This window comes from Phyllobates terribilis, unplaced genomic scaffold (assembly GCF_046119375.1).
Source record: "Phyllobates terribilis strain yellow unplaced genomic scaffold, ASM4611937v1 Scaffold_16__1_contigs__length_26959993, whole genome shotgun sequence".
Taxonomy (NCBI): domain Eukaryota; kingdom Metazoa; phylum Chordata; class Amphibia; order Anura; family Dendrobatidae; genus Phyllobates; species Phyllobates terribilis.
The window spans coordinates 5637331-6572413 of record NW_027362776.1 but is presented as its reverse complement, the minus strand read 5'-3'; the positions used below and the strand labels follow the sequence as shown (position 1 = coordinate 6572413).

General features: G+C 45.2%; 1 long non-coding RNA gene across 1 annotated transcript; it reads left to right on the top strand.

Moving 5' to 3' along the window:
- Positions 1-241558: 241558 nt before the first annotated feature.
- Positions 241559-850789, top strand: LOC141176010 (uncharacterized). The gene is made up of 3 exons (XR_012253093.1): positions 241559-242072; positions 606182-606317; positions 849789-850789. It is a non-coding gene; the product is annotated as an uncharacterized lncRNA (long non-coding RNA).
- The last annotated feature ends 84294 nt before the right edge of the window (positions 850790-935083 follow it).

Sequence of the window (935083 nt, the reverse complement as noted above, 5' to 3'; positions counted from 1 at the left end):
CGCACCACACACACACACTCTGTATACACCGTGTGCACCACACACGCACACTGTATACGCCGTACGCACCCTCTTGTGCGCTACCAACAGCGGAACACCGTCGCGTACACGCCGCTGGGATCAGCCGAATGATTCACTGACCGCCGCTATCTTTGTACAGGAGGAGCGCATGTTCAGTTTTAATGTGTAATTTACTGCGCTGGGAGGCAGCTCAAATGAGAGAACACATGAGGGAAGAAGACAGCACAGGGATGGAGAGAGAGAGCAGACAAGGGGGAGAGCACATGGGGTACACAGGTCAAAGAAGAGATCACATGAGAGGAGAAGACAGCAGATGTCTCTGTATACTCCATATGCACCACACACACTGTATATGCCATACGCACCACACACACACACACACACACACACACACTGTATATGCCGTACGCACCACACACACACTGTATATGCCGTACGCACCACACGCACACACACTGTATACGCCATACGCACCACACACACACACTGTACACGCCGTACGCACCACACGCACACACTGTATACGCCTTACCACACACACACTGTATATGCTGTACGCACCAACACCACACACTCTCTGTATACGCCGTATTCACCACACACGCACTCTGTGTATGCACCCCTCTTGTGCGCTACCACCAGCAGAACACCGTCGCGTACACGCCGTCGGGATCAGCCGAATGATTCACTGACTGCCGCCATCTTTGTACAGGAGGAGCGCATGCGCAGTTTTAATGTGACCGCCGCTATATTCCTGCACAAAGATGGCGGCGGTCTGATTTACTGTGCGGGGAGACAGCTCAAACGAGAGAACACATGAGGAAAGAAGACAGCACAGGGGTGGAGAGAGAGAGCAGACAAGGGGGAGAGCACATGGGGTACACCGGTCAAAGAAGAGATCACATGAGAAGAGAAGACAGCAGATGAGAGAGGCAGAGCACAGGGGGGAGACTGCTCAAATGGGACAGCACATGAGGGGAGAACACAGCACAGGAAGGAGAGAGACAGCAGACAAGGGGGATAGCACATGAGGTAGACAGGTCAAAGAAGAGAGCACAGACGGGAGAAGGCAGCACATGGGGGAAAGAAAGAGTGGATAGGTGGGTGAGCACATGGGGGGGGGGATTCTCAACGCTTCAAAGCCCCCATTGTGACATTACCGCCCTCCTGATGCCTCCATCTAGTATATATACACTGCTCAAAAAAATAAATGGAACACTTAAACAACAGAATATTTCCAAGTAAATCAAACTTCTGTGAAATCAACCTGTCCACTTAGGAATCAACACTGATTGACAATCAATTTCACATACTGTTGTGCAAATGGAATAGACAGTAGATGGAAATTATTGGCAAATATCAAGACACCCTCAATAAAGGAGTGGTTCTGCAGGGGGGACCACAGACCACATCTCAGTACCAATGCTTTCTGGCTGATGTTTTTGTCACTTTTGAATGTTGGTTGTGCTTTCACACTCGAGGTAGCATGAGATGGCCTCTACAACCCACAGACGTTGCTCAGGTAGTGCAGCTCATCCAGGATGGCACATCAATGCGAGCTGTGGCAAGAAGGTTTGCTGTGTCTGTCAGCGTAGTGTCCAGAGGCTGGAGGCACTACCAGGAGACAGGCCAGTACACCAGGAGACGTGGAGGGGGCCGTTGGAGGGCTACAACCCAGCAGCAGGACCGCTACCTGCGCCTTTGTGCAAGGAGGAACAGGAGGAGCACTGCCAGAGCCATGCAAAATGACTTCCAGCAGGCCACAAATGTGCATGTGTCTGCACAAATGGTTAGAAACCGACTCCATGAGGATGGTATGAGGGCCCAACATCCACAGATGGGGGTTGTGCTCACAGCCCAACACCGTGCAGGACGCTTGGCATTTGCCACAGAACACCAGGATTGGCAAAGTCGCCACTGGCGCCCTGTGCTATTCACAGATGAAAGCAGGTTCACACTGAGCACATGTGACAGACGTGACAGAGTCTGGAGACGCCGTGGAGAGCGATCTGCTGCCAGCAACATCCTTCAGCATGACGGGTTTGGCAGTGGGTCATTATTGGTGTGGGGTGGCATTTCTTTGGAGGGCCGCACAGCCCTTCATGTGCTCGCCAGAGGTAGCCTGACTGCTATTAGGTACCGAGATGAGATCCTCAGACCCCTTGTGAGACCATATGCTGGTGCGGTTGGCCCTGGTTTCCTCCTAATGCAGGACAATGCCAGACCTCATGTGGTTGTAGTGTGTCAGCAGTTCCTGCAAGATGAAGGCATTGAAGCTATGGACTGGCCCACCCTTTCTTCAGACCTGAATCCGATTGAGCACATCTGGGACATCATGTCTCGCTCCATCCACCACAGACTGTCCAGGAGTTGGCGGATACTTTAGTCCAGGTCTGGGAGGAGATCCCACAGGAGACCATCTTCAACCTCATCAGGAGCATGCTCAGGCGTTATAGGGAGGCCATCCAAGCACGTGGAGGCCACACACAATACTGAGCCTCATTTTGACTTCTTTTAAGGACATTACATCAAAGTTGGCTCAGCCTGTAGTGTGTTTTTCCACTTTAAGGCTATGTGCCCACTCTGCGGAAATGAAGCAGAAATTTTCTGCTTCATTTCTGCATGTCCTCTCCCAGATAAACGCATGCGGAATTCCGCACGCGTTTATCGCGCGATTTCCACATGCGGAATTGCCTTGCGTTTTTTATTGCACTGCAAAGGCAATTCCACTTGCGGAAACGCAAAATTAATGAACATGCAGCATGGGCATTGAACTTGCGTAATCACAAGAGTGTGCAAAGCAGTCAAAGCAAAAGGTGGCTACTTTGAAGAACCTAGAATATAAGACTTATTTTCAGTAGTTTCACACTTTTTTGTTAAGTATATAATTCCACATGTGTTAATTCATAATTTTGATGCCTTCAGTGTGAATGTACAATTTTTAAAGTAATGAAAATATAGAAAAATCTTTAAATGAGAAGGTGTGTCCAAACTTTTGGTCTGTACTGTATATATATATATATATATATATATATATATATATATATATATATATATATATACACACTACCGTTCAAAAGTTTGGGGTCATTTAGAAATTTCATTATTTTTGAAAGAAAAGCCCTTTTTTTTTTTCATTGAAGCTAACATTAAATGAATCAGAAATACACTCTATACATTGTTAATGTGGTAAATGACTATTCTAGCTGCAAACGTCTTATTTTTATTGCAATATCTACATAGGTGTATAGAGGCCCATTTCCAACAACCACCACTCCTGTGTTTTAATGGTATATTGTGTCTTCTAACTGTATAAGAAGGCTAATGGATGTTTAGAAAACCCTTGCACAAGTATGTTAGCCCAGCTGAAAACGGTTTGGCTGACTTGAGAAGCTATAAAATTGACCTTCCTTTGAGCTAGTTGAGAATCTGGAGCATTACATTTGTTTGTTCTATGAAACTCTCAAAATGACCAGAAAAAGAGAACTTTCATGTGAAACTCGACAGTCTATTCTTGTTATTAGAAATGAAGGCTATTCCATGCGAAAGATTGCCAAGAAACTGAAGATTTCCTACAACGGTGTGTACTACTCCCTTCAGTGGAGAGCACAAACAGGCTCTAACCAGAGTAGAAAGAGAAGTGGGAGGCCCCGCTGCACATCTGAGCAACAAGACAAGTACATTAGCGTCTCTAGTTTGAGAAATCGACGCCTCACAGCTCAACTGGCAGCTTCATTAAATAGTACATGCATAACGCCAGTGTCAACGTCTACAGTGAAGAGGCGACTCCGGGATGCTGGCCTTCAGGGAAAAGTGGCAAAGAAAAGCCATATCTGAGACTGGCTAATAAAAGGAAAAAATTAATATGGGCAAAAGAACACAGACATTGGACAAAGGAAGATTAGAAAATAATTTTATGGACAGACTAATCAAATTTTGAGGTGTTTGGATCACACAGAAGAACATTTGTGAGACGCAGAACAACTGAAAAGATGCTGGAAGAGTGCCTGATGCCATCTGTCAAGCATAGTGGAGGTAATGTGATGGTCTGGGGTTGCTTTGGTGCTAATAAAGTGGGAGATTTGTACAAGGTAAATGAGATTTTGAATAAGAAAGTCTATCACTCCATTTTGCAACGCCATGCCATACCCTGTGGACCGCGCTTGATATGAGCCAATTTCATCCTACAATAGGACAATGACCCAAAGCACACCTCCAAATTATGCATGAACTATTTAGGCAAGAAGCAGGTAGCTGGCATTCTATCTGTAATGGAGTGGCCAGCGAAGCTCCCCAGATCTCAACCCTATTGAGCTGTTGTGGGAGCAGCTTGAACATAGGAAAACATTCCAGCTTCAATAGTGGAAAAAAAGAGTTTTTATTTAAGTAATGGCTATTCCATATAAAAATATTTAGCCATAGCAACTCGTTTTGAACGCAATGTGCGTCCTTTGTCAAAGTTATAGGACTAATGAACAGACATGATTAAATACAAAGAATATACCAATCCAATAAGAGATAAAAATCACATGATTAGCTGTCAATCAGAGCAGCGAAAATCACATGATTGAAGCATACAAAATGTAATCTAATATAGAACATACAAAAAGGATTTCTGCTATGTATTATAAAAACAATTACATGGAAAAAACACACACACATATAGGTGAGCCCATACACAAAGCAATTTAAATATCAATAATGATACATCAGTTCATGCCGCAGATTGAGGCCAGTAGGATTACAGGTGTCAAGATTCATTATCCAATAAGCCTCGCGGTTTAGCAGACATTTCCTTAAGTCTCCTCCTCTAGGATTCGGAGTAACCTTCTCAATACCCATAACTTAGAATGAAGATACATTTCTATTATGATGTTGTATAAAGTGCCTGGAAGCATGAGACATATTTTGATTATTCATAGAAACATTGATTATATCAGAGACATGTTCAGAAATTCTTTATTTCAGTTTTCTGATTGTACATCCCACATACATTTTATCACATAAAGTACAATGAATTACATGTACCACATGATCACAGTTGCAGTTAATAAATTGATTTATATGAAATGTCTGGGATTTATCCGCATTAAAACATTTTTTTGTAACTTTTACATATTGACAGAGATTGCACCTATTTTGACCACACTTGTAAAATCCTTGACATTGCAACCACATATGTCTTTTTTGGAGAGAGTTTGTTAAAGAAGGGGAAAGAATATTCCCCAAGTTCTGCGCTCTTTTGGCCACTACCCTAATACCCGGGCAGAGAACTTGCGCTAACGTGGAATCCTTATATAACATGAGTAAAAATTTTAGTACCAAATTTTTGATGCTGTTAAATTGAGGGCTATATTGGAGGGATAATGTTACTTGTTGATTACCCTTTCTGGGCTGCTCTTTGCACTTGAAATATGGCCTTTTAAGCTCGTGGAGGCAGAAGCTTTTCACAACCTCATGCCAGTGGCGGCCGGGTGTCCATACTTGGTCCCCAGCCGCCGCTATATTTCCCGGTATCACCTCCGCCTTCCACAAGCACGGGTCCCAAAACATTACCCTTGCCCTCCCCAGTGCACTTACTGGGAAGGACCTCCTAACGACAAACACGTGGACAGGTAAATGTGGCCAGGGATGGTACAGAGCCAGTCCACAACTTTTTTTGCTAAGAGTTGTATTTAGCTCGGTGAAAGGACTGGCATAGAGCGAGTCCGTACCTACCCTGCGTGTCATTTCTCCCAGGAAGTCCTCTAAAGCTGCTTGCACTTGAAATGTTGTAGTATCGGCGTCTCTGCCCCCTGACAGGCAGAGACGCCGTCCCTCTTACAGCCGCGCTCCCCGCCTGCGTCCTCCGGCGCTCCTGCTGCTGCCGGCGCGCGCAGCTTCCCGGGCACTGTGCTTAGGGCGCGCGCGCTCCCTCCCTCTTAAAGGGGCTGTGCGGGCCGTACTAAGGAGTCCACGGCCAATGGCCGGAGGACCTCTCATATAAAAGGCACCTCCTCCAAATTGGAGGTGCCCATGCAAGGTTGTAGCTTTGTGTGTTAAACTCTGCTTCAGCCCTCAGTTCCCGCTGCTAGCCTGACTACCAGTCCAGTCCGCCAGCCGGACTACCAGTCCAGTCCGTCAGCCTGACTACCAGTCCACCAGCCTGACTACCATCCCAGTCCGCCAGCCTGACTACCATCCCAGTCCGCCAGCCTGACTACCAGCCCAGTCCTCCAGCCTGACTACCAGTCCTGTCCTCCAGCCTGACTACCAGTCCTGTCCACCAGCTTGTCTACTTTCCAGCCCGACAGTCTGTCTACAGTCCAGTCCACCAGTCTGTCTATGGGCCCTGCCCGCCTGCTTACCTGGAAGCACCTGCCTGTTACCTGCCGTGCCTACCAGCCAGCCTACCTGGAGGCTCCTGCTTATTACCTGCCGTGCCTACCAGCCAGTCTACCTGGAGGCTCCTGCTTGTTACCTGCCGTGTCTGCCAGTCCGTCTACCCGGATCACCTGTCAGCCTGCCTGCCGTGCTCATCTGCTGTACCGGTCAGTCCCTGCCTTCTGACCCGTGGGAGTCACCTGCTCTCATACAAGGTCTGGTCCCTCTGCTCGGTCCTTCCCTGGTCACGGAGTCGATTGAGCCGCCGTATGACCTTGGTCAGTCCGAGTTGATACCTAATTACGCCCCTCTGGTCCCTCCTTGCACCGCAGCACAGACGTTCCACCACCCGGATCCATAACAATGTGGCCTGAACATTGCTGCTGGTACTTTTCTGTGGGAATTTGCTTGCCTCCTACCAGCCTGGAATATTTCCAGCAAACTATGGTACGACGCCGTGGTATTAGCACTGCCCCCAGTACCAGTAGCGAAGCATTCCCCAATTTCCTTCTCAGGAATTTTATTTGGTAGACTGAGTGGCTGCCCAAATACATTTTCTCACAAAGGAACTGAAGATAGAGTGGCAGCAGGTGCAAGTTTCTCCAGCCTGTTAGATATTAGAGGGTGAACGGCAGCACATTGGATCAGTGGTTAGCACTGAAGACTTGCAGCGCTGGGATCCTGGGTTCAAATCCCAGCAAGGACAACATCTACAAGGACTTTGTATGTTCTCCCCATGTTTACGTGGGTTTCCACCTCAGTAAAAAAGCAGCCATAGAGTGTCCGGGAACCTTTCCACACACTTTTCTTAGCCAGGACTGCTTCTCGGCAGGGTTGGACGGTCCCACCGGAGAATCCTCTGGTGTGCCTTGGCTTCTACCTCAGGAAAGTTCATGATAGCGCTAACTTTGCAGCTCCTATGGTGCTCTTGAGCAGGGGAGAAAGGTTAGCCCTCAGAATCAAATCCTCTGGTGGGCATGATGTTTTTCAATCTGAAACAGCTTCTCAGTGGGAGTTGTATTTCACCACAGCCATATTCTTTAGCTCGGTGAAAGGACTGGCATAGAGGGAAACTGTATCTACCCCGGCTGTCATTTCTCCGTCACCAGGTTCCACCCATTGTCACACACGACCATGCCTGGCTGTATGTTCAGCGGTGAGAGCCACAGATCAGTCTGCTGTGTTACAGCTTTCAACAACTCTGCATCGCTTGGCTGTTTGTCAATTAAGCATTAAGCATGTTATCTTCAGCACAGTCTGTTACCACTTGGCCAAGGCAGTGCTGCAGAGCTGTCAGCTTGTGACTGATGTGGAGGAGGAGGTGCATGAGCTGAACAATGTGATTACATTGTTGTTAAATTGGTGACGCTGTTTTTTATACTAAAGAAAGATCCTATTGTTTTTTGTTTTTTTTTAAGACAAATGCATTCACCGGGAAATGTCATTTTAACATTTTACAACCTTAGCTTGCAATGTGGTGTGTGACACATCATCAGACACTTCCTGTTTTATTTATGATGGAGGGACTCTGAAAGTCATAAAGCCTATTTTTATAGGGACATCAGACAGCCCTTACTATTCTTAAAAGGCCAGCAGTCGGCCCTAGCTATTGTTAGAGAGCCATCAGCCGGCTATGCTTTGTTGTTCCCATTATTAACAAGTGGGTCTCCTATACTGTTATTGCGTATCCAGTGACTGCAAGGGCTGCCAAAAATTTGGACGCAACCCAATACCCCTTTGAAGAGACATAGAGGAGTGTCTCAGTAAAAAAAAAATGTTCCCATTATAAAGGAGCGGGTCTCCTATAAGTGGTAATGCCCATGCTGTGACTGCAAGGGCTGCCAAAATTTGGGAAAAACCCCACTAAGAATTTAAAGACACATAGAGCAGGGCCACAGTAACAAGGTACGACATGTTCCCATTAGAAAGAAGAGAGTCTGCTATACAGTTATAGAGTATGCAGTGAGTCCAATGGCTGACAATTTTAGGAAAAACCCCACTAAGAATTTAAAGACACATGGAGCAGGGCCAAAGTAACAAGGTACAACATGTTCCCATTAGAAAGGAGAGAGTCTGCTATACCGTTATAGGGCATGCAGTGAGTCCAACGGCTGACAATTTTAGGAAAAACCCCACTAACAATTTAATGACACATAGAGCAGGGCCACAGTAACTACAAATTCCCATTAGAAAGGAGACTGTCTCCCATAGTGTTCGCCTATGCAGTGAATGCAAGGGCTGCCAAAAATTTGGAGGCACTTCAATGCCCCTTGGAAGAGACATGGAGGAGGGCCTCATAAAAAAATGTTCCCATTAGAAAGGAGCGGGCCTCCTATACTTGTAATGCCCATGAACTAAGTGTATGGGCTGACAAACATTTACCCAACATAAACATCCTTTAAAAAAATTAGATGGTTGTTGCATCACGGACCACGGTCACCCTGGTGATATGGTGGTGGAGGATGAGGAGAAGGAGGAGGACAAGAGCAAATAGCCAGAATCAGGAAGCGTATACCCATGTGTAGGTGTGAAAAGGTGCATGTGTGACGTCTCTTACTCGAAAAAGCCCTTTCCTTTACCCTGGGAGATGGGGGACTCGGAGTCGGGTCCTGTGATGGAGAGATGGGGTGCAGCCATTGCCTGGACCCGACCCGTGCTCAGGGCCGTCACATTAAAAAGGATGGTGTGGGCTTATCCTGGCTGATTTACGACTGATTTATGTGGCTGATTTACGACTACGCCACATGTGGCACCTAGTGAAGGCCACCAGCGCCGCCGCAGTCCGCTGAGGCATGGTGTTATGCCGGCCAGAGTTATTATTACTCCCCACAGGCGGAGCAAGGCCTCAGGGCAGAGGGACAGGATGGAGGGGGTAGTAGTAGAGGAGAATAGGAGCCGTGTCATGCGGTGTAGCGTAGAATAAACAGTCCGGAGGCCATAGGGGTGAACTTCCAAGGCTTCACTCACTTTAGAGATGGCAGAAGGAAGGCGACTCTCTGCTCCCCGCGAAGTCCTGCGGTCACCAGGGATGGGGGTCCGACAACCTTTGAGTAAGTCCAGCATTCAGTCGGGACCCTACACCAGAGTGTTCCTGAACTACAGACCGAATCCTTTCCTGTCAGTGTGTGCGCGAATAGGCCGGGTCTCCCTCTGAGCTCCTCTCAGAATAAGGGTATGGGTGGCAGCTCCGCTCCGTCCGATACCTGGTGGGATCCTCAGGGCCTACTGGGCTTTCCCGACCAGGACATGGAGTAGCAAGGTCGGGTGTCGGGGGCCGGTACCCCTCTTTTGCAGCCAGACTCTCTCTGAATATATTAGGTTGGCGAGGACAGGTGGCGTACACCGCTCCGTCTGCATCCTGCCTGGGATCCATTTGCTGTGGAGCCACACTCTTAAGCTCTGGGCCTTCTTGGTCCTGGTCATTGGCCGGGTTGAGACATTCCCCATCTGCAACCTGCCTCTCGTCCCAAGGCCGGGGTACGAGGGCCGTGTCTCCCTCCCCTGCAGATCCACACTCAGGGTGGGAGGTCACGGTTACACACAGTATTTGACAGCACAAAACGACCAAAACCAAAGATGGCTCTTTATTAAATATGAAATTTAAAGTGTAACTAACTTGTAAGTCCTCCACCCTCACCCAATAACTGGTTTCCCTAACTCTTGGTTCCCCAGTCTCCCTGTAACCAGGGGAGAAGCACCTAGTGCATACTAGCCCCCTCTGGTGGAGGAATGTGGTGTTGGATGCAAACGTTGGGTCACGACTATCACACTGTTCTTACCTCAGAGGAGGAACACTACACTCCATTAGAGAAGTGCAGCATCCCTGTGGTGGTCGAACCCTCAGGGGCGCCACACATGGGAATACACCTCTCAAGAAAATACACTGTATTTGAGTTTATGTTAGGCTGCTATCATTGGGTGGTGGTGAGAAGTCTGGCCCAATCCAGCCCTTGTTCATTTTTATAAGAGTCAGCCTGTCAGCATTTTCAGTTGACAGGTGGATGCGCTTATCAGTTATAATTCCACCAGCGGCACTAAAAACCCGCTCTGATAAAACGCTGGAGGCAGGGCAGGCCAGGACCTCCAAGGCATAGAGAGCCAGTTCATTCCACGTATCCAGCTTGGATACCCAATAATTATAAGGCACAGCGGAATCACGGAGGACGTTGGTACGGTCGGCAAGGTACTCCCTCAGCATCTTCCTAAACTTTGCACTCCTTGTGAGAGTACCCCATGCCTCAGGGCCTGTGCGATGGGAGGGTCTGAGAAAACTCTCCCAGAACTTTGACAGTGTTCCCCTGCCTCTGCTGGATTGAAGTTGTGTCTCTCTCGCCTTTACTCCTTGGTTGTCCAACGAAGTGTGCCCTCTGCCGCCAGTGTTTTCAGATGGGATTTTTTTAATAGTTTCACAACAAGGGCCTTTTGGTACAGCCCCATTTTTATAGATCTGTCCGCCTGAGGAATAAGAGGTATAAAGTTCTCCTTGCAGCGCGGGTCTAGAAGTGTCACCAACCAGTAATGGCTGTCACCCAAAATTTTGAGAACGCGAGGGTCATGGGAAAGGCAGCATAACTTAAACTCAACCAGGCGTGCCAGACTACTAACAGGCAAGACTTCCATGTCCTCACCAAGAGGATGACTGACCATGCTCTCCTCCTCCTCTCTGTCCTCTGGCCATCCACGCTGAACAGACGGTTTGACAGCTGTGCAGGTAGTACCGTCTATAGTGCATGAAACTAGCTCCTGTCCTTCCTCCTCCTCCATTTCCTCATTGTCACCCAATCCACGTTGGGATGAGATGAGGCTTGGCTGTGTGTAATCACCCTGTATGGTTCCTTTCTCCATCTCATTGTGCTCCGCCTGCAATGCATCCTCTTTGATTGTGAGCAGAGAGCGTTTCAGAAGACAGAGAAGCGGGATGGTGACGCTCACCATCTTGGTAGAGTCCTCAAAGTTTTGGAGGATGGAACATATGTCTGACATCCATGTCCACTCCTGAGGTCTTATGTGTGGAGTCTGAACTGAATACTGACGGCCTTGTTGATGCTGTTACTCTACAATTGCCCTCTTCTGCTCACAAATCCTTCCCAACATCTGCAGTGTAGAGTTCCAACGCGTGGGGACATCACACACCAGTCTGTGAGCCGGAAGCTGCAAACGCTGCTGAAACACTGCAAAGGCAGCGGAAGCTGTAGCTGACTTTCTAAAATGGGCACACAGGTGGCGTACTTTATCAAGCAGATCCAGCAGTTCCGGGTAGAATTTGAAAAACCGCTGAACTACGAGGTTAAGCACATGGGCCAGGCATGGTACGTGAGTGAGCTCGCTTCGCCTCAGAGATGCCACTAGGTTCTGGCCATTGTCACCCACGACCATGCCTGGCTGTAGGTTCAGCGGTGTGAGCCACAAATCTGCCTGCTCTTTCAGAGCTATCCACAACTCTTCAGCATTGTGCGGTTTTTCACCTAAGCATATTAGCTTCAACACAGCCTGTTGCCGCTTGGCTGAGGCAGTGCTGAAATGCTTCCAGCTTGTGACTGATGTGGTCATTTCGGAGATGGAGGCTGAAGAGGAGGAGGATGAGGTGCAGGAGCTGTAGACCATGGGGGCAACCCTGATTGACCTAGGGCCTGCAATCCTTGGCGTTGGGAGGATGTGTTCCGTCCCAAGGTCCAACTCGGTCCCGGCTTCCACTATGTTAACCCAGTGTGCCGTCAGCGAGATGTACCGTCCCTGCCCACAAGTACTTGTCCACGTGTCCGTGGTTAGGTGGACTTTGCCGGTAACTGCGTTGAGAGCACGGCTAATGTTTTGGGACACGTGCTTGTGTAATGCGGTGATGGCACACTGGGAGAAATAATGGCGGCTGGGGACCGAGTACCAAGGGATGGCCACCGCCATCGGGTTGTGGAATGCTTCCGTCTCCATGAGCCTCAAAGGCCTCATTTCGAGCGCAAGCAGTCGTAAAATGTGAGAATTTAGTAGTGTGGCCTGTGGGGCTGCATATTTGTGCTTGCGTTCCAAGGACTGGGGTATGGACAACTGAACGCTGCGCTCGGACAAGGACATGGACGTGCTTCCTGATGCTGCTACTTGAGAGTGTGCAACGACAGGTGCAGGGCAGGAGGCATCTTCGCATGCACCATGGACAGGGGATTGGCTTGCATCCACAACAGCGGAAGAAGCAATGGTGCCACCCGCAGACACTGTTCCTGGACCCTGGGGTTCGGCCCACAAAGTCAGGTGCTTTGCTGCCATGTGCCTGATCATGCTGGTGGTGGTCAGGCTGGTCGTTTTGCCACCCCTGCTGATGCTGGACTGGCTGGTGGTGCAAATGGCCTTTTTGGGGTTATCGGCAGAGTCTTTAAAAAACAACCAGACTCGCTACACGGGATCTCCTCTTGCCCCGCTTCAAGTGGACCAGGCGAGAGGCCCGAATCTATAAATGGAAAAGTGAACAGCTCTTCAGAGTGTCCAAGTGTGGGATCAGTTGTATCTGGGTACTCGGCATGGTGGGAGGAAGGAGGATCAGGGTGAGGAATATGCGGTCCAGACTCACGGCTACTGAGACTTGACCGTGTGGAAGACAGGATGGTGGTGGTGGAAAAGTGACATTATCCGCTTTCCAACAAACAACCTTTTGACACTGCTCTGGGTTCAATAGTGGTGTGCTGCGGTCCCCTAGAAATTGGGACAGGAAGGTCAGACGAGAAGATGTGGGTGTTTGTTGTGGCACAATTTCGGCTTGCCCACGGCCTTGTCCTCGGCCTCTGCATGCACCAGTACCATCATGTCCAGTTCCCCGTCCCTTGCCACGTGCCTTGCCCATTTTAAATGGAGGACAGTATCTTCCACACTCACTACAAATGACTGAGTTTGGAGCGAACTTATATGTGAGCCGTTTGACGGAGAAAACACAGTTTTAAATACCTGGCCTGTAGGTAACTATTTTGAACAGCAATCTGGTGTGAATTGCTTCACTGACACACTGAATTTTTTTTTTAATGGAGGCCAGAATGGCAGTATTTTGTGAAAACGTATATGTAATCCGTGTGACGGAGAAAACACAGTTTTAAATTCCTGGCCTGTAGATAACTATTTTGAACAGCAAACCAGTGTCAAAAACTTTGCTGACACACTGAAAGAAATTTTTAATGGAGGCCAGAAATGGCAGTATTTTCTGACAACGTATATGTGAGCCGTGTGACAGAGAAAACACAGTTTTAAAAATCCTGGCCTGTAGGTAAGTAGTTTGACGAGCAAACTGGTGTGAATTGCTTCACTGACACACTAAAGGAAATTTTTAATGTAGGCTAGAAATGGCAGTATTTTCTGAAAACATATATATGTGATCAGTGTGACAGAGAAAACACAGTTTTGAATAGCTGGATTTTTAGTGCTGTAATATTCAAAGGACCTGGCTGTATTCTGCAGTGCCAACAAGCAAATGGCGCAGAAAAAATGTGTTCTCTGGATTGCTTTTTAAGCAAATTATGAGGATTAAGATGCAAAAAAAAATTATTCCTGGCCCCTGAGACCTGGGCCTATTTCTAGAAATATAACAGCAGCAGATGGCAGAACTGGAATGGAGCCTCTTGTGCTATATGCACTGCAGTCTGTTATATACCCTGCCTGCCTATATACACTGCCTGCCTGATATCTCTGCCGATGGATTAGTTAGTCCTCAAAAGGACTGTTTGTTAAGCTGGATATGTGTAATGTACGGTTTTTCTCCCTACACTACCTAATACATGATTAAATCTCTCCCTGACACAGCAACAGCTCTCCCTACACTGTCTGATCCGGAGTGACTGTGACGAGCATGGCGGCGCCATGTCTGATATAGACCTGAAGACGCTGTGCGGCCAGCCAATCACCGTAATGCCCACAACCAACATGGCTACGGCATTACAGTGCATGGCAGGCAATCCCTGCATGTTCATTGGCTCTCTAAAGAGCGCCAAACATGCAGGGAGGGGACCCGAGTTCCCGCTCGAGCAACCCGGAAATACTCGCCGATCTTGTCGAGCACCATGATGCTCGGGCGAGTACCGAGTAGTGGCGAGCGCGTTCGCTCCTCACTAATTAACACATTTCTTACTCTAAGGCCTTGCTTACAAAAACACGAGAAAAAATAGTATTACACTCTGAGCAATGTTATTCAATGAGGCAGTGTTCATCTGCAAATTTTTGCTCAGCTGTAACCAGGCTGAGGAAAAAATCACAGTATGCTGTGAGTGGCCGTGTATATCGTATCTGCATGTCAATGGGTGTGAGAAAAAAAAATGATGGCACACAGACCATGCATATGCTGTCTATTTTCTCACATCTCAAAGGTATCATGAAATTTCATCAGCCAAATACAGTAAATTCAAAGCCAGAACCCTTCGAATAGATAGATAGACTAGATAGATGTCCTGTAAATTTATAATTTCACATGTCCCCTACATATAAACGTGCACCTTTAAGTGCCTTTCATGTGGCACTAAAGGGTGTTTAGCCTTGTTTAACCTAATAAATAAATAATGTAAAGAATTACATGGGGTCCTCCCTATTTATGATAGTAAGCAAAGGTAAAGCAGACAGCTGTCAGCTGTTATTATCAGACTGGGAAGGTCCATGGAAGCCTAAAAATACCAGCCTGCAGCTGCCCCAGAAGCGGTGCATCACATTTGCCTGGCTCTTCCCTATTGCCCTGGTGCAGTGGTAATGGTAGCAAGGGTTTATGTCAGCTGTGATTTGTCAAAAATCATAGCTGGCATCAAGACCTTGGGTTAGTAATGGAGAGGTGTTTATCAGACATCTTCTCTATTACTAACCCAGTAATCAAAAATAAAAACACACACACAAACACAAAAATAGTTTATTTGAAAAAAACATCCCCCACTCTTTCCCTGGTTCACCTAGTTATGAAAAAGAAAAAGCCATGCAGGTCCGACGGATTTCACCCAAATCCAACGTAGTACACAAATGGAAACCTGAAAAACATAAAGAGATAAAAAAAAAATAGACAATGTCCCTCGTTCACCAATTTATTCCAAATAATGTTCCTACACAGGTTGATGTAGTCCAGCATTCCCCAAATGAAAGGACCATTATTTTGAATTTGGGGGTGCCATTTTGGACATGCCAAAACAGCAGAAACCCCCATAAGAGACTCCATTTTGGAAAGTACATTTCTCTAGGAATTCATCTAGGAGTGTAGTGAGTAGAGATGAGCGCATGTTTCAACGATCGGTGAATTTGCAATATTCGCCGATTAATTCGTCGAACATTTCCGAATGGCATAGGATTCAATGGGGGCCAAAAAATGCATAAAAAAGCACCTTCAAACAGGCCCAAAAGCTTCCAAAACACATCAAATTAGGGGTAGATACCTGAAAAGTGCCATCAATTGACCCAGAGTACAAGTACTATAATTATTATTATTATTACAGCGGCATTTATTCTGTGGCACTTTACATGTGAAAAGGGGTCACTGGTACAAGAGGATAGAGGACCCTTCCAGCGAGGGTACACAAACAATCTACAAGGGATGGGTGAGGATACAGTAGGTCAGGGTACAGCTAGTTGTGCAGCGGTATGCTGGAGCAAGGGTTACTGCAGATTGTATGCTTATCACAAGAAGTGGGTCTTCAGCTTCCTTTTCAAAGCTTCCACGGTAGGCGACAGTCTGATGTATTGGGGTATAGCATTACATAGTAGGTGAGATGCACGAGACAAATCTGCTGAGAGTGTAAATCACTGTAAGCTTCCAGGAGCTCACAACTGAACAGATTAACCCCTGCACCGATTAATATGAAGGCGAAAGGCTTCTAATGATTACAGGAGTGGGAGGAATCAGACGCTGCCGTCTTCTAGCTCGTCTCTGTCACGGTAAAGCCATGACACCTTGCTAGCTTCAACACAATGTTCACAAGGTAGACAGCAGCAGTGGTTGGTCTCCTAGAAAACGAGCTAACTCCTTTATGATGATAGAGGCCACCATCTCCTTAGCTTGCTGCTGGTACTTTTCTGTGGGAATGAGCTTGTCTACAACCAGCCTGGAATATTTCCAGTGAATTATGGCATGATGCCATGGTATTAGCTGGGTACCCAGTACCAGAAGCAAAGCCATCCACAATTTCCTTCTTAAGAATTTTATTTGGTAGACTGAGTGGCTGCCCAAACATTAGTTTCTCACAAAGGAGCTGAAGACACTGAGTGGCAGTAGATGCAAGTTTCTCCAGCATGTTAGATATCAGAGCCAGGAGAATAGAGAGCAGCATGGTGGCTCAGGGGTTAGCACTGCAGGGCTGGAGTGCTGGGTTCAAATCCCACCAAGGACAACATCTGCAAGTAGTTTTTATGTTCTCCCTGTGTTTGCGGGAGTTTCCCCCAGGTTCTCTGGTTTTCTCCTCAGTAAAAAAGCAGACTGACACCTCTTCCAGTACAGCCAACCCAGCAGATGGAAACACAATCAGGAGTGTTCACAGTTCAAAAAATTAGTCCCTGACACCACCATTTCCATGGCCAACAGATTGAAGATGGTGGAGTTCAACCTCTTAACTTTGTCATATGTAGGAGGAAACAATCTTTTCCGTGACAACAACTACGGGACCGAGGGCTGTGCTGAGAGAGGGTGGAGTACGGTAAACCGGACAAACTGCTGGACCATGAGTGAGATGCAGGCGGAGATGTTACGATGAATTGATAAATTTGTGGTGTGTTTGTTTTCTGAGATCGGTCAAAAACAGCAGGCATGTCTGCTTCTGTTATAGCTGACGGGCTCTCACTCAGCCTGACTGGAGCGGGTAAAGAACCGAAGGTTCTGCAGTGGGAGGCCTGCGTGACAATACTTGGCAAGGTAACAGAGGAGGAGGAAAAAGCAGCTGATGCGGCTGATGGTTGTTGAGGTCTGCATTTTATCGCAGTGAGATTGCCAGAGTAACGCTTGTTGATTGAAGGTTCATGCTTGCAGTAGTCAAATTATTGCACTTTTTCCCGCTACTGAGTTTTTTATCGCAAAGTTTGTATATAACGTGAGTTGGCTTATCCTTTGCGGTCTCAAAAAAGGCCTAGGCTAGGCAACCCTTGCTGTCCCTGTGAGCTGCATACCCGCAACCACTGCTGGCCACAGTTGTGGCTAAGGATGCAGTATTCGTCGCGATTGCATCACTCCGTGTGTGCACTGTAGAATGCAACGTAACCTCTTCGTCTTCCTCCTCCTCCACCTCCTCGCATGAGCTACTCAGCTGCGTACCTCTGGGCTCACAAGAAGTGGGATCTACAACCTCATCATCATCCAACGTGTTATCCCATTCCTCACCCTGAGAGTCAACCCCCTCCTGTTCTTACCCAGACAGCACTGTACAGTTGAGTGTCAGCAAGCTGCTAGGACTCAACCTTTTTTTTCCCACCTGCATGGAGAACAATATCTGCCCCAAAGAATTTTAAGCGGAGATGTAGTCTGCTTTTTATACCAATTTTGAGTTTATCAGGTCTGTGTACCCCTGTGTGGAGCAAAATATCTGCCCAAATTAATTTTAAGGGGAGATGTAGTCTGCTTTATAGACCATTTTTGAGTTTATCAGGTCTTTGTACCCCTGTATGGAGAACAATATCTGTCCTAAATAATTTTAAGCTGAGATGTAGCCTGATTTATATTCCATGGTAGAAAGAAAACTGATTTCTATTTTATCATGTGTTCTCCTGTAAGAACAATATCTGCACCAAACAATTAATTTAAATTGAGTATAAGTATTATAATGGGGACTGACACCTCTTCCACTACAGCCAACCCAGCAGATGGAAACACAATCAAGAATGTTCACAGTTAAAAAAATTAGGGCCTAACACCACCATTTCCATGGCCAACAGATTTGAGATGGTGGAGTTTAACCTCTTAGCTTTGGCATGTGTAGGATGAAACAATCTTTTACGTTACCACAACTGCGGGACCAAGGGCTGACTGCAGTGCTGAGAGAGGGTGGAGTATGGTGAACCGGACGAACAGCTGGACCATTTGTGAGGTGAGATGTTACGGTGGATTGAGAAAAATGCGGTGTGCTCAGTGAAACAAACACAGCAGGTATGTCCACTTCTGTTACAGCTGACGGGCTCTCACTCAGCCTGACTGGAGCGGGTATAAAACCAGAGGTTTCTGAGACCTGCGTGACAATACTTGGCACTGTAACAGAGGAGGAGGAAGAAGCAGCGGATGCGGTTGATGGGGCAGCTGATTGTTGTTGAGGTCCGCTGGTTTGTATTTTATTGCAGTGAGATTCCCAGCGTAACGCATGTTGTGTGCGCATGTGAAGGTTCATGCATGTAGTAGTCAAATTATTGAACTTTTTCCCTCTACTGAGTTTTTTATCGCAAAGTGTGGAGATAACATGAATTGGCTCATCCTTTGAGGTCTCAAAAAAGGTCCAGGCTAGGCAACCCTTGCCGCTCCTACGAACTGCAGGCCCGCGACCGCTGCTGGCCACAGCCATAGTTGTGGCTAAGGATGCAGTGCTCCTCGTGCTTGCATCACCCCGTGTCTGAGCCGTAGGGTGAGAAGTAACCTCATCTTCCTCCTCCACCTCCTCAAATGAACTACTCGGCTGCATGACTCTGGGATCACACCAAGTAGGATCTTCAACCTCGTCATCATCCAATGTGTTATCCCATTCCTCGCTCTCAGAGTGACCCTTCTCTTGTTTCCCTGACAGCACAGTATAGTCAGCATGAACCTCAGGTATCCGAGTCTCATCAGGATCATCTCCCTCCCCGGTGGTTAACGTCTGGGGATGAGGGTCAGGAACCTGCTCGGACCCTACTCCGTCCTGCCCTGAATGCAACCTAAAAAAAATGTGGGCATCGGTGCAGATGCTTTCCACCTCTTCTTGACTCTATGAATGTTTGGAGTACACTTCTGATGCCCATTTTATGGAATGGGTGAACAGTTCTACTGACTCGCACATCAGTGGTTCGCTACAGTCAGTTGGGCACTTGGACAGTTGTGATGCGGGGGAAAGCAAGGGTTATTGGGGTGCCACCTCTGTGGACTGTACTGTGTGTGATATTGAGGTGGAGGAAGAAGAGGAGAGGCCACTTGAAGCAGCGCTTGCCATACACTGGAGCACCTACTCTTTCTGGCCCTTATCAACTAGGCTTATCGTTGTGCGGCTGCCAAAGAAAGGGAGTGGAGTAGCCCGTCCAATAACAGGAGCTGTCAGTTGTGTTAGGATAGGACATGACGGTGTTGGTTCACTAGTGCTTTCACTAACATTACCACCTACCCCACGTATACCTTGAACACCAAGTCTATTCCCCCTTCCACTGCGATGTCTTTTTTCCCACTCATGTTTCTCAGATAGTGTGGTAGGAGCACGCTATTAGCAAAACAAATTTAGATTTTTTCCTCTGCAACAGCTCTGCACACACCTGAATTTCAGCGGTACTAAATAACAAGGTAAGATATGGCTTGCTGTATAACATTACTAACAGAAGAAAGTATTTTTTTAGTGTGGATGAGGCCTATATAACATACGAGATATTCTCCAAACTATTTCAAACTGAGATGTCCCTGCTGTATCATGTTAGGAACCGAACAAAGTATTTTTTTAGTGTGGATGAGGCCTATATAACATACGAGATATTCTCCAAACTATTTCAAACTGAGATGTCCCTGCTGTATCATGTTAGGAACCGAACAAAGTATTTTTTTTAGTGTGGATGAGGCCTGTATAACATACGAAATATTCTCCAAACTATTTCAAACTCAGATCTAGCTTGCTGTATCACGTTAGGAACAGCAAAAAATAGAGTTTTTTACTCTGCATAAGCTCTGCATACAGCTGAATTTCACAGCCACTAAAGACTAGGTGGCTTATACCAGAGTGTATCACGTTTGCGACAGAAAAAAATATTTTTTAGACTCTGCCTAGCAAGAGAAAAAAAATCGATTTTTTTACTCTGAAAACAGCTGTACTTCAACGCCACTAAAATAGTACATGGCTTACAGCAGAGTGTATGACGTTTGCCACACAAAAAAATCTTTGGTGGACTCTGGCTAGCAACAGAAAAAAAAAATATTTTTTTACTCTGAAAATAGCTGAAGTTCACTGCCACTAACGTAGTAGATGGCTTATAGCAGACTGTATCACGTTTGCGACACAAAACAATCTTTGGTGGACTCTAGCTAGCAAGAGAAAAAATTATTTTTTTTTACTGTGCATACAGCTGAATTTCACCCACCAAAAATGGCAAACTGGGATGCTATAGCTTGCACTATCACATTAGCAAATGAAAAAAAAAATATTTTTTTTGTGCTCTGCACTGAGAAGCACTGCAGAGTCTGCATACAGCTCAATTTCAACCCCACAAAATCAAAAGGTGGGCTGCAAGGGCTTGCTTGCTTTATCACATGAGCAAGTGAACATATAGATTGAAGGCATACTCGTGCATGGATCACAATACAACCGGTGTAAAACACTGTTCTATGGCATGGGCCCTGCTTTTTCTGTCAGAATCTCAGTAATTGCACAAGAAAAAAAAATGTGCTGCAAGGTCGATTTCACAGGTAAACAGCACAGAACTTTTCTACACTATCTGACTTCCACACAAGCGCCCATCTTTCTATCTAAAATCTCTCAGTACACAGTACACACTCAGCAGGAGCATCTGGCAGCAGTTAGTAACATGCATAAAATGGCGCTGAGGGAATATGGCCACTCTTTATATAGAGAGGGCATGTGATTTCAGCAGCCAATGGCTGAAGCCCTTGTGTCTGGACAGTGTGGATGCTTCCTGCGCTCTGATTGGCCTAGCCGTGCTTTCTCACTTAAAGTTACAGGTAAAAAAAAAAGATTACAAGTGTGCCGCTGCTCTGAGCTTTCACCAGGACCCCCACTCATCTAACACGTCCCGTCGCTCATCATAAACAGGCAGTATGCTAGCCAAACTGTTCAAAACACTGTAGTTGCCCCGCAATCACGTTCCCGTACTTATTCGCCGAACGGTGCCGATTTTACCGAATTTAAGAAAAAATGCTCGCCTTTCTGATCATGAATCCGAATGTGCCACATTCGTGTCAAACTTAAGTTTGGATTTCGAACATATTCGCTCATCACTAGTACTGAGCATTGTTAACCCACAGGAGATTCACAGAATTGTATAACATTGGGTTGAGTAAATGAAAAATTATCATTTTTTTCCCACTAAGATGTTTTAGCCCTAAGTTTTTAATTTTTAAAAGGGCTAATAGAAAAAAATGGACAATAGAGTTTGTTGTGCAATTTCTCCTGTGTGCCAATTTACTACATGAAGGAACGACATATTATAGTGCAAGTTTTGGTATTACGCTTTGAGGGTGCCATGTCAGCAGAACCCACCCATAAGTGATCCCATTTTACAAACTACACCTCTCAATGAATTCTTTTAAGAGTGCAGTGATCATATTGACAGCAAGGGTATGTCACAGAATTTTATACCGTTGAGCGGTGAAGAAAAAATAATTACATTATTACCACAAAAATTTAGTTTTAGCCCCAGATTTTACATTTTCACATGGAGAAATGAGTAAAAATGGTACCAAATATTGTCACACATTTTCTGCTGAATGTGGCAATACCCATATGTTGCTTTATGGTATTGCGTAGCCACATAGCGAGACTCGGGAGGGACGAAGTGCTATTTGACTCCCGGCGTGCAGATTTTCCTAGAATAGTATGCAGACTCCATACACAGAGCCCCTAAGTGCCAGAAAAGTGGAACCCCCCCTCAAGTGACCACATTTTGGAATTTACACCCCTCGGGGAATTCATCTAGAGGTGTTGTCACAATATTGACTCCACAGGTGTTTCCCAGATACAAGCAGCAGTGGATGTTGCTGAGTGAAAATTGCAAACCTGTAGACCCCAGAACATTGTAGCGTCCAAACATTTTAGTGCCCAGTAAGTTGTAGTGCCCATACATTGTGCCCAGCTTGTGCTTCTGGAGATGTGCACCCCGCAAATTAAGCAGGCTCTCATCTCTACTAAAATGCTAAACATGTGGATGCTAAATATGGTTTAGGCACATTGTGGAGCTCAAAAGAGAGCGGGACATGTGGGTTTGGGAGTGCAGATTTTCCTAGATTTCTTTTAGGGGTGAGAAGCCATAGCACTTTTCCAGAGCCTTTGTGCTACCAGTAATGGGGAAGTTCCCTATATTTTTGTTGACAAATTACAGACCTAGATGTGGACTTATTTTTTTTGTGGATTGAGTTGAAGCTTTTATTGGGAATATTTTAAATAAAATTTTGGTTCATATTTATCCTGTGCTTTAAGCTGAGCAGTTTTATCGGGGTTTCCAACTCTCCTAAATCTCCAACTGACATGATTCGCATGAAACGCCTGAGGGATAAATCTATAATATGATCAAGGATGTGTCCGGCTGTCCGAAGCCTCTATAGACTGTGCAAGCATGATGTGCCTGCGCAGTTTGGCCAAAGACAGAAGAACGCATCCAGCCGTTACAGGTAAGAGGAGTATATGACACCGGAGATCGCGGTACGTGTAGGCACTGAACACATACTGCGATCTTCGGCACCATAAGTACATACCTGACCGGGAGAAGTGTTGCCGCGGTGCCTCTGTTCGGTCTGGAGGCCGAGGAAGGAGTGTGGCATCGCAATCGCGCTATCCGGCGCCATTTTAGTGAAGACACATTTGCAGTGTGTCTTCAACAAAATAGTGCCGGACAGTGCGGTATGGGCAGGCACGAACTTCGGCGCCACACTCATCGAGCCTCACTGGAGATCTAGGACGTGGTGCAAAGGAGAGGGGAAAAGGTGGGTAGGAGGTTTATTTTTGTTTTTTTTCTGTATGGATGGAAGAACAGCAGAGCAGGCAGGATATGGGACCAGGATGGGGGTACAAATACCCTGGATGGGAGATCCGGATGGAGAAGCATATACCAGGATGGGGGACCCAGATAAGGAGACCATATACCAGGATGGGGGGGGGGGGCATGTACCAGAATGGGGGACCAGGATGCAGAGCATGTACCAGAATGGGAGACCAAGATGGGGGAGCATATACCAAGATGGGGAAATAGGATGGCGGAGCATAGTACCAGAATGGGGGAGCATATATCAGGATGGGGGACCGGGATGGTGGAGCATATATCAGGATGGAGGACCAGGATGGTGGAGCATATACCAGGATAGGGGACCCGGATGGGCGAGCATATACCAGGATGAGGGCACAAATGCCAGATGGTAGACCCGGATAAGGGGCCAGGATGGGGGGGGGACCATATACCAGTATGGGAGACCTGGATGGGGGAGCATACACGAGGATGGAGGAGCATATGCCTAGATGGGGGACCTGGATGGAGTGAGCATATACCAGGATGGGGGAGCATACACAAGGATGAGGGGGCCTGGATGGGGTGAGAATATACCAGGATGGGGGAGCATACATGAAAATGGGGGGTCCCAGATGGGGGGAGCATATACCAGGATGGGGGGCCCCGGGTGGGGGAGCATATACCAGGATGAGGGCACAAATGCCAGATGGTAGACCCGGATAAGGGGCCAGGATGGGGGGGGGGGACCATATACCAGTATGGGAGACCTGGATGGGGGAGCATACACGAGGATGGAGGAGCATATGCCTAGATGGGGGACCTGGATGGAGTAAGCATATACCAGGATGGGGGAGCATACACAAGGATGAGGGGGCCTGGATGGGGTGAGAATATACCAGGATGGGGGAGCATACACGAAAATGGGGGGTCCCAGATGGGGGGAGCATATACCAGGATGGGGGGCCCCGGGTGGGGGAGCATATACCAGGATGAGGGAGCATATACCAGGATGGGGGAGCTTATACCAGGATGGGGGAGCATTCGGTTTCAGTCATGGGGTCTGGCCTGGCACCGGTTCAGTCATTGCTCTGAGAATACAGAGCAGCCACGGTAATCCTGGCCCTGACTGACAGCCGGTCTCAATGTAGAGGCAGTGTCACTCAGTGCCGGGGGAGCGGTTACAGGGGGCTCTGTATACTCAGAGCAGTGACCGAACCGGCACCGCCCACACCTCCATGACTGAAACCGAATGGTGGCAGGGAGAATAAAGTTAATTTTCTTCCCGCTGCATTCAGCTGCGCATGGGCGTTGGCAGCATAATAACTCTATTAACCTGCAGATTAACCTTATGTATGCAGGTTAATAGCGTTATTTCTGATGACAGGATCCCTTTAATTTTGTAGCACAATACTTCAATAAAATGGCGCCGGAGTCAGTGCATGCGCACGCTTTATTTGGCGCCATTATTTAAGACACTGTGTCTGCGAATTCGCAAATACAGTTTAATAAAATGGCACCAGATAGAGTGGTATGCGCATGCACTGATGGCGCCATTTTATTTACTTAATGTACTACGTCAACATAGCAATGTGCATGCACCGCCCATCTACATTACCCCCATGGACACCGCATGCACACTGCTCTGTTGACGTTGTTGTACATTACTTAAATAAAATGGTGCCGGACTCACCGTAAGCACATACAACATTATCCCACGCCATTTTATTGAAGAAACTGTATTTGCGAATTTGCAGTGATGCTGGAAATGTACCAAAAAAATGCTCGCTACCTGGGTGTAGAATGGGTTCAATAGCTAGTTCACTGTAATGAGGCAACAGAGTTACCCTGGACTCCGTCTGGCTTCTGTTTAATGGTGTCCTTCTTTTCAAAAGTGCACAAAACTGTGGTCGAACAAGCTTTTGTTCACCCTTAAAAAGACGGATATTGCCGGATCATAGACCAGAGAGAGTCAAAAGTGACTCCATCTGCCTCATTATAAGGAATCTTCTGTCTTGGGTGATGTCTGAATTACATATTTCAAAGATCTACATGGAAACCCCGATGTAAGTGCTCAGCACAGAGCGCAGTACATGGCCATGTGCACACGTTGCATTTTTGTCACATTATTTCCGTGTGGATTTGTCACCAAAACCTGAAGAAAATCCTGATGCCAGCAAAGTGAATGAGAATCCTGAAGCGTCATGCACACGTTGCTTATTTGTGACTTGCAGATTTGGTGCAGAAAATAATCTGCAGCACATCACTTATTTCAGAGTTTTTGCAGCATTTTGTTACCCATTGACTTCAATGAAGTCAGTCAAAAACGCTACAAAAATGCTGGTCTAAAAATAATTGCGAATTTGCTGGAAATTTGCTGCTTTTTTTGTAGTGTTTTTGTATTTGCATGCGTTATTACACAGCAGTATGTTGATAGATAATAATAACCTATTTGGCCTCAGTGTCACTATGAGAGTCAAATGCCCTCTGGGCGTCCCTGGGGCACAAACATATGGTAACTACTTTCCTGCATTGTTTTGTAAACATATTATGGATATTTAGCAAGGATGTCGTCACATTGCAAATATGACAGCACCCCCAAATGGTTGTGTCGCAATAGGTATTCCACCCGGACCATGTAGACGGTTCAATACACGAACCAACATATATCATATAACGAAAAAGAAGTGTACTACTGAACCACATTGGTAGATAGAAAAGTTATAAACTTTATTAGAAAGGAAAATTACAAGTACAATTTAAAAACACGTAAAAAAGTGGGAAGCCACAAGGTGGCACCACAACACAGGAAAAAACCTACTGCATGATTTTAAACATATGTAAGTTACCAGAAAATGCTTACGTGCAGATGCACTGAGTACAAAGATTCATACATTATAACATGGTAGCAAATATAAATAAGTACTGTAAACCTCATAAAGTAAATGATACTTACCTGTGTGAAGTTAGGGTGACAGACCCAGGCTCAACCACCTTAAAAACCAACACACGTTTCTGTATCTGCCTTAAAAACCCAATGCCCCTGGAAGAAGGCAAATGCCAAAACGTACTTTGGTTTTTAAGGGAGTTGAGCCTGGGTCTGTCACTCTAACTTCACACGGGTAAATAATACCATACACTTTATGAGGTTTCCAGGATTTATCTATATTTGATACCATGTTATAATGTATGAATCTTTGTACTCAGTGCATCTGCACGTAAGCATTTTCTGGTAACTTACATCTGTTTAAAATCATGCAGTAGGTTTTTTCCTGTGTTGTGGTGCCACCTTGTGGCTTCCCACTTTTTTACATGTTTTTAAATTGTTTTTGTGATTTTCCTTTCTAATAAAGTCTATACATTTTCTATCTACCAATGTGGTTCAGTAGTACACTTCTTTTTCTTTATATTATATATATAATGGATATGTATTGTAGTTATTTGATTTTGCACCTTGATGGGCTTATTTCTTTGCACTAGCTTAGTTCTCCCTTTATGAGACTCCCACACTGTCACACCTTGAAACATTATTTGCACACACCCCGTTTACTTTCTTTTGTTTTTATTTATACATGTTTATCTGAGTAAGCTACAACAGGTGTGGCGATGCACATGGGGTCTTCAAACCTCATTCTTATCTTTTGACTTATCCAAAGGTCCTTTTTTATTAGGTCTGTCAGGCCTAAATTTGGCTTCTATCATCTGGTATACTTTCACTATTTCTCTTTTTGCATGATATGTGTGTTTAGGTACTTTGTTCATTTGGTTGTGATGACTACAAGGCGTGTTAAAACCCCCAGCTACTTCTTTCAAAAAAACTTCGAGCTGCTTTATATCCAAAAACTTTTAAATAAAACAATTGACACTTTTGTCGGTCAAAGGGTTGGCTACAACTTTATTATAACAATAAACCATACAACACATAACTCATTCCATGCCCATTTCCTTTCTTATCACTGTGTTTTCCTTTTACAACAAAGGCCAACCGATGTTGTACAGTGGGCCTTGCGATTAAAAACTTAATTGGGTATGGAAGAGACAACGCCACGGAGCCTTACACTGTAGACCAACATTGTTATCCAACCAACCCAACAGGAAAAAACTAAGACCTTTCTAAACAATCCTGTAATCCTGACAAGAAAACATCCATCCCGATTTCATTTAGATGCACTTTGTCCTTCAACAATAAATTAGCGTTATCTCCTTCCAATTTTTATGCCTCACTACTATGCCACCCATCGCTTGAACATGTTTGGATACCCTCACATTCAGCAACCTCCTAGCTCTTTCCACTCCATGAAGGCTTCTAGCTGCTTGCCAATTTATTCTTGACACAATCTCAGATCACAATACTGTGGCTTTGTCAAAAAATTCCCAGTGCCTTGACAAGTCTTGGTTCATTAGTGAGAATAAATTACCCACCTTTACTTTGCACAGATTGTTGCAACCTGCATGAAACATCAGCACTATGTTACCTGCATATTGTTTGCTACACTGGATAATTACAGGTAACACCTGAGTGCAGCACAAATCTCTAACACCTTTCCAAGAAACTGAAGCTTGTGGCATGCCCAAACTGAGACCGCCAAGACGCCTGCCTGCTCTCCTTTCTGCCCAGAAAATGTATGAGTGTCCTAATATATAAAACACTTTTGACTGAGTAGGACCTGAAAGACATAACGAAATATACCAATAACTACCAAAAATGCTATTTTAAAAAACAAACCAAATCCTAAAACCATCTAAAAACCTATAAACCTTTATTTACCAAATCCGGATGAAAGTACCCTTGAAAACACTCTGATTTCCAATGACCCAAAGCCTTTACCTTGCTAGCTGACATACCGCAGGCATCCTAGTTCCCTAAAACCTACTTTGAGTATTGTGCTGAAAACTGATATCTAGTCAAAGAGTAATTATCCCTACGCAAAAGAAAAACTTCATCACAACCCCTCCCTCACCGACATATACTCCTTAACCATCCTTACCAAACAACATTCTGTCAGTAACTCCTTAACTGACAACCATGTACACCTTCCAAAGACATCCACCTTTAACCTCCTGATGCAAATCTTCAACATATTCCGTAAAACCACCACCCACATCTTTCATTAACAGCCCTTTTACTGAGTTTTTACTCAGCGGAACCAGCTTGCAAATTCTTAATGCTTCATAAAAAGCCAAGGAAAAAGCAGCTCTAAATAACTCCACTTCCTTTCCTCATACTATATCCAAAATTTGCATCAATTTCTCTAGAAGACCGAAGGATATATAGCAGCGTTTGTCAAAAACCACTGCTTCCTTTCTACAACCCTGCACAATCTGCCTGACAGCAAATGATTTTGTCATATCTGTACTCATATGCAGCTTAAGGAAAAATGTTAAATATTTCTGAAACTTGCTTGCAGACATACCTGCTCGCCTCAATTTACTTAATGAAGTTGTCCACTACTTTTTATAATGCCCTCCAATGTATTTAAACTGTGCAGATGTGTTTTTGTAATTACCTTTCGTTGTCCTTACTGCCTGTGAGTGGCGCTATCTCTGGCTGCTCACAGGCATCACGTGACTCCCAGCTGCAGCCGGCTCTGACATCCGCTAATGTCACGTCAAGTTCCAGCTGCAGCCGGGGGTGACTCAGTGACTCGCTCCCTGGTGATTGATGGGCTGTGGGCGGGGTTTCCCCATGCGTCACAGCCCAGCATCCACTGCCCGCTTTCCCAATGAATGCAGGAGAGGGAAAGCGCACGGTGGATGCTGGGCTGAAACGCGCGGGGAAACCCCGCCCACAGCCCAGCATTCACAGCGGGGAGCGCATCACTGAGTCATGCCTGACTTGACACGACATCAGCGGAAACAAGAGCCGGCTGCAGCCGGGAGTCACGTGATGCCTGTGAGCGGCCAGCGATAGCACCGCCCAAAGGCAATAAAGACAATGAAAGGTAATTACAAAAACACTTATCTGCACAGTTTAAATACATTGGGGGCATTATAAAACGCAGTGGACAACTTCTTTAAATAATCTAAAGTTTCCGACAATAACAATGTATTTTCCGGTATGATTTTCTTTGTGCACAACAACTAATCACTCCAAGCTATTGTATGTGCCCGCCATGTATTCACTGACACTGAATTCCATACTAACTCAACAAGTTATTTTCTACCCCCGTTCCCAAGAAAATCAGGGCAAGTGTAACCCATTTTTTCCGCACATGGAAGAAACTCCCTTATGGCTCGAATCTGTGAACGGGATAAAGCGTCAGCCACCACATTCTGGCTGCCTGGCACATATTTTGCCTTAAACTATATGTTATGTTGCAAACATTTTAACACCAAATGCCTCAACAAAGCCAGTATTGGAAAAGACGCTGATGTTTGAAAGTTAACTACGGCCAGTAGTGCACTATTATCCATCCAAAAACAAATTCTCTTATTACTCATCTCTTTATCAAACAACTCTAAAGCCACTACTATCTGGAACAATTCGAGTAGTGTTATATTTTTTGCCAAAATTGTGTCCTTCCAATACGGAGGCCATTCGTCTTTGCACCAGTGCATACCAAAAATCGCAGCAAAAACATCACCTCCTGCAGCATCTGTGAACAAACTAAAGTCCTCGCTAGTCACCTCATCATCCTGGAACAACATCCTGCCATTAGAAAATTGTAAAAAAATCCCTCCAAATGTCGAAGTCTTAATTCATGTTACAAGTTACTCTAATAAAATGATGGGGCTGAGAAACACCCCTAGTTGCAGACAATAATCTTTGAGAAAAAAACCTGCCCATAGGCATCATTTTGCACGTAAAAATCAGGAGACCCAACCATACCGGCAGCTGATGCAAGGAGCATCAGGAGCTCCCCCAACCTCTGCTACACATTCCTTTAACTTCACCACTTTTTCCTCCGGCAACCTGAATACCATATGTGTCTATCTCGATACCCAGAAAAGTCAAACGTGTGCACGGGCCCTCTGTTTTCTCCGCCGACAATGGAACACCTTACTCCTGACATCAAACCGTTAAATGTATGCAACAAATATTGACAAACTCTTGAGTTCCTTGGACCTAAAAACAGGAAATCATCAAGGTAATGTGTCGTCAAAAGTATGCCTGTCTCAAATCTCAGAATCCATTCCAAAAAGGAGCTAAACATTTCAAAATAATGGCATGAGATAGAGCACCCATCTGCAAACATATGTCCAAGAAATACTCCCCCTCGAGATAACATCCAAGCAAATTAAAACATTCATGAAGTATTGGCAATAATCTGAAAGCAGCCTCTACATCTGATTTCGCCAACTAAGCTTCTTTGCCCGCTTTTCACGCAAGAAAAATTGCATCAAAAGACGTGTATTTTACTACTGCCTCCTCTTTTGATATTCCGTCGTTAACAGATGACCCAGGTGGAAAAGACAAGTGATGAATGAAGTGGACTTTTCCTACCTCCTTTTTAGGGACTAGCCCTAATGGTGATATTCTCAAATTATAACAAGTTGAACAAATTGAACGCGTATGTAGCCACCGGCGAAAAAAGATGCGGTATGTGAAAAACTTCCTTAAATCCCTTCAGAAGGACCTTTGCCTCCTCCTTCTTGGGATACTGCTCTAACCAATACTGTAGCACCTTCTTTCTCACTGGTGTTCTCTGTTGCACTGTCACTGCCCACTCTGGTACCCTGATTCTGTCTACGGAAGCAACGTATGGCCGAGTGTGCACTCCTACATATTGAGCATTTGTGTTGGAACTTGCAGGTTGCATAGAAGGGACAATGTCCCTCATTATACAACCAGAATGCTCCCGTGGGTTTGGAGACCGTCAATACTGGTGACTGCTCCGCGGGGGTGTTGTGTCAGTCTCTGTGCTAAAATTAGCTGGATCCACACATCCGTTGCTTTTGCAGCCCACCCGTCATTCGGACAGAGTGTGAGGCAATGATGAAATTCTTCATCGTACCTCCAACATGTAACTTATGAGCGCTGAAAATTGTGTCAATATACACCAATAGCTCCGGGCGCTCCTCAGGCTGTCCATGGCAAATCTTGTGAGCCAACACCTGGAAAGCTCGCAGCCAATTGCTGAAAGTCTTAGCCACTTTTGGTTTCCTATCACCCCTCACAAATACCTGTTCCTTGTCAATAGTCACCTGATCTGTAGAAACAAAGACCAAACATTGATGTATTCACCGCGTCTGATTTTTTCTCGGGTCTCTACACCCAAGTGAGTACCAAGAGGAGCCACCTAGCAAAACACAAGAGTCCCTAAAAATTAGACCCTGTGCTATCGACATACCCGCAGGCTGAGGAGAAGCTTCCCCACCCGGCATAATCGGTGGGTTGTGCAACCCCTGTTCACTTTCCAAACCTTGTAAGAGTGTCTAAGTACTGAGGTAGATCTCTACCAGTGTTATGTGTGTGCTGTGGACCATATTTGTGGCATGCGACACTCGCCATTCATGCGACTCCCGATCTGGATCCTTGGTGATTCACCAGCTGGCACTGCAGGCTGTAATTATTTGGTCCTCTGAATTTTAGCCCCACTTGCCCTCTGTGCAGAACTCCTTGCTCCCGATAAGGCGGAATGGTCCCGACCGTGTTGATAGTCGACCATGTGCTACCTTGACTTTCTCCTATCTGGTGAAGATGCTGAAGTGCCAGAGTCTGACTCCGATCACCAGCGAAGACCTTCTCCCGACTCGATGTATCCCTTCCGATATGCGCACCATGCCTTACACTACGACACTACCCCTGGAAGCCTTCTTTTTTTGACCAACGATGGAACCGGAAACAGAAAAATCAGAAGACAAAGCTGCTCCTGTGCTGTATTCCACCAGGTTGTAAGGCTATATCCGTGATCACTTAACCTGTACTGTACCGCCACACCTCCATCATTGCAGTTCCTTCGTTCATCAAACAAAGAGCAGCAAATACGGGGTTAATAATCAGGGAGGTTTATGATAACACGGTCAATCTCCACACAGGGAGTAACACAGGAAAATATGGGGGAAAAACAAGGGAAAAGCAGGTAAAAGGCTATCACTGACAGTTCACAGTTTAACTGGATGTAGAGAGTCGAACCGGTTATAATCGACAGTTTTCTCTCTTAGCTGACTCTTGCTCCTCACAAGGCAGTTGCCAGCTGATGCCGGTGTTGATTTTTCAGGCTTCCCTGCCCAAACAATGCTCCGTCTTCTGGCAGCAGCGGACGGTCTACGGATTTACCCGGTGAGCCCCTAGTCCATAACACGGCACCTCACGTGCCCGGCTCCTCCGACCCTACGTCTCTTCTCTAGTCGGCTTGACTCCTCCGGTCCACTGCACTCAGCTCTTGCTCCCAGTTTACGCAGGTAAAAAAAGCACCTCCATTCACACACTGCTTTTTTTCCTGCGTTTTTTTACGGAGGATGCAGGAGAAATGAAATGTGAGGATGGAGGATTACACCTGTATGTAATGTAATGTATGTGTCTGTATATAATGTAATGTAATGTCTGTGTCTGTGTGTCCTGTGAGTGTCCCCCTAGCAGTGTATGTACAGACAGCTTCTGGCTGCAGTACATACACTGCTTTAAAACTATGGATACTCACCTATCCAATAGATGGGGGAGGCGTCCGTTCCGGTCCCGCGGCTTCCAGCATCTGCCGGAGAACCGATCAGCTGACTGTAACTTGCCGGCTCCGGTCCCGCACTTTTCAGCATGCTGGAAAGTGCAGACAGTCAGCGCTTCACGGCAGATGCTGAAAAGTGTGGGACCGGAGCCGGCAAGTTACAGTCAGCTGATCGGTTCTCCGGCAGATGCTGGAAGCGGCGGGATCGGAGCGGGCGGTGGCACCGGAGCGGACGGCTCTCCCATCCATAGGTTCTCCTGCGCCTCCATAAAAAAGCGATGGAATTACGCAGTGTGTGAACACCACTGCGTAATTCCATCGCTTATAATGGGCACAATAGGAGAAAGCGCAGGAGGCAGCTGCGTAAAGAATTGACATGTCAATTCTTTACGCAACTGCGATTACGCACTGCATAAAAACACACAATGTCTGAACGGCAAAGTGAATTTCCCATTCACTTTGCTGGCAAACACAAGGCACATTGCGTATTTTAAAAAGCGCGTGCAAAAAAGCGCGCGAAAATACGCAATGTGTGAACGCAGCCTTACTCCCTGTGTGGAGATTGACCCTGTTATCATAAACCTCCCCTGTTTATTAATCCCGTATTGGCTGCTCTGTGTTTCTGTGTCACTGCATCTAAAGTACCCGTGTTACATTTCCACTGTCTGAGGGTACGGAGCTCCAGTCTACCCTAGCAGCCACCATATACTGAGGCTGCCGTACGGTTCACTGTCCTAACTCTTTCTGACTTGTTCTGGAAAACTCACCACAGGTTTCCTAGAGTGCCCACCCTCAGTAGGCTGTGATCACAACCTTTAACCTCATCTCTGTCTGCAATACTGCTGGCAGACCCAACCTGGCATCTTCACCCGGGACAGTGGCATCTTGTGGCTGGTTACAAGTACTGCAGCCCACAAGGAATTATGTCCGGAACAAGCTTTATAAAACACTTGATGCTTGTTCATAGCACTAAGTTCCCCCTCTACTCTACTGACTGGACCACTGCAGCTAACCCCTTAGCTTGGCCTAAAAACAGTTCAGAGAGGTCTAACTCCAGGAATATTCTCTTTTAACTACATCAGTGTCAAAGGAAGGCTACGTCCTTCCCCACTATTACAGAACAAGCCTCCCTAGGTTTTGCACGGAGGATTCGATGGATTCGCTGGACTACACTGTCCTGTGTGGGAACTTTTTTTTAATAAAGTGGGGAACATGGGAAAAAATTGTTATTTCATTTATCTGTGTTTTGTGTGTATGTTCTTTTCAGGTTTCTGTTTGTAGACCACGTCAAATTTGGTGGACTATTTCGGACCTGCATGAGATTTTTTTTTTAATAAAGTGGTGAACCAAGGGATTATTTAAATAAAGTATTTTTTCTGTGTGTATGTGTGTTTTTTTTATTACTGAGTTAGTAATGGGGGTGTCTGATAGACACTTTTTCATTACTAATACCAGGGCTTGATGTCACCTGTGTTTTTGGACAATTCACAGCTGACATCAACCCCAACTACCATTACCCCTATTGCAACCACACCAAGGCATCGGAAAGAGCCGGACAAAGTGCCAGAATTGGGGCATCTCATGTGATGCTCCACTTCTGGCGTCGCTGTGGGCTGGTGTTTTTAGGCTGGGAAGGGCCCAATAGCCATGGACCTTCCCAGCCTGATAATATCAGCTCACAGCTGTCTTCTTTACATTTGCTGGTTGCAAAAAAAATGTATTTAATCATAAAAAGCTGTACAATAAGCTCCAAAAGGTGCAATTTTATAATGTGTTGGGGGTTATGCAATTTTATGTCTATATGTCTGTCTGTCTGTCTATATCTATCTATACACGTGGTCAAAATTGTTGGTACCCCTCGTTTAATGAAAGAAAAACCCAAAATGGCCACATAAATAACTTGAATCTGACAAAAGTAATAATAAATTAAAAATCTATGAAAATGAACAAATGAAAGTCAGACATTGCTTTTCAACCCTGCGTCCACAGAATTTAAAAAAAAATTAAACTCATGAAATAGGCCTGGACAGAAATGATGGTACCCCTGAAAATAATGTGACAAAAGGGACATGTTTAATCAAGTTGTATCCACTAATTAGCATCACAAGTGTCTACAATCATGTAATCAGTCAGTGGGCCCGTATATAGGGCTACAGATACTCACTGTGCTGTTTGGTGACATGGTGTGTACCACACTCAACATGGATCAGAGGAAGCAAAGGAAAGAGTTGTCTCAGGAGATTAGAAAAAAAATTCTAGACAAGCATGTTAAAGGTAAATGTTCTAAAACCATCTCCAAGCAGCTTGATGATGTTCCTGTGACTAAAGTTGCACATATTATTCGGAAATTTAAGATCCATGGGACTGTAGCCAACCTCCGTGGAGGAAAATTGATGACAAATCAAAGAAATGGATAATATGAATGACAACAAAAGAGCCCAAGATAACTTCTAAAGAGATTAAAGGTGAACTTCAAGCTCAAGAAACATCAGTGTCAGATCACACCATTCGTCATTGTTTGATCCAAAATGGACTTCATGGGAGACGACCGAGGAGAACACCATTGTTGAAAAAAAATCATAAAAAAGCCAGACTCGAATTTGCCAAACTACATGTTGACAAACCACAAAGCTTCTGGGAGAATGTCTTATGGACAGATGAGACAAAATGGAAGTTTTTGGCAAGGCACATCAGCTCTATTGTCACAGACTGAAAAATGAAGCATATCAATAAAAGAACACTGTCCCTACTGTGAAACATGGAGGAGGCTCTGTTATATTCTGATGCTGCTTTGCTGCATCTGGCACAGGGTGTCTTGAATCTATGCAGGGTACAATGAAATCTCAAGACTATCAAGGTATTCTAGAGAGAAATGTGATACCCAGTGTCAGAAAGCTTGGTCTCAGTCGCAGGTCATGGTTCTTGACCCAAAACACAGCTAAAAACACCCAAGAATGGCTAAGAGGAAAACATTGGACTATTCTGAAGTGGCCTTCTATGAACCCTTACCTAAATTCTATTGAGCATCTTTGGAAAGAGCTGAAACATGCCGTCTGGAAAAGGCAACATTCAAACACGAGACAACTGGAGCAGTTTACTCATGAGGAGTGGACCAAAATACCTGTCGAGAGGTGCAGAAGTCTCATTGACCGCTACAGGAATCGTTTGATTGCAGTGATTGTCTCAAAAGGTTGTTCAACAAAATATTAAGTTAAGAGTACCATCATTTCTGTCCAGGCCTATTTCATGACTTTAATTTTTTTTAAAATTCTGTGGAAACGGGATTGAAAAGCAATGTCTGACTTTCATTTGTTCATTTTCATAGATTTTTAATTGATTATTACTTTTGTCAGATTCAAGTTATTTCTGTGACCATTGTGGGTTTTTCTTTCATTAAACGAGGGGTACCAACAATTTTGACCACGTGTGTATATCTATTATCTATTTCTATAGAATTCATTGCTGTCTAAAAACGCTAGAAAAACACATGCAAAAATGCTGTAAAAATGCACATTTTTGCCACTGCGTTTTTTCTGCCAAGAGGTGCTGAAATGGTTTCAGAATTTCTGCATCCAAATACTCAACTTGTGCACATACCCTAAAGCTGTGTGCCCACTATGCGTTTTTTAAGTGTTTCCGCAGTGGCAATTCCACTGCAGAAATGCTTAAAAAACGCTTGGTAGAAGGCCTGCCATGTTCCCCAATGATAATCCGCATGTGCTGTGCACATGCTGCGGAAATTTCCGCTGTGGATTATCATTGCTGAAAAATCTGCAGCACTATCAATTATTTTGCGCAATCGCGTCATTTTCGCCGCCATTGACTTGCATTGAATCGCTTAATATCCACATGACTACATATGCACCTGCAGATATTAAGCGATTCAATGTGCGGATGGTACACGGGTCTGGAGAAGAGGAGACTCTCATCCAGACCCGGGTACCATAGTACCTGTAAAAAAATAAAATAATTAAAATAAAAGATATACATTATACTCACCTTCCGATGGCCCCTGGTCTGCCCGGCAGCTCGTGATGATCTAAAAGGACCTGCCATGACGTCATTTAGTCATGTGACGGCATCAGCTGTCGCGTGACCTGTCACATGACTAAATGACGTCATGGGAGGTCCTTTTACACAACCGTGAGACACCGGGAAGACCGGACCCATCGGATAAGGAGACCGGGGGCCATCGGAAGGTGAGTATATGTTTTTTTTTTTTTTTTTTTTACCATTTTTATTCTTTTTTTTAACTAACTTGGTCACACTATATAAAATCCATGCCGGTTGCATGGATTTATATAGTGTGACCAAGTTGTCAAGCACTTTCCAAGTGATGCTAAAATCGCTTGGAAAGTGTTTGACAACCCGCATGCGAAATCGCATGATCAAAATGCTTCACTTCCGCTTGTCCCTGGCAGGAAAAACGGATGTAAAATCTGTATTTTTTTTTTTTGCCAGGGAAATACAGAAATGCTCAGGAAAAATCTGGAGCATTTCTGCATCGTGGGCACTTAGGCTATGTGCCCACGATGCAGAAATGAAGCAGAAAATTTCTGCAGCATTTCTGCATCTCCCTGGCAGAAAAAAACGCATGCAGATTGTGCACGCGTTTTTCCTGCAGAATACATGCGGATCCACATGCGGGTTCACATGCTTTTCCGCATGCAGATTGACAAGCGCTTTCCAGGCGATAGCATCACTTGGAAAGTGCTTGACAACTAGATCACACTGTATAAATCCATGCAAACAGCATGGATTTATACAGTGTGAACCGTAAAAATTAAAACAAATAAAGCTATACTCACCCCCGAGGCCCCGGCGTGGCTGCAGCGCTCGTTCCTGTCTGGTTCCCGGCTGCCGGCATCTCGCGAGATAGAGCGGTGAAGGGCTTGCGGTCACATCACTGTGACGTCACCGAAGGTCCTTCAGCGCTGCTGGCATTCAGAGAGAAGCCTCCGGAAAGGTGAGTATAAACTTTATTTGTTATTTTATTCTTTTTTTACAGGTACAATGGTACCCAGGTCTGGATGAGAGTCTCTCTCCTCCAGAACTGGGTACCATCCGCACATAGAGACGCATAGAAGCCGCTTGTAAAAATGTACAGTCGCGGTTTCTGTGCGTCTCAATGCAAGTCAATGGCGGGAGTTCGGCTGCGCTTCCGCAAAATTAAATGACATGCTGCGGATTTTTGTACGCAGCATAAACGCTGCGGAAAAATCCGCAGCATGTGCATAGAACATACGGAATCCCCTTGGGGACCATGGGGGGCGGATTACCTAGCGTTTTACAAGCGTTTCTGCTGCGGAAATTCCGCAGCATAAACGCTTGAAAAATGCTACGTGGGCACACAGCCTCAGCCTAAATGTAAGCCAAGCTTTACAGCGATTTTTGGAAGACAGAATAAACAAATCAATAGCAGGTCAAAATTTGGTTTTATTTTTTATGCCGTTCACCGTGCGCTATAAGTGATAAGACATCTTTATTCCTCAGGTCAGTTCTATTACAGCGATACCAAATTTACATAGTTTCTTATGTTTTGCTAAAATCGCACGTAAAAAATGCTTTTTTTTTTAAAGAAAGAAGTGTTTTGTATTGACATTTTGAGAGCAATAATTTTTCTAGATTTCAGTGTCACGTTAGGGTTTATTTTTTGCAGGATGAGTTGAAGTTTTTATTGATCCAAATTTCGTGCACATGACATTTTTTGATCGCTTTTTATTCCAATTTTTGGAAGGAGAATTTATAAAAACCAGCAATTCAGGAATTGTTTTTTGTTTATCTCTGTATTTTTTATGCCATTCAGAGTGTGGTAAAATTGATAAGAAAGCTTTATTCTTCAGGTCAGATTGATTATAGCAATACCATATTTATATCATTTTTTTATGTTTTGCCGCTGTCTGGCCCAGGGGAATGGGGATGACTCGGTACCCGGGCCTTTAGCCTGGCCTTTAGGGATGTCGCGGTGGTCGGCTCCCGGGCCCGTACCCTGGGCCGCTATTTAAAAAGGGTGTTGGTGTTTGTAATGTTTATAATAGAAAGAGTTTGTGACGCCACCTGTGGCTTCTGGTGAGGATCACCAGCGCTGCGCAGTCCACTGAGGCCGGTGATAAGGCAGCTGGATGGTATAGCTCTCCACAGGTAGAGCTGAGCCTCAGGGCAGTATCGGAACGGGGATGCAGGACAAAGAGACCCCGCCGGGCCAGAACAAGAACAGGGACGGACATGATAGTCTCTTCAGTACCTTTTACTGGTGGAATTTCAGGCACTCCCCGGAGCACTGTAGGGTGAAGGGTGTATGTCCGGATCCTCCCCAATGAGCAGGTTTTGTGCCTCCTGGTTCTGGCTTCTGCGTAGTAAGTTTCTGACCTGCCTTGGAGCTAGGCCTAACTTTGTCTCTGCCCTGCGCTGGCTGACCTTGTGGTAGGGCCTACTCTTGGAGTGCACGCTCCCGACTTACGGGGCCTATATGTCTCCCGGCTCTGGTATGTATCAGCACTTTAGCGATCCTGGGACCTGTAGTTCTCCAGGGATTCCGGTTTATCTTACTGGGTCGTGGAGATCCCGGTAAGCTTCGGACCCAGGGTCTGGTAACTACTTCTTCAGGGTGAGCTAGTTAAGCTCCTCTGCCCCCTATGAGCTAACTCTCTACTCGTCGCCTTCGGCCTAGTCGGACCCACAATAGGCTACTCACACTAACGGCAGCGAGCCGCGTTTCACCGATCTTATGGCGCCGGCACACCTACAGCTCACTCCTCTGAGCTACAACTGAGTCTCGACTGTGCTCCACTGCAGACTAACCTCTCTCAGGCTTTTGCACTACAGGAACTCTCACAACAGGTTTGCTTTCTGTCGTCTCCAGTCTAGACTAACGGCTCACACAGACTGTAGTCTCAAGATTGACTGCTGCCAGGCTCCACCTTCCCTTATATATCTCCCTAAGGAGCTCCCTCTGGTGGTCTGAGGTGGAAGGTGGAGATGTGTGAATGGTTATGGGGGCCTCTTGTGGAGGAATCCTTCAATACACCCTTCTGGGTCTGTGATGCCAAGCACAGCTGGGCTTCACACCGCTTTTACACGATAAAAACTATTTTCAAAAAATAGAATTGTTTTTGGATTGCTATATTCTAAGAGCTATAGCTTTTTTATTTATCCACTGATGGTGCTGTACGGCAGCTTGTTTTTTGCGTTACAGGATTACATTTTCAGCAATACCAGTTTTATTCCACGTTGTTTTCAACTGTATGATGAAAAAGCTATTTTTTTTGCAGTGTTCACTGAAGGGGTTAACTAGTGTGACTGTTTTATAGATCAGTCATTCTGGACGCGGTCATACCAAATATGTGTACCTTTTTTGTTTTTTGTCCTGGTGTGAAAATAAGAATAAAATAAAAAAAATCCTTATACTCACCTGTTCGAAGATGTCCCCCACTGTAACCCATCTGACTGCTCACGCAGAGGAGCCGAGGAGAATGACTTGGGCCCCTGCTCTGTGCTGAGCTCAGTAAGTGACAGGACACATCTTGCTGAGCACAGCCCCGGGGCCCACTTGCTGGAGTGAGTCATTCTCTCCAGCTCCTCAGCGTGACACACTAAAAAATGTCTTTTTTTGCAAAGATTAGTTTTTCCATCACCATATTTTGATCGCTTTCTATTCCGATTTTTGGGAGGCTGATTCAATAAGAACCAACAATTCAGGAATTGTTCTTTTTTTATGCTGTTCCACATGTGGTAAAATTGATAAGGCAGCTTTATTTTTCTGGTCAGTACGCTTACAGCGATACAACATATATATCAATAAAACATTTTTATTCTGAGAGCTATGGTGGCTGGTGGCTTGTTTTTTGCAGGACAAGATTATGTTTTCAGCAGTAACATTTTTATTTACATTCGTCTTTTTTATTGCATTTTATTCCACTTTTTGTTCGGCGGTATGATGATAAAGCACTGTTTTTTGCTTTGTTTTGTTTTTTTTCCTGTGTTCACTAAATGGGTTAACTAGTAAGACAGTTTTATAGGTCAGGTCTTTCTGGGCGCGGCGATACCAAATATGTGTACTTTTATTGTTTTTTTTTCCATAATATTTATTTATGGGTACAATATACAGGTGCATCTCACACAATTAGAATATCATCAAAAAGTTAATTTATTTCAGTTCTCCAATACAAAAAGTGAAACTCATATATTATATAAAGTCATTACAAACAGAGTGATCTATTTCAAGTGTTTCTGTTAATGTTGATGATTATGGCTTACAGCCAATGAATACACAAAAGTCATTATCTCAGTAAATTAGAATAATTAACAAAAAAACACCTGCAAAGGCTTCTTAAGCATTTAAAAAGGTCACTGATTCTGTTTCAGTAGGCTCCACAATCATGGGGAAGACTGATGACTTGACAGATGTCCAGAAGGCAGTCATTGACACACTCCACAAGGAGGGTAAGTAACAAAAGGTCATTGCTGAAGAAGCTGGCTGTTCACAGAGTTCTGTATCCAAGCATATTAATGGAAAGTTGAGTGGAAGGAAAAAGTGCAGTAGAAAAGGGTGCACAAGCAACTGGGATAATCACAGAATCAGCTGAAACCCGGTGGCGATCGCTACCGCACAACCTCTGTGCGAGCGCGATCAGTGAGACGTAATAATACGTACCTGGTCCATAAAGCCCAGGGCACAGGGATGTATTATTACTGCTCACATCAGAAAGGGGTTAAGATTAGTGATGAACAAGTACCATAATATTCATAATCGCTATACTCGTAATGAGTACTTTGTAATAATCGCGTATTCATTCCGAATAGCGAGTACAATGAAAGTCAATGGGGAATGCAAGTAATTTTCTGCTGATGAAATGCTGAAATGGATGGGAAAATGATGAAACAGAATGGGAAGAGCCTGGAGAATATGTCTGCATGCATTTCTGACTCACATACAGTGGGTACGGAAAGTATTCAGACCCCTTTACATTTTTCACTCTTTGTTTCATTGCAGCCATTTGGTATATTCTAAAAAGTTCATTTTTTTTCTCATTAACCCCTTAACAACATCTGACGTACTAATACGCGTCTGTGCCCTGAGACTTAAGAGCCAGACCTGTATTAGTACGTCATGGCGATCGCGCGCACACACAGGCTGTGCGGGCGCGATCGCCGCCGGGTGTCAGCTGATTGTCACAGCTGACACCCAATACTATGTGCAGGGAGCAGTCCTGCACCGCTCCCAGCACATTAACCCCCGCGATGCTGCGATCAAAGTCGATCAAAGTCGATCGCAGCATTGCGGGGGCAAGGGGAGGTGATCGCCGATACTCACCTCCTCTTCTGGCTTCCAGCGCAGTCTGCAAAGGCTTCCCGGGTGTTGCCATGACGACCCGATGTCGTCATGACAACATCCGGTCACCAGACAGCAGGAAGATTGTTTGGACATGCGTAGTGTGTAGCGTCGGCGTCCCTGCCCTCTGCTAGGCAGGGACGCTGTTCCCCTCACCTCTCTGCTCCGAGCCCGGCGTCCTCCTCCCGCTCTGCTGGCAGCGCGCGCTCCTTCCCGGCCACTGTGCTTAGGGCGTGCGCGCGTGCTCCCTCCCTCTTAAAGGGGCCGCGCGCGCCGTCCTAAGGAGTCCCCGGCCAATGGCCGGAGGACTTCACCATATATAAGGCACCTCCTCCAAAATGGAGGTGCCCGAGCAATGTTGTTGCACTGTTCTCTACTCTGCTTCAGCCCTCAGGTCCCGTTGCCAGTTACCTGTCAGTTACCTGCCTGATTCCTGCCAGAGTCCTGCCAGTTTGCTGTCTGTTTCCTGCCTGATATTCCTGCTACCTGCTTGCTAGCCTGAGGTCCGACGGTCTGCCTTCCTACTCCTGTCAGTCTGTCTATGGACCAGCTTGGCCGCTCACCTGGGAGCGCACATCTGCTACCTGCCTGCTAGCCTACCTGGAGGCTCCGCCGTCACGTGCTGTGACCACCTGCTATTCCAGAGACTCTTGCCCGCTCACCTGGGAGCGCTCCTCCGCTACCTGCCTGCTTGCCTACCTGGAGGCTCCGCCGTCACGTGCTGTGACCACCTGCTATTCCAGAGACTCTTGCCCGCTCACCTGGGAGCGCTCCTCCGCTACCTGCCTGCTTGCCTACCTGGAGGCTCCGCCGTCACGTGCTGTGACCACCTGCTATTCCAGAGACTCTTGCCCGCTCACCTGGGAGCGCTCCTCCGCTACCTGCCTGTTTGCCTACCTGGAGGATCCGCCGTCACATGCTGTGACCACCCGTTCATCCAGAGACTCTCGCTTGCTCACCTGGGAGCACACATCTTCCATCTGCCTGCTAGCCTACCTGGAGGTTCAGCCATCACAGGTCATACCTACCCTTTACCCAGAGACTGCCCCGGTCACTTGCCGTGACCTCCAGCCCGTTCATCCAGAGACTGCCCCGGTCACTTGCCGTGACCTCCTGTCCGTTCACCCAGAGACTGTCCCGGTCACCTGCTGTGACTGCCTGCCCGTCTTCCCTGGTCGCCACCCGCTCCCTTACAAGGACCGCCCCCTTGTATAGTAGCTCAGAGGTTCCGCCTCCCAGACCCGTTACATAGTGCATCTCCAAACAATCTTCTCACTGTGCAGCGCTGATAGCCTGCATGGCACAGGAATGGTTCTGCATTCCTGTGCCATGCAGGCGATCAGAGAAAAAAAAGTGAAAGTCCCAGAGTGGGACAAAGTAATAAACTATATAAACTTCCAGAAAGTGAAAAGAAAAAAAAAAAGCAAAAATATAAAAAAAAAAATAAAAAAAATAATCCACCAAAAATAAAAATATAATGTACCCATCAATAAATATTATTATAAAAAAAAACAAAAAAAACAATAAAAGTACACATATTTGGTATCGCCGCGTCCGGAACAACCTGACCTATAAAACTGTCCCACTAGTTAACCCCTTCAGTGAACACGGTAAAAAAAAAAAAAAAAAAACGAAGCAAAAAACAATGCTTTATCACCATACCGCCAAACAAAAAGTGGAATAAAAGGCGATCAAAAAGATGCATGTAAATAAAAATGGTACCGCTGAAAACGTCATCTCGTCCCGCAAAAAACAAGCTGACCTACAGCTCCATCAGCCAAAAAATAAAAAAGTTATAGCTCTCAGAATAAAGCGATGCTAAAAAATATTTTTTTCTATAAAATTGCTTTTATTATGTAAAAGTGCAAAACATAGAAAAACGATATAGATGTGGTACCGCTTTAAACGTACTGACCCGAAGAATAAAGCTGCCTTATCAATTTTACCACACGCGGAACAGAATAAAAAAAAAAAAAAAACAATTCCTGAATTGTTGGTTTTTGTTTATTCTGCCTCCCAAAAATCGGAATAGAAAGCGATCAAAAAATGTCACGTGCCTGAAAATGGCACCAATAACAACGTCAAGTCATCCCGCAAAAAACGAGCTGTCACATGACTGTCTGCCAAAATCTGGAAAAATTATAGCTCTCAAAATATGGCGATGCAAAAACTAGATTTTCCAAAAAATGCGTCTTTTAGTGTGTGACAGCTGTCAGTCATAAAAACCCCATATGATTCTGGCATTGCTGTAATCACACCGACCCGAAGAATAAAGTCGTCTAATCACTTATACCGCACAAGGAACGGCGTCAAAAATAAACTCTTGGGTTAGGATTGGGCTAGGGTTAGGGCTGGGTTTGGGGCTAGGGTTGTGCTAGGGCTAGGGTTGTGCTAGGGCTAGGGTTGTGCTAGGGATAGGGTTGTGCTGGGGTTAGGGTTGTGCTATGGTTAGGGTTGTGCTAGGGTTAGGGCTGGGGTTGGGGTTAGATTTGGGGTTAGGGTTGTGATGGGGTTGGGATTTTTTTCAAAAGTAAGAAAAAAAGATGACGATATGGCCACTAGTGTTGAGCGCAAGTGCTCGCTACTTGAGTTTGCATCGGGTGCTCTGGTATGCATTGAGTATCGTGGGTATTTGAGTGACATGCTCGAGTCTCTGCCCTATATGCTTCGCGGCCAAAAAAACTTTACGGGGATTGCCTGCCATGCACGAGCGATCCCCGCATGTTTTTTTTGGGTGTCTAATAACCGTGAAACATGCGGAGCAGGGACTCGAGCATGTCACTCGAGCACACGCTGTACATGGTGCATACCTGAGTACCCGATGCAAACTCAAGTAGCGAGCACTTGCGCTCAAGACTAATGACAACTTATTCAATATGATGACCTAATGTAAACAAATTCTGTGTCGTACCTCTGGGTTCAAAATGTTCACTATACACCTTAATAAAATCCTTGAGGGGTATAGTTTCCAAAATGGGGTCACTTGTGGGGGAGCTCCACTGTTTAGGCACATCATGGGCTCTCCAAACGCGACATGGTGTCCGCTAACAAATTGAATGGAAAATCGGCTCAAATTGTTAGCGGATGCCATGTTGCGTTTGGAGAGCCCCTGTGTGCCCAAACATTGGAGCTCCCCCACAAGTGACCCCATTTTGGAAACTAGACCCCCCAAGGCACCTATCTAGATGCATAGTGAGCACTTGGAACCCCAGGTGCTTCACAAATTGATTCATAAAAATGAAAAAGTGTTTTTTTTCTCACTTTTTCATTTTTATGAATCAATTTGTGAAGCACCTAGGGGTTCCAAGTGCTCACTATGCATCTAGATAGGTGCCTTGGGGGGTCTAGTTTCCAAAGTGGGGTCACTTGTGGGGGAGCTCCAATGTTTGGGAACACAAGGACTCTCCAAATGCAACATGGTATCCGCTAACAAATTGAATGGAAAATCGGCTCAAATTGTTAGCGGACACCATGTTGCGTTTGGAGAGCCCCTGTGTGCACAAACATTGGAGCTCCCCCACAATTGACCCCATTTTGGAAACTAGACCCCCCAAGGCACCTATCTAGATGCATAGTGAGCACTTGGAACCCCCAGATGCTTCACAAATTGATTCGTAAACATGAAAAAGTGAAAAAAAAAACACTTTTTCATTTTTATGAATAAATTTGTGAAGCACCTGGGGTTCCAAGTGCTCATTATGCATCTAGATAGGTGCCTTGAGGGGTCTAGTTTCCAAAATGGGGTCACTTGTGGGGGAGCTCCAATGTTTGGGCACACAGGGGCTCTCCAAACGCAACATGGTGTCCGCTAACAATTTGAGCCGACAATTTGTTAGCGGACACCATGTTGCATTTGAAGAGTCCCTGTGTGCCCAAACAATGGAGCTCCCCCACAAGTGACCCCATTTTGGAAACTAGACCCCTCAAGGCACCTATCTAGATGCATAGTGAGCACTTGGAACCCCAGGTGCTTCACAAATTGATTCATATAAATGAAAAAGTGTTTTTTTTTTCACTTTTTCATTTTTACGAATCAATTTGTGAAGCACCTGGGGGTTCCAAGTGCTCACTATGCATCTAGATAGGTGCCTTGAGGGGTCTAGTTTCCAAAATGGAGTCACTTGTCGGGGAGCTCCAAAGTTTGGGCACACAGGGGCTCTCCAAACGCAACATGGTGTCCGCTAACAATTTGAGCCGATTTTCCATTCAATTTGTTAGCGGATACCATGTTGCATTTGGAGAGTCCCTGTGTGCCCAAACATTGGAGCTCCCCCACAAGTGACACCATTTTGGAAACTAGACCCCCCAAGGCACCTATCTAGATGCATAGTGAGCACTTGGAACCCCTAGGTGCTTCACAAATTGATTCGTAAAAATGAAAAAAGAAACTCTTTTTAATTTTTACGAATCAATTTGTGAAGCACCTGGGGGTTCCAAGTGCTCACTATGCATCTAGATAGGTGCCTTGGGGGGTCTAGTTTCCAAAATGGGGTCACTTGTGGGGGAGCTCCAATGTTTGGGCACACAGGGGCTCTCCAAACGCAACATGGTGTCCGCTAACAATTTGAGCCGATTTTCCATTCAATTTGTTAGCGGATACCATGTTGGATTTGGAGAGTCCCTGTGTGCCCAAACATTGGAGCTCCCCTACAAGTGACCCCATTTTGGAAACTAGACCCCTCAAGGCACCTATCTAGATGCATAGTGAGCACTTGGAACCCCCAGGTGCTTCACAAATTGATTTGTAAAAATGAAAAAGTGTTTTTTTTTTCATTTTTTCATTTTTATGAATCAATTTGTGAAGCACCTAGGGGTTCCAAGTGCTCACTATGCATCTAGATAGGTGCCTTGGGGGGTCTAGTTTCCAAAATGGGGTCACTTGTGGGGGAGCACCAATGTTTGGGCACACAGGGGCTCTCCAAACACAACATGGCGTCCGCTAATTATTCAAGCAAATTTTACAATCAAAAAGTCAAATGGCGCTCCTTCCCTTCCGAGCCCTGCCGTGCGCCCAAACAGTGTTTTTTCCCCAAATATTGGGTATCTGCGTGCCCAGGGGTAATTGCACAACAAATTTTGGGGTCCATTTTTTCTTGTTACCCCTGTGAAAATAAAAAAAATTGGGTCTAAAGTAACATTTTTGTGAAAAAAGTTAAATGTTCATTTTTTTCTTCCACATTCCAAAAATTCCTGTGAAGCACCTGAAGGGTTAATAAAGTTCTTGAATGTGGTTTTGAGCACCTTGAGGGGTTCAGTTTTTAGAATGGTGTCACTTTTGGGTATTTTATGTCATAAAGACCTCTCAAAGTGACTTCAAATGTGATGCGGTCCCTAAAAGAATGGTTTTGTAAATTTTGTTGGAAAAATGAGAAATCGCTGGTCAACTTTTAACCCTTATAGCTCCCTAACAAAAACAAATGTTGGTTCCAAAATTGTGCTGATGTAAAGTAGACATGTGGGAAATGTTATTTATTAACTCTTTTGTGTGACATATCTCTCTGATTTCAGGGCTTAAAAATTCAAATTTTAAAAATTGCAAAATTTTCAAAATTTTCGCCAAATTTCAATTTTTTTCACAAATAAACGCAAGTGATATCGAAGAAATTTTACCACAATCATGAAGTACAACATGTCATGAAAAAACAGTCTCAGAATCAGGGGGATCCGTTGAAGCATTCCAGAGTAATTACCTCATAAAGCGACAGTGGTCAGAATTGTAAAAATTGTCCTGGTCATTAACGTGCAAACCACCCTCGAGGCTTAAGGGGTTAATGTACAGTCTGCACCCCATCTTGACTGGAAAAAATCAGAAATGTAGACATATTTGCAAATTTATTAAAAAAGAAAAACTGAAATATCACATAGTCATAAGTATTCAGACCCTTTGCTCAGTATTGAATAGAAGCACCCTTTTGAGCTAGTACAGCCATGAGTCTTCTTGGGAATGATGCAACAAGTTTTTCACACCTGAATTTGGGGATCCTCTGCCATTCTTCCTTGCATATCCTCTCCAGTTCCGTCAGGTTGTATGGTGAACGTTGGTGGACAGCCATTTTCAGGTCTCTCCAGAGATGCTCAATTGGGTTTAGGTCAGGGCTCTGACTGGGCCAGTCAGGAATGGTCACAGAGTTGTTCTGAAGCCACTCCTTTGTTATATTAGCTGTGTGCTTAGGGTCATTGTCTTGTTGGAAGGTGAACCTTCAGCTAAGTCTGAGGTCCAGAGCACTCTGTAAGAGGTTTTCATCCAGGATATCTCTGTACTTGGCTGCATTCATGATTCCTTCAATTGCAACCAGTCCTCCTGTCTCTGCAGCTGAACAACACCCCCATAGCATGATGGTGCCACCACCAAGTTTCACTGTCGGGATTGTATTGGGCAGGTGATGAGCAGTGCCTGGTTTTCTCCACACACACCGCTTAGAATTATCACCAAAAAGTTTTATCTTCGTTTCATCAAACCAGAGAATCTTATTTCTCATAGTCTGGGAGTCCTTCATGTGTTTTTGAGTAAACTCTATGCGGGCTTTCATATGTCTTGCACCGAGGAGAGGCTTTCGTCGGGCCACTCTGCCATAAAGGCCTGACTGGTGGAGGGCTGCAGTGATAGTTGACTTTGTGGAACTTTCTCCCCTCTCCCTACTGCATCTCTGGAGTTCAGCCACAGTGATCTTGGGGTTCTTCTTTGCCTCTCTCACCAAGGCTCTTCTTTCACGATTGCTCAGTTTGGCTGGACGGCCAGGTCTAGGAAGACTTCTGGTGGTCCCAAACTTCTTCCATTTAAGGATTATGGAGGCCACTGTGCTCTTAGGAACCTTGAGAAATGCAGAAATTCTTTTGTAACCTTGGCCAGATCTGTGCCTTGCCACAATTCTGTGTGTGAGCTTCTTGGGCAGTTCCTTTGAGCTCATGATTCTCATTTGGTCTGACCATGCACTGTGAGTTGTGAGGTCTTATATAGACAAGTGTGTGCCTTTCCAAATCAAGTCCTATCAGTTTAATTAAACACAACTGGACTCCAATGAGTAGAACCATCTCAAGGAGCATCATAAGGAAATGGACAGCATGTGACTTAAATATGAGTGTCTGAGCAAAGGGTCTGAATACTTATGACTATGTGATATTTCAGTTTTTCTTTTTTAATAAATTTGCAAAAGTTTCTACATTTCTCGTTTTTTACAGTCAAGATGGGGTGCAGAGTGTACTTAAATGAGAAAAAAAAAGAACTTTTTAGAATTTACCAAATGGGTGCAATGAAACAAAGAGTGAAAAATTTAAAGTGGTCTAAATACTCTCCGTACCCACTGTATCGTTTCTGGGAATATGTTAGTCGCAGTATTACGCCACTTTTACAAACACACAAGAGCAACTACCAAACCTAACCTAAATTGCATTTAACAGGCCAAAAAGGTTAAGAAACAGTTTAAGGCTAAATAAACCACAGAAACCAAAAAAAATATTCCTTTTAGCGTTTGTTCATACTGTACATACTGTTGTGGCTTTTTTTCGCCTTTTACAATTGGGAGGGCCCTGACTTATACATTTTGTAGGTCCCTCTGTCATACATCATTTTTAGTTCGCTATTCCCCAGCACTTTACAAGCACAGCTAGAACGTACTTGTAGGTATTTTGATCTTTGACCTGAGAGGCCTCAGGTGGCTCTGAAACATGCGTTTTGGAGGGACAGCTGTTACTTAGACATTTGGGCAGTCCCTCCATCATTGACACTCAGATAGTGGAATACATATTCCATAGCAGTTTACAATGTGCCCATTGTAGCTTTGGGCTTGACCCTCCTCCTCCTCCTCCACCACCATGTGATATTGCGGCCCTAAATTCAAATGTTCAGAGGGCCTGCAGTAGGCAGGAAAGCTGAGTTTTGTGAGAGACCTCGTGTAGCCATGTAACATCATTTTGAAGTGCACTCCTCTAGAAATTTTGGAGGTGCTTCTTGTGTACATTTGAGAGTGCCCTCACTTATTCATATTGTAGGGCCCTCACTCTATTATTTAATTCATTTAAGGGCAGAGACTACAGAGAAAAAGGCCAAGAGACATTGAGAACTAGAAGGTAGCAGTGAGTACAGCCTGCGATCCTCAGGTTTCGCTTAACTCTGTGAACCAGAAAAATAAAGCTGCACTAGTCAACTGGATGACGAGCTCAAATATATCACTTGTGCAAGTCAATGGACAAAGGATATATGGTGCTCCCCCTCCAGGATGGGTTGGAGAAGCTTCTCCAAATTGCTCAGAGATTTTGATTGTCAATATTCCCCAGATTATATAGGAAGAGAAGACTTCTTGATATTGTACTACTTTGTCCAGTGCAGAATGTGCATCGTATTTTCAAAAATTAGTCCTGTGTCATAGGTGCAGGAAGATTCCATGACAAGGGCCTCCCTTGTCAAACATTATCTACGATGGAGTACTGTAGTAGTTGTGGCCCTCAATTCAAGTTTTCATAGGGCCATCAGTCGGTCATCAGGTCATCAACAGTCAGTGTAAATTTCTATTGAATATGTATCCCCTATCTCCTTCACAATGTGGCACAACCTGTGACAAGGGCCTCCAATGACAAATATTAGTTTGGTAGGACCCCTGTACATTCTGAATACCGTACTATCTGTGCGCATAGCGAATAGTAACGAATACACTCGCTCATCACTAGTTAAGATCCATTTTGTCTTTTTTAGCTGTTTGACTTTATCCTCAGGGTCAATTTCCTATTTGAAAATCGTTATATATTTCTCATAGTTTTTATTAGATATCGAATAGTCTTACTAAATTATCACTTCATTTATGATTTATGTAGCCCTCTATCTATGTGACATGATTTTACTTTGGTGATTGAATCCTAGCTTTTATTCTAATATATGCAGATAACAACTTGTACAATATTATATATTATTAATTGAAAGGAACATGTAGCACCCTGAGGATTCGGCTGCTACAGGGGTATTGCACCTCAACCCAGAGGTGTGATATTCCACTCCCGGGTAGGGAAGGAGTGTGGAACTGAGCTCGGTAGGCTGCATGCACTACACACATCCCATTTCCGAGGAGCAGACCGACGGTACTCCCACTTAGAAATGTGCAGGTACGACCGAGTCTGTTCCTGGCTGGAGTGGGAGGGGGGTGGTACATCCCAAGTAGTGTAGGGGCAGATAGGGGGAGCAGCCTGGGTAAAGATAGGAGCTCATTGGGTGCTGGTCACCTGAGCTCACACATAGAGGGATATATAAGGTGGGCACCAACTAAGAACAGGGTCAGTTGCAGAGAGAAAGTCAGCGAGCTGAGGAGAAGAGAGACCCAGAGTGAGAGAGGAGAAAGAGAGACCCAGAGGGGGAAACAGAAGAAAGGACTCTAAGACCCCAAATTAAATCCCCGGGTGAAGAGTCGGCACAGGGTACCGGAACCCAAGCTGGTGGGGGCAAAAACACACCCCAGCCAGAGACCGGAGGCCGTGGGCAGCGTTTGCCACGGCCACCCACCACATCCACCACGAAGGCATACCACGTGGAGGGTCAGGGAACCCAAGGCCAAGGGTCTCCCAACAGAAGGCCCGAGGGAGCTGGACCTGGGTGGATCAATAGTGGGGACGGCCAGAGAAAGGACAGAAGGAGAGCTCAGGGTCACGCTCCGGACTTATTTGGGGGTTGGCTGGATCCAGAACCTGGTGGACGCAGCATGGCTCGGGAGGTCACTCGAAGCTGGAGTGACCAGAACATCAGCAGTGAGTAAACATCCTAAACTGCATAACCCGACTCTGTCTCTGATTGCCGTCTACACTGCATCACCACAACTCCCATCCTCTGTACCTGATCTCCCTGAGGCTATACCCCACCCGTTGGGGGTTATATCACCAAAGCTGCACCTACACCACCAGCCTCAGCGGACCCTGCTGCAGCGGCGGCCACAGTGACCGCAACACAACGGGTGGCGTAGTCGACATTAAGAACTTAGTAACATCTGTAGGACTGCCACATACAACTGAGTTTGACACCCTGGGCACGGACCGGGTCACAGCCACTCGGAAGACTACAACCCCCATCTGATCCGGCTCCGGATATTCCCCCTAAAGAATATGGCCCAGGGGGCGCGTCAACTTTGGCGTAGTCGGCAGGATTACGTGCCCGCAACACCCGGGTACTGCGTGCCTGAAGAAAAGTGCAAGTTTACCTCAAAAAGAAGTCTCCTGCCGGTTCCGGAGGGTCCCCGCCATCGGACCCCATCACCAGTCGATTCCCGCCGGTTGTCCGCCATTAACAGCTTTTTCCCGCCATCTGCAGAGTTTCCCGCCACTGGGAAGCGATTCCCGCCATTTCCAAAGGTTTCCCGCCTTGGAAGAGCGGACGCCATTATGGGCGTGCCAGAGGGTGGTGAGAGGCCGCCTCCCATCGTGGGCCAGGACCGAAAATGGCGCCAAAAGTGGAAACCGCCCCCACCAACAGAGACTGTGATGCTAGAGGTGTCTGTCAGCGTGAAAGAACCGCCCCTGGAGCTGACAGTCACCAAGTGGCCCCGGGACCGCCCTCGAAGGGGGAGGAGACGAAAGAAAAGAACGAAGATGGGTGCCGCCTGGAGCGGTCTGGAGCGAGCGCACCCGGAGGCAAGAAGCCTGGAGAAGAGTAGCGGAGGAGCTCACCCGGAGATGGCGAGAGAGCAGAGCAGCACCGGCCCGCTGGCCAGGAGCCTGCTGGAAGAGGAGCAGAGCAGCACCGACCCGTTGGTCAGGAGCCTGCTGGAAACCACGACCCCACTAGGCCTAGTGGAGGTCCTTGCACAGCTCCCCCGAGACCGGGAGTGTGCACAGACTGCCCTGGAGGGCCTCGCACGGAGGATGGCCCGGGTACAGCGAGAGACATTGGCGGAGTGGAGCCGAGAGATGGCCCAGCAAACCAAGACCCGGAGCACGCCAGCCAAGATGAGGAAACAGACCGCCTCTGAGGATGGCGCGGGAGGACCCAAGGCCGGAGACGGCGCCGAGAAGGGAGCCGAACGCATGGAGGCAGGTAAAGGGGACGTCTATACCCCAAACCGGGACACCGCTTACCTGCCCCAGCTCCCCGTCGCAGAGCCCGAAAGTCCCCCTGCTGTGCCCGAAAACGCCATGTCACCGACGCAGACTAGGCCCCAACCGGAAGCCGCCACCGCGACCCCTGTGATGCCATGTGCACCGACCCCGAGCGTGGCAAAACAGGAAGTAACACCAGCCTGGTCGCAGGGCCTAGAATTCCCGGGCGTCGCATCACCAACAGCGCCCCCTACCTCCGCGGAGCCTCCGGCCTGGCCGCAAGGCCAGGTAGCCAAGGGCGCCGCCGTCCTAACGGTGCCCTTCACCTTCCAGGTGCCCCAGGCCTGGCCGCAAGGCCTGGGCAACCCGGGCGCCACCACCACCGCGCCCGCGCCCGTAAAACCAAGGGTGCCGCGTCTGGGAGAGGACTTGTTTGCCCAGCACACGTGGCCGGACGGGCAGCCTTTCATCTGGCCCCAGGAATATTATGGACTGGAGCACCAGAGGAGGGTTGGGGCCATGTGTGCACCCCTGATTCCGGCTCCGAAGCCCGTGATAAGGATCTCGCCCCCGCTTGAAGAGACCCAATTTGAGTGGGACCCCACCGGAGAAGATCTAATGGGGTTCACTCAAGAAACCCGGGCAGCTGCAGCGGAGCGTGCTGAGTGCTGCCGACAGCAGCTCGAGGAGTTTGCGAGGGAGCGGAGAGAGAGGCGGGTCCGGGAACAACAGGCCCAAATAAGGAGCGCCGAGCAGAAGAGCCGGACCAGGAGGGACCCCCGTGCAGAGCACAGTCCCCGCACCACCGGGACTGTAATCAAGTTCAACATGCAGCACGGGTGGGGCTTCATCCGAGACCACAACACCCCCGGCGACGTCTTTGTCACGCGCAGAGACGTGGAGTCCCATCTGCCGGAGGGGCACAGAGGTCGTGACCTTTACATCGGGGACGAGGTCACCTTTACCCGGCACAAGTGTGCCAAAGGACCTTACGCCCTCCATGTGCATCGCCTGACAGAGGAGGAGCTGCGATGTGAGGAGGAAGAGCAAGAGGACCCGGACGGGTCTGAAGCTAAGATCCCCAAAGAAAGAGCAGGAGGAAGACGTCGTTAAGTACAGCGGAGCAGGTGCTGTAAATAGTTACCCGACCGGGGTATAAAGAAACTGTTACTGCAAATATAGTCCCCGTTGGGACCAGCTGATGTGAACTGTTCACCCGTTTACCCTTAATCCCACAGGCTGAGGACTGTGAGCAGCCATTCCCTTTCCCTCCTTAACTGGCCGAGGACTGAGAGCGGCCATATCCTTGTATATAGTTGCGCGTCCTAAAGCGCCCCCTACTGGTTTTACTGTTAAATCATCTTAAAGAAAGGAACTGTCGCACTTTGCCCGGTCAACAGTTGCCCAGTGACCGGAGGAGGAACAAGAGACGACGAGAATGTTTAATGCTGCTAATTTATATAATGTTTTATATGTTTTATATGTTTTATATGTTTATGAAAAATTTTGTATGTTTTGTGATGTTTTTGTCTTACAGCCCGAGGACGTGCTGTGATTTACCAGGGGGGAATGTAGCACCCTGAGGATTCGGCTGCTACAGGGGTATTGCACCTCAACCCAGAGGTGTGATATTCCACTCCCGGGTAGGGAAGGAGTGTGGAACTGAGCTCGGTAGGCTGCATGCACTACACACATCCCATTTCCGAGGAGCAGACCGACGGTACTCCCACTTAGAAATGTGCAGGTACGACCGAGTCTGTTCCTGGCTGGAGTGGGAGGGGGGTGGTACATCCAAAGTAGTGTAGGGGCAGATAGGGGGAGCAGCCTGGGTAAAGATAGGAGCTCATTGGGTGCTGGTCACCTGAGCTCACACATAGAGGGATATATAAGGTGGGCACCAACTAAGAACAGGGTCAGTTGCAGAGAGAAAGTCAGCGAGCTGAGGAGAAGAGAGACCCAGAGTGAGAGAGGAGAAAGAGAGACCCAGAGGGGGAAACAGAAGAAAGGACTCTAAGACCCCAAATTAAATCCCCGGGTGAAGAGTCGGCACAGGGTACCGGAACCCAAGCTGGTGGGGGCAAAAACACACCCCAGCCAGAGACCGGAGGCCGTGGGCAGCGTTTGCCACGGCCACCCACCACATCCACCATGAAGGCATACCACGTGGAGGGTCAGGGAACCCAAGGCCAAGGGTCTCCCAACAGAAGGCCCGAGGGAGCTGGACCTGGGTGGATCAATAGTGGGGACGGCCAGAGAAAGGACAGAAGGAGAGCTCAGGGTCACGCTCCGGACTTATTTGGGGGTTGGCTGGATCCAGAACCTGGTGGACGCAGCACGGCTCGGGAGGTCACTCGAAGCTGGAGTGACCAGAACATCAGCAGTGAGTAAACATCCTAAACTGCATAACCCGACTCTGTCTCTGATTGCCGTCTACACTGCATCACCACAACTCCCATCCTCTGCACCTGATCTCCCTGAGGCTATACCCCACCCGTTGGGGGTTATATCACCAAAGCTGCACCTACACCACCAGCCTCAGCGGACCCTGCTGCAGCGGCGGCCACAGTGACCGCAACACAACGGGTGGCGTAGTCGACATTAAGAACTTAGTAACATCTGTAGGACTGCCACATACAACTGAGTTTGACACCCTGGGCACGGACCGGGTCACAGCCACTCGGAAGACTACAACCCCCATCTGATCCGGCTCCGGATATTCCCCCTAAAGAATATGGCCCAGGGGGCGCGTCAAACACATCCAATGCACACAAGTTAATTCACAGTTACTTACCACACGTTACACTTTGAAAAGTAAGAAGGAGCAAATTCAGATGTCTATTGGGTGTTACCCTTGGGAGTAACCCCACCTACAGGTAATAATGCCGAGTACAAGTGTTTTGCCAGCTACAGTATAAGGTCTTACATACACCTGATGAAGGCTCTATGAGCAGAAACACATTGTGTGATTTGTTAACCCCTCCTTTTTTATGTTTTATCAGCGTTCTTTTCATGATCACATTTTTTTTAAAAAATCCATAAGTTTTAACCCTCTGTGGTCTATTCCATATTCTGACCGCACAGAACATTATAAAGTAGACATTTGGGAACTCTCCCTCATACAGGAGCGCCTCCAGGATCTAACTTGCTATATTTTGCCCACGCAGAGGCTTTTTCTCGGGGTAGGACAAACATGCTACCACCGCCAATGGAAGCGCTGCAATCCGTGGCCTGAGAACCCTAATATTGTAAGGTCTTGTAATAGAGTTGTGCCTATCAGCACAACTTGCTCAGGTGAGCAGAAAATAATCATTTTAAATCACCTTTTACTCTCTTATTATGCTTAATGGTAATAAGTAACGCTCTCTTTTTCTTTTCCCCCACCTTCACAATTTCTACCCAGGAATAATTACCATTTGCTTATGAGGGCACAGAGGCTGCCCCCACTGCTCTGCCATGAAGCTATAGTTAGAGGGTCTCTTTGAAAAGGAAAATTAATATGGGTAAGTATAAACTTCAGAATCTCCAACAGATTCCCATTCAGGTTAAGAAAACATTTTAAATTATTGAGTAGCTTCCAAGGTTTCCACATGTCATATTGATGTATTTAGAGAGTGATGCAACAGATCAAAAGTAGTATGTCATCATCCAGGTGCCATTCAATCATTGTGTAATACTTCGGTCATATCCTTCAAGCAAAAATATAGAATTTTGGCAATTTATAACGTCCAGACCAGTACTGTTTTTTTTCCTGCAGCGCTAAAGAGGTCTTCCAGGCATATAATATCAGATTGGTGGGGAAGGACGGTGGGGGGGTGACACATGTTATCCCACCAATCCACTATTAGCTCTGAAGACATCTGGATGTAAACATTAAATGTAGATGCACAGCACCATCCATTGTGCACTGGCCACTGCAGATCAGCAAATATTCTCTTAAATAAGAATTAAGTGAGAACTGGTCCACAGTTCTTGGACTCCTACTCATCTGATTAATATTATATACCTGGAATAGCCTGATAAGAACTTTTTGCTGCCAAGCAGTCTTAATATATTACATAGCCCTTACCACTAACTTTTGCTAACTGTCAAATTTGCTTAGAATATTACTTTAAATCTTTTAGTTTTGTTGTAGTCAGAAACTGCTGTTCTTCTACTTTCTATTCCATCCAGTATAACTGACAAGTTTACATGAACTATATGCAGCCTTCTTACATGTGGAGCAGTCTTCTGCATATGATTATTGCATTTAATGTAAATTCACTAATATATCTCATGTGAATAACTAGCCAGACACCATGCTTTACAAATGAAAACACTGCCATCTAAAAATGCAAGAAATTACAGGGGAGAAAAAACGACGAAAATGTATGCAGAAAGGCTACCAATGCCAGCAATAGTGTTTGTCAATTAAGGTCTAGATATTCCTAGAATATATATCCAAAGTGAAACGCAGAGATTTTAGCACCTTAGCAACTACACTTAATATTCAAAGAATCTTCTCTAAACTGAAAGTAAATCTATGTTATTAAAAATCAGTAACGGTAACTTCCATTCACAAATGAACAATAGTAGTAAATTGCCAAAACGAAGGAATATTTTATCAAATGTTGCCCTGTAAATTTACAGGAATTAATTGTCTTCAATACTTTTCCCCTCTGTAATAGCATTTTGCACTACAGTTGAGGTAGAACACTCTCCATGCATGGTCACTTTATCATACCATTATGTGGGCTGACTGACATGTACTATGATTTAAGAAGAAGGGAAAAGTATCTTTCATTTAAACTCCTATTGGTTTTACTTATAAGACAGCACTCCATCACTACCATTAACGTCTGTATCTATAAGTTAAAGGGAATCTGTCACCTTCTGGCTCTTATCTGACCTCTAATATGGGCATACAGGTGATAGAAATGTAAGTATATACCTACCTGTATGCCTCATATTAGAGGTCTTGTTGCTGTGAAATGTCTTTTATTGATACAAATATCTGATATGTTCCAGTCCTGGGGCCCTGAAGAAATCCTCGCCTCCTGTGGTAATTATAATGTTTCTCCCCTCCCCTGCATGTCACAGTGCCCTGTGATGTGAAGTTGAAGCAGCCAAATCCAGGCACTGTGACATGCAGGGGAGGGGGGAAACATTGCAATTCACACAGTAGGCGGGGATTTCTTCCAGTCAACGGGACTGGAACACATCAGAAACTTGATTGAATAAAAATACATTTCACAGCAACAAGACCTCTAATATGAGGCATACAGGTAGATATAGATTTACATTTCTATCACCTGTATGCCCATATTAGAGGTCAGATAAGTGCCAGGAGGTGACAGATTCCATTTAAGAAAGAAAACTAGTATTTGTATGATTTAAGATGATCAAAAATGTATCTTTTATTCTTCTCTTATGACTTTTTGATGTCCCTCATTAAAGTGTTTGAATAAATTATTTGAAAATCAACAGCACAAGTGAATATTTATAAGAAACATGTAAAACATCTGATAAAAGAAAATACATCTTATTGCATCAGTTTCCTCATCTCTTAATATACTGCTGAAAACTGTCCTCAATATAAACAGTTTTTTTGGGATTACATTAGAGGGTGAGGGGAAGGAGGAAGAGATAGAAAGACACATGAAGAAATCTACTAAAATATGCAGGATACAATTCATAGAATAGTCAACAATAGTGTTATTTCTCATTTATATAATATATATATACAGTACAGACCAAAAGTTTGGACACACTTTCTCATTTAAAGATTTTTCTGCATTTTCTTGACTATGGAAATTGCACAATCACACTGAAGGCATCAAAACTCTGAATTAACACATGTGGAATTATATACTTAACAAAAAAGTGTGAAACAACTGAAAATATGTGTTATATTCTAGGTTCTTCTTTGCACACTCTCTGCATTCTCTTGATGAGCTTCAAGAGGTAGTCACCGGAAATGGTCTTCCAACAATCTTGAAGGAGTTCCCAGAAATGCTTAGCACTTGTTGGCCCTTTTGCCTTCACTCTGCGGTCCAGCTCACCCTAAACCATCTCGATTGGGTTCAGGTCTGGTGACTGTGGAGGCCAGGTCATCTGGCGTAGCACCCCATAACTCTCCTCCTTGGTCAAATAGTCCTTACACAGCCTGGAGGTATGTTTGGGGTCCTTGTCCTATTGAAAAATAAATGATGGTCCAACTAAATGCAAACCGGATGGAATAGCATGCAGCTGCAAAATGCTGTGGTAGACATGCTGGTTCAGTATGCCTTCAATTTTGAATAAATCCCCAACAGTGTCACCAGCAAAGCACCCCCACACCATCACACCTCCTCCTCCATGCTTCACGGTGGGAACCAGGCATGTAAAGGCCATCCGTTCACCTTTTCTGCGTCGCACAAAGACATGGTGGTTGGAACCAAACATCTCAAATTTGGACTCATCTGACCAAAGCACAGATTTCCACTGGTCTAATGTCCATTCCTTGTGTTCTTTAGCCTAAACAAGTCTCTTCTGCTTGTTGCCTGTCCTTAGCAGTGGTTTCCTAGCAGCTATTTTACCATGAAGGCCTGCTGCACAAAGACTCCTCTTAACAGTTGTTGAAGAGATGTGTCTGCTGCTAGAACTCTGTGTGGCATTGACCTGGTCTCTAATCTGAGCTGCTGTTAACCTGAGGCTGGTGACTCGGATAAACTTATCCTCAGAAGCAGAGGTGACTCTTGGTCTTCCTTTCCTGGGGCGGTCCTCATGTGAGCCAGTTTCTTTGTAGCGCTTGATGGTTTTTGCAACTGCACTTGGGGACACTTTCATAGTTTTCCCAATTTTTCAAACTGACTGACCTTCATTTCTTAAAGTAATGATGGCCACTCATTTTTCTTTACTTAGCTGCTTTTTTCTTGCCATAATACAAATTCTAACAGTCTATTAAGTAGGACCAACAGCTGTGTATCCACCTGACTTCTGCACAACACAACTGATGGTCCAACCCCATTTATAAGGCAAGAAATCTCACTTATTAAACCTGACAGGGCACACCTGTGAAGTGAAAACCATTTCCGGTGACTACCTCTTGAAGCTCATCAAGAGAATGCCAAGAGTGTGCAAAGCAGTCATCAAAGCAAAAGGTGGCTACTTTGAAGAACCTAGAATAGAAGACATATTTTTAGTTGTTTCACACTTTTTTGTTAAGTATATAATTCCACATGTGTTAATTCATAGTTTTGATGCCTTCAGTGTGAATGTACAATTTCCATAGTCAAGAAAATACAGAAAAATCTTTAAATGAGAAGGTGTGTCCAAACTTTTGGTCTGTACTGTAGATATATATAAATATACACGCACACACATAAGGGCTTATCCTCGACATGAAATAACAGCTACAATGTATAGTGAATATATAGTATGCTAAGTACAGTAAAATATATCTGAAATACCACCTCTTTGAAAAAAATGGTCCCCTTTTCTAGGCTTACTAACTTCCTGCAACATTTTCAGCTCTATCATGTATTATGCAGTCATGTCCGAAAGTGTTGGCACCCTTTAAATTGTTCCAGAAAATGAAGTATTTCTCCCAGATCATTATTGTAATTACACATGTTTTGTTATACACATGTTTATTTCCTTTGTGTATATTGGAAAAACACAAAAAAACAGATGAAAAAAAGCAAATTGGACATAATTTCACACAAAACCCGAAAAATGAGCCAGACAAAATTGTTGGTATGTTTCCAAAATTGTGGAAAAACAACTTTGTTTCAAGCATGTGATGCTTGTTCAAACTCACCTGTGGCAAGTAACATGTGTGGGCAATTTGAAAATCACACCTGAAACGAGATAAAAAGGGGAAAAGTTGGCTCAATCTTTGCATAATGTGTCTCTGTGTGCCACACTAAGCATGAAGAACAGAAAGCGGAGAAGAGAACTGTTTGAGGACTTGACAACAAAAGTTGCTTAACAATATTAGCAATCTCAAGGTTACAAGTTCATCTCCTAAGACCTTGATGTTCCTTTGTCCATGGTGCGCAACATAATCAAGACGTTTACAACCCATGGCACTGTAGCTAGTCTTCCTGGACATGGACGGCAGAGAAAATTGACGAAAGGTTGCAATGCAGCCTAGTCCAGATAGTGGATAAGCAGCCCCAATCAAGTTCCAAAGAAATTGGAAACTATCTGTCGACATTTGATTGAAATGAAATGCTATGAGAAATGTTAGGAGAATCAAGGAAGACCCCACTGCTGACACAGAGTCATAAAAAAGGTAAACTGCTGTTTTCCAAAATGTACGTGAGTAATCCAATATCCTGCTGGAAAAGCGTCTTGTTGACAGATGAGACACATCATTGAACTGTTTACTGAAAATGCAATGAGGCCTACAAAGAATAGAACACAGTACCTACAGTTAAATATAGTGGAGGTTCAAAGATGTTTGGGGATTATTTTGCTGCCTTTCTCACTGGCGTCTTGACTTTGTGCAAGGCATCATGAAATCTGAAGATTACCAAAGGATTTTGAGTTGCAATGTAGTGCCCAGTGTCAGAGAGTTGGGTTTGTGTCCTAGGTCATGGGTCTTCCAGCGGAACAATGACCACAAACATACTTTAAGAAGCACCCAGAAATGGATGGAAACAAAGCGCTGGTAAGTTCTGAAGTGAAAGAAAGAAAGGGGGGTTGTCCAGCTCACCACTCCTGTAGTCCAGAGGCATGAATATGTTCTGACCAAATGTGAATTATACAATAAAGAAAAGGAAATCCAGGTTCTGGTAAGTAGTATAAAAATTCATGCTTCTATTACAACATCCTTAAAATTCAAAATAGTTCAGCAAAGCAAACAGGGAGCAGGAGGCAACATGGCGACATGTTTCGAATGCTAACTGCATTCTTCCTCAAAGCCTGATGGGAACAATTTCCCAGCTGTCCTAAATCCACACAGGATACACATGACTGGATAAAAACATATACTTGACAACTAAACTTGACTCATCACAAAAAATGACAAGACAACCTGCTATATACTAAAAGCAAGAACATTAATGTGTAAGTAGGAACAGATACAGAATGTGAAAAAACACAATATGAAAGGAAAACATACAAACAAATAATAATCACACATTATATCCTGATGCAAATTTAATCCCTCAGGTGATCTGAGGGATTAAAATCCAATAAATCTCCTGGTTTAGAAGCAACCTCCTGACATCACCACCCCTTGGGAAGATCTTAATTTTCTCAATACCAAAAACAAACATGATTAATCTGTCTTTGATGATGTATAACAAAATGTTTGGATGCGGATGAAATATTTCTATTTTGCTATTGGTGTTGGAAAGATCATTAAGATGCTCATTGATTTTAATTTTTTTTCTGCCTGTACAACCAATATAATTTAATTGGCAAGAAGTGCATTGAATACAATAAACTACATTTTTGAGTTGCAGTTAATAAAACTACCAATTTGATGTTTTGAGTATTATTAAAATTTGAAAAAGATTTGCATGTTTACAAGTGTTACATTCTCTTTGCACCGCAACGAAAAAAGCCTTTAAGATCAAGTCAAGTGCTGCTATGTTTGGGGGGACTAAAAAAAACAGGAGATAAAACATTGTTCAAAGAAGGATCCTTTTTAGCCACTATATTGCATCCTGATTGTAATATAGAGGGCAATATTATATCCTCATGTAAAATTGGTAAATATTTATTGATAATTCGTTTTATGGCATAAAACTGCTGACTAAATTGAATGGAGAGAAAAGGTTTAAACATTCTATCCAGTACAGGACAACATTTTTTCACAGAACCACCATGTATTAATTTTGTTCTATTTTTGGTTTTAATAATGTTAGAAGTACTCTTAAGCATCCCGTTGGGATAACCCCTATCACCGAGTCTGGATTCTATTACACTAATTTCCTCCTGGCAATTAATTTCATTGCTACAATTCCACACAAGCCTAGTGTACTCTCCTATAGATTTTATAGTAGGTGCAGGATGACTGCTTGCTGCATGGAGAATAGTATTTCCAGCCACGAAGGTATTGTGGTGGTTGCCATGGAATGTTGTTGATAGTTATAGGAAGCGATTGATTGCAGTTATTTATTCCAAAGGATGTGCAACCAAATATTAAGTTGAGGGTACCAACAATTACACACAAAGGAAATAAACGTGTGTATAAGAAAACGTGTAATTGATATAATTTTCTGGGAGAAACACTATTTAAAATATGAAAAAGCGTTTTTGTGATGAAAAGCAACTTCTGGCCGCCCACAGGCAGCACGTGATCCCTGGCTGCAGCCGACTCTGACATCCGCTGATGTCACGACAAGTCCAGGCTGCAGCCGGGGGTCTCTTTCTTCCGCTTCCACTGTGGCTGCTGTGTTGTGGGCGGGGTTATCCATGTGCGTCACACCCAGCATCCACCGCGCACTCACCCTCTCCCCATTCATTGGGAAAGCGCTCGGTGGATGCTGGGTGTGATGCGGTGGGGTAACCCCGCCCACAACCCAGCAGCCACCGCGGGGACCCCAGCGCTGATTCACGCTTCAATAGATGGGACGTCAGCAAGGTGTCACGTGCAGCCAGTGATAGCGCCGCTCACAGGCAGAAAAGGCAAAGGAGGTAATTATAAAAAAGTTGCTTTTCATCATAAAAATGCTTTGGAATATTTTAAGTAGTAGTGGACAACCCTTTAATTTTTGGAACAATGACTGTATATAGACATACATGAGCAATGATCTTAGATATGCATTTGTTGCTGCCAATCAATTTAGGAAGTGTTACAATGCCATTTCTAAATAATTTGAAGTCCATCAATCTACAGTGAGAAAGATTATTGACATTCAAAACAGTTGACGATAATTTTAGGAGTGGATGTCCCAATAAACTCACCCCAAGTTAAGAGGGTGCAATGATTAGAGAAATTGCAAAACACCAAGATCAACAGCTCACGTTCTAAAGAACTCAGCATGTTAAATATTCAAGTTCATGGCAGTACAATTAGAAAGAACGCTAAACATGAATGTTTTGTTTGCAAGGGTTGCCAGGAGATACCCTCTTCTTTCTAAAATGAGATTGGCAGCATAGCTAAAGTTTGCAAAGTTGCATTTGAACAAACCATAAGACTTCTGGTACAACATCTTTTGGACAGATGAAACCTAAGTAGAGATGTTTGGTCATAATGTTCCGCATCACGTTTGTTGAAAATCAAACACAGCATATCAGCACAAACACCACAAAAAGTCAAATATGGTAAATGGGTGATAATTTGAGTTTGTTTTGCAGCCACAGGATGTGGGCACCTTGCAGTAACTAATAACCACAATGCTAACATGCTTATCCATGTAAGTGTATGTCTTTCTAGGTGTGGTGCTCAAAGTTGATAGTCTCGAAGTCTATCAATCCTGTGATTTTCCTAATACCAAGATTTTTGCTTCTTTGTCTTGAAATTTTAATGTTGAGGAGTTTATAAATATATAAATGTTTATGTATAGTCTTGGTATTATGAAAATACAGAAGCGAAACATAGACTATAAAGAAACAATACAAAACAATTGACACCTTCGAAATGTGGTGCTGGAGAAGGATGCTATCAATGCTATGAATGGCAAGAAGAAGAAATAAATTAATTTTGGAGCAAATCAAGCCAGACATGTCACTCAAAGCAAAAATCACCAAGCTACTAGTTGCCTACTTTGGACGCAACATACAAAGACTGCAATCATTGGAGAAGGACATCATGATCAGAGGAATAGAAGGAACAAGATGAAAAATTGCTATAGAAAAAATGAAGGTACTTAGCGCATATTAGGTTAGGTCCCAAACAATAAAGTACGCCTGGGCTCTCATGAATTGGCCAATTTATGCGCTAAGTACCCTCATTATTTCTATAGTAATTTTTTTTCTGTAGCAATATTGCAGTTCCATTCTTCTATATTTCATATGTACACATTATAGTGTTCACTTATTTTCTATGGCAGTAATGCAGTTCCAATTTTCTAGATTCAATATTTTGCATTTCAGAGTGCAGCTATTTTTTCTTAGTTTTATTGACTTGGTTGTCCTAGCTTGCACCTGTACACACTAGTTTGGATGTGCCGGTCAGTTTTTCCTGTTTGCAGTAAATTCCTTCTGACCTGAGCACTCCTACACCCATCAGCCTAAGGCGGTTTTAATTGGCTGGATCCTTCCTGCCCTATAAATTGTAGGCTTTTCATCTCAGGAGAGGTGTTATATGAGGTTAGGTCTCCAACAATAAGGTTGCATACAACAGTTAACCTATTAAACGCTGTTAATCCCTGCGCCGGCATTGGGGCATGTCATCAGACACATCCATTGACTCCTTTGGGACGTAATCGCGGGGTGCTGATGTGTTGCTCTTACAGCAAGGGGTCTCTCCAAAACCCCAATGCCTTGCATCTCCGAGTTCCACTGAAACCCAGCCTGTGGCTGAGCTTCAAAGAAGGCCATGATTTTTATTATATACCACAATACTTCAGTATAAAAGCCAAACAAAAACGAAATGAGCATAGCATATACACTGCAGTAAGTAAATAAGTAAATCGTTATAGTACATGCAAATAACATAGGATACTTAGTTAATTATTTTGATCAAGAAATGGTAAAAGCCATCCCATAGTGACAAGGTGTCTCTAGTATTAAAACCTCACATTCTGTCAGCCCACCTCAATGTAGATAAAGGCAGAGTATGGTACAGGCCAGACTGTTCAGGCAACTGCCATGGGAAGCTACAGTATATAGATGAAATGCCTAGCTCAAAAAGAGGGAGCCATGCCCCTGTTTGTGCAGAGTACAAGAAAATACAGCAAAACCGAAGAAATGAGCCAGAGCATAAGTTGGTATATGTGCAATGAGTAATAGCACGTTCAGACTGTGGTCATTTCACAGACAACCCAAGAAAAAAATAAAATGCGCATATACCCTGCAATAGTTAAAGTGGTTTTCCCACGAACAAAAGTTCATTTTAATCAATAGATTTTGAAATAATATGTTCCACAATTGGATCTATTTAAATAAAATATTCCTGTGCTGAGATAATCTTATAAATATACCCCTGCTGTGTACTGTTTAATAGCTGTGTCTGACCATACAGGAACATGGTCTGATCATACCACATCTCCTGGGCAGGAGGGGGGGAACAAAAAGAGTATACAGACATTACAGCACAGGATCACAAATGATTCTTTCTTTGAAGTAAAATATTGTTTAAAAATAGGCAGGGGAATGTTTTACCTCACAAAAAGAATCAGCTCGATCCCATGCTGTAATATCTGTATATTATTTTACTAAGGCCACTCAGACAGTATGAGATGCAGATAAGTGCACTGTTTTTATAAGATGCTCTGTGGATGTCACGGGTGTGTCAGAAGTGACAGACAGTCACCCTGCAATGGGTTGCAGGAGATCTCTATGTTTGGCTTACAGACATCTTCTTAGAGGCTTTCTCTAGGACCCAGCGGCTACCTTCCTCTGTCTAATTGACACCCTGGCCTGGATGTATAAATACTTGCTATGTTCCAGAGGGAGGTGCCGGAGATATTCATTACTCTTTCTAAAGCCTTAGCAAGAGCAGTACTTCTTCCTCTCTGGAGCTTGAGGACCTGTGTGCATTTTTGTGGAGTCATCGAAAGCTAAGCAATTTCCCCCTGTTTGTCCTCCATTGTTGTCTTTAGTGTTGAGTGGGGATCGACTAGTGCTCATCTCCTCCCTTCCCTAGCCTTAGCCATATGCCAGGGAAAGACAGGGCGAGGCACGCGTGCGGCGATTGGTGAAGAGCCAATATAGGGTCGTTAGGGAAGACAGGGTGACACTAGACCAGCCAAGGAAGTCTCCACTCCCCCTTTCCTTAGAGCCTGTAGAGTCTGGGCTCCCTTTCCCTCTTCCCTTTGTGTTGCACTAACTCTTTCCCACACCTTGCGTGATATTATCGCCGGCCGAGCACATTTTGAAAAGGAAAAAAAAACCTGACATTTTGTTTTTTTTTCTCTGTGTGTTTTTGGACGTGGACTTTTTTTTTCCTTTCTCAGGTTCAGTTGCAGAGCTCGCAGAGGAGTTCCACTGTCTGTCTCTGGAGGTGAATAACCTCCGCTGTGAGATTCAGCAGCATCAACGGTTACAGGTCGCCAATGTGGGGGTGTCTGCAGGTAAGCCTGTCCAGTCTGAACCCAAGGATGCCCTCCTGGACAAGTTTTCAGGAGGTAGGGACAAGTTTTTTGTATTTAAGGAGGCATGCAAACTGTATTTTAAACTTCGTCCTTACTCCTCCGGAAATGAGGAGCAACGGCTTGGTATTGTGATTAGTGATGAGCGAACGTGCTTGGCACTGCTCGGTACTCGCCCAAGCATCTCACTGCTCCAGATGCTCGGCGCTCTGCGAGTATTTCCTGGTTGCTCGAGCGGGAGCTCGGGTCACCTCCCTCCATGTTTGGCGCTCTTAAGAGAGCCAATGAACATGCAGGGATTGCCTGCCACATGCTGTTATGCCATAGCCATGTTGGTTGTGGCATTACAGTGATTGGCTGACCGCACAGTGTCATCAGGTCTATATAAGACTCATCACAGTCTACCCCGAAAACAGGCAGTGTAGGGAGAGATGCTGCTGAGCTAGGGAGAGATTTGCTTGTTTATTGGTTAGTGTAAGTATACCACAACATCTATATATATCCTACAACAACCCATTTGGATCACAAACATGATTAGAGGTTCAAAAGTGGGAACAGTGCCCCTTTTGTCCACCAAAAACAACTCCATATACATGCCATAATTTATAACAAGGAGAAAAATGGAGCCTTCAATAGCTTAGAACAATTATTCAAATTTTATTACATATAAAGATTAAAATCAGTAACAAAAAACACACCATATAACATTTCTGCACAAAAAAGTGATCAACACAGACCTCAAGCTGTGAGTAGCCAGTGGCGCCAATTACAATCTGGTATCATGAATAGTGACTATGCCACAAGGGCATTCCTATACATAGTACATACTGATAGTATCTAATGAGTCCATAAGTTAAACCCTGAGCCAAAGGGAAGGTATAGTACCTATTACATCTTGGTAGTTATCAGTAGGCTCAAGGGAGAATACATATTAAATAATTGGACTCATGAACATACCCAGCAGTTGGAATATTCCCCCATGATGAAGCGGTCATTTATACAAGCGAAACGTGCGTAGGGGACATGGGGAATCTTCTCACCAGGTTGATGGTCCCATTGGCGTCCATCTCAAATTATTTTTATTATTGATCAACAACTATGTTCTCAATCAACCCAAAAGACTCATAAATATCCAAGCTTAATATTTTTGGAAGTTGGAGTGTTTTTTTTTTAGATTTGGCTATCTTAGGAGGATATCTGTTTGTGCAGGTAAATATTACTGTGCAGAATTATTAGGCAACTTAATAAAAACCAAATATAATCCCACCTCACTTGTTTATTTCTAAATTTTGTGCACTGATATTGGTTTTCCTGGTGAAAATAAACATTTCTGACATGCAAAAACAAAAACCCAAAAAATTAGTGATCAATATAGCCACCTTTCTTTATGATGACACTCAGCAGCCTTCCATCCATAGATTCTCTCAGTTGCTTGATCTGTTTTCGATCAACATTGCGTGGAGCAGCCACCACAGCCTCCCAGACACTGTTCCGAGAGGTGTACTGTTTTCCCTCCCTGTAGATCTCACATTTTATGATGGACCACAGGTTCTCTATGGGGTTCAGATCAGGTGAACAAGGGGGCCATTTCATTATTTTTTCTTCTTTTAGACCTTTACTGGCCAGCCACGCCGTGGAGTAGTTGGATGCATGTGATGGAGCATTGTCCTGCATGAAAATCATGTTTTTCTTGAACGGTGCCGACTTCTTCCTGTACCACTGCTTGAAGAAGTTGTCTTCCAGAAACTGGCAGTAGGTCTGGGAGTTGAGCTTCACTCCATCCTCAACCCGAAAAGGTCCCACAAGTTCATCTTTGATGATACCAGCCCGTACCAGTACCCCACCTACACCTTGCTGGCGTCTGAGTCAGAGTGGAGCTCTCTGCCCTTTACTGATCCAGCCTCTGGCCCATTCATCTGGCCCATCAAGAGTCACTCTCATTTCATCAGTCCATAAAACCTTTGAAAGATCAGTCTTAAGATATTTCTTGGCCCATTCTTGACATTTTATCTTATGTTTCTTGTTCAAAAGTGGTCATTTTTCAGCCTTCCTTACCGTGGCCATGTCCTTGAGTATCGCATACCTTGTGCTTTTTGATACTCCAGTAACGTTGCAGCTCTGAAATATGGCAAAACTGGTGGCGAATGGCATCTTGGCCGCTTCACGCTTGATTTTCCTCAATTCATGGGCAGTTATTTTGCGCCTTTTTTGGCCAACACGCTTCTTGCGACCCTGTTGGCTATTTGCCATGAAACGCTTGATTGTTCGGTGATCACGCTTCAAAAGTTTGGAAATTTCAAGACTGCTGCATCCCTCTGTAAGACATCTCACAATTTTGGACTTTTCAGAGCCTGTCAAATCTCTCTTCTGACCCATTTTACCAAAGGAAAGGAAGTTGCCTAATAATTAAGCACACCTCATATAGGGTGTTGATGTCATTAGTCAACACCCCTCCTCATTACAGAGATGCACATCACCAGATTTACTTAATTGGTAGTTGGCTCTCAAGCCTATGCAGCTGGGAGTAGGACAACATGTATAAAAAATATCATGTGATCAAAATACTCATTTTCCTAATAATTTGGCACACAGTGTATGTATAGAGCTAGGTAGGCAGGCAGTATATGTGGCAGACTGCATTGCATATAGCATAAAAGGCTCCATTCCAGTTCTGTCTGCTGCTGCTGTTACAGATATTTCTAGAAATAGCCCCAGGTATCAGGGGCCAAGGATAATTTTTTTTTATCTTAATCCTGATTATTTGCTTAAAAAGCAATCCAGAAAACACTGTTTTTGTGCTCCATTTGCTTGGTGCCACTGCAGAATACAGTTAGATCCTTTCCATATTTCAGCGATAAAAATCCAGAAATTTGAAGTGAACGTGGAAAATATTGGCCTACATTTAAATTTTGTTGCAGCATGTTAGCCAAGTTATTGACACAAGGTCGCTGTGAAAAATAGTAACCTACAGGCCAGCTATGTAAAACTGTGGTTTTCGGTCACACGTATCACATATAAGTTCGCTCCAAATTCAGCCATTTCTGGCCTCCATTTAAATTTTGTTGCAGTGTGTCAGTGAAGTTATTGACACGAGGTCGCTGTGAAAAATAGTAACCTACAGGCCAGCTTTTTAAAATGTGGATTTCCGTCACACGTATCACATATCACTGCGGTCTGACCCAGTCGGACCTTGGGACGGAACATGTCCTCCCAACACTGAGGATTGCGGGCCCTGGGTCAATCAGGGTTGCTCCCACATTCTACAGCTCCTGCACCTTCTCATCTTCAACGTCCATCTCCAAAATGACCACATCAGTCGCAAGCTGGAAGCACTGCAGCACTGCCTCAGCCAAGCAGCAACAGGCTGTGCTGAAGGTGACAAACCACAAAGCGCTGAAGAGTTGTGGACAGCTCTGAAAGAACAGGCAGATCTGTGGCTGACACCGCTGACCCTAAAGCCAGGCATGGTCATGTGTGACAATGGCCGGAATCTGGTGGCAGCTCTGAGGCGAGGCAAGCTCACACACGTACCATGCCTGGCACATGTGCTTGACCTCGTGGTTCAGTGGTTTCTCAAAACCTACCCGGATCTGCTGGATCTGCTAGTCAAAGTACGCCGCCTGTGTGCCCATTTTAGAAAGTCAGCTACAGCTTCCGCCGCCCTTGCCGTACTTCAGCAGCATTTGTAGCTTCCGGCTCACCGACTGGTGTGTGATGTCCCCACGCGTTGGAACACTACATTGCAGATGTTGGGAAGGATTTGTGAGCAGAAGAGGGCAGTTGTTGACTACAAGCATCAACAAGGCCGTCAGTATTCAGGTCAGACTCCACACATAAGACCTCAGGAGTGGACATGGATGTCAGACATCTGTACCATCCTCCAAAACTTTGAGAACTCCATCAAGATGGTGAGCGGTGATGACGCCATATTTAGCGTCACCTTCCCGCTTTTCTGTCTTCTGAAACGCTCTCTGCTCTCAATTAAAGAGGATGCATTGCAGGCAGAGCATGATGAGATGGAGCAAGGAACCATACAGGGTGGTTCCACACAGCCCAGTCTCATTTCATCCCAACATGGATTGGGTGACAATGAGGAAGATGGGGAGGAGGAGGAAGAACAGGAGCTAGTTTCCTGCGCTATAGATGGTACTACCTGCACAACTGTCATCCCGTCTGTTCAGCGTGGATGGCCTGAGGACAAGGAGGAGGGGAAAGAGGAGGAGGACGAGGAGAGCATGGTCAGTCGCCCTCTTTGTGAGGACACGGAAGTCTTGCCTCTTTACAGTCTGGCACATATGACTGAGTTTATGTTACACTGCCTTTCCTGAGACCCTCGCATTGTCCAAATTTTGGGTAACAGTCATTACTGGTTGGTGACGCTTGTAGAACCACGCTACAGGGTGAACTTTCTGTCTCTTTTTCCCTTGCAGAACAGGCCTAATAAAATGGTGCAGTACTGGCTCTCTACACCTTGGAGGTTCTGGCCTGCCCTGCCACTAGCGTTTTGTCAGAGCAGGCTGCCGGTGGAATTATAACCGATAGGCGCATCTGCCTGTCAACTGAAAATGCTGACAGGCTGACTCTTATAAAAATGAAAAAGGGCTGGATTGGGCCAGACTTCTCAACACCACCCAATGATAGCAGCCTAATATAAACTCAAATACAGTGTATTTTTTTGGGAAGGTCTAACTCTATTCCCATGCACCTCTGTCTTCACACCCAGACATAGGTATACTCTTCCTGATTTTGTCTATTTGCTCTTGTCCTCCTCCTTCTCCGCATCCTCATCCTCCACCATCATATCACCATCATATGTACCATATCATCATATCTACGCATCTTGCAAATGGGAACATTGTTTTTAGGAGGCTCTCTGACCTCTACGTCTCTTGCAAGGGGCATTGGAGTTCCACCAAATTTTTGGCTGCCGTTGCTTCACTGCATAGGCAAACACTATGGGAGACCTATTTCCTAATAATGGGAACATTGTTTTTAGGAGGCTCTCTGACCTCTTCGTCTCTTGTAAGGGGCATTGGAGTTCCTCCAAATTTTTGACAGCCTTTGCAGTCATTGTATAGGCAAACAGTATTGGAGACCCTCTCTTTTCTAATGGGAATATGTCGTTACTGTGGCCCTGCTCTATGTATCTTTAAATTGTTAGTGGGGTTTTTGCTAAATTTTGTCAGCTGTTGGACTCACTACATACCCTATAGTTGTATAGCCGACCCGCTCCTTTGTAATTGAAACATGTCATTACTGTGGCCCTGCTCTATGTGTCTTTAAATAGTTTTTTTTTTCCCAAATTTGTACTGAGATCCTCCCCTATATCTCTTCAAAGGGCTATTGGGTTGCGTCTGAATTTTTGGCAGCCTTTGCAGTCACTGCATATGCAATAACAGTATAGGAGACCCACTCGTTAATAATGGGAACAATAAAGCATAGCCGGCTGATGGCTCACTAACAACAGCAGGGGCCGACTGCTGTCCTTTTAAGAATAGTAAGGGCTGCCTGAAGGTCCTATAAGAATAGGCTTTGTGACTTTCAGAGTCCCTCCATCATAAATGAAACAGGATGTGTCTGATGATGTGTCACACACCACATGGCCAGATAAGGTTGTAAAATGTTAAAATGACATTTCCCGGTGAATGCATTTGTCTTAAAAAATAACGTAAAAAAAAACAGTAAGATCTTTCTTTAGTATAAAAACCCGAGTCGCCAATATAACCTCAATGTAATCACATTGTTCAGCTCCTGCACCTCCTCCTCCAGTTCGGCCTCCGAAATGCCCACAAGTCACAAGCTGAAAACACTGCAGCACTGCCTTGGCCAAGCGGTAACAGGCTGTGCTGAAGATAACATGCTTAATGCTTAGGTGACAAACCACCCACCGATACGTTGTTGAAAGCTGTAACACAGCAGCCTGATCTGTGGTTCTCACCGCTGAACATACAGCCAGGCATGGTCGTGTGTGACAATGGGTGGAACCTGGTGATGGAGAAATGACAGCCGGAGTAGATACGGTTTACCTCTATGCCAGTCCTTTCACTGAGCTAAAGAATATGGCTGTGGTGAAATACAACTCCCACTGAGAAGCAGATTCAAACTGAAAAACATTGGGCCCACCAGAGGATTTGATTCTGAAGGCTCACCTTTCTTCCCCGCTCAAGAGCCCCATAGCTGTTGCAATGTTTGCGCTATCATGAACTCGTCTGATGGAGAAGCCAGGGCCCACCCGAGGATTCTCTGGTGTGACTGTCCAACCCTGTCGAGAAGGAGTCCTGGCTTAGAAAAATGTGTGGGAAGGTTCCCAGACACTACAGTCATGGCCAAAAGTTTTGAGAATGACACCAAAATTATATTTTCACATGATCTGCTGGCCTCTGGTTTTTATTAGTGTTTTTCTGATGTTTATATCACATACAGAAATATAATTGCAATCATATTATGAGTACCAATAGGTTATATTGACAGTTAGAATGAGTTAATGCAGCAAGTCAATATTTGCAGTGTTGCCCCTTCTTCTTCAAGACCTCTGTAATTCTCCTTGGCATGCTCTCAATCAACTTTTGGACCAAATCCTGACTGATAGCAGTCCATTCTTGCATAATCAATGCTTGCATTTAGCCAGAATTTGTTGGTTTTTGTTTGTCCACCCGTCTCTTGATGATTGACCCCAAGTTCTCAATGGGATTAAGATCTGGGGAGTTTCCAGGCCATGGACCCAAAATCTCTATGTTTTATTCCATGAGCCATTTAGTTATCACCTTTGCTTTATGGCAAGGTGCTCCATCATGCTGGAAAAGACATTGTTGGGCACCAAACTGCTCTTGGACGGTTGGGAGAAGTTGCTCTTGGAGGACATTCTGGTACCATTCTTTATTCATGGCTGTGTTTTTAGGCAAGACTGTGAGTGAGCCGATTCCCTTGGCTGAGAAGCAACCCCACACATGAATGGTTTCAGGATGCTTTACAGTTGGCATGAGACAAGACTGGTGGTAGCGCTCACCTCTTCTTCTCCGAATAAGCTGTTTTCCAGATGTCCCAAACAATAGAAAAGGGGATTCATCAGAGAAAATGACTTTGCCCCAGTCCTCAGCAGTCCACTCCCTGTACCTTTTGCAGAATATCAGTCGGTCCCTGATGCTTTTTCTGGAGAGAAGTGGCTTCTTTGCTGCCCTCCTTGAAACCAGCCCTTGCTCAAAGAGTCTCCGCCTCACAGTGCGTGCAGAAGCACTCACACCAGCCTGCTGCCATTCCTGAGCAAGCTCGGCACTGCTGGTAGTCCGATCCCGCAGCTGAAACAGTTTTAAGATACGGTCCTGGCGCTTGCTGGTCTTTCTTGGGTGCCCTGGAGCCTTTTTGACAACAATGGAAGCTCTCTCCTTGAAGTTCTTGATGATGCGAAGATTGTTGACTGAGGTGCAATCTTTGTAGCTGCGATACTCTTCTCTGTTAGGCCATTTTTGTGCAGTGCAATGATGGCTGCACGTGTTTCTTTAGAGATAACCATGGTTAACTGAAGAGAAACAATGATACCAAGAACCAGCCTCCTTTTAAAGTGTCCAGTGATGTCATTCTTACTTAATCATGACTGATTGATCACCAGCCCTGTCCTCATCAACACCCACACCTGTGTTAATGGATCAATCACTAAAACAATGTTAGCTGCTCCTTTTAAGGCAGGACTGCAATGATGTTGAAATGTGTTTTGGGGGTTAAAGTTCATTTTCTGGGCAAATATTGACTTTGCAAGTACAGTAATTGCTGTTAAGCTGATCACTCTTTGACATTCAGGAGTATATGCAAACTGCCATTACAAAAAATGAAGCAGTAAACTTTGGAAAAATTACTATTTGTCTCATTCTCAATACTTTTGGCCATGACTGTATATGGCTCCTTTTTTACTGAGGTGGAAACCCAAGCAAAAACGGGGAGAACATACAAAATCTTTGCTGATATTGTCCTTGCTGGGATTTGAACTCAGAATCCCAGCGCTGCAAGGCTTCAGTACTAACCACTGAGCCAATGTGCTGCCGTTCACCCTCTGATATCTAACAGGCTGGAGATACTTGCACCTACTGCCACTCTATCTTCAGCTCCTTTGTGAGAAACTAATGTATTTGGGCAGCCACTCAGTCTACCAAATAGAGTTCCTGAGAAGGAAATTGGGGATGGCTTCGCTACTGGTACTAGGGGCAGTGCTAATACCATGGCGTTGTACCATAGTTCACTAGAAATATTCCAGACTGGTAGGAGGCAATCAGATTGCCACAGAAAAGTACCAGCAGTAATGTTCAGGGACCCTTGCTTGTGGAAGGCGGAGACGATACCGGGAGAAAAAGTGGCGGCTGGAGACCGAGTATGGACACCTGGCCGCCGCCGGCATGAGGTTGTGGACAGCTTCCACCTCCACGAGCCTAAAAGGCCACATTTCAAGTGCAAGCAGCTTTACAGGACTTCCTGGGAGAAATGACAGCTGGAGTAGATGCGGTTTCCCAAGTCCTTTCACCAAGCTAAAGAATATGGCTGTGGTGAAATACAACTCTCAGCAAAAAAAAGCTGTGGACTGGCTCCGCACCATCCCTGGCCACATTCAATTGACCACGAGTTTGTGGTTAGGTGGTCCTTCCCAGTAAGTGCACTGGGGATGGCATGGGTAATGTTGTGGGAGCCGTACTTGTGGAAGGCGGAAATGATAACGGGAGAAAGAGTGGCGGCTGAGGACCGAGTATGGACACCCGGCCGCCACCGGCATGAGTTTGTGAAAATTTCTGCCTCCACGAGCCTAAAAGGCCACATTTCAAGTGAAAGCAGCTTTAGAGGACTTCCTGTGAGAAATGACAGCTGGAGTAGATATGGTTTCCCAAGTCCTTTCACCAAGCTAAAGAATATGACTGTGGTGAAATACAACTCACCGACAAGTTCTGGACTGGCTCTGTACCGTCCCTGGCCACATTCACTTGACCACGTTTGTGGTTAGGCAGTCCTTCCCAGTACGTGCACTGGGGAGGGCACGGGTAATGTTGTGGGACCCCTGCTTGTGGAAGGCAGAGACGACACCGGGAGGAATAGTGGTGGTTGGGGACCGAGTATGGACACACAGCTGCCGCCGGCATGAGGTTGTGAAAAGCTTCCACCTCCACAAGCATAAAAGGCCACATTTCAAGTGCAAGCAGCTTTAGAGGACTTCCTGGGAGAAATAACAGCTGGAGTAGATTTGGTTTCCCAAAAGTCAGTCCTTTCACCGAGCTAAAAAATATGGCTGTGGAGGAATACAACTCACCGACAAGCTGTGGACTGGCTCCATATCGTCCCTGGTCACATTCACTTGTCCACGTGTTTGTGGTCCTTCCCAATAAGTGCACTGGGGAGGGCACGGGTAATGTTGTAGGAACCGTGCTTGTGGAAGGCGGAGACGACAAATAGTGGCAGCTGGGGACCAAGTAAGGACACCCGGCCGCAGCCATCATAAGGTTGTGGACAGCTTCCGCCTCCACAAGCCAAAAAGGCCACATTTCAAGTGCAAGAAGCTGTCAAACATTTGGCAGTATAGTATTGCAGCCTGTGGGTGGGTGGCTGGCTGCATACTTGTGCTTGCATTCCAAGGAATGGGGTTAACTGAAAGCTGCGCTGGGACAAGGACGTGGACAGTGATTGTTGCAAGTCTGCAATGACAGAGGCATCTTTGCATGCGCCAAGGATCACTTATGATGGGCACACTTTTTGGCAGTGACCTGGGAGTCAGAGATGCTTCCAGCGGTCTTCCCCATGCTGTTCCCATGTCTTTTCAGCACTGTATGCTTGTGACTGATGATGTGTCACACACCACATGGCTAGATAAGGTTGTAAAATGTTAAAATGACATTTCCCAGTGAATGCATTTGTTTTGGTTGAAAGCAATGCAAAAGTGCAAAAACGCATCAAAAACGATACGTGTGAACATAGCCCAAAGTGTGGAGGATCATTTTTGTTTTTGTTTATTTTGCCTTATATACAAGTCATTACCTTGGAAAGGATGTTCTTAACATATTTCCCAGAAAAATCCATTTTGATTTTGTTTTTGTATGTTTTATTGTGAGTCCGTGAAAGTGGCGTAATATCTCTGACAACATTGTTGACAGCAGTGACCTGGGAGTCAGAAATGCTTCCAGGTGTCTTCCCCACGCTGTTCCCATGTTATTTGAGCACTGTTCCCATCAATTTGGGCAATTTTTAGTCCCTTTGCAGACTGCTGGGGGGGAGCTTGAGTTTCCCATAGACTTACATTGGGCTCGTTACTCAGTCCGGGCACTCGAGCATTCCAATTTGCTCGACTCGAACAACGAGTACCCAAGCATTTTAATGCTCGCTCATCACTAATTGTGATCTCTCTATTGCTGGGAGATCCTTAGTCGTGGGCGTTTTCCTTACTGCAGAACTTGGTTTTTCTCCAGTCTGTGGAGGTTTTTTTTGGGACTCTGGCCCTCAGCTATGATGACCCTGACCGAGCAGTCTTGGTTGAGTCTAGACTACGTCACCTTCAGCAGAGGAATCGGTCAGTGGAGACGTACAGTTCTGAATTCCATAGATGGGCAACGGATTCCAAATGGAATGGCTCAGCCCTTAGAAGTCAATTTTGTGAGGGGCTTATGTGACGCCTCTCAAGCCCTGCCCTGGGAAGATGGGGTACTCGGAGCCGGGTCAGATGTTGAGGGGGATGCAGTCGTGGCCTCGACCCGTTCCGTGCCCAGGGCCGTCACATTAAAAATGATGTTAGGGCTATTCCGGGTTGAGTGGTAATTGTCGACTACGCCACCTGTGGTGTCTGGTGATGCGCCACCAGCGCCGCTAGCAGTCCACTGAGGCCCGATGTCATGGCGGCTAAAGTTCTCGCCGCTCCCCACAGGCGGAGCGTGGCCTCAGGGCAGACAGGGCGGGATGAACGAGGGTAATGGTGCGGGAGTAAGGACACGGGCACCGTGTCGCGTGGTATGGCGCGTAATGAACAGTCCGGAGGCCAAAGGGATGAATTTCCAAGGCTTTACTCACAGTTCTCATAAGCAGCGCAAGGCTTCTCCCTGCTCCTCGCGGAGTCCTGCAGCCACCAGTGACGGGGGTCCGACTACCTCCGAGGAAGTCCAGTGTTTGGTAGCGTCCCTACAGTAGAGTGTTCCTGCACTACAGACTTTACCCCTTCCCGTCCGTGCGTGTGTGGATAGGCCGGGTCTCCCTCTGAGCTCCTCTCAGTTGTAGGGCTCGGGTGGCAATTCCTCTCCAGCCGAGGCCCGCTGGGATCCTCAGGGCCTAACCGGGCTTTCCCGTCCTGGACATAGAGTACAAGGTCAGTTGTCGGGGGCCGGTACCCCTCTTGCAGCCGGAATCCCTCTGAATAGATCAGGTAGGAGATGACAGGTGGCGAACTCCGCTCCGTCTGCATCCTCCCCGGACCCACTTGCTAGGGAGCCACACTCTAAAGCTCCTGGGCCTTCTTGATCCTGGTCCTTGGTCGGGTTGAGACATTCCTTGTCTGCAACCTCCCTCTCGTCCCGTAGATTGGGGTACGAGGGCTGTGTCCCTTGCCGGTGCAGGCCCACACAGGATCTGCGCTCCCGGAGGGAAGTCACATTAACACACAGTAGATGACAGCACAGTTTGACCACTTGACAGACACACTGCCAGAGACCACACAGGTCTAAAGAACAAAGGACTGAACAGGAACCTAGGACCAAGATGGCATTCTAATATATATGAAATTAGAAGTGTCACTAACTAACTGTTCCTCCACCCACACCCACTAACTGGTTCCTACCACTTTGTGTTCCCCAGTCTCCCTGTAACCAGGGGAGCAGCACTAGTGCATACTAGCTCCCTCTGGTGGAAATGTGTGGTGTTGGATGCAAAAGTAGGTAACTACCATGACACAGGACTTACCTCAGAGGAGGAACACCACACTCCATTAAAGAAGTGCAGCATTCCTGTGGCGGCCGAACCCTCAGGGGCGCCACACTTACTGAAAGGTTGACAGATGCCTTGGCAGTATATGAAACCCCTCAGCCTTTGGAGGCTGCCATGTCATTGATAAATGCCTTCAGGATAGACGGGTGATACCACGTTCTCCGTTGCTTACTTGTCAGAGTTGTATACCTCCGCCGGAGGAGTGGACTGGGGTTGAGCCAGTACTGGGGGAGGTGGAGGAACCCATGTAGTTAGGGGGTGTCTCTATATCATACATCTCTCTGGAGAGTCACAGGAATAAAGGCGTATGGTTTTTTTGTGGGAAAAAGGGACATTTTGTTGGGATCTCTCCTTCAATTCCTAAACAAAAGGAGACTCAAACCCCTTGTTTATCCAACTCCAGACTACCAAGAGTTAATCATTTGTTACCAACCTGCAGTTCCCGCTTTGTCCTGTCAGCAGAGGTGGTGCTAGAGAGCAAAACAAAAAAAAATTCTGTGTTTGTTGACAGTGGAGCCGGAGTCAGCATGGTTGATGCTGATTTTGGGAAGACTCATGGTCTTGCTTGCTGTGCTTTAGCTGAACCTATTTCCATCTTTACCATTGACTCGGCGCCAACTGTACAGAAAGCATTTAGGCTGTGTGCCCATGATGCGTTTTTAATGCGTTTCTGCAGCGTTTTTTGCAGCTGCGGAAACGCTGCGGAAACGCATTAAAAACGCATGGTAGAAGGGCAGCAATGTTCCGCTGCGGATTATCATTGCGGAAAAAAACGCAGCACTACCAATTATTTTGCGGAAGTGCTGCGTCTTCACCGCCATTGATTTGCATTAGACCGCATGGATTCCGCATCACTGTATATGTAGATGCGTAATCCAAGCGTTCTAATGTGCAGGTGGTACCCGGGTGTAGAGGAGAGGAGAGTCTCATCCACACCCAGGTACCATTAAAAAATCTGTAAAAAAAGTATAAAATAAAAAATAAATGTATATTTACCTTCTGGCGGCCAGCGATGCGCTCCTCCTTGCTTCCCGGCACTTTGCAGTGGATTGAAGGACCTGCGCTGACGTCAGAGTCATGTGACGGGTCACGCGACGCTGACGTCGGCAGGTCTTTCAATACACTGCTGCCGGCAGTCGGGACTGAGCGAAACAAGCCAGCGCGGGCCATCGGAGGGTAAGTATATATTTATTTTTTTATTTTTAACCACTCTCTCGGGTCACACTATATAAAACCATGCAGTTTGCATGGATTTATATAGTGTGACCTAGTTGTCACCAGCACTTTCCAAGTGATGCTAATCGCTTGGAAAGCGCTTGTCAATCCGCATGCGGAAATGTCAGTGGGTAACGCTCCATTTCCGCATGTCCCTGGCAGGAAAATGCATGTACAATCCGCAGTCGTTTTTTTCTGCCAGGGAGATGCAGAAACGCTCAGGAAAAAATCCTGAGCATTTCTGCATCGTGGACACATAGCCTTACTCAGATTGTACATAATGTAAAACTGGGGGTAAGTTAAGGTCATTGTGAAATAATCCCTTGCTATGTCCTGGACAATCTTCCCACACCTATTGTTTTCGGTATTCCTTGGCTTGTTAAACATAATCCGTTGGTGGATTGTCAGATTGGAGATTATTGAATAGGGAGATTGCTGCCATGCAAAATGTTTAAATATTTCCCTTGCTACTGTCTCTAAAGGAAATATTACTTGCTTTTCTGTCTGGTTTTGATGACGTTTTTTCTGCGAGGGTGTGCAAGGATTTGCCTCCTCATCGTGCTTATGACTGTCCTATTAACCTGACCCCCGGAGTAAAACTACCGAAGTCCAGACTGTATAATCTTTCTGGCCCTGAGAGACAAGCCATGAAGGATTTCATTGCAGAAAGTCTGGAGAAGGGACATATCAGATCCTCATCTTCGCCCGTGGTGGCAGGGTTCTTGCTTGTGAAGAAAAAAGATGGCGGTCTACGTCTCTGTTTAGATTTCCAGGAATTAAACCAAATTACCATCCGTAATCCATACCGTCTTCCTCTGATTCCTGATTTGTTCAGCCAGATTGTAGGAGCTAAGGTATTCTCCATGCTGGATTTAAGGGGAGCCTACAATCTGGTTAGAATCAGAGAAGGGGACGAATGGAAAACAGCGTTCAATACCCCGGAAGGACATTTCAAGAGTCTGGTTATGCCTTTTGGTTTAACCAACAACCTGCGGTATTCCAGCATTATTTGGTGCAGAGGTTTGTGGTGGTCTATCTGGATGATATTTTGGTTTACTCACTTGATTTTGAGACACATCGGGGGCATGTTAAGCAGGTTCTCCAGATATTGAGGGATAACAAACTTTATGCCAAACTGGAAAAATGTGTTTTTGCTGTTCAGGAGGTGCAGTTTTTGGGTTACTTGTTGTCGTCTTTGGGTTTTCGGATGGATCCAGAGAAGATCCATGCAGTCCTTATTTGGGGACATCCCGAGAACCTGAAGGTTCTACAGTGTTTTCTGGGCTTTACTAATTTTTACCAGAAATTTATCCAAAATGACTCTGTAATTGTGAAACCCCTTACTGACATGACTAAGAAGGGGTCTAATTTTTCCAAATGGTCTGATGCTTTCTTCCAGGCTTTTTCTTCCTGATGCTTTGTCCCCGAGCTTCCCTGGTGGTGTTGACCATGAGAACCCTGCCCTGATATTACAGAAAGGGGTAGTCTCTTCTGCACTCTATCCTGAACTGTAGGGTGAGGTGTTGGAGGCTCAAGGGGACACCCCCGCCTCCTGCCCTTCAGGAAGGTTATTTGTACCATCTGATCTGTGTCGCAAAGTAATTAAGGATCATTATAACTTTGCGCTTGCTGGGCATTCAGGTCATAAGGCAACCACAGACCTCCTCTCTCGTAGCTTTTACTGGCCGGTGTTGCATTGGGATGTGATTGAACACGTAGCTGCTTGTAGTATTTACGCGCATTCTAAGGTTTCGCATACCCATCTATCTGGTACTCTCCTTCACTAGTAGGCCATGGACACACTTGTCCATGGATTTTATTACTGACCTACCAGTTTTTGCAGGCAAAATGGTGGTTTTGGTGGTAGTAGATAGGTTCAGTAAAATGGTCACTTTGTCGCATTGCCTTCGCTTCCAAATGCCAAGACACTGGCTCGGGTGTTCATAAATGAGATCGTGAAGCTTCACAGGGTTTCCTCTGATGTGGTGTCAGATCGGGGGACCCAGTTTGTTTCCAAGTTCTGGAAGGCATTCTGTTCTCGACTGGGGGTGCAGCTGTTCTTTTTCCTCTGCCTTCCACCCTCAGTAGAATGGACAGACCAAGCGTGTCAATCAGAATTTGGAGACTTACCTCAGGTGTTTCGTCTCCGAGAATCACGAGGATTGGATATCCTATTTACCGCTGGCAGAATTTGCCATTAATAATCATCGTCAAGAATCCACTGGCAGGTCACCGTTCTTCGGTGCATACGGTTGTCACCCACAGTTTGGTACCTTTAGCGGGAGAGGATCTTCAGGAGTTCCTGAGAAGGAACAACTTGCTTCGTCACTCTCCTCGGTATGGCCAGGGTGTTCTGAGTAATTTAAAGATCATGGTAGACAGGTATTAACGTATGACTGACAGAAAACGCTTGCCAGGTCCGGACCTGAAGGCGAATAACTTTTTGTGGTAGTCTACCAGGAATATAAGATTGAAAGTTTCTTCTTGGAAGCTGAGACCTAGGTTTATTGGTCCCTATAAAATAACCGCCATCATTAACCCAGCAGAGTTTCATCTTCAACTTCCTCATCCCCTTAAGGTCCACAACGTGATCCTTCACCTCTAACACCGCCCCCAGTAATGGTTGATAGTAATCTGGAGATCAAGATTTCGAGGATTGTAGATTCTCATCTCCAACGTCATTCTCTACAATACTTGGTGCACTGGAAAGCCTATGGTCCAGAGGAGAGTATGTGGGTTTCAGCATCAGAGGTGAATGCTCCCAGCTTGGTTCGTTCATTCCACACCTCTTATCCTGAGAAACCTGGTCCTAAGTATCTGGAGGCCACTCATAGAGGGGTGGTTCTATCACGGTTGTATCAGAAGTGACAGACAGTCACCCTGCAGTGGGTTGCAGGAGATTTCTACGTTTGGCATTGCAGACATCTTCTTAGAGGCTGTCTCTAGGTCCCAGCGGCAACCTTCCTCTGGCTAATAAACACCCTGGCCTGGGTGTATAAATACCTGCTGTGTTCCAGAGGGAGGTGTCGGCGATATTCATTACTCCTTGTGAAGGCTTTAGCAAGAGCAGTACTTCTTCCTCTCTGGAGCTTGAGGACGTGTGTGCATTTGTCTGGAGTCATCTAAAGCTAAGCAATTTCCCCTTGTTTGTCTTCCCTTGTTGTCTATAGTGTTCAGTGGGGAACGACTAGTGCTCATCTCCTACCTTCCCTAGCCTTAGCCATATGCCAGGGAAAGACAGGGTGAGGCACGCGATCGGCGATTGGTGAAGAGCCAATGTAGGATCGTTAGGGGAGACAGTGTGACTAGTGTTGAGCCACCCCCGTAGTGTTCGGGTTCGGTTCGGTTCGTCGAACACCGGGATGTTCGAGGAACTGTTCGTCGAACTGTTCGTCGAACACCTTAGAACACCGTCGAACACCGTTAAAACCAATGGCAGGCAAACAAAAACACATAGAAACACATAGAAAACACCTGCAAAGGTGTCCAAAAGCTGACAAACTGCTCAGAAGACACTGTCTTTAAAAAAGCCGGCCGGCAAATTCAGCAGCGGCATACACCAGTACCCGACAATTTAGACAAGAAGGAATAGAGCATCACACATAGATTAGATAGATAGAAACATGTCAGTCACACATATAAGAAGCACAGTGACAGTGTTGGTTACTGCACTTGTCATTTAGTGTAAAGGATTTATTAAAAAAAATATTAGTGTTTTCATGCACCGTCTCTTTAAAAAAGCCGGCCGGCAATTCAGCAGCGGTACCCGACAATTTAGAACAGAAAGAATAGAGCTTCACACATAGATAAGATAGATAGAAACATGTCAGTCACATATATAATAAGTACAGTGACAGTGTTGCTTACTGTACTTGTCATTTAGTGTTAAAATAAAGGATTTATTAAAAAAAAAATTGGCGTAGGGGTCCCCATAATTTTAGGCTCTAGTGGAGGTTAAGCAGACGGCTGGGGCAGATGTTTGAAGCCTGGGAAGGGGGTAATACCCACGGAGCTTACCAGGCTACTAATATCAGCCCCCAGCTGAATACTTAGCCTTTACTAGCTATTAAAATGGGGGACCCCCCCAAAAAAATGACGTGGGGTCCCCCCTATTTTAATAGCTAGCAAAGGCTAGGCAGACAGCTGGGGGCTGATATTAATAGCTCAGGAAGGGTGCCATGAATATTGGCCCCCTCCCAGGCTAGAAACACCAGCCGTCAGCCGCCCCAGAAATGGCGCATCCATAGGATGCGCCAATTCTGGCACTTAGCCTCGCTCTTCCACGCTGCCCTGGTGCGGTGGCAGGGGGTAATAGGGCTGGGGTTGATGTCAGCTTATAATGCCAGCTGACAGCAAGCCCAGGTTAGTAATGGAGAGGCGTCTTTAAGACACCCCCATTACTAACCCCATAGTGAAAGTTAAAAAAAACACAAACACCCAGAATAAAGTCCTTTAATTGAAATAAACACACAATTCTTTATTGTTCTAAATTAAACTATACTTACCGTCACGCCCATTCCAGCTGAAGCCAACGATCTCCTGTAATAAAAATAAAATAATAAACCAACATCATCCTTACCTTTCCATGGTTCCCAGGACAGCTCCAGCTCTGCTACATCGAGATGACAGGCTGGACTGCAACAGAACGCTGCCATCCAGCCTGTCATCCCGCAGACACTGAGAAGCGCAGGCATGCTTGCGCTCCTCAGTGTCTCGCTGTGACGGCATCCAGATGAGCCGAGTTCATGTCCAATGAACTCAGCTCACCTCATGCACGTCACTTACAGCGTGGGAGAATTCTCACGCTGAAGCGCTGAGTGCAGGAGAATTTTCCCACGCTGTCAGTGAGGTGCATGAGGTGAGCTCAGTTCATTGGACATGAGCTCACCTCATGCACGTCACTGACAGCGTAGGAGAATTCTCCTGCACTCAGCACTTCAGCGTGAGAATTTTCCCACGCTGTCAGTGACGTGCATGAGGTGAGCCGAGTTCATTGGACATGACCTCGGCTCATCTGGATGCCGTCACAGAGAGACACTGAGGAGCGCAAGCATGCCTGCTCTTCTCAGTGTCTGCGGGATGACAGGCTGGATGGCAGCTTTCTGCTGCGGTCCAGCCTGTCATCTCGATATAGCAGAGCTGAAGCTGTCGTGGGAACCATGGAAAGGTAAGGATGAGGTTGGTTTATTATTTTTCTTTTATTGCAGGAGATCGTTGGCTTCAGCTGGAATGGGCGTGATGGTAAGTATGGTTTAATTTAGAACAATAAAGAATTGTGTGTTTATTTCAATTAAAAGACTTTTTTCTTGGTGTTGTGTTTTTTTTAAATACTTTACTAGAAATTCATGGTGGTCATGTCTAATACTGGCATGACCCCATGAATTTTGGGCTTGGGGCCAGCTGTTAATACCAAGCTGGCCCTAACCCCTTTATTACCCAGTGAGCCACCGCACCAGGGCCCTGGATGAGTTGGGTACAGCGCCAGAAGATGGCGCTTCTATGAACGCGCCATTTTCCGGGGTGGCTGCGGACTGCAATTTGCAGCGGGGGGGGGCCAGAAAGCTTGGGCCTCCCTGCGCTGCAGATTCCAGCCCCCAGCTGCCTAGTTGTACCTGGCTGGACACAAAAATAGGGCGAAGCCCCACATATTTTTTTTTTACTTATTTCATGAAATTCATGAAATAATTAAGAAAAAAAGGCCTTCCCTATATTGTTGTGTCCGGCCAGGTACAAATAGGCAGCTGGTGGTTGGGGGCAGCCCGTTCCTGCCTGCTGTACCTGGCTGGACACAAATATAGTGCGAAGCCCCACTTAAATTTTTTTTAATTATTTCATGAAATTCATGAAATAATTAAAAAAAAATTGACGTGGGGCTTCGCACTATATTTGTGTCCAGTCAGGTGCAGCAGGCAGGAACGGGCTGCCCCCAACCACCAGCTGCCTATTTGTACCTGGCCGGACACAACAATATAGGGAAGCCCTTTTTTTCTTAATTATTTCATGAAATAATTTAAAGAAAATTGACGTGGGGCTTCGCCCTGTTTTTGTGTCCAGCCAGGTACAACTAGGCAGCTGGGGGCTGGAATCCGCAGCGCAGGGAGGCCCAAGCTTTCTGGGCCACCCCCGCTGCAAATTGCAGTCCGCAGCCACCCCGGAAAATGGCGCGTTCATAGAAGCGCCATCTTCTGGCGCTGTACCCAACTCATCCAGGGCCCTGATGCGGTGGCTCACTGGGTAATAAAGGGGTTAGGGCCAGCTTGGCATTATCAGCTGGCCCTAAGCCCGAAATTCATGGGGTCACGCCAATATTAGACATGACCACCATGAATTTCTAGTAAAGTATTTAAAAAAAACACAACACCCAGAAAAAAGTCCTTTAATTGAAATAAACACACAATTCTTTATTGTTCTAAATTAAACCATACTTACCGTCACGCCCATTCCAGCTGAAGCCAATGATCTCCTGAAATAAAAGAAAAATAATAAAGCAACATCATCTTTACCTTTCCATGGTTCCCATGACAGCTTCAGCTCTGCTACATCGAGATGACAGGCTGGACCGCAGCAGAACGCTGCCATCCAGCCTGTCATCCCGCAGACACTGAGAAGCGCAGGCATGCTTGCGCTCCACAGTGTCTCTCTGTGAGGGCATCCAGATGAGCCGAGTTAATGTCCAATTAACTCGGCTCACCTCATGCACGTCACTGACAGCGTGGGAAAATTCTCCTGCACTCAGCGCTTCAGCGTGGGAGAATTCTCACACTGAAGCGCTGAGTGCAGGAGAATTCTCCCACGCTGTCAGTGACGTGCAGGAGGTGAGCTGAGTTCATTGGACATGAGTTCACCTTATGCACGTCACTGACAGCGTGGGAAAATTCTCCTGCACTCAGCGCTTCAGCGTGGGAGAATTCTCACGCTGAAGCGCTGAGTGCAGGAGAATTCTCCCACGCTGTAAGTGACGTGCAGGAGGTGAGCTGAGTTCATTGGACATGAGCTCACCTTATGCACGTCACTGACAGCGTGGGAGAATTCTCCTGCACTCAGCGCTTCAGCGTGAGAATTTTCACACGCTGTCAGTGACGTGCATGAGGTGAGCCGAGTTCATTGGACATGACCTCGGCTCATCTGGATGCCGTCACAGAGAGACGCTGAGGAGCGCAAGCATGCCTGCGCTTCTCAGTGTCTGCGGGATGACAAGCTGGATGGCAGCTTTCTGCTGCGGTCCAGCCTGTCATCTCGATGTAGCAGAGCTGAAGCTGTCGTGGGAACCATGGGAAGGTAAGGATGAGGTTGCTTTATTATTTTTCTTTTATTGCAGGGGATCGTTGGCTTCAGCTGGAATGGGCGTGATTGTAAGTATGGTTTAATTTAGAACAATAAAGAATTGTGTCTTTATTTCAATTAAAGGACTTTATTCTGGGTGTTTGTGTTTTTTTTTAACTTTGACTATGGGGTTAGTAATGGGGGTGTCTTATAGACGCCTCTCCATTACTAACCTGGGCTTGATGTCAGCTGGCATTATAAGCTGACATCAACCCCAGCCCTATTACCCCACTGCCACCGCTACAGGGCAGTGGGAAGAGCGAGGCTAAGTGCCAGAATTGGCGCATCCTATGGATGCGCCATTTCTGGGGCGGCTGACGGCTGGTGTTTCTAGCCTGGGAGGGGGCCAATATTCATGGCACCCTTCCTGGGCTATTAATATCAGCCCCCAGCTGTCTGCCTAGCCTTTGCTAGCTATTAAAATAGGGGGGACCCCACGTCAATTTTTTGGGTGGTCCCCCATTTTAATAGCTAGTAAAGGCTAGGCATTCAGCTGGGGGCTGATATTAGTAGCCTGGGAAGCTCCGTGGGTATTACCCCTTCCCAGGCTTCAAACATCTGCCCCAGCCGTCTGCTTAACCTCCGCTAGAGACTAAAATTATGGGGGATCCCACGCCAATTTTTTTTTAAATAAATCCTTTATTTTAACACTAAATGACAAGTACAGTAATCAACACTGTCACTGTACTTCATATATATGTGACTGACATGTTTCTATCTATCTAATCTATGTGTGATGCTCTATTGCTTCCATTCTAAATTGTCGGGTACCGCTGCTGAATTGCCGGCCGGCTTTTTTAAAGAGACGGTGCATGAAAACACTATTATTTTTTTTAATAAATCCTTTACACTAAATGACAAGTACAGTAACCAACACTGTCACTCTACTTCATATATATGTGACTGACATGTTTCTATCTATCTAATCTATGTGTGAAGCTCTATTCTTTCGGTTCTAAATTGTCGGATACCGGTGTATGCCGCTGCTGAATTGCCGGCTTTTCATGTTTCACTGTGAGCACAGTTCCCATCGATTTGGGCAATCACTCTAATGCCACAACCACCATGGCTGTGGCATTACAGTGAGTGGCAGACAATCCCTGCATGATTGGTGCTCTAAATAGTGCCAGACATGCAGGACACGCTTTTGGTGCACGAACAGTTATCGAACATAACCTCGAACAGCCGAATTTTTTGCAAATCGTTCGGGTTCGTCGAACAACTCGAACACCGCCCAAAACAGCTCGAATTTGAGATTGGCGAACAGTTCTAGTCGAACACCGCTCATCTCTAAGTGTGACACTAGACCAGCCTAGGAGGTCTCCACTTTCTCCTTTCCCTAGAGTCTGGGCTCCCTTTCCCTCTTCCCTTTGTGTTTCACTAAGTCTTTCCCACACCTTGCGTAACAGTAGCATGGCATTGTTCTATATTTGCTAAATGGTATGCATTCTTTATCTAGCAGCTATATACCATTTAGTGTTTTGCATTTTTCTTGGTTAAATAGGGAGAGATAGTTCTATCGCTCTTCCGCCCTCTGAAGCTGCATTTTGCAGGGATGATCCAATCATCTATTGGACTTGCTAGCCATTAGGCATAGCGATTCCTTTAGGGCATGTTATGTGCACACCTTTTTCTGTCTTAAGATTATCTGTCATAGGGTTGAAATTTATGTTAAATATGAATTTCTGTTCTTTTGTGTTATAAGATTTTTTTATGATTAGAAATGAATTATTTTTGAGTTTTCATTTTGGCTTTGATAGGGCTTCATTCAGTATAATAGTCGGATAGGCTCTATTTTGCGAACGTTTTTCAAGCTGATTTGCTTGGATAAGAAAAATGTCATCAGAATTGTTTATTTTCCGTTGTCTGAGGTATTGGCTAGTGATGAGCGAGCATGCTTGCTACTGCTCGTTGCTCGCCCGAGCATCTCACTGATCGAGATGTTCGGCGCTCGCCGAGTATTTCTCGGGTTGCTTGGCGGGAGCTCGGGTCCCCTCCCTGCTTGTTTGGCGCTCTTTGGAGCGCCAATCAACATGCAGGGATTGCCTGCCACTCAATGTAATGCCGCAGCCATGGTAGTTGTGGCATTACAGTGATTGACTGGCCACAGAGCATCATCAGGTCTATATCAGTCCTGGCGCCGCCGTGCTCGTCACAGTCGCTTCGGAAACAGACAGTGTAGGGAGAGGTGCTGCTGCGTCAGGGACAGATTTGCTAGTGTATTAGGTAGTGTAGGGAGAAAAACCGTACATTACACATATCCATCTTAACAAACAGTCTTTTTGAGGACTAACTAATCCATCTGCATATCAGGCAGGCAGTGTATATAGGCAGGCAGGGTATATAGCAGACTGCAGTGCATATAGCACAAGAGGTGACGCGCCCCCTGGGCCAGTGCTGTTTGGGGATACCCGGAGCCGGATCTCGATGGGGGTAGTAGTCCTTGTGGCGGTGACCCGGTCCGTGCCCAGGGTGTCAAACTAAGTGGCAGTCTATGGCAGTAGATGTTACTTTGATTGTCGACTACGCCACCCGTTGAGTGCGGCTTTGAAGCCGCCGCTGCAGAGCAGTCCGCTGAGGCCGGTGGTGTATGTGCAGCAGTGATGGTATAACCCCCAACGGGAGGGGTATGGCCTCAGGGCAGGAGGTGTGGATGATGGGGGTTGTTGTGGTGTAGAAAGGAGACTCTGAGACGGGAGGTGCTGTTCAGGGTTTTTACTTACTGATGTTCTTTTGGTCACTCTGGCCTTGAGTGACCACCCGAGCCGTGCTGCGTCCACCAGGTCCTGGACTCGGCCAACCCCCAAGCAATTCTGGAGCGTGGTCCTGAGCTCCTTTCTGACTTTCCCTTTTCTACTGGCCTTTCCCACCAGGGATCCACTTTTGGCCGGCTCCCTCGGGTCTCTTGGTGGTTGCACCTCTTCTGGGTTCCCTGACCCTATACTTGGTGTGCCTTTCTAGTGGATTTGGTGAGGGTCGTGGCAGATCCTGACCACGACCTCCGGTTCCTGGCTAAGGTGTGCTTTGGCCTCTGCCAGCTTGGGTTCCGGTACCCTGGTCCGCCAACCCTTCACCCTTCTGCCTGTATTCTGGGGTCTTGGGGTTCTTTCTTCTTTCCTCTCTGGGTCCTTCTCACTCCTCTCTCTCTCTACAGGCTTTGCTCTGGAGCTGGGCCCAGCCGGAGCCACAGCTCCCTGTCAGCCCTCCTGGCTGAGCTTCTCTGCTCTGCTCCTCTTGCCTGACTTCAACTTCTCCCTGTTCTAAGATGGTGCCCACCTTATATACTCCCTCTATGTGTGAGCTCAGGTGACCAGCACCCAATGAGCTCCTAGCTTTACCCAGACTGCTCCCCCTATCTGCCCCTACACTACTGGGATGTGCCACCCCCCTCCCACTCCAGCCAGGGACAGACGCTGTCGTACCTGCACATAAACTGGTGGGAGTACCGTAGATCTGTCCCCCGGAAATGGGATGTATGTAGTGTATGCAGCCTACTAGCTCAGTTCCACACTCCATCCTTACCCGGGAGTGGAATACCACACCTCTGGCTTGAGGTGCAATACCCCTGTAGCAGCCGAGTCCTCAGGGTGCTACATTCCCCCCTGGTAAATCACAGCACGCCCTCGGGCTGTAAAAGAATAAAAAACATCCACAAACATACAATTTTTTTTTTTATAAAACATAAACATATAAAACATATAAACGTTATCAGCAGCATAATAAATATTCTTGTTCCTCCGGCCACGGGACAACTTGTGACCGGGTAAAGTGCAACAGTCTCTTCTTGAAAAACAGTTTTCCTATAAAACCAGTAGGGGGCGCCTTACAAAGCGCAACTATATACAAGGGGAAATATGGCCGCTCTCAGTCCTCGGCCAGTTATTAGGAAAGGATGACCGCTCTCAGTCCTCGGTCAGTGGGAATAAGGGACACACGGGTAACAGTTTAATTTGCTGGTCCCAACGGGGAACATATTTTAAACAGCAGCAGTTCTTGTACCCCGATGGGTAACTATTTTACAGTTTCACTATACCGTACTCTAATGACGGCGTCCTCCTGATGCTTTCTCCGTGTACTCTTCAGACCCGTCCGGGTCCTCTTGCTCCTCCTCACACCGCAGCTCCTCCTCCGTCAGCCGGTGTACATGGAGGGCGTAGGGTCCTTTGGCACACTTGTGCCGGGTGAATGTGACCTCATCCCCTACGTATAGGTCACGACCTCTGTGTCCCTCCGGTAGGTGGGACTCGACATCTCTCCTGGTCACGAAGACGTCGCCGGGGGTGCGGTGATCCCTGATGAAACCCCAACCGTGCTGCAGTTGGAATTTAATCACAGTCCCGGTGGCACAGGGACCATGAGCTGCACGGGGGTTCCTCCGGGTCCGGCTCTTCTGCTCTGCGCTCTGTATCTGCAGCCGCTGCTCACGGACCCGCCTCTCTCTCCGTTCCCGGTCGAAGACCTCTAATTGCTGCCGGCAGCACTCCGCACGCTCAGCTGCGGCCGCCCGAGTTTCTTGGGTGAACCCCATGAGATCTCCTCCAGTGGGGTCCCACTCAAACTGTGTCTCCTCCAACGTGAGCGGGGTCCTCTTGATGGGCTTCGGAGCCGGAATCAGGGGCTCGCACAGGGGCCTTTCCTTTTGGAGCTCAAGTTGGTAATACTCCGGTGGCCATATAAAGGGCTGCCCATCCGGGCAAGTGTGCTGGGCAAACAAGTCTTCACCCAGGTGCGGCACTCTAGATGTTGAGGGCGCGGTGGTGGAAGCGGCGCCCGGATTGACCAGGCCTTGCGACCAGGCCTGGGGCACCCTAAAAGTAAAGGGCACCGTAAGAACGGCGGCGCCCGGGGTTACTCGACCTAGCGACCAGGCCGGTGGCTCCGTGGAGGTAGGGGGCGCTGTTGGCACTGCGGCGCCCGGGGGCACTCGGCCTTGCGACCAGGCCGGTGGCGCCTCCTGCTTGGCCGCGCTCAGGACTGAAGCGCGTGACGTCACTGGGGTCGCGGCCGCGGCTTCTGTTTGAGGCCTAGTCTGGAGCGGTGATGGTGCAGCGACGGGCACGGCAGGGGGAATTTCGGGCTCTGCGACGGGAAGCTGGGGCAGGCACGCGGTTTCTCGGCTCGGGGTAGTAGCGTCCCCTTTACCTGCCTCCGTCTCTTCAGCTCCCTCCTCGGCGGCGTCTCCGGCCTTCACTCCTCCTGCACCATCCTCAGAGGCGGTCTGTCTCCTCGTCTCGGGTGGCATGCTTCGCTGGCGGGTTCTAGCCTGCTGGGCCATCTCTCTGCTCCACTCCGCCAGCGTTTCTCGCTGCACCTGGGCCATCCTCCGTGCGAGGCCCTCCAGCGCTGTCTGCGCACACTCCCGGTCTCGGGGGAGCTGTGCCAGGATCTCCACCAAGCCTAGTGGGGTTGTCGCTTGCAGCAGGCTCCTGACCACAGGGTCGGTGCTGCCTGACTCTCCCTCCATCTCCGGGTGCGACTTCTCCGAACTCCCCTCCAGACTCCTCATCTCCGGGTGCGCTCTCTCCAGACTCCTCCAGGCTGCACCCATCTTCGCTCTTTTGTTCTGTATCCGCCCACATTGAGGGTGGTCCCGGGGCAACTTAGTGATTGTCAGTTCCAGGGGCAGTTCCCTCACGCTGATGGACACTTCTATCATCACAGTCTCTGTTAGTGGGGGCGGTTTCCGCTTTTGGCGCCATTCCTTGACCTGGCCCACGATGGGAGGTGGCCTCTTGCCACCCTCCGGCACGCCCATAATGGCGTCCGCTCTGCCAGGGCGGGAAATCTTCTGAAATGGCGGGAATCGTCTCCCAGTGGCGGGAAACTCCGTGGATGGCGGGAAAAAGCTGCAGATGGCGGGCAACCGGCGGGAAACGATCCGTGATGGCGTCCGATGGCGGGGACCCTCTGGAATCGGCGGGAGACTTCTTTTTGAGGTAAATGTGAACTTTTCCTCAGGCACGCAGTACCCGGTGGTTGCGGGCACGAAATCCTGCCGACTACGCCAAAGTTGACGCGCCCCCTGGGCCAGTGCTGTTTGGGGATACCCGGAGCCGGATCTCGATGGGGGTAGTAGTCCTTGTGGCGGTGACCCGGTCCGTGCCCAGGGTGTCAAACTAAGTGGCAGTCTATGGCAGTAGATGTTACTTTGATTGTCGACTACGCCACCCGTTGAGTGCGGCTTTGAAGCCGCCGCTGCAGAGCAGTCCGCTGAGGCCGGTGGTGTATGTGCAGCAGTGATGGTATAACCCCCAACAGGAGGGGTATGGCCTCAGGGCAGCAGGTGTGGATGATGGGGGTTGTTGTGGTGTAGAAAGGAGACTCTGAGACGGGAGGTGCAGTTCAGGGTTTTTACTTACTGATATTCTTTTGGTCACTCTGGCCTTGAGTGACCACCCGAGCCGTGCTGCGTCCACCAGGTCCTGGACTCGGCCAACCCCCAAGCAATTCTGGAGCGTGGTCCTGAGCTCCTTTCTGACTTTCCCTTTTCTACTGGCCTTTCCCACCAGGGATCCACTTTTGGCCGGCTCCCTCGGGTCTCTTGGTGGTTGCACCTCTTCTGGGTTCCCTGACCCTATACTTGGTGTGCCTTTCTAGTGGATTTGGTGAGGGTCGTGGCAGATCCTGACCATGACCTCCGGTTCCTGGCTAAGGTGTGCTTTGGCCTCTGCCAGCTTGGGTTCCGGTACCCTGGTCCGCCAACCCTTCACCCTTCTGCCTGTATTCTGGGGTCTTGGGGTTCTTTCTTCTTTCCTCTCTGGGTCCTTCTCACTCCTCTCTCTCTCTACAGGCTTTGCTCTGGAGCTGGGCCCAGCCGGAGCCACAGCTCCCTGTCAGCCCTCCTGGCTGAGCTTCTCTGCTCTGCTCCTCTTGCCTGACTTCAACTTCTCCCTGTTCTAAGATGGTGCCCACCTTATATACTCCCTCTATGTGTGAGCTCAGGTGACCAGCACCCAATGAGCTCCTAGCTTTACCCAGACTGCTCCCCCTATCTGCCCCTACACTACTGGGATGTTCCACCCCCCTCCCACTCCAGCCAGGGACAGACGCTGTCGTACCTGCACATAAACTGGTGGGAGTACCGTAGATCTGTCCCCCGGAAATGGGATGTATGTAGTGTATGCAGCCTACTAGCTCAGTTCCACACTCCATCCTTACCCGGGAGTGGAATACCACACCTCTGGCTTGAGGTGCAATACCCCTGTAGCAGCCGAGTCCTCAGGGTGCTACATTCCCCCCTGGTAAATCACAGCACGCCCTCGGGCTGTAAAAGAATAAAAAACATCCACAAACATACAATTTTTTTTTTCATAAAACATAAACATATAAAACATATAAACGTTATCAGCAGCATAATAAATATTCTTGTTCCTCCGGCCACGGGACAACTTGTGACCGGGTAAAGTGCAACAGTCTCTTCTTGAAAAACAGTTTTCCTATAAAACCAGTAGGGGGCGCCTTACAAAGCGCAACTATATACAAGGGGAAATATGGCCGCTCTCAGTCCTCGGCCAGTTATTAGGAAAGGATGACCGCTCTCAGTCCTCGGTCAGTGGGAATAAGGGACACACGGGTAACAGTTTAATTTGCTGGTCCCAACGGGGAACATATTTTAAACAGCAGCAGTTCTTGTACCCCGATGGGTAACTATTTTACAGTTTCACTATACCGTACTCTAATGACGGCGTCCTCCTGATGCTTTCTCCGTGTACTCTTCAGACCCGTCCGGGTCCTCTTGCTCCTCCTCACACCGCAGCTCCTCCTCCGTCAGCCGGTGTACATGGAGGGCGTAGGGTCCTTTGGCACACTTGTGCCGGGTGAATGTGACCTCATCCCCTACGTATAGGTCACGACCTCTGTGTCCCTCCGGTAGGTGGGACTCGACATCTCTCCTGGTCACGAAGACGTCGCCGGGGGTGCGGTGATCCCTGATGAAACCCCAACCGTGCTGCAGTTGGAATTTAATCACAGTCCCGGTGGCACGGGGACCATGAGCTGCACGGGGGTTCCTCCGGGTCCGGCTCTTCTGCTCTGCGCTCTGTATCTGCAGCCGCTGCTCACGGACCCGCCTCTCTCTCCGTTCCCGGTCGAAGACCTCTAATTGCTGCCGGCAGCACTCCGCACGCTCAGCTGCGGCCGCCCGAGTTTCTTGGGTGAACCCCATGAGATCTCCTCCAGTGGGGTCCCACTCAAACTGTGTCTCCTCCAACGTGAGCGGGGTCCTCTTGATGGGCTTCGGAGCCGGAATCAGGGGCTCGCACAGGGGCCTTTCCTTTTGGAGCTCAAGTTGGTAATACTCCGGTGGCCATATAAAGGGCTGCCCATCCGGGCAAGTGTGCTGGGCAAACAAGTCTTCACCCAGGTGCGGCACTCTAGATGTTGAGGGCGCGGTGGTGGAAGCGGCGCCCGGATTGACCAGGCCTTGCGACCAGGCGTGGGGCACCCTAAAAGTAAAGGGCACCGTAAGAACGGCGGCGCCCGGGGTTACTCGACCTAGCGACCAGGCCGGTGGCTCCGTGGAGGTAGGGGGCGCTGTTGGCACTGCGGCGCCCGGGGGCACTCGGCCTTGCGACCAGGCCGGTGGCGCCTCCTGCTTGGCCGCGCTCAGGACTGAAGCGCGTGACGTCACTGGGGTCGCGGCCGCGGCTTCTGTTTGAGGCCTAGTCTGGAGCGGTGACGGTGCAGCGACGGGCACGGCAGGGGGAATTTCGGGCTCTGCGACGGGAAGCTGAGGCAGGCACGCGGTTTCTCGGCTCGGGGTAGTAGCGTCCCCTTTACCTGCCTCCGTCTCTTCAGCTCCCTCCTCGGCGTCGTCTCCGGCCTTCACTCCTCCTGCACCATCCTCAGAGGCGGTCTGTCTCCTCGTCTCGGGTGGCATGCTTCGCTGGCGGGTTCTAGCCTGCTGGGCCATCTCTCTGCTCCACTCCGCCAGCGTTTCTCGCTGCACCTGGGCCATCCTCCGTGCGAGGCCCTCCAGCGCTGTCTGCGCACACTCCCGGTCTCGGGGGAGCTGTGCCAGGATCTCCACCAAGCCTAGTGGGGTTGTCGCTTGCAGCAGGCTCCTGACCACAGGGTCGGTGCTGCCTGACTCTCCCTCCATCTCCGGGTGCGACTTCTCCGAACTCCCCTCCAGACTCCTCATCTCCGGGTGCGCTCTCTCCAGACTCCTCCAGGCTGCACCCATCTTCGCTCTTTTGTTCTGTATCCGCCCACATTGAGGGTGGTCCCGGGGCAACTTAGTGATTGTCAGTTCCAGGGGCAGTTCCCTCACGCTGATGGACACTTCTATCATCACAGTCTCTGTTAGTGGGGGCGGTTTCCGCTTTTGGCGCCATTCCTTGACCTGGCCCACGATGGGAGGTGGCCTCTTGCCACCCTCCGGCACGCCCATAATGGCGTCCGCTCTGCCAGGGCGGGAAATCTTCTGAAATGGCGGGAATCGTCTCCCAGTGGCGGGAAACTCCGTGGATGGCGGGAAAAAGCTGCAGATGGCGGGCAACCGGCGGGAAACGATCCGTGATGGCGTCCGATGGCGGGGACCCTCTGGAATCGGCGGGAGACTTCTTTTTGAGGTAAATGTGAACTTTTCTTCAGGCACGCAGTACCCGGTGGTTGCGGGCACGAAATCCTGCTGACTACGCCAAAGTTGACGCGCCCCCTGGGCCAGTGCTGTTTGGGGATACCCGGAGCCGGATCTCGATGGGGGTAGTAGTCCTTGTGGCGGTGACCCGGTCCGTGCCCAGGGTGTCAAACTAAGTGGCAGTCTATGGCAGTAGATGTTACTTTGATTGTCGACTACGCCACCCGTTGAGTGCGGCTTTGAAGCCGCCGCTGCAGAGCAGTCCGCTGAGGCCGGTGGTGTATGTGCAGCAGTGATGGTATAACCCCCAACGGGAGGGGTATGGCCTCAGGGCAGCAGGTGTGGATGATGGGGGTTGTTGTGGTGTAGAAAGGAGACTCTGAGACGGGAGGTGCTGTTCAGGGTTTTTACTTACTGATGTTCTTTTGGTCACTCTGGCCTTGAGTGACCACCCGAGCCGTGCTGCGTCCACCAGGTCCTGGACTCGGCCAACCCCCAAGCAATTCTGGAGCGTGGTCCTGAGCTCCTTTCTGACTTTCCCTTTTCTACTGGCCTTTCCCACCAGGGATCCACTTTTGGCCGGCTCCCTCGGGTCTCTTGGTGGTTGCACCTCTTCTGGGTTCCCTGACCCTATACTTGGTGTGCCTTTCTAGTGGATTTGGTGAGGGTCGTGGCAGATCCTGACCACGACCTCCGGTTCCTGGCTAAGGTGTGCTTTGGCCTCTGCCAGCTTGGGTTCCGGTACCCTGGTCCGCCAACCCTTCACCCTTCTGCCTGTATTCTGGGGTCTTGGGGTTCTTTCTTCTTTCCTCTCTGGGTCCTTCTCACTCCTCTCTCTCTCTACAGGCTTTGCTCTGGAGCTGGGCCCAGCCGGAGCCACAGCTCCCTGTCAGCCCTCCTGGCTGAGCTTCTCTGCTCTGCTCCTCTTGCCTGACTTCAACTTCTCCCTGTTCTAAGATGGTGCCCACCTTATATACTCCCTCTATGTGTGAGCTCAGGTGACCAGCACCCAATGAGCTCCTAGCTTTGCCCAGACTGCTCCCCCTATCTGCCCCTACACTACTGGGATGTTCCACCCCCCTCCCACTCCAGCCAGGGACAGACGCTGTCGTACCTGCACATAAACTGGTGGGAGTACCGTAGATCTGTCCCCCGGAAATGGGATGTATGTAGTGTATGCAGCCTACTAGCTCAGTTCCACACTCCATCCTTACCCGGGAGTGGAATACCACACCTCTGGCTTGAGGTGCAATACCCCTGTAGCAGCCGAGTCCTCAGGGTGCTACAGAGGCTCCATTCCAATTCTGCCTTCTGCTGCTGTTAGATATTTCTATACAAAGGCCCAGGTCTAAGGGGCCAGGAATACTTTTTTTTGGATCTTAATCCTCATTATTTGCTTAAAAAGCAATCCAGAGAACACCATTTTTCTGCATCGTTTGCTTGTTGGCACTGCAGAATACAGCCGGTCCTTTCCATATTACAGCGCTAGAAATCCAGCTATTTAACCCCTTCGCAACCTTGGGTTTTGTCGTTTTTGCTTTTTTGTTTTTTGCTCCCCTTGTTCCCAGAGCCATAGCGTTTTCATTTTTTGGACAATATGGCCGTGTGAGGGCTTATTTTTTGTGGGACAAGTTGTACTTTTCAACGCCATTACTAGTTTTACCATATTGTGTACGGGAAAATGGTAAAAAAATTCCAAGTGCGATAAAATTGCAAAAAAAGTGCAATACCACAGTTGTTTTTTTTTATTTTTTTTACCACGTTCACTGAATGCTAAAACTGACCTGCCATTCTTATTCTCCAGGTCATTATGAGTTCGTAGACACCAAACATGTATAGGTTATTTTATATTTAAGTGGTGAAAAAAAATTCCAAAATTTGGTAAAAAAAACTTTAAAAAAATAGCGCCATTTTCCGAGACCTGTAGCATCTCCATTTTTCGTGATCTAGGACTGGGTGAGGGCTTATTTTTTGCGCGCCGGGCTTACGTTTTTATTGTTAACATTTTGGGGTAGATCCGATGTTTTGATCTCCCGTTATTGCATTTTATTGCGGCGACCAAAAAACGTAATTCTGGCGTTTATAATTTTTTTCTCGTTACGCCGTTTACCAATCGGATTAATTTTTTTTTATATTGATAGATCGGGAGATTCTAAATGCGGCAATACCAAATATGTGTATGTGGTTTTTTTTTTTATATATTTTATTTTGAATGGGGCGAAAGGGGGGTGATTTAAACTTTTATATTTTTTTTATATTTTTAAAAACATTTTTTTTTCACTTACTGCATGCTTCAATAGTCTCCATAGGAGACTAGAAGCAGCAGTTGTCTGATCGTCTCTGCTACATACAGGGGACGAGCAGATCCCCTGCATGCAGCAGAAATGGTCCTGTGCTATGAGCGCCGACCACTAGGTGGCGCTCATAACGACGAGATCATGACAACCACAGGTGTCTGCTGCAGACCCTGGGTTGTCATGCCCACCCATCGGTGACCCGCGATCACGTGATGGGGTCGCCGGTGGGCGGGGCTTATGACGCGCTACCTGGAAGCGCACGTTAAATGCCGCTGTCGGAGATTGACAGCGCCATTTAACAGGTTAACAGCCGCGGGTGGATCGCGATTCCACCCGCGGCTGTTGCGGGCACATGTCAGCTGTAATAATCAGCTGACATGTGCTCGGTTGAGTGAGGGCTCGGCGCCGGAGCCCTCACTGAACCGGGGGTACGCAAATGTGCGTACTAATACGGCAAGGGCTTTAAAGGGGTTAAAACTGTGTTTTCTCCGTCAAACGGATCACATATACATTGTCAGAAAATACTGCCATTTCTGGCCTCCATTAAAAATTTCCTTTAGTGTGTCAGTGAAGCAATTCACACCAGTTTGCTGTTCTAACTACTTACCTACAGGCCAGGTATTTAAAACTCTGTTTTCTCCAACACATGGATCACATATACAGTTATATGAAAAAGTTTGGGCACCCCTATTAATCTTAAGCTTAATGTTTTATAAAAATTGGTGCTTTTGCAACAGCTATTTCAGTTTGATATATGTAATAACTGTTGGACACAGTAATGTTTCTGCCTTGAAATGAGGTTTATTGTACTAACAGAAGATGTGCAATCTGCATTCAAACAAAATTTGACAGGTGCATAAGTATGGGCACCTCACCAGAAAAGTGAATTAATATTTAGTAGATCCTCCTTTTGCAAAAATAACAGCCTCTAGTCGCTTCCTGTAGCTTTTAATGATTTCCTGGATCCTCGATGAAGGTATTTTTGACCATTCCTCTTTACAAAACAATTCCAGTTCAGCTAAGTTTGATGGTCGCCGAGCATGGACAGCCCTCTTCAAATGATCCCACAGATGTTCAATGATATTCAGGTCTGGGGACTGGGATGGCCATTCCAGAATATTGTAATTGTTCCTCTGCATGAATGCCTGAGTAGATTTGGAGCGGTGTTTTGGATCATTGTCTTGCTGAAAGATCCATCCCCTGCGTAACTTCAACTTTGTCACTGATTCTTGAACATTATTGTCAAGAATCTGCTGATACTGAGTGGAATCCATGCGTCCCTCAACTTTAACAAGATTCCCGGTGCCGGCATTGGCCACACATCCCCAAAGCATGATGGAACCTCCACCAAATTTTACTGTGGGTAGCAAGTGTTTTTCTTGGAATGCTGTGTTTTTTTGCCGCCATGCATAATGCCTTTTTGTATGACCAAACAACTCAATCTTGGTTTCATCAGTCCACAGGACCTTCTTCCAAAAAGAAATTGGCTTCTCCAAATGTGCTTTTGCATACCTCAGCCGACTCTGTTTGTGGCGTGCTTGTAGAAACGGCTTCTTTCGCATCACTCTCCCATACATCTTCTCCTTGTGCAAAGTGCGTTGTATAGTTGACCAATGCGCAGTGACACCATCTGCAGCAAGTTGATGCTGCAGCTCTCTGGAGGTGGTCTGAGGATTGTCCTTGACTGATCTCACCATTCTTCTTCTCTGCCTTTCTGATCTTTTTCTTGGCCTGCCACTTCTGGCCTTAACAAGAACTGTCCCTGTGTTCTTCCATTTCCTTACTATGTTCCTCACAGTGGAAACTGACAGGTTAAATCTCTGAGACAGCTTTTTGTATCCTTCCCCTGAACAACTATGTTGAATAATCTTTGTTTTCAGATCATTTTACAGTTGTTTTGAGGAGCCCATGATGCCACTCAGGAGATTCAAACAGGAGAACAACTTGCAAGTCGCCACTTTAAGTAGCTTTTCTCATGATTGCATACACCTGGCTATGAAGTTCAAAGTGCAATGAGGTTACAAAACCAAAAAAAGTGCTTTAGTAAGTCAGTAAAAAGTAGGTAGGAGTATTTAAAACAAGAAAATGATAAGGGTGCCCATACTTATGCACCTGTCAAATTTTGTTTGAATGCAGATTGCACATTTTCTGTTAGTACAATAAACCTCATTTCAAGGCAGAAACATTACTGTGTCCAACAGTTATTACATATATCAAACTGAAATAGCTGTTGCAAAAACACCAATTTTTATAAAACATTAAGCTTAAGATTAATAGGGGTGCCCAAACTTTTTCATATAACTGTACGTTGTCAGAAAATACTGCCATTTCTGGCCTCCATTAAAAATTTGCTTTAGTGTGTCATTGAAGCAATTCACCGCAGTCTGCTGTTCAAACTACTTAGCTACAGGCCAGGTATTTAAAACTCTGTTTTCTCTATCACACGGATCACATATAAGTTCGCGCCAAACTCAGTCATTTGCAGTGAGCGTGGAAGATAATGTCCTCCATTTAAAATGGGCAAGGCACGTGGCAAGGGAAGGGGAACTGGACGTGATGGTAATGGTGCATGCAGAGGCCAAGGACAAGGTCGTGGGCAAGCTGAAATTGTGCCACAACAAACACCCACATCTTCTCGCCTGACCTTCCTGTCCCAATTCCTAGGCGAACGCAGCACACCACTATTGAACCCAGAGCAGTGTCAAAAGGTTGTTGGTTAGATAGCAGATAATGCTTCCAGTCACTTAGCCACCACCACCACCACCCTGTCTTCCACACAGTCAGTGAGCCTGGACCGCATATTCCTCACCCTGATCCTCTTTCCTCCCACCATGCTGAGTGCCCAGAGACAACTGATCTCACACTTGGACACTCTGAAGAGCTGTTCACTTTTCCATTTATAGATTCGGGCCACTCGCCCGGTCCACTTGAAGCGGGGCAAGAGGAGATCGCATGTAGCGACGCCCAAATATTTGATCAGCTACGGTCACACAAAAGCGATGGTGGGAAAATGTCACAAGAGGTGGACGATGATGAGACACAATTGCCAGAAAGTCAGGAGGAGGACCAGGGTGCGGAACTGGAAGACGAGGTGGTGGATGATATAGTAACTGACCCAACCTGGCAGGAGGCATGCAGAGCGAGGACAGCAGCACACAGGGGGTGGGAGGCAGAGCACCCCAACAGGCAGGAAGAAGCAGTGTGGTGGCCGCAGACAGAAGGCAGGCAACCGTTCCCCGTAACACCAACACAAAGGAAGTTGCCAGTACAACTGTTAGGTCTTCCCGAGTCTGGTTGTATTTTAAACACTCTGCCAATAACCCCTAAAAGGCCATTTGCACCACCTGCCAGGCCAGCATCAGCAGGGGTGGCAAAACAACCAGCCTGACTACCACCAGCATGATCAGGCACATGGCAGCAAAGCACCCGATTTTGTGGGCCGAACCCCAGGGTCCAGGAACAATGTCTGCAGGTGGCACCATTGCTTCTTCCGCTGTTGTGCATGCAAGCCAATTCCCTGTCCATGGTACATGCGAAGATGCCTCCTGCCCTGCACCTGTCATTGCGCACTCTCAAGTAGCAGCATCAGGAAGCATGTCCATGTCCTTGTCCCAGCGCAGCGTTCAGTTGTCCATACCCCAGTCCTTGGAACGTAAGCACAAATATGCAGCCAATGCCCCACAGACCACACTACTAAATTCTCACATTTCATGACTGCTTGCTCTCGAAATGTTGCCTTTTAGGCTTGTGGAGATGGAAGCATTCCACATTCTGATGGCGGAAGCCGTCCCTCGGTACTCGGTCCCCAGCCACCACTATTTCTCCCGGTGTGACGTCTCCTCATTACACAAGCACGTGTCCCAAAACATTAGCCAAGCCCTCGACAATGCAGTTACCGGGAAAGTCCACCTAACCATGGACACGTGGACAAGTGCTTGTGGGCAACGACGGTGCATCTCGCTGACGGCACACTGGGTTAACATAGTGGAAGCCGGGACCCAGTCGGACCTTGGGACGGAACACGCCCTCCCGGCGCCAAGGTTTGCAGGCCCTAGGTCAATCAGGGTTACCCCCACGGTCTACAGCTCCTGAACCTCATTCTCCTCAGCCTCCTCCTCCTCTTCATTCTCTATCTGCAAAATGACCACATCAGTCACAAGCTGGAAGCACTGCAGTACTGCCTCGGCCAAGCGGCAACAGACTGTGCTGAGGCTAATATGCTTAGGTGACAAACCACACAATGCTGAAGAGTTGTGGACAGCTCTGAAAGAGCAGGCAGATCTGTGGCTCACACCGCTGAACCTACAGCCTGGCATGGCAGTCTGTGACAATGGCTGGAACCTGGTGGTGGCTCTGAGGCGAGCTCACACACGTACCATGGCTGCCAAATGTGCTTAGCCTCGTGGTTCAGCGGTTTCTCAAATCCTACCCAGAGCTGCCGGATCTGCTTGTTAAAGTACGCCACCTTTGTGCCCATTTTAGAATGTCAGCTACAGCTTCCGCCGCCCTTGCCATGTTTCAGCAGCGTTTGCAGCTTCCGGCTCACTGACTGGTGTGTGATGTCCCCACGTGTTGGAACTCTACACTGCAGATATTGGGAAGGATTTGGGAGCAGAAGAGGACAGTTGTTGAGTACCAACATCAAGAGGCTGTCGGTATACAGTTCAGACTCCATACATAAGACCTCAGGAGTAGACATGGATGTCAGACATACGTACCATCCTCCAAACCTTTGAGGACTCCACCAGGATGGTGAGCGGCGATGATGCCATAATTACCATCACAATCCCACTTCTCTGTCTTCTGAAACGCTCTCTGCTCACAATCAAAGAGGATGCATTGCAGGCGGAGCACGATGAGATGGAGCAAGGAACCATACAGGGTGATTACACACAGCCAAGCCGCATCTCATCCCAATATGGATTGGGTGACAATGAGGAAAAGGAGGAGGAGGAAGGACAGGAGCTAGTTTCATGCAGTATAGATGGTACTACCTACACAGCTGTCATACTGTCTATTCAGTGTGGATGGCCAGAGGACTGAGAGGAGGAGGAAGAGAGCATGGTCAGTCATCCTCTTGGTGAGGACATGGAAGTCTTGCCTGTTAGTAGTCTGGCACGCATGGCTGAGTTTATGTTATGCTGCCTTTCCCATGACCCTCGCATTCTCAAAATTTTGGGTGACAGCCATTACTGGTTGGTGACACTTCTAGACCCACGCTACAAGGAGAACTTTATATCTCTTATTCCTGTGGCGGACAGGTCTACAAAAATGGGGCTGTACCAGAAGGCCCTTGTTGCGGAACTATTTAAAAAATTCCCATCTGAAAACGCTGGCGGCAGAGGGCACACTTCGTTGGACAACCAAGGAGTACAGGCGAGAGAGACACAACTTCAATTCAGCAGAGGCAGGGGAACACTGTCAAAGTTCTGGGAGAGTTTTCTCAGACCCTCCCATCGCACAGGCCCTGAGGCATGGGGTACTCTCACAAGGAGTGCAAAGTTTGGGAAGATGCTGAGGGAGTACCTTGCCGACCGTACCAACGTCCTCCATGATTCCGCTGTGCCTAATAATTATTGGGTATCCAAGCTGGATGCGTGGAAAGAACTGGCTCTCTTTGCCTTGGGGGTCCTGGCCTGCCCTGCCGCCAGCGTTTTATCAGAGCGTGTTTTTAATGCCACTGGTGGAATTATAACTGATAAGCGCATCCACCTGTCAACTGAAAATGCTGACAGGCTGACTCTTATAAAAATGAACAAGGGCTGGATGGGGCCAGACTTCTCAACACCACCGAATGATAGCAGCATAATATAAACTCAAATCCAGTGTCTTTTCTTGGGAGGTGTATTCTCATGCACCTTTTCACACTCACACATGGGTATACACTTCCTGATTTTGTCTATTTGCTCTTGTCCTCCTCCTTCTCCTCATCCTCCACCACCATATCACCAGGGTGACCGTGGTCCGTGATGCAACACCCACATAATTTTTTTAAAGGGTGTTTATTAGTGTTGAGCGAGCACTAAAATGCTCGGGTGCTCGAAGCTCGGGCCGAGCTCGCCGTGATACTCGGTTGCTCGACCCGAATAACGAGCCCAATGTTAGTCTATGGGAGACCCGAGCATTTTTGCGGCGGCACCCCCGGCAGTCTTTTAAAAGCCTAACAAGTGCCCAATACGATAGTAACAGTGCTCAAATGACATGGGGACAGTATGGGGATCGCCCCAGGAAGCATTTCTGACCCCCAGGTCACTGCTGTCAACAACGTGGTCAGAGGTATTAAGCCACTTTTAAGGGCTCACAATAAAACGTTCAAAAACGAACCTGAAACTGCTTTCCTGTGAAATATGTTAAGGAAGTTCCTTTCCAGGGTAAAGACTTGTGTATAAGGTAAAATAAATAACCCCCCCAAAAAAAATACTCCTCCACACCTTGGGCTATGTTCACAAGTAGGATTTTTTATGCGTTTTTGCACTTTTGTATTGCTTTCAACCGTGACAAATGCATTCACCGGGAAATGTCATTTTAACATTTTACAACCTTATCTGGCCATGTGCTGTGTGACACATGCATACAGTGCTGAAAAGACATGGGAAAAGCATGGGGAAGACCCCTGGAAGCATCTCTGACACCCAGGTCACTGCCTAAAAGTGTGCCCATCAGAAGTGATCCTTGCCGCATCAGAAGATGCAGACTTGCAACTATCCCCGTGCAAGTCCTTGTCCCAGGGCAGTGTTCAATTGTACCTCCCCCATTCCTTGCAATGCAAGCGTAAATATGCAGCCAACCACCCACCCACCCACCCGCAGGCTGTAATACCATACTGACAGTTTGCACTTGAAATGGGGCCTTTTATTTTGGAGGAGGCCGAAGCTGGCCACTACCTCATGGCTGTGTCGGCGGCGAAGTCTCCATACTCAGTCCCCAGCCGCCACTATTTGTCCCTGGAACCTTCCCCACACTTTTCTTAGCCTGGCCTGCTTTAGGGCAGCATTGGACGAGCCCACCAGACAACCAGAGACTCCTCTGGTGTGCCCTGGCTTCTCCATCAGAGGAGTTGAGAGTGCCAAGGTGAGGAGCATGATGATGATGATAGAAGTTAGCATCTGCTTTGTTTTCTTGGAATGCAAGCATAAGTGTGCAACCTGCCACCCACCCACCCCCAGGCTGCAATAGCTTGCACTTGAAATGGGGCCTTTTAGTTTGGAGGAGGCCAAAGCTGGCCACTACCTCATGGCTGCTTCGGCAGCGAGGTATCCATACTCTGTCCCCAGCCGCCCGGCAGCCGGGTGTCCACGCTCGGTCCCCAGCCGCCAGGGGGTTGCCGGGTGTCCATACTCGGTCCCCAGCTGCCCTGTGGCCGGGTGTCCACACACGGTCCCCAGCCGCCTGGGGGCGGCCAGGTGACCATGAACGGTCCCCAGCCGCCCCTATTTCTTCTGTCACCTTCCCACACACTTTTCTTAGTCTGGCCTGCTTTAGGGCAGCATTGGACGAGCCCACCAGAGAACCAGAGACTCCTCCGCTTGGCCCTGGCTTCTCCATCAGGGGAGTTGAGAGTGCAAAGGTGAGGAGCATGATGATGATGATAGAAGTTAGCATCTGCTTTGTTTTCTTGGAATGCAAGCGTAAGTGTGCAGCCTGCCATCCACCCACCCCCAGGCTGCAATACCATACTGCTAGCTTGCACTTGAAATGGGGCCTTTTAGTTTGGAGGAGGCTGAAGCTGGCCACTACCTCATGGCTGCGTCGGCGGCGAGGTCTCCATACTCGGTCCTCAGCCGCCCCAATTTGTCCCGGTGCGCCTTATACATAAGATTAAGCGCGCATACCAAAACATTACCTGTGCCCTCCCCAGTGCATTTAGTGGGAAGGACAGCCTATTCCGCTGTAGTGTGTGCATGCCAAACCCCTGTTCATGGTACATGCGAAGATGCCTCCCACCCTGCCCCTGTCATTGCAGACTTGCAACTATCCCAGTTCAAGTCCTTGTCCCAGGGCAGTGTTCAATTGTACCTCTCCCATTCCTTGCAATGCAAGCGCAAGTATGCAGCCTGCCACCCACCCCCAGGCTGCAATACCATACTGCTTGCTTGCACTTTAAATTGGGCCTTTTAGGCATGTGGAGGCGGAAGCTGGCCACCACGTCATGGCTGCGTTGGCGGCCTGGTATCCATACTCAGTCCCCAACCGCCCGGCGGCCGGGTGTCCACGCTCGGTCCCCAGCCGCCAGGGGGCGACCGGGTGTCCATACTCGGTCCCCAGCTGCCCCGCGACCGGGTGTCCACACACGGTCCCCAGCCGCCTGGGGGCAGCCGGGTGTCCATAAATGGTCCCCAGCCGCCCCTATTTCTCCTGTCACATTCCCACACACTTTTCTTAGCCTGGCCTGCTTTAGGGCAGTATTGCATGAGGCCACCAGAGAACCAGACTCCTCCGGTGGGCCCTGGCTTCTCCATCAGGGGAGTTGAGAGTGCCAAGGTGAGGAGCATGATGATGATGATAGAAGTTAGCATCTGCTTTGTTTTCTTGGAATGCAAGCGCATGTATGTAGTAGCGGCTAGGCCTGAAGTGGTCAGCGTTTTGGCGCATATCCTACCTCCTTCGAGGATTGCTGGATGTTTTCCTGCTACTATCCCAGTTCTATGACTCCCATTAAAACAAAGCTTCAAGTGATAAATGATGGATGAGGTGGTGGCAAAGGATAAAGAGCAGGAGGAACAGGGACCATTCACATCAATATCAGGCCAGTCAACCACATATAGTAACATAGTAACATAGTTTTTAAGGTTGAAGGAAGACTAAGTCCATCTAATTCAACCCATAGCCTAACATGTTGATCCAGAGGAAGGCAAAAAAAACCCATGTAGCAACCACTAAGCTCCACATTGGGGAAAAAAATTCCTTCCCGACTCCATATGACAATCAGACTAGTTCTCTGGATCAACGCCCTATCAAGGAATCTAGTATTTATAACCTGTAATATTATACTTTTCAAGAAAGGCATCCATGCCCTTCTTAAATTTTAACAGTGAATCACTCATTACAACATCATGCGGCAGAGAATTCCATAGTCTCACTGCTCTTACAGTAAAGAATCCCCATCTGTGATTATGATTAAACCTTCTTTCCTCCAGACGTAGAAGATGCCCCCTTGTCCCCGTCTCAGGCCTCAGAGTAAAAAGATCAGTAGAAAGGTCTTTGTACTGTCCCCTCATATACTTGTACATAGTAGTAAGATCACCCCTAAGCCTTCATTTTTCCACAGTAAATAACTCCAAGTGTAATAACCTGTCTTGGTGTTGCAGACCCCTCAGTCCTTTAATAACCTTGGTCACTCTTCTCTGCACCCGCTCTAGTTTAGCTGTGTCTTTCTTATACACTGGAGACCAGAACTGTACACAGTATTCTAAGTGTGGTCGAACTAGTGACTTGTATAGAGGTAAAATTATGTTCTCCTCATGAGCATCTATGCCTCTTTTAATGCATCCCATTATTTTATTTGTCTTTGCAGCAGCTGCCTGACACTGGCCACTAAACGTGAGCTTGTCGTCCACCAATACATCCAGGTCTTTTTCAGTTACAGTTTTGCCCAGTGTTTTACAATTAAGCATATAATTGTACATTTTATTTCCTCTGCCCAAGTGCATTACCTTACATTTATCCCCATTAAAGCTCATTTGCCATTTATCAGCCCAAGCTTCTAGTTTACATAGATCCTCCTGTAATATAAAATTGTCCTCCTCTGTATTGATTACCCTGCAGAGTTTAGTGTCATCTGCAAATATTGAAATATTACTCTGTATGCCCCCTACAAGGTCATTAATAAATATGTTAATATGTCTTGCAGGATATGTTTCTGTAACAAAAGGAGCGGTTCGGCTACACAGTTATAGGGCATACAGTGAGTGCAATGCCTACCAAAAATTTCGAGGCACTCCAATGCCCCTTGGAAATGACATGGAGGTCAGAGGGCCTTAACTAAACCGTTTTTTCCATTTATAGCAACTGGGTCTCCTGTACACTGTTGGCCTAAGCAGTGAATGGAAGGCTTTCCAAAAATTATGAGGAACTGCAATGCCCCTTGAAACAGACGTGGATTACAGCATACTAAAAACTTTCTACCCACTATTGGGGAGAGGGTCTCCCTTAGTTTTCGCTTTTGCATTGAAAAGCAAAAGCTGACTAAAATTAGGAGGAAATGCAATGCCCATTGGAAGAGTCGTGGAGGTTAGAGGTAATTAAAAACAACATTTCAATGCCCCTTGGAAGAGCTGTGGAGTTCAGAGTGGTTTAAGAAGACGGTTTTAATGCCCCTTGGAAAAGTGGTGGAGGTCGGAGTAGCTTAACAAGACAGTTTTAATGCCCCTTGGAAAAGTGGTGGAGGTCGCAGTAGCTTAACAAGACGATTTTAATGCCCCTTGGAAAAGTGGTGGAGGTCACAGTAGCTTAACAAGACAGTTTTAATTCCCCTCGAAAGAGACGTGGAGGTCACAGTAGCTTAACAAGATGGTTTTAATGCCCCTCGGAAGAGACGTGGAGGTCACAGTAGCTTAACAAGATGGTTTTAATGCCCCTCGGAAGAGACGTGGAGGTCCCAATAGCTTAACAAGATGGTTTTAATGCCCCTTGGAAAAGTGGTGGAGGTCACAGTAGCTTAACAAGATGGTTTTAATGCCCCTTGGAATAGTGGTGGAGGTCAGAGTAGCTTAACAACACGGTTTTAATGCCCCTTAGAAAAGTGGTGGAGGTCACAGTAGCTTAACAAGATGGTTTTAATGCCCCTCGAAAGAGACGTGGAGGTCACAGTAGCTTAACAAAACGGCTTTAATGCCCCTCGGAAGAGACGTGGAGGTCACAGTACTTAACAAGACGGTTTTAATGCCCCTTGGAAGAGACATGGTGGTCCCAGTAGCTTAACAAGATGGGTTTAATGCCCCTTGGAAAAGTGGTGGAGGTCACAGTAGCTTAACAAGACGGTTTTAATGCCCCTTCGAAAAGTGGTGGAGGTCGCAGTTGCTTAACAAGACGGTTTTAATGCCCCTTGGTAAAGTGGTGGAGGTCACAATAGCTTAACAAGATGGTTTTAATGCCCCTTACAAGAGTCATACAGGACAGCATCTTAAAAATATTTTTCCCATTATTGGGGAGTGGGTCTCCCACAGTCTTTGCTTATGCCTTCTACGCAAAAGCTGACAAAAATAAGGACAGAGGAACTTGCAATAATGGCAACACGGACCACGGTCACCCTGGTGGTATAGTGGTGGTGGAGGCTGAGGATAAGGAGAAGAACATAAAATAGCCGAAATGAGGAAGCGTATACCCATGTGTGGGTGTGAAGCGGTGCATGTGAATACACCTCCCGAAATAACACAGTGGATTTGACTTTATATTACTCTGCTGTCATTTGGTGGTGATGAGAAGTCTGGCCTAATCCAGCCCTTGTTTATTTTGATAAGGGTCAGCTTTTCAGCATTGTCAGTTGACAGGCGAGTGCGCTTATCAGTTATAATTCCCCCAGCGGCACTAAAAACACGCTCCGATAACACGCTAGCGGCAGGGCAGGCCAGGACCTCCAAGGCATACAGAGCGAGTTTATTCCAAGTGTCCAGCTTGGATACCCAATAATTAAAAGGCACAGAGGACTCACGGAGGATGCTGGTATGGTCGGCAAGGTACTCCCTCACCATCTTTTGAAACTTTCCACTCCTTGTGAGAGTACCCCGCGCCTCAGGGTCTGTCCGAAGGGAGGGTCTGAGAAAACTGTCCCTGAACGTTGACAGTGTTCCCCTGCCTCTGCTGGATTGGAGTTGCATCACTCTCGCATGTACGCCTTGGTTGGGCAACGAACTCTGACCTCTGCCGCTAGCGTGTTCAGATGGGAATTTTTTTAACAGTTCTGCAGCAAGGGCCTTCTGATACTGCCCCATTTTTGTAGACCTCTCCACCTCAGGAATAAGAGAGTGAAAGTTCTGCTTGTAGCGGGGGTCTAAAAGTGTCACCAACCAGTAATGATTGTCAGCCAACATTTTGACAACGCGAAGGTCACGGTTAAGGCAGCGTAACATAAAGTCAGCCATGCGTGCCAGACTGGTAACGGGCAAGAGACTTCCGTGTCCTCACCAAGATGATGACTGACCATGCTCTCCTCCTCCTCCTCCCCCCTGTCCTCAGGCCACCCACGCTGAACCGACGGTATGACAGTTGTACAGGTACTACCGTCTACAGGCGCATGATACCAGCTCCTGTTCTTGCTCCACCTCCTCCTCTCCCTCATTGTCCCCCAATGCATGTTGGGATGAGATGAGGCTGGGCTGTGTGTAATCGACCGCTATGGCTACTTGATCCATCTCATCATACTCTGGCTGCAATGCCTCCTCTTTAATTCTCTGCAGAGAGCGTTACAAAAGACAGACAAGTGGAATGCTGACGCTAATGATGGCGTCATCGCCACTCACCATCTTGGTGGACTCCTCAAAGTTTGTCAAGATGGTACATATGTCAGACATCCAGGTCCACTCCTGAGGTCTTATGTGTGGAGTCTGACCTGAATATCGACGGCCTTGTTGCAGCTGGTACTCCACAACTGCTCTCTTCTGCTCACAAATCCTTTGCAACATGTGGAGGGTAGAGTTCCAACGTGTGGGGACATCACACACCAGTCGGTGTGACGGAAGCTGCAAACGCTGCTGCAACACAGCAAGGGTGGCGGAAGCTGTAGCCGACTTGTGAAAATGAGCTGACAGGCGGCGTACTTTGACGAGCAGATATGGCAACTCGGGGTACGATTTAAGAAACCGCTGAACCACGAGGTTAAGCACATGAGCCAGGCATGGTACGTGTGTGATCTTGCCTCGCCTCAGAGCCGCCACCAGGTTACAGCCATTGTCACACACGACCATGCCTGGATGTAGGTTCAGCGGTGTCAGCCACAGATCTGTCTGCTTCTTCACAGCTGTCCACAACTGACAAGCAGTGTGAGGTTTCTCACGTAAGCTTATGAGTTTCAGCACAGCCTGTTGCCGCTTGGTGGAGGCAGTACTGCAGTGCTTCCAGCTTGTAACTGATGTAGTGATATCTGAGATGGAGGCTGAACATTAGGAGGAGGAGGAAGATGATGTGCAGGAGCTGTACGCTGTGGGGGCAACTCTGACTGACATAGGGCCCGCAATCCTCGGTGTGGGGAGGATGTGTTCCGTCCCAAGGTCCGACTGGGTCCCGGCTTCAACTATGTTTACCCAGTGTGCTGTCAGGGAGATGTACCGTCTCTGTGTCACGCTGTCTCTGTATACTGGAGGTAGGGGGCCTAAGCTGACCCTAAGCTGGGGCCCTGACTAATCCCTCAACCTGGAGGTACTGTTAAAGGTACAGAGGTCCAGGCCACCAGCATAACCCCTACCTCCTGAGGATCCCTGCACCTAAGTAATCTAGTCCTGAGAAGGACCCCGATCACAACAAAAGGGGACAAGTAATAATATGCCCACACACAGTACTTAGACGAACGAGACAGTACAAGGGAAAAACCAAAACCACCTTGCATACAAAAACTACACAACTACAACAGAGGGAACACCAACGGTAAAGGAGATAAATGATAAAGCAAGGAAGGGAAAAAACTCTCCAAATACACTTATCTCTGAAACTCCAAAAACCACAATCCGCTCTGTTAGTCTGCATGAAATGCTTTCACCGACACTTCCCTAACAGACCAGCAGGCATTTGAAGGAGTCTCACTACAGCAGCATTGATTGCAGCTGGGCGAGGCTGGACCTCGTCTAGCACAGAGAGAGAGAGAATTAACTCCCTCACTGCCGAAAAACACAAAGCACCAAAAAGTCAGCTGCGAGAAGTCAGGTTGTGTAATCGTGACGATCTTCGTGGCGACACACCCGTGACAGTACCCCCCCTTCTACGAGGGGCCTCCGGACCCTCAGGGCCAGGTTTATCTGGGTGAGTCATGTGGAAGGCCCGAACTAATCGGTCTGCGTTAATATCCGACGCAGGAACCCACATCCTCTCCTCAGGACCATACCCTTTCCAATGAACCAGGTACTGAAGGGACCGGCGATTAAAGAGTGAATCGATGACCCTCGATACCTGGAACTCCAAGTTACCCTTGACCACCACTGGAGGGGGAGGTAAAGGTGATGGTACCACCGGCGCCACATACCTCTTAAGCAACGATCTGTGGAACACGTTGTGAATTTTAAACGTAGGGGGGAGGTCAAGACGGAATGCCACCGGATTAATAATAGAACTGATTCTGTACGGCCCGATGAACCTGGGACCCAGTTTCCAGGAGGGAACCTTAAGTTTTATATTCCTGGTAGACAACCATACCCGATCGTTCACACTTAGGTCCGGACCAGACACTCTCCTCCTATCAGCCATACGTTTGTATCAGTTCCCCATAGTATTCAGATTCTTCAGCACCCCTCTCCATACTGAAGCGAGTGATGAGGAAAATCGTTCCTCCTCAGGAACCCCCGAAGAGCCCCCCCTACTGAAAGTACAAAACTGGGGGTGAAAACCATATGCCCCAAAAAACGGGGACTTACCAGTGGACTCGCTCCGCCTATTACTAAGTGCAAACTCTGCCAGAGGTAAGAAAGAAGCCCAGTCCTCCTGGTTCTCTGACACAAAACACCGGAGATATGTCTCCAAGCTCTGGTTCATACGTTCCGTCTGACCATTGGTCTGAGGATGAAAAGCCGATGAGAATGACGAATGCATCCCCCGCCGTGCACAAAACGCCTTCCAGAACTTGGACACAAACTGAGACCCCCGATCAGACACCACCTTGGAGGGTACCCCGTGAAGCCTCACAATCTCCCCAATGAACACCTGCGCAAGAGTTTTAGCATTAGGGAGAGCCGGAAGAGCGATAAAATGTGCCATCTTGCTGAACCTGTCCACTACAACGAGTATGACCGTTTTACCCGAAGACGGAGGGAGGTCCGTAATAAAGTCCATAGACAGATGAGTCCAAGGACGCTCCGGGATCTTCAAAGGTAAGAGGGCCCCAGACGGACGGGTATGTGAGGTCTTAGAGCGCGCACAAACCCCACAGGACGCGACAAAAGTTACCACCTCCTTATGTAAGTTAGGCCACCAAAACCGACGCGAGAGGAGATCCACAGTTGTTCTACTCCCCGGGTGTCCTGCAAAAACTGAGTTATGGTGTGCCTCGATCACCTTTTGTCGCAACTGATCTGGAACAAACAGTCTCCCCGGAGGTCCAACAGGGGCGTCCCCCTGAGCCTCCAATACCTCCTCCTCCAGCTCAGAGCATACTGCCGAAACCACCACCCCCTCCTGAAGGATAGGAATCGGGTCGTCCGTATTCCCGGCCCCAGGGAAACTACGAGATAAGGCATCCGCCTTTACATTTTTTGACCCAGGACGATATGTAACGACAAAATTAAACCTGGTAAAAAACAATGACCACCTAGCTTGTCTGGGATTCAGACGTTTCGCGGACTCCAGATATCGCAGGTTCTTGTGATCGGTGATGACGGTGACCGGATGGACTGCCCCCTCCAAAAAATGGCGCCACTCCTCAAAAGCTAACTTAATGGCCAAGAGTTCCCTATTGCCGACATCGTAATTCCTCTCAGCGGACGACAATTTTTTAGAGAAAAAGGCGCACGGATGCCACTTACCAGGGGACGAACCTTGTGACAATACTGCTCCCACCCCTACCTCGGAAGCGTCTACCTCTACAATGAATGGCTGTGACGCATCAGGTTGAATGAGTATGGGTGCCGAGGCAAAACATTTTTTCAAGGAGGAGAATGCTTGACAAGCCTTGTCAGACCACCTAGAAAAATCCGTCCCCTTTTTAGTCATGTCTGTGAGAGGCTTAACCACGGACGAGAAATTACGAATGAACTTCCGGTAATAATTAGCAAACCCCAGGAAACGTTGTAGTGCCTTAAGATTCTCTGGCCGATCCCACTCAAGAACTGCCCGCACTTTCCCAGGGTCCATACGAAAACCGGACGCTGAAACCAGGAAGCCTAAAAACTGGAGTTCCTGTACGGCGAACACACACTTTTCCCATTTGCCATACAGTTTATTATCCCGCAAGATCTGTAACACCTGCCTAACGTGCTCCTGATGAGACACCAGATCCGGCGAGTAAATTAAGATATCATCCAGATATACGACAACAAACTGTCCCACCAGGCGGCGAAAAATGTCATTAACAAAGTGTTGGAACACCGCCGGGGCATTAGTCAGACCGAATGGCATGACAAGGTTCTCATAATGCCCCTCCGGAGTGTTAAACGCCGTCTTCCACTCATCCCCCTCCTTCAACCTAATCAGATTGTACGCCCCCCTGAGATCCAACTTAGAGAACCATTTGGCGCCCACGATCTGATTAAAGAGATCGGGAATAAGTGGGAGCGGGTACGGATCTCGGACCGTAATCCGATTAAGTTCACGGAAATCCAGGCAAGGGCGTAGGCCTCCATCTTTCTTCTTAACAAAGAAGAACCCCGCAGCCACCGGTGAAGATGAAGGTCTAATATGCCCCTTAGCCAGACTTTCTGAAATATAATCCTTCATGGCCTGCCTCTCAGGACCAGAAAGGTTATACAACCTAGCTTTAGGTAACTTGGCCTCAGGGAGCAGTTTTACAGAACAGTCATACTCGCGATGAGGAGGTAGTTCCTGACACCCATTCTCCGAGAATACATCCTCAAAGTCCGCCAGAAATGGAGGTAAGACCCAAGGAGTAACCGCACCGATGACCGTGTTCATGCAGTTTTTATTACAGAATTTACTCCATTGGCTTATCTCTCTGGTTTGCCAATTAATAACCGGGTTATGCTTAGTTAACCAAGGAAGGCCCAACACTATAGGAGTGGGAAGACCCTCCAACACGTAGCAAGACAACAGTTCTTTATGTATCGCCCCCACTTGAAGTTTTACGTCATGCACAGCTTGCAAAAAACTTCCCTGACCGAGAGGCCTGGCATCGATCGAGAATATGGGGATGGGTTTAGCCAACTCACTCAATCGCATACCTTGAACCCGGGCAAACCGAGCATCAACCAGATTAGCCCCGGCCCCACTATCCAGAAGAACAGATATCCTCTCAGTTCTCGTACCCACCACCACCTCCGCCGGTACGAGAAACTGAGATGAACTTAGGGACGAAATACCTACTCCCAGATTGCAATCCACCACACAACCTGGGATCAACAGTTTTCAGACGACTCTTCACTCTGCAAGGGACGGGATGGACACCCCCCAATAAAATGTCCCTTTCTCCCGCAGAAGAAACACCTTCCTGTCTTATGGCGCACCACCGGTCCCCTCCCCCGAAATGATGTCTCTCCTAATTGCATAGGCTCCTCTGGACTGACCAGGGGAACCACCATATGAGGGGACCTTGTAGGAGGTGGAGTCATCACAGGGGGTAGAGTTATCCCGCACCTCTCCCGAAGCCATCTGTCAACGCGAATAGCAAGGGCCATAGCGGCTTCCAGTGACGCGGGAGAGTCATACTGTGCCAACACATCCTGTAATTTGTCGGATAAACCTTGACAAAACTGGCTCCTAAGAGCCGGGTCATTCCACTGGGTGTCCGTGGCCCACCTACGGAACTCCGAACAGAATTCCTCCGCCGGACGATCTCCCTGCTGGATCCTACGTAACTTAGACTCAGCAAGGGAGATCCGATCTGGGTCATCATATACGAGTCCCAGAGCAGCGAAAAACCTATCCACTGACTGGAGAGCCGGGGAGCCCGGGGGAAGAGAGAACGCCCAAGATTGTGGGTCCCCTTGTAGGAGCGAGATGACAATTCCCACCCTTTGTTCTTCACTCCCCGATGACCGAGGCCGCAGCCGAAAGTACAACTTGCATGCCTCCCGGAAAACAAAAAACTTGTCCCGCCCCCCAGTGAACCTGTCAGGGAGAGCTTCTTTAGGTTCTGGTCCGGCTTGCTCCCGAGGATACAAAACCTTGGACCTAACGTCCGCCAGCTCCATGGACAAACTCTGCAACTGTCGAGCTAGACCGGCTACTGGATCCATGGTAGCTGGAGAAAAACTAAGTGGGTCGGTGAAAATGTCACGCTGTCTCTGTATACTGGAGGTAGGGGGCCTAAGCTGACCCTAAGCTGGGGCCCTGACTAATCCCTCAACCTGGAGGTACTGTTAAAGGTACAGAGGTCCAGGCCACCAGCATAACCCCTACCTCCTGAGGATCCCTGCACCTAAGTAATCTAGTCCTGAGAAGGACCCCGATCACAACAAAAGGGGACAAGTAATAATATGCCCACACACAGTACTTAGACGAACGAGACAGTACAAGGGAAAAACCAAAACCACCTTGCATACAAAAACTACACAACTACAACAGAGGGAACACCAACGGGAAAGGAGATAAATGATAAAGCAAGGAAGGGAAAAAACTCTCCAAATACACTTATCTCTGAAACTCCAAAAACCACGATCCGCTCTGTTAGTCTGCATGAAATGCTTTCACCGACACTTCCCTAACAGACCAGCAGGCATTTGAAGGAGTCTCACTACAGCAGCATTGATTGCAGCTGGGCGAGGCTGGACCTCGTCTAGCACAGAGAGAGAGAGAATTAACTCCCTCACAGCCGAAAAACACAAAGCACCAAAAAGTCAGCTGCGAGAAGTCAGGCTGTGTAATCGTGACGATCTTCGTGGCGACACACCCGTGATACTCTGGCCACAAGCACTTGTCCATGTGTCCGTTGTCAGATTGACTTTCCCAGTAACTGCATTGTTGAGGGCACGGCAGATGTTTTGGGACACGTGCTTGTGTAGTGCGGGGATGGCACACCGGGCAAAATAGTGTCGGCTGGGGACCGAGTACCGAGGGACGGCCACCGCCATAAGGTTGCAGAAGGATTCAGTCTCCACCAGCCTAAAAGGCAGCATTTCCAACGCAAGCAGTCGTGAAATGTGCGAATTTAGGACTGTGGCCTGTGGGGCGTTGGCTGTGAATTTGAGCTTTCATTCAAAGCTCTGGGATATGGACAATTGAATGCTGCAGTGGGACGTGGACGTTGATGCTGTTTCTTGAGAAACTGCCATAACAAGTGAAGACTGAGAGGAGGGGGCATCGTTGCATGCAGTATGGACAGGGGATTGCCTTGCACACACAACAGGGGGTTCTATTGCATGCACAACAGCGGAAGATGCAGTGGTGACACCCGCTGACACTGGTTATGGACCCTGGGGTTCGCCCCACAAAGTCGGGTGCTTTGCTGCCATGTGCCTGATCATGCTGGTGGTGGTCAGGCTGGTAGTTTTGTCACCCCTGCTGATGCTGGCATGGCAGGTGGTACAAATGGCCTTTTTGGGGTTATCAGCAGAGTCTTTAAAAAAATTCCAGACTCTGGAAGACCTACAGGTTGTACTGGCAACATCCCTTGTGTTGGTGTTACCGGGAACGGTTGCCCGCCTTCTGTCTGCGGCCACCACACTGCTTCTTCTTGCCTGTTGGGGTACTTTGCCTCCCTCCCCCTGTGTGCTGCTGGCCTCACTCTGTGTATCCTCCTGCCACTTTTGGTTAATTACTAGATCATCCACTACCTCCTCCTCTTCCACTTCCGCACCACGGTCATCCTCCTCACTTTGTGGCAATTGTGTCTTGTCATCGTCCACCTCTTGTGACAAATTGCCAGCGTCGCCTTTCTGTGGCTGTTCAAATATTTGGCCATCGCTACATGGGATCTCCTCTTCCACCACTTCAAGCAGAGCAGGCGAGGTGCCCAAATATGGAAATGGACCAGTGAACAGCTGGCATGGTGGGAGGAAGGAGCATCAGGGTGAGGAGGAGTTTGCGGTCGAGACTCATGGCTACTAAGACTTGACTGTGTGGAAGACAGACCGGAGGTGGTGGTGCCCAAGTGACTGGAAGTATTATCTGCTATCCAATCAATAACCTGTTCACACTGATCAGTTGGCAATAGTGGTGTTGTTGTGTGCTTCCCTAGTAATTCGGTCAAGAACTGGAAGCAAGAAGATGTGGCTGTTGGTTGTGGCACATTTTCACCTTGTCCACGGCCCCGTCCTCTGCACGCACCATCACCAGAACGTCCAGTTCCACGTCCCTTGCACGCACCTTGCCCATTGTAAATGAAGTAAAATAGCTTACACTCGCACTATCAATGGAAAAAGGGTAATAAAAAGGAAATTAGAACCGTGGAAGAGGAAAACCACAGTTCTAGTTCTCTGGCCTACACCAGAATCTTTTAAACAGATATATTTGTGTCTGAACAGTCAGCGAGACAGTCAAACTGTTTTTTTTTATGGAAAAAAGGCAAAAAAGTGTTTAACACCCAGATTTGAATCGTGGAAGAGGAAAACCACAGTTCTAGTTCTCTGGCCTACATCAGAATCTTTTAAACAGATATATTTGTGTCTGAACAGTCAACGAGACACTCAAACTGTTTTTTTTTTTATGGAAAAAAGGCAAAAAGTTGGATAACACCCAGATTTGAACCGTGGAAGAGGAAAACCACAGTTCTAATTTCCTGGCGTATACCAGACTTTTTAAATAATTATATTTGTGTCTGAACAGTCACCGAGACACTCAAACTGTTTTTTTTATGGAAAAAAGGCAAAAAGGTGGATAACACCCAGATTTGAACCATGGAAGAGGAAAACCACAGTTCTAATTTCCTGGCATATACCAGACTTTTTTAAATAGATATATTTCTGTCTGAACAGTCACCGAGACACTCAAACTGTTTTTTTATGGAAAAAAGGCAAAAAGGTGGATAACACCCAGATTTGAACCGTGGAAGAGGAAAACCACAGTTCTAATTTCCGGGTATATTCCAGACTTTTTTAAATACATATATTTGTGTCTGAACAGTCAGCGAGACACTCAAACTGTTTTTTTTATGGAAAAAAGGCAAAAAAGTGGATAATACAGAGATTTGAACCGTGGAACTGCAAAACCACAGTTATAGTTATCTGGCCGAAACCAGACTCTTTTAAACAGATATATTTATGTCTGAACACTCACAGACACACTCAATTTTTTTTTTTGGGGGGGGAAATACCAAAAGGTTAATAAGACGGGTATTTGTACAGTCTGACTGAGGAAAAAAAAAAAAAGGATTTAGATGAAAAAAAAAAGGATTTTTTCCTGGCCCCTGAGACCTGGGGCTAAGTCTAGCAATTTGAGCAGCAGCAGCACACAGGACTGTAATGCAGTGTTTGTTGGTATAACCACTGCGTCTCCTATACAGCCTGCTTGCCTGCCTGATATCTGGGATGGATATTAGTCCTCAGAAGGACTGTTTGTTTAATTTTGCAGGCTTTAGAGACCCTACACTACCTATTTTGCAGTATAAATCTCTCCCTAGCTCAGCAGCACTTTCCCTACGCTGTCTGATCCGGAGCGACGGTGTCCAAGATGGCGGCGCCGGTTTTAAATACTCGAGGTGACGCTATGCGGCCAGCCAATCACTGTAATGCCCACAACCAACAAGGCTGCTGCATTACAGTGACTGGCTGGCAATCCCTGCATGTTCATTGGCTCTGTAAAGAGCGCCAAACATGCAGGTCAGAGACCCGAGCTCCCGCCCGAGTAACCCGAAAATGCTCGGTGCTCGCCGAACATCCCGAGTAGTGAGATGCTCGGGCGAGTACCGAGAAGTGTCGAGCATGCTCGCTCAACACTACTGATTAGTCAAGATTGATCAAGATTGATCCAGAATCTGATATCCAGTAAATTAGGACAAATTACAGAAGTCTTGAATAATGAGGGTCAACATTGTAAATATTAAGTCTAACTTAACTTGATGCATAACTTGATGTATTTGTCACTAGATTTTAAAAACTTATGCTTATAATTTTACCTGAGTATACCATAGAAAAATCTGACTAAAAGATCTAAAAATGTTGAAGCAGCAAACTGTGTGAAAACCAACATTTATGTCAGTCTAAAACATTTGGCCACAACTTTACACTTGATAATTTAAAATTTAAGAAAGTAGTGGACAAGTCCTTTAAGTAGCAATGATAAAATTACTTCAATGTAGCAGCCATTTAAGTTCACATGTGTTTCCTGTATTCTTCAATTGGTCCTATAATCCACAAGACCCAACAGTTTTATGCTATTTTGGCTAATAATAAGAGGGCATGTATCCTCAGACGACTATACTGCCCATACATAAAATGTCATAATCTGATGATAGATCTGCTTCATAAGCCAAGGGCATTCAAATAACTTTGTTTTGTCCAAATTAGCCCAGGCTAGTGTAAGAAGTTTTATGTAAGAGGTAATACTAACATAAATATTCTGAAATTTTGGTAAAACGTGTTCATTTATTTTTTCATGATTTAGGCTTCTGAACATCTAACCAGCCATCCAAGAATTATTTTATTTTTTGTGAGATCAGAGTTTAAAATCAGACCCTATGGCTATGTGCCCACAATGCAGAAATGCTCCGGATTTTTCCTGAGTGTTTCTGCATCTCCCTGGCAGAAAAAACGCATGTGGAAGTGAAGCATTTTTCACATGCATTTCCGCAAGCGGGTTGTCAAGCGCTTTCCAAGCAATTTTAGCATCACTTGAAAAGTGCTTGACAACTTGGTCACACTATATAAATCCATGCAACCGGCATGGATTTATATAGTGTGACCGAAAGAATGATAAAAGATAAAAAATAAATATTATACTTACCTTCTGATGGCCCCCGGTGTCCTCGTCTCGGCTTGCCGGCAGCTCGCAGTAGACTAAAGGACCTGCCGATGTCAGCAGTCGCGTGACCCGTCACATGACTAAATTACGTCACCGCTCGTCCTTTAGTCTACCGCGAGCTGTCGGCAAGCCGAGACAAGGACACCGGGGGCCATCAGAAGGTAAGTATAATATTTATTTTTTATTTATTTATTTTTTTAGAGGTTCTATGGTACCCGGGTCTGGAGGAGAGTCTCCTCTTCTCCAAACCCGGGTACCATCTGCACATTGAAACGCATGGAAGCCGCATGTACAGATTTAGTGATGCGGATGACATGCGTTCCAATGCAAGTCAATTGCGGAGAAAACGCTGCGCTTCCGCAAAATAATTGGTAGTGCTGCAGATTTTTTCGCAATGATAATCCGCAGCGGAAATCTCCGCAGCATGTGCATAGCACATGCAAATTATCATTGGGGAACATGGCAGGCCTTCTACCATGCATTTTTTAAGTGTTTCTGCAGCGGAATTGCTGCTGCGGAAATGCTTAAAAAGCGCATAGTGGGCACACAGCCTATAACACCATTTAAAAATAGGGCTGGATGCTTTTCTCACAACCACTGACATTGTGGGTTATAACTAATCTAACAATGGAGAATATATAACTGGTGGAGAAAGGATGAACTTGATGGACCTATGTCTTTTTCAACCTTTAAAACTATAACTGTAACTATGTAACTCCTGAATTAACTAACCTTTTAATGTCCAAGAGATTTTTCATTTTTGCATTTTAATTTTTTACTTGCCTTCTTCCAAGAGCCGTGACTTTTTTATTTTCCCATCAACATAGCCATATGAGTGTTATGTTCTGCTACCAGAGCTAAGGAAAGAGAGGAGATCTGTCCCTACGATAGAACTCAGCTTTATCCCTACGATGTAACAGGGGACCTGATCCTGCGATCAGACCTGCTAAAGTCCTAAGCTAGTCTGTACGGAGACCTATAGATGTGGGGAAGGAATCCCTACAAGTACTAAGGACTGGGAGGAAAATGGGACACCTCCTAACAGAAATAGTAGCAGACAGACGAACAAACAAAATATATAGAACATAGAGGTCCGTAGACCAAGCAAACTAACAGAGTTAGATACAGAGCACAGGCTAGCTAGAAAGTAGTTATACAATGAAGTCCAGCAAAGCCAGAAGGGCGGAGCAGGATTAAATAGGCCAACAAGGTCATGTGACCAGCAAAGGAAAAAACCTAAGAGCAAGGTTCTAACAGTACCCCCCCTTCTAAGAGGATCCTCCGGATCCCCTAGGACCAGGCTTATCAGGAAATCTCCTGTGAAACGCTCTGATAAGTCTGGACGCGGAAACATCATCTGACCTCACCCAAGAGTTATCCTCGGGTCCGAAACCTTTCCAGGCCACAAGATACTGCAAACTACCTCTATACCGTCTAGAGTTAAGGATGCGAGAAATTTCATATTCCCCGTCCTCCACCACCGGAGGAACAGAGGCAGAGGCGTCACCATCCGACACAACAGCTTTTTTTAACAGAGAGACATGAAATACCGGATTAATTCTCCAGGAGGTAGGAACCTCCAACCTAACAGCAGATTGGTTGACAACCTGAAGCACCTTAAAGGGCCCTACAAACTTGGGACCCAATTTCTTAGAAGGAATCCTCAACCGCAGATTCCTAGAGGACAACCAAACCATGTCACCAACAGCGAACAAAACCTCCTGTCGTTTCCTATCAAAGTAGTCTTTAGATTTTCTGTTGGCCTCCTGAAGATTACCACGCACATCCGTCCAAACTCTCTCCAAATCACCGGAAAAATTCTCCTCCTCAGGCACGGCAGATCCCAACTTGGAGAACGACCCAAACGACGGATGTCTCCCAGAACAACAAAAAAAAGGCGAACAACCAGCAGAAGAAGATGTATGATTGTTCAGAGCAAATTCAGCAAGTGGCAGAAACTCAGACCACCCCTCTTGATTGTCTGCCACAAAACAACGCAAGAACTGCTCAACATCCTGGTTTTTCCTTTCTGTCTGGCCATTAGATTCAGGATGATATCCGGACGAGAACGACAAATGAACTCCCAACCTGTCACAAAAGGCACGCCAAAAATGAGCCACGAACTGAGGACCCCTATCAGAAACAATGTCAGTAGGAACGCCATGAAGTCTGACAATTTCCTTGACAAAGGCCTTAGCGAGAGTTTTAGCGCAGGGCAGTTTGACGAAGGGAACCAAGTGACACATCTTGCTAAAACGGTCCACGACCACCCAGATGACAGTAAAACCCTCAGAGGGGGGAAGGTCAGTTATAAAGTCCATAGCCAAATGTGTCCAAGGAGCACTGGGAACCTCCAAAGGACAAAGCAACCCCGCAGCAGGAGTATGTGAGGACTTAGATCTAGCACATATAGTACATTGACGCACCCACTTAATGACTTCCTTCTGCCATCCAGGCCACCAAAAACTGCGACCCACCAGTCTCTTGGTCTCAGAGATTCCGGGATGACCTGCCAACCGAGATTCGTGACACTCAACAAACAAATCTCTCCTAAAGGTCCCAGGCACAAATAACCTCCCATGAGGAGTGTTAGATGGGGCATTCTCCTGTGCTTTAAGAATCTCATCTTCCAAAACGGAGTCCAAAGCAGCTATCACAACACCTTCTTGTAAAATGTTCTCCTCTTTCTCAGCACCGACTATGGGAGAAAAACTGCGAGACAAGGCATCCGCCTTAACATTCTTAGTACCAGGGATGTAAGTAACGGAGAAATTAAACCGTGAGAAAAACAGTTCCCACCTAGCCTGACGGGCATTCAGGCGCTTGGCAGCATCAAGATATATCAGATTTTTATGATCCGTAAGAACCTGAACGGGAAATTCCGCACATTCCAAGAAGTGGCGCCAGTGTTCAAATGCGAGTTTAATAGCCAATAATTCCCGATTACCAATATCGTAATTCAGTTCAGTCTCCGAAAATTTTTTTGAAAAAAAAGGCACAGGGTTGTAATCCATTCCCGTTATCCTGAGACAATACTGCGCCAACCCCCACAGAGGAAGCATCAACCTCAACAAAAAACGGCTTAGTCACATCAGGCTGCATAAGGATGGGAGCAGAGGTGAACCTCTCCTTGAGATACACAAAAGCTTCAATAGCCTCAGAAGACCACTGAACCGCATCAGCACCTTTCCTGGTGAGATCGGTCAGAGGTTTGACAATACTAGAAAATTTTTTTATGAATTTTCTGTAATAATTGGCGAAACCTAAAAACCTCTGTATCGATTTCAAACCAATAGGCCTAGGCCATTCCTGTACAGCTTGAACTTTAACCGGGTCCATCTCAAAACCTTCGCTGGAGATAATGTAACCCAAAAAACTAATTCTCTGTACAGCGAACTCACATTTCTCCAGCTTAGCAAAAAGCGAATTGTCCATTAACAACTGTAATACCTCACGTACGCTCCGCCAATGAGACTCCAGATCCGGCGAATAAATCAAAATGTCATCCAAATACACAACCACATTTTTGCTGATCAAAGGTCTAAGGATGTCATTAATAAGATTCTGAAAAAATGCAGGAGCATTAGTAAGACCAAAAGGCATAACCAGATTCTCAAAATGACCCACAGGAGTGTTAAAAGCAGTCTTCCATTCGTCACCCTCCTTCATGCGCAACAGATTGTATGCCCCCTTAAGGTCAATTTTAGAGAACCACTTGGCCCCCATTAACTGGTTAAACAGATCAGGAATCAATGGCAGTGGGTAAGGATTGCGTACAGTAATTTTGTTAATCTCACGAAAATCCAGACAAGGACGTAAACCGCCGTCCTTTTTTTTTACAAAAAAAAATCCAACCGCCACAGGAGACTTAGAGGGCCTAATGTGACCGGCGGCCAAACTTGTCTGTATGTATTCCTCCAAAGCCTTCCTCTCAGGAATAGTAAGGTTAAATAAACGACTTTTAGGAAGAGTCGCTCCAGGGACAAATTCAATAGAACAATCATAGTCTCTATGGGGAGGCAAAACCTGTGATTCCTTCTCAGAAAAAACTCTCCAAAAATCCTGAATAGGAACAGGCAATTCTCCCCTATCCAAAGCTGCAATATGCCCGTTACAACACTTGTCATAACATTTATGGCTCCAGGATTTAATTTCACTGGTAGACCAATCCAGTACAGGATTGTGAAATTTTAACCAGGGCAATCCCAATATTACTGGAGAAGGCAAGTTATTCAAAACTACCAAATCCAATTTCTCATGGTGAACACCATTAATAGTGAGAGGAAATTCACAGACCTTGAGAGTAATATTCTTCAAAGGGGAACCATCCACAGAAACCACAGCAATGGGGGATGATAAAGGTTCGGGTTTTAAATTGAGTCTTTCCAAGAATCCCCCATCAATTACATTCAGAGTAGACCCACAATCAACAAACACCCGAAATTCCATTAATTTTTCCTGAGCAATCGTGGAAGCAGCTAAAAATACACCCTTGGAATTTAAACAGGCAATACGGGCATGACTGACCATTTTTTTTTCTTTCTTCATACGAAGCTCACAGCCTTTAATCAAATGACCAGATTTTCCGCAATAGAAACACAAGCCTTCAAAAAATCTACGGTCTTTTTCTTGAGAGCGAGGTGCCACCGATCCAATCTCCATCGGTTCACCACTGTTAGTACACACATTCTCATAACCAGAAACTGACATAGCAGAGGATTTGCTCTCATTAACCCTTGCACGCAGTCTCCTATCCACCCGTATAGCTAATTGCATAGCCTGTTGCAAATCTTCAGGTGTAGGATAAGCAATTAGCAGGTCTTTAACCCTTTCATTGAGCCCAGCAAGAAATAGACTTTTCAGAGCAGAATCGTTCCACCCTGTTTGAGTAGACCAACGACGGAAATGAGTACAATATTTTTCCACATTACCTGATCCCTGTTTCAAACGTCTCAACTCAGTCTCAGCTGATGCGACACGGTCAGGATCATCATATAATAGTCCCAAAGCAGAAAAAAAACTATCCACTGATCTGAAGCATGTATCACTAGGTTGCAAAGAAAAGGCCCACTCCTGAGGCTCTTTGCGCAAAAGTGACATTATGAACCCTATGCGCTGGGATTCATCCCCAGAGGACTTGGGTCTCAAACGAAAATACAATAAGCAAGCATTTTTAAATGAAAAAAATTCTCGGTGTTCACCAAAAAATAAATCCGGCAAACATACCTTAGGCTCCAAGAAATGTGCTCCAGGACAGTTACTCACGTGCTGACGGAGCTCGGCCACTTCCAGAGAGAGTCCCTGCAGGCGATGAGCCAAATCCTGAACCGACACCATGATGGAACAGAAAAATCTTTCCTTAGAGAATTTGCAGGCTGGACTTACTGTTATGTTCTGCTACCAGAGCTAAGGAAAGAGAGGAGATCTGTCCCTACGATAGAACTCAGCTTTATCCCTACGATGTAACAGGGGACCTGATCCTGCGATCAGACCTGCTAAAGTCCTAAGCTAGTCTGTACGGAGACCTATAGATGTGGGGAAGGAATCCCTACAAGTACTAAGGACTGGGAGGAAAATGGGACACCTCCTAACAGAAATAGTAGCAGACAGACGAACAAACAAAATATATAGAACATAGAGGTCCGTAGACCAAGCAAACTAACAGAGTTAGATACAGAGCACAGGCTAGCTAGAAAGTAGTTATACAATGAAGTCCAGCAAAGCCAGAAGGGCGGAGCAGGATTAAATAGGCCAACAAGGTCATGTGACCAGCAAAGGAAAAAACCTAAGAGCAAGGTTCTAACAATGAGGGCTTGTTGTTTGTGGGACGAGTTGTAGCTTTAATTTACTACATTCAGTTTACCATACAATGCACTGAAAAATAATAAAAGATTGCAAGTGGAATCAAACGGAGAAAAAAATAGTTAGTCCAACAATTTTTTTTACAATATTGATTGTGTGGTAAAAATGACCTGGATACATGATTCACCAGGTCACTACAATAATGGCAATTCCAAAATTACACATTTTCTTTTGTTTAAGTGGTGAAAAAGATTCAGAAGTTTGAAGAAAACTTTGCCATTTTCAAAGACCTATAATGCTTTTATTTTCCATCAATGGAGCTGTGTGTCTTTACTTTCAAAGGGGGAAAAGGGGTTAATTCAAACTTTTATATATTTTTTATTTATTTTACATTTTAAACAACTTATTACTTGTACTTTTTGCTGTATTTTGTTGGTGCCTTTAGTGGACTTGAACCTGCAATCATGTACATAGTGTATATTTTTTATGAAGCTCAGATAGTGGCTAATGTTCCCAGGATTACAAAAATGGCAGCATCAAGGGAATTCAGCAGATCCCTAGCTAGCATGGTATCATATTTGTGCCACAAAATTGCATATAGAGGGTTAGATGGGAGCTGAGGCATGTGCGCTCTGGCAATGAAGACATTTCAATATGCTGTCAGAGATTAGCATTTAAATGATTAACAGCAGTAATTTGAGCTCAGCTCCAGCCGCTGCTATAATACGCAGATGCCGGCTATGTAACATAGCTAGGTTCTATCATATATGGAGGGAGCTAAGCTCTTGAGTCTTCTCCACGCATGGGCACCACAGAACTTGTGTACATGTATGTGATTATATGATAATTGATTAATTCAAACCTCCAGATCAGACCCTTAGGTTATGTGCATACGTTTAGGATTTGATTGCAGAAATTTCTGCAGCTTTTCTGCATCTCTTGGCAGGAAAAATGCTGCTGAAAAAACACACATTTTTTTTCGCAATTTTGCCGTGTTTTTGATGCGCTTTTTAATGTGTTTTTTGGATGCGTTTTTGGACATCAATGAATGATTGAGCTAAATAAAGATATTTGAAAAAAGAAATGTGGGACATTGCTTCAACCCTTTGATTATCATTAGATCCAGGGTGAGTATATTGGTTAATTTAAATGATTAAAGCATGTGTCTGTTGTATTTCAAATAAAGTGTTTTACTCTGTTTGTTTATTTAACTCTTTACTTTATTTTAATTAGCTTTTAGTAATGAAAGGATCTAATTGACACCTTTTCACCACCAAACAAAACGGCTAGGTGTCAGCTAATCCCATACACACAATCTCATTAGCATTTCCATTCAAGTCATTTCTGGGGCAGGTGAGAGCTGCTATTTTTAGTCTAGGAAGGTGCCATTAGGCAAACATGTTCTCTGGCTATTAATAACAGCTCACTGCTGTTTCATTAGCACCTATGTCCTCACGAACAGCAACAAGCAGCGCTTTGGACGCAGTGTATTTTAGCTGCGTCCAAAATGTGTTCTAATGACGTACTTTTGTTGTCAATACATGCAGATCCATGGCATATAACGACATTTCAATCGATCAAAATCTGCAGCGGAGACTAGCGTGTCCGTTACAGAAAACTGACATGCTGTGGGTGAGTTTGCGTACGTGACCACGGTCAAAAGCCGCTGCAGGTTTGAAGCTGCGTGTTTATGCAGCATCAAACCCACAGTGTCCATATGTTATAGCATAGTGGATGGGATCTCTAGAAATCACATGTCCACTATGTGTGCATCTGAGGTTGTGGATCACCCATGGACACTGACATGCGGCACATCTTTCAGGACCGCAGCATGTCAAATTCTTTTGCAGAGTCGCTAGTCTCCACAACAGCAATTTGACCACTAGAATGTATTGAATGCGGTAAATACGCATGGTTAAGTGAACACATGTTGATTTACCTGCGTTCAATAGAACACAGCGTTTTGAATGCAGCAAAAATATGCTGCATCCAAAGCGGTGCTACATCTGGATCATGAGCACATAGCCTAAAAATTTTTAAAAAAATGGCGTGGACTCCCACGTAATTTTATAACCAGTAGATTGAAAGCTGACTGCTGGGAGCTGATATTAGTAGCTGGGGAAGGGGCCATTAGCCAAAAATGTTCCCTGGCTATTAATAACAGCTCACAGCTGTTTGCTTAGCCTTTACTGGCTAGATTGCAGGGGGACACCAGAAACAAATTGACGTAGGATCCCCCTATAAAATCTAACCAGAAAAGGCTAAACAGACACCTGCAGGCTGATATTAATAGCCAGGGAAGGGGCCATTGATACTAGCCCCCTTTGCGGCTAATTATATCACCCTTCAGCAGTCCCAGAAATGGCACATCCATAAGATGCACCAAATCTTGTGCTTAGCCTCCGCTCTTCACACTGCCATGTAGCGGTGGCGAGTGGGGTAATGGGGTTGGGGTTCATATCAGCCTTGTATTGGCGGCTGACATGAAGCCAAGGTTAGTAATGGAGAGGCAAATAATAAAGTATTTTATTGAAATAAAATGACACACGGTTTTAATTATTTTTTTTTACTGTTCTCTCAATCCCCTATGCCCTCGTCTCCTGAAAAAAACAAAAATAAAAAACCACCATATCCCTCACCTGTCCGCCATCATAACGTAATCCAGATTGTCCCACGGCGATTCGGGTCACTTCTACAGCAGTCACAACAATCACTGATGTGACTGCTGTAGAAGACTGTACTGTACACTGACAGGAGTGTAATCACTCCTGTCAGTGTACATTGCTCTGCTGCAGGCTGAGGTCAGGTGAGTCCATCAGCTGAAGATCAGCTGATCAGCTCTGGTGACCTCATACTGCATCAGTACTGCGTGGGAACATTTGTGAGAATATTCCCACACAGCACCAGTGCTATAAACTGAGGTCCCGGAGCTCTCAGCTGATCTTCAGCTGATGAACTAGCGTGACCTCAGCCAGCAGCGCAGCGATGTACACTGCCGGAATGATCGCATCGCCAGAGGACATCAGGAGAACGGCGGGACACCGGGGGACGCTGGATAGGTGAGGATAAAAGGTGTTTTTTTTATTTTAAACAGATTTTTACTTTTTTTTTTTCACCGCGCACATCCCCGGCTCAGCTGAGGAGACTACTTCTCCCCTCAGCCGTGCCGCTCTCGCTATTATCAGCGGGAGCAGAGGTCGGATGATGGGAGAAGTAGTCTTCTCCGGTTCGGGTACTATTCTTTTTGCCCTGCAGAAACGCTACAAAGAATGGACTTGCTGTGGATTTTAACACAATGACAATCCTGAGCTGAAAATTCCGCATCATGTGCACAGCAGGGGGTGATATACATAATTTTCAAGAACAATCAAAGCAAAGCTCTGGAATATTGGAATAGTTCTCATTTGAAGCATGATGCCAAATCATGAATCAAAAATAGAATCCAGTGCTCTTTCAATGGCTAGTACATCACCTGCTAGCAGATAAGGTTAAGTCAAGGTGCATGTTAGTCCATGGGTGAAAGACATCTGTTCAGATGATATGAGCAGATGTTCATGAAGAAGCATATAAAACTTCTAAGGCTGGGGACACACACGCAACCAAGAGAATCGGATAGATTATGGTAATGACACTCCGATCAAAGTCTGATCCGAGTTTGATCACAGTGTCAGCTTAGTGTGATCCAATTTTCTCAGATGAGAGAACCATAGCACAGGTGAGGAGAAGATGGAGAACAAGATTTCTCAGTCTTCTTCATTCTGTGAATCCGCACAAAGGGAGAAAACCTTCACAAAAAAAGTGCAAATACTAAATAGTAATTTATAATCAATTGCTAATATCCACATTTCTAGATTATTGTATTCCACACTAAACTATTTTCACAGAAAATGATAAAAAAAGCCTGTTACTACACTTCTCTAATAAATGACACAACTTATTCCTTCTTTTTTTGCACAAAAAATGTTGCCACTTTATGAATAAAACATTTTAACCTAAATATTCAGTTCAGTGTGCATTAGCAAAACAAGAAAGAGTTAAATGTCTTGGACATGGGATCAGGAAGGAATAACCTACACCACTTATGTCATTGGTTGGACAGCTCAGTGTTTTCTCATGCTCACAGTGACCTTTCATGTAAGATCATATAAACAGCTATGGGAATTGATTTTTTTTGTCACAAGTAGTTTTAAAGTGAATTACATTTTTAGTTTAGTTATCCTAAATGACTCTGCGGTTACCAGTAGCAGAAAATTACACCATTATATTATAGGCAATATTACTGCCTATACTACAAAGCAGTTTATTCACAGTTCACATAAAAATAATCCCATAAAAATCTAAATCATTTTTAGCAAATAGAGGACATTATTGTTGTTTGGATGGTAATATCAACTAATTGTATATACTGTATATAGATAGACATGCAGTCCACTATATGAAATGTGTTTTGGTTTTTTTGAGGGGGGAAGGGAGAGAGGTATTTCTTTCTATTTCTCCTAACAAATGATTTTTCTAGTGTAAACTTCTTAGGTAAAATGACTCTGTTGCTAATAATTTGCTCATGACCGTACCAGTTTCAAATCATAATTTAAAACACCACTAAGTGAATATTTTAGAATGAACTCCATATTGTCATTATCACACTTTTTGATGAATTCTATAGCTGACCTACAACTGAGGTAGTGTAATGCAGGCGTCTGGATGCAACGACAGAGGACAAAAGGCAAGAACAATCAGTGAACGGTATAATTTAAACGCAGTAGTAATTTTACAGTATTACAGTAACTTTAAACAATTTTTGATAATAACAAAACAAATCAACAATGAACCAAATAACAATAAACTTGAAATAGCAATGAAAGTCCTTCACTTTATAATACTAATGTTCTCTTCACAAAGGGGAAGTGAGACCACTGGAAAACTATACAAATAGTGAGATGTATTGGAATCCAGTCTCTGGCATGAAATCCAATATGTGGAAGTCAGCACAAGGACCATAGAATGGCAGACCATTCGGTAAGAATGCATACAAAAAGAACAACCCGAACATGCGGTCCATAGGACAGTATATAGCGACAAAGAGTAGCTGAAAATGATAGTAGTTAAAATACCTTTATTAAACATTAGGTAAAAATGGTACTACATACAAGAGTAAAAGTACGAATCATGCAATCAATACTAGACCTATTATTGTTGTATGATGTGATTACACAGGAGGACAAACTAGAATATGAGAGTCTACCCTATCATGAAACGTCCTAGAACCCATCAACTAGTCCATTGATATGTGGGTAGAATATATGGTAGATATTGATGGAAGTAGATGGAACTACATTTGACCAGCTTGGACCCCATATATCATTACTCAAGGAGAAAAAAGACCTTGGTTGGCGCTCAACACATTGTTGGGGGATGGATATAACCCCTTAATATGAATGTCTAGCTTGGTAGTCATATATATATATATATCTGCGTTGTCAATAGTGACTCACTAATGGGTGCATGAATCATGTGACACTGAGTCCATCTGTGCTGAGGCAGACATGCCTAGGGTGGGGGAGGGAAAAGGGGGAGCAAATGCTACCAGATCATGTCTCTAGATGCAAGATAACATACCTGTGTAATAATCACACACTGCGCAGCGTACACCCCGACGCGCGTTTCAGACCACCATCCTTCGTCAGGGGGTATCCCTTTCCTCCTCTAAGGCTCCCATTTGTGGGACCTCGGCCACTTCTATTGGGGGCCCGGCCTCGGGAAGATCTTCTGCTTTTGAGGAGTAGGGTCGGTGCAACACCCGATGTACCGCTGCGTCTTATTCTGGCCTCACCTCATCTTCTTCATTACTCAGAAGAGTCCCGCCTCCAAGTGGTGATCCAGCTTGTTCCTGGGTCAATTGGCTCACACTAGCACACAGTCCCCTGGCTGGAGTTGTCCGGGGATCGACCTGAGTGCTCCACTTCCCAAAGCTTCTGCTCAACCAACTTCCTTACTGTCTGAAGCCGGTGTCGGTGTTCTCGGATCCAGGCACTTGGACTACTGCCTGGACAGGGGTCCTCCAAATCTAGCTCCAGTTCAGTGGATCACTCATCCGCTACACCCAAACAGCTGCATGTAATGAGTGTAACCAGAAGTCGCATGGACTCAAATGTTATAAACCCACACCAACTCAGACAAAAAGTCAGGCCACTTCATCTTCTTGTCCTCTTTCATTCAGGGTCCGCAACATTTGTAACAGGGTCCGGTTGAAGCGTTCACAGGCCCCATTCCCTTGTGGATGATATGGCGTGATTCAGGATTTATCGAATCCGTAGATACAATATAGCTTGTCCATTACTCGCCCCTGGAAGCAGGCCCCTTGGTCGAAGTGAATTTGCTTCGGGCACCCATATGTGCGGATGAAGCCCTGACAGATGACCCTGGCTGCACTTTTGGCTGTCTGATTCTGGGTGGGTGTCACCCCAGGGAACGACATGAAGTGATCAGTCATCGCGAAGCAATACTCATAGTCGTTATGTGAAGTTCTGATCTTCACATAGTCAATTATCAGGGCCTCCAAGGACACAGAGGTACGGATAGCCTGAATAAGAGCTCTCTGTTCGGGGGGTTTGTTCAGCTCTCATCGGGACATCTTCGGCAATCACCTTCAACCTCTTGTCGCAGTTAGGGCTAGTATACCAGTTGTTGCAACCACCAAAAGGTCTTCTCTACACTGAAGTGGGTACCCCTCTCATGAGCTTCTTTAGCCAGCTGTACTACCAGCGCTTCTGGAGTCACTACCTGCCAGTTAACATCGAACTTTCAAGAGAGCTGAATTCTTCGGCACAGCAGGCCATCTTTCAGGAAGAGCCCTTCCCACTAAACCAAAACCACAGGGTACTTGGGGTGAAGCAATCCTAGAATCTGGGTGAGTCTGGACTCTACTCTAGACTCCTGGGCAGTTACTACAGCCTCAGCGAACTGCCTAAAGTGCAGGGTCTCGTCACCTTCAAGCTCTTCATCTATTTCTCTCTTCGGTACTGCTTTGGTGACTTGGGAAAGAACATCTGCATGTGTTTTTTGGGACTTAGACCGTTAGGAGATCTTGTACTGATTTTTGGACATCCTCACGACCAACCGCTGTTCTAGTGCGCCCAGCTTTGCATTTTCTAAGTGAGCCAGGGGGTTGTTGTCCGTTCGCATGTGTATTTCTGACCCCGAAAAATACTCTGCAAATTTCTCTGTCATGTCCCATACCAGTGCCAGCAACTCCAGTTTGAACAAACTGTAATTGTCTAGATTCTTTTCTGTGTCTCTTAGTCACCTACTGGCATATGCGATCACTCTCTCTTCGTTCTTGCACCTCAGCCAGTACTTCCCCCAGTCCGTACAGGCTTTCATCAGTATACAGCACGAAGGGCTGCGAGAAGTCAGCGTAGGCCAAGATTGGGACATCCATCAGCTCCATCTTCAATGCTCGAAATGCATCCTCTTGTCGTGGGCCCCACTTGATTGGCTGACTTTTGGCTCGTTGTGTGGTACTGCAATCTGGGCGAAGTCTTTATGATACTGCGGTAGTATCCGGCTAGCCCCAGGAATGCTCTCAGCTCTGATCTTCAAACATGGGGGAATGATTGATTATGTCGTCTAGATAAATCAAAGTGGCTTTGAAAATCTCCCAAGCATCTCTCCATAAAACACTGAAAGGTTTTTGGTGCATTTATCAGTCTGAAAGGCATCTGGTTAAACTCAAACAGGCCCATAGATAGGACAAAGGCTGTCTTCAGGCGATCTTTCACAGCCACCGGGACTTGCCAGTAGCCACTGACTAAATTGAGGGAGGAGAAATATTTGACTTTTCCCAATGCAGATAGGGACTCCCTTAATTCTGGGCAAGGAATAGCAGTCTTGTACAGTATGCGCATTCAGCCTCCGGTAGTCTATGCAAAACCTCCGGGTACCATCCTTTTTCCAAACTAATACAATGGGGGCCTCCCAGGGACTCTGCCTTTCACGGATCACGCCATTGCGTAGCATGTGTGCCAGTGGTTCTTTCACCTCCTGGTACAGCTGAGGTGGGATTTGCCAATACTTCTCTCGAATGGGAGCAATGGTTCCTGTAGGGATCTCATGTTGAATATCCTGGATACACACAAAGTCATCTTCATGTTGTGCAAACTGATATCGTTGTAATAACTGTTCAACCTGTCCAACTTGCCTCTAGGAGAATTCTGTGAGGTTGGCCTCAATCTGTTCCAAGAGGTGACGTCCAGCTAGTGCTTTACTTCTCCTGTCTAGACTATCGAGCAACACTGTTAAGGTCCACGGGTCTCCTCCTACAGGTGTCAGTCATATAGCATAAGATCTGGTGAGATCTTCCGGCATTATGCAAACTCGGGCCACTTCTTGTCGGGGCATCAACTGTAAACGTACTCCACTCAAATTTATACAATTCACAGGCACATACTCGTCCCTGTCACATGGTGGCCAGGGTGCGGGTAACCAATAATCTGGAGATCGCTTCTTCTCCCTCTATCAGCTGCATCTGGACGACCACGCCCTCTAAGGATACATAGGCCAATACCGGCATAGTGAGTACAGTCTGTCCCACTGGAAGAGTCATTGTGGCTTTGGGCGGTATCAATACTTTACCAAGATGCTGGGAGGCAGCAGGTATCTTCTGAGTTTGGCTGCCTCGTGCGAGTTGCTGAAACAACTTCCTACTGGCTGGATCACGGGTGGCATGGGTCCAGTTGTTTTTATCCGGGCCCTCGACCAAGAATTGTCCCAATTCTTTTAGCACATTCATACCCAGGGTTACAATGAGTCCTCCTTCTCCGGACCCCTTTATCAGCACTATTCCCTTTCGGCCCAGGTCTTTTCCGCATAAGAACATCCACACTACTCCTGCTACTGGGATAGGCAGTTGATTAGCTGCCACCAGTCGGATGGTGTGTTCTTTTCCAGGGTGAGCAACTTCAGGAAAGTGACTCTGGAAATATACCTCAGGCAGGTGTCTGGATGCAATGCGCAGAAGATACCAGGCAATAACAGTCAGTGAACAATATAATTCTGTTTAAACACAGTAGTAATTTTATAGTAATTTACAGTAACTCTAAACAATTGGTGATAATAACAAAGCAAATCAACAATGAACCAAATAATGATAAACTTGAAATAGCAATGAAAGTCCTTCACTATATAATACTAATTTTCTCTTCACAAAGGTGGTGCGCCCATTCACGGGAGTTACCATGTAAGTTCTGTCTATATTTCTGGCCCTAGCGAGGTGTCACTGGGTTTTCCCGTTAGGCCGTAAGTCTTTCTGAAGTAGTCTAATAAATCACGTTGAGACTCCCAGGCACCAATTGGCCCCCTCCCATCCTGTCATTCTAATCCTAGCCGACCCCGGTACCATATGTTATAGCTGGAAGTGACAGCCCTGCTCACTTGCGTTGTCCCCCCTGCAGTCACAGGCGTGTGTCTCTTGTCGTAGTCTCCTCGGGGATCTTCTCGGCTTCACTGTCGATGGAAGTCTCTTGGGCTTGGGGCAGAAAGGACTAGGCCCCAGTTCTTGACAGGCGATGTTGGGTCTCTGAGGCTTGACCAGCGGAGGGCGCAGTTCCTGACTCTGACCTTCATAATTGGAACTCGGAGTCCTCACCATTTGTATCCTTGGCCTTTTCAGGCGGTGACCTGAACCTTGGTAGCGTGGACTTCCCGCTGTGGCCCATCACGCTGGCCTTGGCGCCATCCATAGACCAAGTCTGCTCCCCTCTTCTCCCTGGCGCCAAATCTCTCTGCCGTTTGGTGTGCAGGGCTTTTATATCCAGGAACTTGTGGCTTCAGGTCACCTGATCAGGTCCAGCACCTGTAGTTTCTCCCCTTGCAAATCTTCCAGTGCAAATTGGTTCTGTCTCATTAAGGCCAGGTCAGTACATGGTAGTCTTTCTCTAGTAATGTGACATCCTGCAAAGGTTTTTCGGGGATATCTCTGCTTCCCCTTAGGCTGTGTGCCTACGATGCGTTTTTTAAGCATTTCCGCAGCAGCAAAAATGCTGCAGAAATGCTTAAAAAACGCATGGTAGAAGGCCTGCCATGTTCCCCAATGATAATCCGCATGTGCTGTGCACATGCTGTGGAAATTTCCGCTGCGGATTATCATTGCGGCAAAAAACGCAGCACTACCAATTATTTTGTGGAAGCGCTGCGTTTTCGCCTCCATTGACTTGCATTGGAATGCATGGATTCCGCATCACTGCATCTGTACATGCGAAATCCACGCGTTTCAATGTGCAGATGGTACCCGAGTGTGGAGGAGAGGAGACTCTCCTCTGGCCCCGGGTACCATAGAACCTGTAAAAAAAAAGAATAAAATAAAAAATAAATATCATATTTACCTTCTGATGGCCCCCGGTCTCGTTGTCTTTCCTTGCCGGCAGATCAAGAGAATGCCAAGAGTGTACAAAGCAGTCATCAAAGCAAAAGGTGGCTACTTTGAAGAACCTAGATTATAAGACATATTTTCAGTTGTTTCACACTTTTTTGTTAAGTATATAATTCCACATGTGTTAATTCATAGTTTTGATGCCTTCAGTGTGAATGTACAATTTTCAAAGTCATGACAATACAGAAAAATCTTTACATGAGAAGGTGTATCCAAACTTTTGGTCTTTACTGTATGCGTGCAAATTTCAATACAGGAAAAAGAGAAAACGATAGAAGGAGATGAGCATGGGCGGAAGTGAGGTAGGCATGGAAAATGACATTAGCCCACTAAACGATGGTGCCAGGTAAGAGAGACAGTCTTGCGGTAATGTTCGGTATGATATATATATTACACATATCTGAGCAATCTGCAGAAGCAAACCACAATCTGTAGATGCAGATCAAGTCTGCAGGGCATTATCAGGAAGCAAGCATTGTCATCTGGAAATGTTGATCTCTGACTGTCCACCAATGTACAAGGTATGATAATACTATAGGTGTCACAACTACAGGGCATTGTGGGGAATTGAGTGTGGCCACGCAAAACTACATCAGCCAGCTCAGTAATGTTGCCGGGCAATTTTTTTTTAAATTGGACAAATCATGAATCGAATCTCAGTGTTCAAATTTGTTTGTAAGTGCGAATTTCAGAAAATTCAACTCAATCTCGATCTGCCATGAATCGATCCACTCATCTCTAATGAACAACATTCTGCATTGTAAAAAATTAAACATACAATGCTTGTTTGTGGTGTGTTTAAAAATGATTGTTCTCGGCAGCATATGGTTCTGTGTAAACAGGAGATGTGCCAACAATAAAATGATGTTTCAAGCACACCGAATGATAGTATTAATATTCATTATGTGCATAGAACATTCGTTGGCCTGTCTATCTATTCAAGCTATTAAATGACCACTCTATAGCACGCTATACTTGAAGTATATTTTATGACCATACAATTTTGATGCAAAGGATTATTGCTCAGTGTTTCCTTTTTCTCTTTGTTACACAAATTGTGAAAAATCTAATTAATAATGAAAAAGTAAGGCCAACTAACTCTTTGCATTTACTATATTATTTATTGTGATATTCTGAAAACACGTAGGCTGACTTTTTTCAAGAGACTCTGATAGATCTTCATGCTCACATATTGTACAATTTGAGCTCTGATAATGTAAATGCCCTACAATAACTTCTAACCTGCCTCATATTTACTGTACCCTAGTATACACTGTTCCCATTGTAGGATCATGGAACATTGTATCCTCCGAGGATGCAGTCTTTATTGACTTTAGTAATAAAATGAAACAGTCCCATTAGCGTAATACTGCAGCTTTCAATGTCTATCAATGTCATAACTACGTTTCCAAAAGCTTCACAATTACGTATATTGAAAATGCTGTCATCATTCTCGACATCTGTTTACTTTCCAGTGGCAGATCCAGGCAAAGTTGAACCTGGTAATATTTTTCCTTGGAAATCATCCACTTTCTATAATTATTTGCTGAGAAAGTACATAAAAATATCCCTCATATTCTTCATATTACTGAGCTTGTTAGCACTTACAACCTGTGAACCAGGATTAGTAGACTTCAATTCTATGACACTTTGAAGTCTCCTAGGACTGTATCCAACCCTCTTTATCAAATACACAGCCTTAGTAATGTCAAAGTGACCTCAACATATAAATTATATATAAGGGATGGACACTGACAGCTTGGGGCCCGTGTGCAAGAAATCCATCTGGGCCCCCCTCCTTTTATGGTGACAAAGCTACAGATATACTGTATATATGTATATCTTAAATAATCTCCTCTTATCAAGTATATTATCATCCCTTATTACACAGTGTCCTCTCTTGTTATGTACAGCTCCGTCCCTTACATATCGGATTATTTATAGCGCCCTCTCTATCTGGTAAGACCATCATGTCGACATTTCCCAGCCACGACTTATCTTGTCACAATGATCACCGCAGCCTTAAAAATAACAATGTTACATATATTAAATACATACAATTGTCTCCCCTACATTGCTCCCCTGACTATAGATATGTACCCCCCCATTAATATACTATTAGCCACGCACCAATCAAAATATGAAATGAAAAGCAGTACTGTTCCCCGCATAAACTATAATCTCTGCTGCCCAATATATATAAATTATTCAGTCTCTGAAACTCTCACCAATTTACTGTAAGGCTATGTGCACACTCTGCATTTTTCTTATGGAAAATATGCAAAGTTTTACAGTACAAGCAGCGTGAATGAGATTCCTGAAGTCTCATGCACACATTGCTTATTTTTTCCTTGGAGATTTGCAGCCGATTAAAATCTGCACAATGTAAGTTCTTGCAGCGTTTTTCACCCATATTAATGAGTGAGGGAAAATACGCAATACAATCATGTCAAAAACGTGGCAAAAAATGTATTTTACGCAACGTTCTTCCTGTCAACATATTAGGATATGCAGCAGAGCTTCCTGCTGCAAATCCTGAATCTGTACACATAGAATTAGTCTGTGTCCTGTGTCCACCCCCCATTCTTTATAAGTCCTTGATAGCATCATAATGAATTTGCGGGTGGAGAAGACATTATCAGGTACTTAAAGGGGTATTCCCATCTCCAATTCCCTATCCCAATATGTAGTAGGAGTAATAATAATATTAGCAAATACATCCAATTAGAAATGTAGTATAGTTCTTCCAATTTACTATGTCTCTTTCCTGATGTGCAGACATTGCAGGACCTTAGGTATCAATGATTTGACCAGTGATATAGTGACAGTTAGTTAGCTAGTTGCTAGTGGTCTTAAATATGAGCGAATCAGAAAAATTATACTACATTTATAATTGGAGGTATTTGCTAATATTATTAGTATTACACCTACTACATATTGGGATAGGATTTTGGAGATGGGAAAACCCCTTTAACATCCTCCACCACCTCTAAATTCATTACAAGTCCCTGACAGCGTCTTCTCCCACCTTTCAATTCATTACAAAGTATCCTATGCACCTTACCCCTCCTCTCCCACTCCTTGAAAGTGTCCTAATAAATTGTGGACTGGGGAGGATGCTATCAGGGACTTAGCACCCTCTTCCACCACCCAATTCATTTTACAACTATATCTAACATCCTCCTCCCCTCCCCCTGTTCATAAGTCCATTGTAAGTTCCCCTTAGTCCCATCCCAATCCCCAGCCCACTCATTGTCCTTTTCCTCCCACATCCCTCATATTGTCCTCTCCCCCACATCCCTCATATTGTCCTCTTCCCCACATCCCTCATATTGTCCTCTTCCCCACATCCCTCATATTGTCCTCTGCCCCACATCCCTCATACTGTCCTCTGCCCCACATCCCTCATACTGTCCTCTGCCCCAAATACCTCATATTGTCCTCTGCCCTACATCCCTAATATTGTCCTCTGCCCCATATCCCTCATATTGTCCTCTGCCAAACATCTCTCATACTGTCCTCTGTCCCACATCTCCCATACTGTCCTCTCCCCCACATCCCTAATATTGTCCTCTCCTCCACATCCATCATATTGTCCTCTTCCCCACATCCCTCATATTGTTCTCTGCCCCATGTACTGGGAAAAAAATAAACAGCACTCACTCCTCAGCATCGCTTCTTTCCTCCTCACCGGCAACTTTCTAAATGACACAGGTGTGTGCTGCGTGCTGACATAATGAAGCCGTGCATGCCTGTGTCAGAGAGAAAGCTCCGGGCAGGATGCAGAGGGCTGATCCTGCCGCTCCACTGCCATTTTCATCAGTGGTGCTGAAGGATCACTCCCCACCCGCCGCAAATGATGAGGGCTATCTGGCTATGGGACCCCCGGAGCTTCAGCCTCCAATAAACAGGTCAGAATGCCCTCATTATTGCTGCTCTGTGAAGGCCCCCCTCCACCTCTGGCACTATGTCTGCCTATGTTATATATCGAGATGAGCAAACTTTTTGACGTTCGGGTTCGTCGACTTTACCCGAACATCAAAAAAAAGATTTGTGTTCGGGCACCCAATCCTGAACATGAACCCGAATGGGGCCCCGAACAACCGTAGTTTCCCGAAACAGGGGCTCTAATTGGCGGTAACATTATTACCTCGGTTCAGAGTGCTGTGGGATCACGCTGTCAGATGTCACTGTGATCCCACATCTGCAACTGTGACCCGCGGTAAAAATCTTACCGTGGATCACAATCGCCGGCTGATGAGACTGTAAACAGTGAGCGCAGGTGCCGGCTGAAGGGAGGAGTAGTCTCTTATCAGCCAGCGGTTGTGCTGCAAGTAAAAAAAAAAGTTAAAAATAATAAATATAAAAATAAAAACCACATTATACTCACCTACACCTACTCGCCGATACCCTTGTGCCTGGTAAAAATCAAAAATCAAAAAACACCATATACTCACCTTAACACATAATCCCCGACACCCATATCACCTGTAAAAAAATAAAAAATAATAAACCACCATAATCCTCACCTATCCAACGTAATCCCGAGTGTCTCATGGTGACCTCACTTATACAACAGTCACATCGAGAGGTGTGACTGTTCTATCCGGAAGCCGGCGATACACTTACAGGATCATAATATGTATGATCTCACTTATACAACAGTCACATTGAAAGATGTGATTGTTCTATCCAGCAGACGGTGATACACTTACAGGATCATAATCAGTGTATAGCACTGAGCTGTTGTGAGAGAGGTCACCGGAATTCAATCAGCTGGTGAGCTTCGGAGATCTCACTTACTGCACCATCTCTGCATGAGAAAATTCTCACACAGTGGTAGTGCCATAAATGAGCACTATACACTGAAACAGCAGTGATTACACCCCTGTCAGTGTATAGCCGACTGTCCTGTACAACAGTCATATCAGTGATTGCTGATGTGATTGCTCTACAACTGACCAAGATCTTCGTGGGACATTATGAATTATTTCATCACGTCGGACAGGTGATGAATATGGTTATTTTTGATTTTTTTACTACAACAATGGCTTCAAATGGAATGGATGTTAGGTGAGTATAACTGTGTTTGTTATTTTTAAATAAAAAAGTTAAAGTGTGTTTTTCTTATTTCAAATAAAGGATTTTTTTTCTGGCTGTGTCTTTATTTCACAAATTTTAATATGGGGTTAGTAAAGGGGTGGTCTTATAGACGCCTCTCCATTACAAACCTGGACTTTATGTCAGCTGCCAATACAAGGTTGACATGTACTCCAACGCTATTATCCCACTTGTCACCACACAAGGCAAGTGGGAAGAGCGGAGGCTAAATGCTAGAATGGGCACATCTTATGGATGCGCCAATTCTGGGGCAGCTGAGAGGTGATGTTTTTAGCCTCGGAGGGGGCCAATATCCATGACCCCTTCTTAGGCTTTTAATATCAGCCTGCAGCTGTCGGCCTAGCCTTTGCTGGTTATTTAATATAGGGGGGCCCCACTTCAATATTTTTGGGGGTCCCCCATATTAATAATTAGTAAAAGCTAAGTATACAACTGAGAGCTGATATTAATAGCCCGGGAAGCTCCATTGGTATTACCCTCTACCCAGGCTATAAACATCAGCCCCAGCTGTCCTCTTTCCCTGTGCTGGTTAATAAAATTTAGGGGGATCCCACTCCCATTTTTTTTGAATTGTAATCATTTATTAATAAATTACATATACAGTAAGCTGCAAACACAAAGCACTGATTACATACATTACAGACCAAAAGTTTGGACACACCTTCTCATTTAAAGATTTTTCTGTATTTTCATGACTATGAAAATTGTACATTCACACTGAAGGCATCAAAACTATGAATTAACACATGTGGAATTATATACTTAACAAAAAAGTGTGAAACAACTGAAAATATGTCTTATATTCTAGGTTCTTCAAAGTAGCCACCTTTTGCTTTGATGACTGCTTTGCACACTCTTGGCATTCTCTTGATGAAATTCAAGAGGTAGTCACCGGAAATGGTTTTCACTTCACAGGTGTGCCCTGTCAGGTTTAATAAGTGGAATTCCTTGCCTTATAAATGGGTTGGGACCATCAGTTGTGTTGTGCAGAAGTCTGGTGGATACACAGCTGATAGTCCTACTGAATAGACTGTTAGAATTTATATTATAGCAAGAAAAAAGCAGCTAAGTAAAGAAAAATGAGTGGCCATCATTACTTTAAGAAATGAAGGTCAGTCAGTGCGAAAAATTGGGAAAACTTTTTAAGTGTCCCCAAGTGCAGTTGCAAAAACCATCAAACGCTACAAAGAAACTAGCTCACATGAGGACCGCCCCAGGAAAGGAAGACCAAGAGTCACCTCTGCTTCTGAGGATAAGTTTATCCGAGTCACCAGCCTCAGAAATCGCAGGTTACCAGCAGCTCAGATTAGAGACCAGGTCAATGCCACACAGAGTTCTAGCAGCAGACACATCTCTTCAACAACTGTTAAGAGGAGACTTTGTGCAGCCGGCCTTCATTGTGAAATAGCTGCTTGGAAACCACTGCTAAGGACAGGCAACAAGCAGAAGAGACTTGTTTGGGCTAAAGAACACAAGGAATGGACATTAGACCAGTGGAAATCTGTGCTTTGGTCTGATGAGTCCAAATTTGAGATCTTTGGTTCCAACCACCATGTCTTTGTGCGACGAAAAGGTGAACGGATGGACTCTACATGCCTGGTTCCCACCGTGAAGCATGGAGGAGGAGGTCTGATGGTGTGGGGGTGCTTTTCTAGTGACACTGTTGGGGATTTATTCAAAATTGATGGCATGCTAAACCAGTATGGCTACCACAGCATCTTGCAGAGGCATGCTATTCCATCCAGTTTGCATTTAGTTGGACAATCATTTATTTTTCAACAGGACAATGACCCCAAACACACCTCCAGGCTGTGTAAGGGCTATTTGACCAAGAAGGAGAGTGATGGGGTGCTACGCCAGATGACCTGGCCTCCACAGTCACCAAACCTGAACCCAATCGAGATGGTTTGGGGTGAGCTGGACCGCAGAATGAAGGCAAAAGGGCCAACAAGTGCTAAGCATCTCTGGGAACTCCTTCAAGATTGTTGGAAGACCATTTCCGGTGACTACCTCTTGAAGCTCATCAAGAGAATGCCAAGAGTGTGCAAAGCAGTCATCAAAGCAAAAGGTGGCTGCTTTGAAGAACCTAGAATATAAGACATATTTTCAGTTGTTTCACAGTTTTTTGTTAAGTATATAATTCCACATGTGTTAATTCATAGTTTTGATGCCTTCAGTGTGAATGTACAATTTTCAAAGTCATGAAAATACAGAAAAATCTTTAAATGAGAAGGTGTGCCAAAAACTTTTGGTCTGTACTGTATCTCACTCATAGATTTCTGTATATCTATCCATCCGTATATCTTATCTAGCCATCCTTATATCTATACAGAAAAAAGAGACCAAAATCAGCACTAGCAGGCCACAAAAAATATGAGGGTGCAAGGTCCTCCAGGCATGTACCACACCTTTTGTATAGAATTCAAAAAATGAAGACAGTAGTGAAGAGCAAGCACTAAAATGCTCGGGTGCTCATTGTTTGGGTCAAGCAAATCATATTGCTCGGGTGCTCGACCTGAGCAACGAGCCCAATGTAAGTCTATGGGAAACTCGAGCATTTTTCCGGTGGCCACCCCCAGAGGTCTGCAGAGGGCCTACAAATTGCCCTAATTAATGGGAACAGTGCTCAAATGACATGGGAACAGCATGGTGAAGACCCCTGGAAGCATCTCTGACTCCCAGGTCACTGCTGTGAACAATGTTGTCAGAGTATTACACCACTTTTACGGACTCACAATAAAACATACAAAAACGAAACCAAAATGGATTTTTCTGGAAAAAATGTTAAGGAACATTCTTTCCAGGGTAATGACTTGCATATAAGGCAAAATAAACAACCCCCCAAAAAATGCTCCTCCACACCTTGGGCTATGTTCACACATAGCGTTTTTGATGCATTTTTGCGCTTTTGCATCGCTTTCAACAGTGAAAAATACATTCACCAGTAAATGTAATTTTAACATTTTACTACCTTATCTGGCCACTTGGTGTGTGATACATGATCAGACACATCCATACAGTGCTGAAAAGACATGGGAACAGCATGGGAAAGACCCCTGGAAGCATCTCTGACTCCCAGGTCACTGCCTAAAACCGTGGTCATCAGACGTAATCCTATATTACTGTGATAATAATACAGACATTTTTGGCAACATGACAAATATTAAACTCCATTTAAAATGGGCAAGGTGCGTGGCAAGGGACGGGGAAGTGGACGTAATTGTGATGGTGATGGTGTATGCAGAGGCCGAGGCCGTTGGCAAGATGAAACTGTGCCTGCTGTGGGAGCACAACAACCATCCACATCATGTTCAACTACCTTCCTGTCCCAATTTCTAGGGGGATGCGGCACACAACTATTGAAGTCAAAGCAGTGTGAAAAGGTTGTTGTTTGGATAGCAGATAATGCTTCCAATCAGTTTTGCACCATCACCACCACCCTGTCTTCCACATGGTCCAGTCTCAGTAGCCGTGAATCTGGACCACATTATTATTATTACTAAAGCACCATTTATTCCATGGCCCTTTACATGTGAAAAAGGGGTATAGCAAAAACAATTACAATAATCTTGAACTAAAATGTGACGGCGACTGGTACAGGAGGAGAGAGGATCCTGCCCATGAGGGCTCACAGTCTACTAGGGAAGGGTGAGGCTATAGTAGGTGAGGGTAGAGCTGGTCATGCAGCGGTATGGTGTAGCGAGCGTTACTGCAGGTTGTAGTCTTGTTGGAAGAGGTGGGTCTTCAGGTTCCTTTTGAAGGTTTCAAGAGTAGGCGAGAGTCTGATATGTTGGGGTAGAAATCTCGTATGCCCTTGTGGGAAGAGGAGATAAGATTGGAGTAGAGAAGGAGATCTTGTGAGGATCAGAGGTTGCGCGCAGGTAAGTACCAGGAGATTAGGTCACAGATGTATGTAGGAGACAGGTTGTGGATGGCTTTTCATGCCAAGGTTAGGGGTTTTGAACTGGAGTCTCTGGGCAATGGGGAGCCAGTGAAGTGACTGACAGAGAGGAGAGGCTGGGGAATAACGGGGGCACAGGTGGATTAGTCGGGCAGCAGAGTTTAGGATAGATTGGAGGGGTGCGAGAGTGTGGTATTTGTCAGCGACCAAGTGTCAATAGTTTGGAACAACATACACCTGGCAGACTTTAAATGGAGTGTAATATCTGAAACGCTTCCAAAAATTTCTGTATTATTACGACAGTAATATGGGATCACATCTGATGACCACGGTTTCAGTCAGTCACTTAATAGTATGGTATTTGTCAGCGGCCAAGTGTCAATAGTTTGGAACAACATACACCTGGTAGACTTAAAATGAAGTGCAATATATGACACGCTCCCAAAAATTCCTGCATTATTATGGCAGTAATATGGGATCACGTCTGATGACTACTGTTTCAGTCAGTCGCCTAACAGTATGGTATTTGTCAGCGATCAAGTGTGAATAGGTTCAAAAAAAACACAGCTTGCTGACTTTAAGTGAAGTGTAATATTTGGCACACTCCACAAAATGTCTGTATTATTACCGCAGTAATATGGGATCACGTGTGATCATGGAAATGTTTTTCTGCTTCCACAATACAGTAATGCGAATGTAATCAAAAAACTCTGGATGTATTCTGCTAACAAGCAAATGGAGCAGTAAAATGGTGTACTCTGGATTTTTAAGCAAATAATCAGGATTAAGAGCAAAAAAAAAAATTAGCCCTGATATCTAGTCAAATGGGTATCTGTAGCAGGCAGCAGCAGCAGACAGAACGTGCAATGGACCCTAGTGTGCTGTATACACTGCTAGAAACCCTGCCTGCCTAACTCCTGCTATCGTCAGTAATTTATGCAGTGGGATTAGTACTCAGAAGGACTGTTAGTTCAGATGGATATATATCTTGCTGTGGAATACCTATATCTAACTAATAAACCGCCAATTCTCTCCTTAGCTCAGCAGCATCTCTCCCTACTCAGCCTGTTTCCGGGGTAGACTGTCACGAGCATAGGGCCACCAGGTCTTATATAGACCCGATGATGCTATGCGGCCAGCCAATCACTTTTATGCCACAACCAGCATAGCTACGGCATTACAGTGCGTGGCAAGCAATCCCTGCATGTTAATTGGCTGTCTAAAGAGTGCCAAACATGCAGGGAGGGGCCTCAAGCTCCCGCCTGAGCATCCCTGATATACTCGAGGAGCGCCGTGCATGTCGAGCAGTGAGATGTTCGGGCGAGTACCGAGCAGTGACGAGCACACTTGCTCATCACTAAGGATGACATTTTAGAAATGAGGTAGTTAGCATTTTACAGTTCCGTGTTCCTATTTTCATGTAAGGCCTAAATTTACACTTTGAAAGATTTAGATAATCAAATTAGGTTTCATTATTTTAACCTACTAAACAGGCTGCATGTGAATGCCACCAATTTCAGATTAAAAAAGGATTACACAAATGAATTGAAATCAATAAAAGATCCAGAAATGTGAGGATAGAAGAATACAGCACTTTGAATAACACATGTGATTTTTATGAATGATCCTCTAATTAACCCTTCGCTCCTGACCCTGTTTTTGCCTTTTTCACTTTTCCAACAAAATTTACAAAACCATTTTTTCAGGGACCACATCACATTTGAATTGACTTTGAGGAGTCTATATGACAGAAAATACCCAAAAGTGACACCATTCTAACAACTGCACCCCTCAAGGTGCTCAGAATCACATTCAAGAAATTTGTTAACCCTTCAGATGCTTCACAGGAATTACTGCAATATGGAAGGAAAAAATTAATAGTTTTACTTTTTCCAACAAAAAATGTTACTTTAGCCCCAAATTTTTAATTTTCACAAGGGTAAGAGGAGAAAATGCACAAAATATTTGTGTGGAAACCTATTGTTTGGGAGTATGGCAGGGCTTGGAAGGAAAGGAGCACCATTTGAGTCTTGGAATGCAAAATTGGCTGATATTGATAGTGGATGCCATGTCGAGTTACAAGGCCCCTTGGTGTGCCTAAACAGTGGAAACCCCCCACAAGTGACCATGTTTTGGAAACTAGACCCTCAAAGAATTTATTTGCATGTGTGGTGAGCACCTTGAACCCTTAGGGCCTTCACAGAATTTTATAATATTGAGACGTGATTATTAAAAAAAACTTTTTCCCACAAAACTGTTCTTTTAGCCCCAATTTTTTTTATTTTTACATGGGTAGCAAGTAGTGATGAGCAAGCACTAAAATGCTCGGGTACTCATTGTTCAAGTCGAGCAAATTGGAATGCTCAAGTGCTTGGTTCGAGTAACGAGCCCAAAGTAAGTCTACAGGAAATTCGAGCATTTTTCCGGCAGCTCCCAACGGCGGTCTGCAGAGGGCCTAAAACTTGCCCATATCAATGGGAACAGTGCTCAAATTACATGGGAACAGCATAGGGAAGACCCCTGGAAGCATTTCTGACTCCCAACTCAATTCTGTCAACAATGTTGTCAGAGTTATTACGCCACTTTTATGGACTCACAATAAAACATACAAAAACGAATCCAAAATGGATTTTCCTGGGAAATATGTTAAGAACATCCTTTCCAGGGTAATGACTTGTATATAAGGCAAAATAAATATACAAAAACAAAAATGCTCCTCCACATCTTGGGCTATGTTCACACGTAGTGTTTTTGATGCGTTTTTGCACTTTTGCATTGCTTTCAACCAAGACAAATGCATTCACCAGGAAATGTCATTTTAACAATTTACAACCTTATCTGACCATGTGGTGTGTGATACATCATCAGACACATACTGTTTCATTTATGATGAAGGGACACTTAAAGTCACAAAGCCAATTTTTATAGGGCCATCAGACGGCCCTAACTATTCTTAAAGAGCCAGCAGTCGGCCCTCGCTATTGTTAAAGAGCCATCAGTCGGATATGCTTTGTTGTTCCCATTATTAACGAGTTGTTCTCCTATACTGTTATTGTGTATGCAGTGACTGCAAGGGATGCCAAAAATTTGGACACTACGCAATACCTCTTTGAAGAGACATAGAGGAGGGCCCCAGTAAAAAAAATGTTCCAATTATAAAGGAGTGGCTCTCCTATAATGGTAATGCCCATGCTATGACTGAAAGGGTTGCCAAAATTTGGGAAAAACCCCACTAACAATTTAAAGACACAATTTAAAGCTGGACCACAGTAACGAGTATGACATGTTAACATTAGAAAGGAGAGGGTCTGCCATTCAGTTATAGGATATGCAGTAAGTGCAACTGCTGCCAAAATTTTAAAAAAACTCCACTAACAATTTAAAGACACCTAGAGGTGGGCCTCGGTAATGACATATTCCCATTAGAAAGGAGAGGGTCTCCCATACTGTTTGACTGCAATGGCTGTCAACAATTTGGAGGCACTCCAATGCCCCTTGCAAGAGACGTAGAGGTCAGAGGGCCTCCTGAAAACAATGTTCCCATTGTTAGGAAGTGGGTCTCCCATACTGTTTGCCTATGCAGTGAAACAACGGCTGCCAAAAATTTGGAGGAACTCCAATGCCCTTTGCAAGAGATGTAGAGGTCGGCGGGCCTCCTGAAAACAATGTTCCCATTATTAGAAAGTGGGTCTCCCATACTGTTTGCCTATGCAGTGAAGCAACGGCTGCCAGAAATTTGGAGGAACTCCAATGTTTCTTGCAAGAGACGTAGATATGTTGATATGGTACATATGGTGGTGAAATGGTGGTAGAGGATTAGGATGCGGAGAAGGAGGAGGACAAGAGCAAATAGATAAAATCAGGAAGCGTATACCCATTTCTGGGTGTGAAGACAGAGGTGCATGGGAATAGAGTTAGACCTCCCAAAAAAAAGACACTGCATTTGAGTTTATGTTATGCTGCTATCATTCGGTAGTGTTGAGAAGTCTGGCCCATTCCAGCCCTTGTTTATTTTTATAAGAGTCAGCTTGTCAGCATTTTCAGTTGACAGGCGGATGCGCCTATCGGTTATAATTCCAACAGCGGCACTAAAAACCCGCTTTGACTAAACGCTAGCGGCAGGGGAGGCCAGGACCTCCAAGGCGTAGAGAGCCAGTTATGCCCCGTGTCCAGCTTGGATACCCAATAATTATAAGGCACAGAGGTATCACAGAGGATTTTGGTATGGTCGGCAAGGTACTCCCTCACCATCTTCCGAAACTTTTCCCTCCTTGTGAGAATTCCCTGCTCCTCAGGGCCTGTGTGATGGGAGGTTCTGAGAAAACTGTTCCAGAACTTTGAACGTGTTCCTCTGCTCTGCTGGATTGCATTTGTGTCTCTCTCGCCTGTAATCCTTGGTTGTGGACTGGCTCCGCACCGTCCCTGGCCACATTCACTTGACCATGTGTTTGTGGTTAGGCGGTCCTTCCCAGTAAGTGCATTGGGGAGGGCACGGGTAATGTTGTGGGATCCGTGCTTGTGGAAGGCGGAGACGATACCGGGAGAAATAGTGGCGGCTTGGGTCCAAGTGTGGGCACCCAGCCGCCGATGGCATGAGGTTGTGAAAAGCTTCCGCCTCCACCAGCCTAAAAGGCCACATTTCAAGTGAAAGCAGCTTTAGAAGACTTCCTGGGAGAAATGACAGCTGGAGTAGATATGGTTTCCCAAGTCCTTTCACCGAGCTAAAGAATATGGCTGTGGCGAAATACAACTCTCAGCAAAAAAAGCTGTGGACTGGCTCCGCACCATCCCTGGCCACATTCAATTGACCATGAGTTTGTGGTTAGGTGGTCCTTCCCAGTAAGTGCACTGGGGATGGCATGGGTAATGTTGTGGGACCAGTGCTTGTGAAAGGCGGAGACGATACCGGGAGAAATAGTGGCGGCTGGGGACCGAGTATGGACACCCGGCCGCCGCTGACATGAGGTTGTGAAAATTTCTGCCTCCACAAGCCTAAAAGGCCACATTTCAAGTGAAAGTAGCTTTAGAGGACTTCCTGGAAGAAATGAGAGCTGGAGTAGATATGGTTTCCCAAGTCCTTTCACCAAGCTAAATAATATGGCTGTAGTGAAATACAAGTATCAGCAAAAAAAGCTGTGGACGGGCTCCACACCGTCCCTGGCCACATTCACTTGACAACATGTTTGTGGCTAGGTGGTCCTTCCCAGTAAGTGCACTGGGGAGGGCACGGGTAATGTTGTGGGACCAGTGCTTGTGGAAGGTGGAGACGATACCGGGAGAAATAGTGGCGGCTGGGGACCAAGTATGGACACCCGGCCGCCGCCGGCATGAGGTTGTGAAAAGCTTCCGCCTCCATGAGCCTAAATGGCCACATTTCAAGTGAAGGCAACTTTAGAGGACTTCCTGGGAGAAATGACAGCTGGAGTAGATATGGTTCCCAAGTCCTTTCACCAAGCTAAAGAATATGGCTGTGGTGAAATACAACTCTCAGCAAAAAAAAGCTGTGGACTGGCTCCGCACCGTCCCTGGCCACATTCAATTGACCACGAGTTTGTGGTTAGGTGGTCCTTCCCAGTAAGTGCATTGGGGATGGCATGGGTAATGTTGTGGGAGCCGTACTTGTGGAAGGCGGAAATGATAATGGGAGAAAGAGTGGCGGCTGAGGACCGAGTATTGACACCCGGCCGCCACCGGCATGAGGTTGTGAAAATTTCTGCCTCCACAAGCCTAAAAGGCCACATTACAAGTGAAAGTAGCTTTAGAGGACTTCCTGGAAGAAATGACAGCTGGAGTAGATATGGTTTCCCAAGTCCTTTCACCAAGCTAAATAATATGGTGGTAGTGAAATACAACTCTCAGCAAAAAAAGCTGTGGACTGGCTCCGCACCGTCCCTGGCCACATTCACTTGACAACATGTTTGTGGCTAGGTGGTCCTTCCCAGTAAGTGCACTGGGGAGGGCACGGGTAATGTTGTGGGACCAGTGCTTGTGGAAGGTGGAGACGATACCGGGAGAAATAGTGGCGGCTGGGGACCGAGTATGGACACCCGGCCGCCGCCAGCATGAGGTTGTGAAAAGCTTCCGCCTCCATGAGCCTAAATGGCCACATTTCAAGTGAAGGCAGCTTTAGAGGACTTCCTGGGAGAAATGACAGCTGGAGTAGATATGGTTTCCCAAGTCCTTTCACCAAGCTAAAGAATATGGCTGTGGTGAAATACAACTCTCAGCAAAAAATAGCTGTGGACTGGCTCCGCACCGTCCCTGGCCACATTCAATTGACCACGAGTTTGTGGTTAGGTGGTCCTTCCCAGTAAGTGCACTGGGGATGGCATGGGTAATGTTGTGGGAGCCATACTTGTGGAAGGCGGAAATGATAATGGGAGAAAGAGTGGCGGCTGAGGACCGAGTATTGACACCCGGCCGCCACCGGCATGAGTTTGTGAAAATTTCTGCCTCCACGAGCCTAAAAGGCCACATTTCAAGTGAAAGCAGCTTTAGAGGACTTCCTGGGAGAAATGACAGCTGGAGTAGGTATGGTTTCCCAAGTCCTTTCACCAAGCTAAAGAATATGGCTGTGGTGAAATACAACTCTCAGCAAAAAAAGCTGTGGACTGGCTCCACACTGTACCTGGCCACATTCACTTGACCATGTGTTTGTGGTTAGGCGGTCCTTCCTGGTAAGTGAACTGGGGAGGGCACGGGTTATGTTGTGGGACCCGTGCTTGTGGAAGGAGGAGACAATACCAGGAGAAATAGTGGCGACTGGGGACCGAGTATGGACACATGGCCACCGCCGGAATGAGGTTGTGAAAATCTTCCGCCTCCACAAGCCTAAAAGGCCACATTTCAAGTGAAAGCAGCTTTAGAAGAATTCCTGAGAGAAATGACAGCTGGAGTAGATATGGTTTCCCAAGTCCTTTCACCAAGCTAAAGATTGAGGCTGTGGTGAAATACAACTCTCAGCAAAAAAAGCTGTGGACTGGCTCTGCACCACCCCTGGCCACATTCACTTGATCACGTGTTTGTGGGTAGGCAGTCCTTCCCAGTAAGTTCACTGGGGAGGGCATGGGTAATGTTTTGGGACCCGTGCTTGTGGAAGGTGGTGACGACACAGGGAGAAATAGTGGCGGCTGGGGACTGAGTATGGATACCCGGTCGCCGCCGCCATAAGATTGTGGACAGCTTCCACCTCCACAAGCCTAAAAGGCCACATTTCAAGTGCAAACAGCCGTCAAAAATTTGGCAGTATAGTATTGCAGCCTGTGTGTGGGTGGGTGGCTGGCTGCAAACTTGTGCTTGCATTCCAAGGAATGGAGTATGGACAACTGAATGCTGCACTGGGACAAGGACACAGACAGTGATTGTTGCAAGTCTACAATGACAGGTGCATGGCGGGAGGCATCTTCGCATGCGCCAAGGATCACTTATGATGGGCACACTTTTAGGCAGTGACCTGGGAGTTAGAGATGCTACCAGGGGTCTTCCCCATGCTGTTCACATGTCTTTTTAGCTCTGTATGCATGTGTCTGATGATGTGTCACACTCCACATGGCCAAATAAGGTTGTAAAATGTTAAAATTACATTTCCCAGTGAATGCATTTGTCTTGGTTGAAAGCAATGCTAAAGTGCAAAAACGCATCAAAAACGCTACGTGTGACCATAGCCCTAGGTGTTTAGGAGTATTTTTGGTTTTAGTTATTTATTTTGCCTTATATACAAGTCATTACCCTGGAATGGATGTTCCTTAACATATTTCCCAGGAAAATCCATTTTGTTTTTGTATGTTTTATTGTGAGTCCATAAAAGTGACGTAATACCTCTGACATCATTGTTGACAGCAGTAACCTGGGAGTCAGAAATGCTTCCAGGGGTCTTCCCCATGCTGTTTCCATGTCATTTGAGCACTGTTCCCATCGATTTGGGCATTTTTTAGGCCCTCTAGAGACCGCCGAGTCTGCTCGAGTTTCCCATTGGGCTCGTTGCTTGGGTCGAGCACCCGAGTATTCCAATTTGCTCGACCCGAGCATCGAACACCCGGGTATTTTAGTGCTCGCCCATCACTACCGCTCACCATGTTGGTGGAGTCCTCAAAGTTTTGAAGGATGGTACATATGTCTGACATCCATGTCCACTCCTGAGGTCTTTTGTGTGGAGTCTGAACTAAATACTGACGGCCTTGTTGATGCTGGTACTCAACAACTGCCCTCTTCTGCTCACAAATCCTTCCCAACATCTGCAGTGTAGAGTTCCAATGCATGGGGACATCACACACCAGTCTGTGAGCCGGAGGCTGCAAATGCTGCTAAAACATGGCAAGGGTGGTGGAAGCTGTAGCTGACTTTCTAAAATGGGCACACAGGTGGCATACTTTAACAAGCAGATCCAGCGGCTCCAGGTAGGATTTGAGAAACCGCTGAACCACGAGGTTAAGCACATGGGCCAAGCATGGTACGCGTGTGAGCTCGCCTCGCCTCAGAGCCGCCACCAGGTTCCGGCCATTGTCACACACGACCATGCCTGGCTGTAGGTTCAGTGGTGTGAGCCACAGATCTGCCTGCTCTTTCAGAGCTGTCCACAACTCTTCAGCATTGTGCGGTTTGTCACCTAAGCATATTAGCTTTAGCACAGCATGTTGCCGCTTGGCCGAGGCAGTGCTGCAGTGCTTCCAGCTTGTGACTGATGTGGTCATTTTGGAGATGGAGGCTGAAGAGGAGGAGGCTGGACGTGTTCCATCCCAAGGTCTGATTGGGTCCCGGCTTCCACTATGTTAACCCGGTGTGCCCTCAGTGAGATGTACCGTCCCTGCCCACAAGCACTTGTCCATGTGTCGGTGGTTAGGTGGACTTTCCCGGTAACTGCGTTGTTGAGGGCATGGCTAATGTTTTGGGACACGTGCTTGTGTAATGCGGGGACAGCACACCGGGAGATATAGTGGCGACTGGGGACCGAGTACCGAGGAACTGCCACCGCCATCAGGTTGCGGAATGCTTCCGTCTCCACAAGCCTAAAAGGGAACATTTAAAGTGCAAGCAGTCGTGAAATGTGGGAATTTAGTAGTCTGGCCTGTGGGGCGTTGACTGCGTATTTGCACTTGCGTTCCAAGAACTGGGGTATGAACAACTGAACATTGCGCTGGGACAAGGACGTGGACATGCTTCCTGATGCTGCTACTTGAGAGTGTGCAATGACAGGTGCAGGGCAGGAGGCATCTTCGCATGCACCATGAACAGGGGATTGGCTTGCATGCACAACAGCGGAAGAAGCAGTGGTGCCACCCGCAGACACTGTTCCTGGACCCTGGGGTTCAGTCCACAAAGTCGGGTGCTTTGCTGCCATGTGCCTGATCATGCTGGTGGTTGTCAGGCTGGTAGTTTTGCCTCCCCTGCTGTTGCTGGCCTGGCAGGTGGTGCAAATGGCCTTTTTGGGGTTATCGGCAGAGTCTTTAAAAAACAACCAGACTCGGAAAGACCTAACAGTTGTACTGGCAACTTCCTTCATGTTGGTGTTACGGGGAATGGTTACCTGCCTTCTGTCTGTAGCCACCACATTGCTTCTTCCTGCCTGTTGGGGTGCTCTGGCTCACTCCCCTTGTGTGCTGCTGTCCTCGCTCTGCATGTCCTCCTGCCAGGTTGGGTCAGTTACTATATCATCCACCACCTCGTCTTCCACTTCTGCACCCTGGTCCTCCTCCTGACTTTCAGGCAATTTTGTCTCATCATTGTCTACCTCTTGTGACACTTTCCCACCATCGCTTTTGTGTGACAGTGGCTGATCAAATATTTGGGCATCGCTACATGCTATCTCCTCTTCTCCGCTTCAAGTAGGCCGGGCGAGAGGCCCGAATCTATAAATGGAAAAGTGAACAGCTCTTCTGAGTGTCCAAGTGTGGGATCAGTTGTCTCTGGGTGAGGAATATGCGGTCCAGACTCACTGCTACTGAGACTTGACCGTGTAGAAGACAGGGTGGTGATGGTGGTGGCTAAGTGACTGGAAGCATTATCTGCTATCCAACCAATAACCTTTTCATACTGCTCTGTGTTCAATAGTGGTGTTCTTCTGTCCCCTGTTAATTGGGACAGGAAGGTCGAGCAAGAAGATGTGGGTGTTTGTTGTGGCACAACTTCAGCTTGCCCACGGCCTTGGCCTCTGCATGAACCATCACCATCAAGTCCAGTTCCCCTTACTTTGCCACGTTCCTTGCCCATTTTGAATGGAGGACAATATCTTCCACGCTCACTACAAATGGCTGAATTTGGAGTGAGCTTATGTGATCCGTGTGACGAACAAACCACAGTTTTAAATAGCTGGCCTATAGATAACTATTTTGAACAGCAAACTGGTGTCAATAGCCTCACTGACACATGAAACAAATGTTTAATGGAGGCCAGAAATGGCAGTATTTTCTGAAAACGTATATGTTATCTGTGTGACGGCCATCCACAGTTTTAAATAGCTGGATTTTTAGAGCTGTAATATGGAAAGGACCTGGCTGCATTCTGCAGTGCCAACAAGCAAATGGCGCAGAAAAATGGTGCTCTCTGGATTGCTTTTTAAGCAAATAATGAGGATTAAGATCCAAAAAAAATTATTCCTGGCCCCTGAGACCTGGGCCTATTACTAGGAATATCTAACCACAGCAACAGCAGACAATACTGGAAAGGAGCCTCTTGTACTATATGCACTGCAGTCTGCTATATACACTGCCTGCCTATATACACTGCCTGCCTGATATCTCTGCAGATGGATTAGTCCTCAGAAGGACTGTTTTGTTGAGATGAATATGTGTCTCTAATATAGTTTGGTATACCTACACTAACTAGAAATAAGCAAATTTCTCCCTAGCTCAGCAGCACCTTTCCCTACACTGTCTGATTCCGGAGTGACTGTGATGAGCACGGTGGCGCCAGGTCTGATATAGACCTGATGACGCTGTGCGGCCATCCAATCACTGTAATGACACAACCAACATGGCTGCGGCATTACAGTGAATGGCAGACAATCCCTGCATGTTCATTGGCTCTGTAAAGAGCTCCAAACATGCCGGGAGGGGTCCCGAGGTCCCGCCGAGCAACCTCGGAAATACTCGGCGAGTGCCGAGCATCCCGAGCAGTGAGATGCTCGGGTGAGCACCGAGCAGAAGCGAGCATGCTCGCTCATCACTAGTGGTCACTGAGCAATAATAATAAACTACAAGGCCGATGCTTAAAATCGTGGGCGTCCCGTCAGACGTATCAGATATTACTGCGATAAAATCTTGCAATTTGTAGGGAACGTGTAAAATATTTTACTCCATTTAAAATGGTCAAGGCACGTGCGAAAGGACGCGGAAGTGGACATGATGGTGCATGCAGAGGCCGAGGCCATGGGCAAGCTGAAATTGTGCCACAACAAGCACCCATATCAAGTCACTCTACCTTCCTGTTCCAATTACTAGGGGACCGTAGCACACCACTATTGAACCCAGAGCAGAGTCAAAACGTTGTTGATTGGATAGCAGATAATGCTTCCAGTCACTTTTCCACCACCACCATCCTGTCTTCCACATGGTCAAGTCTCAGTAGCCGTGAGTCTGGACAACATATTCCTCACCCTGATCCTCCTTCCTCCCACTATGCTGAGTGCCCAGAGACAACTGATCCCACACTTCGACACTCCTTAGAGCTGTTCACTTCTCCATTTATAGATTCGGGCCTCTCGCTTGGCCAGCTTTAAGCATGGCAAGAGATGATTGCATGTAGCGATGCCCAAATATTTGAGCAGCCACGGTCACATGAAGGCAATGGTGGGAAAGTGGAATTACTGTTGCAAGAGGTGGTTGATGATGATGAGACTCAATTGCCAGCAAGTATGGAGGAGGCCCAGGGTGTGCACATATAAGACAAAGTGGTGGACGATGAAGTCGCTGACCCCACCTGGCAAAGTGACATGCATAACGAGGACAGCAGCACAGAGGGGGAGGGGGAGCACCACAACAGGCAGGAACAAGCAGTGAGGTGGCCACAGACACAAGGCGGGTAACTGTTCCCCGGAACACCAACACTACAGAAGTTGACAGTCCAGCTTTTAGGTCTTCCAGAGTCTGGCTATTTTTTAAAAACTGGCCATATTACCCCAAAAAGGCAATTTGCAACATCTGCCAGGCCAGGATCACAGGGGCAACAAATCTATGAGCCTGACCACCACAAGCATGCTCAGGCTCATGACAGCAAAGCACCCGACTAGGTGGGCCGAAAGCCAGGGTCCAGAAACAGTGTCTGGAAATCCCCTGTCCATGCCTCCCACCCTGCACCTGTCGTTGCATACTTGCAACCATCACCATCATCAACCACGTCCACGTCCTTGTCTCAGCACAGCGTTCTGTTTTCCCTACCCCGGTCCTTTGAATGCAAGTGCAAATATGCAGCCAACCACTTACAGGTCACACTGCTAAACTCCCACATTTCAAGAATGCTTGCACTTGAAATGTTGCCTTTTAGGCTCATGTAGTTGGAATCTTTCCGCAACCTGATGGCAGCGGCCATACCTCAGTACTCAGTCCCCAGCTGCCACTATTTCTTCCAGTGTGCTGTCCCCGCATTACACAAGCACGGGTCCCAGAACATTAGCCATGCCCTCAAAAACGCAGTTACTGGGAATATCCACCTAACCACGGACATGTGGACCAGTACTTGTGGGCAGGGACGGTACATCTCACTGACAGCACACTGGGTCAATACACAGTCATGGCCAAAAGTTTTGAGAATGACACCAAAATTATATTTTCACATGATCTGCAGGCCTCTGGTTTTTATTAGTGTTTGTCTGATGTTTATATCACATACAGAAATATAATTGCAATCATATTATGAGTACCAATAGGTTATATTGACAGTTAGAATGAGTTAATGCTGCAAGTCAATATTTGCAGTGTTGCCCCTTCTTCTTCAAGACCTCTGTAATTCTCCCTGGCATGCTCTCAATCAACTTTTGGACCAAATCCTGACTGATAGCAGTCCATTCTTGCATAATCAATGCTTGCATTTTGCCAGAATTTGTTGGTTTTTGTTTGTCCACCCGTCTCTTGATGATTGACCACAAGTTCTCAATGGGATTAAGATCTGGGGAGTTTCCAGGCCATGGACCCAAAATCTCTATGTTTTGTTCCATGAGCCATTTAGTTATCACCTTTGCTTTATGCCAAGGTGCTCCATCATGCTGGAAAAGGCATTGTTGGGCGCCAAACTGCTCTTGGACGGTTGGGAGAAGTTGCTCTTGGAGGACATTCTGGTACCATTCTTTATTCATGGCTGTGTTTTTAGGCAATACTGTGAGTGAGCCGATTCCCTTGGCTGAGAAGCAACCCCACACGTGAATGGTTTCAGGATGCTTTACAGTTGGCATGAGACAAGACTGGTGATAGCGGTCACCTCTTCTTCTCCGAATAAGCTGTTTTCCAGATGTCACAAACAATAGAAAAGGGGATTCATCAGAGAAAATGACTTTGCCCCAGTCCTCAGCAGTCCACTCCCTGTACCTTTTGCAGAATATCAGTCGGTCCCTGATGTTTTTTCTGGAGAGAAGTGGCTTCTTTGCTGCCGTCCTTGAAACCAGCCCTTGCTCAAAGAGTCTCCGCTAGTGTTGAGCATTCCGATACTGAAATATCGGGTATTGGCCGATATTCGCGGTATCGGAATTCCGATACTTAATTCCGATACTTTTGCCACATCGTATACCGGAATCGGAAGTTCCCATAATGCAATGAGCCATTTTCGTTTTATTCAGCCAATGAGGATCCTAAGAAGTGTGGGCACATCCTGTTAGGCATGTAGGCATCTTAACTAATGGCATGGCTGAGATTGGCTGCTGAAATGATGTCATGATGCACTATAAAAGCCGCCGCCACCATTTTGAGCTCACTCTGCTGTGAATTCAGTTAGGGATAGGACGCTGTTGTTCTGAGGGACAGTTTTAGCTACCTATTTGGTCTATTCTGCTTTACCCAAGCTACTTTATAAATCGCTGTGCCTTGCAGTGCTAGTGCACAGTTCTCTGTGCTGTTCACCGCTTTCTGCAAGGTCTCTGTGTGTGAGTGCAGCTCACCCTATAGTGTGTGCTTCAGCCACGTCTGGTTGTAGTGCACTCAGTGTGTGTCACTGCCTCATACATTGTCCTTTTTTGCCAATTCATAATTTTTCCTGATATCTCCTATTAGTGTGGTGGTTCCATCCGTATTCAGCTAAATTGGTTCCAAACACACTATATAGGAGTAGATAGAGACATTTTTTTGGTCTTGCAGCGCTAGTGCACAGTGCTCTACATCAGTACTGTTCACCGCTGTCTGCAAGGTCTGTGTGTGTGAGTGCAGCTCACCCTGCAGTGTGTACTTCAGCCACGTCTTGTTGTAGTGCACTCAGTGTGTGTCACTGCCTCATACATTGTCCTTTTTTGCCAATTCATAATTTTTCCTGATATCTCCTATTAGTGTGATGGCTCCATCCGTATTCAGCTAAATTGGTTCCAAACACACTATATAGGAGTAGATAGAGAAATTTTTTTTGTCTTGGAGCGCTAGTGCACAGTGCTCTGCATCTGCACTGTTCACCGCTGTCTGCAAGGTCTGTGTGTGTGAGTGCAGCTCACCCTGTAGTGTGTGCTTCAGCCACGTCTGGTTGTAGTGCACTCAGTGTGTGTCACTGCCTCATACATTGTCCTTTTTTGCCAATTCATAATTTTTCCAGATTTCTCCTATTAGTGTGGTGGTTCCATCCGTATTCAGCTAAATTGGTTCCAAACACACTATATAGGAGTAGTTAGAGGAGCCTTTCTGCAGCATTGGGCCCTGCAGCCCCAGCCAGATTAGTATTAGCCTATTTTTGTAGCCTCATCTATTGTATTGTAGGTTACCTTCCTACATTGTAATAGCTACAAAAAGTTTGTGATACTATCGTTATTACATCGTTAGGCACATTCAGTGTCTTTTTGTGACATAAAAAACCTAAATAAAGTTCACCAAACACTCCACTTTACAGTTGTGTAGGCCACATTAGCTCATATTAAAGTCTCTTATACCTGTTAGCAGCTGTTCAGGAATAAGCACACTAAGCCCTTAGTACTTTTCTGCCTATCTTTATCAGTCTACCAAGGAGCGCAGGTGGTCTTCTCATCCATCCTCCCAGTGGATGACCATGGAACAATCAGGTGGAATAAGATTCTACAGGTGAACAACTGGCTACGTCGATGGTGCCGTCAACAAGGATTTGGATTTCTGGATCACGGAATGAATTACCTATACGATGGACTACTTGCTAGAGATGGGGTGCACCTTACGAAGACTGGAAAACATGTATTTGGAAGTCGCCTTGCTACACTCATCAGGAGAGCTTTAAACTAGAACAATGTGGGAAGGGAAGCAAAAGGCCAGAAAAAGCCATACAGCTGACAAATACTATTGAGATCTCTGCTACTGGAAGTGGAAAGGAAGAACAAAGACAAAACAATTTAAATAATAAAAATATGGGAGGAAGAGAAACCAATCACAAACTAAAATGTTTTTATACAAATGCACAAAGCATGGGCAACAAACAAGGAGAATTGGAACTACTAATGCAGGAAAGGAATATGATGTCATTGGAATCACTGAAACTTGGTGGGACGATACACATGATTGGAATAACAGGCTAAAAGGATACAACTTATTTGCAAGAAACAGACTTGATAAACGAGGAGGAGGTGTCGCATTGTATGTTAGAAAAGCGTATATCTGCACAGAGATTGAAGCTTCAGAGACTGGGAGTTCTGTGGAAACTGTTTGGGTAAGAATACAAGGAGAGAACAACGGAAAGGACACAATTGTAGGCATTTACTACAGGCCACCTGGGCAAGCTGAAGATATGGATGAACTCTTTATGCATCAAATGACCAAGTTCTCCAAAAAATATGACGTAGTGGTCATGGGAGATTTCAACTATCCAGACATTTGTTGGGAATCTCTCTCAAGTAAAACTAACAGGTCAAGCAAATTCTTATCCTCTCTTGCTGACAACTTTATCTTCCAAAAGGTAGGGGAGAAAACAAGGGGATCTGCTACTTTGGATCTAATCCTTATAAACAGGGAGGAAATGGTTGAGGAGGTAAAGGTGGCTGGGACCCTAGGAGGCAGTGATCATGCTATTATAGAATTTTGGATAACTAGAGGAGGAAGACATGTGAAGACTCAAACTTCAAGGTTAGATTTTAGAAAGGCAGATTTTAAGAGACTCAGAAAGAGAATAGGAGGGATCCAATGGCTGGATGTCCTTAAGGACAAAAATGTCCAGGAAGGATGGGAAATTTTTAAAAATGAGATTCTCAAAGCACAATCGTTAACAATCCCGAAAAGTAGGAAGAATGGGAAGCATTTAAGGAAACCAGGATGGATGAACACAGAACTTAAACACATGCTAAAAAGAAAGAAAGAAATGTTTATTAAATGGAAAGAGGGAGGCATATCTAAAGAAGATTATAATGCAGTCTGCAGATCCTGCAGGGCACGTATCAGGTTAGCTAAAGCTGACAATGAATTAAGGCTTGCAAGAGATGTCAAAAGCAATAAAAAAGGATTTTGGGGGTATGTCAAAAGTAAAAGAAAAGTCAAAGATGCTATAGGATTTTTACAGGATGAAAATGGAGAAATGGTAAGAGAGGATGTTGAGAAAGCCAAACTTTTTAATTCCTATTTTGCATCTGTTTTCTCTCAGAAAGAAAATGTAACATCAACTGATCTTCACTGTCCTTTTAAAGGAATAGAAGAATCCAAGTTATCTGTAAGCAGAAAGATTGTGAGGGAATATTTAGCTAACATAAATGAGTTCAAGTCTCCAGGTCCAGATGAATTACACCCCAGAGTACTGAAGGAGATCGTAGAAGAAATTTTAGAACCACTCTCCATAATCTTTGAAAATTCTTGGAGAACAGGAGAAGTCCCAGAAGACTGGAGAAGAGCAAATGTTGTTCCTATCTTCAAAAAGGGGAAGAAGGTGGACCCAGGGAACTATAGGCCGGTGAGTCTGACTTCTATACCAGGAAAGATCTTTGAACAAATTATTAAACAACATGTATGTAAGTACCTGGATAAGAATGAAGTGATTAACCAGAGTCAGCATGGGTTTGTAACTAACAAGTCATGTCAGACTAACTTAATTTCCTTCTATGACAGAATCACTGACTAGGTGGATCAGGGAAATGCTGTAGATATAGTATATCTTGACTTCAGCAAAGCATTTGACAAAGTATCTCACACCATCCTTATTGAAAAAATGACCAAGTATGCAATGGACCAGGCAACTGTTAGGTGGATTCATAACTGGCTTAGTGATCGGACTCAAAGGGTGGTTGTAAATGGCTTCACATCCAGCTGGATGAATGTCTCAAGTGGGGTACCACAGGGCTCCGTCCTGGGACCTGTATTGTTCAACATCTTTATCAATGATTTAGATGAAGGAATTGAGGGTAAACTGATTAAATTTGCTGATGACACAAAGCTAGGAGGGATAGCTAATACTAGAGAAGAGAGAGAGAGGATTCAAAAAGACCTAAATAAACTGGAGCAGTGGGCAGCAACCAACAGAATGATTTTTAACAGGGAAAAATGCAAAGTACTACATCTGGGCAATAAAAATGAAAAAAGCATATACAGAATGGGAGGAATAGAGCTAAGCAACAGTACATGTGAAAAAGACTTAGGTATACTAATAGATCATAGACTGAACATGAGTCAACAGTGTGATGCAGCAGCAAAAAAGGCAAATACAATTCTGGGATGTATTAACAGAAGCATACAGTCTAGATCACGTGAAGTCATTATTGGTCTTTACTCCTCTTTGGTCAGACCTCATCTGGAATACTGTGTACAGTTTTGGGCACCACATTTTAAAAAAGACATAGACAAACTGGAGCAAGTTCAGAGAAGAGCGACCAGAATGGTGACTGGTCTGCAAACCCTGTCCTATGAGGAACGGTTGCAGGATTTGGGAATGTTTAGCTTGCAAAAAAGAAGACTGAGAGGAGACTTAATAGCTGTCTACAAATATGTCAAGGGCTGTCACATTGTAGAAGGATCATCTTTATTCTCATTTGCACAAGGAAAGACTAGAAGCAATGGGATGAAACTAAATGGGAGGAGACACAGATTAGATATTAGAAAAAACTTTTTGACAGTTAATGTGATTAATGAGTGGAACAGGCTGCCACGAGAGGTGGTGAGTTCCCCTTCAATGGACGTCTTCAAACAGAGGCTGGACAGACATCTGTCTGAGATGATTTAGTGAATCCTGCTTTGAGCAGGGGGTTGGACCAGATGACCCAGGAGGTCCCCTCCAACTCTACCATTCTATGATTCTATGAAGATGAAGAAGGCAGGGAGTAAGGCATATGGTCGTCGGTGTGGAGTTTCTGCAGGGAGAGGACGTGAGGATTCTGTGCCTGCAGGGAGAGGACGTGGGGATTCTGTGCCTGCTGGGGGCACCAGTGACTCAGCATCCCCCAGTTTTACCAGGGAACAGTCCTTTATGCGCAGCTTTGTAGGAGCTAGCCGTACCCCACTGCTGCGGGAGGACCAAATTGAAGCCGTTGTCAGATGGATGGCAGCTAACGCATCGACTTCAATTAGTTCCAGATCCTCTCAGGTCCTGAGCACTGAAGAGCACCCATCTGTCTCTTCACCACCTGCCAAATTGCCCAGGCAGTCAGAGAGCCCTGGACAGGAGCCATCTCTACTTCTGTTCTCTCAATCTCTTGGCTTGGATAGAGGGGGCCAGCCAAGCAGAATTCGAGAATTTGAAGAAGAGGTAGTATGCAGTGATGCGCAACCGTTTTGTCTCTCTGAAACTGAAGAGGCGGGTGGGCCAGTGCCTATGGTCAGCAGCACACCTCAGTACCCATCTAATGATGAGACTCAGGTGCCACTTTCTGGTGCGTACTGTGCTGTCGAGACTACCCAGGAGAAGCAGTTGTTTGAAGAGGGTGATGTAGATGATGAGGTCCTTGACCCATCATGGTGTGAGGGACAGGAAGGTGGTGGGAGCAGCTCTGAGGAAGAGATTCCCCGAACAGCCCAAAAAGGAGGGAGAGGGAGGGGGCAGACTTGGTTGCCTGTAGCCTCCACTTCGGCACCCATTAGGAGCATGGCTCTTCCAAAATCCAAAGCGGGCGCTCCCAAGACTTGCAGTGCCTGGTCCTTTTTTGACACAGTTGCAGATGACATTTGCTTTGTCAAATGCAAGCTGTGTAATCAGAAGGTGAAAAGAGGGAAAAGTGTCAGCAACCTCAATACCACAAATATGTGGAAACATGTGCGGACCAAGCATGTGGTGGAGTTACAAAAACACACTGAAGACCTAGGCCAACCTACAGCGCCACCTACCACCTCTTCAGCTCGTGTTGTAGCCTATTCCTCCAGCTCACACACAGCTGGTTCGGCTTCCTCACAGGATTGCCATGGAAGAATCTCTGGCACTGTTGTACAGAGACACAGTGTAATTCCACCCACAGCACCACTTTCCCAGTCATCCTCACACTCCCAGGCCAGTCTACAGCCATCGTTAGCACAGGCATGGGAGAAAAGTCGCCCATACCCGGCAAACCACCCCCGAGCACAGGCTCTGAATGCTGGCATTGCTAAACTACTGGCCCTTGAAATGCTATCATTCAGGCTGGTGGAGACTGACACATTCCGTGACTTTATGGCATTGGCAGTCCCACAATACAACGTGCCCAGCCGCTTTTATTTCAGCAGGCAAGCCGTCCCTGCCCTGCAACATCATGTGGAGGGAAAAATTAAACATGCGCTACAAAACGCCGTCAGTAGCAAGGTCCACCTGACCACCAATGCGTGGACCAGTAAGCATGGACAGGGACGATACCTTTCCCTCACTGCCCATTGGGTAAATGTTGTGGAGCCGGGTACAGATCTTGAGAGTGGCGCTGTATGTGTTCTGCCAACTCCAAGGATTGCAGGAATCCAGTCTGTACACATTGACTCCTCCTCATACTCCAGTTCCTCTGAATCAGCGCTGCAGGAGCCGTCACGTTCTACCTCCACATCGACCCGTGAACGGTTACCTGTTATGATGACCAATATGAGCACAGCCATGGCCAAACGTCAACAGACCGTATTAAAATTAATTTCTTTGGGGAATCGAAGCCACACAGCGCAGGAGTTCTGGAATGCCATCAAGCAGCAGAGCGACGTATGGTTTGTGCCAGCGAATCTCCAGACAGGCATGGTAGTGTGTGACAATGGCCGAAATCTGGTGGCAGCTCTGGGCCTAGGCAACCTCACTCACATCCCATGTCTGGCACATGTACTCAACTTGGTCATGCAGAGTTTTTTGAGGGACTATCCGGATCTTAATGCACTGCTTCACAAGGTCCGCATAGAGTGCGCTCACTCGCGGCGTTCCAGCAATGCAAGATCACGCATTGCAGCTCTGCAGCTCCGATTATGTCTTCCGGAACATCGCATCATATATGACCTACCCACCAGGTGGAATTCAACGTTACATATGTTGGAGAGGTTGTGTGAGCAGCAGGCAGCAGTAATGGAGTACGAGCTGCAGCAGGCGCAAACAAGTCGCAGTGCGCGCCGTTCACACTTCACCACCACTGAGTGGGCCTCTATGAAGGACATTTGCCACGTTTTGCGTGCCTTCGATTATTCCACCCGGATGGCGAGTGCAGATGATGCACTAGTCAGGATGACTATCCCCCTTATCTGCCTGCTTGAAAAAACACTGCAAGCACTAAGGGACGAGGTTTTGGAAGAGGTTGGGGATGAGGAGTCACAAATGCCATCTGCTTCTCTACAGTCTGCGCAACGTGGTTCCTCACAAAGGCCTAGGTAGGGGACACTTTGTGAGGAGGATGAGGAGGAGTCAATGGATGAGGAAGACATCTGTCCAGAGGAGGGAGGTACACAATGCTCTAGTAGTCAGTATCTAGAGCGAGGGTGGGGTGATGCAGAGCAGGCAGAGATCACGCCTCAAGCAGGGGACAGCGTTTCTTGGCCAGTTGGCAGTCTGCAGCACATGGTTGATTTCATGCTGCTGTGCCTGAGAAACGACCGCCGCATCGCCCACATTCTCAACACGGCTGATTATTGGGTGTCCACCCTCCTAGATCCTCGCTACCGGGACAACTTACAAAGCCTCATAACACCGTTGAACCGGGAGCGTAAAATGCGGGAGTACTAAGACGCACTGGTGCATTCCATCATGTTCTCCATTCCAACCGAGAGCAGTGCTGCTAGTGCTTTACAAAGCAGCTCAGTGCGTCGAGGCAGTGGAGGAAGCTCTGCACAAAGAGGGAGCAGAAGCAGCGCCTCAGCACAAGGCAAGACCAGTATGGCCGAAATGTGGCAAAGTTTTGTGTCCCCGCCGCCACAAATGTCTACACCATCACAGATGGCTCCAGTCAGCAGGAGGCAACGTTTCCGTCAGATGGTGACAGACTACATGTCTTGCCCTCTTAGTGTACTCCCAGACGACTCTTCTCCCTTCAAGTTTTGGGTCCGTAAGCTGGATACCTGGCCAGAGCTTAGTCAGTATGCATTGGAGGTGCTAGCTTGCCCTGCTGCTAGTGTATTATCGTAACGCTTCTTTAGTGCCGCAGGTGGTGTACTAACAGACCGTCGCATGCGACTATCCTCCGATAACGTTGACTGGCTTACTTTTCTCAAAATGAACAAGGCCTGGATCTCTCATGAAATTGCCAGTCCTCTTCCAGAATAAATAATTGGTTGGCAACAGTATCCAGGTCTCCTGTTGTGTTCGTGTTTCTACCACCTGAACTGTAATCCCTGAGCTCCAACACCGCAAGTTGGCGCTCGGAAGTGCCGTCTACACAGTCAACACTTGCTGCTGTGTTATTGGGGTTCAGTAACGTCAGCTGTTCCCCTGCTGTGCGGATGGCAATTTCTCCTGCTCTGTCCACATTCTCACTACTACAGATTTTAAAGTTGCTCCAATTACACCTCTGGCTCCTCTGTTTTCAGTATTATCCCTGAGCTCAAACACCGCCAGTTGGCGCTCAGAAGTGCCGTCTACACAGTCAACACTTGCTGCCGTGTTATTGGGGTTCAGTAACGTCAGCTGTTCCCCTGCTGTGCGGACGGCAATTTCTCCTGCTCTGTCCACATTCTCACTACTACAGATTTTAAAGTTGCTCCATTTACACTTCTGGCTCCTCTGTTTTCAGCATTATCCCTGAGCTCCAACACCGCCAGTTGGCGCTCAGAAGTGCCGTCTGCACAGTCAACACTTGCTGCCGTGTTATTGGGGTTCAGTAACGTCAGCTGTTCCCCTGCTGTGCGAACGGCAATTTCTCCTGCTCTGTCTACATTCTCACTACTACAGATTTTAAAGTTGCTCCAATTACACCTCTGGCTCCTCTGTTTTCAGTATTATCCCTGAGCTCCAACACCACCAGTTGGCGCTCGGAAGTGCCGTCTGCACAGTCAACACTTGCTGCTGTGTTATTGGGGTTCAGTAACGTCAGCTGTTCCCCTGCTGTGCGGACGGCAATTTCTCCTGCTCTGTCCACATTCTCACTACTACAGATTTTAAAGTTGCTCCAATTACACCTCTGGCTCCTCTGTTTTCAGTATTATCCCTGAGCTCAAACACCGCCAGTTGGCGCTCGGAAGTGCAGTCTACACAGTCAACACTTGCTGCCGTGTTATTGGGGTTCAGTAACGTCAGCTGTTCCCCTGCTGTGCGGACGGCAATTTCTCCTGCTCTGTCCACATTCTCACTACTACAGATTTTAAAGTTGCTCCATTTACACTTCTGGCTCCTCTGTTTTCAGCATTATCCCTGAGCTCCAACACCGCCAGTTGGCGCTTAGAAGTGCCGTCTGCACAGTCAACACTTGCTGCCGTGTTATTGGGGTTCAGTAACGTCAGCTGTTCCCCTGCTGTGCGGACGGCAATTTCTCCTGCTCTGTCCACATTCTCACTACTACAGATTTTAAAGTTGCTCCAATTACACCTCTGGCTCCTCTGTTTTCAGTATTATCCCTGAGCTCCAACACCGCCAGTTGGCGCTCGGAAGTGCCGTCTGCACAGTCAACACTTGCTGCCGTGTTATTGGGGTTCAGTAACGTCAGCTGTTCCCCTGCTGTGCGGACGGCAATTTCTCCTGCTCTGTCCACATTCTCACTACTACAGATTTTAAAGTTTCTCCAATTACACCTCTGGCTCCTCTGTTTTCAGTATTATCCCTGAGGTCCAACACCGCCAGTTGGCGCTCGGAAGTGCCGTCTGCACAGTCAACACTTGCTGCCGCGTTATTGGGGTTCAGTAACGTCAGCTGTTCCCCTGCTGTGCGGACGGCAATTTCTCCTGCTCTGTCCACATTCTCACTACTACAGATTTTAAAGTTGCTCCAATTACACCTCTGGCTCCTCTGTTTTCAGTATTATCCCTGAGCTCCAACACCGCCAGTTGGCGCTCGGAAGTGCCATCTGCACAGTCAACACTTGCTGCCGTGTTATTGGGGTTCAGTAAAGTCAGCTGTTCCCCTGCTGTGTGTCCGGCAAATTCTCCTGCTTTGTCCACATCCACTGTACTACTGATTTAAAACCTCCTCCAAATACACCTCTGGCTCCTCTGTTTTTAGTATTTACCCTGGGCTCCAATACCGCTAGTTGCTGCTCAGAAGTGCCGTCTGCACAGTCAACGCTTGCTCCAGTGTTATTGGGGTTCAGTAACGTCAGCTGATCCCCAGCTGTGTGTCCGGCAAATTCTCCTGCTTTGTCCACATCCACTGTACTACTGATTTAAAACCTCCTCCAAATACACCTCTGGCTCCTCTGTTTTTAGTATTTACCCTGGGCTCCAATACCACTAGTTGTTGCTCAGAAGTGCCGTCTGCACAGTCAACGCTTGCTCCAGTGTTATTGGGGTTCAGTAACGTCAGCTGTTCCCCTGCTGTGTGTCCAGCAAATTCTCCTGCTTTGTCCACATCTACTGTACTACTGATTTAAAACTTGCTCCAATTACACCTCTGGCTCCACTCTGTTTTTAGTATTTACCCTGGGTTCCAGCACCGCCAGCTGTTTCCCCGCAGTGTCTTTGGCACGGTTACTCCCTCCTGCCCAGCCTGGTTCCAGCATGCCAGCTGTTTCCGGGTAGTGTCAACGTCACTTTGCCTCCAAAGCGTTGTCCTGTCGTGTTGCGGTCGGGTTAGCCGACTCTATGGTGCCTGCAGTTTAGGTGACTCCAATGTGGGCTGCGGGATCTGGCAATGAAGGCTGGTTCCATAGTGCCAATAGGACAAGCACCCACTGTAGGACTGTGGGTTTTGTTAACTGCGGCCGGCTCGCGGCCTTGAAACTTTTTTTCACATGGGTACCTTCTGCTACCCATCCGGGTTCCAGTACCGTCAGCTGGTTCTCGGCAGTGCCTTTGGATTAGGTGCCTCCTTCTCGGTATCCAAGTTCCACCAACGTCTGCTGGTCCTTGGTAGTGCTTTCTGGCACAGGTACCTCCTGCTTAGTAACCGAGTTCCAGTACCGTCAGCTGGTCTATGGCAGTTCCATTGGCTCTTGTACCTTCTGCTACCCATCTGGGTTCCAGTACCGTCAGCTGGTCCTCGGTAGTTCCATTTGCTCTTGTACCTTCTACTACCCATCCGGGTTCCAGTACCGTCAGCTGGTTCTCGGCAGTGTCTTTGGCATGGGTACTCCCTCCTGCCCAGCCTGGTTCCAGCACGCCAGCTGTTTCCGGGTAGTGTCAACGTCACTTTACCTCCAATGCGTTGTCCTGTCGTGTTGCGGTCGGGTAAGCCGACTCCATGGTGCCTGCAGTTTAGGTGACTCCTATGTGGGCTGTGGGATCTGGCAATGAAGGCTGGTTCCATAGTGCCAATAGGACAAGCACCCCCTGTAGGACTGTGGGTTTTGGTAACTGCGGCCGTCTCGCGGCCTTGAAACTTTTTTTTACCTTCTACTACCCATCCGGGTTCCAGTACCGTCAGCTGGTTCTCAGCAGTGCCTTTGGATTAGGTGCCTCCTTCTCGGTATCCAAGTTCCACCAACGTCTGCTGGTCCTTGGTAGTGCTTTCTGGCACAGGTACCTCCTGCTTAGTAACCGAGTTCCAGTACCATCAGCTGGTCCTCGGTAGTTCCATTGGCTCTTGTACCTTCTGCTACCCATCCGGGTTCCAGTACCGTCAGCTGGTCCTCGGTAGTTCCTCAGCCTTCTTGTACCTTCTGCTACATTTCCAAGTTCAAGCTTTTTGAAATGGTTCTTGGTAATCACTCTGGATCTCCCTGACGAGGACCCTGAAGACGAGGACCCTGAAGACCAACCCGAAGAAGACGAGGACCCCGAAGACGACGACCCTGAAGACAAGGACCCTTAAGACCACCCCGAAGAAGACGAGGACCCAGAAGACCAACCCGAAGAAGACGAGGACCCCCGAAGACGAGGACCCTGAAGTCCACCCCGAAGAAGATCAAGAAGATGACCCTGAAGAAGTTGACCAAGAGGACAAAGAAGAGAAGACAAGCACCAAGATACAGAAGAACAAGAGACAGAAAACCAAGAAGCAGAAATACAAGAAGCTGCAGCACAAAAAGCGGAAGAACATTAAGAATAAGACTAAAAATCAGAGCAAAAGATAATATCTAAATTATAAGCAGAAGATGACTAAGCAGTGTATGGGGGTGAGTCCGTTCCTCCTCGTGGTGCCCCTGGAAAAGACCTGCTGCTGCAGGCCAAACTGAAAGCGGACAAATCCTGTTGTAAATCTTTTGTGACGGGCAGAACGAAAGGTGTAATGTCCAACCTTTTATAGATAACAACTACAAAGAAGAATATGAAGAATGTAAAAAAAAAGAATAATACGAAGAAGGTGAAGAAGAAGAAGATGAAGAAGGTGAAGAAGAAGTGGATGAAAAAGATGTTGAGGATGATGAAGGAGAAAGTGTGGGAGAAGTAAAAAAGAAGGTGAAGAGCATGGAAGTAGTGAAACATAAATATCTGACAAAATATAAAAATACTGAACATAGTCAATATTTCCGTAACTCAGAACGTCTTAAAAAAAATATTAATTCCTGCTATTCCATTTGATTGGGCTAAACCTCTATGCCTTTATTGTCTCCCCCACCTCCCCCAATACATTCTACATTATTCTTAGTTGTTTTCCTTCATGTAGAATTAACCTACAAGGAAAGAAAGGGTTTATTTTCATTCCGATATTTCTGTCCCATTGACTTGCATTGGTTTCCGGTATCGGAATCGGCGATATCCGATACTTTTTCGGTATCGGTCCGATCCAATCCGATCCGATATTTCCCGATATCGGAAGGTATCGCTCAACACTAGTCTCCGCCTCACAGTGCGTGCAGAAGCACTCACACCAGCCTGCTGCCATTCCTGAGCAAGCTCGGCACTGCTGGTAGTCCGATCCCGCAGCTAAAACAGTTTTAAGATACGGTCCTGGCGCTTGCTGGTCATTCTTGGGCGCCCTGGAGCCTTTTTGACAACAATGGAAGCTCTCTCCTTGAAGTTCTTGATGATGCGATAGATTGTTGACTGAGGTGCAATCTTTGTAGCTGCAATACTCTTCCCTGTTAGGCCATTTTTGTGCAGTGCAATGATGGCTGCACGTGTTTCTTTAGAGATAACCATGGTTAACTGAAGAGAAACGATGATACCAAGAACCAGCCTCCTTTTAAAGTGTCCAGTGATGTCATTCTTACTTAATCATGACTGATTGATCGCCAGCCCTGTCCTCATCAACACCCACACCTGTGTTAATGGATCAATCACTAAAACGATGTTAGCTGCTCCTTTTAACCGGTTCCCGACCGCCCACTGTACATAAAAGTCGGCGCTGCCCGGGCTCTGTGCAGCGCCGACGTTTAAAAACGGTGGGTGGTCCCGCAGCGCTCAGGACCCCCAGGGTCCTGCTAGCGCTGCGGTACCGGTTCAGAGCGATAGCTCTGACATGTGGCATCATGGGGACCTGAATGGATCAGGTCCCCATGATGTTAACCTGTTCCTATCTTCTAGATGCCGCGATCCATAGCGATCGCGGCATTTAAAAGATAGTAACAGCTGGTGGTCGGCGATCGGGACCCCCCACATACCTCAGGAGCGGCGGGGATCCCGGTGCTGTGACCTCTGACATCATTGAGACCTGATTGGCTCAGGTCTCGATGATGTCAGCGTCACACCAGCCAATCAGAGAGATCACCAGGGAAGTTTGTTTTAGCAACAAACTTTCCCGGGCGATCTGCCTGATAAATACACTGAGAGCAGAGGAGAAACAGTGTGACAAGAGCTGTCAGCCTTGCCACAGTAAAAGTAAAAAAAAAAAAATAAAATAAAAAAGAAAGTAAGAGTTAGGGTTAGTGAGTCTGTCAGATCAGTCAGTCCTGTCAGATCAGTCCTGTCAGATCTGTCAGTCAGTCAGTCCTGTCAGATCTATCAGTCAGTCAGTCCTGTCAGATCTATCAGTCAGTCAGTCCTGTCAGATCAGTCAGTCAGTCCTGTCAGATCAGTCAGTCAGGCCTGTCAGATCTATCAGTCAGTCAGTCCTGTCAGATCAGTCAGTCAGTCCTGTCAGATCAGTCAGTCCTGTCAGATCAGTCAGTCCTGTCAGATCTGTCAGTCAGTCAGTCCTGTCAGATCTGTCAGTCAGTCAGTCCTGTCAGATCTGTCAGTCAGTCAGTCCTGTCAGATCAGTCCAGTCAGTCAGTCCTGTCAGATCAGTCCAGTCAGTCAGTCCTGTCAGATCAGTCCAGTCAGTCCTGTCAGATCTGTCAGTCAGTCAGTCCTGTCAGTCAGTCAGTCCTGTCAGATCAGTCAGTCAGTCCTGTCAGATCAGTCAGTCCTGTCAGGTCAGTCAGTCCTGTCAGATCAGTCCCGTCCGTTCAGTCCGGTCCGTTCAGTCCAGTCAAAAAATCTAAAAATAAAATGGCCCGTCAGACTTATACCGCAGAGGAGGTGTATGCCCTGCTGTGTTCTGACACTGATGACAGCGCAATCTCAGATGGAGATGTGGATTTTGAGGGCTTTAGTAGCGGCGACACTGAGAGCTCAGAAATGAGCAGTGATTCTGGTCCATCCTCAAGCCCAAGGACCAGTACAACAATAGGGGCAAATAGCGCTACTGGAGAAACGTCTCCAAATCAGGGAACACTGCCCAGTACAAGCGCTGTCCCTGCTACTAGTGAATTGGCGCACGCCAGTGTACAAGGGGCATTGCCACATGATCTAGCATTTCCCAGATGGGAGGCTTCGGATTCGGCTGCTCCATTCAGCCCTGATTTCAACGCCACTCCTGGTATAAATGTGGAGGTGGAAGATTTTGGACCAATTAATTTTTTTAATTTGTTTTTTACAGACAGCTTGCTAGAGCATATTGTCGTGCAAACAAATTTATATGCATCCCAATTCATAAGCCAGAATCCCCGATCTTACTATGCTAGGGCAAATTTATAGACACCAACTAATGTCCCGGAAATAAAAAAATTTTTAGGACTTACATTTGCCATGGGGCTTGTTAAAAAACCGAGCATTCGATCCTACTGGTCCAACCACCCTGTTCAAGCCACCCCTATGTTTTCAGTCATTCTGCCTAGGACCCGTTATGAAATGCTCATGCGGTTTTGGCATTTTAACGACAATAGTCAATGCCTGCCCAGAAATGCCCCAGAACATGACAGGTTATATAAAATTAGACCCATCATTGAAAATTTGTCAGAAAAATTCTTAAGCCTCTACACCCCAACACAAAATATTTCTATAGATGAGTCTCTTGTAAAATTCAAAGGAAGACTGAACCTCAAGCAATTTATCCCATCTAAAAGGGCAAGGTTTGGAATAAAGATCTATAAAATGTGCGAAAGTTCAACCGGATACACATCCGCTTTCCGCATTTATGAGGGGAAAGATAGCCAGCTAAACCCACCAGGATGCCCTACTTATCTGGGGACATCTGGAAAAATTGTTTGGGAGCTGATAAGTCCATTTTTTCAAAAAGGCTACAATCTATATGTGGACAATTATTACACCAGCATACCCCTATTTAAAAGTCTGGTTGAACACAACATCGGGGCTTGTGGGACCATCCGTAAAAACCGTCAGGGGTTTCCACAACCATTGGTCAACCAAAAGTTCCAAAAGGGGCAGTCAGGGGCTGTACGCAACGGAGAGCTGTTTGCCCTGAAATATAGGGATAAGAGGGATATTTTTGTCCTCAGCTCGATCCACACAGATGCCACAAGGGCCACTGTAGAACTAGGATCCACCACTCCGAAGCAAAAACCTGTGTCAGTCATTGACTACAACAAACACATGGGGGGTGTGGACCTTGCAGACCAGGTTCTACAGCCATACCAGGTATCAAGAAAGTCCTATACCTGGTATAAAAAGTTGGTTATCTATTTGTTTCAGGTGGCCACATACAATTCTTTTGTGTTGTACAAAAAAGCAGGAAATTCAGATCCTTTTCTTGATTATCAAGAAAAGGTAATTGAAAATCTTGTCTTTCAAAGTGTTAGCCCCGCTCATCCATTAGAATCTGAGGATGTGAAAAGACTCACTGAGCGACATTTTATTGCACTTATTCCAGCAACGGAAACAAGAAGGAACCCCCAGAAAAGATGTCGTGTATGTACTAAGAGAGGAATGAGGCGTGATACCCGCTACTATTGCCCACAATGCCCATCATTGCCAGCCTTATGCGTCACTGACTGCTTTAAAATCTACCACACAGAACCACGTTTTTAAACTGTAAAAATGTATCCCAATTTGTCATTCAAACATTTGGTTCATTTAGTGAATGACATATTCGAGTAGAGCTCACTTAATTTCCAGGGGTGGGGGTGGGGGTGTTCTCCAGAATCTAAACCTTCCATTGCGTGCTTGTTTCTGGAAATCATCCATCGAGTTAAAATGGTCACTAAACCCATAGATGAATTCCCAGAGGGGTGTCATTTCCAAAATGGGGTCACTTCAGGGGGGATTCTTTAGCTCTGGTACTCTGAAAAGTGCCAGAACAGCATAATCCCCCCTGAAGTGACCCCATTATGGAAATGACACCTCTGTGGGAATTCATCTATGGGTTTAGTGACCATTTACCTACTTATTTTCCCACCACTAGATTAATTTATACAGAGGAGTAGATTGTAAAATTCGGTCACTTGTTGTGGGTTTCCTCTGTTTAGGCACCTCAGGGGCTCTCCAAATGCAACATGGCGTCCGCTATCCATTCCAGTCAAATTTCCATTCCAAAAGTCAAATGGCGCTCCTTACATTCCGAGCCATGCCGTGCGCCCAAACAGTGGCTTTGCACCACATATGGGGTATCAGCGTGCTCAGGAGAAATTGCACAACACATTTTGGGGTCCATTTTTTCTGGCTGCCCTTGTGAAAATTAAAAATTTGAGGCTAAAGTAGCAGTTTTGTGATAAAAATGTGTTTTTTTATTTTCACCCTTCAACATTATAAAATTGTGTGAAGCCCCTGGGGGTTCAAGGTGCTCACCACACATCTAGATAAGTTCCTTGAGGGGTCTAGTTTCCAAAATGGGGTGACTTGTTGGGGGTTTCCTCTGTTTAGGCACCTCAGGGGCTCTCCAAATGCAACATGGCGTCCGCTATCGATTCCAGTCAAATTTCCATTCCAAAAGTCAAATGGCGCTCTTTACCTTCCGAGCCATGCCGTGCGCCCAAACAGTGGCTTTGCACCACATATGGGGTATCAGCGTGCTCAGGAGAAATTGCACAACACATTTTGGGGTCCATTTTTTCTGGCTGCCCTTGTGAAAATTAAAAATTTGAGGCTAAAGTAGCAGTTTTGTGATAAAAATGTGTTTTTTTATTTTCACCCTTCAACATTATAAAATTGTGTGAAGCCCCTGGGGGTTCAAGGTGCTCACCACACATCTAGATAAGTTCCTTGAGGGGTCTAGTTTCCAAAATGGGGTGACTTGTTGGGGGTTTCCTCTGTTTAGGCACCTCAGGGGCTCTCCAAATGCAACATGGCGTCCGCTATCGATTCCAGTCAAATTTCCATTCCAAAAGTCAAATGGCGCTCCTTACCTTCCGAGCCATGCCGTGCGCCCAAACAGTGGCTTTGCACCACATATGGGGTATCAGCGTGCTCAGGAGAAATTGCACAACACATTTTGGGGTCCATTTTTTCTGGCTGCCCTTGTGAAAATTAAAAATTTGAGGCTAAAGTAGCAGTTTTGTGATAAAAATGTGTTTTTTTATTTTCACCCTTCAACATTATAAAATTGTGTGAAGCCCCTGGGGGTTCAAGGTGCTCACCACACATCTAGATAAGTTCCTTGAGGGGTCTAGTTTCCAAAATGGGGTGACTTGTTGGGGGTTTCCTCTGTTTAGGCACCTCAGGGGCTCTCCAAATGCAACATGGCGTCCGCTATCGATTCCAGTCAAATTTCCATTCCAAAAGTCAAATGGCGCTCTTTACCTTCCGAGCCATGCCGTGCGCCCAAACAGTGGCTTTGCACCACATATGGGGTATCAGCGTGCTCAGGAGAAATTGCACAACACATTTTGGGGTCCATTTTTTCTGGCTGCCCTTGTGAAAATTAAAAATTTGAGGCTAAAGTAGCAGTTTTGTGATAAAAATGTGTTTTTTTATTTTCACCCTTCAACATTATAAAATTGTGTGAAGCCCCTGGGGGTTCAAGGTGCTCACCACACATCTAGATAAGTTCCTTGAGGGGTCTAGTTTCCAAAATGGGGTGACTTGTTGGGGGTTTCCTCTGTTTAGGCACCTCAGGGGCTCTCCAAATGCAACATGGCGTCCGCTATCGATTCCAGTCAAATTTCCATTCCAAAAGTCAAATGGCGCTCCTTACCTTCCGAGCCATGCCGTGCGCCCAAACAGTGGCTTTGCACCACATATGGGGTATCAGCGTGCTCAGGAGAAATTGCACAACACATTTTGGGGTCCATTTTTTCTGGCTGCCCTTGTGAAAATTAAAAATTTGAGGCTAAAGTAGCAGTTTTGTGATAAAAATGTGTTTTTTTATTTTCACCCTTCAACATTATAAAATTGTGTGAAGCCCCTGGGGGTTCAAGGTGCTCACCACACATCTAGATAAGTTCCTTGAGGGGTCTAGTTTCCAAAATGGGGTGACTTGTTGGGGGTTTCCTCTGTTTAGGCACCTCAGGGGCTCTCCAAATGCAACATGGCGTCCGCTATCGATTCCAGTCAAATTTCCATTCCAAAAGTCAAATGGCGCTCCTTACCTTCCGAGCCATGCCGTGCGCCCAAACAGTGGCTTTGCACCACATATGGGGTATCAACGTGCTCAGGAGAAATTGCACAACACATTTTGGGGTCCATTTTTTCTGGCTGCCCTTGTGAAAATTAAAAATTTGAGGCTAAAGTAGCAGTTTTGTGATAAAAATGTGTTTTTTTATTTTCACCCTTCAACATTATAAAATTGTGTGAAGCCCCTGGGGGTTCAAGGTGCTCACCACACATCTAGATAAGTTCCTTGAGGGGTCTAGTTTCCAAAATGGGGTGACTTGTTGGGGGTTTCCTCTGTTTAGGCACCTCAGGGGCTCTGCAAATGCAACATGGCGTCCGCTATCGATTCCAGTCAAATTTCCATTCCAAAAGTCAAATGGCGCTCCTTACATTCCGAGCCATGCCGTGCGCCCAAACAGTGGCTTTGCACCACATATGGGGTATCAGCGTGCTCAGGAGAAATTGCACAACACATTTTGGGGTCCATTTTTTCTGGCTGCCCTTGTGAAAATTAAAAATTTGAGGCTAAAGTAGCAGTTTTGTGAAAAAAAGTTAAATATTCATTGTTTTCTTCCACATTCCAAAAATTCCTGTGAAGCACCTGAAGGGTTAATAAACTTCTTGAATGTGGTTTTGAGCACCTTGATGGGTGCAGTTTTTAGAATGGTATCACTTTTGGGTATTTTCTGTCATAAAGGCTCCTCAAAGTCACTTCAAATAAGATGTGGTCCTTAAAAAAATGTTTTTGTAAATTTTGTTGTAAAAATGAGAAATCGCTGGTCAACTTTTAACCCTTATAGCTTCCTAACAGAAAAAAATTTTGGTTCCAAAATTGTGCTGATGTGAAGTAGACATGTGGGAAATGTTATTCATTAACTATTTTGTGTGATATATCTCTCTGATTAAAGGGCATGAAAATTCAAAGTTTGAAAATTGCAAAATTTTCAAAATTTTCGCCAAATTTCTGATTTTTTCACAAATAAACGCAAGTGATATCGAAGAAATTTTACCACTATCATGAAGTACAATATGTCACAAAAAAACAATCTCAGAATCAGGGGGATCCGTTGAAGCGTTCCAGAGTAATTACCTCATAAAGTGACAGTGGTCAGAATTGAAAAAATTGGCCCGGTCACGAAGGCAAAAACAGGCTCTGGCGCGAAGTGGTTAAGGCAGGACTGCAATGATGTTGAAATGTGTTTTGGGGGTTAAAGTTCATTTTCTGGGCAAATATTGACTTTGCAAGTACAGTAATTGCTGTTAAGCTGATCACTCTTTGACATTCAGCAGTATATGCAAATTGCCATTACAATAAATGAAGCAGTAAACTTTGGAAAAATTACTATTTGTCTCATTCTCAATTCTTTTGGCCATGACTGTAGGGGAAGCTGGGACCCTGTCAGACCCTGGTATGGAACACGTCCTCCCGACTCCGACGATTGCTGGCCCTGGGTCAATCAGGGCTGCCTCTATAAACTACAGCTCCTGCACCTCCTCCTCCTCCTCTTCAGCTTCCACCTGAACTGGAGCTAGTTTCCTGCGCTATAGACGGTTCTACCCACACAACTGTTATACCATCTGTTCAGCATGGATAGCCTGAGGAGAGGGATAACCAGGAGGAGGAGGATGAGGAGGAGAGCATGGTCAGTCGTCCTCTTGGTGAGGACATGGAAGTCTTGCCTCTTTGCAGTCTGGCACACATGGCTGAGTTTATGGTATGCTGCCTTTCCCATGACCCTCGCGTTGTCCAAATTTTGGGTGGCAGTAATTACTGGTTCGTGTCATGCCAGGTGTGAGTGCAATACAGAGAGTCACGTCAGGTATGAGTGCAACACAGAGGGGAAAGGGAGCCCAGACACTAGGGAAAGGGGGAAGAGGTGACCTCCTAATTTGGACTTGTGTCACCCTGTCTCCCCTTAACGTCCCTATACAGCCTCCGCAGCTGTCGCCGATCACGTGCCTCGTCCTACTATCCCTGGCTTAAGGCTATAGCTGGGGGTGGAAGGAGATGAGCACTAGTCAACCTCCACTAGCACTCTAAAGACAAAAGGGGAAGACAACACAGGGGAATTACAATTTAGCTTTAGAAGAACTCCAACAGGGCACACGGCCTCAAGACTCCAGAGAGGACGTGATGCTGCTTCAGCCAAGTTCCAAGTAGAAATGAGTATAACCAGCGACACCCACCTGGAGAGATCAGGTATATATACACCCAGACCAGAGGGAGGCAGTCGCTGGGTCCTAAAGACAGCCTCCTATCTAGGCAGCTGTCTGCATTGCCAAACGGGGAGATGTCCTGCAAACCACTGCCGGACGGCTGTCTGTCACCTCTGACGTACCCGTGACAGTACCTCCCCTTCTATGAGTGGCCTCCGGATACTCAGGACCGGGTTTCTCAGGAAAGAGGTGTGAAAAGAGCGAACCAATCTGGGAGCATTTACATCTGACGCTGAAACCCACATCCTCTCCTCTGGACCATAGCCTTTACAGTGCACCAAGTATTGTAGAGAACGACGTTGGAGACGAGAATCTACAATCCTCGAAATCTCGAACTCCAGGTTACCATCAACCATTACTGGGGGCGGTGGTAGAGGTGAGGGCTCAAGAGGTTCTATATACCTTTTGAGTAAGGACCTGTGGAACACATCATGGACCTTAAGGGCCCGAGGAAGTTCAAGACGAAATGTTGCTGGGTTAATGACGGCGGTTGCTTTGTAGGGACCAATAAACCTAAGTTTACCCAACTTCCAAGAAGGAACTTTCAATCATATATTCTTGGTAGACAACCACACAAAGTCATTCACATTCAGGTCCGGACCTGGCAAGCTTTTTCTGTCAGCCATACGTTTATACCTGTCACCCATGTTCTTTAAATTACACAGAACACCCTGCCATACCGAGGAGAGCGCCGAAGCAAACCGTTCCTCCTCAGGAACTCCTGAAGCTCCACCCCCACTGAAGGTGCCAAACTGTGAATGATAACCATATGTACCGAAGAAATGTGACCTGCCAGTGGATTCTTGACGATGATTATTGATGGCAAATTCAGCCAGCGGTAAGTAGGATGCCCAATCCTCCTGATTTTCGGAGACGAAACACCTGAGGTATGTCTCCAAGTTCTGATTGACACGCTCCATCTGACCATTTGACTGAGGATGGAAGGCAGAGGAAAAGGACAGCTGCACCCCCAGTCGAGAACAGAATGCTTTCCAGAACTTGGAAACAAACTGGGTCCCCCGATCAGACACCACATCGGAGGGAACCCCATAAAGCTTCAAAACCTCATTTATGAACACCTGGGCAAGTGTCTTAGCATTGGGAAGTGCAGGTAAAGCGACTAAGTGAACCATTTTACTGAACCTATATACCATTACCAAAACCACCGTTTTGCCTGCTGAAACTGGTAGGTCAGTAATAAAATCCATGGACAAGTGTGTCCTTGGCCTGCTAGGGATAGGTAGCGGAAGAAGAGTACCAGACGAACGGGTGTGCGAAACCTTAGAACGTGTGCAAATATTACAAGCAGCTACGTTTTCAATTACATCCCGATGCAACCCCGGCCACCAAAAACGATGAGAGAGGAGGTCCACGGTTGCCTTACCACCTGGATGTCCAGGAAGCACAGAGTTATGAAGTTCCTTGATTATGTTACGACACAGATCAGGTGGTACAAATAACTTTCCTGAAGGGCAGGAGGCAGGTTCATCCCCCTGAGCCTCCAGCACCTACCCCTCCAGTTCAGGATAAAGAGCCGAAATAACTACCCCTTTCTGTAATATTGGGGCAGGGTTTCATGGTCACCACCACCAGGTAAGCTCCGGGACAAAGCATCAGCCTTGACGTTTTTGACCCCTGGATGAAAAGTGACAACAAATTTGAACCTAGTAAAAAACAGGGACCATCTGGCTTGCCTAGGGTTGAGACGTTTAGCTGACTGGAGATATGACAGGTTCTTATGGTCAGTAATAACAGTAATAGGATGGACAGCCCCCTCCAACCAGTGTCGCCATTCCTCGAATGCCAATTTGATTGCCAAAAGTTCCCTATTACCCACGTCATAATTTCTCTCAGCCGAAGACAATTTTTTAGAAAAAAAGGAGCGTGGACGCTATTTACCAGCGGACGAGCCCTGAGACAACACAGCCCCAACCCCAACATCCGAAGCATCAACCTCCACAATAAAGGGTTGAGAAACATCGGGTTGACTGAGTATAGGTGCAGCGGCAAAGTGATTCTTTAAGGAAGAAAAAGCCTGGAGGGAAGCCTTCGACCATTTGGTAAAATCAGACCCCTTATTAGTCATGTGAGTAAGGGGTTTCACCACAACAGAGTAATTTTGGATGAATTTCCTGTAAAAATTAGTAAAGCCCAGAAAACGTTGTAGGGCCTTCAGGTTCTCGGGACATTCCCAGTCAAGGACTGCACGGATCTTCTCAGGATCCATTCGAAAACCTGAAGATGACAACAAGTACCCCAAAAACTGCACCTCCCGAACAGCGAAAACACATTTCTCTAGTTTGGCATAGAGTTTGTTATCCCTTAATATCTGGAGCACCTGCTTAACATGCCCCTGATGGGTCTCAAAATTAGGTGAATAAACAAAATGTCATCTAGATAGACCACCACAAACCTCCCCACCAAATGATGAAAAATATCATTTATTAAATGCTGGAATACCGCAGGTGCATTGGTCAAGCCAATAGGCATAACCAGATTCTCGAAATGACCTTCCGGGGTATTGAATGCTGTCTTCCATTCATCCCCTTCTCTGATTCTAACCAGATTGTTGGCTCCCCTTAAATCCAACTTGGAAAATACCTTTGCTCCCACAACCTGGCTGAACAAATCAGAAAACAGAGGAAGAGGGTATGGATCACGGATGGTAATTTGATTTAATTCCTGGAAATCTAAACAGGAACGTAGACTGCCATCTTTTTTCTTCACAAAGAAGAACCCTGCCCCCACGGGCGAAGATGAGGGTCTGATATGTCCCTTCTCCAGACTTTCCGCAATGAATTCCTTCATGGCTTGTCTCTCAGGGCAAGAAAGAATATACAGTCTGGATTTGGATAGTCTAGCTCCGGGGGTCAGGTTAATAGGACAGTTGTAAGCAAGATGAGGAGGCAAATCCTGACACCCATTCTCAGCAAAAACGTCCTCAAAACCAGACAGAAAAGCAGGTAGTATTTCTGCAGAAACAACAGCAATGGAAACATTCAGACAGTTCTCATGACAGTAATCTCCCCATTCAATAATCTCCTCGGCTTGCCAATCCACCAATGGATTATGTTTAACAAGCCAAGGGGATACCTAAAACAACTGGAGTAGGGAGATTCTCCAAAACATAGCAAGGAATGATTTCACCATGAACTGACCCCACCCTCAGTTTCACATTATGTGCAATCTGAGTAAATGCTTTCTGTGCAAGTGGCTCTGAGTCTTTTTTCTTGCCAATCTCTGGGGAGATGTATGATGTAGAGACACCCACTAACTGCATAGGTTCCTCCACCTCCCTCAGTACTGGTTCACCCCCAGACCGCTCCCTTGGCAAAGGTACACAATCCCAACAAGAAGGCCCCAGAGAAGGGGGTCGCACCCGTCTATCCCGAAGGCGCCTATCCAGACGTATGGCCAAAGACATGGCAGCCTCCAAGGACTGAGGGGTATCATATACAGCCAAGGCATCTTTCAACCATTCCGTTAGCCCCTCACAAAATTGACTTTTAACCATTCGCGCCAGAGCCTGTTTCGCCTTCGTGACCAGGACAATTTTTTCAATTCTGACCACTGTCACTTTATGAAGTAATTACTCTGGAACGCTTCAACGGATTGCCCTGATTCTGAGATTGTGTTTTCATGACATATTGTTCTTCATGATAGTTGTAAATTTCTTTGATATCACTTGCGTTTATTTGTGAAAAAAACAGAAATTTGGCGAAAATTTTGAAAATTTTGCAATTTTCAAACTTTGAATTTTCATGCCCTTAAATCAGAGAGATATGTCATGCAAAATAGTTAATGAATAACATTTCCCACATGTCTACTTTATATCGGCACAATTTTGGAACCAGCATTTTTTTGTTGTTAGGAAGTTCTAAGGGTTAAAAGTTGACCAGCGATTTCTCATTTTTCAAACAAAATTTACAAAAACATTTTTTTAGGGACGACATCTTATTTGAAGTGACTTTGAGGGGCCTTTATGACAGAAAATACGCAAAAGTGACACCATTCTAAAAACTGCACCCCTCAAGGTGCTCAAAACCACATTCAAGAAGTTTATTAACCCTTCAGGTGCTTCACGAGAACTTTTGAAATGTGGAAGAAAACAATGAACATTTAACTTTTTTTCACAAAAATGTTACTTTAGACACAATTTTTTTATTTTCACAAGGGTAACAGGAAAAAATGGACAGACAATTTGTAGTGCAATTTCTCCTGAGCATGATGATGCCCCATATGTGAGCGAAAACCACTGTTTGGGCGCATGGCAGGATTCGGAAGGGAAGGAGCGCCATTTAGACTTTTTGAATGTAAAATTTGTTTGAATAGTTAGCAGACACCATGTTGCGTTTGGAGAGCTCTTGATGTGCCTAAACAGTGGAAACCCCCCACAAGTGACACCATTTTGGAAACTAGACCCCGTAGGGAACTTATCAAGATGTGTAGTAAGCACATTGAACCCCCAGGTGCTTCACAGAAGTTTATAATATTGAGCTGTAAAAATAAAATGTTCACATTTTTCCCACAAAAACGTTTTTCATCCCTTAATTTTGCATTATCATAAGGGTAACAGGAGAAATTGCACCATGAAATTTGTTGTGCAATTTCTCCTGAGCACGCTGATACCCCATATGTGAAGGAAAACCTCTGTTTGGGCGCACTGCAGAGTTCAGAAGGGAAGGAGCGCCATTAGACTTTTTGAATGTAAAATTTGTTTGAATAATTAGCGGACGCCATGTTGCGCTTGGAGAGCTCCTGATGTGCCTAAACAGTGGAAACCCCCCACAAGTGACACCATTTTGGAAACTAGACCCATTAGGGAACTTATCTAGATGTGTGGTGAGCACCTTGGACCCCCTGGTGCTTCACAGAAATTTATAATATTGAGCCGTAAAAATAAAATTTTCACATTTTTCCCACAAAAATGTTTTTCATCCCCTAATTTTGCATTATCATAAGGGTAACAGGAGAAATTGCACCATGAAATTTGTTGTTCAATTTCTCCTGAGCATGCCGATACCCCATATGTGGGGGAAAACCACTGCTTTGGTGTACGGCAGGGTTCGGAAGAGAAAGGAGCGCTATGTTGGCTTGGATAGGTTGCAGACAACATGTCACATTTGAAGAGTCGCTGACATGCAGAAACCTCCACAAGTGACCCCATTTTGTAAACTACACCTCTCAAGGAATTCATCTAGGGAAGTAGTGAGTATTTTTTAATTTATACCATTGGGCAGTGAAGAAAACAATTATGTTTTTACCACAAAAAAATGTTTTACCCTAAGATTTTACATTTTCACACAGGGCAATGGGTAAAAATGGTGCTGAAATGTGTCACACAATTTCTTCTAAACGTGGCAATACCCTATTTGTGGCTGTATCATACCGCTTAGCCATACGGCAAGATCTGGGAGGGACGGAGCGCTATTTGACAATTGGAGAACAAATTATTGTAGAATAGTTTGTGGACTCCATATACACAGCCCCTAAGTGCTAGAAGAGCAGAATTCCCCCTCAAGTGACCCCATTTTGGAAATTTACCCCTTTGGGAATTTACCTACAGGTGTAGTGACGATTTTGACTCCATGGGTCTTTTCCAGAAACAAGCAGCAGTGCATGTTGCTGAGTGAAAATCTTAAATTGCCTTTGAAGTGACCAGTACATTGTAGTGACCAATACGTTGTGCCCAGCTTGTGCTTCTGGAGAGATGCACCTGTAAATTATGCAAGCTATCATCGCTACAGGAATGACAAACATGTGGACCCTAAATGTAGTTTAGGCACATTGTGGGGCTCAGAAGGGAGGGAGGCATTTGGATTTGGGAGCACAAAATTTTCTGAATTTCTTTTGGGGGGCAAGGGCCATTTCGCTTTTTTAGAGCCTTTCTGCTACCAGTAACTTGGAAGTCCCTAATATTTTTAACAGATGACGGACCTGAGTGGGGACTAGCTTTTTTGAGGACTGAGTTGAAGCTTTTATTAGGAACATTTTATGTAACATTTATCCGGCGTTCTAGGCTGAGCACTTATATCGGGGTTTCCATCTAAATTTCCAAGTGATGTAATTCAGATGAAACCCCTGCGGGATCCATTCACTATAATGAGGCAGCAGAGTTACTCTGGACTCCATCTGGACTCTGTTTAGCGGTGTCCTTTTTTTCAGAAGTGCACAAAATTGTGGCTAACTGCACTTTTATGCACGTCTAAAAAAACTGACACCGTGGGATCACAGGTCAGACGGCATCCACAGTGCCTATATCTGCCTCATTACAGGGAATCTTCCGTCATGGGTTCCGTCTGAATCACGTATTTCAGAGATTTACACAGAAACTCTGGTGTAAGTGCTCAGCGCAGAGCGCAGGATAAATGTGAGCAGAGCCTTACTGGGATCTTTGGGAGACATAATGAACAAATCAGTAGCAGGTGAAGAATTTGTTTTATTTATTTTTTACGCCGTTCCTAGTGTGGTATAACTGATTAGATTACTTAATTCTTCGGGTCGGTGCGATTACAGCGATACCTGATTTATATCGGGTTTTTATGATTGACAGCTGTCACACACTAAAAGACACTTTTTTTTGCAAAATCTAGTTTTTGCATCGCGATATTTTGAGAGCTATCATTTTTCCATACTTCGGCCGACAGGGTCATGCGAGGGCTTGTTTTTTGGGGGACGAGTTGACATTTTTATTGGTACCATTTTTGGGTACGTGACATTTTTTGATCGCTTTCTATTCTGTTTTTTGCAAGGTAAAATGAACAAAAACCAACAATTCAGGAATGGTTTATTTGAGTTTTTTTTTTATGTCGTTCAGCGTGTGGTAAAAGTGATAAGGCAGCGTTATTCTTCGGGTCCGTTTACAGCGATACTACACTTACCGCATATTTTTTTTTTATGTTTTGGCGCTTTTACACAAAACAATTTTAGAGAAAAAAATTTTTTTTTACATCGCTTTATTCTGAGAGCTATAACTTTTTTATTTTTCGGCTGATGGAGCTGTATGGTGGCTTTTATTTTTGTGAAACAAGATGACATTTTCAGCGGTTTTATTTCCATTTGGCTTTTTGATCGCATTTTATTTCACTTTTTGTTTGGCAATATGATGAAAAAGCATAGGTTTTTGCTCCATTTTTTATTTATTTTTTTTACGGTGTGCACAGAAGGAGTTAGTGTGACAGTTTTCTTGATCTGGTTGTTTCGGACGCGGCGATACCAAATATGTATACTTTATTTGTTTTTGCATAAATATACGGATTTATTGGTTTTATATTTTATTTATTTTTATTTATTTTGTGATTTTTTTTTTTTTAACAGTTTGAAAACATTTTTTAGACTTTATTTTTACATTTTTACGCAATCCCTGTATGGGACATTAATTTTTATTTTTGTAATCACTGTTCTCATGCAAAGCAATAGACATGTATTGCATTGCATGAGAGCTCTGCTGACAGTTTTACACTGTCTGTGTCTCCTGCTAGACTTCAGCTGCAGGCTGAGCCTAGCAGGACACCATATATGGCAGATCCGGAGGCAGTCATGTGACCTCCGGCTGCCATGACAACGGCAGGTCCTCTCAGACATCAGGGGGCCATCGGAGAGGTAAGTGGACGACCCCCTCTCTCACTATCTTCTAAATGCCGCAATCGCTATAGATCGTGTCATCTAGAAGATAGCAAAGAGTTAACATCATTGGGACCTGATCTAATCAGGTCCCGATGATGTCCCCTGTCAAAGCTGTCACTCTGCATTGCACCTGCAGTGCTTGCAGGACCCTGGGGGTCCTGAGCGCTGCGGGACCATCAACCGTTTATAAACGTCGGCGCTGCACAGAGCCCAGGCAGCGCCGACATTTATGTACAGTGGGCGGTCGGGAAGCGGTTAAGGGCTGAGTCATTCCATTTGGAATCAATTGCCCATCTACGGAATTCCGAACTGTATGTTTTGACTGACCGAATCCCCTGCTGAAGGCGACGTAGCTTAGACTCAGCCAAGGCGACTCGGTCAGGGTCATTATAGATGAGAGCAAGAGCTCCAAATAACCCCTCCACAGATTGGAGACAAACCGAATCCTGCGGTAACGAAAACACCCACGACTGAGGATCTCCCTGCAGTAGAGAGATCACAATGCCAACCCGTTGCTCCTCATTGCCGGAGGAGTAGGGACGAAGCTTAAAATACAATTTGCATGCCTCCTCAATCACTTTGGAAGCGCATTGAGCTGTAGGGTGCATTGCTGCAAAAGGGAAAAAAAAAAACTCCTTAAATCTTCTTCCTTAGCGAGTGTGAACGAGCTGAGTGTGACCGGAGCGTAAGTGCAAACGAAAGTAAGTGTGTGACTTGTTTATCAGTGAAGAGGTATTTGGGAATCCTGCAGAACATACCTGTGTGAATTGCTGTGAGTTGTTGCATTGTGAACTGCTGAGTGCTTTTCTACCTGTTTAGTTTTATTGGGCTTTTTAAAACCTATTTTCTCACTACAGTTTTACAGTTTCTTAGTTTACTACCAGTGTATTTAAGGGTTAACTACATTGCACTAAAATCCTGAGGTGTAGCTATACTCACAAGGGGTTAATTAAAGGGGAGGGGTCATAATTAAGGGTTTATAAGGGGCAGCTGGTTGGGGCATCCAGTTCTTTGGAAGTGCATTGAGCTGTAGGGTGCATTGCTGCAAAAGGGGAAAAAAAAAAACCTCCTTAAATCTTCTTCCTAAGCGAGTGTGACTGCAGCGTAAGTGCAAACGAAAGTAAGTGTGTGACCTGTTTTTCCGTGACTTTGGATTAAGGGAGTTTGGAAGGGAGGAATTTGGACTGAATTGCTGTCTGTATTTTATTAATTCTTTACATTTCTTTTTACTTAACATTTCTGTCTAGTGCAATCCCCATTAGGAAATGAGCTCCATTATTGGCAATGCTATCCAGTGTACATCTTGCCACATGTATGCAATCCTTGAACAGCCAGTCGGGGTAGCATACTGCTGCATGAGATGTGTGCACGTTGTGCGTTTGGAAGCCCAGGTACTGGATCTAAATGAGCAGCTTGCAACACTGAGATCCATTGACAATATGGAAAGGAGTCTGCTGCTCACTGAGCAGCTGCTCAGTGGGGTAGATGTGGGGGAGGGTGGTAGTAGGGAGCTGCAGGACAGTGAGTCCGCTGGCTGGGTGACAGTTAAAAGGGGGGGTAGAGGGAAGAGTGCCAGGGAGGCTAGTCCTAATCTGGCACACCCCAATAAGTTTGCAAAGTTGGCAGATGAGGGGGTGACGGTACAGGGGTAGCACTGCTGCAGCAAGACATGTACCCTGAAAGCCGGAGGAGTGTCAGCTCCAGTAAGGAGGGAAATAGGAGAGCAGGACAGGCAAGGCATGTGCTGGTAGTGGGGGACCCAATTATTAGGGGAACAGATAGGGCAATCTGTCACAAAGACAGGGATCGTCGAACAGTATCCTGCCTACCTGGCGCTCGAGTCCAGCACATCGCTGATCGGGTTGACAGATTACTGGGAGGAGCTGTTGAGGACCCAGCGGTCATGGTGCACATTGGCACAAATTACAAAGTTAGAGGTAGGTGGAAGGTCCTTAAAGATGATTTCAGGGAATTAGGCTGCAAGCTGAAAGCAAGTACCTCCAAGGTGGTATTCTCTGAATTACTACCAGTACCATGTGCCACGCCAGAGAGGCAACAAGAGATTAGGGAGATAAATAAGTGGCTCAAGAACTGGTGTAGGAAGGAGGGATTTGGGTTCCTGGAGAACTGGGCCGACTTCTCAGTTGGCTACAGACTCTACGCTAGGGACCGGCTGCACCTCAATGGGGAGGGTGCAGCTGTGCTGGGGGAGAAAATGGCTAGAAGGTTGGAGGAGTGTTTAAACTAGGGATTATGGGGGAGGGTATTCATTTTATAAGTGGGGAAGATAGTGCAGATAGTGACCTGGGCACAAATAAAGAAATTGGGGGTGGGGTTAGAACAGTCAATAAAGTAAGAAGGAATAGAGGTACAGAGAGATACATAAAATGCATGTACACTAATGCCAGAAGCCTCACCAACAAAATGGAGGAATTAGAATTAATTCTGTTGGAAAATAATTGACATGGTGGGGATATCTGAGACGTGGCTGGACGAGAACCATGACTGGGCAGTTAATTTACAGGGCTATAGTCTGTTCAGAAATGACTGTACAAACAAGCGAGAAGGGAGTGTGTTTATATGTAAAATCATCCTTAAAACCCATCTTGCGCGAGGATATATGTGAATCTAATGGAAATGTAGAGTCCCTGTGGGTGGAGATAAGGGGAGGGGGAAAAAATAATAAATTACCGATAGGGGTTTGTTGTAAGTCTCCAAAAATAATGGAAGCAGCGGAGAATATCCTCGTAAAGCAAATAGATGAAGCAGCGTCTCAAGGAGAAGTCATTATTATGGGGGACTTCAACTACCCTGAAATACATTGGGGGACAGAAACCTGTAGTTAAAGCAAAGGTAATAGGTTTTTGACAACTATGAGAGACAATTACCTTTCACAACTGGTTCAGGACCCAACAAGAAGGGTGGCACTACTAAACCTAATATCAACCAACAGGCCAGACCGCATATCAAATATACAAGTTGGGGGTCACTTGGGTAATAGTGATCACAAAATAATACGTTTTCATATAACCTTTAATAAGATGTGTAGTAGAAGGGTTACAAGGACACTAAACTTCAGGAAGGCAAATTTCCAACGGCTGAGAGATTATCTTAGTGTAATAAACTGTGACAATATCCTGAGACATAAAGCTACAAAAAGCAAATGGGAGACATTTATTAGCATCCTGAATAGGACCTGTGCACAATATATACCCTATGGGAATAAACATGCTAGAAATAGGGGGAAACCACTATGGCTAAATAGAGCTGTAAGGGGCGCAATAAGTGATAAAAAGAAAGCATTTAGAGAACTAAAGCAAGTAGGTAGTGATGAGGCATTAAATAAATATAGAAAATAAAATCAATTCTGTAAAAACCAAATCAAGGCAGCAAAGATTGAGGCAGAGAGAATCATTGCCAGAGAAAGTAAAAATAACCCCAAAATATTCTTTAACTACATAAATAGTAAAAAACTAAAAAATGATAGTGTTGGCCCCCTTAAAAATAGTCTGGGTGAAATGGTGGTTGAGGATGAGGAAAAAGCCAATATGCTAAATGATTTTTTTTCAACCGTATTTACACAAGAAAATCGCATGACAGAAAACATGATTAGTGATAACAAAAATTCTCAATTAAATGTCACTTGCTTAACTCAGCAGGAAGTACGGCGGCGTCTAAAAATCACTAAAGTTGATAAATCACCGGGCCTGGATGGGATACACCCACGAGTACTGCAGGAATTAAGTAACATCATAGATAGACCATTATTTTTCATCTTTAAAGATTCCATAATAACAGGGTCTGTACCACAGGACTGGCGTATAGCAAATGTGGTGCCAATATTCAAAAATGGGACAAAAACTGAACTTGGAAATTATCGGCCAGTAAGCTTAACCTCTACTGTGGGTAAAATCCTGGAGGGTTTCCTAAGAGATACTAGAGTATCTGAAGAAGAATAACCTCATGACCCAATATCAACATGGGTTTACGAGGGACCGTTCCTGTCAAACTAATCTGATCAGTTTTTATGAGGAGGCAAGTTCTGGACTGGACCAAGGAAATGCAGTGGATGTTGTGTATATGGACTTTTCAAAAGCTTTTGATACGGTTCCACACAAAAGGTTGATACATAAAATGAGAACAATGGGGAAAATATATGCATGTGGGTTAAGAATTGGCTCAGTGATAGGAAACAAAGGGTGGTTATTAATGGAACACATTCAGACTGGGTCTCAGTTAACAGTGGGGTACCACAGGGGTCAGTATTGGGCCTCCTTCTTTTTAACATATTTATTAATGACCTTGTAGGGGGCATACAGAGTAATATTTCAATATTTGCAGATGACACTAAAGACAATTTTATTTTACAGGAGGATGTATGTAAACTAGAAGCTTGGGCTGATAAATGGCAAATGAGCTTTAATGGGGATAAATGTAAGGTAATGCACTTGGGCAGAGGAAATAAAATGTATAATTATATGCTTAATTGTAAAACACTGGGCAAAACTGTAACTGAAAAAGACCTGGGTGTATTAGTGGACGACAAGCTCACGTTTAGTGGCCAGTGTCAGGCAGCTGCTGCAAAGGCAAATAAAGTAATGGGATGCATTAAAAGAGGCATAGATGCTCATGAGGAGAACATAATTTTACCTCTATACAAGTCGCTAGTGCGACCACACTTAGAATTCTGTGTACAGTTCTGGTCTCCAGTGTATAAGAAAGACTTAATTAGAGTATATCCAGTATTGGGCTATCTCTGTTGCTCACTCACCGTTCTGTGCATCATTATATCTGTTGTTGGATTCCTATAATATTTGTTTGTTTTTTATTCAATAAAATTTACATCTTTTTAAATAATGTGGATGTATTTTGGTCCTGGCATTTTTTTTCTTCGTTGGATGTATTTATAGGTAATAATGCCCTCTAGGACACCTTATATATACCTGGGATTAGTTGCAGTTTTTTGTAAATATGAAGGAATACCTTTCCAACTGTACCAATGTCCTCTGTGATTCCTCTGTGCCTTATAATTATTGGGTATCCAAGCTGGACACTTGGCATGAACTTGCTCTCTACGCCTTGGAGGTCCTGACCTGCCCTACCGCTAGCATTTTGTCAGAGCGGGTTTTTAGTGTGGCTGGTGGCATTATAATAATGGATAGGCGCATCCGCCTGTCAACTGAAAATGCTGACAGGCTGACTATTATAAAAATGAACAAGGGCTGGATTGGGCCAGACTTCTCAACACCACCGGATGATGGCAGCGGAACATAAACTCAAATCCAGTGGCTTTTTTTTGGGAGATCTACTCCCTTGCACCTCTTCACACCCAGACATGGGTATACGCTTCCTGATTTTGTCTATTTTCTGTTGTCCTTCTCCTTCTCCTCATCCTCCACCACCATATCACCAGGGTGACTGATGTAGCACCCACATAATTTTTTTAAGGGTGTTCATGAATCCCGATGGAATTTTTTTTAGAGGCCTACCTCTAACATTCTGTAAGACATACAGTATGTTCATGTATACCCCCAGGGGTAAATGTTTTTCAGCCCATGCACTTAGTGCATGGGCATTACCAGTTTAGGAGAGCCACTCCTTAACAATAGTAACAATTTTTTTTAATGAGGACCTCCTCTACATCTCTTCAAAAGGGTATTGGAGTGCGTCCAATTTTTGGCAGCCCTTGCATACACTGCATGGGCATTACTACTATAGGAGATCCATTCTTCTATAATGGGAACATTGTTTTTACTGAGGCCCTCCTCTATGTCTCTTCAAAGGGGTATTTGGATGCATCCACATTTTTGAAAGTCCTTGCATTCACTGCATAGGTAATAACAGTATAGGAGACCCACTTCCTAATAATGGGAACATTTTTTTTTCTGAGGCCCTCCTCTGTCTCTTCAAATGGGTATTGGGATGTGTCCAAATTTTTGACATCCTTTGCATTCACTGCATAGGCAATAAAAGCATACACACGTGGTCAAAATTGGTGGTACCCCTCGTTTAATGAAAGAAAAACCCACAATGATAACAGAAATAACTTGAATCTGACAAAAATAATAATAAATTAAAAATCTATGAAAATGAACAAATGAAAGTCAGACCTTACTTTTCAACCCTGCTTCCACAGAATTTTTAAAAAATTGTAAAAATTAAAGTCATGAAATAGACCTGGACAGAAATGATGGTACCCCTGAAAATAATGTGACAAAAGGGACATGTTAAATCAAGTTGTGTCTGCTAATTAGCATCACAGGTGTCTACAATCTTGTAATCAGTCAGTGGGCCTGTATATGGGGCTACAGATACTCACTGTGCTGTTTGGTGACATGGTGTGTACCACACTCAACATGGACCAGAGGAAGCAAAGGAAAGAGTTGTCTCAGGAGATTAGAAAGAAAATTATAGACAAGCATGTTAAAGGTAAAGGTTATAAGACCATCTCCAAGCAGCTTGATGTTCCTGTGACTACAGTTGCACATATTATTCAGAAATTGAAGATCCATGGGACTGTAGCCAACTTCCCTGGACGTGGCCACAGGAGGAAAATTGATGACAAATCATAGAGACAGATAATACAAATGGTAACAAAAGAGCCCAGGATAACTTCTAAAGAGATTAGAGGTGAACTTCAAGCTCAAGGAACACCAGTGTCAGATTACATCATCCGTCCTTGTTTGATCCAAAGTGGACTTCATGGGAGACAACCAACGAGAACACCATTGTTGAAAAAAAATCATAAAAAAGCCAGACTGGAATTTGCCAAACGACATGTTGACAAGCCAGAAAGCTTCTGGGAGAATGACAGATGAGACAAAAATGTAAGTTTTTGGCAAGGCACATCAGCTCTATGTTCACAGATGGAAAAATGAAGCATATCAAGAAAAGAACACTGTCCCTACTGTGAAACATGGAGGAGGCTCTGTTATGTTCTGTGGTTGCTTTGCTGCATCTGGTACAGGGTTTCTTAAATCTGTGCAGGGTACAATGAAATCTCAAGACTATCAAGGGATTCTAGAGAAATGTGCTGCCCAGAAAGCTTGGTCTCAGTCGCAACAGGATAATGACCCAGAACACACAGCTAAAAACACCCAACAATGGCTAAGAGGAAAACATTGGACTATTCTGAAGTGGCCTTGTATGAGCCCTGACCTAAATCCCATTGAGCATCTTTGGAAAGAGCTGAAACATGCCGTCTGGAAAAGGCTACCTTCAAACACGAGACAACTGGAGCAGTTTGCTCATGAGGAGTGGGCCAAAATACCTGTTGAGAGGTGCAGAAGTCTCATTGACAGTTACAGGAATCGTTTGATTGCAGTGATTGCCTCAAAAGGTTGTTCAACAAAATATTAAGTTAAGAGTACCATCATTTCTGTCCAGGCCTATTTCATGAGTTTAATTTTTTTTATAATTCTGTGGAAGCAGGGTTGAAAAGCAATGTCTGACTTTCATTAGTTAATTTTCAAAGATTTTTAATTTAGTATTACTTTTGTCAGATTCAAGTTATTTCTGTTACCATTGTGGGTTTTTCTTTCATTAAACGAGGGGTACCAACAATTTTGACCATGTGTGTAGGAGACCCGCTCCTTTATAATGGGAATTTTTTTTAACTGAAGCCCTCCTCTGTCTCTTCAAAGGGGTATTGGGGTGCGTTCAAATTTTTGGCAGCCCTTGCATTCACTACATAGGCAATAACAGTATTGGAGACCCACTTCCTAATAATGAGAATATTATTTTTTTTACTGAGACCCTCCTCTGTCTCCTCAAAGGGCTATTGGGTTGCGTCCACATTTTTGGAAGCCCTTGCATTCACTATATAGGCAATTACAGTATAAGAGACCTGCTCCTTTATAATGAAATTTTTTTTAAACTGAGTCCCTCTTCTATGTCTCTTCAAAGGGGTAATGGGGTGCATCCATATTTTTGGCAGCCATTGCATTCACTGCATAGGCAATAACATTATAGGAGACCCGCTCCTTTATAATGGGAACTTTTTTACTGAAGCCCTTCTTTATGTCTCTTCAAAGGGGTATTGGGGTGTGTTCAAATTTTTGGGGGCCCTTGCATTCATTGCATAGGCAATAACAGTATAGGAGACCCACTCTTTATTAATGGAAACAACAAAGCATAGTGAGGACTGACTGCTGGCCCTTTAACAATAGTAAGGGCCACCAGATGGCCTTGTAAAAATAGGCTTTGTGACTTTCAGAGTCCCTCCTTCATAAATGAAACAGGATATGTCTGATCATGTTTGACACACCACATAGCTAGATAAGGTATTAAAATGTTAAAATGACATTTACTGGAGAATGTATTTTTCACCGTTGAAAGCAATGCAAAAGTGCAAAAATACATCAAAACGCTACGTGTGAACATACCTAAAGGTGTGGAGGAGCATTTTTTGTGTATTTTTTTTGACCTTATATACAAGTCATTACCCTGGAAAGAATGTTCCTTGACTTTTTTTTCCAGGAAAATCCATTTTGGTTTCATTTTTGTATGTTTTGTGAGTCCTTAAAAGTGGCGCAATACCCTAACAACATTGTTCACAGCAGTGACATGGGAGTCTCAGATGCTTTCAGGGGTCTCCCCCATGCTGTTCCCATGTCATTTGAGCACTGTTCCAATCGATATGGGCAATTTTTAGGCCCCCTAGTGACCTCCGGGAGGGGCTGGTGGAAAAATACTCGAGCTACCCATTGACTTACATTGGGCTCATTGCTCAGGTCAAGCACCCGAGCATTACGATTTGCTCGACCTGAGCAATGAGCACTCAAGCATTTTAGTGCTCGCTCATCACTAGTGGTCAGTACTTTGGCCATCACAGATCAGTGGTTACCAGTCAATGGGTAAGTCTTTCTGTTCTGTGTGTAAGCTCTTATTGTCCGTGGGGTCCTCTTAATCTATCTTGATTTTGGGTATGTAACCTTTTATGGTTAGATTCCTCTCCTGTAAAATGTAAGCTTTTATGGTTAGTGGGTTCCTTTCTCTCTCCTATAACGTGTAATCTCTTATGGTTTGCAGGGTTCTTTTCTACCTGAGAAATTACAGGCTTTCCAGTATTTAGATTTGCAAAAACGTATTCACAACGAATCAAATTTTTTAGGAAAATTTGGTGAAGTTTGTGAATTTCAAAAGATCCGCTCATTTTTCATATGCCATAAATTTCTAATACACGCAGGTCATTAGAAATAATAATCACAAATGCAAATTCTTTACTGTAAGAGCAGTGAGACTATGGAATGCTTTGCCACTTGATGTTGTAATGGTTGATTCACTACTAGAATTCAAGAGGTGCATGGATGCCTTTTTTGAAAAATATAATATTACAGGTTATGGGCATTGGATTCTGTGATGGGACATTGATCCAGGACAATGGGACCGGGAACATGGGGGCCAAGGACGGGGAACATAGGGGTCCGGGGACCGGGGACATAGGGGACCGGGAACATAGGAGGCCAGGTAAGTTGGGGTCCAAGATAGGGGACATTTTTAATTATGGGCCAGGATGAGGAACTTAATTACTGTATGGATGCCAAAATAAGGAACCTACATTATTAGTTTATGGTGGCAAGTGGATGGACAAAATTACTCAAGGGGCCAATTAGCGAACATTACTACTGTAATATAATTTACTTTTTAGAATGCTGTTTTCCATGGGGGGCACAAAAGGGAGATCCTGTTATTGTGCAGGGCAGCACTATGTTGCTTTTTTCTTCATCTGGCATAGTGTATAAGTCAGGGGAATAAGTGGGGAATGTGCTCTAGAAGTGATCAGCTATTGATGAGTGTGTGTTATTTTCTGCAGAGATGAGTCCTGGTTGGAAGACGTGATGGCAGTCTGTGTCAGATGAAGAAAAGCAAAGATGAAGGACTTCAAATAGAGACACCACTGGTAAGTCAGTGTGTTACCTGTACACTTACACTGTATACTACATAGAGGGCTCCTGTGCATAATGTAACTCGTGATCGCTGTATTACCTGCACACTCGATACCTAGCTCCTGTGTATATTGTCATTGGTGAGACATTGTATTACCTGTACATTTGCACTATACACTGTATACTAGGTACAGAGCACCTGTGTATAATGTAACTGGTGGTAATAACTGTTGTTAAACAGTATTTTGGCTTCTATTTATGATCAGTATTGTAATATTCGGTCACTATGTAGTAAAATGTGGTCCGGTAATGGTGTAGCGGTATTTATCCCTGTATGTGGTATTATTCGGTCACTATGTGATCTGGTCACAGCGTGGTGTAACGAGGGTGGACATTTCAGCAAGACAATGATCCCAAACACACAGCCAAGAAAACTCTCAACTGGTTTCAGAGAAAGAAAATAAAACTGATAGAATGGCCCAGCCTATCACCTGACCTGAATTCAATAGAACATCTATGGAAGGAACCAAAGCTCAGAGTTAATAGAATGAGCACAAAGAAACCTCAGGATTTGAAGAGTGTTTGTGTGGAAGTGTAAGGTGCCTCAGCGAGATAGTCGTGGGTGAGCTGTAGCCCCTGCTCACTCTGGCACCCTACAGACAATACGTGTCCTCCCTCTGATGTGTGGCTGTGTATGTGGTGTTCTCCACTTACTTCAGAACATCCGATCGCAGCTGTCTCCAGGCATTTGTCTTCTGGGACCAGGGCAGCATTAAATTCAGAGGAGATGAGGTTCTTAACCATAACTGGGACTTTACTTGGGGAAGAGAAATATATACAGTATTTACAGGCAGATATAATGGATAAGGCCCGACAGGTTGTCATCTCCCTCACAGGCACTGCAAACATCTTAAGCCCTGGTTCCCTCTTTAAGTGAAGCATCTCTATGACTCTATTCTCTAGCCCAAGAGAATCTTCCTCACCAGCGACAGTATATCCAGATCCTATATCTCCCCCCACATCTTAGCCTGGAGTCCTATCTTCCTCTGCCTGCAGACTGAAAGTGCCCTGGGTCCTCAATACCTCCATTGAGTTTGTCGGGCCGGCTAACAGGACTCTTGCATAGAGAGATCTTCACACTGGTGATCCTACTGTCTTAGGGTATGGAGCTCCTGTCTACCCTAGCAGCCACTATATTAGGCTGTCCGTAAGGTTCACTGTCCAAATTCTCACTCAATCTTTTTTGGAAATTCACTACTCGTTGCCTAGAGTGCCTACCCTTTCTGGGCTGTCCTTTTACCCAATTAACTCTTCACTGTCATCCTGCTAGTAGACTCTCACTAACAGCTGTACCCGACAGTGGCATCTTGTGGCTAGTTACAAGTACTGCAGCCCACAAGGAATTATGTTAAACTAAGCCCCAGACACGCTCAATGTCTGATCATGGCACTAAGTTTCCCCCCCTACTCTACTGACTGGACCACTACAGCTAACCCCTTAGCTTGGTCTAACAGTTCAGAGAGGTCTAATTCCGGGAACATTCTCTTTTAACTACATCAGTGCCAAAGGAAGGCTACGTCCTTCCTTACTACTACAGAAGAATGGGCCAAAATCATACCTGAGCATTGTATGAGACTAGTTTCTCCATACAGGAGGCTTCTTAATCTCCAGCAAAGCATTTTGTACGAAATATTAAATACATTTCAGTAAAGCATATCCAATACTTGTTCCCTGTGACATTTTTCATTATTACACATAACTTAATTTATGAACATCAATGGTTTTGATTTATTTGCCTGTGTGGATTGGATGGGTTGTTAATGACATCTGGTGAGAATTTCCTGTCAATACCACCTTTTGAAATATATTTAGTTAGAAAATTGGTGATATGTTCAATACTTATTTCACCCACTTTATGTAGTGGAGTCATTTTCCCTTCATAAAATTGTTGCTGAACTTATGTTTTTTGTGCCATAACAGTTTGTACCCTAACATTGTTTATAGACCTGTTAGCAGTGAACCCCTGGTGTGGTGCTACCACTATACAATATCAGAATTGTTGGGCTCAAAGAAATGCTGTTTTCTATCTGCCAACTTAAAAGTACAGGTCCTTGTGTCTGCCAATATTGCCCAAAGTCATCTAATTAGTCTTCCAATATTATATCTCAAAGTAAATACTTCACCAATGGACCCAAATGCTAAATTTCATCTTAAAAAATAAGATCATAATAATTTATCAAGAGTATTTGTGTAAAATTTGAAAATAAAGATGAAGGACTATTATTAAACCACCAAAAATGGAAGATTATGAAAAAGTGTCCAGTCAAGTTAAAAAACATACCTAGTGTTATGGGTTTAAATATAAATGGAGACATATAAGGATTGATATTGCATGTTATTATTGATGTCTTTTTTACATTGAGGTCAGTAAATCACATACTTAACATTGATGCAAAAATACATCTGTCTACACTAGTGTGAATTCACACTTAAAGTTCATTGAAGCAAATGTGTCACAAGTAAGTACTGGTCCACTGATGCATTCAGTTGTATTTTCTAGGTTTTCACTTCCTTGAGGCGGTCAGCAACAACAAATATATAGTTGAATTTTGTCCTTCTTGAAGGTCATTGCAGCAGGATGCAGTTATCTTTCTTAATCAATGTGGAAAACTTACACACAAATTAACAAATATCAGTGAAACTCCTAATACACCTTTATATTTTCCTGTTGCATAGCTTGTAAGTAGCTAAGATAAGTAATTATACTGTTCTAAAGTAAGTGTATATTTTATATTACTGAAGTTTATTACAGGAACTGAATGCAAAATATATTTGCTGTAGGCCAGTTGATACACTTTATATGATATTGTAGATGAAAAACTGCTATATGCAGATACAGTGCATTAATATTTTAGATTAATGTATAAAAGAAAATTAAAAAATATGTCTTGAGGGGATGTGACATTTTGGAAGTCATGTCACACATAAGCACAAAACTGGAATGCATTCTTCCCCATTTTCCAACTAAAGTAAGATGTGTACTAACTGCCAATTATTAGGAGAGACTTCCAGAACATCTTACAAGTTCTGAACACTCTTTTAAGCCTTAGCACATGTCAAGAGTTCAACTGTAATATAAGGCACCAATGTACCATAGGATGTCCAATGGTACTGTCTTGAGATTTTATCATTTAAATTATTTATTCTCAAACCTTTAATTCCTTGTAGATACATTATTTCTGCCTATAACTCATAACACTAGAGCACTTGACTGTGCTTAATAAAAATAGGGTAAATCATTCTATGTCATCAGCTGATTATATTTTTACCATTAAGCATTGAAAAAAGCAAGCATATTATGAATGGAGCTTTAACATGCTGCTTTAAATTACATAGGGAGTTTGGACACTTGAGTAGTGCCATACAAAATACATTTGCAATATCCTATTTTACTGAACACAGTTATGCTAAGTATGTTTTGATTATTGTCTTTAAATGATGGAAATTTAATTGTAGGCATACCTATAATACAAACTTTATGATAAGAACTTTAGAGGTTAAACTTCTAATCAATACATAGCCCTTGGCTTGTATTGCTATGCATAACCTCAAATGAAATCAATGTGAAAATACCTCTGGAATGTATTGAGATTATTTGTTACCATGCAAATATATATATATATATATATATATATATATATACAGTCATATGAAAAAGTTTGGGCACCCCTATTAATCTTAAGCTTAATGTTTTATAAAAATTGGTGTTTTTGCAACAGCTATTTCAGTTTGATATATGTAATAACTGTTGGATACAGTAATGTTTCTGCCTTGAAATGAGGTTTATTGTACTAACAGAAAATGTGCAATCTGCATTCAAACAAAATTTGACAGGTGCATAAGTATGGGCACCTCACCAGAAAAGTGACATTAATATTTAGTAGATCCTCCTTTTGCAAAAATAACAGCCTCTAGTCGCTTCCTGTAGCTCTTAATGAGTTCCTGGATCCTGGATGAAGGTATTTTTGACCATTCCTCTTTACAAAACAATTCCAGTTCAGTTAAGTTTGATGGTCGCCGAGCATGGACAGCCTCTTCAAATGATCCCACAGATGTTCAATGATATTCAGGTCTGGGGACTGGGATGGCCATTCCAGAACATTGTAATTGTTCCTCTGCATGAATGCCTGAGTAGATTTGGAGCGGTGTTTTGGATCATTGTCTTGCTGAAAGATCCATCCACTGCGTAACTTCAACTTTATCACTGATTCTTGAACACTATTGCCAAGAATCTGCTGATACTGAGTGGAATCCATGCGTCCCTCAACTTTAACAAGATTCCCAGTGCCGGCATTGACCACACAGCCCCAAAGCATGATGGAACCTCCACCAAATTTTACTGTGGGTAGCAAGTGTTTTTCTTGGAATGCTGTGTTTTTTTGCCACCATGCATAACGCCTTTTTGTATGACCAAACAACTCAATCTTGGTTTCATCAGTCCACAGGACCTTCTTCCAAAAAGAAATAGGCTTCTTCAAATGTGCTTTTGCATACCTCAGCCGACTCTGTTTGTGCGTACTTGCAGAAACGGCTTCTTTCGCATCACTCTCCCATACAGCTTCTCCTTGTGCAAAGTGCGTTGTATAGTTGACCGATGCACAGTGACACCATCTGCAGCAAGTTGATGCTGCAGCTCTCTGGAGGTGGTCTGAGGATTGTCCTTGACTGATCTCACCATTCTTCTTCTGTGCCTTTCTGATGTTTTTCTTGTCCTGACACTTCTGGCCTTAACAAGAACTGTCCCTATGTTCTTCCATTTCCTTACTATGTTCCTCACAGTGGAAACTGACAGGTTAAATCTCTGAGACAGCTTTTTGTATCCTTCCCCTGAACAACTATGTTGAATAATCTTTGTTTTCAGATCATTTGACAGTTGTTTTGAGGAGCCCATGATGCCACTCTTCAGAGGAGATTCAAACAGGAGAACAACTTGCAAGTGGCCACTTTAAGTAGCTTTTCTCATGATTGCATACACCTGGCTATAAAGTTCAAAGCTCAATGAGGTTACAAAACCAAAAAAAGTGCTTTAGTAAGTCAGTAAAAAGTAGGCAGGAGTATTTAAAACAAGAAAATGATAAGGGTGCCCATACTTATGCACAGGTCAAATTTTGTTTGAATGCAGATTGCACATTTTCTGTTAGCACAATAAACCTCATTTCAAGGCAGAAACATTACTGTGTCCAACAGTTATTACATATATCAAACTGAAATAGCTGTTGCAAAAACACCAATTTTTATAAAACATTAAGCTTAAGATTAATAGGGGTGCCCAAACTTTTTCATATGACTGTATATATATATATATATGTGGCGCCCCTGAGGGTTCAGTCACCACAGAGGTACTGCACCTCAACCAGAGGTGTGGTATCTCCTTCTCTCAGGTAAGGAGGGAGTGCTGTCTGGAACCCCAACACTCACATCCAACACTACACTGTTCCAGGCCAGCTGGAAGGGCAAGATGCAATGTGTTTTCTGCTGAGCCCTGACCCTGGCTGGAGTGGGTGGAACCCAGAGGTAGGGGGAACCAGTAGTGGGTGTGGGTGGAGGAATTAGTTTAAGGGAGCACTTTGAAAGTAGGTATAAAAAGGGAAGCCATCTTAGGGTGGCAATTCAGTTCAGAAGAACAGTTCAGGAAGATAGTCCAGTAGCAGAGTCTCATTAGGAGCTCTGCTCCACAAGTAGGGCCCAGTCCTAGAGGCCCAGGAGAGGAGCAGAGGAGTAGGCTCCGATCTACAGAAGGGATCCTAGGGGTTACGGCGAGTGCAGGACGGCACCCGTACACCCCGAATCTGTCAGAAGACAGAGGGATCGTAGGCCGCAAGAAGGGGACCGGCCCCTGGTCCAGCCGTGTTACTCTAAGTCTCTGCTGGGAAAACCGGAGGCTTCTGGCTTATATAGTCAGTTGCCGAAGCCTCATTCTAATCCCCGTGAGGGTCAAGCAGGTCCGGGAACTCCGACGAGACAGGAGGGACTTCAGAGCACCCGAGCGGGATTGAGAGTGGGGAAGCGCAGGGTAGGAGGGAGAAAGACCCAGCGTGAAGACGGTCTAGCTAGGAACACAAGAAAGTGGGGTTCTGTCAGGTGCTCCTAATCTGCCTGAGGAAGAGCTTAACCGCTGCCTGGTGAACGCAGCGAGACGTGGGAGGCTGACACCTGTACAGTGCACCAGTGGAACTGTCATAAGAACTGTGAGTAAAGACTCGGATGACTGCACCGTACGGCCTCCGTCCATTATTTAAGCTGCGCCATCTTTCCTTCCCTGCACTACAACGCCCAGCGCAACCTACGCTACTTACACTGCCCTGGACCTAGCTCTGCCTGTGGAGAGCCACACCATACTTGCTGCCGTATCACCAGCTACAGAGGACTGCTCCGCAGCGGCGGCTCCCCTTAGCCGCATTCCGCAGGTGGCGTCACGAACTTTCCAAATCCCCATATAAATAATAATCCCCTTTTTATTGACCGCCCTGGGTCACGGACCGGGCCAGCCACCGTGATATTCCCCGCATCCATAGGCCCAGCTGCCGAGTACCCCAAGGCCCTGGGGGTGAGTCATATACATAATGTGTTTTAACTAGATATTTTAAATTTTTCATAATGTTCTATTAATATGAAAATAACAAAGGCAGCAGTTTTTTCTTTTGCAATAAAAAATAGACTAACTATGGTTAAAGAAATTAATATTTTTATGTCTTACAAGGCTGAGCTACAGACATGTTGCACTAAAGAAAAATCAGTGCCTTTTGAATGCTGAATTTTTTAAAAAGTGGTCAGAGCCCTGCAAAAATGCGAATGTGGTGTGCATAGTGCGCTTTACAACATTTTTTTTCTCATTGCCCTACCAACATTACATGACTATTGAAAATGAATACATAGCACATCCTAGATAAATTCAGGTATATAGAGGCATCAGTCACTGTATATTATAAGCGGGGATATTATGTAATGATGGAAAGTGACATGCGTAATAAGAGAGGACATTATGTAATAAAGGATAGCGACATGCGTAATAATTGTAGACACTGTAATAATGGATAGTGATATATAAGATGTTTAGTAGAGGGACTACAAAAACACTAAACCCAGCAAGGCATTTCCATCAGCTAAGAGAAGATCTTAATTAGGGTTGAGCGAGTATGTTCTGTCTGAGTATGCTCGGGCCGAGCTCCGAGTATTTATAGCTGCTCGGTGATATGGTTGAATCGCTCCCGTGTGCATGATTTGCAACTGTTTGACAGTTATATTACATGTGAGAAATGTGTAAGAAATAGACATTCCTCACATGTAATAAAACTGTCAAGCAGTTGCAAATCATGAACACGGGAGCGATTTAATCTTATCACCGAGCAGCTGTAAATACTCGGAGCTCGGCCTGAGCATACTCGGCGAAAGGGTTAAAAGAACATACTCGCTCAACACTAATCTTAATGCCATAAACTGAAACTTTGTCCTTGAAAATAAAATGGGAGACTTTCGTAAGCATCGTGAATAGATCCTGTGCATAATACAGTATATACCCTGTGGGAACAATCAAGTTTAAAATAGGAGCAAACCATTATGGCTAAATAGAGCTGTAAGGGGCACAATAAATGGCAAAGTGTTTAGAGAACTAAAGAAAGAGGATAGTGCCGAGACAATTATAGGGAGAAAAATAAATTCTATACAAAACAAATCAAGGCAACAAAGACTGAGAGAAAAAGACCCATTGCCAAATAAAGTAAAAATAATCCAAAAAGATTCTTCAACTACATGAACAGTAAAACTCAAAAATGATAGCTTTAACCCCCTAAAAAATAATTTGGGTGAAATAGTGGAAGAGGATATGGGGAAGGCTAATTTACAAAATATCTTATTTTCTACAGTATTAACACAAGAAAATCTTATGACAGATGACATGACCATAAATTCTCCATAAAGTATCCCCTCGTTATCCCGTTAGGAACAATGGGGTCACCTCAAGAACACTAAAACAGACAAAACAGTAGGCCTAGATGACATACAATATTCAATGATTCCATAATAATAGGGGCAGTACCACAAGACTGGCGCATAACAAATGTAAACTGAGCATGGAAACTATAAGCCTCAAATTTCAACCTCTTTGGCAAAAAATTTGAGGGTTTTCTAAAAGATGAAATCCTGGAGTATCTCTCTAAGAAAGACTCAATAACCCACCATTCATATTGGCGTATGAGAGATTGGTCCTGTTAAACTAATCTGATAAGCTTTTATGAGCCATTGAGCTCCAGACTGGACAATGGTGAGACCTTAGATGTATATATGGGCTCTTCAGGTGTTTGATATAATGCCATATAAAAATGTGATACATAAAATCAGAGCAAGTGGATTAGGAGTAAATATGTGTAACTGGAATAATAACTGTCTCATGTCACGATTACTCCTATCAGTGTGTCTGGACGAAGTGAATGACAATTCTGCTGTCATACTGTTGTAGCTTTGCATATCTAGAGGCTGACATTTTTGTCCATTCTTCTTTGCAAACTAGCTCTAGCTCAGTGAGATTAGATGGTGAACAGCAATTTTCAAGTCTTGCGACAGATTATCAATGAGATTTAGGTCTGGACTTTGACTGGGCCATTCAAACACATGAATATGCTTTGATCTAAACCATTTTAGCCCTGGTGGTATGTTTAGGGTTGTTGTACTGCTGAAAGGTAAACCTACGCCCTAGTCTTAAGTCTTTTGCAGCCTCTAACAGATCTTCCTGAAGGATTGCTCTGTATTTAGCTCCATCCATCTTCCCATCAATTCTGATTAGCTTCCCTGTCCCTGCTGAAGAAAAGCATCCCCACAGCATGATGCTGCCACCGCGATGTTTGATGGTGGGGATGGTGTTTTCAGGGTGATGTGCAGTGTTAGTGTGTCACCCTGGCCTGCATGCCACAAATATAATAAAGCTGTGTCTGAGAGCAAGGGGGAGATCCTCTAGTCAGGGAACATTAGCATGCAATACCTCCTGTTTCAGGCCAGTAGGGGGAGCAGGCTGCCCCTATAAAAGCTGGAACTGGGGGCAGGGTTAGGGAGAACTGGACAACCTGTCTCTGGATAGAGAAGTGTCCCAGAGCAGGGACAGACAGTTGTGTTGCAGTCTAAGAGGACGTGTGGCAGTAGGAGAGCCACGAGCCAGGGACAAGAGGTGAAGTGCGCCTGTCCTGGCAGACAAAGAGACTACTCTACCAGACTTTGGTGTCTGAGGCTGTGAGGATTCCACGTCCTACAGCAGATAACCAGTCCGCAGGGGACTGTATGTTCCTTGGCCTAAGAAACCGGAGGCTCCGCCACAGCAGAAGGGACCAGCAAAGCCGTACCAGGCCAGAGTAGAAAGGGGCCCCAGTTGCAAGCCATATGGGCGAGAAGACACAGTGAGCTCAGGAACGTGGGCTGTACATTACCAGAACAGAAATAGCCAGAAGGAGCACAGAGAGCACGGTAGGCCTACACCCTCACCTTGACCAGGGCCAGCTTCCCACTTGTTCTCAGACATCCAGGCCCCCTCCTAGCCGGGCCTGTTTCTGGGTCATTTTACCTGTTATAATAAAGACCCTGAACTGTTTAAGAGGCCTCCGTTTCCTGGCTATCGTGGTTGGAATCATCCCCTCCATCATCCATCATATACTGCCCTGGGGCCCTACTCTTCCCGTGGGGAGTTGTACTATTCTGAGCTGCTCATTCACATCTGCTCCAGAGGTCTGCGCTGCAGCGGCGGTTAGCACTGACAGCAATCCACGGGTGGCGTAGTCGGACATCACTTAAAACTTATAAAGGACTGCCACTGGTCTGACCACCCTGAGCCACGGACCGGGTTGCCACTACTACCCCCATCGTCTCCCTATTGCCCGGCTCCGAGTGCCCCACGGGGCGAGTCAGCTTTGGCGTAGTCGACAGGATTGTAACCAACCCGCCACAAACTAGTATTGCGTGCCTGAAAAAGACTGTACACGTACCTGAAGAAGAGGTTTCCCACTGTCCGGAGCCGTTTCCCACCATTTTCAGCCGTCTCCCGCCATCTTCCGTCGGTTCCCGCCATCTTCAGCCGTTTTCCCGCCATCGGACGCCATCTTCAGGACGCCGCGCGGGAAGAAGAGGGTCGTGGACGTCCAAACCGTGCGAGATCCGATGCTCCTCCCTACGCACTGACGCTGTGCAAGGTCCTGGAAGGGAGAGAGAGCGATGCTGACGTCACCAGGATGCGACGCAAGGTCCTCGTCCAGAGCAGCACCAGCGGAGCCGCGGCCTACAGAAGAGGATCGTCGGAAGGTAGGCCACGCTTAACTAGGGGGGAGGAAGATGTCGGACACGGAGGCGCCCACTACCACCAGCGCAGCTACAGCAGTGGTGATGCCATTTTCCCTGCCCTACATCCCTGGAGCGGCCTGACTGCCTAAGTATTCAGGGGAGCCCCATGCCCTAACTGACTTTAAGGAAAGGCTGTACAGTTTGTTCCAAGTTTACCCCCTGACAGAGGAACAGAAGGTCAGCATACTGACAGGGCAGTTAACTGGTGCAGCCCAGCGGGAGGTAAAGTTATGGCCCGCTGAGGAGAAAAGAACTGTAAAGAACATTGTGGCCCGGCTGCGGGGTACCTTTGATACACGTACCTCCGCTGAAATTAAAAATGCGGTTCTACGGGTGTAAGCAGCAGGCACAGGACAGCATCAGGGACTATGCCCTAAATTTGCAGGAAGACTTGAGAGCCATCAAACAAGCTGACCCTGGCAGCGTGCAGGATACGGATAAGCTACTAACAGAACAGTTCATAGAAGGTCTGCTGTCTAGCGCCCACAGGACCCAGCTGCGCCTCATGTTCTTTCAGAACCCTGACCTGACCTTTGCCCAATTCAAGGACAGGGCCAAAAGGGTGCTCCGTGAACCCGCAACAAGTGGCGCTATAAACCCCCGGCGCCCTGCTCTCACCTACCACCAGGAGGTGGCGCCCTCCTCTATGGACTTTGTGGGGGCTGATGCACAGGCCCTGAACCAAGCCCCGTTGAAAGATCTGCACCACCAAGTCCAGGAGCTGACCAGAAGTGTCGCGGCGTTGACCAGGACCGTTCAGACGTTACAAGTGGACCCGTCAAGACCCATCGAGTTGGCTTCAAGTCCAAAGGATGTCCCATGGCGTCGACAGAGGAGGATCCCGTCGTTCCGAGGGAGGCCCACAGACCGCTATGCAGAGGATGGACAGCCCATTTGCTGTTGATGCAACCAGCCCGGACACATTTCCAGGTACTGTAATTTAAACGGGTCCAACCTAGGGCAGAGGGCCAACCCCCAGGCATAAGATCATCAGTCCCTTATAATTGGCGTGATAAGTACATTGGGGGGCGAACGGTTTTCCCCGTGGTGCTGGACGATATCCCCATGAGTGCTTTGCTGGATACCGGGTCGCAAGTAACTACTATCCCTTATGTACTTTTTAAGCAGTATTGGACTGATGCTGATATCACACGGTATCCAGACAGTGACTTGAGCATCATCGCCAGTAATGGCTTGCCCGTGCCGCAGATGGGGTTCAAGGAGATGACCATTAAAATTGGTAAAGTTGAACTACCGTCACAGGGAGTAATTATTGTGGACATTGACCGTCGTGAAAGTCACCCTAAAATAACTGTGGGTACTAACGTGATTGAAAATTGTCTTTCAGAGGTAATTGTAATTCTACAACAGGTGGCGGTAAATGCTAGTTCCAGCCAACAGAGAGTCCTCAACAAGGAGATAAAAGCCCTGATGAGACGGCAGGTAGAACTGTCTGGTGGTGAGATCGGTAGCGTAAGAACGAGTGACCCATTCCCCATTTCCATGCCTCCCAAAAGTGAAATGATGATCTGGTGTCGGACTGCAATCGGGTTGAGAGGTAGAGACCACCAAGCCATGGTAGAACCCGTGTACTCAGACAACAGGCCCACCATTTTGACAGCCCGGGGGGTGGTTTATGTCAGTCATGGGAGGGTACCCGTTCGCATTCTCAACATTGGGGAGAGGGAGGTACACTTACCCAGGTACGCTACACTTGCCAAACTGTTTGTTGTCGAACACAAAGCTATCAGGGCCGTGGAGCCTTTGCCTCCATCTCCACAGGCGGAGGGTAATGGCTCCCAGAAACAAAAGGAGGACTGGTGCCAGAAACTCCATGTGGGTGCTGACTCCACTCCCCTGCACCAAAAACAAGGAGTCTACCAGGTGGTACAGGAGTACGAGAGAGTCTTTAGTAAGCACCCGCTAGACTTCGGCAGAGTAAAAGGTATATAACGCCACATCCCCACAGGGAGCCACCCACCAATAAAAGAGAGACACAGTCCTGTACCCCCTGCACATTATCAGAACGCAAAGGGCATGCTAAGAGAAATGAAAGACAGCTGTAGCCCCTGGGCAGCCCCCTTGTTTCTGGTAAAAAGGAAAGACGGCACCATGAGAATGTGCGTGGACTATAGACAAATCAACCGTATCACCCACAAAGACGCAAATCCGCTGCCTAGAATAGAGGAGTCTTTAGCCGCACTAAAATCAGCTAACTTCTTTTCTACTTTGGACCTTACTAGCGGGTACTGGCAGGTTCCTGTGGCAGAGGCTGACAAGGAGAAGACCGCCTTCACCACCCCGATGGGTCTGAGCCAGTTCAACTGTATGCCCTTCGGGCTCTGCAACGCAGCAGGGACCTTCCAGAGGCTGATGGCATGCTGTCTAAGGCACCGAAACTTCGAGACGGTCCTCCTTTACCTGGACTTGATCGTCTATTCGAAGACTTACGAGGACCATCTAAAGCACCTGGCCGAGGTGTTCGAAGCCCTGGCAGGCTATGGCCTGAAGGTGAAACCATCAAAGTGTCACCTGTTGAAACCGAAGGTCCAGTGCCTAGGGCATGTCCTAAGTGCGGAAGAAGTAGCCCCCGACCCTGACAAGGTCACGGCAATCAAGAGCTGGCCAAGCCCTTCGAACATCAAGGAAGTGAGGCAATTCCTCGGGTTGCTGGCTACTACTGAAGGTTCATCCCCGGGTTCACTAAGATGGCAGCTCCTATGCAGGATCTCCTGATAGGACAGTCTAAGTCCAGAAGCCAAAAGCCACCCTTCAAGTGGGATAAACCGGAAGAGGAGTCCTTCCGCCAGTTGAAGATGGCCCTCACAGGGGATGAGATCCTGGCCTACCCTGATTATGGCCAGCCTTTTATTCTCCACACAGACGCCAGTAATGTGGGACTGGGAGCCGTACTGTCACAAAACCAACAGGGCAGAGAAAGGGTGATCGCGTACGCCAGCCGGAAGCTGAGGCCCACCGAGAGGAACCCGGAGAATTACAGCTCCTTCAAGCTAGAATCCTTGGCGGTGGTGTGGGCCGTAACGGAACACTTCAAGCATTACCTGGCCTCCGCAAAGTTCACTGTGTACACGGACAACAACCCGTTAACACACCTAGACAGTGCAAGACTTGGTGCCCTGGAACAGTGGTGGATGGCCCGTCTCTCCAATTATGACTTCGTGATCAAGTACCGGGCAGGAAAAACCAATGCCAACGCTGACGCCCTATCGAGAATGCCTCACTTACCTGAAGGTGACGAAGACCCAGAAGAGCTGTAGGAGGTAGAACTCCCCGCGTTTCACCGGTATGGAGCCGCTCAATACTCCCACCGCGTGAAGGAGGAAGATTTAACAACCGTTATGATCAATCCCCTACCTCACCACAGCTGGGCCTAGACCCAAGATAGTGACCCTGCAATCCACCTGGTGAAAGATCTGCTGACCCAGGAAGACGCCCGCTTAGATCCGGATGCTCCAGAGGAAGCCAAGCAGCTATGGAAAGAGAAGAGCAATCTGTTCCTCTATGAAGGCAAGTTGTGCAGAAGACTTGTCAACCACTGGACACACGAGCTGACCTGGCAAGTCGTAGTCCCAAGGCGGGATGCAGCTATAGTCCTGGGGGCTTACCATGACAGAGCGGGGCACTTCGGTTGGAAGAAACTGGAGTTCCTGCTAAGAGGAGGGTTCTTTTGGGTCGGCATGAGAGGGACTGTAGAGAAGTAGTGCAGGGACTGTGGCCCTTGTAACTTAAGGAGAAAAGACTGCACCAGCCAGAAGGCGACCTTGAAGCCCATCGTCACCCAGCAGCCTCTTGAGCTGGTAGCTCTGGACCACGTCAAATTGGCTCCAAGCCGGTCAGGATACATCTACGCCCTGACAATCGTGGACCACTATTCCCGTTTTCTAGTGGTGGTCCCGGTGAAAGACTTGACAGCCCAAACGGCGGCCAGAGCCTTCCAGCAATACTTCTGCCGTCCACACGGGTATCCGGAACAGGTTCTGACAGACCAGGGTCCAGCGTTCGAGGCTGAAATCTTCCAAGAGTTCTGCAACCTCTATGGCTGTAAGAAGATTCGGACAACACCTTACCACCCACAAACCAACGGAATGTGTGAGAAAATGAACAATATAGTCATTGATCTCCTGAAGATGTTGCCCCTGGAGGAACGCAGCCTGTGGCCAGAAAAACTGCCGGATCTAATAGACTTATACAACCATATCCCAGTGAATGCTACAAACTGCACCCCGGCTTACCTGATGCGAGCCAGACCAGGTAAGCAGCCCGTAGACCTGGAGATGGGAGTCCTAACACCTGAGGACACCTCCCCGGATGCGGACTGGGATACGGAAAGGCAACTGCAGTACAAGAAGGTACAGGAGAGTGTGGAGAAGAGCCTGGCCCAGGTGAGAGAAAGGCAAGAAAGACTCTTCAACCAACATGCCCCTGCTGGTCCCCTGGAACCTGGTGAGCAGGTCCTGAAGTGAAAGAGAAGGCTACATAAGTTGGACGACCAGTGGGAAAGGGAACCCTACACCGTACTGCAGTCTGATCACGACAACTCGAAGGTGTGCTTGATCACCAAGGATAGAGGAGAAACCACTAGTACCGTCTCCAGAGACCACCTAAAAAGGTGCCCCTAGCAACTCCGTAGTGCAGAAGAGGATCAAAGTGACCTTGAACCCGCAGAGGACAAGGAAGAAATGATCAGCACCGTTCTCGGAGAGTTCCCTCAGTCCTGGACTCGAATAAACGATGCCATAGTGGTACCCGTCCTGCATTTCCTGCAACCGGCTCAGCAACAACCTACACCAGAGCCGGAAGGTGAAGAAGAGCAAGCAGTTCCAGAGGCAGAAGAGCCTGAACCAGCAGCCCAGGAGAGTCAACCCTCTGCTGACAGTGAGCCTGCCATGCCTGCGGTAAGCCAAAGGACCCGCAGACAGCTGCCTGCCCTAGCTGTACACCCAGCTGGTAGCTGTACCCCTAACGCTAATGGAGAAAGCCAGGTCGGTCCACCACCAGACAGTGGGTTAAGGAGATCAACCAGGAGCACAAAGGGGCAGATACCCACTCGCTGGAGAATATAGGGTGCACTAAAACTGTAAATAACGCTGTTGCCAAGTGTTGAAATGTTTGCAAAGTTATCTGCATGATTGGTAATTGTGTGTTTCAGTTTCTTACAATTACCGTACGGACTCAAAGGTTGTGAACTTTTAATAACCGGGACTTTGTATGGACTGCGTTCGGAGCCTGACCCAGGAATGAACTAAGACTGTAAAGGACTTGGGGCTAGGACAGACCCCCACCAGGTTAAGGCTCCCCATTGTGTTGGTGATATGGACACCCGATCACAGACCACACTGTGACCTTAAGAACTCAACCTGTGCGTCGTTTGTCTACTAATGTTTTATGGTCATGCATATTGTTCTTGTTTCTTGTTTAGTCCCGGAGTACTAAATTTTACTAGGGGGGAATGTGTCACCCTGGCCTGGATGCCACAAATATAATAAAGCTGTGTCTGAGAGCAAGGGGGAGGTCCTCTAGTCAGGGAACATTAGCATGCAATACCTCCTGTCTCAGGCCAGTAGGGGCAGCAGGCTGCCCCTATAAAAGCTGGAACTGGGGGCAGGGTTAGGGAGAACTGGACAACCTGTCTCTGGACAGAGAAGTGTCCCAGAGCAGGGACAGACAGTTGTGTTGCAGCCTAAGAGGACGTGTGGCAGTAGGAGAGCCACGAGCCAGGGACAAGAGGTGAAGTGCGCCTGTCCTGGCAGACAAAGAGACTACTCTACCAGATTTTGGTGTCTGAGGCTGTGAGGATTCCACGTCCTACAGCAGATAACCAGTCCGCAGGGGACTGTATGTTCCTTGGCCTAAGAAGCCCGGAGGCTCTGCCACAGCAGAAGGGACCAGCAAAGCCGTACCAGGCCGGGAGTAGAAAGGGGCCCAAGTTACAAGCCATACGGGCGAGAAGACACGGTGAGCTCAGGAACGTGGGCTGTACATTACCAGAACAGAAATAGCCAGAAGGAGCACAGAGAGCACGGTAGGCCTACACCCTCACCTTGACCAGGGCCAGCTTCCCACTTGTTCTCAGACATCCAGGCCCCCTCCTAGCTGGGCCTGTTTCTGTGTCGTTTTAACTGTTATAATAAAGACCCTGAACTGTTTAAGAGGCCTCCGTTTCCTGGCTATCGCGGTCGGAATCATCCCCTCCATCATCCATCATATACTGCCCTGGGGCCCTACTCTTCCCGTGGGGAGTTGTACTATTCTGAGCTGCACATTCACATCTGCCCCAGAGGTCTGCGCTGCAGCGGCGGTTAGCACTGACCGCAATCCACGGGTGGCGTAGTCAGACATCACTTAAAACTTATAAAGGACTGCCACTGGTCTGACCACCCTGAGCCACGGACCGGGTTGCCACTACTACCCCCATCGTCTCCCTATTGCCCGGCTCCGAGTGCCCCACGGCCCAGGGGGCGAGTCATTAGTTTTCCAACACACATAGCATTTAGTCCAAAAAGTTCTACTTTGGTCTCATCTGACCACAGCACCTTCTTATACGTGCTAGCTGTGTCTTTTTCAAGGCTTTTTGAAAACTGGAAATGGGACTTCTTATGGCTTGCTTTCAAAAATGGCTTTCGTCTTGTCACTCCAAAATATTGTTAAGATGTTAAATACCGTAATGATTTGGCCGTACTTTTCCAGAATAAGAAAATGTCCCACTCTGCACACATCAATACAAATTTGCATCACCCCATTGATACATCATTAGTCCCATTGAATTTACAAATTATGAAGCCTGTACTGTGCAACAACTAGTAACTGAAAACTTATTAGCCACTTTTCCCCCAACCAAAAATATATAAATTAAGTAGCCAACTTGCATCCCTTAATAAAATTTTAGATTAATTACCTACTGTATGTCCTGCCTCTCCATTCAAAGTATAAATTCTTTACCCACTCTGTGTTCTCCTGTTCAAATAAATATATAAATTTATTACCTGTTGTGACCTGAACCTGAATAAATAGTATCAATTAATTACCAAATGTACTTCCTTTCCACCAGTTAAATAAATACAGTCATACATACTTACACACCTTGGTGTCCAATCAATGAGGTTATTAATGGTTGTCTAAGGAATGTTCTGCAATTCTAAATGCACTTGGGCATACAAATCCTGAAAATGCATTACTTGCAACTTTCTTTGCAATTGCCGACCAAGGATGTCCAAGATGTGCTTGATTAAAGACAAGTCTGGAAATGCTGCAAGCCATGGTAGCACATTTAGAACATGTAGGCTACTCACAGTAGCACAAGCAACATACAGCATTGCATGTATTGAAAAATTGCATGTATTGAAAAATGGCTCCTGGGACACTGTAGAAATTGCCATACCAGTGGTTTCAGCACCAAGTAAATTTTACTCTGAGCTGTAAGGTGCCTGGAATGAAGATTAGTACAGCTTGGCTACTTTCACGTTCTGTTATGAAAGCCTCACCATTGTGTTGCACATTTAGTCTCCACACCAATCTCCAGCTATCATTGCGTACAAGATAAAATTGGGACACAATGCTGCATGTGTTCCAATTCCAGCCTGAGGCTGTCCATTCCAGCTTTTATTGCTGTCTTGCTCTAAACCATGATCGTCTTTGAAAGCAGTGGCGAGAGTTCAGTGGAACACATGTACCTGGATGTGTAACTTGTAGAAAATGCCTTCAGATGGTTTGTGTAGACAGTGTTTGACACCTTAGGCTTTGTAAGTTTCACCTATAATATAATAAAATAAATAGATCATTATGAGCCATTCTTCAAATCTGACGAGACCACGAGTGCAATGCCATGAAGAGGCCTTTATGAGGGAACGTCACATGGGTCCTACGCCTTATCATGTGAGGGCAGAGACACCAAGTTTTCATTCCAGGTAAACTAACAGCTTGCGGATACATTGATTTGTTCGTGAAACCAGTTGCACTGAAATTTCTCAAGTGTCACAACAACTATTTTTAAACCCAACAATGTCATGTCGCATGTTTTGCGTGCTACTGTGAACAGTTACTGTGGCCAAAACATGATATCATGGAATGCAGCATCTCTGGACTTGTCTACCATTGTAAGACAAGCAATTGTTTCCAGCAGATCTTTATGGTTTGCTTGCTCATGTGCATTCAGCACATTATAACAGCCCTCAATCAACTATTAATAAACTCATTAATAGCATGTTAAGGCTTGTAAGTGCATGGTGCTCATACTCGATACTGAATAAATTGAGAAGGTTTTCATATTTTTTTTCCATTTTTTCTTCATTTTCATAACATCAGTATGTCTATTAACATAGTACTGGTATAAAGCTCTGCTGACCTCATGCTTATTGCCTCCATTCCATGCATGCACCACGACTTGAACACTAAAAGTATTCTGTCATGTCGGATAAAGCCATTAACCTGCATATAAAGGGTTAATCTACTGTTTAATAATATTGAAAACCTGCCCTGTCTTTATATTGAAAGTGCAGCTTCTGTGAGAAAATTAACCTTATTCCTCCCTGGAACTGCCAGCATTCAGTCATACTGGCGTCCTGGAATGGCTACAGTCACCCTGCCACTTTGACTGACTGGATGGCTCTGCACTGATGCACTGCAGAGCCGGCTGTCAGTCAAAGTGTCGGGGCGTGCTCAGAGTCACCACTCACAGTGCTTGTGAATGGTGCGTACTGCTGCATCGTCACACCTGTATGACTGAAAACCGAGAGCTCCCAGGAGGAATAAAGTAAATTTTCTCCCTGGAGCCACACATTGAATATAACAGCTAGGCACCTTTCTCATGCATTTTACCAGCAGATTATCTCTATATCTACAGGCTAATAGTGTTATCTGACATAACAGGTTCCCTTTAAATGGATGTCTCTTACAAGTGCTGTTCAGTACAATCTGTTGTTTTAAACAGTTTGTTTCCATCCTGTGATTTTCATGATTTCACAACTTTTCTTTCCTGATGTTGCAATTTCACTGTTAAGGCATATAAATGATTCATTGCCAGCTGTGTCCTGTGTCCAATAAAAATACATGCATTTATTACCCACTGTGCATTCTGTGTTGGACGGTCTGTGGCAGCATCATACTGTGTTCAGGGCACTGCAGGGGTATCATACTGTGTGGAGTCTCATAATGTATTAAGGACCCATGAAGACATCCTACTGTGTGTGGGGGCTCTGGGAATTATGATGCTGTGTGAAGGGGGCTATCAAGGCTATACTGTGTCGTAAGCTGTAAGAACTTTGATGCTGTGTGGGGATTTTGGGACCAAAATACTGTGTGGGAGTCTATGAGGCCTGTGGTAATTTTTGGGGGTGCTCTGGGGACTATAATGCTGTGTAGGGGGCTGTGGGGCCATCACATTGTGTGAAGGGGTCTTAGGAGCCATCACATTGTCTGTAAGGACTGAGGGGCAATCATACTGTGTGGTGAGCTGTGGGGTCATCTTACTGTATAAGGAGCTGTTAGTGAGATGCCTGTGGTCCAGTGAACATTGTGGACATCATTCTGTGTAGGGTGGGTGCTTTAGGAGCATAATGCTTTGTTGGGGGCTGTTTGTGAGATTTTTTTTCTCCCTGTCCCCTTTCTTCTGATGCCATTTGCTACACTAACACACATGGAAATGCAATGAGCTGCGTCAGAAGAAGAGACAGGGAAGAGACCGCACCCGGCTACTACGCGCGCATGGGACCGCATGCACACCAGTAGAATTTACAGTGGGTACGGAAAGTATTCAGACCCCTTTAAATTTTTCACTCTGTTTCATTGCAGCCATTTGATAAATTCTAAAAAGTTCATATTTTTCTCATTAAAGTACACTCTGCACCCCATCTTGACTGAAAAAAACAGAAATGTGGAAATTTTTGAAAATTTATAAAAAAAAACCCTGAAGTATCACATAGTCATAAGTATTCAGACCCTTTGCTTAGTATTGAGTAGAAGCACCCTTTTGAGCTAGTACAGCCATGAGTCTTCTTGGGAATGATGCAACAAGTTTTTCACACCTGGATTTGGGGATCCTCTGCCATTCTTCCTTGCAGATCCTCTCTAGTTCCATCAGGTTGGATGGTGAACATTGGTGGACAGCCATTTTCAGGTCTCTCCAGAGATGCTCATGTGGCACTCCAGGGGTCTGGTTACCTCAGTGGTAGAAATACCATGTCTGAGAGCGAGCATAGGTTTTCCTGGTCAGGAGCACAATTGCATGCAATGCCTCCTGCCCCAGTTCAGGGAGGGGGGGTACCAGCCCTTTATAAACTGGATCTGGGCGGGGTTAGAGAGAGAGTAGAGTCGAGTTCTAGTCCAGAGGAAGGGACAGAGGAGCAGCAAGGAGCTCTGCAGGAGACAGGAGCTGATGGCCAGGGACTGGAGCTAGCAGAGCTCGTCCTGGCCAAAGACGCAGAAAAAAGGACACCGGAGTCCGAGACTGTGAGGATATCCACATCCAGCAGCAGAAACCACCTGGCAGGGGATTTCAGGTCCTCTGGCTATAGAAAGCCCGGAGGCTCAGTCACACGCAAGTGACCGGCACCTCCATCGAGGAGCGGAAGGTACCAAAGGCCCCAAGTCACCAGCCATACGGGTGAGCACCACACGGTACACTCAGGGACGTGGGCTACTACACGACTACAGCACAGTAGCCAGGAAGAGTGCAGTCAGACGGGAAGGCCTACACCTCCACCTGGCCAGGGGGACTCTTGTTTGCTCACAGACTGACCAGGCCTCTAATGTTAGCCAGTACTCCGGGCAGGGCCTTCTTCATTACCAACAGTAAAGACCCTGAACTGCACTGCACGGACTCTGAGTCATTTCTGCTGCGCCCATGCACCACAACCCTCACCATCTACATACGCTGCCCTGAGGCTTTACTCCTCCCGTGGGGAGTTATACTACCCTCTGCTGCGCACACAACATCAGCCTCATCTGCCCCGCAGCGGCGGTTCTCAGTGACCGCAATCCACGGGTGGCATAGTCGGACATTTAAACATTAAAAAACAAATAAACAGATCCACAACTGGTTTGACCACCCTGAGCCACGGGACCGGGTCGCCACCACGGAGACTACAACCCCTAGCATTACACAGAGACCCGGCTCCGGGTATTCCTCCACACACGGCCCAGGGGGCGCGTCACTCAATTGGGTTTAGGTGAGGGCTCTGAAGAATGGTCACAGAGTTGTTCTGAAGCCACTCCTTTGTTATTTTAGCTGTGTGCTTAGGGTCATTGTCTTGTTGGAAGGTGAACATTTGGCCAAGTCTGAGGTCTAGAGCACTCTGGAAGAGGTTTTCATCCAGGATATCTCTGTACTTGGCTGCATTTGTGTTTCCTTCAATTGCAACCAGTCGTCTTGTCCCTGCAGCTGAAAAACACCCCCATAGCATGATGCTGCCACTACGTTTCACTGTTGGGATTGTATTGGGCAGGTAATGAGCAGTGCCTGGTATTCTCCACACACACCACTTAGAATTATCACCAAAAAGTCCTATCTTCATCTCATCAGACCAGAGAATCTTATTTCTCATAGTCTGGGAGTCCTTCATGTGTTTTTGAGCAAACTCTATGCGGGCTTTCATATGTCTTGCACTGAGGAGAGGCTTCCATCGGGCCACTCTGCCATAGAGGCGAGACTGGTGGAGGGCTGCAGTGATAGTTGACTTTGTGGAACTTTCTCCCATCTCCATACTGCATCTCTGGAGCTCAGCCACAGTGATCTTGGGGTTCTTCTTTACCTCTCTCACCAAGGCTCTTCTCCCACGAATGCTCAGTTTGGCTGGATGGCCAAGTCTAGGAAGACTTCTGGTGGTCCCATACTTCTTCCATTTAAGAATTATGGTGGCCACTGTGCTCTTAGGAACCTTGAGTAATGCAGAAATTGTTTTGTAACCGTGGCCAGATCTATGCCTTGCCACAGTTCTGTCTCTGAGCTTCTTGGGCAGTACCTTTGAGCTCATGATTCTCATTTGGTCTGACATGCACTGTGAGTTGTGAGGTCTTATATAGACAGGTGTGTGCCTTTCCAAATCAAGTCCTACCAGTTTAGTTAAACACAGCTGGACTCCAGTGAAGGAGTAGATCCATCTCAAGGAGAATCACAAGGAAATGGACAGCATGTGACTTAAATATGAGTGTCTGAGCAAAGGGTCTGAATACTTATGACCATGTGATATTTCAGTTATTCTTTTTTAATAAATTTGCAAAAGTTTCTACATTTCTGTTTTTTTCAGTCAAGATGGGGTGCAAAGTGTACTTTAATGAGAAAAATGAACTTTTTAGAATTTACCAAATGGCTGCAACGAAACAAAGAGTGAAAAATTTAAAGGGATCTGAATACTTTCCGTATCCACTGTAGATAGTGCTTGTTCTGGGAAACAAGCACTGTCAATTAGAAGTGGGGGAAGAGTCCCAAATGAGGAGGCATAACAGTGCACTAAACTCTTAGCCATGCCAAAGGTGCACCAAAACCTCCTCATCTGCGCATGTATTAAAAGTTATTTTCTCAGGCACTGTAACAATAACAGGTACAGAGCTAGTATAGTTGTTATAAGGGCTAAGCCCCATAACAACACTATATAGCTAATTTAAAATGCATTTTGGTGGTGACAGACTCCCTTTAATTGTTATTTACCTGCAGATTTTCACTACATCGGGTTCTTTTTATAGTCAGATTAAGAGGATATATTGAAGTCCTAGAACTTTTACTGAAAGGCTCGGTTTATTCTTCAGTTGTATTATATGACTAAAAGCAATATTTTACATCATTGGACAGAACTATTGTTGTCGTCATTAGTTATGGTGTAATTGCCTTTTGTAGACACAGCTGTATTCAGTGCACAGCATAAAGCAGAACTGCATTATATCCCAGAACACATAAAAAATAAACATCCTAGCCAGATGATATTAACCCGTGGTTGAATATCTGAAAGAAAGCAATACTTTTAGAAAATTCACAAAGAGCCATAAAAAAAGCACAATCTATTGTGGGATACTATTTGCTAAAACTGTTTGAAGAGTCCACATGGTAAGTAGGTAAAGGAGGCAGCTAGCTTCTATTGAGGTATGCAGAAGATCATGATGACCTGCTCATAGTGACATATAGGTACAACTAGAATAAGGGAGCTATTTGGATGTACAATACTATGATTCTCTTTCAACAGCATTTCCACTTTAAAGTGTATTGGCAGAGATTTCAACACAAACTACCTAGAATATTTTCCAATGATTGTACAGTAAATTGCTATATTTCTTTGTAAAAGCCACCATTTTCTTCTTTTCACAGTTATTTTCTAGGTTTCCAAATGTATTTATTCCAATTGAAAATATGGTAAAGGTCCTATTAAATGTGACACATACCTAATGAGCAAATAAAGCTTTGGTCAGCAATCACAGATCACGTTTCTCATTCTACAGGCAATAATCCAATCCAGCATGTGTCTGAGAAATGGGTGGCAGTAATTTGTGACCAGTTGACAAGCTTCATGAGAGCTATAAGGTATTCCAGCAGGCAGCTACGAGCCCATATTTCTGTCTCCAAAATACAAATAATCATTTTTTGATTCAATAAACTTGCAGAAGTAATAATAAACCCAAAATGTAATATATCCACAAAAAATGCCTCATTGTCCACTACTCAGTCAACATCTGAGTGTCCGCCTCCAGTAGGCGTACACTTCTGAAATGATTGCACAGCAGAGCGCATGTTCGCTCTGCTGGTACCATTATAGTCTATGACCTTGTCGGCGCTTAAGTCCAAATCCCATTTTGCGGTGATGGTATACCACCTTCATGCCAAACCCACCAGTTCCTGGCTCACTTTGCAACCTGGTATCACTCATTAATTTTTATTCTGTTACATGCCATAGGAGTGACTTTGACATCTTCATTGACAATCCAATCTCCATCAGTCTCTTATTTTCTATCTTTAACCTCCTCTCAAGGCCTTTTCCAATTATCCAGATCTTCAGTTCTTAAAGACAGAAATATACTGGATCTAATCTAGCCTCTGACCACAACATTATTTTTAATTTTAATTAAAATTTTTAGTCCTACTCAGGATACCCCTCCATTCTACATACTTATCATTGTCCCCATTCAAATCCCTTTCTTGTCACAATTAACTTACAACCATTACATTCAAAAGTGCCTTGTAAAAAAATACTCCCTCAACACCCATAACCTTTCTACACAGACAACAGTGATCCTGGCAAGCATTCAAAAATGTTTGCTTCAATAAAGCTATAGGTGTGCTGAGCACATATGGAAAAAAATCACACCTGTCTGCAAATTTCTTCCACTAGAACAGGGATGTCAAACTCAAAACACACAAAGGGCCAAAATGAAAAACTTGGACAAAGCCATGGGCCAACCAGTATACAGGATAAAGGGCCCCACACAGTCCTCCACACAAAATAATGGGCTCTACATAGTCCTTCACACAAAATAATGGGCACCACATAGTTCTCCAAATATAATAATGGCCCCATATAGTCCTCCATACAGTCTAATGGGCCCCACTTAGTCCTCCATACAGTATAATGGGTTCCATTGCATCCATTGGAGTTTTTGAAATGTCTCTTACAGAAGATGCCTTTTCTCCTAACTAACTAGACCTCCATATAGTCATTTATATATGCGCATATATATATTCAGATGTAAGATTGTACAGGTACGTCCTGAGACTGAAATGGACGGTTCCTTGCTGGCTGAGTCCTGAATAATCAGAAACACTGACTGGAATCTCTTAGAGAATGCTCATCTCTCTAACACAGGGTTTCTCTAAGTCCTTAGAAATAAGGCCTTACGTAGACTAGCCCAAGATGCTGTGCCCTTTGTTGTCCTCACAGAGTCGGCTCATGTCAAGCCGAACAACGCATCCCAGAGACACCAAAAACAGATCCAGAGTTGCACCGCTCTATTCAGACCTTTTTCCAATGATGCATAGCTTCACTGTCCTTGAACTCGCCTAGCAACAGTCACAAACTGCCAAACCCCTGCGCTGCAACTCTTGCCTCTCCACTGCTCTCTACTGGCTAGATCATATATTACATCACAAATCTCCAACAATACAGTAAACTGTGATTAATCCTTACATTCCACCCAGCTAACATTTTGATGTCTTGGCAAAAAACAGCACCAATCGAGATCCGGCCCTATTCAAAGTCATTTTGGAGGTACCGTTGTGGGGGTGAAGCCCACTGTGGAACACTCCAACCTATGCAAGCCAGCAGGGTCCAAGGACTTTATAGGGCCCTCAGCTTCTCTCTCCCTCTATAGTTGCGACTCTGGTTAGGGTGCCAGAGCTGAAATGTCTGTTAAGCTCGGCATGACAGGTATAATCCACCATTCGTCATTGTCATAATCTTCCACTAGGAATCTGTTGTCAGGCCGAGGTTGTCTTGAGGGATTGATGGAATGACAGGGGCAAAGCATGTTCCAATGTAGTCGATGTACCGGACCGGATCTATCTTCTCACTTCACATCGTACCCTGGTCCATTTGGAATTACCTGCTTCAACACCTTGTAGGGTTCCGGCTCCCAGCGAAAATCCAAATTTCCAATGGTAGTCTTTACACGGACCAGCACTCTGTCCCCAGGTTTGAACGGTTCACTTTGGACTGGATCACGGTTTCAGTGTAACTAATTTTGTTGCTTGTCTCCTACCAACTAGTGAATTTAGCTAATTGAGCGCTCCCAGGGTCACAAGAAATGATTATCCAAAAAAGGATTTACTTCTTCAGAAGATTTATTCAAGTTTATAAATAGATAAAACTTATAAATAAAACAACGCGTTTCGGCAATTAAAATTAAAGATATATAGCCTTCCTCAGGTCTAATGTAAGAGAGTCAATAGTGGTGGTTATATAGTCGCTACAAAAACCTACCTAGTGAAATAATTATCCTAATCACATGTAAATTGGTTTGAGTTGGAACGCCCAAATCCCATTCTATAGAGACTCAGCTTTCTCAGAGTTAGGATTTTCCAACATTTCCCTCTGATTGTAGAATAAACAAATTATATAAAATATATAAATTGTAAAACAGCTAAACTTGTCATAATAAAATTTTTGGTAACGAAGGTATTATACTTTCTCCTTCTCTTTCTTTCCTTTCCCTTTCTATCACTTTAAGTGGAGAAAATAAGTGCATTGGTAGAAGAATCTATACCATGAACCTGGATTTAATAAGAGTTTCATTCAATAGGTATATTAATAAAATTCATAAATCCAGATAAGGGGAGTTTAATTCACATAGATATGTATGCTAAAGGTAGTAAAACCGAAGGCAGAGAGAGAAAAAAAAAAAAACGCATTAAAAACGCATCAAAAAACGCAAGAAAAAAACAAACTAAAAAAAAACGCATAAAAAACGCCCCTATGCTCCCCTAAATATAGCAACAATATAGTACTGTACAAGCACTATATAGATGACCTATTCGTGATATGGAGGGGCAGTAAAGAGGATGCTCAGTCTCTAGTCAATGACTTGAATGAGAACACCTGGGTATTACTTTTTCTTCTAGTATCGAACCAAAAAAAGCTGTTTTTCTTGATTTAGAAATTTCACATGAAGAAAAGAAAATAATAACGAAAACTCATTTCAAATCTGTTGATGTGAATGGCTACTTGGACTATCAAAGTGCCCATTACATCAAATGGAAAAATAACATCCCTTTCAGTCAATTCCATCGAATCAGAAAAAATAATACTAAGGATTCGGATTACATCCGACAATCGGATATACTCAAAAAGAGATTTAAAGAGAAAAAGTACCCCAAGCAATTATCGATGAGGCATACCGTATAAATTTGACTAAAACCCAAACTGATTGTTTGGGGAATAAGGATGAATTGCCCCATAAGGAATTCAAGGATAGTGACACTAAGAATATGAATAAATGGAATCATAATTTTATCACCTCTTATAATAAGGGGAACCAATTGATAAGGAATATTTTGCAAAAGCATTGGCATATCTTGAAACAAGATCCTCTCCTACGAGATATATTGCCAAAAATACCTGGCATTACATTTAGGAGAGGAAAAACTCTAAGAAACCTCCTTGCACCCAGTCGTTTAAAAAAACGGAAACCAGGAGGCCAACCAGTGTTTTCTCAATCTAAAAACATTTGTCCCTTGATTATTACAAATAGACTCACACAGAATGGCACTTATAGGTGCTCTCAGAAAAAATGTCAGTGCTGTCATATAAATACTCATGGGTCCCATTCCATTACATCGAATAGCACAGGAGAGACTTTTAATATCAAGGATCACCTGACCTGTACTAGTGACTATGTAATCTACGTTATTACATGCGATTGCGGTCTCCAGTACATGGGTAGGACCACACAAATGGTGAGATCCCGACTCAATGCCCACAGATATAATGCCAAAAATGGCTTATTAACTAGAGATGAGCGGTGTTTGACTAGAACTGTTCGCCAATCTCAAATTCGAGCTGTTTTGGGCGGTGTTAGAGTTGTTCGACGAACCCGAACGATTTACAAAAAATTCGGCTGTTCGAGGTTATGTTCGATAATTGTTCGTGCACCAAAAGCGTGTCCTGCATGTCTGGCGCTATTTAGAGCACCAATCATGCAGGGATTGTCTGCCACTCACTGTAATGCCACAGCCATGGTGGCTGTGGCATTACAGTGATTGCCCAAATCGATGGGAACAGTGCTCACAGTGAAACATGAAAAGCCGGCAATTTAGCAGCGGCATACACTGGTACCCGACCATTTAGAACCAAAAGAATAGAGCTTCACACATAGATTAGATAGATAGAAACATGTCAGCCACACATATAAGAAGTACAGTGACAGTGTTGATTACTGTACTTGTCATTTAGTGTAAAGGATTTATTAAAAAAAATATTAGTGTTTTCATGCACCGTCTCTTTAAAAAAGCCGGCTGGCAATTCAGCAGCGGTGCCCGACAATTTAGAATAGAAGGAATAGAGAATCACACATAGATTAGATAGATAGAAACATGTCAGTCACATATATATGAAGTACAGTGACAGTGTTGATTACTGTACTTGTCATTTAGTGTTAAAATAAAGGATTTATTTTTAAAAAAATTGACGTGGGGTTCCCCATAATTTTAGGCTCTAGTGGAGGTTAAGCAGACAGCTGGGGCAGATGTTTGAAGCCTGGGAAGGGGTAATACCCACGGAGCTTCCCAGGCTACTAATATCAGCCCCCAGCTGAATGCCTAGCCTTTACTAGCTATTAAAATGGGGGACCCCCCAAAAAATTGACGTGGGGTCCCCCATATTTTAATAGCTAGCAAAGGCTAGGCAGACAGCTGGGGCTGATATTAATAGCCCAGGAAGGGTGCCATGAATATTGGCCCCCTCCCAGTCTAGAAAAACCAGCCGTCAGCCGCCCCAAAAATGGCGCATCCATAGGATGCGCCAATTCTGGCACTTAGCCTCGCTCTTCCCACTGCCCTGTAGTGGTGGCAGTGGGGTAACAGGGCTGGGGTTGATGTCAGCTTATAATGCCAGCTGACATCAAGCCCAGGTTAGTAATGGAGAGGCGTCTATAAGACACCCCGATTACTAACCCCATAGTCAAAGTTAAAAAAAAACACAAACACCCAGAATAAAGTCCTTTAATTGAAATAAAGACACAATTCTTTATTGTTCTAAATTAAACCATACTTACAATCACGCCCATTCCAGCTGAAGCCAACGATCCCCTGCAATAAAAGAAAAATAATAAAGCAAAATAATCCTTACCTTTCCATGGTTCCCACGACAGCTTCAGCTCTACTACATCGAGATGACAGGCTGGACCGCAGCAGAAAGCTGCCATCCAGCCTGTCATCCCGCAGACACTGAGAAGCGCAGGCTTGATTGCGCTCCTCAGCGTCTCTCTGTGACGGCATCCTGATGAGCCGAGGTCATGTCCAATGAACTCGGCTCACCTCATGCACGTCACTGACAGCGTGGGAAAATTCTACTGCACTCAGCACTTCAGCGTGAGAATTCTCCCACGCTGTCAGTGACGTGCATGAGGTGAGCTCATGTCCAATGAACTCAGCTCCCCTCATGCACGTCACTGACAGCGTGGGAAAATTCTCCTGCACTCAGCGCTTCAGCGTGAGAATTTTCCCACCCTGTCAGTGACGTGCATGAGGTGAGCTGAGTTCATTGGACATGAGCTCACCTCATGCACGTCACTGACAGCGTGGGAGAATTCTCACGCTGAAGCGCTGAGTGCAGGAGAATTTTCCCACGCTGTCAGTGACGTGCATGAGGTGAGCCGAGTTCATTGGACATGAGCTCACCTCATGCACGTCACTGACAGCGTGGGAGAATTCTCACGCTGAAGCGCTGAGTGCAGGAGAATTTTCCCACGCTGTCAGTGACGTGCATGAGGTGAGCTGAGATCATTGGACATGAGCTCGGCTCATCTGGATGACGTCACAGAGAGACGCTGAGGAGCGCAAGCAAGCCTGCGCTTCTCAGTGTCTGCGGGATGACAGGCTGGATGGCAGCTTTCTGCTGCGGTCCAGCCTGTCATCTCGATGTAGCAGAGCTGAAGCTGTCATGGGAACCATGGAAAGGTAAGGATTATGTTGCTTTATTATTTTTCTTTTATTGCAGGGGATCGTTGGCTTCAGCTGGAATGGGCGTGATGGTAAGTATGGTTTAATTTAGAACAATAAAGAATTGTGTCTTTATTTCAATTAAAGGACTTTATTCTGGATGTTTGTGTTTTTTTAACTTTCACTATGGGGTTAGTAATGGGGGTGTCTTATAGACGTCTCTCCATTACTAACCTGGGCTTGATGTCAGCTGGCATTATAAGCTGACATCAACCCCGCCCTATTACCCCACTGCCACCGCTACAGGGCAGTGGGAAGAGCGAGGCTAAGTGCCAGAATTGGCGCATCCTATGGATGCTCCATTTCTGGGGCGGCTGACGGCTGGTGTTTCTAGCCTGGGAGGGGGCCAATATTCATGGTACCCTTCCTGGGCTATTAATATCAGCCCCCAGTTGTCTGCCTAGCCTTTGCTAGCTATTAAAATAGGGGGGACCCCACGTCAATTTTTTTGGGGGTCCCCCATTTTAATAGCTAGTAAAGGCTAGGTATTCAGCTGGGGGCTGATATTAGTAGCCTGGGAAGCTCCGTGGGTATTACCCCCTTCCCAGGCTTCAAACATCTGCCCCAGCCGTCTGCTTGACCTCTGCTAGAGACTAAAATTACGGGGAACCCCACGCCAATTTTTTTTTAATAAATCCTTTATTTTAACACTAAATGACAAGTACAGTAATCAACACTGTCACTGTACTTCTTATATATGTGACTGACATGTTTCTATCTATCTAATCTATGTGTGATGCTCTATCTTTCTGTTCTAAATTGTCGGGTACAGATGCTGAATTGCCGGCGGCATTTTAAAGAGACTTTGCATGAAAACACTATTATTTTTTCAAATAAATCCTTTACACTAAATGACAAGTACAGTAAGCAACACTGTCACTGTACTTCTTATATATGTGACTGACATGTTTCTATCTATCTAATCTATATGTGATGCTCTATCTTTCTGTTCTAAACTGTCGGGTACCGATTCTGAATTGCCGGCGGCTTTTTTAAAGAGACGGTGCATGAAAACACTATTATTTTTTTAAATAAATCCTTTACACTAAATGACAAGTACAGTAAGCAACACTGTCACTGTACTTCATATATATGTGACTGACATGTTTCTATCTATCTAATCTATGTGTGATTCTCTATTCTTTCCATTCTAAATTGTCGGGTACCGCTGCTGAATTGCCGGCCGGATTTTTTAAAGAGACGGTGCATGAAAACACTAATATTTTTTTTAATAAATCCTTTACACTAAATGACAAGTACAGTAACCAACACTGTCACTGTGCTTCTTATATGTGTGACTGACATGTTTCTATCTATCTAATCTATGTGTGATGCTCTATTCCTTCTTGTCTAAATTGTCGGGTACCGGTGTATGCCGCTGCTGAATTTGCCGGCCGGCTTTTTTAAAGAGAGTGTCTTCTGAGCAGTTTGTCAACTTTTGGACACCTTTGAAGGTGTTTTCTATGTGTTTCTATGTGTTTTTGTTTGCCTGCCATTGGTTTTAACGGTGTTCGTCGGTGTTCTAAGGTGATCGACGAACAGTTCGACAAACAGTTCCTCGAACATCCCGGTGTTCGATGAACCGAACCGAACCCGAACACTATGGGGGTGGCTCAACACTATTATTAACACACAGCCTCTCCAGACATCTTCTTACTACCCATAACAAAAAATTTAAAGTGAGACTTACACCGGTGGAGCAGATCCCGGCTGATATTCCTGACAGGATCCAACAACTTAACAAGAAGGAGGCCTTCTGGATATATAGACTACGTTGTTTGTATCCTGATGGCCTCAATGATAAATTGGAGAATGTATAGAGTTCACGGAGATATCTCCACAATTAATGTTTCATTCACTATGAATAATAATAACCTCTCTCTTTTTTTTTTTTCCTTATATGCGTTTTTGGTGCGTTTTTTATCATTTTAACCCCTTAAGCCCCGCGGGTGGTTTGCACGTTAATGACCGGGCCAATTTTTACAATTCTGACCACTGTCACTTTATGAGGTAATTACTCTGGAACGCTTCAACGGATCCCCCTGATTCTGAGACTGTTTTTTTGTGACATATTGTACTTCATGATTGTGGAAAAATTTCTTCGATATCACTTGCATTTATTTGTGAAAAAAACAGAAATTTGGCGAAAATTTTGAAAATTTTGCAATTTTCAAAATTTTAATTTTTAAGCCCTGAAATCAGAGCGATATGTCACACAAAAGAGTTAATAAATAACATTTCCCACATGTCTACTTTACATCAGCACAATTTTGGAACCAAAATTTTTTTTTGTTAGGGAGCTATAAGGGTTAAAAGTTGACCAGCGATTTCTCATTTTTCCAACAAAATTTACAAAACCATTTTTTTAGGGACCACATCACATTTGAAGTCACTTTGAGAGGTCTTTATGACAGAAAATACCCAAAAGTGACACCATTCTAAAAACTGCACCCCTCAAGGTGCTCAAAACCACATTCAAGAACTTTATTAACCCTTCAGGTGCTTCATAGGAATTTTTTGAATGTGGAATAAAAAAATGAACATTTAACTTTTTTCACAAAAATGTTACTTTAGACCCAATTTTTTTTATTTTCACAGGGGTAACAAGAAAAAATGGACCACAAAATTTGTTGTGCAATTTCCCCTGGGCACGCAGATACCCAATATTTTGGGAAAAAACACTGTTTGGGCGCACTGTAGGGCTCGGAAGGGAAGGAGCGCCATTTGACTTTTTGATTATAAAATTTGCTTGAATAATTAGCGGACACCATGTTGCGTTTAGAGAGCCCCTGTGTGCCCAAACATTGGAGCTCCCCCACAAGTGACCCCATTTTGGAAACTAGACCCCCCAAGGCACCTATCTAGATGCATAGTGAGCAGTTGCAACCCCCAGGTGCTTTACAAATTGATTCGTAAAAATGAAAAAGTGAAAAAAAAAACACTTTTTCATTGTTACGAATCAATTTGTGAAGCACCTGGGGGTTCCAACTGCTCACTATGCATCTAGATAGGTGCCTTGGGGGGTCTAGTTTCCAAAATGGGGTCACTTGTGGGGGAGCTCCAATGTTTGGGCACACAGGGACTCTCTAAATGCAACATGGTATCCGCTAACAAATTGAATGGAAAATCGGCTCAAATTGTTAGCGGACACCACATTGCGTTTGGAGAGCCCCTCTGTGCCCAAACTTTGGAGCTCCCCCACAAGTGACCCCATTTTGGAAACTAGACCCCCCAAGGTACCTTTCTAGATGCATAGTGAGCACTTGGAACCCCCAGGTGCTTCACAAATTGATTCGTAATAATGAAAAAGTGAAAAAAAAAACACTTTTTCATTTTTACGAATCAATTTGTGAAGCACCTAGGGGTTCCAAGTGCTCACCATGAATCTAGATAGGTGCCTTGGGGGGTCTAGTTTCCAAAATGGGGTCACTTGTGGGGGAGCTCCAATGTTTGGGCACACAGGGACTCTCTAAATGCAACATGGTATCCGCTAACAAATTGAATGGAAAATCGGCTCAAATTGTTAGCGGACACCACATTGAGTTTGGAGAGCCCCTCTGTGCCCAAACTTTGGAGCTCCCCCACAAGTGACCCCATTTTGGAAACTAGACCCCCCAAGGCACCTTTCTAGATGCATAGTGAGCACTTGGAACCCCCAGGTGCTTCACAAATTGATTCGTAATAATGAAAAAGTGAAAAAAAAAACCACTTTTTTATTTTTATGAATCAATTTGTGAAGCACCTGGGGTTCCAAGTGCTCACTATTCATCTAGATAGGTGCCTTGGGGGGTCTAGTTTCAAAAATGGGGTCACTTGTGGGGGAGCTCCAATGTTTGGGCACACAGGGACTCTCCAAATGCAACATGATATCCGCTAACAATTTGAGCCGACAATTTGTTAGCGGATATCATGTTGCATTTGGAGAGTCCCTGTGTGCCCAAACATTGGAGCTCCCCCACAAGTGTCCAAACTATACCCCTCAAGGATTTTATTAAGGTGTATAGTGAACATTTTGAACCCAGAGGTACGGCACAGAATTTGTTTACATTAGGTCATCATATTGAATAAGTTGTCAATATTCTTGAGCGCAAGTGCTCGCTACTTGAGTTTGCATCGGGTACTCAGGTATGCACCATGTACAGCGTGTGCTCGAGTGACATGCTCGAGTCCCTGCTCCGCATGTTTCACGGTTATTAGACACCCAAAAAAAAACATGCGGGGATCGCTCGTGCATGGCAGGCAATCCCCGTAAAGTTTTTTGGCCGCGAAGCATATGGGGCAGAGACTCGAGCATGTCACTCAAATACCCACAATACTCAATGCATACCAGAGCACCCGATGCAAACTCAAGTAGCGAGCACTTGCTCTCAACACTAGTCGCCATATCGTCATCTTTTTTTCTTACTTTTGAAAAAAATCCCAACCCCAGCCCTAACCCTAGCACAACCCTAGCCCCAGCACAACCCTAGCCCCAGCACAACCCTAGCCCCAGCACAACCCTAGCCCCAAACCCAGCCCTAACCCTAGCCCAATCCTAACCCAAGAGTTTATTTTTGACGCCGTTCCTTGTGCGGTATAAGTGATTAGACGACTTTATTCTTCGGGTCGGTGTGATTACAGCAATGCCAGAATCATATGGGGTTTTTATGACTGACAGCTGTCACACACTAAAAGACGCATTTTTTGTAAAATCTAGTTTTTGCATCGCCATATTTTGAGAGCTATAATTTTTCCAGATTTTGGCAGACAGTCATGTGACGGCTCGTTTTTTGCGGGATGACTTGACGTTGTTATTGGTGCCATTTTCAGGCACGTGACATTTTTTGATCGCTTTCTATTACGATTTTTGGGAGGCAGAATAAACAAAAACCAACAATTCAGGAATTGTTTTTTTTTTGTTTTTTTTTATTCTGTTCCGCATGTGGTAAAATTGATGAGGCAGCTTTATTCTTCGCGTCAGTACGTTTACAGCGGTACCACATTTGTATCATTTTTCTATGTTTTGGCGCTTATACACAATAAAAGCTATTTTATAGAAAAAAATATTTTTTAGTATCACTTTATTCTGAGAGCTATAACTTTTTTATTTTTTGGCTGATGGAGCTGTATGGTGGCTTGTTTTTTGCGGGACGAGATGACGTTTTCAGCGGTGTCATTTTTATTTATATGCGTCTTTTTGATCGCGTGTTATTCCACTTTTTGTTTGGCGGTATGGTGATAAAGCATTGTTTTTTGCTTCATTATTTTTTTTTTTTTTTACCGTGTTCACTGAAGGGGTTAACTAGTGGGACAGTTTTATAGGACAGGTTGTTCCGGACGCGGTGATACCAAATATGTGTACTTTTATTGTTTTTTTTTTATTTTTTTTATAATAATATTTATTGATGGGTACATTATATTTTTATTTTTGGTGTATTATTTATTTTTTTTTTTTATAATATTTTTGCACATTTTTTTTTTTTCCACTTTCACACAGTTTATACACTTTATTACTTTGCCCCACTCTGGGACTTTCACTTTTTTTTTTCTGATCGCCTGCATGGCACAGGAATAGAGCACCATCCCTATGCCATGAAGGCTGTCAGAAGTGCACAGTGTGAAGATTGCTTGGAGATGCACTGCGCATCTCCAAGCAATCTTCCTGCTCTCTGGTGACCCGGATGTTGTCATGACGACATCGGGTCATCATGGCAACACCCGGGAAGCCTTTGCAGACTGCGCTGGAAGCCGGAAGAGGAGGTGAGTATCGGCGATCACCTCCCCTTGCCCCCGCAATGCCGCGATCGACTTCGATCGCAGCATCGCGGGGGTTAATGTGCTGGGAGCGGTGCAGGACCGCTCCCTGCACATAGTACCGGGTGTCAGCTGTGACAATCAGCTGACACCCGGCGGCAATCGCGCCCGCACAGCCTGTGTGCGCGCGCGATCGCGATGACGTACTAATACGGGTCTGGCTCTTAAGTCCCAGGGCACAAACGTGTATTAGTACGTCAGATGTTATTAAGGGGTTAATTTAATTTTTTTTTTTTTTTTTTTATTATTTTTTTTATTTATTTATTTTTTTCTTGTGTTTTTTTGATGCGTTTTTTATGCATTTTTTTTTTTTTTTTTCTCTCTCTCTGCCTTCGGTTTTACTACCTTTAGCATACATATCTATGTGAATTAAACTCCCCTTATCTCGATTTATGAATTTTATTGATATACCTATTGAATGAAACTCTTCTTAAATCCAGGTTCATGGTATAGATTCTTCTACCAATGCACTTATTTTCTCCACTTAAAGGGATAGAAAGGGAAAGGAAAGAAAGAGAAGGAGAAAGTATAATACCTTCGTTACTAAAATTTTGTTATGACAAGTTTAGCTGTTTTACAATTTATATATTTTATATAATTTGTTTATTCTGCAATCAGAGGGAAATGTTGGAAAATCCTAACTCTGAGAAAGCCTCTATAGAATGGGATTTGGGCGTTCCAACTCAAACCAATTTACATGTGATTAGGATAATTATTTCACTAGGTAGGTTTTTGTAGTGACTATATAACCAACACTATTGACTCTCTTACATTAGACCTGAGGAAGGCTATATATCTTTAATTTTAATAGCCGAAACGCGTTGTTTTATTTATAAGTTTTATCTATTTATAAACTTGAATAAATCTTCTGAAGAAGTAAATCCTTTTTTGGATAATCATTCCTTGTGACCCTGGGAGCGCTCAATTGGCTGGATACACACTCTGAACCTTACTCTTACGGACTTCAGCTGGGAGATCCGTTTAATCCGGATAGAAGCTGCATACCAGTGGACCAGCTACCCACATTAGACCAGAATTGATCAATAAGCCTTGGTACAAGATCTGCTAAAGGTGAGCAGTTCATTTTTCTTCTGTTTCTATATATATATATATACATCTACACTTAGATCTGCGCCTGTTTTTTGTTTCTCCCACCACCAGACCTACAGCCTTCGGGTCGAACACATTGAACCAACTAGTGAATAGTTTTCAGTTTGATTCGGTGCTCCTGCACCAATGAGTCTGGAGTGCGGTGGTTTTCTTTGGTTGGAGTACTCAAGTTAAAGGGGTTTTCCCACGAACAAAAGTTCATTTTAATCCATGGCTGTGTCTGACCGTGTATGGAACATGGTGTGATCATACCACATCTCCTGGGCAGGGGAGGAAGCAAAAGAGTATACAGATATTACAGCAGGGGATCGCAGCTGATTCAGTTTGTGAGGTAAAATATTGTTTAAAAACAGGCAGTGAAATGTTTTACCTCACAGAAAGAATCAACTGTGATCCCCTGCTGTAATCTGTAATGTCTGTATTGTCTTTTGCCTCCTCCCCTGACCAGGAGCTGTGGTATGTTCTGTACACGGTCAGACACACACAATTTTTTAATTAAACTTTTGTTCAATGGAAAACCTCTTTAAGTTCGAACAAATGTACAAGCTACAAAAAACTAAAGCAAAACCAAATAAATGAGCCAGCACACATGTTGGTATAAGTGCAATGTGTAAGTGCACATTAACACTGTGAACACTAATAGACAGAACCTAGGATAAAAACAAATTAGCAAATCCCCTGCCGTAAGTAAATAGTAGAAGTATATGTAAATAACATAGAGTACTTAGTTGACACTATTTTGATCAAAAGAGCATAAAAGCACTGACAGTCGGCTCAGCATTCCATGGGTGAAGAGCTGGCTGTCAGTCAGAGGTGGGGTGTACTTACAGCCGTCGCTCTCTGTGCTGTGAGTAATAACTGAAGACATTATGGGCAAGCCTGTATGACTGAAAGCAGGTGGCTCCTGAGAGAAATAAAGTAAATTATCTCCCGGGTTCCCCACTTTCAGCACAGTGGTAGGGCACCTTCATGATGCTATTAACCTGCAGATTAACCCTATATCTGCAGGTTAATAGAATTATCAGACCTGACAGTTCCCCCTTTTAAAGACACCCGTAATCTGAATCATAATTCCCAAACCAGGGGCAGCATGAATCAGAGTCTGGCTGTGTTACGGCAGCTATTTATGCTTTCTATGAAACGCTATGGTGTTTCAGGGAAAACATACTTTGAAGAGCCATCTGGGGACTACATGTCTCTGGTGACTGGTCGGAGGCAGTTCTCTTACAGCTTCTCCCCACCCCGATCTCAGAGGCAGATAGGTCTTTCTCTGTGCACACAGATAGGGAAAAGACTGTCAGTCTAGGGTAGTGGGATGGGGAGAAGCCACCAAGAACCAGTTTTGGACTAATTCCCAGTTGGCTTTTCAACATAAACAGCTCCAATAGCCAGACTCTGATTTATGCTGACCATGGTTGCATCAGATGACAGGTAATCTTTAACCTCTGTGACTTTTGACGTACATGTACGCCAAACGTCGTGTCTCTCAGTATGAAGTGGGCTCGCACGCCAAGCCTGCATCTTTGCCAGCACATGATGACTGTTTTAATCAGGAATCATGTGCCTTTAACAGTCTGTTAACCTGTTAAACACTGCTGTCAATCTCTGACAGCAGCATTTAACATGCGCTGACAGGGGAGTGCGTTATTCCACACGCCACTCGGCGTGCCTGTAATGTGATCGTGGGATCGATGGTTTACCCAGACAGCCAGGGGAGTCTGCTGATGACCACCGTGCCTGTCATTATGATCCTTCTGTGAAAGCCAGCCTGTGGCCAGTGTTCCTAGGAAATGGTGATTTTAATTATATACAGCAGTGCTGAACCCCTGCTATGTATAGCGCAAGTGATGAGATGATCGCAGCTTCAAGTCTCCTAAGGGCGACTATTGAATACAGTAAGAAGTGGGGAAAAAAGTTTTAAAAATATGAATAAATAAATTGAAAAAAAAAAAACATAAAAAATACACATATTTGGTATCTCTGCATTTTTAAAAGTCAGATCTATCAAGACATAAAGTAAATTAGTCCAATTGGTAAATGCCATAACAAAATAAAGTAAGAACACCAGAATTACCTCATTCTTCAGCCGCTAGAATATTGCAATAAAATGCAATATGAGGCAATCAAAACATCATATCTAACCTGAAATGTTATCAATAAAAACATCAGATCACTCAGCAAAAAATAAGCGCTCACAGAGCCCCATATGCTGAAAAATTAGTGTTATGGGTCTCGGAAATTGGCGACAAAAGCAAAATGTTTTTTTTCGTACAACTTTCCAAACATTTTTTCACCACTAATAATATACTACTAATAATAATAAGCTAACATGTTTGGTATCTGCATACTTGTACTGACCTGGAGAATCATATTGTCAGGTCAGTTTCATTGTATAGTGAATAGTGATGAACAAACGTGCTTGTTACTGCTCAGTACTCGCCCGAGCATCACTGTGCTTGACAAGCTCGGTGAGTATTTCCGGGTTGCTCAGGCTGGAATTCGGGTCCCCTCCCTGCATGTTTGGCGCTCTTTAGAGAGCCAATGAACATGCAGGGATTGCCTGCCATGCACTGTAATGCCGTAGCCATGTTGGTTGTGGGCATTACTATGATTGGCTGGCCGCACAGCGTCATCAGGTCTATATAAGACCTGGCGCCACTATACTCGTCACAGTCTACACCGGCATCAGACAGAGTAGAGAGAGCTGCTGCTGAGTCAGGGAGAGATTTGCTTGTTTATAGTTAGTATAGGTATTCCACAACATATATCCATATCCATCTGAACTAACAGTCTTTCTGAGGAGTAATCCAGCTGCATATAATCAGTGCTAGGCAGCCAGTGTATGTGGCAGACTGCAGTGTATGATACAGCACAAGAGGGTCCATAATTACAGATATTTGTAGACATAGCCCCAGATATCAGGGGACGGGGCAAATTTTTTTTTTATGTTAATCCTGGTTATTTGCTTAAAAAGCAATCCAGAGAACACCATTTTTCTGCTCCATTTGCTTGTTCTCACTGCAGAATAAAGCCAGATCTATTCCATATTTCAGCAATAAAAATCCAGAAATTTAAAATGAACGTGGAAAATATTGGCCTCCTTCTCCATTCTGTTGCAGTGTGTCGGTCAAGCTAGTCACACTACGTGTCTGTGAAGAATAGTATTAGTAAATTACAGACCTGCTATTTAAAACCGTGGTTCTCTGTCAGACATATCACCTTTAAGACTGTTCCAAAATCAGACATTTCTTCCATTTCTATTCTGTTGCAGTGTGTTGGTCAAGCTATTCACACTAGGTCTCTGTGTAGAATAATACTAGTAAATTACAGGCCTGCTATTTAAAATCGTGGTTCTCTGTCAGAAGTATGACATATAACCGTATCACCACCATATGTACCATATCAACATATCTACATCTCCTGCAAGGGACATTGCATTTCCTCCAAATTTTTAGCTGCCGTTGCCTCACTGCATAGGCAAACACTAGTGGAGACCCACTTCCTAATAATGGGAACATTGTTTTCAGGAGACCCTCCGACCTCTAGTTCTCTTACAAGGGGCATTAGAATTCCTCCAAATTTTTGTCAGCCATTGCTTCACTGCATAGGCAAACAGTATGGGAGACACACTTCCTAATAATGGGAAAAATGTTTTCAGGAGGCCTTCTGATCTCTTCATCACTGGCAAGGTGCATTGGAGTGCCTCCAAATTTTTGATAGCCATTGCAGTCACTGCATAGGCAAACAGTGTGGGAGACCCTCTATTTTCTAATGAGAATATGTCGTTACTGAGACCCACCTCTATGTGTCTTTAAATTGTTAGTAGGGTTTTTTCCTAAATTTTGGCAGCCGTTGGACTCACTCCATACCCTATAACTGAATAGCAGACCCTCTCCTTTCTAATGGGAACATGTCGTACTCGTTACTGTGGCCCTGCTCTGTGTCTTTAAATTGTTAGTGGGGTTTTTCCGAAATTTTGGCAGCCCTTGCAGTCACAGCATGGGCATTACCACTTATATGAGACCTGCTCCTTTATAATGGGAACTTTTTTTTTACTGAGGCCCTCCTCTATGTCTCTTCAAAGGGGTATTGGGTTGCGTCCAAATTTTTGGCAGTCCAAAAACAATTGTGAAATTGCACTTTTTGTTTCAATTTCAACACACTTGGAATTTTTTTCCCATTTTCCAGTGCATCCATCACATGATAAAATGAATGAAGTCATTGAAAACTACAACCTGTACCACAAAAACAAGTCTTCATATGGCTATATTGACAGAAAAATAAAAAAGTTATGGCTCTTGAAAGAAGGGGAAGAAAAAATAAAAACAAAAAAAAAACAAAACAGAAAATTACTCGGGGTGAAGGGGTTAAGGAAGAACACTTGTAAAAGCAATTGATCAGATTATAGCTCTCATTTTGCACACACCTTTTTAAATCTGGAAATAAAAACCTAAACGGTTGCTATGAGTAACAGATTTTCATAGACAATCTCCTCTGCTTAAAAATATATACATGGACTATCTAGTTTTCACATTTGCACAACCGTACGTGAGTCAAGCTAGTTTATTTACATCTTTTGTTAAAGACTTTCCATGAAATTCATGCGAAATGTTACTGCTTGCACACTGTACCCCTCTACTACAGGGTCTCATAGGAATATGCTACATGTTCAATCTTAGCTGGTATTTTACTCCAGCTAAGGAAAACCTAATAACACTAATAATAATAATAATAATTGTATATATAGATATAGATAGATATATATCTCTATGCATCAAAATGCTGGTGAGAATTGGTGATTCATCTACTAGCCATGCTTGCCTATCCCCTATGGAACAGACCTCTAGAAGAGGCTGCAGGGCATCTTTTCCATTGTAAGGCACCCTGGTACTCTCTAGATGATGCTCCATACAGTACAGCCAGTGCATGGCACTACCACAATGTAGTTGGAAGCTCTGGTGACAGCTGGAATGTCGTCAACCCTGGCTGGTGCTGCTGCTGATGCTCTGGAGGAGGGAAGGAGGAGTGTCAGGAGGCTGGAGACAAGGGTCCTCCTAAGGCTGCTCCATGCTGTGAATGTTCATTGGAACAACAGAAAGAGAAGAAAAAAATCGCAGCAACTTCTGCTCCATTTGTGCTGCTGCGATCCCAGTAGAGGAAGGAGGCAGTGAGCGGAGCCTGCACACGATGCTCCAGTCTACGGCGGATCCACACTGAGCTGCAGCTAGAAGGCTCATCACCACATTATATCGAGGAGGTCCTGGGCTTTGTTCTGGCTCTAAGTCTAGCTAGTAGCCTGCTGGGCACTGTGTGCTTCTCCTCTATGCCTTGGTCGGCTGTCCTCTGAGACTCAGCCCCAGCTATCTGTACGGCTGCATCATCCTGCCTGCTGCTGGGACCAGTGAAGATGAACTTCATTCTCCTGGTGTGAGGGACCTCTCCACAGCCTCCTGTCACTGCTCTCATGATCACAGTCCTTGCCATCGGGATGGATAAACATGTCTTGCCTCTTCTACAACTTTTTGTATCTGTGGTTTGTGGTGAGTATTGAACTGATGATGCTATTGTCTGGTCACTGTTGGATGGCAGCCATAGTGTTACAACTTGTGTGGAGTTCTGACCAGTGACATTATGAGGAGAGGTGAGGAGAGAAGAGGTGAGGAGAGAAGAGGAGAGGAGGGGAAAGGTGATGAGAGAAGAGGTGAGGGGAGGAGAGGCGAGGAAAGGAGAGAAGAGGAGAGCAGAGGTGAGGGGAGAAGAGGAGGGGAAAGGTGATGAGAGAAGAGGTGAGGGGTGGAGAGGTGTGAGGAAAGGAGAGAAGAGGAGAGGTGAGGAGAGGAGAGGAGGGGAAAGGTGATGAAAGAAGAGGTGAGGGGAGGAGAGGTGAGGAAAGGAGAGAAGAGGAGAGGTGAGGAGAGGAGAGGTGAGGGGAGAAGAGGAGGGTAAGGTGATGAGAGAAGAGGTGAGGGGAGGAGAGGTGAGGAAAGGAGAGAAGAGGAGAGAAGAGGAGAGGTGAGGGGAGAAGAGGGGAAAGGTGATGAGAGTAGAGGTGAGGAAAGGAGAGAAGAGGAGAGCAGAGGTGAGGGGAGAAGAGGAGGGGAAAGGTGATGAGAGAAGAGGTGAGGGGAGGAGAGGTGAGGAAAGGAGAGAAGAGGAGAGGTGAGGAGAGGAGAGGTGAGGGGAGAAGAGGAGGGGAAAGGTGATGAGAGAAGAGGTGAGGGGTGGAGAGGTGTGAGGAAAGGAGAGAAGAGGAGAGGTGAGGAGAGGAGAGGAGGGGAAAGGTGATGAAAGAAGAGGTGAGGGGAGGAGAGGTGAGGAAAGGAGAGAAGAGGAGAGGTGAGGAGAGGAGAGGAGAGGTGAGGGGAGAAGAGGAGGGTAAGGTGATGAGAGAAGAGGTGAGGGGAGGAGAGGTGAGGAAAGGAGAGAAGAGGAGAGGTGAGGAGAGAAGAGGAGAGGTGAGGGGAGAAGAGGGGAAAGGTGATGAGAGAAGAGGTGAGGAAAGGAGAGAATAGGAGAGGTGAGGAGAGGAGAGGTGAGGGGAGAAGAGGAGGGGAAAGGTGATGAGAGAAGAGGTGAGGAAAGGAGAGAAGAGGAGAGGTGAGGAGAGAAGAGGAGAGGTGAGGAGAGAAGAGAAGAGGTGAGGGGAGAAGAGGAGGGGAAAGGTGATGAGAGAAGAGGTGAGGGAAGGAGAGAAGAGAAGAGGAGAGGTGAGGAGAGGAGAGGAGGGGAAAGGTGATGAGGGAAGAGGTGAGGAGAGGTGAGGAGAGGTGAGGGGAGAAGAGGAGGGGAAGATGATGAGAGAAGAGGTGAGGGGAGGAGAGGTGAGGAAAGGAGAGAAGAGGAGAGAAGAGGAGAGGTGAGGGCAAAAGAGGAGGGGAAAGATGATGAGAGAAGAGGTGAGGGGAGGAGAGGTGAGGAGAGAAGAGAAGAGGGGAAAGATGAGGAAAGTTGGGAGAGGTGTGGAAGGTGAGGGAGAGGAGAGTGGAGTGGAGAGAGAGAGAGGAGGGAAAGGTGAGGAGGGCCGACCGGATTGTGCAGTAAAGGATGTGTGTGATACATGCAGTGTTAAATAAACAGAGTATGTTTGTTACTGATAGCATTACTGGACAAGGGGCGGATGTTGTGAGATGTCCTGACCTGGGGGAATGACAGCAACTACAAGTTCTTAGTAGGAAATCACACTGCCCCAAACATCCCCGGCTCCAGCTGGTGAGGGCCACTGATCTGGAAAGTGCCTTATATGACTCATGGGTTTTCTCCACATTTTGGGACTTATGCAACCTTGTTTCAGTTCTTAGAATTGTGTCCTGGGAAAGATATTCTCCAGTTTGAACGAAATTGAATCCTGTAATAAAACGACTTTTTAGTTATAAGATGGAAATTCCTTCATTGTAGTGGGTGTGTAAATGTTTCAGAGGGTTGAGGGAGCAGAGATAAAAGGGTGAGATAATGTATTGATCATTACGTTCCTTACTTATAGCAAACTCTCAACTGAGCTGTATGTCCCTTCACAATTTTGTGACCCCTCTAACCACCTTTCTCACTTGCCCAAATTTAGGAAAAATGATGGAATGACAGAACCCCTTTAATCAAATACTGATATATCAGAGGACTTGTAGAGAAGTCTATAAAATATTAAGGACCCAATACATGAACAGTATACCCCAGTGATGAAGGCTGCACTGGAGACAGATGCATCAAATTCATTACGTGACAAAAGAATGAATTTGGTGCATTTTTCAGCTGCCATGTATCAGAGACAGAAATATCCACCAAGTCAGGGGCTGCATACATATTCCTTATAATTTGCACTATTCAGGCATAAATGATGATTCATTTGTCAGGTGCACCTGGCCACGCACCTATCTTATCTGAGCTCTGCTACTTTCCAAAAAGTTGGTAAAGCTGACAAAGACTGACAAGTTGCATAAAAGTTTTGTCATATTTCAATCAAAAATGGTAAAAATGGTGTAATGAATCAGGATATAATTGTTAGTGTAGACTACTAGATTTGAGTTGTTGTTGCTAAAGGGGTTAGTGGTTGTTAACCACAACTTTGAGATCAGACTTATGTATATAGAGAATATGCTTTTGTTTTTTATGGTTATGTGGCAAAAGATACGTACCTTCATCAAAAATGTCTAAATTAGCAATGTTATTAGAATGTAAGTGAGCCATGCTTTCAGCTCTTGTAAAATGCTCATTTATCAAAATGTGGACCCCGATTATACCTATTGTTTTATTCCCTTGCTATTTAAATGATGACTTCCCATCAAGAAAGGAAAACACATCTGATGAGAAAATTCACTGAACTGGAGTAATAAAATGAAGCTAGCTGAATAATTTAGATACTGATCTCATATCTATAATACTCCTGGGTTCCTATAACCCAGTGACCAGTCCATTATCACTGCATCTGAGCTATATTTTATTAGTGTCTCTGATTCTAATTACATCTATCGAAAAGTGAGAGCATAAAGCATACTAATGTGTTGGTGAAGGTACATTTTACCAGTGTTCACAGAATGAGATGAATCACTAATAGCCATTTGCATGGATCCTCTTTAGGGCTGATTGCTTTCTATACTACCATTAACAGCTATAGGGCACAACAATACATGAAGCGTTCAGGATAATTATTGGTGGCATCTTTATAAAATAATATATTGTACTCCATATATGGGAGTGTTCTAAAAAAATATAAAGAGATCAGTTGTCCTTCACCAGAAAGACTTGTGTGGCTAGTTTTGGAACTTCTATAGAAGTGAATTCAGAGAGCTTATCTATTCAAAGCTGCTGCATCATCCGGTAGGAAAGGGCGATAGGTCCCCCTTTTATGGCGGTGGCATCTTAGTGGTAGGACCTGCAGCCTGTAGATATGACTTAAATGTCTACGATGAGAATAACCCTTAGGCCACGGCCCCATTATCAGTATTCGGTCAGTATTTTTTCTCAGGAATGGGAGCCAAAACCAGAAGTGGGTGATAAATGCAGAATTGGTGCACTTGTTTCTATTATTCCTTTTCACTAATTGTTCCTCACCTGGTTTTGGCTCCCACTCCTGAGAAAAAATACTGACCAAATACTGATAGTGGGGCCGTAGCCTTAGGCTATAAGTATGATCAATTTAAAGAGTTTGCTCAATATGTAAAATCTCAAATATACCATAAGAAACATGAAAGTAATTTTAAATTCTTTTTTATGTTCACAGTGTATGTAGTGTCCCTCCTTACACATGCGTAGACATTCAGGAGTATCAGTTAATGGCTTTTTTATGTCTCTGCATGACCAAGCCAGGACCCCACAGACATCTTTACCGCTGCTAATATTGTATACATGATGCCATATGACAGTGCCTGTTCTGGTTGCAGACAAAATGGAAATTGTCTCTTCAGAGAGGAAGAGGACTAGAACTCTAGCGCCACCTATAGGAAGTAGAAATCCTAAAAGTCAGTAGTGACCCTTTAACGAGCCTTATCACATGACTTAGGATAAAAGCCAAGACCAGAAACTCAATTTGCAGACACTGTGTTTCAGGGTACTGCCCCTCATCAGTGCAAAGTGTGAGTTCTGGTTTGGCTGGATGAGAGTCGTCAGACCGGTATCTAGGGGTAATATTTCTGCAGCTTTAAATGTCTCCTCACCTGACAGACAAAATGGAGAAATTTAGTCATGGTTCGCATCTATTCTGAGTAATTAAGTCAGATCTAGCATCCTAAGATGACTGGTATGGAGTGGTCTTTTTTATGGGGACCTAGCACTGTATATGTGAGAGCAGAGGAGACAGTAGAAGTGAAGATTGCTGGTATCTTCTCTCCATGGTCCCTGTCAGCCTGAACCTCTGGGAACCTTACAATTGGCTGTCCAATCTTTCAGGCAGGTGGCATGAACCCATTAGTTTACATTCTTTTTAGTTAGAGTAGCGCAGAAGTTTTAAATATTGTTCATTCATATTGTACAGCCAAAAGTCCTGAACAGTTAACAGGTCTTCTGTTCCACAGCAACACTGGTTCTGTGATTGGAAAATAACTGTGAAGAGTATTTTATAGTATTTCAGTCTAAGGGGTAATATTTCTCCTTGTGGAGAGTGACATACCGACTCTGGCATGTCAAGGTAAGGAGGTTTATTCGCGGTGCCAAGCTCCTCTGGGAAATTTAATATGCAAATTGCCTGTTCAGAGAAAAAGAGGACTTGAACTCTATAGCACTACCTATTGGAAGGAGCAATCCTACAAGTCACAATCAACCCTTTAACAAGTCGTGCAATATGACTTAGGATAAAAGCCAAATCAGAATCTCAGTTTGCAGACACGGTGTTTCGGCCTGTTGGCCCTCATCAGTGCAAAGCATGAGAACTGATTTGGCTACATGAGAGGCTCTGGACTGAAGTCTAAGGGGTAATGTTTCTCATTATGGAGAGTGACATACCAGCTCTGCCATGTCAAGGTAAGGAGACTTATTTGACATGCAATGCTCCTCTGGGAAGTTTAATACGCAAATCAAAGAAAGAGTACTTGAAATCTATAGCGCCACCTGCTTGAAGCAGCAATCCTACAAGTCACAATCAACCCTTTAATGAGTCGTGCAATATGACTTAGGATAAAAGCCAAATCAGAATCTCAATTTGCAGACACAATATTTCGGGCTGTTGGCTCCCGTCAGTGCAAAGTATGAGAACTGATTTGGCTAGATGAGAGGCTCTGGACTGTAGGATTGCTGCTTCCAATAGGTGACGCTATAGAGTTCAACTCCTCTATTTCTCTGAAGAGGCAATTTGCATATTAAAGGATAAACATTACCCCTTAGACCTCAGTCCAGAGCCTCTCATGTAGTCAAATCAGTTTTCATATTTTGCACTGATGAGGGCCAACAGCCTGAAACACTAGGTCTGCAAAATGAGATTCTGATTTGGCTTTTATCCTAAGTCATATTGCAAGACTCGCTAAAGGGTTGATTGTGACTTGTAGGATTGCTGCTTCCAATAGGTGGCGCTATAGAGTTCTAGTCCTCTTTTTCTCTGAAGAGGCAATTTGCATATTATAGTATTTCAAAATCAATGGATGGCCAAAAGTGCAAAATACCAAAAATTGCAAAATACTTACCTCACTGATTTGACTCTGTTGACTTACCACTGGATTAATGAGTCATTCACCATTTCTTATGTTCTTGACACCAACAATTCTAAAGACCATGAGGGCTATTTGCTGACAAAAGCAGTAACATTTTGTTCATACAAGAAAAGGGAGGATATACAAGACCTGAGTAAAAAGCAGTTTTGTGCCCCCATTTGTAGATTTGATACCACTTTGAAGGAATTGTCTCATTAAGAAGAAAGCCTGTACAAATATCCTATAAGTACATATGAACATCACAGGGAAGGTACTTCACTTATCATTTTTGTGACCCAGAACAATGAGCTACTCTGCAACGGTGACATCCTTTTTGGTGAAATCAAGCCATGTTCTGAAAGGGATTGTCTTTGATGAGACAATCATAGAAACATAGAAAGTTAAGTTGGTAATCTTCTTAAAGGGTTTGTCCACTACTAGGACAACCCCTTCTTAAAGTAAATGTTTGGCCCAGATAAAAAAGCTTGTACTCATCTCTGGTTCTGGTGCTGTTCCAGTATTGTCAGCACTCGTGGTTCCGGGTCTGTGATGAGGTGGCATAACACATGATTCCTGGCACCCAATCAGCTCTGGCGTCACTGTCCCCACCTTCGTATGGGTTGAACATGATGAGGAAGTCAGAGATCAGCTGCAGCCCAGACTTCCCCTTCATGTTCAATCCGTACGAAGGCGGAAACAGTGACGTCAGCGCTGATTGTGCGCCAGGCACCACATGTCAGTCACTGCACCAGAGCTCTGGGACCCCGAATGCTGACACCACTGGAATGGCGCCGGCACAGGAGGTGAGTATAAGCTTTTTTTTTTTTATCAAGGCCCTGGTAGTGTACAACCAATCTTTCAGCAAGTTTTTGCTATTTAATCTGAGAGCACCATGATGTAGGAGCAGAGACCCTGACTCCAGCATAGTGTTACTGGGCTGTTTTGCTGTTTCAATACAGTGTTTTATCAACAGGAGATTACAACTACAGGACAAGCTATCTGGTCAAACACGTCCCAGCACTGATTAGAAGCTTCCTGTCAATATACAGTGTACACAGAAAGCTTCTAATCAGTGATGTATTTCTGGAATCAGGTTCTCTGTCCCTACCTTATGCTGTTGTCAGATTACATAGCTGACATTCCCTTTAAGAGATGATTTATGCAACTGCCAAATCAATATTTGCCAAGTAAATTGACATTTTCAATAATGATATAAAGAGATTCTTAAATTTGTCTTTAGTAGCAACATTTCAATATGTAGAAGACAATCGTTGCAAACTTTGTAACCATAGATGCACCAATGACTATAGACTACAACATCCAGTTGTATGTTTGCGGTGGCCAGATGAAATGAACTTGCATAGAACAGAAAATACCACACAGTCTAATATTACTACTAGTGTTGAGCATTCCGATACTGAAATATCGGGTATCGGCCGATATTCGCGGTATCGGAATTCCGATACTTAATTCCGATACTTTTGCAATATCGTATACCGGAATCGGAAGTTCCCATAATGCAATGAGCCATTTTCATTTTATTCAGCCAATGAGGATCCAAAGAAGTGTGGGCACATCCTGTTAGGCATGTAGGCATCTTAACTAATGGCATGGCTGTGATTGGCTGCTGAAATGATGTCATGATGCACTATAAAAGCCGCCGCCGCCATTTTGAGCTCACTCTGCTGTGAATTCAGTTAGGGATAGGACGCTGTTGTTCTGAGGGACAGTTTTAGCTACCTATTTGGTCTATTCTGCTTTACCCAAGCTACTTTATAAATCGCTGTGCCTTGCAGCGCTAGTGCACAGTTCTCTGTGCTGTTCACCGCTTTCTGCAAGGTCTGTGTGTGTGAGTGCAGCTCACCCTGTAGTGTGTGCTTCAACCACGTCTGGTTGTAGTGCACTCAGTGTGTGTCACTGCCTCATACATTGTCCTTTTTTGCCAATTCATAATTTTTCCTGATATCTCCTATTAGTGTGGTGGTTCCATCCGTATTCAGCTAAATTGGTTCCAAACACACTATATAGGAGTAGATAGAGAAATTTTTTTGGTCTTGCAGCGCTAGTGCACAGTGCTCTGCATCTGTACTGTTCACCGCTGTCTGCAAGGTCTGGTGTGTGAGTGCAGCTCACCCTGTAGTGTGTGCTTCAGCCACGTCTTGTTGTAGTGCACTCAGTGTGTGTCACTGCCTCATACATTGTCCTTTTTTGCCAATTCATAATTTTTCCTGATTTCTCCTATTAGTGTGGTGGTTCTGACTCGCCCCCTGGGCCGTGGGGCACTCGGATCCGGGCAATAGGGGGAACGATGGGAGTAGTAGTGGCAACCCGGTTCCGTGGCTCAGGGTGGTCAGGCCAGTTGTAGTTCGTTATGTGCTGATGTTTATGTCCGACTACGCCACCCGTGGATTTGCGGTTATTAGAAACCGCCGCTGCATGCTGACCGCTGGGGCTGATGAGGTGTGCAGCTAGGGTAGTGTGACTCCCCACGGGAAGAGTGCGGCCCCAGGGCAGTATAGTGGATGGTGGGAGTGATGGTAGTGAGAGTCCCAGTGCTGATAGTGCTGGAGGAGCAAGGAGCACACAGACAACAGGTTGCAGTCCAGGGTCTTTACTAAACAGGTAAACTGACCCACAAGCAGTCCCGGCTAGGAGGGGACCTGGATGTCTGAGAGCAGCGGGGAAATTGGCCCTGGTCAGGGTGAGGGTGTAGGCCTACCGTGCTTTCTGCGCTCCTTCTGGCTATCTCCTCCTGATAGGGTAACAGCCCACGTTTCCGAGCTTTCCGTGTATTCTCGCCTGTATGGCCTGCGACGTGGGTTCCTTTCTGCTCCCAGCCTTGTACGGCTTTACTGGTCCCTTCGGTTGTGGCAGGGCCTCCAGGCTTCTTAGGCCAAGGAATGTACAGTCCCTTGCGGACTGGTTCTCTGCTGGGGGATGTAGAATCCTCCCAGCCTCAGACACCAAAGTCTGGTAAAATTAAGTCTTTTCTCTGCCAAGACAGGCTCTCTTCGCCTCTTGTCTCTGGCTTGTGGCTCTCCTACTGCCACACTTCCTCTTAGGTGCAACACAACTGTCCCTCTCTGCTCTGGGACCTGAATCCTCAGATAGGTCGTCCAGTTCTCTCTAACCCTGCCCTCAGTACCAGCTTTTATAGGGGCAGCCAGCTCCCCCTACTGGCCTGAGACAGGAGGCATTGCATGCTAATGTTCCCCTGACCAGAGAACCTCCCCCTTGCTCTCAGACACAGCTTTAATTACACTTGTGGCATCCAGGTCAGGGTGACACAGTTCCATCCGTATTCAGCTAATTTGGTTCCAAACACACTATATAGGAGTAGTTAGAGGAGCCTTTCTGCAGCATTGGGCCCTGCAGCCCCAGCCAGATTAGTATTAGCCTATTTTTTGTAGCCTCATCTATTGCATTGTAGGTTACCTTCCTACATTGTAATAGCTACAAAAAGTTTGTGATACTATCGTTATTACATCTTTAGGCACATCCAGTGTCTTTTTGTGACAAAAAAAACCTAAATAAAGTTCACCAAACACTCCACTATACTGTTGTGTAGGCCACATTAGCTCATATTAAAGTCTAGTCCACACTTTATAAAATTAGTGTTTCTTATACCTGTTAGTAGCTGTTCAGGAATAAGCACACTAAGCCCTTAGTACTTTTCTGCCTATCTTTATCAGTCTACCAAGATGAAGAAGGCAGGGAGTAAGGCATGTGGTCGTGGGCGTGGGCGTCGAGTTTCTGCAGGGAGAGGACGTGAGGATTCTGTGCATGCAAGGAGAGGACGTGGGGATTCTGCGGGCACCAGTGACTCAGCATCCCCCAGTTTTACCAGGGAACAGTCCTTTATGCGCAGCTTTGTAGGAGCTAGCCGTACCCCACTGCTGCGGGAGGACCAAATTGAAGCCGTTGTCAGATGGATGGCAGCTAACGCATCGACTTCAATTAGTTCCAGATCCTCTCAGGTCCTGAGCACTGAAGAGCACCCATCTGTCTCTTCACCACCTGCCAAATTGCCCAGGCAGTCAGAGAGCCCTGGACAGGAGCCATCTCTACTTTTGTTCTCTGAATCTCTTGGCTTGGAAAGAGGGGGCCAGCCAAGCAGAATTCGAGAATTTGAAGAAGAGGTAGTATGCAGTGATGCGCAACCGTTTTGTCTCTCTGAATCTGAAAAGGCGGGTGGGCCAGTGCCTATGGTCAGCAGCACACCTCAGTACGCATCTGATGATGAGACTCTGGTGCCACTTTCTGGTGCGTACTGTGCTGTCGAGACTACCCAGGAGAAGCAGTTGTTTGAAGAGGGTGGTGTAGATGATGAGGTCCTTGACCCATCATGGCGTGAGGGACAGGAAGGTGGTGGGAGCAGCTCTGAGGAAGAGATTCCCCGAACAGCCCAAAAAGGAGGGAGAGGGAGGGGGCAGACTTGGTTGCCTGTAGCCTCCACTTCGGCACCCATTAGGAGCATGGCTCTTCCAAAATCCAAAGCGGGCGCTCCCAAGACTTGCAGTGCCTGGTCCTTTTTTGACACAGTTGCAGATGACATTTGCTTTATTAAATGCAAGCTGTGTAATCAGAAGGTGAAAAGAGGGAAAAGTGTCAGCAACCTCAATACCACAAATATGTGGAAACATGTGCGAACCAAGCACGTGGTAGAGTTACAAAAACACACTGAAGACCTAGGCCAACCTACAGCGCCACCTACCACCTCTTCAGCTCATGTTGTAGCGTCTTCCTCCAGCTCACACACAGCTGGTTCGGCTTCCTCACAGGATTGCCATGGAAGAATCTCTGGCACTGTTGTACAGAGACACAGTGTAATTCCACCCACAGCACCACTTTCCCAGTCATCCTCACACTCCCAGGCCAGTCTACAGCCATCGTTAGCACAGGCATGGGAGAAAAGGCGCCTATACTCGGCAAACCACCCCCGAGCACAGGCTCTGAATGCTGGCATTGCTAAACTACTGGCCCTTGAAATGCTATCATTCAGGCTGGTGGAGACTGACACATTCCGTAACTTTATGGCATTGGCAGTCCCACAATACAACGTGTCCAGCCGCTTTTATTTCAGCAGGCAAGCCGTCCCTGCCCTGCAACATCATGTGGAGGGAAAAATTAAACATGCGCTACAAAACGCCGTCAGTAGCAAGGTTCACCTGACCACCGATGCGTGGACCAGTAAGCATGGACAGGGATGATACCTTTCCCTCACTGCCCATTGGGTAAATGTTGTGGAGCCGGGTACAGATCTTGAGAGTGGCATTGTACGTGTTCTGCCAACTCCAAGGATTGCAGGAATCCAGTCTGTACACATTGACTCCTCCTCATACTCCAGTTCCTCTGAATCAGCGCTGCAGGAGCCGTCACGGTCTACCTCCACATTGACCCGTGAACTGTTACCTGTTATGATGACCAATATGAGCACAGCCATGGCCAAACGTCAACAGGCCATATTAAAATTAATTTCTTTGGGGAATCGAAGCCACACAGCGCAGGAGCTCTGGAATGCCATCAAGCAGCAGAGCGACGTGTGGTTTGTGCCAGCGAATCTCCAGCCAGGCATGGTAGTGTGTGACAATGGCTGAAATCTGGTGGCAGCTCTGGGCCTAGGCAACCTCATTCACATCCCATGTCTGGCACATGTGCTCAACTTGGTCGTGCAGAGTTTTTTGAGGGACTATCCGGATCTTGATGCACTGCTTCACAAGGTCCGCATAGAGTGCGCTCACTTGCGGCATTCCAGCAATGCAAGATCACGCATTGCAGCTCTGCAGCGCCGATTACGTCTTCCGGAACATCGCATCATATGTGACCTACCCACCAGGTGGAATTCAATGTTACATATGTTGGAGAGGTTGTGTGAGCAGCAGGCAGCAGTAATGGAGTACCAGCTGCAGCAGGCGCAAACAAGTCGCAGTGCGCGCCTTTCACACTTCACCACCACTGAGTGGGCCTCTATGAAGGACATTTGCCACGTTTTGCGTGCCTTCGACTATTCCACGCGGATGACGAGTGCAGATGATGCACTAGTCAGCATGACTATCCCCCTTATCTGCCTGCTTGAAAAAACACTGCAAGCACTAAGGGACGAGGTTTTGGAAGAGGTGGAGGATGAGGAGTCACAAATGCCATCTGCTTCTCTACAGTCTGTGCAACGTGGTTCCTCACAAAGGCCTAGGCAGGGGACACTTTGTGAGGAGGATGAGGAGGAGTCAATGGATGAGGAAGACATCTGTCCAGAGGAAGGAGGTACACAATACTCTAGTAGTCAGTATCTAGAGCGAGGGTGGGGTGATGCAGAGCAGGCAGAGATCACGCCTCAAGCAGGGGACAGCGTTTCTTGGCCAGTTGGCAGTCTGCAGCACATGGTTGATTTCATGCTGCAGTGCCTGAGAAACGACCGCCGCATCGCCCACATTCTCAACACGACTGATTATTGGGTGTCCACCCTCCTAGATCCTCGCTACCGGGACAACTTACAAAGCCTTATAACACCGTTGAACCGGGAGCGTAAAATGCGGGAGTACCAAGACGCACTGGTGCATTCCATCATGTTCTCCATTCCAACCGAGAGCAATGCTGCTAGTGCTTTACAAAGCAGCTCAGTGCGTCGAGGCAGTGGAGGAAGCTCTGCACAAAAAGGAAGCAGAAGCAGCGCCTCAGCACAAGGCAAGACCAGTATGGCCGAAATGTGGCAAAGTTTTGTGTCCCCGCCGCCACAAATGTCTACACCATCACAGACGGCTCCAGTCAGCAGGAGGCAACGTTTCCGTCAGATGGTGACAGACTACATGTCTTGCCCTTTTAGTGTACTCCCAGACGGCTCTTCTCCCTTCAAGTTTTGGGTCTGTAAGCTGGATACATGGCCAGAGCTTAGTCAGTATGCATTGGAGGTGCTAGCTTGCCCTGCTGCTAGTGTATTATCGGAACGCGTCTTTAGTGCCGCAGGTGGTGTACTTACAGACCGTCGCATGCGACTATCCTCCGATAACGTTGACCAGCTAACTTTTTTCAAAATGAACAAGGCCTGGATCTCTCATGAATTTGCCAGTCCTCTTCCAGAATAAATAATTGGTTGGCAACAGTATCCAGGTCTCCTGTTGTGTTCATGTTTCTACCACCTGAACTGTAATCCCTGAGCTTCAACACCGCAAGTTGGCGCTCGGAAGTGCCGTCTGCACAGTCAGCACTTGCTGCCGTGTTATTGTGGTTCAGTAACGTCAGCTGTTCCCCTGCTGTGCGGACGGCAATTTCTCCTGCTCTGTCCAGATTCTCACTACTACAGATTTTAAAGTTGCTCCAATTACACCTCTGGCTCCTCTGTTTTCAGTATTATCCCTGAGCTCCAACACCGCCAGTTGGCGCTCGGAAGTGCCGTCTGCACAGTCAACACTTGCTGCCGTGTTATTGGGGTTCAGTAACGTCAGCTGTTCCCAAGCTGTGCGGACAGCAATTTCTCCTGCTCTGTCCACATTCTCACTACTACAGATTTTAAAGTTGCTCCAATTACACCTCTGGCTCCTCTGTTTTCAGTATTATCCCTGTGCTCCAACACCGCCAGTTGGCGCTCGGAAGTGCCGTCTGCACAGTCAACACTTGCTGCCGTGTTATTGGGGTTCAGTAACGTCAGCTGTTCCCCTGCTGTGCGGACGGCAATTTCTCCTGCTCTGTCCACATTCTCACTACTACAGATTTTAAAGTTGCTCCAATTACACCTCTGGCTCCTCTGTTTTCAGTATTATCCCTGAGCTCCAACACCGCCAGTTGGCGCTCGGAAGTGCCATCTGCACAGTCAACACTTGCTGCCGTGTTATTGGGGTTCAGTAACGTCAGCTGTTCCCCTGCTGTGTGTCCGGTAAATTCTCCTGCTTTGTCCACATCCACTGTACTACTGATTTAAAACTTGCTCCAATTACACCTCTGGCTCCTATGTTTTTAGTATTTACCCTGGGCTCCAATACCGCTAGTTGCTGCTCAGAAGTGCCGTCTGCACAGTCAACGCTTGCTCCAGTGTTATTGTGGTTCAGAAACGTCAGCTGTTCCCCTGCTGTGTGTCCGGCAAATTCTCCTGCTTTGTCCACATCCACTGTACTACTGATTTAAAATTTGCTCCAATTACACCTCTGGTTCCTCTGTTTTTAGTATTTACCCTGGGCTCCAATACCGCTAGTTGCTGCTCAGAAGTGCCGTCTGCACAGTCAACGCTTGCTCCAGTGTTATTGGGGTTCAGTAACGTCAGCTGATCCCCAGCTGTGTGTCCGGCAAATTCTCCTGCTTTGTCCACATACAATGTACTACTGATTTAAAACCTCTTCCAAATACACCTCGGGCTCCTCTGTATTTAGTATTTACCCTGGTCTCCAATACCGCTAGTTGCTGCTCAGAAGTGCCGTCTGCACAGTCAACGCTTGCTCCAGTGTTATTGGGGTTCAGTAACGTCAGCTGTTCCCCTGCTGTGTGTCCGGCAAATTCTCCTGCTTTGTCCACATCCACTGTACTACTGATTTAAAACTTGCTCCAATTACACCTCTGGCTCCTCTGTTTTTAGTATTTACCCTGGGCTCCAATACCGCTAGTTGCTGCTCAGAAGTGCCGTCTGCACAGTCAAAGCTTGCTCCAGTGTTATTGGGGTTCAGTAACGTCAGCTGATCCCCAGCTGTGTGTCCGGCAAATTCTCCTGCTTTGTCCACATCCACTGTACTACTGATTTAAAACCTCCTCCAAATACACCTCGGGCTCCTCTGTATTTAGTATTTACCCTGGGCTCCAATACCGCTAGTTGCTGCTCAGAAGTGCCGTCTGCACAGTCAACGCTTGCTCCAGTGTTATTGGGGTTCAGTAACGTCAGCTGTTCCCCTGCTGTGTGTCCGGCAAATTCTTCTGCTTTGTCCACATCCACTGTACTACTGATTTAAAACTTGCTCCAATTACACCTCTGGCTCCTCTGTTTTTAGTATTTACCCTGGGCTCCAATACCGCTAGTTGCTGCTCAGAAGTGCCGTCTGCACAGTCAAAGCTTGCTCCAGTGTTATTGGGGTTCAGTAACGTCAGCTGATCCCCAGCTGTATGTCCGGCAAATTCTCCTGCTTTGTCCACATCCACTGTACTACTGATTTAAAACCTCCTCCAAATACACCTCTGGCTCCTCTGTATTTAGTATTTACCCTGGGCTCCAATACCGCTAGTTGCTGCTCAGAAGTGCCGTCTGCACAGTCAACGCTTGCTCCAGTGTTATTGGGGTTCAGTAACGTCAGCTGTTCCCCTGCTGTGTGTCCGGCAAATTCTCTTGCTTTGTCCACATCCACTGTACTACTGATTTAAAACTTGCTCCAATTACACCTCTGGCTCCTCTGTTTTTAGTATTTACCCTGGGCTCCAATACCGCTAGTTGCTGCTCAGAAGTGCCGTCTGCACGGTCAACGCTTGCTCCAGTGTTATTGGGGTTCAGTAACGTCAGCTGATCCCCAGCTGTGTGTCCGGCAAATTCTCCTGCTTTGTCCACATCCACTGTACTACAGATTTAAAACCTCCTCCAAATACACCTCTGGCTCCTCTGTATTTAGTATTTACCCTGGGCTCCAATACCGCTAGTTGCTGCTCAGAAGTGCCGTCTGCACAGTCAACGCTTGCTCCAGTGTTATTGGGGTTCAGTAACGTCAGCTGTTCCCCTGCTGTGTGTCCGGCAAATTCTCCTGCTTTGTCCACATCCACTGTACTACTGATTTAAAACTTACTCCAATTAAACCTCTGGCTCCACTCTGTTTTTAGTATTTACCCTGGGTTACAGCACCGCCAGCTGTTTCCCCGCAGTGTCTTTGGCACGGTTACTCCCTCCTGCCCAGCCTGGTTCCAGCATGCCAGCTGTTTCCGGGTAGTGTCAACGTCACTTTGCCTCCAATGCGTTGTCCTGTCGTGTTGCGGTCGGGTTAGCCGACTCTATGGTGCCTGCAGTTTAGGTGACTCCTATGTGGGCTGCGGGATCTGGCAATGAAGGCTGGTTCCATAGTGCCAATAGGACAAGCACCCCCTGTAGGACAGTGGGTTTTTGTAACTGCGGATGGCTCACGGCCTTGAAACTTTTTTTTACATGGGTACCTTCTGCTACCCATCCGGGTTCCAGTACCGTCAGCTGGTTCTCGGCAGTGCCTTTGGATTAGGTGCCTCCTTCTCGGTATCCAAGTTCCACTAACGTCTGCTGGTCCTTGGTAGTGCTTTCTGGCACAGGTACCTCCTGCTTAGTAACCGAGTTCCAGTACCGTCAGCTGGTCTTCGGCAGTTCCATTGGCTCTTGTACCTTCTGCTACCCATCCGGGTTCCAGTACCGTCAGCTGGTCCTCGGTAGTTCCATTTGCTCTTGTACCTTCTACTACCCATCCGGGTTCCAGTACCGTCAGCTGGTCCTCGGTAGTTCCATTTGCTCTTGTACCTTCTACTACCCATCCGGGTTCCAGTACCCTCAGCTGGTTCTCGGCAGTGTCTTTGGCACAGGTACTCCCTCCTGCCCAGCCTGGTTCCAGCACGCCAGCTGTTTCCGGGTAGTGTCAACGTCACTTTGCCTCCAATGCGTTGTCCTGTCGTGTTGCGGCTCGGTTAGCCGACTCTATGGTGCCTGCAGTTTAGGTGACTCCTATGTGGGCTGCAGGATCTGGCAATGAAGGCTGGTTCCATAGTGCCAATAGGACAAGCACCCCCTGTAGGACTGTGGGTTTTGGCAACTGCTGCCGGCTCGCGGCCTTGAAACTTTTTTTTACATGGGTACCTTCTGCTACCCATCCGGGTTCCAGTACCGTCAGCCGGTTCTCGGCAGTGCCTTTGGATTAGGTGCCTCCTTCTTGGTATCCAAGTTCCACCAACGTCTGCTGGTCCTTGGTAGTGCTTTCTGGCACAGGTACCTCCTGCTTAGTAACCGAGTTCCAGTACCGTCAGCTGGTCTTCGGCAGTTCCATTGGCTCTTGTACCTTCTACTACCCATCCGGGTTCCAGTACCGTCAGCTGGTCCTCGGTAGTTCCATTTGGTCTTGTACCTTCTACTACCCATCCGGGTTCCAGTACCATCAGCTGGTTCTCGGCAGTGTCTTTGGCACGGGTACTCCCTTCTGCCCAGCCTGGTTCCAGCACGCCAGCTGTTTCCGGGTAGTGTCAACGTCACTTTGCCTCCAATGCGTTGTCCTGTCGTGTTGCGGTCGGGTTAGCCGACTCTATGGTGCCTGCAGTTTAGGTGACTCCTATGTGGGCTGCAGGATCTGGCAATGAAGCCTGGTTCCATAGTGCCAATAGGACAAGCACCCCCTGTAGGACTGTGGGTTTTGGTAACTGCGGCCGGCTCGCGTCCTTGAAACTTTTTTTTACATGGGTACCTTCTGCTACCCATCCGGGTTCCAGTACCGTCAGCTGGTTCTCGGCAGTGCCTTTGGATTTGGTGCCTCCTTCTCGGTATCTCGGTGGTCCTCGGTAGTTCCATTGGCTCTTGTACCTTCTGCTACCCTTCCGGGTTCCACTACCGTCAGCTGGTCCTCGGTAGTTCCTCAGCCTTCTTGTACCTTCTACATTTCCAAGTTCAAGTTTTTTGAAATGGTTCTTGGTAATCACTCTGGATCTCCCTGACGAGGACCCTGAAGACGAGGACCCCGAAGACAACGACCCTGAAGACAAGGACCCTGAAGATCACCACAAAGAAGACGAGGACCCTGAAGACCACCCCGAAGAAGACGAGGACCCCGAAGATGAGGACCCAGAAGACCAACCCGAAGAAGACGAGGACCCCGAAGATGAGAACCCCCGAAGACGACGACCCTGAAGACCATCCCAAAGAAGACCAAAAAGATGACCCTGAAGAAGTTGACCATGGAAGTAGTGAAACATAAATATCTGACAAAATATAAAAATACTTAACATAGTCAATATTTCTGTAACTCAGAATGTCTTAAAAAAAATATTAATTCCTGCTATTCCATTTGATTGGGCTAAACCTCTATGCCAGGGGTCCTCAAACTACGACCCGCGGGCCACATGCGGCCCGCGGAGGACTTTTATCCGGCCCCCCGGGCTGTGGGTGGAGGAGAGCGGCGTCAGCGCTCGCCCTTCCCCCCGCTTTCTGAGAGCCCCGGCAGGCGTATACTTACCTCTCCCCGTGCCTTCGCAGATCCGCTGTTTTCCTGCTCTGCGCTCCCTGTGACGTGTCAGGTCAGAGGGTGCGGTGACGTCTTTACACCGCGCCCTCCCCTGAGCCGTCACAGGCAGCGCAGAGCGGGACAATGCCGGAGACGCTGGAGTCCAGACCTGAGCAGCGGCAGCAGGCAAGGAGGGAGGTGAGTATTGGATTTTTTTTTTAATGTATGGAGGCATGGGACATAATATTAGGGGTGACATCCTGCATGTGGCATTATATGGGGGGGGTGACATCCTGAATGGGGCATTATATGGGGGGGGTGACATCCTGAATGGGGCATTATATGGGGGGGGTGACATCCTGAATGGGGCATTATATGGGGGGGGTGACATCCTGGGGGGGGATGACATCCTGAATGGGGCATTATATGGGGAGGTGACATGCTGCATGGGACATTATATGGGGGGTGACATCCAGCATGGGGCATTATATGGGGGGGGTGACATCCTGAGGGGGGGTGACATCCTGAATGGGGCATTATATGGGGGGGGTGACATCCTGGGGGGGGTGACATCCTGAATGGGGCATTATATGGGGGGGGTGACATCCTGAATGGGGCATTATATGGGGAGGTGACATGCTGCATGGGACATTATATAGGGGGTGACATCCAGCATGGGGCATTATATGGGGGGGGTTGACATCCTGAATGGGGCATTATAAAGACAGGGGAGTGATATCCTGCATGGGTCATTATATGGGGGGGGTGACATCCTGAATGGGGCATTATATGGGGGGTGACATCCTGCATGGGGCATTATATGGGGGGTGACATCCAGCATGGGGCATTATATGGGGGGGAGTGACGTGCTGCATGGGGCATTATAAAGACAGGGGCGTGATATCCTGCTTGTGTCATTATATGGGGGGGGTGACATCCTGAATGGGGCATTATATGGGGGGGTGACATCCTGAATGGGGCATTATAAAGTTATAAAGACAGGGGAGTGATATCTTGCACGGGGCATTATATGGTGGGAGAAAGGGAAATCCTGCATGGGGCATAATAAGGGAGGAACAGCCTGCATAGGACATTATAAGGGGGAAACAGCCTGCCTATTGAGGACCTATGCTGCCTATTGGGGACATTTACCTGCCTATTGGGGACATTTACTTGCCTATTGGGGATATTTACCCGCCTATTGGGGACCTATGCTGCCTATTTGGGACATTTACCTGCCTATTTGGGACATTTACCTGCCTATTAAGGACCTATGCTGCCTATTGGGAACATTTACCTGCCTATTGGGGACATTTACCTGCCTATTGGGGACCAATGCTGCCTATTGGGTACATTTACCTGCCTTTTGGGGACCTATGCTGCCTATTGGGGACATTTACCTGCCTATTGGGGACCTATGCTGCCTATTGGGTACATTTACCTGCCTTTTGGGGACCTATGCTGCCTATTGGGTACATTTACCTGCCTATTGGGGACCTATGCTGCCTATTGGGGATATTTACCTGCCTATTGGGGACATTTACCTGCCTATTGGAGATATTTACCTGCCTATTGAGGACCTATGCTGCCTATTGGGGACATTTACCTGCCTATTGAGGACCTATGCTGCCTATTGGGTACAGTTACCTACCTATTGAAATACCGGTTGATTTAACTTTACTCGTTCTTCATTTTAAATATTGTATTTGTTCCTGTATTGTTTTTTTTTACTACAAAATAAGATATGTGCAGTGTGCATAGTAATTTGTTCATAGTTTTTTTTAAAACCTATATTCCGGCCCTTCAATGGTCTGAGGGACCGTGAACTGGCCCCCTGTTTAAAAAGTTTGAGGACCCCTGCTCTATGCCTTTATTGTCTCCCCCACCTCCCCCAATACATTCTACATTATTCTTAGTTGTTTTCCTTTATGTAGAATTAACCTACAAGGAAAGAAAGGGTTTATTTTCATTCCGAAATTTCTGTCCCATTGACTTGCATTGGTTTCCGGTATCGGAATCGGCGATATTCGATACTTTTTCGGTATCGGTCCGATCCAATCCGATCCGATATTTCCCGATTTCGGAAGGTATCGCTCAACACTAATTACTACACATGGTTCATATCATTTTCTGATTCTTTCCTAATAGACAAAGTCGAAAGCAAAGATCTTGTCAAGTCTGTTCCTGAAAATCCATACATTGTGTTGATTACTAGGGAGCATATTTCCTGGTTACAATGTATTACTATTCTTCAAGCCTCTATTTAGACTACAAGGAAATCTAGATATTTGGTGCTAAAAATTTTAATGACTAAAGAAACTAAATAAAGACAAGTATGAAGGGTTAGTTTGAACCGAATATTATATTTTTGGCAGAAAGACGGCAGGCTAAGCTGATAATACAATTTCTACTATTATTTACAATTCATTCCTGTATATGTCTCACTGTGTGTGGCTCTTTTGTTCCTACGTGAACCCAACATATGTTAATTTAGGCCTTTAAGTGAATATTGAAGTAATAATAGTGTGGCTCAATATAGCTGCATTTTATTGTACTTACAAAAATACAGATGATATTCATTACTTTCTGGATGGAGCAATAGTTGAAAAGAAGAACATCTCATGACCCGATTGTATTTTATGAGGGGATCTGAGATCCTGATAATGTAAACTCTTCTGACTTTGGCTAAGGAAATTAAAAACCTTATCAGGATGTTTTCAGTGGGCTAAACATGTTGCCCCAGCTAAAGCTTAACCCCTTAGTGACTGAACCAATTTTGGCCTTAATGACCAGGCCAAATTTTTACCAGTGTCACAGCAAATTATGTGGTAATAACGCTGAAACACCTCAACGTTTCTAAATGATTATGATATTGTTTTTTCGTGATACTTTGTACATTATGTTAGTGGCAAATTTAATTTGATATGTTTTGTGTTTATTTGTGAAAATATTGGAATTTTGGTGAAAATCTAGAAAAATTTGCAATTTTCAAATTTTCAGTTTTTATATCCTTAAACCAATTTAGTCATGCTGTACAAAATAATTAATAAATAAGATTACCCATATGTCTACTTTACAGCTGCATCATTTTTCAAACGTCACTTTTACTTTGTTAGCATGCTAAAATTATTAAAAATTTAGTAGCAATTTCTAATTTTTTCAAGAAATTTACAAAATCTGTTTCTTTAGGGACCTTTTCAGATTAAAATGGACTTTTCCGGCCTATATATTGGAAACTTCACAAAAGTGATACCATTTGAAAAGCCTCACCCCTCAAATACTTCAAAACTGCTAACAATATTTTTTTTAACCCTTCATGTGCTACACAAGAATTAACGCAAATTCAAATAAATTTTTTTTTTTTAATTTTTACTCTAAAATGTTGCTTTTGTCCAAATTTTTTCACTTTAACAAGGAATAGCACAAGAAAATAAACACCATAATTTGTTACCTAGTTTCTTCTGACCACGCTAATACTCCACATGGTGTCAGAAACCTGTTTGGACAGACGGCAGGGCTCAGAACGGAGGGAGCACCATTTGAATTTTGGAACACAAATTTGGCTGAAATAGGTTGCCGGTGCGATGTCACATTTGTATGGCTCCTAAGGTGCCTAAACAATAGAAAACCCCCACATGTGACCCCATTTTAGAAACTACAACCCTCAAGGATTTTATCCAGGGGTATAGTGAATTCATCTAAGGGTGTATTAAGCATTTTTAACTTACAGGAGATTTACAAAACTTTATGTCATTTATATGTGAATTTTTTTTTTTTTTTCCACTAAAAGGTAACGTCATTGTTTACGGATTTCATCTGGGGATGTAGTGAGTATTTTGAACCCACAGGTGTCTCACAGAATTTTATCACATTAGGACGTGGAAATATAACATTTTAGTGCTAAAAATGTAATTTTTGTATTTTGTCACTTACGCAAGGGTTAATAGGTGATACTGGACCCCACAATTTATCGCACAATTTCTCCCAAACATGGTGATGTATGTGACATCAGAAACTACTGTTAGGCCACACATCAGGGCTGAGAAGGCAGGATCAATATTTGGATTTTGGAGCACAGATTTTGCTTTTGGAGTGACAGATGACAGACCTGAGTGTGGACTGGTTTTGTGCAGGATAAATTAGAGTTTTTATTGGTAATATTTTGGGGTGCATAACAATTTTTGATCGCTTTCAGTATAAGGCTGGGATTACATCCTTGTATTCTACGGTGAGCACTTAAATTGGGGTTTCCACGTAAATCCCACAAAAATGTGATTCAGATCCCGATGGAACCACCCACTACACTGAGGCTGTTGGATACACTTTGGACTTTGTTTGCCGTCTTTTCCGGTGGTGTCCATCTTTTTAGGTGTGCACAGAACTGAGGTCGTCCACACTTTTGCACTAAAAAGACACCTAAAATGATGGAACACCACCGCAACAGAGACCAGACGGAGTCTAAAGTGTCTCCATGTGCCTCCAAAAGTTTGTGGTTCCGTCGGGGGTTTTGTCTGAATCGCTGTTTTGGGGATTTACACGGAATAACCAGCGTAAGTGCCAAGTGGAGATCACAGGATATCTATTACCCGAGCCTTATTTGACTTTTGAGAGACAGAAGTAGAACAAATAGACAACAGTACCAGAATAGTCTTTATTTTTATTTTGCAACGTTCACCGTGCAGTAATAAGAAGACTTTTTTCTTCGGGTCGTTGCGATTCCAGCGATACTGGATTTATATCCTTTGTTAGGTTTTTCTGTAATCACACATTAAAAATTCTTTTTTCATAAAAAGTAGCTATTTTGTCGCCATATTTTGAGAGCTGTAACTTTTTGTTTGGTGAACTGAACTGTATGAGGGCTTATCTTTTGAGCGACGAGTTGGCGATTGTTTTTGTACCATTTTGGGGCACATAACGTTTTTTGATCGCTTTTTATTCAGATTTTTCAGCTACAGAATGAACAAAAAAACAGTAATTCAGTTAATGTTTTCATCTTTTTTTGTTTGCACCATCTCATCATAAGGTAAAAGTGATAAGACCAATTTGTTTGTCGGGTCAGTACAATTATAGCGATACCAGATTTATGTTTTTTTATGCTTTGCTGCTTTTACTTGCTTAAAACAATACTTTACAAAAATGTATTTGATTTTGCATAGACATATGCTGAGAGCTATAACCTTTTTTATTTTTTGCCAAATGAGCCATATTAAGTCTTGCTTTTAGCAGGATGGTTTGGCATTTTTATTGCTACTTTTTTTTTTTTACATATGTCTTTTTGATAGCTTTTTATTAATTTTTTTAATAACGACTACTGTTTTAATGGGTATCGGCATACGGTAAGGGGTTAAAGTAATCAGACATATTTTGAAAAGTATCAGTGGTTTGGTTACAAGAAATGTGGAATTATGTGTTTTGAAAAATTATTTTAAAAAAGTTTTAAAAGCATCTCTGCAATTTTCATAGGACAATATTAACAATTTGATCTTCTAAACTGGCGTGATTTGTTACATGTATAATACCGTGGGACGGATTTATCAAGACAAGTGGCTTCTTTATGAATTTCAGCTGCTGTGAGTCAGAAATACAATCCAGTCATTGGAGTACATTTCTGTCTTTATTTTGTGCCACCTTTGTGGGATAATTTCGAATGAATTTGTTGAATCGAGTTCTGCTAAAAATTCCCCCAAAGTTCCACCCAGTTTTCAAAAACTTGGCAGAGTTGGCATAAAAATGTCAAAATTTTCAAAGCATTTTTTTGCATCAGTTCAAATAGTTGTATGCCAAATTTCTGGTATTTGATGATTTGGCCCTAAGTGTTTATGAGCTTTATACTGTTCTACATTTCAAAGCCATTTTTAGAATTGTGTCCGTCTGAACGTTTTTACACAAGCCCCTCGACCAGAATTTTGCCAATATTTTTGCCTTACGAAAGACAGGATTAATCTTTTTCCAGAACATTATTGTTGTATTAAACAACCGATTTACAAACAAATATGAAATACTGAGATTAAAAAAATATTGCCAGAAACGTCAACCCCTCAAATCATCTATACAACCATCTAACCCTTTCAAAGACAAGCCAGTTTACCCTTTTATGAACTCAAAGAACTGAACCAGTACTGAGAAATTGCATTTTGAAGTTGTGTGTGGAAGTGCATGGTTGGGCATGATGATGCTCTTCTAGCTCCTCAGGCTCTGTGTATTCTATACCTTGCAGCATCCTCTTCTGGCTGATAGACAGGTTGTTTGCTCTGGTACATGGCCAGTGACCTGTCATTCAGCCAGGGGAGGGTGCTGCTAGGTCTACAGTACTCAGAGGCAGAGAAGCTATAAGGTCATCGTCACACTCCAGTGCACTTCTAAACACAACTTCAAAATGCGATTTCTCATTGCTGGAGCAGTTCTTTGGGTTCATAAAGGTGTTAATTGGTTTATCTTTAAAAGTGCTATAAATCACATTATTTTTAGGGGGGTGAAGTTTATTATGGTTCCCTTTAAGCAATTATAAATACGTAATTTTCGGACTATAAGACGCACCGGACCGTAAGACGCACCCAGGTTTTAGAGGTGGAAAATAGTGGAAAAAAAACTTTTGAAGCATTCTGCCCATGGATTGCGACAACTGGTGCATGCTACCCGTGGATCAGGCAAAATGTATCAGATACTGGATGTACGACGTAAGGCTGATACGGTATGTTTCAGTCTTCCGTCTCAAATGCTGCTGCAGAGGAAAACATACCGTACTTTGGCTTCGCCTCTCCTGCTGTCAATGACTGACTGGTCTCTAACTATACACATACGCAGGAAGAAACTCCAAAAAACAAACGTGGCTGAAGTCATACAGGCAGTATGCTGCCCGATCCTCTGGCGGCATACAGGCAGTATGCTGCCCGATCCACTGGCGGCTTGTATCATGTACTGGCTGTATGACTTCAGCCACGTATAGTATGTCCTCTTTAAGATCCCACAGGTATTGTGGTTGCCTTTGAGGGGCACTATAACTCCCAGCATATCCTGCAGCTCTTATGCCATGCTGGGAGTTATAGTTCACCACACATTTGTCATGTGGTTGCTCCGAGGAGAACTATAACTCCCAGCAAGTCCTTCAGCTCTTATGGCATGCTAGGAGTTATAGTTCACCACAGGAGTGGTACAATGTTTAATGACGTGTGCTTTTTCACTTTACTTTATATTTTACTTCTACGTTATAATGCTTGCATCTCATTCTGGACCCATGATAGGCAGGGAGCAGGGTCACACTGGCTGGGGGCTGCGGTAGCGGAGGTGGCTGGGTCTGCAGAGGGAGCTGTTGCAGTGGAGGTGGCTGGGGCTGTGGCAGCAGAGGCAGCTGGGCTGCGGCAGCGGAGGCGGCTGCAGAGGGGGCTGGCGCTGTGGCAGCAGAGGCGGACGGAGCCGGGACTGCGGAGGGGTCTGTTGCAGTGGAGGTGGCTGTGGCTGTGGCAGTGGAGGCCGCTGGGGCTGTGGAAGCGGAGGAGGCTGGGGCAGCGGAGGGGGCTGGGGCTGTGGCAGCGGAGGGGGCTGTGGCAGCGGAGGGGGCTGTGGCAGTGGGAGGGGGCTGGGGCTGTGGCAGCGGAGAAGGCTGTGGCTGGAGGGGGATGTGGCAGGAGGGGGCTGGGGCTGTGGCAGCAGGGGGCTGGGGCTATGGTAGCAGGGGGCTGGGGCTGTGGCAGCAGGGGGCTGTGGCAGCAGAGGCAGCTGGGGCTGTGGCAGCGGAGGCGGCTGGGGCTGTGGCAGCGGAGGCGGCTGGAGCAGCGGAAGGGGCTGGGGCAATGGAGGCGGCTGGGGTTGTGGCAGCGGGAGGGGGCTGTGGCAGCGGAGGGGGCTGTGGCAGCGGAGGGGGCAGTGGCAGCAGGGGGCTGGGGCTGTGGAAGCAGAGGCGGCTGGGGCTGTGACAGTGGCTGGGGCTGTGGCAGCGGAGGGGGCTGGGACAGCTGAGGGGGCTCTGAGGAGAACTATAGCTCCCAGCAAGTCCTTCAGCTCTTATGGCATGCTGGGAGTTATAGTTCACCGCAGGAATGGTACAATGTTTAATGACATGCTTTTTCACTTTACTTCATATTTCACTTCTATGTTATAATGCTTGCCTCCCATTCTGGACCCATGATAGGAAGGGAGCGGGGTCACACTGGCTGGGGGCTGCAGAAGCGGAGGCGGCTAGGGCTGCGGAGGGAGCTGTGGCAGTGGAGGTGGCTGGGGCTGTGGCAGCGGAGGCGGCTGGGGCTGCGGAGGGGGCTGGCGCTGTGGCAGTGGAGGCGGAGGGTGCCATGACTGCTGAGGGGGCTGGGACAGCGGAGGCAGCTGTGGCAGTGGAGGCGGCTGAGGAGGCGGAGGGGGCTGGGGCTGTGGCAGCAGAGGTGGAGGGGGCTGGGGCTGCGGAGGGGGGCTGTGGCTTGGTCTGTGTCAGCGGAGGCGGCTGGGGCTGTGGCAGTGGAGGCGCCTGGGGCTGTGGCAGCGGAGGTGGCTGGGGCAGTGGAGGGGGCAGTGGCAGCGGAGGCGGAGGTGGCTGGGGCTGTGGCAGCGGGAGGGGGCTGGGACTGTGGCAGTAGAGGCGGCTGTGGCAGCGGAGGCGGCTGGGGCTGTGGCAGTGGAGGCGGAGGGTGCCATGACTTCTGAGGGGGCTGGGACAGCAGAGGCAGCTGTGGCAGTGGAGGCGGCTGAGGCAGCGGAGGGGGCTGTGGCAGCAGAGGTGGAGGGGGCTGGGGCTGCGGAGGGGGCTGCGGCTGGGTCTGTGGCAGCGGAGACGGCTGGGGCTGTGGCAGCGGAGGCGGCTGGGGCTGTGGCAGCGGAGGTGGCTGGGGCAGCGGAGGGGGCAGTGGCAGTGGAGGCGGAGGTGGCTGGGGCTGTGGCAGCGGGAGGGGGCTGGGACTGTGGCAGTAGAGGGGGCTGTGGCAGCAGATGGATGGGGCTATGGCAGCAGGGGGCTGGGGCTGTGGCAGCAGGGGGCTGGGGCAGCGGAGGCAGCTGGGGCTGTGGCAGCGGAGGGTGCTAGGGCAGTGGAGGGCGCTGTGGCAGAAGAGGGGGCTGTGGCAGCAGAGGGGGCTGGGGCTGTGGCAGTGGAGGCGGCTGGGGCTGTGGCAGTGGAGGGGGCTGGGTTTGTGGCAGCAGGAGGAGGCTGGGACTGTGGCTGGAGGGGGCTGTGGCAGGAGGGAGCTGTGGCAGCAGGGGGCTGGTGCTGTGGCTGCAGGAGGCTGGGGCTGTGGCAGTGGAGGCGGCTGTGGCAGTGGAGGCGGCTGGGACTGTGGCAGCGGAGGAGGCTGTGGCTGGAGGGGGCTGTGGCAGGAGGGCGCTGTGGCAGCAGGGGGCTGGGGCTGTGGCAGCAGGGGGCTGGGGCTATGGCAGCGGAGGCGGAGGGGCTGTGTCAGTGGAGGCGGTTGTGGCAGCGGAGGCGGCTGGGGCTGTGGCAGCGGAGGCTGCTGGGGCTGTGGCAGTGAGAGAGGGTTGGGACTGTGGCAGCAGAGGAGGCTGTGGCTAGAGGGGACTGTGGCAGCAGGGGCTGGGGCTGTGGCAGCAGGTGGATGGGGCTATGGCAGCAGGGGGCTGGGGCAGCGGAGGGGGCTGTGGCAGCGGAGGGGGCTGGGACAGCGGAGGGGGCTGGGGCTGTGGAAGTTGAGGCAGCTGGGGCTGTGGCAGCGGAGGGGGCTGTGGTAGCGGAGGGGGCTGGGGTTGTGGCAGCGGGAGGGGGCTGGGACTGTTGCAGCCGAGGAGGCTGTGGCTGGAGGGGGCTGTGGCAGGAGGGCGCTGTAGCAGCAGGGGGCTGGGGCTGTGGCAGTGGAGGCGGCTGTGGCAGCGGAGGGGGCTGGGGCTGTGGCATCAGAGTGGGCTGTGGCAGCGGAGAGGGCTATGGCAGCGGAGGGGGCTGTGGCAGCGGAGGGGGCTGTGGCTTTGGCAGCAGGGGGCTGTGGCTGTATGAGCAGCGGGGGCTGTGGCTGTATGAGCGGAGGGGGCTGTGGCTGTGGCAGTGGAGGGTGCTGGGACTGTGGCAGTGGAGGGCGCTGGGGCTGTGGCAGGGCCGGTGTTGACTGTGCACTGTGCTGTTCTGTGTTGCCCCGGCCCTGCCTCTTAGTAACGTCACTGCAGCGCGCGATCTGGACGGGAGACCGTCCACCTCCTGATGTCTAGTGTGGACGTAGTGAATTCATGGCTGCACCCACAAACATGTTGCTGTCACCGCTCGTTACTGGGTAACACCGTTCCATCTCCGCCCCAGCTGCCACAGCCCCCTCCACTGCCGCAGCCCCAGCTGCCCCCACATCACAAAATGATACATTCGGACCATAAGACGCACCCCCATTTCTCCCCATAATTTGGGGGGAGGGGAGTGCGTCTTATGGTCCGAAAAATACGGTAACTATAAGCAAGTAATGAGTAGTGAAACAATATATTAATGAATGAAGCAGAATAAAAGGTGAAAAACCTGTACCATGGAATACATGGTTAAATATACTAAACGTGGAACTGATCATACTGTTAGAACCCTCCTGTTTTTTTTTTTTCCATCTTGTGTTTTGCAGTCACGTGACCATCTGCCTTTATATTCCAGCTCTGCCCTTTTGGCTGTGCTGGACTTCGTGTTTGACTGTTTCTCTAGCCAGGTGCTTCGGTGCCTTTCTCTGTCAGTTCTCTTCGTCCTTCTGGGACCTCTAGTACCTTTTTGTCAGTTTATCTTTTAGTGTTCTGCAACAACTTCTCTGTTTAGGAGGTGTCCCATTTTTGTCCCAGTCCTTAGTTCTTTTAAGGACCCCTCCCCGTATGCTATAGGTCTTCGTTCAGACTAGCCGAGGACAAAGGCGGGTCTGTTCGCTAGGAACAGGCAACCTGCTACATCACAGGGATTCAGTTTAGTCTTACTGTAGGGACAGCTTTCCCCTTTCTTTACTTAGTACTTGTTGCAGATCATAACACGTGCAGCAATAGTAATCATATGCTCAATCAGAATAAAGACGTTTGCAATTGAACAAAATAAGGAAAATGGTGGCACTCACTGGTTCTGTATAAAAATCCAAAAATTTATTCAGAACATTAAAATGATTGGCATGGGAGAGAGTGGAATATAGAATGGATGACGTCCGTTTCGCGCCTGCCTCCTCGTCAACGGGTCCTAGACAAGAATGGGGATTTGGGAATGACATCTTGCTTTAGTAGCCCCACCTCTGACACAGCTGTGGCTGGATTACTATAGCACTTGCAATAATAAAAACACATATGCAGAACATAAGCATTACAAGACAAATACAATTTATAAAAACACAGACATACCAAATCTGTCGTTGAAGCTTATTGGACCCTGTGCTCGTGTGCACATAATCCGTATTGATTCTCTACTTGGAAACATTTTATGGTGATTATCTCCCTGTTTTGGAGTTTTAACTCTTTCTATACCTGCAAAATGCAGAATATTCGGGTCGGAACAGTGTTCTTGCTGGATATGCTGGATCAATCTAGGGGAGCCCTTTCCTGAAATAATAGACTTGTAATGCTTTCTAAAGCGGGCATATAAGGGTCTTATTGTTTTCCCAATGTAGAAAAAGCTGCAGGGGCAAAAAATGACACACACTACATAGCGAGTTTTACATGAGATAAAATCTCGGACTTGGTGTATAATACATCCCATTTTTAATAAATTCAACGTTGTATGAAATTTACAAAAGGGACAATTCCTGCATTTGTGGTTCCCCTTTGGTTGAAAATCTTTTAACCAGTTATTGGATTCCGTATATGTAACGGGTCTGGGAGGTGGAACCTCTGAGCAACTATACAAAGGGGCAGTCCTTGTAAGGAAGTGGGTGGCTCCCAGGGAAGGCGGGCAGGTAGTCACGGCAAGTGACAGGGACAGTCTCTGGGTAGAAGAGCAGGAAGTCACGGCAAGTGACGGGGACAGTCTCTTGACAGGCGGGTGGTCACGGCAAGTGACAGCAGGGTATGAGTCTCCAGACAGGCAGGTGGTCACGGCAAGTGACAGCAGGATAAGAGTCTCTAGACGGGCAGGTGGTCACAGCAAGTGACGGCAGAGCCTCCAGGTAGGCTAGCAGGTGGATAGCAGGTGGGCGCTCCCAGGTGAGCGGGCAGGAGTCTCTGGACAGGCAGGTGGTCACGGCAAGTGACGGCAGAGCCTCCAGGTAGGCTAGCAGGCAGGTAGCAGGTGAACGCTCCCAGGTGAGCGAGCAAGAGTCTCTGGACAGGCAGTTGAACGGCTTTGCAACAACATTGCTCGGGCACCTCCATTTTGGAGGAGGTGCCTTATATATGGTGAGGTCCTCCGGCCATTGGCCGGGGACTCCTTAGGACGGCGCGCGCGGGCCCTTTAAGAGAGGGGGAGCGCGCGCGCCCTAAGCACAGGGACCGGGAAGCAGCGCGCGCCGCCAGCAGAGCGGGAGGAAGCCGCCGGGCACGAAGCGGAGAGGTGAGGGGAACGGCATCCCTGCCTAGCAGGAGGCGGGGACGCCGACGCTACAGTAACCCCCCTTTAGGCCCCCCCTTTTTTAGGCCAGAGAGAAATTTATCAAGGATGAGAGGGGCATGGATGTTCTCCCGGGGCTCCCACGTTCTCTCTTCAGGACCAAACCCCTTCCAATCCACTAGAAAAAAGGAATTTCCTCTTACCCTTTTGGTGGCCTGAATGTTCTCTACCTCAAACTCGTTTTCAGCGGAAACCGGAGCAGGAGGCGTACCTGTAGACTTGGAAAAAGAGTTAAGTACCACGGGTTTGAGTAGAGATACATGGAAGGAGTTAGGAATCCGCAAATTGGCCTGGAGTTTCAATTTATAGGCCACCGGGTTGATTTGTTTGATAACTTCCAGTGGGCCGATGAACCGAGGCCCTAACTTGTAGGAATGAATCTTGAGCCGGACATATTTGGATGAGAGCCAGACCTTATCTCCAGGACGGAATTGTGGTGGATCTAACCGTCTTTTGTCAGCCTGTTTCTTCATCCGCTCGGATGACCGAAGAAGTGCGGATCTGGTACTCTCCTAAATGGAGGAAAATTCATTAACGAGAGCTTCCGCAGTCGGATTGTCCACCGAGGTGGAGACGGGAAACGGGATCCGAGGATGCTGACCGAAGACTACAAAAAACGGGGATTTGGAGGAAGATTCGCTCTCGTGATTATTGTAGGAAAATTCGGCCCACAGTAAAAGATCCACCCAGTCGGAATGGTGAGCATTAACAAAGTGCCGGAGGAAACTGGTTAAAATTTGGTTGATCCGTTCTACTTGGCCATTGGACTGTGGGTGATAAGCAGAAGAAAAGTCCAAGGTGACCCCCAGCAATTTACACATGGCTCGCCAAAAGCGAGAGGTGAACTGAACTCCTCGGTCGGATACGATGTGGAGAGGAAGACCATGAAGACGGAAGACATGATGGATAAAGTCTTTAGCTAACTCTGATGCAGACGGGAGACCCGGCAGGGGAATAAAGTGAGCCATTTTGGAAAAGTGGTCAGCGACCAGCCAAATGACCATACAACCGGCAGAGACAGGGAGGTCCGTTATAAAGTCCATAGCTATATGCTGCCATGGGGCAGCAGGTACAGGAAGAGGAAGGAGACGGCCGGCTGGCAGGTGTCTCGGAACCTTGTTGCGGGCGCAGGACACACAGGCTGAAACAAAGTCTATTACGTCCTTGTGCAGGGTAGGCCACCAGTAATGCCGGGTAATAAGCTGGAGGGTCTTTTTCTGACCAGCGTGGCCAGCTAGCTTGAACGAGTGTCCCCAGTGTAGGACCTTCTCACGATCAGATACAGTTACGAACCTCTTACCGGGTGGAAGACGATTTAGATTCACGGTGGCCACCTGCATTACTTTGGCGGGGTCGATGATGTGTTTAGGCTCCTCCTCAAGATCAGAGACCAAAAAGGATCGGGACAAGGCATCAGCTTTGATGTTTTTGTCAGCCGGGCGAAAATGAAGAATGAAATTAAAGCGGGCGAAGAGCAAGGACCACCGGGCTTGGCGCGGGTTAAGTCTCTGGGCACTCTGGAGGTAAGCCAAGTTCTTGTGGTCCGTGTAAATTATTACCAGGTGAAGAGCCCCCTCGAGCAGGTAACGCCACTCCTCCAGTGCCAGCTTAATGGCCAATAATTCTCGGTCTCCTATCGAATAATTGCGCTCAGAAGAGGAGAAGAGTTTGGAGAAGAAGCCGCAGGTTACCATTCTTCCGGAAGACGACTTTTGGGTAAGTACCACTCCGGCTCCGGAGGAGGAAGCGTCGACTTCTAGGAAGAATTGCTTGTTGCCGTCCAGACGATGCAGCACAGGGGCGGAGGAGAAAGCTTGTTTTAAGGAAAGGAAGGCCTCCTCAGCTTCGGGCGGCCATTCTCTGGGATTTGCGCCCTTACGGGTGAGCACCAAGATAGGGGCAGTCCGGGAAGAGAAGTGCGGAATGAAGAGGCGGTAGTAGTTGGCGAAGCCCAGGAACCGCTGAATAGCCTTCAACCCCTCTGGTCGGGGCCATTTCTGGATGGCAGACAGTTTCTCAGGATCCATTCGTAGGCCGGTCTGAGAGATTATGTAGCCCAGAAACGGAAGCGAGGTCTGCTCAAAGAGGCACTTCTCATATTTAGCGTAGAGGTGGTTCTGCCTGAGCCTGAGCAGGACCTGACGAACATCCCTCCAGTGAGTGAGAAGATCATTGACCAACTCTTGAAAGACGGCGGGAGCGTTACAGAGACCGAAGGGCATTACAAGGTATTCATAGTGGCCGTCCCGGGTGTTGAATGCCGTCTTCCATTCATCCCCCTGACGGATACGGACCAGGTTATACGCCCCACGGAGGTCCAGCTTGGTGAAGATTCTAGCCCCCCTCAGATGGTCAAATAATTCAGGAATGAGCGGAAGGGGGTATTTATTTTTCACCGTGATCTGGTTAAGGCCTCTATAGTCTATACAGGGACGGAGTGAGCCGTCCTTCTTTTTGACGAAGAAGAAGCCTGCTCCCGCCAGGGAGGTAGATTTCCGGATAAATCCCCGGGCCAGATTTTCCTCAATATATTCAGACATGGACCGGGTCTCAGCAGCGGACAAAGGGTAAATATGCCCACGGGGAGGAGTAGCGCCGGGTATCAGGTCGATTGGGCAGTCGTATGGTCTATGACGGGGTAATGTCTCTGCTTCTTTTTTATTAAAGACGTCCGCATAAGACCAGTAGGGAACCGGTAGACCGGGTAGATTGGCTGGGGTAGGAGAAGGACAGGCAGGATGAACGGGAACTAAACAAGTCTTATGGCAATCCTGTCCCCAGCGAAGGACTTCTCCGGTCTGCCAATCAAGCATGGGTGCATGTTTCTGAAGCCAAGGTAGGCCTAGCAAGAGGGCGTGAGAGAGTCCAGGCAGAACATGAAAGAAGATGCTCTCAGAGTGCAGCATTCCCACCTGCAGAGTTATGGATTCAGTGATGAGTTTGATGGGATGTGGTAAGAGGCCCCCATCCACGGCGGCGACAGATAAGGGTACAGCCAGAGGTTTGGTGGGAATGCGGTATTTCTCTACCAGGAACTGAGAAATGAGATTTCCGGCAGCTCCAGAGTCAAGTTGAGCCAGTTCAAAATAACGGTTCTCCCTGCAGATGATAGAGACCGAGAGCAACAGAGATGGAGAGGGTTTACTCTTGTCTAGGGTGACCTCTCTGAGCGATCCTAGACACAGGCGTTTCCCGACCTCTCCGGGCAGGAACGGATCCGGTGCTCCTTACTGCCACAGTAGAAGCAGCTCTCCTCAGCACGGCGTAACTCTTGACCATCTAGGTCTGGTCGACCTGCATAGGCTCGGGTGAGTGCGCCTGGGGAGTTACAGAGGAAGTGACGGGTTTTTGGAAGGAAGGGGCAAGGCGTGGAAACCTCCTCTCACGGGTGACCTCTTTGGTGCGCTCCTGGAACCGGATGTCAATCCCGGTGGCAAGTGTTATTAAGTCGTCGAGAGTGGTAGAAATGTCCCGACCGGCAAGTTCATCTTTAATACGGCCGGACAGACCTTCCCCGAAGACTGACACCAGGGCGTCATTATCCCAGGCAAGCTCCGAAGCAAGGGTACGGATCCGTATGGCATATTGACCCACGGTGAGACTTCCTTGACGAAGGCGTAGCACAGATGAGGCGGATGAGGTCTTCCATCCTGGTTCATCGAAGACTTTCCGGAAAGCCGTGAGAAAGGCTGGCAGGTTGGACACCAGTGGGTCTCCTCCCTCCCATAGAGGATTTAGCCACGCCAGCGCCTCCCCCGTGAGATGGGACATGATGAAGGCTACTTTGGCTCTGTTGGTGGAAAACTGGTGTGCCAACAGTTCGAAGTGCAGAGTGCACTGGTTAATGAAGCCCCGTGCCTGGCCGGGATCTCCGCCAAAACGAGGGGCGGAGAGGCGGGGATCGGGAAGAGATGCCATGGTATTGATGGGCAGTGGCGGTGCCGGGGTAGTAAGTGTGCGAGTGGAGGCCGCTCCCGATGAGGCAGTCAATGTGTCCAGGCGGGAGTTAACATTATGCAGGTGACTCAGGATGGAGTCCTGTTGGGACCTCTGACGGGAAAGTTCATGACATAGGTCCGAGAGCGAAGGAGCTTGGGTGCCACCGGGTTCCATGGACCGAGAAAACTGTAACAGGTCAGGGAGGTGGAACCTCTGAGCAACTATACAAAGGGGCAGTCCTTGTAAAGAAGTGGGTGGCTCCCAGGGAAGGCGGGCAGGTAGTCATGGCAAGTGACAGGGACAGTCTCTGGGTAGAAGAGCAGGAAGTCACGGCAAGTGACGGGGACAGTCTCTTGACAGGCGGGTGGTCACGGCAAGTGACAGCAGGGTATGAGTCTCTAGACAGGCTGGTGGACACGGAAAGTGACAGCAGGATAAGAGTCTCTAGACGGGCAGGTGGTCACAGCAAGTGAGGGCAGAGCCTCCAGGTAGGCTAGCAGGCGGATAGCAGGTGGGCGCTCCCAGGTAAGCGGGCAGAAGTCTCTGGACAGGCAGGTGGTCACGGCAAGTGACGGCAGAGCCTCCAGGTAGGCTAGCAGGCAGGTAGCAGGTGAGCGCTCCCAGGTGAGCAGGCAAGAGTCTCTGGACAGGCAGGTGGTCACGGCAAGTGACGGCAGAGCCTCCAGGTAGGCTAGCAGGCAGGTAGCAGATGAGCGCTCCCAGGTGAGCGGGCAAGAGTCTCTGGACAGGCAGGTGGTCACGGCAAGTAACGGCAGAGCCTCCAGGTAGGCTAGTAGGCAGGTAGCAGATGAGTGCACCCAGGTGAGCGGGCAAGAGTCTCTGGACAGGCAGGTGGTCACGGCAAGTGACGGCAGAGCCTCCAGGTAGGCTAGCAGGCAGGTAGCAGGTGAGCGCACCCAGGTGAGCGGGCAAGAGTCTCTGGATGAGCAGGTGGTCACGGCAAGTGACGGCTGAGCCTCCAGGTAGGCTAGCAGGCAGGTAGCAGGTGAGCACTCCCAGGTGAGCGGCCAGACTGGTCCATGGACAGACTGGCAGATGCTGGTAGGCAGACTGTCGGACCGCAGGAGTGCAAGCAGATAGACAAGTTTCAGGCAGGAATCAAGCAGGACTCTGGCGGATAACTGGCAGGTATCTGGTAACGTGACCTGAGGGCTGAAGCAGAGTTGAATGGCTTTGCAACAACATTGCTCGGGCACCTCCATTTTAGAGGAGGTGCCTTATATATGGTGAGGTCCTCCGGCCATTGGCCGGGGACTCCTTAGGACTGCGCGCGGGCCCTTTAAGAGAGGGGGAGCGTGCGCCCTTAGCACAGGGACCGGGAAGCAGCGCGCGCCGTCAGCAGAGCGGGAGGAAGCCGCCGGGCACGGAGCGGAGAGGTGAGGGGAACGGCGTCCCTGCCTAGCAGGAGGCAGGGACGCCGACGCTACAGTATATAATCTATTCTGTACCAAAATATCTATAAAAGAGGTGGTTTTGCTACACGTAACCATAGGCTTGTGTTGTGTTTCTACTAAATCTTGATCCTGTTCTAATAGGTGCCATTTTTTGGAAATGGCTGAACGAATATGTCTGTCCATGGGTCCATATCTAAAATTGAAAAAAAAAACCTTTTCTCCTTATGTACATTAGTGTGTCTACATTGCTGCTCAGTAATCCCTTCTGTGAAAATGCACTGACTTTATTTAGCGCAGTATTTAAAAACTGATCTGGGTATCCTCTCTGTCGAAAACAACTTTTTAGTTCTTTTGCCTGTTAAATGAATCAGCCCTCATCATTGTTTATCTTTATAAGTCTAAGAAACTGACTGTACTTTAAGGACTCCTCTATATGCGGGGGATTTTAGATTTTTATCTTCTGATGCGCTAGAATCGGAATCAGTAGTCCAATAATATTTTTGCTATTATCAGTGATTTTTTCTATTTCTTTGAAACCCACGCAAACACAGGGAGAAGATACAAACTCCTTGTAGATGTTGTCCATGGTGGGATTTTAACTCAGGACCCCAGCACTGCAAGTCTACAGTGCTAGTAGTCAGTAATCTATTGAGACTGGTTTTCTAGTTTTCAGAGAAAGTTTAAATATTTTTTTAGGGATTTTTTTTTTAATTAAACTCCTGGATACTTAGAGTGACTCTATTACTTGCCCTTATTTGCTCTTACTTTATACATTTGGACATTTAGGGTTCAGTAGTCTGTTCTGTTGAGACTTCACTATCTGACAATCTTTCGCACCCGAGCTGTGAGCAGAAGGTAACAATCTAACCAATAGTGACACAAGATGGATTGCTGACTACTTCATACTCCTTGCAGACACTGAACTAAGACTCTCTCAAAGAACCTGCATCTTAGATTCCATCACTATCAGTGCTCTATATTTTCTTATAAAATAACTGATAGCCATTGCAGAAACTTGATAGATGCCATTATTGTTGATATGGTCTGTCATGAATCATTTATATTTTAATAATAAAAATAAAAGGTAGCAATAAATGTATACATCACAATTTTATCCCATACGGTAAGCATCATAAAAAAAGAACCGTGTCAAAATTGCTATCTTTGTGGATTCCTTGTATAAAAAACAGAAGTAAAAAAGATCGCAAGTTGTATGTTCCACTTAAATAGTAAAACAAAAAATACATAACTTGTGCAAACAGCACATACTGATTCAGAGAATCAAGTACTATCCTGCAGATAAAGTTAAACTACTATTCTAGAATTATTGTTCTTTTTTATTCTGCCTCCCAAAAAATAGAGTATAAAGTGAGGACGAGCACATTATTTATTACATCAAATTTCTTCTGGTAAAAACTACATTTTTTTGCCACAAAATTAATCCTCACACCGCAACAATTACTGAAAAGTAAAAAAATTTCAGAAAGAGTAGCAAAGCAATTTTTAAAAGTAATTTTATTGTCCAAAATTTGTAAAAAAAAATTAATTGGGTATCGCTGTAATAATGACAATAATAATTTTATTTCTATAGAACAAACATATTCTGCAGCACTGTACTATTCAGATGTTACATGTACAAAAAATATCAGACATTACAAAGTAACATATATTTCAACATTTTCAAACAAGAGGAGTGAGAGCCCTGCTCGAAAGTTTATAATTAATAAGATAAGAAAATGTAGTACTGTGTGCCTTTGCTTCAAGTGTGGATCCTCCTTTAGAGGCAGAAGAGGAGGTGACGTTGCCAGTAGCAACCTCCGGTACAGTACTGAGACAGAAGGATCAGGATCTGACAGCCCTGAAAGAGGAGGTGGCCAGTCATGACCAAGAGCTGGTGCCTATCAGGCAGCAGTGTCAGAGTGACGTGCAGCAACTATGGGAAAACCTGGAGAAAGTGTCCTCAGACCAGCGGAGCCTGGAGTCTGAACGGCAGAAAATATACCAGGTTGTGAGGAACATACAGCAAGACCTGGAGGGAAGCAACGAGGAAATTAACCAATGGGAGGAAATGTTCCAGGAAATTAGGGAGGACCGCCGCAAAACCAAGGAGGAGGTTTTGCAGTTGAAGCGTGAGAAGGAGGCACTGCAGGATGAAGTTTCTGGGCGTGAACAAAACCTAGAACGACTGCGCGAACAGTTTAACCGGGAGCTTTGTGAATCCAAGAAGGAAAATGGTGAACGCAGTGGGGAACTGCAACAAATTAAGAGAGACTATGAGGATCTCCTCAGGGTTAAAGAAAAACTAGAGAATGATAAGGCGGATGCAGAGCACATGCGCCAAGTGGTTGAGGCCACTCTGCAGGACACCCGTGATGAAAATGGTGATCTCCGCAGAAAAACCCTAGGTCTGGAAGCTCAAGTGAAGGAGCTGCAGACGTTCTGTGATAATCTCCAGAGGGCAGAGACGTGCCTTAAGGAAAGAATTAGCAAGATGGAAGCTGAGTGTAAAAAGATGAAGTCTATCGGAGAAGCCACAGACCAGGGCCAGGAGTTGGCCACTGGAGATGGGAGGTATGAAACAGATGCCTCCTCGGATAATACGAGCTCGGGTGATTCGGTGGAAGTAAGAGCCGAGATCAAGGAGCTCAAGGAGATGCTACAAGCCCATTTGAAGCAAGAGAAGCTTGAGAGACTGGCAGTTGAGAGCTGAGTGGGCACATTGGAGACAGAGAGGTCTGAGAGAACTCTACTGTTAAAGGAACAGTTGAGGCCAGAAGAGCTTCAGAGATGGGCTGCTGAGAGGTAAGTAGCAGAGCTAGACGAAGAAGTTTTTGGGCTCAAAAGTCGCCTGGCAAAGTATCACTCAGTGAACGAGGCCTCCTTGGAGAAGGAGAAGGGCCAACAAGTTGCATTCACTCCCTTATACCATGAGAAGGTGGACCTGAGGAGAGCTAAGAGAGTGTTAACAGAAGATAAATATGAAATGGAAGTGGTCAAGACGAAAATTTGTGAATTTGTAGCTGTGAGTCAGCTCAGGGGAAGTATACAGGATGAAGAAGCTGAAAGTCAGTTGCCCCTGAAACCTGAGCTAGATGATCTTTTGGAGACCACTGGTGAAACAGAAATCTCTCGGTACAAGTGCCTCATAGATGTACCCGAGGATTTCAGAGAAGAATGCACCAGTGAGTCCGTGCATGAAGAGTTTAAGAAGGCCGTGGGAGCCTGTAAGGTGTACTCGACCTCAGACGCTAAACAGCTGGTGGTCCTGTCCATGACCGAAGTCACAGTGAAGAGGGTGGCGATGCTAAGTGACATGCACTGGCGATATATTCGCACGAAGCGGTTTCTCCGGTTGAAGATGGAACAAGCCTTTAGACAACTGGAGCTTATGAGAAAAGCTCACAGTCTGCGGGAAGAGGTCATCCGGGTGCCTCATGTTCTCGTGAGAAAGCTCATTGGGAGAAATGACCAAGCCATGCAGATAAAGGTAAAGAAGTCTGGTGTGGTGTAAGTAAGCAGTCCACGTGATCGTCAGGACTGGATACCAGATGAAGACGGCATGGTGTCATTCTCCGCTGTAGGAACAGAAGAAAGTCTTGCATATATACGCATGCTGATGGAGTACCGAGTGACCTACCTGCGAGAGGTAGAACAGTTGAATCTCGCTAGACTGCGAGTGGAAAGGCAGCATCGCCTGAGCAGTAGAAGGTGGCAGCAGTCTAGAAATTGTGATACCAGACAAAGAAAGGGTCCCCTAAATAATGGAACTGCTACAGCTGAAGTTAGGGACCTTTCAAGATGTCCTGAGAGTAGTGGGCGTGGGTTTAGAGGTAGTGAGGCCTCCAGTAACTCAGGTTTGAGTGGCGCACACAAACGATGCAATAGAGGACGGGACAGTACGGAGTCGAACCGGACCTTAGATACCAGGGCATGGGAGTCACACTGCTGTATTGACCACTGGGAGTGGGGGATGTCTGACAAGGTTGCGACTGACCGCTGGGAGCGGGGGAGGTTTGACAAGGTTACGACTTGGAAATGTGACTTGACGAGGTCAGTGACAATGACAAATGATCGGTCCCTAAGGAATGGGCTAATGTCGTTGACTAATGTTCCAGGGGCTGAACAGTGCAATTGTCAAGTACATGGTCTTTGTGTGAACTGTGGGTTATGAGGTGATTGTGTATATTATGTGTTCAACCCCACAAGTTTGAACAGAGGGGGGGGATATGTAATTCAGCGGCTTGTGGCATTACTGTAATGGTCCGGGGTGTGTTTTGGCCGACCATGTACCTCCCCCAGGTGACTGGTCACATGACTGTGGCATCGCACAGGTCCTGTGCACACAGAAGGTCTGATCACATGCCTGTGGCATCGCACAGGTCCTGTGCACACAGAAGGTCTGATCACATGACTGGGACATCAGCACAGGTCCTGTGTGTACACTAGAAGATATATAAACCCTGGTAGTTTTGAGACAGGGTGTGTAAGGCATGAGGCTTGTTCCCCGTGTGGGACACCGTTAGTGTGAGGCCTTGTGAAGCCTGGTGAAGCCTGAAAAGCCAAGGCTGGATCCTTATGTGTAAGCGATGCCAATGGCCTTTGAAGGTACGAGGGCTGGAGACCCCCACCTCGGAAGCCGAAAAGCCACAGCTGTGGCAGAACAAATCTGACTGAAGCAGCTATGACCCAGCAAAGGTAAAAACACTGCGTTATATGGACATTGTTATAGTTACTTTGCTGAAGGCTGTAACTGGAGCCAAGTGGGCTCTTGGTTGTTATGTGTATAAACATGCCGGTGAGCCACTGAGATGGACTGTGTGATAAGCAGTTATGAAATGTAATAAACTGCTGGATTGTGAAATACTCAAAAATGTTGCTGGTGTGCTTTAATTGACCCGGTGCAGCAAGTGTCTGCCAGCATGATGACTAGCGCTGCCTTACAATGTCGATTATGCAATATGGTAAAAAAATAAATATAAAATAATTCCATAATTTCTTTTTTCTTTTTAATATTGTTTTATTTTTGTTAATATTGACTCCCAAAATTGTAATAAAAAGAGATCAAAAGGTAATATGTATTCTAAAATTATTCTCTTGTTAAAAACTACAGCTCATTCCGCAAAACTCAAGTCATCATATGGCTCTGACTTTAAACTTTAAAGTTATGGCAATCAGAATGCGACAAAACCAAGATAAATTATTTTTTATTAGACTATATTTATTGTAAAAATGTAGTATAAATATATGTGTGTATATAATATATATATGTATATGTATATATATATATATACACTGTGTTCGAAATTATTATGCAAATAATATTTTCACAGATTTTCCCTAAATTACCTATACGAATTGCAGTCATTGTAATTTTCCAGTCAAATAACTATTAGAGTATAATTGAAAGGTTTTTGTACAAACTGCCTATGATAACAGTATATTTTTAAAAAAATAAAACACTCAAACTGCACTAAAAATGCATGTTCCAAATTATTATGCACAGCAGAGTTTTCAACCTTTTCATTTTAATAAAGAACAAAAAAATGGTCATTTTTGAAATTATAAGCATTAGCAGCTTATTACAAACTGAAATCAAACAGTTTTCAACTCAAAACTTTATTCTAGGTGATGTTACATTTGCACATAGGACCGCTTGTTCGAAAGGAGCTTCTGAACTCTCTCGTCCATTGAATTTGTCAGGTTTTGGATGGTTTCTGCTTCAATTGTTTTGCATGAGGACAGAATACCCTCCCAGAGCTGTTGCTTAGATGTAAACTACCTCCCGCCATCATAGACACTCCTTTTGATGATGCTCCAGAGGTTCTCAATGGGGTTGAGGTCAGGGGAGCATGGGGGCAACACCATAAGTTTGTCCCCTTTTATGCCCATAGCAGCCAGAGATGCAGATGTGTTATGTGCAGCATGAGACGGTGCATTATCATGCATGAAAATGATCTTGCTGCGGAATGCATGGTTCTTCTTCTTGAACCATGGCAGGAAGTGCTGTTTGAGAATCTCATCATACAATATGGAGTTCATCTTTACCCCTTCAGGGATCCTAAAGGGGCCGACAATCTCTCTCCCCATGATTCCAGCCCAAAACATTACTCCACCTCATCCTTGTTGGCGCTGTAGCCGTTTTTGCGTGGGGTGTCCATCAACCAGCCATCCTCCACTCCGTCCATCTGGACCATCGAGCGTTGCAGGGCACTCATCGGTGAACAAAACAGTTTTGAAGTCAATCTTCATGTATTGTTTGGCCCACTGGAGCCGTTTCTGCTTGTGTGCAGTGGATAGAGGAGGTCGACAGGATGGCTTACACACAGCTGCAAACCTCTGAAGAACCCTGCATCTTGTTGTTCGGGGGACGTTGGAGGCACCAGCAGCTTCAAAAACTTGTCTGCTGCTATGACAAGGCTTTTTTGCCACTGCTCTTTTAACCTGACGTAATTGCCTGTAGGAAAGAGTCCTCAATTTTCCCTTATCAGCACGTACACATGTGTACTGTGAATCAGCTACATACTTCTTGATTGTGCGATGATCACGATGAAGTGTCTTGGCAATGTTGATTGTAGTCATGCCTTGACCTAAACACTCCACAATTTGTTGCTTCTCAGCAGCCGACACATCCTTTTTCTTTCCCATTTTGCCAGAAAATATAGGCTGCTTAATAATGTGGGACAGCCTTCTTAAGTAGTCTTGCCTTTCATTGGACACACCTGCCAAACTAATTAGCACAGGTGTCTGCAATTGCTTACAGTGATATAAAGAGCCCTGACACACATCACCATCAATGAGTTTAACTGACAAACAAAAAAATTCTTACCTTATCACTCCTAAACACTTTTTGCATAATAATTTGGAACACAGTGTATATATATATATATATATATATATATATATGACGCGCCCCCTGGGCCGCGCGTGTGTGGGGATACGCGGAACTGGACCCGTTGCGGATGCTGGGGGTTGTAGTCCTCGTGTGGCGGGGATCCGGTCCCATGGCTCAGGGTGGTCAACTCAAATGGCAGTCTGTTTATGTTGTTTTTTTGTGATATTAAATGTCCGACTACGCCACCCGTGGATTGCGGTCAGGATGAACCGCTGCTGCAGGGCAGACCGCTGAGGCTGGTGTTGTGGGTGCAGAAGGGTACAACTCCCCACGGGAGGAGTGTAGCCTCAGGGCAGTGTATGTGGAGGATGGGGGTGATGGTGCAGGAGTAGCAGTGATGACACAGAGTCAGTGATGAAGTTGACGCGCCCCCTGGGCCATATTCTTTAGGGGGAATATCCGGAACCGGATCAGATGGGAGTTGTAGTCTTCCGAGTGGCTGTGACCCGGTCCGTGCCCAGGGTGTCAAACTCAGTTGTATGTGGCAGTCCTACAGATGTTAATAAGTTCTTAATGTCGACTACGCCACCCGTTGTATTGCGGTCACTATGGCCGCCGCTGCAGCAGGGTCCGCTGAGGCTGATGGTGTAGGTGCAGCTTTTGATGGTATAACCCCCAACGGGTGGGGTATAGCCTCAGGGGGTCAGGTGCAGAGGATGGGGGTTGTGGTGGTGCAGCATAGATGTTAAAGGAAGACAGAGTCGGGTTATGCAGTTAAGGGTTTTTACTCACTGCTGATGTTCCGGTCACTCCAGCTTCAAGTGACCTCCCGAGCCGTGCTGCATCCACCAGGTCCTGGATCCAGCCAACCCCCAAGCAAGTCCGGAGCGTGACCCTGAGCTCTCCTTCTGTCCTTTCTCTGGCCGTCCCCACTAGTGATCCACCCAGGTCCAGCTCCCTCGGGCCTTCTGTTGGGAGACCCTTGGCCTTGGGTTCCCTGACCCTCCACGTGGTATGCCTTCGTGGTGGATGTGGTGGGTGGCCGTGGCAGACGCTGCCCACGGCCTCCGGTCTCTGGCTGGGGTGTGTTTTTGCCCCCACCAGCTTGGGTTCCGGTACCCTGATGCCGACTCTTCACCCGTGGATTGGATTTGGGGTCTCAGAGTCCTCTCTTCTCTTTCCCCCTCTGGGTCTCTCTTGCTTTCTCCTCTCTCTCTCTCTCTGGGGCTGCTCTGCTCCTCTTCCTCTGACTTCTCTGCAAAGGCTGACAGACTGACTGACCCTGTTCTCTGATGGTGCCCACCTTATATACACCCTCTATGTGTGAGCTCAGGTGACCAGCACCCAATGAGCTCCTATCTTTACCCAGGCTGCTCCCCCTATCTGCCCCTACACTACTTGGGATGTACCACCCCCCTCCCACTCCAGCCAGGAACAGACTCGGTCGTACCTGCACATTTCTAAGTGGGAGTACCGTCGGCCTGTTCCTCGGAAATGGGATGTATGTAGTGCATGCAGCTGACTGAGGTCAGTTCCACACTCCATCCTTACCCGGGAGTGGAATATCACACCTCTGGGTTGAGGTGCAATACCCCTGTAGCAGCCGAATCCTCAGGGTGCTACACAGTCCAGGGTCTTTACTCACAGTTCTTATTATCCAGACCACTTCTGCAGGTAATGGCTGCACACGTCGTACTGTGCTCACCAGGTGAGGGGCTCGGCCGACTCCCAGGTATCTCCGGAGTGTTTCACAGGACCACCTTTGTGTTTCCTTTCTCTGGCCTGTCATACCCCGCCAGTGACCTCGCTTCTGCCCGGCTGCCTCGGGCCTTCTCTTGGTAAACTTGGTGCCAGTCTCCCTGACCCTATATGGTGCCTTCCTAGCGGGTGTAGTGAGGGGCTGCGCCACATGAAATGTTACAGCCTCCGGTTTCTAGCTGAGGGTAATTCCCCGCCTTCACTAGTTTCGGGGACCGGTCTCCCCCTTTGGCCTGACCCTTCTACGCAGGTAGATTCGGGCGTGCGGTGGTGAGTTGCCGGTCCACACCCCTGGGGTCCCTTCGTTCCTTGTTCCTGGAGCCTCCTCTGCTCCTCTTCCTTCTCCTTCCTTCTGCTTCCTCCAGGCTCTGGCCTCTCTCTTAGGCCTGCCTGCGGGGCAGAGCCCCTGCAGAGCCTCTGCTCCCACCTCCTGCTCCCTCTTCTTCTCTCACTGAACTGACCCCTGATCTAAGATGGTGCCCACCTTTTATACCTCCCTCTAGGTGCACCCAGGAACTGCTTCCTCCCTGCTCCTGCACTACAGGGTTCCCCCTTCCTTGGTGTTCCCTCCCCCCACTCCAGCCAGGGACAGGGACTGTCGTGCTCTACTTGGAGCATATCGGTCGCCCTGCCCCCCGGAAATGTGGTGTAATGCATGCAGGTGTCAGGGTCCTGATCCACACTCCATCCTTACCTGAGAGTGAGATATCGCATATCTGGCTGAGATGCAATACCTCTGTAGCAACCGAGCCCTCGGGGTGCTACATTCCCCCCTGGTAAATCACAGCACGTCCGCGGGCTGGAACAGAGCAAAAGACAATGCAAATTAGGACATGCAAAGAATTTTTTTTTTTTAAACTGTCAACTGCACATCACTTCCCTTTATGGGAAACATTTTCTCTTTTCAACATCATATAAAACATTCTTTTTAGTAGCAAACATATAAAACATCATCAGCAGCATATCAACGGCGAAGTCTCTTTTCAACAGGTCACAGTTCTTTCCGCGACCAGGTGTCCATTCTTAAGGTGCAAACTTGGCAAAACTTTCGAACATGAGGGACCCGTTCGTAAACCCTCAATGAAGGCCCTGTGGTGGCTGCAGGGCGTAGATGATCCAGCTGCTGGACCTCGTCTTCGGCCACCTCTAACGGGTTTTTGTTCTGAGGTCAGTTGTTGTAGTTCCTTATAAAACCAGTAGGGGGCACTTTAAGAAGTGCAATTATTTACAAAGTTGACCGCTCCTAGTCCTCGGCCGGATAGTTCACAAAAGGTTGGCTGCTCCCAGTCCTCAGCTGGCTATTACTAACCCGTCTCCGGGTAACTTTCAGCAAAAGCAAACAGGCAACAGTCAGGCAACAGTCCCCGTCCGGGGTGAACTTTTTCTTCCTGTACCCTAACGGGCAGCTATTTACAGTGCACTCACGTTTTCCTTTAATAGCGGCGTCCTCCTTGTGCACGCTCTTCCTCCTCGCCATACTCTTCAGACCCGTCCAGGTCCTCTGGGTAGTAGTGTTCATGGTAGTGTTCTTCTTCCACCCTCTGGACTTTGAGGGCATACCACCCTTGCAATCCTCGATGTCGGGTGTATATTACCTGATCTCCCGGGAACAGCAGTTCTGGCAGGGGAACCAGGGACGGTGCAGTGCCAGCTGCATCCGGGACAGGGATACCACTCCTACCTGCTCCCGTGACCGCTTCAGCTCGGCTTATCACCTCCCGATCCATGAGAAGCTTCGCCGGGGCTTGGGCGCCGCCGATCACTTGCAGCGCCGCCCCCCGGTGTACATGGCATGGAGAACGGCATTACCGTGACAGCGGCCGCGCCTGCGGCTGAAGTTCCCCCCATCTTGGGCGTCTTCCTCTCCCCTGGTGAACCGCGGCCTACCTTCTCTTCTTTCTCCTCCATAGGCCGCAGCTCCGCAGGTGATGGTCTGCGTTGAGGACCTGGCGTCGCACGCTGCTGACGTCAGCGCTCGCTGGGCACCTTCCAGGACCTTGCGCAGCATCAGTGCGTGGGGATTGGCTTCAGATCTCGCGCGCTTTCGGCATCCACGCCCCTCTTCTTCCCGCGCGGCGTCCCGAAGATGGCGCCCAATAGCGGGAAAACGACTGCGGATGGTGGGAAAACGGCTGCGGATGGCTGGAAAACTTCACCACGGTAAGTATCTCAGTTTTTCTTCAGGCACGCAGTAACCGTTGGCGGCGGGCACGAAATCCTGCCGACTATGCCAAAAGTTGATGCGCCCCCTGGGCCACGCGTGTGTGGAGATACCCGAAACCGGACCCGTTTCGGATGCTGGGGGTTGTAGTCCTCGTGTAGCAGGGACCCGGTCCTGTGGCTCAGGGTGGTCAACTCAAATGGCAGTCTGTTTATGTGGTTTTTGTGATATTAAATGTCCGACTACACCACCCGTGGATTGCGGTCAGGATGAACCGCCGCTGCAGGGCAGACCGCTGAGGCTGGTGTTGTGGGTGTAGCAGAGTGTAGTACAACTCCCCACGGGAGGAGTGTAGCCTCAGGGCAGTGTATGCGGAGGATGGGGGTGATGGTGCAGGAGTAGCAGTGATGACACAGAGTCAGTGATGCAGTCCAGGGTCTTTACTCACAGTTCTTATTATCCAGACCACTTCTGCAGGTAACGGCTTCCCACATCATACTGTGCTCACCAGGTGAGGGGCTCGGCCGACTCCCAGGTATCTCCGCAGTGTTTCACAGGACCCCCTTTGTGTGTCCTTTCTCTAGCCTGTCATACCCCGCCAGTGACCTCGCTTCTGTCCGGCTGCCTCGGGTCTTCTCTTGGTAAACTTGGCGCCAGTCTCCCTGACCCTATATGGTGCCTTCCTAGCGGGTGTAGCGAGGGGTTGCGCCACATGAAATGTTACAGCCTCCGGTTTCTAGCTGAGGGTAGTTCCCCGCCTCCACTAGTTTCGGGGGCCGGTCTCCCCCTTTGGCCTGACCCTTCTACGCAGGTAGATTCGGGCGTGCGATGGTGACTCGCCGGTCCACACCCCTGGGGTCCCTTCGTTCCTTGTTCCTGGAGCCTCCTCCGCTCCTCTTCCTTCCTTCTCCTTCCTTCTGTTTCCTCCATGCTCCGGCCTCTCTTTTAGGCCTGCCTGCGGGGCAGAGCCCATGCGGAGCCTCTGCTCCCACCTCCTGCTCCCTCTTCTTCTCTCACTGAACTGACCCCTGATCTAAGATGGTGCCCACCTTTTATACCTCCATCTAGGTGCACCCAGGAACTGCTTCCTCCCTGCTCCTGCACTACAGGGTTCTCCCTTCCTCGGTGTTCCCTCCCCCCACTCCAGCCAGGGACAGGGACTGTCGTGCTTTACTTGGAGCATATCGGTCGCCATGCCCCCCGGAAATGTGGTGTAATGCATGCAGGTGTCAGGGTCCTGATCCACACTCCATCCTTACCTGAGAGTGAGATATCGCACATCCAGCTGAGATGCAATACCTCTGTAGCAACCGAGCCCTCGGGGTGCTACATATATATATATATATATATATATATATACATATACATACATACATATACACAGTGCTCAGCATAAGTGCTCAGCATGAGTGAGTACACCCAAAAAGATTTCCTTTCAAAGCCAATATTTTCTATGAGTTGCCATACTCCAAAATACTCCCACTTTTGCTTTGCTCCTGTCTCAGTAATGGGAGAATGTCTTCACTGAATACAGATTTTACCTCAGAATTGAAATCGCCATATCTCACATTTATCCTACGCTGAGCGCTTACACCAAGGTTTCCATGTAAATCTCTGAAATACGGGATTCAGACGGAACCCCCAGCAGAAGATTCCCTGTGGACTCTGTCTAGCCTGTGATCCCACAGTGTCCGTCTTTTTATTAGGCGTGCATAAAAGTATCGTCGGCCACAGTTTTGTGAACCTCTAAAGAAAAGGACAGCGCTAAACAGAGGTCAGACGGAGTCCAGATTAAGGCTGGTTTCACACGTCCTCATATTTCTGGTACCAGAAAAAACAGTACCGGAGATATTTGTGTCCGTGTGCACCTGTGTGGTAACCGTGTGCCGCCTGTGTACCGCATCAGGAGTACACGTACTGGCACCTGGGAATCAGTGTTAGTGTTGTTCCCAAGTGCCAGGTGCTGAACACTGCCCTCATCATTGTCCCCTGCCAGGCGCTGCAATCAGCGCAAGCAATGGACAATGTTGAGAGTAGTATTCTGATCCCACTGTGACCTGTTGTAAAAATAAGAATAAAATAAAAAAATCCTTACACTCACGTGTCTGAAGATGTCCCCCTCTGTAACCCATCTGACTACTTTCACCAAGTAGCCCGGGAGAATGACTCACTCCAGCGAGAGAGGCCGGGAGCTGCGTTCAGCGAGCGGTGTCCTGTCACTCATTGTACTCAGCGCAGCTCTGGGGCTCGCTCGCAGGAGCGAGTCATTCTCCCCGGCTCTAAAGGAACATTTTTGTGAAAAAAGTTTAATGTTCATTGTTTTCTTTCGCATTCCAAAAATTCCCTGAAACATCTAAAGGGTGCTCAAAGTCACTTCAAATGTGATGTGGTCCCTAAAAAATGGTTTTGTAAATTTTGTTGGAAAAATTAGAAATCACTTGTCAACTTTTAACCCTTATAACTTCCTAACAAAAAAAAAAAATTTGGTTCCAAAATTGTGCTGATGTAAAGTAGACATGTTTGAAATGTTATTTATTAACTATTTTGTGTGACTTATCCCTCTGATTTAAGGGCATGAAGATTGCGAGATTTTCACCAAATTTCCATTTTTTTTTCACAAATAAACGCAAGTCATATCAAATAAATTTTACCACTATCATGAAGTACAATATATCACTAAAAAAGAGTCTCAGAATCAGGGGGATCCGTTGAAGCATTCCAGAGTAATTACCTTATAAAGTGACACTGGTCAGAGTTGTAAAAATTGGCCTGGTCAATAACGTGCAAACAGCTTTCGGGGTTAAAGAGAATCTGTCACCAGAAGAGATGAGCAGATCTTTTGAAATTCAAGTTTGCAAGTTTTGCAGAATTTTCTCTAAAAAATCAATATGAAACAGACAGACAAAGGGAGGACAACAGCTGGGTACCTTGTGTGGTCACATGCAACCCCGCACATGAACATCTTGAGGAAAATTGGTGCTGATCTCCAACCCATACTCCACAGTGACCACAAACTGAAAGAAATATTCTCAGAACTACCACTTTTCTCCTACAAACAGCCCACTAACTTAAGGAATCTCCTTGTCAGAAGTGTCCTCTCATCACCATCAGTGACGGGCACATTCCCATGTAAAAACAAGAAATGCAAAACTTGTACCCACATATTACCATCGAATACAGTCCTCATATCAAGCACAAATCAGGATTATAAAATCATGGTTGTCTTTTCATGTACATCCTCCAATGTGGTGTACATGATACAATGTTCAAGGTGCCCAAAAGGAGTTTATATTGGAGAAACTATGCAAAGGCTGCAAACTAGAATGAATTTACACAGACACACAATTAAGAATGAACTGGACAGTCAGGGACACTGTATGAAAGATCTAAAAGTTTTAGTACTAAAAGGTCACTTCAAAGGTGACCTGGAGAGAAGAATCTGGGAATTCAAACTGATAAAGATGTTCAATTCACTGACAACAGGACTCAATCTAACAACTGGGTTTATGACTCACTACATGGAGTCAATGCACACCTCCACCAGATGGTCTCCAAATAATTAAGCATTCCCACAGACATCTCTTGGACTTATCACTACGAGGCATCACCCCCTCCTCCTCATGAACAAATATCATACTGTAATATCTCTTAAATGTTGTGCCCCTTGTCTTATGAATTCATTTGTAATATTGCCTGACAAAGGAGCCTCTGTGGTCTGAAAGCTTGCACATATATATCTTCTTAGCCAATAAAGGTATCACGCCAAGAATACTTTTGTCATTTTTGGGCAGAAAAGTATTTACATCAAATATGAAACTAATAAATGCTCCACAATTTGCAACACTGAAAAGCCAATAAAGAGATGGAGAATGAAAGAGAGAGAAATCAAATTCACTGAGAGCTTTAGTATTGCCCACCTTGTTTGTTGTAATGCACACGCCCGGACTAACTGGCGTGTGTGTGTTTAGTAGTTCCACAGTGCCATGAATTGGAGAGTGCCTGGAGGGGCGTAACTAAGTATCTGCCTGATCCGACCAAGGTCGCACGACCGCATACGACGCCAGTGCACCAGGGAGGAACCGAGCAGAGGGACCAGGGTCTACTCCAGGTCAGACTCCGGACACGGCTGTTGACCCACACCGGGGAACACAGGAACAGGCAGACTAGAGCGCAGGCTGGGTAGGGTCCAGTACAGACTGGGAGACAAATTCAAAACCGCAGACGCGGTGGACAGGGCTGAGCAAAGCGAAACCGCAGACGCGGTGGACAGGGCTGAGCAAAGCGAAACCGCAGACGCGGTGGACAGGGCTGAGCAAAGCGAAACCGCAGACGCGGTGGACAGGGCTGAGCAAAGCGAAACCGCAGACGCGGTGGACAGGGCTGAGCAAAGCGAAACCGCAGACGCGGTGGACAGGGCTGAGCAAAGCAAAACCGCAGACGCGGTGGACAGGGCTGAGCAAAGCGAAACCGCAGACGCGGTGGACAGGGCTGAGCAAAGCAAAACCGCAGACGCGGTGGACAGGGCTGAGCAAAGCGAAACCGCAGACGCGGTGGACAGGGCTGAGCAAAGCGAAACCACAGACGCGGTGGACAGGGCTGAGCAAAGCGAAACCGCAGACGCGGTGGACAGGGCTGAGCAAAGCGAAACCGCAGACGCGGTGGACAGGGCTGAGCAAAGCGAAACCGCAGACGCGGTGGACAGGGCTGAGCAAAGCGAAACCGCAGACGCGGTGGACAGGGCTCTGTTCACACGGAACAGACTGGAAGGGAAAGGCAGAACCAGGTACACACAGGATACTTGCAATGAAGTAGCGAGTGGACTCTAAACTCACAAACGGGAGTACAGAGACAACGAGTAGGAGATAGGTACGGGATCAGATTCTGCAAGAAAAGGGAAGGTACGGACATAGAGAAAAACAGATAACAGGCTAGGAGAGTATACAGACAAGAGCAGGCAAGATACAGGAACGGGTCTAGGTATGCGGCCCCTAGAAGGCAGAAAGAACAGGCTAGGAGCGTGTTCACACTGGCCTGGAAATACAGCCTTCAGGATAGGCAGAAGACAACAGGCTAGAGAGAGTGTACAGACTGCAGGTTAGAGTACACAGGTAGGACACAGTACAGACACGGGAACAGATACTGCAAGACAGGTAACATACACAGGACCTGGCATGTCAGGGACAAAAAGCCAACTGACAGGGCAAGATGCTCAGGCATGGGTTAATTGGAGGAGCTGGTTTAAATACCAGGTGACAGACAGCAATAGGCTGAGGACGCACAAGGGGTGTGCCCGCAGCAGGTACAAAAATCAGGAAGTGATCGGGCGCCGCCCTTAAGCTGCAGAAACAGAGGAAAACAGACAGCATGGAGGGAAGCCAGAGAGACATTCTGGATTGGAGATCAAGTGCGCGCTCTTGCACAGTTGGAGATGGACCACTATGCAAGGACGCCGCCAGGTATGTTACATTTGTAGTGTGTGAAGAATAAAAAAGGCTGTTATAAAGTGCTGTTACTGCAGAATATCACAGAGCAATCAATTCACAGTCACACTGACTATACAGCTGCAGCACTTCACTATGTATCAATTGAATCTTTGGATTAGTAATCACAGACTAAGACTTCCACTCCATTTCCAATCTGATTGAACTCTGACAGTATTACACCACATTCAAATTAGACCTTTTTTGTAGGTATGTGAATGAACTGTGTCTCAAACCTACTATCCCAATATTGTACAAGCATAAAATAGCACTCCTTTGTTGGTCCCTATCTTTTATATTGGCTATAATAGCCCCCCAGATTGGCTGTGCTACAATCATGAATGCCATAGGTGCAGGGGATTAACCCCTTTACGCCACTGCCATTTTCCATTATTTAATTTTCATTTTTTCCTCCCCTTTTTCCAAGAGCCATAACTTTTTTATTTTTTGGTCTATATTACCATATGATGTCTTGGTTTTTTTAAGGACAAGTTGTACTTTTGAATGACACCATTCATTTTATCATGTGATGAACAGGAAAGCAGAAAAACAATTCCAAGTGCGTTGAAATTGCAAAAGAAATGCAATTTCACATTTTTTTTTTTTTTAATTTACCATGTGCACTATACGATTAACACAATTTATATAAATGACATAAATATGGTGTGGTCATGTTTCAAATATTAACATAACAGCCTACAAAATGATACACAATCAAAGCTGTTCAAAATTAAATGATACTTAAATAAGTATTAAATATTAAATTATTCAATACTTGTAAAGCATTTTTTTTAAACAAGGGTAACAGAGGGGAGGGCATATTATACAAAAAAATAAAACAGTAAATCAAATGGTGAGAGACATGATATTGTAAGTATTTATTATTTCACATGTAGATATCCATTCTTTGGTAGGTTTAAATAAGATGCATACAAATGTTACAAAACTAAATGCTATCACAACATGTAGCAGGAGGTAGAAACAAAAGAATATCTGGGCAAAAAAATTCATTATTGATCAAGACTCATACAATTATATTACCTACAAAGCACCATTATTGAGTCATTTAAGAGATCCAAACCATTAGAAATAATAGATATAAACTTGATTTTATTAAGCACTAGAGAAACATGAATACCATTAAAAGAGCTGTGTGCATTAGCAACAGCATAAGAGAAAAATTCCTCATCAATAGTAGAACATAGGTCCAGATATAGGCTCACAATAAATGCGGTGCAGATCACATTGGGGAAAGGGGACACAAATCAAAGATCTGTTTGTATGTGATTACTTTCCAGAGGCACAAGTTGAATCCTGCATGGGATTTAAGGTATTCCCATACTCAGTACCTTAAATCCCTAATGCACACAGCTCTTTTAATGGTATTCATGTATCTCTAGTGCTTAATAAAATCATGTAGCAGGAGGTGTATATAAAGTGCATAGTGCTGCTCCTGATCATGTATGAGTAGCCATCATGATTATTAGTACCATACTAAAGGTGCTATATTGCAATACCATTCAAGCAAACTCTAAGTTTAACAAGAGCAATAGATAATTAAAGTGCATAGTACTATACCTAATTATGTCTTAGTGACAATCATGATTGATATTAAATGTGCTAGTGACGCGCCCCTGGGCCTTCTGTGTTGTGCGACATCTCGCGCACGGGCTTACCCGGAACCGGGTCAGATGAGGGTAGTAGTCTCGTGGCGGCGACCCGGTCCGTGCCCAGGGAGTCAAACTAAATGGCAGAGTATTGGCAGTAGATGTTAGATGTTGTTTTAGTGTCGACTACGCCACCCGTTGAACGCAGCTATAGAGCTGCGGCTGCAGGACAGTCCGCTGAGGCCGGTGGAAGGATGGTGCAGCGTAGATGGTATAACCCCCAACGGGAGGGGTATGGCCTCAGGGCAGCAGTAGTGGATGATGGAGGTAGTGATGGTGTAGTAAGGAGACTCAGAGACGTACGTTGCAGTTTCAGGGTTTTTACTCACTGATGATGTTTCAGTCACCTCGGCCGGGAGTGACCACCCGAGCCGTACTGCGTTCACCAGGTGCGGGACTCGGCTAACCCCCAGGCAGTTCCGGAGCGTGGTCCTGAGCTCCCTTCTCTCTCTCTCTCTCTGGCCGTCCCCACCAGGGATCCACCTTTGTCCGGCTCCCTCGGGTCTCTTGGTGGTTAAACCTTCTCTGGCTTTCCTGACCCTATTCTTGGTGTGCCTTCCTGGTGGATTTGGTGAGGGTCGTGGCAAAACTTGACCACGACCTCCGGTTCTTAGCTGAGGATTATTAGCCTCCACTAGTTTGGGTTCCGGTACCCGTCTCCGCCAACCCTTCACCCGATGTCTCATGGGATCTCAGGGTTCCCTCTGGTTCTGCGTCTCTGGGCCTCTCCTCCTCCTCTCTCTCCACTGCAGGCCTGGCCCTGGAGCTGGGCCCAGCCGGAGCCACAGCTCCCTGTCAGCCCTCCTGGCTGAGCTCTCCCTCAGCTTCTCCTCAGACTGAACAGACCCTGTCCTAAGATGGTGCCCACCATATATACTCCCTCTATGTGTGAGCCCAGGCGACTAGCACCCAATGGGCTCCTAGCTCTATGTCCAGAGACCCTCCTCTATCTGCCCCTACACTACCAGAATGTTCCACCCCCCCTTCCCACTCCAGCCAGGGACAGACGCTGTCGTACCTGCACATTCACCTAGTGGGAGTACCATTTGATCTGTCCCCCGGAAATGGGATGAGTGTAGTGCATGCAGCTTACTGAGCTCAGTCCCACACTCCATCCTTACCCGGGAGTGGAATACCACACCTCTGGTTGAGGTGCAATACCCCTGTAGCAGCCGAGTCCTCGGGGTGCTACACTAGTGAATAAGCAGTATCGTATTAGTAGTATAATGCACTATAAATACAGTAATAGAAACAACCAGATGAATAGAAAGTAATAGTATATGTGTACAGACCTCACACCATGAGCAGGTTCCCGACACACATTTTTCCGGTGGCTTTAATGAGGGAAGTGGCTCTGGATACTGGGGCTGGGTATATATTGAATTGTGGACCAACCATAAGGAGGAGTTTGATTAGTGACAGCTGTCATTTACCCATGCGGGTAATGTGATCAGACGGATTTCCAGAGTGGTGGAGATTGGAAGAAAATATTAGCCCAGAGAGAGGTAAAATGGATAGTGACATTGGACACCATGGTACCCAAGGGTCTAAATGAGACAGCGTCTCCCCTTTTTTGTAGATTCATAACATATTCATAACAAAATGCTATTAATTTTCTCACTGATGATGCTTTAGCAATGTGAGAAATGTTACTGAGAATTATTTTTTTTGCGATCCTTCCATATCGAATTCATGGGGATCTGTGATGTTCAACTTGAAGTTCATCTTGCCCACATTGCTTATTTCTAGTCACCAGGTTTATGCTTCCTAATCTGAGCTCAACATGAAATATGGACAGGGACCCTAATTCCTGCCTCTTACTGGGCTTTTGTAGTTTTGATTAAATCACTGTTTTGTCAGCATCAGATGTTATTTCTCTCAATTATAAGCTCTCTCTAACCCTTCATGCCTGCACCATTGTTTGACAGCTTTCTGCGTATACTGTGCATGGGCAGAAAGCTGCCAATCAGTGGTGGGGAACAGGAATATCCGCAGCTCAGAATTGCCACTGTGTTTTATCAAAACTACAACTAGTGACTCAACATTAGAATCAGGATCTATATGCTGTTCTCAGAATGGGTAACAAACCTGGGGACAGATTTTTTGTATACACTGGCTTGTGAAAGTATTCACAACCCCCTGTCAGTTTTCGTGTTTTGCTACCTCACAATCTGGAATTTCACTGTTTTTTTTTGATGATTTGCCTCAATTCTTGTAAAGAACATGCCTATAGCTGTGAACATTTAGTTTTCTTTTTATTGTGAAGCAAAGAGCAAATAGGACAAAATAACTTAAAACTTCAGTGAGCATAATGCTTTACCCCTTTAAAGTCAGTACTTTGCAGAGCCTCCTTTTGTGGCAATTACAGATGAAAATCGCTTTAGATAAGTCTTGATGAGTTTTTCACATTTTGCCACTGTTTTTTTTTCCCATTCTTCAAGACAAAACTTCCCCAGCTCCTTCAAAGTAGATGGTTTACTCTGGTGAACAGCAATTTTCGACTCTGACCAGAGATTCTCAATTGGATTAAGGTCTGGGCTTTGACTAGGCTGCTCCAAAAACACATTTCGCCTTAAACCACTTGAGTGTTGTTTTAGCAGTTTGCTTTGGGTCATTGTCTTGTTGGAAGGTGAACCTCCGTCCCAGTTTAAAATCACTGACAGTCTGAAACAGATTTTGCTTAAGAATATCCCTGTATTTTGCACCATCCATCTTCCCCTCGACTCAGACCATTTTCCCTGCTCCTGCTGCAAAAAAACATCCCCACAGCATGATGATGCCACCACCATGTTTCACTGTGGGGATGGTGTTCTTGGGGTGTTGTTTTGGTGCCAGAGATAGCGTTTACCTTGGTGGCCAAAATGTTAATTTTTTTTTTCATCTGACCACAGCACCTACCTCCATACATTTGGGGAGTCTCCTATATGCATTTTGGCAAACTCAAAATGAACCTTAGGCTGCGTTCAAACATTGCGTATTTTCGCGCGCTTTTTTGTGCGCGCTTTTTCAAAATACGCAATGTGCTTTGTGTCTGCCAGCAAAGTGAATGGGAAATTCACTTTGCCGTTCAGACACTGTGTGTTTTTACGCAGTGCGTAATCTCAGTTACGTAAAGAATTGACATGTCAATTCTTTACGCAGCTGCCTCCTGCGCTTTCTCCTATTGTGCCCGTTATAAGCAATGGAATTACGCAGCGGCTTGTGATCGCTTTACGGCAGGAAGCTGCAAGCGGCGGGACTGGTGCGAACGCCGGCTTGTCATCGCTTCACTGAAGATGCTGGCAGCGGTGGGACCGGACGCCTCTCTCATCCATCGGAGAGGTGAGTATCCATAGTTTTTTTCTTTTAAAGCAGTGTATGTACTGCAGCCAGAAGCTGTCTGTACATACACTGCTAGGGGGACACTCACACACACGACACATAGACACAGACAGGACACACAGACACATACATTACATTACATTACATACATACACATACATTACATTACATACAGGTGTAATCCTCCATCCTCACACTTCATTTCTCCTGCATCCTCTGTAAAAAAACGCAGGAAAAAAAGCAGTGTGTGAATGGAGGTGCTTTTTTAACCTGCGTAAAAAAACGCAGGTAAAAAAAGCAGGAAATACGCACGCGTAAAAATACGCAGGAAAAGAAGCAATGTGTGAACGCAGCCTTACAAAGTTGTGTGTAAGTAGAGGCTTTTTTTCTCCCACTCTTCCATAAAGGCCTATGGGTGCACAGTTTATTGTGGTCGTATGGACAGATAATCCAGTTTCTGCTTGGGAACTTTGCAGCTCCTTTTTGATTACCGTAGAAACTGGGAGCAAAAAAAAGCACAAATAAGGTCTTATCTGAGTAACAATTATGCAAATAAAATGATATGCTAACCTGATAAGTTTGTGTGAGACACAACCATGAATACGCATGAAAACAGCTGCTGCAGATCTATGGGTGTTCCAACCAGGAAAGAGAAAAAAAAGGAGCCTAATGTGGTATATTCGTGCTGCTGATAGGCAAAGAAGATCCAAATGCATATGGCTTTGTGTCCTCAGGAAGTACTTTGGAATGACTTTGAAATGTGTTGAATAATGAACCTGTAATAAAAAATCCTTTTTTATATTCCCATTTGGATCTTTATTGCCTACCAGTAGCGCGGATAGACCACATTCGGCTCCTTTTTTTTCCCTTCTGGATTACCATTGGTCTCTATGCTGCCTCTCTGATTAATGCCCTCCTTTCCTGGGCTGAGAGTTTTGGTGGGTAACCCTCTCTTATTGTAATACCATGTTCTTTCCATTTGATGATAATGGATTTAATGGTGCTCTGTGGAATTATCAGAGATTGGGATATTTTTTTAAACCCATCCCTGACTTGTACTTATCAACAACTATGTCCCTGGCTTGTTTGGAGATCTCCTTGGTCTTTATGGTGTTGTTTGGTTAGTGGTGCCTCTTGCTTAAAGGGGTTTTCCCACAAACAAAAGTTAATTTTAAAAAATTGGTTGTGTCTGACCGTGTACGGAGCATACCGTGGCCCAGATGTCACCTCTCTGCTGTCCAGAATCCCAGCATGTCTAGCAGCCATATCCTCCTTCTTCTCCTCCCGCTACCTCAAGCTCAATGTGGACAAAACTGAACTCATTGTCTTTCCCCCATCTCACATATCTTCCCCACCTGATCTATCTATCTATCACAATAAACAACATCACTCTTTCCGCTGTACCGACAATCCGCTGCCTCGGAGTAACCCTTGACTCTGCCCTGTCCTTCAAACCCCACATCCAAGCTCTCGCCACCTCCTGTCGCCTTCAGCTCAAAAACATTTCCAGAATCCACCCTTTCCTCAACCCTAACTCTACTAAACTGCTTGTGCATGCCCTCATCATCTCCCGCCTCGACTATTGCAACATCCTCCTCTGTGGCCTCCCTGCTAACACTCTTGCACCCCTCCAGTCCATCCTCAACTCTGCAGCACGACTCGTTCATCTCTCACCTCGCTACTCCTCTGCTACCCCCCTTTGCAAATCGCTTCACTGGCTCCCAATTGCCCAGCGCATCCAGTTCAAACTACTAACACTGACCTACAAAGCTATCCATAACCTCTCTCCTCCGTACATCTCTGAACTAATCTCCCGATATATTCCCTCACGTAACCTCCGGTCCTCCCACGACCGCCTTCTCTCCTCCACACTTATCCGTTCTTCACGCAATCGCCTCCAAGATTTCTCCCGAATATCCCCCATCCTATGGAACTCTGTGCCTCAACACATCCGATTATCCACCACATCCGGATCCTTCAGACGGAACCTGAAAACCCATCTCTTCAAGAAAGCTTACAGCCTGCAATGACCCCGCTGCCTCCTCAACAACGCCGAAGCTTCTACTACTGCAACCCAACAACCTACTGTCTCCTCCCTATTCCCATAGAATGTAAGCCCGCAAGGGCAGGGTCCTCTTCCCCCCGTACCAGTCTATCTTTGTTAGTTTGTCTACTGTAGTGATATTCTCATTTTGTATGTAACCCCTTATGTACAGCGCCATGGAATCAATTTAATAATAATAATAATAATAATACCACATCCTCCCCTGCTGTAATGTCTGTATTGTCTTATGCTTCCTCACCTACCCAGGAGATGTGGTATGTTCCGTACATGGTCAGACACAGACAATTTTTAAAATGAACTTTCGTTCATGGGAAAACCCCTTTAATGGTGTTGCAGCCACTGTGTCTGTTCAAAAAAGGTGTATATATACTGACAGACCATGTGACACTTAGGGTGTGTGCAGACGATCCGGAGCCGCTGCGGGTTTGATGCTGCGGACATATACAGCGCCAAACCTGTAGTGTCCAGAGGTTACAGCATAGAGGATGGGATTTGTAGAAATCCCATGTCCACTATGCATATCTGGGCACCTGCGGATCACCTGCGGAGACGCACATGACCGCAGAATGTCGATTTCTCCTGCCGGTCTGCATGCGGGCTTTCCCCATAGACCTAATCTCTATGAGGAAAGTCCGCATGTGAAAAAAAAAATGGCCACCGCTCATTTGCATAAAATAAGGGGAAGCCGCAGGCATCATAGCAAAAGGGGTGAATACATATGCACGTGGCAATTTTTAGTTATTTTATCCCATAAATTTAATTTATTCCTAGATTTTTCTCACTTCACTTCACCAACTTAGACTATTTAGTGCTGATGTATCACATACAAATCGGGTTACAAAAATATGTAAACACGGGTTTTAATTCAACAAAATAGATTAATAGCCAAGGGGGTGGATAGTTTCGCAAGCCACTGTATATCAACTCCAGTCACAGTTAGCAACTCTTGTCCATATGTATCCTCAAATACATACTGATAAACGCCTTCTTAGCAGCTCCACTCTGCAGAACTACAAAAACAAATTGCAAACATACCTGCTAGAGCAGCGTGGCTCCTCCTATCTCTGTACTGTGCCTCTGGGTGTTCATGGGATAGAAACAATGTCACTTGACCCCTGCAGTGCTGGAGTGTGGAGCTATTATGAATGGGTTTTCTAGTAGTGGACATCCTGGAAACCCCAATCTACAACCAGTCTATGAGCCAAAGCAGAGATCTGATATGTAAGAGTGGGTCCCACTTATGCCTGTCCGTTTATGAAATAGTTTGCCTTATGATCTGCATGTAGGTAACCCTACAAGCCAACAGAAACTATTGGTGATGACAGATTGTAAGGAGCTAGAGAAGCTAGGCCAATGGTGCTTAATTTTAATAAGGCATTGTCTTGTGGAGGCAATCCTCCACCTCTGTCAAGACATGGAAGAACAGGCCTCTAACTCTTAATGCATCAATGAATGTAAGTATATGAAAATACTGTATTAGTTACTGCCAAAAAAGTGCTAGTCATTAGAAAGCATACAAACAATAAAGATAAAAATAATAGAAACACATTACATTGTGCTTAAAGAGATCTTATCACATCCAGAAATGCTATTTCCAGTACCTGCAGATTTTTGGTTAATCTATTTATGGTTAATCTGCTGGTAAATAGCATAGAAACAATATTAGACTACCTTACAAAAGTGTCTGGCACACACACGCTGCAGAGCAGGCGGTCAAGCAAAGTGCTGGAGAGTCAATACAGTTATTTATTTATTTATTTTTTCTCCTTGTAGCCGCTCCTCTAGTAAAGCAGCCCGATATGTTTAGTGCTATTCACCTGCAGATTAATGCAATATGTGCAAGTCATTAGAGGTTTCTGGACATGACAGATTCCCTTTAAATCAAGCACTGTAGAAATAAATGACAGTCATATGAAATTTCTCATTTATTTCACCAACCTTGAAACATCAAAACTAGTGCTCATCTGGTGAGCAAGGACAACAAAGGGAGAAAAGGCAGCTGAACAACTTGATCTTTCACTGAGCTCACAGAAACCATACATCCACAAAATGAAATAATTGCAATCACTTGTAGGTTAAATAAAATAGAATGTAGAGAGGCAAAGAAAGCATAAAACACTGTCTTGCTAAACTAGAAGTTTATGAAGACTTATGTGATGGGTGTTTTGTGAGGTTATCCAAGGTCACATCTGAAATTTCGAGGTAGAACTTTCTGACACAGCATAAAGAATTAAAAATTGGAGTATTGCATAAATAATGCAATAAATACTGCAAATAAATTCAAATTACCTTATTGTGCAGGACCCCTCATTGAGGTGTGCATTCCATTAGATCTGTGAAGATGTCCAGTGATATCTGTCAGCAGATCTTTTAAGTCTTGTAAATTACAAGATGGTAACACTGTGGATAAGAAATATTTTTCCAGTACTTCGCACAGATGAATGGCCAAGTCATCATCTTTACATTTTCTCAAACCATTCCTGAGCACTAAAGGGCCAATTCATTAAGGTGTTTACTCCAGTATTCTGGCGTAAAACATATTAATAAGTCACCATAAATTGGCACAACTTGGAAGTTGATCAAAAATATTGTGATATTTGTCGTTTAAACAGCAGTCTTAGCCAGTTACGCCAATATGAGTGCAGCATAAGCCGGACATGGGCAAGATGGAGCGTGACTACGTATGCCCTTCAAATTCATGAAAAGTTCTGCCACAGTGGAGTTACTTACTCTAGAAATGCACTCTATGGCAGCGGATGCATCTAATTCTTTAAGAGACGTGTCTCTTAAAGAATTAGGCACATTGCACGTTAGCGACCCTCTTCATTAAGACTAGTGTGCACACGAGTCTTAATGAATTAGACCACTAGTGTTTTGTGGTAGAAGCGGCATTCTCCTGTCCTGCCACCACTTCCTTGCCATGAAAAAGTGTGCAAACTAAGTCTGCATCATTATTTAAATAGGTGGCAAATATCAAGGCAACGCTCACATGAACTCCAGGAGCCATAGTTCCCCAGAAGAACGTTGCCCAGGACATTACTATTGCTTGTTTCACATTTTAGAGTTTTTAGTAGTAGACTTAGTTTAGCTATGTCACCCTGACTGGTCTGCGGCTCACAGCTGCCTATACAAGTTACTTGATGATCTAACATCTTTTTTATTTCATCCAGCGTTATCTTTTCAAGCAATATGTGATACAGTAGGAATAGACCCAGAAGGGATCAACTCAGATAGGTTAGCTTTTACTTTTTAAGTACAACAATAAGTCTTTGACACCCAGGATGCTGGTCAACCAGTTGTCCTTGTCTTTCCTTGGAAGACTTTGGGTAAATACTAATTGTATACTGGTGGCAACCCATAGAACCTACTGTTTTGGAGATTCTTTAACCCAAAGTTGATCAGATTCTTAGCTTGTTTCCTGCTTTAAACACTTCAAAAGCTAACAAGACATTTCATGCTAATAAGTCCACCCCACAACAGGTAACATTGTAATAAGATAATATTCACCTATCACACATACACCAATCAGATTTAAATACAGCAAAGTTAACTTGACACTTATTACATCCTGTGATACAGCATAACTTAATTTATATTAAATATATAACGCGCCCCTGGGCCTGTGTCGCGCTGCGCTGCGCATGCGGGAGCTTACCCGGAGCCGGATCTGTGGAGGGTTGTAGTCTCGTGGCGGTGACCCGGTCCGTGCCCAGGGAGTCAAACTAGACGGCAGTCCATTAGTAGTAAATGGTTGATGACTACGCCACCCGTTGAGTGCAGCCAGGGGGCTGCTGCTGCAGGGCAGACCGCTGAGGCCGATGGTGGGATTGTGCAGCGTGATAGTATAACCCCCAACGGGAGGGGTATGGCCTCAGGGCAGCCGACGTGGATGATGGGGGTAGCAGGAACCACTCAGAGACGGTACGGTGTAGTTCAGGGTCTTTACTGGTAACAACAAAAGACCCTCCCGGAGTACTTGCTAGCGGATGGGGCCTGGTCAGTCCTTGAGCAGATGGGATCTCCCCTGGCCAGGCGTAGTTGTAGGCCTCCCAAACTGACTGTACTCTTCTGGCTACCTTGCTAGGAGCTGATGTAAGTAGCCCACGTCCCTGAGTGTACCGTGTGGTGCTCACCCGTATGGCCGGTGACTCGGGGCCTTCTAATGGCTTCCGCTCCACGATGGCGGTGCTGGTCCCACGCGTGTGACCGTGCCTTCGGGCTTCTGGGCCAGAGGACCTGAAATCCCCTGCCTGACGGATTCTGCTGCTGGGCAGGAATTAGTCCCCACAGCCTCGGACTCCGGGTCCGGTAAAAAGTCTTCTTAGTCAGGGCGAACTCTGCAGCTGCCAGCCCCTGACTCCTTGTAACTGCTGTTTCTTCCTATGCTGTCTCTACTTCTTCTCTTCTTCTACTCACTCACCCTGCCTCAGCCCCAGGTTTATATAGGGGAAGTTCTTCCCCTCCCAAGACTGGGCAGGAGGTGTGGCATGCACAGGATCCCTGACTAAAGGACCTCCCACCTGCTCTCAGACATAACATTACGTTACTGTGGCAACCAGACCCCTGGGGTGTCACATTCCCCCCTAGTAAAATTTAGTACTCCGGGACTAAACACATTTAGAAAACATAACAAGGCAAAACATTAATAATACAATAAGAAAACACATAAAGATGGTTACGGCGTGTCCGCAACCGGGTGCAGTCTCTGAAGAAAGCAAGGTGTCCATTTCACCAACACAGTAGATCGGTTCGATAAATTCCGGTTTGTATATCGCGGCGCTTCCAAATAGGGCCCAGTGGATATTTTCATTCAGAATTTATTGATTGGAATATAAAATAGCAATGTACAACGCGTTTCTACTCATTACAGAGTCTTCATCAGGTACAATTTCATAGTCATGCTTATGGAGAGTCTCTTCATTATATAGAGCACTGGTCAGGTTCGTTAGGGTCATGGACCGCCCAGTTAATTAATCATGTTAATTGAGTTGGTTTATGCATGTGGTTAGTTAATCATGCAATCTAAGGTTGTCTCTACTAGAGTAAAATCAATTAAAATCAAATGAAAATACAGCAACAACTACTATAAAAATACAGCAACAACAACCTCAACAAAAGAAACAACACAAAAAAAAAAAAATAATAAATAAATAAAAAAATAAAAAAAAATAAAAAAAATAATATAATAAATAAGGGAAAGAAAAAGACACACACAATACTTTCTTAAATAATTAAGAAGAAATAAAAACCTGTTTTTGGTTAAAATATTAAGAAGAATGTTTTTCTCCTCTATATGCAGATCTAGTACCACTGTCGCTCACTATTAACAGATTGTATTTAAGAGGAAAATCAAATTAATAGTAATATTATGTTGTTCTTACTGATCTTCAGTATGGTTATTATTTCTCTATTTAATGACTACTAAATATATGTTTATTGTTAATATATTCAAGGTCCTCTAATGTGAAGTGAACTCAGTGTGGTTCTGCCTGTTCAACTTTGTTTTTCTATCAAATATATTCAATTCTGTCATTTAATCCCTCTGGTTGTAGACACCGCATGCGATAAATCCAGAAGGATTCCTTTCTATTCAGCGTTTGAATTCTATTCTGGGTGGAGACTGGTATGGATTCTACGGGGGTTATTTGAACTTCAAATTTCCCCCCGTGGTACTGCGATAGGTGGCGTGATAGGCTATGTGTTAAAAGCCCTATTTTAGCATTGTGACGGTGTCCACTAAGGCGATTTTGCACTTTTCTTATGGTACGGCCGACGTATTGTAAACCGCATTTGCAAGTAATAACGTATATAACGTAGTCTGTTTGACAGGTGAGATACTGGCAAATTGGAAATTTTTCACCTGTACTATGAGAAATAATCTCTTTGCAGCCGTGTGATATACATCTGCAACAGTTGCACAGTTTTTTTCTACATTTGAATACTCCCACTGTTTTGGTTATATTGAATCTTTTTCGTTCAGATGAAGTGGGGATGTTTTTAAGTCGGCTTGGAGCTATCAAATTCCTGATGGTTTTCCCTCTTCTAAAGGTGATCCCTGGTCTTTCAGGTAGGGATTCTCTTAGAAGAGGATCTTGTTGCAGAATATACCAATATTTACTGAGTATTTTTCTGACATTTAAATTTTCCTTATTATAGGCTGTGATGAAGTTAAATTTCCATTTATTAGGTTGTAAAGGATTTTTTGTGAACCTTGTACTGTCATTGGGGAATTTTAAAGTAGTATCTGTTTCTAATTTGTGTTCCTTACTCTTTTCCTTAATTTTTTCTGTCTTATTTGACTTATTTTTCATTGCCAAAAGGCAATCCTTCTGTGTCTTTTTTCTATTGGTTTCATATGCTGCTGAAATTAGTTTTTTGGGGTACTTTTTTGTTTTAAACCGATCTATAAGGACTTTGGCTTGTATATTATAGTCCTCTAGTTGTGTGTTATTTTTCCTTATACGTAAAAACTGGCTATAAGGGATGTTTTTTTTCCATTTGTGAAAATGTGCGCTATTAAACTCTAAATATCCATTTGAATCTACTGCTTTAAAGTATGTTTTTGTTATTAATGAGTTTTTTTTATAGCTGATTTCTAGATCTAAAAAATTGATTTTATTTGTACTCATATTAAAAGTGAAATTGACACCCCACTCGTTTTGGTTTAGTTCATAAATAAGTTGTTCCGCCATTTTTTGGTCTCCTTTCCACAGGATAACTAGATCATCAATATATCTGCGGTACAGGATAATATTTTCTGTATAAATGGCTTTTGTCAGAGCTGATAGGGACTCGAAACGTCCCATGAATAGATTAGCGAAACTAGGCGCGACTCGAGTCCCCATTGCTGTACCGAGCTTCTGGACATATAGCTGGCCTTGGAATTCAAATATATTTCTCTTTAAGATGAATTCAAGGCCTAAAAGTATAAATTGTATTTGTTCTTGCGGCATATTGGTATATGTTTCTAAGTAATATCGGGTTGCTGATATCCCCAATTGGTGGTCTATGTTTGAATATAGTGCTGTTACATCTAAGGATATGAACCAATATCCTTCTTCCCAATATATATCCTGTAATTCTTCTATCAGTTGGGTAGAATCACGTAGATACGATGGGAGTTTTATCACTATATTTTGTAGATGGAGATCAATATAATGGGAAAGATAGCTGGTGAGTGAATTTATACCAGCTATAATGGGGCGACCTGGTGGATTAATAGGATCCTTATGAATTTTGGGTAAATGATAAAAAAAAGCTAGGGAGTATTCTTTATTTGTGAGAAACTGCTTTTCTCTTTTATCTATAATTCCTTTTTCATAAGCGGTATTTATGATTAGATGATATTCTTTAGAAATGGTTTTTGAAGGATCTATATTAAGTTTACTATAATATTTTTCATCTGATAGTATTCTATGTGCTTCTTTGAGGTACACTTCTCGATCTTGAATTATTATCCCCCCCCCTTTATCTGCTTCTCTAATGACAATTGTATTATTGTTTTTTAAGGTTTTTATGGCACATTTTTCTTTTTTTGTGATGTTAGCTCTTGTTTTCAGGTTTTCTTCCACGTAATGTTTTTTATTATTCTTTTTTGAAGATTTTTTAAAAATCTGTTTTTTATTTATTTTGCGGAATTCATCCCCTACCAATGAGAGGAAGGTCTCAATGTAGCTTCCTCTATGATGGATAGGATTGAAGTTAGATCTATTTTTAACTATAAGATGTATATTTTCATCATGTTTGTTTTCAGGTTTAGAATTATTTTTAAGGTTTTTACGTATTTCCATTGGTTCAGAAGTTTTTTCTTTTGTTTTTTCTTTTATCGCAAAATGTCTGGATAGGGTAAGACGTCTTATGAACTGATTTAGATCAATATACAGATCAAAATTATTTGCACGTTGGTCAGGGCAGAAGTTCAATCCTTTTTCAAGCAGAGTTTTTTCATTTTCATTAAGTGTGTATTTAGATAAATTGAAAATATTTATTTTATCAGGGTTTTCATTCCTATCTCTTTTCGTTACTTTTTTGTTTTGTCTGTGTTTCTTATTACTTTTTATTTTTGTGTTTGGGCTATTCTTTCCTTTTCTATCAAATTTAAGGAGGTAGGATTTGGTAATGGTTTTTTTAGGGTGTTTCCTACCTGCTCTCGTGCCTCTGGGCCGCCTTTTCTTTTTTTGTTGGTTTGAGATGTAATCAGGGGAAAAAATTGGGTTATCTGCTGTTGTGAAGGAGGTAACATGATGGGAGCCATAGAGGTGAGGCTTATTATCGGAGGAAGCAGTGTTTCTAATAGAGGTGGGGGTTGGAGGGGTCCAATCTCTAAAAAAGAAATGTGTGAGGCTGTGGATGAAGGGGAGTGTGACGGTGCTTGGATGACAGTTATAAAAGGTTGTGAGCTGTCTTCTACACTATATGTTGTTAAATTTTCTAAATTTGTCATATTTAGAAGATCCTCACATTCAGTAATTTCTTCAATGTCCCTGCTTTCTATTGAACAGGGGTTAACCCATGTGTTAGCAGTCGTAATTGTTTTATTTGTTGATAGTTTTAAGGGTGGGAGACCCGGGTTAGGTGCTGGAAGATTATGCACTTCCGCATTGACTTCTATGTGGATGGGAGAGATATTAGCAGTGGGAATTATGTTACAGGGAGATTTTATTTTCTCTGTATGTTGGAAATTTTTCCCACTACTAGGTGTAGACTGGCAATGTGGCTGTTTAATAGTTGAGAAACTTGCATTATTTTTCCTTGGAATCTGGTTGTGGTTGGGAGTTAATTCATTTACCCAATGTTTATTTGAGGTTTGTATATTCCTTGCATGCTTTGAGTTGTAAAACGTACAAATAGTGTCTATAGTTTCTCTCTGTTTCTTTGAAAACATGTTTTCATTTATGATGTTCTCTTTGGTGTTTTGATGTGATTGTTTCTCTTTATTAGTTTTACGTAAATTTATATTTTCAACTGTATTTTGCTTAAGATTTGTTTCCATATTATTTCTGAGATTATTTTTATTGTTATTGTTGGGATACATGTCTCTCCTAAGTTTTTTGGTTTTATGTTCGATGAGACCATTCTCAAATCTCTGCAGATTCCCATTTATATCAGAATTTACTATGTTAAAGTAGGAGGAGTGATTGAATTCATTCAGTTCTGTCAACAATTTTTCACAGTTTTCAGAAGCATTTTTTGCAAGCATTTTCCTTTTCTTTATCAACAAAGACATTAATTTGTAAGAACAATTGTCTATAATCTTTCTCCAGTCCTTTGTAAAATCCGGATCTTCCGGAAAGGAACTGTCAAAATGAATCTCCAGTCCTTTAGGGATAATACTTTTGTCTAAACATATATTTAAAAATTCCGCGTCGAGCTGGTGTCTAATTTCCACCTTCATTGTTTTTTCGAACATGAAAAACAATGTATTGATCTTCTTTTTAGTGTCTAGATCTATTTCATTAGGTATGAATCCCACATTGTGTTCAGACTTATCCATGTATGTAATTTTTGCAAGTGTCTCTCTTCTCCTTGATGATCTGTTTTTAAAATGTTCCATGATAGATCGCTGCCAGTTCCTCCTCAGAACGAGGTTAATCCACTCCCTAGCTCCCGGGTTATATTCCAGGGGCTTCAGTCAGGATTTAGTAAAGCTGTCTCTCAGCTTCTAGGGGAGAAAATGGGAAAAGGGAACGGCGCAGATCTAAGTGCAGTATATTTTAGAATATATAGATAAGGGTGAGGTAACTGAAAACTGGAATATAACCCGGGAGCTAGGGAGTGGATTAACCTCGTTCTGAGGAGGAACTGGCAGCGATCTATCATGGAACATTTTAAAAACAGATCATCAAGGAGAAGAGAGACACTTGCAAAAATTACATACATGGATAAGTCTGAACACAATGTGGGATTCATACCTAATGAAATAGATCTAGACACTAAAAAGAAGATCAATACATTGTTTTTCATGTTCGAAAAAACAATGAAGGTGGAAATTAGACACCAGCTCGACGCGGAATTTTTAAATATATGTTTAGACAAAAGTATTATCCCTAAAGGACTGGAGATTCATTTTGACAGTTCCTTTCCGGAAGATCCGGATTTTACAAAGGACTGGAGAAAGATTATAGACAATTGTTCTTACAAATTAATGTCTTTGTTGATAAAGAAAAGGAAAATGCTTGCAAAAAATGCTTCTGAAAACTGTGAAAAATTGTTGACAGAACTGAATGAATTCAATCACTCCTCCTACTTTAACATAGTAAATTCTGATATAAATGGGAATCTGCAGAGATTTGAGAATGGTCTCATCGAACATAAAACCAAAAAACTTAGGAGAGACATGTATCCCAACAATAACAATAAAAATAATCTCAGAAATAATATGGAAACAAATCTTAAGCAAAATACAGTTGAAAATATAAATTTACGTAAAACTAATAAAGAGAAACAATCACATCAAAACACCAAAGAGAACATCATAAATGAAAACATGTTTTCAAAGAAACAGAGAGAAACTATAGACACTATTTGTACGTTTTACAACTCAAAGCATGCAAGGAATATACAAACCTCAAATAAACATTGGGTAAATGAATTAACTCCCAACCACAACCAGATTCCAAGGAAAAATAATGCAAGTTTCTCAACTATTAAACAGCCACATTGCCAGTCTACACCTAGTAGTGGGAAAAATTTCCAACATACAGAGAAAATAAAATCTCCCTGTAACATAATTCCCACTGCTAATATCTCTCCCATCCACATAGAAGTCAATGCGGAAGTGCATAATCTTCCAGCACCTAACCCGGGTCTCCCACCCTTAAAACTATCAACAAATAAAACAATTACGACTGCTAACACATGGGTTAACCCCTGTTCAATAGAAAGCAGGGACATTGAAGAAATTACTGAATGTGAGGATCTTCTAAATATGACAAATTTAGAAAATTTAACAACATATAGTGTAGAAGACAGCTCACAACCTTTTATAACTGTCATCCAAGCACCGTCACACTCCCCTTCATCCACAGCCTCACACATTTCTTTTTTAGAGATTGGACCCCTCCAACCCCCACCTCTATTAGAAACACTGCTTCCTCCGATAATAAGCCTCACCTCTATGGCTCCCATCATGTTACCTCCTTCACAACAGCAGATAACCCAATTTTTTCCCCTGATTACATCTCAAACCAACAAAAAAAGAAAAGGCGGCCCAGAGGCACGAGAGCAGGTAGGAAACACCCTAAAAAAACCATTACCAAATCCTACCTCCTTAAATTTGATAGAAAAGGAAAGAATAGCCCAAACACAAAAATAAAAAGTAATAAGAAACACAGACAAAACAAAAAAGTAACGAAAAGAGATAGGAATGAAAACCCTGATAAAATAAATATTTTCAATTTATCTAAATACACACTTAATGAAAATGAAAAAACTCTGCTTGAAAAAGGATTGAACTTCTGCCCTGACCAACGTGCAAATAATTTTGATCTGTATATTGATCTAAATCAGTTCATAAGACGTCTTACCCTATCCAGACATTTTGCGATAAAAGAAAAAACAAAAGAAAAAACTTCTGAACCAATGGAAATACGTAAAAACCTTAAAAATAATTCTAAACCTGAAAACAAACATGATGAAAATATACATCTTATAGTTAAAAATAGATCTAACTTCAATCCTATCCATCATAGAGGAAGCTACATTGAGACCTTCCTCTCATTGGTAGGGGATGAATTCCGCAAAATAAATAAAAAACAGATTTTTAAAAAATCTTCAAAAAAGAATAATAAAAAACATTACGTGGAAGAAAACCTGAAAACAAGAGCTAACATCACAAAAAAAGAAAAATGTGCCATAAAAACCTTAAAAAACAATAATACAATTGTCATTAGAGAAGCAGATAAAGGGGGGGGGATAATAATTCAAGATCGAGAAGTGTACCTCAAAGAAGCACATAGAATACTATCAGATGAAAAATATTATAGTAAACTTAATATAGATCCTTCAAAAACCATTTCTAAAGAATATCATCTAATCATAAATACCGCTTATGAAAAAGGAATTATAGATAAAAGAGAAAAGCAGTTTCTCACAAATAAAGAATACTCCCTAGCTTTTTTTTATCATTTACCCAAAATTCATAAGGATCCTATTAATCCACCAGGTCGCCCCATTATAGCTGGTATAAATTCACTCACCAGCTATCTTTCCCATTATATTGATCTCCATCTACAAAATATAGTGATAAAACTCCCATCGTATCTACGTGATTCTACCCAACTGATAGAAGAATTACAGGATATATATTGGGAAGAAGGATATTGGTTCATATCCTTAGATGTAACAGCACTATATTCAAACATAGACCACCAATTGGGGATATCAGCAACCCGATATTACTTAGAAACATATACCAATATGCCGCAAGAACAAATACAATTTATACTTTTAGGCCTTGAATTCATCTTAAAGAGAAATATATTTGAATTCCAAGGCCAGCTATATGTCCAGAAGCTCGGTACAGCAATGGGGACTCGAGTCGCGCCTAGTTTCGCTAATCTATTCATGGGACCTTTCGAGTCCCTATCAGCTCTGACAAAAGCCATTTATACAGAAAATATTATCCTGTACCGCAGATATATTGATGATCTAGTTATCCTGTGGAAAGGAGACCAAAAAATGGCGGAACAACTTATTTATGAACTAAACCAAAACGAGTGGGGTGTCAATTTCACTTTTAATATGAGTACAAATAAAATCAATTTTTTAGATCTAGAAATCAGCTATAAAAAAAACTCATTAATAACAAAAACATACTTTAAAGCAGTAGATTCAAATGGATATTTAGAGTTTAATAGCGCACATTTTCACAAATGGAAAAAAAACATCCCTTATAGCCAGTTTTTACGTATAAGGAAAAATAACACACAACTAGAGGACTATAATATACAAGCCAAAGTCCTTATAGATCGGTTTAAAACAAAAAAGTACCCCAAAAAACTAATTTCAGCAGCATATGAAACCAATAGAAAAAAGACACAGAAGGATTGCCTTTTGGCAATGAAAAATAAGTCAAATAAGACAGAAAAAATTAAGGAAAAGAGTAAGGAACACAAATTAGAAACAGATACTACTTTAAAATTCCCCAATGACAGTACAAGGTTCACAAAAAATCCTTTACAACCTAATAAATGGAAATTTAACTTCATCACAGCCTATAATAAGGAAAATTTAAATGTCAGAAAAATACTCAGTAAATATTGGTATATTCTGCAACAAGATCCTCTTCTAAGAGAATCCCTACCTGAAAGACCAGGGATCACCTTTAGAAGAGGGAAAACCATCAGGAATTTGATAGCTCCAAGCCGACTTAAAAACATCCCCACTTCATCTGAACGAAAAAGATTCAATATAACCAAAACAGTGGGAGTATTCAAATGTAGAAAAAAACTGTGCAACTGTTGCAGATGTATATCACACGGCTGCAAAGAGATTATTTCTCATAGTACAGGTGAAAAATTTCCAATTTGCCAGTATCTCACCTGTCAAACAGACTACGTTATATACGTTATTACTTGCAAATGCGGTTTACAATACGTCGGCCGTACCATAAGAAAAGTGCAAAATCGCCTTAGTGGACACCGTCACAATGCTAAAATAGGGCTTTTAACACATAGCCTATCACGCCACCTATCGCAGTACCACGGGGGGAAATTTGAAGTTCAAATAACCCCCGTAGAATCCATACCAGTCTCCACCCAGAATAGAATTCAAACGCTGAATAGAAAGGAATCCTTCTGGATTTATCGCATGCGGTGTCTACAACCAGAGGGATTAAATGACAGAATTGAATATATTTGATAGAAAAACAAAGTTGAACAGGCAGAACCACACTGAGTTCACTTCACATTAGAGGACCTTGAATATATTAACAATAAACATATATTTAGTAGTCATTAAATAGAGAAATAATAACCATACTGAAGATCAGTAAGAACAACATAATATTACTATTAATTTGATTTTCCTCTTAAATACAATCTGTTAATAGTGAGCGACAGTGGTACTAGATCTGCATATAGAGGAGAAAAACATTCTTCTTAATATTTTAACCAAAAACAGGTTTTTATTTCTTCTTAATTATTTAAGAAAGTATTGTGTGTGTCTTTTTCTTTCCCTTATTTATTATATTATTTTTTTTATTTTTTTTTATTTTTTTATTTATTTATTATTTTTTTTTTTTGTGTTGTTTCTTTTGTTGAGGTTGTTGTTGCTGTATTTTTATAGTAGTTGTTGCTGTATTTTCATTTGATTTTAATTGATTTTACTCTAGTAGAGACAACCTTAGATTGCATGATTAACTAACCACATGCATAAACCAACTCAATTAACATGATTAATTAACTGGGCGGTCCATGACCCTAACGAACCTGACCAGTGCTCTATATAATGAAGAGACTCTCCATAAGCATGACTATGAAATTGTACCTGATGAAGACTCTGTAATGAGTAGAAACGCGTTGTACATTGCTATTTTATATTCCAATCAATAAATTCTGAATGAAAATATCCACTGGGCCCTATTTGGAAGCGCCGCGATATACAAACCGGAATTTATCGAACCGATCTACTGAGCAAACAGGATCTTTCTGCATGAGGACCTGATCCTTCCGGTAAAGCGTGCTGCAAGCCACAAGAGTCCACCACTACTAAACGTTAAACCTCAAGATTACTTAAAGGTGAGCAGTTTTCAGTTACCTCACCCTTATCTATATATTCTAAAATATACTGCACTTAGATCTGCGCCGTTCCCTTTTCCCATTTTCTCCCCTAGAAGCTGAGAGACAGCTTTACTAAATTTCACCAACACAGGGAGACGTAACCAGGTAGGGGTCTGTTCTACCCCGAGTCCTTGACAGTCTTTAGTCCATCCTGGGTTACGCTCCAACTATATACAAGGATTCCCGGTAAATCCACCAAGGATTCCTAAAAACAACTAGAAATACAAAATTACACACAAGCAACTATAGACAGGTAAACATTATAAAATAGCTTAAACATTTAGATCCTCCAACGTGCGGGTAACTGGCCTCTAGTGGCCCTAGTGGACCTACGGAGCTGACTGTCTGGCCCTGAACTACAGGGTGTAGGAGCTGTCAAGGGTAAACTGGGCAGCTGTCTACCGGCTCTTTGTCTCACTAGGGGTACGGCAGGCTCACTATAAGCAGAGGGTTGATTCTCCTGTTCTACTTGTGTGGAATCTTCTGCCTCCTGGACCGGCTGTTCTTCCAGCTCTACCCGTTGCTCCGTAGGTTCTTGGGATGATGGTTGGAGGAAGGTGAGTACGGGTACCACAACTGCACCATTGACTTGAGTCCAAGACCGAGGGAAGTCCCCGAGCACGGTACTAACCATATCTTCCCTTTCTCCCACGGGTCGATGGTCTTCTTGTTCCTCTTCAGGGTTCCTCAGTTGTTCGGGACACTTCTTCAGGTGGTCCCGGGATACAATGGCTGTGGTTTCCCCTCCGTCTTTACTGATGGTACAGACCTTCGGGTTCTCGTGGCTTGAGGGCAGTACGGTGTACGGGTCCTTCTCCCACTGGTCATCCAACTTGTGGAGCCGTCTTTTCCTCTTCAAGACCTGCTCTCCGGGTACCAGGGGAACAGCGGGAGCATACTGGTTGTAAGTCTTCTCTTGTCTTTCCCTAGCCTGACAGAGACTTCGCTCCACGCTCTCCTGTACTCTCCGGTACTGCTGCTGCCTCTCTGTGTCCCAGTCTGTTTCTGGTGAAGTGTCCTCAGGTGTCAGGACTCCCATTTCCAGGTCAACAGGTAACTTACCAGGTCTCGCCCTCATTAGGTAAGCCGGGGTACAGTTGGTGGAACCTACCGGGATGTGGTTGTATAGGTCCACCAGATCGGGCAACTTCTCAGGCCACAGACTGCGTTCTTCCAGGGGCAATGTTTTTAGAAGATCCATTACCACTTGGTTCATTTTTTCACAAAGTCCATTAGTTTGCGGATGGTAGGGTGTCGTCCTTATCTTCCGGCAGCCATACAGATTGCAGAATTCCTGGAAGACCTCCGCTTCAAAGGCAGGTCCCTGGTCCGTCAGCACTTGGTCCGGGTACCCGTGTGGACGGCAGAAGTGCTGCTGGAAGGCCCTAGCTGCTGTTTGAGCCGTTAAGTCCTTGACGGGGACGACAACCAAGAACCGGGAGTAATGATCCACGATGGTTAACGCGTAGACGTAGCCACTTCTGCTTGGGGTCAGTTTTACATGATCCAAGGCTACCAGTTCCAACGGTTGCCGGGTGACGATGGACTGCAGGGGAGTCTTCTGGCTGGCCCGGTCCTTCCTTCTCAGATTGCACGGGCCACAGTCTCTGCACCACTTCTCGATGGTTCCCCTCATGCCTACCCAGTGGAACCGCTCGCGCAGCAGGAACTCCAGCTTTTTCCACCCGAAGTGTCCAGCTCCGTCGTGGTATGCCTCCATCACCATGGCTGCATCTCTTCGGGGCACCACTACTTGCCAGAGTAGTTCATGCGTCCGGGAGTTGACCATTCTGCGGCACAACTTCCCCTTGTAAAGGAATAGTCGACTCTTCTCCGCCCATAGTTGTTTGGCTTCCTCCGGAGCGTCTGGTTCAAGGCGAGCCTCCGGCCGAGTCAGCATCTCCTTCACCAGTCGGACGGCAGGGTCGCTGTCTTGCGTTTCCGCCCAGTTGTAGTGGGGTAAGGGGTTCAACGTAGCAGCCTGCTTACCCCTTACCCGGTGGGAATACTGGATAGTCCCATGACGGTGGAACGCAGGGAGTTCAACTTCTTCCAGTCCCTCCGGATCTTCTCCTTCGTCCGGCAGGTTGGGCATCCTGGACAGGGCGTCCGCGTTAGTATTGGAGCGTCCTGCCCGGTATTTGATTGTGAACTCGTAGTTGGACAGACGGGCCATCCACCTCTGCTCCAGGGCACCGAGTCTTGCCGTGTCCAGGTGTGTCAACGGGTTGTTATCCGTGTATACGGTGAACCGGGAAGAAGCGAGGTAATGCCTAAAGCGCTCGGTGACTGCCCATACCACGGCCAGGAACTCTAGCTTAAATGAGCTGTAATTTTCGGGGTTCCTTTCGGTGGGTCGCAGTTTTCGGCTGGCATAGGAGATTACTCGTTCTCTCCCCTGCTGAATCTGGGACAGTACGGCTCCTAGCCCGATGTTACTGGCGTCGGTGTAGAGGATGAAGGGCTGGCTATAGTCCGGGTACGCCAAGATTTCATCCCCCGTGAGGGCCATCTTCAGCTGGCGGAAGGACTCTTCTTCTAGCTTTTCCCATTTGAAGGGCGGCTTCTGGTTCTTGGCCTTCTGGGACTGGCCTATCAGGAGGTCCTGCATAGGTGCTGCCTTTTTGGTGAAACCGGGAATAAACCTTCGGTAGTAGCCTACCAACCCTAGGAACTGCCGCACTTCTTTTACGCTGGAGGGGCTTGGCCATCCCTTAATTGCGGTGATCTTATCGGGGTCGGGAGCCACTCCGTCAGCGCTCACCACGTGTCCCAGGTATTGCACCTTTGGTTTCAGGAGGTGACACTTGGAGGGTTTCACCTTTAGGCCGTAACTCGCCAGAGCTTCGAACACCTCCGCCAGGTGTTTCAGGTGGTCCTCATAAGTTTTGGAGTATACGATGACATCGTCCAGGTACAACAGGACCGTCTCGAAGTTTCTGTGGCCCAGACAGCACTCCATTAATCGTTGGAAGGTTCCTGGGGCGTTGCAGAGTCCGAACGGCATGCAGGTGAACTCGCTAAGTCCCATCGGGGTGGTGAATGCGGTCTTCTCCCGGTCCACCTCTGCTACAGGAACCTGCCAGTACCCGCTAGTGAGATCCAAGGTAGAGAAGAAGTTAGCAGATCTTAAAGCAGCCAATGACTCCTCTATCCTTGGTAAGGGGTACGCATCCTTGTGTGTGATACGGTTGATTTTCCGGTAATCTACACACATCCTCATGGTGTTGTCTTTCTTTTTGACTAAAACTAGTGGGGCTGCCCAGGGGCTACAGCTATCCCGGATTACCCCAGCCTCCTTCATGTCTCTAAGCATCCCCTTGGCGTGTTGGTAATGTGCAGGGGGTACGGGTCGATACCTCTCTTTTATGGGAGGATGATCTCCCGTGGGGATGCGGTGTTCTACCCCCTTGACTCGCCCGAAGTCTAACGGGTGTTTACTAAACACTCTCTCATACTCTTGAACCACCCGATAGACTCCTTGTTTCTGATGTGAGGGAGTGGAGTCAGTACCCAGATGTAGTTGCTGACACCAGTCCTCCATGTCTTTCTTAGAGCCGTTACCTTCCTCCGGGTGAGATGGAGGCAAGGGTTCCACAGATTGTATAGAATTTTGATTAGTGGTATATAATTTGGCTAGCGTGGCATACCGGGGCAGGTACACTTCCCTCTCCCCGATATTTATTATGCGAACGGGCACCCTCCCATGGCGTACATTGACCACCCCCCGTGCTGTCAAAATGGTGGGCCTACTGTCTGAGTAAACTGGTTCTACCATTGCCTGGTAATCTCTACCTCTCAGACCAATAGCTGCCCGGCACCAAATCATCATTTCACTTTTTGGGGGCATGGCAATAGGAAAAGGGTCACACATTCTTACGCTACCAATCTCACCGCCGGAGAGTTCCACTTGTTGCCGTTGCATCAGTGCCCGGATCTCTTTCTGGAGCACCCGCTGCTCGCCGGAGCTGGCGTTCTTGGCAACCTGCTGTAAAAGGAAAATCACCTCTGCAAGACAATTTTCAATTACGTTAGTTCCTAGAGTTATTTTTGGGTGACTCTCATGTTTATCAATATCTACAATGATCAGTCCCTGTGCGGCCAGTTCGACTCTACCGATTTTGAGGGTCACCTCTTTAAATCCGATCTGTGGCACGGGCTGGCCATTGCTGGCGATGATACTCAAGTCGTCGTCAGGGTAGCGGGTAATATCCGAGTCATTCCAGTACTGCTTGAAGAGCACGTACGGGATGGTGGTGACCTGTGAACCGGTATCCAGTAGGGCACTCATGGGAATGCCATCCAGTACCACAGGCAAGACTGGACGTCCTCCCACATATCTGTCGCGCCAGTTCGATGGGCCTGGTGATCTTTTTCCTGGGGGTTGGCCCTCTACCCCAGGTTGTGCCCGTTTAAAGAACAGTACCTTTCCATATGTCCGGGTCGATTGCAGCGGCGGCAGATGGGTCGTCCGTCCTCGCTGTATCGGTCACTGGGTCTTCCTCTGGCCGGTGGGGTCCTCCTTGGTCGACGCCACGGGATGTCCTCCGGTCCGGATGCCAGCTGGATCTTCCCTGGGGTGGAAACCTGTAAAGACTGCACAGTTCGGGTTAGCGCAGCAACGCTCTTAACTAGCTCTTGGACCTGATGGTGTAGGTCTGGAACCGGGTCATTGTCCAAAGCCTGCGCATGAGCTCCCACAGGCCCTGTCGACAAGGGCGCCGCCTCCTGGTGGTAAGTGATAGCTGGGCGCCTGTGGGTCACAACGCCACCCGGTGCTGGTTCTCGGAGCACCCGGATAGCTCTATCCTTGAACTGTGCAAAGTCCAGATGGGGATCCTGTAAGGCCATTGCCCGCAACTGGGTTCGGTGGGCATTGCAATATAAACCCTCTATAAATTGTTCAGTCAACAGCCTGTCCTCGTTTCCCACCCCATCAGGGTCGGTCTGCTTTATGGCCCTCAGGGCCTCTTGTAGGTTTAGTGCATAGTCCCTTATACTCTCATGCGCTCGCTGCTTGCACCCGTAGAATCTAAGCTTGATCTCGGCTGAGGTGCGGGTATCGAAGGTGTCCCTCAGCCGGGTTAGTATCTCTGCGACAGTCCTCCTCCCAGGTGGCCAAGATTTTACTTCTCTTTTGGCTGCCCCGGTTAGTTGGGCCACCAGGATGCTCACTTTTTGCTCTTCTGTGAGGGGGTACACCTGGAAGAGGCTATCCAGCTTTTCTCTAAAGTCATGCAGGGTATGTGACTCCCCTGAGTACTGGGGTAGCCAAGCTGCTCCCGGGATATAGGGCATGGTGAAGGGCATAACTGCAGCAGCGGTAGCGCTGGCGGGGGTTGAGGCAGTGAAGCTCTCCTCCGTATCCGACATCTTCCTCCCCCCTAGTGGACCGTGGCCTACCTTGCGATGATCCTCTTCCGTAGGCCGCGGCTCCGCAGTGGATCGTCAGGGTTGAGGACCTTCCGTCGCGCTCCTGTGACGTCGGCGTCTGCTGGGCTCCTTCCAGGACCTTACGCAACGTCCGGACGTGAGGCGGGGCTTCAGTTCTCGCGCGCTTTCGGAGTCCACGCCCCTCTTCTTCCCGCGCGGCGTCCTCAAGATGGCGTCCAATGGCGGGAAAACTCCACGGATGGCGGGAAGAAGGTCGAAGATGGCGCCGGATGGCGGGAAAACTTCGCGGATGGCGGGAAGAAGGTAGAAGATGGCGCCGGATGGCGGGAAACCTCCACGGATAGCGGGAATCTTCACCACTGGTAAGTTTGAACAGTCTTTGCTTTTCAGGCACGCAGTACCCGGTGGTTGCGGGCACGAAATCCTGCCGGCTACGCCAAAGTTAACGCGCCCCTGGGCCTGTGTCGCGCTGCGCTGCGCATGCGGGAGCTTACCCGGAGCCGGATCTGTGGAGGGTTGTAGTCTCGTGGCGGTGACCCGGTCCGTGCCCAGGGAGTCAAACTAGACGGCAGTCCATTAGTAGTAAATGGTTGATGACTACGCCACCCGTTGAGTGCAGCCAGGGGGCTGCTGCTGCAGGGCAGACCGCTGAGGCCGATGGTGGGATTGTGCAGCGTGATAGTATAACCCCCAACGGGAGGGGTATGGCCTCAGGGCAGCCGACGTGGATGATGGGGGTAGCAGGAACCACTCAGAGACGGTACGGTGTAGTTCAGGGTCTTTACTGGTAACAACAAAAGACCCTCCCGGAGTACTTGCTAGCGGATGGGGCCTGGTCAGTCCTTGAGCAGATGGGATCTCCCCTGGCCAGGCGTAGTTGTAGGCCTCCCAAACTGACTGTACTCTTCTGGCTACCTTGCTAGGAGCTGATGTAAGTAGCCCACGTCCCTGAGTGTACCGTGTGGTGCTCACCCGTATGGCCGGTGACTCGGGGCCTTCTAATGGCTTCCGCTCCACGATGGCGGTGCTGGTCCCACGCGTGTGACCGTGCCTTCGGGCTTCTGGGCCAGAGGACCTGAAATCCCCTGCCTGACGGATTCTGCTGCTGGGCAGGAATTAGTCCCCACAGCCTCGGACTCCGGGTCCGGTAAAAAGTCTTCTTAGTCAGGGCGAACTCTGCAGCTGCCAGCCCCTGACTCCTTGTAACTGCTGTTTCTTCCTATGCTGTCTCTACTTCTTCTCTTCTTCTACTCACTCACCCTGCCTCAGCCCCAGGTTTATATAGGGGAAGTTCTTCCCCTCCCAAGACTGGGCAGGAGGTGTGGCATGCACAGGATCCCTGACTAAAGGACCTCCCACCTGCTCTCAGACATAACATTACGTTACTGTGGCAACCAGACCCCTGGGGTGTCACATATAACACAAGCCATTAATGTTTTGCTGCATTCTGATGCAGGGAAAATATATATATTTTTTGTACCATGTTAGCCAGTAGATAGAAAAATATTTAATTTGAGAGTCCTCAGTGGTTCATACCTTTTAATGGCTAACTGAAAAGATGGTAACAGATTGCAAGCTTTCGAGACTACTCAGGTCTCTTCATCAGGCTAGTATAACCCAAAATCTGAAGTCACATATTTATACACAATAGGGCACAGAAATAATGCAAAAGATTACACAGGTGTTGAAAAGCAGATCTATTACTATGGGAGAGATAAACATTTCTGGCTGTAAATATCTTAGCAGTTCATAGATAAGGACTGTGAAAGTTTTATTGTTTGGTGCAGTGTTGTGATGACTAGAGATGAGTGGTGTTCGACTAGAACTGTTCGCCAATCTCAAATTCGAGCTGTTTTGAGCGGTGTTCGAGTAGTTCGACGAAGCCGAACGATTTGCTGACGTGCATGAGGTGAGCTGAGTTCATTGGACATGAGCTCACCTCATGCACCTCACTGACAGCGTGGGAAAATTCTCCTGCACTCACCGCATGCACAGGAGAATTTTCCCACGCTGTCAGTGACGTGCATGAGGTGAGCTGAGTTCATTGGACATGAACTCGGCTCATCTGGATGCCGTCACAGCCAGACACTGAGGAGCGCAAGCATGCCTGCGCTTTTCAGTGTCTGTGGCATGGCAAGCTGGATGGTAGCGTTCTGCTGTGGTCCAGCCTGTCATGTGAATGTAGCAGAGTTGAAGCTGTCGTGGGAGCCATGGAAAGGTAAGGATGATGTTGCTTTATTATTTTACTTTTATTGCAGGAGATCGTTGGCTTCAGCTGGAATGGGCGTGATGGTAAGTATGGTTTAATTTAGAACAATAAAGAATTGTGTCTTTATTTCATTTAAAGGACTTTATTCTGGGTGTTTGTGTTTTTTTGTAACTTTGACTATGGGGTTAGTAATGGGGGTGTCTTATACACGCCTCTCCATTATCAACTTGGGCTTGATGTCAGCTGGCATTATAAGCTGACATCAACCCCAGCCCTATTACCCCACTGCCACCGCTACAGGGCAGTGGGGAGAGCGAGGCTAAGTGCCAGAATTGGTGCATCCTATGGATGCGCCATTTCTGGGGCTGCTGACGGCTGGTATTTCTAGCCTGGGAGGGGGCCAATATTCATGGCACCCTTCCTGTGCTATTAATATCAGCCCCCAGCTGTCTGCCTAGCCTTTGCCAACTACTAAAATAGGGGGGACCCCACGTCATTTTTTTTGGGGTCCCCCATTTTAATAGCTAGTAAAGGCTAGGTATTCAGCTGGGGGCTGATATTAGTAGCCTGGGAAGCTCCGTGGGTATTACCCCCTTCCCAGGCTTCAAACATCTGCCCCAGCCGTCTGCTTAACCTAGCTAGAGACTAAAATTATGGGGAACCCCACGCCAATTTTTTTTTTAATAAATCCTTTATTTTAACACTAAATGACAAGTACAGTAATCAACACTATCACTGTACTTCTTATATATGTGACTGACATGTTTCTATCTATCTAATCTATGTGTGATGCTCTATTCTTTCTGTTATAAATTGTCGGGTACCGCTGCTGAATTGCCAGCCGGCTTTTTTAAAGAGACGGTGCATGGAAACACTAATATTTTTTTTAATAAATCCTTTAACACTAAATGACAAGTACAGTAACCAACACTGTCAGTGTTCTTCTTATATATGTGACTGACATGTTTCTATCTATCTAATCTATGTGTGATGCTCTATTCCTTCTTGTCTAAATAGTCGGGTACCGGTGTATGCCGCTGCTGAATTGCCGGCCGGCTTTTTTAAAGAGAGTGTCTTCTGAGCAGCTTGTCAGCTTTTGGACACCTTTGAAGGTGTTTTCTATGTGTTTCTACGTGTTTTTGTTTGCCTGCCATTGGTTTTAACGGTGTTCGACGGTGTTCGACGGTGTTCTAATGTGTTCGACGAACAGTTCCTCAAACATCCCGGTGTTCGACGAACCGAACCGAACCCGAACACTACGGGGGTGGCTCAACACTAGTGATGACCCCAAAAGTCTGATGGGCACATTCCTTAGTTGATGTAAAATAACATAAATCCATGGGACACATTCATTCCTGCTCTGAAGGTGTCAAAGGTCACCATTAGTTTATATTCCGAGACTCTCCTTTCTCTCTGAGATTTGAAGTTACCTTTTAATATCAGTAATTTCATGTCTTTGATGCTGTGATCAGGGGAACAAAAATGCTTGGCTACAGGTAGATCTATTTTTTCTTCTTTTATTGTGTGGTGATGAGAATTCATCCTTGTCCTAAATTTTTGCCCTGTCTCCCCTACATACAGACACCCAACTGGACATTTGGTACATATAATTAAGTACACTACATTAGATGTGATACAGCTGAAAGTACCTGGGATCTTGTAGTCCTCATGTGAGTTGGGTATCTTTATCTTGACTGTGGTCATTAAACGGACAGGTTTTACATTTTTTTCTGGTTGAAAGCAAAGGTACCTGTAGCTGGTGGAGATGACAGGGAGCTTCTGCCAATGATGGTTCTTAGATTTGGGGGCTGCCTGAAACAAAAAAGTGGGGTTCTGGAAATACGGATTGTAATCGGGCATCTTTTTGTAGTAAAGGTTGTAGTTTCCGTGCAGCTCTCCTTAGCGCCTCCAGATTTGGATTGTATATGACTACTAGAGGCACCTGGTTGCTTTCTTGTTTGGTTTTGTAATGTAGGAGATGATTCCTTGATATTCTGGTGGCTCTTGTAATCTGGTTCTCAATTGTTCTGGAATGGTAGCCCTGATTCAAAAAGGTCTTTCTGAGGCCATCAAGGTGTTTGTCTCTATCCATAGGGTTGGAACATATCCGATTGTATCTGATGGCTTGCCTGTAGACAATAGAGTTTTTTATGTGTTTCGGATGGAAACTGTCCCATTTAAGATATGTTGGACAGTCGATTGACTTCCGGTACTAGGTTGTCTCTATTTCATTGTTCTGTAGCTTGATGAAGGTGTCCAATTGATTGATCCAGCATTTTAATCAATTGCATCGAGACCTAATCCTCGGTCCCCTTATCGAGGATCATTTCACTGTCATTGCCATGTATCCATTATTTTCTTACTTGTATGTTTAAAAACATGAAATCAAATTTTGTATCTCTTTTTTGTATAAATACAAATTAATGTTTTAATAGCATTATAGACCCCCTTTCTCTGATTTACATATATTTAATAATGTGTATGTAGCGCCCGCGTCTCTGCCTCCTGCCCGGCAGAGACACCGACCCCCTTACTGCCACGGCCCCAGCTAGGTGTCCCCTGCACCGACATTTGTCTCCCACGCTGGCCATGTCTGGGGTGCGCGCACTGCGTGCAGATCCCCGGGCACTGTGCTTAGGACGTGCGCGTGCTCCCTGTCTCTTAAACGGGCCGCGTGCGCCGTCCTAAGATGTCCCTGGCCAATGGCCAGAGGACAGGTGATATATAATGCACCTCCCCCTGGAGGTGCCTGTGCAGCGTATTAGTTTGGTCTCCTAACCTTTCTGTCAGTTCTCAGGTCCCCATGCTCCTCGCCAGCCTATCAGCCATGCCTGCCAGCCTGTCTATCAGCCGTGCCTGCCAGCCTATCAGCCGTGCCTACCAGCCTGTCTATCAGCTGTGACTGCCAGCCTGTCTATCAGCTGTGACTGCCAGCCTGTCTATCAGCCATGCCTGCCAGCCTGTCTATCAGCCGTGCCTGCCAGCCTGTCTATCAGCCGTGCATGCCAGCCTGTCTATCAGCCGTGCCCGCCAGCCTGTTTACCAGCCGTGCCCGCCAGCCTGTTTAATAGACGTGCCTGCCAGCCGGTTAATCAGCAGTGCCCGCCAACCTGTCTAGCAGCCGTGCCCACCTGCTTATTAGCCGTGCCCACCAGCCTGTCTACCTGCCATGCTCGTCTGTCTGCCCACTACCGAGTCTATCTGCCATGCCAGTCTACATCTGTCGCCGGTCCCATGGGAGTTGCCTGCTCTCACGCGAGGTCGGTCCCAAAGTGGCACCTGGTCCACCCTCTCGTACCTTCCTTGGTTCACGGAGTCGACTGAGCCACCAGGTAGCCAGGGTTGGTCCAGGTTAGTCCTTAGTCATGCCCCTCTGGTCCATCCTTGTACCACGGCACAGTGGTTCCACCATCCGGATCCGTAACAGTGTACAGTTTGGGCTTGATTCATAAAGCTTTCACACCAGAATTGTGGCATAAAAGCTTTGAAAATTCACAATTTTTAGGCGCAACTCAGAGTTGCACCTACATTTTACAACCTTTGGCGTCTTCACGCCAGTTTCTCGCAGCTGCAGGGAAATGAGTGGAGCTGGGGAGGGACGGAGGCATGGCAACACCAGATCGTCAAATTCATGATAAAGGGCAGCATTCACTACTCACAAATCTTACTTCAGCCAGTGTACGCTGCTTGTCCGACTCTCATGAATCAGGAGCATCTGACTGCAGCACACCTCCTCATCAACAACGCCGATTTTGATGAATCTTTATGTTGTGAAATCTGGTGACCTGCATAATGCCAAAACTTACATATTAAAAAATCTCTGGCACAAAAATATACTTGTAGCCAAAAATAAAGGTGAACTGGTTATATATACAATATATGGTTGACACTACTTAATGGGATATTCACATATCACAATAATAACTGGCTACAAAAAAGTATCACAAGAATAAGCTAGGGAACCTAGGGATTATGAGATGCCAGTAGAATGCAGAAGTATAGTGTATATGACACTATATTGACTCTTCCTCCGAACTCCTGAAGGATCTATAGTAACAATATGGAACAGGATCTCAGTAGTAAACACAAATAAGTGTAATAAATGTTGTCTATTGATCTAGAAATAGCTCAATTTCTTCAGGCTTTTTCTTGAAATAAAATTCATCTTTAGTTCATGTGGCATTATGGCATCTCCTCGCACAGACCGTATAAATGAGATTTATAGTATAGAGATGTTTCAAGCAGCATTAGCTCATTTCTTCTTGATGTCCTTCTTGGTCATCTGCTACACAATAACAAGGAAATGATGAATTACGGTGCTTCCTGTAACACTTTGTTTTATAAACTTTTTTCAATCCTGATTTACAATGAATCGTTAACATAATAACATAAATCCTTTCTGAGGAGGGAAATGATCAGAGGAAGACTATGCTGTATACATGTTTCAGTTTATTACAATATCATTTTACATCTTGGCTTATGGACACCCTGACAAAACAGCTACGTTTACAAAATTCTCAGTCACTACAGCTCTGTGGGTGCACACCGGAGTTTCCTACAGTATTTTTAGGCTTTGATATCCACAATACTTCTCTAGATAAAGGCAGGCCAAGATTTGTGGAAATAGTGCATGCTTGAGGCTTGAATTTTGTAACACCTGGAGAGGTTGGAGACCCCACTCAGCGGCGGACATGCCATTGGTGCAACAGCACAGGGACTTGAGAGGTAAGGGGGCCCATATTCACCTCCAAAGCCGCAAACCACTTCTGTCACAGACATATTATTGGACTACAAAGGGTCCCTCCATGCCTCTACTATAGGATAAGGGCCACCATAGCAAAAACAGCAGATCACTTCATGTAAGGGTTGTATATGTTCTTTAAAAAAATACAAAACAATTTAACAATTAATTTAAAGATATAAAACTTTTAATTAGAAGTAGAATTAGAATAATTGCAATATTATAAATAGATAAATTAGGCCTAATACCACATTCCCACTCCTTGTTTCTGATAACCTCCACGCATTCTTCTGATAGATTTATTATATTCCTCAGTCATAATATCCATTGTTTCATTACGTTATAAAGTATACAATAGTTTACTCTTATAATACCCCTAATATTATTCTCCATTCATGGGTTGAACAGGGTATTCTAGGAGATCAGAGGTTGTCCCCTAGATTCACTGAACACAATGAATCCACTGAGCCTGTGTCAGACAAAGCACCTATCTTTATACTTAGGCATGTGCATTTAATGAAATGTCATCTCAGAAGCCGAGAACCGCTTTCACTCATGCTCTTATGTGACTCACAACAAAAAGAAGACCTCTAAAGAACAGAAAACAACAACGGGGAATGCAAAGAAAATGTTTTGTATTTTTTGTGTTTTGTTTTCTTTTATTTTGTATGGTGAGTCAGAAGGGCCAACAAAGTATTATTCTCTGCTATAAGGTATGTACAGAAGATTAGTACACTTTGACAGTTAAGATCTGCATGGTGTATCCTAATTTGACCTTAAAGGGGTTTTCCCACGAACAAAAGTTAATTTTAATCAATAGATCCTGGAATAATATGATGTTCCACAATTGAATGTATTTTAATAAAATGTTCCTGTACTGAGAAACTTATAAATGTGCCCCTGTGTAATGGCTGTGTCTGACAGTGTACGAAATACGGTCTGATCATACCACATCTCCTGGGCAGGTGAGGAGGCAAAAGAGTATACAGACATTACAGCAGGGGATCGCAGAGGATTCATTCTTTGAAGTTAAACATTGTTTAAAAACGGAGTGAAATGTTTTACCTCAGAAAAAGAATCAGCTGTGATCCCCTGCTGTAATATCTGTATACTCTTTTGCCTCCTCACCTGCCCAGGAGATGTGGTATGATCAGTGTTACCTACACAGTCAGACACAACCATTACACAGGGGCACATTTGTAAGATTATCTCAGTACAGAAACATTTTATTTAAACACATCCAATTGTGTAACTTATTAATATTATTCCAAGATCTATTGATTAAAATGAACTTTCGTCTGTGGGATAACCCCTTTAATCACTATCCTTAGCACCCTGCCTTACTGAACTTTGGTAAGGTATCTGAGCTGTGCTTCACATAGTGATCAATATCCACTAAAATATGAGTGGACAGTACTATAATTAGTAGCAACAAAAATATCTGTGAATTATGTAAGTAGATGTAAATCATTTTTACTGTCTATTATAGTGCATTAGTTTCTCAGATAAACTTGTTTTACTTAGATAGGAGATTCATATTGCTAGTTTGATCTTAGTATTGTAAATCCTGAAGTGTTCTTTCATTTTCTTTTCCGTCCAAATATTGTTGAGATAATTCTCTCATTTTAGGTTTACCATATTGAAAATGCAAAATTTACATTGTACCACTACAGGAAGTATTTAAAGTCAGCAAACATTTTTCCACATAGAACATTCTGCAACATTTTTACCTTATTCCCAGTCAACTTTTGTAAATCTGAAATAATGCCACTCCTGAGTATACGCCAAGATTAATATATAGGTGACCTTTGATGAAAATATACATCACCGTTTGTTAAAGGGTTAAATGCTTTCAACAGATTAACTGGAAGTGCAGCCATAAGGAAAACATAAAGTTATGGTCTCCCTGCAGTTGCTCACTTTCCATCATCAGCCAGTGGAGTGATTACAGTGCAATTACTATGCAGTGAGTGCTGGCAGTTCACTTCCTCAGCGCCATGCTGATGTCTGGAAGCGAGCATCTGCAGGCAGAATATAACTTCATTTTATCCCTGTACTAACAATTCCAATTATACTGCCAAACATGTATAAAATGGTATTCATGTGCATATTAACACTATGTTTGCAGGTAAATTCCATTTTTTTGCAGATAAGTTTGCTTAAAAGTACATCCAATACTGGCTCCCTATCTTTGATATGAGCTCAGGAACTGAGTTTGCATCTTTCTCAACAGATGATGGCTGTGTTATTCAGTCATCATCTGTCTCTAACAGTAGCAAGTGAAGCTGAGCTCTTCCCTTTGCTGTTAATCTAGTAAATCTTGCTGTCAATTTTTGACAACAGCATATATATATACAGCACTGCCTGGGGGTATACTGTTTGAAGCACAATTAAGCACTCACTGCCTTCCGCAACACTATTATGGGGTGCCAATGGGTTGCCATAATAGCTGGGGGACTGCTGAAGTCCCTTGTGCTTGTCATGACAGTACTTCTATGAAGACAAGCCTGTGGCTGGGCTTCATAGGAGACCGTGATTTTTGCTACATACAGCAATACCATAGTATTGCAGAATATAGTATGAGTGATGGGGTGAACATATCAGAAAAAAATCTAAATTCTTGATTTGTTTTTTCCGCCACCACAAAAATGTAATAAGAAGTGATCAAGATACCGTATCTACTCAACATGTTATGATTAAACATGAAGCTTTGCGGAAAAACAAGCCCTTACATTGCTCCATCAACTAAAAAATGGAAATGTTATGGGTTTCTGAAAATGGCAAAATAAGCAATTTTTTTTCTTTTTTTTCCGAATTTCCAAATTTTTTTTCACTGCTTAAATAATAAAAAAAAAAAATATTTTGGCATCTTAGTAATTTTACTGACCTAGAAAATTACCAGTTCATTTTTACCACATAATGAATTCAGTAGAAACAAAAATCAATTGCAAAATTGTATTTTGTAAGGTTTTTTTTTGCTATTTTGCCACACTTGGAATTTGTAAGAATTTAAAGAAAAGATTAATGTGCAAAAATAAAAAATTGCCATAACGGAAATGGATTAAAGTACAAAAATAGACTTATTCTTGTGGCCTTAAAGGGCTTGACTTTATCTTACATATTAATTACCTGTTTATAAGATAGGTCAGCAACATAAAATGGGTAGATGCCTGACAGCCAGCACCCCCGCCGATCAGCTCATAACTGCTCCAGCAGGAGCTGGGTGTAAACATGCTGGAGCAAGAGCTGGACTTTTATTAGTTAGCAAATATTTTTGTAGGTGAGACACTTTAATAATGTTTCTGATATTGTAACCTGTTTTGACTTTGCATTGGTCGATTCCTGTGATTGGTTCCTTGTTGCTATATAATGTGACTCGTTCCATATACTATGATTAAGGGCATTTTTAATATTTTGCCTGAACATTGTTCATTTTATTCGATTTAAAAAATATAGTTTTTTATACTTACCGGATGGACGTGCTGCACTCTCCCCTGTCATTTCTAAACATTATATAGCTCAAAACACTACAGCTCCAAACATTGTCTGGTGGCTGATTCTGAGTACTGCAGTTTATCTCCCGATCTCCTGAATAATAATAATTTCTCATACTTACAGTTGTCCCTTGCTTGTAAAACCTGTCAAATAAGACAATCCGGGTAGGGAGAAGCTATAGAGAAGGTATACTTCTCCCTATCGCTAGTTCTCAAACTGTTCTCAAATTTCCTGTACAGGTTCCCTTTAATAATTAATTAATGATTAACATGAAAAAAGCAAGACATCTTCCTCTTTTTTTATTTTATTCTTCTGTCCACTTCTGATAGACTTGGTTCCCGATTCACCTAAATATTTTCTTAGGGTATGTGCCCACGATGCAGAAATGAAGCAGAAAATTTCTGCAGCGTTTCTGCATGGTCTTGGCAGTAAAAACGCTTGCGGATTTTACAAGCGTTTTTGATGCGTTTTTACATGCGGATTTAACTTGCATTTTTCAAGTTCATTGGGACCTCAAATCCGCACGTGGAAACGCACAAATAATGGACATGCTGCGGATTTTTCCGCAAGGACAATCCGCTGTGGAAAATTCCACAGCATGGGCACAGAACATGCAGATTTTCATTGAGGATCATGGGGCACGGATTACCAAGCATTTTGCAAGTGTTTACGCTGCGGAAAATCCGCATCAAAAACGCTTGAAAAACTCATAGTGGGCACACAGCCTAACAGGAGGGCTGGGGGAGGAGGCAGGAAATTTGCTGAAATGGCTGTAAACAGTGCTCAAATGGAATGGGAACACCACAAGGAACACGTCTAGACGCATCTCTGACTCCCAGGTCGCTGATGTGAACAATGTTGTCAGAGTATTACACCACTTTTATGGACTGACAATAAAACATACAAAACAGAAGATAAAATGGATTTTACAGGAAAAATGTTAGGAAACATTCTCTCCTGCATAATGATTTGTATGTAAGCACAATTAAAAAGAGAGAAAAAAAACCCTCTTGCACTCCTTAGGCTGCATGCCCTTGATCCATAATACTAGTGTTCTGTTTGCTGTGTCCAAAACTCTGCATTGTACAGTACAAGCACAATGGATGGGATTAACAGAAATCCCATGCCCACTGTGCTTCTTTTTTATGCTGCGTAAACTCACCTGTTGATCAGGTTTCTGAGCCTCAGCATGTCAACTTCCCTTGAGGGAATGTTCAGCCTTCTGCGAGAAATTTCCCAATAAACTTGCATTAGATGCAGTAAGGCTATGTGCCCACGTTGCATTTATGAAGCAGAAAATTTCTGCTGCATAAATGCAAGTCCTCTCCCGGAAAAACGCATGCGGAATTCCGCACGCGTTTATCGCGCGTTTTTCGCGCGTTTATCACGCGTTTTCCACATGCGGAATTGCCTTGCGTTTTTTATGCATTGGACTATGGCAATTCTGCTTGCGGAAACGCAAAATTAATTGACATGCTGCGGATTTTTGAACGCAGCATAAACGCTGCGGAAAAATCCGCAGCATGTGCACAGAACTTGCGGAATCCCATTGGGGACCATGGGGTGCGGGTTACCAAGCGTTTTACAAGCGTTTCCGCTGCGGAAATTCCGCATCAAAAACGCTTGAAAAACGCTACGTGGGCACACAGCCTTAGTCTGCAGTTAAAAAAGCACATGCTGTGTAAGTCAGTTTAAACAGGTGTTTTAAGCTTGGTCTAAATAAATAAATAATTTTAAAAAATGACATGGGGTTCACCCTATTTTTGATAACTAACCAAAGTAAAGCAGATTGTTGCGGGCTTATATTATCAGGCTGGAAAAGTCCATGGTTATTGGGCGCTTCTCAGCCTAAAAAGTATAAATACACAGCCACCCCAGAATTGATGCATCACATGAGATGTTCCAATTCTGATGCTTTGCCCGGCTATTCCCGATTGCCCTGGTGCGGTGGCAATGGACACTCCCATTACCAACCCAGCAATAAAAGATAACACACACAGAATAAAACACTTTATTTGAATAAAGACTCCCCTACACTATCCCTTGTTCACCATTTTATTAAAAAAAAATTAAAAAATCCTACGCAGGTCCAAAGTCATCCAATAAATCTGAAATAGTCCAGAAAAGGATACCAGTAAGACATAAAAAGATAGAGATAAAGACAATAGACAGTCTCTAATAATAAAAATAATGTTTTATTTATGTAGTGCCAACATATTCTGCAGCACTTCACAATTCAGACAATAATTGGTACTGACCCCACTCTGGCTCACAATCTTCATTCCCATACCCAGAGAAAACCCACACAAACATGGGGAGAACATACAAACTCCTTGCAGATGTTGTCCTTGGTGGTATTTGAACCCAGAACCCCAGTGCTGCAAGGCTTCAGTGCTAACCACTGAGCCACCATGCTGCCCTTGAGCTACTATGCTGCCCTTTTGTCCCTTGCTCACCAATTTATTACCCAAAATATTGCCACGCAGGTCCGATGTACTCCATGTTCCTTGAATCTGTCTCCGGCGTCTGTGAAAAGCAGCAAAGTGACCGCTATTCACAGGCACTGGGTAGTGACTACAACGCACATCAGCGCCGTCGAGACTAGCTGTGCTCAGCGAGACCTGATGATGATGATGAGAATTGACATCACTACCTGGCGCCTGTGAGTAGCGGTCACTTTACTGCTATTCACAGATGCCAGAGAGACATTGGGGAATGTGGACTACATCAGACCTGCATTTAAACATTTTGGGTGTGAATATCAAGCAGTAATGAGCATGCTTGCTCATCACTATTATTTAGTGATTTTGCATTTTGTACTAGAATACAGTAGGTTTAGAGAAGTTAATGTTTTTTTTTTTTTAATTTTCTCTTGGTTCTTGCTGTCAGTATACTATTCTAGACTGTCCAACGTGATTAATTTTATTAGACACGGAACGTGATGTGAATGAGCCACAGAAGCCTTACTCTAGGTCAGGGGTGCCCAACATTTTTTTGGTTGCTGCAATGCCATACTGAACCAATCCCAAAGGTAGCAAACAATGTAAAAGGGTATTTACATGAATACATCACCAGAACTAAATTTTGAATGTTTGAGGAGGATTTGGAGAGATTGTGCTCAGTTTCTACTCCAAAAATTAAGTGTACAGATACACTAACTTACACTGAAGCAGAAACAGAGCAGAATATTGCCAAATCCTCATAATCTCAAAACAAAAGAAAGTTTTGAGGGTTTTTGGCTGGGTGCCCACGTAGCGTTTTTCAAGCGTTTTTGATGTGGAATTTCCGCAGCGGAAATGCTTGTAAAATGCTTGGTAACCCGCACGCCATGGTCCCCAATGGGATTCCGCAAGTTCTATGCACATGCTGCGGATTTTTCCGCAGCGTTTTTGCTGCGTTCAAAAATCCGCAGCATGTTCATTAATTTTGCGTTTCTGCATGCGGATGGTACCCAAGTCTGGAGGAGAGGAGACGCTCATCCAGACCTGGGTACCAAAGAACCTGTAAAAAAAAAGAATAAAATAAAGTTTATACTTATCTTCTGATGTCTTCCCGGTGTTTTCCCGCCGTCACGAGGTCTGCGAAGGACCTGCCACGTCATTGAGTCATGTGACCCATCACATGACTCAATGACGTCACCGAAGGTCCTGCACACAACAGTGTGAGCCGCTCAAGACTCCGGACGGGGCCGAGAATGCATCGGTAGGTGAGTATAAACTTTATTCTTTTATTTTTTACCATTCTGATTCTTTTTTTTTAACTATTACTTGGTCACACTATATAAATCCATGCCGGTTGCATGGATTTATATAGTGTGAACAAGTTGTCAAGCACTTTTCCAAGTGATGCTTAATCACTTGGAGAAGTGCTTGATAACCCGCATGCGGAAATGCATGCAAAGACGCTGCAAAGACGCCTCTCATATGCTTCTACCTGGCGGGAAAACCGCATGTAAAATCCGCATGCGATTTTCCCGCCAGGGAGAAGCGTAAAAAATATGCTTCAGTTCTGCAACGTGGGCACTTAGCCTTTAAATTTTAGCATAGCCATGAAGCACATTTTGGATTGCTACATTTGTACAATATCAGAGCCACCATCAGCACGTGAATGCAGCGCTAGAACTGCCGTCAGCACATGAATAAATCACCAAGCTTAGTACAGCAATCAATTGCAGTGTCAAGTAAGCCCCATGTACAATTGTATCACATGAACCTACAACTCCAAATACGTCTTTGACAATGGTAAAGAGATGCTCGGAGTTGTTAACAGTCATTATCAGACTGTGGACCATACAGGAACCACATCACTGATAAGACTCAGGAAGGCCACAAATAAACAATTACATCCAGGTACCTTATATTTGACATCTTCTATGATTGAAGTTGTTCCCATCTCTTTTTGTCTCCATGTAGCACAGACGCCATAATGGAATTTCATGCCCAGTGCTCTTCTCTGTAGACTTCCCTCTTCTCCGTCTTCTGCAGCGCTTCCTAACATGACAAGTATCATTATGCTGCCGCACAAATAAAAATCTATCCAATGCTGTGCCCCTCAAAAAATAATTGCCTGTGATTCTGGCACAAAATTTCTCTCCCATGCTGCCCTTATCCAAAATATCTCCCCCCACACTGCCCCTCTTCACAATATCCTCTGCATACTGCCCCTCTGTAAAATATCCCCCCCACTCTGCCCCTCTCAAAATATCCTCTTTACTCTGCTTTCTCCAAAATATCGCCCACACACTGCCCCTCTCCAAAATATCCCCCCACACTGCCCCTTTGCAAAATACTCCCTCCACATTGTCGCTCTGCAAAATGTCCCCCACACACTGCCCCTCTCTAAAATATCCTTCGCACACTGCCACTCTGCAAAATATCCCTTCCACACTGGCCCTCTGCAAAATATCCCTCACACACTGCCCTTCAGCAAAATATCCCCGACAAACTGACCCTCTCCAAAATATCCCCAAATGCCCCTCTGTAAAATATCCCCCTCACAGGAGGAAAGCAAGACTCCGGGGGCCATCGGAAGATAAGCATAGATTTATTTTTTATTTTTTCACCATTCTTTTGGTCACACTATATAAATCCATGCCGGTTGCATGGATTTATATAGCGTGACCAAGTTGTCAAGCACTTTCCAAGTAATGCTAAAATCGCTTGGAAAGTGCTTGACAACCAGCATGCAGAAATGCAAGTGAAGAACGCTTCACATCCGCAAGTCCCTGGCATGAAAAACTCATGTACAATCCGTATGAGTTTTTTCTGCCAGAGAGATGCAGAAACGCTCAGGAAAAAATCCTGAGCATTTCTGCATCGTGGGCACATAGCCTTATAATCACACACAACTCTGCAGTGAGATCAGGAGAGCAGAGAGCAGCCAATACACATCACACAAGTAACTTATATTCCTACGCAAAATAATCTCTGGTGGCAGATTCTCTCATACTGATGAGTTTCCAGCCCATAACCTGGAATAGCTCATTTGCATACAAGAAAAACGTGAATTTATCTGAAATAAGACAGTGGATCACAGATCTCAGTGTATCATTTTATTCAGCTTCCTATGACCTACATGCCCATATAGACAGCTTAGAAGGGTTGATTCTGCTGCACTGACAGATTCCCTTTAAGAACTTGGAGGGATTTGGATTTAAAAGGGAAAGTTAACATAAAGAGGTCATTGCATGGTGATACACAACTTTTTTAATGTTAAAAAAGACTAAATTCCTATTAGATATTTACAGTATATAGTTAAAATTCAACCAAATTCAAGCTTGTAAATCAGTGTATGGGTCCCTTGCATCTAAATTAAGATGCTGCTTTTTCTTTTCTGTATTGCTGGTACGCTTAAAATTTATTGATCATCTCAATTAGAATAAATAAAATCTTTGTTTTACAATTTATGGATACTTAACAAGCATCTGTTTGTGAAAATTAAGTGCCCTCAAGATTAACTAACGCCTAGCATTAAGTATTTCATTCTAAAAGTGCTATTCAGTTTTATTTAAATATGTTTACCGCATGAATAAAACATCTAAAGATGGATTTAATTATATGTTTGAATTTGAGATATGGAAGATCTATTACCTTTTGGGCTCTTTGGGAAAATTCTGATGGATCATGCATTACTTTATGCTCAAATGTTCAGGTCAAGTGATTGTTACAACGTGTGGTCAGAAAGTTCCCATTTAAAGTTAATTAAAATAATCAGAGCAATACTAAACAACTTCTGGTTACTATTGAAAAACTTTTCCTTGTCTTCTTAGTTGTAATTGTACTGACTTTTTATATAAATTGTTGTTTATTATTGTGTCAAGGCATAATAGTGTGTAAAGATTTCTAGGAAGCCGCATTCATTTTGTAAACAGTCTAAGGCCTCATTCAGACGTCAGTGAATCACCTTCTTGTTCTACTTGTGTTTTTTACAGATGGAACACATACCCATTATAGTAAATAGGGCTGTTCACACGTCCCAAAAAATCACAAAGACATGTCTGTTTATGAGAAGATATGTAATATATCTAATATGTAAATATGTATATGTACTTTCCAGTTGACTGATGAAGGACTGAACAATAGACCGAAACGTATCACATAACTGGATTGCCAACTGTAAAAAAATGGCACCTATTGCATCATTTTGGAGTGTTGGATTTAATTGCATTTGTTTTGATTGCATCGCAGTAATAATCGCTGTCACATACGGTGCGACACCTACTGAGCCCATGTTGTTATATAGTAACATAGATTGAATAAAGACCTAGGTTCATCAAGTTCAACCGTCCTCCCTCAATTGTACATTTTGTCTAATTTAACTCTATCCCACAATGTTATGTGTATCGAAAAAATCATCTAGCCCTTTTTTAAAAGCTGTAATAGTGTCAGAAATTACTATGTTTAATTTGCTCAGACACAGGCGTACTTTTTGTGTTAAACTAGTTATATCAGGTGGTGAACTTTGATTTTTGCCTTGTTGAAAGATCCCTGGAACAGATGGTTCATTGGTAAACATGGATAAAAAGTACCTGTTTAATATCTCAGCCTTTTCTTTGTCCTCTATAATTATCTTGCTTTATTGTCTTTTAAGGGGCCAATAACTTCTGTTTTTTTTCTTTTTGTCATTGATGTATTTATAAAAATTTTGGGGATTTATTTTAATGTCGCTGGAAGGGGGCCACCAATGCTAGCGCTTATTTCACATGAATATGTGTTAGAACTCTCCTGTTAGGTTTTTTCTAGTTTGCTGGTCACATGACCATTTTTGCCTATTTAATCCAGCTCCGCCCTTCTGGCCTTGCTGGACTTCATTGTATTTACTACTCTTGAGCTAGCTTGGTGCTCTGTTACCGTTCTCTGTTAGTTTTGCTAGGTCTTCTGACCTCTATGCTCTTTGTTGTGTGTTTGTCTTTGACTGCTACTATTTCTGCTAGGAGGTGTCCAACTTATCCCAGTCCCTAGTTCTTGTAGGGATCCCTCCCTTACATCTATAGGTCTTCGTACAGACTAGCCGAGGACTTTAGCGGGTCTGATCGCAGAATCAGGTTCCCGGTTACATCGTAGGGATCGAGTTTAGTTCTATTGTAGGGCCAGATCTGCTGCCTTTCCTTAGTGCCTGTAGCAGATCATAACAGTAAGTCCAGCCCAAAAAAAAAAAAAATTTCTCTAAGGAAAGACCTCCAGTTTTCCATCATGGTCTCGGTTCAAGATTTGGCTCAACGCTTGCAGGGACTCTCTCTGGAGGTGGCCAAGCTCCAACAACACGTGAGTAGCTGTTCTGGAGCACATTTTGTGGAGCCGAAGGTACATCTGCCTGATCTATTTTTTGGTGAACAACAAGATTTTTTTTCTTTTAAAAATGCTTGTCTATTGTATTTTAGTTTGAGACCCGGATCCTCTGGTGATGAATCACAGCGCATAGGGTTCATAATGTCACTTTTGCGCAAAGATCCTCAGGGATGGGCCTTCTCTCTCCAACCTAGTGATCCGTGCTTTAGATCAGTGGATAGTTTTTTTTCTGCTTTGGGTTTGTTGTACGATGATCCTGATCGTGTCTCATCTGCTGAGTCTGAATTGAGACATCTGAGCCTGGGATCATGTAATGAGGAAAAATATTGTTCTCACTTCCGTCGGTGGTCTGCCCAGGTGGGGTGGAACGATTCAGCTTTGAAAAGCTTGTTTCTTGCAGGGCTAGGTGAAAGGGTTAAGGATTTACTGATTGCTTATCCCACACCTGGAAACTTGCAGGAGGCAATGCAATTAGCTATACGGGTGGACAGGAGACTGTGTGCAAGGGTTAATGAGAGCAAATCCTCTGCTATATCTGCTCCGAGTCCTGAGAGGGTCTATGCTGACAAAGGAGAGCCGATGGAGATTGGGGCGTTGGCACCCCGCTCTCAGGAAAAAGACCGCAGGCTTTCTGAAGGTTTGTGCTTCTATTGCGGAAATTCTGGTCATTTTATTAAGAACTGTGTGCTTCGTATGAAGAAAGAAAAAAAAATGGTCAGTCATGCACGTATAGCATGTTTAAATTCTAAGGGAGTATTCCTATCCGCTACTACTGCTGCTCAGGATGAATTAATTGAATTTCGGGTATTTGTGGATTGTGGTTCTACTCTGAATGTGATTGATGGGGGATTCTTGGAAAAACTTAAATTAAAACCTAAACTTTTGTCATCCCCTATTGCTGTGGTTTCTGTTGATGGCTCTCCCTTGAAGAGTGTTACTCATAAGGTCTGTGAATTTCCCCTCACTATTAATGGTATTCATCAAGAGAATTTGGATTTGGTGGTATTGGATAATTTGCCTTCTCCAGTAATATTGGGGTTGCCCTGGTTAAAATTGCACAATCCTGTACTGGATTGGTCTACCAAAAAAATTAAGTCCTGGAGCCCTAAATGTTATGACAAGTGTTGTAACGGACGTATTGCGGCGGTGGAAAAAGGGGAATTACCTGTACCTATTCAGAATTTTTGGAGAGTTTTTTCTGAGGAGGAGTCACAAATTTTGCCTCCCCATAGAAACTATGATTGTACCATTGAATTTGTCCCTGGAGCGACTCTTCCTAAAAGTCGTTTATTTAATCTTACTATTCCTGAGAGAAAGGCTTTGGAGGAATACATACAGACAAGCTTGGCCGCCGGTCACATTAGGCCTTCCAAGTCTCCTGTGGCTGTTGGATTTTTTTTTGTAAAAAAAAAAGATGGCGGTTTACGTCCTTGTCTGGACTTTCGTGAGATTAATAAAATTACTGTACGCAATCCTTACCCACTGCCATTGATTCCTGATTTATTTAACCAGTTAGTGGGGGCCAAGTGGTTCTCTAAAATTGATCTCCGGGGGGCATACAATTTGTTGCGCATGAAAGAGGGTGATGAATGGAAGACTGCTTTTAACACTCCTGTGGGTCATTTTGAGAATCTGGTTATGCCTTTTGGTCTTACCAATGCTCCTGCATTTTTTCAGAATCTTATTAATGACATGCTTAGACCTTTAATCGGCAAAAATGTGGTTGTGCATTTGGATGACATTTTGATTTATTCGCCGGATCTGGAGTCTCATTGGCGGAGCGTACGTGAGGTTTTACAGTTATTAATGGACAATTCGCTTGTTGCTAAGCTAGAGAAATGTGAGTTCGCTGTACAGAGAATTAGTTTTTTGGGTTACATTATCTCCAGTGAAGGTTTTGAGATGGACCCGGTTAAAGTTCAAGCTGTGCAGGAATGGCCTAGGCCTATTGGTTTGAAATCGATACAGAGGTTTTTGGGTTTCGCCAATTATTACAGAAAATTCCTAAAAAATTTTTCTATTATTGTCAAACCGCTGACCGATCTCACCAGGAAAGGTGCTAATGCGGTTCAGTGGACTTCTGAGGCCATTGAAGCTTTTGTGCTTCTTAAGGAGAGGTTCACCTCTGCTCCCATCCTTATGCAGCCTGATGTGACTAAGCCGTTTTTGGTTGAGGTTGATGCTTCTTCTGTGGGGGTCGGTGCGGTATTGTCTCAGGAAAACAAGGATGGAATACATCCCTGTGTCTTTTTTTCAAAATTTTTTTCTGAGACTGAACTTAATTACGATATTGGTAATCGGGAATTGCTGGCTATTAAACTCGCATTTGAACACTGGTGTCACCTCTTGGAAGGTGCTGAATTTCCCATTCAGGTTTTCACTGATCATAAAAATCTGATCTATCTTGATGCTGCCAAGCGCTTGAATGCCCGTCAGGCTAGGTGGGCACTTTTTTTCTCGCGGTTTAATTTTTCCGTTACTTACATCCCGGGTACCAAGAATGTTAAAGCGGATGCTTTGTCTCGCAGCTTTTCTCCTATGGTCGGTGCTGAGGAGGAGAGCATTTTACAAGAAGGTGTTGTGATTGCTGCTTTGGACTCCGTTTTGGAGGATGAGATTCTTAAAGCTCAGGAGAATGCCCCATCTAACACTCCCCATGGGAGGTTGTTTGTGCCTAGGACCTTTAGGAGAGATTTGTTTGTTGAGTGTCATGAGTCTCGGTTGGCAGGTCATCCCGGAATTTCTGTACTGTGTGTGCTAGATCCAAGTCTTCGCATGCTCCTGCTGCGGGATTGCTTTGCCCTCTGGAGGTTCCTAGTGCACCTTGGACACATCTGGCTATGGACTTTATTACTGTCCTTCCCCCCTCTGAAGGTTTCACGGTCATCTGGGTGGTCGTCGACCATTTTAGCAAGATGTGTCACTTGGTTCCCTTCATCAAACTGCCTTGCGCTAAGACACTCGCTAAAGGCCTTTGTCAAGGAAATTGTCAGACTACATGGTGTTCCTACTGACATTGTTTCTGATAGGGGACCTCAGTTCGTGGCTCATTTTTGGCATGCCTTTTGTGACAGGTTGGGAGTTCATTTGTCGTTTTCATCCGGATATCATCCTGAGTCTAATGGCCAGACAGAAAGGAAGAACCAGGATGTTGAGCAGTTCTTGCGTTGTTTTGTGGCAGACAATCAAGAGGGGTGGTTTGAGTTTCTGCCACTTGCTGAATTTGCTCTTAACAACCATACATCCTCTTCTGCTGGGTGTTCGCCTTTTTTTTGTTGTTCTGGGAGACATCCGTCTTTTGGGTCATTCTCCAAATTGGTATCGGCTGTGCCTGAGGAGGAGAGTTTTTCCGGTGATTTGGAGAGAGTTTGGACGGATGTGCGTGGTAATATTCAGGAGGCTAACAAAAAATCTAAGAGGTACTTTGATAGGAAACGGCAAGAGGATTTGTTTGCTGTTGGTGACATGGTTTGGTTGTCCTCTAAGAATCTGCGATTGAGGATTCCTTCTAAAAAATTGGGTCCCAAGTTCGTAGGGCCCTTTAAGGTGCTTCAGATAGTTAACCAATCTGCTGTTAGGTTGGAGGTTCCTACCTCCTGGAAGATTAACCCGGTGTTTCATGTTTCTCTGTTGAAAAGAGCTGATGTGTCGAATGATGACGCCTCTGCCACTGTTCCTCAGGTGGTGGAGGACGGGGAATATGAAATTTCCCGCATCCTAAATTTTAGACGGTATAGAGGGAGTTTGCAGTATCTCGTCGCTTGGAAGGGTTTCGGACCTGAGGATAACTCATGGGTGAGGGCGGATGATGTTTCTGCTTCCAGACTTGTCAGAGCATTTCACAGGAGGTTTCCTGATAAGCCTGGGCCTAGGGGATCCGGAGGATCCTCTTAGAAGAGGGGGTACTGTTAGAACTCTCCTGTTAGGTTTTTTCTAGTTTGCTGGTCACATGACCATTTTTGCCTATTTAATCCGGCCCCGCCCTTCTGGCCTTGCTGAACTTCATTGTATTTACTACTCTTGAGCTAGTTTGATGCTCTGTTACCGTTCTCTGTTAGTTTTGCTAGGTCTTCTGACCTCTATGCTCTTTGTTGTGTGTTTGTCTTTGACTGCTACTATTTCTGCTAGGAGGTGTCCAACTTATCCCAGTCCCTAGTTCTTGTAGGGATCCCTCCCTTACATCTATAGGTCTTCGTACAGACTAGCCGAGGACTTTAGCGGGTCTGATCGCAGGATCAGGTTCCCCGTTACATCGTAGGGATCGAGTTTAGTTCTATTGTAGGGCCAGATCTGCTGCCTTTCCTTAGTGCCTGTAGCAGATCATAACAATATGCATCCAAGAACGCACATTAAGCTGAAATGTATTGCAAGCTGCAGGCCAATCAGCTTAACAGTGACGTCATATGCTGCCCTTTGCTTGAAGTCTGCTGCTGGCCTCAAGATGGGCCCAGAATGGGGAACATATACAGTATATCAGGATAGGCTCAGAATGGGAGACATATATACCAGGAGGGGAGACACATATACCAGGATAGGGGATATATATATCAGGATGGGCCCTGGAATGGGAGCATATTTACCAGGATGGGGGACATACAGTTGAAACCAGAAGTTTACATACACTATATAAAAAGACCCATATGCATGTTTTTCTCAATATCTGATATGAAATCAGCATAAACCTTTCCTGTTTTAGGTCAATTAGGATTACCATAATTTTTAATATTTGCCAAATGCTAGAATAATGAGAGAGAGAATGTGTTAAGGCATTTTTATTACTTACTGCAAAGTCAAAAGTTTACATCCACTAAGATTACTATGACTTTAAACAATTCTGGACTGCCCATATGATGATGTCTTGTGTTTGGAGGCTTCTGATAGTTTTTTTTTTGCAACATCTGAGTTAGAGACACACCTGTGGATGTATTTTAATGCACACCTGAAACACACTGCTTCTTTGTGTAGCATCATGGGAAAGTCTAAAGAAATCAGCCAAGATATCAGGAGGAGAATTTTAGACTTACACAAGTCTGGCTCATCCTTGGGAACAATTTCAAGATACCCGAAGGTGCCTCGTTCATCTGTACAATCAATTATACGCAAGTACAAACAAGATGGGAATGTCCAGCCATCATACCGCTAAGGAAGGAGACAGGTTCTGTGTCCCAGAGATGAACATGTTTTGGTCTGACATGTGCATATCAACCCAAGGACAAAAGCAAAAGACCTTGTGAAGATGATGACGGAAGCTGGAAATATTGTGTCAATATCCACAGTGAAACGAGTACTGTAGCAAAATGTGCTGAAAGGCCTCTCTGCCAGGAAGAAGCCATTACTCCAAAATAAACATAAAAAAGACAGATTATGCACACAGGAACAAAGACCTTAATTTTTGAAGACATGCCCTGTGGTCTGATAAATCTAAAATTTAATTTTTTGGGCATAATGACCATCGTTACATTTGAAGGAAAAAGGGAGAAGCTTGGAAGCCTAACACACAATACCAACTGTAAAACACGGGGCTGGCAGCATCATGTTGTGTGTTTTTTTTGCTGCAGGAGGGACTGGTGCACTTCACAAAATAGATGGCACCATGAGAAAAAAAGATTATGTGGCAATACTGAAGCAGTATCTCACGACATCAGCCAGGAAGTTAAAGCTTCGGTGGAAATGGGTCTTCCAAATGGACAATGACCCTGAGCATACTGCCAAAATGGTAACAAAGTGGCTTAATTGTAACAAAGTCAATGTTTTTGAGTAGCCATCACAAAGCCCTGATCTCAATCCTCTTGAAAATTTATGGGCAAAGCTGAAAAAGCAGGTTCGAGCAAGGCGACCTACAAACCTGGATCAGTTACACCAGTTTTATCAGGAGGAATGGGCCCAAATTCCGACCAACTATTGTGAGAAGCTTGTGGAAGGATATCTCAATTGTTTGACTCAAGTCATTGAGTTTAAGGGCAATGGTACCAAATACTAATGATTTCCAGGATGACACCTGGATTGAAGACCTATATATCAGGATGGGGACATACATACAAGGATGTGTCCAGGATGAGGGACATATATACCAGGAAGGGGCCTGGGGTAAAGGACATATACACCAGGATGAGGCACATATGTACCAAGTGTTATGATCTGCAATATGTACTAAGGAAAAAAGGGGAAAGCGGTCCCTACAGTAAGACAATGCTGAATCCCTATGATGTAGCGAGCTGCCTGTTCATTGCGAACGGACCCATCTTAGTCCTCATCTAGTCTGAACAAAGACCTATAGAATAAAGGAAGGAGTCCCTAAAAGAACTAAGGAGTAGAACAAAAATGGGACACCTCCTGAACAGAGAAAGTTGTTGCAGGACACAAAAAGACAAACTGACAAAAAGGTACTAGAGGTCCCAGAAGGACCAAGCGAACTGACAGATAGGCACCGAAGCACCTGGCTAGCAAAATAGTCAAACAACACTGAAGTCCAGCAAAGCCAAAAGGGAGGAGCCGGAATATAAAGAAAAATAGTCACGTAACTGACGTGCCCCCTGGGCCGTGGGGGACACCCAGAGCCGGGCCTTGTAGATGCTGAGGGGTTGTAGTCACCGTGGCGGTGACCCGGTACGTGACCCAGGGCGTTCAAACCAGGGTAGTCTATGTGTATAAATGTTAAAGTCCGACTACGCCACCTGTGGCATGTGGTTCTTGGGAACCGCCGCTGCGGAGCAGTCCACTGAAGGTGGTGATATGCGCAGCAAGGTAGTGTAACTCCCCACAGGAAGAGTGTAGCTTCAGTGCAGCGTAAGTGGATGATGGTGGTGATAATGCAGGGTGTCGCGGTGTAAGAAGAATCACAGAGTCCAGATGATGCAGTCCCAGATCTTTTACTCACAGTTAAGCAGTTCCACTTACAGGGCCAGTGTAAGAGCCCACGGCATCCTGTGCTCACGCAGTAAGGGGCTCGGTTGACCCTCAGGTATCTCTGGAGCATTTAGCAGGACCCCCTTCAGTGTGTCCTCTCTGCCCTCTCTCCTTGTACATCACACCTAGCGGCACCTCTGTCCAGTGTCCTCGGGCCTTGGCGGGCGACGTGTGTTCCATCCCCTGACCCTATGTGGCTACTTTCCTAGTGGCTGGTGTGGACGGCTTGCTGTATTTGAAGTGCTGCAGCCTCCAGTTCCCAGTTGAGCCCTGTAGTCTCTGCTGGTTGAGGGATCCGGTTCCCTTCTTCTGGTCTGACCCCCCTACCTACTGGCAGCGGCGGGCGTATGGGTGGCAGCTGCACGGCCCATACCCCTAGTGTCCCCTCTCTCCTCGTTCCTGGAGCCATCCTGCTCCCTCTCCTTTCCAGGCTCAGGCCTCTTGGCAGGGCCTGCCTGTCGAGCAGAGCTCATACAGAGCCTCTGCCCCCTGTCAGCACCTCAGTCTGACTGGAACTCCACTCTCTCCCCTGAACCAAAATGGTTCCTACTTTTATACCTCCTACTCAGTGCTCCCAGGGTCTACGTCCTCCGCCCATCCACTACATAGTTCCCCCTCTCTAGGTGGTCCCCCCACTCCAGCCAGGGATCAGGGACAGTTGTGCTCTCCCGTAGGAGCATTGTCGCCCTGTCCCCCGGAAATGTGGTGTAGTGGATGTAGTGTTAGGGTCCTGAGCCATACTCCTTCCTTACCTGAGAGTGAGATACCACACCTCTGGGTGAGATGCAATACCTCTATGGCGACCAAACCCTCAGGGGCGCCACATAACCGCAAAACACAAGTTGGAAAAAACAAACAGGAGGGTTCTAACAGTACCCCCTCTTTTATGAGGATCCTCCAGATCCTCCAGGCCCAGGCCTATCTGGAAACCTCTTGTGGAAAGCTCTAACAAGTCTAGGAGCAGAGACATCATCCGCACTTACCCAGGAGTTATCTTTGGGACTGAAACCCTTCCAGTAGATGAAATACTGTAATCTCCCTCTATGCCATCTAGAATTCAAGATACGAGAAATTTCATATTCACCGTCTTCCACCACAGGAGGAACTGTGACAGTGGCATCCCTATCTGATACCTCAGCCTTTTTCAACAAGGAAACATGAAACACAGGATTAATCTTCCAGGAAGTAGGGACATCCAACCTAACCGCAGATGGGTTAACAACCTGAAGCACTTTAAATAGACCCACAAACTTAGGACCCAGTTTTTTAGAGGGAATCCTCCACCGCAGGTTCTTTGAGGACAACCAAACCATGTCACCCACAGTAAACAAAACTTCCTTATGTTTCCTGTCAAAATACTTCTTGGACTTCTTGTTAGCCTCTTGAAGGTTGCAACGTACATTAGTCCAAACTCTCTCCAAATCACCAGAAAAATTCTCCTCCTCCGGCACCAATTTGGAGAACGAACCAAAAGACTGATGTCTCCCAGTACAACAAAAAAAGGAGAACACCCAGCAGAGGAGGATGTATGATTAAGAGCAAATTCTGCGAGAGGCAGAAACTCAGACCACACCTCTTGATTGTCTGCCACAAAACAATGCAAAAACTGTTCTACATCCTGGTTCTTTCTTTCAGCCTGTCCATTAGACTCAGGATGATACCCAGACGAAAATAACAAATGGACTCCCAACCTGTCAAAAAAGCACGCCAAAAGCGAGCCACAACCTGAGGTTCTCTATCAGAAACTATATCCGTGGGAATGCCATGAAGCTTGACAATCTCCTTAACAAACACCTTAGTGAGTGTCTTTGCACAGGGCAACTTAATGAATGGAACCAAATGACACATCCTACTAAAATGGTCCATGACCATCCAGATGACAGCAAAACCCTCGGACACAGGCAGATCAGTAATAAAATCCATTGTGAGATGCGTCCAAGGTGAACCTCCAGAAGGCAAAGCAACCCCACAGCAGGAGTATGTGAAGCCTTTGACCTAGCGCACACCGTACATTGACGCACCCACTTGATAACTTCTTTCTGCCATCCAGGCCACCAAAAACTGCGACTGATAAGTCTCTTAGTCTCCGAAATTCCTTGATGACCTGCCAACCGAGACTCATGACACTCCACAAACAAATCTCTCCTAAGGGTTCTAGGCACGAACAACCTCCCATGGGAAGTGTTAGATGGAGCATCATCTTGAGCTTTCAGAATACCATTCTCCAAAATGGAGTCCAATGCCACCACCACAACTCCTTTCTGTAAAATGCTCTCCTCCTCCTTGGCACCCACCGTAGGAGAGAAGCTGCATTATAAAGCATCGGCTTTAACATTCTTAGTACCAGGGATATAGGTAACAGAAAAATGAAACCGAGAAAAAAAAAATGCCCACCTAGCTTGACGGGCATTCAAGCGCTTGGCAGCATCCCGATAGATCAAATTCTTATGATCTGTGAAAACCTGAATAGGAAATCTAGCGCCCTCCAAAAAATGACGCCAATGTTCAAACGCGAGTTTAATAGCCAGCAACTCCCGATTTCCAATATAATAATTCAGTTCGTTTTCCGAAATTTTTTTCGAAAATAAGGCACAAGGATGTTCTCCATCCCTGTTCTCCTGAGACAAAACTGCTCCGACCCCCACCGATGAAGCATCGACCTTGACCAAAAAAGGCTTGGTCTCATCAGGCTGCATAAGGATAGGGGCAGAATTGAACCTTTTTGAGATACTCAAACGCTTCAATGGCCTCAGTAGTCCACTGGACCGTATTCGCACCTTTCCTGGTGAGATCGGTTAGAGGCTTAACAATTACAGAAAAATTCTTAATGAATTTCCTGTAAAATAATTGGCAAAACCCCAAAATCTCTGTATAGATTTCAAGCCAATAGGCCTAGGCCATTCCTGCACAGCCTGAACCTTCACCAGGTCCATCTCAAAGCCCTCGCTGGAGACAATGTAGCCCAAAAAACTAATTTTCTGCACAGCGAGCTCACATTTCTCCAGCTTAGCAAAGAGTGAATTATCACTCAATAACTGCAAAACTTCACGTACACTCTGCCAATGAGACTCCAGATCTGGCGAATAGATCAAAATGTCATCCAAATACACAACCACATTCTTACCAATCAAAGGTCTCAGGATGTCATTAATAAGGTTCTGAAAAAATGCAGGTGCATTGGTAAGACCAAAAGGCATCACCAGATTCTCAAAATGACCTACCGGAGTGTTAAAAGCAGTTTTCCATTCATCACCCTCCTTCACTCGTAACAAATTGTATGCCCCCGGAGATCAATTTTAGAGAACCACTTGGCCCCCACTAACTGGTTAAACAAGTCAGGAATTAAAGGCAATGGGTAGGAATTGCGCACAGTAATCTTATAAATTTCACGAAAATCCAGACATGGACGTAAACCCCCGTCCTTTTTTTTAATAAAGAAAAATCCAACTGCCACAGGCGACTTAGAAGGTCTAATGTGACCAGCAGCCAGGCTAGTCTGTATGTACTTCTCCAAGGCCTTTGTTTCAGGGATAATCAGACTAAACAAGCGACTCTTGGGAAGAGTAGCTCCCAGAACAAACTCAATGGTGCAATCATAATCCCTATGAGGAGGTAAAACTTGCGACTCCTCCTCCAAAAAATCCCTCCAAAAATCTTGAATGGGTACCGGTAATTCCTTTTTTTCCGCAGCCGCAATGCGACCATTACAACATTTATCATAGCACTTCGGACTCCAAGACTTAATCACATTAGTAGACCAGTCCAGTAAAGGATTGTGCAGTTTTAACCAAGGCAAACCTAGAATGACCAGAGAGGGTAAATTATCTAATACAACCAAGTCCAAAATTTCTTGGTGAAGTCTATTGATAGTGAGGGGAAATGCAGCAACCTTGTGAGTAATACATTTCAAGGGAGTCTTATCAATTGCAATCACAGAAATAGGTGATGGCAAAGGTTTGGATTTCAATTTAAGGTTTTCTAAAAACCCTTTATCAATCACATTAGTGTTGAACCACAATCCACAAATACCTGAAATCAAATTTTCCTGCAAAGTAGTACTCCCTGAAAGAAATACTCCTGCAGAGCGTAAACAAGCTATACGGGCATACCTTTTTTTTTCTTTAATTAAATGAAGCTCACAATACTTATCAAATAGTCAGCTTTATCACAATAAAGACACAATCCCTCGGCGAACCTCCAGTTTATTTCCTGAGAGCGGAATGACGTAGCCCCAACCTCCATCGGTTCTCCGCCATCTGAGCAGATTTTCTGGGGACTAGGACCTGGCATTACAGGAGTCTTTACCTCATTCAGCCTGGACCTCAGCCTCCTATCCACACGAACAGCTAACTGCATGGCATCCTGCAGAGTCTCAGGTGTGGGGAACGCAATTAGCAAATCCTTCACCCTTTCACTCAGACCAGCAAGAAATAGACATTTCAGAGCAGGATCATTCCATTTAACTTCAGAAGCCCATCTTCTGAAGTGTGAGCAATAATTTTCAACATCACCTGACCCCTGATTCAAACGCCTGAGTTCTGCCTCAGCAGATGAGATTCGATCAGGATCGTCATATAATAGCCCCATAGCAGAAAAAAATTCTTCTACCGACCTTAAGCATGAATCATTAGGCTGGAGAGAAAAGGCCCACCCCTGTGGTTCATTGCGCAAAAGTGACATAATAAAACCAATGCGCTGTGATTCATTCCAAGAGGACCTTGGTCTCAAACGAAAATATAATAAACAAGCATTTTTAAAGGAAAAAAAAATCTTGCTGTTTACATTAAAAAACATCAGGCAGTCCTACCTTGGGTTCCACAAAATGCGCTCCAGAACAGCTACTCACGTGTTGCTGAAGCTCGGCCACCTCCAGAGACAATCCCTGCAAGCGTTGAGCCAAATCCTGGACGGAAGCTATACTGATACCCGAATTTCTTTCCTTTTAGTTTTTTGGGCTGGACTTACTATTATGATCTGCAACAAGGAAAGAAAGGGGAAAGCTGTCCCTACAGTAAGACTAAGCTGAATCCCTATGATGTAGCGGGCTGCCTGTTCCTTGCGAACGGACCCGCCTTAGTCCTCGGCTAGTCTGAATGAAGACCTATAGAATAAAGGAAGGAGTCCCTAAAAAAACTAAGAACTGGAACAAAAATGGGACACCTCCTGAACAGAGAAAGTTGTTGCAGAACACAAAAAGAAAAGCTGACAAAAAGGTACTAGAGGTCCCAGAAGGACCAAGCAAACTGACAGAGAAAGGCTCCGAAGCACCTGGCTAGCAAAATAGTCAAACAACACTGAAGTCCAGCAAAGGCAAAAGGGCGGAGCTGGAATATAAAGGCAAATGGTCACGTGACCGCAAAACACAAGATGGAAAAAACAAACAGGAGAGAGACACGTATACCAGTATGGGGGACATATATACCAGGAAAGGGCCACAGAATGGGGGACATTCATGCTGGATCAGAAACATTACTACATAATGGGGGAGGAGAGTACAATACGTATGTCCTTATAAGATTTAGAATGCTAAAGGGCCCATACATCTGACCAGCATGCGGGGGTGGGGGACAGGTCCAAATGTTGCATCGGGCCCATTGGACTCTAGGTACACCACTGTATGTGGTCATGAAATTTACAGACAGCACACATACGGCATCAGTGCGCAATTTGTGTGATATCTGTGATTACCAATGTAATGTATAGGATAAGCTTTGTAATTTTTTTTTTTTTCATCATTGATGAGACACTGATGATAAAAAATTTCCAACTAACCGAACACAAATTGCGTATGAAAATATCACTGACATCTGACTGAGGCCTTAAGCATTTAATGACTGCGGAAATGCATTAGAACGGCGATCGCTAAGGGGCCTTATAAGCCTGGTAATAAGCCTATAGCGCCCCCCAGAGTCTGAAAATCTCTGAGATCTCAGTTACCAGGGGATAGCTGAGACCTTGAAGAACACGATTAGAGATTTTCCAGTCCCCGATGATCACGTGATAACCGTTATTCAATGATGGCGATCACGTAAAAAAAGTGTTCCCGTAATTAAAATCATTTCTCTCTTTTGACATTATATACATGACAGAGGGGAGAGAAATGATGTCCCCCAAACCTCCCTTGGTATCTCCGCCATCCCACATGCCCTCCTGCTCCTTCTCCAAGCACTCTGCCTCCTCTTCATGCAAAAAAAAAAATGGCGGGCACATGTGTAATGCAGGTGCCAGAATGCAACGCACAGAGACACAAGGCGAGAACATGTAAACAATGGTGCAGCGGTCTCATGGAGCGCCAAAGGAATACTGGACAATTAAATAGATTTCAACCGACCTTTATTCTTCCTCCAATACCACTGCCACAACGCGATTCAACGGTCTAAGCCGTCTTCATCAGGTACCGACAGGACGGTACTACAAATAGAGGTGACCCGGAGCCTCATTAATCACACACTTAATCTTGGTTGTGTAGACGTACACAACCATCACAGGTGAGTGCACTGGCACTTTTTAAATGATATAAATAGCCCTGTGAGTCTACACATGCGCCCTTTCTTCTCTTTTTTTTTTTCACAAGGCGAGAACAGTCAGAGATGAATATAAACAGTTTATATATATAACAGGTATTCTGAACAAGGGATTGGCAACAAGGGTAATGAACAGTAATTTGAAATATTAGCAAAATACGAAGTCTCTCAAAGTAATGTGGTGCCCTCAGTCATAGGAGACACCACGTGAGTTCTTTAACTCTGCATATGGCCCTAGCGGGGGTCACCGGTTATTCCCGCTAGGCCGAAAGTCATTTCCGGACAAATTCAATTAGATCACGTTGAACTTCTTTAACCCCAACCGTTCCCCACCCAACCTGAGTACCTAAACCCAATTGGCCCCGGTACTGTGAGTGAACAGTAGAAGTGACGGCCCTGTTCACGTATGCAGCTCCTCTGCTTTCACTGGCGTGACTTTCCTGGGACAGCCGTCTTTCAACTCCTCTCTTCTTTGCTGTTGGAGGCAGTCTCTCAGGCCTTGGGTAGGGGGGTCCAGACCTCGTCTGTCGGCGGGCGAAGTCGGGTTCCGCAAACTCACTCAGCACCGCAAGCAGGCTCCGAGTCTCCTCAGCAGGCACAGCACTCGGGTCACATCTGTGAGGGATCTGGAGGTCTTCCACCGGCACTTGGCTGTGGCACCTCAAAGGCCTCTGGCTTAGGCCCGCCACGCGGGGCTTCTCAGCACGCAGAGGACATGTCTCCTCCTCTCTGCTGCTTGGCGCCGAAAACTGCTCAGGCTTGGCGCGCTGGCCTCTTATCTCCCGGAACTCCTTCCTGGAAGTCACCTGATCAGGTCCAGCGTCTAAATCTGCTCTCCCTTCAACTTCCCTTGTATATTTTGGTTCCGCCTGACTGTGGCTGGCCAGCAGATGGCAGTCTCTCTTCATTTTTGAAGCATCATGTAATAGTTCTCTCAAAGGCTCTCTCATCTCTACTACACATGCATAGTGCGCCTGCCAAGATCTGCCGCCTGGTACTCGGCAACAGCAGGGATTTTTCTTATTGGTTCCTTTTGATCATTGTGATACACCCTATCACAGTGATCAAAAGTCAAAAATTAGTATGTCACCCCCACCGTTAGATTAATTTTTTCCTATTTTATAATTTTATTTCTTTCATTCTTTGCAGTTAGGGTTAGGGTTGGGTTGGGTTTAGGGTTAGAGTTGTGCTTAGGGTTGTGGTTGGGCTTAGAGTTAAGATTGGGCTTAGGTTTATGGTTGGGCTTAGGGTTGGGCTTAGGGTTATTGTTAGGATTAGGGCATTTTCAAAAGTAAAAAAAAAATGACGATATGACTAATTTTGAGTGCAAGTGCTCGCTACTCAAGTTTGCATCGGGTGCTCGGGTATGCATTAAGTATCGTGGGTTCATGAGTTACATGCTCGATTTTCCACGCCACATGTTTTGCGGCTGTTAGAGAACAAAAAAACATGCAGAGATTGCCTGCCGTACACAGGCAATCCCCACATGGTTTTTTTGGGTGTCTAACAGACGCTAAAAATGAGGGGCGGAGACAAACTCGAGTTGCGAGCACTTGCGCTCAACATTAATGACGGTGCATTCTATATGACAACCTAATGTTATCAAATTCTGTGTAGTATCTTTGGGTTCAAAATGCTCCCTATACCTCTGGATAAAATTCTTGAGGAGTATTCTTTCCAAAATGGGGCCAGGCCAGTTGTGTGGGGTTTCTGTTGTTTGGGAGCCTTAGGGGTCCTGCAAATGCGACATGTCGCCCACAATCTATTTCAGCCAATTTGTGTTCCAAAATTCAAATATTGCTCCTTCAATTCCGAGCCCTGACGTTTCTCCAAATAGAACTGTTTGACTACATGTGGGGTATCGCTGCGCTCATAAGAGAGTGAATAACAAACTGTGTTGTCCACTTTTTGGTGTTACCTCTTGCAAAAGTGAGAAATTTGGTGCTAAAGCAATATTTTTTGGGAAAAAATTAACTTTTGCAATATGACAACCTAATTTTATCAAATTCTGTATCGTACTTGTGGGTTAAAAATGCTCACTGTGCCCCTGGATAAAATCCTTTAGGGGTATAGTTTTGCAAATGGGGTCACTGTTAGGGGGTTTCCACTGTTTAGGCACATCAGGGGCTGTCCAAACACAACATGGCATCCACTCACGATTCCAGCTATTTTTGCCTTCAAAAAGTCAAATGGCGCTGCTTCCCTTCCAAACCCTGCCGTGTGCCCAAATAGTAGTTTTCCTCCACATATAGAATATTGGTGTACTTGGGAGAAATTGCATAACAAATTTTTGGGTTCATTTTCTCCTGTTACCCTTGTAAAAGTAAAAAATTTGGGGCTAAAGTAAACTTTTTGTGAAAAAAAAGTAAAATGTCAATTTTTTCCTTCACATTCCAATAATTACTGTGAAACACCTGAAGGGTTAATAGACTTCTTTGAATGTGATTTTGAGGACTTTGAGGGGTGTGGTTTTTAGAATGGTGCCACTTTTGGATATTTGCTGTCATATAGGTCCCCAAAGTGACTTCAAATGTGATGTGGTCTCTAATATAAACGGTTTTGTAAATTTTGTTGGCAAAATTAGAAATCGCTGATCAACTTCGAACCCTTCTAACTAATAAAAAATAAAAACATTATGTTTCAAAAATGATGCAATTGTAAAGTAGACATGTCATAATGTTAGTTAGAAAAGTTTTAAAATTGCAAAGTTTTCAATTTTTTTTGTCAAATTTTTGATATTTTCATAAATATACGCAAATCATATAGACCAAATTTTACAACTAACATGAAGTACAGTATGTCTTGAAGAACCATTCTCAGAATCACTGGGATATGTTGAAGCTTTTCAGATTTATTACCTCATAAAGTGACACTGGTAAGATTTTAAACATTTGGCCTGGTCATTAAGGTCAAAATTAGCTTGTCACTAAGGGATTAAAGGGGAAATATATCAAGGGTTTTGTGCCAATATATTGTTGTAAAAAACATGCTGTTTTTGTGCGAACATTTGCAACTTTACACTGCTCTCTCCACTTTTATGTATTTGTGATCAGTGAATTGTTTGCTATGCAATTAAGGTTGGAGCTAGTTCTAGGCAGAAGTGTTACATCTAAAGATGAACCAAATGGACTTCAAAAATTCTTCTAATGATGAATCCCACCTAGTTTTTAATAATGTGTGCTGTTTCTTTTTGAATTATTATGTATCTAATACTATGAATCTTGTTGGTATTATCACGCTGCTCCATATGTGTTTATTTAGTGAAGATTTTATACATTACATTCACAGGGCCCTGCAGTTCAGCTCCTAGTTTGTGCCTTTACTTTAGTAACGCGGCTGGCTAATGGTGCTTTAATACACTGTCAATTGTTACTAAAGTTTAGATTACTCCAACAACAGTAGGAAATTGACAGTAGCACAATATATCATATATGTTGTACTCACTCTTCAGTGTTGTATAACAAAATGTCATTGCCATAAGTATCATAAAAACGAGGAAACTAGTTATTCAGATCACAGTCCCATCAGCCATACCTCCTAATTAGTGATGAGCGAGCATGTTCGCTACTGCTCGGTGCTCGCCCGAGCAACTCACTGCTCGACATGCTCGGTTCTCGCCGAGTATTTCTGGGGTTGCTCGGCGGGAGCTCAGGTCTCCTCCCTGCATGTTTGGCACTTTTTAGAGAGCAAATTAACATGCAGGGATTGCCTGCCACTCACTGTAATGCCATAGTCATGTTGGTTGTGGCATTACAGTGATTGGCTGGCCGCACAGCGTCATCAGGTCTATATCAGACCTGGCGCTGCCATGCTCGTCACAGTCACTCCGGAATCAGACAGTGTAGGGAGAGCTGCTGCTGAGCTAGGGAGAGATTCGCTTTTTTCTAGTTAGTATAGGTGTACCAAACTATATTAAACACATATCCATTTCAACAAACAGTCCTTCTGAGGACTAATTCATCTGCAGAGATATCAGGCAGGCAGGGTGTATAGGCAGGCAGTGTATATAGCAGACTGCACTGCACATAGCACAAGAGGTTCCATTCCAGTTCTGCCTTCTGCTGCTGTTAGATATTTCTAGACAAAGGCCCAGGTCTCAGGGGCCAGGAATTATTTTTTTTGGATCTTAATCATCATTATTTGCTTAAAAAGCAATCCAGAGAACACCGTTTTTCTGCATCATTTGCTTGTTGGGACTGCAGAATATAGCGAGGTCCTTTCCATATTACAGCGCTAAAAATCCAGCTATGTAAAACTGTGTTTTCTTCGTCACACGGATCACATATACGTTTTCAGAAAATACTGCCATTTCGGATCTTCATTAAAAATTTGTTGCAGTGTGTCAGTGAATCCAATTGACACCAGATTGCTGTTCAAAATAGTTACCTACAGGCCCGGTATTTAAAACTGTGTTTTCTGCGTCACACGGATCACATATATGTTTTCAGAAAATACTGCCATTTCTGGCCTCCATTAAAAATTTGTTTCAGTGTGTCAGTGAAGCATTTGATACCAGTTTGCTGTTCAAAATAGTTACCTACAGGTCAGGTATTTAAAACCGTGGTTTGTCCGTCACACGGATCACATATAAGTTTGCTTCAAATTCAGTCATTTGTTGTGAGCGTGGAAGATATTGTCCAAGGCATGTGGCAAGGGACGGAGAACTGGATGTAATGGTGATGATGGTGCATGCAGAGACCGAGGCCGTGGCAAGTTGAAATTGTGCCACAACTAACACCCATATCTTCTCGCTTGACCTTCCTGTCCCAATTAATAGGGGACTGCAGAACATCACTATTGAACACAGAGCAGTGTCAAAAGATTATTGGATGGATAGCAGATAATGCTTCCAGTTACTTAGCCACCACCACCACCACCTTGTCTTCCACACGGTCAAGTCTCAATAGCTGTGAGTCTGGACCAATTATTCCTCACCCTGAACCTCCTTCCTCCCACCATGCCGAGTGACCAGAGACAACTGATCCCACACTTGGACACTCTGAAGAGCTGTTCACTTTCCCATTTATAGATTCGGGCCTCTCACCCGGTCCACTTAAGAGGGGCAAAAGGAGATCGCATGTAGCGATGCCCAAATATTTGAGTAGCCACGGTCACACAAAGGCGACAGTGGGAAAGTGTCACAAGAGGTGGACGATGATGAGACACAATTGCCAGAAAGTCACAAGGAGGACGAGAGTGCAGAAATGGAAGACGAGGTTGTATATGATATAGTAACTGACCCAACCTGGCAGGAGGACATGCAGAGCGAGGACAGCAGCACACAGGGGGAGGGAGGCACCCCAACAGGCAGGAAGAAGCAGTGTGGTGGCCGCAGAAATAAGGCAGGCAACTGTTCCCTGTAACACCAACATGAAGGAAGTTGCCAGGACAACTGTTAGGTCTTTCCGAGTCTGGTTGTTTTTTAAAGACTGCCGATAACCCCAAAAAGGCCATTTGCATCACCTGCAAGGCCAGCGTCAGCAGGGGTGGCAAAACGACCAGCCTGACCTCCACAAGCATGATCAGGCACATGGCAGCAAAGCACCTGTCTTTGTGGGCCGAACCCCAGGGTCCAGGAACAGTGTCTGCTGGTGGCACCATTGCTTCTTCTGCTGTTGTGCATGCAAGCCAATCCCCTATCCATGGTGCATGCAAAGATGCCTCCTGCCCTGTTGTTGCACACTCTCAAGTAGCAGCATCAGGAAGCATGTCCATGTCCTTGTCTCAGCGCAGCATTCAGTTGTCCATACCCCAGTCCTTGGAACGCAAGTGCACATACGCAGCCTATGCCCCACTGGCCACAGTACTAAATTCCCACATCTCACGACAGCTTTTGCTCGAAATGTTGCCATTTAGGCTTGTGGAGACGGAAGCATTCCGCAACTTGATGGGGGCGGTACTCGGTCCCCAGACACCACCATTTCTCCCGATGTGGCGTCCTCGCATTAAACAAGCACATGTCCCAAAACATTAGCCGTGTCCTCAACAACGCAGTTACCGGGAAAGTCCACCTAACCACGGACACGTGGACAAGTACTTGTGGGCAGGGATGGTACATCTCACTGATAGCACACTGGGTTAACATAGTGGAAGTCGGGACCCAGGTGGACCTTGGGACGGAACACGCCTTCCCGACGCCGGGGACTGCAGGCCCTAGGTCAATCAGTTGCCCCCACAGCCTACAGCTCCTGCAACTCATCCTCCTCAGCCTCCTCCTCCTCTTCAGCCTCCATCTCCGAAATGACCACATCAGTCACAAGCTGGAAGCACTGCAACACTGCCTCAGCCAAGCGGCAACAGGCTGTGCTGAAGCTAATATGATTAGGTGACAAACTGCACAATGCTGAAGAGTTGTGGACAGCTCTGAAAGAGCAGGCAGATCTGTGGCTCACACCGCTGAACCTATAGCCAGACATGGTCATGTGTGACAATGGCTGGAACCTGGTGGCAGCTCTGAGGCGAGGCAAGCTCACACACGTACCATTACAGGCCCATGTGCTTAACCTTGTGGTTCAGCGGTTTCTCAAATCCTACCCGGAGCTGCTGTATCTGCTTGTTAAAGTATGTCGCCTGTGTGCCCATTTTAAAAAGTCACCAACAGCTTCCGCCGCCCTTGCCATGTTTCAGCAGTGTTTGCAGCTTCTGGCTCAAAGACTGGTTCCACGCGTTGGAACTCTACACTGCAAATGTTGGGAAGGATTTGTGAGCAGAAGAGGGCAGTTGTTGAGTACCTGCATCAACAAGGCCATCGGTATTCAGTTCAGACTCCACACATAAGACCTCAGGAGTGGACATGGATGTCAGACATACGTACCATCCTCCAAAACTTTGAGGACTCCACCAAGATGGTGAGCGGCGATGACGCCATAATTAGCGCAACCATCCCGCTTCTCTGTCTTCTGAAACGCTCTCTGCTCACAATCAAAGAGGATGCATTGCAAGCGGAGCATAATGAGATGGAGAAAAGAACCATACGGGGTGATTATACATAGCCCAGGTTCATCTCATCCCAACGTGGATTGGGTGACAATGAGGAAGATGAGGAGGAGGAGGAAGAACAGGAACTAGTTTCATGCTATATAGATGGTACTACCTGCACAACTGTCATACCGTCTGTTCAGCGTGGAAGGCCAGAGGACATAGAGGAGGACGAGGAGGAGAGCATGGTCAGTCATCCTCTTGGTGAGGACACGGAAGGCTTGCCTGTTAGCAGTCTGGCACGCATGGCTGAGTTTGCTACGCTGCCTTTCCCATGACCCTCACGTTCTCAAAATTTTGGGTGACCGTCATTACTGGTTGGTGACACTTCTAGACCCACGCTACAAGGAGAACTTTATATCTCTTTTTCCTGGGCCAGACAGGTGTGCAAAAATGGGGCAGTACCAGAAGGCCCTTGTTGCGGAACTATTAAAAAAATTCCCATCTGAAAACGCTGGCGGCAGAGGGAACACTTCATTCGACAACCAAGGAGTACGGGCGAGAGAAAAACAAATGCAATCCAGCAGAGGCAGGGGAACACTGCCAAAGTTCTGGGACAGTTTTCTCAGACCCTCCCATCACACAGGCCCTGAGGTGCGGGGTACTCTCACAAGGGGTGCAAAGTTTGGGAAGATGCTGAGAGAGTACCTTGCCGACCGATCAACGTCCTCCTTGATTCCTCTGTGCCTGTTAATTATTGGGTATCCAAGCTGGATATGTGGAATGAACTGTCTCTCTATACCTTGGAGGTCCAGGGCTGCCCTGCCGCTAGCGTTTTATCAGAGCGGGTTTTTAGTGCCGCTGGTGGAATTATAACTGATAAGCGCATCCGCCTGTCAACTGAAAATGCTGACAGGCTGACTGTTATAAAAATGAACAAGGGCTGGATTTGGCCAGACTTCTCAACACCACAGAATGATAGCAGTGTAACATAAACTCAAATCCAGTGTCTTTTTTTGGGAGGTGTATTCCCATGCACCTCTTCACACCCACACATGGGTATACACTTTCTGATTTTGGCTGTTTGCCCTTGTTCTCATCCTCATCCTCCACCACCATATCACCAGGGTGACCGTGGTCCGTGATGCAACACCTACATAATTTTTTTAAAGTGTGTTTATGATGCCCGTAAAAAAATATATATATACAGTATGTTCATGTGTACCCCCCAGGGGTAAATGTTTGTCAGCCCATACACTGAGTGCATGGGCATTCCAAGTATAAGAGACCCGCTTCTTTCTAATGGGAACATTTTTTTGAGAGCTTCTAAGTCTCTTCCAAGGGGCATTGGAGTGCCTCCCAATTTTTGGCAGCCCTTGCATTCACTGCATAGGCCAACACTATGGGAGACCCACTCCTTTTTAATGGGAATATGTCGTTACTGTGGCCCTGCTCTGTGTCTTTAAATTCTTAGTGGAGTTTTCCTAAATTTGGTAAGCCGTTGGACTCACTGCATACCCTATAACTGTATAGCAGACCCTCTCCTTTCTAATGGGAAAATGTTGTACTTGTTACTGGGGCCCTGCTCTATATGTCTTTAAATTCTTAGTGGGGTTTTTTCCTAAAATTGGTCAGCCGTTGGACTCACTGCATACCCTATAACTGTATAGCATACCCTCTACTATCTAATGGGAACATGTCTTACTTGTTACTGTGGCCCTGCTCTGTGTCTTTAAATTCTTAGTGGGGTTTTTCCTAAAACTGGTCAGCTGTTGGACTCACTGCATGGGTATTACTACTATAGGAGACCCGCTCCTTTATAATGGGAACATTTTTTTACTGAGACCCTCCTCTATGTCTCTTCAAAGGGGTATTGGGTTGCGTCCAAATTTTTGGCAACCCTTGCAGTCACTGCATACGCAATAACAGTATAGGAGACCCACTTGTTAATAATAGGAACAACAAAGCATAGCCGGCTGATGGCTCTCTAACAATAGCGAGGGCCGACTGCTGGCCTTTTAAGAATAGTAAGGGCCGTCTGATGGCCCTATAAAAATAGGCTTTATGACTTTTAGAGTCCCTCCATAATAAATAAAACAGGATGTGTCTGATGATGTGTCACACCACATTGGCTGCTAAGGTTGTAAAATATTAAAATTACATTTCCTATTGAATGCATTTGTCTTAAAAAATAACGTAACAAAACAATAGGATCTTTCTTTAGTATAAAAACAGTGTCACCAATTTAACCTCAATGTAATCACATTGTTCAGCTCATGCACCTCCTCCTCCATCTCCGAAATGACCACATCAGTCACAAGCTGACAGCACTGCAGCACTGCCTTGGCCAAGCAGCAACAGGCTGTGCTGAAAATAACATGCTTAATGCTTAGGTGACAAACCACCCAGCGCTGAAGAGTTGTTGAAAGCTGTAACACAGCAGCCTGATCTGTGGCTCTCACCGCTAAACATATAGCCAGGCATGGTCGTGTGTGACAATAGGCGGAACCTGGTGACAGAGAAATGACAGCCGGAGTAGATACGGTTTCCCTCTATGCCAGTCCTTTCACCGAGCTAAAGAATATGGCTGTGGTGAAATACAACATCCACTGAGAAGCTGTTTCAGATTGAAAAACTTTGTGCCCACCAGAAGATTTGAGGGCTCACCTTTCTCCTCCGTTCAAGAGCCCTATAGCAGGTGCAAAGTTAGCGCTATCATGAACTCTCCTGAGGTAGAAGCCAAGGCACACCAGAGGATTCTCTGGTGGGACCGTCTAACCCTGCCAAGAAGCAGTCCTTGCTAAGAAAATTGTGGGCGAAGGTTTCTGGACACTCTATAGCTGCTTTTTTAATGTGGATTGGACGTGCTTATGCATGTTATTTCTCAATCCGCATTGCAGATCAGGCCATTGCCCAACTCTGTAGTCATGAAATTAAATGAGCAAAGAAAGTAGATACGGTTTCCCTCTATGTCAGTCCTTTCACCGAGTTAAATACAACTCTCAGCAAAAAAAAGCTGTGGATTGGCTCCATACTATCCCTGGCCACATTCACCTGTCCATGTGTTTGTGTTTAGGCGGTCCTTCCCAGTAAGTGCACTGGGGAGGGCACGGGTAATGTTGTGGGACCCGTGCTTGTGGAAGGTGGAGACGATACGGGGAAAAATAGTGGCGGCTGGGGACCGAGTATGGATATCCGGTCGCCACCATCATAAGATTGTGGACAGCTCCACGAGCCTAAAAGGCCACATTTCAAGTGCAAGCAGCTGCCCAGAAATCTGGCAGTTTAGTATTGCAGCCTGTGAGTGGGCGGGTGGGTGGCTGGCTGCATACTTGTGCTTGCATTCCAAGTAACAGAAAACTAAGCAGATGGTGGTCTCTATCATCATCATGACCTCACCTCGGCACTATGAACTCTCCTGAAGGAGAAGTCAGGACCCACCGGAGGAGTCTCCGGTTTTCTGGTGCGTCTGTCCATCCCTGACGAGAAGCAGCCCTGGCTAAGAAAAGTGTGGGGGAAGGTTCTCGGACACTATGGCTGCTTTTTTTAATGTGGATGGAACGTGCTTATGCATGTTATTTCTCAAACAGCATTGCAGATCAGGCCATTGTCCAACTCAGTAGTCATGAAATTAAATGCGCAAAGAAAGATGTTTGTGTGTCAAAGCACCACCGACAAGTGCGAGTTGATGTTGGATGGGCTGCCATTGCTTCTACAACAAGCTGCATTAGAGGACTTCCTGGGAGAAATGACAACCAGGGTAGATAGGGTTTCCCTCTATGCCAGTCCTTTCGCCGAACTAAATACAACTCTCAGCAATAAAAGCTGTGGACTGGCTCTGTAGCATCTCTGGCCACATTCACCTGTCCACGTGTTTGTGGTTAGGCGGTCCTTCCCATTAATGCACTGGGGAGGGCATGGGTAATGTTGTGGGACCCGTGCTTGTGGAAGGCGGAGACAATACCTGGAAAAATAGTGGCAGCTGGGGACCGAGTATGGATGCCCAGTCGTCATTGCGATAAGATTGTGGACAGCTTCCGTCTCCACGAGCCTAAAAGGCCACATTTCAAGTGCAAGCAGCTGTCAAAAATTTGGCAGTATAGTATTGCAGCCTGTTGGAGGGTGGGTGGCTGGCTGCATACTTGCACTTACATTCCAAGGAATGGGGTATGGACAACTGAATGCTGCTCTGGGACAAGGACGTGGACAGTGATTGTTTCAAGTCTGCAGCAACAGGTGCATGGCTGGAGGCATCTTCGCATGCGCCAAGGATCACTTATAATGAGCACACTTTTAGGCCGTGACCTGGGAGTCAGAAATGCTTCCAGGGGTCTTCCCCATGCTGTTCCCATGTCATTTGAGCACTGTTCCTATCGATTTGGGCAATTTTTAGGCCCTCTGCAGGACGCCGGGGGGAGCCGCCTGAAAAATGCTTGATTTTCCCATATACTTACATTGGGCTCGTTGCTCGGGTCGAGCACCCGAGTATTCCAATTTGTTCGACCCAAGCAACGAGTACCCGAGCATTTTAGTTCTCGCTCATCACTACTCCTAATCTTTTTATGGAATATACGCTGATGAAGATGTTTAAACAATGTTGGAATAAACATTGATTTTATCTACTCACTTGTTCTGTATCCCCTACTACCATGAATCTGTGTGATGCAATACTTCACATCTAATTATACTCATAGTACCTCCAAGAAAGGTAAAATACACAAACTCCACATAAATAGTAATTATTGAGCAGCTCTCTAGTAGTTAATGGAATATATTTGGCATCTGGAAGTACTTACTCTACATTAGATGGCTAATTATGCATACTGTCTGTTTTCATGACCAGAGCCATGATGTTACAGTATTGCACAGGGAAGGGCTTAATATGCAGCGCTGCTATCTTCATTTATGCTAACCTGCTCCATATAATTAGGGCTAGGTTCTTATACTGCACGTCGTAAAGCTTATAACTTGATAAATCTCTTCCTATATGTAGTTAGAAATAATGTAGAGAAAACGTACATTCAGTTGTGCAAATGTAGTGACAAAGGGGTTAGAAAATCAGTGGCAAAACAGAATGTAAACCTGTTCCATTAGAAGTTGTAGTTAGCCCAGACTAATTCATATACTAAGTACTGGCGCCTCTACTATGCCAAGCATAGAACGTCATCTATTGGGAGGTTGAACGTTACACTTTTCTTGATCCTTCATGAGGTTGGAAATGCAGAGAGCTATATAGGAATAAACATCTGTTTCTATAATATTATGATATAATATTTTATTTTTGAAGATTTTATTCAGATTTTTTTTCTTTTCTTAAATTCTTTTTCTCACTGTAGCTATGTTTTTGATAACTTTACTTACTTTGCTTTACTCTTGTCATCCATTTTTTTCTGGTTGACTGGGTAATCCAGTTTTCAGCTTATTTCTCTGAATTCAGTTCTTTGTCTTTTATCGTCTGAGAATTGGATGTTCTGTTATTTGGATGTTTCATAGCGTATACTTTTTCCTTCACAAGTGTCAAGAATAAACACAGAGTGTAAAAAAATAAACTTAAATTACATTTCTGTAGCTTAAATATTTTATTTATCTAGATTCTTGCGTGTGTACGGTATGGTGTCAAATCTATAAAACTTGTAAATATCTGTACTACTCTGGAACAAAGGACACTGTGAAATGAACAGTGTTCTAGGCGTTATATTCTTTTGATGTTTCCCAAAATGACAACTTTGACATTTCCTTGTGGTTGCCAAAAAATGTGACATAATTAAAATAACATCTATAGATACAGAAAATTCTCATAGTAGTAATGAATGTTTTTCTTTTTATTTACTATAGCTCAGTTGGCATTATTTGTCTGCTTTTTTACACCATTTGTTTGCCACTGTTCTCACATTTTGCAAGCCCAGTACTGAGTAAGAGTCTATAGCGCCCTGCAAAAAAAATGTGTCCCTTCTCCTTCTGATATGAAGCAGAGACATGATACATTCTTGCAGTCTAAGCAAACTTATGTAAAGTCACCTGCAGCCATTATTACATACAATTGAACTGCTCAAAATAACCTTTAATGTCCGAAATAAGCTTCGTAACTGAAATGATCTCAAGTATAGCTAATGATTCATAATGTAATTATCCCATTTGTTGTTATGAAATGGTTTTCAATTTCTATTGTAAATTCAGCTTGATAATATGCTTTTAACAAGATTAACATATCTGGTGTTAAGAAGACCGCTCAAATGTATGATATAGAAAAAGCCAGACAGCAGTATATAGAAGGAAATCATAGAATGGAAGTGATTGTGTTTTTCATCCATTTTCACACTACTTTTTTTTACATTGTGAGATGTCATAGTCATGTCCATTTGTTCTTGGACAGCACACTCAGCTATACAGTTTCACTGAGAAATGCACACATCAATTTTAAAAACAGACACATGTCTGCAGTCCGTGAGACTCAGAACATGTCCGGTTCTAACTTGGCCATTAAAGTCTAAGCTGACCATGAGACACATATGAACCACGGAAGACACGCCTTATATTACAGAGTTCCATCCAAGTTTCATCTGTTTTTAACTGATCCATGAATGAATACAAAAAAAGTTCAATCTATTAACTTTGGTGAAAAAGATGAATAAGAAAAAAATATAGATGCAACTAGGATGACACCTGAGAAACATTTTGTTTTATTTCTCTCGGATGGTGACACACAAATGTGTGAAAGAAGCTATGAGGTGCATTTACGCTGAAATATTATTGTGAATATTTACTGATCAGCGGTTGTTTAGTGCCACCAGTCAAACTGTGTAAATGGACCCTTAAGGGGTATTTAGGCTGCAAGATAATCATTAAAGAGCTTTATTAATAATCTTTGTTTCACAATAATCTTGCAGTGTAGACAGGCTGGCGATCTCCTGATGAATGAACAGAAGACTCAATCATTGGGTAAAACGATCTTTCGTGCAGCAGAAACGATCATCGTTCTTGGCAGTGCATCATCCTGTGTAAACCAGACTCGTAGTGCTGAGAATCATGACAGTCTATGTGCACTGAGAAATCTTATATAGAAAAGGAACTGTCAATCAATCAAGCAGGAGACAATGACACTGAGGAGGGATAGAGCTGGGGAGACAGAGAGAGGGAAGTGCTTCATCATAAGCAAAGCACTTCAGCCTCATTTGCATAATGACTAAAACTGCAATTTTTCAGTATCAGAGGATGGACTAGCTAGCAAAAGGTAAATATGGAATTGTCTTTGCAAGAGCTCCATGCACATATATATACAGTCATGGTCAAAAGTGTTGGCACCCTTGAAATTGTTCCAGAAAATGAAGTATTTCTCACAGACAATTATTGCAAATACACATGTTTTGTTATATACATGTTTATTAAAAAACAAACGAAAAAAAAATGAAAAAAAGGCAAATTGGACATAATTTCACACTAAACCCCATAAATGGGCCAATCAAAACTGTTGGCACCTTTCCAAAATTGTGTGGAAACAACTTTGTTTCAAGCATGTGATGCTTATTCAAACTCACCTGTGGTAAGAAACAGGTGTGGGCAATATGAAAATCACACCTAGACCAGATACAAGGGGGAGAAGTTGATTCAATCATTGCATTGTGTGTCTGTGTGTGCCACACTAAGCATGGAGAACAGAAAGAGGAAAAGAGAACAGTCTGAGGACTTGAATGAAAAAAGGCCTGGGGAGGACAAAGAAAGGGGCCCATTTAAAATCTATGGAAAATTATCAGAAAATGTACAATCTGAGGTAAAAACACTATAATCTCTCACTATAATGCGCAAATTGGCCCTTTCAAACTTATGGTCAGAATATTCTGGCCAATACTTAAGCAGGATCCCCTTCTTTGGGAATCCCTTCCTGACTAAATTAGTTTTTCTAAGGGCTTTAAAATATAGGAAATAAGATAGCCCTTAGAGTCAAAAACCCTTTTTTCTGACAGTCAAAGAGGGGGATGCCCCACCCGCAATCTACTCGGGTGCACTAATTTGGTAAAGTCATCCTTTACAGTTTTTTTTTTTTCGATGCAGCTCATGCTATGGTTGCAGACATGTTTCCAATACTCATAGAAAGAACTTCCATATTATAGGTCATATTACCTTTCACACTAAGGGCAATATCTACGCCATTTTTTGCCCATTTGGGAAAATTTATGTGGGCTATACAATAAGAAAACTCTCAGGCTGCATAAGAGAACATGTGTACAATATCAAAAGGGATTTTAAAAGCCATCCAATCTCCTGTCATTTCTTTATTAAACATAGCTGTTCATGCAAGGGAGCTATTTTTAGGTCTGGAAAGTATTGTTAGCGACTGGGAGGGGCAGTAATTTTATGGCACATATGTCAAGGGCAGAATCCAAATGGAACTTAAATTTGAATACTCTCATACCTAGTAGCCTCAACCACAATATAGAACTTTTTGCCTTTAATTAAACTTAGTGTGGCACTCATAGCAAGGTCATTTATATATAACCCAATTTTTGACATACATAGTCTTCCTTGAATCCAGTTCCTTTCGGACATCTGAATCTGGGGGATATGTGGGTACATACACTTGCTTATACATTTATCTTTTTTCTGCAGGAGCATATATATACTTTTCTACATTTTTTTAAATCCATTTCTAAATACAATTATTTTGTGTTCTATTTTTTGTGTTTTATTTATATATTCTTTATATGTTAATAAACCATATATTTATTTCTTTATCATTTCTAAATAGAAATAGTTATTTGGTTATGGTTATTTATATATATTAAGACTTGTCATTTTTTAGCACATTTGATGTGGTTCTTATGCGTTTTTTTTTATTCCTGGGGAGTGCATATTAGCTCAAAGATATATTCCTATCTATGGTTTCTGAGTGTATCTTATTTAGCTAGCATGCGGTTGGCATTTTTTGTATTCTATTGTTTGTGTTTTATTTACATATTTATATATTTTTTTGTATATTAGTTTCTTTGTTTTCATTTGTGTATATTTTACTATATACTTGGAGTAAATGGACTCAGTGTTATTGTTTTTAAAGCTTTTTACTGGGATTTCATTATTTATAGTAATTTTTTAAATACAATCAACTCATTTGTTGCATGACAGGTATATTAAGCCACTGAATATAGCGTGTTAACAATCTCCTCTGAAGAAGGAAACCGAGATTTCCAAAACTCATAAAGGACCAGGACTTGTGGACCTCACCGGCTCCCGTACTCCTTGGACTTTATGACGTCACACGCTGCTCTTTCTGGCAGTATTGCCTTGTTTTCACTTTCAGGTACGCCAACAACCAGGGCTGCCTGATCACTTCACTGCAGCCCCACGTGTTTTATTCCCAAAGACCTTTCATACACCTGCCGAATGCGGGTCGTCTTGCATTCTTAATTCCCAGTGACAAGTTAGCAGTGCCTCTTCCTTCTCTATAGCTGGCACAGGGAGGCGGGCAGCACATGGAAGTGACCTCATGTGCCTCCGGGAATGGGTATGCCTCTGATAGACTGGTGGCCACTTTTATTGTGGTGCAGGGAGCTGGTGGATCTCTGCGCTGCAATACATTTTAGCTGAATGTGTGTCTGAGAACGTACATTCAGCTGAAAATGGGGCTGGCATTGGCGGGCCCTCATCCGGCAAGGGTCCGATCATGGTTGCACTCTCTGTGACCGTGATCTTTACGCTCCTGTATGTAAGTGTATTAAATGTCATCTTTTTCCTATACAATAAAGGCTGGTAGTATTTCATTATTGAAATATTTCTAAAATTGTTATATATGTGTATACTGTATAAAGATCTACAGAATGTAACTATGTTTACTGTATCCTCTATAGCTATTCTCAGTATTCATTTTCATATATAAATTTATAGTGCAAAATAACCAGTTTCAAGTAGATCAAAGAAACAGAGGACCAGGCTATAAGGCGCTTCCACTTAGATGCATTGAGGATCCACAGGTATAGATGGATTTGGGATTTTTAATTTTAAAAACCTAACAAAAGGTTGCTAGATAAAATATGACAAATTAAAAAAAACATAATAGTAGTAATTTTAGTAGTTTTTATTTATATAGCGCCAACAAATTCCTCAGCACTTTACAATTAAGCGGGGACATGTACAGACAATAAATTCGATACAATTTAAGACCATTTAAACAGTTACATTAGGAGTGAGGTCCCTGCTCGCAAGCTTATATTCTACAAGGAAATGGGGGGACAAAATAGGTGAAAAGTGCTTGTTATTCCAGGTCTGGCAATTATAATAAATAGGGATTTTCATATAAAGCTGTATGATCCGGTCATCAGCCTGTATGTTTAAGTGCAATATTCAAGTACCGAGTGCAGTTATCTTGTGAATGGAGGGTGTGGAGACAGATCAAGAGTAGGGAACAGATTCTGAATAATATTTAGAAGGAGGGAACAGGGGAAAGTTAATTTACTGAGTAGTTAAGGTGGTAGGCTTGTTTAAAGAGATGGGTTTTTAAAGCGCGCTTGAAGAGATGGGGGCTAGACATCAGTCGGATCACCTGGGGTAGTGCATTCTAGAGAACTGGCGCAACACGAGAGAAGTCTTGGAGACGGAGGTGCGAGGTTCGGATTATGGGGGATTTTAGTCTTAGGTCATTTGTAGGACGGTGGGCACGTGGAGGGCGATAGACAGAGATGAGAGAGGAGATATAAGGCGGTGCAGAACTGTGGAGAGCTTTGTGGGTGAGAGCGATGAGTTTATATTGGACCCTGTAGCGGATGGGCAACCAGTGTAATGGATGGCACAAGATGGAGGCATCGGTGAAGCGGCTGGACAGAAATATGACCCTGGCTGCCGCATTCAGGACGGATTGGAGAAGAGAAAGTTTGGTAAGAGGGAGACCAATCAGAAAAGAGTTGCAGTAGTCCAGACTAGAGTGAATAAGAGCAACAGTAAGAGTTTTAGTGGTTTCAAAGGTGAGAAAAGGTTAGATTCTGGAGATGTTTTTAAGATGAAGTGACAGGGGCGAGTGAACGATCGGATATGGGGAGTAAAGGAAAGGTTAGTGTCGAATATGACCCCAAGGCAGCGGACGTGCTGCTTGAGAGTTATGGTTGAAGATATGGTTAGGTAGAGTTGGGTTAGTAGAGGTAGAGGTATGGTTATGGTTAGGTAGAGTTGGGTTAGTAGAGGGGAGAAACACAAGAAGTTTCAGTTTTAGAGAGATTCAGTTTAAGATAAAGGGAGGACATGATGTTAGAGACAGCAGACACACAATCCTTGGCATTTTGTATTAGGGTAGGGGTGATGTCAGGTGAAGAGGTGTATAATTGGGTATCGTCAGCATAGAGATGATACTGGAACCCAAATCTGCTGATTGTTTGTCCAATAGGGGCAGTGTATAGAGAGAAGAGGAGGGGGCCTAGGACTGAGCCCTCCGGAACTTTGATAATAAGAGGACGAGGAGAGGAAGAGGAGCAGGCAAAAGAAACAGTGAAGGAGCGGTCAGAGAGATAGGAGGAGAACCAGGAGAGAACAGTTTCCTTGAAGCCTATATAGTGGAGCACAGTGAGGAGGAGCTGGTGATCCACAGTGTCAAATGCAGCGGAGAGATCCAGGAGAATCAGCAGGGAGCAGTGACCTTTGGATTTGGCTGTTAGTAGATCATTAGAGACTTTAGTGAGGGCAGTTTCAGTAGAGTGTAAGGAGCGGAAACCAGATTGTAGAGGGTAGAGGAGAGAGTTATCTGAGAGATAGCGGATTAGATGGGAGAGGATCAAGGAGTTTACAGATGAAAGGAAGGTTAGAGACAGGTCTGTAGTTAGCAGTGCAGTTCTGGTCCAGGGATGGCATTTTAAGTAAAGGGGTTATGATGGCATGTTTAAATGAGGAGGGAAAGATACCTGAAGAAAGAGAGAGGTTAAATATTTTAGTCAGGTGAGTGGTGACCACTGGTGAAAGAAACTGCAGGAGATGTGAAGGAATGGGGTCACTCTTGCAGATTGTAGGTCCAGAAGAAATGAGGAGCTGGGTAACTTCTTCTTCTGTAACAGGCTCAAAGATGGCTAGTGAGCTTGAAGTGTGGCAGGGAAGGGGATCCAGGCACTGAGGAGATTGGGCTGAGATGTCCTGATGGATGTGGTTGATTTTTTTCTAGGAAATAAGTGGCCAGATCCTCCCCGCTGAGGTTGGTGGTGGGGGTCTGTGCTTTAGGGCTCAGGAGGGAGTTTAAGGTTTCAAAAAGTAATTTTGGATTGTTGGACAGTGAAGTGATGAGGTGGTGAAGTAGGATTGTTTGGCCAGATGAAGGGCAGAGTTATAGGTTTTGAGCATGAATTTATAGTGGATGAAGTCCTCTGCTAAAAGAGATTTTCTCCACTGCAGCTCAGCACACCTTGAGCAACGCTGAAGAAAGCGTGTTTGCATTGTGTGCCAGGGCTGCCGTTGTCTGTGTCAGGTCTTTCTGCGTGTAGAAGATGCTGCTTCATCTAGGGCATTCTTCAGTGTATTATTGTAGTGTGACAATGCCAAGCCTGGACAGGAGAGGGAGGAGATGGAGGCTAAAGATGTGTGGAGATTGCCCATAAGCTGCTGGGTATTAATGGTACGTGTATTCCTATAAGTGTGGTAAGTGGGGGGTGTCCCGGGTGAGGAGACGGTTCTTTACAGAGAAGGAAAGAAGGTTGTGGTCCGAGAGGGGGAGAGGGGAGTTAGTAAAGTCATGCAGCAAGCAGAGACGGGCGAAAATAGGAGAATTAGTAAATTGTGAGAGGCTGAATGAGGAGGTTAGAGAAAGTAGGTGAGAGGCAGATTGGGAGAGGGAATCATTGATATTAAAGTCTCCCATGATGATGGTGGGGATGTCACAGGATAGAAAGTGAGGAAGCCACGTGGTAAAGTGATCCATGAACTGGCGGTAGGAGCCTGGAGGGCGATACAGAACCGCCACTCGCAGGGAGATGGGTTTGAAGAGTCTGACGGTGTGCACTTCAAAGGAAGGAAACATAAGTGGGGGAATGACCTGGAAAGCACATTGTGGTGAAAGGAGCAAACCAACACCTCCACTCTGTCTATTCTCAGGTCTGGCAGTATGTGAAAATTTCAGCCCACCAAATGCGAGAGCAGCAGCTGCAGTGGTGTCTGACTGCTGGATCCAGGTTTCTGTAATAGCCAGAAGGTTAAGGGAATTAGAGGAAAAAATTGTGAATGTAAGTTAGTTTGTTACACACAGACCGTGCGTTCCAGAGAGCACAGTGGAAAGCGAGAGGAGAGGGCATGCACTGAATGTTAATAAGTTTAGCAGGGTTTCTATATGCAGCTGGAGGAGAGTGGTGCATGCTAGTGGAGGGAGGCCCAGGGTTGGGGGAGATGTCACCAGCAACTAGGAGAAGGAGTTAAAAGGGAGAGAGCAGGTTGTGCAATGATTTATATGAAAGTTTTGAGTGCTGTATGGAGGTGGTGAATGATTTGGAGTGGGTGAGAAATGTCAGTAGAGCCTCAGAGTTATACATGGGAGAGGGGAGAAGGGAGGGGTGGATATAGAGAGTGCACAGAATGTGTTAAAGGGCGAATGAGATGTCAGAAAGCAGAAATTAAAACAAGTAAGAAGCAGATTGCTATGACCAATGTGACGCGCCCCCTGGGCCAGTGTTGTTTGGGGGATACCCGGAGCCGGATCAGATGGGGGTTGTAGTCTCCGAGTGGCGGTGACCCGGTCCGTGCCCAGGGTGTCAAGCTCAGTGTGTGGCAGTCCTACAGATGTTACTGGATGTTCTTTAGTGTCGACTACGCCACCCGTTGATTTGCGGTCACTACGGCCGCCGCTGCAGCAGGGTCCGCTGAGGCTGGTGGTGTGTATGCAGCTCAGGTAGTATAACCCCCAACGGGAGGGGTATAGCCTCAGGGGGTCAGTTGTAGAGGGTGGTGGTTGTGGTGGTGCAGTGAGAGTGATAATAAGACTCCGAGTCGGGCTGTGCAGTTCAGGGCTTTACTTACTGCTTTTGTGTTGGTCACTCCGGCCTTGAGTGACCACCCGAGCCGTGCTGCGTCCACCAGGTCCTGGACTCGGCCAACCCCCAGGTGATTCTGGAGCGTGGTCCTGAGCTCCCTTTCTGACTTGTCCTTCTCTCTGGCCTTCCCCACCAGGGATCCACCTAAGTCCGGCTCCCTCGGGCCTCTTGTTGGTAAAACCCTTGTCTCTGGGTTCCCTGACCCTATTCACGGTTTGCCTTCCGGGTGGATTTAGTGGGTGGTCGTGGCAGATCCTGCCCACGACCTCCGGTCTCTGGCTAAGGATTAGGGCCCTCCACCAGCTTGGGATCCGGTACCCTTGTGCCAACTCTTCACCCTCTGGTCTAATTTTGGGTTCTTGGAGTTCCCTCTTCTCCCCCTCTGGGTCCTTCTTTCTCCTCTCTCTCTCTCTTGGCCTTGGAGCTGGCTGAGCTGCTCTGCTTGTCGGACCAAACCTCTACAAAAGACCCTGTTCTAAGATGGTTCCCACCTTATATACTCCCTCTATGTGTGAGCTCAGGTGACCAGCACCCAATGAGCTCCTAGCATTACCCAGACTGCTCCCCCTATCTGCCCCTACACTACTGGGATGTTCCACCCCCCTCCCACTCCAGCCAGGGACAGACGCTGTCGTACCTGCACATTTCTCTAGTGGGAGTACCATTGTTCTGTCCCCCGGAAATGGGATGTATGTAGTGCATGCAGCCTACTGAGCTCAGTTCCACACTCCATCCTTACCCGGGAGTGGAATACCACACCTCTGGCTTGAGGCGTAATACCCCTGTAGCAGCCGAATCCTCAGGGTGCTACATTCCCCCCTGGTAAATCACAGCACGTCCTCGGGCTGTAAGATATAAAAACATCCAAAACATACAATTTTTTTTTTTTTTTCATAAACATCAACATATAAACATATAAAACATCATATATATATCAGCAATAAAACGTTTTCATAAATAACATTCTTGTAAACATTCCTGTCTCCGGTTCCTCCGGTCACGGTGCAACTTGTGACCGGGTAAAGTGCGACAGTCTCTTGAAGAAAATGGTTTTCCCATAAAACCAGTAGGGGGCGCTTTAGGAAGCGCAACTATATACAAAGGGGATATGGCCGCTCTCAGTCCTCGGCCAGGTATTAGGAACTAGGGACACACGGGCATCAGTTCACACTTTGTCCCAACGGGGAACATATTTTAAATAAGTAACAGTTCTTGGTACCCCGACGGGCAACTTTATACAGTCTCTCTCTACCGTACTTCAACGACGGCGTCCTCCTGCTCTTTCTTGTTGGTTGGTTTCAGTTTCAGACCCGTCCGGGTCCTCTTGCTCCTCCTCACACCGCAGCTCCTCCTCCGTCAGGCGATGCACATGGAGGGCGTAGGGTCCTTTGGCACACTTGTGCCGGGTGAAGGTGACCTCGTCCCCTACATACAGGTCACGACCTCTGTGTCCCTCCGGCAGATGGCTTTCTACGTCTCTGCGGGTCACAAAGACGTCGCCGGGGGTATGATGGTCTCTAATGAAGCCCCACCCATGCTGCAGGTTGAATTTAATCACAGTCCCGGTGGAAGGGGGACCATGAGCTGCACGGGGATTCCTCCTGGTCCGGCTCTTCTGCTCCGCGCTCCTTATCTGTGCTTGCTGTTCCCGGACCCGCCTCTCTCTCCGCTCCTTCTCGAAGACCTCGAGCTGCTGGCGGCAGCACTCTGCACGCTCCGCTGCGGCCGCCCGAGTCTCCTGAGTGAACCCCATGAGGTCTCCTCCGGTGGGGTCCCACTCAAACTGTGCCTCCTCTAGCGGGGGCTGGGTCCTCCTGACGGGCTTCGGAACCGGAATCAGGGGTTCATCTAAGGGTCTTTCTTTCCGGAGTCGGGGATGGTGAAACTCCGGTGGCCATATGAAGGGCTGCCCATCCGGGCACGTATGCTGGGCGAACAGGTCCTCACCCAGGTGCGGTACTTTAGGTGTTATGGGCGCTGTGGTGGTAGCGGCGCCCGGGTTGACCAGGCCTTGCGGCCAGGCCTGGGGTACCCTGAACGTAAAGGGCACCGTGAAGACGGCGGCGCCCGGGGTTACTTGGCCCAGCGACCAGGCTGGTGGCTCCGCGGAGGTAGGGGGCGCTGTTGGAATGGCGGCGCCCGGGGGTACTAGACCTTGCGACCAGGCCGATGGTATTTCCTGCTTCGCTGCGCTCAGGGTTGAGGCGCGTGACGTCACAGGGGTCGCGGCCGCGGTTTCTGGTTGAGGCCTAGTCGGCGGCGGTGACGATGCAGCGACGGGCACGGCAGGGGGAACTTCGGGCTCTGCGACGGGGAGCTGGGGCAGGTACACGGTTTCCCGGCTCGGGGTAGAGACGTCCCCTTTACCTGCCTCCGTCCGTTCAGCTCCCTTCTCGGCGCCGTCTCCGGCCTTGAGTCCTCCTGCACCATCCTCAGAGGCGGTCTGTCTCCTCGTCTCGGGTGGCGTGCTCCGCTGACGGGTTTCGGTCCGCTGGGCCATCTCTCGGCTCCACTCCGCCAACGTCTCTCGCTGCACCCGGGCCATGCTCCGTGCGAGGCCCTCCAGCGCGGTCTGTGCACACTCCCGGTCTCGGGGGAGCTGTGCTAGGATCTCCACTAAGCCTAGTGGGGTTGTTGCTTGCAGCAGGCTCCTGACCACTGGGTCGGTGCTGCCTGTCTCTCCCTCCATCTCCGGGTACGCTTTCTCTGGACTCCTCTCCAGACTCCATGGATGGCGGGAAAAAGATGCAAATGGCGGACAACCGGCGGGAAACGACCTGTGATGGGGTCCGTTGGCGGGGACCCTCCGGAACCGGCGGGAGACTTCTTTTTAAGGTAACGGTGAACTTTTCTTCAGGCACGCAGTACCCGGTTGTTGCGGCCACGTAATCCTGCCGACTACGCCAAAGTTGACGCGCCCCCTGGGCCAGTGTTGTTTGGGGGATACCCGGAGCCGGATCAGATGGGGGTTGTAGTCTCCGAGTGGCGCTGACCCGGTCCGTGCCCAGGGTGTCAAGCTCAGTGTGTGGCAGTCCTACAGATGTTACTGGATGTTCTTTAGTGTCGACTACGCCACCCGTTGATTTGCGGTCACTACGGCCGCCGCTGCAGCAGGGTCCACTGAGGCTGGTGGTGTGTATGCAGCTCAGGTAGTATAACCCCCAACGGGAGGGGTATAGCCTCAGGGGGTCAGTTGTAGAGGGTGGTGGTTGTGGTGGTGCAGTGAGAGTGATAATAAGACTCCAAGTCAGGCTGTGCAGTTCAGGGTTTTACTTACTGCTTTTGTGTTGGTCACTCCGGCCTTGAGTGACCACCCGAGCCGTGCTGCGTCCACCAGGTCCTGGACTCGGCCAACCCCCAGGTGATTCTGGAGCGTGGTCCTGAGCTCCCTTTCTGACTTGTCCTTCTCTCTGGCCTTCCCCACCAGGGATCCACCTAAGTCCGGCTCCCTCGGGCCTCTTGTTGGTAAAACCCTTGTCTCTGGGTTCCCTGACCCTATTCACGGTTTGCCTTCCGGGTGGATTTAGTGGGTGGTCGTGGCAGATCCTGCCCACGACCTCCGGTCTCTGGCTAAGGATTAGGGCCCTCCACCAGCTTGGGATCCGGTACCCTTGTGCCAACTCTTCACCCTCTGGTCTAATTTTGGGTTCTTGGAGTTCCCTCTTCTCCCCCTCTGGGTCCTTCTTTCTCCTCTCTCTCTCTCTTGGCCTTGGAGCTGGCTGAGCTGCTCTGCTTGTCGGACCAAACCTCCAGAAAAGACCCTGTTCTAAGATGGTTCCCACCTTATATACTCCCTCTATGTGTGAGCTCAGGTGACCAGCACCCAATGAGCTCCTAGCATTACCCAGACTGCTCCCCCTATCTGCCCCTACACTACTGGGATGTTCCACCCCCCTCCCACTCCAGCCAGGGACAGACGCTGTCGTACCTGCACATTTCTCTAGTGGGAGTACCATTGTTCTGTCCCCCGGAAATGGGATGTATGTAGTGCATGCAGCCTACTGAGCTCAGTTCCACACTCCATCCTTACCCGGGAGTGGAATACCACACCTCTGGCTTGAGGCGTAATACCCCTGTAGCAGCCGAATACTCAGGGTGCTACAAATGCATAGTGCAATACAGCTGACCAAGAAGCAGCATGTTTGTATGAATAGCTTATACACCTTACCTGTCTCCTGCCCTGTGTAACTGCCATTGTATAACTGCTTATTAAAAGCACTTTAAGCTATTGCACTTAAAGTCTGTTGCACGCGCGACCCAGCACACGTGCTAGCCTGAGCCAGAACAGAATATATATGAATTGAAATGTCTGCTAACATGCAGCACTAATTGGCCAAACTGAGTAATTAGCTAATTAGCACAAGCCAAGAGCAGGCAATGCTATGCAGGGTAAACAAAACCAGTATACAACAGAGGGCCATAAAGCAGTGAAAAAGATAGCTTTGAACACTTCAAAACAGAGCCAAAAAACAACAGCAAAAAAAAACCCCACAGCAGCAATGGATGAAATACCATGTAGAAATCTTGCTAGAATATTACTTTGTTCACACCCAGACAGCACATAAATGGATAGATAAAACGTAAATACAAAGTGTTTCGGCTGACTAGCCTTCATTAGGTGTATATCTGTTATGATCCATACAGCCTATCTATACCTTTTCATTAGTATTGGTGGGAGGGGGTGAGAGTGGAGGGGCGTGACTAATAGCAAAGCAGTCATCAAAGCAAAAGGTGGCTACTTTGAAGAACCTAGAATATAAGACATATTTTCAGTTGTTTCACACTTTTTTGTTAAGTATATAATTCCACATGTATTAATTCATAGTTTTGATGCCTTCAGTGTGAATGTACAATTTTCATAGTCAAGAAAATACAGAAAATCTTTAAAAGAGAAGGTGTGTCCAAACTTTTGGTCTGTACTGTATATATATATATATATATATATATATATATATATATATATATATATATATATATATGTTGATTCCACACAACTTTTCCTTCTTGATGTTGCAATTTCAGTATTGAGGAGTGTATTTGTAAAAAATGTACTTCTTTTCTGAGAGAGCACCACTTTTGTCTATGAGCTCTCCATGATATTGCAATTCAGATTAAGGTAAAAGGATGTATTAAATGAATGTGTATCAAATTTTAATGTGGGTGAAAGTTATATTTTTATATATACTGCTAAATGAAAAACTATAGCAGCTAAGAAACAAAAGGGAACATGCACATAAAGTGATGAAAAAAACATTTTTCATTAGGAAGGAAATGCAGAAATAGTCCTTTTTCTTGAAGGGTACAGAGAAACAAAACCTGGCACTAGTTTGCAATAATAAGAAGAGGAAGTTTAACAAAGAAAGGCAAGAAGGTACTGAAGGAAGATATTGTCATTCTGTTTTTTTTTTCACCTAAATCAACAACATAAATAAAACATGCTGCTATTTACCATATTATTTGGCTAAAGGACAAAACTACATAGCAAGTAGAATTTTTTTTTATAAATGCCATTTTTAATGCCAAATGCATTTGTTTAGTTTAAAGAGAAAGTAAAGATCAGAATCTTGGATTTTAAGGTTTCGGAATTGAAAGTGTGAGCAGAAATGATAAGCACCTGCAGGATAGATAAATTATATAGAAAGGTTTTCTGTATGTGTAAATGGACAATATAAAATAAATCTTTATAAAATGTTATTCAAATATTTCCTTTGATACATTTTCATTCAGCTTTTCCAAAATGATTTTACTGTAACATACTGTATATGCAAGAAGAACATGATAACGAAAAAGCAATAATTGATGACTTGTAACTACATAGCTCTATACTCAATTCCATAAAGGGTTATAGCCTGGTTGCAGAGTATCCAAGGCATTTATGAAACCAATTCACCCCATTAGAAGGATAGGGCTATAATTGTCCATGACCTTTGCTTCTGTTGCTTAGAATCCATATATCAGTATACAGCAGATATAGAGAAGCAAGAAGTCTTCAATCTAATACATATTAGGCTTCCTTTAAGGAAACTCAGTCTGCCATGATTCTTCCAGTTAATAGTTACATACAGATACTGTATGCAGTGCTGCTACTAGTTTTAATAAAATTTTCTTACTTTCTTAGATATTCCCATTTAAATTTCTGACAGCAGAAACCATGTTTTTTTCTAACTGGCTTTTCCTTCAGTGAGTTCCAGAATTTATTTCTTAGTGCTGTGTGAATGAATGAGGTTGTAACGTGGAATCATATATGAATTTATCAAGTCGATATCTTTCAATTAAAATACAAGTAAATTCAATGTTAATAAAAAATAAATATATATTAATTAAAAATGTACATGATTAAACATGATTTAAAAAAAGTGTAATGCACACGCCCGGGCTGAGCGGCGTGTGCGTGTAATTCCACTGGACCGTGCCGGAGAGTGAATGCCTGGAGGGGCGTAACTAGGTATTCACCCGATCAGACCAGGGTCGCACGACGGCATACGACGCCAGTGCACCAAGGAGGAACCGAGCAGAGGGACCAGGTGCTACTCCAGGACAGACCCCGGACACGGCTGTTGACCCACACAGGGGAATACAGGAACAGACTGGTAGGCTGGCACACAGACTGGTGGGAATAGGCAGGCACAACTGGTATGCAGGCAGGCGGGTATGCAGGCAGGGGGGTACAGGCAAGCACGGCTAGAGTGCAGACAGGGAGGCACTAGCAGGTAGGAACACAGGGGGAATAGGACCCATGCAGGCAGGCGGGTATGCAGGCAGGGGGGTACAGGCAAGCACGGCTAGACTGCAGACAGGGAGGCACTAGCAGGTAGGAGCACAGGGAGAATAGGACCCAGTACACACTGGGACTCAGGAACAGAACCACAGATGTGGCGGACAAACAGCAGAGTGAGGCCGCCCAGAGAGGTGAGCGAGAGCAGGGCAGGACAAGGCCGCCTGGAGTGGTGAGCAAAGGGTCAGAGCTGAGCGAGACTGCCGGAGCAGTGAGCAAGGAGTAAGAGCAGGACGAGGCCACCTGGAGTGGTGAGCAAAGGAGTCAGAGCAGGCTAGAACCGCCGGAGCGGTGAGCAAAGGAGTCAGAGCAGGCTAGAACCACCAGAGCGGTGAGCAAAGGAGTTAGAGCAGGCTAGAACCACCGGAGCGGTGAGCAAAGGAGTCAGAGCAGGCTAGAACCGCCGGAGCAGTGAGCAAAGGAGTCAGAGCAGGCTAGAACCGCCGGAGCGGTGAGCAAAGGAGTCAGAGCAGGCTAGAACCGCCGGAGCGGTGAGCAAAGGAGTCAGAGCAGGCTAGAACCACCGGAGCGGTGAGCAAAGGAGTCAGAGCAGGCTAGAACCGCCGGAGCGGTGAGCAAAGGAGTCAGAGCAGGCCAGGCTGAGCAGGGGGGACAGGGCTCTGTTCACACGGAACAGACAGGAAGGGAAAGGCAGAGCCAGATACCCACAGGGTACTAGCAGTGAAGTAGCGAGTGGACCGCAAACTCACAAACGGGAGTACAGAGACAACAAGCAGGAGTTAGGTACGAGTTCAGACTCTGCAGAAAAAGGAAAGGAATGGACATAGAGAAAAAACAGGTAAAAGATAGGAGAGAGTTCAGACTGGAACTGAGTGTACGGAGGAGACCGACACTGCAGCGCGATACAGGAGCGGGTCTGGGAATACGGCCCCCAGAGAGGCGGGACGAACAGGCAAGGAGCGTGTTCAGACAGGACAGACAAGATACAGGAGCGGGTCTAGGTAATCGGCCCCTAGAAGGCGGGAGGAACAGGCTAGGAGCGTGTTCAGACAGGACAGACAAGATACAGGAGCGAGTCTAGGTAATCGGCCCCTAGAAGGCGGGAGGAACAGGCTAGGAGCGTGTTCAGACAGGACAGACAAGATACAGGAGCGGGTCTAGGTAATCGGCCCCTAGAAGGCAGGAGGAACAGGCTAGGAGCGTGTTCAGACAGGCCTGGAAATACAGCCTCCAGGATAGGCAGACAAGAGAACACAGAACGGGACCTGGCACCTTCAGAGTGCAAGCACACACTGAATGAAACACAATGCTCAGGCAGGGATTGATTGGAGCAGCTGAGCTATATACCAGGTAACAGACAGCAATAGGCTGAGGACGCACAAGGGGTGTGACCCACAGCAGGTACAAAAAGCAGGAAGTGATCGGGCGCCGCCCTTAAGCAGCAGAAACAGACACAAACAGACAGGATGGAGGGAAGCCAGAGAGACATTCTGGACTGGAGATCAAGTGCGCGCTCTTGCACAGTGGGAGATGGACCACTATGCAAGGACGCCGCCAGGTATGTTACAAAAAGTCTATATGAGAAAAACAGTAAACTTTACCATTTAAAAATAATTCATGAACATTAGAGATTCTTTTCAAAGTCAGAAACACAATTTTAAGGGCAGGTAGGATCCAGCTTTATGTAAAAATGCCTTAGGCTGATGGGAAGAGTGCTCAGTCACAAGGAGTGTACTACACATATCAAAAGGACAGCTTGGACCTCTTCACAATTGTCTTGTTCTATTTGGAGGTGCCGGTCAGTTTTTTTATATTTTAGTATATCCCCTCTGACTGAGCACTCCCCATCAGTCTAAGTCATTTTTAAATAGAGCTTGATCCTACCTGCCCTTAAATTTGTAGGCTTTTAGGCCGGTGACAGGTACAATAGGTTAGGTTCCCAACCAAGGGTATGCCTTGCTGCTGACTGTTGTGCTCTCATGAATTAGCCAATTTGTGCGCTAAGTATCTATATTTCTAACATATTTTCTATAGCAGTAATGCAGCTCTAATTTCATATATTCAATGTTTGCGTACTATAGCATTTCATAGTGCAACTGATTTTTCTTAGCTTTATTGACTTGGTTGTCTCAGCTTGCACCTGTTCACAGTTGTCTTGCTCTTTTGGAGGTGCTGGTCAGTTTTTTTGATATTTGTGATACACTAGCAACATGTAGTCATGGCCAGCTCAAAAAAAATCAGAAATCATACAATTTTAAAACAAAGCTAATAAAAAGCTTATCTGCTAAAACATGATCAACTTATGGCCAAAAAGTAAAATATTATACTTCTTTTTAAAAATGTATGTAGAGTAGGAGGATAAATAAAGCCCATGTGTGTAGAATTTCCACAGCACTGACTTGACATCAGAGAATGCAGTTCAGGAAAAAGTTGGTTCAGTAGGTGCTTCAGTTTAGTTTGAAATGGCAATGGGTCTGTTGTGACTTATTTGTAAACCTTGTTTTCCTATTACCATATTAAAGGGGTGGTTTAATATCTATAAAACTCTTTTTAAATATCTATCTTAAAGCCCTAACCAATTTTGTAATTAGTTTATTATTAAATTTAATCTTGAAACAAATTCATGGTTTAACATCTCTGCTTGCTGTATTTGTGCTCTGTTATCTGTTGCATTGTATTCCATATTTACTGATATATGTCTGTCCTTCCATCATTGTAAACTCTATCTGATGGCGAAAGGTGTTAAATTTTGTCAGGCATAGTGTGTTAGACCTGTGTCTTTGATCAGCTCTCTTGTGTTGACCAGCTGTTAATTTATCCACAAGCAGCTCCCACAATCCCTCTCACCTGATGCTATAGTCTGCCCTATAAATCTAGATGCATCATAAGGGGTGCACGTGTGTGGGGTGCATGCACGTGTCCTATTCAACAAGTGTCTCTTACACACATTTCAATGGCAGTCATTCAGGGCAGGAGTCAGGTAGCCCACACTTTGTACTCTCTTCTAACTATGTACTTTATTTCTGCGTCAATATTCTTGAGTGCTTTTTTCATCCACATTCACTGCCCCATTCCCCCTCTATCACCTCTCATCCACATCTGCCCCTCCCTCCTTCCCTCTCCCATGTACAGCTCCCATGCTCTTTTTAGTTTTCTGAAACATCTCACTCCATCTTATCCAAAGATATTGCACAATAAACCATGTCACAAATTGAAAAACTATTTGCTCTTTCTCTTTTTACTGCTACTACTTATTTCAGGGGATATCTCTCATAACCCAGGTCCATCCTCCGCCAACCTCAACCCCTCCCCCACCTCACATCGAAACCCTGCTAACCTTATAAACATCAGCTGTACTCCTTCATCTCCCTCTTTTAATTGTGCTCTGTGGAATCCATGGTCTGTATGCAACAAGCTTCCTTTCCTGCACAACTACTTTCTGACCAACTCTCTCAATCTGCTGGCCCTCACTGAAACCTTGGTTTAGGATTCTGACACTGTCTTGCCTGCCGCTATTTCTCATGGCGGCTTGCATTTTTCCCATTTCCTGAGACCTGCGAACAGACTTGGTGGTGGAGTCGGTTTACTCCTGTCCCCACAATGTTCTTTCCAGGTCACCCCCCCCAGTTCCATCACTCTCATTCCCTTCTTTCGAGATTCACACCATCAGGCTCTTCCATCCCCTATCCCTCAGAGTAGCGGTCGTATACAGTCCCCAAGGCTCTCCCACCCAGTTCCTTGACCATTTTTCTGCCTGGCTGCTGCACTTCATGTCCTCAGATTTACCAATCTTTATCCTGGGAGACTTCAACATCCCCATAAACAGCCCCACCTCCTCATCTGCAGCCAGCTTTTATCTTTTACCACTTCTCTTGGCCTTTCACAGCTTTCAACCTCTGAGACACACAAAGATGGAAACACCCTTGATCTGGTCTTTGTCCAACTTTGTTCAATCCCCTACCTAGATAACTCCCCTCTTCCCCTCTCTGATCATAACATTCTCTCCTTCACGCTCACAAATCCTCACCCACCCTAGCACACTCCTACCTATCATACATTCAGAAATCTATAAGCCATTAACCCTCATACACTTACAGACTCCCTTTACTCATCACTGTCCCCAATCTCCTCTTTTTCCTGTCCTTATCTGGATGTAAATCACTACAATGACACTCTCAGAAGCACCCTGGACCAAGTAGTGCCCCTCACTTTCAGAACCTCCAAACACAGAGTAAAACAGCCCTGGCTCACACCGCAAACCCGATTTCTCCAGCAATGCTCTATGAGTCCGAACGCCTATTGAGGAAAACTCACACACTAGAAAACTTTATCCACTATAAATTTATGTTAAGAACCTAAAACTCTGCCCTTCACCTTGCCAAACAGACTTCCTTCATCACCCTGATCTCCTCCCTATCCAACAACCCAAAAAAAGTCTTTGACACCTTTCACTCCCTGCTCAGTCCTAAAGCGCAGGTCCCTATCACGGAGATTTGTGCTGAGGACCTGGCCTCCCACCTCACAGACAAAATAGAGAACATCCAACAGGAAATGAGCTCCCAGCCACCAAGTGCTGTGATTCCCATCCCTCCCCACATCTCCTCTGGATCACTCTCCACATTTGACCCAGTCACAGAAGAAGAAGTTTCCAGGCTCCTCTCTTCTTCTCATCCTACTAAATGCACCACTGACCCAATTCCCTCACACTTACTCCAGTCTCTCTCTTCAGTCGTCACTACTCACCTAACTAAAATCTTCAACCTCTCCCTCTCTTCTGGTATCTTCCTTTCCTCCTCAAACACTCTATCATCACTCCATTATTAACCGGTTCCCGACTGCCCACTGTACATAAACATCGGCGTTTGCTGGGCTCTGTGCAGCGCCGACGTTTAAAAACGGTGGGTGGTCTCGCAGCGCTCAGGACCCCCAGGGTCCTGCAAGCGCTGCGATTCCGGTGCAGAGCGTTAGCTCTGACAGGGAACATCATCGGGACCTGATTAGATCAGGTCCCAGTGATGTTAACCCTTTGATGTCTTCTATATGCTGCGATCTATAGTGATTGCGGCATATAGGAGACAGCAGGAGGAGAGGGGGTCATCTTACTTACCTCTCCAAAGACCTCCGAGTCCTTCCAGGACCTGGGGATGCTATGGCAGCTGGAGGTCACATGACCGCCTCCAGCTCTGCCATATATGGTGTCCTGTCTGGCTCAGCTGCAGCTGAGCCAGACAGGAGACTCTGACTGAAACAGTCAGGGAAGATCTCATGTAATGTAATGTAATATATGTCTATTACATTACATGAGATCAGTGATCAGAAAAATAAAAATTAATGTCCCATACAGGGACGAAGCATAAATGTAAAAAAAAAGTAAAAAAAAAGGTTTTAAACTATTAAAAAAAAATCACAAAATAAATAAAAATAAATAAATAAAATATTAAACCAATAAATCCGTATATTTTTACAAAACCAAAAAAAGTGCACATATTTGGTATCGCCGCATCCGAAACAACCCGAGCTATAAAACTGTCACACTAATTAACTCCTTCTGTGCACACCGTAATAAAAATGAAAAAAAACCGGAGCAAAAAAATATGCTTTTTCATCATATCGCCAAACAAAAAGTGGAAAAAAATGCGATAAAAAAACAAAATAGAAATAAAAATGGTACTACTAAAAACGTCATCTTGTTCCACAAAAAAAAGCCACCATACAGCTCCATCAGCTGAAAAATAAAAAAGTTATAGCGCTCAGAATAAAGCAATGCAAAAAAAATATTTTTTTCTATAAAATTGTTTTATTGTGTAAAAGCGCCAAAACATAAAAAAATTACAGTAAGTGTAGTATAGCTGTAAACGTACTGACCCGAAGAATAACGCTGCCTGATCACTTTTACCACACGCAAAACGTCATAAAAAAAAACCTCAAAAAACTATTCCTGAATTGTTTGTTTTTGTTAATTTTACCTCGCAAAAAACGGAATAGATAGCGATCAAAAAATGTCACGTACCCAAAAATGGTACCAATAAAAATGTCAACTCGTCCCGCAAAAAACAAGCCATCACATGACTCTGTCGGCTGAAATATGGAAAAATTATAGCTCTCAAAATATGGTGATGCAAAAACTAGATTTTGCAAAAAAAAGCGTCTTTTAGTGTGTGACAGCTGTCAGTCATAAAAACCCGATATCAATCTGGTATCTCTGTAATCGCACCGACCCGAAGAATAAAGTAATCTAATCAGTTATATCACACTAGGAACGGCGTAAAAAATAAATAAAACCAATTCTTCACCTGCTACTGATTTGTTTATTATGTCTCCCAAAGATCCCAGTAAGGCTCTGCCCACATTTATCCTGTGCTCTGCGCTGAGCACTTACACCAGAGTTTCCGTGTAAATCTCTGAAATACATGATTCAGCCGGAACCCATGATGGAAGATTCCCTGTAATGAGGCAGATATAGGCCAGCCTGGGATCCCACGGTGTCATTTGTTTTAGGCTTGCATAAAAGTGCGGTTGGCCACAGTTTTGTGCACTTCTGAAAAAAAGGACACCGCTAAACAGAGGCCAGACGGAGTCCAGAGTAACTCTGCTGCCTCATTACAGTGAATGGATCCTGCAGGGGTTTCATCTGAATTACATCACTTGGAAATTTAGATGGAAACCCCGATGTAAGTGCTCAGCCTAGAGCGCCGGATAAATGTTACGTAAAATGTTCCCAATAAAAGCTTCAACTAAGTTCTCAAAAAAAGCTAGTCCCCACTGAGGTCCGTCATCTGTTAAAAATATAAGGGACTTCCAAGTTACTGGTAGCAGAAAGGCTCTGGAAAAGCAAACTGACCCTTGCCCCCCAAAAGAAATTCAGAAAATTTTGTGCTCCCAAATCCAAATGCCTATTCTACAATAATTTGTTCTCCAATTGTCAAATAGCACTCCGTCCCCCCCAGATCTCACCGTATGGCTAAGCGGTACGATACAGCCACATATGGGGTATTGACACTTTTAGAAGAAATTGTGTGACACATTTCGGCACCATTTTTACCCATTGCCCTGTGTGAAAATGTAAAATCTGAGGGTAAAACATTTTTTTGTGGTAAAAATATAATTATGCTTTTTTCACTGCCCAGTGGTATAAATTTAAAAATTAAAAAATACTCACTACTTCCCTAGGTGAATTCCTTGAGAGGTGTAGTTTACAAAATGGGGTCACTTGTGGGGGTTTCTGCTGTTTTGGCATGTCAGCGACTCTTCAAATGTGACATGGTGTCTGCTGCCTATCCCAGCCAACATAGCGCTCCTTTCTCTTCCGAACCCTGCTGTACACCAAAGCAGTGGTTTTCCACCAAATATGGGGTATCGGCGTACTCAGGAGAAATTGTACAACAAATTTCATGGTGCAATTTATCCTGTTACCCTTATGATAATGCAAAATTAGGGAATGAAAAACATTTTTTTTGGGAAAAATGTGAAAATTTTATTTTTACGGCTCAATATTATAAACTTCTGTGAAGCAGCTGGGGGTGCAAGGTGCTCACCACACATCTAGATAAGTTCCCTAAGGGGTCTAGTTTCCAAAATGGTGGCACTTGTGGGGGGTTTCCACTGTTTAGGCACATTAGGGGCTCCCCAAATGTGACATGGCGTCCGCTAATTATTCAAACAAATTTTACATTCAAAAAGTCAAATGGCGCTCCTTCCCTTTCAAACCCTGCCATGTGCCCAAACAGTAATTTGCCTCCACATATGGGGTATCGGCGTGTTCAGGAGAAATTGCCCAACAAATTGCATGGTGCAATTTATCCTGTTACCCTTATGATAATACAAAATTAGGGAATGAAAAACATTTTTTGTGGGAAAAATGTGAACATTTTATTTTTACGGCTCAATATTATAAACTTCTGTGAAGCAGCTGGGGGTGCAAGGTGCTCACCACACATCTAGATAAGTTCCCTAAGGGGTCTAGTTTCCAAAATGGTGGCACTTGTGGGGGGTTTCCACTGTTTAGGCACATTAGGGGCTCCCCATATGCGACATGGCGTCTGCTAATTATTCAAACGAATTTTACATTCAAAAAGTCAAATGGCGCTCCTTCCCTTTCAAACCCTGCCATGCGCCCAAACATTAATTTGCCTCCACATATGGGGTATCAGCGTGTTCAGGAGAAATTGCACAACAAATTTCATGGTGCAATTTATCCTATTACACTTATGATAATGCAAAATTAAGGGATGAAAAACGGTTTTGTGGGAAAAATGTGAAAATTTTATTTTTACAGCTCAATAGTATAAACTTCTGTGAAGCACCTTGGGGTTCAAGGTGCTCACCACACATCTAGATAAGTTCACTAAGGGGTCTAGTTTCCAAAATGGTGTCACTTGTGGGGGGTTTCCAGTGTTTAGGCACATCAGGAGCTCTCCAAACGCAGCATAGCATCTGCTAATTATTCAGACAAATTTTACATTCAAAAAGTCTAATGGCGCTCTTTCCCTTCCGAACCCTGCAGTGCGCCCAAACAGTGGTTTTTCCTCACATATGGGGTATCAGCCCGCTCAAGAGAAATTGCACAAAAAAATTTGGGGTCCATTTTTTCCTGTTACCCCTGTGAAAATAAAAAAAAATTAGGTCTAAATTAACATTTTTGTGAAAAAAGTTAAATGTTAATTTTTTTCTTCCACATTCCAAAAATTCCTGTGAAGCACCTGAAGGGTTAATAAAGTTCTTGAATGTGGTTTTGAGCACCTTGAGGGGTGCAGTTTTTAGAATGGTGTCACTTTTGGGTATTTTCTGTCATAAAGACCCCTCAAAGTGAATTCAAATATGATGTGGTCCCTAAAAAAAGTTTTTGTAAATTTTGTTGGAAAAATGAGAAATCGCTGGTCAACTTTTAACCCTTATAGCTCCCTAACAAATAAAAATTTTGGTTCCAAAATTGTGCTGATGTAAAGTAGACATGTGGGAAATGTTATTTATTAACTATTTTGTTTGACATATCTCTCTGATTTAAGGGCATGAAAATTCAAAGTTTGAAAATTGCAAAATTTTCAAAATTTTGGCCAAATTTCAAATTTTTTCACAAATAAAAACGCAAGTTATATCGAAGAAATTTTACCACTATCATGAAGTACAATATGTCATGAAAAAACACAATCTCAGAATCAGGGGAATACGTTGAAGCGTTCCAGAGTAATTACCTCATAAAGTGACAGTGGTCAGAATTGAAAAAATTGTCCCGGTCACGAAGGCAAAAAGAGGCTCTGGCGCGAAGTGGTTAAAAAAGACCCCTCTTGACCCTTCGTGCACAAACAACTACAGACTAGTCTCCAATTTCCTTTTCATCTCTAAACTCTTGGAGCACCTGGTCTACTCCCGCCTTACCCGTTACCTCTCTATTCACTCTCTTCTAGATCCATCACAGTCCGGCTTCCGCCCCCTACATTAAACAGAAACTGCACTCATCAAAGTGATCAATGACCTTCTGACAGCAAAACGTAATGGTGACTACTCTCTGCTCATTATTCTTGACCTCTCTGCATCTTTTGACACTGTTGACCACCACCTCCTCCTCTCTATGCTCCACTCAATCAGAATAAAGGACTTTGCTCTCTCCTGGTTCTCCTCTTACCTATCTGACCGCTCTTTCAATGTATCGTTCGCTGACTCCACTTCTTCCCCTCATCCTCTCACTATTGGGGTTCCTCAGGGTTCAGTCCTTGGCCCTCTTCTCTCTCTACACGGCCCCAATTGGACAGACAATCAGCAAATTTGGCTTTCATCTTTATGCTGATGACACACAACTATATACTTGATCCCCTGACCTTACCCCCACTGTACTACAGAACACCAGTGACTGTCTGGCCGCAGTTTCCAACATCATGTCCGACCTCTATCTGAAACTAAACCTTTCCAAAACTGAACTACTTCTGCTCCCGCCATCTACTCACCTCCCTAAATCTGACATCTCCCTCTCCATGTGTGGCACTACAATAACACCTAGCCAGCAGGCTCGCTGTCTGGGTGTTGAGTTTGACACCAATCTTTCCTTCACCTTCCATATGCAATCTCTTGCCCACTCTTGTCGCTTGCACCTGAAGAACATCTCAACAATCCGCCCCTTTCTCACCTTTAAAACAACAAAAACCGTCACTGTTGCTCTGATCCAGTACCGCCTTGACTACTGTAACTCTCTATTAATTGGCCTCCCCTTCACTTGACTTTCCCCTCTCCAGTGCATCGTTAATGCAGCAGCCAGGGTCATCTATCTGGCTAATCGTTACTCAGATGCTTCCGCTCTATGCCAGTCAGTGCACTGGCTGCCTATACATTATAGGATCCAATTTAAATTGCTTGTTCTCACCCACAAAGCTCTCCACAGTGCGACACCCTTCTAAATCTCCTCCCTCATTTCTGTTTATCAGCCTACCCGTTCTCTATGCTCTGCAACCGACTAACATACACACTGATCCGCACTTCCCACCTCCAGCTCCAAGACTTCTCCCGAGCTGCACCTATTCTTTGGAATGTTTTACCCCAAGAAATTAGGATGAACCACAACTTACAGTTTTAGGAGCTCCCTAAAAACACATCTGTTTAGGTTGGCCTATCACGTTCCATAATCGAAGTCATTTTAAATATTTATAACCCATTCATTATTTCTCCAAACATAATGCTCCACCGAACTCCACCGCACCCAAAAGCACTACAAATACTTGCTGGTGATGAGCTCATACAGCCTTTATCTATTCCTCATCCCCTCAAGATGACTGGACCATCATTGTAAATAAGTCCCTGCACTTTTTGTCACCTCCACCTCATTGTAGATTGTAAGCTCTTACGAGCCGGGTTGTCATTATTTTTGCTTTAATTATTGTATTATCTTTAGCTATGTTACTTATGACTGTTGTATATGAACCTCTGAATTGTAATATGTTGTCGCTATATAAATAAAGATTATTATTATTCAATTCTCTAAACTTCTCCCTATGCTGCTGCTATTTCTTATGTGTTTTTTTTTATTCTACTTCCTGTGGTATTACGTCTCAAACAGGATGTCAAAGGAGGCTGGGGCTGCACTCACTTCTTTGCAGTGTTTATCAACCCTCTTGAAACATGACATCATCAGGGGGGCGGTGCTTTAGTCACTTACCATAGCTACTGTCACTTGCATCCCCTGATGTCATCCTGACACCGCAGCCTCTTTCCCTGAAACAAGTGATCATCAGGGGTGCCGATAGAAGTTGTGTGCCACTAGCCCCGCCTCTTGATGATGATATATTTGAGGGTGGTGAAAGAAACTGTGTGATACCACCACCGCCCTTGATGATGATTCATTTCAGGGTGGTTACGGTGGTGTTAGATGCTGTGTGACACCAGCGCTGCACCGTGGTGGCGATTCGTTTGAGGGTGGTGATAAAAGCAATGTGGAGGCACTGCTATCTCTCACCCTGCTAACACATGTGTTGCTGTTCCCTGACATTTCCTCAGATAATGCAGTAGCATAATGAACACAGTGAATTATGAACGCAGCTACGGGATACAATACAAAATAGAGATAAGGTCAGTACAAAAGATACTCTTTGTAGTGGTTTGGTGGACAAATTAGACATTTATAAATAAATGTAGCAGAGAAAATGAAACCCCCATAAAAAAAAAGAAATAAAAAAACTAGAAACACATTAAACTTCCTAAATAGTCATTACAGGAATTACAAGGCATATGCATAAATCATTTCATGTAATTGAATAACTAAACTAGCAACAAAGAAGTCAAGGGCATCTTAAAGTTTATTGCTTTTTTAACACTTCCTCAGAACTGGCTGAGATGTGACCTTTGGCCACTGAAGCATTTCCTCCCCATAATCTCCCAGTATTCAGACTGTTTTTGTAGGTTTATCTTCTGTTGCAGATTGGTCTGCAGACTCTGCATTGTTAGGAACAAAGAAAAAAATGTATTACTTGTGTTAGTCTTTTATCCTTTGTCCTATTTCTGTGATGTGAGATATCACTTTTTATTGTATGAACAATGTAGTCATTATCCTGGTTTTCAACCACAACAGCCTTTTAGAGGATTACATTAGGGGAAGAAGTACAGTAGGATCACCCCTAACTTTTCTAAATTGTAACAGTGAGCATTTCTGTTGGATTACTCAGATGTGCAAACACCAGGGGCTTCCAATTTAGAGTAAAAGAGCAAAAAACAACAAAGAAAAAATGACTTTTAGACACCTACAATCTTCATTTGAGAATGAACAAAACATTCATCAGGTCTTTAGTTACAGCATTAACTCCTTAATGAGGGGCCCATTGTGGGTCTTTAGAACAAAGCATTGTTTTTTGTTTGTTTTTTCATCATCACATTCCTGGAGCCCTAATGTTTTTATTTTTTTCCTTACCTATCTGTGTGAGAGCTTGTTTTTTTGTGGGATGAGTTGTATTTGTCAGTGGCACCATTTAGCAGGACATTTAACTTATTATTTTTTTTTACTAAATTTTATTAACACTTTGTGGGGTGAAATAAACAAAACACAGTATTTCTGATGTTGGTTTTTGATGTTTTAAATTGTATGCCATTCTTGTGCTGCACAAATAAAGTGTTAACTTTATTCTAAGGGTCAGTACAATTATGGCGATACCAAATTTAAATTATTTTATTTACGTTTTAAAACTTTTGTACAATTATTTTTTCTTTTAGTGATGCTGTATTTTGGAAATCATGCATTTTACAAACTCCATTCAATAGATTCAATAGTATTCAATAGTAATGAAGATTAATTTTTGCATAACAAGATGTATTTTTAAGTAGTGCAATTTTCTGGTACATTTGATTTTTTTATCACATTTTGACACATTTTGATAGGTAGAATAAATAAAACAAATTCTGGATTGTTTTTTATTAAACAACGTTCACTATTCAGTTTAATCGACTTGGTAATGTTATTTTGCAGATCAATATTATAATAATATCAACTTTATGTAGATTTTATGTTTTACTAGTATTATACATTTTTTATGAAGTTGCCATAATCAGAGACACATAACTTTTCTTTATTTTCACATAGACAGAGTTGTAGGAGGGCTTATTTTTTTACAGAACATGCTGTATGTTTCACTGTACCATTTTCAGTTGCATATGATTTTGACATTTTGATCACTTTATACTTACAATCCTAGTATTGCTTTCCATAACTTTTCCTCATGGCGTTCATATGCGATAAATAATGATTTGATTTTACAATATGGATTGATACAATTACAGGGATACCAAGCTTATATAATTTTTTGTAGTTTATTACTTTTGCCCAAGAAAATCACTTTTTAACAAAAATATATAATTTTTTGCATCATACTCTGAAAACCCCTTTATTTTTACGTTTACAGAACTGTATAAGGCCTTAGTTTTTGCATAATCTGCTGTACCATTTTGGGAAACATGATTTTTTCATAAGTGTTGGACTGGGATACCTGTGGCCCTCGGGTGGAATTTATTCAAGGGCCCCACCCTACTGTTGCTGTACATGGAAATACTATATGATCATATTTAGGCATTGTACGCATGTACGTGAGAATATTAGCACACAATACAGGGTACAAAACATAATTTGTTTTTTCGCTGCACTACATTAAACAATGTATTTTTTCCAAGTTTGGAAATTACCCCCTGTTCTCAGGATATGGCATAATTTTCCAATCACTAGAGTCCGACCTCTGGGACCCCCACCGATCCTATGTCAGGGTTTTGAAGAGTCTCGTCTGAATGGAGTGAAGGTGGAGAGTGAGCACCCCTGTTCCATTCATTTTTAATGGGACCAATGATAGGGGATAACTTCATATCTTGGGATATACCCTTAAAACAATGAAAACTTGTGGGGAATTGGAAAAAAAGACTGAATCCACTCTTATTTTTTGACTGAAGCACTACGAATGGTTCCACTGACTGGCTGTAGCAGAAGAAAGAGAGAGCAAGATCCCAGCCTCTTTTGGCTCAGATGGCACAATACTGCTGCCAATTTGTGACAGCAGTGGTGACAATTGGGTCATGGTTGTGGCCACCGATTGGCTGCATGAGACTTGTTAGGTTTCTCCCAAAAGTCCCAAACCAGATTTTTAAAACTGTATTTTCTCTGATATGATATGGTATTTCATAGTAAAAGAAACCTGGCTGCAATTGCGCAGTCTGGCTCTAATTTATGCTGCCTGTGGTTCAGGCACCTGTTTTTTGATCACTTTTTAATTCTTTTTTTTTGTGTAATGGGATGAACAAAAAAAAGCAATTTAAGCATTGTTTTTTCGATTTTTATGTAGTATTCGCCATGCAGAATAAATAATTATATAGTTCTATAATACGGGTCAATAGAGACCAAATGTATGTCTTTTTTGGTGCAATTCTTTTTATTCCAGATTCAACAATATTTTATTGGAAAAACTGGGATATTGTAATTTACTTATTATTTTTTAAACTTGAAACATGTTTTAAATTTATTTTTTCATTACTTATGAGTACCCAAAAGGAACTTGAACATGTGGCCCTGAGCATATGTACTGCAATCAGGGGTGGATTTAGAGTAGCCAGGGCTACGGGCAGTTTAGAGGGCATGGGCCCCTCCAGCACCCGATGTATCATATGTCACGTGATTCCCTTCAGAGATCATGACATCGATGATCATCTTGATAGGTCATGTGATTAACATACAGGTGCTCTAATACACATTTGCTGATGCAAAATGACAGAGACAATTTGTTTACCTTATGTGCAGCGCTATATCTAACATGGCATTATACATAATGGAGAATACTACGTAATAAGAAGCGGTGCTATATATAGCAAGAGGACACTAAATAATATGGGTTGGCGCTATACATAACAAAAGGTAATGCTATGTAATAAGGGACAGCGCTATATATAGGATAACAACAGGGGATGCTATATAATATGGGATGGATCGCTCAGTGTGCATCGTTTAATAGCCTGTTTAATCACACAGACCACAGTAAACAGCTGCCGATCAGTATTGGTTTACCAGTTGGTGATCATTTAGTGCCGTCGGTTGATCCATGTAAATGTACTCCTATACAATACCCCTATACAGAAAAAATATGTACAGTGGGGGAAATAAGTATTTGATCCCTTGCTGTTTTTGGAAGTTTGCCCATTGACGAAGACATGAACAGTCTATAATTTTAAGGGTAGGTTAATTTTAACATTTTGAGATACAATATCCCAAAAAAATCAAGAAAATCACATTGTAGAAATTAGATAAATTTATTTGCATTTTGCAGTGAGAAATAAGTATTTGATCCCTCTGGCAAACAACACTTAATACTTTTTGGCAAAAGCCTTGTTGGCAAGCGCAGCAGTCAGACGTGTTTTGTAGTTGATGATGAGGGTTCTGCATGTCAGGAGAAATTTTGGTCCACTCCTCTTTGCAGATCATCTCTAAATCATTAAGATTTTGTGGCTGTCGCTTGGCAACTCGGAGCTTCAACTCCCTCCATAAGTTTTCTATGGGATTAAGGTCTGGAGACTGACTAGGCCACTCCATGACCTTAATGTGCTTCTTTTTTGTTGCCTTGGCTGTATATGTTGGGTCATTGTCTTGCTGGAAGACCCAGCCACGACCCATCTTCAATGCTCTTACTGAGGGAAGGAGGTTGTTGGCCAAAATCTCGAGATACATAACCCCATCCATCTTCCCTTCAGTACTGTGCAGTCGTCATGTCCCCTTTGCAGAAAAGCACCCCCAAAGTATAATGTTTCCCCTACCATGCTTCACGGTGGGGACGATGTTTTTAGGGTTGTACTCATCCTTCTTCTTCTTCCAAACACTGCGAGTTGAGTTAATGCCAAATAATAGCTCAATTTTTGTCTCATCTGACCAAAGCACGCTCTCGCAATAACGCACAGAATCATCCAGTTGTTCATTGACAAATTTCAGATGGGCCTGCGCATGTGCCTTCTTGAGCAGGCGGACATTGTGAGCACTGCAGGATTTTGAACCTGTAAGGCGTAATGTGTTACCAATGGTTTTCTTAGTGACTGTGGTTCCAGCTGCCTTGAGATCATTAACAAGTTCCCCCTGTGTAGTTTTAGGCTGATCTCTCTCCTTCCTCATGATCAAGGATACCCCACGTGGTGAGATTTTGCATGGTGCCCCTGTTCGATGTCGATTGACAGTCATTTTGCATTTCTTCCATTTTCTTACTATTGCACCAACAGTTGTCTCTTTCTCACCCAGCGTCTTACTTATGTATTTGTAGCCCATTCCAGCTATGTGCAGGTCTATGATCTTGTCCCTGATATACTTAATAAAGCTCGTTGGTCTTGCCCATGTTGTAGAGGTTAGAATCTGACTGATTAATTGAGTCTGTGCACAGGAGTTTTTTTTACAGGTGACTATGTAAGACAACTGTCTTTAATGCAGGTAACGAATTGATTAGGAGCATCTAACAGGTCTGTGGGAGGCAGAACTCATAATGGTTTGTAGGGGATCAAATACTTATTTCTCACTGTAAAATGCAAAAAAAAATTATCTAATTTATAAAATGTGATTGTCTTGATTTTTTCTGGATATTCTATCTCTTAATGTTAAAATTAACCTACCCTTAAAATTATAGACTGTTTATGTCTTTGTCAGTGGGCAAACGTACAAAAACAGCAAGGGATCAAATAGTTATTTCCCCCACTGTACATACAGTAACTTACTGCTGACATGGCGTCTGTTTACAGCCTTTTTCTTTAACATTAACATCCTGTCAAATCTTTATGTCGACACTCTAATGCCATTACTCAGTTACTGCAGAGTTTGCCAAACTGATCACCACATCCTTTGAAATAAAAAAGGTTACATATATTTACATATATGTTTCCTGAATAAGAAATCAGCCACACTGCGTCGCTGAATACAGACATGCACCCACTATTACATAGTTACATAGGTTGAAAAAAGACCTAGGTCCATCAACTTCAACCTTTCTCCACCAATGATAAATTCTTTATCACAAATTATCTATAAACCACAAAGCCATTTGTGCTGAGGAAATCATCCAGCACTTTTTTAAAAGCTGTTATAGTCTCTGCCATTACTACCTCTTGTGGTCGGCATTCAACAGTCTGACTGCTCTAACTGTAAAGAACCCTTTCCTATTAGCTGCTGGAATCGCCTTTCTTCCACCTATAGTGAGTGCCCCTAGTCTTTTGTATGGTTGATGGAAGGGATAAGTCATCTGCCTGTCCTTTGTACTGACCACACATATATTTATACATATAAATGAGATCTCCTCTCGGATGTCTTTTAGTAAGCTAAGCAACCCCAGTTTTCCAACCTCTCCTCATATGGGAGGCCTTCCATCCTTTGTAATAATCTAGTTTTCTGCATTTAAACTGACTCTAACTTCCAAATATTCTTTTTAAAATGTGGAACCCAAAACTAGATTCCATATTTAAGATGTGGCCTTACGAGTAGTATTGAGCGAGTATGTTCTATTAACCCTTTCGCCGAGTATGCTCGGGCCGAGCTCCGAGTATTTACAGCTGCTGGGTGATATGGTTGAATCGCTCCCGTGTGCATGATTTGCAACTGTTTGACAGCTTTATTACATGTGAGGAATGTCTATTTCATACACATTCCTCACATGTAATAAAGCTGTCAAACAGTTGCAAATCATGCACACGGGAGTGATTCAACCATATCACCGAGCAGCTGTAAATACTCGGAGCTCGGCCCGAGCATACTCGGAACAGAACATACTCGTTCAACACTACTTACGAGTGATTTATAGACGGTTAACAATATATTGGGATCATGGGATTTTATCTCTGTTTTTATACACCCTAAAATCTTGTTTGCTTTTGCAGCTGCTGCTTGACATTGAGTACTGCTGCTCAGCTTACTTGTAACCAGAATACCCAAGTCCTTCTCCTGTTCTGTAGTCCTGAGTATACTCCCATTTAATGTGTATGCAGCAATGGGATTACTCCGTCCTAGGTGCAATACTCTACATTTATCTATATTAAACCTCATCTGCCAAGTGTTTCCCCATTCAGACTCGTTATCCAGATTGTTTTGTAATATTGTACTTTCAAGGTCAGTTTTTAATATCCTACATAGTTTGGTGTTGTCAGCAAAGACTGACACTTTACTTTCAATCCTATCCACAAGGTCATTAATAAAGAGATTAAAAAGAACAGGTCCTAGTACAGATCCCTGCAGCACCCCACTACTGACTATATCCCATTTAGAGAATGTACTTACGACGATTCTTTGTTTCTTGTCTTTAATCTGACCAATGTCACTTTATGTAGTAATAATTCTGGAATGCTTCAACATACTCCACTGATTTTGAGACTGTTTTTTTGTGACACACGATACTTTATAATAATGGTAGATTTAAGTTGATATGTTTTGCGTTTATTTATAAAAAATATCAGAAATTTGACAAAAATATTTTAAAAATTAAAATTTTCAAACTTTGAATAACTATTAATGATGAGCGAGCATGCTCGCCACTGCTTGGTACTCGCCTGAGCATCTCAGTACTTGAGATGCTCAGAGCTTACCGAGTACTTTCGAGATGCTCAAACAGGAGCTCGGGTCCCTGTCCTGCATGTTTAGAGCACCAATCATGCAGGGATTGTCTGCAACTCATTGTAATGTCACAGCCATGGTGGTTGTGGCATTACAGTGCGTTAGGCATCGGTCTGTTGATGGACTTGAAATGGGTCCACAACTTTCTGTGGTATCCCATTTCAGTCCAGGCAGGGCTGATGCTGCTCAGCATCATCATCAGCCCCAACACCTAGCTGATCCACGAGACGTACAGATTGTCTCCTGTGCATTTGTACCTAGCAATGTTAAGCATAGGTTGCAGAGGGAGACAGGGCGTTTGGAGTCTAAGTCCAGGATTCGCCGCACTGAGCATGCCCGTGACCTGGCGGATCGTGATTGGTGGTTTGGCACCCACCTGACCCGGTGACCTGGCACCGCCTGATTGGTCCACGGGTGGCGTCACCAATGGCGCGTCGGTGGGCAGGGCTTAGTCTTTAAAAGGCCCGCCCACAAACATGGCGGCGCGCTCTGATCATTGAGCAGTGATGCTGATGTGTGGACGATTGTGTTCCACATATCTTCCATAGGCAGGTGTAGTGGAAATAGTCAGGTAGCTCCGTCTTGCAGTCTGGCTCTGCCAAAGGGGTCGCCTAACACCCCGAGCAGTCTGCAGACATCCTGTCCATGGCTATTACCTGTCAGCCACAAAGTGTAATACCCTGCAGTCCGGTAGCACGCCGGCTGGAGGCACGTGTACCCGTCGGCGTAGTCACACACGCATCCTAGTGCCGCCAGTGTAGTTCCTGTATAGTTAACAGGGCTACAGATAGTTTCCCAGTCGTACATCTCCCGTGCTGTTAATGGAGATAGAGCGAATAGTTATACCCGTTCCTGTGCAGAAACACGGAAGGGTTTATCCTTTAAGTTGGTTGTTTCCCTTTTCACCCGGAAAGTGTTCGGCAGCAGTCCTCCAGGCTGCATCGCGGACCCCGGGGTCGGTTGCGTTCCATTATATTAAAGTTGTCTGCAACCGCCCTCCTAACACAGTGATTGCCCAAATCGATGGGAACAGTGCTCACAGTGAAACATGAAAAGCCAGCAATTCATCAGCGGCATACACCGGTACCCGACAATTTAGAACAGAAAGAATAGAGCATCACACATAGATTAGATAGATAGAAACATGTCAGTCACATATATAATAAGTACAGTGACAGTGTTGGTTACTGTACTTGTTATTTAGTGTTAAAATAAAGGATTTATTAAAAAAAAATAATAGTGTTTTCATTCACCTGTCTCTTTAAAAAAGCCGGCCAGCAATTCTTCAGCGGCATACATCGGTACCCGACAATTTAGAACAGAAAGAATAGAGCATCACACATAGATTAGATAGATAGAAACATGTCAGTCACATATATAATAAGTACAGTGACAGTGTTGGTTACTGTACTTGTCATTTAGTGTTAAAATGAAATTCATGAAATAATTAAAAAAAAATTGACTTGGGGCTTCACCCTATTTTTGTGTCCAGCCAGGTACAACTAGGCAGCTGGAGGCTGGAATCCGCAGCGCAGGGAGACCCAAGATTTCTGCCCCCCCCCTGCTGCAAATTGCAGTCCGCAGCCACCCCAGAAAATGGCATGTTCATAGAAGCGCTGTACCCAACTCATCCAGGGCCCTGGTGCGGTGGCTCACTGGGTAATAAAGGGGTTAGGGCCAACTTGGTATTATCAGCTGGCTCTAAGCCCGAAATTCATGGGGTCACGCCAATATTAGACATGACTGCCATGAATTTGTAGTAAAGTATTTAAAAAAACCACAACACCCAGAATAAAGTCCTTTAATTGAAATAAACACATAATTTTTTAATGTTCTAAATTAAACCATACTTACCATCACGCCCATTCCATCACGCCCATTCCAGCTCACGGCAAGCGCAGGAGAATTTTCCCACGCTGTCAGTGACGTGCATGAGGTTAGCTGAGTTCTGTTAGAACTCTCCTGTTAGGTTTTTTCTATCTTGCTGGTCACATGACCTTTTTTGCCTATTTAATCCTGCTCCGCCCTCCAGACCATGCTGGACTTCATTGTAATTTCTACTCTTAAGCTAGCCAGGTGCTTTGTAACCTTTCTCAGTCAGTTTAGCTAGATCTTCGGACCTCTATGTTCTATGTTAATTGTTTGTCTTTTTACTGCTACAATTTCTGCTAGGAGGTGTCCATCTTTCTCCCAGTCCCTAGTTCTTGTAGGGATCCCTCCCTCACATCTATAGGTCATCGTTCAGACTAGCCGAGGACTTTAGTGGGTCTGATCGCAGGATCAGGTTCCCTGTTACATCGTAGAGATCCAGCTTAGTTCTATTGTAGGGACAGATCTCCTGTCTTTCCTTAGTGCTTGTAGCAGATCATAACAGTAAGTCCAGCCAAAAAATTTCTCTAAGGAAAGACTTCCAGTTTCCATCATGGTGTCGGTTCAGGATTTGGCTCAACGCCTGCAGGGACTCTCTCTGGAGGTGGCCGAGCTCCAACAACACGTGAGTAGCTGTTCTGGAGCGCATTTTGTGGAGCCAAAGGTACGTTTGCCTGATTTATTTTTTGGTGAACAACAAGATTATTTTTCCTTTAAAAATGCTTGTTTGTTGTATTTTCGTTTGAGAACCAGATCCTCTGGTGATGAATCACAGCGCGCAGGGTTCATAATGTCACTTTTGCGCAAAGAACCTCAGGGATGGGCCTTTTCTCTCCAACCTAGTGATCCGTGCTTTAGATCAGTGGATAGTTTTTTTTCTGCTTTGGGGTTGTTGTATGATGATCCTGATCGTGTCTCATCAGCTGAGACTGAATTGAGACGTTTGAGGCAGGGATCAGGTAATGTGGAAAATTATTGTACTCACTTCCGTCGGTGGTCTGCTCAGGTGGGGTGGAACGATTCAGCTTTGAAAATTTTTCTTGCTGGGCTAGGTGAAAGGGTTAAGGATCTGCTGATTGCTTATCCTACACCTGGAAACTTGCAGGAGGCAATGCAATTAGCTATACGGGTGGACAGGAGACTGCGTGCAAGGGTTAATGAGAGTAAGTCCTCTGCCATGTCAGCTCCGAGTCTTGAGAGGGTCTGTACTGACATTGGAGAGCCGATGGAGATTGGGGCGATGTCACCCCGCTCTCAGGAAAAAGACCGGAGGTTTTCTGAAGGTTTGTGCTTTTATTGCGGTAAATCTGACCATTTCATTAAGAACTGTGTGCTTCGTATGAACAAAGAAAAAAAAAGTCAGTTACGCCCGTATAGCCTGTTTAAACACTAAGGGTGTATTTCTTTCTGCTACTACTGCAGCTCAGGAGGAGTTGATTGAATTTCGGGTGTTTGTGGATTGTGGTTCTACTCTGAATGTGATTGATGGGGGATTCTTGGAAAAAGTTAAACTAAAACCCAAACCTTTGTCATCCCCTATTGCCATGGTTTCTGTCGTTGGCTCTCCCTTGAAATGTGTTACTCCCAAGGTTTATGAATTTCCCTTCACTATTAATGGTATTCACCAAGAGAGTTTGGATTTGGTGGTATTAAATAATTTGCCTTCTCCAGTAGTTTTGGGGTTACCCTGGTTAAAATTGCACAATCCTGTACTGGATTGGTCTACCAATGAAATTAAGTCCTGGAGCCCTAAGTGTTATGACAAGTGTTGTAACGGGCGCATTGCTGCTGTGGAAAAAGGGGAATTACCTGTACCTATTCAGGATTTTTGGAAAGTTTTTTCTGAGGAGGAGTCGCAAATTTTGCCTCCCCATAGAGACTATGATTGTACCATTGAATTTGTCCCTGGAGCGACTCTTCCTAAAAGTCGTTTATTTAATCTTACTATTCCTGAGAGAAAGGCTTTGGAGGAATACATACAGACGAGCTTGGCCGCCTTCTAAGTCACCTGTGGCTGTTGGATTTTTTTTTGTTAAAAAAAAGGACGGCGGTTTATGTCCTTGTCTGGACTTTCGCGAGATTAATAAAATTACTGTACGCAATCCCTACCCACTGCCATTGATCCCTGATTTGTTTAACCAGTTAGTGGGGGCCAAGTGGTTCTCTAAAATTGATCTCCGGGGGGCATACAATTTGTTGCTCATGAAGGAGGGTGATGAATGGAAGACTGCTTTTAACACTCTTGTGGGTCATTTTGAGAATCTGGTTATGCCTTTTGGTCTTAATAATGCACCAGCATTTTTTCAGAATCTTATTAATGACATCCTTAGACCTTTGATCGGCAAAAATGTGGTTGTGTATTTGGATGACATTTTGATTTATTCGCCAGATCTGGAGTCTCATTGGTGGAGCGTACGTGAGGTATTACAGTTATTAATTGACAATTCGCTTTTTGCTAAGCTAGAGAAATGTGAGTTCGCTGTACAGAGAATTCGTTTTTTGGGCTACATTATCTCCAGCGGAGGGCTTTGAGATGGACCCGGTGAAAGTTCAAGCTGTGCAGGAATGGCCTAGGCCTATTGGTTTGAAATCGATACAGAGGTTTTTGGGTTTCACCAATTATTACAGAAAATTCATTAAAAAATTTTCTATCATTGTTAAACCACTGACTGATCTCACCAGGAAAGGTGCTAATACGGTTCAGTGGACTACTGAGGCCATTGAAGCTTTTGTGTTTCTAAAGGAGAGGTTCAGCTCTGCCCCCATCCTTATGCAGCCTGATGTGACTAAGCCGTTTTTGGTTGAAGTTGATGCTTCTTCTGTGGGGATCGGTGCGGTGTTGTCTCAGGAAAACAAGGATGAGTACATCCTTGTGCCTTTTTTTCAAAAAAATTTTCTGAGGCTGAACTTAATTACGATATTGGTAATCGGGAATTGCTGGCTATTAAACTCGCATTTGAACACTGGCGTCATCTCTTGGAAGGTGCTGAATTTCCCATTCAGGTTTTCACTGATCATAAAAATCTGATCTATCTTGATGCTGTCAAGCGCTTGAATGCCCGTCAGGCTAGGTGGGCACTTTTTATCTCGCTGTTTAATTTTTCCGTTACTTACATCCCGGGTACCAAGAATGTTAAAGCTGATGCTTTGTCTCACAGCTTTTCTCCCATGGTCGGTGCTGAGGAGGAGGAGAGCATTTTACAAGAAGGTGTTGTGATTGCTGCATTGGACTCCGTTTTGGAAGATGAGATTCTTAAAGCACAGGAGAATGCCCCATCTAACACTCCCCATGGGAGGTTGTTTGTGCCTAGGACCTTTAGGAGAGATTTGTTTGTTGAGTGTCATGAGTCTCGGTTGGCAGGTCATCCAGGAATTTCTGAGACCAAGAGACTTGTGGGTCGCAGTTTTTGGTGGCCTGGATGGCAGAAGGAAGTCATTAAGTGGGTGCGTCAATGTACTGTGTGTGCTAGATCTAAGTCTTCACATACTCCTGCTGCGGGGTTGCTTTGCCCTCTGGAGGTTCCTAGTGCACCTTGGACACATCTGGCTATGGACTTTATTACTGACCTTCCCCCCTCTGAGGGTTTCACGGTCATCTGGGTGGTCGTGGACCGTTTTAGCAAGATGTGTCACTTGGTTCCCTTCATCAAATTGCCCTGCGCTAAGACACTCGCTAAAGCCTTTGTCAAGGAAATTGTCAGACTCCATGGCGTTTCTACTGACATTGTTTCTGATAGGGGACCTCAGTTCATGGCTCATTTTTGGCGTGCCTTTTATGACAGGTTGGGAGTTCATTTGTCATTTTCATCTGGATATCATCCTGAGTCTAATGGCCAGACAGAAAGGAAGAACCAAGATGTTGAGCAGTTCTTGCATTGTTTTGTGGCAGACAATCAAGAGGGGTGGTCTGAGTTTCTGCCACTTGCTGAATTTGCTCTTAACAACCATACATCCTCTTCTGCTGGGTGTTCGCCTTTTTTTTGTTGTTCTGGGAGACATCCGTCTTTTGGGTCATTCTCCAAATTGGCATCGGCTGTGCCTGAGGAGGAGAGTTTTTCCGGTGATTTGGAGAGAGTTTGGACGTATGTGCGTGGTAATCTTCAGGAGGCTAACAAAAAATCTAAGAGGTACTTTGATAGGAAACGGCAAGAGGTTTTGTTTGCTGTTGGTGACATGGTTTGGTTGTCCTCTAAGAATCTGCGGTTGAGGATTCCTTCTAAAAAATTGGGTCCCAAGTTTGTAGGGCCCTTTAAGGTGCTTCATGTAGTTAACCAATCTGCTGTTAGGTTGGAGTTTCCCACCTTCTGGAAGATTAATCCGGTGTTTCATGTTTCTCTATTGAAAAAAGCTGATGTATCAAATAGAGACGCCACTGCCACTGTTCCTCCGGTGGTGGAGGACGGGGAATATGAAGTTTCCCGCATCCTAAATTCTAGACGGTATAGAGGGAGTTTGCAGTATCTCGTCGCTTGGAAGGGTTTCGGTCCCGAGGATAACTCATGGGTGAGGGCGGATGATGTTTCTGCTTCCAGACTTGTCAGAGCGTTTCACAGGAGGTTTCCTGATAGGCCTGGGCCTAGGGGATCCGGAGGATCCTCATAGAAGAGGGGGTACTGTTAGAACTCTCCTGTTAGGTTTTTTCTATCTTGCTGGTCACATGACCTTTTTTGCCTATTTAATCCTGCTCCGCCCTCCTGGCCATGCTGGACTTCATTGTAATTTCTACTTTTAAGCTAGCCAGGTGCTTTGTAACCTTTCTCAGTCAGTTTAGCAAGATCTTCGGACCTCTATGTTCTATGTTGTTTGTTTGTCTTTTTACTGCTACAATTTCTGCTAGGAGGTGTCCATCTTTCTCCTAGTCCCTAGTTCTTGTAGGGATCCCTCCCTGACATCCCCAGCCCTATTACCCCACTGCCACCGCTACAGGGCAGTGGGAAGAGCGAGGCTAAGTGCCAGAATTGGCGCATCCTATGGATGTGCCATTTCTGGGGCGGCTGATGGCGATTGTTTCTAGCCTGGGAGGGGGCCAATATTCATGGCACCCTTCCTGGGCTATTAATATCAGCCCCCAGCTGTCTGCCTAGCCTTTGCTAGCTATTAAAATAGGGGGGACCTAATGTCATTTTTTTGGGGGTCCCCCATTTTAATAGCTAGTAAAGGCTAGGTATTCAGCTGGGGGCTGATATTAGTAGCCTGGGAAGCTCCGTGGGTATTACCCCCTTCCCAGGCTTCAAACATCTGCCCCTGCCGTCTGCTTAACCTCCGCTAGAAACTAAAATTAAGGGGAACCCCAAGCCAATTTTTTTTTTAATAAATCCTTTATTTTAACACTAAATGACAAGTACAGTAACTAACACTGTCACTGTACTCATTATATATGTGACTGACATGTTTCTATCTATCTAATCTATGTGTGATGCTCTATTCTTTCTGTTCTAAATTGTCTGGTATCGGTGTATGCTGCTGATGAATTGCCGGCCGGCTTTTTTAAAGAGACGGATGCATGAAAATCGGAGGGTACTAGTGTGTTCCAAGTGCCCTGCTATGTTTTTCATGCACCCTCCTATATACCCTGCCTGCCTGTCTGCCTATATATTCTGCCTGCCTGACGTTTAATTGAGCACCGTTCCCATCGATTTGGGCAATTTTTGACCTTCTGCAGACCGCCGGGGGGGACCACCAGACCACCAGAAAAATGCTCGAGTTTCCCATAGACTTACATTGGTCTCGTTGCTCGGGTTGAGCACCCGAGTATTCCAATGTGCTCGACCCGAGCTTTGAGCACTCGAGCATTTTAGTGCTCGCTCATTACTAATAACTATCCCTTTAATCCCTATAGTCATACCACACAAAAAAATTAATAAATAACATTTTCCTCATGTCTGCTTTACATCAGCACCATTTGTAAAGTGTTGTTTTATTTTGTTAACATTTTAGAAGGTTTCATTTTATTTAATGTAGCAGTAATTTTTCATTTTTTCAAGGAAATTTACAAAACTTACTTTTTGGTGGGAACCTGTTCAGTTTTGAAGTGACTTTGGGGGTCCTATATGTTGGAAACCACCCAAAAGTGATACCGTTTTAAAAACTGGTAGTTTATTAACCCTTCTGTTTCATTTCAGGAAGTAATAGAAAGTGACATGACAAGAATGATAAAGTTTATTTTTACCACCTAAATTTTGATGACTTCTGAACAGGTCGCTATAGCCAGCAAACTCTAAGGCCATTATTTGGCCATTACCTGCCATGGCAAACATCAGGACCACACAATCAAGATCTCAGGGTGCCGATTAAGGAGGGAGCCCCCACAGTCTTTTTGTAGTCACTATTGACAGCAGAATCTAAGGGGTTAAACGTCCATGGTCGGTGCCAACACTGATTGTGGCTGGTGCAGCAAGTTGTCAGCTATAGTGTACAGGTGACAGTTACAGAATAGTCACCTGTCGGGGAATGCTAGTGTATTATATCACAGGTCAGTAAAAAGACGTCTATTGGTCACTAAGGGGTTACGCCAATTCTTTACCCATTTGCATATAGTTTTCCCTAGGTCGTGTTCCAGTACAAGGCTGTTATGTGGTACAGTATCAAATGCCTTTGCAAAGTCCAGATGAATCACATCAGCCACATTACCAACATCCAGATTTGCATTTAACTCCTCACAGAAACCCAACATGTTGGTTAGACACAACTTATCTTTCATGAATCCATGCTGTTAAATTATTCTCTGCAATATATTTTTGCAGGTTATCTCTTAGAATTCCCTGTATTCACCTTTTTACCTTTCTTAAATATCAGTTCCACATTGGCTATCCTCCAATCCTGTTGCACTAACCCTGTTACAAAAAGTCTAAGAAGATGAGATACATCGGTTTGTCAATTACTGAGTTCAATTCCCTCAATATCCATGGGTGAATGCCATTTGGCCTGAGGGATTTATCAATATTTAATTTGCTCAGACGCAGGTATACTTCTTTTTGTGTTAACTTAGTTATATCAGGTGGTGAACTTTGATTTTTGTCTTGCCGAATGATCCCTGAAACAGTCAGTTTATTGGTGAACACAGATGAAAAGTGCCTGTTTAAAGGAGTTGTCCAGTCTTAAATGAAAAGTCTGCAGTCCCTCTGAGTGACTGCAGGCATTGGAATTCCCCCACTGTGCGCTGCGAGGATTCGCTGGTTTCTGAGCGGGGAACGGTGATGATTTACAGTATGTGATATGCATACTCCCATCCAGAAGCCATCTTGTTTATTGAATGAGGCCGCGCCCACTCTACGGCTGCACCAACTAAACAGCCATGCCCTTGCTCCACACACTTGTATACAGCGAGGCCGCACCCACTAGACAGTTTCTGCTCGGGAGTATGCGTGCCTCACCTCCGTTCCTGACTCAGAAACAGGCGAATCCTTGCAGAGCACATTGTGAGCGCTGGGTGGGTTTCAAAAGTCTACAGTCACACGGAGTGACTACAGACTTTTAATTTTAGAACGGACAACTCCTTTAATATCTCAGCCTTTTCTTTGCCCTGTATAATTATCTTGTTATTATCTTTTAAGGGGCCGATGCCATTTATTTTTTCTTTTTGGCACTGATGTATTTATACATTTTTTTGGAATTTATTTTAATGTCACTGGTGATTTGTTTCTCTGTAGATAACTTTACTAGTTTGATTTATTTCTTACATTTCTTATTGAGAACTTTATACTCCTGAAATGCTATTTCTGATTTCTCGGCCTTCAAGGTTTTGAATGCCCTTTATTTTTGTCTTATTATACTTTGTATGGTCTATTTATCCATAATCATTTATTTTTACTCTTGCACATTTTATTACCAAAGGGTATAAGCTTTTTACAGGATTCTAGTAGAACATCTTTAAACATGCCCCATTTATGTTCGGTATCCCCAGTTACCTTGACATGATCCCAGTCTGCAAGACTAAACTCTTCCCTTAAATTATTAAAAACAACTTTCCTAAAGTTCCAGGTTGAAACTTACCATATTATGGTCGCTGCATCCAAAATGCTCCCGGACCTGTAGATCTGAAATTGTATCTGGTCTATTTGACAGGACCAGATCCAGCATATTATCTTTCCTGGTTGGTTCATTTACTAGCTGAGAGAGGTAATTGTCCCAAACTGTAGATAGCACAATCAGAAGTTTCTATGTCTCATTGAATGTCAGGAAAGTTCAAATCATATTATTATTTGCTGCCTTTTTAATTTGTTGCAGCATTTCATTGTCTACCTGTTCAGCTATTTTAGGAGGCTTGCAGCAAACTCCAATTAGCAGCTTTCCATTATTGCCATCCCCATGTACATTTACCCATACTGACTCTACATTGTCGCAGCTCCCCCCTATGTCATCACGGAGCACAGATCTTAAGTTGGATTTGATGAAAATACCTTTTTTTGTCTTTCCTTTCCTTTCTGAATATAGTATAACCCTTTATGTTTGTCACACACTCATGGCTTTGATCCAGCCAGGTTTCCGTAATGCCCACCACATCATAAACTGTGGGACATAAGAGTCTCCAATTCATTATTTTTGTTTGCAAGACCTCTTGCATTTGCAAGCTGACATTTAATACTATCAGCAGCACATTTATTACTCTTACTCACCTCCCTACTTTCCTTGCACATCCCAGCCCCTCTAAATTCTCATTGACCCCTACTATTTCACCATTTGTATATAATAAGCTATTATGCAACCTATCATTCCAAATGTAAATTGATAGTCCACCACTTTGCCACCTGTTAACTACAATTAGCCACTTTTTCCTGAACAATACAAATATAAATGAATTAGCCACTGTACTCTTTCACTCAATTCATTACCAGTCACTCTTCTACATCTTCAACTCCCCTACACTGCACCTCCTTCTCCACCGATTCATTACCCACCAATTCATTAGATTTACATGTCCGTCTCCCACCAAATTCATTATGTCATGTGCTCTCTCCCACCCCCACCCTCAATTCATTATAATTTCTTCTCTCACCCCCACCCTCAATTTTATTTTAATTTCTTCTCTCACATCCACCCTCAATTTTATTTTAATTTCTTCTCTTCCATTCCCACCAACTGCACATTATAATTTCCTCTTCCCCACCCTTATTTCATTATTTTGTTGAAAAAATAGTTTTTAATACTTACTTCTCCATACGATCTCCTGTAGCTCCACTTCCTCTTGTGGCTGGCATGTACATGCTGGTGGCGTACAAAACATTATAATGAGGACAATCTGGCCATGGGTGCTACTGGAGTCTTGGGCCCCAGACAGTAGTCCAGATTGACCTAATCATAATCCGCCTGTGAGTGAAGTTCATTACCTGGCATGGCATTGTAAGGATGACAGGTGCCCTATCAGACTACATGGTAGACCTTGAGGCCATTGTAATGCCTTCAATTGCAATAGCAAATCATTGGCACCCCTTGATTGATTTCCCTCTATCAAAGTCTTCATGTGCCACTGTCACTATTGACAGTGATATATGACGGGTTAAACTGCTGGGATCAGTGATAACACTTATCCTAGCAGTTCCAGAAGGAGCCCTGCTCCTATTATTACTATCAGCTGCAGGAGCCCGACTGATATGTGCATATCATCTGATATACGTCTATCTTATGAAAGAGAAGCTGTACCATGCGATCAGCATGACATATACAGTTACAAAGAAAAGGGTAATAATGTTTTGAACTGTTTTGGACTTTCAGGCTCCATATCTCACCATCCACTACTGCTTTGAATGTGAGACTATCATCATTTTAGAGACAATCATCTTAGCTATCCCATACATGAATTTGACTTACAATTATTTAGCATATTATTAGTTATGCAGATTCTTGTCATATCACTGCATTGTTAGTGTTTAAATTTAAGTTTTTATTATGTCATTGGTATTTTGTAAATCCACCTATGGCTTTCGACACTGCCTAAATTCTTCTGTGCATGCTCTCGATCAGATTTAAGCATGTCTCGACCGACATCTGATCCCAGGTCTCTTCTACATATTCCCAAAGTTGGTGCATACTGGTCCACTCACTTGGGTACATAGACAGTTTTTTCTTCAACTCTACCCACAAGTGTTCAATTTGGTTGAGGTCTGGGGACTGTGGAGGCCAATCCAACACCTCTACTTCATTGCAATTGAACCATTTCTTCACCAATCTCGATGTATGCTTTGGGTTGTTGTCCTGCTGGAACACTATGTCATCATTTTCATACCCATAGTACTCGAGTATACAAAGTGATTTGTCTTATAAGATACTCAAATATAACTCCGCATTGAGACCACCATTGATCCTGGTCAAGTATCCAATGCCTTTAGCTGTGAAACAATCACATATCATCAGGTTTCCTTCGCTAAACCTGACAGTCCCTTCAATTTTTCGATCCGTTATTCAATTTCTCGATCCGTTAGCTCCTTTGTCCCTTGTTTCTTCCAGACCTATTTGCACCCATCAGAGTCTAGTCTATTGACTTTTGTCTCATCTCTCCAAATCACCCGTTTCCAATCTTCCACTCTTGAGTTTTAGTACTTTTTTGCAAACTCAAATCAAAGCTTCTTATGATGATTTTGAAGTCGAGACTTCTTCACCTTTTCTTGAGCCACTATTCGAGACTTGTGTAACATGCGATGCACGGTATTTGCATGAATGTCTGTGATCTCACTATTATGAAGCTTACGAGTCACCTCCACTAGCGTATTTGTCACACCAGAACTAATAGACCTTGTGATGAGCCAATTTATTGACTTCAATATTTTGCTTGGACGTCCACCTTTTGGCTTTCGAATGGATGGACAGATTTCATTTCGTATTCTTCCAACTGTCATGGCACTCACGTGATACAGTTTGGCAATTTTCTTGGCTGAGAGACCGCTATTGATTAGCTGGATGATGCTGTTTTTCTTTTCTTGGGAAATCTCCTCCATGGATGCTCCTCAATTCACACCAGTGAACTTTCCCTTAGGAATCAACCTAATAACACACTGAGCTATTAGGGAATGTGACAACAGGTTGTAATTTGTAGTATACAGAAAGAAAAAGATTTTTCCACCACCAGGACCAAAACAATAACAATGTAGTGACATGACAAGAATCTGCATAACTAATCATATGCTAAATACACTGCTCAAAAAAATAAAGGGAACACTTAAACAACAGAATATAACTCCAAGTAAATCAAACTTCTGTGAAATCAAACTGTCCACTTAGGAAGTAACACTGATTGACAATCAATTTCACATGCTGTTGTGCAAATGGAATAGACAATAGATGGAAATTATTGGCAATTATCAAGATACCCTCAATAAAGGAGTGGTTCTGCTCGTGGGGACCACAGACCACATCTCAGTACCAATGCTTTCTGGCTGATGTTTTGGTCAATTTTGAATGTTGGTTGTGCTTTCACACTCGTGGTAGCATGAGACGAACTCTACAACCCACAGAAGTTGCTCAGGTAGTGCAGCTCACCCAGGATGGCACATCAATGCGAATTGTGGCATGAAGGTTTGCTGTGTCTGTCAGTGCAGTGTCCAGAGGATGAAGGCACTACCAGGAGACAGTCCAGTACACCAGGAGATGTGGAGGGGGCCGTAGGAGGGCAAAAACCCAGCAGCAGGACCGCTACCTCCGCCTTTATGCAAGGAGGAACAGGAGGAGCACTGCCAGAGCCCTGCAAAATGACCTCCATCAGGCCACAAATGTGCATGTGTCTGCACAAACAGTTAGAAACCGACTCCATGAGGGTGGTATGAGGGCCCAACATCCACAGATGGGGGTTGTGCTGACAGCCCAACACCGTGCAGGACGCTTGGCATTTGCCACAGTACACCAGGATTGGCAATGTCGCCACTGGTGCCTTGTTCTCTTCACAGATGAAAGCAGGTTCACACTGAGCACATGTGACAGATGTGACAGAGTCTGGAGACGACGTGGAGAGCAATCTGCTGCCTGCGACATCCTTCAGCTTGACCGGTTTGGCAGTGGGTCAGTAATGGTGTGGGATGGCATTTCTTTGGCGGGCAGCACAGCCCTCCATGTTCTCACCAGAGGTAGCCTGACTGCCATTAGGTACCAAGATGAGATCCTCAGACCCCTTGTGAGACCATATGCTGGTGCGGTTGGCCCTGGGTTCCTCCTAATGCAGGACAATGCCAGATCTCATGTGGCTGGAGTGTGTCAGCAGTTCCAGAAAGATGAAGGCATTGAAGCTATTGACTGGCCCGCCCATTCCCCAGACCTGAATCCGATTGAGCACATCTGGGACATCATGTCTCGCTCCATCCACCAATGTCACGTTGCACCACAGACTGTACAGGAGTTGGAGGATGCTTTAGTCTAGGTCTGGGAGGAGATCCCACAGGAGACCATCCGCAACCTCATCAGGAGCATGCCCAGGCATTGTAGGGAGGTCATACAGGCACGTGGAGGCCACACACAATACTGAGCCTCATTTTGACTTGTTTTAAGGACATTACATCAAAGTTGGATCAGCCTGTAGTGTGTTTTTCCACTTTAATTTTGGGAGTGACTCCAAATCCAGGCCTCCATTGATTAATAAATTTGATTTCCATTGATGATTTTTGTGTGATTTTGTTGTCAGCACATTCAACTTTGTACAGAACAAAGTATTCAATGAGAATATTTCATTCATTCAGATCTAGGATGTGTTATTTGAGTGTTCCCTTTATTTTTCTGAGCAGTGTAGTTGCAAGTCAAATTTATGCATGAGATAGCCAAGGTGAAGGTCTATAAAATGATGGTAGTCTCACATTCAAAGCAGTAGTGAATGGTGAGATATGGAGCCTGAAAGTCAAAAATTCAAAACATTGTTACTCTTTTGCTCTTCACTGTATATCCATTGTGGAGCTCAGAGTAACATGCTCATGATAGATATAAATTTCAAATAATATTAATGGATTAAGAATACATTAGGACTGGCATTGTGCATGTCAAATATAATTAATTATCTGTATACATTTGTCTTGATGACCAATGTATTGAAAATTCTGACATTTTTCAAGTTTATTGTTTTTAGCTGTCAGAACTTTACTTTTCTAACACAAAATTCCAAGTCACAGGCATGAAAATAAATTTAGAACAGAACATGCTGCCTACAGTCACCACTAGATGAAGCATGGGACCATACCGTGTACAGCCTTACATTGAAGTCAATGATAAGACAGTATGCAAGATGTGCCCTCTAGTGTGACTGCAGCCACTATGTTTTAAATCTATGACTATGTAGGAGAATTAGAGTTTTGTATTATAAAAATAATTTTCTGACTGCTTCAAACAATGTATCAGGAAATGATTCAGCACAGAACTCTGAACCCATTTGCAAAAACAAAAAAAAAATTAAAAATAGTGTTCAATAGTGATGTTTCAGAAAGGCCGAAAATCTGCAAGTAGAAAAAATGCATATGCATTTTTAGTGCATTACTGCTGCAGAAATGCACTAAAAATGTATGTAGTCTGCACATGACTGTATCAATAAAGAAAAATACCAGGAGGTATCAAAAACAAAAGCAGCTTCATTAAAAACATGACCAGAAGCAAATCTGGATGTCCTGCACCTGGGGCAAACATTAATTTTGGCATGCCTCCTATACACAGTTTAAGCAATTTGAGTAGTCATCATGTGACCAATCATATGCGACTAGCTGCTGTTCTTAACTCTCTTAATGTTCAGTGAAATACTACAGCCCTTGCTTCATTAAGAGAAGCAGGAAGAGAAGCTAGTCGGCACATGACCGTAAGTAAGTAAGCTGCATATGCGTAGTCACGTGATGACCGCTAAAACTGGCAAGAAGAACCAAATCCTGACAGTGAGTATATTACATGCTGTTGGGATCATGATTGGTATAGTGCTTAATTTTATAATTAATGCTCCTAGCATAAATACAGAGTAATCCTCAACTTGTTAGACAGCACTAATCCCTTATAGCCATGTATCACATTATCTGACAAGTTATGTCTTGTTCCATGTGTACAGGATCAAAACCAATTACAGTTCACAAATACATTACCAAAACCATCATCAGTGCAGACATACATCACCAGAACCACCAACAGTACATAAACATATCAGAAGAATCACCCACAATATCGTCTCCTCACACATTTGCTCCCCTCGCCCATACTGTCTCCCCATAGATTTCCTTCCCCTGCCCATACTGTCTTTTCACACATCCACCGGCCACTACTGTCTCTTCTTCTGTTGTCATACTTTATAGCTGTCTTTTCCTCCTGTGCAGTGCAGACGTGACATCAGCAGCATAATCAGCTGATCTGATTGCGCTGCTGCCATTTTCCTCACCCAACAGTGACCCAGAAGTGCTGGTGTAGCACCCCGAGGACTCGGCTGCTACAGGGGTATTGCACCTCGAACCAGAGGTGTGGTATTCCACTCCCGGATAAGGATGGAGTGTGGAACTGAGCTCAGATAGCTGCATACACTACACTCATCCCATTTCCGGGGGACAGAACAATGGTACTCCCACCAGGTAGATGTGCAGGTACGACAGCGTCTGTCCCTGGCTGGAGTGGGAGGGGGGGGGGGAACATCCCAGTAGTGTAGGAGCAGATAGGGGAGGGACTCTGGGCATAGGAAGGAGCCCATTGGGTGCTAGTCACCTGGGCTCGGGTGTCAGAGGGAGTATATAAGGTGGGCACCATCTTTAGACAAGGGTCTGTTCAGAGAGGAGTTCAGCCAGAGAGGGCTGACAGGGAGCTGTGGCTCCGGCTGGGCCCAGCTCCAGAGCCAGGCCTGGAGAGAAGGCCTGAGGCAGAGAGAGGGAGAGAAGAAGAAGAAGGAGGAACAGAAACACCAGGAGAGGCCCAGAGACGCAAGAGAAGAGGGAACCCTGAGATCCCACGAGTGAACTAAAACGGGTGAAGGGTTGGCAGAAAAGGGTACCGGATCCCAAACTGGCAGAGGCTAATCATCCTTAGCCAGGAACCGGAGGTTGTGGACAAGCTTTGGCGCGACCCCTCGCCATATCCACCAGGAAGGCAGACCACGCATAGGGTCAGGGAAGCCGGGAAAGGTTTCGCCACCACAAGGCCCGAGGGAGCCGGACATAGGTGGGTCCCTGGTGAGGACGGCCAGTAGGAAGGAAGAGAGGGGAGCTCAGGACCACGCTCTGGAACTGCCTGGGAGTTGGCCGAGTCCTGCACCTGGTGGACGCAGCACGGCTCGGGTGGTCACTCCTGGCCGAAGTGACCGGAGCAACACCTGTGAGTAAAAGCCTTGAAACTGCACCACACGTCTCTGAGCTTTCTTGCTGCAACATCACTACCACCATCATCCACATCTGCTGCCCTGAGGCCATACCCCTCCCGTTGGGGGTTATACCATCCACGCTGCACAACTGCACCACCGGCCTCAGCGGTCTGCCCTGCAGCGGCGGCTTCATAGCCGCAATCAACGGGTGGCGTAGTCGAACATTCTAACATCTACTGCTAAACACTGCCACTCAGTTTGACACCCTGGGCACGGACCGGGTCACCGCCACGAGGACTACTACCCCTGTCAGATCCGGCTCCGGGTATCCCCCGCGTGCGCAACGCTGCACACAACATGGCCCAGGGGGCGCGTCAACTTTGGCGTAGTCGGCAGGATTTCGTGCCCGCAACCACCGGGTACTGCGTGCCTGAAGAAAAGTTCACATTTACCTCAAAAAGGAGTCTCCCGCCAATCCCGGAGGGTCCCCGCCATCGGACGCCATCTCGGATCGTTTCCCGCCGTTTGCCCGCCATCTGCAGCCTTTTCCCGCCATCCACGGAGTTTCCCGCCATAAGGAGACGATTCCCGCCATCTGAGATGATTTCCCGCCCTGGCAGAGCGGACTCCATTATGGGCGTGCCAGAGGGTGGCAAGAGGCCACCTCCCATCGTGGGCCAGGTCCAAGAATGGCGCCAAAAGCGGAAACCGCCCCCACCAGCAGAGACTGCAATGATAGAAATGTCCATCAGCGTGAGGGAGTTGCCCCTGGAACTGACTGTCACCAAGTTGCCCCGGGACCACCCTCAATGGGGGCGGATACAAAACAAAACAGGGAAGATGGGTGCGGCCTAGAGGAGTCTGGACAGATCGCACCCGGAGATGGAGGGAGAGTCGATCAGCACCGACCCTGTGGTCCGGAACCTGTTGCAGGCTGCCACCCCAGAAGGCCTGGTGGAGATCCTGGCACAGCTCCCCAGAGATCGGGAGCGTGCACAGACCGCGCTGGAGGCCTTGGCCCGGAAGATGGCCCGGGTACAGCAAGAAGCGCTGGCTGAGTGGAGAAGAGAGATGGCCCGGCAGGCTGGAACCCGCCAGCAGAGGACAACACCCGCAACGTGGAGCGTGTCTGCCCCTGAGGATGGTGCAGGAGGGACTAAGGCCGGAGACGACGCCGTGGAAGGAGCTGCAGGAATCGAAGCAGGTAATGGGGACGTCATCACCCTGTGCCCAATAGCCGTAAGCCTGCCCCAGCTCCCCGTCGCAGAGCCCGAAGTCACACTCACCGCGCCCGTTGCCGAACCGCCGCTGCTTCTAGCTAGGCCTCAAGCGGCCGGAACCGCGCCACGCCCCTTGACCCTGAGCGCGGCAAAGGAGGAGGTGCCGCCGGCCTGGTCGCAAGGCCGAGTGCCCCCGGGCGCCGCAGTCTCCACAGCGCCCGCTACTTCCAAAGTGCCGCCGGCCTGGTCACAAGGCCGAGTACCTCCGGGCGCCGCAGTCTCCACAGCGCCCGCTACTTCCAAAGTGCCGCCGGCCTGGTCACAAGGCCGAGTACCTCCGGGCGCCGCGGTCCCCACAGTGCCCGCTACTTCCAAAGCGCCCCCGGCCTGGTCGCAAGGCCGAGTGCCCCCGGGCGCCGCCGTCTCCACAGCGCCCTTCACCTTCAGAGTGCCACCGGCCGGGTCGCAAGGCCTGGCGAATCCGGGCGCCGCTGCCCCCACCGCGCCCTCAACCTCCACAGTGCTGCCCCTGGGAGAAGACCTATTCGCGCAGCATACTTGCCCAGATGGGCAGCCCTTTGTGTGGCCACCGGAGTACGTTAACCTCCAACTCCGGAAGGAACGGCCCCTGTGTGAGCCCCTAATCCCGGCTCCGGCGCCTGCCAAAATAGTCCCGCTCCCGATGGAGGAAGCCCAATTTGCATGGGACCCCACCGGTGAGGACCTCATGGGGTTCACCAAGGAGACCCGGGCGGCCGCAGCCCGGCGTGAAGAGTGCTGCCGTTAGCAGCTAGAGGTCTTCGAGAGGGAACGGCGAGAGAGACGGACCCGCGAGGAGCGGCTGCAGGTCCAAAGCGCGGAGCAGAAAAGCTGGACCCGACGAAACCGCCGTGCGGCCCACGGTCCCCGCGCCACCGGGACTGTAATAAAATTTCAAATGGAGCACGGCTGGGGCTTTATCCGGGATCACCAAACCCCCGGCGACGTCTTTGTCACCCGCAGGGATGTCGAGAGCCACCTGCCGGAGGGACACCGCGGACGTGACCTCTACCCAGGTGATGAGGTCACCTTCACCCGGCACCAGTGTGCTAAAGGACCGTACGCCCTTCACGTGCACCGGTTGATGGAGGAAGAACTGCAGTGTGAGGAAAGCCAAGAGGACCCGGACGGGTCTGAAGACTACCCTCAGGAGGAGACAAGGAGAGGACACCGTTACTAAGGAGCGGTAAATAGAACTGTATAAAGTTACCCGTCGGGATACAAGAACTGTTGACAATTTAAGTGTGGTCCCCGTTGGGACTAGTGTGAACTGTTTACCTGTGTGCTCCTATCCCTAACCAGGCTGAGGACTGTGAGCAGCCATTCCCTTATTCCCCACTGGCTGAGGACTGAGAGCGGCTATACCCTGTAAATAGTTGCGCTTCTTAAGGCGCCCCCTACTGGTTTTATAGGAGAACTGTTTTTACAGAATTAGTGACTGTTGCACTTTACCTGGTCACAAGTTGCACGGTGGCCAGGGATCAAGGACGTGTTGATCAAGACTGTTTTATATGAAAAGGTTTTATATTGAAAGTTGATATATTTTATATGTAAGTGCACTTTAAAAATGTTGTATGTTATGTTTTATTCTTTTACAGCCCGAGGACGTGCTGTGATTTACCAGGGGGGAATGTAGCACCCCGAGGACTCGGCTGCTACAGGGGTATTGCACCTCGAACCAGAGGTGTGGTATTCCACTCCCGGGTAAGGATGGAGTGTGGAACTGAGCTCAGATAGCTCCATACACTACACTCATCCCATTTCCGGGGGACAGAACAACGGTACTCCCACCAGGTAGATGTGCAGGTACGACAGCGTCTGTCCCTGGCTGGAGTGGGAGGGGGGGGAGGAACATCCCAGTAGTGTAGGAGCAGATAGGGGAGGGACTCTGGGCATAGGAAGGAGCCCATTGGGTGCTAGTCACCTGGGCTCGGGTGTCAGAGGGAGTATATAAGGTGGGCACCATCTTTAGACAAGGGTCAATTCAGAGAGGAGTTCAGCCAGAGATAGCTGACAGGGAGCTGTGGCTCCGGCTGGGCCCAGCTCCAGAGCCAGGCCTGGAGAGAAAGCCTGAGGCAGAGAGAGGGAGAGAAGAAGAAGAAGGAGGAACAGAAACACCAGGAGAGGCCCAGAGACGCAAGAGAAGAGGGAACCCTGAGATCCCACGAGTGAACTAAAACGGGTGAAGGGTTGGCAGAAAAGGGTACCGGATCCCAAACTGGCAGAGGCTAATCATCCTTAGCCAGGAACCGGAGGTCGTGGACAAGCTTAGGCGCGACCCATCGCCATATCCACCAGGAAGGCAGACCACGCATAGGGTCAGGGAAGCCGGGAAAGGTTTCGCCACCACAAGGCCCGAGGGAGCCGGACATAGGTGGGTCCCTGGTGAGGACGGCCAGTAGGAAGGAAGAGAGGGGAGCTCAGGACCACGCTCTGGAACTGCCTGGGAGTTGGCCGAGTCCCGCACCTGGTGGACGCAGCACGGCTCGGGTGGTCACTCCTGGCCGAAGTGACCGGAGCAACACCTGTGAGTAAAAGCCTTGAAACTGCACCACACGTCTCTGAGCTTTCTTGCTGCAACATCACTACCACAATCATCCACATCTGCTGCCCTGAGGCCATACCCTTCCCGTTGGGGGTTATACCATCCACGCTGCACAACTGCACCACCGGCCTCAGCGGTCTGCCCTGCAGCGGCGGCTTCATAGCCGCAATCAACGGGTGGCGTAGTCGAACATTCTAACATCTACTGCTAAACACTGCCACTCAGTTTGACACCCTGGGCACGGACCGGGTCACCGCCACGAGGACTACTACCCCTGTCAGATCCGGCTCCGGGTATCCCCCGCGTGCGCAACGCTGCACACAACATGGCCCAGGGGGCGCGTCACTGGCAGTCAGGGCTTTGTTTGTACTCAAGCCTGAAAGTCGCAAGTATGATTCAATCCAGGGAGCTGGAGTGTAACACCTTCTCTTTGGCAGCTTGAGAACTTCCAAAGGGGGCAGCACCTCGGAAAGCCACATCAGGCCACCCCAATAGCACCCCTTGTCATCTGAACCCTGGACAAATAATCCACCTGTCCCCCCTAGATACACCACTGATATGTCATACCAAAAATAGACAAAAAATTAAAGCGTGTTCGCACAATGAGTATTTGGTAATTTTTTAATGTAGATTTTCTGTAGTATTTATGCACCTAGTAGGGAAATGAGGTTTCTTATGTTTTTTTTATTGCGTTTTTGAGTGCATATTCTTACATGCGGGCATATCATGGAAAGCGTTTTTTCTCTCTTTTTGATATGTTATGCTTTAAATAAAATAGCTTTTCTTGATACTTTTGATTCCAGTATTTCGCTTTGACAAAACTTTAATGATGAAGTCATGTGTGGATAACGCACATTTTTAGTGTATTTCCACTGGAGAAATGCACTTAAAATGCATATGCGTTATTTACTTGTGGATTTTCCACAACTATTGTAATTTTATGGAAAATCTGAACATAAAACTCAGTCTACTTGCAAGAGAAATTTACATATTACAAATTTGAAACGTACACCGTAGCTTCGTTTACGCTGCATAAAGAGAAAAGCACAGTGGGAGTGAGATTACTATAAATCCCATCCACTTTACTGGAACTGTAAGACAATGTATTTTTTACTCAGTGCAAATACGCAGCATTAAATAGTCACCAAAAACTCATTGTGTGAACTTAACCTAATGGAAATGTAACCTAAGATGCAGGCACCCAAATTCACTGCACTACAATGTTTGGATGTGTGAATAATGCACTGTTGAGAAAACATCTATTCTCAAACTTTATGAAATCAGTTACATTTATCTACATTGTATGCCTTTTTTATTACTATTCCATCTATGTTGCAATCTTTGAGTGGGAGTAATTAGCAATGTGAAGTCAGATGTATTAGTAAGGTTTATATAGTGCTTTATAAGCGCTGCCTAAAATGGCTCCTTCCATGAAACGACCTTTAGGTATTTTTAGAATGTCTGACACAGTTTAGTAACCTACAAACCCTGTCATGGCTAATGAAACCTTTATTATATCTGAACAACTATTTTTGCTATGTGACATTTCCCTTTCCATTTTCTATATAAAAACAGAAGCTATTCTTCAGTGCTCCATTCATTAAATAGCTGAGGAGCAGCAATATAAGCGTGATGTAGAATACATTAGTCAGTTCATCTTAAAGAAACTGAAAAATAGTATGAAATCTACGGTGTCAGCCATTTGAGCATTGTAAGGTGAAATGGATGAGACTAAAAGCAAATATTGGTTTAAGGTGTATGATTATTGTATGATAAAAGGTTATGAAAAAATAATGGATCTGTATGCAGTAGAGCATCCAAAGCAGCATATGCTACCTAGGGCTCAGCATGAGAATAGAAGAAGCAATGTAAACAATAAAGGGGTCATAGTGCTCTGCTGAGCATCGTGGTCACAGTCAGGGATGCCAAGAGTCACATGCCCAGTGATTTAATTTTTAGGACTTATTCTAAGCATTGGTCATTGATCTTGTGTTCCCAGAAAACCCCTTTAACACTATAGCTGTGGAGAAGAGAACAAGAGAATACGGAGTCTAACATTAATCCCATATACCAATATTATTTGATATAAATCAGCACATATTGTAACCTATTTTGACCAAACAAAACTACCATTTTAAATATCTATAAACTGGAACTGATCTACAGGTGCTTCACATAAAATTAAATATCATCAAAAAGTTAATTTATTTCAGTTCTTCAATACAAAAAGTGAAACTCGTATATTATGTAGAGTCATTACAGAGTGATCTATTTCAAGTGTTTATTTCAGTTAATGTTAATGATTTTGGCTTACAGCCAATGAAAACACAAAAGTCATTATCTCAATAAATTAGAATACTTTAAAAAACAGCTTGAAAAATGTTTTTAAAATCCGAAATGTTGGCCTACTGAAATGTATGTTCAGTAAATGTACTCAGTACTTCATTGAGGCTCTTTTTGCATCAATTACTGCCTCAATGTGGCGTGGCATGGAGGCGATCAGCCTGTGGCACTGCTGAGGTGTTATGGAAGCCCAGGTTGCTTTGATAACAGCCTTCAGCGCATCTGCATTGTTGGGTCTGGTGTCTCTCATCTTCCTCTTGACAATACCCCATAGATTCGCTATGGGGGTTAAGGTCAGGCGAGTTTGCTGGCCAATCAAGCACAGTGATACTGTTGTTTTTAAACCAGGTATTGGTACTTTTGGCAGTGTGAACAGGTACCAAGTCCTGCTGGAGGATGAAATTTCCACCTCAAAAAACCTTGTCGGCAGTGGGAAGCATGAAGTGCTCTAAAATTTCCTGGTAGACGGCTGCTCTAACTTTGGTCTTGATAAAACACAGTGGACTTACACCAGCAGATGACATGGCTCCCCAAACCATCACTGATTGTGGAAACTTCACACTAGACCTCAAGCAGCTTGGATTGTGTGCCTCTCCACTCTTCCTCCAGACTCTGGGACCTTGATTTCCAAATGAAAAATGGAACTCTGGGACCTTGTGGAGTGTGTCAATGACTGACTTCTGGACATTTGTCAAGTCAACAGTCTTCCCCATGATTGTGGAACCTACTGAAACAGACAAAGGGGCCCTTTTAACTATTTTAATTTACTGAGATAATGACTTATGTGTTTTCATTGGCTGTAAGCCATAATCATCAACATTAGTGATAAGCAAGCACTAAAATGCTCCAGTACTTGTTGTTCGAGTCGAGCAAATCGGAATGCTCGAGTGCTCAGTCCGAGTAAGGAGCCTAATGTAAGTCTATGGGAAACTTGAGCATTTTTCTGGCGGCTCCCCCTGGCTTCCTGCAGAGGGCCTAAAAATTGCCAAAATCGATGGGAACAGTGCTCAAATGACATGGCAAACGCATGGGGAGGACTCCTGAAAGCATTTCAGACTCTCAGGTCACTGCTGTCAACAACGTTGTCAGAGGTATTACGCCACTTTTACGGATTCACAATAAAACCTACAAAAACGAAACCAAAATGGATTTTCCTCGGAAATATGTTAAGGATCATCCTTTCCAGGGTAATGACTTGTATATAAGGCAAAATAAATAACCAGAAACAAAAAATGCTCCTCCACACCTTGGGCTATGTTCACACGTAGCATTTTTGATGTGTTTTTCCACTTCTGCATTGCTTTCAACTAAGACAATTGCATTCACCTGGAAATGTAATTTTAACATTTTACAACCTTAACTGGCCATGTGATGTGTGACATATCATAAGACACATCCTGTTTTATTTATGATGGAGGAACTCTGAAAGTCACAAAGACTATTTTTATAGGGCTATCAGGAGGCCCTTACTATTCTTAAAGGGCCAGCAGTTGGCTATGCTTTGCTGTTCCCATTATTAACGAGTAGGTCTCCTGTACTGTTATTGCGTATGCAGTGACTGCAAGGGCTGACAAAAATTTGGACGCAACCCAATGCCCCTTTGAAGAGGCATAGAGGAGGGTCTCAGTAAAAAAAATGTTCCCATTATAAAGGAGCAGGTCTCCTTTAGTGGTAATGCCCATGCTGTGACTGTAAGGGCTGCCAAAATTTGGGAAAACCCCCACTAACAATTTAAAGACACATAGAGCTGGGTCAACGTAACAACATGTTCCCATTAGAAAGGAGAGGGTCTGCTATTCAGTTATAGGGTATGTAGTGAGTCCAACGGCTGCCAAAATTTAGGAAAAAGCCCACTAACAATTTAAAGACACATAAAGGTTGGCCTCAGTAACGACATATTCCCATTAGTAAGGAGCGGGTCTCCCATACTGTTTGCCTATGCAGTGACTGCAATGGCTGTCAAAAATTTGGAGGCACTCCAATGCCCCTTGCAAGAGACGTAGAGATCGGAGGGCCTTCTGAAAACAAAGTTCCCATTATTAGGAAGTGTGTCTCCCATACGGTTTGCCTATGCAGTGAAGCAGCAGATGCCAAAATTTGGAGGAACTCCAATGCCCTTTACAAGAGACATAGAGGTCGGAGAGCCTCCTGAAAACAATGTTCCCATTATTAGGAAGTGTGTCTCCCATACTGTTTGCCTATGCAGTGAAGCGACGGCTGTAAAAAATTTGGAGGAACTCCAATGCCCCTTTCAAGAGACGTAGATATGGTGATATGGTAGATATGGTGGTGATATGGTGGTGGACAATGAGGATGCGGAGAAGGAGGAGGACAAGAGCAAATAGACAGAATCAGGAAGTGTATACCCATGTCTGGGTGTGAAGACATAGGTGCATGGGAATAGAGTTAGTTCTCCCAAAAAAAGACACTATTTGCGTTTATGTTATGCTGCTATGATTTGGTGGTGTTGAGAAGTCTGGCCCAATTCAACCCTTGTTCATTTTTATAAGAGTCAGCCTGTCAGCATTTTCAGTTGATAGGCGCATGCGCCTATCGGTTATTGTTACAGGTCCGGATGGTGGAACCACTGTGCCATTGTACAAGGAGGGACCAGGGGGGCGTAACTAAGTGCCTACCTGGACTGACCCTGGTTACACGGCAGCTTAGTTCACTCCATGAACCAAGGAGGGACCGGGAAGGTGAACCAGCTGCCACTCTGGGACCGACCTCGTGTGAGAGATGGCGACTCCCATGGGGCTGATAGCCACAGCGGACTGGCATAACAGATGGGCAAACAGATGTGCATGGCTGGTGGGCAGGTGGACGGAGCTGACTGATGATGGGCTCAGCTGGCAGGCTGATTGGCGGGCACTGCTGATTGAAAGGCAGGCAGGCATGGAAGATAGGCAGACTAGCGGGCATGGCAGATAGGCAGGCTGGCGGGCGCGGTAGATAGGCAGGCTGGCTGGCACAGCTGATAGACAGGCTGGCGGACACAGCAGATAGACAGGCTGGCGGGCACAGCTGATAGACAGGCTGGCGGACAGCACTGGGACCTGAGGGCTGGAGATAGTGTTAGCACACAAACTTCAACATTGCACAGGCACCTTCATTTTGGAGGAGGTGCCTAAAATATGAGCTGTCCTCTGGCCATTGACAAGGGACCTATTAGGATGGCGCGTGGCCCCTTTAAGAAGCAGGGAGTGTGCGCCCTAAGCACAGTGCCCGGGGATCTGCGCACGGTGCGCGCACACGGACAGGGGAGCGGAGGACGCCGGAGCACAGCCACAGCGGTAAGGGGGTCGGTGTCTCTGCCGGGCAGGAGGTAGAGACGCCTGCGCTACAGTTATAATTCCACCGGCAGCACTAAAAACCTGCTCTGACAAAATGCTAGCGGCAGGGCAGGCCAGGACCTCCAAGGCGTAGAGAGCCAGTTCATGCCACGTGTCCAGCTTGGATACCCAATAATTATAAGGCACAGAAGAACACGGAGGACATTGGTACAGTCGGCAAGGTACTCCCTCAGCATCTTCCACAACTTTTCCCTCCTTGGGAGAGTACCCCGTGCATCAGGGCTTGTGCGATGGGAGGGTCTGAGAAAACTGTCCCAGAACTTTGACAGTGTTCCTAGGCCTCTGCTCAATTGCATTTTTGTCTCTTTCACGTGTACTCGTTGGTTGTCCAGCGAACTGTCACCCCTGCCGCCAGCGTTTTCAGATGGGAATGTTATTAATAATTCCGCAACAAGGACCTTCTTCTACTACACCATTTTATTAGGCCTGTCCTGCAAGGGAATAAGAGACTTAAAGTTCTCCTTGTAGCATGGGTCTAAAAGTGTCACCAACCAATAATGACTGTCAACCAAACTTTGGACAACGCGAAAGTCATGGGAAAGGCAGCATAATATAAACTCAGCCATGTGTGCCAGACTGCTTCCAGCTTGTGACTGATGTGGTCATTTTGGAGTTGGAGGCTGAAGAGGAGGAAGAAGAGGTACAGGAGTTGTAGAATGTGGGGACAACCCTGATTAATCCAGGGCCCGCAATCCTCATCGTCGGGAGTATGTATTCCGTCCCAAGGTCCGACTGGCTCCCGGCTTCCAATATATTAACCCAGTGTGTCGTCAGCGAGATGTACCATCCCTGCCCACAAGCACTTGTCCACGTGTCCGCAGCCATTAGGTTGTGGAAAGCTTCCATCTCCACAAGCCTAAAAGGAAACATTTCGAGCGCAAGCAATCGCGAAATGTGGGAATTTAGTACTGTGGCCTGTTGGGCTTTGGCTGCGTATTTGCGCTTGCGTTCCCAGGACTGGGGTAGGGACGTGGACGTGCTTGCTGATGGTGCTAGTTGAGTGTTCAACGACAGGTGCAGGGTGGGAGGCATCTTGGCATGCACCATGGACAGGGGATTGGCATGCATGCATAACAGCGGAAAAAGCAGTGATGTCACCCACAGACACTGTTGCTGGACCCTGGGGTTCAGCCCACTTAGTCGGGTGCTTTGCTGCAATGTGCCTGATCATGCTGGTGGTGGTCAGGCTGCTAGTTTTGCTACCCCTGCTGATTCTGGCCTGGCAGGTGATGCAAATGGCCTTTTTGGAGTTATCTGTACAGTCTTTAAAAAATAACCAGACTTGGGAAGCCTTGGGCATTACGAGGAACACTTTCCAGCCTTGTGTCTGCGGCCACCACATTGCTTCTTCCTTCCTTTTGTGGTGCTACGCCTCCCTCCCCCTGTGTGCTGCTGTCCTTGCTCTGTATGTCCCCCTGCCAGGTTGGGTTAGTTACTATATAATTCACCACCTCGTCTTCCACTTCGCACCCTGGTCCTCCTCCTGACTTTCTGGCAATTGTGTATCATCATCATCCACCTCTTGCGACAGTAATTGCACTTTCTCACCATCGCCTTTGTGTGACCATGGCTGCTCCAGTATTTGGGCATCACTGCATGCGTTCTCCTCTTGACTCTCTTGAAGCTGGCAGGGCGAGAGGCCCGAATCTTCAAATGGAAAAGTGAAAAGCTCTTCTGAGTGTCCAAGTGTGGGATCAGTTGTCTCCGGGCACTCTTAATGATGGGAGGAAGGAGGATCAGAGTGAGGAATATGTGGTCCAGACTCACGGCTACTGAGACTTGACCATGTGGAAGGCAAGGTGGTGGTGCAAATTGACTGGAAGCATTATCTGCTATCCAACCAACAACCTTTTGACACTGCTCTGTGATCAATAATGGTGTTCTGCAGTCCCCTAGTAATTGGGTCAGGAAAGTCGAGCGACAAGATGTGGGTGTTTGTTGTGGCACAATTTCAGCTTGATCACGGACACGTTCTGGCCTCTGCATGCACCATCAAAGTCCACTTTCCCGTCCTTTGCCACGCACCTTGCCCATTTTAAATGGAGGACAATATTTTCCACATTCACGAGAAAAAGCTGACTTTGGAACGCAGTTATATGTGATACGTCTGACAGAGAACCACAATTTTAAATAACAGGCCTGTAATTTGCTAATACTATTCTTCACAGACACCTAGTGTGAATAGCTTGACTGACACACTGCAACAAAATGAAAATGGAAGAAATGGCTGATTTTGGAACACTCTTATAGGTGTTATATCTGACAGAGAACCACGGTTTTAAATAGCAGGTCTGTAATTTACTAATACTATTCTACAGAGAAACCTAGTGTGAATAGCTTCACCGACACACTGCAACGAAATGAAAATGGAAGAAATGGCTGATTTTGCAACACTCTTATAGGTTTTATGTCTGACAGACAATGAAGATTTTAAATAGCAGGCCTGTAATTTGCTAATACTATCCTTCACAGACACCTAGTGTGAATAGCTTGACCAACACACTGCAGCAAAATGAAAATGGAAGAAATGGCTGATTTTGGAACACTCTCATAGGTGTTATGTCTGACAGAGAAGCACGGTTTTAAATAGGCCTGTAATTTGCTAATAATATCCTTCACATAGACCTAGTGTGAATAGCTTGACCGACACACTGTAACGGAATGGAAAAGGAGGCCAATATTTTCCACGTTCAGTTTAAATTTCTGGATTTTTATTGCTGAAATATGGAACAGATCTGGCTTTATTCTGCAGTGAGAACAAGCAAATGGAGCAGAAAAATGGTGTACTCTGGATTGCTTTTAAAGCAAATAACCAGGATTAAGTTAAAAAAAAATTTCCCTGGCTCCTGATATCTGGGGCTATGTCTCCAAATATCTGTAATTATTACAGCAGCAGCAGACATGACGTTCAATGGACCCTCTTGTGCTGTATCATACACTGCAGTCTGCCACATACACTGCCTGCCTGCCTAGCACTGATTATATACAGCTGGATTAGTCCTCAGAAGGACTGTTAGTTCAGATGGATATATAGATATATGTTGTGGAATACCTATACTAACAGGACATTCAATGGACCCTCTTGTGCTGTATCATGCACTGCAGTTGGCCACATACACTGCCTGCCTACCTAACTCCTGCTATCACCACTGAATATTTGCAGCTGGATTAGTCCTCAGAAGGACTGTTAGTTCAGATGGATATATACTGTATATATGTTGTAGAATACTTATACTAACTATAAAGAAGCAAATCTCTCCTTGACGCAGCACCACCTCTCCTTACTGTGCCTGATTCTGGGGTACACTGTGACGAGCATAGCGACGCCAGGTCTTATATAGACATGATAACACTGTACGGCCAGCCAATCACAATGGTTGCCAGGCATGCCTTTTGTGCCCATGTGTTCACAATGACATACAGTTGAAGTCATATGTTTAAATACACCCTAGTCATATTCATTAAAATTCAAATTTTCACTGTTCTTGACAGTATAGTAATGTCATTCAGGGACGTGTATGGTGGAGGGACCTAAGGTGAGGATCTTCAAGAAGGTCTTTGGTGCCTTTAAAACCTGTGAGTTGTGCTTGAATGGCAAGCCAGTGCATGCCACCACTAAATTGTGTATGGTGTTGTGTTTGTCAGACAGCTGAGGACATTCGTGAATCCCAGTGGACTAGCATATCACCTGACTCCTACTTGTGATTAATTGTACTGTTAATGAAGAAAGCTGTGTTCATTTTAACAACCAAAGTAAAGGGTTTTCGCATTCCAGTATGTGTCTTTACTGTAGTTACTATTGTTTTAAACCCTTTCTGATATCTGCCATTCATGTACAGCACAAGTTGGTAACCAGTGTATGGAGCCACTCATGGGGTGATCTCCATACCTCACAGATAATGGATGTGACACATAGCCAGTACCTGCTTCCAACAGCTGCCAGTGTAGCAGAACTCTGCCTGTGACTGTTAACCTGTTAAATGCAGTTGTTAATCTTTGACAGTGAAATTAACCAAGCACCGGAGTGGGGGCACGTTATCCTATGTGCCCATCGATGTCACTGAGATGCAGTCATAGGATGCTAATGGATTGCTATAACAGCTGGGGTCTGCTGAAGACCTCCATGAGTCTCATCACGGAGGTTCTTAGAAAACCCTGGAGATGGCCGAGCTTCAAAGGAGACTGTGATTTTTCTATATACTGCAGTACTGTAGTATTGCTATATAAACCACAAGAGAACAGACAATCCCAAGTTCAATAAAAACAGTAAAAATGAAAAAGAAATAAAAAAAATTAAAAAATCATAAAAATATGAATCATACCTTCTTACTCCCTTTTAAAAATAAAGATAATAAAAAAAAATACACAAATGTGGTATCAACGCTTGCAGAAAAGTCTAATGTATCAAACTATAAAAACAATGAACCAGATTGGTAAACTGCGTAAGAAGAATAAAATTCAAAAGGACAAAATTGTAATTTTTGAGTCTCTACAACACCGCAAAAAAAATCCTGTAAGCAGCAATCAAAATGTCATATATATCTCAAAAGGTATTAGTAAAAATGTTCTGTCACCATGAAAAAAACCCTCACACAGCTCCTTCGACTGCAAAATTAAAATGATTACGGGTCTCAGAGAATGTTGACAAAATGTTAAAGATTTTTTTACAAATTTCAGATTTTTTTTACCACTAAAGTAAGTGAAAAAATGAACAAGTTTGCTATTATCATAATCAATGAGAAAAATCATTGTCAGTTCATTTTTACTGCACAATGAACGTCGTAAAAAACATTCCCAAAAAAACATGTCAGAATTGCGATTTTTTTTCTCAATTTCCCCACACTTAGAATTTGTTTTTCAATTTTCCAGTGCATTATGTGGTAAATTTAATAGTGTAATTCAAAAGTACAAATAGTCCCACAAAAAACAAGCCCTCATATGTCTATGTGGACAGAAAAATATAAAAGTTATGGTTCTTGGAAGAAGGGGAGTAAAAAATGAAAATGCAAAACTGGAAATTGGCTGTGTCAGGAAGGGGTTAAGGTGGAGTGAGGGAACATCACAAATCCAAACATCATGACAAGAAATCCATGGCCATATTCCATCTCTTAGGCAAGTTACAGTCACTATTATATTTCAAGCATATTAAATGTCAGAATAATTCTAGAGATGACATATTCTGGCTTTTATGTTTCTTATCACATTCCCGTGACTCAGAGGGATACACAATTGTGGTTAGTATTGGTTAGCATTGCTGTTAAATTGTCCATTATGGATCAAACCTTTCAAGTAGCCTTCCGTATTCTCAGTATAAGTGGCTGCAATTTTGGCCCATTCCACCGGAAGTGGTGTAGCTTAGTCAGGTATTTAAGCTTCACATGTTATTTCAGTTCTGTTATTCGAGGTCAGGACCTCATGATAGACACGCAATAACCTTTGTTGTCCTCAAGCCATTTTGTTGTAACTTTGCAAGCATGCTTTTGTCGTTGTCCATTTGTGACCCATTTCTGTCCAAGCTTTGATTATCTGTCTTGAGATGTTGATTGAATAGCTCCACACAATTTTCCTTTCTCATAATGCTTTCTGTTTTGTTAAATACACCATTTCCTCCTGGAGCAAAGCACTCCAACACTATAGGTCACATGACTGTTGCAGCCAATCACTTTGTTCAAAGTTGATGTAGACAGACAGAGTTGCTGAGCACAGTGTTTTCTTGCTCTCTACCATTGCTCCTCATGATTACCACTGCAAGTGCTGGACAAGAGAGGGAAATTACAGCTTATTTTATTATTTTTATGTAAAGCAAATAATAAAAAAATGATTGATGGAAGACACCTTTCACTAAAGGCATGGTGTGCCAAGATGTCCTCCTATAATCACAATAACATTAGTTGTATTTTATTTTATCATTTTGGAGTTGTCTGCAACACAACCTCAATGCATGGTTCATCCAATCCCATGATTAATGGTTGGTGAGATGTTATTTTTCTGAAATTCAGTGCCATTTTTTCTCCACATATACCTTTTATCATTGTGGCCAAAGAGTTCTATTTTAACGTAATCATTCCACAGGACTTGTTTCCAAAATGCATCAGCCTTGTTTAGATGTTCTTTTGAATACTTGTGACACTGACTTTTATAGTGAGGACGCAGGAGAGGTTTTCTTCTGTTGACTCTTTCATGAAGGCCATATTTGTGCATGTGTCTCTGAACAGTAGAACAATGTACCAATACTCAAGAGTCTGCTAAATCTTTATGAAAGACTTTCTCAGTCAAGTGGGGGTCTGATTTGCCTCTATAGCAATCCTATGAACAGCTCTCACTGAAATTTTGCTTGGCCTTCCAGATCTTATCTTGACCTCCATTTTCCTTATTACAATTTGAACTGAGGAAAGAACAACTTGAAAACACTTTGCTATCTTCTTACAGCCTTCTCCTGCTTTGTGGGCCTCCACCATTTTTATTTTCATAGTGCTATGCAACTGCTTAGAAGAACCCATGGCTGCTGTTTTTTGTCACAAGGTTAGAGGAGGCTTGGTTTTTATAAAGCTGGGAAATTTGCATCACCTGGCCTTTCCTAATGATGATAGTGAACAAGCCATAACCCCAACAGGGTAATTAAGGTCTGAAACCTTGGTCAAAGTTATCTGAGCTCACAAATCTCCAAGGGTGGCCAAACGTTTGCATCAGCCCATTTTACTTTTTGTAATTTTTAAAATGTAAAAAATGACAATATATATATTTTTTTCCTCAAATACAAAGGAAATATGTAATCCTTAGCAATATTCATTTTAGAGATCATTTAATCTTCATATTGCTTAACTGTTCTCAATAAGAATAATTTTGACCAGGGGTTCACAAACTTTTACATGCCACTGTAAAGATTGATATCACGCTATAAATCTATTTTCATGTTTGTGATTCAGAAGATGTTTTAATACCAGCATTGATACTAAAGCAATGTGCTCTGGATGGCAGCTATATAAAAGTATTTCAGTCATGAGCTTAGAAAATCCATTGGCTGTAGAGTTGGCAAACTATTAATGAGAGTACAGTATATTTTGGTGTTAGATAAAGCTCACTTGGTCTTTTCAATTTCAGTTGTCCTATGTTAACAATATGTTAACAATAGTTCTGGCATGACTTTAAGATAATGCAGTCACATCATTGACATGAATGAAATTTCAACATGTTTTTTCAGCTGATAGTAATCCGACAACATTTTTAGCTTCCACAAAGAGGAATAAACAGCTATATGAACAAACAAGTAAATTCATTTACTTTAGTTGTGCTGCTTTCAATTCTGAGGACAATCAAACTTTTCTTTTGCCTAATTAAGAAGGGAGCAATTTTCTTTCTGCTTGGATCTACAGCTTTGCCGGCATGCTGAATAATAAATGTAGGCTTAGTTCTCTTTTATAATGAAAATCTAAAATGAATATACTATATTATAATTATGTAAGTCCATCAGATGTTTGCAGTGAGTAACATGGATTTGAAGTAAGGATTTTGTCAACAGATTTGCACACCAGATCTATATATCTATCTGCATCTTCTTTTGCTCATATCCATTCTATCCTCACTTCTATGGCGCTTGTGAAATTAATTCTTTTTGAGTAACATGGAATGTTTTTTTTTTCAGTAATCTTTATTTTCAAAATTAAAAAGACCAACTCACCAAGAGTGACATTTTATATTCTTGAAATCATGAAGTCTTGATCCAGGGTGAACTGGAGGAACATGTGACCAATTCATTAAGAGGTGAACGCCTCTTAACCCCTTAACCCCGGGGCAATTTTCATTTTTTTCGTTTTTTGTTCTTTTCCTCCTTTTCTTCCAAGAGCCATAACTTTTTTCATTTTTCTGTCAATATAGTCACATCAAAGCTTGTTTTTTGTAGGAAGAGTTGTATTTTTGAATTATACCATTCATTTTACCATGTAGTGTACTGGAAAATGCAGAAAAAAATTCCAAGTGTGGTGAAATTGCAAAACAAAGTGCAATCCCACAATGTTTTTTGGATTTTTCATTTACCATGGTCACTATATGGTAAAACTTGAATAGATACCACTGCACTACTGGACCAGGTGCACGAGAAGTGTCCAAAACCATATAGATATATATAGAAAAACCTCGGCACTCTGAAGGGTATGCGAAATGTGATTTTAATAGCAGTCCACAAAAATGTACAAAAAAGTGGATTCGGACAAACAATTTCAAGGATATATACATGGAATTGAACATCAGTATATACATAAAAGATACTTAAAGCATGATGATCTCTGTATCAAATAGATAGTGATCAAATATAATGCAGATCAGGATCATGGGAAAAAAAGAAAAAAAAAAAAAGAAAGAAGAACCTACCAGAACGCTGGGGAGGTATCAGGGGGAGAGAGAGGACTGAAACGCATGACTACAGTGTCAGGGAGTCAAATAGAAATACAGAGTACCTACTCAAATGGAGGTAAGTACATCAGGATGTAGGCCCACCTGAGAATCTGGATAAATGCTTATGGCAGCCAGGATGCGGTATCTACCTCCATACAATGAATGCGCCTATTGCTGTTGTTATGTTCTGCTACCAGAGCTAAGGAAAGAGAGGAGATCTGTCCCTACGATAGAACGCAGCTTAATCCCTACGATGTAACAGGGGACCTGATCCTGCGATCAGACCTGCTAAAGTCCTAAGCTAGTCTGTACGGAGACCTATAGATGTGGGGAAGGAATCCCTACAAGTACTAAGGACTGGGAGGAATATGGGACACCTCCTAACAGAAATAGTAGCAGACAGAAGAACAAACAAAATATATAGAACATAGAGGTCCGTAGACCAAGCAAACTAACAGAGCAAGACACAGAGCACAGGCTAGCTAGAAAGTAGATATACAATGAAGTCCAGCAAAGCCAGAAGGGCGGAGCAGGATTAAATAGGCCAACAAGGTCATGTGACCAGCAAAGGAAAAAAGCTAAGAGCAAGGTTCTAACAGTACCCCCCCTTCTAAGAGGATCCTCCGGATCCCCTAGGGCCAGGCTTATCAGGAAATCTCCTGTGAAACGCTCTGATAAGTCTGGACGCGGAAACATCATCTGACCTCACCCAAGAGTTATCCTCGGGTCCGAAACCTTTCCAGGCCACAAGATACTGCAAACTACATCTATACCGTCTAGAGTTAAGGATGCGAGAAATTTCATATTCCCCGTCCTCCACCACCGGAGGAACAGAGGCAGAGGCGTCACCATCCGACACAACAGCTTTTTTTAACAGAGAGACATGAAATACCGGATTAATTCTCCAGGAGGTAGGAACCTCCAACCTAACAGCAGATTGGTTGACAACCTGAAGCACCTTAAAGGGCCCTACAAACTTGGGACCCAATTTCTTAGAAGGAATCCTCAACCGCAGATTCCTAGAGGACAACCAAACCATGTCACCAACAGCGAACAAAACCTCCTGTCGTTTCCTATCAAAGTAGTCCTTAGATTTTCTGTTGGCCTCCTGAAGATTTCCACGCACATCCGTCCAAACTCTCTCCAAATCACCGGAAAAATTCTCCTCCTCAGGCACGGCAGATCCCAACTTGGAGAACGACCCAAACGACGGATGTCTCCCAGAACAACAAAAAAAAGGCGAACAACCAGCAGAAGAAGATGTATGATTGTTCAGAGCAAATTCAGCAAGTGGCAGAAACTCGACCACCCCTCTTGATTGTCTGCCACAAAACAACGCAAGAACTGCTCAACATCCTGGTTTTTCCTTTCTGTCTGGCCATTAGATTCAGGATGATATCCGGACGAGAACGACAAATGAATTCCCAACCTGTCACAAAAGGCACGCCAAAAACGAGCCACGAACTGAGGACCCCTATCAGAAACAATGTCAGTAGGAACACCATGAAGTCTGACAATTTCCTTGACAAAGGCCTTAGCGAGAGTTTTAGCGCAGGGCAGTTTGACGAAGGGAACCAAGTGACACATCTTGCTAAAACGGTCCACGACCACCCAGATGACAGTAAAACCCTCAGAGGGGGGAAGGTCAGTTATAAAGTCCATAGCCAAATGTGTCCAAGGAGCACTGGGGACCTCCAAAGGACAAAGTAACCCCGCAGCAGGAGTATGTGAGGACTTAGATCTAGCACATATAGTACATTGGCGCACCCACTTAATGACTTCCTTCTGCCATCCAGGCCACCAAAAACTGCGACCCACCAGTCTCTTGGTCTCAGAGATTCCGGGATGACCTGCCAACCGAGATTCGTGACACTCAACAAACAAATCTCTCCTAAAGGTCCCAGGCACAAACAACCTCCCATGAGGAGTGTTAGATGGGGCATTCTCCTGTGCTTTAAGAATCTCATCTTCCAAAACGGAGTCTAAAGCAGCTATCACAACACCTTCTTGTAAAATGTTCTCCTCTTTCTCAGCACCGACTATGGGAGAAAAACTGCGAGACAAGGCATCCGCCTTAACATTCTTAGTACCAGGGATGTAAGTAACGGAGAAATTAAACCGCGAGAAAAACAGTGCCCACCTAGCCTGACGGGCATTCAGGCGCTTGGCAGCATCAAGATATATCAGATTTTTATGATCTGTAAGAACCTGAACGGGAAATTCCGCACCTTCCAAGAAGTGGCGCCAGTGTTCAAATGCGAGTTTAATAGCCAATAATTCCCGATTACCAATATCGTAATTCAGTTCAGCCTCCGAAAATTTTTTTGAAAAAAAGGCACAGGGATGTAATCCATCCCCGTTATCCTGAGACAATACTGCGCCAACCCCCACAGAGGAAGCATCAACCTCAACCAAAAACGGCTTAGTCACATCAGGCTGCATAAGGATGGGAGCAGAGGTGAACCTCTCCTTGAGATACACAAAAGCTTCAATGGCCTCAGAAGACCACTGAACCGCATCAGCACCTTTCCTGGTGAGATCGGTCAGAGGTTTGACAATACTAGAAAAATTTTTTATGAATTTTCTGTAGTAATTGGCGAAACCTAAAAACCTCTGTATCGATTTCAAACCAATAGGCCTAGGCCATTCCTGTACAGCTTGAACTTTAACCGGGTCCATCTCAAAACCTTCGCTGGAGATAATGTAACCCAAAAAACTAATTCTCTGTACAGCGAACTCACATTTCTCCAGCTTAGCAAAAAGCGAATTGTCCATTAACAACTGCAATACCTCACGTACGCTCCGCCAATGAGACTCCAGATCCGGCGAATAAATCAAAATGTCATCCAAATACACAACCACATTTTTGCCGATCAAAGGCCTAAGGATGTCATTAATAAGATTCTGAAAAAATGCAGGAGCATTGGTAAGACCAAAAGGCATAACCAGATTCTCAAAATGACCCACAGGAGTGTTAAAATCAGTCTTCCATTCGTCACCCTCCTTCATGCGCAACAGATTGTATGCCCCCTTAAGGTCAATTTTAGAGAACCACTTGGCCCCCATTAACTGGTTAAACAGATCAGGAATCAATGGCAGTGGGTAAGGATTGCGTACAGTAATTTTGTTAATCTCACGAAAATCCAGACAAGGACGTAAACCGCCGTCCTTTTTTTTTACAAAAAAAAATCCAACCGCCACAGGAGACTTAGAGGGCCTAATGTGACCGGCGGCCAAACTTGTCTGTATGTATTCCTCCAAAGCCTTCCTCTCAGGAATAGTAAGGTTAAATAAACGACTTTTAGGAAGAGTCGCTCCAGGGACAAATTCAATAGAGCAATCATAGTCTCTATGGGGAGGCAAAACCTGCGATTCCTTCTCAGAAAAAACTCTCCAAAAATCCTGAATAGGAACAGGCAATTCTCCCCTATCCAAAGCTGCAATACGCCCGTTACAACACTTGTCATAACATTTATGGCTCCAGGATTTAATTTCACTGGTAGACCAATCCAGTACAGGATTGTGAAATTTTAACCAGGGCAATCCCAATATTACTGGAGAAGGCAAGTTATTCAACACTACCAAATCCAATTTCTCATGGTGAACACCATTAATAGTGAGAGGAAATTCACAGACCTTGAGAGTAATATTCTTCAAAGGGGAACCATCCACAGAAACCACAGCAATGGGGGATGATAAAGGTTCAGGTTTTAAATTGAGTCTTTCCACGAATCCCCCATCAATTACATTCAGAGTAGACCCGCAATCAACAAATACCCGAAATTCCATTAATTTTTTCTGAGCAATCGTGGAAGCAGCTAAAAATATACCCTTGGAATTTAAACAGGCAATACGGGCGTGACTGACCATTTTTTTTTCTTTCTTCATACGAAGCTCACAGCCTTTAATCAAATGACCAGATTTTCCGCAATAGAAACACAAGCCTTCAGAAAATCGACGGTCTTTTTCTTGAGAGCGAGGTGCCACCGATCCAATCTCCATCGGTTCACCACTGTTAGTACACACATTCTCATAACCAGAAACTGACATAGCAGAGGATTTGCTCTCATTAACCCTTGCACGCAGTCTCCTATCCACCCGTATAGCTAATTGCATAGCCTGTTGCAAATCTTCAGGTGTAGGATAAGCAATTAGCAGGTCTTTAACCCTTTCACTGAGCCCAGCAAGAAATAGACTTTTCAGAGCAGAATCGTTCCACCCTGTTTGAGTGGACCAACGACGGAAATGAGTACAATATTTTTCCACATTACCTGATCCCTGTTTTAAACGTCTCAACTCAGTCTCAGCAGATGCGACATGGTCAGGATCATCATATAATAGTCCCAAAGCAGAAAAAAAACTATCCACTGATCTGAAGCATGTATCACTAGGTTGCAAAGAAAAGGCCCACTCCTGAGGCTCTTTGCGCAAAAGTGACATTATGAACCCTATGCGCTGGGATTCATCCCCAGAGGACTTGGGTCTCAAACGAAAATACAATAAGCAAGCATTTTTAAATGAAAAAAATTCTCGGTGTTCACCAAAAAATAAATCCGGCAAACATACCTTAGGCTCCAAGAAATGTGCTCCAGGACAGTTACTCATGTGCTGACGGAGCTCGGCCACCTCCAGAGAGAGTCCCTGCAGGTGTTTAGCCAAATCCTGAACCGACACCATGATGGAACAGAAAAATCTTTCCTTAGAGAATTTGCAGGCTGGACTTACTGTTATGTTCTGCTACCAGAGCTAAGGAAAGAGAGGAGATCTGTCCCTACGATAGAACTCAGCTTAATCCCTACGATGTAACAGGGGACCTGATCCTGCGATCAGACCTGCTAAAGTCCTAAGCTAGTCTGTACGGAGACCTATAGATGTGGGGAAGGAATCCCTACAAGTACTAAGGACTGGGAGGAATATGGGACACCTCCTAACAGAAATAGTAGCAGACAGAAGAACAAACAAAATATATAGAACATAGAGGTCCGTAGACCAAGCAAACTAACAGAGCAAGACACAGAGCACAGGCTAGCTAGAAAGTAGATATACAATGAAGTCCAGCAAAGCCAGAAGGGCGGAGCAGGATTAAATAGGCCAACAAGGTCATGTGACCAGCAAAGGAAAAAAACTAAGAGCAAGGTTCTAACAGCTGTAAGTATAAAATATATATATGTGGGTAGTCCCTGAAATAAGACCGGCTTCATGTATTGATGCCTGTATGAAGGCCTGCCTGGACCTCAGGATAGCTGGTATGGGAACCAGGTTAAATGGATGTAACAGCCATAGTGTGGTGTCTACCTCTGTATACCAGGTATACCTAGCTCTGTGAATGGAGGGTATATGAATGTATCAGTAAATGGATAAAGGCAATAGTAAGTATCTGATGGTGGTATCTATAAGGGAGCTCACATGGCTGACAGATACTGCTGGTACAGCGTAAACTTGTGGTGTCCACCGCTTGTGTGTGTAATGCCTGTGATAGTGAGCGTGGTGCCCTAGATCTAGGAAGTGGGCTGGAGTTAGTGAAATCTGTAGCCAATCAAAGTAGCTGGAGTGTTGCGGTGAGGGCTGGAAGGAGTCGGTGATGTCACCGGAAGTGACGCGGAGGAGTGTGCCGCGCTGTGACATGTGGTTGTGCGTGTCATAGAGTGCAGAGTGTGGTCCACAGGCAGGAAGAGATTCGTTCACGGATGAAGGGGAAGCATTCCAAAGGCAGGAAGTGGTAAAGCGTCGATGTGCTTAAACGGGAGAATGGAGAGAGGACCCAAGAGAGAGGGATCATCATGTTGAGTGCAATATGAAATACAAGGAAACATAAATCTATAAATATAGTAGTGGCAGGGCAAATACTTATCTCATATGAATGCATACAGATCATAGTCCTTGTTAAGTCCATAATAATAGGACAGGTGAAGACCTGTAACGACCTGAACATAACTGAAATTTTGCTACAGTAGATAATGGTCCCTATAATTAGAAGCTGACATACCAGTAGGCATCCAGTGTATAAATCCAAGAGACTCATCTCATATGAATGTATGGAGATCATAGTGCTTATTTAGTCCATTCGGGGATAGGGACTGTAGCTCGTGTATCCAAAACGCTTCTCTGCCTTCCAGTATGGTAATACAATGGCCTCCCCCCTGCGCGGTGGTAAAATCTGATCGACTACTTGGAATTGTGCAATAGTATGGCCAGCAGAGATAAAATGTTAGGAAATTGGAGTAAGTTCTTGCATCTGATGGTCGACTTATGTTTAGATATTCCATCTCTAATTGGCTGTGTTGTTTCCCCAACATAGGCTAGGCCACAAGGGCATTTGATCAGATACACTACGTAGTTAATATCGCAAGTGAAATAACCCTTAATGGGGTATCGCTTCCCTGTGTAAGGGTGATTTATAGTGTCACCTCTGAGGATGTTTGTGGCACTGTCAACACTGTAGGCAGGGGAAATTGCTACTGGGGTACACGATCTGGAATTCAAAAGTGGCCATAGAGCAATTTGCATAGGGGGGGGCAACATTCAAGCCCATTGCTGTCCCCTTCACTTAAAGACAGAAAGAATTTTGAAATAAGAAGTAGTTCCTAGTCAAGACTAACGAGAATATTTCTACACAAAGGTCTATGATATGTGGATCCGTGTGCGAATCCTTCAGCATCTGTTGTACCGTACTGATGCCTTTTTGATGAGGAATAGAGGTATAAAGACTAGTAACATCAAAAGACACCAGGATTGCTCCCCGGGGATCTGTTGAGTACTCTCAAAAGATCTCCAATAGGACACAGGAGATTTTTTGAGAGTACTCAATTTTAACAGGCTAACTGTTTGCTTCGACTACGGCTGTTAAAGGCACATGATGGCTGATTAATTCAGTCATCAAATGCGGGGAAAGATGCGGCTCAGCGTGCGAGCCCCCATCAAAGGTAGGGACATGCCATAAGACGTAAATAGTATATCATATGTCAAGAAGGACTTAAAGGGGTGTTCAGTACATGCACTACAACTATACAAATCACATAAATGAAGTCATGTGAGGGTCCACCCACACATAGAATACAGGGGAGTGGCACACTGTCATGATTCAGCAGTCTGCATTTACATAGATTAACTGCAGACTGTTAAGAGGGCTATTATTATTATTATTTATTGTTATTATAGCGCCATTTATTCCATGGTGCTTTACATGTGATAGGGATATACAGTGCCTACAAGTAGTATTCAACCCCCTGCAGATTTAGCTGGTTTGATAAGATGCAAATAAGTTAGAGCCTTCAAACTGCAAACGAGAGTAGGTTTTATGAACAGAAGCATAAATCTTACAAACCAAAAAGTTATGTTGCTCAGTTGAATTTTATTAAATTTTAAACATAAAAGTGTGGGTCAATTATTATACAACCCCTATGTTTAATATTTTGTGGAATAACCCTTGTTTGCAATTACAGCTAATAATCGTCTTTTATAAGACCTGATCAGGCCGGCACAGGTCTGTGGAGTTATCTTGGCCCACTCCTCCATGCAGATCTTCTCCAAGTTATCTAGGTTCTTTGGGTGTCTCATGTGGACTTTATTCTTGAGCTCCTTCCACAAGTTTTCAATTGGGTTAAGGTCAGGAGACTGACTAGGCCACTCCAACACCTTGACTTTTTCCCTCTTGAACCAGGCCTTGGTTTTCTTGGCTGTGTGCTTTGGGTCGTTGTCTTGTTGGAAGATGAAATTACGACCCATCTTAAGATCCTTGATGGAGGAGCGGAGGTTCTTGGCCAAAATCTTCAGGTAGGCCGTGCTATCCATCTTCCCATGGATGCGGACCAGATGGCCAGGCCCCTTGGCAGAGAAACAGCCCCACAGCATGATGCTGCCACCACCATGCTTGACTGTAGGGATGGTATTCTTAGGGGTCGTATGCAGTGCCATCCAGTCTCCAAACGTCACGTGTGTGGTTGGCACCAAAGATCTCGATCTTTTTCTCATCAGACCATAGAACCTTGAACCAGTCTGTCTCAGAGTCCTCCAAGTGATCATGAGCAAACTGTAGACGAGCCTTGACATGACGCTTTGAAAGTAAAGGTACCTTACGGGCTCGTCTGGAACGGAGACCATTGCGGTGGAGTACGTTACTTATGGTATTGACTGAAACCAATGTCCCCACTGCCATGAGATCTTCCCGGAGCTCCTTCCTTGTTGTCCTTGGGTTAGCCTTGACTCTTCGGACAAGCCTGGCCTCGGCACGGGAGGACACTTTCAAAGGCTGTCCAGGCCGTGGAAGGCTAACAGTAGTTCCATAAGCCTTCCACTTACGGATGATGCTCCCAACAGTGGAGACAGGTAGGCCCAACTCCTTGGAAAGGGTTTTGTACCCCTGGCCAGCCTTGTGACCCTCCACGATCTTGTCTCTGATGGCCTTGGAATGCTCTTTTGTCTTTCCCATGTTGACCATGTCTGAGTGCTGTTCACAAGTTTGGGGAGGGTCTTAAATAGTCAGAAAAGGCTGGCAAAAGAGATCTTTAATCCACACATGTGAAGCTCATTATTCTTGGTGCCTAAACTACTTCTTAATACTTTAGGGGGACCAAACAGAATTCTTGTGGTTTGAGGGGTTGAATAATAAATGACACTCTGAATTAACTTTTAACGTTTAAAAAAAAAAACAAAAAAAAAAAACAAAAACAAAAGTTGCTGCAGTGCATTTCCCACTTCCAGGCTGATCTACAGTACAAATGTCACAATGCTAAGTTAATTCCGCATGTGTCAACCAGCTAAATCTGCAGGGGGTTGAATACTACTTGTAGGCACTGTACATAGCAAAAACATTTACATAATCTTAACAAAACGAGTCAGCGACTGGTACAGGAGGAGAGAGGACCCTGCCCGCGAAGGCTCACAGTCTACAAGGGATGAGTGAGGATACAGTAGGTGGGGGTAGAGGAGGTCATGCAGTAATGTGGTGGGGCGGTGGTTACTGCAGGTTGTAGGTTTTTCGGAAGAGATAGGTCTTCAGGTTTCTTTTGAAGGCTTCCACGGTAGGCGGAGTCTGATGTGTTGGGGTAGAGAGTTCCAGAGTAGGAGGATGCGCGGGAGAAATCTTGTATGCTATTGGTGGAAGAGGAGATAAGAGGGGAGTAGAGAAGGAGATCTTGTGAGGATCGGAGGTTGCGTGCAGGTAAGTACCGGGAGACTAGATCACAGATGTATGGAGCAGACAGGTTGCGGATAGATTTGTATGCCATGGTTAAGGTTTTGAACTTGAGTCTCTGGGCAATGGGGAGCCAGTGAAGGGATTGATAGAGGGGAGAGGTCAGGGAATAGCGGGGGGACAGGTGGATTAGTCGAGCAGCAGAGTTTAGGATAGATTGGAGGGGCGCGAGAGTGTTGGAAGGGAGGCCACAGAGCAGGAGGTTGCAGTAGTCAAGGCGGGAGATGATGAGGGCATGCACTAGTGTTTTTGCAGAGTCTTTGCGTAGGAATGCACGAATCCGGGAGATATTTTTGAGTTGGAGTCAGAAGTGGAAAGGGCTTGGATATGTGGTTTGAAGGAGAGATCAGAGTCCAGGGTTACCCCAAGGCAGCGAGCTTGTGGGACTGGGTAGAGTGAACAGCCATTGACGTTGATGGATAGGTCAGATGAGGGATATGAATGAGAGGGTGGAAAGATGATGAACTCTGTTTTGTCCATGTTAAGTTTAAGAAATCTGGCAGAGAAGAAGGATGAGATGGCGGACAGACATTGTGAGATTTTGGTTAGTAGGGAGGAGATATCGGGTTTAGAGAGGTAGATCTGTGTATCATCAGCATAGAGGTGATACTGAAAGCCGTGAGACTCTGTGAGCTGTCCCAGGCCAAAGTGTAGATGGAGAAGAGCAGAGGTCCTAGAACTGAACCTTGGTGGACACTGACTGATAGGGGGCGAGATGAGGAGGTGGTGCGTGAGTGGGAGACGCTGAATGTCCTGTCTGTTAGGTATGAGGAGATCCAAGATAGGGCCAAGTCCGTGATGCCAAGAGATGAGAGAATCTGTAGTAAGAGGGAATGGTCGACTGTGTCGAAGGCAGATGACAGGTCCAGAAGGAGGAGGATGGAGTAGTGTCACTTGGATTTGGCAGTTAGTAGGTCGTTGGTGATTTTGATCAGGGCAGTTTCAGTCAAGTGATGCGGTCGGAAGCCAAATTGTAGGCGTTCAAAGAGAGAGCAGGAGGAGAGGTGGGAGGATAGCTCAAGGTGGACATGTTGTTCTAGTAGTTTTTAGGCATAGGGGAGCAGTGATATGGGGCGGTAGCTAGTCAGAGAGGATGGGTCAAGGGAGGGATTTTTGAGGATGGCTGTGATTGAGGCATGTTTGAAACATGAGGGGAAGACACCGGTTGTTAGTGACAGGTTGAAGAGGTGGATTAGGGTTGGGATGAAAACTGTGGTAAGGTTAGGGATGAGGTGAGATGAGATTGGTTCAAGTTCGCAGGTGGTGAGGTGTGATTTTGAGAGTAAAGAGGAGATTTGACCTTTTGTAATGGTGGAGAAGTGGGGTTTTGAGGAGGAAGGTTGAGTAAATATGAGGAGGGGTTGTGCGGACTTTAGGCAAAAGATTTATCTGATGGTGTCAATCTTCTGCTTGAAGAAGGAGGCAAAGTCTTCAGCTGAGATGAGAGAAGAGGGAGGAGGTGCTGGGGGACGAAGGAGATAATTGCAAGTGTTAAATAGCTGCTTAGAGTTGTGGGACAGGGAAGATATGAGAGATGAGAAGTATGTTTGTTTTGCTGCAGTGAGTATCGACTTGAAAATAGTGAGGAATTGTTTGAATGCGATGAAGTGCTCGATGGAGTGAGAACTTTTCCATCTCCTCTCCGCAACCCTGGAGGCCCATCGCAGTTCTTTAGTAAGGTTGGTGTGCCAGGGTTGCCTGTTGATTGTGCGAGCTTTGGTATGTGTGAGAGGGGCGATCGAGTCGAGAGCTGCAGCTTTTGTGGTGTTGTATAAGGCGGCAGCAACATCTGCATTGTGTAAGGAATTTATGTTTGTAAGAGGGAGGAGGGATTCAGAGAGTGAGTGTAGGTCAAGGTGTTTGAGGTTTCTGTGAGCGTGTGTAAATTTGTGGAATGGGGATTGTGGACCTGGAGAGGACAGGGTAGAGAATGTGAGGAGGTTATGGTCAGAGAGAGGGAGAGGTGAGTTAGAGAGGTTATATAAGGAACAGAGGCGGGTGAAGATGAGGTCCAGTGTGTGGCCATCTTTATGGGTAGCTGCAGAAGACCATTGAGCAAGGTCGAAGGAGGAAGTGAGGGATAGGAACTTAGAGACAGACAAGTGGGAAGTGACAATGGGGATGTTGAAGTCACCCATTATGATAGTGGGGATGTCAGCGGAAAGGAAGTGAAGCAGCCAGATGATGAAGTGGTCTAAGAAAGTGGTGGCTAGCCCTGGGGGTCGGTAAATGATGGCCAGTTGGAGATCAGAGGAGGAATAGATGCACACACAGTGCACCTCAAAATAGGCCAGTGTAACGGAGGGTGGCAGTGGGATTTGGGTGAAAGCGCAGGTATCTGACATGAAAAAACCTACACCACCATGTTTGCCATTGGGGAGAGGGGTGTGGGAAAGGTGAAATCCACCACACGAAAGTGCAGCTGGGGAGACTGTGTCAGAGGGGGTGAGCCAGGTTTCGGTGATGGGGAGGAAGGAAAGTTTTAGTAATGAAAAGGTCGTGGATGTAGGTAAATTTGTTGTAGATGGAGCAAGCGTTCCATAGAGCTCCTGTTAGTGCAACTGAGGAAGTGGGGATTTGTTGGATGGGTATGAGGTTAGAAGGGTTGCGACAGTTTGTGGAAGGTCGTGGATAGGAGATAGAAGTAACTGTGGGGATATGGCAATGAGGACCAGGATTTGGAGAGATATCTCCAGCTGTGAGGAGTAGCAGAGAAAGTGTTAGCAGGTGGGAGCAGGAGAGAGCATGAGGTGGCTGTCTGTGTTTGGAGATCCAGGATTGAATGTTGAGGAATAATTCTGAGGAGTAGGTAAGATGAATGGGGAGGATGGAGGGAGAGATCAGTTCCTTACTAGGTGTAGGGATTTGAGGGGTTACTAGAAAGTGGAGGACTATAGAGGAAAACGTGAGAGCTAACAGAAACATAGTTAATAGAGAGTAAGTGATCAAAGTGTTGGTTACCTGTCTCCTGCCCTGACTAACTGCCTCTGAAATAACTGCCACTTATCTCCGAAGCCACTTTGCACAAGAAGATGCATTCACAACCCAGCACGCGTGCACCCCTTAAGGAGCTTCTAAATATATAGGGAACACTAAACTATCAGGTGAGGGGCATTGTGGGAGCTGCTTGTGGCTAAATTAGCAGCTGCTCACCTCACCAGGAGATGGCTGGGTGACAGAGCTAGGACTCTGTAGGCTCTGCAGTTTCACACCTCTAAACATCAGATAAAATCTACAGTGGGGAAAGGACAGACATATGTGAGTATTGAATGGAATGGGACAGATAGAGCAGAAATATCAAGCGGAGAATTCTACCAGTAAGTTGAATCAGGGAAGCAGAGCAATAGATGGCGACATATACAGCAAGCAGAGGAATTGTGCAGGAGCAGAGCTATCCTAATTACATATCTCTAGGGTGTAACCGGTTACCAAACTATTATTTTACCTTCTTATTATGGATTAGTGGAATGATCCATGTAGGATAGAGTTAGAGACTAATTTCCTGTAATTCACGGTTCCACGAAAATTTAAAGACTATGCAATACAATTTTTGAGGATCAGCACATCAATATACAATACTCAAGCAATAAGTGAGAGATCCATATGGTTTAACCGGTTCAGGAAAGCCCACTGTATATAAACGTCGGCGCTGCCTGGGCTCTGTGCATCGCCGACGTTTAAAAATGGTGGGTGGTCCCGCAGCGCTCAAGACTCCCAGGGTCCTGCAAGCGCTGCAGTTCCGGTGCAGAGCGATAGCTCTGACAGGGGACAACATCGGGACCTGATTGGATCAGGTCCCAATGATGTTAACCCTTTGCTATCCTCTATATGCTGCGATCTATAGTGATCGCGGCATATAGAAGATAGTGAGAGGAGAGGGGGTCGTCAACTTACCTCTCCGACGGCCCCCTGATGTCTTCCAGGACCTACCGTTGTTATGGCAGCCGGAGGTCACATGACCGCCTCCAGATCTGCCATATATGGTGTCCTGCTAGGCTCAGCCTGCAGCTGAGTCCAGCAGGAGACACTGACTGTGGAACAGTCAGCAAAGATGTCATGCAATGCAAAACATGTCTATTGCATTGCATGAGATCAGTGATTAGAAAAATAAAAATTAATGTCCCATACAGGGACTAAGTAAAAATGTTAAAAAAAAAGTCAAAAAAGTGTTTTCAAATTGTTAAAAAAAAAATCACAAAATAAATAAAATATTAAACCAATAAATCCGTATATTTATGCAAAAACAAAAAAAGTACACATATTTGGTATCGGCGCGTCTGAAACAACCCGAGCTATAAAACTGTCACACTAATTAACTCTCTGTGCACACCGTAATAAAAATAAATAAAAAACGGAGCAAAAAACTATGCTTTTTCATCATATCGCCAAATAAAAAGTGGAAAAAAGCGATCAAAAAGCAAAATGGAAATAAAAATGATACCGCTGAAAACATCATCTTGTTCCGCAAAAAAAAGCCGCCATACAACTCCATCAACCGAAAAATAAAAAAAGTTATATCTCTCAGAATAAAGCGATGCAAAAAAATATTTTTTCTATAAAATTGTTTTATTGTGTAAAAGCGCCAAAATATAAAAAAGATATACACTAAGTGTAGTATCGCTGTAAACATACTGACCCGAAGAATAATTCTGCCTTATCACTTTTACCACAAGCAGAACGGCATAAAAAAACCTCAAAAAACAATTTCTGAATTGTTGGTTTTTGTTAATTTTACCTCCCAAAAAACGGAATAGAATGCGATCAAAAAATGTCACGTACCCAAAAATGGTACCAAAAAAAATTTCAACTCGTCCCGCAAAAAACAAGCTGTCACATGACTCTGTCGGCCAAAATATGGAAAAATTATAGCTCTCAAAATATGGCGATGCAAAAACTAGATTTAGCAAAAAAAAGCATCTCTTAGTGTGTGACAGCTGTCAGTCATAAAAACCCAATATAAATCTGGTACCTCTGTAATCGCACCGACCCGAAGAATAAAGTAATCTCATCACTTATACCGCACGAGGAACAGCGTAAAAAATAAATAAAACCAATTCTTCACCTGCTACTGATTTGTTTATTATGTCTCCCAAAGATCGCAGTAAGGCTCTGCTCACATTTATCCTGCGCTGAGCACTTACACCAGAGTTTCCGTGTAAATTTCTGAAATACGTGATTCAGACAGAACTCATGACGGAACATTCCCTGTAATTAGGCAGATATAGGCCACTGTGGATGCCGTCTGGCCTGTGATCCCACGGTGTCAGTTTTTTTAGGCGCGCATAAAAGTGCGGTTGGCCACAGTTTTGTGCACTTCTGAAAAAAAGGACACCGCTAAACGGAGGCCAGACTGAGTCCAGAGTAACTCTGCTGCCTCATTACAGTGAATGGATCCCACAGGGGTTTCATGTGAATTACATCACTTGGAAATTTAGATGGAAACCCCCGATGTAAGTGCTCAGCCTCGAGCGCCGGATAAATGTTATGTAAAATGTTCCCAATAAAAGCTTCAACTCAGTCCTCAAAAAAAGCTAGTCCCCACTCATGTCCATCATCTGTTAAAAATATTCCAAGTTACTGGTAGAAGAAAGGCTCTGGAAAAGCGAAATGGCCCTTGCCCCCCAAAAGAAATTCAGAAAATTTTGTGCTCCCAAATCTAAATGCCTATTTTACAATAATTTGTTCTCCAATTGTCAAATAGCGCTCCGTCCCTCCCAGATCTCGCCATATGGCTAAGCGGTATGATACAGCCACATATGGGATATTGCCACTTTTAGAAGACATTGTGTGACACATTTCGGCACCATTTTTACCCATTGCCCTGTGTGAAAATGTAAAATCTGAGGGTAAAACATTTTTTTGTGGTAAAAATATAATTATGTTTTTTTCACTGCCCAATGGTATACATTTAAAAATTAAAAAATGCTCACTACTTCCCTAGATGAATTCCTTGAGAGGTGTAGTTTACAAAATGGGCTCACTTGTGGGGGTTTCTGCTGTTTCGGCATGTCAGCGACTCTTCAAATGTGACATGGTGTCTGCAACCTATCCCAGCCAACATTAGCGCTCCTTTCTCTTCCAAACCCTGCCGTACACCAAAGCAGTGGTTTTCCCCCACATATGGGGTATCAGCATACTCAGGAGAAATTGCACAACAAATTTCATGGTGCAATTTCACCTGTTATCCTTATGGTAATGCAAAATTAGGGAATGAAAAACATTTTTTGTGGGAAAAATGTGAAATTTTTTTTTTACGGCTCAATATTATAAACTTCTATGAAACACCTTGGGGTTCAAAGTGCTCACCACACATCTAGATAAGTTCCCTAAGGGGTCTAGTTTCCAAAATGGGGTCACTTGTGGGGGGTTTCCACTGTTTAGGCACATTAGGGGCTCCCCAAATGCGACATGGCGTCCGCTAATTATTCAAACAAATTTTACATTCAAAAAGTCAAATGGTGCTCCTTCACTTCCGAACCCTGCAGTGTACCCAAATAGTGGTTTTCCCCCACATATGGGGTATCGGCATACTCAGGAGAAATTGCACAGCAAATTTGATGGTGCAATTTCTCCTGTTACCCTTATGATAATGCAAAATTAGGGGATGAAAAACGTTTTTGTTTGAAAAATGTGAAAATTTTATTTTTACAGCTCAAAATTATAAACTTCTGTGAAACACCTTGGGGTTGAAGGTGCTCACCACACATCTAGATAAGTTCCCTAAGGGGTCTAGTTTCCAAAATGGTGTCACTTGTGGGGGGTTTCCAGTGTTTAGGCACATCAGGAGCTCTCCAAACGCAACATAGCATCTGCTAATTATTCAAACAAATTTTACATTCAAAAAGTATAATGGCGCTCCTTCCCTTCCGAACCCTTCAGTGCGCCCAAACAGTGGTTTTCCCTCACATATGGGGTATCAACGTGCTCAGGAGAAATTGCACTACAAATTGAGTATTCTATTTTTTCTTCTTACCCTTGTGAAAATAAAAAAATTGGGTCTAAAGTAACATTTTGTGAAAAAAAGATAAATATTCATTGTATTCTTCCACATTCCAAAAATTCCTGTGAAACAGTTGAAGGGTTAATAAACTTCTTGAATGTGGTTTTGAGCACCTTGAGGGGTGCAGTTTTTAGAATAGTGTCACTTTTGGGCATTTTCTATCATAAAGGCCCCTCAAAGTCACTTCAAATAAGATGTGGTGTTTTTGTAAATTTTGTTGGAAAAATGAGAAATCGCTGGTCAACTTTTAACCCTTATAGCTTCCTAACAAAAAAAAATTTTGGTTCCAAAATTGTGCTGATGTAAAGTAGACATGTGGGAAATGTTATGTATCAACTATTTTGTGTGACATATCTATCTGATTTAAGGGCATGAAAATTCAAAGTTTTAAAATTGCAAAATTTCAACATTTTCGCCAAATTTCGCCAAATTTCCGATTTCTTCACAAATAAACGCAAGTGATATCGAAGAAATTTTACCACTATCATGAAGTACAATATGTCATGAAAAAACAATCTCAGAATCAGGGGAATCCGTTGAAGCGTTCCAGAGTAATTACTTCATAAAGTGACAGTGGTCAGAATTGAAAAAATTGGCCCGGTCACGAAGGCAAAAACAGGCTCTGGCGCGAAGTGGTTTTAAGGAGGCCTAAACAGGAAACAAGATGGATTCCACAGGTTCAGAATCTGCTATCTTAGTAAAGGGCAATTGCAGAACACAACAGAAGCCCCCAGTGGTAAGGAGTAAAATTGCAGCACAATTATAAAGATGAACAATAGCACCACTAGGGGTTAAACTAGAAGGACAACAGGAAGAAGGTCTAATGCAAGTGTGGTGCACTACTTCAGTACCTGATGTATCGGATTGTACCCGATGTAACAGATTGAAAAAGGGAGTGATAGTTTCAGTCTGTGAACAATAATCTAAAGATTCAAGAAATATACAGAGAATTGTTGTAGCTGTATAAGCACTCACAAGTGCGACTGTGAGTATATTAATCTGTGATATAATGCCATTTTTGCAGCAAAAGACTAATTCTGAATTCACAGTTCGTGTGTGACTTAAAGTGTAATTCTGATATCTTGAGACACAGAAGCCAATTTATTTTACTGAAATTTCCATAATCCTGAAACTTAGACACAACTGTACATATAGCAATATTGCTTTAATAGTTTAATATAAGACCCGTATACATGCCACTTGAATAAAGCGATCACTTGTAAGTGTTTACTTTTGGAATAAAATTCTACCTAGATTTTCAGGTACAATTCTATTTTCTTAAATATAAAAAGACAGAGTCGATTGCAACGCATGTTAATTTCCTTTGTGTAGCAACTTTGCCTAGCATTTTTGGTGTAGTTAAATTACCTTCAGTGGGTAGACGGGAGAAGTTTGCCAATATTTAAAAACAATAAATAAATAAAAATTGTAAACAATAAAAAGGAATAAAAAAATCTCAAATAATGAAAGGCTAATATTTTGTAATTGTTTGATTAGTCACATTTAACAATTGTAAGCACCATGACAATACTGCTGGCTGTAATACTTTCCATTACAGTAGCTGTATAGCAATATCTTTATTTAAGATTAAGCACTTTTTGTTAAGAGTTGGAGAATTTTAAAACAGAAATAGCTCCTCCCCCCCAAAAAAACGTAAAAAAAGTGAAAAAAATAAAGATAGTTATTCATATTTTACCATTTGTATACATATTTCAATATTCCATTTTGGCAATGGTATATCTCATAAATACTATATACTGTGGTCTGTTGAATTATCCTTTTCGTTTGTCACATCAACCTTGCCAGTGCCTAGTATTTCTGGTTGATGTCAAATTTTTCCAGCATTGGCAAAGTTTAGAAATGAATTAACATTATTCCTGTGTCCAAAATATATGCTAAACCCATAGTGACAACAGCAACTGACAAGATAGGGCAATAGTAAAAAAAAATCCCTAATATCACGGACAACCAGCATCACCACCGGCATTACTGGCAATGTGCGCCCTGGCAGTAGTAGTATCAAACACAGGTAACATTTGGCCTCTTTTGCCTCTGGCAAGCATATTAGTATGGAGGAAGTGAAAGTCGTAATGGAGTATATCTCTGATAGCGATACTGTCAACTAGGGACAGTATTTTGGTCAGTCCACCTACTTAATGTACAAAATTTCCAATCTGTCAATGACACCTGTTTTTGTTCTGCCCCATAGTTCCCTAACCCACCGCACCCTGGGGCTAAGTAACACAATACACAAGAAAACAGTTCTTCCACTTGATTTTTTGGAGGAGATGAACAGTCAGTCTGCCATGCCTCAGTTTCTGGACTCGCTGCAGTGACCTCTTGCCGCAAGGTCTGTTTCCCTTTCTGCTGAGCCATAGCCAGCTTTGGTCTCTGTCCAACTGCTGATAGTTCTTTTCTCTTTTATTTCCTTTCTTTGGTTTGCTTCTACTCAGGTGTCTCTGACGTCCCTATTTGGTTCTGTCCTATCACTTCTTGGGAATTGCTATTTATTCTCACCTTGCACTTGCATCTTTGTTGGCTATATTTCAAGACAGATGGTGATTGGAGATTCAGCTCCTCAGCTAGGGATTATCTTTACTGATTAATCTCTGTTGCTTTTTCTACAGTTTGTTTGTGTTTCTTTCTCTCTAGTACCCTTTCCTTTCTTTTATGTTTTGCTCCTGGGAGGTTTTCCACGTATTCCAAGTATCCATTTGTTGTCTGGCTCTTCTTATTTTCTTCTGTCTTTCCTGTGTGTCTGTGTGAACACATTCTTAGGCCTGTGCCTTTTCCTAAGACTTTTCTATATTTCACTTTATAGTTTTTATTGTTCTAGTGTTGCACATATTTTTTAGAGAGGGTGCACTTAAGGACATTAAAGGTAAATTGAGTGGTGCGCCATTGCATATACTTAGGGTGCCAACCTCCATGGTCAGGCAGCAACAAATAAGGAAAAGATTAGGGACTTTCCAAGTCTGAACAGGGACCCATTGGGTTCAGGTGTTTGTCTCTTCTGGTTTGTTCGTAACCCTTGTGAGTGTCCTTTGTCCTTACACAGTCATAACACAACCTTTGTACTCAGATGACATGAGGCTGGTGAATATGATTTTAATGCCAATCATTGTTGCTTGCTCTGCAAGCTGTGGTGGTGGGGGGATTGGCAATGGTAGCAGCTCTCTGGGTCAAGACAAATCTCAAGGTGGAAATCAGGCTCGGGGGCAAGGAGCTTATGCCATTTCCCAGACAGAGACACCAGTTGGTTGAATCAGGGATGATAGTGATGATTCTGTGGTGAACAAGACCTAGAAACAAGACAGATGTACCAAGTAGGTGATGTCATGAGAGGAGAAGGTTATTTACCTCAGTGATACAAAAGTGCAGGCAATGTATGGTTACTACAGCATCTAAGACAAAATCTGCTTGTTCAGCTATAGAGCAGGTGATGTTGTGAATGTTGTTGAAGTAGGAGGCTAAACAGTGCCTGAAAGCTTTGGTGGTTGTCATGGTGGTAGTGAAACCTACGTGCTGGATTCTCACATGTGGAATTCTTTTCCATGTTGCCAGATGACCAATCTTGCAATGTGCAGGCTGTGTTATAAAAAATTAAGTTGGGTACACCCTGACACACAACAGTTGGGAACCATGCCACTCCATCAGCACATGAAATGGCATCACCTGCTTATGTGGGAAAGCAAACTGACCAGTAAACAGAGCAAGGCTCAAACTATCCTCCTTCCTCTTCTCGTGAACGTCTTTCTGGTAATCAATCTGTACCGCAAGTAGTGCCTTATTGTTATCAGCCCCATCATCATCCTCCTCTACTGCTTGCCATACAATTCTTCCTCTATCTCCATTGCATCATCATTTATTCTTTTATGCACCCAAAAACTATGAGTTCAGTTGTCCATTTACATGTCAATATTACTTCCACATGTCCAGGTTCTCCATAATTGACCACCTGGATTGTACTACCTTTTGCAAAAGAATTGCATGCACTCAGGGTTAATGGAAAAAACCTAGTCACCATTATTTATTGTACCACAAAGTTTATCATATTATGTGTATCACTTTTACAATACAACGTACTATGAACTCACCATCTTTCTAAATTGGGTGAAATTCAATTTTATGGTGACTGTATCTGGTGTGAATTTTCCCATTAGTACCCTGATCAGGATTATGAGAATGCGCAAAATTGTTTAAAGTTATAAAACAATTTTTTTTTAATTACTTTAGTAAAATGAAATGTGGGCAAGGGATGTCACAGGACGAGGGGTACTGCAACAATCAGCAGACAGACACAAATATTAAATAATATATTATAAATAAACAATTTCTAAGAAAAATAAATAAAAGGATAGTAGGTAAACAGTGATAAGTAACAAATATGATGACAGCAATTCCTCTCAATAACACAGAATAAGAGTATACACAGGTACAGTTAACAGAATTAACAGTTATATGCCAGCAAAACTATATGCGATTAACCCTTTCTATGCATAAAGCCATAAAACGACAGTGTTGTTCCAGTACTCTAGTAATCGCCTCCTCGGAGCAGTTTTTGTAGTGTCTCCTACAGAAGAGGCATTTTCTCCTAACTAACTAGACCTCCATAAAGTTATTTATATACACGCTGTGACAGATATTTATGTTATATGTGAGGGGAGGTATGTTTCACTACGGCTGCAAGCTTTAGTGAACTGAACCTACAACTTTTCTCCATCATGTTATATGTTGGAGGTTAAATCACCATTGTGAAGGGAGTGATTTTGTGTGAATGACATAAAGATGGGAGGGAGTCATTCAGCATTCCTCCCCCTCAGGGTGTGGCTTGGCAAGGTTAAATGCCCAGTCCCTTTTTTTTTGTTGAAGTGTGAGTTTGGAGAGACTCCAGGCTGTGTAGCTTTGCTCAGTAGGAGCTGAAGGGCATTGCAAATTGGTACAGGCGAACCCGTACACATAAACTTTGTGGGGGAACATATGGACTGTGTTACCATTTGACTTTTGTTATACCTTTATGCCAGCAAAGCTGAGCTTATGTTTCTGAAGTCTGCAGTGCTTTATGCTGACATAATAAACTTGCAGACGAAACCATTCCTGTCTCTACTTCCGACTGCAGTATCAGTACATCCTGAGACTGAAGTGGATGGTTCCTTGCTGGGTTGAGTCCCGAATAATCAGAAATGCTGACTGGAATCTCTTAGAGAATGCCGATCTCTCTAACGCAGGGGTTCTCTAAGTCCTTAAAAGTAAGGCCTCCCGTGGCCTAACCCAAGATGCTGTGTCCACGGTTGTCCTCACCGAGTCGGCTCATGTCAAGCCAAATAACACATTCCAGAGTCACCAAAAACAGATCCAGAGTCGCACCGTTCTATCCAGACCTTTTTCCAATGATGAGTAGCTTCACTGTCCTTGAACTCCCCTAGCAACAATCACCAACTGAAAAACCCCTGGGCTGCAACTCTGGCCTCTCCTCTGCCCTCTACTGGCCAGATTATATATTACATCACAAATCTCCAACAATATAGTAAACTGTGATTAACCCTTACATTCCACCCACTAAAATTTTGATGTCTTGGCAAAAACAGCACCAACCGAAATCTGGCCCCACTCAAAGTTGTTTTGGAGAAAACTTTGTGGGGGAAAGCCTACTGTGGGGCGCTCCGACCTACACAAGCCAGCATGGTCCAAGGACTCAATAGGGCCCTCAACTTTTCTCTCTCTCTGTAGTTGCAGCTCTGGTTCAGATGCCAAAGCTGTACTGTCCGTTAAGCTCGGCGTGACCGATACAGTCCACCCACCTTTAGTCATCGTCATAATCTTCCACCAGGAGTATGTTGTTTCTGCTGGACTCAGGCCAAGGTTGTCTCGGGGGGGTCGATGGAATGATAGTATGTTCTGATGTAGTCGACATACTGGACCGAATTCGTCTTTTCGCTTCACATCGTGCACTGGTCAATTCGAAATTACCTGCTTCAACACTAGAGATGAGCGTTGTTCGACTCGAACTGTTCGCCAATCTCAAATTCGAGCTGTTTTGGGCGGTGTTCGAGCCGTTCGGCGAACACGAACGATTTGAGAAAAATTCGGCTGTTCGAGGTTATGTTCGATAACTGTTTGTGCACCAAAATCATAACTGGATTTTTTCTCAGTAATGATGAAAATTAATGTTAATACGCAGTTTGAGTGTACAGCGGGGTGGGGGGAGGGGCAGGGGATGGATCTCTGCAGGAATAATGAAGATCTCCATTTTTTTTTCTCTTTCCCGCATTTACAGTGGGGAGGTGCAATCTGTCAGCCTATCAGCAGCGCACACACGGAGCGAAGTGCTTTTTTTCACACAAGCAAGGGCATGTGTCATTGGCAGTGTATGTCACATGTCCTTGCCCTATAAGACCAAGCCATTTTCCCCGTCGCCACCATTTTCTCACTGCTGCAGCTGCGTGTTAGACGGCACCGCTGTTGCTGTGTGCGCTATACCTTGTTAATTTCAAGCCAATTTTCGCACAAATCTACAGATAGCTTGGGAGTAGGGAATAGTTGTGATTGCAGTCCTTTTAAGGACTAGGTTACAGCATTTCCTACGACTTTTATCAGGCAGGTCTGTGCTCTTAAATGGATAGATTGTGGGAGTAAAGACTAATTGTAATCGCAGTCCTTTTCAGGACTAGGTTACATCTTTTCCTATCAGTTTTTGCCAGGCAGGTCTGTGCCAGTGCTGTGCAAGTTTTTTTCACAGCATTTGGCTGAATCTAGCAAAGCTAATCCTTTTTGGCCTATTGCAGAGTGTGTTAGTCAGTGGAGTAGCCTATCTGTGTTGCAAGATATACCACCTGTGTATAGAATACCAATTTTTTTACTGCACCTAGTGAAGTAAAATCTTTTGGGCATAGCATCATTCTATTAGTCCATCTATACTGACCTCCATCAAGTGTCAAATTGAATATAATTTTTTTCTGCATCTAGCTCTGAAAAAATATTTGGGCTTCTAGCAGTGTGTGGGACTTGTTCTATTAGTCCATCTATACTGACCTCCATCAGGTTGCAAACTGAATATAATTTTTTTCTGCATCTAGCTCTGAAAAAATATTTGGCCTTCTAGCAGTGTGTGGGACTTGTTCTATTAGTCCATCTATACTGACCTCCATCACGCTGCAAATTCAAAATAATTTTTTGTCTGCATCTAGCTCTGAAAAAATATTTGGCCTTCTAGCAGTGTGTGGGACTTTCTCTATTAGTCCATCTATACTGACCTCCATCAGGTTGCAAATTAAAAATAATTTTTATCTGCATCTACCTCTGAAAAAATATTTGGGCTTCTAGCTGTGTGTGGGACTTGTTCTATTAGTCCATCTATACTGACCTCCATCAGGTTGCAAACTGAATATAATTTTTTTCTGCATCTAGCTCTGAAAAAAATATTTGGCCTTCTAGCAGTGCGTGGGACTTTCTCTATTAGTCCATCTATACTGACCTCCATCAGGTTGCAAATTAAAAATAATTTTTATCTGCATCTAGCTCTGAAAAAATATTTGGCCTTCTAGCAGTGTGTGGGACTTTCTCTATTAGTCCATCTATACTGACCTCCATCAGGTTGCAAATTAAAAATAATTTTTATCTGCATCTAGCTCTGAAAAAATATTTGGGCTTCTAGCTGTGTGTGGCACTTGTTCTATTAGTCCATCTATACTGACCTCCATCAGGTTGCAAACTGAATATAATTTTTTTCTGCATCTAGCTCTGAAAAAATATTTGGCCTTCTAGCAGTGTGTGGGACTTTCTCTATTAGTCCATCTATACTGACCTCCATCAGGTTGCAAATTAAAAATAATTTTTATCTGCATCTAGCTCTGAAAAAATATTTGGCCTTCTAGCAGTGTGTGGGACTTTCTCTATTAGTCCATCTATACTGACCTCCATCAGGTTGCAAACTGAATATATTTTTTTTCTGCATCTACCTCTGAAAAAAATATTGGGCTTCTAGATGTGTGTGGGACTTGTTCTATTAATCCATCTATGCAGACCTCCATCAGGTTGCAAACTGAATATAATTTTTTTCTGCATCTACCTCTGAAAAAATATTTGGCCTTCTAGCAGTGTGTGGGCCTTTCTCTATTAGTCCATCTATACTGACCTCCATCAGGTTGCAAATTAAAAATAATTTTATCTGCATCTACCTCTGAAATAATATTTGGGCTTCTAGCTGAGTGTGGGACTTGTTCTATTAGTCCATCTATACTGACCTCCATCAGGTTGCAAACTGAATATAATTTTTTTCTGCATCTAGCTCTGAAAAAATATTTGGCCTTCTAGCAGTGTGTGGGACTTGTTCTATTAGTCCACCTATACTGACCTCCATCAGGTTGCAAATTCAAAATAATTTTTTGTCTGCATCTAGCTCTGAAAAAATATTTGGCCTTCTAGCAGTGTGTGGGACATTCTCTATTAGTCCATCTATACTGACCTCCATCAGGTTGCAAACTGAATATATTTTTTTTCTGCATCTACCTCTGAAAAAATATTGGGCTTGTAGCTGTGTGTGGGACTTGTTCTATTAATCCATCTATACAGACCTCCATCAGGTTGCAAACTGAATATAATTTTTTTCTGCATCTACCTCTGAAAAAATATTTGGGCTTCTAGCTTTGTGTGGGACTTGTTCTATTAGTCCATCTATACTGACCTCCATCAGGTTGCAAACTGAATATAATTTTTTTCTGCATCTAGCTCTGAAAAAATATTTGGCCTTCTAGCAGTGTGTGGGACTTGTTCTATTAGTCCACCTATACTGACCTCCATCAGGTTGCAAATTCAAAATAATTTTTTGTCTGCATCTAGCTCTGAAAAAATATTTGGCCTTCTAGCAGTGTGTGGGACTTTCTCTATTAGTCCATCTATACTGACCTCCATCACGTTGCAAACTGAATACAATTTTTTTCTGCATCTACCTCTGAAAAAATATTTGGGCTTCTAGCTGTGTGTGGGACTTGTTCTATTAGTCCATCTATACTGACCTCCATCAGGTTGCAAATTGAATATAATTTTTTTCTGCATCTAACCCAGCCAATAGTTTTGGCCTAATACCACAGTTTGGCCACTCAGCTCTGCTCGGTTTCCATCCATTGTTTTTTTGTGCAAACAACTCCAGAGTTGTGAATTAGTTAACCACCAAAATGAGTGGAAAAAGGCCTGCTGCTGGTGGAAAGGGGAATAGGCGTGTTGGGAAGGGGAAAAAAGGTTGTGTCCATGGGGTAGGTGTTAAAGCAACAGTAACATCTGCAGAAGAAAGACCATCTTCCAGCCAAACTAAAATGGCTACTTCTTTTAGCGGACAATGTGATAAGATCCCTTTCTTACGGCCACGCCAATCGCTACAAATTCCAGATGAGGCACAAAAACAGCAGGTGCTTCAACGGATATCAAGTGCTCCTTTAAGTGGGCTCTCCTCCACATCAACTTCAACATCACAAATACTCCAGTCCTCAAATGTGTCACCCCAATCGCACTTGCTTCCTCACAGTTCCCAAATCTCCAGCTGCCCGTCTGAGTATGAGGTAGAACAGATGGTTGAGTCTGCAGAGCTGTTTACTCATACTATAGCCTGGGAATCAGAGGTCGACTCCAGCGCTTCTGTGAATCCAGACGAGGAAATGATCTGCACTGATGCCCAGAATCTTTATGAGTCGGATCCATGACCAGACGCAGAAGGTTCTGACCATAATGTAGACCCTCATTCCCAAACTGTAACTCCTGTTGGTGGAGACAATGAGGAAGACGATGATGAGACTCAAATACCTGATTGGAGCGACAACTTTAGTTTTTTGTCAGGGCAGGAACAGGTTGGCTCTGAGGACGACGGGTGTGATAACGCACAGGGTGATGATGATGAGGTTGGAGATCCCACTTACTGTCAACCCACAGTCAGCCAAGAGATGAGGTCAGCAGAGGAGGTGGAGGAAGATGCTAGTGACGACGAGGTCAGGTTGCGCCTTCCTGGACAGAGACGTAGTACTGGAAGCACGTCAACAACTGCATCCTCAAACACAACTCTGCCTCTCACCACAAGTCGTGGTGGCTCTTCAGGTCGCATGGGTGCTAAGCCTTGCATAGCCTGGGCATTTTTTCAGATGGATAAAGATGACCCAACTCGTGTTATCTGTAACATTTGTCAACAAAAGCTAAGTAGAGGCCAAAAAATACATAGTTTGAGTACTTCATGCATGAACCGGCACATGGACATGAAGCATAAGTTGCAGTGGGAAGCTCAGTGTGCTACAATGCGGCCTAGCCGGCCGGGCCAACCACCGTCTGCCATATCTTGTGCATCCGTGGCCTCTTCATCCTCTGTGACTGGGGGGACAGCAGTCACACCTGTTTTGGGGCGCAGACCTGCCACCTCTTTACCCGCAAAAGCCAGCGTGATTGGCAGGTCATCATTTTCTTTGGAGGTGGTAACACCAGCTGGTGTTGAGCACTGTCCGACATCGATAGCACCACCTTTGGATCAAGGCAACCTAACATGTCCGCCTGCATCTTCCTCACAGACCGGCAGTTTGCCGGGGACACCCTTATCAACCCCGTCTAAGCACAATTGTCAGCCCTCGGTCCCTCAGATGTGGACAAGTAAAAGACCATTTCCTCCTAGCCATGAGAAAGCTAAGAGGTTGAATTTCACCATCTGCAAGCTCTTGGCTACAGAAATGCTGCCTTTCCGCCTGGTGGACACAGAGGATTTTCGAGACCTTATGTCCGTCGCAGTGCCCCAGTACCAGATACCCAGTCGGCACTACTTCTCAAAGAAAGGTGTTCCTGCGCTCCACCAGCATGTCGCACACAACATCACCGCTTCTTTGAGAAACTCTGTGTGTGACAGGGTGCATTTCACCACAGACACTTGGATGAGTAGGCATGGACAGGGGCGTTACATGTCGCTGACTGGGCACTGGGTAACTATGGTGACAGCAGGACAAGGTGCTGCTGTCCAAGTCTTGCCGTCCCCACGAGTTGTGCGTCAATCCTCTTTATGTCAAAGTTCCTCCACTGTTTCTGCCTCCTCAACCTCCTCTCGGTCTTCCACCTGCACCCAAAGCCTGTCTGGTCATGCCACATGCTTTCTAACTGCGCAGAAGGGATCCTGCACACCTCCTTACTATGCTGGCAGTAGGGCTCAACGTCATCAGGCGGTTTTTACTTTGAAATGTCTGGGAAATGTGAGTCACACAGCTGAGGAGTTGTGGTCAGCTCTGGAGAACCAATTTCATGAATGGTTGTCTCCACTGGACCTGAAACCAGGGAAGGCCGTGTGCGACAATGCTGCAAACCTGGGTGCGGCCCTTCGACGGGGCAATGTCAAACACGTGCCTTGTATGGCTCACGTGTTGAACCTGGTTGTCCAGCAATTTTTAGCCCACTATCCCAGACTAGATGGCCTTTTGCAGAGGGCACGGTCACTGTGTGCTCACTTCCGCCGTTCGCATCCCGCAGCTCAGCGACTTACATCTCTACAGAAGTCATTGGGCCTGCCACTTCACTGGCTAAAATGCGATGTGCCTACCCGGTGGAATTCAACTCTGCACATGTTGCAGCGACTGTGGCAGCACCAACAAGCCCTGGTGCAATACGTTCTGACGTATACCCTGGGCCAACGAGATCCAGAGGTGGGGCAAATCACGCTGGAGGAGTGGTCTCAGATCAGGGACCTATGCACCCTTCTGCACAGTTTTGAAATGGCGACGAAGATGTTTAGTGCTGACGATGCTATTATCAGCATGACTATTCCGGTGATTTACATGCTGGAGCACATGTTAAACAGAATTCGGAGTCAGGTGGTGGCACAAGAGGAGGTGGAGGAAGTAGAGGAGGAGGAGTTGTATGCGGAAGGGCTAACATCTGCAAGGTCCAGACGGTCGGCAGCACCAAGGCGGCAGGCATGTGAGGGTGGGGGAGATGGTTTTACCAGGGCGCATGGTAGCAGCCAAACTAGTGAGGAAGGTGCAGGAGCCCAGGAAGAAGTGGAGGACGAACTGATGGAAGACTCATCAGATGAGGGAGACCTTGATCACATTTCTGTTGTGCGAGGTTGGGGGGAGAGGACAGAGGAAGGAAGCATGATTGTTACCTCGCCACCAACACAACAGGGACTTGGTGCTCCTGGATGCGCAACACACATGAGTGCCTTCTTGCTGCACTACCTGCAACATGACCCTCGAATTGTGAGAATTAGAAATAATCCTGACTACTGGGTTGCCACACTGTTAGATCCCCGGTACAAAAGTAAATTTGCAGAAATTATTCCTGCCATAGAAAGGGATGCACGCATGCAGGAGTATCAGCAGAGACTGTTGCAGAATCTTACATGTGCTTTTCCACAAAACACCAGTGGTGCACGTAGTGAATCTCACAGTTCCAACTTGCCAACCGTGGGACCGTCAAGTGTTCAGCACTCAAACCGTAACAGAGCCACAGTATCTGCTGGTAACATCAATTTTGCGGAATCATTTCACCACTTTTTTAGCCCATCCTTTGCAAGGCCACAGGAGACAAAAAGTCTGACACATAGTCAACGTCTAGAGACAATGGTACTGGAGTATCTCGAAGTAAACATTGAAGCCATGACTGTGTCACTGGACCCTTGCTCTTTTTGGGCTTCCAATCTGGATAAATGGCCGGAGCTAGCCACTTACGCCTTGGAGATCTTGTCATGCCCCGCAGCCAGCGTTCTGTCTGAACGTGTGTTCAGCGCTGCTGGTGGTGTGCTGACAGATAAGCGCACGCGGCTCTCCACTGATAATGTAGACAGACTCACGTTCATAAAGATGAACAAATTATGGATCCGAAACGACTTTTCTACCCCTGTGTCATCCTGGGGAGAGTAAAAGCTTGATGATTGGTTAAAATCACCCTACCAACCGTTTTAAGCTTTCAAATTACTAATCATGTTTATCTGTATCTTGGCTGGAAAATAATTTGGGCTTTGTAGCAGTGTGCAGCACTGATTCTATTAGGCCATCTATAATAAGCTCCACCAGATTTAAAATTACTAATCATGTTTGTCTGTATCTTGACTGGAAAATAATTTGGGCTTTGTAGCAGTGTGCAGCACTGATCCTATTAGGCCATCTATACTAAGCTGCACCAGATTTAAAATTAATAATAATTTTTAGCTGCATCTAGCCCGGAAAATAATTTTGGGGCTCTGAGGTGCGCTACCTGCAACATGACCCTCATATTGTCAGAATTCAAAGTAATCATGACTACTGGGTTGCCACACTCTTAGATCCCCCAAACTTTTCAATCAACCTTTTCATTTTAATAAAGACCAAAAAAATGGTCATTTTTGAAATTATAAGTAGTGTTGAGCCACCCCCGTAGTGTTCGAGTTCGGTTCGGTTCGTCGAACACCCGTGTGTTCGCCGAACTGTCCGTCGAACTGTTTGTCGAACACCTTCGAACACCGTTAAAACCAATGGCAGGCAAACAAAAACACATAGAAACACATAGAAAACACCTTCAAAGGTGTCCAAAAGCTGACAAACTGCTCAGAAGACACAACTAATACATTGAAAAGTGACAAGTACATATAGTCATGCGAAAAGAAAAGAGGTGGAGGAGTAAAAGGAGGGGGAGACACAGATATAGGCATGTCATGCCCTTCTAAAATCCAAAAAGTGAGAAGCCGAGACGGCCAGTCCGCTCCTGCCCGTGCCACCTCCGTGTCGCCGGGTTTGTGCCAGAGCCGCGGTGAACCCTGACGGCCAGCCCCCCTCTCCCAATACTGGTGCCTGTCCGCTGGTGGGTCGAGAGAGCCCCCCTGTGGTGGAGGCAGCTCTAAGCCTTTTAATTTAAATTGTCCCTCTAATTTGAATGAATACACTTTAAATCCATTTACAAGGATCTATTGGAGGGCAAGTCTCATGCCAGCAGCCGCGTAATTCCAGCTCCAGTAGCGTCCACTAAAGCTGCTGCAGTTAAAAAGCTTTTATAAGGATCGAGCTCGGCTGTCCACCGCAAGGCATCCTAGTGCCAGTCCCAGCCCCTATGCCTTGGGGTGCCTCCTGATGCTCTTCACTGAGTATCCCGTGGTCCCGAAGCATTTCCTTTGAAAAAATTAAGTGTCCAAACTACAGGTGGTGTAGCTTGCTTAACAGCCGGGATAATCCGCTGACTAGCAGACACTGCTACTAGGCACAAAGTATTTCCTGGCTAGATGCAGTTAAAAATTTGTAAGTAGATACTCTCGTTGGATGCTGAGAAAGCATTCCATAGAGTCTCCTGGCACGCCATATATGATTCTCTTAAAAAGCTTGGGGTAGGGGTCTAGGGGACCCTTTTATAGCCAAAATCACGGCCCTGTATCACAATACGTCACCTAGGCTGAAGATAAATGGAACTGTAGCACCGAGGGCTCGGTTGCTACAGACGTATTGCACCTCACCCAGAGGTGTGATATCTCATTGTCAGATAAGGATGGAGTGTGGATCAGGACCCGACACCTGCATGCATTACACCACATTGCCGTGGGGCAGGGCGACCAATATGCCCCTGAGATGGGCACGACAGTCCCTGTCCCTGGCTGGAGTGGGGGGAGGGAACACTGAGGAAGGGGAACCCTGCAGTGCAGGAGCAGGGAGGAAGCAGTTCCTGGGTGCATTGAGAAGGGAGTATAAAAGGTGGGCACCATCTTAGTTCAGTGCAGAGAAGTCTGAGCAGAAGTGGCAGGGAGCATGGGCTCTGCAAGAGCTCTGCTCCGGAGGCGGGCCTAGTAACAGAGGCCCAGGCCTGCAAGAGGGAGAAGGAAGGAAGAGGAGCGGAGAAGGCTCCAGGAACGAGGAATGAAGGGATCCCAGGGGTGCGGACGGGCGAGTCGCCACCGCATGCCCGAATCCACCTGCGTGGAGGGGTCAGGCCAAAGGGGGAGACCGGTCCCCGAACTAGTGGAGGCAGGAAACGACCCTCAGCTAGAAACCGGAGGTTCTGACATTTTATGTGGCGCAGCCCCTTGCTCCACCCGCTAGGAAGGCACCACATAGGGTCAGGGAAACTGGCGCCAAGTTTACCAAGAGGAGGCCCGAGGCAGCCGGACAGAAGTGTTGGTAAGAAAGGCCAGACAAAGGACACACAAAGGGGGTCCTGTGAAGCGCTCCAAAGTTATCTGGGAGTTGTCTGAGCCCCTCACCTGGTGAGCACAGTACGACGTGGGCAGCCGTTACCTGCAGACGTGGTCTGGATAATAAGAACTGTGAGTAAAGGCCCTGAACTGCATCACTGACTCCGTGTCGTTACTGCTGCTGCCCTGCACCATCACCCCCATCCTCCGCATACACTGCCCTGAGGCTATACTCCTCCCGTGGGGAGTTATGCTACGCTCTGCTGCACCCACAACACCAGCCTTAGCGGTCTGCCCTGTAGCGGCGGTTCACTCTCACCGCAATCCACGGGTGGCGTAGTCGGACATTTAAACATCAAAACCACATAAATAGTTCCGCCACTGGTTTGACCGCCCTGAGCCACGGAACCGGATCGCCGCCACGAAGACTACAACCACCAGCATCCACCAAAAAGGGTCCGGCTCCGGGTGTCCCAAGGCCCAGGGGGTGCGTCAGAACATTTTCATCACCTTTCACAATCACCAATGGGACAAGGCAGGGATGTCCTCTGTCCCCTCTCTTATACATCCTAGTGACGGAGCACCTGCTCTCATCAATTCGCCATAACTCCAATATTAGGTGGATTGAGGTGGGAGGCACCGAGTACAAGTGCTCTCTATTTGCTGATGATGTCCTAGTATATATCACTCAATCACATATATCCATCCCTGCTGTTATGGCTGAAATAGATCACTTTGTTACATGGTAAAATTTTAAAATCAATGCAGCGAAGTCTGAGGCCCTCGATGTCTCCCTCCCTAAATCCATATAGGATTCCATCCAGTCCAACTTTCCCTTTGCCTGGCCCTCACAGGGTATCAAATACTTAGGAATTCCTATTCATAGAGACCTCTCCCATCTATGTTATCTTAATTTTGGGCCCTTTATTGAACAATTCCATACAGACCACGGTTGGCAAGTTAGAACTGTAAGATTCACTACGTGAACCACTGGTGTTTTGTGGAAAAGCACATGTACACCGCGTTCCAAATTATTATGCAAAAAGTGTTTAGGAGTGATAAGGGAAGAATTTGTTTGTTTGTCAGTTAAACTCATTGATGGTGATGTGTGTCAGGGCTCTTTATATCACTGTAAGCAATTGCAGACACCTGTGCTAATTAGTTTGGCAGGTGTGTCCAATGAAAGGCAAGACTACTTAAGAAGGCTCTCTCACATTATTAAGCAGCCTACATTTTCTGCCAAAATGGGAAAGAAAAAGGATGTGTCGGCTGCTGAGAAGCAACAAATTGTGGAGTGTTTAGGTCAAGGCATGACTACAATCAACATTGTGCGATGATCAGGATGAAGTGTCTTGGCAATCAAGAAGTATGTAGCTGATTCACAGTACACACGTGTGCGTGCTGATAAGGGCAAATTGAGGACTCTTTCCTACAGGCAATTATGTCAGGTTGAAAGAGCAGCGGCAAAAAAGCCTTGTCATAGCAGCAGACAAGTTTTTGATGCTGCTTGTGCCTCCAACGTCCCCCGAACAACAAGATGCAGGGTCCTTCAGAGGTTTGCAGCTGTGCATACGCCATCCTGTCGACCTCCTCTATCCACTTCACACAAGCAGAAACGGCTCCAGTGGGCCAAACATTACATGAAGACTGATTTCAAAACTGTTTTGTTCACGGATGAGTGCCGTGCAGCGCTCGATGGTCCAGATGAATGGAGTGGAGGATGGCTGGTTGATGGACACCCCACGCAAACACGGCTACAGCGCCAACAAGGATGAGGTGGAGTAATGTTTTGGGCTGGAATCATGGGGAGAGAGATTGTCGGCCCCTTTAGGATCCCTGAAGGCGCTAAAGATGAACTCCATAATGTATGTGGATTTTCTCAAACAGCACTTCCTGCCATGGTTCAAGAAGAAGAACCGTGTATTTCACAGCAAGATCATTTTTCTGCATGATAATGCACCATCTCATGCTGCACATAAAACATCTGCATCTCTGGCTGATATGGGCATAAAAGGGGACAAACTTATGGTGTGACCCCCATGCTCCCCTGACCTCTACCCCATTCAGAACCTTTGGAGCATCATTAAAAGGAGTGTCTATGATGGCGGGAGGCAGTTTACATCTAAGCAACAGCTCTGGGAGGGTATTCTGTCCTCATGCAAAACAATTGAAGCAGAAACCATCCAAAACCTGACAAATTCAATGGACGAGAGAGTTCAGAAGCTCCTTTCGAACAAGGGGTCCTATGTGAAAATGTAACATCACCTAGAATAAAGTTTTGAGTTGAAAACTGTTTGATTTCAGTTTCTAACAACCTGCTAATGCTTATAATTTCAAAAATGACCATTTTTTTGGTCTTTATTAAAATGAAAAGGTTGATCGAAAAGTTTGGGGGATCTAAGAGTGTGGCAACCCAGTAGTCATGATTACTTCGAATTCTGACAATATGAGGGTCATGCTGCAGGTAGTGCAGCAAGAAGGCACTTATGTGTCTTGCGCATCTCGGAGCCCCAAAATTATTTTCCGGGCTAGATGCAGCTAAAAATTATTTTTAATTTTAAATCTGGTGAAGCTTATTATAGATGGCCTAATAGGATCAGTGCTGCACACTGCTACAAAGCCCAAATTATTTTCCAGTCAAGATACAGATAAACATGATTAGTAATTTGAAAGCTTAAAACGGTTGGTAGGGTGATTTTAACCAATCATCAAGCTTTTACTCTCCCCAGGATGACACAGGGGTAGAAAAGTCGTTTCGGATCCATGATTTGTTCATCTTTATGAACGTGAGTCTGTCTACATTATCAGTGGAGAGCCGTGTGCGCTTATCTGTCAGCACACCACCAGCAGCGCTGAACACACGTTCAGACAGAACGCTGGCTGCGGGGCATGACAAGATCTCCAAGGCGTAAGTGGCTAGCTCCGGCCATTTATCCAGATTGGAAGCCCAAAAAGAGCAAGGGTCCAGTGACACAGTCGTGGCTTCAATGTTTACTTGGAGATACTCCTGTACCATCGTCTCTAGGCGTTGACTATGTGTCAGACTTCTTGTCTCCTGTGGCCTTGCAAAGGATGGGCTAAAAAAGTGGTGAAATGATTCCGCAAAATTGATGTTACCAGCAGATACTGTGGTTCTGTTACGGTTTGAGTGCTGAACACTTGACGGTCCCACGGTTGGCAAGTTGGAACTGTGAGATTCACTACGTGCACCACTGGTATTTTGTGGAAAAGCACATGTAAGATTCTGCAACAGTCTCTGCTGATACTCCTGCATGCGTGCATCCCTTTCTATGGCAGGAATAATTTCTGCAAATTTACTTTTGTACCGGGGATCTAACAGTGTGGCAACCCAGTAGTCAGGATTATTTCTAATTCTCACAATTCGAGGGTCATGTTGCAGGTAGTGCAGCAAGAAGGCACTCATGTGTGTTGCGCATCCAGGAGCACCAAGTCCCTGTTGTGTTGGTGGCGAGGTAACAATCATGCTTCCTTCCTCTGTCCTCTCCCCCCAACCTCGCACAACAGAAATGTTGATCAAGGTCTCCCTCATCTGATGAGTCTTCCATCAGTTCGTCCTCCACTTCTTCCTGGGCTCCTGCACCTTCCTCACTAGTTTGGCTGCTACCATGCACCCTGGTAAAATCATCTCCCCACCCTCACATGCCTGCCGCCTTGGTGCTGCCGACCGTCTGGACCTTGCAGATGTTAGCCCTTCCGCATACAACTCCTCCTCCTCTACTTCCTCCACCTCCTCTTGTGCCACCACCTGACTGTTTAACATGTGCTCCAGCATGTAAATCACCGGAATAGTCATGCTGATAATGGCATCGTCAGCACTAAACATCTTCGTCGCCATTTCAAAACTGTGCAGAAGGGTGCATAGGTCCCTGATCTGAGACCACTCCTCCAGCGTGATTTGCCCCACCTCTGAATCTCGTTGGCCCAGGCTATACGTCAGAACGTATTGCACCAGGGCTTGTCGGTGCTGCCACAGTCGCTGCAACATGTGCAGAGTTGAATTCCACCGGGTAGGCACATCGCATTTTAGCCGGTGAAGTGGCAGGCCCAACGACTTCTGTAGAGATGTAAGTCGCTGAGCTGCGGGATGCGAACGGCGGAAGTGAGCACACAGCGACCGTGCCCTCTGCAGAAGGCCATCTAGTCTGGGATAGTGGGCTAAAAATTGCTGGACAACCAGGTTCAACACGTGAGCCATACAAGGCACGTGTGTGACATTGCCCCGGCGAAGGGCCGCACCCAGGTTTGCAGCATTGTCGCACACGGCCTTCCCTGGTTTCAGGTCCAGTGGAGACAACCATTCATGAAATTGGTTCTCCAGAGCTGACCACAACTCCTCAGCTGTGTGACTCACATTTCACAGACATTTCAATGTAAAAACCGCCTGATGACGTTGAGCCCTACTGCCAGCATAGTAAGGAGGTGTGCAGGATCCCTTCTGCGCAGTTAGAAAGCTTGTGGCATGACCAGACAGGCTTTGGGTGCAGGTGGAAGACCGAGAGGAGGTTGAGGAGGCAGAAGCAGTGGAGGAACTTTGACATAAAGAGGATTGACGCACAACTCGTGGGGACGGCAAGACTTGGACAGCAGCCCCTTGTCCTGCTGTCACCATAGTTACCCAGTGCCCAGTCAGCGACATGTAACGCCCCTGTCCATGCCTACTCGTCCAAGTGTCTGTGGTGAAATGCACCCTGTCACACACAGAGTTTCTCAAAGAAGCGGTGATGTTGTGTGCGACATGCTGGTGGAGCGCAGGCACACCTTTCTTTGAGAAGTAGTGCCGACTGGGCATCTGGTACTGGGGCACTGCGACGGACATAAGGTCTCGAAAATCCTCTGTGTCCACCAGGTGGAAAGGCAGCATTTCTGTAGCCAAGAGCTTGCAGATGGTGAAATTCAACCTCTTAGCTTTCTCATGGCTAGGAGGAAATGGTCTTTTACTTGTCCACATCTGAGGGACCGAGGGCTGGCTATTGTGCTTAGACGGGTTGATAAGGGTGTCCCCGGCAAACTGCCGGTCTGTGAGGAAGATGCAGGCGGACATGTTAGGTTGCCTTGATCCAAAGGTGGTGCTATCGATGTCGGACAGCGCTCAAGACCAGCTGGTGTTACCACCTCCAAAGAAAATGATGACCTGCCAATCACGCTGGCTGTTGCGGGTAAAGAGGTGGCAGGTCTGCGCCCCAAAACAGGTGTGACTGCTGTCCCCCCAGTCACAGAGGATGAAGAGGCTGCGGATGCACAAGATATGGCAGACGGTGGTTGGCCCGGCCGGCTAGGCCGCATTGTAGCACACTGAGCTTCCCACTGCAACTTATGCTTCATGTCCATGTGCCGGTTCATGCATGAAGTACTCAAACTATGTATTTTTTGGCCTCTACTTAGCTTTTGCTGACAAATGTTACAGATAACACGAGTTGGGTCATCTTTATCGATCTGAAAAAATGCCCAGGCTATGCAAGGCTTAGCACCCATGCGACCTGAAGAGCCACCACGACTTGTGGTGAGAGGCAGAGTTGTGTTTGAGGATGCAGTTGTTGACGTGCTTCCAGTACTACGTCTCTGTCCAGGAAGGCGCAACCTGACCTCGTCGTCACTAGCATCTTGCTCCACCTCCTCTGCTGACCTCATCTCTTGGCTGACTGTGGGTTGACAGTAAGTGGGATCTCCGACCTCATCATCATCACCCTGTGCGTTATCACACCCGTCGTCCTCAGAGCCAACCTGTTCCTGCCCTGACAAAAAACTAAAGTTGTCGCTCCAATCAGGTATTTGAGTCTTATCATCGTCTTCCTCATTGTCTCCACCAACAGGAGTTACAGTTTGGGATTGAGGGTCTACATTATGGTCAGAACCTTCTGCGTCTGGTCCTGGATCCGACTCATAAAGATTCTGGGCATCAGTGCAGATCATTTCCTCGTCTGGATTCACAGAAGCGCTGGAGTCGACCTCTGATTCCCAGGCTATAGTATGAGTAAACAGCTCTGCAGACTCAACCATCTGTTCTACCTCATACTCAGACGGGCAGCTGGAGATTTGGGAGCTGTGAGGAAGCAAGTGCGATTTGGGTGACACCTTTGAGGACTGGAGTATTTGTGATGTTGAAGTTGATGTGGAGGAGAGCCCACTTAAAGGAGCACTTGATATCCGTTGAAGCACCTGCTGTTTTTGTGCCTCATCTGGAATTTGTAGCGATTGGCGTGGCCGTAAGAAAGGGATCTTATCACATTGTCCGCTAAAAGAAGTAGACATTTTAGTTTGGCTGGAAGATGGTCTTTCTTCTGCACCTACCCCACGGACACAACCTTTTTTCCCCTTCCCAACACACCTATTCCCCTTTCCACCAGCAGCAGGCCTTTTTCCACTCATTTTGGTGGTTAACTAATTCACAACTCTGGAGTTGTTTGCACAAAAAAACAATGGATGGTAACCGAGCAGAGCTGAGTGGCCAAACTGTGGTATTAGGCCAAAACTATTGGCTGGGTTAGATGCAGAAAAAAATTATTTTTAATTTGCAACCTGATGGAGGTCAGTATAGATGGACTAATAGACCAAGTCCCACACACCGCTAGAAGCCCAAATATTTTTTCAGAGCTAGATGCAGAAATTTTTTTTATTCAATTTGCAACCTGATGGAGGTCAGTATAGATGGACTAATAGACCAAGTCCCACACACTGCTAGAAGCCCAAATATTTTTTCAGAGCTAGATGCAGAAAAAAATTATTTTTAATTTGCAACCTGATGGAGGTCAGTATAGATGGACTAATAGACCAAGTCCCACACACCGCTAGAAGCCCAAATATTTTTTCAGAGCTAGATGCAGAAAAAAATTATATTTAATTTGCAACCTGCTGGAGGTCAGTATAGAAGGACTAATAGAACAAGTCCCACACACTGCTAGAAGCCCAAATATTTTTTCAGAGCTAAATGAAGAAAAAAATTATTTTTAATTTGCAACCTGATGGAGGTCAGTATAGATGGACTAATAGACCAAGTCCCACACACTGCTAGAAGCCCAAATATTTTTTCAGAGCTAGACGCAGAAAAAAATTATTTTTAATTTGCAACCTGATGGAGGTCAGTATAGATGGACTAATAGAACAAGTCCCACACGCTGCTAGAAGCCCAAATATTTTTTCAGAGATAAATGAAGAAAAAAATTATTTTTAATTTGCAACCTGATGGAGGTCAGTATAGATGGACTAATAGACCAAGTCCCACACACTGCTAGAAGCCCAAATATTTTTTCAGAGCTAGATGCAGAAAAAAATTATTTTCAATTTGCAACCTGATGGAGGTCAGTATAGATGGACTAATAGAACAAGTCCCACACGCTGCTAGAAGCCCAAATATTTTTTCAGAGATAAATGAAGAAAAAAAATTATTTTTAATTTGCAACCTGATGGAGGTCAGTATAGATGGACTAATAGACCAAGTCCCACACACTGCTAGAAGCCCAAATATTTTTTCAGAGCTAGATGCAGAAAAAAATTATTTTTAATTTGCAACCTGATGGAGGTCAGTATAGATGGACTAATAGACCAAGTCCCACACACCGCTAGAAGCCCAAATATTTTTTCAGAGCTAGATGCAGAAAAAAATTATATTCAATTTGCAACCTGCTGGAGGTCAGTATAGAAGGACTAATAGAACAAGTCCCACACACTGCTAGAAGCCCAAATATTTTTTCAGAGCTAAATGAAGAAAAAAATTATTTTTAATTTGCAACCTGATGGAGGTCAGTATAGATGGACTAATAGACCAAGTCCCACACACTGCTAGAAGCCCAAATATTTTTTCAGAGCTAGATGCAGAAAAAAATTATTTTTAATTTGCAACCTGATGGAGGTCAGTATAGATGGACTAATAGACCAAGTCCCACACACCGCTAGAAGCCCAAATATTTTTTCAGAGCTAGATGCAGAAAATTTTTTTATTCAATTTGCAACCTGATGGAGGTCAGTATAGATGGACTAATAGACCAAGTCCCACACACTGCTAGAAGCCCAAATATTTTTTCAGAGCTAGATGCAGAAAAAAAATATTTTTAATTTGCAACCTGATGGAGGTCAGTATAGATGGACTAATAGACCAAGTCCCACACACTGCTAGAAGCCCAAATATTTTTTCAGAGCTAGATGCAGAAAAAAATAATTTTTAATTTGCAACCTGATGGAGGTCAGTATAGATGGACTAATAGAACAAGTCCCACACGCTGCTAGAAGCCCAAATATTTTTTCAGAGATAAATGAAGAAAAAAATTATTTTTAATTTGCAACCTGATGGAGGTCAGTATAGATGGACTAATAGACCAAGTCCCACACACTGCTAGAAGCCCAAATATTTTTTCAGAGCTAGATGCAGAAAAAAATTATTTTCAATTTGCAACCTGATGGAGGTCAGTATAGATGGACTAATAGAACAAGTCCCACACACTGCTAGAAGCCCAAATATTTTTTCAGAGCTAGATGCAGAAAAAAATTATTTTTAATTTGCAACCTGATGGAGGTCAGTATAGATGGACTAATAGACCAAGTCCCACACACCGCTAGAAGCCCAAATATTTTTTCAGAGCTAGATGCAGAAAAAAATTATATTCAATTTGCAACCTGCTGGAGGTCAGTATAGAAGGACTAATAGAACAAGTCCCACACACTGCTAGAAGCCCAAATATTTTTTCAGAGCGAAATGAAGAAAAAAATTATTTTTAATTTGCAACCTGATGGAGGTCAGTATAGATGGACTAATAGACCAAGTCCCACACACTGCTAGAAGCCCAAATATTTTTTCAGAGCTAGATGCAGAAAAAAATTATTTTTAATTTGCAACCTGATGGAGGTCAGTATAGATGGACTAATAGACCAAGTCCCACACACCGCTAGAAGCCCAAATATTTTTTCAGAGCTAGATGCAGAAATTTTTTTTATTCAATTTGCAACCTGATGGAGGTCAGTATAGATGGACTAATAGACCAAGTCCCACACACTGCTAGAAGCCCAAATATTTTTTCAGAGCTAGATGCAGAAAAAAATTATTTTTAATTTGCAACCTGATGGAGGTCAGTATAGATGGACTAATAGACCAAGTCCCACACACTGCTAGAAGCCCAAATATTTTTTCAGAGCTAGATGCAGAAAAAAAATATTTTTAATTTGCAACCTGATGGAGGTCAGTATAGATGGACTAATAGAACAAGTCCCACACGCTGCTAGAAGCCCAAATATTTTTTCAGAGATAAATGAAGAAAAAAATTATTTTTAATTTGCAACCTGACGGAGGTCAGTATAGATGGACTAATAGACCAAGTCCCACACACTGCTAGAAGCCCAAATATTTTTTCAGAGCTAGATGCAGAAAAAAATTATTTTTAATTTGCAACCTGATGGAGGTCAGTATAGATGGACTAATAGAATGATGCTATGCCCAAAAGATTTTACTTCACTAGGTGCAGTAAAAAAATTGGTATTCTATACACAGGTGGTATATCTTGCAACACAGATAGGCTACTCCACTGACTAACACACTCTGTAATAGGCCAAAAAGGATTAGCTTTGCTAGATTCAGCCAAATGCTGTGAAAAAAACTTGCACAGCACTGGCACAGACCTGCCTGGCAAAAACTGATAGGAACTGATGTAACCTAGTCCTGAAAAGGACTCCAATTACAATTAGTCTTTACTCCCACAATCTATCTATTTAAGAGCACAGACCTGCTTGATAAAAGTCGTAGGAAATGCTGTAACCTAGTCCTTAAAAGGACTACAATCACAACTATTCCCTACTCCCAAGCTATCTGTATATTTGTGCGAAAATTGGCTTGAAATTAACAAGGTATAGCGCACACAGCAACAGCGGTGCCGTCTAACACGCAGCTGCAGCAGTGAGAAAATGGTGGCGACGGGGAAAATGGCTTGGTCTTATAGGGCAAGGACATGTGACATACACTGCCAATCACACATGCCCTTGCTTGTGTGAAAAAAAGCACTTCGCTCCATGTGTGCGCTGCTGATAGGCTGACAGATTGCACCTCCCCACTGCAAATGCGGGAAAGAGAAAAAAAAATGGAGATCTTCATTGTTCCTGCAGAGATCCATCCCCTGCCCCTCCCCCCGCCCCGCTGTACACTCAAACTGCGTATTAACATTAATTTTCATCATTACTGAGAAAAAATCCAGTTATGATTTTGGTGCACGAACAGTTATCGAACATAACCTCGAACAGCCGAATTTTTCTCAAATTGTTCGTGTTCGCCGACCGGCTCGAACACCGCCCAAAACAGCTCGAATTTGAGATTGGCGAACAGTTCGAGTAGAACAACGCTCATCTCTAATTATAAGCATTAGCAGGTTATTAGAAACTGAAATCAAACAGTTTTCAGCTCAAAACTTTATTCTAGGTGATGTTACATTTTCACATAGGACCCCTTGTTCAAAAGGAACTTCTGAACTCTCTCGTCCATTGAATTTGTCAGGTTTTGGATGGTTTCTGCTTCAATTGTTTTGCATGAGGATAGAATACCCTCCCAGAGCTGTTGCTTAGATGTGAACTGCCTCCCGCCATCATAGACACTCCTTTTGATGATGCTCCAGAGGTTCTGAATGGGGTAGAGGTCAGGGGAGCATGGGGGTCACACCATAAGTTTGTCCCCTTTTATGCCCATATCAGCCAGAGATGCAGATGTTTTATGTGCAGCATGAGATGGTGCATTATCATGCAAAAAAATGATCTTGCTGTGAAATACACGGTTCTTCTTCTTGAACCATGGCAGGAAGTGCTGTTTGAGAAAATCCACATACATTATGGAGTTCATCTTTAGCGCCTTCAGGGATCCTAAAGGGGCCGACAATCTCTCTCCCCATGATTCCAGCCCAAAACATTACTCCACCTCCTCCTTGTTGGCGCTGTAGCCGTGTTTGCGTGGGGTGTCCATCAACCAGCCATCCTCCACTCCATCCATCTGGACCATCGAGCGCTGCACGGCACTCATCCGTGAACAAAACAGTTTTGAAATCAGTCTTCATGTAATGTTTGGCCCACTGGAGCCGTTTCTGCTTGTGTGAAGTGGATAGAGGAGGTCGACAGGATGGCATATGCACAGCTGCAAACCTCTGAAGGACCCTGCATCTTGTTGTTCGGGGGACTTTGGAGGCACCAGCAGCTTCAAAAACTTGTCTGCTGCTATGACAAGGCTTTTTTGCCGCTGCTCTTTTAACCTGACGTAATTGCCTGTAGGAAAGAGTCCTCAATTTGCCCTTATCAGCACGCACACGTGTGTACTGTGAATCAGCTACATACTTCTTGATTGCCTAGACACTTCATCCTGATCATCGCACAATGTTGATTGTAGACATGCCTTGACCTAAACACTCCACAATTTGTTGCTTCTCAGCAGCCGAAACATCCTTTTTCTTTCCCATTTTGGCAGAAAATGTAGGCTGCTTAATAATGTGAGACAGCCTTCTTAAGTAGTCTTGCCTTTCATTGGACATACCTGCCAAACTAATTAGCACAGGTGTCTGCAATTCCTTACAGTGATATAAAGAGCCCTGACACACATCACCATCAATGAGTTTAACTGACAAACAAACAAATTCTTCCCTTATCACTCCTAAACACTTTTTGCATAATAATTTGGAACACAGTGTACATGTGCTTTTCCACAAAACACCAGTGGTTCACGTAGTGAATCTTACAGTTCTAACTTGCCAACCGTGGTCTGTAAGGAGTTGTTCAATAAAGGGCCCAAAATTAAGATAACATAGATAGGAGAGGTCTCTATGAATAGGAATTCATAAGTATTTGATACCCTGTGAGGGCCAGGCAAAGGGAAAGTTGGACTGGATGGAATCCTATATGGATTTGGGGAGGGAGACAGCGAGGGCCTCAGACTTCGCTGCATTGATTTTAAAATTTGACCATGTAACAAAGTGATCTATTTCAGCCATAACAGCATGGATGGATATATGTGATTGAGTGATATATACTAGGACATCATCAGCAAATAGAGAGCACTTGTATTCGGTGCCTCCCACCTCAATCCACCTAATATTGGGGTTATGGCAAATTGATGAGAGCAGGTGCTCCGTCACTAGGATGTATAAGAGAGGGGACAGAGGACATCCCTGCCTTGTCCCATTGGTGATTGTGAAAGGTGATGAAAATGTTCTGATGCACCCCCTGGGCCTTGGGACACCCGGAGCCGGACCCTTTTTGGTGGATGCTGGTGGTTGTAGTCTTCGTGGCGGCGACCCGGTTCCGTGGCTCAGGGTGGTCAAACCAGTGGCGGAACTATTTATGTGGTTTTGATGTTTAAATGTCCGACTACGCCACCCATGGATTGCGGTCAGAGTGAACCGCCGCTGCAGGGCAGACCGCTGAGGCTGGTGTTGTGGGTGCAGCAGAGCGTAGCATAACTCCCCACGGGAGGAGTACAGCCTCAGGGCAGTGTATGCGGAGGATGGGGGTGATGGTGCAGGGCAGCAGTTGTAACGACACAGAGTCAGTGATGCAGTCCAGGGCCTTTACTCACAGTTCTTATTATCCAGACCACGTCTGCAGGTAACGGCTGCCCACGTCGTACTGTGCTCACCAAGTGAGGGGCTCAGACAACTCCCAGATAACATTGGAGCGCTTCACAGGACCCCCTTTGTGTGTCCTTTGTCTGGCCTTTCTTACCAACCCTTCTATCCGGCTGCCTCTGGCCTCCTCTTGGTAAACTTGGTGCCAGTTTCCCTGACCCTATGTGGTGCCTTCCTAGCGGGTGTAGCGAGGGGCTGCGCCACATAAAATGTCACAGTCTCCGGTTTCTAGCTGAGGGTCGTTTCCTGCCTCCACTAGTTTCGGGGACCGGTCTCCCCCTTTGGCCTGACCCCTCCACGCAGGTGGATTCGGGCGTGCGGTGGCGACTCGCCCGTCCGCACCCCTGGGATCCCTTCATTCCTCGTTCCTGGAGCCTTCTCCGCTCCTCTTCCTTCCTTCTCCCTCTTCCAGGCCTGGGCCTCTGTTACTAGGCCCGCCTCCGGAGCAGAGCTCATGCAGAGCCCCTGCTCCCTGCCGCTTCTGCTCAGACTTCTCTGCACTGAACTAAGATGGTGCCCACCTTTTATACTCCCTTCTCAATGCACCCAGGAACTGCTTCCTCCCTGCTCCTGCACTACAGGGTTCCCCTTCCTCAGTGTTCCCTCCCCCCACTCCAGCCAGGGACAGGGACTGTCGTACCCATCTCAGAGGCATATTGGTCGCCCTGCCCCACGGCAATGTGGTGTAATGCATGCAGGTGTCGGGTCCTGATCCACACTCCATCCTTACCTGAGAGTGAGATATCACACCTCTGGGTGAGGTGCAATACCTCTGTAGCAACCGAGCCCTCAGGGTGCTACAGTTCCATTTATATTCAGCCTAGGTGACGTATTGTGATACAGGGCCGTGATTTTGGCTATAAAAGGGTCCCCTAGACCCCTACCCCAAGCTTTTTAAGAGAATCATATATGGCGTGCCAGGAGACTCTATGGAATGCTTTCTCAGCATCCAACGACAGTATCTAATTACAAATTTTTAACTGCATCTAGCCCAGGAAATACTTTGTGCCTAGTAGCAGTGTCTGCTAGTCAGCGGATTATCCCGTCTGTTAAGCAAGCTACACCACCTGTAGTTTGGACACTTAATTTTTTCAAAGGAAATGCTTCGGGACCACGGGATACTCAGTGAAGAGCATCAGGAGGCACCCCAAGGCATAGGGGCTGGGACTGGCAGTAGGATGCCTTGTGGTGGACAGCCGAGCTCGATCCTTATAAAAGCTTTTTAACTGCAGCAGCTTTAGTGGACGCTACTGGAGCTGGAATTACGCGGCTGCTGGCATGAGACTTGCCCTCCAATAGATCCTTGTAAATGGATTTAAAGTGTATTCATTCAAATTAGAGAGACAATTTAAATTAAAAAGCTTAGAGCTGCCTCCACCACAGGGGGGCTCACTCGACCCACCAGCGGACAGGCACCAGTATTGGGAGAGGGGGGCTGGCCGTCAGGGTTCACCGCGGCTCTGGCACAAACCCCGCGACACGGAGGTGGCACGGGCAGGAGCGGACTGAACGTGTCGGCTTCTCACTTTTTTGATTTTAGAAGGGCATGACATGCCTATATCTGTGTCTCCCCCTCCTTTTACTCCTCCACCTCTTTTCTTTTCGCATGACTATATGTACTTGTCACTTTTCCATGTGTTAGTTGTGTCTTCTGAGCAGTTTGTCAGCTTTTGGACACCTTTGAAGGTGTTTTCTATGTGTTTCTATGTGTTTTTGTTTGCCTGCCATTGGTTTTAACGGTGTTCGAAGGTGTTCGACGAACAGTTCGACGAACAGTTCGGCGAACACACGGGTGTTCGACGAACCAAACCGAACTCGAACACTACGGGGGTGGCTCAACACTATTCAACACTTTGAAGAGTTTCGACTCCCAGCGAAAATCCAACTTTCCAATGGTAGTCTTTACACGGACCAGCACTTTGTCCTTGGGTTTGAACAGCTCAGTTTGGACTGGACCACGGTCTCAGGGTAACTGATTTTGTTGCTTGTCACCTACCAACTGGTGAATAGTTTTCAGTCTGATTTGGTGCCCCTGCATCCATGAGTCTGGAGTGCGGTGGTTTTCTTCGGGTGGAGTACTCAAGTTAAGTTCGGACATTTCTCTTCCCAACTATCCAATTAATATATAGGGAGTGTAACCAGTAGTGCTGTGTACTCAGTTATTGTAGGCCCAGAGCAGCTCAGGCAAATAATCTAGCTACTACAATTTCTTGTCTCACTCTAGGGTTCGAAGCAACTGCAGCAGTGTTCGCTTTACTTGCACTATGTCTTTTCATCAGCAGATACCCTGAGCTCCAATCCAATAGACTTCTGGGTTAAAATATTGCACAAGTATTAAGAACTGGCTGGTGCCTTTTTTATACACAAGGGAAGCAAGTTATCGGCAACAAGTGTGGAAAACCTAATATTTGTCAAAATGAATCAGGAATGGTTAATTGCCGACATTCATTCACTTTTGGCTAATGCCATTGATTAAATTGCCCATACCATTTGCATGTCTGACTACAGCCTGTCTCGTATACCGTGAAGGGTCATGCTCAGCCAGATATCTACTCCCTGTCCATCATTTCATATATATTATAGTACTGCATTGCCATTTCTGCCACTGCTGGCTCTAAACTGCCACACTTGCCTGCCCCATCCTAACTCATTACTATGCTTCTCCTTTCGCATAGATCTCTTGGATGCCTTCTGTGTTTCATAGTGCTAGATTGTAATGCTGCTGTTGGGATTGCCGTTGCTTCCAGTAAAGTGTCACATATCTCATTGCCTGCCCTGTCATAACTGTCTACTGTGCTGCTCCTTACTCAGTCACTGCACAACCATATCAGCCATTCACATATCTCTTGCTGCCCACTATGTTTCATAGTGCTAGACTGTACTGTTGAAGCCGGGAAAAGTACTCTCTAAAGGATTCTCAAACATTAAACATGTCCCAAAATAGGACACATTTTTGGAAAGGGTTAGTGACAACAAGTCATAGATTGTTAACTTTGAAAACAGTACTCCTGTTATGTCTCACTAAAAAACAGGATACTTTTTGGATGGCTGTCTAAAAAGCCTTTATAATTGCCTAATCTTTTTGTAATTAGCAGTCCAGTTGCCGACCCCAAAAAGGGATAATTTTTCAACCCCAGTTGAGAATCAATTACTACTTCACATTCAAAACAGTATATCTGTTTTGTCTCCCTAAGTAAAGGAATAATTTTTGAACTGTTTGAAAGTTACTGTCATGGCTCGGTTTAGGGATTTCATTCGTTGAACTGTTGCTCCGTGGTCAGCTTATCTGTCTGCTGAGCTAATGCATTTTCTTTCCTGACCAAATGCTGATGGTTCCAATTGTCTTTGTTCCCCCTTTTTGGTTTGCTCGTCTCCAGGTGTTTTCCATTTTCCCATTTTGGTCTGTACTATCACATTCTTGGTTAGTTTTGTTTTATGTTAATCCTCCACTGCACTTCCTTGCTGGCTATACCTCTAGGTGGGCTTGGGTTTATGAGTTCCAGTCCTTCAGCTTCAGGGTTTTACCTTGCATGGTAAACACTAGTTGAATTCCTGCAGTGAGTCTGTTTGTTTTCCTTCACAGTTCCTTTTCTTTTCACCTCTTTAGGTTTCTGGGCAGTTATACTTGTGCTGTTTACTTTTGGCTCTCCTTAGCTTTCCCTCTGTACCTTATATGAATAGATTTTAATTTTCTCACCGTGTGTTTTCATATCTTCTTGCACATTTTCCTCTCCTATTGTTGTGTGTTGCAGCCTCCCCTCTGGTTCATCAGGAGGTATGAGAAACCCCTTGATGGCCTTTTAGGGAGCCAGGTCTGAGGTGGTATTTTTGAGTTGTGCGGCTAGGGTCTTTCTAGTCTGTACAGGTAGCAAATGTGTGTAGGGATGTGGACTGTCTTACCCTGTTCCTGCCCCTGAAGACAACAAATTATGTGAATACCGTCATGCGGTTTTATATGTGAAATAACGTGTGTCTAATGTAATGTGATATAATGTATTATGGTGATTTACAGTATATCAAGTCTTAGAGCAGTCATCTGTTTGATTTATCTACACTAAGATGAGGATGCTTCAGCAATTTTAAATTTTGATTTATCTGATCCATAATGCAATCCATCCATACATAAAAACAGAATATACTTAAAAAATCTCAAAACTTTCAAAATTGTAAGTTTTGTAATATGTTTCTATTTATTTTACTTAGTTGCTGTTAAAATAAAGTAGACCTGGAATTACAAATTTCATCACACAGTTGTATAATCTATAATCACATATGACACATATCAGAGTTGGAATATGAAAATATCTACTGTATATATATGTTTAATTAAAAAACACAAATTATATCAGCCTACTTTTACCATGTAAATACAGAAAAATTTGTGAAAAAACATTGCAGCTACTTAGATACCTGAAATTTGTAAATAATTCTGATTTAAAGAGAACCTTTCAAGTCCCCAAACAGTATTAACCTTCATATATGGGGTTAATATGTAGGTTAATAGCGTTCCAAAACCATGCGGCTGCTGGACTATAGGCACTGTTACCAGGAGAAAATTTATATTATTCCTCTCTGCAGCCTCCGGATCTTAGTCATAGAGAGAGGCGTGCCGGTGCGGCTTCAGTCACCACCGAGTGCACAGTGAGCAATGGTTGTAAGTATGCTCCGGCACATTGACTGACAGCTGGCTGAGCACAGATACCCTGCAGAGACAGCTGTTAGTCAATGTGTACTGATCGGTGACTGAAGCACAACTCTATGGCTGAAAGCTGGAGGCTGCAGGCAGGAATAAAGTTCATTTCCAGCTGGTAGCCGGGCTTTCTATCCGTCAGCCAGACAGCTTTAGAACTCTGTTAACTTGCAGATTAACCTCATACTTGCAGGTTCATAGCATTTGGGAACATGACAGGTTCCCTTTAATATAGTCACACATGCCAGATTTTCAAAATGTTGCTCAGTCACTAAGTAACAAACAGGCCTAGTTCTTAAGGGGTTAAATACATGCAATGTTTATTTCAAACCACATTATAACTTATCCTTGGTATTTTGGAGGCACCCTGTGTCACCTCTATTGCTATTGGTGGAAAAAAGCTGAAAAATCTTATATTATACCTGATTTGATTTGGTGAGAGGGTCTCTGAAAAGTCTTAATCAGAGCATTAGGGTATAGGAAGTGAGTAATATTTGGTAATGTTATTAAATCTAGTTATACTAATATTTTTGAAGAAACAAGGGTGACGAATGAAAAGGCAGAGAGAGAAAAGTATTGCATCAGTATAACCATGTGCTATATCTAGCATCATCAATGTATGTACCCAATGAACAGATAAATGTCAGCCAGTAATTATAGCACACTCATAAGTAAGGATTATAAAGACCTTTATTATCAAGTAAATTTTTTAAATGTTTAAAAAGTGAGTAGATGGCTGAAGAAAGGCAGCATCAACAGAGAAAGCAGGCATAAACAATGTAGTTGATATCAAAGATATACAGTAGCTGTCTCTATAAAGGGTGTAATGGAAACAGCCTAAATAGTGGCTACCCAAAAAATATCTAATCCCTATAAATGTATATATAAAGAGTAAATTGTAGGTATAAAAATGAAACTATATAATAATACACAAAAACGCAGTTATAAAATATATAAAACTATGGATTGTTATTGTGTCGGACATACCACACTTTCCTTTCCATCCCTATGCAAGTTCAGGAATTAATATGAACTAGCGCAAAACAACCTACTGGAAATGATGCAGGTTCTACTCCTTACAAAAATTACTATATGTAACTAGCTTAGAGGGTTCTTATTTTAAAATATAACTTTTAATAATTCACAATATAAAAACATCTAGCATATCCCGCTGTAATGCAGGTGTCAGAATGCAATGCGCAGAGTCACAAAATGAGGGCAGTCAAATAGCTATAAATAACAATTTATATATATATATATATATATATATACAGTATATATATATATATATATATATTAGCTTTTGAACCCGTTCTACGCCCGGGTGGCGAGCATTTTTATTGGTATATGGTCTCCCATGCTGGTATGTGCTGCCCCCCTCCTGTCCCCACCATCCTATACTGGTATGCGTGGTATCTCTCACCCCAATCCTGGTATGCGTGGTACCCCTCACCCGAATCCTGGTATGTGTGGTACCCCTCACCCCAATCCTGGTATTTGTGGTACCCCTCACCCCAATCCTGGTATGTGTGGTACCCCTCACCCCAATCCTGGTATGTGTGGTACCCCTCACCCCAATCCTGGTATGCGTGGTACCCCTCACCCCAATCCTGGTATGCATGGTACCCCATCCCTATCCTGGTATGTATGGTATTCCTCATCCTGGTATGCATGGCCCCCCTCTTCCGAATCCCGGTGTGCGTGGCCCCCCCATCCGAATCCCGGTATGCGTGGCACCCCTCATCCCCCCAATCCCGGTATGCGTGGCACCCCTCATCCCCCCAATCCTGGTATGCGTGGCACCCCTCATCCCCCCAATCCCTGTATGCGTGGCAACCCTCATCCCCCCAATCCCGGTATGCGTGGCACCCCTCATCCCCCCAATCCCGGTATGCATGGCACCCCTCACCCCAATCCTGGTATGTGTGGTACCCCTCACCCCAATCCTGGTATGTGTGGTACCCGTCACCTCAATCCTGGTATGTGTGGTACCCCTCACCCCAATCCTGGTATTTCTAGCCCCCGCATCCCTTTCACGCTGTACACACATCCAAAAAAATAAACACTTATACTCACCTTTCTTCTCTGTGCTCCAGCGCTGCTGCGTCCTGTTCTGCCGGAGGCCGGGGAGGAGAGCGGCGCCAGAGCACCGCTCTGTCCGGCGCCATTTTGCTGAAGACACTGCAAATGTGTCTTCAGTAAAATGGCGCCGGATAGCGCTATGCGCATGCGCCGATCCGACGCCTCACTCCTGCCCCGGTCTCCGGCGAAGAGAGAGGCGCTGCGGCAACGCTCCTCCCAGTCAGGTAAGTATCTAAGTATGGCGCCGGATATCGCGGTATGTGTTCAGTGTCTACACATACCGCGATCTCCGGCACCATACACCTCCTCTTACCTGTAACGGCTCCAAGCGTTCTTCTGTCTGGAGCCAGACTGCGTGTCATGCATGCGCAGTCTATAAAGGCTTCAGACAGAGGGATGCTTGCAGCGTTATATTATATATATATATATATATATATATATATAACAAGCTGACAGGGATTGCAACAGGGGTTAGTAATGAGAACACTATCACAATAACAATAATAGCAATAACACACAATACATCACAATAGCAATAACAATAGCAATAAAATTCTTCTCTAAAATACTGTATCTAGCCCAAATATGGGATTAGCACTGAAGTCCATTGGTTCTGCAAATGGCCCTAGCGGGGGTCTCCGGTTATTCCCGCTAGGCCTTTAAGTCATTTTCTGACAAAGTCAATTAGATCCCATTTGGCTTGTTCCACCTCACCCGTCCCCCTCCCAACCTAATACCCTAAACCCGATTGTTCCCGGTACCGTGAGGGAGTGGTTGAAGTGACAGTCCTGTTCAGTGATGATACTCGTCGGCTTCTGGATGCGCCATTTCTGGGGCGGCTGACGGCTGGTGTTTCTAGCCTGGGAGGGGGCCAATATTCATGGCACCCTTCCTGGGCTATTAATATCAGCCCCCAGCTGTCTGCCTAGCCTTTGCTAGCTATTAAAATAGGGGGGACCCCACGTCATTTTTTTGGGGGTCCCCCATTTTAATAGCTAGTAAAGGCTAGGCATTCAGCTGGGGGCTGATATTAGTAGCCTGGGAAGCTCCGTGGGTATTACCCCCTTCCCAGGCTTCAAACATCTGCCCCAGCCATCTGCTTAACCTCCGCTAGAGACTAAAATTACGGGGAACCCCACGCCAATTTTTTTTTTTAATAAATCCTTTATTTTAACATTAAATGACAAGTACAGTAATCAACACTATCACTGTGCTTCTTATAAATGTGACTGACATGTTTCTATCTATCTAATCTATGTGTGATGCTCTATTCTTTCTGTTATAAATTGTCGGGTACCGATGCTAAATTGCCTGCCGGCTTTTTTAAAGAGACGGTGCATGAAAACACTAATATGTTTTTTAATAAATCCTTTAACACTAAATGACAAGTACAGTAACCAACACTGTCACTGTACTTCTTATATATGTGACTGACATGTTACTATCTATCTAATCTTTGTGTGATGCTCTATTCCTTCTTGTCTAAATTGTCGGTTACCGGTATATGCCGCTGCTGAATTGCCGGCCGACTTTTTTAAAGAGAGTGTCTTCTGAGCAGTTTGTCAGCTTTTGGACACCTTTGAAGGTGTTTTCTATGTGTTTCTATGTGTTTTGTTTGCCTGCCATTGGTTTTAACGGTGTTCGACGGTGTTCTAAGGTGTTCGACGAACAGTTCCTCGAACGTCCCGGTGTTCGACGAACTGAACCGAACCCGAACACTACGGGGGTGGTTCAACACTACTGCTAACATCAGATAAGTCTCTAATAACTAGCCGCTATTAGAGAAGTTTGTGATAAATGGATAGAGATTCTTCCAAAATTCTACAATACTGGTAAAAATGTCGCTGTGGATGAGCAACTTGAGGCATTCCAAGGTAGGTGCCCGTTCAAACAATATATATCGAGAAAGCAGAGTACGGCATCAAGATATGGACACTTACTGACAGAAGCAGCTCTAAATGCTCAGTTATATAAAGGAAAAAAAAGCCTGGAGAAACCCCTGAATCTGAGTATGCAAGTAATTTCAGATTTGACATATAGACCAAGAGGACAAAATATGACATGTGACAACTTTTTTACATTGCACCAACTGGGGCTGCTGTTGCTAAAACGAAAACTTACAATGCTGGGCACTGTAAGATAAAGCAAGCCTGAACTGCCGCAAGATATCCTTGGTAAAAGAGATGTTCATAGTTCAAAGTTTTACTTTACTAGAGATACGATAGTGGCTTCATATATCCCCAAATAAAACAAGCCGGTCATTTTGATGAGCTTGATGCACCATGACAATAAGATGCTCATGATATTAGATTATAATTCCATAAAAGGGGCAATTGATGCACAAGATCAACTAATAGCAATGTACACAAGCAAATGCAAAATCAATCGGTGGCCCATGGTTTTATTTTATAACATTCTTGATGTATCTGCCTACAATGCATTTGTTTTATGGCGAGAAACAAACCCCAATTGGAATGCCAATAAACTGTATAAACAAAAACTCTTTCTGGAAGAATTAGGAAAGTCACTTCTTATGCCATCCATTTTAGGAAGAAACCTAAAGCCCCAAAGTAAAGGATCAGCAGCCATAGTAAAGAGTATCCAGAAGCATCCTCAACAACACGAACCCACGGCCTCCTCCAGCACTGGGAAAAGCCTAATAGGGAAAAGATGCAGCATTTGTCCATCTTCGTGTGATAAAACAAATATTACATGTTCTAGTTGTAGTAAATATTTATGTAAAGCATGTGAGCTATTTCTATGCAGAATGTAAGAATGTCTGAAGATAAGTGAACATCAGGGGCATCGCTAGCCTCTTAGATCAGGGCCCAGGCCCCGGATCATGACTGCACTGCCCCGAATCTGCTGTTCACTTTTTTTAATTGAATACATTTCATTATCCTTGCAGGCTTGCATACACGCAGGGTTTTCCTGACACTGCCCTGGTGGTGCGGCTGAGTAATCACCTTATATCTTCTCCCTTCTCACTGCTCCTCCTCCTCTGCGCCAGCTATGGCAGAGGGTTTATCCATTCATGTGCAGTACTGCACAGCATCAGTGAGGACATGAGGGGAAGGGGCAAGGCTTGGCTCAGTAGCAGAAGCAGGTGGGTGGGGCCAAACCCCTGGGGGACAACAAGTCACAGCCAGCCGAGAGAGGAGAGAATCTGTGGCTGCTGTTCACACACAGAAGCTCCCTACCGCTCCTGCAATGTCACCAGCAGCTCAGTAGTGGGAACAAGGAATGAGGGTGCAGTGCTGACAGGTGTCCTGTGTGTACAGCCCACTCCCTGACTACTGAATTCCAACTCCAGGCATCCCCCACTACTGCCACTGGATACATGATGAAGAAGAGAGTGATTATATATATGTATGTGTGCAGGTCATGTGTCTGAGCAATGTGTATTGTATGTGTTCATGCAGATACCGCGTTGTGTGTGTCATGTATGTGGGATGTGTACCTTGTGTGCGTCATGTATGTGTAATGTATGTCATGTATATGGGACGTGTGCCTGATGTATCATGTATGTGGGATGTGTGCCTGGTGTGTGTCATGTATGTGGGATGTGTGCCTGATGTGTGTCATGTATGTGTGATGTGTGTCATGTATGTGGGATGTGTGCCTGGTGTGTCATGTCATGCATGTGCGATGTGTGCCTGGTGTGTCATGTATGTGGGATGTGTGCCTGGTGTGTGTCATGTATGTGTGATGTATGTCATGTATGTGGGATGTGTGCCTGATGTATCATGTATGTGAGATGTGTGCCTGGTGTGTGTTGTCAGGCAAAATGTATTTTTGTCCTAGTTTTAAAAATGTTGGAAGGACACCAAGAGATATCTTAAATCTCCGCCCCCTGTTCACTTGAAAGGGACCTCCATATAACTCCACTCTTGCTTCCTCAAACAAGGAATTTTTATAACCGTCATAAACCTCACCCAGAGCAAGCATACTGGTCTACACTGGATTTCCCCTCCAAAGTCCTATTGTGTAACTATACAAACTTTTAATGTCGAGTTCAATAACGCACATGACTGTCACAAACACATGGGCCACATTTTTGGGATGCTCACCTTTTTCCAGTTATGATGGTGTATCTTTCACAACTGGGAAACCACCAGAAACCTAGGAAATGGGTTTTGAGCTTCTGAATGTCATAGAAATATCATATTTGATATCAATCTTCGTGAATATTGGTGACGGCAAACATGATGTATCCATCTTGGATGTGGGGCCCCCCCATTAGAGATGAGAGTTGTTTGACTCGAACTGTTCGCCAATCTCAAATTCGAGCTGTTTTGGGCGGTGTTCGAGACGTTCGGCGAACACGAACGATTTGAGAAAAATTCGGCTGTTCGAGGTTATGTTCGATAACTGTTCGTGCACCAAAATCATAACTGTATTTTTTCTCAGTAATGATGAAAATTAATGTTAATACGCAGTTTGAGTGTACAGTGGGGCGGGGGGAGGGGCAGGGGAAGGATCTCTGCAGGAATAATGAAGATCTCCATTTTTTTTTCTCTTTCCCGCATTTACAGTGGGGAGGTGCAATCTGTCAGCCTATCAGCAGCGCACACACGGAGCCAAGTGCTTTTTTTCACACAAGCAAGGGCATGTGTCATTGGCAGTGTATGTCACATGTCCTTGCCCTATAAGACCCAGCCATTTTCCCCGTCGCCACCATTTTCTCACTGCTGCAGCTGCGTGTTAGACGGCACCGCTGTTGCTGTGTGCGCTATACCTTGTTAATTTCAAGCCAATTTTCGCACAAATCTACAGATAGCTTGGGAGTAGGGAATAGTTGTGATTGCAGTCCTTTTAAGGACTAGGTTACAGCATTTCCTACGACTTTTATCAGGCTTGTCTGTGCTCTTAAATAGATAGGGTGTGGGAGTAAAGACTAATTGTAATTGCAGTCCATTTCAGGGCTAAGTTACATCAGTTCCTATCAGTTTTTGCCAGGCAGGTCTGTGCCAGTGCTGTGCAAGTTTTTTTCACAGCATTTGGCTGAATCTAGCAACGCTAATACTTTTTGGCCTATTGCAGAGTGTGTTAGTCAGTGGAGTAGCCTATCTGTGTTGCAAGATACACCACCTGTGTATAGAATACCAATTTTTTTACTGCACCTAGTGAAGTAAAACCTTTTGGGCATAGCATCATTCTATTAGTCCATCTATACTGACCTCCATAAGGTTGCAAATTGAATATAATTTTTTTCTGCATCTAGCTCTGAAAAAATATTTGTCCTTCTAGCAGTGTGTGGGACTTGTTCTACTAGTCCATCTACTGTATACTGACCTCCATCAGGTTGCAAATTCAAAATAATTTTTTGTCTGCATCTAGCTCTGAAAAAATATTTGGCCTTCTAGCAGTGTGTGGGACTTGTTCTATTTGTCCATCTATACTGACCTCCATCAGGTTGCAAATTCAAAATAATTGTTTGTCTGCATCTAGCTCTGAAAAAAATATTTGGCCTTCTAGCAGTGTGTGGGACTTGTTCTATTAGTCCATCTATACTGACCTCCATCAGGTTGCAAATTCAAAATAATTTTTTGTCTGCATCTAGCTCTGAAAAAATATTTGGCCTTCTAGCAGTTTGTGGGACTTAGTCTATTAGTCCATCTATACTGACCTCCATCAGGTTGCAAATTGAATATAATATTTTTCTGCATCTACCTCTGAAAAAATATTTGGGCTTCTAGCAGTGTGTGGGACTTGTTCTATTAGTCCATCTATACTGACCTCCATCAGGTTGCAAATTGAATATAATTTTTTTCTGCATCTAGCTCTGAAAAAATATTTGTCCTTCTAGCAGTGTGTGGGACTTGTTCTACTAGTCCATCTATACTGACCTCCATCAGGTTGCAAACTGAATATAATTTTTTTCTGCATCTACCTCTGAATAAATATTTGGGCTTCTAGCAGTGTGTGGGACTTGTTTTATTAGTCCATCTATACTGACCTCCATCAGGTTGCAAATTGAAAATAATTTTTATCTGCATCTAGCTCTGAAAAAATATTTGGCCTTCTAGCAGTGTGTGGGACTTGTTCTATTAGTCCATCTATACTGACCTCCATCAGGTTGCAAATTAAAAATAATTTTATCTGCATCTAGCTCTGAAAAAATATTTGGCCTTCTAGCAGTGTGTGGGACTTGTTCTATTAGTCCATCTATACTGACCTCCATCAGGGTGCAAACTGAATATAATTTTTTTCTGCATCTACCTCTGAAAAAATATTTGGGCTTCTAGCAGTGTGTGGGACTTGTTTTATTAGTCCATCTATACTGACCTCCATCAGGTTGCAAATTAAAAATAATTTTTATCTGCATCTAGCTCTGAAAAAATATTTGGCCTTCTAGCAGTGTGTGGGACTTGTTCTATTAGTCCATCTATACTGACCTCCATCAGGTTGCAAATTAAAAATAATTTTTATCTGCATCTAGCTCTGAAAAAATATTTGTCCTTCTAGCAGTGTGTGGGACTTGTTCTATTAGTCCATCTATACTGACCTCCATCAGGTTGCAAATTCAAAATATTTTTTATCTGCATCTAGCTCTGAAAAAATATTTGGGCTTCTAGCAGTGTGTCGGACTTGTTCTATTAGTCCATCTATACTGACCTTCATCAGGTTGCAAACTGAATATAATTTTTTTCTGCATCTACCTCTGAAAAAATATTTGGGCTTCTAGCAGTGTGTGGGACTTGTTTTATTAATCCATCTATACTGACCTCCATCAGGTTGCAAATTAAAAATAATTTTTATCTGCATCTAGCTCTGAAAAAAAATTTGGGCTTCTAGCAGTGTGTGGGACTTGTTCTATTAGTCCATCTATACTGACCTCCATCAGGTTGCAAACTGAATATAATTTTTTTCTGCATCTACCTCTGAAAAAATATTTGGGCTTCTAGCAGTGTGTGGGACTTGTTCTATTAGTCCATCTATACTGACCTCCATCAGGTTGCAAATTAAAAATATTTTTTTGTCTGCATCTAGCTCTGAAAAAATATTTGGCCTTCTAGCAGTGTGTGGGACTTGGTCTATTAGTCCATCTATACTGACCTCCATCAGGTTGCAAATTGAATATAATTTTTTTCTGCATCTAGCTCTGAAAAAATATTTGTCCTTCTAGCAGTGTGTGGGACTTGTTCTACTAGTCCATCTAAACTGACCTCCATCAGGTTGCAAATTCAAAATAATTTTTTGTCTGCATCTAGCTCTGAAAAAATATTTGGCCTTCTAGCAGTGTGTGGGACTTGTTCTACTAGTCCATCTATACTGACCTCCATCAGGTTGCAAATTCAAAATAATTTTTTGTCTGCATCTAGCTCTGAAAAAATATTTGGGCTTCTAGCAGTGTGTGGGACTTGTTCTATTAGTCCATCTATACTGACCTCCATCAGGTTGCAAATTAAAAATATTTTTTTGTCTGCATCCAGCTCTGAAAAAATATTTGGCCTTCTAGCAGTGTGTGGGACTTGTTCTATTAGTCCATCTATACTGACCTCCATCAGGTTGCCAATTGAATATAATATTTTTCTGCATCTACCTCTGAAAAAATATTTTGGCTTCTAGCAGTGTGTGGGACTTGTTCTATTAGTCCATCTATACTGACCTCCATCATGTTGCAAATTGAATATAATTTTTTTCTGCATCTAGCTCTGAAAAAATATTTGTCCTTCTAGCAGTGTGTGGGACTTGTTCTACTAGTCCATCTATACTGACCTCCATCAAGTTGCAAACTGAATATAATTTTTTTCTGCATCTACCTCTGAAAAATATTTGGGCTTCTAGCAGTGTGTGGGACTTGTTTTATTAGTCCATCTATACTGACCTCCATCAGGTTGCAAATTAAAAATAATTTTTATCTGCATCTAGCTCTGAAAAAAATATTTGGGCTTCTAGCAGTGTGTGGGACTTGTTCTATTAGTCCATCTATACTGACCTCCATCAGGTTGCAAATTAAAAATAATTTTTATCTGCATCTAGCTCTGAAAAAATATTTGGCCTTCTAGCAGTGTGTCGGACTTGTTCTATTAGTCCATCTATACTGACCTCCATCAGGTTGCAAACTGAATATAATTTTTTTCTGCATCTACCTCTGAAAAAATATTTGGGCTTCTAGCAGTGTGTGGGACTTGTTTTATTAATCCATCTATACTGACCTCCATCAGGTTGCATTGCAAATTAAAAATATTTTTTTGTCTGCATCTAGCTCTGAAAAAATATTTGGCCTTCTAGCAGTGTGTCGGACTTGTTCTATTAGTCCATCTATACTGACCTCCATCAGGTTGCAAACTGAATATAATTTTTTTCTGCATCTACCTCTGAAAAAATATTTGGGCTTCTAGCAGTGTGTGGGACTTGTTTTATTAATCCATCTATACTGACCTCCATCAGGTTGCATTGCAAATTAAAAATATTTTTTTGTCTGCATCTAGCTCTGAAAAAATATTTGGCCTTCTAGCAGTGTGTGGGACTTGGTCTATTAGTCCATCTATACTGACCTCCATCAGGTTGCAAATTGAATATAATTTTTTTCTGCATCTAGCTCTGAAAAAATATTTGTCCTTCTAGCAGTGTGTGGGACTTGTTCTACTAGTCCATCTATACTGACCTCCATCAGGTTGCAAATTCAAAATAATTTTTTGTCTGCATTTAGCTCTGAAAAAATATTTGGCCTTCTAGCAGTGTGTGGGACTTGTTCTATTAGTCCATCTATACTGACCTCCATAAGGTTGCAAACTGAATATAATTTTTTTCTGCATCTACCTCTGAAAAAATATTTGGGCTTTTAGCAGTGTGTGGGACTTGTTCTATTAGTCCATCTATACTGACCTCCATCAGGTTGCAAATTAAAAATTATTTTTATCTGCATCTAGCTCTGAAAAAATATTTGTCCTTCTAGCAGTGTGTGGGACTTGTTCTATTCTTCTGTGAATCCAGACGAGGAAATGAACTGCACTGATGCCCAGAATCTTTATGAGTCAGATCCAGGACCAGACGCTGAAGGTTCTGACCATAATGTAGACCCTCATTCCCAAACTGTAACTCCTGTTGGTGGAGACAATGAGGAAGACGATGATGAGACTCAAATACCTGATTGGAGCGACAACTTTAGTTTTTTGTCAGGGCAGGAACAGGTTGGCTCTGAGGATGACGGGTGTGATAACGCACAGGGTGATGATGATGAGGTTGTAGATCCCACTTACTGTCAACCCACAGTCAGCCAAGAGATGAGGTCTGCAGAGGAGGTGGAGGAGAATGCTAGTGACGACGAGGTCAGGTTGCGCCTTCCTGGACAGAGACGTAGTACTGGAAGCACGTCAACAACGATGGATTGATCGCGGTCGCCGTCCGCGACCAATCAGCAGTATTGGCGCCAAATTTAAACCCTGCTCGGCTGAATGGTCACGGTTGCCGGCCGCGACCAATCAGCAGTATTGGCGCCAAATTTAAACCCCGTTCTGCTGATTGGTCACAGTTGCCGGCCGCGACCAATCAGTGATTTTGGCGCCAAATTTAAACACCGCTCTGCTGATTGGTCGTGGCCGGCGATTGCGACCAATCAGCATTATTGGCGCCAAATTTAAACCCCGCTCTGCTGATTGGTTGCGACCGCCGGCCGCGACTAATCAACATTGTTGCCGCCAAATTTAAACACCGCTCTGCTGAATTGTCACGGTCGTGACCAATCACCATTATTGGCGCCAAATTTAAACACCGCTTTGCTGATTGGTCGCGACCGCAACCAATCAGCATTATTGATGCAAAATTTAAACACCGCTTTGCTGATTGGTCACGACTGCGACAAATCAGCATTATTGGCGCAAAATTTAAACCCCGCTCTGCTGATTAGTCGCGACCGCCGGCCGTGATATTGTCGCCAATGATATAGTCAGTGATATAGTCGCCAAATTTCAACACCGCTTCGCTGATTGGTCGCGGTTGCTGGCCGCGACCAGTCAGCGATTTTGGCGCCAAATTTAAACACCGCTCTGCTGATTGCGCCGGGTCTGCCGCATACATATTTTAGAATACCCGATGCATTAGAATCGGGCCACCATCTAGTTTCATGAAATAATTAAAAAAAAATTGACGTGGGGCTTCGCACTATATTTGTGTCCAGCCAGGTACAGCAGGCAGGAACGGGCTGCCCCCAACCACCAGCTGCCTATTTGTACCTGGCCGGACACAACAATATAGGAAAGCCATTTTTTTCTTAATTATTTCATGAATTTCATGAAATAATTTAAAAAAAAATACGTGGGGCTTCGCCCTATTTTTGTGGCCAGCCAGGTACAACTAGGCAGCTGGGGGCTGGAATCTGCAACGCAGGGAGGCCCAAGCTTTCTGGGTCCCCCCAGCTGCAAATTGCAGTCCGCAGCCACCCCGGAAAATGGCACGTTCATAGAAGCGCCATCTTCTGGCGCTGTGCCCAACTCATCCAGGGCCCTGGTGCGGTGGCTCACTGGGTAATAAAGGGGTTAGGGCCAGCTTGGCATTATCAGCTGGCCCTAAGCCCGAAATTCATGGGGTCACGCCAATATTAGACATGACCGCCATGAATTTCTAGTAAAGTATTTAAAAAAAACACAACACCCAGAAAAAAGTCCTTGAATTGAAATAAACACACAATTCTTTATTGTTCTAAATTAAACCATACTTACCGTCACGCCCATTCCAGCTGAAGCCAATGTCTTCTGCAATAAAAGTAAAATAATAAAGAAACATCATCCTTACCTTTCCATGGTTCCCACGACAGCTTCAGCTCTGCTACATCGAGATGACAGGCTGGACCGCAGCAGAACGCTGCCATCCAGCCTGTCATCCCGCAGACACTGAGAAGCGCAGGCATGCTTGCGCTCCTCAGTGTCTCTCTGTGACAGCATCCAGATGAGCCGAGGTCATGTCCAATGAACTCGGCTCACCTCATGCACGTCACTGACAGCGTGGGAAAATTCTCCTGCACTCAGCGCTTCAGCGTGAGAATTCTCCCACGCTGTCAGTGACGTACATGAGGTGAGCTGAGTTCATTGGACATGAATGAGCTCACCTCATGCACGTCACTGACAGCGTGGGAAAATTCTCACGCTGAAGCGCTGAGTGCAGGAGAATTTTCCCACACTGTCAGTGACGTGCATGAGGTGAGCTCATTCATGTCCAATGATCTCAGCTCACCTCATGCACGTCACTGACAGTGTGGGAAAATTCTCCTGCACTCAGCGCTACAGCGTGAGAATTCTCCCACGCTGTCAGTGACGTGCATGATTTGAGTCAAGTTCATTGGACATGAACTCGGCTCATCTTTATGCCGTCACAGCGAGACACTGAGGAGCGCAAGCATGCCTGCGCTTCTCAGTGTCCGCGGGATGACAGGCTGGATGGCAGCGATCTGCTGCGGTCCAGCCTGTCATCTCGATGTAGCAGAGCTGAAGCTGTCGTGGGAACCATGGAAAGGTAAGGATAAGGTTGATTTATTATTTTACTTTTATTGCAGGAGATCGTTGGCTTCAGGTGGAATGGGCGTGGTGGTAAGTATGGTTTAATTTAGAACAATAAAGAATTGTGTCTTTATTTCAATTAAAGGACTTTATTCTGGGTGTTTGTGTTTTCTTTTAACTTTGACTATGGGGTTAGTAATGGGGGTGTCTTATAGACGCCTCTCCATTACTAACCTGGGCTTGATGTCAGCTGGCATTATAAGCTGACATCAACCCCAACCCTATTACCCCACTGCCACCGCTACAGGGCAGTGGGAAGAGCGAGGCTAAGTGCCAGAATTGGCACATCCTATGGATGCGCCATTTCTGGGGCGTCTGACGGCTGGTGTTTCTAGCCTGGGAGGGGGCCAATATTCATGGCACCCTTCCTGGGCTATTAATATCAGCCCCCAGCTGTCTGCCTAGCCTTTGCTAGCTATTAAAATAGGGGGGACCCCACGTCATTTTTTTGGGGGGTCCCCCATTTTAATAGCTAGTAAAGGCTAGGTATTCCGCTGGGGGCTGATATTAGTAGCCTGGGAAGCTCCGTGGGTATTACCCCCTTCCCAGGCTTCAAACATCTGCCCCAGCCGTATGCTTAACCTCCGCTAGAGCCTAAAATTACGGGGAACCCCACGCCAATTTTTTTTTAAATAAATCCTTTATTTTAACACTAAATGACAAGTACATTAATCAACACTGTCACTGTACTTCATATATATGTGACTGACATGTTTCTATCTATCTAATCTATGTGTGATTCTCTATTCCTTCTATTCTAAATTGTCGGGTACCGCTGCTGAATTGCCGGCCGGCTTTTTTAAAGAGACGGTGCATGAAAACACTATTATTTTTTTTGATAAATCCTTTACACTAAATGACAAGTACAGTAAGCAACACTGTCACTGTACTTCATATATAAGTGGCTGACATGTTTCTATCTATCTAATCTATGTGTGAAGCTCTATTCTTTCGGTTCTAAATTGTCGGGTACCGGTGTATGCCGCTGCTGAATTGCCGGCTTTTCATGTTTCACTGTGAGCACTGTTCCCATCGAATTGGGCAATCACTGTAATGCCACTACCACCATGGCTGTGGCATTACAATGAGTGGCAGACAATCCCTGCATGATTGGTGTTCTAAATAGCGCCAGACATGCAGGACACGCTTTTGGTGCACGAACAGTTATCGAACATAACCTCGAACAGCCGAATTTTTTGCAAATCGTTCGGGTTCGTCGAACAACTCGAACACCGCCCAAAACAGCTCGAATTTGAGATTGGCGAACAGTTCTAGCCGAACACCGCTCATCTCTAATGGCGACGAAGATGTTTAGTGCTTACGATGCCATTATCAGCATGACTATTCCGGTGATTTACATGCTGGAGCACATGTTAAACAGAATTCGGAGTCAAGTGGTGGCACAAGAGGAGGTGGAGGAAGTAGAGGAGGAGGAGTTGTATGCGGAAGGGCTAATATCTACAAGGTCCAGACGGTCGGCAGCACCAAGGCGGCAGGCATGTGAGAGTGGGGGAGATTGTTTTACCAGGGCGCATGGTAGCAGCCAAACTAGTGAGGAAGGTGCAGGAGCCCAGGAAGAAGTGGAGGACGAACTGATGGAAGACTCATCAGATGAGGGAGACCTTGATCACATTTCTGTTGTGCGAGGTTGGGGGGAGAGGACAAAGGAAGGAAGCATGATTGTTACCTCGCCACCAACACAACAGGGACTTGGTGCTCCTGGAGGCACAACACACATGAGTGCCTTCTTGCTGCACTACCTGCAACATGACCCTCGAATTGTGAGAATTAGAAATAATCCTGACTACTGGGTTGCCACACTGTTAGATCCCCGGTACAAAATTAAATTTGCAGAAATTATTCCTGCCATAGAAAGGGATGCACGCATGCAGGAGTATCAGCAGAGACTGTTGCAGAATCTTACATGTGCTTTTCCACAAAACACCAGTGGTGCACGTAGTGAATCTCACAGTTCCAACTTGCCAACCGTGGGACCGTCGAGTGTTCAGCACTCAAACTGTAACAGAAACACAGTATCTGCTGGTAACATCAATTTTGCGGAATCCTTTCACCACTTTTTTAGCCCATCCTTTGCAAGGCCACAGGAGACAAGAAGTCTGACACATAGTCAACGCCTAGAGACGATGGTACAGGAGTATCTCCAAGTAAACATTGAAGCTATGACTGTGTCACTGGACCCTTGCTCTTTTTGGGCTTCCAATCTGGATAAATGGCCGGAGCTAGCCACTTACGCCTTGGAGATCTTGTCATGCCCCGCAGCCAGCGTTCTGTCTGAGCGTATGTTCAGCGCTGCTGGTGGTGTGCTGACAGATAAGCGAACGCGGCTCTGCACTGATAATGTAGACAGACTCACATTTATAAAGATGAATAAATCATGGATCCGAAACGACTTTTCTACCTCTGTGTCATCCTGGGGAGAGTAAAAGCTTGATGATTGGTTAAAATCACCTCACCAACCATTTTAAGCTTTCAAATTACTAATCATGTTTATCTGTATCTTGGCTGGAAAATTATTTGGGCTTTGTAGCAGTGTGCAGTACTGATTCTATTAGGCCATCTATACTAAGCTCCACCAGATTTAAAATTACTAATCATGTTTATCTGTATCTTGGCTGGAAAATAATTTGGGCTTTGTAGCAGTGTGCAGTACTGATTCTATTAGGCCATATATACTAAGCTCCACCAGATTTAAAATTACTAATCATGTTTATCTGTATCTTGGCTGGAAAATAATTTGAGCTTTGTAGCAGTGTGCAGTACTGATTCTATTAGGCCATCTATACTAAGCTCCACCAGATTTAAAATTAATAATAATTTTTAGCTGCAGCTAGCCCGGAAAATAATTTTGGGGCTCCGAGATGCGCAAGACACATAAGTGCCTTCTTGCTGCACTACCTGCAACATGACCCTCAGATTGTCAGAATTCAAAGTAATCCTGACTACTGGGTTTCCACACTCTTAGATCCCCCACACTCTTCGATCAACCTTTTCATTTTAATAAAGACCAAAAAAATGGTCATTTTTGAAATTATAAGCATTAGCAGGTTATTAGAAACTGAAATCAAACAGTTTTCAACTCAAAACTTTATTCTAGGTGATGTTTCATTTGCACATAGGACCCCTTGTTCGAAAGGAGCTTCTGAACTCTCTCGTCCATTGAATTTGTCAGGTTTTGGATGGTTTCTGCTTCAATTGTTTTGCATGAGGACAGAATACCCTCCCAGAGCTGTTGCTTAGATGTGAACTGCCTCCCGCCATCATAGACACTCCTTTTGATGATGCTCCAGAGGTTCTGAATGGGGTAGAGGTCAGGGGAGCATGGGGGTCACACCATAAGTTTGTCCCCTTTTATGCCCATATCAGCCAGAGATGCAGATGTATTATGTGCAGCATGAGATGGTGCATTATCATGCATAAAAATGATCTTGCTGTGGAATACACGGTTCTTCTTATTGAACCATGGCAGGAAGTGCTGTTTGAGAAACTCCACATACATTATGGAGTTCATCTTTACCCCTTCAGGGATCCTAAAGGGGCCAATAATCTCTCTCCCCATGATTCCAGCCCAAAACATTACTCCACCTCCTCCTTGTTGGCGCTGTAGCCGTGTTTGCGTGGGTTGTCCATCAACCAGCCATCCTCCACTCCATCCATCTGGACTATCGAGCGTTGCACAGCACTCATCCGTGAACAAAACAGTTTTGAAATCAGTCTTCATGTAATGTTTGGCCCACTGGAGCCATTTCTGCTTGTGTGAAGTGGATAGAGGAGGTCGGCAGGATGGCATATGCACAGCTTCAAACCTCTGAAGGACCCTGCATCTTGTTGTTCGGGGGACGTTGGAGGCACCAGCAGCTTCAAAAACTTGTCTGCTGCTATGACGAGGCTTTTTTGCCGCTGCTCTTTTAACCTGACGTAATTGCCTGTAGGAAAGAGTCCTCAATTTGCCCTTATCAGCATGCACACGTGTGTACTATGAATCAGCTACATACTTCTTGATTGCCAAGACACTTCATCCTGATCATCGCACAATGTTGATTGTAGTCATGCCTTGACCTAAACACTCCACAATTTGTTGCTTCTCAGCAGCCGACACATCCTTTTTCTTTCCCATTTTGGCACAAAATGTAGGCTGCTTAATAATGTGGGACAGCCTTCTTAAGTAGTCTTGCCTTTCATTGGACACACCTGCCAAACTAATTAGCACAGGTGTCTGCAATTGCTTACAGTGATATAAAGAGCCCTGACACACATCACCATCAATGAGTTTAACTGACAAACAAACAAATTCTTCCCTTATCACTCCTAAACACTTTTTGCATAATAATTTGGAACACAGTGTACATGTGCTTTTCCACAAAACACCAGTGGTTCACGTAGTGAATCTTACAGTTCTAACTTGCCAACCATGGTCTGTATGGAGTTGTTCAATAAAGGGCCCAAAATTAAGATAACATAGATGGGAGAGGTCTCTATGAATAGGAATTCCTAAGTATTTGATACCCTGTGAGGGCCAGGCAAAGGGAAAGTTGGACTGGATGGAATCCTGTATGGATTTGAGGAGGGAGACATCGAGGGCCTCAGAATTCGCTGCATTGATTTTAAAATTTAACCATGTAACAAAGTGATCTATTTCAGCCATAACAGCAGAGATGGATATATGTGATTGAGTGATATATACTAGGACATCATCAGCAAATAGAGAGCACTTGTACTCGGTGCCTCCCACCTCAATCCACCTAATTTTGGGGTTATGGTGAATTGATGAGAGCAGGTGCTCCGTCACTAGGATGTATAAGAGAGGGGAAGAGGACATCCCTGCCTTGTCCCATTGGTGATTATGAAAGGTGATGAAAATGCTCTGACGTTCCCCCTGGGCCTTGGGACACCCGGAGCCGGACCCTTTTTGGTGGATGCTGGTGGTTGTAGTCTCCGTGGTGGCGACCCGGTTCCGTGGCTCAGGGCGGTCAAACCAGTGGCGGAACTATTTATGTGGTTTTGATGTTTAAATGTCCGACTACGCCACCTGTGGATTGCGGTCAGAGTGAACCGCCGCTGCAGGGCAGACCGCTGAGGCTGGTGTTGTGGGTGCAGCAGAGCGTAGCATAACTCCCCACGGGAGGAGTATAGCCTCAGGGCATGCAGTCCAGGGCCTTTACTTACAGTTCTTATTATCCAGACCACGTCTGCAGGTAACGGCTGCCCACGTCGTACTCTGCTCACCAGGTGAGGGGCTCAGACAACTCCCAGATAACTTTGGAGCGCTTCACAGGACCCCCTTTGTGTGTCCTTTGTCTGGCCTTTCTTACCAACCCTTCTGTCCGCCTGCATCGGGCCTCCTCTTGGTAAACTTGGCGCCAGTTTCCCTGACCCTATATGGTGCCTTCCTAGCACGTGTAGCGAGGGGCTGCGCCACATAAAATGTCACAGCCTCCGGTTTCTAGCTGAGGGTCGTTTCCTGCCTCCACTCCTCCGCACCCCTGGGATCCCTTCGTTCCTCGTTCCTGGAGCCTTCTCCGCTCCTCTTCCTTCCTTCTCCCTCTTCCAGGCCTGGGCCTCTGTTACTAGGCCTGCCTCCGGAGCAGAGCTCATGCAGAGCCCCTGCTCCCTGTCACTTCTGCTCAGACTTCTCTGCACTGAACTAAGATGGTGCCCACCTTTTATACTCCCTTCTCAATGCACCTAGGAACTGCTTCCTCCCTGCTCCTGCACTACAGGGTTCCCCTTCCTCAGTGTTCCCTTCCCCCACTCCAGCCAGGGACAGGGACTGTCGTGCCCATCTCAGGGGCATATTGGTCGCCCTGCCCCACGGCAATGTGGTGTAATGCATGCAGGTGTCGGGTCCTGATCCATACTCCATCCTTACCTGAGAGTGAGATATCACACCTCTGGGTGAGGTGCAATACCTCTGTAGCAACCGAGCCCTCAGGTTGCTACAGTTCCATTTATCTTCAGCCTAGGTGACGTATTGCGATACAGGGCCGTGATTTTGGCTATAAAAGGGTCCCCTAGACCCCTACCCCAAACTTTTTAAGAGAATAATATATGGCGTGCCAGGAGACTCTATGGAATGCTTTCTCAGCATCCAATGAGAGTATCTAATTACAAATTTTTAACTGCATCTAGCCCAGGAAATACTTTGTGCCTAGTAGCAGTGTCTGCTAGTCAGCATATTATCCCGGCTGTTAAGCAAGCTACACCACCTGTAGTTTGGACACTTAATTTTTTCAAAGGAAATGCTTCGGGACCACGGGATACTCAGTGAAGAGCATCAGGAGGCACCCCAAGGCATAGGGGCTGGGACTGGCAGTAGGATGCCTTGCGTTGGACAGCCGAGCTCGATCCTTATAAAAGCTTTTTAACTGCAGCAGCTTTAGTGGACGCTACTGGAGCTGGAATTACGCGGCTGCTGGCATGAGACTTGCCCTCCAATAGATCCTTGTAAATGGATTTAAAGTGTATTCATTCAAATTAGAGAGACAATTTAAATTAAAAAGCTTAGAGCTGCCTCCACCACAGGGGGGCTCGCTCGACCCACCAGCGGACAGGCACCAGTATTGGGAGAGGGGGGCTGGCCGTCAGGGTTCACCGCGGCTCTGGCACAAACCCGGCGACACGGAGGTGGCACGGGCAGGAGCGGACTGGCCGTGTCGGCTTCTCACTTTTTGGATTTTAGAAGGGCATGACATGCCTATATCTGTGTCTCCCCCTCCTTTAACTCCTCCACTTCTTTTCTTTTCGCATGACTATATGTACTTGTCACTTTTCCATGTGTTAGTTATGTCTTCTGAGCAGTTTTCAGCTTTTGGACACCTTTGAAGGTGTTTTCTATGTGTTTCTATGTGTTTTTGTTTGCCTGACATTGGTTTAAATGGTGTTCGAAGGTGTTCGACGAACAGTTCGACGAACAGTTCGGCGAACACACGGGTGTTCGACGAACCGAACCGAACTCGAACACTACGGGGGTGGCTCAACACTACCCCCCATACCAAGATATGGAAGATGAAGGATTTTTACAGTTAGGTCCATATATATTAGGACAGAGACAACATTTTTCTAATTTTGGTTCTAAACATTACCACAACGAATTTTAAACAAAACAATTCAGATGCAGTTGAAGATTAGACTTTCAGCTTTCATTTCAGGGTATCCACATTAAAATTGGATGAAGGGTTTAGGAGTTTCAGCTCCTTTACATGTGCCACCCTGTTTTTAAAGGGACCAAAAGTAATTGGACAATTGACTCCAAGGCTATTTCATGGCCAGGTGTGGGCAATCCCTTTGTTATGTCATTCTCAATTAGGCAGACAAAATGCCTGGAGTTGATTTGAGGTGTGGTGCTTGCATTTGGAAGGTTTTGCTGTGAAGTAAACATGCGGTCAAAGGAGCTCTCCATGCAGATGAAACAAGCCATCCTTAAGTTGCAAAAACAGAAAGAGCCCATCCGAGAAATTGCTACAATATTAGGAGTGGCAAAATCTACAGTTTGGTACATCCTGAGAAAGAAAGAAAGCACTGGTGAACTCATCAATGCAAAAAGACCTGGGCGCCCACGGAAGACAACAGTGGTGGATGATCGCAGAATAATCTCCATGGTGAAGAGAAACCCCTTCACAACAGCCAACCAAGTGAACAACACTCTCCAGGAGGTAGGCGTATCAATATCCAAATTTACCATAAAGAGAAGACTGCATGAAAGTAAATACAGAGGGTTCACTGCACAGTGCAAGCCACTCATAAGCATCAAGAATAAAAAGGCTAGACTGGACTTTGCTAAAAAACATCTAAAAAAGCCAGCACAGTACTGGAAGAACATTCTTTGGACAGATGAAACGAAGATCAACCTCTACCAGAATGATGGAAAGAGAAAAGTATGGCGAAGGCATGGTATAGCTCATGATCCAAAGCATACCACATCATCTGTAAAACACGGCGGAGGCAGTGTGATGGCTTGGGCATGCATGGCTGCCAGTGGCACTGGGTCACTAGTGTTTATTGATGATGTGACACAGGACAGAAGCAGCCGAATGAATTCTGATGTCTTCAGAGCCATACTGTGTGCTCAGATCCAGCCAAATGCAGCCAAACTGATTGGTCGTCGTTTCATACTACAGATGGACAATGACCCAAAACATAAAGCCAGAGCAACCCAGGAGTTTATTAAAGCAAATAAGTGGAATATTCTTGAATGGCCAAGTCAGTCACCTGATCTCAACCCAATTGAGCATGCATTTCACTTGTGAAAGACTAAACTTAAGACACAAAGGCCCACAAACAAACAGCAACTGAAAACCACCGCAGTGAAGGCCTGGCAGAGCATCAAAAAGGAGGAAACACAGCGTCTGGTGACGTCCATGAGTTCAAGACTTCAGGCAGTCATTGCCAACAAAGGGTTTTCAACCAAGTACTAGAAATGAACATTTTAATTACAATTATTTAATCTGTCCAATTACTTTTGGTCCCTTTAAAAACAGGGTGGCACATGTTAAGGAGCTGAAACTCCTAAACCCTTCATCCAATTTTAATGTGAATACCCTCAAATGAAAGCTGAAAGTCTGAACTTCAACTGCATCTGAATTGTTTTGTTTAAAATTCATTGTGGTAATGTCTAGAACCAAAATTAGAAAAATGTTGTCTCTGTCCAAATATATATGGACCTAACTGTATGTCTTGTGCAGCTGGGTGGGTTCACAAAACCGAGTCCCCGTGTGAGGTGAACAACATGGGTGTGTCCTAGTGTTTTACTTCCTTACTAAAAACCAGAACGTCCATGTTGGCTCATTCCAACCCAGGGACGTCAGACGCAAGCACTCCTCGCTGCGTGGAGGAATCACACCTAATTTCCGGGGAGCCTCCCCCCCACAGAATCTGAGACCATCACCTCGTGGCGCAGGTTTTGCTATTATATACCCCTTTTTTTTAATAACTGTTTTATGCATATATGTAAATTGTCTCTTTTATAATACCTTATATATCTTTTGTAAACACTGCCAACTTTCGGGAGTAAATTATTATTATTTACCAGCTTCGTTCTTCTTGTCCTATGTCGAGCAAACACGTTTCTCACCCGCTAATTCACGTTACCTAACGGGTACCCGATTGACCTGTTAAGAGATCGGCGGTGGTAGCAAACGGTGTATTTATGTGATATTGTGGTTGAGGGTGGCTGGATTGAGGTATATATACGTTCCTGGAAGGAACTGGTGGTATATATACGTCCTGTCACATCACGTGCCACAATAGTCAACATAAATGAGAGCAGCTGCGCCCTGTTGCTTATCCTCAGTCAATACCATGTTTGACCAGCAGGATAAGGGGGCGCCAGAGGGCTGCAAGGTCTGACCAAGTTTTCCTGACAATTGGTGGCTAGCGGTGGGATGATCATAAAACATTAGTGATCTGGTTTGAGCAATCATTCCACTCACTAAAAACTTAGACGGTTCTTACCTTGACCCTGCACAAAAGTTTTGAAGATCGAACTCAGTGTTTATTAGATCTGAGACAATATCAGTATGTGTAGCAGCTACCCCTACCCTTCTTAGTTTTTTCTTTTCTATTTGTATTTTGGTGATCATGGTCATAGTTCGGGAGTAGTGTTGAGCCACCCCCGTAGTGTTCGAGTTCGGTTCGGTTCGTCGAACACCCGTGTGTTCGCCGAACGGTTCGTCGAACTGTTCGTCGAACACCTTCGAACACCGTTAAAACCAATGGCAGGCAAACAAAAACACATAGAAACACATAGAAAACACCTTCAAAGGTGTCCAAAAGCTGACAAACTGCTCAGAAGACACAACTAACACATGGAAAAGTGACAAGTACATATAGTCATGCGAAAAGAAAAGAGGTGGAGGAGTAAAAGGAGGGGGAGACACAGATATAGGCATGTCATGCCCTTCTAAAATCCAAAAAGTGAGAAGCCGAGACGGCCAGTCCGCTCCTGCCCGTGCCACCTCCGTGTCGCCGGGTTTGTGCCAGAGCCGCGGTGAACCCTGACGGCCAGCCCCCCTCTCCCAATACTGGTGCCTGTCCGCTGGTGGGTCGAGAGAGCCCCCCTGTGGTGGAGGCAGCTCTAAGCTTTTTAATTTAAATTGTCCCTCTAATTTAAATGAATACACTTTAAATCCATTTACAAGGATCTATTGGAGGGCAAGTCTCATGCCAGCAGCCGCGTAATTCCAGCTCCAGTAGCGTCCACTAAAGCTGCTGCAGTTAAAAAGCTTTTATAAGGATCGAGCTCGGCTGTCCACCGCAAGGCATCCTAGTGCCAGTCCCAGCCCCTATGCCTTGGGGTGCCTCCTGATGCTCTTCACTAAGTATCCCGTGGTCCCGAAGCATTTCCTTTGAAAAAATTAAGTGTCCAAACTACAGGTGGTGTAGCTTGCTTAACAGCCGGGATAATCCGCTGACTAGCAGACACTGCTACTAGGCACAAAGTATTTCCTGGGCTAGATGTAGTTAAAAATTTGTAAGTAGATACTCTCGTTGGATGCTGAGAAAGCATTCCATAGAGTCTCCTGGCACGCCATATATGATTCTCTTAAAAAGCTTGGGGTAGGGGTCTAGGGGACCCTTTTATAGCCAAAATCACGGCCCTGTATCACAATACGTCACCTAGGCTGAAGATAAATGGAACTGTAGCACCGAGGGCTCGGTTGCTACAGACGTATTGCACCTCACCCAGAGGTGTGATATCTCACTCTCAGATAAGGATGGAGTGTGGATCAGGACCCGACACCTGCATGCATTACACCACATTGCCGTGGGGCAGGGCGACCAATATGCCCCTGAGATGGGCACGACAGTCCCTGTCCCTGGCTGGAGTGGGGGGAGGGAACACTGACGAAGGGGAACCCTGCAGTGCAGGAGCAGGGAGGAAGCAGTTCCTGGGTGCATTGAGAAGGGAGTATAAAAGGTGGGCACCATCTTAGTTCAGTGCAGAGAAGTCTGAGCAGAAGTGACAGGGAGCAGGGGCTCTGCATGAGCTCTGCTCCGGAGGCGGGCCTAGTAACAGAGGCCCAGGCCTGCAAGAGGGAGAAGGAAGGAAGAGGAGCGGAGAAGGCTCCAGGAACGAGGAATGAAGGGATCCCAGGGGTGCGGACGGGCGAGTCGCCACCGCACGCCCGAATCCACCTGCGTGGAGGGGTCAGGCCAAAGGGGGAGACCGGTCCCCGAACTAGTGGAGGCAGGAAACGACCCTCAGCTAGAAACCGGAGGCTCTGACATTTTATGTGGCGCAGCCCCTTGCTCCACCCGCTAGGAAGGCACCACATAGGGTCAGGGAAACTGGCGCCAAGTTTACCAAGAGGAGGCCCGAGGCAGCCGGACAGAAGTGTTGGTAAGAAAGGCCAGACAAAGGACACACAAAGGGGGTCCTGTGAAGCGCTCCAAAGTTATCTGGGAGTTGTCTGAGCCCCTCACCTGGTGAGCACAGTACGACGTGGGCAGCCGTTACCTGTAGACGTGGTCTGGATAATAAGAACTGTGAGTAAAGGCCCTGAACTGCATCACTGACTCCGTGTCGTTACTGCTGCTGCCCTGCACCATCACCCCCATCCTCCGCATACACTGCCCTGAGGCTATACTCCTCCCGTGGGGAGTTATGCTACGCTCTGCTGCACCCACAACACCAGCCTTAGCGGTCTGCCCTGTAGCGGCGGTTCACTCTGACCGCAATCCACGGGTGGCGTAGTCAGACATTTAAACATCAAAACCACATAAATAGTTCCGCCACTGGTTTGACCGCCCTGAGCCACGGAACCGGATCGCCGCCACGAAGACTACAACCACCAGCATCCACCAAAAAGGGTCTGGCTCCGGGTGTCCCAAGGCCCAGGGGGTGCGTCAGAACATTTTCATCACCTTTCACAATCACCAATGGGACAAGGCAGGGTTGTCCTCTGTCCCCTCTCTTATACATCCTAGTGACGGAGCACCTGCTCTCATCAATTCGCCATAACCCCAATATTAGGTGGATTGAGGTGGGAGGCACCGAGTACAAGTGCTCTCTATTTGCTGATGATGTCCTAGTATATATCACTCAATCACATATATCCATCCCTGCTGTTATGGCTGAAATAGATCACTTTGTTACATGGTAAAATTTTAAAATCAATGCAGCGAAGTCTGAGGCCCTCGATGTCTCCCTCCCTAAATCCATATAGGATTCCATCCAGTCCAACTTTCCCTTTGCCTGGCCCTCACAGGGTATCAAATACTTAGGAATTCCTATTCATAGAGACCTCTCCCATCTATGTTATCTTAATTTTGGGCCCTTTATTGAACAATTCCATACAGACCACGGTTGGCAAGTTAGAACTGTAAGATTCACTACGTGAACCACTGGTGTTTTGTGGAAAAGCACATGTACACCGCGTTCCAAATTATTATGCAAAAAGTGTTTAGGAGTGATAAGGGAAGAATTTGTTTGTTTGTCAGTTAAACTCATTGATGGTGATGTGTGTCAGGGCTCTTTATATCACTGTAAGCAATTGCAGACACCTGTGCTAATTAGTTTGGCAGGTGTGTCCAATGAAAGGCAAGACTACTTAAGAAGGCTCTCTCACATTATTAAGCAGCCTACATTTTCTGCCAAAATGGGAAAGAAAAAGGATGTGTCGGCTGCTGAGAAGCAACAAATTGTGGAGTGTTTAGGTCAAGGCATGACTACAATCAACATTGTGCGATGATCAGGATGAAGTGTCTTGGCAATCAAGAAGTATGTAGCTGATTCACAGTACACACGTGTGCGTGCTGATAAGGGCAAATTGAGGACTCTTTCCTACAGGCAATTACGTCAGGTTGAAACAGCAGCTGCAAAAAAGCCTTGTCATAGCAGCAGACAAGTTTTTGAAGCTGATTGTGCCTCCAACGTCCCCCGAACAACAAGATGCAGGGTCCTTCAGAGGTTTGCAGCTGTGCATATGCCATCCTGTCGACCTCCTCTATCCACTTCACACAAGCAGAAACGGCTCCAGTGGGCCAAACATTACATGAAGACTGATTTCAAAACTGTTTTGTTCACGGATGAGTGCCGTGCAGCGCTCGATGGTCCAGATGAATGGAGTGGAGGATGGCTGGTTGATGGACACCCCACGCAAACACGGCTACAGCGCCAACAAGGAGGAGGTGGAGTAATGTTTTGGGCTGGAATCATGGGGAGAGAGATTGTCGGCCCCTTTAGGATCCCTGAAGGCGCTAAAGATGAACTCCATAATGTATGTGGATTTTCTCAAACAGCACTTCCTGCCATGGTTCAAGAAGAAGAACCGTGTATTTCACAGCAAGATCATTTTTCTGCATGATAATGCACCATCTCATGCTGCACATAAAACATCTGCATCTCTGGCTGATATGGGCATAAAAGGGGACAAACTTATGGTGTGACCCCCATGCTCCCCTGACCTCTACCCCATTCAGAACCTTTGGAGCATCATTAAAAGGAGTGTCTATGATGGCGGGAGGCAGTTCACATCTAAGAAACAGCTCTGGGAGGGTATTCTGTCCTCATGCAAAACAATTGAAGCAGAAACCATCCAAAACCTGACAAATTCAATGGACGAGAGAGTTCAGAAGCTCCTTTCGAACAAGGGGTCCTATGTGAAAATGTAACATCACCTAGAATAAAGTTTTGAGTTGAAAACTGTTTGATTTCAGTTTCTAACAACCTGCTAATGCTTATAATTTCAAAAATAACCATTTTTTTGGTCTTTATTAAAATGAAAAGGTTGATCGAAAAGTTTGGGGGATCTAAGAGTGTGGCAACCCAGTAGTCATGATTACTTCGAATTCTGACAATATGAGGGTCATGCTGCAGGTAGTGCAGCAAGAAGGCACTTATGTGTCTTGCGCATCTCGGAGCCCCAAAATTATTTTCCGGGCTAGATGCAGCTAAAAATTATTTTTAATTTTAAATCTGGTGAAGCTTATTATAGATGGCCTAATAGGATCAGTGCTGCACACTGCTACAAAGCCCAAATTATTTTCCAGTCAAGATACAGATAAACATGATTAGTAATTTGAAAGCTTAAAACGGTTGGTAGGGTGATTTTAACCAATCATCAAGCTTTTACTCTCCCCAGGATGACACAGGGGTAGAAAAGTCGTTTCGGATCCATGATTTGTTCATCTTTATGAACGTGAGTCTGTCTACATTATCAGTGGAGAGCCTCGTGCGCTTATCTGTCAGCACACCACCAGCAGCGCTGAACACACGTTCAGACAGAACGCTGGCTGCGGGGCATGACAAGATCTCCAAGGCGTAAGTGGCTAGCTCCGGCCATTTATCCAGATTGGAAGCCCAAAAAGAGCAAGGGTCCAGTGACACAGTCGTGGCTTCAATGTTTACTTGGAGATACTCCTGTACCATCGTCTCTAGGCGTTGACTATGTGTCAGACTTCTTGTCTCCTGTGGCCTTGCAAAGGATGGGCTAAAAAAGTGGTGAAATGATTCCGCAAAATTGATGTTACCAGCAGATACTGTGGTTCTGTTACGGTTTGAGTGCTGAACACTTGACGGTCCCACGGTTGGCAAGTTGGAACTGTGAGATTCACTACGTGCACCACTGGTATTTTGTGGAAAAGCACATGTAAGATTCTGCAACAGTCTCTGCTGATACTCCTGCATGCGTGCATCCCTTTCTATGGCAGGAATAATTTCTGCAAATTTACTTTTGTACCGGGGATCTAACAGTGTGGCAACCCAGTAGTCAGGATTATTTCTAATTCTCACAATTCGAGGGTCATGTTGCAGGTAGTGCAGCAAGAAGGCACTCATGTGTGTTGCGCATCCAGGAGCACCAAGTCCCTGTTGTGTTGGTGGCGAGGTAGCAATCATGCTTCCTTCCTCTGTCCTCTCCCCCCAACCTCGCACAACAGAAATGTGATCAAGGTCTCCCTCATCTGATGAGTCTTCCATCAGTTCGTCCTCCACTTCTTCCTGGGCTCCTGCACCTTCCTCACTAGTTTGGCTGCTACCATGCGCCCTGGTAAAATCATCTCCCCCACCCTCACATGCCTGCCGCCTTGGTGCTGCCGACCGTCTGGACCTTGCAGATGTTAGCCCTTCCGCATACAACTCCTCCTCCTCTACTTCCTCCACCTCCTCTTGTGCCACCACCTGACTCCGAATTCTGTTTAACATGTGCTCCAGCATGTAAATCACCGGAATAGTCATGCTGATAATGGCATCGTCAGCACTAAACATCTTCGTCGCCATTTCAAAACTGTGCAGAAGGGTGCATAGGTCCCTGATCTGAGACCACTCCTCCAGCGTGATTTGCCCCACCTCTGAATCTCGTTGGCCCAGGCTATACGTCAGAACGTATTGCACCAGGGCTTGTCGGTGCTGCCACAGTCGCTGCAACATGTGCAGAGTTGAATTCCACCGGGTAGGCACATCACATTTTAGCCGGTGAAGTGGCAGGCCCAACGACTTCTGTAGAGATGTAAGTCGCTGAGCTGCGGGATGCGAACGGCGGAAGTGAGCACACAGCGACCGTGCCCTCTGCAGAAGGCCATCTAGTCTGGGATAGTGGGCTAAAAATTGCTGGACAACCAGGTTCAACACGTGAGCCATACAAGGCACGTGTGTGACATTGCCCCGGCGAAGGGCCGCACCCAGGTTTGCAGCATTGTCGCACACGGCCTTCCCTGGTTTCAGGTCCAGTGGAGACAACCATTCATGAAATTGGTTCTCCAGAGCTGACCACAACTCCTCAGCTGTGTGACTCACATTTCCCAGACATTTCAATGTAAAAACCGCCTGATGACGTTGAGCCCTACTGCCAGCATAGTAAGGAGGTGTGCAGGATCCCTTCTGCGCAGTTAGAAAGCTTGTGGCATGACCAGACAGGCTTTGGGTGCAGGTGGAAGACCGAGAGGAGGTTGAGGAGGCAGAAGCAGTGGAGGAAAAATGACATAAAGAGGATTGACGCACAACTCGTGGGGACGGCAAGACTTGGACAGCAGCCCCTTGTCCTGCTGTCACCATAGTTACCCAGTGCCCAGTCAGCGACATGTAACGCCCCTGTCCATGCCTACTCGTCCAAGTGTCTGTGGTGAAATGCACCCTGTCACACACAGAGTTTCTCAAAGAAGCGGTGATGTTGTGTGCGACATGCTGGTGGAGCGCAGGCACACCTTTCTTTGAGAAGTAGTGCCGACTGGGCATCTGGTACTGGGGCACTGCGACGGACATAAGGTCTCGAAAATCCTCTGTGTCCACCAGGCGGAAAGGCAGCATTTCTGTAGCCAAGAGCTTGCAGATGGTGAAATTCAACCTCTTAGCTTTCTCATGGCTAGGAGGAAATGGTCTTTTACTTGTCCACATCTGAGGGACCGAGGGCTGGCTATTGTGCTTAGACGGGGTTGATAAGGGTGTCCCCGGCAAACTGCCGGTCTGTGAGGAAGATGCAGGCGGACATGTTAGGTTGCCTTGATCCAAAGGTGGTGCTATCGATGTCGGACAGCGCTCAAGACCAGCTGGTGTTACCACCTCCAAAGAAAATGATGACCTGCCAATCACGCTGGCTGTTGCGGGTAAAGAGGTGGCAGGTCTGCGCCCCAAAACAGGTGTGACTGCTGTCCCCCCAGTCACAGAGGATGAAGAGGCCGCGGATGCACAAGATATGGCAGACGGTGGTTGGCCCGGCCGGCTAGACCGCATTGTAGCACACTGAGCTTCCCACTGCAACTTATGCTTCATGTCCATGTGCCGGTTCATGCATGAAGTACTCAAACTATGTATTTTTTGGCCTCTACTTAGCTTTTGCTGACAAATGTTACAGATAACACGAGTTGGGTCATCTTTATCGATCTGAAAAAATGCCCAGGCTATGCAAGGCTTAGCACCCATGCGACCTGAAGAGCCACCACGACTTGTGGTGAGAGGCAGAGTTGTGTTTGAGGATGCAGTTGTTGACGTCCTTCCAGTACTACGTCTCTGTCCAGGAAGGCGCAACCTGACCTCGTCGTCACTAGCATCTTCCTCCACCTCCTCTGCTGACCTCATCTCTTGGCTGACTGTGGGTTGACAGTAAGTGGGATCTCCGACCTCATCATCATCACCCTGTGCGTTATCACACCCGTCGTCCTCAGAGCCAACCTGTTCCTGCCCTGACAAAAAACTAAAGTTGTCGCTCCAATCAGGTATTTGAGTCTTATCATCGTCTTCCTCATTGTCTCCACCAACAGGAGTTACAGTTTGGGAATGAGGGTCTACATTATGGTCAGAACCTTCTGCGTCTGGTCCTGGATCCGACTCATAAAGATTCTGGGCATCAGTGCAGATCATTTCCTCGTCTGGATTCACAGAAGCGCTGGAGTCGACCTCTGATTCCCAGGCTATAGTATGAGTAAACAGCTCTGCAGACTCAACCATCTGTTCTACCTCATACTCAGACGGGCAGCTGGAGATTTGGGAGCTGTGAGGAAGCAAGTGCGATTTGGGTGACACCTTTGAGGACTGGAGTATTTGTGATGTTGAAGTTGATGTGGAGGAGAGCCCACTTAAAGGAGCACTTGATATCCGTTGAAGCACCTGCTGTTTTTGTGCCTCATCTGGAATTTGTAGCGATTGGCGTGGCCGTAAGAAAGGGATCTTATCACATTGTCCGCTAAAAGAAGTAGACATTTTAGTTTGGCTGGAAGATGGTCTTTCTTCTGCACCTACCCCACGGACACAACCTTTTTTCCCCTTCCCAACACACCTATTCCCCTTTCCACCAGCAGCAGGCCTTTTTCCACTCATTTTGGTGGTTAACTAATTCACAACTCTGGAGTTGTTTGCACAAAAAAACAATGGATGGTAACCGAGCAGAGCTGAGTGGCCAAACTGTGGTATTAGGCCAAAACTATTGGCTGGGTTAGATGCAGAAAAAAATTATTTTTAATTTGCAACCTGATGGAGGTCAGTATAGATGGACTAATAGACCAAGTCCCACACACCGCTAGAAGCCCAAATATTTTTTCAGAGCTAGATGCAGAAAATTTTTTTATTCAATTTGCAACCTGATGGAGGTCAGTATAGATGGACTAATAGACCAAGTCCCACACACTGCTAGAAGCCCAAATATTTTTTCAGAGCTAGATGCAGAAAAAAATTATTTTTAATTTGCAACCTGATGGAGGTCAGTATAGATGGACTAATAGACCAAGTCCCACACACCGCTAGAAGCCCAAATATTTTTTCAGAGCTAGATGCAGAAAATTTTTTTATTCAATTTGCAACCTGATGGAGGTCAGTATAGATGGACTAATAGACCAAGTCCCACACACTGGTAGAAGCCCAAATATTTTTTCAGAGCTAGATGCAGAAAAAAATTATTTTTAATTTGCAACCTGATGGAGGTCAGTATAGATGGACTAATAGACCAAGTCCCACACACCGCTAGAAGCCCAAATATTTTTTCAGAGCTAGATGCAGAAATTTTTTTTATTCAATTTGCAACCTGATGGAGGTCAGTATAGATGGACTAATAGACCAAGTCCCACACACTGCTAGAAGCCCAAATATTTTTTCAGAGCTAGATGCAGAAAAAAATTATTTTTAATTTGCAACCTGATGGAGGTCAGTATAGATGGACTAATAGAACAAGTCCCACACGCTGCTAGAAGCCCAAATATTTTTTCAGAGATAAATGAAGAAAAAAATTATTTTTAATTTGCAACCTGATGGAGGTCAGTATAGATGGACTAATAGACCAAGTCCCACACACTGCTAGAAGCCCAAATATTTTTTCAGAGCTAGATGCAGAAAAAAATTATTTTTAATTTGCAACCTGATGGAGGTCAGTATAGATGGACTAATAGACCAAGTCCCACACACCGCTAGAAGCCCAAATATTTTTTCAGAGCTAGATGCAGAAAATTTTTTTATTCAATTTGCAACCTGATGGAGGTCAGTATAGATGGACTAATAGACCAAGTCCCACACACTGCTAGAAGCCCAAATATTTTTTCAGAGCTAGATGCAGAAAAAAATTATTTTTAATTTGCAACCTGATGGAGGTCAGTATAGATGGACTAATAGACCAAGTCCCACACACCGCTAGAAGCCCAAATATTTTTTCAGAGCTAGATGCTGAAAATTTTTTTATTCAATTTGCAACCTGATGGAGGTCAGTATAGATGGACTAATAGACCAAGTCCCACACACTGCTAGAAGCCCAAATATTTTTTCAGAGCTAGATGCAGAAAAAAATTATTTTTAATTTGCAACCTGATGGAGGTCAGTATAGATGGACTAATAGAACAAGTCCCACACGCTGCTAGAAGCCCAAATATTTTTTCAGAGATAAATGAAGAAAAAAATTATTTTTAATTTGCAACCTGATGGAGGTCAGTATAGATGGACTAATAGACCAAGTCCCACACACCGCTAGAAGCCCAAATATTTTTTCAGAGCTAGATGCAGAAATTTTTTTTATTCAATTTGCAACCTGATGGAGGTCAGTATAGATGGACTAATAGACCAAGTCCCACACACTGCTAGAAGCCCAAATATTTTTTCAGAGCTAGATGCAGAAAAAAATTATTTTTAATTTGCAACCTGATGGAGGTCAGTATAGATGGACTAATAGACCAAGTCCCACACACCGCTAGAAGCCCAAATATTTTTTCAGAGCTAGATGCAGAATTTTTTTTTATTCAATTTCCAACCTGATGGAGGTCAGTATAGATGGACTAATAGACCAAGTCCCACACACTGCTAGAAGCCCAAATATTTTTTCAGAGCTAGATGCAGAAAAAAATTATTTTTAATTTGCAACCTGATGGAGGTCAGTATAGATGGACTAATAGAACAAGTCCCACACGCTGCTAGAAGCCCAAATATTTTTTCAGAGATAAATGAAGAAAAAAATTATTTTTAATTTGCAACCTGATGGAGGTCAGTATAGATGGACTAATAGACCAAGTCCCACACACTGCTAGAAGCCCAAATATTTTTTCAGAGCTAGATGCAGAAAAAAATTATTTTTAATTTGCAACCTGATGGAGGTCAGTATAGATGGACTAATAGACCAAGTCCCACACACCGCTAGAAGCCCAAATATTTTTTCAGAGCTAGATGCAGAAAAAAATTATATTCAATTTGCAACCTGCTGGAGGTCAGTATAGAAGGACTAATAGAACAAGTCCCACACACTGCTAGAAGCCCAAATATTTTTTCAGAGCTAAATGAAGAAAAAAATTATTTTTAATTTGCAACCTGATGGAGGTCAGTATAGATGGACTAATAGACCAAGTCCCACACACTGCTAGAAGCCCAAATATTGTTTCAGAGCTAGATGCAGAAAAAAATTATTTTTAATTTGCAACCTGATGGAGGTCAGTATAGATGGACTAATAGACCAAGTCCCACACACCGCTAGAAGCCCAAATATTTTTTCAGAGCTAGATGCAGAAAAATTTTTTATTCAATTTGCAACCTGATGGAGGTCAGTACAGATGGACTAATAGACCAAGTCCCACACACTGCTAGAAGCCCAAATATTTTTATAGAGCTAGATGCAGAAAAAAATTATTTTTAATTTGCAACCTGATGGAGGTCAGTATAGATGGACTAATAGACCAAGTCCCACACACTGCTAGAAGCCCAAATATTTTTTCAGAGCTAGATGCAGAAAAAAATTATTTTTAATTTGCAACCTGATGGAGGTCAGTATAGATGGACTAATAGAACAAGTCCCACACGCTGCTAGAAGCCCAAATATTTTTTCAGAGATAAATGAAGAAAAAAATTATTTTTAATTTGCAACCTGATGGAGGTCAGTATAGATGGAATAATAGACCAAGTCCCACACACTGCTAGAAGCCCAAATATTTTTTCAGAGCTAGATGCAGAAAAAAATTATTTTTAATTTGCAACCTGATGGAGGTCAGTATAGATGGACTAATAGACCAAGTCCCACACACCGCTAGAAGCCCAAATATTTTTTCAGAGCTAGATGCAGAAAATTTTTTTATTCAATTTGCAACCTGATGGAGGTCAGTATAGATGGACTAATAGACCAAGTCCCACACACTGCTAGAAGCCCAAATATTTTTTCAGAGCTAGATGCAGAAAAAAATTATTTTTACTTTGCAACCTGATGGAGGTCAGTATAGATGGACTAATAGACCAAGTCCCACACACCGCTAGAAGCCCAAATATTTTTTCAGAGCTAGATGCAGAAAATTTTTTTATTCAATTTCCAACCTGATGGAGGTCAGTATAGATGGACTAATAGACCAAGTCCCACACACTGCTAGAAGCCCAAATATTTTTTCAGAGCTAGATGCAGAAAAAAATTATTTTTAATTTGCAACCTGATGGAGGTCAGTATAGATGGACTAATAGAACAAGTCCCACTCGCTGCTAGAAGCCCAAATATTTTTTCAGAGATAAATGAAGAAAAAAATTATTTTTAATTTGCAACCTGATGGAGGTCAGTATAGATGGACTAATAGACCAAGTCCCACACACTGCTACAAGCCCAAATATTTTTTCAGAGCTAGATGCAGAAAAAAATTATTTTTAATTTGCAACCTGATGAAGGTCAGTATAGATGGACTAATAGACCAAGTCCCACACACCGCTAGAAGCCCAAATATTTTTTCAGAGCTAGATGCAGAAAAAAATTATATTCAATTTGCAACCTGCTGGAGGTCAGTATAGAAGGACTAATAGAACAAGTCCCACACACTGCTAGAAGCCCAAATATTTTATCAGAGCTAAATGAAGAAAAAAATTATTTTTAATTTGCAACCTGATGGAGGTCAGTATAGATGGACTAATAGACCAAGTCCCACACACTGCTAGAAGCCCAAATATTTTTTCAGAGCTAGATGCAGAAAAAAATTATTTTTAATTTGCAACCTGATGGAGGTCAGTATAGATGGACTAATAGACCAAGTCCCACACACCGCTAGAAGCCCAAATATTTTTTCAGAGCTAGATGCAGAAATTTTTTTTATTCAATTTGCAACCTGATGGAGGTCAGTATAGATGGACTGATAGACCAAGTCCCACACACTGCTAGAAGCCCAAATATTTTTTCAGAGCTAGATGCAGAAAAAAATTATTTTTAATTTGCAACCTGATGGAGGTCAGTATAGATGGACTAATAGACCAAGTCCCACACACTGCTAGAAGCCCAAATATTTTTTCAGAGCTAGATGCAGAAAAAAATTATTTTTAATTTGCAACCTGATGGAGGTCAGTATAGATGGACTAATAGAACAAGTCCCACACGCTGCTAGAAGCCCAAATATTTTTTCAGAGATAAATGAAGAAAAAAATTATTTTTAATTTGCAACCTGATGGAGGTCAGTATAGATGGACTAATAGACCAAGTCCCACACACTGCTAGAAGCCCAAATATTTTTTCAGAGCTAGATGCAGAAAAAAATTATTTTTAATTTGCAACCTGATGGAGGTCAGTATAGATGGACTAATAGACCAAGTCCCACACACCGCTAGAAGCCCAAATATTTTTTCAGAGCTAGATGCAGAAAAAAATTATATTCAATTTGCAACCTGCTGGAGGTCAGTATAGAAGGACTAATAGAACAAGTCCCACACACTGCTAGAAGCCCAAATATTTTTTCAGAGCTAAATGAAGAAAAAAATTATTTTTAATTTGCAACCTGATGGAGGTCAGTATAGATGGACTAATAGACCAAGTCCCACACACTGCTAGAAGCCCAAATATTTTTTCAGAGCTAGATGCAGAAAAATATTATTTTTAATTTGCAACCTGATGGAGGTCAGTATAGATGGACTAATAGACCAAGTCCCACACACCGCTAGAAGCCCAAATATTTTTTCAGAGCTAGATGCAGAAATTTTTTTTATTCAATTTGCAACCTGATGGAGGTCAGTATAGATGGACTAATAGACCAAGTCCCACACACTGCTAGAAGCCCAAATATTTTTTCAGAGCTAGATGCATAAAAAAATTATTTTTAATTTGCAACCTGATGGAGGTCAGTATAGATGGACTAATAGACCAAGTCCCACACACTGCTAGAAGCCCAAATATTTTTTCAGAGCTAGATGCAGAAAAAAATTATTTTTAATTTGCAACCTGATGGAGGTCAGTATAGATGGACTAATAGAACAAGTCCCACACGCTGCTAGAAGCCCAAATATTTTTTCAGAGATAAATGAAGAAAAAAATTATTTTTAATTTGCAACCTGATGGAGGTCAGTATAGATGGACTAATAGACCAAGTCCCACACACTGCTAGAAGCCCAAATATTTTTTCAGAGCTAGATGCATAAAAAAATTATTTTTAATTTGCAACCTGATGGAGGTCAGTATAGATGGACTAATAGACCAAGTCCCACACACCGCTAGAAGCCCAAATATTTTTTCAGAGCTAGATGCTGAAAATTTTTTTATTCAATTTGCAACCTGATGGAGGTCAGTATAGATGCACTAATAGACCAAGTCCCACACACTGCTAGAAGCCCAAATATTTTTTCAGAGCTAGATGCAGAAAAAAATTATTTTTAATTTGCAACCTGATGGAGGTCAGTATAGATGGACTAATAGAACAAGTCCCACACGCTGCTAGAAGCCCAAATATTTTTTCAGAGATAAATGAAGAAAAAAATTATTTTTAATTTGCAACCTGATGGAGGTCAGTATAGATGGACTAATAGACCAAGTCCCACACACCGCTAGAAGCCCAAATATTTTTTCAGAGCTAGATGCAGAAATTTTTTTTATTCAATTTGCAACCTGATGGAGGTCAGTATAGATGGACTAATAGACCAAGTCCCACACACTGCTAGAAGCCCAAATATTTTTTCAGAGCTAGATGCAGAAAAAAATTATTTTTAATTTGCAACCTGATGGAGGTCAGTATAGATGGACTAATAGACCAAGTCCCACACACCGCTAGAAGCCCAAATATTTTTTCAGAGCTAGATGCAGAATTTTTTTTTATTCAATTTCCAACCTGATGGAGGTCAGTATAGATGGACTAATAGACCAAGTCCCACACACTGCTAGAAGCCCAAATATTTTTTCAGAGCTAGATGCAGAAAAAAATTATTTTTAATTTGCAACCTGATGGAGGTCAGTATAGATGGACTAATAGAACAAGTCCCACACGCTGCTAGAAGCCCAAATATTTTTTCAGAGATAAATGAAGAAAAAAATTATTTTTAATTTGCAACCTGATGGAGGTCAGTATAGATGGACTAATAGACCAAGTCCCACACACTGCTAGAAGCCCAAATATTTTTTCAGAGCTAGATGCAGAAAAAAATTATTTTTAATTTGCAACCTGATGGAGGTCAGTATAGATGGACTAATAGACCAAGTCCCACACACCGCTAGAAGCCCAAATATTTTTTCAGAGCTAGATGCAGAAAAAAATTATATTCAATTTGCAACCTGCTGGAGGTCAGTATAGAAGGACTAATAGAACAAGTCCCACACACTGCTAGAAGCCCAAATATTTTTTCAGAGCTAAATGAAGAAAAAAATTATTTTTAATTTGCAACCTGATGGAGGTCAGTATAGATGGACTAATAGACCAAGTCCCACACACTGCTAGAAGCCCAAATATTGTTTCAGAGCTAGATGCAGAAAAAAATTATTTTTAATTTGCAACCTGATGGAGGTCAGTATAGATGGACTAATAGACCAAGTCCCACACACCGCTAGAAGCCCAAATATTTTTTCAGAGCTAGATGCAGAAAAATTTTTTATTCAATTTGCAACCTGATGGAGGTCAGTACAGATGGACTAATAGACCAAGTCCCACACACTGCTAGAAGCCCAAATATTTTTTCAGAGCTAGATGCAGAAAAAAATTATTTTTAATTTGCAACCTGATGGAGGTCAGTATAGATGGACTAATAGACCAAGTCCCACACACTGCTAGAAGCCCAAATATTTTTTCAGAGCTAGATGCAGAAAAAAATTATTTTTAATTTGCAACCTGATGGAGGTCAGTATAGATGGACTAATAGAACAAGTCCCACACGCTGCTAGAAGCCCAAATATTTTTTCAGAGATAAATGAAGAAAAAAATTATTTTTAATTTGCAACCTGATGGAGGTCAGTATAGATGGAATAATAGACCAAGTCCCACACACTGCTAGAAGCCCAAATATTTTTTCAGAGCTAGATGCAGAAAAAAATTATTTTTAATTTGCAACCTGATGGAGGTCAGTATAGATGGACTAATAGACCAAGTCCCACACACCGCTAGAAGCCCAAATATTTTTTCAGAGCTAGATGCAGAAAATTTTTTTATTCAATTTGCAACCTGATGGAGGTCAGTATAGATGGACTAATAGACCAAGTCCCACACACTGCTAGAAGCCCAAATATTTTTTCAGAGCTAGATGCAGAAAAAAATTATTTTTACTTTGCAACCTGATGGAGGTCAGTATAGATGGACTAATAGACCAAGTCCCACACACCGCTAGAAGCCCAAATATTTTTTCAGAGCTAGATGCAGAAAATTTTTTTATTCAATTTCCAACCTGATGGAGGTCAGTATAGATGGACTAATAGACCAAGTCCCACACACTGCTAGAAGCCCAAATATTTTTTCAGAGCTAGATGCAGAAAAAAATTATTTTTAATTTGCAACCTGATGGAGGTCAGTATAGATGGACTAATAGAACAAGTCCCACTCGCTGCTAGAAGCCCAAATATTTTTTCAGAGATAAATGAAGAAAAAAATTATTTTTAATTTGCAACCTGATGGAGGTCAGTATAGATGGACTAATAGACCAAGTCCCACACACTGCTACAAGCCCAAATATTTTTTCAGAGCTAGATGCAGAAAAAAATTATTTTTAATTTGCAACCTGATGAAGGTCAGTATAGATGGACTAATAGACCAAGTCCCACACACCGCTAGAAGCCCAAATATTTTTTCAGAGCTAGATGCAGAAAAAAATTATATTCAATTTGCAACCTGCTGGAGGTCAGTATAGAAGGACTAATAGAACAAGTCCCACACACTGCTAGAAGCCCAAATATTTTTTCAGAGCTAAATGAAGAAAAAAATTATTTTTAATTTGCAACCTGATGGAGGTCAGTATAGATGGACTAATAGACCAAGTCCCACACACTGCTAGAAGCCCAAATATTTTTTCAGAGCTAGATGAAGAAAAAAATTATTTTTAATTTGCAACCTGATGGAGGTCAGTATAGATGGACTAATAGACCAAGTCCCACACACCGCTAGAAGCCCAAATATTTTTTCAGAGCTAGATGCAGAAATTTTTTTTATTCAATTTGCAACCTGATGGAGGTCAGTATAGATGGACTGATAGACCAAGTCCCACACACTGCTAGAAGCCCAAATATTTTTTCAGAGCTAGATGCAGAAAAAAATTATTTTTAATTTGCAACCTGATGGAGGTCAGTATAGATGGACTAATAGACCAAGTCCCACACACTGCTAGAAGCCCAAATATTTTTTCAGAGCTAGATGCAGAAAAAAATTATTTTTAATTTGCAACCTGATGGAGGTCAGTATAGATGGACTAATAGAACAAGTCCCACACGCTGCTAGAAGCCCAAATATTTTTTCAGAGATAAATGAAGAAAAAAATTATTTTTAATTTGCAACCTGATGGAGGTCAGTATAGATGGACTAATAGACCAAGTCCCACACACTGCTAGAAGCCCAAATATTTTTTCAGAGCTAGATGCAGAAAAAAATTATTTTTAATTTGCAACCTGATGGAGGTCAGTATAGATGGACTAATAGACCAAGTCCCACACACCGCTAGAAGCCCAAATATTTTTTCAGAGCTAGATGCAGAAAAAAATTATATTCAATTTGCAACCTGCTGGAGGTCAGTATAGAAGGACTAATAGAACAAGTCCCACACACTGCTAGAAGCCCAAATATTTTTTCAGAGCTAAATGAAGAAAAAAATTATTTTTAATTTGCAACCTGATGGAGGTCAGTATAGATGGACTAATAGACCAAGTCCCACACACTGCTAGAAGCCCAAATATTTTTTCAGAGCTAGATGCAGAAAAATATTATTTTTAATTTGCAACCTGATGGAGGTCAGTATAGATGGACTAATAGACCAAGTCCCACACACCGCTAGAAGCCCAAATATTTTTTCAGAGCTAGATGCAGAAATTTTTTTTATTCAATTTGCAACCTGATGGAGGTCAGTATAGATGGACTAATAGACCAAGTCCCACACACTGCTAGAAGCCCAAATATTTTTTCAGAGCTAGATGCATAAAAAAATTATTTTTAATTTGCAACCTGATGGAGGTCAGTATAGATGGACTAATAGACCAAGTCCCACACACTGCTAGAAGCCCAAATATTTTTTCAGAGCTAGATGCAGAAAAAAATTATTTTTAATTTGCAACCTGATGGAGGTCAGTATAGATGGACTAATAGAACAAGTCCCACACGCTGCTAGAAGCCCAAATATTTTTTCAGAGATAAATGAAGAAAAAAATTATTTTTAATTTGCAACCTGATGGAGGTCAGTATAGATGGACTAATAGACCAAGTCCCACACACTGCTAGAAGCCCAAATATTTTTTCAGAGCTAGATGCAGAAAAAAATTATTTTTAATTTGCAACCTGATGGAGGTCAGTATAGATGGACTAATAGACCAAGTCCCACACACCGCTAGAAGCCCAAATATTTTTTCAGAGCTAGATGCAGAAAATTTTTTTATTCAATTTGCAACCTGATGGAGGTCAGTATAGATGGACTAATAGACCAAGTCCCACACACTGCTAGAAGCCCAAATATTTTTTCAGAGCTAGATGCAGAAAAAAATTATTTTTAATTTGCAACCTGATGGAGGTCAGTATAGATGGACTAATAGACCAAGTCCCACACACCGCTAGAAGCCCAAATATTTTTTCAGAGCTAGATGCAGAAATTTTTTTTATTCAATTTCCAACCTGATGGAGGTCAGTATAGATGGACTAATAGACCAAGTCCCACACACTGCTAGAAGCCCAAATATTTTTTCAGAGCTAGATGCAGAAAAAAAATATTTTTAATTTGCAACCTGATGGAGGTCAGTATAGATGGACTAATAGAACAAGTCCCACACGCTGCTAGAAGCCCAAATATTTTTTCAGAGATAAATGAAGAAAAAAATTATTTTTAATTTGCAACCTGATGGAGGTCAGTATAGATGGACTAATAGACCAAGTCCCACACACTGCTAGAAGCCCAAATATTTTTTCAGAGCTAGATGCAGAAAAAAATTATTTTTAATTTGCAACCTGATGGAGGTCAGTATAGATGGACTAATAGACCAAGTCCCACACACCGCTAGAAGCCCAAATATTTTTTCAGAGCTAGATGCAGAAAAAAATTATATTCAATTTGCAACCTGCTGGAGGTCAGTATAGAAGGACTAATAGAACAAGTCCCACACACTGCTAGAAGCCCAAATATTTTTTCAGAGCTAAATGAAGAAAAAAATTATTTTTAATTTGCAACCTGATGGAGGTCAGTATAGATGGACTAATAGACCAAGTCCCACACACTGCTAGAAGCCCAAATATTTTTTCAGAGCTAGATGCAGAAAAAAATTATTTTTAATTTGCAACCTGATGGAGGTCAGTATAGATGGACTAATAGACCAAGTCCCACACACCGCTAGAAGCCCAAATATTTTTTCAGAGCTAGATGCAGAAAATTTTTTTATTCAATTTGCAACCTGATGGAGGTCAGTATAGATGGACTAATAGACCAAGTCCCACACACTGCTAGAAGCCCAAATATTTTTTCAGAGCTAGATGCAGAAAAAAATTATTTTTAATTTGCAACCTGATGGAGGTCAGTATAGATGGACTAATAGACCAAGTCCCACACACTGCTAGAAGCCCAAATATTTTTTCAGAGCTAGATGCAGAAAAAAATTATTTTTAATTTGCAACCTAATGGAGGTCAGTATAGATGGACTAATAGAACAAGTCCCACACGCTGCTAGAAGCCCAAATATTTTTTCAGAGATAAATGAAGAAAAAAATTATTTTTAATTTGCAACCTGATGGAGGTCAGTATAGATGGACTAATAGACCAAGTCCCACACACTGCTAGAAGCCCAAATATTTTTTCAGAGCTAGATGCAGAAAAAAATTATTTTTAATTTGCATCCTGATGGAGGTCAGTATAGATGGACTAATAGACCAAGTCCCACACACCGCTAGAAGCCCAAATATTTTTTCAGAGCTAGATGCAGAAATTTTTTTTATTCAATTTGCAACCTGATGGAGGTCAGTATAGATGGACTAATAGACCAAGTCCCACACACTGCTAGAAGCCCAAATATTTTTTCAGAGCTAGATGCAGAAAAAAAATATTTTTAATTTGCAACCTGATGGAGGTCAGTATAGATGGACTAATAGAACAAGTCCCACACGCTGCTAGAAGCCCAAATATTTTTTCAGAGATAAATGAAGAAAAAAATTATTTTTAATTTGCAACCTGATGGAGGTCAGTATAGATGGACTAATAGACCAAGTCCCACACACTGCTAGAAGCCCAAATATTTTTTCAGAGCTAGATGCAGAAAAAAATTATTTTTAATTTGCAACCTGATGGAGGTCAGTATAGATGGACTAATAGACCAAGTCCCACACACCGCTAGAAGCCCAAATATTTTTTCAGAGCTAGATGCAGAAAAAAATTATATTCAATTTGCAACCTGCTGGAGGTCAGTATAGAAGGACTAATAGAACAAGTCCCACACACTGCTAGAAGCCCAAATATTTTTTCAGAGCTAAATGAAGAAAAAAATTATTTTTAATTTGCAACCTGATGGAGGTCAGTATAGATGGACTAATAGACCAAGTCCCACACACTGCTAGAAGCCCAAATATTTTTTCAGAGCTAGATGCAGAAAAAAATTATTTTTAATTTGCAACCTGATGGAGGTCAGTATAGATGGACTAATAGACCAAGTCCCACACACTGCTAGAAGCCCAAATATTTTTTCAGAGCTAGATGCAGAAAAAAATTATTTTTAATTTGCAACCTGATGGAGGTCAGTATAGATGGACTAATAGAACAAGTCCCACACGCTGCTAGAAGCCCAAATATTTTTTCAGAGATAAATGAAGAAAAAAATTATTTTTAATTTGCAACCTGATGGAGGTCAGTATAGATGGACTAATAGACCAAGTCCCACACACTGCTAGAAGCCCAAATATTTTTTCAGAGCTAGATGCAGAAAAAAATTATTTTTAATTTGCAACCTGATGGAGGTCAGTATAGATGGACTAATAGACCAAGTCCCACACACCGCTAGAAGCCCAAATATTTTTTCAGAGCTAGATGCAGAAAAAAATTATATTCAATTTGCAACCTGCTGGAGGTCAGTATAGAAGGACTAATAGAACAAGTCCCACACACTGCTAGAAGCCCAAATATTTTTTCAGAGCTAAATGAAGAAAAAAATTATTTTTAATTTGCAACCTGATGGAGGTCAGTATAGATGGACTAATAGACCAAGTCCCACACACTGCTAGAAGCCCAAATATTTTTTCAGAGCTAGATGCAGAAAAAAATTATATTCAGTTTGCAACCTGATGGAGGTCAGTATAGATGGACTAATAGAATGATGCTATGCCCAAAAGATTTTACTTCACTAGGTGCAGTAAAAAAAATGGTATTCTATACACAGGTGGTATATCTTGCAACACAGATAGGCTACTCCACTAACTAACACACTCTGCAATAGGCCAAAAAGGATTAGCTTTGCTAGATTCAGCCAAATGCTGTGAAAAAAACTTGCACAGCACTGGCACAGACCTGCCTGGCAAAGCTGATAGGAACTGATGTAACCTAGTCCTGAAAAGGACTCCAATTACAATTAGTCTTTACTCCCACAATCTATCTATTTAAGAGCACAGACCTGCCTGATAAAAGTCGTAGGAAATGCTGTAACCTAGTCCTTAAAAGGACTGCAATCACAACTATTCCCTACTCCCAAGCTATCTGTAGATTTGTGCGAAAATTGGCTTGAAATTAACAAGGTATAGCGCACACAGTAACAGCGGTGCCGTCTAACACGCAGCTGCAGCAGTGAGAAAATGGTGGCGACAGGGAAAATGGCTTGGTCTTACAGGGCAAGGACATGTGACATACACTGCCAATGACACATGCCCTTGCTTGTGTGAAAAAAAGCACTTCGCTCCGTGTGTGCGCTGCTGATAGGCTGACAGATTGCACCTCCCCACTGTAAATGCGGGAAAGAGAAAAAAAAAATGGAGATCTTCATTGTTCCTGCAGAGATCCATCCCCTGCCCCTCCCCCCACCCCGCTGTACACTCAAACTGCGTATTAACATTAATTTTCATCATTACTGAGAAAAAATCCAGTTATGATTTTGGTGCACGAACAGTTATCGAACATAACCTCGAACAGCCGAATTTTTCTCAAATTGTTCGTGTTCGCCGAACGGCTCGAACACCGCCCAAAACAGCTCGAATTTGAGATTGGCGAACAGTTCGAGTAGAACAACGCTCATCTCTACTGATCATAAAAATTTGATTTAACTGGATGCTGCCAAGCCCTTGAATGCCTGTCAGGCTAGATGGGCACTTTTTTTTTCTCGGTTTAATTTTTCTGTTACTTACATCCCTGGTACTAAGAATGTTAAAGCCGATACTTTATCTCTCAGCTTTTCTCCCATGGTTGGTACCGAGGAGGAGGAGAGCATTTTACAGGAAGGAGTTGTGGTAGCAGCATTGGACTCCGTTTTGGAAGATGGGATTCTGAAAGCCCAGGAGGATGCCCCATCTAACACTCCCCATGGGAGGTTGTTTGTGCCTAGAACCTTTAGGAAAGATTTGTTTGTGGAGTATCATGAGTCTCGGTTGGCAGGTCATCCAGGAATTTCTGAGACTAAGAGACTTATAAGTCGCAGTTTTTGGTGGCCTGGGTGGCAGAAGGAAGTCATCAAGTGGGTGCGTCAATGTACGGTGTGTGCTAGGTCAAAGCCTTCACATACCCCTGCTGCGGGGTTGCTTTGCCCTCTGGAGGTTCCTAGTGTGCCTTGGACGCATCTGGCAATGGATTTTATTACTGACCTTCCTGTGTCCGAGGGTTTAACTGTCATCTGGGTGGTCGTGGACCATTTTAGCAAGATGTGTCATTTGGTTCCTTTCATTAAACTACCCTGCGCTAAGACACTCGCTAAGGCGTTTGTTAAGGAAATTGTCAGGCTCCATGGCGTTCCAACCGACATTGTTTCTGATAGGGGACCTCAGTTTGTGGCTCGCTTTTGGCATGCTTTTTGTGACAGGTTGGGAGTCCATTTGTAATTTTCATCTGGGTATCATCCTGAGTCTAATGGACAGACAGAAAGAAAGAACCAGGATGTTGAACAGTTTTTGCGTTGTTTTGTGGCAGACAATCAAGAGGGGTGGTCTGAGTTTCTGCCACTCGCTGAATTTGCTCTTAACAACCATACATCCTCTTCTGCTGGGTGTTCTCCTTTTTTTTGTTGTACTGGGAGACATCCGTCATTTGGTTTGTTCTCCAAATTGGTGTCCTCTGTGCCGGAGGAGGAGAATTTTTCCGGTGATTTGGAAAGAGTTTGGACTGATGTACATTGTAACCTTCAAGAGGCTAACAATAAGTCCAACAAGTATTTTAACAGGAAACGTAAAGACATTTTGTTTACGGTGGGTGACATGGTTTGGTTGTCCTCAAAGAATCTGCGGTTGAGAATTCCCTCTAAAAAATTGGGTCCGAAGTTTGTGGGGTAATTTAAGGTGCTTCAGGTGGTTAACCAGTCTGCTGTTAGGTTGGAGGTCCCCACCTCCTGGAAGATTAATCCTGTGTTTCATGTTACCTTGTTGAAAAAGGCTGATGTATCAGATAGGGATGCTACTGTCACAGTTCCTCCGGTGGTGGAGGACGGTGAATATGAAATTTCTCGTATCCTGAATTCCAGAAGGCATAGAGGGAGATTGCAGTATCTCGTCGCTGGGAAAGGTTTCGGTCCCGAGGATAACTTCTGGGTAAGGGCGGATGATGTCTCTGCCCCTAGACTTGTCAGAGCGTTCCACAGGAGGTTTCCTGATAGGCCTGGGCCTGAAGGATCCGGAGGATCCTCATGGAAGAGGGGGTACTGTTAGAACCTTCCTGTTAGTTTTTTTCTATTTTGTGGTCACGTGACCTGCTGCCTATTTATTCTAGCTCCGCCCTTCTGGCTTTGCTGGACTTTAGTGTTATTTGACTCTCTATCTAGTCAGGTGCTTTTGTACCTATCTCTCTAGTTCGTTTGGTCCTTGGACCTCTAAGTACTTTTTGTCTGTTTGTCTTTTTGCTCCGCTACAACTTCTGCTAGGAGGTGTCTAATTTTGTCCCAGTCCTTAGTTCTTTTAGGGACCCCTCCCTTTATTTTATAGGTCTGCGTTCAGACTAGCTGAGGACGAAGGCGGGTCTGTTCACAAGGAACAGGTTGCCCGCTGCAACGTAGGGAATCAGCTTAGTCTTATTGTAGGGACAGATTACCTCTCTTTCCTTAGTTTTGTAGCAGATCATAACAGTCATGTATTTGGGATGTGTGACTGGTGTGTCGTGTCATGTATGTGTGATGTGTGCCTGGTGTGTCATGTATTTGGGATGTGTGCCTGGTGTGTGCATCATGTATGTGTGATGTGTGCCTGGTGTGCCGTATCATGTATATGTGATGTGTGGCTGGTGTGTCGTGTCATGTATGTGATATGTGTGCCTGGTGTGTCGTGTCATGTATGTGTGATGTGTGCCTGGTGTGTCATGTCATGTATGTGTGATGTGAGCCTGGTGTGTCGTGTCATGTATGTGTGATGTGTACTTGGTGTGTCATGTATGTGGGATGTGTCTGGTGTGTCATGTATGTGTGATGTGTGTCATGTATGTGGGATGTGTGACATGCATGTGTGATATGTGCCTGGTGTGCCATGTATTTGGCATGTGTGACTGGTGTGTCGGGTCATGTATGTGGGATGTGTGCCTGGTGTGTCATGTATTTGGGATGTGTGACTGGTGTGTGCATCATGTATGTGTGATGTGTGCCTGGTGTGCCGTATCATGTATATGTGATGTGTGCCTGGTGTGTCGTGTCATGTATGTGAGATGTATGCCTGGTGTGTTGTGTCATGTATGTGGGATGTGTGCCTGGTGTGTCATGTCATGTATGTGTGATGTGTGACATGTATGTGTGTTGTGTGCCTGGTGTGTCATGTATTTGGGATATGTGCCTGGTGTGTGCATCATGCATGTGTGGTGTGTGCATCATGCATGTGTGATGTGTGCCTAGTGTGTCGTGTCATGTATGTGTAATGTGTGCCTGGTGTGTCGTGTCATGTATGTGTGATGTGTGCCTGGCGTTTCTGTCATGTATGTGGGATGTGTGCCTGGTGTGTTGTGTCATGTATGTGTGATGTGTACTTGGTGTGTCATGTATGTGTGATGTGTACTTGGTGTGTCATCTATGTGGGATGTGTCTGGTGTGTCATGTATGTGTGTCATGTATGTGGGATGTATGACATGTATGTGTGATATGTGCCTGTTGTGTCATGTATTTGGCATGTGTGACTGGTGTGTCGTGTCATGTATGTGTGATGTGTGCCTGGTGTGTCATGTATTTGGGATGTGTGCCTGGTGTGTGCATCATGTATTTGAGGTGTGTGCCTGGTGTGCCGTGTCATGTATGTGTGATGTGTGCCTGGTGTGTCATGTCATGTATGTGTGATGTGTGACATGTATGTGTGATATGTGCCTGGTGTGTCATGTATTTGGGATGTGTGCCTGGTGTGTGCATCATGTATGTGAGATGTGTGACTGGTGTGCCGTGTCATGTATGTGTGATGTGTGCCTGGTGTGTCGTGTCATGTATGTGGGATGTGTGCCTGGTGTGCCGTGTCATGTATTTGGATGTGTGCCTGGTGTGCCATGTCATGTATGTGTGATGTGTGCCTGGTGTGTCGTGTCATGTATGTGGGATGTGTGCCTGGTGTGTCTGTCATGTATGTGGGATGTGTGCCTGATGTGTCGTGTCATGTATGTGTGATGTGTACTTGGTGTGTCATGTATGTGATGTGTGTCATGTATGTCGGATGTGTGACATGTATGTGTGATGTGTGCCTGGTGTGTCATGTATTTGGGATGTGTGACTGGTGTGTGCATCATGTATGTGAGATGTGTGCCTGGTGTGCTGTGTCATGTATGTGGATGTGTGCCTGGTGTGCCATGTCATGTATGTGTGATGTGTGCCTGGTGTGTCGTGTCAAGTCTGAAGTGAGTGTATGGATGGGTTCACGGGGTGAGGTCCCCCCATACCTGACTGGTAATGGCTGTAGGTAATGCGCCATGAAAGGTCAAAGAGCTCCAGCACCTGAGCACTGCAGTACTCTACTCTGCCCTTGTAAGAGCAGAGAAATACGCCTGCGGAGGAGCACGAGTGCAGACCCTGTGTGGATGACGTAGGCACGGGAAGCACAGAAGGATGCCCCTTGAACTTGACCACGTCACAGGTGAGTATAATAAAATGTGTTTTTCTTTTGGGGGCTTAAATACAGCATATTAGAATGCCGTATATGAGGGCTGAAAGGTGGTGGCCATATATCATATGGGATAAACATCCTGGTGACAGGTTCCTTTTAAATGCCACTGTCAAGCCATGAAACACTGTCAAGACATGGTAACTCAAAAGGCCAAAAGGTTGCTTAAAGGGTAGTGGGTTTGTGGCCTGTCCCAAAATGACAGTGACTAAATAATTTATTGGTAACGTGACAGGAGAAATGTTTATGATCAAGAGCTTCATCAACTGCAGAACTAAATATGTGGTCTATAGAGCTACCTGTAAATGTCAAAAGGAATATATAGGGAAAACTATACGAGAAATGAGAAGCAGAGTATGGTAGCATTTATATGATATTTCAAACAATAAGGTGTAAGATGGCTAACGGTCGCATAGTCAATGGGAGGTATGTATTACACAGATGGCTTTCCTTTGTGATGTAACCTGGAGTGTTGCTCTAGTGCATGTAAGCACTATGAGGACTGTTTGGTGCACCTGGGGCCAGGTTACGGGCAGCTGTGAGAAATGTACGGTTCTGGCTGCCCACATAACTCTCCTCTGCATGTGGCTAACAACCTATAAAATGAAGGCTGTTGTTTGGCACATGGTCTGTGTGTTTGGAGGGAAAAGGCCTCCTGTGTGTTGTCTCCAGACCGAGCCAGGATACTGGATGCTACCCAGCCTGTGTGCCCACAGGACTGGCTAAGCAGAGACTTGCTTAAATGACACTTTACTTTGTTTACCTGAACTAAAGGCTGTTTGTATTCCCTTTTGCTTTTTGGTTTATGAAGTTATAAACCGACATGGACTTTTAAACTAACATGCTTCCTGATTGCCTTCCGTCGCACCCAAGTGAGTAAAAACCCTACAATGGATACACATATCACCAAACATGTGAACTCATTACATTGGGGCACATTAGAGCTATCTCCTTCATAGGTATTGATTGTATTAAGCCAAACAGTAGAAGGGAGATATGGATAGAAATCTCTAACAAAAAGAGACTAAATGGATATTCCGCTTACAAACAATGGCTCCAAGGGGGCTCTGTTATGGGTGCCTCACTTAGCGTGTAATGTCCCCTTCTTTAAATGCCCCCCTAACCTCTCTGGATACAAAAACACTATTTAAAATGGCCCGACCACAAAAGAATGCCTAAAAATCTGGTTCTATATACAGTTGAAACCAGAAGTTTACATACACTGTATAAAAAAACACATGCATGTTTTCTCTCAATATCTGACATGAAATCAGAATAAACCTTTCCTGTTTTAGGTCAATTAGGATTACCATAATTTTTTATATTTGCCAAATGCCAGAATAATGAGAGAGAAAGAATGTGTTAAGGCATTTTTATTACTTACTGCAAAGTCAAAAGTTTACATGCACTAAGATTACTATGCCTTTAAACAATTCTGGACTGCCCATATGATGATGTCTTGTGTTTGGAAGCTTCTGATAGTAACTTAGAGCATAGACCATATATATAAGATGGGTGTTCACTATATCAGACAAACGCCAAAGAAGGAGGTAGAACTACCCAGAAAAATTATTTAAAATTTTTCATGCTTATTACACATGATTAAAAATATATAACACACATATAAATACAAGAAAACAAGCACAGAAAAAAATGCGGTATCTCAGATGTTATGCGTTATATGCAAAATTAATCCTTTCACCTCCCTGATTGCATGGAAAGACCCAGAAGACCCAGTGAAAAACAAAATAAGAGGGTTAAATATGTTATATCATATTATTCAGTCCATTGTAATCACGACCAATAGTGTCCTCAAATAAAGAAATGTATAACATAGTTTGAATAAAGTGGAGAATAATTCTAAGGTGCTATCAAAAGTGCATTGGGCATATTGCTGAATTAAATATAGAGAAAATATACCAGTAAGATGTGACCAATTGGTACCAAAATGCATAGAGTCTTAATGGTATTATGATTATTCATGGGGGAGGAAAAAAAGAAACACCATATAACAAATAATAGTTAGTTTACCACACAGCCCTTTCATTCCTCCCCCATGAATAATCAGCTGCAGGGGATCAGTCTTTTTGACTAGTCACCTATTGCTGGTCCCCAAAAAGTATAATTTATTGACAGTTTGTTATAAAACCACTGAGCTGTCATTTGCCAAACAGCAAATCAATTACTGCTTAAAAAAGGGATAATTTGTGAAAGGCTTGTGAAAAAGCGATAGGTTAATTTTTTAATCGACAAACCTAAACACATTGCTACTCCTCAAAATGGAACTTCACTTGTCAAAAAGCCATGGCTTTTTTTCATGTACACCACCTGTATATAACGTCCTCACAAAAGGCATCTGTCCCCCCCCACAAAAAAAAAAAAGAAAAAGGAGACCATTTTTACATTTTAAGAAACTTAAAAACTATGTACTAAGGATGTGTTTGGTGAACTAACAAAATAAATGTGCAAAATAAAGGTAATCATATGTTCAATAAAAAATGCGTATAGCTTTTTTTTTAGATACCAACAAGCACAGACTCATGAAAAAGATACAAAGTAACTATAAATAGTGAAGGTCGCAGTGGACTAAAAGTTTCTCTGATGAAAAAACAGATTCCATAAATGGCAAGATTAGTAGTATAACAGTGACTTAACCACCTTACACCAGACACGCGTTTCGCAACTACTTTGCCTGTATTCCTTGATTATTTTCTTTGACATTGTTGTATTTACCTCCTTATGTCTGAGGAAATTCCTCTGGCTTATATTTACATATCTATAATTTTTGTACACAATTTCTTGTTTGGCTCACCCACATTTTTTCGATGTATCTGTGGTTGTTGGCATTTTTTATGTCTTTAAATGATATTTAACCCCTTCACGACCTATGACCTCTGGCGATGAGCCCGCATGTTTTCAGGAACATGATCATGATCTGATCAGCTGTCATGTGTGTGCCCTTAAAATCTGCGGATGGAATTGCGATCCACCCACAGCTGTTAACATGTTAAATGCTGCTGTCAATCTCTGACAGCGTCATTTAATTCACACTTACCGAAAACGCTTCATAAGGCCCGCCCATTGGCATCCCTGTCAGATGATCGCGGGGCGCCCATGGGTTGGCATGACAACCCGGGGGCTTCAGGAGACCCCTGTGGTTGTCATTGCTGATCTGCTATGAGCGCCACCCTGTGGCTGATGCTCATAGCAGATGATCAATACTATTAAGCACAGCAGCGCTGAAGCCCTGCCATGTGTAACACAGGCGATCAGATGATCGCAGCTTCAAGTCCCCTAAAAGGGTCTATTGAAGTAAGTGAAAAGTAGAAAAAAATGTTTTTAAAAATATGAAAAAAATTTAAAAAATATGAATGTTCAAATCACCGCCCCCTTTTGCTCTATTCAAAATAAAACAATAAATAAAAATCAAAAATACACATATTTGGTATCGCTGAGTTCAGAATGACCCAATCTATCAATATATAAAAATAATTAATCTGATCGGTAAACAGCATAACGAGAAAAAAAATCAAAATGCCAGAATTACGTTTTTTTGGTTGACGCAGCATTGCAATAAAATGCAATAACAAGCAATCAAAATATTGTATCTACCTATCTATATATCTACAAGTATATGTGTGCTTTTGGATAAATTCTTTGCCCTAGGTCACTGCCCTTTGGTTTAAGGCTGTGTTTGGATCAAAGAGCTTGAAAGGAGTTAAACACAGTCCTAGAGTCCTCAGAGTTTTACATATGTTTTTTCAGGGTAATTAGAGACCATATCACTTTTATTAAGGGAAAGTAACATATATTTATGTTAATTTTTCTGTTTACATTATTATACTGAAACTAACTTATTCTTCTAACCTGCTTTCATTTTTTTATTTCATTTTTTTTGTTTTATTTTATCTTCTTTTCATGTTTATGGTGTCATGCCTGACAGCTGTTATAGTATGCACCTAGTGAAGGGAAAACTCATCTCAGAAAGTAAAGTAAACATTATTGATATTCATTGAAGAGTTTTGTCAGCATACTCTGTTTCATGTGCTCTGAACTGCAGGAATAAGTAGGAGACTAGCTGTCATCACATAATAGTGACAAAAATCGAGCTACCTCTGACTTTTTGGAACTTGTTTGTTGTTGTCACTGGACCATGCAGGTTGCAATTTGACACCATAGGTAGCAGTGTCATACAGCCATGTTTGTGTCAAGTTGCCATGTAGCCCCAGCCTAAGGCCACGGACCCACTATCAGTTTTTGGTCAGTATTTGGTCAGTATTTTTTCTAAGGAGTGGAAGCCAAAACCAGGTGAGGAACAATCAGAGAAAAGGTATAATAGAAACCAGTCACCAATTCTGCATTTATCACCCACTCCTGGTTTTGGCTCCCACTCCTGAGAAAAAATACTGACCAAATACTGATAGTGGGGCCATGGCCTAAGAGTTACTTACCGCTAAGCATTGGTATACACATGCATAGCTCCCAGCCGTCCCGGATTCGGCGGGACTGTCACGTCACGGCACAGCTGTTCTCCCTGCTTCTATATCTACTCTCCTCTCTAATGTTTTCATCACTCTGTAGCTCCCCCTCCTTGGGGGGCATGGCTTCTTGCAGCTCAGTGCATAAATTAAATTATATTACTTACCTCTTTTTTCTCCTGTGATTGCATCACCTCAGGAGACAAACTCCCATCACCTAGAATCTCAGTCTCCAGAGGCTGTAGCTCGAACCGCTGAGTTACAACTCTCAATGATAAGCACAGGAGAATTTGGTTATCTTGACTCTACATTTCAGGCAATGAATCCAGAAGCGGCTCATACAAAACCATTGTGCATAACAATGAATTTTTATGGTGTCTGTATACTGAGGTGAAGAAATTTATGTTTTGGTCCGATAAAAGTAGTAAAAATAATGAGCAATTACAAAAATATAATTTATTTTTCTGTGAGTCCCTGGTCTTAAACCCACAACCTTTTAAATATTACTGACATAGCAACTTAAGCTTCTAAGCTACAAGCTCTGATGATATCATGGGAGAATTTTGTGCACTTGATCTGACTATAGGCTGATTGTACTGATACATTGTACATAGCAGTGTATTTCTATGTATTTTTATTCTAGAGGGAGACTAAAAGATTTTTTCAGCCTATAAAATTACTAAAAAATAATAATGAAAAACACTTGATAAGAAAATTGTCATTTTTAATGCATTTTATAAAAAATAATGAACATCACAAATCTCAAATAACACGGACATATTTGGTGTCCCTGTAATCGTAATGACAAGCACAACACACCGATGAGATTATTTACTGGGATCTGTAAATGACGTAAAAAATGTCGTGATTGATATTTTTTCTCTATTAAACCGTTAAAAAATGTAATAAAACTGTAATGCTGAGGACGTGTTCACACGTAGCGTAGATGCCGCATTTTTTCTGCTCTTTTTTTCTGCAGGTGTCCGCACCACATGACAAAGTAACAATCTTATCTGATTATTGCGTGTTTGCTGCATTTCTTTTATGCATTTTCCCCTTTATTTGATGCGTTTTTGGTGCAGATGTGAAGCAGAGTTTTTAATGCTTTTTTAATAGTACAAAAAAACTGATTCTGCATTTAAAAATGCAACAGCATTTTTTTCTTCATGCATTTTTTTTAGAAGAAGCCTATACAGAGAAAATGTACCAGAACTGCAAAGTTCAGCAGCGTCTTCAGACCACAGAGAGCGGAGAATTCATGGAATCACGTCCACTTTGCTTCAAAATTTAGACCGTGTTCAAACGTAGTGTAAATGCTGCGTATTGTCTGCTGCTTTTTTTGCTTTTTCTGCAGTGTTTCATTGTCAAAGCAAAGTGGATGTGATTCCATGAGAACTGCGCCCGCCATAAGAATTCAACAAACAGCATTTTACATTATTTATCTGTATGCTTGTCTCTACAGCTGTTTTTACAGGTGTTCTTCCTTTCCTTTTTCTTTTCTTGCCTTTCCCATTTCTTTTCTTCTCCTCCTACCTCTGAAATGTTTTATATATAAGGTATCTTATATTGGTATCACAACCCTATTTCCCTTGCCCATCCTGTACATACCAATCTTTTTCATTTTCCTTCTGTCCCTTTAATTTTTTATTTTTCCTTTTTTCCCATTTTCCTTAATAAACCATATTTTTCCTTCCCCCTTCTCAACCTTAACCCTTTCCACCCTTTATTTTACCTATATCTTTCATCCCTTTAAATGTTGTTTTTTTGCTTTAATTTTGTTCGTGTTTGCTTCTACTGTGTATTTATAATATGTCTCTGACGCGCCCCCTGGGCCATGTGTCTAGGGGAATACCTGGAGCCGGGTCTCTGTGTAATGCTAGGGGTTGTAGTCTCCGTGGCGGCGACCCGGTCCCGTGGCTCAGGGTGGTCAAACCAGTGGCGGATCTGTTTCTTTGGTTTTGTAATGTTTAAATGTCCGACTACGCCACCCATGGATTGCGGTCACTGAGAACCGCCGCTGCGGGGCAGACCACTGAGGCTGATGTTGTGTGCGCATCAGGGGGTAGTATAACTCCCCACAGGAGGAGTATAGCCTCAGGGCAGTGAGTGCAGATGGTAGGGGTGATGGTGCGCGGGAGCAGCAGTAATGACTCAGAGTCCAGTGATGCAGTCCAGGGTCTTTACTCACAGTTTTACACTCCAAGCCACTTCTGCAGGTAATGGCTGCACACATCGTGCTGTGCTCACCAGGTGAGGGGCTCGGCCAACTCCCAGGTACCTTTGGAATGCTTTTCAGGACCCCCTTCGTGTGTCCTTTCTCTGGCCTGTCGTACCCCACAATTGACCACGTTTCTGTCCAGCTGCCTCGGGCCTTGGCGGGCAAACGTATGTTCCGGTTCCCTGGGTCCTATATAGTGCGTTCCTAACGGGTGTAGTGAGGGGCTGTACACTTGCAATTAGAGATGAGCGTTGTTCGACTCAAACTGTTCGCCAATCTCAAATTCGAGCTGTTTTGGTCGGTGTTCGAGCCGTTCGGCGAACACGAACGATTTGAAAAAAATTCGGCTGTTCAAGGTTATGTTTGATAACTGTTCGTGCTCCAAAGTCATAACTGGATTTTTTCTCAGTAATGATGAAAATTAATGTTAATACGCAGTTTGAGTGTACAGCGGGGTGGGGGGAGGGGCAGGGGATGGATCTCTGCAGGAACAATGAAGATCTCCATTTTTTTTTCTCTTTCCCGCATTTGCAGTGGGGAGGTGCAATCTGTCAGCCTATCAGCAGCGCACACACGGAGCGAAGTGCTTTTTTTCACACAAGCAAGGGCATGTGTCATTGGCAGTGTATGTCACATGTCCTTGCCCTATAAAACCAAGCCATTTTCCCCATCGCCAACATTTTCTCACTGCTGCAGCTGCGTGTTAGACGGCACCGCTGTTGCTGTGTGCGCTATGCCTTGTTAATTTCAAGCCAATTTTCGCACAAATCTACAGATAGCTTGGGAGTAGGGAATAGTTGTGATTGCAGTCCTTTTAAGGACTAGGTTACAGCATTTCCTACGACTTTTATCAGGCAGGTCTGTGCTCTTAAATAGATAGGTTGGGAGTAAAGACTAATTGTAATTGCAGTCCTTTTCAGGACTAGGTTACATCAGTTCCTATCCGTTTTTGCCAGGCAGGTCTGTGCCAGTGCTGAGCAAGTTTTTTTCACAGCATTTGGCTAAATCTAGCAAAGCTAATCCTTTTTGGCCTATTGCAGAGTGTGTTAGTCAGTGGAGTAGCCTATCTGTGCTGCAAGCTACACCACCTGTGTATAGAATACCAATTTTTTTACTGCACCTAGTGAAGTAAAACCTTTTGGGCATAGCATCATTCTATTAGTCCATCTACACTGACCTCCACCAGGTTGCAAATTGAATATAATTTTTTTCTGCATCTATCTCTGAAAAAATATTTGGGCTTCTAGCAGTGTGTGGGACTTGTTCTACTAGTCCATCTATACTGACTTCCATCAGGTTGCAAATTGAATATAATTTTTTTCTGCATCTAGCTCTGAAAAAATATTTGGGCTTCTAGCAGTGTGTGGGACTTGGACTATTAGTCCATCTATACAGACCTCCATCAGGTTGCAAATTGAATATAATTTTTATCTGCATCTAGCTCTGAAAAAATATTTGGGCTTCTAGCAGTGTGTGGGACTTGTTCTATTAGTCCATCTATACTGACCTCCATCAGGTTGCAAATTCAATATAATTTTTTTCTGCATCTAGCTCTGAAAAAATATTTGGGCTTCTAGCAGTGTGTGGGACTTGGTCTATTAGTCCATCTATACTGACCTCCATCAGGTTGCAAATTCAATATAATTTTTTTCTGCATCTAGCTCTGAAAAAATATTTGGGCTTCTAGCAGTGTGTGGAACTTGGTCTATTAGTCCATCTATACTAACCTCCAACAGTTTGCAAATTAAAAATAATTTTTATCTGCATCTAGCTCTGAAAAAATATTTGGGCTTCTAGCAGTGTGTGGGACTTGGTCTATTAGTCCATCTATACTGACCTCCATCAGGTTGCAAATTGAATATAATTTTTTTCTGCATCTAGCTCTGAAAAAATATTTGGGCTTCTAGCAGTGTGTGGGACTTGGTCTATTAGTCCATCTATACTGACCTCCATCAGGTTGCAAATTGAATATAATTTTTTTCTGCATCTAGCTCTGAAAAAATATTTGGGCTTCTAGCTGTGTGTGGGACTTGTTCTATTAGTCCATCTATACTGACCTCCATCAGGTTGCAAATTGAATCTAATTTTTTTCTGCAACTAGCTCTGAAAAAATATTTGGGTTTCTAGCAGTGTGTGGGACTTGGTCTATTAGTCCATCTATACTGACCTCCATCAGGTTGCAAATTCAATATAATTTTTTTCTGCATCTAGCTCTGAAAAAATATTTGGGCTTCTAGCAGTGTGTGGGACTTGTTCTATTAGTCCATCTATACTGACCTCCATCAGGTTGCAAATTCAATATAATTTTTTTCTGCATCTAGCTCTGAAAAAATATTTGGGCTTCTAGCAGTGTGTGGGACTTGTTCTATTAGTCCATCTATACTAACCTCCACCAGGTTGCAAATTGAATATAATTTTTTTCTGCATCTAGCTCTGAAAAAATATTTGGGCTTCTAGCTGTGTGTGGGACTTGTTCTATTAGTCCATCTATACTGACCTCCATCAGGTTACAAATTGAATATGATTTTTTTCTGCATCTGGTTCTGAAAAAATATTTGGGCTTCTAGCAGTGTGTGGGACTTGGTCTATTAGTCCATCTATACTGACCTCCATCAGGTTGCAAATTGAATATAATTTTTTTCTGCATCTAGCTCTGAAAAAATATTTGGGCTTCTAGCTGTTTGTGGGACTTGGTCTATTAGTCCATCTATACTGACTTCCATCAGGTTGCAAATTGAATATAATTTTTTTCTACATCTAGCTCTGAAAAAATATTTGGGCTTCTAGCAGTGTGTGGGACTTGTTCTTTTAGTCCATCTATACTGACCTCCATCAGGTTGCAAATTCAATATAATTTTTTTTCTGCATCTAGCTCTGAAAAAATATTTGGGCTTCTAGCAGTGTGTGGGACTTGTTCTATTAGTCCATCTATACTGACCTCCACCAGGTTGCAAATTAAAAATAATTTTTATCTGCATCTAGCTCTGAAAAAATATTTCGGCTTCTAGCAGTGTGTGGAACTTGGTCTATTAGTCCATCTATACTGACCTCCATCAGGTTTCAAATTGAATATAATTTTTTTCTGCATCTAACACAGCCAATAGTTTTGGCCTAATACCACAGTTTGGCCACTCAGCTCTGCTCGGTTCCCATCCATTGTTTTTTTGTGCAAACAACTCCAGAGTTGTGAATTAGTTAACCACCAAAATGAGTGGAAAAAGGCCTGCTGCTGGTGGAAAGGGGAATAGGTGTGTTGGGAAGGGGAAAAAAGGTTGTGTCCGTGGTGTAGGTGTTAAAGCAACAGTAACATCTGCAGAGGAAAGACCATCTTCCAGCCAAGCTAAAATGTTTACTTCTTTTAGCGGACAATGTGATAAGATCCCTTTCTTATGGCCACGCCAATCGCTACAAATTCCAGATGAGGCACAAAAACAGCAGGTGCTTCAACGGATATCAAGTGCTCCTTTCAGTGGGCTCCCCTCTACCTCAACTTCAACATCACAAATACTCCAGTCCTCAGAGGTGTCACCCCAATCGCACTTGCTTCCTCACAGCTCCCAAATCTCCAGCTGCCCATCTGAGTATGAGGTAGAACAGATGGTTGAGTCTGCAGAGCTGTTTACTCATACTATAGCCTGGGAGTCAGAGGTCGGCTCCAGAGCTTCTGTGAATCCAGACGAGGAAATGATCTGCACTGATGCCCAGAATCTTTATGAGTCGGATCCAGGACCAGACGCAGAAGGTTCAGACCATAATGTAGACCCTCATTCCCAAACTGTAACTCCTGTTGGTGGAGACAATGAGGAAGACGATGATGAGACTCAAATACCTGATTGGAGCGACAACTTTAGTTTTTTGTCAGGGCAGGAACAGGTTGTCTCTGAGGACGACGGGTGTGATAACTCACAGGGTGATGATGATGAGGTTGGAGATCCCGCTTACTGTCAACCCACAGTCAGCCAAGAGATGAGGTCAGCAGAGGAGGTGGAGGAGAATGCTAGTGACGATGAGGTCAGGTTGCGCGTTCCTGGACAGAGACGTAGTACTGGAAGCATTTCAACAACTTGATCCTCAAACACAACTCTGCCTCTCACCACAAGTCGTGGTGGCTCTTCAGGTCGCATGGGTGCTAAGCCTTTCATAGCCTGGGCATTTTTTCAGATCGATAAAGATGACCCAACTCGTGTTATCTGTAACATTTGTCAGCAAAGCTAAGTAGAGGCCAAAAAATACATAGTTTGATTGCTTCATGCATGAACCGGCACATGGACATGAAGCATAAGTTGCAGTGGGAAGCTCACTGTGCTACAATGCGGCGTAGCCGGCCGGGCCAACCACCGTCTGCCACATCTTGTGCATCCGCGGCCTCTTCATCCTCTGTGACTGGGGGGACAGCAGTCACACCTGTTTTGGGACGCAGACCTGCCACCTCTTTACCCGCAACAGCCAGCTTGATTGGCAGGTCATCATTTTCTTTGGAGGTGGTAACACCAGTTGGTGTTGAGCGCTGTCCGACATCGATAGCACCACCTTTGGATCAAGGCAACCTAACATGTCCGCCTGCATCTTCCTCACAGACCGGCAGTTTGCCGGGGACACCCTTATCAACCCCGTCTAAGCCCAACAGCCAGCCCTCGGTCCCTCAGATGTGGACAAGTAAAAGACCATTTCCTCCTAGCCATGAGAAAGCTAAGAGGTTGAATTTCACCATCTGCAAGCTCTTGGCTACAGAAATGCTGCCTTTCCGCCTGGCGGACACAGAGGATTTTCGAGACCTTATGTCCGTCGCAGTGCCCCAGTACCAGATGCCCAGTCGGCACTACTTCTCAAAGAAAGGTGTGACTGTGCTCCACCAGCATGTCGCTCACAACATCACCGCTTCTTTGAGAAACTCTGTGTGTGACAGGGTGCATTTCACCACAGACACTTGGACGAGTAGGCATGGACAGGGGCTGCTGTCCAAGTCTTGCCGTCCCCACGAGCTGTGTGTCAACCTTCTTTATCTCAAAGTTCCTCCACTGCTTCTGCCTCCTCAACCTCCTCTCGGTCCTCCACCTGCACCCAAAGCCTGTCTGGTCATGCCACAAGCTTTCTAACTGCGCAGAAGGGATCATGCACACCTCCTTACTATGCTGGCAGTAGGGCTCAACGTCATCAGGCGGTTTTTACTTTGAAATGTTTGGGAAATGTGAGTCACACAGCTGAGGAGTTGTGGTCAGCTATGGAGAACCAATTTCATGAATGGTTGTCTCCACTTGACCTGAAACCAGGGAAGGCCATGTGCGACAATGCTGCAAACCTGGGTGCGGCCCTTCGCCGGGGCAATGTCACACACGTGCCTTGTATGTCTCACGTGTTGAACCTGGTTGTCCAGCAATTTTTAGCCCACTATCCCGGACTAGGTGGCCTTCTGCAGAGGGCATGGTCGCTGTGTGCTCACTTCTGTCGTTCGCATCCCGCAGCTCAGCGACTTACATCTCTACAGAAGTCGTTGGACCTGCCACTTCACCGGCTAAAATGCGATGTGCCTACCCGGTGGAATTCAACTCTGTACATGTTGCAGCGACTGTGGCAGCACCCTACAAGCCCTGGTGCAATACGTTCTGACGTATAGCCTGGGCCAACGAGATCCAGAGGTGGGGCAAATCACGCTGGAGGAGTGGTCTCAGATCAGGGACCTATGCACCCTTCTGCACAGTTTTGAAATGGTGACGAAGATGTTTAGTGCTGACGATGCCATTATCAGCATGACTATTCCGGTGATATAAATGCTGGAGCACATGTTAAACAGAATTCGGAGTCAGGTGGTGGAGGAAGTAGAGGAGGAGGAGTTGTATGCGGAAGGGCTAACATCTGCAAGGTCCAGACGGTCGGCAGCTCCAAGGCGGCAGGCATGTGAGTGTGGGGAAGATGGTTTTACCAGGGCGCATGGTAGCAGCCAAACTAGTGAGGAAGGTGCAGGAGCCCAGGAAGAAGGGAAGGACGAACTGATGAAAGACTCATCAGATGAGGGAGACCTTGATCACATTTCTGTTGTGCGAGGTTGGGGGGAGAGGACAGAGGAAGGAAGCATGATTGTTACCTCGCCACCAACACAACAGGGACTTGGTGCTCCTGGATGCGCAACACACATGAGTGCCTTCTTGCTGCACTACCTGCAACATGACCCTCGAATTGTGAGAATTAGAAATAATCGTGACTACTGGGTTGCCACACTGTTAGATCCCCGGTACAAAAGTAAATTTGCAGAAATTATTCCTGCCATAGAAAGGGATGCGCGCATGCAGGCGTATCAGCAGAGACTGTTGCAGAATCTTACATGTGCTTTTCCACAAAACACCAGTGGTGCACGTAGTGAATCTCACAGTTCCAACTTGCCAACCGTGGGACCGATGAGTGTTCAGCACTCAAACCGTAACAGAAACACAGTGTCTGCTTGTAACATCAATTTTGCGGAATCATTTCACCACTTTTTTAGCCCATCTTTTGCAAGGCCACAGGAGACAAGAAGTCAGACACATAGTCAACGCCTAGAGACAATGGTACAGGAGTATCTCCAAGTAAACATTGAAGCCATGACTGTGTCACTGGACCCTTGCTCTTTTTGGGCTTCCAATCTGGATAAATGGCCGGAGCTCGCCACTTACTCCTTGGAGATCTTGTCATGTCCCGCAGCCAGCGTTCTGTCTGAACGTGTGTTCAGCGCTGATGGTGGTGTGCTGACAGATAAGCGCATGCGGCTCTCCACTGATAATGTAGACAGACTCACGTTCATAAAGATGAACAAATCATGGATCCGAAATGACTTTTCTACCCCTGTGTCATCCTGGGGAGAGTAAAAGCTTGATGATTGGTTAAAATCACCTCACCAACCGTTTTAAGCTTTCAAATTACTAATCATGTTTATCTGTATCTTGGCTGGAAAATAATTTGGGCTTTGTAGCAGTGTGCAGTACTGATTCTTTTAGGCCATCTATACTAAGCTCCACCAGATTTAAAATTACTAATCATGTTTATCTGTATCTTTGCTGGAAAATAATTTGGGCTTTGTAGCAGTGTGCAGTACTGATTCTATTAGGCCATCTATACTAAGCTCCACCAGATTTAAAATTACTAATCATGTTTATCTGTATCTTGGCTGGAAGATAATTTGGGCTTTGTAGCAGTGTGCAGTACTGATTCTATTAGGCCATCTATACTAAGCTCCACCAGATTTAAAATTACTAATCATGTTTATCTGTATCTTGGCTGGAAAATAATTTGGGCTTTGTAGCAGTGTGCAGTACTGATTCTATTAGGCCATCTATACTAAGCTCCACCAGATTTAAAATTACTAATCATGTTTATCTGTATCTTGGCTGAAAAACAATTTGGGCTTTGTAGCAGTGTGCAGTACTGATTCTATTAAGCCATCTATACTAAGCTCCACCAGATTTAAAGTTACTAATCATGTTTATCTGTATCTTGGCTGGAAAATAATTTGAGCTTTGTAGCAGTGTGCAGTACTGATTCTATTAGGCCATCTATACTAAGCTCTACCAGATTTAAAATTAATAATAATTTTTAGCTGCATCTAGCCCGGAAAATAATTTTGGGGCTCCGAGATGCGCAAGACACATAAGTGCCTTCTTGCTGCACTACCTGCAACATGACCCTCAGATTGTCAGAATTCGAAGTAATCATGACTACTGGGTTGCCACACTCTTAGATCATCCACACTCTTCGATCAACCTTTTCATTTCAATAAAGACCAAAAAAATGGTCATTTTTGAAATTATAAGCATTAGCAGGTTATTAGAAACTGAAATCAAACAGTTTTCAACTCAAAACTTTATTCTAGGTGATGTTACATTTGCACATAGGACCCCTTGTTCGAAAGGAGCTTCTGAACTCTCTCATCCATTGAATTTGTCAGGTTTTGGATGGTTTCTGCTTCAATTGTTTTGCATGAGGACAGAATACCCTCCCAGAGCTGTTGCTTAGATGTGAACTGCCTCCCGCCATCATAGACACTCCTTCTGATGATGCTCCAGAGGTTCTGAATGGGGTAGAGGTCAGGGGAGCATGGGGGTCACACCATAAGTTTGTCCCCTTTTATGCCCATATCAGCCAGAGATGCAGATGTGTTATGTGCAGCATGAGACGGTGCATTATCATGCATGAAAATGAACTTGCTGTGGAATACACGGTTCTTCTTCTTGAACCATGGCAGGAACTGCTGTTTGAGAAACTCCACATACATTATGGAGTTCATCTTTACCCCTTCAGGGATCCTAAAGGGGCCGACAATCTCTCTCCCCATGATTCCAGCCCAAAACATTACTCCACCTCCTCCTTGTTGGCGCTGTAGCCGTGTTTGCGTGGGGTGTCCATCAACCAGCCATCCTCCACTCCATCCATCTGGACCATCGAGCGTTGCACGGCACTCATTCGTGAACAAAACAGTTTTGAAGTCAGTCTTCATGTATTGTTTGGCCCACTGGAGCCGTTTCTGCTTGTGTGCAGTGGATAGAGGAGGTCGACAGCATGGCGTACGCACAGCTGCAAACCTCTGATGGACCCTGCATCTTGTTGTTCGGGGTACGTTGGAGGCACCAGCAGCTTCAAAAACTTGTCTGCTGCTATGACAAGGCTTTTTTGCCGCTGCTCTTTTAATCTGACGTAATTGCCTGTAGGAAAGAGTCTTCGATTTGCCCTTATCAGCACGCACACGTGTGTACTGTGAATCAGCTACATGCTTCTTGATTGCCAAGACACTTCATCCTGATCATCGCACAATGTTGATTGTAGTCATGCCTTGACCTAAACACTCTACAATTTGTTGCTTTTCAGCAGCCGACACATCATTTTTCTTTCCCATTTTGGCAGAAAATTTAGGCTGCTTAATAATGTGGGACAGCCTTCTTAAGTAGTCTTGCCTTTCATTGGACACACCTGCCAAACTAATTAGCACAGATGTCTGAAATTGCTTACAGTGATATAAAGAGCCCTGACACACATCACCATCAATGAGTTTAACTGACAAACAAACAAATTCTTCCCTTATCACTCCTAAACACTTTTTACATAATAATTTGGAACACAGTGTACATGTGCCTTTCCACAAAACACCAGTGGTTCACGTAGTGTATCTTACAGTTTTAACTTGCCAACCATGGTCTGTATGGAGTTGTTCAATAAAGGGCCCAAAATTAAGATAATATAGATGGGAGAGGTCTCTATGAATAGGAATTCCTAAGTATTTGATACCCTGTGAGGGCCAGGCAAAGGGAAAGTTGGACTGGATGGAATCCTGTATGGATTTGGGGAGGGAGACATCGAGGGCCTCAGACTTCGCTGCATTGATTTTAAAATTTGACCATGTAACAAAGTGATCTATTTCAGCCATAACAGCAGGGATGGATATATGTGACATACAATGTCACAGCCTCCGGTTTCTAGCTGAGGGTCGTTTCCCGCCTCCACTAGTTTCGGGGACCGTTCTCCCCCTTTGGCCTGACCCCTCCACGCATGTGGATTCGGGCGTGCGGTGGCGACTCGCCCGTCCGCACCCCTGGGATCCCTTTAATTCCTCGTTCCTGGAGCCTTCTCCGCTCCTCTTCCTTCCTTCTCCCTCTTCCAGGCCTGGGCCTCTGTTGCTAGGTCCACCTCCGGAGCAGAGCTCATGCAGAGCCCCTGCTCCCTGTCACTTCTGCTCAGACTTCTCTGCACTGAACTAAGATGGTGCCCACCTTTTATACTCCCTTCTCAATGCACCCAGGAACTGCTTCCTCCCTGCTCCTGCACTACAGGGTTCCCCTTCCTCAGTGTTCCCTCCCCCCACTCCAGCCAGGGACAGGGACTGTCGTGCCCATCTCAGGGGCATATTGGTCGCCCTGCCCCACGGCAATGTGGTGTAATGCATGCAGGTGTCGGGTCCTGATCCACACTTCATCCTTACCTGAGAGTGAGATATCACACCTCTGGGTGAGTTGCAATACCTCTGTAGCAACCGAGCCCTCAGGGTGCTACAGTTCCATTTATCTTCAGCCTAGATGACGTATTGCGATACAGGGCCGTGATTTTGGCTATAAAAGGGTCCCCTAGACCCCTACCCCAAGCTTTTTAAAAGAATAATATATGGCGTGCCAGGAGACTCTATGGAATGCTTTCTCAGCATCCAGCGAGAGTATCTAATTACAAATTTTTAACTGCATCTAGCCCAGGAAATACTTTGTGCCTAGTAGCAGTGTCTGCTAGTCAGCGGATTATCCCGGCTGTTAAGCAAGCTACACCACCTGTAATTTGGACACTTAATTTTTTCAATGGAAATGCTTTGGGACCACGGGATACTCAGTGAAGAGTATCAGGAGGCACCCCAAGGCATAGGGGCTGGGACTGGCGATAGTACGCCTTGCGGTGGACAGCTGAGCTCGATCCTTATAAAAGCTTTTTAACTGCAGCAGCTTTAGTGGAAGCTACTGGAGCTGGCATTACGCGGCTGCTGGCATGAGACTTGCCCTCCAATAGATCCTTGTAAAAGGATTTAAAGTGTATTCATTCAAATTAGAGAGACAATTTAAATTAAAAAGCTTAGAGCTGCCTCCACCACAGGGGGGCTCGCTCGACCCACCAGCGGACAGGCACCAGTATTGGGAGAGGGGGGCTGGCCGTCAGGGTCCACCGCGGCTCTTGCACAAACCCGGTGACATGGAGGTGGCACGGGCAGGAACGGACTGGCCGTGTCGGCTTCTCACTTTTTGGATTTTAGAAGGGCATGACATGCCTATATCTGTGTCTCCCCCTCCTTTTACTCCTCCACCTCTTTTCTTTTCGCATGACTATATGTACTTGTCACTTTTCCATGTGTTAGTTATGTCTTCTGAGCAGTTTGTCAGCTTTTGGACTCCTTTGAAGGTGTTTACTATGTGTTTCTATGTGTTTTTGTTTGCCTGCCATTGGTTTTAATGGTGTTCGGAGGTGTTCGACGAACAGTTCGATGAACAGTTCGACGAACACACGGTTGTTCGATGAACCGAACCGAACTCGAACACTACGGGGGTGGCTCAACACTACTTGCAATGCCACGGCCTCCGGTTACTAGCTGAGGGTAGTTGCTCTCCTCCACTAGATGAGGGATCCGGTTCCCTTTCTTGGCCTGACCCCCCTACTCTGGTAGCAGCGGGCATGCGGTGGCGACTGGCCGATCCGCACCCCTGGGGTCCCTTCACTCCACTCCTGGAGCCTCCTCCGTTTCTCTCCTCTCCTTCCTTCTCCTCCAGGCCCAGGCCTTAAGACTTGGCCTGCCTGCGAAGCAGAGCCCATGCAGAGCCTCTGCTCCCAGCCTCCTTCTCTCTCTGCTCTCTCCCACTTTCTACCCCTGACTTTAAGATGGTGCCCACCATATATACTCCCCTATACAGTGCACCCTGGATCTACTCTCCCCACCCACATGCTACCGGGTTCCCCCTTTCTAGGTGTTCCCTCCCCCCCACTCCAGCCAGGGACAGGGGCAGTTGTGCTCACTCTTGGGAGCATTGTTGCCCTGTCCCCCGGAAATGTGGTGTAGTGCATGTGGGTGTTAGGGTCCTGAGCCACACTCCATCCTTACCTGGAAGTGAGATATCACACCTCTGGGTGAGATGCAATAACTCTGTAGCGACCGAACCCTCAGGGTGCTACATTTCCCTCTTTTTCTATATTACTGTGTATTTATAATATGTCTCTCCCCTTTTTCTATATTACTGTGTATTTATAATATGTCTCCCACTTTTTCTATATTACTGTGTATTTATAATATGTCTACCCCCTCTTTCTATATTACTGTGTATTTATATGTCTACCCCCCTCTTTCTATATTACTGTGTATTTATAATATGTCTCCCCCCTTTTTCTATATTACTGTGTATTTATAATGTCTCCCACTTTTTCTATATTACTGTGTATTTATAATATGTCTACCCCCTTTTTCTATATTACTGTGTATTTATAATGTCTACCCCTTTTTCTATATTACTTTGCATTTATAATATGTCTCCCCCCTTTTTCTTTACCCCATTTGTGTAACAAATACTTAATAAAAATTACTTTAACAAAAAAGGTGCCCACTGGGCCCCCCAAGATCACAGCTGAACTGTGCGGTTTTGGTGCTTTTTACTTCTAGATGCTTCTAAAAAACGCAGACACTTTATTAAGTGCAGAATGAAAGCATTTCTGTACTATAAAAAGCACATTAAAAATGCGGCTTCACATTTGCACCAAAATGCATCAAATAAGGGGGAGAAGATTGTTATTGTGTAGTTTGCTTCGGACATCTGCTGAAAACAAAAAACACAGTATTTCTGCACTGTGTGAACACGGCCTTACTGACACAAAAAAGCTGGATGTCGTATAGTGAAGCAACATAACGATGAGAAAGTTCTGGGGCCTCCGACTGTGAATGAGGGAACAAAAAATAATCGACAGGTCCCAACTAGAGATGAGCTGGATGCACAGATGACTTTGTGCTGCCCTGGATCATGAAAAGCCGCTGGGGACACCGGACGGTTAGAGATTGGCGGCCTTCTGTGACCTGGATGCTGGACCAGACACCCGTGAACCGATCCGCTCATTTCTAGTCCCAACTGTCCAGGATACAGAGAACAGTCCCGGATTAGGGTCTACACCCTGCAATCTCAAGCGTCTGAATGTCCCTCATTATCTCCTGCCAGGGAGAGAAAGATCATGTTAAATTGGCGTGATTGGGGTGTCGCCAGGGGCATGGCCAAAATTTTCCACATGATGTGTCCCTCTTTCTGTTCTTCAAAAGTTGGGAGGTATGCACAAGCTTTTGTACTGAGCTACAAAAATGGAGACATGAAGTGAGCAATTTGTAGTGATGAAGCTGCTACATTTTTAATTACTACAATGCATTGAAACATCGGATGTCCATCCTACACCATCCTTTAAGATACTGTAATTAAAATTTCACCCACCCCTCACCCATTGAGAAAGCCATGTCAAATATAAAATAATTGCTTCTTAAAGTATTTTTAGATATTCTAAACTGAGCATTGAATATTAGGGCAAAGAAGAAGCAGCTCATTTGCTCATCCCTCTACTTACAAATAACGAAAAACCAAGCAATGTGAACTGAGGTCTAAGATGGTACACATGCAAGAAATAGGAGCATGTTCACACTAGCAAAAAGAAGCAAAACCTACAAAAGACAAAAAATATATCTCATACCCTACCATCATTATATATAAATGTAAAGCAAAGTTGCATATTAAATATAGGGTACTTAGTGAACTATTTTTGATCAAAAAAAGTATTCAAGCCGTCCCACCAGCGACAAGGTGACCCTAAATTGGGACGGTACCTACACTGTCTATATTAAAAACCTTACTGTATATCAAAAGTTGAAATAATGCATATAAAAGGGTAGACAAATAGGACCGGGTCCCAACTTCAGACCACCTAGGCCCGTGGTAAGCTACATGTATACTAATCAGCTCAACAAAGGGGATGCCACACCCTTAATTTGCACAGAATGCAAACAAGACAAAAAACCAAGCAATGTGAACTGAGGTCTAAGATGGTACACATGCAAGAAATAGGAGCATGTTCACACTAGCAAAAAGAAGCAAAACCTACAAAAGACAAAAAATATATCTCATACCCTACCATCATTATATAGAAATGTAAAGCAAAGTTGCATATTAAATATAGGGTACTTAGTGAACTATTTTTGATCAAAAAAAGTATACAAGCCGTCCCACCAGCGACAAGGTGACCCTACTTCAACTTTGATATACAGTAAGGTTTTTAATATAGACATTGTAGGTACCGTCCCAATTTAGGGTCACCTTGTCGCTGGTGGGATGGCTTGTATACTTTTTTTGATCAAAAATAGTTCACTAAGTACCCTATATTTAATATGCAACTTTGCTTTACATTTATATATAATGATGGTAGGGTATGAGATATATTTTTTGTCTTTTGTAGGTTTTACAAATAACGAAGGAGCATTTAGATACCAAATATCTAGCACACTTGACAGAACGTGTAGATATAGATTCCCTGTCTCGTATCACAAAAAGCGTGAATCTTATTTAATGTGACAGACGGATCCTGCTGTAGAAAATGATTTATCATACAATTAGCGTACCGTCCCACAGTGTCTACAAGGTATCATCTAGTGTTAAAGCTTTGCCACAACATATTAATGATCACAGCCGTTATTCATTGCACTGGTCTGTAAGTGTCTTGATTAGCTTTTTTACAGTATAATGAATATCTCCATATCACTGATCAGAGAGGTCGTTTTCTGTGCGACATGTAAGTTGTCTTTGATGTTAATGAAAAGAGATAGATGAGAGAAGGTATAACAGAGTATTTTCAAAAGTGTCAGGAAACATCAGAGCTCAGACATGGTATAGCCACATACTGTCACTCAAGATTAATGAATTGAACAGTAGTTGATGAAGAGCTCCAGAGGAAAAACAACATAGTTATACATTAACTGCGATGTAGATCAAAAATGCCTAAATAACAAGTTAAAGTGAACCTGTCATCAGGATTGTGCTCAGTAAACTACATACACTGTCAGGTGAGCGCTGTTACACTGAGCAAAATGATACCTTGGTTGATGAAATCCATCCTGTGAGTCTTGTGTAATCTTTATTTGCAGTTTGGAGATAGCGAGATTCTCTTGCTTCGGGGCGGCCTGTGGGCCAGGCTATATGTGGTGCTCTGCATGTGCCATGACCATTTCGCTGGAGACAAATATATATATTTTTTTGCTCCAACAAAATGGACGCCGCCTGAGCCATTTTGCTTGACGTAATTTTTTTTTTTAACCCCACATAATGCATATACTATGTAAAATTGGAGGCAGGTCAGTGAAGGCGCAGTGAGCTGTCATAAGAGCATACAGATGAACATGTAAGCAGAGCACCCCCCACTGGCCGCCCCGAAGCATGAGCATATCATTATCTCCAAACTGAAAGCAAAGATTACACAAGAACCAGAGAACGGATCTCTTCAGGTATGATATTAATTAGTGTAATGTTGCCCACCAGTCAGTGTATGTAGTTTACTGAGCACAATCCTGCTGACAGGTGCACTTTAAATGCTTCATGTGAGGAGCATGTCAACATTACTTCTAAGAGATACAGAGAAGAAGTAGGTAAGGAGCTTAAGGAGTCTACACCTCTGCTTCTCTAGACAGTTTGTATTTTTCTACCATTATAAAAATAAATAAATCAAACAAAATAATCCTGAACTGCAGCACCAATTACTGGTGGATGTAGACAAGAAGAATGTTATAATTTATCTCAAAGGCTGGGAGAAGGGAAAAAGATTTTGCACTATATGGTTTATTAGAAAAACAGTGCTTTCATTCCTATAAATAATTATACAACTTTAATCATCACAATTATTTAAACCTACTTATATAAATAAAATAAACTTATAGCAAAACAATAAACCTTTTAATACCCTGTACTACTAGAGATACCCACTCTGTAGGGGTTGAGATAATACTACTGACATGCCCCTGGGCTGTGGGGTACTCGGTAGCCGGGCCGGTCGTTGCTAGGGGAGATGTCACAGTGGCGGTGACCCGGTCCGTGACCCAGGGCGGTCAGTAAAAAGGGGGTATTTACAGGGGAATTAAAGTTCTTTTATACAGTTCGTGATGCCACCTGTGGTATACGGCTATAGGAAGCCACCGCTGCAGAGCAGGTCCTCTGGAGCTGGTGTTAATGCAGCAGAGTTGGTTTAGCTCTCCACAGGTAGAGCTTAGCTCCAGGGCTGTGCTGAGATGTTATGGATGTTGCTATAGCAGTTGTAGTGCAGGGGGTGATGGCGCGGCCGGAATAATTGACAGAGACAGTGGGGTGCAGTCTTCAGAGATTACTCACAGTTGTTAAGTTTCTCAGCGTACATCAAGGAGCAGGGAGCGCAGCACCGAACGGGAAAGCCGACGGTGAAGTCTTTTCACTGCCTGCTTCCCTGTCCGGGTCCTTTGCTCCCCTCTCACTGGTGCTTTGCTCCCTGCCCGGCCCTAGCATAGGATCGGGATGGGAGGCGGTGGGGAGAGCAGAGGATCAGGATGGGAGGCTGCGGGGAAATGAGTATGGGGCTTTTAAACAATCATGCACCCATTTCAGCCTTTTCCTCAGACCCCAGACCACTCTATAGGCTCCAGCAGACAATTACTCGTCTTTCTCGCATTTCTCATTGACTTACATTGTACTCGTTACTCATAGCAAGTAATCACAAGGAAACTCGGGGAGTAACGAGTAGCCCGAGTACCGTACTATTCGGCGAGTACCGAATAGTAACGAGTATACTCGCTCATCCCTAGCTATAGTTTAATTTGTGCCACGTACATAAACAATGGTACAATTAAAACATGTATAGTGCGCATATAAATCTCGGTGCCTAAGGATACTTCAGGGGACTGTATTTGGGGGAGGGCTACAGTGACAGTGCATCCTGATAGAGGCTCACAAAGTGTTGTGCAGCTCCCATAAATATATGATTAACTTTATCACTGTAAGTAATGCCATATTATAGTCCTGTTGTTATCACTGGGAGATACTAAAAGGGTTTATCAACACTTTTGTCTCTACAAAATACCGTCTCCTCTAGTGGGGACATCAAGTGACAACTACAGTCAATGAGTAACTCTGTACAGACAAATGACTGCTGATGCAAATCACTGGCTACAGCTAATTAGTTGCAGCAGTCACATGATGTCCGCTCAAGAAAGGAAGGCTTGGAGACAGGCAGAAGACTCTGTAGCACAAAGAGAAGTGTAGAAGTGTAAAGATTTTTCTTACTTTTTGGTGATGCTGAAATGTTTTTTAAGGGAAAAAAGTGCTAGACAACTCTTTTAAAAATGTACAGATTTTGAAGTCAGAAATCAATTTTATTATACTCAGCTCATCTACTAGACGCCTCTTGCATGGAGAAACTAGTCGCATGCATTGCTCAGGTGTAATTGCATCCCATTCTTCTATACAAATACTCTTCAAATCCTAAGGATTCTGTGGGCTCCTCCTATGAACTCTGAGCTTTAGTTCCTTCCATACATTTTCTATTGGATTCAATCAAGTGATTGGCTGGGCTATTCTAGCAGCTTTATTTTCATTCTCTGAAACCAATTGAGAGTTTCATCTTTCTTCATGTGTTCAATATGTGACATGCAGAAGTAGTGCTTTTGGAGAGTGTGACATGCAGAAGTAGTGCTGGTGCTTTAAAAGCAACTAGACGGGTTAACACAGTCACAGGAGGAGAGGAGTGTTTTAGCTGAGCCCCAGGGGGAATGTGGGGAAGTTGTTTACTGTCTGGCTGGAGCAGAGGAGAAAGGTGATGTGTGTTCTGTATCTCACAGAAGCCCCCCTGCAAGTGAAAAGGATTTAAGTCAGGAGTGAAGCTAAGCACAGGTCAGGTAGAGTTCCTGAACTAGCAGTGCAGAGTATTGTCAGGCATAAAAATAAGGACTGGTAAAAATGGTGTAACAGGGATCATCTCTCTCAGCAAACCCTACCCCCTCCTCCATCTCACTGTGCTGTAAAGAATGCTGTGTTCATTAATGTGCTTTTGCATTAGAACTGTGCTGTCCTGTACTACTGGGAAGACTGTGAATTGCTGTGCTGCTAAGGAAACTGTACTGTTTGTCACTGGAGCCTGTTGCTCATAAGACTTAACTTGCACTGGCTGTGCAGCTTCTTATTAAATGCTACTGTTCTACCGTTTATGAGGACTCTTGTCAAGTGTGTCTGGTCATCAAGTGAAACAACCTACGTGTCTGTGCCTGAGGGTAAATACCCCTGTGTGCCTGAGAGAAGCTGCAGCACATGGTCTATGGTTGCCCTGAGTAACTGTTCCCCCAGGATTCCAAAGAATTCATGTAACCTGTCTCGCCTCTATCTGAACTTAGTGTCGTGCGTGTAACAAATACTTTTTCCCTGTGTTATTGCTCCTTATTGCACATAACTTAATTTATGGAGCTCTATGGTTTGATGTCTTTGCCAGTGTGGATTGGATGGGTTGTTACCGACATCTGATGAGGATTTCATGTCAATAGCACCTTTGACTGTGAGCTGGGTGTATATAAAAAAACATAACAGATAAAATTAAGAGGTTCTAAATCAGCAAACAAAAAACAAAAAACCCTCTAAAATTGTTCTTTATTATTTTATTTTTTAAAATTCAATAGATGATCACAACACAAAAAAACCCATAAAATTAGCAGGGGAGTTCAATATCCTCAAGCGTCCCTAAAAGGAACCCTGTTCTTACCCCTACCTGTCTTCGGAGGTTGGCACCCTATTCCATAATCAACAGGGTGCCACCGCTCAACGTAGGCTGACCCTATTGGTCCTTATTAGTCCGTACGTTCTTAATTGGACATAAATAACATTAATGTACATTATACGGTGTCATTCAAATAAAGTACCTCCACACATTCAATAGGATTATGTAAGAAATGTCTTCAAACAAGACCTAGGCAAAAGAAGGGGGTAATTAGAGAAAGAGTACTCTGGGGTCTAATCACACCCTTAAGCCTGTCCCTACCTGCCAGCGGAGGTTGACACCCTACTTTATATTGGCTCCTCTGCTCCTCAGCAGCTGGCCCTATTTATCCCTATATGACAGTATGAGACCCTAATGCTTAGGGAGAGGGATGCCGCCAGCCATATAGAGTAGTAGAAACAAAGGGTAAAATGCTACCGGTGATGCCAAAATACCAATTCGCCACATTCAAGACACCACAAACAAAAACAAAGTGATTGATGATGAGCTGATCTTAGATAGCCATTGTAAAAAATAGAAATCACCCACCATGCTCAAGTAAGATAATCAGGTATTAGGAACTCATTTGAATCCTTCATTAATGTCAATGAATACAACATAGTTTTAGTAAGCTCATGTGGCGACTCAATATCCCTTCAATCAAAAATACATGCAATAACTCTTCAGTGAGGTGCTCATGTGGATAAACGTAACCACTTATCTTAGCCTTCTGCAGTACCCGATACGTTTTTCCCCCTCATTGATGTGGGGGTTCATCAGGGGAAAATGGCAGAAAAAACCCAGGAGCTCCAATGTGCACCATGGTGCACAGCAAGGGATCATGTAGAATGCTGCGTGGGCTCCATCTGTAGCATGTAGACTTTAAATACAGGGAAGGAAGTGAGCTCGTGAGCTCACTTCCCTTCCTGAGCATCCTAGCCAGGTGTAATGTGTTCCAGTGCTATGACCCTGTTCGCATCAGAGGAAGTGACGCGTCTCCCCACCAGGAAGTGATGTTATCATGACCATTGTGGAACGCAAATTGTGCACCCCCATTCCCGGGGGTATATACACTATATTATATATATATATATATATATATATATATATATATATATATGTATAATATATATATATACAGTACATAATATATATATATATATATTTATATATATTTATATATAGATATTGTGTATATAAAAACATATATATGCTATGTATTCATGTGGCACCCCAGGGGTCTGGTTTCCACAGTAATGCAATATTATGTCTGAGAGCAGGTGGGAGGTCTCTTGGTCAGGAATCCTATGCATGCCACACCTCCTGCCCAGTCCTGGGAGGGGAAGAACTTCCCCTATATAAACCGGGGGCTGAGGCAGGGTTAGAGAAGAAAGAGTAGAGAACAAGAAGAGAAGCAGCTATAGGAAAGAAACAACAGGAGCTCTGTGGGAGCAGTGCTACAAGGAGTCAGAGGCTGGCAGCTGCAGAGCTCGCCCTGACTGAGAAGTTATCACCGGACCCGGAGTCCGAAGCTGTGGGGACTAACCCTTACCCAGCAGCAGAAACCGACCGGCAGGGGATTTCAAGTCCTCTGGCCCAGAAACCCGAAGGCACGGTCACACGCGTGGGACCAGCACCGCCGTCGTGGAGCGGAAGCCATTAGAAGGCCCCCCAGTCACCGGCCATATGGGTGAGCACCACACGGTACACTCAGGGACGTGGGCTACTTTTACCCGCCTCTAGCAAGGTAGCCAGAAGAGTACAGTTAGTTGGGAAGGCCTACAACTCCACCTGGCCAGGGGAGATCCCATCTGCTCAAGGACAGACCAGGCCCCGATCGCTAGCAAGTACTCCGGGAGGGTCTATCTTTGTCACCAGTAAAAGACCCTGAACTACACCGCATTGTCTCTGAGTGGTTCCTGCTACCCCCATCATCCACGTCGGCTGCCCTGAGGCCATACCCCTCCCGTTGGGGGTTATACCATCCACGCTGCACCATCCTTCCACCGGCCTCAGCGGTCTGCCCTGCAGTGGCAGCTCCATAGCTGCATTCAACGGGTGGCGTAGTCATCCAACATCTACTGCTAATACTCTGCCACTTAGTCTGACTCCCTGGGCACGGACCGGGTCACCGCCACGAGACTACTACCCCCAACAGATCCGGCTCCGGGTAGGCTCCCGCGTGCGCAACGCTGCGCGACACCGGCCCAGGGGTGCGTCATTCATATGTGTATATATATATATATTTACATATATTCTTTCGCCCATTTTCTGAGTCTTTTAGGGGGTACTGTGCATTCATCAAGATTAATTGGTCCATATTTATCTAGGTATGTTTTTTCAAAAACATAAAATATTAGCACATTGGTATTTTCTAATATTTTATTGTCCTTCAATATTCTACTTTTTGAGTAGCAGCAATTGATTTTACCTAACAAAAGCATTTTTGGGGAAAGGTCAGCATGGGAACATACCAAATCTGAATTCTATACAATAGTCATGTCAGTCAGTCTTTTTCTCCATTATAAATATACTAGATGGTGGCCCGATTCTAACGCATCGAGTATTCTAGAATATGTATGCGGCAGACCGGGCACAATCAGCAGAGCGGTGTTTAAATTTGGCGCCAAAATCGCTGATTGGTCGCGGCCGGCAACCGCGACCAATCAGCAAAGCGGTGTTGAAATTTGGCGACTATATCGCTGATTGGTCACGGCCGGCGGTCGCGACTAATCAGCAGAGCGGGGTTTAAATTTTGCGCCAATAATGCTGATTGGTTGTGGCCGCCGGCCGCAACCAATCAGCAAAGCGGTGTTTAAATTTGGCGCCTATAATGGTGATTGGTCACGGCCGCGACCATTCAGCAGAGCGGTGTTTAAATTTGCCGGCAATAATGCTGATTAGTCGCGGCCGGCAATTTGGCGCCAACAATGCTGATTAGTCACGGCCGGCAACAGCGACCAATCAGCAGAGCGGGGTTTAAATTTGGCGCCAAAAACGCTGATTGGTGGCGGCCGGCGGTCACGATTAATCAGCAGAGCGGGGTTTAAATTTGGCGCCAATAATGCTGATTGGTCGCAATCGTCGGCCGTGACCAATCAGCAGAGCGGTGTTTAAATTTGGCGCCAAAATCGCTGATTGGTCGCGGCTGGCCACCACGACCAATCAGCAGAGCGGGGTTTAAATTTGGTGCCAATAATGTTGATTAGTCGCGGTTGACAACCGCGACCAATCAGCAGAGCGGGGTTTAAATTTGGCACCAATACTGCTGATTGGTCATGGCCGGCAACCGCGACCAATCAGCAGAGCGGGGTTTAAATTTGGCACCAATACTGCTGATTGGTCGCGGACGGCAAACGCGACCAATCAGCAGAGCGGTGTTTAAATTTTGCGCCAATATTGCTGATTGGTCGTGGACGGCGACCGCGACTAATCAGCAGAGCGGTGTTTAAGTTTGGCGCCAATACTGCTGATTGATCTCGGCCGGCAACCGCGACCAATCAGAAGAGCGGGGTTTAAATTTGGCGCCAATACTGCTGATTGGTCGCGGCCGGCAACCACGACCAATCAGCAGAGCGGGGTTTAAATTTGGCGCCAATATTGCGGATTGGTCACGGCCGGCAACCGCGACCAATCTGCAGAGCGGTGTTTAAATTTGCCGGCCATCTCGCTGATTGGTCGCGGTGGCCGGCCGCCACCAATCAGCAGAGCGGCGATTAAATTTGCCGCCCATCTCGCTGATTGGTCGTGGTAGCCGGCCGTGACCAATCAGCAGAGCGGCGTTTAAATTTGCCGCCCATCTCGCTGATTGGTCGCGGTAGTCGGCCGTGACCAATCAGCAAAGCGGCGTTTAAATTTGACGCCCATCTCGCTGATTGGTCGCGGTAGCCGGCCACCGCGACCAATCAGCAGAGCGGCGTTTAAATTTGCCGCTCATCTCGCTGATAGGTCGCGGTAGTCGGCCGCGACCAATCAGCAGAGCGGCATTTAAATTTGCCGCTCATCTCGCTGATTGGTCGCGGTAGTCGGCCGCGACCAATCAGCAGAGCGGCGTTTAAATTTGCCGCCCATCTTGCTGATTGGTCGCGGTAGCCGGCCACCGCCACCAATCAGCAGAGCGGCGTTTAAATTTGCCGCCCATCTCGCTCATTGGTCGCGGCCGGACACCGCGACCAATCATCACAGCGGCGTTTAAATTTGCTGCACATCTCGCTCATTGTTCGCGGCCGGCCACCGCGACCAATCAGCAGAGCGGCGTTTAAATTTGCCGCCCATCTCGCTCATTGGTTGCGGTGGCCGGCCGCGATTAATCAACAGAGCGGCGTTTAAATTTGCCGGCCATCTCGCTGATTGGTCGCGGTCGGCCACCACGACCAATCAGCACAGCGGCGTTTAAATTTGCCGCCCATCTCGCTGATTGGTCGCGGTCGGCCACCACGACCAATCAGCAGAGCGGCGTTTAAATTTGCCGCCCATCTCGCTGATTGGTCGCGGTAGTCGGTCGCGACCAATCAGCAAAGCGGCGTTTAAATTTGCCGCCCATCTCGCTGATTGGTCGCGGTAGCCGGCCACCACGACCAATCAGCAGAGCGGCGTTTAAATTTGCCGCCCATCTCGCTCATTGGTCGCGGTAGTCGGCCGCGACCAATCAGCAGAGCGGCGTTTAAATTTGCCGCCCATCTCGCTGATTGGTTGCGGTAGTCGGCCGCGACCAATCAGCAGAGCGGCATTTAAATTTGCCGCCCATCTCGCTCATTGGTCGCGGTCGGCCATCGCGACCATTCAGCACAGCGGCGTTTAAATTTGCCGCCCATCTCGCTCATTGGTCACGGCTGGACACCGCGACCAATCAGCAGAGCGGCGTTTAAATTTGCCGCCCATCTCGCTCATTGGTCGCGGTGGCCGGCCGCGATTAATCAGCAGAGCGGCATTTAAATTTGCCAGCCATCTCGCTGATTGGTCGCGGTCGGCCACCACGACCAATCAGCACAGTGGCGTTTAAATTTGCCGGCCATCTCGCTGATTGGTCGCGGCAGGACACCGCGACCAATCAGCAGAGCGGCGTTTAAATTTGCCGCCCATCTCGCTGATTGGTCACGGTCGGCCACCACGACCAATCAGCAAAGCGGTGTTTAAATTTGCCGCCCATCTCGCTGATTGGTTGCGGTCGGACCAATGAGCGATGCGGGATTTCCTGAACAGACAGACAGACAGAAAGACAGACAGAAAGATAGACAGACAGATAGACAGACAGACAGACAGACAGATGGGATAAGACGATTTTATATATATAGATTATGTTTCAGTAACATTTGTTTGCCTTAGAGTAATGTCATTCAGGAGATAAAAGACCTTTCTATCCTATAACTCAAATTCCAAATACAAATCTGTCATAGAATCATAGAATCATAGAATCATAGAATGGTAGAGTTGGAAGGGACCTCCTGGGTCATCTGGTCCAACCCCCTGCTCAAAGCAGGATTCACTATATCATCTCAGACAGATGTCTGTCCAGCCTCTGTTTGAAGACGTCCATTGAAGGGGAACTCACCACCTCTCGTGGCAGCCTGTTCCACTCATTAATCACCCTAACTGTCAAAAAGTTTTTTCTAATATCTAATCTGTGTCTCCTCCCATTTAGTTTCATCCCATTGCTTCTAGTCTTTCCTTGTGCAAATGAGAATAAAGATGATCCTTCTACAATGTGACAGCCCTTGACATATTTGTAGACAGCTATTAAGTCTCCTCTCAGTCTTCTTTTTTGCAAGCTAAACATTCCCAAATCCTGCAACCGTTCCTCATAGGACATGGTTTGCAGACCAGTCACCATTCTGGTCGCTCTTCTCTGAACTTGCTCCAGTTTGTCTATGTCTTTTTTAAAATGTGGTGCCCAAAACTGTACACAGTATTCCAGATGAGGTCTGACCAAAGAGGAGTAAAGACCGATAATGACTTCACGTGATCTAGACTGTATGCTTCTGTTAATACATCCCAGAATTGTATTTGCCTTTTTTGCTGCTGCATCACACTGTTGACTCATGTTCAGTCTATGATCTATTAGTATACCTAAGTCTTTTTCACATGTACTGTTGCTTAGCTCTATTCCTCCCATTCTGTACATGCTTTTTTCATTTTTATTGCCCAGATGTAGTACTTTGCATTTTTCCCTGTTAAAAACCATTCTGTTGGTTGCTGCCCATTGCTCCAGTTTATTTAGGTCTTTTTGAATCCTCTCTCTCTCTTCTCTAGTATTAGCTATCCCTCCTAGCTTTGTGTCATCAGCAAATTTAATCAGTTTACCCTCAATTCCTTCATCTAAATCATTGATAAAGATGTTGAACAATACAGGTCCCAGGACGGAGCCCTGTGGTACCCCACTTGAGACATTCATCCAGCTGGATGTGAAGCCATTTACAATCACCCTTTGAGTCCGATCACTAAGCCAGTTATGAATCCACCTAACAGTTGCCTGGTCCATTGCATACTTGGTCATTTTTTCAATAAGGATGGTGTGAGATACTTTGTCAAATGCTTTGCTGAAGTCAAGATATACTATATCTACAGCATTTCCCTGATCCACCCAGTCAGTGATTCTGTCATAGAAGGAAATTAAGTTAGTCTGACATGACTTGTTAGTTACAAACCCATGCTGACTCTGGTTAATCACTTCATTCTTATCCATGTACTTACATACATGTTGTTTAATAATTTGTTCAAAGATCTTTCCTGGTATAGAAGTCAGACTCACCGGCCTATAGTTCCCTGGGTCCACCTTCTTCCCCTTTTTGAAGATAGGAACAACATTTGCTCTTCTCCAGTCTTCTGGGACTTCTCCTGTTCTCCAAGAATTTTCAATGATTATGGAGAGTGGTTCTAAAATTTCTTCTACGATCTCCTTCAGTACTCTGGGGTGTAATTCATCTGGACCTGGAGACTTGAACTCATTTATGTTAGCTAAATATTCCCTCACAATCTTTCTGTTTACAGATAACTTGGATTCCTCTATTCCTTTAAAAGGACAGTGAAGATCAGTTGATGTTACATTTTCTTTCTGAGAGAAAACAGATGCAAAATAGGAATTAAAAAGTTCGGCCTTCTCAACATCCTCTCTTACCATTTCTCCACTTTCATCCTGTAAAAATCCTATAGCATCTTTGACTTTTCTTTTACTTTTGACATACCCCCAAAATCCTTTTTTATTGCTTTTGACATCTCTTGCAAGCCTTAATTCATTGTCAGCTTTAGCTAACCTGATACGTGCCCTACAGGATCTGCAGACTGCATTATAATCTTCTTTAGATATGCCTCCCTCTTTCCATTTAATAAACATTTCTTTCTTTTTTTTTAGCATGTGTTTAAGTTCTGTGTTCATCCATCCTGGTTTCCTTAAATGCTTCCCATTCTTCCTACTTTTCGGGTTTGTTAACGATTGTGCTTTGAGAATCTCATTTTTAAAAATTTCCCATCCTTCCTGGACATTTTTGTCCTTAAGGACATCCAGCCATTGGATCCCTCCTATTCTCTTTCTGAGTCTCTTAAAATCTGCCTTTCTAAAATCTAACCTTGAAGTTTGAGTCTTCACATGTCTTCCTCCTCTAGTTATCCAAAATTCTATAATAGCATGATCGCTGCCTCCTAGGGTCCCAGCCACCTTTACCTCCTCAACCATTTCCTCCCTGTTTATAAGGATTAGATCCAAAGTAGCAGATCCCCTTGTTTTCTCCCCTACCTTTTGGAAGATAAAGTTGTCAGCAAGAGAGGATAAGAATTTGCTTGACCTGTTAGTTTTACTTGAGAGAGATTCCCAACAAATGTCTGGATAGTTGAAATCTCCCATGACCACTACGTCATATTTTTTGGAGAACTTGGTCATTTGATACATAAAGAGTTCCTCCATATCTTCAGATTGCCCAGGTGGCCTGTAGTAAATGCCTACAATGGTGTCCTTTCCGTTGTTCTCTCCTTGTATTCTTACCCAAACAGTTTCCACAGAACTCCCAGTCTCTGAAGCTTCAATCTCTGTGCAGATATACGCTTTTCTAACATACAATGCGACACCTCCTCCTCGTTTATCAAGTCTGTTTCTTGCAAATAAGTTGTATCCTTTTAGCCTTTTATTCCAATCATGTGTATCGTCCCACCAAGTTTCAGTGATTCCAATGACATCATATTCCTTTTCCTGCATTAGTAGTTCCAATTCTCCTTGTTTGTTGCCCATGCTTTGTGCATTTGTATAAAAACATTTTAGTTTGTGATTGGTTTCTCTTCCTCCCATATTTTTATTATTTAAATTGTTTTGTCTTTGTTCTTCTTTTCCACTTCCAGTAGCAGAGATCTCAATAGTATTTGTCAGCTGTATGGCTTTTTCTGGCCTTTTGCTTCCCTTCCCACATTGTTCTAGTTTAAAGCTCTTCTGATGAGTGTAGCAAGGCGACTTCCAAATACATGTTTTCCAGTCTTCGTAAGGTGCACCCCATCTGTAGCAAGTAGTCCATCGTATAGGTAATTCATTCCGTGATCCAGAAATCCAAATCCTTGTTGACGGCACCATCGACGTAGCCAGTTGTTCACCTGTAGAATCTTATTCCACCTCATTGTTCCATGGCCATCCACTGGGAGGATGGATGAGAAGACCACCTGCGCTCCCAATTCTTTCACTTTCTTGCCTAAGTCTTCAAAGTCACTGCAGATGGTTTCCAGGTCCTTTCTTGCGGTGTCATTTGTCCCCACATGTATTAGCAGGAATGGGTAGTGATCTGTAGGTCTGAAGAGTCTTGATATCCTGTCAGACACATCTTTAATTTTTGCTCCTGGAAGACAGCACATTTCTCTTGAGGTTATGTCTGGTCTGCAGATAGCGGCCTCTGTTCCTCTTAACAGGGAATCCCCCATGACCACCACTCTCCGTTTTTTCTTCACAACATTCTTCTTTCTCCATCCAGGAGGATTCTGAGGGCTTACAAGGTTATTCATTGCTGGCAAAGTCTTATTTTGCTGTATTTCTTCATGGTTCTCCTGCGTGAGAGCCTGGTACTGGTTCCTGAGCAGTATGGGTGCTGACTGCCTCTCGATCCTCCTGCTTCTGTGGGTCACATGCTTCCATTCCTCTGTTTCGTCAGGTGCAGTTCGAATTTCTTCTCTTTCTGAATCATGAAGAGATAATTCTGCTCTGTCTAAGAACTCTTCACCTTCCTTAATGATTTTCAAGGTAGTAAACCTCTCTTCTAGATTTCGCAACTTTTCCTCCAACAGGGACACAAGCTTGCATTTCTGGCATGTGAAGTTTGGCTTTTCCACTGGCAAGTCTGTGAACATGTAGCAGGATATGCAGCTCACCAAATGGCTCCTGGACTCTTCCATGTTCTTATTGCTAATGTTTTGAAAACAGTGAAAAAAGCTTAAAAAAAAGCTTCAAAATGCGCGCGCCAGTAGGCGCGCAGTTTACCGATGTCCTCTTTTCAGCTCCAACAGCCAAAATCCAGTGTTCTTTGAGCTCGCGGAGACTCTTCACTTACCCCAAAATGCAGTGGGAATATGCAAATTATCTCCTCAGGACTCCTCCCCTGGTTTTGTCAAAAAATAACTTAAAAAATGTTGTGGTTTATGTATCCTTGGGATAGGAAAGGCTATGATACTTTTATACATTTTTCATTTGTAAACCTGTATTATAGCTAAAATTGTGTATCTAAAATGTGTATTAATACTTTTGTATGCATGCAATTAGTTGTTTTTTTAATATTTCAAAATATACTTTGACACTCATCTCACAGAAATATTAGCTACTGTATTTTTTGGACGCACTTTTTTCCTCCAAAATTTTGGCGGAAAGTGGGGGGTACGTCTTATAGTCCAAATATATGTTCAGCTGTGAGTGGTGGGGGAGAACGGCAATGGAGGATAAGCAGGGCAATGGAGGCAGCTGCTGCCTGCTGCTGCCTACACTGTGCCCACTACTAAAGAAAATGAATATTCACTGCTCCCCACGCTCACTGGAATATTAATTTTCTATTCATTTTCCTTAATATACTCCCTTGGGTGTGGTGAATATTCATGGAATTTAATAGCGGGCACGCTGACAGCCTAGCGCAGCAGGAGTCGTGCTACAGCGTGCGCGCTGTTAGGGAGAATGAATAGTCACTGCTGTTCCCCACGCACGCATTCCCGGCGTGGGGAGCAGTGACTATTCTGGCACAGCATCTCACCATGTGAGGACGCATGGCAATTATGCCATGCACGGCTCACACAGTGAGAACCCTGAGGAGGCAGAATGGGACACAGCGATGGAGGGGAGAGGAGGTGAGTATATTTGCTTATTTTTTTTCTGTGCATCATGACAGGGAACAGAGGGTGGCAAGCATACCAGGATGATGTGTGTCATACATACAGGGATGAAGGGTGCCATACATACCAGGAAGAGGGATTAGAGGGGCCATAAATATTGGGATGAGGGAGGGCATACATATAGGGATAAAGGGTGCCATACATACCAGGAATAGGGATGAGGGAGGCCATACATACAAGGATGAGGGGGCCATACATACAGGGATGAAGCATGAGGGGGGGCATACATACAGGGATGAAGTGTTCCATACATACCTGGATGAGAAGGGCTATACATACAGGGATGAAGGGTGCGATACATACCAGGATGGGGGGGGGCATACATATCGAGATGAAGAGTGTCATACATACCAGGAAAAGAAATGAAGGTGCCATACATATCAGGAAGAGGGATGAGGGGGGCCATGCATACCAGGATGGGGGATTGGGGTGCCATGCATACCAGTATGGTGGATTGGGGTGCCATGGATATCACGATGGGGATGAGGGACACATATAACAGGAAGGAGCGGGCCATATGTACCAGGATGCAGGATATTAACAGAATTGGGGGACATTATCCCTATAACAGTGTCAGCAGCAGACCCCCTCCCCCTTAACAGGGCATCATGACTACATTTTTTGCTTACATTTTATTTTATTTTCCTCCTTTAAAACCTAGGTGCATCTTATGGTCTGGTGCGTCTTATAGTCTGAAAAATACTGTATATATTTTTTGCAATATTTAGTGGTTTGTCATGCAAAAATGTACTGATTAGAGACAAACTAATAAATTTCAAACAAATCAAATTTGTGTCAAATTTTTAGGAATCTGCTGAAACCGATGACAACATGAGTTTAGCATTGCATCATTTAAACAAAGATCACATGACTTCTGTTGGCGGTCTCATCATGCCCTGCAGTTATCACATGAAATGATGTTACGCTGCAAATCTAATATAGCATGTGTAAAGCAGAAACAAGAAATGTAGCAGTCATTTTGTGGTCAATCTGGATAGTGTGAGGACATCACAGTTTACATCTGAGCCATAGACATACTGAAAGGAATTATAAAGCACTGTAGAAACTGAAATTGTGTGACATTATAGCAGTGAAGATTAGTGCTTTAAATAAATAGAATAATACAGATTTTATCACTAGAGAGAATCAACTTTGTGAGGCAAAGCCAAAGGCTAAACAGTAGTGTTGAGCAAGCACTAAAATGCTCGGGTGCAGGAATATCGGCCTGAGCTCACTGTGATACTCGGGTGCTCGACCCGAGCAACGAGCCCAATGTTAGTCTATGGGAGACGCGAGAATACTCTGTAGCAAGCCTAAAAAGTGCCCAAAACGATAGTGACAGTGCTCAAATGACATGGGGACAGCATGGGGATCGCCCCAGGAAGCATTTCTGACTCCCAGGTCACTGTTGTCAACAACATGTTCAGAGGTATTAAGCCACTTTTACAGGCTCGTAATAAAACGCTCAAAAACGAAACTGAAGCGGTTTTCCTGTGAAATATGTTAAGGAATTTCTTTTCCAGGGTAAAGACTCGTGTATAAGGTAAAATAAATACCCCCCCCCCCAAAAAAAATACTCCTCCACACCTTGGGCTATGTTCACAAGTAGCATTTTTTATGCGTTTTTGCATTGCTTTCAACCGTGACAAATGCATTCACCGGGAAATGTCATTCTAACATTTTACAACCTTATCTGGCCATGTGCTGTGTGACACATGCATACAGTGCTGAAAAGACATGGAGACAGCATGGGGAAGACCCCTGGAAGCATCTCTGACTCCCAGGTCACTGCCTAAAAGTGTGCCCATCAGAAGTCATCCTTGCCGCATCAGAAGATGCAGACTTGCAACTATCCCCGTGCAAGTTCTTGTCCCAGGGCAGTGTTCAATTGTACCTCCATTCCTTGCAATGCAAATATGCAGCCAACCACCCACCCACCCCCAGGCTGCAATACCATACTGCTAACTTGCTTGCACTTGAAATTGGGCCTTTTAGGCATGTGGAGGCCGAAGCTGGCCACTACCTCATGGCTGATTGAGCAGCGAGGTACCCATACTCAGTTCCCAGCCGCCCGGCGGCCGGGTGTCCACGCTTGGTCCCCAGCCGCCAGGGGGCGGCCGGGTGTCCACACTCGGTCCCCAGCCGCCAGGGGGGCGGCCGGGTGTCCACACACGGTCCCCAGCCGCCTGGGGGCGGCCGGGTGTCCATAAACGGTCCCCAGCCACCCCGATTTCTCCACAGAACATCCCCATTCCCCACACACTTTTCTTAGACTGGCCTGCTTTAGGGCAGCATTGGACGAGCCCACCAGAGAACCCGACTCCTCCGGTGGGCCCTGGCTTCTCCATCACGGGAGTTGAGAGTGCCAAGGTGAGGAGCATGATGAGGATGATAGAAGCTAGCATCTGCTTTGTTTTGTTGGAATGCAAGCGCATGTATGTAGTAGCGGCTAGGCCTGAGGTGGTCAGAGTTTTGGCGCATATCCTACCTCCTCTGAGGATTGCTGGATGTTTTTTTGCTACTATCCAAGTTCTATGACTCCCATTAAAACAAAGCTTCAGGTGATAAATGATGGATGAGGTGGTGGCAAAGGAGAAAGAGCAGGAGGAACAGGGACCATTCACATCAATATCAGGCCAGTCAACCACATATGTCTTGTAGGATATGTTTCTGTAACAAAAGGAGCGGTTCGGCTACACAGTTATAGGATATACAGGGAGTGCAATGCCTACCAAAAATTTTGAGGCACTCTAATGCCCCTTGGAAATGACATGGAGGTCAGAGGGCCTTAACTAAACCTCTTTTTCCATTTATAGCAACTGGGTATCCTGTACACTGTTGGCCTAAGCAGTGAATGGAAGGCTTTCCAAAATTCATGAGGAACTGCAATGCCCCTTGAAACAGACGTGGATTACAGCGTATCAAAAACCCCTCTACCCAATATTGGGGAGTGGGTCTTCCTTAGTTTTCGCCTGTGCATTGAAAAGCAAAAGCTGACTAAAATTAGGAGGAAATGCAATCCCCGTTGGAAGAGTCGTGGAGGTTAGAGGTAATTACAAACAACATTTCAATGCCCCTTGGAACAGCTGTGGAGTTCAAAGTGGCTTAAGAAGACGCTTTTAATGCCACTTTGAAGAGACGTGGAGGTCCCAGTAGCTTAACAAGATGCTTTTACTGCCCCTCGGAAAAGTGGTGGAGGTCACAGTAGCTTAACAAGACGCTTTTAATGCCCCTCAGAAAAGTGGTGGAGGTCGCAGTAGCTTAACAAGACGCTTTTAATGCCCCTTACAAGAGCCATACAGTACAGCATCTTAAAAACATTATTCCCATTATTGGGGAGTGTGTCTCCCATAGTATTTGCTTATGCCTTCCAAGCAAAAGCTTCCAAAAATTAGGACGGAGCAACTTGCAATGCCCCTTACAAGAGCCATGCAGTACATCATATTACAAACATAAGTCCCATTATTGGGGAGTGGGTCTCCCATAGTATTTGCTTATGCCTTCCAAGCAAAAGCTTCCAAAAAATAGGATGGAGCAACTTGCAATGCCCCTTACAAGAGCCATGCAGTACAGCATATTACAGACATAAGTCGCATTATTGGGGAGTGGGTCTCCCATAGTATTTGCTTATGCCTTCCAAGCAAAAGCTTCCAAAAATTAGGACGGAGCAACGTGCAATGCCCCTTACAAGAGCCATGCAGTACAGCATATTACAAACATAAGTCCCATTATTGGGGAGTGGGTCTCCCATAGTATTTGCTTATGCATTCCAAGCAAAAGCTTCCAAAAATTAGGATGGAGCAACTTGCATTGCCCCTTACAAGAACCATGTAGTACAGCATATTACAAACATAAGTCCCATTATTGGGGAGTGGGTCTCAAATAGTATTTGCTTATGCCTTCCAAGCAAAAGCTTCCAAAAATTATGAGGAAATGCAATGCCCGTTCGAAGACTCGTGGAGATCCCAGTATCTTAAGAAGACGGTTTTAATGCCCCTTACAAGAGACATGGAGGTCAGAGTGGTATAACAATACGCTTTTAATGCCCCTTGCAATAGACGTGGAGGTCAGAGTGGTATAACAAGATGCTTTTAATGCCCCTTACAAGAGACGTGGAGGTCAGAGTGGTATAACAAGACGGTTTTAATGCCCCTTACAAGAGACGTGGAGGTCAGAGTGGTATAACAAGACGGTTTTAATGCCCCTCAGAGGAGATGTGGAGGTCAGAGTGGTATAACAAGATGCTTTTAATGCCCCTTACAAGAGACATGGAGGTCAGAGTGGTATAACAAGATGGTTTTAATGCCCCTCAGAAGAGATGTGGAGGTCAGAGTGGTATAACAAGACGCTTTTAATGCCCCTTACAAGAGATGTGGAGGTCAGAGTGGTATAATATGACGGTTTTAATGCCCCTTACAAGAGATATGGAGGTAAGAGTTGTGTAACAAGATGGTTTTAATGCCCCTTACAAGAGATGTGGAGGTAAGAGTTGTATAACAAGATGGTTTTAATGCCCCTTACAAGAGACACGGAAGTCAGAGTGGTATAACAAGAAGGTTTTAATGCCCCTTACAAGAGACGTGGAGGTCAGAGTGGTATAACAAGACGCTTTTAATGCCCCTCAGAGGAGATGTGGAGGTCAGAGTGGTATAACAAGATGCTTTTAATGCCCCTTACAAGAGACATGGAGGTCAGAGTGGTATAACAAGATGGTTTTAATGCCCCTCAGAAGAGATGTGGAGGTCAGAGTGGTATAACAAGACGCTTTTAATGCCCCTTACAAGAGATGTGGAGGTCAGAGTGGTATAATATGACGGTTTTAATGCCCCTTACAAGAGATATGGAGGTAAGAGTTGTGTAACAAGATGGTTTTAATGCCCCTTACAAGAGATGTGGAGGTAAGAGTTGTATAACAAGATGGTTTTAATGCCCCTTACAAGAGACACGGAAGTCAGAGTGGTATAACAAGAAGGTTTTAATGCCCCTTACAAGAGACGTGGAGGTCAGAGTGGTATAACAAGACGCTTTTAATGCCCCTTACAAGAGACGTGGAGGTCAGAGTGGTAAAACAAGACGCTTTTAATGCCCCTTACAAGAGACGTGGAGGTCAGTGTGGTATAACAAGACGGTTTTAATGCCCCTCACAAGAGACGTGGAGGTAAGAGTGGTGTAGCAAGATGCTTTTAATGCCCCTTACAAGAGACGTGGAGGTCAGAGTTGTATAACAAGACGGTTTTAATGCCCCTTACAAGAGACGTGGAGGTCAGAGTGGTATAACAAGACGGTTTTAATGCCCCTCAGAGGAGATGTGGAGGTCAGAGTGGTATAACAAGATGCTTTTAATGCCCCTTACAAGAGACGTGGAGGTCAGAGTGGTATAACAAGATGGTTTTAATGCCCCTCAGAAGAGATGTGGAGGTCAGAGTGGTATAACAAGACGCTTTTAATGCCCCTTACAAGAGATGTGGAGGTCAGAGTGGTATAACATGACGGTTTTAATGCCCCTTACAAGAGATGTGGAGGTAAGAGTTGTATAACAAGATGGTTTTAATGCCCCTTACAAGAGACACGGAGGTCAGAGTGGTATAACAAGACGGTTTTAATGCCCCTTACAAGAGACGTGGAGGTCAGAGTGGTATAACAAGACGCTTTTAATGCCCCTTACAAGAGACGTGGAGGTCAGAGTGGTAAAACAAGACGCTTTTAATGCCCATTACAAGAGACGTGGAGGTCAGAATGGTATAACAAGACGGTTTTAATGCCCCTCACAAGAGACGTGGAGGTAAGAGTGGTGTAGCAAGATGCTTTTAATGCCCCTTACAAGAGACGTGGAGGTCAGAGTTGTATAACAAGACGGTTTTAATGCCCCTTGCAAGAGACATGGAGGTCAGAGTGGTATAACAAGGCGCTTTTAATGCCCCTTACAAGAGACGTGGAGGTCAGAGTGGTATAACAAGACGCTTTTAATGCCCCTTACAAGAGCCATACAGTACAGCATCTTAAAAATATTATTCCCATTAATGGCAACACGGACCGCGGTCACCCTGGTGGTATAGTGGTTGTGGAGGCTGAGGATAAGGAGAAGAACATAAAACAGCCAAAATGAGGAAGCGTATACCCATGTGTGGGTGTGAAACGGTGCATGTGAATCCAACTCCCGAAATAACACAGTGGATTTGACTTTATGTTACTCTGCTGTCATTTGGTGGTGATGAGAAGTCTGGCCCAATCAAGCCCTTGTTCATTTTGATAAGGGTCAGCTTGTCAGCATTGTCAGTTGACAGGTGAGTGCACTTATCAGTTATAATTCCCCCAGCGGCACTAAACACACACTCCGATAACACGCTAGCGGCAGGGCAGGCCAGGACCTCCAAGGTGTACAGAGCAAGTTCATTCCAAGTGTCCAGCTTGGATACCCAATAATTAAAAGGCACAGAGGAATCACGGAGGACGCTGGTATCGTTCCCTCACCATCTTTTGAAACTTTCCACTCCTTGTGAGAGTACCCTTCGCCTCAGGGCCTGTCCGAAGGGAGGGTCTGAGAAAACTGTCCCAGAACGTTGACAGTGTTCCCCTGCCTTTGCTGGATTGAAGTTACCTCTCTCTCGCTTGCATGCTTTGGTTGGTCAACGAACTGTGACCTCTGCCACTAGCGTGTTCAGATGGGAATTTTTTAACAGTTCTGCAGCAAGGGCCTTCTGGTACTGGCCCATTTTTGTAGACCTCTCCACCTCAGGAATAAGAGAGTGAAAGTTCTCTTTGTAGCGGGGGTCTACAAGTGTCACCAACCAGTAATGATTGTCACCCAACATTTTGACAACGCGAGGGTCACGGTTAAGGCAGCGTAACATAAAGTCAGCCATGTGTGCCAGACTGATAACAGGCAAGATTTCCGTGTCATCACCAAGATGACGACTGACCATGCTCTCCTCCTCCTCCTCCTCCTCCCCCCTGTCCTCAGGCCACCCATGCTGAACCGACGGTATGACACTTGTACAGGTACTACCGTCTACAGAGCATGATACCAGCTACTGTTCTTCCTCCTCCTCCTCTCCCTCATTGTCCCCCCAATGCACATTGGGATGAGATGAGGCTGGGCTGTGTGTAATCGCCCACTACGGCTTCTTGATCCATCTCATCATACTCTGGCTGCAATGCCTCCTCTTTAATTCTCTGCAGAGATCATTGCAAAAGACAGACAAGTGGGATGCTGATGCTAATGATGGCTTCATCGCCACTCACCATCTTGGTGGCCTCCTCAAAGTTTGTCAGGATGGTACATATGTCAGACATCCAGGTCCACTGCTGAGGTCTTATTTGTGGAGTCAGACCTGAATATTGACGGCCTTGTTGCAGCTGGTACTCCACAACTGCTCTCTTCTGCTCACAAATCCTTTGCAACATGTGGAGGGTAGAGTTCCAACATGTGGGGACATCACACACCAGTCAGTGTGCTGGAAGCTGCAAACGCTGCTGCAACACAGCCAGGGCGGCGGAAGCTGTAGCCGACTTGTGAAAATGAGCTGACAGGCGGCGTACTTTCACAAGCAGATCTGGCAACTTGGGGTATGATTTAAGAAACCGCTGAACCACGAGTTTAAGCACATGAGCCAGGCATGGTACGTGTGTGATCTCGCCTCGACTCAGAGCCGCCACCAGGTTACAGCCATTGTCACACACGACCATGCCTGGATGTAGGTTCAGCAGTCTCAGCCACAGATCTGCCTGCTCTTTCTCAGCTGTCCACAACTCACAAGCAGTGTGAGGTTTATCACCTAAGCTTATGAGTTTCAGCACAGCCTGTTGCCGCTTGGCGGAGGCAGTACTGCAGTGCTTCCAGCTTGTAACTGATGTGGTGATATCTGAGATGGACGCTGAACATGAGGAGGAGGAGGAGGAGGATGATGCACAGGAGCTGTACACTGTGGGGGCAACTCTGACTGACATAGGGCCCGCAATCCTCGGTGTGGGGAGGATGTGTTCGGTCCCAAGGTCCGACTGGGTCCCGGCTTCCACTATGTTTACCCAGTGTGCTGTTAGGGAGATGTACCGTCCCTCACCACAAGCCCTTGTCCACGTGTCATTCTCCCAGTAACTGCGTTGTTGAGGGCAGAGCAGATGTTTTGGGATACGTGCTTGTGTAGTGCGGGGATGGCACACCGGGCAAAAGAGTGTCGGCTGGGGACTGAGTACCAAGGGACGGCCACCGCCATAAGGTTGCGGAAGGATTCCGTCTCCACCAGCCTAAAAGGCAGCATTTCCAATGCAAGCAGTCGTGAAATGTGCGAATTTAGGACTGTGGCCTGTGGGGCGTTAGCTGCGAATTTCCGCTTTCATTCAAAGGTCTGGGATATGGACAATTGAACGCTGCGGTGCGATGTGGACATGGACGTTGATGCTGTTTCTTGAGAAACTGCCATAACAAGTGAAGACTGAGAGGAGGGGGCATCTTTACATGCAGTATGGACAGGGGATTGCCTTGCACAGACAACAGGGGGTTCTATTGCACGCACAAGAGTGGAAGAAGCAGTGGTGACACCCGCTGACACTGGTCGTGGACCCTGGGTTTCGCCCCACAAAGTCGATTGCTTTGCTGCCATGTGCCTGATCATGCTGGTTGTGGTCAGGCTGGTAGTTTTGTCACACCTGCTGATGCTGGCAGGGCATGGTACAAATGGCCTTATTGTGGTTATCAGCAGAGTCTTTAAAAAAATTCCAGACTCTGGAAGACCTACCGCTTATACTGGCAACGTCCCTCGTGTTGGTGTTATGGGGAACGGTTGTCCGCCTTCTGTCTGCGGCCACCACACTGCTTCTTCCTGCCTGTTGGGGTACTCTGCCTCCCTCCACCTGTGTGCTGCTGGCCTCACTCTGCATGTCCTCCTGCCACGTTGGGTCAGTTACTAGATCATCCACCACCTCCTCCTCTTCCACTTGCGCACCACAGTGCTCTTCCTCACTTCCTGGCAATTGTGTCTCGTCATCGTCCACCTCTTGTGACAAATTGCCATTGTCGACTTCCTGTGGCTGTGGCTGTTCAAATATTTGGGCATCGCTACATGGGATCTCCTCTTTCACCACTTCAAGCGGAGCAGGCCAGGGGCACAAATCTGGAAATGGACCAGTGAACAGATCTTCAGAGTGTCCAAGTGTGGGATCAGTTGCTGTCTGACGACACTCGGCATGGTGGGAGGAAGGAGCATCAGGGTGAGGAGGAGTATGCGGTCGAGACTCACAGCTGCTAAGAGTTTACCGCGTGGAAGACAGACCGGAGGTGGTGGTGCCCAGGTAACTGGAAGTATTATCTGCTATCCAATTAATGACCTGTTCACACTGATCAGTTCGCAATACTGGTGTTGTTCTGTGCTTCCCTAGTAATTTGGTCAAGAAGTGGGAGCGAGAAGATGTGGCTGTTGGTTGTGACACATTTTCACCTTGGCCACGGCCCCGTCCTCTGCACGCACCATCACCAGAACGTCCAGTTCCACGTCCCTTGCCACGCGCCTTGCCCATTGTAAAGGAAGTAAAATAGCTTACACTTGCACTATCAATGGAAAAAGGGTAATAGAAAGTAGATTAGAACCGTGGAAGAGGAAAACCACAGTTCTATTTCTCTGGCCTACACCCGACTCTTTTAAACAATCAGAACAATCAGGGAGAAACTATTACTGTTTTTCTTTACGGAAAAAATACCAAAACCTGAATAATAGAGATTTTTTTCTGTGGAACAGCAAAACCACAGTTTTAATTTACTCGTGTATACCACACTTTTTTAATATATAGATTTGCGGCTGAACAGTGAGCGACACACTCAAACTGGTTTTTTTTAGATACAAAAGGCCCAAAACTGGATAGTACAGAGATTTGACCCATGGAACTGCAAAACCACACTTCTGTTTCTGTGGCCTATACCAGACTCTCTTCAACAGATATATTTGTGTCTGAAAAATCAGAGACAGACTTTTTTTTTCGGGGAGGGGGGGACACCAATAGGTTAATAAGACGGGTATTTGTACAGTGTGAAGGAGGAAAAAAAAGAGGATTTAGATGAAAAACAAAGGATTTTTACTGGCCCCTGAGACCGGGAGCTAAGTCCAGCAATTTCAGAAACAGGAGCACACAGGACTGTAATGCAGCGTTTGCTGGTATAACCACTGCGTCTCCTATACAGCCTGCCTGCCTGCCTGATATCTGGGATGGATATTAGTCCTGAGAAGGACTGTTTGTTTGTTCTGGCAGCCTTTACGGACAATACACTAACTATTTCACAGAATATATCTCTCCCTAAATCAGCTGCGCTGTCCCTACACTGTCTGATCCGGAGCGACTGTGTCCAAGATGGCGGCGCCCGGTTTTAAATACTCAAGGTGATGCTGTGCGGCCAGCCAATCACTGTAATGCCCACAAACAACATGGCTGTGGCATTACAGTGATTGGCTGGCAATCACAGCATGTGCAAACATGCAGGGCGGAGACCCGAGCTCCCGCCCGAGTAACCCGGAAATGCTCGGTGCTCACCGAACATCCCGAGTAGCGTGATGCTCGGGCGAGTATCGAGCAGTGTCGAGCATGCTCGCTCAACACTACTAAACAGTTTTTGGCTGTTGATACTTTCATGATCCGTTAGGTTATAGTGCTGCTACTGTAGTTAATTAAAATATAAATATAAAAAACTAAAAACCAACAGCTGATGGCTGTGATTCTACAAAGCATGTCTAATCAACACACCTTTCTACGTAAGTAGCTCATACTTCTCAGAGTAAGTGCTGCTACTTTTCCCTCTCTGTTTCTTTCTCATAGAGCTATTATTGAGTGTAGCTAGGATCAATGTGTGTATCCTCACTGAGGGGGCAGTTAGAAGTAGGATATCCATTTGGGTTGCATTTTAATTTTCTTTTTTTTTATTTATCTACATCCATCTAGTCAGAGCCACCAGCTCTGAGAGTACTTAGCGCGGTAGTATTTGTGGTTGTTTTATAAAAATATAAATATATTTTGTTTTCATTTATGGAAAAGCAAGCCAATTATATTATGGAAAAACAAAATTAACTTTGTGGCTACCTCACAAAGTGTGCGTGCCACAAACGGTATGCATTTATTCCACATCTTTTTATTAGTCAAATTTGACGCATATACAGTGCTGGCCAAAAGTATTGGCACCCCTGCAATTCTGTCAGATAATACTCAGTTTCTTCCTGAAAATGATTGCAATCACAAATTCTTTGGTATTATTCTCTTCATTTAATTTGTCTTCAATGAAAAAACATAAAAAGAATTGCCCTAAAGCCAAATTGGATATAATTCCACACCAAACCTAAAAAAGGGGGTGGACAAAAGTATTGGTACCATTTGAAAAATCATGTGATGCTTCTCTAATTCGTGTAATTAACAGCACCTGTAACTTACCTGTGGCACCTAACAGGTGTTGGCAATAACTAAATCACACTTGCAGCCAGTTAACATGGATTAAAGTTGACTCAACCTCTGTCCTGTGTCCTTGTGTGTACTACATTGAGCATGGAGAAAATAAAGAAGACCAAAGAGCTGTCTGAGGACTTGAGAAACCAAATTGTGAGGAAGCATGAGCAATCTCAAGGCTGCAAGTCCATCTCCAAAGACCTGAATGTTCCTGTGTCTTCCATGCGCAGTGTCATCTTGAAGTTTAAAGCCCATGGCACTGTGGCTAACCTCCCTAGATGTGGACGGAAAAGAAAAATTGACTAGAGATTTCAGTGCAAGATTGTGCGGATGGTGGATAAAGAACCTCGACTAACATCCAAACAAGTTCAAGCTGCCCTGCAGTCCGAGGGTACAACAGTGTTAACCCGTACTATCCATCGGCGTCTGAATGAAAAGGGACTGTGTGGTAGGATACCCAGGAAGACCCCACTTCTTACCCCGAGACATAAAAAAGCCAGGCTGGAGTTTGCCAAAACATTTTGGAAGAATGTTCTCTGGTCAGATGAGACAAAAGTAGAGCTTTTTGGGAAAAAGCATCAACATAGAGTGTACAGGAAAAAAAAAGAGGCATTCAAAGAAAAGAACACGGTCCCTACAGTCAAACATGGCTGAGGTTCCCTGATGTTTTGGGGTTGCTTTGCTGCCTCTGGCACTGGACTGCTTGACCCTGTGCATGGCATTATGAAGTTTGAAGACTACCAACAAATTTTTCAGCATAATGTAGGGCCCAAGTGTGAGAAAGCTGGGTCTCCCTCAGAGGTCATGGGTCTTCCAGCAAGACAATGACCAAAAACACACTTCCAAAAGCACTATAAAATGGTTTGAGAGAAAGCACTGGAGACTTCTAAGGTGGCCAGCAATGAGTCCAGACCTGAATCCCATAGAACACCTGTGGAGAGATCTCAAAATGGCAGTTTGGAGAAGGCACTCTTCAAATATCAGGGACCTGGAGCAGTTTGCCAAAGAAGAATGGTCTACAATTCCAGCAGAGCATTGTAAGAAACTCATTTATGGTTACCGGAAGCGGTTGTTCGCAGTTATTTTGGCTAAAGGTTGTGAAACCAAGTATTAGGCTGAGGGTGCCAATACTTTTGTCCGGCCCTTTTTTGGAGTTTTGTGTGAAATGATCAATGATTTGATTTTTGCTTCATTCTCTTTTGCGTTTTTTACTTGCAAGAAAATTAAATGAAGAGCATAATACCAAAGAATTTGTTATTGCAATCATTTTCAGGAAGAAACTGAGTATTATCTGACAGAATTGCAGGGGTGCCAATACTTTTGGCCAGCACTGTACATGTCACACGATTGTTGCGGTTTGTTGTAGTTGTTATTTTTGGAAGTTTTACCTAACATTTCTTGGTTGCTCCTTTTCAAAAATAGTAAAATAATTTGGTTAGACTGCCTCAGAAGGTGTGCATGTAACACACTTTGCTGATTTTTTGCAAACTTACTTTATTAGTCTAATTGATGTACTATACACCACAGCAATAATGTGACCAATTGCTACTGTTCTTTTTTGGCCATTGCTCAGCATTTTTTCTCTCCTTTTTGGGAAGTGGGGACTTCTAAATATAGGAATCTGGCAGGAGGGCAAGGCGCTCAGGACACGTCCCACACTGAAACAACTGTTAGTTAAGTCATCGATTATGATAATAATGATGACTGTGTGGTGAACCAAAACTGGGAACTAGAAAATCTTGAAAAGGAGGTAATTTCAGTAGAGAAGAAGGGTGGTGGCAGCGGGAATAGAGAGCAAAACCGACTTCCGGCCAAAGATCCGGGGAATGATTTTCTCCTTCTCCAGTCAGCTCAGGGGCAAGTGATGCACTGCTGTTGGAGGTAGATGCTTAACAGTGCATGAGAGCACTGATCTTGGTGGAGTGACATGGTGGGAGGAAGCAGAATCAGGGTGAGGAATATGTGATTCCGACTCACGGCTACTGAGACTTAACCGTTTAGAAGACAGGGTGTGGTGGTGGCAAAGTGACTGGAAGCATTATCTACTATCCAACGAACAACCTTTTCACACTGCTCTGGCTTCAAGAGTGGTGTTCCGTGGTCCCCTAGAAAGTGGGACAGGAAGCTAGGTTTCATCTTGCCCATGGCCTCGGCCTCTGCATGCACCATCACCTCCACTTCCGCGTCCCTTGCCACGCGCCTTTACCATTTTAAATTCGGTTTAATATTTGGCCCACTCCACAAAATGTCTGTATTATTACCACAGTAATATACCATCACGTGTGACGACCATGGTTTTAGGCTGTTGCCTTGTAGTATTGAATGGAGTGGAATAATTGGCCCGCTCCACAAAATGTCTGTATTATTACCACAGTAATATACAATCACGTGTGACGACCACGGTTTTAGGCTGTGGCCTTGTAGTATAGTATTGGTCAGTGATCAAGTGTGAGTGGGTTCAACAAAACACAGATGGCTGACTTTAAATGGAGTGAAATATTTGGCACGCTCCACAAAATGTCTGTATTATTACCGCAATAATATGAGATCACGTGTGACGACCACGGTTTTAGGCTGCGGCCTTGAAGTATAGTATTGGTTAGCGACCAAGTGTGAATAGGTTCAACAAAACACAGATGGCTGACTTTAAAAGGAGTGGAATATTTGGAATGCTCCAAAAAATGTTATTACCGGAGTAATATGGGATCAGGTGTGATGATGGAAAAGTTTCTCTGCTTACACAATACAGCAATGTGAATAAAATTAAAAAAAATTGCCTGTATTCTTCTAACAAGCAAATGGAGTAGAAAAATGGAGTACTGTATTGCTTTTGCTTTTTAAGCAAATAATCAGGATTAAGAGCAAAGAAAAAATAGCCCTGATACGCAGGGCTATGAATATCTTTAACAGCATCAGCAGACAGAACGTGCACTGGACCCTATTGTGCTGTATACACTGTCCACAAACCCTGCCTAACTCCTGCTGTCACCAGTAATATATGCAGCTGGATTAGTCCTCAGAAGGACTGTTAGATTAGATGTGTATATAGATGTGGAATACCCCACTAAAACAACCACCAATTCTATCCCTCACTCAGTAGCACCTCTCCCTAATCTGCCTGTTTCCGGGGTACACACTGACATCATTGGGTCACCAGGTCACCAGCCAATCACTGTATTGCTACAACCAAAATGGCTACGGCATTAGAGTGAGTGGCTGGCAATCCCTGCATGTTAATTGGCTCTCAAAAGAGCGGAAAACATGGGAGGAGGGGACCCTGAGCTTCCGCCCCGAGCATCCCGGAAATACTTGCCAATCATCTCGAGCATTGAGATGCTCAGGCAAGTACTGAGCAATGACGAGCACTCTCGCTCATCACTATTCTGCAGGTGTCATGCCGCGTCTGGAGAGCCCCTGATGTGCCTAAACCGTGGAAACCCCTCACAAGAGACTCCATTTTGGAAATTAGATCCCTCAAGAAATGTATCTAGATGTGCAGTGAGCACCTTGAACCCTCAGCTGCTTCACAGAATTTTACAACGCTGAACTGTGAAAATAAAAAAATAAAAAAATCCCACAAAATGTTGTTTTAGCCCCAATTTATTTTCATTTTCATAAGAATATCAGGAGAAAATGGACCTCAGTTTTTTTGTGCAATTTCTCCTGATTACACTGATACCCCATATGTGGTTGAAAACTACTTTTGAGGCATAGTGCAAACCTCAGACGGGAACATTGAAGTTCAGATTAGGCTGGAATGGTTTAAGGGTGCATATCAAATTGGCAGAGCCCATGAGGTACCAGAACAGCAGGAACCTCCCTTAAGTGACCTCATTTTACAAACTACACCCCCAATGAAGTAATCTAGAGATGCAGTGAGCATGTTGACACCACAAGTGCCACACAAAATTTTATACCACTGGGCGGTGAAGAAAGAATAAGTACAGTTTTCCTGCTAAAATGTTGTTGTAACCGTAAGTTTTTAATTTTTCTAGGGGCTAGTAGGAAAAAATGAACCTAAGTTGTGCAATTTCTCCTGAGTGCACCAATACCCTACATGTAATCTTGAACTACTTTTCAGGCACAGTGCAAAGTTCAGAAGGGAAGGAGCGCCATATTATAGTGCAGATTTTACTGTTATGGTTTGTGGGTGCCATGAACCACAGGGAGAGCCCCTGAGATGTCACAACCCATCATAAGTGACCCCATGTTACAAACTACACTTCTCAATGAATTCATCTAGGTGTGTAGTAATCATATTGACCCCACAGGTGTGTCACAGAATTTTATACCATTGGGCAGTGAAGAAAAAATAATTTTGTTTAAGGCCCAAATTTTAATTTTCTCATGGGAAAATGGATAAAAATGGCACCATCAGTTGTCCCACAATTTCTGATGAACGTGGAAATACCCCATATGTGGCTGTACAGTACTGCTTAGCTACACTGCGAGAATCGAGAGAGAAGGAGTGCTATTTGCCTTCTGGAGCGAAGATTTTCCTAGAATAGTTTGTGGACTCCATATCCAGAGCTCCTAATTGCTAGAAGAGCAGAATATCCCCCTCAAGTGACCCCATTTTGGAAATTATACCCTATTGGGAATTTATCTACAAGCATAGTAATGATTTGACTCCATGGGTGTTTTTCAGAAACAAGGAGCAGTGGATGTTGATGAGTAGTGTTGAGCGAGCATGCTCGACACTGCTCGGTACTCGCCCGAGCATCACGCTACTCGGGATGTTCAGAGAGAACCAAGCATTTCCGGGTTACTCGGGCGGGAGCTCGGGTCTCTGCCCTGCATGTTTGGTGCTCTTTACAGGGCCAATGAACATGCAGGGATTGGCAGCCAGTCACTGTAATGCCGCAGCCATGTTGTTTGTGGGCATTACAGTGATTGGCTGGCTGCACAGCGTCACCTCGAGTATTTAAAACCGGGCGCCGCCATCTTGGACACCGTCGCTCCGGATCAGACAGTGTAGGGACAGCGCTGCTGATTTAGGGAGAGATATAAACTGCGAAATAGTTAGTGTAGGGTCTGTAAAGGCTGCCAGAACAAACAAACAAGAAAGATGGAATTCTGCGGTGTTAGTGAAGCGCTAGAACAACTAGACAGGGGATTAGGTTATAACACACAAACCTTTTATGGTTTAGTATGCTCTCTAACGCCACGACGCGTTTCGATAGCAGACACTATCTTCCTCAGGTAGATTGAGGAAGATAGTGTCTGCTATCGAAACGCGTTGTGGCGTTAGAGAGAGTACTAAACAATAAAAGGTTTGTGTGTTATAACCTAATCCCCTGTCTAGTTGTTCTAGCGCTTCACTAACACCGCAGAATTCCTTCTTTCTTGATTGCTAATCTCCCCTGTGGAGAGCGGTGGAAGCTACTACAGGACCTGCCGTGATGTCATTGTGGAACGCCCACTTCGGTCACACGGTCCTGGTCATGTGACCGCTAAAGCAGACAGAAGCTCCCTACAGCAGTTCCTGCTAAGTTGTGGTCATCTTACAGACTCCCACCTGGAAGCGTTTTCCCTTGTTGTGCGGGTCTCCTTTGCACAACAGGACCAAGTGAGTGGTCACTACATCTCCCCCTTCATTCCCCCCCCCCCAAACCTCAGGCTCTTCACCATTGGCGCTCCTACTATTTTTGTTTTCCAGAACAAACAAACAGTCCTTCTCATGACTAATATCCATCCCAGATATCAGGCAGGCAGGCAGGCTGTATAGGAGACGCAGTGGTTATACCAGCAAACGCTGCATTACAGTCCTGTGTGCTCCTGTTTCTGAAATTGCTGGACTTAGCTCCAGGTCTCGGGAGCCAGGAAAAATCCTTTGTTTTTCATCTAAATCCTCTTTTTTTTTCCTCCTTCACACTGTACAAATACCCGTCTTATTAACCTTTTGGTGTCCCCCCCCCACCCAAAAAAAAAAAAAAAAAGTGTGTCTCTGATTTTTCAGACACAAATATATCTGTTGAAAATAGTCTGGTGTAGGCTAGAGAAACAGAACTGTGGTTTTGCAGTTCCACGGTTCAAACCTCTGTATTATCCACTTTTGGGCCATTTGTATCTAAAAAAACCCAGTTTGAGTGTATGGTATACACCAGTAAATTATAACTGTGGTTTTGCTGTTCCATGGTAAAAAATCTCTATTATCCTGCTTTTGGCATTTTTTGCCGTAAAAAAAAAACTAATAGTGTCTCCTGATTGTTCAGACTCAAATATATCTGTTGAAAATAGTCTGGTGTAGGCCCGAGAAATAGAAATGTGGTTTTGCACTTCCACGGGTCAAATCTCTGTATTATCCACTTTTGGGCCATTTGTATCTAAAAAAAAACAGTTTGAGGCTGTGTGCCCACAATGCGTTTTTAATGCGGCAGCAGAAACGCTGCAGAAATGCATTAACACATTAAAAACACATGGTAGAAGGGCAGCAATGTTCCCCAATGATAATCCGCATGTGCTGTGCCCATGCTGCGGATTTTTCTGCAGCGTTTATGCTGCGCTCAAAAATCCGCAGCATGTCCATTATTTTGCGGAAACGCGGCGTTTTCGCCGCCATTGACTTGCATTAGAACGCGCCAATACCGCAAGACTGCATTTGTACTTGCGTTATTGGCGCATTCTAATGTGCGGATGGTACCCGGGTGTGGAGAAGATGAGACTCTCCTCCACACCCAGGTACCATTAAAAGCTGTAAAAACAAAAATAAAATAAAAAATAAGATTATATTCACCTTCCGACGGCCCCCGGTCTTCTTCCCTCTGCTTGCGTGCAAGACTGAAGGACCTGAGGTGACGTCACAGTCATGTGACCGCAGGCCCTTCAGCGCAGTGTCTCGCGATATCCCGGCAGCCAGGAACGAACACGGCAGCACACGGCGGGCCATGGGAGGGTAAGTATAGCTTTATTTTTTTATTTTTAAACCTTCTTTTTACGGTCACACTATATAAATCCATGCCGGTTGCATGGATTTATATAGTGTGACCTAGTTGTCAAGCACTTTCCAGATGATGCTAAAATCGCCTGGAAAGCGCTTGTAAAACCGCATGCGGAAAAGCATGTGGAAACACATGTGAATCCGCATGTATTCCGCAGGAAAAACGCATGTACAATCCGCATGCGTTTTTTCTGCCAGCGAGATGCAGAAATGATGCAGAAATTTTCTGCTTCATTTCTGCATTGTGGGCACATAGCCTGAGTGTGTTGCTCACTGTTTAGCCGCAAATACAGTATATCTATTTAAAATTGTCTGGTATACCCCAGTAAACAATAACTGTGGTTTTGCCATTTCACGGTAAAATATCTCTATTATTCAGCTTTTGGTATTTTTTCATAAAGAAAAACAGTGATAGTTTCTCCCTGATTGTTCAGATTGTTTAACCGGTTCCCGACCGCCCACTGTAGATAAACGTCCGCGCTGCCTGGGCTCTGTGCAGCGCCGATGTTTAAAAACGGTGGGAGGTCTCGCAGTGCTCAGGACCCCCAGGGTCCTGCAAGCACTGCGATTCCGGTGCAGAGCGTTAGCTCTGACAGGGTACATCATCGGGACCTGATTAGATCTTTGCTGTCTTCTATATGCTGCGATCTATAGTGATCGCGGCATATAGGAGACAGCAGGAGGAGAGGGGGTCGTCTTACTTACCTCCGAAGACCTCCGTTTCGTTTGAGGACCTGGGGTTGCTATGGCAGCTGGAGGTCACATGACCGCCTCCAGCTCTGCCATATATGGTGTCCTTCCTGTCTGGCTTCAGCCTGTATGTAGCTGATGCCAGACAGGAGACTGACTGAAACAGTCAGTGAAGATCTCATGTAATGTAATATATGTCTATTACATTACATGAGATCAATGATCAGAAAAATAAAAATTAATGTCCCATACAGGGACTAAGTAAAAATGTAAAAAAAAGTAAAAAAAAAAGTTTTTAAACTATTAAAAAAAAAAATCACAAAATAAATAAAAATAAATAAATAAAATATTAAACCAATAAATCCGTATATTATTACAAAACCAAAAAAAGTACACATATTTGGTATCGCCGCGTCCGAAACAACCCGAGCTATAAAAGTGTCACACTAATTAACTCTTTCTGTGCACACCGTAATAAAAATAAATAAAAAACGGAGCAAAAAAATATGCTTTTTCATCATATCGCCAAACAAAAAGTGGAAAAAAATGCGATCAAAAAGCAGAATAGAAATAAAAATGGTACCACTGAAAACTTCATCTTGTTCCGCAAAAAAAGCCGCCATACAGCTCCATCAGCCGAAAAATAAAAAAGTTATAGCGCTCAGAATAAAGCAATGCAAAAAAAATATTTTTTTTTCTTTAAAATTGTTTTATTGTGTAAAAGCGCCAAAACATAAAAAAAATACAGTAAGTGTAGTATCGCTGTAAACGTACTGACCCGAAGAATAATGCTGCCTGATCACTTTTACCACACGCAGAACGACATAAAAAAAAACTCAAAAAACAATTCCTGAAGTGTTTGTTTTTGTTAACTTTACCTCCCAAAAAAGGGAATAGAAAGCGATCAAAAAATGTCACGTACCCAAAAATGGTTCCAATAAAAATGTCAACTCGTCCCGCAAAAAACAAGCCGTCACATGACTCTATCGGCCGAAATATGGAAAAATTATAGCTCTCAAAATATGGTGATGCAAAAACTAGATTTTGCAAAAAAAAGCGTATTTTAGTGTGTGACAGCTGTCAGTCATAAAAACCCGATATAAATCTGGTATCTCTGTAATCGCACCGACCTGAAGAATAAAGTAATCTAATCAGTTATATCACACTAGGAACGGCATAAAAAATAAATAAAACAAATATTATTCACCTGCTACTGATTTGTTTATTATGTCTCCCAAAGATCCCAGTAAGGCTCTGCTCACATTTATCCTGTGCCCTGCGCTGAGCACTTACACCAGAGTTTCCGTGTAAATCTCTGAAATACTTGATTCAGCCAGAACCCATGATGGAAGATACCCTGTAATGAGGCAGATATAGGCCACTGTGGACGCCATCTAGCCTGGGATCCCACGGTGTCATTTGTTTTAGGCGTGCTTAAAAGTGCGGTTGGCCACAGTTTTGTGCACTTCTGAAAAAAAGGACACCACTAAACAGAGGCCAGACGGAGTCCAGAGTAACTCTGCTGCCTCATTATAGTGAATGGATCCTGCAGGGGTTTCATCTGAATTACATCACTTGGAAATTTAGATGGAAACCCCGATGTAAGTGCTCAGCCTAGAGCGCCGGATAAATGTTACGTAAAATGTTCCCAATAAAAGCTTCAACTCAGTCCTCAAAAAAAGCTAGTCCCCACTCAGGTCCATCATCTGTTAAAAATATAAGGGACTTCCAAGTTACTGGTAGCAGAAAGGCTCTGGAAAAGCAAAATGGTCCTTGCCCCCCAAAAGAAATTCAGAAAATTTTGTGCTCCCAAATCCAAATGCCTATTCTACAATAATTTGTTCTCCAATTGTCAAATAGCACTCCTTCCCCCTCAAATCTCACCGTATGGCTAAGTGGTACGATACAGCCACATATGGGGTATTGACACTTTTAGAAGAAATTGTGTGACACATTTCGGCACCATTTTTACCCATTGCCCTGTGTGAAAATGTAAAATCTGAGGGTAAAACATTTTTTTGTGGTAAAACTATAATTATGCTTTTTTCACTGAACAATGGTATAAATTTAAAAATTAAAAAATGCTCACTACTTCCCTAGATGAATTCCTTGAGAGGTGTAGTTTACAAAATAGGGTCACTTGTGGGGGTTTCTGCTGTTTTGGCATGTCAGCGACTCTTCAAATGTGACATGGTGTCTGCTGCCTATCCCAGCCAACATAGCGCTTCTTTCTCTTCCGAACCCTGCCGTACACCAAAGCAGTGGTTTTCCCCCACATATGGGGTATCGGCGTACTCAGGAGAAATTGTACAACAAATTTTATGGTGCAATTTATCCTGTTACCCTTATGATAATGCAAAATTAGGGAATGAAAAACATTTTTTATGGGAAAAATGTGAAAATTTTATTTTTACGGCTCAATATTATAAACTTCTGTGAAGCAGCTGGGGGTGCAAGGTGCTCACCACACATCTAGATAAGTTCCCTAAGGGGTATAGTTTCCAAAATGGTGGCACTTGTGGGGGGTTACCACTGTTTAGGCACATTAGGGGCTCCCCAAATGTGACATGGCGTCCGCTAATTATTCAAACAAATTTTACATTCAAAAAGTCAAATAACGCTCCTTCCCTTTCAAACCCTGCCATGTGCCCAAACAGTAATTTGCCTCCACATATGGGGTATCGGCGTGTTCAGGAGAAATTGAACAACAAATTTCATGGTGCAATTTATCCTGTTACCCTTATGATAATACAAAATTAGGGAATGAAAAACATTTTTTGAGGGAAAAATGTGAAAATTTTATTTTTACAGCTCAATATTATAAACTTCTGTGAAGCAGCTGGGGGTGCAAGGTGCTCACCACACATCTAGATAAGTTCCCTAAGGGGTCTAGTTTCCAAAATGGTGGCAATTGTGGGGGGTTTCTACTGTTTAGGCACATTAGGGGCTCCCCAAATGTGACATGGCGTCCGCTAATTATTCAAACAAATTTTACATTCAAAAAGTCAAATGGCGCTCCTTCCCTTTCAAACCCTGCCATGTGCCCAAACAGTAATTTGCCTCCACATATGGGGTATCGGCGTGTTCAGGAGAAATTGCCCAACAAATTTCATGGTGCAATTTATCCTGTTACCCTTATGATAATACAAAATTAGGGAATGAAAAACATTTTTTGAGGGAAAAATGTGAAAATTTTATTTTTACGGCTCAATATTATAAACTTCTGTCAAGCAGCTGGGGGTGCAAGGTGCTCACCACACATCTAGATAAGTTCCCTAAGGGGTCTAGTTTCCAAAATGGTGGCACTTGTGGGGGGTTTCCACTGTTTAGGCACATTAGGGGCTCCCCAAATGTGACATGGCGTCCGCTAATTATTCAAACAAATTTTACATTCAAAAAGTCAAATGGCGCTCCTTCCCTTTCAAACCCTGCCATGTGCCCAAACAGTAATTTGCCTCCACATATGGGGTATCAGCGTGTTCAGGAGAAATTGCATAACAAATTTCATGGTGCAATTTATCCTATTACCCTTATGATAATGCAAAATTAAGGGATGAAAAACGGTTTTGTGGGAAAAATGTGAAAATTTTATTTTTACAGCTCAATATTATAAACTTCTGTGAAGCACCTTGGGGTTCAAGGTGCTCACCACACATCTAGATAAGTTCCCTAAGGGGTCTAGTTTCCAAAATGGTGTCACTTGTGGGGGGTTTCCACTGTTTAGGCACATCAGGAGCTCTCCAAACGCAACATAGCGTCTGCTAATTATTCAGACAAATTTTACATTCAAAAAGTCTAATGGCGCTCCTTCCCTTCCGATCCCTGCCGTGCGCCCAAACAGTGGTTTTCCCTCACATATGGGGTATCAGCACGCTCAAGAGAAATTGCACAAAAAAATTTGTGGTCCATTTTTTCATGTTACCCCTGTGAAAATAAAAAAAATTGGGTCTAAAGTAACATTTTTGTGAAAAAAGTTAAATGTTCATTTTTTTCTTCCACATTCCAAAAATTCCTGTGAAGCACCTGAAGGGTTAATAAAGTTCTTGAATGTGGTTTTGAGCACCTTGAGGGGTGCAGTTTTTAGAATGGTGTCACTTTTGGGTATTTTCTGTCATAAAGACCCCTCAAAGTGACTTCAAATATGATGTGGTCCCTAAAAAAATGTTTTTGTAAATTTTGTTGGAAAAATGAGAAATCGCTGGTCAATTTTTAACCCTTATAGCTCCCTAACAAAAAAAAATTTTGGTTCCAAAATTGTGCTGATGTAAAGTAGACATGTGGGAAATGTTATTTATTAACTATTTTGTGTGACATATCTCTCTGATTTAAGGGCATGAAAATTCAAAGTTTGAAAATTGCAAAATTTTCAAAATTTTGGCCAAATTTCTGATTTTTTCACAAATAAACACAAGTTATATCGAAGAAATTTTACCACTACCATGAAGTAAAATATGTCACGAAAAAACATTCTCAGAATTAGGGTAATACGTTGAAGCATTCCAGAGTAATTACTTCATAAACTGTCAGTGGTCAGAATTGAAAAAATTGGCCCGGTCACGAAGGCAAAAACAGGCTCTGGCGCAAAGTGGTTAAAAGAGTCGGGTGTAGGCCAGAGAAATAGAACTGTGGTTTTCCTCTTCCACGGTTCTAATCTACTTTCTATTACCCTTTTTCCATTGATAGCTATTTTACTTCCTTTACAATGGGCAAGGCGCGTGGCAAGGGACGTGGAACTGGACGTTCTGGTGATGGTGCGTGCGGGGCCGTGGCCAAGGTGAAAATGTGCCACAACCAACAGCCACATCTTCTCGCTCCCACTTCTTGACCAAATTACTAGGGAAGCACAGAACAACACCAGTATTGCGAACTGATCAGTGTGAACAGGTTATTAATTGGATAGCAGATAATACTTCCAGTTACCTGGGCACCACCACCTCCGGTCTGTCTTCCACACGGTTAACTCTTAGTAGCCGTGAGTCTCGACGGATACTCCTCCTCACCCTGATGCTCCTTCCTCCCACCATGCCGAGTGTCGTCAGACAGCAACTGATCCCTCACTTGGACACTCTGAAGATCTGTTCACTGGTCCATTTCCAGATTTGTGCCCCTCGACTGCTCCGCTTGAAGTGGTGGAAGAGGAGATCCCATGTAGCGATGCCTAAATATTTGAACAGCATTGGCCACAGGAAATCGACGATGGCAATTTGCCACAATAGGTGGACGATGACGAGACCCAATTGCCAGGAAGTGAGGAGGAGGATCGTGGTGCGCAAGTGGAAGAGGAGGCGGTGGTGGATGATCTAGTAACTGACCCAACATGGCAGGAGGACACGCAGAGCGAGGCCAGCAGCACACAGGGTGAGGGAGGCTGAGTACCCCAACAGGCAGGAAGAAGCAGTGTGGTGGCCGCACACAGAAGGCGGGCAACAGTTCCCCATAACACCAACACGAGGGACATTGCAAGTGCAACCTGTAGGTCTCCCAGAGTCTGAAATTTTTTTAAAGACTCTGCTGATAACCCCAAAAAGGCCATTTGTACCACCTGCCATGCCAGCATCAGCAGGGGTGACAAAACTACCAGCCTGACCACCACCAGCATGATCAGGCACATGGCAGCAAAGCACCCGACTTTGTGGGGCGAACCCCAGGGTCCACGACCAGTGTCAGCGGGTGTCAGCTTCTTAAGCTGTTGTGCGTGCTATAGAACCCCCTGTTGTGTGTGCAAGGCAATCCCCTGTCCATACTGCATGCAAAGACGCCCCCTCCTCTCAGTCTTCACTTGTTATGGCAGTTTCTCAAGAAACAGCATCAACGTCCATGTCCACGTCCCACCGCAGCGTTCAATTGTCCATATCCCAAACCTTTGAACGAAAGCGGAAATTCGCAGCTAACGCCCCACAGGCCACAGTCCTAAATTCGCACATTTCACAACTACTTGCATTGGAAATGCTGCCTTTTAGGCTGGTGGAGATGGAATCCTTCCGCAACCTTATGGCGGTGGCCGTCCCTCGGTACTCGGTCCCCAGCCGACACTATTTTGCCCGGTGTGCCATTCCGGCTCTACACAAGCACGTGTCCCAAAACATCTGCCGTGCCCTCAACAACGCAGTTACTGGGAGAGTCCACCTGACAACGGACACGTGGACAAGTGCTTGTGGCCAGGGATGGTACATCTCCCTGATGGCACACTGGGTAAACATAGTGGAAGCCGGGACCCAGTCGGACCTTGGGACGGAACACATCCTCCCGACACCGAAGATTGCGGGCCCTATGTCAGTCAGAGTTGCCCCCACAGTGTACAGCTCCTGTGCATCATCCTCCTCCTCCTCATGTTCAGCCTCCATCTCAGATATCACCACATCAGTTACAAGCTGGAAACACTGCAGTACTGCCTCCGCCAAGTGGCAACAGGCTGTGCTGAAACTCATAAGCTTAGGTGATAAACCTCACACTGCTTGTGAGTTGTGGACAGCTGTGAAAGAGCAGGCGGATCTGTGGCTGACACTGCTGAACCTACATGCAGGCATGATCGTGTGTGACAATGGCAGTAACCTGGTGGCGGCTCTGAGGCGAGGTGAGATCACACACGTACCATGCCTGGCTCATGTGCTTAACCTCGTGGTTCAGCGGTTTCTTAAATCGTAGCCCAAGTTGCCAGATCTGCTCGTCAAAGTACGCCGCCTGTCAGCTCATTTTTGCAAGTCGGCTACAGCTTCCGCCGCCCTTGCTGTGTTGCAGCAGCGCTTGCAGCTTCTGGCACACCGACTGGTGTGTGATGTCCCCACACGTTGGAACTCTACCCTCCACATGTTGCAAAGGATTTGTGAGCAGAAGAGAGCAGTTGTGGAGTACCAGCTGCAACAAGGCCGTCGATATTCAGGTCAGACTCCACACATAAGACCTCAGGAGTGGACCTGGATGTCTGACATATGTACCATCTTGACAAACTTTGAGGAGTCCACCATGATGGTGAGTGGTGATGACACCATCATCAGCATCAGCATTCCACTTGTCTGTCTTTTGCAACACTCTCTGCAGAGAATTAAAGAGGAGGCATTGCAGCCAGAGTATGATGAGATGGATCAAGAAGCCATAGTGGGCGATTACACACAGCCCAGCCTCATCTCATCCCAACGTGCATTGGAGGACAATGAGGGAGAGGAGGAGGAGGAAGAACAGGAGCTTGTATCATGCGCTGTAGACGGTAGTACCTGTACAACTGTCATACAGTCGGTTCAACGTGATATACTAGCGCCCTCCACACTGTATGGCAGCGCTCTCTACTAGCGGAGGATACCGCGTAGCCTAAGACATATCCAAGTCACCATACAGGTATAGTACTCCCTGCTTTCCTTCCAGACACTCTGGGACAGCCAGTCGAATGTTATTCCTCACCTTGGCATTTATATACTTACAGGCAGCCTTAGAGACTTACTGTCCGGGCCGTTCAGTCACGTACATTTTCATTGGCAGTCTGCTATGTCTTCCTTAGTGCTTTGTAGCTTTGCCTCCCCGACTATAGGCAGCACCCTATACCCTCTCCTATCCACTTTTCCCATTTTCCCATCCCATCCTATTAATTTCAGTGTGTTAATAATATTCAAATGAATTATTCTGTAGAAATTTATTTTTTGTACTGCATCACTTTTTTTTGCAGCAATACTTTTGAAGGTCAATTGTCACTGAAACATTTATTTTTCTGGTTGGACTGCATGAATAATAAAAAATCCTATTCTTTCATATCCATTGAGTGCCGAGGTTATTTTCAGTCATTTTGGTGAGGGCACGGAAGTCTTGCCCGTTACCAGTCTGGCATGCATGGCTGACTTTATGTTACGCTGCCTTAACCGTGATCCTCGCGTTGTCAAAATGTTGGGTGACATTCATTACTGGTTGGTGACACTTTTAGACCCCTGCTACAAGGAGAACTTTCACTCTCTTATTCCTGGGGTGGAGAGGTCTACAAAAATGGGGCAGTACCAGAAGGCCCTTGCTGCAGAGCTGTTAAAAAAAATTCCCATCTGAACACGCTAGCGGTAGAGGTCACAGTTCATTGCCCAACCAAGGCGTACAGGCGAGAGAGACGCAACTCCAATCCAGCAGAGGCAGGGGAACACTGTCAACATTCTGGGACAATTTTCTCAGACCCTCCCTTCGGATAGACACTGAGGCGCGGGGTACTCTCACAAGGAGTGGAAAGTTTCAAATGATGGTGAGGGAGTACCTTGCCAACCGTACCGACATCCTCCGAGATTCCTCTGTGCCTTTTAATTATTGGGTATCCAAGCTGGACACTTGGAATGAACTAGCTCTGTACGCCTTGGAGGTCCTGGCCTGCCCTGCCGCTAGCTTGTTATCGGAGCGTGTTTTTAGTACCGCTGGGGGAATTATAACTGATAAGCGCACTCGCCTGTCAACTGACAATGCTGACAAGCTGACCCTTATCAAAATGAACAAGGGCTGGATTGGGCCAGACTTCTCATCACCACCAAATGACAGCAGAGTAACATAAAGTCAAATCCACTGTGTTATTTCGGGAGGTGGATTCACATGCACCGCTTCACACCCACACATGGGTATACGCTTCCTCATTTCGGCTGTTTTATGTTCTTCTCCTTATCCTCAGCCTCCACCACCACTATACCACCAGGGTGACCGTGGTCCGTGTTGCCATTATTGAAAGTTCCTCCGTCCTTATTTTTGTCAGCTTTTGCTTGGAAGGCATAAGCAAAGACTGTGGGAGACCCACTCCCCAATAGTGGGAATAATGTTTGTAATATGCTGTACTGTATGGCTCTTGTAAGGGGCATTGCAAGTTCCTCCATCCTAATTTTTGGCAACTTTTGCTTGGAAGGCATAAGCAAAGACTATGGGAGACCCACTCCCCAATAATGGGAATAATGTTTGTAATATGCTGTTCTGCATGGCTCTTATAAGGGACATTGCAAGTTCTTCCGTCCTAATTTTTGGCAGCTTTTGCTTGGAAGGCGTAAGCAAAGACTATGGGAGACCCACTCCCAATAATGGGAACAATGTTTGTAATATGCTGTACTGCATGGCTCTAGTAAGGGGCATTGCATGTTCCTTCGTCCTAATTTTTGGCAACTTTTGCTTGGAAGGCATAAGCAAAGACTATGGGAGACCCACTTCCCAATAATGGAAATAATGTTTGTAATATGCTGTACTGCATGGCTCTTGTAAGGGGCATTGCAAGTTCCTCCGTCCTAATTTTTGGCAACTTTTGCTTGGAAGGCATAAGCAAAGACTAAGTGAGACCCACTCCCCAATAATGGCAAAAATGTTTGTAATATTCTGTACTGCATGGCTCTTGTAAGGGGCATTGCAAGTACCTCTGTCCTAATTTTCGGCTGCTTTTGCTTGGAAGGCATAAGCAAACACTATGGGAGACTCACTCCCCAATAATGGGAATAATGTTTTTAAGATGCTGTACTGTATGGCTCTTGTAAGGGCCATTAAATCCATCTTGTTAAGCTACTGGGACCTCCACGTCTCTTCTGAGGGGCATTAAAAGCATCTTGTTAAGCTACTGTTACCTCTACCACTTTTCCAAGGGGCCTTAAAACCATCTTGTTAAGCTACTGGGACATCCACGTCTTTTCTGAGGGGCATTAAAAGCATCTTGTTAAGCTACTGTGACCTCCACCACTTTTCCGAGGGGCATTAAAGCCATCTTGTTAAGCTACTGGGACCTCCACATCTCTTCTGAGGGGCATTAAAAGCGTCTTGTTAAGCTACTGTGACCTCCACCACTTTTCCAAGGGGCATTCAAACCATCTTGTTAAGCTACTGGGACCTCCACGTCTCTTTTGAGGGGCATTAAAAGCGTCTTGTTAAGCTACTGTGGCCTCCACCACTTTTCTGAGGGGCATTAAAACCGTCTTGTTAAGCTACTGGGACCTCCACGTCTCTTCTGAGGGGCATTAAAAGCATCTTGTTAAGCTACTGTGACCTCCACCAGTTTTCCGAGGGGCATTAAAACCATCTTGTTAAGCTACTGGGACCTCCACGTCTCTTCTGAGGGGCATTAAAAGCGTCTTGCTAATCTACTGTGACCTCCACCACTTTTCCGAGGGGCATTAAAACCGTCTTGTTAAGCTACTGGGACCTCCACGTCTCTTCTGAGGGGCATTAAAAGCATCTTGTTAAGCTACTATGACCTCCACCACTTTTCCAAGGGGCATTAAAACTGTCTTATTAAGCTACTGAGACCTCTACGTCTCTTCCGAGGGGCATTCAAACCGTCTTGTTAAGCTACTATGACCTCCACCACTTTTCCGAGGGGCATTAAAACCGTCTTGTTAAGCTACTGGGACCTCCATGTATCTTCCGAGGGACATTCAAACCGTCTTGTTAAGCTACTGTGACCTCCACCAATTTTCTGAGGGGCATTAAAACAGTCTTGTTAAGCTACTGGGACCTCCACGTCTCTTCCGAGGGGCATTCAAACCGTCTTGTTAAGCTACTGTGACCTCTATGTCTCTTCAAAGGGGCATTTATAGTGTCTTCTTAAGTCACTCTAAAGTCCACAGCTCTTCCAAGGAGCATTGAAATGTTGTTTTTAATTACCTCTAACCTCCACGACTCTTCGAACTGGCATTGCATTTCCACCTAATTTTAGTCAGTTTTCGCCTTTGCATTGAAAAGCAAAAGCTAAGGGAGACCCACTCCCCAACAATGGGTAGAAGGTTTTTAGTACTCTGTAATCCACGTCTGTTTCAAGGGGCATTGCAGTTCCTCATAATTTTTGGAAAGCCTTCCATTCACTGCTTAGGCCAACAGTCTACAGGATACCCAGTTGCTATAAATGGAAAAAACGGTTTAGTTAAGGCCCTCTGACCTCCATGTCATTTCCAAGGGACATTGGAGTGCCTCAAAATTTTTGGTATTGCATTGCACTCACTGTATGCCCTATAACTGTGTAGCCGAACCACTCCTTTTGTTACAGAAACATATCCTATAAGACATTTGTGGTTGACTGGCCTGATATTGATGTGAATGGTCCCTGCTCCTCCTGCTCTTTCTCCTTTGCCACCACCTCATCCATCATTTATCACCTGAAGCTTTGTTTTAACGGGAGTCATAGAACTGGGATAGTAGCAGGAAAACATCCAGCAATCCTCGGAGGAGGTAGGATATGCGCCAAAACGCTGACCACCTCAGGCCTAGGCGCTACTAAATACATGCGCTTGCATTCCAAGAAAACAAAGCAGATGCTAACATCATCATCATGCTCCTCACCTTGGCACTCTCAACTCCCCTGATGGAGAAGCCAGGGCCCACTGGAGGAGTCTGGTTCTCTGGTGGGCTTGTCCAGTGCTGCCCTAAAGCAGGCCGGGCTAAGAAAAGTGTGTGGGGTTAAGTTGACAGGAGAAAGAGGGGCGGCTGGGGACCGTTTATGGAAACCCGGCTGCCCCCAGGCGACTGGGGACCGTGTGTGGACACCTGGCCGCGGGGCTGCTGGGGACCGAGTATGGATACCCCGCCGTCCCCTGGTGGCTGGGGACCGAGTGTGGACACCCGGCCTACGGGCGGCTGGGGACTGAGTATGGATACCAGGCCACCAACGCAGCCATGACGTGGTGGCCAGATTCCGCCTCCACATGCCTAAAAGGCCCAATTTCAAGTGCAAGCAAGCAGTATGGTATTGCAGCCTTGGGGTGGGTGGGTGGCAGGCTGCATACTTGCGCTTGCATTGCAAGGAATTGGAGAAGTACAATTGAACACTGCCCTGGGACAAGGACTTGAACGGGGATAGTTGCAAGTCTTCAACGACAGGTGCAGGGTGGGAGGCTTCTTCGCATGTACCATGAACAGGAGTTTGGCATGCACACACTTCAGCGGAATAGGCTGTCCTTCCCACTAAATGCACTGGGGAGGGCACAGGTAATGTTTTGGTATGCGGGCTTAATCTTATGTATAAGTCACACCGGGACAAATAGGGGCGGCTGGGGACTGAGTATGGATACCTCGCTGCCGAAGCAGCCATGAGGTCATGGCCAGCTTCAGCCTCCTCCAAACTAAAAGGCCCCATTTCAAGTGCAAGCTAGCAGTATGGTATTGCAGCCTGGGGGTGGGTGGATGGCATGCTGCACACTTACGCTTGCATTCCAAGAAAACAAAGCAGATGCTAACTTCTATCAACATCATCATGCTCCTCATCTTGGCACTCTCAACTCCCCTGATGGAGAAGCCAGGGCCCACCGGAGGAGTCTGGCTCTCTGGTGGGCTCGTCCAATGCTGCCCTAAAGCAGGGCGGGCTAAAAAAAGTGTGTGGGGAGAAGTTGACAGGAGAAATAGGGGTGGCTGGGGACCGTTTATGGACACCCGGCTGCACCCAGGTGGCTGGGGACCGTGTGTGGACACCCGGCCGCGAGGCGGCTGGGGACCGAGTGTGGACACCCGGCCGCCGGGTGGCTGGGGACAGAGTATGGACACCTCACTGCCGAAGCAGCCATGAGGTAGTGGCCAGCTTTGGCCTCCTCCAAACTAAATGTCTCCATTTCAAGTGCAAGCTAGCAGTATAGTATTGCAGCCTGCGGGTGGGTGGGTGGGTGGTTGACTGCATATTTCTGCATGCATTGCAAGGAATGGGGGAGGTACAATTGAACACTGCCCTGGGACAAGGACTTGCACGGGGATAGTTGCAAGTCTGCATCTTCTGATGCGGCAAGGATGACTTCTGATGGGCACACTTTTAGGCAGTGACCTAGGTGTCAGAGATGCTTCCAGGGGTCTTCCCCATGCTGTTCCCATGTCTTTTCAGCACTGTATGCATGTGTCACACAGCACATGGCCAGATAAGGTTGTAAAATGTTAAAATGACATTTCCCGGTGAATGCATTTGTCACGGTTGAAAGCAATACAAAATTGCAAAAATGCATAAATAATGCTACTTGTGAACATAGCCCAAGGTGTGGAGGATTCTTTTTTTTTTGGTTATTTATTTTACCTTATACTCAAGTCTTTACCCTGGAAAGGAACTTCCTTAACATATTTCACAGGAAAGCAGTTAAGCAGTTTCAGTTTCGTTTTTGAATGTTTTATTATGAGCCTGTAAAAGTGGCTTAATACCTCTGACCACGTTGTTGACAGCAGTGACATGGGGTCAGAAATGCTTCCTGGGGCGATCCACATGCTGTCACCATGTCATTTGAGTACTGTCACTATTGTTTTGGGCACGTGTTAAGCTTTTAAAAGAATACCGGGGGTGCCGCCACAAAAATGCTGGGGTCTCCCATAGACTAACATTGGGCTTGTTTCTCGGGTCGAGCACCCGAGTATCACAGCAAGCTTGGCCCGAGCTTAGAGCACCCGAGCATTTTAGTGCTCGCTCAACACTATTGATGAGTGAATATTAAAAATCTGCTTTTGTAGTACCCAGTACATGGTAGTGTCCAGTACATTATGCCCAATTCATAATTCTGGAGACACAGTCGCATAAATTAGGTGGGCTCTCTTTGCTACAGAAATGCCAAACATGTTAACGCTAAATGTGGTTTAGGCACACTGTGAGGATCAGAAGGGAGAGGAGTATTTGGATTTGGGAATGGAGAATTTGGTGAATTTCTTTTGGCGGGCAAGGAGCCATTTTGCTTTTCCAGAGCCTTTGCACTACCAGTAACATGAAAGCTCATTATATTTCCGTTAACAGATGACTGACCTGAGTGGAGACTTCCTTTTTTGTGGATTGATTTGAAGCTTTAGTTGGGAACATTTTACATAACATTTTGGATCTCATTTATCCTGTGCTCTATGCTGAGCACTTTCTTTGGGGTTTCCAGATAAGTCTCCAAATGACATGATTCAGATGAAATCGATGATGGATCCATTCACTATGATGAGACAACAGAGTTACTCTGGGCTCCATCTGGCCTTTGTTTAGCAGTATCCTTCTTTTCAGAAGTGCACAAAACTGTGGTCGACCGCGCTTTTATACTAGCCTAAAAAGACAATCACTGCTGGATCATAGGCCAGACGGCTTCCACAGTGTACCCATCTGCCTCATTGCAGCGAATCTTCCACTGGGCGTTCCATCTGAATCAGGTATTTCAGAGATTTACACGGAAACCCTGGTGTATGCGCTCAACGCAAAATGCACAATAGATGTGAGCGGAGCCTTATTGTGATCTTTGGGAGGCAGAACAATGCTTTTATTGGGAACATTTTACATAACATTTTGGATCACATTGATCCTGCGCTCTAGTCTGATTGAGCATTCGCATCAGGGATGCCATCTAAATCTCTGAATAAGATTATTCAGATGAAACCCCCAGCGGATCCATTCACTATAATGAGGCAGCACAGTTACTCTGTACTTTGTTTGGCCTCTATTCAGTGGTGGCCTTTGTTTCAGAAATACACAAAACTATGGCTAACAGCACTTCTGTGTATACCTAAAAATACACTTAAACAGACTGCGGGATCATAAGCCAGAGAGAGTCCAAAGTGACTCCATCTGCCTCATTATAGGAAATCTTCCGTCTGAATCATGTAGTTTAGAGATTTAAATGTAAAACCTGATGTAAGTGCTCAGCTCAGAGCACAGGATAAATGTGAGCTGATTACTTCAAGTTTTAAGAAGCAGAATTAAAAAATCGACAGCAGGTCAAGAATTGATTTTATGTATTTTTTTCGCCATTCACTGTGTTTTTTTTTTGTTTGGCTACTATCACATCTTAAAAAAAATGTTTTTTTGCTACAAAAAAGCTTTTGCATGGCCATATTTTGATAGCTATAATTTTTCTATATTTCTGCTGACAGTCATTTGAGATCTTGTTTTTTGTGGAATGAGTTGATGTTTTTATTGGTACCATCTTCAGGCACATAATATTTTTTGATTGCTTTCTATTTTGATTTTTGTGAGGCAGAATGTACAAAAAATTCAAGAAAATATTATTTATTAATATAGCGCCATTAATTCCATGGCGCTTTACATGTGAAAAAGAGGTTTACATAGCAAGCAACAATTACAATAACTTGAACAAAAATGAGTCACCGACTGGTACAGGAGAAGAGAGGACCCTGCCCACGAGGGCTCACAATCTACAAGGGATGGATGAGGATACAGTAGGTGAGGGTACAGCTGGTCATGCAGTGAGGGTTACTGCAGGTTGTTGGCTTGTCCGAAGAGCAGAAAGGAAGTGAAAGGAAGTGAAGTAGCAAGGTGGTGAAGTTGTCTAAGAAGGTGGTGGCTGGCCCTGGGGGCGATAAATGACAGCCAGTTGAAGGTTGGAGGGGGAGTAGGTGTGCACACAGTGCTCGTCAAAAGAGAGGAGGTTAACAGAGGGTGAAAGTGGGATATGTGAGAAGGAGTAGTTATCTGACAGGAGAAACCAACTCCCCCAACATGCTTGCCACTGGGGCAGGGGGTGTGGGGAAGGTGGAATGCTAAATACGAAAGTGCAGCTGGAGAGACTGTGTCAGAGGGGGCGAACCAGGTTTCGGTGATGGCGAGGAAGGAAAGTTTGTTAGTAAAAAAAAAGATAATGGATGTAGGAAAGTTTGTTGCAGGCAGAGCGAGCATTCCTTAGAGCTCCAGTTAGTGGTACTGGGGAAGTGGGGGCTGGGCGGATGAGGAGAAGGTTAGAAAGTTTGCAGAAATGTGTGATAGATCTAGGATGAGAGGTAGAAGTGACTATGGGGATGTGGTGGGGGGGCGGGATTTGGAGAGATATTGCTGGCAGAAAGAAGAAGCAGGGAAAGTGTTAGCAGGTGGGAGCAGGAGAGGGCATGAGGAGGCTGTCTGTGTTTGGAGACAAAGGATTGTATGTTGAGGAATAGTTCTAAGGAGTAGGTGAGATGGATAGGAAGAATGGAGGGAGAAATGACCAGTACCTTACTAGTTGTAGGGATTAGGGGGGTTAGTAGAAAATGAAGGATTATAGAGGACAGAGTGAAAACAAATAGGAACATTGTTTACTGTGACTAAGTATCCAGTTCCCTTCTGGTTCAATTCTGGTATAATTCATAGCTGTATACTTCTTCAGAGCTGTACACTTCTATGATACACTTGTATGGTACACTGGTCAAGAATTGCTTTTGTTTGTTTTTTTTAATCCATTCTTCATGTGGAAAATTGATAAGGCAGCTTTTTTTTCTGGTCAGTAGGTTACAGCAATGCCACATTTAGATAATTTTTTTAAAGTTTTGCTGCTTTTACACAAAAAAAAATCTATTTTTTAGAAAAAAAATGGTTTTGCATCGCTATATTCTGAGAGCTATAGCTTTTTATTTTGCTGCTGATGTTGTATGGCTGGAGTTTTCTTTGCCGGAAAAGATGATGTATTCAACGATACCGTATTTATTTACATTCAACTTTTTAAATCGTGTTTTATTAAACTGTCCCCTTGGCGGTATGATGAAAAAGTATACTTTTTTGCCACGTTCTTTATTTATTTTCTTTACAGTGTTCAGTGAAGGAGTTACCTAATATGACAGTTTTATAGGTTATAATTTCAAAAAGAAGACTACAGAATACTCAAGGGAGCAGTGGTAATAAAGTAAGAATAATAACTGACTAATTTTGGCCTACTGACATGTTTTCTTTAATTCTACAAGTCAGTTGTTTTTTTTATAGACTGTACATTTCTTTTTCCCAGCATTGTGTGGAAGTTCCCTTACAATATCATTAATTTGCATCTGTTGCATTTGCAACACTTTGTTGCCAGCTATTGTAAAATTCTACTTTTAATTGGACTTGGATTTTTCCCTATGAATTTGAAATGCTTGCTAGATCAGCCATACATATTACAACAAAAACAATAAGTGAAACAATAAGTAAAATATTATCCTTAATATGGGATCCTTTTAGTTTACTTCTTCCACTGCCACTTGATATATTACATAATAATATTCTGTACTTGACTATACAAAAGTATTGATATAGTTAGAAATGATTTGATTTAAAAAAATGTATATAAGAATGAATCCTAACAAGGTAGGGTCCATCTCTCCTGGGCCCTAACTTAATAGCTTCAGACAAACATATAAATTCAAATTATTACAGTAATACAAATAATTGTGCTTTATAAATTCACAAAGAAAATCCAGACCCAAGGAGATCAGCTGATTGCTAGAGAGGCTACAAGAAGAGGTTCTTCTTAACAGCTCAACATCAAGAAAGTGACTAATATATAAATTAGTGTTATGTCCAGAGGAAATTTGATAGGCTGACAAAGATTCTTAAGCAAAATGACATTTGACTTCCACTATACTAGCCGGGCATTCAGGATATAGTTCTTTTGGTTAAATGATATTTGTTAAAATATACTTATTTCCATATATTTTTATAGAGGACTGTTTATCAGATGGGATTCTTCCAGAGAACAGATCACAATATTCTAATAAAAAAATCTATCGATTTATTCTTGGATTGTCCATTGAAAAGAATAATTGCAGTAGTTACATAAAATTGGTGAAATAGTTACAAAGTGATTGTCCACTTGTCCAGAATTAGCTTATTAGTTGATATTCACTCATCTTTTCCTGGGATCGTGAATGGTAGGTTCCGTCTGTCTGTGTCCAGCACATGCTTCAGGATGACATCATGTGTCTGTGCCTTGTCAGCTGTCCTCCGCATGTAGATCCTTCATCTGGTGTCCTGTGAAATGGCAATAGAGCCCCTCCCTATGTCTTACAGGGTTATATAGGCCCCTCATAGCATTTGTTCTTCATATATGGCACTAACTTACACTGAGCTAAGAATAGCTTGAATGTCTTGTCAGCAACACCTACCACGAGGCTTCTGCGATGTATGGGTACAGAATTCAGAATAAAAATTAATATCCATAATAATATTTAACAATATTTCTGCAAAATTTTCTAAACATATGAGCATAAGTGCATTTTTTAATGAGCAATTACATTTTTGGAATCGTCTTGTTTCTAACATGCAACAAGGGATCAGGCATGTTGAGCTGGTAGGCTCCCCCATACACATTAAATTCTAGTCCAAGCTAAAATTTGCTTCTTTAGCCACCTTTAATCTAAAGAGTTTGACTAGATTTTCATTGATGACAGCTAGCTCCTTTCTTAAAAAAAATATATTTTTTTATTTATTATGTCATGTCTGCATGTCAGAGCTGTGGTCCTTTCATTTTCAGGATGAGTTATGTTCTCAGAGGGATGGAATAATATATTGATCTGGAGTCACTCTATGGGACAGGAAAAACTTTTAAAGGAGCACATGACCAGACCAATCCGCTAACCTCCTCCATTTGAACATGCTTCACATGAGAAAGGCGTTTTTCAGTTGGTGTATGCTGATGAAAAGGTCTGGGGACATGCTCCTCTATCAGCGGTCAACTTATAAACAGGAGAGCTGTGCATCCTGTGAGGAAGGCTTTACTAACAAGTACAGGAGGAGTACTCGATTACTTTTACAACCCCGGGCTCGGAGGATGTTCATTCAGTTGTTTAATGTTGTTGAAAAAAATCAGATCACAGACATGGCACAAAACTAAAGTCATTTCAAATGGCAACTTTAGGGCTTTAAGAAACACTAAAAGAAATCAAGATTAAAAATGTGGTACTCAGTAAGGGTAATTTTTTTCAGACCAAGCAGAGGAATAAAATTATGGAATCACTCAGTTCTGAGGAAAAAAATGATGGAATCACCCTGTAAATTTTAATTTCCAAATCTAACACCTGCATCAAATTAGATTTGCTTTGTTAGTCTGCATCTAAAAAGGAGTGATCACACCTTGGAGAGCTGTTGCACCAAGTGGACTGACATGAATCATGGCTCCAACATGAGAGAGGATCATCAAACTTTTAAAAGAAGGTAAATCATCACGCCATGTTGCAAAAGATCTTGGTTGTTCACAGTCAGCTGTGTCTAAAATCTGGACCAAATACAAACAACATGGAAAGGTTGTTAAAGGCAAACATACTGGTAGACCAAGGAAGACATCAAAGCATCAAGAACGGAAATGTAAAACAATATGTCTCCAAAACAGGAAATGCACAACAAAACAAATGAGGAATGAATAGGAGGAAACTGGAGTCAATGTCTGTGACTGAACTGTAAGAAACCGCCTAAAGGAAATGGGATTTACATACAGAAAAGCTAAAAATAAGCCATCATTAACACCTAAACAAAAAAAAACAATGTTACAATGGGCTAAGGAAAAGCAATCATGGACTCTGGATGACTGGATGAAAGTTATATTCAGTGATGAATCGCGAATCTGCATTGGGCAAGGTGATGATGCTGTAACTTTTGTTTGTTGCCGTTCCAATGAGATTTAGAATGATAAAGATGACAGCATGAAGAGAACATGCAAATTTCCACAGTCATTGATGATATGGGGCTGCATGTCAGGTAAAGGCACTGGGGAGATGGCTGTCATTACATTTTCAATAAATGCCCAAGTTTACATTCATATTTTGGACAGTTTTCTTATCCCATCAAGTGAAAGGATGTTTAGGGATGATGACATAATTTCTCAAGATGATAATGCATCCTGCCATAGAGCAAAAACTGTGAAAACATTCCTTGAAAGAATACACATAAGGTCAATGTCATGGCCTTCAAATAGTCCGGATCTCAATCCAATTGAAAATCTTTGGTGGAATTTGAAGAAAATGGTCAATGACAAGGCTCCAACCTGCAAAGCTGATCTGGCAACAGCAATCAGAGAAAGTTGGAGCCAGATTGATGAAAAGTACTGTTTGTCACTCATTAAGTCCATGCCTCAGAGACGGCAAGCTGTTATTAAAGCCAGAGGTGGTGCAACAAAATACTAGTGATGTATTGGAGTATTCTTTTGTGTGTTTGTTTTTCATGATTCCATAATTTTTTCCCTCTGCTTGGTCTGAAAAAAATTACCCTTACTGAGTACCATTTTTTATCTTGATTTCTTTTAGTGTTTTTTAAAGCCCTAAAGTTGCTATTTGAAATGACTTTAGTTTTGTGACATGTCTGTGATCTGCTTTTTTTCAACAACATTAAACAACTGAATGAACATCCTCCGAGCCTGGTGATTCCATAATTTTTGCCAAGGGTTGTATATTAGTGCCGCAAAACAATGTCCCTTAAACATCTGTTAAAATAAAGGTAAAGTGAGTGACCAACCCCTTTAAGTGACTTGTGAATTTAGATTATTGTATTTAAGGTATCTGTTATAAAATGACTGATAAAAGTCTGTGTTCCAATGTTCTGAGATTTTTTTTTCTTTTTTGACATTAATTAGGTGGATTACAAAAGCCTGTACATAACTGCAATGAATCATTTGTGATAGAATCCTTGCCTGAATGTGGCTATCTATTTGAAATGCTCATGATGAATGTGGATTCAAGCCAGTGGTGCAACCTGACTAAAGTTATCATGTAAGAGAATTGCTGATTTTTTCTGCTTATTCTAAATTATAATGGTAAATGCGAAGAGTGTTAATGTTATTTACATCATGCTAAACATTATGTTATATCAGTATATGGATAAGTATATGACCAAAAAAGCATTTTTCTTATATTCTGCTATAAAATACAATGGCTATTGTGGATTCTTTGGTTTTGACAAAAACAAAAAGTTAAAAAAATTGACTTCATAAATTATCTGAAATTTGGTTTTGTGCAGAAATGACTGAACATTGATCTGTTACTCTTTGGTATTCTTACAGACAGTGTTTGTCATGACCTGGAATGCCAGATAGCAAATTGTAAAATATTATCTATAAATACATGGGTTGTACAATGTACTCATAATGATATGTGCAGTGAGGATACTCTTAAAGTACTGGAGTAGAGAAGTAAAGGTCTAAAAGTAAATCGACAAGACAGTTTCTTGAGCAGAGCTCTCAGATCATTGGTCCCTAGATAGAAATTAGTATGAAAGAAATTGAGCCAGTGGTAAACACACGTAAATGTGAATGAACATAAAAATTAGTTCATGCAATATTCTATATATGCTATTTAAATAGCAAAAACAAATGCAATATATTCCACCTGAAGGATAATTAAAACCTAAAAGTTTGGATATTAGGTAGAATCTTAACAGGTTTTATGTAAAGATGAGTGAATCTGCTGAAATTTGAATTTGCCAAGTTTGCTCAAATTCAAATGGGAAATTTGATTCACATGAAATTTCTTTGATGTAAATTGAATTGCTGCTAAAAGACTTTTAATATGCTCTGACGTCTCTCCAGATTTATAAGCATGTTAAAAAGCTCCAGTCTTCTCTTCTATCTTCATTTTTAGGTGCCCCTGGCAATGACTAGGTCTCAAGACTTGGTGAGAAGATGCACATCATGATGTCGCATGAGGCCTAGCCAGTGCTGGAGGTATCTAAAAATGAAGACCATACCCGCAGGAAGGGAGCAAGACCATGGAGCATTAGATCGGAAGCTGTGGCGCCAAGATAAATGAAAGTAGAGGTGAGTATAATTCAGGCTTTGGTAGAATCCAAATTTTGTTAACATTTGAAGGATATTTGATTTGCTCATTTCTAGTTTTAACCAAAAACTGATTTAATGAAGGGTTAAACAGTTCAACAAATAAGAACATAGCATAGATAACAGGGGCTATAAAATATACTTTACTCAAAACTTCCTCACTGTTGAGTCACAAGTAGAAAAAAGTAATTGAAAATGTATGATAATGCAGTAAATCACAATAGGTTTTGTGAAATAATTTTCTCTTTCTCAAAACAAATGAGAGGTGTTTAAACACATGAAATGCAGTATGATATATTGAAGGCTACATTGTTAGCTACATGTAAAAACTGAATATTGAGCAACCAAGGTGAGATACTGACTTTTCCTATACCCTTGCTACTTTCCTAATGTAAAACTAGGCCAAACTGTATTGTTTTGTTGTTCTTTTAGTCTTTAGGGAAGGATTCGTAGAGATGCAATATAACCCATGAAAGAAAGAATCTGGCAAACGAAAATGAAAGGACAAAAACATAAACTAGACTTAAAGGCGTTGTCCTTAGGCTACAAGTCTTAGGCTACAAGTCTGCAGTCACTCTGCGTACACTGTGAGGAGCAGACAGCCATGTGAATTGTATGCAATTGCAATACTTCTGGCCACATTCCAGCTAGATGTGTTCAGCCTCTCTCAATACACCTGCATTGAGTATTGAGTGAGGCCGTGCCCATCTAGTCAGCACATGACTGCTTGTATGCAAATCATATACTTGCAGTCTCACACCCGCCGCTCTCGGTGCCGACATTGGAAAATCCTCACAGCGTGCAGTGTGCACGCTATGAAAATTCCCATAGGATTCTTATATCGTTCTAATTCTACTGACCATAATATTAAAGTCATCTTATCACTTTTATGCCAGGGTGAACAGCATAAAAAATGAAATATGTAAGGAATAACTGAATTTCTGTTTTTTGTTCCTTCTGAGTCTGACAATTCTGCATATAAAGCTATAAAAAAGTTATGTACCTCAAATGGTACCGAAAAACATTCAATTTGTCCCACAAAAATAATACAAGTGGAAAAAAAAATAAAAAAAATAATTTAAGCAATACATAAAAACAACTATGTAAATCAGTTTTTTTCTTTAAACATGCTGACCCAAACAATTAAGCCATCTTATCTCTTATTGCAGTGAAGATAGGTCACTGAATTTTACACACATGGTCAAAATTGTTGGTATCTCTCGTTTAATGAAAGAAAAACCCACAATGGTCACAGAAATAACTTGAATCTGACTAAAGTAATAATAAATTTCATCCCTGCTTCCACAGAATTTAAAAAAAATTTAAGCTCATGAAATAGGCCTGGACAGAAATGATGGTACTCTTAACTTAATATTTTGTTGAACAACCTTTTGAGGCAATCACTGCAATCAAACGATTCCTGTTACTGTCAATGAGTCTTCTGCACCTCTCAACAGGTATTTTGGCCCACTCCTCATTTTCTTTTATTAAACAAGGGGCACCAACAATTGTGACCACGTGTGTATATGTATTGTCTGGTATAAAATATTTCATATTTAAGTCCCCATATCTTCCACTGACTCCTAAATGTCTAATGATCCTTGTGAAATGTAAATGTTTTCTCATTCAGCTTCCTGGATACACAATTAGCACATGACCTCCACCTCTGACATACCACCTCTAGTATGTTAATTCAGTGTGTAATCTAGGGGGAGCATATGGCTACTACTGCACATGAGCGTCCTGTGATTGCAATATCATTCAGGCACGATTCATATCATATGTATAGCAAATCATATACAATAGTTGAAGGGCTGAGGGGGCGGTGTGTATTAGTAATGAAGCACCCAGGTGGACCCAGGAAGAAGGAGAAAAATGTTTCACTCTATCCCAAATGATGGACTGAAATTAATGAATGGATTATTTTCCTGATGTGACACAAGTTAGGGACCCAAGCCAATTGAACTTGTGAACATTCTGACCCATGTCGCTGGGAACATAAAAGTACTTTCTTACAGAGGGCTGCAATTATAGGACTTACTCTTTTTTTGTCTACTTTGTTTTATTAGTATTTGTTCACCTTTTATGTATGTCTGTTATTTCCCTATTTTTATGTATTAAGCATTGTACCTTTTGTGTGTTAAAGCCTAAAACTTTAATAGCTCTGTCTTGTTGCCCTAACATACCTAAGTGTCTCCATAAAGAGTATATGGTATTCTGTGCATGTGACCAGTGTATGGCCTGCGGGCTGTTAGTTCATTGTGTGCATAACAGTGAAGTTTACCGCTCTTTTGGTAAGTGGTGGCAGCACTGAGTGTCTTGGGTGCGTGGACTGGTTCGGGGTACTTGGTATGCATAATCCATAGCCTGGGTGAAGGGCAAGTATGAGATTAAGCTGTAAAGTGACATGGACCCCTTACTATCCCTCATCCTACGTCACAGAGGTTGAGTAAAGGCCTGACCATCACACATTTCAAAGTCAATCTCACTCCTACCTCAGGACAAACACATGTCCTGAGTTACATGTGGTTGTGCTGAGAAAGGAGGCAGATTGACTCTGAAACACGTTGACAAATAAACCACTTTATCCTGATATCTTGTCTACTGGATTGTATTGAAAATTAGCAGTGAAAATAATAACAGATATATTGCTAGAGAAAACCAGTATAGAGTAAAGGCAACTACACTAAAGCAGCTATAATCTGATTACCTCCTTGCTGATGTATACATGATGTAGACGGAGAACCTACGATAAAAACAAATAAGCAAATACCCTGTAGTAAGTAAATAAATAGTAAATAGACCATGTAAATAACAGGGTACTTAGTTAACATTCTTTTGATAAAAAAAAAACTAAAAGCCATTCCACCATGACAAGGTATACCCAATCAGGACGGTACCTAACTCTTGTAGTTCACCTCACTATGTGTCAGCAGATGTAAACATAGATAAGGGCAGAGCAGGACCTTGGTCCCAACTACTCAGACATCTGCCCGTGGAAAGCTATATAAACAAAATGAACAGCTCAAATAAAGGGGAGCCATACCTAGTTTGATAAAGTATAAAAAACTAAACCAAAATCTAAAAAAACTTGGAGCCAGAGCACATGTTTATATTAGTGCAATGCATAGGTGTACATTCACACTGAGGCCATTTAACCCCTTTACTCCCGAAGGTGGTTTGCACGGTAATGACCAGGCCAATTTTTACAATTCTGACCACTGTCATTTTATGAGGTAATTACTCTGGAACACTTCAATGGATCCTGCTGATTCTGAGAATGTTTTTTCGTGACATGTTGTACTTCATGATAGTGGTAAAATTTCTTCTATATGACTTACATTTATTTATGAAAAAATCAGAAATTTGGCAAAAATTTTGAACATTTCTCAACTTTCAAAATATTAATTTTCTTCCCCTTAAATCAGAAAAATATGTCACACAAAATAGTTAATAAATAACATTTCCCACATATCTACTTTACATCAGCACAATTTTGGAACCAAAATTTTTTTTGTTAGGAAGTTATAAGGGTTAAAAGTTGACCAGCGATTTCTCATTTTTCCAACAAAATTTACAAAACCATTTTACAAAACCACATCATATTTGAAGTCACTTTGAGGGGCCTTTATGACAGAAAATACGCAAAAGTGACACCATTCTAAAAACTGCACCCCTCAAGGTGCTCAAAACCACATTCAAGAAGTTTATTAACCCTTCAGGTGCTTCACAGGAATTTTTAGAATATGGAAGAAACAATGAACATTTAACTATTTTTTAAAAAAGTATTAATTATTATTTATTTATATAGCGCCATTGATTCCATGGCGCTGTACATAAGAAGGGGTTACATACCAAATACAGATATCACTTAGAGTAAACAAACTAACAATGATAGACTGGTACAGAGGGAAGAGGACCCTGCATTTACGGGCTTACATTCTACACTAATGGGGAAGGAGACAGAAGGTTGGGGGGATTGCAGTAGCTCCGATGTTGTTGAGGTGGCAACAAGCAAGGTCATAGCAGGCTGTAAGCTTGTTTCAAGAGATAGGTTTTCAAGTTCCGTCTGAAGGATCCAAATGTGGCAGATAATTAGAAGTGTTGAGGCACAGAATTCCATAGGATGGGGGATATTTGGGATAAATCTTGGAGGCGATTGGGTGAGAAACTAATAAGTGTGGAGAGAAGGTGGTCTTGGAGAGGACTGGTGATTACATAAGGGTATGTATTGGGAGATTAGTTCAGGGTTGAGGAAAGGACAGATTCTGGAAATATTTTTGAGCTGGAGGTGACAAGAGGTGGCGAGAGCTTGAATGTGGGGTTTGAAAGACATGGCAGAGTCAAGGGTTACTCCAAGACAGTGGGTTTCCGGTACAGGGGAAAGTGTGATGTCATTCATTGTGATAGAAAGATCAAGTGGGGAAGATATGCAAGATGGGGGAAATATGATGAGTTCAGTTTTGTTCACATTGAGCTTGAGGAAGCAGGAGTAGAAGGAGGATTTGGCTGCTAGACATTCTGGGATTCTGGACAGCAGAGAGGTGACATCTGGGCAAGAAAGGTAGATCTGGGTGTTATCAGCGTACAGATGGTATTGGAAGCCATGGGATTTTATGAGCTGTCGCATGCCAAGGGTATAGATTGAGAAGAGTAGGGGTCCTAGGACAGATGCTTGAGGGACTGCAACAGAGAGGGGGTGGGGTGAGGAGGTAGTGTTGGAGTGGGAGATGCTAAATGTGTGGTTAGAAAGGTATGAGGAGATCCAAGATAGGGCAAGGTTTTTTACGCCAAAGGAAGAGAGGATCTGTAACTGTTTCGAAAGCAGAGGACAGGTCAAGAAGAAGGAGTACAGAGAATTGTCTGTTAGCTTTGGCTGTAAGTAAGTCATTGGTGATTTTGGTAAGGGCAGTTTACTTAGACACCCCAAAAAAACATACGGGGATAACTCTTGAATGGCAGGCAATCCCCGCAAGTTTTTTTGGGCTGTATAACAGCTGTGAAACATAAGTGGCGGAGACTCCAGCATGTCACGCGAGCAACCGCGATACTCAGTGCATACCCGAACACCCGATGCAAACTTAAGTAGCAAACACTTGCACTCAACATTAGTCGCCATAACAATTTTTTTTTCTTTACTTTTGAAACAATCCCAACCCCAACACAACTCTAACCCCAACCCTAGCACAAACCTAACCCTAACACAACCCTAATCCTAGCACAACCCTAACCATAGCAGAATCCTAACCCTAGCACAACCCTAACCCTAGCACAATCCTAACCCTAGCACAACACTAATCCTAACCCTAGCACAACCCTAGAGTTTATTTTTTACGCCGTTTCTCGTGCGGTATAAGTGATTAGAAGACTTTATTCTTTGGGCTGGTGCGATTACAGTGATACCAGATTCATATCGGGTTTTTATGTTTTGGTTTCAAAGACTAGTTTTTGCAATCATTTTACCACATTTCGGCCGACAGAATCATGTAAGGGCTTGTTTTTCGTGGGATGAGTTGACATTTTTATTGGACATTTTTTGATCGCTTTCTATTCCGATTTTTGGGAGGCAGAATAAACAAAAAACAACAATTCAGGAATTTTCTTTTTCTTTTTTTTTTTATGCCATTCCGCGTGTTGTAAAATTCATAAGGCAGCTTTATTCTTCGGGTTAGTATGTTTACAGCGATACTACATTTATATCTTTTTTATGTTTTGGCGCTTTTACACAATAAAAACTATTTTATAGAAAAAATATACTTTTTGCATTGCTTTATTCTGAGAGCTAGATCTTTTTTATTTTTCGGCTGATGGAGCTGTATAGCAGCTTGTTTTTTGCAGGACAAGATGACGTTTACCATTTGTACCATTTTATTTACATTTGTCTTTTTGATGACTTTTTATTCCATTTTTTTGGGCGGTGTGATGATAAAGCTTTGTTTTTTCCTTAGTTTTTTATATTTATTTTTGTCACTAAAGAGGTTAACTAGTGGGACAGTTTTATAGGTCAGGTCGTTTAGGACAAGGCGATACCAAATATGTGCTGATCGCTTGCATAACAGAGACATGCAGCAGTATCTCTATGCTATGCACGCTGTCAGCCCTGCACAGCACAAGTTACTTTGATTGTGCACTGTGCATGATCAAAGTAACTTCCTGATGCCTGGTGACCCGGATCTTGTCAGGACAACATCAGGTCACCACGGCAACGATCGGAACCCCATGCTCACAGCACAGGGTCCCGATTTAAGGTACAAGGCACGCACTTACCTCCCCTTGCTGCAGTCAACTTTTCGGGGGTTAGTGTGTCGAGAGTGGTGCAGAACCGCTCCTGGCACATAGCACTTGGTGTCAGCTGTGAGAATCAGCTGACATCCGGCGATGATTGCCCCGCACAGCTTCTGTGTGGGCCCGATCACGTTGTGCGTAATAGTAACACCCTGTAATAAGTGCATGAATAGTAATAGTAATAGGAAAAATAGATTTGGCACTCCAAGATTTCATGCAGAAAAAAATAATTTATTATACAAAACAATTCAGTTTGTTGCCAATATATGTTAACGTTTCGGCCTATTTATTGGCCTTTTCCAGAACAGAATGTTGTAGCTGGGTAAGTATGACTGGAGAAAGAGCCTGGCTCTATTATGAGGAATATGGTACGCACATCTAGGAGGACGTTCATAGAGACTGAGGTCGCTCTGCAGCACAAATGCCAAGGGCCACACAGGGGACAAGTGAGTTCCGTATTCCTCATAATAGTTGCGTAGCAGCACCTGAAACTATGCCCCTATATCCTGGAACCAGTGGACTGCTTTCTGAATTCTGAAAAAGCCGGAATCACTATTTCACACATGTCTATAGATCACTAGTGTACAATCTGATGAAGGTCGACTTGACCGAAACTTTAATTTTATCTGTACACACTACTAGAATATGAATAAAATCATGCAAAGAGTCTTCCCACGTTCCAAAGGCATACTGATAGGGAAATTTAGATTGTGAGCCCCAATGGGGACAGTGCCGATAATGTCTGTAAAGCGCTGTGGAATTAATGGCGCTGTAAAAGTGAGTAAAATAAATAAATAAAGAGTGCCGGATTCCATTTTTATTTTAAGTGAATAGCTGAAAGTCGGTGTGTCTGCAGTGCCGCTGATAATTAATGTATATTTCCCTGCAAATGCAACAAAAGGTCATAGTTTCCTCTCACTGCAGTAAGAGAGCAGACTGTGAACTCTTTTGGGCGGGCATGTTCACTTCTCTAATGTGTTGCTGCCTCCTTATAATTGGTCGGCATTAGAAAGAGATAATGTCCCCAGTGAAATGTCTCTGGTATTTCCTACTTTGATTTAAAAAAAAAAATTACTGCTTCTTACCGGCCAAATACTTTACATTGTGTGTTCAGTTTAACATGAAACATTTGGTGAAAGGTCCGCTTTAATTCCTGTGTAAAAGCTGTGTAAATAGCAGTTTATATGGTGCAGGTTTAGAAAAGGGTTTCACTTCTGTGGATTTTCCAATATATACACCTTTCAAAGTGCCTTAAAAACTGAATAGGTATGTATAAAATAGGATTTGTAAATTTCCTTAAAAAAATTAAAAATTGCTGCGAAATATTAACTATTCTAACACCGTACCAAAATAAAAGGACATTTTAAAAATGATGGTGACATAAAGTAGACATATTGGAAATGTTATTTGTTAATTATGTTGTGTGGTATCGCTAATTTTTCAACATTTTCATCAAATTTCAGATATTTTCACAAAAAATCCAAAATCACATAGACCTTAATTTTCCGCTAGCATAAAGTACAATTTGTCATGGAAAAACATTCTCAGAATCACTGGGATATGTTGAAGAGTTCAAGAGTTATTACCTCATAAAGTGGAACTGGTTAGATCTGAAAAATGGGGCTTGGTCATTAAGGTCAAAATTTGCTCCGTAACTAAGGGGTTTTAGACCTTTAGGACACTCTAATTTTTCCTTTTTTATCATTGTTTTTCTTTTTATGTAGTTTAGCCATATACAGTGGCATTGTAAAAGTTTGGGCACTCCTGGTCAAAATTACTGTTTTTGTGAAGCAAGTTGAATATGAAATGATCTCTAAAAGGCCTAAAGTTAAAGATGACACATTTCCTTTGTATTTTAGGCAAAAAAATATATATTTTTATCTTTTACATTTTAAAAATTACAAAAAGGAAAATAGGCCGATGCAAAGGTATGGGCACCATGCATGCTTAACTGTTCATAATAACAGTAATTTTGACCAGGGGTGCCCAAACTTTTACATGCCACTGTTAAAAAGTATTTTTTTTTGCGGGACAAGTTATTTTTTTTTTATTCCCAGTATTTTGGAGAAAAAACATTTTTATCAAGGCTCTCTCTCTGAAAAGGTTTTCTTTAAAACAAAACAAAAAGTTACTTAAGCAATTTTCCCATTTGTTTACACATGTTGTTATTATGTTTACTTTGCAGTATAAATAATTGGTTACAATTATAATGCAGGTTAACACTATTCTGTTAATATGATATTTATATTATTTGAATGTTTTCTTACTTTTGCATGATAAATAGACATTAAAAATGTTTGTGTTTCCATATATTAAGAGCCATACCTTTTTATTTTCTTGGTTGACAGATACAGTTGTGCTCAAAAGTTTACATACTCCGGCAGAATTTTTCCTTTCTTGGCCTTGTTTCAGAGAATATGAATGATCACAAAAAAACTTTCTCTCCACTCATGGTTATGGGTTGAGTGAAGCCATTTATTCTCTAACTACTGTGTTTTCTCTTTTTAAATCATAATGACAACCAAAAACATCCAAATGACCCTGATCAAAAGTTTACATACCCCAGTTCTTAATACCGTGTATTGCCCCCTCTAACATCAATGACAGTTTGAAGTCTTTTGTGGTAGTTTTCGATGAGGTTCTTTATTTTCTCAGATGGTAAACCTGCCCATTCTTCTTGGCACAATGCTTCCAGTTCCTGTAAATTCCTGGGCTGTATGGCATGAACTGTGCACTTGAGATCTCCCGAGAGTGGCTCAATGATATTGAGGTCAGGAGACTAAGATGGCCACTCCAGGACCTGCACTTTGTTCTGCTGTAGCCAATGACAGGTGGACTTGGCCTTGTATTTTGGATCGTTGTCATGTTGGAAAGTCCAAGTACGTCCTATGCACAGCTTCCGGGCTGATGAGTGCAAATTTGCCTCCAGTATTTGCTGATAACGTGCTGCATTCATCTTTTTTCAACTTTTACCAAGTTTCCTGTGCCTTTGTAGCTCACACATCCCCAAAACATCAGCGATCCACCTCCTTGCTTTACAGTAGGAATGGTGTTCCTTTCATCATAGGCCTTGTTGACCTCTCTCCAAATGTAAAATTTATGGTTGTGGTCAAAAACTTCAACTTTGGTCTCATCACTCCAAATTACCTTGCTCCAGAAGTTTTGAGGCTTGTCTCTGTGCTGTTTGGCATATTGTAGGTGAGATACTTTGTGGCATTTGTGCAGTAATGGCTTTCTTCTGGTGACTCAACCATGCAGCCCATTTTTCTTCAAGTGCCTCTTTATTGTGCATCTTGAAACAGCTACACCGCTAGTTTTCAGAGAGTCCTGTATTTCAACTGATGTTATTTGTGGGTTTTTCTTTGCATCCCGAACAATTTTCCTGGCAGATGTGGCCAAAACTTTTGTTGGTCTACCTGACCGTTGTTTAGTTTTTACAGAGCCCCTGATTTTCCATTTGTTAAGGACAGTTTCAATGCTGCTGACTGGCATTATCAATTCCTTGGATATCTTTTTGTATCCCTTTCCTGTGTTATACAGTTCAACTACGTTTTTCCGTAGATCCGATGACAATTCTTTTGCTTCGGCCCCATGACTCACGATCCAGAAACGTCAGTGGCTGGATGAAAGGTGCAAGATTCTGTCTGGATCCCAGAAACCCACTCAGCTTTTATATACACACATTGATTACAAGCAAACAGGTCACAGGTGAGGATGTTACTTTATTAGCCATTCAAACCTATTTGCGTCAAATTCTGTGCATGTTGTCAGACCAAAATCACCAGGGTATGTGAACTTTTGGTCAGGGTTATTTTGATGTTTTCGGTTGTCATTATGATTTAAAAAGAGAAAACACAGTAATTAAACAATAAATGGCTTCACCCAACCAATAACCATTAGTGGAGAAAAAGTTTTTTGTTATCATTCATATTCTCTGAAACAAGGCCAAGAAAGCAAAAATTCTGCCGGGGTATGTAAACGTTTGAGCACAACTGTATATGTTAGGGCTTGTTTTTGTGAGATAAGCCATAGTCCTCAATTATAATGTTATTGGTAGAGATGAGCGTTGTTCAACTCGAACTGTTCGCCAATCTCAAATTCGAGCTGTTTTGGGCGGTGTTCGAGCCATTCGGCGAACACGAACGATTTGAGAAAAATTCGGCTGTTCGAGGTTATGTTCGATAACTGTTCGTGCACCAAAATCATAACTGGATTTTTTCTCAGTAATGATGAAAATTAATGTTAATACGCAGTTTGAGTGTACAGCGGGGTGGGGGGAGGGGCAGGGGATGGATCTCTGCAGGAATAATGAAGATCTCCATTTTTTTTTCTCTTTCCCGCATTTACAGTGGGGAGGTGCAATCTGTCAGCCTATCAGCAGCGCACACACGGAGCGAAGTGCTTTTTTTCACACAAGCAAGGGCATGTGTCATTGGCAGTGTATGTCACATGTCCTTGCCCTATAAGACCAAGCCATTTTCCCCGTCGCCACCATTTTCTCACTGCTGCAGCTGCGTGTTAGACGGCACCGCTGTTGCTGTGTGCGCTATACCTTGTTAATTTCAAGCCAATTTTCGCACAAATCTACAGATAGCTTGGGAGTAGGGAATAGTTGTGATTGCAGTCCTTTTAAGGACTAGGTTACAGCATTTCCTATGACTTTTATCAGGCAGGTCTGTGCTCTTAAAGAGATAGATTGTGGGAGTAAAGACTAATTGTATTTGCAGTCCTTTTCTGGACTAGGTTACATCAGTTCCTATCAGTTTTTGCCAGGCAGGTCTGTGCCAGTGCTGTGCAAGTTTTTTTCACAGCATTTGGCGGAATCTAGCAAAGCTAATCCTTTTTGGCCTATTGCAGAGTGTGTTAGTCAGTGGAGTAGCCTATCTGTGTTGCAAGATATACCACCTGTGTATAGAATACCAATTTTTTTACTGCACCTAGTGAAGTAAAATCTTTTGGGCATAGCATCATTCTATTAGTCCATCTATACTGACCTCCATCAGGTTGCAAATTTAATATAATTTTTTTCTGCATCTAGCTCTGAAAAAATATTTGGGCTTCTAGCAGTGTGTGGGACTTGTTCTATTAGTCCATTTATACTGACCTCCATCAGGTTGCAAACTGAATATAATTTTTTTCTGCATCTAGCTCTGAAAAAATATTTGGCCTTCTAGCAGTGTGTGGGACTTGTTGTATTAGTCCATCTATACTGACCTCCATCACGCTGCAAATTCAAAATAATTTTTTGTCTGCATCTAGCTCTGAAAAAATATTTGGCCTTCTAGCAGTGTGTGGGACTTTCTCTATTAGTCCATCTATACTGACCTCCATCAGGTTGCAAATTAAAAATAATTTTTATCTGCATCTACCTCTGAAAAAATATTTGGGCTTCTAGCTGTGTGTGGGACTTGTTCTATTAGTCCATCTATACTGACCTCCATCAGGTTGCAAACTGAATATAATTTTTTTCTGCATCTAGCTCTGAAAAAATATTTGGCCTTCTAGCAGTGTGTGGGACTTTCTCTATTAGTCCATCTATACTTGACGCGCCCCTGGGCCTGTGTCGCGCTGCGTTGCGCACGCGGGAGCTTACCCGGAGCCGGATCTGTTGAGGGTTGTAGTCTCGTGGCGGTGATCCGGTCCGTGCCCAGGGAGTCAGACTAAGTGGCGATGTTTTAGCAGTAGATGTTAGATGACTACGCCACCCGTTGAGTGCAGCCAGGGAGCTGCTGCTGCAGGGCAGACCACTGAGGCCGGTGGTAGGATTGTGCAGCGTGATAGTATAACCCCCAACGGGAGGGGTATGGCCTCAGGGCAGCCGACGTGGATGATGGGGGTAGCAGGAACCACTCGGAGACGGTACTGTGTAGTTCAGGGTCTTTACTGGTGACAAAGATAGACCCTCCCGGAGTACTGGCTAGCGATTGGGGCCTGGTCAGTCCTTGAGCAGATGGGATCTCCCCTGGCCAGGCGGAGTTGTAGGCCTCCCAAACTAACTGTACTCTTCTGGCTACCTTGCTAGAGGCGGGTAAAAGTAGCCCACGTCCCTGAGTGTGCCGTGTGGTGCTCACCCGTATGGCCGGTGACTCGGGGCCTTCTAGTAGCTTCCGCTCCACGATGGCGGTGCTGGTCCCATGCGTGTGACCGTGCCTTCAGGTTTCTTGGCCAGAGGACCTGGAATCCCCTGCCTGACGGATTCTGCTGCTGGGTAGGAGTTAGTCCCCACAGCCTCGGACTCCGGGTCCGGTAAGAAATCTTCTCAGTCAGGGCGAGCTCTGCAGCTGCCAGCCCCTGACTCCTTGTAACACTGCTCCCACAGAGCTCCTGTTGTTTCTTCCTATATTTGCTTCTTTTCTCTACTTCTTCTCTACTCACTAACCCTGCCTCAGCCCCAGGTTTATATAGGGGAAGTTCTTCCCCTCCCAGGACTGGGCAGGAGGTGTGGCATGCATAGGATCCCTGACCAAGAGACCTCCCACCTGCTCTCAGACGTAATATCTCTATCACTGTGGCAACCAGACCCCTGGGGTGTCACATTCCCCCCTAGTGAAATTTAGTACTCCGGGACTAAACATATTTTTAGAAAAACATAACAAGGTATAAACAATAATAATACAATAAGAAAAACACATAAAGATGGTTACGGCGTGTCCGCAACCGGGTGCAGTTTTGAAGAAAACAAAGGTGTCCATTTCACCAAAACAGGGAGACGTAACCAGGTAGAGGTCTGTCCTGCCCCGAGTCCTTAACAGTCTTTAGTCCGTCCTGGGTTACGCTCCAACTATGTACAAAGGATTCCCGGTAAATCCACCAAAGACTCCTACAAATAACTAGAAACACAAAATTATACACAAGCAACAAGAAAAACAGGTAACCACAAATAAAACAATTTATACATTTCAAATCCTCCAACGTGCGGGTAACTGGCCTCTAGTGGCCCTAGTGGACCTACGGAGCTGACTGTCTAGCCCTGAACTACAGGGTGTAGGAGCTGTCAAGGGTAAACTGGGCAGCTGTCTACCGGCTCTTTGGCTCACTAGGGGTACGGCAGGCTCACTATAAGCAGAGGGTTGATCCTCCTGTTCTGCTTGTGTGGAGTCTTCTGCCTCCTGGACCGGCTGCTCTTCCAGCTCTACCTGTCGCTCCGTAGGTGCTTGGGATGCTGGTTGGAGGAAGGTGAGTACGGGTACCACAACTGCGCCATTGACTTGAGTCCAAGACCGAGGGAAGTCTCCGAGCACAGTACTAACCATGTCTTCCCTTTCCTCTACGGGTCGAGGGTCTTCTTGTTCCTCTTCAGGGTTCCGTAGCTGTTCGGGACACTTCTTCAGGTGATCCCGGGATACAATGGTTGTGGTTTCCCCTCCGTCTTTACTGATGGTACAGACCTTTGGGTTGTCGTGGCTTGAGGGCAGTACGGTGTACGGGTCCTTCTCCCACTGGTCGTCCAACTTGTGGAGCCGTCTTTTTCTCTTCAAGACCTGCTCTCCGGGTACCAGGGGAACAGCGGGAGCATACTGGTTGTAAGTTTTCTCTTGTCTTTCCCTAGCCTGACAGAGACTTCGCTCCACGCTCTCCTGTACTCTCCGGTACTGCTGCTGCCTCTCTGTGTCCCAGTCTGCTTCTGGTGAAGTGTCCTCGGGTGTCAGGACTCCCATTTCCAGGTCAACAGGTAACTTACCAGGTCTCTCCCTCATTAGGTAAGCCGGGGTACAGTTGGTCTAACCTACCGGGATGTGGTTGTATAGGTCCACCAGATCGGGCAACTTCTCAGGCCACAGACTGCGTTCTTCCAGGGGCAACGTTTTCAGAAGATCCATTACCACCTGGTTCATTTTCTCACAAAGTCCATTAGTTTGCGGATGATAGGGTGTCGTCCTTATCTTCCGGCAGCCATACAGAGTGCAGAATTCTTGGAAGACCTCCGCTTCAAAGGCAGGTCCCTGGTCTGTCAACACTTGGTCCGGGTACCCGTGTGGACGGCAGAAATGCTGCTGGAAGGCTCTCGCTGCTGTTCGAGCTGTTAAGTCCTTGACGGGGACGACAACCAAGAACCGGGAGTAGTGATCCACGATGGTTAGTGCGTAGACGTAGCCACTTCTGCTTGGGGTCAGTTTTACATGATCCAAGGCTACCAGTTCCAACGGCTGCCGGGTGACGATGGACTGCAGGGGAGTCTTCTGGCTGGCATGGTCCTTCCTTCTTAGGTTGCACGGGCCACAGTCTCTGCACCACCTCTCGATGGTTCCCCTCATGCCTACCCAGTGGAACCGCTCGCGCAGCAGGAACTCCAGCTTCTTCCATCCGAAGTGTCCAGCCCCGTCGTGGTATGCCTCCATCACCATGGCTGCGTCTTTTCGTGGCACCACTACTTGCCAGATTAGTTCATGCGTCCGGGAGTTAACCATTCTGCGGCACAACTTCCCCTTGTAAAGGAACAGTCGACTCTTCTCAGCCCACAGTTGCTTGGCTTCCTCCGGAGCGTCTGGGTCAAGGCGAGCCTCTGGCTGAGTCAGCATCTCCTTCACCAGCCGGACGGCAGGGTCACTGTCTTGCGTTTCCACCCAGTTGTAGTGAGGTAAGGGGTTAAGCGTAGCGCCTTGCTTACTCCTTACCCGATGGGAATACTGGATAGTCCCATGACAGTGAAACGCGGGGAGTTCGACTTCTTCCAGTCCCTCTGGATCTTCTCCTACGTCCGGTAGGTTTGGCATCCTGGACAGGGCGTCCGCGTTGGTATTGGAGCGTCCTGCCCGGTATTTGATGGTGAACTCGTAGTTGGACAGGCGGGCCATCCATCTCTGCTCTAGGGCACCGAGTCTTGCCGTGTCCAGGTGTGTCAACGGGTTGTTATCCGTGTACACGACGAACCGGGAAGAAGCGAGGTAGTGCTTAAAGCGTTCGGTGACTGCCCACACCACTGCCAGGAACTCTAGCTTAAATGAGCTGTAATTCTCAGGGTTTCTCTCGGTGGGTCGCAGTTTTCGGCTGGCGTAAGCGATTACTCGTTCTTTCCCCTGCTGGATCTGGGACAGCACGACTCCTAGCCCGATGTTACTTGCGTCAGTGTAGAGGATAAAGGGCTGGTTGTAATCCGGGTACGCCAGGATTTCATCCCCCGTGAGGGCCATCTTCAGCTGGCGGAAGGACTCTTCTTCCAACTTCTCCCATCTGAAGGGCGGCTTCTGGTTCTTGGCCTTCCGGGACTGGCCTATCAGGAGGTCCTGCATAGGAGCTGCCTTTTTGGTGAAACCGGGGATGAACCTGCGGTAGTAGCCTACCAACCCGAGGAACTGCCGCACTTCCTTTACACTGGAGGGACTTGGCCATTCCTTAATTGCAGTGATCTTATCAGGGTCGGGAGCCACTCCGTCAGCGCTCACCACGTGTCCCAGGTACTGCACCTTTGGTTTCAGGAGGTGACACTTGGAGGGTTTCACCTTTAGGCCGTAGCTTGCCAGAGCTTCGAACACTTCCGCCAGGTGTTTCAGGTGGTCCTCATAAGTCTTGGAATATACGATGACATCGTCCAGGTACAACAGGACCGTCTCGAAGTTTCTGTGGCCCAGACAGCACTCCATTAATCGTTGGAAGGTTCCTGGTGCGTTGCAGAGTCCGAACGGCATGCAGGTAAACTCGCTAAGTCCCATCGGGGTGGTGAATGCGGTCTTCTCCCGGTCCGCCTCTGCTACAGGAACCTGCCAGTACCCACTAGTGAGATCCAAGGTAGAGAAGAAGTTAGCAGATCTTAAAGCAGCCAAAGACTCCTCTATCCTTGGTAAGGGGTACGCATCCTTGTGTGTGATACGGTTGATTTTCCGGTAATCTACACACATCCTCATGGTGTTGTCTTTCTTTTTGACTAAGACTAGTGGAGCTGCCCAGGGGCTACAGCTATCCCTGATCACCCCAGCCTACTTCATGTCTCTAAGCATCCCCTTGGCGTGTTGGTAGTGTGCAGGGGGTACGGGTCGATACCTCTCTTTTATGGGAGGATGGTCTCCCGTGGGGATGTGGTGTTCTACCCACTTGACTCGCCCGAAGTCTAACGGGTGTTTACTAAACACTCTCTCGTACTCTTGAACCACCCGATAGACTCCCTGTTTCTGGTGTGAGGGAGTGGAGTCAGTACCCAAATGTAGTTGCTGACACCAGTCCTCCATTGTTTTCTTAGAGCCGTTACCTTCCTCCGGGTGAGATGGAGGCAAGGGTTCCACAGATTGTATAGCATTTTGGTTAATGGTATATAATTTGGCTAGCGTGGCATACCGGGGCAGGTACACTTCCCTCTTCCCGATATTGATTATGCGAACGGGCACCCTCCCATGGCGTACATTAACCACCCCCCGTGCTGTCAAGATGGTGGGCCTACTGTCTGAGTAAACTGGTTCTACCATTGCCTGGTAATCTCTACCCCTCAGACCAATAGCTGCCCGGCACCAAATCATCATTTCACTTTTTGGGGGCATGGCAATAGGGAAAGGGTCACACATTCTCATGCTACCAATCTCACCGCCGGAGAGTTCCACCTGTTGCCGTCGCATCAGTGCCCGGATCTCTTTTTGGAGCACTCGCTGCTCGCCGGAGCTGGCGTTCTTGGCAACCTGCTGTAAAAGGAAAATCACCTCTGCAAGACAATTTTCAATTACATTAGTTCCTAGAGTTATCTTTGGGTGACTCTCGTGTTTGTCAATGTCTACAATGATCAGTCCCTGTGCTGCCAGTTCAACTCTACCAATTTTAATGGTCACCTCTTTAAATCCGATCTGTGGCACGGGCTGACCATTGCTGGCGATGATACTCAAGTCGTCGTCAGGGTAGCGGGTAATATCCGAGTCATTCCAGTACTGCTTGAAGAGCACGTACGGGATGGTGGTGACCTGTGACCCGGTGTCCAGTAGGGCACTCATAGGAATGCCATCCAGTACCACTGGTAAGACTGGACGTCCTCCCACATATTTGTCGCGCCAGTTCGATGGGCCTGATGATCTTTTTCCTAGGGGTTGGCCCTCTACCCTAGGTTGTGCCAGTTTAAAGGACAGTACCTTGCCATATGTCCGGGTTGATTGCAGCGGCGGCAGATGGGTTGTCCGTCCTCGTTGTATCGGTCGCTGGGTCTTCCTCTGGCCGGTGGGGTCCTCCTTGGTCGACGCCACGGGATGTCCTCCGGTCCGGATGCCAGCTGGATCTTCCCTGGAGTGGAAACCTGTAAAGACTGCACAGTTTGGGTTAGCGCAGCAATGCTTTTAGCTAGCTCTTGGACCTGATGGTGCAGGTCTGGAGCCGAGTCATTGTTCAAAGCCTGCGCATCAGCTCCCACAGGCCCTGCCGACAAGGGCGCCGCCTCCTGGTGGTAGGTGGTAGTGGGGCGTCTGTGGGTCACAACGCCACCTGGTGCCGGTTCTCGGAGCACCCGGATGGCTCTGTCCTTGAACTGTGCAAATCCCAGATGAGGGTCCTGTAAGGCCATTGCCCGCAACTGGGTTCGGTGGGCATTGCAATATAAACCCTCTATAAATTGTTCAGTTAACAGCCTGTCCTCGTCTCCCACGCCGTCAGGGTCGGTCTGCTTAATGGCTCTCAGGGCCTCTTGTAGGTTCAGGGCATAGTCCCTTATACTCTCATGTGCCCGCTGTTTGCACCCGTAGAATCTAAGCTTGATCTCGGCTGAGGTGCGGGTATCAAAGGTGTCCCTCAGCCGGGTTAGTATCCCTGCGACAGTCCTCCCCCCAGGTGGCCAGGACTTTACCTCCCTTTGGGCTGCCCCGGTTAATTGGGCCACCAGGATGCTTATTTTTTGCTCTTCTGTGAGGGGGTACACCTGGAAGAGGCTATCCAGTTTTTCTCTAAAGGCCTGCAGGGTATGTGACTCCCCTGAGTACTGGGGTAGCCAGGCTGCCCCCGGGATATAGGGCATGGTGAAAGGCATGACCGCCACAGCGGTGGCGCTGGCGGGGGTTGGAGCGGTGAAGCTCTCCTCCGTATCCGACATCCTTCTCCCCCCTAGTGGACTGTGGCCTACCTTGCGATGATCCTCTTCCGTAGGCCGCGGCTCCGCAGTGGATCGTCAGGGTTGAGGACCTTCCGTCGCGCTCCTGTGACGTCGGCGTCACCTGGGTGCGGCCCTTCGCCGGGGCAATGTCACACACGTGCCTTGTATGGCTCACGTGTTGAACCTGGTTGTCCAGGAATTTTTAGCCCACTATCCCAGACTAGATGGCCTTCTGCAGAGGGCACGGTCGCTGTGTGCTCACTTCCGCCGTTCGCATCCCGCAGCTCAGCGACTTACATCTCTACAGAAGTCGTTGGGCCTGCCACCGGCTAAAATGCGATGTGCCTACCCGGTGGAATTCAACTCTGCACATGTTGCAGCGACTGTGGCAGCACCGACAAGCCCTGGTGCAATACGTTCTGACGTATAGCCTGGGCCAACGAGATCCAGAGGTGGGGCAAATCACGCTGGAGGAGTGGTCTCAGATCAGGGACCTATGCACCCTTCTGCACAGTTTTGAAATGGCGACGAAGATGTTTAGTGCTGACGATGCCATTATCAGCATGACTATTCCGGTGATTTACATGCTGGAGCACATGTTAAACAGAATTCGGAGTCAGGTGGTGGCACAAGAGGAGGTGGAGGAAGTAGAGGAGGAGGAGTTGTATGCGGAAGGGCTAACATCTGCAAGGTCCAGACGATCGGCAGCACCAAGGCGGCAGGTATGTGAGGGTGGGGGAGATGGTTTTACCAGGGCGCATGGTAGCAGCCAAACTAGTGAGGAAGGTGCAGGAGCCCAGGAAGAAGTGGAGGACGAACTGATTGAAGACTCATCAGATGAGGGAGACCTTGATCACATTTCTGTTGTGCGAGGTTGGGGGGAGAGGACAGAGGAAGGAAGCATGATTGTTACCTCGCCACCAACACAACAGGGACTTGGTGCTCCTGGATGCGCAACACACATGAGTGCCTTCTTGCTGCACTACCTGCAACATGACCCTCGAATTGTGAGAATTAGAAATAATCCTGACTACTGGGTTGCCACACTGTTAGATCCCCGGTACAAAAGTAAATTTGCAGAAATTATTCCTGCCATAGAAAGGGATGCACGCATGCAGGAGTATCAGCAGAGACTGTTGCAGAATCTTACATGTGCTTTTCCACAAAACACCAGTGGTGCACGTAGTGAATCTCACAGTTCCAACTTGCCAACCGTGGGACCGTCAAGTGTTCAGCACTCAAACCGTAACAGAACCACAGTATCTGCTGGTAACATCAATTTTGCGGAATCATTTCACCACTTTTTTAGCCCATCCTTTGCAAGGCCACAGGAGACAAGAAGTCTGACACATAGTCAACGCCTAGAGACGATGGTACAGGAGTATCTCCAAGTAAACATTGAAGCCACGACTGTGTCACTGGACCCTTGCTCTTTTTGGGCTTCCAATCTGGATAAATGGCCGGAGCTAGCCACTTACGCCTTGGAGATCTTGTCATGCCCCGCAGCCAGCGTTCTGTCTGAACGTGTGTTCAGCGCTGCTGGTGGTGTGCTGATAGATAATCGCACGCGGCTCTCCACTGATAATGCAGACAGACTCACGTTCATAAAGATGAACAAATCATGGATCCGAAACGACTTTTCTACCCCTGTGTCATCCTGGGGAGAGTAAAAGCTTGATGATTAGTTAAAATCACCCTACCAACCGTTTTAAGCTTTCAAATTACTAATCATGTTTATCTGTATCTTGGCTGGAAAATAATTTGGGCTTTGTAGCAGTGTGCAGCACTGATTCTATTAGGCCATCTATAATAAGCTCCACCAGATTTAAAATTACTAATCATGTTTATCTGTATCTTGACTGGAAAATAATTTGGGCTTTGTAGCAGTGTGCAGCACTGATCCTATTAGGCCATCTATACTAAGCTCCACCAGATTTTAAATTAATAATAATTTTTAGCTGCATCTAGCCCGGAAAATAATTTTGGGGCTCCGAGATGCGCAAGACACATAAGTGCCTTCTTGCTGCACTACCTGCAACATGACCCTCATATTGTCAGAATTCGAAGTAATCATAACTACTGGGTTGCCACACTCTTAGATCCCTCAAACTTTTCAATCAACCTTTTCATTTTAATAAAGACCAAAAAAATGGTCATTTTTGAAATTATAAGCATTAGCAGGTTATTAGAAACTGAAATCAAACAGTTTTCAACTCAAAACTTTATTCTAGGTGATGTTACATTTTCACATAGGACCCCTTGTTCGAAAGGAGCTTCTGAACTCTCTCGTCCATTGAATTTGTCAGGTTTTGGATGGTTTCTGCTTCAATTGTTTTGCATGAGGACAGAATACCCTCCCAGAGCTGTTGCTTAGATGTGAACTGCCTCCCGCCATCATAGACACTCCTTTTGATGATGCTCCAGAGGTTCTGAATGGGGTAGAGGTCAGGGGAGCATGGGGGTCACACCATAAGTTTGTCCCCTTTTATGCCCATATCAGCCAGAGATGCAGATGTTTTATGTGCAGCATGAGACGGTGCATTATCATGCAAAAAAATGATCTTGCTGTGAAATACACGGTTCTTCTTCTTGAAACATGGCAGGAAGTGCTGTTTGAGAAAATCCACATACATTATGGAGTTCATCTTTAGCGCCTTCAGGGATCCTAAAGGGGCCGACAATCTCTCTCCCCATGATTCCAGCCCAAAACATTACTCCACGTCCTCCTTGTTGGCGCTGTAGCCGTGTTTGCGTTAGGTGTCCATCAACCAGCCATCCTCCACTCCATCCATCTGGACCATCGAGCGCTGCACGGCACTCATCCGTGAACAAAACAGTTTTGAAATCAGTCTTCATGTAATGTTTGGCCCACTGGAGCCGTTTCTGCTTGTGTGAAGTGGATAGAGGAGGTCGACAGGATGGCGTATGCACAGCTGCAAACCTCTGAAGGACCCTGCATCTTGTTGTTCGGGGGACGTTGGAGGCACCAGCAGCTTCAAAAACTTGTCTGCTGCTATGACAAGGCTTTTTTGCCGCTGCTCTTTTAACCTGACGTAATTGCCTGTAGGAAAGAGTCCTCAATTTGCCCTTATCAGCACGCACACGTGTGTACTGTGAATCAGCTACATACTTCTTGATTGCCAAGACACTTCATCCTGATCATCGCACAATGTTGATTGTAGTCATGCCTTGACCTAAACACTCCACAATTTGTTGCTTCTCAGCAGCCGACACATCCTTTTTCTTTCCCATTTTGGCAGAAAATGTAGGCTGCTTAATAATGTGAGACAGCCTTCTTAAGTAGTCTTGCCTTTTATTGGACACACCTGCCAAACTAATTAGCACAGGTGTCTGCAATTGCTTACAGCGATATAAAGAGCCCTGACACACATCACCATCAATGAGTTTAACTGACAAACAAACAAATTCTTCCCTTATCACTCCTAAACACTTTTTGCATAATAATTTGGAACACAGTGTACATGTGCTTTTCCACAAAACACCAGTGGTTCACGTAGTGAATCTTACAGTTCTAACTTGCCAACCGTGGTCTGTATGGAGTTGTTCAATAAAGGGCCCAAAATTAAGATAACATAGATGGGAGAGGTCTCTATGAATAGGAATTCCTAAGTATTTGATACCCTGTGAGGGCCAGGCAAAGGGAAAGTTGGACTGGATGGAATCCTATATGGATTTGGGGAGGGAGACATCGAGGGCCTCAGACTTCGTTGCATTGATTTTAAAATTTGACCATGTAACAAAGTGATCTATTTCAGCCATAACAGCATGGATGGATATATGTGATTGAGTGATATATACTAGGACATCATCAGCAAATAGAGAGCATTTGTACTCGGTGCCTCCCACCTCAATCCACCTAATATTGGGGTTATGGCGAATTGATGAGAGCAGGTGCTCCGTCACTAGGATGTATAAGAGAGGGGACAGAGGACATCCGTGCCTTGTCCCATTGGTGATTGTGAAAGGTGATGAAAATGTTCTGATGCACCCCCTGGGCCTTGGGACACCCGGAGCCGGACCCTTTTTGGTGGATGCTGGTGGTTGTAGTCTTCGTGGCGGCGACCCGGTTCCGTGGCTCAGGGTGGTCAAACCAGTGGCGGAACTATTTATGTGGTTTTGATGTTTAAATGTCCGACTATGCCACCCGTGGATTGCGGTCAGAGTGAACCGCCGCTGCAGGGCAGACCGCTGAGGCTGGTGTTGTGGGTGCAGCAGAGCGTAGCATAACTCCCCACGGGAGGAGTATAGCCTCAGGGCAGTGTATGCGGAGGATGGGGGTGATGGTGCAGGGCAGCAGCAGTAACGACACGGAGTCAGTGATGCAGTCCAGGGCCTTTACTCACAGTTCTTATTATCCAGACCACGTCTGCAGGTAACGGCTGCCCACGTCGTACTGTGCTCACCAGGTGAGGGGCTCAGACAACTCCCAGATAACTTTGGAGCGCTTCACAGGACCCCCTTTGTGTGTCCTTTGTCTGGCCTTTCTTACCAACCCTTCTGTCCGGCTGCCTCGGGCCTCCTCTTGGTAAACTTGGCGCCAGTTTCCCTGACCCTATGTGGTGCCTTCCTAGCGGGTGTAGCGAGGGGCTGCGCCACATAAAATGTCACAGCCTCCGGTTTCTAGCTGAGGGTCGTTTCCTGCCTCCACTAGTTTCGGGGACCGGTCTCCCCCTTTGGCCTGACCCCTCCATGCAGGTGGATTCGGGCGTGCGGTGGCGACTCGCCCGTCCGCACCCCTGGGATCCCTTCATTCCTCGTTCCTGGAGCCTTGTCCGCTCCTCTTCCTTCCTTCTCCCTCTTCCTGGCCTGGGCCTCTGTTACTAGGCCCGCCTCCGGAGCAGAGCTCATGCAGAGCCCCTGCTCCCTGCCACTTCTGCTCAGACTTCTCTGCACTGAACTAAGATGGTGACCACCTTTTATACTCCCTTCTCAATGCACCCAGGAACTGCTTCCTCCCTGCTCCTGCACTACAGGGTTCCCCTTCCTCAGTGTTCCCTCCCTCCACTCCAGCCAGGGACAGGGACTGTCGTGCCCATCTCAGAGGCATATTGGTCGCCCTGCCCCACGGCAATGTGGTGTAATGCATGCAGGTGTCGGGTCCTGATCCACACTCCATCCTTACCTGAGAGTGAGATATCACACCTCTGGGTGAGGTGCAATACTTCTGTAGCAACCGAGCCCTCAGGGTGCTACAGTTCCATTTATCTTCAGCCTAGGTGACGTATTGTGATACAGGGCCGTGATTTTGGCTATAAAAGGGTCCCCTAGACCCCTACCCCAAGCTTTTTAAGAGAATCATATATGGCGTGCCAGGAGACTCTATGGAATGCTTTCTCGGCATCCAACGAGAGTATCTAATTACAAATTTTTAACTGCATCTAGCCCAGGAAATACTTTGTGCCTAGTAGCAGTGTCTGCTAGTCAGAGGATTATCCCGGCTGTTAAGCAAGCTACACCACCTGTAGTTTGGACACTTAATTTTTTCAAAGGAAATGCTTCGGGACCACGGGATACTCAGTGAAGAGCATCAGGAGGCACCCCAAGGCATAGGGGCTGGGACTGGCAGTAGGATGCCTTGCGGTGGACAGCCGAGCTCGATCCTTATAAAAGCTTTTTAACTGCAGCAGCTTTAGTGGACGCTACTGGAGCTGGAATTACGCAGCTGCTGGCATGAGACTTGCCCTCCAATAGATCCTTGTAAATGGATTTAAAGTGTATTCATTCAAATTAGAGAGACAATTTAAATTAAAAAGTTTAGAGCTGCCTCCACCACAGGGGGGCTCGCTCGACCCACCAGCGGACAGGCACCAGTATTGGGAGAGGGGGGCTGGCCGTCAGGGTTCACCGCGGCTCTGGCACAAACCCGGCGACACGGAGGTGGCACGGGCAGGAGCGGACTGAACGTGTCGGCTTCTCACTTTTTGGATTTTAGAAGGGCATGACATGCCTATATCTGTGTCTCCCCCTCCTTTTACTCCTCCACCTCTTTTCTTTTCGCATGACTATATGTACTTGTCACTTTTCCATGTGTTAGTTGTGTCTTCTGAGCAGTTTGTCAGCTTTTGGACACCTTTGAAGGTGTTTTCTATGTGTTTCTATGTGTTTTTGTTTGCCTGCCATTGGTTTTAACGGTGTTCGAAGGTGTTCGACGAACAGTTCGACGAACAGTTCGGCGAACACACGGGTGGTCGACGAACCGAACCGAACTCGAACACTACGGGGGTGGCTCAACACTAGTTATTGGTTACATTCTGTTTGACTTTATGATCAGTTTCTGAATTGGATGAATAGTTTTTTACTACTTTTTTTTGTTTACAGTGTTCATGTTATTCTGTTATTTTTTTATGATTGCAATTATGGTCTTATGATATTACTTTTATACAAAAATAACTTAATAAATACCTTTGATTTTGTATTTTCCTTTTCTAAGAGCCATAACATTGTTATTGTTTTTTTGATGGTGCTGCATATAGGCTTATTTTTTTTGTGGAACTAGATGTATTTTTCATTGGTATAATTTTATTATTTGTCAAGTGTACTGTTTAGGTTATTGCAGAATTCAAAATACCAATTGTCTTTACATTCTTATTTTTTTTTTTATAATAAAGCATTTTTTAGGTTACTTTCTTACTGTTATTTACTGTGATTTTTCTGTTATTTACTTATTCTTTATACTTTTAAATAATTCACATTTTTTTTACAATATTTATTAGTCCTATATGAACTTGAACATATTTGAACTTACTAATGTGGTGAAATGTGTTTTACCTGCCTTTCAGAATTTTACCTATTAACCTATTAGACTCTGTCTCTATCAGAGCCTAATAGCTTTATGGTTGACAAATTTGGAAGCCAGCATTATGCCTCCAGTTGCCATACTAATGCACAATCTCCTTGTGATTTAATTTGGTTGGCCTATGGGGTGACAGAAGGAGCTCTTTCCCTCTGTCAAACACATTTCAAGAAGGGGGCTGGAAGCAAGTGTAACTAGAAGGAAGCCCCACATGACCGGGATGTGCCAGGAGGGTGTAATTTTAATCCCAATATCCGGATTGGTTATAAGCCTGGAGGGGCGGGCATTGGAAGGGGCTGGGGAGATATAATAAGGAAAAGTGCGGGAAAATGGAAAAGTTTGGAAATTGTTTTGGAAAGTTATAATGGCAGGTCAGTAATCCAGCAGGAGTTCTTGAACAGTTTTGATTGAGAGATATTTACGGATGCGGCAGGAGGTGCTGGTTACGGGGCCTACTGAAAAGGGCGGTGGAGAATTGGCGAGTGGCCGAAGGTGTGGAAAGAGAGGGGTCTTACGAGGAACTTGGCATTTTTGGAATTGTTTCCTATTGTTGTTGCGGTTACTAATTGGGGAGAGTGTTTCGCCAACAGGAGAATTCGGTTTACTGCGATAACAAGGGAGTGGTGTCTGTCATCAGCAGTTTGTCAGCCTCGTCCCCGCCTGTGATTAGGTTGCTGAGGGAACTAGTACGTTGTTGTCTTAAGCTGAATGCTTGGATTACAGCGGTACATGTTCCAGGTGTACAAAATTCCGTAGCAGATGCCTTGTCTCGTTTTCAGTGGGATCGTTTTCGGACGCTAGCTCCAGAGGCAGAGGACGTGGGACAGGAATGCCCTTCGCGTTTGTGGCAGCTGGTTATGGAAGAGCGGGACGGTTAATACGGGAGTCCATTACAAGGCAGACCTGGGCATCATACGAGGCATTGTGGCGAGTATGGCAAAGTTGGATTATGCAGTGGGGTGTGTTGGAGAGTGATGGAGATAGAGAGATGGCGGTGTTGTTTCTCGTGGGAAGGGCAGTGGAGAGCGGATGGTCGGTTTCAAAAGTTGGCAAGTTTGTTGCAGGTTTAGCGTTTGGTTTTAAATTGCAGGGGATAAAGGATGTTACGAAGTCCTTTTTAGTGAAGCAAGCTCTCAAGGGCTTTAGGACAAGAGGTAAAGAGTTGGATAAACGGAGGTCGGTATCCTTTAGTATTTTGGAACGTTTGGGTTTTGTATTGGATAAGATTTGTTGTTCAGTATTTGAAGCCACACTATTTAGGTTGGCTTTTTCATTGGCGTTTTTTATCTACAGCACAACAATTTACATTTTTGCACAAAACACATGAATGATGCAAACAGGTATACACTGTGTATCTAAAGTTATATAGAACATAGAATTTTGTCTGATCATTAATGCATGTTGTCTAATTAACATTGAATTGAAGTAGGCTGCTGTGACTAAGATAGACATGCCCGCCAATTTGGCAGATCTGTGCCTTAATGACCCAAGAGTATGGGCCTGAAAGCTGCAAAGTTTAGAGACTAGTATTTTAAACCTATTGTGGCCCACAAGTGCATTTATTTAGCAGATGCTTCAACAGCCCTCCTAATCATGGAAGATGACAAAGAAGATCCCTTCCAGTTTGTACCAAGCAGCCTTTGACACATACGTTTTTCCTCTTTATTCTCTAGAAGGCATTAAAACAACTCTGGTTTCTTCATCCAGTTGTTCTTCACTAGCATCTTCTACCACCAATTATCAAGCAATAATCCAACGCTCTCCTGATCAGCTCCAGATCCAGCAACAATGCCGCTTAGCTGTATTACTGTATCACATTCTTCTCCCACTCACTACTATGGCTACCTGATCCGTAAGTAAACCCAGGGATTTAGTTATAAAATACATTACTCCTCTTCTTCTAGAATCTTCTAGATGCCCAATTAATACAATTAAATAAAGAACCGGCTTGACCCAAATATCTATAATAATAAAAGATAGAGCTAAAACCTCTCTGCAGTGCATAACAAAGACATGGGTATCAGCCCTTACACCAAGTGTTGTACCACAACAAACGAGTGTTGTACCAAGCTATTAATCCAATAAATTCCCCTCACTCAAACGACAATTAATAATTTATAGACAAAAGGCATTAAGTAACCTCATTTGGGGCCCAAGAACAACATCAGGGTTAGTACATATGCTTAACAATACAGGAGAATGATCCAATAAAACTCTAGGGAGATATTCTATTGATTCAACTTGTTGAGCAACTTGCCTAGTTTCTACTGCGGGATCTTTACTGTTATAGGAATGTGAATGACAAGGCCAGCAATTATAAACAGGGACACACATGTCTTTCATAACCTTCTGGGTGTATATTTTGAGCAGTAGCAATATATCCCCATAACCAATACAGGTAGTGAAGCCTCCACAATCGGATATTAGGCCTGAATATTTTCTACAGAAAAGAGCACAAGATTTCATCCACTCCCCACCCTCAGTCTGTTTTACAGCTATTTTACAGGCAACAAAAGCCACACAGAGGACGAGTTGGTCCTTTGCATGAAGCAGCAAATCTCACACTAGCTGGCTCCCTGTCAACTGTAACTGGGAACTGTCATAAGCAACAGTGCCCAGAATATTTTGGCTGCTCTAGGCTTGGGAAATGTAACTCATGCTTCCTGTTTGGCACATATCCTAAATTTAACTATGAACGATTTCTGAAGGAAATACACCCACTTGAACAAGGTGGTAGCCAAAGCCAGAAGAATGTCTGGGTGTTTTAATCATTCTTATGTTGTGAAGCACCCCATCCAGGCTTTGCTAAAACAGAATGGTCTGCCTGAGAACAGTCTGATTTGCAATGTTGCAACATGACAAAATTTAGTGCTGTATATGTTTGAGCATCATTATGAGCAGCATAAAGCGGTGACTTATGTCCTGCATAAAGCAAACTGGAGCTTGGGTTACTTTGAAAGCTGGCATTGACAGCTGATAAGGGACATGTGCCGCCTACTGAGGACCTTCAAGAAAGGTAGTATATTAGTCAACTGTGGGATCTATGATGTCATACCCCTCATATATTATATATATTGATAAAAACACAAGGATGAAAGAGGAGGACGAACAGCAACTTCTACACGTTCACAGCCATTATGGAGCTGTTGGGAACCCTCAAAGCCAATGTTACTTTCATAGTCTCATTTGGTGAGGTGGATTCTATAAATCGTAGGTCAGGGCAAGCAGCATGGACCTGAGGTGATGATGCAGTGGAGCAGGTCTTGATGGTTAGCACAAGGACAAGTGAGGACAGCAGGATATGAAGGATGGCAGACAGTCAAGCAGAGCAGAATACAAAAAATGAAGCAGGTGTGTGGATATACACAAAGAGTAAATGTATAGACGGGTCTTGTAAGAGGAAACTGGTTAAGCAGAGACATATGTTATCAGGGACTTACAGAAAACGGTTAATGGCAGAGTTGTATGCTTGCAGAAGACTTATGGTTAATGACAGAGATCAGCAGTGATTAAGATACAAACTGGTTAGTTTCTTGCAGTTATCTTGATTCCAATGAGTGAGCTGTGAATAGAGCCAGGAACTATTGCAAGAAATTGGCAATCTAGAAATTTTACAGTAGAAATTGGTATGAATTATACCAAGGTATGCTGGACTGAGTTTGAAAATAAATACTGGTAGTTGAATAAGTCAAAAGCCAAGGAGATAATCTGTCATTCAACTGGAGCTTGAACCAAGTAGAAGGTGAAGCAACTCCTAACAAGCACTTGGTTGCTGAGAGTAATACATTTAGATTTGAGAATCCTCAGTGGTTGATACCTTTTAATGGCTGAGGAATCTCAAATCTAAATATTTTTCTATCTACTGGCTAACACGATACAAGAATATATATTTTCCCTATATTGAGAGTAATACAAACTCAATACTCTAACAAGACCATGGAGGATGATGTCAGGGGTGTTTATCGAGTTACTTCAGTAACCCGGCATGGTCTAATACAAAGAGAGCTGGCCATATGGGAAGTAAATGAGGCCCGGCAACTGAGCTGGGACAGGTCAGTTACATTGATCAGGATGAGGAGCAAAGGTGGAAGAGAAGGAAGATCAGCAGCAAATGGATGTGAAGAGGAACTTTGAGTTACCTTAGGCACAGATTTGGACAAGGCTAACAGCCAGTTTTAAATTAATGATGATGACAATGATGATTCTCGATGTTATGGCCAACCATCGCAGCAGGATGAACCAACACGGCCCATGGCCATGCTGGCTAGTATGGCAAACTGCATGCTTGGTTGGATGTAGGCTCAAAGGTGTATCATTAGCATCAAGCAAAGGGAGGATGATTGGATTGGGGGATTTTTTTCAGCTTCCAAAGTAGAGTCAAAATTGGCAGCTTACCAGGAAAAGCTGTGTTCCCTGCTCAGCAAAGCTTTTTCTAAACCAAAGCTTAGTGAGTGCATGTTTGACAAAGGGACCCCTCTACTTCCTGGAGCACCAAAGCTCCCCAACCTGTTACAGTGTTACAACTACAATTACTGCAGTGAGTGCCGTATATATGGCATAATGCATCATATGTTTTGTAGCTGATGTACTGCCTGAATAGCCAGGTTCAGTCATACCTAGACAGTGTTCTTTCTTTAGCATATACAGTGGGGAAAATGGTATTTAATTCACTGCCGATTTTGCAAGTTTTCTTCTTTCAAAGAATGGAGAGGTCTGTAATTTTTATCGTAAGTACTCTTCAACTGTGAGAGACAGAATCTAAAAATAAAACCACAAAATTACATTGCATGAATTTTAAATAATTAAATTGCATTTTAAGAAGAATTCTGGCTCTCACAGGTCTGTTAGTTTTTCTTTAATCAGCCCTCCTACTCTGCACTCATTACCTGTATTAATTGCCCCTATTTGAACTCGTAACCTGTATAAAAGACACCTGTCCACACGCAGTCAATCACACTCCAACCTCTCCATCATGGCCAAGACCAAAGAGCTTTCTAAGGACACCAGCGACAAAATTGTTTTCCTGCACAAGGCAGGGATGAGCTATAGGACAATAGGCAAGCATCTTGGTGAGAAGGCAACAACTGTTGGCACAATTATTATAAAATGGAAGAGGCACAAGAGGACTGTCAATCTTCCTTGGTCTGGGGCTCCATGTAAGATTTCACCTCGTGGTGTAAGGATGATTCTAAGAAAGGTCAGGAATCAGCCCAGAACTAAGAACTATATGGGTGTACTAGGTCAATGACCTGAAGAGAGCTGGGACCACAATTGCAAACATTGCAGTTAGTAAACACTATGCCGTCATGGATTAAAATCCTGCAGGGTATGCAAGGTCCCCCTGCTCACACCAGCACATGTCCATGCCTATTTGAAGTTCATCAATGTCCATCTGGATGATGCAGAGGAGGCATGGGAGAAGGTCATGTGGTCAGATGAGACCAAAATAGAACTATTTGGTATCAACTCCACTCGCAATGTTTGGAGGAAGAAGAAGGATGAGTACAACCCCAAGAACATTGTCCCAACCATGAAGCATGGTGGGGGAAACATCATACTTTGGGGGTGATTTTCTGCAATGGGGACAGGACGACTGCACCATATTGAAGGGAGGACAGCTGAGGTCATGTATCGCAATATTTTGGCCAACAACCTCTTTCCCTCAGTAAGAGCATTGAAGATGGGTCGTGGCTACATCTTCAAGCATGACAATGACCTGAAACACATAGTCAGGACAACTAAGGAGTGGCTCCATAAGAAGCATTTCAAGGTCCTGGAGTGGCCTAGCCAGTCTCCAGACTTGAACTCAATGGAAAATTTTTGGAGGGAACTGAAACTCAATGTTGCTTAGCGACAGCCACACAATCTGAAAAATCTGGAGAAATCTGTATGGAGGAGTGGGGCAAAATCCCTGCTGCAGTGTGTGCAAACTTGGTCAAAAACTACAGGAAATGTCTGACCTCTGTTATTACAAGCAAAAGTTTCTGTACCAAATATTAAGTTCTGTTTTCTATTGTATAAATACTTATTGGGTTGAGCAAATTGGAATGCTCGAGTACTTGGACCGAACAATGAGCCCAATGTAAGTCTATGGGAAACTCAAGAGTTTTTCAGGTGGCCCCCTACCCCAGCGGTCTGCAGAGGGCCTAAAAATTGCCTAAATCGATGGGAACAGTGCTCAAATGACATAATGACATGGGAACAGCATGGGGAAGACCCCTGGAAGCATCTCTGACTTCCAGGTCACTGCTGTCAACAATGTTGTCAGAGGTATTACGCCACTTTTACGGACTCACAATAAAACATAAAAAAACAAAGCCAAAAAGGATTTTCCTGGGAAAAACGTTAGGGGATATCCTTTCTAGGGTAATGATTTGTCTGTATGGCAAAATGAATATACACAAATGCTCCTCCACACCTTGGTCTTTGTTCAGACGGGGCGTTTTTGATGCACTTTTTGCACTTTTGAATTGCTTTCAACGGTGATAAATACATTCACCGGTAAATGTCATTTTAACATTTTACTACCTTATCTGGCCATGTGGTGTGTGAGACATGATCAGACACATCCTGCTTCCTTTATGAAGGAGGCATTCTGAAAGTCACAAACACTATTTTTATAGGGCCATCAGGCGGCCCTTACTATTCTTAAAGGGCCAGCAGTTGGCCCTCACTATTATAGAGGGCAATCAGCCGGCTATGCTTTGTTGTTCCTATTACGAAAGAGTGGGTCTCCTATACTGTTATTGCGTATGCAGTGACCGCAAGGGCTGCCAAAAATTTGGACACACCCCAATACACCTTCGTATAGAGGCATAGAGGAGGGCCACAGTAAAAAAAATGTTCCCATTATAAAGGAGTGGGTCTCCAATAGTGGTAATGCCCATGCAGTGACTGCAAGGGCTGACAAAATTTGGGAAAAATCCCAATAACAATTTAAAGACACATAGAGCTGGGCCACAGTAATGACATGTGTTATGCTCGCGCCCGGACTAACTGGCATGAGCGTGATTAGTGATCCCACTGTACCATGAACCGAAGAGTGCCTGTAGGGGCGTAACTAAGTATCAACCCGATCCGACCAAGGTCGCACGGTGGCTTAGTCGACTCCGTGGACCAAGGAGGAACCGAGCAGAGGGACCAGGTGCGACTCCAGGTCAGACCCTGGTCACAGTTGTTGACCCACACCAGGGAATGCAGGAACAGGCAGGTGAGACTGGCATACAGGCAGGTGGGTATTGGTAAGTACGGCTGGTATGCAAACAGGTGGGCACTGGCAAGCACAGCTGATATGCAGACAGGTGGGCACTAGCAGGTTGGAGCACAGGCTGGATAGAGTCCAGTACAGACTGGGAAATGGGTTCAGAGCTGCAGATGCGGTAATCAAGCAGAGCAAAGTGAAACTGCAGGTGCGGTGGACAAGGCTGAGCAGAGCGAAACCGCAGGTGCGGTGGACAAGGCTGAGCAGAGGGAAACCGCAGGTGCGGTGGACAAGGCTGAGCAGAGGGAAACCGCAGGTGCGGTGGACAAGGCTGAGCAGAGGGAAACCGCAGGTGCGGTGGACAAGGCTGAGCAGAGCGAAACCGCAGGTGCGGTAGACAAGGCTGAGCAGAGCGAAACCGCAGGTGTGGTGGACAAGGCTGAGCAGAGCGAAACCGCAGGTGCGGTGGACAAGGATGAGCAGAGCGAAACCGCAGGTGCGGTGGACAAGGCTGAGCAGAGCGAAACCGCAGGTGCGGTGGACAAGGTTGAGCAGAGCGAAACCGCAGGTGCGGTGGACAAGGCTGAGCAGAGCGAAACCGCAGGTGCGGTGGACAAGGCAGAGAGGACAGGGCTCTGTTCACATGGAACAGACAAAAAAACGCAGGAAGATGGCCAGAACACAGGAGGAAGACATGGAGGAAGGGAAAAGGGACAAGCAGAACCAGATACACACAAGGTACTACACATGAAGTAGCGAGTGGACACAAAACTCACAAACAAAAGTACAGAGACAATGAGTTGGAGTTAGGTGCAGGTTCAGATACTGCAGGAAAAGGGAAGGCATGGACATAGAGACAGACAGGCTAGGAGAGTGTACAGACAAGAACTGACACTGCAACAAGATACAGGAGCGAATCTGGGTTTACAACCCCCAGAGAGGCGGACAAACAGGCTAAGAGATAGTTCAGACAGGCCTGGGAATACAGCCCCCATGTTGGCGGACAGGCAAGAAACAGAACAGGACCTGGCACATCAGAGGCAAGGAGCCCTCTGAATGTAAGAGTAGCTCAGGCACTTTCTTCTGGGAGAAGGAGGTTTAAATATCCAGTGACCCACAGCAATAGGCTGGGGACGCATTAGGGGTGTGCCCACAGCAGCTACAATAATCAGGAAGTAACCAGGCCGCCGCCCTAAGCAGTCAGACCAGAGCATGCACACAGTAGAACAGGAGCACGGTTTACAAACTGGACTGAAGGTTAAGATGCGATCTTGCATAGTGGGAGATGGTGCACTATGCAAGCCCGACGCCAGGTATGTTACAGTACCCCCCCTTTAAGCCCCCTCTTCTTCAAATCTGCAAGGGTCTTCCGCAGAGAATTTGGAAGCCAATCCTTCTCTTCAAGAGGATTACCTCTTCTGTCCACTAGAGGAAACAAAACTGGTCTCATCATCTTGGTAACTAGGATGCTTCCTCCCATCAAACCATCTTCAGCAACAGATGAAGTGGGTGAAGTACCAGGAACAGCACATAGGAAAGTCTCTCTCCATTTGTTATCAGATAGCACCCCGGTGGATTCAGGAGACAACTGGAGGTCCTCCGCCTGGTTAGAGGAGTGCAGAGACTCATGAGTAACCACTGCTTCGAAGTATACTTTGTCAAGCTCACTGGATGAAGTGGGTGAAGTATCAGGTACAGGGTGTAGGAAATTCTCACTCCAATTGTTATCAGGTAGCACCCTGGGGAATTTAGGAGACAACTGGAGGTCCTCCACCTGTTTGGAGGGGTGCAGAGACTCGGGGGTAACCACTGCTTCGGAGTACACTTTGTCAAGCTCACTGGATGAAGTGGGCGAGGTATCAGGTACAGGGTGTAGGAAAGTCTCTCTCCATTTGTTATCAGGTAGCACCCCGGAGGATTCAGGAGGCAACTGGGGGTCCTCTGCCTGGTTGGAGGGGTGCAGAGACTTAGAGGTATCCACCGCCTTGATGGACGTAAGTCCAGATTTATTAGAGATGGAGGGTCCATGCTTTGGGACCATCTTAAGTCTGGTTTCAGAGATGACATGTCTGTGAGGCGGGACGGTACCTGAAGCTAGATCATTGGTACTATCGTCGAGACTGTGTGGGGACATTGCCTCCGCTTCTCTTCCTTTGGAGACTTCAGCGCACAACGAGTCAGCAACTAGCAGATCTGGTGAAGAAGAAGAAGAAACTGCTAACTGTCCTGAAGATATGGGAACTGGACACCCCTTGTACCTTAGCAGTCCCCCAGGATACACCATGCAGGGTCTCCAGACCTGAGCGGGCACTAGATCTCTCGGCTCTGGACGACTTGTGGGTAAACCAGTCAGCACCTGGAATGTAAGCTTCTTCATGTGTAATGCTCCAATCTGGAGCTTAATTTGTACAGACGTATTTTGACTGTTTCTGAGTAGGGCTCGTCCTTCCACTGACAATGCCCAAACCGGCTTCTGGAGTCTTCGGACGGGAATCAAATACTGACTCTTCAAGGCTTTAAGCCCGAAACTTCCGATTAATCCGAGGCCTTCACTTGCCATGGAGACAGTCATGGTCATCTGTGGAGAGAAAACACTAACGCCAAGGGCAGCCTCTCCTACAGGCCTAATGTCTTGGGATTCTCCAACCTTCGCTGGACAAAGACCGTCAGGGGGTCCCAAACCACCGCAGCGGGACCGCAATCCGATTTTGTGACTGAGTTCTGGCTTCTGCCTTGCCTGACAAACATAGTCAACCTTCATGGATTCAGTGCGCGTAGCTGCTTCTACAGGCTGGGGAACAGGAGGTCTTTGGGAAGGACAGAAGCTTGCGTGATGGTTTGCCAAACTGGACTGAAGGTTAAGATGCAATCTTGCATAGTGGGAGATGGTGCACTATTCAAGCCCGCCGCCAGGTATGTTACAACATGTTCCCATTAGAAAGGAGATGGTCTGCTATACAGTTATAGGGTATGCAGTGAGTACAGCGGCTGCCAAAATTTAGGAAAAACCCTAATAACAATTTAAAGACACATAGAGCTGGGCCACAGTAACGACATGTTCCAATTAGAAAGTAGCGGGTTTGCTATACAGTTGTAGGGTATGCAGTGAGTCCAATGGCTGCCAAAATTTGGGAAAAACCCCAATAACAAATTAAAGACATATAGAGCTGAGCCACAGTAACAACATGTTCCCATTAGAAAAGAGCGACAGTTATAGGGTACACAGTGAGTCAAACAGCTGCCAAAATATAGGAAAACCCCAATACCAATTTAAAGACACATAGAGGTGGGCCACAGTAACTATATGTTCCCATTAGAAAGGAGTGTGTCTCCCATACTGTTCTTGTGCATGCAGTTACTGCAACAGCTGCAAAAAATTTGAAGGCACTCCAGTGCCCCTTGTAGGAGATGTTGTGGAGGGCCTCCTGAAAACAATGCTCCCATTATTAGGAAGTGGGTCTCCCATACCGTTTGCCTATGCAGTGAATGCAACGGCTGCCAAAAATTTGGAGGCACTCCAATGCACCTTGCAAGAGACGTAGAGGTCGGAGGGCCTCCTGAAAACAATGTTCCCATTATTAGGAAGTGGGTCTCCCATACTGTTTGCCTATGCAGTGAATTCAATGGCTGCCAAAAATTTGGAGGAACTCCAGTGCCCCTTGCAAGAGACGTAGCTATGGTGATATGGTAGATATGGTGGTGATATGGTGGTGGAGGATGAGGATGAAGAGAAGGAGGAGGACAATAGCACATAGACAAAGTCAGGAAGCATATACCCATGTCTGGGTGTGAAGACAAAGGTACATGGGAATAGAGTTAGACCTCCCCCCAAAAAACCCCTGTATTTGATTTTATGTTACGCTGCTATCATTCGGTGGTGTTGAGAAATCTGGCCCAATCCAGCCCTTGTTAATTTTTATAAGAGTCAGCCTGTCAGAATTTCCACTGTCGATTATATTTCCACCAGCGGCACTAAAAACTTGCTCTGACAAAATGCTAGTGGCAGGGCAGGCCAGGACCTCCAAGGCATAGAGAGATAGTTCATGCCACGTGTCCAGTTTGGATACCCAATAATTATAAGGCACAAAGGAATCACAGAGGACGTTGGTACGATCGGCAAGATACTCCCTCAGCATCTTCCGAAATCTTTCCCTCCTTGTGAGAGTACCCCGCGCCTCAGGGCCTGTGCGATGGGAGGGTCTGAAAAAACTGTCCCAGAACTTTGACAGTGTTCCCCTACCTCTGCTGGATTGTATTTTTGTCTCTCTCGCCTGTCCTCCTTGGTTGTCCAACAAAATCCATGAGCCTAAAAGGCATCATTTCGAGCGCAAGCATTTGCGAAATGTGTGAATTTAGTAGTGTGACTTGTGGGGCGTTGGCTGCGTATTTGCGCTTGCATTCTGAGGACTGGGGTAGGGACAACTGAACGCTGTGCTGGGACAAAGATGTGGACGTGCTTGCTGATGGTGCTAGTTGAGAGTGGGCAACGACACGTGCAGAGGCATCTTCGCATGTGCCATGGACAGGGGATTGGCGTGCATGCACAACAGCGGAAGAAGCATTGGTGGGACCCGCATACACTGTTTCTGGACCCTGTGGTTCAGTCCACTTAGTCGGGTGCTCTGCCATATACCTGATCATGCTGGTGGTGGTCAGGCTGCTAGTTTTGCTACCCCTACTGATGCTGGCCTGGCAGGTGGTGCAAATGGCCTTTTTGGGGGTATCTGCAGAGTCTTTAAAAAACAACCAGACTCGGGAAGAGCTAACATTTGTACTGGCAACTACTGTCGTGTTGGGGTTACGGGGCACGTTTTCCCGCCTTGTGTCTGCGGCCACCACACTGCTTCTTCTTTCCTGTTGTGGTGCTATGCCCCCCTCTCCCTGTGTGCTGCTGTCCTTGCTCTGCATGTCCCCCTGCCAGGTTGGGTCAGTTACTATATCATCCACCACCTCGTCTTCCACTTCCGCACGCTAGTCCTCCTCCTGACTTTCTGGCAATTGTGTCTCATTATCATCATTCACCTCTTGCGACAGTAATTGCACTTTACCACCATCGGCTTCGTGTGGCCATGGCTGCTCCAATATTTGGGCATCACTACACACGTTCTCCTCTTGACTCGCTTGAATCTGGCCGGGCCAGAGACCCAAATCTACAAATGGAAAAGTGAACAGCTCTTCTGAGTATCCAAGTGTGGGATAAGTTGTCTCTGGGTACTCGGCATGGTGGAAGGAAAGAGGATCAGGGTGAGGAATATGCGGTCCAGACTCACGGCTACTGAGACTTGACCGTGTGGAAGACAGGATGGTGGTGGTGGAAAAGTGACTGGAAGCATTATCTGCTATCCAACTAACACTGCTCTGTGTTCAATCGTTGTGTTCTGTGGTTCCCTAGTAATTGGGCCAGGAAGGTCGAGCGACAAGATGTGAGTGTTTGTTTGTTATGGCACAATTTCAGCTTGCCCACGGCCTCGGCTTCTCCATGCACCATCATCATCACGTCCAGTTCCCTGTCCCTTGCCACGCACCTTGCCCATTTTAAATTGAGGACGATATTTTCCATGTTCACTAAAAATGGCTGATTTTGGAACGCAGTTATATGTGATAAGTCTGACAGAGAACCACGGTTTTAAATAGCAGGCCTGTAGTTTACTAATACTAGTCTTCACAGATACCTCTTGTGAATAGCTTGACTGACACACTGCAACAAAATGGAAATGAAAGCCAGAAATGGCTTATTTTGAAACGCAGTTAGATGTGATAACGTCTGACAGAGAACCACGGTTTTAAATAGCTGACCTGTAGTTTACTAATACTATTCTTCACAGAGACCCCATGTGAATAGATTCACCAACACACTGCAACAAAATGGAAATGAAGGACAATATTTTCCACATTCAGTTCAAATTTCTGGATTTTTATCGCTGTAATAAGGAAAAGATCTTGCTGTATTCTGCAGTGCTAACAAGAAAATGGAGCAGAAAAATGGTGGACTTATTTTTAAGCAAATAATCAGGATTAAGATAAAAAATTAGTAGTGTTGAGCCACCCCCGTAGTGTTCGAGTTCGGTTCGGTTCGTCGAACACCCGTGTGTTCGCCGAACTGTTCGTCGAACTGTTCGTCGAACACCTTCGAACACCGTTAAAACCAATGGCAGGCAAACAAAAACACATAGAAACACATAGAAAACACCTTCAAAGGTGTCCAAAAGCTGACAAACTGCTGAGAAGACACAACTAACACATGGAAAAGTGACAAGTACATATAGTCATGCGAAAAGAAAAGAGGTGGAGGAGTAAAAGGAGGGGGAGACACAGATATAGGCATGTCATGCCCTTCTAAAATCCAAAAAGTGAGAAGCCGACACGTTCAGTCCGCTCCTGCCCGTGCCACCTCCGCGTCGCCGGGTTTGTGCCAGAGCCGCGGTGAACCCTGACGGCCAGCCCCCCTCTCCCAATACTGGTGCCTGTCCGCTGGTGGGTCGAGCGAGCCCCCCTGTGGTGGAGGCAGCTCTAAGCTTTTTAATTTAAATTGTCTCTCTAATTTGAATGAATACACTTTAAATCCATTTACAAGGATCTATTGGAGGGCAAGTCTCATGCCAGCAGCCGCGTAATTCCAGCTCCAGTAGCGTCCACTAAAGCTGCTGCAGTTAAAAAGCTTTTATAACGATCGAGCTCGGCTGTCCACCGCAAGGCATCCTACTGCCAGTCCCAGCCCCTATGCCTTGGGGTGCCTCCTGATGCTCTTCACTGAGTATCCCGTGGTCCCGAAGCATTTCCTTTGAAAAAATTAAGTGTCCAAACTACAGGTGGTGTAGCTTGGTTAACAGCCGGGATAATCCGCTGACTAGCAGACACTGCTACTAGGCACAAAGTATTTCCTGGGCTAGATGCAGTTAAAAATTTGTAATTAGATACTCTCGTTGGATGCTGAGAAAGCATTCCATAGAGTCTCCTGGCACGCCATATATGATTCTCTTAAAAAGCTTGGGGTAGGGGTCTAGGGGACCCTTTTATAGCCAAAATCACGGCCCTGTATCACAATACGTCACCTAGGCTGAAGATAAATGGAACTGTAGCACCCTGAGGGCTCGGTTGCTACAGAGGTATTGCACCTCACCCAGAGGTGTGATATCTCACTCTCAGGTAAGGATGTAGTGTGGATCAGGACCCGACACCTGCATGCATTACACCACATTGCCGTGGGGCAGGGCGACCAATATGCCCCTGAGATGGGCACGACAGTCCCTGTCCCTGGCTGGAGTGGGGGGAGGGAACACTGAGGAAGGGGAACCCTGTAGTGCAGGAGCAGGGAGGAAGCAGTTCCTGGGTGCATTGAGAAGGGAGTATAAAAGGTGGGCACCATCTTAGTTCAGTGCAGAGAAGTCTGAGCAGAAGTGGTAGGGAGCAGGGGCTCTGCATGAGCTCTGCTCCGGAGGCGGGCCTAGTAACAGAGGCCCAGGCCTGGAAGAGGGAGAAGGAAGGAAGAGGAGCAGAGAAGGCTCCAGGAACGAGGAACGAAGGGATCTCAGGGGTGCGGACGGGCGAGTCGCCACCGCACGCCCGAATCCACCTGCGTGGAGCGGTCAGGCCAAAGGGGGAGACCGGTCCCCGAAACTAGTGGAGGCAGGAAACGACCCTCAGCTAGAAACAGGAGGCTGTGACATTTTATGTGGCGCAGCCCCTCGCTACACCCACTAGGAAGGCACCACATAGGGTCAGGGAAACTGGTGCCAAGTTTACCAAGAGGAGGCCCGAGGCAGCTGGACAGAAGGGTTGGTAAGAAAGGCCAGACAAAGGACACACAAAGGGGGTCCTGTGAAGCACTCCAAAGTTATCTGGGAGTTGTCTGAGCCCCTCACCTGGTGAGCACAGTACGACGTGGGCAGCCATTACCTGCAGACGTGGTCTGGATAATAAGAACTGTGAGTAAAGGCCCTGGACTGCATCACTGACTCCGTGTCATTACTGCTGCTGCCCTGCACCATCACCCCCATCCTCCGCATACACTGCCCTGAGGCTATACTCCTCCCGTGGGGAGTTATGCTACGCTCTGCTGATCCACAACACCAGCCTCAGCGGTCTGCCCTGGAGCGGCGGTTCACTCTGACCGCAATCCACGGGTGGCGTAGTCGGACATTTAAACATCAAAACCACATAAATAGTTCCGCCACTGGTTTGACTGCCCTGAGCCACGGAACCGGGTTGCTGCCACGGAGACTACAACCACCAGCATCCACCAAAAAGGGTCCGGCTCCGGGTGTCCCAAGGCCCAGGGGGCGCGTCAGAACATTTTCATCACCTTTCACAATCACCAATGGGACAAGGCAGGGATGTTCTCTGTCCCCTCTCTTATACATCCTAGTGACGGAGCACCTGCTCTCATCAATTCGCCATAACCCCAATATTAGGTGGATTGAGGTGGGAGGCACCGAGTACAAGTGCTCTCTATTTGCTGATGATGTCCTAGTATATATCACTCAATCACATATATCCATCCATGCTGTTATGGCTGAAATAGATCACTTTTTTACATGGTCAAATTTTAAAATCAATGCAGGGAAGTCTGAGGCCCTCGATGTCTCCCTCCCCAAATCCATATAGGATTCCATCCAGTCCAACTTTCCCTTTGCCTGGCCCTCACAGGGTATCAAATACTTAGGAATTCCTATTCATAGAGACCTCTCCCATCTATGTTATCTTAATTTTGGGCCCTTTATTGAACAACTCCATACAGACCACGGTTGGCAAGTTAGAACTGTAAGATTCACTACGTGAACCACTGGTGTTTTGTGGAAAAGCACATGTACACTGTGTTCCAAATTATTATGCAAAAAGTGTTTAGGAGTAGTGTTGAGCCACCCCCGTAGTGTTCGAGTTCGGTTCGGTTCGTCGAACACCCGTGTGTTCGCCGAACTGTTCGTCGAACTGTTCGTCGAACACCTTCGAACACCGTTAACACCAATGGCAGGCAAACAAAAACACATAGAAACACATAGAAAACACCTTCAAAGGTGTCCAAAAGCTGACAAACTGCTCAGAAGACATAACTAACACATGGAAAAGTGACAAGTACATATAGTCATGCGAAAATAAAAGAGGTGGAGGAGTAAAAGGAGGGGGAGACACAGATATAGGCATGTCATGCCCTTCTAAAATCCAAAAAGTGAGAAGCCGACACGGCCAGTCCGCTCCTGCCCGTGCCACCTCCGTGTCGCCGGGTTTGTGCCAGAGCCGCGGTGAACCCTGACGGCCAGCCCCCCTCTCCCAATACTGGTGCCTGTCCGCTGGTGGGTCGAGCGAGCCCCCCTGTGGTGGAGGCAGCTCTAAGCTTTTTAATTTAAATTGTCTCTCTAATTTGAATGAATACACTTTAAATCCATTTACAAGGATCTATTGGAGGGCAAGTCTCATGCCAGCAGCCGCGGTAATTCCAGCTCCAGTAGCGTCCACTAAAGCTGCTGCAGTTAAAAAGCTTTTATGAGGATCGAGCTCGGCTGTCCACCGCAAGGCATCCTACTGCCAGTCCCAGCCCCTATGCCTTGGGGTGCCTCCTGATGCTCTTCACTAAGTATCCCATGGTCCCGAAGCATTTCCTTTGAAAAAATTAAGTGTCTAAACTACAGGTGGTGCAGCTTGCTTAACAGCCGGGATAATCCGCTTACTAGCAGACACTGCTACTAGGCACAAAGTATTTCCTGGGCTAGATGCAGTTAAAAATTTGTAATTAGATACTCTCGTTGGATGCTGAGAAAGCATTCCATAGAGTCTCCTGGCACGCCATATATGATTCTCTTAAAAAGCTTGGGGTAGGGGTCTAGGGGACCCTTTTATAGCCAAAATCACGGCCCTGTATCGCAATACGTCACCTAGGCTGAAGATAAATGGAACTGTAGCACCCTGAGGGCTCGGTTGCTAAAGACGTATTGCACCTCACCCAGAGGTGTGATATCTCACTCTCAGGTAAGGATGGAGTGTGGATCAGGACCCGACACCTGCATGCATTACACCACATTGCCGTGGGGCAGGGCGACCAATATGCCCCTGAGATGGGCACGACAGTCCCTGTCCCTGGCTGGAGTGGGGGGAGGGAACACTGAGGAAGGGGAACCCTGTAGTGCAGGAGCAGGGAGGAAGCAGTTCCTGGGTGCATTGAGAAGGGAGTATAAAAGGTGGTCACCATCTTAGTTCAGTGCAGAGAAGTCTGAGCAGAAGTGGCAGGGAGCAGGGGCTCTGCATGAGCTCTGCTCCGGAGGCGGGCCTAGTAACAGAGGCCCAGGCCTGGAAGAGGGAGAAGGAAGGAAGAGGAGCGGAGAAGGCTCCAGGAACGAGGAATGAAGGGATCCCAGGGGTGCGGACGGGCGAGTCACCACCGCACGCCCGAATCCACCTGCGTGGAGGGGTCAGGCCAAAGGGGGAGACCGGTCCCCGAACTAGTGGAGGCAGGAAACGACCCTCAGCTAGAAACCGGAGGCTCTGACATTTTATGTGGCGCAGCCCCTCGCTACACCCGCTAGGAAGGCACCACATAAGGTCAGGGAAACTGGCGCCAAGTTTACCAAGAGGAGGCCCGAGGCAGCCGGACAGAAGTGTTGGTAAGAAAGGCCAGACAAAGGACACACAAAGGGGGTCCTGTGAAGTGCTCCAAAGTTATCTGGGAGTTGTCTGAGCCCCTCACCTGGTGAGCACAGTACGACGTGGCAGCCGTTACCTGCAGACGTGGTCTGGATAATAAGAACTGTGAGTAAAGGCCCTGAACTGCATCACTGACTCCGTGTCGTTACTGCTGCTGCCCTGCACCATCACCCCCATCCTCCGCATACACTGCCCTGAGGCTATACTCCTCCCGTGGGGAGTTATGCTACGCTCTGCTGCACCCACAACACCAGCCTCAGTGGTCTGCCCTGTAGCGGCGGTTCACTCTGACCGCAATCCACGGGTGGCGTAGTCGGACATTTAAACATGAAAACCACATAAATAGTTCCGCCACTGGTTTGACCGCCCTGAGCCACGGAACTGGGTCACCGCCACGAAGACTACAACCACCAGCATCCACCAAAAAGGGTCCGGCTCCGGGTGTCCCAAGGCCCAGGGGGTGCGTCAGAACATTTTCATCACCTTTCACAATCACCAATGGGACAAGGCAGTGATGTCCTCTGTCCCCTCTCTTATACATCCTAGTGACGGAGCACCTGCTCTCATCAATTCGCCATAACCCCAATATTAGGTGGATTGAGGTGGGAGGCACCGAGTACAAGTGCTCTCTATTTGCTGATGATGTCCTAGTATATATCACTCAATCACATATATCCATCCATGCTGTTATGGCTGAAATAGATCACTTTGTTACATGGTAAAATTTTAAAATCAATGCAGCGAAGTCTGAGGCCCTCGATGTCTCCCTCCCCAAATCCATATAGGATTCCATCCAGTCCAACTTTCCCTTTGCCTGGCCCTCACAGGGTATCAAATACTTAGGAATTCCTATTCATAGAGACCTCTCCCATCTATGTTATCTTAATTTTGGGCCCTTTATTGAACAACTCCATACAGACCACGGTTGGCAAGTTAGAACTGTAAGATTCACTACGTGAACCACTGGTGTTTTGTGGAAAAGCACATGTACACTGCGTTCCAAATTATTATACAAAAAGTGTTTAGGAGTGATAAGGGAAGAATTTGTTTGTTTGTCAGTTAAACTCATTGATGGTGATGTGTGTCAGGGCTCTTTATATCACTGTAAGCAATTGCAGACACCTGTGCTAATTAGTTTGGCAGGTGTGTCCAATGAAAGGCAAGACTACTTAAGAAGGCTCTCTCACATTATTAAGCAGCCTACATTTTCTGCCAAAATGGGAAAGAAAAAGGATGTGTCGGCTGCTGAGAAGCAACAAATTGTGGAGTGTTTAGGTCAAGGCATGACTACAATCAACATTGTGCGATGATCAGGATGAAGTGTCCTGGCAATCAAGAAGTATGTAGCTGATTCACAGTACACACGTGTGCGTGCTGATAAGGGCAAATTGAGGACTCTTTCCTACAGGCAATTACGTCAGGTTGAAAGAGCAGCGGCAAAAAAGCCTTGTCATAGCAGCAGACAAGTTTTTGAAGCTGCTTGTGCCTCCAACGTCCCCCGAACAACAAGATGCAGGGTCCTTCAGAGGTTTGCAGCTGTGCATGCGCCATCCTGTCGACCTCCTCTATCCACTTCACACAAGCAGAAACGGCTCCAGTGGGCCAAACATTACATGAAGACTGATTTCAAAACTGTTTTGTTCACGGATGAGTGCCGTGCAGCGCTCGATGGTCCAGATGGATGGAGTGGAGGATGGCTGGTTGATGGACACCCCACGCAAACACGGCTACAGCGCCAACAAGGAGGAGGTGGAGTAATGTTTTGGGCTGGAATCATGGGGAGAGAGATTGTCGGCCCCTTTAGGATCCCTGAAGGCGCTAAAGATGAACTCCATAATGTATGTGGATTTTCTCAAACAGCACTTCCTGCCATGGTTCAAGAAGAAGAACCGTGTATTTCACAGCAAGATCATTTTTCTGCATGATAATGCACCATCTCATGCTGCACATAAAACATCTGCATCTCTGGCTGATATGGGCATAAAAGGGGACAAACTTATGGTGTGACCCCCATGCTCCCCTGACCTCTACCCCATTCAGAACCTTTGGAGCATCATTAAAAGGAGTGTCTATGATGGCGGGAGGCAGTTCACATCTAAGCAACAGCTCTGGGAGGGTATTCTGTCCTCATGCAAAACAATTGAAGCAGAAACCATCCAAAACCTGACAAATTCAATGGACGAGAGAGTTCAGAAGCTCCTTTCGAACAAGGGGTCCTATGTGAAAATGTAACATCAACTAGAATAAAGTTTTGAGTTGAAAACTGTTTGATTTCAGTTTCTAACAACCTGCTAATGCTTATAATTTCAAAAATGACCATTTTTTTGGTCTTTATTAAAATGAAAAGGTTGATCGAAAAGTTTGGGGGATCTAAGAGTGTGGCAACCCAGTAGTCATGATTACTTCGAATTCTGACAATATGAGGGTCATGCTGCAGGTAGTGCAGCAAGAAGGCACTTATGTGCCTTGCGCATCTCGGAGCCCCAAAATTATTTTCCGGGCTAGATGCAGCTAAAAATTATTTTTAATTTTAAATCTGGTGAAGCTTTAGTATAGATGGCCTAATAGGATCAGTGCTGCACACTGCTACAAAGCCCAAATTATTTTCCAGTCAAGATACAGATAAACATGATTAGTAATTTGAAAGCTTAAAACGGTTGGTAGGGTGATATTAACCAATCATCAAGCTTTTACTCTCCCCAGGATGACACAGGGGTAGAAAAGTCGTTTCGGATCCATGATTTGTTCATCTTTATGAACGTGAGTCTGTCTACATTATCAGTGGAGAGCCGCGTGCGCTTATCTGTCAGCACACCACCAGTAGCGCTGAACACACGTTCAGACAGAACGCTGGCTGCGGGGCATGACAAGATCTCCAAGGCGTAAGTGGCTAGCTCCGGCCATTTATCCAGATTGGAGGCCCAAAAAGAGCAAGGGTCCAGTGACACAGTCGTGGCTTCAATGTTTACTTGGAGATACTCCTGTACCATCGTCTCTAGGCGTTGACTATGTGTCAGACTTCTTGTCTCCTGTGGCCTTGCAAAGGATGGGCTAAAAAAGTGGTGAAATGATTCCGCAAAATTGATGTTACCAGCAGATACTGTGGTTCTGTTACGGTTTGAGTGCTGAACACTTGACGGTCCCACGGTTGGCAAGTTGGAACTGTGAGATTCACTACGTGCACCACTGGTATTTTGTGGAAAAGCACATGTAAGATTCTGCAACAGTCTCTGCTGATACTCCTGCATGCGTGCATCCCTTTCTATGGCAGGAATAATTTCTGCAAATTTACTTTTGTACCGGGGATCTAACAGTGTGGCAACCCAGTAGTCAGGATTATTTCTAATTCTCACAATTCGAGGGTCATGTTGCAGGTAGTGCAGCAAGAAGGCACTCATGTGTGTTGCGCATCCAGGAGCACCAAGTCCCTGTTGTGTTGGTGGCGAGGTAACAATCATGCATCCTTCCTCTGTCCTCTCCCCCCAACCTCGCACAACAGAAATGTGATCAAGGTCTCCCTCATCTGATGAGTCTTCCATCAGTTCGTCCTCCACTTCTTCCTGGGCTCCTGCACCTTCCTCACTAGTTTGGCTGCTACCATGCGCCCTGGTAAAACCATCTCCCCCACCCTCACATGCCTGCCGCCTTGGTGCTGCCGACCGTCTGGACCTTGCAGATGTTAGCCCTTCCGCATACAACTCCTCCTCCTCTACTTCCTCCACCTCCTCTTGTGCCACCACCTGACTCCGAATTCTGTTTAACATGTGCTCCAGCATGTAAATCACCGGAATAGTCATGCTGATAATGGCATCGTCAGCACTAAACATCTTCGTCGCCATTTCAAAACTGTGCAGAAGGGTGCATAGGTCCCTGATCTGAGACCACTCCTCCAGCGTGATTTGCCCCACCTCTGAATCTCGTTGGCCCAGGCTATACGTCAGAACGTATTGCACCAGGGCTTGTCGGTGCTGCCACAGTCGCTGCAACATGTGCAGAGTTGAATTCCACCGGGTAGGCACATCGCATTTTAGCCGGTGAAGTGGCAGGCCCAACGACTTCTGTAGAGATGTAAGTCGCTGAGCTGCGGGATGCGAACGGCGGAAGTGAGCACACAGCGACCGTGCCCTCTGCAGAAGGCCATCTAGTCTGGGATAGTGGGCTAAAAATTGCTGGACAACCAGGTTCAACACGTGAGCCATACAAGGCACGTGTGTGACATTGCCCCGGCGAAGGGCCGCACCCAGGTTTGCAGCATTGTCGCACACGGCCTTCCCTGGTTTCAGGTCCAGTGGAGACAACCATTCATGAAATTGGTTCTCCAGAGCTGACCACAACTCCTCAGCTGTGTGACTCACATTTCCCAGACATTTCAATGTAAAAACCGCCTGATGACGTTGAGCCCTACTGCCAGCATAGTAAGGAGGTGTGCAGGATCCCTTCTGCGCAGTTAGAAAGCTTGTGGCATGACCAGACAGGCTTTGGGTGCAGGTGGAAGACCGAGAGGAGGTTGAGGAGGCAGAAGCAGTGGAGGAACTTTGACATAAAGAGGATTGACGCATAACTCGTGGGGACGGCAAGACTTGGACAGCAGCCCCTTGTCCTGCTGTCACCATAGTTACCCAGTGCCCAGTCAGCGACATGTAACGCCCCTGTCCATGCCTACTCGTCCAAGTGTCTGTGGTGAAATGCACCCTGTCACACACAGAGTTTCTCAAAGAAGCGGTGATGTTGTGTGCGACATGCTGGTGGAGCGCAGGCACACCTTTCTTTGAGAAGTAGTGCCGACTGGGCATCTGGTACTGGGGCACTGCGACGGACATAAGGTCTCGAAAATCCTCTGTGTCCACCAGGCGGAAAGGCAGCATTTCTGTAGCCAAGAACTTGCAGATGGTGAAATTCAACCTCTTAGCTTTCTCATGGCTAGGAGGAAATGGTCTTTTACTTGTCCACATCTGAGGGACCGAGGGCTGGCTATTGTGCTTAGACGGGGTTGATAAGGGTGTCCCCGGCAAACTGCCGGTCTGTGAGGAAGATGCAGGCGGACATGTTAGGTTGCCTTGATCCAAAGGTGGTGCTATCGATGTCGGACAGCGCTCAACACCAGCTGGTGTTACCACCTCCAAAGAAAATGATGACCTGCCAATCACGCTGGCTGTTGCGGGTAAAGAGGTGGCTGTCCCCCCAGTCACAGAGGATGAAGAGGCCGCGGATGCACAACATATGGCAGACGGTGATTGGCCCGGCCGGCTAGGCCGCATTGTAGCACACTGAGCTTCCCACTGCAACTTATGCTTCATGTCCATGTGTCGGTTCATGCATGAAGTACTCAAACTATGTATTTTTTGGCCTCTACTTAGCTTTTGCTGACAAATGTTACAGATAACACGAGTTGGGTCATCTTTATCGATCTGAAAAAATGCCCAGGCTATGCAAGGCTTAGCACCCATGCGACCTGAAGAGCCACCACGACTTGTGGTGAGAGGCAGAGTTGTGTTTGAGGATGCAGTTGTTGACGTGCTTCCAGTACTACGTCTCTGTCCAGGAAGGCGCAACCTGACCTCGTCGTCACTAGCATCTTCCTCCACCTCCTCTGCTGACCTCATCTCTTGGCTGACTGTGGGTTGACAGTAAGTGGGATCTCCGACCTCATCATCATCACCCTGTGCGTTATCACACCCGTCGTCCTCAGAGCCAACCTGTTCCTGCCCTGACAAAAAACTAAAGTTGTCGCTCCAATCAGGTATTTGAGTCTTATCATCGTCTTCCTCATTGTCTCCACCAACAGGAGTTACAGTTTGGGAATGAGGGTCTACATTATGGTCAGAACCTTCTGCGTCTGGTCCTGGATCCGACTCATAAAGATTCTGCGCATCAGTTCAGATCATTTCCTCGTCTGGATTCACAGAAGCGCTGGAGTCGACCTCTGATTCCCAGGGTATAGTATGAGTAAACAGCTCTGCAGACTCAACCATCTGTTCTACCTCACACTCAGACGGGCAGCTGGAGATTTGGGAGCTGTGAGGAAGCAAGTGCGATTTGGGTGACACATTTGAGGACTGGAGTATATGTGATGTTGAAGTTGATGTGGAGGAGAGCCCACTTAAAGGAGCACTTGATATCCGTTGAAGCACCTGCTGTTCTTGTGCCTCATCTGGAATTTGTAGCGATTGGCGTGGCCGTAAGAAAGGGATCTTATCACACTGTCCGCTAAAAGAAGTAGACATTTTAGTTTGGCTGGAAGATGGTCTTTCTTCTGCACCTACCCCACGGACACAACCTTTTTTCCCCTTCCCAACACGCCTATTCCCCTTTCCACCAGCAGCAGGCCTTTTTCCACTCATTTTGGTGGTTAACTAATTCACAACTCTGGAGTTGTTTGCACAAAAAAACAATGGATGGTAACCGAGCAGAGCTGAGTGGCCAAACTGTGGTATTAGGCCAAAACTATTGGCTGGGTTAGATGCAGAAAAAAAATATTTTTAATTTGCAACCTGATGGAGGTCAGTATAGATGGACTAATAGACCAAGTCCCACACACCGCTAGAAGCCCAAATATTTTTTCAGAGCTAGATGCAGAAAATGTTTTTATTCAATTTGCAACCTGATGGAGGTCAGTATAGATGGACTAATAGACCAAGTCCCACACACTGCTAGAAGCCCAAATATTTTTTCAGAGCTAGATGCAGAAAAAAATTATTTTTAATTTGCAACCTGATGGAGGTCAGTATAGATGGACTAATAGACCAAGTCCCACACACTGCTAGAAGCCCAAATATTTTTTCAGAGCTAGATGCAGAAAAAAATTATTTTTAATTTGCAACCTGATGGAGGTCAGTATAGATGTACTAATAGAACAAGTCCCACACGCTGCTAGAAGCCAAAATATTTTTTCAGAGATAAATGAAGAAAAAATTATTTTTAATTTGCAACCTGATGGAGGTCAGTATAGATGGACTAATAGACCAAGTCCCACACACTGCTAGAAGCCCAAATATTTTTTCAGAGCTAGATGCAGAAAAAAATTAGTTTTAATTTGCAACCTGATGGAGGTCAGTATAGATGGACTAATAGACCAAGTCTCACACACCGCTAGAAGCCCAAATATTTTTTCAGAGCTAGATGCAGAAAAAAATTATTTTTAATTTGCAACCTGATGTAGGTCAGTATAGATGGACTAATAGACCAAGTCCCACACACTGCTAGAAGCCCAAATAGTTTTTCAGAGCTAGATGCAGAAAAAAATTATTTTTAATTTGCAACCTGATGGAGGTCAGTATAGATGGACTAATAGACCAAGTCCCACACACCGCTAGAAGCCCAAATATTTTTTCAGAGCTAGATGCAGAAAAAAATTATTTTTAATTTGCAACCTGATGTAGGTCAGTATAGATGGACTAATAGACCAAGTCCCACACACTGCTAGAAGCCCAAATATTTTTTCAGAGCTAGATGCAGAAAAAAATTATTTTTAATTTGCAACCTGATGGAGGTCAGTATAGATGGACTAATAGACCAAGTCCCACACACCGCTAGAAGCCCAAATATTTTTTCAGAGCTAGATGCAGAAAAAAATTATTTTTAATTTGCAACCTGATGTAGGTCAGTATAGATGGACTAATAGACCAAGTCCCACACACTGCTAGAAGCCCAAATATTTTTTCAGAGCTAGATGCAGAAAAAAATTATTTTTAATTTGCAACCTGATGGAGGTCAGTATAGATGGACTAATAGACCAAGTCCCACACACCGCTAGAAGCCCAAATATTTTTTCAGAGCTAGATGCAGAAAAAAATTATTTTTAATTTGCAACCTGATGTAGGTCAGTATAGATGGACTAATAGACCAAGTCCCACACACTGCTAGAAGCCCAAATATTTTTTCAGAGCTAGATGCAGAAAAAAATTATTTTTAATTTGCAACCTGATGGAGGTCAGTATAGATGGACTAATAGACCAAGTCCCACACACCGCTAGAAGCCCAAATATTTTTTCAGAGCTAGATGCAGAAAAAAATTATTTTTAATTTGCAACCTGATGGAGGTCAGTATAGATGGACTAATAGACCAAGTCCCACACACTGCTAGAAGCCCAAATATTTTTTCAGAGCTAGATGCAGAAAAAAATTATTTTTAATTTGCAACCTGATGGAGGTCAGTATAGATGGACTAATAGACCAAGTCCCACACACCGCTAGAAGCCCAAATATTTTTTCAGAGCTAGATGCAGAAAAAAATTATTTTTAATTTGCAACCTGATGGAGGTCAGTATAGATGGACTAATAGACCAAGTCCCACACACCGCTAGAAGCCCAAATATTTTTTCAGAGCTAGATGCAGAAAAAAATTATTTTTAATTTGCAACCTGATGGAGGTCAGTATAGATGGACTAATAAACCAAGTCCCACACACCGCTAGAAGCCCAAATATTTTTTCAGAGCTAGATGCAGAAAAAAATTATTTTTAATTTGCAACCTGATGTAGGTCAGTATAGATGGACTAATAGATCAAGTCCCACACACTGCTAGAAGCCCAAATATTTTTTCAGAGGTAGATGCAGAAAAAAATTATTTTTAATTTGCAACCTGATGGAGGTCAGTATAGATGGACTAATAGACCAAGTCCCACACACCGCTAGAAGCCCAAATATTTTTTCAGAGCTAGATGCAGAAAAAAATTATATGCAGTTTGCAACCTGATGGAGGTCAGTATAGATGGACTAATAGAATGATGCTATGCCCAAAAGATTTTACTTCACTAGGTGCAGTAAAAAAATTGGTATTCTATACACAGGTGTTATATCTTGCAACACAGATAGGCTACTCCACTGACTAACACACTCTGCAATAGGCCAAAAAGGATTAGCTTTGCTAGATTAAGCCAAATGCTGTGAAAAAAACTTGCACAGCACTGGCACAGACCTGCCTGGCAAAAACTGATAGGAACTCATGTAACCTAGTCCTGAAAAGGACTCCAATTACAATTAGTCTTTACTCCCACAACCTATCTATTTAAGAGCACAGACCTCCCTGATAAAAGTCGTAGGAAATGCTGTAACCTAGTCCTTAAAAGGACTGCAATCACAACTATTCCCTACTCCCAAGCTATCTGTATATTTGTGCGAAAATTGGCTTGAAATTAACAAGGTATAGCACACACAGCAACAGCGGTGCCGTCTAACACGCAGCTGCAGCAGTGAGAAAATGGTGGCGACGGGGAAAATGGCTTGGTCTTATAGGGCAAGGACATGTGACATACACTGCCAATCACACATGCCCTTGCTTGTGTGAAAAAAAGCACTTCGCTCCGTGTGTGCGCTGCTGATAGGCTGACAGATTGCACCTCCCCACTGCAAATGCGGGAAAGAGAAAAAAAAATGGAGATCTTCATTGTTCCTGCAGAGATCCATCCCCTGCCCCTCCCCCCGCCCCGCTGTACACTCAAACTGCGTATTAACATTAATTTTCATCATTACTGAGAAAAAATCCAGTTATGATTTTGGTGCACGAACAGTTATCGAACATAACCTCGAACAGCCGAATTTTTCTCAAATTGTTCGTGTTCGCCGACCGGCTCGAACACCGCCCAAAACAGCTCGAATTTGAGATTGGCGAACAGTTCGAGTAGAACAACGCTCATCTCTATTTAGGAGTGATAAGGGAAGAATTTGTTTGTTTGTCAGTTAAACTCATTGATGGTGATGTGTGTCAGGGCTCTTTATATCACTGTAAGCAATTGCAGACACCTGTGCTAATTAGTTTGGCAGGTGTGTCCAATGAAAGGCAAGACTACTTAAGAAGGCTGTCTCACATTATTAAGCAGCCTACATTTTCTGCCAAAATGGGAAAGAAAAAGGATGTGTCGGCTGCTGAGAAGCAACAAATTGTGGAGTGTTTAGGTCAAGGCATGACTACAATCAACATTGTGCGATGATCAGGATGAAGTGTCTTGGCAATCAAGAAGTATGTAGCTGATTCACAGTACACACGTGTGCGTGCTGATAAGGGCAAATTGAGGACTCTTTCCTACAGGCAATTACGTCAGGTTGAAAGAGCAGTGGCAAAAAAGCCTTGTCATAGCAGCAGACAAGTTTTTGAAGCTGCTTGTGCCTCCAACGTCCCCCGAACAACAAGATGCAGGGTCCTTCAGAGGTTTGCAGCTGTGCATACGCCATCCTGTCGACCTCCTCTATCCACTTCACACAAGCAGAAACGGCTCCAGTGGGCCAAACATTACATGAAGACTGATTTCAAAACTGTTTTGTTCACGGATGAGTGCCGTGCAGCGCTCGATGGTCCAGATGGATGGAGTGGAGGATGGCTGGTTGATGGACACCCCACGCAAACACGGCTACAGCGCCAACAAGGAGGAGGTGGAGTAATGTTTTGGGCTGGAATCATGGGGAGAGAGATTGTCGGCCCCTTTAGGATCCCTGAAGGCGCTAAAGATGAACTCCATAATGTATGTGGATTTTCTCAAACAGCACTTCCTGCCATGGTTCAAGAAGAAGAACTGTGTATTTCACAGCAAGATCATTTTTCTGCATGATAATGCACCATCTCATGCTGCACATAAAACATCTGCATCTCTGGCTGATATGGGCATAAAAGGGGACAAACTTATGGTGTGACCCCCATGCTCCCCTTTCCTCTACCCCATTCAGAACCTTTGGAGCATCATTAAAAGGAGTGTCTATGATGGCGGGAGGCAGTTCACATCTAAGCAACAGCTCTGGGAGGGTATTCTGTCCTCATGCAAAACAATTGAAGCAGAAACCATCCAAAACCTGACAAATTCAATGGACGAGAGAGTTCAGAAGCTCCTTTCGAACAAGGGGTCCTATGTGAAAATGTAACATCACCAAGAATAAAGTTTTGAGTTGAAAACTGTTTGATTTCAGTTTCTAACAACCTGCTAATGCTTATAATTTCAAAAATGACCATTTTTTTGGTCTTTATTAAAATGAAAAGGTTGATCGAAAAGTTTGGGGGATCTAAGAGTGTGGCAACCCAGTAGTCATGATTATTTCGAATTCTGACAATATGAGGGTCATGCTGCAGGTAGTGCAGCAAGAAGGCACTTATGTGTCTTGCGCATCTCGGAGCCCCAAAATTATTTTCCGGGCTAGATGCAGCTAAAAATTATTTTTAATTTTAAATCTGGTGAAGCTTTAGTATAGATGGCCTAATAGGATCAGTGCTGCACACTGCTACAAAGCCCAAATTATTTTCCAGTCAAGATACAGATAAACATGATTAGTAATTTTAAATCTGGTGGAGCTTATTATAGATGGCCTAATAGAATCAGTGCTGCACACTACTACAAAGCCCAAATTATTTTCCAGCCAAGATACAGATAAACATGATTAGTAATTTGAAAGCTTAAAACGGTTGGTAGGGTGATTTTAACCAATCATCAAGCTTTTACTCTCCCCAGGATGACACAGGGGTAGAAAAGTCGTTTCGGATCCATGATTTGTTCATCTTTATGAACGTGAATCTGTCTACATTATCAGTGGAGAGCCGCGTGCGCTTATCTGTCAGCACACCACCAGCAGCGCTGAACACACGTTCAGACAGAACGCTGGCTGCGGGGCATGACAAGATCTCCAAGGCGTAAGTGGCTAGCTCCGGCCATTTATCCAGATTGGAAGCCCAAAAAGAGCAAGGGTCCAGTGACACAGTCGTGGCTTCAATGTTTACTTGGAGATACTCCTGTACCATCGTCTCTAGGCGTTGACTATGTGTCAGACTTCTTGTCTCCTGTGGCCTTGCAAAGGATGGGCTAAAAAAGTGGTGAAATGATTCTGCAAAATTGATGTTACCAGCAGATACTGTGGTTCTGTCACGGTTTGAGTGCTGAACACTTGACGGTCCCACGGTTGGCAAGTTGGAACTGTGAGATTCACTACGTGCACCACTGGTATTTTGTGGAAAAGCACATGTAAGATTCTGCAACAGTCTCTGCTGATACTCCTGCATGCGTGCATCCCTTTCTATGGCAGGAATAATTTCTGCAAATTTACTTTTGTACCGGGGATCTAACAGTGTGGCAACCCAGTAGTCAGGATTATTTCTAATTCTCACAATTCGAGGGTCATGTTGCAGGTAGTGCAGCAAGAAGGCACTCATGTGTGTTGCGCATCCAGGAGCACCAAGTCCCTGTTGTGTTGGTGGCGAGGTAACAATCATGCTTCCTTCCTCTGTCCTCTCCCCCCAACCTCGCACAACAGAAATGTGATCAAGGTCTCCCTCATCTGATGAGTCTTCCATCAGTTCGTCCTCCACTTCTTCCTGGGCTCCTGCACCTTCCTCACTAGTTTGGCTGCTACCATGCGCCCTGGTAAAACCATCTCCCCCACCCTCACATGCCTGCCGCCTTGGTGCTGCCGACCGTCTGGACCTTGCAGATGTTAGCCCTTCCGCATACAACTCCTCCTCCTCTACTTCCTCCACCTCCTCTTGTGCCACCACCTGACTCCGAATTCTGTTTAACATGTGCTACAGCATGTAAATCACCGGAATAGTCATGCTGATAATAGCATCGTCAGCACTAAACATCTTCATCGCCATTTCAAAACTGTGCAGAAGGATGCATATTTCCCTGATCTGAGACCACTCCTCCAGCGTGATTTGCCCCACCTCTGGATCTCGTTGGCCCAGGCTATACGTCAGAACGTATTGCACCAGGGCTTGTCGGTGCTGCCACAGTCGCTGCAACATGTGCAGAGTTGAATTCCACCGGGTAGGCACATCGCATTTTAGCCGGTGAAGTGGCAGGCCCAACGACTTCTGTAGAGATGTAAGTGAGCACACAGCGACCGTGCCCTCTGCAGAAGGCCATCTAGTCTGGGATAGTGGGCTAAAAATTGCTGGACAACCAGGTTCAACACGTGAGCCATACAAGGCACGTGTGTGACATTGCCCCGGCGAAGGGCCGCACCCAGGTTTGCAGCATTGTCGCACACGGCCTTCCCTGGTTTCAGGTCCAGTGGAGACAACCATTCATGAAATTGGTTCTCCAGAGCTGACCACAACTCCTCAGCTGTGTGACTCACATTTCCCAGACATTTCAATGTAAAAACCGCCTGATGACTTTGAGCCCTACTGCCAGCATAGTAAGGAGGTTTGCAGGATCCCTTCTGCGCAGTTAGAAAGCTTGTGGCATGACCAGACAGGCTTTGGGTGCAGGTGGAAGACCGAGAGGATGTTGAGGAGGCAGAAGCAGTGGAAGAACTTTGACATAAAGAGGATTGACGCACAACTCGTGGGGACGGCAAGACTTGGACAGCAGCCCCTTGTCCTGCTGTCACCATAGTTACCCAGTGCCTAGTCAGCGACATGTAACGCCCCTGTCCATGCCTACTCGTCCAAGTGTCTGTGGTGAAATGCACCCTGTCACACACAGAGTTTCTCAAAGAAGCGGTGATGTTGTGTGCGACATGCTGGTGGAGCGCAGGCACACCTTTCTTTGAGAAGTAGTGCCGACTGGGCATCTGGTACTGGGGCACTGCGACGGACATAAGGTCTCAAAAATCCTCTGTGTCCACCAGGCGGAAAGGCAGCATTTCTGTAGCCAAGAACTTGCAGATGGTGAAATTCAACCTCTTAGCTTTCTCATGGCTAGGAGGAAATGGTCTTTTACTTGTCCACATCTGAGGGACCGAGGGCTGGCTATTGTGCTTAGACGGGGTTGATAAGGGTGTCCCCGGCAAACTGCCGGTCTGTGAGGAAGATGCAGGCGGACATGTTAGGTTGCCTTGATCCAAAGGTGGTGCTATCGATGTCGGACAGCGCTCAACACCAGCTGGTGTTACCACCTCCAAAGAAAATGATGACCTGCCAATCACGCTGGCTGTTGCGGGTAAAGAGGTGGCAGGTCTGCGCCCCAAAACAGGTGTGACTGCTGTCCCCCCAGTCACAGAGGATGAAGAGGCCGCGGATGCACAAGATATGGCAGACGGTGGTTGGCCCGGCCGGCTAGGCCGCATTGTAGCACACTGAGCTTCCCACTGCAACTTATGCTTCATGTCCATGTGCCGGTTCATGCATGAAGTACTCAAACTATGTATTTTTTGGCCTCTACTTAGCTTTTGCTGACAAATGTTACAGATAACACGAGTTGGGTCATCTTTATCGATCTGAAAAAATGCCCAGGCTATGCAAGGCTTAGCACCCATGCGACCTGAAGAGCCACCACGACTTGTGGTGAGAGGCAGAGTTGTGTTTGAGGATGCAGTTGTTGACGTGCTTCCATTAATACGTCTCTGTCCAGGAAGGCGCAACCTGACCTCGTCGTCACTAGCATCTTCCTCCACCTCCTCTGCTGACCTCATCTCTTGGCTGACTGTGGGTTGACAGTAAGTGGGATCTCCAACCTCATCATCATCACCCTGTGCGTTATCACACCCGTCGTCCTCAGAGCCAACCTTTTCCTGCCCTGACAAAAAACTAAAGTTGTCGCTCCAATCAGGTATTTGAGTCTTATCATCGTCTTCCTCATTGTCTCCACCAACAGGAGTTACAGTTTGGGAATGAGGGTCTAAATTATGGTCAGAACCTTCTGCGTCTGGTCCTGGATCCGACTCATAAAGATTCTGCGCATCAGTGCAGATCATTTCCTCGTCTGGATTCACAGAAGCGCTGGAGTCGACCTCTGATTCCCAGGCTATAGTATGAGTAAACAGCTCTGCAGACTCAACCATCTGTTCTACCTCATACTCAGACGGGCAGCTGGAGATTTGGGAGCTGTGAGGAAGCAAGTGCGATTGGGGTGACACCTTTGAGGACTGGAGTATTTGTGATGTTGAAGTTGATGTGGAGGAGAGCCCACTTAAAGGAGCACTTGATATCCGTTGAAGCACCTGCTGTTTTTGTGCCTCATCTGGAATTTGTAGCGATTGGCGTGGCCGTAAGAAAGGGATCTTATCACATTGTCCGCTAAAAGAAGTAGACATTTTAGTTTGGCTGGAAGATGGTCTTTCTTCTGCAGATATTACTGTTGCTTTAACACCTACCCCACGGACATAACCTTTTTTCCCCTTCCCAACACGCCTATTCCCCTTTCCACCAGCAGCAGGCCTTTTTCCACTCATTTTGGTGGTTAACTAATTAACAACTCTGGAGTTGTTTGCACAAAAAAACAATGGATGGGAACCGAGCAGAGCTGAGTGGCCAAACTGTGGTATTAGGCCAAAACTATTGGCTGGGTTAGATGCAGAAAAAAATTATATTCAATTTGCAACCTGATGGAGGTCAGTATAGATGGACTAATAGAGAAAGTCCCACACACTGCTAGAAGGCCAAATATTTTATCAGAGCTAGATGCAGATAAAAATTATTTCTAATTTGCAACCTGATGGAGGTCAGTATAGATGGACTAATAGAGAAAGTCCCACACACTGCTAGAAGGCCAAATATTTTTTCAGAGCTAGATGCAGATAAAAATTATTTTTAATTTGCAACCTGATGGAGGTCAGTATAGATGGACTAATAGAGAAAGTCCCACACACTGCTAGAAGGCCAAATATTTTTTCAGAGCTAGATGCAGAAAAAAATTATATTCAGTTTGCAACCTGATGGAGGTCAGTATAGATGGACTAATAGAGAATGTCCCACACACTGCTAGAAGGCCAAATATTTTTTCAGAGCTAGATGCAGATAAAAATTATTTTTCATTTGCAACCTGATGGAGGTCAGTATAGATGGACTAATAGAGAAAGTCCCACACACTGCTAGAAGGCCAAATATTTTTTCAGAGCTAGATGCAGAAAAAAATTATATTCAGTTTGCAACCTGATGGAGGTCTGTATAGATGGATTAATAGAACAAGTCCCACACACAGCTAGAAGCTCAATATTTTTTCAGAGGTAGATGCAGAAAAAAATATATTCAGTTTGCAACCTGATGGAGGTCAGTATAGATGGACTAATACAACAAGTCCCACACACAGCTAGAAGCCCAATATTTTTTCAGAGGTAGATGCAGAAAAAAATATATATTCAGTTTGCAACCTGATGGAGGTCTGTATAGATGGACTAATACAACAAGTCCCACACACAGCTAGAAGCCCAATATTTTTTCAGAGGTAGATGCAGAAAAAAATATATTCAGTTTGCAACCTGATGGAGGTCTGTATAGATGGATTAATAGAACAAGTCCCACACACAGCTAGAAGCCCAATATTTTTTCAGAGGTAGATGCAGAAAAAAATATATTCAGTTTGCAACCTGATGGAGGTCAGTATAGATGGACTAATACAAGTCCCACACACAGCTAGAAGCCCAATATTTTTTCAGAGGTAGATGCAGAAAAAAATATATTCAGTTTGCAACCTGATGGAGGTCTGTATAGATGGATTAATAGAACAAGTCCCACACACAGCTAGAAGCCCAATATTTTTTCAGAGGTAGATGCAGAAAAAAATATATTCAGTTTGCAACCTGATGGAGGTCAGTATAGATGGACTAATACAACAAGTCCCACACACAGCTAGAAGCCCAATATTTTTTCAGAGGTAGATGCAGAAAAAAATATATTCAGTTTGCAACCTGATGGAGGTCTGTATAGATGGATTAATAGAACAAGTCCCACACACAGCTAGAAGCCCAATATTTTTTCAGAGGTAGATGAAGAAAAAAATATATGCAGTTTGCAACCTGATGGAGGTCAGTATAGATGGACTAATACAACAAGTCCCACACACAGCTAGAAGCCCAATATTTTTTCAGAGCTAGATGCAGAAAAAAATTATATTCAATTTGCAACCTGATGGAGGTCAGTATAGATGGACTAATAGAATGATGCTATGCCCAAAAGATTTTACTTCACTAGGTGCAGTAAAAAAATTGGTATTCTATACACAAGTGGTATATCTTGCAACACAGATAGGCTACTCCACTGACTAACACACTCTGCAATAGGCCAAAAAGGATTAGCTTTGCTAGATTCAGCCAAATGCTGTGAAAAAAACTTGCACAGCACTGGCACAGACCTGCCTGGCAAAAACTGATAGGAACTGATGTAACCTAGTCCTGAAAAGGACTCCAATTACAATTAGTCTTTACTCCCACAATCTATCTATTTAAGAGCACAGACCTGCCTGATAAAAGTCGTAGGAAATGCTGTAACCTAGTCCTTAAAAGGACTGCAATCACAACTATTCCCTACTCCCAAGCTATCTGTAGATTTGTGCGAAAATTGGCTTGAAATTAACAAGGTATAGCGCACACAGCAACAGCGGTGCCGTCTAACACGCAGCTGCAGCAGTGAGAAAATGGTGGCGACGGGGAAAATTCGGCTGTTCGAGGTTATGTTCGATAACTGTTCGTGCACCAAAATCATAACTGGATTTTTTCTCAGTAATGATGAAAATTAATGTTAATACGCAGTTTGAGTGTACAGCGGGGTGGGGGGAGGGGCAGGGGATGGATCTCTGCAGGAACAATGAAGATCTCCATTTTTTTTTCTCTTTCCCACATTTACAGTGGGGAGGTGCAATCTGTCAGCCTATCAGAAGCGCACACACAGAGCGAAATGCTTTTTTTCACACAAGCAAGGGCATGTGTCATTGGCAGTGTATGTCACATGTCCTTGCCCTATAAGACCCAGCAATTTTCCCCGTCGCCACCATTTTCTCACTGCTGCATGTTAGACGGCACCGCTGTTGCTGTGTGCGCTATACCTTGTTAATTTCAAGCCAATTTTCGCACAAATCTACAGATAGCTTGGGAGTAGGGAAGAGTTGTGATTGCAGTCCTTTTAAGGACTAGGTTACAGCATTTCCTACTACTTTTATCAGGCAGGTCTGTGCTCTTAAATAGATAGGTTGGGAGTAAAGACTAATTGTAATTGCAGTCCTTTTCAGGACTAAGTTACATCAGTTCCTATCAGTTTTTGCCAGGCAAGTCTGTGCCAGTGCTGTGCAAGTTTTTTTCACAGCATTTGGCTAAATCTAGCAAAGCTAATCCTTTTTGGCCTATTGCAGAGTGTGTTAGTCAGTGGAGTAGCCTATCTGTGTTGCAAGCTACACCAACTGTGTATGGAATACCAATTTTTTTACTGCACCTAGTGAAGTAAAACCTTTTGGGCATAGCATCATTCTATTAGTACATCTATACTAACCTCCACCAGGTTGCAAATTGAATATAATTTTTTTCTACCTCTATCTCTGAAAAAATATTTGGGCTTCTAGCAGTGTGTGGGACTTGTTCTATTAGTCCATCTATACTGACCTCCACCAGGTTGCAAATTGAATATAATTTTTTTCTGCATCTAGCTCTGAAAAAATATTTGGGCTTCTAGCAGTGTGTGGGACTTGGTCTATTAGTCCATCTATACTGACCTCCATCAGGTTGCAAATTGAATATAATTTTTTTCTGCATCTAGCTCTGAAAAAATATTTGGGCTTCTAGCAGTGTGTGGGACTTGTTCTATTAGTCCATCTATACTGACCTCCACCAGGTTGCAAATTGAATATAATTTTTTTCTGCATCTAGCTCTGAAAAAATATTTGGGCTTCTAGCAGTGTGTGGGACTTGGTCTATTAGTCCATCTATACTGACCTCCATCAGGTTGCAAATTGAATATAATTTTTTTCTGCATCTAACACAGCCAATAGTTTTGGCCTAATACCAAAGCTTGGCTACTCAGCTCTGATCAGTTCCCATCCATTGTTTTTTTGTGCAAACAACTCCAGAGTTGTGAATTAGTTAACCACCAAAATGAGTAGAAAAAGGCCTGCTGCTGGTGGAAAGGGGAATAGGCGTGTTGGGAAGGAGAAAAAAGGTTGTGTCCGTGGGGTAGGTGTTAAAGAAACAGTAAGATCTGCAGAAGAAAGACCATCTTCCAGCCAAACTAAAATGTCTACTTCTTTTAGTGGACAATGTGATAAGATCCCTTTCTTACGGCCACTCCAATCGCTACAAATTCCAGATAAGGCTCAAAAACAGCAGGTGCTTCAATGGATATCAAATGCTCTTTTAAGTGGCCTCTCCTCCACATCAACTTCAACATCACAAGTACGCCAGTCCTCAGAGGTGTCACCCCAATCGCACTTGCTTCCTCACAGCTCCCAAATCTCCAGCTGCCCGTCTGAGTATGAGGTAGAACAGATGGTTGAGTCTGCAGAACTGTTTACTCATACTATAGCCTGGGAATCAGAGGTCGGCTCCAGAGCTTCTGTGAATCCAGATGAGGAAATGATCTGCACTGATGCCCAGAATCTTTATGAGTTGGATCCATGACCAGACGCGGAAGGTTCTGACCATAATGTAGACCATCATTCCCAAACCGTAACTCCTGTTGGTGGAGACCATGAGGAAGACGATGATGAGACTCAAATACCTGATTGGAGCGACAACTTTAGTTTTTTGTCAGGGCAGGAACAGGTTGGCTCTGAGGACGACGGGTGTGATAACACACAGGCTGTTGACGATGATGAGGTTGGAGATCCCACTTACTGTCAACCCTCAGTCAGCCAAGAGATGAGGTCAGCAGAGGAGGTGGAGGAGAATGCTAGTGACGATGAGGTCAGGTTGCGCCTTCCTGGACAGAGACGCAGTACTGGAAGCAAGTCAACAACTGCATCCTCAAACACAACTCTGCCTCTCACCAGAATTCGTGGTGGCTCTTCAGGTCGCATAGGTTCTAAGCCTTGCATAGCCTGGGCATTTTTTCAGATCGATAAAGATGACCCAACTCGTGTTATCTGTAACATTTGTCAGCAAAAGCTAAGTAGAGGCCAAAAAGTACATAGTTTGAGTACTTCATGCATGAACCAGCACATGGACATGAAGCATAAGTTGCAGTGGGAAGCTCACTGTGCTACAATGCGGCCTAGCCGGCCGGGCCAACCACCGTCTGCCACATCTTGTGCATCCCCGGCCTCTTAATCCTCTGTGACTGGGGGGACAGCAGTCACACCTGTTTTGGGACGCAGACCTGCCACCTCTTTACCCGCAACAGCGAGCGTGATTGGCAGGTCATCATTTTCTTTGGAGGTGGTAACACCAGCTGGTGTTGAGCGCCGTCCGACATTGATAGCACCACCTTTGGATCAAGGCAACCTAACATGTCCGCCTGCATCTTCCTCACAGACCAGCAGTTTGCCGGGGACACCCTTATCAACCCCGTCTAAGCACAATAGCCAGCCCTCGGTCCCTCAGATGTGGACAAGTAAAAGACCATTTCCTCCTAGCCATGAGAAAGCTAAGAGGTTGAATTTCACCATCTGCTAGCTCTTGGCTACAGAAATGCTGCCTTTCCGCCTGGTGGACACCGAGGATTTTTGAGACCTTATGTCCGTCGCAGTGCCCCAGTACCAGATGCCCAGTTGGCACTACTTCTCAAAGAAAGGTGTGCCTGCGCTCCACCAGCATGTCACACACAACATCACAGCTTCTTTGAGAAACTCTGTGTGTGACAGGGTGCATTTCACCACAGACACTTGGACGATTAGGCATGGACAGGGGCGTTACATGTCGCTGACTGGGCACTGGGTAACTATGGTGACAGCAGGACAAGGGGCTGCTGTCCAAGTCTTGCCGTCCCCACGAGTTGTGCTTCAATCCTCTTTATCTCAAAGTTCCTCCACTGCTTCTGCCTCCTCAACCTCCTCTCGGTCCTCCACCTGCACCCAAAGCCTGTCTGGTCATGCCACAAGCTTTCTAACTGCGCAGAAGGGATCCTGCACACCTCCTTACTATGCTGGCAGTAGGGCTCAACGTCATCAGGCGGTTTTTACTTTGAAATGTCTGGGAAATGTGAGTCACACAGCTGAGGAGTTGTGGTCAGATCTGGAGAACCAATTTCATGAATGGCTGTCTCCACTGGACCTGAAACCAGGGAAGGCCGTGTGCGACAATGCTGCAAACCTAGGTGCGGCCCTTCGCTGGGGCAATGTCACACACGTGCCTTGTTTGGCTCACGTGTTGAACCTGGTTGTCCAGCAATTTTTAACCCACTATCCCGGATAGATGGCCTTCCGCAGAGGGCACGGTCGCTGTGTGCTCACCTCCGCCGTTCGCATCCCGCAGCTCAGCGACTTACATCTCTACAGAAGTTGTTGGGCCTGCCACTTCACCGGCTAAAATGCGATGTACCTACCCAGTGGAATTCAACTCTGCACATGTTGCAGCGACTGTGGCAGCACCGACAAGCCCTGGTGCAATACGTTCTGACGTATAGCCTGGGCCAACGAGATCCAGAGGTGGGGCAAATCACGCTGGAGGAGTGGTCTCAGATCAGGGACCTATGCACCTTTCTGCACAGATTTGAAATGGCGACGAAGATGTTGAGCGCTGACGATGCCATTATCAGCATGACTATTCCGGTGATTTACATGCTGGAGAACATGTTAAACAGAATTCGGAGTCAGGTGGTGGCACAAGAGGAGGTGGAGGAAGTAGAGGAGGAGGAGTTGTATGCCGAAGGGCTAACATCTGCAAGGTCCAGACGGTCGGCAGCACCAAGGCAGCAGACCTGTGAGGGTGGGGGAGATGGTTTTACCAGGGTGCATGGTAGCAGCCAAACTAGTGAGGAAGGTGCAGGAGCCCAGGAAGAAGTGGAGGACGAACTGATGGAAGACTCATCGGATGAGGGAGACCTTGATCACATTTCTGTTGTGCGAGGTAGGGGGGAGAGGACAGAGGAAGGAAGCATGATTGTTACCTCGCCACCAACACAACAGGGACTTGATGCTCCTGGATGCGCAAGACACATGAGTGCCTTCTTGCTGCACTACCTGCAACATGACCCTCGAATTGTGAGAATTAAAAATAATCCTGACTACTGGGTTGCCACACTGTTAGATCCCCGGTACAATATTAAATTTGCAGAAATTATTCCTGCCATAGAAAGGGATGCACGCATGCAGGAGTATCAGCAGAGACTGTTGCAGAATCTAACATGTGCTTGCCAACCGTGGGACCTTCGATGTTAGAACTCTCCTGTTAGGTTTTTTCTATCTTGCTGGTCACATGACCTTGTTTGCCTACTTAATCCTGCTCCGCCCTCCTGGCCTTGCTGGACTTCATTGTAATTTCTACTCTTAAGTTAGCCTGGTGCTTTGTTACCTTTCTCAGTCAGTTTAGCTTGGTCTATGTTGTGTGTTTGTCTTTTACTGCTACAATTTCTGATAGGAGGTGCCCAACTTTATCCCAGTCCCTAGTTCTTGTAGGGATCCCTCCCTTGCATCTATAATTCTTTGTACAGACTAGCCGAGGACTTTAGTGGGTCTGATTGCAGGATCAGGTTCCCCGTTACATCGTAGGGATCTAGCTTAGTTCTATTGTAGGGACAGATCTCCTTTCTTTCCTTAGTGCTTGTAGCAGATCATAACAGTAAGTCCAGCCCAAAAATATCTCTAAGGAAAGACTTCCAGTTTCCATCATGGTGTCGGTTCAGAATTTGGCTCAACGCCTGCAGGGACTCTCTCTGGAGGTGGCCGAGCTCCAACTACAAGTGAGTAGCTGTTCTGGAGCACATTTTGTGGAGCCTAAGGTACGTTTGCCTGATTTATTCTTTGGTGATCAACTGGAATTTTTTTCCTTTAAAAATGCTTGTTTATTGTATTTTCGTTTGAGACCCAGATCCTCTGGTGATGAATCACAGCGCATAGGGTTCATAATGTCACTTTTGCACAAAGAACCTCAGGGATGGGCCTTTTCTCTCCAACCTAGTGATCCATGCTTTAGATCAGTGGATAGTTTTTTTTCTGCTTTGGGTTTGTTGTATGATGATCCTGATAGTGTCTCATCAGCTGAGACTGAATTAAGACATTTGAGGCAGGGATCAGGTAATGTGGAAAAATATTGTTCTCACTACCGTCGGTGGTCTGTCCAGGTGGGGTGGAACGATTCAGCTTTGAAAAGTTTGTTTCTTGCGGGGTTAGGTGAAAGGGTTAAGGATTTGCTGATTGCTTATCCCATACCTGGAAACTTGCAGGAGGCTATGCAATTAGCTATACGGGTGGACAGGAGACTGCGTGCAATGGTTAATGAAAGTAAATCCTCTGCCATGTCAGCTCCGAGTCTTGAGAGGGTCTGTACTGACATTGGAGAGCCGATGGAGATTGGGGCGATGGCACCCCACTCTCAGGAAAAAGATCGCAGATCTTCTGAAGGTTTGTGCTTTTATTGCGGGAAATCTGACCATTTTATTAAGAACTGTGTGCTTCGTATGAACAAAGAAAAAAAAAAGGTCAGTTACGCCCGTATTGCCTGTTTAAATTCTAAGGGGGTATTTCTTTCTGCTACTACTGCTGCTCAGGAAGAATTAATTGAATTTCGGATATTTGTGGATTGTGGTTCTCTGAATGTGATTGATGGGGGATTCTTGGAAAAACTTAAATTAAAACCCAAACCTTTGTCATCCCCTATTGCTTGGTTTCTGTCGATGGCTCCCCCTTGAAGAGTGTTACTCACAAGGTCTGTGAATTTCCCCTCACTATTAATGATATTCACCAAGTTAATTTGGATTTGGTGGTATTAAATAATTTGCCTTCTCCAGTAATTTTGGGGTTACCCTGGTTAAAATTGCACAATCCTGTACTGGATTGGTCTACCAATGAAATTAAGTCCTGGAGCCCTAAGTGTTATGACAAGTGTTGTAACTGACGTATTGCTGCGGTGAAAAAAGGGGAATTACCTGTACCTATTCAGGATTTTTGGAGAGTTTTTTCTGAGGAGGAGTCACAAATATTGCCTCCCCATAGAGACTATGATTGTACCATTGAATTTGTCCCTGGAGCGACTCTTCCTAAAAGTCGTTTATTTAATCTTACTATTCCTGAGAGAAAGGCTTTGGAGGAATACATACAGACAAGCTTGGCCGCCGGTCACATTAGGCCTTCCAAGTCTCCTGTGGTTGTTGGATTTTTTTTTGTTCAAAAAACAGGACGGCGGTTTACGTCCTTGTCTGGATTTTCGTGAGATTAATAAAATTACTGTACGCAATCCTTACCCACTGCCATTGATTCCTGATTTGTTTAACCAGTTAGTGGGGGCCAAGTGGTTCTCTAAAATTGATCTCCGGGGGGCAAACAATTTGTTGCGCATGAAGGAGGGTGATGAATGGAAGACTGCTTTTAACACTCCTGTGGGTCATTTTGAGAACCTGGTTATGCCTTTTGGTCTTACCAATGCTCCAGCATTTTTTCAGAATCTCATTAATGACATCCTTAGACCTTTGATCGGCAAAAATGTGGTTGTGTATTTGGATGACATTTTGATTTATTCACCGGATCTGGAGTCTCATTGGCGGAGCGTACGTGAGGTATTACAGTTATTAATTGACAATTCGCTTTTTGCTAAGCTGGAGAAATGTGAGTTTTCTGTACAGAGAATTAGTTTTTTGGGCTACATTATCTCCAGCGAGGGCTTTGAGATGGACCCTGTGAAGGTTCAGGCGGTTCAGGAATGGCCTAGGCCTATTGGTTTGAAATCGATACAAAGGTTTTTGGGTTTCGCCAATTATTACAGAAAATTCATTAAAAATTTTTCTATTATTGTCAAACCACTGACCGATCTCACCAGGAAAGGTGCTAATGCGGTTCAGTGGACTACTGAGGCCATTGAAGCTTTTGTGTTTCTAAAGGAGAGGTTCGGCTCTGCTCCCATCCTTATGCAGCCTGATGTGACTAAGCCGTTTTTGGTTGAGGTTGATGCTTCTTCGGTGGGGTCGGTGCGGTGTTGTCTCAGAAAAACAAGGATGGAGTACATCCCTGTGCTTTTTTTTCAAAAAAATTTTCTGAGACTGAACTTAATTACGATATTGGTAATCGGGAATTGCTGGCTATTAAACTCGCATTTGAACACTGGCATCATTTCTTGGAAGGTGCTGAATTTCCCATTCAGGTTTTCACTGATCATAAAAATCTGATCTATCTTGATGCTATCAAGCGCTTGAATGCCCGTCAGGCAAGGTGGGCACTTTTTTTCTCGCGGTTTAATTTTTCCGTTACTTACATCCCAGGTACAAAGAATGTTAAAGCTGATGCTTTGTCTCGCAGCTTTTCTCCCATGGTCGGTGCTGAGGAGGAGGGGAGCATTTTACAAGAAGGTGTTGTGATTGCTGCATTGGACTCCGTTTTGGAAGATGAGATTCTTAAAGCACAGGAGAATGCCCCATCTAACACTCCCCATGGGAGGTTGTTTGTGCCTAGGACCTTTAGGAGAGATTTGTTTGTTGAGTGTCATGAGTCTCGGTTGGCAGGTCATCCAGGAATTTCTGAGACCAAGAGACTTGTGGGTCGCAGTTTTTGGTGGCCTGGATGGCAGAAGGAAGTCATTAAGTGGGTGCGTCAATGTACGGTGTGTGCTAGATCTAAGTCTTCACATACTCCTGCAGCGGGGTTGCTTTGCCCTCTGGAGGTTCCTAGTGCACCATGGACACATCTGGCTATGGACTTTATTACTGACCTTCCCCCCTCTGAGGGTTTCACAGTCATCTGGGTGGTCGTGGACCGTTTTAGCAAGATGTGTCACTTGGTTCCTTTCATCAAACTTTCCTGCGCTAAGACACTCGCTAAGGCCTTTGTCAAGGAAATTGTCAGACTGCATGGCGTTCCTACTGACATTGTTTCGGATAGGGGACCTCAGTTCGTGGCTCGTTTTTTGGCGTGCTTTTTGTGACAGGTTGTGAGTTCATTTGTCGTTTTCATCCGGATATCATCCTGAGTCTAATGGCCAGACAGAAAGAAAGAATCAGGATGTTGAGCAGTTCTTGCGTTGTTTTGTGGCAGACAATCAGGATGGGTGGTCTGAGTTTCTGCCACTTTCTGAGTTTGCTCTTAACAACCATACAGCCTCTTCTGCTGGTTGTTCACCTTTTTTTTGTTGTTCTGGGAGACATCCATCTTTTGGGTCATTCTCCAAATTGGTATCGGCTGTGCCTGAGGAGGAGAGTTTTTCCGGTGACTTGGAGAGAGTTTGGACGGATGTGCGTGGTAATCTTCAGGAGGCTAACAAAAAATCTAAGAGGTACTTTGATAGGAAACGGCAAGAGGTTTTGTTTGCTATTGGTGACATGGTTTGGTTGTCCTCTAAGAATCTGCGGTTGAGGATTCCTTCTAAAAAATTGGGTCCCAAGTTTGTAGGGCCCTTTAAGGTGCTTCAGGTAGTTAACCAATCTGCTGTTAAGTTGGAGGTTCCTACCTCCTGGAAGATTAATCCGGTGTTTCATGTTTCTCTGTTGAAAAGAGCTTATGTGTCGGATGGAGACGTCTCTGCCACTGTTCCTCCCGTGGTGGAGGACGGGGAATACGAAATTTCCCGCATCCTAAATTCTAGACGGTATAGAGGGAGTTTGCAGTATCTCGTCGCTTGGAAAGGATTCAGAACCGAGGACAACTCATGGGTGAGGGCGGATGATGTTTCTGCTTCCAGACTTGTCAGAGCGTTTCACAAGAGGTTTCCTGATAAGCCTGGGCCTAAGGGGTATAGAAGAGGGGGTACTGTTAGAACTCTCCAGTTAGTTTTTTTCTATCTTGCTGGTCACATGACCTTGTTTGCCTATTTAATCCTGCTCCACCCTCCTGGCCTTGCTGGACTTCATTGTAATTTCTACTCTTAAGTTAGCCTGGTGCTTTGTTACCTTTCTCAGTCAGTTTAGCTTGGTCTTTGGACCTTTATGTTCTATGTTGTGTGTTTGTCTTTTACTGCTACAATTTCTGATAGGAGGTGCCCAACTTTATCCCAGTCCCTAGTTCTTGTAGGGATCCCTCCCTTGCATCTATAGGTCTTCGTACAGACTAGCCGAGGACTTTAGCGGGTCTGATTGCAGGATCAGGTTCCCCGTTACATCGTAGGGATCTAGCTTAGTTCTATTGTAGGGACAGATCTCCTTTCTTTCCTTAGTGCTTGTAGCAGATCATAACAGTCGAGTGTTCAGCACTCAAACCATAACAGAAACACAGTATCTGCTGGTAACATCAATTTTGTGGAATCATTTCACCACTTTTTTAGCCCATCCTTTGCAAGGCCACAGGAGGCAAGAAGTCTGACACATAGTCAACGCCTAGAGACAATGGTACAGGAGTATCTCCAAGAAAACATTGAAGCCATGACTGTGTCACTGGACCCTTGCTCTTTTTGGGCTTCCAATCTGGATAAATGGCCGGAGCTCGCCACTTACGCCTTGGAGATCTTGTCATGCCCCGCAGCCAGCGTTCTGTCTGAACGTGTGTTTAGCGCTGCTGGTGGTGTGCTGACAGATAAGCGCACGCGGCTCTCCACTGATAATGTAGACAGACTCACGTTCATAAAGATGAATAAATCATGGATCCGAAACGAATTTTCTACCCCTGTGTCATCCTGGGGAGAGTAAAAGCTTGATGATTGGTTAAAATCACCTCACCAACCGTTTTAAGCTTTCAAATTACGAATCATGTTTATCTGTATCTTGGCTGGAAAATAATTTGGGCTTTGTAGCAGTGTGCAGTTCTGATTCTATTAGGCCATCTATACTAAGCTCCACCAGATTTAAAATTAATAATAATTTTTAGCTGCATCTAGCCCGGAAAATAAGTGCCTTCTTGCTGCACTACCTGCAACATGACCCTCAGATTGTCAGAATTCGAAGTAATCCTGACTACTGGGTTGCCACACTCTTAGATCCCCCACACTCTTCGATCAACCTTTTCATTTTAATAAAGACCAAAAAAATGGTCATTTTTGAAATTATAAGCATTAGCGGGTTATTAGAAACTGAAATCAAAGAGTTTTCAACTCAAAACTTTATTCTAGGTGATGTTACATTTGCACATAGGACCCCTTGTTCGAAGGGAGCTTCTGAACTCTCTCGTCCATTGAATTTGTCAGGTTTTGGATGGTTTCTGCTTCAATTGTTTTGCATGAGGACAGAATACCCTGCCAGAGCTGTTGCTTAGATGTGAACTGCCTCCCGCCATCATAGACACTCCTTTTGATGATGCTCCAGAGGTTCTGAATGGGGTAGTGGTCAGGGGAGCATGGGGGTCACACCATAAGATTGTCCCCTTTTATGCCCATATCAGCCAGAGATGCAGCTGTGTTATGTGCAGCATGAGACGGTGCATTATCATGCATGAAAATGATATTGCTGTGGAATACACGGTTCTTCTTCTTGAACCATGGCAGGAAGTGCTGTTTGAGAAACTCCACATACATTATGGAGTTCATCTTTACCCCTTCAGGGATCCTAAAGGGGCCGACAATCTCTCTCCCCATGATTCCAGCCCAAAACATTACTCCACCTCCTCCTTGTTGGCGCTGTAGCCGTGTTTGCGTGGGGTGTCCATCAACCAGCCATCCTCCACTCCATCCATCTGGACCATCGAGCGTTTCATGGCACTCATCCGTGAAAAAGTCAGTCTTCATGTATTGTTTGGCCCACTGGAGCCGTTTCTACTTGTGTGCAGTGGATAGAGGAGGTCAACAGGATGGCGTACGCACAGCTGCAAACCTCTGAAGGACCCTGCATCTTGTTGTTCGGGGGACGTTGGAGGCACCAGCAGCTTCAAAAACTTGTCTGCTGCTATGACAAGGCTTTTTTGCTGCTGCTCTTTTAACCTGACGTAATTGCCTGTAGGAAAGAGTCCTCAATTTGCCCTTATCAGCACGCACACGTGTGTACTGTGAATCAGCTACATACTTCTTGATTGCCAAGACACTTCATCCTGATCATTGCACAATGTTGATTGTAGTCATGCCTTGACCTAAATACTCCACAATTTGTTGCTTCTCAGCAGCCGACACATCCTTTTTCTTTCCCATTTTGGCAGAAAACGTAGGCTGCTTAATAATGTGGGACAGCCTTCTTAAGTAGTCTTGCCTTTCATTGGACACACCTGCCAAACTAATTAGCACAGTAGTCTGCAATAGCTTACAGTGATATAAAGAGCCCTGACACACATCACCATCAATGAGTTTAACTGACAAACAAACAAATTCTTCCCTTATCACTCCTAAACACTTTTTGCATAATAATTTGGAACACAGTGTACATGTGCTTTTCCACAAAACACCAGTGGTTCACGTAGTGAATCTTACAGTTCTAACTTGCCAACCGTGGTCTGTATGGAGTTGTTCAATAAAGGGCCCAAAATTAAGATAACATAGACGGGAGAGGTCTCTATGAATAGGAATTCCTAAGACTAAGACTTCGCTGCATTGATTTTAAAATTTGACCATGATCTATTTCAGCCATAACAGCAGAGATGGATATATGTGATTGAGTGATATATACTAGGACATCATCAGCAAATAGAGAGCACTTGTATTCGGTGCCTCCCACCTCAATCCACCTAATATTGGGGTTATGGCGAATTGATGAGAGCAGGTGCTTCGTCACTAGGATGTATAAGAGAGGGGACAGAGGACATCCCTGCCTTGTCCCATTGGTGATTATGAAAGGAGATGAAAATGTTCTGACACGCCCCCTGGGCCTTGGGACACCCGGAGCCGGACCCTTTTTGGTGGATGCTGGTGGTTGTAGTCTCCGTGGCGGCGATCATGTTCTGTGGCTCAGGGTGGTCAAACCAGTTGGGGAACTATTTATGTGGTTTTGATGTTTAAATGTCCGAGTACGCCACCCGTGGATTGCGGTCAAAGTGAACCGCCGCTGCAGGGCAGACTGCTGAGGCTGGTGTTGTGGGTGCTGCAGAGCGTAGCATAACTCCCCACAGGAGGAGTATAGCCTCAGGGCAGTGTATGCGGAGGATGGGGGTGATGGTGCAGGGCAGCAGCAGTAATGACTCGGAGTCAGTGATGCAGTCCAGGGCCTTTACTCACAGTTCTTATTATCCAGACCACTTCTGCAGGTAACGGCTGCCCACATCGTACTGCTCACCAGGTGAGGGGCTCAGACAACTCCCAGATAACTTTGGAGCACTTCACAGGACCCCCTTTGTGTGTCCTTTGTTTGGCCTTTCTTACCAACCTTTCTGTCCGGCTGCCTCCGGCCTCCTCTTGGTAAACTTGGCGCCAGTTTCCCTGACCCTATGTGATGCCTTCCTAGCGGGTGTAGCGAGGGGCTGCGCCACATAAAATGTCACAGCCTCCGGTTTCTAGCTGAGGGTCGTTTCCTGCCTCCACTAGTTTCGGGGACCGGTCTCCCCCTTTGACCTGACCCCTCCACGCAGGTGGATTCGGGCGTGCGGTGGCGACTCACCTGTCCGCACCCCTGGGATCCATTCGTTCCTCGTTCCTGGAGCCTTCTCCGCTCCTCTTCCTTCCTTCTCCCTCTTCCATGCCTGGGCCTCTGTTACTAGGCCCGCCTCCGGAGCAGAGCTCATGCAGAGCCCCTGCTCCCTGTCACTTCTGCTCAGACTTCTCTGCACTGAACTAGGATGGTGCCCACCTTTTATACTCCCTTCTCAATGCACCCAGGAACTGCTTCCTCCCTGCTCCTGCACTACAGGGTTCCCCTTCCTCAATGTTCCCTCCCCCCACTCCAGCCAGGGACAGGGACTGTCGTGCCCTTCTCAGGGGCATATTGGTCGCCCTGCCCCACGGCAATGTGGTGTAATGCATGCAGTTGTCGGGTCCTGATCCACACTCCATCCTTACCTGAGAGTGAGATATCACACCTCTGGGTGAGGTGCAATACATCTGTAGCAACTGAGCCCTCAGGGTGCTACAGTTCCATTTATCTTCAGCCTAGGTGACGTATTGCGATACAGGGCCGTGATTTTGGCTATAAAAGGGTCCCCTAGACCCCTACCCCAAGCTTTTTAAGAGAATAATATATGGCGTGCCAGGAGACTCTATGGAATGCTTTCTCAGCATCCAACGAGAGTATCTAATTACAAATTTTTAACTGCATCTAGCCCAGGAAATACTTTGTGCCTAGTAGCAGTGTCTGCTAGTCAGCGGATTATCCCGGCTGTTAAGCAAGCTACACCACCTGTAGTTTGGACACTTAATTTTTTCAAAGGAAATGCTTTGGGACCACGGGATACTCAGTGAAGAGCATCAGGATGCACCCCAAGGCATAGGGGCTGGGACTGACGGTAGGACGCCTTCCGGTGGACAGCCGAGCTCGATCCTTATAAAAGCTTTTTAACTGCAGCAGCTTTAGTGGACGCTACTGGAGCTGGAATTACGTGGCTGCTGGCTTGAGACTTGCCCTCCAATAGATCCTTGTAAATGGATTTAAAGTGTATTCATTCAAATTAGAGAGACAATTTAAATTAAAAAGCTTAGAGCTGCCTCCACCACAGGGGGGCTCGCTCGACCCACCAGCGGACAGGCACCAGTATTGGGAGAGGGAGGCTGGCCGTCAGGGTCCACCGAGGCTCTGGCACAAACCCGGCGACACGGAGGTGGCACGGGCAGGAACGGACTGGCCATGTCGGCTTCTCACTTTTTGGATTTTAGAAGGGCATGACATGCCTATATCTGTGTCTCCCCCTCCTTTTACTCCTCCACCTCTTTTCTTTTCGCATGACTATATGTACTTGTCACTTTTCCATGTGTTAGTTGTGTCTTCTGAGCAGTTTGTCAGCTTTTGGACACCTTTGAAGGTGTTTTCTATGTGTTTCTATGCGTTTTTGTTTGCCTGCCATTGGTTTTAACGGTGTTCGAAGGTGTTCGACGAACAGTTCGGCGAACACACGGGTGTTCAACGAACCGAACCGAACTCGAACACTATGGGGGTGGCTCAACACTACTGAGCAGCAGCTCTCTCTACTCTGTCTGATTCCGGAGTGACTGTGACAAGCATAGTGGTGCCAGGTCTTATATAGACCTGATGACGCTGTGCGGCCAGTTAATCACTGTAATGCCCACAACCAACATGGATACGGCATTACAGTGCGTGACAAGCAATCCCTGCATGTTCATTGGCTCTCTAAAGAGCGCCAAACATGCAGGGCGGGGACCTGAGCTCTCGCCCGAGCAACCGGGAAATATTTGCCGAGCGCCGAGCTTGTCGAGCACTGTGACGCTCAGGTGAGTACCGAGTAGTGGCGACCACGTTCGCTCATCACTAGTACATACAATAAAAATTACAGACCTCCCATTCTTTGTAGGTGTGAAAACTTGCAAAAAGCGGCAGTGTATCAAACACTTATTTTCCCCACTGTACCTTGAGAATTTGTGTATCAGACCAGTGGCAAGAAATGTCCCGGTTTGATATGAGTGTACACTCTTTCAGTATACTCCCAGAAATGTATTCAGCGTGGAAAGTGGCTGCATCACACCAATGCAGACCAGTTTCTCCATCTGAAAAAGTGGGAATAATAACCAAACAACTAAAAATAGACAAAAATACATTCTAACATTTCAAAAAAATATCATTGACCAGTATAGCCACCCTTCTCTTTAATAACAGACATAATTCCATCCATGGATTCTGTCAGTTTCTTAACCTGTTGTTGATAAACTTTTTAGACAGCACCAACCACAGCCTCCCAGACACAGAGAGGTACACTGTTTTCCTTCACAGTAAACCTTCTATTTAAGAAGTCCAAAAGTTCTCAATATGGTTTATGTCAGTTGAGGAAAGGATCATGTCATAATTCTTTCATCTTTAAGGCATTTTCTGTCCCGCCATGCAGTGTAATACTTTGATGCATAGCTTTCTTGAAAGATGTAGCGTTCTTCTTCTATGACTAATTGAAAGAAATTGTATCCTAAAAGCTGGTAGTAGGTTTTGGAGTTGATTTTTAGCCCATCCTCAACCCGAATCGGTCCAACTAGCTCATCCTTAATAATATCAGGCTATAACTGTACCCCACCTTCATCTTGCTGACAGAAGTGTTGAAGTGGAAGTCTATTCCTGTTAGTGATCCAGCAACAGGGCCATCCATCTAGACCAGGGGTCTCAAACTCGGCTGGGTATATGGGCCACACATGGAAAAAATGTGAATATGGGGGGCTGCATTCTTTGCAGGTCAAAGTGACATTTTCAGTGACAACATTTTTTTTTGTATACACCTTTTGAACATTTTTGCCGTGTTTATTTTTTTTATAGTTTGGGTTGTTATGGATGTGGCGATAATAAATGTGCACTTTTTTGTGTTTACTTTAGTTTATATATAAAACAGCATTTTTAGTGCCAAGATATTTTTTCATGCTTTATTTTAAAATTTTGAATTTTTACATTTTTGTTTCCCCCAATTGGCCACATACAGTAATATAGCCTTACAATTAGCACCATATAGTAATTCTGGCAAACATCTTGTAGTAATGTGCCCCACCCTGGTCCTAATCTTGTAGTAATGAGCCCCATCTTGGTCCTAATCTTGCAGTAAAGTGCCCCATCCTGGTCCTTATCTTGGAGTAATGCCCCCATCTTGTACTAATGTCCCCCATCCGGTAGTACTGCCCCATCCAGGTCCCCATATTGTAGATATGTCCCCATATTGTAGATATGTCCCCATCCAGGTCCCCATATCGTGGATATGTCCCTTTCCAGGTCCCCATAGTGTGGATATGTCGCCATATTTTGTCCCCATAGAGTGCTGTTCTTCACACACACATAAAAGAGAGAAAAAAAGATTCTTCTCACCTGTCCTCCATTCCCTCGGCATCCTTTGTGCACATGTGTCCCACAGGCATCACAGACGCCTTGACGATCCCGACCTGGTCCAGGAGGAGCCGCTGACACCAGCGCTGCATTGCCGCGCAGAGACAGTCTCCCAGCACAGCATTACCAATGTCAGCCACCGGACAATCAGAGGCCAGCAGCTGACATCTGCGGATGGCAGTGAGGTCATATCCGCTGCACTGGCATGCAAATGTCATAGCTTTCTCTTGCTTCTTATCAGTATTGTAGCTGCCTTTTTAACAGTTGCTTGTCAAATAAAAGATAGAGAAGAAAAATAAGAATGAGAGGGGACTGTTTTGCCAGTATGTGTTAATAATAATATTAAGCACTGAGTTTATCCTTGTTGATTTGAGCTCCCCTTGCAAGGATTCTACCAGTCATTAAGAGCAATGGTTAACAAAATAATCCAGGTACTTACTGCTCTAATAAAAAAATGTATCCTACTGCTGCCCATCAATTTTGTTATAGACACTGCTCACTTGCTGCACACATGACTTCAAAGAGGGACTGCGCTTCTCACATTCACTCATTTACTCACCTATCGCAATAGAAGAACAGTGAGCTAAGCACACTACACAGCCTGTTCATGCACCCTTAACACACTTTTTTCCACCTCTCTCCGAGGCCAGAGATGCGCTTGCAATAAGTAATACACAAGCACAGACAAAACCCATCTTTCCCAAACACATGACAGATCTTTGCACTTTGGCAGCACAGGGTAACACAACCAAGCTTTACACACGTAGTCAAAATTGTTGGTACCCCTCGTTTAATGAAAGAAAAACCCACAATGGTCACAGAAATAACTTGAATCTGACAAAAGTAATAATAAATTAAAAATCTATGAAAATAAACAAATGAAAGTCAGACATTGCTTTTGAACCCTGCGTCCACAGAATGTTTAAAAAAATTAAACTCATGAAATAGGCCTGGACAAAAATGATGGTACCCATGAAAATAATGTGACAAAAGGGACATGTTTAATCAAGTTGTATCCACTAATTAGCATCACAAGTGTCTACAATCATGTAATCAGTCAGTGGGCTACAGATACTCACTGTGCTGTTTGGTGACATGGTGTGTACCACACTCAACATGGATCAGAGGAAGCAAAGGAAAGAGTTGTCTCAGGAGATTAGAAAGAAAATTATAGACAAGCATGTTAAAGGTAAATGTTCTAAAACCATCTCCAAGCAGCTTGATGATGTTCCTGTGACTAAAGTTGCACATATTATTCGGAAATTTAAGATCCATGGGACTGTAGCCAACCTCCGTGGAGGAAAATTGATGACAAATCAAAGAGATGGATAATATGAATGGCAACAAAAGAGCCCAGGATAACTTCTAAAGAGATTAAAGGTGAACTTAAAGCTCAAGAAACATCAGTGTCAGATCGCACCATCCGTCGTTGTTTGATCCAAAATGGACTTCATGGGAGACGACTGAGGAGAACACTGTTGTTGAAAAAAAATCATAAAAAAGCCAGACTCGAATTTGCCAAACTACATGTTGACAAACCACAAAGCTTCTGGGAGAATGTCTTATGGACAGATGAGACAAAAATGGAAGTTTTTGGCAAGGCACATCAGCTCTATTGTCACAGATGGAAAAATGAAGCATATCAATAAAAGAACACTGTCCCTACTGTGAAACATGGAGGAGGCTCTGTTATGTTCTGATGCTGCTTTGAATCTATGCAGGGTACAATGAAATCTCAAGACTATCAAGGGATTCTAGAGAGAAATGTGCTACCCAGTGTCAGAAAGCTTGGTCTCAGTCGCAGGTCATGGTTCTTGACCCAAAACACAGCTAAAAACACCCAAGAATGGCTAAGAGGAAAACATTGGACTATTCTGAAGTGGCCTTCTATGAGCCCTTACCTAAATTCTATTGAGCATCTTTGGGAAGAGCTGAAACATGTCGTCTGGAAAAGGCAACATTCAAACACGAGACAACTGGAGCAGTTTACTCATGAGGAGTGGGCCAAAATACCTGTCGAGAGGTGCAGAAGTCTCATTGACAGCTACAGGAATCGTATGATTGCAGTGATTGCCTCAAAAGGTTGTTCAACAAAATATTAAGTTAAGAGTACCATCATTTCTGTCCAGGCCTATTTCATGAGCTTAAATTTTTTTAAAATTCCATGGAAGCAGGGTTGAAAAGCAACGTCTGACTTTCATTTGTTAATTTTCATAGATTTTTAATTTATTATTTCTTTTGTCAGATTCAAGTTATTGTGGGTTTTTCTTTTATTAAACGAGAGGTACCAACAATTTTGACCATGTGTGTACCTTCCCTTTTCAGAGTTTTAGGTACATTTAGAGCAGGAAGGAAAAAATGTATTAAATTTTAGGTTTAAAACACAAAAAAAATTACGAAAAGATAAAATAACGACAAGGCATACATAAAAACAAAAATAGTTTAAAAATAAAAGGAATAAATACATGAATATCTTACTACTTGGATCTGTGAGGGCTTTGGACAGAGGAGATCATTATAGAAATTTGAACAGATCTACAATACACATTGACTTGGCTAACATCTAACCACAGGATATATTATATCGGATTTCACCTAGGCTCCTTACCCCTCCAACTGTCAGGTGAGAGGAGGATGGCTATTTATATACAAGGACAGAGGCATTTAAGGTTAACAGCAGCAAGTCGGGCTAAGTTCAATGTGCTGCTGTAAGAGGCAGATGCTAGCTGAATAATACAGCCATTGTTTGCTGGCAATAATGCAATCTCACCTCTTATACAACATGCAAATACAAACTATATTAGATATTGCACGTTATTCAACAGTTGAATCAAGAGAAAAGAAAGACTCTGTTTGCAAGGTTATAATCTATGAGGAAATTGGTACAAATGTGCTTGCTTTGTATTAACCAGTTATATTTTAAATGAAAATAATGGATGACATGTACATGATTTAACAAAGGTTAATTAATAGTGTTGAGCGAGCACTAAAATGCTCGGGTGCTCGAAGCTCGGGCCGAGCTCGCCGTGATACTCGGGTGCTCGACCCGAGCAACGAGCCCAATGTTAGTCTATGGGAGACTCGAGCATTTTTGCGGCGGCACCCCCGGCAGTCTTTTAAAAGCCTAACAAGTGCCCAAAACGATAGTGACAGTGCTCAAATGACATGAGGACAGCATGGGGATCGCCCCAGGAAGCATTTCTGACCCCCAGGTCACTGCTGTCAACAACGTGGTCAGATGTATTAAGCCACTTTTACAGGCTCACAATAAAAAATACAAAAACGAAACTGAAAATGTTTTCCTGTGAAATATGTTAAGGAACATCCTTTCCAGGTTAAAGACTTGTGTATAAGGTAAAATGAATAACCAAAAACAAAAATTCTCCTCCACACCTTGGGCTATGTTCACAAGTAGCATTTATATGCGTTTTTGCACTTTTGCATTGCTTTCAACCGTGACAAATGCGTTCACTGGGAAATGTCATTTTAAAATTTTGCAACCTTATCTGACCATGTGCCGTGTGACAGTGCTGAAAAGACATGGGAACAGCATGGGGAAGACCCCTGGAAGCATCTCTGACACCAAGGTCACTGCCTAAAAGTGTGCCCATCAGAAGTGATCCTTGCCGCATCAGAAGATGCAGACTTGCAACTATCCCCGTGCAAGTCCTTGTCCCAGTGTTCAATTGTACCTCCCCCATTCCTTGCAATGCAAGCGCAAATATGCAGCCAACCAAGCCCGCAGGCTGCAATACTATACTGCTAGCTTGCACTTGAAATGGGGCCTTTTAGTTTGGAGGAGGCCGAAGCTGGCCACTACCTCATGGCTGCGTCGGCGGCGAAGTCTCCATACTCAGTCCCCAGCTGCCACTATTTCTACCGGGAACCTTCCCCACACTTTTCTTAGCCTGGCCTGCTTTAGGGCAGCATTGGACAAGCTCACCAGAAAACCAGAGACTCCTCAGGTGGGCCCTGGCTTCTCCATCAAGGGAGTTGAGAGTGCCAAGGTGAGGAGCATGATGATGATGATAGAAGTTAGCATCTGCTTTGTTTTCTTGGAATGCTAGCGTAAGTGTGCAGCCTGCCACCCACCCACCCCCAGGCTGCAATACCATACTGCTAGCTTGCACTTGAAATGGGGCCTTTTAGTTTGGAGGAGGCCGAAGCTGGCCACTACCTCATGGCTGCTTCGGCAGCGAGGTCTCCATACTCAGTCCCCAGCCACCGCTATTTGTCCCGGTAACCTTCCCCACACTTTTATTAGTCTGGCCTGCTTTAGGGCAGCATTGGACGAGCTCACCAGATAACCAGAGACTCCTCCGGTGGGCCCTGGCTTCTCCATCAAGGGAGTTGAGAGTGCCAAGGTGAGGAGCATGATGATGATGACAGAAGTTAGCATCTGCTTTGTTTTCTTGGAATGCAAGCGTAAGTGTGCAGCCTGCCACCCACCCACCCCCAGGCTGCAATACCATACTGCTAGCTTGCTTGCACTTGAAATTAGTCTTTTTAGGCTTGTGGAGGCAGACGCCGGCCACCATGTCATGGCTGCGTCGGCGGCCTGGTATCCATACTCAGTCCCCAGCCGCCCCTATTTATCCCGGTGCGCCTAATACACAGGCGCCCATACCAAAACATTACCTGTGCCCTCCCCAGTGCATTTAGTGGGAAGGACAGCCTATTCCGCTGTAGTGTGTGCACACCAACCCCCTGTTCATGGCACATGCAAAGATGCCTCCCGCCCTAAACCTGTCGTTGCAGACTTGCAACAATCCTCGTTCAAGTCCTTGTCCCAGGGCAGTGTTCAATTGTACCTTCCCCATTTCTTGCAATGCAAGCGCAAGTATGCAGCCTGCGACCCACCCACCCCCAGGCAGCAATACCATACTGCTTGCTTGCACTTGAAATTGGGCCTTTTAGGCATGTGGAGGCGGAATCTGGCCACCACGTCATGGCTGCTTCGGTGGCCTGGTATCCATACTCAGTCCCCAGTCGCCCAGCGGCCGTGTGTCCACACTCGATCCACAGCCGCCAGGGGGCGGCCGGGTGTCCATACTCGGTCCCCAGCCGCCCCGCGGCCGGGTGCCCACACACGGTCCCCAGCCGCCCCTATTTGTCCCGGTCCGCCTTATACACAAGCGCGCATACCAAAACATTACCTGTGCCCTCCCCAGTGCATTTATTGGGAAGGACAGCCTAACCACAAACACGTGAACAAGTGAATGTGGCAAGGGATGGTCCATCTCACTTACGCCTTCACACTGGGTTAATATTTTGGAAGCCGGGACACAGTTGGACACTGGGATACAACACGTCCTCCAAACATAGAGGATTGCGGGTCCTGGGTCAATCAGGCTTCAACACAAAGTTCAGAAGGTAGACATCAGCAGTGGTCGGCCTCCTACATAACGAGTAAATTATTCATGATCATGAGGCCATCCATCTCCTTAGCTTTCTGTTCCTTGGAATGCAAGCGCATGTATGTAGTAGCGGCTAGGCCTGAAGTGGTCAGCGTTTTGGCACATATCCTACCTCCTCCGAGGATTGCTGGATGTCTTCCTGCTACTATCCCAGTTCTATGACTCCCGTTAAAACAAAGCTTCAGGTGATGAATGATGGATGAGGTGTTGGCAAAGGAGAAAGAGAAGGGGGTACAGGGACCATTCATATCAATATTAGGCCAGTCAACCACACATGTCTTGTAGGATATGTTTCTGTACCAAAAGGAGCGGTTCGGTTACACAGTTATAGGGCATACAGTGAGTGCAATGCCTACCAAAAATTTTGAGGCACTCCAATGCCCCTTGGAAGTGACATGGAGGTCAGAGGGCCTTAACTAAACTGTTTTTTCCATTTATAGCAACTGGGTCTCCTGTACACTGTTGGCCTAAGCAGTGAATGGAAGGCTTTCCAAAAATTATGAGGAACTGCAATGCCCCTTGAAACAGACGTGGATTACAGCGTACTAAAAACCTTCTACCCATTATTGGGGAGTGGGTCTCCCTTAATGTTCGCCTATGCATTGAAAAGCAAAAACTGACTAAAATTAGGAGGAAATGCAATGCCCGTTGGAAGAGTCGTGGAGGTTAGAGGTAATTAAAAACAACATTTCAATGCCCCTTGGAATACCTGTGGAGTTCAGATTGGTTTAACAAGACGGTTTTAATGCCCATTAGAAGAGACGTGGAAGTCACAGTAGCTTAACAAGACGGTTTTAATGCCCCTTGGAAGAGTGGTGGAGGTTACAGTGGAATAAAAAGACAATATCAATGCCCTGTGGAAGAGACGTGGAGGTCACAGTAGCTTAACAAGACGGTTTTAATGACCCTTGGAAGAGTGGTGGAGGTCGCAGTGGAATAAAAAGACTATCAATGCCCTTTGGAAGAGTGGTGGAGGTTACAGTGGAATTAAATGAAAATATCAATGCCCCTTGGAAGAGATGTGGAGGTCCCAGTGGAATAAAAAGACAATATCAATGACCCTTGGAAAAGACGTGGAGGTCACAGTAGCTTAACAAGATGATTTTAATGCCCCTTACAAGAGCCATGCAGTACAGCATATTAAAAACATTATTCCCATTATTGGGGACTGGGTCTCCCATAGTATTTGCTTATGCCTTCCAAGCAAAAGCTTCCAAAAATTAGGACGGAGCAACTTGCAATGCCCCTTACAAGAGCCATGCAGTACAGCATATTACAAACATTATTCCCATTATTGGGGAGTGGGTCTCCCATAGTATTTGCTTATGCCTTCCAAGCAAAAGCTTCCAAAAATTAGGACGGAGCAACTTGCAATGCCCCTTACAAGAGCCATGCAGTACAGCATATTAAAACATTATTCCCATTATTGGGGAGTGGGTCTCCCATAGTCTTTGCCTATGCCTTCCAAGCAAAAGCTTCCAAAAATTAGGATGGAGGAACTTGCAATGCCCCTTACAAGAGCCATGCAGTACAGCATATTACAAACATTATTCCCATTATTGGGGAGTGGGTCTCCCATAGTATTTGCTTATGCCTTCCAAGCAAAAGCTTCCAAAAATTAGGATGGAGCTACTTGCAATGCCCCTTACAAGAGCCATGCAGTACAGCATATTACAAACATTATTCCCATTATTGGGGAGTGGGTCTCCCATAGTATTTGCTTATGCCTTCCAAGCAAAAGCTTCCAAAAATTAGGATGGAGCAACTTGCAATGCCCCTTCCAAGAGCCATGCAGTACAGCATATTACAAACATTATTCCCATTATTGGGGAGTGGGTCTCCCATAGTATTTGCTTATGCCTTCCAAGCAAAAGCTTACAAAAATTAGGATGGAGCAACTTGCAATGCCCCTTACAAGAGCCATGCAGTACAGCATATTACAAACATTATTCCCATTATTGGGGAGTGGGTCTCCCATAGTATTTGCTTATGCCTTCCAATCAAAAGCTTCCACAAATTAGGAGGAAGTGCATTGCCCGTTCGAAGAGTCATTGAGGTCCTAGTACCTTAACAAGACACTTTTAATGCCCCTCAGAAGAGACGTGGAGGTGAGAGTTGTATAACAAGACGCTTTTAATGCCCCTTACAAGGGACGTGGAGGTCAGAGTGGTATAACAAGATGCTTTTAATGCCCCTCAGAAGAGACGTGGAGGTCAGAGTGGTATAACAAGATGCTTTTAATGCCCCTCAGAAGAGACATGGAGGTCAGAGTGGTATAACAAGATGCTTTTAATGCGCCTCAGAAGAGACGTGGAGGTCAGAGTGGTATAACAAGACACTTTTAATGCCCCTTAGATGAGATGTGGCGGTCAGAGTGGTATAACAAGATGCATTTAATGCCCCTCAGAAGAGACGTGGAAGTCAGAGTGGTATAAAAAGACGCTTTTAATGCCCCTTACAAGAGCCATACAGTACAGCATCTTAAAAATATTATTTCCATTGTTGGGGAGTGGGTCTCCCACAGTCTTTGCTTATGCCTTCCAAGCAAAAGCTGACAAAATTAAGGACGGAGGAACTTTCAATAATGGCAACATGGTGGTATAGTGGTGGTGGAGGCTGAGGATAAGGAGAAGAGCAAAAAAACAGCCGAAATGAGGAAGCATATAGCCATGTGTGGTTGTGAAGCAGTGCATGGGAATACACCTCCCGAAATAACACAGTGGATTTGACTTTATGTTACTCTGCTGTCATTTGGTGGTGATGAGAAGTCTGGCCCAGTCCAGCCCTTGTTCATTTTGATAAGGGTCAGCTTGTCAGCATTGTCAGTTGACAGGCAAGTGCGCTTATCAGTTATACTTCTCCCAGCAGCACTAAAAACACGCTCCGATAACACGCTAGCGGCATGGCAGGTCAGGACCTCCAAGGCATACAGAGCAAGTTCATTCCAAGTGTCCAGCTTGGATACCCAATAATTAAAAGGCACAGAGGAATCACGGATGATGCTGGTAGAGTCGGCAAGGTACTCCCTCACCATCTTTTGAAACTTTCCACTCCTTGTGAGAGTACCCCGCAACTCAGGGTCTGTCCGAAGGGAGGGTCTGAGAAAACTGTCCCAGAACATTGACAGTGTTCCCCTGCCTCTTCTGGATTGGAGTTGTCTTTCTCTTGCTTGTACGCTTTGGTTAGTCAACAAACTGTGACCTCTGCCGCTAGCGTGTTCAGATGGCAATTTTTTTAACAGTTCCGCAGCAAGGGCCTTCTGGTGCTGGCTCATTTTTGTAGACCTCTCCACCTCAGGAATAAGAGAGTGAAAGTTCTCCTTGTAGCGGGGGTCTATAAGTGTCACCAACCAGTAATGACTGTCACCCAACATTTTGACAACGCGAGGGTCACGGTTAAGGCAGCGTAACATAAAGTCAGCCATGCGTGCCAGACTGGTAATGGGCAAGATTTCCGTTTCCTCACCAAGATGACGACTGACCATGCTCTCCTCCTCCTCTTCCTCCTCCCCCTCCCCCTGTCTTCATGGCACCCACGCTGAACCGACGGTATGACACTTGTACTGGTACTACCGTCAGCAGTGCATGATAACAGCTCCTGTTCTTCCTCCTCCTCCTCCTCCTCTCCCTCATTGTCCCTCAATGCACTTTGGGATGAGATGAGGCTGGGCTGTGTGTAATCGCCCACTACGGCTTCTTGATCCATCTCATCATACTCTGGCTGCAATGCCTCCTCTTTAATTCTCTGCAGAGAGCATTGCAAAAGACAGACAAGTGGGACGATGACAGTAATGATGGCGTCATCGCCACTCACCATCTTGGTAGCCTCCTCAAAGTTTGTCAGGATGGTACATATGTCAGACATCCAGGTCCTCTCAAGAGGTCTTATGTGTGGAGTCTGACCTGAATATTGATGGCCTTGTTGCAGCTGGTACTCCACAACTGCTCTCTTCTGCTCACAAATCCTTTGCAATATGTGGAGGGTAGAGTTCCAACGTGTGGGAACATCACACACACCAGTCAGTGTGCCGGAAGCTGCAAACGCTGCTGCAACACAGCAAGGGCGGTGGAAGCTGTAGCCGACTTGCAAAAATGATGTGACAGGCGGCGTACTTTCACGAGCAGATCTGGCAACTCAGTGTATGATTTAAGAAACCGCTGAACCACGAGGTTAAGCACATGAGCCAGCATGGTACGTGTGTGATCTCGCCTCGCCTCAGAGCCGCCACCAGTTTACAGCCATTGTCACACACGACTATGCCTGGATGTAGGTTCAGTGGTCTCAGCTACAGATCTGCCTGCTCTTTCACAGCTGTCCACAACTCACAAGCAGTGTGAGGTTTATCACCTAAGCTTATGAGTTTCAGCACAGCCTGTTGCCGCTTGGCGGAGGCAGTACTGCAGTGCTTCCAGCTTGTAACTGATGTGGTGATATCTGAGATGGATGCTGAAGATGAGGAGGACGAGGAGGATGATGCGCAGGAGCTGTACACTGTGGGGCCAACTCTGACTGACATAGGGCCCGCAATCCTTGGTGTGGGGAGGATGTGTTTCGTCCCAAGGTCCGACTGGGTCCCGGCTTCCACTATGTTTACCCAGAGTGCCGTCAGGGAGATGTACCGTCCCTGGCCACAAGCACTTATCCACGTGTCCGTTATCAGGTGGACTCTCCCAGTAACTGCGTTGTTGAGGGCACGGCAGATGTTTTGGGACACGTGCTTGTGTAGTGCGGGGGTGGCACACCGGGTAAAATAGTGTCGGCTGGGGACCGAGTACCGAGGGACAGAGACCGCCATAAGGTTGCGGAAGGATTCCGTCTCCACCAGCCTAAAAGGCAGCATTTCCAATACAAACAGTCGAGAAATGTGCGAATTTAGGACTGAGGCCTGTGGGGCGTTAGCTGCGAATTTCCGCTTTCATTCAAAGGTCTGGGATATGGACAATTGAACACTGCAGTGGGACGTGGACGTGGACGTTGATGCTGTTTCTTGAGAAACTGCCATAACAAGTGAAGACTGAGAGGAGGGGGCATCTTTACATGCAGTATGGACAGGGGATTGCCTTGCACACACAACAGGGGGTTCTATTGCATGCACAACAGCGGAAGAAGCAGTGGTGACACCTGCTGACACTGGTTGTGGACCCTGGGGTTCGCCCCACAAAGTTGGGTGCTTTGCTGCCATGTGCCTGATCATGCTGGTGGTAGTCAGGCTTGTAGTTTTGTCACACCTGCTGATGCTGGCATGGCAGGTGGTAAAAATGGCCTTTTTGGGGTTATCAGCAGAGTCTTTAAAAAAATTCCAGACTCTGGAAGACCTACCACTTGTACTGGCAACGTCCCTCGTGTTGGTATTACGGGGAACGGTTGCCCGCCTTCTGTGTGCGGCCACCACACTGCTTCTTCCTGCCTGTTGGGGTACTCGGCCTCCCTCCCCCTGTGTGCTGCTGGCCTCACTCTGCATGTCCTCCTGCCATGTTGGGTCAGTTACTAGATCATCCACCACCTCCTCCACTTCCACTTGCGCACCACGATGCTCCTCCTCATTTCCTACAATTGTGTCTCGTCATCGTCCACCTCTTGTGACAAATTGCCAGCGTCGACTTCCTGTGGCCGTGGCTGTTCAAATATTTGGGCATCGCTACATGGGATCTCCTCTTCCACCACTTCAAGCGTAGCAGGCGAGGGGCACAAATATGGAAATGGACCATTGAACAGCTCTTCAGAGTGTCCAAGTGTGGGATCAATTGCTGTCTGACGACACTCGGCATGGTGGGAGGAAGGAGCAACAGGGTGAGGAGGAGTATGCAGTCGGGATTCACGGATACTAAGAGTTGACCGTGTGGAAGACAGACCGGAGGTGGTGGTGCCCAGGTAACTGGAAGTATTATCTGCTATCCAATTAATAACCTGTTCACACTGATCAGTTCGCAATACTGGTGTTGTTCTGTGCTTCCCTAGTAATTCGGTCAAGAAGTGGGAGCGAGAAGATGTGGCTGTTGGTTGTGGCACATTTTCACCTTGGCCATGCACGCACCATCACCAGAACGTCCAGTTCCACGTCCCTTGCCACGCACCTTGCCCATTGTAAAGGAAGTAAAATAGCTTACACTCGCACTATCAATGGAAAAAGGGTAATAAAAAGCAGATTAGAACCGTGGAAGAGGAAAACCACAGTTCTATTTCTCTGGCCTACAACCGACTCTTTTAAACAATCAGAACAATCAGGGAGAAACTATTACTGTTTTTCCTTACGGAAAATATACCAAAACCTGAATAATAGAGATTTTTTACCGTGGAACAGCAAAACCACAGTTTTAATAAACTGGTGTATACCAGACTTTTTAAAATAAATAGATTTGTGGCTGAACAGTGAGCGACACACTCAAACTGTTGTTTTTTTAGATACCAAATGCCCAAAACTGGATACTACACAGATTTTACCCGTTGAACTGCAAAACCACACTTCTGTTTCTATGGCCTATTCCAGACTATTTTCAACAGATATATTTGTGTCTGAAACATCAGAGACACACTTTTTTTTGGGGGGAGGGGGGACACCAATAGGTTAATAAGACGGGTATTTGTACAGTGTGTAGGAGGAAAAAAAAAAGAGGATTTAGATGAAAAAAAAGGATTTTTACTGGCCCCCGAGACCTACAGCTAAGTCCAGCAATTTCAGAAACAGGAGCACACAGGACTGTAATGCAGCGTTTGCGGGTATAACCACTGCGTCTCCTATACAGCCTGCCTGCCTCCCTGATATCTGGGATGGATATTAGTCCTGAGAAGGACTGTTTGTTTGTTCTGGCTATTTCGCAGCAAAAATGTCTCCCTAGCTCAGTAGCGCTGTCCGTACACTGTCTGATCCGGAGCGTCTGTGTCCAAGATGGCGGCACCCGGTTTTAAATACTCGAGGTGACGCTGTGCGGTCAGCCAATCACTGTAATGCCCACAAACAACATGGCTGCGGAATTACAGTGACTGGCTGGCAATCCCTGCATGTTCATTGGCTCTGTAAAGAGCGCCAAACATGCAGGGCGGAGACCCGAGCTCCCTCCCGAGTTACCGGAAATGCTCGGTGCTCGCCGAATATCCCGAGTAGAGTGATGCTTGGGTGAGTACCGAGCAGTGTCGAGCATGCTCGCTCAACACTATTAATTAACCTCAAATTTCACATCACTAGGATATCACTACAAAAAAGCTGTAAATCCACACCTAACTTGGCAATTTTCAATAGCTTGTGTATTACTAAGTTTTCTTAATAATCTTAAAAGGTTTTTCTAATTTTATTATGCTTTAGTTAGGTTGGCAGGTTTCATTTATTTGCAATGAGAACTTTTATCTTTCATAGTGTGCACCTTGTTTCAAAGGATCTTGGCCACTAGAGCATGGTCGAGTACCTGCAATAGGAATATTCCTGAAGAAGAGCTAACTCCTAAGATTCCAGTCAGCTCTTTCCAGTCCATTGATTTATACACAGCAATTAGCTGCCCACATCCCTCTACCTTCCTCTCAGCTCCTGATCTTTTATCAGTTATGCATAATCACAATCCTCCAGCCCCCACCATGGGTAGTTTCCAGAGCAATTCTCATAATCAAGGTTCTCACTTTCCTAATCCATTTGCTTGTTCATATTCACTGTTATCTCTACATTCAAATTGAGTGAAAACAATGTAGACTTCAGAACAGTAATAATGGCAAAAAGAAACTGACCAGAACTGTAACTGGATGAGTGCTCACAATCTAGCAACCAGGAAGTAAGGAGACTACAGAGCTGTGAGCTGCTCAAGAGACAACTTCAGGATACCCCTTTAAGTGAGAGAACCTTCTGTGACATATCATCAGGATGGTGCATTGTTAATCATGGTGAAACATCAGTAAAGCCACAAGAGCCAATCACCAACCATTTGAGTGTTTGAGTGCATTGAATGCGGGGTGCACATTTGAAAAAAGGGAATGTGTTCTAACGAAAAATGTACAAAGGCACAACCAGTGGAGTTACATTAATAAATACAATAAGCCTGTCTAGCTTGATCTGTTTTAGGGCTCAATTAAAGTGTAGCTGATGGAAAAGATTGGACATAAGGAAAGAGCTGTTGCCAATTCTTCCATATCCCAAGCATTGAACCAGTTTGGTGCCTATTACACTATTTGTGACTGAACATACCTTGTATACATGAGCATTCTACCTCTAACTGCCTGTTTCCTTGTATGTGTTACATTTTTAGTTACTCTTAAGAACTCGGAAGCACCCTGTCTTTTTTTAGATTCTCATTTAGTTCCTATTATTTTGGACTCTTTAGTGTTTTTATGATTTTGAGAGCTAACACAAGCTGTGAAATGTGAACAATAAATTTTCTATAGAGCACTGGATTGGTGTTGAAAGCAAAGGAAATAGTAATGAAATCTGAAACAGTTTGAACTGCGGGAACCTTTACTGTTACTTGGCTCTTCTGATGCCATGAAGAGAACTGCAAACTCAGGTTAGAGGACACTGCTTGACCCAAGGCTTCTATTACGGTTTTATTTATAGTAATGTGTACTTTAGCTTGGTCAGTTCTTTCATCTCGAGAGGTCCATTATAAAGCAATGTGAAATATTATAGCACTATGTAAAAACTTGTCATTAATATTTTAAGCTGCTTTTGTCACCACTATCTGCATTATTGCTGAATAAATATCAATAATTTTTACTGTAATTTTTTAAACAAGTTACACATTTTATACAGATATGAAACATTCATGAACATAGGTGAAGTATTTTTATAAACCCTATACCAGAGAGACAAAGTGCATATGCTCGACTTTTATAGCATTTTGTGACCAAAAGATTTAGAATACAGGTAACATGGCCGGTATGAAAGAGGAGAAGTAAAACAAAAGGAGGCATGGATTTAATGTCCGAAAAGGTTGATAGACAAAGAATAGAAAAAAAAACACAAAATTTGAGCTTGGTTTAAGTTGGTGTACATGCTGCAAATAGGGTTCTTAGTAACACTGTTTTGTATAAAAAAAAAATGAAAGCTATTCCACCACTGCAAGGTGAACCCATTCAGGATAGTCCTACTCTGTTTAATATTAAAAACCTTACCTTGTGTCAAAGTTGACCTCAGTGTGTGAATAAGGGCAGCCAAAGGACTGAGTTCCGAACTGTGGATACCAGTCTAGTAAGCTTTTTAAATGTATTATACAGCTCTAGGAAGGGAGGCCACACCGTGGTTTGCACAGAATGCAAAAATACAAAATAAAAAAAGAATAGAAAAAGTAAGGAAATGTCAGAAAAGAGCACAATCACTGACAATAAGACTTTGAGAACCAAGGGAGAGCTTAAACAATAAAGGACATTGGAAATACAGGAACGTGGACACCTTGGATTTGCCACCTTGAATGTAATAACTATTGAAATGTTGAAATGGATAAGGTGGTATGCACATCTTACCTTCTCTTTTCTTTCTTTTCTGTTTCTCCTGTGCTGTATAATATCTTTCTTCTGTTCTTTTTCATATTAGAATTGCAACAAACATTCATGAGTTCTATTCAGACTATTTTGATATGATGCCATTGAAAGATAATTTGTATACTCGTGCTGAAGGATTACTAGCAATTTTTGGAGATTTTTATATTAACAAATGTAGTCTGGAACTTTTTTTTCTCATAGATGGTATCTTGTTAATGATTATCCGTGTCTGCTGTCTGCACACATACTGTTATTTGTTATTATAAGCAAGGGGAAACATAGAGTTTTTAAATGGAAGCCTTACAAAGGCATCTGTGTTCACTATGGAAATATATACCTAATAATATTTTACACTATAACCCTACTATTAGCCAATGTTATATTACATAGGATAGCTTCCGAGTTAGTAGTAGGATATAATTTTGCTGTTAATAGGTGCTAAATAATTCTACATCTCAGGAAGTTTTTGGTGATTTAATACTTAACACTAAATTAAAATATTTTTTTTTTGTTTAAACTGGTACAAATTAGACAATTCTCATGGTCTATGGAAGGAACAAGTCTCTATAATTTAATTTTTGGTGCATTTAATTGTATATACAGTATGTTTATCAGTATTATATATGTATTCTACATTAATTTTTATGTTTCTTTATTTTGTACAATACTTCCAAATACAGAATTATTCATAGTCTGGGCTCTGTTTTTCTGATACAGGAATCACTTTGCAGAGAAAAATGATAATATGTTGTGTCTAAGGCCTCATTTACTATATGTCATTTTCAAATTTGTGTTTCTCTCAGATAGAACAGATACCCATTACAGTCTATGGTATTGCTCACATGTTCATATTTCTTTGCAGACAGTGTCCGCACAAAAAATCATGTAGATGTCCATTTTTATCCGAGTTATAAATTAAAATCACTGATACAATTCTATGGGTCTGTGAAAATCATGGACAGCACAAAGATGGATGCCATCCATGAGCAATCTATGTGCTGACCTTTTTTAAAATTGTATTGGGTAGGAGATGTTTTCAAAAAATGTTTTATTTTATACAAGAAAATCAGTGATGAAACACTGATGGTACAAAACTGAAGCACTGACCAAACACAAGGCAGACATATAGTGGTTATTTTAGATTTATGGCTATTGAAATCTATCAGTGAAAGGCATGCAATGGTTATAAGAACTTTTTTTTCCGAATTATTAGATAATCATATAATATGTATAACGGCAGATGCGTGTCTCTGTCCGAAGCCTCGATAGACTGAGCATGCGTGACGCGCAGTCTGGCTCCAGACAGAAGACCGCATCCAGCCTTTACAGGTAAGACAGCCACTGCTATGGGGCCCAAGCCCGTGGCCAGAGGGGGCCCATGAGGGTCCCAAGCAGCGTGGGAACGAGGAGGATAGGTGAGTAGGAGGTTGTGGCGGCAGAGGAGCGGGTTGCGGCAGTGGAGGAGCAGAGCACACTACCACGTGTGCCAGCTGCTAAAGGGACATGAATATTCCCTCTGAGGCCACTCCCATGGGCGTGGAGAAGACGGAATAGTCATTCTCTTTAGTAGCGGCCACGGAGGAGCGCTGAGCCCTGGCTCCTGCTGTCAGTGGCCGCCGCTAAAGAGAAAGCATATTCATGCTTCTCCACGCCCATAGTCCCCGTATGGAGAAGCGTGAATGTGCCGGCAGCAGCTGCTGCAGACAGGACACAGCGCTGGAGCAGAGGTGAGGAAGGAAGGTGAGTATAAGTGTTTATTGTTTTATGTGTGCAGTGATTGGGGGGATGAGGAAGCCACACATACCAGGAATGGGGGGTTGAGGAGGCCACACATACCAGGATTGGGGGGTTGAGGAGGCCACACATACCAGGAATGGGGGATTGAGGAGGCCACACATACCAGGAATGGGGGATGAGGAAGCCACACATACCAGGAATGGGGGATGAGGAAGCCACACATACCAGGAATGGGGGATTGAGGAAGCCACACATACCACGAATGGGGGATTGAGGCGGCCACACATACCAGGGATGGGGGATTGAGGCGGCCACACATACTAGGAATGGGGGATTGAGGAGGCCACACATACCAGGAATGGGGAATTGAGGAGGCCACACATACCAGGAATGGGGGATTGAGGAGGCCACACATACCAGGGATGGGGGATTGAGGAGGCCACACATTCCAGGAATGGGGGATGAGGAAGCCACACATACCAGGGATTAGGGGATTTAGGGGGCCACACATACCAGGGATGGGGGATTGAGGAGGCAACACATACCAGGGATTAGGGGATTGAGGAGGCCACACATACCAGGGATGAGGGATTGAGGAGGCCACACATACCAGGGATGGGGGATTGAGGAGGCCACACATACCAGGGTTAGGGGATTGAGGAGGCCACACATACCAGGATACTTGGATTGAGGAGGCCAAACAACCTGGAATGGGGGATTGAGGAGGCAACACATACCAGGAATTGAGGATTGAGGAGGCCACACATACCAAAAATGGGGGATGAGGAAGCCACACATACCAGGGATTAGGGGATTGAGGAAGCCACACATACCAGGGATGGGGGATTGAGGAGGCCACACATACCAGGGATTAGGGGATTGAGGGGGCCACACATACCAGGGATGGGGGATTGAGGAGGCCACACATACCAGGGATGGGGGATTGTGGAGGCCACACATACCAGGGATTAGGGGATTGAGGAGGCCACACATACCAGGAATGGGGGATTGAGGAGGCCACACATGCCAGGAATGGGGGATTGTTTAGGCCACACATACCAGGAATGGGGGATTGAGGAGGCCACACATACCAGGATTGGGGGGGTTGAGGAGGCCACACATACCAGGATTTGGGGGTGAGGGGTGCCACGCATACCAGGATTTGGGGGGGTGAGGGGTGCCATGCATACCAGGATTGGGGGTGAGAGGTGCCACGCAAACCGGGATTGGGAGTGAGGGATAGGGTGCCATGCATACCAGGATGAGGGATACCATACACATCAGGATAGGGATGAGGGGTGCCACGTATACCAGGATTGGGGATGAGGGGAGCCATGCATACTGGAAATGGGGATGAGGGGAGCCACGCATACTGGAAATGGGGATGAGGGGAGGCATGCATACCGGAAATGGGGATGAGGGGAGCCACGCATACCGGAAATGGGGATGAGGGGAGCCACGCATACCGGAAATGGGGATGAGGGGAGCCACGCATACAGGAAATGGGGATAAGGGGAGCCACGAATACCGGAAATGGGGATGAGGGGAGCCACGCATACCGGAAATGGGGATGAGAGGAGCCACGCATACCGGAAATGGGGATGAGGTGAGCCACACATACTGGAAATGGGGATGAGGGGAGCCACGCATACCGGAAATGGGGATGAGGGGAGCCACGCATACCGGAAATGGGGATGAGGGGAGCCACGCATACCGGAAATGGGGATGAGGGGAGCCACGCATACCGGAAATGGGGATGAAGGGAGCCACGCATACCGGAAATGGGGATGAGGGGAGCCATGCATACCAGAAATGGGGATGAGGGGAGCCACGCATACCGGGATCAGGGATGAGGGGAGCCACGCATACCGGGATCGAGGATGAGGGGAGCCACGCATACCGGGATCGAGGATGAGGGGAGCCACGCATACCGGGATCGGGGATGAGGAGAGCCACGCATACCGGGATCGGGGATGAGGGGAGCCACGCATACCGGGATCGGGGATGAGGGGAGCCACGCATACCGGGATCGGGGATGAGGGGAGCCATGCATACCGGGATCGGGGATGAGGGGAGCCACGCATACCGGGATTGGATGGTGGGGACAGGATGGGGGCAGCACATACCAGCATGGGAGACCATATACCAATAAAAATGCTCGCCACCCAGGCGTAGAACGGGTTCAATAGCTAGTATACTATCTACATATTTGTGCTAAATATATCAGAAAAGGAGCCCCGTCATCATCATTCATATATTTTAATAGGGCATGGTGATGTTAGGCATAAAAAAGACATAGTGCAGGCAATGAAACTTAACTTCAGGCTGTTATAATTTGCTTGGAAAAATTGTTTTTTCTTATTCCACCAAGATAGCAGCATACATTTTTTTATCTTGCATTCTTTCTCAAACAGTGTATCTTGCACACTTACCCAACTCAAGTTTCCCCTGTTGAAATTTTTCTGTGACATGTTTAAATGACTAACCCTATCATTTTTATACCGTTTAAATCGCTACTGTCAAATTCTCATTGAAAAATGTCATAATGTCACAGATTAATTTTATTCAAATCATTAACATAAAAAAGCAAAGAAAAAATTATATAATGTTACAAAGTATTAAAATTATGGAATTTTAATCATATAGCCATGTAGGGCTAATTATGTAGACAAATTTCCATTTGGCATGTGTGCGAGACACATTTTTGGTAAAGAGTGCAAGATATTGTTTTTACCTGCAATCTTTTACCTGTATCTTGCATGGGAAGTGGAAGACTGGATAATCCTTGAAAGCTTGATACTGCATTACTTTGGGCAAAGTCTAATTGTTGCAATAAATAAAGTCGGTATTCCAAGCAAGCCATAACATCCTACAGCTACGTTTTTTAATTTGTGAGGTGTTTTTCTCTATTTCTTGATTTATTAGATTGAGGCAAGGATTAAAGCATTTTACACCAACTGCATTATTGAGAAACATTCTATTAATTTTTTGTTGTGTTTTGTGAATGGGATTTTTCCTTTCATTTATTTGCATTATGTTATATACAGTCAATCAAACCAGCTAATTATGGCAGAATCAGCCAATAATTTTATGGAGTCACTAGTCAGGAGAATAAGTAACATGCCCAATCCTCTGTTCCCACACTAGGTAATATAAATTGCTGGAGTAGTCTAGCTTATTCTGGCTTTATTGTAGAATTGGAAGCCAGCAAGAAAATATTTGATAGAATTTGCAGCCAGTGTCCTTTAAGCGTATAACTAGATAAAACGTTGCTGAGTTCTTTAATTTATGAAACTTGCTAATCTTTTTTGGTAGTAGTAGTATAATGACATTCTAATACAGACATGGAGCCTCGTCTCTAGTGATGAGCGAGCACTAAAATGTTCGGGTGCTTGAAACTCGGGCCGAGCACATCGTGATACTAAGGTGCTCGACCCGAGCAACGAGCCCAATGTAAGTTTATGGGAAACTTGAGCATTTTTCTGGCGGTCCCCCCCGGCGGTCTGCAGAAGGTCAAAAATTGCCCAAATCAATGGGAACATTGCTCAATTAAACATGTCAGGCAGGCAGAATATATAGGCAGACAGGCAGGCAGGGTATATAGGAGGGTGCATGAAAAACATAGCAGGGCACACGGAACACACTGGTTCCCTCCAATTTTCATGCACCCATCTTTGTAAAAAAGCCGGCAATTCATCAACGGGCGAATACCGAGCAGTGGCGAGCATGCTCGCTCATCACTACTAGTCTCTCCTCTGTCTCTTCCTCTGTGTTGGCGATGTAATGAGGAGGCTGGATGGCAGATTCAGTCTAATAATTAAGTCAGGACTGGCTTATTGTAGTTATTTGCTAAGTTAGTTGTGATTCTACTGTATGTAATTACTAATGCTGTGTATTGATAACATGCCACTAACACTTCAGCATCCAAGATTTTATTACTGGCGTTTCTCAGTAGAGGGGTTGAAAACTAGTGAGGAATAATAGGATATACTTACGCTCTTAGCCCTTACAAAGTTTAGAAGATCAACTGGTTAAGAGTAGAGATGAGCGTTGTTCTACTCGAACTGTTCGCCAATCTCAAATTCGAGCTGTTTTGGGCGGTGTTCGAGCCGTTCGGCGAACACGAACAATTTGAGAAAAATTCGGCTGTTCGAGGTTATGTTCGATAACTGTTCGTGCACCAAAATCATAACTGGATTTTTTCTCAGTAATGATGAAAATTAATGTTAATACGCAGTTTGAGTGTACAGCGGGGTGGGGGGAGGGGCAGGGGATGGATCTCTGCAGGAACAATGAAGATCTCCATTTTTTTTTTCTCTTTCCCGCATTTGCAGTGGGGAGGTGCAATCTGTCAGCCTATCAGCAGCGCACACACGGAGCGAAGTGCTTTTTTTCACACAAGCAAGGGCATGTGTCATTGGCAGTGTATGTCACATGTCCTTGCCCTATAAGACCAAGCCATTTTCCCCGTCACCACCATTTTCTCACTGCTGCAGCTGCGTGTTAGACGGCACCACTGTTGCTGTGTGCGCTATACCTTGTTAATTTCAAGCCAATTTTCGCACAAATCTACAGATAGCTTGGGAGTAGGGAATAGTTGTGATTGCAGTCCTTTTAAGGACTAGGTTACAGCATTTCCTACGACTTTTATCAGGCAGGTCTGTGCTCTTAAACAGATAGATTGTGGGAATAAAGACTAATTGTAATTGGAGTCCTTTTCAGGACTAGGTTACATCAGTTCCTATCAGTTTTTGCCAGGCAGGTCTGTGCCAGTGCTGTGCAAGTTTTTTTCACAGCATTTGGCTGAATCTAGCAAAGCTAATCCTTTTTGGCCTATTGCAGAGTGTGTTAGTCAGTGGAGTAGCCTATCTGTGTTGCAAGATATACCACCTGTGTATAGAATACCAATTTTTTTACTGCACCTAGTGAAGTAAAATCTTTTGGGCATAGCATCATTCTATTAGTCCATCTATACTGACCTCCATCAGGTTGCAAATTGAATATAATTTTTTTCTGCATCTAGCTCTGAAAAAATATTGGGCTTCTAGCTGTGTGTGGGACTTGTTGTATTAGTCCATCTATACTGACCTCCATCAGGTTGCAAACTGAATATATTTTTTTCTGCATCTACCTCTGAAAAAATATTGGGCTTCTAGCTGTGTGTGGGACTTGTTCTATTAATCCATCTATACAGACCTCCATCAGGTTGCAAACTGAATATATTTTTTTCTGCATCTACCTCTGAAAAAATATTGGGCTTCTAGCTGTGTGTGGGACTTGTTGTATTAGTCCATCTATACTGACCTCCATCAGGTTGCAAACTGAATATATTTTTTTCTGCATCTACCTCTGAAAAAATATTGGGCTTCTAGCTGTGTGTGGGACTTATTCTATTAATCCATCTATACAGACCTCCATCAGGTTGCAAACTGAATATATTTTTTTCTGCATCTACCTCTGAAAAAATATTGGGCTTCTAGCTGTGTGTGGGACTTGTTGTATTAGTCCATCTATACTGACCTCCATCAGGTTGCAAACTGAATATATTTTTTTCTGCATCTACCTCTGAAAAAATATTGGGCTTCTAGCTGTGTGTGGGACTTGTTCTATTAATCCATCTATACAGACCTCCATCAGGTTGCAAACTGAATATATTTTTTTCTGCATCTACCTCTGAAAAAAATATGAGGCCTTCTAGCAGTGTGTGGGACTTTCTCTATTAGTCCATCTATACTGACCTCCATCAGGTTGCAAACTGAATATAATTTTTTTCTGCATCTAGCTCTGAAAAAATATTTGGCCTTCTAGCAGTGTGTGGGACTTTCTCTATTAGTCCATCTATACTGACCTCCATCAGGTTGCAAATTAAAAATAATTTTTATCTGCATCTACAGTACCTCTGAAAAAATATTTGGGCTTCTAGCTGTGTGTGGGACTTGTTCTATTAGTCCATCTATACTGACCTCCATCAGGTTGCAAATTGAATATAATTTTTATCTGCATCTAGCTCTGAAAAAATATTTGGCCTTCTAGCAGTGTGTGGGACTTTCTCTATTAGTCCATCTATACTGACCTCCATCAGGTTGCAAATTGAATATAATTTTTATCTGCATCTAGCTCTGAAAAAATATTTGGCCTTCTAGCAGTGTGTGGGACTTTCTCTATTAGTCCATCTATACTGTCCTCCATCAGGTTGCAAATTAAAAATAATTTTTATCTGCATCTACCTCTGAAAAAATATTTGGGCTTCTAGCTGTGTGTGGGACTTGTTCTATTACTCCATCTATACAGACCTCCATCAGGTTGCAAACTGAATATATTTTTTTCTGCATCTACCTCTGAAAAAATATTGGGCTTCTAGCTGTGTGTGGGACTTGTTGTATTAGTCCATCTATACTGACCTCCATCAGGTTGCAAATTAAAAATAATTTTTATCTGCATCTACAGTACCTCTGAAAAAATATTTGGGCTTCTAGCTGTGTGTGGGACTTGTTCTATTAGTCCATCTATACTGACCTCCATCAGGTTGCAAATTGAATATAATTTTTATCTGCATCCAGCTCTGAAAAAATATTTGGCCTTCTAGCAGTGTGTGGGACTTTCTCTATTAGTCCATCTATACTGACCTCCATCAGGTTGCAAATTAAAAATAATTTTTATCTGCATCTACCTCTGAAAAAATATTTGGGCTTCTAGCTGTGTGTGGGACTTGTTCTATTAATCCATCTATACAGACCTCCATCAGGTTGCAAACTGAATATAATTTTTTTCTGCATCTAGCTCTGAAAAAATATTTGGCCTTCTAGCAGTGTGTGGGACTTGTTCTATTAGTCCACCTATACTGACCTCCATCAGGTTGCAAATTCAAAATAATTTTTTGTCTGCATCTAGTTCTGAAAAAATATTTGGCCTTCTAGCAGTGTGTGGGACTTTCTCTATTAGTCCATCTATACTGACCTCCATCAGGTTGCAAACTGAATATATTTTTTTTCTGCATCTACCTCTGAAAAAATATTGGGCTTGTAGCTGTGTGTGGGACTTGTTCTATTAATCCACCTATACAGACCTCCATCAGGTTGCAAACTGAATAAAAAATTTTTCTGCATCTACCTCTGAAAAAATATTTGGGCTTCTAGCTGTGTGTGGAACTTGTTCTATTAGTCCATCTATACTGACCTCCATCAGGTTGCAAATTGAATATAATTTTTTTCTGCATCTAACCCAGCCAATAGTTTTGGCCTAATACCACAGTTTGGCCACTCAGCTCTGCTCGGTTCCCATCCATTGTTTTTTTGTGCAAACAACTCCAGATTTGTGAATTAGTTAACCACCAAAATGAGTGTAAAAAGGCCTGCTGCTGGTGGAAAGGGGAATAGGCGTGTTGGGAAGGGGAAAAAAGGTTGTGTCCGTGGGGTAGGTGTTAAAGCAACAGTAACATCTGCAGAAGAAAGACCATCTTCCAGCCAAACTAAAATGTCTACTTCTTTTAGCGGACAATGTGATAAGATCACTTTCTTACGGCCACGTCAATCGCTACAAATTCCAGATGAGGCACAAAAACAGCAGGTGCTTCAACGGATATCAAGTGCTCCTTTAAGTGGGCTCTCCTCCACATCAACTTCAACATCACAAATACTCCAGTCCTCAAAGGTGTCACCCCAATCGCACTTGCTTCCTCACAGCTCCCAAATCTCCAGCTGCCCGTCTGAGTATGAGGTAGAACAGATGGTTGAGTCTGCAGAGCTGTTTACTCATACTATAGCCTGGGAATCAGAGGTCGACTCCAGCGCTTCTGTGAATCCAGATGAGGAAATGATCTGCACTGATGCCCAGAATCTTTATGAGTCGGATCCAGGACCAGACGCAGAAGGTTCTGACCATAATGTAGACCCTCATTCCCAAACTGTAACTCCTGTTGGTGGAGACAATGAGGAAGACGATGATAAGACTCAAATACCTGATTGGAGCGACAACTTTAGTTTTTTGTCAGGGCAGGAACAGGTTGGCTCTGAGGACGACGGGTGTGATAACGCACAGGGTGATGATGATGAGGTTGGAGATCCCACTTACTGTCAACCCACAGTCAGCCAAGAGATGAGGTCAGCAGAGGAGGTGGAGGAAGATGCTAGTGATGACGAGGTCAGGTTGCGCCTTCCTGGACAGAGACGTAGTACTGGAAGCACGTCAACAACTGCATCCTCAAACACAACTCTGCCTCTCACCACAAGTCGTGGTGGCTCTTCAGGTCGCATGGGTGCTAAGCCTTGCATAGCCTGGGCATATTTTCAGATCGATAAAGATGACCCAACTCGTGTTATCTGTAACATTTGTCAGCAAAAGCTAAGTAGAGGCCAAAAAATACATAGTTTGAGTACTTCATGCATGAACCGGCACATGGACATGAAGCATAAGTTGCAGTGGGAAGCTCAGTGTGCTACAATGCGGCCTAGCCGGCCGGGCCAACCACCGTCTGCCATATCTTGTGCATCCGCGGCCTCTTCATCCTCTGTGACGGGGGGGACAGCAGTCACACCTGTTTTGGGGCGCAGACCTGCCACCTCTTTACCCGCAACAGCCAGCGTGATTGGCAGGTCATCATTTTCTTTGGAGGTGGTAACACCAGCTGGTGTTGAGCGCTGTCCGACATCGATAGCACCACCTTTGGATCAAGGCAACCTAACATGTCCGCCTGCATCTTCCTCACAGACCGGCAGTTTGCCGGGGACACCCTTATCAACCCCGTCTAAGCACAATAGCCAGCCCTCGGTCCCTCAGATGTGGACAAGTAAAAGACCATTTCCTCCTAGCCATGAGAAAGCTAAGAGGTTGAATTTCACCATCTGCAAGCTCTTGGCTACAGAAATGCTGCCTTTCCGCCTGGTGGACACAGAGGATTTTCGAGACCTTATGTCCGTCGCAGTGCCCCAGTACCAGATGCCCAGTCGGCACTACTTCTCAAAGAAAGGTGTGCCTGCGCTCCACCAGCATGTCGCACACAACATCACCGCTTCTTTGAGAAACTCTGTGTGTGACAGGGTGCATTTCACCACAGACACTTGGACGAGTAGGCATGGACAAGGGCGTTACATGTCGCTGACTGGGCACTGGGTAACTATGGTGACAGCAGGACAAGGGGCTGCTGTCCAAGTCTTGCCGTCCCCACGAGTTGTGCGTCAATCCTCTTTATGTCAAAGTTCCTCCACTGCTTCTGCCTCCTCAACCTCCTCTCGGTCTTCCACCTGCACCCAAAGCCTGTCTGGTCATGCCACAAGCTTTCTAACTGCGCAGAAGGGATCCTGCACACCTCCTTACTATGCTGGCAGTAGGGCTCAACGTCATCAGGCGGTTTTTACATTGAAATGTCTGGGAAATGTGAGTCACACAGCTGAGGAGTTGTGGTCAGCTCTGGAGAACCAATTTCATGAATGGTTGTCTCCACTGGACCTGAAACCAGGGAAGGCCGTGTGCGACAATGCTGCAAACCTGGGTGCGGCCCTTCGCCGGGGCAATGTCACACACGTGCCTTGTATGGCTCACGTGTTGAACCTGGTTGTCCAGCAATTTTTAGCCCACTATTCCAGACTAGATGGCCTTCTGCAGAGGGCACGGTCGCTGTGTGCTCACTTCCGCCGTTCGCATCCCGCAGCTCAGCGACTTACATCTCTACAGAAGTCGTTGGGCCTGCCACTTCACCGGCTAAAATGCGATGTGCCTACCCGGTGGAATTCAACTCTGCACATGTTGCAGCGACTGTGGCAGCACCACAAGCCCTGGTGCAATACGTTCTGACGTACAGCCTGGGCCAACGAGATCCAGAGGTGGGGCAAATCACGCTGGAGGAGTGGTCTCAGATCAGGGACCTATGCACCCTTCTGCACAGTTTTGAAATGGCGACGAAAGTGTTTAGTGCTGACGATGCCATTATCAGCATGACTATTCCGGTGATTTACATGCTGGAGCACATGTTAAACAGAATTCGGAGTCAGGTGGTGGCACAAGAGGAGGTGGAGGAAGTAGAGGAGGAGGAGTTGTATGCGGAAGGGCTAACATCTGCAAGGTCCAGACGGTCGGCAGCACCAAGGCGGCAGGCATGTGAGGGTGGGGGAGATGTTTTTACCAGGGCGCATGGTAGCAGCCAAACTAGTGAGGAAGGTGCAGGAGCCCAGGAAGAGTGGAGGACGAACTGATGGAAGACTCATCAGATGAGGGAGACCTTGATCACATTTCTGTTGTGCGAGGTTGGGGGGAGAGAACAGAGGAAGGAAGCATGATTGTTACCTCGCCACCAACACAACAGGGACTTGGTGCTCCTGGATGCGCAACACACATGAGTGCCTTCTTGCTGCACTACCTGCAACATGACCCCCGAATTGTGAGAATTAGAAATAATCCTGACTACTGGGTTGCCACACTGTTAGATCCCCGGTACAAAAGTAAATTTGCAGAAATTATTCCTGCCATAGAAAGGGATGCACGCATGCAGGAGTATCAGCAGAGACTGTTGCAGAATCTTACATGTGCTTTTCCACAAAATACCAGTGGTGCATGTAGTGAATCTCACAGTTCCAACTTGCCAACCGTGGGACCGTCAAGTGTTCAGCACTTAAACCGTAACAGAACCACAGTATCTGCTGGTAACATCAATTTTGCGGAATCATTTCACCACTTTTTTAGCCCATCCTTTGCAAGGCCACAGGAGACAAGAAGTCTGACACATAGTCAACGCCTAGAGACGATGGTACAGGAGTATCTCCAAGTAAACATTGAAGCCATGACTGTGTCACTGGACCCTTGCTCTTTTTGGGCTTCCAATCTGGATAAATGGCCGGAGCTAGCCACTTACGCCTTGGAGATCTTGTCATGCCCCGCAGCCAGCGTTCTGTCTGAACGTGTGTTCAGCGCTGCTGGTGGTGTGCTGACAGATAAGCGCACGCGGCTCTCCACTGATAATGTAGACAGACTCACGTTCATAAAGATGAACAAATCATGGATCCGAAACGACTTTTCTACCCCTGTGTCATCCTGGGGAGAGTAAAAGCTTGATGATTGGTTAAAATCACCCTGCCAACCGTTTTAAGCTTTCAAATTACTAATCATGTTTATCTGTATCTTGACTGGAAAATAATTTGGGCTTTGTAGCAGTGTGCAGCACTGATCCTATTAGGCCATCTATACTAAAGCTTCACCAGATTTAAAATTAATAATAATTTTTAGCTGCATCTAGCCCGGAAAATAATTTTGGGGCTCCAAGATGCGCAAGACACATAAGTGCCTTCTTGCTGCACTACCTGCAGCATGACCCTCATATTGTCAGAATTCGAAGTAATAATGACTACTGGGTTGCCACACTCTTAGATCCCCCAAACTTTTCGATCAACCTTTTCATTTTAATAAAGACCAAAAAAATGGTCATTTTTGAAATTATAAGCATTAGCAGGTTGTTAGAAACTGAAATCAAACAGTTTTCAACTCAAAACTTTATTCTAGGTGATGTTACATTTTCACATAGGACCCCTTGTTCGAAAGGAGCTTCTGAACTCTCTCGTCCATTGAATTTGTCAGGTTTTGGATGGTTTCTGCTTCAATTGTTTTGCATGAGGACAGAAGACCCTCCCAGAGCTGTTGCTTAGATGTGAACTGCCTCCCACCATCATAGACACTCCTTTTAATGATGCTCCAAAGGTTCTGAATGGGGTAGAGGTCAGGGGAGCATGGGGGTCACACCATAAGTTTGTCCCCTTTTATGCCCATATCAGCCAGAGATGCAGATGTTTTATGTGCAGCATGAGATGGTGCATTATCATGCAAAAAAATGATCTTGCTGTGAAATACACGGTTCTTCTTCTTGAACCATGGCAGGAAGTGCTGTTTGAGAAAATCCACATACATTATGGAGTTCATCTTTAGCGCCTTCAGGGATCCTAAAGGGGCCGACAATCTCTCTCCCCATGATTCCAGCCCAAAACATTACTCCACCTCCTCCTTGTTGGCGCTGTAGCCGTGTTTGCGTGGGGTGTCCATCAACCAGCCATCCTCCACTCCATCCATCTGGACCATCGAGCGCTGCACGGCACTCATCCGTGAACAAAACAGTTTTGAAATCAGTCTTCATGTAATGTTTGGCCCACTGGAGCCATTTCTGCTTGTGTGAAGTGGATAGAGGAGGTCGACAGGATGGCGTATGCACAGCTGCAAACCTCTGAAGGACCCTGCATCTTGTTGTTCGGGGGACGTTGGAGGCACCAGCAGCTTCAAAAACTTGTCTGCTGCTATGACAAGGCTTTTTTGCCGCTGCTCTTTCAACCTGACGTAATTGCCTGTAGGAAAGAGTCCTCAATTTACCCTTATCAGCACGCACACGTGTGTACTGTGAATCAGCTACATACTTCTTGATTGCCAAGACACTTCATCCTGATCATCGCACAATGTTGATTGTAGTCATGCCTTGACCTAAACACTCCACAATTTGTTGCTTCTCAGCAGCCGACACATCCTTTTTCTTTCCCATTTTGGCAGAAAATGTAGGCTGCTTAATAATGTGAGACAGCCTTCTTAAGTAGTCTTGCCTTTCATTGGACACACCTGCCAAACTAATTAGCACAGGTGTCTGCAATTGCTTACAGTGATATAAAGAGCCCTGACACACATCACCATCAATGAGTTTAACTGATAAACAAACAAATTCTTCCCTTATCACTCCTAAACACTTTTTGCATAATAATTTGGAACACAGTGTACATGTGCTTTTCCAAAAAAAACCAGTGGTTCACGTAGTGAATCTTACAGTTCTAACTTGCCAATCGTGGTCTGTATGGAGTTGTTCAATAAAGGGCCCAAAATTAAGATAACATAGATGGGAGAGGTCTCTATGAATAGGAATTCCTAAGTATTTGATACCCTGTGAGGGCCAGGCAAAGGGAAAATTGGACTGGATGGAATCCTATATGGATTTGGGGAGGGAGACATCGAGGGCCTCAGACTTCGCTGCATTGATTTTAAAATTTGACCATGTAACAAAGTGATCTATTTCAGCCATAACAGCATGGATGGATATATGTGATTGAGTGATATATACTAGGACATCATCAGCAAATAGAGAGCACTTGTACTCGGTGCCTCCCACCTCAATCCACCTAATATTGGGGTTATGGCGAATTGATGAGAGCAGGTGCTCTGTCACTAGGATGTTTAAGAGAGGGGACAGAGAACATCCCTGCCTTGTCCCATTGGTAATTGTGAAAGGTGATGAAAATGTTCTGACGCGCCCCCTGGGCCTTGGGACACCCGGAGCCGGACCCTTTTTGGTGGATGCTGGTGGTTGTAGTCTCCGTGGCGGCGACCCGGTTCCGTGGCTCAGGGCGGTCAAACCAGTGGCGGAACTATTTATGTGGTTTTGATGTTTAAATGTCCGACTACGCCACCCGTGGATTGCGGTCAGAGTGAACCGCCGCTCCAGGGCAGACCGCTGAGGCTGGTGTTGTGGGTGCAGCAGAGCGTAGCATAACTCCCCACGGGAGGAGTGTAGCCTCAGGGCAGTGTATGCGGAGGATGGGGGTGATGGTGCAGGGCAGCAGCGGTAACGACATGGAGTCAGTGATGCAGTCCAGGGCCTTTACTCACAGTTCTTATTATCCAGACCACGTCTGCAGGTAACGGCTGCCCACTTCGTACTGTGCTCACCAGGTGAGGGGCTCAGACAACTCCCAGATAACTTTGGAGCGCTTCACAGGACCCCCTTTGTGTGTCCTTTGTCTGGCCTTTCTTACCAACCCTTCTGTCCGGCTGCCTCGGGCCTCCTCTTGGAAAACTTGGCGCCAGTTTCCCTGACCCTATGTGGTGCCTTCCTAGCGGGTGTAGCGAGGGGCTTCGCCACATAAAATGTCACAGCCTCCTGTTTCTAGCTGAGGGTCGTTTCCTGCCTCCACTAGTTTCGGGGACCGGTCTCCCCCTTTGGCCTGACCCCTCCACGCAGGTGGATTCGGGCGTGCGGTGGCGACTCGCCCGTCCGCACCCCTGAGATCCCTTCGTTCCTCGTTCCTAGAGCCTTCTCCGCTCCTCTTCCTTCCTTCTCCCTCTTCCAGGCCTGGTCCTCTGCTACTAGGCCCGCCTCCGGAGCAGAGCTCATGCAGAGCACCTGCTCCCTGCCACTTCTGCTCAGACTTCTCTGCACTGAACTAAGATGGTGCCCACCTTTTATACTCCCTTCTCAATGCACCCAGGAACTGCTTCCTCCCTGCTCCTGTACTACAGGGTTCCCCTTCCTCAGTGTTCCCTCCCCCCACTCCAGCCAGGGACAGGGACTATCGTGCCCATCTCAGGGGCATATTGGTCGCCCTGCCCCACGGCAATGTGGTGTAATGCATGCAGGTGTCGGGTCCTGATCCACACTACATCCTTACCTGAGAGTGAGATATCACACCTCTGGGTGAGGTGCAATACCTCTGTAGCAACCGAGCCCTCAGGGTGCTACAGTTCCATTTATCTTCAGCCTAGGTGACGTATTGCGATACAGGGCCGTGATTTTGGCTATAAAAGGGTCCCCTAGACCCCTACCCCAAGCGTTTTAAGAGAATCATATATGGCGTGCCAGGAGACTCTATGGAATGCTTTCTCAGCATCCAACGAGAGTATCTAATTACAAATTTTTAACTGCATCTAGCCCAGGAAATACTTTGTGCCTAGTAGCAGTGTCTGCTAGTCAGCGGATTATCCCGGCTGTTAACCAAGCTACACCACCTGTAGTTTGGACACTTAATTTTTTCAAAGGAAATGCTTCGGGACCACGGGATACTCAGTGAAGAGCATCAGGAGGCACCCCAAGGCATAGGGGCTGGGACTGGCAGTAGGATGCCTTGCGGTGGACAGCCGAGCTCGATCCTTATAAAAGCTTTTTAACTGCAGCAGCTTTAGTGGACACTACTGGAGCTGGAATTACGCGGCTGCTGGCATGAGACTTGCCCTCCAATAGATCCTTGTAAATGGATTTAAAGTGTATTCATTCAAATTAGAGAGACAATTTAAATTAAAAAGCTTAGAGCTGCCTCCACCACAGGGGGGCTCGCTCGACCCACCAGCGGACAGGCACCAGTATTGGGAGAGGGGGCTGGCCGTCAGGGTTCACCGCGGCTCTGGCACAAACCCGGCGACGCGGAGGTGGCACGGGCAGGAGCGGACTGAACGTGTCGGCTTCTCACTTTTTGAATTTTAGAAGGGCATGACATGCCTATATCTGTGTCTCCCCCTCCTTTTACTCCTCCACCTCTTTTGTTTTCGCATGACTATATGTACTTGTCACTTTTCCATGTGTTAGTTGTGTCTTCTGAGCAGTTTGTCAGCTTTTGGACACCTTTGAAGGTGTTTTCTATGTGTTTCTATGTGTTTTTGTTTGCCTGCCATTGGTTTTAACGGTGTTCGAAGGTGTTCGACGAACAGTTCGACGAACAGTTCGGCGAACACACGGGTGTTCGACGAACCGAACCGAACTCGAACACTACAGGGGTGGCTCAACACTAGTTAAGAGACTTTTTCTCAAGTGTTGATATATAACTTAATATAATGCACAATACTTCAAATATTATAAAAAAGACGTAAATTGTGATCTTAATTTATAAAATACTTAGTAGTTATAGCTGGTATAGAATAACATCCTCGGCATGTACTTTGGTGCAATTAAAAAATAATTTAATCTTTCCTTATAGTAACTTGACATGTCAAATCAAATTAAAATCTGAAGAATCATTTTCTCACTCAGCATGTTATAGCAATCAGAACTGCAATGCCTGTAAAACACTAAAAGTAACACGATGTACTTATTATCTAGTTATAACCTATCTTTTTAAATTACTGTAAAGCGCATTAACTACAACAGTTCAACAAATTTGCATGATAACAATTTTAAACAATTTAACATTCCTATAAAAGATCCCCCAGGCATGCTATGGCGCTGAAGCAATAAAGCAATTTTTTTCATTTAGTGTATATTTAACCAACAGAGAAATATTTCCAGGGGTCCAACAATTTAGCCATTATTCTATAGTAATGTCTTAACTAATAGTCTCTTCTGTAATGGACAATGAAATAGTTTATAAAATTTACAGACTCTGATATATAAAGCAAAGAAAAACAGTTTGAATGTTACATCTCTGGTGCCAACTGGCATGGAAATTTCTTTTGACCAGGTTTTTGATGAGTTTGCAGCTCAGAAATCTATGTCTATTTACATTTAGTTACCTTCCCCATTTTCCCAACCTTCTATACAAAGTCCCAGGCCACCAGCACTCCGGACCCAGCACCCTAGGTACCAGGCCACCAGCACCCCAGGTACCAGTCCCCCAGCACCCCAGGTACTAGGCACCATTCCACCAGCACCCCAGGTACCAAGCCACCAGCACCCCAGGTACCAGGCCCCCAGCACCCCGGGTACCAGGCCCCCAGCACTCCAGGTACGAGGCCCCCAGCACCCCAGGCCATCTGCACCAAGCCACCAGCACCCCGGCCCCCAGCACCCCACGTACCCGGCAACCAGCACCCCAGGTACTAGGCACCAGTCCACCAGCACCCTGGCCCCCAGGCAGCAGGCCACTAGCACCCCAGGCACCAGGCCACCAGCACCTCAGCCCCCAGCACCCCAGGTACCAGCACCCCAGGTACCAGGCCGCCAGCACCCCGGGTACCAGGCCGCCAGCACCCCGGGTACCAGGCCCCCAGCCCTCCAGGTACCAGGCCCCCAGCACCCCAGGCCACCAGCACCAGGCCACAAGCACTCCAACACCAGCACCCCAGGTATCAGGCCACCAGCACCCTAGGTACTAGGCACCAGTCTACCAGCACCCCAGGTACCAGGCCACCAGCACTCTGGACCACAGCACCCCAGCGCCAGGCACCAGCACAAGGCCACCAGCACCCCAGGCACCTGGCCACCAGCACCCCAGGTACTAGGCCACCAGCACCCTGACCCCAGCACCCCAGGTACCAGAACCCCGGGTACAAGGCCCCAGCACTCCAGGTACCAGGCCCCCAGCACCCCGGCCCCCAGCACCCCAGGTACCAGGCCACCAGCACCCCAGGAACCAGGTCACCAGCACCCTGGTCCCCAGCATCCCAGCGCCAGGCACCAGCACCAGGTCCCCAGCACCCCAGGTACCAGGGCACCAGGCCCCCAGGTACCAGGTACCAGCATGCCTTCACTTCCGCCGGCTTTGTGAAGGACCCTGCCTCCTGTGACCCCAGCTTCACCGCCCCCCCAGATAAGATATCTATTCAGACTGTAAGATGGACCCCCATCTTATAAAAAATAATTTTTCTCCTATTTTCCACCCTAAAATTTTGGGTGCGTCTTATGGTGCGGTGCGTCTTATAGTCCAAAAAATACGGTAAATCATTTAATTCAGATTTTTCATTCAGCATTATCGCCACAAATTTATAAAATCAAGCTACAAGCCATGCAATTTAGCTTTGTAAACATTTGTGAGAGAGTGGAATTATTCTATAGAGCTCACTAAATTGGAGAGTGATACTGTAGTTAGATGTCGACCTTGCAACAAGGTCAATTTGTGAAATATTCCATGATCAACTAAATTTTATTATTGAAGAGTGGAAGCTGTAGAAATCACTGAACATAGTGCAAAACAGTCACTAATGCTCTGCTGACCCTATAATGTCAAAGTCCAAACCTGCTTTGGCATTAACAAAAGCACAAAAACTATGCAATTTTCATGGTCATTCAGCTGTATACAAACTTTATATTATCAAGCAATGCCAAGAGTTAGATATGCTTCTCTATTTGGTAGACTGATAAGTCTGAGTATGGCAAATGCCAGAAAATCTTACCTACTTGTCTGAATTTTGTCAACTATAAAGTTTGGTAGTTGAGGGATAATTCTGAGGGCACTGGCACTGCAGGTAGCAAATTTCCTGGCAGTAGGAATGGGCAGACCCGGGGATGTTCGGGTCCGTCGGGTTCAGCCAAATGTCATAAAGTTTAGTTTGGGACCAGAACAATGCCAATAAAAATGGGACACCCCCAAAAGAAATGACATGGGGTCCCCCATATTTTTAATAACCAGCAAAGGGTAAGCAGAAAGCTGCGGACTGATATTAATAGTCTGGGAAGGGGCCATGGATATTAGCACCAATTCTGTCTCTTAGCCATGGCTCTTCATGCTTGCCCTTGTGCGTTGGCAAGTGGGGTAATAATTTTGGGGTTGATGTCAGCTGTATAACGTCCACTGCCATCAAGCCCAGGTGTTAGTAATGGAGAAGAATCTATAAGACAACCCCATTAATAACTCTGTAGTCAAATGTGTAACATGGTCTGTGAACATTTCTGTGATCTGGAAAACTGATCAAAAGCTGTTAAAATTTTTCTAAGGTTTCATTTCTCAGCCATACATTGTAACATGGTCTGTGAACATTTCTGTGATCTGTAAAACTGATCAAAAGAGGATTACTGTATTACCCTCCTTACAATTTTTCAGTGGCTTTGTACTTTGTGCAAAGTCTTTATGAGTGTAAGAGTACAGCAATTATAAACTCTAAACATATTTTCAATGAGTCCTGCAAATTGTTGCCTTTCAGTGGTCTATGGAGGACTGTCCTCATCATTTTTTCCTGGCTTCGCACTTCGTGTAAAGCCTTTATGAATTTAGGAGTACAGCATCTACACTTTAAAAATATTGAAATGAGGCACGACAGTTGTTGCATTTCAAGGGCCTATGGATGACCTTCCTTATGATTTTTAACTGGTTTTGCACTTTCTGCAAATCCTTTATGTATAAGTTTTGTAAGCACATAAAGTAAACTTTCAAAATATTAATTTTCTAAATTTTTAAATTGACTCAATCACTCAACCATCTGGTTTAATAGTTTTTTTTGCATTACAATGATATGTAAAACTTACAAAAAGGTTTGAAAAATATTTCTGGATTAGATTACTCATCCATATAGTAGTATGTGCTTTCTGCCAAGTTTTGGTGGTAGCTAACACTACCCAAAAACGTTTAAAAAATTAACTTCTTTACATTTCTTAGCCAAACACTAGTCATTGTTCAGGGGTAAACTTTTTTGATATATAAGCCCTGTTTACAAATTTTTCTGGGTTATATTTCTCAGCCATACAGTTTAACATGTTCCTGGGTACATTTTGTGTTATATAACCCTAAAAAAAACTTGTTCAAAAATGTAATCTGTATGATATTTCTCAACCATACACTATTCTGTGTTATAGGGTACATTTCGTTGGTATATAACCCTTAAAAAACTTTTCCAAAATGTTATTGTTATGATATTGCCCATACATAGACTATTCTGTGGTCTAAAGTACATTTTGGTGGTATATAACCCTAAAAAAAAGTGGTCAAAATTTTATCGTTATTATATTGCTAATGAATAGACTATTCCGTGGTCTGGTGTACATTTTGGTGGTATATAACCCTAAAAAAAAGGTATTCAAACATTTTATCAGTGTTATATTGTTCACCCATAGACTATTCCATTTTCTGGGGTACATTTTGTTGGTATATAACCCTCAAAAAACTTGTTGAAAACTTTATCCTGATTATATTGCTCATGTAGAGACTATTCCATGGTCTGGAGTTCATTTAGGTGGTATATAACCCTCAAAAAACTTGGTTGAAAATTCATCGGTACTATATTGATCATCCATAGGGTATTACATCTTCTTGGGTACATTTTGGTGATATATACGCCTCAAAAAACTTATTTTTATAGTGCTCACCCGTAGACTATTCTGTGGTTTGGAGTACATTTTGTTGGTATATAACCCTCAAAAGTGCATAGCCTTTATGGGTCTAGGAGTACCACTACATGACAATTTGAACAGAATGTGTATGAGGCCCTCCTTTATGTCTAATACAGGGTGTATCTGTGTCCCTAATTTTTGGCAGTTCTTGCTTTCTTCATAAATTAAACTAAAATTTCCTACTTTTTAATAGAAAAAACTGTTTTGGTTTACTTAAATCATATAATCATTATAATCATTTAAATCTTTTTTAAATTTGGCCTTATATACACATCATTATACAGTAAAAAATGATTCTTAACATTTTTTTCCTGTAAAATGCAATTTCTTGTTGGTTTGGAATGTTTCATTGTCAGTCCTTAAAGTGGAGTAAAAGTGTGACACCATTGTTCTCAACAGTGAACTGGGAGTCCGAGATGCTTTCAGGGGTCTTCCCCATGCTGTTCTCCTTCCATTCAGCACTTTTCCCATCCATTGGAACATTTTCACTGCCCCCCCAGACCTCTTTGTATGATCTGCTGGAAAAAAGCATTGAATCCCATTATACTCATTACTCGTAACAAGCATTTGAGTATTAGGAATTGCTCTTTTCGAGCAACGAACACCCGAGTATTTTAGTGCTCGCTCATCTCTAAAGTCCACCTGTGTGTAATTTAAGTGTCACAGGGTCTGTCAGTATATACACACCTTTTCTGAAAGGCCACAGATGCTGCAACACCATTAAAGGGAACCAGTCACCAGTTTTGTCCTCTGCCAACTAAAATTATTAACTTAATCCCTATAGCCCCTCACTCCTCCTGTATACCCCCCAAAAAACCTTTTGAAGTTCTCCCGAGCTCTAAGTTAATCTTATCGGTCCAGGCCGATGGGCCTGATTTCTGCGGTCTCCATCCCTCCTCAAAGCTTCTCTATGCCTCTTCCCGGCATCTGATAGCCGTCCTCTTGCTGTAATTGACGTGGATGATGCCTTTTTTGTCATCCACATAGCAAGGTAAAATCTCGCGCCTGTGCAGAAAAAATGACGGCTTCCGCCTGTGCACTATGCTCTACACTATGCTCTACACTACTGCCCACTATGTTTTTGGCTCTGCTTGCAGTAGAGCAGAGCAAAGTGCGCAGGTGCGATCTGGCGATTTCTCTTCACGGTCGCAAAATTTCGTCCGGCTATGTGGATAACGCAGAAGGCATCATTTACATCAATTACTGCAAGATGATGGGTATCCGCAGCTAGGAGGGGGGTTAGAGAAGCTGGGAGGAGGGATTAAGATCGCAGAAACCAGGACTATCAGACTGGCCATCAGGATTTACATACAGCGCGGGAGAACCTCAAAAGGTTTTTTGGGAAGTATACAGGGTATACAAAACTCGAGTGGTTGAAGGGGAAATGTTTAGCATTGGCCTATTCAAAGCCCAGCTCTTAATCCAATTGAGAATCTGTGGTCAGAACTGATGATTGTTCTTTACCTGAGAAAACCATCTAAACTGAAGGACCTGGAGCAGTTTTGCATTGAGGAATGGGCAAAAATCCCAGGGGCAAGATGTGGAAATCTCAAGGAGACTTATTCAAAGTGACTTGCAGCTGTAATTGCCACAAAAGAAGGCTCTATAAAGTACTGACTTTAGGGGGGTGAATAGTTATGCACACTGTTTACAGTTATTTTGTCCTATTTATTGTTTGCTTCACAATAAAAAGAAAATCAAATGTTCACAGTTGTAGGCATGCTCTTTACATGAATTGATGCAAACTTGCAAAAAAAACCTGTTAAATTCCAGGTTATGAGGTAGCAAAACACGAAAAATGCCTAAGGGGTGAATATTTTCGCAAGCCACTGTAATTATAATTACTTCCATAAGTAATATATCAAGCAGATCCCTAATTTTTTTTTCTATTTACTATATATTATTTTCACGGAGTATAATTTTATCTAGTTTATTGAAGATAGTTCATATTGAATATATGGGTACCAGTAATAATAAGTGACAATTGGGGTTTAAATAGTTTTCTGTAATATTTCTTTAGAAGTGACAGTCTTTTCTGAAGTTTTCAAGCTAAATGTAATAATAAATGAAAACTAAGATGAGACATAATGGATGAAAAAATAACAACCTGATCATTTCATCTAATAAAATAAAATTATTTGAACTGAAAAGTACTGAGCAAAAAAAATAAATCCAAATGGTTGGGTACATGAAGTGAAATAAATTGCTTCCTTTGCTCTCCACCAAACAGCACTCCATTACCAGAGCTGTCATTTTCCAATTTTGCAGAAAAATATATGATCACTTAAAAGCCTTTTTTTCATTATAATGTGCTGATTTTGAAAAGCCCAAATATGGAGATGTTAAAGAAGTTAAGGTCAAGTTGTGTATAGAAGAGCCATATTGGTCAGCTATGTAAAATAACTGCAAATTGATTTCGGTTCACAACTAAAATAAATCTTCCAACTTGCAATTTCATTTCAATATTGTAAAATTTACACAATACAGTGTAAATGTGCAAGCTGACTCTTAGGCATAGTAGGAAAGTTGCCCTTACATGTGTCATACTCTATACAAAATGAAGGGGACAGGGCACTTTTGCTGTTTCCAACCAGACACTGCTCAAAAGATAAAAATGGTAACATAGTGGTAATACCACAGATAGAATTAGGTTTGAAAAAATCACTTTCATTATATCAATTTTTCATTGCTGGCATGCACTACAAAAGAGATAGACTTATGATTGTATTCATGTTTCGTGCTAACTTAGCAACGGTAATGTCTATGAAACAATTAGACTCTATAATCAACAAGAAGATGAACAGTTAATGATGGGAGAAGTGAGAAAACGAGATAAAAAGGGCATAGAAAACACGGAAAGAGACAAATATTCAAAAGATATACCATTGCATATTAGTATACAGTAAATACCTTTGATCAGTGTTGTAATTTATACCCTTGGGTAAGCGTGTATTAAGATCTAATATCAATTTTACATTAGAACTTTTTTCCTATTACACTCCCATGTAGGCTTGTTTATTATTTAGATGCTAATGACTTCCAAGATAAAAATGTCACCTGCATGTATTTCTAAGAAGTGTTACAATATTCCAGATAAAGATGTTACATCTTTGGGTATTTTTCTTTTCTCTTTTTATCTCTGCAATGTTTTTTCATATCTTTGCCTCACTCCTCCTGTTTTTTAGCTAATTAATTAATTATTAATCCTCCTATGTGACTATCAAGTATCATAGCCAATTTTGTATTGCAGGTTTCCTTGTTTCAGGAGGAGTAATATGTGATAAATAGAATAAATTTGTTGCAAATCGAATCTCCCAGGAACAAGTTAAAAAATAAACTTTAATGATCACATTTCCCCAATCCCACCACTACCCGCCTGCCCTCTGATTGGCTCCTCTAGGTCCCACGTGGTCAAGTGGCACGCAACATACAGTATGTGATTGATATTAATTAGATGAAGAAGAAGTAAAGCCAATTGGAGGACCAGGCAGACAGTCGTAGTGGGACAGTTATAGTGAGGAACGAGATAAGGTGAATATAAGCAAACATTTTGCTGAAATCGAGCAAATTGAAATTCATATCAAATTAGATTGTTTTATTGTCAATTTTGTGAATCTCTAATTCCAATGTGTTATTAAACCGAACCTGCCTTCAGGATTTTGCTAAGTAAACTACAAGCAGTGTCAGGTTGGAGCCGTTATACTGATTAACAATTAGCGATAGATGCTACTGCGCATGTGCCGCCCACAAGTATGCGGGGCTTGTGCAGAATGAGGGCCTCATTTGCCGATAGATTTTTTTTTCCTCCAACTAAATAGCCATGGCGCGTGCATTTTGCTGGAGTGAATTTTTGTTTTTAAAAGACCACAATATGAACTGTGCACGAGCAGTATTTAAAATAGGAGGTAGGTCACTGAAGTTTCAGTGACCTGTCATTTACGCCAATAAGGATGAATATGAGAAAAGAACGCCAAATAAAGACATGCCTACAGCCCCACTTAAGATCACAAGCCTATCATTATCTCCAAACTGCATCAAAGATTAAACAACAAGCCCAAGATGGATTTCATCAACCCAGGTATCATTTTAATCAGTGTAACAGCGCCAACCTGACAATGCCTGTAGTTTACTTAGCAAAATCCTGATGACAGGTTCACTTTAACTTTTTTGTCAAACTCTGGTTTGTAGGCCAAATCTGGCCTACAGGGTGAGTATATTGGCCTGTAAAGCCGGGCGAGTCCCCCGAGTATATTTGCCCGCAATGATGGAAGCATCAGCTGAAGTTCCCTCTCCCATCATTCCCCCTCTGTAATGTCTCAGTGTAGCAGGTATGATGACGTCATTACAACGTACCCGCTGTACCGGGCTGTCATAGGATTTGAAGACACCATGAAGAGACCGGAGCAATGGGGTAACGGGCAGAGGTGACATGTTTTTTTTTATGTGGGGCCTAGTATACTATATAGAGCACTATGTGGGTCCATTATACTGTATGGAGCACTATGATGGACCATTATACTGTATGGAGCACTTTGTGGGGCAATTATACTGTATGGAGCACTAAGTGGGGCCAGTATACTGTGTGGAGTACTTTTTGTGGCCATTATACTGTATAGAGCACTATGTGGGCCCATTATACTGTATGGAGGCCTGTTTTAGGATTACAGTTGGAGAATCATACTGCGATGGGGTCACCATTCTTTGTCGAGGGGATTGACTGGGGGTGTACAGTAGGGTGAGAAGGAATTCACTGTAGGGGTATCATATTGTGTTTGGGGGCACTTTTGTTTTCATCATACTTTATTATTTGTATTATTCAAGTTTTTTATCCTTTGTTATTACATATTTAAATTAGGCCATTGGGCATTATGCTTTTTACTGCTCTTACATAGCATATTATATTATTCTAATATTTTATTTTAAGATCTATTAATTAAAATTTATTGTGTTAGTGGAAACTTTGTTTCCATATAAAAAAGTTAATCGTTTTATTTGATAAGGAAAAACTTCAAATGTAGACATTTTTTTAATAAATATCATGCTTGGCCCATGACTTTGTCCAAGCTTTTAATATTGGCCCTCTGTGTATTTGAGTTTGACAATCCTGGCATACAGGTATGATCAATAATATCGGCACCCCTGAATATTAACTTCATCATGTAAAATTTCTTCTGAAATAAAGTGTTTAGTGAAACTGCTTGGATTTATATTAACTCATATGTTTTACACAAAAAAAGCAAAAACAATGAAATAAAAATATGGGAGGAAATTTGGATACAATTTTAAAACAATGCCAGGGCACCACTAATGGCTTCCTTTGATCAATTTGTTACAAAAAAACAATGTTAGACTCATTTTAATTAGTTAGAAATTTGATTTACTTGTCTACACCTTGTCAGTGCTCACGTGACTTTAATTATCCCATGAATAGTTCATTAGGCTAGTTTTCACCAAGTCAAAGACAAAAGGGTACAAGACTAGCTTCTAAGACATTAACATCCTGACTTTAACAGTTCAAAATGTCATTGAAAAGTTTTCTTCTATAGAACTTTCCAGAATGTGGTTGGAACAGAAAAATGAATGAGAAAATCTGTGAAACTTGGTTTGAAATGTGGCTTAAACCAAGTACATACAAAAATGTTGTCACTTTTTAATGTACTTTTGGGAAAAGGTGCACAAACCCAAAGACTGCAATTCTGGAACCAAGTCTGATCCCTCTTGTTAGAGGCAACTAGAAGCAGTACATTAATCTGCTTCACACAACCGCACCTGACATAGGATGTACCAGAATATTATTTGTCTAAAAAGGTTAGATTACTATGCATGAGGCTCTAATGTTTGTTCGACCAAGACCAGTGACGCCCACCGGACCCGACCGCCGTATAGGGGAGTATTATCAAAAGGTCTTTTCTTTTCTTACAGGCCAGATTAGGGGCATATATTCAGCATATTAGAAAGATGTATATCAGGGCTGAAAGTTATTGGCATTACCTTATATGGGACAAACCTGGTAACAGGTACCCTTTTAGGTGCTATACAGTCTATGCCCAAAGGCTCTTGAGAAGTAAATCTGTATATTTTATTATTATTATTATTATTATTGTCATAAAAACATTAAGATCGATAACACACCCCAGTAAGGGGGCATTCACCACCCTCCTCTCTCACACAGAATCTCTCTAGAGGGACAAGAGCTTACACTCTTTGAAGTAAATTTACACAGTTTAAAGGTAACCTGTCACCATAAATAACACTGTTAACCTGCAGATATGTGGTTAATCTGCAGGTTATCAACATTATTATGCTGCCCGGTGCCTGCACGGAGCAGTGAGAAAATTAACTTTTATTATTGCCGCCAGCATTTGGATTCAGTCATGGGGGTGGGGGCAACGTGGGTTCAGTCATCGCTCTGAGAATATAGAGTGGCCGCTGTTAACTGTGCCCTTGGTCCTGACTGACATTGGCTCTGCATTGCGGCCGGCTGTCAGTGGGGGCCGGGGGCACTGTTACAGTGGCTGCTCTGTATACTCAGAGCGGCGACTGAAGAAGCCCCCCGCAACTGAATCTGAATGCTGGTGCGGAGAATAAAGTTATGCAGTCATCGGGCAGCATAGTAATGCTGTTAATCTGCAAACGAACCGCATATCTGCAGTTTATGAGTGTTATTTCTGGTGACAGGTTCCCTTTAACATAGGGGAAGTGAGGAAATTACATATGGCTGATATGTGTCAAAACTAATTAAAATCTCCTTTGAGGCCAGGACTGCCTGCTGTGACCAAAACAATTAAGGCAGGATACCTATTGTGGAGATGGACAAGACGTTTGGTGTTTATTTGATTAGGGGAGGAGCAGTAGGCTCCTCTCCAGGATGAGCTGCTAGGATGAAAGCACTTCCCCAGGCTTTGTGTCTCCAATGGAAAGTTATGAATATTATTGTTTGTATAGATCCAATATTAATGGGACATATATCTTCAATCTCATGACTAATTGGGGAAGGATATGCTTATTTTTTGCAGCTGTGACACCTCCCTATAAGCCCCAAATCAATAGTGACAAGATAGCTGACAATAACCATGCCATGTTTTCCTATCTACGAAAAGGTAAAATTCCGATAAAAAATATGATGGCGATTTCAAATTTCTGTGATCGTCAGGAGTGAAAATATCATGAATGTTGGGAATATCATAATTTTTGGAAACTGAAGCCTCATCCCATAACCAGGCCTGTTGTGAGTAATCAAGGGGAGGTGTGTGGTTGTATGCTTAGATGTTGATAAAAGGACAAGGCGAATTATGATCTTTGCTCAATGCTAAGTAAAACACATATCAGTGTAGGCATGATCCACATCTTTCTATCGCATTGCTTCCATCCGCTAAGCAGAGCCATCTCTGTGACCAGCATAGTAAGTTTCTCTGTTAATCCATTTTATTTTATGTAATTGTATATACTGTATTGTTTTGTCCATTTGTAAAATCTTTTGTATATTTTTTATAAACGCTGCCTGTCTTTCTGGATTCTGTAAACCACACTCCTGAAAGCCATATTCTACCAGAAATCAGGCATCCAGTCGGCTTGTATAAACGACTGGTGGTGGTAGCGAGTAGTTCTTGGGTTATCGTGGAATTAGCAGTGACCGTACTGGGGTATATATATGCTTCATGTGTTGGAATAGGAGGTGTATATTCCATACATTCACTGTCCTATTAGTGGTAACAGCCGCAACCTCATCCTTTAATCGTTGGCCAATTGCGTAATTCTCCTGATGATTATGGGCAGCAGAGGCCTGTTTGTGACAAAGTTAACAGCGTGGTGGGTAGAGTGACCCCCGAGGCTGTGATCTTTGACAATTATTATTATTGTTTATTTTTATTTTTACAGCACCATTGATTCCATGGTGCTGTACATGAGAAGGGGTTACATACAAAACCCAAATAGAAATTATAATAAACGAACTAATAGTGACAGACAGGTACAGAGGGGAGAGGGCCCTGCCCTTGCAGACTTACATTCTACAGGAGAATGGGGAGGAGACATTAGGTTCTGGGATTTTAACAGCTCTGGTGTTGGTGATGAGGTAGCTGTGGTAGTGAAGAGATTGCAGCAGAGTTAGAATATACAGTGGGTACGGAAAGTATTCAGACCCCTTTAAATTTTTCACTCTTTGTTTCATTGCAGCCATTTGGTAAATTCTAAAAACTTCATTTTTTTTCTCATTTAAGTACACGCTGCACCCCATCTTGACTGAAAAAAAACAGAAATGTAGAAATCTTTGCAAATTTATTAAAAAAGAAACACTGAAATATCACATGGTCACAAGTATTCAGACCCTTTGCTCAGTATTGAGTAAAAGCACTCTTTTGAGATAGTACAGCCATGAGTATTCTTGGGAATGATGCAACAAGTTTTTCACACCTGGATTTGGGGATCCTCTGCCATTCTTCCTTGCAGATCCTCTCCAGTTCCGTCAGGTTGTTTTTGAGCAAACTCTATGCAGGCTTTCATATGTCTTGCACTGAGGAGAGGCTCCCGTCAGGCCACTCTACCATAAAGGCCCAACTGGTGGAGGGCTGCAGTGATAATTGACTTTGTGAAAATTTCTCCCATCTCCCTACTGCATCTCTGGAGCTCAGCCACAGTGATCTTGGGGTTCTTCTTTACCTCTCTCACCGAGGCTCTTCTCCCACAATTGCTCAGTTTGGCTGGACGGCCAGGTCTAGGAAGACATCTGGTGGTCCAAAACTTTTTCCCTTTAAGGATTATGGAGGCCACTGTGCTCTTAGGAATAGTGATGAGCGAGCACTAAAATGCTCGGGTACTCATTGTTTGGGTCGAGGAAATTGGAATACTCGGGTGCTCGACCCGAGCAACGAGCCCAATGTAAGTCTATGGGAAACTCGAGCATTTTTCAGGCGGCTCCCCCCGGCAGTCTGCAGAGGGCCTAAAAATTGCCAAAATCGATGGGAACAGTGCTCAAATGACATGGGAACAGCATGGGAAAGACCCCTGGAAGCATCTCTGACTCCCAGATCACTGCTGTCAACAACGTGGTCAGAGTATTATGCCACTTTTACGGACTCACAATAAAAAATACGAAAACGAAACCAAAATGGATTTTCCTGGGAAATATGTTAAGGAACATCCTTTCCAGGGTAATGACTTGTATATAAGGCAAAATAAGTAACCAAATACAAAAATGCTCCTCCACACCTTGGGCTATGTTCACACTTAGCATTTTTGATGCGTTTTTGCACTTTTTCATTGCTTTCAACCAAGAGAAATGCATTCACCAGGAAATGTCATTTTAATATTTTACAACCTTATCTGGCCATGTGGTGTGTGACACATCATCAGACACATGCATACAGTGCTGAAAAGTCATGGGAACAGCATGGGGAAGACCTCTGGAAGCATCTCTGACTCCCAGGTCACTGCCTAAAAGTGTGCCCATCATAAGTGATCCTTGGCGCATGCGAAGATGCCTCCCACCATGCACCTGTCATTGCAGACTTGCAACAATCACCGTCCACGTCCTTGTCCCACTGCAGCGTTCAGTTTTCCCTACCCCATTCCTTGGAATGCAAGCGCAAGTATGCAGGCTGCCACCCACCCACCCACAGGCTGCAATACTATACTGCCAACTTTTTGACAGCTTGAAATGTGGCCTTTTAGGCTCGTGGAGGCGGAAGCTTTTCGTAACCTCATGCCGGCGGCGGCTGGGTGTCCATACTCGGTCCCCAGCCGCCACTATATTTCCTGGTATCGCCTCCACCTTCCACAAGCAGGGGTCCCACAACATTACCCGTGTCCTCCCCAGTGCATTTACTGGGAAGGACCGCCTAACCACAAACACGTGGACAGGTGAATGTGGCCAGGGATGGTACGGCCAGTCCACAACTTTTTTTGCTAAGAGTTGTATTTAGCTCGGTGAAATGACTGGCATAGAGGGAAACCGTATCTACCCTGTGTGTCAATTCTCCCAGTAAGTCCTGTTATTGAGCTTGTTGCAGAAGCAATGGCAGCCCGTCCAACATCAACTCGCACTTGTCGGTGGTGCTTTGACACACACACATCTTTCTTTGCGCATTTAATTTCTTGAATACAGAGTTGGACATTGGCCTGATCTGTAATGCATTTTGAGAAATAACATGCATAAGCATGGCTGATCCACATTAAAAAAGCAGCCATAGAGTGTCTGGGAACCTTCCCCCACACTTTTCTTAGCCAGGGCTTCTTTTCGACAGGGTTGGACGGGCCCACCAGAGAACCAGAGACTCCTCCGGCGTTCCCTGGCTTCTCCTTCAGGATAGTTCATAGTGCCGAGGTGAGGCCATGATGATGATAGAGGCCACCATCTGCTTAGTTTTCTGTTACTTGGAATGGAAGTGCAAGTATGCAGCCAGCCACCCCCCCACAGGCCACAACACTAAACTGCCAGATTTCTGGGCAGCTCTTTGCACTTGAAATATGGCCTTTTAGGTTCCTGGAGGCGGAAACTTTTCATAACCTCATGCCGGCGGCGGCCGGGTGTCCATACTCGGTCCCCAGTCGCCATATTTCCCAGTATCGCCTATGCCTTCCACAAGCAGAGGTCCCACAGCATTACCCGTGCTCTCCCCAGTGCACTTACTAAGAAGGACCTTCTAACCACAAACACGTGGACAGGTGAATGTGGCCAGGGACAGTACGGAGCCAGTCCACAACTTTTTTTGCTGAGAGTTGTATTTAGCTCGGTGAAAGGACTGGCATAGAGGGAAGCCGTATCTACCCTGCGTGTCATTTCTCCCAGGAAGTCCTCTACAGCTGCTTGCACTTGAAATGTGGCCTGAACATTACTGCTGGTACTTTTCTGTGGGAATTTTCTTGCCTGCTACCAGCCTTGAATATTTCCAGCGAACTATGGTACGACGCCATGGTATTAGCACTGCCCCCAGTACCAGTAGCGAAGCCATCCCCAATTTCCTTCTCAGGAATTTTATTTGGTAGACTGAGTGGCTGCCCAAATACATTTTCTCACAAAGGAGCTGAAGGTAGAGTGGCAGTAGGTGCAAGTTTCTCCAGCCTGTTAGATATTAGAGGGTGAATGGCAGCACATTGGATCAGTGGTTAGCACTGAAGCCTTGCAGCGCAGGGATCCTGGGTTCAAATCCCAGCAAGGACAACATCTGCAAGGACTTTGTATGTTCTCCCCCTGTTTGCGTGTGTTTCCTCCTCAGTAAAAATAGAGTGTCCAGGAACCTTCCCACACACTTTTCTTAGCCAGGACTGCTTTTCAGCAGGGTTGGATGGTCCCACCAGATAATCCTCTGGTGTGCCTAGGCTTCTACCTCAGTAGAGTTAATGATAGTGCTAACTTTGCAGCTGCTATGGGGCTCTTGAGTGGGTGAGGAAGGTTATCCCTCAGAATCAAATCCTCTGGTGGGCACAATGTTTTTCAATCTTAAACAGCTTCTCAGTGGGAGTTGTATTTCACCACAGCCATATTTTTTAGCTCGGTGAAAGGACTGGCATAGAGGGAAACCGTATCTACCCCGGCTGTCATTTCTCCGTCACCAGATTCCGCCCATTGTCACACACGACCATGCCTGACTGTATGTTCAGCTGTGAGAGCCACAAATCAGGCTGTTGTGTTACAGCTTTCAACAACTCTGCAGCACTGGGCGGTTTGTCAATTAAGCATTAAGCATCTTAGCTTCAGTTCAGCCTGTTGCCGCTTGGCCAAGGCAGTGCTGCAGTGCTGTCAGCTTGTGACTGATGTAGTCATTTCGGAGATGGAGGAGGAGGTGCATGAGCTGAACAATGTGATTACATTGAGGTTAAATTGGTGACACTGTTTTTTATACTAAAGAAAGATCCTATTGTTTTGTTTTTTTTACGTTATTTTTTAAGATAAATGCATTCACCGGGAAATGTCATTTTAACATTTTACAACATTATCTGGCACTATGGTGTGTGACACATCATCAGACACATCCTGTTTTATTTATGATGGAGGGACTCTGAAAGTCATAAAGCCTATTTTTATAGGGCCATCAGAAGGCCCTTACTATTCTTAAAAGACCAGCAGACGGCCCTCGCTACTGTTAGAGAGCCATCAGGCGGCTATGCTTTCTTGTTCCCATTATTAACAAGTGGGTCTCCTATATTGTTATTGGCTATCCAGTGACTGCAAGGCCTGCCAAAAATTTGGATGCAACCCAATATCCCTTTGAAGAGACATAGAGGAGGGTCTCAGTAAAAAAATTGTTCCTATTATAAAGGAGCGGTTCTCCTATAGTGGTAATGCCCATGCTGTGACTGCAAGGGCTGCCAAAATTTAGGAAAAACCCCACTAAAAAATTAAAGACACATAGAGCAGGGCCACAGTAACAACAAATTCCCATTAGAAAGGAGAGTCTGCTATACAGTTATAGGGTATGCAGTGAGTCCAACGGCTGACCAATTTTAGGAAAAACCCCACTCAGAATTAAAAGACACATGGAGCAGAGCCACAGTAACAAGGTACGACATGTGCCCATTAGAAAGGAGAGGGTCTGCTATACAGTTATAGGGTATGCAGTGAGTCCAACGGCTGAACAAATTTAGGAAAAACCCCACTAAGAAATTAAAGACACATAGAGCAGGGCCACAGTAACTACAAATTCCTATTTCAAAAGAGAGAGTCTGCTATACAGTTATAGGGTATGCAGTGAGTCCAACGGCTGACAAATTTTAGGAAAAACCCCACTAAGAATTTAAAGGCACACAGAGCAGAGCCACAGTAACAAGGTACAACATGTTCCCATTAGAAAGGAGAGGGTCTGCTATACAGTTATAGGGTTTGCAGTGAGTACAGTGCCTGACCAAATTTGGGAAAAACCCCACTAAGAAATTAAAGACACATAGAGCAGGGCCACTGTAACCACCAATTCCCATTAGAAAGGAGAGAGTCTGCTATAAAGTTGTAGGGTATGCAGTGAGTCCAACGGCTGACCAATTTTAGGAAAAACCCCACTAAGAATTTAAAGACGCACAGAGCAGAGCCACAGTAACAAGATACGACATGTTCCCATTAGAAAGGAGAGGGTCTGCTATACAGTTATAGGGTATGCAGTGAGTACAACGGCTGACCAAATTTGGGAATAACCCCACTAAGAAATTAAAGACACATAGAGCAGGGCCACTGTAACCACCAATTCCCATTAGAAAGGAGAGAGTCTGCTTTACAGTTATAGGGTATGCAGTGAGTTCAACGGCTGACCAATTTTAGGAAAACCCCCACTAAGAATTTAAATACACATAGAGCAGGGCCACAGTAACAAGGTACGACATGTGCCCGTTAGAAAGGAGAGGGTCTGCTATACAGTTATAGGGTATGCAGTGAGTACAACGGCTGACCAAATTTAGGAAAAACCCTACTAAGAAATTAAAGACACATAGAGCAGGGCCACAGAAGCAAGATGCGACATGTTCCCATTAGAAAGGAGAGGGTCTTCTATACAGTTATAGAGTATGCAGTGAGTACAACGGCTGACCAAATTTAGGAAAAACCCACTAAGAAATTAAAGACACATAGAGCAGGGCCACAGTAACGACAAATTCCGATTACAAAGGAGAGAGTCTGCTATACAGTTATAGGGGGTTCAGATAAAATTACATAAAGGAGAAGAAAAGACAAAGGAACTCACAGTGACAATAAATGTATAATAAATAAATAAATATGTGGACATTATAAAGCCATAATTCATGTAGCGCTCATAAGTTAGACTCAAAAGTGACTAGTGCTTAATACATATAAATCAGAAAAAATAAATTACACAATGATATTCATTAAACCTAGTGGAGTAATGTAATAAATCTAAAGTATGAATGAGTTAACATATGGCAAAGCAAAAAATTATAAAAGAGTCCACAAGATAAGTAAGCTCCAAGTTGTCCAAAGTCCAAAATAATATTAGATGCTAGTTCTCAATGACCAATCCTAACAATAGCAGTAAACAATGGAGACAAGTGTCAGTAGCTTAAGGAATAAAGTGCCAGAGAAATATGCACAAAGCTAACAGGTGAAACAGGGACAGGGGGCAAAAAGGAGGCGATACAACCTTGTCACTGGAGGAGAAAAGACCCCAACGCGCGTTTCGCGTTCCGCTTCTTCGGGGGGGGGGTGTATAGATATCTCGGGTGTTTCCTTAAATAGCGGTGCCCATGAATACACGTGTGGTCATGGCGGCGCTTCCCGTGGCAGCGACAGAGCGGAAGTCAGAGGCAGCAGCGCTCCATGTCATCAATCCCCACCCACCAGCCGACGCGTCAGCACGGCGAGAGGAGAAAGGGGACGCTGAAGGAGCGCGTCACCCGGCAACCAACCCTGGCCGCACAGCGGAAGCGCACTCCACACTGCAGGACAGTGATACGTATGAAGAAAAGATATGCAAATGTGGGTATGAAGGGGACGGTGAGACAGAATGGATGGAGCAATGACAATATGAAGAATAATAAATAAAAAATAATAATAATGAAACAAAAAATCTGAATAGTTATTCATATCAGTGTCCGCTAAAAAAAAATATATATATATATATATATATATATATATATATGTGGACCGTGGTGTACAAAATAGATGTAAAATACATAGGACAAAAAAGAGGTGGAGGGGGAGGGAAAGGGGGGGGGATGAAACCCTAACATAGAATAGAAAATAGAACATAAAAGGGACAGTAGAATAGTAGAGAGGGGACAAAAGGACAGTGAAAACAAAGGTATATAGTAGAGAAGGGAACTAGTGCCAGGTGCAAAAACAATAAATAGTATATATGAAAATGAGACATAAAAAGGAATGAGTCCCTCCCACTAGGTCAAGGGAGATGAATATATTCGCAACAGGGTCAATATAGGAAATTAATAATAAGTATATGTGAAAACAAGTGTATGTGAAAAGGTGGCCGAAAAAATATATGAGAAGAGAAAGTGGGAGTGAAAATTGAAGGTGTGTGCAAATAAGACATACGTGTGGTGAGAATGCTGAAAAAATGTACAGTGGAATACCCGTGTGTGTGGAAGTGCATAGTACAAGAAAACGTAAAACTAGGGAAAAGGAGCTCCTGTAATGGAGGCCCAAGTGTAAATACGTGTTTGAATGAGGAAAGGGGGAGGGGGGGGAGAAGAGGGGAAGGGGAAGAGAAAAACAAAATACAATGAAGACAAGCATATAAAGTAAACCCAAAAGGAGTAAAAAAGAAAAAGAAAAATGGCCATAAATCATTTTCATGCGGAAGAACATCGACAGCATATATATCACTGTCAGCATGCTTAATCAATTGACACATCATGGGAAGCCTGAAATAGGGAATCAACCCCAAGAGATAAATAACCGTCAATCATTCTCATGAAGAAGGTAAAACATCGGCTCCAAAAGTGTCACTGTCAATAAGACATAAAGTGAATATAATCAGGAACCACATGGAGGCCGAAGTATGAAGTCACTCCCAAAAAGGTAAGTAGTCTTCAATTATGTCCGTAAAAGAAGTAGAACATCAACACCGCATCTATTGCTGTCAGATGGACGTCAACATATATAATCAGTTGACACATCATAGGGAGTTGAAGTATAAAATCATCCCCAGAGGTAAATAGCCATCGATCATTCTCATAGAGAAGGTAAAGCATCAGCTCCAAACGTGTCACCGTCAAATAGGCGTAGAATAGATATAATCAAGGAGGATATCCTGAGAGTCGATGTATGAAGTCATCCCCAGAAGAGAATTGGCCCTCAATCGTGTTCATGAAGAACGGTAGGCCATCAGCACCGTATATATCACCGTCAAGTATAACTAAGGATGAAAAAGAAACATCGAGGTTTAAGACACTAAACAGAATTAGAGTAATAGGATCTATGACACCATTAAAAACAATTAAAAAACACAAAAATGACACTACAGAAAAGGAGTAAAACTCAAAATTTCATTTAGTTCTTTAGGTCGAATACAATCAACCTTCATAATCCACCGAGACGCCAATTGAGACAGTGTTTTCCTCCAATTGCCCCCTCGATTGTCAATAAGGACACGATCAATTCCAGAGATGGTTAGCAATTTGGAGTCACAACCATGGTGGGTTTTAAAGTGCTTAGGGATGGGTTTGAGAGTAGAGACATCTTGATTGTCAATGGCATTGTTTATGTCCCTGACATGCTCGCGAACTCTAATGCGGAGTTGTCGGGAGGTCAAACCAACATAGATTAGGCCACACGGGCAAGTGGCGTAGTAGATCACTCCCACAGTATTGCATGTGATGTGTTGCGTCACTTTGAATTCTTTAGATCCATCGCTGGAGAAAAAGCTGGAGCATCTCCTCAAATTGGCACATGCAGCACAACTCTCACTGGGGAAAAAACTCCACTTAGGGCCCTTGGAGCCAAAGGCTCGTACTGGTCCCAGATCTCTGTGGTAGCTGTGTACCAATAAATTGCGTAAATTTTGAGAACGTCTGTATGTAATAGATGGAGAACCCATAGTATACTTGCACAATACTGGATCATTTTTAATAATTGGCCAAAATTTCTCCAAAGCATTTTTGATGAGACCGTGTTTGTCATTGAAAGTGGTTATAAACCTCACCTGTGTATGTTGATCTTTTATGGATGGTGTCTTGGTCCGTAAGAGCTCCTCTCTTTTCGTCCATTGAGCTCTGTTCCAGCCTCTCCTAATAGCTCACTTGGAATATCTCCTTTGTCTAAATCTTTCGGCTAGTTCACCAGCCTGCTGGGAGAAAGAAGACTCATCAGAGCAAATCCGTCTAGTCCTAAGAAACTGTCCTGTAGGAATGTTTCTCTTTAAGGATGATGGGTGTGAAGAAGACGCATGTAGAAATGAATTCACAGCAGTGTCCTTTCGGTACACATCAGTACATAACAACCCATCTAATCCTTTATAGATGCGAATATCGAGGAAGGTGATCTCTGTCTGACTATATTGATAGGTCAGATTAATATTAATGGCATTATTGTTCAGTTCTTGTATGAAACTATGCAGCTCAATCTCAGTTCCTTGCCAGATGACGAAAATATCGTCGATGTATCGTTGCCAGAAAACAACCTTCGTTATCAAGGGGGTACTTTCACCAAGAAAAAGATTTCTCTCCCAGAGTCCCAAAAAAATATTTGCATACGACGGGGCAAAAGCCGCCCTCATGGCTGTCCCCTGTAACTGCAAATACAAGAATTCTTTGAAGATGAAAAAATTGTGGGTAAGGGTGAATTCCAAGAGTGTCATCAAAAAAGTGATTGTTTCATGGTCAGTATTAGACATATACAGAAAAGTCCTTACAGCCTCCAGTCCGTCATTGTGTCTAATTAACGTATACAGAGATTCAACATCAAGAGACACCAACCACATATCAGGTTCTAAGAAAATATTTTCCACATTTCTCAAAATGTCCCCAGTGACTTTCACATATGAAAAACCCCACTAAGAATTTAAAGACACACAGAGCAGGGCCACAGTAACAAGGTACGACATGTTCCCATTAGAAAGGAGAGGGTCTGCTATACAGTTATAGGGTATGCATTGAGTCCAACGGCTGACCAAATTTAGGAAAAAACCCACTAAGAATTTAAAGACACATAGAGCAGGGCCACAGTAACAACAAATTCCCATTAGAAAGGAGAGAGTCTGCTATACAGTTATAGGTTATGCAATGAGTCCAACGGCTGACAATTTTAGGAAAAACCCCTCTAAGAATTTAAAGACAGATATAGCAAGGCCACAGTAACAAGGTACAACATGTTCTATTAGAAAGGAGAGTGTCTGCTATACAGTTATAGGATACGCAGTGAGTCCAACGGCTGACCAAATTTAGGAAAAACCCCACTAAGAATTTAAAGACACACAGAGCAGAGCCACAGTATCAAGTACAACATGTTCCCATTAGAAAGGAGAGGGTCTGCTATACAGTTATAGGGTATGCAGTGAGTCCAACGGCTGACCATTTTTAGGAAAAACCCTACTAAGAATTTAAAGACACACAGAACAGGGCCACAGTAACAAGGTACGACATGTTCCCATTAGAAAGGAGTCTCCCATAGTTTTTGCCTATGCAGTGAATGCAAGGGCTGGCAAAAATTTGGAGGCACTTCAATGACCCTTGGGAGAGACGTGGAGGAGGGCCTCATAAAAAAATGTTCCCATTAGAAAGGAGCGGGCCTCCTATACTTGTAATGCCCATGCACTAAATGTATGGGCTGACAAACATTTACCCCTGGGGGGTATACAGGAACATACTGTATAAAAATTTTTTTTTACTGGCATCATAAACATCCTTTAAAAAAATTATGTGGGTATTGCATCACGGACCACGGTCACCCTGGTGATATGGTGGTGGAGGATGAGGAGAAGGAGGAGTACAAGAGCAAATGGACAAAATCAGGAAGAGTATACTCATGTGTGGGTGTGAAAAGGTGTATGGGAATACACCTCCCAAGAAAAGACACTGGATTTGAGTTTATGTTACGCTGCTATCATTCGGTTTTGTTGAGAAGTCTGGCCAAATCCAGCCCTTGTTCATTTTTATAAGAGTCAGCCTGTCAGCATTTTCAGTTGACAGGCGGATGTGCTTAACTGTTATAATTCCACCAGCGGCGCTAAAAACCCGCTCTGATAAAACGCTGGCGGCAGGGCAGGCCAGAACCTCCAAGGCATAGAGAGACAGTTCATTCCACGTATCCAGCTTGGATACCCAATAATTATAAGGCACAGCGGAATCGCGGAGGACGTTGGTACGGTCGGCAAGGTACTCCCTCAGCATCTTCCCAAACTTTGCACTCCTTGTGAGAGTACTCAGGGCCTGTGCGATGAGAGGATCTGAGAAAACTCTCCCAGAACTTTGACAGTGTTCCCCTGCCTCTGCTGGATTGAAGTTGTGTGTCTCTCACCTGTACTCCTTGGTTGTCCAACGCAGAGTGCCCTCTGCCGCCAGCGTTTTCAGAAGGGAATTTCTTTAATAGTTCCGCAACAAGGGCCTTCTGGTACAGCCCCATTTTTGTAGACCTGTTCGCCTCAGGAATAAGAGATAGAAAGTTCTCCTTGTAGCGTTGGTCTAGAAGTGTCACCAACCAGTAATGACGGTCACCCAAAATTTTGAGAATGCGAAGGTCATGGGAAAGGCAGCGTAATATAATCTCAGCCATGCGTGCCAGACTACTAACAGGCAAGACTTCCGTGTCCTCACCAAGAGGATGACTGACCATGCTCTCCTCCTCCTCTCTGTCCTCTGGCCATCCACGCTGAACAGACGGTATGACAGCAGTGCCGGTAGTACTGTCTATAGTGCATGAAACTTGCTCCTGTCCTTCCTCCTCGTCCTACTCTTTCTCATTGTCACCAAATCCATGTTGGGATGAGATGAGGCTTGGCTGTGTGTAATCACCCTGTATGGTTCCTTGCTCCATCTCATCATGCTCCTCCTGCAATGCATCCTCTTTGATTGTGAGCAGAGAGCGTTTCAGAAGACAGAGAAGTGGGATGGTGACACTAATTATGGTGTCATCGCCGCTCACCATCTTGGTGGAGTCCTCAAAGTTTTGAAGGATGGTACATATGTCTGACATCCATGTCCACTCCTGAGGTCTAGTGTTGGGTCTGAACTGAATACCGACGGCCTTATTGATGCTGGTACTCAACAACTGCCCTCTTCTGCTCACAAATCCTTCCCAACATCTGCAGTGTAGAGTTCCAACACGTGGGGACATCACACACCAGTCTGTGATCCGGAAGTTGCAAACGCTGCTAAAACACTGCAAGGGCGGCGGAAGCTGTAGCTGACTTTCTAAAATGGGCACACAGGCGGCGTACTTTAACAAGCTGAACCGGTAGCTCCGGGTAGGATTTGAGATACCGCTGAACCACGAGGTTAAGCACATGGGCCAGGCATGGTACGCGTGTGAGCTCGCCTCGCCTCAGAGCCGCCACCAGGTTCCGGCCATTATCACACACGACCATGCCTGTCTGTAGATTCAGCAGTGTGAGCCACAGATCTGCCTGCTCTTTCAGAGCTGTCCACAACTCTTCAGTGTTGTGCGGTTTTTCACCTAAGCATATTAGCTTCAGCACAGCCTGTTGTCGCTTGGCCGAGGCAGTGCTGCAGTGCTTCCAGCTTGTGACTGATGTGGTCATTTCGGAGATGGAGGCTGAAGAAGAGGAGGAGGCTGAGGAGGATGAGGTGCAGGAGCTGTAGGCCATGGGGTCAACACTGATTTACCTAGGACCCGCATTCCTTGGTGCCTGGAGGACGTGTTCCATTCCAAGGTCCGACTGGGTCCCGGCTTCCACTATGTTAACCCAGTGTGCCATCAGCGAGATGTACCATCCCTTCCCACAAGCACTTGTCCACGTGTCCGTGGTTAGGTGGACTTTACCGGTAACTGCGTTGTTGAGAGCACGGCTAATGTTTTGGGACACATGCATGTGTAATGCGGGGACGGCACACCGGGAGAAATAGCGGCAGCTGGGGACCGAGTACTGAGGGACGGCCGCTGCCATCAGGTTGAGGAATGCTTTCGTCTCCATGAGCCTAAAAGGCAACATTTCGAGCGCAAGCAGTCTTGAAATGTGAGAATTTAGTAGTGTGGCCTGTGGGGCATTGGTTGCATATTTCTGCTTGCGTTCCAAGGACTGTGGTATGGACAACTGAATGCTGCGCTGCGACAAGGACATGGATGTGCTTTCTGATGCTGCTACTTGAGAGTGTGCAGCGACAGGTGCAGGGCAGGAGGCATCTTCGTATGCACCATGGACAGGGGATTGGCTTGCATGCACAACAGCAGAAGAAGCAATGGTGCCACCCGCAGACACTGTTCCTGGACCCTGGGGTTCGGCCCACAAAGTCGGGTGCTTTGCTGCCATGTGCCTGATCATGCTGGTGGTGGTCAGGCTGATCGTTTTGCCACCCTTGCTGATGCTGGCCTGGCAGGTGGTGCAAATGGCCTTTTTAGGGTTATCGGCAGAGTCTTTAAAAAACAACCATACTCGGGAAGACCTAACAGTTGTACTGGCAATTTCCTTCGTGTTGGTGTTACGGGGAACGGTTGCCTCCCTTCTGTCTGCAGCCACCACACTGCTTCTTCCTGCCTGTTGGGGTGCTCTGCCTCCCTCCCCCTGTGTGCTGCTGTCCTCGCTCTGCATGTCCTCTTGCCAGTTTGGGTCAGTTACTTTATCATCTAACACCTCGTCTTCCACTTCCGCACCCTGGTCCTCCTCCTGACTTTCTGGCAATTGTGTCTCATCTTCGTCCACCTCTTGTGACACTTTCCCACCATCGCCTTCATGTGACTGTGGCTGCTCAAATATTTGGGCATCACTACACGCGATCTCCTCTTGCCCTGCTTCAAGTGTACCGGGCGAGAGGCCCGAATCTATAAATGGAATAGTGAACAGCTCTTCAGAGTGTCCAAGTGTGGGATCAGTTGATTCTGGGTACTTGGCATGGTGGGAGGAAGGAGGTTCAGGGTGAGGAATATGCGGTCGAGACTCATGGCTACTGAGACTTGACCATGTGGAAGACCGGGTGGTGGTGGTGGTGGCTAAGTGACTGGAAGCATTATCCGCTATCCAACCAACAACCTTTAGACACTGCTCTGGGTTCAATAGTGGTGTGCTGCGGTCTACTCGAAATTGGGACAGGAAGGTCAGGTGAGAAGATGTGGGTGTTTGTTGTGGCACAATTTCGGCTTGCCCACGGCCTTGTCCTCGGCCTCTGCATGCACCAGTACCATCATGTCCAGTTCCCCGTCCCTTGCCACGTGCCTTGCCCATTTTAAATGGAGGACAGTATCTTCCACGCTCACTACAAATGACTGAGTTTGGAGCGAACTTATATGTGATCTGTGTGAAGGAGAAAACAGAGTTTTAAATACCTGGCCTGTAGGCAAGTAGTTTGAACAGCAAACTGCGGTGAATTGCTTCAATGACACACTAAAGGAAATTTTTAATGGAGGCCAGAAATGGCAGTATTTTCTTTTAAATAGCTGGATTTATAACGCTCTAATATGGAAAGGACCTGGCTGTATTCTGCAGTGCCAACAAGCAAATGGCGCAGAAAAAACGGTGATCTCTGGATTGATTTTTAAGCAAATAATGAGGATTAATATCCAAAGAAAAGTATTCCTGGCCCTTGAGACCTGGGCCTTTGTATAGAAAAATCTAACAGCAGCAGAAGGCAGAATTGGAATGGAGCCTCCTGTGCTATATGCACTGCAGTTTGCTATGTACACTGCCTGTCTATAAACCCTGCCTGCCTGATATCTCTGCAGATGGATTAGTCCTCAAAAGGACTGTTTGTTAAGATGGATATGTGTAATGTACGGTTTTTCTCCCTACCCTACCTAATACACAATCAAATCTCTCCCTGACGCAGCAGCACCTCTCCCTACACTGTCTGATCCGGATTGACTGTGATATAGACCTGATGACGCTGTGCGGCCAGCCAATCACTGTAATGCCCACAACCAACATGGCTACGGCATTACAGTGCATGGCAGGCAATCCTTGCATGTTCATTGGCTCTCTAAAGAGCCCCAAACATGCAGGGAGGGGACCCAAGTTCCCACCTGAGCAACCCGGAAATACTCGGTGAGTGCCGAGCATCTCGAGCAGTGAGATGCTTGGGCGAGCATCGAGCAGTAGAGAGCATGCTCACTCATCACTACTTAGGAACCTTGAGTAATGCAGAAATTCTTTTGTAACCTTGGCCAGATCTGTGCCTTGTCACAATTCTGTCTCTGAGCTCTTTGGGCAGTAAATGAGCTAATGATTCTCATTTGGTCTGGCATGCACTGTGAGCTGTGAGGTCTTATATAGACAGGTGTGTGCCTTTACAAATCAAGTCCTATCAGTTTAGACTCACAGCTAGACTCCAATGAAGGAGTAGAACCATCTCAAGGAGGATCACAAGGAAATGGACAGCATGTGACTTAAATATGAATATCTGAGCAAAGGGTCTGCATACTTATGACCATGTGATATTTCAGTTTTTCTTTTTTAATAAATTTGCAAACATTTCTACATTTCTGTTTTTTTCAGTCAAGATGGGGTGCAGAGTGTACTTTAATGAGAAAAAAATGAACTTTTTAGAATTTACCAAATGGCTGCAATGAAACAAAGAGTGAAAAATTTAAAGGGGTCTGAATACTTTCCGTACCCATTGTATATATTGTTTTTTTTATTTAGTGTGGAGAGTTTAGTATCAATAAGATCTTTGATCATTAAAAACAGAATATGTATATTCTATCTGTATCATTCACATATGTTTTGCCTGGATAGTCTGATATTGGATGGGCTACCACCCAATGGGGTGTTAACTGTGTTTTTACTTGTGTTTTAACATTTTTTGGTTTTGTTTTGTGACATGCAATTAATAAAATGTATACATTTTTTCATATATCTTTTGCTTATGGTGATCACTGCATGTTAGCATGCTTCTTCTTCTTGCTTATTTTTAGTTTGAAGGACAAAGTAGTCGAGGGATTCTCCTAGGCAGCGGACTTTTGGTACAAAGGAAAGTGTGATGTCATTATTGTGATAGATAGATCAGGTTTGTCTGCGTTGAGCTTTAGGAAATCAGAGGAGAAGAAGGAGGATATGGCTGATAGACATGCCGGGATTCTAGACAGCATAGAGGTGACGCCTGGGCCAGAGAGGTTGATCTGAGTGTCATCAGCGTATAGATGGTATTTGAAGCCATGGGACTTTATCAGTTGTCCTAGGTCAAAGGTATAGATGGAGAGGTGTAAGGCTCCTATATAGTGCATTTTATTTAGCATGGCAGATAGTTAAATGAGTTGTGGTTTACTTGTGCTTAAAACTCTTTTACATAGTTGAAGATGTTTTATTGAAAACACATTTCTAAATAAATTTTCCTACAGTAATATAACGGCTTCTATTCTATTTTTTCATCTTGCATATTTCTACTGATTAAAAAAATATTACTGAGAGAGCTAGAAAGTTTGAACACTGACAATAAATCATTTCTTAATGTAGTTCTTACTATAAACAAAATAGATCAATTTTGCAACTTTTTGCCTTACAATAAATGCAGTCAAATTACTAAACTTTGTGTTTTGATAACAATTATTTTTGTCTTCAATCGCAAGACAAAAGTGCAGCAAATATTTTATTAAGTGATTTATCATGTAGACAGCTGTCTGACTGAGGCTCTCTTTTTCAGTTTAAAATATTATAATTTACAATATGAGCGCTCTTAGCACAATTTTTTTTTATCTTTAATTCTACTACATGTTTTAAATTAACCGGAATTTTCTACTTTATTATTCCACGTTAAGAGTGTAAGAGCTTTTTATGTAGTAAGAAAACACATCAAATTGCATTCATGGATTTTGTCAGGGAAGTGTTGAGGAATATTGAAACTGTTCTTCCACATTTCCCTGACCCAGATAGTGACCATTCTTTCCCTTCTGCTTAGCACAAAATCCCCAATTAACACTGTCATGTGGGAGGCCCTACACAAACAAATGCCAGCCAAGCACTGGTACAAGCTAACTAAAATGCAAATGTATTTCCTCTTAACAGAGACCTGAGATAGATTGACACCTTCTCCCAGCCCAGAGTTTGGAGGAAAAAGGAAATGGTTTGTTAAGTTCAAAGGCACTCACAAACAATTCCCGGCCACCCGCTATAGCCAGGTCGACTCCAATAAGAAATATGAAATATTGTGAGTTCCATACGTCCAACAGTAATGGGACCCACATCTTTAGTGACCAAATCAACCCAGGAATGTATATGCAGTTTTCCAGGGCTATAAGCAAAATCAGGGAGCTGTAGCACAAAAACACCAGAATAGCAGACTGCAGCTATGAGATGTGTGGTCTCTAACTGAAGATAAAATAATAAGGGAAAAAATGGCATCGTTTGCACGCTTCTACGATTAATGAGCAATGAGTTATCGCTGAAGTTAGCGTTTTTAATAAAAACGTACAGGCTGGAGACCAGCCCACATGATGTCACCACAGGGGGCATGTGGCCAGATCTCCCCTTAGGTATAAGAAAACTCATGGACAGTACAGAAGCACTCATTGCCGGGGGGGTATAGGACTTATAAGCAACGGTTCACGTTCGATAACATTCAAATCCAACTAGGGAGCTCCTCCTCCACCTATGCTGATTCGTCCCTACAAACTGTATAGTGTAAGTCTCCTTCTTTTATCCTGTTTATTTTATGTAACTACTTATGTATTTTTAATGTCTCCTGTGTAGCATACTTGTATATATTATTCTTAAACACTGCCTCCCTTTTGGATTAAATATAAAATTTTATAGTTCTGTTTCTTTTGTCCTGTAATCGTTCCCTTCCCCAAAGCCACATACGCTACCAAAACGAAGGCGTCCGGCCAGGCCTGTATTATATTTCAAACTCGGCCGGTGGTGGCAGAGAATAATAATAATTGGGCTATCGTGAAGCTGACAGGGACAGTACGGGGTGTAAACACGGATTCCATGCGGTGGAACCCAGAGGTGTGATGCCATACTCTCACTGGTCGCTTGCCGATATCCATGTAGTGAGTAGTCTGGATCGCGTGCTCGTGACTACGGATGAGATACTTACAGCGTGACGGCACGGTGACATATTGCGTGATCTCCCCGGTGTCGTCCCTCCCTGTTTGGAATCCCTGACAAATTGGTGGCAGCGATGGGATATTATAGAACATCAGTGGCTGGATTGAGCAATCATTCCTGTCACTGAAAACTTGCATGGTTCTTGTGAGAATTATGTGCAGAGTTTTAAGAAATCAGACTCAGTGTTTTAATATTATTTTATCTGGGACATTACTATAAATGTGGCAGTTGCATCCCCCACCCTTCTCTTGTTTTTTTATCCTATCTTTTATTTGGCAATAATGGCTACACATGGAGAGAACTGGTATCACCAGCAAGCAAAGGCCACTATCACTGCCCTCTGTGAGCTGAGATAGATTGACCCCACGGTCAAAACCAAGGCCCAAATGATTGCTGAACTGTTGCAAGGTGCTGCAGATCCCGTCCGACAGCAGAGCCCTGATGATGGGGCGGCCAGCCAAGACCCGGATGGCGCTGCTGCAGGGGTCCCACCTGAGATTGCCAGCCATACCCGCAGCCAGGGTAGTGTGGACCCCCACCTGCAGATGGCCTTGGAGCAGCTCACCGCAGACAATCGTGATGGACGGCTGCAGATGATCCTGAAATTCCAGGAGCAAGCCAAGCAACAGGCACAAGCTGAACGAGAGGCTGCTGAGAGCCAGGCCCCAGCTGACCAGGAGGAGCGACAAGCTGACCGACAACACCAGCTGGAGCTAGCCTGAATTCAGAGGGAGTCATCCTGCACGCTGACCCGTGAGTCCAACAGTGCCAACTGCTTTAAACCCCGTCCTGAGCATTTCCCTGTGATGGAAAAGGATGGGGACTTGGACATATTTCTGCGAAGCTTTGAAAAGGCCTGCAGGCCGTATCAGCTGCCCACGGACCAGTGGGCAAGGTACTTAACTCCAGGGCTCAGAGGAAAAGCTCTGGAGGTGTTTGCTTCTCTCACTCGAGAACAAGATGGAGACTATGAGGTCGTCAAGCAGGCCCTGAAAAGAAAGTACCTGCTGACTCCAGAGGTTAACCGGAAAAAGTTCAGACCCCTCCAACATGGACCACATGACACCTACAGTGACGTGGTAGACGGGCTCAGAACCAACTTTGAGTAGTGGATCTGAGGACTGTCAGTCACCACCTGAAGAATCTGATGGGGAACAACCAGTTTCTTCATCTTTGCCCAGTGGAAGTGTGACAGTTTTTGCTGGACCGGGAGCCAAAGGAAGCCGCCAAAGCAACCCAGATCGCAGATGTCTATGAGACCCACCGCACACCAGAGGTGCGGAGGTCAGCCGCCGCCAGCTGGAGAGGGGGTAAGTTTACAACTATATCTAGTGTTCCAGCCAGCTGGCCCTCAGCGGATTCTGCCCCATCTTTCAGCACCTGGACTGCATTTGACTCCCGTAAGTGCTATACTTGTGACCCGTTTGGTCACATCAGCCTTGTCTGTCCAGAGAGGCAGAAGATGGACACCACACCTGAGGCCCCAGGGCCTACTGTAGCCATTCTTCTTGTGGGTGGGGCGGTTGGTCGGGCCCGGGAGAACTTACAACCTGTTAAAGTGGGCAACACTGTCACTGTCGGACTTAAGGACACAGTGCAGAACGCATCTTGATCCGCATAGAGTTTTTATTGCCAGAGGAAGTAATTCCTTGTGTAACACCCCTTTAGGGCTACCACGGTACGCTGGGTGTTATGGGGGGTCTCACCTCTCTAGGGCGCAGTGCCTCCACCCGAATCTTGATTGGAGCTCTCACTGGGACTGCAGAAGGACTGGTATCTTCTGCCAGGGGCTGATTCGGGAAGCCCCTGCCACAGCTCAGTAAAACACTCATCCGGGACAGGAGTAAAACGGTTTAACAAGTTTATTGCTATGCAGCAGAAATGAGGTGGATTTAAAGAAATAACATACAATACAGGTAACGGTGCTCTATAAAAATCATATACACATCACAATCTAATTCTTCCCCGACCCTGCAAATATAACGTAGCAGGGTTTCCCTTTTCTTGTATTAACTCAGTCCAAACGTTGGGGCCCAGTTGCCGCGGATGTTGGCGCGCAAATTTATAACTATTGGTGCACTTAGATGAACATTAACGTAAAAAGTCTGGGGCGTAGTGTACTCACTGTAACTGGCGCTGGTAGAACCACAAGTCTCAAAAGGGGCACTCACGGTGCGTCTCAACCGGTCGTATGTTTCCCTGGACACCAGCTGTGGGTGGCAGGATTCAGGCCTTTATACGGTGGGAGTGCCAGCAGAACTCTCCGAGTCCTTGATGTCACTTGCTTCACCGGGTGACAGGGCCGCGCTCTCTCCAGCAGTGGGGACGGCAACGCTCTGCAGCATAGAGGAATACAGATCCACAGCGCTCCGTCTTTCACAACAACAAGCTGCCACACTCCTTTCCCTCTCAAGTTTTACTTTCACTTTCTCTCCAGCTCCCTCCCCCAAGTCCCTCCTCCCTCCTATCCTTCCAGGCTGTGTCATCTGACTGAAACAAGGGTCCATGGGAATTGTAGTCCACTGCAGCTCAGGGAAAAAACAATTAATGTCTGTAGGTCCCTGTTTAACAGAAGCTGCAAAGCTCTTCTTAGTGTCTGTAAGTCCCAGTATACCAGTAGCTGCTCTGACAGTTCCATGTGCAGGTGTTACATTCTCCCCCTGGTGAGTCATTGAAAGTGTCCCATCACGACATGAGGACTCACCACCTGAAACATGAATGGGGGTTAAGGCATCCTTACTAACACCAAATTTACATGCATACAAACCACCTCCTGGACACATGGGAGATACCGGGAAATAAGGCCAAGCAGAATTTGAATTAGGGTGTATCAACCTGGGGACCTCAGTGGTATGTCCCATTCTATCATAGGTCAACATCATGGGTGGCCTAGTGTCCCGCTTGGGACAAGTGTGTACTGAGGGGCCCTCCTCCTCAGCCCCCGACTCTTGTCTCTCAAGAACGGGCTCCTCCAGGTGGATCTCTTCATTCAATAAATGTCCCTCTTCTGAACTTTTCCCCAATTGTGGGCAGGGTGCACTCGCCTCCTGACAAATGTCCTTTTTCTTTGTTTCTACTTCAGGGGTCTGGTTTTCAGGGTCTACGCCCATGGGGCATGGGTCCTCGGTCCACCTGTAGCTCCATTGACCGTCAGGTCCCCATTCATCCCCAGACTCGCTGTCACTTCCTCCTGAGGCAACTCCAGTCTGGAGTGGTTTTTTACACCTTCGACTTCTCCTATTGCACGGAAGAGTTGTACGACCTCCTTGAGTTGGCAATGGGGGTAAAGGGATGTTTTTTCCCACAGGCAACAGATGGTGTCGATGATAGGTTTTAGCAGCTCCGCCCCCTTTCTCGGGCTTCACTCTGTAGGCCAGGACACCGGGCAACTTCTCCATCACCACGTAAGTGTCAGGACACCACCGATCAGCAAGCTTGTGCTTCCCAGGAAGGCCCAGAAGTTGGATAAGGACTCTATCTCCAGGCAATAAAACTTGTTCTCGAACCCTACAGTCGTAGCGAGTCTTATTGCGCTTTCCTGACCGACCAGAGGCCTGCTCTGCCAATCTGTAAGCTTTTGTCAAATCTTCTTTCAGCTGGGACACATATTTTAAGTAGGTCTTCCCATTAGAACGTTCAATGGATGTCCCAAAACTAATATCCACTGGTAGTCGGTCTTTTCTTCCAAACATGAGGAAATAAGGAGAGTATCCAGTTGACTCATTTGTGGTGCAATTGTAGGCATGAACCAACTGGCTCACATGCCTGCTCCAGTGTGCCTTCTTCCTGGGATCTAAAGTGCCTAACATGTTCAGAAAGGTACGATTGAATCTCTCAGGTTGAGGATCCCCTTGGGGGTGATATGGTGTGGTTCTGGATTTCTTGATCCCGCAGAGAGCACATAGCTCCTTGATTAGTCTACTTTCGAAATCTCTTCCTTGATCGGTATGGATGCGGGCAGGCAGCCCGTAATGTACGAAGAACTTCTCCCATAATGTTTTTGCCACAGTAATTGCCCTTTGATCTTTAGTGGGGTAGGCCTGGGCATATCGGGTGAAATGGTCAGTGACCACTAACACATTACTGACATTGCTTTCATCAGGCTCGATGGAGAGGAAATCAATGCACACTAGTTCAAGTGGGCAATCACTGGTAATGTTCACAAGGGGGGCTGTTCTCAAAGGCAAGGTTTTTCTCAACACACACCGGGAGCATGATTTGCAGTATTCTTCAATATCCGCTTCCATGCGAGACTAGTAAAATCGGTCGGCCACAAGACTCGTGGTCTTTTCGATGCCAAGATGTCCATGGTCATCATGCAGGGACTTCATGACCATCTTCCGAAATCGGGTGGGTAACATCAGCTGTCTGCGGACTCCTCCCTTCTGGCCCTTTGCCTCCCGGTATAGTAGTCCATTTCTTACTACTAGCGACTCTAGCTGCCGAGTCAGCAGGACAGACTCCTCTGTTCTTAATGCATTCTTTTCGGGCCTCCAGCCCCTCTTCACCCACCATCGGACTACCCCCACTGACTGATCCTCCTGCTGTGCCGTTCTGACTTGATTACGAGTCAGTTGAGGGAGAGAGTCTGGGGTTACATTTGTCACTCGGCAGTACGACAACGGGAGCGCTTCACTAGATGCTCCTAAGAATTTAGCACAGCACTGCATAGGGAGGGCATCAGTTTGATGTCTATGGCACAGAGTCTTCACCTCAGGGGCAGGGACCTCTATCCATCCTCCTTCTTCTTCCTCATTTAAGGGTTCACTAGGCAGGCGAGAGAGTGTGTCTGCATCAATGTTACTGATCCCTGGTCGATATTTTAAGCTGAAATCATACAGAGAGAGTGCGGCAAGCCACCGGTACCCTGTGGCATCCAGTTTTGCTGTGGTTCTCACGTAGGTTAATGGATTGTTGTCAGTATGAACCACGAAGTGTACCCCATAGAGGTAGTCATGCAGCGTGTCCACTACAGCCCATTTCAGAGCCAGAAACTCCAGTTTGTGAGCTGGGTAGTTGCGTTCACTGGGAGTCAATCCTCGACTAATGTAGTAAATGGGACGTAGACAGCCATCATGGTCCTGATAGAGAATCCCTCCTAGTCCGTCGAGAGAAGCATCTATATGTAACACATATGGTTTACTGGGGTCTGCATAGGCCAACACTGGAGTTTGGGTCAAACATGACTTCAGTTTCTCGAATGCCTCGTCGCATAAGGGTGTCCATCTTTTCCCAAAAAGTTCATTAACTCGGAAGTAGTCTATCTTTCCTGACCTTAAGGGGTGGGCCCTCCCGCCCGAAGGGGGTTACCCCTGGGTAAGGGCAGTTAACGGCTTCGCAATCCGAGAATACTGGGGTACAAATCTTCGGTAGTATCCACAAAATCCTAAAAAGGACCTAAGCTCCCTCAGCTTGGTGGGCTTAGGCCAGTTTACCACAGCCTCCACTTTGGCGGGGTCGGTGGAAATTCCTTCTCTGCTGACTATGTGCCCTACATATTTCACAGTCGTCTGGCAAATTCGACACTTATCAAGGGACAACTTCAACCCAGCCTCCTTCAACCGATCCAGCACCTTGAACAACCGCTGGTTGTGTTCTTCCAGAGTCTTCCCAAAAACAATAAGATCATCTAGATAAACCAAGACCTCACGTAAGTGCATGTCCCCCACTACTTTGTCCATACATCTCTGAAAAGTGGCCGGAACACCTGTCAGTCCTTGAGGCAGTCTCGGAAACTCGAAGAACCCAATGGGGCAGATAAAAGCGGTCTTCTCTTGATCTTCCTTTGCCATGGGTATCTGATAGTAGCCACTCCGGAGATCTAACACAGAAAACCATTGGCTCCCTTGCAGGCAATCTAGAGCTTCATCGATTCGGGGCACAGTGTACTGGTCAGGAACCGTACATTTGTTCAAGGTACGATAATCCACACACATCCGAATAGCTCCATTTTTATTCCGAGCTATCACGATGGGGGAAGCATAGGGGCTACTAGACTCTATGATGACTCCTGTGTCTAACATACCGCGTAGATGCTGCCTAACATCTTCGATATCCGCCGGGGCCAATATACGGGATCTCTCTCGGAAAGGCTTTTGATCTTTCAACCGAATGCGATGCTCTACTCCTTGGGCAAGGCCCATGTCCCATTCGCCTAAAGAGAAAGCCGCCCCCCACATCATCATGCCGTCGATGACTAGCCTCCTCTCTTCTCCTTTCAGCTCACTTCCTTCAAAACAAGGGTCAAAGCTTTCAGGCTGCAGTTCCCTCTTCTCCTCCTCTGTCCTCACATAGGCTTCCAGACAGACTGGGTGGATGGATAGGGTCTGCGAGTAATTTTCTCCCCCAACTTCACGACACCACTGAGCTAATGTACGGAAGATGTTGGCATTTGTTCCCACTATGACAGGTGTTGGTCTCTCATCTGCCTCTGCCTCCGGGCAGATTAACGCTATGATGGGTATCTCTTTATCCACTCCAACAACAGTCTCTGGGAATCGTAGTGTCACGGACACGTATCCTCGGTAGGGATAGCTGTGCTCACTCAGTCCCCACACCACGAGTCCAGACAGCGGTTTCAGAGGCACATTGGATAAATATCTCTTATACCATCCTTCGAAGATGATGGACACTTGAGATCCGCTATCCAGCAATAGTGAACAAGGTTGACCATTGATATATGTGGGGACATGTGGGGCTGGTCCCACTAATACTTCAGGCAGTGTTTTCGATGAGGCACTATTGGAGGGGGAGGTAGAGTAGGTCTTAGTTGCTGATGGGGGCTCAGTATGGGGTTCTACTGGCCCCCTTTCCCGTTTCCCGACTGCCTCTGAGGGTGATGGGGAAAATGTGAAGAGTTCTTTGAGCTCCACCTCATTGGACACTGACGAGCTATATGGCCTGGACTCCCACAGACAAAGCACCCTTCTGGTTTCCTACTCTCCACTCTACACAGGTCATCATTCTCTCTTCCTGAAGCCAGGGTTTGCTTCTCGGCTACCTCTGCAGCACTTTGTAGCCGCTGTATTGTTTTGGCCTGAGCACTTAACAATTGTGTAATCTGCTCCCCCTGTTTCTCGATGACTTTCAACAGTTCCATTTCTCGGCAGTCGGCTGCTGGCTGCAGGGCAACAGTAGTCACCCGAGGGGATGTCTTCTCTCTTGCGGCCAAAATAACCTCCTCCTTGCGAACTTCCTTAAGCAACTCATGAAAAGAACTGGGAATCTTCTCTTTATCACAAGACCTCATCCGCTGGGCAATTGGATCATGCGTGAGAGCTCCTCTGAGCACTTGTTCCAGACGACACTGATCAACTTCTTTAGGGCTAACTCCACCTTTAGATACTATTCTATGAACCAGCCTATCTAGTCGGTGTAGATAGTCGGACATCTTCTCATCTGGCAGTTGGTAGGTGGTATGGAGTTTATAGAGTAGATCAGTAGCATCTTCTGGGGACCCAAAAGCATCTTCTAAAGCACTCATATAATCTTGATAAGTTGCTAGTGGCTTGCTCCGCCCAGCCGCCTGCACCACTTCCATAGCAGTACCCTTCAAACTTTCTACTATTCTCTGCTTCTTTACGGCATCAGTGCACTGCCACTCTTCTAAGCACAGTAAAGTGACATTCCTCCAAGTATCATATCCTTCTTCTCCAGCAGGGGTGGGGAGGGCACCCGAGAAAGTTCTTAGACAACGGTAGTTCCCTTCTGGCTGCATCTTTGCAAACTGACTGACTAACTTTTCCATAGCTGTCATAAGCACATCAGCAGGGGCCGCTGTCTCTTCAGGACTGGCTCTAAGTGGAGTAGAGGGCGGACATATACTAGTCTTTCTACGCTGAGTGGTTGATTCCTGCTGCCGGGTCTCAACTTTGGACTCAGTAGGCCAAGTGATCTTCCATTGTCGACCATACTCTGGGGACACGGCTATAATAGATGGGAAGTATTCTATCCTCAATGTCTGCCCGGTTGAGATCAGGGCTGTGGGTACCTGTCCCCCCTTTTCCTTCCTGCGGTCGACCACTTTAGGGTGGGCAAGTTCAGTGAGTCGGTTAACTATTTTCAGTATCTCTTCATCAGACGCATCACAGAGCTCACCACTCACTGCAAAGCCTTATTTAGCTGTAACATCCATCTCTTCACACCACAAATACACCTCTTGCTCTGTTAAAGTCTCCATAGTAAATACTCCTGTTTTAGTTATGGATCTCAGCAGTGCCTCCACTGTAACACCCCTTTAGGGCTACCACAGTACGCTGGGTGTTATGGGGGGTCTCACCTCTCTAGGGCGCAGTGCCTCCACCCGAATCTTGATTGGAGCTCTCACTGGGACTGCAGAAGGACTGGTATCTTCTGCCAGGGGCTGATTCGGGAAGCCCCTGCCACAGCTCAGTACACACTCATCCGGGACAGGAGTAAAACGGTTTAACGGGTTTAATGCTATGCAGCAGAAATGAGGTGGATTTAAAGAAATAACATACAATACAGGTAACGGTGCTCTATAAAAATCATATACACATCACAATCTAAATCTTCCCCGACCCTGCAAATATAACGTAGCAGGGTTTCCCTTTTCTTGTATTAACTCAGTCCAAACGTTGGGGCCCAGTTGCCGCGGAAATTGGCGCGCAAATTTATAACCGTTGGTGCACTTAGATGAACATTAACGTAAAAAGTCTGGGGCGTAGTGTACTCACTGTAACTGGCGCTGGTAGAACCACAAGTCTCAAAAGGGGCACTCACGGTGCGTCTCAACCGGTCGTATATTTCCCTGGACACCAGCTGTGGGTGGCAGGATTCAGGCCTTTATACGGTGGGAGTGCCGGCAGAACTCTCCGAGTCCTTGATGTCACTTGCTTCACCGGGTGACAGGGCCGCGCTCTCTCCAGCAGCGTGGGTATATCAGAGGGGATGGCAACGCCCTGCGGCGTAGAGGAATACAGATCCACAGCGCTCCGTCTTTCACAACAACAAGCTGCCACACTCCTTTCCCTCTCAAGTTTTACTTTCACTTTCTCTCCAGCTCCCTCCCCCAAGTCCCTCCTCCCTCCTATCCTTCCAGGCTGTGTTATCTGACTGAAACAAGGGTCCATGGGAATTGTAGTCCACTGCAGCTCAGGGAAAAAAAGATTAATGTCTGTAGGTCCCTGTTTAACAGCAGCTGCAAAGCTCTTCTTAGTGTCTGTAAGTCCCAGTATACCAGTAGCTGCTCTGACAGTTCCATGTGCAGGTGTTACACTTGGAAGACCTTGACTGTGACCGGGTTTGGGGGTGTTCTTCGTCCCATACCGATAGCCAGAGTTTTCATGGACTGGGGTGCGGGGAGGGAGTTAAGGGAAGTGGGGGTATCGGAGAATCTCCCCACTAATGTGCTATTGGGAACTGATCTGGGATGGTTGGTTGCTTGATACATTACTGACAGCCCTCCCAGATCTGATATGTCATATAATGCCACTGTCAAAAATGTCAGGGATGTTTAATAAAAGTGTGTGTTGTGGTAAAGGGGAACTCAGCCACCTCACTCCACAGGGTGATGCTGCTGAGGATCCCCTAAAGCGAGCCAGCATAAGAGGGGAAGGGGAGCAGGCACGGGCTCCAGGAGGCAGGTCGTCCTGTGCAGGTTACCAGTGTCACGCCAGATAGTGGCATGGTCAATGGTAGCCGCCCCATGACTAGCACGGCTTCAGAGGAGATGAGGAAGGATGGGGGAAAGCACAGGGAACATAGGGAAAGTGGTCCTGTGCCGCCGATAGTGCCACGGCGGACTGTGACATGGTCGGTCATAGCTGCCCCATAGCTAGCCCGACCCCCCAGATAGCCATGAGGGGTGGAAGGGTAGGCCCCGCAACCAGGCGAGGTAGGAGGAAGGTGTGTCCCCATGTCAGGAGTATGGGAAGAAGGCAGCCATAGCCTGTCAGAGGTGTGGGGAAAATGTATCCCGAACCTGTCAGGCCCCCAGCTTGTCGGATCAGCAGGAAGGGTGGCCCAGGAGGTAGGCTTAAAGGGGTGATTGGTAAATCACCCATTACACCACCTCAAAGAGGGATTTATCCAAATTTGTCAACCTGTGGTTGGGTGTATGTTCTCGCAGCAGGTACAATCAGGCCTACCTACCAGTGCCTTTATACTCTTTATCTGTAACTGATTATATATATTATATATAATTATATATATTATATATAAGTCCAGTTCTAAAGTTTTGGGCAGGTATAAAAAAATGCTGCAAAACAAGAATATTTTAAAAAAATAGAGATATGAATAGTTTTGTTTTATCAACTAACAACATGGAAGAATCTATATTAAATGGCATATGTCCTGTGATAAAAATAGCATCAAGCACCAATTCTTCTATGTACACTTGCACACTGTTTTTGTAAGAACTCAGCATAGAGGTTGTTCCAAACATCTTTGAAAACTGACCACAGATCTTCTGTAGATGTAAAAAAAAAAAAGATGCATTCAAAGACTAGACCAGGTAATTATAGGTAAATAAATGTAGTCAATTAAATTACACACTGAGGAATAAAAACACAACATGATAAAAACACGAAATATAAAAAGGAGATCTGGGTGTGTCCATGATCACAAGAAATGGGCCAGCATGCAATAAATAAATACTGGTACTACATGGCATATAAACAGGGGTATAATACTTGAAAAGAAAAAAAAAAAGAAATATATATATATATATATACAGTACAGACCAAAAGTTTGGATACACCTCATTTAAAGATTTTTCTGTATTTTCATGACTATGAAAATTGTACATTCACACTGAAGGCATCAAAACTATGAATTAACACATGTGGAATTATATACTTAAAAAAAAGTGTGAAACAACTGAAAATATGTCTTAGATTCTAGGTTCTTCAAAGTAGCCACCTTTTGCTTTGATGACTGCTTTGCACACTCTTGGCATTCTCTTGATGAGCTTCAAGAGGTAGTCACCGGAAATGGTTTTCACTTCACAGGTGTGCCCTGTCAGGTTTAATAAGTGGGATTTCTTGCCTTTAAAAGGGTTTGGGACCATCAGTTGTGTTGTGCAGAAGTCAGGTGGATACACAGCTGATAGTCCTACTGAATAGACTGTTAGAATTTGTATTATGGCTAGAAAAAAGCTGCTAAGTAAAGAAAAACGAGTGACCATCATTACTTTAAGAAATGAAGGTCAGTCAGTCTGAAAAATTGAGCAAACTTTGAAAGTATCCCCAAGCGCAGTTGCAAAAACCATCAAGCGCTACAAAGAAACTGTCTCACATGAGGACCGCCCAGGAAAGGAAGACCAAGAGTCACCTCTGCTTCTGAGGATAAGTTTATTCGAGTCACCAGCCTCAGAAATCGCAGGTTAACAGCAGCTCAGATTAGAGACCAGGTCAATGCCACACAGAGTTCTAGCAGCAGACACATCTCTACAACAACTGTTAAGAGGAGACTTTGTGCAGCAGACCTTCATGGTCAAACAGCTGCTAGGAAACCACTACTAAGGACAGGCAACAAGCAGAAGAGACTTGTTTGGGCTAAAGAACACAAGGAATGGACATTAGACCAGTGGAAATCTGTGCTTTAGTCTGATGAGTCCAAATTTGAGATCTTTGGTTCCAACCAGCGTGTCTTTGTGCGACGCAGAAAAGGAGAACGGATGGACTCTACATGCCTGGTTCCCACCGTGAAGCATGGAGGAGGAGGTGTGATGGTGTGGGGGTGCTTTGCTGGTGACACTGTTGGGGATTTATTCAAAATTGAAGGCATACTGAACCAGCATGGCTACCACAGCATCTTGCAGCGGCATGCTATTCCATCCGTTTTGCGTTTAGTTGGACCATCATTTATTTTTCAACAGGACAATGACCCCAAACACACCTCCAGGCTGTGTAAGGGCTATTTGACCAAGAAGGAGAGTGATGGGGTGCTACACCAGATGACCTGGCCTCCACAGTCACCAGACCTGAACCCAATCGAGATGATTTGGGGTGAGCTGGACCGCAGACTGAAGGCAAAAGGGCCAACAAGTGCTAAGCATCTCTAGGAACTCTTTCAAGATTGTTGGAAGACCATTTCCAATGACTACCTCTTGAAGCTCATCAAGGGAATACCAAGAGTGTGCAAAGCAGTCATCAAAGCAAAAGATGGCTAATTTGAAGAACCTAGAATATATGACATATTTTCAGTTGTTTCACACTTTTTTGTATATAATTCCACATGTGTTAATTCATAGTTTTGATGCCTTCAGTGTGAAATTACAGAAAAATCTTTAGATGAGAAGGTGTGTCCAAACTTTTGATCTGGACTGTATATATATATATATATATATATATTTTGCAGAGTGCAATATAATAGATAACTATGAAACTATACAGAATACATGATAACTACCAATATAATCAATTAAATACAATTAATCATGATAAATAGTATGAAATACCAAAAAAGTGCAATGTGCAAATCACCAGTGAAATTAATAGGTAAAGTACAATATGTAGCCAGAAAAAAAGGCAAATATACAATCAAGGAGGGGGCTGGAGACAGGCACAGCTAGAGGGAAGCCCCCCATGACCAGGATTGGCCTGGAGGTTTCCCATTTTAAAAGTGGCATTTTATGGGGATTGGCTAGTGGGAAGTTTGGGAGGTGGGCAGTGGGAGAGGCGTATATAAAAGGAAAAATGCGGGAAAACCGCCATTCCTGGAGAAGCAGCAGATGAGGAATTCCCACCCACCCTCCCCCTTTTTACTGTTTATTGTCTTTTCATTTAGGTAAAAATGAGCATTTTACTAGGGTCTGCTTGTAACAGTGGCTTGGTTGGCGGGGGGTGGGGTTCTTGGAGTTGGTACTGAATTGTCAGTTTAAGGAATTGGGAAAATTCCAGGTCGTTTAAATTAAGTGGGGGGTGATCTGGCAGTCGGTTCTGGGCTCTGGACGGGGTTTTACCCCGGGAGCTTTTAGTTGGTTTGTCTTTCACGGACTGTGGAAGTTTGGTGCCCTCGAGCTGGTGCTGCACGGCTGAGGGTAACATGGTGGTTGATTTCTTATAGTTTATTTTAAAGCCAGATCTTTTAGCGCCAAGAACCCCCCCTCCATATTTACAGTATATTTATTTTATTGTCAATTTGATTGTTATTGTTGTTTGTTAATAAAATGGCCGCTGTGGCCAAAATTATCCAAAAAGTATAACTGGTTGTAGTGTTTTTATTTTGGGACAGGATCACGGGATCCTTGGGGTTAGGTGGGAGAAGGTAAACCATCAGGTAAGAAACCATATTGGCTGTACCGGGTCATGTAGTTTTCATTCTGTAAATATGTATATATGATATAATCCTAGTGGAAAATATGACCAAAAAATAGAGCAATATTGGCTACAAACCAAGATAATATAGTAGGAGTGCATAAAAAATGATGGTAGTTCAAACCCCTGAAAATAAACAGCCATATCATATGGATGGAATAGTGTGGGCTACAAGCTGAATTAATATACCTAAGAATGCATGCAAATATAATGGCAAACAAAACTCATATCCATGGATCATGTAGCATCGGCGTCTCTTTCCCCCTTGCTAGGAAGAGACGCCGTCCCTCTCACCTCCCCGCTTCTGGCGCGGCGTCCTCCAGCACTTCTCTCCCCACTTCTTCTGGCACGCGCTCCTTCCGCGGCAGTGTGCTTAGGGCATGCGCGCTCTCGCCCTCTCTTAAAGGGACCGCGCGCGCCGTCCTAAGGAGTCCCCGGCCAATTGCCGTTGGACCTCCCATATATAAGGCACCTCCTCCAAAATGGAGGTGCCCAGGCAATGTTGTTTGCACTGTGTCTCACCTGTGCTTCAGCCCTCAGGTTCCGCTGCTAGCCTGACTTCTCATCCTGCCTGCCAGCCTGTTACTTGCCTTGTCTGCCAGACCGCTCACCTGGGAGCATCTACTAGTTACCTGCTTGTTACCTGCCTGTCACCTGCCTCGTCTGTCAGACCGCTCACCTGGGAGCGTCCACCAGTTATCTGCCTGTTACCTGCCTGTCACCTGCCTCGTCTGTCTGACCGCTCACCTGGGAGCGTCCGCCAGTTACCTGCCTGTTACCTGCTGTCTCCGTCAGCTCGCTTACCTGGGAGCGCCCGCCAGTAGAGATGAGCGTTGTTCTACTCGAACTGTTCGCCAATCTCAAATTCGAGCTGTTTTGGGCGGTGTTCGAGCCGTTCGGCGAACACGAACAATTTGAGAAATATTCGGCTGTTCGAGGTTATGTTCGATAACTGTTCGTGCACCAAAATCATAACTGGATTTTTTCTCAGTAATGATGAAAATTAATGTTAATACGCAGTTTGAGTGTACAGCGGGGTGGGGGGAGGGACAGGGGATGGATCTCTGCAGGAACAATGAAGATCTCCATTTTTTTTTTCTCTTTCCCGCATTTACAGTGGGGAGGTGCAATCTGTCAGCCTATAAGCAGCGCACACACGGAGCGAAGTGCTTTTTTTCACACAAGCAAGGGCATGTGTCATTGGCAGTGTATGTCACATGTCCTTGCCCTATAAGAACAAGCCATTTTCCCCGTCGCCACCATTTTCTCACTGCTGCAGCTGCGTGTTAGACGGCACCGCTGTTGCTGTGTGCGCTATACCTTGTTAATTTCAAGCCAATTTTCGCACAAATCTACAGATAGCTTGGGAGTAGGGAATAGTTGTGATTGCAGTCCTTTTAAGGACTAGGTTACAGCATTTCCTACGACTTTTATCAGACAGGTCTGTGCTCTTAAATAGATAGATTGTGGGAGTAAAGACTAATTGTAATTGGAGTCCTTTTCAGGACTAGGTTACATCAGTTCCTATCAGTTTTTGCCAGGCAGGTCTGTGCCAGTGCTGTGCAAGTTTTTTTCACAGCATTTGGCTGAATCTAGCAAAGCTAATCCTTTTTGGCCTATTGCAGAGTGTGTTAGTCAGTGGAGTAGCCTATCTGTGTTGCAAGATATACCACCTGTGTATAGAATACCAATTTTTTTACTGCACCTAGTGAAGTAAAATCTTTTGGGCATAGCATCATACTATTAGTCCATCTATACTGACCTCCATCAGGTTGCAAATTGAATATAATTTTTTTCTGCATCTAGCTCTGAAAAAATATTGGGCTTCTAGCTGTGTGTAGGACTTGTTGTATTAGTCCATCTATACTGACCTCCATCAGGTTGCAAACTGAATATATTTTTTTCTGCATCTACCTCTGAAAAAATATTGGGCTTCTAGCTGTATGTGGGACTTGTTCTATTAATCGATCTATACAGACCTCCATCAGGTTGCAAACTGAATATATTTTTTTCTGCATCTACCTCTGAAAAAATATTGGGCTTCTAGCTGTGTGTGGGACTTGTTGTATTAGTCCATCTATACTGACCTCCATCAGGTTGCAAACTGAATATATTTTTTTCTGCATCTACCTCTGAAAAAATATTGGGCTTCTAGCTGTGTGTGGGACTTGTTCTATTAATCCATCTATACAGACCTCCATCAGGTTGCAAACTGAATATATTTTTTTCTGCATCTACCTCTGAAAAAATATTGGGCTTCTAGCTGTGTGTGGGACTTGTTGTATTAGTCCATCTATACTGACCTCCATCAGGTTGCAAACTGAATATATTTTTTTCTGCATCTACCTCTGAAAAAATATTGGGCTTCTAGCTGTGTGTGGGACTTGTTCTATTAATCCATCTATACAGACCTCCATCAGGTTGCAAACTGAATATATTTTTTTCTGCATCTACCTCTGAAAAAATATTGGGCTTCTAGCTGTGTGTGGGACTTGTTGTATTAGTCCATCTATACTGACCTCCATCAGGTTGCAAACTGAATATATTTTTTTTCTGCATCTACCTCTGAAAAAATATTGGGCTTCTAGCTGTGTGTGGGACTTGTTCTATTAATCCATCTATACAGACCTCCATCAGGTTGAAAACTGAATATATTTTTTTCTGCATCTACCTCTGAAAAAATATTGGGCTTCTAGCTGTGTGTGGGACTTGTTGTATTAGTCCATCTATACTGACCTCCATCAGGTTGCAAACTGAATATATTTTTTTCTGCATCTACCTCTGAAAAAATATTGGGCTTCTAGCTGTGTGTGGGACTTGATCTATTAATCCATCTATACAGACCTCCATCAGGTTGCAAACTGAATATATTTTTTTCTGCATCTACCTCTGAAAAAATATTGGGCTTCTAGCTGTGTGTGGGACTTGTTGTATTAGTCCATCTATACTGACCTCCATCAGGTTGCAAACTGAATATATTTTATTCTGCATCTACCTCTGAAAAAATATTGGGCTTCTAGCTGTGTGTGGGACTTGTTCTATTAATCCATCTATACAGACCTCCATCAGGTTGCAAACTGAATATATTTTTTTCTGCATCTACCTCTGAAAAAATATTGGGCTTCTAGCTGTGTGTGGGACTTGATCTATTAATCCATCTATACAGACCTCCATCAGGTTGCAAACTGAATATATTTTTTTCTGCATCTACCTCTGAAAAAATATTGGGCTTCTAGCTGTGTGTGGGACTTGATCTATTAATCCATCTATACAGACCTCCATCAGGTTGCAAACTGAATATATTTTTTTCTGCATCTACCTCTGAAAAAATATTGGGCTTCTAGCTGTGTGTGGGACTTGTTCTATTAATCCATCTATACAGACCTCCATCAGGTTGCAAACTGAATATATTTTTTTCTGCATCTACCTCTGAAAAAATATTGGGCTTCTAGCTGTGTGTGGGACTTGTTGTATTAGTCCATCTATACTGACCTCCATCAGGTTGCAAACTGAATATATTTTTTTTCTGCATCTACCTCTGAAAAAATATTGGGCTTCTAGCTGTGTGTGGGACTTGTTCTATTAATCCATCTATACAGACCTCCATCAGGTTGAAAACTGAATATATTTTTTTCTGCATCTACCTCTGAAAAAATATTGGGCTTCTAGCTGTGTGTGGGACTTGTTGTATTAGTCCATCTATACTGACCTCCATCAGGTTGCAAACTGAATATATTTTTTTCTGCATCTACCTCTGAAAAAATATTGGGCTTCTAGCTGTGTGTGGGACTTGATCTATTAATCCATCTATACAGACCTCCATCAGGTTGCAAACTGAATATATTTTTTTCTGCATCTACCTCTGAAAAAATATTGGGCTTCTAGCTGTGTGTGGGACTTGTTGTATTAGTCCATCTATACTGACCTCCATCAGGTTGCAAACTGAATATATTTTATTCTGCATCTACCTCTGAAAAAATATTGGGCTTCTAGCTGTGTGTGGGACTTGTTCTATTAATCCATCTATACAGACCTCCATCAGGTTGCAAACTGAATATATTTTTTTCTGCATCTACCTCTGAAAAAATATTGGGCTTCTAGCTGTGTGTGGGACTTGATCTATTAATCCATCTATACAGACCTCCATCAGGTTGCAAACTGAATATATTTTTTTCTGCATCTACCTCTGAAAAAATATTGGGCTTCTAGCTGTGTGTGGGACTTGATCTATTAATCCATCTATACAGACCTCCATCAGGTTGCAAACTGAATATATTTTTTTCTGCATCTACCTCTGAAAAAATATTGGGCTTCTAGCTGTGTGTGGGACTTGTTGTATTAGTCCATCTATACTGACCTCCATCAGGTTGCAAACTGAATATATTTTTTTCTGCATCTACCTCTGAAAAAATATTGGGCTTCTAGCTGTGTGTGGGACTTGTTCTATTAATCCATCTATACAGACCTCCATCAGGTTGCAAACTGAATATATTTTTTTCTGCATCTACCTCTGAAAAAATATTGGGCTTCTAGCTGTGTGTGGGACTTGTTGTATTAGTCCATCTATACTGACCTCCATCAGGTTGCAAACTGAATATATTTTTTTCTGCATCTACCTCTGAAAAAATATTGGGCTTCTAGCTGTGTGTGGGACTTGTTCTATTAATCCATCTATACAGACCTCCATCAGGTTGCAAACTGAATATATTTTTTTCTCCATCTACCTCTGAAAAAATATTGGGCTTCTAGCTGTGTGTGGGACTTGTTGTATTAGTCCATCTATACTGACCTCCATCAGGTTGCAAACTGAATATATTTTTTTCTGCATCTACCTCTGAAAAAATATTGGGCTTCTAGCTGTGTGTGGGACTTGTTGTATTAGTCCATCTATACTGACCTCCATCAGGTTGCAAACTGAATATATTTTTTTCTGCATCTACCTCTGAAAAAATATTGGGCTTCTAGCTGTGTGTGGGACTTGTTCTATTAATCCATCTATACAGACCTCCATCAGGTTGCAAACTGAATATATTTTTTTCTGCATCTACCTCTGAAAAAATATTGGGCTTCTAGCTGTGTGTGGGACTTGTTGTATTAGTCCATCTATACTGACCTCCATCAGGTTGCAAACTGAATATATTTTTTTCTGCATCTACCTCTGAAAAAATATTGAGCTTCTAGCTGTGTGTGGGACTTGTTCTATTAATCCATCTATACAGACCTCCATCAGGTTGCAAACTGAATATATTTTTTTCTGCATCTACCTCTGAAAAAATATTGGGCTTCTAGCTGTGTGTGGGACTTGTTGTATTAGTCCATCTATACTGACCTCCATCAGGTTGCAAACTGAATATATTTTTTTTCTGCATCTACCTCTGAAAAAATATTGGGCTTCTAGCTGTGTGTGGGACTTGTTGTATTAGTCCATCTATACTGACCTCCATCAGGTTGCAAACTGAATATATTTTTTTCTGCATCTACCTCTGAAAAAATATTGGGCTTCTAGCTGTGTGTGGGACTTGTTCTATTAATCCATCTATACAGACCTCCATCAGGTTGCAAACTGAATATATTTTTTTCTGCATCTACCTCTGAAAAAATATTGGGCTTCTAGCTGTGTATGGGACTTGTTGTATTAGTCCATCTATACTGACCTCCATCAGGTTGCAAACTGAATATATTTATTTCTGCATCTACCTCTGAAAAAATATTGGGCTTCTAGCTGTGTGTGGGAGTTGTTCTATTAATCCATCTATACAGACCTCCATCAGGTTGCAAACTGAATATATTTTTTTCTGCGTCTACCTCTGAAAAAATATTGGGCTTCTAGCTGTGTGTGGGACTTGTTGTATTAGTCCATCTATACTGACCTCCATCAGGTTGCAAACTGAATATATTTTTTTCTGCATCTACCTCTGAAAAAATATTGGGCTTCTAGCTGTGTGTGGGACTTGTTCTATTAATCCATCTATACAGACCTCCATCAGGTTGCAAACTGAATATATTTTTTTCTGCATCTACCTCTGAAAAAATATTGGGCTTCTAGCTGTGTGTGGGACTTGTTGTATTAGTCCATCTATACTGACCTCCATCAGGTTGCAAACTGAATATATTTTTTTCTGCATCTACCTCTGAAAAAATATTGGGCTTCTAGTTGTGTGTGGGACTTGTCCTATTAATCCATCTATACAGACCTCCATCAGGTTGCAAACTGAATATATTTTTTTCTGCATCTACCTCTGAAAAAATATTGGGCTTCTAGCTGTGTGTGGGACTTGTTGTATTAGTCCATCTATACTGACCTCCATCAGGTTGCAAACTGAATATATTTTTTTCTGCATCTACCTCTGAAAAAATATTGGGCTTCTAGCTGTGTGTGGGACTTGTTCTATTAATCCATCTATACAGACCTCCATCAGGTTGCAAACTGAATATATTTTTTTCTGCATCTACCTCTGAAAAAATATTGGGCTTCTAGCTGTGTGTGGGACTTGTTGTATTAGTCCATCTATACTGACCTCCATCAGGTTGCAAACTGAATATATTTTTTTCTGCATCTACCTCTGAAAAAATATTGGGCTTCTAGCTGTGTGTGGGACTTGTTCTATTAATCCATCTATACAGACCTCCATCAGGTTGCAAACTGAATATATTTTTTTCTGCATCTACCTCTGAAAAAATATTTGGCCTTCTAGCAGTGTGTGGGACTTTCTCTATTAGTCCATCTATACTGACCTCCATCAGGTTGCAAATTAAAAATAATTTTTATCTGCATCTAACTCTGAAAAAATATTTGGCCTTCTAGCAGTGTGTGGGACTTTCTCTATTAGTCCATCTATACTGACCTCCATCAGGTTGCAAATTAAAAATAATTTTTATCTGCATCTAGCTCTGAAAAAATATTTGGCCTTCTAGCAGTGTGTGGGACTTTCTCTATTAGTCCATCTATACTGACCTCCATCAGGTTGCAAATTGAATATAATTTTTTTCTGCATCTAACCCAGCCAATAATTTTGGCCTAATACCACAGTTTGGCCACTCAGCTCTGCTCGGTTCCCATCCATTGTTTTTTTGTGCAAACAACTCCAGAGTTGTTAATTAGTTAACCACCAAAATGAGTGGAAAAAGGCCTGCTGCTGGTGGAAAGGGGAATAGGCGTGTTGGGAAGGGGAAAAAAGGTTGTGTCCGTGGGGTAGGTGTTAAAGCAACAGTAACATCTGCATTAGAAAGACCATCTTCCAGCCAAACTAAAATGTCTACTTCTTTTAGCGGACAATGTGATAAGATCCCTTTCTTACGGCCACGCCAATCGCTACAAATTCCAGATGAGGCACAAAAACAGCAGGTGCTTCAACGGATATCAAGTGCTCCTTTAAGTGGGCTCTCCTCTACATCAACTTCAACATCACAAATACTCCAGTCCTCAAAGGTGTCACCCCAATCGCACTTGCTTCCTCACAGCTCCCAAATCTCCAGCTGCCCGTCTGAGTATGAGGTAGAACAGATGGTTGAGTCTGCAGAGCTGTTTACTCATACTATAGCCTGGGAATCAGAGGTCGACTCCAGCGCTTCTGTGAATCCAGACGAGGAAATGATCTGCACTGATGCCCAGAATCTTTATGAGTCGGATCCAGGACCAGACGCAGAAGGTTCTGACCATAATGTAGACCCTCATTCCCAAACTGTAACTCCTGAGGAAGACGATGATAAGACTCAAATACCTGATTGGAGCGACAACTTTAGTTTTTTGTCAGGGCAGGTTGGCTCTGAGGACGACGGGTGTGATAACGCACAGGGTGATGATGATGAGGTCGGAGATCCCACTTACTGTCAACCCACAGTCAGCCAAGAGATGAGGTCAGCAGAGGAGGTGGAGGAAGATGCTAGTGACGACAAGGTCAGGTTGCGCCTTCCTGGACAGAGACGTAGTACTGGAAGCACGTCAACAACTGCATCCTCAAACACAACTCTGCCTCTCACCACAAGTCGTGGTGGATCTTCAGGTCGCATGGGTGCTAAGCCTTGCATAGCCTGGGCATTTTTTCAGATCGATAAAGATGACCCAACTCGTGTTATCTGTAACATTTGTCAGCAAAAGCTAAGTAGAGGCCAAAAAATACATAGTTTGAGTACTTCATGCATGAACCGGCACATGGACATGAAGCATAAGTTGCAGGGGGAAGCTCAGTGTGCTACAATGCGGCCTAGCCGGCCGGGCCAACCACCATCTGCCATATCTTGTGCATTCGCGGCCTCTTCATCCTCTGTGACTGGGGGGACAGCAGTCACACCTGTTTTGGGGCACAGACCTGCCACCTCTTTACCCGCAACAGCCAGCGTGATTGGCAGGTCATCATTTTCTTTGGAGGTGGTAACACCAGCTGGTGTTGAGCGCTGTCCGACATCGATAGCACCACCTTTGGATCAAGGCAACCTAACATGTCCGCCTGCATCATCCTCACAGACCGGCAGTTTGCCGGGGACACCCTTATCAACCCCGTCTAAGCACAATAGCCAGCCCTCGGTCCCTCAGATGTGGACAAGTAAAAGACCATTTCCTCCTAGCCATGAGAAAGCTAAGAGGTTGAATTTCACCATCTGCAAGCTCTTGGCTACAGAAATGCTGCCTTTCCGCCTGGTGGACACAGAGGATTTTCGAGACCCTATGTCCGTCGCAGTGCCCCAGTACCAGATGCCCAGTCGGCACTACTTCTCAAAGAAAGGTGTGCCTGCGCTCCACCAGCATGTCGCACACAACATCACCGCTTCTTTGAGAAACTCTGTGTGTGACAGGGTGCATTTCACCACAGACACTTGGACGAGTAGGCATGGACAGGGGCGTTACATGTCGCTGACTGGGCACTAGGTAACTATGGTGACAGCAGGACAAGGGGCTGCTGTCCAAGTCTTGCCGTCCCCACGAGTTGTGCGTCAATCCTCTTTATGTCAAAGTTCCTCCACTGCTTCTGCCTCCTCAACCTCCTCTCGGTCTTCCACCTGCACCCAAAGCCTGTCTGGTCATGCCACAAGCTTTCTAACTGCGCAGAAGGGATCCTGCACACCTCCTTACTATGCTGGCAGTAGGGCTCAATGTCATCAGGCGGTTTTTACATTGAAATGTCTGGGAAATGTGAGTCACACAGCTGAGGAGTTGTGGTCAGCTCTGGAGAACCAATTTCATGAATGGTTGTCTCCACTGGACCTGAAACCAGGGAAGGCCGTGTGCGACAATGCTGCAAACCTGGGTGCGGCCCTTCGCCGGGGCAATGTCACACACGTGCCTTGTATGGCTCACGTGTTGAACCTGGTTGTCCAGCAATTTTTAGCCCACTATCCCAGACTAGATGGCCTCCTGCAGAGGGCACGGTCGCTGTGTGCTCACTTTCGCCGTTCGCATCCCGCAGCTCAGCGACTTACATCTCTACAGAAGTCGTTGGGCCTGCCACTTCACCGGCTAAAATGTGATGTGCCTACCCGGTGGAATTCAACTCTGCACATGTTGCAGCGACTGTGGCAGCACCGACAAGCCCTGGTGCAATACGTTCTGACGTATAGCCTGGGCCAATGAGATCCAGAGGTGGGGCAAATCACGCTGGAGGAGTGGTCTCAGATCAGGGACCTATGCACACTTCTGCACAGTTTTGAAATGGCGACGAAGATGTTTAGTGCTGACGATGCCATTATCAGCATGACTATTCCGGTGATTTACATGCTGGAGCACATGTTAAACAGAATTCGGAGTCAGGTGGTGGCACAAGAGGAGGTGGAGGAAGTAGAGGAGGAGGAGTTGTATGCGGAAGGGCTAACATCTGCAAGGTCCAGACGGTCGGCAGCACCAAGGCGGCAGGCATGTGAGGGTGGGGGAGATGGTTTTACCAGGGCGCATGGTAGCAGCCAAACTAGTGAGGAAGGTGCAGGAGCCCAGGAAGAAGTGGAGGACGAACTGATGGAAGACTCATCAGATGAAGGAGACCTTGATCACATTTCTGTTGTGTGAGGTTGGGGGGAGAGGTCAGAGGAAGGAAGCATGATTGTTACCTCGCCACCAACACAACAGGGACTTGGTGCTCCTGGATGCGCAACACACATGAGTGCCTTCTTGCTGCACTACCTGCAACATGACCCTCGAATTGTGAGAATTAGAAATAATCCTGACTACTGGGTTGCCACACTGTTAGATCCCCGGTACAAAAGTAAATTTGCAGAAATTATTCCTGCCATAGAAAGGGATGCACGCATGCAGGAGTATCAGCAGAGACTGTTGCAGAATCTTACATGTGCTTTTCCACAAAATACCAGTGGTGCACGTAGTGAATCTCACAGTTCCAACTTGCCAACCGTGGGACCGTCAAGTGTTCAGCACTCAAACCGTAACAGAACCACAGTATCTGCTGGTAACATAAATTTTGTGGAATCATTCACCACTTTTTTAGCCTATCCTTTGCAAGGCCACAGGAGACAAGAAGTCTGACACATAGTCAACGCCTAGAGACGATGGTACAGGAGTATCTCCAAGTAAACATTGAAGCCACGACTGTGTCACTGGACCCTTGCTCTTTTTGGGCTTCCAATCTGGATAAATGGCCGGAGCTAGCCACTTACGCCTTGGAGATCTTGTCATGCCCCGCAGCCAGCGTTCTATCTGAACGTGTGTTCAGCGCTGCTGGTGGTGTGCTGACAGATAAGCGCACGCGGCTCTCCACTGATAATGTAGACAGACTCACGTTCATAAAGATGAACAAATCATGGATCCGAAACGACTTTTCTACCCCTGTGTCATCCTGGGGAGAGTAAAAGCTTGATGATTGGTTAAAATCACCCTACCAACCGTTTTAAGCTTTCAAATTACTAATCATGTTTATCTGTATCTTGGCTGGAAAATAATTTGGGCTTTGTAGCAGTGTGCAGCACTGATTCTATTAGGCCATCTATAATAAGCTCCACCAGATTTAAAATTACTAATCATGTTTATCTGTATCTTGACTGGAAAATAATTTGGGCTTTGTAGCAGTGTGCAGCACTGATCCTATTAGGCCATCTATACTAAAGCTTCACCAGATTTAAAATTAATAATAATTTTTAGCTGCATCTAGCCCGGAAAATAATTTTGGGGCTCCGAGATGCGCAAGACACATAAGTGCCTTCTTGCTGCACTACCTGCAGCATGACCCTCATATTGTCAGAATTCGAAGTAATCATGACTACTGGGTTGCCACACTCTTAGATCCCCCAAACTTTTCGATCAACCTTTTCATTTTAATAAAGACCAAAAAAATGGTCATTTTTGAAATTATAAGCATTAGCAGGTTGTTAGAAACTGAAATCAAACAGTTTTCAACTCAAAACTTTATTCTAGGTGATGTTACATTTTCACATAGGACCCCTTGTTCGAAAGGAGCTTCTGAACTCTCTCGTCCATTGAATTTGTCAGGTTTTGGATGGTTTCTGCTTCAATTGTTTTGCATGAGGACAGAATACCCTCCCAGAGCTGTTGCTTAGATGTGAACTGCCTCCCGCCATCATAGACACTCCTTTTAATGATGCTCCAAAGGTTCTGAATGGGGTAGAGGTCAGGGGAGCATGGGGGTCACACCATAAGTTTGTCCCCTTTTATGCCCATATCAGCCAGAGATGCAGATGTTTTATGTGCAGCATGAGATGTTGCATTATCATGCAGAAAAATGATCTTGCTGTGAAATACACGGTTCTTCTTCTTGAACCATGGCAGGAAGTGCTGTTTGAGAAAATCCACATACATTATGGAGTTCATCTTTAGTGCCTTCAGGGATCCTAAGGGGGCCGACAATCTCTCTCCCCATGATTCCAGCCCAAAACATTACTCCACCTCCTCCTTGTTGGCGCTGTAGCCGTGTTTGCGTGGGGTGTCCATCAACCAGCCATCCTCCACTCCATCCATCTGGACCATCGAGCGCTGCACGGCACTCATCCGTGAACAAAACAGTTTTGAAATCAGTCTTCATGTAATGTTTGGCCCACTGGAGCCATTTCTGCTTGTGTGAAGTGGATAGAGGAGGTCGACAGGATGGCGTATGCACAGCTGCAAACCTCTGAAGGACCCTGCATCTTGTTGTTCGGGGGACGTTGGAGGCACAAGCAGCTTCAAAAACTTGTCTGCTGCTATGACAAGGCTTTTTTGCCGCTGCTCTTTCAACCTGACGTAATTGCCTGTAGGAAAGAGTCCTCAATTTGCCCTTATCAGCACGCACACGTGTGTACTGTGAATCAGCTACATACTTCTTGATTGCCAAGACACTTCATCCTGATCATCGCAAAATGTTGATTGTAGTCATGCCTTGACCTAAACACTCCACAATTTGTTGCTTCTCAGCAGCCGACACATCCTTTTTCTTTCCCATTTTGGCAGAAAATGTAGGCTGCTTAATAATGTGAGACAGCCTTCTTAAGTAGTCTTGCCTTTCATTGGACACACCTGCCAAACTAATTAGTACAGGTGTCTGCAATTGCTTACAGTGATATAAAAAGCCCTGACACACATCACCATCAATGAGTTTAACTGACAAACAAACAAATTCTTCCCTTATCACTCCTAAACACTTTTTGCATAATAATTTGGAACACAGTGTACATGTGCTTTTCCACAAAACACCAGTGGTTCACGTAGTGAATCTTACAGTTCTAACTTGCCAACCGTGGTCTGTATGGAGTTGTTCAATAAAGGGCCCAAAATTAAGATAACATAGATGGGAGAGGTCTCTATGAATAGGAATTCCTAAGTATTTGATACCCTGTGAGGGCCAGGCAAAGGGAAAGTTGGACTGGATGGAATCCTATATGGATTTGGGGAGGGAGACATCGAGGGCCTCAGACTTCGCTGCATTGATTTTAAAATTTGACCATGTAACAAAGTGATCTATTTCAGCCATAACAGCATGGATGGATATATGTGATTGAGTGATATATACTAGGACATCATCAGCAAATAGAGAGCACTTGTACTCGGTGCCTCCCACCTCAATCCACCTAATATTGGGGTTATGGCGAATTGATGAGAGCAGGTGCTCCGTCACTAGGATGTATAAGAGAGGGGACAGAGAACATCCCTGCCTTGTCCCATTGGTGATTGTGAAAGGTGATGAAAATGTTCTGACTCGCCCCCTGGGCCTTGGGACACCCGGAGCCGGACCCTTTTTGGTGGATGCTGGTGGTTGTAGTCTCCGTGGCGGCAACCCGGTTCCGTGGCTCAGGGCGGTCAAACCAGTGGCGGAACTATCTATGTGGTTTTGATGTTTAAATGTCCGACTACGCCACCCGTGGATTGCGGTCAGAGTGAACCGCCGCTCCAGGGCAGACCGCTGAGGCTGGTGTTATGGGTGCAGCAGAGCGTAGCATAACTCCCCACGGGAGGAGTATAGCCTCAGGACAGTGTATGCGGAGGATGGGGGTGATGGTGCAGGGCAGCAGCAGTAATGACACGGAGTCAGTGATGCAGTCCAGGGCCTTTACTCACAGTTCTTATTATCCAGACCATGTCTGCAGATAACGGCTGCCCACGTCGTACTGTGCTCACCAGGTGAGGGGCTCAGACAACTCCCAGATAACTTTGGAGTGCTTCACAGGACCCCCTTTGTGTGTCCTTTGTCTGGCCTTTCTTACCAACCCTTCTGTCCGGCTGCCTCGGGCCTCCTCTTGGTAAACTTGGCGCCAGTTTCCCTGACCCTATGTGGTGCCTTCCTAGCGGGTGTAGCGAGGGGCTGCTCCACATAAAATGTCACAGCCTCCTGTTTCTAGCTGAGGGTCGTTTCCTGCCTCCACTAGTTTCGGGGACCGGTCTCCCCCTTTGGCCTGACCCCTCCACGCAGGTGGATTCGGGCGTGCGGTGGCGACTCGCCCGTCCGCACCCCTGAGATCCCTTCGTTCCTCGTTCCTGGAGCCTTCTCCGCTCCTCTTCCTTCCTTCTCCCTCTTCCAGGCCTGGGCCTCTGTTACTAGGCCCGCCTCCGGAGCAGAGCTCATGCAGAGCCCCTGCTCCCTGCCACTTCTGCTCAGACTTCTCTGCACTGAACTAAGATGGTGCCCACCTTTTATACTCCCTTCTCAATGCACCCAGGAACTGCTTCCTCCCTGCTCCTGCACTACAGGGTTCCCCTTCCTCAGTGTTCCCTCCCCCCACTCCAGCCAGGGACAGGGACTGTCGTGCCCATCTCAGGGGCATATTGGTCGCCCTGCCCCACGGCAATGTGGTGTAATGCATGCAGGTGTCGGGTCCTGATCCACACTACATCCTTACCTGAGAGTGAGATATCACACCTCTGGGTGAGGTGCAATACCTCTGTAGCAACCGAGCCCTCAGGGTGCTACAGTTCCATTTATCTTCAGCCTAGGTGACGTATTGCGATACAGGGCCGTGATTTTGGCTATAAAAGGGTCCCCTAGACCCCTACCCCAAGCTTTTTAAGAGAATCATATATGGCGTGCCAGGAGACTCTATGGAATGCTTTCTCAGCATCCAACGAGAGTATCTAATTACAAATTTTTAACTGCATCTAGCCCAGGAAATACTTTGTGCCTAGTAGCAGTGTCTGCTAGTCAGCAGATTATCCCGGCTGTTAACCAAGCTACACCACCTGTAGTTTGGACACTTAATTTTTTCAAAGGAAATGCTTCGGGACCACGGGATACTCAGTGAAGAGCATCAGGAGGCACCCCAAGGCATAGGGGCTGGGACTGGCAGTAGGATGCCTTGCGGTGGACAGCCGAGCTCGATCCTTATAAAAGCTTTTTAGCTGCAGCAGCTTTAGTGGACACTACTGGAGCTGGAATTACGCTGCTGCTGGCATGAGACTTGCCCTCCAATAGATCCTTGTAAATGGATTTAAAGTGTATTCATTCAAATTAGAGAGACAATTTAAATTAAAAAGCTTAGAGCTGCCTCCACCACAGGGGGGCTCGCTCGACCCACCAGCGGACAGGCACCAGTATTGGGAGAGGGGGGCTGGCCGTCAGGGTTCACCGCGGCTCTGGCACAAACCCGGCGACGCGGAGGTGACACGGGCAGGAGCGGACTGAACGTGTCGGCTTCTCACTTTTTGGATTTTAGAAGGGCATGACATGCCTATATCTGTGTCTCCCCCTCCTTTTACTCCTCCACCTCTTTTCTTTTCGCATGACTATATGTACTTGTCACTTTTCCATGTGTTAGTTGTGTCTTCTGAGCAGTTTGTCAGCTTTTGGACACCTTTGGAGGTGTTTTCTATGTGTTTCTATGTGTTTTTGTTTGCCTGCCATTGGTTTTAACGGTGTTCGAAGGTGTTCGACGAACCGAACCGAACTCGAACACTACGGGGGTGGCTCAACACTACCCGCCAGTTACCTGTCAGGAATCCACCTGCCTGTCTACCCAGAGACTGTCCCCGTCACTTGCTGTGACCACCTGCCTGTCTACCCAGAGTCTGTTCCCATCACTTGCTGTGACCACCTGCCTGTCTACCCAGAGACTGTCCCCGTCACTTGCTGTGACCACCTGCCTGTCTACCCAGAGCCTGTCCCCGTCACTTGTTGTGGCTGCCTGCTTGCCTTCCCTGGGAGTCACCCGCTTCCTTACAAGGACTTCCCACTTGTATTGCAGCTCAACCCCGGCTTTCTGCACCTCCTCGCTTCGGAGGCGACCCCGCTCAAGCTCGGGGCTTCATAAACCAGTGCACCCTGCACTTTGAACTCTTGGCTCACCAGTTTATCTCTGACCAGGCCAAAGTGGCATTCATCATGTCCCATCTCACTGGGGAGGCACTGGCATGGCTTAACCCCCTGTGGGAGAGAGGGGACCCCCTGGTGTCCGACCTGTCATCTTTCCTCACTGCTTTCCGGAGAGTCTTTAATGAACCGGGACGAAAGACCTCATCTGCCTCCTCTTTGCTACGTCTCCGCCAATGGAGTCTCACCGTGGGCCAATATGCCATACGGTTCCGCACCCTCGCTTCTGAGCTTGCCTGGGATAATGAGGCCCTGGTGTCCGTCTTCTGGGAGGATCTTTCCGGTTGGATTAAAGATGAGCTCGCCGGTCGGGACATTCCTACCACCCTGGATGACCTGGTGTCGCTGGCTACCCGGATTGACATCCGGTTTCAAGAACGCACCAAAGAGACCACCCGTGAGAGAAGGTTTCCCCGCCTAGCTCCTACTTTCCAGAAACCTGTCTCCTCTTCTGTCACTCCCCGGGCGCATTTACCCGAGTCCATGCAGATCGACCAGACCAAGATGGTCAAATCTCGCCAAGAGTCACGCCGAGCCGAGGGGAGCTGCTTCTATTGTGGCAGTAAGGAGCACCTGATTCGTTCCTGCCCGGAGAGGCCGGGAAACTCCAGTGTCTAGGACAGCTCGGAGAGGTCACCCTAGACAAAAATAAGTCCTCTCCAACCCTGGCTTTGTCTGTATCTATCTCCTGGGGAGAGAACCGTCATTTTGAACTCGCCCACCTGGATTCTGGATCCGCTGGAAACCTCATCTCCCAGTCTCTGGTTGAGAAATACCGTATTCCCACCAAGTCTCTGGCTGAACCTTTGTCAGTCGCCTCCGTGGATGGAAGACTCCTTCCGGTGACCATCCTGCTCGTCACGGAACCCATAACCCTGCAGGTGGGAATGCTGCACTCTGAGGTAATCTCCTTCCATGTGTTGCCCGGACTCTCCCACTCCCTATTGCTAGGACTACCTTGGCTCCAGACACATGAACCCGTGTTGAACTGGCATTCCGGTGAAGTACTCCGGTGGGGGCCGGTCTGCCATAAGACCTGCCTGGTTCCGCTTCGTTCGCTTTGTCCTCCGCCTACCCCAGCTAATTTACCCGGTCTTCCGGCTCCTTACTGGCCCTATGCTGACGTCTTCGGTAAAAAGGAAGCAGAGACATTGCCACCTCATAGGCCATATGATTGCCCGATCGACCTGGTACCTGGCGCCACTCCACCCCGTGAGCGTATTTATCCGTTGTCTGCGGCTGAAACCCGGGCCATGTCTGAGTACATAGAGGAGAATCTGGCCAGGGGATTCATCTGGAAGTTTACTTCCCCGGCTGGAGCCGGATTCTTCTTTGTCAAAAAAAGGATGGCTTGCTACGCCCCTGTATTGACTATAGAGGACTCAATCAGATCACGGTTAAAAATAAATACCCCCTTCCGCTCATCTCTGAGTTATTTGATCGCCTTAAAGGCGCCAGGATCTTTTCCAAGCTGGATCTACATGGAGCGTATAACCTGGTCCATATCCGTCAGGGAGACGAGTGGAAAACGGCATTTAATACCCGGGACGGACACTATGAGTACCGTGTGATGCCCTTCGGTCTCTGCAATGCTCCCGCCGTCTTCCAAGAACTGGTCAACGGCATCTTCCGTGACCTTCTTTACTCCTGCGTGGTGGTATACCTGGACGACATCTTGGTCTTCTCTCCGGATCTTCCCACACACCGGAGGGATGTTCGTCAGGTCCTGCTTAGGCTCAGGCAGAACCACCTCTATGCTAAATACGAGAAGTGCCTTTTTGAGCAGACCTCTCTTCCATTCCTGGGCTATGTTATCTCCCAGACAGGCTTGCGAATGGATCCCGAGAAGCTCTCAGCTGTCCTAAAGTGGCCCCGTCCGGAGGGCTTGAAGGCGATACAGCGATTGCTGGGCTTCGCTAATTACTATCGTATTTTCATTCCTCACTTCTCGTCTCGGACTGCGCCCATATCTGCGCTCACCCGTAAGGGAGCAAATCCCAAGGTATGGCCACCCGAAGCTGAGGAGGCCTTCCTTTCCCTGAAGCAAGCCTTCTCCTCTGCCCCTGTGCTGCACCATCTGGACTGCAACAAACAGTTCTACCTGGAGGTTGATGCTTCCTCCTCTGGAGCCGGAGCAGTGCTCACCCAAAAGTCTTCATCCGGGAGAGTGGTAACCTGCGGCTTTTTCTCTAAAATCTTCTCCTCCTCTGAGCGCAATTACTCCATAGGAGACCGAGAACTGTTAGCCGTTAAATTGGCGCTGGAGGAGGGGCTCTATACCCGGTGATCATCTACACGGATCACAAAAACCTGGCATATCTCCAAAATGCCCAGAGACTTAATCCACGTCAGGCCCGGTGGTCTTTGTTTTTTGCCTGCTTCGATTTCATCCTTCATTTCCGCCCGGCGGACAAGAATGTCAAAGCTGATGCCTTGTCCCGATCCTTCCTGTCCTCCGACCAAGAGGAGGAGCCTATGCACATTATCGACCCCTCCAAGGTGATGAATGTGGCCCCCTTGGATTTGACTCGTCTTCCACCCGGCAAGACGTTCGTGGCGCCTCCTGACCGTGAGAAGGTTCTTCGCTGTGGTCATTCTTCTAAACTAGCTGGCCATGCCGGCCAAAAAAAGACCTTCCTACTCATTTCCCGGCATTACTGGTGGTCTACCCTGCGTAAGGATGTGGTAGACTTCGTCTCTGCCTGTTCATCTTGTGGCCGCAACAAAGTTCCCAGACACTTACCAGCTGGTCATCTCCTGCCGCTTCCCATACCTGTTGCTCCGTGGCAACACATCGCTATGGACTTCATTACCGATCTTCCTGTCTCTGCCAGGTGTACTGTCATTTGGGTGGTCGCGGACCACTTTTCTAAAATGGCCCACTTCATTCCCCTGCCTGGTCTTCTGTCTGCACCTGAGCTGGCTAAGGACTTTATCCGCCATATCTTCCGTCTCCATGGCCTACCCCTCCACATCGTGTCGGATCGAGGGGTTCACTTCACCTCACGCTTCTGGAGAGCCACATGTAAACTGCTGGACGTCACCCTGGACTTCTCCTCCGCTTACCACCCTCAGTCCAATGGTCAAGTGGAGCGGATCAATCAGATCCTTACCAGCTATCTCCGGCACTTTGTTAATGCCCACCATTCTGATTGGGTGTACCTCCTCCCTTGGGCCGAATTCTCTTACAATAACCACGAGAGCGAATCCTCTTCCAAATCCCCGTTCTTTATTGTCTATGGCCAGCACCCCCGGATTCCGTTTCCCGTCTCCGCCTCTGTGGACAACCCTGCCGCGCAGGCTCTTGTCAGCGAGTTTTCTACCATTTGGGAGAGTACTAGGTCCGCACTTCTTCAGTCCTCCGAGCGGATGAAGAGATATGCTGATAAGAGATGTCTGGATCCGCCTCAATTCCGTCCGGGAGACAAGGTTTGGCTCTCCTCCAAACATGTACAGCTCAAGATACCCTCCTACAAGTTAGGTCCTCGCTTCATCGGCCCATTCGAAATCCTCAGGCAAATTAATCCAGTGGCCTACAAATTAAAACTCCCGGCCACCTTACGGATTCCCAACTCCTTCCACGTATCTCTCCTCAAACCCGTTGTCTTTAACTCTTTTTCCAACAATCCAGGTACTCCCCCTGCTCCGGTTTCCGCTGAAGATGTCTTTGAGGTAGAGAGTATTCTGGCCACCAAGAGGGTAAGAGGAAAGACCTTTTTTCTGGTAGATTGGAGGGGGTTTGGTCCTGAGGAGAGAACTTGGGAACCCAGGGCGAACATCAACGCCCCGCTTCTCCTTGAAAAATTTCTTTCTGGCCTAAAAAAGAGGGGGCCTAAAGGGGGGGGTACTGTAGCATCGGCGTCTCTGCCCCTTGCTAGGAAGAGACGCCGTCCCTCTCACCTCCCCGCTTCTGGCGCGGCGTCCTCCAGCGCTTCTCTCCCCGCTGCTTCCGGCATGCGCTCCTTCCCCGGCAGTGTGCTTAGGGCGCGCGCGCGTGCTCTCCCCCTCTCTCAAAGGGACCGCGCGCGCCATCCTAAGGAGTCCCCGGCCAATTGCCGTTGGACCTCCCATATATAAGGCACCTCCTCCAAAATGGAGGTGCCCGAGCAATGTTGTTTGCACTGTGTCTCACCTGTGCTTCAGCCCTCAGGTTCCGCTGCTAGCCTGACTTCTCGTCCTGCCTGCCAGCCTGTTACTTGCCTTGTCTGCCAGACCGCTCACCTGGGAGCGTTTACTAGTTACCTGCTTGTTACCTGCCTGTCACCTGCCTCGTCTGTCAGACCGCTCACCTGGGAGCGTCCACCAGTTATCTGCCTGTTACCTGCCTGTCACCTGCCTCGTCTGTCTGACCGCTCACCTGGGAGCGTCCACCAGTTACCTGCCTGTTACCTGCTGTCTCCGTCAGCTCGCTCACCTGGGAGTGCCCGCCAGTTACCTGTCAGATATCCACCTGCCTGTCTACCCAGAGACTGTCCCCGTCACTTGCTGTGACCACCTGCCTGTCTACCCAGAGACTGTTACCATCACTTGCTGTGACCACCTGCCTGTCTACCCAGAGACTGTCCCCGTCACTTGCTGTGACCACCTGCCTGTCTACCCAGAGACTGTCCCCGTCACTTGTTGTGGCTGCCTGCTTGCCTTCCCTGGGAGTCACCCGCTTCCTTACAAGGACTTCCCCCTTGTATTGCAGCTCATAGGTTCCACCTCCCGGACCCGTAACAGATCATAAGCTGGCAAATAACATACGACATGTATGTACATACCACAGATCCCCTCGCACCACTCCAACATGTGTTTCGCTATCGCTTCATCAGAGATTGAGGCTGTCGGTACTCACAATTAGGTAGTGCCATAGTTACATGGAGCTGCAACTCATACAGGTGCACCACCAATCCGCACACAGGAGACACATCACCAAGTGCCTTCTGTAGTTGTAGGCATGCGCACATCCTTGTGTCTCTTCATGTAATTTAGCACTAGATGATGTTTAATTTAGGGCTCTGTCGGGACCATATCATGACTTCTAGTACTCTTTCTTTATGCTGAAGATAGTTCTTAATGACATTGACTGTTTTTTTTTTAGGGTTGGACTGTTGGAGAATAAGTTTGGAGCCACTTAGACACCTCTCTAATAAGTGCCTATGGCAGGAAACCTAGAGAAAGAGCTGTACATTATATAATGAAAAAAGGGTATATTGCAAAGTTGATTGTTTTTATAAGAACTTTGCAATTTTACCTGTGATGACTCCTTTAAATCAGAATTCACAAATTGGCTGTATGATGAAGGTTTCATGTTTGGGGTCACTGTGCTGCTACAGAATATATTTTTGGCCATACAAGAAGTCAGTTTGGTCTGGAGAGCGGTGCAATATTGAGTATCTGCAGGCATCATTAAAGAATTGTGGTAGTTCATTGTCATTTGAGGCTGCATTTCAGTAAATGGAGTTGGGGATGTGAGGACCTGGCCACTTTCTAAATACTTTTCCAGCACTGAGCAACCTTTTTTCGTCAATCTTAACTTTGTGTTTTGTTAGAAATTTGCTTGCTGTGTTTTGTTAGTGATTTGTTTGCTCATCAGTTCAACCTCAGGTATCTATTCCATTCAGTGACCTTATCTCCCAGACCTTGGGCCATTGTTCTCTCAGGCCATTGTTCACCACAGGTAGTCTCACATGCAAACCCAGGGGATGGGTCCACCTGAGAAAATATCTCCACTAAGGTACAATTAGCTGGGGGAGGGAGGTGTGAGCTCTTCTGCCAATTCAGGGGGCTGAACCCTGTGCAGGAGGAAGAGAACAGTATTGCTGGTTAGACGGAGAGCTGGGTGGTATCACCGGCTGCGGTCGTGATATCCATCATCCGAAGGAGCATATGCTGTGACTGCCAAAATACCGGCGGGAGATACCAAAAGCTGTGGGCAAACCAAAAGTTGGGGGACAGTGGGTATCACCTGGTACGGGGCAGTGGAACTACTGATCCCAGGTTGGAAACTCAAGGACTAAGAGAATTGCCTGTTGGACATTTACCTGGAATTGCTGTTCACCGTGTTCGGAAGGAATAAAACTAATTGCATCGATAACCTGCCTAGGTGATTATTAAAATCCACAACCGCACATCTTTACAGGGGATTTGGTTAAAATTAATGGTGTCCTCAGTGCTGAGAAAAACAACGGATATTTATTGTCATGATTCTGCTACTCACTGTGTCCTTGGGAAGATGTGAGTGACAGTGCAGCCGGCCTATGGATAGCAGGGGCTTGTTGGGCTATCAGTGCTGTAAGTAACAGCGCAGCTGGCCTATGGTAGCAGGAGTATGTTGGGTTGTTGGTGCTGTGAGTGACAGCTCAGCCGGCCTATGCATAGCAGGGGCATGTCCGGCTGTAAGTGTTGTGTTTGGGCTTCCTCCAGGCGCTTTCCTTTAAAGATAATTATGAGGATATTTAGTTGGCTTGCAATATCAGATCATTGCCAATTGTAGTCTTGGCTTAATGGTGGGCTTACTCTGTGCTCTGCATCTTGATATACCGATCTATCATTGTCGGACCTAGGATTTGACTTCCGACTACCAGTTTGTATAACATAGTGTGCTTTTGACGTATTCTGACTTTAGTTAATGGATTATGAACTTTGGCTCTAATAGTTTGCATTATCCCTCTGTCTTTGATGTACCTTCCAAGCTTTTGACCTTGGACCTCTAGACCACTCTGCCACACGGCTAGCCCGTGAGTAATGACTAGCATCACAGTTATCATATTTATCCATCAGACATACCTTGCAGCTATCACATCACGTGATATAGCAGAGCCAATCAGGGGGAACTATCATAGCCCGTATAAAAAGTGAGGCATGACATGCAGCACCCATTTTAGGATGATTAGGTTTGTAAAAAGATGGCAGAACTTACAACTCAGCATTAAAGATAGGAATATGGGTAACTTTCAGTGCATCATTAAATATTTGAAGTATTAAGTATATTAGCATAATAGCTAGTGATGAGCGAATACATTCGGCACTATTTGTTACTCGCACGGATTGTACGCTATTATATAATGGGATATTTAAGCACTGCCAGCGCCATTACAGCCGGAAACAGCATAGTGAGAGCGTGGTGTGAGAGCATGGTGTCCGCTTCGGTTACAGCTGACAAGCTCTCACTACTCAGCCTGACTGAAGCTGGCAGAGAAGCAGAGGTTCTGCAGTGGGAGACCTGTGTGCCAATACTTGGCATGGTAACAGAGGAGGAGGAAGAAGCAGCAGATGCAGTTGATGGGGCAGCTGATGGTTGTTGAGGTCCGCTGGTCCGCATTTTATCGCAGTGAGATTGCCAGAGTAACGCATGTTGATTGCGCATGTGAAGGTTCATGCATGTAGTAGTCAAATTATTGCACTTTTTTTCGCAAAGTTTTCAGATAACGTGAGTTGGCTCATCCTTTGCGGTCTCAAAAAAGGCCCAGGCTAGGCAACCCTTGCCGCTCCTGTGAGCTGCAGACCAGCGATCGCTGCTGGTCACTGCCACGGATGTGGCTAAGGATGTAGTGCTCCTTATGCTTGCATCACTCCGTGTCTGCGCCATAAGACGCAACGTAACCTCCTCATCTTTCTCCTCCACCTCCTCAGATGAGCTACTCAACTGCGTGCCTCTGGGTTCACACTAAGTTGGATGTGCAATCTCATCATCATCCAATGTGATATCCCATTCCTCGCCATCAGAGTCACCCTCCTCTTCTTCTTGCCCTGATAGCACAGTACAGTCAAGGGTCAGGCAGCTGTTCAGACCCAACTTTTTTTTTCCCTGTGTGGAGAAGAATATCTGCCCCAAGCAATTTTAAGCTGAGATGTAGTCTGCTTTGAATACCCATGTCGAGTTTATAAGGTTTGTGTACCCCTGTGTGGAGATCAATATCAGCACCAAAAAAATATTTCCAGTAGAGTAAAACTATTGTAAAGGAGACCAAAACCTCTTCCACTGCAGCCGACCCTGCACAAGGAGACCCAATCAGGATTGTTCACATTTCCCTAAATTAGGGGCTAATACCGCCGAAGTGGCATCAATTTCAGTACAGTAGAAATTGTACAATTAGGAACGACACCTCTTCCCCTACAGCCAACACAGTAGATGGAGACCCAATCAGGACTGTTCCCATTTGAAATCAATTGGGCCTAAAACCACCAAAGTGGCATCAATTTCAGTAGAGTATAAGTCGTAAAAATGGGGACCGACACCTCTTCCACTACAGCCAACCCATTAGATGGAGACCCAGTTAGGATTCCCCACATTTCCAAAAATTACTGGCAGACACCAACAAAGTGGCATGAATTTCAGTACAGTAGAAATTGTACAATTAGGAACGACACCTCTTCCACTACAACCAACCCAATAGTTGGAGACCCAATCAGGATTCCCCACATTTCCAAAAAATACTGGCAGACACTAACAAAGTGGCATCAATTTCAGTACAGTACAAATTGTACAATTATGAACGACACCTCTTCCTCTACAGCCAGCCCAATAGATGGAGACCCAATAAGGATTCCCCACATTTCCAAAAATTACTGGCAGACACCAACAATGTTGCATCAATTTCAGTACAGTAGAAACTGTACAATTAGGAACGACACTTCTTCCCCTACAGCTAACACAGTAGATGGAGACCCAATCAGGACTGTTCCCATTTGAAAACATTTGGGCCTATAACCAGGGCGGGAAGCATCTGGAAAAATTTACGCCCTAGGGGAGGTAGAGGACGCAGAAGCAGTGGAGGAAGTGTGAAATACAGAGGTTTCTTCTGCAAGCCTTGGGGATTCCAAAATTTGTGGGGCAGCCCCTTCCCCACCTGTCCCCACAGCCACCAGTGTCACCCAGTGCCCAGTCAGCGAGATATAACGCCCTTGGCCATGCTTACTCGTCCAGGTGTCTGTGGTGAAATGTACCCTGGCAGATATAGATTTAGTCAAGGGACGGGTGATGTTGTCTGTGGTATGCTGGTGTAGTGTAGGCACAGCTTTCTTAGGCGATGGCCCCACTATCAGTATTTGGTCAGTATTTTTTCTCAGGAGTAGGAGACAAAACCAGGCGAGGAACAATCACAGAAAATGTATAATAGAAACAAGTGCACCAATTCTGCATTTATCACCCAGTCCTGGTTTTATCTCCCATTCCTGAGAAAAAATACTGACTGAATACTGCTCAAATGCTGATAGTGGGGCTGTGGCTTTAAAGAAGTAATGGCAACTGGGCAACTGGTACTGGGGGACTGTGACGGCCATCAGCTTTCGGACACCGTCTGTATCTACCAGGCAGAAAGGCAGCATCTCCGTGGCCAACAGATTTGAGATGGTGGAGTTCAACCTCTTAGCTTTGTCATGTGTAGGATGAAACAATCTTTTACGTGACCACAACTGCAGGACCGAGGGCTGGCTGCGGTGCTGAGAGTGGGTGGAGTACGGCGAAACGGACAAACTGCTGGACTGTGAGTGAGGTGCAGATTAGTGTTGAGCCACCCCCGTAGTGTTCGAGTTCGGTTCGGTTCGTCGAACACCCGTGTGTTCGCCGAACTGTTCGTCGAACTGTTCATCGAACACCTTCGAACACCGTTAAAACCAATGGCAGGCAAACAAAAACACATAGAAACACATAGAAAACACCTTCAAAGGTGTCCAAAAGCTGACAAACTACTCAGAAGACACAACTAACACATGGAAAAGTGACAAGTACATATAGTCATGCGAAAAGAAAAGAGGTGGAGGAGTAAAAGGAGGGGGAGACACAGATATAGGCATGTCATGCCCTTCTAAAATCCAAAAAGTGAGAAGCCGACATGGCCAGTCCGCTCCTGCCCGTGCCACCTCCGTGTCGCCGGGTTTGTGCCAGAGCCGCGGTGAACCCTGACGGCCAGCCCCCCTCTCCCAATACTGGTGCCTGTCCGCTGGTGGGTCGAGAGAGCCCCCCTGTGGTGGAGGCAGCTCTAAGTTTTTTAATTTAAATTGTCTCTCTAATTTGAATGAATACACTTTAAATCCATTTACAAGGATCTATTGGAGGGCAAGTCTCATGCCAGCAGCCGCGTAATTCCAGCTCCAGTAGCGTCCACTAAAGCTGCTGCAGTTAAAAAGCTTTTATAAGGATCGAGCTCGGCTGTCCACCGCAAGGCATCCTACTGCCAGTCCCAGCCCCTATGCCTTGGGGTGCCTCCTGATGCTCTTCACTGAGTATCCCGTGGTCCCGAAGCATTTCCTTTGAAAAAATTAAGTGTCCAAACTACAGGTGGTGTAGCTTGCTTAACAGCCGGGATAATCCGCTGACTAGCAGACACTGCTACTAGGCACAAAGTATTTCCTGGGCTAGATGCAGTTAAAAATTTGTAAGTAGATACTCTCGTTGGATGCTGAGAAAGCATTCCATAGAGTCTCCTGGCACGCCATATATGATTCTCTTAAAAAGCTTGGGGTAGGGGTCTAGGGGACCCTTTTATAGCCAAAATCACGGCCCTGTATCACAATACGTCACCTAGGCTGAAGATAAATGGAACTGTAGCACCGAGGACTCGGTTGCTACAGACGTATTGCACCTCACCCAGAGGTGTGATATCTCACTCTCAGATAAGGATGGAGTGTGGATCAGGACCCGACACCTGCATGCATTACACCACATTGCCGTGGGGCAGGGCGACCAATATGCCCCTGAGATGGGCACGACAGTCCCTGTCCCTGGCTGGAGTGGGGGGAGGGAACACTGAGGAAGGGGAACCCTGCAGTGCAGGAGCAGGGAGGAAGCAGTTCCTGGGTGCATTGAGAAGGGAGTATAAAAGGTGGGCACCATCTTAGTTCAGTGCAGAGAAGTCTGAGCAGAAGTGGCAGGGAGCAGAGGCTCTGCATGAGCTCTGCTCCGGAGGCGGGCCTAGTAACAGAGGCCCAGGCCTGCAAGAGGGAGAAGGAAGGAAGAGGAGTGGAGAAGGCTCCAGGAACGAGGAATGAAGGGATCCCAGGGGTGCGGACGGGCGAGTCGCCACCGCACGCCCGAATCCACCTGCGTGGAGGGGTCAGGCCAAAGGGGGAGACCGGTCCCCGAACTAGTGGAGGCAGGAAACGACCCTCAGCTAGAAACCGGAGGCTCTGACATTTTATGTGGCGCAGCCCCTTGCTCCACCCGCTAGGAAGGCACCACATAGGGTCAGGGAAACTGGCGCCAAGTTTACCAAGAGGAGGCCCGAGGCAGCCGGACAGAAGTGTTGGTAAGAAAGGCCAGACAAAAGGACACACAAAGGGGGTCCTGTGAAGCGCTCCAAAGTTATCTGGGAGTTGTCTGAGCCCCTCACCTGGTGAGCACAGTACGACGTGGGCAGCCGTTACCTGCAGACGTGGTCTGGATAATAAGAACTGTGAGTAAAGGCCCTGAACTGCATCACTGACTCCGTGTCGTTACTGCTGCTGCCCTGCACCATCACCCCCATCCTCCGCATACACTGCCCTGAGGCTATACTCCTCCCGTGGGTAGTTATGCTACGCTCTGCTGCACCCACAACACCAGCCTTAGCGGTCTGCCCTGTAGCGGCGGTTCACTCTGACCGCAATCCACGGGTGGCGTAGTCGGACATTTAAACATCAAAACCACATAAATAGTTCAGCCACTGGTTTGACCGCCCTGAGCCACGGAACCGGATCGCCGCCACGAAGACTACAACCACCAGCATCCACCAAAAAGGGTCCGGCTCCGGGTGTCCCAAGGCCCAGGGGGTGCGTCAGAACATTTTCATCACCTTTCACAATCACCAATGGGACAAGGCAGGGATGTCCTCTGTCCCCTCTCTTATACATCCTAGTGACGGAGCACCTGCTCTCGATAATTCGCCATAACCCCAATATTAGGTGGATTGAGGTGGGAGGCACCGAGTACAAGTGCTCTCTATTTGCTGATGATGTCCTAGTATATATCACTCAATCACATATATCCATCCATGCTGTTATGGCTGAAATAGATCACTTTGTTACATGGTCAAATTTTAAAATCAATGCAGCGAAGTCTGAGGCCCTCGATGTCTCCCTCCCCAAATCCATATAGGATTCCATCCAGTCCAACTTTCCCTTTGCCTGGCCCTCACAGGGTATCAAATACTTAGGAATTCCTATTCATAGAGACCTCTCCCATCTATGTTATCTTAATTTTGGGCCCTTTATTGAACAACTCCATACAGACCACGGTTGGCAAGTTAGAACTGTAAGATTCACTACGTGAACCACTGGTGTTTTGTGGAAAAGCACATGTACACTGCGTTCCAAATTATTATGCAAAAAGTGTTTAGGAGTGATAAGGGAAGAATTTGTTTGTTTGTCAGTTAAACTCATTGATGGTGATGTGTGTCAGGGCTCTTTATATCACTGTAAGCAATTGCAGACACCTGTGCTAATTAGTTTGGCAGGTGTGTCCAATGAAAGGCAAGACTACTTAAGAAGGCTGTCTCACATTATTAAGCAGCCTACATTTTCTGCCAAAATGGGAAAGAAAAAGGATGTGTCGGCTGCTGAGAAGCAACAAATTGTGGAGTGTTTAGGTCAAGGCATGACTACAATCAACATTGTGCGATGATCAGGATGAAGTGTCTTGGCAATCAAGAAGTATGTAGCTGATTCACAGTACACACATGTGCGTGCTGATAAGGGCAAATTGAGGACTCTTTCCTACAGGCAATTACGTCAGGTTGAAAGAGCAGCGGCAAAAAAGCCTTGTCATAGCAGCAGACAAGTTTTTGAAGCTGCTTGTGCCTCCAACGTCCCCCGAACAACAAGATGCAGGGTCCTTCAGAGGTTTGCAGCTGTGTATACGCCATCCTGTCGACCTCCTCTATCCACTTCACACAAGCAGAAACGGCTCCAGTGGGCCAAACATTACATGAAGACTGATTTCAAAACTGTTTTGTTCACGGATGAGTGCCGTGCAGCGCTCGATGGTCCAGATGGATGGAGTGGAGGATGGCTGGTTGATGGACACCCCACGCAAACACGACTACAGCGCCAACAAGGAGGAGGTGGAGTAATGTTTTGGCCTGGAATCATGGGGAGAGAGATTGTCGGCCCCTTTAGGATCCCTGAAGGCGCTAAAGATGAACTCCATAATGTATGTGGATTTTCTCAAACAGCACTTCCTGCCATGGTTTAAGAAGAAGAACCGTGTATTTCACAGCAAGATCATTTTTCTGCATGATAATGCACCATCTCATGCTGCACATAAAACATCTGCATCTCTGGCTGATATGGGCATAAAAGGGGACAAACTTATGGTGTGACCCCCATGCTCCCCTGACCTCTACCCCATTCAGAACCTTTGGAGCATCATTAAAAGGAGTGTCTATGATGGCGGGAGGCAGTTCACATCTAAGCAACAGCTCTGGGAGGGTATTCTGTCCTCATGCAAAACAATTTAAGCAGAAACCATCCAAAACCTGACAAATTCAATGGACGAGAGAGTTCAGAAGCTCCTTTCGAACAAGGGGTCCTATGTGAAAATGTAACATCACCTAGAATAAAGTTTTGAGTTGAAAACTGTTTGATTTCAGTTTCTAACAACCTGCTAATGCTTATAATTTCAAAAATGACCATTTTTTTGGTCTTTATTAAAATGAAAAGGTTGATCGAAAAGTTTGGGGGATCTAAGAGTGTGGCAATCCAGTAGTCATGATTACTTCGAATTCTGACAATATGAGGGTCATGCTGCAGGTAGTGCAGCAAGAAGGCACTTATGTGTCTTGCGCATCTCGGAGCCCCAAAATTATTTTCCGGGCTAGATGCAGCTGAAAATTATTATTAATTTTAAATCTGGTGAAGCTTTAGTATAGATGGCCTAATAGGATCAGTGCTGCACACTGCTACAAAGCCCAAATTATTTTCCAGTCAAGATACAGATAAACATGATTAGTAATTTGAAAGCTTAAAACGGTTGGTAGGGTGATTTTAACCAATCATCAAGCTTTTACTCTCCCCAGGATGACACAGGGGTAGAAAAGTCGTTTCGGATCCATGATTTGTTCATCTTTATGAACGTGAGTCTGTCTACATTATCAGTGGAGAGCCACGTGCGCTTATCTGTCAGCACACCACCAGCAGCGCTGAACACACGTTCAGACAGAACGCCGACTGCGGGGCATGACAAGATCTCCAAGGCGTAAGTGGCTAGCTCCGGCCATTTATCCAGATTGGAAGCCCAAAAAGAGCAAGGGTCCAGTGACACAGTCGTGGCTTCAATGTTTACTTGGAGATACTCCTGTACCATCGTCTCTAGGCGTTGACTATGTGTCAGACTTCTTGTCTCCTGTGGCCTTGCAAAGGATGGGCTAAAAAAGTGGTGAAATGATTCCGCAAAATTGATGTTACCAGCAGATACTGTGGTTCTGTTACGGTTTGAGTGCTGAACACTTGACGGTCCCACGGTTGGCAAGTTGGAACTGTGAGATTCACTACGTGCACCACTGGTATTTTGTGGAAAAGCACATGTAAGATTCTGCAACAGTCTCTGCTGATACTCCTGCATGCGTGCATCCCTTTCTATGGCAGGAATAATTTCTGCAAATTTACTTTTGTACCGGGGATCTAACAGTGTGGCAACCCAGTAGTCAGGATTATTTCTAATTCTCACAATTCGAGGGTCATGTTGCAGGTAGTGCAGCAAGAAGGCACTCATGTGTGTTGCGCATCCAGGAGCACCAAGTCCCTGTTGTGTTGGTGGCGAGGTAACAATCATGCTTCCTTCCTCTGTCCTCTCCCCCCAACCTCGCACAACAGAAATGTGATCAAGGTCTCCCTCATCTGATGAGTCTTCCATCAGTTCGTCCTCCACTTCTTCCTGGGCTCCTGCACCTTCCTCACTAGTTTGGCTGCTACCATGCGCCCTGGTAAAATCATCTCCCCCACCCTCACATGCCTGCCGCCTTGGTGCCGCCGACCGTCTGGACCTTGCAGATGTTAGCCCTTCCGCATACAACTCCTCCTCCTCTACTTCCTCCACCTCCTCTTGTGCCACCACCTGACTCCGAATTCTGTTTAACATGTGCTCCAGCATGTAAATCACCGGAATAGTCATGCTGATAATGGCATCGTCAGCACTAAACATCTTCGTCGCCATTTCAAAACTGTGCAGAAGGGTGCATAGGTCCCTGATCTGAGACCACTCCTCCAGCGTGATTTGCCCCACATCTGAATCTCGTTGGCCCAGGCTATACGTCAGAACGTATTGCACCAGGGCTTGTCGGTGCTGCCACAGTCGCTGCAACAGGTGCAGAGTTGAATTCCACCGGGTAGGCACATCGCATTTTAGCCGGTGAAGTGGCAGGCCCAACGACTTCTGTAGAGATGTAAGTCGCTGAGCTGCGGGATGCGAACGGCGGAAGTGAGCACACAGCGACCGTGCCCTCTGCAGAAGGCCATCTAGTCTGGGATAGTGGGCTAAAAATTGCTGGACAACCAGGTTCAACACGTGAGCCATACAAGGCACGTGTGTGACATTGCCCCGGCGAAGGGCCGCACCCAGGTTTGCAGCATTTTCGCACACGGCCTTCCCTGGTTTCAGGTCCAGTGGAGACAACCATTCATGAAATTGGTTCTCCAGAGCTGACCACAGCTCCTCAGCTGTGTGACTCACATTTCCCAGACATTTCAATGTAAAAACCGCCTGATGACGTTGAGCCCTACTGCCAGCATAGTAAGGAGGTGTGCAGGATCCCTTCTGCGCAGTTAGAAAGCTTGTGGCATGACCAGACAGGCTTTGGGTGCAGGTGGAAGACCGAGAGGAGGTTGAGGAGGCAGAAGCAGTGGGGGAACTTTGACATAAAGAGGATTGACGCACAACTCGTGGGGACGGCAAGACGTGGACAGCAGCCCCTTGTCCTGCTGTCACCATAGTTACCCAGTGCCCAGTCAGCGACATGTAATGCCCCTGTCCATGCCTACTCGTCCAAGTGTCTGTGGTGAAATGCACCCTGTCACACACAGAGTTTCTCAAAGAAGCGGTGATGTTGTGTGCGACATGCTGGTGGAGCGCAGGCACACCTTTCTTTGAGAAGTAGTGCCGACTGGGCATCTGGTACTGGGGCACTGCGACGGACATAAGGTCTCGAAAATCCTCTGTGTCCACCAGGCGGAAAGGCAGCATTTCTGTAGCCAAGAGCTTGCAGATGGTGAAATTCAACCTCTTAGCTTTCTCATGGCTAGGAGGAAATGGTCTTTTACTTGTCCACATCTGAGGGACCGAGGGCTGGCTATTGTGCTTAGGGTTGATAAGGGTGTCCCCGGCAAACTGCCGGTCTGTGAGGAAGATGCAGGCGGACATGTTAGGTTGCCTTGATCCAAAGGTGGTGCTATCGATGTCGGACAGCGCTCAACACCAGCTGGTGTTACCACCTCCAAAGAAAATGATGACCTGCCAATCACGATGGCTGTTGCGGGTAAAGAGGTGGCAGGTCTGCGCCCCAAAACAGGTGTGACTGCTGTCCCCCCAGTCACAGAGGATGAAGAGGCCGCGGATGCACAAGATATGGCAGACGGTGGTTGGCCCGGCCGGCTAGGCCGCATTGTAGCACACTGAGCTTCCCACTGCAACTTATGCTTCATGTCCATGTGCCGGTTCATGCATGAAATACTCAAACTATGTATTTTTTGGCCTCTACTTAGCTTTTGCTGACAAATGTTACAGATAACACGAGTTGGGTCATCTTTATCGATCTGAAAAAATGCCCAGGCTATGCAAGGCTTAGCACCCATGAGACCTGAAGAGCCACCACGACTTGTGGTGAGAGGCAGAGTTGTGTTTGAGGATGCAGTTGTTGACGTGCTTCCAGTACTACGTCTCTGTCCAGGAAGGCGCAACCTGACCTCGTCGTCACTAGCATCTTCCTCCACCTCCTCTGCTGACCTCATCTCTTGGCTGACTGTGGGTTGACAGTAAGTGGGATCTCCGACCTCATCATCATCACCCTGTGCGTTATCACACCCGTCGTCCTCAGAGCCAACCTGTTCCTGCCCTGACAAAAAACTAAAGTTGTCGCTCCAATCAAGTATTTGAGTCTTATCATCGTCTTCCTCATTGTCTCCACCAACAGGAGTTACAGTTTGGGAATGAGGGTCTACATTATGGTCAGAACCTTCTGCGTCTGGTCCTGGATCCGACTCATAAAGATTCTGGGCATCAGTGCAGATCATTTCCTCGTCTGGATTCACAGAAGCGCTGGAGTCGACCTCTGATTCCCAGGCTATAGTATGAGTAAACAGCTCTGCAGACTCAACCATCTGTTCTACCTCATACTCAGACAGGCAGCTGGAGATTTGGGAGCTGTGAGGAAGCAAGTGCGATTTGGGTGACACCTTTGAGGACTGGAGTATTTGTGATGTTGAAGTTGATGTGGAGGAGAGCCCACTTAAAGGAGCACTTGATATCCGTTGAAGCACCTGCTGTTTTTGTGCCTCATCTGGAATTTGTAGCGATTGGCGTGGCCGTAAGAAAGGGATCTTATCACATTGTCCGCTAAAAGAAGTAGACATTTTCGTTTGGCTGGAAGATGGTCTTTCTTCTGCACCTACCCCACGGACACAACCTTTTTTCCCCTTCCCAACACGCCTATTCCCCTTTCCACCAGCAGCAGGCCTTTTTCCACTCATTTTGGTGGTTAACTAATTCACAACTCTGGAGTTGTTTGCACAAAAAAACAATGGATGGTAACCGAGCAGAGCTGAGTGGCCAAACTGTGGTATTAGGCCAAAACTATTGGCTGGGTTAGATGCAGAAAAAAATTATTTTGAATTTGCAACCTGATGGAGGTCAGTATAGATGGACTAATACAACAAGTCCCACACACAGCTAGAAGCCGAATATTTTTTCAGAGGTAGATGCAGAAAAAAATATATTCAGTTTGCAACCTGATGGAGGTCAGTATAGATGGACTAATACAACAAGTCCCACACACAGCTAGAAGCCAAATATTTTTTCAGAGGTACTGTAGATGCAGATAAAAATTAGTTTTAATTTGCAACCTGATGGAGGTCAGTACAGGTGGACTAATAGAACAAGTCCCACACACTGCTAGAAGCCCAAATATTTTTTCAGAGCTAGATGCAGAAAAAAATTATATTCAATTTGTAACATGCTGGAGTTCAGTATAGAAGGACTAATAGACCAAGTCCCACACACTGCTAGAAGCCCAATATTTTTTCAGAGGTAGATGCAGAAAAAAATATATTCAGTTTGCAACCTGATGGAGGTCAGTATAGATGGACTAATACAACAAGTCCCACACACAGCTAGAAGCCGAATATTTTTTCAGAGGTAGATGCAGAAAAAAATATATTCAGTTTGCAACCTGATGGAGGTCAGTATAGATGGACTAATAGACCAAGTCCCACACACTGCTAGAAGCCCAAATATTTTTTCAGAGCTAGATGCAGAAATTTTTTTTATTCAATTTGCAACCTGATGGAGGTCAGTATAGATGGACTAATAGACCAAGTCCCACACACTGCTAGAAGCCCAAATATTTTTTCAGAGCTAGATGCAGAAAAAAATTATTTTTAATTTGCAACCTGATGGAGGTCAGTATAGATGGACTAATAGACCAAGTCCCACACACCGCTAGAAGCCCAAATATTTTTTCAGAGCTAGATGCAGAAAAAAATTATATTCAGTTTGCAACCTGATGGAGGTCAGTATAGATGGACTAATACAACAAGTCCCACACACAGCTAGAAGCCGAATATTTTTTCAGAGGTAGATGTAGAAAAAAATATATTCAGTTTGCAACCTGATGGAGGTCAGTATAGATGGACTAATAGATCAAGTCCCACACACTGCTAGAAGCCCAAATATTTTTTCAGAGCTAGATGCAGAAAAAAATTATTTTTAATTTGCAACCTGATGGAGGTCAGTATAGATGGACTAATAGACCAAGTCCCACTTACCGCTAGAAGCCCAAATATTTTTTCAGAGCTAGATGCAGAAAAAAATTATATTCAATTTGCAACCTGCTGGAGGTCAGTATAGAAGGACTAATAGAACAAGTCCCACACACTGCTAGAAGCCCAAATATTTTTTCAGAGCTAAATGAAGAAAAAAATTATTTTTAATTTGCAACCTGATGTAGGTCAGTATAGATGGTCTAATAGACCAAGTCCCACACACTGCTAGAAGCCCAAATATTTTTTCAGAGCTAGATGCAGAAATTTTTTTTATTCAATTTGCAACCTGATGGAGGTCAGTATAGATGGACTAATAGACCAAGTCCCACACACTGCTAGAAGCCCAAATATTTTTTCAGAGCTAGATGCAGAAAAAAATTATTTTTAATTTGCAACCTGATGGAGGTCAGTATAGATGGACTAATAGACCAAGTCCCACACACCGCTAGAAGCCCAAATATTTTTTCAGAGCTAGATGCAGAAAAAAATTATATTCAGTTTGCAACCTGATGGAGGTCAGTATAGATGGACTAATAGAATGATGCTATGCCCAAAAGATTTTACTTCACTAGGTGCAGTAAAAAAATTGGTATTCTATACACAGGTGGTATATCTTGCAACACAGATAGGCTACTCCACTGACTAACACACTCTGCAATAGGCCAAAAAGGATTAGCTTTGCTAGATTCAGCCAAATGCTGTGAAAAAAACTTGCACAGCACTGGCACAGACCTGCCTGGCAAAAACTGATAGGAACTCATGTAACCTAGTCCTGAAAAGAACTCCAATTACAATTAGTCTTTACTCCCACAACCTATCTATTTAAGAGCACAGACCTCCCTGATAAAAGTCGTAGGAAATGCTGTAACCTAGTCCTTAAAAGGACTGCAATCACAACTATTCCCTACTCCCAAGCTATCTGTATATTTGTGCGAAAATTGGCTTGAAATTAACAAGGTATAGCGCACACAGCAACAGCGGTGCCGTCTAACACGCAGCTGCAGCAGTGAGAAAATGGTGGCGACGGGGAAAATGGCTTGGTCTTATAGGGCAAGGACATGTGACATACACTGCCAATGACACATGCCCTTGCTTGTGTGAAAAAAAGCACTTCGCTCCGTGTGTGCGCTGCTGATAGGCTGACAGATTGCACCTCCCCACTGCAAATGCGGGAAAGAGAAAAAAAAATGGAGATCTTCATTGTTCCTGCAGAGATCCATCCCCTGCCCCTCCCCCCACCCCGCTGTACACTCAAACTGCGTATTAACATTAATTTTCATCATTACTGAGAAAAAATCCAGTTATGATTTTGGTGCACGAACAGTTATCGAACATAACCTCGAACAGCCGAATTTTTCTCAAATTGTTCGTGTTCGCCGAACGGCTCGAACACCGCCCAAAACAGCTCGAATTTGAGATTGGCGAACAGTTCGAGTAGAACAACGCTCATCTCTAGTGCAGATGTTACGGTGGATAGAGAAACATGTGGTGTGTTCAGTGAAACGAACACAGCAGGCATGTCCACTTCCGTTACAGCTGATGGGCTCTCACTCAGCCAGACTGGAGCGGGTAGAGAACTAGAAGTTTTGCAGTGGGAGACCTGTGTGCCAATACTTGGTATGGTAACAGAGAAGGAGGAAGAATCAGCAGATCTGGTTGATGGGGCAGCTGATGGCTGTTGAGATCCGCTGGCCTGCATTTTAGCGGTCAGATTCCCAGCGTAATGCATGTTATGTGCCCATGTGAAGGTTCATGCATGTAGTAGTCAAATTATTACACTTTTTCTCTCTGAGTTTTTTTTGCAATGTGTGCAGATAATGTGAGTTGGCTCATCCTTTGCAGTCTCAAAAAAGGCCCAGGCTAGGCAACCCTTGCCACCCCTGCCAGCTTCAGACCCGCAACCGCTGCTGGCCACAGCCACAGTTATGGTGAAGGATGCAGTGCTCCTCGTGCTTGCATCACTCCGTGTCTGCGCCGTTGGGCGGAAGGTAACCTCCTCGTCTTACTCCTCCACCTGCTCAGATGACCTACTCGTCTGCATGACTCTGGGTTCACACCAAGTAGGATCTTCAACCTCGTCATCATTCAACCTGCTCGGATCCTACTCTGTCCAGCCATGAATCCAACGTAAAAAAAATTTGGCCATCTGTGGAGATGCTTTCTTTCTCTTCTTGACTCTGTGAATGTTTGGAGTACACGTCTGATGCCCATGGTATAGAATGTGTGAACAGTTCTACAGACTCGCCCATATGTAGTTCGCTACAGTCAGTTAGGCACTTGGACAGTTGTGACACGGGAGAGGCAAGGGTAATTGGGGTGCCTCCTCTGTGGACTGTACTGTGTGTGACGTTGAGATGGAGGAAGAAGAGGAGAGGGCACTTGAAGCAGTGTTTGCCATCCACTGGAGCACCTGCTCTTTTTAGCCCTTATCAACAAGGTATATCGCTGTGCGGCTGCCAAAGAAAGGGAGTGGAGTAGCCCATCCAGTAACAGAAGTTGTCAATTGTCTTTGGATAGGACATGACAGTGTTGGTTCACTAGTGCTTTCACTAACATTATCACCTACTCCACGTATACCTTGAACACCAAGCCTATTCCCCCTTCCACCACAACCTCTCTTTTTCCCACTCATGTTGCTCAGATACTGTAGAAGGAGCACGCTATTAGCAAAACAAAAATAGATTTTTTCCTCTGCAACAGTTCTGCACACACCTGAATTTCAGCGGCACTAAATGACAAGGTAAGATCTGGCTTGCTGTATAATGTTACTAACTGAACAAAGTATTTTTTTTTACTGTGGATGATGCCTATATAACAGTGGAGATTTTCTCCAAACTGAGATGTTCCTGCTGTATAGTGTTAAAAACTGAACAAAGTATTAAGATATTCTCCAAACTATTTCAAACTGAGATGTCCTTCTGCTGTATAACGTTAGCAACCAAAGTATTTTTTTACTGTGGATGAGGCCTGTATAACATGGGAGATATTCTCCAAACTATTTTAAGCTGAGATGTCCCTGCTGTATAATGTTAGGAACCGAACAAAGTATTTTTTAACTGTGGATGACGCCTGTATAACATAGGAGATATTCTCCAAACTATTTTAAACTCAGATTTAGGCTGCTGTATATTGTTAGCAACAGCAAAAAGTCATAGGTTACTTACCAGTAACGGGATTTTTCAGAGACCATGACAGCACAATGAGAGAGGGGATCAGCCCACCAAGGACAAGAAACCAAAAGGCTTAAAAGGGGCGGCATCTCTCTCTCGCCTCAGTTTGGATTACAGAGAATTGAGAGGATCGCCAGGTTAATAAACACAATGAACAATCATAATTCTACTACAGCACTCAACACCCATTTAAGCATGAGACTATAAATTAATAACAAGAGAGTGCTCCCACAACGTGAAGGGAGGGAAAATAAGGGTGCTGTCATGGTCTCCGAAAAATCCTGTTACCGGTAAGTAACTTATGACTTTATCAGTCAACCATGACAGCACCACGAGAGAATTACAGAGATGAAGAAATTTAGGGAGGGACCACAGGCTGGAGCACTCTTCTCCCAAAGATGAAATGAGCTGAAACACCCATATCTAATCTATAGTGTCTATAGAAAGTAGAGAGAGGACCAGGTAGCAGCCTTACATATGTTTTCTAACGAAACACCTGTCTTCTCAGCCCAGGAGGTTGCCACAGCCGGGATGGAATGGCCTTTCAACCCTTCTGGCACTTCATCACCACTAGATGTATGAGCTAGAGAAATGGTCTCCCTAATCCATATAGCTATGGTGGACTTGGTGGACTAGTTGACTTTAGACCCTGTCCTAGACCCTTGGTAAGATATGAACAACGAGCTATCCTTCCTAAAGTCCTTGGTGACTGAAAGATATCTAACCACACATCTCCTCACATCTAACGTATGTAATTCCACCTCCTTCTGATTACTTGGGTTGGGAAAAAAGGAGGGTAGGATGACTTCCTGAAGCCTGTGGAAGCGAGTGACTACTTTAGGGAGAGAAGCCGGATCTGGTTTAAGAATCATTCTGTTGTCCAGGATTTGTGTAAATGGCAAGGCTATAGACAGGGCCTGAATGTCACTAATTCTCCTGGCCAACGTTAAAACTATTAGTAAGGCTGTTTTAAGGGAGAGGGTCTTAAGAGTTGCTGACTCTGTTGGTTCAAACGGTAGGCTAGTCAAAGCTGTTAGAACTAAATTCAGATCCCAAGGGGCCAAGCTGTTTAGGTCTGGACCTAAAAGATGCTTTGATAAAACAAGAAGTCCAGTAGTTACCTGCTAGATCGCAGCTATACAGGGCGCCCAGGGCAGATACCTGAACTTTTAGGGTGCTGGTGGACAACCCTAGCTCAAGACCCTTCTACAGAAATTCCAGGATTTTCCCTATCTGTGCCCACTCATCAACTCTAGACCCTGAGAAGGATAAGAATCTTTTCCAGGTTCTGACATAAACCTGTGTTGTAATCATTTATCTGCTGTGCATCAGGGTAGATTTTTGGACCCTGGAGGAGGAGATCCAGAATCTCGGGTAGGACCCAAGTATTCTAGCTGGACATGCTCTTCAGGCATAAGAACCCGGGCTCTTGGGACAGAAGGGCGCGATCAGTAGAACCCTCACCCTGTCTTCCATGATCTTCCTTATGACCATGAGAAGTAGTGTCAATAGGGGAGAAGGCATACGCCAGGCTTAAATCCCAGGGTACCAGGAGCGAGTCCACAGCTATGGGGTTTTCTCTGGGATTTAGGGAACAGAAAAGCCTTGTCTTCCTGTTTAGTTTTGTGGCAAACAAATCTACCACCGGAGAGCCCCATCTTTGGTTTATTTGGCTACAGACTTCTTGGTTTAGTTCCCATTCCCCTTGCATCAGAGGATAACGGCTTAGGTAATCTGCCCTGGTGTTTTCTTTTCCCCAGTAGTTCTTTTTCATTGGAGGAGAGACACTTTTCACGATCTGACCAGGTCCCCTGAGCTATCATATGCCTCAGATGGGCTCTGTGGTAATTGTTCTAGTGAATTTAAGTACCCAGGGAACCCCCCCCCCCTGAGATAGGTTTGTCTCATCCTGCCACCACTGTACATATTTCACTGACCGGGGTGATAAGGAGACCTTCCCTTCTAAATGCCTTTTAAGAAAAGCTTCATTATGTAATACATCCCACTGTAGAACCCTTGAGTGGTATTGTGCCCACAGAACCCCTGGAAAGCACAATGTTAGAGTACCCAACAGGAACTTTGCTCCCCTAAAGGATATGATCGGATTTGTTATGGTTTTCCTCACCTGACCACTAATCTTTTGAATTTTAGTTTCCCGGGAGATAACCTTTTTGAGTTTCTGAATCAAACATAATCCCTGAAAACTGCTGAATTTTTGAGAGGTCTAATCTGGATTTTTCTAAACTCAGTACCCAGCCCAGATTTTTTATGATGGTCTTTACTTTATTTAGGTGTATTCTGCACTGGTAGGCAGAATTTCCTACCACCAAGAAATCGTCCAGATAGGGAATGATTAAAATATTATATTCCCGGATATGAGCCATGACTTCTGCCATAACCTTAGTAAACACCCGAGGGGCTATGGCTAAACCAAAGGGCAGGGCCCTGAACTGGAAATGTTTAACCTCTCCATCCAAGAGTATGGCCAGCCTCATATACACTGCTCAAAAAAGTAAAGGGAACACTCAAATAACACATCCTAGTTCTGAATGAATGAAATATTTTCATTGAATACTTTGTTCTGTACAAAGTTGAATGTGCTGACAACAAAATCACACAAAAATCATCAATGGAAATCAAATTTATTAACCAATGGAGGCCTGGGTTTGGACTCACCCCCAAAATTAAAGTGGAAAAACACACTACAGGCTGATCCAACTTTGATGTAGTGTCCTTAACCCCTTTAAAGCCCATGACGTACTAATACGCGTCTGTGCCCTGGGCTTTAAGAGCCTGACCCGTATTAGTATGTCATCGCGATCACACGCACACAGGCTGTGCGGGCGCGATCGCCGCCGGGTGTCAGCTGATTGTCACAGCTGACACCCGGTACTATGTGCAGGGAGCAGTCCCGCACCGCTACCAGCACATTAACCCCCGCAATGCTGCGATCGAAGTCGATCGCAGCATTGCGGTGGCAAGGGGAGGTGATCGCAGATACTCAACTCCTCTTCCGGCCTCCAGCGCTGTCTGCCGCGGCTTCCCGGGTGTTGCCATGACGACCTGATGTCGTCATGACAACATCCGGGTCACCAGACAACAGGAAGATTGTTTGGACATGCGCAGTGCATCTCCAAACTATCTTCTCCCTGTCCAGCGCTGACAGCCTGCATGGCACAGGGATGGTGCTGCATTCCTGTGCCATGCAGGCGATCAGAATAAAAAAAGTGAAAGTCCCATAGTGGGACAAAGTAAAAAAGTAAAAAAACTGTCTGAAAGTGAAAAAAAAAAAAAAAAAAAAATTGTAAAAATATAAAAAAAAAATATATATTCCACTAAAAATAAAAATATAATGTACCCATCAATAAATATTATTATGAAAAAAAAACAAAAACAATAAAAGTACACATATTTGGTATCGCTGCGTTCGTAACGACCAGGCCTATAAAACTGTTCCACTAGTTAAGCCCTTCAGTGAACACTGTAAAAGAAAAAATAAAAAACAAAGCAAAAACCAATGCTTTATCATCATACCGCCAAACAAAAAATGGAATAACACGCGATGAAAAAGACGAATATAAATAAAATTGGTACCGCTGAAATCGTCATCTCATCCCGCAAAAAACAAGCTGCTATATAGCTCCATCATCCGAAAAATCAAAAAGTTACAGCTCTCAGAATAAAGTGATGCAAAAAAATAATTTTTTCTATAAAATAGCTTTTATTGTGTAAAAGCGCCAAAACATTAAAAGTGATATAAATGTGGTACCGCTGTAAATGTACTGACCCGAAGAATAAAGCTGCCTTATCAATTTTACCACACGTGGAACAGAATAAAAAAATGTAAAAAAAACACAATTCCTGAATTGTTGGTTTTTAGTATAATCTCTTTTTATTGAAATGAGAAAAGACATAAACATACAAAACGAACATCAGTAGAAGCCAGTGCTCAGTCTCGACGGTCAGAACATTGTATATTCAGATATTTACTACTTTTCTAATAAGACTGAAGCACCTTTATCCAGCAGTATCCAGCAGTATAAGCTTACTTTTATCTGTTCCAACAATGGAACCAAGAACATATATCAAATATCAACAGTACAAAAACGGAAGAGAAAGAAGAGAAAAAAAAAAGGGGGAGGGGGGGAGCAGGAGAAGAAGTAATAAGAAAGTGAAAATAAGAAAGGAGAGAAGGGTTTAAGGAATGGGAACGGGGCAGGGGAGTCTGAGCTAAGGTTCCATTTTAATTTCACTAATCATCTCCAGCACCAATCCGGATCCAATTCGCCTATTCATCAGTCTTTACCCAAATAGCCCGTGGAACTCCGACGAGTCCTGGAACAAGATCCAAACACTCCAGATCTTCATGAATTTATCCGCACAATCATTGAAATCAGCAGAAAGCTCCTCCATTCTGCAGATATTAGCCATTTCATTATACCACTCTGAGATTGGGGGGATTTGAGGTGACTTCCAATAACGTGGAATCACCGCACGAGCTGCTGTTAAACAAAATCTCAAAATATCTTTTTTTTGGGATCTAATCGATGAAGGCAGAATGGAAAGTAGGGCTATCTCAGGGCAATTTTCAACCCTATTTCCAGTGATTAGGTTATAGTTGGAGAATATTTTTTCCCACAGAGGTTTGATCCGACTACATTCCCACCAAATGTGGAGCATAGATCCCTTTTCCACTCCACATCGCCAACACATGTCTGAAGTTGCCGGAAATATGGAGTTGAGTTTCACAGGATACTGATATCATCTTGCCATAATTTTGAAATTTTTCTCCTGCGCATAATTTGCACCTGACATTTTGTGTGTAAACAAGAAACCTTTTTCCCAGTCTGACGTGGGTATGATATGTCCCAATTCCTGTTCCCACTTATGTTGAAAATTAACCTTTCCTGAGATATTTACCCCTATCAGACAATTATAAAGCATGGATATTACGTGGTTGGGAGGAGATTCCTGCAAAAACAGTCTCTCAAAGGAAGATGGTGTACACTGGAATAGGGGCGCTGCCCCCCTAGACGATAAAAATGATTGTAGCTGTAGATATTCCAACCACTGGAGTTGTCTAGACGGATACCTATCTTGTATTGTATTGAATGACGGAAATCTACCATTTTCGAATATCTGCAGAAGGCGAACATCCTCCCTAGCTCTCCATCCCATGAAAGAATCCCTCAAATATCCAGGAGGGAAGGAGGGATTGGAGAATAATGGCATAAGAGGGCTGATTGTACTAGAGGAAAAGTGTTTTTTCATAATTGCATGCCAAATTTTGATTGTACCCCTAGTCAATTCAGATAAACCTCCAATTGAGAAAACATCTGAGGCGAAGAGCCAAGGTAGATGCTTCAAAGGAACAACTACTCCCTCCTGCTCAACAGTGACCCATTGCTTTGTCAAAGAATTATAGTGCCAGTCTAGAAGGCGACCCAAAGCAGAGGCTTCAAAGTATGTTTTAAAATTCGGAAATCCAGCTCCACCAGCTGCTTTAGGGCGGTTTAAAGTCTGCATACTTACCCTAGGTCTACCTTTACCTCACACAAACCTAGTTAATACTGTACGTAATCTGCTGAAAAAGCTGCATGGGGGAGAGATAGGGACAGTTTGAAAAATGTATAAAAAACGGGGAAGTATATCCATTTTTACGGCATTCATTTTGCCAAACCAGGATATTCTCAGTTTACTGTATGCTAGTAAATCTTTGCATGTACGGTCCAGGAGAGACTGGTAGTTTAGCGCATACATTTTTGACAAATCAGAAGAAACGAGCACTCCCAAGTATTTTATCGCCTCCGATTTCCACTTAAAAGGGAAGTTGTCCTTTACCTGTTTAACCTCTCTCTGTGGAAATGACACGTTTAATGCCTCCGATTTTGAGTAATTAACTTTGAAATTACTCAGGAACCCAAATCTGTCAAACTCCTTCATTAAGGAAGGAAGAGATGTCTGAGGTTGAGATACATAGAGGAGGAGATCATCTGCATATAATGCTGTCTTATAAGTCCTTGTACCTATTTTAACCCCTTGACTACTACTATTTTTCCTTATAGCGTTGGCCAGGTGTTCCATCACTATCACGTACAGAAGGGGGGACAAAGGGCACCCCTGTCTAGTCCCATTTTGTATCTTAAAGGGTGAGGACAGGGTTCCATTAACCCTAACTCTGGCAGTAGGACCTGAATACAAGGAGAAAATCAACTGTAAAAATCATGGTCCAATGCCTATTTGGCTTAACGCTTCCTTCATAAATCGCCAATGAACCCTATCAAAGGCCTTCTCTGCATCAACAGATAAAAGGCCCATAGGTACAGAGTTGCTTTTAGCTTTGGAGATTAGCAACATGGTCTTAATGGTGTTATCTCTTGCCTCTCAGCCCTGAATAAATCCTACTTGATCTGTGTTTATAAGGGAGGGTAACAATGGGGCCAGTCTTTCTGCTAGAATTTTGGAGAATATTTTAATGTCTACGTTTATTAATGATATGGGTCTACAATTAGCTGTATTTGTAAGATCTTTACCCTGTTTAGGAAGGATACTAATATGAGCTTCCAATGATTGGTGGACAAAACAGGTCTTATCATTTAGTGAATTAAAGGTTTTATGCATAATAGGGGATAGTTGAGTTTTAAGGGACTTATAGAACGCTGGGGTAAATCCGTCTGGGCCAGGACTTTTACCAGATGGTGTAGATTGAATAGCAAGATTGACCTCCTCCTCCGTGATGTCTTTTTCCAGTTCCCCAGAGGCCTGGCTATCTAAAGATGGTAAAGAAGTATCCTGTATATACTCTTTAATTCGGGCAGTTAGGTCACAGGGAGAGAGATCAGATTATTGCCCTTTGATATTATATAACGTCTCATAGTATGAGCGAAATATCTCGATAATTTCTGTAGGGTTATGGGCATCCTCCCCATTTTGTTTCTTGATATATGGAACATATGTTGCCACAGAATGAGGATGAAGCAATCTTGAGAGTGCCCGTCCACATTTATCTGACGATTCATAAAAAAAACTTTTAGTTTGCTCCCTGTGTCTTAGATATTTTTGCTCAAGCAAGATCTTAAGATCATTCCTTTTTTTTGATAGTTCTGCAAGTGTATTAGGTGACAATGTATGTTTGTGCGATATCTCCAATATGTGTATCTGTCTCAACAGGACATTCACCCTCTGTATTCTTTCTTTTTTGAGTCTTGAACCATGTTTAATCAACACGCCTCTCATGACACATTTTAGAGTTTCCCATTGCAGAGGAGTTGAGGTCTGATCTGTTTTGTGAATTTGCATAAAAGAATCAATAGAATCTTTTAATTCTGTCATGCAGATACTATCCTTGAGAAGGTGATCATTCATTTTCCATGTCCATGAGAGTCGGACAGAGGAAGGAATAGATAGGGATAGAAAAATTGGAGCATGATCAGACCACAACATGTCGCCTATTGTGGCAGATGAGTTTAAAGAAAGAGCGTGATGACTCAACAGGAAGAAATCAAAGCGACTATATGAACCATGCGCAGGAGAAAAATATGTGTAATCCTTACCCTGAGGATTTAAGATTCGCCAAACGTCTGTCAATCTGAGGGCGTGGATGGCCCGCTTCAGTGATCGGAGCTTTCTCGAAGGGACAACACCCCTTCCTGAGGATGAATCTAGCGCGGGATTCCATGTGAAGTTAAAGTCTCCACCTGCAATCAGAATACCTTCTGCAAATTCAGAGAGGGATGTTAAAAAGGACCTACACGTGGGGATCTGATCTTTGTTAGGGAGGTACCAATTTGCTATTGTATATATTGATTCCGCTATTTTAAGTTTTAAAAACACATATCTGCCTTGATCATCAATGAGAGAATCCATGAAAGTGTAAGCCAACGATTTGTGTATGGCTATGGATACACCCTTAGAGCGTGAATCCGGATTAGTGCTGAGAAACCATCGAGAATAATACCTATCACCAAGAACAGGCACATGCCCCATTTTAAAATGCGTCTCTTGTAACATAAGAACCTGAACTTTTTGTTTGTGCATGGAGTATAAAATTTGAGAACGTTTCTGTGGGACATTAAAGCCTCTTACATTCAATGAACCTACTTTAATAGATGACATGATTACCAAGGGTGAGGAAGGGGGTGGGGTGAGATGGGAAACGGAAATATAAAGAAAATTAAGAAAAAAGGTACAAAATATGTAGAGAGAAAAAAAAAAGGGGGGGAAGGGAAGAGAAAGCAAAAGGGGAACAACAATAAGATTCTAAGTTAGAATAAAGAAAACAATCTGATGAGGGGAGATGAGTCTATTTTACACCTGCCAGCAGTGTGTAAACCCCTTGAGAGAATGGGCTTTCTACCGAGGAGCTGTCCCCCCCAAGCCCAGACAACAGGCCTAACCTTTTGTACTAAAACTTTGATATAAAGGCAGCCAAAAACTATCATAGATTAACATCTGCTTATCACTGTATTAAATCTCAAATCAATATATCGCATAACCTTATGAGATAATATCTGTACCTCCCAAGAACTGAATACTATTGACATAGTACAATCAATTTTGTCACTGATAACCAGTCACATACGTGAGGTATTCAAAATATCAACTATATTCAACATTGAGAACATTTTAGTGGAACATAACATTCTAATGTCTTTCACCAGCTTGACTAGCACTGAGGGCTAGAGAATTGACCACAGGTCCTTTTTGTGAGAGACATTTCAATCTGGGGGATGAGAAACGTGTTTCCTATTGATCTCTCTTCTAGATTCTTCTCTGGCTTTGTTTCTTGTCACTTTTTGTGATTGTGGATTGAGATCCGACTTGGGGCCTCCTGGGAGACTTGGCCAATCCTCTGATGATATAGATACGTGGGGGATCCCCAAGCCCTTAACAAAAGCCGGGATGTCTCCAGGGCAATGTACCACATGTAAAACCCCAGAATGGCGGACTTGTAGGTGGAAAGGGAAACCCCAAGAATGTAATATGTTCTGCTGTCTCAAAACCTCTAATAGAGGTCTTAAAGTCCTCCTCTTCTGAAGTGTGTGACGTGATAGATCAGACATGAGTTGCACAGGATGATCTTGATATAGAATAAAATACATTTTTCTGGCCTTTATTAAGATGTTTTCTTTGATTTTGTATTTATGAACCTGGCAAATCACATCTCGATGTTTTCACATGTCAGAGGGTCTGGGACCCAGGGATCTATGGGCCCTGTCTAACTCCAACTCACTCTCTAAGGGCCGACCCAGAATAGAGTTGAACAAATGGCGTAGTGTCTCATCTAGTGTTGAGCGATACCTTCCGATATCGGCAAATATCGGATTGGATTGGATCGGACCGATACCCAAAAAGTATCGGATATCGCCGATTCCGATACCGGAAACCAATGCAAGTCAATGGGACAGAAATATCGAAATGAAAATAAACCCTTTCTTTCCTTGTAGGTTAATTCTACATAAAGGAAAACAACTAAGAATAATGTAGAATGTATTGGGGGAGGTGGGGGAGACAATAAAGGCATAGAGGTTTAGCCCAATCAAATGGAATAGCAGGAATTAATATTTTTTTAAGACGTTCTGAGTTACGGAAATATTGACTATGTTAAGTATTTTTATATTTTGTCAGATATTTATGTTTCACTACTTCCATGCTCTTCACCTTCTTTTTTACTTCTCCCATACTTTCTCCATAATCATCCTCAGCATCAGCATCTTTTTCATCAACTTCTTCTTCACCTTCTTCATCTTCTTCTTCTTCACCTTCTTCGTATGATTCTTTTTTTTACATTCTTCATATTCTTCTTATTCAACTATTATTCTTCTTCATATTCTACTTCTTAATCTTCTTCATATTCTTCTTCTTCATCATATTCTTATTTGTGACAGGCATTCCTGTAGTTGCTATCTATAAAAGTTTGAACATTACACCTTTCGTTCTGCCCGTCACAAAAGATTTACAACAATATTTGTCCGCGTTCAGTTTGGCCTGCAGCAGCAGGTCTTTTCCAGGGGCACCACGAGGAGGAACGGACTCACCCCCATACACTGCTTAGTCATCTTCTGCTTATAATTTAGATATTATCTTTTGCTCTGATTTTTAGTCTTATGCTTAATGTTCTTCCGCTTTTTGTTCTGCAGCTTCTTGTATTTCTGCTTCTTGGTTTTCTGTCTCTTGTTCTTCTGTATCTTGGTGCTTGTCTTCTTTTCTTTGTCCTCTTGGTCAACTTCTTCAGGGTCATCTTCTTGGTCTTCTTCGGGGTGGTCTTCAGGGTCGTCGTCTTCGGGGGTCCTCGTCTTCGGGGTCCTCGTCTTCTTCGGGTTGGTCTTCTGGGTCCTCGTCTTCGGGGTCCTCGTCTTCTTCGGGGTGGTCTTCAGGGTCCTCGTCTTCTTCGGGGTGGTCTTCAGGGTCCTCGTCTTCTTCAGGGTGGTCTTCAGGGTCCTCGTCTTCAGGGTCGTCATCTTCGGGGTCCTCGTCTTCAGGGTCGTTGTCTTAGGGGTCCTCGTCTTCAGGGTCGTCGTCTTAGGGGTCCTCATCTTCGGGGTCCTCGTCTTCTTCGGGGTGGTCTTCAGGGTCCTCGTCTTCAGGGTCGTCATCTTCGGGGTCCTCGTCTTCTTCGGGGTGGTCTTCAGGGAACTCGTCTTCTTTGGGGTGGTCTTCAGGGTCCTCATCTTCAGAGTCGTCGTCTTCGGGGTCCTCGTCTTCTTTGGGTTGGTCTTCAAGGTCCTCGTCTTCAGGGTCCTCATCAGGGAGATCCAGAGTGATTACCAAGAACCATTTCAAAAAGCTTGAACTTGGAAATGTAGCAGAAGGTACAAGAAGGCTGAGGAACTACCGAGGACCAGCTGACGGTACTGGAACCTGGATGGGTAGCAGAAGGTACCCATGTAAAAAAAAGTTTCAAGGCCGCGAGCCCGCCGCAGTTACCAAAACCCACAGTCCTACAGGGGGTGCTTGTCCTATTGGCACTATGGAACCAGCCTTCATTGCCAGATCCCACAGCCCACATAGGAGTCACCTAAACTGCAGGCACCATAGAGTCGGCTAACCCGACCGCAACACGACAGGACAACGCATTGGAGGCACAGTGACGTTGACACTACCCGGAAACAGCTGGCGTGCTGGAACCAGGCTGGGCAGGAGGGAGTACACGTGCCAAGACACTGCCGAGAACCAGCTGATGGTACTGGAACCGGATGGGTAGTAGAAGGTACAAGTGCAAATGGAACTACCGAGGACCAGCTGACGGTACTGGAACCCGGATGGGTAGCAGAAGGTACATGAGCCAATGGAACTACCGAAGACCAGCTGACGGTACTGGAACTCGGTTACTAAGCAGGAGGTACCTGTGCCAGAAAGCACTACCAAGGACCAGCAGATGTTGGTGGAACTTGGATACCGAGAAGGAGGCACCTAAGCCAAAGGCACTGCCAAGAGCCAGCTGACGGTACTGGAACCCGCATGGGTAGTAGAAGGTACAAGAGCAAATGGAACTACTGAGGACCAGCTGATGGTGCTGGAACCCGGATGGGTAGCAGAAGGTACAAGAGCCAATGGAACTACCGAAGACCAGCTGACTGTACTTGAACTCGGTTACTAAGCAGGAGGTACCTGTGCCAGAAAGCACTACCAAGGACCAGCAGACGTTGGTGGAACTTGGATACCGACAAGGAGGCACCTAATCCAAAGGCACTGCCGAGAACCAGCTGACGGTACTGGAACCCGGATGGGTAGCAGAAGGTACCCATGTAAAAAAAAGTTTCAAGGCCGCGAGCCGGCCGCAGTTACCAAAACCCACAGTCGTACAGGGGGTGCTTGTCCTATTGGCACTATGGAACCAGCCTTCATTGCCAGATCCCGCAGCCCACATAGGAGTCACCTAAACTACAGGCACCATAGAGTCGGCTAACCCGACCGCAACACGACAGGACAACGCATTGGAGGCAATGTGACGTTGACACTACCCGGAAACAGCTGGCGTGCTGGAACCAGGCTGGGCAGGAGGGAGTACCCGTGCCAAAGACACTGCCGAGAACCAGCTGACGGTACTGTAACCAAGAAGGGTAGTAGAAGGTACAAGAGCAAATGGAACTACCGAGGACCAGCTGACGGTACTGGAATTCGGTTACTAAGCAGGAGGTACCTGTGCCAGAAAGCACAACCAAGGACAAGCAGACGTTGGTGGAACTTGGATACCGAGAAGGAGGCACCTAATCCAAAGGCACTGCAGATAACCATCTGACGGTACTGGAACCCGGATGGGTAGCAGAAGGTACCCATGAAAAAAAAAAAGTTTCAAGGCCGCGAGCCGGCCGCAGTTAACAAAACCCACAGTCCTACAGGGGGTGCTTGTCCTATTGGCACTAGTGTTGAGCCACCCCCGTAGTGTTCGAGTTTGGTTCGGTTCGTCGAACACCCGTGTGTTCGCCGAACTGTTCGTCCAACTGTTCGTCGAACACCTTCGAACACCGTTAAAACCAATGGCAGGCAAACAAAAACACATAGAAACACATAGAAAACACCTTCAAAGGTGTCCAAAAGCTGACAAACTGCTCAGAAGACATAACTAACACATGGAAAAGTGACAAGTACATATAGTCATGCGAAAGAAAAGATGGAGGAGTAAAAGGAGGGGGAGACACAGATATAGGCATGTCATGCCCTTCTAAAATCCAAAAAGTGAGAAGTCGACACGGCCAGTCCATTCCTGCCCGTGCCACCTCAGTGTCGCCGGGTTTGTGCCAGAGCCGCGGTGGACCCTGACGGCCAGCCCCCCTCTCCCAATACTGGTGCCTGTCCGCTGGTGGGTCGAGCGAGCCCCCCTGTGGTGGAGGCAGCTCTAAGCTTTTTAATGTAAATTGTCTCTCTAATTTGAATGAATACACTTTAAATTCTTTTACAAGGATCTATTGTAGGGCAAGTCTCATGCCAGCAGCCGCGTAATTCCAGCTCCAGTAGCGTTCACTAAAGCTGCTGCAGTTAAAAAGCTTTTATAAGGATCGAGCTCGGCTGTCCACCGCAAGGCATCCAACCGCCAGTCCCAGCCCCTATGCCTTGGGTTGCCTCCTGATGCTCTTCACTGAGTATCCCGTGGTCCCGAAGCATTTCCTTTGAAAAAATTAAGTGTCCAAACTACAGGTGGTGTAGCTTGCTTAACATTCGGGATAATCCGCTGACTAGCAGACATTGCTACTAGGCACAAAGTATTTCCTGGGCTAGATGCAGTTAAAAATTTGTAATTAGATACTCTCGTTGGATGCTGAGAAAGCATTCCATAGAGTCTCCTGGCACGCAATATATTATTCTCTTAAAAAACTTGGGGTAGGGGTCTAGGGGACCCTTTTATAGCCAAAATCACAGCCCTGTATCGCAATACGTCACCTAGGCTGAAGATAAATGGAACTGTAGCACCCTGAGGGCTCGGTTGCTACAAAGGTATTGCACCTCACCCAGAGGTGTGATATCTCACTCTCAGGTAAGCATGGAGTGTGGATCAGGATCTGACGACACCTGCATGCATTACACCACATTGCCCTGGGGCAGGGCGACTAATATGCCCCTGAGATGGGCACGACAGTCCCTGTCCCTGGCTGGAGTGGGGGGAGGGAACACTGAGGAAAGTGAACCCTGTAGTGCAGGAGCAGGGAGGAAGCAGTTCCTGGGTGCATTGAGAAGGGAGTATAAAAGGTGGGCACCATCTTAGTTCAGTGCAGAGAAGTCTGAGCAGAAGTGACAGGGAGCAGGGGCTCTGCATGAGCTCTGCTCCGGAGGAGGGCCTAGTAACAGAGGCCCAGGACTGGAAGAGGGAGAAGGAAGGAAGAGGAGCGGAGAAGGCTCCAGGAACGAGCAATGATGGGATCCCAGGGGTGCGGACGGGCGAGTCGCCACCGCACGCCCGAATCCACCTGCGTGGAGGGGTCAGGCCAAAGGGGGAGACCGGTCCCCGAAACTAGTGGAGGCGGTAAACGACCCTCAGCTAGAAACCGGAGGCTGTGACATTTTATGTGGCGCAGCCCCTCTCTACACCCGCTAGGAAGGCACCACATAGGGTCAGGGAAACTGGCGCCAAGTTTACCAAGAGGAGGCCCGAGGCAGCCGGACAGAAGTGTTGGTAAGAAAGGCCAGACAAAGGACACACAAAGGGGGTCCTGTGAAGCGCTCCAAAGTTATCTGGGAGTTGTCTGAGCCCCTCACCTGCAGAAGTGGTCTGGATAATAAGAACTGTGAGTAAAGGCCCTGGACTGCATCACTGACTCCGTGTCGTTACTGCTGCTGCCCTGCACCATCACCCCCATCCTCCGCATACACTGCCCTGAGGCTATAATCCTCCCGTGGGGAGTTATGCTACGCTCTGCTGAACCCACAACACCAGCCTCAGCGGTCTGCCCTGCAGCGGCGGTTCACTCTGACCGCAATCCACGGGTGGCGTAGTCGGACATTTAAACATCAAAACCACATAAATAGTTCCGCCACTGGTTTGACCGCCCTGAGCCACGGAACGGGGTCGCCGCCACGGAGACTACAACCACCAGCATCCACCAAAAAGGGTCCGGCTCCGGGTGTCCCAAGGCCCAGGGGGCGCGTCAGAACATTTTCATCACCTTTCATAATCACCAATGGGACAAGGCAGGGATGTCCTCTGTCCCCTCTCTTATACATCCTAGTGACGGAGCACCTGCTCTCATCAATTCGCCATAACCCCAATATTAGGTGGATTGAGGTGGGAGGCACTGAGTACAAGTGCTCTCTATTTGCTGATGATGTCCTAGTATATATCACTCAATCACATATATCCATCCATGCTGTTATGGCTGAAATAGATCACTTTGTTACATGGTCAAATATTAAAATCAATGCAGCGAAGTCTGAGGCCCTCGATGTCTCCCTCCCCAAATCCATACAGGATTCCATCCAGTTCACCTTTCCCTTTGCCTGGCCCTCACAGGGTATCAAATACTTAGGAATTCCTATTCATAGAGACCTCTCCCGTCTATGTTATCTTAATTTTGGACCCTTTATTGAACATCTCCATACAGACCACGGTTGGCAAGTTAGAACTGTAAGATTCACTACGTGAACCACTGGTGTTTTGTGGAAAAGCACATGTACACTGTGTTCCAAATTATTATGCAAAAAGTGTGTAGGAGTGATAAGGGAAGAATTTGTTTGTTTGTCAGTTATACTCATTGATGGTGATGTGTGTCAGGGCTCTTTATATCACTGTAAGCAATTGCAGACACCTGTGCTAATTAGTTTGGCAGGTGTGTCCAATGAAAGGCAAGACTACTTAAGAAGGCTGTCCCACATTATTAAGCAGCCTACATTTTCTGCCAAAATGGGAAAGAAAAAGGATGGTCAAGGTCAAGGCATCAACATTGTGCGATGATCAGGATGAAGTGCCTTCGCAATCAAGAAGTATGTAGCTGATTCACAGTACACACGTGTGCGTGCTGATAAGGGCAAATTGAGGACTCTTTCCTACAGGCAATTACGTCAGGTTAAAAGAGCAGCGGCAAAAAAGCCTTGTCATAGCAGCAGACACATTTTTGAAGCTGCTGGTGCCTCCAACGTCCCCAGAAACAACAAGATGCAGGGTCCTTCAGAGGTTTGCAGCTGTGCGTACGCCATCCTGTCGACCTCCTCTATCCACTTCACACAAGCAGAAACGGCTCCAGTGGGCCAAACATTACATGAAGACTGATTTCAAAACTGTTTTGTTCACGGATGAGTGCCGTGCAACTCTCGATGGTCCAGATGGATGGAGTGGAGGATGGCTGGTTGGTGGACACCCCACGCAAACACGGCTACAGCGCCAACAAGGAGGAGGTGGAGTAATGTTTTGGGCTGGAATCATGGGGAGAGATATTTTTGGCCCCTTTAGGATCCCTGAAGGGGTAAAGATGAACTCCATAATGTATGTGGAGTTTCTCAAACAGCACTTCCTGCCATGGTTCAAGAAGAAGAACCGTGTATTCCACAGCAAGATCATTTTTATGCATGATAATGCACCGTCTCATGCTGCACATAACACATCTGCATCTCTGGCTGATATGGGCATAAAAGGGGACAAACTTATGGTGTGACCCCCATGCTTCCCTGACCTCTACCCCATTCAGAACCTCTGGAGCATCATCAAAAGGAGTGTCTATGATGGCGGGAGGCAGTTCACATCTAAGCAACAGCTCTGGGAGGGTATTCTGTCCTCATGCAAAACAATTGAAGCAGAAACCATCCAAAACCTGACAAATTCAATGGACGAGAGAGTTCAGAAGCTCCTTTCGAACAAGGGGTCCTATGTGCAAATGTAACATCACCTAGAATAAAGTTTTGAGTTGAAAACTGTTTGATTTCAGTTTCTAATAACCTGCTAATGCTTATAATTTCAAAAATGACCATTTTTTTGGTCTTTATTAAAATGAAAAGGTTGATCGAAGAGTGTGGGGGATCTAAGAGTGTGGCAACCCAGTAGTCAGGATTACTTCGAATTCTGACAATCTGAGGGTCATGTTGCAGGTAGTGCAGCAAGAAGGCACTTATGTGTCTTGCGCATCTCGGAGCCCCAAAATTATTTTCCGGGCTAGATGCAGCTAAAAATTATTAGTAATTTTAAATCTGGTGGAGCTTAGTATAGATGGCCTAATAGAATCAGTGCTGTACACTGCTACAAAGCCCAAATTATTTTCCAGCCAAGATACAGATAAACATGATTAGTAATTTTAAATCTGGTGGAGCTTAGTATAGATGGCCTATTAGAATCAGTGCTGCACACTGCTACAAAGCCCAAATTATTTTCCAGCCAAGATACAGATAAACATGATTAGTAATTTGAAAGCTTAAAACGGTTGGTGAGGTGATTTTAACCAATCATCAAGCTTTTACTCTCCCCAGGATGACACAGGGGTAGAAAAGTCTTTTCGGATCCATGATTTGTTCATCTTTATGAACGTGAGTCTGTCTACATTATCAGTGGAGAGCCGCGTGCGCTTATCTGTCCGCACACCACCAGCAGCACTGAACACACGTTCAGACAGAACGCTGGCTACGGGGCATGACAAGATCTCCAAGGCGTAAGTGGCTAGCTCCGGCCATTTACCCAGATTGGAAGCCCAAAAAGAGCAAGGGTCCAGTGACACAGTCATGGCTTCAATGTTTACTTGGAGATACTCCTGTACCATCGTCTCTAGGCGTTGACTATGTGTCAGACTTCTTGTCTCCTGTGGCCTTGCAAAGGATGGGCTAAAAAAGTGGTGAAATGATTCCGCAAAATTGATGTTACCAGCAGATACTGTGGTTCTGTTACGGTTTGAGTGCTGAACACTTGACGGTCCCACGGTTGGCAAGTTGGAACTGTGAGATTCACTACGTGCACCACTGGTGTTTTGTGGAAAAGCACATATAAGATTCTGCAACAGTCTCTGCTGATACTCCTGCATCCCTTTCTATGGCAGGAATAATTTCTGCAAATTTACTTTTGTACTGGGGATCTAACAGTGTGGCAACCCAGTAGTCAGGATTATTTCTAATTCTCACAATTCGAGGGTCATGTTGCAGGTAGTGCAGCAAGAAGGCACTCATGGGTGTTGCGCATCCAGGAGCACCTAGTCCCTGTTGTGTTGGTGGCGAGGTAACAATCATGCTTCCTTCCTCTGTCCTCTCCCCCCAACCTCGCACAACAGAAATGTGATCAAGGTCTCCCTCATCTGATGAGTCTTCCATCAGTTCGTCCTCCACTCCTTCCTGGGCTCCTGCACCTTCCTCACTAGTTTGGCTGCTACCATGCGCCCTGGTAAAACCATCTCCCCCACCCTCACATGCCTGCCGCCTTGGTGCTGCCGACCGTCTGGACCTTGCAGATGTTAGCCCTTCCGCATACAACTCCTCCTCCTCTACTTCCTCCACCTCCTCTTGTGCCACCACCTGTCTCCGAATTCTGTTTAACATGTGCTCCAGCATGTAAATCACCGGAATAGTCATGCTGATAATGGCATCGTCAGCACTAAACATCTTCGTCGCCATTTCAAAACTGTGCAGAAGGGTGCATAGGTCCCTGATCTGAGACCACTCCTCCAGCGTGATTTGCCCCACCTCTGGATCTCGTTGGCCCAGGCTATACGTCAGAACGTATTGCACCAGGGCTTGTCGGTGCTGCCACAGTCGCTGCAACATGTGCAGAGTTGAATTCCACCGGGTAGGCACATCGCATTTTAGCCGGTGAAGTGGCAGGCCCAACGACTTCTGTAGAGATGTAAGTCGCTGAGCTGCGGGATGCGAATGGCGGAAGTGAGCACACAGCGACCGTGCCCTCTGCAGAAGGCCATCTAGTCTGGGATAGTGGGCTAAAAATTGCTGGACAACCAGGTTCAACACGTGAGCCATACAAGGCACGTGTGTGACATTGCCCTGGTGAAGGGCCGCACCCAGGTTTGCAGCATTGTCGCACATGGCCTTCCCTGGTTTCAGGTCCAGTGGAGACAACCATTCATGAAATTGGTTCTCCAGAGCTGACCACAACTCCTCAGCTGTGTGACTCACATTTCCCAGACATTTCAAAGTAAAAACCGCCTGATGACGTTGAGCCCTACTGCCAGCATAGTAAGGAGGTGTGCAGGATCCCTTCTGCGCAGTTAGAAAGCTTGTGGCATGACCAGACAGGCTTTGGGTGCAGGTGGAAGACCGAGAGGAGGTTGAGGAGGCAGAAGCAGTGGAGGAACTTTGACATAAAGAGGATTGACGCACAACTCGTGGGGACGGCAAGACTTGGACAGCAGCCCATTGTCCTGCTGTCACCATAGTTACCCAGTGCCCAGTCAGCGACATATAACGCCCCTGTCCATGCCTACTCGTCCAAGTGTCTGTGGTGAAATGCACCCTGTCACACACAGAGTTTCTCAAAGAAGCAGTGATGTTGTGTGCGACATGCTGGTGGAGTGCAGGCACACCTTTCTTTGAGAAGTAGTGCCGACTGGACATCTGGTACTTGGGCACTGCGACGGACATAAGGTCTCGAAAATCCTCTGTGTCCACCAGGCGGAAAGGCAGCATTTCTGTAGCCAAGAGCTTGCAGATGGTGAAATTCAACCTCTTAGCTTTCTCATGACTAGGAGGAAATGGTCTTTTACTTCTCCACATCTGAGGGACCGAGGGCTGGCTATTGTGCTTAGACGGGGTTGATAAGGGTGTCCCCGGCAAACTGCCGGTCTGTGAGGAAGATGCAGGCGGACATGTTAGGTTGCCTTGATCCAAAGGTGGTGCTATCGATGTCGGACAGCGCTCAACACCAGCTGGTGTTACCACCTCCAAAGAAAATGATGACCTGCCAATCACGCTGGCTGTTGCGGGTAAAGAGGTGGCAGGTCTGCGCCCCAAAACAGGTGTGACTGCTGTCCCCCCAGACACAGAGGATGAAGAGGCCGCGGATGCACAAGATATGGCAGACGGTGGTTGGCCTGGCCGGCTAGGCCGCATTGTAACACAGTGAGCTTCCCACTGCAACTTATGCCTCATGTCCATGTGCCGGTTCATGCATGAAGTACTCAAACTATGTATTTTTTGGCCTCTACTTAGCTTTTGCTGACAAATGTTACAGATAACACGAGTTGGGTGATCTTTATCGATCTGAAAAAATGCCCAGGCTATGCAAGGCTTAGCACCCATGCGACCTGAAGAGCCACCACGACTTGTGGTGAGAGGCAGAGTTGTGTTTGAGGATGTGACGCGCCCCCTGGGCCATGTTGTGTGTAGCATTCCGCACGCGGGGAATACCCGGAGCCGGTTTTGATAGGGGTAGTAGTCCTTGTGGCGGTGATCCGGTCCATGCCCAGGGTGTCAAACTAAGTGGCGGAATTTGGTAGAATAAGATGTTATAGAGTTCGACTACGCCACCCATTGAATGCGGTTATGAAACCGCCGCTGCAGGGCAGACCGCTGAGGCTGGTGGTATGGTTGTGCAGCGTAGTTGGAACAACCCCCAACGGGAGAGGTATAGCCCCAGGGCAGCAGGAGAAGCGGGGATGATGGTAGTGATGTTATAGTAGTCCCCGTACTAATAGTGCTGGTGCGACAAGGAATCACTGAGACGTGCAGCTGCAGTTTTCAATGCTTTACTCACAGTTCTTTATCAGGTCACTTGTGCGCAGTTAGGACCGCCCGAGTCATGCTGCGTCCACCAGGTGAGGGACTCGGCCAACTCCCAGGCGATTCCAGAGCGTGGTCCAGAGCTCCCCTCTCTTCCTTCCTACTGGCCGTCCCCACCAGGGACCCACCTTTGTCCGACTCCCTCGGGCCTTCTGGTGGCGAAACCTTTCCCGGTTTCCCTGACCCTATACGGTATGCCTTCCTGGTGGATATGGTGAGGGGTCGCGCCAAAACTTGACCACGACCTCCGGTTCCTGGCTAAGGATAATTGGCCTCCACCAGTTTGGGATCCGGTACCCTGTTCTGCCAACCCTTCACCCGTTATTCCGTGGGATCTTAGGGTTCCTTCTTTTCTTGTGTCTCTGGGCCTTTCCCTGTGTTTCTGTTCCTTCTTCTTCTTCCTTCTCTCTCTCTCTGCCTCAGGCCTCCACTTCAGGCCTGGCTCTGGAGCTGGGCCCGGACTGAGCCACAGCTCCCTGTCAGCCCTCTCTGGCTGAACTCTCTCTGCTTCTCCTCCAGACTGAACTCACTCGGACTGCACACTGTTCTATCATTGTGCCCACCTTATATACTCCCTTCTGACACCCGAGCCCAGGTGACCAGCAACCAATGGGCTCCTACCTATGCCCAGAGTCCCTCCCCTCTCTGCTCCTACACCACTGGGATATGCCTCCCCCCTCCCCACTCCAGCCAGGGACAGACGCTGTCGTACCTGCACATCTATCTGGTGGGAGTACCGTTGATCTGTCCCCCGGAAATGGGGTGAGTGTAGTGTATGCAGCCTACTGAGCCCCGGTCCACACTCCATCCTTACCCGGGAGTGGAATACCACACCTCTGGTTCGAGGTGCAATACTCCTGTAGCAGCCGAGTCCTCGGGGTGCTACAGATGCAGTTGTTGACGTGCTTCCAGTACTACGTCTCTGTCCAGGAAGGCGCAACCTGACCTCGTCGTCACTAGCATCTTCCTCCACCTCCTCTGCTGACCTCATCTCTTGGCTGACTGTGGGTTGACAGTAAGTGGGATCTCCAACCTCATCATCATCACCCTGTGCGTTATCACACCCGTCGTCCTCAGAACCAACCTGTTCCTGCCCTGACAAAAAACTAAAGTTGTCGCTCCAATCAGGTATTTGAGTCTCATCATCGTCTTCCTCATTGTCTCCACCAACAGGAGTTACAGTTTGGGAATGAGGGTCTACATTATGGTCAGAACCTTCTGCGTCTGGTCCTGGATCCGACTCATAAAGATTCTGTGCATCAGTGCAGATCATTTCCTCGTCTGGATTCACAGAAGCGCTGGAGTCGACCTCTGATTCCCAGGCTATAGTATGAGTAAACAGCTCTGCAGACTCAACCATCTGTTCTACCTCATACTCAGACGGGCAGCTGGAGAATTGGGAGCTGTGAGGAATCAAGTGCGATTGGGGTGACACCTTTGAGGACTGGAGTACTTGTGATGTTGAAGTTGATGTGGAGGAGAGCCCACTTAAAGGAGCACTTGATATCCGTTGAAGCACCTGCTGTTTTTGTGCCTCATCTGGAATTTGTAGCGATTGGCGTGGCCGTAAGAAAGGGATCTTATCACATTGTCCGCTAAAAGAAGTAGACATTTTAGTTTGGCTGGAAGATGGTCTTTCTTCTGCAGATGTTACTGTTGTTTTAACACCTACCCCACGGACACAACCTTTTTTCCCCTTCCCAACACGCCTATTCCCCTTTCCACCAGCAGCAGGCCTTTTTCCACTCATTTTAGTGGTTAACTAATTCACAACTCTGGAGTTGTTTGCACAAAAAAACAATGGATGGGAACCGAGCAGAGCTGAGTGGCCAAACTGTGGTATTAGGCCAAAACTATTGGCTGGGTTAGATGCAGTAAAAAATTATATTCAATTTGCAACCTGATGGAGGTCAGTATAGATGGACTAATAGAACAAGTCCCACACACAGCTAGAAGCCCAAATATTTTTTCAGAGGTAGATGCAGAAAAAAATTGTATTCAGTTTGCAACCTGATGGAGGTCAGTATAGATGGACTAATAGAACAAGTCCTACACACAGCTAGAAGCCCAAATATTTTTTCAGAGGTAGGTGCATAAAAAAATTATATTCAGTTTGCAACCTGATGGAGGTCAGTATAGATGGACTAATAGAACAAGTCCCACACACAGCTAGAAGCCCAAATATTTTTTCAGAGGTAGATGCATAAAAAAAATATATTCAGTTTGCAACCTGATGGAGGTCAGTATAGATGGACTAATAGAGAAAGTCCCACACACTGCTAGAAGGCCAAATATTTTTTCAGAGCTAGATGCAGACAAAAAATTATTTTGAACTTGCAACCTGATGGAGGTCAGTATAGGTGGACTAATAGAACAAGGCCCACACACTGCTAGAAGGCCAAATATTTTTTCAGAGCTAGATGCAGAAAAAAATTATATTCAGTTTGCAACCTGATGGAGGTCAGTATAGATCGACTAATAGAACAAGTCCCACACACAGCTAGAAGCCCAAATATTTTTTCAGAGGTAGATGCAGAAAAAAATATATTCAGTTTGCAACCTGATGGAGGTCTGTATAGATGGATTAATAGAACAAGTCCCACACACAGCTAGAAGCCCAATATTTTTTCAGAGGTAAATGCAGTAAAAAAATATATTCAGTTTGCAACCTGATGGAGGTCAGTATAGATGGACTAATAGAGAAAGTCCCACACACTGCTAGAAGGCCAAATATTTTTTCAGAGCTTGATGCAGACAAAAAATTATTTTTAATTTGCAACCTGATGGAGGTCAGTATAGATGGACTAATAGAGAAAGTCCCACACACTGCTAGAAGGCCAAATATTTTTTCAGAGCTAGATGCAGATATAAATTATTTTTAATTTGTAACCTGATGGAGGTCAGTATAGATGGACTAATAGAGAAAGTCCCACACACTGCTAGAAGGCCAAATATTTTTTCAGAGCTAGATGCAGGAAAAAATTATATTCAGTTTGCAACCTGATGGAGGTCAGTATAGATGGACTAATAGAACAAGTCCCACACACAGCTAGAAGGCCAAATATTTTTTCAGAGGTAGATGCAGAAAAAAATTATTTTTCATTTGCAGCCTGATGGAGGTCAGTATAGATGGACTAATAGAGAAAGTCCCACACACTGCTAGAAGGCCAAATATTTTTTCAGAGTTAGATGCAGACCAAAAATTATTTTGAATTTGCAACCTGATGGAGGTCAGTATAGATGGACTAATAGAGAAAGTCCCACACACTGCTAGAAGGCCAAATATTTTTTCAGAGCTAGATGCAGACAAAAAATTATTTTGAATTTGCAACCTGATGGAGGTCAGTTTAGGTGTACTAATAGAACAAGTCCCACACACTGCTAGAAGGCCAAATATTTTTTCAGAGCTAGATGCAGAAAAAAATTATATTCAGTTTGCAACCTGTTGGAGGTCAGTATAGATGGACTAATAGAACAAGTCCCACACACAGCTAGAAGCCCAAATATTTTTTCAGAGGTAGATGCAGAAAAAAATTATATTCAGTTTGCATCCTGATGGAGGTCTGTATAGATGGATTAATAGAACAAGTCCCACACACAGCTAGAAGCCCAATATTTTTTCAGAGGTAGATGCAGAAAAAAAATATATTCAGTTTGCAACCTGATGGAGGTCAGTATAGATGGACTAATAGAGAAAGTCCCACACACTGCTAGAAGGCCAAATATTTTTTCAAAGCTAGATGCAGACAAAAAAATATTTTTAATTTGTAACCTGATGGAGGTCAGTATAGATGGACTAATAGAGAAAGTCCCACACACTGCTAGAAGGCCAAATATTTTTTCAGAGCTAGATGCAGATATAAATTATTTTTAATTTGCAACCTGATGGAGGTCAGTATAGATGGACTATTAGAGAAATTCCCACACACTGCTAGAAGGCCAAATATTTTTTCAGAGCTAGATGCAGAAAAAAATTATATTCAGTTTGCAACCTGATGGATGTCAGTATAGATGGACTAATAGAACAAGTCCCACACACAGCTAGATGGCCAAATATTTTTTCAGAGGTAGATGCAGATAAAAATTATTTTTAATTTGCAGCCTGATGGAGGTCAGTATAGATGGACTAATAGAGAAAGTCCCACACACTGCTAGAAGGCCAAATATTTTTTCAGAGCTAGATGCAGACAAAAAATTATTTTGAATTTGCAAGCTGATGGAAGTCAGTATAGATGGACTAATAGAGAAAGTCCCACACACTGCTAGAAGGCCAAATATTTTTTCAGAGCTAGATGCAGACAAAAAATTATTTTTAATTTGCAACCTGATGGAGGTCAGTATAGATGGACTAATAGAGAAAGTCCCACACACTGCTAGAAGGCCAAATATTTTTTCAGAGCTAGATGCAGATAAAAATTATTTTTAATTTGCAACCCGATGGAGGTCAGTATAGATGGACTAATAGAGAAAGTCCCACACACTGCTAGAAGGCCAAATATTTTTTCAGAGCTAGATGCAGACAAAAAATTATTTTGAATTTGCTGCGTGATGGAGGTCAGTATAGATGGACTAATAGAACAAGTCCCACACACTGCTAGAAGGCCAAATATTTTTTCAGAGCTAGATGCAGAAAAAAATTATATTCAGTTTGCAACCTGATGAAGGTCAGTATAGATGGACTAATAGAACAAGTCCCACACACTGCTAGAAGCCCAAATATTTTTTCAGAGCTAGATGCAGAAAAAAATTATATTCAATTTGCAACCTGATGGAGGTCAGTATAGATGGACTAATAGAATGATGCTATGTCCAAAAGATTTTACTTCACTAGGTGCAGTAAAAAAATTGGTATTCTATACACAGGTGGTATACCTTGCAACACAGATAGGCTACTCCACTGACTATCACACTCTGCAATAAGCCAAAAAGGATTAGCTTTGCTAGATTCAGCCAAATGCTTTAAAAAAAACTAGCACAGCACTGCCACAGACCTGCCTGGCAAAAACTGATAGGAACTGATGTAACCTAGTCCTGAAAAAGACTGCAATTACAATTAGTCTTTACTCCCACAATCTGTCTATTTAAGAGCACAGACCTGCCTGATAAAAGTCGTAGGAAATGCTGTAACCTAGTCCTTAAAAGGACTGCAATCACAACTATTCCCTACTCCCAAACTATCTGTAGATTTGTGCGAAATTTGGCTTGAAATTAACAAGGTATAGCGCACACAGCAACAGCGGTGCCGTCTAACACGCAGCTGCAGCAGTGAGAAAATGGTGGCGACGGGGAAAATGGCTTGGTCTTATAGGGCAAGGACATGTGACATACACTGCCAATGACACATGCCCTTGCTTGTGTGAAAAAAAGCACTTTGCTCCGTGTGTGTGCTGCTGATAGGCTGACAGATTGCACCTCCCCACTGTAAATGCGGGAAAGAGAAAAAAAAATGGAGATCTTCATTATTCCTGCAGAGATCCATCCCCTGCCCCTCCCCCCACCCCGCTGTACACTCAAACTGCGTATTAACATTAATTTTCATCATTACTGAGAAAAAATCCATTTATGATTTTGGTGCACGAACAGTTATCGAACATAACCTCGAACAGCCGAATTTTTCTCAAATCGTTCGTGTTCGCCGAACGGCTCGAACACCGCCCAAAACAGCTCGAATTTGAGATTGGCGAACAGTTCGAGTCGAACAACGCTCATCTCTACTGCAGACTGCCAACTGGCCAAGAAACGCTGTCCCCTGCTTGAGGCGTGATCTCTGCCTGATCTGCATCACCACACCCTCGCTCTAGATACTGACTACTAGAGCATTGTGTACCTCCCTCCTCTGGACAGATGTCTTCCTCATCCATTGACTCCTCCTCATCCTCCTCACAAAGTGTCCCCTGCCTAGGCCTTTGTGAGGAACCACGTTGCGCAGACTGGAGAGAAGCAGATGCCATTTGTGACTCGTCATCCTCCACCTCTTCCAAAACCTCGTCCCTTAGTGCTTGCAGTGTTTTTTCAAGCAGGCAGATAAGGGGGATAGTCATGCTGACTAGTGCATCATCTGCACTCGCCATCCGCGTGGAATAATCGAAGGCACGCAAAACATGGCAAATGTCCTTCATAGAGGCCCACTCAGTGGTGGTGAAGTGTGAACGGCATGCACTGCGACTTGTTTGCGCCTGCTGCAGCTGGTGCTCCAGTACTGCTGCCTGCTGCTCACACAACCTCTCCAACATATGTAACGTTGAATTCCACCTGGTGGGTAGGTCACATATGATGCGATGTTCCGGAAGACTTAATCGGCGCTGCAGAGCTGCAATGCGTGATCTTGCATTGCTGGAACGCCGCAAGTGAGCGCACTCTATGCGGACCTTGTGAAGCAGTGCATTAAGATCCAGATAGTCCCTCAAAAAACTCTGCACAACCAAGTTGAGCACATGTGCCAGACATGGGATGTGAGTGAGGTTGCCTAGGCCCAGAGCTGCCACCAGATTTCGGCCATTGTCACACACTACCATGCCTGGCTGGAGATTCGCTGGCACAAACCACACGTCGCTCTGCTGCTTGATGGCATTCCAGAGCTCCTGCGCTGTGTGGCTTCGATTCCCCAAAGAAATTAATTTTAATACGGCCTGTTGACGTTTGGCCACAGCTGTGCTCATATCGGTCATCATAACAGGTAACCGTTCACGGGTCGATGTGGAGGTAGACCGTGACGGCTCCTGCAGCGCTGATTCAGAAGAACTGGAGTATGAGGAGTAGTCAATGTGTACAGACTGGATTCCTCCAATCCTTGGAGTTGGCAGAACACGTACAGCGCCACTGTCAAGATCTGTACCCGGCTCCACAACATTTACCCAATGGGCAGTGAGGGAAAGGTATCGTTCCTGTCCATGCTTACTGGTCCACGCATCGGTGGTCAGGTGGACCTTGCTACTGACGGCGTTTTGTTGCGCATGTTTAATTTTTCCCTCCACATGATGTTGCAGGGCAGGGACGGCTTGCCTGCTGAAATAAAAGTGGCTGGGCACGTTGTATTGTGGGACTGCCAATGCCATAAAGTTAAGGAAGGTGTCAGTCTCCACCAGCCTGAATGATAGCATTTCAAGGGCCAGTAGTTTAGCAATGCCAGCATTCAGAGCCTGTGCTCGGGGGTGGTTTGCCGAGTATGGGCGCCTTTTCTCCCATGCCTATGCTAATGATGGCTGCAGACTGGCCTGGGAGTGTGAGGATGACTGGGAAAGTGGTGCTGTGGGTGGAATTACACTGTGTCTCTGTACAACAGTGCCAGAGATTCTTCCATGGCGATCCTGTGAGGAAGCCGAACCAGCTGTGTGTGAGCTGGAGGAAGAGGCTACAACACGAGCTGAAGAGGTGGTAGGTGGCGCTGTAGGTTGGCCTAGGTCTTCAGTGTGTTTTTGAAACTCCACCACGTGCTTGGTCCACACATGTTTCCACATATTTGTGGTATTGAGGTTGCTAACACTTTCCCCTCTTTTCACCTTCTGATTACACAGCTTGCATTTGACAAAGCAAATGTCATCTGCAACTGTGTCAAAAAAGGACCAGGCACTGCAAGTCTTGGGAGCGCCCGCTTTGGATTTTGGAAGAGCCATGCTCCTAATGGGTGCCAAAGTGGAGGCTACAGGCAACCAAGTCTGCCCCCTCCCTCTCCCTCCTTTTTGGGCTGTTCAGAGAATCTCTTCCTCAGAGCTGCTCCCACCACCTTCCTGTCCCTCACGGGGTCAAGGACCTCATCATCTACACCACCCTCTTCAAACAACTGCTTCTCCTGGGTAGTCTCGACAGCACAGTACGCACCAGAAAGTGGCACCTGAGTCTCATCATCAGATGCGTACTGAGGTGAGCTGCTGACCATAGGCACTGGCCCACCCGCCTCTTCAGATTCAGAGAGACAAAACGGTTGCGCATCACTGCATACTACCTCTTCTTCAAATTCTCGAATTCTGCTTGGCTGCCCCCCTCTTTCCAAGCCAAGAGATTCAGAGAACAGAAGTAGAGATGGCTCCTGTCTCTGACTGCCTGTGCAATTTGGCAGGTGGTGATGAGACAGATGGGTGCTCTTCAGTGCTCAGGACCTGAGAGGATCTGGAACTAATTGAAGTCGATGCGTTAGCTGCCATCCATCCGACAACGGCTTTAATTTGGTCCTCCCGCAGCAGTGGGGTACGGCTAGCTCCTACAAAGCTGCGCATAAAGGACTGTTCCCTGGTAAAACTGGGGGATGCTGAGTCACTGGTGCCCGCAGCAGGCTCAGAATCCCCACGTCCTCTCCCTGCAGGCACAGAATCCCCATGTCCTCTCCCTGCAGAAACTCCACACCCACGACCACGACGACGACCACATTCCTTACTCCCTGCCTTCTTCATCTTGATAGACTGATAAAGATAGGCAGAAAAGTACTAACGGCTTAGTGTGCTTACTCCTGAACAGCTGCTAACAGGTATAAGAAACACTAATTTTATAAAGTGTGGACTAGACTTTAATATGAGCTAATGTGGCCTACACAACTGTAAAGTGGAGTGTTTGGTGAACTTTATTTATGTTTTTTTTGTCACAAAAAGACACTGGATGTACCCAAAGATGTAATACCGATAGTATCACAAACTTTTTGTAGCTATTACAATGTAGGAAGGTAACCTACAATACAATAGATGAGGCTACAAAAAATAGGCTAATACTAATCTGGCTGGGGCTGCAGGGCACAATGCTGCAGAAAGGCTCCTCTAACTACTCCTATATAGTGTGTTTGGAACCAATTTAGCTGAATACGGATGGAACCACCACACTAATAGGAGAAATCAGGAAAAATTATGAATTGGCAAAAAAGGACAATGTATGAGGCAGTGACACACACTGAGTGCACTACAACCAGACGTGGCTGAAGCACACACTACAGGGTGAGCTGCACTCACACACACAGACCTTGCAGACAGCGGTGAACAGTACAGATGCAGAGCACTGTGCACTAGCGCTGCAAGACAAAAAAAAATTCTCTATCTACTCCTATATAGTGTGTTTGGAACCAATTTAGCTGAATACGGATGGAACCACCACACTAATAGGAGATATCAGGAAAAATTATGAATTGGCAAAAAAGGACAATGTATGAGGCAGTGACACACACTGAGTGCACTACAACCAGACGTGGCTGAAGCACACACTACAGGGTGAGCTGCACTCACATACACAGAACTTGCAGACAGCAGTGAACAGCACAGAGAACTGTGCACTAGCGCTGCAAGGCACAGCGATTTATAAAGTAGCTTGGGTAAAGCAGAATAGACCAAATAGGTAGCTAAAACTGTCCCTCAGAACAACAGCGTCCTATCCCTAACTGAATTCACAGCAGAGTGAGCTCAAAATGGCGGCGGCGGCTTTTATAGTGCATCATGACATCATTTCAGCAGCCAATCACAGCCATGCCATTAGTTAAGATGCCTACATGCCTAACAGGATGTGCCCACACTTCTTAGGATCCTCATTGGCTGAATAAAATGAAACTGACTCATTGCATTATGGGAACTTCCGATTCCGGTATACGATATTGCAAAAGTATCGGAATTAAGTATCGGAATTCCGATACCGCGAATATTTCAGTATCGGAATGCTCAACACTAGTCTCATCCAATTTATGGTGTTCAATTGTCTCTGGAAGTCCTCTAATCCTAATATTATTGCTCCTTTCTCTGTTCTCAATATCGTCTATCAGATCTGTTAGGTATTCCAGTTGTTATGAGTGGGAGGACAAAGTTTGTTCATGGAATTTAACTTGTTGGGCGATGGATGCTGTGTGTGACTCAGCAGCAGACAGTTTTTCTGTTAACTCTTGCATGTCCCCTCTAATGGCAGCAGTTTCAGCTCTGTAGGAGGACTCCAGTCCGGACATATAGGACTCCATGTCCTCCCTGGTTGGGATAGCTCGTATTAGGGCTTTGAGATCTCTCCACACTGCCTCATGCTGAGATAAATCATCCTGTTGGCTCTCCTCTTAGCAGCCAGGAGAGGGAGAGCAAAATAATGTGGGGAAGGAGCCTCTCTCAGGGGATCTCTGGTCATCAGTGGACCATTGGGGTCTCTGCAGGTCCGGACCCGCAGCAGAGGTAAGCACTGCCGAGTCTGAAGTGTCCGGGGGTTGGAGCACGGAGCTATCCCCAACCACGCACCTGAATCCCGGAGGCGTGAAACCAGGGTCCGCCATCTTGGACTGGGGGGAGTCCTCCGTAGCTGCGACGAAGAGGCTTCCCGTGGTCTCCCACGCCTGAGAGTCCTCCGCCGACGAAGGTATCGCCCGGTTTGTTGATCTTGATGTGGGGGAGCGTTTACCACGGGGGCTCAGAGCCTCCGATGCAGGAGCCGAGGAGCGCTGTGCAGGGCCCGCCGACTCCATCTTAGATCCCGCTCGTGCAGGAGAAGCAGGTGCAGTGCTTCTCAGATAGCTTGCAATGTTTGTTGGAGAGGCCCGCTGGGTACTCACACTGATCTGTGTTATGTTCCATTTCTTTTTTGCTGGCATTGGCAGTATTTTGGCTTGATTTGATGGGCCAGGGATGGGAGCAAACAACCTTACGACTTCACTCCTCCATAGCCAGGCCACGCCCCGAATTGTTGGTTTTTGTTTATTCTGCCTCCCAAAAGCTGGAATAGAAAGCGATCAAAAATTGTCACATGCCTGAAAATGGCACCAATTAAAATGTCAACTCATCCCGCAAAAAACAAGCCATCACATGACTGTGTCGGCCAAAATATGGCGATGCAAAAACTAGATTTTACAAAATATGTGTCTTTTAGTGTGTGACAGCTGTCAATCATAAAACCCCGACATGATTCTGGTATCGCTGTAATCGCACCGACCCGAAGAATAAAGTAATCTCATCACTTATACCGCACGAGGAACGGTGTAAAAAATAAACGCTAGGTCTGGGGTTGGGGTTGTGCTAATGTTAGGGTTGTTCTTGTTTTTTTTTTTTAAAAGTAAAAAAAAAAAAAAAAAGATGACTATATGGCGACTAGTGTTGAGCGCAAGTGCTTGCTACTTGAGTTTGCATCGGGTGCTCGGGTATGCACTGAGTATCGCGGGTGCTCGAGTCTCCGCCCCATATGCTTCGCGGCCAAAAAAACCTTGCTGGGATTGCCTGCCATGCATGAGCGATCCTCGCATGTTTTTTTTGGGGAGTCTAATAACCGTGAAACATGCAGGCGGGGACTCGTGCATTTCACTTGAACACCCGTGATACATAGTGCATACCTGAGTACTTGATGCAAACTCAAGTAGCGAGGAGCACTTGCGCTCAAGAGTAATGACAACTTATTCAATATGATGACCTAATGTTATCAAATTCTGTGTCGTACCTCTGGGTTCAACATGTTCGCTATACCCCTTAATAAAATCCTTGAGGGGTGTAGTTTCCAAAATGGGGTCACGTGTGGGGGATCTCCACTGTTGAGGCACATCAGCGGCTCTCCAAACGCGACATGGTGTCCGCTAACAAATTGAATGGAAAATCGGGTCAAATTGTTAGCGGACACCATGTTGCGTTTGGAGAGCCCCTGTGTGCCTAAAAATTGGAGCTCCCCCGCAAGTGACCCCATTTTGGAAACTAAACCACCCAAGGCACCTATCTATATGCAAAGTGAGCACTTGGAACCCCCAGGTGCTTCACAAATTGATTCGTAAAAATGAAAAAGTGTTTTTTTTTCCACTTTTTTATTTTTACGAATCAATTTGTGAAGCACCTGGGGGTTCCAAGTACTCACTATGCATCTAGATAGGTGCCTTGGGGGGTCTAGTTTCCAAAATGGGGTCACTTGTGGGGGAGCTCCAATGTTTAGGCACATCAGGGGCTCTCCAAACGCAACATGGTATCCGCTAATTATTCAAGCAAATTTTACAATCAAATAGTCAAATGGCGCTCCTTCCCTTCCGAGCCCTGCCGTGCGCCCAAACAGTGGTTTTTCCCCACATATGGGGTATCTGTGTGCCCAGGGGAAATTGCACAACAAATTTTGGGGTCCATTTTTTCCTGTTACCCCTACAAAAATAAAAAAAATTGGGTCTAAAGTAACATTTTTGTGAAAAAAGTTAAATGTTCATTTTTTTCTTCCACATTCCAAAAATTCCTGTGAAGCACCTGAAGGGTTAATAAAGTTTTTGAATGTGGTTTTGTGCACCTTAAGGGGTGCAGTTTTTAGAATGGTGTCACTTTTTGGTATTTTCTGTCATAAAGACCTCTCAAAGTGACTTCAAATGTGATGTGGTCCCTAAAAAAATGGTTTTGTAAAATTTGTTGGAAAAATTAGAAATCGCTGGTCAACTTAGAGCTCCCTAATAGAGATGAGCGTTGTTCTACTCGAACTGTTCGCCAATCTCAAATTCGAGCTGTTTTGGGCGGTGTTCAAGCCGGTCGGCGAACACGAACAATTTGAGAAAAATTCGGCTGTTTGAGGTTATGTTCGATAACTGTTCGTGCACCAAAATCATAACTGGATTTTTTCTCAGTAATGATGAAAATTAATGTTAATACGCAGTTTGAGTGTACAGCGGGGCGGGGGGAGGGGCAGGGGATGGATCTCTGCAGGAACAATGAAGATCTCCATTTTTTTTTCTCTTTCCCGCATTTGCAGTGGGGAGGTGCAATCTGTCAGCCTATCAGCAGCGCACACACGGAGCGAAGTGCTTTTTTTCACACAAGCAAGGGCATGTGTGATTGGCAGTGTATGTCACATGTCCTTGCCCTATAAGACCAAGCCATTTTCCCCGTCGCCACCATTTTCTCACTGCTGCAGCTGCGTGTTAGACGGCACCGCTGTTGCTGTGTGCGCTATACCTTGTTAATTTCAAGCCAATTTTCGCACAAATATACAGATAGCTTGGGAGTAGGGAATAGTTGTGATTGCAGTAATTTTAAGGACTAGGTTACAGCATTTCCTACGACTTTTATCAGGCAGGCCTGTGCTCTTAAATAGATAGATTGTGGGAGTAAAGACTAATTGTAATTGGAGTCCTTTTCAGGACTAGGTTACATCAGTTCCTATCAGTTTTTGCCAGGCAGGTCTGTGCCAGTGCTGTGCAAGTTTTTTTCACAGCATTTGGCTGAATCTAGCAAAGCTAATCCTTTTTGGCCTATTGCAGAGTGTGTTAGTCAGTGGAGTAGCCTATCTGTGTTGCAAGATATACCACCTGTGTATAGAATACCAATTTTTTTACTGCACCTAGTGAAGTAAAATCTTTTGGTCATAGCATCATTCTATTAGTCCATCTATACTGACCTCCATCAGGTTGCAAACTGAATATAATTTTTTTCTGCATCTAGCTCTGAAAAAATATTTGGGCTTCTAGCAGTGTGTGGGACTTGGTCTATTAGTCCATCTATACTGACCTCCATCAGGTTGCAAATTAAAAATATTTTTTTTCTGCATCTAGCTCTGAAAAAATATTTGGGCTTCTAGCAGTGTGTGGGACTTGGTCTATTAGTCCATCTATACTGACCTCCATCAGGTTGCAAATTAAAAATATTTTTTTTCTGCATCTAGCTCTGAAAAAATATTTGGGCTTCTAGCAGTGTGTGGGACTTGGTCTATTAGTCCATCTATACTGACCTCAATCAGGTTGCAAATTAAAAATAATTTTTTTCTTCATTTAGCTCTGAAAAAATATTTGGGCTTCTAGCAGTGTGTGGGACTTGTTCTATTAGTCCTTCTATACTGACCTCCAGCAGGTTGCAAATTGAATATAATTTTTTTCTGCATCTAGCTCTGAAAAAATATTTGGGCTTCTAGCGGTGTGTGGGACTTGTTCTATTAGTCCATCTATACTGACCTCCATCAGGTTGCAAATTAAAAATAATTTTTTTCTGCATCTAGCTCTGAAAAAATATTTGGGCTTCTAGCGGTGTGTGGGACTTGGTCTATTAGTCCATCTATACTGACCTCCATCAGGTTGCAAATTAAAAATAATTTTTATCTGCATCTAGCTCTGAAAAAATATTTGGGCTTCTAGCAGTGTGTGGGACTTGGTCTATTAGTCCATCTATACTGACCTCCATCAGGTTGCAAATTGAATAAAAAAATTTTCTGCATCTAGCTCTGAAAAAATATTTGGGCTTCTAGCGGTGTGTGGGACTTGGTCTATTAGTCCATCTATACTGACCTCCATCAGGTTGCAAATTAAAAATAATTTTTTTCTGCATCTAACCCAGCCAATAGTTTTGGCCTAATACCACAGTTTGGCCACTCAGCTCTGCTCGGTTACCATCCATTGTTTTTTTGTGCAAACAACTCCAGAGTTGTGAATTAGTTAACCACCAAAATGAGTGGAAAAAGGCCTGCTGCTGGTGGAAAGGGGAATAGGCGTGTTGGGAAGGGGAAAAAAGGTTGTGTCCGTGGGGTAGGTGCAGAAGAAAGACCATCTTCCAGCCAAACTAAAATGTCTACTTCTTTTGGCGGACAATGTGATAAGATCCCTTTCTTACGGCCACGCCAATCGCTACAAATTCCAGATGAGGCACAAAAACAGCAGGTGCTTCAACGGATATCAAGTGCTCCTTTAAGTGGGCTCTCCTCCACATCAACTTCAACATCACAAATACTCCAGTCCTCAAAGGTGTCACCCAAATCGCACTTGCTTCCTCACAGCTCCCAAATCTCCAGCTGCCCGTCTGAGTATGAGGTAGAACAGATGGTTGAGTCTGCAGAGCTGTTTACTCATACTATAGCCTGGGAATCAGAGGTCGACTCCAGCGCTTCTGTGAATCCAGACGAGGAAATGATCTGCACTGATGCCCAGAATCTTTATGAGTCGGATCCAGGACCAGACGCAGAAGGTTCTGACCATAATGTAGACCCTCATTCCCAAACTGTAACTCCTGTTGGTGGAGACAATGAGGAAGACGATGATAAGACTCAAATACCTGATTGGAGCGACAACTTTAGTTTTTTGTCAGGGCAGGAACAGGTTGGCTCTGAGGACGACGGGTGTGATAACGCACAGGGTGATGATGATGAGGTCGGAGATCCCACTTACTGTCAACCCACAGTCAGCCAAGAGATGAGGTCAGCAGAGGAGGTGGAGGAAGATGCTAGTGACGACGAGGTCAGGTTGCGCCTTCCTGGACAGAGACGTAGTACTGGAAGCACGTCAACAACTGCATCCTCAAACACAACTCTGCCTCTCACCACAAGTCGTGGTGGCTCTTCAGGTCGCATGGGTGCTAAGCCTTGCATAGCCTGGGCATTTTTTCAGATCGATAAAGATGACCCAACTCGTGTTATCTGTAACATTTGTCAGCAAAAGCTAAGTAGAGGCCAAAAAATACATAGTTTGAGTACTTCATGCATGAACCGGCACATGGACATGAAGCATAAGTTGCAGTGGGAAGCTCAGTGTGCTACAATGCGGTCTAGCCGGCCGGGCCAACCACCGTCTGCCATATCTTGTGCATCCGCGGCCTCTTCATCCTCTGTGACTGGGGGGACAGCAGTCACACCTGTTTTGGGGCGCAGACCTGCCACCTCTTTACCCGCAACAGCCAGCGTGATTGGCAGGTCATCATTTTCTTTGGAGGTGGTAACACCAGCTGGTCTTGAGCGCTGTCCGACATCGATAGCACCACCTTTGGATCAAGGCAACCTAACATGTCCGCCTGCATCTTCCTCACAGACCGGCAGTTTGCCGGGGACACCCTTATCAACCCCGTCTAAGCACAATAGCCAGCCCTCGGTCCCTCAGATGTGGAGAAGTAAAAGACCATTTCCTCCTAGCCATGAGAAAGCTAAGAGGTTGAATTTCACCATCTGCAAGCTCTTGGCTACAGAAATGCTGCCTTTCCGCCTGGTGGACACAGAGGATTTTCGAGACCTTATGTCCGTCGCAGTGCCCCAGTACCAGATGCCCAGTCGGCACTACTTCTCAAAGAAAGGTGTGCCTGCGCTCCACCAGCGTGTCGCACACAACATCACCGCTTCTTTGAGAAACTCTGTGAGTGACAGGGTGCATTTCACCACAGACACTTGGATGAGTAGGCATGGACAGGGGCGTTACATGTCGCTGACTGGGCACTGGGTAACTATGGTGACAGCAGGACAAGGGGCTGCTGTCCAAGTCTTGCCGTCCCCACGAGTTGTGCGTCAATCCTCTTTATGTCATTTTTCCTCCACTGCTTCTGCCTCCTCAACCTCCTCTCGGTCTTCCACCTGCACCCAAAGGCTGTCTGGTCATGCCACAAGCTTTCTAACTGCGCAAAAGGGATCCTGCACACCTCCTTACTATGCTGGCAGTAGGGCTCAACGTCATCAGGCGGTTTTTACATTGAAATGTCTGGGAAATGTGAGTCACACAGCTGAGGAGTTGTGGTCAGCTCTGGAGAACCAATTTCATGAATGGTTGTCTCCACTGGACCTGAAACCAGGGAAGGCCGTGTGCGACAATGCTGCAAACCTGGGTGCGGCCCTTCACCGGGGCAATGTCACACACGTGCCTTGTATGGCTCACGTGTTGAACCTGGTTGTCCAGCAATTTTTAGCCCACTATCCCAGACTAGATGGCCTTCTACAGAGGGCACGGTCGCTGTGTGCTCACTTCCGCCGTTCGCATCCCGCAGCTCAGCGACTTACATCTCTACAGAAGTCGTTGGGCCTGCCACTTCACTGGCTAAAATGCGATGTGCCTACCCGGTGGAATTCAACTCTGCACATGTTGCAGCGACTGTGGCAGCACCGACAAGCCCTGGTGCAATACGTTCTGACGTATAGCCTGGGCCAACGAGATTCAGAGGTGGGGCAAATCACGCTGGAGGAGTGGTCTCAGATCAGGGACCTATGCACCCTTCTGCACAGTTTTGAAATGGCGACGAAGATGTTTAGTGCTGACGATGCCATTATCAGCATGACTATTCCGGTGATTTACATGCTGGAGCACATGTTAAACATAATTCGGAGTCAGGTGGTGGCACAAGAGGAGGTGGAGGAAGTAGAGGAGGAGGAGTTGTATGCGGAAGGGCTAACATCTGCAAGGTCCAGACGGTCGGCAGCACCAAGGCGGCAGGCATGTGAGGGTGGGGGAGATGATTTTACCAGGGCGCATGGTAGCAGCCAAACTAGTGAGGAAGGTGCAGGAGCCCAGGAAGAAGTGGAGGACGAACTGATGGAAGACTCATCAGATGAGGGAGACCTTGATCACATTTCTGTTGTGCGAGGTTGGGGGGAGAGGACAGAGGAAGGAAGCATGATTGCTACCTCGCCACCAACACAACAGGGACTTGGTGCTCCTGGATGCGCAACACACATGAGTGCCTTCTTGCTGCACTACCTGCAACATGACCCTCGAATTGTGAGAATTAGAAATAATCCTGACTACTGGGTTGCCACACTGTTAGATCCCCGGTACAAAAGTAAATTTGCAGAAATTATTCCTGCCATAGAAAGGGATGCACGCATGCAGGAGTATCAGCAGAGACTGTTGCAGAATCTTACATGTGCTTTTCCACAAAATACCAGTGGTGCACGTAGTGAATCTCACAGTTCCAACTTGCCAACCGTGGGACCGTCAAGTGTTCAGCACTCAAACCGTAACAGAACCACAGTATCTGCTGGTAACATCAATTTTGCGGAATCATTTCACCACTTTTTTAGCCCATCCTTTGCAAGGCCACAGGAGACAAGAAGTCTGACACATAGTCAACGCCTAGAGACGATGGTACAGGAGTATCTCCAAGTAAACATTGAAGCCACGACTGTGTCACTGGACCCTTGCTCTTTTTGGGCTTCCAATCTGGATAAATGGCCGGAGCTAGCCACTTACGCCTTGGAGATCTTGTCATGCCCCGCAGCCAGCGTTCTGTCTGAACGTGTGTTCAGCGCTGCTGGTGGTGTGCTGACAGATAAGCGCACGCGGCTCTCCACTGATAATGTAGACAGACTCACGTTCATAAAGATGAACAAATCATGGATCCGAAACGACTTTTCTACCCCTGTGTCATCCTGGGGAGAGTAAAAGCTTGATGATTGGTTAAAATCACCCTACCAACCGTTTTAAGCTTTCAAATTACTAATCATGTTTATCTGTATCTTGACTGGAAAATAATTTGGGCTTTGTAGCAGTGTGCAGCACTGATCCTATTAGGCCATCTATAATAAGCTTCACCAGATTTAAAATTAAAAATAATTTTTAGCTGCATCTAGCCCGGAAAATAATTTTGGGGCTCCGAGATGCGCAAGACACATAAGTGCCTTCTTGCTGCACTACCTGCAGCATGACCCTCATATTGTCAGAATTCGAAGTAATCATGACTACTGGGTTGCCACACTCTTAGATCCCCCAAACTTTTCGATCAACCCTTTCATTTTAATAAAGACCAAAAAAATGGTCATTTTTGAAATTATAAGCATTAGCAGGTTGTTAGAAACTGAAATCAAACAGTTTTCAACTCAAAACTTTATTCTAGGTGATGTTACATTTTCACATAGGACCCCTTGTTCGAAAGGAGCTTCTGAACTCTCTCGTCCATTGAATTTGTCAGGTTTTGGATGGTTTCTGCTTCAATTGTTTTGCATGAGGACAGAATACCCTCCCAGAGCTGTTGCTTAGATGTGAACTGCCTCCCGCCATCATAGACACTCCTTTTAATGATGCTCCAAAGGTTCTGAATGGGGTACAGGTCAGGGGAGCATGGGGGTCACACCATAAGTTTGTCCCCTTTTATGCCCATATCAGCCAGAGATGCAGATGTTTTATGTGCAGCATGAGATGGTGCATTATCATGCAGAAAAATGATCTTGCTGTGAAATACACGGTTCTTCTTCTTGAACCATGGCAGGAAGTGCTGTTTGAGAAAATCCACATACATTATGGAGTTCATCTTTAGCGCCTTCAGGGATCCTAAAGGGGCCGACAATCTCTCTCCCCATGATTCCAGCCCAAAACATTACTCCACCTCCTCCTTGTTGGCGCTGTAGCCGTGTTTGCGTGGGGTGTCCATCAACCAGCCATCCTCCACTCCATTCATCTGGACCATCGAGCGCTGCACGGCACTCATCCGTGAACAAAACAGTTTTGAAATCAGTCTTCATGTAATGTTTGGCCCACTGGAGCTGTTTCTGCTTGTGTGAAGTGGATAGAGGAGGTCGACAGGATGGCATATGCACAGCTGCAAACCTCTGAAGGACCCTGCATCTTGTTGTTCGGGGGACGTTGGAGGCACAAGCAGCTTCAAAAACTTGTCTGCTGCTATGACAAGGCTTTTTTGCCGCTGCTGTTTCAACCTGACGTAATTGCCTGTAGGAAAAGAGTCCTCAATTTGCCCTTATCAGCACGCACACGTGTGTACTGTGAATCAGCTACATACTTCTTGATTGCCAAGACACTTCATCCTGATCATCGCACAATGTTGATTGTAGTCATGCCTTGACCTAAACACTCCACAATTTGTTGCTTCTCAGCAGCCGACACATCCTTTTTCTTTCCCATTTTGGCAGAAAATGTAGGCTGCTTAATAATGTGAGAGAGCCTTCTTAAGTAGTCTTGCCTTTCATTGGACACACCTGCCAAACTAATTAGCACAGGTGTCTGCAATTGCTTACAGTGATATAAAGAGCCCTGACACACATCACCATCAATGAGTTTAACTGACAAACAAACAAATTCTTCCCTTATCACTCCTAAACACTTTTTGCATAATAATTTGGAACGCGGTGTACATGTGCTTTTCCACAAAACACCAGTGGTTCACGTAGTGAATCTTACAGTTCTAACTTGCCAACCGTGGTCTGTATGGAATTGTTCAATAAAGGGCCCAAAATTAAGATAACATAGATGGGAGAGGTCTCTATGAATAGGAATTCCTAAGTATTTGATACCCTGTGAGGGCCAGGCAAAGGGAAAGTTGGACTGGATGGAATCCTATATGGATTTAGGGAGGGAGACATCGAGGGCCTCAGACTTCGCTGCATTGATTTTAAAATTTTACCATGTAACAAAGTGATCTATTTCAGCCATAACAGCAGGGATGGATATATGTGATTGAGTGATATATACTAGGACATCATCAGCAAATAGAGAGCACTTGTACTCGGTGCCTCCCACCTCAATCCACCTAATATTGGGGTTATGGCGAATTGATGAGAGCAGGTGCTCCGTCACTAGGATGTATAAGAGAGGGGACAGAGGACATCCCTGCCTTGTCCCATTGGTGATTGTGAAAGGTGATGAAAATGTTCTGACGCACCCCCTGGGCCTTGGGACACCCGGAGCCGGACCCTTTTTGGTGGATGCTGGTGGTTGTAGTCTTCGTGGCGGCGATCCGGTTCCGTGGCTCAGGGCGGTCAAACCAGTGGCGGAACTATTTATGTGGTTTTGATGTTTAAATGTCCGACTACGCCACCCGTGGATTGCGGTCAGAGTGAACCGCCGCTACAGGGCAGACCGCTAAGGCTGGTGTTGTGGGTGCAGCAGAGCGTAGCATAACTCCCCACGGGAGGAGTATAGCCTCAGGGCAGTGTATGCGGAGGATGGGGGTGATGGTGCAGGGCAGCAGCAGTAACGACACGGAGTCAGTGATGCAGTTCAGGGCCTTTGCTCACAGTTCTTATTATCCAGACCACGTCTGCAGGTAACGGCTGCCCACGTCGTACTGTGCTCACCAGGTGAGGGGCTCAGACAACTCCCAGATAACTTTGGAGCGCTTCACAGGACCCCCTTTGTGTGTCCTTTGTCTGGCCTTTCTTACCAACACTTCTGTCCGGCTGCCTCGGGCCTCCTCTTGGTAAACTTGGCGCCAGTTTCCCTGACCCTATGTGGTGCCTTTCTAGCGGGTGGAGCAAGGGGCTGCGCCACATAAAATGTCAGAGCCTCCGGTTTCTAGCTGAGGGTCGTTTCCTGCCTCCACTAGTTCGGGGACCGGTCTCCCCCTTTGGCCTGACCCCTCCACGCAGGTGGATTCGGGCGTGCGGTGGCGACTCGCCTGTCCGCACCCCTGGGATCCCTTCATTCCTCGTTCCTGGAGCCTTCTCCGCTCCTCTTCCTTCCTTCTCCCTCTTGCAGGCCTGGGCCTCTGTTACTAGGCCCGCCTCCGGAGCAGAGCTCATGCAGAGCCCCTGCTCCCTGCCACTTCTGCTCAGACTTCTCTGCACTGAACTAAGATGGTGCCCACCTTTTATACTCCCTTCTCAATGCACCCAGGAACTGCTTCCTCCCTGCTCCTGCACTGCAGGGTTCCCCTTCCTCAGTGTTCCCTCCCCCCACTCCAGCCAGGGACAGGGACTGTCGTGCCCATCTCAGGGGCATATTGGTCGCCCTGCCCCACGGCAATGTGGTGTAATGCATGCAGGTGTCGGGTCCTGATCCACACTCCATCCTTATCTGAGAGTGAGATATCACACCTCTGGGTGAGGTGCAATACGTCTGTAGCAACCGAGCCCTCGGTGCTACAGTTCCATTTATCTTCAGCCTAGGTGACGTATTGTGATACAGGGCCGTGATTTTGGCTATAAAAGGGTCCCCTAGACCCCTACCCCAAGCTTTTTAAGAGAATCATATATGGCGTGCCAGGAGACTCTATGGAATGCTTTCTCAGCATCCAACGAGAGTATCTAATTACAAATTTTTAACTGCATCTAGCCCAGGAAATACTTTGTGCCTAGTAGCAGTGTCTGCTAGTCAGCGGATTATCCCGGCTGTTAAGCAAGCTACACCACCTGTAGTTTGGACACTTAATTTTTTCAAAGGAAATGCTTCGGGACCACGGGATACTTAGTGAAGAGCATCAGGAGGCACCCCAAGGCATAGGGGCTGGGACTGGCACTAGGATGCCTTGCGGTGGACAGCCGAGCTCGATCCTTATAAAAGCTTTTTAACTGCAGCAGCTTTAGTGGACGCTACTGGAGCTGGAATTACGCGGCTGCTGGCATGAGACTTGCCCTCCAATAGATCCTTGTAAATGGATTTAAAGTGTATTCATTCAAATTAGAGGGACAATTTAAATTAAAAAGCTTAGAGCTGCCTCCACCACAGGGGGGCTCTCTCGACCCACCAGCGGACAGGCACCAGTATTGGGAGAGGGGGGCTGGCCGTCAGGGTTCACCGCGGCTCTGGCACAAACCCGGCGACACGGAGGTGGCACGGGCAGGAGCGGACTGGCCGTCTCGGCTTCTCACTTTTTGGATTTTAGAAGGGCATGACATGCCTATATCTGTGTCTCCCCCTCCTTTTACTCCTCCACCTCTTTTCTTTTCGCATGACTATATGTACTTGTCACTTTTCCATGTGTTAGTTGTGTCTTCTGAGCAGTTTGTCAGCTTTTGGACACCTTTGAAGGTGTTTTCTATGTGTTTCTATGTGTTTTTGTTTGCCTGCCATTGGTTTTAACGGTGTTCGAAGGTGTTCGACGAACAGTTCGACGAACACACGGGTGTTCGACGAACCGAACCGAACTCGAACACTACGGGGGTGGCTCAACACTACTCCCTAACAAAAAAAAATTTTGGTTATAAAATTGTGCTGATGTAAAGTAGACATGTGGGAAATGTTATTTATTAACTCTTTTGTGTGACATATATCTCTGATTTAAGGGCATTTTTTTTTTCTAAATTTCCGGCAAATTTCTGTTTTTTTCACAAATAAACGCAAGTGATATCGAAGAAATTTTACCACAATCATGAAGTACAATATGTCACGAAAAACCAAAATCAGAATCAGGGGGATCCGTTTAAGCATTCTAGAGTAATTACCTCATAAAGTGACAGTGGTCAGAATTGTAGAAATGGGCCTGGTCATTAACTTGCAAACCACCTTGGGTTGTAAAGGGGTTAAAACAAGTCAAAATGAGGCTTAGTATTGTGTGTGGCCTCCACGTGCCTGGGTGACCTCCCTACAATGCCTGGGCATGCTCCTGATGAGGTTGCGGATTGTCTCCTGTGGGATCTCCTCCCAGACCTGGACTAAATTATCCAACTCCTGTACAGTCTGTGGTGCAACGTGACATTGGTGGATGGAGCGAGACATGATGTCCTAAATGTGCTCAATCATATTCAGGTCTGGGGAACGGGCGGGCGAGTCCATAGCCTCAATTCCTTCATCTTGCAGGAGCTGCTGACACACTCCAGCCACATGAGGTCTGGCATTGTCCTGCATTAGGAGGATCCCTGGGCCAACCGCACCAGTATATGGTCTTACAAGGGGTCTGAGGATCTCATCTCGGTACCTAATGGCAATCAGGCTACCTCTGGCGAGCACATGGAGGGCTGTGCGGCCCTTCAAAGAACTGCCACCCCACACCATTACTGACCCACTGCCAAACCGGTCATGCTGAAGGATGTTGCAGGCAGCAGATCGCTCTCCACGGCGTCTACAGACTCTGTCACGTCTCTCACATGTGCTCAGTGTGAATCTGCTTTCATCTGTGAAGGGCACAGGGCGCCAGTGGTGACTTTGCCAATCCTGGTGTTCTGTGGCAAATGCCAAGCTTCCTTCACAGTGTTGGGCTGTGAGCACAGCCCCCATCTGTGGACGTCGTGCCCTCATACCACCATCATGGAGTCGGTTTGTAACTGTTTGTGCTGACACATGCACATTTGTGGCCTGCTGGAGGTCATTTTGCTGGGCTCTGACAGTGCTCCTCCTGTTCCTCCTTGCACAAAGGCTGAGGTAGCGGTCCTGCTGCTAGGTTGTTGCCCTCCTATGGCCCCCTCCTCGTCTCCTGGTGTACTGGTCTGTCTCCTGGTGGCGCCTCCAGCCTCTGGACACTACGCTGACAGACACAGCAAACCTTCTTGCCACAGCTCTCATTGATGTGCCATCCTGGATGAGCTGCACTACCTGAGCAACTTCTGTGGGTTGTAGAGTCTGTCTCATACTACCACGAGTGTCGAAGCACAACCAACATTCAAAAGTAACCAAAACATCAGCCAGAAAGCATTGGTACTGAGATGTGGTCTGTGGTCCCCACCTTCAGAACCACTCCTTTATTGAGTGTGCCTTGATAATTGCCAATAATTTCCATCTATTGTCTATTCCATTTGCACAACAGCACGTGAAATTGACTGTCAATCAGTGTTGCTTCCTAAGTGGACAGTTTGATTTCACAGAAGTTTGACTTACTTGGAGTTATATTCTGTTGTTTAGGTGTTCCCCTTATTTTTTTGAGCCGTGTATTTCTGATACTCGTTATGTATAAGCACATGATAATAGGCGTCTTTTAAATCCAGTACTATCATGTATCAGCCAAAAAACAATAATTTTATTGCTGAACTAACAGACTCCATTTTAAAGGTGGGAATAATCAAGAACCTTTTAAGAGCTATTAGGTTAATGATACATCTGAAGGAGCAGTCAGGCTTAGAAACCATGAAGAGGAGAGAGTGGAACCCCAACCCACTTTCAGATGCTGGGACCTCCACCAGAACAGCTTTCTGGACTAAACTCAGCACCTCCTTTTGTAAGGCCATCTGCTCTGATTTTGAGGAACGGACCGGGGTCAAGATGAATCTGTCCCAAGAAATTGCCTGGAAGTCGAACCTCAGACACCAACCTGGGCTATGAGTCATTGATTCGGCTTCCGGGCCCCTGAGAGGAAGAACCAAACAGAAGCCATCTGTCTTTCGGCCTGCGATCCTCCCACTTATCCTAATCTTTCCGTGGTCTTTTACGTAGAAATCCTCTTTTGCAGAAAGAACATTTGTATGTAGGCATGGATAGGTTGGGAAATCCTTTTTTTATATCATTTCTTTTGTCCAAGATCTTATTCAGAGCAAGACCAAAGAGGTGTTCCCCCTCACACGGGATATAGCACAGTCTTGTTCTGGCCTGAATATCCCCTGGCGAGCACTTGAGTCATAAGGCTCTGCGGGCTTCATTGCGGCCGACCTTGCCGCCAACCTAACAGAATCCGCAGAGGCACCCGCCAGAAAAGCTGCAGCCCCCTGCATGAGTGGGAAGTCAGACAAAATGTCCTTCCTGAATGTATTATCCTTTAGATGGGATTCAAGCTGCTCCAGCCATATCATTAAGGACCTGGCCATACAAGTTCCTGCAACCGCTGGCTTTAAGGCCCCAGCTGCTGTTTCCCAGGTCACTTTAAGGAAGGCATCGGTTTTTCTATCCAAAAGGTCTTTAAGAGCTCACATATCATCAAAAGGCAAAGATGATTTCCTAGATGCCTTTGTTATGGCTACGTCTAGCCTCGGGGCTTTCTTCCAAGAGGATGAAATTAAGTCCTCAAAGGGGTATTTCCAGTTAAAGGAAGGGAGAAGAGCGACCTTTCTCTCCCGTCTTTCCCACTCCTTATTTATCAGTCCCTGGAGTCTATTATTAACTGGAAAACACCTTTTCTTCCTTTGCCCTAGGCCCCTGAACATAACATCTTGGACCGATCTTTCTGGTCTGGTGTCCACAATACCCATGGTCGAGCGAACCACTTCAACTAGACCATCAACCTCATTTAGCAGAAAACAATGCTGTCCTGCACTGTCTGAGGATGAGGAAGAAGATGAACCATCTGAGTCCTCATAGTTTGATGGGAGGGAGGGAGACATCAGAGATTGGGGAGACCTCATAATCCACTTTTCTCTTTACTTTTTTAGAGAGGACCTTGCTGATCTCTGATGTAACCAGGGTTTTTGACCCTGAAGCAAAACTAGGGGTCTCATCTGCCAAAGTGTGATTGATACAGGACTGACACAGGCCTTTTGGGCATGAATCTGATAATAGGGCCTTGCACAATGCACACTCCTCATGCTTAGATTTGGTGATGCACTTCTTCCCCTAGTAAAAACAGACAAGAAGAAGGGGCACCCTATTACCAAGTGAACTTTCATGAAGGTCTCTTACCCCAGCGACTCAAAGGATTGGTATTGGTTTGGCGAGAGGTTGCAGATTCGTCCATCCTGGAGGAACTGCGATGACTGGACCTGTTTGTAGATCCTCACCTTCCAGACTTCCTGGTGTCTCCAGTAACCCCAGGACATCGCTTCTCCTGGGGCTTCCCAAGCAGCCACTGAGATGATGATGGCGGCTGCTGTAGTTGGTGCTCTTGCTGCTGCTGCTCACTTTCTGACTCCATATTACTATAGGGGCAGAAGTTGCTCTGGGAAGCACAAAGTCGTGGTGCATGATTACTTTTATACCTGCACCTGCTCTGTTACACGGGCCACACCCATGTGATCAGAACTTCTGGGTCCCGTCACATGACAGCCGAGGGCGCGGGTGCACTATGGAGGACCCGGATGCCACCATACACTACAGTGCTGGAGCTGCGAACCCCAGGGAGGGGTGCAGCTTCAACAGCCTGCCTGTTCAGCCTAGTGAGGCCGGAGCTGCAGACCACAGGTAGGGGTGCAACTTCTACAGTCTGCCTGATCAGCCTAGAGAAGCCAGGGCTGCGGACCCCAGGCAGGGGAGCAGCTTCCACAGTCTGCCTATTCAGCCTAGTGAGGCCAGAGCAGCAGACCCCAGGCAGGGGTGCAACTTCCACAGTCTGCCTGTTCAGCCGAGTGAAACCGGAGCTGCAGACCCCAAGCAGGGGCGCAGCTGCCCAGGCAGGCACCGATCTCTTCCATCTTCAACAGGTAAGCCTGTCACATGTTTCCTCCATCAAGTACAGGAAATCAAACTGAGGCGAAAGAGAGGTGCTGCCCCTTTTAAGCCTATAGGTTTCCTGTCCTTCGTGGGCGATCCGCTCTCTCGTGGTTCTGTCATGGTCGACCGATAAAATATATTTTTTGACTCTGCAAAAGCTCTGAATACCGCTGAATTTCACCGCCACTAAAAGCACTAGGTGGCTTATAGCAGAGTGTAACACGTATGCGACACAAAAAAATCTTTGGTGGACTGTGGCTAGCAACAGAAAAAACTTTTTTTTTACTCTGAAAACAGTTGAATTTCACCGCCACTAAAAGCACTAGGTGGCCTAGAGCAGAGTGTAACACATCTGCGACACAAAAAAATCTTTGGTGGACTGTGGCTAGCAACAGCAAAAAAACATTTGTTTTACTGTGCATAAAGCTGAAGTTCATTCACCATAAAATTGACAAACTGGGCTAACACAGCTTCCACTATCATATTAGCAAAAGAAAAAAAAATGTTTTTTTTGTGCTCTGCACTCAGAAGCTCTGCACTGACATGCTCTGCAGATAGCTGACTTTCAACCCCACAAAAACAAAAAGTAGCCTACAAGGGCTTGCTTGCTTTATCACATTAGCAAGTGCAAAAATAGATTGAAGGTCTGCATGGAGCACAGTACAACCAATGCACAGCACTGTTCTGAGCCATAGACCCTGCTCTTTCTGTGAGAATCTCAGTAATTGCACAAAAACACAAAAAAAGGCTGCAGGGTCGATTGAACACAGCACAGGACCTATCTACACTATCTGACTTCCACAGAAGCGCCCATCTATCTAGCTAATATCTCTTATTACACAGGACAGAGCACACTGAGCAGCGTTTATCTCCTTCAGTGACATGCATAAAATGGCGCTGAGGGAACATGGCCAGTTTTTATATGGAGAGGACATGTGATTTCACCAGCCAATTGCAGAAGCCCTTGTGTTTTGGACACTGTAGATGCTTCCTGCGCTCTGATTGGCTAGCTGCACTTTCCTGACTTAAAGTTACTGCCTACAGGAAGGAAAAAAAAAAGCGCCACTGATCTGAGCTGTTCTGAGCTTTCACCAGCCCTCCACTCATCTACCACGTCTCCCAGCTCATCATATGCAAGCACTATGGCAGTAAAACTGTAAAAAAAGCAGTAGTTGACCGCAATCATGTAGCCACGTAAATTCGCTGAACGTTACCGATTTTCCCGAATTTAACAAATTTTGCTCTCCTTTCCGATCACGAATCCGAATGTGCCACATTCGTGTCATACTTAACATTTGAGATTGGATTTCGAACATATTCGCTTATCACTAGTCATAAAGGCGATATAAAAAAACAAAAAAATTTATATTGGTTAAATAAATAGCATCTCTTTATCTAGCAGTTGTGCGACTGGCGCAAATCCTTGAGACCCAAGGATTTGGTGGATGTTGTGGTGCCCACCAAGGCCATGTGACAGATCAGAAGGTGACTTCTGATGTTCTAGCTTCCTGTTAAAATTCGGTCAGCGTGCTACACCACTGTCGAACACAGACAAGTGCGAGGATGTTGTGGGTTGCATAGCAGACAAAGGCTCCAGAGTGTTGACAATCAACACCACCAAGTCTTCCACAAGGTCCAGTCTCAGTAGCCAAGAGGCTGGGCCTCACAATCCTCAACCTGGTCCTCCTTTTTCCCCCCATCAAGAGTCCCAGGAGACATATGACGACAACACTGGCCTCTCCAAGGAACTGTTTACGATCCCTTGTGATTATTCAGGCTTCTCAACGTGCACCATTAAAGAGGGTCATGAGGAGGTGGCGTGCAGTGATACACAAAAATTTGAGCAACCACGGCCAGGAAAAAGCCACGTTGGGGAAGGTCAATTCATGTCTGAAGAGGTGGAGGATAATCATGACACACAGTTGGTCAGGTCAGCCTAAAATCGCAACTCAGAAGGAGGATCAGATTGATAAATTGGAAGATAACGTGGTCAATGATGAGGCCACTGATCCAACCTTGCACAGTGGCACGCATAGCGAGCACAGCAGTGCAGAGGGGATGGATCCGTAGCACGAAAATAGGCAAAAGGAGATAGTGGTTTGATCAGAGGGAGAACTTGGTCAACTGTTCCACAGAGACCCCCCCACTCGGCTAGATAACAGGCCAAGGGTGCATTGTTGCCCTGTATGGCAGTTTTTTTCTGAAATTCCTTCAGACAAAACAACTGTAATTTGAAGCACCTACCATACCAAGCTGTGAAGAGGCAAGAACACTGCCAACCTGAGAACCACCAGCATGCAGAAGCATATGGCAGCAAAGCACCCCAGTAGTTGGGTGGAATGCCTGGGATCAAACTCTGTGTCTGAGGGTGAAACCACTGCCCCTGTGTTACGTCCTGGCTAATTTGCTGTCCAGGAAGCTGGCATTGATGCCTCCTGCCCACAACCTGCAGTTGCATAGACACAACTGTCAGAAACCACGTCCAGTTCATTGTCCCAGCGCAGTGTTCAGTTGTCCCTACCCCAGACGTTTCACAGGAAGCAAAAACATCCACCCATCCACAGGCCCAAATGCTAAATGCCCACATTGCCAGATTGCTAGCCCTGGAAATGTTGCCATTTCGGCTTGTGGGAACTGAGTCTTTCCGCGACCGCTTGGTAGTGGCAGCCCCATGGTACTTGATTCCCAGCTTCCACTATTTTTCCCAGTGTGCCGTCCCCGTGTTACAAAAGCACGTGTTACACAATATCAGCTGTGCTCTGGCAAATGCAGTCACAGGGAAAGTCCACCTAACCACAGACAAGTGGACAAGTTATTGTGGACAGGGATGCTACATTTCCCTGATGGCACACTGGGTGAACTTGGAGGAGTCTGGGACAAAGTCAGAGGTTGGGACATTTTCAGAGGGCCAGTAGGTGCCAAGAAACCTGAGTTTGGGAAGGAACCTCAGGTGGCCCTGTATCATACATTTGGGATAGCTCACACTCCTACATTTGGGAGGTCCCTCCCTCATTCAAAATTGTTAGCTAGATAGTGGAATACATATTCCCTAGCACTTTACACTGCCAATTAAAACGTGCCTATTTGAATTTTGCGCTTCGCCCGCCACCACCACCACCACGTCCACCGCCATGTCATTATGCAGCCCTCACTTCACATTTTCAGAGGGTCAGCAGGTGCTGTGAAACCTGAGTTTTGTGAGCTCCACACTTCATTTTGGCCACCATATCTCAATGGAGCTACTGTCATTGCAGGTGAAGCAGCTGTAAGGTGAAAATAATACAGGAGTTGGGAGAGCTGTGTGATCAATGTCAGTAAATTGGATTCTACCAGACACCAAAAGCATTTGAATTAAATTCTGAATACAGTATATGCAAGCAAGGGCCTATATTATGGTCAGTCTGTCAGGCCTGAAACCCATGTCAGGAACATGTACAAGCCTCATTTTACTTTGAAGCAGCTTCCTCAAGGGAAAGAGACAGGAGTGTCATTGACCAATCTGCACAAGCCTACACACTTCTTCTGGAAACTACCTAACCAGGCAGAATGTATCTTTTGCATGGTTTTGAGCAATAATTAAGTAATTACAGGATATGTCCCAGAGAGTGACGAGGTCTGTGAAGTGTATTACTCAGGTGACAGGCAGTGCTACAGAGCTCAGGTAAAGGTCTTAGCGTGGCAATGAGCATGTTCCAATATGTGTAAGGCTGCGGCCTGAATAGGTCTGTGGAGTGTATTAACACAGTCTCTTAGACCTGCTTAAAATGTACAGAAACTGGCCAATACCCCACCGCCATTTTTTTTTCCACCAAAATGTAGAAAATTTAAGGGAAACGACAGTTTAATAAAGAGGCACAAGTCTCATTTAAGAGCCTGGAAAAGCCAGGAATGGTCTTTGTCCAGTGCTAATGAATATGTATGCCCAATCTAACTAACAATTTGGGAAGAGACATTTATGCTGACAAGTGAAAACTGAACACTGCGCTGGGACAAAAAAGTGGACGTGGTTGCTGAATGTTTTTACTGTATATGCAACTGCAGGTTGTGGGCAAGAGGCATCAGTGCCTGCTTCCTGGACAGCAGATTGGGAAGGACATAACACAGGGGAAAGGCCAGTAGTTTCACCCTCAGACACATATTTTATAACCAGGCGTTCCACCCACCTACTGGGGTGCCTCGGATGTCAGCAATATATGGCGTATGCTAACAGAGGTATTATGTAGCATTTCCCTTTATAAAGGGATGTTTTTGTAAGATTTTAAACAAATACAGTACAGACCAAAAGTTTGGACACACCTTCTCATTTAAAGATTTTTCTGTATTTTCTTGACTATGGAAATTGTACATTCACACTGAAGGCATCAAAACTATGAATTAACACATGTGGAATTATATACTTAACAAAAAAGTGTGAAACAACTGAAAATATGTCTTATATTCTAGGTTCTTCAAAGCAGCCACCTTTTGCTTTGAAGACTGCTTTGCACACTCTTGACATTCTCTTGATGAGCTTCAAGAGGTAGTCGCCAGAAATCGTCTTCCAACAATCTTGAAGGAGTTCCCAGAGATGTTTAGCACTTGTTGGCCCTTTTGCCTTCACTCTGCGGTCCAGCTCACCCTAAACCATCTCGATTGGGTTCAGGTCATCTGGCATAGCACCCCATCACTCTTCCGCTTGGTCAAATAGTCCTTACACAGCCTGGAGGTGTGTTTGGGGTCATTGTCCTGTTGAAAAATAAATGATGGTCCAACTAAACGCAAACCGGATGGAATAGCATGCCGCTGCAAGATGCTGTGGTAGCCATGCTGGTTCAGTATGCCTTCAATTTTGAATAAATCCCCAACAGTGTCACCAGCAAAGCACCCCCACACCATCACACCTCCTCCTCCATGCTTCACGGTGGGAACCAGGCATGAAGAGTCCATCCATTCACCTTTTCTGCGTCGCACAAAGACATGGTGGTTGGAACCAAAGATCTCAAATTTGGACTCATCAGACCAAAGCACAGATTTCCACTGGTCTAATGTCCATTCCTTGTGTTCTTTAGCCCAAACAAGTCTCTTCTGCTTGTTGCCTGTCCTTAGCAGTGGTTTCCTAGCAGCTATTTTACCATGAAGGCCTGCTGCACAAAGTCTCCTCTTAACAGTTGTTGAAGAGATGTGTCTGCTGCTAGAATTCTGTGTGGCATTGACCTGGTCTCTAATCTGAGCTGCTGTTAACCTGCGATTTCTGAGGCTGGTGACTCGGATAAACTTATCCTCAGAAGCAGAGGTGACTCTTGGTCTTCCTTTCCTGGGGCGATCCTCATGTGAGCCAGTTTCTTTGTAGCACTTGATGGTTTTTGCAACTGCACTCGGGGACACTTTCAAAGTTTTCCCAATTTTTCAGACTGACTGACCTTCATTTCTTAAAGTAATGATGGCCACTCGTTTTTCTTTACTTAGCTGCTTTTTTCTTGCTATAATACAAATTCTAACAGTCTATTCAGTAGGACTATCAGCTGTGTCGCCACCAGACTTCTGCACAACACAACTGATGGTCCCAACCCCATTTATAAGGCAAGAAATCCCACTTATTAAACCTGACAGGGCACACCATTTCCGGTGACTACCTCTTGAAGCTCATCAAGAGAATGCCAAGTGTGTGCACTGCAGTCATCAAAGCAAAAGGTGACTTCTTTGAAGAACCTAGAATATAAGACATATTTTCAGTTGTTTCACACTTTTTTGTTAAGTATATAATTCCACATGTGTTAATTCATAGCTTTGATGCCTTCAGTGTGAATGTATAATTTTCATAGTCATGAAAATACAGAAAAATCTTTAAAAGAGAAGGTGTGTCCAAACTTTTGGTCTGTACTGTATATAGAGCATGTTTCATTACTCACATTATTATTCTGTGTAAGGCTGAAACCTGAAGAAATGTGTGGAACATATTAATGCATTGATGTTCCACAATGTCCAAGTGCAGACCCAAAAATCAACATCAGGCTCCCAGATACACGCTTAAAGAGACCGTGAGAAGGGCAACACAAAAAAAATTATAATAATAGAATATATAGAGATTGAGAGTAGAAATTTGATCATTGCACAATGTACAAAGGTTTCCAAAAATTACACAAGGGATATGTATCATAATAGTTAATAATAGTTTATTTTTTTTTTATTTATTTTTTATTTTTTATAGCGCCAACATATTCCGCAGCACTTTACAAATTTTAGGGGGGACTTATACAGACAATACAGAATAAGCATATCTCATATCGAAAGGAGTGAGGGCCCTGCTCGTGAGCTTACAGTCTATGAGGAAGTGGGGGAGACACAAAAGGTAAAAAGTACATATATTGTATAATGCAGCCTTGATATACTGAATAGGATAAATAATAATACATGGACTGGTCGCCAGCCAGTATGTGTGCAGTCCTGACAGAGGCTTTTATGTGCATGGTTGGTTTGAACCCGAAGTTGAAGAAGATTTTAATATGGGGGAAAGCTGGGATGGACAGAGTGTGTTTAGGTGATACGCCAGTCTAAAGAAATGTGTTTTTAGGGTTCGCTTGAAACTGTGGGTATTGGGAATTAATCGAACTGTCCTGGGTAGTGCATTCCAGAGAATTGGCGCAGCACGCGAGAAATCTTGGAGACGGGAGTGGGAAGTTCGGATTATGGAGGATTTTAGTTTCAAGTCATTTGCAGAACGGAGGGCACGTGTAGGGTGGTAGACTGAGACAAGGGAGGAGATGTAGGGGGGTACTGAAGCATGGAGCGCTTTGTGGGTAAGCGTGATAAGTTTAAAACAAACTCTATATTGGATGGGCAACCAATGCAATGACTGGCACAGGGAAGAGGCATCTGAGTAGCGGTTGGTGAGGAATATGATCCTGGCTGCTGCATTCAGGACGGATTGGAGAGGGGAGAGTTTAGTAAGAGGGAGACCGATTAGTAGAGCGTTGCAATAGTCAAGACGAGAATGAATAAGAGCGACAGTAAGAGTTTTTGCCGAGTCAAAGGTGAGAAAAGTCCTGATTCTTGAGATGTTTTTGAGGTGTAGATGACATGAACGAGCGAGTGATTTGATGTGAGTAGTGAAAGAAAGATCTGAATCAAAAATGACCCCAAGACAGCGGGCTTGTTGCTGGGGAGTAATGGTTGAGCCACAAACGGAGATGGCAATATCGGGCACAGGTAGATTATACACGCTGAAAGAGACCGTGATGGGGACCTCACAATTAATTTTGCAGTTATTATAATTGCAGGAGATAAGTAGTGCCATTAGTTTCACCACTGCACAATGTACAAAGGTTTACAAATTTAAAAATATTACCCACGTAGGGTATACTTGGTATACATATATGACCACTAAGTACTTTTTGCAGAAGCAGGTGGAGTAGGACGTGATTTCCAGAACAAAATGGGTTTCGATGGTAATCGATGGACGTTAAGACAACTTCCAAAAAAGAACATTTGGCCTGCATTTAAGTTGGGTTGCTGTCATCTGTAGGGCTTACAAAGTCGGAGGAAATCGAGCCCTTGTTCAATTTTAGAAGAGTCAGCCTATCTGCATTTATGCGCTATCCATTATGATTGCACCGGTCGAACTAAAAACCCCCTCAGACAACACACTTGCGGCAGGGAATGGCAGCACCTCTAAGGCATACAAGGAGAGGTCGGGCCAAGTGCGCAGCTTGGACAACCAATAGTTAAAGGGCACTGACAAATCAGGGAGGACGCTGGTATGGTCACTTAAATACTCCTTCACCATCTTGGTCAACTTCTCTCCCTGTCATAGTTACACCCACAGAGAGCCCTTGCTGATGTGACGGTTTCATGAAAGTGGCCCATTTGGTGGAAATTCCCCCCTTCCTGAGTTGCACCTGGTGTGCGTGTCCCTCCCCTGTAATCCCTGTGGGTGAAAAGAGCGGTATCTTTTCCAGCAGCCTTGCCTGAGGGTAACCTTTTCAGCAACTCTTTAACAATGGCCCTCTGGCATGCATGCACTCTAAATGGCAGGTCTGCCTCCGACATGAGAGAAGGAAATTTCTCCTTGTACTGAGGGTCAAGAAAGATGCACAGCCAGTATTTCATGGTGGACAAAATGTCTTTCACATGAGGGTCTTGGGAAAAGCATTGGACATGAACTGTGCCTTGTGTGGCAGACTACAAAGAGTCAAGCGTTCAGTCTCCCCACCAGGATGAACACTAACCATCCTCTCCTCCTCACGACGTGTTGCCTCATCCTCCTCCTCTTCAGGCCATCCATGCTGGACAGGCATGAAGCTGGGATTGGGAGTCCCCTCTGTAGTGCAGACCAAAAACTCTTGTTCCTCATCCTCCTCCTCCCCCTCCTCCTGTTCCTCATCATCCCTCAATGTGGCCTGAGAATATTGTAGGAGTGAGAGCTCTCCCAAATGTATGATACAGGGCCACCTGAGGGCCCTTCCCAAACTCAGGTTTCACGGCACCTGCTGGCCCTCTGAAAATGTGAAGTGAGGGCCACATAAGGACATGGCGGTGGACGTGGTGGTGGTGGCGAGCAAAGCCCAAAATTCAAATGGTCATGTTTTATCTGGCATTGTAAAGTGCTGGGGAATATATAGGAGTGAGAGCCCTCACAAATATAAAAGGAAAAACTAAAGCCAAAATGCTACGTGTGAACTTATGCTAAAGGGGAGGTATCATTTTTTTATTGTTATTTTTTATTTTGCATTGAACTATATACAAGTAATTATGAAGGAAAAATGTTTCTTAGCATTTTTCCCTTTAAAAAATAATTTCGGTTTGGTTTGTCTTATAAATTTGTTGCAGAAAAATATTTGGCTTTCCCATTGACTTGCATTGGATTCGTTACTCAGTACAAATACATGGATATTAGAAATTATTCGTGCCATTTTCCCGAATCCGAATATTTCACTATTCGCTCATCACTAATAGCATAAAAATCTCCATTATTGGAAAACCATAATTATTGCTATACAAATGTCATCCAATTTTAATGTTGGAAGAAAAGATAACAGATGACAATTTCAGGAAATTCCAGTGACCTAAGCAGGAACTGAGAACGGAAACAGTGAAAAATTAAATCGATGCTTCACCATTGCAACTGCAATATTAAAAAATCTATAGCTGCTTCCTTCCCAGCTGACTGCAACTGTTACTTTGTCTGATTCATGGTTTTAGACTTTTTCTTCCGAACTCAGTTCACTTTTATTTATAACAATATTATCAAACAAGTTACCTGTATAAAGTAAAAGAAATAAGGTTCAATTTAAAATAGCTCTTTTTTTAATCTTATTTAGTATGTCAAACTTATATATTTTTTATATTAACATATAGCATACATTCTGGGCACACTAAATAAACTTCCTAAAAATCCAGACATTTAAGTGCAATTTTCAACCACACAAAGTATGCGTGTCGCAGACAATTGTTTTTTGCACTTTTACTGCAGGGTTTATTAATCAAATAGGCCTTGTAAAGTCCTAAGCGTGTTCAAGATAAAAATAATAAGATACTATCTATTCTTATAATGTTCCAAATTATTTTGATAATAAACAGATATTATTGGGTCTCAATTTGTCTTTGGAGTGACTCCATGTAGACCCATGAAAAAAACTACTAGAATTACTAGACTAGAATGCTGATGAGCTTTAAAGCTTGATTAGTTAGACAAGAATGATTATTGCAAGGAAATTATTGCATATAATGATTTTAATTCACATAAATATGCAAAGTTGTGCAAAGTTTTTAGGCAGGTATGGAAAAAATATTTCAAAGTAAGGAAGCTTTACAATAGTAGTAGATGCAGTGTACGGACAACAGAGAAATCTAACTCAAATCAATATTGACTTGATTACCTTTTGCCTTCAAAGCAGCATTATTTCTTCTCGGTACCCTTGCACACATATTTCGAATTAACTTGGCAGAGAGGTTGTTCCAAACACATTGGAGAACTAACTACTAGAGATAAACGTAAGCCTTCCTGGATCCTGGGCTCATCTTATGATTTGCTGTGCTGTCGCGCCATCACTTGTGCACCGCATGGCACAGAGATGATGTCACACCAGGCCAGCAAAATCAAATACTGCATGAAGGAACAGAGAATTTGTGCAGCTCCTGTCCACGATCAGAGTGCAGTGACCTGGACGGTAGATTGGGGTTGCACAAAGCGGTACGTTCATCTCTACTAACCACAGATAAAGGCCTGTGTGAATCCTTGAGACTGTTCATGTAATCCCACACAGACTTGATAATTTTGAAATCAGGGATTTGTGGGTGTCATATCATCACTTCTAGAGCTATTTGTTCTTCTTTTCGCTGAAGATAGCTCTTAATGACATTGGCTGCATGTTTGGAGCCAGTGTCCTGCTGCAGAATAAATTTGAAGCAAATTAGATGCTACGCTGATGGTATTGCATGATGGATAAATAACTGCCTGTCCTCAAAATTTAGGACACCATTAATCTTTACTAAATACTCAACTCCATTTGTAAGACAGGTGACGGAATGCAATGCACAGAGACACAAGGCGAAACAGTCAGGGATTGATAAAACCGCTTTATATGTATAACAAATATTATGCAAGGGGGTTAGTAACAGGTATAATAAACAAAAACTTGAAATAGCAATAAGAAATAGTTTCAGTGAATAACGGTAAAGATTTTTGCAAAGTGTGATGCACCCAGGCGTGGGAGTCACCACGTGAGTTCTCTTTATATGGCCCTAGTGGGGGTCACCGGTTATTCCCAATAGGCCGCAAGTCTCTTCTGGATAAAGTGTATCCGATCCAATTTAGCCCCCCACCCAACAACAGCCCCCACCCAACCTGAAATCCTAATCCCAACTGTCCCTGGTACTGTGAGTGAAAATTGGAAGTGACGGCCCTGTTCACTTGCGCAATTCCTCCGTGGCTGCTGGCACATCTCTCTTGTCACATGTAAAAATGACCTTGGCACTCAAAATATATTTCAAAGGAGTGAAAATTTTATTGCAGTCCAAAAGTGGATGTAAAACGTTTCAGTCGTAATGACCTTCATCAGTTAACAATGTTGCAATGTGACTAGGAGTACTGATGTATCATCAGTTGAGCAGGCAATGGTAAGGACCACCTTAAGATGTCTGAGACCTGGCAGGATCCATAACGCGGTGTCCACCGCTTGTTGTAGTCTACATCCACTTTTGGACTGCAATAAAATTTTCACTGCTTTGAAATATATTTTGAGTGCCAAGGTCATTTTTACATAGCAACGGGTTCGGCCCCTACTTGAGCACCATTTGGCAGCAGTGCAGCGATTTTTTTGTATTTATTTATTTTTATATATATATATCTTGTCAGAGTCCTCTCTCAGCTCTTCTCAGCTTGACCATCGATGGTATTCTCTCATGCTTGGGGTAAGGTGATCCAGACTTTGACTCTAGACAGTTGACGTCGGGTTCCGGGAAATTACTCAGTGTGGAGCACAGGTCCTGACTCTGACCAACATGCACAGGGCTCAGGGCGCTTCTCTAAGGGGTTCAGAGTTTCTCAAATGGTACCCTCTCTGGTGCGACGCAGGCCTCCGGCTGAGTCCTGTCGCGCAGGCCACTGCGGTCCTACTGGAGCACATCTGCTTCACTCTGCGGCCTGGTTCCAAATCTCCCTGTGTCTTGGCGAGCTGGACTTTTATATCCAGGAAATCCTCCCTGGAATTCACCTGATCAGGTCCAGCATCTGAATTTACTCACCCTTCAACTCTTCTAGCATAGCTTGGTTCCGCTCGATTTTGTCTGGCCAGCAGATGGCAGTCTCTGGCACATCCTGAAAGAATCTTCCTGCTGGTTCATTGCTTGGTTCATTGCTCTCTACTACATATTTACTAAAATGCAATCTTAAAATTGAAAGGAACCTCCATCATACTTCACTGTTGCCAGCAGGTATTCTTTAATGTGCCGCTCTCCAACTCTTCGGCAAATAAACTGCCTTCTATTGCAGCCAAATATTTCAAATTTTAACTCCTTAGACGAAAGCATCTGCTGCCATTTTCATGTATTTTTGTGCATAGTTCAGTTGCTTGGCCTTGTTTCCACGTCAAAAGTAAGGCTTTTTTGCCACAATTATTTCGTGAAGACCACTTCTGGCCAGTAGATGCATGCCTCTCAACTTTTGAAGAACAGAATGAGGGACAAATCATGCCCATTTATCATTTCTTTCTACCCTGGCGAGAGGAGATGTCACAGGGGCAGTGGTAGTGAGAGAAATTCAGACGCCTGAGACTGCAAGGTGTAAACCCAAATCCAGGACTGTCCGCTGTATCTGGGACAATTGGGACGGACTAGTGGATCGATCCATGGGTCTCTGGTCCAGCGTGCAGGTCAATGGTACCTGGCGGCTGGATGAGAGGCCCGAAAATCTCTTACCATCCTTCTTCTCCTGCACGGCTTTTGATTATCCAGGGCAGTGCTATGTCATTAATGCATCCTGCTCATCTCTAGTTGGGATCTGTGGATTTATTTTTTGTTCATTCAATCATAGTCGTAGCAGCCGTAGCAGCATCTTTATGTTGCTTCACTTTATTACATCTGACTTTTTGATGTCTGTAAGACCGTGTTCACACGTTGCATAAATACTGTTTTTTGTTTTTTGCAGGTGTCTGCACCAAACTATGCAATAACGATCTTCTCTGATTAATGTAATTTTATTGCATTTTTCATGCTTTTCCTCCTTTTTTGATGCAGATGTGAAGTTGCAAATTTAAGTGCTTTTCGTAGTACAGAAAAGCTTTGATTCTGCACTTAAGAAAGTAACTGCAGTTTTTCACATGCGGTTTTGTAGTCTCCACATAGTTACCTCTTGAGAAAAAAGCACCAAAACTGCACAGCTCAGTAGTGTCTTTAGAATCACAGGGGGCGCAGTTTTCATGAAGTCACATCTACTTTGCCTTGACAGTTAAACACAGCAAAATTTCTGTGCAAAAAAGCAGCAGAAAAAAACACAGCATTTAGGCTGTGTGCCCACGATGCGTTTTTTAAGTGTTTCCTCAGCGGTAAAAACGCTGCAGAAACGCTTAAAAAACATATGGTAGAAGGCCTGCCATGTTCCCCAATGATAATCCGCATGTGCTGTGCACATGCTGTGGAAATTTCTGCTGCAGATTATCATTGCGGAAAAAAACGCAGCACTACCAATTATTTTGTGGAAGCGCTGCGTTTTCGCCGCCATTGACTTGCATTAGAACGCATGGATTACGCATCACTGTATATGTAGATGCGCATTCCATGCGTTCTAATGTATGGATGGTACCCGGGTCTAGAGAAGAGGGGACTCTCCTCCCGACCTGGGTACCATAGAAACTGTAAAAAAAAAAGAATAAAATAAACTTACCTTCTGGCGGCCCCTGATGCGCTCCTCCTCTCATGCCGGCAGTTTGCGATGGACTGGAGGACCTGAACTGACGTCATAGTCATGTGACGGGTCACGCGACACTGACATCAGCAGGTCCTTCAGTGTAACGCGATCTGCCAGCAGTTGGGACGGTGAAGCAAGACTCCGGGGGCCATCGGAAGGTAAGTATAGATTTTTTATTTTTTGACATTCTCTCGGGTCACACTATATAAATCCGGTTTGCATGGATTTATATAGTGTGACCAAGTTGACAAGCACTTTCCAAGTAATGCTAAAATCGCTTGGAAAGCACTTGTCAACCCACATGCGGAAATGCATGTGAAGAACGCTTCACATCCGCATGTCCCTGGCAGGAAAAACGCATGTACAATCAACATGCGTTTTTTCTGCCAGGGGAGATGCAGAAACGCTCAGGAAAAATCCGGAGCATTTCTGCATCGTGGGCACATAGCCTTACCCTACATGTGAACACGGTCTAAATGTCTAAGCAAAGTGGATGTAATTTTATGAAATCTCCACCTTCGGTGTGTCTAAAGATGCTACTGTATGCTGCGGTTTTAATGCTTTTTTTCCCTCAATAGTCTTCTATGTTGTGCCTGAAAAAAACGCAAAAAAAACCCCAACGTTGCATTTTTAAGTGCAGAATCAAAGCTTTACTGTAGTCTTATAAAAGTATTAAGAACCTGGATTCTACATCAAAAAACATATAAAATATGGGGGAACATGCATAAACTAAAGAAAGCAAACATGCAATAATCAGAGAAGATTGTTATTGTGTCGTGTGGTGAAGACACCTGCAGAAAACGTGAAGAAAAAAAGCAGTAGAAGAAGCGCAGCAGTTATGCTACATGTGAACACGGCCCTACCGTTACATTTATTACACTTTTTATGGGTTTAATAGAGAAAAAATGTCAATCTAGCCATTTTTATATCATTTACTGATTCCCATAAATAATCTGATTGCTGTGTTGTGCAGGTTGTTACGATTATAGTGAAACAAAATATGTCCATGTTATTTGCTGATTTGTGATGTTTATTATTTTTTTAAAAAAGTGCATGAAAACAACGTTATTGTAATACGTTTATCATTATTTTTTAATAATTTTATAGGAAGAAGAAAAATATTTTTTATTCTCCCTCACGAATACAGAGACAAAATACACTGCTATGTACAGATGTATTTCTATGTAATCTGCCTGTGGAGTCAGAGCCTACAATACAATCAAGTATGCAAAATTCTCTCACTGATATCAGAGCCTGTGGCTCTGTAGCTTTAGCTTCTGCCTTTAATATTGAAGGTTGTGGGTTCGAGACCTGGGGTGTCTCACAAAAAAAGAGAAAATTATATTTTTGTAACTTATAAATGATAATTTTATAATTACTTTGTCGTTTTATAGGAACAAAAGAATCTGACTTTTACAAGTATGAGGAAATACTCTGCTGTATACAATGTACATGTATAATCTGTTTCTGGGGTCACTGTCTGCAATAAATCTCAAGATTACCAAATTCTCCTATGTATATCATTATGTGTTGTGGCTCTTAGCTAGAGCTGTAGGCTAAGAACTTAAAGATGTGAGTTTGTGTCCTGAGGAAACCTAATCACAGGAGAAATGTCAGCATTATAATTCAATTTATGCACTAAGCAAAGAGATGCATCCCCAAACTACAGAGCAATGAATACATCAGAAAGAGATGAGTATAAGAATCTGGGAAAGTCCCACTGAATCTGGGACAGTTGTGAGCTACACACGTGATCAAAATTGTTGGCACCCCATTGTTTAATGAAAGAAAAACCCACAATGGTCACAGAAATAACTTGAATCTGACAAAAGTAATAATAAATTAAAAATCTATGAAAATGAAGAAATGAAAGTCAGACATTGCTTTTCAACCCTGCTTCCACAGAATTATAAAAAAAATTAAACTCATGAAATAGGCCTGGACAGAAATGATGGTACTCTTAACTTAATATTTTGTTGAACAACCTTTTGAGGTGATCATTGCAATCAAACGATTCCTGTAACTGTCAATTTCATGAGCTTAATTTTTTTTAAAATTCTGTGGAAGCAGCGTTGAAAAGCAATGTCTGACTTTCATTTGTTCATTTTCATAGATTTTTAATCTATTATTACTTTTTTCAGATTCAAGTTATTTCTGTGACCATTGTGGGTTTTTCTTTCATTAAGCGAGTGGTACGAACAATTTTGACCACGTGTGTATATATACTGTATATTCATTCCATCTTAATCTCAAATGTACATTACATGTGCATTGTGCTTCCTGTTGGAGTAATATATATATATATATATATATATATATATATGTGTGTGTAAAACGTTTTCTGAAGTGGTTTTGTTTTTTATGCCGCTTTCTTTTTTTTGAAGGAAAAAAATGGAAGGGGCCCTGATCTTCCACAGCGAATGAGCAGTAGTTTGCCTTGACTAGTGTTCTGCTTTTGTTATATTATTATTAGTTATATTATTTGAGAGAATAATCGTGAACTATTTTACTAACCTATTATTTCTATTTTACTTTTTCACAGGCATTATGACACACTTTCAAATTGTGCCGAACATACAGCTAGAAATGGAAACTGCTTTTGGCCAAACAACTTGGCAGAAAGATTCATCCTTGGAATTCATACCAAATTTTTTTCAAACTGTACTTCAGACACAGTAATATGGGAGGATCCTCCGGATGATATTCTCACAGCTCTCATTTTAATCCCTGTCTTCTTGACAGCAGCAATGATCAGTTTAGTGGTTTGGTGCAGTAAAGGAGGGGATATTTTTGGATAAAACAAGTTTCTTGGGATTTGGAAACTGCTGTGACCAGCAAAGAAGTGCAGTAGTAAAGGAAAATAGCCATTTGAGGATCATAAACTACTGATCAAATGTGTAGAATATTTAATATGTCCATGATCAATTGCATCTTTGCTATTCAAAGTGATACAGGACAGAACAATGATTTCCAATGCTGTTCTTCAGTAGTTCCCCTAGAACATACTGTACATGATCCTTCACTCTGGAGTGACTTCATTCTTTTTGTAGCAGTTCGCCACTACCCTTTGCGTACAGATGGATCTTCAGGGCTTTGCGGCTTCCTGCTATTTCAAATCCCTTATCAGCCAGATCTGTTTTAATAAGAGGATTATAAAGACTCGTAAATGATGACTGAGCTACAGATGTTAATATTAAACATTGTCTTAATGTAGAGTATTCTAACCGATTGTGGATTGTGTGTCGCTTTGTGAGTCTTTAACAAATATTGTGGAATGGAACCTAAAGAACTATTTCATAGAACAGAATGACTTTCATGTTAAATTTTGTTTTAATTTTTACTGATGATAACACTACTAATTTTGTGAATGGAAAATATATGTGGACAAGAATGTTCAGCAACAGGTAGTTACTGTTTACGCTTGACTATGGTCATAAACTACTGTGGGTTCTACAGAAGCCAATTAAAGGGAACTTATCAGGTCCGATAATGCTATTAACCTACAGATATAGGATTAATCTGCAGGTTAATAGCGTTATGAAGGTGCCCGACCGCTGTACTGAAAGTACGGAACATGGGAGAAAAATGAACTTGATTTGTCCCGAGAGCTGTTGTCTTTCTGTAATTCAGGAGCAATTTCAGTCACCGCTTACTGCAATAACATCTGCAAGTTAATCACATTATCAGACATGACAGGTTCGCTTAAAACCTATAAAAGTCTATGGGAAGCCTAGCAAGCATAACAAAAAGCATGCTCAGCCATGTGGATAGACCTCTATGGGTCACACTAATTTTAATAGAAAGTAAAACATGCTCCAGGTTGAATCTGCGCAGTAAGGACAGCAGCCAGGCCGAATAAACATGTCCAGTGCTAACCTTTGCTTTGAAAAGTATTTGTCTGGGAAATGGCACAATATTTTTAAGTGAAATAAATGACAAAGCAGGTTTTTTATATGTGACATTCTTAATTTTATTTTAGATAATAGTTAGAAAATCTTTAATATACAGATATTTTCTAGGAAAACATTTCAATTCTTTGGAAAAACAGTTTTGCATCGGATTATTGATTTCTATATCATTACTACAGATGTATTATTGAATTTTCCATTACTTTATCTGCTGATATAGATACATAAACATGATATAAATCTCAGGAATCCATTAATACAATTCTATGAATATTTATTAACTGCTATCAGCAAAGCCATTAGAAAATATTGAGTCCCTAAAGTTCAATAATTAATGTCCTCCTGTGGCAATTATTCACTTAAAGGCAGCATAAAACACCTCCAGCAGCACCACAAGAATAACCCTCCATTTACATCAATGCCAGAGTGTCCCACAAAACATCTATTTGGGCAACACCAAACTAGTACCACAGTGAAGCACAAAAAAAAATCAAGAAATTGTAAAGCACATCCCCCTCTAGGACTCCTAACATCATGATGCAGGAGACTTCTGTACCCCATTTGAATGGAGCAGCAGGGGACACATGATCGTCCATAACAACACTCATTTTATATGGGACTGTTGGAGATAGCCAAGAACTACTTTCTTCGGCAGTCCTATAGAAAATGAATAGGTTTGAGGTTGAATATGCGCACTTCCACTTTGTTCAAACAAGGTACATAAGTCTACAGTCCTCATGATTATTGAGAGGTTTAGCAAAACAAAAATACAGCCTTTTCTGGCACAGAGTGAAAACAGAAAGTAAGCAGTAGTGCGGGTTTGCCTGCTCGTGTTAGTGTCCAGCTCTTGAGTCCTTTAGCAAACATAAGCAATACTGGAGGTTTACACACCTCCAAAGTCAGACCCTGACAACTGGTCTCCTTTTTTCTGCCATAACATGCCCCTGGGATGGGGATATGTGAGCAGCCAGTCCCACCCATCTCTTCGACTGCATGTAAACCCTGCCCTGACATGCCCTATTAACTCTCTCAGCTCTATACGTGCTAGAGCCTGCTTTCTTGGGATTACATCACCAAGGCTACCAATCTCGATGATACATATCTCCCCTCAAGGTCCTATCTGGTGGCCATTTTACATACCCCCCATTGCCCAAATCTGGGGGGCTTGGCATCTTCCTCGATTAAACAGTGGACCCTCGACAGAGCATCAGCATTGCCATGTAGTTTCCCAGGCCTATGCTCTACATGGAAGTTAAAATCTTGAAGTGCTAGGAACCACCTTGTCACTTGGGAATTGTTCCCTTTCTTTCCCTGCATCAGCGGGGCATGATCTGATACTAGTCTGAATTTCCTGCCTAAGAGGTAGTACCATAGAGTGCTTAATGCCCACTTTATGGCCAAACATTTCTTCTCCACTATGGAGTAGTTCTTCTCTCAGGAAGACAGCTTTCGACTTCGATACATTATGGGGTGCTTTTCCCCATTCACCTAGTGTGAAAAAAAAGCACCCAGCCCAACAGCTGACGCGTGTGTCTGGACTACAAACTTCATAGAGGAGTCCTGTGTCACCAACACTGGCTGTTTACACAGGGCAAGCTTCAGTTCCTGGAAGGCCATCTCTGCTTTTGGAGACCATTTAGCCATAGCCGATTTTGTCCCTTAAGAAGGTCCATCAAAGAGGCGGCTATCATGGCGAAGTTAGGGGTAAGCCATCGGTAGTGGCCCACGATGCCTAGGAACGCTCTGACCTATTTCTTTGAGTGAGGTTGCGGCCAACTGTGGATCGTGTCAACTTTATTTATTTGCAATAAATGAGGAATACAGTGGCTCAGAGTCCACGCTTCCTTTCACAAAGATGAAGCATAAATGCGGTTTATTATGTCAATGTGTTTCAAGGTTTTCAAACCTCTTCATCAGGACCAAACCACAATGATCACCATTGTATTCCTCATGAATTGCATCATATTCCATTGGTGGTAATGCAGCAGCCCTTACATGTTTCTATAGGAGTTGTGACATTCACAACCCTATCTGGTGAGCATATCTATAATATTTTTATACCACTTTGTTACCAGTTAAGACCCTATTTGCACTTTTTATCTCTACAGTCTTGCCATTTGCTTAACTTTATTTATTTGGGGCTTTATTTCACGCCTGCCTATGGCATAGCCCAGGAATTTTGCTTCCTCTATGCTCATGGTACATTTCTTCAGGATTATGGAAAACCACGCCTTGTGTAGAGCATCAAGTATTGCCAGGACTTTGCCTAGATGGTTGTGTAGAGCATCAAATATCGCCTAGACTTTGCTCAGATAGTTTCCGCAATCCTTGCTGAAGATCACGATTTCATCCAGGTAGGCTGCTGCTGTTATGATCTGCTACAAGCACTAAGGAAAGACAGGAGATCTGTCCCTACCATAGAACTAAGCTAGATCCCTACGAAGTAACGGGGAACCTGATCCTGCGATCAGACCCGCTAAAGTCCTTGGCTAGTCTGAACGAAGACCTATAGATGTGAGGGAGGGATCCCTACAAGAACTAGGGACTGGGAGAAAGATGGACACCTCCTAGCAGAAATTGTAGCAGTAAAAAGACAAACAAACAACATAGAACATAGAGGTCCAAAGACCTAGCTAAACTGACTGAGAAAGGTAACAAAGCACCTGGCTAGCTTAAGAGTAGAAATTACAATGAAGTCCAGCATGACCAGAAGGGCGGAGCAGGATTAAATAGGCAAAAAAGGTCATATGACCAGCAAAATAGAAAAAACCTAACAGGAGAGTTCTAACAGCTGCGTACTTCTTCTCGGGAGCTAGCGTCCAGTTCATGGCTCTCTGGAAGGTGGCCGGAGCTCCTCGCAACCCTCACAACATCCTTGTTTTCTGGAAAAAACTGTCTGGCATTGAGAAGGACGCCTTTTCCTTGGCATATTGGGACATAGGAATTTGCCAATACACTTTCGTGAAGTCAAGGGTGGTAATGTACAGGGTGGCTCTAGCCTTTCAATTAGTTCATTGACACGGGAATCGCTTTCTGCCATTTTAGTGCATACTGCTCACCCACAGTGTTAGCATATACATTATGTCTTGTGCAATCTGTGGTACTGATGAAGGCCACATGACTGAAACCTCTTCACTTTTTGGATTACCTGTATCGGAGCTAAGGACACAAAAAGATAGCAGACTTTAAGACCATTTAGACAATATGATTTTGGCCTGTTAGTGAGCGGTTTGTGTAAACAGACAAGTATACAACTATTAATTGGCTTGAATATGGTCAATTGGCAGTCATTTACTGGCCCGTTTATAGATGTTAACAAAAACTCATGAGATCAAACGATTGTTAATATGATCATTCTTTCACTATAAAACATTGTGTTGTCAGGAGAAAAACCCCTATTTACATGACTTGATTGTGCTGCCATGAACGATGATTTTTATGCCATCTTAAACAATCTGATCACCTACCAAAAAGTGTTTTGCTTGTTAGTTGAATTATCACCGGCATGTTTACATGGGCATATAATTAGGAACGAGCAATCATAACAGCGCTCATTTGCTAATTACTGGCTCACTTAAATGGGCCTGCATTTCTAAATTTGCTTTATATTGTTTGTTTTAATTGTACTAAAGCAGTAAAGCAAGTTAAAGATTTTTTCCCACAAATGAAAGTTAATTTTAATCAATAGTTATTGGAATGATAATAAGTTACACAATTGGATGTGTTTAAATAAAATGTTTCTGTACTGAGATAATCTTACAAATGTGCCCCTGTGTAATGGTTGTGTCTGACTGTGTAGGTAACACTGATCATACCACATCTCCTGGGCAGGTGAGGAGGCAAAAGAGTATACAGATATTACAGCAGGGGATCGCAGCTGATTCTTTCTTTGAAGTAAAACATTGTTTATAAACTAGCAGGAAAATGTTTTACCTCGCAAAGAGAATCAGCTGGCCAATTGTGGAACTTACTATTCCAAGATCTATTGATTAAAATTAACTTTCGTTTGTAGTAAAACCTCTAAGTAAGTTTCTAAAAAAGATCATACTGTGCAATAATATTCTGTCTTTATTTGTTTTGGCTATATGTGATATGTAGGTGTTACATGGAAAATATCCCTGCCTATTTGAGAACCGAATTAATTGTAACAGTGCGTGAAGGATTCAGTAAAGTACAGTATTATTTCAGCCTAATAAATTATGACCGCTAATATTGTGTAAGTACAATTTAGGTAATTATTTTACATTATTTAAAAATCTACAACACATTTTATGAGGTTATTCTTTGCCATTGGGCACTATTGTGGGAGAAATATCTACACATTAAGTGTTATATTGCCTGTTAAAGTCTTTATTGTGCCATACTTTTTCATTAGTATGACTATATCACAGATCATTTTTAGCATTGCTAAATGTGATAAGCACATATGTTCTTTTTTATTTTCACTTTGAAGTTAAATAAAATAAACAAGGCTTAAGTGTTGCAAACCATGTTTGATAATTATTTCTCAATTAGGAAATAAAAAAGATTAACATTTAGTTACTTACTAGAGATGGGTCATTAAATTCAACTGGAATTGTATACTACTCAAATTTTATTTTCTAAAAATCCACATTTTTTCAAATTTGGATCTTTTTGTAATTCGCCTCTAGCTTGCCGCCATTTTTCTGTTCCATAAAATGCTATTATCGTAAGTTTAAAAAGTAAAAAAGAACAATTATACTCAACTTATCAGTCACCTATCCAGTCCCTCACCAACACTTATCCGGTCATCTCTATATCTTCTGATCTCCCACTGATCCCTGGGCTGATGGGGACTTCATGCTTTCACGAGGTCCAGACAGGTCCTGCACTTGTGCAGAATCCTCCCAGACCTCATAAAAGTTGAAAGTCCTGGCTCAGCATGTGAAGCCTGGAGATTCCAGCTTGAGTGGCGAGGAATCAGAAGATGCGGTGACAACTTGACGGGTGGCGGTGAGGTGCCAGAGAGATGAGCTTTCAGGTTAGTATAAACATTTTTTTTACATTTTTTACAAATTAAGTTTTCTATGCTCTGAGGTCTGGAGAGATCCCAAAACATACTAAGGGATATTAAATTTGCAGAGAATAACTTCTTAAAATTGAATTTCCCTGAAAAAAAACACATTAACAGACAAATTTTGTCTTATCCGCTCATCTCTGTTACTTACGTTTAATCATTTCATATTATTGAAACCTGCTTTGATCATTTGGACATTTAAATGGTTAATCTAGTGAATATAGTGCAAAATTATTGATCAATAATTTGAATTTTCAAAGAGTTCATTGCAGTGACTGTAAAATATTCTAATAATATTCGATATGTATTATATCATCCAAAGTCTAGAACAATCAATGGAGCTGGCAGAGGTTGGGAACAAAAATCCCGAATTACCTTGTATTCATTTTCTTTTCTTCACCTGGAGAAAATCCTCTTTGATAGATCTTGTATGAATTTTTGTTATCTTCCTCTGGTTACACACAATTGTTTAATGGAATCAGCTTTTGTAGCATTTAATTTCCTTTCAGGATTGTTATGAAATTTCTGTGCAAACCTAAATTGTTTTAAAGGATAACATAAGTTGTACTAAGGGACATAGTGCACAACCATCAGAAGATCCAAATTCCAGCAAGGTTAATTCACAAAATTAAAATCCTAATTCAGCATAAACCATTAATAGGAGCAGCACGTCTTATACAAACCCAGCAAACTTGTTGTTATATGAAAACATAATGATAGAGCTATATAAACTAGTTTAGGACACACCTTCATACCCTAGAAAAAACTATGAGGCAAAACCCTAAGTTGGGCTTGTTGTGTGAGACCATGAGACAGAACCAAGAATCTCACTTGAGTATATTGAATAAACATTGTTGTAATTCAGATTTTGTAATGGTCAGGCTAAGTACAGCTTTATCCATTAGAAAAACTAAGTTTTGCACAGAAATCACATGAAGTGTTGCACAAGTTTTTTCCATAAAACAAGTAGTGTTTGAAACCAGAGGAAGACATTGTCCACAAAGTTGGACAAAATTAATTTAAGAGCACTTTATCCAGGTGATGATAAGAAAACCCCTGATTATATAGACATGCTTAAAGAGAGTTTCATGTGACAATGTAGAGCTGTGAGATGTCTTATGTTTTTATAAATACAGATCAAGCTATTCTCTTTACCTTGCATAAAGTTACTTTACTATGTTGGTCTTATAGTGTGATAAGAAGGTTGCGTGGTGCAGCTTACAAGTGAATATGGGCCTATTTTTTAACACATTAGCCCTTGCCTCTCACTATAGGACAAGATTCACGAATTTAAACACTCATAGAATTACAAATTTGTAGAAGTTTGTCAAGTTAGATGTACTTTTCGTATAGTTTTCACTAAATACATTTGACATGATAATAAAACCAGCAACAATGCCTTGTTAGCTCAACCATGACTTTCCTGCTTTCAAGAACTTTGAATAATAAAAAACACAAAGATTTAAGCAGCAGCAGGCCTTAATTTGCAATCTACCTGTCAAATGTAGAAAATCAAAAAGGAATGAGGAAAAATTACCATGAATCAGTCTACAGGGTTTTCACTATTCAATACAGTGTCGGACTGGGGTATCTGGGGCCCACAGGAGGAATTAATCCTCGGGCCCACTCTACAGCTATCTGCAAATACCTGTTAGCTGTTATCCCTGTTATAGTGGAGCGTCGACTGTAAATCACAGGTGCCTCCTGCACATCTACTGTGCGCCACTATTACTGGGATGTACAATTACGGTAGTTTGCATTAAAAGGGTTCTTTGGTTAAAACAAGTTATCACCGATCCATGGGCTCTACAGGATAGGTGATAACTTATTGATCGTTTGGGTCCGAACATTGGACAACACACCTATCGGAAGAATGGGGAAGTTTTATCCCTGTCAGGACACTTATCCCCATTTTATAATGCAGCAGCTGGTGGGATGTCTGACCGCAGACTCATTCATTTTCTTTGGGGCTTCCAGAAAAAAGCCAGAACAGCGCTCGCAGCTACTGAATTAATGAATGGATCAGTGGTCAAGTCCACATGCTGATCCAGTCTAAAAACTCCACATTCTACCAATCGGCGCAGGTCCCAGCATTCAGACCCCCATCAATCAATAAGTTATCACTCATCCTGTGAAGAGGTGATTACTTGTTTTCCCCGGAGAACCCCTCTAAGTGTATCTTGTTCCAAGTATTTAATGACTAATGGAAATAAAGAATCTTCTCCTAATTAAAATCAGAGAGAACAAATGACCGCCATACACAACACAATCCACTATTCCAACACCAATAATACAACATACAAGGGAGAAATACCGCCACACCATGACCAGACCACATATTACAACCACATAGTGATCGAATAATACCAGATACAAAGGAGAAATACCACCACACATGACTTTTACTGTTTATATAGTTAAAGAACAGTTTGGGATTCGTTTTACTTTCCTTGGCAATTAGTCTCTCTGACTCCTCTTTTGCTATTCTTATTTGTTTCTTACAGATTTTGTTTTTTTCCCTATAAGATATTAGCGCTTCCTCGCTGCCTTCTTGTTTAAGTTTACCGAAAGCCCTTTTTTTGTTTTTCATTGCCCTCTTGACTTCCTTATTTAGCCACATTGGCTTCCTCCTATTCCTCGCCCTTTTATTCCCATAAGGTATGTACCTTCTACAGTGACTATGTAGGACTGTTTTGAAAATTTCCCATTTTCTATCCGTGCTCCTATTACTGAAGATACTATCCCAGTCTATAAGGTGAAGGGCATCTCTTAGCTGATCAAACTTTGCCCTCCTGAAGTTCAGTGTTTTTGTGACTCCCTTGCTGGGCACCCTACTGAAGCACATGTGGAATTGTATAATGTTGTGGTCACTATTTCCCAGGTGCCCCCCGACCTGCACCTCAGTTATTCTGTCTGGCCTGTTAGCTAATATTAAGTCTAAAAGGGCCGTCCCTCTAGTTGGTTCCTGCACAAGTTGTGACAAATAATTGTCTTTGATAATTGACAGAAACCTGTTTCCTTTCTGAGGGAGAGGGAGAGGAGGAAGAGTACAGAAAGTAGTAGATGAGGATGATGACAGGGTTGATGACAATAACAAGGCACTATTTGTGGATGTGGACTAGATACAGAAATATCATCATGAGGAAAAGAAGGATAGCTGAAGCCTCAATTCCTAGTTGGTGTGTTTTGGGACGTACAAAAACAGCAGTGCATACTGCAATGGTTTAGTTCACTGGCAATATGGAATAGAATTCCCACACCCAAGATGACCTCAGATTGGTCATGCTACCACCACAACCACCACCATAGATACTATTGAGTTTCCTATGCAAATTGCCTCTTCAGAGAAAAAGAGGAGTTGAACTGATTTGGCTAGATGAGAGGCTCTGGACTGAGGTCTACGGTGCAACGTTTCTCCTTGTGGAGAGTGACATACCGGCTCTGGCATGTCAAGGTAAGGAGTCATATTCGCTGTGCAATGCTCCTCTGGGAAATTTAATATGCAAATTGCCTCTTCAGAGAAAAAGAAGACTTGAACTCTATAGCGCCACCTATTGAGTTTCCTACACCCACATGAGTCGCAACATCACTTACCCCAGAGCTGATGACAAAGAGAGGTTTCCCCTGAAGATCTGCGGGTCAGACATTGGCTCTGCTCTTTAATACTGACTCCATTACATTACTTTTTGATTGAGACTAGAATAACACTACTGACCTTGTATGGTTATGCAAAGGTAGGCAAAACTCTAAGATAGAACGTGACTGGGATAATTGCACCTTCTATCAGATTCAGACCGCTGCTCCGTGAATGTAAAACTGTAATGTCCATTGCTGTTGAGATCTGCTGGAATTCCAGGAATGAAAAATGCCACTAGTGAACAGTTTAGTATCAGGCATTGCTTGAAGGGGAATGCCATGCCGTCATGGTATAGATGATAAAGGATGGATTTATTAAGAATTAGGTTTAGAAATCCATATTTACCATCCATGCATGAGTCCACACCATTCTCTTCCAGGCAGTGCCTGATATTGAACTGATCACCATTGGCTTTTTCCACTTTTCTGCACCATGATATTTTACTGCATTGTGGTATGGGTGTTAGGTTAAGAAATGCTACATCTGTACATAATGGATCACTGATTCAGCTCTAATAAGCATACAAACAGAAAGTTAACGCAACTATTTAAATATTGTACTATCTATTTTATTTATTAAACAAATGTGATTGGAAGTGAACATGGAAATATTTTTCTTTAAGGGATATACGAGGGGTGTTCATTAAAGATTTCCACTGACCCACTTCCTGTGGTCTGAGAACAAAGAAAGTTGGCACAGTTATTAGTCCTTCTCTACATAGTTGCCACCTAGAGACACACACTTTTCCCATCTCTTTACTGTAAGCACCTCACTTGTAAAAGTCGACAAGTTGCTCCAAAAGCCACGATGTGACTTAGGAAATCAGAGTCTCCTCATCTGGAAAAAGCTTGCCCTTCAAAAATAACTTCATTTTTGGAAAGAGGTGGAAGTCCGATGGTGTGAGTTTGGGTGAATAAGGGGGATGCAATAGAATTTCAAAACCACAGGACCATGCTTCCATTTGTGCAACATGTGAGTTGTGAACTGGTGCATTGCATTGCAGAAGGCGGAGACCTTTGGTGAGCATGCCACGTCTCTTGGTTTTGATGGCCTCCTGCAAGTTCCGCAGCAGTAAAGCATAGTATGCCCGAGTGCTCATGGTACACTTTTCTAGGAAATCCATCAATACTACTCCGTGCTGGTACCAAAATACTGTGAACATGACCTTGCCTTCCGTGGGTTGGGTACATGCCTTCTTTCGATGCGGTGAGTCATGATGCTTCCATTGCATCGACTGTACTTTAGTCTCAGGATCATAGTGATGGATCCAGCTTTCATCCTGTGTGATCAGTCTGTTGAAAAAGTCCTACTGGCTTCCATGGCAAATTGTCAAGAGAGCCTGAGAGCATTCGACTCGTTCCTGCTTCTGAAAAGGTGTGAGCAGCAGGGGAACCCGGCGAGCGGATACCTTATGCATGTGAAGATGGCTTTGAATGATGTTGTCCACGGACCCCACACTAATCTTGACATTTTGGGCTAGGTGGCGAATGGTTATGCAGCGATTTTCCAAAATGGCGACCTCCACTTTCTGGATGGTGTGTTCATCAATAGCAGAGTGGGGTCACCCTGAAATTGGAGCTGTTTGCACCGAAGTCCGACCACATTTCAATTGATGATGCCAGTTCTTGACTACATCATATGATGTGGAATCATCACCATAAACCTCTTTCATCTCATCGAACGTCTCCTTTGGTGCGCGGCCTTTCAAGTAAAGGAAGTTGATGACTACTCTGTATTCCACTTTGTCCATTATCAAATCTCACACCACTTTAGCACCTGTAAAATCAAGACCGCTATCAGTTCTTGGTCTTGGTCCTGCTGCAGCTCAAGCAGCCGTGTGTACCAGCAAGGGCCAGACACAGACGACGACGACCAAGCACCAAAGACCAGAGCTACGCCAGTCAAGGTCAGTCCTGGGTTGCCCAGGGAGATTCCCAAACTGCAGATGACCTGGTGGGCCTAGAGAGGAGTACCGTGCAGTTGAGGGTTCCCTGGTGGTCAAGCAGGAAAAAAGGTCACCTTTCTGGGGTCCCCAAAGGGGATATGGCTCTCAAAAGAAGGGGACTAAATTCTCACTGGGGGGGCATCCAAAGTCCCAGGAGACATCTGAGTCGTAGCCGGGTAATGAGTCCCATTCTATTCTCTGTTACAGGTGTCATGCCCCTGGCCATATAGCTGCCCGGTGTCCCATGAACTCTGAGCAAATGGACTGCAGCATAGGCCGGCGTTGCTTCTAGCAGTCCCTCAAGCTGTCGAGTGCCCTCAAGCATGCTACATGTCCGTAAACAGGGTGAGAGTGACTGGACTGTTGGACTCAGAAACTTTGGTGACCCTGATAAGGGCCACACTTCCTCATCGGCTGTTCCCTGGGAAGGTGGTGGGTGTCCGGTGTATCCATGCAGATGCTAAGAACCATTCTGTGGCCTGGGTGGATGCAAGCACGGACTGTGGCGCCGTGTCTCAAGATGTTGGGGTTATCAAGGACTTGTTGCACCCCATAATAATTGGACAGGATTTTGTATTGTTCTGGGACATGTGGGGGAAAGCAGGAATGCCTGATTGCTTGGATAACAGCCAGATCACCCCTAAAGAAACCTTGCCACAGGCCATAACAGATGAGTTTCCCATGTGTGTGCTTATTGACTACGAGGATGAGGTAGCATCCCCCGAGGCCAACATCCCTGAGCTGGAGGTGTCCGAGGGAAACTTTGGAACTGCCAAACTCAAGGACTTAACTCTTAAAGGGGCGTTAGGAAATGGGAGTGTTAAATGGGGTGCCTCAGGAGCCAGGGACTGGGTAGAGAAGGGGGGATGATGATGAAGGATTGAGTAGAGAAGGGGGAAAGATGATGATGAAGGGCTGAGTAGAGAAGGGGGAATGATGAAGATGAAGGGCTGAGTAGAGAAGGGGGAATGAGGATGATGAAGGGCTGAGTAGAGAAGGGGGAATGATGATGATGAAGGACTGAGTAGAGAAGCGGGAACAATGATGATGATGATGAAGGGCTGAGAAAGAAGGGGGGATGATGATGATGAAGGATTGAGCAGAGAAGGGGGAATGATGATGATGAAGGGCTGAGCAGAGAAGGGGGAATGATGATGATGATGATGATGAAGGGCTGAGTAGAGAAAATCATTCCCCTTTCTCTACTCAGCCCTTCATCATCATCATCATCACCATTCCCCCTCCTCTACTCAGCCCTTCAACATAATCATTCCCCTATGTTGAAGGGCTGAGTAGAGGAGGGGGAATGATGATGATGAAGGGCTGAGCAGAGAAGGGGGAATTATGATGATGAGGGGCTGAGTAGAGAATAGGAAATGATGACGAAGAAGGGCTGAGTAAAGAAGAGGGAATGATTATGAAGGGCTGAGTAGAGAAGAGGGGAATGGATGATGATGAAGGGCTGAGAAGAGAAGGGGGAATGATGATTATGAAGAGCTGAGTAGAGAAGGGGGGGATGATGATGATGATGAAGGGCTGTGTGGAGAAGGGGGGTGATGATGAAGGGCTGTGTAGAGAATGGGGTGTGATGAGGATGAGAAGCTGTGTAGAGAAGAGGGTGATGAGAGGCAGTATGGAGAAGGGGGATGATGATGGGCTGTGTAGAGAAGGTGGAACGATGATGAAAGGCTCTGTAGAAAAGGGGGAATGATGATGATGAAGGGCTGTGTATAGAAGGGAATGATGATGAAGGGCTGTGTATAGAAGGGAATGATGATGAAGGGCTGTGTAGAGAAAGAGGAATGACGATGATGATGAAAGCATGTGTAGAAAAAGGGGAATGATAAAGATGAAGGCTGTGTAGAGTAGGGGGATGATGAGGAGGAGGAGCTGTGTAGAGAAGGGGGGATGATGAGGGGCAGTGTGGAGAACGGGAGATAAATATGAGTGGCTGTGTGAGGAAGGGGGATGATGATGGAGGGCTGTGTGGAGAAGAGGGGATGATGATGATGACGGTTTGTGTGGAGAAGAGGAGAAGAGGGATGTTGAGGGGGAGTGATGTGGGGCTATGCGAGGAAGGAGGGTCGATGCAGGATGGCTGCAAAGGGAAATGGGTAATGTTACTCTCGTGAGGCTGCATGCAAAGAGGCTGCGTAGGGCTGGGGGATGTGTGGTGAAGGGAGTGATGCAATTCACGTGGAGCTGCATAGTGAAGTGGTTAATGTCACTCACGTAGGGCTGAATGCTGAGTGCCTGTGTGGAGAAGGGGATGATGATACTTGCATGGGGATGCTTACTGGGGGGCTATGCAGGGAGCTATGTGTGGCTTATACTGTAAAAAAGTAGTTATGTGAGTTCTCATACTGTATATAGGGAGCTATGTGGAGGCTCATACAGTATGTATGGGGCTGTGTGGGGGCTCATATAGTATGTAGGGGACTATGTGGGGGCATATTGCCTAGGTCTGTGAGCTGTTATCCTCATTGTAGTATGGCTTATGGTCTCCTTTTCTTGTTCCGATTGAAGGAATTCCATCATGAAAGCGGAAGAAAATTCCATTAAAGTAAGTACACAAGTGTTCAGGCTATATGGGGTATGTATATATATGTATATACAGTCCAAAAGTTTGGACACACCTTCTCATTTAAAGATTTTTCTGTATTTTCATAACTATGAAAATTGTACATTCCACTGAAGGCATCAAAACTATGAATTAACACATGTGGAATTATATACTTAATAAAAAAGTGTGAAACAACTGAAAATATGTCTTATGTTCTAGGTTCTGCAAAGTAGCCACCTTTTGCTTTGATGACTGCTTTGCACACTCTTGGTGTGTCCAAACTTTTGGTCTGTACTGTATATATATATACAGGATAGGTGAAGTGGTACTGTGCAGTGTATATACATGCAGAATAAGAGGTTGTGCAAACAAGCACATAAATCAGGCGTGTGCTATGCAATTTTTCATCAGATAGCACACTGACCGATGTTATTCACTGAGGCCGTCCAGAGAGACATTTTTTTTCTCATACCGATTCAGTGTGAGAAAAAAATCATAGAATACTGCAATTTAACTCTAAAATTGGATGAGACTCACCTACTCAAGTCTAGGTATGTGAGAATAAAAATCAGCTGCCACAGTAAAGCGTCCAACATTGACGGATACATTACAATTCTGTAAATAGGGAGGCATGGCCTCGCAGCCGACTAACATGGCTGTGTGAGTACTGAGCTCCCTCTCACGCAGAGCCTGTTCAGCAACGTATGCAGCGTTCATTCTGCTTTTTATGGCTCATCCCTCTCTTCTAACACCTGGCTTGATGACCCGAGTTAAAAGAAATCAGAAGAAACAAGGAAAAATGGAGTTTTACTTCAGAGAAGACTGGAGCAAAGATGGCACTAAGACCTCCATTCACAGACGTGTCTCTGCTGACAGCGTGATGCCCCCTTTGACCCAGACACCTCAAGCGAAGTTGTACTTTCTGCCCGCAGTGAGTACAGGACCCCCGGGTCCCTCCCCGCAGCAAAATCACTCACCGGGTTCAAGATATAGTCCCCTGGCAGACATGGAGGAGGATGTAGTCCCGTCGAGGAGGAGGAGGGATGTCTACTCTCCCACAGTTAACCCAGCTTCACACAGACAGGGGCTGGAGTAGGAGATGCAAGTTAGTAATGGGCAGTCCGGCTCTTTTTGGTGCTCTGGCTTATTCGGCTCCGCTCACTAAAAACAGCCGGCCCTTTTTGGCTCAAAAAACGGCTCTTCTTGCAAATACTAATTTTCTCACTGTTATAACTCCAGTCTTTTGACTGTAAAGCCAGAACCTCATTACACACCTGTATAGGCATCTATTGAAGCAGTACTGATTGCTTTTTGCCCTGTCCTCAGAGTGTCAGCTCCTGTACAGACTGCTCACTCCTGGTTATTGCTGACCTGTGTTACTGTCTAGTATCTGATATTGCTTGTAAATGTCCTTTCTGCATCAGTCAGTGCTGTGATATCTGATAGCGCTGGAGAAGATTCTGATTCTTAGGGTATATGCACATGGTCGGTATTGGCAGCGCTTTGAACGCAGTATACTTTATGCTGCATCCAAAGCGCTGCACGCAGGTGAATCCGCATGTGTTCATTGAACTATGCGGATTCACTGCATCCTAAACATTACAGTGATCTAATTTCTCTTGCGGAGTCGCTAGTCTCTGCAAAAGAAATTGACATGCTGCTGTCTGTGAAGACGCGCTACATGTACGTGTCCGCGGGTAATCCGCAGATGCATGGAGACGCATAGTGGGCATGGGATTTCTTGAAATCCCATCCACTATGCTCTAACATCTGGCCGTTGCGTTTGCACTGCGTCCAATCCACAGTGATTTCTGATCGTGTTCACATACCCTTACAGGCTCTTACAGACTAACTATGATCTGTGCACCACACACACAGTGTTAGGCCAGTTTCACATGTCCTGATATTTCCGGTACTGGAAAAAACAGGACCGGAGATATCCGTGTGTACTTGTGTGGCAGCCGTGCCGCATCAGTTAGCGCTGTTCCCAAGTGTTGGGTGCTGAACGCTGCCCTCATCATTGTCCCCTGCCGGTGCTGAAATCAGCACACGCAAGGGACAATGAGTGATGAGTAGTATTCTGCTCCTGCTGTGTCCTGGTGTAAAAATAAGAATAAAATAAAAAAAATCATTATACTCACCTGTCCAAAGATGTCCCCCACTGTAACCCATCTGACCGTTCACGCCGAGGAGACGGGGAGAATGACTTCTGCAGCACTGATGCTGTGCTCAGTGAGTGGTGTCCTGTCACTCACTGAGCGCAGCGGAGGTTCGGGGCTCGCTCTCTGGAGTGAGTCATTCTCTCCGGCTCCTCGGGAACAGCGCTAACTGTACACTGATTCCCAGGCATCGGTACGTGTCACACTGATGACACATGGATGTCAACCATGTGTCATCAGTACGGGATGTTTTGTGGCCCGTGCAGTGTGTAAAAAACTGATATGTCAGAGTGTTTTGCCCACGGACACACGGTCTGTGGAAACACACTGTTATGTGCGCAGACCCATTCACTGGCAGGGGAGTGAGGTTTAAAGTGCCACTCCAGCAGTAAAATAAAAAACTGCAGCTTTAACTACACTATCTAACAGCTTTTTTCTTTTTCTGCTTCCTTTTGATGACGCTTCATTTGAGAATCCCATTGTCTACTGGGATGCTCAAACGGTGATCATCAGATAAAAATTGGAATCATTCCCACCTTTACCCTAGTGAACAATAAAGAAGTGTTCAAAAAATTTAAATCACATTTGGTATCAACGTATACACAAAAGTACGATCTCTAAAAACTACAAGGGCTCGCTCACACGAGCGAATAAATCGGACAAGTGCAATACGATAAAAAAATAGGATTGTACTTGAGCAGTGTAACACTATGGGGCAGTGCACTCAAATGTCACCTGAGTGCAGTGCAATTCCCACGGACACCGGCAATGGAGGAGATGGAGAAATTACTTTCTCCGTCTCCTCCACAGCTGTGTTGCAATTCTGTCATGTGAGAGAATCGGAGCACAAAGCACTGACACTCGGATCACACTCGCAGCAGAGCAGGAGCCGAGTGTCATTAGCATATCGCATCCAATGCTCTATGCTCGTGTGCTTTTTTTTTTATTGCACATTTTTTAGTAAACTGTATACAATGGATGGTGTCAGTCAAAAGTATCACTGGTTCCAAAAAAAAAGGAAGAAGGGAGGGAAAGACGAAAGCGCAGAAATTAAAAAGAAAAAAAAATATTATTGTAATAACATAGCCAACTGCTTATGGGGTTAAATGCTCGGCCATGTCAGGTAGGGCCCTGTGACACTCAGTGCTGCTTATTATACTCTATTTTATATATATATATACCTCCATTTATTCCCCTGAGCTGCTGCCTCCTCTCCTGCCGCACATCCACCCCCTGTCCTGTCTGACGCTGATAATAGCAGTGTCACATTGTTGTCAGTGACTCCAGTCTCCTCTACTTTATATATTATGCAAGGCATTGCCAGCGATTTCAGCAAACTTACTTCAGGACCCTAATGATGTCACTGACCATGTGTGCAGTAAGCAGCCAATCACAATCAGAGTAAGCGTTCATTAGAGAGGAGCCCAGTCACAGGTATTGTCAATCATCCCACATGGTCGCACTCCCTGCTCTCCTGCGTCTCCTCCCAGCCGCCAGTCATGCCTGAATAAGCCAGCAGCCGGGAAAAAAAAATCTGGCTCTGTGGCTCAGCTCCCAGTGGTGAGCCGGCTCTCGACATTCACATCAGAGAGCCAGCTCTTCCTCTCGCATCATTCGTGAAGGACACATCACTAATGCAAGTGGCAGCAGGGGAATCAGCCCGCTCTGCTACATCTAGCACTTCAATAGCACTGGCACAGTTCACCACATCAAATGAACCAGCATCAGGCAACTTACTTAGATACTTAGATATGTTGATGGCTTTCAGCAGTTCTATGCAAAAGGACTTTGCCACTTTATTATTGCCTATACAAGCTCTAACTAAGGAACTAGATAAGAGAGTATCTCACATTAAACATAAAATGGGAGACTTTGCCAAGTCACACAACAAGCTGATAGATGCACATAATGAACTCTCAGACGAACTGGAAGCCATACAAACTAAACTAGTGGATTTAGAGGCTCGCTCTTGGCGTAACAATGTAAAATTGCGATGGATACCAGAAGGTGTGCCTCCTCAAGAACTGAGTTTAAAACAGTTTTAAGATGGTATTACACCCCAATGAGGCTTCACTCTCTGTTCCCCTCCTTTACTCAACTCTGTTGGTGCAATTGTGGCCAAAAAGTTTCTTTAATCCCCACATTATGGAGCTGTCCAGTAATCACTTCCATCTGGCCGTTTACTTTTCACCTGATCTCTTCTCTACTCCATCAAAAAATAAAGCCATCTCCTTCTTTAGCATTACTTTTGTTAGATATACCTTCTATTCCCTCCTATGGCAGAGTAATTGCCTCACATATTCTTCTAGCCACAAAAATAACGATTGCAAAATATTGGAAATCCCCAGGTATTCATGCCAATGAAGAAATAATACAATCAATAAATAAAACGTGTACTTTTGAAAAAATGATCGCACACAAAAATAATAAGTTACAAGTTTTCAATGTTAATTAGAAGGTTTGGTTGAATCATCCAGAAAATATTGTTCTAATTAAATAGTAATCATTAATGTACGTAATCCTTGAAATCTATTGAAACCAGCCCTGTATGTTATGTTGTATTTTGTTTTCTTTTTGTTAATTCCTATGTAGACTTCAATGTTTGTCAGTCTAAAGTATTGTATACACTGTTCACTGTTATTTTCTTAAAACCAAATAAAAAGATATTGTTTAAAAAGGAAACTGTAAATGGTTGTGTAAATGATTAATAACTGCTGAGAAAAAAAACTGAGTGCACACTGATGTCAAATGAAGAAAATCGTCCCCCTTTTTAGGATGAAAATCAGAGCGATTTTTTTTTTATACTTTCATGTGAACATAACATACTACTGATTACACCCAGACGGCGAGTCATTGCTACTGAAGTAACAGTGACTCGCCGGCGCCTGTGCAGAAAAGCAATGAAGCCAATGCCCATAGAAAATGTAAGTGTAATCACGCTATTGCAGGGTGAAGGCGCGAGATTCCTGGGCCGCCAGTACATGGGCATACAGATAAAACTATTTTAACCATTCTATCACCTGCATGGCCGTATTAATAGTTTAAAAATATCCCAGGGGTGACAGATTCCCCTTAAACAGTGAACTCTTTATTAGCTCATGTGGCAACATATCAGTTCCATAGCAGAGAAATGTTCTGTTATGGATCCAAAACATTGCCACATGGGCTAATAAAGAGTCAACCACTTTTTTCACAATTAATCGGAGTGCTGCATATGCATATATATGTGTTTTCCAGAAACAAGCAACAGTGGATGTTGCTGAGTGAAAATTTCAAACTATCATTGTAGGTCCCAGTATGTTGTAATCAACAATATGTTGTAGAGCCCAGTATGTGGTAATGCCCAGTTCATGCTTCTGGAGACATGCACCTATAAATTAGGCGGGCTCTCACCGCTACAGAAATGCTAAACATGTGGACGCTAACTGTGGTTTAGGCACACTGGGGCTCAGAAGGGAGGGGGGCGTTTAGATTTGGGAGTGCAGAATTTGCTAGATTTCTTTTGAAGGGCGAGGAGACATAGCACTTTTCCAGAGCCTTTGTGCTACCAGTAACGGGGAAGCCCCCTATATTTTCATTAGCGGATGACGGACCTGAGTGGGACTTGCTTTATTTGTGGATTGAGTTGAAGCGTTTATTGGGAACATTTTACCTAACGTTTGGGATCGCATCTATCCGACACTCTACACTGAGCATTTATATTGGGGTTTCCATCTAAAATTCTCTGTGAAGTGATTCAGATGAAACCCCGAGGGATCCATTCATTATAATGAGGCAGCAGAGTTACTCTAGTCTCCGTCTGACCTCTGTCCAGTGGTGTCCTTTTCAGAAGTGTGACGCGCCCCTGGGCCTTCTGTGTCGTGCGGCATCGCGCGCACGGGGACTTACCCGGAGCCGGATCTGTGGGGGGTAGTAGTCTCGTGGCGGTGACCCGGTCCGTGCCCAGGGAGTCAAGCTGAGCGGCAGTGTCTGGGATGGTAGAAGTTGTGTGACTACGCCACCCGTTGAATGCAGCTATGGAGCTGCTGCTGCAGGACAGTCCGCTGAGGCCGGTGGAAGGATTGTGCAGCGTAGATGGTATATCCCCCAACGGGAGGGGTATGGCCTCAGGGCAGCAGGTGTAGATGATGGTGGTAGTGATGGTGCAGTAAGGAAGCTCAGAGACACGTGATGCAGTTTCAGGGTTTTTACTTACTGGTGTTGCTCCGGTCACTCCGGCCTTGAGTGACCACCCGAGCCGTACTGCGTTCACCAGGTGCGGGACTCGGCTAACCCCCAGGCAGTTCCGGAGTGTGGTCCTGAGCTCCCTTCTCTCTCTCTCTCTACTGGCCGTTCCCACCAGGGATCCACCTATGTCCGGCTCCCTCGGGCCTTTTGGTGGAGAAACCTTGCTTGGTTGTCCTGACCCCATTCGTGGTGTGCCTTCTGAGTGGATGTGGTGAGGGTCGTGGAAAAGCTAAACCACGACCTCCGGTTCCTGGCTGAGGATTGATTCGCCTCCACCAGTTTGGGTTCCGTTACCCGATTCCGCCAACCCTTCACCCGGTATCTTGTGGGATCTCAGGGTTCCCTCTAGTCCTGTGTCTCTGGGCCTCTCTTCCTCCTCTCTCTCCACTGCAGGCCTGGCCCTGGAGCTGGGCCCAGCCAGAGCCACAGCTCCCTGTCAGCCCTCCTGGCTGAGCTTCTCTCCACTCGCTCCCTCACTGGCTGACTCACCCTGTCTTAAGATGGTGCCCACCATATATACTCCCTCTATGTGTGAGCCCAGGCGACTAGCACCCAATGGGCTCCTATCTCTATGCCCAGAGTCCCTCCCCTATCTGCCCCTACACTACTGGGATGTTCCATCCCCCCTCCCACTCCAACCAGGGACAGACACTGTCGTACCTGCACATTCACCTAGTGGGAGTACCATTGCTCTGTCCCCCGGAAATGGGATGAGTGTAGTGCATGCAGGTAGCTGAGCTCAGTCCCACACTCCATCCTTACCCGGGAGTGGAATACCACACCTCTGGGTTGAGGTGCAATACCCCTGTAGCAGCCGAGTCCTCGGGGTGCTACAAGTGCACAAAACTGTAGCTGATCGTGCTTTTATGCACGCCTAAAAAAACTCACATTGCCGGATAACAGGCCAGACGGCATCCACAGTGCCTCCATCTGCCTCATTATAAGGAATCTTCTGCCGGGGGTTCCATCTGAATCAGAGATATGTTTTATATTTCAGAGATTTATACAGAAACCCTTGTGTACGCGCCTAGTGCAGAGTGCAGGGTAAATGTGAGTCGAGACTTACTGCTATCTTTGGGAGGCAGAATGAACAAATCAACAGCAGGTGAAGAATTGGTTTTATTTATTTTTATGTCGTTTCTTATGCGGTGTAAGTGATTAGGCGACTTTATTTTTTGGGTCGGTGCAATTACAGCAATACCAGATTTATATCAGCTTTTTATGTTTGGCAGCAGTCACACACTAAAAGATGCTTTTTATTGCAAAAACAAGTTTTTGCATCGCCATATTTTGAGAGTAATGATGAGCGAGCACAAAAATGCTCAGGCACTCGTTGTTCGAGTCGAACAAATTGGAATGCTCGAGTGCTCGGTCTGAGTAATGAGCCCAATGTAAGTCTATGGGAACCTCGAGCATTTTCAGGTGGCTCCCCCAGGTGGCCTAAAAATTGCCCAAATCGATGAAAACAGTGCTCAAATGACATGGGAACAGCATCGGGAAGACCCCTGGAAGCATTTCTGACTCCCTGGTCACTGCTGTCAACAATGTTGTTAGAGGTATTACGACACTTTTACGGACTAACAATAAAACATGCAAAAACAACACCAAAATGTATTTTCCTGGGAAATATGTTAAAGAACATCCTTTCCTGGGTAATGACTTGTATGTAAGGCAAATAAATAACCAAAACCAAAAATTCTCCTCCACACTATGGGCTATGTTCACACATAGCGTTTTTGCACTTTTGCATTGTTTTTAATCAAGACAAATGCATTCACTGGGAAATGTAATTTTAACATTTTACAACCTTATCTGACCAAGTGGTGTGGGACATATTATCAGACACATGCGTACAGTGCTGAAAAGACATGGGAACAGCATGGGGAAGACCACTTGAAGCATCTCTGACTCCCAGGTCACTGCCTAAAAGTGTGCACAACATATGTGATCCTTGGAGCATGCGAAGATGCCTCCCGCTATGCACCTGTTGTTGCAGACTTGCAACAATCACTGTCCACGTCCTAGTCCCAGCACAGAGTTCAGTTGTCCCTACCCCATTCCTTGGAATGCAAGCATAAGTATGCAGCCAGCCAGCCATCCACCCACCCACCCAGACTGCAATACTATACTACCAAATTTTTGACAGCTTCTTGCACTTGAAATGTGGCCTTTTAGGCTCGTGGAGGCGGAAGCTGTCCACAACCTCATGGCGGCGGTGGCTGAGTGTTCATACTCGGTCCCCGCCGCCACTATTTCTCCCGGTGTCATCTCCACCTTCCACAAGCACGGGTCCCACAACATTACCCGTGCCCTCCCCAGTGCACTTAGGTGGGAAGTACCGCCTAGCCACAAACACGAGGACAGGTGAATGTGGCCAGGGAAGGTACGGAGCCAGTCCACATTAAAAATGCAGCCATAGAGTGTCCAGGAACCTTCCCAAACACATTTCTTAGCTAGGGCTGGTTCTCGGCAGATTTGGACGGGCCCACCAGAGAATCCTTGGGTGGGCCCTGGCTTCTCCATCAGGAGAGTTCATGATAGGTGCAAACTCTGCAGCTGCTATGGGGCTCTTCAGCGGGAGAGAAAGGTGGGCCCTCAGAATCAAATCCTCTGGTGGGCCCAATGTTTTTCAGTTTGAAACTGCTTCTCAGAGAGAGTTGTATTTTATCACAGCCATATTATTTAGCTCGGAGAAAGGACTGGCATATAGGGAAACCGTATCTACTCCGGCTGGAATTTTTTCGTCACCACCAGGTTCCGTCCATTATCACACACGACCATACCTGGCTGTATGTTCAGCTGTGAGAGCCACAGATCAGGCTGCTGTGTTACAGCATTCAACAACTCTGCAGCGGTGGGCAGTTTGTCACCTAAGCATTAAGCATGTTATCTTCAGCACAGCCTGATGCCGTTTTTCCAAGGCAGTGCTGCAGTGCTTTCAGCTTGTGACTGATGTGGTCATTTCGGAGATGGAGGCCGAACTGGAGGAGGAGGTGCAGGAGCTGAACAATGTGATTATATTGAGGTTAAATTGGCGAGTTTGGTTTTTATACTAAACAAAGATCCTACTGTGTTTTTATTTTATTTTTTTACGTTATTTTTTAAGACAAATTCTTTCACTGGGAAATATCATTTTACCACCTTATGTAGCCCATATGGTGTGTGATACATCATCAGACACATTCTGCCTGTGACTCTGATAGTCACAAAGGCTATTTTTATAGGGTCATCAGGAGGCCCTTACCATTCTTAAAGGACCAGCAGACGGCCCTCGCTATTGTTAGAGAGCCTTCAGCCGGCTATGCTTTGTTGTTCCCATTATTAACGAGTGAAGAGACATAAAGGAGGGTCTCAGTAAAAAAAAATGTTCCCATTAAAATGGAGCAGATCTCCTATAGTGGTAATGCCAATGTTGTGACAGCAAGGGCTGCCAAAATTTAAAGACACATAGAGCTGGGCCACAGTAACGACATGTTCCCATTAGAAAGGAGAGGGTCTGCTATACAGTTAAAGGGTATGCAGTGAATGCAATGGCTGCCAAAAATTTGGAGGCACTCCAATGCCCCTTGCAAGAGATGTAAAGGTCGGAGGGCCTCTTAAAAACAATGTTCCCATTATTAGGAAGTGTGTCTCCCATACTGTTTGCCTATTCAGTGAAGCAATGGTTGCCAAAAATTTGGAGGATCTCCAATGCCCCTTGCAAGAGACGTAGAGGCCAGAGGGCTTCCTGTAAAAAATGCTCTCATTATTAGGAAGTGTGTCTCCCATACTGTTTAGCTATGCAGTGAAGCAACGGCTGCCAAAAATTTGCCTAATGACCCTTGCAAGAGACGTACATATGTTGATATGGTACATATGGTGGTGATATGGTGGTGGAGGATGATGATGCGGAGAAGGAGGAGGACAAGAGCAGATAGACAAAATCAGGAAGTGTATACCCATGTCTGGGTGTGAAGACAGAGGTGCATGGGAATAGAGTTAGATCTCCCAAAAAAACACTGTAGTTCAGTTTATGTTATGCTGCTATCATGCTGTGGTGTTGAGAAGTCTGGCCCGATCCAACCCTTGTTCATTTTTATAAGAGTCAGCCTGTCAGCATTTTCAGTTGACAGGCGAACATGCCTATCGGTTATAATTCCACCGGTGGCACTAAAACCCGATCTGACAAAATGCTAGCGGCAGGGCAGGCCAGGACCTCCAAGGTAAAAAACCAAGCAATGTGAACTGAGGTCTAAGATGGTAGACATGCAAGAAATAGGAGCATGTTCACACTAGCAAAAAGAAGCAAAACCTACAAAAGACAAAAATATATCTCATACCCTACCATCATTATATATAAATGTAAAGCAAAGTTGCATAATAAATATAGGGTACTTAGTGAACTATTTTTGATCAAAAAAAGTATACAAGCCGTCCCACCAGCGGCAAGGTGACCCTAAATTGGGACGGTACCTATACTGCCTATATTAAAAACCTTACTGTATATCAAAGTTGAAGTAATGCATATAAAAGGGTAGACAAATAGGACCGGGTCCCAACTCCAGACCACCTAGGCCCGTGGTAAGCTACATATATACTAATCAACTTTGATATACAGTAACTCCAGACCACCTAGGCCCGTGGTGGGACGGCTTGTATACTTTTTTTGTCTTGTTTGCATTCTGTGCAATTTAAGGGTGTGGCATCCCCTTTGTTGAGCTGATTAGTATATATGTAGCTTACCACGGGCCTAGGTGGTCTGGAGTTGGGACCCGGTGCTATTTGTCTACCCTTTTATATGCATTACTTCAACTTTGATATACAGTAAGGTTTTTAATATAGGCAGTATAGGTACCGTCCCAATTTAGGGTCACCTTGTCGCTGGTGGGACGGCTTGTATACTTTTTTTGATCTAAAATAGTTCACTAAGTACCCTATATTTATTATGCAACTTTGCTTTACATTTATATATAATGATGGTAGGGTATGAGATATATTTTTGTCTTTTGTAGGTTTTGCTTCTTTTTGCTAGTGTGAACATGCTCCTATTTCTTGCATGTCTACCATCCTAGACCTCAGTTCACATTGCTTGGTTTTTTGTCTTGTTTGCATTCTGTGCAATTTAAGGGTGTGGCATCCCCTTTGTTGAGCTGATTAGTATATATGTAGCTTACCATGGGCCTAGGTGGTCTGGAGTTGGGACCCGGTCCTATTTGTCTACCCTTTTATATGCATTACTTCAACTTTGATATACAGTAAGGTTTTTAATATAGGCAGTATAGGTACCGTCCCAATTTAGGGTCACCTTGCCGCTGGTGGGACGGCTTGTATACTTTTTTTGATCAAAAATAGTTCACTAAGTACCCTATATTTATTATGCAACTTTGCTTTACATTTATATATAATGATGGTAGGGTATGAGATATATTTTTGTCTTTTGTAGGTTTTGCTTCTTTTTGCTAGTGTGAACATGCTCCTATTTCTTGCATGTCTACCATCTTAGACCTCAGTTCACATTGCTTGGTTTTTTGTCTTGTTTGCATTCTGTGCAATTTAAGGGTGTGGCATCCCCTTTGTTGAGCTGATTAGTATATATGTAGCTTACCACGGGCCTAGGTGGTCTGGAGTTGGGACCCGGTCCTATTTGTCTACCCTTTTATATGCATTACTTCAACTTTGATATACAGTAAGGTTTTTAATATAGGCAGTATAGGTACCGTCCCAATTTAGGGTCACCTTGCCGCTGGTGGGACGGCTTGTATACTTTTTTTGATCAAAAATAGTTCACTAAGTACCCTATATTTATTATGCAACTTTGCTTTACATTTATATATAATGATGGTAGGGTATGAAATATATTTTTGTCTTTTGTAGGTTTTGCTTCTTTTTGCTAGTGTGAACATGCTCCTATTTCTTGCATGTCTACCATCTTAGACCTCAGTTCACATTGCTTGGTTTTTTGTCTTGTTTGCATTCTGTGCAATTTAAGGGTGTGGCATCCCCTTTGTTGAGCTGATTAGTATATATGTAGCTTACCACGGGCCTAGGTGGTCTGGAGTTGGGACCCGGTCCTATTTGTCTACCCTTTTATATGCATTACTTCAACTTTGATATACAGTAAGGTTTTTAATATAGGCAGTATAGGTACCGTCCCAATTTAGGGTCACCTTGCCGCTGGTGGGACGGCTTGTATACTTTTTTTGATCAAAAATTGTTCACTAAGTACCCTATATTTATTATGCAATTTTGCTTTACATTTATATATAATGATGGTAGGGTATGAGATATATTTTTGTCTTTTGTAGGTTTTGCTTCTTTTTGCTAGTGTGAACATGCTCCTATTTCTTGCATGTCTACCATCTTAGACCTCAGTTCACATTGCTTGGTTTTTTGTCTTGTTTGCATTCTGTGCAATTTAAGGGTGTGGCATCCCCTTTGTTGAGCTGATTAGTATATATGTAGCTTACCACGGGCCTAGGTGGTCTGGAGTTGGGACCCGGTCCTATTTGTCTACCCTTTTATATGCATTACTTCAACTTTGATATACAGTAAGGTTTTTAATATAGGCAGTATAGGTACCGTCCAAATTTAGGGTCACCTTGCCGCTGGTGGGACGGCTTGTATACTTTTTTTGATCAAAAATAGTTCACTAAGTACCCTATATTTATTATGCAACTTTGCTTTACATTTATATATAATGATGGTAGGGTATGAGATATATTTTTGTCTTTTGTAGGTTTTGCTTCTTTTTGCTAGCGTGAACATGCTCCTATTTCTTGCATGTCTACCATCTTAGACCTCAGTTCACATTGCTTGGTTTTTTGTCTTGTTTGCATTCTGTGCAATTTAAGGGTGTGGCATCCCCTTTGTTGAGCTGATTAGTATATATGTAGCTTACCACGGGCCTAGGTGGTCTGGAGTTGGGACCCGGTCCTATTTGTCTACCCTTTTATATGCATTACTTCATCTTTGATATACAGTAAGGTTTTTAATATAGGCAGTATAGGTACCGTCCCAATTTAGGGTCACCTTGCCGCTGGTGGGACGGCTTGTATACTTTTTTTGATCAAAAATAGTTCACTAAGTACCCTATATTTATTATGCAACTTTGCTTTACATTTATATATAATGATGGTAGGGTATGAGATATATTTTTGTCTTTTGCAGGACCTCCAAGGTGTAGAGAGCCAGTTCATGCCACGTGTTCTGCTTGGATACCCAATAATTATAAGGCACAGAGGAATCACAGAGGATGTTGGTATGGTTGGCAAAGTACTCCCTCACCATCTTCCGAAACTTTACACTCCTTGGGAGAGTACCCCACGCCTCAGGGCCTGTGCGATGGGAGGGTCTGAGAAAACTGTCTCAGAACTTTGAGGTTGAGTGCACACGATGCGGTTTTAATGCATTTCCACTGTATTTAAATCGCCGCGGAAAAACATTAAAACCGCTTGGTAAGAGGTCTGCAATGCTCAGCAATTATAATCCGCATGTGCTGTGCACATGATGCGGAGATTTACGCTGCGGATTATCAATGCGGCTAAAATCTACAACACAACCAATTTAGGTGTGATTTTGCTGCGAAATCACACCCATTGACTTGCACTGAATAGCAGCAAAACCACATGTATAATATCTACACATGCGGATTTACTGCTTTTCAATGTAAATCAATAGGCGCCAAATCGCGCCGGAATCGCGCCGCGGCTGGTCCCCGGGTCAGGAGAGGATGCTGCTACTCCTCTCACCTGACCGCTGCTCTGGCTGATAACAGTGGCAGCCAGCTCCTCCCAGCCCGTGTGCCAGCGGCAGTGTAAAAAAAAGGATCAAAAAGTAAAAATAAAAAAATAAACATTCATACTCACCTGTCCAGCGGCCCCTGGTGTGATCCTGGGCGATGCAGTCCCGTCGTCGGCTCGCTGCACACTGCTGGGCGAAGTGATTTAGAAAATATACTTACAAATTCCTTTTGAAAGAAGCCCAAGGTGAAATGGCATAGTCGGGGTAAAGACCAGCACTGCCACCTACTTTCTGACACTGCTAATTTGTAAGTATATTTTCTAAATCATTGGTCACATAGATGGTAATATGGCGAAAATACCAACAAAAATCCCCAGCTTAACCCCTGTATATATTTAACTATTCAATGGTTTGTACTTGAACAGATTTTGGTACTTGCACTTTATATTGGTATACAGAGTTGTGTTTTTCACATACTAGAACCACTGTTGATGGTTAATAGGACAAGGGAGTATGAAATGGCTTTTTGCTAAATGACCTTGGCACTTGCACCTTATAGTTTTTTGCACCTTAAATATGGTTTTTTTGCACCTTAAATATGGGGATAGGTGCAATCAAATATAAATTTATAAAATACAAATCTGTTGCAGTCATTGTGATTTCAGCTTGTGGTTGGTAGTGGTTGTATTTTGAAAGTACCTGTATTTTCCTAATATTTATTTTAAATTGTATACAATAAAAATATTTCTTTTAAAACTTATGTTGGTTATCTTCCTATTGAAACTAGTGTAATTGGATACTAGCTTCTTGTTGTGATGACGCTGTATAAACACGCAGCAGCTTCTGACCGTGGCCACATACCCAAACTCACCCGCAGCATGTCAATTTTTGTAGCGGACACGCTAGTCTCCGCTGCAGATTTTGACCGATTGAAGTGTCATTATATGCGGTGGATTCACATTTACCGACAATAAAAGTGCGACATTATAACTCCGCATTTTGGACTCAACATAAATACGTTGTGTCCAAAGCCTTGCTCAGTGCTGATCAGGGAGGGGGGACGTAGGGGCTAATGAACCAGCTGTGAGATGCTAATTATGGCCAGGGAAAAGGTTTTCCTAGTGGCCGATTCCCAGGTTAAAAAAAACTCACAGCAGTCGCATAAATTACGTGAATAGAAATGCTAATGAAGATTGGGTGAATGGGACTAGTTGACACCCAGCTCTTTTGTTTGGTGATGTTAAGGTGTCAACGACTGACCATGCTCTCCTCCTCATCTTCCTCCTCCTCCCTGTCCTCAGGCCATCCACGCTGAACTGACAGTATAACAGTTGTGCAGGTAGTACCGTCTATAGTGCAGAAAACTAGCTCCTGTTCTTCCTCCTCTTCCTCATTGCCACCCAATCCACGTTGGGATGAGATGAGGCTGGACTGTGTGTAATCACCCTGTATGGTTTCTTGCTCCATCTCATCGTGCTCCGCCTGCAATGCATCCTCTTTAATTGTGATCAGAGAGCATTTCAGAAGACAGAGAAGTGGGAGGGTGATGCTAATTATGGCGTCATCGCTGCTCACCATCTTGGTGGAGTCCTCAAAGTTTTGGAGAATGGTACAGATGTCTCACATCCATGTCCACTCCTGAGGTCTTATGTGTGGAGTCTGAACTGAATACCAATGTCCCTGTTGATGCTGGTAGTCAACTGCCCTCTTCTGCTCACAAATCCTTCCCAACATCTGCAATGTAGAGTTCAAACGCGTGGAGACATCGCAGATCAGTCTGTGAGCTAGAAGCTGCAAACGCTGCTGAAGCACGGCAAGGGCGGCGGAAGCATTAGCTGACTTTCTAAAATGGGCACACAGGCGGTACTTTGACAAGCAGATCCGACAGATCTGGGAAGGTTTTGAAAAATCACTGAACCAAGTTAAGCACATGGGCCAGGCATGGAACGTGTGTGAAGCTGAAAAAGGGAATGGACAGCACCTCCAAAAACATATGTTGATCTAATGCCTCTCGGCAAAAACATATAAAACTAAACATCAGATTCTTAGTTTAACATTCTCATCAGACTGTATGATGTCCACTTCCACGTCACGGCTAACCTCGTAGTGGGTCCTAACATTTCCTGCCTGAACGGGAGCTGAGCTATGCGCCAACCACTGCCTCAGCAACAATGCACCAGCAGGGCAGGTGGCCTGGTGCCTCACAGCACCCATGCTGCAAGACTGATTCCCCATGACTCCAGATCGTGCCGCCCCACAAGCAGAAAGCCACAGCAACAATGGCCGACACACTGCACCAACACTACATGGTATGCGTGTAAGCTCGCCTCACCTCAGAGCTGCCACCAGATTCTGGCCATTGTCACACATGACCCTGCCAGGCTGTAGGTTCAGCGGTGTCAGACACAGATCTGCCTGCTCTTTCAGAGCTGACCACAACTCTTCAGCGTTGTGTGGTTGGTAACCTAAGCATATTAGCTTCAGCACAGCCTGTTGCCGCTTGCTTCAGGCAATGCTGCAGTGCTTCCAGCTTGCGACTGATTGTGGTCATTTCGGAGATGGATGCTGAAGAGGAGGAGTAGAAGGAAGGGGTGCAGGAACTGTAGAATGTGGGGGCAACCCTGATTGACCCAGAGCCCGCAATCCTCTATGTCGGAAGGACGAGTTCCATCTCAAGGTTCGACTGGGTCCCGACTTCCACTATATTAACCCAGTGTGCGGTCAGCGAGATGTACCATCCCTGCTCACAAGCGCTTATCCACGTGTCCGTGGTAAGGTGAACTTTCCCAGTAACTGCATTGTTGAGGGCACAACTAATATTGTGGGACATGTGCTCATGTAATGCGGGGATGGCACACCGGGAGAAATAGTGGCGGCTGGGGACCGAATACCGAGGGACGGCTGCCGCCATCAAGTTACGGAAAGATTCTGTCTCCATGAGCCTAAAAGGCAACATTTCGAGCGCAAGCATTGGTGAAATGTGTGAATTTAGTAGTGTGGCTTGTGGGGTGTTGGCTACATATTTGCGCTTGCATTCCAAGGACTGGAGTAGGGACAACTGAACACTGCGCTGGGACAAGGATGTGAATGTGCTTGTTGATGGTGCTAGTTGATAGTGTTCAACAACAGGTGCAGGGCTGGAGGCATCTTGGCATGTGCCATGGACAGGGGATTGGTGTGCACGCACAACAGCGGAACTAGCAGTGTTGTCATCCACAGACACTATTGCTGGACCCTGGGGTTCGGTCCACTTAGTCGGGTGCTTTGCTTCCATGTGCTTGATCATGCTGATGCTGGCCTGGCAGGTGGTGAAAATGGCATTTTTGGGGTTATCTGCACAGTCTTTAAATAAGAAACAGAATCGGGAAGACCTAACAGATGTATTGGTAACTTCCGTCGTGTTAGCGTTACGAGGACCGCTTTCCTGGCTTGTGTCTGTGGCCACCACACTTCTTCTTCCTGCCTATTGTGGTGCTATGCCTCCCTCCCTCCCCTTTGTGCTGCTGTCCTCGCTCTGTGTGTCCCCCTGCCAGGTTGGATCAGTTACTATATCATCCACCACCTCGTCTTACACTTCCACACCCTGGTCCTCCTCCTGACTTTCTGGCAATTGTGTCTCATCATTATCATTCACCTCTTGCGACAGTAATTGCACTTTACCACCGTCGCCTTCGTGTGACCATGGCTGCTCCAATATTTGGGCATCACTACACACGTTCTCCTCTTGACTCGCTTGAATCTGGCTGGGCGTGTTAGCCGAATCTACAAGTGGAAAAGTGAACAGCTCTTCTGAGTGTCCAAGTGTGGGATCAGTTGTCTCCGGGCACTCGGCATGGTGGAAGGAAGGAGGATCAGGTTGAGGAATATGCGGTCCAGAATCACGACTACTGAGACTTGATCGTGTGGAAGACAGGGTGGTTGTGGTGGCTAAGTGACTGTAATCCTTATCTGCTATTCAACCAATTACCTTTTCACACTGCTCTGTGTTCAATAGTTGTGTTCTGCGGTCCCCTATTAATTGGGACAGGAAGGTCGAACGAGAAGATGTGAGTATTTGTTGTGGCACAATTTCAGCTAGCCCACGGCCTTGGCTTCGTCCTCTGCATGCACCATCATCACCATCACATCCACTTCCCCGTCCCTTGCCACGTGCCTTGCCCATTTTAAATGGAGGACACTATTTTCCACGTTCTCTACAAATGGCTGGATTTGAACCGCAGTGATATGCTATACGTGTGACTGAAAACCACAGTTTTAAATAGCTGGCCTGTAGGTAACTATTTTAACCGCGACCTCATGTCAATAATTTCACTGACACACTGCAACAAAATTTCAATGGAGGCCAGAAATGGCAGAATTTTCCACTCACTTATATGTGATCCGTGTGACGGACAAACCACAGTTTTAAATAGCTGGCCTGTAGGTAACTATTTTTAACAGTGAACTGATGTCAATAACTTCGGTAACACACTGCAACAAAATTTCAATGGAGGTCAGAAATGGCAGAATTTTCAGAGCACTTATATGTGATCTGTGTGACGGACAAACCACAGTTTTAAATAAATGGATTTTTAGCGCTGTAATATGGAAAGGATCTGGCTGTATTCTGCAGTGCCAACAAGCAAATGGACCAGAAAAACAGTATTCTCTGAATTGGTTTTTAAGCAAATAATCAGGATTAAGATACAAAAAAGAATTATTCCTGGCCCCTGATACCTGGGGCTATTTCTAGAAATATCTGTAAAAGCACCAGCAGCAGACAGAACTGGAACTCTTTTATTATAAAAGTATAAAACAAACCATAAATACACATTATACAAAGAACAAAAATTCAAAACCCCAACAAACCACAACCCAAAGGAAACCCCAACAAGTCCAAAATTATAATGTCCAGTAAAACTTATAAAGCAAAAATGTCCTGCAATGTTCATGGAACATAAAATGTCCATTTTCCCAAAATGCCCCCCAGCAAGGGAAGACTTTAACCTTTTTTATTTTTTTTTTTTTTTATATAACCAAAATATCCCCTTCCAACATTCACTCACATTCATACCCATACATTTATACCTAACTCCCCAAAGAAAACAACAAACTGGCCCACTGCCAAAAATTTAAAGAAATAGGCCACCTGGCCGAAAGCTTAATACACAGCAAACTTTTTTTCTTTGGTTCCCACAACAGTCTGTGGCCTCATCACACCAGGGTCCCACTAAAGTTTGCGGCCCACAAAGATACCCTGGCCGAAAGCTTAATACACAGCAAACTTTTTTTCTTTGGTTCCCACAACAGTCTGTGGCCTCATCACACCAGGGTCCCACTAAAGTTTGCGGCCCACAAAGATACCAGGTCCTTTTGCCTTTTTTATCATCCATTTTAGGATGTCCATATCACCAACCCATCCACCAAACCCTTCCCCCCTCCCCCCTAAAACCCCCCACCCAACCTACACTAACCCCCCACCCACACACACACATCATAATACACATACATATCATACAAAAAAAATTATATACACAACTTAATAACATCACAATAAACCTAATAACGTAATCACATTATCATAAACAACAACCATGAACCAAAATCAGACCCAAGTTCGGTGCTTGCAAGCCCTATATATGGGTTCTAATACCATAAAACAAAAAACAACACGTGAGGGTAACAGCCCACCACCGGGAACTGGAGACTACAGAGGCTCTCACCCTAATCTACCACACAGCACCATATACCTCTCTAATAAAGAAAAAGAAAAAAACTATCCCTACCACCCTACCAATAATTCCCTACCTGTCAATACCTGTCCCTACCTGTCCCTCACAGACCATCACTACCAACCTAATACTAACTACCTGTCCCTAAAGACTGTCCCTATCTGTCCCTCCCTGTCCCTACTCATCTATCTAACCCTACAAATAAAGATAAAAAGACTAAACTCACCCTATTGCAAGCACACAGAACCTAACTCTCCCTAGGGCACATTAAATGAGAACCCCCTCCATAGAAGGGAGGCCCTCCCTGCACCCAGCCTCTCATACTCCAGTGAGCACACTTTTGCCAGTTCACCCAGGTTGTTCCTAATCACCTCTTCCCGGGGGAGGACTTTCTGCTGGGTGGACACTAAACACCGTACGTTCCACGTGTAGAACCTAGTCACTAAACTAACTAAGAAAACAGTGCCCCGATCTCGGCCACCAAGGGGCCTGAATGCCCCATAGGCCCACTCCGCATAGGACAGGCCTGCCAGCCTAGGCCAGCCAATGGAAGCACGCATCCTACTGTAGACCTCTGTATTAAAGGGACACTGAAGCAGGAAGTGCTTCATGCTTTCAAGCATGCCGCCACACTCCTCGCGGGGACAATCCCGGTCATCAGAGTTCCTGTACTTCAGGTTGTCCCTCACATACAGTCTCCCATGGAAGCAGCGACAAGTCAAGTCCCAAAACTTCAAGGGGATCCGCTTATAGTTTAACCCCTTAAGCCCCGAGGGTGGTTTGCACGTTAATGACCAGGCCAATTTTTACAATTCTGACCACTGTCACTTTATGAGATAATTACTCTGGAACGCTTAAACAGATCCCCCTGATTCTGAGAATGTTTTTTCGTGACATATTGTACTTCATGATTGTGGAAAAATTTCTTCGATATCACTTGCGTTTATTTGTGAAAAAAACGGAAATTTGGCGAAAATTTTGAAAATTTTGCAATTTTCAAAATTTGAATTTTTAAGCCCTGAAATCAGAGAGATATGTCAAACAAAAGAGTTAATAAATAACATTTCCCACATGTCTACTTTACATCAGCATAATTTTGGAACCAAAATTTTTTTTTGTTAGGGAGCTATAAGGGTTAAAAGTTAAGCAGCGATTTCTCATTTTTCCAACAAAATTTACAAAACCATTTTTTTAGGGACCACGTTTGAAGTCACTTTGAGAGGTCTTTATGACAGAAAATAACCAAAAGTGACACCATTCTAAAAACTGCACCCCTCAAGGTGCTCAAAACCACATTCAAGAACTTTATTTACCCTTCAGGTGCTTCACAGGAATTTTTTGAATGTGGAAGAAAAAAATTAACATTTAACTTTTTTCACAAAAATGTTATTTTAGACCCAATTTTTTTTATTTTCACAGGGGTAACAAGAAAAAATGGACCCCAAAATTTGTTGTGCAATTTCCCCTGGGCACGCAGATACCAAATATGTGGGGAAAAAACACTGTTTGGGCGCACGGCAGGGCTCGGAAGTGAAGGAGCGCCATTTGACTTTTTGATTGTAAAATTTGCTTGAATAATTAGCGGACGCCATGTTGTGTTTGGAGAGCCCCTGTGTGCCCAAACATTGGAGCTCCTCCACAAGTGACCCCATTTTGGAAACTAGACCCCCCAAGGCACCTATATAGATGCATAGTGAGCAATTGGAACCCCCAGGTGCTTCACAAATTGATTCGTAAAAATGAGAAAATGAAAAAAAAAAACACTTTTTCATTTTTACGAATCAATTTGTGAAGCACCTGGGGGTTCCAAGTGCTCACTATGCATCTAGATAGGTGCCTTGGGGGGTCTAGTTTCCAAAATGGGGTCACTTGTGGGGGATCTGCAATGTTTGGGCACACAGGGACTCTCCAAATGCAACATGGTATCCGCTAACAAATTGAATGGAAAATCGGCTCAAATTGTTAGCGGACACCATGTTGCGTTTGGAGAGCCCCTCTGTGCCCAAACTTTGGAGCTCCCCCACAAATGACCCCATTTTGGAAACTAGACCCCGCAAGGCACCTTTCTAGGTGCATAGTGAGCACTTGGAACCCCAGGTGCTTCACAAATTGATTCGTAAAAATGAAAAAGTGAAAAAAAAAACACTTTTTAATTTTTATGAATCAATTTGTGAAGCACCTGGGGGTTCCAAGTGCTCACTATGCATCTAGCTAGGTGCCTTGGGGGGTCTAGTTTCCAAAATGGGGTCACTTGAGGGGGAGCTCCAATGTTTGAGCACACAGGGACTCTCCAAATGCAACATGGTATCCGCTAACAAATTGAATGGAAAATCGGCTCAAATTGTTAGCGGACACCATGTTGCGTTTGGAGAGCCCCTCTGTGCCCAAACTTTGGAGCTCCCCCACAAGTGACCCCATTTTGGAAACTAGACCCCCCAAGGCACCTATCTAGATGCATAGTGAGCACTTGGAACCCGCAGGTGCTTCACAAATTGATTCGTAAAAATGAAAAAGTGAAAAAAAAAACACTTTTTCATTTTTATGAATCAATTTATGAAGCACCTGGGGTTCCAAGTGCTCACTATGCATCTAGATAGGTGCCTTGGGGGGTCTAGTTTCCAAAATTGGGTCACTTGTGGGGAAGCTCCAATGTTTGGGCACACAGGGACTCTCCAAATGCAACATGATATCCGCTAACAAATTGTCGGCTCAAATTGTTAGCGGACACCATGTTGGGTTTGGAGAGCCCCTGTGTGCCCAAACTTTGGAGCTCCCCCACAAGTGACCCCATTTTGGAAACTAGACCCCCCAAGGCACCTATCTAGATACATAGTGAGCACTTGGATCCCCCAGGTGCCTCACAAATTGATTCGTAAAAATGAAAAAGTGAAAAAAAAAACACTTTTTCATTTTTATGAATCAATTTGTGAAGCACCTGGGGTTCCAAGTGCTCACTATGCATCTAGATATGTGCCTTGGGGGGTCTAGTTTCGAAAATGAGGTCACTTGTGGGGGAGCTCCAATGTTTGGGCACACAGGGACTCTTCAAATGCAGCATGGTGTCCGCTAACAAATTGTCGGCTCAAATTGTTAGCGGACACCATGTTGCGTTTGGAGAGCCCAAACATTGGAGCTCCCCCACAAGTGACCCCATTTTGGAAACTAGACCCCCCAAGGCACCTATCTAGATGCATAGTGAGCACTTGGAACCCCCAGGTGCTTCACAAATTGATTCATAAAAATGAAAAAGTGTTTTTTTTTTCACTTTTTCATTTTTATGAATCAATTTGTGAAGCACCTGGGGTTCCAAGTGCTCACTATGCATCTAGATAGGTGCCTTGGGGGGTCTAGTTTCCAAAATGGGGTCACTTGTGGGGGATCTCCAAAGTTTGGGCACACAGGGGCACTCCAAACGCAACATGGCGTGCGCTTACAATTTGAGCCGATTTTCCATTCAATTTGTTAGTGGACACCATGTCGCGTTTGGAGAGCCCGTGATGTGCCTAAACAGTGGAGCTCCCCCACAAGTGACCCATTTTGGAAACTATACCCCTCAAGGATTTTATTAAGGTGTATAGTGAACATTTTGAACCCAGAGGTACGACACAGAATTTGTTTACATTAGGTCATCATATTGAATAAGTTGTCATTAGTCTTGAGCGCAAGTGCTCGCTACTTGAGTTTGCATCGGGTACTCAGGTATGCACCATGTACAGCGTGTGCTCGAGTGACATGCTCGAGTCCCTGCTCCGCATGTTTCACGGTTATTAGACACCCAAAAAAAACATGCGGGGATCGCTTGTGCATGGCAGACAATCCCCGTAAAGTTTTTTTTGGCCGCGAAGCATATGGGGCAGAGACTCGAGCATGTCACTCAAATACCCACAATACTCAATGCATACCAGAGCACCCGATGCAAACTCAAGTAGCGAGCACTTGCGCTCAACACTAGTCGCCATATCGTCATCTTTTTTTCTTACTTTTGAAAAAAATCCCAACCCCATCACAACCCTAACCCCAACCCTAACCCCAACCCCAGCCCTAACCCTAGCACAACCCTAACCATAGCACAACCCTAGCCCTAGCACAACCCTAGCCCCAGCACAACCCTAGCCCCAGCACAACCCTAGCCCCAGCACAAACCTAGCCCCAAACCCAGCCCTAACCCTAGCCCAATCCTAACCCAAGAGTTTATTTTTGACGCCGTTCCTTGTGCAGTATAAGTGATTAGACGACTTTATTCTTCGGGTCGGTGTGATTACAGCAATGCCAGAATCATATGGGGTTTTTATGACTGACAGCTGTCACACACTAAAAGACGCATTTTTTGTAAAATCTAGTTTTTGCATCGCCATGTTTTGAGAGCTATAATTTTTCCAGATTTGGCCAAACAGTCATGTGACGGCTCGTTTTTTGCGGGATGACTTGTCGTTGTTATTGGTGCCATTTTCAGGCACGTGACATTTTTTGATCGCTTTCTATTCCGATTTTTGGGAGGCAGAATAAACAAAAACCAACAATTCAGGAATTTTTTTTTTTTTTTATTATTCTGTTCCGCGTGTGGTAAAATTGATGAGGTAGCTTTATTCTTCGGGTCAGTACGTTTACAGCGGTACCACATTTATATCATTTTTCTATGTTTTGCACTTTTACATAATAAAAGCAATTTTATAGAAAAAAATATTTTTTAGCATCGCTTTATTCTGAGAGCTATAACTTTTTTATTTTTCAGCTGATGGAGCTATATGTGGGCTTGTTTTTTGCGGGACGAGATTACGTTTTCAGCGGTACCATATTTATTTACATGCGTCTTTTTGATCGCCTTTTATTCCACTTTTTGTTTGGTAGTATGGTGATAAAGCATTGTTTTTTGCTTCTTTTTTTTTTTTTTTTTTTACCGTGTTCACTGAAGGGGTTAACTAGTGGGACACTTTTATAGGTCAGGTTGTTCTGGACGCGGCGATACCAAATATGTGTACTTTTATTGTTTTTTTTTTGTTTTTTTTATAATAATATTTATTGATGGGTACATTATATTTTTATTTTTGGTGAATTATTTTTTTTATTTTTTTTTTATACTTTTGCAAATTTTTTTTTTTTTTTCACTTTCAGACAGTTTATACACTTTATTACTTTGTCCCACTCTGGGACTTTCACTTTTTTTCTCTGATCGCCTGCATGGCACAAGAATGCAGCACCATCCCTGTGCCATGCAGGCTGTCGGCGGTGCACATTGAGAAGATTGTTTGGAGATGCACTGCGCATGTCCAAACAATCTTCCTGCTGTCTGGTGACCCGGATGTTGTCATGACGACATCGGGTCGTCATGGCAACACCCGGGAAGCCTTTGCAGACTGCGCTGGAAGCCGGAAGAGGAGGTGAGTATCGCCTCCCCTTGCCCCCGCAATGCTGCGATCGACTTCGATCGACTTCGATCGCAGCATCGCGGGGGTTAATGTGCTGGGAGCGGTGCAGGACCACTCCCTGCACATAGTATCGGGTGTCAGCTGTGACAATCAGCTGACACCCAGCAGCGATCGCGCCCGCACAGCCTGTGTGCGCGCGCGATCGCCATGACGTACTAATACGGGTCCCAGGGCACAGACGCGTATTAGTATGTCAGATGTTGTTAAGGGGTTAATAACCCGAGCCCCACCTCCAGATCCCAGCTTGGGCAAACCTTGAGCACCAGGGGCAGGTCCTTCACCCGCCCTCCTGTCTCCCATTCCTGGAAGAAAGGCCGAAACCACCCCTTACAGGAGAATACCCACGGAGGAGCCCTCTCTAACCAGAGGTTGGCGTTGTTTGCCTTAAGAAAGCTGTTTACTAGAAACACCGCTGGGTTGACCATACCCAACCCTCCTAGTCTCCTCTTGCGATACATGACCTCCCTCTTGATTAGGTACAGCCTATTCCCCCACAATAGTTGGAAGAACAGGCTGTAGACCCATGTCCAAAGAGGCTCTGGCAAGATGCAGATGCTGACCAGGTATATTAATAAAGGGAGCAAATACCCCTTGGCCAGGTTAACCCTTTCCCTCAGGGTCAAGGACCAACCCTTCCACTGATCCACCTTCTGGGCAGCAATCTTAAGTCTGCCCTCCCAGTTTAGATGGGGATAGTCCCCCAGGCCGAAACAGATGCCTAAAATTTTTGCTGTGGCCTGAGGCCCTGGAAGGGTGTCTGGGAGATCAAAACTTGGATCTTCCCCTCCCAGCCAGAGACTCTCACACTTATCCCGGTTGATCATGGACCCAGATGCCACCGAGTAGCGCTCAACCTCAGACATGACCCAGTCTGCCTCCTCTCTCGAGGATACAAAAAGGGAAACATCGTCGGCGTATGCCACTACCCTCAAGGTGGCCTCTGGCTCTGCCCGCTCCACCCTCCTTAAAATGGGGTCGATCGCGAACATGTGTAAAAGTGGGCTCAGAAGACTGCCCTGGCGGACACCAGACTTCACCTCAAAAGGGTGTCCGACCCAACCATTCACAAGCGGAAAAGTCTCTGCCCCATTGTATAACACTCTCAACCAATCAACAAACCTCCCGGGCAGACCGTACCTGAGAAGGACGGACCAGAGGTACTCATGGTTAACCCGGTCAAAGGCCTTCACCTGGTCTAAGGACAGCAAATACCCCTTCCAGTGACCTGCCCTGCTCTGCTCAACTGCCTCTCGGACACCAAGCACAGCACTAAAAGTACTGCGGCCTGGAACAGAGCAGTGCTGGGCCCCCAAAAGGAGCGGGGCGCAAACTTCATCAACCGATTTAAAAGCACCTTTGCCAGAACCTTTCGGTCTGTATTGAGAAGTGCTATGGGATGCCAATTCTCAATACGGGACGAGTCTACCCTTCAACAGAATAATCAAGGCAGACTTCCTCATTGAACCGGGCAGAATGTCAGAGGAGAGACATTCATTAAAATCCTCAGTCATGAGGGGGACCAAAGAGTCTCTAAAAGTCCTGTAAAACTCGGATGTTAAGCCATCCGGACCAGGTGATTTTTTGGGCAGGAGCCCATCAAAGGCCCGTCTCACTTCCTCTTCCCTGATTGCTTCTGCCAAAACATGAAGAGAGGGGTCATCTCCTGGCTCAGGGATGGTTTCAGCCAGGAAAGCCGACATCTCATCCCGATCTGGATCCCTCCTTACCAAGAGGTGCGAGTAGAAGGATCTGACCACCTCCAGGATCCCTGATTTGGATCTATTCAGGGATCCTGAACTGTCAATCAGTCCTCTTACCATCTTACAACTCACTGACATCCTACAGTTCCTGTAGGGGTCGGGCGAGCGGTACCTCCCGAAATCCCTCTCAAAAACTAAGGATGTGTGTCTACCGTACTGTCACCCCCTGAGCAATGCCTTCACCCTGGAGATTTCTTCACGGTCCCCTCCAGTCGATACGAGCTGCTCGAGTTTCCTCCCCAGCTCCCGATACAGGCGGTACCTGTTCAGGCCTCTGAGGCTCGAGAGCTGACGGAAGAACCCTGCAACCCTACCACCACTCAGACTTACCGCTACAGAGACCCAAGAGAGGTACCTGGCTCTGAAGAAATTTCTCAAAGGATTGTCTTACATCCGCTTCTTCCAACAGGGACAAATTCAGCTTCCATAGGCCCCTCCCTATCCGGGGAGTCTCTGTAACATTCAAGGAAAAGAAAATGAAATAGTGATCGGAGAATTCCACCTCAACAGCGGACACTGCAGAAGAGACGGCTTCCTCCTTTAAAAAAACCTATCTATTCTAGACCTACAACTACCCCTATGAAAGGTGAAACCCCCGTGACCTGGGGTGTGCCGATGTGGACATCCACCAGACGAGCTTCGCTTGCTATGCTATTAAAGGTATTACTAGCAAAAGCCAGCCTTCAGTTTCTGGGGCCTCCCCTATCACAAGATCTAGTTATAGTATTAAAGTCCCCACCGAAGACCACCTGTCGGCTCTTAAAAAGATAGGGCTTGATCTTCAGGAAGAGACATTTACGGTCCCACTTTGACTGTGGACCATAGATATTAATGAGCCGGAGCTCCTGTCTCCTCATGAAGACCTCAAGGACCAAGCACCTCCCCATTTCTACCTCGATCACCCATCTACATTCCACCGAAGCGGCCTTAAAAAGGACCGCTACCCCGCTATATGGCTCGGCCGCAAGAGACCAGTATGAGAGCCCGCACCTCCACTCCCTCCTTGCATTGTAAATGGCCCCCATGTCCGTTAGTCTGGTCTCCTGCAAAAATAAAATGTCAGCCTCAACTCGGTTAAAAAAATCAAAGGCCATAAATCTGGCCCGCATCTGACTTTATGCTGGCGACATTAATCGACGCCAGAGTCAACGGGGAAGGTTCCGCCATCATGGGTAATTGAGTTAGACGGCCTTCTTCTTGACCTTATCCCCCCGATTTTTTTATTCTCACCTTCAGTGGAGGAGCCAGGTTTCCCCCTCCTCTTCATTGACACAGAGGTGTCCATAGCACCCGACACCTCCTTCCCCATACTGGGTTCCTCACCTCTGGACCCCAGAGGAAAGTGAGACCCCCAGAGGATGGACCCCGTCACTCCCTGAAGGCACCTCAGATGTTACCGCCGGTCCCTCACCCCCGACCTCCGACACAGCAGAGTCATCAAGGGCATGGAACCGGTTGGAGAATGGGATCAGAAGGGAGCCGGTGAGCCCTTCCGTAGGCACCTTAGTGTCCAGGGGGGTTTAGATGTTTTTGTCCCTTTTATGTTCCTCCTCCTCCGACTCTTACTGATCTTACTGTCACCTGAATTTTAGGCTGCTCCACCACCTCCTCGTCCAGACTTTCATACTGGGAGGAGTCATCAGAAGCAGCCACCTCCTCCCTCTCCATCCTCCTGACATCCTCGCTCACCGACTGCTCCCCCAGGGCCTCAGGGGCTCCGGCTGCCGCTTCTGGGGAGGGGACAGACATCACCCCAGTCGCCTGAGGCTTATCCTGCCCCCTACCCCCACGGCGCCTCACCTGATTCCACTGGTGGGCAAATGTACTGGCCTCACCTTCCCTCACTGGCCCCTCAGCTCCTCTCCCGCCCCCACCTCCAGATCCAGCAGAGGATGCACCACCGGAGACACCCCATGGCTCTCCCCTGCCTGACCAGAGATGGTGTTAGAAAAGGAGCGGGGGCAGCGGCTATACGGGTGACCTAGGCCACCACACAGGTGACACCTAGTCTCACCACAGGCCGCGGCAAGATGACCTACCCCGCCACACAAGGCACATTTCTGCACCTTGCAGCCCACGCTGTAGTGGTGGGGATCACCGCACCTGTGGCAGACCTTCGGTTGCCCCTGGTAGAAGATCAGGATCCTGTCACTCCCCAGAAATGCTGAGGGGATGTGGGTGACAGTACCGCCTGAGACCTTCAACCTCATCATGAAGGTCCAGCCCCCTGACCAAATGCCAAACTCGTCCCTGTTCTTCTTTGGGACGTCCGTGACCTCCCCATAGCGAGAAAGCCATGTCACGATGTCAATACCAGAGAATGACTCGTTATTGGTTAGAACGGTCACTCTCTTTACTCCGTTTTGGTGAGACACTGCCTGCACGGCAAAGTCTCGACGGGCTCCCCCTTCACTAGTTCAAAATTCGACCAGAAAATCTCTAGGCCCTCTGGCCGAACAAAACTGATTTCGAAGATGGGTGTACCAAAAGGATGGATCAGGGCAAAGATGTCAGTTGCCCTGAAGTTCATCTTCAGGAGGAGCTCCATGACCCTCGCTCTTGGCGGGCACTCTTTACTGCCCCTCCACCGAAGACGGACCACATTCCTCCTGTCCACCCCCTGCCCAGCTGTCAGAAGGAACCACACTGTCTCCCCCTCCCTTTTATCTTGGAAGGAGGCCAGGCCATGTCTATCCAGCCAAAAGGCCAGGTCCACCTCTCTTTCTTCTACCTTGATTGTCCATTCTCCCTGCTTGAGAGCCTCCAGGAAATGGCTTTGCAAGTCACCATCCCTGAGGTCCAGAGGTGAGGACGGCCCCCAAAAAGACCCCGAGGTCCTGGCTACTACCCCCACAAAACTCCGGGGACTAGAAGCCGGGGGGGCAGATGGACCAGCCCTGTCCCCACTCACCCCACTACCAACAGACATACCATTCTTACCCACTGCCACAGACACACCAACACTCGTATCCTCAACCACAGACTCATCCATACCCACGCCATCCCCATCCATGTCAGCAGTCACCCCATTCGCCCCACTCCCACTCACATGCACACTGGGGTCAAAGTTTTTCCATTTCTGGACACACTTTTTACCACCATTTTTATCTCCGTTATTGCTTGCTGCATTATTACTGCCGCCACCTGCTGGCAGCACCTTCCCTGCCGGGGGGTTTTGGGAGCCAGGTGCTGCTGCCATTTTTTCCGGAGCCCCTGCCCCAGATAAGCCAACGGACACAGAGGACCCCGACTGGCAGGCACCTCCTCTATTGTCCGCCGCAGCCGTGGCACTACTGCTCTCCGCAGTGACCTTTGCTGCACTCTTTGTAGCTGTCAGAGCTAATCCCCGCCCCTTTTCAGGCGGATCCTGTGAGGCCACGTCCCCCGAACCAGGCAGCACAGTGGGGGCCCCAGAGGCCACTCCCACCAGGACGCACCCCCCGAAGCCGGCCGCGCCGGGACCCCCGAAGCCGACCCGGAACCGGGTCTACTCACAGGGGCCCCTGGACCAGCTGCACCAGCTCTCAGGGGCGCAGCACCCCCTACCGTCACACCCTTAGCCACAAATAGCCTGGCCACACGAGCTCCAGGCTAGGCCACTCCCCCTCGGCACCCAACTGCGGCGGAGCCCTCCGGGCTGACCCATTACTGGGCCCCTGCGCAGGGGGCCCCGACCTCACCGCGGATCCCGCCAGGGGAGAAGGCACCAACTTTCCCTTATGAGCCGGCTTTGCCGGAGCTGCAGGCCCCACGCCCTTTACCTTACCAGGTACCTGGGTCCCTAAAAGTGATCCAGATTTAGCGGATCCGTGTGTGAGGGACCCAGACACCCCAGCACACGCCGCCGGAGGTGCGGCCCTGGCTGTCGGTGCGCCGCCGGCAGCGCAGGAAGCAGCGGCAGATGTACATGCCGCCCCCTGCACGCCAGGTGCCAGGCCAGACCCCCCTCTTACAGGGGATCAAGCCCAAGCACCACCACAAATGACACCCACCGTCGGGCCGCCCTCCGCGCCATGCTCCATATCAGACACCTCTGATCCACTGCCTCCATTGCCGCAAACAGTGGCAGCACTCTGCGTGCCATGGCCTAAATTCTCTCCGCTCCCTCACTGCGGACCCACAACAGAGTCCAAGCCGGGGTGGGTGGCGGGTGCCGCACAATGGCACAGGGGGGTCCCAGAGAGGGGGACATACACAAACTTGTGTGCAACTGATGTTTTTCTCCTCTTTTTTTTTGCTTTTCTTTTCGTCCCCCTCCCAGGTGTCTCATTCTCACAGATCTCATCCCCCAACGTAAGATGACCAAAACGTGCCGGGGACTCGATCTGCTGGATCTGCTGCATGATGAGGCAGCCCCCCTCACTGCTACTACTCCCATCCTCCTCATCCTTCCCCTCGCTCCCACTGCCCTCTGAAGGGCCAGAATCAGACGGGAGAGCCATCTGCTCAGGGGCTATCCTGCTATGCGATGCCTGGAGATCACTTACCAGGCCACCAGGCGGTGGGTAGGGCGCAACCTCCTCAACGCATACCTCTTCCTCTTCCACCGCCTGGCCGGGGCCCTGTGACCCCTCCAAAGCCCCACCGGTCATGGCTCTGAACTGGTCATCATTCTCCAGCTTCTCCTTAAAGGGTCCACTGCCCGCCAAGATGGTGCATCTGCGGTCTTCCAGCTCCTGAATGGCCCGTTTGATCTTCCTGACCGCGGCGGATAGCTCAGGCTTCTTGCTGCCAGAGGCCCTCTCGGACCTCTCCCGAGCTACCCTCAACTCCCCCAGAGGGATCTTAGCTTCTTTGAGGCATCCTCATACTCGCAGAGGTTCGCATGGATACAGGGGGCATAGGTGACGGTTGCCTCCCTCACCACCTTGGTACCCCAATCAAGGGACACTGCTTCAGCACCTCTGCTCGTTCTCGACCTTCCTCTGGAGGGAGGAGCCGCCGTGGTCGTAGCCTCGGGGGTCCTCTGGGTCCTCATGCCGGAACCCTTGCTGCCTTGGCCTGATCTTGCAGCCTTAGCCGGGTTGGTGTTCCTCCCACCCCCCGCCGACTTAGACCGGGAGGTGGGAGCCGGGGGCCCAGCGCCGAAGGCCAGTCCCACCATGAGCCTTCTTCCCTGGGAAGGGGGCAGACAAAAAGTCCCAGGTGAAAAATTACCTCCCTTCCCAGGAGCTCTCTCCACACAGCCAAGCAGTCCTTACAGCTCACAGCAGGCACCGCCTCCACCTCTTCCTGTCTGGAACTGCAGCCGGCAGAACTGGAACTCTTTTTTATTAGAAAAGGTGCAAAACACATACAAAGCACAAATACAAACATTATATAGGAAAACAAAAAAACCCCCAGCAAGACATAGCCCAAGTCCGAAATTTCCAGAGTCCAATTAAAATAACACGTGGCACAGAAAAGTCCTCGCTCTCCAGGAGACCTCCCCAGCAAGGGAAGACCTTAACATGCCTCTTACTCCAAAAAGACCCCAACCATCCGCCACATTCATACCTGCACATTCACACCTAACCCCCTAATAAAAGGAAAACTAAAAACCTGGCCCATCGACCAAAATAAAAGATAGGCCACCTGGCTGAAAACTTAAATAAGACATAGGCCACCTGGCCAAAACTTAATACTTATGCACACGAAAACATTTTTTTTTTTTCTATTTTTAATTCCCCCCCCCCAACCATTTTTAAACACCCAAGGTCCCATGAGAGTCTGTGGCCTTAACACAACAAGGTCCCACGAAAGTTTGTGGCCATATATTTCACGCAAAAAAAAGGGTCCTTTTACCCGCATCCCGCAGGATGTCCATTTTACCAAACACCCCTTCCCCCTCCCTCCTGAAATCCCCCACCCAACGTAAAACTAAACCCCCCCACATGCAATACGCATACATAAACGTACAATACACATATACATACAATACACAACATAACAATGTAACAATATAACAATATTATGACACTATAACAACTAACCAGAACAACAACATAACTAACCATAAAGAATCAACCATGAACAGAAAATCAGACCCAAGTTCAGTGCTTGCAAGCCCTATATTCAGGTTTCCGATACCGTAAACCAAAAAACTACGATGTGAGGGGAGCAGCCCACCACCAGGAAACTGGAGACTACAGAAGCTCTCACCATAATCTACCTGTCCCTACATGTCCCTCAATGACCCTCACTACCAACCTAATACTAACTACCTATCCCTGAAGACTGTCCCTGCCTGTCCCTCCCTGACCCTACACAACTATCTGACCCTACAAATAAAGATAAAAAGACTAAACTCACCCTATCACAAACACACAGAACCTAACTCTCCCTAGGGCACATTAAATGTGAACGCCCTCCATAGAAGGGAGGCCCTCCCTGCACCCAGCCTCTCATACTCCAGAGAGCGCACTTTTGACAGGTCACCCAGGATATTCCTAATCACCTCTTCCCGGGGGAGGACATTCTGCTGGGTGGACACTAAACACCGTGCGTTCCACGTGTAGAACCTAGTCACTAAACTAACTAAGAAAACAATTCCCCAATCTTGGCCACCAAGGGACCTGAATGCCCCATAGGCCCACTCCGCATAGGACAGGCCTGCCAGCCTAGGCCAGGCAATGGAAGCACCCACCCTACTGTAGACCTCTGTATTAAAGGGACACTGAAGCAGGAAGTGCTCCATGCTTTCAAGCATGCCGCCACACTCCTCGCGGGGATAATCCCGGTCATCAGAGTTCCTGTACTTCAGGTTGTCCCTCACATAAAGTCTCCCAGGGAAGCAGCGACAAGTCAAGTCCCAAAACTTCAAGGGGATCCGCTTAGAGTTTAATAATCCGAGCCCCACCTCCAGATCCCAGCCTGGGCAATCCTTGAGCGCCAGGGGCTTCTAGAAGTGGGTCAACAGAACCCTATTGTCAAGTAACCTCCTTGACAAGGTCCTGATTTCCAACACTCCCAGACCCCACCGGCGGATCACCTTCACAACCAGGGTAGCATCAGCCAAAAGATGCCCATGAGGCGTTCAAAGGTCCTTCACCCACCCTCCTGTCTCCCATTCCTGGAAAAAAGCCCGAAACGACCCCCTACAGGAGATACCCACAGAGAAGCCCTCTCTAACCAGAGATTGATGATGTTTGCCTTAAGAAAGGTGTTTACTAGAAACACCACTGGGTTGACCATACCCAATCCTCCTAGTCTCCTCGTGCGGTACGTGACCTCCCTCTTGATTAGGTTCAGCCTTTTCCCCCACAATAGTTGGAAGAACAGGCAGTAAATCCATGTTCAAAAAGGCTCTGGCAAGATGCAGACGCTGCCCAAATATATTACTGAAGGGAGCAAAAACCAATTGGCCAGGTTAACCCTTTCCCTCAGGGTCAATGACCAACCCTTCCACTGATCCACCTTCTGGGCGGCGATCTTAAGTCTGCCCTCCCAGTTTTGCTGGAGATAGTCCCCCGGGCCGAAACTGATGCCTAAAATTTTTGCTGTGGCCTGAGGCCCTGGAAGGGTGTCCGGGAGATCAAAACTTGGATCTCCACCTCCCAGCCAGAGACTCTCACACTTATCCCGGTTGATCATGGACCCAGATGCCACCGAGTAGCGCTCAACCTCAGACATGACCCAGTCTGCCTCCTCTCTTGAGGATACAAAAAGGGAAACATCATCGGCATACGCCACAACACTCAAGGTGGCCTCTGGCTCCGCCCGGTCCATCCTGACTCCCACCAACGGTCCGCACTCCACCCTCCTTGAAAAATGGGTCGATCGCGAACACGTATAACAGTGGGCTCAGAGGACAGCCCTGGCGTACACCAGACTTCACCTCAAAAGGGTGTCCGACCCAACGATTCACAAGCGGAAAAGTCTCTGCCCCATTATATAACACTATCAACCAATCAACAAACCTCCCAGGCAGACCGTACCTCAGAAGGATGGACCAGAGGTACTCATGGTTAACCCGGTCAAAGGCCTTCGCCTGGTCTAAGGACAGCAAGTACCCCTTCCAGTGACCTGCCCTGCTCTGCTCAACTGCCTCTTGCACACCAAGCTCAGCACTAAAAGTACTGCGGCCTGGAACAGAGCAGCGCTGGGCTCCCGAAAGCAGCCGGGGCGCAAACTTCACCAACCGATTAAAAAGCACCTTTGCCAGAACCTTTTGGTCCATATTGAGAAACGCTATGGGAAGCCAATTCTCAATACGGGACGAGTCTTTACCCTTCGACAGAATAATCAGGGCGGACTACCTCATTGAAGAATGTCCGAGGAGAGACATTCATTAAAATCCTCAGTCATGAGGGGGACCAAAGAGTCCCTAAAAGTCTTGTAAAACTCGGATGTTAAGCCATCGGGACGGGGAGATTTTTTGGGCTGGAGCCTATCAATGGCCCGTCTCACTTCCTCTTCCCTGATTGCTTCTGCCAAAACATGAAGAGGGGGGTCATCCCCTGGCTCAGGGATGGTTTCAGCCAGGAAAGCCGACATCGCATCCCGATCTGGATCCCTCATTCCCAAGAGGTGCGAGTAGAAGGATCTGACCACCTCCAGGATCCCTGATTTGGATCTGTTCAGGGATCCCGAACTGTCGATCAGTCCGGTTACCATCTTACAACTCACTGACCTCCTGCAGTTCCTGTAGGGGTCGGGTGAGCGGTACCTCCCGAAATCCCTCTTAAAAACTAAGGATGTATGCCTATCGTACTGGCACCCCCTGAGCAATGCCTTCACCCTGGAGATTTCCCCACGATCCCCTCCAGTCGAGACGAGCTGCTCGAGTTTCCTCCCCAGCTCCCGATACAGGCGGTACCTGTTCAGGCCTCTGAGGCTCGAGAGCTGACGGAAAAACCCTGCAACCCTTCTTTTGAAGATCTCCCACCACTCAGACTTACTGCTACAGAGACCCAAGAGAGGTACCTGGCTCTGAAGAAATTCCTCAAAGGTTTGTCTTACATCCGCTTCTTCCAACAGGGACGAATTCAGCTTCCAGGGCCCCTCCCTATCCGGGGAGTCTCTGTAACATTCAAGGAAAAGAAAATGAAACAGTGATCGGAGAATTCCACCTCAGCAGCGGACACTGCAGAAGAGACGGCTTCCTCCTTTAAAAAAAAAACTATCTATCTTAGACCTAAAACTACCCCTATGAAAGGTGAAACCCCCGTGACCTGGGGTGTGCCGGATGTGGACATCCACCAGGCGAGCTTCGCTTGCTATACTATTAAGGCTATTACTATCAAAAGCCAGCCTTCGGTCTCCAGGGCCTCCCCTATCACGGGATCTAGTTATAGTATTAAAGTCCCCACCGAAGACCACCTGCCGGCTCTTAAAAAGATAGGGCTTGATCTTCAGGAAGAGACATTTACGCTCCCACTTTGACTGTGGATCATAGATATTAATGAGCCAGAACTCCTGTCCCCTCATGAAGACGTCAAGGACCAAGCACCTCCCCATTTCTACCTCGATCACCCATCTGCATTCCACCGAAGCGGCCTTAAAAAGGACCGCTACCCCGCTATACGGCTCGGCCGCAAGAGACCAATATGAGGGCACGCACCTCCACTCCCTCCTTGCTTTGTAAATGGCCCCCATGTCCGTTAGTCTGGTCTCCTGCAAAAATAAAATGTCAGCCTCAACTCGGTTGAAAAAATCAAAGGCCATAATTCTGGCCGCATCTGACTTTATGCTGGCGACATTAATCGACGCCAGTCAACGGGGTAGGTTCCGCCATCATGGGTGATTGAGTTAGACGGCCTTCTTTTTGACCGTACCGCCCAATTTTTTATTCTCACTTTCAGAGGAGGATCCAGACTCTCCCCTCATCTTCAGTGACACAGAGGTGTCCATAGCACCCAACACCTCCTTCCCAGTACTGGGTTCCTCACCCCTGGACCCGGGGCAGTCCCCCCCCCAGAGGAAAGTGAGCCCCCCGGAGGATGGACCCCGTCGCTCCCTGAAGGCACCTCAGATGTTACCGCCGGTCCCTCACCCCCGACCTCCGACACAGCAGAGTCATCGAGAGCATGGAACCGGTTGGAGAGGGGGATCAGAGAGGAGCCGGTGAGCCCTTCCGTAGGCACCTTAGTGGCCAGGGTGGGGGCTTTAGATGTTTTTGCCCCTTTTATATTCCTCCTCCTGCGACTCTTACTGGTCTTACTGTCACCTAATTTTTTTAGACTGCTCCACCACCTCCTGGTCCAGACTTTCATACTGTGAGGAGTCATCAGAAGCAGCCACCTCCTCCCTCTCCATCCTCCTGATCTCCTCGCTCACCGCCTCCTCCTCCAGGGCCTCAGGGGCTCCGGCTGTCACTTCTGGGGAGGGGACAGACATCACCCCAGTCGCCTGAGGCTTATCCTGCCCCCTACCCCCACGGTGCCTCACCTGATGCCACTGGTGGGCAGATGTACTGCCTCGCCTTCCCTCACTGGCCCCTCAGCTGCTCTCCCACCCCCACCTCTAGCTCCAGCAGAGGATGCACCGCCGGGGACCCCCCCACGGCTCTCCCTTGCCTGACCAGAGATGGTGTTAGAAAAGGAGCGGGGGCAGCGGCTATACGGGTGACCTAGGTCACCACACAGGTGACACCTAATGTCACCACAAGCCGCGGCACAATGACCTACCCCGCCACACAAGGCAAATTTCTGCACCTTGCAGCCCGCGCTGAAGTGGCAGGGATCACCGCACCTGTGGCAGACCTTCGGTTGCCCCTGGAAGAAGATCAGGATCCTGTCCCTCCCCAGAAATGCTGAGGAGGGGATGTGGGTGACAGGACAGTACCGCCTGAGACCTTCAACCTCATCATGAAGGTCCAGCACCCTGACAAAATGCCAAACTCGTCCCTGTTCTTCTTTGGGACGTCCGTGACCTCCCCATAGCGAGACAGCCACGTCACAATGTCAATACCAGAGAGTGACTCGTTATTGGTTAGAATGGTCACTCTCTTTACTCCGTTTTGGCGAGACACCGCCTGCACGGCAAAGTCTCACCAGTTGGGCTCCCCCTTCACCAGTTCAAAATTTGACCAGAAAAGCTCTAGGCTCTCTGGCCGAACAAAACTGATTGTCACGAAAACACTTGGTCAGACCTTGCAGCCCTCTGGCGCCCCCTTATCCTGCTGGTCAAACACAGTATTGATCGAGGATAAGCACGGGCGCAGCTGCTCTAATTTATGTCGACTACTGTGGCACGTGATGTGACAGGACGTATATATACCACCAGTTCCTTCCAGGAACGTATATATACCTCCGTCCAGCCACCCTCAAACCACAATATCACATAAATAGCGGTATACTACCACCACCGATCGCTTAACAGGTGGATCGGGTACCCGTTAGGTAACGTGAATTAGCGGGTGAGGAACGTGTTAGATCGACATAGGAAAAGAAGAACGAAGCTGGTAAATAATAATGATTTACTCCCGAAAGTGGGCAGTGTTTACAAAAGATATACAAGATATTATAAAAGAGACAATTTACATATATGCATTAAACAGTTATTAAAATAAAAGGTGTAAATAATAGCAAAACCTGCGCCACGAGGTGATGGTCTGAGATTCTGTGGGGGGGACGGCTCCCCAGAAATTAGATGTGATTCCTCCACGCAGCGAGGAGTGCTTGCGTCTGACGTCCCGGGGTAAGAATGAAGTAAAATGTCCGTTCTTGTTTTTAGTAAGGGGCCAAAACACTAGGAGACATCCGTGTTGTTTACCTCACATGGGGGCTCGGTTTTGTGAACCCACCCAGATGCATAAGACATAAAAATCCTTCAGATTTCATATCTTGGTATGGGGGGGTCCCACATCCAAGATGGAGACATCATGTTTGCCGTCACCAATATTCATGAAGATGGATATCAAATATGATATATCTATTATGCTCAGAAGCTCAGAAAACATTTCCTGGGTTTCCGGTGGTTTCCCAGTTATGTAAGATATACCGTCATAATCGGAAAAAGGTGAACCTTCCAAAAATGTGGTCCCTGTGTTTGTGACAGTCATGGGCATTATTAAAATCAACATTAAAAGTTTGTACAGTTAGACAATAGGATTTTGGAGGGGATTTCCAGTTTAGACCAGAATGCCTGATCTTTGGGCTGAGATTTTTTATGGTGGTTATAAAAATTCCTGGTTTGGGGGAAAGCAAGAGTGAGTTCTATGTAGATCTCTTCCAAATGAGCAGGGGGTGGAGATTCCCCGTGTCCACTTCATGGACCGCCACTTCTGTCCTGCCAGGCAGCTTGGTGAACACTGTTTGGAAGGGTTTCAGCACTGCTCGCATCTGAGATGTCTGGTCTGCGGATAGCAAGGCGCTTATCTCTACATCCTCTAGGGACCCGCTGGCCTTCGCTTGGGCCAGCATGTCCAAGAGGGAATCGTCTTCCCCATCCTCGGAAGGGCTGCAGACCGGTAGGACACAGGCTCCACGTTCTTGATGAGCCTTAATAATATTAACGTGAAAAGCCTTCCGCCTACCCCGCGTGTGGTCAAGAGTGATCACGTAGGTGACCAGGTTGAGCTGTTGGTGAATGATGTAGAGGCCTTCCTAGACTGCCTGAAGCTTGTCCTTTGGTACGGGGACCAGCACCCACACCTTCTGACCCACCTGGTAGGTCCGCTCCCGGGCGTTCTGGTCATACCAATGCTTCTTGTCAGCCTGGGCTTGCGCCATTTTGTCAGGCACCAACTGCGTCAAGGTCTGTATCTTGTCACGGAAGCGCATGACATACTCCACGATGGACACTCCTGGGGAGCTTGGCTCTTCTTCCCAGAATTCCCTTATCAACCCAAGGGGTCCTCAACACGCTTTCCATACAGGAGCTCAAAGGGGGAGAACCCCGTCGAGGCCTGTGGAACCTCTCTGTAAGCAAGTAGCAGGTGTGGGAGGTAACGCTAACAGTCGCGTCCCTGTGTCTCCACCAGCATTTTTAACATCTGTTTGAGGGTACCGTTGAATCGCTCACACAAACCATTGGTTTGGGGATGATACTGTTATGTTCTGCTACCAAAGCTAAGGAAAGAGAGGAGATCTGTCCCTACTATAAGACTCAGCTGAATCCCTACGATGTAACAGGGAACCTGATCCTGCGATCAGACCTGCTAAAGTCCTAATCTAGTCTGTACGGAGACCTATAGATGTGGGGAGGGAATCCCTACAAGTACTAAGGACTGGGAGGAATATGGGACACCTCCTAACAGAAATAGTAGCAGACAGACGAACAAACAAAATAGATAGAACATAGAGGTCCGTAGACCAAGCAAACTAACAGAGTTAGATACAGAGCACAGGCTAGCTAGAAAGTAGATATACAATGAAGTCCAGCAAAGCCAGAAGGGCGGAGCAGGATTAAATAGGCCAACAAGGTCATGTGACCAGCAAAGGAAAAAAAAACCTAACAGCAAGGTTCTAACAGTACCCCCCCTTCTAACAGGATCCTCCGGATCCCCTAGGACCAGGCTTATCAGGAAATCTCCTGTGAAACGCTCTGATAAGTCTGGACGCGGAAACATCATCTGACCTCACCCAAGAGTTATCCTCGGGTCCGAAACCTTTCCAGGCCACAAGATACTGCAAACTACCTCTATACCGTCTAGAGTCAAGGATGTGAGAAATTTCATATTCCCCGTCCTCCACCACCGGAGGAACAGAGGCAGAGGCGTCACCATCCGACACAACAGCTTTTTTTTAACAGAGAGATATGAAAGACCGGATTAATTCTCCAGGAGGTAGGAACCTCCAACCTAACAGCAGAAAAAAAACTATCCACTGATCTGAAGCATGTATCACTAGGTTGCAAAGAAAAGGCCCACTCCTGAGGCTCTTTGCGCAAAAGTGACATTATGAACCCTACGCGCTGGGATTCATCCCCAGAGGACTTGGGTCTCAAACGAAAATACAATAAGCAAGCATTTTTAAATGAAAAAAATTCTCGATGTTCACCAAAAAATAAATCCGGCAAACATACCTTAGGCTCCAAGAAATATGCTCCAGGACAGTTACTCACGTGCTGACGGAGCTCGGCCACTTCCAGAGAGAGTCCCTGCAGGTGTTTAGCCAAATCCTGAACCGACACCATGATGGAACAAAAAAAAAAATCTTTCCTTAGAGAATTTGCAGGCTGGACTTACTGTTATGTTCTGCTACCAAAGCTAAGGAAAGAGAGGAGATCTGTCCCTACTATAAGACTCAGCTGAATCCCTACGATGTAACAGGGAACCTGATCCTGCGATCAGACCTGCTAAAGTCCTAATCTAGTCTGTACGGAGACCTATAGATGTGGGGAGGGAATCCCTACAAGTACTAAGGACTGGGAGGAATATGGGACACCTCCTAACAGAAATAGTAGCAGACAGACGAACAAACAAAATAGATAGAACATAGAGGTCCGTAGACCAAGCAAACTAACAGAGTTAGATACAGAGCACAGGCTAGCTAGAAAGTAGATATACAATGAAGTCCAGCAAAGCCAGAAGGGCGGAGCAGGATTAAATAGGCCAACAAGGTCATGTGACCAGCAAAGGAAAAAAAAACCTAACAGCAAGGTTCTAACAGATACGCGCTCAATAACAGATGCTGCACCTGCATTTTCTTACATAGGGCCTCCATTAAGCGAGACATGAACTGGGTCCCCTGGTCGGTAAACATCTCCCTGGGAAAGCCTACTCGCGAAAAGATGGCCAAGAGGGCGTCCGCCACCTTGTCTGCCATAATTTAGGACAGGGCTACTGCCTCCGGATACCGGGTAGCATAGTCTACCACGGTAAGGATGAAACGTTTTCCAAAGCTGCTGGGTATGGCCAGTGGTCCCACAATGTCCACAGCAATCCTCTGAAAAGGCTCCTCTATCACTGGCAAAGAGATCAGGGGGGTTTTGGGAGCCGACCCTGACTTTCCCACTCTTTGACACGTGGTACAGGAGCAACAGTAGTTCACCACATCCGTCCTCATTTTAGGCCAATAAAAGTGGTGAGACAGCCGGGCCTTGGTTTTGCTGACCCCCAAGTGTCCAGCGAGTGGAATTTCATGGGCGATCCGCAACAACTCATCCCTGAATTGGTAGGGCACGACCAGCTGTCTTTCCCTCAACCACTCCTGTTGGGGTGTACAGGGAACTGTCTCCCGGTACAACCTCCCTTGGTCCCAGAATACACTCTCCTTATCCGACTCGGAGGTGGGTTTCTCAGCGAGGCTCCTTAATGACTCTAGGCTAGCATCTGAGTGCAGAGCTGCCTGAAACTCCTGGCTGGAGGAAGCCAGAAGTGAGGTTAAGGCCACGTCCTCACTGGGACCGGCTCTGGGTCCATACCTGATTCTGTTATTCCTATGTCGGAGGAGGGTCCAGAAGGCAGGGCATTACTTGCGTTCTGGGCACTCTAACTGCAGGTAACCGCGGCTATATAGGCCGTCTTCCCGGGAAATAACACCATCCCATCAGCCTGTGCGGCTATGAGTACTATTTCCCCATCCTCCCTCATTACCTCAGGCACAGTGCTACGTATGGGGCAGCTACCATCAGCCAGGTCACCATCTGTTGTGACACTGGTCACTGGCACAGCACCACCTGCTTCATGGTACCCATGCCTCTCCCCATTACACTTTGCACTGACACTTGCTCCTGCTAAGGGATCCTCAGCAATATCACTCTGCAGCGTGACATGGCTGAGTTCTCCTGTACTTTCCAATACATCATCATCATTATCAGCAGGTAAAGCATTGACATTCACATTATTAGCATTAACCTTACCAACCGTATCAGATCGGGGAGGAGGGTCAGGGACATAATAAGCAAACATCCTCCCCAAATCAGTTCATAACAAAACATTTGCAGGTAGATTTTCAGATATTCCCACTTCCTTCACCCCACTCTCCGCACCCCAATCAATAAAAACCCGGGCTATGGGCAAGGGGCGTCAGACGCCCCCAATCCCGGTGACAGTCAGGGTCTTTCCCAGAATAAGCTCTTCAGCGGACACCAGTTCGGGTCGGATGAGGGTTCGTTCGGCCCCATTGTCCTTGAGGCCTACAGTGACAGTGTCCCCCACCATGACAGACTGCAAGTTTTCACAGGCCCTCCCAACCGGCCCACCCACCAAAAGAACTGATGCATTAGGCCCTGGGGCCTTGGATGGGGGGTTCTTCCTCTGCTTCTCTGGGCAAGTGGCGCTGAGATGACCAGTCTGCTTGCAGAAATAACACCTGCGGGCATCAGATGCAGACCGGGCATTGGTAACAGGAAAAAGGCCTCCGGAAGGTCGGCTGGCAGGGGCAGGGATGGTGGTTGATGGCTTACCCCCTTTCCAGCTGGCGACGACCAGCTTCCGCACCTCCGGTCTCCGGTTGGCCTCGTAGGTGTCTGCGATCGACGCTGCTTTATTGACGTCTGGTAGCTCCCGATCCATCACGAACTGCCGTACCTCAGTCGGACACAGATGCAGGAACTGGTCTTTCTCCATCAGATCCTTTAGCTGCTCAAAGGTGGTCGCTGACAGTCCTTGGATCCACTGCTCAAAGTTGGGTCAGAGCCCATGAACCACATCGCTGTAACTGTCGTGCAGTCTACTTTGGAGGTTCCGGAACTTTTTAATGTACACCTCAGGAGTCAGTTGGAACCTCTGGATTAGGGCCTGCTTAATGGCTTCATAGTTCCCATCGAGGCTCGGAAGAAGAGCCACAAACACATGCAGAGCTTTGCCTCGCAGCCCTGCAGTTAAGTATCGGGCCCACTGGCTGTCAGGCAGCTGGTATTGTCTGCAAGTCTTTTCAAAACCCCTCAGGAAGGTGTCGAGGTCGCCGTCCTTTTCCATCACAGGAAAATGCTCTGGACGGGGCTTAAACAGGGTCGCATTGTTGGCCTTAACGTTCCGTGAGGTGGATGGTGAGATCCCGAGTTGGGCCATCTGCAGTTCATGGGCCCTCTGAGCTTGGGCCTCCGCTCGCCACTCAGCAGCCTCTCGCTGGGCTCTCTCAGCTTCTCGCTGGGCTCTCTCGGCCTCTCGCTGGGCTCTCTCGGTGTTAGAACCTTGCTCTTCGGTTTTTTCCTTTGCTGGTCACATGACCTTGTTGGCCTATTTAATCCTGCTCCGCCCTTCTGGCTTTGCTGGACTACATTGTATAACTACTTTCTAGCTAGCCTGTGCTCTGTATCTAACTCTGTTAGTTTGCTTGGTCTACGGACCTCTTTGTTCTATATATTTTGTTTGTTCGTCTGTCTGCTACTATTTCTGTTAGGAGGTGTCCCATTTTCCTCCCAGTCCTTAGTACTTGTAGGGATTCCTTCCCCATATCTATAGGTCTCCGTACAGACTAGCTTAGGACTTTAGCAGGTCTGATCGCAGGATCAGGTTCCCTGTTACATCGTAGGGATTAAGCTGAGTTCTATCGTAGGGACAGATCTCCTCTCTTTCCTTAGCTCTGGTAGCAGAACATAACACTCGGCTTCTCGCTCGGCAGCCTCCTGGTGCTGCTGAATTACTTTCTGTCGTCCTTCATGATCCTCTGCAGGAAGTTGCTCTAGAGCCATCTGAAGATAGGGGTCCACGCTGCCCTGGTCGCTGACGCGGCATGCGTCTACAGGTGGGACCCCTGAAGCAGTACTGTCCATATCTCGGCTGACCCCTGGCCCTGCTGAGGTCTGGAGATGGGCTTGCTCAGTCTCCAGTTATGCCAGTGCAGCAGCCATTTGTTCTTTGTTTTTGCCGAGGGGGTCAATGCCTTCGGTTATACATATTCCAATAAGAGTGTCCTTTTTCTGCTGGCTGTACCAGAGCTCCCCAACTATGACCATGATCACCAAAATAAAAATAGAAAAGAAAAAACGAAGACGGGTAGGGGTAACTGCTACACATACAGTATTGTCTCAGATCTAATAAACACTGAGTTCGATCTTCAAAACTTTTGTGCAGGGTTCAGGTAAGAACCGTCCAAGTTTTTAGTGAGAGGAATGATTGCTCAAACCAGATCACTAGGGTCCTATGATCCCACCACTTGCCACCAATTGTCACTAAAAACAGTTGGTCAGTTGCAGCCCTCTGGCGCCCCCTTATCCTGCTGGTCAAACACGGTATTTACCGAGGATAAGCATGGGTGCAGCTGCTCTAATTTATGTCGACTACTGTGGCACGTGATGTGACAGGACATATATATACCAACAGTTCATTCCAGGAACGTTGATACACCTCCGTCCAGCCACCCTCAAATCACAATATCACATAAATACTGGTATACTGCCACCACCGATCGCTTAACAGGTATATCGAGTACCTGTTAGGTAACGTGAATTAGCGGGTGAGGAACGTGTTTGATCGACATAGAAGAAGAAGGAAGCTGGTAAATAATAATGATTTACTCCCAAAAGTGGGCAGTGGTTACAAAAGATATACAAGATATTATAAAAGTGACAATTTACATATATGCATAAAACAGTTATTAAAATAAAAGGGGTAAATAATAGCAGAACCTGCGCCACGAGGTGATGGTCTCAGATTCTGTGGGGGGGACGGCTCCCGGGAAATTAGATGTGATTCCACCACGCAGCGAGGGGTGCTTGCGTCTGACGTCCTGGGGTAAGAATGAAGTAAAATGTCCATTCTGGTTTTTAGTAAGGGGCCAAAACACTAGGAGACACCCATGTTGTTTACCTCACATGGGGGCTAGGTTTTGTGAACCCACCCAGATGCATAAGACATAAAAATCCTTCAGATTTCATATCTTGGTATGGGGGGGTCCCACATCCAAGATGGAGACATCATGTTTGCCGTCACCAATATTCATGAAGATGGATATCAAATATGATATCTCTATGACGCTCAGAAGCTCAGAACCCATTTCCTGGGTTTCCGGTGGTTTCCCAGTTATGTAAGATATACCGTCATAATCGGAAAAAGGTGAACCTTCCAAAAATGTGGTCCCTGTGTTTGTGACAGTCATGGGCATTATTAAAATCGACATTAAAAGTTTGTACAGTATGACAATAGGATTTTGGAGGGCATTTCCAGTTTAGACTAGAATGCCTGTTCTTTGGGTTGAGATTTTTTATGGCGGTTATAAAAATTCCTGCTTTGGGGGAAAGCAAGAGTGAGTTCTATGTAGATCTCTTCCAAATGAGCAGGGGGTGGAGATTTAAGACATCTCTGGCTGTCCTTTTAACATTTTTAAAACTAGGACAAAAATACCTTTCGCCTGACAATGATGTCGAAGATGGGGGTACTAAAAGGATGGATCAGGGCAAAGATGTCATCTTTAGGAGGAGCTCCACGACCCTCACTCTTGGCGGGCACGCTTTACTGCCCCTCCACCGAAGACGGACCACATTCCTCCTGGCCACCCCCTGCCCGGCTGTCAGAAGGGACCACTCTGTCTCCACCTCCCTTTTATATTGGAAGGCGGCCAGGCCATGTCTATCCAGCCAAAAGGCCAGGTCCACCTCTCTTCCCTCTACCTCTATCGTCCGTTCTACCTTCTTGAGGGCCTCCAGGAAACGGCGTCGCAAGTCACCTGAGGTCCGGAGGTGAGGAAGCCCCCTGAGAAGACCACGAGGTCCCGGCTACTACCCCTGCAAAACTCGGGGGACTAGCAGCCGGGGGGGCAGATGGACCAGCCCTGTCCCCACTCCCCCCACTACCAACAGACATACCATTCTTACCCCCTGCCACAGACACACCATCACTCGTATCCTCAACCAGAGCCACATCCATACCCACGCCATCCCCATCCATGTCAACAGTCACCCCACTCGCCCCACTCCCACTCACATGCACACTGGGGTCACAGTTTTTCAGTTTCTGGACACACTTTTTCCCACCAGTGTTATCTCCGGCATTGCTTGCTGCATTACTGCCGCCAACTGCTGGCAGCACCTTCCCTGCCGGGGGGTTTTGGGAGCCAGGTGCTGCTGCCATTTTTGCCGGAGCCCCTGCCCCAGGTAAGCCCATGGACACAGAGGACCCGACAGGCAGGCACCCCCTGTATTGTCCGCCGCAGCCGTGGCACTACTGCTCTCAGCAGTGACCTTTGCTGTACTCTTAGTAGCTTCCAGCGCTATGCCATGCCCCTTTTAGGATGGAGCCACGCCCACTTGGGGCGGGGTATGCCTGTGAGGCCACGTCCCCCGCACCAGGCAGCACAGTGGGGGCCCCAGAGGCCACTCTCACCGGCGCCGTGGATGACAGGGTGGCCACGACCCCCGCACCCGGCAGCACAGTAGGGGCCCCAGAGGCCACTCACAACAGCGCTGTGGATGGCCGGGAGGCTGCGCCCCCCCGAAGCCAGCCGCGCCGGGACCCCCGAAGCCGACCCGGAACTGGGTCTGTTCACAGGGGCCCCTGGACCAGCGGCACCAGCTCTCAGGGGCACAACACCCCCTACCGTCACACCCTTGGCCACAAATAGTCTGGCCACACCAGCTTGGCGGCCGGCCCCAGGCTAGACCACTCCCCCTCGGCACCCACCGGCGGCTGAGCCCCCTGGGCAGACCCATTACTGGGCCCATGAGCAGGGGGCCCCGACCTCGCCACGAATCCCGCCAGGGGAGCAGGCCCCACCTTTCCCTTATGAGCCAGCTCTGCCAGAGCTGCAGGCCCCACGCCCTTTACCTTACCAGGTGCCTGGGTCCCTAAAAGTGATCCAGATTTAGCAGATCCATGTGTGAGGGACCCAGACACCCCAGCACATGTCGCCGGAGGTGCGGCCCCAGCTGTCGGTGCGCTGCCGGCAGCGCAGGAGGCAGCGGCAGATGTACATGCCGCCACCTGCACACCAGCCACTCCAGGTGCCAGGCTAGACCCCCCTCTTACAGGGGATCCAGCCCGAGCACCACCACCGATGACACTCACCGTCGGGCCGCCCTCCGCGCCATGCTCCATGTCAGACACCTCTGATCCACTGCCTCCACTACCACAAACAGAGGCAGCGCGCTGCGTGCCATGGCCTATATTCTCCCCGCTCCCTCGTTGTGGACCCACAACAGAGTCCAAGCCGGGGTCGGTGGAGGGTGCCGCACAACGGGACAGGGGGTCACCAGAGAGGGGGACATACACAAACTTGCGTGCAACTGATGTTTTTCTCCTCTTTTTTTTTTGCTTTTCTCTTCGTCCCCCTCCCAGGTGCCTCATCCTCACAGATCTCATCCCCAAACGTAAGCTGACCAAAACGTCCTGGGGACTCAATCTGCTGGATCTGCTGCATGATGAGGCAGCCCCCCTCACTGCTACTACTCCCATCCTCCCCCTCACTCCCGCTGCCCTCTGAAGGGCCATAATCAGATGGGAGAGCCATCTGCTCAGGGGCTGGAGATCACTTACCAGGCCACCAGGCAGTAAGTAGGGTGCAACCTCCTCAATGCATACCTCATCCTCCTCCACCGCCTTGCCGGGGCCCTGCGACCCCCCCAAAGTCCCACCGGTCATGGCTCTGAACCGGTTGTCATTCTCTAGCTTCTCCTTAAAGGGTCCACTGCCTGCCAAGATGGTGCATCTGCGGTCTTCCAGCTCTTGAATGGCCCGTTTGATCTTCCTGACCGTGGCGGATAGCTCAGGCTTCTTGCTGCCAGAGGCCCTTTTGGACCTCTCCTGAGCTACCCTCAACTCCCCCCAGAGGGATCTTCCTTGAGGTGTCCTCATACTCGCAGAGGTGCGCATGGATGCGGGAGGCATAGGTGACGGTTGCCTCCCTCGCCACCTTGGTACCCTAATCAAGGGGCACCGCTGCAGCACCTCTGCTCGTACTCTACCTACCTCCGGAGGGAGCAGCCGCCGCGGTCTTTGCCTCGGGGGTCTCCCGTGTCCTCATGCCGGAACTCTTGCTGCCTTGGCCTGATCTTGCAGCCTTAGCCGGGTTGGTGTTCCTCCCACCCCCCGCCGGCTTAGACCAGGAGGTGGGAGCCGGGGGCCCAGCCCCCGAGGCCAGTCCCACCATGAGCCTTCTTCCCTGGGAAGGGGGCAGACAAAAAGTCCCAGGTGTAAAATTACCTCCCTTCTCACGAGCTCTCTACACACAGCCAAGCAGTCCATGCAGCTCACAGCAGGCTCTGCCTCCACCTCTTCCTGTCTGGAGCTGCAGCAGACAGAACTGGAACTCTTTTATTACAAAAGTATAAAACAAACCATAAATACACATTATACAAAGAACAAAAATGCAAAACCCCAACAAACCACAACCCAAAGGAAACCCCAACAAGTCCAAAATTATAATGTCCAGTAACTTGTAAAGAAAAAAATGTCCTGCAATGTTCATAGAAAATAAAATGTCCATCTTCCCAAAATCCCCCCCAGCAAGGGAAGACCTTAACCTTTTTTTTTTTTATCCAAAAATATCCCCTTCCAACATTCACTCACATTCATACCCATACATTTATACCTAACCCCCAAAAGAAAACAACAAACTGGCCCACTGCCAAAAATTTAAAGAAATAGGCCACCTGGCCGAAAGCTTAATACACAGCAAACATTTTTTTTTTTGTTCCCACTCCCGACACCCAAGGTCCCACGACAGTCTGTGGCCTCATCACACCAGGGTCCCACTAAAGTTTGCGGCTCACAAAGATACCAGGTCCTTTTGCCTTTTTTTTCCATCCATTTTAGGATGTCCATATCACCAACCCATCCACCAAACCCTTCCACCCTCCCCCCTGACCCCCCCACCCAACCTACACTAAACCCCCCACACACATCATAATACACATACATATCATACAAAAGATAATAATATACACAACTTTATAACATTACAATAAACCTAATAACGTAAACACATTACCATAAACAACAACCATTAACCAAAATCAGACCCAAGTTGGGTGCTTGCAAGCCCTATATACGGGTTCCAATACCATAAAACAAAAAACTACACGTGAGGGTAACAGCCCACCACCGGGAACTGGAGACTACAGAGGCTCTCACCCTAGTCTACCACACAGCACCCTATCCCTCGCTAATAAAGAAAAAATAAAAAACTGTCCCTACCACCCTACCAATATTTCCCTACCTGTCCCTCACTCACCCTCACTACCAACCTAATACTAACTACCTGTCCCTAAAGACTGTCCCTATCTGTCCCTCCCTGTCCCTACACAACTATTTGACCCTACAAATAAAGATAAAAAGCTTTCTTTTATTTACCCTATCACAAGCACACAGAACCTAACTCTACCTAGGGCACATTAAATGAGAACCCCCTCCATAGAAGGGAGGCCCTCCCTGCACCCATCCTCTCATACTCCAGCGAGCGCACTTTTGCCAGGTCACCCAGGATGCTCCTAACCACTTCTTCCCGGGGAGGACTTTCTGCTGGGTGGACACTAAACACCATGCGTTCCACGTGTAGAACCCAGTCACTAAACTAACTAAGGAAACAGTGCCCCGATCTTGGCCACCAAGGGACCTGAATGCCCCATAGGCCCACTCCACATAGGACCGGCCTGCCAGCCTAGGCCAGCCAATGGAAGCACCCACCCTACTGTAGACCTCTGTATTAAAGGGACACTGAAGCAGGAAGTGCTCCATGCTTTCAAGCATGCCGCCACACTCCTCGCGGGGACAATCCCGGTCATCAGAGTTCTTGTACTTCAGGTTGTCCCTCACATACAGTCTCCCATAGAAGTGTGGCGCCCTGCTGCGCATGGTGCCACAGAACCCAGAAGGGTGCATGGCTGGATTTTTCCACAAGAGGCCCTCGCTACATTCACACACCTCCACCTTCCACCACATACCAGCAGAGGGAGCCCGGATAGGGATATATAAAGGGAAGGTGGAGCCAGGCAGTTGAGTTTCTCAGAGAAGGTAGTGCTCAGAGCAGAGCAGGCAGGCTGCTGTGTGAGGCAAGCTAGGCCTCCAGCAAGCCCTGAAGCCTGAGAGCGTGCCAACGCTCAGAGAGCGGTGAAGACGCAGCACATCAGCTGCCTAGTAGTGAGGGCCCCGAGTGGGGCCAACGGCGAGGAGAAGAGCAGAGTGAAACCAAGGGGGCAAAGGAGCATAATAGGCTCACCCCTTTATATTTTCCGGACACCGGGTCCGTGCCTACAGGGATCCATCATACCCAGTAGGAACCACCGGAATCCCAGGAGAACTACAAGTCCCTCGCAAACCTGAAAGCTAGACTGACAGGACCAGGAACCACAAAGGCCCCGATGTCCAGGGAAAATGGATACCAACCAGAGGTCCTACTTCAGAGCAACAGGTTAAGTAAAAGCAGGACACATAAGCTAGGCCCAGTTGCAGGCTGGCCAGGAGCATACACAGAGAACAGGAGGCCTTATACCCGCTCCCTGGGGAGAAGTCCAAAAGTGCGCCCTTCACCCGGAGTACCCTGGACCGTATCAACAGCTGTACCAGTAAAGGTAACGAAGAAAAACCCCCTGTCTCTGTCCGTTACTCCTGCGGCGCCATCATTCTCTCTCTGCACCACAACGCCCAGCACAACCTGCATCGTTCTATACTGCCCTGAGTCCTAGTCCGCCTGTGGGGAGCCGTACCATCCTTTGCTGCCCTGACACCGGCCTCGGAGGACTGTTGCAGCGCTTGTGACCTTCACCAGACACCACAGGTGGCGTCATAAATTCTATGAACTTTTATTGATAAGTGATACCCCTTTTTGGCACTGAACGCCCCGGGCCAGCCACCGTGATAAACCCCGGCGAACAGCCGCAGGCCCCCTGGGGGCGAGTCATCTCCAACTGGCGTCACGAACAGGATTGCGTGCCCGTTGCCACCGGGTACTGTGTGCCTTAAGAGTCTGTGAAACTCACTGTGGTGAAGTTTTTCCCTCCATTTCTGGAGTTTCCCGCCAATAGCCGCCATTTTACGGTCGCCGCGCGGGAAGAAGAGTTGCGTAACCGCTGTAAGCGCCTGAAGACGAGGACATGCCCCACCCCTGACGTCACACCAGGAAGCGTCAGGTCCTGGAAGGAGCCCCGGTGAGCCCTCTGACGTAGGACGCAAGCAACGCAAGGTCCTGAAGGAAGACCGTCACCTGCGGAGCTGCGGCCTACCGGAAGCAAAGACAAGAAGGAAGGCTGCGGTTCACTAGGGGGGACACAACGATGTCTGAAGCCCAGCAGAATGCCGGAATACTGGTTAACGGCCCCGATGTCCCACTTGCGTCCGGCGCTGAGCAGGTTGAAGCGGCCGCTCCAGCCGCAGGGCTTGTAACCCCTGTCATACCTATGGCCCTGCCATATATCCCTGGATCGAAGAGGTACCCCCAATATAACGGAAAACCGGACACACTGTCCGGATTCAAGAGGAAAATATGCAGCCTACTGGACATGTATTCTATGACTGGTGTAACCTCTCTGGTGGCTTGCTTGCATGGTGCACCACCTCCCACCATGCAAGACCGCAATCGTACCCTTCAGTCCAGCCTGCAAACTGTGTTCCAGTTCATGCTTTGTGCATTCCTCTTGACTGTCTGCTTAGGGCGGCAGCCTGGTTACTTCCTGATTCTTATAGCTGCTGTGGGCACACCCCTAATGCGTCTCCAGCCTATTGCTGTCAGTCACTGGATATTTAAACCCCCTCCACCAAGAAGAAGGTGCCTGTGCAACACCTTCACTCAGTTTGTTCTTTTGCCAGGTCCTGTCCTCTTACCTGTGTCTTCTAATCTGTGTCCGCCATCTCTGGGGGCTGTATACCCAGACCTGTTACCTGTAACTTCTAGTCCGTCTCCGCCATCTCTGGGGGCTGTATACCCAGACCCGGTTCTGTGTCTCGTTGCAGTAGCAGTTCCTGTCTGAACTGTTTCCTAGCTTGTTACTTGTTTTGTCTTTATGTCCATACCCTCCCTTTTTCCTGCATTGTCTGAACCTGCACCTAGCTCCAATTTGTTGTCTCTGTACTTCTGTTTTTGAGTTTTGTGTCCACTAGCTACTTCATTGTAAGTACCTTGTGTGTATCGGGTTCTGCTTGTCTCTTTCCCCTTCCTCTGTATCTACCTTCTGCGTTTAGTCATCTTTCTGTATTTTCCTATCTGTTCCATGGAACAAAGCCCTGTCCTCTCTGCTTGCTTCGTCAGCCCTGTTCTGCTCTGCCTTGTTCACCACTCCAGCGGTTCCTTTCTGCTCTGCCTTGTATACCGCACCTGCGGTTTAGCTCCTCCGCGTCTGCGGTTTTTTGCTCTGCTTTGCTTGTCTACTGCATCTGCGGGTTTTGCTCTACTCAGCTTTGTCTACCGCATCTGTGGTTTTGCTCTGCTTTGCTTGTCTACCGCATCTGCGGGTTTTGCTCTGCTCAGCTTTGTCTACCACATCTGCGGTTTTGCTCTGCTTTGCTTGTCTACCGCATCTGCGGGTTTTGCTCTGCTCAGCTTTGTCTGCCGCATCTGTGGTTTTGCACTGCTTTGCTTGTCTACCGCATCTGCGGGTTTTGCTCTGCTCAGCTTTGTCTACCGCATCTGCTGTTTTTTGCTCTGCTTTGCTTGTCTACTGCATCTGCGGGTTTTGCTCTGCTCAGCTTTGTCTACCGCATCTGCGGTTTTGCTCTCTGCCTAGTTCCTTTCTGCTTTGCCGTGTTCACCGCACCTGCGGTTTAGTTTTGCTCTGCTAGCTCACCGCTCCGGCGGTTCCTCTTTGCTCTGCCTTGTTCACCACACTTGCGGTTTAGTTCTGCTCTGCCTTGTCCTCCGCTCCGGTGGTTTCGCTTTACTCTACTTGTCTACCGCATCTGCGGCTCTGTTCCTGTCTCCCAGTCTGTACTGGACTCTATCCAGCTTGCCCTCCAACCTGCTAGTACCCACCTGTCCGCACTCCAGATGTGCTTGCTAGTACTCCATCTGTCTGCACACCAGCCTTGATTACTAGTACCCCCCCTGTCTGCATACCAGCCGTGCCTGCCAGTGCCCACCTGTCTGTATGCCAGCTTAATCTGCCTGTTCCTGCATTTTCTGGTGTGGGTCAACAGCTGTGACCGGGGTCTGACCTGGTGTAGCACCTGGTCCCTCTGCTCGGTTCCTCCTTGGTTCACGGAGTCGTTAGCCGCCGTGCGACCTTGGTCGGATCGGGTTGATACTTAGTTACGCCCCTCCAGGCACTCCTCGGTTCATGGTACAGTGGGATCACTAATCATGCTCACGCCAGTCAGTCCGGGCGTGAGTGTAACAACTGGCAAGCAGAGAGCTGCTGTAGTGTTAGGACAATTGACTGGTGCCGCTGAGCAAGAAGTTGAAACCTGGCCAGCCACAGACCAAGAATCAGTGTCCACTATCTTTAAAAGACTGCAAACAGCGTTTGAAAACTGCACTGAGACAGATCTCCGGATGAGGTTCTACCATTGTGTCCAGAAACCTGAGGACAGTATCCGGGACTATGCCTGGTGCTTACAGGAGGCCCTGCGGTCCCTGAAACAGGTTAGTCCAGCCAGCACCCATGATGAAAATAAAATGCTGACGGAACAGTTCATCCAGGGGTTAAAGTCCCAGGAGGAGAGGAGAACTGTACGGTGGTGGGCCTTAAACCATCCAGATGCCACCTTTGACACCCTTAAGGACATGGCTATAAAGGGTCTGCAGCCCCTGGAAACAACAGATACTGCTATCCAGCGTTACCAGGGTGGGGCCACCCCAGTGCCTGCAGCACCCGCTGCTCCTTCACTAACAGCTGAAACAAGGACGCAAACAGTGCCCCTAGCGAGCTGGACAGCCTACGCTCTGAAGTGCGCCAGTTAAGTAAAAGCCTGGCCACTGTCATGAGCACCCTGCAGCTACAAAAGAAGCCTGAGCTGGAAGGAAGGATCCTGTTAGCCGACAGCCCTGAGGATGTCCCCTGGATGAGGAGAAGAAGAAGGACAATGCCAAGCCGTAGGAGGGCAACACCACCCCAGAGGAGGACAACGCCACCCCATGGGAGGACCCACGACCAACGTCGCCCTCCAGAAGACTTCATCTGCTACCGCTGCCATAAAGCAGGCCACACCACGTGGAGCTGTCCTTTAAACGAGGAAACCCTGGGGCCTAGGGCCGACACCCAGGAGTAGTCCAACCAGGCTCATCAAACTGGTACCGCCGTTTCGTGGGAGGAAGACCTTTCCTGTCCATTGTGCTGGATGGCATCGCGACACCTGCCCTGCTGGACACAGGATCTCAGGTAACCATCATGCCTGATGTCCTCTACAAAAAGTTCTGGTCCATAGATGAACTAAGCCCGCCAGCTCCAAACCTTTCCGTGTATGCCTCTAATGGCCTCCCCCTTAAACTAGTCGGGGTTAAGGATGTGGCAGTAAAGGTGGGAAGAGTGGAGCTGAAGGACCAGGGACTAATTGTAGTAGAGACTAATCCTGACGATACAGACTTGTATATGTTACTTGGCAGAAATATTGTTAGTAACTGTTCGGGAGAAGTGTTGTTCTTGCTCCAATAGATGGCTGACACCGCCAGACCAGGGCAGAGGAGGGTGGTCCAGAAAGAGATCCGAGCCCTTATGTACCAGCAACAGGTAAAGCTATCAGGTGATGAAATTGGTAATGTACGGGTGACAGACCCGATACCCATTGTGATTCCCCCGATGAGTGAGATGCTGATTTGATGTAGAGCAGCAATAGGTCTCAAAGGATGGAGCTACCAGGCGGTAGTAGAGCCCCTTAGCTCGGAGCATAGACCTACACTCTTGATTGCCAGAGGGGTAGTGGATGTACCCAATGGCAGGGTGCCCGTACGCCTCCTAAACTATGGGGAGGACGAGATTAGATTACCATGCTATGCCACTGTTGCCAAACTGTCCTTAACCTCACCAGACGAAGTGGAGGATAATGACCCGGGAGCCCAGGTGGAGGATTGGTGTCAACAGCTCCATGTTGGGACAGACACCACTCCTGCCCATCAGAAACAGGGTGTACACCGGGTGGTTCAGGAATACGAGCAGGTATTCAGTAAGCACCAATTTGACTTTGGGAGGATTAAGGGAGTACAACACCATATACCCACAGGTGACCATCCACCCATCAAAGAACGTTACAGGCCAATACCACCAGCACACTACCAGAAAGCAAAGGAGATGTTGCATGACATGAAGAAGGCAGGGGTAGTAAGGGATAGTTGTAGTCCCTGGGCAGCTCCCCTAGTTCTAGTCAGGAAAAAGGACGGAAGCATGAGAATGTGTGTAGAATACAGGCAAGTAAATCGCATTACACATAAAGATGCATACCCTTTACCACGTATAGAGGAATCCCTGGCTGCCTTAAAGTCTGCAAATTACTTCTCCACCCTTGACCTCACTAGTGGGTACTGGCAAGTAGCTGTTGCTGAGGAGGATCGGGAGAAGACGGCCTTCACCACCCCTTTGCGAGTTTAACAGTATGCCGTTCGGACTCTGCAACGCCCCTGGAACGTTCCAGAGATTGATGGAGTGCTGCCTGGGACAACGCAACTTTGAGACTGTACTGCTATACCTGGATGACATGATAGTGTACTCCAAAACGTACGAGGACCACTTGAAGGACCTGGCAGAGGTATTTGAATCACTGTCCCGGTACAGGATGAAGTTGAAGCCCTCCAAGTGCCACCTGCTCAAGCGAAAGGTACAGTACCTGGGGCACATCGTCAGTCCAGAAGGAGTAGCACTGGACCCGTAGAAGGTCGCTGCCATCCAGAAGTGGCCGGAGCCGAAAAACCTCAAGGAGGTACGTCAGTTCCTGGGACAAATCGGGTATTAACGGAGGTTTGTGAAGGACTACACCAAGAGAGCGGCGCCTTTGCAAGATATTCTGGTAGGACAGTCTGGGAGAGGCAGAAACCCCCCATTTTAGTGGGGTAAGGAGCAAGCTGAATCCTTTAAGTTGATGAAGGAGATCCTGACCGGCGAAGAGATCCTAGCCTACCCTGACTACAGTCAACCGTTCCTGCTGCATACTGAAGCCAGCAACGAGGGATTAGGAGCTGTGTTAAGTCAGAAGCAGAATGGCCGGGAGAAGGTGATCGCCTATGCAAGCAGGAAGCTCCGCCTGACCGAGAGGAACCCACAGAACTATAGCAGCTTCAAGTTGGAGTTCCTGGCCCTGGTCTGGGCCATCACCGAGCGGTTCAAACACTACCTAGCCTCCAGTAAGTTCACTGCCTACACGGATAACAACCCCTTGACTCATCTAGAAACAGCCAAGTTAGGAGCCATGGAACAACGATGGATGGCTCGGCTGTCAAACTACCAATTCACTATTAAGTACTGGGCAGGCCACAAGAATGCCAACGCCGATGCCCTGTCCAGGAGGCCTCACCAGTCGGACACTGAAGAAGAAGTGGATGACCTGGAGGAGATTGAGCTACCTGCCTTTCACCATAATGGCATGGTCCACGAGCAACGAGCCTCCAGGAGGCATCGCGGTAGGATGCTAAACCCTTTGCCTCACCACAGCTGGAAGGAGACGCAGGACAGCGACCCAGTTGTCAGCCATATTAAAGAACTGATAACCCAGGAAGGTTCCTTCCTGGAGAAGGATGCGTCTCTACAAGCCAAGCAACTGTGGAATGAGAGAAGCCGGCTTTTCACCTATAGAGAGAAGCTGTGCCGAAGGTACGTCAACCCGATGACCCATGAGATGGTGTGGCAGATCGTAGTACCCAGGACGGACATCCAGATGGTGTTGGAGGCCTACCACGATCAAGTGGGGCACTTTGGCTGGAAGAAGCTAGAAACCCTGCTGAAAGGTCGGTTTTATTGGGTTGGAATGCGCAGTTCCATAGAGAGATGATGCCGGGATTGTGGACCCTGTAGCCTCAGAAGAAAAGACTACAGCAGCCAGAAGGCACCCCTGCCACCCATCAAGACAACTCGACCCTTGGAGATCGTGGCCCTGGATCATGTCAAGCTGTCACCTAGCAGGTCAGGATATTCCTATGCCCTGACCATGGTGGATCCCTACTTCTGGTTCCTGGTGGTCGCCCCCGTCAAGGATCTGAAGGCCAAAACTGCGGCGAAGACATTTCAGGCATACTTCTGGAGGCCCCATGGATACCCGGAGAAGGTGCTGACAGATCAAGGCCCTGCCTTTGAGGCCGAATTGTTCAAGGAGTTCTGCCATCTGTACGGGTGTAAAAAGATCCGGAATACACCGTACCACCCCCAAACCAAGGGTCTCTGTGAAAAGATGAACAACATCATCATCGACCTGCTGAAGACCTTGCCACTAGAGGAGAGAAATGTTATGATCTGCTACAAGCACTAAGGAAAGACAGGAGATCTGTCCCTACAATAGAAATAAGCTTGATCCCTACGATGTAACAGGGAACCTGATCCTGCGATCAGACACGCTAAAGTCCTAAGCTAGTCTGTACGAAGACGTATAGATGTGAGAGAGGGATCCCTACAAGAACTAGGGACTGGGAGTAAGATGGACACCTCCTAGCAGAAATTGTAGCAGAAAAGGACAAACAAACAACATAGAAAATAGAGGTCAAGAGTAGTGTTGAGCCACCCCCGTAGTGTTCGAGTTCGGTTCGGTTCGTCGAACACCCGTGTGTTCGCCGAACTGTTCGTCGAACACCTTCGAACACCGTTAAAACCAATGGCAGGCAAACAAAAACACATAGAAACACATAGAAAACACCTTCAAAGGTGTCCAAAAGCTGACAAACTGCTCAGAAGACACAACTAACACATGGAAAAGTGACAAGTACATATAGTCATGCGAAAAGAAAAGAGGTGGAGGAGTAAAAGGAGGGGGAGACACAGATATAGGCATGTCATGCCCTTCTAAAATCCAAAAAGTGAGAAGCCGACACAGCCAGTCCGTTCCTGCCTGTGCCACCTCTGTGTCGCCGGGTTTGTGCCAGAGCCGCGGTGGACCCTGACGGCCAGCCCCCCTATCCCAATACTGGTGCCTGTCCGCCGGTGGGTCGAGGCCCCCCACGGTGGGGGGGGGGAGTAACATCTGCAGAAGAAAGACCATCTTCCAGCCAAACTAAGATGTCGACTTCTTTTCGTGGACAATGTGATACGATCCCATTCTTACGGACACGCCCATCGCTACAAATTCTAGATGAGGCATAAAAACAGCAGGTGCTTCAACGGATATCAAGTGCTCCTTCAAGTGGGCTCTCCATCACCTCAATTTCAACATCACAAATACTCCAGTCCTCAGAGGTGTCACCCCAATCACACTTGCTTCTTCACAGCTCCCAAGTCTCCAGCTGCCCGTCTGAGTATGGGGTAACACAGATGGCTGAGTCTGCCCAGCTGTTTACTCATACTATAGCCTGGGAATCGGAGGTCTGCTCCAGAGCTTCTGTTAATCCAGATGAGGAAATGATCTGATCCGATGCCCAGAATCTTTATAAGTTGGATCCAGGACCAGATGAAGAAGGTTCTGAGCATAATGTAGACCCTTGTTCCCAAACTGTAACTCCTGTTGGTGGAGACAATGATGAAGACGATGATGAGACTCAAATACCTGATTGGAGCGACAACTTGACTTTTCGGTCAGGGCAGGAAGAGGTTGGCTCTGAGGGCGACGGGTGTGATAACACACAGGGTGATGATGACGAGGTTGGAGATCCCACTTACTGTCAACCCACAGTCAGACAGTCGATGAGGTCAGCAGAGGAGGTGGAGGAGGATGTGACTAGCCCTGGGGATGGGGATGACTCGGTACCCAGGCATTTGCCTGGCCTTGGGGATGTCGCGGTGGTCGGCTCCCTGGCCCGTACCCTGGGGTCTCTCTTTAAAAGGGTGGATAATTGTTAATTTTATAAGAGTTCATGACGCCACCTGTGGTATCTGGTGACAAGCAGCAGTCCACTGAGGCCGGTGATAAGGCAGCTCGATGGTATAGCTCCCCACAGGTGGAGCTAGGTCTCAGGGCAGCGTATGCAGGGGGAATGCAGGACAGGCGAGACCCAGCTGGGTCAGAGCAAGAACGGGAACGGACACGGTAGTCACTTCAGTACCTTTTACTGGTGGAAATTCAGGCACATCGCGGAGCACTGTAGGGTGAAGGGTGCATATCAGGATCCTCCCCAATGAGCGGGTGTAGGGCCTCCTGTTTCTTGCCTCTGCGTAGTAAGTTTCTGACCTGCCTGGAGCTAGGCCTAACTTTGTCTCTGTCCTGCGCTGGCTGACCTTGTGGTAGGGCCTTCTCTTGGAGTTCACGCTCCCAGTATGCCGGGCCTAAGCGTCTCCTGGCTCTGTTACATATCAGCACCTTAGCGATCCTGGGACTTATATTTCTCCAGGGATTCCGGTTATGCCTTACTGGGTCATAGAGATACCAGTAAGCTCGGATCCTGTGTCCGGTAAATGCTTCGGGGTGAGCTGGTTAAGCTCCTCTGCCCCTTATGTACTAACTCGCCACTCGCCTTCGGCCTACTCGGGCCCTCACTAGGCTATACACACTAACGGCAGCTTGCCGCGCTTCACTGATCTTACGGCACCGGCACACCTTAAGCTCTATCTGGGCTCCCTGAATCTAGCAAGCAGGAGCCTCGTGCTCCACTGCTGAACTATTAACTGCGTTCTCTAGACTAGACTGAGCTCCACTGCAGACTGACCTCTCTTAGGCTTCTCTACTGCAGGAACTCTTCAGAGGAACTGAACTGCCTAGCTCCACCTTCCCTATTTATATCCCTAACGGGCTCCCTCTGCTGGTCTGAGGTGGAAGGTGGAGATGTGTGAATGTTTATGGGGGCCTCTTGTGGAGGATTCCATCAATGCACTCTTGTAGGATCTGTGATACCAAGCGCAGCGGGGCATCACAGATGCTATTGATGGCGAGGTTAGGTTGCGCCTTCCTGAACAGAGACGGAGTACTGGAAGCACGTCAACAACTGCATCCTCAACCACAACTCTGCCTCTGACCACAAGTCGTAGTGGCTCTTCAGGTCACATGGGCTCTAAGCCTTGCATAGCCTGGGCATTTATTCAGATCGATAAGGATGACCCAACTCGTGTTATCTGTAATATTTGTCAGCAAAAGCTAAGTAGAGGCCAAAAAATACATAGTTTGAGTACTTCATGCATGTACCGTCACATGGATATGAAGCATAAGTTGCAGTGGGAAGCTCACTGTGCTACAATGCGGCCTAGCCGGCTGGGCCAACCACCGTCTGCCCCATCTTG